This window comes from Mobula birostris, chromosome 5 (genome assembly GCF_030028105.1).
Source record: "Mobula birostris isolate sMobBir1 chromosome 5, sMobBir1.hap1, whole genome shotgun sequence".
Taxonomy (NCBI): Eukaryota; Metazoa; Chordata; class Chondrichthyes; order Myliobatiformes; family Myliobatidae; genus Mobula; species Mobula birostris.
The window spans coordinates 120,922,717-121,900,263 of NC_092374.1; the positions used below are offsets into that span (position 1 = coordinate 120,922,717).

General features: G+C 39.0%; 1 protein-coding gene across 3 annotated transcripts; it reads left to right on the plus strand.

The window, feature by feature from the left end:
• The first annotated feature begins 76,452 nt into the window (after positions 1–76,452).
• Positions 76,453–813,602, plus strand: arhgap15 (Rho GTPase activating protein 15). Of its 3 annotated transcripts, none has more exons than XM_072258610.1 (15): positions 76,453–76,600; positions 141,180–141,413; positions 182,847–183,029; positions 234,120–234,188; positions 235,907–235,968; positions 280,678–280,765; positions 295,511–295,600; positions 471,310–471,405; positions 474,803–474,941; positions 522,440–522,562; positions 574,970–575,068; positions 631,687–631,764; positions 687,211–687,345; positions 765,249–765,354; positions 809,980–813,602. In XM_072258610.1, exons 2-15 carry the CDS (start codon positions 141,399–141,401, stop codon positions 810,152–810,154), a joined length of 1,458 nt encoding a protein of 485 aa, XP_072114711.1. In that variant the 5' UTR covers positions 76,453–76,600; positions 141,180–141,398; the 3' UTR covers positions 810,155–813,602. The 3 variants fall into 3 exon arrangements, with proteins under 3 accessions (XP_072114711.1, XP_072114713.1, XP_072114714.1); XM_072258612.1 differs by having other exon boundaries at positions 76,453–76,584; XM_072258613.1 differs by lacking the exon at positions 765,249–765,354 and having other exon boundaries at positions 809,980–810,069.
• The last annotated feature ends 163,945 nt before the right edge of the window (positions 813,603–977,547 follow it).

Sequence of the window (977,547 nt, forward strand, 5' to 3'; positions counted from 1 at the left end):
TTTTCCTCTGAAATTGCTGAATGTCTTTCCACACCTAATCATCAGAGAGAAAAATAAATAACTTGAGCACTTTATGCCGCACTTGGATTGGCACTGATACATTGGACTTAAACGTTTAAACAATGCTAATTCAATGCATTGTATAGCATTTGGCTTTATTTTAAGAAATGCATAGGTTATCTTATTTTGACCCTTGTCAGCGCTTCCTATAAGTAGCATTAGAAGATAAGCATGGACATGATTTTGACTTGTGTGAGATCTGCGGGGTCGACCACAGAGGTTACATCCTAGCTGTCTAGATAAGCAAGCTTGGGAGAGAAAGCTGTTGCCCATGAAGCAAGCTCTCCCTTTCTATGCATCCGATGAATCCAAATGAATGGCAGAGACTGATACAGCAGTGTTGCAGGAATTACCAGTCAGCATTGAGCTTAACGTAGGATTTCCTTTGGGACTCTAGCTCCAGACTGTTCCCACAGGGTTTACTCCCAAAGCTTTCCCCATGAGTGGGTATAGCTATAAGGCAGATGAGGTTTGAGATCAGAGTTTTCCTTCTCCTGGATGAGCTGTCAATCATGCCTGATAAGCCCTATCTGCCTGAAGCAACAGGTTTTAAGGTGCCTATAGCCCAATTTTGACTCTTCTCCTGTGAGTAGAAATAGTTCTACTAGGCTTAGTAGCTAAGTCATATGTGAAGGCCAGAAATGGATTTGGTTGTCAGTGGCTATTTGAGACACGAGCCATTGGGAGAATTTAATAGGTAGCGGGAGCTTATCCCCTCTACCAACCCCTTGGGTATGACAACTTTTAAGAAACACATGAGTTTGACTATCATAAGAAAACAGAAAATGTAGTAAATACACAGCAAGTCAGGCAACTTTTGTGGGGTGAGAAACAGAAAAAACATTTCAGGTCAAAGAGCCTTAAGCGGACTTGGCCTTTCATCTATCGATTCAACTCTGTCGTGGGTTCATTGATTTTAATTCTGTTTTCCTCCAATTGTCTTTTTCTTTATCTGATGCATATCTCCCCATCATTTACACAATCTAATCTGCAATAGAAATCTGACTGTGTCCATTCCTGTCTTTATTTTAGTTGCTGTTTCAAATCAATGTTTTATTTCTACTTTTCTTTTTATTGTTACCCTGTCTATGCCTCTACTCTAATTTCATGCATCCTTTCATACCTCCCCTCACTGACACCCAATCCAAATAGCCATATACCAATTCTTCAGCAAGCTTTGAGCTTCCCACTTCACTATTTTACCAGGTTTGATACACTCTAAGATGAGCTTAGACTTTCTTTTTGTGCTTCTCTGGAGCAACTTCAATTGTCCCTTTCATTGGCTATCTATCTCAGCTCTCCCATTGGAAATTAAATTTGTCAAACTCTTTCTTGGCCCAGTAACCATTTCCAGCAGGGACTCTGCCCACTCTTCACAGCTCAGTCAAGTGTATCCATTTATCTGTAAATGAGTGCAGAAGACAACAAACTGTGCAACTACAAAAAGAGGAAATAATAATATAAATTTAAAAAATAAGCATCGAGAATATGAGATGAAAAGTCCTTAAAAGTGAGTCCATTGGCTGTGGGAACATTTCAATGATGGGGCAAGTGAAGTTGAGTGAAGTTATCCCCCTTGTTCAAGAGCCTGATGGTTGAGGGGTAGCAACCCTTCCTAGTCCTGGTGGTACGAATCCAAAGGCTCTTGCATCCTCTTCCTGATGGGAGCAGTGAGAAGAAGACGTGTCCTAAGTGGTGGGGGTCCCTGATGATGGATGGCGCTTTCTTGTGACAGTGCTTCACCATAGATGTGCTTCAATGTTTTCGAGGGCTTTACCTGGGATGGAGTGGGCCGTATCCACTACCTCTTGTGAAACTTACTGTTTGGCGTTTCTATACCAGTTTATGATATGTGACATTTGCATTAACACCATAAACTTGGCAGAAACTTGGTTAAAAACTGATGCTACCTTCCGTTTACAGGGATTTCCAGGCTAATGGCCTGAGTTGCGTTTGCCTTTCCCTTGAAAGTCAGATCTTTCTCTTCTTGATCCAATTCTTACCAAACTGCTGTTCACATTCTTAAACCTTTCTTAGCCTCGATGTTAGTTGACAAGGCAAGTGTACTAAATACCTTCCTCACCACCCTATCTGTCTATGTTACCATAGCTAATGGTTTCATAGATTACTATTACCTGTCTAGAATCTTCAGTAGAATCAGAATCAGAATCAGGTTTATCATCACTGGCGTATGTCATGAACTTTGTTGTTGTTGTGGCATCAGTACAAAGCAGTAAAAAAACAATTACTATAGTTGCAATAAAAAATAAGTAATGTAAAATACAGCAAAGTGATGATGTAGTGTTCAATGCTGGTTCATGGACCATTGAGAAATCTGATGGCAGAAGGAAAGCATGTGTTCCTAAAATGTTGAGTGTGCATCTTTCGATTCTGGATATTGGAGCCTCCATCCCTGCAGTGCTGCAACCAGTTAGGATACTCTCTATGATATATCCATAGACATTTGTTAGTCTTTAGTGGCTTTCCAAATCTCTTCAAACTCCTATGGCGGTAGACTGCCTTCTTCATGATTGCATCAATGTGGTGGGCCAGGGATAGATCCTCTGTGTTGTTGGTACCAAAGAACTTGAAGCTACTGACCCTTTCTATTGCTGGCAACTCAGTGATGAACGGTGTATGTTCTCCTGACTTCCCTTTCCTGACATCAATTCCCTAGTTTTATTGATGTTGAATGCAAGGTTGTGACACCAATCAACCAAACTGGACTCTGATAGGCTTCATCATCTGACACCTATCAGAGCTCAGTTTGCCTTATTTGAGATTGAGAATTGTTGTTTGGGTGTTAATTTATGTTAATTTAAGTTTATGTCAGCTTCTCAGAATCAGAATAAGAATAAGATTTATTAATGTTGACATATGATATTTGTTGTTTTGCAGCAGCAGGAGGGATAGGGGCTGTTTGTAAAACATTGAGTATGTGCCTTCGTGCTCCTGTATGTCTTCTCTGATGGTACTAGCGAGAAGAGAGCATGTGCTGGATGGTGGATGTCCTTAATGACGGACATCGCCTTTTTTGAAGCATCGCATTTTGAAGATGTCCCCATCAGTAGGGAAACTAGTGCTCATGATGAAGCTGGCTGAGTTTAAAACCCTCTGTAGCCTTTTTTGATTCTGTGCAGTGGCCCTTCCATACCAGATGGTGATAGAATGCTCTCCATGGTACACCCGTAGAAATTTGGTGGAGTAATTAGTGACATACAAAATCTCCTCAAGCTCCTAATGAAACTCCTTCCTGAAATCCACAATCAATTTCTTTCTTCTGCTAAGGTTGCCACTCAATTAGCTGATCCAGAACGTAGAACACAGAGCAGTACAGCACAGGGAAAACCCCTTTCGCCAACAATGTTATAGTGAACGAATAAATTAATAATCAAATGGCCAAGGAAACTGATTTCTTCTGCCTGCACCATGTCCATATCCTTCTATTTCCCTCACATTCATGTACCTATCGAAACTTGTCTTAAAAAGCCCCAATGTATCTGCCTCTACCACCACACTAGGTCGGGCATTCCAAGCACCCACCACTCTCTACGTAAAAACTTGCCCCTCACGTCTCCTTTGACCTTACCCCTGTCACCTTAAATGCACCGCCTCTGGTATTAGACATTTCAACCCTGGGAAAAAGATGTTGTCTGTCTACTTTACCTATGCCTCTCTATCTATTTATCTCACTCCTGTACATCACCTCATCACCATCTGAGATTCTGCCGACAATTGTTGGGTCATCAGGGAATTTATAGATGGCATTTGCACTGTACCTAGTCACACAGATGTGGGTGTAGAAAGCAGAGCAGTGGGAGAAGCATACATCCTTGAGATATGCAGGTGTTGATTGTCAGTGAGGAGGAAATGTTATTTCTGATCCATACTGATTGTAGTCTTCCAATGAGGAAGTCAAAGATTTAGTTGCAGAGGGAGGTACAGGGGCCCATGTTTTGAATCTTATTAATTAGTACTGAGGGAATGATGGTGCTGAACACAGAGCTGTAATCTATAAACAACAGCTTGACCGGTAATTACAGTTGTGCAGGCAGTCCAAGGCCGAGTGGCGAGCCTAGGAGTTTGCATCCAGTGTAGGCTTATGTTAGTCCTCATCTGGTAATGCACTGTGCTACTGCTGCAAAAAGATTATTCATTTTCATCACATTTATACTTGTGTATGTGTGCCTATGACAACAAGAAAATTTGAATTTAAACTTAAACTATAGGGCACAATTTGTACTTTCTCAAGTGCAGGTCCTTCCAAGGTTGCAAATGGTCAAATTACACTGGACAACTATTTTTTTTTCCAAACATGTTGCTTCCTCAGAAGGTTTTTGTGATTATGATAGACCACTTGAAGCTGACCACAAATATAATTTTAGACTCCTTGTGTCACGTAGGAGTTTGGAGAAACAATAAATTAACTTTTATTGACTATGATGTGTTTAATTGCATAAAGAGGCTGATACTTTGCAATAGTTCAACGAAGCTAAAAATGTTTTGTTGATGATTTTCATTTGTACTCAGTGTCTGAGGCTTCTCGCTTAAGTGCCCAACAATAATCAGCCAGCATTGGTGGATTTCAGTTGCCCTGATTACTGTTTCTCCATGACTTCAATGCCCTGGTGAAACCTTTCACTATGCTTGTCACTGACAGTGCCAAGATATGCAGAGAAGTCTAAGTGGGAATGCAGAAAATGAATCGTTAGTGATATGTTGCACTTGATGGTTTTGTATGTTTGAAGAATGTTGTCAACCAGCTACATGTAGTTTGGAGCTCTGTAATTGCCAAGAAAATTCTGAACAACATCCTTGAATACCTTCCATGTGATTTTCTCCAATCCCACTAGAAGTTCTTTGAGTTGTCTGTGATTGCTGATCTGTCTGATTTAAGGACCAACAAAAATGCTACCCTGAATCTTGGCATCAGTAATTCTGACATGAATTATGAATTGAAATAAAAAATGTAGGCAATTTTTTTAAAAATGGTGCATGATAGGGAAATGTTAATAGTGATTGTCATTATCAGCAGCCCAAAATCCATAATTTACACCCAAAAGTATTCAAGAAACAAAATGTTTGTTGTATAATGTTATGTACAACTGATACACATGATCAAGCATTTGGGAGATGAATGGGATAAGCTACTGTTGGGCTGCAGGCACCTTCTTCTGTCTGGGAACAACTGTATTTCCAACTTGTAAACTATCTAGTTTATGAACAGTCTGCAGGAACAGAACCCTGTCGTAACCTGGGGTGTGGGGGAGAGAGGAACAGAGTACATAATAGTTTCTGTATATCATTCATTTTTCTGCTGCATGTAAACAATTTTGTTGGTTTTCCAAAGAGTAAATTTTTAAATGCTTATTTCACGGTCATTTCATTCAATTTCAAAAAAGAACTAGAAGGTGAAATGTAGTTAGGATGTTAATGAGATAATGTTGTTTTAATTTGCCTGTGGATGGTTAAGTGATAAGAAATTAGTTAATATGACTTGGCAAATGCATAACACCTGACATTAATTATGTTGAAAAGATTGATTACTTCAGTGTTGTGAATACAGGAGATAAAATGTACATATAAGTAGTCTGTGAAGCAATAGGACTGTATGGAGGGTTGCGAGTAGACTGGAAAATGGCGGAGAGAGAGAACATCAAGGAAAGAGCAAAGCTGTTGAAGGAAGATTTTGGCGAGAGTGGAAGTGAACTAGAGGTGGAGGTCTGCAGGAAAGAGGAACGGAATAGAAAGAGGAAGAAAAGAAAGCAGAGGTACGGGATATCAAACTCTGAGGAGTCAGCGGATGATCAAAACAGGACAACAAAACAATGGAAAGAAGATAAGATTAAAGCAATTATAAAACTAAGTGAAGACGGGGCGTCTTTTGGTGATTGGAACCCGATTCATTTGATGAAGGTGCTCAACAAAATTATAGGCAAGATTAAAAGAGCAAAAATTTTACAAAATGGATCGCTATTAGTGATTTGTTGGGATAGTGCTCAGCAAGGCAAAGTGCTAAGATTAAGTAAAATAGACGGCAAAGAAGTACAATGCTCAATACCCAACAATAGAAAGTGGACTAGAGGAGTTATTTCAGGGATACCAACAAAAGTTACTGTGGATGAGATTAAACAGAACATAAAAGGAGCAAAAATTATTGAGGCCAAACGTTTGAAAGTTACAAGAAACAGGAAAAAATGTGATAGTTTATCGGTAATGATTAACTTTGATGAAGAGAGATTACCGACTAACGCCTGCATAGGGTATATGTGTTATGTGGTTAGAATATATATACCACTGCCTTAAAGATGCTATAAATGTCAGAAATTCGGGCACATTGCGGCGGTCTGCAGAGGAAAATAAAGATGTAGGAGATGCACTGGAGAACATGAATATGGGAAATGTGAAGCAGGAGCTAGGCTGAAATGCCGCAATTATGGCGAGGAACACAGCGCAGCTTACCCAGGGTGCATTTATAGTAAAAAGGCGGCTGAGATACAATATGTAAAAGAACTCAAGGAATCAGTTATGCAGAGGCAGTGAAAGAATTTGCTGAAAAAAGGCTGTCAAGCAAACAAATACAGGGACTAATAAACTGGTGAATTGTGAGGGCTGTAATATGAAAGATAAGGATACACTATTAATCAGTAAAAAGGATTTTGTACTTTTTATGGTGGATGCAATTAATTGTTCAGCGCAAATAAGCAAAAGAACTGAAAAAATTAAAATTATGGTCAAGTCTGCAGAAAAGTATCTTGGTATTAAAGGGATTAGGGGAAGAAGTCAAAGAAATGCTGAATGGAGGATCCACCAGTTCACACAGGGGAGATGGAATCTTAATGGCAGTATATTTATTGCAAATGGTCAAGAATTTAAGAAATATGTTTCAGAACTTAAGGAAAATCTTCAGATTTTATGGTTGAAGCCCAGGGAAAATGTACAGAACTCCAACAACAAATAGAAGTACCCGACAAGAACAACTGTGAGTTGGAAAGAGATTGGAAAATGGAGGAAATTATCACAAGGATACAAAAGGAAAAGAAATTTGTTGCAAAGAGAATTATCTACATTCAGATTATAAAATGAAAACCTGGAAGCAAATGAAGAAGAACTCTAAGGTCTCAGTAAACAACTGCAGGCTACGATCCAAGAAAAAGAAAACCTGAAAAGCAGATAGACTTGGAAAAACAGCAATTTTAAAAATATAGCGTGCGATAATTACTATTATTTAACGACGATTTTAGTCTTACAAGTGATGCAGATGAAATCAACGTAATTGAGGTAATGCAACTACATGAAAATGTGACAAAATTAGGGAAGAATAGCAGTTTGCGGCATTATCTAATGAGCGCATTAAGCATTCACGAGGAATTGCAACTACAGAGTGATGATAATAGAGAACTGCAGGCTGTACGACATATTTGGTTGGAACACTACAAGTCTAGCAGGTGGTGGTAATTCACTGAAAAACTGGTTGCCAACTGACATAAAACAAAGAAGAAGAAGAAGAACTGTATGGAGAAGTATTCATGGAAAATGTTTAAAATAATTCAGAGGGAAGAAAGCTGTGAATGCTAAACATTTAGAAGGGTTTTGTGGTGAAGTTTATAGGTATTGATTAAATTTGATGGACAAAAGTAGCTGGTTAGGGTTAATTTAGGTTATATGAGTTGTATGGTTTGAGTCTAAGTTCCACCTCCTCTGAGAAGTTTTCAATGGTAGAGGTTTGGTAGTGTAGCAATGACATATAAGGATAAAATGTGGTGTAGTTGATCAGTGGAGAACATGATTATGGCAACTATGGAGAAGGTGTTAGGCTAAATTGTTACAATGGTCGAGGAGTTTAGGAGGGTTAATGGTGCCTTACAGCAACTGCTTTGCTTGCATCTTTGGAAACAGCTCTATTTTCATCTTTAATATCTCTATTTTTCCCTTCCAGGGTTCTTTTAAAGACCCTGACCTGGAGTTACACACAGACTATGATTCTTTGCAGGAATGGGACCAGTTCTCAGGGTTTCATAACTGGTCGTTGTTCAGCACACTAAGGGCTCGAACTAACAGCTCCGCATGCCTTTGGAGGACTGAGTTTTCATGGCTCTGGAGATGCGGGGGGCGGGGGGGGGCGGTTATCAGAAGTCAGTGTCCAAGCAGAAGATTGGTGCGTCGTGGGAGATTGAAGATCTAAGGCTGTGTGCCCAGAGACTCGAGAGCTTTGAGTACAGAGCTTGGAAAAAACGATTCAGCGGACTTTTAACATCATAAACCAGTGAGTTGTTTGTTATGTCTACCCTCTCACTATGAAACAGACACACATCTTTCTCCCTTATTAGGAAAGGAGAGACAGCCTGTGGTATGTCAAAAACTGGGTGAACAATGTAGTCTTTGGACTACTGCAAGTCTGTGTCTTTGCTGTTGCCTTGCTCGTGCTTGAGTGATTGGTAGTGGGTGCCGATGCTTTTTTGTTGCTGGTGGGGGTAGGGGGAATTGTTGCTTGCTGCCGCTTATGCGTGGGAGGGAAGGGAGCTGAGGGGGACTTCGGGGTTCTAACACTTAAACGTCATTCATTCCTTGGGGCACTCCTCTGTTTTCATGGATGGTTGTGAAGAAAAAGCATTTCAGGATGTATATTGTATACAGTACATTTCTCTGACATTAAATGTACCTTTGAAACCCTTGAGAACATAGTTTAAAGACAGTGTGTAAAGTGTATGATTGTATAACAAAGGATTCTCTTTGCTGATAAACTTTGTCACTTTCATGGCAGGTGTAGTAAATTGTACAGCACAAACTAAATTAGGACAGAAAAAAAATAAAATTATAAGTTGCGGAGAAACATCTAGAGATAAAAGACAATTCCAGAAGTTTTTAATGATGCTTTAAATGGAGGAGTAGATAATATTCAGACTTCAAAGAAGAGTTGTTATCTGTTTTTCTAATCTTACAGTGGAATGTTAGAAGCCTGTTAGCTAATGGTCAAGAATTTAAGAAGTCATTGAAAAGGTACCAAATTATCTTGGTTCTCTATATACATAGAGCACCTGGTTGAAATCTTGTTTAATTTTTAAGATACAAATTTATGTTCTCATAAGACACGAATGGAAAATAGATAATGGAGGAGGCAAACAACAGGAATTCTGCAGATGCTGGAAATTCAAGCAACACACAGACGAAGGGTCTCGGCCTGAAATGTCGACTGTACCTTTTCCTAGAGATGCTGCCTGGCCTGCTGCATTCACCAGCAACTTTGATGTGTGTTGCTTTAATGGAGGAGGTGCAGCTACCTTTGACAAAAATGGGATAGCACATAAAAGCTTTGGAGATTGGGTTGTTTGAGTCAATTGTGGTTGAAATTTGGGGTTGGAATAGTACAGTACAGGTAATAAATTTTTATAATGTTTGTGAAAGATTAACATCTGATATACCAGAAAGTGTGGGTGGAAATGGGAAAAATAAGGTCATATGCTGAGGGGATTTTAATGCTCATAGAACTATGTGGGGCTGTAGTGACACGAATGTGAACGGGATAGTGGCGTAACACTTTCTGGAAGAAAAGTGTTTGGGTTGCTTGAATGATGGTAGAAGTGAAAGGATAAATCTACTTAACAACACTTTTTCTGTTCTAGACCTTAACGCTGGTATCTGAGGATATAGCAATTGTGCGTAACTGGTACAACATTAGGGAATGATCATTTTCCTATTGTCTGTGCAATGGGAATAGATGTGTATCAGAGGACAGGTTCTCGTATCCTCGAAAATTAGGATATATTTGACAGTTCATGTGAAAGTAAATTTCCTGATTGGTTGGTTTTGGAGTACATCGAGTTGAGTAGTAATACCTTGTGCTCTGTACTCAACTCAATAGCTGACGAATCAATTCCCAGATCATTGGGAGATAATAAAAGGAAAACTGTTCCCTGATGGATGGATGAGTGAAAAGGGAGCAGAATAAAACTTTTATGAAAGTTTGGCTGTGTTACTCCTATTCATCTTTCATACAATATAAAAGAGCTCAAGCTATAGTAAAAAAAAAGTGGTGAGAAGGGCAAAATAAAGGTGTTGGAGAATGTATTGTGATAGCATTGGGAAATAGATCCAGGTGGGGGAAGTTTAGGGTATGATATAGAAAATGGTGGGGTGGTGGATTGTAGGTGAGAAAATATGATGCATGACTGTTTTTATATGGTGGGGAGAAGGTTGCAGTTACTGACTCTGAAAAAGCAGAATTATTATTAAAAAACATATGTCAGTGTATAGAGACCAATTTAAATAAAGAAGAGAGGTCTTACAGGAAATCAATTTTGGCAAGCAATTCGTAGATTGCTAAAGGGGGGATGAATGAATTTTCCAGTTCCGAGAGGGAACTTCCGGGTCAACAAGGGAATGGCGGCGTAAGGAAAAGGTCTCTCGACAAAAAAGAAGGTAAACTGCCCCAAAATCGAATTTAGACAAATACTTAATATTGCATAACTATATTAATAAAAGGGGCAAGGATGATGTCTAAGAACAAGATTAAAAATTCCACTCCAAAGGCTGATAAGCATAAAGAGACGCAGCAAGGCGACGGGCCTAGCTCCCCCACGGCAAGCCAGGACGGAGGTAATGAGGGGGAATCGGTGACTCTGTCTTTGATTCTCGGAGAGATTCGCGAGTTCCGACAAGATAACAGCAAACAGCTGGAAGGTATTAAAGGAGAAATAGTAAAAACTAACTCGCGGATAGATGAAGCCGAAGCGAGGATTGTTGGAATTGAAGAGAAGCTACAAAACGCCGAGGAAGTGATAGCAGAAATGCTGAAGCTGCAAGACCAACTCCAGTGGAAACTAATAGATAAGAAGGCCGCTCGAGAAGGGAAAATGTGAGGATCTACGGAGTTCCCGAAGGAACCGAAGGTAAACCCGGATTGATGATTACCTTCATAGAGAAGCTGCTTAGAGAGAACCTTGATATACCGGCCGCAAAAGACCTACGGATAGAAAGAGCTCACCGCGCATTGGTACCACAGCCTCCAACAGGCGCCCAGCCCAGATCGATTCTGGTCAGACTTCTCAGTTACAGAACGAAGGAAGAGGTGCTTAAACGGGCATGGCAAAAGAAAGGTTTCATGTGGAACAACTGCAAAATCAGTTTAGACCACGACTACGCACCGGGGATTCTTGCCAGACGGAAGGAATATACGGAAACACGGAGAGTCCTGAAGGAAAACAACATCAGATTCCAGACCCTGTATCCAGCTCGGCTGAGAGTCTTTTACGACGAAGGGACAAAAACTTACGCTACGGTGGAAGAGGCAACGTCGGACCTGGCGGACCGGGGAACACCTATTAAAGTTATCACCCAACCGGAGTCGCTACTGGAGAGGATTCGGCAGAAGTCGTGACAGTTAGTGGGGCGAGGACGCTCCACATGAACCAAAGTGTCAAACTACAAGGAAAAGCTGCAAATATTCAGACGCGAATGTACAGAGAATACAGTTTAATTAAGAGAAATGACTGAAAAGAGTAAATCGGACCTAAAGGTAAAATGAAAACTGGTAACTGAAAATAAACTAGGCGGAATAACTTGAATGATAGCAATTTGGTCGAGACATAAATAGGAGAAAATTCTCTATGATTATTCAAACTGCTGAGGGCCCTGTAACAAAGGGTGAAGATAGAGGTTATCCCTCTGAACTGAGGCGGGTCGGTGCTCAGGCCTCACTGTGGGAAGTTGGGAAAAATTTTCAAATGTTACACGTTCAAAAATGTCTAGGGTGTGGTTATATGTCTTGGTTTACTGTTGAGAAGGGATTGCTTACTGTTTGGTTAGAAAAGGAGAGTGTTTTTTTTTCTACTAGAGAAAAATGCAAACTGAATTGGTAAAAATAATTTCCTATAATGTTAATGGGGTTTTGAATCCAATTAAAAGAAATAAGATTATGTCTAAATTGAAAAAAGAGAGGGCACAAATAGCTTTCCTCCAGAAAACACATATGAGCCAATCTGAACATGGAAAATTAAAAAGAATAGGCTTTAAGCATGTATTTTATTCATCATATAACTTGAGTCACTAAAGAGGGGTAGCTACTTTAATATCAAGTACTCTTAATTATGAACATATTTCAGAGACTAAAGACAAAGAAGGAAGGTTTGTAAAAATCACAGGAAGAACAGAAGGTACAGAAATAACATTGCTGAATGTTTATGCTCCTCCAGGTTGTGAATGGTCATTTTATAGTCACATTTTTGACCTAATGGTCAGTTCTCAAGGGGTAGTAATTTGTGAAGGGGATTTTAATATTAGATTAAATCCTGTATTAGATTCTTCAAGAATAGTTACTCAGAATAAACCTCTGACTCGGAAAATGAATTCATTGATGAAGGAGTTGGGAATTATAGATGTCTGGAGGGAATTACACCTTACTAGTAAAGATTATACACATTACTCTTTCCCTCATTCAGCCTATTCAAGGATAGACTATTTCTTTATCTTTAATACAGATAGATTCAGGATAAAAAACTGTAATATTGCAACAATTGATCTGTTGGATCATAGCCCAGTCTCTATGTCTCTAATCCTGGAAAGGAAAATGAGGAAAACACTATGGAGGCTAAACTCACATATACTCAATAACCCGAAAGTAATGGAGAGATTAAGGGGAGAAATCAAAGAATATCTACACCTTAATGACACGGGAGAAACATCACCAGTGATCTTATGGGATACATTGAAAGCTGTACTGAGAGGGAAAATTATTTCCATTACCACTCACATGAAAAAATCAATGCACAAAAATTAGCAGACCTTCAAGGAAAATTAAAACAACTTCAAGTTGTAGATAGCAACAAAAGTAATTCAAATCGAAAACAGGAAATTGGGAAATTGCAAAGTGAAATTGAAAATATTTATACGTTGGAAACTCAAAGAAATTTTCTTTACCTGAGACAAAAGAATTATGAAGTAGGAGGTAAATCAGCTAGATTATTAGCATATAAATTACGAAAACAACAAGCAGACAATACAATTCATAAAATAAAGAATCCAAAGACAAAGCTTGTGGAGAGTGCAATAGGGAAAATTCAAGAGAGTTTTGAAACATATTATCAAGTGCTGTACTCCCAACCCCGGGCCCCCAATGAGCCCTATATAGACAGTGTATTGAATTTTTTAGATCTACCTAAACTTACAGATTTACAAAATGAAAGTTTATTAGAACCAGTAACTGTCAAAGAACTGAACGTGGCCATCTCTAGGTTAAAGGCTGGAAAGTCCCCGGGTTCTGATGGGTTTACCTCAGAGTGGTACAAGTCCCTGAAGACACAGTTAGCCCCATTACTACTTAACACCTTTAATTGGATCTTGCAGAGAGGAGAAACTCCACCTTCCTGGAGAGAAGCGATTATTTCAGTTGTTCCTAAAGAGGGTAAAGATAAACTAGAATGTGGCAATTATCGGCCAATTAGTGTTCTTAATTTAGATTACAACTATTTACATCTATATTAGCGCACAGATTGGAAAAGCTTTTACCTGGCCTAATCCACTTAGACCAGACTGGATTTATTCAACAAAGACAAACACAGGACAACATAAGGAGAACTCTGCACATATTAGAACAGGTTAATAAGAACAAGACAGAGACAATGGTAGTAGGATTGGACGCTGAGAAAGCTTTTGATTCGGTTAGTTGGGCATTCCTATATAGAGTGTTAGGAAGATTTGGCTTTCAAGAAAAGTTTATTAAAGTAATTCAGACTCTATATGACAGCCCTACAGCCTGAATTAAGATAAATGGCGACCTCTCTGACTCCTTCATCTTAGAGAGAGGCACTAGACAGGGATGCCCAATTTCTCCTCTCCTTTTTGCGCTATATATTGAACCGCTTGCCCAACTAATAAGACAGAGCGAAATCGTAAAAGGTATCAAGGTGGCAGGAATTGAACAGAAAGTGGCGTTATTCGCAGATGATGTTTTGGTCTATCTGAGTGAACCAGAAAAATCATTTATAGCATTGTTTACACTGTTGGATGACTTTGGGAAAATATCAGGTTATGAAATAAATGTAAAGAAAACGCAGGTTGTGTCCCTAAATTATACGCCATCCAAAAAATTGCAGGATACATACGATCTTAAGTGGGAAGCTAAATCATTAAAATATTTACGAATAACCCTGCCGAAGGATCTTTCAACACTGTCACAGGTAAATTATGGACCATTAATCTCAGAGATAAAAGCAGATATGCATAGATGGAATCTTATCCCCTTTTTAAGTTTAAATTCAAGGATAAATACTATAAAAATGAATATTCTTCCTCGGTTATTGTATCTTTTCCGTACTTTACCGGTGGAGGTGGATGATAATCAATTCAGGGAATGGGACAAGTGGATTTCCCGCTTCATTTGGCAAGGAAAGAAACCTAGAATTCGATATAACACCTTACAGTTAGGGAAGGAAGGAGGAGGTATGGTTCTTCCTTGCCTGAGAAATTATTTTTATGCCTCACAGATAACCCCTCTGTTATATTGGTGTAATAGGGAATATAAGGCTAGATGGAAGGAAATAGAATTTGGATTAGTTGACAGTTTTCCTCTACAGGCCTCAGTAGCTGACAAAGGATTGATGGCCCAGTTGGAAAAATTTAAAAACAGTTGGATAAATCTTACATTAAAAGTATGGCAGAAGGTGGTTAATTCATGTGGAATTAATAACATGTTAAAACTCTTTAGATGGTGTACATATGATACCGAATTCCTTCCCAACAGAGGAGATAAAAGATTTGAGTTATGGATAAAGAAAGGTCTTACAACCTACCTCTCATTTATAGATAAAAGAGTATTACAAAGTTTCCAAGTCCTGCAGGACAAACATGGCCTAGAACATAATGTCTTTTTTAGGTACCTTCAAGTACGAAACTATGTTAACCAGAGTTGTAGATATACAGACCTATCAACAGTAGAATTAGAATTTTTCAAGGTTCTGAATTCGGCTTGCAGTTCAATACCTAGTAAATCAGTTTCTCGAGTATATAATGCACTCTCCCATGCTAAAAATGTAAATACACTGTATATTAAAGAGAAGTGGGAGAAAGAAGCGGGGTTGGTACTTTCAGAGGAGGCTTGGGGGAAAATCTGCAGCTTTCAATGGTCCTCGACTAATTCTTTCACTTGGAGAGAACATTGTTGGAAAAACATTATAAGATACTTCAAGACCCCATATCAGGAAAAATATAAAGATACAAACGTGACGTGTTGGAGAAGGTGCGGCTCAAAGGAGGCAAATCATTTTCATATTTTCTGGGATTGCCCTAAATTAAGTCTATATTGGGAAGGTATTCATAGAACATTAGTTAAGGTACTTAGGGCCCAGATACCTCTGAACTTTGAGACGCTCTATTTGGGGCATGTATTGTTTCTTGAACAGAAGGAAGATATAAAGTTGCTGCAGGCCATCTTAGCGGCAAGTAAGAAATCAATCACTAGAAAGTGGCTAACTCCAATACCACCTACATTAGAAGATTGGCACGAAATTATCTTGGAAATATTTAAAATGGAAAAATTGACTTATTCCCTGAGAATTCAAAAAGAAAAATTTTATCAAATCTGGAATAAATGGATTGAATATATAACCCCAATGCGAGCAGACTTTAGATGACTCTCCTAATGATTTATACTGCTCTTCTCATCAACACAGTAATATTGCTAACGTAAGCACCCCTAGTCTAAATGTCTTTTTTTTTTTTGTTTTCTTTTGGAAAATAGAGAATTAACACAAGTAAAGGGAAAGATTTGGGAAAGGGATAAAAAATGGAAAAATTAAGTAAATAAGTACATAGGGATTGGATAATTATGTCTGCGGGCAGGAGCAAGCATGAACAAATTAGGATATAAACACCTACAGTGGTTGTTACATAGGCTTATATACAACATTTTGGACCAGTGGAAATGGTCCAGAAGAGTTATATGGAAACTATTATTACCATTTTTCTTAACAACTAATACCATTACTTAGCCTAATAGATTAGAATTACCACAGTACTTAATTATCTATTTAAGTGTCTAATTTCCTTTTATATCATCTCAATGTGTACTTAAGAATGTATAAATAATTATAGTTTTATACATATAAAAAATGGAAAAGGTTATATGTGTGAAAAAGTACATGATATTTGTGAATTCCTTATCCAAATAAAAATAAAATTTTAAAAAAAAGAATTTTCCAGTTCCTGCTTGGATGTTGAATTTCCATTGCTTGAATTTAAAAGGGCTATTATTGGTGCTGATCCCATATTATTACAAATATGGGAAAGATAATTTGTCTGAATATGTCTACATGATTATAAGATTGGAAACTTGTGTCACTGTTATAGGACTGGAAGCATGTTGTTTTTGAAATTCTTTAATACAGTATGGATTACAGGGTGACTTCCTGCTTTCTGTAAATTATACTTTATACTTTATTGTTGCCAAACAATTGATACTAGAATGTACAATCATGACAGCGATATTTGATTCTGTGCTTCCTGCTCCCTGGATTACAAATCAATAGTAAATATTAAAAATTTAAATTATAAATCATAAATAGAAAATAGAAAATGGAAAGTAAGGTAGTGCAAAAAAACCGAGATGCAGGTCCAGATATTTGGAGGGTACGGCCCAGATCCGGTTCAGGATCCATTCAGCAGTCTTATCACAGTTGGAAAGAAGCTGTTCCCAAATCTGTCCATACGAGTCTTCAAGCTCCTGAACCTTCTCCCGGAGGGAAGAGGGACGAAAAGTGTGTTGGCTGGGTGGGTTATGTACTTGATTATCCTGGCAGCACTGCTCTGACAACGTGCGGTGTAAAGTGAGTCCAAGGACGGAAGATTGGCTTGTGTGATGTGCTGCGCTGTGTTCACGATTTTCTGCAGCTTCTTCCGGTCTTGGACAGGATAACTTCCATACCAGATTGTGATGCACCCTAGAAGAATGCATTCTACAAAGCATCTATAAAAATTAGTGAGGGTTTTAGGGGACAGGCCAAATTTCTTTAGTTTTCTCAGGAAGTAAAGGCACTGGTGGGCCTTCTTGGCATTGAACTCTGCTTGGTTGGACCAAGTCAGGTCATTTGTGATATTGACCCCGAGGAACTTAAAGCTTTTGATCTGTTCCACTTGCGCATCACCGATGTAAATAGGGTTGTGCTGTCTGCTACTCCTTCTGATGTAAACAACCAATTCCTTCGCCTTGCTAACGTTGAGGGATAGGTTATTGTCTTCACACCATGCCACCAGGTTCTTAATTTCCTCTCTGTACTAAAACTCATCATTACCCAAGATACAGCCTACAATTGTTGTGTCATCAGCAAACTTATATATTGAGTTTGATGGAAACTTGGCTGCACAATCATGGGTGTACAGTGAGTACAGCAGGGGGCTGAGTACACAGCCTTGTGGGGCACCGGTGCTCAGAGCAATTGTAGAGGAGAGCTTGTCCCCTATTTTTACAGCCTGGGTCCTGTCTGTGAGGAAGTTGAAGATCCAGCTGCAGATCTGAATGCTAAGGCCCAGGTTCCAGAGCTTAGGAATCAGTTTATTTGGAATGATGGTATTAAAGGCAGAGCTGTAGTAAATGAAAAGGAGCCTTACGTATGCGTCTTTATTCTCCAGATTGTTTATTAGCAGTTGTTATCCCTATATTGAAACCTGGTGAGCATTAATCAGATCATTTCAGTTATAGGTCTATTTCACTAACTTCACATGTGTATAAGATAATGGAATGAATGGTCACAGTAAGGCTTTCTTATTTTGTAGAAAGTAGTTGAAAACTAGCTGTATATCAATCTGGATTTTGTAAAGGGTGAATGACCATGGACTTGGTGTTCAGTTTGGAATCTGATATTCGTAAGTTTTAAATTAGTAAAAGATCTGTGGTAGTAGTTTTTTGATATAGAGAAAGCTTGTGATGTGTAATGGACACAAGGATGCTGCTTAAATGGAAAAGATCAGAATAAGTCATAGAATGTTCAATTGGATTCAGGATTTTTTTTGTGATAGGAGGTGCAAGTTAGGGTGCAAACAAAATTCTGTATGGAGTACAAGATAGAGGACAGAACTCCACTGGGGGATGTGTGTAGCCCACTCCTTTTTAATATTATGATAAATGATTTTTTTTCAGTGTTAGCACAGACATTTCCAAATTGTTATGCTGATGATGGTGTAGTATAGAAGAGAGGCAGCAATATAAATTATATACTGCAGTTAGAAAAATACTGTATAATGAAGTAGAGGAATGGGGATGTGGGTGTGGATTTAAATTCTGTTACAGAGACTGAAGTTATTTGTTCTTCTAAACGGATATTCCACCTACAATTGATCTCAGGTTGCATGGTAAATCACTTAAACAAGAGTCAGTAGCAAAGTTTCTAGGTATGTGGATGAACACAAGTCTAGCATGGTAGGTGCATGTGAATAAAACTCTACAGAAGTGTAAAATGCCCTTAATTGTGCTTAGCTTTGTGTGATTAGGTGGTCACTTAAATGTATATTGCTTTAATCAGATATGTTTTTAATAATGGATTTGTTGCTTATGGGTCAGACTCACCAGCAGAATTAATGTCCCTAAATAAAATTCAAGCTCAAGCTCAAACTCAAACATTAAAATTGTGTTGTGGTGCCAGTAAATCACTCCCAATTTCAGCATTACTAGAAGAACTGGGTTAATGTAAAGTCAGACATAAAGTTAGTCATCCGATATTGGTGCTGAGATGCATCCTAGGATGTGCTGGAACACCTGATCAGGATGTAACTTGGGGTCATCAGGGGTTTCAGGTCTTTCAACTTCAGACATCTTTGCCTAGCAAACCAGCCAAGGTTGATCAAGGACTGGCTTGTGTCCCAGCAGCACTGGTCCACAGGTTCAGGGGTTAATACAAGAGGATATGATGTTGGCCATCCAATATTGTCAACATTAATAGAGTGCTGGGAGTATTGTATTCATACGGTCTTCAGTTTTGGTTGGACGGGAAATAAATGGGTTGTTCAATGTGGACTATAGTCCCAGTGTACCCCTTTCTGTCACTCCTCCATGGTTTTTCTATTTGTTTGTGATTGATTTTGGCTTTCAGGAAAAAGATCAAGATGAGGGGTGATTGTTTATCATCAGTAGCACGGGAAGTTCAGCAATATACATAAGGTAGATATTATAGGTTCTTGCTTATCTACACAGATGGTTTGAAACATTCAGAACAGGTAATTCAGATGTTTTTGTTTGTTCCTATATGACTATTAGGAAAACGTTACCAGACAAAGTATCAGTATTCATGTCTGAGATGGTTGCTATCATTTTAGCCTTGGACTGAGTTGAAGTAAGTTTTCATTATGTACTTCTGTGCTGTGATTCGTTCTTGGTCTTGACATTTTTTTTTAAAGCAAAGTACTTCAAATTGTAGGCCAGACATTCTTCTTGAGATTGGACAATATCTGTTGAGGCAGCAGGGTCGAGGCCTCTGTATCAATTTCCTATGGGTTCCTACCCATATTGAGGTTGAAGCAAACAAGCTGGCAGACATTCTTGTAAGCAATTACTTAAAAATAAAGGATATAGATGTAGTGGTGCCTTAGCATAAGGGGGAGATGAAAACCATTGTTATGAAGTCTGTTCAATCACCCTGGCAACAAAGTTAGGATAAGGAAAAAAGGATGACATTTATATAAATTTCTGGGGATGGTGGGAACTCAGCTACAAGATGGATATAAAAGAAGAGAATTTGTACTTCCATATTTACATACTGGGTTGAATAACTCCTTGAACAGACTTAATATGCATGATATGGGCATCTGTAGGGAGTGCACTTGTCAAGAAATGGTGCAACATGTATTGTTTAAATGAAGTTCCTATGAGGTGCAAAGGAAACATCTTATTGTTAAATTGAGATCTTTGGGACAGACACAGTTTTACATAGAACGTTTGTTAGGATAACACTGTATTGTAATGTTTATCAGTGTGCATTTGACTTTCTGAAAAGCATTAGAGTTTTTGATATTATTTGTTTTTTGTGGGGAGGGAATTTGGAGGGTATACTTCCTATCTCATTACTCCACATTCCTATTCAGTAGGTGGTGGTAATGCACCTCATGTTGATATGCAACCACCATTAAACTTTACAGGAGGAAGAAATCTGGGTGCTAGTGTAGGAAAAGGTTTTAACAAAACTGTCGGCCTAATCTGGGGAAAAAAAACAAATCAAGTAAGTCAAACATTGCAATATTTAGGAAATTGTTTTTAAGATAATTAAACTACCTTTTGTTCACTTCTGCTGGATTGACTTGCAGTGTTGATAAGGTTGAAGGGAAGAAAGCTTGTGCATTATGTGTGGGTCTAAGAATCTTGAGATGTAATGAGAACAACAATTAAATTGAAGAGCCTATGACTGGCTGATGAGAATGCTTCCTCTTTAAGCATGACAAGGCAGCTAATATACATATTGCAACAGTTCCTGCACTATTTATGTGATAGCAGAGGAGGCGGTCCTTAGGCTCATGATGTCTGTGTCAAGCATATCAAACTGAGCTATATCTCTTTTGCCTACACATGACCCATAATCCCTCCACTCTTTTTATATTTAGACACCTTGCTGCCTCTTAAACGTCAAAACATAAATCTAATTCAAATGAAGACGCAGGAGTCCAAAATGCAGGTCTAACTTCAAGTTTACTTTAAGTGAGGCACGCACACAGCACATGGTAGTGTGATGTATGCAATTAATATATATTTTTACATATAACCTGTAATTATTTAAATGAACAAGTATCTCAATCAAGATGCATATAATCCTATAAAAAGTATTCACCCCCCCCGAAGCTCTTGTGTTTTATTGTTTTACAGCATTGAATTATAGTGGATTTAATTTGTTTTTTTGACAGAGTCTTTTCCTGTTGATCAGTGTCAAAGTGGAAACATATCACCACAAAGTGACCTAAATTAGTTGGAAGTATAAAACACAAAATAATTAATTGCATAAGTATTCATCCCTTTAATATGACACACCAAATCATCACTGGTGCAGCCAATGGTTTTAGTAGTCACATAATTAGTTAAATGGAGATCTGTTTTTGGAGATCTGTGTGCAGTCAAGGTATTTTGACAGTAGTTTAAAAATACACCTGTATCTGTAAAGTCCAACTGCTAGTGAGTCAGGTTCCTGACAAAAACTGCAACATGAAGACAAAAGAACACTTCAAGCAACTCCGTGAAAAGGTCATCGAAAAGCACAAGTCAGGAGATGGATACAAAAAAAAATTATAGGTTACTGAGTATCCCTTGGAGTACAGTTAAGTCAATCATCAAGAAATGGAAAGAATATGGCACAGCTGTAAATCTGCCCAGAGCAGACTGTCCTCAAAAACTGAGTAACTGTGCAAGAAGGGGACAAGTGAGGGTGGCCATCAAGACACCTATGACAACTCTGGAGGAGTTACAAGCTTCAGTGGCTGATATGGGAGAGACTGTGTATACAACAACTATTGCCCAGGTGCATCACCAGTCGCAGCTTTATGGGAGAGTGCCAAAGAGAAAGTGACTGTTGCGGGGGGGGGGGGGCGGGGGGAGAGAAAAACTCATAAGTTCTTGACTGGAGTTTGCCAGAAGGCATGTGGGAGACTCTGAAGTCAGCAGGAAGAAGGTTCTATGGTCTGATGAAGCCAAAATAGAGCTTTTTGTCCATCTGACTAAACACTTTGTTTGACGTAAGCCGAACACCACACATCAAAAACACACCATCTCTACCGTGAAGCATGGTGGTGGTTGCGTTCTGTTGTGGGAATGCCTCACTGCAGCAGGCCCTGGAAAGTCCCGCTCCTGAAAGACAGCATTATTGAGCTGGAGTTGATGAACTAAGCATCATCCAGGAGGCAGAGCAATTAATAGATAAGACTTTTAAGCAGGTGGTTACACTCGGAGTGCAGAATTCATGCAGTAGATGGGTGAACACCCAGAGAGGTAAAGGGAGAAATAAGTCGGTGCAGGGTCCCCCTGTGGTCATGCCCTCAGCTACAGGTATACAATCTTTGGATGCTGATGAGAGGGTTGACCTAGGCAACAGCAGCAGACCAATAGCATGGTGGTTGGCTCTGAGCCTTAGAAGGTTAGGGTGAAGTCAGGCGGAGCAATTGTCATAGGGCCCTTGATAATTAGGCAGACAGATAGCTGTGGCAGCAAAAGAGGCATCAGGATAATGTGTTGCCTCATGGGTGCTCGGGTCCACAATGTCTCTGAGCAGTTGCAGAATATTCTTGAAGGGGAGGTTGAGCATCCAGAGGTCGTGGTACATATTGGTACCAATGACATAGGCAGGAGAGGGGTAGAGGTCCTGCGCAGTAAGTTTAGGGAATTGGGAAGGAGGCTGAAGAGCAGGACCCCCAGGGTGGTAGTCTCCAGATTACTCCCGGTGCCACGAGCTGGGGAAGGTCAGAACAGGAAGATGGTGTGTGGACAAATGAGTGGCTGAGGAGTTGGTGCAAGGGCAGGGTTTCAAGTTCTTGGATCATTGGAACCTTTTCTGGGGAAGGGGTGACCTATGCAAGTGGGACAGGTTAAACCTGAACTGCAGGGCAACAAATATCCTGGGCGGGTGGTTAACTAATGCTATTGGCGAGGGTTTAAACTAAATTTGTGGGGGGCATGTGGCCAAGTGGTTAAGGCGTTTGTCTAGTGATCTGACGGTCGCTAGTTCGAGCCTCAGCTGTGGCAGTGTGCTTGTGTCCCTGAGCAAGGCACTTAATCACAGATTGCTCTAGTGTCTGTGCGAGGAGTGGCACCCCACACAGACTTCCAATCCTTGTAAGGCATGAAAATGCCTGACGCAGGCCTCTCATGGTCTGAGTCTATGTTCCTTCCCCCCTCCCCTCCCTCCTCCCTGTGGGGCGGGGGTTGTGTGAATTGAAGTGAAGCGGCAGTGAATGGGGCAGTTGGCGCACAAGTAGAGACAGCCTGCAGGGAGTTTATGAGGAAGGGTAGGCAGACGATGGAGCAAAGACGCATTCAGCCAGATGGTTTGAGATGTGTCTATTTTAATGCAAGAGTATCATAAACAAGGCGGATGAACTTGGAGGATGGATCAATATGGAGAACTATGACATTGCAGCCACTACAAAGATTTGGATGTATCGGGGGCAGGTATGGCTGTGGAACATGCCACTCTTTAGATGTTTTTTAAAAAAAGGACAAGGAGGAAGGCAAAAGAAGTAGGGGTACGACATTGCGATTCAGGGATAGTATCACAGCTGCAGAAAAGGAGGAAGTCATGGAGGGATTGACTACTAAATCAGTGTGGGTAGAAGTCAAAAACAGGATGGGTGCGATAAGTCTATAGACTCTTCCCCCCCTCCACCCCCCATAGTAACAGAGACATGAGCAGATAGGGAGACAGATTCTGGAACAGTACAATAATAATAATAGGGTTGCTGTGATGGCTGATTTTTACCTCTCCTAATATTGACTGGCATCTCCTCAGAGCAGGAGGTTTGAATGGGGTGAAGTTTGTAGGGCGTGTTCACAGAAGTTTGCTGAAGCAATAGATGGATAAACCAACTAGAGGCGAAGCTGTACTTAATCTGGTATTGGGAAATGAACCACGTCAGGTCTCTCTGTGGGAGAGCATTTTTAGAGGTAGAGATCACAACTTTATCCCCTTTATCATAGCACTGGAGAGGAATAGAAGCAGACGATTTAATTGAGGTAGTGGGAAATATGATGCTATTGGGCAGAAATTAGGAGCATAAATTGGGAGCAGACATTCTCAAGGAAATGCAAGGCAGAAACGTGGCGAACGTTCAGGGATTCGATTGTGCGGACAGCTGGAGGCTTTTTCCCAGGGCTGAAAAGGCTAACATGAAGTGACGTATTTTTAAGGTGCTTGGAAGTAGGTATGGGGGGGATGTCAGAGAAGTTTTTCGCACAGAGGTTGGTGGGTGCATGGAATGCACTGCCAGCAATGGTGGCAGAGGCAGATACAGTAGGGTCTTTCAAGACTCTCTTAGATGAGTACACGGAGCTTAAGAAAATAGAGGTCGGTGCAGTAAGGAAATTCTACACAGTTTCTGGAGCAGATTACGTGGTTGGCACAACGTGGGCCAAAGTTCCGATAATGTGCTGTTGATTTCTATGTTCTATGTATACAGGAATGGCTTAAAAACAACAAATTTAATGTCCTGGTGTGTCTAAGTTAGAGTCCAGACCTCAGTCCAGTTGGGAATTTAGATTACAAAGACACGTGGTCCTCTTTTATTGTCATTTAGTAATGCATGCATTAAGAAATGGTACGATATTTCCTCTGGTGTGATATCACAAAACACAGGACAGACCAAGACTGAAAAAACTAACAAAGCCACATAGTTATAACATATAGTTACAATAGTGCAACAATACCATAACTTGATGAAGAAGTCCATGAGCACAGTAAAAATTTCAAAGTCTCTCAAACGTCCCACGTCTCACGCAGACGGGGGAAGGAAGAAAAACTCTCCCTGCCATGCCCGACCACAGTCCAACTCTGAGTCATCCAAAAACTTCGAGCCTCCGATCAGCTCTTCGACACCGAGTACTGAGCACCATCTCTGTCCGAATGATTCGACCTCCATCTCGGTCGCCAACAGCAGGTAAAGCCGGGGATTTTGAGGCCTTCCCTCCGGAAGATTCCCGACCGTGCAGTAACAACAGCAGCGAACTGGCGTTTCAGAAATTTCTCCAGATGTTCCTCTGTGTTTTCTCGTCTGTCTCCATCAATCAGAATTGTCCACGGCCCCTATTTAACGGATACGGTATCATTTTTCACCGGAGGGCTGCGCACGGGCGGCGCGCTGCTCTCTCTCCTCCCACAATTTATGGCTGGACTTGAAAAGGGCTGTCCACTCACAACCCCATGCAATCAGACAGAGCTTGAGCTGTTTTGTAAAGGACAATGGAGAAAAATTGCAGTGCCCAGATCTGCAAAACTGATAGACCTATCCACACAGACTCAAGGCTGTAATTACTACCAAAGGTGCATCTACTAGATTCTGATTTGACGGTGGTGAATATGTGTGCAATCAATTATTTTGTGTTTTATATTTTCAATTAATTTAGATTTCTTTGTAGAGATCTATTTTCACTTGGACACACTGTTGATCAGAGTCAAAAAAGTCAAAATAAATCCTCTGATTTAATGTTGTAATACAATAAAACATGAAAACATACAAGAGGGTTTTATTGAAATACTAACTACACAACACTGCATCTGCTTTTGTCACTCTCCTTTGCAGCTGTTCCAGGGGCCTGCTTTCCTGCTGTTTTTTTTTAAACATGTTCTGTATATCTCCTTTACACTCAAATTGTATATCCTCTATAACATGATATTTTTACCCTGTGGGGTGGGATGGAACGTCTGTTTATAACATCTCTGCCTCTGACTTTCATAAACCTGTCCGGTTAAAGGATTGCTTCAGGTGTAAATATGGAACAAAGGGCCCGGATAAAGGGTAGGACATTTGGGGTCGCGGTGCAGAGAAATCTCTTCACTTGATGAACCTGTGGAATTCTCTGCCACAGAGGCCAAGTCACTAAGTACTGACTGGACAAGGAGGCATTAGAATAAAGGTTCAATTATGTTACCACGTAATTAGCAGAGTGTTCCTGTGCTACCGGCTGGTCTAGTCCTGTTTTTAATGTTCCTCACCACTGCAGTCTCCATTTCTTCCAGCAGGATTTCCACCTGTGGCACACTTTAATGAATTGTTAAATGCTGGTGAAAGCACTGATTTTAGTTGTAACATACTGTTTGATGTTGGTGAAATGATCAGCCTGAAGGAATATTTGAATCTGTTATGTCATGTCTCTTTGACAGCAGATTGCTCTTTTCCTTTTAATCTCAGGTGGATTTGGGTAAAAAGAAGCGATGAACAAGTGCATGGAGCTCTTATTTTGACAAAGATGTTAACTACTGTCAGAATTGCAGATTTCTGTTCCAGTTGTTTCAAAAAGGCAGCAACAGTTGTCACGTAATTAATAAAATTATTTGGCATGGTATTAATGCTGGGAAAATGTCATTCATACAGTGATCACCCTCTCATCCTTCCCTCCTTTAGAGATGCCTCTTTGGAAATCCACATGACTCGTCTATCTGCCATGCCTAATTTCAGTGATGAATTTTGTTTACTACTCCTGCGTGACTTGTCATGTTGAAACAGCAGTATAAACAGAAAATAGGGGTGTAGAAGGGAGCTGAAATATAAGGTTTCCTGACAAATGTAGACTGTTGTTATACATCAGCATACAAGGTAGGATCCCACCAGTTGAGATGTTAGGGTCTGAATACAAGACACATAATATAACACATCATGATTTAGCAAAACCTACTATCAAAATCAGGTATAGTACCACCAGCATATGTCGTGAAATGTGTTAACTTTAAGGCAGCAGTACAATGAAATACATGATAAATATGAGGATAAAACTGATTTACAGTAGTTTATGTTAAATACTTAAGTTAAATAAGCAGTGCAAAAAAAATTTTAAAAAAGGTACTGAAGTAATGTTCAAAGGTTCAAGTCCATTTGGGAATTGGATGGCAGAAAGGAAGAAGCTGTTCTGAATTGCTGAGTATATTCATTCAGCCTTCTGTACCTCCTTTCCTGTGGTAACAATGAGCAGAGGGCATGTGCTAGGTAGTGAGAGTCCTTAATGATGGACGCTGACTTCCTAAGGCACTGCTCCTTGAAGATATCTCAGATGTTATGGAGGCTAGTACCTATGATGGAGCTGACCAATTTAACAAGTTTTTGTAACTTACTTTGATCTTCTCCATGAAGAATATAATGCATGAGGGGGAAATGAATCCATGAAGAAAAGGTCTTATTGACAATCTTGATGCAGTGGTGTATAATAACTTCTGGTGTAATCTGTTCAGATCTGATTTTTTTTTCTGTAGCATATAAAATGTGGGCTTCTGATGATACTAGACTGCAGGAAGTCTTGTTCATACTGTGGTTTAAAATTTAGATTTGTGTTGCAAACAAATGTCTAACTCTGTAATAACATCTGTTGTGAAACAGGGGTGCCAGATTCGTCTGTATAAGATTAAAGTATGACGGGGTGGCTCCTAATCATTTGTACTACATGGTCTCATGCAGCGCCTCCAACTTTGTGGGGGGGCGGGGGTGACCTGCTAGATGTTGGACTATTCCAATCTGCCAGTCATGGTGTTGAAGGAATAAAACGAACTGCATTTAGCCAATGTCTATCTGCTGAAATTGTTCATCTTTTTGCTGTTCTAATAATGTACAATATCTGAAATCCACAAGATAGTATCTGTTAGTACTAATTGGTATAGTTTTACTGTCTTTGGAAATGCTAATAGTCAAATAATAGAGGTGAAACATGTGAATAAATCCAGAGCCACTTGATAAATGTGCATTGGTATACTGCATTATGACTCACAAGCCCTAATCTGCATCAACACACACAAAATGCTGGAGGAGCTCAGCAGGTCAGGCAGCATCTACGGAAATTAATAAACAGTTGCTGTTTCACACAGAGCCCCTTCTTTAGGACCGGACTAAATGATGTCTGTTTTTATTTACTTCAGTGCATATGTATAGAAACGCAATCGTTACAAAATTAGTACTTAAGTTAAGCAGACCTACAAAAGGGTAACTTCTGGTATGTTTCAATCTTTGGAAAGTGGTAAGTTGTCGATCCATTTCTTTTTATCGAAGGTAAATAAGCTTTATTTTATATATAAGCCAGCAATGTTGTGCCTAAGGGGTTCAAAATGGAAGCTATACTATCATCAAGAATGAGCAGAGTGGACAGAAGCTATGGAAATACTAGAAAATGAGAACAACTAGAATTTGAGCAGTAGAGTTTAGCGTATCTCCCGGAAGTATTCATGCAGGATTGTATCAGAATTGAACAGATGAGTTAAAGTGACTACAACATTAACACCAGTAACCAATACATTCAGCATTGGTTGAAGCTGCCACCTTGCTAACTTTGCCAATTAGCAGACAACTGTGTCCTTTTAATATGACCATTTTTATTTGAATTTCCTTTGAAGTGCAGATCGGTAAGCTTTAATGAAATTACCAAATACAATCCTGGAGTAAAGATGTTACAAAGCATAACAGATAACGAAATACAATCACAAATGGAGTTGAATTCCCACTGCTGTCTATGAGGAGTTCGATCATTCTCCCTGTGACTGTGTGGGATTCCTCCAGCTTCTCTAGTGTTTGTCCACATACCAAAAACGCGTGGTTAGGGTTAGTGAGTTCTGAGCATACTATATTGTCACCAGAAGCTAGGTGACACTTGCAGACTCCCAATGTAACATCGCTTGTTTGATTTGACACAAACTATACACTTTAATGGTTACAATGTGCATGTAACAACTAAAGCTAATTTTTCTAAAAAAAACTTTTAAACAATAATATGCAAAAGTCTTAGACACATACATATAGCATTGGTTCCTAAGACTTTTTCCTCAGTACGGCAGTAATGTTGTGTTACACTGTACTGTTGCTGCTGCTTAAAAAAAACACAAATTTTGTGTCATATGTAGTGAAATGGGTTTCTATTGTGGACTGAGAGTGGAAAGGGTGCAGGAAGAGGGCAATCATGGTTGGGGAAAAAGGAAGGGAGATGGAAGCGCCAGAGAGAGATTCTGTAATAATCACTAAATTAATTGTTTGGAATCACATTGCTTTTTGTCTCAAAGCTGGGTGTGTCTACACCCATACCACCTTCTGACCCAGTACTGTTCTGCTCATGTGGCACTCCAGTCTCATCCCGATATCCTTTACACCCACCAGATTTACAAACTCACTCTTGTCTCCATAGAAACATAGAAACATAGAAAATAAGTGCAGGAGTAGGTCATTTGGCTCTTCGAGCCTGCACCGCCATTCAGTACAATCATGGCTGATCATCCAACTCAGAACCCTGTACCTGCCTTCTTTCCGTACCCCCGGATCCCTTTAGCCACAAGGGTCATATCTAACTCCCTCTTAAATATAGCCAATGAACTGGCCTCAACTGTTTCCTGTGGCAGAGAATTCCACAGATTCACCACTCTCTGTGTGAAGAAGTTTTTCCTCATCTCGGTCCTAAAAGGCTTCCCCTTAATCCTCAAACTATGACCCCTCATTCTGGACTTCCCCAACATCGGGAACAATCTTCCTGCATCTAGCCTGTCCAATCCATTTAGGATTTTATATATTTCAATAAGATCCCCCCTCAATCTTCTAAATTCCAACGAGTATAAGCCTAGTTGATGCAGTCTTTCATCATATGAAAGTCCTGCCATCCCAGGAATCAATCTGGTGAACCTTCTTTGTACTCCCTCTATGGCAAGGATGTCTTTCTTCAGATTAGGGGACCAAAACTGCACACAATACTCCAGGTGTGGTCTCACCAAGGCCTTGTACAACTGCAGTAGTACCTCCCTGCTCCTGTACTCGAATCCTCTCGCTATGAATGCCAGCATACCATTCGCCTTTTTCACCGCCTGCTGTACCTGCATGCCCACTTTCAATGACTGGTGTATAATGACACCCAGGTCTCATTGCACCTCCCCTTTTCCTAATCGGCCACCATTCAGATAATAATCTGTTTTCCTGTTTTTGCCAACAAAGTGGATAACTTCACATTTATCCACATTAAACTGCATCTGCCATGAATTTGCCCACTCACCTAACCTATCCAAGTCACCCTGCATCCTCTTAGCATCCTCCTCACAGCTAACACTGCCGCCCAGCTTCGTGTCATCCGCAAACTTGGAGATGCTGCATTTAATTCCCTCATCCAAGTCATTAATATATTTTGTAAACAACTGGGGTCCCAGCACTGAGCCTTGCGGTACCCCACTAGTCACTGCCTGCCATTCTGAAAAGGTCCCGTTTATTCTCACTCTTTGCTTCCTGTCTGCCAACCAATTCTCTATCCACATCAATACCTTACCCCCAGTACCATGTGCTTTAAGTTTGCACACTAATCTCCTGTGTGGGACCTTGTCGAAAGCCTTTTGAAAATCTAAATATACCACATCCACTGGTTCTCCCCTATCCACTCTACTAGTTACATCCTCAAAAAATTCTATGAGATTCGTCAGACATGATTTTCCTTTCACAAATCCATACTGACTTTGTCCGATGATTTCACCGCTTTCCAAATGTGCTGTTATCACATCTTTGATAACTGACTCTAGCATTTTCCCCACCACCGACGTCAGGCTAACCGGTCTATAATTCCCCGGTTTCTCTCTCCCTCCTTTTTTAAAAAGTGGGGTTACATTAGCCACCCTCCAATCCTCAGGAACTAGTCCAGAATCTAAAGAGTTTTGAAAAATTATCACTAATGCATCCACTATTTCTTGGGCTACTTCCTTAAGCACTCTGGGATGCAGACCATATGCCCCTGGGGATTTATCTGCCTTTAATCCCTTCAATTTACCTAACACCACTTCCCTACTAACATGTATTTCCCTCAGTTCCTCCATCTCACTGGACCCTCTGTCCCCTACTATTTCCTGAAGATTATTTATGTCCTCCTTAGTGAAGACAGAACCAAAGTAGTTATTCAATTGGTCTGCCATGTCCTTGTTCTCCATAATCAATTCATCTGTTTCTGTCTGTAGGGGACCTACATTTGTCCTAACCAATCTTTTTCTTTTCACATATCTATAAAAGCTTTTACAGTCAGTTTTTATGTTCCCTGCCAGTTTTCTCTCATAATCTTTTTCCCCTTCCTAATTAAGCCCTTTGTCCTCCTCCGCTGGACTCTGACTTTCTCCCAGTCCTCAGGTGAGCCACTTTCTCTGGCTAATTTGTATGCTTCTTCTTTGGAATTCCACGTTGACGAATACAGTACTGTGCAAAAGTCTTAGGCCTCTAGCTCTAAATACAGTGCCTATGAAAAGTATTCACTCCCTTCTTGGAAGTTTTCATGTTTTATTGTTTTACAACATTGAATCACAATACATTTAATTTGGCTTTTTTGACACTGATCAACAGTAAAAGATTTGTGTCAAAGTGAACACAAGTACTCTTTTTTTAAAACAAAGTAACTTAAATTAATTATAAATAAAAGAGACAAACTAATTGATTGCTTAAGTATTCCCCCCTACTTTAAGTTGGTATATATTGGGTGTTCCTTTGGCAGCAATTAGAGCCTTGAGTCTGTGTGGATAGGCCTCAATCAGCTTTGCACATCTGAACACTGTCATTTTTCCACTCTGCTTTACAAAACTGCTCAAACTGTCAGATTGCATGGGGATCGTGAGTAGACAGCCTTTTCAAGTCCAACCACAAATTCTCAATTGGACTGAGGTCTGGACTCGACTTGGCCACTTTAGAACATTAACTGTGTTGTTTTTAAGCCATTCCTATGTGGCTTTGGCTTTATGCTCAGGATCATTGTCTTGATGAAAAACAAATCTTCTCCCAAGCCGAAGTTCTCTTGCCGACTGCATTAGGTTTTCCTCCAGGATTTCCCTGTATTTTGCTGCATTTATTTTACCGTCTATTTTCACAAGCGCTCCAGAGTTTGCAGTAGTGAAGCATCCCCACAGCATAATGCAGCCATCACCATGCTTCACGGTAGGAATGGTGTGTTTTTGATGATGAGTGGTGTTTGGCTTACGCCAAACGTAGCATTTCGTCAGATGGCCAAAAAGCTCATTTGTGGTTTCATCAGAACATAAAACCTTTTTCCAGCTGACTTCAGAGTTTCCTACTTGTCCTCTGGTGAACCCTAGCTGAGATTTCATGTCAGTTTGTTTCAACAGTGGCTTTTTCTTTGCCGCTCTCCTATAAAGCTGCCACTGGTGAAGCACCCAGGCAACAGTTGTTGTAGGTGCAGTCTCTCCCATCTCAGCCACTGAAACTTGTAGCTCCTCTAGATTTGTCATGGGGCTCTTGGTCCCTCAGTGGCCTTCCTCACTAGTCTCCTTCTTGCATGGTCACTTTTTTTTTTTTTTTTTTTTTTTTTTTTTTTGAGGACAGCCTGCTCTAAGCAGACTCACAGTTGTGATATAACCTTTCCATTTCTTGATGGTTGACTTAGCTGTAATCCAAGGGATATTCAGTGACTTGGAAATTTTATTGTTTCCATCTCCTGAACTGTGTTTTTCAATAACCTTTTTGTGGAGTTGCTTGGAGTATTCTTTTGTCTTCATGATGTAGTTTTTGCTAGGATATTGATTCTCCAGCAGTTGGACCTTTCAGATACAGGTGTATTTTTACTACAATCAATTGAAACACCTTGACTGCACACAGTTCTCTAAAACAGCTCTCAATTAAGTAATTATATGACTTCTAAAGCCCACTGGCTGCAGCAGTGATAATTTGGTGTGTCATATTAAAGCAGGTGAATACTTATGCAATCAATTATTTTGTGTTTTGTATTTGTAATTAATTTAGATCACTTTGCAGTGATCTGTTTTCACTTTGACAGAAAAGACTCTTTTGCAGCTGATCAGTGTCAGGAAAGCCAAATTAAAGCCACTGATTCAATGTTGTAAAACAATAAAACATGAAAACTTCTGGGGAGGGGTGGGAAGGTCAACACTATATGTACCTAAAACTTTTGTACAACACTACATATCCTATTGGATGAAATCCAAGAACAAATACTAATAACTTTAAAGTTATGTAAACTGGTTATCTTGTACAAAATGAATGGATACAGCTGTGCTGAATTCCACACTGTTTCTTTAAAGAGGCAATGATTACCTTTTCTTAGCTTGAGTAGAATCTCATGCTGAAGGCTATGCATGATGGAGAAAAAAATCTTTTTTTTTATCATCGGGGAGCAGCACGTCACTTGCACCTTCACACATGCACTCTTCCTGCAAGTTTTAAGCTCATCAACTACGTTGTCCCTCTCTTCTCATGACTACAATCCCAAATCTATTATTGACGGTGCTTTGTCCTTAATTGCTTGGAACACTAGATTGTTTCATTACACTTGGATGTAATTATTCCAAGTGAACATTTCTTCAAAGACCCATCAATAGGTCACAGTACACTTCACCTAGGGAGAATCAATTTCAAATGTCCAGGAGCATTAATTACTTCAATTACAGTAATTATCCTTCAACCACCAGGCTCTTGAACCAGGGTGGATATATTTTTTAAAATTTATTTATTGAGATACTGTGCAGAATAGGCTCTTTTGAGTCAAGCCACTTTGCAATCCTCCAATTTAATCCTAGCTTAATCAAGGGACAATTTACAACGAGCAATTTGCCTACCAACCAGTATGTTTTTGGACTGTTGGAGGAAAGCAGAGCATCTGAAGGAAAAACCCAACAATTCACAGGGAGAACATACAAACTCCTTACAGGCAGCAGCTGGAAAGGAACCCTGGTTGCTTGTCTCTACATTGACAAGTACAGTACTGTGCAAAAGTATTAGGCTCCCTAGCCTTATATATGTACTTGTATGGATTTTTGCACAGTACTTCAATTGCATACTGGCATTACTAAAGATCCCACATCTATCATGCAGGAGGGAAATAAAAGTTATCTGTATTTCTGAGTCAATCCTACACATAATGCAGGTGTGGGAATAAATGTCACCCAATAACTCCAAATGAACAACAGATGTTGAATATCAATTTTGTCATGACAACTGTGCATGAATAAACAGCATTTTAATAAATTCCAAGTTTATAGGAGTAACATTTTTTTCCTAATGAATCAATAATTTTGGAATTAAAAACAAATGTCATCCCTATAATTAGTTTCCCTTAGCACCTCAGCTGAATTGTCAATCGTCCTTATAATTAAAGGTGAGAAGCTCAGTGCAATTTTATCTCCAAGTGTTTGGTAGACCATGCGGCTGTCCTGGGAACCTATCTCAGTCTGGGGTGGGGGGGTGTCATTTTTTCTCCAATTCAAGCCACATAAGTTCATTTTTCCAGGCCCTTTGCCAATCCTAACGACACTTATAGCTCATCCACACGTGCCAGATGAAGCTGTACAAGCCTGCCTTAATATTTAGCACAGTTTTATTATTTCTTTGCAGGACATAAACCTTGACAATGAAAGCTTGAATAACCAAACCCATTTCACGTTGAAGGTGATAATAGCCATCTATTCAGCCTGCTGATGGTACTCTCACAGTGACTTCAGGGATTGAAATCCAACAATGAATAGTGATATTTTTGACTTGAATGTCATGTCATTTGGAAGGAAACTAACAAGGAGTGTAAGACTTTCTGTTTTGACAATCATTTGGACCATGAATAAATGTGGTGAGTACTTGTAAGTGTTGCACATTGACACAAAAATATGTATTACCAGTGAGCTGTGCATGAGCAGGAGATAGTTAATTTGTGGTTTTCATGTCACTTTCAAGAGTTGTACATGAGTAGACTTCTGTAGTAGCCCTTAGTGCTGTGTTTTATTGGTTTGTGTGCCGTTTCCAGAAATTATCCTGGATGGTTCAGATTTTAGTCCTAAAAGAACTCTGGCACTGGGGCAAAACATTTCCCTTGCCATACTCGGCAGTTCCCTGCAGTTTTTGTGGAAAAATACAAAAGTGAGATATGATTGACCTCTCTTGTAACTGTTTTGTAGTCTCTTGGATATGCCTAAGTGTTTCAGGGTGACTGTCTTTCACTGCCTCAAACCCATAGGAATCTGAAAACTGGTGGTCAGGTGGGAATCAACGTTTTCAGTTCCTTTTCCAGATACTTCTGTTACTTTGAGCAGCCTAGAGCTTAAGATTGCCATTTGGAATTTGATAAGATCTTTCTACTTTAGAGGAATTTTGAGGATGCCCCTGAAAGACTTGTTCACTGCGATTGGTAACCTTTTGCAATGGTGAAATTTCAAGTAGAGAAGCTTCAAAACATTACAGTATTTCAAAGGAAGGCACAAAGTCTGAAATGTGGGTCCAACTTCATGTTTACTTTTTGCTAGGTGTGCAGATATCACTTGGTAGTGTGACATATGTAATTCACATATTTATGTATCTAACCTGTAATTATTTAAACAAACAAGAAAAATTAATCAAACTATATGTGTATATGATTACTCAAATATTACTTAAATATTAAACACAACATTCCTCTCTGCTTCTGTATAAACTCCAACTCAACAGAGAATGTGTATCCACCATATGTGCAGTATACAACTGTTATGCACAGACATCCAGAGCAAACCAAATTTTAAATTGTCCCATTCCAGTCTAAAGATTTAATAAATATGGAGGATTTCTTACTCTTGTGGGACAACATTATTCCTGACAATAGAGGTCACTTCTCAGATGAGATGTGTGGCTGTGAAATAATCTCATGATTTGAGCCCCCCTCTATGATGATTGTAGGAGTTGACTCTGAAACTTCTGGAAGTGGTTCTGACAGCTCTGGACATCTTGCTTCTTCCTTTGGGTCATTTCCATCTACTTTTACAATTACCTTTTGTCATACAATAGTCTTAATGTACACAGGGTAGATTCTGGTTCTCACTATTCACAAAAGCCAAATGCCTGTAACTTTCTTGGAGTTCTTTGAACTCCCTTACAGCTTAAGATCAAGCCACTTTTTCACAAGTATCTGCCAGTTTAACACATCAGAAGCTTTCTCAGATATGATGCCAAAAAAAAAATTGTTGTAGTCGGACCACTGCTTTCCTCACTTTCATGATTCCTTTAAACAGCATGGTCCTCCCTTGGTCTAATATAATTTCCAAACAGGTTTTTATTAATTTGCCTTTCACTTCTGGTGTAAGGCATATTGCTTGTCTATTATTAGTTTTCATATGGTGAATCAGTCCCGTGCCACTGTAATCATTATCAGATTTTTCATCAACAGCATGCAGAAATGAGTTCTCTATTTGAAACTACAATTTGAATGTTTATATTTTTCTCTTCCCATTTACTTTTGTCTGACTGACATACTCTTTACATGTGTCCTACTTTATTGCATTTTCTGCAAGTTTCAGCTTTAAATCCACATGGGTCTGGTGTTTGTGATCCCTTGCCACAATGATAACACAGTTTGTTCAGCCAGGCTGCTTTCTGTTTAGACATTGCAGCTTTGATCATGATCACTTTCATTCCTGACTGCAACTCAATTGCATTGATGTCTGCTGTTTCTATTGACGCAGCAATTTCAACTGTTTTTTAAAATGTAAGTTTTGCTTCAGTTAGGAGTCTTTTTTGAATGCTTTCTTATAAGATTCCACAAACTAAACAATGTGTCAGTGCACTGTTAGGCCCATTACTGAGCTGATAATGCTCAGACAAACTCTTCAATTCATCCCATGAGCTGAAATAGACTCCCCTTCTTTTTGATTCCACTTATGAAACCTAAAGCATTCTGCAATCAACGATGGCTTTGGTTTGAAATGTTCCTGCATTACTTTGCAGTCAAACCCCAAAGCAATCTGTATGACTTTAAAGAAAATGCACTCAACAAAATTGATTTTTATTTCTCATTGGCTATTTAACTTGCTGCAAAATAGTGAGAGAGTGAGAGAGAGAGAGAGAGAGAGAGAGAGAGAGAGAGAGAGAGAGACAATATTTCTGACGTAGCCAGTCATTTCTGCTCTTTTTTTGTAATGATAATTATGACCCGGTACTCATTATTTATGAACCTGTGAATTCATCAGTTTTTCAACTTTAAAAAAAAAACTCAGTTGTTTCTTCCCTTCTGAGGAACAGGTGCTGCACTATATTTTCTTTAACCTGACCATTCCTCACTGAGCATCTTTTTTTAGTCCAAATGTCTCACTGCACTTCACAGGTCACCAGCTGCCTTGGGTTTATTTTAAAAATATGACTATATGATATATATGTACAGTATCTGAAATACATCTTATGGAAATGTTTGTTTGATGATGAACTTCAATAAAAAAATTACAAAAAATACCTGTTGCTAATGTGATGTTTTGTAACTTCAAAACATTAAACTCATTCAAAGGAAGACAAAGGAGCCAAAAATGTTGGGTCTAACTTCATGTTTACTGAAGCAAGGGATGCATATATCTCATAGTAGCATGATAATGTATGCAGTACATGTATTTATAAATATAGCCTGTAATTATTTAAACAAATAAGAATGCTTAATCAAACATATATATAATATATATACACACACATACATACACACAAGATTACTCAAATATTAAATTATTAAATACACAATGGAGACCATACAATATAGAAGCAGAGTTAGGCCATTCAGCCCATCGAGTCTGATCCTCCATTCTATCATGTCTGAATTATTACCCTTCTCTATCCCATTCTTCTGTCTTCTTCCCATTACCTTTGATGCCCTTACTAATCAAAAACCTATCAACCATTGCTTTAAATGTACCCAGTATCCTAGACCCCACAGCTGTCTGTGGCAATGAATTCTACAGATTTACCACCTTCTGGCTAAATAAACTCCTCCTCAGCTCTGTTCTAATTGGACATCCTTTTCTCATGAGGAAGTGCCCCCTGGTCCTAGATTCCCCAGCTCTATGAAACATCCTCTCACTCTATGTAAGTTTTTCAGGCTTTAATAGGTTTCAATGAGATCCCTACCTCAGTCTTCTAAACCCAAACAAGTGCAAGCCAAGAGTCATCAAGTGCTCATTATTTGTTCACCCTTTCATTCCCAGAATAATTTTCAAGTGCCTGTTTCTTTTTTTTGGAGTATGGACGAAAGAGCTGGTGGATTGAGGGCCAATTATGTGGATATCACAAGAGTTTCCTGATTCTACATCCATTTACCATTTAACTGCTTTGTCAATGGCCCTCCTTCCATCACACAGGCAGAACAGAAAATCAGAATTGAAAATGGTGGGTTTGCAACTCCTCAGAAAATGAAGCAAACTTGGTCAGTGTGCCGGGATACCTCACCTGTATTTTAGACTGCTTCCTTTCCAAGTGAGCCATGAGGGAATTGAACACTACAGAGTCAGTGATATCTCCCTTTGACAGAGGGACAGTAATGGAAGAACCTGAAGCTGCTTGTGCTTGGGATGTTGGACTCCTCCAATTACAACCACTTTCTTCATGACTAGTTTCCTCACTCCAGTGTGCAAGTCATCTTGCCTTCCTAAGTACATGGATTAGTTAACTCTCCAGGTTATTTTTGATGTGTGATTTTGAATATCAAGTTGGTAGACAAAATATTTCTAATTGAATAAAATGAAAAATAGCCATTTCTTGAGTAAGCTATACTTTGATTTTCCCCCCCACCAAAATTCAATTGGGTCAGGTTGTTAATGTCAACTTGCTGTAAGAAATGTAATTTTGCCACTAATTTAGCTAAATAAAATGTTGGATAAATAGTAAATGTATTGGATAATTTCATTATGCAGATTCTACTGAATTTCTTGAGTGTTAATGAAATGTCCATGCAGTCAGACTTGGATTGTTCTGTTATTTTGAACTGCTGGAAAAAATGATTTACTTTACAATGTGAATATTAGCACTACATTTTGTTTTTTAAAACAGCTTTTATAATGCCTTCAAAATAAACAGATTTAAAACCATCTGAGCAATTGTACAGGCACCAAACCAGATTTTGAAGTAAAAAGGAAAAATATTGAAAGCATTATGTCCGGACAACTGTCAAGAGAGAGGAAAACATTTCAGTTTTCAGACTTTTCATCAGAATTTGCTTTAGGACAAGAAGAAATTTAATTATTTTGCCAGATAAGTGAATGCAGTAATCCCCACAGGCATTCCATACAACAAATGGTGTTTGAAACATTTCTGTTATTCACATTTGATCTTTTAAATTTGTTTAATGTCATATTTTGTATTCAGAGGGAACTTCTGGAAATGATGAATGATGTTTCTGCCAACCATTAGAAATGTTTGTACCGACTGTCACAAAGGGCACAAATGATTAACCAAGGGCATGTTGGAGCTTATGCCTTGCACCAGTGGGCTGCAAGGAACTGTCAAGTGTCACTGTCTTTCCTGAGTGGTAATGCAAGTGCTTGAAAGATTTTAAGAACTCAACCCTTGCTGTAGAAGAGAATGACAACTGAATGAAGTTATTCAGAGCCAAGCGCTTCACCTTGACAAAAGAATTGCTCTTGTTCATGAAGGATCCAGTCACTTCTCTAACACACTTCAAGGACCACCTGCCAGATGCAGGGGATTATTCAGCAGTTACCATGTGGTGATGTGGTGGAAAGCAGCGGTATAGCTATACACTTGTTACAAATTGATTGAATGTACGGACTTATCTGTCTTTTATAACAATGACATCAGATCATGATATGCAAACACAACTTCCCATCACTGAAATGCTAACTTTTGTAAGGGATTGTGGAAGTAATCAATGAATGTGTGTCAGGTTTATCCTGCTCTTAATTCAACGATAGTGCTTCATTAAAAATTGACTGGCTGCAGCGTAATAGCTGCAGGCTTCATCTCCCCTCCCTCCCAATAGGAGTACTGTGCCCTCTTCCCCTTTATTAAGTTATCTATTTCGGCTCAGCTTATCATCTGAGTACGATCAGAAATATTCTGTTGACAATGTGATTAATGGAAAGTTCCTTAGTGAAAGATGGATTGATTATGGTTTGCTTATCACAATGCTACCATGGATGCAGTAGAATACCATCTGGTCCTTAAAGATTCTAACTAGTTAAGTTCTGATTGGGAATTCAGCCTGCTCTTTAATGGGTACCTATTGGAGATCATGGGGCTGATGTGGGCTTTGTATGGAAATGCTAAACTACTTTTCATCAGATTTATCTTTAAAAGTCAATAATGCATGCGTGTTGAAAAATTGAAGCAGGAACTTGGCTGAAAGTTAGCTCAATTAAACCCTACAGTGAACAGTGACCATCCAGTAGTTGAAAGCATAACATGAAGAAAATTTGTGGAAAATGATAATGCTTGATTTGTAATGGTTATTGAAATGTCATCCAAGAAGGCAACTAAAGTTGTACAATCAGATTAAATATGATGCAGTTTTGATAGTTGATTGCAGAAATGTGTATGGTTGAAAGGGCAGTGTGTTTGAACCAGGCAGTGGAAGAGCAAGTGTTTGTAAATCCTCAAAGTTTAACTTCCTGTTTCAGTACTTAATGTCAACCTCTGTTATTTCCTTTATTATTCTATTTCATGATAACTTTATCTATTTAAAGTATTTTGGACAGAAGATTGATTTTAGGTAGTAATATTAAACAATCAGTAAAAGAAAAATGAAGTCATTTTAATTTAAAATTTTGCTTTTAAATAACGATGTGAAGCATTAATATTATAGCTTCAATTTAGATAGTTTAATAATGTGCTTAATGCCAGAAATATTAAAAGACTGCGAGAATTCATGGCTTGAGCAGAAGGGTAAGCTCTTCTACAATTTCGTCCTCAATCCTGTCACATCCATTATAGGGTTGGAGCTTCTGTATCATGCTGCTTAAAGCCCGTCCGGGGGGCAGTGGCTTGATGAACATAAAATATAGCTCTAAAATAGATGCCATGGCATCTGTCATGCACCTGGTCCTGACGCACCTAGAATATAAAGGCACTTATGTCAGAATGCTGTTTCTGGATCTCAGTTTGCATTCAGCACTGTTGTTCCTTGGTGAACAAACTCCTACTCCTCAGTCTAAGTACAGCACACCGCAACTGGGTGTTGGACTCCCAAACTGACAGATCTCAGATAGTCAGGCTGCACAACTGCTTCTCTCTTCCTGTCATCCTCAACATGGGTGCCCCCCTCCCCCGCACCCGGGGTTGTGTGCTGAGCCCATTGCTGTACACTCTACTCAGAAATGACTGAATGACTAAACAGTCGAGTAATCACAAAGTCAAGTTTGCTGAAGACACGACAATGGTGGATTCATCACCAACAGTGTAACAATGTTAAGACAGCTGCTGAGAGGAGGTGGAAGTGCTTGAGGCCTGGTACCAGGCAAATAACCATTTTCTCAATGTCGACTAGACTAAAGAGAAGGTTATCGACTTTAGGAGAACTTGCACTACTCACAACCTTCTTTAAACAGGTGCCACAGCAGTAGAAAGTGAAAGCAGTTTCACGTTCCTGAGAGTATATCTCCCGTACAACCTTTCATAGCCCAAGAACAGATTCTACACAATCAGGAAAGCTCACCAATGCCTCTACTTTCTGAGAAGTCTGAAGAGAAATGGACAATAAACGTCTATGCATACTCATGTTCTTCTACAAATGCACAGTAGGGAGCATCACTGCATGGTACAAAAACTGTACTGCAGTGGACGGGAAGGCTCTACAACAGGTAGTCAAGAATGTGCAATGCATCCTCAGCACCAGCCTACCTGCCACCGAGGACATCGTGAAGCATCTCACCCACCCTGCTCATGGACTGTTCCTCCCATTTGTATCAGGGAGGCGGCTATGTGGCATCCACTAGACTCAAAAAGAGTTGCTTTCCCAAGCAATAAAGCTGGTTAACACCTCTACCCACAAACCCACCCCTCCACAATCATCCACCATCACTACTTTACATTATGGACATATGATCAATCTATGTATATAAGCTATCTTATGCATTTAGACCATAAGACCATAAGACAAAGGAGCAGAAGTCGGCCATTCGGCCCATCGAGTCTGCTCCGTCATTTTATCATGAGCTGATCCATTTTCCCATTTAGTCCACCTCCCCCGCCTTCTCACCATAACCTTTGATGCCCTGGCTACTCAGATACCTATCAATTTCTGCCTTAAATACACCCAATGACTTGGCCTCCACTGCCGCCCATAGCAACAAATTCCATGGATTCACCACCCTCTGACTAAAAAAATTTCTTCGCATTTCTGTTCTGAAAGGGCGCCCTACTATCATTAAGTCATGCCCTCGTACTAGACTCCCCCATCATGGGAAACAACCTTGCCATATCCACTCTGTCCATGCCTTTCAACATTCGAAATGTTTCTATGAGGTCGCTCCTCATTCTTCTAAACTCCAAGGAATAAAGTCCAAGAGCAGACAAACGTTCCTCATATGTTAACTCTCTCATTCCCGGAATCATTCTAGTGAATCTTCTCTGTACCCTCTCCAACGTCAGCACATCCTTTCTTAAATAAGGAGACCAAAACTGCCCACAATACTCCAAGTGAGGTCTCACCAGTGCCTTATAGATCCTCAACATCACATCCCTGCTCCTATACTCTGTTCCTCTAGAAATGAATGCCAACATTGCATTCGCCTTCTTCACCACTGACTCAACCTGAAGGTTAACCTTAAGGGAATCCTGTACGAGGACTCCCAATTCCCAATGCATCTCAGAACTTTGAATTCTTTCCCCATTTAAATAATAGTCTGCCCATTTATTTCTTCTGCCAAAGTGCATAATCGTACACTTTCCAACATTGTACTTCATTTGTCACTTCTTTGCCCATTCTTTCAATCTATCCAAGTCTCTCTGCAGACTCTCCGTTTCCTCAGCATTACCGGCCCCTCCACCTAGCTTCGTATCGTCAGCAAACTTAGCCACAAAGCCATCTATTCCATAATCCAAATCGTTGATGTACAATGTAAAAAGAAGCGGCCCCAACACGGACCCCTGTTGAAAACCACTGGTAACCGGCAGCCAACCAGAATAGGATCCCTTTATTCCCACTCTCTGTTTCCTACCAATCAGCCAATGCTCTATCCACGTATGTAACTTCCCCGTAATTCCATGGGTTCTTGTCTTGTTAAGTAGCCTCATGTGTGGCACCTTGCCAAAGGCCTTCTGAAAATCCAAATATACAACATCCACTGCATCTCACTTGTCTAGCCTACTTGTAATTTCCCCAGAAAATTGTAGTAGGTTTGTCAGGCAGGATTTTCTTTTAAGGAATCCATGCTGAGTTCTGCCTATCTTGTCATATGCCTCCAGGTACTCTGTAACCTCATCCTTGACAATCGACTCCAACAGCTTCCCAACCACTGATGTCAAGCTAACAGGTCTTTAATTTCCTTTTTGCTTCCTTGCCCCCTTCTTAAATAGCGGAGTGACATTTGTAATCTTCCAGTCCTCAGCAACCATGCCAGAATCTATCGACTTTTGAAATATCATTGCTAATGCCTCCACAATCTGCACAGCCACTTCCTTCAGAACACGAGGGTGCATTCCATCTGGTCCGGGAGATTTATCTAAATTTAGACTATTCAGCTTCCTGAGTACTTTCTCTGTCGTAATTATGACCACGCACACTTTTCTTCCCTGCCACCCTTGAGTGTCCAGTATACTGCTGATGTCTTCCTCAGTGAAGACTGATGCAAAATACTCGTTCAGTTCCTCCACCATCTCCTTATCTCCCATTACAACATCTCCAGCATCATTTTCTATCGGTCCTATATCTACTCTCACCTGTCTTTTACTCTTCATATACTTGAAAAAGCTTTTAGTATCCTCTTTGATATTATTTGCTAGCTTCCTTTCATAGTTAATCTTTTCCCTCTTAATGACCTTCTTAGTTTCCTTTTGTAAGCTTATTTATATTTATTGTATCTTTTATATTGTATTCTTTATTGTATTGTGTTTCTTTTTGTGCTGCATTGGATTTGGAGTAACAATTATTTTCTTTTCCTTTACACTTGTGTACTGGAAATGACATTAAATAATATGGAATCTTGAATCATACAAGAACAGGCCCTTTGGCATACAATGCCTATACTGAACACAATGCCAAATTAAACAATTATTTCTGCCTTTATATGATCAATATCCAAAGTTTTTACATATTCATGTCTCTCTAACAGTTTCTTAAATGCCAGTAACATATCTGTTTCTATCACTACCATGGCAGACTGTCATGAGCACTACCATTTTGTTTAGTTTATGAAAAGAATTTACCTTGCACATGTCCTTTTTAAAATTTCCCCCTCTCCTTAACTGCATGCCCTCTGGTACCTGATATTTCTACTATTGGTAAAAGATAATGGCTGTCTACTCTTTCCTGGCTTTTCAACATTTTATAGATTTCTATCAGGCCCTCGTTCAGCTTCCAACACTCCAGAAGAGGATTTTTACATTTGTTCAAACTCTCCTTTTTAACTATACCTTCTAATCCAGGCAGCGTCCTGATAAATCTCTTTTCTACTATTTCCAAAGCCTGCACATCCTTTCTGCAATGAGACAACCAGAACTGCACACAATATTCCAGATGCCGCCTACAATCTTCAACCTGAAAAATTAATTTGTCTCCCTTTACATAAAAGCTGCCTGACCTGAGATTTTCCAGCACTTGTTCCCTACTTTACCTACCCACTTTCTCTTAGGGAATACAAGTAAATCATAAAATAACACACAATTGATTTTGAATCACTTCAAGAAGAGATCAAAGATGTTCATTGGCCTGAAGTTCATTTTCCAATAATATAGCATTGTAATTATAAGGACTGAGCTATAAATAGTTTGGTGTTTTCTTCTGCTGCTGTGCTGTTGTGTGCAATGTAAGAATGAGTAATCCTTGCATCTCCTAGTAGAAATTTATAATTCAATGAAATGACAAAAATCAGATATTTAAGTTTCTCTTTCTTTGTCCAAATAGGCTAATTTTCCTTTTTGTCTTCTATGAAGATTATTTTTTTTAAATGCTGGTTAGTTAAGCAACAAATGAGTGAAATTATCAAACTTAGAGGCAACATTCCTTACAACAGGCTTCAAAGATGTGATGTTTACCTTGTACTTCAGTCCTGAATTTGGTATGCCCACACTTCAGTGCTACTGCTGGAAAAACCTGTAAACATAAACACTTCATTAAACCTAGCTTAAATCATTAGGTGTACATGAGGCAAGAGGAAAGGGAGATCTTCCCTTTGTTAGCAGATTCTTAATGCTGACCTGTAAATTGAGTATTGTGGTCTTCGTGATCTGAGAAGCTGAAATAGTGCACCTCAGTTTCAGAACTGATAAATATATATGTGTAGATTATTTTACTATGAGGAATATGCTCATACTGAGATTTTAAATTAATTTAAAAATGCCGAAACCATTTAAAATTTGATTTTTCTCCTACTGATTTTGAATGAGGGTTCCTCAACTTGAAGCCTCCCAAAAGAAGTGGATATGGCCCAGTCCATCATGGGTAAAGTCCTCTTCACCATTTAGCACACCTATCCGGAGCGCTGTTGCAGGAAAGCAGCATTCGTTATCGAGGACGCCCACTAACGAGGCTCATTGCTGTCATCAGGAAGAAGGTACAGGAGCTTCAGAACCCACATCGCCATGTTCAGGAACAGTTAATATCCTTCAACCATCAGGCTCTTGAACCAGTGGGGATAACTTCACCCGCTCCATCACTAACTTCTCCCACGACTCATGGGCTCACTTTCAAGGACTGTCCATCCCATCTTCTCAATATTTATTGCTTATTTATTTATTACTTATTAAATTTTTTCTCAGCTGAAGCACTGGTAAAACCTAAGCTGTAGGCATAGCTAAGCATGCTTATTTGCCAATTGCTAGCTACTTTCTTACTATTCTAGTGGTGTTTAGTATTGTGGCTTTCTGAAGATTTACATAGATATTGCTGTGTAGCCTTAATTGTTTAATGCTATTGTGTTGTGCCTTTGGGATGACATCAGTTGTAGATGTTATTATCAGGACAATGTATAGAAATATAGAAACATAGAAAACCTACAGCACAATACAAGCCCTTTGGCCCAAAATGCTGTGCCAAACATGTACTTACTTTAGAAATTACCTAGGATTACCCATAGCCCTCTATTTTTCTAGGCTCCATATACCTATCCAGGAGTCTCTTAAAAGGCCCTATTGCATCCACCTCCACCACTGTCACTGGCAGTGCATTCCATGCACGCACCACTCTCTGCATAAAAAAAATGTACCCCTGACATTCCCTCTGTACCTACGTCCAAGCACCTTAAAACTGTGACCTCTCATTTTAGTCATTTCAGCCCTGGGAAAAAAGCCTCTGACTATACAAATGATCAATGCCTCTCATCATCTTATACACCTCTATCAGGTTACCTCTCATACTCCATTGTCCCAAAGAGAAAAGGCTAAGTTCACTCAACCCATTCCCGTAAGGTATGCTCCCCAATCCAGACAACATCCTTGTAAATTTCCTCTGCACCTTTTTGATAGTTTCCACATCCTTCCTGTAGTGAGGTGATCAGAACTGAGCACAATACTCCAAGTGGGGTCAGACCAGGGTTCTATACAACAGTAACATTACCTCCTGGCTCTTGAACTCAATCCCATGGCTGATGAAGGCCAATGGACCGTATGCCTTCTTAAGCACAGAGTCAACCTGCACAGCAGCTTTGAGTGTCCTATGGATACAGACCCCAAAATCCCTGTGATCCTCCTCACTGCCAAGAGACTTACCATTAATGCTATATTCTGTCATCTTATTTGACCTACCAAAATGAACCACCTCACACTTCTCTGGATTGAACTCCATCTGCCACTTCTCAGCCCCGTTTTGTATTCTATCAATATCCTGCTGTAACCTCTGACAGCCCTCCACACTATCCACAACACCCCCAACGTTTGTGTCATCAGCAAATTTTGTAGCCCATCCATCCACTTCCTCATCCAGGTCATTTATAAAAATCACGAAGAGTAAGGGTCCCAGAACAGATCCCTGAGGCATACCACTGGTCACCAACCTTTATGCAGAATATCACCCCTGTACAACCTCTCTTTGCCTTCTGTGGGCAAGCCAGTTCTGGATCCACAATACAAGGTCCCCTTGGATCCCATGCCTCCTTACTTTCTCACTAAGCCTTGCATGGGGTACCTTATCAAATGCCTTGCTGAAATCCATATACATTACACCTACGATCTACCTTCATCAAAGTGTTTAGCCACATCCACAAAAATTTCAATCAGGCTCATAAGGCACAACCTGCCTTTGACAAAGCTATGCTGACTACACCTAATCATATTATGCCTCTCCAAATATTCATAAATCCTGCCTCTCAGGATCTTCTCCATCAACTGAAGTAAGAGTCACTGGTCTATAATTTCCTGGGCTATCTCTACTCCCTTTCTTGAATAAGGGAACAACATCTGCAACACTCCAATCCTCTGGAACATCTCCCATCCCCATTGATGATGCAAAGATCATTGCCAGAGGCTCAGCAATTTCCTCCCTCACCTCCCACAGTAGCCTGGAGTATATCTAGTCTGATCCCAGTGGCTTATTCAACTTGATGCTTTCCAAAAGCTCCAGCACATCCTCTTTCTTAATGTCTATATGCTCAAGCTTTTCAGTCCACAGAAGTCATCCCTACAATCACCAAGTTCCTTTTCCGTAGCGAATACTGAAGCAAACTATTGTTTAAGTACCTCCACTATCTGCTCCGGTTCCATATACACTTTTCCACTGTCACACTTGATTGGTCCTATTCTCTCATGTCTTATCCTCTTTTGCTCTTCACATACTTGTAGAATGCCTTAGGGTTTTCATAAAACCTGCTCGCCAAGGCCTTCTCATGGCCCCTTCTGGCTCTCCTAATTTCATTCTTAAGCTCCTTCCTGCTAGCCTTATAATTTACGTATACTTTGCTTATGTTCTAAAGTCTTTCAATTTCCTCTTTTAATTCATCATACTTCTGGTATTTTTCACTTGTTAATTTCTGTAATGAATGTTTGGAATAGCTGTAGCTACTAAATAAGTTGTTCCTGTTTATTTATCCTGTATTATTATATTGGGACAGTATGGATTGTCCTAACTAAATAACTGTTCATCCATAATATAATATGTGGTATTCTGACTTGAAAACTGGACCAGATTGTGTTAAACTGTTACAGGATCTTGTAATGTGTTGGATTGTTTCTGTTTTTTCTCAGAATTTTCTATGTTTATCATTTTGAATTTGTTGGTCTTTTATTAGGTATTTTTGCCGCAAGGAACTTCTCTGTTTCTGGGAAAAGATCTCCAACGATGCTTCCTTGTTCACATCTGGTCTGCTCAGATCATGGGGATCTTGAAGGGTCATGCTCTTCCATTGGTTAACTTTTTGTTCTACACTGATAATTTCTTCATTTTTCTGGGTTGTGCTGTCTAAGTCTAGTGGTGTATGCTTCTTATCGGAATTGCATATGCTTGCATGGAGTGCTGATTCCTGTTTTCGTTAATGAAAGTATGTCCTTGGAAGTTTTATCTGACTGTTGTGTAGATTTTAATGTCTGTTATTCCTCTTCCCCCTTCTGTTCTAGGTAGCGTTAATTTAAGCGCATTCGAATGTACATAATATTTTTTTAAAATTAGTTCAGTTCTTAGTTTTCTTGGTAAATTTTCGAGATCAGTTTTGGCCCAAGATATTATGCCAAAAGAATATGTTAATATAGGTACTGTACTACTGAACTCTGCTTGGTAGACTTTCATAAGCCTTGAAGTAAGTTCTGTCAAAAGTTTTCCTTTATCACGCTATGATCTATTTTCTTTCCTTGTTGATATCCCAGATACTTATACATTTGATATTCATCCATCAGTTGTGTTGTATCCTGCTGCTCTGTTTTGTTATCCATTAGCTCTATTGTACCTTCCTTCACGTTTGATGTTCTACATTTATCAGGTCCAAAGTTCATGTTTATATCTTTTGAAAATAGTCTTACGATTTGAATTAATTGTTTTAGATTTACTGATGAAGAAGCAGCATATAATTTATTATTATATTTCCTATTGTGTTTGTAGTTTGTTGTCTTTTGCATATTGATAGTTTGTCCGTCCTTAAGGGTATGGTATTTCAATGATTCTATTCTGTTTCCTGCATTTACTGTAAATGGCTGTGTGAAAATGAATCTTACAGTTGTATGTGGTGAAATATGTATTTTGATAATTAATTTACTTTGAACTCTGACCATTATTCTCATTCTACGGATGCTGTCTGATTTGACTGGCTGTTTCCAGCTGTTTTGTTTTAATTCCAAGTTCCCAGCAGTGGTACATTTTTTTCATTGGTAGTGTTTTACTTTGCGCAATTTAAATTTTGCCACTTTTTCAAACAAGCTAAACTAGGAAATCTGTTCTACGCGATTTATCTCTTCAAGCCTGTCTCATAAAATGAATTGGTTTACAGAGCCATCTACTGGATACTTTGAGGACAGGCTCATGAAGATCTGGGATTTAATCAAGACTGGCAACAGGGACAAAATACTGGAGGGACTCAGCAAGTCAGGCAACATCTATGGAGGGAAATAACAGTTGACACTTTCGGCCAAGACATTTCATCAGGACTCTCCTAAAAATGTTATTTCTTTATTGCCCTCCATGGATGCTGCCTGACCTGTTCAGTTCCTTCAGCATTTTGTGCTTCTCATGATTTCCAGCACCTGCTGAATCTTGTTTGGATGAAGATGGCTAACCACCCTGCATTAACAAAGTTTTTTTGATCTTATTTGAAGGGAAAAAGCTATCAATAATTTGGATATTGGTAGTTTGCTACAATTATATTTTTATTATTCACTGCCAGGTACTTTTAAATTATTCTTTACATTATAAATTTCAGAGGATAGAAAGCATGCCAATTTATGTATTTTTTAATGATCAGTCACATACAATTCTACAAAATTTCTGCAAGCCAGTTATTGTCACTGATGCCGCTAATGGCACTATTCAAACACTTTCATCTTTCTTGATCAAAGTCATTTCCTGCTGGTAGAAATGGAAAATTGTCAAATTATTGGCTACATTTGATGCCTTTGAGGACAAATATTACTCACAAAACAGCTTTCTGAACTTGGCAGCCCTGCTGTGCACAATTGTTCAATGTTTGTTTGATTTCTTTTCACCACAGGATTCATGCCTGATAGAAAATTTTGACTACCTTTCAGAAATATTGCGAATTTACAATAGAGTTCACCTGGGTTTTTGTTAGCACTGTGAATGGGATTCCTGGGCATAGCAGTGGGTAGGTGTAGATGAAGCATTGTGAAGAGTCTGTCAACTGTTAGATCCAAACTCGGGGAACTGGTGAGAGATATTTGATGTCAAATTAACAGTAATACCTTGATGATCAGGTAGCCTGTGAGCTCTGAAGTTAGCACTGAGCTGTGGTATCTGTTGAGATTATGTCTTCATTGTATTTCAGTCATTTTTTTTTAAACTCATGCGGATGGTTTTGGAGTCAGAGGTGGGAGTTAGAGGTCAGGGTAGGGTTTAGGGACAGTGATATGGATGAGTTAGAGGTCAGGTTAGAGCTAATCCTCTTCTCTGTTACACATTCAAAGGACAGTGACATAGACATGGAACAAAGGACATCCATAGTCAGATGTCTGGGGTATATACCATTATCCATACTGATATTTCACTTTGAATGAATTAAATTTATTTCAGTCAATACAAACATAACAAAAAGCATCACTTTCCATGTGATTTCACAGGACAAAATTACAACAAAAAACATAGATATTCTTTAAAACAGACTGAAAGGGTGTAGACTGAAGATACAGCTTATTATGCCTACTCCTCTTACTTGTACAACAACATATTTGGCGTCAATCATCACATCAAATCAAAAAAATTTCATGATCTTTTAACACAAAATCCAGTTCCAAGTATCATTTATTGACATTACTCCCATTAATTTTAAATCATGTATTTTATATTTGTTCATTAAATTATTTTAAAATATTTTTTTAAACTTGTTAAGTGTGGTGCATTGTGCTAACCCTTTTGTTGTGCTAACCCTCGAAGCATATGCGTCCTTTTGATGGAATTAGATATATTTGGATTATGATGGAAGATAGAAAAGTGCTGTAGAAACTGCATTATCTACATTCAAGTATCTAGACCAACACCTCAATCACCAGGGCAAAGAAGGCTACCGGGAAATTGCAAGTAAATGAGATTAATATACCGTAGATAGGGACTTGTTGCTATTGTTTATGACTGAGAAAAGACAATCCATTTGTCCAATACCAAATAATACCATTTTCTTTTTTATTAAGTGCAATTGTGAACAATAGCCAGATCAGAAATGCTGATGAAGTCAACTAGTTCCCAAAGGGAACTCTGATAGGCTAATCAGATGGTTCACTGCTGCTCGGTGATAACAGGCACAAGGGTCGCTAGCCCCTGTACCCCAGAAACACACCTGAACAGTGCGGCGGAGGTATGTGCTATGCATGACCTGATCTGAAAGCATCATGTTGACTCGTAACAGATTGTGTTCACGATGGAATAGCTTGGTCGAGGATGGGGTGATCAGCACAGGTGGACAAATTATACCTCCACTACCCCGGAACTACCATGAAGGAACTAAAACATGAAAAACTGTATTTGTAAAATCAAAAACCAGTGTTGTACGATTCCAAAACATTTTAAACACGCTTCAATGAAATCATCCCTGCTTGATTCATGTTTACTTCCACTTTCTTCTGACAGAGTTCCTGTAGAGAAAATAATCTGGCAAGTCTTTGCACCATAAAGTGAAGCAGATTCTTTAAGTAAGACCAGGTCTCAATTTTTCTGCATCCAAGTGCTTTCTGTTGCTATTCTCTTCAATTTGCCAGAAAATCAATGCTTGTTTTTGGTTGTGTTGTTACCCACGTTCAGCAAGTAAAACTTGTCTTTTTTAAACATGTACTGAAAATGGAGTAGTGGATCTATTCATTCTGGCTGCTGAACTGTGCCTGCAGCTATCGAATTAAGGTTATGGCTGAGAGAAGACCCTCCATTTGTCCAATGCCGAGAATATACCATGAAGGAACTAAAAAATAAAAAACTATTTATAAAATCAAAACCCAGTTTTGGTGGTCACCATGGTAACATAGTGGTTAGTGTGATGCTATTGCAACTAGGAGCACTCCGGAGTTCAGTGTTCAAATCTGGTGCTGTTCTGGAAGTAATCTCCATTTATCCTCCCTGTGAAATATGTGGCTTTTCTCCATGTCCTCCAGTTTCTTCCCACCATCCAAAAACATACCAGCTGGGTTAATTAATCATTGTAAATTGTCCCATCATTAGGTTTGGGTTAATCGGGCTTGTCGGGTGGTCTAGCTCAAAGGGGCAGAAGGGCCTACTCCACACTGTTTTGCTAAATAAAATTAACTAAGTTTTAAACTTGGAAATTGATGTCAGGAAATATCAATGGCAAACAGAATTGCTTAATTTATTCAAAGCTTAAGATATTGGTTTGATAAAATTGTTCTGAAAGTGGCCAATTTATTAGGTACACCTGTACACCTGCTAATTAATGTAAACATACAGTCAATCATATGGAAACAACTCAATGCATAAAAACATGTAGACATTGTCAAGACATACAGTTGTTGTTCAGACCTAACATCAGAATAGGGAAGAAACAACTTTGACTGTGGAATGGTTGTTGGTGCCATACGGGGTGGCTTGGGTACCTCAGAAACTATTGATCTCCGGGAATTTTCATGCACAACAGTCTCTAGAATTTAGAGAACAGTACAAAAAAAAAAATCCAATGAGTAGCAGTTCTACGGGTAAAAATGCCTTGTTAATGAGAGAGGTTAGAGGAGATTCGCCAAACTGGTCCAAGGTGACAGTGACTCAAATAACTACATGTCACAACAATAGTGTACAGAAGAACATCTCTGAACACACAATACAATGAACTTTGAGGTGGATTGGACTACAGCAATAGAAGATCATGATCATATGCTTAGTGATACAAGAAGTACCTAATAAAGTGACCCCTGAGTGTATGTTTACGTGAACACCAATTCCACATGAACATAGAGGCTGCAGAGTTTCAGAATCTGTCTATCCATGTTCGCTCTGACAATTTAAATCAGAAAGCCAACATATTGAGATCAAATGCTGTTCAGAAACCCACCTGAGAATAGAATTGTTTTGTTCATTGCATTCAGTGATGCTCCTGTGACCAGCTCAAGAGAAGATAATTAAACAAAAATAATCAAGTTTGTTCCACATTATTTTAAAGACTGATTTCCTGTACTTATTTTATATATTTTTTTTTTTTTTTTAAATAAATGTTCCGCTTCTATTGGAAGAAGTTGCTGAATGTTCTGCTTTTGATCCTTTAAGGTTTTCTGAATATGACTTTGCTCTCCACTGGTTGATGTAGGACTTTTGATAAATATTCTTCCAGTAAAGATTATCCATATTTATTATTGGTCAAGCCATTCATTGTTAAACCATCACTAACATTCAATTACAAATTGCAATAAAAAATTATTAAAGTATTGTGAGTTTGATTATTTTCCTTTAATCAGCAACTAATGACATGTTAGTCCATAAATATATTGTGTTTTAAGTGAATTATCAGTCCTGTTCCACAAGTAGCCAAATTACAGTCAGCCCCTTGACACTGCCTAGCAGAAAGAAAACCATTAATACAGGACCCCATCCATCATTTTAATTATTAGCTTTCTACACCACCGCTGCAGTTTGTACCATCTTGCAGGTGCAGTGTAGGAAAGTTTCTTTGAAAATGCCTTTCAAACCTAGGATCAATCACTTGTAGAGTATCAAGATATCAACTTCCACAGAAGTTACCTGCTGCTCTAATCTGGTTACGTTTTGCTTTTAATGTCAAAGTGGGACATAGCACAAAAAAGTCCTTTGGTACACTGAGTCTATGCTGACCACCATTTCTACTTGACGGGGTGAACACAGGCAACAACTGAACCAGGGTGCGGAGGGACGGCAGACTCTGTCACAGTGAGCGCTGGCAACAACTGAACCCAGGTGCAGGCTCCCATGTAGAGTCAGAAACACAAAGTCAAATATATGAATACCAACAGAGCAACCGAGTGACACTGGCAGACAATTCAATCTCACCATAAGAACTCTACAAACAGCGCTAACAGGATAATTATGGAAATAATTATGGAAAGTGGAAAACATGGAACATAGAATATAGAACAGTACAGCACAGTACAGGCCCTTCGACCCACAATGTTGTGCCTACCCTTAAACCCTGCCTCCCATATAGCCCCCCACCTTAAATTCCTCCTGTCTAGTAGTCTTTTAAATTTCATTAGTGTATCTGCCTCCACCAGTGACTCAGGCAGTGCATTCCATACACTAACCAGTCTCTGAGTGAAAAACGTTCCTCTAATATTCCCCTTGAACTTCCCACCCCTTACCTTAAAGCCATGTCCTCTTGTATTAAGCAGTGTTGCCTTGGGGAAGAGGTGCTGCCTATCCACTCTATTTATAGACCCTGCCAGTCACATTTAAATTGACAAGATTAAGTATAAAGCACAAGGTCTTAACAACTCTTGTTAAGACAGCAATTAGTAAGTACAGGTGATCGAGAAACCTGCACGCCAGAGAGGCTCCAGGTCTCATAACACTACTAAATCTACATTATTAATCCATTTTGTTGTTCTTCATGCTTCAGCACTTCACACTGCGCCCCCCCCCCCCCCCAAATTCTACCACTTGCCTACACACTAAGGGAAATTTAGTGCTCAATTAACTTCCCAACATACACATCAGAGGGAACCCACATGGGAGGATGTGTAATCTTCGTGCGGGCAGCATTGACGGTCAGAATGGAACCCAAGTCTTTAGAAATGCAAGGTAGCAGATTGACTAACTGTCCTCTTCCTTCATTGATCCTGCAGCAATTCCTGGATAGAAATAGTGTACAAGAGTCTAGCCACAATTTCTAGCAGTTCACAAATAGCTTTGCACAAAGGTTATAAGATTTCCACCTGTACCCGCTACTTATTTCCAAGGATAAACACAAATTCTAACCTTTGGCGTTGCCTACATGCAGATTATCTCCAGGATCCTGTACATTTACAATAGCAGTTAAACTCTCAAAGGTATTAAGCTACTATGCAAATGTAACTTGTTTGCTTTTCATTATTGTGGCAATGTTCCAAACCACTAAGTTTTACTAAGAGCACCAACACTTGTGGTAACCTACTCTTTTAAGAATATTCTCTAAGGCCAAATTGTTCTATATAATTTGTCATTAATTAAGTTTTAAGTAAAAAGTATGCCTTGCCACTTTATTAGTGCCCATACATTAATGGGAGGAATCTCCAGAGAGCAGTTAAAGATAGATAAATAGTTCATTAGAATTTTCCAGTGATATTATACCGCCTTGCATTTGCAAGTAGAGGAATGTGTGGCCCATCATCAACTAATATTCACTATGTCCTTAGCAATATAATGTAATTACAGAAAAAACTTGCAACACTCACCTTTTCCTTGCCACACTTGCTGATTTTTCTAGTGGATCTTTTTGACAGATTAGAATAGGATTTTTCAACCTTGCACAGCAAAAGGAGAAAATTGGCTGGAATTATTCCTTAATTAATGTATTTAAGGCTCTTATTTCTCTCTCTCAGCAACATCACTAATACAGAGTCATGTTCTTATTTTGTCATTTCTGTTTGTTCCGTAGAAAATTCCTTCTGGCAGATCTGCTTCCATGTCTAATTAATGCAAAAACAAAGCCTTTCTCATTTATACTAAGTACTTCATAGTACACACATCTGACAGCAGGAAATATTTTCCTGAGCTGAGCATCAGAAATTCTACAGTACTTCAAAGATAAATAATTGAGTGCAATACAATGTGTTAATATAATGCTCATCCATCAGACTCAGGAACCAAAGGGAATAACTTCACTTGCCCCAACACTGAAATGTTCTCACAACCTATGAATGCACTATCAAGGACTCTTCATTTCATGTTCTTGATAATTATTGCTTATTTATTTAATATTCTTTCTTTCTTTTTGTATTTATACAGTTTGTTGTGTTTTGCACACTGGTTGAATGCCAAAATTGGTGTGGTCTTTCACTGAATCTATTACAGTTATTATTCTATTATGGATTTATTAAGTACATCTACAAGTAAATGAATCTCAAGGTTATAAATAGTGACATATACTGTATATACTTCGATAATAAATTTACTTTGAACTTTAATATGAACAACTTCAACTCGGCATGTCACTCAAATTATTCAGTCTCAGTTCTTAATTTCATTGGCTCAAACTCCTTAAGTGAAATCCTATATGTTGTTTCCTGTTTCCAAGGAGCATATCACGATAGTACTGTCTATCCAGTTAGAATGGTGATTTAGCAGATTGATTTAGTTTGGGTGAAATCATACAAATATCTATAAACATCTTCGTCTAAATCTAACAACACTCTGTTTTAGCATATTTTTTGCCAAAGTAGCAATAACATACTATTTTTTCGCCAGCGTTGTCACTTAGAATATTTTCTGAAATGTGATGTGACATTTCTAGGCTGGCTTTTAGGCATAATGATAAGCATTTGGTTCAATATATTCAACTGTCGAAACTTCTGCTATGATCCTGGGTAAGAGGTCTTCAGTGTTGATGCCGAGCCCATCACAGGCAAAGCCCTTTTCACTACTGAATATACTGTACTTACATGAAACACTACCACAAGAAAGGAGCATCCATCATTAAAGACACTCAAAATCCCGGCCTGCCCTCTACCAGTTACTACCATTGAGCAGGAGGTGCAGGTGCTTTATGTTCCACATCAACAGGTTCAGGAATAGTTATTAACCTACAACAGTCCCCTAAACCATGATGGATAACTTTATTCATCACTACTGTACTCTGAACTGATTCTATGTCCTGTAACCTCATTTTCAAGAAGTCTCAACAACTTATCCTTGCTATTTTTTATTTCCACTGTTTTTTTTCCTTTTTCTCAACAGGTTGTTTGACAGTCTTTGGCTGTTTATGCATAGTTTTTTTAAATATAAATTATATTGTATATTTTGTGTAAATGCCTGCAAGAAAATGAATCTCAAGGCAGTACATAGAAACTTATATGTACTTTGATAATAAATTTATTTTGAACTTTGAACATGGTTAAAGAGATAAGATCCAGGATGCATCTAATTATAAATAATATTCTCTTCACTCTTTAGTAAAACAAATTAAATCACTTGCCATTAAACATTCTGTGAAGTTTTCCTTCACTGGAGTGTTTAAAAGTTCAAATCAATATCACTGTGAATGCATTCATAGCCCTGTCATACCAATTGTACATCAATTTTTTTTCTTTTTGTTTTCAGGGAACAATTCCAGCAGAGAGAATGCTATCATAAGGCAGGAGGTAGAGAGCCACAGCAGGAGGCCACAATCCATATTGCTGAAGCTGAAGGAATGAATTCCACTCATCAAAATCTTGCTCCACAGCCTTGTACCTTTCCGCACTTCAAATACACCCAACAATTTAAATAGGATGAGGATATCCATCTATGCCACTCCTTCAATCAATTGGTTCCAGATTCCGATCTCTATCTATCTCAATGAATCATTTTCTGCCTGATTTCCCACTAATTTATTCTTCTTACCCATTAATTTTTTCGTATTTATTTGTAAATTCACTGGTGCGCTGAGCCCAGGACAGGTCCTTTGAAATGATAACATGTGAAGTTGCTGACCCTCTCTGCCTCTGATCCCTTGATGAGAATTTGCACATGAATCCCTGATTTCCCCCTCCTGTAGTCAATAATTAGTTCCTTGGCCTTGCTGACATTGAGTGAGAGGTTGTTGTAGTGTTGTAGAGATTTTTTTTCTCCCTCCTATATGCTGATTTGTCACCACATTTAATTTGGCCAACAACAGTGGTGTCATAGCAAACTTAAATATGGCATTTGATCTGTTGTAAGTATAAAGTGAGTACAGCAGGGGACTAAGCAGAGAGCTTTGTAGTGCGCCTGTGCTGATTGAGATTGTGGTGGAGATTTTTGCCGATCTGAACTGATTGGGTTCTGTAAGTAAGGAAATCGAGGATCCAATGGCACAGAAGCTACCGAGGTAATCATGAAGCACCCAGTTATATTAATCCTTTTGTATTCAATTTGCATTCTCATCAAACACGCTTAAATACTATCATTCACTTACACAGGAGAGGCATTTTTTTTAGTGTCCATATACCTAACATCCAGCATGTTTTGGATATAGGAAAGAACAGGAGCCCCTCGGAGAAATCATATGTGGGCGCCAGTGATGACGCTGTTACAGCTTGGGCAGTCAGATTTCAGAGTTCAATCCCAGTGTCCTCTGTAAGGAGTTTGTACTCCTCCCTGTAGAATGCACGGGTTCCAACAGTTGCTCTGGTTTCCTCCCACAGTCCAAAGACGTACTGGTTAGTAGGTTAACTGGTCGTTGTAAGCTGTCCTGTCGTTATACCAGGGTTAAATTGGGGTTTGCAGGTGGCACGGCTCGAAGGGCTGGAGGGGCCTATTCCGCGCTGGAGCAGCACGTAAACACTTGAGATCAAAGTTGAATCCAAGTTACTGAAGCTGTGTAGCCGCAAATTTAGCATTATGTTTTCCTGAGCACTTTGCTCATCTATAACTCTCTATCAAAGGAAAAGGGGCTTCATTTTTATCTTGCTTTGCCTTCTCATATTTTTTTTACATACATTAATTATATCTCCTCCTGGTGTGATTTTTTTTTAAAGAAAATAACTCACTTTGTCCTGTGAATAAAATTCTCCCATCCTGCCATCATCCTAAATCATGCCTCTACGCTCACTGGCATATTATTACGTGCTAGTGATATAATGATCTGAACTGCACATCGTAATCCTGCTGCAGCCTAAGCAGTGTTAGGTAAAGTAGCATAAGCTGCCTTTTGCTAGAACTGTATCTAACACTGCTAGGCCTACAGCAGAGTTTCCATGTCATCTGTGTTTTGTCTAACAGGGAAATATATAATTTAAGTCTTTACCTATCCTATTCTATCCTTTTCACAAATCAGTGGACCTGTACTGGAAGTTTCTTGCTCTTCTTCTCAGTGAGTAGAGAAAACCATTGTTTTTGTTTCTGCAGGTGCCTTCACTCCCTCACTATCAATTACATGACAGGCCTCCAGATTGAATTCCATTTACTTTTTTTATGAATCTCATGCACTTTGATTAGTTTGAGTCCAAATTCAGGAGTTGCTTGATCTGTAGCAGTGCAAATGATTAGAAATTTGGTTTCAAGGGAAATCAGCTTTGAATTGTTTCACCAATACTGAGTTACAGTCTAAAATAATTATGAGATTAGAGTAAGAAAATACTGACTTCTTTTTCATCTGAATCCAGGGCCTACACTAGTAATCAAATTTGACTAAAAGAACCTTTTCAACAGAGGTCTAAGAATTATCTGAACAGCCCTAGAGACATCTGTTTCCTTAATGAAAAGAGCAATGAGAAGTAAGCATGTTCTCGGTCCTTAATGACAGATGTTGACTTTTTGAGGGATCTCCCTCTGAAGGTTTCCTCGATGCTGGGGAGGCTAGTGCCCACGATAGAACTGGCTGAGTTGGCTACCTCCTGCAGCTTTTTCCAATCCTGTGCAGTGGCCCCTCCATACCGGATGGTAATGCAGCCAGTTAGAGTGCTCTCCACTCTGCATGTGTGGAAATCTGCGAGGGTCATTGATGACATACCAAGTCTCCTCAACTTCCTAATAAAATACAGCTGCTGCTGTGTCTTCTTCGTAATTACATCAATACACTGGGTCCAGGATAGACCTTCAAAGATGTTTACACCCAGGAACTGAAACCACTTACACTTTCCACTGCTGACCCCTCAATGAAGACTGGTGTGTGTTTCCTTTCTGAAGTACACGATCAATTCCTTAGTCTTACTGACATGTGCAAGGTTGTAGTTGCAACACCACTCAACCACCTGATTTATCTCACTTCTGTATATCTTCTTGTCATCATCTGAAATTCTGCCAACAATTGTTGAGTCATTAGCAGATCTATAGATTGTGTTCGAGCTGTGTCGAGACACACAGTCATTGGTGTAGAGAGAGTAGAGCAGTGGGGTAAATAAGCATCCTTGAGGTGTTTGTTACCAGCAAGGTGGAGATGTTACTTCCGGTCCACACTCACTGTGGTCTCCCAACAAGGATTTAGTTGCAGAAGGAGATACAGAGGCCCAGGTTTAGGAGCTTGTTGATTAGTACTGAGACCATGATGGTGGTTGAATGCTGAACTGTAATCAATAAGCAGCTATTGCTGTTGACATAGGTATTGCTATTGTCTAGCTGATCCAATGGCCAAGTGGAGAGCCAGTGAGATTTCATCTGCTGTAAACCTGTTGTGGTCATAGGCAAATTGCAGCAAGTCCAGGCCCTTGCTTAAGCAGGATTTGTATCTAGTCATGACCAAACTCTCAATACACTTCATCACAGTAGATGTCTGTGCAAGTGGGTGGTAGTTGTTAAGGCAGCTTACCCTGCTTTTTTGGGGCATTAGTATGATTGTCTCCTTTTTGAAGCAAGTGGGAACCTCTGAATGCAGCAGTGAGAGATTGAAGATGCCTTTGAATGCTCCCATCGGTTGTTTGGCACAGGTTTTCAAAGTCCTACCAGGGCCTGACATCTTGCAGGTTTCAACTTCTCGAAAGATGTTCTGAAATCATCCTCTGAGACAGTAATCACAGGGTCACCAGATGCTGCAGGGATTTGCATAGATGTAGTTATACTCTCCTTTTCAAAGGGTGCATACTTGAACATAATACATAGAACAGAACAGTGGAGCACAGTACAGGCCCTTCAGCTCATGATTCTGTGCCACCCTTTTAACCAGGCTCAAGATCAATCTAACCTGAACCTTTCACATCATCCTCCATTTTTCTTTCATCCATGTGGCTATCCAAAAGTCTCATAAACATCCATAATATATATTCCTTTACCCCCAACTTCAACAGTGCATTCTATGCACTTAACACCAATGTTCTCTCTAAGGTGTGTACATGAGTGTGCGCACATATGTTTTGCTACTAGTGCACAAAGGAATTTCAATCGTGCCTAAAAGGTTTCATCCTCTACCTCTTTGGCATGTGAGGTGTATTTCACGATCGTACACAATCATGTTTCCTTTTCCAGTTTCTGATGCAGACGGTGTTGACAACTTGGAGTTTGCGATGATTTGTCTGTAGATTTTAGAACTGGCTTATTTATACTGTTTTTAAAGGTAATAACGTGAAAGATGGGGGGGTTATGAAGATGGTTGCTGCTTTCTTGTGGCAACCCTCCTTGTAGATGATGCATGCCAGCAGTAATTTTAAAGTAAAATTTCAAGGTTATCATTAAAGTGCCAAAATAAATTACCTCCATCCTATAGGCAGGAAACCTATGTGGCCTTATGTGACTTGGAACCCGTAGTCATAATGCTGCTTTCCTTTGTTCAAGTATATATTAGAGTGGTCCCACTATGGCTCAGCAGACTTGCAAGAACATGCTTGGGCAGGCACAGGTGGAGCTACTAAGTAAGCTAGTAGTAAGTTTTTTTTTTCTCTCTGTTAGCACATAGCTTGTGCAATGAGAATGGGTCCAGATTTGGTCTGTTCGTGAGAAGTCGGAGCCTTGGGGGACCTCCAGTCTCCTTGATAATTTCTTCTGCCTGAAGTGAACTGAGCTGCAGCTCATTAGAGACCATATTAAGGAACTGGAGTTGCAGCTCAATTCCTTCGGCTCGTGTGGAAGAACGGAGAGCTGATACATAGGAGCAGGGATGTAGTTACAACTAAGTTGCAGGAGGCAGGTCCTTAGGTGGCTGTCAGGAGAGGGAAAGGGAATAGGGAGCCAGTGCAGAGTACCCCTGTGGCTGTTTCCCTCAATAATAAGTATACTGCTTTGGATACTGTTGGGAGGATGATCCACAAGGGAGAAGCCACAGTGAGCAGGTCTCTGGCACTGAGTCTGGCTCTGTGGCTCAGAAGGGAAGGGGGGAAGAGGACTGGAGTCGTGTTAGGGGATTCTTTAGTGAACAAAGCAAACAAGGTATTCCGTAGACATGATAAAGATATTTGGATGATATTTTGCCTCCCAGGTGGCAGGATGATGGAGGTCTCAGATCAGGTCCACAGCATTCTAAAGGGGGGAGGAGTAAACAGCCAGAAGTTAGGGTAAGTATTAGTATCAACAGCACAGGTAGGAAATGGGGGGAGGTCCTAAAGAGGAAATAGAGGGAGTTAGCTAGAAAGCTGGCAAACAGGACCTGCAGGGTAGTAATTTCTGGATCGCCGTCTGTGCCATGTGCCAGTGAGGATAAGGATAGGATGATTTGACAGATGCATGCATTGCTGAGGAACTGGTGAAGACAGCAGGGTTTCAGATTTCTGGATCACCAGGATCTCTTCTGGGGAAGTTATGATCTGGCCTATACTGAAAGGACGGGATACGCCTGAACCCGAGGGCGTCCAATATCCTTGTGGTAGGTTTGATAGAGCTGTTGGGGAGGGTTTAAATGAATTTGGCAGGGGGATGGAAGCCAGAATGATAGGGCTGAGGATGGGGCAGTTGGTATACAAGGAGCTGCAGCATGTAGCGAGACTGTGAGAAAAGAAGCATGGATGATCGGGAAACATTGAAATCACAGGGATGAGTTGAAGTGGAACGCTAGGGGCAAAATCAAAAGCATGATGAATACAGGACTGAAGGAGTTATATTTGAATGCATGCAGCATGCAGAATGTAGCACCCTGGTAAAGGTTTCACTACTAACGTTGTCGGGTAGTTCATGTAATGATCTTTCTGTAGAAGCTTGTTTGGGTTATTGTTAGAGGTAACGGAGCTGAGGAACGTGAGCCACCCAATCCGGGGAGAAGGCTGGGTGAGCGTTTTTTTTTTGTGCCTGACACCAGTGTGAGCCAAGGTCTTTGTTCGGTGGAAGGTGAAGAGAGAAGATGCAGGAGAGAGTCGGTCATAGGATTCGATCTGGTGGGGACCGTGATTCGATGGAGCAAGGTATGGGAGTCTACTGAGGATCAGTCAGTATGACTTCTGGAAGAATTGAACTCCAACCTGTGCATATTTGACTGTTTAATTATATTGGTCCCTTTTTGTTTTCTTCTTTCTTTTCTTTACTAACCATTTTAAGTTAATATTCATAAATATATTTCCTTTAATTATATCAACACACACAAAAAATGCTGGTGAACGCAGCAGGCCAGGCAGCATCCATAGGAAGAGGTACAGTTATATGCAGTGTGTGGTCTGTTATTTCCAGGCAATGAGTTGTAACAGGGCAGCAAATCACAGAGCTTTCACACAAACTGGGGCTTGGGTGGGAGAGACATCCCAATCTCATGGATTTGACAGGACCAGATTGTGTGTTCCCTAGATGTACACAGACCATGAAACAGTGGGTCTTTCGGCTCCAATTTGGGAGACTGCCAGCAAGAGCCAATGAGCCATTTACTGGGATACCCAAGCAGAAGTTGGAGGGGTGTTCAAGAATAAGGTAGCATAATTAGAAATTAGCAGGTACAGTATTGTGGGCATCACAGCTTGTGGCTAAAAGGAGATCATAGCTGGGAGCTTAGCACCCAAGGACACACATTGTATCAAAGGGACAGGCAGGCATGCAGAGGGGGTGGTGTGGTTCTGTTGGTAAATAATGAAATCAAATCCTTAGAAAGAAGTGATATAGGATCAGAAGATGTAGAATCCTTGAGGGTAATATTAAGAAACTGCAAGGGTAAGAATATCCTGCTGGGAGTTGTATACAGGCCTCCAAATAATAGCCAAGATATGGGATACAAATTACAATGGGAGAAAGAAAAGGCATGTAAAAAGGACAATGTTACAATAGTCATGGGGTATTTTAATATGCAGGTAGATTGGGAAAATCAGGTTGGTGCAGAATCCCAAGAAAGGGAATTTGTAGAATGCATACAAAAAGGCTTTTTAGGGCAGCTTCTGGTTGAGCAATTCTGGATTGATTGTTGTGTAATGAGGCAAATTTGATTTGAGAGCTTAAGATAAAGGAAGACTTAGGAAGCAGTGATCATATTGTGATAAAAAAATCACCCTTCAGTTAGAGAGGGAGGATATAAAATCAGATGTATCAGTATTACAGTGGACTAAGAAATTACAGAGGCACGAGAGAGGAGCTGGCCAAAGTTGATTGGAAGGGGACACTAGCAGGGATAAGGGCAGAACAGCAATGGTTGCAGTTTCTGGGGACAATTCGGGAGGCACAGAATAGACACATACCAAAATTGAAGAACTATTCTCAAGAAAGGATGAGGCAACAGCTGATGACAAGGGAAGTCAAAGACAGCATAAAAGCAAAGGAAAGAGCATTCCACTCAGCAACAATTAGTGGGAAGTTAGGGGATTAAGAAGCTCTTAAAAATCAACAGAAGGCAACTAAAAAGCCATAAGGAGAGAAAAGATGAAATATGAAGTGAAGCTAGCAAATAATATAAAAGATGGTATCAAAAGACATTTCAAATATATAGAGAGTAAAAGAAATGTGAGAACGGATATTGAACCACTGGAAAATGAGGCTGGGGAGGTAGCAACGGGAGACAAGAAAAGGGTGGAGGAACTTATTAAAATATGTTGTGTAAGTTTTTACTATGGAGACACTAGCAGTATGCCAGAAATTTGAGAGTATTGGGGGCAGAAGTGAGTTTTGTTGCAATTACTAAGGAGAAAGTGCTTGGGAAGATGATAGGTCTGAAGTTAGATACATCACCTGGAGTAGATGGACTACACCCCAGGGTTCCAAAAGAGCGAGCTGTAGATATTGTAGAGGCTTTAGTAGTGATATTTCAGGGATCACTCAATTCTGAAATGCTTCCAAAAGACTGGAAAATTGCAAATGGCATTCCATGCTTTAAGAAGGGAGTGAGGCAGAAGAAAGGAAATTTTGGGCTTGTTAGCCTAGCCTTGGTGGCTGGGAAGATTTTGGAGTCCATTATTAAGGATGAAATCTTTAGGTACTTGGAGATCCATGATAAAATAGGCCAGAGTCAGCATGGTCTCCTTATGGGGAAATTTTGCCTGACAAGTCTGTTGGAATTCTTTGAGGAAATAACAGGCAAGATAGACAAAGGAGGGTCGGTGGATGTTGTTTATTTGGATTTCAGAGGGCCTTTTACAAGATACCACACTTGAAGCTGCTTAACAAGTTAAGAACCCATAATATTACAGAAAAAATACTAGCATGGAAAGATGATTGGCCAACTGGCAAGAGACAAAGAGTGGGAATGGGGGGGCCTTATCTGCTTTGCTGCCAGTGATTACTGGTGTTCTGCAGGGATCAGTGTCCATGATCCTCTCATATCCCCTTTGCCAATCACCTGTCCAACTCTTAGCTCCATCCCTCCCCCTCCTGTCTTCTCCTATCATTTTGGATCTCCCCCCCCCCACTTTCAAATCTCTTACTAACTCTTCCTTCAGTTAGTCCTGACGAAGGGTCTCGGCCTGAAACGGCGACTGAAACTTTTCCAATAGGCGCTGCCTGGCCTGCTGCGTTTACCAGCAACTTTGATGTGTGTTGCTTAGATGATGAAATTGATGGCTTTGTGGTCAAGTTTGTCAATGATACAAAGATATGTGGAGGAGTAAGTAGTGTTGAGGGAGCAGGAAGTCTGCATAAGGACTTGGACAGATTGGGATAAATGGCAATTAAGTGGCAGATGGAATATAGTGTAGGGAATTGTATGATCATGCACTTCGGTAGAAAGAGTAAAGGCATAGACTATTTTCTAAACGGAGAAGATTCAAAAATCAGAGGTACATAGGGACTTGGGAGTCTTTGTGCAGGATTTCCTAAAGCTTAACTTGTAGGTTTAGTCTGTGATACAGAATTCAAATACAGTGTTAACATACATCTCAATAGGACTAGAACATATGAGCAAGAATGTAAAGCCGAGGCTTTATAAGACATTGGTCAGACCACACTTAGAGTAATGTGAGAAGTTTTGGTCTCTTATCTAAGAAAAGATGCGCTGGCATTGGTGAGGGTCCAGAGAAAGTTCACGAGAATGATGCTGGAAATGAAAGGCTTAATGTATGAGGATTGTTTGATAGTTCTGGTCCTGTACTCACAGGAGTTTAGATGTAGAGGGGGGAAACTCAATGAAACCTATCAAATATTAAAATGTCTGGATAGATTGGATGGAGGGAAAATATTTCATACTGCGGATGAGTCTAGGACCAGAAGGCACAACTTCAAGATAGAGGGCTGTCTATTCAGAACAGTGCTGAGGAGGATGTTTTTCAGCTAGAGGGCAATGACTCTATGAAATTCATTGCCATAGCTATGGAGGCCCTGCCACTGAGTACTTTTAAAGCAAAGTTTGACAGATGACATCAATGGTTATGCTGAGAAGGTAGGAAAATGGGGTTGAGAGGGATAATAAATCAACCATGATGGAATGGCACAGCTGTCTCAATAGGCCAAATGGCTTAATTCTGCTCATATGTCTTGTGGTCTTATAATAGTACATGGAAAGTAAATGTTCTTAAAAAGAAGTGGACTGACACCAGACTGAAATGCAATTGATAAAGGTTCCTGTTCCCTCCCACCAAACTGCCAGCCAGCTGCCACTTCACCCGTGTTCAGATTCACAACCCACGCCAATGAAAGTGAAAATCATAGTTCAAATTTCGGTAATTAGGGCAGAAGTAAAAACAAAATTTTCAGGACTGGTAAAGGATCTTACCCCAAAATGTTGACTGTTTATTCCCTCCATAGATGCTGCCTAACTTGCTGAGTTCCTCCAGCATTCTGTGTATCTTGTTCAAGACTTCCAGCATCTGCAGAATGTCTTATGTATAATACATTGGTGTAGCCATCTGTACTCCCAGCCAGTGATATCCTGCCCTTGTACTTACCAGCTAACAAGACTGTCTTTGAGAATGAATGTGCAGGCACAGAGGCAGCAGTTGACAGAGATGGCAGTGCCAAAGATGTTATTTAACAGACTTTAGCTTTTGCTTGCCCTGAACTGTAGGACCTCCATGAAGAACTGCACATGTTGACAGAAATGAAGTTGTCTGAGCAAGATGTTTGTCTCATTAATTTTATGAAGGTGATAGAGAACCCAAGAGAAAAACACATTGTGGTCTAACAATACCAATGGCTGGTATTGAAAAGAACTCAGCTTTCAAGTGGTCAGAGGCCCTTAACCAGACTCTTAGATGTAAGATTGTGCACAGCAGTGGCACCATCTTATCTATGCTTGTTTTTTCCCTGTATACGATTAACCATACATTAGCAATGGATTCACAAGAAGGGAGGACGTACATTTTGCTTAAATTATTGACTTGTGCAGGAGGATTGTTGCAAGCCCTGAGTAGTGTATAAAAGGAAGTGAATGGTAATTAGTCATTTCTTGTAGACTTTTTTGGTAAGGCATCATTAATTCATTTCATTTCCTAAAATAAGTTGCAGTTTGCACCACTCATGTTTCTTAGTTGCGTGTGTTTCTTTTTTCTTCTGTGTTCTTTAAGTTTAAATGCTGTTAAACTTTAATTTGTTTGTCCTACTGAAGAATTGTGAACTTACCTTTCCTCTCTGCAGAAGCAGATGAACCTCTGCATTGTCCCAGCACTCCTTGATTTTTCCTCCTTCTAATCATAGTATGTTCTCCCAGTGACCTATTAAAACTTGAGTGCTTGTAACTCCAGTCTCTTAAAGGGACTTCAACCTAAAACCCTTTCTTTTGTTATCTAATTGATTTTATTAAACAACAATCACAAGGCAGTGCATTTTATTATTTCCATGAGTTGTCTTCTTTTGCACATTGTTCATTTGTCAATCTTTTCTATTTCTAGTTTTTCATAAATTCTTTTGTATTTCATTACTTTCCTGTAAATGTCTGCAAGAAAACAAATCGCAAGGTGACATATTCATACATTGATACTAAATTTACTTTGAACTTTGTATTATAATACAATGCTATCAATTGCATTTACAATAGAGATGACCAAATGAAGACACAGCTGAAAAAGAACAAACTGACTATTTTTTTGGACTTGTTATCAAACGTAGCTGCCAGTGTTGCAAGCACCTTTCACAATGTTGATTACTGAAAACTATGTAAATCATGGAGTATTTTAAGCTCAGTAAAAATGGAATATAATTCTTGTAGGATTGCCTAATATAATGCCTTTCTGATAAAAATGAAAACAAAATCCTGATGACTTTTAAATGTGTAAGTTATTAAAGTGGAAAAAGAATGCAGCATGTCCAATTTCCCCTTAATAATGTGATGACTGACCACCTGTGGTGGGAGGAAAAAATTGAGATTCAAAAGCCATGAATGACATCCTTGAAATAAAATATATGCAAATGAATAATGCTTCTTATTTAAAGTGAATATTATTATTCAAAATTTTACCTGAGGTGTTACTTAAGGCAGATGTTGGGTCAACCTTTCAGAGAAATCATTATTAATCATATTCATGTTCATGTCTATTCTTGTACTCACACTGAACTAATCTCAAAGTACTGAATTGGGAGATTTTCTATTCAATCTTAGAATTCTTGTAAGGATTCCTGGTAGTAGATATGAAAAGAGAAAACGCTTGAGATACTTAGCAGGTCAGGTGGCATCTGGAGTAACAAACATAAAGTTTTATGTTGGTAACCTTGAGGGCAGTTGTTACTAAATGCTGGAAAAGAAAGTAATTGTTGGCCAGTGTAGTAAGCTTTTTGGCATTACTTAACAGGTTGTGCAGAAGCAAACTTGATTGTATCAGTTATCACAATACAATCACATTATAGGAAAAAATTATAAAAGTCTTGCAACAATATTTTCCTGCCGACACATTGGCAGAATTTGTCTTTCACTGACCTCATAAGAAGCCAAAAAAAATCTATTGTCTTTACTTTTGTAGCTCTGGTCGTATGGCCTGCATTTACAGAACAATAGATCAAATTGGATTATCTTTTTTTAAGAGGCTAGCATCTCATAAAAGATAACCTTGGATCTGGTATCCAATCAAAAGTTCTACTATAGAATGCATATCATGTGCGGATCTAAAATTAACTCTCAATGAAAGTTACCAGTTTAGGCTGACTCCTATGAAAAATTAGGCAAGGACAAGTGGCAACTCTTTTCATATTTTGCTGTTTGACCTGACTTTGTCAATAACTTACAGAAAACAGCATAATTCTCAGTAATTTAATTAGTTTAGCACAACAGTGTGGGGCTTTTACTATGCTATACTGTTCTGTTAATTGGATAAAATTACCAATCAGTAATATTACTATATATTGTATTCAAAGAATCCATCAACAACTCGCAATAAAAAAGCCAAGTAAGCCATTGCAAATATTGTTGGAAAATCCATTGTATTTTAATCTTGCTTCCTTTCTTAATCTGAGGATTTAAGAAAATAAGACTGTAATAAAATGTAGAAGAAAAAAGTTTAACCATGATTTTTCTGAATTTAGAATCTTTGAAATTACAGTGTAGAAAAATCCCACTTAATCCATCAGACCTGTTCCAACGCTTTATTTCAGTCTGAACCACCTAGCTTAATGTATGATTGCATGTTGTGAAAAGGTTTTCTCTCTTAGATGTTGTCATTAAAATCCCTATTTTGGAATCTCATAATCTTGTCTGGTTCATATTTTGCCAGTAAAGTCTGACCCAATTATACATACTAACTGTAGAGATAGATGTCAAAATTTCAGTTTGTCATGATGCTCAATGGGCAGTTGTGTATTGGCTACCCTTTGTGGTCCCTTTCTTGCTATTTCATCAATAGAATTTTGAGTTTTAGGAAGGGTTACAAAGGATAGCAGATATTGTTGCACATGTTAGTTATACCAAACAGAGATGATTTCTATTCCTTGTTTGACTATCTGCCACATAAATAAAATATATTAATGATATATTGATGACTTACACCGACCCCACATCCTCATGGATTCATAGAAGTGATGGCTCTGCATATTTTTGGAAAATGGAATGGGAATTTTCTTCCATTTCAGTTTCCCATAAAAAAAAGTGATTGTAACTAGTGACTTCATTTAGAATAGGTAAATAACTTTATTGTATTTACTTTAAAATTGGACAAATAGTTCAATAACTTTGATAAAATCAAACAATTGTAAAAGTTGAAAATCTGAAGGATAAACTTATTAGGGACTCAGTTCAGAGTAGTGGTAAATGAAGCACTGATGAAGCCTGATGTTTGTAGGGTCATAACTGTTCCTGAACCTGTTGGTGTTGGATCTAAGGCTCCTGTACCTGCCTGACAGAACTAACTAGAAGATGGTTAGTGTCTTTGATGATGGAAGCTGCTTTCTTGTGGCTGCAATCCATGCAAATATTTTCAATTGTGATGAGGGCTTTGACAATGATGTACTGAGCTTCATCTACTGTTTTCTGTCACCTTTTCTGTTCCAGGACATTGGTATTTCCATACCAGGATGTGATGCAACCAGTAAAGGATCCTCTCCACTGTGCATCTATAGAGGTTTGTCAAAGCTTTTGCTGACATGCTGAATCTCCCACAAACTTTTAAGAAAGTAGAGGTGCTGTTGGGCAATCTTTGTGATGACACTTACATGCTCACTTACATGAGGACAGATCCTCTGATATGTTTACATCAAGGATTTTAAAGCTACTGGCTCTTTCTTCCTCTGTTCCCGTAATGAGGACTGGCTCATGAACCACCAGCTTCTGCCTCCTGTAGTTAATAATCAGCTCTTTGAGTTTTATTGACGTTGAGTGAGAGGTTGTTGTGGTACCACTCAACCAGATTTCAATCTCCCTCATATATTTTGATTGCTTACTACCTTTGATTCAGCCAAGAACAGTGGTGTCTTCAGGAAACTTAAATACAACAATGGAGCTGTATTTAGACATACAATCATAAGTATGAAGTGAGTATAGCAGGGGACTAATGACACAGCCCTGTAGTGCATCTGTGCTGATGGTGATTGGGAGGAGATGTTGTTGCCAATCCATAATGACTGGTGTGTGCCAGTGAGGAAACCAAAGATCCAGTAGCACAGGGACATATTGAACTCTGCGTCTAGAAGCATAGTGATGAGTTTTTGGAGGGACAAAAGTTTTGAGTGCTGAACTATAATCAATGAAGATCATCTTGAGGAGTAATATCTTCATTGTCCAGGAATTCCAGAGCTGATTGAAGAGCCAGTGAAATGGATTCTGCTGTTGGCCTGTTTGACAGTAAGCCAACGAAAGCAAACCCAAGTGGCTCCTCAGACAGGTGGTGATATGCTTCATGATGAACCCTTCAAAACACTTAATCACATTCAATGTAAGTACTCTGGATGACATTCACTGAGGCAAGTTGCCACCCTCTTTTTGGGCTCCAGTATGATTGGACATAGAACATAGATCAGCATGGTACAACACTGTAAACAGGCTGTTCGGCCCACAATGTTGTATTGAACCAATTAAATTAGTAATCAAATAGTTAACTATCCTAATCTCTTCTGCCTATACAATGTCCATTCCTTCCATTTTCCTCATATTCGTGTGCCTAACTAAACTTCTCTTAAAAGACCAAAGAGCTGATTGTGGACTTCAGGAAGGGTGAGATGAGGGAACACAAACCAATCCTCATAAAGGGATCAGAGGTGGAAAGAGTGAGCAATATGGTCCCAACATATCAATGCAGTTATAAAGGCAAGACAGTGGTTATATTTCATTGGGAGTTTGAGGAGATTTAGTTTGTCACCTAAAACACTCGAAAACATCTACAGATATACATAGAAACATACATAGAAAATAGGTGCAGGAGTAGGCCATTCGGCCCTTCGAGCCTGCACCGCCATTTATTATGATCATGGTTGATCATCCAACTCAGAACCCCGCCCCAGCCTTCCCTCCATACCCCCTGACCCACATAGCCACAAGGGCCATATCTAACTCCCTCTTAAATATAGCCAATGAACTGGCCTCAACTGTTTCCTGTGGCAGAGAATTCCACAGATTCACCACTCTCTGTGTGAAGAAGTTTTTCCTCATCTCGGTCCTAAAAGGCTTCCCCTCTATCCTCAAACTGTGACCCCTCGTTCTGGACTTCCCCAACATCGGGAACAATCTTCCTGCATCTAGCCTGTCCAATCCCTTTAGGATCTTATACGTTTCAATCAGATCCCCCCTCAATCTTCTAAATTCCAACGAGTACAAGCCCAGTTCATCCAGTCTTTCTTCATATGAAAGTCCTGCCATCCCAGGAATCAATCTGGTGAACCTTCTTTGTACTCCCTCTATGGCAAGGATGTCTTTCCTCAGATTAGGGGACCAAAACTGCACACAATACTCCAGGTGTGGTCTCACCAAGGCCTTGTACAACTGCAGTAGTACCTCCCTGCTCCTGTACTCAAATCCTCTCGCTATAAATGCCAGCATGCCATTCGCCTTTTTCACCGCCTGCTGTACCTGCATGCCCACTTTCAATGACTGGTGTATAATGACACCCAGGTCTCGTTGCACCTCCCCTTTTCCTAATCGGCCACCATTCAGATAATAATCTGTTTTCCTATTTTTGCCACCAAAGTGGATAACTTCACATTTATCCACATTAAATTGCATCTGCCATGAATTTGCCCACTCAACCAACCTATCCAAGTCACCCTGCATCCTCCTCACAGCTAACACTGCCACCCAGCTTCGTGTCATCCGCAAACTTGGAGATGCTGCATTTAATTCCCTCATCCAAGTCATTAATATATATTGTAAACAACTGAGGTCCCAGCACTGAGCCTTGCGGTACCCCACTAGTCACCGCCTGCCATTCTGAAAAGGTCCCGTTTATTCCCACTCTTTGCTTCCTGTCTGCTAACCAACTCTCCACCCACACCAATACCTTACCCGCAATACCGTGTGCTTTAAGTTTGCACACTAATCTCCTGTGTGGGACCTTGTCAAAAGCCTTCTGAAAATCCAAATATACCACGTCCACTGGTTCTCCACTATCCACTCTACTAGTTATATCCTCAAAAAATTCTATGAGATTCGTCAGACATGATTTTCCTTTCACAAATCCATGCTGACTTTGTCCAATCATTTCACCGCTTTCCAAATGTGCTGCTATCACATCCTTGATAACTGACTCCAGCAGTTTCCCCACCACCGACATTAGGCTAACCGGTCTATAATTCCCCGGTTTCTCTCTCCCTCCTTTTTTAAAAAGTGGAGTTACATTAACCACCCTCCAATCCTCAGGAACTAGTCCAGAATCTAACGAGTTTTGAAAAATTATCACTAATGCATCCACTATTTCTTGGGCTACTTCCTTAAGCACCCTGGGATGCAGACCATCTGGCCCTGGGGATTTATCTGCCTTCAATCCCTTCAATTTACCTAACACCACTTCCCTACTAACATGTATTTTGCTCAGTTCCTCCATCTCACTGGTCCCCTACTATTTCTGGAAGATTATTTATGTCCTCCTTAGTGAAGACAGAACCAAAGTAATTATTCAATTGGTCTGCCATGTCCTTGCTCCCCATAATCAATTCACCTGTTTCTGTCTGCAGGGGACCTACATTTGTCTTTACCAGTCTTTTCCTTTTCACATATCTATAAAAGCTTTTACAGTCCGTTTTTATGTTTCCTGCCAGTTTTCTCTCATAATCTTTTTTCCCCTTCCTAATTAAGCCCTTTGTCCTCCTCTGCTGAACTCTGAATTTCTCCCAGCCCTCAGGTGATCCACTTTCTCTGGCTAATTTGTATGCTTCTTCTTTGGAATTGATACTATCCCCAATTTCTCTTGTCAGCCACAGGTGCACTACCTTCCTTGATTTATTCTTTTGCCAAACTGGGATGAACAATTGTTGTAGTTCATCCATGCAACCTTTAAATGCTTGCCATTGCATATCCACCGTCAATCCTTTAAGTGTCATTTGCCAGTCTATCTTAGCTAATTCACGTCTCATACCTTCAAAGTTACCCCTCTTTAAGTTCAGAACCTTTGTTTCTGAATTAACTATGTCACTCTCCATCTTAATGAAGAATTCCACCATATTATGGTCACTCTTACCCAAGGGGCCTCTCACGACAAGATCGCTAATTAACCCTTCCTCATTGCTCAAAACCCAGTCCAGAATAGCTTGCTCCCTAGTTGGTTCCTCAACATGTTGGTTCAAAAAACCATCCCGCATACATTCCAAGAAATCCTCTTCCTCAGCACCTTTACCAATTTGGTTCACCCAATCTACATGTAGATTGAAGTCACCCATTATAACTGCTGTTCCTTTATTGCACACATTTCTAATTTCCTGTTTAATACCATCTCCGACCTCACTACTACTGTTAGGTGGCCTGTACACAACTCCCACCAGCGTCTTCTGCCCCTTAGTGTTACGCAGCTCTACCCATATCGATTCCACATCTTCCCGGCTTATGTCCTTCCTTTCTATTGCGTTAATCTCTTCTTTAACCAACAACACCACCCCACCTCCCCTTCCTTCATGTCTATCCCTCCTGAATATTGAATATCCCTGAACGTTGAGCTCCCATCCCTGGTCACCCTGGAGCCATGTCTCTGTGATCCCAACTATATCATAATCATTAATAACAATCTGCACTTTCAATTCATACCATGGAGAGCATTCAGAGAGTCTGCATCACTGTCATGTATATGTCATGTATATGGGGGGAGGGGGATACTGCAAGAACCATAAGAAGCTACAGAATGTTGTAAATTTAGTCAGCTCCATCTTAGGTACTAGCTCTGTAGTATCCAAGATATCTTCAAGGAGCAGTGCCTCAGAAAGGCAGTGTCCGTTGTTCAGGACCCCCATCACTCAGGACATGCCCATTCTTCATTTTTACCATCAGGAAGGAGGTACAGAAACCTGGAAGCGCACACACAGCAATTCAGAAATAGCTTCTTCCCCTCTGCCATCTGATTCCTAAATGGACATTGAACCCATGAATATTACATCATTTTTTTTTGTTTTTATGTTATTTCTGTTTTTGCACTATTTTAGGGGTGTATGGGGTGTCAGGGAGGGATAGCACCTCTGGTGGGGGAACATGTCACGTCCTTTTCAGGGCGGTTAGTCCACCTTTGGTCCCCACCTGGCACTCAGCTCTCACCTGTGGCTCCCCGTAGCTGTTTGCATGCGACAGCGGCCACACCCCGGGCAACGGCTTCAACAAGCCGGTTAAACCAGGCGAGGGTAGCCAATGGGTCTCAAACCCTCGGTGAGATAGGGAGTTGTCTATCCCAGCATGTGAAGACAGACTCTGGCAGATTGAGTGAACGAGACCAATGGAATGTCCAACGGTCAAGAAGGCGGTCTCTGCAAGTGTCGTGGAACATGTAGAGCAGGACAAGACACAGAAGGCGTTCTGGTCATCCACTGTGCCTGGTCCCATCTCCAGCCGTCTTGACTCTGACTTGCCACTGGATCCAGATGGGAATTTGGAAGAGAGAGTGAGGCTGACGCTGCGCAACTCTCTCTCACTTAAATCCAAATCACGCTCTAGTCTCATCAATGTCGACAATGGACAAACACAACACTATTTTTAATTTAACTATTTAAGATGCATACTTATACTTACTGTAATTTATTTATTTATTTATTACTTTATACTATCATGTAGGGTGCTGTACTTCTGCCGCTAAATTAACAAATATCACGACATATGCCGATGATATTAAACCTGATTCTGATTGACACTTGCTTGAAACAGGTGGGTATCTCAGAATGTCAGAACAAGAGGTTGAAGATGTCCAGCTAGTTGATGAGCACAGGTCAACGGCACTCGCCAGGTACACCACCTTGGCCAGATGCTTTCTGTAGATTCACCCTCCTGTAGGATGCTCTCACATCAGCCCCAGAGACTGAGATGGGGGAGAGGGTCAATGGGGGCTGCGGAGGTTTGTGAAGGTGCCTCCATGTTCTGTTGCTCAAAGCACTGAACTCAAAAGGGAATAAAATCTTGTTGACATTTATGTTGTTTGGTTTTGCTTTGCAAGAGGTGATGCCATTAACTATTGTGTTGCCATGTTAATCTCATGTGTTTGTATTTATGTGCACATTTATCCACTTGATTTTATTTTTTCTTTTTGAAAAACTTTCAACTACATATGAATTTTGCTCATATAATTTCTCTTTTTCTCCTTGGTTATTGCTGCACGCTTTGGATGCTTTCTGACTTTGTGCCAAATTATTCGAATGCTAACGGATCTGTATGGGTATAGTATGACTCATTGCCACGTGGTAATTTAACTCCTCTGAAAGGTTCTGTTGAATATTTGAATATTTTTCAAATCCATTATATTTTTGTATGCTTGTAAAGAAACTGCTCTATCTATTTATAAGCTTTATAAAATATAATTATTGATAATATTTTAGATTAAGCCATATCATTTGCTGTAACCTGTAACTGCCATAGAAAATAACATTAGTATTGATGCAAATTACGAGAGATTGCATTATTAAAATGAAAGAGTTTACTTAGTGAGTTGGACCTTACAACTTTCTGCAAACCATTTTCATCAGCTGTTGCTAAATATGACTAAAAAAAAGGAGAAGTTGCCACAGGTGCCCTTCGTTAAAGAGTAAAAATGCACACTAGGGTTTAAACCCTTAACTAATATACACCCGTGATACAGGAAACCTTTATAGTCATATCCTCAAAAATGGTGTATGCTTTTAAATCCCTAAATACCAAGTTACATTTCGAAAAATGGATAGCACAGGCTTTAACAGTCTAAGCAGACGTTTATTCAACTTGGATAGAAAAATTAGCTGAACCAACAGGATGTGGTTTAACTTTGCAGGCTGTATATAAAGTGTATAGCTGTCATCCTCAACGTAAAGCAACCAAGATTAGCTGCATAGATGTTGCAGTCAAGCATGTGACCATTGGCGGGTTCCTTCATTTGCTGAAGTGGCCTACAAAACTGTTGCTGCTTAATGGCAAATTGAATAGAAAGGCAAGTTGAACTTCGGGTAAGAACACACTAGTATAATTTAACTCTGACCAGATTTGTGTTAATTTATTTAATTTTACTGGTGACTAAATAGGCTGGCTCTGACAATCTTGCTTAATGTTAAGTATATCTTTTCTGGTCTGGTTAAGTTTCATGAATGTTACTTGGTAATTTGGGTAAAGAACAGGCACTCGTGCTTTGGAAAAGGTTTCCATTAGTGAACTTGAAAAATTGTGATTGTGAGAAAGGTGTTAAAAGCATATCAATTGTTTAAAGTTTTAGAATGAATGTTTAATGATTCTTTTCACATGTAATTTTCTGTCTGAGGTTTTACTTCAAGGAAGTGATCATTTGGGAGTGAAGCGCATGTGAAGTAAAGATTTAGCAGAATTTCTTTTGAATTTAAATAGAATGTTCATTTCCAGGGTTTGAATGTGAAATACAATAGAATTAAGTACTTTTAATTTTTATGCTTTAAATTACTAAAAGCTTTTAAGCTGCTCATTTGGAGAACAGTTGTTGAGGCACTTGAACTACACCATTGCAACGTGTTGAACTGTAGCCTATATTCAACTTTACTCCACACTAGCTAAATCTTCCACCTGACCATGATGCATCACCTTCCTCACCCACTATATTGCTTTTATGTCCTAGCTGCAAACCAATGATGAGGAAAGACCCTAAAAACACCCATTTTAGACAATGTAAATTTAATTGTGTAATCTTGAACAAGTTCCCTCTTCTGTCTGTTTCATTCAAAATGAAACATTTTATCTTTTCCTTTCCTGTTTGCAGTATGCAATAAACTTTTTAGAATTGGTTTATAAAAGAAACAAGTATCTATAAATTATGTAACACACATAAAAGTTGCTGGTGAACGCAGCAGGCCAGGCAGCATCTCTAGGAAGAGGTACAGTCGACGTTTCGGGCCCAACTTTCAAATCTCTTACTGTCTCTTCTTTCAGTTAGTCCTGACGAAGGGTCTCGGCCCGAAACGTCGACTGTACCTCTTCCTAGAGATGCTGCTTGGCCTGCTGCGTTCACCAGCAACTTTTATGTGTGTTGCTTGAAATTCCAGCATCTGCAGATTTCCTCGTGTTTGTGTCTATAAATTATGTGTATATTTTATGTCTGCAAAACTGTACATGCTTTATACAAGTTATTAAGATACTATCATTTTCAACATTAAATCATTTGTTGTGGAAATTAATTGAACACAATCTGACTTCAATAATTTTTTAAGTTCATGGAAATTATTTTCAGAATACTGATTATACTGTTAAGTCTGGACTTAATAGGTCAATTGACATATTCGTAAATGTTGAGAGCAGGAAAGCAATGTTACTTACAATACAATGTTTTATGCCTCCATATATCTCTTAAGATATTGGGAAACAGAATGAGAATATGCAACAAAGACTGTGAAATTTCCTCCACCACTCAGTAAGCTCATACCTGATCATCAAGTTTAACATCTTTCTGCCCGACTTCATATCTGAATCAGAATCAGATTTATTTTCACTGATATATGTCATGAAATGTGTTGTTTGTGGCACAATGCAGTACAATGCATAAATACATAGTGTAAAAAGAGAACAAAGATAGTGGGGTAGTATTCATGGTTTCATTGCCTTGGGTGATGGGGTGTTAGTGATGGATGTTGCTTTTTGAAGATCTCCTCGATGGTGGGGAGGCTAGTGCCCATGATGGAGCTTGCTCAGTTTGCAGCTTCCTGCAGCTTTTTCCAATCCTGTGCAGTGGCCCCTCCACACCAGACAGTGATGCACCCAGCTAGAATGCCCTCCATGAAGCATATGTAGAAATTTGCTCGGGTCTTTGGTGACATACCAAATCTCCTCATGCTCCAAATGAGATATAGCTGCTGCTGTGCCTTCTTTGTAATTGCAGCAGTATGTTGGGCCAGGATAGATATCCCTCAAAATCAGCCTCAGTCTTCTGAGTGACTGTGTATCCATAGTGTTCTGGAGTAGAAATGTACAAAGATTAACAAGTGGCTTTGTTCAATAATTAGATTTTTTATTCTTAATGATATTTCATCTGGAGACTTAGACCAGTTGCTCTAAATTCTCAATTTAGAAAATCAGCGCTTAACACCCTCCTCATCAACTCATCACAGAATCTTGTGTGCTTCAATAAGATCACCTCTCATTTTTATTTTAAATCTGGAGAATATACGCATCCTATTCAGCCTTTCATTACAGCAAGTGTTCACTTCTATCAGGAATCAATATAAAGGGTACTGTAGATCACTAGGGTGTGAATATAATTCCTGGGCTGTGGAGATCAACACTTCCCACAGCAATCTTTCATTTTATTTCCACAGCAAAGTCTTGCACATTTGTAGCAATGTTTGCATCCTATTGTTCTTCAATTATATTTATTTATTGAGATACAGCACGAAGTAGGCCCTTCTGGCCCTTCGAGCCACACTGCCCAACAATCCCTTGATTGTCCCTAGCCTAATCAAGGGACAATTTACAATGATCAATTAACTTACCAATTAGTACGTCTTTGGACTGTGGGAGGAATCAGAGCATCTGGAAGAAACCCATGTGGTTACAGATAGAATGTAAAAACTCCGTACAGACAGTGGCAACACATAGGTGTTCATTTTGATTTCAGTGTGCAAGAACATTTTGATTCTTCTGTGCCAACATAATCAGCTTCTTAACAATTAAGAAATATTCTGCTTTTCCATTCTCAGAGGAAAAGTGAATAATCTCAGTTTTCCCCACATTATTACATGAGTTGGTGGATTTTACCCAGTCACTTTACCAATGTACATTAATTTGTCTTCATTCATCCACTTGCCTTTGTGTTATTAGCAAATGTGGAAACATCGCATTCATATTTTCATCGAAGAAATTTATTTAAATTGCAATTGAATCTGATTGAACACTGATCCTTTTGTACTCATGAGTAACACCCTGGCAGTCCACAAATTGCCTGTTCATGTCGATGTTTCATTTTCTGTTTTCTCAATCAATTTTCAATCCATGTGTTACCCTAACCGCACGAGTCCTTAAGTTCTTCAGCAATCACTACAAATACTTTTAAATATTTACAAATACTTCATCAAATGACACCATTTCAATGCCTCATTATTATGTATCCTCTAAGTTCTTAATAAAAGTGTGTAGTTTCTTATTGACCTTGCAATATTAATTTTACTGAAACACAAAAGGTCTGGACTATGCACACTGTGGAGAGCAGTTCCTTGAGGATCTTTTGTCCATGTCCTCTCAGGTGTCAGCAGGTCCATGGCTTGAGCGTCTCCACATTGAAATCAAGGATGTCAGCTGTCAGAGAGCCTGAACTCCAATTCTGTCATTAGTTTTGCCGGTGAACCCTACCATGCCGAGTTGAGAACTGAGTATCCAACCCCCTCAGGTTTATAGAGTGACAGAGTCATACAACGAGGAAACAGGCTGTTCAGATCATCTGGTCCGTACCAACCACAGCATCCTCCCTGCTAAACACAACAGTCCATGTTTGGCCCATAAGCCTCTAATCCCTTCCTCTTCATGTACCTAGTAAAATACCACTAAGTGCTGCAAATCACTCACCTCAATCAATTCATCTGATGTACATTCCAGGTACTCACTGCCCTCTGGTCTGATTCAAAACTCTTCCCTCTTATCTTCTATCTCTGCTTTCTAGATCTGAACTCCCAAACCTGGAGAAAGGAACAGGACTCTCCACCTTATCCTTAACCCTCATGATTTTATGAACTCTGAGGTCACCCCTCTGAATAAAGATCCAGCATGGCCAACATCTCCTATTAGATCAGGCCTCCAAGTCCAGACAGCATCCTCTTAAATTACTTGTATGCCATCTCCAAAGCAGCATACACAAAATGCTGGAAGAACACAGTTAGTCAGGCAGCATATATAGGAATTAATAAACAGTTGATGTTTCGGGCCAAGTCCCTTCTTCAGGACTGGAAAGGAAGGAGGAAAACACAAGATTAAAAAGGTGGGAGGGGAGGAGAAAGAGGATACTTAGCTGGAAGGTGATACATGAAGCCAAGTGGGTAGTAAGGATAAAGGGCTGGAGAGGAAGGAATCTGTTAGGAGAGGAGAGTGGGCCATAAGAGAAAGGGAAGTGGGGGGGATCCAAGTGGAGGTGCTAAGCAGATGAGAAGAGGAAAGAGGCTCGAAACAGGTAAATGAGAAGAGGGGAGGAGGAGTGAATTATTTTCTAGAAGGAGAAATTGATATTCATAACATCAGGTTGGAGACTACCCAGATGGAATGTAAGGCATTTCTCTTCCACCCTGAGGCTAGCCTCATTTTGGCACAAGAAGAGGCCATGGACTGACATTATGGAATGGGAATGGGAATGGGAATTAAAATGTTTGGCCAATGGGAATTTGGCAGATGGAGTGAAGCTGTTACCCAAATTACAATGTATCTCACAAATGTAGAGGAGGCTGCATCAGGAGCACCAAACACAATAGACGACCCCAGCAGATCTGCAGGTGAAGTGTTGCCTCACCTGGAAGGACTGCTTGGCGCCCTGAATGGAGGTGAGAGAGGAGATGAATAGTACTTTGGCTACTTGCAGGGAGAAGTGCTGGAAGGGAGGTTAGTGGGGAGGGACATATGGACAAGGGAATCATGGAGGGAGCGATCCCTGCAGAGTGTGGAGGGGAGAGGGAAAGATATGTTTGATGGTAGGATCCTATCAGAGATGACAGAAGTTGCAGAAAAGGATGTGTTGAATGTGGAGGCTCCTGAGGTGGTAGGTAAGGACAAGAAGAACACTATCAGACTTAAGGTGGTGGGAAGATGGAGTGAGCATGGATGTTCAGGAAATGGAGGAGTGCAGGAGAGGGCAACATCTGTGAGGGAGGGAAGGATACCCCATACTTTACAGAAAGAGGAGCTCCTTGATATCCTGGAAAGAAAAGCTGCATCCTAGGAACAGATATGTCCAACATGAAGGAACTGAGAAAAGGGAATGACACAAGAGACGCCGTGGACTGACAAGTTGGAGTGTGAACACCTTGTATTCCGTTTGGGTACTCTCTAACCTGACGGCACAAATATCAATTTCTCCTTCCGCTAAAAAAAAAAAAATTCTCTCCCCTCCCCTCTTCTTCTATTCCCCACCCTGGCCTCTTAATTCTTCTCACTTGCCTATCATGTACACCTGGATCCCTTTCTCCTATGGTCCACTCTCCTCTCCTATCAGATTCTTTCCTGTCCTGCCCTCTATATTTCCTACCCACCTGGCTTCACCTATCACCTTACAGCAAACCTCCTTCTCCTCTCCCCAACTTCTTATTCCCCCTTCCTTTCCAATCCTGAAGAAGGGTCTCGGCCTGAAACATTGACCGTTTATTCATTTGCATAGATGCTGCCTGACCTGCTGAGTTACTCCTGCATTTCTTTTGTGTTTTGCTTTGGATTCCCACTGTTTGCAGACTTTCTCATGTTTATGATTTGCTGGACCACCTCCAGCTTGGTAATGGTAGGGAAAGATATGATCTATAGAAAACGAATGTGTTACATATGACCCCTATTGTCCGTGCAGGCAGGTTTTGCTAGTGATGTTGTGGAGGTATTAAACTAGGTTGGCAAGGAGATAGGAAAAACAGTGCTAGGTCAAATAATGGGACTGTTGGTGTGAAGGTAGATGCAATGTGCACTGCAACCAATTTGATGGGTTGATATGTGAAAAGTATAAAAGAATAAAAGTAATGAACTTAGAGCAAGAATTGCTGGATTGAATTATGACACTGAGGCCATTGCAGAGTCTTGGCTATACCAGTGGAGGGTTGGCTGCTTGATCTTCTGGGATTTAGATGTTTCAAAAGGAATAGGGAAAAAGGTAGAAAAGAGAGGAGAGGAGAAGCATTACTAATCAAGGATAGTATCATAGTTGGAGAAAGGGAGGCCAACGTGGATGGATTGTGTACTGTGTCAGTGTGGGTGAAATTCAGAAACAGCAAGAGAGTAAACACTATATTGCAGGTATCCTATATGCAGCCAAATTGCAACTGAGGAACAGATCATGAGGCAGATTATGGAAAGGTACAAAATAACAGGGTTGTTGTCATGGGTGACTTCAACCTCACTAATATTGATTGGCATCTCCTTAGTACAAAATATTTAGATGGGGCAGAACTTGTTAGGTATGTCCATGAAAGATTCCTGACACAATATATGGACAGGCTGACTAAAAAACAGGCCATACTGGATCTACTACTAGGCAATAAACTTGATCAGGTGCCAGAACTTTCTGTGGGCAAGCATTTCAAAAATAGTGACCACAACTCCTTGACCTTTAGCATGGCCAAGGTTAGGAGCAGACAAGTTATTTATTAGGGGAAGGACAAATAACAATTCTATTCGGCAGGTACTTTAGAGCATAAATTGGGAAGATATGTCCTCAAGAAAATGAACAGCAGAAATATGAAGGATGGCTAAGAACAACGTTCATGGGTTGTGGATAGCTTTATCTCATTGAGACAGGAAAAGGATAGGTGAAGGGACCATGGTTGGCAAGAGTATGGACTATTAGTCAAGAAGTAGAAGGAAGCATACTTGCAGTTTAGGAAGTAAAAATCAGATATGGCTCTTGAGAATTCTAAGGTAACTAGTGAGGAGCATAAGAAGGGACTTGATAGAGGTAGAAGGGGACATGAGAAGGTCTTGGTGCGTAGGATTAAGGAAATCCCCAGTGTGTTCTACATCTACATGAAGAACATGAGGATGACTAGAGTGAGGTTAGGACCCCTCAGGGATGAAGGGGATAATATGTGCCTGGTCATGGAGGAGTAGGTGAGGTCTTTAATGAATACATGGCTTCAGTATTCACCAGGGAGAAGAACTTTGACAAGAGAGGTTCAGCATCAAATAGGAGTTGTACCAATGGATGGGAGGATGGCAGATGTTGTTCTATTGCTCAAGAAAGGTAAAAGGGATAATCCTAGAAATTATAGACAGGTGAGTATTGCATCAGTGGTACGCAAACGATTGGAGAATATTCATAGGATCAGATGTTACGAGCATTTGGAGAAGCATATTCTTAATAAGGATAATCAGCATGCCTTGTGAGGGGCAGGCAATGCCTTGAGGAGGTGACAAAACAAACTGATGAAGTTAGAGCAGTGGATGTGGTGTATATGGACTTTAATAAGGCATTTGACAAGTTTCCCAATAGGAGGCTCATCCAAAGAGTCATAAGGCATGGAATCTATGGAAACTTGATTGTATGGATTCTCAGTTTGCTTCAGAAGGCAGTGAATGGTGGTAGATGGAGCATTTACTTCCTTGAGGTTGGTGTCAAGTGCAAGATCTGTTTTAAGACTCCTACTCGATAATTTTTGCAAATGATTTGGATGAGAAAATGGAAGGATGAGTTAGTAAATTTGTAGGTGTGTACAGATTTACCAGGATGCTGACTGGATAGGAGAACATGTCTTATGAGGAAAGGTTGAGTGAGCGTGGGCTTTTCTCTTTGAAGTAAAGGAGGATAATTTGATAGGTGTGTGAAAGATTGTGAAAATAGAAAGAGTAGACAGCCAGTACCTTTTTCCCAGGACAGCAATGGCCAATATCAGAAGATATGCATTAAGTTTAGGGGACATATCAGTGACACTGTAGGTCTTATTACGCTGAGTTGTGCATGCCTGGAATGCACGGCCAGGGCTGTTGGTAGAGACTGATAAAATAAGGGCATATAAAGAACTCTTGGACAGGAAAGTACTGCAGATATAAGAAAAATGGGGGTTTAGAGGATCTATAGGAGGGGAGGGATCGATTGTGGAGCTGCTTTTCATTAGTTGGCAGAACATCATGTGCTGAAGGGCCTGTCTGTGTTGTAGTTTTCTATGCTGTATATTTTTTCTTCAACAGGGTGACCAATCTAGACGCAATACTTCAAGTGTGGTCTCTCCGAAGACTTTTATAATTGCAAGATTATGTCCTTACTCCTAAAATCGATGGTCTAACTATTGATAGCCGACATGCTAAAGACCATCTTCGCTACTATGTATAACTGTGTCTATCTGGTGCCTGCTTTCATCAAACTGTGCATTTGTACTTCCATGTCTCTCTGTTCTGCAACACTTGTCAATGCCTTGCAATTCACTGTATAGGTCCTACCCTGGTTTTAATGTCCAAAGTGCATTACCTCATATTTACCTAAGTTGGAAGCCTGCTTCACTACCAGGAAGACCCTCTCATTTAATTTAGCATTATCAGAAAATTGAAGAATCATTGTTGGGACCTCTGATACTGATTCTGTATGTAAATGATTTGGATATGAATGAAGATGCAACAATCAATGAATCCTCAATAGTGATAAGCCTCCAGTCAGGGAATCGACCTTTAACCATCACTCTCTGTTTCCAAGCATTGTGTTATGTGGGACCTTGTTAAAGGGCTTACTGAAGTCTATATAGACAGTATCTCTGCCCTACCTCTATCCATCCACTTAGTTATCTCTTCAAAAGCCATGGCTGATGTACGTAGCTTGACCCCATTAATTAGAATGGGATTACTGACCTTAAATGCTTTCATGTATTTCAAATTATTTAGAAACATAGAAAACCTACAGCACAATACAGGCTCTTCAGCCCACAAAGTTGTGCCAAACATGTCCCTACCTTAGAAATTACTAGGCTTACCCATAGCCCTCTATTTTTCTAAGCTCCATGTATCTATGCAAAAGTCCCTTAAAATACCCTATCGTATTTGCCTCCACCACCGTTGCCGGCAGCCCATTCCACACACCGCTCTTTGAGTAAAAAACATACCTACCCCTGATATCTCCTCTGCACCTACTCCCCAGCACCTTAAACCTGTTTCCTATTGTGGCAACCATTTCAGCATTGGGAAAAAGCCTCTGTCTATTACATGATCAATGCTTCTCATCATCTTATACACCTCTGTCAGGTCACCTCTCATCCTCCATCGCTCCAAGGAGAAAAGGTCGAGTTCACTCAACCTATTTTCAGAAGGCATGCTCCCCAATCCAGGCAACATCCTTGTACATCTCCTCTGCACCCTTTCTATGGCATCCACATCTTTCCTGTAGTGAGGCAACCAGAACTGAGCACAGTACTCCAAACGGGGTCTGACCAGGGTCCAATATAGCTGCAATATTACCTCTTGGCTCCTAAATTCAATTCCAGGATTAATGAAGGCCAATACACTGTATGCCTTCTTAACCACAGAGTCAACCTGCACAGCTGCTTTGAGTGTCCTATGGGCTCAGATCCCAAGGTCCCTCTGATCCTTCACACTGCCAAGAGTCTTACCATTAATACTATATTCTGCCATCATACTTGACTTACCAAAATGAACCACTTCACATTTATTTGGATTGAACTCCATCTGCCAGTTCTCAGCCCAGTTTTGCATCCTATCAATGTCCGGCTGCAAACTCTGACAGCCCTCCACACTATCCCCAACACCCCTAACCTTTGTGTCATCAGCAAACTTACTAACCCATCCCTCTACTTCCTCATCCAGATCATTTATAAAAATCACGAAGAGAAGTGGTCCCAGAACAGATCCCTGAGGCACTCCACTGGTCACTAACATTGGTGTGTGGGTCCTGAGACTCCTGTATCTCCTTCCTGATGGCACAGCAAGAGGAGAATATGGTCTGGGTGGTGAGGGGTTTGATAATGGATGCTGCTTTCCTGTGGCAGCGCTCAATATAGATGTGCACAATGGTGGGGAGGGATTTATCCATGATGGACTCGGCCGTATGCACTACATTTTGGAGACGTTTCCAGTTAGGCCTGTTTCATTATTTTAAAAGTGCTCTCAGATCCAGGCCTGAGAATTGCAACCTGTTGTTCATGCAGAAGAGCTCCTGAGTTCAGAGAATCAGCTTGGCTGGGTCTCTAGCCAGTGGAAAGTAGTTTCTTACTATGAGTAGAAAGTTCAGGGAGTGTGGTGAATCCAGTTCCATATGGACCCGCAATTATGAAACTCCTTTGCATTGTATAATTCTGTTTTTTTCTTGCTTGTTCATTCTTTTCGTTTTTTTCTTGCAGTAAGGGTGGTGGTGGCAGCAAGTTCAGCATTTATTGCCCTTTGCTAATTGCCTTATAAGCGTCGTGGTTAGCTGCCACCTTGGACTGATACATTCTACCCTGTGAAAGTACTCCACAATGTTGGTGAGCAGGCAAGTGCAGGATTTAAACTCAGGAACAATGAAGAAGTTTTTTTTTAAATTTGAAATATTGTAAAACTTGGATGAGAAGCTGACTGTTCAAAAGTTCAAAGCAAATTTATTATCAAAGTACATATACGTCACTATGTACATCCCTGAGATTCATTTTGTTGCAGGCATTCACAGTAAATACAAGAAACAAAATAATAATAATAATAATCAATAAATATGCAAAGAATCAAGAACACGAGATGAAAAGTTCTTGAAAATGAATCCAAAGTCTGTGGGAGAAGTTCAGTCATGGGGTGTGTGAAGTTGAGTGAAGTTATCCCCTCTGATTCAAGACACTGTTGGCTGAGTGGTAATAACTGTTCCTGAGCCTGGTGGTGTGAGTCCTGAGGCTCCTGTATCTCCTTCCTGATGGCACAGCAAGGGGAGAATATGGCCTGGGTGGTGAGGGGTTTGATAATGGATGCTACTTTCCTGTGGCAGCACTCAACATAGATGTGCGCAATGGTGGGGACAGATTTATCCATGATGGACTCGGCCGTATGCATTGCTTTTTGGAGATTTTTCCATTCAACATGTTGGTGTTTCTATACCAGGCTGTGATGCAACCAGTCACTGCGCATCTATCGAAGTTTGTCAAAGTTTCAGATGACATGCTGAATCTTTACAAATTTCTAATACATTAGAGGGGCTCCTACACTTTATTTGTAATGGTGCTTGTGTGGTGGGCCCAGGACAGCCCCTCTGAAATGACAGCATCTAGGAATTTAAAGTTATTGATCCTCGCCAGCTCTGATCCCCCGATGTGGACTGGCTCATGGACCTCCAGTTTCCTCCTCTTGTAGGTATAATCAACTCCTTGGTCTTGCTGGCATTGAGTGAAAGATTGTTATTGTGGCACCACTAAGCCAGATTTTCAATCTCTGTCCTATATGCTGATTCATCACCACCTTTGATTCATCCAGCGACAAAGATGTTGTCAGCAAATTTAAATACAGCACTGAAGCTGTGCTTAGCCTCACAGTCATAAGTATAAAACAAGTAGAACAGGGGACTAAGCACACAGCCTTGTGGTGCACCTGTTGCCTCCATCTTATTGCATGCCAGCATGGACAGCTTCATTCGATGAAAAACTGAAAAAACAAAGTAAGTTGTGTAATCAGCTGGAGACCTTGACCGACTGGATTGATTTAATATTTCAAAAGAAGGTAACAATATGTATTAATGCAGGCAGTGTCTCAGCCCGAAACGTCAACTGTGCTTCTTACTTTGGATGTTGTCTGGCCTGCTGCGTTCCACCAGCACTTTGTGTGTGTTGCTCAAATTTCAAGCATCTGCAGATTTCTTTGTGTTTGCAGTGTCATTAATGTAGCCTTCATGGACTTCAAAAAGATTAAAGCCCTTGGGATCCAAGTAAGCTAAAACAGATCCAAAACTAGCATTTTCATGGAAGGCAGAGAGTGATTATGGAGAGTAGTTTTTTTTTGTTTGGAAACTTATGAAACAGGGAACACTGTTGAGACCTTTAAAAGTTCAAAGCTCAAAGTAATTTTTTTATCAGAGTACATATATGTCACCACATATAACCCTGAGATTAATTTTCCTGTGGGCATATTCACCAAGTCTATAGCATAGTAGCTACAACAGGATCAATGAAAGATCAACCCAAGTGCAGAGGACAACAAATGGTGCAAATGCAAATATAAATAAATAGTAATAAATAACACAAACATGGCACAAAAGATAAAGAGTTGTTAAAGTGAGATCATTGGTCGAGGGAACTTCTCAATAGATGGGCAAGTGAGTGTAGTTTTCACCTTTTGTTAAAGAGCCTGATATTTGTTAAATACATTAATGATTTAGATATGAATGTAAGAGGTATATTTTAAAAAACACTCAAACAAAAAATTGCTGATGTTTTCACAGCTTACAGGATGATATTGATTAGTTGGTAAAATTGTCAAATCAATGGCAGAAGAAATTAATCTTGCTAAGTGTGAGGTTGTGCAATTTGTGAGGACTAAGAATAAGAGATATTATAGTAGAGAGTATTGAGGAAAGGTGGGGTTTGGTGTACAGATCCCTTCATAAGCAAAGGCATACTATATAAGAAGATCTTGGGTTTAGAGTAACATTATAAGATATTGGTTAAGTGATAGCTGGGGTATTGTGTGCAGTTCTTTTGCCACAATATAGGAAGGATGTGTTTGCAATGGAGATGGTGCAGAGTAGATTTATCAGGATATTAAGCAATACACAACTTGCTGGAGAAATTCAGCAGACTGAGTTGTATTTCTTTAGAGGAGCAAGAAAGGGATTGTCATGTTTCATTTAAAAGGCTGCATTTGAATCAGTTGCTTGTCAAGTTGATTTTGTCTAGTAGAATGTTTGTTGCTGCAGATGGGGAGGTGTTGTGGGTAGGGGAACCTAACTGAGGTACTTAGAATTATGGGGGATATAGATGAGGTAAAGATTGAGAGACTTGTCTTCTTAGCAAAGTTTCTTTCATAGTACCTAACATAGCCTTTTGTGAATATTCACAATTAAAGATTATGATCCTAATTTTCATTTAGTTAATTCTGCAGATTGATATGGTTGCAACTTCAACATTATGATGAAGAACACGTGCTATTCTATCTGCAATAGTCATTAACACAGTCAATCTCAGTTTACTCAGGTCAAGTTCTGAGTATTTTGGGATAAACTGTGAAACAAAAATATATTAAATCCTGAGTTATTCATTATAATGAACTAGACTGTGTGTGATAATAAGCAAAACAAAATAATTAAAACAAATAGAAATTGTGGTTCATGCTGCTGGTTTGTCCAGATTGCCACAAGATACTTTCTCACTGGTAGCTCAGTGTCATCATGGAGAAATAGTCTGAAAACAGGCCCACGTGGAGCCTACCAAATCCATGCTGTCATTAGGACCATCGATTTTTATAATAGTCCTACTCTAACTTGTTTCATTCTCCCAATTTTCCTTTCAACTGTCCTCCAGAATCTATAACTCATCTACACAATGTGGGTAATTTACAGTTGTCAATCAAACTATGTATTTGATGAGGTAGGAAATCAGACCACCTGGAGAAAATTCACATTGTCACAGAGAGAATGTTAACATAAACACAAACACCACTGAAGTTCAGGATTAAACGAGGATCTACTTGCAAGGCCCACTGTAGCAGCCTTAACATTGTAGATGAAGGTTTATCAGTCAAAAAAATTATTCAGCAAGCTGTAGTACTAAAGCAAGTAAGCAATGATACTTGTTGAAGGTGAATGGGCTTGAATGTTTAAGTGAAACATAACAGCATTTCTGTGATCACAGCTTTGAAAACATCACCTATCCAAAAATGTTTAGAAAAGGGAGATTAAATAATCATTTTAATGTTCAGAGGAAAAGGATCTTAGATAAGCTTTATGGTAAGCACACCAATATAGAAGATATTTTCCCAGAGTTTTATAAGTTGGCTGAGCATTGTTGGAGGATGTTGTAACCATGGTCATAGTTTGCCAGTTGTACTCAATGACTCCGACCAAGACACTACTGCAGATGTGGAAATGGATGATTTGATCATTCAGATAAGTCCATCAACTTTTGTCAAAGAGGGGATGAACATTTTCTTTATGTTCATCAATGGACTTTGAAGATGATCTGAAGTCAGTCATGCGGTACTTGTATAACAGCAGTATGTGCGATTGAAGATTTGACATGTAATGCTGACAGAATAAATGTTTGACAATGTCTGAGAGCTTTGTGTGATGCCGTGCCATCAAATATTTATTCACACTCTCATATTTTGATTCCAATTGACAGCAAGGTGATCTGTACGTGACTATGCTTTGAGTAAGCAAGTATTTCATGGTTGTACTAGCTTCACAATGACGAACTCAATTGAATATTGTTAAATCCATGCTCAACTGCTGGATTAATTGCAAAAGAGTTGTGAGCAGCCACCAAGCTGTTGCAAAAGGAGTTGATGTTTGAGGAAGAGAAAACCAATTTCATCTGAGATTTAGTCACCAGGCTGGTGAACAGATGCAAGAGGTAACAATGATAATTCAGTGAAATTTCTAATCTAAAGTGATACTTAGTTTAAATTTGAAGCCATGTTAGAAATGTGCAGATGGAACAAATGACTTCAATTTGTAGACACTGAAATAAAGTATGATTATTTTGATATTGGTACAGAGTCACTCCTAATCCTAAACTACAACATAGTCACATTGTGGTTATGCAGTGCAAGTGATCAGAAGCTAATATTATTATGTGTATATTTGTCATGAGTTCCTAGATGTTAGAAAAAAACTCATATTCAAAGCTCCCTTATTTCCTGTTTTAGGAATTAAATTCATTGCTGCTGTGTAAAGACCCACATTAGGGCATATTACATTACCATTTCTAAATAACGGATCTGGCTTTATCTTGACTGATGATGAGTAATGCCCAAGATTCCCTATTTAACTTCCTTTATTTTCTCTATCTTATATGGTTATAATGCATCGTTCTTTTCCTAAAATCTCAAATTCAAGTTGTTCACATTAACTTTTATTACTATCTTCCTTATTATCTACTTACAGAATTTCAAATAATATGTTACTAAATGTCTTGCTAGAAGGGTCTCTTTTTTGTATTTGCAATGTTTTAGTTACTTGTATTTCTGAACCCTCTCTGTCCTCATCATGGTGCCTTTAGTGGTGGCTGTTGATAAGTAAAGATAGCTTTCAAGATTATACTTTGATCAGTACAGAGTCATGAGATTTTCCTGCCTGGACGCCTGGCAATTGTCTTTAGAAGATTGCAAAACAAGTTTGGGAAGTTTCATGGAATACTGTAGTAGTCATGCTGTTTCCTTCCTCATTGACCAGGGTACTCCAAGAACATAGACATTGTTGTGATGTCTATCCTCCAGTGGAATATGTCACTATTCATGAATTTCACTTCAAATTATCAGCTATTGCCTATAATATTTTGCTAGTTTGCCGTGCAAGTAAGTGATACATTCTGTGGTGTATAAAAACAGTTGTTGGCTCTCACTAGTAATCTACAACAATTGGATTAGTTGGAGATTAATTGATAATTTAATTTTTATTTACAGAGTAAATACTTTTTCTGCAAAGTCTCTGTCGAGCATGATGCCAAGTTAAACAAATCCTTTCTGGCTTCACATGATTCATATCCCTCTTTTCCCCACATATTCATGTGCCAATTTAAATGCCTCATGAATACCACCATTGTACTTGCTTCCACTACCACCCATGGCAGTGTGTTCCAGACAGCCACCGTGTCTGTGTAAATAAACAAAAATAAAATAGTTTGCCCAGCACATTCCCTTTTAAACTTCTCCCACTTACCTTGAAACTGTGCCTTCTAGTATACAACATTTTAAACAAGGACAATACTTCTAACTTCTCATCATTGGCTGGCTGGTGGCGCAATGGCATCAGTGCTGGACTCCGGAGCAAAGGCTCCCAAGTTTGAATCCAAGTCAGCCACCTCCCGATCACGCTATCCATCTGTGCTGGGTTGACCGTCGAGCTAGCCACTCGGCCTCGTTAAAAAAAAAAGGGTCAAGTCAGGAATGTTCACATCGTGACCCGGTCAATCCGAAAGGAGACCAATCCTGACACCATGCATCAGACAAGAATGGCTGACTGTCTGGTGCAACACGTAAAAAAAAATTGTTTTGTAAACTTTGATCAGATCTCTCCTCGGCCTCCAATACTCCAATTCATATTTATCTAAATTTTTCTTATAATGGGTTCCCTCTTATCCAGGCAGCATTCGCATAAGCCTCTGCTGAACCTTCTCCAAAGCCTTCATATCCTCCTGTCATGGGGACTCAAGAATTGCACACAATATTCCAAGTGCAGTCTAACGATCAATTTAAACAGCAGCATCTTATACTCTATGTCGCTAGGAAAAGGCATGCTTGCCATCTTTATCTACTTGGACCCCAAGATCCCTCTTTGTATATAAATGCTGTAAACAACAATCCTTATAACTAATTACTACAATATAAAAGCAAGGATGTAATGCTGAGGCTTTATCAGGCACTGTTGAGGCCTCACTTGAGTATTGTGAGCAGTTTTGTGCCCCTTATTTAAGAAAGGATGTGCTGACAATGGAGTGAGTTCAGAGGAGTTTCATGAGAATCATTCTGGGAATGAAAGGCTCATTGTGTGAAGAGCGATTGATGGCTCTGGTCCCTCTCTCGTTGGAATTTACAGTAGAAGAGTGTCGGGAGATCTCATTGAAACCTTTACAAATGATGAAAGGCTTAGATAGAGTGAATGTTTTCTATGGTGGGAAGTCTAGGACCAGAGGGCACAGCCTCTGAATACCGGGACAGCCATTTAGAATGGAGATGAGGAAGAACATCTTTAGCAATGAATCTGTGGAATTCATTGCCACAGGTAGCTGTGGAGGCCAAGTCATTGAGTGTAGTTAAGGAGAAGATGGATAGGTTCTTGATTAGTCAGGTTGTTGAAGATTACGGGGAGAAGCCAGGTGAATGGGGCTGAAAGGGAAGTGGATGAGCCATAATGACATGGCAGAGCAGACTTGAGGGGCCAAATTGCCTAATTCTGCTCCTGTGTCTTATGGTCTTATACTGCCACTAACTATATACTTTCCCCTTCTATTTGACACCCAAAATTGAACACCTCAGACATGCTCAGATAAAACTCCATCTCCCATTTTTCTGCTCATAACTCTGTTTCACTATATACTGCTGTATTTTTTTTTGCTGTTTTTACTTACATTATTCAGAATTTCCTTTGAAAGAAATTACAGTTGCTGGAAGAAAATGAAAATTCTTTAATCAATAAGCTAGAGCAATATTGAAGCAAACTGTTTTGTTGTTAATTTCTGTAGCATTATTGCAGTTAACAAATGTCTATACTTTTAACAAATTAAAACTATTCTGTCTGGATATTTTTTCCTTACTTTTATTGAAAGATGTTTAACATTCTTGCTGGCATCTGAAACACCAACTATACTCTTTTCCATAGATGTTGCCTGGCCTGCTGAGTTCCGCCAACATTTTGTGTGTGTTGCACAGGAACAGCCACTTCAGTCCTTCTTTTCTGAACTATTTTAACTGCTTACCACCATTCACCTGCCCAGAGTCATAGTCCTCTACACCCCTCTAAACCACTACCATCTATTCACCCTCATGTTCCTCTGAGTGAAGAAATTTCCTCTCATGTTCCCCTTAAACTTTTTACCCTTAACCCATGACCTCTAGGTGCAGTCCTACCCAACCTCAATGGAAAAAGTTTGCTTGCATTTACCCTATCTATGCCCCTCATAACTTTGTATACCACTATCAAATCTCCTCTCAACTTTCTATGTTCCAAAAAATAAAGCCCTGATCTATTCAATCTTTCCATATGACTCAGGTCTTCCAGACCTGGCAATATCTTTGTAAATTTTCTCTATACTCACTCAATCTTAATTACGTCTTTCCTGTAGGTAGGTGACCAAAACTGCACACAATACTCCAAATTAGGCCAAGGTGGATATTGGAGGGATTTAAAAATATATTTGGTGGTAGGGTCCTGTTGAAGATGGTAGAAACTGCAAGGAGTGGTGTGTTCAATGAGGAGGCTCATGGGGTGGTAGACAGTGCAAAGGGAACTCTATCCCTGTTATGGTGGTGGGAAGATAGGGTGAACACAGATGTCTGGGAAATAGAGCAGATGTGGGTGGGGGCAGCATCATTGGGGGACAAAGGGAAACACATTCAGTGAAGAGGAGGAGATCTCTGATATCCTGGAAAAGAAAGTATCATCTCAGAAAAGATGCAACGGAGGCAAAGGAACTGAGCAAAGGGAATAGCATTTTTTCAGGAGACAGGTGGGAAGAGGTATAGTCAAGATAGACATAGGAATTGGTGGGTTTATAAAACATGTCAGTCAACACTTTGTCTCCAGAGATGGAAACAGAGAGATCAAGAAAGGGGAGAGAACTGTCAGAAATGGATTCCAAGTGAATTTAAGTGAATTTAAATTGGGGGTAAAGTTAATGAAGTTGATGAGCTCAGAATAGGTGCATGAAGCAGCAACAATGCAGTCTCCAATGTAGTGCAGAAAGAGTCGCAGAGCATTCCCAGGGAAAGCTTTGAAAATAGACTGTTCTATGTAACCAGCAAAAAGACAGGCATAGTTGGGGCCACGGCTACACATTAAGCTTGGAGAAAGTGGGAGGAGGCAAAAGAGAAACTGTTTATTGTGAGGATCAGTCCCATCAGATAGAGGAGGGTGGTGGTGGAGGGGAACTGTTGGGGTCGGTTGTCAAGAAAGAAGTGGAGAAGTTTAAGGCCTTTTTGATGGGTGATGGAAGTATATAGGGACTGGATGTCCATAGTGAAAATGAGGTGATGAGTACCAGGGAATTGATAGTCATTGAGAAATCAAGAGAATGTGAAGTGTCATGGATATAGGTGTGAAGGGACTGAACTGAGGTGGATAAAATGGAGTCAAGGTATGTGGACTTAAGTTCAGTAGGGCAGGAGCTGGCAGAAACAATGGACCGGACCCATAGGTTTGTGGATCTTGGGTAGGAGGTAAAAATAAGTGGTGCGGAGTATGGGAACTGAGGAAGGTAGCTGTTGAACTGAGATCTCCAGAGTTGATGAGGTTGGTGATGGTGTCAGAGACAATTCCCTGATGGCCTTGAGTGGGGTCCTTTTCAAGGAGTTGCCACTTGGCCTCAGCAAGGCAAAGGTCAGTCCGCCACACTACAACAGCACCCCTTTTGGTTTTGATGCTGAGATTGGAGTTGGGCTTACATAACAACACTTTAAAAGGAAAAATAGAATGGAATATCAAAAATCTTAAATCTTTATCACAGGAAAATGATGTAGAGTTCTAGGCATCTGCAGCTTTCAAAAAATATCAATGCCTTGAGAAATGTTCAAAGGTGATTTTCAAATGTTATTCTGAGAGTTAAGGGAAGTTGGGATTAGCTTGTATATAACAGACACATTAAGTGAAGGTTTTAGATCTTTGAAAATGTTAAGAATTGGGCAGAGTGTAAAACCATTTCCATCAGGAAAGTCATCAGCTCATAGATAAAAATGTACAGAATCAGAATCAGGTTTATTATCATTGACATATGTTGTGAAATTTGTGAAATCACTACTATATAAGACATAAAAAATTACTATGGGTTGTAGAATAAATAAATGGGATGTTGACAAAGGGATATGACAAACTGGCCTTCAGTCAGGGTATTGCATATAGGAGTCAGTTAGATAAGATGTTTGTGAAGGTACACATGGAGTATATTGTACACAATTTTGATCACTCTATAACAAAAATATTAGAAAGAGTGCAGAAAAGATTTACTGGGATGTTGCCTAGACTTGGGGGTGTTGGTTACAAGTGGAGGTTGAGTAATCTAGGAGTTTATTGCCTGAAAGAATAGATTTGAGTGGTGGGTGCTTGTATAGGTATGTATAAGATTGTGAGGAGCTTTGTCAAGGTGGTAGTGCGTCATATTCTCATGGAAGGATTGATAAAAACAAGAGGAAATAGATTTACGATCAGATGTGAAAGATATAAAAGAGGCCTCAGGGCAGCTTCTTCACATTAAAGGGTGGAGCATATTAAGCATGAGGTGTCAGGTATAATGGTTTAGGCATGCACATTAGCAACATTTAAAAGACATTTTGATAAGTACTTGAGTAGGAGGAATTTAGAGATCTTTGAGCCAAACGCGGGCAGATGGGACTAGCTTGCTGTGCAACTCAGTCAGCATGGTTGAGTTAGGCTGAAAACCATGTCTCCATGCTGAATTAATCTGTAGTCCAATGATTTTCAAAGCTGAATTTTGAGAATGGTTTTGACTCCCAGATTTAATAAAACTGCATATTTGTAACTCTGTACAAGTCCATAGGCTTGCTAATGTGTATGTAACAATCCAGATGCATCAGCCATGAAATAAATGTAAGAGGTTTTTGACAACACTTTAAGTTAACATCCCCATGCTTAATTGCTTTTCAAATAGACTTTGGATTTACTAGTATTGTAGAAACTCTGTCAGTAATCACCAATTTAAACCTGATGGATCCTACATTAAATCTAAACAACGGGTTCAGAAATAGGTTAATCAATGCCAACTGCCTCCAGGATACCTCATCAAGGAATGAATAGGAATATTGAAAGTTATTCATGTTTTTCTTATAACATTGAAGGCCAATTGGTCCATTGAACTATGCTGTCTGTCAGAGTATTCACATCAGTCTCATTCCCCTAATTTTCTAGTATTCAATTTTCTCTCAAGCACAGAATGTTGGAAGAACTCAACAAATCAGGCAGCATCTCTGGAGGGGAATAAACAAACATAGTCAATTACTTTACTGATCAGCACATCTTTAGGTTGTGGGAGAAATATCAATGAACTCAAAAGGTTGTGGATGAAAAATGCAAGGTGATATAAGTAAGAACATCGTTTTTTATGTGCCAAGTGGTAATGACTTGGAACATGCTGCCTGTGAGAATAATGCAAGGGGAACTATTCATTAAATTCAAAAAGAAATTGGAGAGTCGCATAAGGAAATAAATGGATGGCTTTAGAGAGACAAGGGAGGGAGCGCGGAAGGATAGACTGACAAGATAGACTTATTTCTGTGTCACAATGACACAATGATTTGAGGTCTTGGCATTCACCAGGTAATGTAGTCAAATTGGACAAATTTTGGAGGTATAATTCAATAAGCTAGCTTGACTATTCACTGAGACTTACTATCATCAACATTATGTGCCAGCTCGTATGACGTGGGTGATCATGGTCTTTGATCATGATTGTTCTTGGTAAATTTTTTGACTGAAGTGGTTTGCCATTACCTTCTTCTGGACAGTATCTTTACAAGATGGGTGACCCCAGCTATTATCAATACTCTTCAGAGATTGTCTGCCTGGTGTCAGTGGTCACATAACTATGACTTGTGACATTCATCTGCTGCTCATACGACCATCCACCTCCTGTTCACAAGGTTTCATATGACTCTGATTGGGGGCGGGGTTAAGCAGGTGCTACACCTTGCCCAAGGGTGACCTGCAGGCTATCAGAAGGAGAGCCTTACACCTCCTTTAGTAGAGACGTATCTTCACCCACCACCAAGATTACCTATACGGTATTTCTAAGCAATTATGTTAAAATTTATGCAGTCTTTGAAAATAAAGCAATATTCTTTTAACAAATTCTTTAGACTATTTTTAAGTAACTGATTAAATTTGATCCTAACTTCTGCTCTAAAAAATGAATTGTAATGGAAACATAATTGATGCAGCCTGATTTAGATAAATATCTTCTGTTGGTTGCACATAGTCAAAAGTATTACTTTAATATTGACATCCAGAACCTCTGCATATTTTGTTTGCAAAATGGAATCGAATAAATTGTAATTGAAGTATTTGGAGATTTTATTTCAAAATAATGAACAAAGAAGTAAAATGTAACATTTGCATGCAGGCACAGCTTTTTCGATGTGAGACTGCATTTTATTCCAACCAGAATATTTTTAAGCCTGAATAATTTTGACAATACATCCATAAAGACCTCTGTTCTCATGTTTTTTTATATTTGTCAACAGCAATTTCCGAGATATATGAATATAAAAGAAATGAGTCCAGAGCAAAAATGATGTTTTCATCTATTCACATCCTTGCAGATGTGTCTTTGAAATTTGTATTCTATTGATCTTTGAATTCTATTAAAATAGAGCACTTTTATCTTGCTGAATTTAACTACGGCCCAATGCAGTCTTAAATAACCTTATAAATTGAATTTTCAATGGAAACATCTGACACCTAAAAATAAAACATATATAAGTTATGTGAGCCTTTTGTTCAAGCAGGAAGAGCAATGAATGAACAAGGCTGCAGTGTATAGTGAGGGATTCTGCATTGTGTGCTTAAGAAAGTCTTACATTTCTCCCAATGTGGTTACAGGCCATTTGACCCATTAAGTCAATACTAGTTCTTTCAGTTCCATAAAGTACTGCCACTTTTTTCTGATTTTAGTTCACTTGCCCAATCAATACCATGATCAACATGAACTTGGGATATAGGAGGAAACCAGAGCATGGAGGGAGGCTCAGATGGTCACAAAGTGAATAACTAGTCTTCAGCTATTAAACAACTTAACCTAGATTGCTGGAGTTGTGAGGGAACAGCGCAACAAAAGAACCAACAAAGGTTTTAGCTGTTTTTTTTTTACTTTTCCCAGACAAAGAAAGCATGCCATATATATGAATTGCAAGCCATGTTCAATTGAGTGAGGTGCAGATACAATATAAAGTAACAGCATCATAGGCTCTGAGAATAAGTTTTGCATAAATTATACCCGAGAGAGATGAGAAAAAGACTGTACAGAACCAGTGATTACTGCAGAAAAATAGTAGGCCAGAGTGTTCCTTTGCAGAGGTAGAATTAAAGTTGTACAAGAAGCTGATGGTTCAGGAAAGTAGCTGTTCCTGAATCTTGTAGTGTGGGACTTCAGGCTTCTGTTCTTCTTGCTCAATAGTAGCGTTAAGAAGAGGATATAATCCATTTAATGCGGTTGTTTGATGATAGATATTGCCTTTTTGAGGGATTAAAATCACTCACTCATGCCATTCCAACTGTAAAGCAAATTTATTGTCATTGGCACAAGTATAGTGAGGTACAGTGACAATGGAAAGCTTGCTTGTAGCGGCATCACATGCACATTGTTTGACATCAACAAACAGAATACGAGTTCCACACTGCCCTTGTGCCCACGGCTTTGTCTCCTGGGTGATAGGACAATGATACCTAATGTAAACAATTACAAGTTCACTATTTTAAAGGTGGGTCTCATCACAGCTGCAAGAATTATATTGCAAAACTGGAAAAAAAAACAGATGTCCCACTGTGAAGGAATGGACTGAGGAAAGAATTAAGATTTCATCATATGAACACATGTTGGGAAGAATTAACAGTGAGGGAAAAGTGCAAGAAGTGTGGAATCAATTTTGGTTGTATGTTAATTTAAACTTAAATTAGAACTTTCTAAGTTTTATTTGTTTTCCTGTCATGGGATGGCTGTTTAAATATGCTGTACTCTATCTACTCCATGACATGCTGTGCTGCTTTGTAAAATAAGAATAAATAATAATAGAAATTTGAATTACAAGAAAAAGCAAACAGAATATAACAAAGACAGGTGATGTTGTGGATAACATAAACGAGTGGCAACAAATACAGCAGTATATAGATCATTTGAAGTTTCGGACGGAGAAAGGACAGATAGAGTTTCACCCGGCCAAATGTGAAATGTTGCACTTTCTAAATGTAGAGACAGTACGCAGTTCAGGGCAAGTATCCAAGTTCCTTGTGTAATGATATTGGGTTTGCTGACCACAAAGTTCTAAATGCAAATGAAGACTTTAATTCCTATCTGATATAAATAGCCATGAGAGCTCTCACTAAAGGGAGATTATACTGTAATTACTCAACCTTAAAGGACTAGTTCTCTTCCTTTTTTATTCTCTACAGTGAATTTAACTGTCAATACCCATTCTCCGAGCAGTGGGTCTTCTCTTCCTATAAGCTAAAAAGATGCAGATGAGCAAATCGTCCATCACAGAAATCGAAGCCAAAGGAATGGATTCTAGTGTCCCCATCTTTCTGTCATTCTTCTTGATGTTCTTTAACCCATTCCTAAAAAGCTTGAACTGCTCCCTAAGTGTAAATGTTTTTTCTGCCACTTGGGTGACTTCATACGTATATGATATTTTCCCAGGTACCCCTTTTACACAAACCGTCTTAAGGTTTCTTGGAGACAGAGTTCCCAGTTATCCACAACTAATGCTGTGAAGTTGGCTGCATGAGTGCACAGTCCTTCCAACTTTTAACACATCAGCGGTTTGATACACTAAGTGATATTATCCATCTGGTCTGCAAGCTTCCTTGAACTAAGCATTGTCATATAGAAATAGAGTATTAAAACACTACAGCACAGAAACAGGCCCTTCAGCCTATCTAGTCTGTGCCCAACTGTTAATCTGCTTAGTGCCATGCATCTGCACCCAGACGATCACCCTCCGCATTTCTCAGCCATGTATCTATCTACATTTCTCTTAAATGTTGAAATTGAACCAGTATCACCACTTTTGTTGGCAACTTGTTCAACACCCTCACAACTCTATGAATGAAGAAGTTCCCCTTCATGTTCTGCTTAAACATTTCATCTTTCTTCCTTAATACATGACCCCTAGTTCTAGCTTCACCCAATCTCTGGGGAAAAGCTGTTTGCATTTAACCATCTATACCCCTCATGATTTCGTATAACTCTCATCAAATTCACCCTCTTTCTTCTATAACTCTTGGGAATGAAGTCTTAGCCTATTCAAACTTTCCCTACAACTCAGGTCCTGAAACCCTGACAACAGCCTTATCAATTTTCTCTGCACTGTTTCAGTCTTATTGGCATCTTTACTGTAGATAGTTGACAAGAACTGTAAAGAATACTCCAAGTAAGGCCTTAACAACGTCTTATACAACTTGAACTTAACATCCCAATTCCTGTACTCAATACATTGATTTATGAAGGCCATTGTGCCAAAAGCTTACCTTACGGTTCTTTCTACCTGTGACAATACTTTCACGGAATTATGGATTTGTGTTCCCAGATCCCTCTGTTCTACCACACCCCTTAGTACCCTACCACTCACCATGTAAGTCCTACTCCGGTTTGTCCTCCCAAATTGCAACATCTCATGCTTGTCTGCATTAAATTCCACCTGCCATTTCTCAGCCCATTTTTCCAGCTGATCCAGATCCCACTTACCATGACCTGCTAAGCACAAAGCCATGTTAACTATCTCTAATCAGTCCTTTTCTGCCTAAATCCTTACAGTATATATCTAGTGCCCTAGAATCCCTCCCAATACCTTATCCACTGTTGATGTCAGGCTCACTGGCCTATAATTTCCTGGCTTTTTCTTATAGCTTTTCCTAAACAATGGAACGGTTATTGCCTGTTGAAACAAGCCACTGGGGGAGGGGGGAGGGGTAGGGGAGGAGGTAGGGGGAGGGGAGGGGGAGAGGAGGGGGTAAGGGGAGAGGAGGGGGTAAGGGGAGAGGAGGGGGAGCAACCTTAAAATGAAACTGAACAAAAATATCTTCATTGTCCATGGTATATGAATTTAATTTAGTAGGATTTATTTTGAATAGCACCAACACATAATACTGCTTGTGAAACCTGTAATACTTTTAAATCCTTTGAAGAGATGGACATTCAGAGAAATTTGAGAGCCAGTATAATTGAAGTAAGAAAGACATAACATTGATTAAAATGTGTAAAATCTCATGTGTAGAATGGATCTCAGGGTAGTATATACCTACATTGATATAAAAAAAATTGACATTAAATTTTGAACTTCAAGATTACTAACCGTTTCAGTTTCACTTTTCAGATTATTGAAAAACTCCTAGTGTAACTGACAGTATAGAGGGAATCTTTATATTGCAAGAAGGTTGGATAGATTGGTCAGATTTACAGAAAAACAGCAAGTGGAATTTAGTCCAGAGTACTGAGATAGGCTTTTGAAGAGGAACAATAAAGCAAGGCAAAGTACAATAAATGGGAAAGTTTGGAGGAAGAAAAGCAAAATGTTTATGTCTAAAGATACTTAAAGGTAGCAGGATGGGTCAATAAGATAGTTAAATGTCATCCTGGTCCTTTTGTTTATTTGCTGAGCGTAGATTGTGAGAAGAGAGAAGTCATGCTGGAACTGCATACACAATTTCAGTACTGTACACAGTTCATGTCACCATATTTCAAAAAAGGTATAATTGCACTGGAGGGGCTGCAGAGAATATTTACGAGATTGTTGCTAGGATTGGAATGTTATAGCTGTGAGAATAGATTGGATGGTCTGGGGTTGATTTTTTTGGAATAAAGGAAGCTGACGGAAAACTTAATTGAGATGCATAAAATTATGAAAAGCCAAAACAAAAATAAATAATATCCCTTAAAAGATAGGTAGAATTGAATTAATTGGATTAGAGAGGAGATAATTATTTTTATTCTCAGGGGGACAGCTGGATTTTGGAACATACTAACTAAACTCGCATCATATTTAAAGAAAGTTCGGATGTGCCTTTGTTGAACTTTGTACTAGGAGGTGGAATTAGAGTCAGTAATTCTTATTTTGACCACACAAAAATTTTGGACCATGTGGTCCCTTTCTGTATCATACACTTCAATGATGATTTTTTTCAATTCCTTGCCTGAACACCATTGCTCTGTAAAGAACCATTGGACACAATTAATAAGAATCGGTATTTTATGTGAGGCCAGTCATGAAACTACTAAGCAAGATAAGATCCCATGATATTACAGGAAAGATAGAAACATGGGCAGAAAATTAGCTGACTGGCAGAAGGGAAACTGTGGAAATAAAGAAGGGCTCTTCTAGTTGGCTGTTGGTGATAAGTGGTGCACTGCAAGGGTCAGTATTGGGTCCACTATTTTTCACATTATATAGTAATGATCTAGATGCAAACATATGTGGACGGCCAGGTAGCATTGAGGAAGTAGTGTGTCTGCAGAAGGACTTAAACAGACAAGAAGAATGAGCAAAGACATGGTAGGTGGATTATCATGTAGGAAAATACAAGATGAGTAGCAGAAATAAAGGTGAATTTTTTTTACTAAACTGAGTGAATTCTGAAATTGGAAGTGCAAAGGATCTTGGGAGTCCTCATACAGGATTACCTAAAGGTTAACTTACTGATTGAGTGAGGAGGCCAAATGCAGTTTTTGCATTGATTTTGGGAGGTTAAAGTTAAAGTTAAAATCTGTCCCGAGCCTTGTGGCCCATCAGGCCAGTGCTTATGCCAGTTTCTGTGATGTGAAGCGACTGACAGTACGAAACTCCCCACTGGATAGGACGGCAGTCTTTCTCAAGGTTAACCCCCAGCATTTTGCCAGTACCCATTTTCAGCTGGGTGGACTGGAGCAGTGTACGTCAAAGACACAACACCCTGCCTTGGCCAAGACTCAAACCCATGACCTTCAGATCGTGAGCCCAACACCCTAACCACTTGGCCACGTGCCACTATAATATAAAAGCAAGGATATAATGCTGTGCCTTTATAAGGCATTGGTCAGACCACACTTGGAGTACTGCGAACAGTTTTGATCCCTATATCCAATAAAGAATATGTTAGCATTCGAGAGGGTCCAGAGTGGGTTCACAAGAATGATCCCAGGAATGACAAGGTTAACATATGAAGAGCGTTTGATGACTCTGGGTCTGTACTCACTGGAGTTTAGAAGAATGGGGGTGAGAGTCTCACTGAGACCTGGAGAGAATGTTTCCAATAGTGCGAGAGTCCAGGACCAGAGAGCACATCCTTAGAATAGAAAGATAACCTTATAGAGTAGGGATAAGGAGGAATTTCTTTAGTCAGAGAGTGGTGAAGCTGTGGAATTCCTTGCAGAGATGGCTGTGGATACTTAGAGTGGAGATTGATGTCTTCTTGATTAGTAAGCATATCAAAGGTTATGGGGAGAAGCCAGAAGAATGGGGTTAAGCAGGAAACAAAATCGGATGGTGGAGCTGATTCAATGGGCCGAATGACCTAATTTCTGCTCTTATTGTCTTATGTTCTTATGGATTAGCGCTGACTCATGGAAAGATCTGACATGGACAAGGGAATTGCAAAATTAAAATCTAAACAGCACAAGGTTTGAAGTGAATCATCAGTAACAGTAGAAAAACTGGATGTGAAACTGGGAGCTGACGTAAATTGTAAATAGCTTGATGGGACCCTGTAAACTTGCAAGTTGTTGATACGATAATTCTCTGTTTGAGATTTTTTAAATTTATATATTAATATGCCTTAAACCATTTTATGCATAGTCTGGTGATTGTTTTTGAACTTAATTATTAAAATTTTCAAAATAATGTTGTGTAGCAAAAACATATTAATAACTGAGTTCATTAAAAAGATGAGGAAACTATTGACACAGCAATCAACACCATGATATATGCCTGATAAACTGTAACTTGACTTGAAGTCAATGACATCCATAGTATCTCTGCATATGACAATAATAATCTATATATATATATAGGGCTCTTTATTCCTCTTTATTCCATAGATGCTGCCTGACCTGCTGAGTTCCTCCTGCGTTTTGTATGCATTACTCTAGATCTGTATGGATTCACTAAAAGCCTAGTACCTATATATCAAAAAAAATAGCAGATGCGAATGCGTCCCATAAGATATCCAATGGTTGACCATGGTCTTGCTGGGATTCTTGAGCATATGCTAATGATTTGACACTCAGATCTCATGCTAATTCAGTGTTGGTACAGGATCAAATCCTATCCTACCAGCTTATGTAAATAGGGGATCTACATGATCATAATGTAAATTGGGGATCTATGTGATCATTATGTAAATAGGGGATCTACGTGGTACAGAGGAGATGTCGGGCGTAAGCTTTTTATGCAGAGTGGTGATGCATGGAATAGGCTGCCAGCGATGGTAGTGGAGGCGTATACAATAGGATCTTTTAAGGAAGTCTTGGATAGGTACATGGAGCTTAGAAAAATAGAGGGCTATGGCTAACCCTAGGTAATTTCTAAAGTAAGTACATGTTCAGCACAGCATTGTTTTCTATATTTGTATTAATGAAATGATTTTTCTCTAAATTTGCACCTTTAATGAATATCAGAAACAGTTAAGAATTAATAGCTTGAGTAGATTTCTGCCCTCAACTTTGCATTCTATTGAGATCTTTTAGGGCTGTTTGCTGGGCAAGGCTTTTGCATTACACCCTTCAAGATTAATGCTAAAAACCTGCAGTCAGTGTCCAAGATCCAGATATTCAGTGAAATTCCCCCTAATAAGTACAGACCTGGGGCAAATGCAAGTAACATTTGTTTGCCCAGTTGCAGAAGCCAATGGAGGAGAGTCTTTATAAAGTTGGTTGTCCAGTTGTTATTTGGCAGGTAGAAAAGGGAAGAAGGCTGTAGGGGAGTAGCCATTTTGGAGTGGCCATTTTTGGGAACAGTTGTGTCTGAGTGTAAGTGCTGAAGCCTTGGTTCAGAAGATTTTGGTGAGAGAAGGTTGAGCAGAGATTCAGGTGAGGTTTTCCTTAGAATTAGAAGGTGGGATGGGGAGATGCACTTTTAATCAGGGCCAATATCACATCTGCCTTCGGAAAGAACAAAATTGAAGATCAGGGTGGAGTATGCTAATATACTCAGGCATTTCAAGATAAAAAAGGAGGTAGCATTGGGTCTCTGAAGGAACATTAAAGTAGATAACTATTTAGGGCCTGTAGGGATATATCTCAGGTTATTGAGAGAGACAAGAAATGAGATTACTGGGGCTTTGACCAACACCTTTATATTTTATTTAGCTACAGTTGAGGTCCCAAAGGACTGGTGAGTAGCTAATATATTTCCATTAATCAAGAAGGAAATTAGGGATAATACTGGAAACTATAGATTGGTAGGTCTCATGCCAGTGGTAGGGGAGGATTACTGGGGAGGATTAATTAGAGATATGATTTATGATCATTTGGAAAACCATGGCCTAATTAGTGACAAACTGCTTTGTGCAGGGCAGGTTGCGTCTTATAACTTTAGTGAGTTTTTCACGGAGGTGGTGAAGGCAACTAATGAAGGTAGAGCTGTGGATGTTGTCTATAAGGCACTTGACAAGATCTCTTATGGGAGGCTCATCCAGAAGATTAGGATGAATGGAATCATGGTATTTTGTCCTCTCGGATTCAGAACAGCCTTGCCTATAGAAGACAGAGGAGAATGGTCGATAGGACTTAATCCGACAAGAGATCTGTGATTGGTGTTACTTCACAGGGATTTATATGGGGACCTCTGCTGTTTGTAATATATATGTGTGTGTGTGTGTGTGTGTGTGTGTGTGTGAGTGAGATCTGGATGAAAACATAGATGAGTGGAATATTAAGTTTGCAGATGATATGAAGTTTGACGGCGTTATAGATAGCATGGATGATTGGCCGGAATGTATATCACTTACAGATATGGGTGGAAAAAATGTCACAGAGTTTAAACCAGCTAGCTAAATGTGGGAGAGCAAATGTAAAGAAACAGCCCCTTATTAATAGCAAGGCCCTTAAAAGTGTTGATGTGCAGAGAGATCTGGGTATCTAAGTTCATAGTTCCCTGAAAGTGGCTACATAGATTGATAGGGTGGTATAGATGAAATATGGCATGCTTGGCTTTATTAGTTGATCTGAATTCAAGAGTCAGGAAGTTATGTGGCAGCTTTATAAAACTCTGGTTAGGCCACATCAGAAGTATTGCATGCAGCATGCAGTTTTGCTTGCCACGTTATAGGAAGGATGTGCAGGCTTTGGAGTAGGTGCAGAGGATGATCAGGATGCTCGCTGGATTAAAGGGCAAAAGATTAAATGAGAGTTTAGACCAGGGATTCCCTAACTGGGGTCCATGGACCCCTACGGCATAAAACGTTTGGGAACCCCTGGTTTAGACAATTGTCCCGTTTTCTCTGGAGCAGTGGACGTGGAGGGGAGACCTTATAAAGACATAGATAGAGTAGGCATCCAGCTTCTTTATTGCTCGATTGAAATGCTTAATACCAGACAGTATGCATTTAATGTGAGAGGGAGTAACTTCAAAGGGGATATGCACAGCATAATTTTTACTCAGAGTTCTAGATGCCTGAAAGTCTATGCCAAGTATTAGAGGCAAATACGATAGGTGTGAAAGAGGTTCTTGGACAGGCACCTGAAAGTGTAGGAAATGGAAGGATAGCAACATTGTGTTGGCAGAAGAGATTAGTTTTGTTGGATATTTGATTACTAATTGAATTTATTTAGCACAACATCATGAGCTGAAGAGCCTGATCCTGTGCTGTACTGTTCTCTGTTCTATGTTCTAGTGATGTGAGGTGTTGAAAATTGTTCTGGGAAGATTTCTCCCATTGCAACTGCAGGTGGAATTTTATATGTCATGCCAAAAGCTGTCATTCTAATAATACTGTTGGCTGATTGTGCATTTTAAACATATGGTCTTTCAAATAGTCAGTAAAGAAATTCTGACCTTGGTCTGGTTAAATTAGCTTACTGTCATTTTTGTCATTTTAGAATACTTTATCCTAATATCTTTGGGGTTATTATATCTGTTCCATTTGCTGCCTTATAAATATCACTTTGACTATCATTTACCTTAGCCACAACCTACATAGCATGGTCCTGCCAAACAGTTTGGCTTGTTTCATGATGTAAGGGCTCATATTTTCCAAAGATATTATACTATCCCACTGGGACTTCAGTTTTGATCTCTAAAACTGTACAATACAGCAAAGGCAATATTATATATCACACTATTTTCCCTTAACTTTTTTTTTGTTTTCTGTTAATATGTAGGTAAACAAAAACATTTACAAAGTATTTGTCATTGTTTCACTCCTATTATAATTGATCGCATTTATGATATTGGGCATTTCGATAGCTGTTACTGTGATGACAAATAATTGTGATAGTAACCTGGTAGCAGTGGAGCATGTTTACTTGAAAGACATACTGTGGTTGGAATGAAATAATAGATTAACCTTGATAAAACTAATGGTCATATTTGCAACAATACATACTTAACAGCAAACGTAAATGTGTAAGAATACTAAACAGAAGAGATTCTAAAGAAGCTATAAATCCAGAGTAACATACACAAAATGCTGGAGGAACTCAGCAGCATCTATGGAGTGGAATGAGCTGTCGATATTTCATGCTTAGAACCTTCAACAGGACTGAAAAGGAAGGGGGAAGATACCGAATAAGAAGGTGGTGGCAGGGAAGGAGGGCAAGCTAGAAGGTGATAGGTGAGGGAAAAGGGATAAAGTAAGAAGCTGGGAAGTGATAGGTGGGAAAGGCAAAGGGTTAGGAAGAAATAATCTGATAGAAGGGGAGAGTGGACCCTGTGAGAAAGGAAAAGGACAGGGAACACTGGAAATTCTGCTGATGCTGGAAATCCAGAATAACACATAGAATGATGGACAAACTCAGCAGGTCAAGGCAGCATCTATGGAGAGGAAGAAAGAGTTAACGATTTGGACTGATGAAGGGTCTCAGTTGGAAATGCTGACTCTTCATTCCTCTTCATAGATACTGCCTGACCTGCTGAATTCCTCCAGCATTTTGTGTTTGTTGGAATGTTCAAAGCATTAAATGCCATAGATTGGTGCTATGAGTTACTACAAATGTAGTGGAATCTTGTACTTTCTGCATCCTGGTCAACGATTTCTGCTTTCAATGTAATTGGCAATATTAATGAAAACTGAGTTCAGGAAATGAAAATGTAATTAAAAAACTGCTGATTTTGGAAATTTGAAATAAAAACAAACAATAAATTATAGACACATGTAACAGATCAGTCAGAATCTGTGGAAAGAAGATCAGTTAATATTTAGGGGTCTAGGACTTTCACCAGAACTAGGACAGAAAGAAAATAAATACGTTTTCAGTGGCAGAGAATGTGGGGGAGGGGTGGATGGAACAAAGAGAATATCTCTGATAGGGTGAAACCAAATAACAATATGGCACATAAGGGGCTGTTAATATCAGATTTGCTTTCTTTCTCTGTGTTATGTATTGCTGCTGGTAAGATTGCAGAACATGACCAGTAGGCTGAACAAAAAAAAGAAAGATAGAGCCAATATGTTGACAGGAAGAAAGGGCTGTTCTGACACAGACAGGAAACAAGAGTGAATTACCTAAAGTGGATAAGTTGAATGTTGAGTCCTGAAGGCTGCAGCTTGCCCAATCAGAACATTAGGTTTTTTCTCCTCAATCTTTTATGAGCCTTGTAGTAAAGGCACAGGAAGCCACAGACAAAGAGGTCACATTGGATGCTGCATAATGAATTAAAGTAGCTGGCAAAGCAAATTCAGAATCCCCCTGCAGACTAGGCACTGTTATTCTGCAGTATGATCAATCCATGTTGGGTTTCCCAAATGCAGAAAAGGCCACATTGTGAACAGTAAATGGAGTAGATTAAAGATGAGTACAGTAACAGAGTTCAGAATACAGCTTAATTTATTTGTAAATCTCTAAATAACAAGCAAAAATGTCAAGAAGCGGTACAAGTAGATAGCTGCTTAAGAAAACTATGTTTGATATATAAAAGAGCAGCTGGTGGAATTCAATGGGTTGAGTTACATTCACAGAAAGAAAGGTTCTGGAAGAAGATGGCACCAGCGAACAACACGGCCGTGGGCGACATCCCCTAGAAGAGTCATGAACCTACTTCTTTCACTTCCTTCCCATCTTCATTTTCTTTCAAATGTCATTCTGCTACAGTTGGAAACAGTGATCTACATTTTGATGGGTTGCTTTCTGGTCAATTCAGCGATCTAGTACTTTGCTGTCTCCAGAGAGGTTCCTTGATGTTTTGAGCAAAGCGTATGGTCTTGAGGCCAAGAAGTCTGGAGACAGGGAGCATGCCCATGATCGATTCCATTTCTTGCCGATCCTGCCAATTAAAGCATCGGGGGAGATTAAAATCATCAAGGCGTAGCGGAGGCGAGTGAGTGTTCAGCACTACCCATAAGCCTCCCGTTCTCTGCTCCCGGAGAAAGGTGTCTGCGTGTGATGGTCTCTCTCTCCCTACTGCTCGCTTCTCCCAGAGGAAGGTGTCTGCGTGTGATGGTCTCTCTCTCCCTCTCACTCGATGCTGCTGGAGGACTGTGCAGGAGTCCTGGGTCTTGGGCAAGGCTTAATAACGTGGTTTGTGGATTGGACTCTGTGGTACATGTTATGACCTGTTTCTGGTTTCTGGTCACCCCCTTTTTTGTTGCTGTTTTAGGTGATTTTGATTGGGTAACCTGCAGATAATGAACGACACAACACTAAGTTGCACTGAACTGAATATGCCTGGACTCTTTCAATTTTGTGTTTAATATTCTGTAATTTTTGCTAATTCTTTTTTCTATTTTTTGCCATTTGCACAATTTATTTTCCATTTGCGCATTGGAGGGTGGGTTTGATGTTTTTCTTCTAACAGGTTCCGGGATTTTCTTTGTTTCATGGCTGTCAGTGGAAAGATGAATCTCAGGGTCGTTTACTGCATACATACTTTGAAAACAAATGTACTTTGAATTTTTGAATGTTTTGGTTAATGATCTTGTATCAGGACTAAGAATAAAGAGGAAAGATTGCCAGTGTAATCTGGATACGGGGCAAGGCTGAGAGAAGAGAGTGTAGTTGATAGATTGAAGATAGAGCCATGATGGAGATGGGTGAAATTGGGAATCCAGGTATGTAATAGGTGGACGTAGACAAGGGGTTAAAGGCAATGGATCCAGGTAGAGAGAAAGGAGATGAAGGTGGGGGCAGATACTAGGGAGTGCTCCAGATTTAATTTTCATTCCAGATTCCAACCTCTGCAGCATACAATATAAATTTATATCCCTCAGTAATACAGATGAAAGTGGGTTTATTGCATTCTACAACTAATAATAACCATTTTAAAAGAAAGAGTAGTGTGGTGCTCAGTCTGACTCCTTTGAATTTATGCTTGAAGCTGGTTTTTACACAATGGTTCTAGGCTAGTGAAAACGCACAGCAAAACTTAATTTGGATGAACTCAAAATGTACTGTAAACTCCACAATCTTCAAGGGCACATTATAAGACAAAACCCAACACTGTGTATTAAGGTAGGTAGCCAAAAGCTGAAATGGAGACCTCATGGATCTATGTTTAATTTAGTGCCATGATAGGGAAGTTGGCGTTAAAGTCAGCTGGATAAATCGTATAACCTTTCTGGAACTCACACGCTTTCATTCCTTTATAATATGAGAAACAAAAATAGGAGGTATTTTCTCAAGGGAAGGTACATGCCTTCCAAACGGTATATTCTATAGCTAACTTCCCCATCAGTAACCTGAGATCCAACAATACCAGAGTCCTGTTTGATTCTTGGTTTAAATCACATGATTCAGATTTTGTGCAACTAATGAAGAGCTACAGAGAAGGTCACCAGAGAAAGTGAAAACATGAAAATTATCTGATGTTTGAGTACTTGCTCAGGATTCTGATTGCATATGAAGAAATAACTGATTACTCAATGAGACAGTTGAAGATGCTTTTAATTATTTTATGTGAAGTTTTCACCTTATGATATAATGGCATATTGATGTATAAATACTTTACATATTAAAACGGAACTGACACATTAACATGCAAAGCAGAAATATTTTTAATAGTGACTTGATTTTGCAGTATTACAATTAATTCTATTTTCAACTGGAAAATGTCAATATGAGAAACCGCGGACATCTTTAATTAGGACTCCTGCGAGAGATACTATATGGCCTTACAGTTGAAAATAGCAGGAAACCAAACTCTTGTGTACCCACTGATATCTTCCAATCATTTCTCAGAAATAAGTTCTGTTTCATTTGTTTCACGAAATGAAATCATTTCTCTATTCTAGTACCTTGGGGTATAACCTTGGACTTTTGTTTCTCCATTTCTTTGCTGCCAAATTTATGTGGAGAAATTGAGCTCTGTGTATATATAAATATATTGAATGCCAGGTTCTAGTTGTGCACATAGACTTACAAAGAGAAGTTCAATGGAAGCTATCTTGGAATAGTATCTTTAAAATCCTTAAAGATCTATGTTAGTGTGTAGAACTGTTGGGTAGTGCTTTTAGTAGCTCACAAAACAGATGTAACACAAACACTGCTTCTTTTTAATGCCATGCCCCACCCTGTTGTGTTTACTTAACATCCCACCATCATATACCAGGGTTGATTGATAAGTTCGTGGCCTAAGGTAGAAGGAGTCAATTTTAGAAAACCCAGCACATTTATTTTTCCTGCATTTACATACTTATTCCAGCAGTCATGCAGCATACGGATCCCTTCTTTATAGAAGTCAGCGTCTTGGACCTCCAGAAGTGGACAACTACAGGGGCGATTGATAGGTTTGTGGCCTATGGTCGAAGAAGATGAGTTATTAACTTCAAACTTTCTGCATAATCAGTCAAAGAGTTGAACTACACGTGCATGCAACGAGAGCTGTATAACTCATATCCTTCTACCTTAGGCCACAAACTTTTCAATCATCCCTGCTGTGGACCACTTCTACAAAGAAGGGATCCGTATGCTCCACGACCGCTGGACTAAGTGTGTACATGTAGGAGGGGACTATGTTGAAAAATAAATAAATGTGCTAGGTTTTCTAAAATTGACTCCTTCTACCTTAGGCCACAAACTTATCAATCACCCCTTGTTTCATTTGCAGTGGCATGAAGAACTCAGGCATCCTTCCAGTCACTAAAAGGATTAAAACTTGCTTACATTTCAGTTGCTGCTTCATTTCTTCTGAAAGCTTGTGTAGCTGTACAATATTTTGAAGTTTTTCTGCAGCTGTGAGTTTCCAATAACCCACATCTTCATTGAGAACCAGTGGTTGAGAAGACTGAATCTCACTGAAAAATAACTATGACTGAAGTGTGTTAATGTACATCTTAAATCAGAATGGGGTTTTAACTACAGTTGTCAAGGTGATTTTAGTTCCAAGTATCTGGCTTCTTTGAGGCTGCATATATCGTCACCAGAGAAGGCAAAGAGGTCATAAATGTTTGCAAGATTTCCAGGCTTCCTCCTGGTGTAGGACGCATTCTGCAATAAACTATGCCAGCTGTATTTGTATCACCGCAGTATATCAGAGTTTGCCTGCTGTGTGACAAGAATATGAAGCATCTTAATCAAAATCTCCAAAGCAACAATCCTGAAATAAGTGTTAAATTTGTTGTATTATGTTGATCATTATCCAGCCTGATCATTTTAAGGGTTCTGACTATGTTACCACTAGTCATAAAAAAAACAAAGACAAAAAAACAAAGAAGAAGAGGATGAGAAAATATTCTCTGCTTCTTTCTACCCTTGTTCTTCGTGACTTCCAGCTCTTAAAATATGGCAGCATGGATATACATTCCAATGAGCTTCCTGCAATTTCAATCCACAATGCACCTCTCAGTTACCAGGTAAAAACTACCTTCAAGCATCGATAGTCATTGGCAACATTGGATTTTTGTTGATGCATGCTTGCAGCCAGACTATTGTTGGTAGTGATGGTTGAATTCTTGAAGAGGGGTATTCAGCATAAATTCACAATGAGGCCCCACAATGGAAATTCTGTTTAAGTCTTACTCGCCAAAATCCTGTGACAATATGAAGATTTACCCAGCGATTTCACTTAAAATCTTATTTCCAAATTATAAGAAAATTGATTTATATTTTATCACCAATCCAACGTACTCCTCTTGCAAATAACTGCAAGGATTATTTCTGAATAATAATCAGTCAATTGAGAAAATTTGTAAGATTATAATCTAAAGAACAGGAAGCTGAAGACTAAAACAGAGTCAAATTCAGAATCAAGTTTATTGTCACTGACATAAATCATAAAATTTATGCAGCATTAGAGGGCAAACATAACAAATTACAGTGGATTCTGGTTAATTGGGCCATCGGTTAATTGGGGCAGCCACTTATTTGGGACAATCTTAAAGAACAAAAACTGATTGAGAGAATAACCAGGATTCCCTTTCGATTACTTTGGTCATGGTACCATTCAATTGTGTAAGGCACTGTTGCTGACCTGTTTCTAACTGGTATCAGCTGTGTGCACTTGTGTAGCTGTTAAACATTACACCGTGCTTAGAGCAAGCAGTTTTTAAACAGTGTCGGTTGTGTGTGCTTGCATTCAAAAAGCAGCAATTTTGATACTGATAGTTGGTGATAAGTAAGCAGTAGGACAATTCAGAAGAGTTTTGTTCCCTGCAGTTTCAAGCATTCAGGCTTGGAGATGCTAGAAACGGCAAGAGTGAAAATGAAACTATTTCAGAACTTTAACTAGTTAGGTACTACAAAGAATTTGAAGGTTTTAACAATCATCTAGAATGTTGCAATGAAAATGAAGATTTGGAGGATGCAATCATTAATAGTATTGTATGATTCCTTCCTCACCGTTTCTACCCAGCTGACTTCACCAATCATCTTCTAGCTATCCTCCTTCCTCTCTCCGCAAGTTTTTATTCTGGCATCTTTCCCTTTCCTTTCTAGACTGAAGAAGGGCTTCATCCTAAAATGTCAACTGTTTATTAATTTCCATAGATGCTGACTGACCTGCTGAGTTCCTCCAGCATTTTGTGTGCGTTGCATTGTACGGAGGCAGGCCGTTACCTATACTAGGTGTCTGCAATGATTTTGTTCATTTATAGTCAATCCAAAGAACCTGGCAGTGTACACTGAATGAATTATTAAGAACTAGTACAGAGTTTTATCGTATTGAAAGTATTCTACTTTGTTCCTTATTTCACTTAAATACACAATTTATTATTCAATTAAATTGAAGCTTGCCTTTTTTTATACTCCTAACTATTTCTATGAAACATCAAGCTAATTAGGGCAGCCTCTATATGGGCCAAAATGTACTGGTCCCAACGTTTTGCAATTCACTGTAATCAACTCTACTCAGTCACAATAAATAAATAAATAAATAAGCAAACACACAAACAAACGAATAAAGAAATAAATAGTGTGAAAGAGCTTTAGTGAGGTTGTGTTCATGAGTTCGTCAACTGTTCAGAACTCTGATGGCAGAGAGGAAGAAGCTGTTCATCTTCAGGCTCCTTTGTATCCCTCGGTAATGAGATGAGGGCATGTCCCAGATAGCGAGCGTCCTTAATGACAGATACCACCTTCTTAAGCCCCATGATGAAGCTGGCTGAGCCTACAACCCTCAGAAGCCTCTTACTATTCTGGGCACTGACGCTTCTATAGCAAATGGTGATGCACCCAACCTGAATACTCTGCATAGTACATCTGATTCATTCAGATTAATTTCAGATTCATATTCATTTAGATTCATTTATTCAGTCATCACATGTACATCAAGACATGCAGTAAAAGGCACCATTTCTGTAAATATCTAATACAACCTAAGGATGCAGCCCACAAGTGACACCACATGTTCCACACCCAACACAGCACGCTCATAATATTCATGTGAACAACAACAACAACAAGAACATAGCAATAGGAGCAAAACAAAACAGCAACAGCAAAACAAGCCCCTTTCCCCTCTGCCACCCACTAGCTCACAGATCCGGATAGGCCTCCTCTGGAAACCTCGGCCCTGGACTCTCAGACTGAGGTGCGGATTGGGTGCGGATTCACAGTCACAGACTTGTGGACATTGAACCTCCGATTTCCAGGAATGTCAATCCAGAGCTCCGACCATTGGGCCTTGACTTCAAAACTCATGGACTCTGATCTTTGGGCTTTGTATTGACCCCAGAACCCATGGCTTTTTTGAACTCTGGGCATCAAACACCAGATCTGCATGGGCCTCTGATGTGTGGGTTGGATAATGTGGGGAGGTCAGATTGACTTGGACATACTTGGATATCACCAGGTATCATGTCTCTGACTTACGGATATACTGGCACCAGGGGTTTGATCATCGGCCTTGTCTCCCAGACTTGCCGGCTTCAATCTTCAACCAACAGTCTTTGACTTTCGGTATTGACCCTAGGACTCCCCAATCACGAGACTTTGAATTCCAGACCTCAAACGCCAGACTCACATGAACCTCTGGCCCAGGGGGTCGCTGCCCTATGGATGTCACCAGCCTTCAATGGCTCCTGTCTGCTTGGCCTTCCAATCCTAGGACTCATCCACAGGGCCCACCAACCATGCGGATCGATGATCTTCATCCTCAGCGCCTGCATATCTGACATCTGTCCATGGGGGTCATTAGCCTTCTGTCATGGAGTTTTCTGACTTGGACCATGCCCTACCCTGCCCCTGAATCTTCTTTTACTGCCCCTGACTTATAGTCTGTCCTCATCTTTGTCCCTTAACTCGAACCTGACACCCAACTCCCTGTGCTACCCCCAAAACTATCTCTGCAAACTTAAAAAAAAAGTCTGAGCTACTATCATTAAGACATCGCAGCTCAGCATCATCCTGAGCAGAACAGTAGAACATTGCTAGAGTCTTTGGTGCCAGAACAAATCTCCTAAATTTCTAATGAAGTATAGAAACTGGAATGCCTTCATCAATATAGTTGCCCAGGATAGATTCTCTGTGATGTTGACGCCCAGGCATTTGAAACTGCATATTGAGCAATGCCTGAAACAAGTTGAAGGGGAAAATCTGCAGTTCTTTATTACCTTTTTAATATACAGTGCTGTGCAGAAGTCTTAAGCAAACTAGCTATATATATGTGTCTCAGACTTTTGCACTGTACTGTAACCATGATCAAAAATAACTTAGGCATACTCAGCAGATGGTATAGAAACATAGAAACATAGAAAATAGGTGCAGGAGTAGGTCATTTGGCCCTTTGAGCCTGCAACGCCATTCAGTACGATCATGGCTGATCATCCAACTCAGAACCCAGTACCTGCCTTCTCTCCATACCCTCTAATCCCTATAGCCACAAGGGCCATACCTAACTCCCTCTTAAATATAGCCAGTGAACTGGCCTCAACTGTTTCCTGAGTCAGAGAATTCCACAGATTCACCACTCTCTGTATGAAGAAGTTTTTCCTCATCTCGGTCCTAAAAGGCTTCCCCTTTATCCTCAAACTGTAACCCCTCATTCTGGACTTCCCCAACATTGGGAACAATCTAGCCTGTCCAATCCCTTCAGAATTTTATACGTTTCAATCAGATCCCCCCTCAATCTTCTAAATTCCAGACAGTATAAGCCTAGTTGATCCAGTCTTTCACCATATGAAAGTCCTGCCGTTGGTGAAAGCAGGAATTATTGAAATGGGCAAATTTGTTGCTTCTGAGTTTCACTTGGGCCAACCAAAAAAAAGTTAGTTTCAAGCAGGGTGTCCACTGTGTGAGTGACCGTATTATGACCGTAGTGGACAGGGTTAGAATGGGGAACTGAACTTTTGATTCAAGAGGCTTCAATGCAAAGAGACAGAGGCTAAGGTAAGTTTCTGGTAACTTTCTTTTTCTTCCTTCAGTATTGCAAATTAGAGGAGTGAGAATGGAAACTAGGGCAGTGGCAGGCTCCTTTTGCAAAATGTGGGAAGTCAAGGTGACCTCCAGTGCCTCCTTGATGACTACACTTGCAAAAAGTGCTTCTCGCACATGGTGTTGGGCAACTGGAGCTGGAGCAGAATGACTAATGGATCTTTCAGGAAAATAAACACTGTAGAATGAATATTCATATTGTACTAGGCAAATTGTATAAGGGGAAACTTCTTCACTCACAGTGTCATGAGAGTCTAGAATGAGCTGCTGTATGAAATGAAACAAGCTTAATTTCAATACTTAAGCAAAGTTTGGATAGGTGCATGGATGGTAGAGATACGAAGGTCCTGGTGCAGCTCAACAGGAGTAGGCAGTTTAAGTGGTTTCAGTATGGACTAGATGGGCTGAAGGGTCTGTTTCTGTGCTGTACTTTTCAATGACTCCATGACTCTAAGCCATGGGAGCTGGTGTGAACTTGTCCTTTCATAACATTGCTGAGCAAAGGAGAACATGACTGGAGAGGTCACAATGTGAATAAATGTCCTGAAACAGGATCACAATCTATACAGGGAATTCTGCACACAACAGTGTTCTTGTTGATTCATTCATTAATTACCTATTTTGTCACAGTAATATATAGGGAAAGTAGGAATAATCCTAATGCATTGTAAAATCCTAATTAACTGAGGCTCCTTTGGTGAAGCAAACTTGCTCTGCCATAGTAACAGAACACAGAAATTCTTATAAATGTTAACAGTTCTGTTTGGAACATATGGTGCATTTAAATGGGGGTGAGCAAACAAGGCTAATTTGTAGTTCTCTATCGTTCAGGCTTAAATTGATTTAATTGGCGTTTGTGCCAAGCCGTGGCCACAGTCATCCAGAGAGCATACTGCCATGTCTCTTCAATTTTCAAAGGCAATGTTTTTGGTGAATTCCTTACCAACAACATCCTAGTAATCACCATTAACATGGAAACTAATCTGACCTGCCATTACAACTGTAGTACCAAGGCAGTATATCAGGGCTCACTTCAAGAGTCTTCATTTCCTTTCTACCATGTATAAGTCCAACAAATATTAAGGTCAACACCATCTTATCTTAAAAGGTTACTTCTGTGACACACCAATATGAAACCTTCACTTCCTCCCCTGGCACTTCATTGCTAAAATTGCATCACCTATAAAATGCACAACAGCTTACAAAAGCTTCTAAGCCAATAAACTATACTGCAGAGTCGACTGGTGTTTTAGCACAGATTCCCCTCTAAGTTATTCAGTAGCATGGTTTGAAATCATATTCTTATCTCTTCATAATTTTGGGCCACAATTCTGGAACCTTTCACTTAATGGCACAATGGGATCACCATCACCCACAGCAATGTTTAAGCATTTGACTCACCATCACCTCATGATTGGCAATAAGTGATGGAAATAGTAGCTCATCTCAAGAATGAATGGAAAATGTCTGCACTTTTTATAACTTGTCAAGATTCTACGTCACCTAGCCTTAACTGATTTCTTATTTACTTCCTCCTTTCTTTGATTTTGATATTATTCCTATCCTTTTTTTAATGAATAACTGAAATATTAACTATTCCTTTCACTACTCAGATATCGATTATTTTTCGCATTTTTAATTTAATTTATACATTTTTTTGCAAATGAAATGTCTGAGCTACAGTACTGTGCAAAAGTCTTAGGCACACATGTATAGCTAGGGTGCCGAAGACTTTTGCATAGTCTGTCTGTCTAGGTACCACATCCGATGCGGACTTTGGTGACCATGGTTTTCCATATAGATCTATCCTTCGTTTTTTGGATGACTTCCATTTCCTCGATGTGTAGCCACCTGGCTATGCTTTTGATGTACATAAGCTGAGGTCTTCCTCTAGGTTTGCTCCCCTCAATTTTTCCAGAGAGTATGAGTTTTTCTAGTTCATCTTTCCGGACGATGTGTCCTAGGAATCTGAGTTGTCTTTCTCTTATTGTTGGTATGAGTGATCGAACTGCTTGGGCTCTTCTGAGAACTTCTCCATTTGATATGTGTGTGGTCCATGATACTTTTAACATTCTCCTGTAGAACCATAACTCAGCTGCTTCTAGTGTCTTTTCCACTGCTGGAGAAATGGTCCAGCTTTCACTTCTGTAAGTCAGGATAGAATAAATGTAGCACTGCAGTATTCTGTTTTTAGTGTACGTGCTCATCTTCCTGTCTGTTAATATGGTCTTCGTTTTTTGCATAGTACTGTAGTAATTTTATGTATTTCATTGTATTGCTGCTGTGGCAAAAATACAAATTTAATGGCATATCTGAGTGATGATAAACCCGATTCTGATGTGGGTCTTTACTGTGGACTGAGAAGGGAAGGGGGCAGGGAGAGGGTAACGATGGTTTGGAAAAGGGAAGGAGCAGGAAGCACCAGAGAGACATTCTGTAATGATCAATAAACAATTGTTGGAATCAAATGGCCTTGCCTTGTGTCTCAGTCCTGTGTGCACCACCCATCCCCCACCCCTGACACTCCTTCTCTGCAACCTGTCCCACACCCCTCCTGAGGTACTCCACCCTCGCCCTTCCCACCGTTTTTTGCTCCTGCCAGATTTACAAATTCACTCTCCACTCCACGTTGACAAGTACAGTACTGTGCAAACATCTTAGGCACATTTGCCCAAGACTTTTGCACAATACCATATGGATTTCTTTGTAGATGAACTCCTCTCAAGCTCTGCATGAGGCACTCATTCAATTTAACTGCTAATTTTATGGCAAGGATCTCTGGACCCATGGAGCATAGGTACTCACTTTCTTATTTGATTTACTTAGCAAACTCAAAATTACCTGCTGTATGAGTCTTCAATCCTGTTAACCCAGATAAATTCTAGAAACTGAAGTGAAATTGACTTATTTCAACTTTTATTAAGAGAAAATGCATATAATTTACACTCGGTAATAGGTTTTATCTATTGTTTTTTGTTTCTTCTTTGCAATGAAAAAATGGTGAAATCTTGTTTAGTTTTAGATCTGCTGCTCTTAGCCACCCTCTACCTAGCTACTAGTTCTTTTCATTCAATGCCTCTCTACTCTTGTGCCTATCTAAGTTTTTTAATAATCCCTAATCTATCTGCCTCTTCCACCACCCTTTTTTAAGTGCTCTTTAAAAAAAATAACATCCTACCAACTCATGGTGATCCTTGATGCAAGGCCACTCAAAGCAGAGGGGTATTTGGGAAGGCAGTGATCGTCTGGAGTTTCTACAACAGACACACATTGGCCTTTTGCACATTGATTGTTTGTCCATCTTTGTTGTGTGCAGTTTTTCATTGATTCTGTTGTATTTCTTTGTATTTACTGTGAATTCCTGAAACGAATTTCAGGATAGTACAGTAAGGTGATATACTTAGTATGTAACTTGATAATAAATTTATGTTGAACCTTAGACTTTTTTGAACACATTGAGGCCATGCACAGAGCACAAGGTGCAAGGACCCCACTACAACCCAAGCTATCCACACATTTGCTTTTACAGGCACTATCTCCTTTACCTGTGACTATTACTGAACACTTGCAATATCTGAAAACTAGTCTCAGTAATGATAACAACCTATCTAGGTCAGTAATATTCTTCATGAAAGGAAATCTGCTGTCACTGGGATTCCAGACCAATTATGTAGATTACTTTTAATTGGAGCCTCAGTCCACGGGAAATAAGAGATGGACAATATATGGACAGTTTTCTGATGACCTTGCCATAGTTGGATGCATCAGCAAGGGAGATGAGGTTGAGTACAGGGCTACGGTAGGAAACTTTGTCACATGGTGTGAGCAGAATTATCTGCAGCTTAATGTGAAAAAGACTAAGGAGCTGATGGTAGACCTGAGGAGAGCTAAGGTACCGGTGACCCCTGTTTCCATCCAGGGGCTCAGTGTGGACATGGTGGAGGATTACAAATACCTGGGGATACAAATTGATAATTATCTGGACTGGTCTAAGAACACTGAGGCTGTCTACAAGAAGGGTCAGAGCCGTCTCTATTTCCTGAGGAGACTGAGGTCCTTTAACATCTGCCAGACGATGCACAGGATGTTCTACGAGTCCGTGGTGGCCAGTGCTATTATGTTTGCTGTTGTGTGCTGGGGCAGCAGGCTGAGGGTAGCAGACACCAACAGAATCAACAAACTCATTCATAAGGCCAGTGATGTTGTGGGGATGGAACCGGACTCTCTGACGGTGGTGTCTGAAAAGAGGATGCTGTCTAAGTTGCATGCCATCTTGGACAATGTCTCCCATCCACTACATAATGTACCGGGTGGGCACAGGAGTACATTCAGCCAGAGACTCATTCCTCTGAGATGCAACACAGAGCGTCATAGGAAGTCATTCCTGCCTGTGGCCATCAAACTTTACAACTCCTCTCTTGGAGGGTCAGACACCCTGAGCCAATAAACTGGTCCTGGACTTATTTCATAATTTACTGGCATAATTTACATATTACTATTTAACTATTTATTACTATTTTCTATTACTATTTATTATTTCCATGACTATTACTATTTACTATTTACTAACAGTAGTATTACTATTACTATTTCTATTACTATTTATTATTTATGGTGCAATTGTAACGAAAACCATTTTCCCCCGGGATCAATAAAGTATGACTATGACTATGACTATGACTACATATGTGATCTCACTAGGGTTCATCCACTACCTCTTAACCCAAAGAAATGCAGTGGAGGCAAGTAATCCTTAACTCCATGTGACTCTCTAAGAAGATATGGTAGTAGAGACACAAATGTCCTCTACTTCCAAAATTTGGTTCCTCTGAAGCAATTTTCAGAATTTTATAAGTGGAGTGTTACTGATTGAGCATGAGTCTTTGTTCAGAACAATTTGTTTCAGGATTTTTTTGTTTCCTTACCATACAGAGCACCACTGTCTTCTTCTTTATTAAATCTTTATTGTTTGCAAATTGGAAACAAAGAGCTCTGTCACACATCACACACAGTTTACAACTGAACAAAATAGCTACATTACAAGATTTCTCACATTTTTTATTACAACTGAAACACCTGAATGTTATGATCAGAGACAATCAGGAACAAATGAAATGTGTTCTACCATGAGGATAATGCAACCATAAAAGTGCTCATGTATAAAAAATGTGTTATTAAGGCAATATATAAATTATTTGGTAAATTATGTTTATCTTTCAACTTTAAAATGTTTCTGAAGATAATGGCAATTGGATAAATCTTGCCTCAATATAACTAATGGTTTAGTTCTTAAAAAGGTGAGGTTTTTAAAAGGAGACATACAAGACTGCAAATGCAGGAATTTGGAGCAAAAAAGACTCTAGATTTTAAATACCATGATATCATGTTAGGACAAAAAGAATAAACAAAATGTGGATCAACATCATAAGGCCAGAATTGAATGTCTATGTTCCTGTATATCAGCCACCAATATGAATGGGAAGACCAATAATTCCAACAAATATTGGGAGCTTCAGGGCTGGAGAGGTGGGTTTCGCATTTATCTTGCCCCTTAGGTATCTTCGTCAAAACAAAGATGCATGGCTGATAAAATAACGAGATGAATGATTTTTTTCCAAATCAGGAATCCAGATATGAAGCTGTATATAAATATATCCTTGCATTTATACAGTACCTTTCACAGCTGCTGAATGTTCAAAAAATGTTTTCTGATGACTGGCACATTTTTGACATATTGTCATTGAAACGTAATAGGTTGACGATATATTCTTAAAACAGTTGTTAAAGCTACAAAGCTGCTTAATGTGGGAATCTATTTCTTCTGTAATTCAGGAAATAATATTTAAGATAACAAAGTCTCCTCCTGTCCGTAAGAAAAGAAGCCACAGGAAACTGTCAGTTCACCTACTGGCACACCCACCACTTAATCTGTTTTCTGACTTTCATCAACTTCTGTTCTCAGAGTACTGTGCAAAAGTCTTAGGGGCCCTAGCTATATACGTATGTGCCTAAGACTTTTGCACAATACTGTATAATGATTCAATGGAACAATTTTATGCTTTGGTAGAAAGTTGGAAGGATCAACTGGTGTCCATTTTTTGGAGCTACAAAGAGATGCTTGTTTTGTTTAAATGGCGAGATTTACTAGCACTTATTCCTCCATTTAGCTGTCCAAGATATATATTCAGCTAGTTAGCATGCACATTTGGAATAAGAGGTGACATGGTTAGCCTTCTACTTATAGACCATAACCCAATAAACCATATTGGGATAATCATTAGGGATTCTGCCTGATTCAGTAGAAAGCCACTGCTTCACAACTATTGACACCAGTGTTCTTTAGGTGCAATAAACCAGTTACTCAAAACCAGCCCTGCCACATCTGCAACAGGACACAGAGACTCATACAGAGTCATCCTAGGAGGCTTTGCATTTCGTAACCAGAATCAGAGGCACAATCCTGAATCTGCTAGTTGACAAGTAAATATAAAGCTATTCAAAATTTATGAGGAGATGCTAGAAGGATTAGTTTTGCAAGGATGAGCCACTTGAGTTAGTGGGGATCTTTTGACACTTGGGTGACAGCACTGAAAAAAATACTATAACATTAAAAAAAGTCTGAGCATAGTTGAGAAGCTTCCACAAATAACAAATGACAAATAGTCAATTATCTTCCTTTTTGAGGGAATTATCTTCTAGTTAGATGGTTTCCATGAAATCAACAAGTCTCACTTCTAATCCAGTGTTGTGGCATCTGAGATGACTAAGGAAGCCAATGTGGAAGACACAGACTCTTCCACAGTTGGAGCAGGAGATACCTGATAGGGCAGGAAGTAGGATTGATTATGAGGTGAGGTATTCTTTTTGCCATTAGGCAGGTCCTTTGCATCATCCTGGCATATTGCCTTAAGGTTTAGAGTACCAATTTCAAACACTTTTTCTCCACTTTGAATGGAAGGAAATGGTTCATTGCCACATGCACCAAGATACAATTCAATTACATCATTGAGGTAGAACAAGATAAAAGAGAAATTTAGGTGTCAATGGAGATGTCCCATTTTTGCAAATTAGTTTATATCTTTGAATCCTTTACACTATCTACCTTGTGTTATCTTCCTGTGATGTAACTTCCTGTGTCTGCTTTGACAATCTGGCATTGGGCATGTATACCATATGTATCACAGGACCCTAAGACCATAACACCAAAAGATATACCTGTAGGAACAGAACTGGGCCTTTTGGCCTATCAAGTCTGCTCTGTTATTTCATCATATGGTGCAGTCTTTCATTGATTCTATTGTGTTTCGAATATTTGCTGTGATTACCCATAGGAAAGTGAATCTCACTGTTGTTTATGGTGACATATATGTACTTTGAAAATAAATTTACATTGAACTTTGAATGTTGGACTTTGAAAAATGGCACAGGATGATCTATAATGATTGAGAAATGACGTAAGACAATTATGATGTAGGAACCGACTTAGGCTACTTGGCCTATTGAGTCTGCTCCCCTATTTCATCATGGCTACTCCATTTTCCCTCTCAGCTCCAATCTACCACTTTCTTCCCATATCCCTTCATGCTTTGACTTATCGTGAGTCTATCAACCTCTCCCTTAAATATACCCAATTACTTGGTCCCTCCTGCTGCCTGTGGAAACGAATTCCACAGATTCACCACACTCTGGCAAAAGAAATTCCTCCTCAACTTCATTCTAAGAGGACACCCCTCTATTCTGAGACTGGTTTTCTGGTCTTAGACTCTCCCACCATAGAAAACATTCTCTCCACATCCATTCTATCAAGGCCTTTCAACATTTGATAGGCTTCAATTAGTTCACCACTCATTTTTCTGAACTCCAGTGAGTACAGGCCCAGAGCCATCAAATGCAGTTCATATGACAAGCCTTTCATGAACAATTTTTGTGAAAATCCTTTGAACCCTCCCCAATGTCAACTGACAGTGACTAAATCTTCTCTGTATTGTTGGCCAGAGAGACCTGTTTCACTTCTTCCTCCGGTGAATTTGAAAGATTCTGTTGAGATAGTGTTGGTGGTATTTTTCTACTTTCTAGTTATTCAGGTCTCAGAAGCATGTAAGAGAGCATGACTGTCTGGAAGACAATGGATGTGTGCTAGTCTGAGCTCTTTTTCAGTCAACTAAAAGTTGTGTCAACTTTTAGTTGATTGAAAAAGAGCGCTGAATGCAATGGTAATGAAGGCAATGGTAAGTTTTGTCATCTATGTCTGCTTTCATGGGGAGATGGCTCATGAAAGATGGGAAGTCTTCTATATTTTCCAATGTCTCTCTGCAAACATTTATTTTCTGAGAGCATTGTGGTGTAACAGAGTTGGAGACCTTAGGTTCACCAATGCGCATGCACAACCCGCTCCTGTGTGTTATAGTGAACTATTTGGCAACATCTTAGAGCTTGCATCTGAGTATGCACAGACACAAGCATCATCTGCATACTGCAGCTCTGAAACCAGGGTTTAGGTTTACTGAGGGAAGCATATAATTAAGGTGACATATACCTCTCATCTATTTTTATAAAGACACCAGGATACATTCTCAGTGTCTCATCAGAACAACATTACCTTTGACTGGAACAGTTCTTCCAAAGTGCACGTGGCTGTTTTGGTTACCTGCTTAATTCAGCAGTGTGCCTTCAATCCAAAATAGTTTCTGATCATGACAAGAATGACCAAAATAAATTAAGGTCAAATGAAAGATAGAGATTAAAATGAGATTTTAGTCTTCAGAGGACCATAATACAGCAAAAACATTCTACCCTTTTAACATTAAATTTATGACAACCATGCTTAAGATTGTGGATGAGAAGAAAATAGTTTAAGTAAAGATGGTATGAAAATGCTTTCAAATCAATGTGCATGTGACAGAGTTTATTTTGTAAGATTGGTATTCATTGAGGCAAGTCAGTTCAAGAAAAGTTGGACTTCTTATCATGATTGTTAGTTTATTTTGAATTGCTTATTACAATGAAAACCTGTGATAGAGAGAAAACAATTCTTAATACCAATAGATTCATGACTAGTGCCTTGAATTATAAAATATACTCTTGAAACACCTGTCTATAAATTGAGAGTTTAATCTTATTGAGGGATTACATCTAGCTGTATAACAGCAATACAGAATGTTACTCCTGCATCACCATGGGAGCCCTACTCATATGGGCTGGTAAATTACCTGCCTCATACTAATTTGTATATGACTAGATTGCATATTGAATGCTCCCCCCAATATGATAAAATAGATTCTTGATCTCACTATCGACCTCATTATGGCCTTGCACTTTACTGTCTACCTCCACTGCACTTTTTCCGTAACCGTAGCACTTTATTCTGCATTGTGTCATTAATTTACCTTCTATGACTGCAATGCACTATTGTAATGAATTGATCTGTATGGATGGCATGCAAAACAAGTTCAGTGCACCTCAGTTCATGTAGTAGTAATAAACCAACTTACCAATTTATCAGATTTGCAAATGCAAAATCTTTCCAGGCTGTCAATGGTTGATAAAAGAACATTGGCAGTAACAACTTTAGATCAAAAGGGAGATCTACATTGTAGCATCTGTGTGGGTGTCTTAGATTCTGCAAAGTTTACAGATATGACAAAATAGCTCCTTGGCAGTTTTCTAAACATCATTGGTGGCATTTCAAGATCTTTGTGTCTTTATGCCCACACTCATAAATCGGACAAACTCCATCCACCTTCAGCTTGTTGTTCTGTCCTTAACTACAATACATGTTTCTGCTTATTTGTGGTGTACACTTCCCACAACAGAGAACTTTCCAACATTATCATTCCCACTTGAGATTCAGGTTCCTTGAATGTTGCATACTAAAATCAGAAAAACCGACAAGAGCTTGCTTTCTGTTTTCTGTAGCATTTAATTATACACAAGGATTTAGAAAGGATAACAGAATGGTTTCAGGATAGACAGAATAGAGAGTTGCTTACATATTGTGTAATGATGTATAAGCAAACACAGATTCTCTCCATTCTCTATTTTTTCTCCATTCTGAATGCATACTAAGCAGGCCCAATAGAATCAAGCTCACCCTTACGGGCTACTTAGAAGAGAGTCCAAACAGTGATCTCTTTATCACTAGGTTTCTTCTGTTTCAAACCTTTCTCTCACCTCTTCTTTCTCTGCAGACTTCTTCTAGTTGCAGTACTTTGTGAGAGTCATTTATCAATACTCTGGATCAATCTCAACTCACCCCTTTTGGGCTATTGAAAGTTTAAACCAGTAACCCCACTCACTGGTGTCTTTCATTGATCAAAACCACCTTGACTCTGAGCATGTGTCTCTCTATGTGTGTCTGTGACAGGATCATCTAACCTTGCTTATTCAAAATAAGCCGCGAGGAACCAGAAACATTCATTGTCCATCAGACAACTCCACCTCTCTCACCATAGTAACCAAGCAATTTTGTAGTCAGTAGAAATCCAACAGTGTCCAAAAGTCAGTCTCATTCTCTCGGCATTTTAAAGTGACAGTCCACAGAAAAAAATAAACCCTAGGGGTATATAACACTATAAATTACAATAAGAAATGCATATAGAATAAATAGTGCATAAAGAATGCAAAAAATAGTGAGGTAGTGTTAAGACCATAAAATCATAAGATAAAGGAACAGAATTAGGCCATTTGGCCCATCAAGTTTGCTCCACCATTTCATCATGGTAGATCCAATTTTCCTCTCAGCTCAAATCTCCTGCCTTGCCCCTATATCCCTTGATGTTCAGACCAATCAAGACTCTACCAACCTCTGCCTAAATATGTATAAAGACTTGGCCTCCACACCTACCAGTGGCAATACGTTTCATAGATTCATCACTCTTTGGCTAAAGAAATTCCTGCTCATCTCCATCCTAAAAGGATGCTCCAGTATTCTGAGGCTGTGTCTCCTGGTCATAGACTCTCCCACCATAGAAAACATCTTCTTGACATTTACTATATCAAGGTGTTTTACCATTCTGAAGGGTCTTGGTCCAAAACATTGACTGTACCCTTTGCACAGTTTTTTGTATTTTCTCTCCGCTTAGAAAATAGTCATACTTTTCATTTCTTCCTCCAAAGTGCATGACTATACACTTCCCGACACTATATTCCACATGCCATTTCTTTGCCCATTCTCCTAATCTGTCTAAGTCCTTCTGTAGCCTCTCTACTTCCGCAAAACTACCTGCTCCACCACCTATCTTCATATCACATGAAAACTTTGCAATAAAGCTATCAATTCCATCGTCCAAATCATTAACGTATAATGTAAGAAGAATTGGTCTCAACACAGACCCCTGTGGAACACCACTAGTCACCAGCAACCAACCAGAAAAGGCTCCTTTTATTCCCACTCTTTGACTACTGCCAGTCAGCCACTGTGTTATCTATGATAGAATCTTCCCTGTAATACCACGGGCTCATAAGCACCCTCATGTGTGGCATTTTGTCAAAGGCCTTCTGAAAATCCAAATACGTAACATCAAAAGATTCTCCTTTGTTCATCCTGCTTGTTATTTCATCAAAGAATTCCAACAGATTTGTCAGGCAACATTTTGATTAACCATGCTGATTATGGCCTATTTTATCATTAGCTTTCAAGTACCCTGAAAGCTAATCTTTGATAATTGACTCCAACATCTTCCCAACCAGACTAACTGGCCTATAATTTCCTTCCTTCTGTCTCTCTACCTTAAAGTTCAAATTTCAAAGTAAATTTGTTATCGAAGTACATGTGTATTATCATATACACTATAACCATGAGATTAATTTTCTTATGGTCATATTCAATAAATTGATAAAATAATAGCCATAACAGAGTCAATGGAAGACTACCCAACTCTGGTGTTCAACCTGAGTGCAGAAGAAAATAAACTTCAAATACAAAAAAAAGAGAAATAATAATAATAATAATAATAATAATAAATAAATATTAATGATAAATAAGCAATAAATATTGAGAACATGAGGTGAGGAGTCCTTGGAAGTGAGTCCATTGGTTGTAGAAACATTTCAATAATGGGGCAAGTGAAGTTGAGTGAAGTATCCTCTTTTGGTTTAAGGGGTAGCAATTGTTTCTGAACCTGGTGGTGTGAATCATGAGACTCTTGTAACTTCTTCCAGGTGGCAGTAGTGAGAAGAGAGCATGGTGGGAATCCCTGATGATGAATGCTGCTTTCCTGTGACAGCGTTTTATGTAGATGTTCTCAATGGTTGGGAGGGCCCCACCCATGATGTATTGGGCCACACCCACCACCCCTTGTAGGATCTCCAGTCAAGGACACTGGTGACTCCACACCAGGCTGTGATACAGCCAGTCAACACATTCTCCATCACACTTCCACAGAAGCTTGTCTACATTTTAGATGTCACGCCAAATCTCCAAAAACTCCTAATCAGGTAGTACTGCCATACTGTCTTTGTAACTGCATCCATCTGCTGTGCCCAGGACGATGCTCCAAAATAATATCAATAAGGAATTTAAAGTCGCTGACCCTCTCCATCTCCAATCCTCCGATGAGGACTGGCTCATGGATCTCTGCTTTCCTTCCCATGACGTCAATAATCAGCTCCCTGGTCTTTCCCACACTAAGTTGGAGGTTGTTATGGCACCACTCATCCAAATCTTCAATCTGTAACCCCTCCCCCATACACTGATTCCTCACTACTCCCAGTTCAGCCCACGACCGTGGCAAGTTTATGCACTGTTGAGGAATCTGATGGAGGAGGAGAAGAAGCTGTTTCTTCGTTGTTGAGTGTGTGTGTTTAGGGTCCTGTGATTCCTCCATGATGGTAGTAATGTAAAGAGGGCACATGCTGAGTGGTGGTGGTCCTTAATGATAGACACTGCATGTCTGAGGTGTTGTCTTTTGAAGATGTCTTTAATGGTGGGGAGGCTAGTGCCCATGATGGAGCTGGCTGATTTCACAACCCTCTGCAGCTTTTTTCCCAGACTTGTGCACTGGTCCCTCTATAGTAAACGGTGATGCACCTGGTTAGAATGCTCTCCATAGTACATCTGTAGAAATTTGCTGGAGTCTTTGCTGACATTTCAAACCTCATCAAACGCCTTATGAAATATATCCATTGGAATGCTTTCTTCATAATTGCATCAATACACTGGGCCCAGGATAGATCTTCAGGGATGCTGACTCAAGGAACTTGAAGCTACTCACTCTTTCCATTGCTGGCCCCTCAATGAGGGCTGGTGACTTCCCTTGACTGTCCCTTCTTGAAGTTCACAATGAATTCCTTGGTTTTACTGATGTTGAGTGCAAGGTTGTTGTTGCAACTCAACTAAGCCAGCTGATCCATCTCACTCCTGGATGCCTTCTCGTCACCATCTGGGATTTTGCCAACTGTGTCACTGGCAAATTTATAGATGGTTTTTGTGCTGTGCCTAGCTACACAGTCATAGAGCACAGAAGTAGGTTTTTTGACCGATCATGCCAATGACCATAAATGAACCACCTCTCCATACTAACAGAAGAGATTCTGCAGATGCTGGAAATCCAGAGTAACACATACAAAATGCTGAAGGAACTCAGCATGTCCGGCAGCTTCCAGGGAAGTGAATAAACAGTGGACATTTAGAGACAAGACCCTTCTTCAGGACTGGAAAAGGAGGGGGAAGATGCCAGAATAAAAAGCTGGGGAGAGGGGAAGAAGGACTAGATAGAAGGTGATGGGTGAAGTCAGGTGGGTGGGAAAGGTAAAGAGCTTCAGAATAAGGAATTTGATAAGACAGAAGAATTGACCATGGGAGAAAGGGCCAAAGGAGGGACACCAGAGGGAATTATTAGCCAAGTAAGAAGAAGAGCTTAAGAGGCCGGAATCCCATTTACCAGCGGTCAGTCAATAGCTGTCTCTGTCTTGGCAATTCAAAAGTTCCTCCATATGTTTAAATATCATGACAGTATTCACCACCTATTCAGGAGCATCATACTGATTATCATTGGAAAATTGATTCAGATATCATACCTACTAATCACCATCAAATTGTTATAGTGCGATATGTGTAAAATGTAACTGGATTTACTGATAGAGATTCTGTGCATTGCCCAAATTACCTCCCTTTAATACTTTGGCCCAGGATTTGCAGGCAGTGTAGCAACACACTTCACAGCTTCATGCCATTTCTAATCTAATATTGTTGCATTGCGCGAATGCTTTAGTTTATTTCAAGATGTGGTTAAAAAATGTCACACAGAGCTGATGCTTTGAGGTATGCTAATAACGTATTGTGGTTGGTAATCAAACCTAACAATAATGCGAAAATCATTGCAAAAGGAACTTCTCCAACACTTCTTCTTTGTTAAAATAGCTTCATGGACATTACAATGTAACACAAGAGAACTTTGAGCTTCAGTCCCTGGGGCTGGAGATTCATCCTTTGTCACTTGTACTGCTGTCCATTACATTCCTCCAATAAATTCCATTTCAATGTTCAATATTCATCCGCAGAAGAACTGCTTGCTCATTATAAGGACCATTGAAAATTAATTCTGATTGTCAGTCTTTGCATTTTATATTTATATGTATACAGATGGTAAAAATTCCCCATTCAGTATTTGCCAGTTGTTTCATTTATTATGCTGTTCAACTGTAGATAAATAAATATCATTTACTTCAGTCTGTAAATGCTGTGTAATATCTACCAGTTCAAAAAGTCTTCTGGTAACACTGAATGAGACTATGATCAATTCAATAAATGAAAGATTATATAGAAACTAAAATAGTTGAGAGGTTACAGCTATTTGTCCATTTTGGTAGAGAATAAAGAGCAATTGCACTTGAACAATGGCACTCCTCTGAGACTTGATGTTGTTAAGAAAGGAAGGGATGAGAAGGGAAATTTGGAAAAGTGTATAAAAAGGAAAAGAGTGAAATAGTTCTATTTTGTAGTCAATCTATTTCATCTCACATGAAGATAATTTATCTTTCTGTTGCATTTTGTCAGTTGTGTCCTAATGATCTTACCTTTAGTTATTTGTTGTAAACTTAGTTCAAAGTTCAAAGTAAATTTATTATCAAAGTACTGTGATGAGAATACACATAGATAAGATGTTAGCTGTCCTGTGTGATCAGCAGTTGGTCTGCCAACTGTCTTCAAGAGAGAGATAAGGAACACAATGAAACAGCATTTGGAGATGTGTAATGAAGGGACAGGAGAGAGAGAGCTGTCTGGAGCGGCTCCCCCTTTGAACCCTGAACTGTTTGAAGTGATGGACAGGCGATACCCCAGCAGGGGGATAAAAAGGGACCAGTTCGCTAAGGCACACACACACACGACACCCGAGGTAACGAGACCCTGGAAGCGGTGCGCCTCTCACGAGTCGGTGGGAAGTACCGGACAACGCACAGGGTGGAAAGGTACGATCAGCGGGAACCCGGTGTGTGTCCGCCCTTGCTTGGGTGCCAGGTTCACTGCAGAGGATCGACCACATCTGGAGGAGGGGTCACAGTCGGTGACCTCAGGTGACATCACCAAGGACCTGCCCAAAAGCTGTTTGTGAGCAATATCGCCGGTCTGTGAGTGGAAGCCGTGTCTGAATGATCAGTCGTTCCCGTTCTCTCTCTCTCTCTCTCTCTCCCCCCACGTTGTCCATCGCCATGGAAACGATTACTACGAACTGAACTAAATTGGACTGAACTTTTGTGTCACTTTGAAATTTGGTCATTTACCCCTAGACAACGATAGAGCTTGATTGATGCTGTTATCTTAATTCTGTGCACATGTGTGTTTATCATTGCTGAACTGTTGCATTTATTATCCTTTCGATTACTGTGTTGCTTGTTTCTTTAATAAAACTTTCTTAGTTCTAGTAATCCAGACTCCAACTGAGTGATCCATTTCTGCTGGTTTGGCAACTCAGTTAAGGGGTATGTAACATAAGTGGGGGCTCGTCCGGGATTTTGAACGCTAAATTTGGGACGGAGTAAATTGGTTGGGTTAAAATTCCCGAAAGAAAGAAAAGACAAACAGCAGAAATGGAGGCTGAGGAATTTATAAAAGCGCTGACCTTGGAGGCACTGGAGGATGCCAGGAAATCGGAATTGGTAGCTGTGGCCAAACAGTTGAATCTTGCTAAGGTGAAGTCGACAATGAGGAGAGAGGAGATACACAGAGCTATCGTAGAGCACTATGTATCTAAGGGTGTGTTTCCCCAAGGCGAGCTGGGGGTGGTGTCTATTGAAAAACCTGCTGGAGACGCGGTACAGGTACAGCTTGAAAAACTGAGACTCGAGCACGAGTTCCGGGTACGGCAATTAGACCACGAAGAGAGACAGATGGAGAGAGAGGAGAAAGAGAGGGACAGACAGTTGGAGAGAGAGGAGAAACAGAGGGAAAGGGAATTTGAATTGGAGAAGTTAAGGTTAAGGGCAGAGCAGGGGCTCGTGCCGAACCAAGGTGGAGGGTTCCGGGTGACCCAGGAGGTTAGGCTGGTTCCCCCATTTGACGATACCGACGTGGATCGGTACTTTCTCCACTTCGAAAAAGTGGCTATAAGTCAGGAATGGCCGAGGGATAAGTGGGCTGTGTTACATCAGAGTGTACTGAAAGGGAAAGCCCAAGAAGCTTACTCCGCTTTGTCCGTTGAAGACGCCCAGAGGTATGAGGTGGTAAAAGAGGCCGTCCTCAGGATTTATGAGTTGGTCCCGGAGGCATACCGGCAGAGGTTCCGGAATGCGAGGAAGCAGTGGGACCGCACGTATTTGGAGTTTGCCCGTGAGATGCAGACATATTGTGAGCATTGGTGTGCCTCGAAGGGGGTAGAGGGGGATTATGACAGACTACTACAGCTGATCCTGATTGAGCAGTTTAAAGGTTGTGTCCCTGAGGGTATGAGACCCTACCTCGATGAGAAAGAGGCAGCCACGTTAGCCGCAACTGCTAAGTTAGCGGATGAGTATGCGTTGACGCATAAAATGAAGTTTGCCCCGAGTAAAGGCTACCAAAAGGGTCGTCAGGACGGCGGGGAGAGTCCGCCAGAAAAGTCAGTAAGTAAGCCGGCGGCTAGTGAAAAGGATAAGGTAGACTGGGAGCAGTCTGGTAGGAAGTCTCCTGGGATCGTCTGTTATAATTGCGGGAAAGTCGGACACTTTGCGTCCAGGTGCTTTGCCCCAAAGAAGGAGACGGGAAAAGGAAAAACAACGATTTTGAATGGCTGTATCGAGCTGTTAAGCGAACCGCTAGGGAAGGGCAGGTCTGAAAAAGTTCAGGAAGGGCGCGAAAGGTTTATCTCGGCCAGATTGGTGTCAGTGAAGGAGGGGTTAAAACCAGTTCCAGTGCGGATCTGGAGAGACACGGGAGCGTGTCAGTCACTAATACTGAAGAGTGTATTAGAGTTTAGCTCAGAGACCCCGACTGGGGAGGTAGAGGTCAAAGGTGTTGGGGAAGGGACAGAGTCAGTCCCTTTGCACCAGATACACTTACAAAGCAACCTGGTCTCTGGACTAGTCACGATCGGGGTGAGGTCCAAATTACCGATGAAAGGCGTGGAAGTCTTGCTCGGTAATGACATCGCCGGGGGAATCGTGTTCCCAGTCGTGAGATTGACAGGTCAGCCTGCCAGCAGTGAGGCCCCGCCCATGGACTCACAGGTTCATCATGGGGCTGCGGTGGTAAATTTAGCTGAGACATTTCTGCCAACCTTGTACGAGAAGAGGGTAGAAAATGGAAAGAAAGAGTGTAGTGAGACAAGAGGCAGTGAGGGAGCTGGGACAGACGTAGCAGTAGCCAGGAAAGAATTTGTGCCGACGCAGGAGCGAGACGAGGGGCTGATGGTTTTGGCGGAGACAGCTCTCTCTGACACAGCTTTAACAAGGGAACTAGTAGGCTATTGTGCGGAGGAGGAAGTGCTAAGGAAGAAAGGGAGACCAAGTACCATGCCCGCCGATGAGGAGTGGGGGGTGGTGCAAAAGAGTTATGGGGATGAGGTTTTTAACATGGCCCACGAGGTACACCCTGGTGGACATTTTGCGGTGCTGGAGGAAACAGTTGGTTGAATCATGAAAGAGGTTTACCGGCTGCCCAGGGGGAAGGATGTTATTGATCATGACCGACGCGAACTGAGACAGTCACATGCTTTTGATATGCTAACAAACCTAGTCGGTGTTAGCGTGGAAATCAATGAAGCTAGGGGCCCCCTGATAAGAGGAAAAAAACATTTTGAAAAGATTAGTATGGGATCGATCAGATGGGAGAAGGCTATTGTTTTGGCCAGGTCTACTGATAAGGTCTCTCCCTTAATCCCCGAACAAAGCGAATCTTTAGCAGAAGTAATTAAACGACTCGCACCCGTGTGCTTGATTGTCCCGAGGCGATGCAAAGAACTGGGACGTTGGGCGATGTCTGTCACAATAGGGCAGCCTAGCAAACAACATCTATATATAATGAGTAATTCAGTGACTAAAGGGCTGATGAACACAGAGGTGTGTATTGGCAATTTAATACGGCTGTCTGAAGCCAGCTTGATAGTGAACCTTGAAAAAAATGAATTCGGCCACACGAGGGTCACTTACCTGGGAATTGTGGTGACACAGGGGCAGCTGGCAGCGATGCAAGCTACAGTGCAGGCTATCGCTGACCTCCCAACCCCGACAGACAAGAGGGCCCTCAGAAGGCTCTTGGAGATGGTGGGGTACTGTAGGAAGTTTTGCAATAACTCTGCGGTCTCTACCCCTCCCCCCTCCTACTAAGCCCTTGCGAGAGAAAACTAAGTCGGAATGGGACGACCCTTGTTGTTGTGGTCCGGGACAAAACCAAATGAGAGGTTACATTGATCGAAATTCATCAGTATTTTTGGCCACTATGAAGTTTGCTGAGTTGGAGCCTGGTCTAAGGGATTACTAATAACACATGTAAAATGCGATGACTGTCTGTCAAAGGTGTTGACAACTTCAAACTCGCTGTGTTAGCCAAATAGCTGATAAAGATGTATATTTGTGCGTGTATCAAATAATGTATTCATGTTTGTAATTTTTACCTCCCGGTAAAAATCCTTAAAGGGGGGAAATGTGATGAGAATACACATAGATAAGATGTTAGCTGTCCTGTGTGATCAGCAGTTGGTCTGCCACCTGTCTTCAAGAGAGAGATAAGGAACACAATGAAACAGCATCTGGAGATGTGTAATGAAGGGACGGGAGAGAGAGAGCTGTCTGGGGCGGCTCCCCCTTTGAACCCTGAACTGTTTGAAGTGATGGACAGGCGATACCCCAGCAGGGGGATAAAAAGGGACCGGTTTGCTAAGGCACACACACACACATGACACCCGAGGTAACGAGACCCTGGAAGCGGTGCGCCTCTCACGAGTCGGTGGGAAGTACCGGACAACGCACAGGGTGGAAAGGTACGATCAGCGGGAACCCGGTGTGTGTCTGCCCTTGCTTGGGTGCCAGGTTCACTGCAGAGGATCGACCGCATCTGGAGGAGGGGTCACAGTCGGTGACCTCAGGTGACATCACCAAGGACCTGCCCGAAAGCTGTTTGTGAGCAATATCGCCGGTCTGTGAGTGGAAGCCGTGTCTGAATGATCAGTCGTTCCCGTTCTCTCTCTCTCTCTCTCTCTCCCCCCACGTTGTCCATCGCCACGGCAACGATTACTGCGAACTGAACTAAATTGGACTGAACTTTTGTGTCACTTTGAAATTTGGTCATTTACCCCTAGACAACGATAGAGCTTGATTGATGCTGTTATCTTAATTCTGTGCACATGTGTGTTTATCATTGCTGAACTGTTGCATTTATTATCCTTTCGATTACTGTGTTGCTTGTTTCTTTAATAAAACTTTCTTAGTTCTAGTAATCCAGACTCCAACTGAGTGATCCATTTCTGCTGGCTTGGCAACCCAGTTACGGGGTACGTAACAGTACATACATGTCACCATTTACAACACTAAGATTCATTTTCTGGTGGGAATTCTCAGTAAATCCAAGAACCATAATAGAATCAGTGAAATACTGCACCCATCTGGGCAGACAAAAAGAAAAAAAAACATTGCAAAATGCAATAAACTGGGCAGATACAAAAGAAAACAAGCAAACAAACAAACAAACAAACAAATAAATAAATAAGCAATAAATATCGAGGTTATGAGATGGTGAGTCGATAGAAAGTGAGCCCATAGATTGTGGCAACACACAAAATGCTGGAAATTGTGAGAAGAGTTCAGTGGTGGGGCAAGTGGTCATCTGGGAGTGAAGCCTTGTTGTCACCTATGTCACTTGGTTTCACTTTGGATGAGGTAATAGCATTCAAACCCTGCCACAGCTGTTGAGTGAAGTTATCCCCTCTGGTTCAGGAGCCTGATGATTGAGGGTAATAACTCTTCCTGAACCTGGTGGTGTAGGTTCAGAGACTCCTGCACCTTCTATCTGATCAGTGAGACCAGAGGAAGATCTAGATGTGGGAGTCCCTGATGATGGATGCTGCTTTCTTACGACAGTGTTCTGTGTAGATGTGTTCTGCGCCCATGATGACCTACTCCAGAGATATGTGGACAAACCCAGACTTATTCACAGGGGTAATACTGGAAAAAATGTTACAATATTCCAGGGGTGAGATAACAGAGATTGTCCTCACTCAATTGTGGCATTAAGTTGTCCAGTCACGGCTGAGCTCAATGGAATCAAGGGGATAACATTTCAATGACTTCGATACCCATTCTCATACCTATACAAAGGAAGGAGACTGTGATTCTTGGTGGTTAGTTATGCCATTTCCGGTACTGCAGAAGTTGCACAGAGCCATGTCCTGCATCCCACTGTCCTCATTTGTTTTTATTCTTTCAACCGCAAGGTCAGAAGTGGGGATGTTTGCTGATGTTTCCACATCCTGCTGTAAATGAAACAGCCCACGCAGGAAGACCCAGACAACATCGAGGCATGAGGCTGTTATGTGGCTAGAAGCATCTGTGGAACAACAATGCAGTGGACAACATCAACAAGAGAAAATCTGAACATGTGCTTTTGAAATTCAGTGGCATTACCATCACTCAGATCTTTGTCATTAACATCCTAGAAAAGGATTGAATTTCTTTGTATTTCACTCTTCACTTGCTTCCTTTGCAGAGTCAGAATGGCGGAAACTTTGGAATTTCTCAGTGCCTTTCTTTTGTTTCTTTTTTATTTCTTTCATTTTGTTTGTTCAGTTTTTCTTTGTGCATATTTCTCAAAGCTTCTTCAATGTCACGAAGGTGCCTCCATGTTTGGTGGTGAAAGCAAGCATAGAAGGCATTGAGGTCATCTGGGAGTGAAGCCTTATTGTCATCTATGTCACTTGGTTTCGCTTTGGATGAGGTAATAGCATTCAAACCCTGCCACAGGATGTCGAACATCCTTCTGTGATTCAAGTTTGGCCTGGAATTGCCACTTCATACATGAGATGACTTTCCAGTGATTGTAACTGGGCATCCTGTATTTTAATCACAAACAAGAGAAAATCTGCAGATGCTGGAAATCCAAGCAACACACACAAATGCTGGAGTCCTGCTGAAGGATCTCAGCCTGAAACGTCGACAGTACTCTTTTCCATAGGTGCTGCCTGGCCTGCTGAGACCTCCCTCCCCAGCTTTTGTGTGTGCATCTTGTAATTTACTTGGTCACCAGACCTGAATGCCGCTGATCTGGCCCTCAGCAAATTGCAGGTCTAATTATTCATCCAGGACTTCCGGTTGGGGAAGACTCGGAATGATTTGTTGGGACACACTCATTTATATCTGTTTTTATTAGCTTAGATGCTAAGATAGAGTCCTTGATCATGGCCCAGCCCACCAACTCTAAGCAATCCTGTAGGCATTCCTCTGCCTCCTGTGAGCATCTCTTTATATCAGTAACTTTACTCTTTAGCCTCTGCCTATATGCAGATAGGAGGAAGTCAGACAAGTGGTCTGGTTTCCCACAATGTGGTCTAGGTGTGGAACTGCAGTTATTCATAATTGTAGTATAGCATCGGTGAAGTGTGTGTTGGGACCCCTGGAGCTGCAGGTGATCTGATGATGATATTTGGGCAAAAAATTCTTCAAACAAACCTGATTAAAGTCCCTGACAATTATTTGAAAAGTATTGGGGTTGGTAGGCTGTTTCTTGTTTGTGGATGGCAACACTCAGTATCTCGAGTCCCTGCTTCACATCGATCTTTGACAGAATTAGGTTTACTTAACCATGATTCATTTTGCATGATCTTGCTCGGTTTTCAAAAATTCCACCAATTTCTTTTTTTTTAATTACTGAACTTTTCCAGGATTCAGCACTTCTCTCACTAAACTACATGTACAATTTCCCACTACATTTTACATTTACTAGAGAGATATCTGTTAATCTTTATTATTGATACTGCTTGTAGTATGTAGTTGTATTTAACAGTTTTTGCCTCCATGTTTTGGTTGAGTCAATTACTGCCACTGACACAGTCATTTTTTATTCCTTCTTAGTTGTAGATTTTTTTTTAAAAACAGATTTCTGTTAGACTTCCCTTTTTATATAAAGAGAAAATAAACTTCCTTTAAGGAAGTTTATTTATTTTCTTCTAACTTGCAAAGTGCACGTGACTGCAAATACAGTCCTAGCAGAGGTCAACTACAAGGTCATCTGCCAAAGATCAAAACAATGACAGAAGATAAGATCCAAAAATCACCATAACCCTTGACCAAACGTATACTTCAGTTATGCATACTACAACATGCTTTATGTACATTCACTAGATAGATAGCAACGGTTCAAGAAAATTCTTAAAACAACCTTCTTAAGTGGAGTTAATAATGTGCTACAGGTGCTTCCCTTATGATGGATGACCACATCCTAAAAAAGTAAATAAAACAAAAATTGGATTTGTTGCCTTTAAGATGAAACATAAATTGCTAGTCCATTCACATAGATATAAAGTCACTGAAAATGTTAATTTACAGGCTATCTTCACTAAAACTGATGATATCATTATATTGTTATGCTGGCTGAGGAAGTGTGCTAGTTCAATTTACAACTGCATTTCCTATATTAAAAAAAACCTTCAAATGTCTTTCTTTAGCTCCATTTTTTGGGGGACAAGACATCACTATCATATGATGTTACAGCATATGTGGAAATCATTAGCAGTTTTATTGTATGCTCTGGAATAAATCAATAAAAGATAGCAGCATATTAAGGGAAGATGTGAGCAATAATCTCTATAGTCAATTCATATATAACCACATTAATTAAGTATATGGTCTGGTCGGTAATTTGCACTGATTTTTTTTCACTAAATGTAAATTTCTAAGTCCAAGAGTGTACTGGATTGGTCAAGGCAACTGAATGGATTATCATCTGTTTTATTTATAGATCTGGTCATCTGAAATCCACTGTAAGACCAAAAGATCAATTTTATTTCTCAGTGAGGAAACAAAGTAAGTGAGACTGGAGCCTCCAAATCCAAACAACCCTCCCATAGAGCTTTTGGGGTCTTGGGAAGTTCACTTGGATGAAAGCACAGATCGGAAATACTACTTTAACACAAACACAAAAGAGAAGACTTGGAAACCACCTAGGCTCTTTCTGGGAATGCAGAACATGAAGGTAAATGGATATGTTTTCAAATAAAATGGTTTTTTTTATATCACTTTCATATGGCATTAGAGGAAATTACTTAGCTTGTTCAAAGTTCAAATTAATGTTATTACCAAAGTACATATATGACATCATATACTACCCTGAGGTTCATTTTCTTGTGGGCATTCAAAGTTAATACAAAGAAATGCAATAGAATATAGGATAAAGTGCACACAAACAAAGATGGACAAACAGCAAATGCGCAAAAGACAACAAATTGTAACAATACAAAAAATAATTATAATAAATAAGTGAGGAAATAAATAAATAATTATTGGGAACATGAGTCCTTGAACGTGAGTTCATCAGTTCAGTGTTGAGATGAGTGAAGTTATGCACTCGGGTTCAGAAGCCTGATGGTTGAGGGGTAAAGAACCTGATAGTGTGGGACCTTAGGCTCATATACCTCCTTCCTGATGGCAGCTGCAAAGAGATAGTATGGTCTGGAGCCATATACATTGGTTTTCAGAGATATCCCATCATATTCATCTCCTGTGAGATGTAGTTTGTAATACTTTGCACATTAAAGTTAGAGTTTCTGGAGTGTGGGGCAATTATACAAAATTAATACTTCCAATTAGGCATATGAAAAATTAATGACATCTAAGATATTTCACAATTTGAAAGCAAATAATTGATTTTTACCATGTTGAGTTTTAATTAAGTCCTCACCAATATCTGTAAAGTTATAATAATCGACCATCTTGCGTCCTAGTTGAGCTTCATATTTTTTGGGTTTCTCAGTCAAACCATTTCCTTGTAATAATTACATATAACATTTTATAGGGTATTAGCACAATAATAAAATGTAATTTTAATTTTTCTACCTAATCTATATTGTTTTATGTTTCCTTCACCATTTCTGTTATTTTTATATATGGGTGATTGCCTGATTTATCCATATAATAGTAATATATCTTGTTATTCTGAATGGCAAGATTTGGCATGTGTTGAAGAGTTTTGTTGTGGAGCATTAACTTACCACTCTATTTATTATTTATATGCAAGATGATATTGAAGAACCCACAGATGACACTATGATAGAGATATTTAAGTAAAACAGCTGAGAGTACAAAATTGCATTGCCATAAAGTTAGATTGAGTGAGTGGACTGAAAGCTTGTAAATGGAGTTATCACTGGAAAGTGTAAGGTCATCTACTTCGAATCCAAAAGAGATAAATCAGAATTTCGACCAGTAAAGAGGTTTAAATCCACACATATTAATCATTAAAAGCCAACAGGCAAAAATAAAAAAAAAACAATTAAAAAGGTTAATGGAATATTGGCCATTATTTCAAAGGGCACAAAATCGGGAACATGACTGCATAGTGATTATACTGTTGTACTATTAATCCAGACAGCAAGATTACTGATCTGATGATTGGATTTAAAATTCCACCACCATAGCAGAAGAAGCTGAATTTAAATAAACCTGGTATGGTTTAATAGTTACATTAATGAAGACTTTAATTCTACAGCATTGTCATGAAATACTCATCTGGTTAATTGATATTCTTTAGGGAAACAAATTTGGCATCTTTACCCACTTGGCTGAAATATAACATATCACAGTGTTTGACCCTGAATAGTTACCTTTAACACAAGGGCTGAGTTAATCAGGTCAAAACACCTGCGCAAGGTCATTAAATGTTAATGTTGTCAATAATGCTACATTCCATGAATAAATATGACAAAATACACTCAGAGACCATTTATTAGATACATCTGAACACCTACTCGTTAATACACATATCAAATCACCCAATCATGAGCTAGCAACTCAATGCAAGAAAAGAATGTGGAGGTAGTCAAGAGGTTCATTTGTTGTTCAGACATAACATCAAAATGGAAAAGGAATATGACCTAAGTGACTTTGACCATGTTGGCACCAGATGGGGTGATTTGAGTATCTCAGAAACTGCTGATCTCCTGGATTTTCAATCACAGCAGTCCCTAGAATTTACAGAGAATGATGTAAAAAAAAAACAGAAAACATCTAGCAAGCAGCAGTTCTGTGGGTGAAAATGCCTTGTTGATGAGAAAGGTCAGTGGAGAATGGTCAGACTGGTTCAAGCTGAGAAGGAGGTATCAGTAACTCAAATAACAACACATTACAACAGCGTTGTGCAGAAGCACATCACTGAGTGCACAACATATTGAACCTTGAAATGGATGGGCAACAGATGAGGAAGACCATAAGTATATATTCAGTGGCCACTTTGTTAGGTATCTCCTGTATACCTTTCTTCAGCATACACCTCTCTCCTGAATACCACAATAAAACCTGCCTCTATAGCTACTTTCAGAATTCAGACATGTGTTAGTATCCAGAATCAAAATGGGATTTATTATCACTGATATATCTAGTGAAATTTGTTGTTTTGTGACAGCATTACAGTGCAAGACATGAAAATTATTGTAAGGTACAAATAAATAAACAGTTCAAAAGAGAAATATTGTGGTCATGTTCATGATTTCATGGACCATTTAAAATCAGACACTGGAAGAGAAGAAGATGTTGTAAAACGTTGAATGTGGTTCTTTGGACTCCTCCATCTTCTCTCTGAAGGAATTGATCCAAAGAGTCCCAGGTGGTAAGGGTTTTTAATGATGGATGCTGCTTTCTTGAAGCAGTGCCTTTTGAAGATAACCTCAGTGGTGGGAAAACACGTGCCCATGATGGAGTTGGCTGAGTCTGCAGCCTCTTACAATCATACATATAGGAGCCTCCACTCCAGGTAGTGATGCAACCAGACAGAATAATCTCCAGCATACATTTGTAAACATTTGCTGGAAATTTTGGTGATATACCAAATCTTCTCAAGCTCTAAAGGAAATGTAACTCTTGGCAAGCCTTGTTCATGATTGCATCAATATGCAAGGCCCACGATGGATATTGACGTGCTCTACAGATAAAATGTTTCCTAACATCACTACTAATTCTCTTCCTCTTCTGATCTTTAATCCTTGACTCCTTCCCTGATAGGAACAGTGTCACAGTGTAGTCACTTTGTCCACACCACTCATTATTTCCATAAGACCATAAGATATAGGACCAGAATTAAGCCATTCAGTCCTTTGAGTCTGTGCCATTCGATCAAGGCTGATTTATTGTTCACTTTGATCCAATAAAGCCATTGTCAACAGCAGCAGTTCAATTTCGTTACAATCTATTGAAAACATAGAGAAGCGATTGATCGTTTGCTCATTAAGTTACCTTTCCAAGTCAGTGCAATAAGACCATAAGACCATAGGACATAAGAACAGAATTAGTCTATTCTGTCCGTCAAGTCTGCTCCGCCATTCTATCATGGCTGATTTATTATCTCTCTTAACCCATTCTCCTGCTTTCTTCCCATAACCTTTGACAACCTTACTAATCAAGAACCTATCAACCTCTGCTCGAAATATACTCAATAACTTCACCTCCACAGTCATCTGTGGCAACAAATTCCACAGATTTACCACACCCTGGCTAAAGAAGTTCTGAGTCAGTTGCACTTTTCCTCAATCCCAGTCACGCACTGTTGAACTTGAATACCACCCCACCCCCCCACCCCCGGTCACCGGTCTGCAAGAATATTGTCAATATTAAACCGGATGGTGGTGCGAAAAAGGTTGGGAACCCCTGTTCTAAAGGGACAACCTTCTATTCTGAAACCATACTCTTTGATCTTAGACTGCCCCATTATAGGAAATTCCACTGCAAGTCTACTATTCCACTATGCCTACACCTTTCAATATCCAGATACTTCCATCAGATATCTCCTCAGCTTTCTCTGAAGGAAGCAATCCTAGCCTCTCTCGTCTGCCCTTGATCTAAGGTTCTATTGATAAACCGATAGTTGTGCTGGTTTTAATTATCAACTTCTCAGTCAGTCTTCTCTTTCAATGACTTGTGCACCTATACCATTAATTTCCTTTGCTCTTACACCCTTTTTACAAATAGTATCTTTTATTCTTTGTTGCCTCTCCTCATTCTTCTATCCAAATGCATCAGCTTACATTTCCCTTGATACTTTTTTTCTACTGGTCAGTTTTTATTCTATTTCAGTCCATCATTAATCTATTCACAATGCATAATATTGCCAAGTTTTGTACCATTTGCAAATTTAGAACTCTAGCTTTCATGCAACTCTTAGTCATCATTACAGAAGAAGCATTGTCGTCATGGGTGATTTCAACATTCCCAATATTGATCGAAGGTGGTGGGGAGGAGATACGTCTCTACCAAAGGATGTGTAAGGCACTCCTTCCCTCTGCTAGCCTGCAGGAGACCCTTGGGCAAGGTGTAGCACCTGCTTAACTCCCTGATCAGGGTTGTGTGAAGCCGTGGGAGTGGGTGATTGATGATTGTACGAATAGTTGCTGCATATCACCAAGTCCCGGTTGTGCGACTGCTGACAGCAGTCAGACAATCTCTGAAGAGTATTGAGAATGGTTGGGGTCACCCATATTGTGAAAACACACTGGCCAGTGGAAGGCATGGCAAACTACTCCTGCAGAAAAATTTTTCCAAGAACAATCAACGTAATGGAAATGCCATGATTGCCTACATCATATGACAAGGCACATAATGAATGAACATATGAATATTGATTGGCATCTCCTTAGTACAAAAGTTTTAAATGGAGCAGAACTTGTTAGGTGTGTCCAGGAAGGATTCTTGACACAATATATAAATAGACAGACCTACTTGTCGAGAGGCCATACTGGATCTAGTACTAGGCGATGAACTTGGTCAGTTGACAGATCGCTCAGTGGGTGAGCAGCTTAGCGACAGAGACCACAACTTCCTGAGCTTTACCATTGCCTTAGATTGGGGATAAGAGCAGATGGTATACAGAAGTATTTAATTGGGTCAGGGTAAATTATGATGCTATTAGGCAGGGTATAGATGTACTCAGTCAAATGTAGACAGAAATATGGATGTTGTTTAGGAAGCACTGACATAGGTTTGTGCATAGGTATGTCACATTATGGGAGTGAGAAGATGAAAGAACCATGGCTGACAAGAGAAGTAGAACATCAGGTCCGGGGAAAGAAGGAAGCATACTTAAGATTTAGGAAGCAAGGATTAGACATGGCACTGGAGAGTTACTAGCTAGCCAGGAATGATGGATGTTCGGACAGTTAGAAGGGGATATGAAAATGCATTGTTGAGTGTGATTAAGGAAAACTCCAAGAAGTTCGACACATATGTGAAGAACAGTAGGATGACTAGAGTGCGGGTAGGACTAATCAGGGACAGAAGAGGAAGCATGTGCCTAGAGTCAGAAGATGTAGGGGAGGTTCTTTATGAATACCTTGCTTCATTATTCACTTTGAAGAATGTAAGGACAGTGTAGAACAGGCTACTATGCTGGAACATGTTGACGTTAAGAAAGCGGATGTGCTGGAACTTTTGAAAAACATTAGGAGGGATAAGTTCTGGGATCTTACAGGATATATCCCAGGTCAGAATGGGAATTGAAGGAAGAGGTGGCTGCATCTTTGGTGATAATCTATGCATCCTAACTGGCCAGAGGAGTAGTACCAGAACATTGAAGGATGGCAAATATTGTATACTTATTTAAGAAAAATAGGGTTAATCTTAGAAATTATAGACCAGTGAGTGATGTGTCAGTGGTGGCAAACTGATGGACAGTACTCTTAGGGACTGGATTTATGAGCTTATGGAAAATGTAGTCTGATATTGGGATCATCAATATGACTATGTGAGGGGCAGGTTGGCCTCTCAAGACAGATTGAATTCTTTGAGGATGTGACCCAACAGATTGAATGAAGGTACAGAAGTGGAAGTGGTGTATATGGATTGAAGTAAAGTGTTTGTCAAGGTAAGCTTATCCAGAAAGTCAGGAAGCATGGGATTCAGGGGAACTTGGCTGTGTGGATTCAGAATTGGCTTGCCCACAGAGAGCGTAGGACAGTGGTAGATGGAACATGTTCTACTTGGAGGTTGGTGACCAGCGGTATTCTGCAGGGATCGGTTCTGGGATCCCTACTCTTTGTGATTTTAATAGCTAATTTAGATGAGGGAGGGTGGTTTGGTAAGTTTGCAGATAACATGAAGGTTGGTGGTGCTGTAGATAGTGCAGAAGGTTGTCATAGTTTACAATGAGACATTGATAGGATGCAGAACCGGGCTAAGTATTGTCAAATGGAGCTCCATCCACCACCATCCCCTATCACTTCCCTCAACCACTACCCCCCTCCTAAACGCATGCATACACCTCACTTCTATATCTGCTGCAATGTTCCATTCTGCCTTTAGTTGGGATATCACATAAATTAGCATTTGCTTTTGAACAAAATCTTTTCTTCAGATGGCTTGAAAATTAGAAAGAAATGTTAACTTATGTCACAGTATTGAAGCAAGAATCCACGATGATAATGTTGCAATCAGCTTGAGAGAGATCTGGGACACAATCATGTTGGTATCCAGTGGCTGAAGGGGATTTACCTATTACTGCAAATTGATCAGTAGTCCCAAGGGATAAACCAAATTGGAAAACAGACATATTTTCAAGTAGTTCTACTTGGCAGTCCATACAGGAGGTCAGGTTTTGAAAAAAATATATTGTATAACACATTCCATTGTTACAATTTGATATGGAATTTCTTGATGACTTTTTAGAATTTCAATTATAACTCTACAGACAATTCTTATTAAATCCTCATCTGCTAGAATATGACTTGAAGCTTACAAGTTTATTTTCATCAATAAAGTCTGTTCCAATGATAGTAATAACATTGATTTTTTTTTCACAGACCACATAAGCAATTTGTGGTGACTCTGCTGTTTTCTTTTGTGTTTACAACAAGAAAATTGAAAAATAGCTTGAATCTCCTTCAGAGAATCTATACCAGTTGATGCCATAAGGGATATAGTCTGCTGTAATGTCTAAAAGGATCTAAAAAATATTCATAGGGGACCTCTAACTCCTTTGGACTTTTAACATTCTTAGCATTAAATGACTTGAGAATAAATCATTAAATGATATGAAGCCAATGAATATGAGGTACAAGTAATATTTGCTTAAGAACAAGACTTTTGATATGATGATGGGAGTTATTGGCTTCATCCTAGTTCAAATTAATTTACACTTCTGCTAAAATTGTACTTCAACATATATAAGGATCCATTTGCTAATATCACAGCATATAATAACACATAATACTTTATTTAATGAAATTTCTGGTTGATTGAAACAATTTATGAAAAATAAAATAAGCCATTATGCATTTCAACTCTGCACCCTTATTCAATAAAATTAAGAATGATTTTCTACATCATCTCCTGCTTCCTATAATCAGCCTATATCTCTCTATTATCTTTGTATCCAAAGTGCTATGCAATTTTGGCTTTGTTTGTCTACCCTCTTGCTGTGGAAAGGATGACACCTCTCTCTCCCTTGTTAGTGAGAGAGAGAGAGAGAGAGAGAGAGAGAGAGAGACCGTGGCATGTTGAATTGTTGGGTGTACAATCGTTTTATTACACTGCAGATCATGGTCTCTCTGTGAGGACTTTGCAATTCCTGGCTTGCTGGGCAGTGGGCACTGATGCTTTATTCTGGAACAAGTGGAAGGACAGGGGTGAGAGGGAGGGTTGATGCTTTGTTGATGCATGCATGTGGAAGGAGGAAAGGGGGCTTTAGGGTTCTAATATTTTTCTGTCATTCACTGTTCGGGTTTTTTTCATCCTGTTTCATGGCATCTGTGAAGAGTAAGAATCTCAGGTTGTATACTGTATACATTCTCTGATATTAAATGGAACCATGGAACCATATTCATGATGCTTGGGGTAAGTTGTAAAGTTTAGAACCTAGTTTATTGAATATCACCTCAATTCAGTCATTACTGAATTGCTCAGTTCCAGAGTTCCAAATCATTAGCAATCTCCTCTTTGTAACAACCTATCAGAGTACTTAAGAACTGTATATTTATTGACAAAATTATAGTACCTCCTATTGCTCTAATTAACAGTGAATATGGTCTATATTTACTCAATCTCTTCCCTAAATATCATTCTAGTAGACTCTACTCCCACTAACTCAAACATTTACTTCCTTAAGAAAAGAAACTAAAAGTTATACTGGAGACACAAGTGACCGCAGATTCTGGAATCTGGCACCTCAAGCAAGCTGTGTTGAAAGGAATTGTCAATTCTTTGGAACAAACCTTGCATGTCCCAATATTGACAATCCCTTTCCTCCCACAGATGTCACTCAATCCACTGAGTTCTTTCAGCAGATAGGTTTTTGAAGGAAAATTATACAAATGGTACTTTGTATTTCAAATATGGCATTTCAAACTAAGCCTCAAACATTTACAGCAGTACATCTTTACTCAAGTACCATAACCCCATCCCAATAAAGGCTAAAATGTAAACCCAAGAGAATTTGTAGATGCTGGATGTCTGGAGCAGCACACAAAATACTGGAGGAACTCAGCAGGTCAGGTATGATCTATGGAAGGGAATAAACAGTCTATTTTTTTTTGCACTGAGACCCTTCATTAGGACTGGAAAGGAAGGGGGTAAAATCAAGAATAAGTTGGTTGGAGGAGAAGAAGGAGAATAAGACATCAGGTGAAGGGAAAGGTGGGTGGCTGGGGGACAGGTTGATGGGGTGAGAGAAGTTGATTGAAGTTATCCCCTCTGGTTCAAGAGCTTGATGGTTGAGGGGTAATAACTGTTCCTGAATCTGGCAGTGTGTGTCCTAGGACTCCTGTACCCTCTTCCCTAATGGCATTAGCGAGAACAGAGTATGTCCAATATGGTGCTTTTGATGTATGCTGTTTTCCTGCCACAACGGTCTGTGTAGATGTACTCAGAGGGGGGAGAGTTTTACCGTGATGGACTGGACCATACCCACTACTTTTTGTAAGATCTTTCCGTTCAAGGAAATTGGTATTTCCATACCAGGCTGTGCTGCAGCCAGTCAATATACTCTCCATCACACATCTATAGACGTACGTCAAAGTTTAAAATTACATGCCGGATCTTTGCAAACTTCTGAGAAAGTAGAGGCGCTGTTGTAGTTTCCTCATAATGGCACTGACTGTGTATGCTGGACCCAGAACAGATCAGCTGAAATGATAACACAGAGGAATTTAAAGTTGCTAGCCCTCTCCTCTGAGGAGGACTGGTTCAAGGACCTCCAGGTTCCCCTCTTCATGTCAACAATTATCTCCTTGGCCTTGCTTGCATTGAGAAAGAGGTTGTTGTTGTGGCATCACTCAGCAAAATTTATGATCTCTCTCCTATATGCTGCTTCATCACCTCCTTTGATTCACCCAGTGATAGTGGTGGTGTCAGCAAATATAAATATGGCATTGGAGCTGTACTTAGCCTCACAATCATAAGTGTAAAGCAAGTAGAGCAGGGGGCTAGACACACAGCCTTATGGTGCATCTGTCCTACTAGAGATTGTGGAGGAGATGTTGTCACCAATTCGAGCTTACTGTGGTCTGTAAATGAGGATGTAGTTGCGCAGGAGGCATTAAGGTCCTGGTCTTGAGCTCATTGATTAGCTTCGAGGAGATGATAGTATTGAATGTTGAGTTCTAGTCAATGAAGGACATCCTGATGTATGGATCTTCACTGTCCAGCTGTTCCAGGATAGAGTGAAGATTCAAGGAAATGGCATCTGCTGTTGACCTGTTGTGATGGGAGGCAAACTGGAGCAGATCCAAATCACTTCTCAGGCAGGAGTTGATATGTATCATCACCAGCCTCTCAAAGCACTTCATCACAGTGGATATAAGTGGTACTGGATAGAGGCATGTAACCACATTCTTCTTACTTGAAGCCTACCTGAATCAGGCGACTACCTCAGACTGCCGAAGCAAGAGGTTAAAGATACTGGTGAACACTTCAGCCATTTAAACAGCACAATAATGCAGATGCAATAAATCTAAAATTAAAAGAAAGTGCTAGAAACATGCAGAAGGCCAGACAGTACTTGTGGAAGTTGAAACATTCCTGTTTTCATTCTAGCTGAAAAAACTTGTTTAACCACACTTCCTACTGCTATAAGTTTTAAGTCAGAAGTAGTAATTAATTTTTAGGGTTCATAACTGTTTTCTGTTAGAGTTATTCATGAGCAGGGTACACTCGATCTATGTGTTAATAAGAAAAGCAGAAGGAATGGTTTCTGAGTAATAACATCTTACATCAGTGCAAATATTAGCTTAGATGAGCTTCAAATACATTTCATAATTGAGCTGTACTGTATTTTTACAACTATAGTTAAATGTTGATAACTTGATTAAAATGTTCAATTTATATTGCATCTCTGATAGTTTTCCACAGCTAGTCAAGTACTTTTCCATTGAATTTGCTTCACTGCCAGAAGTGGAAGCTTTCAGAAGAAACATTAAACCAAGGGTCTGGACTTTCTGTCAGATGCATTATTTCAAAGCAATTAGGGAAATATTCCTGCTTTGCTGGCAAATAATTAGTCCATCAACCAGCAATCTATACAGTGCCTTGAAAAAATATTGGGCTCCCAATCCTTTGTTCACATAAATGAATACTACAACCAATGATCTTGATTCACTTAACTGAGAATTTATTATGTGTGAATTACATACTTGTTTTCTTCACAGTAGAAGCCAAAAAACAGTGAAAACTGTAAAGTATGAAAACCTAAATATTCAAAACCTGATATGTTAGCAGTTCAAAAGTACTCATTCCCCTTTGTTCAGTACTTAGTTGAACTACCTCTCACAGCGACTACTGCCAGTAGTCTTTTTGAATAAGTGTCTATTAGCTTTGCACATCGTGGTGGAGCAAGATTTGCCCATTATTCCTTGCAAAATTGCTCAAACTGTGCCAGGTTAGTTGGGGAGCAGCAGTGAACAGCTACAGTATCTTGAGGTCTTGCCAGAGATGGTTAATCGGTTAAGGTCAGCACTGACTGGGCCACTCAGTGATATCACTTTTCTTCATTTGAAGCCACTCCATGGTTGCTCTGGCAGTGTGCTTTGGGTCACTGTCCTGCTGAAAAAAATGAATTTCCTCCCCAGTTTAAGCTTTCTGGCAGAGGCTATTGGGTTTTTATCCAGAATCTCTTTGTATTTAGCAACATTCGTCTTCCCATCAATCTGACCTGATTTCCAGTCTCTGCCACAGAAAAGCATCCCCATAGCATGTTTCTCTCTCCACCACTCTTTACAGTAACAATGCTGCTATCTGGTTCATGTTAGAATTAGATTTATGCTACACTTACTGCTAAAAAACAAATCATACCCTTTCCCATAAACACTTTACAACGCATCACTTAAAAGATACTGTAAAGATGTAGAAGAAGGTCTTGTGGTTGGATGAGACTAAAGTGAAGCAATACTAAGCTTTTAAAATTTGTTCTCAATCATTGTAAAATCTATCTAAAATTGTGTAAATGGAAACAATCATGTTTAACTTTGATTGCCTATAATAAGATACGTTGTTTTTTTTTATTTAGCATACAGTTTAACTTCTGAATTAAATCGATGAAGTTAGATTTACCATAGTAAAGACAATTTTACAAGTGTAGATCATCCAGTGCAGCTTTACCAATTTTAAGATAGTTCTAAAATGCTTTCCCAAGATGCATTTGTGCAAAACCTTGAAGTGATTACTGAGGGAATTAATCGTAAAAGATAAGGTCTATTGATGCATAACTTTTCAAAGTTCGAAATAAATTTATTACCAAAGTACATAGATGTCACCATACACAATGCTGAGATTCATTTTCTTGCAGGCATACTTAATATATCCAACAACTATATTAGAGTCAATGAAAGACAGCACCCAATAGGGCACACAATCAGAGTGCAAAAGACAACAGAAAAAAGATATAATGCTAATGCTAATAATAATAATAAACAAGCCATTTACTGGAAGCCACCATATGATTTCCAGTAAATCCTCTCAGACAGGCCTACCTGTGTAACCACAGCCTTGTACAAAATTTAAGTCAGCCATCGTGTTAACATATTCAACCATTTTGTAGCGAGGGAAATTACTAATTCTGCATTAGTGATTTGAACATGAGATGAAGAGTCCTTGAAAATGGGTCCATAAGTTGTTGGAAGAATTCAGTTATGGGGTACATGAAGTTGAGTGAAGTTATTCTCTCTGGTTCAAGAGCATGATGGTTGAAGGGTAATAACTGTTCCTGAACCTCATGATGTGAGTCCTGAGGGTATTGTGCCTTCTTCATGATGGCAGTAGCAAGAAGACAGCATGAGCTGGGTGGTGGAAGTCCCTTATGATGGATGCTGCTTTCCTGTAATTTTGTGTAGATGCGCTCAGTGGTGGAGGGGGCTTTACTCATGATCCACTAAGCCATATCCATGAATTTTTGTAGGATTTTCCATGCAAGGGCATTGATGTTTCCATACCAGGCTGTTATGAAACCAGAGAATATACTCTTCACAATTCATCTATCAAAGTTTGTCAAAGTTTTAAATATCATGCCAAATCTTTGCAAACTTCTAAGCAAGTAGAAACACTGCTATGCATTCTTCATAATGGCACTTACGTTCTGGGTCCAGGACACTTCCTCTGGAATAATAATAGAAACACAGAAACATAGAAAACCTACAGCTCCATACAGGCCCTTCAGCCCACAAAGTTGTGCCGAACATGTCTTTACCTTCAAAATTACCTAGGGTTACCCATAGCCCTCTATTTTTCTGAGCTTCATGTACCTGTCCAGATCGTCTCTTAAAAGACCCTATCATAACCGCCTCCACCACCATCACCGGCAGCTCATTCCATGCTCTCACCACTCTCTGCATAAAAAACTTACCCCTGACATCTCCTCTGTACCTACTTCCAAGCACTTTAAAACTGTGCCCTCTTGTGTTAGCCATTTCAGCCCTGGGAAAAAATGCCTCTGACTATCCACATGATCAATGCCTCTCATCATTTTGTACACCTCTATCAGGTCACCTCTCATCCTCTGTCGCTCCAACGAGAAAAAGCCGAGTTCACACAACCTGTGGCATGCTCCCCAAATCAGGCAACATCCTTGTAAATCTCCTCTGCACCCTTTCTATGGTTTCCACACCCTTCCTGTAGTGAGGCAACCAGAACTGAGCACAGTACTCCAAGTGGGGTCTGACCAGGGTCCTATATAGCTGCAACATTAACTCTCAGCTCTTAAACTGAATCCTACACTTGATGAAGGCCAATGCACCATATGCCTTCTTAACTACGGAGTCAACCTGTGCAGCAGCTTTGAGTGTCCTATGAACTCGGACCCCAAGATCCCTCTGATCCTCCATATTGCCAAGAGTCTTACCATTAATACTATATTCTGCCATCGTCTTTGACCTACCAAAATGAACCACCTCACACTTATCTGGGTTGAACTCCATCTGCCACTTCTCAGCCCAGTTTTGCATCCTCTCAATGTCCTGCTGTAACCTCTGACAGTCCTCCACACTATCCACAATAATACTGAGGAATTTAAAATTGCTGACCCGCTCTATCCTTGATCCCAATGAGATCTGGCTCTGGACCTCTAGTTTCTTCCTCCTGAAGTAAATAATCAGCTGCATGGTCCTGCTAACATTCAGTAACAGGTTTTTGTTATGACACCATTCAGTCAGATTTTCAATCTCCCTCCGATATGCTGATTCATCACCAGCATTGATTTGGCCAATGACTGTTATATCATCTGCAAACATATATGGCATTGAAGCTGTGCTTAGCCATGCAGCCATAAATGTAAAGCAAGTACAGCAGGAAGCTAAGCATACAGCCTTGTGGTGCACCTGCACTGATGGAGATCATGTGGGAGATGTTGTTTCCAACCCAAACTGGGTTGAGGAAATTGAGGATCCAATTGCACAAGGAGGTATTGAGGTTTTGAAACTTATTGCAACACACATCAAAGTTGCTGGTGAACGCAGCAGGCCAGGCAGCATCTCTAGGAAGAGGTACAGTCGACATTTCAGGCCAAGACCCTCCATCAGGACCCGCCCGAAGTGTCAACTGTACCTCTTCCTAGAGATGCTGCCTGGCCTGCTGCGTTCAGCAGCAACTTTGGTGTGTGTTGCTTGAATTTCCAGCATCTGCAGAATTCCTCGTGTTTGCGTTTGAAACTTACTGATTCATTTTGAGGGGATGACAGTATTAAATTCCAAGCTGTGGTCATTAAAAAGATATGTTAATCTTTGCTGTCCAGATGTTTCAGGGTTAAGTGAAGAGCCAATGAAATGACATCTTTGTTGATCTGTTGTGCAGGCAGGCAAATTAGAGCTGATCCAATTTATTTCTCAGACAGGAGTTGATATGTTTCATCACCAACCTCTCAAAACTTTTCATCACAGTGGATGTAAGTGCTACACTGGACTATTGTCAGTGTGGCAGATTAACACATTCTTCTTAGGCACCAGTATAATAGAAACCTGCTTGAAGCAGGTGTGTACCTCAGGCTGCCAAAGTGAGTGGTTAAAGATCTCAGTGAACACTCCTGCCATTTGATCAGCACAGGTCTTTAGTACTCTGCCAGGTACCCTATCTGGGCATTTTGCTTTCCATGGGATCACTCTGCTGAAGGATGCTGTCATGTTGGTTTCAGAGACTGAAATCACAGAATCATCGAGGACTGTGGGAGATCACGATAGATTGCATGATGAATTTGATAGCATCCAATGTATGTTTCAAGCCAGGATTCATCTGAAGCAAAATGTTCTGCTTAGCCCTTTAATGTATCAGCAATACACTACAGCACAATGGAATTGGGATACTGCAATGCCTTAGAAGTAATTATTACATTGTAAGTTGGAAGGTGTTTAGCCCTAAATTTGAAGAATGCAGGATGCTGCTTGGATTATAATGTGTTGGCTTTAAGGAGAGGTTGAATAAAGTTAGATATTTTTTTCAGGAACTTCAGAGACTGAGGGGTGAACTGCTGGAAGCTATAACAGGCATAGATAGACTAGATAGTCAGAGTCCATTTTCAGGAATGGAAATGTCTAATACTAGAGGGCATGACTTTAAAGTAAGAATGGAAAACTTTAAAAGGGATGTGGAAGGCAAGGTTTTTACACAGTGGTATGTGCCATGGGAAATGATAGAAGGAATATGATAATATAATGTTTATAAGGAGCTTAAACAGATATATGTACAGGCAGGGAATAAAAGGATATGATCTTATACAGTGGGTAGTTATATTAGCACCATGATCTATGCACCCAGCAGGATGAATATGAATATAGTGAGCTGAAACCTTTGTTCATGTACTGCACTCTTCTATGTTCAAAGTGCAGGGTTAAGACCTCTATATGGGTTGCTGAATCATAAGACAATATGGAAGTAGACAAAGGAACAAGAAGCTGCATTCTGAGAGTCAAAACTATTGTTGCTGAATTCACAGTTTTTTGTTCATTCTGATCCAATAAAGCTGATGTCAACAGCATCAGCTTAATTTTGTTACAACCTATGAAGAATGTAACAAAACAATTGATTGGTTGCTCATTAGGGTACCTTTCCAAGTCGGTGCAATGAGACGATAATGACAGGAACAAAATTAGGCCATTCAGCCCATTGAGTCTGCTCTGCCATTCCATCATGATTTATTACCCATCTCAACCCAATTGTCCTGCCCGTTCCCTATAACCTTTAACACCCTTGTTAATCAAGGAAATATCAACCTTTGTTTTAAATATACCCAATGACTGGACCTCAATGACCATCTGTTGCAAAGAATTTCACAGATTCTCCTCATCATCTCTGTTCTAAAGGGACACTCTTCTATATTGAGGCTGTTCCCTCTGGACCTAGACTCCCCCACTCTCTGAAATATCCTCTCCATAACCATTCTATTTTGGTCTATCAATATTCAATAGATTAAAATCAGATCCCCCCTCATTCTTATAAATTCCAGTGAGTATAAGCCCAGAGCCATCAAACGTTGCTCATATGTTAACTCTTTCATTCCATATTGACTTCGCCCTGTTTTATCATTTGCCGCCAAGTATACCAAAACCTCATCTGTAATAATGGATTCCAACATCTTACCAACCACTAAACTCAAGTAACTGGACTATAATTTTCTTTCTTCTGCCTCGCTCCCTTCTTAAAGAATGGAATGTCATTTGCAATTTTCCAAATTGAAGACTGATGCCAAATACTTACAGAGTTTGTCTGCCATTTCTTTGACCCCATTGCTACCTCAACAGCATAATTTTCCAGGTCTAATATCTTCTCTCAACTTTCTTTTACTCACTATATATTACTCTATATAAAAGACTATTTGTATCCTCTTTTATATTATTGGCTAGCTTACCTTCATATTTAAGTTTTCCTCTTCTATTTGTCTCATTATTGTTTTTTTGGTTCCTTTTGTTGGTTTTGAAAAGCTTCCCACTAAATGTTGCTGTTTTATATGCCTTCTCTTTTGCTTTTATGCCGTCTTTAACTTCCCTTGTTAGCCACAGTTGCCTCATCCTCCCTTTAGAATACTTCTTTTTCTTTGGAATGTGCCTTCCAAATTGCTCCCAGATACTCCAGCCGTTGCTGTTCTGCAACCTTTCCTGCTTGTGTCCCTTTCCAAACAACTTTGGCCAGCTCCTTTCTGATGCCTCTGTAATTCCACTTTAATGCTGACATATCTGATTTTAGCTTCTCCACCTCAGACTGCAGGGTAAGTTCTATCATGTTATGATCACTATCTCCTTAGGGTTCTTTTACCCTAAGTTCCCTAATCAAAGTAGCTCATCATGCAACACCCAATTCAGCATTGCCTTTTTCCTAGTGGGTTCAATCACAAGCTATCTCATAGGCATTCTACAAATTCCTTACATTGGACTGGAGTACAGTCCTAATTTTCCCAATCTTCCTGCATAATGACTATCATAATATTGCCCATTTTACATGTCTTTTCTAGCTCCCCTTGCGACTTGTAGCCCACACACTGGCTACTGCACAGCGGCTTGTATATAGCACCCTTCACAGTTTTTTTACCTTTGTAGTTTTGTAACTCTAAGCACAAGTACTCTACAACCAAATGAAGAAAGTTTAGCTATTGTCTCTGTAGTTCCACTTACAATTTTGGTGATCATGAAGCGCTAACATCTGTGAGTATCTTTGGTGAACTCAATGGATATCTCCGACAACCTCAGCCAAGATGCAGCAATGGATAATAATGGTTCCTGCTGAGAACTACATCCAGAAGTCCAATATTGGACAAAATTCAATTTTTAGTACCTCCAAATGAGATAGCAATACAATGTGAAGTGGTGTCCTTGCTGAATACATGGAGAATAGGAAGTTACAGCCCAGCAGGTTGTTCCCATGAAAAGATGTAATTACATGTGGATGAATGCATTTTGCAGGAATTAGAGGCAGAACATGAAGACGTCATCATTAGAAGATTTTGGGTTCATACAGCACGGAATCAGGCCAGCTGACACAACTCATCCATATTGACTAAGATGCCTGTCTACACTGAAACTCATTCTATATTTGGTCTCTACCCCTATATTCTTTTCACATCTCTCATCTGTCCAAATGCCTTTTAAATGCTGTAATTGTATCTACCGCTACCAGCTCCTCTGATATTTTGTTCCATAATGCCACAATCTTCTTTGTACAAAAAGAACTTGCCCCTCAGATTTCCTTTAAATATTTCTCTTTTTCTCCCTTTTAGACACCCTACCTGAGAAAGTGACACTCTCCATAGCCTTCATAATTTTCAACCTCTTCTTCTCCATTCAGATTGAATCCTTAAACTAAAGTCCATTCGAGACAAAAATTCATAATTTTCTTTTACACTTCTTCTTTTACAACCACATCCTTCCCATGGTATGGGTGACTCAGAAAATATGCCAAAAGTGCGCTAGCAAATGACTTTTACAGCTGTATTATGATGTCCCGACACTAACTCTCAAATACTCCGTTCTATGATGCAAGAAAGTTAAATAACATCTTTGCTTCCTTATTAACCTGATTCACCATTTTCAGGAAGCTGTGACTTTGCACTCCAAGGTCCCTCTGTACAGCAGCACTTCTGAAAACCCTGTCGTTTACTCTGTATGTCTTGCCAGTATTAGATGACCCACAGAGCATTAATTCATACTTCATTGGATGAAATTCCAACCGTCACTGTTCCACTCAGTTTTATAATCTTATTGTCGAAATGTTGCTTCATATTTTCTTTTGACTGTTAAATACATTTATCCAAAGTATGGAATAGGAGGGTGGGGAAGGGAGATATCGGTGTTATAGCAGTAGAATGCTACTCAAGCTCGGTACCTTTTTTTTGCATTGACGCTGAATATGCTATTATATTCAGCCTACAGAGGAGAGGCTGACACCCAGACACAGTGGTGCCAAGATAACAACCAAAAAACAAAAGAGCTGATTGTGGTTTACAGGAGGCTTGGAGACAGATTCACCCTGATCAACATCAATGGGTCTTCAGTTGAGAGGGTGAGTAGTTTCAAGTTCCCTGGTAATCACATCACTGAAAATCTCACCTGAACTGACTGCCAAAAAAAGCACAACAGCATCTCTTACACCTCAAGCAACTGAAGAAGTTTGGCATGAGCCCCAAAATCCTCAAGACCTTCTACAGAGGCACCATTGAGAGCATCCTGACTGCCTGTATCACCACCTGGTACAGGAATTGCACCAACCTTGATCGCTGGGCACTGCAGAGAGTGGTAATGACAGCCCAGCACATCTGTGGGCGTGAACTATCCTCCACTGAAGACATTTACAGCAGCAAGTGGAGAAAGAAGGCCTGGTAGATCATTGGGGACACCAGTTTCCCCAACTATAATCTACTTCAGCTTTGTTCCATCTGGCAAACGGTACTGCATCATTATAGCCAGGACCAGCAGGCTATGGGACAACTTCTTTCTACAAGCCATTAGACTTATAAATTAACAAGTCTGTACATTGCGAAGGAATATAACTCAAAGATTTTTACTCCCTCATGTTATGGGATGGATGTACGATTTAAATAAATTCATTCAAATTTGAAATGGTACTCTGTTCAGAAATAATAAAAGGAAGTTTGCTCACAAGTGAGAGATTTCTTACATTTTGGATCTCCTCAGGATGAATCAGAAATTTGTGGTCTTTTAATACATGTCTGGATCAATTAAAAGATGCTGTTATTTCATAAGAACTCTGAACAGCGTGGAACTGCTAAATGTCAACATTGACAAAGCCTGCAAAACCCACCTTGAATCTGTTTTATTCTTCAAACTCTATTGAGAGTTGGCCCTCTGTACAAAATTGTTCCTCCTAACGCTACACAAGTTAATTATAAATAATAAAATAAACATTAATTTTCCATTATCACTTGCCTGTGGATACACTTCCTTCCATTGCTTAAGGAACACTCTGTGGATTGGCAAGTAAACCATGTCTTGGATTAGCAAGGTTATCTCAGAGTAGAGGAATAAATTAAAAACAATCATTGCTTCCTTTCTTCTTTTGTATTTTTTGTCTGTTTGCTCAGTTGGACTCTGTTAGCATTAGACAGAAAATCTGTTATCACAAATCGCAGATGCTGAGACCAGACAATATAGCTGATACCAAAATTTCCTGCATTTTAAAGTTTTCTTGAACAAATGCTGAATATGGCATTCCTGCAACCACCCACAATAGTCATCCATTTACAATGATCATCATCATCATCATCAGGTGCCGTGCCCAGTTTGAGCTTTGACTGCCATGGCCCACACACTCCTGTTTCGGGTCAAGTGGATCAATTCATTGGTATTTATTTCCAGTTCACTGGCTGCCGTCTCCATCAGCATTTGTCTTTGCCTTCCTCTTGCTTTCTTCCCTTCAATCTTTCCCATAATTACCATGCATTCTAACTCCTCTTTCCTAATCACATGTCCAATGAAGTTACGTTGCCTTTTCATGATCTCCTACGTTATTTCTCTTTTTGTGTTTGCTCTGTGCATGACATCCTCGTTAGATATTCATTTCGTCCATGACATTCTTTGCATCCTCCTCAAAAACCACATCACTGCTGCTTCAGTTCATTTCCTCATGTTACTAGATATTGTCCAACATTCTGAGCCATATAACATAACTGGATAAACGTAACATTTCAGTACTCTGAGGCGAGTTATCATGCCTAGTTTAGTGTTGGTCAGTATACTCTTCATTCAATGATCACATCCTCAAAAATATGCAATATCCCCTGATTAATTACCTTAAGTATCAGCACACCAAGTGAAAAATGCATCTAAAATAATTGAAATGCATTTTTGTTAGCAAAGCTCAGTGAACAGAAAGAAGGTTGAATTATAGAACAGGTTGGAGATCAGTAACTTAATCTACATGTTTCTCTATAGCTCGAATGAATGAATCTAAATTAACTTCAGTTACACTGCTGTGGATGTTAGCAATGAGAGTAAGTCATACAGTTTCTTAAAGTTCAAAGTTCAAAGATTAAATTTGTTATCAAAGTATACATATGTTACCATATAAAACCCTGAGATTCATTTTCTTGCAGTTATGCTGAATAAATCCACAGAATGATAACCACAACGGAATCAATGAAAGAACTCCCCACTTGGGTGTTCAAACAGAGTGCAGAAGACAACAAACTGTGCCAATACAAAAAGAAGAAGTAATAATAATAAATAAGCAATAAATATCAAAGTTCAAAGTAAATTATATTATTAAAATACATATCTGTCACCATATACAACACTGAAATTCATTTTCTTGTGGGCATACTCAATAAATCTATAGAATAATAACCATAACAGAATCAATGAAACACCACACTAACTTCGATGTTCAACCAATGTGCAAAAGACAACAAACTGTACAAATACAAAAATAAGCAAACAAACAAACAAACAAATAAATAAATAAATAGGCACATAATAAATAACAAGAACATGAGATGACGATTCCTTGAAAATGAGTCCATAGGTTGTGGGAACATTTCAATGATGGGGCAACTGAAGTTGAGTAAAGGCCCTTTGGTTCAAGAGCCTGATGGTTGAGGAAGTAGTAACTGTTCCTGAATCTGGTTGTGTGATTCCTGAGGCTCCTGTCCTTTCTTCCTCATGGCAGCAGCAAGAAGAGAGCATGTCCTTGGTGGTCGGGTCACTGATGATGGATACTGCTTTCCTGCATCAGTATTTCATGTAGATTGTGATCAGTGATGGGGATGGCTTTACCTGTGATGGACTGGGCTGTATCCAGAACATTTTGTAAGAATTTCATTCAAGGGCTTTGGTGTTTCCACACCAGGCTGTAATGTTCCCAGTCAATTTGCTCTCCACTACACATCCATAGAAGTTTATCAAAGTTCTAGATGTCATGGTGGATCTTTGCAAACTCCTAAAGAAGTAGAAGCACTGCCATTTTTTCATCGTAAAGTATACACTGCACTTGGAATCACGGGAGAGAGAAGGAGAGCCATTTCTACCACAACAGATGCAGCAGAGAAAGCGTCAAGATGGCTCTGGATAAAGAGAGCAGATCCGTGTGTTGCTGCTGGGGCACAGGCTGGGGTCTGATCAACTCCAGTCGGGTCGCCTGGGCGAGGGTGTATGATGCTGAAAGACCCGAAACACCTGACCACCCCAGATAACGTCACTGATGATGTGCCCTAGCTTAGCATCATGCAAATGTTTCTGTAAGGATAATCCAGTATCTGCTACCCACCTGGGAAGAGGAAACCAGATCATCAAGCCTCTTGCTCAGTATGAAAACCTTCCCAAACTTGCACTTCAATTTATTGGTGGCTATCTTATATTGATGGTCTTTCATTCAAGTCTTTTCCCCAAGGGACACAATTCCGTGCCTCCACAAGTAATACCAGTATCCTTTTTAATATTTTTATAATCTTCAGCATGCTTGATGTAGTATTTAAAACATCCTTGACTTTCACTTTTCTTATGAATATTGCCACCGGCAGACGATGGCTTTCTCCATCAATAATCAATCATCTGTTTTTTCTTGTCATGTCAATTCAGCATCTGTTAGTTTTCATCTGGGAACAAGTCTTACAATTTCCCTACCATATCTACTTGCAATTATTTACAGGCTCCTATGGGCTACTGATGAACCATTTACTTCTATATTTAAAAAAAACCTGTTTTAAAGAAAGTACTGCAGTAAAACAAAACTGATGAGAAAAACTTCTGAGGTCACGTCAAGAAAGTGTTTTATTTTCTAGTTCACTGCTCCCTCTGCTGTTTATTGAGAGTTAAGTCTTCAGTTTGCAGTTGTTGTCATACACAGCCACCTCCTGGAAATGGTTGGTACAGCAAATAAATAAAATGGTATCAAGGTTGATTCTTAGGAGTAAAAGCATCCCAATTGCTAAGAAAATTAGAAGAAAATCTTAATGGAGATTTAAAAGATGAATAAAGTAATTGACTCAGTTTTCTAGTGTTCAAGATAGGCATTAGGCCCCTTGCACATGTTAAAATTGGATCTAACATCCATTTAAGGCCTCTTTGAAATGAATATTCTGATGAAGTTGAACACCACTTCAGCTGAGAACAAAAGGTATTTTATTTATAAAGTGTTTTTATTCCAAATCTTACGATGCAAAAACACAGATCCTCTGCTTCTACAGTCAATATGACTTCCTTGATATTTAACTATAGTTTAATTGCTTCACCATCATATTCAATAAGACAACAAGGCCATAGGACATAGGAGCAGAATTAAGCCACTTGGCCCATTGAGTCTGCTCTGCCATTCCATCATCCCTCTCAACCCCATTCTCCCCGTAACCTTTGACGGACTTACTAATCAAGAATCTATCAACCCCTGTACAAAAAAAGTAATGGTTATGGCCCAATCACAAACAAGAGAAAATCTGTAGATGCTGGAAATCCAAACAACACACACAAAGTGCTGGAGGAACTCAGCAGGCTGGCAGCATCTATGGAAAAGAGTAAAAGTTGACATTTTGGGCCAAGACCCTTCATCAGGACAGCCCAGTCCATCATGGGGAAAACCCTCTCCACATCTACATGAAGCATTGTTGCAGGAAAGCAGCATCCATCATCAAGGACCCCCACCACCCTGGCCATGCTTTTCCCTCTCTGCTTCCATCAGGAAGAAGGGACAGAAGATTCAGGGCTTAGATCACCAGGTTCAGGAATAGTTAGTATCCCTCAGCCTTCAGTATCTTGAACGAGAGGGGATAACTTTATTCAACTTCACCTGTCCATCACTGAACTATTCTCATAACCTGTGGACTCACTTTCAAGGTCTCGTCATCTCATGTTCTCAATATTTATTGCCTATTTATTATTATTATTATTACTTCTTTCTTTTTTATTTGTAGTTTGTTGTCTTTTGCACATTTGTTGAACACCCCAAATTGGTATGGTCTTTCACTGATTATATTATGGATTTATTATGCCCACAAGAAATTGAATCTCAGGGTTGTATATGGAGACACATATGTACTTATGTATTTTGTTAATAAATTTTACTTTTGACATTCTTTATGAACTTTTCGTAATATACCCAATTTCATTGGCTTCCACAGCACCCTATGACATAGAACATAGAACACAGAACATAGAAATCTATAGCACATTACAGGCCCTTCAGCCCACAATGTTGTGCCGACCATGTAACCTACTCTAGAAACTGCCTAGAATTTCCCTACTGCATAGCCCTCTATCTTTCTAAGCTCCATGTACCTATCTAAGAGTTTATTAAAATACCCTATTGTAGCCACCTCCACATCATTGCTGGCAGTGCATTCAAAGCACACACCACCCTCTGTGTGAAAAACTTACCTCTGACATCCCGCTTGTACCCACTTTCAAGCACCTTAAAACTATGCCTCCTCAGATTAGCCACTTTGGCCCTGGGAAAAAGTCTTTGGCTATCCACATGATCAATGCCTCTCATCATCTTATGCACCTCTTTCAAATTACCTCTCTTCCTCCATTGCTCCAAGGAGAAAAGGCCAAGTTCACCCAACCTATTCTCATAAGGCACACTTTCCAATCCAAGAAACATCCTTGTAAATCTCCTCTGCACTCTCTCTATAGTACCCATATCCTTCCTGTAATGAGGTGACTAGAACTGCACACTGTACTTCAAGTGGGGGTCTAACTAAGGTCCTATACAGCAGTAACATTACCTCATTGCTCTTGAACTCAATCCCATCGATGATGAAGGCCAACACACCATACACCTTTGTAACAACTCTGTCAACTTATGTAGCAGCTTTGAGCGTCCTAAGGACATGGACCCAAAGATCTCTCTGATCCTCCACACTGCCAACAGTCTTAACATTAATGTTATATTCTGTCTCCAAGTTTGACCTATCAAAATGAACTGTATCATACTTATTTGGTTTGAACTCCATCTGCCTCTTCTCAGTCTAGTTCTGCATCCTATCGATGTCCTGCTGTAAGCTCTGACACCCCTCCAGACTATCCACAACACCACCAACCTTTGTGTCATCAGCAAACTTACTAACCCACCCTTCTGCTTCTTCATCTAGGTCATTTTAAAAAAAAATCAGAGAAGAGCAATGGATAGCAAAGATTTTTCACCCTCTGGCTAAAAAAAATTTCTCCTCATCTTTGTTGTAAAGGAATGTCCCTCTATTCTGAAGCTGTGCCTCTGGTCCTCGACTCCCCCACTATAAGAAATGTCCTCTCCATATCACTCAATCTAGGCCTTTCAATATTCAATAGGTTTCGCTGAGATGCCCCCTCAATTCTCCCTGCAAAAGCACAAACAGCCTCACGATGCCCTCATATAATAATTTTATCCAGGCACTGATTTTGGTAAAAATATATTTGCATAGCACACTTTTTATTATTTTCAGGATGCATCATGTTATTTCATATGAATGGAATACTTCTAAAGTATCAATGATTTTAAAAAAATACTGCATTTGCTGGAAATCTGAGACAGCAACAGAAAGGTCATGCAGCATTGGTAGAAAGAGGACTGTAATTAAATTTTCAGGTTAAAGACCCCTCAAATGAAATGGAAAGACGTGGTTGCGCTGGTGAGAGAGCAGAGGAGATTCAATGGGATTAGAGGTCTTTAGTTATGGCAAGTTTAGATAGGTGGGATTTGTTTCACTAGCAAATGAGTCTAGGCTTGACCTGATAGAGGTATATAAGATTATATGAGGAATTGATAAGGTAGATTGTCAGAATCTTTTCCCCATGTGAAGGGCATTGAAAACAAGGGGAAGAAAATGCCATTTCAGTGTGGACAGAGGGTCAAAACGAAGAGAAAAAGTTTCGGTTATGGATTTATCCGGTCTAGTGTGGATGTAGCCTAAGCTGCAGAGAGGTTCAGGATCTGAGAATTGAGGTCGGAGTATAGGAAATGCCCAGCACTTTTCTTCTTCGTTATAACGTAAACCTATGACAGACAAGTTGTATGTAGCCAAGTCCCACAGTGAACAACGTGATAATGACTTGATAACCCCGTTTTGTGTTGTACATTGAGGAATCACTCTACAAACCAGGATTGTTTACATTCACCAGAGAAAGCAGGTGAAGTTTAAGTTTTAATATACCACAAAAAAAAGATAGTACATCTGACCAAGTAGCACTCTCCTAGTGCTGCATTGAGTGTCACCACTCAAACACATATCCAAGGCATAATGTTATGGTGTAAAAACTAACAAACTCAGTGGTTTGAGCAGCATCTATGGAGGCAATGAGATGGTTGATGTTCGGGGTGTCACTTGTGCATCCATAAATATTGTTGGGTTGTAAGCTGCCTTTTGAGAGCATCTGGCATTTCCATGGCATCATTTTACCAAAGAGAGGGTATGTTTCATACTCAACTGTTCCTCACAAAATTGAGCATGAAAATCAATGGTTCCCTTGGAAACACGTTATCTGATTCAATTTTAGTGTTCATTTCTTAACTGAGATCAGAAAGCCCTAGTTAAAAAAAAGGCAGGAGTTTGTCTGATTATACAGAAGTACAAAGTTCAAAGTACCTTTATTATCAAAGTGTGTAGGCAGTATACAACCCTGAGATTCGAATTCCTGCAGGCAGCCTCAAAACAAAGAAACACCATGGAACGTATTCAAGGGAAAACATCAAACTGTCGATGCACACCAAAAAGGAACAAGTTGCACAAATGGAAAAAAACAAATGAATAACACACAGAATATTCAACACCAAACTGCAGAGTCCTTGCAACAATCCAGGATTAATGAACCTGATAGAAGAAATAAAGGAAATCTAAGATCAAGTGACATCTTTCGTAAACCAAGTTGTCCCAAACACTTGAACAGCTCATGATATCTTTCTGAAGCAACACTATGGTAAGGGAATGTAGACAGAGTCATGGTTCAGGAATGTTGGCAGTTTTGAAATCAAGGTCTTTTATGTTAAGGATGAAGTTTGATCTCTCAGTTTTCCTCGTCGTGTTGATTGTGCTGTGATACAGGCATGCTGGGTCCAGGATAGAACTTACAAACTAGGACAAAATTTTTGTGATTGGTAATTATTTTTCCACCAGACATTTTTCAGTACAGAGAATGTTTATTAAATTCTTCATTCAAAGAAACTCAACTTTTTTTGTTGCAGGGTTTTTGGAGCAGGCTTGTGTATAAAGATTTTTGTGAAATCCATTAAAAAAAAGCTTTCCTGTTTGGATCTGAGGCCAGCCCAAGTATTCAATGAATACGTGAAATGGAGTATCAGTCCATCACAGCAAGTCACAATCTACCTTTCACAACTCAGCAGCACCAGGTTATAGAGAACTACACTAATATTGACTTCCTAAGAGCATTGGTGGTTTAGCATTTAATTTGACATAATATAAACACTGACCCATGTTAAGGATTGTCCAGTTAAAGCAGCATTAGCTGAACAATGAATCCATGAAGAGTTTCTCAGAGACTTATCAAGTCATGGTGTTAAAAAGCTTCCCACCTCTCTAAATTCTCTAAATTCCCACCAATTTTTGCTTTACTATATTGCTTCTCATTTGATTTTATGTTGACTTTGACTTCCCTTTTCTGCCACAGTTGCATCATCCTACCTTAAGAATACTTGCTCTTTGGGATGTACCTATCCTATGCTTTCCAAATTGCTCCAAAAACTCCAAACATTGCTGCTCTGTCATCAACCCTACAAGTGCCCCCTTCCAATTAATTTTGGCCAGCTCCGCTCTCATCTTCTTCTTAAGCCCATCTCCCCTACTGGAGGCCACCAAACAGCAGCATGCCAGAGTCTTCTGACCTGAGCCAGTCATTCAAGTTGTCATCAGGTGTAGTCCATCTTCTTGAACTTTTCATCTGCCAGGAATGAGGTCTTCTGAACTTCTGTTAGCATTTCTTTGGCTCTGGGTTTTTATGTGTGGAGTTGCTAGCCCCATGCCGAACTCTCCTCCTTTCACAGCCAGGCTTGGGCCCATCCACGATGGAGTTCGATTTCCCTGCCTCCACTGTAATACTGAAACATTTCACTTTAGCTTCTCCCTCTCAAATTGCAGGGTGTATTCTATCAAATTATAATCACTGCCTCCTAAGGGCTCCTTTATGTTAAGCTTCCTAATCAAGTCCGAATCATTGCACAACACCCAGTCCAGCATAGCTGATCCCCTAGTGGGCTCAACCACAAACTGCTCTAAAAAGCCACTTGTCGGCATTCTACAAATTCTCTCTCGGGATCCAAAATCAGCACCAATGTGAGTTTTCCAATATATTTGAACATTGAAATCCCACTTGACTTTCATAACATTGCTCCTTGACATGCATTTTCTATCTCCCATTGCAATTTTTAGCCCACATCCTGGCTGTGGTTGAGAGGCTTGTATATAACTCCCATCAGGGTCTTTTTACCATTTGCCATTGCACTTCCTTAACTCTACCCATAACGATTCTACATCTTCCAATCCTAAATCACCTCTTTCTAAAGCTTTGATTTCACTATGCCACCCCCTCTGCCTATCTGCCTGTCCTTTTGATACAATGTGCATTCTCAGATGTTAAGCTCCCAACTATAATCTTACTTCAGCTAGGACCTAGTGATACCCATGTCATACCTGTCAATCTCCAACTATGCTACAAGTTCTTCTACCTTATTCCATCTACTGTGTGCATTCAAATATAACACATTCTGTCCTGTATTCATCACCCTTTTCAATTTTGACCCCATGTCACTCTGCAACTCCACCTATCGACTGCAATTTTGGCTTATTATTTGCCTGACTTTCCTGGCAATCCCACTACACACTGTCTCTGCTTATATTTGCAGTTGGTCTTTTCATATTCTCTCTTTACCACATCTTTATATTTTTTACTTTCCCTTTGAACTTTCTGTAATCAATCTTCCTCTCATTTGTTTCACCAACCTACATTCATTGCATGCACTTTTTGTTCCTTCTGTATTCCACTCCCTATCTTATTGGGAACTCTTGCTTCAATTTTTATATCCTTTCTGAACATTGAATACTACTGAAACATTAAATGGTCATGGTTTCTTCCACATTAAAGACTTATTATTCACCACTATTTTTTTATTGTCAGACTTTGATTCCACACAACTTGGAAATACCTTTTCTTATTTTAATGAAATTAGTCCTTCTCCTGTGACTTTTGCTTGAAACTAAGTTGTCTTAATGACATTTCAGAGACACCAGACAGTCTTTGTCCTTTTGCTATTGCTTTTCTAGCCTGTGTTTGGGTGGCTGAAATTTCTTAGCCTTAACTTAGAGACTTTTGTAAACTGTTGTATGGCTATTGAAATTTTCCTGCATGTTTCCTCCTCCATGACTGTCCCAAAGGTTAGTAGTCTATAGAATATTCAGAAACATAATTGCTTACCTAATGTTTCTTAATATTAAAGAGGTAAATGTTGTTCTTTGTCAATTTAGTACAATCTTTCTCCCCTGTATCACGATGTTTTCCTACATTAATTTGCCAATCTTTCTTCTTTTTTCCTTTCTGTTTCTTTCCTCAATATCTTTTATCGATGATTATTTAGGACTGAATCCCATCTTTTCTTTATAGCAAGGTATCAGTTATTCCCAAAACATTGTAATCCCATTTGATTACTTATGTCTATAGCTCATTAACGTTATTCTATACCTGTCCCATGTTTATGTGCATGTAATTGTAAACTTAATCTTCAACTTCGTTCATTCATTATGTGCTGTGTTGTATGATGTAAGCAATTTTGATTTTACCATGACCATTATTGTTCTTGGCAAATTTTTCTACAGAAGTGGTTTGCCATTGTCTTCTTCTAGGCAGTGTCTTTACAAGATGGGTGACCCCAGCCATTATTAATAGTCTTCAGAAATTGTCTGCCTGCTGTCAATGGTTGCATAACCAGGGTGTGCGATATGAACCAGCTGTACACGTGACCATCCATCATCTGCTCCCATGGCTTCATATGACCCTGATCAGGGGTGGGGTGCGCTAAGTAGGTACTATACCTTCCCCAAGGGTGACCTGCAGGCTAGCAAGGGGAAGGAGTACCTTACATCTCCTTTGGTAAGATGTATCTCCACCCTGCGTCTTATCTCTGTCCAACCAAAAAGTTTCTTGTTTGTAGATTTGGCGTCAGCTATATTTCCCGATGCTTTTATCTTCTTCATTACTAACTTCCTCTGCCCATGGCTCTGCTAAATTGTTTTGAACACCCTCCAGGGTACAGCAAGTATTCTTACAATGACCTTGGTCATAGCTCTGTTGAAGTTCTAGCTCTCTAACTATTACATTTTCCACTTCCCTCAGCAACTCTCCCAGTGTCACGAGATATTGAAGCCCTGCCCCTTACACCAATTCTTTAGCTATACAGTTACTATTCTCCTGTGCTTGTGGCACAGGGAATACTTCCAAATTTCCTGCATCTTCTCAGACACAGTGCTAATCACAACATCAGACAATATACATTCTGGAGCCACAGAGCCACAGAAACACCTGACATTTAAACATCTCTTTTAACTATTGTTCTCCTGATCTTTCACTTCTCTTGCTGTACAGTTGGTCTACTTATGATGCAATGGTCTTAGCTCCAACTACAAACCCTGTACAAATCTGTGTCAGTACTGAACGCTGAGTACCGATTAGAGAGTCAGAACCCTTCTAAATGACCTGCCAGCTTCTTTTGGTTATCTCTCTACATGCACCCTTCCATATTGTGAGATGAACATGCTACACCTGAAATAGTCTCAAATGGAATGTAAGCTGTTGCATAGGCTTTACGATTTACAACAGGAGGTCTTTCAGTTGATCCCATTATCAGTATCTGTGGTCGTCAAGGATTCAGTGTTCCCAAATGGCTCAGATATGCAATGCATGGATCTGATGTACATCTCTTTTCTGGAATGTGAGGTCCCAACCACAGGTCCATGAGCCAGCCCTCATCAAGGGATCAGAGGTGGAGAGAGTTGGTAAATTTAAATTCCTCAGAGTTATCATTTCAAGGAATCTGTCTTAGGCCCAGCATGTATGTGCCATTACAGAGAAAGTACAGAAGGACCTCTACTTTCTTACAGGATTGCAAAGTTTTGACATGTTATTTAAAACTTTGACAGACTTCCATAGAGAGTGTACAGACTGGTTGCATCATGGCCTGGTTTCAAAACACTAATGGTCTTGAATGGAAAAGTCTATAAACTAGTGGAGACAGCTCAATCCATCGTCAGTAAAGCCCCCCCTCCCACATCTACATGGAGTGCTGTTCCAGGAAAGCAGCATCCATCATCAAGACCCCCACCATCCAGGCCATGTTCCCTTCTCACTGTTGCCATCAGGAAGAAGATACAGGAGCTTCAGGACCCACACCACCAGATTTATGAATAGTTGTTACACCTCAACTATCAAGTTCTTGAACTGGAGGTGATAACTTCACTCAACTTCACTCGCCCCAACTCCGAACTACTCCCACAACCTATGGACTCACCTCAAGGACTTTTCATCTCATGTTCTGAATATATATTGTTTATTTAATTACTTATAATGATTTTGTTTTTTTTTCCTTTTTGTATTTGCACAACTTGTTGTCTTCTGCACATTGATTGTCTGTCCTGTTCTATGTGATATTTCATTGATTCTAGAATCAAGATTCAAAGTACATTTATTATCAAAGTATGTATGCAGTACACAACCCTGAGATTCATCTTCCCACAGACAGCCGTGAAACAAAGAAACACCATGGAACCCAATCAAAGGAATGTATCAACCCCCCCATCCCCCATGTGCAAAGGACAAATCATGCAAACGGCACCAAAGAATGAGCATAGAACACAAAACATCAAACTACACGGCATTGAAACAGTCCAAGAACATTCAGTTCAGCTCAGTTCAATTCAATCCAGCAGTACATCGCTCCCTAACTGCAGGCCACAGCGATAGCACACCCCAGTCAAAACTGCACAAAATAGTAACAAAAATGAGCACTCAGAAACCATGTTGATTAAACCTTACCCAAGACTCAAGGCTCAGGCACCATTCCCCGGCAGCATTGAGCGAGAGGGCAAGAGAGGAACCAGTCACTCAGGCACCTTTCTCCGGCAGCAGCGAGCAAGAGCAAGGGAGAGAGACTGGTCACACACAGGCAGACGGTGCTGAAAGCACGCTCACCTTCCTCAACACTTTAATAGGCAGGATCTGCAAGAAATGGAGTCAATCATGGGCTTGTTCTTCTGTCTCCAGGCTTCCTGCCCTCAAGGCCGCACACTTTGCTCAAAACCCCATAGAACTCCCTTGAAGACAGCAAAGTGCCAGATAGCTCAATTGGCCCGAAAGCACACCAGGAAAGTGTAGATCACAGTCTCCAACAGTAGCCGAATCACAAGAAAATTAATCTCAAGCTTCTTTAGAGTCATGGAGCTATAGAGCATGAAACCAAGCACTTTGGCCAAACTCATCCCTGCCAACTAAGTTGCCAAACTGAGATAATCCCATTTGCCTGTATTTGGCCCATATCCCTCTAACTCCTGAGTGACACAAAATATAGCAGATGATGGAATCTGGAAGAGTACACAAAATGTCGGAGGAGTTCAACAGGTCAGGCAGCACTTATGAAGTGTCAATGGTTCAGGTTGAAACCAAATGAAGAGTCATGACTGGAAATGATGGCTCACTATTTCCCTCCATATACACAGTCCAATTTGTTGAGTTCCTTCAGTATTTTGTGTGTTGCTCCCTCTAAACCATGGGTTCCTAACCTTTGTTATGCCATGGACCCCTATCAATAACCAAGGGGTCCATGGACACCCAAGTCGTGAAACCATGCTTTAGACCTTTTCCACCAATATAACTGTCCAAGTGCATTTGAAATGTCATGCATGTAAACATCATGTCATAATTATACCATTATGCCATGGTTTAATCTATCATCAGATGTCAGTGGAGCTATGCATAACTCCAATATTTTGGCTTGTAATTTGACGTTTCAATGCAACATTGAGAGATTTCAAGAGAGAGACAAAAGACTAGATTGCTTTTTATGGTTTTGATAATCCCAACAGTACAAATCATTCAATCGGAGTGTGGAAGAATGAAATTCAAGGCACATCTTATACTTTGAACAGTACAAAAATATCCACAGATTAACTTTGCTATAAATTGTTTTATATGTACATACATGTTGCATGCATTCAGGGGTCAAAGGGTCATGAGTATGATACATGATGCATTATGCGTAGAAGTGCTAAGCATCATGCTCAGCATGATGAGCGGAGGTGATTAATTAATGGTGATATTTATTAGAATTCTAATCTTTCATGTTAAATTTTACGTATTTATTCCATTCACTTTTGAGGAAAATGTTTTGCTTGATGTGTTCCCAAATATTTTCAGCAAAAATGCACACATTCCTCCCATCTACTGAAAAATAGTCACCTAAGGACATCTACACAGAATTAGCTTATGTTTATCTCTTGTTGTGCAGAAACAGAACTGGCTGAATGATTGCAGGGGTCAGATTTGATGCTAGCGGACCAGTAAAATGCAGATATACTTTGCAGTTTTGTTAGTCATTAATCCAGCCGCTAGCAAAATGTTTTGATTGAGCATTCTGGGTCTTACGGTACAAAAGTCTTTATTGTCATCCAGGTTGTCGGTCTTTAATTCTGATTAGTTTTATTGGTGGAAAAATAAACTTTATTGTGACAGTTGCAGCCTGTAGCAAAATATCATGCTTCTGAAAATTATTAAATTTGAGTCCTGTCACAATGCATAGGTATTTGTGATTGTTATTGGTACAAAGGTTCAACTTTTGACCTATGACATAAACTAAAATATGCAGCCAGTGCATTGAAATGTATTTATCTTCTCTTTCATTCCTGAACAATGTCTGTGTACTATAAATTATATTCTTCCACCATAATCATGCTGACACATTGCATTAATCTATGGTCTTTACTAAACTAGTTGTGCTAGCTTAGTCACTACCTTACTGAAAAGAGCAGCCTGAAAGTTTGGAAATGCACCTCTGTCATGTTCTGCTGAATTCCAGAATAACTAATCATTCAGCTCATTTCTTGCATTTTAAATGTCGCAATGGGTTTACACTGCTGCGGATTGTGTTGCAGCAAGATCACAAAGCTTGTCAACATGGTTTTCAATTTTATGTGAAAGGCCATAAGGCACAAGGCCATTTGGCCCGTTAAGCCTTCTCTGATACTATGAAAAGATAATATTTTGTGATGCAATAAGTCCTGCTAATACATATTTTACTGTTGATGTGCTTTGAGCTATTATGTTTCCCATTGAAACACAATTTTATATAGCACTTATGCATCCTTGCAATTTATACTTACAATGCACTTAAAATAGTTCATGCTTTACACAAAATGTGATGTATCTTAGATCTAAGGTTGTTCAGATGTAACCCTGCCAAGCAGCTTGCAATAGAGATACAGCCAAAGTTTAAGGTACTGCCTTCTGAAATTCATAATTATGGTGAATAATTTCTGAAAGTAAACATATAGCTAGAAGGTATTTGAAGACTCCTGTTTTTCGCAATTAGGAGGTGGTGTAGTGTCCATAATGGAATTTTGCTTTCTCTCTATCAAAGTCGGAATAGAATTTATTATCACAGTACAATATGTACTGTAAATGTTATCATATACAATCTTGAGTTTATTTTCTTGCAGACATTTACAGAAAAATGAAGAATACAATTGGATTTATGAAAAGCTATGCATAAGTAAATACTGACAACCAATGTGCAAGAGAAGACAAATTGTACAAATAGAAAAATATTGAGAACATGAGTTGTAGAGTTCTTAAGAATGAATCTGTAGGTTGTAGAATGAGCTCAGAGTTGTGCTGAGTGAAGTTACCTGCTTCTGTAGGCTGAAGGTTTTGGGTAATACATGTTCCTGAACCTGGTATTGCAGGACCTAAGTGTCCCATACCTCCTGTCCAAATGCAGTAGCAGGAATGGAAGATGGCCTGGATAATGGGGGTCTTTGGTGATGGATGCTGCTTTCTTGTGGCAGCATTCCTTATAAACGTGTTCAATGGTGGGGAGGACTTTTCCTGTGACACACTGAGCTGTATGCACTTCTTTTTGCTTTTGGGCTTTGGTCTTTCCCTACCAGGAAATGATACAGCCAGTTAAGGTACTCTCCACTGTACATTTATAGAAGCTTGTCAAAGTTTTTGGTGACACACTGAATCTATGCAAATTTTAACAAAAGCGAAGGCACAGTTGTGCTTTCTTCATAATGGCACTTATGTGCTGGTGCCAGGTCAGAGCTTCTGATATAATAAAACTAAAGAATTTAAAACTACCGACCCACTCCACCTCCGACTTCCTGATGAGAACCGGCTCATGGACCTTTGGCTTCTTTTTCCTGTAGTCAATGATCAAGTCTTCGGTTTTATTGATGTTGAGTAAAAAAAGATTCATTTTCTTGTGGGCATACTCAATAGATCCATAATAGAATATCGGTACCAACGACATAGGTAGGAAAAGGGAGGAGGTCCTGAAAACAGACTGCAGGGAGATAGGAAGGAAGCTGAGAAGCAGGACCTCAAAGGTAGTAATCTTGGGATTACTGGCTATGCCACACGATAGTGAGTATAGGAATAGAGTGAAGTGGAAGATAAATACGTGGCTGAGGGATTGGAGCAAGGGGCAGGGATAAGATTTCTGGATCATTGGGACCTCTCTTGGGGCAAGCGTGACCTGTACAAACGGATGGGTTGCACTTCAATCCGAGGAGGACCAATATCCTGGCAGGGAGGTTTGTTAAATCTGTTAGGGAGAGTTTAAACTAGAATTGATGGGGGTTGGGAACTGAACTGAAGAGATGGAGGAAGGATTGGTTGACTCACAAATCGAGAAAGCTTGTAGGCAGTGTGAGGGGAAGTATAGGCAGGTGATAGCGAAGGGATGTGCTCAGACTGATGGTTTGAGATGTGTCTATTTTAATGCAAGGAGTATCATGAACAAAGTGGATTAACTTACAGCATGGATCAGTACTTGGAGCTATGATGTGGCCCTTCCAGGACTTGGATGGGTCAAGGGCAGGAATGGTTACTTAGAGTGCCAGGCTTTAGAAGTTTCAGAAAGAACAGGGAGGGAGGCAAAAGAGTTGGGGGTGTGACACTGTTGATCAGAGATAGTGTCACGGCTGCAGAAAAGGAGGAAGTCATGGAGGGATTGTCTACTGAGTCTCTGTGGGTGGAAGTTAGAAACAGGAAGGGGTCAATAACTGTAATAGTTTTTTTTATAGGCCACCCAATAGAAACAGGGACATCAAGGAGCAGATAGGGAGACAGATTCTGGAATGATGCAATAATAACAGTATTGTCGTGATGGAAGATTTTAATTTCCCCAATATTGATTGGCATCTCCTTAGAGCAAGGGGTTTAGATGGAGTGGAGTCTGTTAAGTGTGTTCAGGAAGGTTTCCTGACACAATATGTAGATAAGCCTACAAGAGGAGAGGCTGTACTTGATCTGGTATTGGGAAATGAACCTGGTCTGGTGTCAGAGCATTTCGGAGATAGTGATCACAATTCTATTTCCCTTACCATAGCATTGGAGAGGGATAGGAACAGACAAGTTAGGAAAGAGTTTAATTGGATTAAGGGGAAATATGAAGCTATCAGGCAGGAACTTGGAAGCATAAACTGGGAACAGATGTTCTCAGGAAAAAGTATGGCAAAAATGTGGCAAATGATCAGGGAATATTTGAGTGGCATTCTGCATAGATACATTCCAATGAGACAGGGAAAGGATGACAGGGTACAGGAAGCATGGCATACAAAGGCTGTTTAAAATCTAGTCAAGAAGAAAAGAAAAGCTTATGAAAGGTTCAAAAAACTAAGTAATGATAGAAAAGTAGAAAATTATAAGGCTAGCAGGAAGCAGTTTAAGAATTAAATTTGGAGAGCCGGAAGGGAACATGAGAAGGCCTTGGTGAGCAGGATTAAGGAAAACCCCAATGCATTCTACAAGTATGTGAAGAGCAAGAGGATAAAATGTGAAAGAATAGGACCAATCAAATATGACAGTGGAAAAGTGTGTATGGAACCAGAGGAGGAGCAAAGATATTTAATGTATACTTTGCTTCACTATTCACTATGGAAAAGGACCTTGGCAATTGTATGGATAACTTACAATGGACTGAAAAGCTTGAGCATATAGACATTAAGAAAGAGGATGTGCTGGAACTTTTGGAAAGCATCAAGTTGGATAAGTCACTGCAACCGGATGAGATATACCCAGGCTACTGCGGGAGGCAAGCGAGGAGATTGCTGAGCCTCTGGCAATAATCTTCGCATCATCAGCGGGGACGGGAGAGGTCCCAGAGGATTGGAGAGTTGCAGATGTTGTTCCCTTATTCAGGAAAGGGAGTAGAGATATCCCAGGAAATTATAGACCAGTAAGTCTTACCTCAGTTGATGGAGAAGGTCCTGAGAGGCAGCACTTATGAACATTTGGAAAGGCATAATATGATTAGGAATAGTCAGCATGGCTTTGTCAAGGGCAGGTCATGCCTTATGAGCATGATTGAATTTTTTGATGATGTGACTAAACACATTGATGAAGGTAGAGCAGTAGATGTAGTGTATATGGATTTCAGCAAGGCATTTGACAAGGTACTCCATGCGAGGCTTATTGAGAAAGTAAGGAGGCATGGGATCCAAGAGGACCTTCCTTTGTGGATCCAGAACTGGCTTGCCCACAGAAGGCAAAGAGTGGTTGTAGATGGGTCATACCCTGCATGGAGGTTGGTGACCAGTGGTGTGCCTCAGGGATCTGTTCTGGGACCCCTTCTCTTCATGATTTTTATTAATGACCTGGATGAGAAAGTGGAGAGATTGGTTAGTAAATTTGTTGATGACACAAAGGTTGGGGTGTTATGGATAGTGTGGAGGGCTGTCAGAGGTTACAGCAGGACATCGATAGGATACAAAACTGGGCTGAGAAGTGGCAGATGGTGTTCAACCCAGATAAGTGGGAGGTGGTTCATTTTGGTAAGTTAAATATGATGGCAGAATATAGTATGAATGGTAAGACACTTGGCAGTGTGGAAGATCAGAAGGATCTTGGGGTCTGAGTCCATAGGACACTTAAAGCTGCTGCACAGCTTGACTGTATGGTTAGGAAGGCATGCAGCGCATTGGACTTCACCAACCATGGGATTGAGTTCAAGAGCCGAGAGGTAATGTTACAGCTGTTTTGGACCCTGGTCAGACCCCACTTGGAGGACTGTGCTCAGTTCTGGTCACCTCACTACAGGAAGGACGTGGAAGCCATAGAAAGGGTGCAGAGGAGATTTACAAGGATGTTGCCTGGATTAGGGAGCATGCCTTATGAGAATAGGTTGAGTGAACTCGGCCTTTTCTCCTTGGAATGACAAGTATGAAAGGTGACCTGATAGAGGTGTATAAGATGATGGGAGGCATTGATCATGTGGATAGTCAGAGGCCTTTTACCAGAGATGAAATAGCTAACACAAGAGGGCACAGTTTTAAGGTGCTTGGAAGTAGGTACAGAGGAGATGTCAGGGGTAAGTTTTTTATGCAGAGAGTGGTAAGTGCATGGAATGGGCTACTGGCGACGGTGGTGGAGGCAGATACAATAGGGTCGTTTAAGAGACTCCTGGATAGGTACATGGAGCTTCGAAAAATGGAGGGCTATGGGTAACCCTAAGTAATTTCTAAATTAAGTACATGTTCGGCACAGCATTGGGGGCTGAAGGGCTTGTATTGTGCTGTAGGTTTTCTATGTTTCTATGTTTCTAGAATGGTAGCTGTGGCCATAGTAGAATCAATGAAAGACCACGCCAACTTGGGCATTCAACCAGTGTGCAAAAGACAACAAACTGCAAATACAATAAAGAAAGAAAGAAATGACATGGACATATTTTGCAGGTGGGCATGTTGGAGAGGAACCAAGTTGCTTCTCAGACAGGAATTGATATGTTTCATCACCATCCTCTCAAAACACTTCATCGTAGTGGATGTACGTGCTTCTGGATAATAGTCATTGAGAGAGGTTACCACGTTCTTCTTAGGCACTGGTATAATTGAAGTGAAGCAGGCACGTACCTTGGGCTGCCAATGCCAGAGGTTAAAGACATCGGTGAACACACCAGCCCGTTGCTCCCCACTAGATCTTGAGTAGTACCCCATCTGGGCCGGTTGCTTTCCATGGTTCACCCTCCTCTAGAATGCTCTCTCATCGTCCTCAGTGAGTGAAATCATGGGTTCATTGGGGGGGGGGGAGCTGTGGGAATTTATGAAGGTTCCTCCATATTTTGATGGTCAATGTGAGTATAGATGGAAGCGAAGCCCTGTTGTCACCCATGCCGCTAGATTTCACAAAAAGCTTGGCTACATGAAGCAGAGTAATGTTACATAACAGAGCTGTGAAACACTGTTTTCAAAACAGCACTAACACAGTTTTTAACTTTTTGTAAGACTTTGAAGCATCATCAAGGAGATTTCTCACTCCGGTTTAAAACTGGAAACTCACACATTTGAAGGTCCCTGCCCTCTAGTGGGAAGTCTATCAATTTGTTAAATATTTGTTGAATTGTTCTTAAATAAAAACAATTTTTCACCATCCTAGTCTTTCAACCCTACTTCAGTAAATAATTGCTTAACTTTAAAGTTCCATTGCCTGACTTCCGACTTCTTTAACAAAAAATTGAAATGCGTGATTCATGGTGTGTTAAACTCAGCAGGATTCATTCTAAAATTAATTTAGTTTAGGGTTATTAAAATTATCAGAGAAAATAATAAACAAATAGAAATTTGAACTCAATGTCTAGGCCTCCAGCAACACCCAATCGGATTAGTTAATTAATTATAAGACACAAACTCAGAGTCAATTCATACTGGATAACACAATTATATAGGCTGTACATTCAAGTTCTTAATTGAATTCCTGATTTTCATGCAGAATTAGTATGACAGCGCTCATGGGGTTAATGCACACACATATGTTACACATTGTTTTCTTGTGAATATGTGGCTTTACTTAATGGCTGATGCAAATTCCTGACTAAGTGAAGCTATTTGTTACCATATGATAGGATCTAAAAGCAATTACCTGTTTTAAAATCCAACAATTAACTTCTGAAAATTCCCAGGAGTTACCCAAATACCTAATGATCAATGACGTATTTTATAACGCTGCCACCATAATGCAGGGTTATGCAGCAGTCAATTTGACCATTGCAAGGCCCCACAAAATATAATGAGATAAATGATCAAATTATCTGTTGCAATGGCGAAGCAGAAATAATTATTAATCTATATACTTGGAGAGTTACAATACAATTCCTTGAATGGCTTGAAGAGATTTTATTTACAGTTTCAGAGAGAGCAAATGGGTGCCCAGTTTAGCAACCCACCCATAAGATGGCATATCTGACAGCACCAATTTACTTTGAACTGTACTTCAAACTTCAGTTTCATCCTGGATTAAGTGGTCAATTTCTGGTTTAGCGTATTGGATTTTAACTGGCCCCAACTCAGGTGATAAACACGCTCTAGATCAACTAAGCTTGCATCATCCACATACGTCACAGCTTTACAACTGTGCCTCCTTTTCTATTTAATTTTTAACACCAGGTCCTGTATTAGCTGCTAGAAAACTGTTATATTTTAGACTCCAAGAGTGATGTACTGAAGATGCAGGAGAAATCTGCATAGTATAACCTGTTTACATATTATAAGCATTACATCTGACTCGTATGTTGGGATGGAGATACATCGCTACCAAACAAGGTGCTCCTTCCCTTTGCTAGCCTGCAGATCATGCAACGTGACACATAATAAATGAATGAACTGAGTTCATCCTTGAGGTTGTCACAACCGGGGTGATGGGTGGGGAGTAGTGGGGATAAACTCCAACTACCTACTAAGTGCTCTCAATGACGTGCATCTCAAATAGCCTCCGACAATCAAGTCCAGCTCTTGGCATTCACGTGTGGCTTAGTTGCAAAGTCTAGCAGAACTGTTTCTACTGACAGGGAAGGGGAAAAGGTGGGTTATAGGTGTCTTAAAACAGGTAGCTTCGGGCAGATGGGGCTTATTCAGCCATGGTTGGTATCTCATCTTGGAGAAGGAAAGCTCCACTCTCAAACGTCAGCTGCCCTGTGCTATATGCACTCATGAGGGAGTCTTCAGGAGTAAAGCCCAAGGAAAAGTGCAGAGCTGGAGTCCCTAAGGCCATCTTACATTGAGTTCAACGCTGACTGGCAACTCCTGCAATGCCACTGGAGCCAAATCGTATCGATCGCTGCCATACCTTTGGATTCATCAGCTGCATGGAGAGGAGGAGCCCACTGCTCTCGATATCAAGGGACATATCTCCATCCTGCTATCTAACTGAGTGTTAAAATGTATAGGGATGGTGTGGCGTGTGTGATTGTGCTCAGTTTCTCAACTTTTAAATTAGTAAGAGCAAATGAAACTCACATAAAAGCTAGCATTATGTACTGCTTCCTGCTGAATCACTTGTATTCACTGTACTTAGCTTAATAGTTGAAGCAATAGAAACAGGAGAATCGGCCTCATCATCCTTCGGAATCATTCAACAATAAAGTAGATGTTGAATCGTTAGGTTTACTTAAACCTTATTTTGATTATAAGGTAACCTAGGGCTATGTAGATCAGGCAGGAGAATAAAACTGAAACCCCTTTAAATAATCTTCACTGAATCGTGGATTCAACTTAGAGTTATGTAAACTACTTTTGTTCCTTTTTTCATGTTCTTACATTCTTATTTTTATTTAACTTAAAATACGATACAAAATTATAAAAATATCAATGTATCACTTTTCAACTAATTACATTTTGATGTTTGATATATTTTTGAAATTATTACCTGCAGTAAATAGGAGTATCATGCACAAGTTAACATCCGAAGTCTTGATTTATTGGATATACAATGATCTATGTTTACAGTTGATTAAATGCAACCTTTAATAATGAGTTCCTTGCTTTTTTTTCCCACAGGATGGATCCACAGCTCAGTCGAAAACAAGTATCCAGACAACAGGCACCTCTGAACAGCTTCCCTCAACCCATTTCAGCCCTAGTGCTGTTCAGCGGAGGGTGAAGAGTGGAGCTGCTAACTGTGACCGCCTGAGCCAAACAAAGTCCATGGTTCTGACCGACTCCAACCCAATTAAGTTACCGGTGAGTAGATAGTGCCATATTTCATTGAGCTGTGAAAGCACATGGGAACAATTTTTTTGAAATTTCCTTTCAATATTTGCTTTGTTAGAGTGCATGTTAAGGAGTTTTAATTACATTCAAACAAATAGCAATCATAAATTTAAATGAAAGCAACACACGCAAGTTCTGTAACTGTATGTTGGCAGAGAGTTAAAAGCATCATAGTAGATCATGAAAAATATTTTCTTATCGATTCGGAATTTGTTATACTAAAGAATCATTAAAGGAAATCTGTTCTGTGGATAGGAGAAACGTCTTCTCATATTATACAGCCAGTCACCCTTAAGTTCAATGTGACAGTTCTGGGACAATAACTGTAATGTTACCTGGCAAACTTGAGTATCTGTAAATTTAAACCATAAGAGTATTGCATTAATTTGATTTGCAAATTCTTACTGAATACTGGTAATTATCTGATGATCACTTTCTTTTAAAGTAAGTAAATCACTTTTGCAATAAAAATTGTTTGGAAAATGCCTGACAGATACGTGATGGAATGTGATGTGATGTTAGTTATGTATTGATCATTTTTTCCCAATGTAAAAACCCCTCAGGGTTAAATCTAGCTGCTATCAATGTTTTTGATTGCATTACATTGACCAGGGACTAATGTTCTCAATTGCTTTCTGCACTTTATGCTCATGTGCCAACATTCAGATCCAGTAATAGTTGACATGCAGCTTTAAAAATGGTGAAAATGCTTATCAATCTGAATACAAAATTGTCATGAACATCGGATTTCCAAATCTTAAATGGAGATATTCCCAATATTTAATGACATAAATAGTAGGCACTAATGGCAACAATGGAATTTATAATTTCAGAAGAAGTAAAGATGAAACCACTTGACTTGAAAATAAAACAAAATTGGTTCACAAGTACCCTTTAGGAAAGGAAATTTTCCATTTTCACCTATTCTGGTCCACTTGTGGCCATTAATTATCTTCTCAGTTCTGGAGCAATTAGGGACAAACAATAAATGCCAGCATTCCCATTGACACCCATAAATATTCATACGTGAGCAAGTAAATACTAACAGGACATGATATCCAGTGGTTTGAGCATAAATTTAGAACTCAAACGTTACCATGGCAAATGGACATTTTAAATTGTAAATCTGGTAAGGAAATGCATTTGTGATTATGAAACTATTGGATTGTTAAATAAGCTCCATCTACTTTATTAAATTGTCTTCATCACAGAATCTTGTCTGATTCAAAGTCAGCTGAAGTGGCCTGGCATTGGTAGCATAGCAGTAAGCATGACGGTATTAAAATCTCTGTGATCTGGGTTCAATTCCACTGAGTCTGCAAAAAATTTACATATTTTCCCTGCGTTTGTGTGAATTTCCTCCTGCTGTTCATTCAAAGATGTACGGATTGATAGGGTAATTGGTCACATGGGTCCCATTGGGCGGTGTGAGCTTGTTGGGCTGTACCCCTAAATAAAAATAAAATAACGTATTTTGTTTCAGTCATGATTAGAAAATTATTTAATTGGTTATTGTTGTCACATGTACTGAATTGAAGTGAAAAACTTGTCTTGAATACCGTACATGAAGATCAATTCATTACAACAGTGCATTAAGGTACCACAAGATAAAACAATAACAGAGTGCTGAATAAAGTGGTAGAGACGCAGAAAAGTGGAGTGGAGGTAAAAATAGTGCAAGGTTATAGGAAGGTAGATTGTGAGGTCAAATGTTCAGCATATTGTACTAGGAAACCATTAAATGATCTTATAAAAGCTGTTCTTGAGCCTGGTGATGCATGCTTTCAGGCTTTTGTTTCTTTTTTCTGATGGGAGGGGAGAAGAGAGAATGGGTGGGGTCTCTGATTATGCTTGATGCTTTACTGAGACAGCGAGAAGCATCCATTGAGGGAGACTGGTCTCCGTGATGTGCTAAGATGTGTCCACAACCCGCAGTTCCTTGCAATCATGGCCAAAACACTTGATGCATCCAGGTAGGATGCTGTCTATGGTGCATTGATTCAAATGAGACAGGCTTGAATGAGGCATACCAAATTTATTGAGCCTCCTCAGGAAGTGAAGGCATAAATGTTGAACAATGTATGTATACATAAGGCTGAATCAACACAAAAAAGGGTGCTGGAGGAATTCAGCAGGTCAGTCAGTATCCGTGGAGGGAAATAGACAGTTGATATTTTGGCCTCAGTCCCACTCAGAAACAGAATCAGAATCCGGTTTATTATCACAGCCATGTGTCGTGAAATTTATTAACTTAGCAGCATCAGTTAAATGCAATAGATAATATAGGAAAAAAATAAATAAACAGATAAATAATAAAATAAAAAATAAATAAATAAATAAATAAATTTTAGTATACTGTAGTCGCGCTGATACGCATTGCGTGAAAGCAACACACTGAGTCGAGCAGAGTCTGGTTGAACTGTTTACTGTTTTAAATCCACGCCCGCTTAAGTGCCCGTTCCCAGCATCCCCTGCTCTTTGCAGGGTGGAAGTGACACCGGCTTCCGGGCCGAGGTCTGTCCCACACTCAGAGCTCTCTCGGTTGCCGCTGGCTGTGGACTCGCCCGTGACTGCTGGAGCCGGTTCGCTTGCCGCATGGGCGAGCCGCCACAATATTTATATTGAGTAGATTTATATATAGACATCCATTAGTCTCGTGGCCATGGATTTGCACCTTGGGAGGTTTCCAGGGCACAGGCCTGGGCAAGGTTGTATGGAAGACCGGCAGTTGCCCATGCTGCAAGTCTCCCCTCTCCACGCCACCGACGTTGTCCAAGGGAAGGGCATTAAGACCCATACAGCTTGGCACCAGTGTCGTCGCAGAGCAATATGTGGTTAAGTGCCTTGCTCAAGGACACATCACGCCGTCTCGGCCAAGGCTCGATCTGGTGACCTTCAGATCACTAGACGAACGCCTTAACCACTTGGCCATGCGTCAACATTGAATAGATTAAAAATCATGCAACAACCAGAAATAATATATATTAAAAAAGTGAGGTAGTGTTCAAGGGATCAATGTCCATTTAGGAATCGGATGTCAGAGGGGAAGAAGCTGTTCCTGAATTGCTGAGTGTGTGCCTTCAGGCTTTTCTCACTGATGGTAACAGTGAGAAAGGGGCATGCCCTGGGTGCTGGAGGTCCTTAATAATGGACGCTCAACTGAAAAAGTAAACTATTTCTATCCATCATTGCTGCCTGACATGCTGAGCTCTTCTAGCACCTCTTTTGTATTGCTCCAGATTCTGGCACCTTCCTTTCTTAGAGTCAGATGATGTGGCATGGGGTTTGTGGGGATGTCAGAACTCACTCACTGCAAAAGCCTGCGTTCCTAAGCAACAAAACCCATCCCCAGAATCTACATCATTGACATCTGACTCAAAATGGGCAGCTCAATGGGAATTTCAGATCTTCTCAGCCAGCTCATCAATACCTCACCTCAACACTTCTCATTCAGCAGTGGTGGTGGTGTGGGCTGGTCGGCAAAGGGAAGTCAGCCTGTAGCAGTAAAAAAGGATGGAGACACGATGAGACCCTCTATTGGCCTGGGTCGACTGCAGAAGTTGCGTCCTAGCTGTTGTCAATATGCAAGCCAGTGCAATAGGACATGGAGAGCAAGATGTTGTCCATGTAACAAGCATCCCTTCTCCACATTCAAAGGAACAGCAGAGAGCAATCCAGAGGTGTCACAGGAGTTGCCGGTTAATATTTAACTCAATGTAGGACTGCCTTAGAGATTCCAGCTCCAGGTTTTTCGTTGGGGCTTACTCTGAAGCCTTCCTCATGAGTGGGTAGAGTCACAAGACAGCATGCCAAGCACAGATGATGAGCCCCATCTGCTAAAAATGACTGGTTTTAAGGTACCAGTAACCCACTTATGCTCTTTCTTCTTTCAGTAGAAATGGTTCCACCAACCTTAGTAACTGAGTCACATGTGAAGGCCAGGAGTTGGATTCGGTTGTCAGAGACTATTTGATATGTATGACAATGAAAGCATTTAATAGGTAGTGGGAGCTTATCCCTATCTCCAACACACCCCCAACCTCACTATAACACTTTAAGAAACTAACAAACGATGAAGAATCACACAAAGTTGTGTTTTGTTCTTTCAAAAATCCTTGAATAACTGCCCCTAGTTTTTTAAATAATATTCATCCTATTTCTGTTTCCATTTATGAAAATTAATAACACCACTTGGAGCATGTCATTAAAAGTTGGGAAACATAATCTGGTTCAGTACATTCATTTAAACAGACTAAGTTACAAAAATTATTAATGTTAAACATTGTAGATAAATATTGTTTCTTCCAATATGGATTTGCTTAAGTTGTTGGTATAGTGCAATTGTTAGCATCATATCAGAGGTCTTACACCAATCGATAAGCAAGAACATGTGCAGATGAATAGATCAGAAAACTTGAAACATACTGTAGTACCTGGACAAACAAAAAAAAACATTTTATTGTAGCATGCAGAAAGCACTGGAGGAACTCAGCAGATCAGGCAGCATCAATGGAGGGAGTTGCATAGAGGAGGTTTTGGGTAACGGATTTATCATCTCTGGATTAATCCCAAGGAATATAAAATCAGGTTTAAGCCTTTCACTTTGCTCAACTTTTCAGTTAAACTTCAGTTTAAACCCAATAACCAATCTATGATATATCTTATATAATTAATAGCAGCTGTACCCAAGATACATGGATCTCTAATTAGTCAACAAAACTGGTCAATTGGCAGAACACTCAGAATAATAAGTCTACAAGACCATTTTGAATTAAATTGCAAAATAATGAAACTTTTAATCTCTAATCATATCCAAAAATTGAACTTCACCTCAATTTTAGAAGTAACGGTCTCAATGCAAAGACAACTTTCAGAAATTTACTGGAGTCTGCAAAATCAGTATATGCATTTCATAATAAATCACCTTGAAAACTCGAATTCAAAAAGAGTGTGACCACAAATACGATAAAAGCTTGTCATGCAAGGGGCTTTGGTTCAAGGAGTACTTAACCATCCTCTACTGAGTGATCATTAATGCCATTATATAATGTTTATACCATTTATTGGACAGTACCCCAATAAAAGTTGATCACCTCTTTTGTAATTGATGATTGTAATTAACCTAACAATAATAATTTCATCAGTTACAGGCAACCCTAATCCTGGCAACTATTGAAAACTTCAAAATGTAGAGATAAATAATCTTAAACAAGTTGATATAACAGAGTAGAAAAAAACAGAAATACATTAAAGGCGATTCTTCTTAATCTACTAGGCAAATGAACAAGTGGCTGTGAGTTAAGAGGAAAAGTACTGCTCACCACAGCGCATGGAAGACCAAGTTGATATTAGTATCAGTGGCTCAGTTACATCCAGCTGGTCGATTACTTGCTTGAGACCCACATGTAACCTACAGATTATGATACAAAAAAGGCTATTCAGTCCATTGGGTCAATGCCAGCTCCCAGCAAAGCAACCTTATAAATCTCATTCCTCCTTTCATTATTTTCCGTGTAGTCCTACAATCTATTCTCTCTCACTTACCAATCAGATTTTAAAAATCTTTTGTCATGTAAACATACAAAAAAAAAGTCAGTTAACCTGGTAGCATAGCGGTTAGTGTAGCACTCTACAGCATGTCAGCTGTAAGATTGGAGCTCATTTCCTGTTGCAGTCTGTAAGGAGTGTATGCATTCTCTCTGTGACTTTGTGGGTTTCCATCCGCATTCTAAAGACGTACATTAGTTGTGGGTATGCTGTGTGGCGCCAGAAGTATGGTGACATGTGCAGGTTACCCCCAACAGATCCCGGATGCAAGTAATGCATTTCACTGTATGCATTGATGTACTAGTGACAAATAAAGCTAATCTTTAAATCTTTAATCTTACCAACATGTCTTTGTGATGAAGGAGGAAATCAAATTAATGGTGGAATTTCTCACAATCACAGGGAAAACAGACAAACACTGTACCTACAGTACATGAGGTCAGATTCGATAGAACAATGAAACAGTGGCAAACTGGACTGGTTTATTAGAATAGGTATTCTGGTATACTTGACTGGTAAACTGCAATCAAGCTAAAGTAATATAAACAGCATTGGTTTTCAACAGCATAAGAAACTTGTACATATGTAATTGTATTATTCTTACTCATAATTAAGGGATGGTAGATTATATATTTAATGAGATAGAAAGATAAGTAAATAGAGAGAGAGAGACAGAAGAAGATAATATTCAGAGAGGTTTTAAAACTGAAGAAGTACTCAAAGCGGAGATCGAAGGAACGGAGATAAATGAAAGGACCATACAAGATCATTGCTGATGTAATACAGGCAAGAGTTGATATCAAGCCTGTGGTTTCCTTTGGTGTCTGAAACCACATACTACACCACACTGCCCTCATCATTAAAAGCTAAAAATGAAACATAACAAAATGAAGATCTCTTCCGATATCTGAGGGCAAATGTCAAATACATAATTGACCATAGACTACAATGTGCTAGTAAAACTTTTGGTAGATTGAGGAAAAGAGTATCTATGGATTAAGACTTCAGACCTAGGACTTGTTGCAAATTCCATGGGCTAGTGAGACCAGTCATGCCTGTCCTCCTTTATGTTTTTAACATCAGGGCAATTGGAAACAGGCATTCTAAGACACTGTAAGGTAAGAACCAGTCTGGTAATCAAATGTCTACAAAATGCTACAAAATTCACTGGAAGGTAATCTGAGAAGGCATAATTTTGAGACGATTGGAGGAAGAATCTGTAGCTCTCATTTTGGCCTCAACTGCCATCACAGATCTCACAAGAACATTGAGGAAATAATTCATTTCAAAATCAGAATCAGGTTTATTATCGTTGATATATGTTATGAAATCTGTTGTGAAGCAGTACAGTGTGAGACAAAAATTTACTATAAGTTACAAAAATAAATTGTACAAAAGACAAATAACGAGGTAATATTCACTGGTTCATAGGCCATTCAGAAATCTGATGGCAGAGGGGAAAAGGCTGTTCCTAAAACTTTGAATGTGGGTCTTTGGGCTCCTGTACCTCCTCCTCAATGATAGTAACATGACGCAGGTATGTCTTGGATGGTGATGGTCATTAATGATGAAAGCCATCCTCTTGGGCACTGCTTCGTGAAGGTGTCCTCGATGACTTGGAGGGCTGCGATGGAACTGACTAGATCTACAGCTCCTACAGCCTCTTATAATCCTATGCATTGGAGGCTCCATACCAGGCTGGAGATCATTCCGACATGTGGCATCACCATCTGATATTCCAAGAGACTATCTAAGAAGAATATAAGAATATAAGGGAGAAGAAGTGTTGAAGAGTTTTACTTTTCAATAAAGGCTTGATTTAGTGGAGCTCAAAGGCTAGTGGACTTCAAGTGTTTCCATCGATTGAAGTGCATCCTGAACTGTTCCAGATTCCTCACCCCCCAATATTCCTTGTCCCCTCTAGCTCTTAAGCATTATTTACCTGTTCCATGAATATATTTAATTGTTTTTCTTCACAAGCTTCCAGTGACTAAATGTTTCTGGGAAAGATATTTTTCCTACCTGAATTCTTACTCCTTAATCAAAGTTTACTCATTCAAGCCCTAGTCTTGAATTCACCTGTTTTTTTTTAATTGAATGATATTTGGTATTCATTATCAATGGCAATAATGAGATATGCATGAATATTTAAGATATAACTTTTATCTCTTGGATTCTAATCTGTTAAAAAGTTAGATATTTTTGGAAAGTGAATGTTTATGTCTTGCTGAGGCCACAAAGTAATTTAGTGACACTATTAGTTAAAAGCGTTGTTTTTGCTGAACAACACATTGTACACAGGCATAAATCTAACCACCCCATACAAATTTAGATAAAAAGAGGAACATTTTAGCCATGGAGCACAACATCTTTAGTTGAGAAGCATCATTAATTAGGTAGCTTTTAGCATATTGAGTACCAGTGGGGGTTTGGATTATCTCATAGATGGGAAGAAGTGCGGCATCCTGTGTCCTGGCTTCTAATCCACATTCTATTGATGTTTGAATTGTTAGAAAAACTGTTTACTATAGGAGAATCATGTAAGCTTGATTCCTTAGTAAACAATCACCACTCAGTATCAATCACAAAGAAGAATTAATAACTGAGTGGAGATTGTCTCTTGCTTATGTTCAAGGGTTTCCTTCCGTGACATTTACATTTTATTTTCTGAATGATTTGGTTACTTGAGCACCTTCAACCACCTATGCTTCATCGTTTCTCTGTAGTTCAGTTTTTGTAGATATTGTTGCTGCCCCATTCTCAATTCTCCAGGCAGTGTTTCTGAAATTGAACTAATGCAGTAATAGAACACAAGCAAAACATTTCTGAAACATAGAAACTTAACCTTCAGGCTCATACGTGAAACTGAGCTTCAGAAAACCTTGCGTGCGAGCAGTTGAGAACAATAATAAGCTAAGTGTAAGATATGAAAATCAGAAATCTCTTAACTGGAAATTGTAACTCATATCTACTCCAAAGACTTGGCTGAAGTCTTAAAAGATATACTACAACTGGAACAGATCTGAAACTGAGAATTATTTCTGTTGGCAAGCAATGATTTGAGTGTGTATTTTCTAAGACTTTTAAGGAAGTTGATGCAGTATAAAATATGCCATAAAATAGTTCTTGTTTTAGATAAAATAATATTAAATAACATCTGGACTGAAAAAAATAAGTTCCTTTACACTATTATTTATTAAGTAGTTCTCAGATTTCAAATTCCTGTTCAAAGAGTGGTGGATACAGTTCACACTATAGTCACAGCCCATTATGGATTATTGGAACAGCAAAGCTTTCATATTAACAAGCTGATTTCATGTGGAAAGGTCCATTGCACTACATTATGGCTAGTTGTAAGGATTATGGGATTAGATATTTTGTGAAGCAACAGATTTGAGGAAGGTGATATTTATGATCTAATTCTGACGTTAAATGTGATGGGCTTGCCACATCTGACTCAGTCAATCCATAGTGTTGCTTCCAGCAACAGATTTATTTCTTCTAATCTGATGCACAATAACTCAGGCGCTAAAAGATAAGTTGCAGTCATTTTTCAGTGTCTGGTTGAATTAAAAGCAGTGTCAGTATTTAAAACAACAGTTGGAAAAGCAATTCTTCATTTTAGAAACTATTTCTACCTTCACAATCTGAAAGTACTTCAAGTATAAGCAACTGAAACCCACACAAATCACATAATTAGAATTTTACTGACCAGTTCTCATGAAAAAATGCTGCTTATGTCATGAACACAAAATTGTATAGCATAAAATGCTTGTCAAATGAAATGCACCGTTGTATGAAATCCACGCCTCTGGTTATATGCATGTTATCAACATAAGGTATGCTCCATCATTATAAAAACCTTGAAAGATTGGTCTGTTCTCTTTAAATCAATACAGGTTATGAAAAGATACATTAGGAATATTTCAAATTCTGTTTGGGGTGCAAAAGTGAATCAAAGATGTTAATTCTAATGTTTGAAGAATTTAGGACACATATCTAGAAATATAAGAAAATGTAAAGTTTATAACGGAAGATAATAACAACTTACTAATATAGTGTTGGAAAGTGGAAATCACTTCCAGGTTTATGTACAGGACTGTACAAAAGTCTTATGCATATATAGGGTGCCTAAGACTTTTGCACAGAACTGCATTTGTCAATGTGGGGTGGAGAACAAATTTGTAAACTTGGAGAGAGCAAAAGATGTTGGGAATAGCGACGGTGGAGCACCGCATGCAGGGTGTGGGACAGATGGCAGAGAGGGAGTGCCAGGGGTGGGTTCCTCCGGAATTTTGTATATGTTCCGCTGGATTTCCAACATCTACAGAGTCACTTGTGTTTCTGATCTGGTTTTCAAAGAAGCCTTTTGGAAGTAATACAAAAACTTGAAACTTGCTATTGAAATCTGAATGGAATCTAAATGACTAAAACAAATCAAATTACTGAATGGCAATCAAGCTGTTCGCCAGGCAGGGCCTCACCTTCTGCATAGGATGCATATGTTAAAATGGACTACAGTAAAGGAGCAATCAGGCACCAGCAGGTAGTATACTTTAAGCCCTGGCATGCATAAGCGCAAAAGGAGGTAACTGTAAATTAGTACTCATTATCAACTGTCACTAGTTTCAGAGAATAAGAGTTTGGTAGATATCCAATTGTTATGCCTTTCAACAGAATGACAATTGTTTGCAATTCGTAGCCTACACCATTCTGTAGTTCAAACCACACAAAAAGGAAGTTTTGATTTCAGCTGAACACTCCTAAATTCATAAAGTCTTTGAAGCACACAGTATAGAAACTTGCCATTCATCCCAGTCTATCAAGTACCAGATGTCATCATAACCTTTGTTCAAACATCGAAGATCTGAATTCTAAGGTGAAATACATTGAGGCATCAATGAGGTCTAGTAAAATTAAAACCAATAAACATCAAACAGAAAAAAAAGGCTTGAAGTTATACCTCATGCAAGCGCAGATGATTGTCGTTGCTGGTGGTCAGACAATAAAACCAACCTTAAGAACTCAGAGGAGGAGTTTCAGATCTAGCCATCCTAAGTACTTCATCTATACCTTCCTGATTATTCTGATTTCCTCAGCAAATGAAGCAGCCTATGCAAAGGAGAAGAAGAAGTCTAACCACCTATTCTCACTGTTCAAAGGCACTAGTGTCAATGCTGATGTTACAAAAAATACCTGTAGGTGGAGGAGCATGTTGTGGTGTGAATATTATAAATCTGAAACAGAATATAGATAGACTGAGTAAATGGATGGAAACCTGGCAAATGGTGTCAGAGGCTACAGTCAGTTCATACAGGAGTGTGTGCGGTCATGTATTTTGGTAAGTAGAAACAAGAAGCAGATTTTTATCAAAATGGGAAAAGTCTGCAGATGAGTGAAGTTCAGAGGGCTTTAGGACATAGAACATAGAACATATAGCACAGCACAGGCACTTCAGCCCACAATATTGTGTCAAACTTTTAACCTATTCTAAGATTAATCTAACCCCCCCCTTCCCTCATTGCCCTCATTTTTTCCTTTCATCTATATGCCTATCTAAGATTCTCTTAAACATTCCTAATGTATCTGCCTCTATCTACTCTCAGATCAATCTAACCCTCACCTTCCCTGTAGCCCTCAAATTTTCTTTCATCTATCTCTTAAATGCCCCTAATATAGCTGCCACTACCATCACCTTTCGCAGTGTGTTCCACGCCACTGTTGCTCTCTGTCTAAAAAGAAAGTACCTTTGACATTTACCATGTACTTTTCTCCAAACACCTTAAAATTATCCCCTCACAAAAGTTATACCCACTCATGAATCACACTAAGTTGGCAGGCACACCCAACAAGTAGTTAAAAATGGCATGATGAACTTTATTGCCAAGAGTTGGAGTTTAAGTATACAAAAATTTTGCTCTAGGTGTCATCATCATCATTATCGTTATGTGCCTTGTCATATAACTATAATTGTTCAAATTTTTCTACAGAGGTGGTTTGCCATTGCCTTCTTCTAAGCAGTGTCTTACAGGTGTATAGAGTATTAATGAGGTCACACTTGGACTACTGTGCACAGTTTTGGTCCCCTTACCTATAAAAAGGATGCAGTAGCATTGATGACAGTCCAGAGGACTAAAGCCCTGGGATGAGAAGGTTGTCTTATCAAGGGAGGCTGGTAAGGGTCTCTATTCCTCAGCATTTAGAAGAACCAGGTGGTGAACTAATTAAAGTGCATATGAATTACTGTACATAATAGACAACTGCGCATTTAAAGGAGTGAGATTAGAATAGGTCAAGGAGTGTGGAAGGGCAGGCAGTTGATGTCCCATTTGCAGATGGAAAGTCAAATGTCAAGAGAGGGTAAAAGGCCAGAACAGAATGTCCAAAGGGAAGAGAAGTGTTGGACCCGTGAGAAGGGATCATTGTTTGGCATACTAGCATTTCCTATCACGATTACAGATTTTGTTTACCCATAGAGTATATATTTTCAACTGCTTATAAAACTAAGGAAAATACATATGATCCTTTGTATAGTGCAGAAACATCATTCTTGCATACTGTAATTGAATTTAAGACTAACTTAATTTTGTCACTTAACGAAGTACAACAGCCAAAATATAATATTATAAGTAAAAACAATGCTATTCCTCATCTGAAATACAGACATAGAAAGGTTTTCAGTGGATTTTTAGTTCCTTTGCTGAATTTGACCTTGAGTATCAATAAGTGAAAGGCAAAACCACGCATCTTCCTACAGCAATTTATATCAGTTGTCATATTAGAGCACACTGATTTCTCACAGAGTCATGTCTCTTTGTAACTTTTAATTGGGAATAGAGTATGATAAAATTTTTACTTTGTTTTCTAATGATGTTTTTATGCCTTTATGGAACGCATATGGCAAAAGGTATTAGACTGTAGATGGTTTTGACAAGCATGAAAGCTGCACAGCATGTGCCTGCAAATGGAATTATGTGCAAAAAATTTCTAGTGATCCATCTCTCGCCAGATTATCCACCTCAATACCCTAAAGAACTCAGCTACCAATTAACACTTACTTTATTACATGTTGGGATATACTTAATAACTTTCATATGTTTATGCACTATTACCTTGAGTGATGGCTTTTATACAATTAGACATAATTGGGATATCAATATGCAACAGCTAAATATATTAACCCTCTTAAAACTAATGAGCATTTCTGCATCCAGCTGCTAAATATGACAAGGTAAGCATCTTTCATTTTTGACAGGATATCATTCATCAAACCATTTTTTCTGTTTGCCGGTGCATCATTTTTATGACAATTGTATTTTTATTTGAAATTCCATTAAACACTCATACTACAGATTAATGTGAATTCATAGACATCTGATCAGAATTGCAAAAATTTTAGAATCTGTGTTCCCTTTACTTAGTTATAGTGTTCCACTTACATTGTAATTCTGATAAAGATTTTGTATTGTAGTTGTGATCACTCCAAACCAAAGTCTTATTAAAAACATGTTATCTATTCTTCATCACGTAATGTATTGAAGGGACATATATCTTGTCTCAACAAGAAATAGAGAAAGAAAACATTTGGAATAGGCTGAGATTTCTCTGCAAAATTGAAAATGCTGCACAAGATGCTGAAAACCTCTTTGGAGTAAATCAAGAATGTCTCATTGTGAACACAGATATATGTCAGTGAGAGAAAAAAAATTGCTTTTTTTTTACTTAGGTATAATGCCAACTGTAATCATTCCACAATGATTAATTGAGTTCTTAAACACAATCAAAATTAACAAAACAAAATCACAGATTGCAAATGTATTACATATCTTGAAGATACAGCAATAAAAAGCAATTAAAGTTGAAAGTTAATAGCTTAGATTTTCCTGGGGATTTGAACCATTGCAACAGCTAAAGAATCTTTGAGTAATGCAAACAGGAAACTGTAGAGCACTTGATTAATACTTTTGATCCATTTATTCCATATTTCTTTCTCACCCTACATAACTAACAATTAGAAAGTAATTATCATAGCTCTGCCTGTAATTCAAGCCAATGGTGAATGGAACTTTTGTGTACTTAAGCCAGTTGTTTTGCTGTTGTTGTCTGGCAGCAATATTATTAACTCTAAGTGCATTTTCTGGTTCTAGTCAAACATTATGCTAATATGTTGATTGAAATTTGTTGAAAGGCAAGTTCCAAGCAGTTGCACTGTCATGCCAAGAAAACTCATGTTTATGTTTAACTTTTAAAGAAGCTGAGGCTCTTGGGATCCATTGGAAGGTGGCAAATTGAACTCAGAAATGGCTTGGTGACAGCAAGGAAATGTAATAGCTGATGGGTATAATTGTGACTGGATGATTCTTATCAGTGTAGTTCCACAGGACTCAGTATTTAGTCTAATCACAAGCAAGAGAAAATCTGCAAATGCTGGAAATCCAAGCAACACACACAAAATTCTGGAAGAACTCAGCAGGCCAGGCAGCATCTATGGAGAAGAGTTTCTCCAGCATCTTGTGTGTATTGCTCAGAATTTAGTCATAGGGCACTATGGCACAGAACTAGGCGCTTTGGTGCACCTAATCTGTGCCGAACTGTTACTGAGCATAGTCTTATTGAACCATATCGAAACCATAGCCCTCCATACCCCTTCCAGCCAAATTCTCTTAAACTTTGAAATCAAGCCCCATCCACCACTTCCTCTGGCAGCTCGTTTCACCACCTCCTTGAGTGAAAAAGTTAAACTTTTCACCTTTCACCCTTAATCTATGATCTCTAGTTCTATCTTCACCCAATTTCAGTGGGAAAAAAGCTTGCTTGCGTTAATATATCTCTACCCCTTGTAATTTTATATATCTCTATCGAATCTCCCCTCATTCTCCTACACTCCTAAGGGCCTGATATTTAAGTTTACAGATGATATGAGAAATGACTGTGTGGCTGATGTTGATGAGGAAAGTTTTAGACCACAGGAGGATTTGGATGATCCAGCAAGTTGATCTTGAACATGACAAATGGAACTAAATCCAGAAATGTGTGAGGTAATGTGTTTTATACTTAGTAAGAGATATAGCAAGATGAGGGAACCTACAATCAATGAGACAACATTGAGTGGTGTGGAGCAACTCAAAGACCTTGGGTATACATTAATTTCTTAAAGGTGACAGAACAGCTTAATATGATGGTTAGAAAAACATACAAAATGATTTATTTATTAGTTGAGGTACAGAAGACAAGATAGTGTCCACAAAAATCCATTGCAACAGCACAGAGTTTACTAGCCTGAATACCATGCAGATATTTTGTCATCATATTATAGAAAATGTGTGTTTGTATGGGAGAAGATAGAGGGTAAAAATTAAGAAAATGTAGCAGGATTAGAAAATTGTAGCAATGAATGATTTGATAAGCGCAAAAGGGATGAAACACAGTGTATCAGATTAAGAAGTCCATGGGCGATGTGACTGCAACAGTTCTATTTGTCTCAACATAAAGGCCAATAGCCATGTTGCTATCATTCTGTTATTCCCTCAGGTTAAATAACAATGTAAGAGAAATTCAAACCCATTTGAATCTCTTGTCAATTATGTTACTTCTTCAACATGTTATTGCTGTCTCTGAGGGAATTCAGTATGGTAGGGAACGGGGTTGAGAACAGAACGCACATAATGGCGGACAGTGAGCCAATGATCAGGTCCAATTCTCAACCAACTCGCCAATTAAAGCATCAAGCAAGATTGAAATCAATGAGGATGAGAGTAGAAGATGAGCAGGTGTTCAGCACTGTCTGAATCTTTGTCTGCCTGTATTTGACTGGTCTCCCTTTCCCTCTCACTCCTGCTGCCAGAGCAAGATGCAGGAGACTTGGGTCTTGGGCAAGATTTGATCAGTACAGTTTATGGAATGAGCTCTATTTTAGAGCACTGCAGTTCATGTTATATGTGTTTCAAGTTTCTGTCTACTCCTTCTTTATTGCTATTTTGCACAATTCTGATCAGGATGGTCTAGCTCTGTGGCCTGCAGTCAACGTACAACACAGTGCTAAATTGAACTGAACTGAACTGAGCGAAACATTTCTAGACTGTTTCAAGGACTCTGCAGTTTGATATTTAATATTCTGTGTGTTAGTCACTTGTTTTTGTTGTCATTTGCATGATTTGTTCTTTTTTTTTGCACATTGGGTGTTGATATTTTCTTTTAACAGTTTCCATGATGTTTCTTTGTTTCGTGGCTGTCTGCAGGAAGACGAATTTCAGGGTTGTATACTGCATACGTATTTTGATACTAAATGTACTTTGAATCTTTTGAATCTTTGAATGTTACTCCCTCATCTGTCAATAGTTCCAGAGGATACTAACTTATTAATAAAGAAGACATTATCTTGAACATCCCTATTAACATCCCTTAACCTTCTTTGCCCTCAGGAAGGCATTCCAAGCTTTTCTCATCTATCTCAGAATCAGGTTTATTATCACCGGCTTAAGTCATGAAATTTTGTGGCAGCAGCACAATAAAAATCAAAAGAATTCCACAGGATTACAAGGTTAATGTTCAGACACCATTCGAAAATCTGTTGGTGGAGGGGATGAAGTTGTTTCTAAAATGTTGAGTGTGGGTCTTCAGGCTCCTGTAGCTCCTCGCTGATGGTAGTAATGAGAAGGAGGCAAGCCCCGCATGGTGAAGGTCTTTATTGATGAATCTGCCTTCTTGAGGTGTCGCCTCTTGAATGTATCCTTGATGGTGTGGAAATTTGTGACAGTGATGTTGCTGGCTGAGAAGACGACCCTCTGCAGCTTCTTAGGATTCTGCAGATTGGAGCTTCCATTCCAGGTGGTCCTGCAGCCTGTCAGAATGTTCTCCAGCTTACTTCTGTAGAAATTTGCTGGTCTTTGGTGACATACCATATCTCTTCAAATTACTAATGAAGTAGAGCCACTAGCATGCCTTCTTCATAACTGCATCAATATGTTGGGCACAGGATACTGTAGATCCTCTGAGATGTTGATGCCCATGAACTTGAATCTACTTTGCTGAACCTCAATAAGTACTCGTGTATGTTCTCATGACTTCCCCTTCCGGAAATCCATAATCTATTCCAAGGCCTTGCTGGTATTTCAGATGAGAGGGTTGTTGCTACACCACTCAACCAGCTGATCCACCTCACTCCTGTACACCTCATTATCGCAATCTGAGATTCCGCCAGCAGCAGTGTGATATTCTGCCAGTTATAAATGGTGCTTGAGCTGTGTTTCATCACATGGTCTAGAGAAGAGAGAGACAGTCAGTGGGCTAAGCACACATCTTTAAGGAAGACCCATGTTGATTGTCAGCGAGGAAGAAATACTTTATGATCTGCACTGACCATGGTCTTCTGATAAGGAAGATGAGGATCCAGTTGCAGATGGAGGTACAGAGGCCCAGGATTTGAAGTTTGTTGATTAGTACTAAGAGGATGATGGTGTTGAAGCTGAAGTAATCAATAAACAGACTGACATACTGCATACTTAGCTCTTGCTTAGGTGCTCCAACCCTCTTAGTTCTAGTATAATTCCGGCAGATCTCCACCACTCTCTTGATATCCTCTGGAAAAAATCTTATTCTAACTGAGACCTAAGTGGTGATTTACTCTGGCTTCAAATGATATTTTGTTTTGCATTACTTTAATAGGTAAAGCTGACTATTCTCTGTGTTTCTTTTTGAAAGAAATCTTGTCCTCCCAGTTTAAGATTCTTAACTTACGTGGAGCTCCACAATTCTCTGCTTCAGAACCTTAGTTTGAAATAAACCAATCTTGATGATTTTCATCTTCTCTCATTCTTCCTCTCAAAATAGATTACTTCACACTTCCCTGCATTGAACTTAATCTGCCATGTGCCTGTTCATTTCACCTGTCTAGCCCAACTGAAATGTAATATCCAACTCGCTTCACTTACTGCATTTCCTGATATCATAACTTCAGAAAATTTTGAAATTATGATTCCTGTATCCAACGTTATATTGTTAATGTCTAATCAAAAATAATCCCAGTCCCAGTACAAAACTTTGAGTCACAAATAGGTAGTCTCCTCCAGTGGTTAAACACTGTTATTCTCTGCTTTTTGCAATTGTGCAGCAAGAATTAATTATTCATATTAAAAATGTTTTTGTCTTTTTAATAACTTTTTTCAGCTGTTTTGACAGATATGCACATATGACCACTCTAAATACATCAAAGACAAAATTTTTCTGTGGTAGATAAAAATCAGAAGGAACCCAAAAGAAATCTGAAGCAAAAAAAACCCCTGACAATTCTGGATAAACCTAGCAGGCCAGGCAGCATCTGTAGAAGATGCACATTGCAGTCCAACCCATAGTCCACATTTCTTTCCTGTTTTTTTTTTAGTAACCAGACTGCGCTTTTTGTGCCCTGTGGGACAGATAGAGCTGGAAGCCTGACTGCCATGCTGTGAAGCAATGTGGTCGGTGGTCTGTGACTAACATCTGTCTGGACTGCACAGGCAAGCACCACCCAGTCTGCACCCAGCTACCAGCGATGACAGTGAGAAGCACGATCATGCATGATGAGAGAGAAAATAGGCCAAAGATGTGATGCAGAGGACACTGGTCTTCCTCATAACAAATCTACAGGGAAAGTATTCACTGGAGCTAGGGGAATTGCGTGGAGACCCACTGACTGTGAGGAGAATTTGGTCAGCATAGATATGTGGGTCTGTGCCTAATCTCTGGGTTACTAGAGAAGTGAAAGGAAATTGTGGTTAAGATGTGGGAGCTGGTGATAGTGTGTCATTGTAACAGGTAGTATTTTAATGTTATTGCTGATTAAAATACATTAATACAGACTTCCTTTTTTGTGGCAAGATAAGCAATTATATGCTATGAAGTTTGAATTTTACACATAGATCCTGCCATTAATGGCTTTCTGTCTCTCTACTTTCTGCTAGAGCACAGCAGAGAGTAGAACAAAGGATCAGTAAAGATAGGCCCATGCTCCACTGCCTTAGTTAAAATACGCAAAGCAAAGCATTTGCTGTTTCTGGGAGGTAAGCTTTTGCTACTGCAAATAATAATGAGAATTTCCTGGAATATCCTCACCTTCACAATCAATGACAAAAACAATGACCTTGAACTGTCAAATATTACAGCTCCTGTTAATTTATATTTTTGAGTCAACATAATGATAATTTTATTATATTTGAAGGTCTATTAATGGGGCATTTTATACAGATATGAAGTGGTTTGATCTAAAAGCAATGATATCCTATGACTTTGTGAAACAGAGCTTGGATCAGAATCATCCCAATGTCAGTTCAAATTTTGAAGTAGAGTTTCTGTTATGGAGATATTGCACTGAGAATTGCATTGGTTAGAATACAATTTGGTTTTTTTTGTTTTTTGATATAGATTTAATTTTCATTGGGTCTGGAAGTAGTCAATTTTTGAATGTGAATGTAAGAAATCCCATCTTGATAAATCCTTTTTCCCATTGTCTTGTTTGGGTATTTTAATACAAAGACATTCAGCATAGATTTGAGCCAATTGATTTAACCATACTAGCCTTGTGTATGTATTCTATTAGACTAACACTTGTACCCCATCAGCTTCAGTCGTTAGCTACAGATTTGAAATAATCGTTCGTTATTTATTCGCTCAAAATAATAGTACTATTGTAATTTGGAGAACTATAAAACAAAGAAACTTAGAAAACCTACAGCACAATACAGGCCTTTTGGCCCACAAAGTTGTGCCGAACAAGTCCCTACCTTAGAAATTACTAGGCTTACCTATAGCCCTCTATTTTACTAAGGTCTATGTACCTATCTAAATGTCTCTTAAAAGACCCCATCGTATCTGCCTCCACCACCGTTGCCAGCAGCCAACAGAAGCTACTGCATTATTTTTGCAGACAATATCTTGACAAAGGTGTGGTTGAAACTGGCTTTTATGGCAGGAATATTTTATTTTGGTAGATTTTCATGATTATTTGATTGTTTTCATCTCTTTACTTTTAAAGAATATAGAAAAACAACGTTTGTTCCAGCAGTTTATGTTGACTACGTAACCTGAATTTTCATCCAGCTTTTATCAAGAACATTTTAACTCAAGCTTATACAGCATTATATTCAATTTGTCACATCAATTTTCCATTCACTCAGCATGTCTGTCTCTTACAGTCTGCACTATATGGTCATGGATGTGGACACAGGCAAGGGGCACAACAATTGAAAGTTGTTTGTGATAAATCTATTGGTTTTAAATGTAGACAGGAATGAATGTCTTGTTATTTGAAAAATGCTTGTGAAAAAGCTGCTGATTTAAAAAAAAACTATTGTAACAATTTTATTCAACTCCCAGGAGAGGTGATGATCTGCCCGGTCAGGTTTGCCTGCAGCTTTTCTTTACTGGAAACCTGACAATGCATTGTGGTAAAATAGTTGTCTGCTACATAAATGTCACTGCATTATTCTTCAACAGGCTAAGATCTGGCAGATAGCTTCCTAGCCTTTGTCTCTAAAATGAATTTCATAATGAGGGTTTTGAAGAAGCTTAGAGGGACATTCTGCAAAGATAGGGTACTTGCCAGTCTCCTGTGGTATAGGAAATGTATTTAATGAGTAAACTAGCTATATAACCATTGCTTGTGGTTATGACAGTCAGGAGCATAAATAGAGGCCAGCATGTGTTCTATCAGTACCATGTCCCCACCTTTTTAAAGGTCCAATGTCATCAGGACTTCTGTTAAGGAGGAGACAAGACTTCTCATTATGAGGAATGCAGTCACATCTTGGATACCAGTGAAGTGCAAATCCCCTTAGAACATTTCAAAAGTATTGGAGATGATGATTTTGAATACTGCATTTGTCAGACAGAAGCTTGCATCTGCTGTTTACATTGAAGGAATTGAGACTCATGGTTTTGCATGTCTACAGAAATGTCCTTGTTTATTTATGTCAAAGAGTGTTACCTTTCCAATTAGGACACATGGAAATAACACTTTTTGAAATATTTCTTTTCCTCTGAAATTATATAGGGCTTTGATTTGGTACATATATTAAGCTTCAGGGCAGTCTAAAAGCTCAGGCCACTGTAAGTAGTGAGAAGTACTTTTCATTCCCCATTTCACTGCATTTGTAATCTTGTGGTATTTCAATTGGAAGCTGCTGTGCAGAGACCAGATGACACTCATTTAAGAGGAGAAAACAAAAGTGGAATCAGAAGTAACAATGGCTTGGAGTTATAATTCAGTGGGTTCAAGTACCAATTTACTAAATTGTACAGGTAGTTTAAACTGATAGGGCAACCAGTATCAGAGGATTACTGTATATGTCGAAACCTTTTGTACAGTACTGTAGATTTAATAAAGTAACTCCATAGATTAGAAAGAATTGAAGGTCTCTGATTCAAGTGAAAATAGAACAAATCCAGTGCTATTTTAATTTAGGATGCTGTTTGGAAAAAGTCCTCGAGAGTCTTAAGGACATAAAACAGAGGAACAGAAATAGGCCATATGGCCCAGTGAGCCTGCTCCACCATTAAATAAGATAATTAATTGTATAGGTGTCGTTTTGTTATACATACACACACACACACACACACACACACACATAAAAATACAATGTTTGGTTCTGGGGCCTCCTTGTAGCAGTCAACTCTGGACTGCAGGAAGTGTTTCTGACAGCTCTGGACATCTTTATTCTCTAACAAATGATTCTGCTCTCCTCAGCTGATCAATGTGTCATCTCCAGATAACATCAGACGCAATCTCCACTGTGTCAGAGAGTGGTCCAGTTCTATTCTTAATCTTTTCATGTTCGCAATTCTGATCACCTCGGTGGTCCCGCGCCAGGAGTGAAACATTGGACCTCCTCATTTAAGGAGCCCTCATTTTGTATCAGCTGTTTGTCTTACATACTTCTTTTGAGATTGGGTTTGTAGAGATCAAAGCGTGAGAGCAAGGGAGAACCGAGGATGAGCATAGGTGTTGAGTTGTTGGTTGTGGAATGTGCTGCATTGCGATACGCAAGGAGGAATTTGCTGAGAATCTCATTCAGTGTCAGTGTAGTGTGTTATGCTTGCAATGCTTTCTTTAGACTGTGGGCAAACCTTTCCACCAAGACATTTGTAGCTGATTGGTACAATGCAAATGTAATGTTCATTTTCATTCTATTCATTTTCTAAACTCTTCCGCAACAAACTATGTTCCATATTTTCTGGAACACCAGTCCTTGAGAATAGATGTCTCAACATATCAGCAGCATGCATGGCTGTAGTGGAGGCTATTGAGAATACTGCTGGCTTCTTTATTGCTGTATCCGCTACCATGAAATGTATGCCCATGAGTGGTCTGGCAAAAACCACATGAATCCTCTGCCAGGCCATTCCCAGATATGGAGAGGCACTGTTCTTGGCATCCTCTGGATCTGTTGGCATACCAAAAAGCGCATGGCAAGCTGCTTGTTCTGATAATCTATCCCAGGCCAGCAGATAAAGCTTTGAGCCAGTACCTTCATTTTGACCAGGTAGCTCCTCCAACACTTTAGTCCTCAGCTTGGATGGTACAACAACTCTCAAATTCACGTAAGGCAACCATCTTCAAGGGAAAGTTCATCCTGGCTCTGGTAAAAATGGGAGAACTGGAAATTCTGCTGCAAATGCCAACCGTATCAGGTTGCCACAGGTACCTAAGACAGTGTGTGTTCTTTTCTGGTTTCTCTTTGGATCACTTCTGCCATAATGGTGAGACTTTTATTTTGCATTAGAGAGAATATGTCAAGACAAGTGTCCACTTTTGTAAAGTTTTCCGATATTTCCCTGTCCAAGAGTGAACTGGACATCCATCAGCATTTCCATGATTAGACGTCCTCTTGAATTTTATCTTGTAATTATGTCCTCCAAGAAACAGAGGCCATCTCTGCATTCATGGTGCTGCTGTTTGTGGTACACACTTCTATGGATTGAAAATAGAGGCCAGTAAATGATGATCAGTAATGAGCTCTCTCCCATACAAGGACTGGGAAACATTTAATATTCCAAACCAGACTCAAGGTCTCTCTGACAATCTGTGTATATTTTTTCTTTGTACCGGTAAAGGAACATGATGCAAAGACTATGGGGCATTCGTATCCATCGCTCATAACATGTGACATGACTGCAACTGTACCATAAGGCGAGATATCAGAGGCAAAGTCTACTGGACAATGTGGATCGTAATATGTTAGTAAGGGTCTGTCTTTTGGAAAGCCATCTCACTCTGCTTTGACCATTGCCATTTCTTCCCAATCTCTAGTAATGAGTTCAAGGTGTGGAACACAGAAGCCAGGCTTACCAGGAACATTTTATAGTAATTGACAGGTCATAAAAGGGACCACAATTGTCATATGTCCTTTGGCCTTGGGGCATCCACTTCTGCTTGAATTTTGTCAGCAAACTTGTGTATTCCTACTGTGTCAATGGTGTGATTACAGTAGGTGATGTTTGGTTTAAAGAATTCAAACTTGTTGCATTCTGCTCCCAGCCCATAATCTTCTGATGTTTTTAACACTGCCTTGATATTTTAGAGATGTTCCTTATCATCTTCATTGGTAGCAATGATGTCATCCATGTAACACTGAGTGCCTGGCAGCCTTACAGCACCTGGTCCATAGCTTTCTGCCAGAGTGCAGGAGCAGATACATTGCCAAGAATAAGCCTATTATAGTGATAAAATCTTTGTGAGAGTTTATCATGAGAAAAACTTAAGGACTTTCCATCTATACGTAGGACTCAGCTAAGTCAACTTTGCTGAAGTATTTCCCTCCAGGAAGGTTTGCAAAGATATCCTCTATCCTGGGCAGAGAGTGTTGATCTAATTTCAGTATGAGGTTGATGGTGATCTTAAAATCACCATAGATCCTGACAGACCCATTCTTCTTGGCTACTGGGACCACTTACGTCCCTCATGGGCTCCACTTAAACTTCGAAAGAATTCCTTCAGTCTCCATGCAATCTACCTTACTGGCTACTTCATCACACTATAAGGAACCAATGAACTTTGTAACACTTGAGTGTGGCATTTTAAATAAACATTATTTTACCCTTGATATGTTTGAGTTTTCCAATCGATTCTTGAACATTGCTGAGGCATCAGCCAGTACCTTCCTTTTCGTATTACTTTTCACATTACATTTCAAGTAACTTCTTATAATACTTTTCATACAAGAAATCATAAGGAAAAATAACTTTAGTTAAGGGGGGGTATGGGTGTCGAAAAAGCAGAAGCAAGAGCAAAAGAGTAGCAAGGTTTAGAAATGGAGTTCCAGGGTTTGAAATTGTTTTTTATTGAGATACAGCACGGGATAGATCCTTCCAGCTCTTCGAGTCATGTCACCTAGCAATCCCATGATTTAATCCTAATTACAGGACAATTTACAATGAGCAATTAACCAATCAGCCAGTATTCTATTGGACTGTGGGAGCAAACCGGAGCACCTGGAGGAAACCCACACAGTCATGGGGAGTACGTACAAACTCCTTACAACCAGCGGGAGGAATTGAACACTGGTCACCTGTGTTGTAAAGCATTGTGCTGAGTACTTCACTACCACACCGCCCTATTTCGGGAGGTCAAGCCCTGAACACATTTGGCAGAGGGACAAAAATCAGGGATACACATAAAACAGAATTGGAAGAGAACAGAGATATCTGTTTCATGAATGGAACCAGCAAAAGAAACAGTGAAGTAGCAAAGTCATATAGAATATATCAGTAATTTTGTTGATCTCTCTTGAAAATATTGATTTAAAAAGACTTACATAGACCCTTTCCAGCATTCTCCTGTGTGTTTGCAGACCTGGTGAGTTCTTCACTAAACATTGTTGCAAGGTGTGGGCACATGAAACCATTCTTATAGCAGTACAGTCTTAAATCATCAATGATTATTAACAGCCATCATTGCACAACACACAAATGTTATAGTGGGATTTGAAAATAAGGATGAAACTATTAAAATTATGGTCTGCAACACTGGAAACCAAATTGGTTGTGGAACAGATGAGTGTATGAAAAAACTCCTCAGGAAGTTATAATATAAGCCTAAATTTTTTTGAATTGCTGCGCAGATCCTATATAATGTTCACTAGCTGTCAATATAAAACCTTCATTTTGAAGATTTGAGAATGAATGTTGTTTGTACATTTCCTTAAACTGATGTTGCAAATGAATATGCTGGTATTATCACTGAAGTACCATGAAATTACCTCCCTGATAACTGTTTATGTTGAAATTGTTCTCTGGTGTCATCCAAGACAAAAGAACAAAAATCTTGAAATATGTAGCTCCCAGCTATCAACCTTGTGTTATGTTATGAGAGGTGCATGTTCTGAGAACTTGTCTTTCCCCAATTATTGTGCCTACATTTATTCACGTCTATACCTTTTTGGTAATGTGTTGCTGGCTATAAATAAAAACAGAACAAATATCTTGGATTCAAAATATTTTCACACACTTCATTCTTAACTATCCAGAAGCTGAAATACTTTTGAACCACTGTCCTTGCAAGCTATATGTCCAGCAAAACATGGGAGTCAGATTGTTTGTTGGATAATTGAGGAGCACCGTCTTCCAACTCACTGTTTTTGTCAGCAATATCGTCATTGTAACAAATTTCAGACCGTTTTTCTCCCAAGTCTGTTTGTATTTACATGCTTGTGGATCATCTGTAAAATGGCCTGACAGATATCCATCTTCATTAGCAGTGGGTGAACAGGGGGTCACCAGGGTACAAAAACTAACAGGGAAATAATGACTGAAAAGAAATATTCAAATAATTTGAATTCGGACTCTGATTGTAAAATTACATGTACTGTTAAATTGAACAAGTTACCCACCTCTCTCGCCAGAGGTAGGAAATAAGTTTTCTAATATACCTTTGTAAAGATACAGTTGGAAATATGACCTGCATTTTGTCTTCTGTCTGCACAAAGTAACTGTACAATGATCATAAGTGATACTGGCTTCCCATGTACAATCCGGATACCTGAGCGTGGCTTGACAGGATCTTCATCAATGCATTTTACAGACACTGCCAGAGTGTAAGATCTTTCACTCATGTAGAAAATTAAAATATCTTAAGTAGTGGATACGTGGTTGAGTATCAATGACTTAACCAGACATAAACCATCACCGATATCAAGTCATGAAAGCCAAAGGTGATCTGTAAGATTCAAAATGTAATGACTTTATTTTTCAGCGGACCTATAAACCCCACAGCTATGTTTATGTTTAATCATATCTGGAAGTTGAGATATTTTCTTGCGTTGATAAATAACTTAATGGAATACCACAGCTGCTTTCATTATGTGGTATAGTGATCTCTGGGTTAATTAAGTCACACACCTACGGGATCCCACACTCCATCATTGTGCAATGTGTTGCCCCAGTAAAAGGCAAACCCTAATGAAAGTTACAACGGTATTCAAAATCCTTGTAATCCATAGGTGGACTCCAAACATATTGTCTGAATTAGAATACTGAGGCAAAAACACCTCAAGCATTTCACGTTCTGCTGGGATTTTGTATTACAATGTTAACGATATAGAAAATGTAAACAGGTTAATTAGTAATATAGTAATAGTTAGTTTCTAATAACCAAAGAACCTGCATATTTACCCTCAGATAGTTTATGACAAACATATCCTTAGCATTTAATTGACATTTGAAATATTGTCAGGACTTAAAGATTGCTCAGTTTCAGGGTAACAAAGACCTGAAGAAAGTTAAAAAAACAATTTCTTCTCATGCAGCAGGTTACTGTCTTTAGAATTCTATCATTGAAAAGATGGAAGAAGAAGATTTAATAGTTAATTTAAGAAAACGAACAGATGCTCAGAAATTTCAACAGAATGGAGATCTGTTTGGTTGCTCAGTGTTTGTGTGTGTGTGTGTGTGTGTGTGTGTGTGTGTGTGTGTGTGTGCGTGCGCACGTGTTGCGTATGTGTGTAAGTTTTAAATGTGATTCCATTTAAATGGGTAAATGTTAGTCATTCAATTCAAATCCTGGAACATGTGTGATCCTTATCGGTGAATCATGGAATTCTGTTTCCATTTTATGTTATTATATGTGAATTAATTTTGGAACAGAATTTTGGACACAGAAGCGTAGAGTCATGCAGCATGGAAACAGACCCTTTGTGCCATCATTTGCATGCCCCCCATTGACCCTAATCCCATTTTTTTTTAAATTCTTCCCACATTCCTGTCAACTCATCCTGGATTCTACCACTCCTTCAAACACTGGGATAATTTCCCATCTCCAATTCACCTACTGTACCTACCTCCACATCTTTTGGAATGTGGGAGGAGTCCCACACAGGGAGAACATGCAAAATTGACACAGATTGTATCGGAGTTGAGGTTAACACTTGGCCTGCCGGAATCGTGAGCAGCAGTCCTACCAGCCGCACCATTACGCCGATTCCAAGAAACTTCTGAAGGACCACTGACATTGAAATAGTGCCTTGATCCATAAACTGACCATAAGACCAAAAGACATAGGAGAAGAATTGAGCCGTTCACCCCATCAAGTCTGCTCTGCCATTTATTAACCCTCTCAACCCCCTTTTCCCTTTAACCTTTGATGCACTGACTAATCAAGAACCTATTAACCTCTGTTTAAATATCCCCAAAGTCTTGGCCTCCACAGCCATCTGTAGCAATGAATTCTACAGACTCACTATGCACTGGCTAAAGAAATTCCTTCGCATCTCTGTTCTGAATGGGCATCCCTGTATTCCAAGGATTCCCAATCTTTTTTATGCCACGAACAAAGCCATCAATCCCTTGACCCCTGGTTAGGAACCCCTGCTCTATTCGGAGGCTGTGCCATCTGGTCTAGTCTCCCCCACTATAGAAAACATCCTCTCCATATCCACTCTCTCTAGGATTTTCAATATTCGATAGATTTCAATGAGATCACCCCTCATTCTTCTAAACTCCTATGTGTACAGGCTCAGGGCCATCAAACACTCTTCATTATGTATAATGAAAATACTGAAGCAAAGTTTCAGAGATACCAATTATTAAAATTAGGTCATTTATGCTTGGTATCAGAATACAAATTTTGAAAATCAAACACCCCCCCCTTCCCCCAACTAAGATGCTTTGAGAGATTTTGGACACTGGAACAAAATAATAGGTTGTCATTTTTCTTCTCCTCTTTCCATTCTCTAGACAGGTATGGAACCTCTCGACAGAATAGAGAGGAGGGTAGGAAAATATATGAATTTGAAAATGGCAGATAAATTGGAAGGAACAATGATGTTATTGCATCTCATTGATTATATCATAATATGCCATAAAGTTTTCAAATGAGACCATGGATATATTACTCCTAGAAATGACACTATTACTAGTGCTCTTCACAAATCCAGGAATAAAAAGAATCTTTGGATATTTTCAGAACAATACTAATGCTATTGGAAAGTAATTACAATGTGCTCATTTATTAGAGATAAGGTATATGTGAAATCAAAACTAACTTTTACTTACTTACTTACCACTCATTAACCCACTGGCATTTAGGGCAACCCTGAAGGTCCTCCAACCCCCATCTCTGTCTGTATAGAGGGATTTGCCAATACTGTTTCTATAACAATTTTTTTTTTTGACCAGTCAGGGTTGTTAGCCTTGAGCTGAACCCTTGCACCTGGAGGATCGGTTGACACTCTTAGCCTAGTCTCTACCCTTTGACCTGTTTGGCATTGGTGAAGCTGACAAGAGTTCCAAAGCACAAGGCCCTGACTCCAGCAAACATAGTCCTCTGGGTCATTGAGGCACGCAAGCCTCCCAACCCTACGATAAGATTGTGGTCCACTTGGAGGTAATCTAACTTTTACTCATCTACTTATCTCTGAGATAGTGACTGCAACTTGTAATTGAAAGGTGAGTGTGCCTTCATCTTCATGTTCAATTCTAAGTTGCCCTTAAGTTGGATTAGACTCCCGGAAACACTATTCATTGGTTACGTGCCGTGTCGTATGATGTGGGCGATCATGATCTTTCCATGACCATGATTATTCTTAGCAAATTTTTCTACAGAACTGTTTTGCCATTTCCTTCTTCTGGACAGTGTCTTTACAGGACAGGTGACCCCTGCCATTATCAATACTCTTCAGACATTGTCTACCTGGTGTCAGTGGTTACATAACCTGGACTTCTGAAGTGCACCAGCTGCTCATATGACCACCCACCTCCTGCTCCTATGGCTTCATGTGACCTTGATCAAGGTGCTACACCTTGCCCAAGGGTGACCTGCAGGCTAGTGAGGGAATGAGTGCCTTGCAACTCCTTTGTTAGAGACATATTTACACCCATTTAGATTAATCAAACATCTGAAAATTGCATGTGTTGACTTTTGTCTGGTTGTTAGATAGAAAGAGAGGTTATGTGCAGAATGTGCAGGTTCAATTGGCCATTTTTATTCTTGCTGGAACATAGGAGGCTAGCGGCAAATGTACACAATTTTAGATTATGAAGAAAATAGATAGGATAGATAGAGATATTATCCTAGGATAATGGCATCAAACTAGAAGGCATAGCTTTAGTTTTTCACTGAGAGACAGTGGTTATCTGGAATGGGGTGCCAGAGGAGATGGCCGAGGCGGATATAGTTATAATGTACAGAAGGCATTTGGGCAGATACTTGGATAGGAAAGAAGCAGTGAGATACTGAAGCAATGTGGACAAATAAAATTAACATAGATATGTATCACGCTCAGTATAGGTGAACCAAAGGACCAATTTCTGTAGTGTACAAGACTATGACAAGGTAAGGAATATATACTGATACCCACTCCTTTCACTTACCCCTACAAGCATGACAGGTGCTACACCTGCCTCTACACTGGTGAGAGCCAGCACAGATTGGGGACCACTTTGTCGAGCACCTTCTCTCTGTCTGCTGCAAAAGATAGAATCTCCTGGTGGTTATTCATTTTAATTCAACATACTATTCTCATCTGACTGATAACGTCTTTCCATGGCCTCCTATACAGACATAATGAAGCTAAATTCAAATTGAGGGTATAACATAGAAACACAGAAACATAGAAAACCAACAGCACAATACAGGCCCTTCAGCCCATAATGCTGTGCCAAGCATGTACTTACTTTAGAAACTACCTAGGGTTACTCATAGCCCTCTATTTTTCTAAGCTCCACATACCTATCCAGGAGTCTCTTAGAAGACCATATCTATCCACCTCCATCACCGTTGCCGGCAGCCAATTCCATGCACTCATTACTCTGCGTAAAAAACTTTCCTCTGCCACTCCAAGAAAAAAAGGCTGAGTTCACTTAACCTATTCTCATAAGGCATGCCCCACAATCCAGGCAACATCTCGTGAATCTCTGCACCCTATCTATAGTTTCCTCATCCTTCCTGCAGTGATGTGACCAAAACTGAGCGCAGTACTCCTAGTGGGTCTGACCAGGGTCCTATATAGCTGCAACATTACCTCTCGACTCTTGACCTCAATCCCACTGTTGATGAAGGCCAATGCACTGTACGCCTTCTTAACCAGACAGACAACCTGCACAGCAGCTTTGTGTGTCCTATGGACTCGGACCCCAAGATCCCTCTGATCCTCCACACTGCCAAGAGTCTTACCATTAATACTATATTCTGCCATCATATTTGACCAACCAAAATGAACCACCTCACACTTACCTAGGTTGAACTCCATCTGCCTTTCTCAGCCCAGTTTTGCATCCTATCAATGTCCCACTGTAACCTCTGACAGCCCTCCACACTATCCACAACACCCCCAACCGTTGTGTCATCAGCAAACTTACTAACCCATCCCTCCACTTCCTCATCCATGTCATTAATAAAAATCACGAAGAGTAAGGGTCCCAGAACAGATCCCTGAGGCACACCAATTGTCACTGACCATGCAGAATATGACCCGTCTACAACCACTCTTTGCCTTCTGGATCCACAAAGGAAGGACCCTTGGATCCTATGCCTCTTTACTTTCTCAATAAACTTGGCATAGGGTACTTTATCAAATGCCTTGCTGAAATCCATATACACTACATCTACTGCTGTACCTTCATCAATGTGTTTAGTCACATCCTCAAAAAATTCAATCAGGCCCGTAAGGCACGGCCTGCCTTTGACAAAGCCATGCTGACTATCCATAATCATATTATGTCTCTCCAAATATTCATAAATCCTGCCTCTCAGGATCTTTTCCATCAACTTACCAACCACTGAAGTAAGACTCACTGTTCTATAATTTCCTGGGCTATCTCTACTCCCTTCCTTGAATAAGGGAGCAACAATTGCAAACTTCCAATCCTCCAGAACCTCTCCCGTCTCCATTGCTGATGCAAAGATCATTGTCAGAGGCTCAGCAATCTCCTCCCTTGTCTCCCACAGTAGCCCGGGATACACCTCATCTGGTCGTGGAGTCTTATCCAACTTGATGTTTTCCAAAAGCTCCAGCACATCCTCTTTCTTAATATCTATATGCTCAAGCTTTTCAATCTGCTGGAAGTCACCCCTACAATCACCATTTTCTGTGGTGAATACAGAAGAAAAGTATTCATTAAGTATCCTCTGCTATCTCCTCCGGTTCCATACACACTTTTCCACTGTCACACTTGATTGGTCCTATTCTTTTACGTCTTATCCTCTTACTCTTCACATACTTGTAGAATGCCTTGGGGTTTTCCTTACTCCTGCTCGCCTTGGCCTTCTCATGGCCCCTTCTGGCTCTCCGAATTTCATTCTTAAGCTCCTTCCTGCTAGCCTTATAATTTTCTAGTTCTCTATCATTACCTAATTTTTTGATCTTTTCTCAAGCTTTTCTTTTCTTCTTGACTAGATTTTCAACAGCCTTTGTACACCAGGGTTCCTGTACCCTACCATCCGTTCCCTGTCTCATTGGAATGTACCTATGCAGAACGTCACGCAAATATCCCCTGAACATTTACCACATTTCTGCGAAACATTTTCCTGAGCACATCTGTTCCCAATTTATGCTTCCAAGTTCCTGCCTGATAGCTTCATATTTCCCCTTACTCCATTTAAATGCTTCCTTAACTTGTCTGTTCCTATCCCTCTCCAATGCTACGGTAAAGGAGATAGAGTTGTGATCACCATCTCCAAAGTGCTCTCCCACTGAGAGATCTGACACCTGACCAGGTTTATTTCCCAATACCAGATCAAGTACACCCTCTCCTCGTGTAGGCTATCTACATATTGTGTCAAGAAACCTTCCTGAACACACCTAACAAATTCCACCCCATCTAAACCCCTCACTCTAGGGAGATGCCAATCAATATTGGGGAAATTAAAATCTTCCACCACGACAACCCTGTTATTTTTACACCTTTCCAGAATCTGTCTCCCTGTCCGTTCCTCGATGTCCGTTACTATTGGGTGGTCTATAAAAAATACCCCAGCAGAGTTATTGACCCCTTCCTGTTCCTAATTTCCACCCAAAGAGACTCAGTAGAGAATCCCTCCTTTTCCTCCTTCTCTGCAGCCGTGACACTATCTCTGATCAGCAGTGCCATGCCCCCACCTCTTTTGCCTCCCTCCCTGTCCTTACTGAAACATGTAAAGCCTGGCACTCTAAGTAACCATTCCCACCCCTGAGCTATCCAAGTCTCTGTACTGGCCACAACATCATAGCTCCAAGTACTGATCTACACTCTAAGCTTATCTGCTTTGTTCATGATGCTTCTTGCATTAAAATAGATACATCTCAAGCCATCGGTCTGAGGATACACCTTCTCTATCATCTGTCTATCCTCCCTCTTGCACTGTCTCCAAGCTTTCTCTATTTGTGAGCCAACATCCCCTTCCTCCTTGACTTCAGTTTGGTTCCCGCACCTCATAACCTCCAACCTGATGGCATAAACATCGATATCTCCAACTTCTTGCAATTTCACCCCTCCCTTTCTCTCTTTTTCTATTCTCTATTCTAGGTACCCTCGCACCCCTTCTCTTCACTTCACCTCTCCATCACCTCACTCTGGTGCCTCTCCTCCTTCCCTTTATTCCACAGTGCATTGTGCTCTCCTATTAGATTCCTTCCCTTTTAGCCCTTTACCTCTTCCACCTATCCCTTCCCTGCTTCTTACTTCACAACACCCTCCCCCCACCCACCCAACTTCCCCCTCACCTGGTCTTACCTATCACCTGCGATCTTGTACTCTTCCTGTTCTCCACCTATTTATTCTAGATTCTGCCCCTTTCTTCTCCAGTCCTGATGAAGTGTCTGGGCCCATAGTATCACCTGTTCTTTCATTCCCCTCCATAGGATCGTTCTGGGACCCCTACTCTTTGTGATTTTTATAAATGACCTGGATGAGGAAGTGGGGGGTTGAGTTAGTAAGTCTGCTGATGACACAAAGGTTGAGGGTGCTGTAGGTAGTGTGGAGGGCTGTCAGAGGTTACAACGGGACATTGATAGGATGCAGAACTGGGCTGAGAAGTGGCAGATAGACTTCAACCCAGATATGTGTGAGGTGGTTCATTTTGGTAGGTCACGTATGATGGCAGAATATAGCATTAATGGTAAGACTCTTGGCAGTGTGGAGAATCAGAGGGACCTTGGGGTCTGAGTCCATAGGAAACTCAAAACTTCTACGCAGGTTGACTCTGTGGTTAAGAAGGCATGAGGTGCATTGGCCTTCATCAATCATAGGATGGAGTTTAGGAGCCGAGAGGTAATGTTGCAGCTATATAGGACCCTGTCAGACCCCACTTGGAGTACAGTGCTCAATTCTAGTCACCTCACTCTAGGAAGGACTTGGAAACCATAGAAAGGGTGCAGAGGAGATTTACAAGGATGTTGCCTGGATTGGGGAGCATGCGTTATGTGAATAGGTTGAGTGAACTCGGTCTTTTCTCCTTGAAGCGACGGAGGATGAGCAGTGACCTGATAGAGTTGTACAAGATAATGAGAGGCATTGATCATGTGGATAGTCAGAGGTTTTTCCCCAGGGCTGAAATGGCTAGCACGAAAGGGCATAGTTTTAAGGTACTTGGAAGTGGGTACAGAGGAGATGTCAGGGGTAAGTTTTTTACACAGAGTGGTGAGTGCACGGAGTGGACTGTCGGCGGTGGTGGTGGAGGTGGAAATGATAGGGTCTTTTAAGAGACTCCTGGATGGCTACATGGAGCTTAAAAAAATGGAGGGCTATGGGTAAAGCCTAGGTAGTTCTAAGGTTGAGACATGTTTGGCACAGCTTTGTGGGCTGAAGGGCCTGTATTGTGCTGTAGGTTTTCTATGTTTCTAGATGCTGCCTGACTTGCTAAGTTTCCCCAGCATGTTGTGTGCGTTGCAAAGGAATATATGACTTTTCCTCAGCAACATTCAGTAGGTCAGGCAGCATTTATGGAAAAAAGAAGTGAATGCTTTTAGGACAAAATGCTTCTTCAGGACCCCTCTCAGCCTGAAACATCAACTGTTTATTCTTTACCATGGATGCTGTCTGACCTGCTGTGTTCCTCTAGCACTTTGTGTGTGTTGCTTTGGATGTCCAGCATCTGCAGATTTCCTCATGTTTATGTATGACTTTTCCTCCCTTTACTGACTATATTCAATTTACGTAGCAGAAAACAAGAAGTGGAAAGATTCAAACAGTGGACTGATTTGAATGTGTGATCTCGTAAATGGAAGAATTTGATTCACTTTATTCATCATTATGTGACCAAATTGTTCACTCCAAAGAATTACTAGAATTTTTTACCGTCTCCTTAATAGGATTGCTGAACCATTGATAAATCATCTGAAACCACAAATACAGTGGAAAATGGCATGTTCAACAAATTTCATTTGAAGGGAAGCAGGATCCTTTTTTGGATTTCTGATTGAAATTTAACCAGCATGGGCTGTGATCCTATTTCTGACAAAGTCAGGAGCTTCAGTTTTTTTTCAGATTCTCCAGCACTAGATCCCAGTGTTCCTCTTAAATGGCATTGAGTCAGTGCAGATTGATAATATTTGGCACCTCACAGGGAGATAATTGCTTACATTCTAGTCAGCAATTTCTTTTACTTGCAAGTAGTAATGTTTCCTAAATAAACTGCCAAAGAATTCTGTCAAACTTCATTTGAGAATCAATAGGGGAGAAGCATTGATCATCAGCCATCGTTTTTCAGTTGAAGAAGAGATTAACGCAGGATTGTCAGACTATGAATTGTTCAATCTGGTTCTCTGTTCACTGTTTCAAATGATATGTGTGACCTTGTTAGCATCTGGACTTATTTACATATTTAAAACCCCTTCAGAGCCTACCAGTGATGAATTATTGACAACAAATGAAATGTTTTGATAGTTAACGACACAAAGCATGCTTAATGTTTTATGTGTTGCTTCCTAGCTAATTATGTAGATGACACATTTGTCAGACCAAGACTGCCATTATAAAACTGTTTCCAGAGGGTGGAAAAGTAGGTTATTCGTGGAGTAATTAACTAGAATGCTCAATGACCTGTGAGAGCTTAGAATGTCTGCCAATTCATGCATTGTTTTGCCACAGAAGCAGAGGATTAATTAAATCCTGAATCATTCTGTTTCACTCAAGTGTTGTTTGTTAATAAATAGAGATAACATTGCTAATCTGGTATTTGATATCTGGGACATGACAGCAGCATGGAGTGAGTTCTGATTATCTCAAAGAACTTGTCAACTGGGATTGATTTCCACTTTCTCACTTTATGTAACAGTTCATATAATGTAGCTGACCCTAGCTAGCATTACCTTGTCATTTTACTTCATGGATTGGGAATGATGAGCTGAAAATAACTGGGTTCTGACCTTGAACCTGCCAGGGAAGTGAGGAAGTGCCACTGATCTGTGTTTTATGCAGTAAAACCCCTACATGTCACCATTACAGAAAGAAATTGTCATTGCAGTAATAAACCCTTGTCATTACACTTTTATTTAAGTCTTTTGTGTATACGTGTGGTAGAAATGACCATTCTAAATGTAACTAAACTGTCACAAAGTGACACTGCATTAGTTCTTAAAATAGCTATCTTATTTCTTTATGATTTATTGCAAAGTAAATTAAAGAACTTATACCGATATCTAATCACCTGGCAAGGGCAGAAAGCAAAATTTACGCCGCTTTAAATCTGAGGTGCTGAGGACACGAGTACATGCAATGTTTCTGAAAGGTCAATTCTTTCTGCATTGGGAAAATATGAGGAATATTGTTAAATGGTATTATTCAATTACCTTTTTACTGACAGATAATTAGAGGGGATTAGTTTTGTTGGCCATTTGATTACTAATATAATTGATTCAGCAAAATATCCCGTGCTGCACCGTTCAATGTTCTATGACACCCTTTTGGGTGACATTTTGGTCTCAAAGATGGATGTTGTCATATATATATGTATAAAAGGCATGCAATTAAAACAATGTGGAGGTGAAGGAGTAGCACTGGCAGGAGTTGTATCTGACTCAGGGGTTCTCAGCTGCAAGGATAAGCTAAATAGCACAATGTTCATATTTTTATTTTAAGAATCTTGCCTTTCCATGATCATGTTACTGATTATTGTTCTTCTTTTGTTTAAAGTCCTGCACAAACCACCTACAAATTATTCTGAATATATTTTGATCTTTTGATTTTCTTTACTGGTGATCATTCAGAAATGGATTTTAGTCCAACTGCAGTAGTTTGGCAATTACCGGAGTCTTGAAATGTGGAAAAAACAAAAAAAAATACACTTTAACCTGCCAGCTTTTCATTATCAAATATGGGTCACTTGACTTTGACAAGAAACAGTCTGCATTTGACAACTCTCTTAGGGTGATTAATTTTGCATCACAAATTGCTCAGTTCAGTTGTACCTGAGTTCAGATTCATTACTTACCCCACTGTTTTAAATATTAAAAACCTTGCTTATCTAAAAGAATGCAAGCTTGGGGTGGGGGGGGGAAAGAAAAGGTAATTTTATTTCTAATTGTGACCATAGGTTGTCCTATCACACTTAAAAATGAAATAAATTGCTGCACACTTATTAATGTTGAACAGGCAAATATAGTAGCTAATATGACATGAATATGGCAAGGTTCTGCATGCATTAAATGGTATCATTGAAGGAAGAGAATAGAAATAATACTCCTAGCACAACAAGCAATGAATTCAAAGGACTCCACAGAAAAAACCAAGCAGGAGAGTGTAATTATTTGAAATACTCTTCCATTAATGGCTGTTGATCACAAACGATTTGTTACTTTTAAGACCAAGATAATTTTTTTTTAATAAAAGTTATCAGCAGATATTCAACAAGAAACAGATAGATAGTTACATCACAGATCAGTCATGATCTTGTAGAATGCCAGTAGAAGCTTGAGGAGCTAAAAACCTTTATCCTGCTCTTGTGTTCCAATCTAAGTCTCTGCTGATTTACTAACCCCCTTTAAGGAGATATTGGTGCATCACAGATTTATCAACATAAGTATATTCTGGAGCTGCCTAAACACTGATCAAGAGCAAATGATTGCTGAAACACATTTGATTCCCTAGACTTACAAAGATCCACCTCTGCAAATTGTACTTATCTCCAGAAATGTTCTTTTGGTTAAAATGGTGAAAAAATATATCCATTTTTTTTGTAAAAAGGCATTAATAATAGCATGCCTATGCAGGAAATTAAATGTAAATGACCAGTATTGATTTAGATATATTTCATCTGCTGTTGGAAACACATTGCAAACTGTAAATTTATGATCAAACGTGTGTTCTCCGGCAACTGAGATGGTAAGGTCAGGAGATCTTGATCTCTGGAAACATGTTCTAGGATGCCAGCCATACCAGAGCCTTGTGAACCATCACCAATTCCAACTACTACTGGACTGAATTAGACCTCAGTCCAGACCAGGGATTCCCAACGCTTTTTTTATGCCATGGAGCAATATCATTAAGCAGGGTCTGTGGACCCCAGGTTGGGTATCCTTGGTCTAGAGTATGCTGAATATGGGCATATATTGTTAAAACTGACTTCAAATATCACACCCTTTGATTGTAATCAGCATGGCATTGTGCTTGGGGTAGTATCACCAGAAACATCTCTTGGAGACCAATAAACTCTGGTCAAGGACAAGCAGCAGGAAAAGAAGACAGAGAGATAAACCGAGAGAGCTCTGAAGAAAAGTTAGGATAGATTGTTGCTCTTTTCCCTTCTGAGTGACATAATCTAAAAATATACTTCTTTGAAGTGTAATTTTGGAATGTAAATTATTTTCAGTTTTCAAATATCACAAATGATGGATGTAAAATCTAACAAAAGGAGAAGAGAACATGAAAATAAAATTAAAGGAAATGAGAAAGTGAGAAGTGTAAAAAAATGCTTTAAAAGTCATTGAAAATTTCAATTTTAAAAATGAGAAAAATATGTGAAGCGGTTGAATAGGAGGTAAAAATTTCAAGCAGAGAAGTGAGACAGCTACTCATGGTGAGAAATCGGTTTGAAAATGAGAAAGATGTCGAGAACTAATCCAAGGGATTATGAGAGTTTCCAGTCAAGATCAGAAGAAAACATTTGGAGATAAATGCCATTTCAAGACCTGATGAGGAGCTAGATTTCAAGCTTATTTTAATGGTACTTGGTGCTAATAAGGATATCAAGTGCAGGTGCACTCCTGTAACAGAGAGTTGTCATCAATAGCATCATTTTGTAACATCTGCCCTTTTGCTTGAATTTGTGGCTTTCCATTGGAATGCAATTTCTATACCGTCTAATGCCTTTCTAAGGTTGGTCACTACATAAGTACTGCTTTCTAGGTTGGTTTCTACCCATCTATGAATTCAGATATTTCCTGCTGAGTTCTATGAAAGATCTTCTAGGCTATGGATGGAAATAAACCCTTTAAGCTGCTGAGAGTTCAAAACAGTAGCTTAAAGGGGTTACTTAAAGCCATAGCCTAGAACCTCCTTCACAGAACTCTGGAAATAACATGGCATTGTATTGTCAAAAAGAGGATCATTTGCCGTCATTGAAATGTGGTGCTTAAATTTCTATTACGTAATGAAACAGTTTTGAAAATTGCTGTGGACTGAATCAAGCTGCTCAAAAGTAGATGGCTCAGTGGTGTACCTGACCTCCCATGCTGATGCACGGTTCACTAGCGCTCGCTTTCTGCTATTCAAATCATTGTGTGCTTTGGCAAAATGGGCACTGATAAGCAATCATCACAATCAATCTGCTTCTTCAAAAGAAGAAACAGCAGAAATAGGAAATATAGTGAACTGATGTTCTGCATAGAATGAAGAACTGTACAGCACAAGAACTGGCCCTTCATGTTGTACTAAATTAACTAAAGTCTAAAGCCATTTGTTCGTCATAAATATGCCACAACAATCATACATTGAGAGATCAGAAATGAAACAGCATATGTTTTAATTAATGCTTAAACACCTATAGCAAGGGTTCCCCTTGCTTAATGGCATTGGCCTATGACATAAAAAAGGTTGGGATCCCCTGACGCATAGGACTATAAATTAAGATTACCTATATAGGTAAAAGTAGAAATATTTGTTTAAACCCAAAAAGAATTTGAAACCTTTCCTGATGAGAGAAATAAGTCAGAAAATTTGTTAAGCATTATTGATGACATGGATGATGATAAAAACAACAAAGAATAACATTTTCACTGTTTTTAACAGCAAGTTATATTTTAAATGTTAAATTCATGTCAATTCAACTGACTTCTGTTGATTGCAGTATAAAGAGTCCACAAACTGTATAACAGCAGAATGACAATCAGTAACAGCAGCTTTGTAAATTGCAAATTAAGCTATGCATTCACAGGAGTCCCAAAGATGCTGTCAATTTCACAGAGTAATGACAGTGAATGCCAATAGATTTGCCATCAGCGCCACTGCAAAATCTAGGTCAGTAAATGTTTGCAATTTTACAGCGTGGAATTTCAGAGGCAGACTCTGACTTAGGAATTATGTAAAGAGCTATATCTCACATCCAGATTTATATGTTTTAATTGGAAGTGTCCAGCCACAGTTGTTCTGGGATTGTAAAAGTGGTTTCACATTGTGGTAGAGCATTAGATGAAGGGAATGAAGGCACAAGTTGAATTCAAATGAAGCCCAATCTAAAATTAACTTAAATTTCTTGACAGAGGGAACAGCAGCATGTGAAAATGATGAGGGACAACCTCAGAACTGGATAAAATAATTTGGGAAAATAAAACTTCTCCAAAGCCAAGAATCTGATACACATGCAAACCGATATGAGTTAATAAAAGGACAAATATATAGCATATTAGTAATATACATCAAAGCACAGTGGATAAGATACTTTATAGTTCTCGCGCAAATTACGTAGGGAATATAGTATTTAGTCAGTGAAGAGGCACTTCAGCAAAAAAAGGGCTTAGTATCTATAAAATTTAAACTGACACTTTTGGAATTCCCTGAAGGAGCAGCTGCCAGAAACTGCACTATTTCTTTTGGAAGCTGTCTTGCTGAAGATACAGAAGAATAATAAGGATATGACAACACTTGGGGGAGAAACCTATGTCACATAACAAACCATAGCTGAAGTATTATGGTTGAATAATATTCAGAAAATTAGGTTATTGGGGAAAGGTTTTTGTTAAGTGAAGAAATTTACAGAAAATAGTTTTGCCTAGAAATTGGCTAGTGTGGTTTTATTTTTAAGTTAAAGTCAGTTGTTTTATCAATTATTTCAAAGTGAAATTGCAGCAATTGAGAAATTAGGGCATCAAGTTCCTTGTTGATAGGTCAGTATCAGATACATACACAATATGTACCCCTCCCAAAATAAATTGGAATGTGGTGCACTTTTGTTTTACTCATTATTCAAAGAGACATCAAGACATCAGGGAAAGCATCAAGAGACCTCAAAAGGTAGCTTCAGATATGATGTAGACGGCTTAACCACTTTGCAAGGTCTACAGAATGTTCTCAGAATGTTCATTGCAGTTTCTCTTGTGCCCAATTTAATCTCTCAATTGATGCAATTTTCATGGTGGTGAATTGTTAGAGATGGCTTAGGGAAGGACAAGGTGAACAGTTCTAGAAAGAAATAAACATTGTTTATGAAGGCACTATGCATATATAGTTTTTAGGGACACCAGTCTGGACCTCTTTGATGAACATCTTTTTGCAGACTCGTCCTTTCTGTGCCTGCAGTGACCGACAGTTGTGACATTCTCTCGCACTTTGCAAAGGTCAATCTGGCAACGTGGGTTATTCCAGGCTTGTTATAGCATAAGAGAATGCATGACTACAGGCCATCTAGGCTCTGTATTCATGAAAAACAACTTTATTTACTTCAGCCTCAAAGGGAACAAGGTGGCGCACAGCTACTGAGAACTGGCCAGCACTGCTGGTTTCACCAAGTAGCAGACAGGCATTGATTACATTCAATGAAAGGCATCCCTCAGAGAATCCAGATCTGCATATGCAGGACCATTAGCATTGTCAATGACCCCGCCTATCTGTCCAACAATCTCTTTGACCCCTCTACCTGCCATATATGTATAATGTGTATATTTGTGGTAATATTACTTTACGTGTTATATGTACTGTGTTGTGCATCTTGGTCTGGTGGAATGTTGTCCCATTTGCCAGTATACATGTGTATTGTTGAATAACAATAAACTAAACTTCAACTTGATTAATAGAGAGATTTTTTATTTCCCAAATGACGAGTTACCATGGCTCATGAGGAAAAAAATGTACAATGGTCAAGGCTATGCTTCCTAGCCAATTCCATAACTCCTTTAAACCTAGGTCCTGATATTCTCTGAAATCTTTTCCTCAGCACGCTGATGAGATATCGATTTTGTGAATTAAAGGTTATGCGATACTTCTTTGATCCTTTTCTGTAATCCAAGCACTCTAATTGCATATCACTGCAGTGACAGTATCACAAATGTAAGAATGGAACAATGATCCTGCAAATAAGATACTGCTATCTTCGTTAATCTAGGTGTATGTTTAGTACAGACTTAACATGAAATGAGGGTGTCATTTCAGTCTGCAGCATGCTGCTTAACATAGCCATCAGGAGAAAACAGGAGAGAGGAGCTGGGGCAAGGAAATACACAGGACAATGACAAGGCTCCAAAGGGGATGCTTCTGCTGAATGTCAGGTGCTTCCATTTCCAAATGAACAGAGGAGGCGGAAAAGAGTAGACAAGCAATGACAGATTCCTTGGTGGAGAGACTATTTTCATGAATTCCTTGGGTCTTCTCTTCACAAGCTGTTTGTTGCCCCCTCCAAAATACATCAGCAAGAAGCTTTCCTTTCTCTTTGAGTCCCAATAAGTATCATTAAAACCCATGAAAGGTTCTCCCTGATGTTTTACTTCAGACTACTGCACAGAACCAATATTAGGACAGTCTAGAGGACTAACTGTGATGCATGTTTGCCTGAGAAACTATATAGGGAAGAACATACCTGGCCTTGGGAGGGTGTACGGTGTTGTGACTGTGAATGAAGTCACTGGAGAGACACAGAAGCTGGTGTTATACAAGTCTTTACTCAGCACAACAAGCAGGCACCATACTGGAGAGACTTGTGGTGGAGGCTCACAAACATAAAGGTATATCATATTTTTATGTCCTTACGATCAAAGGTAACAGTAGCTGATTCAATACAATTTGAATTGTTACAATGACATATTTACTTCAATACTTTGGGTTGACAAATGGTTCCTTTGAGGTACGCACTGGAGGCACATTGTAAATGATAAAACATCCCTGAAGGTTCAAACCCCTTTTGGGAGAAACTAATTAACACAAATATTTTAAAACTTTTTGATGACAGAGAGCCAGGCACCCAAAACTAATGTTCCCTGCATATACAAATATCATAAAAAAACACAAAAACTACTGCTTTCTCTGGCAGACAGAGCATCAGGTTGGAGGCTACCCAGACGGAATATAAGGTGTTGTTCCTCCAAGCTAAGTGTGGCTTCATCTTTACAGTAGAGGAGGCAGTGGATAGATATATCTGAATAGGAATGGGACGTGGAATTAAAATGTGTGGCCACTGGGAGATCCTGCTTTCTCTGGCAGACAGAGCGTAGGTTTTCAGCGAAACGATCTCCTAGTCTGCATCGGGTCTCGCCAATATATAGAAGGCCACATCGGGAGCACCGGACGCAGTTTATCACCCAGCCGACTCACAGTTGAAGTGTCGCCTCACCTGGAAGGACTGTCTGGGGCCCTGAATGTTGGTAAGGGAGGAAGTGTAAGGGCATGTGTAGCACTTGATCCGCTTACAAAGATAAGTGCCAGGAGGGAGATCGGTGGGGAGGGATGAGGGGTACGAATGGACAAGGGATTCACGTAGGGAGCGATCATCATTGGCATATGTCATGATACAGGTTTCCCCCGCCATCTGAAGGTAGAGCATTCCTATGAAACGGTCCGTAAGCCGGAATGTCGTAAAGCAAAGAAGCGATTACCATTTATTTATATGGGAAAAATTTGTGAGCATTCGCAGGCCCAAAAATAACCTACCAAATCATGCCAAATAACATATAAAACCTAAAATAATATTAACATGTAGTAAAAGCAGGAATGATACGATAAATACACAGCCTGTATAAATTAGAAATACTTCTCTACAACGATTGCCTGCACTGTTCTCCGTAGCGAAAATCTCACACAGGTGCTCTCGGCAAAAACACAGCTCAACAACTCTCCAGTAACATTTAAGCTATGAAGCTGCCAGATCATACCAAATAACACATAGAACTACACAGCATATATAAAGTAGAAATAATGTATGTACAGTGTACCATCACTTACCAGAATTGGAACAGCGCCAAGCACACTGATGGTGGTGTGTCAGGCTGAGTTGTTGGAGGTTGGGGTGATGCAGTGGCCCCCCACCCTCCAGGAAGCGAACCGATACCGATCCTCGAAGAATGCAGGGGTATAGCGGTAGCCGGGACGCATCCAGCACATTTTTAAGAAAAAAGCCGAAATAAACAAGTTAATTAATCAGGTGCTGCCCGGCTCGTAAATATTGGCCCAGATCAGAGACGACGCAATCAGCAATCGCCTCTGATCTGGGCCGACATTTATGTGCCGGGCAGTACCTAATTAATTAGCTTGTTTATTTCGGCTTTTTTCTTAAAGGTGCGCTGGGTGCATCCCGGCTACTGCTGCATTCTCCGCGAATTGATATCTGTCCGCAGCCGGGAGGTTGGGACCACTGGGGTGGTGGGACACTGAGGTGTCATCTCATCGTCGATCAAGGCAGGCAGGTCATCTTCTCCTATGTCTGCCTGCCTCAATGTCAAAGGTCGAGTTTCGTCGTCTGCTGTGGCTGATGTGGAAGGCTTGAAAAACAACAGTATGCTTGACTACCAGCCTCGCGCACTTTTCTATCATACAGTTCTTTGTAAACCATCTTGCAAATATGCCCTAAACCGACGTACCCTTTCAAAATTAAAGTCATACTTTATCATTGCAGTGAAAATCTCACGCAGTTGCTTCACATTCAGTTCCTGGACAACTTCACTTTCAGTCCGTTCGCTCCTGCATTCGTTTTTGATTGTTATCCTTTCCTCTTCCAATTGCATCAGCTCTTCACCTGTCAGTTCTTGGTCATGGGATGCCAAAACCTCTTCAACATCATCTTCGTCAACTTCCACAAGCCAAACTCACTTTGTCCTTACTTCGTTTAGCACGATCGAAATGCTTAATTATGTCTAACTTTATGCTAAGTGCAACACCCTTACGAGCTCTTTTAGGCTTTTCCAATACCTTAGAATTCACCTTGCTAACAGCTGCTCACAGGCACGTATTTAAGCAATGCCAGTGAGAATGCTGTTCCAAATCTGGGGGAGAGTGACTGCTCAGGGTGTGTGCTGCCTTTTATCACGTGCTGTTTTTTTTCGCGCGCTGCTTTTTTGTAACAGTGAAAATACCTTCTGTTCGTGAAAACAGGTTACTAATGTAGGTCTTTCATAACAGTGAGGTTTCGTAAAGCGAATGTTCGAAAAGCAGGGGACACCTGGTATTTATTAACTTAGTGGCAGCAGTATAATGCAATACGTGATAAATATAGAAAAAAGAATTACAGTAAGTATTTGTAGATTAAAGAGTTATATTAGAAATAGCAGTGCAAAAAAAAAACAGAAATAATTAAAAAAGGTGAGGTAGTATTCATGGGTTCAATGTCCATTTAGAAATCTGATGGCAGAGGGGAAGAAGCTGTTCTGGAATCACTGAGTGTGTGCCTTCACTCTTCTGTACATCCTTCCTGATAGTAACAATGAGATGAGGGCATGACCTGGGTGATGGGGATCCTTAATAATAGACACCACCTTTTTGAGGCACTCCTCCCTAAAAATGCCTTGGATAATATGGAGGCTAGTACCTATGATGGAGCTGACTAATTTTACAATTTTCTGTAGCTGCTTTCTATCCTGTGGATTAGACTTCCACCGTCCCCCCACCCCCTGCACATACCAGATGGTGATGCAGCCTGTCAGAATGCTCTCCACGGTACATCTGTAGAAGTTTTCAAGTGCTTTAGGTGACAAACTAAATCTCCTCAAATTTCTCATAAAATATAACAGCTTTCTTGCCTTCTTTATAGCTGCATTGATATGTTAGGACCAGGTAAGATCCTCAGATTTATTGATGCCCAGGAACTTGAAATAGCTTAACCTCTCCACTTCTGATTGACGTGAATCTTAACTTGGTACAGAAACCATTTTATTTTCACTCACAGCCATTTCAGGCATCTCTAAGCCTGAACTCTTGAAACCCTGGTGAGCAAAACAGTTCTGAATTTTCATACTGCTTATTTCTCACCAACTATCAGTGAGAAAAATCATTGCTTTTTGAACACAAATATGTGCTACTGATACTATTTTAAAACTGATCACGCTAAGCACAGTATAGCGTCTAATGGCCATGCAAGTTCGCACAACTGATGCCAGTTAGAATTTGTTCAGCAACAGTATCCTGCCCCAGTTAAATGGCATTGTGTCCCAAATAAATAAAGGGAATCCTGACTATTCTCTCTGTTTATTTATTCTTTAAAAGTCCCATATACAGTAAATGGCTGCCCCAAGAAGCCGATGGCCCAATTAACCAGAATCCACTGTATTTTTGGACAGCTCTCAGCATTACCTGATTATCATCAACTGAAGTACTGCAAAAAATCTTAAAATATATGATTTACGACATATACCCTTTCATATTTACACTTGAGCATGTGTAATCTCTTACACAAGATCAGAATCCTCCAGCCCAAATTGGCACGATGCACATCCATTGATTTCACCCCTCTGGGACTTAATCACATTGTACACAGATGCATAGGAACCTCTGATCTAATTAATTCATCATTAAGTATCTGATGCTAATATATTCAACACTCAATGTAAGGAGCACTCAGATCTTTTCCTTAAACCATTGCTATGATTACTCAAATTCATGTTAAATAAATTAAATTCATTCAGCCTGTTATGACTGTGAACAAGCTCACCACAGAGACACTGATACAGAAGTCTTTATTCTTCAAAATGAGCAGCAGGCATCATATTCAAGACATTCTTGGATGAAGAGCCTGCTTAACCCACTATTACATGCTATTTTTATGTGCTAAAGATCAAAGGTAACAGGATCATAATACTATAGTTACAATGTATCTACAATGCTGCCTTTGAATTATAGTCGGCCCACGGATACCAAAAAATGCGGATGCTCAACTCCCTTATTTAACCTGTCTCAGTGCCAGTGGACTTTAGGACCCAGGGCAGCATAAGACCCACCGCCCACAGTGTTTCTGTTCCGTTGACTTATAATACCTAATACAATGTAACTTCTATGTAAATAGTTGTTATACTGTATTGTTTAGGGAATAATGACAAGAAAAAAAAGTCTGGCATGTTCAGTACAGACGCAACCATCGTAGATCCTCTGGGAACACTAATGCCGCCTTGGCATCAGCCGATCCCGATTCTCCCATGATCTTTGAGTTCTTGAGGTTGTAGTGCTTTACATAGCCAGCCAGCCATCCTAACTAGCACTTCCACGAATTTCAGCTTCTTTCTGCTTTATTGTACGGATGCTCGATTTGTTCTGACCGACCTTACGGCCCACTTTGGAACGCTACATGCCACTTTTCAAAAGATCTACTCCTAGCCTTTGAGGAAGTGCCTTGACCACGTAATTGCTTTTTAGGAGCCATTTTTTTCACAGAAACAAAGTAGCGAATGAACAAGATGTGAGACAAACAATGCTCGAACTACGAGTGCTGGAGAGAGAACTTCAGGGTTTTCCCGAGTCGCAGTTGGTTGAATTTGTGCATGCGGAACTCGTGGATAAGGAGGGCAGACTGTACATATAATTTTCAAACACCATCTTCACATTCACACTCCAGGCAACCAAAATGAATGTTAATTCCCGCTACCTCTGGGCCACATTCATGCATATGCAGGCATCTGAGGTTAAATGGTGTGTTTCTTTGTTTACAAAATATAGCTCCTGGAAGTCCATTGTTCAGAGCTGCATTTTAAATTCAATTTACAATCCACATTCAGGTCTGCAGACTGACTGCTGTTGAAATTAGTATTTGCTATATACCATAACTCCAGAATATGCGCTCAACAGCCCACAGCATATAAAATATATGAAATTACAAATTCACAGTTTTTCCACATGCTGTAGTTACTTGAAAATGTTACCAATTTAAAATTGTATAATTCCATATTCTTAAAATCACATTGGCAAGTGTAATATTTATAACACATCCCAAGTTACTCTTGAGAAAATCATGGTGATCCATCTTGTTAAACTGCTGCAATCCTGTAACTGAGCCGCCCTTATATTGCTGTTGGGGAAGCAGTTCTTTTATTTGGGTCTGTGACAATGAAGAAACAGTCTTACTGAGTTTAACATCAGGAGAATGTATGACATAGGCTACGTCCACACTAGACCGGATAACTTTGAAAATGCCGGTTTCACGTTAAAAACGATAGGCGTCCACATCAAGCATTTTTGAAAATACCTCCGTCCACATTAAAACGGGTATTTGGGCGAATCTCCTCCTACTGGGCATGCGCAGGACACGCCTACAGAAAACAAACGACATGTTTGGTGTCGAATCTTGCTGTGAAAGTGCACATTTGTGCATTTACAGACCAGAAAAACTTAAAACGAAATTGCCAAACAATGGACAGCTTTTGGCTATCGTGCAGGAGGACTTAAAACTAAAAAAACACAAATACTGGAGCATATGGAAGCAACCAACAGGGAGTTCATGGACAGTATGACACGGCTGACGACAAACATTGAAAAACTGATTAACTCTGTTGCATTAATAAAGCATCTTGTTAAATGTATAAAACATGTCTGCATCAGTGTTATCTTGTATTTCCATACAATGTTACATTAGGCTGTTACACATCTATTGTCAGAGAAGTACTTGCATAAATAGGTAAGCCACCTTCATGCAAGCAAGGACAGAAAACAGGGCAAAGTGAATATACTTACTTATTCAGTAAGTTATGGGTCAAAGTATTTGGTGAGTACATTTCTAACTCTTCTGGCTTCAGTCTCTTTGCCGTCTGTTCTGAAATTGTTAGGTTGTGTGGGGGGTTGCATTCAAGAAAGCAATGAAATACCACGCTGCCACCACCATCTGTTCTGGCACATCATGACGGCGTTTTTAGAAATCTCTGGTTACCCTGTCCACACTACTCTGCCCAATCGGCGTTTTCAAATTTACACACTCTGGAGGGTGTTGTAGAAAAGCTCAGTTTTCGAGGGAGGAAAACGTCGTTTCAGTGTGGACAGAGGGTCAAAACGAAGAAAAAAAGCTTTGGTTACGGATTTATCTGGTCTAGTGTGGATGTAGCCTTAGAGGAGTGCCAACTTCTTTGATTACTTCTTTAATTACTTTTAATTACTGCAGTTGTACAAGGCCTTGGTGAGACCACACCTGGAGTATTGTGTGCAGTTTTGGTCCCCTAATCTGAGGAAAGACATCCTTGCCATAGAGGGAGTACAAAGAAGGTTCACCAGATTGATTCCTGGGATGGCAGGACTTTCATATGAAGAAAGACTGGATGAACTGGGCTTGTACTCGTTGGAATTTAGAAGATTGAGGGGGGATCTGATTGAAACGTATAAGATCCTAAAGGGATTGGACAGGCTAGATGCAGGAAGATTGTTCCCAATGTTGGGGAAGTCCAGAACGAGGGGTCACAGTTTGAGAATAGAGGGGAAGCCTTTTAGGACCGAGATAAGGAAAAACTTCTTCACACAGAGAGTGGTGAATCTGTGGAATTCTCTGCCACAGGAAGCAGTTGAGGCCAGTTCATTGGCTATATTTAAGAGGGAGTTAGATATGGCCCTTGTGGCTACGGGGATCAGGGGGTATGGGGAAGGCTGGGGCGGAGTTCTGAGTTGGATGATCAACCATGATCATAATAAATGGCGGTGCAGGCTCAAAGGGCCGAGTAGCCTACTCCTGCACCTATTTTCTATGTTTCTATGTAACAGGTGGTAGCAGTTTTATCTTTTGTCCTTTGAGATGGTGAAGGTCAGTGGTTGTGAAATGCTCTTGAAGAATCTTTCAAGTGTTACCATAGTCCATATTGCACAGTACTGAACCGAGCTATTAAGCGAATAAGTCTATTTCCACTCCTTTACATGGGTAATTCATGGCAGAGTATGCACTTAGACTCGTGCAAAAGAAAGATAAAGGTAACACATTTTGCTTAAAGAAAAAATGAATATTGCTCGGTTTACTCCAAGCATACGTTTCTTGTTCAAATACTGGCATATAGTCCTGGTGTATGACTGTAATCAAGTATTTAATTGTAGCTTGCTGTTACTGCTTGACCACATGGAACATGGCAATAAAATAAAATTTTATTTCAAGTCACCAAAATGGCAAAAAATATTTTATGTAGAATCTAATTGAGTTTTGAGTCCACAAATCTTTGTTATGAGATTATACATTTGTACTTTCTTCTATAACTCATTCATAAAATTAACAGGAACACATATGTCATTCCTCTGCCTGTAAATTCTGCAAGTTTTGTTACTAGTTGTTAATGTTTTCCTTTCATTTATTAACTCTTGAACATTATTATACCAATGTATTTCCAGCTTTTTTTATGTTCAATGGGAATTCCACTTCTATACCTGAAACGCATAATCCACATATTTGCATTAGGATTTGAATGTATGTTCTAATTATTTAACACAGGACAATGAATTGAATATAATTTTAGAAACAGAGTACATACACATTACAGGATAAAATGTTTATAAAACATAGCATGGTACAGCACAGGAACAGATTCCACTGCCCAACATGTCTACATCAACAATAATGCCAATCTAATTAATGCCATCTGCCTGCACATGGTACACAATAGTCTATTCTTCATCTAAAGTGTCTGCCTAATTACTCCTTAGATATTGCTTCATGGCTGCATCCACCACCTCCTCTGGCAGCATGTTATAGGCACCAAGTGCTCTCTGTGCAAAGAGAAAGCTTCCTTGCAAAACTTTTTACCTTTCTCATTATGCCCTGAAGTATTTGATATTTCCCTACCAGGGGTGGGGGGGGGGGGAGGTGTAAACTATCAAGCCTATCTACTTAGTTCATAATTTTATACACTTCTATCAGGTTCTCCCTCAGCCTCCAATCACCCAGAAAAAAAAACAATCCATGTTTATCCAAATTCTCCTTATCGACAATGCTCTCTGATCCAGGAAACATTCTGGCTAACCTCTTTTAAAATGGAAATGTCTCCCATTTATGTGGTTATTGGGTCAGAATGAATATGCCGCATCCGTCACCAGCTTTAGCAAGAGCTCATGGACCTAGGTACTATTACCATCTGAAACATGCCCTCTTCTCATTACCACCATCAGGGAGCAGATACAGGAGTCAGAAGACCAACAGTCAATTTAGAGCAACATCTTCCCATCCACCATCAGATTTCTGAATGATCCATGAATTCTATCTTACTGTTTATATTATGTATTTTGTAATTTATAGTAATTTTATGCTTTTGCGCTGTAACGCTGCTGTAAAACAACAAGCAACAAATTTAATTTCATAAAAGAAAATCAAATTAAACCTGATTCTGATTCTGAAAATAATGTGGTAGTTTTCTTTGCATAGCTCAAAGGATTCTCTTGAACCACACTCATAAATTTGTGCATCTATCACCACTGACTTATTTACGTTATTTAAATTTGATATTGTTTCAAGTTATGACAGAAATATTATGCAACCTATTTTAGTATCCACTGAGCTCTAAATCAGGGATTCCCAACCTGCTTAATGGTATTGGTCCATGGTATAAAAAAGGTTAGGAACTCCTTCTCTAAATAAATTTTGTTTGGTCTTCTTTAAACTTAATTACTTTTGTTGTAAAGTTAAGGAATTGAGAAATAAATATTGGCAATAATATCCCTAAAAAAGTACATTGAAGCCTTATATTAATGCAATTTTTTTTTGGTTTTGCCTTGTAGATATCTCGCCACAGGCGAAATCATTCACAGCACAACCTTTCAGACATTACTGGAATGGTGGATCAGTCTGTAAGTGTTCTGTATAGGAAAAGTTACCTTATATGTCTTCTAACTGACTGTATTTCCTTCCACATATGGGCAAACAAGAGGCTGGTACTCATTAAAGAAATGAATTGAAGGACTGTAACTTGTGTTGGCATGTGTAAGTGCATTTTTCTGGAGAGAGATATATTTCTCATGTCTGGAAGTAAGTAGAGTATAATACACACTAATCATGCTGTCAACATTGTTCAAGAATCAGTTTCTTCTAGTTGGAACTTGGTCATGAAAAGCTGCTGACCTCAATAAACCACCAGCACATTGCAAGTGACAAGGCTTCTTGTCAATTTGATTACTATGGGAAATGGTCTTTCAAAGTTAAATGTAATCATGCTCTCCAGGGGTTGCTTTTTAACTGGTTGATCCCATAAAAGATACAGACAGTGACACAACGTTGACTTTGTGGAGATGATTAACTTTAAGAAACAAGTACAGAAGCTTACCCGAGGTGACCAGATTGGAGTCTCTCCTTCATATCCCCAATTAAAGACTTTCTGATGCCTCAACACACACTGCTGCCCTCTAAATGACACTTCCTATCCTGTCTTCAAATGATTGCCTCATTGTTTTCATTTGCTTGAATATTCCGTTCCAGTTAAAAAAGGCAGCAATCAACATCAGCATGCCAAAACTAATCAACTACAGCATGCTACTGTTATGTTTAGCATACCTGTGGGTACAGCTGCTTTCAGGGTACCTCAGTTCTATCTTATTTCTCCCTGAAGTGATTCACATAATTGAAAGCAGATACATTGCCAATGAATCGCTTACTGTGCGTAAGATTCAAGATTGTTTAATGTCATTTCTAGTACACAAGTGTTAGGAGAACAAACTAATTGTTACTCCAGATCTGATACAGCACAAGAAAAAACTCAAAGATAGGGAATGCAATAATAATAAAAAAAAACATAAATCTAAGCATGTAAGGTAGCTCATATGTATGGATTGATTGTATGTCTATGAGTGATGCTAGGCTGTACATAAAGTGATTCGTGGGAAATAATTAAGTAGTGGTGGAGTTTGAGGGTGGAGGTGTTGATCAGTCTTACTGCTTGGGGAAAATAACTGTTTTTGAGACTGGTGGTCCTGGTGTGGATGCTGTATAGCCTTCTCCCCGATGAGAGTGGGACAAACAGTCCATGAGCAGAGTGGGTGGGATTCTTCATGATGTTACTGGCCCTTTTCTGTCACCTTTCTGTATATACAGCATGTTCCTGACAGCAACTCGGTTGATGCCAGCGATGCATTGGGCAGTTTGGACTACCCATTGTAGAGCCTTCCTGTCCCTTCTTTATTGTTAGAAAGAATTAGATAAGAGGATTACTTATGCCTCCCAAGAACATGGGTGGGTCTTGGCTTAATGTCTCAACTGTGAGATGACAATGGTAATAGCACGGATTACCTTCAGTACATTGATAGATCATGTGTTTTATAATTTTTTTTTAATCATATAATGATTGTCATTATTGGAACCAGTTCACAGCCATATTCATTATCTTCAATGGTTAGGAAAGAAATTTTGTTCGCTGCATTAAATGTAGAAATGTATAGAAATCATTACACCTTGCCAAGTCAATGGCCTTGTATATGTAAAAGCAACTTTTATACCTCTTGTACAATAAAGTTAATTTATTTTTATGTGACCCTTTTTAATCTACATGTATCTTTGTTAATTTCATTGTTTACAGTCACTGAAGAAAAATGGCTATTTGAACAAAGCAAAGATCACAGAGGGAGGCAAGAAACTAAGGTATGTTTGCACAGCATTTGGTCTTTGCCCTAACTGGAGACATTTTTGGAATCCATTATTGAATAAGTTGTAGAGGACACTGGGTAGAAATAGTGGACTCATGAGAGCAAAATTACTGTCAGCAAATCACTGGAGTTCTTTGAAATTGCAAGTAGAGTGGATAAGGATAAACCCATTAGTGAAGTAGTTGGGCTTTCAGTTGTTCTTTGATGAAATGTCATATGAGATTGTTCAACAAAATTAGAGTGCATGGTGTTAGTGGTAATATATTAGCATAGGATAAGGATTGCTCAGTGGCCAGGAAACAGAGAATAGAAATTAACAAGACATTTTCAAGTTGGGATATTACAAGATTTGGTGCTGAGGCCCCAGCTGAGCATAATGTTTATAAATGATTGCATGAGGGATCCAGTGTAATATATCCAACTTTCTTGATGATAAGGGGTGACGGTGTAGATTGTGATGAAGATGGAGAAAATGATGCAGACAGTTTAAGCAAATAAGCAAGGATATGGCAAATGGAATGCAATGTGCAGTCAGGCACTTTAGTAGAAAAACAGAAATACCATGTAAGTGGTAGGAGTTGAGATTTGTTAGTGTTTAGACAGAGAACTAGGTGTTCTTGTATTAAATAAATCACTGAAAGTTAAGATGCAAGAGGAGCATGCTAGGAAGGAGACACATTTCTGAAGATGCTGAAATCTGGAGCCACAATCTGCTTGAGGCACTCAATGTCTTGAGTGGCATCTGTAGAGGAGAAAGGGATTATCACTCTTTTTGGATTGAAACCCTGCATCAGGACTAGTTAGAAAAACTCTCATTATAAGCAGATTTGCATGAAAGAGAGTGATGCCTTGTTCCAATTATACAAGGCTAGGTGAAACAGCTCCCATAACTTTGGAGACATAGGGGAAATGTAGTAAAGGTTCACCACATGAATTCATGTCATAACTGGTTTATCCTGTGTGAGGGGTTTGAGCAGAATGGTCCTCATTTTAATTTAGAGGAATATGAATCCATCTCATTGAAAATTACAATAATCATCACTGGGCTTGAGAGGGTGGATACAGGGATGGTGTTTCCCCACTTGTGATGGTTAGTTCAAAAGATCTATAGTTTCTAAATAAATAGCTGGCCATTTTGTGAGAGATGAACAGAAATTTCATCTGAAGTATTCATTTGTATTAAACATTTGGAATTTTGCACCTGAGAGGGCGTAGAGGCTCAGAATGAGAATCACAATCAAGTCTAATATAAGACCATAAGACAAAGGAGCAGAAGTAGGCCATTCGGCCCATTGAGTCTGCTCCACCATTTTATCATGAGCTGATCCATTTTCTCCTATTTAGTCCCACTCCCCTGCCTTCTCACCATAACCTTTGATGCCCTGGCTACTCAGATACCTATCAATCTCTGCCTTAAATACACCCAATGACTTGGCCTCCACTGCTGCCCGAGGCAACAAATTCCATAGATTCACCACCCTCTGACTAAAAAAATTTCTTTGCATTTCTGTTCTGAAAGGGCGCCCTTCAATCCTTAAGTCATGCCCTCTCGTACTAGACTCCCCCATCATGGGAAACAACTTTGCCACATCCACTCTGTCCATGCCTTTTAACATTCGAAATGTTTCTATGAGGTCTCCCCTCATCCTTCTAAACTCCAAGGAATACAGTCCAAGAGCGTACAAACATTCCTCATATGTTAACCCTCTCATTCCCGGAATCATTCTAGTGAATCTTCTCTGTACCCTCTCCGACGTCAGCACATCCTTTCTTAAATAAGGAGACCAAAACTGCCCACAGCACTCCAAGTGAGGTCTCACCAGTGCCTTATAGAGCCTTAACATCACATCCCTGCTCCTATACTCTATTCCTCTAGAAATGAATGCCAACATTGCATTCGCCTTCTTCACTACTGACTCAACCTGGAGGTTAACTTTAAGGGTATCCTGTACGAGGACTCCCCAATATCATCAGCATGTCATGAAATTTATTGTTTTGCTGCAGCAGTATTTTGCAATACGTAATTATAAAAATACTATAACTTACAAAAAGTATATATAAAATATAAATTAAATAAGCAGTGCCAAAAGAGAGAAAATTACTGAGGAACTGCTCATGGGTTCATTGTCCATTCAGAAATCTGACAGTGGAGGGGAAGAAGCTGTTCCTGAAACACTGAGTGTGTGTCTTCAGACTCCTTCACCCCTTATTTGATGGTAGTAATGAGAAGAGGGTGTGTCCTGGGTGATGGTGGTCCTCAATGATGGATGCTGACCTTTTGAGGCATTGCGTTTTGAATGTGTCCTGGATACTGGGGAGACTACTGCCCATGATGGAGCTGGCAGAGTTAACAGCTTTCTGTAGCTTTTTCCAATGCTGTGCAGTGGCCCCTCCATGTCAGACAGTGATGCAACTAGTTAGAATGCTTACCACAGTACATCTGTAGAAATCTGTGAGTGTCTTTGGTGATATAACATACCAATTCTCTTCAAATTCATAATAAAATGTCGCTATTGTTGAGCCTTCTGTAATTGCATCAATATGTTGGCCCTAGGATAGATCTTCAGAGAGGTTAATATGCAAGAACTTAAAACTGTTCACCCCTTCCACTTCTGACTCTCAAAGAGGACTGGGGTGTGTTCCCTTAATTTACCCTTCCTGAAATCCATAATTAATTCCTTGGTCTTACTGACAATGAGTGCAAGGTTGCTGCTGAAACACCATTCAACCACCTGATCTATCTCACTCTTGTAAGCCTCCTCCTCACTATCTGAAAAGCTGCCAACAATAGTTGAGTTGTTGGCAAATTTATAGATATATGTTTATAGAAATCTATAAATACTGATTTGTTGAGTTAATTCAAGACAGAAGTCAATTGACTTTTAAATGTTGTGAGAATCCATGAAGATGAATTGTTTGCAGAAAAGTGGCAGTAGTAGGTTAGCACTGATCCTGTTGAAGAACAAATCAGTTACAAACGGTCAAACAATCACACTTCTGCTTCTAGTTCTTATAGTCTTGCTTTGCATCGACAGACATCTAGACTAGTTTGGTTCTACTTTGGCCAAACTGTATCGGTCTTTGCTACTCCTTTGGGTTCATCAGATGCATGGAGAGTGGGAGCTTGCTACATGGGCAACAGATTGCTCTCCATATTGTACTGCCCTGGCTTTGTATATCGAGACAGTTAGGATGCAATATCCATGGTCAACACTGAACAACACAGTGTGCAGTTTGTTCTTGGATCTTACAGAGACAATTTTGAGTGGAATAATAATGAGTTTATTGGTAAATTTCTATACATCTCATCATGAAGCAACTTTAGTGTTAGAAGTGGATTGTTTTGTTCTATGCTACGGGCTCAAAATGCACACAATGAGAGCTGATTTTGAATATTGCCATGCACCCATAAGGACATCTAAACCATGTAATGCGTGTTATTGAATTGAGTCATTCTTCAGTCAAATTAGCCTAAAACAGACAACAGATTTGAGTGGTCTAAAATATGTTTTAGAATCCCTCCATGTTTATCAGGTCCACCCGAAGGAACACGTTTGTTTTAGCATGTTGTGAATTAAGGAGTAGTAACAATTCCTCACAGGGTGCTTGTCTTCATACACAATTATTCCAACAGCTATTTCCAGCAAGTTTCATTTTAGTTATATTAACAGAAGAATGCAACCTCCTACAGCTATAGACACTGGAGGTACAGTTTTGGTATAGCCTCAAGCTTCCTGAAAAAAGATCACAGTTTCACCATTCTCTGAAAAGCTCTGAAACTTTCTCTGAATGTTACACCAAGATGCAGGCTGCACTTTTCCTTATGACAAGAAAAGGATGTGCATACTGTACCAAGATTAACACAAAATCTAAAAGCATTAAAAATCAAATTTATATTGCAATGAGTATGAAACCTCACTGATGTGAGATTACCTGCAGGAAGAAATTTCACATCACTTGGCTAATGTACAATCAGGAGACAGGCTGTGATAGGGAGAGTTAATTGACCTAATAGGCTTATGCTATATCCTGCTTTAATATTTGAGGTATATTGACAGGCTGTGACAGTGGAATTTAATTGACCTAATAAGCTTACACAATATCCTTCTTTAATAATCGAGATATACATATATATTCTGCAAAGTAGTAAGACTGAAACTTAGAAGGATAAAGAGCATGAACATCTCTAATGAATTCCTGAAGGATATTGTCCTGCCCCAATCGATATATGGTGCAGGTTAATGTGTGAATAATATGTAATCCGGTATATACACTGTCTCACTAATTTTTCAGGTTCTGATGTCTCTAAAAATATTGTGAAATAACTGAGTGGAAGCTAAAAATTAGATCTCAAAATGGCAAGCGTTGTCATACTTTAATGAAGCTAATTCCACTTCTTTCAGTCTAGGTATTATTAAAATGCCTGTTCTAATTCTTGGCCAATTTCTTTGGTATGAGTAGAGCATGTGTGTAAATTGGGCTGGAATACTTGCTGCTGGGCTGTAAAACATTTCAGACAAGTAATTTTAAAATATGACATATTAGATTTTATTACTGAATATTTTGATATCCTCCTTGCTAACAATTATTTCACAATTGATGACTCTTAGCTAAACCTATATTTGCATGAACCGGTCCATTGCTTTCCTAAGCTATTGGCCTAACTGCAATTAAATATACAGGAGATTCTACAGATGCCAGAAATCCAGAGAAACACACATAAAATGTTGGAGGAAATCAGCAGGTCAAGCAGAATCTAATGTCAGGAATTAGCCGTCAGTGTTCCGGGCTGAAACCCTTCCTCAGGATTGGAAAGGAAGAGGGAAGAAGACAGAATAAGAAGGTGGGTTGAGGGGAAGGAGTACAAGCTGGCAGGTGACAGGTGAAGCCAGGTGAGAGGGAAGGTAGTTGGGTGGGGGGGGGGGGGAATGAAGTGAGAAGCAGGGAGATGATAGGTAACAAAGGTGAAGAGGTAAAGAAGAAAGAATCTGATAGGAGAGGAGAGTGGACCGTGGGAGAAGGGGACGGTGTTGGGGCACCAGAGGGCGGTAATTCACAAACGAGGAGAAGGGAAAGGGTTAGAGAGAGTTAGAATAGGGAATGGATCAAAAGAGAAAAGGGAGGAGGAAAGAAATTACCAGTAGGTAGAGAAGTTGGGCTCGTACCATCAGGTTAGAGGCTATTCAGATAGAATATAAGATATTGCTCCTCCAACCTGAGAGTGGCCTCATTGTGGCAGTAGAGGAAACGATGGCCAATATGTTGGAATGAAAATGTGGAGTGGAATTTGTCATGGTGTGCGCTGACAATATCAGACCCAAGTGCAGAAGAAATGCAGACTGTGATGTAGAGATGGCAACAAGAGTTTATTCATAATAATTCCAGAAGAGCATAGGTGGCTTGGCTGAGTGACACCGCGAGAAGTAACATTCTCAAAAACAGAAACCTGTGATTAGTGCCAATCAGGCATCCAGTTAAATTATACAAGTAAAATAGAATCCCTGAGCCTATCAAAATAAACTTATCAAGCTTGAACAGGAGGCATCAGGAAACCCCATTATAAAGAGTGAATCGCTCGAAAAAGCACAAGGAACTCGAAACAATTGATGACTTCTATTAAACAATAATAAACAAATTCAAAATGCACTACTAATCTCAGAGCCCAATAGTCTCCAGTGCCCCACACAAGCCTGAAGAATTCAATACATAAATGGAATGACTGGCCACTCTAAAACCCTGCCAGTTGCAGATGGAAAGACAAAATAATCACCCAATTGACATCGGGTCGTACCGATATAGAGGAGGCCCCTCCAGAAGCACTGGATACAGTAAGTGACCCTGACAGACATGCAAGTGAAGGGTTGCCTCACCTGGAGAGACTGCTCATGGCCCTGACTGGTGGTGAGGGAAGAGGAGAATGGGCAGGTGTAGCACTTGTACCACTTGCAGGTGTCATGAGGGAGATCAGTTCCTGCTGTTCAAAATGTTGCCTTAAATTCTTTTCATTGGCATCATTTTCAATAAATATTGTGCTTACCAGTACTGTCAGAATAGCTGCTATGGAGTTTCATTCAGAGGTCTTATTCTATGCTGCCTATTTTTTTCAGATAATCTGTCCAAGAACACTGATATCAATTAAAAGAAAACTTAGTGAATTAGTCCATCACTCAAGTGTCTGTTCTGCATTGTCAAAGAGCTAAAAATGTAATATTACAAACTTCTTTCATCTAATTTCCTCAGTCCTTACACACATTTAATAAAATGCTATCTCTGAGCTGACATAAACAATTAACTTTTTTCCATTTATGAAAGCTATATTCATTAATCAGAGGCTTCGTCTTTAAAGCAAGATGTTTGAAATGAGTAAAAATGACACTGAGACATTAAGACCAGTTTAATTTGTAACACAGAGATGAGCCTAATTTGAGAAAAACATTCAAGAATATTGCAAATGGGTCTAGATTCTTTGTCTTCTTTGTAAGACAATAGGGCAAATCCAGATAATGAATTAATTTCAGAGGGAATGGAAATGGAAATATTTGTCATTGAGTTCTGAATGGTGATTCAATCCTCCTTATCTCCTTTAAGAATTCAGAGTTACAGTACTCCAGCAGGGGATGCATTCAAGTTGCCAAATGCAATTGGCAAAAGATCACTAAAAAATTGAGCAAAGCTACAGGTAGTTCATGCAAAATGGGAGTGACCTGTTATGCAAAACAAGTCCTGTAATTCGAAGAATTCAGGTCAACTGAAAGGCAGCCAAGATTAAATCCTGGATGGATACCAGAGAGGAAAGTAATTTCTATTTTTAGGTGACAATTTTGACATATGAAATGATTATGGACTCCCTATACATTGAGAATAATTATATCAAAATGATACAGTATATTCTATAAAATTACACTTTCCTATTTCCGCCATTTATTCCAGCACCTGTCTGTACTTGGGACGTTGCTGGGTTGGATGGGGTAAGGTGAATATTTTCTTTGGAAGAATATAATACTAAACCATTTTTACCCTGAAATTTGTCAATCAATCCCTTCTACCCTTTCCACAACAAGTTCTAGTCAAAAGCCTCTTTATATGAACTTCTGCCATGAGATTCCCACAAGAACCTTGGATGGTGTCAGAGAGAATTTATTCATCAGCATTTAATCTGAAAGATCAGTGGCAACAAACTGAATTATTATCGTTAAAAGAAAGTAATTGAGAGAAATGAAAAATGAAATGTAGGACAAGAATCAGGCGATAGAATCTAACGAAATTGGGACTAACAAAGTAGCTTTTTCCAGGGAGTCAGATGGGCTGAATATGTTTTGTCTGTCCTGGAGAAATCTAATCAGTTCTATGATTGTAACAATTGAGAAATTGACTAATAATCTATGGGATATTTTGCCTGTAAAAATAAGTGCATTTGCTTACATCCATAATAATAAACTAAACATGCTGTGAATACTTAGTAGGTCAGGCAGTATCTGAGAAGAGAAATAGAGTTAATATTTCTGGTCAATGACATTCAAGCAGAACTGTCTTTGATGAAAGATCATCAGCTTTAACATTAAACTCTTTATCTCTTTCTACAGATGCTACCTGACCTGTGAAGTAAATACAACATGCTCTTGATTTATTTCAGATGCTTAGCATTTGTTTTTATTTTTTTCCTTTTGCAATTATTGTTTTAGCTCAGCTATGGGTACACCTCTAGTAAATCGTGGTCATCAAAGTGCAGTAGGGAACAGTTGAAGTTGCTCAGCATTGCCATAACCAATTACGTAATTCACACCATTGACCCATCATTCCATGAGGCATCCTATGTTTAAGTTAACCGAATTATTTAAAGGATCTGTGGAATACATCAGGAAAGGAAAACTATTAAATGCTGTCTACATGATTTTTTGAGAAGTTACAGTGTTTCAAAGGATGCTGCTAATGATACAATCAAAAATCAAGGTGAGTGGTCTTGATATTCCTCTGGGTAGAAATCTGCCAGGTTCAGTTGCTCAGACTTCATGGAATAGATCTGATTTTTATTCATTTAAAATAAATGGAAGTAAAATTGCACAGCTCAGAGAAAGGAAGAGTAATTCACTCTTATAGATTATAACCGATGAATGTGAGAATGTACCCTGCTGTTCTTAAGAAAATGTTACCGCCTTATGGTGAACATTTATTGGAGTGGAGTTGGACAGTTTTTTTTTCAATCGCTAGTATGGATCTAATGGATGCTGCGGAAGTATTTTATAGATGTCTCTTCTTCTACACTGTGTACATGTGATTTTGGTTGGCGGAGTGGAGATGTGTCTCCATCAAAGGAGGTGTAAGGAGCTCCTTCACTCCGCTAGCCTGCAGGCCACCCTTAGGCAAGGTGTAACACTCGCCTAGCCCCCTCCACCTCAATCAGGGTCATGTGAAGCTATGGGAGCAGGAGGTGGATGGTCATATAAACAGCTGGTACACATCGCAAGTTCTGGTTATGCGATCACTGATGCCAGGCAGACGATCTCTGAAGAGTATTGATAATGGCTGGGGTGACCCGTCTGGTAAAGACACTGCCTAAAAGAAGGTAATGGCAAACCACTTCTGTAGGAAAATTTGCCAAGAACTATCATGCTTACTGACCACGATGGCCATGTCATACGGCACAGCACATAATCATGATGATGATATGTGATCTGGGAAAATCCAAAAGGGGAAAGATATTGAAATGCACTGTTCTTTCTTTGGGGAGCAACACAACTTCTGAGTAAGAACATTGAAGATGCTAGTGTATTAGGATTTAGTATAGAGGACGCAGACGGAAGGCAGTCTGGAGGAATTTAGTCAGGAGGAAAAGAACAGTGAGTGGAAGTCAACACTATGTTGAGAGTGTATAATATCTTGCTGGACAAAAAAATAAAGTCAAACTGTTGGAGGGGCCTGATGAAGACTCTTGTCCTGAAATGCCAAACATCCATTTTGCCTTCACAGATGCTGCCTGATAAGCTATGTTTCTCCAGCAGTTTGTTTCTGCTCCCGATAACAGCCAATGGTGTCTCTATGATATTCCTCTATTATGCCATTGGCAAAGATCTGATGTTGGATGCAAAGCATATAAATAAAGGGAAGATGTCAATGCAGAGTGTTTCCTTTACAGAATTTGTTATGTTTAGAATATTGGATACAAGACCAAGGGAGTCATTTTGGATTTGGACAAATCATTAGTCAGATCACAGAGAAAGCCTTGTTTGCAGTTCTCAGCAAACAGATGTAGGAAAGTTTAAACTGTACTTCAGAGCATCAGCAGAGAATGACTGCAGAAACAAAGGCTAAAATATCAGTCAATAGCTGCTAAAGAGAACAGCTGAGTAATGCTTCAGGTGTAGTTATTTACTTAAAATTTTCAAATATACTATCTGTTTGCTTTTGTATCTTAAATAAAAGTACTGGCAGAGATCAACTTTACTTTCACATTAAACTATTACACTACATGGATGGGAGGAGTATGGTGGCTATTGCGTTGGCACGTGGCCAAATGGTTAAGGCGTCAGTCTAGTGATCTGAAGGTCACTAGTTCAAGCCTCAGCTGAGGCAGCGTGTTGTGCCCTTGAGCAAGGCACTTAATCACACATTGCTGTGCGACGACACCGGTGCCAAGCTGTATCGACCCTAGTGCCCTTCCCTTGGACAACATCAGTGGCGTGGAGAGGGGAGACTTGCAGCATGGGCATCTGCCGGAATTCCATACAACCTTGCCCAGGCCTGCGCCCTGGAAACCTGCCAAGGCGCAAATCTGTGGGCTCACGAGACTAACAGATGCCCATCTATCTCTATCTATTACACTATTATATTTGCATTGAACTCGCATTAATAGTTTATTCTTTGAGTCCAGTATCTATTCATTGTTGAACAGGAGGTGAGAAAGAGGCACTGAGAACTGCAATTGAATGTCACATGAGTTAAGGGTGAAAGGTGAAATATTTAAAGGAAACTTGAAGGGGAACTTCTTCACTCAGAGGATGGTAAAGGTCTTCTTTCTCTTCTAGCATAAGTGACGGATATGGGTTCAATTTCATACTTCTAAGAGAAGTTGGATAGGCACATGGATGGGAGGAGTATGGTGGGCTATAGTTCAGGTGCAGGTCGATGGGAGTAGACAGAATAATAATTCAGCATGGATTAGGTGAGCCAAAGGATCTGTTTCTGTGCTGGAGTACTCCAAAACACTCTCTCTGTATATATATATTTATGCAGTTTGGAAAATTTCAAAAATCCAGATTACGTTGAGGAGGGTTTAAAGGAGGTTCTCAAAGGAGGAAAATTATTCTGGGTTTGAAAGGTTTATCATATGAGGTATATTTGATCACTCCTGGAGCTCAGAAGAATGAGGGGGTCGGGGGATCTCAGTGAAACCTGCCGAATATTGAAAGGCCTCGATAGAGTGGATGTGGAGAGGATGATTCCTGTAGTGGGGGAGTCTAAAACCAAAGGCAGCCTCAGAATAGCAGGGATGTCCTTCAACAGAGATGAGAAGGAATTTCTTTAGCCAGACAGTGGTGAATCTGTGGAATTCATTGCCACAGGCAGCTGTGGAGGCTGAGTTATTGGGTATATTTAAGGGAGAGGTTGATAGTTTCTTGATTACTCAGGGCATGAAGGGATACATGGAAAAGGCAGGAGAATGGGGCTGAGAGGAAATGGATTAGCCCTGATGAAACAGCAGAGCAGATTTGATGGGACAAATGGCCTAGTTCTGCTCCTATGTCTCATGGTCTTAATCTCTTCTTCATGGTCTCCAAAGCCTTCTCACCTTTTCTAAAGCAAGGCATACAGAACTGGTGATAAATATGTCATCTGTGATTGAAAAGGCATCGTGCCTTCCTTGTTGTTGCAAATGCGCCTCGATTTATAATGTCCAGGATGCACACATGAAGTAGCAGGAAAGGGATTGCACATAAATGATCACTTTGAAACTGAACGATCCTGATTACACCTTCCAGTTTTCGGCAGATATATTGCACACTTGCACTGTTCACAATTATTCATCCAGAGCTTATTTCCTCTACTTTGATCATAAGTCAGCATATTTTATTTCTCCTTTATTCTGCAACAGAACATTTTTTTGATCATAGTGCAACCTTCAAACACATCAGTGAACATCATTAGCAGTAGTTATTTATGTCTAACATACAATACTTCTCAACCACCATTGATAGATTCTTCCGCTAAGAAACAGCTAAAACAGCAAAATATTGCATTTTGATTTTTTTTTTATATCTGAGTGAGCTTGATATTTTCATTAAAAGCATCTCTCAGAAATTTGATTACCTTGGCCCTGTAGTAGTGATTGTAGAAATATGTTTCCTGAAATGAAACAGGGTTGATTTCTAGGTCACTTAACATCACCGTGGAAATTTGACCCAATATTCCCAGTGTGAATTATGCTCATATGACAGATGTGAGTTAAAACCATAAGACCATAAAACATAGGATCAAATTTAGGACATTTGGCCCTTTGAGTTTGCTCCACAATTCTATCATGGCTGATTCATTATTCCTCTCATCCCCATTCTCCTGTCTTCTGCCCATAACTTTTGACACCCTGACTAATCAAGAACCTATCAACCTCCGCTTTAAATATATCAATGACTTGGCCTCCACAGTCACATGTGGCAATGAATTCCTCTGATTCGCCTGAAGGAAAATCTTCCTCATCTCTGCTCTAAATGGACATCCCTCTAGACAGAATCAACCACTATAGGAAACACCTACCCTACATCCACTCTATCCAGACCTTTCAATATCTTTCAATGAGACCCTGCCCCCCTCATTCTTTAAACCGCAGTGAGTACAAGCCCAGAGCCATCAAATGCTCCTCATACAATAACCCTTTCATTGTTGAACCTCCTCTGGACCCTCTCCAATGGTAGTACCCATCTTTTAAGATAAAGGGTCCAAAATTGCTCACAATACTCCAAGAATGGTCTGAATAATGCCTAATAAAGCTTCAGAGTTACAGGTTTATTCTTATATTCTAATCCTGCCAAAATGAATGCTAACATTGCATTTGCCTTCCTTACCACTGAATTCCACATCAAATAGTCATCCACTGGGATCATTCACTGCAATGCTCCTTTTGGATAATTGCATGGGAAAATAGATTAAATTGCTCTGGATTGTATTAACTCCTGCCTCTGGAATATAGTCTGAAATTCCAGAGCGCACTCCCGGAATACAGCAAAACTCTGATTATCTCCTTTCAGATTGATTAGAAATCCTGAGAGTTTATCTGTTTTCCAAATTCCCTTTAACCTCTCTGGATTCCATTTTCCCACAGTCCTTTTTTGCGTACCTGAGTCCATTGTATATGCTCTTAAATACCCAGCAAGTCAAGTCAAGTCAAGTCAAATCAAGTCAAGTCAAGTCACTTTTTATTGTCATTTCGACCATAACTGCTGGTACGGTACACAGTAAAAACAAGACAATGTTTTTCAGGACCATGGTGCTACATGAGCAATACAGAAACTACATTGAACTATGTAAACCAACACAAAAGAACACTAGATTACAGACCTACCCAGGACTGCATACAGTGCACAAAACAGTGCAGGCATTACAATAAATAATAAACAAGACAATAGGCACAGTAGAGGGCAGTAAGTTGGTGTCAGTCCAGGCTCTGGGTATTGAGGAGTCTGATGGCTTGGGGGAAGAAACTGTTACATAGTCTGGTCATGAAAGCCTGAATGCTTCGGTGCCTTTTGCCATTTGGCAGGAGGGAGAAGAGTTTGTGTGAGGGCTGCGTGGGGTCCTTCATTATGCTGTTTGCTTTACGGATGCAGTGTGTGGTGTAAGTGTCTGTAATGGCGAGAAGAGAGACCCTGATGATCTTCTCAGCAAGTCATTTGTTTCTGAGATCCCTTTAAATTGACTGGGCTGCCCTTTCCTGGACTCCCTTTAAATGCACAAGGTACTTACGTTTCCTTGAAGTTGATTGGGCCCTATTTTCTGCACTCCATTTAAACTCACTGAAACTGCACTTCCCACCTACTCAACCCCCTTCAAACTGTCTGTAATATGCTTCCCAAGATCCCTTCAAATTTACCCGATTATTTTAGAAATTTATTGTGATACAGTGTTTCAGCTGAAAAATGACTTGGAAATGCATTGACTCTTAAGGCTGATTTATACTTCTGCGTCAACTCGACACTGTAAGTACGGTGTTGCCGCGAACCCTACGCGGATGCCTATGCCGTAGCCTGACGCGCACCTCTCCCAAAATGTAACTACGTGTTGTGGCAACACAGACCGAACAACTGTGATTGGTCCGCTTGGTAGCATCGCATTTCCTCCTACGCTGCATTAGCTTTCCATTGGCCGACTGAAGGGAAGGGAAGGAAATCTGGCTGCAATGCTTTCCATAAAGCTTTACAGACCTCCGAAATTATGGAGGACACATTTCGCTTTTAAGAAAAAAGATGCTCACTTTAAACTGGTTTACCCTGAGAAAGATTACAATGACCACGATGCCCTGGGCGGGCGGGTGTGTGCGCATGCACAACGTGCCCGAATTGCAGAGCGACGCAGACACACCAACGCACAAGTGTAAATGTTCACAACGCTCGTAGGCCACCTGCGTAAGTTACGGCGTCCAGTTGACGCACAAGTATAAATCAGCATTTAGAAGTTACAAACATCAATGCTCTTGAATGGTAAAGCCTACAAAAAGTAGTGAATGTGGCCCAGTCTCAGGCAAACCAACACCACAAATGAGCACATCTACACGGATCACTGTCTCAGGGAAGTAGCATCCACTACTGCCATCAGGAAGAAGCTATAGGAGCCTCAGGATTCATACCACCAGGTTCAGGAACAGTTATTACCCCTCAATCATCAAGTTCTTCAACCAAAGGTGATAACTTCTCTGCTCCATCGTTGAATTGTTCCCACAACCTGTGGACTCACTTTCAAGAATTGTTCATCTCATGTTCCCAATATTTATTGCTTACTTATTTCTCTACTTATCTCTTTATCTATCTACCTATTTATTTATTTATTACTTATTTATTTGTATTTGCACAGTTTGTCTTCTTTTACAAATTGCTCGTTTGTCAGTATTTGCTCGTTTATAGTTTTTCATTGATTCTATTTTAAGTCTTTAATCTACTGAATCTCTGAATCTCAGAAAATGAATATCTGGGTAGTGTATGGTGACATAAGTGTACTTTGATAATAAATATACTTTAAACTTTAAACTTTGGGACATGCAGCCTTCACTCTTCACCGAGTACAGGAGCTGGGAAGCTGCGTTGCAATTATATAAGGCATAGCTGAGGCCACATTCAAAAGGTGGGTGGTGGTGGAGCATCCGCGAGATAAACTACTACACAGGTGAAATTGGAATGAGGAGAAATTTATTTCAGAAAAGGTAGTGAAAACCTAGACAATGATGGATGTTCCTTAAGGTTGTTATAGCCGAGGGTAATAGTGATGATAAGCTCCCACCATCTATTAAATGCTCCAACTGACATGTGTCTCAAATATCTCTAACAACCAAGTCCTGCTCCTGGCCTTTACACCTGGCTTAGCTGCTAAGCCTGGCAGAACTGTTTCTTCTGACAGGAAAAAGGGCAAAGGTGGTTTATAGGCACTTTAAAACCAGTCGCTTTATGCAGATGAAGCTCATCACCTGTGGTTGGGGACTTATCCTTGTAAGCGGAACAAGTGCCCACCTGCCCCAATACCTCCTCCGTCACGACCTTCCAGGTTGGAGTCATCAAATGTATCAGGTGCTCCAGGTGTGGCCTCCTGTATATTGGTGAAAACCAAATATAGATTAGGAGACCGCTTCATCGAGCACCTTCACTTTGTCTGCCACAAAAAGCGAGCTTTCTTGGTGGTCACCCATTTCAATTCTACTCCCCACTGCCATTCTGACTTGTCAGTCCATGTCCTCCTCTACTGCCACAAAGAGGCCAGACTCAGGTTGGAGGAGCAACACCTTATATTCCACCTGGGTAGCCTCCAACCTGTTGGCATGAACATTGATTTCACGATCTTTAATTAATTGTCCCCTCCCCCACCCCCTCCTTCACTATTTCCCATTCTTGTCTCCCTCTCATACCTTCTCTTCTTGCTTACCCATCACCTCCTTCTGGTGCTCCTCCCCTTTCCCCTTCTTGCATGGTCTTCTGTCCTTTCCAATCAGATTCCCTTTTCTCCAGCTCTTTATCTCTTCCACCAATCAACCTCCCAGCTCTTCACCTGCTCCCTTTCTCCTGGTTTCGCCTCTCACCTGCCACCTTGTACTTCTTCCTCCTCTCCTCCCACCCTCTTATTCCAACTCTTCCCACTTCCCTTACACTCCTGATGAAGGGTCCCAGCCCAAAACATTGACTGTTCATTCCCATACATAGATGCTACCTAACATGCAGAGCTCCTCTATCACATTGTGTGTATTGCTCTAGATTTCTGCATCTGCGGTACCTCTTGTGTCTATGAGCTATCTTACTCCTGTGTGGCTCTTCGTCACCATTTGAAATTCTGCCAACAAAAGTTGTGATGTTGGCAAATTTATAGAAGGTGTTTGAGTTGTTCTTAGCCACACAGACATGGGTGTAGGGAGAGCAGAGCAGTAGGCTAAGCACGCATCCTTGCGGTGTGCCAGTGTTGATTGTCATTGAGGAGGAGATGTTATTTCTGATCTGTGATCTCCCAGTGAGAACGTCAAGGATCCAGTTGCAGACGGAGATACAGATGCTCAGGTTTTGGAGCTTGTTGATTAGAACTGAGGGGATGATTGTGTTGAATGCTGAGCTATAGTCAACAAACAGTGAACTGACATAGGTATGACTAATGTCCAGGTGATCCAATGCTGACTGGAGAGACAGTGAGGTTGCCTCTGCTGTAGACCTATAGTGACAATAGACAAATTGCAGCAGGTCCAATTCCTTGCTTAGGCAGGAGTTGATTCCAGTAATGACCAACCTCTCAAAACACTTCATCACAGTAGATGTGAGTGCCGCTGAGCGATAGTCGTTGAGGCAGTTCACCTTATCCTTCTTGGGCACTAGTATGTTTGTTGCCTTTTTGAAGCAGATGGGAACCCTTGACTGCAGTAGTGAGAGATTGAAGATGTCCTTAACAATCCCACCAGTTGGTAGGCACAGGTTTTCAGAGGTCTACCAGGTATAACATCAGGGCCTGTTGCCTTGTGAGTGCTGAAGTAATGGCCTGCAAACCCTGCCAAAGGCTGATGAGCATCCAATTACACCTATAACTTCAATTAGAATTGCTTTTTTTCACCCTTAAAATAGCCTTCTGTAGATCATACCTGGACGTCTTGTATAGTTCTGAATCATCAGTCTTGAATGCCACATATCTAGCCCTGAGCAGACTACGAATCTTCTGGTTCGGGTATGATACCAAGATTATTATACTGGTATCAACTAATATTGCAGAGTTTATGTCAGTAATCAAGCAGTCTTCTTGAGCATTCAAATACATTTATAGGACTATATAGCCCATTCCTGTATAATGATTTTTTTTTTCTTAAATTAAATTCAAGGTTTTCCCCATTGTTTCTAAATCTTTACAGTCCTCTGAACTATTATAAAATATTTTGATTCATATCACTCAAAGCCATCCAAGTAAACATAGTTGTAATAAAATTTGTCAGCACCAGCAGCAGAAAGTGAGCTGAAAAGTTTGTTAAATGGAAAACAACATCAGGAATGAATTCAAAAAAAGCAGGTGATTCTGTGGGAATCCCTGGAGCTGGAGAATTACTCCTCAATAAATCTCAATTATTATCAGAGTTTATTTTCATAATCGTTGGTACTGGTAATTTTATGTTTATTCTCTGAAAACAATTGCAGGGAAAACAATTTGGTCATTAAAAATGCTTCAAGGCCAATTCTTCCTCATTTCTTTAACAGATTGAATAACTGAGACTTACTCACCATGGAACATAAATGTTCTGTAATAGACTCCAGTCTAAGTTATGTTTCTGGTGATGATAATTGCGAATTGAACAACATAATGTCCTTAGGTGGTTTACAATAGCAAATTGAAGCAACTATTACTAGGAAGCAAGGGGCAGGCACATTAAGCAAATTGCATCCATAAGATTTTTACTTTCTTTGTTTTGATCAAATCTGTACATTGCAATGAATTGCTTTTAATGTATAAAATATTTTTCAGTTAGCATTAATTTCTATAAAATTACCTATTGCACACATGAAAGTAGATTAGGTTCTGACCCCTGTTTCATGCAGGATTCAAATTTATTCGTGACATGTTGCAAATCTACATGTTATTATTTTATCAATGTCCCATGTGAATAGAGAATAATTTGTTCCTTATGCAATGTATAAAGGTTTTATGATCACAAATGATTGCTTGGGGTGAACCAAATTGGAAGCACTGATTTCACATCTGACGGGAATTAGAGCCATAATATAGCAAATTGGATTTGGTAACTTATCTGTAAGTGTATGGGGTTGAACTCCAATTACTTTACCTATTTAACTATGTTGATATATGTTATAACAAGTTCCAAAGAAAAATATCCAACAACATTTTATTCTGATGGTCATGAACTATCAAATTAGAAATTTGCTAGATGAAGTGAGTTTTGATCTTCAATGATGTGACAATTTTGCAGATAAATGTATAATTTTCTGCAACATTTTGTTGGCTTTTTGGATGCATTATTTTCTGCAACATTGTGTTGGCTCTGTGGACGATCATGTGCCATTTCTGCAATATTGCCTTCTACAGCATTAAGCATTGTCTGGGGAAAGTATAGGAATGGGAAAATAGGTGATAGGAACAAAAATGTTGAGATCAAAGAGAACTGTGGGTGGTTGCATTATTAAAGATTTGAATTATGGAATGATGTTTCACAGAAGGAAGTTATTAGACCCACTTTGCTGACGCCAGCACTTCGATAGAGCTCTCTAATTAGCCTCAACCCTCCATTTTTTTCCTATAGCTCTGTAATCATACTTCTCCTTCAGGTATTATCCAAACCTCTTTTGAAATTTTCTATTGAATTTGTGTCCACTACCCTTGCAGGTAATGAATTCCAAATCACTAAAAGCTGTAGGGAAAAAAAACTACCTTCACTTTGCTCTAGTTCTTTTGCCAAACATTTTCAATCCATTTCAATTGAGCCACAATTCTAATAAAACACTTAGAATATAAATACCTTGATTAAGTCCTGTCTTTACTTCACCCACTTGAACTAAAGAATGGCCTCAGCTTCTCCATTTTCTCTTTGTAATAAACCAGAGTACTAGTCTGGTAAATCCCTTCTGCATACTCCCTAGATAGCTTTTCATAAATAGAATGGCCACATTTGATCAAATTAGTCCACTAGAAGCTCTGGGCTAGAACACGATGAACTGCCTATATGGAGTGAACACATTTCCATTAGTGGGAGAGTCTAGAATTTGACGCTACAGCCTCAAAGTAAAGAGACATCCCTTTAGAACTAAGATGAGGTATTTGAGAGGTTTAGGATGGTGGGGGTGAGATGGTGTTAAGGGTTATGGGGATAAGCTGTTACGTACCCCGTAACTGGGTTGCCAAACCAGCAGAAATGGATCACTCAGTTGGAGTCTGGATTACTAGAACTAAGAAAGTTTTATTAAAGAAACAAGCAACACAGTACTCTAATCAAAAGGATAATGAATGCAACAGTTCAGCAATGATAAACATACATGTACACAGAATTAAGATAACAGGATCAATCAAGCTCTATCGTTGTCTAGGGGTAAATGACCAGTTTCAAAGTGACGCAAAGTTCAGTTCAATTTAGTTCAGTTCAGTTCGCAGTAATCACTGCCGTGGGAGATGGACAGTGTGGGGAGAAGGAGAGAGAGAGCAACCAGGTTCCCGCCGATCGTGCCTTTCCACCCTGTGCGTCTATGGCTTGTCCCGCGACCAGCCATCCAAAACTTCCCACCGACTTGTGAGAGATGCACCGCTTCCAGGGTCTCGTTACCTCGGGGTGTCGTGTGTCTTGCCTTAGCAAACCTGTCCCTTTTTATCCCCCTGCTGGGGTATCACCTGTCCATCACTTCAAACAGTTCAGGGTTCAAAGGGGGAGCCGATCTTGACAGCTCTCCTTCAGTTAATCTCTCCCGTCCCTTCATTAACATCTCCAAACGCTGCTCCATTGTTTTCCTTATCTCTCTTTCTCCTGAAGACAGGTGGCAGACCAACTGCTGATCCCATTGGTGCCAGCCCAGGCCAGCTAACATCTTAATTTATGTGTATTCTCGTCACAAAGCCAAGAGAATAGGGCTGAGAAAAGAAAATAAACAACTATGATTGAATGGTGAAGCAGGCTTAATGGGCTGAATGGCCTAATTTGCTCCTTTATCTTATAACCTATCAGCCTCCACCTTAGTATACCCAGGGACTTGGTATCTACAGCCCTCTGTGGAAATGAATTCCAAACGTTCATCACCTTCTAGCTGGAGAAATTCCTCTTCATCTCAGTTGTAGAGGGACAGCCCTTTGTACTGCGGCTGCAGTTGCAATTCCAGACACTTCTACTAATGAAATGAGTCCACTCCATAAGGAAACCTTCCAATATTCAGTAGGTTCCGTTGAGTTGCCCCCCTAGGCCTGAGTCGATGTAGTAGTTTGTTGAGTTACCTCCCCCCGTTCTTCAGTAGGGTTTCAAGGTTTCACCTAATATTCTGGCTTTTTACTTTGTTGGTTTTTGTAAATTAAGTCTGGAATTCAAAACACTTCTTTAATTAGCTATCTTACTTTGTCAACCGAGATCTCTATATTACTTCACCACTAAAGTTATACTGTTTAGTTCATATTGCTGTTTGTATTATTCCTACCACAATACACCACTTCATAGGGCTTTCCATTAATATTTGCCACGTGGCCAATGAGATTAACCTGCATAAGAGGGTTACAATCCTAACTATACAATGACTCTGCGAAGCCAAGAATACATAGTATAATGTTCTTTATCACATTCTCAACATTCAAGTGTGATATCATAGTGAAGGGGCAACAGAAACCTTGCACCCAACGTCGATAGGATGACAGAATTGATTGTGTACTTCAGGAAGGGGAAATTGAGGGAACACGCGCTAGTCCTCATCAAGGGGTTCACAGTGGAAGAGGTGAGCAGTTTCAAGTTCTCAGGTGTCAACATCTTCGAAGATGTCTCATTGACCCAACACATTGATGCAATTACGAAGAAGGCTATATTTCATTCGGAGTCTGAGGAGATATGGCATGTCACCAAAGTCCCTTGCAAATTTCTACAGAAGTATTGTGGAGAATATGCTAATTGGTTTCATCACCATCTGGTATGGAGGGGCCACTGTACAGGATTGGGAAAAGCTGCAGAGGATTGCAAACTCATCCAGCTCCATCACGGGCACTTGCCTGCCCAGTATCAAGAACATCACTAAAGGCGTTGCTTCAAATAAGCAGCATCCATCATTAAGAACCCCATTACCCAGGACATGCTCTTGTCTTAGGAGCCTGAAGACACACACTCAACACTTTAGGAACAGCTTCTTCCCCTCCACCATCAGATTTCTGAATGGACAATAAGCAAATCCATGAACACAGTCTCGTTTATTTGTTCTCTTTTTGCACTAGTTATCTAATTTGAATTTTTAAATATATGGTATTTTTGCTATTGTAATTTATTGTATTTTCTAATGTATTTCAGTGTTCTATTGATGCAAAACAACATATTTCACACCACAATTCATAATAAACCTAATTTTGATTCTGATTCTGAAGTAGATAAATATGAAACCATTTTTAACAATATATTTATTTATCTTAAAAAACTATTTTCTGGTATGTCTAAAGCTACAGATTGAATGCTACTCTATGTACCATAATAACAGTCTTTAAAGCTTTCATCAATCCAATCCTTAGGTAAAGATTTTAGTCGGGCTTCATGAATCTTGCTTTTAATTCAGCATTGCAAATTCAGTGAATCTTACTGCAGTGCAAACTTGTTTATCCTGTCGATGCTCACAGCAAATTTTAATTATATTTAAATGAACAAGTAGGACAGTTCAAAACCACTGACACTGCATGAATGAGAATTTTGATCTTACCTCTGTAGTAGATTGGACTACTGAGTACCAGGTATTTTCTGAGCCTTCTGAAAACCCGGAATGTTTCACTTTACAGCTGATCATTGCTTGATTCATGTCTGCATTAATGCAGAATTCCAGTGATATACATTTCTGTTATGGGATTATCAAAGATGTAAGATAATATTTGTTCTTTATTGTTTTGCTCCTTGTCGATTAGAGCCAAACACAAATAACATGATGACTGAACATGATGTCCTCTGATATAGTTCAGACTAAAAGCTGGAAAACAGCAAAACAGGTTAGCCAATGATGGAGGGAGGAACATTTAATATTTTAATATATTATTGAGTATCAGACTAGTTTGAGGCATTGGTCACCATTATATTGGTATTCCTATAAATGTATGGATGTTATAGAGAAGAAATCAAGATTCTTGTTTCAAAAGCACATATGTTCTGTTCCCTTTATCTAACCAGAATAGAGAGTCCAGGGAAAGGTTCAGGATCGTGAAAGATCATCTGATTATCCAGGCAGGAAACAATGTTCTAGAGGCTGAATTTCTAAAGTTCTTCCTGACAACTTGTATTAAAACTTGCAAAGAGCCAACAAATTGCAGAAGAAACAAATTGTCTCTTATGTCAGCTTCTCCTGATCTTTTTTTAGCTCTTCCACTGAAATAACAAAATAAAGCAGGGAAAATCCCTGAGAAATTTACCTCGCACAGAACCTGCTCTGATAATCTGTGTGTCAAAAATTTACTGATCTTAGCCCTACCAATGCTTCTTAACAGAGTATACACAGCAAGTTTGACCAGAAAGTTTCAATGATTCAAAACACTTGATATTTTTGGTTCTGTGTACTATTTTACCAGGCACAAAGACCCCTGTTTTAAAAATCTGTTCTGGCCGCTTCCGTTCTACTCTATCAATATATTACAGTATCTTGCGTTTCAAAGCAACACAATAAAATGCTTGAGGAACTCAGCGGTCAGGTAGCATCAATGGAAAAGAATAAGCAGTCGACATTTTGGGCCAAGACTCTTCTTCAGATCTCACTTCATCATACATTTCAATTAAGTCAAAGTTTAAAATAAATTTATTATCAAAGTACATATATGGCACCATGTATAGCTCTGTGATTTATTTTCTTGTGGGCATACTCAATAAATCCAAGAACTATAATAGAACCAATAAAAGAAGCACCCGACAGGATGGACAATGTGCAAAAGACAACAAACTGTTCGAATGCAAAAGAGAAACAAAAAATAGGCAATAAATATAGAGGACATGAGATGAAGAATCCTTGAGAGTAAGTCCATAGGTTGTAGGAACAGTTCAGTGTTGGGACAAGTAAAGCTGAGTGAAGTTATCCCCTTTGATTGAAGAGCTTTATGGCTGAAGGGTAATAACTGCTCTTGAACTTGGTAGTGTGAGCCCTGAGGCTCCTGTACATTCTTCCTGATGGCAGCAGCAAGAAGCGAACATGTCCTGGGTGGGGGAGGAGGACCCTGATAATGGACGCTGCTTTCCTGCAAGGGCACTCCATGTGGATGTGCTCAATGGTAGGGAGGGCTTCACTAAGCCGTATCTCTACTTTTTGTAGGATCTTCCATTCAAGGATATTGGTGTTACCAGGTTGTGATGCGATCAGTCAATATACCCTCCACCACACACCTATAGAAGTTTGTCAAATCTTCGTAAACTTCTCAGGAAGTAGAGGCACTGTCGTGCTTTCTTTGTAATTGCACTTTAGTGCTGGGTGCAGGACAGATCCTCTGAAATAATAACATCAAGTAATTTAAAGTGGATTTGGCCCAGTACATCACAACTAAAACCCTCTCAACCATTGAGAACATCTACATGAAGCACTGGCGTAAACTGGCAACATCCATCATCAGGGATCTCCACCACCCACGTCATGCTCTCTTCTGGCTGCTGCCTTCAAGTAGAAGATACGAGAGCCTCAGGACTAGTACCACCAAGTTAAAGAACAATTAATACCCCTCAACCATCAGACTCTTGAACAAAAGGGTATAACTTCACTCAACTTCGCTAGCCCACCATTGGAATGTTCCCAGTGGATTCACTTTCTAGGACTCTTCATCCCATGGTCTCGTTATTTATTTTTATCTGCATTTGCAAAGTTTGTTTTCTTGTGCAATTTGGTTGAACACCCTAGCTGTGTGGTTTTTCATTAATCCTATTATAGTTACGTTTCTATAGCTTTGTTAAGTATGTCCACAAGAAAATGAATCTCAGGATTGTATATGATGACATATATGTACTTGGATAATAAAATTTACTTTGAACTTTAAATTTTGATCCTGTGTCTTCCAAGTTTCTCCTCCCAACTCCAGTCATTGCTGTACTGCCATCATCCCTGCTAATGTTCCCTTCCATTCAAATTTGGTGAGCTCCTCTCTCATGTTTCTAAAATTCCCTTTACTCCACTGTAATAGTGACACATTTGCCTTTACCTTCTCCCTCTCAAATTGCAGGGTGAAGAGTACCATAGTAGGATCTTGCTTCTAAGAGTTCCTTTACTTTAAGTTCCCTAATCAAATCCAATTCATTACACAACACCCGATTCAGAATAGACTCATGGCCTCAACCTTTCTACAAATTCTCTCTCTTGGGATCCAAAATCAGCACCAACTTGACTCTCCCAACCTACCTGTACGTTGAAATCCCCCATGACTATCTTAACATTGCCCTTATGACATTTTCTATCTCCCATTGTATTTTGTAACCCATATCCTGGTTACCGTTTGTAGGCCTATACGTAATTCCCTTCAGGGTCTTTTAACCCTTGCAGCTTTTTAACTCTACCCACAAGGGTTCTATATCTTCCTATCCTATGTCAGCTCCTTCTAAGGATTTGATTTCATTTTTTTTTACAAAAAGAGCCACCACACCCCCTCTGTCAATCATGTCTTTCCTTTCAATACAATGTGTACCCTCGTATGTTAGTCTTCCAGCTATGATTTTCTTTCAGCCATGTCTCAGTGATGCCGACAACACCATACCTTCCAATCTCTAACTGTGTTACAAGATTATCTACTTTATTCCTTATACTGAGTGCATTCAAAATCAATACATTTAGTCCTGTATTCATCACCCTTTTTGATTTTGTCCACATGTTGTACTGTAACACTCTCACTGATATCAATCGTGCCCTGTCATCTGCCTGTCCTTCCTGAAAGTCTCACTGCACACGGTATCCTTAGCCTTATCCCTCTGGTTCCCATCCCCCTACTAAATCAGTTTACACCCTCATCGGCAGCTCTAGCAAACCTGCCCACAATCATATTGGTCAGGTTCAGGTGTAACCCATCCCTTTTGTACAAGTCATACTTTCCCCAGAAGAGGTCCAAATGATCCAAAAAACTGTAGCCTTGCCAGTTCATCAGCCATGCATTCATCTGCCAATTCATCCCATTCTCACCCACACTAGCATATGGCACGGGGATTAGTAGAGATTACTACCCTGGAAGTCCTGTTTTTCAGCTTTCTCCCTAACTCCCTCAGTTCTCTCTTCAGGACCTCTTCCCTTTTCCTATACAGCTATGTCATTTGTGCCAATATGTACCAAGACTTCCTGCTGCTCAGCCTCCCACCTTATAATACCAAAGACCCTATCTGAAATGTTCCTGACCCTGGCATCTGAGAGGCAACATACCATCCAGGTAACTCTTTCACAACTACAGAATCTCATGTCTGTTTTTCTAACTATGGAATCCCCTTTCATACAGCAGTCCTCTTCTTCCCCCCTTTCCTTCTGAGCCACAGAGTCAGACTGATGCAGCCTAACAGGAACTTTATCAAGCTTCAACAAAACTTCCAGATCTTTGAACTCACCTCCTTGTCTAATAAAGGCAAACATACTATATTCCTTATTTATCAGTGTTTCTACCTTGCATACGCCCCTTCAGGGAGATATGGGCAATACCTGAAGATAGTCATCTACACTATCTCCAACACCACCTCTCTTCATACCATCTGCAGACTTACTAACCCACCCACACACAATTCTTCAGGATCTGAGCAAGTCAAGCAGTATCCATAGACGACAGAAACAGTTGATATTTTGGGCTGGGACCCTTCATCAGGACTGGAAAGAAAGAGGCCAGAAGCCAGATCAAAGGATGGAGTGTGGGAAGCAGAAGTGAACAGGTAATAATAGAGTCAAGATACTAATAAGTGAGTAATAAATGAAAGGAAAAGTAGGTTAGTAGGGCTCCGTTACCACCTCCACATGTTCTCCATTACTTTAACAACTTTCAGTTCATTGACTGCCTTACTTATACGATGTCTGTGTACATTTCCATCCTTCTTCAGGAAGGCCTTAGGCTTATTGTATTAGGCTCAACAAACCCTAACAGTTCCCCTCCACTGCCACCATCTCTGTCTGGCAGGACTGGTACTCATCCTCAACAACTTCTCTTTCAACTCATCCCACTTCATCCAAACCAAAGGTGTATCCGTGGGCATTTGCATGAGCCCCAGCTCTGTCTGCCTTTTTCTCCATTAGATTGATGACTGCATTGGTTTTGTTTCCTGCGCCCATGCCGGGCTTATCAACTTTGCCTCCAACTTCCACCCTGCCCTTAAGATCCACTAGGTCCATCTCCGACAACTTGCTCCTCTTTCCTGATTTTTCCATCTCTATCTCAGGAGACAGATTATTCACCAACTTTTTATACAAACTCACTGACTCTCACAGTTACCTTGTCACCTATGAGAATTCTCTTCCATTTCCTCAGTTTTTCTGCCTCCACCACATCTCTTCTCAGAATGAGGCCTTCCTTTGCAGGACATTCCAAATTTTTCCTTCCATGACTATCAATGCTGGCCTCACCTGCATCTCCTCAATTTCCTGCATATCTGTCCCCAACCCATTAACCCGCCCCCAACGTTATGGCACAACAAGGTACCCCATGACCAGGCACATCTTTCTCTTCCCCCTTCCACTTTCTGCAGGGGTAGCTCTCACTTGTCCACTCTCCCCCTCCCCACTGATCTCCTTCCTGGCACTTACCCCTGCAACCATGCTAAGTGCTACACCTGCCCCTACACCTCCTCCTTAACCATTAACCAACTTAAATATCCTTCCAGGTGAGGTGGTGCTTCATCTGCAAATATATTGGGGCCATCTATTGTATCTGGTGCTCCCACTTTGGTATCCTCTACATCAGTGACAGCTGACACAAATCTTCTGCTTACGCACATAGACTTTATATGCAGTTTTACAGTATCATAAGATATAGGAGCAGAGTTAAGCAATTTGGCTCATCAGGTCTGCTCTGTCATTTCATTATAGCTGATCCATTTCCCTTTCGGCCCCATTCTCCTGCCTTCTCCCTATAGACTTTCATGCCCTGATTAATCAAGAACTGATCAACCTCCACCTTAAATATACCTGATGACTTGGCCTCCATAGCTGCCTGTGGCAACAACTTCCACAGATTCACCACTCTTTGGCTAAAGAAATTCCTCCTCATCTTTGTTCTATATGGATGTCCCTTTGCTCTGTTTGCCACAACAGTCAGGATCTCCGGGTAGTCACACATTTCGATCCAACTCCCCATTCTTGCACTGCACTGACATGTCCGTCCGGGACCTCCTCCACTGCCACAAATAAGCAAGGTGCAGGTCGGAGAAACAACAGCTCATGTTCCATTTTGGTAGTCTCCAACCTGAACCTTGATTTCTCTGACTTCGGAGAACTTCTCCCCTTTGTTTTCCCTTACTGATGAAGGTAGAGCTGTGGATGTTGCCTACATAGATTTTGTAAGCACCCCATCCCCCCCCCCCCAACCCATTCCCTTTCCTCCTCCACCAGATGTAATCATCTATGGACTTTGTTACGTTTACCAAGTGATCCATTCTACATCTCATTAGTCAATCTGAATGAGAAGACAGAATTTCTGAAATTAAATACTTTTCATCATATTTTTAAGGGATCATCGTTTTCAGATCCACAGAAGGAGCATATCAACTTGCATAAAATTTAATTTTCTAAATAAATACACTGTCTGTTTTTGGATATTGCTTACGGTGAAGCACTGAACTATGGATGCTATCCAGGCATCAATACAACAGTCTGAAGCCTGACAAACTCCGGTACTAAAATCACAGAGGCAGTAAAAGTTAAGGCCAAGTGAAAGCAACCATGTCTGGTGTTACTTTGGGGAAATCAGTAAAGCAATCATGCTCTTGCCAGTTCCTCAGTAGCATAAATTAGAAAAATACTGTGCCCAATTTTGGAGCAATCTCACATAAAACTTTAAGAACTATTGGCAAAATCATTTACTACCTAAATCAGGCAAAGATATTGCTGCATATATTAAGCAGGTATACTGCTGTATGTTACATTCGAATCTAGAGTCAGTGTATGATCGGCATTGAAAAACCAATATCTGTTTCCAGATTTGTGAAGTATTTGCCTCGTTACAAAGCCACGTGAGATTGACATCATTTGAGCTTTGACCATCAGTGGATGATTAAGTCATGCTCACCTGACTGACAACATCTGGCTTCCTATTATTCAGTTGCAAAATAATTGGCTGTGAGCTGATTATCCTTCCAGGGTCTTTGAAGTGTCCTAATTTCAACTGCTGAACAGAGATTCATAAGTTGATCACATTTCAAGTTTATTGTCTTCCATACATCAATATCAAAATGGTTAAGGACTGTGCAAATTCTATCTAATCTAGCTTATTTGAGTTATTATTAATATCAGATCGAGTTCTCATCGGGTTTATAGAGTGTCAGCAATAAGTATAAAAAAATTGCACTTTAGACTCATTTAATGTACAGAACATATTTTCATATGAGAACCTTTTAGCTTAAGGCCAGAGGTGATGGAGATTTGAAAGGCATCTCAACACAGCCTTGATTAAATCTGTAGGAACAGAAAGTTAATAAATAAGAGATAAATATGAAGAGGAAGGGTATTTCGATGCAGCTCCACAGATTTTCTCTGTGTCAGCTTGTTTGCCATTCATTATAAACTTCCCTCTCATTCTTCAGGATCCGCTTGCTTCATTGACCTGAGCCTCCATTTCACCCTTTTTCTCCTGAGGAACCTTGGTTTCTTCGATGAACAGCAAAGTAATTTTTAAAAAAATGTTTTTAAGTCTACAACACTAACTCACTGATCCAAAATGAATTCAGTTCAAAGGAATAAAACTCCACACTCTTAAAGTCATATTATCATGATCAGAGGTTGATTAGCATTAAGTATCACATCATGTAACCAGATATTCATCTAAACCTGAATACATCAATTCTTAACATTTCAGAAATGACTTAAGGAAAACCTACAGGTAGGTTCTAAATTTTACATTCTAAACTTTGATGCCAATGACAAATCCAGACTGGGGATATCACTGATCGCAAATTCTGCATGTAACTGGTTGTGTAAAATTCAGATTGAGTAAAATAATATTGCTCAATCTGAATCTGATTTAGCATCCATTTAAAAAGTTCAAAGTTCAAAGTAAATTTATTATTTAAGTACATATATGTCACTAAATACCCTGAAATTTGTTTTCTTGTGGGCACACTCAGTAAATCCAAGAACCTTAATAGAATCAACGAAAGACTTCACCCAACAGGGTGGACAAACAAACCATGTAAATACAAAAGAGAAAAATAACAATGATAATAGTAATAATTTTTATTATTATTGTTATTCCTTGTTCTAATGCGGGACCAGGTGGTTAACCGATGGATGAATGTGAAACATATAAGTATCTGGGATATCAACAAAGAAAGAAAATAGATCATAGTGAGATAAAGGAAGAACTTTTGACAGAATTTACTTCAAGGATTAAGAAAACTGCAAACAGAGGTCTAACAGCAAAAATATAACAAAGGCAATAAACACTTTCGCTATACCCATATTAACATATTCTTTTGGCATTATTTCTTGACCTGAAACAGATCCAGAAAATTTACAAAGAAAAATAAGAACTGAAATGACAAATTTCAGGAAAGATTAAGTCTCCCAGCCTCCCGGAAGTCCAGATCTGCGCCAGGTGCGCCGAGATGCAGTTCCTAAGGGACCGCTTTAGGGAACTGGAGCTGCAGCTTGATGACCTTCGTCTGGTCAGGGACAGTGAGGAGTTGATAGAGAGGTAGTCACACAGGCAGGTAGTCACACCGGGGCCACGGGAGGCAGACAAGTGGGTCATGGTTAGGAGGGGGAAGAGGAAGTGTCAGGTACTAGAGAGCACCCCAGTGGCTGTGCCCCTTGACAATAAGTACTCCTGTTTCAGTACTGTTGGGGGGGGGGGGGGACAGCTTACCTGGGGGAAGCAACAGTGGCCGTGCCTCCGGAACAGAGTCCGGCCCTGTAGCTCAGAAGGGTAGGGAAAGGAAGAGGAGGGCAGTAGTAATAGGGGACTCGATAGTTAAGAGGTCAGATAGGCGATTCTGTGGATGCAGTCAGGAGACCCAGATGGTAGTTTGCCTCCCTGGTGCCAGGGTGCGGGATGTTTCTGATCGCGTCCAAGATATCCTGAAGTGGGAGGGTGAGGAGCCAGAGGTCGTGGTACATATAGGTAAAAATGACATAGGTAGGAAAAGGGAAGAGGTCCTGAAAGGAGAATATAGGGAGTTAGGAAGGGAGTTGAGGACCGCAAAGGTAGTAATCTCGGGATTACTGCCTGTGCCACGCGACAGTGAGAGTAGGAATGCAATGAGGTGGAGGATAAATGTGTGACTGAGGGATTGGATCATTGGGACCTCTTTTGGTGCAGGTGTGACCTGTATAAAAAGGACGAGTTACACTTGAATCCTAGGGGGACCAATATCCTGGCAGGGAGATTTGCAAAGGTTACTGAGGTGACTTTAAATTAGAATGGTTTTGGGGGGGGGTGGTGGGAATCAAATTGAAGAGACTAGGAGAGAGGAGGTTTGTTCACAAATAGAGAAAGCTAGTAGACAGTGCGTGAGGGAGGATAGGCAGGGGACAGAGATCAGAAGGACTCAGACCGAAGATATAGGGGTGAAGGAAGAAAAATATAACAAAGTTGTTTGCTCCATTAAGGATAAACAAGAGTAAGAGGTGAAGAGTTTCTTAAATGCATATATTTTAATGATAGGAGCATGGATTGATACCTGGAAATATGATGTTGTAGCTATTAGTGAAACATGGTTGCAGGAGTGGTGTGATTGGCAACTAAATATTCCTGGATTTCGTTGCTTCAGATGTGATAGAATCGGAGGGGAAAGAGGGGGAGGTGTTGCATTGCTTGTCAGAGAATATATAGCAGCAGTGCTCTGGCAGGATAGATTAGTAGACTCATCTAAGGAGGCTGTTTGGGTGGAATTAAGGAATGGGAAAGGTATAGTGACACTTACAGGAGTGTATTAATGGGGAGCGAGACTTGGAGGAGCAAATTTGTAAGGAGATAGCAGGTATTTGTAGTAAGCACAAGGTTGTGTTTGTGGGAGATTTTAATTTTCCACACATTGACTGGGAAGCCCATTCTGTCAAAGAGCTAGATGGTTTGCAGTTTGTAAAATGTGTGCAAGATAGTTTTTTGCAGCAATACATAAAGGTACCAACTAGAGAAAAGACAGTGTTGGATCTCCTGTTAGGGAATGAGATAGGGCAGTTGACGGAGATATGTGTTGAGGAGCACTTTGGGTCCAGTGATCACAATGCCATTAGTTTCAATATAATTATGGAGAAGGATAGGACTGGAGCCAGGGTTGAGATTTTTGATTGGAGAAAGGCCAACCTTGAGAAGAAGCAAAAGGATTTAGAAGGAGTGGATTGGGACAATTTATTTTATGGGAAGGATGTCATAGAGAAATGGAGGTCATTTAAAGGTGAAATTTTGAGGGTACAGTATCTTTATGTTCCTGTTAGGTTGAAAGGAAAGGTTAAAAGTTTGAGAGAGCCATGGTTTTCAAGGGATATTGGAAACTTGGTTCAGAAAAAGAGAGGGATCTACAATAAATATAGGCAGCTTGGAGTAAATGAGGTGCTCGAGGAATATAAAGAATGTAAAAAGAATCTTAAGAAAGAAATTAGAAAAGCTAAAAAAAGATATGAGGCTGCTTTGGCAAGTAAGGTGAAAATAAATCCAAGGGGTTTCTACAGTTATATTAATAGCAAAAGGATAGTGAGGGATAAAATTGGTCCCTTAGAGAATCAGAGTGGACGGCTATGTGTGGAGCCAAAAGATATGGGGGAGATTTTGAACAATTTCTTTACTTTGGTATTCACTGAGGAAAAGGACATTGAATTCTGTAAGGTAAAGGAAACAAGAAGGGTAGTTATGGAAAGTATGATGATTAAAGAAGAGGAAGTACTGGTGATTTTAAGGAATACAAAAGTGGATAAGTCTCCGGGTCCTGACAGGATATTTAGGACTTTGAGGGAAATTAGTGTAGAAATAACAGGGGCTCTGACAGAAATATTTCAAATGTCATTAGAAACGGGGATGGTGCTGGAAGATTGGTGTATTGCTCATGTTGTTCCACTGTTTAAAAAGGGTTCTAAGAGTAAACCTAGCAATTATCAGCCTGCGAGTTTGACGTCAGTGGTGGGTAAATTGATGGAAGGTATTCTTAGAAATGGTATATATAATTATCTGAATAGACAGGGTCTGATTAGGAACAGTCAACATGGATTTATGTGTGGAAGGTCACGTTTGACGAAACTGATTGAATTTTTTGTTGAGGCTACTAGGAAAGTTGACGAGGGTAAAGCAGTGGATGTTTTCTATATGGACTTCAGTAAGGCCTCTGACAAGGTTCCACACCGAAGGTTAGTTAGGAAGGTTCAATTGTTAGGCATTAATATCGAAGTAGTAAAATGGATTCAGCAGTGGCTAGGTGGGAGACGCCAGAGAGTAGTGGTGGATAACTGTGTGTCAGATTGGAGGACAGTGTCTAGTGGTGTGCCTCAGAGATCTGTACTGGGTCCAATGTTGTTTGTAATATATATTAATGATCTGGATGATGGGGTTGTAAATTGGATTAGTAAGTATGCAGATGATACTAAGATAGGTGGAGTTGTGGATAATGAAGTAGGTTTTCAAAGCTTGCAGAGAGATTTAGACCACTTAGAAGAGTGGGCTGAAAGATGGCAAATGGAGCTTAATGCTGATAAATGTGAGGTGCTACATTTTGGTAGGACAAATCAAAATAGGACATACATAGTGAATGATAGGGCATTGAAGAATGCTGTTGAACAGAGGGATCTAGGAATAATGGTGCATTGTTCCCTGAAGGTGGAATCTCATGTGGATAGGGTGGTGAAGAAAGCTTTTGGTATGCTGGCCTTTATAAATCAGAGCATTGAGTATAGGAGTTGGGATGTAATGTTGAAATTGTATAAGGCATTGGTAAGGCCAAATTTGGAGTATTGTGTACAGTTCTGGTCACCAAATTATAGGAAAGATGTCAATAAAATTGAGAGGGTACAGAGGAGATTTACTAAAATGTTGCCTGGGTTTCATCTTCTAAGTTACAGAGAAAGGTTGAACAAGTTAGGATTTTATTCTTTGGACCATAGAAGGTTGAGGGGGGACTTGATAGAGGTACTTAAAATTATGAGGGGGATAGATAGAATTGACGTGGATAGGCTTTTTCCATTGATAGTGGGGGAGATTCAAATGAAGGACATGAGTTGAGAGTTAAAGGGCAAAAGTTTAGGTGTAACATGAGGGGGAACTTCTTTACTCAGAGAGTGGTAGCTGTGTGGAGCGAGCTTCCAGCAGAAGTGGTTGAGACAGGTTCGATGTTGTCATTTAAAGTTAAATTGGATAGATATATGGACAGGAAAGGAATGGAGGGTTATGGGCTGAGTGCAGGTCAGTGGGACTAGGTGAGAGTAAGAGTTCGGCATGGACTAGAAGGGCTGAGTTGCCCTGTTTCTGTGCTGTAATTGTTATATGGTTATATGGTTACATTCGCAGGCACTTAAATTAAAACTAACTTGGACAGAAGAGGAAAGAGGAATAACAGGCATTAAAAATCTACACAACAGTCAGAAAAAACTTCTAAGGATATATTTTCATTAATGAAAACAGGCTTCAGTACTCCACGCAAGCATATGCAATTCTGATAAGGTGTGCACACCACTAAACTTAAATGAGAGTACAATACAGAAAAATGAAGGAATTATTACTACAGAAGGACAAGTTAACCAGTGGAAGAACATATCCCCCCATGATCTTAGTAGACTAGATGTCGACTAGGAAACGTTGAACACCTGGCTCAGAGTTGGAGACCTCTTTTCAGAAACGTAAGGGTTTCTTGTGGCAATACAGGGCCAGATGGTTAACACAAGAATGATCAAAAATACATAATAAAAGACCAGCAAATTCAAGATGATAAATGCAGAAAATGTTGAGAAAAACCAACACATTTAACACATTACAGGATCCTGTAGTACTTTAACTGAATCTGATTACTTACACAGACACAATTAAGTGTCATTCAGCAAAATCTTGCTTTAAAATAAAACTCATAAAACAAATCATGTCTACCATTAATACAAGTCTGATCCCATTTTAGAGTCAGAATACCACAAGTTATATTATGACCAATAAGTTATTACTGATAAGACAACCCATAAAACTATCCAGATATAATAATACAGGATAAACAAGCAGGAACAACTTACTTAATAGATATCGCCACTCCTAACACACATAACTTTAAGAAATCAATAAGTGAAAAACACCAGAAGTCTTCTGAATTAAAAGAGGAAACTGAAAGACTTTAGAACATGAACAGGGTATACATTGTCCCAATAGTAATATCTACAACTGGTGCCATCCCAAAGGCACTACACAATAGGATTAAACAATTAGGGTTACACAGTAATATTTTTGTAAATCTTCAGAAAGCAACAATGCTAAACACCACTAGTCACTGAAAGTTCCTAGGGATTGGGAAATGAGCATGCTTGACTATGCCCATACCTCAGATTTTACCAGCTTGAGCTGAGAAAAGAATAATATCAATAATAACAATAAGCAAGAAATATTGAGAAGATGAGATGAAGATTCCTTGAAAATGAGTTGATAGGTTGTTGGAATAGGTCATTATTCCCACTGTTTAATCATTGCTGTATTATTTAATCATTTTTTAATTTTTTATTTTCTGCTTACTTTCTGTGTGTGTGTGTGTGTGTGTGTGTGTTTATATGTAAGGAAGTGAATATAACTTTTTTTATGGGCTTGTAAAGTAAATCCTACGGAAGTAAATTACCTTGAAAGCAGACTGTAACATTTGTAAACATTGTCTCAGAACTGCTTTTAAATGTTCCATTCTGTTCCAATGAATATTGATTCTACTCATGTGATGTTCAACTCATTGAGATTTGCATACAAATCCAATAGCTGTTTTTTAGTTAATTCACAAACCAGCAGGTGCAACATGCTTATTCTGGCTCTCAGTTTAATTCACAATTTGCCACATACTTTAACATATTCTCTTTTCGAACTTTAGAACTGTGAATCTTATTGTTTTTTTTCCCTTCCTTTCTCAGGATAAAATACTTCAGAAAATGTTCACCATCTTTTAACCATTGCTGTTTGACATACCTCACCTAGTCTCCTGTTTAGACAACAGTGATGAATTCTTGACCTTTGCATTGCTCTAAGATTTCAAAGTACAAATGTTTATGGGTTTTGGATTCTTTCTGTAGCATAGCATAAGATATTTCTCGCATGATAATATCATCGATGCTTTTAATATTAGTCAGAAACTTGGAATCACAATGTGCAATTTAGCTGTGTCTGTGAGTGTATGTATGCTATGCATAAAAATAAACATCATTGATTTTTAACTTAGCATTCCTGGATTTGTTTAAACAAAAGGTGTGTGCCACCATAGCGCAAAGGTTAGAATGACACTGGTACAACTCTGGGAATTCTGGAGTTTGGAGTTCAGTTCCAGCCTTGAATATTGCTGAGTTTCAATTACCAAACCATTGTATTTGTCACCTAAACTTCAGCCTTTACTGATTTATCAGCTGTAAGGAGTTTGTACGTTCTCTCTGTGATTGTGTGGGTTTCCTCCAGGTGCTCTGGTTTCCTCCCTCTGTCCAAAGACAGTTATTAGGTTAATGTTGTCATTGTAAATTGTTCTGTGATTAGGCCAGCATTTAAATAAGTGGGTTGCTGGGTGGTGTGGCTTGTTGGGCCAAAATAACCTGTTCCATGCTGTATATCTAAATAAATGAATAATTAGATCTAAAGCTTTCTTGTAAATTGAAAGCTTGTAACTTCTGTTGACTTTGGGGTTCTCATGTTTAACTGTCATTCATTCTTTGGGGCACTTCTCTGTTTTCGTGGATGTTTTGCGAAGAAAAAGCATTTCAGGATGTATATTGTATGGATTTCTCTGACATTAAATTGAACCTTTGGGCCTTTAAACCTTTGATACTTATTAATTGACTGAGAATAACCAAGTCGATGAAGTCAGACAGTACCTTTAATATTGTATTGCTCTAGCATTTGTAGAAATATGAAGTCCAGGACAAGTTGGACATATACACTCAAAAAGGCTGGGATCAAATTAAGACAAAGGTGTGTGAGTCATTACTTAATGTCGAGAATGGTTGAACCTACTTCCAGGCAATATTTTCATGGTACATCAAATGACAATTATTGGCCAGTGTTGCAGTTTGAAGTAAATGTTGGCACTTTATACACTGTTGAACTTTTATGATACCTTGTGAATACATTCTGCGAATGAAATTAGTTTTATAATATGGTTATTGACTTATTTTGGTGATCAAACAATACTTCATGAAAATGTTGATAAAATGTACAAAATATATTTCAGAACAGAATATCTTGTTTTATAATAAATAATATTCCACAATGTTTATAAGTTTCAAGGTATAATTATAAAACTTTTAATAGCCATTGCATTTTAAACAACTTAATGAATTTATAGGATTTAATTAATGTCATGACGGGAGCTGGAACTAAGCCTTCATAATTTGGAAAAGCTATGTTTAGTGGTTACATTTTAAATCTAACTAAAAATTCTTATCCTAAAAAGGATATTAGCATTAAGCACCACACATCAAACTTACTGGTGAACACAGCAGGCCAAGCAGCATCTCTAGGAAGAGGTACAGTCGACGTTTTGGGCCGAGACCCTTCGTCAAGACTAACTGAAAGAAGAGCTATTAAGAGATTTGAAAGTGGTGGGGGGGAGATCCAAAATGATAGGAGAAGACAGGAGGGGGAGGGATGGAGCCAAGAGCTGGACAGTTGATTGGTAAAAGAGAGATGAGAGGATCATGGGACAGGAGGCCCAGGGAGATAGAAAAGGGGGAGGGGGGGAAACCCAGAGGATGGGCAAGGGGTATAGTGAGAGGAACAGAGGGAGAAAAAGGAGAGAGAGAAAAAGAAGGTGTGTATATAAATAAATAATGGATGGATTAGCATTAAGCAATTTATTTTAAGTTATAAACTTATTAACCAGGAACAAAATAGAAAATAATTGCATTTTAATGCAAATGTATAACTTAACAAAAAAAAATCATTTCCAGTCTAGAATATTGCTGAGTTTCAAATTACCAAACCATTGTATTTGTCACGTAAACTTCAGCCTTTACTGATTTATCAGCTATTATCTGCACTTTAAATGGCTATTGATACAGACAATTTCTGTCAAGACCTTCACTAACTGAATGGATCTGAAATAGTTTTTTTTCTGATAAAAAAGAACAGGTTGGCTGTCTTCTATCTCCTGCTATCCAGCTTTAGTTTCAGTGATTATTACTTTGTTCTAGCTGCTTAAGAACGGATTATTCTGTTAGCAGAAGCAGCTAGGGAGAGCAAGAGAAAAACATAATTGAGTCACACTTGCTTACATCATAGGGAGGGAACTTTGCTTTATTTTTGATTCTAATTAGTCCTGTTCATAAATCCTTGTTGTACAGAAGAAAGTTTGGGAAGTTCGGAGGAGTTTACAGTCTGAGTTTCCTAATTATAACAAAGTCATTAAAGAAGAATAAAACTAACATTTGTTATTTTGATTTCACGAGTTGATGATTTTGCTACCATCTGGTGGACACTCAAAGAAATGCCTCACAGAAAAAAATGCTTCTTCCACCACCCAGAGGTATAGTTAACTAAACAGTTCACTTTGTCATTCAAGTCCCTTATGTACAGTAAATAATAGGCCTTGAGATTAATATAATTAATATACACTTAAATTTGCATCAAAGTTTTGTAGATTCAAACATTTAGAGATTAATATAAACTTAGAAAGATTAAAAAGTAGTCAGTATCATATTTTCTTTTCACCAGAGGATTTAGGAAACAGTACAGTATTCTAGAATGCACTGAGTAAAGACTTGACTTTCCACAAGCTGAGAAGTGATAGCTAGGCTGTTGTAGTGGCACAGCTGGTATAGCAGCTGCCTTACAGTTCCACTGATTCTAACCTTTACTGCTTATGTGGAGTTTGCAAATGCACCCTATTCAGTGTAATTTTCTTCCAGAATCCCTGGTTTCTTTCCATATCCTGAAACATCAGGATGAGATTTATTATCTCTGACATATGATGTGAAAATAGTTGTTTTGTAGTAGCTGTACCACGTCAAGATATAACAATCTACAAATAACATAAAATAAGTAAATAGTGCAAAAAATTGAATAATTAGGTGGCGTTCACAGGTTCACGCATCATTAAGGTATCTAATGGGAAAAGGAAAGAAGCTATTCTTGAATCTTTGAGTAATGGTCTTCAAACTCCTGTACCTCCTAAATAATGGTAGTAACAAAAACAGGGTGTGTCCCATTTGATGAGGATCCTTAATGAGTGATGCCATCTTTTTGAGGCACCACTTCTTGAAGCTGTCTGCAATGGTGGGGAGGGTTATTTCCGCGATGGAACTGGCTGAGTCTGTAGCCTTCTGTGGCTTCTTACAGTCCTGTGCATTTTGTTGGTCTCCATCACATGTTCTCCACCATGCAGCTGTAGAAATTTCTAAGATTCTTTGGTGACATACCAAATCTCCTCCAAGTTCTAATGAAGTAGAACTGTAGGCATGACTTTTTCCATGCTTGCCACTATAAATTGCTCCTAGTGTTTAGAATCAGAGGCAGATCTGATTGGAATACCATGAGGATAAACTGGTGTTAGTGTTGGAGAAAGGGGGTTTAGTTTGTTAAAGTCAGTGTTGATAATGGACTGTATGTATCATAATTCTATGAAGATTTAAAATGAGGTGATTTTGAAAATTGGATATTTGACTAATTTTCAGATTAGATTTATTTGTGTAAGCAGAGAAACAGACCTTTCATCCCACCATATTTCTGCCAATTTTTTTACCCATCTACACTAATACCCTTTGTCCACATTAAGATCATTTCCATCTTTAACCTACTTCTACCATGGGAAAAAAGAGATTTTGACCATCTATCCTAAGAGTGGGTGGCGGGGTAGAGGTACGTTTTTATCCAAGTCAGTGTAAGGCACTGCTTCCCTCTGCTAGCCTGCAGGTCACCCTTGGACAAGGTGTAGCTTAGCCCCCCCCAATCACGGTCACCTGAAACCAAGGGAGTAGGTGGTGGATGGTCATATGAGCAGCTGGAGCATATCATAAGTCCTGGTTATGTGACCACTGATGCCAGGCAGACAATCACTGGAGAGTATTGATAATGGCTGGAGTCACCAGTTCTGTAAAGGCATTGCCCAGAAGAAGGCGATGACAAACCACTTCTGTAGAAAAAAATTGCCAATAACAGACAGGGTCATAGATAGAGAAAAGGATAAGAATAGCAGATGGAAAGACAGATGGAAGACCATGATTACCCATGTCATATGACATGGCACATAATGATGATGATGATCATGATCCTAAGAGTGTCTCTCATAATCTTTTATACACTTTCGGCTATCCCAGCATGCGAAGACAGACTCCGGCGGATTGAGCGGACAAGACCAATGGAAGGTCCAACGGTCAAGAAGGCGGTCTCTGCAAGTGTCGTGGAACGTGTAGAGCACAACAAGACACAGAAGACGTCCTGGTCATCCACTACACCTAGTCCCATCTCCAGCCGTCTCGACTCTTGTCTTGCCACTGGAACCAGATGGGAATTTGGAAGAGAGAGTGAGGCAGATGCTGCGCAACTCTCCCTCACTTAAATCCAAATCACGCGCTAGTCTCAACACCATCAATTGGTGTCAAGGTCTTCATCGACAACGATGGACAAACACGAACGAACATGTTCTGCACAACTTTGTGGGCCGAAGGGCCTGTATTGTGGTGTAGGTGTTCTATGTTTCTATCTATCAGATCAGCCTCCTTTGTTCCAAAAATATAAGCCCAGCCCATCCAAACTCTTTCTATTAGTAAAATCCTCCAATCAAAACAACATCCTTTGCATTCTCTCCAATGCAATCAATATCCTCAGTGTAGTGTAGTAACCAGAAATGCACATAACAGTCCCAGGGTGGCCTAACCTATCACTGATAAAATCCCAGCTTTGATATTCTACGCACCAACCCATGAAAGGTAGAAGTTTTAAAGGAGAGTTGTAACCTTGGTCTCATTTATTGATCATAGCACCAACATTCACAACCACGTGGTTGATATATATCACAAAAAGCAAAATGTGATACAGGTTCACATTTCTTTATCTGAAATTCTGAAATCCAAAAAGCTCCGAAAACCAAAGATTTTTTCGTCAACAGCTGACGTCACTCAGATGTGACGTGGCAGCACTAATAGAGGCCGCCAGACATCAGTTGTGGCTCAGCGCTTATACTGGTTACACGTGCATTTGCTGTTCGCTGATATTTTGTGTCCACTGTTGACTTTATGTTTAATTTCACTGTGAAAATGTCAAAAAGAGCTGCAGATACCCCTATGGGTAACAATGAGAAAAAGAGAAGGAAGTATCTATCATTATCAATAAAGCAGAAAGTGGAGTTATTGCAGAAGCATGATCGTGGTTGTCTGTGTGGTGTCTTACTGAAGAAAATAGTGTCGGAACTACCACTGTATATGATTTAAATAAACAGAAAGACAAGTTACTGAAGTTTTACAGTGACAGTGACAGTGATGTTCTGTATTTATTCCAATAAGTCATTTACCATATGTTTGATTCGGTTCATTTGAAGATGTATATTTTTATGTTTTATTGAATGTTTTTGTTGGAAATAATTTTTTTTCTTGTCATTATTCCCTAAACGATACAATATAACAACTATTTACATAGCATTTACATTGTATTATGTATTATAAGTAATCTAGAGATGATTTAAATTATACAGGAGGATGTATGTAGGTTTGGTGCGCTGCTGGGTCCTAAAGTCCACTACACTGAGCCAGGTTAAACAAGGGACTTGAGCATACGAGCTTTTTGGTATCGGGGGTGGGGGGGTCTGAAATCTGAAAAATTCTGGATTCCGAAATGCAACAGGTCCCAAGGATTTCGGATAAGGGATTGCGGATCTGTAGTATGAATCCCACAATCCAGAAACTTCCTATCAGGAAATCAGCCTTCCACACTACCCTCTGCCTCCTTTCACCAAGCCAGTTTTGAATCATAATCATAATCGATGGGAAACAATTTCCTTCCACGCCCACCTTCCAAAGACATACGGGTGAGCATGCCAAACTGGCTCTGGAAGCATGGCAACACTTTCAGGCTGCCCCCAGCATATCCTCAAACTGTGTTGGTTGCTGATACAATCAACACATTTCATGGCATGTTTCAATGTTTCAATGCGCATATGACAAATAAAGCTAAACTTTATTGGCAGAATATAGTATTAATGGTAAGACTCTTGGCAGTGTAGAGGATCAGAGGGATCATAGGGTCTGAGTCCATAGGACACTCAAAGCTGCTGCACAGGTTGACTGTATGGTTAAGAAGGTGCTTTGGCCTTCATCAATCGTGGGATTGAGTTTAAGAGCCGAGAGGTAATGTTGCAGCTATATAGGACCCTGGTCAGACCCCACTTGGAGTACTGTGCTCAGTTCTGGTCGCCTCACTACAAGAAGGATGTGGAAACAATAGAAAGGATGCAGAGGAGATTTACAAGGATGTTGCCTGGATTGGGGAGCATGCCTTATGAGAATAGGTTGAGTGAACTTGGCCCTTTCTCCTTGGAGTGACGGAGGATGAGAGGTGACTTGATAGAGGTGTACAAGATAATGACTGGCATTGATCGTGTGGATAGTCAGGGGCTTTTCCCCAAGGCTGAAATGGTTAGCATGAGAGGGCATAGTTTTAAGGTGTTTAGAGGTAGGTAAAGAGGAGATGTCAGTGGTAAGATTTTACTAACGTTGATTGAGGTATTTAAAGCTGGTCCACTTTTATGGTCCACCTTTATCAAAGCCAGGCAGAGCAAAACAACATAAAGGACTCTCTGTCAACGTTAAAATGGTGAATGAGATTCTAAGTATGATTATTGATAGAAGAATCATAGAGCACATAAACCAGGAGCTCCCAACCTCTTTTACGCCATGGACCTATACCTAAAGCAAGAGGACTATGGACACCAGATTGGAAACCCCGATATAAACAGCCCCTTAAGCCCACTCTGTTCATGGCAACCCTGGTATACAAATTCCATTTATCAGTGAACTTCTATGCCTTGGCAATTCAAGTGCTTGGTAGATAATTCATAAATGTTGTGACATATTAAAAGATGTATCGCAAGTATGTGCTTTAATTTAATTTATATTGCTTTGTTATTTACTTAGGAGATAATAAATAATAATTATTTAAATTAGTCATAATATTTTCAATTCATGACTGTCCTCTTTTAATAAATAATACTTTAATACTTTTTGTAGTTTTATCTTGTCAGAGGGGGAACAATATCCTTTTCGCAATTTAGTTATATGTCATGGATCTGTTTTGCAAAGTCTAGCTATTTTTTTTACAAGCTTGAGCTGAAGAATGCACTCAGTTCTGGCAAGCTCTGTATTTCTTTTAGCAATGAAATCCCATCAAGTCTAGCTGTTGTTCCTATCCACACTTTGTGGTGCATTGGTTGGCAACCTTGCGGTTTCTTTAGCATTTGTCTGTACTTTTACGAGGACAAGCTGCGAGCTTGATGCTTAACCCAGCACGGATAGAAAGTGTGCTGGGAATCAGCCAGATTTGAACCCGGGACTATTCACCTCGAAGTCTGGGGCAGTTACCACTACACCACTGGCCGATCAAGCCTAGTACATATGTTCATATGACTTCATAAGACAGTATCAGAATTACTCTGTAATTGCACTAGTTTACAATTTCATATGAAATAAAATGATTTTAAAAAGCAACAAATATAGAAATTTTGTGGAATATGTTTCTTTATATTTGGCTCAGTTAGGAGATGTACAAAACAGTTTACAATTGAGCAATGCCATCATGGGAGATTGCCTGCTTTATCCTCTGTCTGTGTCGAGTTGTTTCAATTCAGTCTGAAATACTGAGAGTCTCCATGTCCCTGGGCAATGGATGACAAGTGCTCTAACTCGATCATAATCAAGCAAGGGCTGCTAGACTGTCCTCATGTACAAACATAAGTCGTTGACAGGATCAGCTTGCCTGAGATGCCAGCATCATCAAACAGCCTGCCAGAACTCATTGTCTAAAGTTTGTCATGAGAAATGACAACCTGGCAGAAGTAACGGACAGTAAGCAATACTCATGGACTCATAACCCCAGCTTAACTCAACACTCAAGAGTGGAAAGATGAAAATAATTTGAAATTAATTGCAGCATCTTAAAGTAAAGTTTGGATAGGTACATTGATGGTAGAGGTATGGAGGTTCGTGGTCCTGGAGCAGATCGTCAGGAGTAAACCGTTTAAATAGTTTGGCATGGATAAGAAGGCCCGAAAGGCCTGTTTATGTGCTGTACTTTTCTATAATTCTATGACCCTAAAGTATTGAACTAACACTAACAGCTCCTTTGACATTGGCAAGCACAATGAGATCAGATGAGTTATATCTTGACAAATGATAAAATGATAAAACAAAATAATGGAGCACTTCTGTTTTGATAGTGGCATAACTTTAAAACAAATAATCTATGGAAAATTGTTATGGAACATGTTGTAGAACATGGCCCTTCAGCCTATCATGTTGTGCTATCCTTTTAATCTACTCCAAGATCAATCTTATCAATCTCTCTCACATAGCCCTCCACTTCTCTTTCATTGATGTGCCTATCTAAGAGTGTCTTAAATGTTCCTAACGTATCTGCCTCTACAAACATCTCTGCCAGTGCATTCCAGGCACTTACCATTCTCTGTCTAAAAATGCTACCTCTGACATCCCCCTACAGTTTCCTCCAATCACCTTGTATTTGCCATTGCCACCCGGGTATTAAGGTTTATAAACTTACACCACTGAAGCACATCCAGGAAATCAGGAGGGGATGATGATCGACGTGAGAATGAGATGAATGCTCATGCTTCATGTTAATTGTGAATACCTGCTAATCTCTAACTTGAAAGCAATCTTTAAATTTCGATACAGCATCAAATGGGATAACTTCACTCAACTTTATTTGCCTCATCATTGAAATGTTCCCATAACCAATGGATTCACTTTCAAGGACTCTTTATCTCATGTTCTTGACATTTATTGCTTAATTATTTATATTATTATTTCTTCCCTTTGCATCTGCACAGTTTGTTGTCTTCTACACTCTGATCACAAGATCACAAGACAAAGGAGCAGAAGTAGGCCATTCGGCCCATCGAGTCTGCTCCGCAGCTCCCCCATGAGCTAAACTATCACCCACCTAGTTCCAATTTCCAGCTTTTCCCCCATATCCCTTGATACCCTGACTAATTAGATACCTGTCAATCTCCTCCTTAAACACCCTCAATGATCGGGCCTCCACAGCTGTATGTGGCAACGAATTCCACAAATCCACGACCCTCTGGCTAAAAAAATTTCTCCTAATCTCTGTTTTAACTGGGTACCCTCTAATTCTAAGACTATGGCCTCTTGTCCTGGACTCACCCACCAAGGGAAACAACCTTTCCACATATATTCTGTCCAACCCTTTCAACATTAAATCGAATAATCTAGTTGAGCGGTCTTTCGTTAATTCTGTTACAGTTAGTATTCTAAAGATTTGTTGAGTATTCCCACAAGAAAATGAATCTCATGACATATATGTACTTTGATAATAAAATTTACTTTGCACTTTGAACTTTGAAATTACCTGAGAAATAAAATTCCTGCACTCTGACTAGTATTTTGGGTGTGGTAGAAGTTAAACAAAATAATAGATTGCTTTAGTTCTGAATATGGCAGTATTACAGTGCTGTGTAAAAGTTTAAGGCACATATAAACAGCTATAGTTCCTAAGACTTTTGCACTGTATTATAAATTGGTTAAAACAAGTATGTGATTGGAAAACGGAAATATGAGTACTTAGCTTTGTATTAGCTCAGTAGTATTAAATGTTATTTGGACTGGAAAGATATAATTTACAGTACTATGCAAAAGTCTTGGACACCTTAGCTACTGTATAGATATGTGCCTAAGACATTTGCACAGTACTCTACATGATTAACAATTAACAGATTCATAAGACGTTAATAGTTATGACTGGTCAATACTACTGAGATATTTGATCTGATTGTATCAATGTCTTATTTCTTTTACAGGAAAAACTGGACCAGTTCTTGGGTTTGCCTTGAGGGAGACAAAATTGAATTCTACAAAGATAGCAAACAACAAATTTTAGCCAATTCGGTAAGCAGTTCTAAAGATATGCATTCTGACATCTTGTTAAAGTGAGACCTACACTCATCGTTCAGGCCTTGATCTGCAGCTAAGTGCCTTGCGTTGCCTGCTAGTCATTTTGTAGGTGGGACACAAGCAACCATGTGCTGAATAAAGCCAAGCCTTGAGGAAGACACAGGACCACTGATATTCTTTTCTATGCAGTAGGCATTAATAACTAACTGTGACAGACATGAGTGGTAAACAAGATATCAAGGAATTGAAGAGTGTGGCAGAAGTTGTTGCCTTGTAGCGGAAAGATGCTTCAGGAAAAGACAGGCGCACACCTCCATGCGGGAATGAGGCCAGGGCTCAGATAGTGACACAGTTTGGGCAGAGAAAGATGCTTTTGACAATCACCCACTACTTATTTCTCTCAGGGATGAGAGGATCCTGCCAGACCTTATTGAAATGATGTGCGGCTGGGAAGGTGCACTCTGTGCAGGAGTCAAAACGTATAAATGCTTTTGATGCTGCAATTGACTAAAATCTATTACTCTGATGGTCATATAAGCATTTTGGCAGCTTGTAGCGTGCGGCTCTCATATTAGTTCTGACAAAGTGGCCAAGATATCTATCATCAAAACTGAAATGCTAGACTCTACAGGAAATGAACATTGTGCAACTTAGTCTTGCAAATGGCCCTAATAGCTGAAAACTACTTACTTTCCAACTGTTTTGGCAAATGTGAGAAGCATGTCTAAAGTTATAAGTATGGAGCATTTTATTAGAACTTAGTAATTTCAAATTAACCTGCAAACACAGGAAAATATTTTAATTTACATTTCTTTATATGATACTCAGAACATAATTTTGAACAAAATAAAGCATGGTCAAGAAAATTCCACACTTGTGCAAAGATTTGGCTCCTTTATACATGAGAAGAATGTAGTTAGCACATCTTGTAGATGTGTGAATGATTGGCATCAGTTAATTCTTTAATATTTTGGCATTATTTGTTAGGAAGAAATCTGTAGAACAAATACTGTAATTAAATTCTTCAGCAACATCATGTAAAGGATTCTGCTCAATATTCAATCTAAAATCTAGATGTAAATTGCATTTGAAGTTATATTGTTCTTCTGAGGTGAAGTTATTGTTCAAGTTTGTGTGCAAACTCCTTCAGACAGTAGAATAAAGAACTGTAGAGCACAGGATCATAAAGTCTCTACTCTGCATGTTACCCAGTTAAACTAATTTCTCCTGCCTGCACATGATATATATCCCTGCATTTTGTGCATATCCATATGCCTATCTAAAAGCCTTTAAATGCCGTCACAGATATGTCTCTACCACTACTCAGTATTATTCTACCATCTACTATGGTCTCTGAAAAAGAAATTCTGCACAAATCTCCTTTAAACCTTCCCACCTCACTATAAATTGATCCCCTAAAGTATTTGACATTTCTACTCTGGGAAAATGATTCTGACTCTCTACACTATCTATGCCTCCCATGATTTTATAAACTTATATCAGGTGTCTCCTCAGCTTTGGACACTCCAGAGATAGATCATAATCTTTAATTCAGGCTGCATCCTGGTAAACCTCTTCTGACCCTCTCCAAAGAGTTCACATCCTTTCTAATATGGGACAAACAGAACTGTAAACAATTCTCCAAGTGAGGACTAACCAAAGTTTTATAAAGCTGCTGCATGAGTACCTGATCCTTATGCTCAACGCCCCAACCAATGAATACAGACTTGTTATATATCTTTTTTTTAACCACATTTTCTACTTTTATTGCCATTTTCAGGGAGCAGTGGGCTTAGATGGCAAGATCCCACTAGATATAATGCTGTTAAGTGTCCTGCCATTAACTATATACTTTCTTCTTACATTGGACATCACAAAGTGCAGCACCTCATACTTCACTGAAATAAACATCATCTTTCATTTGTACACCCATATCTCTAACTGATCTATATCCTGCTTTATTCTTTGACAACCTTCTTCACTGCGTGCAATGCCAGCAAATTTGTGTCATCTGCAAACTTGCTAACCCACTGATCTACATTTGCATCTAAATTATTTATAAATACAGTGGATTCCAGTTAATTGGGATCAATCAGGACAGGTACTTTTGGCCCAACTAAGTGCCTGCCCTAATTAGCCGAAACTTCATGGAAATAGTTAAAAAGGTATAAAAGGTAAACTACCATTTGACTGAATAACAAATCATGTATTCTAATGAAATACAGAACAAATTAAACACTACCAATACCACTATAGAACTAAAGGCTATGTATTAGTTCCTAATAGTTTTTGTTGGAGGAATTCATCCAGTGTACACTGCAGTGTTCTTTTGATTGACTGTAAATTAACCTAAACAGTGCAGATAATGCACTACCCTCAACAATGCTTTTGATGATTGCATCGTACAAATCTAAATTTTCTTTGTAACATTCAAGATGATTACTGATATCTTCAAATTCTTCATTGGTCCTAACTTGCTGAAGTAGTGAAATAATTTCATTTTTATTCCCAGCCATTTCTGGCATTTCCAAGCCTGAAATTTTGAAACTGCAGTGAGCAAAGCGGTTCTGAATTATCTTACTACTTATTTATTGCCAACTATCGGTGACAAAAATCATTGTTTTTGAACACGAACACACACAACCGATGCTACTTAAACACTGTTTCCTCTAAGCACAGTGTAGTGACTAATAGCCACACAAGGGTGATACAGTGGCGTAGCGTTAACACAACTCTTTACAGTATAGGTAACCGGGGCTCAATTCCCACCACTGCCAGTATGGAGTTTGTATGTACTCCCTGTGACCGTGAGAGTTTGCTGCAGATGCTCCAATTTCCTCCAACAGTCCAAAGATGTACTAGTTGGTAGGTTAATTGATCATTGAATCTTGTCAATGACCAGGCTAAGATTGAGTTGGGAGATTGCTGAGCAGTGCAGCTCAAAGGGCCAGAAGGGCCTATTCTGTGCTGTATTTCAATACATTTTAAAAACGTGTATGTGACTGATGCTAATTAGAAACTGTTCAGCAACAGCCTCCTGTTCCAATTAATCAGCATAGTGTTCCAAATAAATGAAGAGAATCCTGGCTATTTTCTTGATTAGTTTTTGTTCTTTAAGAGTTGTTCCAAATAACTGATTGCCCAATTAACCAAAATCTACTGTATTACAAACAGGATATGTTAAACACTGATCCCTGTGCAACACTTCTAAGTAGAATTCTACTATTTTGCTATTACCCTCTGTCGTCAATGGGCATGGAACTTCTGAATCTAAACACTAAGTCATAACGGATAGGGGTAGAGCTATGGGTGCTGTGCACATGGACATAACTAAGGCATTTGACAAGGTCCCTCATGCATCTTAATTGTTTGGATCAGTCTAGCATGAGGGACCTTGCTAAAGGCCTAACTAAACATCCACTGCCCTACCCTCATCAATTACCTTTGACTGGCAACTTTTCAAAATAAACTCAATCAAGTCACAGCCTTGTTCTACTCAGTTTCATAGGACAACCATGTCACCCTAGAAGTGAATCCACTGCCTCAAAAGCATATCCTTCCTGAAATTAGAAAGCATTAAAACTGTTCCTAGTGCTGTGTATATTGTCTGATCAAAGCCCAGAATGAATTTAGGAAGAGCGCTTGTGTTTGTACTCAAGTTTTCTTACAATAAAGACAATATTCCTTTCTTAATCACTTTCTGTATCTGCAATCTAATTTATTTTTGTGATTCCACATAGGATGAATCACTTTGAACTGCAGAATTAAATAGCAAATTGGTAAATTAGTTTATTATTGTGAAAGTACTGTAGAGATACAGTGAAAAACTTATTCTGCATACTGTACATATAGATCAGTTCATTAAAACAGAGCATAGAGGCAGTACATTATAAAACAATAACAGAGTGCATAATAATGTGCTACAGTTACAAAGAAAGTGCAGTTCAGGTAGACAATATTGTGGAAGACCATAACAAGGTAAATTGTAAGATTGAGAGTCCATTTTATCATGCTAGGTGCTTTCATTTCTTCAAAACAATACAAAATTTTACTCTTTTTATCAAAGTGAACTAGATTTGCCCACATTATGCTCCATTTGTAGGGAGGGTGGTGTTCCAATAGAGGTGTGTAAAATCATGGCAGCATAGATAGGGTCAATGTGAAAAAGTCTTTTTTCCCTGGCTGGAGGGGACCTAGGTTTAAGATGAAAAGGGAAACTTTTTCACCCAGAGAGTGGTCTGTACATGGAATGAGTTGCCAAGGCAAGTGGTTGATGCTCGTACAATAACAACATTTAAAAGCTACTTGGGTAAGTATCTGAATAAGAAAGCTTTAAAGGCTCATAAGACCATAAAATATAGGAGTAAAACTAGGCTACTTGGCTCATTGAGTCTGCTCTGCCATTTCATCATGGCTGATCCATTTTCCCTCTCAGCCTCAATCTCCTGCCTTCTCCCTGTATCCTTTCATGCCCTTACTAATCAAGAATCTATCAACCTCTGCCAAACGCAGACAAATGGGGCTAGTTTAGGTTGGTCAGCTCGGATCAGTTGGGCTGAAGTGCCCCTTTCTATGCTGTATGGCTCTGTGATTCTGTGAGAGAGAATATACTGTATATATGGGCATGGCTGCCACTGGTGATGAGATCAAAATCAGGGATGCTGATGTTTTCAATGTCAGTTAGTCAGACTATAACTGGAAAATGGTAGAAATCTCAAAGGTCTTGTACTGGGCAGCATTACAAAGATAAGGAGGAACAAAGCCATTCATGTTTGGCTTATCAAGGAGCCAATCTTCTCAGCGCTAGTTTGACAAGGGGACTGGAGTGTATTTTTATTCCAGCATGGACCACGATGCTTTAGGTGACTGTATATGGTAAACTGAGAGAAATTGATTACCAATCACTTGGAGTAATGATGCATGATCTAAAAAAAAAGTTGGGATTGCAACAGTAGGTGGACTGTGCTGCTACTCTATATGGATGTTTCAATTGAACAGTAACATATTAGAATAATTGAAAGAAATTTACCCCTCTCTTCTCTTTCACTCAAGGCATGAGGCCACACTTATGGACAGGCTAACTCTCCACCCCCATCCCCACTGTCTTTTACAGCAGTATTTGAATACTCAAATTTGGTTCTACAAATTTGGTCTTATGTTTCCTTTTTTTTCAGCTAATTAACTGGTTTCAGATGAGATGTGTTGATTTCAGCAGAGACACGGGCCATTTTACTAATTGTTCATTTTAAAAGATAATTAGTGAAAAATGGCTAAGTCCAATAGAAATTTAACAGATCTAAATGATGGACAGAAATGTTTTCTTCCAAGTTTTTTTCTGCATTGGTTTTGCAACTTTTTAAATAAACTCTATGTACTTTGAAAGACTATTCCCTTTCTTAAGTGTTGGGGAAATTCTCAAGAAAGCAGATTCTCAGTCTCTCCTGCCAGTAACTCCTTCACAACTGGAGCAGGAAAAAACAAACCCACTGTTTAGTCATGTGAAGATACGTTAACTAAAGGTTATGTGTCCCCATTGCAAATGGGTCATTAGACTGAAACCTTATACAACCCTACATGGTTATGTGGGTATAGTAACCCACTGAGCATCATATTTGCCTGAGTTTGGCAAAGACCTTGAAGTGGGTTGCATTTCTAACCAAACAAGGACTTGTATTCAATGAATGTAGAAAATAACATGCCTCCATTATTGACTGGCGGAATGTCTAAATGTATTGTCATAAATGAGCTGCCCATTTTTTCTTCACTGAGCGATGTAGCATGGGACAATGATCATGAGCATTCTCTTTTATAATCCCTAGACAAATATGATCATGATTCAGCCCATTTATAAAATTGAACAAATAACTTCCAGGCTTCCCAATAGAGATGGAAAATGTATTGTTAAATGCCTGAACTCAACTCTTTTGCTGTGAATTAGAGTTTAGAGTTGCGTAACTTATCAATTTATTTTTCAAGTAGATTACAAAACTGATGTGTTCCAGTTGTGTAAATAACAAAACTGAGAATTACAAAGTGAAAAAGATTCACTCTATTCATGGCGAAAGAGTGAAAATGGTTCTGATCTCAATCTCACATCTTCTCAGAGGTGCTGTACAATCAAAGCAATTGGACTGATCAGATTTTATAGCTTATGGGGTGGAAAGGCTGGCAGATTTGGTTATTAAGCAGTCACAAACTTAAGACATTGAGATTATGAAGCAAATGCTTCTAATGCTGTGTTGCCATCATGCGTCAGGTCAAATGCTTCTCCCTAACACAAGAAAATCCACATAAAACGAAACAAAAAGTGTGTCGTATTTTGAAAAAGTTAACATTTTGTCAGGGTCAACAAAAAGTCATCATCGCTAAAACGTTGTCAAAAACAGATGATGTGAATTAAAACTAACTGCAATAGTGGATCAGAACTCTGATGTAGAGCATTATTTCTAGTTAGTAATGTCAGAATACAGATCAGATTATGAATTCAAATGAAATTTACCTTACACTGAGTATAATTTTACTAATCAGTCCAAGTTTCAGTGACAGCAAAGAGATAGCTATAACAGAGACATATAAACAAATTAGACAGTAAACCTTAATTTATGTGATAAGTGGAATTTACTCAATCACTTAAGCTGTTCTAGTGTTTACTAAAACACAGTTAAAAGAGGCTGAGTACTGCATTTAATGGATCTAAACCCATTACAGATGCTTTGGTTTACATACATTGAGGGAGTTCTAGTCAAATACCACAAGCCATAAAACATAGACTGATAAACAAATTTAACCAATCAGTAAATTAGCAAATCTGTGGACAGAATATGCAATATCTGGCTGGTAATTATCTAAAACTTGTTTATAACTAAGAGATTGAGTAATTACAACCCATTATATTTACATAGCTTTTTAAAACCTGCCTTAAGAACACAAGCACGATTATAATGATCATCCATTGTCATTTACTGCAAACCACTTCATTCATTTTCTGGATATGCTGGATATTCTTTTTACTAACTATATGGTGTTTTACTTGTTGAAGTGTTATTTTAGAATTCTCATCTTTGTTTCATGTTTCTGTTATTTAACCTAGAATACAGACAAACAATATCTTATAAGATTTGTGTATTTTCTGCTGCAGGTTTGCATTTGACATCTACGATAGGGAGAATATTTTGCATAGAGCAACTATTCACAATATGTGATTACTGTCATTGAGATCAATGGATTAAAAATGAAACAGGATCTGATAAGAACTCAGATCCATCTAGGAAAAATGGTGCATCGTGCAGTGAAGAAATATGCAAAGAAATCCCAAAGTTATTATCATTTTAATCGAGGTAAAGGCTGCAAATTTCCCTATGCAGCTGCATGGAATTTTAATATTGGACACTATGGCTGTAGGCTTGATAACAAGGTGCAGTGTTGGGTTGGAACCATAGTCAATGGCAAAGGAAAATAATGGAGAAGAGCAGGATTGCAAAAACCTCAAATTGATATCATCTCATCCCATCTTTATCTAACTTTTGTGGTCCAAAGCTACTTTCTTTTAAATTCATTCTATCGCTAGCACTCATCCCAAGGTCTAGGCTCTTACCTAAGCACTAATTCAAAACATAAGTGTACTCCAGTACTTTGCTTCTAGACATTCAGTTGCTGGTGAATGGATGATAATACGATTTTAGAAGCTATTCATTTATTTCTTTGAGGTTACAGAAACTGTTGATGTATTTACATCAGAAAATCTTCCATAAAGCTTATCTGAAATGCTGAATCAACACCCTCTATTCAACTTATTTTATTTTATTTAGTGAGTGCTACAGAGCTGAATAGGTTCTTTCGGCCCGTTGAGCTGCACCACCCAGCAACCGTGGACAGCCCTGATTAAATCCTAACCCAATCACAGGGTAATTTACAATGACCAATTACACTACCCACAGTCTTCGGACTGTAATCAAAACCAAAAGACCTGGAAAATACCCACATATTCCACAATGAAGACGTACAGAGACTCCTTACAAAGAACGCCAGGATTGAACTCGTAACTCTGTTGCCTCAAGCTGTAATAACATTGTGCTAACTGCTTCACTACTGCGGCACCTACTTCACTACTGCAGAGGCACAAGAGAATATGAATTTACAGAATATAACACACACACACAAAATCCTGCAGGAACCTTCAGATCTGCTGGGGTCAATTATTGTGTCCAGTGCTCCCGATGGCGAGACCCACTGTAAATTAGCATCCACTTTGGGGCCCTTAATTGGGGCACCTATGCTCCATACGTCTAAAGTGGCACTTCCCGATGGCCAAAACATTTTAATTCCAGTTCCATTTCCTGTTCCGACATGTTGGTCCATGGCCTATTTTGTGCCAACATGAGTTCACCCTCAGGGTGGAAGAGCAACATTTTATATGCTGTCTGAGTAGCCTCCAAGCTGATGGCATGAATATTGATTTTTTCTTCTGGTAAAAAAAATTCCACCCCCTACCCTCTTCTTTTATTCCCCACTCTAGTCTCTTACCTTTTCTCACCAACCTATCATATTCCCCTGGGTTCGCTCCTCTTCCGCTTCCCCTTATGGTCCACTCTCCTCTTCTATCAGATTCCTTGTTCTCCAGCCCTTTATCTTTCCAATCCACCTGGCTTCACCTATCACCTTCTAGCTGTCCTCCTTCCCCTCCTCCCACCTTTTTATTCTGGTATCTTCCCCCTTTCCGTCCAGTCCTGAAGGAGGGTCGCAGCCCAAAACGCTGACAGCTTATTCATTTCCATAGATGCTGCCTGACCTGCTGAGTTCCTCCAGCATTTTGTGTGTGTCGTTTAGGAGCTCAACAGGTTGGGCAACATCAATGGAGTGGATTAAACGCTCAATGCCTTGGGCTAAGGCCCTTCATTTATTCCCCTCTATTGATGCTGCATGACCTGCTGAATACCCTCAGCATTCCGTGTGTGTTAAAATGGGAGCAACTTATGAGATTGTTTAAGAACTTTACAATGACGGCAGAATTAATTATTAATCTGGTGAAATTCTCCATCACCCTTTAATTCTAATTCTTGTACAGTAAGAATGAAACCAATACCGATGAGAAATGACATGTATGAGGAATGATATTTATGTTAAAAAACTTTCACAACTGTTTTTCAAAGAGCTTTATAGGCAATGGTGTTCTTAAGACTTAAAATGAATTTCTTACTGTAGCTTTGGAACCATAACAAAGAGCTTGTGTTTAGCAAACTCAAAAAATGCAATTCAATAATGACCAGTTAAACTGATTTTGCTTGTGAAGCTCAGGTGCTCCTCAAGTTACAAACACTCAACATACAGACATCCCATGCATATAGTCGAGCATCTGGGATACAGGTGGTATGGGCAGAAGCAGATTTGCGAGCTTCGGTGGGGCTGCAAGCATCTTCTGCCTTCTCTCCCTGACCTTTGAGCCACATCAGCCACGGGCTGGTTCAAGCTGAGCAGAGCTGAGAGTGCGGAACAGACTTGCTCAGTGACCGACGTTAGAAGCTGCTGGCATCCTGCTCTTCCTGTGCCAGCTTCCTCTACTCTCTCAGCTACTTCTGTTCATTCTGAATGCAGAACCAGTTTGTGTTACAAACAGCTGCCAGGAATGAAACCCTGTCATAAAGCTGGGGACCTTGATTCTCTGACTGAAGACCTGTGACTAGTGAGGTGGCTCGGGGGTCACTGATGGGACCTCTGTAATTCAGAGATATAGAATATTACAGCATTACAATATTATAGAACATAGAATATTATACTACAGTAATGATGTTGTGCTGACCTTTTAACCTACTGTAAAATCAATCTAAGCTTTCCCTTCCCCCATAGCCCTCCATTTCTTAATCATCCATGTGCCTATCTAAGAGTCTCATAATTAGGCCGATAAATAGTGTATAGATATGAATATTAATATCATGATTAGCAAGTTTGCTGACAATACTAAATTAGGGAGACCAGTTGATTGTGAAGCAGGTTACCATGAAGTGCAAAGACCCTATACATATGACAGAGCAGTTCAGGAGTGGGCAAGGGAATAGCAAATAGATTTCAATTTTGATAAGTGTGACACAATGTGTTCTGGGTATTCAAACAAGGGTTGGACCTATGCATTGAGTGGCAGGGCACTAATAAGTGTTGTGTAATAGAGGGATCAGAGAGCATTAGTGCACAGTTTGCTGAAAGCAGTCCCTCATGTAGTCAGGGTAGTGAAGAAAGCATTTAGCATGTGGGCGTTCTTCAGTCAGGGAATCAAGTTTAAGGGTAGGAGCATTTTGTTGAAGTTATATAACTCATTGGTAGGATGCACTTGGAGCAGTGTGCACAGTTTCTGTCTTCCTGTTATAGGAAAGTCATTGTCAACCTGGAGAGGGTGCAGAAACAATTTACAATGATGCTGCCTGTACCAAAGAGCCTGAGTGATAGTGGGGGGGGGGGGAGTTGGCCATGTTGAATCATTGTTTCCCAAAGCACAAAAGAATGAGGGGTGACCTCATGGAATTTGATGAGGTCTCGAGGGGTATGGATGAAGTGGATGATCATATTCTTTCCCCCAGGTTTGGGGAGTCCAATACTAAAGAGTACAGATACAAGCTAAGAAGGGAGAGATTTAAGAGACCTGAGAGGTAATTTCTTTACATGGGAGCTAGCGAGTACTTGGAGTGAAATGTCTGATGGAGTTGTGAGGTAGGTGCAATCATAACATTTAAGGGGCATTCAGATAGGAAAATGAAGGGGTAGGGCTTGGAGGGGTTCTGGGCCAAACGTTGGAAGTGGGTCTATCAAGGACGATGCTAACGTAGAGGCATGGCTTAGCAGAGCTGAAGACAGGGTTTATATGTTGCATTACTCTATCAGTCCCTGTATTTCTTCAGTAATATTTATTTAGTAATGAAATGAGTCTCAATATTGTATCGGTTTTACATGGTTCAAGGAGTATGCAGTGAGTGTATGGTGTGAGACAGAGGGAATGGGCTTAAATAATAAAATAATGTAAGCTTTCAATATCTGATATAATTCTTCAAACATTTTTTAAATAAATATGATTGACAGATAAGTTGGATTATAGCCCTGTATTGGATTTCCTTCAACACATTTGGTTATTCTTGCAATGTCCAAGGAGCATACATTAGAAGCTGGTATTTTCAAAACCTTTTGCATAACTGTCATGAAGATTGAAGGAAATTATGTATAGGGATATCATTTCTATTTCTACCTGGGAGTAGTTTAATTTAAAGAGAACATTTGTTTTAAATTGTGTTCCCAGTGATCATGACATAACCATGAAGTGACACCAAAATCTTGTTTCCATTTGTTTTAGCTAAGACTGTGTTCGCAGTGCAAGCCTTTATTACCCAGCGGGATTATTTGCTATATGATGTCTTTTGATATAACTCTATCAGTCATTTTCCTATTAAACAGATAGGAAATATGGTAACTATTGCAGTAACCAGTGCAAACACCAATTTTCTATTTTCTTCCAGTGACTTGCACTCATTATTATCAATTTCAAAGGGACAAGCTATTGACTGGACTTAGCCATTGTTACACCTCACAACCTTCAGCGCTGAATATGACATTCATAAAAATAAGGAAAGGATTTCTTTAATACACTGCCTTTTACAACCTCGTGATCCATTAGAATTTAATCCCCATTCTGTCCATATTGTCTGTTGGTCCATAATAAATAAGAGCAGAAAATGCTGGGAATTTGCAGATCAGCTATTCATAGCATCATGGAGCACAGAGGCAGACCCTTCAACCCATCTAGTCCATGCTGAACGATTATTCTTCCTAATCCCATCAGGCCGCACCAGGACCATAGCCCTCCATAGTCATCCGTGCCATGTACTTATCCAAACTTCTCTTAAATGTTGAATCAATCCTGCATCCATCGCTTCTACTGACAGCTCATTGCACGCTGTCACCATCCTCTGGGTGAAGAAGTTCTTCCTTATGCTTCCCTTAAGCATTTCACCTTTCGCTTTTAACCCATGAACGCTAGTTCTGCACTCACTTAATCTCAGTGGAAAAAGACTGCTTGTATTTACCCTACTTATATCCCTCATAATTCTGTATACCTCTATCGAATCTCCTCTCATTCTGCTATGTTCCAGGGAGTAAAGGGCTAACCTTTCAACCTTTCCTTGCAGGTCAGGTCATCAAGTCCTTGCAATACCCTTGTAAATTTTCTCTGTATTGTTTGTGAAGAATTGTGGTGAACCAACAATTAGGTTGATGAACTTTCTTCAGATGGTTCAGTATCTTTGTGACAGCTTGTGGTCCTGTTTTGTCCATGTATGCTTCCTCAATGCTATCATTTCAAAAAATTATCTGGTAAAGATCAATTTCACAATTTATATTCATTTTTGATGGCTCCGGGACTGTACTTACTGAAATTCAGAAGAATGAGGGATGATCTCATTGAAGCCTACCAAATGTTGAAAGACCTCAACAAGGTGAATATGGAGAGGATGTTTCCTATGATGGGGGATCCTGAGACCAAAGGACACAGTCTCAGAATAGAGGGGCATCCATTTAGAATGGAAATATAGAGAAATTTATTTAGCCAGAGAGTGGAGAATCTGTATTTTTTTTTGCCACAGGCAGCTGTGGAGACCAGGTCTTTGGGTATATTTAAGGCAGAGATTGATATATTCTTGATTAGTCAGGGCATGAAGGGATACGGGGAGAAGACAGGAGATTGGGTATGAGAGGGAAACAGATCAGCCATGATGAAATGGTGGAGCAGACTCGATGGGCCAAATGGCCTAATTCTCCTCCTAGCTCTTATGTCTTATATCATATGTAATCCATCTTAATGTATTCTACCAAAAGGAACTTACTTCTGCAACAAGACTTGAGTTAGATTGTGCAGGGTTGCAGGTGTAATGCAAACAACTAGGACTGAATTGAATCGGAAGATTGCCAATTGAAGAAAGATGAAATTTAATGATCTCTGTTTCTGAATGACTTGTATGTATGATAGAAGACAGACGATGGTGCTAGAGGACTTAAAACACATGACACTAAATAAAAGGCACTTCATCAGAGTGCTCATATGGTGCACATCCAGGCTGTGGTAAATGATAATTGTGCCATGCTCCCCATGTTCAGTGTGAGATTTTTTGGAACTCCAGAGTCCACTATCCACAGAAATTGGTTGGGGAGTTAGCACAGGATGCATTTGGCAGAGACCTCAGGCACCATGGCTGGCTGCCACCAGTCTGTTTTTGGGCAACAAACAAAGAAAATAAATGTATAAAGAAAGCCCTTTAATTATAAAGTGGCTTCATATTATTTTAACTCTTTAAGTATCATTTCAACACTGAGAAGGTAATAACAAAAGTATCTTAGTAATACACACAATAATTTTGTGCCGATTTTCTAAGTACTTTGAAAAAGTTATTGAAAATGTATGGGCAAGCTGGAAAAGCTGATCTACAGCATTGTTGCTAAGCATCTAACTGAAGTACTGGTTCAGTAACAACCCCTTTGAATAACATCAAGTCTGAGACTTTTGGAGGGTATATTTGGTGTAGCAACCACTTTCCTCCCTTTATTCTAGACTTCTGCTATCCTTAGACAATGAGTCAGTTCTGACCTCAAACTGTGAATCACATTAGTAATAGCAACACACATAAAAGTTGCTGGTGAACGCAGCAGGCCAGGCAGCATCTCTAGGAAGAGGTGCAGTCGACATTTCAGGCCGAGACCCTTCGTCAGGACTAACTCCTGTTGTTCACATTAGTAATACTGTCTTTTCTGGTTCCTTATTCCTCCACAACACACCTCTTTACACGTCCATATACATAAAACTACCAGGTAGACTCTTGTCTCATGTCCGGACCATGGCTTATGATATTGAGTATATGTTGCTGACTGATTGTCTGATTTGGTATCTTCCAGATTCACATGCTTTGTGTGCAGTACAGTGCATTAAGGTTTTCTGAAGCATCACATTGGCTTCTTACAATGCCTTGTTTAATCTCACAACCCATCCGAGACATTAAATTGAAAACAGTACATGGTATCTGAATGATAACATTTTAAACAAAATTCCCTTTCTCTCTCAGCAGTCAGGCACGATCAATTGGTGCATACTTGTTAGTAGTGACAGACTAATCGGGCACCAAGCTACCTGCTAACTAGTCACACTAACTGGCTAGTCATACATCGCCAAAACTAACTAGTCACTCTTGGGGAGGTTGCAAAGAAGAATTTTAGAGAATGTGAAGCAACTGAGAAAAGCAGTAGAGGGTGCTCTTTCTTATTCTGAGTTGAGAAGCAACAGGGGAAAAGCTCAGGATGCTAGACCGTGGAACTACCTGCTGCAACTGCCTTTAAAGTATTTGATAATAAGTAATATATTCAAATCCTCGGCAATGACATCTTTAATCTTGAAGTGCTCACCAGAATAAGATTAAAGGAACACTTTTATATATAAAAGAGATGCATAAATAATTTTGCTAACAATAACTTTGTTTTATTTAAAGAATTATTCTTGTGTTAAGGCAGATAAAAGAAATACCACTACTTAGAATTCCAATTCTTGATGTTGGATATCCTGGAGTGTTCAATTAAATACTGAACTTCAATTTCTATTTAACTTGTCAAAACAATTCTTTATCCCTTTTAAATAATCCTCCCATTTTTAATATGTGTCCTCACAAGAATACTGAGATTCAGAGTTGACATCTATTTCTTCACTTCCACTCCTCTGTACAGAAGATGGGCTGTAAGCCAGAAAATGTGGACCTGTGTGGTGCTCAGATTGAATGGGCAAAAGACAAATCCAGCAGAAAGAATGTGCTTCAGGTAAGGCAGTTCTTTTTGAGCTTAATTAACTTTGTGATCACTTCTACCTCTTAATCACTGTGTATGAAAGCTGTTGGGTACTGTGGCTTTAGTGAAGCTCTATCATTTTCTATTTTTGACAATAAAGAGTGTAAGGAAAGATATAAAACTCACTGATGGGGTTGTAAACATATCCATATATAGAGAATCTGGTGTACAATATGTGTAATAATTCCCTAACAAAAATCATGACATAGAAACCCTTTCTAGCAATAATGTCATTTCATACATTGCAGCATCTATGAGTTATATTGGATAAGGACAATGAAGAGCCAATGTTAATTCACTCTTCATTGGAAACAAGTTGCCAATGTATACTGACCATTCAACTCTTTTTGACATTTGCTTTTAAACAGCACTTTCAGCTTTTATTAATGCTTTATCTTGGTCAGGCTGATGGCTTGAGAATAAGTTGCACTGAGGTTTTTTTAATGGGTATAAGCACCCCATCCACATGCCCCCATAATAATTTAACAGCCTACTGCTCTGAATGTGTGACAAGATGAGGTTACTTAATTAAAATTGTAAGTGCTCAAGTTATTTTATTGTGGCCAAGGAAAGCTGAAGTAGTTTAATGTCCCAAAGAAATAACATGGATTGCCGTTTGGATGTCTACTTTCCAATCTATTCTCAACATTCTTGTTTGAAACTTGGTGACAGATCTACTTTTCTGCTGGTTGGTTTGGCCTTCAGATCAGCCTGATGTTGGATTGGACCAGAACCAGTAAGCAACGTTGGTATGCTAGTCTAGGGTTTGTACAGTAACATATTAGAAGCATGTTAACAAGCACCCCCCCCCCACCCCCAATAAAGGACAAGATATTGGACAATCCACATATCAACTACAAGATTGTTAAGATCACACTCCATGACTCTTTTAGTTTTTTTAATTTTATCATTCCTATCAATGTATAAGAAGCTATTGATTAATCATTGAACTGTTTGATTTCATACAATATTCTTGACAAGATAAAAAAACTGTGAAGTAAGAAAATCATTAATTGTGTAAATGGAATTGGATTGAAACTGTTTTGAGTGATATTGGTAACTTGCTCTCTAATGTCTCACTTCTCATCTGCAGAGAATAAACATCAAAGGTTTCCAATGTGAAATCCCCATTAAGATATGCAGACAATGGGTACACACTAACACTCCTGTTATTTCCACAGATGTGGATTGGGCAATGGTTTAAAATATTTGAGAAATGTGTCTATATTAGCACATGCATCTCCATATAAAGACAACAAGCTGTGCAGTTCAACGACAAGCCATCCGCATCCTCCATTGTGTTGCATTTAATTCAAAGTCTAGCTTTTTCAGTTGTCACCATCTTCCATCCAGATACATATTATGTTTTGAATGGGCAAATGAGTTAAGTTGTTTTTTGTTCATTTTTTCCCAATAAACTTCCAAGCTATCTATTCACTATATAATCCAGAAATCCAGAGAGATCTATGGAGTTGAATGCAAAGCAGTTTTTCCTTCTCGATTCAATGTCAATCACAATTACATGCAGCACATTTATAAAACCAATCTGTACTTCATTTTGTAGATATATACATTTTATCAGTGACCTCAAGTCTAAAAAAATTAATAAAACTACTTTATTAGAATGTTCTACGAGATTCTAGTCCAAGTGTTAACAAATGCACTGTTTATTTTCACTACTGCCTGTGGCTAAATACACACATTTCCAAGATTACAGCCAATGATTATCTAACAAGATTGACTGCGAGCTGTTTAGTTTACATTGAAGCAGGTTGAATCAACTTTGCTAAAGACAGACTTTATTTACACCCTTCAAATAACATTGGTTTATGGCTAACTGCATGCTTAAAATGTTTTCAGTATAAAATGGCAGCTCAGTGCTTGTTATTTGGTTTGAAACTTGAGGCGATGAGGATTGAGAAGGATTACTCTATAAGCCCAAATAATCCAAAGTGTCATCAGCATAACAGTTTATGTAATGACTAAATTAAAGCATATTAAAGGTGGACAATAATGTCAATCAACAGAGGGAGGTTAAGTGCTTCAGGAAATGTGCCATGGGCTGACTTCAATTCTCATGCATCATTCTGTCTGTATATATGTGCATCTTGCTATAGGTCTTTGTACATCACTGAACACTCTGAATTTCCTGTATCTTTATATATTTTAGCCAGAGTCATGGCTAGTAATCAGGCCTGATTTTAAATTTAAAACTGCGCCACATTTCCTTAATTGCAATGCATTTATTTTATTTCCCATTACAAGCTGATGCAGCACATCTTGGTTGTGCTGCTGGCTACAATGACAAAAAAAATAATGGTTATGAAAGCCTATTACTTACAAAATGTTTCAAATGATGTTGTTGGGCTAGACTGCACTTTAAAATCAAGTGCTATTTTGCTGAAGGACGTCAATTTTCTTAATTCCATCAGTGGGCAATTGCAACTGTTTCAGAGTGAAAAGAGCTGGGCTATAGATTTACATTTCAGTACCTAGCAGTATTATAGAATGGAGGAAAATAATTTAATTTTAATGTCATTGGCATATTCTTCCAAGTGAGTTTTTGAACACATTATTATCTTACTGTTCAGGGGGCATATATTCTATTCTGAAAATATGTTTACACAAGTATAAAATTCGCTCTGCAACGTGCAACTTGCTTTGCATTGATAATATTGATAGATAATTCAAGATGAGTTTAGCTTCAACTCATTTTAAGCTGATTATTCTATTTTTAATTAGTAAAATCCCTAACTGTCTCTTTGGACAAGCCCATATGCTCCTTCCATGGGGAAGCTCTGGGTATGGATCATAATCTTCTCTGTGCTTTCTCACAGCTAAACCTGCTTGGTTTGACAGAACTCATGCTTGATGCAAGACAATGTAGACAAAACTGTCCTTTTATGTTTCTGAAGTGAGGCCATCAATCTTGGATCACATTTTATTTTGGACCTGATTGATTATGTCCAAGCTGGCAGCATATCAGTATCTTGTATCAGTTAAGTTTGCACTTAAGATAAAGATACAGAATTGACAGAGGGCTTCGTGGAAGTAGCTTGCACATTTAGCCTTGAAAACAAATAGTGCAATTTTAGCACTGTAACATATTCAGTTTCATGGCATCAGAAAACATCTTGGATTGGTATGCACTTCTTTAAATATTTGTGCTAAAGGTTAAGCTTTTGGCTTTTTCAGCAAGCCAATTGCATTAATCACTTAAACTTGGGAAGACTGGTAATTAAAACCTTTTCTCAAGTTCCTCATCCTTCATATTGTACAAATGTTGTTTTCTAACAACACTATTGTTAGCACAAAACTATCTATACTTTGTGCCAGTAGAGAAAGGAAATACTTGATCACCATCTCTCTTGGTAATGTGCTTGAAGTTGTTTTTACTGGTAGAAACAGCAGAGTGTAGTCCAGAAGTCTCTGCCCTAATATAATCTTTTATATTGTCAGTGTCTATTTCAGCGAAGTAGAGTTTAAATATTTCAAGGATTCAAAGATTCAAAGTACATACATTATTAAACTATACAACCATGAAACAAAAAAAAACATAGAACCCATACAAAAAATAAACATCAACAGCCCTCCCCCACTTTGTGCAAACAAATACAGATCATGCAAACGGCTTTAAAAAAGGAAAGAAACACGGAATACGAAAGACAAATCAAAAGAGTACAGGCACAGTCAGTTCAGCTCAGTGTTCCTTAACTGTAGGCTGCCCTGATTCAAAATTACTCAAAATAGCAACAAAAAAATGTATAAAATTATCCTCATGAGAGCTAATAAATGTTGATCAATTCGTAAGTAGAATAATAACATTTAACAGTTCTCAACACAGTTGTCCATGGTCGTTTATTTGTTTTAATGTTGAATAGTCTTCATAGAATAAGACTGTAAAACTACAATTCTTGCACTACATGTTTACAGAAATGTCCTTTCAAGAACTAAGCTGGTACCTCAGATGATAATTTTTAGATAGCGTCTGAATTTACCAGCGTGATGTGACATTTTATTGTTCCAGAAAGATCAATTAGAAATGCTAAGTAGTTTATTTTAGTGTAATTTCAGAAATCTCATTAAGTCTCAACGTGAAAAGTGGTTTAATCCAAGATTAAACATGAACAACAATAAATAAATTGTGTTCTACTTATCATTCTGTATTATTACAGAAGCATTGCAACAGCTATAAGTGGAATTTAAACAAAGGTTATTTGCAGGACTACAATGAAATAGATAAGATTTTTTTTTGGAAGGATTGTCATAACTCTCAACAATCAAAGTGAATTGATGGCAACTAAAATTTGCAATTATACCTCGCTTGATTCACAGACATAACCTGATGCACATAAATAAGCAGGAATCTCATTTCCTCCTTCCATTGTAACCTTTTTAGGAATATTCTTTGTAAGGTTGTCACTGCAAGTGAAGGAGATGCCAGGGAAAATAAATATATTCTTCAAATGATTTTATTGAAAATTTCAAGATAGGTAATTGGAAATGAAGGTTTTTAAAAGGACTTTTACCCAATATGGTGTTTTCAGGGACTCATCATCTCATGAATTGAAACACATAGAATTTGCAGCAGAGAACCATGTCCTATAACCCAGAAAATTAGTGCACCATACAGAAATTCTTTTCATCATCATCATTATTATGTGCTGTGTCTTATGACGTGGGTGATCATGATCTTGACCACAAATATTCATGGCAAATTATTCCAAAAGTAGCTTGCCTTTGTCTTCTTCTGGGCAGTGTCTTTACAAAATGTGTGACCCCAGCCATGAACAATATTCTTCAATGTTTGTCAGCCTGGCCTCAGTGGTCGCATAACCAGAGCTTGTGATATGTACCAGCTGTCCATATGACCATCCACCACCGACTCCCATGGCTCAAGATGACTCTGCTCAGGGGTCTAAACAGGTGCTGCACCTTGCCCAAGAGTGACAAGCAGGCTAGTGGAGGGAAGGAGCAATTTACACCACAATTGGTAGAGCTATATCTCCACCCCGCCACCCGAGAAGTTATTTTATCTAACCTTATAATGTATATGTTCTTTGGAGCTTTGCGCATTGGGAAGATAAGGAACAAGTACAGCTCCAAACCTGCTGAAATTTCCTCATTAAGCCTCTTTTAACCTTACAAGCAGCAACACAAATGATTTTTCCAGTGATGGATTTTAAGAAATTCAGAGCAATTCCATGCTAATTAGAAAAAATTCTCTAGTTCTTGGAATGGACTGAAAAAAATTTTACAACAAGAATATTGCTTGTCAAGAGGATTAAAAGATCTGATGGGAATTCTCGTCAAAGTAAAGAAATGTTCAAAGTCTCTTAAAAAACTGATTAAATATATTCAATGTGTTAAAACATTAAATACAATACTGCTTAATTAACATTGTACCATAAAATATTATTCAAAAATGTAATTATACATTTAAAAGAGGACTTGATCTATAAGGGTACAGTATATGTTTATTCTGAAGTATTGTCAATGTTATCCGAAGCTTATGTGTTTTCTATAAGTTTTTAATTTATTGCACGATGTTTGTGCTCCAAAATGATTGTTATGGTAAAAGTGTTAGGGTGCAAAATTGGAATTTAAAGACTCATTTGATTGGACTCTTCAGTGAAGTGTGATTGCAATACAATGTCTAATGCTCATGTAAATATTCATGATCTGAATCATGGATGCCATCATATTGGTAATATATCTGAAGCATGGTCTAATAAAACAATAGCGAGGATACCCTAAAGTTGCTCAACACATAATGTTGATGTGATCCCAGGAAACTAATTATGAACAGGGGCATATATTGGATAGGATCATCAAGGAGCCACCCTATGCAGTATCCTTCAGCATCTTGAGGATACACATTCACATGTGAATGTTTGGCATATCTCTCCAAAAGCAATCATATTTGCCTTTTCTTTTCACATCCTTGAAGACTGGATTCAAAATATAGCTACAGAAATCAAGGTGACTCTGCAAATTCATTCAGCTCTCCTCAGTATTACCACCCCAGTGCAGAATTATAGACTGCCTTGAAGAAAGTGGAAGCAGGTTAAATGTTGTAGTTGACGGATTCTGTCACCAACTTTTCAAGATCTATATCCTGTGATTTAGCCTTCAAAGATCTAGGGAGAGTGGGTGAAGAGTAGGTTTAAAGCCACTAGAATTTTCCTCTTCCTGTGAACCTTTAGCAGTGGATAAGGTTGTTGGTTTTCCAACTAGTTCCACAGTCAAGCAAGCTTTGAAACAATCTCTGGTGACCTTTGTTTATAGTAGCAAAATTTCAGGTAATTTTATGTGACCAACAGATTTCTGAACAAGTAATGAGACGAAACTTGGAAATTGGAAGCATACAGCAATAGTATGAAAGAGGGAGGTGTTTTGTTGCAACAAAATTAAGTAATTAAACTACTCTAGATTTTAAGTATAAGATGCTATTACAGAGTAGTATTCTTCTTTTATAACCTATACTTTGAGTAAATTCAATTAAATTGGTATTGGTGATATGAGAATGCAGTAATGTGTTTGAATGAAGGAAACACTAGGGTCACGATTGTTCATTAAGATATCACTTATGAAACCTCAGCATAGGGATAGCATGATGATACATGAGTATACAAAACACTTAAAACTTTAATGTGCACAGAATGGATGATTATTGCAGTAAGCAAGAAATCAATCACAGAGGCAACACAGTTGTGATTGTTTCCGGTCATTCATCCCATACCCGGAAATGTGATAACAGCTCTGTAGGGAAGTGTCCGGGATGCGTCCACTTCATCTTTCCATCTAACAATTGGAAGAGGTGATGCCCTTGAAGGAACAAATGTGCAACTCCAATTTTTGAGATTAAACAGTCATGCAATAAGACCTGCACAACTTTGAAGTATAGATGGATAAATCACAGTAACAATCATGAGACACTCGGACGAGGAAGTAGTCGTCTTAATCAAGAGTGATGTAATCACAGTCCTTGCTTTGGGAGCCTGGAGTTGGAAGCATGAATGGTATGCCTACCCAAGAAAACTGATTAAGTGGTAAATAAGGTCTCATATTTGGGAATGTTGCTATCGCCATACTTTTCCTTCCAATGGATTTGTAGTGACAACAATGATGGTATTCCTCCAAAGCCTTGACATATGTTCTATAGCAGGATTTCTGAACCTTTTTTATACCAATGAGCCTAACTATTAGCTGAGAGGCCCAAGGACCCCGGGTTGGGAACCCTGTTCTATAGGTAGTCCAAGTCTCAGAGTGCACAGTAAGGTGGCAGGGGCCATAAGTTTTGTGCAAATGTAATTTCTTAGCTTCCATGTACTCTTCTCCTCAGAGCAACTTCTCTCAACAATTCAGCATGCACGTAGACAAACTAATGAAAATATCTTTCTGGCATCATGCATCATATTTTGTTATTACTTCTACCTCTCATGTGCAGTTATTTGATGAATATTTAAAAATTGTTAAAGAATGGAGAAGGAAACTCTACCAAAATGATCATTTCTGTACAATTTTTCAAATATTATTTTCTCTCTTATTTTTCATCTCCCTTCTTTTTCCAACAGCAGATGTTAGGCAGAGTAAGTTTCTCAGAGGAAATTTTACCAAAAGAATCTGTAGTAGTTGATGAAGGGTTGGGAACAAAGAATACTCCTGTCGGGTGATAGATAATGTAAACGCTGCAAACTCACCCATCAATACTTTTCAAACCCACATCTACAAAAAGAAGCTAAAACATACTTTGCCTTGGCAAACACAGCCTCCTATTTCCAAAGGAGGCTGGTATAACAGATTGGATGGCACAAATCAGATATATGAATGCTTCATCAACTGTAATACTAGATGTCTTTTTCAAAAGCACGTCAGCATGTTATGTTTTCAGTATTACACCATGAAAAGACATATGGCATGTTGTTCATTGGGCAGCTTAACCTGCTTAGTCATATTCTGAAGTTCAAAACTATACAGATAGTAAAATTATATTTGTCAGAGAGTAGTTTTTGAAGGATTATTGTCACAAATAGCCTTTGATCGTAATAGAAGTAGATGTAAAGTTTCCAGTTTCAAAACAGCGCAGGGCTGGCATAGTTCAAAACCTGCTTGTATTTCCTTCAATATTTGATGTAATCAGGATGATGCTTGTATGGTGTATGTAGTGAATACTGCCACCTTCCTCCGTTCAACATCCTGCATCATCACCTTCACTTGAGTTGCCTTGAGTGTTGAGCTGAACCATCACTTGCCTGTACATCTATGTTTGCAGATTTATTTTTCTCTCTGTCACTTTTTAGCTTCTTCTGTCATCCCCTTCAGCCTTGGCAAATTTTACCAATGGATTATGTGTTTCCAAGACTAATTAAAAAAAAACATTCTGCTGCTTTTTAATTGTTTGCATCTCTTCCAATCTCATTTGCATGAAATTTTTCCTTCAAATACTGTTCATGTTCACATCTACACTACAAACAAGGTAGAGTTATTATTCTCATGAGTGGACCAAGATCATTGTATATAACCACATGTTGAGGATCACATTGATTCGATGAAATACTACAATGTTTACAGCACAAATGAAAGACATTCAGCCCATGTCATATAAAGACTAAATTACCAAGACCCTCATTAATCTCCCTCTTCATCCATAAATCGAATACCCCATAGATTCCAGTTATCTGCTGAAAGGCTTCGGCCTGAAACGTCGACTGTACTCTTTCTCATAGATGCTGCCTGTCCTGCCGAGTCCCTCCAGCATTTTGTGTGTGTTGCTTGGATTTCCAGAAACACACACGCACACACACTGCAGATTTTCTCTTGTTTCCAGTTCTCATGCCCAAGGTCTTTTAACTATGATGGGTAATGTTCCCTCTAATATTCCCTCTGTGAGGGAATATTAGATGTTCTCAATGTTCTCAATGTTCCCTCTGTGAGGACCAAACACTGCTGTGAGCAGGAAATTTTTACACGACCTGAAAACTGTGCACAACAAAGGCTATGCGCGCGGGAGCAGTTCAGGTACTGAGGAGGGGTTGTGCATCCGTGCAGCTTAGAGGGAACAGTAATGAGAATCCAAGTGTCATAACATCATACAGCATGAAAACGGACACTTTATCTGGTCATGGCAAATAAGTTTCCCATTTACTTGGAATATCACTCTAAACCTTTCCCATCCATGTACATGTCTGTATGCCTGCATCTTCCTCTGAAAGACCATTCCATATACTGACCCCTCTCTAGGTAAACTGCTGCCTTTTAGTTTCCTTGTAAATCTCTCCCCTCTCATCTTAAACCTATGTCATCTAGTTCTTGATTCTCTAAACAACGGAACATACTGTACATGTTCACCCTATCTATACCCTTCATAATTTTATACATCTCTTTCACATTACCCCTTAGTCTCCGAAGCTTCAGTAATAAAAACATGTCCTAACTTGGTCAACCTCTGTTTATACTCAGTCCCAGCAATGTCTTCATATTGTATTTCCTCTTCACTCTTTCCAGTTTAATGGCATCCTTCTGTAAGGGAACGACTAAAATAGAACACAATATTCTAAATACGGCCTCACCAGTGTCTTGTACAACCACAATATAATGATGACCTTTATACTGGTGAAGGCTAGTGTGCCAGAAGTCTTCTTCATCACCCTGCCTAGCTGAGCCTGAGATCAAGAAGCTGAGGCTGGTTCCTTTCTTGTCTTTACCTTTCTTCAAAGCAGTGAGCTAAGTTTGTGCTATCATCTCCCTTTATTTTGCTACCAGGTACACTTTCAATACTGTGTTTTAAATGACACCATTTGCAGTTTTGCATACATTTTCATTATTTACATTGAGCTCATTTCAATATTATAATACATTTCAGTAAGATTTTCAACAGAACTATTTTGTGGTCATCTTACTAAAAAGACCATACAAATCCGCAACTAATTCTTACTTTGATATTGAATCATTCTGAGTTTTAATTTACATAAATCATATTGAAACCACTGTTTCCTGTTGTTCTTCTTTCTTAATCTTTCTTGATGTCATGAAGTGTCAAATGGAATTCCCGCCATAGATTTCTGAGCTAGCAGTATTAAGCTACTGTACCATACAACCAAATAATAAATTCATTTTGAATTGCATAAAATAAGAAAAGGTGTTTAATCTTAACACTCCATATTTATATGAGTACTTGCTTCACCTAAAAATGGAACAAAACTTTCCAAGATGACATATTTTCTTTTAACTTCAGTACTGATTTTTGAGAAAAGTGTTCACATGCAGTTGTGTGAAAACTAGCATTGTCTCTTAAGCATCAGATGAAAGAAATGAAGGAAGAAATGATTAATTTGCTAACACATCTAAACATTGTCAAGGATATGTTCCAAAATATTGCACTGCTGCAACTTAACCCACCACCTTTCATCTCTGACAGTTTGATAAGAGATAAAAATAATCATCATTATGTGCCGTAGGCAATCATGGTCCCGTGATCACAATAGTCCTTGGCAATTCTTTTTGCAGATGTAGTTTGCCAATGCTTTCTTCTAAGCAGTGTCTTTAGAAGACAGGTGACTCCAGCCATTATCAATACTCTTCAGAGATTGTCTGCCTGGGGTCAGAGGTCACATACCCAGGACATGTGATATGCAACAGCTGCTCATACCACCACCAAGCACTTACTCCTATGACTGAGCAGGTGCTACACCTTGCCCAAGGGTGACCTGCAGACTAGTGGAGGGAAGGAGCAAAATATGCCTTCTTTGATAGAGAGGTATCTCCACCCCACCACCCATAAAAATAATGAAGAAAAAAAAATACTGATGTGATGCTGAAAATATAAAGTATATCAGAAAATGTAGGAAATACTCAGCTGGGCAGACTTCTGTTGTAAGAAACAGAAAGCTAATGTTTCTTATCAACAAATTTCCTTCAGAAATCAAAAAAAAAGACAAATTTGTCCTCAGTCCCATGTGCTAAATATAGAGTGGAGTAGCACTGAAACATATGTCTTAATCTTTCACTCCATTCAAGTCAATGAAAGCAATTATCGATGCAGAAATTCAACATGTTGAGTGCACGCTTGAGCACACATATGGCCAAACTTCTAGCCCAATATCTATTTTCCTTAAATGTGAAACTATGAAAGATGGACAATTACACGTCACCACGATAGTAATAATTACAAGTGTCCACAGGTAGGTAGAATGTTGCTACAATCCAAACTTTTGCCTTTTTATTTCTGCATGATCTATAATACTTTATGATTATTTATTATTCCAATTAATACCTAATGCCCCGCACATCGCTTGTCAGCTCAGTTATCACTCTGCATCCGAACCAAGTAAATGTGGTGGGCAGGGTCCACGGATGGACAACTAATTCCAGATTTTGCTTCAGCCACTCTGACACTGGACTGTAGCCAACACGGTTTGTTGCTTTGTCATTTAATTTATTTGAATACTTTGGCTCACTCATGTAAGTGCACCTAAAAAGGGTGCACAGTGGAATGCATTATAGTTGTGTGTCAATGACTGTTATTGAGAGGTTATTGCCTTTCCCTGCTATTGCTCTATAGGTTTAAGACCTTAAGTATGACAAAATAGCTGCTTTTCATTTCCTTAATTAAAAATATCAACCACTAATTTGTCCCAAGGATAGTTTCAATGGTCTGAGTTGCTGCCAACCGTGGACATATTCAAGCATGTTCTGTAGCCGGTGAAAGAGTGATAGACTCATTGGCATCAGAGGCCTGTGCTGCAGTTCTGCAGTGTGCAGACGAACATAGCAGACTAATGATTTGGATGTGAGGAATTAGAATTGCGGTGCTTATTCGGTAAGCCAGGATTCTGGGGAGTTATTAGGGGCTTTATTTCATGAGTCATGAACTCGATAGAAAGAGATCATACTGAGGATAGGAGACCATGATCATGTAAATGTTGATGACTGGTGAATTTGGAAGTCTCCATATAAGAGCATAGGATTGCAAGTTTGGAGCATGAGCCTGGGCCTTCAGAAAGGGTTGAGATTGGGGGAGAGACGATTGTTGGTCTTGTGCCAGAGGTCACAAAAAGAGAGCTGAAGAACTTAACCAATGAAATTTCATGCTGGCACTGTCTTTGGAAGATCAGATTTCCCCAAGAGTGCAACATTATGATCATTCCCAAGACAAAATGACCAAGCTCTCTAGCAAAGGAGATATGGACAGAAAATGATGTTATCTCATTTGCCCAAAGCACTCAGAATGGTGACTCGGACAGATGTCCGGTATAATTTTCTGAGTGATAGGAAGTGAGCTAGAAACAGACATTTTCACAATTAACTCCAGAAAAGAAAATCAATTTCAATCCCAAAATGCTAAAAGAAAGCAGTATTATGTTATCAAAGTTCCAAGTAATTATGTTGCTTAAGAATCAGAGAAGTGTTGTCAAGTCAGGTTTCAAAGATGACCTTGTACAATGAATTCCTTGAAGTCCAAGGTACAGCATTCAAAGCTTCTGATTGTAGTGATCAATGTATAACTGCTTGATTCACCACAGAGCCACTACATAGTTCTGTATTTTCTTGAACAGTTTAACATTAATTTTACAAAATCTGGTAAGCTGTAGACTGTAAAACTGCTTCAGTGTTCAAATGACAATTAAATACTACTTGAGCCGCACTTTTCATATATTTGATTTATCATTATGCTCAGTTTGCATTATACTGCTTTACAGGCTCTCAAGTATTTATAATCTGTATGTAATCAACCAGAGTGTTATGCAAGTGTGTATTTATATAAATTGGACACTTCAAGGATAATATTTTGTGATGCAGAGTTTCAACTTGAAACATCGGCAGTTCCTTTCCTCCCACAGGCACTACTTGACCCATTAAATTTCTCCAGATTGTTGCTTCCAGAATCCAATATCTGCATTCTCCTATGTTTTAGAATCATAAAGTCCTACTGCACAGAAACAGGGTCACCAGCACATTTAGTCCATTTCAAACTGTTATTCTGCCTATTCTAGTCGACCTGCATTCGGACCATAGCTCTCCATACCCCTCTCGTACATCTTGATAATATTTCCATCTTCATCCACTGATTGGGTACCTGATATTTTGGTTCACTCACCTAGTTTAGAAACTGTCTAAAGTTCATGAAGTTTTGGAAAAGCTTTTCTTTACTTTCAAGTTAGAAATTTAGCTCATCATGAAATTCAGACCCTAAGCTGGTAGATGAAGGTTCCAAAAAGAGACATCCCTAATTCTTGCTTTACACTTGGAGAAAAAAAATGACAATCTGTAGCCAGATCTAACCACCCCAAAAACATCAAATGTAATGAAATTTAACTAGTTTTCCATGTATAAATTCAGCATAGTATTATATGAAACTGATGAATAATTATCACTTCCTTCCTTACACTTTCTGTGAAATTACATTGAGAGTTTCTGGAAAATGATACTGCTATTTCTGTACATGACTTTCCTATTCATATTTGATGTGAAAAGAAAATGAGCATCATAAAGTGAATGATCATTGTGAACACATTTGGTTTAGGATAGGATTTTCTGTCTAATTTCAATTTCATACCTTTACAAATGGTTATAATTGTCAAGTTAGCCATCTCCAAAAATAAGAAATGACTGAAACAAACTTTTAAATCACAAGGTACTTTCTTTGGTATTGTCCTAGTTTATATTTGCATTTCACTTTCATTCTTAGACCATAATCAAAAGTGACATGAATGAAAGATTCTCTAAGAAAATCTGTAAAATACAGAACTTATTTCATGATTAGTCATGATAGGGAGGAAATGAATAGGTTTCCAGATCTTCTTTTATTATTGTTCCACATTTCTTCCACAAAATTTCTATTTTTACAGCTGTCTTCATCTACTGTTGAATACTCAATTCTGAATGATCTCAATGGTTCTCCACGTGGCCTTGGATCACCTGGACAATGCAAATACCTATATTATGATGCTGTTTATTGACTATAGCTCAACATTTAACACAATCATTCCAATAGTCCTGATCAAAAAGCTACAGATCTGAGGCCTGTGTACCTCCCTCCGCAATGGGATCCTCGACTTCCTAACCAGAAGACCACAATCGGTGCAGATTAGAAATAACACCTCCACTTCGCTGACAGTCAACTCTAGCGCACCACAGGGATGTGTGCTTAGCCCACTGCTCTACTCTCTCCACACCCATGACTGTGTGGCTAGGCACAGCTCAAATGCCACCTATAAATTTGCTGATGATACAACCATTGTTGGCAGAATTTCAGATGGTGATGAAAGGGTATACAGGAGCAAAATAAACCAGTTAGTTGAGTAGTGTAGCAGCAACAAACTGCACTCAGCATTCGTAAGACCAAAGAGCTAATTGTGGACTTCAGGAAGGGTAAGATGAGGGAGTGATCCTCAAACCAATCCTCATAGAGAGATCAGCAGTAGAGGGAGTGAGCAATTTCAGGTTCCTGGGTATCTCTGAGGACCTAACCTGGATGCAACATATTGATGTAGCTGAAAAGAAGGTAAGACAGCAGTTGTATTTCATCAGGAGTTTGAGGAGATTTGCTTTGTCAACTAAAACACTTGAAAACTTCTACAAATGTACCATGGGGAACATTCAGACTGGCTGCATCACAGCTGATATGGTGGGTAGGGGTGGGGGGGGCGGGTGGAGGAAAGCTACTGCCAAGATCAAAGTGAGTTGCAGAAACTTGTAAAGTTAGTCAGTTCCATCATGGACATCTTCCAGTCATCTTCAAGGAACGGTGCCTTAGGAAGGCGGTATCCATCATGAAGGAGCCCCACCACCCAGGACATGGCCTCTTCTCATTGTTGGGAAGGAGATACAGGAGCCTAAAGACACACAATCAGTGACTTAGGAACTGCTTCTTCCTCTCTACTATCCTATTTCTGAATGGATATCAAACCCACGAACACTACCTCACTACTTTTATTTCTTTAAAAAAAATCAGCCAGCATATGTGGAAGTTCAGTATATGCAAGATAAACAAAATTTTAAAAAAATATACATACAAAATGCTGGAGGAACTCCGCAGGCCAAGCAGCATTTAGAAAAAGAAACCTGTCCTGCCGAACAGTTTCGGCCTGAAATGTCAACTGTACTCTTTTTCAAGATGCTGCCTGGTCTGCTGCGTTCCTCCAGCATTTTGTGTGTATATTTTCTTTAATTGTGCAAATCCTGCATACACTGAATTTCCACATATGCTGGCTGATTTTTTTAAAGCCTGTGTTAATATTTTTAGTTCTTTAAGCAATTGAAGAACTATAATATATTGAGAAAGAAATTTTTCTGTCACAGTCTGTGCTGACAAACAACTGAACTGAGGTTCGGAGGAATGACAGACTCCCAAGTAGATACAGAAACAAGAGTTTATTCACAGGAATTCCAACAGAACACTGATGGCTTTGCTGAGTGACACCATTAGATTAAACATTCTTGAAACACAAGGACCCCGTGATCAGCGCTAGTCGGAAGTCCACTTTAAGTAATCACAGTATGCAGAGAACCTGCGCCAGTCAAGATAAACTTGACAAGATTAAGCAGAAAAAAAACACGGGCTGAACAATTCTTAATAGGACAGCAGTTAACAGATACAGGTGCACAGGTTTGTAGGTCTCATGACAATTTCACGCCAATGGTCATTCATCAGAAATGGAAGCTACCATCCAGTTTTGGGGAAAATCTGCAATATTTTGCTTTTGTTGATTTTCAAAGCAAGCGTATTTGTGAGATTTGTTCTTTACTAGAATACTTCCTAAGTGGCTAACAAATATAATAATCCCTTATTGTTAATAAAACATGCCAGAAAAATTTAATAGGTCCTTCATGATTTTTATTTTAAACAGTAAATTTTATTTTCTATAAAAGCAAGGGAGAAATAAAAGAAGGGTGAAAAGATTGATTATTTTACATCATTGGAAAGTTGCAAATTCATTTTTATTTTAAAAATAGAATTAATAATTCTTGCACATATCATAGGTTCAAATTTGCTGGAAACTGGTAACAGTTCCTGCCGGAATTACTCCATTATAATTGCCTGGACATTTTGGACTCCTGCACTGACGTGCAATATGTGACATGTTGGCTAAGCTCAGCAGCATGTCTCTTTAATTTTATTTATTTATTTCAGAATGTAACTATTGCCAGCAAATTCTGAAGAAGAATTTTTTTATTATTCAGCTTTAATTATCCTCGAGGAGTTTGTGGTGAGCCTCTGCAGTTCTGGTGAACATAACCCTCCAGAGGTATTCTGTTGACTGGATATAGACCTTGTGAGGATGAAAGAACAACAAAACATTTCCCAAGGCAAATCATTTCCAAATGTCTTCTGCCCATGTCCTCCTTGGTAGTAGAGATTGCTGATTTGGTGGCTGTCAACAGAACAGCTAGAATGAGTAACTGCATTGCACCAGCAATGGGGAGAATGAACGTTTTTGGCGGTGGATGCTGTTGAGATTCCTGCGTGAAAATGGAGCTACATTCCTCTAAACTCGAAGGAAGCTTGGATAACCCTATTTGAGTTTACTTTCCAATGCTGATGAAAAGCTATGAATCCCTTCACTCTTCTCTTATTGCTTGCCTGCTTTTTCAAATATAGAATTTACTGTTTAAAGGCACTCTTTAAAGTCAAAGAAACAATTGGCAAGTGGGAGGTATTTAAGAAGTGTCATATCAAGAGTTCAGGAGCAGCATGATCCTGCTAGGGTGAAGCAAGCAGAGGTTAATGGTTGAAATTCAGTTCTGCTGGTAGCCTGTCTTGTGAAACAGAGAGATCTGGGAGTGCATTGTTCACTGAAAGTAGCCACAGAAGTATCAGTGTGGTGAAGAAGGCACTCAGCATGCTGAACTTCGTCAACCCCAGGTATTAATGTTGGGATCTATGTTATCCGTGATTTATGTAACTTAGTTGGAGCGCACATGGCATGAAAAGTCAGTTTGCTTATCATACTAAATTAGGAGGTTTTGTTGATTGTGAAAGAGATTACAATTTTTTTTAAAATCTTGGTCAGTTATGTAGTTGGGCTGAGGAATGACAAACGCATTTCAACTTAGATGAGTGTGAGTTGATGCATTTTTGGACAGTCAAACCCAAATAGGAATAATGCAGTTAAAAGCAGAGCACTGACAAGCAGCCACACCTGTATACAGGATAGCAAAGAAGGTAATTAGCATGTTGACCTTCCTTAGTTAGAGCATTGAGTTTAGAAGTAGGGATATTATATTGAAGTTATATAAATCTTTGTGAGGAGGCACTTGGAATATTATGTACAGCTTTTGTCACCTTGTTATAGAAAAGGCATTGCCAACGTGGAGATGTCACAGATGAGATTTACAAGGATGCTAGCTAGACTAGAGGGTCTGCGTTACAGGCAGGGATTGGTCACACTGCATTTCTATTCCCTAGAGGACAGAAGAATGAGCACTGACCTCAAAGAAGTTTATAAAATCTAGAGGGGAATTGGTCATGACGATGATTATATTCTTTTCCCCAAGATTAAGGAGTTCAAAACCAGACGGCAAGGTACAAGGTAAGAGGGGAGACATTTAAATAGAGATCTGAGAAATAATTTCTTTCTAGAGGCAGTGAGTCCCTGGAATGAGCTGCTGGAAGAATTTGTTAAGGCAGGTATAACTGCAATATTTAAGAGGCATGACATGGAGGGGAGGGTTCTGGAGGTTCATGGGCCAAAGTGGGCTGATCAAGGAATATGCTGTTGTCAACCATGGACTATTTGGGTCACAGTACCGTTTCCATGTTGTGCTATTCTATGACTCTTGTCATCCTCTTGACTTGTGCCTTGCAGATAGTTGAATGGTATGAGGTGTCAGGATGTCAAGCAAAGAGTTTATCGTCATATGCACAAGGGGAAGAAAAAACCTATTTGCAGCAGCATTAGAGATACAAGATTCACAAGAAAAACATAAATTATACAACAAATACACAAGAAAGAACATGATTAGAACAGAACAAGGTCCATTGTAGCGCAAGAAGGGCAGAGGGGTCATGATGTTGCTTAGCGGAGGTGGTGATAAAGGCTGTTCGGGTTGGTTCAAGAACCGAATGTTAGAAATGAAGTAGTTGTTCTTGAACCTGGTGGTGTGAAACTTCATGCCCCTGCACCTCCTGCCTGATGGTAGCTGTGAGAAGATGGCATGACCCAGATGATGGGGATCTTTGATGACTGCTATTGTCTTCTTGATGCAATTCCTGATATACATTCAGTAGTGGGGAGGGATGTGGCAGTTATGCATTTGGCTGTGTCCACTCCTCTCCACAACTCCTTTGGAGTCACTCACCATGCAATATTCTGCCTTGATTTGTGAGAATCCCTGATCAATGACTACTCAAACTACTCAGGAATATTTAGGATGGCATTGAAAATTCTAGGCCATGAGCCAAGTACAATCAACTCAATCTGTGTCAGAGTTTCTGATATCCCACATTGGCTTTATTAACAATCTCTAATATGGTGGATGAATAACTTGTTGAGATGCCATAATTCCAAAACAATAAGGCAAGCTAGAGGGAGAAAATAAAAGAAGTAAAAAATTTAAAGGACTTGCTGAAACTCAAAAGTACATTAATTGTAGAAAAACTAAACCCAAAGAGACTGATGGGAATACCCAATAGATCAGGCAATACTTGTGGAGAAAGAAAATTAAGTTACATTTACCAGAGCTTATGTAAGGACTGTTCAATTCTGACTCAATCAGAAAAAGCTGTCTATCTGAAAATAATTTAACATATAGCTTTGGAACCTCTAGGTAGCAATTACAGCCAGAAAAGAGAGCTGATCATTTGCTTTTTCTCTGCATTTCTGGACGACGTATCCTGGAAATATGTTGAGGTAAAATATTATTACTACTGATTCACAGAGCTCAGAACAATAAACATCTTGATAAGAGATAATTGTATTGAGTTTTCAGTTCTTTTACTGATGCATATGGAGATTTAACTCCTTATTACACATAAAATAATACTGCTTATTCAATTAATTTCATTTCAAATTATGTCCGATACTTTCAGAAAAATTTATTCTCTGGTTTTATTCAGGTGTAGTAGATTTCAATTGACAATTTAATTGGTATAACCTCTGCCAAGGAATATAAACATAAGTGCACTGTGGCCATAGTTTCTGTAGGTTTCATTTTTTCCAACTGAAGAAACGTAACATGAGAAAATCATGCTTACTGTTCTGGGAAACAGAAAGGAATAGAGGGAGTGATTTTTTTTTCTGCTCTTGATGCTGAGATACATCCTAGAATGTGCTGGGACACATCATCAGTGATGTAAGCTGAGCTCATTGGGTGGTATGGATCTTCCAACTTCAGCCAATCTTGCCCAAGTGACCAGCAAGGGTTAATCAGGCCCTGGCTTGCGATCCAGCCGCATTGCTCCACAGATCACATCTCTCGATCCATTGCCATCTGGATGCTCACTCAGCAGCGGCGGACTCAATGGTTCTTTTTTTTTTTGCAGCCCCTGAAATGCCAAGGGGGGAGTAGCTTTGCAAAGCAAGCAACCAGCAAAACCTCTACACTCCACCTGTATAGGCTCACATTGTGCCCTCCACCCTTGGTTCTGGCAGTGCTCTACCAGTTCCTGGTATTTGCCTTTCTTACACTCATAAACACACATAAACAGAGTCTGGAGAATCTTAACAGGTTATAAAGTCAGGAATTATGAAGTATGGGGGTAGTATAGTTTGTGGGTGGTGGGATTGCTGTTGAAATAAAGCAATAGTGTTATTCATTACTTTCCTGCCTGATCAGGATGATTTTAATTCACAGGATGTAAAGTTAACTTTTCCAAAGCTTGCAAGTTTCTGATGTTTGTGAATTAGGTTTTACTTGCAACTCTATGTCCTGAGGGTCATTACTGCTACAGATTAATCTTTGCTTTAAATTTAGCTTTATTTGTCATGTGAACATAAAGTGAAATCAATTATTTGCATCAAAACAAACCAGTGAGGATTGTGAGGGGGCAGCTCACAAGTATCACCATGCTTCTGGCGTCAACATAATGTTCTCTCCACTCACTAACTCCATCTATATGTCTTTGGAATGTGGGAGGAAACTGGAGTAACTTTATTTGTTAAATGAACTTACCACCACCCTAATAGATCCAGTTTGGCTGTTCTAAACTCAGATCCAGATTTGAAATTTATAAGTACAAGTACTCTCAGAAAACAATTTGAAATAGAAAGGCAGTCTGCACTTTTTGAGAATCGAATTTGCTGCCATCTAGTGTTTGAATGCATTTTTTTTGTTTGGCTGGCTAGATACCAAACTTGGATTTCTGAATTAAATTCAAATTTCTTGAAACAGTAAAAAAAAATGCACATTTGGATTTAACATTTTGCTTGTAAATGGAATTAATGAGAAAAAGAAACAGTATAAAAAGCGCCAACGCAAAGCCAGAATGAAATGTGGATCTATTCAAGGCCCCTTTTCGTTCTTGCAAAGTGTTGAATCATATAATCATGCAGCACAAAAGAATGCCATTCATGTCTGAGCCAGTTCTCTAAATATGATCTCCAATTAGCCTCACTTCCCAAAGCCATGATTTTTTTTCTTTTTTTTCAATAATATATCCAATTTCTAACAAAATTATGGCATCTGCTTCCACCACCCTTTCAGATAGCGCATTCCAGTTTATAACAATTGCTATATTTAAAAATAACTTTTCATCTCCCCTCTGGTTATTTTGGCAATTATCAGAAATACAGATTCTCTTGTCCCTAGTCTAATGCCAGTAAAAACAGTAAATCCTTATCTACTCTATCATAACTCTCTATATCTTCATTAGACTTTTTTGGCCACATCCTTTTCTCCTCAGACATTAAAGAACATCCTTTAATCACTATTGTGGGTTTACATTTACAAGCAAGTGCATGCACCAAACAGATTAAACAAGCTAACATTTGGCCATACAGTAAACGTTATCTTGACCCTCTCAACTGTTTCCATACAAACGTGAGACAAAGAAATTTGAAGTGGATTCAGATAGTTTCTGGTTAGTTTCCCACTACAAATCTATTCTTTTTTATAACTATATTAGTCTCAGCCAAATTCCCTGTCCAGAATTTCTAGAAATTCCTCAGGGAATGCATGGAAGAGTGTAAAGTAAGTAAATGTTGGGATGCTATTGGCCAGTCACAAATATTTAAGTAAGGAAGACTATATCCGTGCTATTTATAAATTTGACTGGGAGGTTGTGAAAATTACAAGGTCTACAGGTACTTAGTGATGAAATTGATTACTTGAATTTGGGCTTTTAATAGAGAAAATTATTGCATTTGCATTCTCAGTCAATGTATGCCTTACTTCAAGGACTGAGCATAACTTAGTTGGATTTTATGTAGCACACAAGGCTTTAAATATCTGGAAATACTTCTATTATGTGTGCAATATTCCCTTCCCTCTCCTCTATCCTAACTATTTTCCAGGGTCTGCAAACTGAATGCTCTATATTGCATCGTGTTCCATTTGAAATGCAGACAGTAGACCACAGATTAGCTTTTCGATTAATTAGAGTTGAGGGGAGAGCTGGACTAACTCATGCTCCTGACTGGTAAACAGTAATCCTCAACAGCATCTACAGTGGCTACAATTACACATTAATTGGACAGATATTCCTTCTCCATTTTCTAGTGCCATGCAAAGCTTGAGAAATGGCCCAAACTAGTAGATTGCTTGGCCTTTTTCATGAAACCAAGTTTCAGCAAATACAGTCAATCTATGTCCTATCTGCTTAGTGTCCAGGAAAACATTGTCTCTTAAACAACTATGGAGCAGTTGATGTGCAGAATTCATTTGTACAGTCTACAGTAACTCTACAGGAATTCTGCAATGACTGATTGCAACATGTTAGCATGTCACTTATACTAAAAGTCCATTAACTATCAGAAGGAGCTCATGTGTCACTTTCATCTGTTCCTGCCTAAAGCTATAAATATTTCCTGTATCTCCACTTCTTAAAGAGAATATAAATAGTTGGCAGTTTTGGAAATACCTTCGATATTTCTTTGTTAACTATTAAAGATCAGAAATGCTTGGAATATACTGTAGCTTAATCAAAAGCCACGGTAGCATAGCAGTTGATGCTGTAGGTCTAGAATACAAGAGCATGGATGTGATGCTGAGGTTTTATAAGGCACTGGGTAAGGCCTCGCCTTGAGTATTGAGAATTGTTTTGGGCCCCTCATCTTAGAAAAGATATGCTGACATTGGAGAGGGTCCAGAGGAGGTTCACAAAGATGATTCCGGGAATGAAAGGGTTATCATATGAGGAACGTTTGATTGCTCTGGGTCTGTACTTGCTGGAATTCAGAAGGATGAGAGGGAATCTCATTGAAACTACTCAAATGTTGAAAAGCCTAGACAGAGTAGATGTGGAAAGGAGTTTCCCATGGTAGGAGAGTCTAGGACAAGAGGGCACAGCCTCAGGATAGAGCGGCGCCCTTTCAAAACAGAGATGCGGAGAAATTTCTTTAGCCAAAGGATGATGAATTTGTGGAATTTGTTGCCAAATGCAGCTGTGGAGGCCAGGTCATTGGGTGTATTTAAGGGAGAGATTGATAGGTTCTCCATTGGACATGGCATCAAAGGCTACAAGGAGAAGGCCAGGAGCTGGAGTTGAGGAGGTGATAGAAAGAAGGATCAGCCATGATTGAATGGTGGAGCAGACTCAATGGGCCAGATGGCCTAATTCTGCTCCTATGTCTTATGGTCTATTACAGCTTGGCCATTGGAGTTCAGAGTTCAATTCTGCCATCCTCTGGAAGAAAGTTTGTACATTCTTCCCTCTGCATGCTCTGGTTTCCTTTCACAGTCCAAAGAGGTACAGGTTAGTAGGTTGATTATTCTTTGTAAATGGTCCTGTGATTAGGCTAGGGGTAAATGGGTGGGTGATGGACAGTGAGGCTCATTGGGCAGAAAGGGCCTGTTCTGGACTGTATCTCTAAATAAATGAGATGTTTTTAGCCTACTTGCTTGAAATGGAACTTCAATGTAAGTAGATCTGAAATACCAACTAATATTTCTATTCATGAAAAATGTTAGGCCTGTAGATTTACAAAGTTTGTGCTATAACATGATCTATGCCATTTAAGGGACTCTTTTAGAAGTGAATGGCTAATGTAACAGCAATATGGTCAGAGGTATTTTATACCCCAGTGGTAGGATTCAAAAGAGTAATAAAAGCTGAATAATTGACTTTAATTGAGACGTCACCAATCCTGGATATCTAATAAGAAACAGAGGCTATCTGAAATTTAATGGAATTATTAAGTATACCAGACATGACTCCTACCCAGATCCAGCATCAGTAATAACAAGGCAGTGAGCAAACGCAACAGGAAGCATACATGAAAATTATGAAGTTTCCAGGTGTGTGTGCCAGTGTGCTGGAGTTCACTATGGCTAGAAGGTTCACCAACTCTTAGCTGGGCCATAATTACTGTCACATTAATGACGATTGATTGGCACAGACTGCCAGTCTGAGGTTTAAAAATCTGCATTAACCCTAATAATAATAACGTAGGTCGCATCCGGAATTTTTCCGGGTAGTGGACAACTTCCGCCCACGCCATTCTGACATAGTTGGAATTCGCATACGAGGCAAGTTACAGCAGTGGTTTGCCATTGCCTTCTGCAGGGTGAGTTTTTTTTTCAAAGGGATCACCAGCTCTTAACCCCCGCACGGATGGAAAGCGTACCAGGGGAAGCGGGCTGGGTTTGAACTTCGGAACCTCCACCCCGCAATCCAGCACTGATGCCACTACGCCACCAACTAGCATTAACCCTATGATGGGATAAACAGGAAGATTGAATGAGGTTCACTCTTCCTTATGATATAGGTGGGACCTAAACCATAATCAATGAAAAAATATACCTGGTTGAATTTTGATCAGTGTTGATTTAGCATATCACAGCTGTGTTAGCAGTTAATATGTCACAGTGATGAACATGGCGATCTATTGAGAACTTGATATAACTTCATCCAATGTTCTTGTATCTTAAGAAAACCCTTACATTCCAATGTTTGGATCTCATGCAAGAATGAGATTAATTATTCAGATGACACTACCATCAATTATTATTCATAGACTTTAAGCATTAACCCCTTGTGGAGCTAAAGTAAATCCAAGCCAAGGGATGAAGAAGAGATAGGGTGTTTGGAACGTGCTTGATGAAATCTCTTGAAAATATGAACTTGCCATAACTGATGAGAATGAGAAGCAGAATTGCTGCAGTATAGCATTGTGCTGACTGTCTTTGCAAACAGCAAATGGTACGTTAACACACTGGTATGGCTCTTAATAAAACGTTGCTTTTCTGTTAAGGCAGTCTGTTGTAACGTTGCCAAGTATTCACTTCTCTGATTCATGTAGCAGAAATGTAATAAGTGGAATGTCATTTTTTTTCTCTGCATTCTTACACAAATTATAAGGGACAGCAGTCTTTAGGAAGAGCTCCTATGGAACGTTCCTTGTTGTTTAAAAATAGATGGTAATGTGTCAAGAGAATCACTAATATGCAATTCCTGGATAGGAAACTATTAACAGTGGAAATCTAGGAAAATGTAAGATTCACATAAGGATGTGAAGGATAGCAAAAAGCCAAGAGTCATGACCCAGATTGTGCACGCAAATTTTCTGCTCTTGAATGGGTGAAAGGTGACTTTCTCATGCATTGTGAAAATGGTACATGGTTCACTTATGGAAACTAGCCACATATTTTGGGCTGTACACAAACATTTAACTGAAAGTGTATCCAGAAACTGAGGCTCACTATGATTTCTTTCTGCTTTTTTTCCTTCTTGCCAATTATTGTTTTCATTTCTTCTTCTTGGAAACACACTGATTCTTTCCTGGAGTACTGTTCTACAAGCACTAATTGCTTCCCAATATTTTGCCAAAGCGGTTACTAGTTTGAGTGTGATCAACTTATTCAACCAGAATAGTGTCCCAATGGTGCTCAGTCTAGTTTTTGGGATATTATTATTTAAACACTCCCTATAAATGACACTATTCATGCGAACAATTGCAACAACAATTGCTGAATGGGATTCAGATTCAGATTCAGAGTAGATCCAAAATTGATATGAAATTGTGGTGGAACTGGTTTATTATTCTCAAATGTATTGAGATACAGTGAAAAGCTTTTGTCTTTGAACCACACATTGGACCATGCCATACATTGATGTAGTAGAAAGTGAAAACAGAACTATATTCTCATAATGACAGAGGAAATGCAGACAGGTAAACATAGTTATTTCAACCAAGCTCAAACATAACCTAATATATCATGCCCACTTTAATTTCACCCTGTACATTACTTACTTAAGCAAAAGAAACTGCAAACTCATGCCCATCTTGTCAAAAAGGCAATAGATGAAACAAAGACATCAAATTGCCCTCATCATCATCATTATGTGCTGTTTCATATGACATAGGCGATTATGGTCCCATGACCGTGATTGTCTTTGCCAAACTTTTCTTCAGAATTGGTTTCTTCTGAACAGTGTCTTCATTACACAGGTGATCCCAGCAACTATCAATACTCTTCAGAGATAGTCTACCTGGCATTAATGTTGGCATAACCAGGGCTTGTGATATGCACCAGCTGCTCATTTGACCATCCACCATCAGCTGCCATGACTTCATGTGCCCCTGATCGGAGGGGCTAAGCAGATGCTACACCTTGCTCAAGTGTGACCTGCAGACTAGTGGAGAGAAGGAGTGACGTACACTTCTTTTCGTAGTGAGGTATCTCCACCCTGCCATCCATAAACTACCCAAGGTCAATATTAAATTAAGAGGATGTTTCAGGCAGGAAGATATCCTTATATAACAAAATAAATATGATTTCTGTCATGTCATCTGGTTTCACTCTTGGTGTGTTTTCTGTAGGATCATCTGAGATCCTGGAAGAGAATACAGTTAATCAATGCCCCTTCAATATAATGTACATGATGGGGATTCTAAGAGATTTAAATGGATTGAAGTGGTGAATGATAACCAAACAAGATTTATTACACTGTTGCTGCAATTAAAAGAGAATGAATAATCACAATTCTTTTTTCTCAAAAAGATAAAGACCATAAGACCATAAGACCATAAGACAAAGGAGCAGAAGTAGGCCATTCAGCCCATCGAGTCTGCTCCGCCATTTTATCATGAGCTGATCCATTTTATCCTATATAGTCTCACTGCCCCGCCTTCTCACCATAACCTTTGATGCCCTGGCTACTCAGATACCTATCAATCTCTGCCTTAAAGACACCCAATGACTTGGCCTCCACTGCTGCCCGTGGCAACAACTTCCATAGATTCACCACCCTCTGACTAAAAAAATTTTTTCACATTTCTGTTCTGAAAGGGCGCCCTTCAATCCTGAAGTCATGCCCTCTCGTACTAGACTCCCCCATCATGGGAAACAACTTTGCCACATCCACTCTGTCCATGCCTTTTAACATTCGAAATATTTCTATGGGGTTTGCCCTCATTCTTCTAAACTCCAAGGAATACAGTCCAAGAGCGGACAAACGTTCCTCATATGTTAATCCTCTCATTCCCAGAATCATTCTAGTGAACCTTCTCTGTACCCTCTCCAACGTCAGCACATCCTTTCTTAAATAAGGAGACCAAAACTGCCCACAGTACTCCAAGTGAGGTCTCACCAGCGCCTTATAGAGCCTCAACATCACATCCCTGCTCCTATACTCTATTCCTCTAGAAATGAATGCCAACATTGCATTCGCCTTCTTCACTCAATTTGTTGACTCAACCTGGAGGTTAACTTTAAGGGAATCCTGTACGAGGACTCCCAAGTCCCGTTGCATCTCAGAACTTTGAATTCTTTCCCCATTTAAATAATAGTCTGCCCGTTTATTTTTTCTGCCAAAGTGCATAACCATACACTTTCCAACATTGTACTTCATTTGCCACTTCTCTGCCCATTCTTCCAATCTATCCAAGTCTCTCTGCAGACTCTCCACTTCCTCAGCACTACCGGCCCCTCCACCTATCTTCGTATCGTCAGCAAACTTAGCCACAAAGCCCTCTATTCCATAATCCAAATCGTTGATGTACAATGTAAAAAGAAGCGGCCCCCAACACTGATCCCTGTGGAACACCACTGGTAACCCGCAGCCAACCAGAATAGGATCCCTTTATTCCCACTCTCTGTTTCCTACCAATCAGCCAATGGTCTATCCACGTATGTAACTTTCCTGTAATTCCATGGGCTCTTATCTTGTTAAGCAGCCTCATGTGTGGCACCTTGTCAAAGGCCTTCTGAAAATCCAAATATACAACATCCACTGCATCTCCCTTGTCTAGCCTACTGGTAATTTCCTCAAAAAATTGTAATAGGTTTGTCAGGCAGGATTTTCCTTTAAGGAATCCATGCTGAGTTCTGCCTATCTTGTCATATGCCTCCAGGTACTCTGTAACCTCATCCTTGACAATCGACTCCAACAACTTCCCAACCACCGACGTCAAGCTAACAGGTCTATAATTTCCTTTATGCTTCCTTGCCCCCTTCTTAAATAGCGGAGTGACATTTGCAATCTTCCAGTCCTCCGGAAGCATGCCAGAATCTATCGACTTTTGAAAGATCATCGCTAATGCCTCCGCAATCTCCACAGCTACTTCCTCCAGAACACGAGGGTGCATTCCATCTGGTCCAGGAGATTTATCGACCTTTAGCCTATTCAGCTTCCTGAGTACTTTCTCTGTCGTAATTGTGACTGCGCACACTTCTCTTCCCTGCCACCCTTGAGTGTCCAGTATCCTGCTGTCTTCCTCAGTGAAGACTGATGCAAAATACTTGTTCAGTTCCTCCGCCATCTCCTCATCTCCCATTACAATTTCTCCAGTATCATTTTCTATTGGTCCTATATCTACTCTCACCTGTCTTTTACTCTTTATATACTTGAAAAAGCTTTTAGTATCCTCTTCGATATTATTTGCTAGTTTCCTTTCATAGTTAATCTTTTCTCTCTTAATGACCTTCTTGGTTTCCTTTTGTAAGGTTTTAAAGACTTCCCAATCCTCTGTCTTCCCACTAATTTTTACTTCCTTGTATGCCCTCTCCTTAGCTTTAACTTTGGCTTTGACTTCTCTTGTCAACCACAGTTGCATCCTTTTTCCACTCGAAAATTTCTTCTTTTTTGGAATATACCTGTCTTGCACATTCCTCATTTCTCACATAAACTCCAGCCACTGCTGCTCTGCCGTCTTTCCCGCCAGTGTCTCTTTCCAGTCAACTTTGGCCAGTTCCTCTCTCATGCCACTGTAGTTTCCTTTACTCCACTGAAACACCGACACATCAGATTCCGGCTTCTCTTTTTCTAATTTCACAGTGAACTCAATCATGTTATGATCACTGTCTCCTAAGAGTTCCTTCACCTCAATCTCTCCAATCACCTCCGGTTCATTACACAATACCCAATCCAGTACAGCCGATCCCCTAGTGGGCTCAACAACAAGCTGTTCTAAAAAGCCATCTCGCAGACATTCTACAAATTCCCTCTCTTGAGATCCAGTGCCGACCTGATTTTTCCAATCTACTCGCATGTTAAAATCCCCCACAATTATCATAACACTGCCCTTCTGACAAGCCTTTTCTAATTCCTGTTGTAATTTGTAGTCCACATCCCTGCAGCTGTTTGGAGGCCTATAAATAACTGCCATCAGGGTCCTTTTACCCCTGCTATTCCTTAGCTCAACCCATAAAGATTCTGCACCTTCCGATCCTATATCACCTCTTTCTAATGATTTAATATCATTTCTTACCAATAAAGCCACGCCTCCCCCTCTGCCTACCTTCCTATCCTTCCGATACACCATGTATCCTTGGACGTTCAGCTCCCAGAGACATGCATCCTTTAGCCAGGTCTCTGTGATGGCCACAATATCATACCTGCCAATCTGTAGCTGTACAACAAGATCATCCACCTTATTTCTTATGCTGCATGCATTTAAGTACAACACCTTAAGACCAGTATTTGATACTTTTTGCTTTGATTTCACTGCAACTTTATTGCACTGCAACTCATCCCTATGGCTACACATTTGCCCCATCACCTGCCTGTCTTACCTGACATCTTTACTGCTCACTATCTTAGATTTATTTCTGTTTTCCCCTTCTTCCGCTCTATCATTCCGGTTCCCATACCCCTGCCAAATTAGTTTAAACCCTCCCTAACAGCTCTATTAAACTTTCCCGCCAGGATATTGGTCCCCTTCGGGTTCAGGTGTAACCTGTCCTTTTTGAACAGGTCATACTTCCCCCAGAAGAGATCCCAATTATCCAAGAATCTGAAGCCCTGCCCCCTACACCAGTCTCTCAGCCACGCATTCATCTGCCTGATCCGACTACTCTTGCCCTCGCTAGCACGTGGCACAGGTAGCAATCCCGAGATTACTACCCTGGAGGTCCTGCTTCTCAGCTTCCTTCCTAACTCCTGGAAATCTCTCTTCAGGATCTCCTCCTTTGACCTATCTATGTCCTATCTATAAAGCTAAGAGATTACCTGATAGAGGCCTTTAAGGCAATAAAAAATGATCTATTAAAGGAGGCCAATTACAGTTGTTGTATATACAACTGAGTTTAGGACAGGAGCTCCTAACCCGGGATCCACAGACACCTCAGTTAGTGGTAGGGTCCATGGCATAAAAAAAGGTCAGGAAACCCTGGTTCTGGAGGATAAGAAATGATAAGATGAACAGTACAGGAGATACGTTGAGATATACGAGAATTAATAAGGGATTCACAGGATAGATTTTAAGGTCCTTGTTTCTTGGACTGTAAGGTGTAAAACACTACTCAAATTTGCAGTTGCTTTTGCTTAAATAAATAATGTACGAGGTGAATGATAAAGTGGGCATGATATATTAGGTTAGGTTTGGAGTATATTCAAGACTGATATTGATGGCTGTTTGAACACTGAACACATTAAGCAACATAGGCAGAAAAGTGAACATTACATAAAGAACCAGCAAAACTTTCAGACCCGGTTAGGTGAGGTGGCAGCAGCTCTTCTTTTAATGTTTTGATGTTTTCACTTAAATGATGGATCAGAATAGGGTCCACATAAGTCAGGTAGACTCTAATGAATCCAACAGAGAATTCAAAAAGCCTTTTGAAACATGAAATTTACAGTCTCGGACAATAGTTGAACAGGTGAACCATTGAGGAGAAGATTAGATAAGTGCATAAGAGGAAATAAGTATCGAAATAGTTTGATGAAAATGAATGAGAGAAAGCACATGTAGGAAAACAAGTATCAGAATAGAACTGTTAATTTGAATGGCCTGTTTCTCTTCCATAAATACCATCAAGTTTTATGTAAAGCAAAGAAATGGAATCTTCCCCTCAACACTGAAAGCTCCAATCCATTGAACTCGGTTATGATGGAGAGACAAAATCTAAAAACTGAAAAGCATCTTCCACTTAACCAGAGCAAAATGCCAGCAGTATCAAAATGGGAACATGAAAAGTTATTATGGAGACTGTGTGAAAAGCATCAAACGCCTATGTACTGCTGAGCTGTTAGTTGCTGCATTCTTCAAACCAAAAAATATCATAGCTCACAGCTTTGATCGCTCAGCCAAGTTGTAGGAGGGAGTTCGGACAGAAAGGGTCAACTGTTGCACATTCTTGTGTGTATGCCTGTTGTTTAATCTGGCACAAGATGGAAAATGAGAGGATATTTTTCAGTTTAAATGATAGGAAATAAAGTTCAAGGAAACTGGAGGTGTAAGCAGACCCATAGTTAACCTTTTTCCAAAAAAATTGGACAGAAAATAATGAGAGCTTGCTTCATCATGGATTTTTCATGGAAATGAAATCCTGGCGACAGCATTTTAGAGTTGGGAAAGCTGAATTGTTAAAAAAAACATTTTATTGCTCTGATTTATGTGGTAACTGTGGGAAGACTTCCATAGAAAAATATTTGTTGAAGTACCTAATTATAGAGATCTTTAGGTCAATCATGAAATTTCTGTCCAGAATAAAAATGTAAATGGAAATCTTCATTCTGTATGCACTGCTCTGAAATCTCTTAGAATCACTTTTTTCCTTCATTGTTGTACAATGTTGATATGTGAAACAGTGAAAACATACTCATGGAGGAACTTAACAAGTTAGCTAAGCAGCTGTAGAGGTAGAAGAATAAACAATATTTCAAATAAAGATCCTGCATCTTGACTACTTGCAATTTATCTTTTGCTTCACATCACTGCAACTGTAGATCCTTCTGTTTGGTTATATGAAGGAGTGAAGATCATGCAGTTTTATTGAATCTGCTCTCCAGTTAATTACATTTATCAAAAACTATAGAACCTTTGCATAATACAACTTAAAGGGAGAGAATTGGCCAACATTAGCACCATATAATTAATGATTTTAATTATTTACTCTGTAGCCCCTTACTTTCGGTCCATCATAAATTTATACAATTGACTGAAATACTTTGACTGAATTTCCTTCCACCTTATTTGAAGTAGTTTATCGCAGATTACAATCCCATATAAAGGAAAAAGAGTCCTTATATTGTTCTTGTATCATTTGATTATTTATTTTTCTGCTTCTGGTTTCTGAGATTAATTTAAAGGTAAAGAGTAACAAAACACTGAATGTTGATCAGTGGGAGCAACAAACTAATATATATAATATTATTACTTCTTGTAAATCAACTTTGAATAATCACTTTCTGACTTTATTTTCATTATGTCCCATTTGCTAATACTTTTGGAAAACACTTTCCATGAACTTCATTAGTTCATGGACTGAATATGTCCACTGTAAAACACACACAAATATATTTTATCGTATATTCTGCAATGGATATAATGTATAATATAATATATATAATGCAATGGATAGAAACAGCATCCATGGTGCAATTGATGTTCAGATTCCCATTATTTTTTAATTTCTATAAAATCTATATATATGCAGAATTAACATGTATTCTTTCAGTTTATTCTGTAACCTGTACATTCCACCACCAAGCACATCTTTCCCTCCCCTCCACTTTCTGTCTTCCACAGGGATCACTCCCTATGCAAACACCTTGTCCATTCGTCCCTCCCCACTGATCTCCCTCCTGGCACTTATCCTTGCAAATAGAACAAGTGCCACACCTGCGCCTACACCTCCTCCCTCTCTATCATTCAAGGCCTTAAACAGTCCTTCCAGGTGAGGTGACACTTCACCTGTGAGCTTGTTGTGGTCATATACTGCACCCTAGGCTCCCTATGTGGCCTCCTCTCCTTTATATCAGTGAGACCCGACATAGATTGGGAGATGGCTTCGCCGAGCACCTACACTCTGTCCATCAGAACAAGCAGGATCTCCTAGTGGCCACCCATTTTAATTTCACTTCCCATTCCCATTCCGATATGTCTATCCATGGCGTCCTCCATTGTCACGCTGAGGACACACTTAGGTTGGAGGAACAACACCTTATATTCAGTCTGGGAAGCCTCCAACCTAATGGCATAAACATGGTCTTCTCGAAATTCAGGTAATGCCCCCCTCCTCCCCTTTCCTTCACCATTTCCCATTCCTTTCTTCCTCACTCACTTTATCTCCTCGCCTACCCATCACCTCCTTCTGGTGCTCCTCTCACCTTTTCTTTCACCAATTTACTTCCCAGCTCTTCACTTCATCTCCCACTCCTTAGATTTCACCTATCACCTCGTGTTTCTCTCTCGTCTCCCCCCCACCTTTTAAATCTACTTCTCAGCTTTTTGTCTCTAGACCTGCTGAAGGGTTTTGGCCTGAAACATCGACAGTACTATTTTCCTAGATGGTGCCTGGCCTGCTGAGCTCCTCTAGCATTTTGTGTGTGTTGCTCGGACTTCCAGCATATGCAGATTTTCTTTTGTTTGTGATTCTGAAATAACGAACAGTTCTGTAGATACACTGTAGCTCAAGATCCAACTGAAAGCTTTTGACTGAAGACCCAGTTACTCATTGCACACAGGGTGTTCTTCAACTCCATTAACAGAATGCACAAATGCAATACTCAGTGCCCAATCCCACTCAAAACCAAAAGTTCACATGATGTTGTCAAAAGTTTATCTGAACAGCAATCAATGTTGATTGGATACTACACTTCAAAGACTTGTTTAAATACATCTCTTATGCTTAAACATAGCTTACATTGCACACTTACAAAGAATTTATTTCCTATTTGGCAATGTTAAACACAATATATAGTTAACTAGGGAAGCACTCTGCTTCTGAAAAACATTCAGTGTATGAACTTGTGCTGCAGAATATAACATGCTACAGTTATAGCTACAAAGCACAGTTAATGTCATTACTGCTGATGGATTTCCAACCAGTAAGATGTTTATATCTGATCTAGCATAAGTGTATGGGGTTTCTTTTTTTTATGTCACTGCGTAGTCTAATTAAAATGTTATGTTATAATTGAAAGGGCTTCTTTGTTATGTTAACTGTTGAGAAAGTCCTCCCGCTAGCAGTTTGTTTGAATCATGTTACTGATAAGAAGATGTTATGAATCAATTGGGATAGTTGTTATGTTTTTGGTGTGTCTGTAAGATATTGTATGCGTAGGGTTTTGGGGAGAAGGCGGGAGAGAGAGACAGAGGATGGACCAGGTGCTGTGAGTCCGCTAACAGGGTCGGACCCCGAGTGGGGTGTTCGGCAAGGAGAGGAGACGGAGACAGACTCGTGTGGAGCGTCTGGTCGACCACCATTGTTGGTCCCAGGCGGCTGGTCGAGGTGGTCCGAGGGGTCGCAGGGTGAAGAAGAAGGGTCCTGAGCTCCAACTGTTTGTGCACGAAGAGATTGAACTTTGATAAGTGTGGCGCCTTTTATTTTCCTTTTATATTTTATTCTCTATTAATTATATAGTTCCAGTAGTATCTATAAACTGTAAATCATTTAATATTATCTGGTGTATTGTCTGTTATTTGGGCGGGGTGGGCTACTTCGCACAGCATCCACACAAACTGATTACCCAGTTTGGCAGGGCCAAGGGCTGTTTCCCTATACGACAATGAGCCGAGCGACCCTGGGGTTGGCCGGGGGGGCTACACAAGCATTGAAGGACCTGTGATCTCCATGAGCAAGTAAAGCAATCTTGAGGCTCTTCAACCAATAAGATTGGAAAATCCTCACAGCGACAGAGAATAATGTAGGACATGGAAAAGTAGATGGTTGTGGAAAGTGCATGCTGAAAAAATAATGATAAGAAAAAAAAATTAAGCTTGATTAGGAATTTGATCATAGGAACAGGGTGAAAAATGATTTAAAAATATTAAAATATTTATAAAATCTCCAATAGTACTTAACTTCTGACAGAAGTAAAACTACATTTTTGTGATTAAAGTCAATGTTCATCAGTATTTATCAGTCATGTTCAAAATTCATTAATTCTTGATGACACCATCTCTAATTTTTTTTTTGTGTCTCTGGTGAGTTACTAATGGGCTTGGGGCCTAAATTCACAGCAGTAAAGTCATTTCATTGGTGAATCTATTGACAAATATACTTACAGAATATCAGTGCACCCCTGACAGCAATAGATTGCCTCACAAAGCAACACCACAAGATATTGTCTACTTTTATTTTGTTTTGATGATAAAAAGCTTTATCCAAAATCTGGACCTAATATGTGCCACAATATTTCAATAAAATAGTTACTTGTTATACTTAGTAGACCTCCCTGCACCTTATTTGTCGCACTGGGCAGCGACCCTGTCGGTTCTTTAGTGTTTGTCTGTTTTACGAGGTTGAGTTGCTTGCTCGACACTCAACCCTGCACAGATGGAAAATGAAGAGCCAGCTGGATTCGAAAACAGGAGCTCTTGTTCCCAAGTCTGAGTGTGAATACTACTACACCACTGACACAGACTATACTTAGTAAATTGCTCTGAAAGTACAGTACTGTGTAAAATTCTTAGGCACCCTATCTACATATATATGAGCCTAACACTTTTGCACAGTACTGTATTTGTTAACATGGAGCGGAGAGTGAGTTTTTAAATCTGGCAGGAGCAAAGCATGTTGGGAAAGGGGAGGGTGGAGCGCCGTGGGAGGGGTGTAGGACAGGTGGCAGAGAAGAAGTGCCGGGCGGTGTAGCGACATGGACACAGACAGACCCAGCCCTGAGACCCCAGGCAAGGTCATTTGATTTCAAACAATTGGTTTATTGATCATTACAGAATGTCTGTCTGGTGCTTCCCACTCCCTCCCCTCTCCTTTCCCCTTTTCCCAACCATAATTCCCCTCTCCTCGTCCACTTTCCAACCTCAGTCAACAATAGAGACCCATTTCAGAATCAGGTTTATTATCACTCACATATGTCAAGAAATTTGAATTTTTTTTTGCTGTAGCGTACAGTGCAATAAAATTTCTAGCTTATATATGTGCCTAAGACATTTGCACAGTACTGTAGATGGTAAGTGAATGAGTTTACAGTATTTCAGAAACAAGTTATTTCAATTTGACTCATAGCAGATTAATTGAAATTAGTTTGTATCTGAGGTCTGCCTTTCCTTCCACCACTGAATTAGTAAAGTTATCTCCAACTCACACGTTTATCACCATTAGAAGGGCAAGAGCTACTTTTGCACGAAAAGTCCACTGCACGCTATTTAGTTTCGTGTTTGCAAATTATTCCAAAAATGCTGTACTTGCTAGTATTTTATTATTGATTTGAGCACTCTAGATAAGTTTTTTTTGTCTGTACACTGTAACACGTGCCAAGAAACACAAGCCCCCTATGTATAATGCTTCAGTGACTCCAACAAGTAGACTTTGTTCAATCACATTGATTTTTGAAACGCAACGCTGAAGCTGTTAGAAATATTGTATCTGTGGTGGCTTCAGTGCAGCTCAGCAAAAAAAACCAATGGGACTGGTCAGCAGTTATCAGTAATAACCATATAATTCAACCTTTCTGCACAGCCGCGTAACTGATACCTTTAGGTATAGTTAAACTGATTAATTAGACTTTTTTTTTTAAATATTGCATTATTTTTCCAAACCGAACACCAAAATATATGTAACAATGTTTTAATGGTGATTTTTAAGGAACGAACTATATTATTATTATTTTATTAGAGATACTTGCTGTTGAATTTTAATCCTTTCAGTTCACGTAAAAAGGAGGTGCACTTACAGCTTTGCAAAGTTTGAAAGACAGCTACTGTTCTGAGAGTTCTGAACAGGCAGCATAGATTACAGAGGTCATTTCTGAGGAGAGGTTAGTTGACACCACTGAGAATATATGTGTATATAACAGGCACGTATAAGAAGGAGAGCAAAAGTAAGAATTCAACACAACCTTTCCCAGGAAAAATATATATAAATGTGCACATGCCCAGATCTATCTTGCTGTCAGGCACTAAACATCTTGAATTTAATATGCATTTGCTGGTTGTAAAACTTATTAAGTTTCATCCAATTTTGTCAAATTTAGTCAAGTCAAAGTAAGTTTATTATCGAAGTATGTATATGACACCATATACTACACTGAGATTCTATCTCTTGAAGGCATTTACAAGGAAATAACGACATATAGAAGAATTTGTGAGAAACTAAAATTGAGCTTTGTACTTGCTTCCACAACTGTTATACCTGTATAATGTCTGCAGTAATACGTGGGTGATGGTGGCATGACGCAGCACACGCGGCCATTCCGGATGATATCGATATGTGTAACTAGGGGTGCCATGCACAATCCGAATTTGATGGAGACAGCCGTGAGAAGCGCAGAGGAACATCTGAAGTAACTTCTGAAGTGCCTGCTTCGCTGCCGTTGTTACTGTGCGATCGAGAATCTCCGGAGACGAAGGCCCCAAATCCTTGGCCTTGCATATCGCCTGTTGCCGGGGCCGGGGTCGAAGCACTCGGCAGAGATGGTGCTCGGTGCTCTGTGTTGGGAGGTAGTCGAAGGCTGGGAGTTTTTCAGACGGACTCAGAGTCGGACTGTGCTCGGATGCTTCCAGGATGCTGCACCGGCAAGTTGGCGGAGCTGAAAGTTTACCATCTGCGCGAGATGTTGAGACTTTTGAGAAACTTTGAGACTTTTACTGTGCCATGTTCTTATCAAATTACAGTATTGCTTTGCACTGTTGTAAGTATATACTTATGTGGTTTTTGATAGTTTTTAAGTCGGTTTATCATGTGTTTTCGTGATATCATTCTGGAAAAACATTTTATCATTTCTTAATGCATGCATTACTAAATGACAATAAAAGGGGACTGCGTATCCTCATAATCATAATCATACTATTGTATTCCACATTGTTGCAAAGACTTTCAAGATCCTTGAAACTCAGTCCACAATTTAAGTAGAAATAAAGAGCTAGTATCAGACCCAAAAGAATCAAAGGTGAACTTTCAAGAAATGTGTCCAATTTCTCAACACTTTGAGGATTTGATTAAATAGTAAGAATATACTGATGAGTGCGATATCTAGACTGAAAATCCATATTCACTGAAATAAATGGGTTTCTTGTTAGCCACAGTCGCAGCTTCATTAACTTAAATCCACGGTGTTACAACAGAATTATGGGTCCAAAACACTGGAAGAACTCAGCAAGTCACTCAGCATCTGTGGAGGCAAAACAGTCAATTGATATTTAGGTTGAGACTCCGCATCACAATTGAGTGGAAAGATTGACAGACTGTATGCTTTGCAAATGTTCTTGCAGCCTATCAACAGTTCATCATCACTTCCTCAAGAGCAATTAGAGATGGACAATTAAGTCTATGAACCCCATATCCCTTGATTGAATAAAAACATGTCTAGTTCAGAAGATCATTCTAATGTTGCAGTGAACAACTAATCATGAAGTGTGGTAGAGATCAGCAACAGAAGCCTGGAGTTATACTGAGGCAATAAAGCTGGAAGTGACTATGATTCTAACCTCCTTAGGTAAATCAATCAAGGTTTACATTTAAGGTTATATTCCAGATTATAAGGGATCTCATATCTCAGTAAAGGCAATGGATACATTGGTTAGAATATTTAAATAGTATTGTTGAGGGGACACAGGGCTAATGAAATTGAATTGTTGTGTGAGTAGATTAGAAATATTTCTTTCAGTCTTGTAAATCTCCAGAAAGCTGAGCTTTACATGTTTCATTACTGTTTACTTCTTTTGAAGAACTTTATAGTGAAGAAAGAAGAGCTAGCGAAAGATCAAAAATGCATGTGAAAAATGTTTTCTTTATTTTCCTGAGAAGTACGAGGGAATTTAGAAATATGACTAAAATTGTTCTGCCCTTGGTTTCTTGATTTTTCAATAGCACGTTTATTTTTGGGATCTGTCAGTGAATTTTTTTCACAAGTTACTAAATGGCACTGACACTCACGCTAGCTGTAGTAATTATATCTAATTTAAAGGAAAAACAATTGATAATAAGTGTTTCAAATTTAACCCTATGCCGTTTTTAACCCCATGTCAGGCAACTTATCTCCTATCCTGTTTGCCCATTCACTCTGGGCCACGTGCAATGCCTGGTCTTGAACCTCAGATTCTGGCCCTATCCAAACAATATGCTTAGTTTTCCTCAGGCCTCAGAGCACTTGCTCCACATTTACATGCAGTCTAAGTGCCATTAAACTTTTCTCTCCCATTCTATTCCTTCAGCCTTGGCATTTCGTTGTCAATCTGCACATGATGTATGTTAACCTGCACCTTGTCTCTGGCATCGCTTTTATCGATTCTTCATCATGAATAGTTTTATTCTTTATTATTGATAGCTGGTTTTATTCAAAGTGACTTTTTATTTCCCAGCTTAATCTTTTGAAGTGAAATTTTAGTTCATATTGAAGGCGAAAGACAATGGAAATTGGAAGATTGTAGGATTATGGGGGCAGGGGTCTAATCACTTGATTTATATTTCCTACCATAGTCATGCAAGCGTAATGTAGTGACTACTTTCAAGGTTTTAAGGGCATCTACAATATTCACAGTGGATAGTAATGTTAAGAGGTCACAATGTTTTCCTGGGATTAGTCTCTTCCTCTCAGAGATTACTTCTTTCAATTGAATGTTTAACATTTTGCTTTTAAAACGGCAACTTTGCTATCTTACTTTAGATCATTGAGCCCGTTCTTGAATCGAAACTTCAGCTCGCAACTTATGTGGTGGATCAAGTGGCAGATTACGTGTAGATATGGGCTGTGGAAAACATGTGCCATGATGTATATGTTCCAAACTTTTTGACCTCTTAGAAGTACAGGAAATCAACTCATTCCTTCAACTTAATAGGAATCCTTAAGATATTCTGTATGAAGTCATTGACATCCAACTTTATTCTACCAATCAAGTCCCTTCTCTTTCTTTTTCTCTTCCTACATGAGATCCAGAAATTGGATCAAGGATCAGAAACTCTCTCAGGGACGATTTTCCACCCCCTGTACGAGTCCTGCTGTGTTGAACTTCCAGGAATTTCCTTTTCCAGATACAGAGGCCTGGATCTGTTGAATACACCATGATTTAGATTCTGAGGAATGCCACTAATTTCCTACCCTTATAACACCAGATGCACAGAATTTTTAAACTGTTTATAGCAATATAAACAATTGAGAAATATTTTAAATAAATATATAAATATGGAAAATATGTTTAACTAGAAGCACCATAATTACTAAAAATTTAAAAAAAACATGTTAAGTAAAATAATCAACAGATCCTACATTTTTCCATAGGGTTGGTAACCTTCTCAAACGGGTGAAGTTGTTTTTTGTAAACTGGCCTTGCCGGTATAAAGCTGAGGGGCCAGATGTGAAGTGCACATGATGACCTCATCATGTCAGAGATGATTTGAGCAGCAATGCAGTGGGTCGGATGTGCTGAAATCTGTCTTCCAGTTTGTCATCATCTTCTACATTTCTAAAGCACAGATGCCCAAAATGAGCTGATCTCTGAAAGCCTGACTGACAGTGGATTCTCATATAACTATTACCTTGGAGTCAGCTCTGTGTGCGTATACTGTAGCTGACTTTACATTTTTTTCTCAGACAGTTCTGATTTGTGTTTTTTTTCTTGCATTTATAGTATTTTTACGTTTGTTCAACAAAAGTGAACTTGTTACAAAGTTATCAAGTGACACAATATATAAAAAGGCTCTTTAACCCGCTGAGTTATTGTGGGACATTAACACTATCCCTGCATCAATCCCATTTTTGTTCTCCGCACTATTTTATCAACTCTCTCCAGATTCTACCATTCGACTACACATTAGGGACAAGTTACAAAGGCCAATTAGCCTACCAGCCTGCACATTTTTGGAATGTGGGGAAAAATACAAAGTATCCTATGGAAAGCCAGTGGGGTCACGGGGAGAATATGTAAACCTTAGTTTCATATGGCATCAAGATTAAACTTGTGTCTCTGACACCCTGAAGCACCAGCTCAGTTCGCTCTCTGCCCCAGTGTGCTGCCCTATCAAAAGCATTTACATATACTTTTAAAATAATGGACTGCTAAACTGAATGGGAAAGTGTTAAAAAGACAGATTATTAACAGGAAAATCAGCAATGACCTCGTAACTCCAAGAAAAAAAGGATGCTGTCGTATTAACACAATTTTTCCATGCTTCATACAATATATTATAAATACTATTCATGAACTCTTTGGCAATGGACCAGGATTATAATTCTCATCATTTGTAAATATGACTTGACTAGTTTAGTATGTAATACTAGAGCTGTCAAAAGGGAGTACAGCTTTAAGCACTTGAGTTCTTTGAGGTGAATATCTTAAAAAAAAATCTGTGGGAACAATCAATGCAAAGATCTGGTCAACAAAAGTTAAAGCCAGCTGCACAAATATAGCCTTTCCCAGAGAGAGAAAAAAAGTGATAAGGAAGTCAGGAATTAGTCTATGAATGTAATGGCATTTTCTTGTCACTTCCTGTGGCTTTTCCTCTCCTATTTCACTGGTGGCATGAATGTGGTAGTTACTGAGTGTATGAGAAACTTAGATGTGGCTTGAACTGCAGACCACAGCCTCCTCATGGACATTATGAATCATTCTTGAGTCAGGTGGGTAGCTCAGTACAAGTACTTAACACTTGGAATCAAAACATGAAATCTAAAGCATCCTGTATCTATTAGTTTTAAGTAATATGTAGTTATTAAATTGCTTTAGGTATTCAGGAAAACTATTAAAATTATTAGAAATATCCTCAAACTGGTTATTGCATTAGTGTGATACATCATTTGGTGTGTTCAGAAATGGTAAATTGAAATTAGGATAAAAAATGGACATGGTGCAGAATATTAAGTATCCTGATATTACTTTTAAAAATAAATCTTATTCTAATTCTTAAGTTTTAAAATGGTAATTATTTTAGATCAGGAATCTGCATTTCCCTGCTTAGCCAACCCCATGTGCACCATTTACCTATCTGACCGTAAGTGGTATTAGCATGTGGATCCAATTAGTAGAATCTCAGGGGCTTTTGCGGTGAAAGTTTTAACGAATGTGAACAAACAAAAGCGATATTCTACCTAGCCCCACTGAAGCTTGTTAAAAAAGTATCAAAGGCTCATTTTTAAAAAAGAAAGTGCAGCCTTTTTTCACAATTTGTTTGGAGAATATAGCTCCTGGGTTTTAGCTGTAAGAACCATATTAATCCATGCACAACGTGAAAGATATCCAGATCCTGAAGGCGCAGACCATAAGTATTATTACTGGATTACACAGACCTTAACAATAAAGCAAGACATAATATACGTACAAATATCTGACAATATCAGTCGAGATTCTTATCTTTTTTTATATATAACAAAATTAGTACAGTGATGATATTGTGTTTGCTGACCATCAAGTTCTAACCTCTAACAAAGACCTTAAACCTTATCCAATATAGATAGCCATGAGTATCCTCACTAAAGGGAGGTTATACTGTAACTATCCGATCTACAAAGACTAGTTCACTTCCCTGTTTAATCTCCATGGTGAGATTAGCTGCCAATACCCATTATTTGAGTGTTGAGCCCCCCCACCCCCACCGACGAGAAGACGAGAAGATACTTCCAACTAACGAAGTAGTTTAAGCACAGTTTATTTATTTTCAATGATACACATTAAAATTCAAACAACATTTTTATACATATTTAAAACTCACAGAGGATTTCTATCATACAAAAGACTTCCTAATTACAAACTATTTCTAAAAAGACAGATACAATTCCTGTAAGCTAAAAATAGATCATCCATGAGCCACAGACGAATCAGTTGTCCATTGCAGGAATCAAAGGCAGAAGAATGGATTCTAATTCACACCATGTTTCTTTCATGCTTGTTGATTATCCTGGACCATTCCGATTAAACTTGAACTGCATTCTTGATTAATACTATTTTTCTTTGCCACTTGGGTGACTTCACACATGCAATGCTCTTTCAGATACCTTTTCACACAAATGGCCCAAAAGCTCCTGGAGACAGAAATCCCAAGATCCCACAATTAATACAGTGAGGCTGACTCTTTGAGTACACAAACGTTCCAACTTATTAATAGATCAGCTATTGACAGGCTAAATGATAATATCAATCTGGTCTGCAAGCTTCCTTGAACTAAACAACTTAGCCAGATTTGTCTGTTTTGACACAAGGCAAATTAAATAAGCCTTTGTTTTATACTGCTCCTCTTCAGCAATTAGACCAAGTTCTGTGAGCCAACAAGTTTGTGGCTCTGAGGACAAAATGCAGTTGGCAAAGCACTGTTTTTAACATCAAGCTTCTCGTTGCTTGCCACTTACATTAAGAACTGAAGACTGGCTCCCATTTACGACAAGCTGCTGAACAAAGAATATTGGTTGGAAGTTTAGTGTATGCAAAAGTAATGCTTTGAGCTTTACTTGTGTCTGCTTCTATGTTTAGAAGGCTGAACTTGGCAAAAACAAGCTCCCCTGGCTAGGGCAGTGAATATCTATCACAGTCCAAACATGTTTGAATAATCGGAAGATTGTCTGAACCTTTAGGTTTGGAGTTCCATCATTCGTGTTATATGAAGTCTTACATTTAGCAAAGAGCTGCTATTTAAGTTCAGATACCTGCCATATTCAAGGGAGACTGAGGCACCTATTTCCATGACTATTTCAGAAAAATAGTAGTGCAAAATTCATCTCTCTCTCTCTCTCTCTCTCTCTCTCTCTCTTTACAGGGAACTTCTTGCTACTTATCTGAGCTCTATCCTACAGAGAATTAAGGGAATGAGCCTGCATTGTATCATTACATAACATTGTATCTCTTGGCAGCAACTTTCTTTAATGCCTAGTCATCTGTGAATAAAACAACAGCAGCATTTTACTTACACAGCACTTTCAACACAGTTAAATATCCCCAGGTCACTTCACAGGAGTATTATTAAATAAAAATAGATTTTGAGTAAGATAAGGCTAAATAAGATAACCAAAATCTTTGTCAGAAGTAGATTTTGAGAAAAATCTAAAATACGAAAGACAAGGAAGTTTAGGAAGGGAATTCCAGAACTTAAGACTGCGGCTACTGAAGGCATACCAGTCATAGTAATTTATACCAATTGGGAAACTATTCAATTTCAAATTAATTGGGGACATATAAATGCTGCACCACTTAAGTCCTTACAAAATGTTCACATAAAACCAAGATTTATTGGAGGAAATTTCAAGAATTAAAAATCATTTGAGTATTAAATTAGATTGCAATATCTTCATATTTATCTCTCAGCTTATAAAAACAATCTGAGGAAGGTATTTCTATGGAGCACAAACTGATTCTTGATAATGTAATAATGATTCATAAGAATCACCATTGGTCAAGTCAGATAAATATGGAAGGACAGTTGTCAGCTTGTTCTGCAGTAGGTCACAAGTGAATCACAACAAGGGATAGACTTGCTACCTCATTCTCACCAATGTACAGTACATACTCCTTGAAAAATCCAATCCTTTCACTGAGTACACAATTCTTCATCAAAGAAAAAAATTCAGAATTGAACTAACAGTCCAAACAGGACATTCATGAAGCATCATAAGCAGCAATAGAATTTTATCCCATCACTTGGAGTATTGTGAGCAGTTTTGGGCCCTTTATCTAACAAACAAAGTGCGGGCATTGGATGGAGTTTAAAGGAAGTTTACAAAAATGATTCCAGGATTGGAAGGCTTATCGCATGAAGCGTGTTTGATGGATCTGAGCCTATACTCACTAGAATTCAGAAATTCAGAAGAATGAGAGGGAATTGAATGATGAAAACCTCTGTAGAGTGGATGTGAAGAAGATATTTTCTGTGGTGGGGGAGTCCAAGACCAGAGGGTACAGCGTCAGAATAGGGGGGTGTCCATTTATAACAGAGATGAAGAGGAATTTTTTTAGCCAGAGTGGTGGATCCATGGAATTTGTTGCCACAGTTGGCTGTGGAGGCCAAATTATTGGGTATATTTAAGGCAGAGGTTCTTGATTAGTTAGGGTACGAACAGGTATAGGGAGAGGGCAGGAGATTGGGACTGAGAGGGAAACGGATCAGCCATGAAGAAATAGTGGAGCAGACTTGAGGGGCAAATGGTCTAGTTCTGCTCTTATATCTTATGGTCTTAAGAGACAAGTCAGGATTAAGATGAAATGCTCTGGATTTGCTTAGATAAGTGCAGACTCCATACTGCTCAAGAACCTAGACATTTGGCCTAGGACAAAGTAAGCTGTTTGATTGATATTACATACACAAATCATCACCCCCTTTCTCCATGACTTCAGAGTGTGCCACCAACAAAATACACTGTATTAACTCCTGAAGATTACTTTGTCAGCACCAATCAAACACAAGTCATCAGAGGCAAGAAAGACAAAGGAAAAAATGCACGGGATGACCTTCATCTATAGATATCCTCCAAAATAATACCCTGTCATGACCTTTCTTTGTCACTAGGTGCAAAGTTTGTCTCCTGGCTTAGAGCCACTGTATTGCAAAGTTTGTCGTGTTTAGCCAAGCAAACTAGAGCCAAGAGTGGGCCTTAAAATCAGCTATTCAATTAGAATATAGGCAATTCTATAATTTTTTGCAAATCCCTCTGGCCCCATCCTTTAATTTCATCAATGCCTAGAGACCAACTGATCTCAACAAATTATGTAATGTTTGATTACCCTCAGCAACCATGCAAGCATGGTTTTTTAGGATTATGAATTTCAAAGCATCTATATAATACTGTCTCTCTTCACTTATTTCTCAAATAGTTGACTTCATTTTGAGACTATGCATCTTTGTGCTGGACTTTTCAGCTTGACAAATTATTTTGGCTGCTTCAAACAGTTTATTGAATTAAAATGACAAGGGTCTTCAGTTTAACCCTTGTGTCTGATTATATTTGCATAATCACTGTGCAAATAAGGAGAAAGATTAGTTCATAGGACTAATGAGTACCTAATGTAAAGACTGGTTTACCACTTGGTTTATTAGTGAATCCCTGCCATAACTAGTCACAATCCATTTGATCCTGGAAGCAAGGGGGGCAAGTTCAAAACTGGAAAGGTGCTGAACAGTGGAAAGTAATAATGATTTTTTTAAATTGCTTGCAAGTTCTGAGTGATGTCTTTTTTGGGTTTGTGTGTGAGTCAAAATAGATTAATACTTAATGTCAATAATCAGATCCAAAACACGATGCTGCAAAAAGTAGGTTAGAAGTACAGTAGGCCTAATCTTTTGTGGATTTCTCTGGTGAATGGGGAGATTCTGCCCAGAAGCATGGCCTTACATGATATTATGCTATTATCACATGGACAAGGCAGGAATGGTCTGCCATGACATGACTGAAAATTTCTAATAATCACCTCAGCCTTGTTCCCAAGCTCTGCCAACAGTCAAAATTATTAAAGGTTCTGAATACGTGTTATTTATATGCCATGTAAATAAACATTTAAGAACATAAATACAACTTTAAGTATTTCAGGAAAAGTTAATTACCATGCATTTTTATTTACCCCACACAGTCATTGTTCCCATTTCAAATAAATTATCTCACTGCATCACTGTGTCGATTCCTCAAGACAGTTCAAAGTTCAAAGTAAATACTATTATCAAAGTATATATATGTTACCCCATACGTCCCTAAGATTCCTTTTCCTGTGGGAATACTCAGTGAATCTATAGATTAGTAACTAAAACAGGATCAATGAAAGATCAACCAGAGTACAAAAAACTGCACAAATGCAAATATAAATAAATAGCAATAAATAATGAGAACATTGTGATAATGAGATAAGGAGTCCTTAAAGTGCTATCATTGGTTGTGATGGGATGAGTGAGAGTAGTTATCCCTTTTATTCAAGAGCCTGACTTATTTATTTAATTTTCTCTATATTATCATGTATTGCATTGTTCTGTTGCCACTAAGTTAACAAATTTCATGACATATGCCAGTGATTTGATGATTCTGATGGTTGAGGGGTAGTAAATGCTCCTGAAGCTGGTGGTGCAAGTCCTGAGGCTCTGGCATCTTCTACCAGATGGCAGCAGCGAGAAGAGAGCATGACCTGGAGGGTAGGGATCTCTGAGCATTTCATGTAGATATGCTCAAAGATTGAGAGGACTACACCCACAGTGATTTCGGCCGAATCCATTACCTTTTCTAGGGTTTGTAGTGATGGGAAAAAAACAGCAGCAAGTATATGCTCCTCTGCTGAACTTGAAATCACAGGCAAAGATCAGCCAGCAAGTTTGAGACTTCCTTGTCTGAAATATCGTGATACATTCAGGAAGAACTGTTAATATTTCCTAACGAATTCTAGCCTAGTGTGCTGTCTGAGATCTTAAGGCTTGAGCTCGTTTGAAGGTGAGTCCATGGAAGTGTTCTCCTTCCATAAATTCCCACTGTTATGCTGATAATTATGAGCAGATATTCATTTGACAATGAAAGCAATTCAGATATATTAATGGTTTTCAGGAAACTCGTAATGGATTGACCATAGACAGTGTCCTGGGATGGAAAATATGCAAATAATAGGGAAAGGAACAACTCAGAAGATACCCTGAAAAAAAGGTCTAAGTAATTGTTATTGGGTTAATAAAGACACTATTGGGAATATTTTACAGTACTTCTTCATCTTTTATAGGTCCAAGTTTGAGAACATATGAAGCATTCTGTCTATTTTAACTATTTATGATGCCAATTCCTCTTCCACTCATATCCCTTGAATTACAGCACTCTTAATCCTTTCTATCAGTATCATTGCACAATTTGATTTGTTCCATAACAGCTTAGTATCCAGTCAGCATCTAAACATCCCTTTGGTTTTCTCAAAATTATACAAAATATTTTTTTAACTTGTCACAGATGACAGGGGTGCCCAATGATCACTCACCTTCCACACTGATGGAGATACAATTTAAAAAAAAAAGTATGCTCAGGCTCCAGAGACTTTGAATGAGAAGTGAACGCATGCCTTTGCTGTATTTGCAAAAGAGCATTTTTATCAGTTTTCATGTGACAGCAGAGTTCAATAGAAAATAGTCAGAGCATGCAAAAACAGAATGGTAGTAAGTTAGGCTTGCATGACATGATGGATCTCAGCTATGACAAACAGAATTGGAAGAGCTTCCCTTGGGCCTAGCTGCTAGCTATATATTGTGAGCATCTTGATTTCTTACTGTGCAAGAGTGCTTTTTAGTTTCAGTGCAGTACATTTCAGAATTATTTTTGGAATTTTACAAGCCAAAAGCCATGTTGCTTGTAAGTAAAAGATAGAAAACCTTTAGGAGTTATACATATCAAAAGATGTTTTATATTCCCACATGCATTGTTCCAGGTTAACTCAGTCCATATCATCAATTCTGCTTGTTAGCTGTATAAAAATCTACTCCAATGATATGTTTGGGTTCATTGAACTTATTTACTGTGTGTGCCTGCACGTTTGTTTGGGAATGGGGTTATCTCAAATCTACTTCTACGAAAATAAATTTCTGTCAAGTAGGCAACATCAATGGGACTGTGACAATTCACTCCACAGTTGTCAGTTCTAAGCCAATAACACTGCTTTAGTCATCTGTATTCCTTATTGTGACATACCTCTTGACATTGTCTGTCCAGTGATCCCCGTTCCTCCACGGTTTCTCATTCTATGTTTGTCTCCATGTAGAACAGGGAAAGGCATCTTTCTGTTGCCTCTCTTAAAACATGTCCAAACAATTGGCATCATCATTTCTTTTAAATCTTCAATACAGATGCTGTTTCATGCCTTTGTTGATACTGTGTGTGCATCTGGACTGCTTTCAATTTTGCTTTTCCACTAACTAACCTTCATTGTTAGCACATTTTGCATTCATTTTTTTCACTTTCCAATATTAAGATTTTGTTTATATTTCCATAAAATGTTATACTAAAATATCTTTAATTTTCTGAAAAACAAAAGGAAGTTTAGTCCTTCTGATAATAGCTTCGTCACACCTCCCAGTATCTGATTCACTAGAACATACAATTTATCAGCCTGTTGAACTAAAATCTACTGCATAGAGGTTTCTACCACATGATGCAGTGTCTGCTTCTTTCTGATAATCTCTATTTTAACTTTTCTCATTTATCTTATTGGTTAATCAACAAATCCCTTTCCAATATTAGAATGAAAACACCATCAGCAAATTCTTTGCCATATAATGAAATTCTTCCAATAATATTGTATGTTACTGTTTCCTGTACCTAATGAACTTAATCTGTTGACTACGTATTAATAGGCCACAAATCTGACTACAAGAATAATAAACTTTACTCAGAGCTGAGTCTAGAGAGAAAATGCTGTTTTACCTGAGCTGACTAACACCAGATATCTAACCGCTCAGCTTTCTGCTATCCGTGGCTGCAAGTCTGTTAATGTGGATATCTTTTGCCAAACTGAATAGAATACAATGAATATAAATAGCTTTAAAATAATTAGTATTAGTGATTTTGTTAACATGTAACAGATAAACCTTTCAGCTGGCATCATCAAGTCTTCTGAGATTCTGTTTCTCCTGGTCTCTATCACAGACCTTCACTTTCTTCCTTTGATTCTTACTCTCTTTATTTCTAGTGCAGGGGATCCCTTGCTTAATGGTATTGGACAATGGCACAGAAAAGGTTGGGAATCCCATTCTAGTAGCTTCTAGCTCACATGTAAAGTTGACTTGAGACATTACCTATGGTTTTCATTCTCAATTATCAAGGGTTAGGTAGCTGCAACATTTTCTATTTTATTTCAGATCTTCACCATCTGCAAAAGTGCAATTTGGCATTTGTATATGATGAATGTGGACTTAATGTGCTTTGAGGGTAATTGGCAATTTCTTGTAAATTGCCCTTATTTAGGGCTGAGCATCAGTTAAATATCTTAATTCTTTCATGTGGAGTTGAATGGATAAACATATAGGCTGGATACTCATTTGCTTCATGAACCTCTTACTATGATATGAACTTAGAACGTAGGACAGTACAGCACAGTACGGGTCTAATGATCAACCTGAGCCCTCTGTCCAAAGGGCTGGAATAACTTACAGTTGTTTATTAATACAAACTATACATTTCCTTGTATGTTTTGATGTATACATAATAAAATAAACTTGAAACGAGCCTTGAATCACTTAACACATTATTTACATTTGAGGTACAGGTTCTGAGAACTTGCGGTACAGGTTCTAGTCCCTTCTGACCTTAAGATGGATATTTGCATACCATAGGAGATCTCCAGATATGTATTCTAGAAAAGAGTTGACATGCCAATAGAGCAAGAGGAGAACAGATGCATATTTGTGCATCTTAAATCTGAACAGACATCATGGGCTAACTGGCATCCTTTTAGCAAATTACCAAAGTATATATCTTTCAGCTATGGTTTTATCAGAAGCAGAATGAGAATCATCTGTTGCAAGAGACTTTGCTTTCATAATTAGTTTAGCAGCATGAATTTCATTATTATAATCCAACAAGAGAAATATACCTCAATTTAGCTGATAATTTGTGGAAGTAAGAATATTTCCAGGAAGATTGTCCATCTTGCTTCATGTGTAAAAGTGTGCATTATAGAAACTGAAATGATTTGTGCATCCACAAACACTAGAAAATCTGCAGATGCTTCCCCCTCTCACCTTCTCTGCTTACCTTCCCATCACCTCCTTCTGGTGCTCTTCCCCCTTCTGTGATCTTTTGTCCTCTCCTATTAGATTTCCCCCTTCTGTAGCCTTTATCTCTTCCACCAATCAACTTCCCAGCTCTTTACTCTCCTTCGCCCTCTCCCGGTTTCACCTAGCACCTGTCACATTGTACTTCTTCCTCCCTTCGCCCCACCTTCTTATTCTGAAGTCTTCCTTATTCCTTTCCAGACCCAATGGAGGGTCTCAGCCTGAAACATCAACTGTATACTCTTTTCCATAGATGCTACCTGGCCTGCTGAGATTCTTCAGCATTTTGTGTGTGTTGATTTGTGCATCTATCTTTTCTTCACTTCCTCCATTATACTGAAAACAGGGAGAATTATTATTGGCCATCTTTGGCTTGATGCCTAAACTGTGGGCCTATTTATGATATGATGACATCAACAACATATTGCAGCTGTATTTGGGGACTGCTATTAGGACAATCATGTCTTAGCAGATGGCATTACAGCCTAAAACATGAAAGTAACAGAGACCAGGTGTCAAGGTCCTTTTTTATTCATTGTGGAAATCTTATGTCCATCCGATATCATATTTGATGTTTCTCAGTCAAAGGTGTTGTCTTGCATTAAGTGTGTTTTTTGATAATATTCCTAGGGTTCATGTCGAATATTTTAAATTGTATTAAAGCTAGTTGTGCAACCATAATTAATCCATACTGTGTTTCACATCTGCATGCTACTCTGAAATCAAATCAAAGTTTGTTTTTTTATTCATAGATAAAATGTGGGCATCTCTGATGAGGTCTCCACATATTGCCAATCCTGGCCTGCTCAGGGAATATGTTAGTGAGCAGCTTTCTTGGATTCCTGTAGTCTATGTGGTTTATACAATTGTTTTGCAGGCTGCTTCAGATCTAAGTCTTGGAGACATTCAAGGAATTTTAATATATTTCAAATTCAACATGATGTACAAGACGGAGGGCATATTACAGATAGTGGTGCTCCCAACTTCCTATTATTTAGCACATCTTCTAATAATTGGTGGTTTGTGAGATCCTATTGAAAAGTCTTAGTGAAGTGCTGGAATGGACACAACATCTACGGAATTGGAGGAAGTAAACAGTTAATACAATAGTTTGGATACTAGTCTAGTCACACATAAAACTTCCATTCCCTTCTATTACGTACATTTTTGGTTAATGTCATAATGAGCTTTATCATCATCCATTATCAGATAATGGTCTCCGCTACACAATTACAGATTAATTTATTATGTATTGCCTGGGCAGATTCTTTGCCATAAAATATGGTGCAAATATTTCTTTCTTACTCTATTGAAAATTAGACGCACGATAGTGGATAAGAAACAAAAACGACTAAAAATAAATGAGTTTCTTTAAAGTTATGAATTCACTGTGGAAATTACTACAATTTTTGTTATGTAATCCAGTCCTAACTATTGAGATATTCATGCAAATGACATCACTCTATCATAGTAATTGCAAAGGACAGGGTATGTGTCCTCACTTATCTTGACATTCAAGTACAGAAGAGATTAAGCTCTCTCTGTTTACACAATTGGTCTGGCCAAGATCACATTCAGATCAGGTCAGGATGATTTAAGCTGTTGTGATTTCCCAAGGGTTTGTACAGAGGGCATCCCACAGTCAAGTTCACAGAGGGAGTGGTGTTTAATTAAGTGCTCTACATGTGCACACAATGACATTTCTCTAAGTTAAGAGGAAGATGATTTGAAACTCTGATAACAGCCTGGAGGCACACTGGTAGTAAGATGCAGGTGTGTTCTCTTAGACTGAAGTATTTTTACAGAAGGCTTTTATGAAAGAATAGAGGCTTCAAACTGAGACAAATATAAATATACTACCAGTGGAACAAATGGATACAGTTTCATTTCCTTTTACTTAAAGCCATTATTTACTTTAATAATGGATTTCAAAGAAGGTTGTATTCAGTATTGAGAACTTACAGTAAGGATTTTCTCTGTGATTTAGATGTAGAAAATGGTTATCTTGCAAGAGGATTTGGAGATTTACAGAGTTGGCTGTGTTTATCTGTACATTTTTTAAAAGTTACTTAGTTTTGTCCAGAGCTGTATCTATTAAGGCTTTGTATAAATGCATACCTTCTCTCTTCGTCAGAAAACCCAATTCCCCTCCAAGCTGTGGCAGAAAATATATATTCTTAACACACTGTAAATCAAGAATACCTAATTAATCTTTGGTATCAGGTATCCTTTCTTCAGTAAGTGAAGTGCTTATTGAAAATAAGACAAATCAAATATTGCAGAGCACATTGTATCTTCTTCAGCATCCTTTTATTCACCTTCATCCTTGTTTTGGAGTCATTGAGTTATGCAGCAGTACAACGGTCCAATTTGTCCAGTTTGTCCTGAGCCAAGATTGCTAGTAAAACAAGATTATTTGTTTCAAATAGTCTTGGCCTGAAACATTAACTGTGTATTCTTTTCCATAGAAGCTGCCTGACCTTCTGAGTTCCTCCAGCAATTTATGTGTGCTGTTTTGGATTTCCAGCATCTGCAGATTTTTTCATGTTTTTGCTTCGTTTTCTGTTTGTTGAATTTGCAATATCTATTGAAACATTCTTTTTCCGTTAAATGAATAATACCATATTTCTGAGATCTGAGGAAATCTTATTTCATCAGACTGCACAGCATGTAATCTGAATTCTAGAAGAGCAGTCACTGGAGGTTTCCAACCAACTTCAAGGAATTAATGTCCTGCAGACTGTTACAAGGCATCCCTTTTTCTTTATGAGCTAGATTTTGAAGTGTTAGATGTTGAGAAAGAATTATCTGATCAACTGATGGAGTGAAATGCAGGAATAAAAATTCATTTGTGTAACATACCATTTCTGTGTGCTCTGCAAAATAAATTAGCAGCTTATATACTTAATGGCCACTTTATTAGGTACAGGAGTGAAACCTTGTGTGGTCTTCTGCTGCTATATCTCATCCACTTCAAAGTTCAACATGTTGTGCATTCAGAGATGCTCTTTTGCACACCACTATTGTAATGTGTGGTTATTTGAGTTACTGTCATCTCCCTGTCAGCTTCCTGTGAACTCTCTCATTAACAAGGTGTTTTCACCGACAGAACTGTTGCTCATCGGATTTTTTTTGTTTGCTTTTTTCACCATTCTCTCCAAACTGCTATGTGCAAAAATTCCCAGGAGATTCACAGTTTCTAAGATAGTCAAATCACTCTGTTTGGCACCAACGATCATTCCATGGTCAAAGTCACAATGTCATTGGTGCATAATATTGTGCCAAACTAATTAAACTCAGATTTCCCTCCATTAGACAGGGCTGACCATGGATGTTGTATCCTGGCTGTCTATGCAAGCCAGCACACAAGCCAGGGCAGTACACTATGGAGAGCAAACTGTTGCCCATGTAGCGGGCACCCCTTCTCCATGCAACTGATGTAGCCAAAGGTTGATTGTTCTTGTTCTTGACCAGAGGAGGCTGTGTAAAATAGAAATTAACAATAGGGTGAGGAGTGTCTTGACAGAAGTAAGGCTTACCTTAGTCTTACCTGCACTGCATTGTAAATGCTGTAAACCACTTTATATAATGTTACTTATATTGTAAATTCATGCTGGTTGGTACTTACGTATTTAAACACATTTTATTCCATTTACATACTTTAACCTCAAACTTTATTTATTATGTAATTCTTTAATCTTTATAATTGTTGAATGATTTTTTTTTTTGCATATTGCCCCTTTGACCAGCACACCACTGTAAGTTCCTAATACATGGAAATGTATATTGCAAATAAAGTTGATCCTTGATCCCTTATTTACTGACATAAAGAAATCTGCTCAGAATCATTTGATAGATTAGAGTCTGATATTTACACTGTTCATGTTTCAGCAGATATAAAATATACAGGACACAAAAACAACATAGCATAGTTTAGACCACTCAGCCCATCTTTTTAACCTATTCTAAGATCAATCTAATCCTTCCCTTCTGCATAACCCTCCATTTTACCATCATCCATGTGTCCATCAAGAGTTTCTTAATTGCCCCTAACGTATCTGCCTCCCCCATCACCTTTGACAGGGTGTTCCACGCACCCATCACTCTCTGTGTAAAGATCTTAACTCTGACATTTGGTTTGGAAAATTCCAAAACAATTTCTGTATTGGCATTTGCAAGTTGAAATTAAATGAAAACCATGGGTAAACAAATTTGCATGGTTAATTTTTTGTACAAAGTGCTTCTTTATAGAAATTAAAATAGCAAATATTGACTTTGAGTATAAATTAATACTGAAATAAAGGAGTTGTAATCAACCAGGTGCAAATATTCACAACTTGGCTTTTGTTAAGAAAATGTTAGTTATAGTCATTTAGCTGTGGGAACACAACTGGTGGAGGTGATCTCTCAGCATCATTGAGTTGATATGGCACATAAATTCTAATCTCTTATGATTCATACTAAACTCCAAATAATTCAGAAATGGAGAAATGCAACTGGCCAAAGGATGTCACTTCACATTCCTTACAGTATTGTGGCAGATCTGTTGTTTTTGTAGCTTTGGAAACCCTAAAGTAATGTCAGAGGGACAGTAACATACTAAAGCCTCGGGAAACAGATCCCTCTGTTGTTTGAATGAGACATTTGTATTCGCAGTAAACAAGTTAAATAGAATTTCAAAAATATCAGAACCATTAAGTGCTGCTATTTTGTCAGTCATCTTACAGCAGTTGCCATAATGCATAATATACAGACCAAATCAACACACTAAGTGCCTCATTCGTACACTAGGCACATGGGATGAAGAGCTGTTTGTGGGGATACCTTGATCAAATTTCATTTATAGCAGCTGGTCTTGAGGCCAGGAGACATTTTTCATAACCACCTGTTTTCCTCTATTGTTCCCCTTGGCAAGCTGGTCAAGCCTGCACATGTGAGGCATTTATGTAGGGGTGCTACATGTTGTTGACAAGGCTGTCCTTGTCTGAATATTTTAATATTTGTTCAAGTGATTCAACAGGAGACCCCGAGAGAATTGGGCACGGCAGCTGCTTTTCTTCGAGCTCTGGATGTGACTGAATGGATGCTCTGTCCATGCTGATCATTGTAAGCTTTACACTGCTCTTGGTCTGAAGAGGGGGTGGGCAGGGGTGGTGTAGTACAGAGTTAATCTTCCTTCTTGTAGGCAGCTGCAGTTGTTACAGAAATGTTTAGAAAGGGCAGAGCCACGACTGACAGTTTCAGCTGTGTCAGTACCTTGCTCTCACTTTTTCTTTCCCACTCAGCTGTGGAAAACAAAGTTTCATATTTTTAATTCGGAGTCTGAATGTTCATCATTCAACAAGAGCATGATAGGTTGCCATAGCTTCTTGTACTTGTTGACATAGATAATGCCATCTGCGGAAGAAGGTAACGCTGAAAGGACAATGCAGCTCCTGCGTTCTTTGGCAAATGAAGATCCCATTAATCAGTAAAACAAGAGGTTAACAGAGTTAAATGGCTGAGAAAGGAGCTCAATTGCAGCATGTTAGGGTTAAGCAAGACTTACTTTTGCAGTTGTATTGCTCGAACAGCACCTGTTCACACTTCCAGCCACCTGCTTGGATTAACATTCCATTACTAGAATAGCTAATTATGACATGGGAAATTCAGTTTCAAAAAAAATTCTTGTGGGAAGGCGATTTTTTTTTCAAATTAGGAGACTTTGTATATCTCATTGGAATGAAACTTTAATTCTAATCTATATCTTGCACGCAATTGGATATTTCATGATAATTGTTTATTTAACAAACAATAAATTTTAGTTTAGGCTGTGAAACATAAAAAGAGAAACCTGTTAGTGACACATACATACAGTATTATACATAGTTTATTTTCTGATTAACAAACCTGCACAATTTTGTTCCATTTGAATCACTGTTTATGACTAAAGTTCTTTGAATTCCTTGCTAAGAAGGCCAAGTTGCATTAAAGTTTGTGTCATCAATATCATTATAAATGGTCTAGATCCTACAAGGCAAATGACATTGTCAGTGAAATGGTTGAAAACTTAAACACAGTGCAAGATAGGGCATTTTTGAAGGTTTTTTTTTGCCATGAATCTACAAGTTAAGGGTAAAACAACTACAAAAATTCTCTAATACTTGTCCCAATTTTGAATAGTGGCATAACAATGATACAGAAGCATAGCATTCAATGAACTACTAACCACAATTAAAACAAGAAGCATTGCCATAAACCAATATAAAGCATTACTTGGTTCAACAAAGAAGTTAATTAAACATAGTTAAGCTTTATTTTTCACTGACGCTGTCTTTCCCAGTTAAATATTAATTAACTGTTCATGTTATGGACTACTCAACATGCTGACGGAGAATTTGAACTCACCTTTTCTTGTAAAACATAAAACATTTAAAACAATAGTAATATGGTGATCATGAATTTAGCAAAATTGAGAATGTATTATTTAAACAAAAGAAATTAATATTTTTATTAGTAATGAATTTCAATATGAGTTTTGAGAAGAAAAGTAAAAAGTTCATGTATTAATTGGATTTCTAAAGGTTCTCTAATGAAATCTGCTGTTGTAGGTAAGGCTAGTATTAAATAGCCATTTGTAATATCCGTTATGAAGGTGATGCTGAGCCAACTCCTTAAATCACTACAGTCCTTAGAGTAAAGGTGTTCATACAGAGCTATTATGGTAAAGGATCAAAGGAAAGTCTTCTATGATGGTGAAAAAACAAGATGAAATAGGATATGACCACAGAGAGTGGAGAAGGACTGTTCAGGATAGTATGGTGAATCTTGAGGCCAGGCATTCCGGAAGCACATGGAGGTCCCATGTATGTGGATCAAGGAGCATACCACTTTACAAGACATCCACTTACTCACTCCAGCCAGCACATGCTGCCCCATGTCATTAACCATGTCAGAATTCACAAAATTACAGTGAAAGTAAAGCATCTTCTATCCTGAGTGATTGCTGAAGGAGAAGAGAACATACAGTACTGTGCAAAATATAGCACATATTAATAGCTAGGGTGCCTAAGAGTTTTACACAGTACTGTATTTGTCAACGTGGAGTGTAGAGCGAGTTTGTACTTCCGGCGGGATCAAAGAATGTTAGGCATGGCAAGGGCGCAATGCCACCCAAGGGGTGTGGGATGCTAGGGGCGGAGTGTGGCATGGGTACAGATGCAGTCAGACCCGAGATATCCGGCAAGATCATTTGATTCCAAACAATTTGTTTATTGATTATTACAGAAACTTTCTGTGGTGCTTCCCACTTCCTCCCCTCTCCCTGCCCCTTCCCACTGTCAGTCCACAATAGAGACCCTTCGCAGAATCAGGTTTATCATCACTCCCATATATCATGTATTTTTTTTGTGGTAGCCATACAGTGCAATGTGTTGAATTACTTTAGTGGATTTTCACAGTGGTAGATGTCACTCAGAAAGGCTGCATTGGCTGAATGATGCCGTGGTGCTTGGATGTCATTAGAGCTGAATGCAAGACTATTTTATCACATTCTTGAAGTGCTCAAGGGGTAGAGGGAAGTGTTTGCAACACACACAAAATGCTGGAGAAACTCAGCAGGCCAGGCAGCAACTATGGGAAAGAGTATAGTTGCCTTTGAAGCCCGAGACCCTTCAGTAGGACTGGAGATAAAAATATATACCTGGCCTGCTGAGTTCCTCCCACATTTTGTGTGTATTGCTTGGATTTCCAGCACCTGCAGATTTTCCCTTGTTTGTGAGAGCGAAGTGTTTGTTGAGTTCAGGGGTAAAATGTTTGTAGCCTCTTCCCTGGTCTTGTAGCCACTTTATTTACGTGGTTGGTTAAACTGGTGAAATACACGGAAGAAAAATGCTATTATAGTGCAGACATTATGAATTGGTTACCATCCACACACAGCTTTAAGACAAGCTCTTGTTTTATTTATTTATTATTTCTTGAGAGACAGCATTCAAAAGTTTTGAAGCTTTGCTGAACCTATTGACCTGATGAGTCCAAATTCTGGCCATCCTATCATCAGAAGAATATACGGAGATTGCAGCAAATATAGAAGATTGCAGATGATAGAGAAGATTTGCAGGAAAGGAATATGATATAGTTCTGATCAAAGGAGAAGATCTGATTAGAGAGAAAGAGCTTTCTATTCCTGGACTAGACAAAACTGATGGTGTAGTGGTATCTGATGCCAGAGGATCCTCGACAGCAAGGAAAATCACCAGGAAGCCTGGATGCTCAAAGGAAGTGAGGCAGCTTCCAGAAGAAATTAAAACAGATTTTGGTAGGGACGAGTGGAGGGGAGGTTGGGGGGAGGAATGCTGGCATTGGGAAAGAAGAATGCTCATAGTTCAAGGATCACCCATTTGGACTTGAGCTCTCATGCTATAAAGGACATTTTCATAAGGGATTATAAATATTGGGATTTTTATCATCAAAAGAATATAGATGTTTATTTATAAATTATATTCAAGTTTGTGATTGATTGATGTTTGGATTAAGAGGATCAATAGATATGGAGTCCAGTGGAAGAATGGATTTGCTACACAGGATCAGTCTTGATGGTTTTAATGGGCGAGCAGGCTTGGGAAACATGACCTGCTCTCTTTTCTACTCATTTTCTTCAAGAGACAAAAAATGTGATAATCTCATCCTTCTCACATGTTATGATCTAGTCAGAATACTTTCAAGAGCTCAGTTGAGTGTTTTCAGGATAAAGTATAATAATATAAAAATATAAACTAGAGAAGCAGTTCTGCACCTCTGCAACATCCCTCAAAGAATGAAACCTACAAAAATATCTTGGTCTTCACCTTATTGGATTGACCAAGAAGTTACAGCTCAAGGTTTATTACAAGAAATTATTAGGGCTTGGCAGACAGCAGTGGGACACTAAAATGCTGTGCCATAGTTCAGTTAGTATATTTTTTGGTAGAATGCATTATAAATAAATATTACATCATCATCAACATTTTGTGTCATGTCGTATGATGTGGGCAATCATGATCTCATAACCATAATTGCCCTTGGCAAAATTGTCGATAGGAATGCTTTAACATTGCCTTCTTCCAGGCAGTCTTTACAAGATGGGTGACCACAGCCATTATCAGTACTCTTCAGAGACTGTCTGCCTGGCATCAGTGGTCGCATAACCAGGACTTGTCATGTGCACCAGCTGCACATACGAACATCCATCACCTGCCCCCATGACTTCACGTGACATCGATTGGTGGGGTGCTAAGCAGGCTAGTGGAGGGAAGAAGCACCTTACAGTTCCTTTGGCTGAGATGTACTTTATCTCCAGCCCGACACCCAGACTCACTTAATAGTTAAAACATGACTAAGTTATTTAGTTGATAAAAAGGCAGTAGATATATAACACTGTTTCAATGTATAAAACAAAAATGAGGCAAGTTATTATAATTATCATCTCTGAAGGAAGTATAGATCTCAGTCAAGTAGTCATATTGTATTTTATGTACTGTTTCAACATCATTAGTGAAGGAAGACCAGTACTAAATAGTTTTCCTGTAGCATCTCTCAGTGAATTGACAACTTGATTATTGTTCTTTATGGTAAGAATGATCCTTCATATGAGTCGGAATTTCAAAAAAGAAACTTGATTTTTTTTACTAGTTTAGAAGAATTGTAATGATAATAGCTTGTCATTTTAAGTGAACTTGTTGAGCAAAATTGAAATGCCACACAGCCTCCCTTGGATCTAGTCCTAATGCCATGATTACTCACAGTGAAGCAACTAATTTCAGAGTGATCAAAAGGATAAAACTGGAGATTGCAAATGTTCTCACTTCTTATGTTTATTCCTTTGCAATACTTAAAATTCATCCAAATTTTATTGTGTTTGTGATGCAGTACTACATGTACACCAATGAAGTGGATCATACGATGTACTCCATTTCATATTCTATTGTTCACTTGAAACGTGGATCATCCAATTGTTATCTAGTATTACAGCGGGCACTGCTTTCGGAAGAAGGGCCCTGTTCTCGAGTGATCGAGTGATCTCTCTCTCTCTCTCTCTCTCTCGGAGAGCTTGGAGAAGCAATACGGAAGATTGTAATATTGGAACAGCAAGCTGCTAGTCTCCCACGCTTGTTGTTGTTGCAGGAGCAATCGCTATCTCCCTCGCTAGTGAGTATCCAAAGCAATATATTTCTTATTGAGGAGTACATCCATAGTGGTACTCTGTACTGTCTGCCTATTCCCTTTTTATCTCCTGAAAATCACAAAGTTACCTGCCTCCTGCAACTTTGGTGTGACTGCCCCCTTGTAACTCTTATCTATCATCTCCTCATTCTCCTAAATGAGGCACAGGTAATCCAGCTTCAGCTCCAGTTCCCCGACACAGTTTATAATGCAGTAAAGCCAGAACCCAAGATTTTCCTTCCTCTGTTTAAGCCTGGATCCCATATCTACTTGCCTCCTGTATCCACAACTGTATTATTGACGTACAAGCCCGATGAATCAAATGTTCCTGCCTCACATATATCCCACAATTCTATGTAGCAGAGGTCTTTATAGTATAGCTCAATAGTTTCTTGATTAGTAATGCTGTCAAAAATGGAGTGAATAGGCAGGAGAATGGGGCTAAGAGGAATAATAAATCAACTATGATGGAATGTCAGACTAGACCAGATGGGCCAAATGGCCTAATTCTGCATCTTTGTCTTATGATTTCTATGGTTTATCTTCACTTATGATCCAGTGAAAGAGAGAGAAAGAAACAAAGGTGGAAAAATATAAAATACTAACTTAAAACAAAATGTTGTAGAGCAGCATTTTTTTCTGTTCTATTGTTGCTGAGTTATGATCCAGACTTAATACTTTTTGTTGACACATCTGAAATAATTTCACCAAAATGCTTTGGTACCGTTAAATGTTCCTTCAAGGTCTGTGAGATCGCCTTGCTATCGTCAATACTCACAATCAGAACCTGGCAATACTGACTGCAGCTGCATATAAAATATTCGTAAAATAAGCAGGGTGCAGCAGAAAGGAAAAAATCTCTTTTAACGTACATCAGAAATGCAACAAATAAAACTCATTTGAAATTAATCATCACTTATCTTTGAGCTTGTCAGTTTAAGATTAACCAGCCAATGATCTTTATGCATCAACTTGATTTACAGGCACAACATAAGCAAGTAAGTTCTGAATAATGCAATTTAAATAGCTTTTAAAAGGAATAAAAACATAAGGAAGTATCATGACAAAATCATTGCTCTAATATGTTAGTGTTTCATCATTTACTCACATATATTGATATATAGATTTCATATATGGCTGCTAAGGTGATGCTCCACTTTCCATTTACATGTAACAGATTTGAAGTTCAGTTGCTATTTTGAAGTTGTATTATGAATTTTAAATGCTAAAATACTTTCACTATTATAAAATGTAGCTTAAAACAGTGTTTTTTTTTTATCCTCTCCATGCCTTGTGGCGCATTAGGTGGCAACTTTTCTGTTTCCTTAGCATCTGTCTGTTTTTTTATGAGGCTGAGTTGCTAGCTCGATGCTCGACCCAGCACGGATGGAAAGCATGCAAGGAGCCGAATGGATTTGAACCTGGGACCATTCACTTCAAAATCCACTGCAGGTGCCACAACACCTCCAGCTGGCCATTAAAACAATAGGAAAGCAGAATAAAGCAACTGAGACAAGGACAAAAAAGAATCAGAATTATTCATGCAACATTTACAATGAATTGGAATAGAGGAGTTTATAAAGGAGACTACTGGTAACCTAGTCAGGTCATTAAAAACACCAGGAAATGGAACATAGGTTCAACTATTAGCAGCAGCACCCAACAGTACTAATTGAAAAAGTGTAGGTGAAGTCAAAGTGTCAAGTGCAGAAGAGAAACTCTGGGAGCGAGGAAATGGAATGGGATAACCAAAAGTCATTTGTATTTTTATCTATAACTTCCCACTTGATTTTAATTGAAGCTATCAGTAAACAAGTAGATACAAAAGACTAGAGATGGCAGTAAAGGATATGTGTCAACCTTGTATAATGACAGAGATTGACATCAGCAAGTCTATTCTGAAATCCCTACCTCTTGAGGAATTGAGCTGCTTTGACTCGCTGTGACTCATTAACATTTGAGCTGTATTGCAAGCTGAGATTTAAAAAAAAGCTCAGTATTCATTTAGGAGGAAAGAGAATTTAAATGTTCATTTCAATAAATTTTAAGCTGCTGAGTATTTCTTGCATTGCCTATGTTTCTCACCAAGTGTCTTGAATTACGTAAGCTGCGCTCACATTAGTTCCAACCTCTTGAAATATATAACAAATGATCTGCTGGAAGAATTCAGATTATTGAGCCCTATCAGAATTGCATAAGTTTTAATAAGTTCCTCTCTCATTCTGACCAATAGAGTCCTAGTTAATCCAATTTCTTCACATACACCAGTCCCTCTATCTCAGGGGTCAGAATAGTGAAGCTTTGATCCAGTCCCATGTGACAATTATATATTTTATATACTTTCTTATGTAAGATGACAAAACCTGCACACAATATCCAGATATGGTTTCCCCAAGGTCCTGAATATATGTCCTTGCTTCAATACCTTTCACTATGAAGACCAAAATACCATTCACACTCTTTAACTGCTTGCTGGCACCTAAATATTTACTTTCATGAAATGCATTCAAGAAAACCCAGATATCATTTCTAATTTTGCCTTTTTGTTTTTCCAGCCTGAATGGGGAGCTTCATAGCAATGTTCAACTGAAGGCAAAAAGAAAAAAGAGAACTCAAGGGAATCTAGTATAACTTTGCCTTCTCTTTTCTTCTCTGACACATTCTTAAATTGCATGTTTTTAAGCAAGCTGTCATAATATCTCAAAGTGAAATCAAATATAATTCCCTTGAAGAGTGTTGATATGATTTACCATGTTACAAGCACAAAGTAACTCCAAATTCCTATTTCACCTGTGAGAAAACAAAAATGTGAAAAAAAGAAACATTGAATAGAATAATCTATTAAATCAGATTCCTGGACTAATATTTCCAAAGTACTTTTGAGCATTTAAATCTGGATATGTTGTTCTTTAATTTTTTTACATCTACATTTTCACTTTTTATTAACAAAATGCATAATCATAAAACAAATAGAAAAGTTACACTAAGATAAGGGATTGCTTAGTTATTTACTATTATTATTAATTCTTTCTTTTTGTATTTACACATTTTGTTGTCTTTTGCCCATTGGCTAAATGCTCAGTTGGTGTGGTCTTTCTGGTTATTATTCAATATGAATTTTTTGAGTATGCTGCAAGAAAATGGATATCAAAGCTGTATAGGTACTTAGATAATAAATTGACTATGAACTTTGAACTTTGAAAGGTATAAATGTCACTGAGAACAATGATGAAAAGTCAAAGTGACTTTTGAATTTGAACTTATTTCCTGATTTGATGGTGAATACCAGACCGTATCATAGCAATTGAACTGAATGTTTGGATGACGATTTAAGTGCCAGGCCAGATTGAAAAGGTCAGGATGTAGGGTCCCAGGTGAGAGACGGCCGGTTCAGCTCACTGCTCCTCTTTGCACTGAATGAAGGGCCTGTGGGTAGACCCTTTTTGTGGACTTCAATTCAGAACACTATTTGCCTACGCTTATTGTTAAATATGATTTGCTTTTTTTATTCCCTGCACATTGGGCGTTTGACAACCTTTTTTCAATGGGTTCTTTGTGTTTCTTTGTTTTGTGGCTGCCTGTTATGAGATGTATCTCAAGATTGCATAATGGATACTTACTTTGATAATGAATATACTCTAAACTTTGAATACTCTTATGTCATTTATGAGCAGCTATCTTCGAACAGTTGTGTCAATGGACGGTAGTATGCAGCTTTCCATCATGAAATAAAAACAGGGTTGAACCACAAGAGGAAGAATTGAGGAAATAGAGCTCCTATACTCTTTTTGTTTGGGGAAAGAAAACATACTAGTGCTAACCATGTCACAAGTAGGGCGCAGAACTGCCGGTATAACTGCAGGGCTTGTGGTTCAATAATTTATCAGAGTTTGTGTATCGCCTGCTGTTAGCAAAAATCAGTGTGGTGCTTTGAACAAACTGCTGCTACATTATAGCATTAGGCACGTTTATAAGAACAAGATTCTGGAAATATAGATACAAAAAAACAAGAAGATGGATATGTTAGAGCAGTAAACACAGCCTGAGGCTGTAAAGTAATGAGCATTTTTCCACAGAGAATTTTGACCTGTTATTTGAACGAAAGAAGGCAGATGAAAAGAGAAATTACTGAATCTAAAGCCTGCGCAAGAAAACACAATTCAACTTTAATAAATGTTTCTTGCGTTAATAATTTACTATTAGTGTAATGCTTCTGAAAAACGGAACAGAAAACATGTTATCCAATATCTTTTGATACTCGGCTTAACTATTCATTTGATTCTTGTTCTCTGGAATTAAGTTAAAATTATTTCTTTACTTTTGCCATGATTGTGTAAATTTATATTAAAGAAAAACAAGTTATTATGATCAGTCATAGTTGGACTGGATGCCTTTGATCACTTCACCATTATTTTTTGTACAATATCCTCGTTATTGATTAACTATTTTCATCCTTAGACTGTTTAACTGCTTTAATTTGTTTTCATTATTTTTTCTTCCAAATTTTGAAATTAGTTGCAGCTTTTATACAGTGAAAGATAAATTTAAAAAATGCTCAGCTCTACAACTTTTCTTCTAACTTTCTTCAGAATTTAAAAATACCTTTTGACTTCAAAGTTTCGTTCTTACTGCACAGTATTGTAAAGGATAGATTAAGTAGTGACTGAGAAACAGAAATAAAACCTTTTATGCTTAATCTTCTCATCAATTTAGTTTGATAGAATTCTCACTATTAATGGTTATAGCATCAGTAGTATCTATGTTGAGATTTTAGGATCAGCAAGCAAACGTTGGATGAAGAATTATTCTGTGCAATACGTACAACTATTGCAAATATATGTCAGTTTTCTATTTTAAAAACACGGAGTATAAACATAAATTTTCTCTATTGTTAAATGTCAACTGAATATTCTGTTGCCAATCAGATTGGGGTTGATTTGGCTTCAAGTTGTACTAGGGAAGTTAGCAGAGGGTCAAGAGTTGCCTTATTCTGTAGATCAGAGAAAAAATAGCTCATAGGTAGAAGCTAGAGGACTGAATTACCACAAAATGGGGTGAATAATACTTCTCGTTTAGCTGAAGATATCCTTATAACTCAAATGGCTGATGTGGTTGGAAATATAAAACATGAGGATAGTTACTGGTGCTCTGTGCTTGCAGCCTTGTAAGTTCTGTTTGTTAAAGTGCACTGGCAATCAACAACACAAAATGCTGGAGGAATGCAGGCAGCCAGGCAGCACCTTTGGAAAAGAGTAAATAGTCAACATTTGGGCCAAGACCCTTCATCAGCCATAGATGCTGCCTAGCCTGCTGAGTTCCTCCAGCATCTTGTGTGTGTTGCTTGGATTTCCAGCATCTGCAGATTTACTGATGTCCATGGCAGTTAATATTGTTTGTGGGCTTGAGTAATTGAGAAAGAGAGTATGAGGAAAATAGAAGTGACATTCAAAAAAGACTGCAGATTTTGGAAATCTAAGACTGAAATGGAAAATGATGGAATTACTTATCGTTTTAGGCTGCATCTGTGGGTAGAAAAAGTAATATGGTTTCAGGTTGAAGACTCCGTCAGAACGTCATGACCCTGTCAGAGCTCTAGTTCTGATGAAGGGTCTTTGACACGAAACGTTAACTCTTTTCTTTCTACAGGTGCAACCTAACCTGATGGGTATTTCCAGTGTTTACTGTTTTTTTATATAAGTAGAAAGGGCACTTGCATTTTTGGCTGTTTGTTTGAAGACTTTTAAACACAATTATTTTTAATATGATAATAGAGCTAATAACTTGAGGCTCATTTTCACTGTTTAAACACAGGACGTGGTAACATTGCAATGATTAATATATAATCCCTTCCCAATTACCTAATGAGATACTCTAATAGTTTTGCAACTCTGGGGTATGAATATATTCGAAAGCCAAATGTATTTCATCTCATTACCAATCGATATAAATGTAAGCTAGCTATTACTCTGCCCTTTGTTTTCTTTGACAAAGACCACTGGACCAAGTGCAGCAAGTGCTGCGGGACATAGCCATAATCACCACACACCGAAAACTACGCGATCAGTTTTCATATTCACTGATGATGCAATTGCTTTCATTTCCCAGGCGATAATCTTAGTGAAATTTCATATTTATATCCTTATCTGCACTTGCAGTTGTTGATAATTGGAAAAAATACATTCAAATATTGGATGCAAAATTCCATAATGGACAGAACATTTGCATCGTCTCAATGCAATAGTACCAGAATCTTTACATCATGGGACCATAAACCATAGGAACAGAATTAGTCCATTTGACCCATTCAGTCTGCATCAAAATTCAATGAAGGCTGATTTATTTTCCCTCTCAATCCGATTTTCCTGCCTTCTCCTTGTAACCTTTGACATCCTGACTAACTAAGAACCTACACTTTAAATATACCAATGATTTAGTCTCCACAGTCATCTGTGACAATGAATTCCACAGAATTCCTCCTTTTTTTCTGTTCTGAAGGGACATTGTTCTATTTTGTGGTTATTACCGCTGGTCCTATATAGACTATTGGGAACATCCTCAAAACAACCTCTAAACATCCACTTCATCTAGGGCTGTCAATATTTGATAGGCTTCCATGAGATCCTTCCACATTTTTCTGAAACGTTTCTGGGCCCTCTCCAATGCTAGCACATCTTTTCATAGATATGTTGTCCAAAACTGCTCACAGTACTCCAAATATTTTTCAGCCAATGCCTTATAATGCCTCAAAATTACATCCTTGCTTTTAAATCGAAATGAATGCTGATATTGCATTTGCTCAAATTAATTCTTTAGCCATCAAAAATCACTTAGCCTTTCAGTAATTAACAATTTTTTTTGACCGGTTTATTTATATGTTAATTCTCAGTCCTGACGTCATCAATAAACGTGTTTGTCAATCATTTCATAAGAATAACTTCTGAAATATTTAGTCACAAAAGCAGTTTAAGCTACTATAAGCATGAAGTTAAATACTAAAACAGAAACTGCTAGGAATACTCAGTTCATTTTTTTCCTTTTTCATGATGCTGCCAGATCCATTTTTATCCCAGATTTTCAGTACCTGCAGTTTTTTTTTACTTTTAATTAAGTGAAATTTCATTTATGAAACCTAGAATTTCTATATATTCATTCTTTTATATATTTCATCCAAGGAGAAAGAGACTAATGTAATTAAACTGGCAGAAAGAAAGTAAAAGGAAGCAGATAGATTCAGAATCAGGTTTAATATCACTGACATAAGTCATGAACGTTGATGCTGGTGCAAATACTAAATATTACTATGAGATCCATTTTATTCTTGTAGGCATAGTCAGCAAATCTATAAAATAGTAACTATAACAGGATCAATGAAAGATCAATCAGAGTATAGAAGACAACTGTGCAAATACAAATATAAATAAATAGAAATAAATAATGAGAACATGACATAACTGGATAAAGAGTATTTAAAGTGAAATCATTGGTTGTAGGAACATTTCAATGATGGGGCAAGTGAGTGTACTTATTGCTTGCTATTCAAAAGCTTGATAGTTATGAGGTAATAGCCGTTCTTGAAGCTGGTGGTGTGTCCTGAGGCTGTTGTACCTTCGGCCTGACGACAGCAACGAGAGAGAGCATGACCTGGGTGGTGGGGTCTCTGCTTTCCTATGACAGTGTTTCATGTTAAGCAATAAATGAAAAAATTAGCTTTGTGCTACTTAATGTACTTAATCATTAGAGTGTCTTGTGTTTTCAGGTATTTGACAATTTCTCACAAACTCTTTATATGCTCTTTTAACAGACCAGGTAAAACCAGGTTACCAGATTCTGTTAAATATTGAGTTAAGTGTTCGAACTATTTGATTGTAATAATATAGTAAGCAACATGGCCTAATTTCTCTTGATTATTACAATGAGTTAGATTTTTATAGTGCACACCTGTAGCCCTGGTGTTATTATTATCAAAGTGAGGCACTTCAAAACACAATATAATGTCATTAAAATAGGCTAGAAAGTCACATCCAGAATTTATTTTACCTGAAAACACATGCCAACACATCACAGCAAATTCCTAATACATGTAAATGTACAAACGTATATGGCAAATAATGTTGATCCTTGATCTTTGAAATCTGTTTATATCTGTGCTGCCCCACTGAATTCCATGAAGCATCCTTCAGTGTAGACCAATAAGGCTGCAAAAACTTTGAGGAGGAATGGCCCGTGATTCAAATTGTCAACCAGTTTCTCTTTCCATAGTTACTACTTGACTGGTCATGTTCTTCCAACTTTGCTGTCTATGTTTCAGATTCAAGCATGTTTTTCAAGTTTCCGAACATTTAGGTTGAAGCAAAAAATCATGGATAGTGATTTTTATTGTGCACTTTACATAAAAATGTAGTTGAAATTTGCTAAAAAAAAGTAACGCAATAACACAGTGGAAACCAATGATCTTAACATTATAAATTTAAGGATTAAATTTAGTAGATGAAAGATTGATATCTCTGTTTCTTTTGTCAGTTATCTTAACCTCTAAATTCTTAGCAGCCTCTATTTGCCTTCCAGTTCCAGGTCTTATCTTTTCTTCTTCTTTGATTGATTCCATACCAGCAATGTGTAGGTGGTTTCAGCTGCTGCATTCAGTGTTTACACAGTATTATTTGAATCCCATTTGCTGTTATTTACCAGTTTAGCCTCCATTTCTCATCTTCCTTCAGCACTTGACACATGAAGTAAAATGGGCTATTTATCAGTCCATCATAATTTTATCATTATTTTATACGTACCTCAATAGCACTTGTAGCACAGATGCAAGCAAAAAAAAAAAGCCTCTCTCCTTGTCATGAATCACACAAAACAATATTTAGGATTTAACTCAACATGCACAGATTAAGTGTGTTGTGTTTCTGCTGTTGGTATCTATAACACAAAATAACCCAATGCTTTTGGTATTGTTTCTGATTCCCCAGTCAGAGTTCACATCCTAACCCCATTCCAAAAAAGGAGATTTTGGAATAATGAATGTCATTATAAATCTTTTTAAATTTATTAGGACATATTGGTATTATTAGTGAGGTTAGAAATTAATCCCTAACTTCCCTTGAGAATGTGATGGTAAATTACCTTGAACTTCCACAGTCCTTAAGGTGAAAGCACTATCTCAATGCTGTCAGGTAAGGAGTTACATCATCATGAACCAGTAACAAAAATAGAGTCATCAAATATTCCCCGGTTCAAGTAGTCAAGAAGCAGTTGGAGATCAGAATCAGAATTGAACCAATTGTATTATTACTGTCCTAGGGGTCCTGCTGAAGGGTCAGACAAAAACATCGACTGTACTCTTTTCTATAGATGCTGCCTGGCCTGCTGAGTTCCTCCAGTATTTTGCGTGTGTTTATTATCACTGATGTGTGTTGTGATTTTGTTTTTGTTCTGAGGCAGTAGTATAGTGCAATGCACAAAAAAAAAATGACCATAGATTACAATAAGAAACCTGATGATGCAAAGTGCTTTTTCTTTCTTTGTCTTTCTGGATAGTAAGAGGTTGAGTTTGTGAGGTGACAGAAACAGAGCTGAGTAACTCCAGTGGACCTTGGAGACGACACACATTCCATTCACAGTGCGGTGCTCACCAGGCCGGTGGCTTTGTCCAGGATTTTATTGATGCTGTGTACTCTTGAGCAGAGGTTCCCGACCTGGGATCCGCAGGTTCCTGACCTGGGATCCGCAGGTTCCTCAATTAATGGCAGTGCTCCATGGCATTAAAAAGGTTGGGAACCCCTGCTCTTGAATATTGTTAATGATCATGACATTCAGCCGAATGAAGAGCATCGAATCACGTTCCAATCCAGAGCATTGAGATGATGAAGAAGCTTTGGGTATATAAAAGATAGAACGTAGAACAGTATAGCAGAGGAATAGGCCATTCAGCCATGATGCTAATTTAAATTAATCCCATCTGTCGGCATTTTCCCAGTCCATTCCGTGCCTATTCTTGTTCTTTTCTAAATGCCTTTTGGAACCTACTCCTGGCATTACATTCCAGGTAACTATCACTCCCTGTTTAAAAAGAAACTAGTGCCCTAAACCTCTTTTAAACTTTCCTCCTCTCACCTTAAGGCTAGGCTCCCTCATATTTGATATCTCCGCCATGAGGTAAAGACTCTAACCTTCTTACCAGACTAATGAATGCAAATGTCCTGTATGTCGTCACTACCACTCAGTCTACTTGTGTTGCTACTTTCAGGAAGCTATGGACTTGTATCCCACTATCCCTCTGCACCTCAATGCTTTTAAAGATCCTGCCCTTTACTATATACTTGAAACTGAGACTTGACCCACCTACTGTAGCCACGGTCTAGTAGCCATGGAGTTCATTGACATTAATGGACTTAACAACTGCAACATTAAGCAATCTTAAATATTTCAGTAGTTTTATCGCTAGATTCTGTTTCCTTACATATTTGGCTAATTTTGATAGTCCAATCATTTTAACAGAGCCCAGCGACTTTATTTATTTTGAAATATTGTCCAGGAAATTCCTCAGATTGCAGTAATTTGTGAGCATTGCTTAGCCAGATTAGCAGAACAGACTCAATGGGGCAATTGGCCTAACTCTGAGCCTACTGTATGTTTTATCAATGCTTTTTTGGGGAGAAACATTTATCTCTGCATGTGGCGAAGTTAGTACTGGGAAAGCATCAGCAGGTTAGAGGATCCACATCCATTCGGTTGTCAGGCTAATTCTCCAAAATGAATATCAGGACTCTTCTCTTCTCTTCTCATTAATAATAAACAACTGGATGCAAACTGGAGAATATGTGACCGGGTTGTTTATAGTATAACCAGAATGGTGAATCATTTTTAATATTTTCTGTCTTTTGTGATTCAGATTTCCAGTACCTGCAGCATTTTGTGGATTATTTAAAGAAATGTTGTGTGTAAAGCAAAAGCCAAGCTACAGTATTCTTTCTGTAAGCATTATAAAACTTTGAATGAATATATCAATATTTACTTGGTACTAAATTTTTACTGATCCTTACCATAAGACCATAAGATAGATGAGCAGAAGTAGGCCATTCGGCCCATCGAGTCTGCTCCACCATTCAATCAGGGGCTGATCCAATTCTTCCAGTCATCCCCACTTACCTGCCGTCTCCGCACATCCTTTGATGCCCTGGCTAATCAAGAATCTGTCTATCTCTGCCTTAAATACACCCAATGACTCGGCCTCCACAGCCACTCGTGGCAACAAATTCCACAGATTTAGCACTCTCTGACTGAAGTAATTTCTCCGCATCTTTGTTCTAAATGGACGTCCTTCAATCCTGAAGTCGTGCCCTCTTGACCTAGATTCCTCTACCATAGGAAATAACTTTGCCATATCTAATCTGTTCAGGCCTTTTAACATTCAGAATGCTTCTATGAGATCCCTCCTCATTCTCCTGAACTTCAGGGAATACAGCCCAAGAGCTGCCAGACCTTCCTCAGACAGTAACCCCTTTCATTCCTGGAATCATTCTCATGAATGATTACATAGGAGCTAGATTAAAATCACAAGGGAAAAATAAAAAAAAATCCAGTGAAGTGTGACATTCTAGGCAATGTGTCAGATTTTAAGTTTGAAATTAACTTTGAACATGATCTATTCCTTTATTTGCTCTGAGGTTCAAGGACTTCAATGATCATGAAACAAGATAATAAACAGAAAGTTTGTGATCCCTGCTTTAACAAGTATCTGTAATATTTTAAATGGTCAAAGCATATTAAGCATAAGGAAATTTCTCAGCTGATACTTGCACATAATTTCTCAAAGCTAGTTCAGTGTATTTCCCAAATGGTGAAAAGACAGGAAATAAAAAGGAAGACAGGTTTATGCATTTATGTACAAAAATTACGAAAAGCTTTGCTGAGCAGGAACGAAAGTAAAATAAGTGCTAATAGAACAAGGAAGCTAGATTGCAATGGGTGGGAAATGGTGGAAATAGTGTATCAGACCACACCTGAAGTGCCAAGTAGGGCAAATCAGTCCCCAATCAAGAAGTAACTTAGATTAACTGGAATAGTAGGAAACACAAAAGTTTATTTATGAGGACAGGGGATGTGCTCTAAGCTTTTATTTTCCACAAAATAATTGATGAATGCTATTAATTAATTAATTAATGATGATGAATACTATTGAATGTATTCTGTAAATCTATGTGTACTACATCCCCAGTTCCCCTTTATTCACAGCACAAGTTTCTTCAAGCAAATATTCTGAGCAATTAGGAAGACAAACAGTAGGCTGCATGATAATAACAGGAGCTCTTACAATGCCTTTATAGATAATTCACAGAAGTCTGATATGCAGGTGCCACGTGTAATTGGGAACGTGAACAGAATATTATTATTAATTGCAAAATAAGTTAAGTATCTAAGTAGGAATGTCAGACTTCACTTATAAAGGACATTGATGAGATTATGCACATTATTGCTCTCCTTAAGAAAGGATATTAATGACCTGGAAGTGGTTCAGGGTAAATTTACTAGATTGATCAGAATCAGATTTATTATCACCGACGTATGTCATGAAGTTTGTTGTCTTTGCATTAGCAGTACAATGCAATACATAATAATAGAGAAAAAAGCTGAATTACAGTAGGTGTATATATATTATATGTATCATTAAATTAAATAAGTATCACCAAAAAACGAGTGAGGTAGCAATCATGGGTTCAATGTCCATTCAAAAATCGGAAGGCATAGGCGAGGGCTCTGTTCCTAAACTGCTGAGTGTGTGCTCTCAGGCTCCTGTACAGGTTTCCCCCGCCATCCGAAGGTAGAGTGTTCCTATCAAATGGTTCGTAAGCCGGAATGTCGTAAAGTGAAGAAACAATTACTATTTATTTATATGGGAAAACTTTGTGAGTGTTCACAGACCCAAAAATAACCTACCAAATCATGCCAAATAACACATAAAACCTAAAATAACAGTAACATATAATAAAAGCAGGAATGATATGATAAAGACACAGCCTATATAAAGTAGAAATACTTTTCCACAATCATTGCCTGCACTGTTGTCCATAACGAAAATCTCACGCAAGCGCCGTCGGCAAAAACATGGCGCAAGCACTCTCGGCAGAAAATCTCACGCAAGCGCTGTTGGCAAAAATACTCTCTCCAGTGACCTTTAAGCTATGAAGCTGCCAAATCGTACCAAATAACACATAAAAATACACAGCCCATATAAAGTAGAAATAATGTATTTAAAAACGCAAACAGGAGGAATTCTGCAGATGCTGGAAATTCAAGCTACACACATCAAAGTTGCTAGTGAACGCAGCAGGCCAGGCAGCATCTCTAGGAAGAGGTACAGTCGACGTTTCAGGCCGAGACCCTTCGTCAGGACTAACTGAAGGAAGAGCTAGTAAGAGATTTGAAAGTGGGAGGGGGAGGGCGAGGGGGAGATCCAAAATGATAGGAAAAGACAGGAGGGGGAGGGATGCCTTTTTCTCACTCTGTCCCTCTGACTATACCCCTTGCCCATCCTCTGAGTTTTTCCCCCCCTCCTCCTTTTCCTTCTCCCTAGGCCTCCTGTCCCATGATCCTCTCATATCCCTTTTGCCAATCAACTGTCCAGCTCTTGGCTCCATCTCTCCCCCTCCTGTCTTCTCCTATCATTTTGGATCTCCCTCTTCCCCTCCCACTTTCAAATCTCTTACTAGCTCTTCCTTCAGTTAGTCCTGACGAGGGGTCTCGGCCTGAAACTTCGACTGTACCTCTTCCTAGAGATGCTGCCTGGCCTGCTGCGTTCACCAGCAACTTTGATGTGTATAGCTAGAAATATTGTATGTACAGTGTAGTATCACTTACTGGAATCGGGAAGGCAGCTTGCCGAGCACACTGATGATGGTGTGTTAGACTGAGTCGTTGGAGTTTGGGTGGTGCAGTGGCCCCCACCCTCCGGGCAGCGACCCGATACCGACCTGCGAAGCATGCAGGGGTCCAGCAGTAACCGGGAGGCACACAGCACATCTTTAACATAAAAGCCGAAAAAAACATGCTAATTAATTAGGTGCCACCCGACACGTAAATGTCGGCCCAGATCAGAGACGATGCAATCGGCAATTGCTTCTGATCTGGGCCGACAATTACGTGCCGGGCGGAACCTAATTAACTAGCATGTTTATTTCGGCTTTTTTCTTAAAGATGTGCCGTGTGCCTCCCGGCTACCGCTGCATTCTCCGCGAATCGGTATCTGTCTGTGGCCTGGTGGTTGGGGTGGTGGGACACTGGGGTGTCATTTCATCATTGTTTGTTTCCATTAGAGCAGGCGGCTCATCTTCTCCTACGACTGCCCGCCTCGATGTCAAAGGTCGAGGTTCGTCGTCTGCTGTAGCTGATGTGGAAGACTTGCTTGACTGCTGAGCCTCGTGCATTTTTCTATCATATAGTTCCTTGTAAGCACTCAAACCATCCTGTAAATATCCCCAAAACCTAAGTACCCTTTCAAAATTAAAGTTGTATTTTATCATTGCAGTGAAAATCTCACGCATTTGCTTCACGTTCAGTTCGCTACTGCATTCAGTTTCAATTGTTATCCTTTCCTCTTCCAATTGCATCAGCTCTTCATCTATCAGATCTTGGTCATGGGATGCCAAAACCTCTTCAACATCATCTTCGTCCGCTTCCAAAAGCCAAACTCACGTTGTCCTTACTTCGTTCACCACGATTAAAACGCTTAATTATGTCTAGTTTTACACTAAGTGTAACACCCTTACGAGCTCTTTCAGGCTTTTCCGATACCTAGAACTCATCTTGCTAATGGCTGCTCACAGGCACGTGTTTAAGCAATGTCGGCTAGAATGCCGTTCCGAATCCGGGGGAGAGTGGCTGCGCGGGGCACGCTTTGATTTTTATCGCGAACTGATTTTTTCGCGCGCTGATTTTTTTATCACGCACTAATTTTTTTCGTAACAGTGAAAACACCTTCCATTAGCGAAAACAGGGAACTAATGTAGGTCTTTTGTAATAGTGAGGTTTCCTAAAGCGAACGTTCGAAAAGTGGGGGACACCTGTACTTCTTTCTTCATGTTGAGCAATGCAAACAGGGCATGTCATGTTGATTTCTGGAATTATTGGTTGTGTTATGAAAAAAAGTTATTTGGTCTAGGCTGGTATCTTCTGCAGTTGTGATGACCAAAATACACAGTGCGTGGTCCTGAGGGGTTTTGGAGAACCTAGAACTAACTTAAAACAATATGAGGTAAATCTTTTTTCTCTCTCTCTCAGAAATTGTTGAGTCTTTGAAATTCCTTCCTCGACAACTGTTTTCCTGTACTTAAGGCAGAGGTAGAACAATTCTTGACTAACTAAGTGATGTAAGATTCTTACTGATAGATAGAAATATTGAGTTGAAACTTGAATCAGATCAGCCACAATAATATTAAACTGTGGAGCATGCTTAAGGGTCAAGTTGCCTACTTCTTTTCTTAATTCACATGTATGTTTGTATGTGCTTGCACTTTAAATGTTGATGATTCATTTTTAAGGACACACAGGCCAATTGGAGCATTAAAATTCTTCACCATTTTCTTTTAATTCTCCAACACATTGTCTGCATTGTGTTTCATCTTCTATGGCCTTGCCCACTCAGTTAGCCTATCCATTTTCCCTTGCCTCTTCTCTGACTCCTCCTCACAACCCAATTTTCCATCCAACTCTGTATCTGGGATATATCACACATGGACCCCTCACCTAGATCATTGATATATATTGTGAACATCTGCGGTCTTGGCACTGACTCCTTCAGCACCTCACCAATTACTGTTAGAAGAAAAAAATCTGTACAACTAGAGAATGCTGACAACACTCAGCAAATTGGGTGCCACTGAAGGGGGAGAGAAAACTTAAACTCAGCAATGCAATTTGATGATCTTTCAATAGTTGGATTTAAGATTCTAAAGCATTGCCATCAGCAACTTTCTGACTGTACCTTCATCATTATTTTACTTACCTTTGAGTTAATCTCTTCTATTCATGTATTTAAGCAAGTTCAAGTGCTATCATCGCTGGTTGGATTCTTTAATATTTCAGCGCACATTAACTATCAACTATCTATATCCTAATTTATTGAGGTACAATACCTTGCTGGTCACCTTTGACATATCAAATAAAAGTTAAGATATAGCTCGATTAAATAAGTAAAACGGGAATTTCATTTTTACACCTTTGTGAGAAGCAAGGTGGGTTTAATATTTGGGAATAGATATATGATCTACTGCTGAAATAATTGTGAATATATAAATTGGTTGTTTTACAAATGAGCACAGATTTCTTTCACCATGTTTTTAATTAAACCATTTTGAAAATGAATCTTAGGGTTATATATGGTGACATATCTGTACTTTGATAATAAATTGACTTTGAACTCTGAATTCCAGTGGAGCTTATGTCTTTAATGGGACATGATTATTTCACTCCGGCTTTGGCTGATTTGTTGAAATACACAATATTTATTTCCTTTTATTTATGAATTCAAGAAAATATTATTTTCTTTTAGCTTCTGCCAATTAGAAGTAGAAGTTTTAATGATTATTTTACTACTATTTTCAAATGTAATAATAATTATTATGTGGTTATCTATTGCAGAATATGATTTTAAAGGTACTTATTCGGGTAAGGAAGGGTTAATTGATGAACAATCTGATTACATGCTATGATAAACTGAGCTTCAGTTTCTGTCTTTTGAGCTCCTCTTAACAATCCAATGTCAAAAAAATCACAAAGCAACACTTAAGAGTATTACTTTGTTGAGTAATTTCTTAATAGTCTGAAAAATACCTACAGCTGGATTCACACATGTTCTTTTAATATTCAGACAGTAAATACGCAGCCTTTGCATAATGTATAGAATCAGACTTTGCTTAACTACTGAAATTACAGGTGATATACAGATTTAAATCATAGGGCTGGCTTGTAGAAGAAAATTGTTCTAATGATGGGTCTGAGATCTAGATGCAGCTTTCTGTGTGATGAGTAGTTAAGGCATCGGAAGGCAGCTGCACCTGCCTCTGTGCAGCTACACAGCACTTAATGATATCTGATGATATCATTAGGCAAAGTGTTCATAAACAGATGTTGAGATGGTGCTTAAATGCTGTCAGCTGAGCTGATGTCTGCCTGAAACAGTATTATTTATATAGTACATTTACGTTTGTTATGTTAATAACCCTGCTATTAGCTGTTGTGATGTTGTGGTAGGAATATAAATGCAGTCAATGGGAACAGGAACATCTTTATTCCTGTTCGTGAAGTTTACTATGCCATTAGGAGACAAATTAACAACTAACTAATTAGAATAAGGCTTTAAATGATGTCAGGATTTGAAGTTAACTTTTGGGAATATTAGCAGTTTGCTATTTTCTTAGAAAATCACCAACAGTTCAAATTGTGAAAACACAAACATCGATTAATGTTTTCAATCCTATAATTTTTACATGAATCTCTCCAGTTACTGTTCCTTATCATCAACTTTTTATGGCATGATTTTTAAATTATTTAATGCTTATTGGAATCTAATTTGAAATAGATCATAACCTTGCTTTGCACATCAGTCCCATACCTTTCTTCTCCCTACAAGCGCCCTTACATAACTCCACTTGTTTACTGCAATTTATTTATATACAAAATGAATCAATAACTTCAATTACATTTGCAAACCACAAACAATGGTCCCCACTCAAGAGGACAGTTTAATGGTGAAACAATATACTCCCATTAGAGATTCTTGATTATTATTACAGAGTATCACTGTCACTTGGGTTGAATAAGGTCAGATTCAGAAGCCAGTTTATTACTGCCATCTTATATGCTGTGAAATATCTTCCTTTGCAAAGACATAAAAATCACTATAAACGATAAAAGAAAAGTGTAAAAAACAGGAATAGTAAGATGGTGTTCATGCACTGTTAAGAAATCCTTTCCTAAATTGACCCTGCTGATGAAGGGTCTCAATCGGAAACATCGACTCTTTATTTTCTCCATAGATCCAGGGTTCCCAGCCTTTTTTCTGCCTTGGACCAATACTATTCAGCAAGGGGCCCAAGGGGTCCAGTTGGGAACCCCTGCCCCTGCCTGACCTTCTGAGTTCCTCCAATATTGTGTGTGTTACTTTGGATTTCCACCACTTGCAGAAACTCTTGTGTTTGAGTATCTAAGTTGTTGAATATGGGTTCTTCAGGCATCTCTACTTCGTCTTCAATAGTAATAATGAAAATAGAGCATGTCCAGGATGGAGACATTCCTTGATAATGGATGCCACCTTTCTTCACTTCTTGAAAATATCCTCAATGTCCTTGATGGTGAGGTGTGTTGTGCTGATGATGGAGTTAGCTGAGTCTACAGACCCCTGCAGCCTCTTGTAATCTGTGCTTATTTCATCCCTCTGGTATCATTGCTATTCTCCGTTTTCTGTCATAACCCCTCACAAAATAATCTTCTTCAAGGTCAACCTAAGCTCCATAATTATTTGTGGCCAAATTAAAGATCTAATTGTACTTTAGTTTTATTTATATCAGATATGTTTGAATTTGTTTTCTTTCCAGATGGTTAAGTGGCATCTTGCACAGCATTCATTAAATACAGCTAAAACTCCATCAGAAGTGTTAGAGGTTGGCAAATATGAATGTTCTGATCTTCTGTTCATCTACAGTATTGCATTGTAATTGATAGAGAACTGGATGTTTCCTATTTACACTGCTGTGGAATACAACTATGCTGTATCAGCACTAGCTTAATGCACCACTGGTCTCATTCCACTGGTTTCAGTGCCAACAGCAAACTGATAGGTCTCGATAAATCTGGCAAACACAAACCTCAACTAAATCAGTAAAATGTCAATCCAAGGATAATAAGTAAATTTGTGGTTTGCTTACAGAATTCCTTTCATCGGGGTTTGAAAAATAGCAATCTACTCCATGTACTGTACTTACTGTTCTAGATACCAACCTGATCATTTTTGAATTAAAATCAGCTTTTCATTTGTCGGTCTTTTGGCTCATGATGTTTCGTTAATCCCTAAAATCCTGCCGCATTTGTTCTGTACCCTACAAAATTCTTACTTTCCTAAGTTATTGTGCGTTACATATGTAGTATGTGTACTACTGTGCTTTACACCCTGGTCCGGAGAAATGTTGTCTCGTTTGATGGTACACATATATATAGACAAATGACAATGCACTTGACTTGACTCATGATCAGTCTAAACCTTCCTCCTACACAATACACCTCCCATTTTTCTTAGATCCATGTACCTATCTAAGAGCCTCTTAAACATCCCTATTGTATCAGCATCTACCACCACTCCGGGCAGTGCGTTTCAGCCATCCACCACTCGCTGTCTGCAATACCTACCTCTAATATCTCCCCTAAACTTCCTCCACTCACCTTAAATGGATGTTCTCTGGTATTGGTCACCACTAACCTGGTAAAAGGCTCTACTCTGTCTATGCCTCTCATAATCTTATGCACTTCCATCAAATCACCACTTACTCGCTGTCACTCCAAAGAGAAAAACTCTCAGTTGCTCAAACTTCCATCACAAGACATCATCCAGGTAAACCTCCTCTGCACGCTCTCTAAACCTTCCACATCCTCCCTACAGTGAGGTGATCTGACTGTTATGTTAATAGCCCGTATTATAAATTTTCCAAAACTAAATGGTACAATCTTGTGTAATTGAGTGGAATATGAGGATGATAGAAAGTGATTAACAATGGATTACTTTAAATGGATACTAGATGATCACTGCAGAACTCGATGGGCTGAAGAGCCTGTTTTCAATCTGCACTGTTCTATAGTTTATAAAGTACAAAATAACCATATGAAATTAATGTAGGTTTGAATTATACAGCATTTTTTATAAAATAAAGAAAATATCAAGATTCATTGCATGTATAAATATTTATTTGAAGAAATTCATGTAGATATAAAATTGGATTATTTAGGCTTAGTATTTTAAGAGCTCATTTGTACATCAAACAACAAACAGTAACAATAATGGCAACTGCAAGAATAGCTGGTGGGGAGCAGAAGTTCTAACCGGAATTCTGATTTCTGGAGGTATTGCTGAAGAAGTGTGAAAAGCAGCAGTCCCTATGCAGGAGTAAGGGATCACTGCAGTTTCTAGGTGCACCGATTTTGCCACACTTGTGCCTAGCCCAAAGATTGCTGTCAGTTCCATGTAAAATGACAATGATTGTGGGGTTTCTGCTGCAAAATGCAGGCCTTTGTTAAAAATAAAGCATACTCTATCACTAACTGCATCACAATCTGAAAGGTTTATACCCACCTGCTTAAGATTCTGCAAATTGTGAATGCAAGAATGACTTTAAACTAATTCAGAAACGTTTACCTGTTTCTGAGCATACAGTTGTTTGATATCCTAATTAACTTGGAGCGGAATTAAATGCTTGTCAGTGTCTTTTCAGGGAAGTCAGAGTCTATGTGAATAAAGCATAATTAAACATGCCAGAGGACAACTTTGATTTTGGCAATAAAATTTGCAGCAGGTCCTGTATGAAACAATCTTCAGCAAGAAAGTCTCAAGCAAGGCAATTAATATAATGCTGAGTTGTTAAGATTGGAGGTGGGATTTCAGTATGATGCAAAGTTGTCAAAAATTGTCATTTTCAATTAATGTTCAATGATTATATCCTTGGAGAACCATATACTGTAAATGAAGGTTACATTATGTCAGCTTTTTAAAGATTGTTGTAAGAGCTAAAATGTCACTCTGATTTCCTCACATTCCCAGTAGAACTTAAGGAGAATATATCAATTATCAATACATCCCACTTTTTATTAGCTGACCTTTCAACCATTGCTTGTTTTAATTAACAAATATATCTCCCTCTTCCACTTATAAAAATCCCTGGCTACTTCAGGTCCATATCACTTAGCTGCTGAGAATTTAAAATAACTTTTAAGGAATTGCAATATTCTGCTTATATAACATTGTAACCTGCCAAAGCTAATAAGCTCATTTATGTCTTCATGAGCCTATTACATTTGATGATTTTGTTTCCTCAAATCATTAATTAATCGCTTCCAAAACAAAATGATACCTCTGAGAAAATTTTATCTGAAGTGTGGTCATTTTATTTATCCATGGAGATTGCATGTTTTACCCTCCAACAACACACAAACTGGGATGGAGAGAGTCAAATTTGAATACGAATGTCCGTATCCTGCAAGTGTTCTATGGCTGTATGTTCTGCAGGTAGCTGGTAATCAGAGCACAGAGCACATCTTTCATCTTCTGTGAACCTTCGTGTTCCTAACAATAGGCTGGTAAACAACTTACATATTACAGATTTCTATCTTCTAAGCATTTTAGTTCAATCCTGCAGTGGCCATTTTTCCATTGTTCAGAGCAGTTTAGTTAAACTGAACTGAGATTGATACTGAAAATAAGACATGTATTCATGAGTTAGACAATAAATTTCCATAGATGATGAGAATTCCACTGTCTCAAACAACTCTGTCATTTAGCCTTTTGTCCCATGTTAATTACTTCAGCTTGTAACAGTGACAACATCATAAGTTTGATAAATTTGCCCGAACTGCACTTAAACCATGGCTATTAAAAGAAGAACAAGGGCGTTATGAGACATATAAGGGAAACAGTGAAAGAGCATTAAAAGGTTGATAGATGAAATACATAGTAACTGAAATTCAAAACCGAAAAATTTAGAGAAGAGTATTTTATCTTTTTAATAAAATGATGATACCTTTCCAATTAGAAGGCATTAGACTATATCTTGTATAATATATTAATATATTATCGAAAGTGAATGGTATAGTTAATCACAGTTGCACCCAGAATGACTTAGTTTCTGTGCTCTGAATGTTAATTCTGCAAAACATTAATTTCAAAGATTTTGCAGCAGTGAAATTGTAATTAAATATTAATGTCACATGTTATTGCAGTAGCACATTTATGAGAGCTTGCCATACTTGCTCTCAGCTAATCTGTTTTCTTATTTGTGAGTGCACTATAAATCCAGATACCCTCGGTTCTGTAATATACTCCTTTCACAATGCTCAATACCCACTTTCTGTCTCACTCTGGTTATTTCTCTTGGTATGACTGTCATTGTCACCCAATTAAAGGATATAGAGATGAAATGACGAGGGAGAAAATGAGTCTGAGCATTCAACAATGGACGTAGTTAGACACAAAGAACTATTGCTGGGCCCTGCTTTTGTCTGCCAAATGGCAATGGTTGGGATTGTGAATCAACAGAATTGACAAATTGTTTAGTTAGGTTGTATGGGAAGACAAGGATGGGGACCACTATTTCCATGAGGTTTATTGTATCGTATTTTGTCAAGAAAGATATTTGTTTAATTTCTCTGCCACATATTTACACCTCAGCATAATTTCTCCTGTCGTAGTCAATATGGGGCAGATCTTAACTTTGGTTGATCTTTTCTTTTTTCCTTGTCTGCAGGAGCCTTTATAAGCTTCTTAATCTTTCTCCCAAGATCACTCATTTGTTCTGTTCTCCTGTTCTTTATCAATGAGTTGGTCTTGTTTTGCTAAATTCTGAGATTTTTCCCAATCCCCAGATTTTCTTTGTTTTTTAGGCAAATTATAAGCTATTTCTCTTAAACTAATATTATCTTTAGTTCTCTTGATAACTACAGATGGAACATTTTCCTGCTTTGTTTCTCAGATGATCTGTAAGCTCTATGTTAATTCTTTAAACTTTAGCCATATGTACATTTCTTTTAAGGTTGTATCCCAATCTACAACAGCCAAGTAATGACTCATGGCTTCATTGATTGCTTTATTTGGATTTAAACCATCATTACGTTGTCAACTTTCAATTTTATATGAAGTTTCATTCTGTTTTGATTGATGTTCCCTAAAAGCCCGTAATTATTAGATCATCAATCCTTTCTCATTATACAACTCTAGATCTAACATAGTCTGCTTTCTCATTGGTTCCACAACTTATAAACTTAAAAAATAATTTAATACACACAAAAAACTGGTTCTCCAAATGTTTGCTGCTAATTACCATATTATTTGCACAAATTCAGTAAGAAATAGTAAAAAAAATGTAAATGTGTGTTTGCATGAATGAGCAACAGATTTCAAATGCAAGTTTCTTTTTAATTAAAGCAGAGCTAGCTTTACCATTTAATTTGTGGTGATTTTGAGCTAATCTTGAGCATTTCCATTGAATCAGTCTTGTGAGCAATTTTATGGAGTCTATAATCAGGGAAGAAATAGCTGGTCATTTAGACAAGCTTAACGTTGTCAAACCAACTTAATGCAGCTTTATGAAAATTAAATCATGTTTGACAAATTTGCTGGAGTTCTACAAGGATGTAACAGGCATGGTTAATAGAGGGGAACTTGTAGATGTCATATATTTGGATTTGCTAGATACATTGATAATGTGCCACATAAAATATGGGCACCACGCTAGTGTCATGACGCTATGACAGTTTGGGAGCTACGGAGTTCATAGTTCATTTCCGGTATCATCTGTAAGGAGTCTGTATGTCCTCCCCATGGGATGTGTGGGCTTTCTTCAGGTGCTCCAGTTTTCCACCACATTCAAAAGACATACCGGTTAGTAGGTTAATTAGCTATTGTAAATTCTCCTGTGATTAGGCTACAGTTAAGGCCATAAGACCATAAGTCTATAAGACATAGAAACAATTAGGCCATTTGGCCCATCGAGTCTGTTCCGCCATTCAGTCATGGCAGATCCAAGTTGAGGGTTGCTGGGTAGCTTAACTTGAAAGGCTAGAAGGACATATTCTGTGCTAGATCTCAATAAATTAATTAGTTTAAAAAAGGCTGCTGCATGAGATAAGAAATTATGGTATCAGGAGAAGTGTCTCAGCATAGATTGAAGATTATTGCATAGAAAAATTGAGCGGATGAACTGGTCTTCTTCGGGCTACTGGAGTTTGCCAATGATCAGTGCCTGTCATTCAATTATTTACAATCTTAGAAACATAGAAAACCTGCAGCACAATACAGGCCCTTCGACCCACAAGTCATTGATTAATGATTTGATTAACGAGTCATTTTCAAGACATTAATGAGTCTTGATTAATAACTTGAAAGAGGGGGCAGAATGTAAGGTATCCAAACTTGTCGATGATACAAAAATAGGTGGGAAGACATGTTGCAAAGAGAATAGTGGACTCTGCAGTGGGATATACAGCATGTAGGTTAAGTAAGAGAGCATAAGCTTGGCAAATACGGTTTAATATGGGTATGCGTGTGGTCATGAAAGGACAAATTTAAAGGTGGATTATTGTCTAAATGGAGAAAGATTGCAGATGAACCAAGTGCAAAGAGATCCAAGTGTTCTTGTGCATAAAATACAAATAATTAGTGGACAGCTTCAGAAGGTGTTTTGTTGAGCAAATGGCCTTTATTGCAATAAGGATGGAATTAAGGAATAGTGAAGTTTACAGTTACACGAGGTACAGGTGAAGCAACACCTGGTTTACTCTGCACTATATTTTTCCCTTAAGAAGGGATATACCAGCATGGAAGGTGATCCTAATCAGATTTATTAAACAAATTCTTGAGATGAGAGGATTGTCTATCACAAGTGGCTAAAGAAATTAGATCAATTTACCTCGGAAAGTTGAAGAATGAAGGGTGATGAGGAAGATATTGAGATTTTAAAGTAAATTAAATGAGAAGGCATAGCTCCAAGATTAGGGCATAGTCTTTTAAAACTGAAGTACATGAGAATTTCTTATTGCAAGGGGTATTAAATCTCAGGAATTCTTTATCCTGGAGGGGTATAGATACTAGATCATTAGGAATATTTAATGAAGAAGTGTATAATTTTTTTGGAAGATCAAGAAGCTCCTGACATAATGGACGTGAGGCCTGCGACAGATCAGCCATGAACATATTGAATTATGGGATAGGTCTGAGTGGCCAACTCCCAACTTTTTTTAAATTATGTTCTTCTGTAGTTTCAATGAATGACAAAAATTAAGTGCACATTGGACTAGCAAAAATTCTGTGTTATTCTTGGCCCATGAAACTAAAGTAAAATAGCTTGGTCTGAAAAGGTTAAACATGATGTTAATAACTGCATATAAATGCTAAGAAGAAGCTTAATGAAAACCGTTTTGAAGCTATGAAGAAATCATTGTTTAGTTAATGGGATGGTCCATGTTTCTGCTATCATGCTAACTTTATGTTTTTATAGGCAGCCTTTTTGGAATGCAAATTGTTATTCCATTTTGTGGTAGGAGAATTTGGTTTAAAATAAACTAATATTGTTTTATACAATTATGCATGTGGCATATAAAAATTTTAAATTAGAACTTGTGGCATTCATGTAATTGTCTGCGTCTATTCATTGCAAACACAGCCAGTAGAACCTATAATAGATAATAAACAGAAAAGCATGCCCAGAGGATTCAGCTTAAAGACTTAACTTTTTTTAATCACTCATATTTAAAAAAAAATCTTTCCCTGCATCTGTTTCAATTGGATTTCAAACAGCGAACAGATGTGGCTCTTCTGTCTTGTACAGAATAAGATACCAGCAAGACACAAACCAATCCTCTTAGGAACAAGAAAAAAAATCAATCATTAATACTAGTTATAAATGAAAATTGCTATTATAAGGATTTTATCTTTTTCCTGTTGCTATTTGATATAGAAAGTTAGTCTTGGAGATTTGTTGTTTTCTATTATTTGTTGTTAACCCTGATTTTTCAAATGGATGCTTCCTTCAAAGAGTAAACCATTGGATATGAATCAGAATTAATTGATAGAGCCAAAATTATTGCCTTTGGGACAACTGAAATTTTGACTACAGATTACAGAGTTCAAAATCCAAAGTGTAGGGGCATCTTCCTCATCCAAAGGCTGGTGAGTGTTGTGACTGAGCAAAATCACCTGAGAGGCACTAAAGCTGGTGATAAAGAAATATTTATTCATCACAACAAGCAAGCATCATTCTGGAGACACTCTTAGTAGAGGCTCACAAACCCAAAAGTACATCACATTTTATGCCCTTCAGATCTAAGGTAACAGTAAGTGATTCAGTACGATTTCAACAATTACAATGGCACCATTTGCTTCAATATCTTGGATTGACAATTCTCCCTTTGAATTACATATCCACAGTGGGAGACACCTCTGAATTTTCAAATACATTTGCTAATTGCAAGCTCTGATTACTTTTGCAAGCTTCCCTGAATGTATTTACAATGGTGTAAATTACTTAATTTTAACCAACAGAGCCATCCCACCCTCTTAGCCTACCTGCCCGTCTGTTCGATACGATGTGTATCCTTGGATGTTAATCTCCCAAGTGTGATCTTCTTTCAGCCATGACTCAGTGATGCCCATAATGTCATATCTGCCAACCTCTAACTACTCTACAAGATCATGTACCTTATTCTGTATACTGCATGCGTTGAAGTATAACACCGTCAGTCTTGTATTCATCACCCTTTTTGTTGTGTATTTAATATTTCAATAATATTTGAGTAATCTTATATAGTTGATTATGCATTCTTGTTTATTTAAGTAATTCATTATGGGTTATATGGAGAAATATGTGAATTGTATACATCATCACACTACCACGTGAGATGTGTATGCCTCATAAATTACTCAGTACTTCTAACGTGGCCTCACTAATGACTTACACAATTGCAATATAATTTCTTAGCTCCCATATTCATTACCCAGACCGATAAAGGCTAACAGGCTAAATGCCTTTTTCACCAACCTGTATACCTGTGATGATGCCTACAATCAAATCTGTATTTGTACTCTTATGTCCTTCTGTTCCATTACACTCCCTAGCTCCATACCATTCATAATATAAGTAATATGATTGTTTGACATACCAAAAATTCATTACCTCCCACTTAACTGTTTTGAAATCCATTTGCTACTCCTTGCCTCACTTCCTCATCTTCCTGTAATCTATGATAAATATTTTCACTATCAACAACACCACTTAATTTGTGTCATTCACAAAATTACAGATTAAGTCTTGTGCATTGACATCCAAATTAGTTGTGTAAGTAATGAGTAGCAAGGATTCCAGTGGCATAGCAATAATCACCTGCTCCATTGAAGTCATTTGACTTAAAGAAATGTTTTTCAGGGACACAACCCTCTCTTTAATTGAGAAATGGCATACAAATGTACAAGATTTTATTTTTCTACAACTTTGATACTTTCTTCAATGACCAATGATATCGTGGTGGTCTTGCGTGGAAGTGTCTTACGCAGGGAAGTCAACAATGTCAAAGTTATGCATTGTCCGTTTATTGTGTAGCTGTTTTGTATAGATGGTATAAGGTACATTGATGATTCCAATGTCACTATTGTATGGCTTTGATTTGTCTTTTCCTGATGGTCCCGAAAGCTCATTTACTGTTATTCCAGCTTGAGCAAAAATGCTCAAAAATAGTGATCTAGTGAGTGTGATTTATTAAACCATTCACAGTATTCTTCGCCTGTGAAATTGAGATGAAATATTCAGGATATATACATACAAAAAATTCCAAACAAAAGAACAACACCAACAGTACCAGTTGCCCAGTGGTCTGATGGAATTTTAGAACCCCCTAACATGCAGTGTCAGTGATAGATCTGAATACTCGGGTGCAGTTGAGGGCATTTTTCCAAGTATCTTAGTGTCGTGAGATATGCACCTGAGTTTTCTGGCAGCCTGATGCAGTAGCAGTTGGTAGTGAAAAAAAAATGATATCATGGGACTTGGAAAGAGCAATAATTATTTGTATTTGCCACCCCCCTCCCTCCCCTATTACATCCCCACTGCTGTCCTACTGTCAATATGGCATGATCTGGGCTGCACACTTCACAGCTGCTGTCAATGGCACACTATGTTTTTGCAAGATGTCTCTGTGAGATGGGGTTCGCCAGGCAAATATTCCTTCTCTGCAAACTGCCTCATCTTGTGGCTGAGCAGAGTATTCGTAGAAATTGCACAATGATGGTAGACATTGGAACGCAGGATGGAATTTGAACACAGGACGGAAATTGTGCTATACCCACAAGCAAAGCAGGTGCTAAACAGCATGGTTTAGAATTAAATAACTTGTGTAATCAAGAGAGAATATACATTGATAGCAAAACTGTACCTCCTCTTCAATTCTTGATAAACAGTAATATCAATATTGACTTGAATTGCATTTTTAATGTGGAAACATGTCACAAAGTACTGCACAGATGTAATATTAGCAAAACAAAGATTAATTTCCACAGTCATCTACAGTACTGTGTAATATATATGTCTTAGACACACATATATATAGCTTCAGACTTTTGCACAGCTCTGTAGTAACTCTATGTATTTCACTGTACTGTTGTCACAGAAAAAAAAGCAAATTTCATGACATAAGTGAGAGATGATAAACCTGATTTTGAGATGGATCTCTATTGTGGATTGGGAGTGGGAAGGGGGCAGGGAGAGGGGAATCATGATTAGCAAAAGCAGAAGAGGGAAGCCCCAGACAGACTTTCAGACATCAATAAACCTGTTGTTTGGAATCAAATGACTTTGCCTGATGTCTCAGGGTCGGGTGTGTCTGCACCCACACCACCCGAACCCCTGGCACTCCTCTCCTACCACCTGTCCCACGCCATTCCCATAGCACTGTACCCTCATTTTACTAACATCCTTTGCTCCCAAAAGATTGATAGTCTCGCTTTCTGCTCCATGTTGACAAGTGCAGAACTGTGCAAAAGTCTTAGGCACCCAATATATATATACACCTAAGGCTTTTTGCACAGTATTGTATAATAATACTTAATCTAACAAGGAAGTATAACATTACAAAGTTTGTACTTCATTCTGTAGCTACTGGTGCTAACTAAATAATCTTTGATTAGGTATATTTTCTTGTTTATGTCGTAATATAATACTCGGTATTCAACATTCAGATAAAAATCAATTATTAGTTCTGTGGATTGATAAAATCACTGGGCCCAATTTGCAAGGTTTGGCGGAACTCATAAAGAACTCATTACATTTGTGAATGATAACGTTGTGTATCTGCACACTCTCAAGATTACGTGCTCTAAGGGAAAGTATGCACGACCGGTCACCTTAGATCAATGTTTTTCATCCCTTTATTTACTATTTTGTAATACTATCTTGTTTTTCCTTTCCCTTTATCACTAATTTATTGGCTAAAATGAATGACACAGAACTCTGCAGGCAACTGCAGACTATATTGCAAAGAATGTGGTGTGGAATAAGTGAAAAGTAAGACTATATTCTAATCTTGGCATCTTCCAACATTGCTATTGCTATTTTAATTGCTCTTTATTCAAGTTTCTAAGTTTCTAAGGAGCAGATTGCTGGTCCGTGTCCTCCTTTGGCAAATAGTCTCACTTCTGTGTAGTACCATGAATGAGGGTGGCACTGTGGATGTTGGTGTATACGCATGAAAAGTCAAAGCAAAATTCCGACTTTCCTCTTAGGTGGATGTAAAGAATGAACAATGGGTTTTATTCTTTAGTCTGCCCATATATAACCAGTCCCATGATCTTTGTGACCATTGTTGTTGCTTGAATGAAGTCACCAGAGAAAAGTCCTGGTAGCTATAAAGCAGCCTTTTTATTTGACAAAACAAGAAACAGCAGGCATCATACTGAGATGCTTTCCCAACATTTTATGTGCTAAACATCAAAGAACAATTCCATATTTACAATGCATCTAAGTGGTTTCTTTGAAACTATACCCAAACTTCACACCTAAATGAATTTTAATCAGCATTGACTGGTCTGTGGATAAAGACTTTTAGGAACCTGTTGTTCAGAGTTGCATTTAAAATTAATCTACAATCTATATTCAGATTTGAACATTGGTGACTGAAGTTATTTGTTATATATACTAAACCCAAAAATCACTCTAACAACTATTAGCATGTACAAGTTAGATACAATATACTTACAATAAAATGGTGACTTGATTGTAAAGCATTGTGGGATTTTATGACGTCTGAGAATATTGTATAAATGCAAAAGTTCCTTCATTCTTGCATACTATGCAATTTCATTTTTTTAAAATCCCAGTTTAAGAATTAATTTGTTACTGACACCTATGGCATATTTAATTCAAGATCTCATTTTTCCATCATGTGCATAGCATATTTAACTTAGGTTGTGAACAATAATTGTGTTGTTTTCTGGTCATAATCCCTTTTAGGATTGTGTCTGTTCTCTAGGCTGCAACAATATGAGGCGGTGGCAATCTGTGAAGAACTCTTGTATAAACTCCTTTCAGTTTGTTGGAACTCCTTGCATCTAAAATGCATCAGTCTGAACAATCTTTAGTAGACCATGTTGGAGATAACATTCTCGCTAAATACACAAAGTACAATGTCCATTAGCATGAAAACAAAAGGTTTGTATAATCCACTAGCTTGTTATCCCTCATATTTTGATTTACATTTTTCAATAACCTTCAAATTAGATTCTTTGTAATCATATACAAGTGAGGTGTAATATTCAATCTCTTTTGAAAATCTCACCCTTGTTTTTGAATCTCTCAATAATCTCACCACTCCTTCTCCATTTCTTCATTTTTTCACCAGGTGTATAATCCTCCTAAAGTATTTTTTGTTTTGATAGCCTGTTGTCCCTCGTATGTTTTTCAATAATCTTCAAATTAGCGTTCTTTGTAAGTGTGACATTCAATTCCTTTTAAAAAGCTCACCCTTGTTTTTGAATCTCAAAATAATCTTACTCCTCTCTCCCTCCCTCTCCCTTTCTGCAATCTTCACCAGGCGTGTAGCCCTCCTAAGATTTAATGTTTGTTCCAATCATGCTCTGTGACCATGCCCAGATTTGATCACACCACAAATAATATGTGTGCCTTCAGCTGCCAAAACTCGGGAATTCACTCTCCAAGCTATGCTAATCTGTTACGTCTTCTTTAAGGCAGTCTTCAATAATAACAAAATTGAAGCTTTTGGTTATCTGTCCTAATATTTACCTTTTGTGGTTTTACCTCATTGTGTTTGGTAACAGTCCTACAGAACACCTTAGAACATGCTGTTGCTTAAATGGAATCTACCGTTATTGATTTTTTTCATTATATTGTATGTTTAAAAAGGTATTAATTGCACTTAAAAGAAATACAAAATCAATAGAGGTACCTTATTAATACAGAGTTGGATACCTACCTACTTTTAAGGTTGTATTGGGAAATTAATTTAATTCAAACATTAATTTCTGTGAATCCTGACCCTTTTGAGCTATTGCCATTCTGCTCATTTGTCATTCCAGTTCAGGCCTTATAGACAGGCAGCATGACTCATGCAGAGCAAGTCATTAGGCAACAAGACATCATCTTATTTGAAAACAGGGATGCATTCTGGTGTCTCTAAAAGCCTGTAATTATTGTCATTAGTAGAGATAGCATTGCCTTACAAGGTAATTTAATAACCTTTATATTGCACCTGGGAAATCCTTCTCCAGAGAACCAAGGTGCCTTGGTTCTATGCATCCATCAAGACCTGACCTTTAATGGCTTCTGAGAGAGCAGTTGGCTTGGAGGAGTGTGCTGGAGAGCATTGGTAATGTTGATTCTTTGTTAATTGATACTTTGTGCAGTGATGCATTGCAGAACGGGAATACTGAGGGATGGCAGAGCAAACCTGAAATGTTTTCTATACCCAGGGGGTGAAATTTTATGATTTGCAGTCAGAAACTACATTTGCAACATTGCTGGAATCTGATGATTTGTTTCAGTTTGAATTTCTTTTGCAGGCAATTATTGCAATTATTTTATTTAGGCAAAAGGAATTTATGAAATGATAATACTAAGTTTTATCAATAATCCATTATTTGTTGATGAATAATTCAAAGGGTTATTTTAGGGAATAAAAGTAAACCTGAATTTTTAAAGATTTTCTTCACTGTGCAACTGATTAAATAAAATTACATTTTAAATCGTGAAGTAAATTTAGGAAAATGCTCAAAATACTGCGATATTTTGAGTTTATGTTTGAAGTAGGAGAAATAACTGTAGTTAAATGTTTTCAAATTTTATTTAAAGGGCCATTAATGTAATTATTAAAGAGTGTAGGAAATCCAAAAGCCAAAATATGAGGCAAGGTATAGGAAATCTGGATTGGTTTATGACTGGATTGCTAAAGTACTCTAATATGACCGACTAATGTATTGTGCATAAATACAAAGCTAGGTGAGCCATTATAAATGAGATTAAGTTAATACTTAAAATTTGCTAAATTAAGTTAGTGCTTAAAAGTTACTAAATTAATAAATACAGCTAGAAAACAGCTTCAAGTCCACACTTTCTGTTGTGTTGTGATGGATATTCTCTTCCTGGGCGGTCAGCAAACCTAATACCATCATAGTGTGTACTCAGCTGTGCATTGTTCCAGAAATCAGTGGGTACGTAAACTAGAAAATAAACATTGGTGAGTGTAATGGAAAAATCCTTTTCAGACTGCCCTTTTATTAGTGAATTAAATTATATCAACCGGACGATGAAAGTCTTTTTGGATTGATTAGGAGCTTCTCACTGAGTAATTCAAGAAATATGTGATGTCCAACCACGAGTACAATTTTATTTTCAAGTGTAACATGACATTTACTATCACCCTGAAAAATACACCCTCTTTTTGTATTAATAGCCTACAGAAATACTTACCAGGTAGTGCTTGTGTGATACAGCTATATTGTACAAACCAAATGAGAAAAAAAAAAGATACTTCATTAACATTTTTCAAGCAATTTCTGAGTTCACTAAGATGTCTTTCAAATTAACAGATGTTTCAAGAAAGTCAAGAGGAAACTTTTAATTAAAGATAAAATTAAGATTAACACACTGTTCAGTCCATGAGAGAACACCATGAGAGCACAATTTTTATCATTGATTCACTTTGCTTTTAACCCCGAAATAACTTTGTAGCTCTTGCTGTAAAGTTAAAATTTGATTTTTTTTTGTGTGGTCCTTATGCATTGCAACCACATTACAATTTTACTTAAGTTTGTATATGGCAGTAAATAATAGATCAATATTCATGTCATTAACATGGCAACATGTGGATAGAAATCCATACTTCCTTGTAGTCAGAACAGTAGGACTTCAACTCCCTCGAATTAGAAGAGAAGATCAGACAAGGACTTAGTTGTTTATTGTAAAAAGGGGCAAGAACTTGAACTTAGCATTAATGCCCCCTCCCTTCCATCAAAGTTAAAAACCCATACAAGCATTTGCCATTGAGGATTCAAGGTTATTTAATGTCATTTCCTCTAAAAAATTGTAAAGAACAAAATAATTGTTTCTCCAGATCCAATGCAGCACAAGAAACACAAAAGACAAATAACAAAATAATAATAAATAAAACACAATGTCTATAAATATATATAAGATAGCTTATATACATGGATTGATCTTATGTCCATAAAGTGATGCTAGGCTGCACATAAGATGACTGACTGGAAATAATAAGTAGTGGAGGAGATAGAGGGTGGAAGTGGCAATAAGCCTTACTGCTTGGAGAAAGTAACTGCTTTTGAGTCTGATGATCCTGCCGTGAATGTTACATAACCTCCTACTTAATGGGAGTGGGACTAACAGTACATGAGCAGAATGGGTGGAATCTTTTGTGATGTTACTGCCCCTTTTCTGGCACCTTTCTATATATATGTCCTTGATGGCGACTACACTAGTGCCAGTGATACGTTGGGCAGTTTTGACTACCTACTACAGAGCCTTCTTGTATACCACAATGCAGTTTCTGTATCAAGTTGTGATGGAGGTTGTCAGGATGCATTCTACTGCACCTCTTTGAGAATGACATGAGTATAGATGTGCAAAATCCTGTTTTCTTCGGCCACCTCAGAAAGCAGAGGCATTGATCTTTCTTGACTGTGCAGGATGTGTTCTGGGACCATGGGAGGTTGAGTACGATGCGTACTCCCAGGCTGTGCTGCTGGTGCTAAGTGGGGTGTGATTAGTGTGAGATGTCTGCATTCATGTTCTGCCTTTTTAGATTTAGAGGTAGTTTAATAGTACCTGACAACAAAGTTGTCTTCAAGATTAAGCAGAAAGGATGGAAGAGGGCCTGCATATCTATCAGTTCCCAAAGACTGAACAGAGGTAAAATAGGCATACAGGCTAGGAGCAGCATAAATAAATCTACGGATTTATGGAGACTCAAGTTTCTTTTGTTTCTATAAATCTGATATGCTTCTGAGTTAGGAAGCTAGAGTTAATTTTAACCATTTAGGCTCAAGAAATATAGTAATATCTGAATTTTTGTGACAAAATAGAGCTATATTTTTAAAAGAACTTTAGAATCAAAATCAGGTTTAATATCAGCGGCATACTATATGTTGAGAAATTTGTTGTTTTGTGGCAGTAGTACATTGTAGTACATCGTAATAAAAACTATAAATCACAATTAAAATTATACATGAAGGTTAAATAAGTGGTGAAAAAAGAGAGAGGAAAGACAAAAAAAATTACTGAGGAAGTGTTCATGGGTTTATTATTCATTCAGATATCTGATGGCGGTGGGGAAGATTTTCCTGAAACATTTGGTGTGTGGCTGGCTTCAGGCTCTTGCACCTCCTACTTGATGGTAGAAATGAGAAGAGGGTGTGTCCTGGGTGATGGGGGTCCTTAATGATGGATGCTGCCTTTTTGAGGCATCACCTTTTGCAGGTGTCCTTGATGCTGGGGAGGACAGAGCCCATAATTGAGCTGGCTGAGATTACAACCTTCTGAAGCTTTTTCCAGTCCTGTGCAGTGGGCCCACCATACCAGATGATGATGCAACCAGCTAGAAAACTGTCCATCTGTAAAAATTAGTGAGTGTCTTTGGTGACCTATCAATTCGCTTCAAACTTCTAATGAAAAATAGCCACCGCTATGCCTGCTGTGTCAATAGACCAATATTATGCAAATTTATCATTGGAAATAAGCAATTTTCATTCATTTTGCTGCCATTTTAGATTTACAGTTAGATTAAAAGTACTTGATAACAAAGTTGCCTTGGGTTATCAAGGCTCTTATATTTGTAAGTTTAGGCTATTCTTTTCCATAGATAATGTTCTATGTATCTCTACCAAAAGTGCTCCTTGGTGAAAAAGTACTATCAGAACACCTTGAGAGTTCCAAGTTATTAAGTACTAGCATGAAACAGAATGTTAATCATATCTCAGTTTAATATTACATCTGAAAAATAGCACTTCTGACACTGAGGCATATTCTTAATGTCGTACGTCAGTCTCTGCCTAGGTGATTTGTTGAAATCATTGCATGGGACTTGAACACAAAACTCTCCAACTCAAGGGCACTGAGCAACCAGTATTCGTGGTGGATGAATATCCACCACAATATTGCATTGGATTCTGGAATCATACACTTGTTCACCCAATATTATCTTTATTGTCATTAGATTATTTAAATGATTATTAATTATTGGCTATTTATTCTGTCAGGGCTCCAGAACATCAAATGATTTCCACTTATTGCATGCTTGATAATAAACATTATTCAACATCCAATTCATTGAATATGATACCTTGTTTCAGGTTAATACTTCAGGTTACCTCCTGTACCTAATAAAGTGGCTACTGAGTGTGCATTTGTGGTCTTCTGTTACTGTAGCCCATCCACATCAAGAATGGGGAATTCAGCAGGCCAGGCAGCATCTATGGAAAAAAGTACAGTCAACATTTCAGGCTGACGCTCCCTGGCCGGCTGAGTTTCTCAGCATTTTGAGTGGGTTGCTATGCTTTGGGCTAAAACCCTTTTTTAGTTCTCTGAAGACCATGCAGTTTTTGGTCACCATACTCAAGGAGGGATATACCTAAATTGGAGGCAGTACTGAAAATGCTCTCTAGTTTGGTTCCTGAGATGAAGATGTTAGGGTGTATTCTGGAGTTATGTGAATATAGCAGATATAAATTCCAGCAACAACCGGTCTTTAGTTCTTATGGTAAATTGCATTCAGTAAATTGAAGTTGAAAACACAGGCTGGCCCACGCACTAAGAGATACGTTTTGCAAAATGATGACTGTGAGATATTTGCATATGCATTAGCCAAATATTAAAAGAATGAGATGGTGTTAATTGGCCCGCATCAACGCAGACAACTAGGGGCTTAAGTAATTTGCACCATTGTAAAAAAGTTTAAGGAAGCTTGCAGACCAAACCAATACTATCACTTCAATTAGTTTGTTCCAGCAAAGATAGCTGAACATTCAGATGTATCTCCCACTACAGGTATGCATTTCAAATGAAGCATTATCAACCAGAAGTATTAAAAGTATTGAAGTAAGCAATGTCATTGCAGCTATTGAAACTTTATTGAATTACCTACTGCTACCATGGTTTTTAAGGGTATGAAAATGTGATGTACTTTTGAGTTTGTGAAACTCTACTGAGAGGATCATCTCCAAAAGAATCCCTGCTTGTTGTGATGAATGAAGATTTCTAAATCACCAGTTTCAGTGTCCCTCTGGTGACTTTCAAGCACAGTCAGAACAAGGGATTTACTTTATGAGAAAGCTTGATCTGATTGGGTCTATGCACTTTAGAGTAGAGAGGATGAGATGTGATCTTATTGAATCCTGTAAGATTCTGAGAGGATGTTTCTCCTAGTGGAAACATCTAGAGAAAGGTGATATCGTTTTCATATAAAGAAGCTCATCCAGTTAGATGGAGGTGAGCAGTAGTTCTCTTTGAGGATCTGAAAATTTGTAACTCGCTACCCTGGAGATCAGAAGACTGATCAGCATTTAAATTAGAAGGATGACAAGGAGATTGGGAAAGAGTGAAAAGTGGAGTTGAGACCAAGTCTGGATCAACCATAATCTTAATAAAAGGCAACCCAGGCTCAGGGGACACCAATTGACCTATTCCTGCTCCAGTTCATAATGCAGGAAATATGACAGTGGTAAAATGAGAGGGTACCTGAAAAGGTACAGAGATAAGCTTTCAGGAGAGCTCTGTGGAGACGAGAAGTACTCCATGATTGATTTTAGAAAATGATTTTTTTTTGGGGATCATAACCTCAAAATGAATTTGTTATCCATACATCCGCATTCAGTCATTATACCAGAATTACAGAAGCATAGCACAGAAATTGGTCTTTTGACCGGCCTCATTCACATTGACTGTTTTCCCTCATTACGCCCATATTTATCAGTCCCTTTACTATTCCAAATTGGGTAGTGAAGTAGTGAGGTATCTCTACCAAAGGAGGTGTAAGGCACTCTTTCCCTCCACTAGTCTACAGATCATTCTTGTGCAAGGTGTAACCCTCCCCCACCCACCCACCCCAGACCAGGGTCACGTGAAGCCATGGGAGCAGGTGGTGGACAGCCATATGAGCAGCTGGTGCATATCACCAGTCCTGGTTATGTGACCACTGATGCCAGGCAGACAATCTCTGAACAGTATTGATAATGGCTGGGTCACCTGTCTTGTAAAGACACTGCCCAGAAGAAGACAATGCCAAACCACTTCTATAAAAAAAAGAAATTGCCAAAAGCAATCATGATTGCTGGCATCTTATGATACGACACAAGATGATGACTACTCCAGATACTTGTTAAACATTGTAATTGCATCACCATCTCCTTTGGCAGCTCATTCCAGATATTCTCCACTCTCTTTGAGACAAGTGTACTACTCAGATTACATTTAAATTTCTCCCATCACTGTAAATTCATATTTTCCAGTTCTGCACTCCCCTGCACTGAAATAAAGGTTCTGTCTATGCTATCCATGTCCCTCCTGCCGTTAGTGAGAAACAATTCTATTGTTCTCACCAAAGCCAAATGCTTTATAATAAAATTCAAAAATATTGATATAAGAAGGTTTTGTACCTTTACTTATTTTGCATGTTATCGATGCAACAGCAGCATGTAGTACAATATGTTCTGTTTAGGTAAGTATTGTAAACCAGTTCTGATGTTTTAGATCTCACTCTGACCTTAAAGTAGAATCCTCTCTGAAATTATTGCGAAATATTATACTCCTGGGTTTTAAGTCCTAAAGTCAACATAAGTCTGTTTATAGAACAGAAATATGGTTATGTAGTAATTTATGCTACCAAATGTGAAGATTTGCTCTCTCCTTTCTAGACAAGATACTTGGCCTCAGTTGTATTCATTTGCTGTTCCTGTTGTACTTATTGCTCTGGGTGCAGCCCATGGGTACGTTTTGTATGCTTTTCAAATTTGCTGTAATGAAATATATTAATAATATTTGAAATGAAATGAATCCTCAGTGCTTTACCTGTAAGGAATAGAATTACCATCTTTTTTCCCATCCTAACCCAATGTTGTGACAGACCGTGGCAATTTGATTCCTTCGGTGAAGGGATTCCCATAATAAGGTTGGGATCATTGAGCCTATAAGAACAGGAACAACATTATTATCTGGTTCTTTAATGGCAATAAAACCAGTATTAGGGAAAGATGTCAAGTAAGATAGAGTCTAATGGATGAAAATTGATCCTTGGTCACTTGTGCTGAATTAACAAAATAGTGACGACTGTGCAATGTGTTTCATTTCTGAAGTTTGTTGCTTTGTGGGGCCACTAGAGTACAATGTCAGGGGTGGATACAATGCATTACTAGATTGTAAAGTTAACATCTAGCTCAGTAAAAATTTGGTCTGTAATTGTTTGATTTTGGAACTGCAGATATACTTATCCATTTCAGACTTTAGAAATGGAGATGATAATCCACAGCAATTCGATTGGGCTTCTGCCATAAACCTGGCAGGAAATCATGAAAAAAAAACACCCAGGGAAATAGTGGAACTTGCATTTTCTGTCATTGTCCAAAAGATTTTATTGGTGACCCATTGGATATATGGATGAGTTAAAAGAACTGGGGTAAATTTTACTCCCCACAATATTTATGATGGAATTGTTGTGCAATTGTAACAAGGGGAGGCCTCCAAACTACTAATATAAATGAAATATTATACTATACAACAAACATATTCTGCTGCTAAGGTGAAGCTGTGACCCTTGAAAATCTCTGAGGAACTCAGAGCTTAATTACTATCCGATAACCAAGAGGAGGCAGACATTCTGACTGTGGAATTTTCTGTTTGTAGAATGTCTCTCTGTACATTCTAAACGACTGGCTCCCCTCCCCTCCCCCCCAAGTGTGGCATTGACATGTGATATTTTTAAAAAATTGTTGTAGGTAATATTTAACGGATACGTTTTTTTTCATTTAAATAATATGAATGGATAGTTAAGTAAACACTTTTAGTGTAGTGCTTCTTTAATTAAGATTTTATCACTTTGTCAGACTGATCACAAATGACATTGTAACTGAAATAAAGCACTCTGTGGACACCTGTGTGCAAAAGAAGAGGTGTATCAGTGTCTCATAATCTACTGCTGTCAGCACTATGAACAGCTGTTGCTGGTGAAATTCTGGGTCTTAAAGTGTGAGATGATTTCCAAAGTTCTGTAGTAAGTAAAAGAGGTCACATGCAAATGATGACTGCTAATTAAGAATGACAATTTTCACAAAATATGTTTAAATATCTGATTGTATGTTGAGCCGTTAATGATAAATTAAATTAGGACGTAAGTCACACAAAAGGCAGATAATGTACCCACAGTTACATGAGAACGAGCATGCGTCACAGATGCACCATACAATTTGTAGATTTGCAAATTATGAAGCTTTTCTTGGTGATAAGCAATGAGTGCTTGTTCACTGGAAGCAACGTTTGAGAAATCCACATCACTAGAATCCGTGGGAGAAGGGACTAGAGTTTGTTAAACTTAAGAGTGGCAGAATGGACTGAATTAACTGTATATTTTTATTTCTTGTGATATTTTCTGAGCTCCTGAACCTGCACCTGTGTACATTTATAATTACAGTGGTTACCCAACCACAAGTGCAAATCAAAAAGCAACACACAAAGGAGCTGGGTGAAGCAACATATGTTAACTCCTTTTAAGAGGGAAGTCCACATCTCTTTTGCAATGTTTGAAGAAGTTCAGGATTTATTTTCTTATTTTGTGGCCTATTTTAATGCCTCTAACAAAACTATCACAACAAGCAGGATGTCAAGCTAGTCATGAGACCTTGTTGTCCACAGAATAACTTCACTTCCCACTTAATAGCTGAAGTAGATGCTAATCCATCACAGGCACAGTTTCCCCACCATCGAGGACATGTTCAAAAGGCAGTCTCAACAAGGCACCAGCCATCATCGAGGATGCTCACTACCCAGGACCTGCCATCTTCTCATTATCACCATCAGGGAGGAGGCACTGGATCCTGCAGACTACACTCAAAGTTTTAAGAACAGCTTCTTGCCCTCCACAATCAAATTTCTGAATGGTCCATGAAACCATGAACACTACCTCACGACTTTGCTCTTTTTCACTACTTCTTTATGTTTTTATATATTGCTTACAGATTTTTGCATATTGCATTATATTGATGTTGCAAAACAACAAATTTCATGATATATGGCAGGTGATAATAAACCTGATTCTGATTCAGTATTTATTCTAGATGTCTAAAAGTACTTAACACCAAAAGGATTATATTTGAAGTGAGCAATTCTTGTTTTGTAAGCAACCATGATGGGGAATTTGTCTATATCATGGTTTCACAAACTATTTCTCAATTACTCACAACAGGCTGACACATTGGTAATTCCCTGTTTTCTCTTAAGCAGTATCTTCAAGAGTAGGATCACATTTGCTGTCAAACAGTCTGTGGGAACTATCACAAAATCTAAAGAGAAAAAAAAGGTACTGCAATGGCAATGTTTAGTATGTTTCAGATTTTGAAAACATAATGCATCCTTTTCTATATTTGAATGAACTTTTGCTTTAAAATAACAACTTCAAGCATTTTTAGGACACAAAACAAGCTGTGCACAGTGCATTGTCAACATTAATTTGAAACTCTCAAACTTGTTGTTGGGTTTTCTCAGTTTTAAGAAGTCAGGCAGCATCTATGAAGAAAAATATACAGTCAAGTTTCAGGCCAAATCATAAACTGTTTTCAACCACATATTCCCCATTCATATTTTATATCCTCCCACCAACTTAACAGGGTACTGTTCCCCTAGTCTTTACATATAGCCCCCCATGAACCATTGTATGCAGCACATCATTCTCCATAATTTCTGCCATCTCCAATATGATCCTACCACTAAGTGCATCTTTCCCTTCTCCGCCCTCTTTCTACAGGGATCGCTCTCTTGTCCCCATTCATCCCACCCCAGCAATCTCCCTTCTGGCACTTATCCCTGCAAGTGTGATAAGTGCTACACCTGCCCCTACACCTCTTTCCTCATCGCCATTCAGAACCCCAAGCAGTTCTTCCAGGTGAGGCAACACTCTACCTGCGAGTCTTTTGGGTAATCTATTGCATCCAGTGCTCTTGGTATGGCCTCCTGTACATCAGTGAGATTCAACACAGATTGGGGAACTACTTCGTTAAGCACCTTCGTCCTGTCTCAATAGCTTCCAACCTGATGGCATGAACACCAACTTATCTAACTTTGTGTAGTTTCTCCACCCCCCGCTCCATTTTTTCTTCAATCTCTAATCTTGTTATCCTCTAACCCCTTCTCTCCTTCTCCCCTGTCCATTTCCTCCTTCTAGTTTCTCTCTTTCTTCCCTTTCTTCCATGGTCCATTGTCCTTTCCTATCAGATTCCTTCTTCTTCAGCCCATTACCTCTTCCACTTATCACCTCTCTGTTTCTTATATCATTCCCACTCACCCTTACCTAGCCTAACTTGTCACCTGCCAGTTTATACTAATTCCTATCCCCCAGTTTATTAGTCTGGCTTCTGCCCCCTTCCTTTCCAGTCTTGATGAAGAGTCTCAGCCTGAAACATTCAGTGTCTATTGCTCTCCATAGTTGCTGCCTGAACTGCTGAGTTTCTCCAAAATTTTGTGTGTGTTACTAAATCCTAGCATGCAATTTTCATGGTTGGGAGCTGGTTGGTAAGGTGACAATTGACTGGCCTTTCATGCAGGCTTGTTATTTGATCTCCCTTGGTGACAAAAAAAGGGAAACACCAAATAAATCTCAGTGAGAAGATCCCCCTCATTTCTAACATCAATGAAACCACAATTACACTTATCAGTTCACAGAAGCCTTGATCCTAAGGGAGGCCTACCAGCATTTTGGAAGGAAGGATTTTGATCATAAATAAGTTCCTGCATGAGGTGGGGAATCATATACTTTTCGCTTCTTTCAGTGTGATCTATATTATGTTTTATTGTGAGTAGATTACAAATTTGTACATCATTACCTGTTGGTCCATTTTATGGTTAAATAATTAATTGACATGTAAAACAGAAAATGAAAGAGATGTTGGACTGAAATACTCCTGGAATTGCTCATGCAGTCTCCTAATGGATAAGATTTCCGTCAGAAATAGGGCTTTTAAATGGCTGAACAGGTGAAGTTAGCTTCCTATATGCAGTTTTATGGAAAAACATTGGCAAGGAGCCCTGAAGTCAAGGTATGGATGCTAATCTGTGTTACTGAGACAAAGTTGAACTTCAAAATAATGGAGCCCAAGTTTAACCACTGCTTCAGAAATGTGAAGGTAATTTTAGATTGATTTTTTTTTTCTTTACAAGCATGATTTGTTTGTTTCCTTCATATAAATTCATTGCTCCAGCACTATTTTATTTTGTAGAACAGTTACATCATCACAAATTGTATAGAAACAAAAGTTGCAGGTTGTGAAACTATGTTTTCATTCCTAATATCAACCTCAGATCTCTTATTATTAATCTTAAAAAGACATCAGCATCGGAAATAATTGTCTAATTTTACTGGAAACCCACAGTAGCAAACAAATAATTCATAAAATCAAGTACTATATGCTTGGTTCTCTCTTCATAGCACAATCAGAAACGGATTTTTAAAGAAGGTAATTACTAATTTAATACAAATAGGAAATAGAAGAAATTTCCAATTATTTATTTGAGTTTTCAATAACGCACACTGTGCAACGATTAACTGTGAGGTGTAAAGTTATGAGCAAATCAAGAAGTTGATTAACTGCTGTGATTCTGCCCCCTCGGATCTAAGAATGAATAAGCCATAACAAACAACTAGCCATAAAACAGGGAATTTTATGGAAAGACTGTATTAGTCATGAATATAGCAGGTGCTCAGAGCTTATTTTATTTATTGTATGTGCATAACTCAGAAAAACACAAATATATTATTCTCTCGTTATAGTGCTTTGTGATGTACTGCGGTCTCCAACCTCTGATATAACTTGCATTGTTTATGACTTGTCCACAATAAACACCCACATAAAACTTCACAGACTAAGGCATTTCACTCATTACTGCATCCTGTTTGCTTTGCATTTTAGATTGTATCAATCGAATTATATTTTTTCCCTGCCAAAGGTTTATATTTTATGTTTTGTTGACAAATTAGTGGGATATTCTAGTGGGTTAGAAAACTCCTTGAAACTGGATAGTCCAGTTGACTTGCAATAATCTATATTTCACCTCTGGAACTCTGAATATGCACTGGCCCCCTAGCACAGAATATTATCAACACTCACAACACGCTGGAGGAACTCAGCAGGTCGGGCAACATCCATGGATTCCAGCGTGTTGTGAGTGTTGCTTTGACCCCAGTATCTGCAAAGTATTTTGTGTTTACAGAATATTATCAAGTTTCTCAGTGAATTACAATCTTGCCATATTTAAGAAAAGGTTTACACACTGATGAAGCTTGGAGAAAACAAAATGATAGCAGAGTATTTCAGAGAAACTGTGGCTTTGGAAACTGAGATAGCACTGAAAAGAAGAATTATATAGGGCACATAATTTCAAGATGATCATTTGAAATCCCACAGACTGTTCATTACCTTTTATTTTTCCTTCATATTTTCCTTAATTATATCATCGTACATCTTTTCTGATCCTCTTTCTCCATTTCCCACATCCTCACTGATTGAGGAGATCATCATTATCATGCTCAATATTAATCTTCTGGAATATGTTTTATTAGATGTTCATTGATTTTTGTGTTGTGTGTGAGTTATATGTACTGTGTTGGAAACCTTGGTCTGGAGAAACATTGTTTCATTTGGCGGTATACATCTACACGGTTGAAGGGCAGTAAATATGAACTTGATCAATTGATCATTTTTGTTCACCTACCTGCAATTACTGTTCCAAATAATAGCCAGGATCCATTTCCCTTTTCACCCTGTTTTTGTTTTCTTAGCTGGAAGAGTTAACTAGTTACATGTTACAGGAATGAGACTTGCAGAAAACCTAAGTGATAGACATACCGTTGTTAGAGATGAGTTATGATTGATGTTGATAATGGTATCATGAATTTAGTAGTGTTCAGAGTAGTAGTGCATTCAATCAGGCAACGCTTTTGAAGATGAATTATTTTATCTTGCCACGTTGAAGATCATTGAATTTATTGTACCAAGCAACCCTGTTTTGAGAGCATTGGTACTGACAGTGATACCAGTAGCTTTATTTTCCCACGACCTTGTGACTGTATGGTTGAAAACTTCCCGACTTCACTGTGAATTCATCACCACTCTCCTCCTTTCTATTTTCTCTGCCAAGCTATCCTGTGCTTGTTCTCATTCTCTCTCTCATATTCTGCTGTCCTTCATTGTTCCTTCCAGGAGGCTATTTTCCTGCTACCAGCCTTTGATCTTGTCACAATATGCCTCCTGTTTATAAGGTTAGCTTTGACTTGTGATTACCATTCTCAATTTTGGTACCGGCTGATGCACACAGTCCATAAAGAACATGGTTTTCATTAGCAGGATAGTAGCACAAAGTTAACGTGCTGCTTGCATTGCAATGCCTGGGTTAGTCACTTATTGAGGTCTTGTGCCCATTTTAGGGGGCTATTCATTTTAATAATATAAATCTTTTTTCTCTGTAACCCAATGCATTCTGAACTACAGAGATTTAACACTTGTGCATTTTATAGATAGAAAAAAAAAGGATACTCAGTAAATTACAAGGTAATAATCCGATCAAAAGCTTTAGATTGCATTATAAATCACTCCAAGGTATCCTTCTTTAATAATATATAAAGTATACTGTTGATTTTATGTCACCATTATTACCTTGTAATTCACTTAGCAATATATAATATTTGGAATTTTATTTTACTTTATTCCTTGTCCCTCCTACCCCAAAGGCAATAATTCATAACTGATATACCAGAAGCTCTTCAACACTTAAAGCAGCAGCCTTTATCCATAAGGGTTGAATAACCCAGACCAACATACAGTATGTTATACATATTGTGAAAGGATAGAACAGGTCAGGAAACATAATCACTGAGGTTGCTCCAATGCACATCTCTGTAGTTAGAGTGTTTGGCAAACAGTCATAAGGCTTTTTATGCATTTAATTTCTTCAAAATGATTTTTAATATAAATACCAGTTTCATATTTCCCAGTCTGCAATTATAGAGAAATAAATAAGAAAATGGAACCATATGATCACAGAAGAATTAAGGTGCGTTACATTTTAAAAACAGTCCAGGATGATGTAATGGAATTATTTTTTGGCAACTTACAGTGGGAGTACTCAATTAATTTTACCTGCTATTGACTAAGGGGTAGAATGGTGCACTGGTGGAGTTACTGGACCAGCAGCTGGAGATCTAGACTTTGCCCCAGAGATATGTATTCAATTCTCACTTGATAGCTGGAGAATTTAAAACCAAGTAATCAAGTACATCTGGAACTTCAAATATAGTTTTGGTAACTGTAACCATGGAACTAACAGGCTGTCATTAAAAACCCACCTGATTCACAAAATCTTCTAATGAAATGTAATAACCTATCCTTATTCAGTCAGGACTTCTGTGCCCCAAACTCACCAAAGTTTTCAACTCTTAACTTCGTCCTCAATACAGAGGCAATGAGGAATGGATGATGCAACACACACACAAAAAATGCTGGAGAAATTCAGCAGGCCAGGCAGACTGAATCCGGTTGAAGGGTGTCAGCCCGAAACAGCGGCTGTACTCTTTTCCATAGATGCTGCCTGGCCTGCTGAGTTCTCCAGCATTTTCTGTATGTTTCTTGCATTTCCAGCATCTGCAGATTTTCTCTTGTCTGTGATAGGAATGGACGATATATGCTGGAACTGCCAGAGACATCCATACCCTATCCATGAACAAATACATACAAACTTATTGTAAGGTTTGGAGGCTTGTGTGCCTCAATGGCTCAAACAGCTATGTTAGCTGGAGACAGGGCTTTGTGCTTTGACTCGGTAGGGTCACTCTTGCCAAACAGTTCTAAAGGTAGAGGTCAGGCTAAGAGTGGTCCGCTGGTCCTCTAGGTACGGGTTTAGGCTCAGGGCTAGCTACTCCATCTTGTCATAAAAAAAACCTGCTATGGAAACAACAATGAAGAGTCCTTCTATATCTGTGTGTGACAATATGGACAGACTGTGATGGACGACCTTCAATCCTGCCCTAAGCACCAGGGCAGTAAGTAAGTACGTAAGGAAAGGTTTGGTCCTTATTCTAGATTTAATCTAACTTAAGGGTCTGGAAGAATTACATATGAGTAGGAAATATCTTACTGGCACTCACTGAAATGATAAGGTTACCTTTTCTTTCCCTTTGACTATGTTGCCAGAGCTCAAGTTATAAATCTCTGTTATGAGTTTAACTCTTTCACACAATTTTGAATTTTTACCAATGTTTCCATAGAAACATTTGTGGACATATTGTTAATAATTTCACTGAAGTCACCAAGGATCTATTTGCCTGATACATACATTTAATCATTTTGCATTTGAATAAGGAATATCTACTCTAAAATGAATTTTATAAAACCTTACTTTAAAATTATGAAGATTGTAGCATTTAGTGCATTATCATCTGTTGTTATCCACACCAAAAAAGTGACAGAACAGCCTGTCAGGTGACGTGAATTGAGCAGAACAGAACGTGCATGTTTGGAAGAGTACGTATTTATAAAAAGCCAGTCTCCACAAAAGCGCTTTGTACACTTTTCTTTCTCAAACTTTTATTTCATTCATTTTGATGTAATCAACTGTGAATTGTTTCACAGTGAACCACATACTTACGATGAGGTCGGAATATTTTATTTATTTTTCTGAGTCAAAGATGAAAGAGGTGATGAGAGATGCTGCCAGCAATCAAACTGGTGCAAAAACCGTAGAAACTCCACCATATGAAAATGTTAAAAAATAATCAGAGGAAATGTGTGAAAATAAAGTGCTTTGGTTTTGAATGATTCGAGTTTTCCATTCAGGTTGTATGACATCATCTGAACTCTACTTAGACTGTAACCTTGAAATCCTTCCTACATCTCAATTCCTCTCTGTTTATTTAAACTGGCTAAAATGCAGTTCCAAACAGGAAAGCACAACAGTAACATGACATTCGGAGATTTTTTTTAGTGCAATCTGTTTTCCATATTTAGTTATTACTTTTAATCTCTCGCCCTGATTTCTTCCAAACAGCACTTAAATTCTGTGTCGGCATTAAATGGTAACACATTCTCCTGCACTCAGTCCTATCCGAAAACAGATTACAGAAATGAGGTTATGAATAATTGATATATGGGAAGATGATCTTATGCAAACCACTATTGCACTTTAATCAGGAGTATTATATTTTGTATTTTGTCAGTGGATCATTGTTCCTCCACACAGATCTACAAGAACATTGACGGAGTGTTATTTGCAATTTTCTGCCTGAGCCAGGTTGGAAAGGGTTCGAGGGAGAATGGCGCCCTGGTCCTTGCTGCAGGCTATGCAGGTTGGCCCAGGCTCTGCTGGGGAGCAGATGGTGAGCCAAAGCTTGTAGTCACACTTACCTTATTCACTAAATCCTAAATCCCTCAGTGGCTGCTCAGCCAACACAATCTTTGTGGGGGGAAAACACACACGCACACACAAAAAGAGGCCACAATCTGGGCTTTTATGTTATCGCCAGCATGTAGAGAGCATTTGGAAGGTGCAAATGTGAAAGAAAGTTATCGGCTGAGGTGGAAAATTTTATGAACTTGCTTCTCAGAGAATAAAATGTTTATGTATTTTAAAACCTCAGAGCAATGTGTGATCCTTATGGCAGTGTTAAAAAGCATTGCGTTGATGCCCTAAAGCACACCTCTTGGTTCCTATAAAAATTTGAATATAAATTGATGCAGCGTAATTAGTGGCAGCAGCCGTACCTGGTGGTGCTTTACAGCTTGACAGTACCAGATTTATCCCAGGAGACAAAGCCTGAAGAATATGTCACTGTCATACGTTTTTCTCAGCCAACTTTGTGAGAGAGAACGAACGTGCAGTAATTATTAGAAATTAGTAAGGTTTATATCAGTCACAATTTTGCTTTAAAGTATTAATAAGCTGTGAAATATACTTGTCAGACATCATTCCATTTGTATCTTTGACACTTTCAATAAATGGTATCTCCAAATTGTGGAATGTGTATTTCTGCTCCTATGTCTTATGGTCTTAATGTATTAGACACATCATCATAAGAGAATCACAATGTTTTGTTTTTATGCATTGGTTCAAATGTTCCTACTTCACACAGTTTATTGAGCAATACAGCCATTACTGTTAAAGGGGTTCTCTTTGATTTCTTCCCAGGAAACAAAAAATAATAGTTATTAACCAAGTAAATTTTTCTGCCAAATTCCCTGCATCAGACATTAGTTGATAAAGAAGTTTCTTGTTAATATTTTAAGTAGCAGAATGACTTCACTGGTATTCTCTTGAGAATTAATTCTTAGTGAAAGGACATGTTCATGTACTCTAACTTTTTTATTCACAGATCCTGTGTTTCTAAATAAATATTGCATTTAATTATTTTCAAAACTGGGAAAATCTAAATAACAACTGTAGTTTAGGTTCAGAGATGTATCTATGTCTGACAATCTAGATATGACATTGATTGCTAATCTGCAATTTGGAGATGTACCACGGGCAATGTCAAAACTATATTAAAGTAGATGAATCATATCCAAATTCACTGTTCTGTTCTGAGAAATAGTTTTGTGACCACAGCCTGGTATGGAGGCACAGATGCCCTTGAATGAAAAGTCCTACAAAAAATAGTGGATAAGGCCCAGTCTAGCATAGGTAAAGCCCTCCCCATCACTGAGCACATCTATACAGAGCATTTTCACAGGAAAGCAGCATCCATCATCAGGGATCCCCACCACCCATGACTTGCTGTCTTCTTTCTGCTACCATCAGGAAGGAGGTACATGAGCTTTAGAACTCACACCACCAGCTTCATGAACAATTAATATCCCTCAACCTTCAGGCTCTTGAACCAAAGGGGATAACTTCACTCAATTTCACTCGCTCCATCACTGAACTGTTCCCACAACTTATGGACTCATTTTCAGGGACTCTTCATCTCATGATCTTGATATCTATTGCTTATTTATTTATGTATTTATTTATTTTTGTACTTGCACAGTTTGTTGTCTTTTGCACACTGGTTGAATGCCAAAATTGGTGTGTCTTTCATTGATTCTATCACTGTTATCTTTCTATGATCGATTTATTGAGTATGCCCATAAGAAAATGAATCTCAGGCTTGTATATGGTGATATATATGTATTTTGATAATACATTTACCTTGAAGTATCAGAGTGGATAATGCTATAAATAGCTTTACAGTAAGAAATTTTCCCTGACTTGCTTATGGTGGAACTTGAATATCCTTGTTTCAGACCGTTCGGCAATTTCTGCACTTCCCTCTTTTCCACATACCAGTCTGCTTTAATACAGCATTGTCTAGACCTGACTTAACACCCTTGTTTCCCCCCAAGTATACCTTGACCGCGCTGACCACCTTCTGCACCCTTGACATTTCAATAACGTATAAGTGATGAACTGACTTCCTTTCTTCATAACTGAGTTAACTGCCGTTATTAACTGCTTTCTTTCCCCAGGTTTTGAACTCCCAAATATGTGCTGCCATCACCCCATCTGCCCTGAGAATTATCTCATCAAACTCCCATTCTTTTCAAGTTCTTCAACATACAGTCACCTACAATCTATGTCCAACTTAGCTAGAACATGAACAAAACCTTTCAGTTTGATTCTGCCACAGAAATAAAAAAAAGTGTCATATTTTAAAAACCATTTGAACTACTGAATTTTGAAGAAAAACATTCTTGCAATGTGAGAAACACAACAGTCATTTTGTGCTTAATGCATGCTCATAAACAACAAGCAATAATGAACAAACTGTTTGCTTTAAACATTGAAGAATAAATAATGACATGGTCACTTTCTCCAAGGCTTTGCCAATCAATAATTGATCATGAAATCCCAGGCAAAGTAATGGGCACCCATCTGTCCGCCTTAACATTCTTACCCTCCATGATGAGAATACCATGTCTAAAGTACGTATCATCTACAAAATGCAGTGCAATAACCATCCAGGTCTACTCCAATAACACCACCCAAACCTCTAACCCCTTAGAAGGCAAGTGCATGAGTCACATGAATCAAGTTTCTTTTAGGTATTGCGTGTTATCCTGAGATAGAAATATTGCCACTCTTTTGTTATCACTAAATCAAAGACCTTGAACTTCCTGAATAAGCAGTACTTTAGGGATCACAGTAAATCCTGGCTTTAGGAGATATATCCTATAACTGAATACATGTGAGTGACATGCTACCCACTGCTTACTTTTCAGAGAGTCTCTGACAGAGAAAAAATAACTTCTCTTATCTCCTGTCCTTTTATTTTTCAACGACTATTTTACAATTGCATCTGAATCAAAATGTCTGGACCCTCTAAACATGCTTATGTAACATTTTAATGTAGTACCTTTCAAAGAAAGAAAGTCGCTGTTTGAATAAGATTTCTCCTTTTGAAATTCATTCTGACTCTTGTTTATATTTTGCTATATCATTTGTAATAAGTTCACTTTGTATCTGGCCTGGTTTGATGCCACTTTAAAGGCCAATTAGGAATATTAAACATCGATGGGTCTTTTGATAGAACACAGCTTCTTGATCAATGACTTTGAATCATTGTTTCTGAGTTATTCATAATATAAATAAATATTGTATATCTTTCCTCAGCATTAATAGCAATAAATACTGTACCTTTAAAGTATGTTTCTTGAGAAGAAGTACAGCTTCACATCTTAGATTTCTTTTGTTAGATTGCTCAAGCAAGAATTTGCACATTTTCTGGTGCTGTCTCAAGTTACTAGATTCTCTAAGTACAATAGAATATTTGGTGATATAGTACATTTAAACAAGCCAATAGCTTCATCAAACCCTATTGTAATGGTTCAGTTAACATTTACATTTTTTTAAATGTAAAAAAATATCAATTTATGAAAAATCATGAACATCTGCACAAGCGATAGTTGATATAAGGCTGACAAGGATTAAAAGTGGATTGCAGGTGATTCACTAATCATTCTATTTATATCAGACAGAACAAAATTCCTTAAGTAAAAATCATCTTTCAAGAATATATTCTGCTTAAGAGAAAAAAAACACAGCAGGAGCTAAATTTGAGCTGAAAGCATTGGGTTAGCAAGGAAAAGTCAATCGACTCCTGATTGCTATCTACTAATATCCTACTTAACATTACATGTGTTTTTTGTGTAGGCATTAGGCACGAAGCGGATTATACTTATTCAAATATTACAGAAGAGATTATACTTTGAAAATAAAAAAAAAATCTTGTCCTTTCCCAGCATATATGATGAATAAACTTTTCTCAAGCTTCCAGCTGGGTACAGGTATTGATTTTAACCATTTTGATGACACACTCCGCCATCTTCATCAAGGATGATGCCTAGACATCTCTAGTCTGATGGTATTTATACCCCCGTCATCTGTCCCTCCTGATTGGTTAGTCCTCATCCAATCAGGTTTCTACTGTCCCACCTTGTTTACAATCAAATTCCAGTTCTTACTTAGAGCGAGACCTTCATCTTTGTGTAAAAAAAATTACCCTAGTTTTGTGCTTCCTTCATCAGCCAGTCCCAAAAGCCACTAGTGTGGCACAGTAGTTCTGTGCCATCGAAGTCAATCCTATGGCCATTGCGAATATAGTGTTCTGCTACCACCTATTTCTGTGGGTAACCCAAACGGATACAGCTCCTGTGCTCCTTGACGTGGATTTCCACTGTGCACCCCATCTGGCTGATATATGTTTGTAAACAAGGTGAGAAAGCAGAAATCTGATTGAATGAGATCTAACCAATAAGGAGGGGTGGATGATGGAGATATCTATACCAGCAGATTAGACATGCCTAGGCAAAATCCCTGATGAAAGTGGCAGAGTTTATCATTGAAATATTGGTTAAAATTGATATCTGTACCCAGTTGGAAGCCTAAGAAGGGTTTATAATTCAAAAGTACTTCAATAGCTGCAAAGTCACAGCCTGAGAAAGCAGAGGTAGCAAATAAATAAATAAAGGAGATTTGAATTTTCTTCCTTCGCAATTTAGCTGGCTAAGGCAGTATATCATTTATTCCTTTTGGCCAATTTTTTTTTAAGTTTGGCTCTAAGGAGATATAATCTGTGGTATTCTGCATTGAAGGTTGTACTCTGCTTTTTTTTTGAATTTAATAGATGCAATCCTAAAGATGGAGTGTAAGGTGCAGTCATTCTTTCAAAAGCACAGTTCAGTCCTTCAACCTGAATTTTGTTGTCTGTCATGCCCCAGTTTTCAGGAGTAGTACAGCATCTGTTGATTGAAGGCCCAATAAGAGAAAGCACATGAAGTCAGGTAAGCATGTGGCAGAAATCATGTTTATGCAGAATTCTATGGTTATTAAACAGGGAGGTTTTTTTAATGTGAAAAAAATCAACTTATTAAAGAGTTATTGTAAAAGGATACCAGCCATCTTTTCATCACAATCCAATCACTTTGCAGTATGTCTGGCTCCAAAGTGTGGCTTTAGACCTTGAAATTGGGTCAATACTGAGCTGGAAGCAGGTTCTCTGATCCTAGGAGAGGAGATGATGGTGAGCCAGGTACAAGATTTGCCAAGGAGCTTTTGAAGGGGAGAGGTTGTTGGCTGTGCGATTTTGGTTGTAATTTGGGGGAACTACCGGACAGCAACCTCAAGCTGCTGAATCCTTCTGAAAAGGGAATATTGAGAGAAGGAAATGCACCATTCTAGGTTGTAGTGCTTGTCGACTGTGTCAGGTAAAATAATCTTGGGCTTTGGTAGTTGCAGAACAACACAATCCATCATTTCTGATTAACATTGCTAATTGATATTTAATGAACACATTTGAAATGGTTAGTGAGTTAAGAAAGTGATAGACTTTGTGACTAGATGTCAGGTTTTGAGTTGCTTTGGTTCCCTGATCCAGAGAATTGATAGCAAAGTGTATCTGTGCCTTCTGCAGATTTATGCAGTGCAATGCTAATCTGTCCTATTTATTTATTGAGATACAGCATGGAATAGATCCTTCCAGCCCTTCAAGACACACCGCCCAGCAATCCCCCCAATTTAGTCTTAGCCTAATCACAGGACAATTTACAATGACCAATTAACCTACCAACCAGTACGTCTTTGGACTGTGGGAGGAAACCAGAGCACCTAGAGAAAACCTAAGTGGTCATAGGGAGGACGTACAAACTCCTATGGACAACAGTAGGAATTGAACTGGATCACTAGACTTTAATGCCGTGCTAACTACTACATGGCTGTGCTGTCTCATAATGAAAGAGTAGCTATAAAAAGAGACCATTAATCTTTTTCTTCACAATCCAATCATTTTGCAATATTCCCAAATGAACTTGAAAGCCATCTACCTTTGCATTAGAATTTTTGAATGCATGTGATTTCATCTGAGGTTTCATCATACTACCCTGGATTGGTCATGTGTCGCGCGCACGCGCGCGTTATTAACACAACAGCACAGTTCACCGTCTACTTCATTGAACATGTGATAAATAACTCTGAATCTGAACATAGTTGGATTGGAAACACATTTCAACCTCACTGTGAAATGTTTAAATATTAATGGAAGTTTAGGATAGTAGTGAATATTGGTAGCTCGGGTTGAGGTGTTTGATGTTGTGGTGTTCGCCGAGCTTGGCAATTACCTTGCAGACGTTTCATCAGCAGTCGAGGTGACATCCTCAGTGCGCAGACCTCAGTAATTAACGAAAGGAATTGTGCTTTGCATTCTTCACTGAAGAATGGACTTGATTTGGACACCTTTCTTTCTGAAGCTATAATGGTAGTGGGACACTAACCTTGCATATGTTATTTATCATTTTTTCCACGGTAGTTCCCTTATGGGAGTGGGTGATTGCCGAGGAAATGTTGTTTGTTTTGATGAAAACTTGTATAGGATCCATAAAATAATAAATGTTCTGGTGGTTGGGAGAAGTGAGAATTTGAAAATCAGTATAATTACAGACGCTGAGACAAGCTCAGGTTTCAGGTAATGAAAATACGATTACATTCCTGCAGAGACATAAAATGTAGTGTTCATGTTGTTTAGAAAATTGAAAATAAAGTAATTATATTTTTCTTCTGACACTAGCTTACATTTTTAAGAAGGAAATAAACCAGCCAAATGATCATCAATGTAGAAAATAGTGTTTTGATTTGAAATGATTAAATAAGCAGCAGTCTCACAAAAGAAAGATAAATATAAAAATCTCTGCCTGTAGACAAAGCAGATGTTTAAAGTGATAGATGTGTTATTAAGTAAAGCAGTTTACATAAAAAGGAACATACCCTTTAATTCCTTAAGTATTTGAATAATCTATGCCCAAACCATCAAACTGATCAACACCTCTACCCATTAACTCATCCCACCACACTCCACACCACCACAACTTTATTATTTCCTGCCAGAGTCACCTTATGAACAGACACTCCTGTGTCTACTGTGGTTTCATTTCATGTTCATACTATCAGTCTATGTATATAAGCTAATCTTATTTCTATTTATTTTATTTTTTATCTTGTTCTTTATGCTTATTGTATTTGTGCTGCATCTGATCACGAATAACAATCATCTTGCTCTCCTTTGCACTTGTGTACTGAGGGATGACAATAAACAATCTTAAATCCTGAATGCTCATGAGTGCTCACGGGTGGACCAAGGATGTTGCAGTGACTCACATCTCCTTGGATGCAAAAGATAAACTGATCCTGATCTCAAATGGTCAAAGGTGTGAACGTATCCAGTTGTACTTTTCAATGGCATTACAACAAACACAGAGCCTGGTTCATTAATAATGTCTGTCTGTGAATGAGACGCAGAAGCTGCCAACACTTTTGGAATCACAACCCAGCAAAAGGCTTCATTAAATCAAAATGGATTATCTTGATTGCCAGTTAAGTATGTAAATTAAGTTTTCATGCATTCAAGCATGTAGATATATTAAGGATCAAAGAGTTCGTATGCACTCATATTAGTTACTGAAATAAAGAAGGGTATGATCTGACAAAATGTTCACATATTTCAGTTGTGTTATCAATACTCAAGATGTTTCCCTCTATCATTTCAGTGGTCTTTACAGGTTCACTGCAGTACCCATACTTGCAAAATCATACTGAACCTCCAGTTTAGAGTGATAAAGAAAATCCATGTTCAACGTGCACAGATTTTGAGCTGTTCACAATGCAGAATACACGACTGAACCAAGCATGCATATATTGTTGCATAAATGTTACCTCTACAATTTCCCAATCTTTAACAAAGATAAAGAGAGTGGAAAAACTATTAAAGGGAGAATGGGTTCAGAGAGGAGTTAAATACTCAATTAGTGATATTTAGTTTGTAAATATAAAACTGAGCAAAGCATTCTGCAGACCATGTTAAGTGATGTCTGAATTAGCACTCATTTTATCTATAATCAAGAAGATGAGCCCATGTGGTCTTGTGGCTAAGGCTGATATCTGGCACCCTCCAGAATGCAGAATTCAAGGGAATGTGATCTCAGATCTGTTCATGGTCAGAGAGGATTAATATCAACATCGTACGATTCTGCAGAGTCATGAATTAATGGGGTGAAAGCAGCCATGGCACAATAGCAATGACTTGGATACTAGCTTAGAATGATACAGAAAATCTATATGAAAATATCTGCAGATATTGTACCATTGGTAGAAGAAAGCTGTTGCAGGCAGCAACACAGTGGTCATAGTTGCATTGGGTCTGAGTTTAATTCCAAATCTAATTCCAATCCGAAGACTTAAAGGCAAATGTCTGGGCTACTTCTCCAATATATCTGCTACTAAGGGAGTCAAGTACTATTATAGGTTCAGTCATTTGGATTAGAAACTAAGCTGATGTTCTGTGAGCTCTCTTTGATGGATATAAAGGATAGAAGAGTCTCCTTTCGACAAGATAGTTTACAAAAATTTAATCATGCTGGCTTTTGTGAAGGCAAGCACACAGATCTTTAATACAATGCCCCCAATGTAGTTGCACCCTCCAATAGCCTTGCAGTTCACTTAGCTTATTTCAAATGCTTATTAGGAGAGGCTAAACTCTGTTTATGACATTTTCTCAAATGATACAAACATCAGTCTTCACTGAGCAGTCAACAATGAGAAGGGTGAACAGCTTCATGTTCCTGTGCATTAACAACTCAGAGGATCTATGCTGGGTCCAACATATCAATACAGTCATGAGGGAGGCATACCTGCAGGTCTATTTCATTAGAAATATGAAGAGACTTTGCCTGTCACCAAGGACTCTAGCAACTTTCTGCAGATGCACCGTGGAGAGCATTTAGACTGCTTACAATGCCACCTGGAATGGGGACTCCAAGGCACAAGATCCTGCAGGGGATTGTAAAACTCAGCCAGCTCCATCACAGAAATAACCTTCAAAACCACTGAGGACTTCTTCAAGAAGGCAGCATCCATCACTGAAGACCCTCACCAAAAGGGACATGCCCTCATCTTATTATGACCATTGATATAGGAGTCTGAAGACCCACACTCAATGTTTTAGGAACAAATTTTGTCATCAAATTTCTAAACAGTCTGTCAGCCCATAAAATCTACCTTACTATTCATATTTTACACTACTTAGATATATTAGTAACTGATAGTAAATTTATGCCCTGCACTGTACTGCTTTCACAAAACAAATTTCATGATACACGACAGTAACCATAAATTTGCTTCTGATTCTGACCATTAATATTTACATTAAATTTAATGGCTTAGAAGCTCTTCCATACTGGAAAGTGCCTACTCAAATGATTCTGAGTAAGATATCTATCCATGCTTAGATCATGGCCACCAAAATCAATTTTCTTTCTAACTTGATGTCCGATGCTTATTTCAAGGAAATTCATGCAAGGGCTGCAATGTCATGTCCTAGTCAAATTCATAAAGTGCTGGTTCTCATTCTGGTAGTGAAGCCTGTTGGAAGATATTGGGTGAGTGTGTGAAGGGAGCCTTTTTTAAAAAAAAATTCTGATGTATAAAAATGGCTTTTGAGGGATAGTCACACTAATGCCATGTCCTAGATATATTTGCAGCCATCTATATTTTTACCGATCACATAGTTTTTATTAAAGATGTTTATGGGGGGAGCACAAAAGAAGTTTTAGTTCAGTTTTGTTTTAATATCAAATGAGCAAAGATTCAGTGAAAAGTTCGTCTTCCATGCACTTCATATCGATCAAATCATTGTGCCAAAGGACTGGAAAATTGCAAATATCACTTCATTCTTTAAAAAAGGAGGAAAGCTGCAGAAGGGAAATTATAGACTAATTAGCCTGACCTCAGTGGTTGGGAAGATTTTGGAGTAAATTGTTCAGAATGAGGTTATGGAGTACCTAGTGACACAGGGCAAGATTGGACAAAGTCAGCATGGTTTCCTTGTGGGAAAATCTTGCTTGATGAATGTGTTGGAATTCTTTGAGGAGATTACAAGTAGGATAGATAAAGGAGATGTAGTGGATGTTGTATATTTGGACTGTCAGAAGCCTTTGACAAGGTGCCACTCATGAGGCTGCTTACCAAGTTAAGAGCCCATGGTATTACAGGAAAGTTACTGCATACTTAGAGCTTTGGCTTATTGATAGGAGGCAGTTAGTGGGAAAAAAAAAAGGATCCTTTCCTGGTTGGCTGCCAGTGACTAGTGGTTTTCTGCAGGGGTCGGTGTTAGCACCGTTTCTTTTTATGCAGCATATCAATGACTTAGGTGATGGGATAGATGGCTTTGTTGCCAAGTTTGCTGACAATAGGAAGATTGATGGAGGGGCAGGTAGTGTTGAGGAAACAGGTAGGCTGCAGAAAGACTTAGACAGTTTAGGAGAATGGGCAAGAAAGTGGAAAATTAAATACAATGTTGGAAAATGCATGGTCATGCACTTTGGTGCAGGCTATTTTCTAAATGGGGAGAAAATCCAAAAATCTGAAATTGCAAAGAAATTTTGAAGTCTTTGTGCAGAACATCCTGAAGGTTAACTTTCGGATTGAGTCAGTGGTGAGGAAGGCAAATGCAATGTTAGCATTCATTTCAAGTGGTCTAGAATACAAGAGCAGCAATGTGATGCTGAGGGTTTATAAGCCACTGGTAAGGCCTCACCTTGAGTATTGTGAGCAGTTTTGAGTTCCTCATCTAAGAAAAGATATGCTGGAATTAGAGAGGGTCCAGTGGAGGTTCACAACTATGATTACAGGAATGACAGGGTTATCATACAAGGAATGTTTGATGTCTCTGGGTCTGTACTCATTGTAATTTAAAGGGCGAAGGGGATCTCACTGAAACCCTTTGATTGTTGAAAGGCCTAGAGGGAGTAGATGTGGAAAGGATGGTTCCCATGGTGGGGGAGTACAGGACAAAAGGGCACAGCTGCAGGATAGAGGGGTGTCCATTTAAAACAGAAATATAGAGAAATTTCTTTAGCCAGAGGGTGGTGAATTTGTGGAATTTGTTACTACGGGCAGCCGTGGAGGCCGGGTTGTATTTAAGCAGAGATTGGTAAGCTCTTGATTGAATATGGCATCATTTGGGGAGAAGGCCAGGTAGTAGGGCTGAGGAGGGGACAAAAGGATCAGCCGTGACAGAATGGTGGAGCAGGCTCGATGGGCCAAATGGCCTAATTCTGCTCCTATGTCTTATGATCTTATTACACAGTGCATTGAACTTGAATAAGGTAAAACAATAACAATGCAGAATAAAGTTTAAAAGCTACTGAAAAAGTGCAGTACAGGTAAATGATAAAGTCAAGATCGTAACTAGGTAGATTTTGAGGTCAAGTGCCCATCTAATTGTACAAGAGGTCTGCTGAGGAGTCTGATAACAGTGGGATAGAAGCTGTCCTTGAGCCTAGTGGTATTTGTTTTCAGACTTTTGTGTTATCTGCCAGATGGGAGAAGGGTGAAGAAAGAAGTGGGTGGGGTATGTATTAATGCTGGGTGCTTTACCGAGGCAGCAAGAACTATAGACAAGGTCCATGGAGGGCAGGCTGCATCACACCACTTCCTCACTCATCAAGAAGGCACAGTAAAGTCTACACTTTTTGAGGAGATTGAGATGTGCAAGGCTCCCTGCCCCATTCTAACAACTTTCAACAGGAGCCCCATTAAGAGTGTCCTGTTCTGGCTGGATCATTGTGTAGTACAGAAGCTGCAAGGCTTCAGACTGCCAGACACTATAGTGGATAATTAAAGCTGCTGAGAGGATGATCGGGGTCTTCCTCCATCTATTTCTGACATTTACCAGGAGCGTTGCAGACAAAGACCCCAAGGAATTGTTGAGCATTCCAACCACCCATTCCACACTCTCTTTGACCCACTATTGTCAGGAAGGAAGTACAGGAGCATCAGGACTAGGACTGCCAGACTGGGTAACAGCTTCTTCCCTCAGGCTGTGAGACTAATGAATACCCTGCCACCACCAAGTTCTCACCACTAGGACAATAAGCTATTTACTTGTGCTGTACACTACATACATCATCAAATAACATTTTATTAACTTATATATTTATGGTAATATTTTGATTTATCTGCTGTGTGCGATACAAGTTGTGGACCCAGGTTAAATCGTCTTTTATGTGTACACCAATGAATTTTGTACTCTTCACTCTCTCCATGGCAGACCCATAGATGTGCAGTGGAGAGTGGTTGACTTGGACCTTCCTGAAGTCCACAATCATCTCTTTTGTTTTGTCCATGTTGAGACTCAGGGAGCTGCTCTCGCACCATTGGACCTCTTCTCTGTATGCCGACTCATCATTGTTGCAGATGAGGCGGCCCACTGTAGTATCATCAGTGAACTCGACGATGCAGCTCAAGCTGAATCTGGCAGTGTTGTTGTGAGCCTGTGGTGTGAACAGCAGTGGGTGGAGCACACAGCTCTTGGGGACATCAACACTCAGCCTGATGGAGCTTGAGATATTTCCGCCAACTCAGACTGACTGGGATCTTTCCACCAAGAAGTCCAAGACCCAGTTACAGATAGGGGTGTTGAGTCTCAGCGAGAACAGTCTACCCACCAGCCTTAGAGGGATGATCATGTGAAATGCTGAACTGAATGTGAGGAAAATGGAAGGATATGGACATTGTGTAGGTAGAACAAATTAGTTTAGTTAGCTAGTTGATTACTGGTTTCATTGGCTGGGCACAACATCTTGGGGGAAGGGCCTGTTCTTGTGTGGTATTGTTCTACTCCCTATACTAACAGTGTATTGCGTGTTGATTCACATGATGTCTAAATATAAAATATGTGAAGACATGGAAAGAAATTACCATACTATACTGAGTGGATAAGAAGTGCAATTGTTTCTAATGATTAATTTTCAGCTTCTTAACTATAAAGTTTTAAACATAATGAGAGAATTTCTTGCTGAGTTTCCAGTCCTTGTCTGTATTATCCAACAATAATCTGATTTATTTTAAATTGTTTCTGGAGACTGATATTGAGATGTGATTTTTAAGAAAATACTTTCAAGCAATGAAATGCTGGACACAATTGCTTAAAAAATGAAGGTTTCTAATATCAACAGGGTACTTTATACATTTCATGTTAATATAGGTTCAGATCACCTGCAGGAGCATTAACGTCTGAAGGACAGAAATGCACATTCTTTTTTAAAAAGCAAAGGCATATTTTTCCTGACAATGAAGATGCATGCCTGGTTGCTACCTCAGATTAATGTGAGAGCCCTAGTGATTCCTTTTAGACTTTATTTTATGAAATAATACCTGTCAGCTGCTGTTTGATCCCAGAAAAGGGGGCAGGTTTTCCAGGTCATTCTGCCATCTGTCAGATAAAGCTCATCTGTCCTTCTATATTACCACCTGATCCGCACTAACAGGCCTCAGAGGGAGGCCTGTTTTATAGGCCTTTTGGGAGTCCCTAGAAGAGCCTGTGCTAGGACATCACCTGTGATTCTGAGATTTAATTATCACTGAGTAGATGAAGATGTCCGACACAGCCTGGAAAATGCTTTTACCCTACGCTTTGACATAATTTTCTAACCTGCTCACTGAACAGCTAATGGGGGGGGCGGGTAGAAACCGGACATAAATGCATGGTAGAAAAAGGTGCAGATTTGTTTTTCCCATCAAAGCTGCTTACACTCAAAGTATCATTAATCAAAACAAAAATATAGTTGCTAATCGCCAGTCTGAGGAAAGGATTTAGGCAAAGAACAGCAGATTTCCTTGTTGATTACAGTCTGAAAACCAGTTCTCCAGCTGAATCAGGATAGTTAACCTTTCTCAAATCTGTTAAATGTATGTAAACCTAACCGACATGATTATTCAATGATTAGGTGAGCTGATTTAGTCAATGCTTCGTTTATAATCTTTGGCCCACCTGTAAGCCATTGAAAAGCAGCATCTGTTGTACAGATAAACACTTAGCCATTATTTTTACCGAACAAAGCAAAGTTCCACTTAGTCTGCATCAGATGTATTACAAATCCTTAAAATGATAACATCATTGCCTGGTAGCCATATTAACAATTTATGGCCATTACATTGTGTGGCATTTGAAAAGGGGCCAAAATAGGACAGTGCAAAGTACAAAATGTTATTATTTGTCCATTAACTGATTATTAGTTGCAATTCACTGATCACAAAGCATGTAATTGTTGTACACATAATAAAATGTGCAATCGAGTTGGCAATGAGGACGTTTTCCTTGTAACTTTATGATGTTAGGTGAAATGAGTTTACTCATTGTTATTCTTTCACAGCTGTGGAACTACAAAACAGAGTTCAGAGTCAGAATTAGAATCAGGTTTAATATCACCAGCATATGTTGTGAAATTTGTTGTTATGCAGCAGCAGGACAATGCAATACATAATAATAGAGAAAAGAAACTGAATGACAATGAGTGCGTGTGTATATATAGCTCAATTAAATAAGTAATGCAAAAAAAGAATTAAGAAGGAGTGAGTTGGTGTTCAATTCCATTCAGAAATCTGATTGCAGAGGGGAAGAAGCTGTTCCTGAATCATTGAGTGTGTGCCTTCAGACTTCTGTACCTCATTCCGGATTGTAGCAATGAGAAAAGGGCATGTCCTGTGTGAGGGGGGGTCCTTAATGATGGATGCTGTCTTTCTGAGGCATCGCCATTCAGCTACAAGTCTCCTCAAAATCTGACTCTGCGAATTCTCTCAAGACTGACTCCAAATGAATCTTTGACCAATAGTATAACCTGTGAGTTCATGCTTGCTTCTTTTGGAGTTGAGTGACCTAACAGATATGTCAAGAATTCACTGTCAACAAGCCACTATGGGAACCTGGTGGTATGGCTAACAAGAATTGTGCACGTCACTGACACCATATCAGAAATGAAGGAAACTGAAATTAATCCTGTTCAAACAGTGAGAGTGCACAAACCCTTTAATAAGATTTAGAAAAATTGTCACAGTAATTCCAGTTTGCATACAGTGATATTCTACGTAGTGCAGTAGAAATAGTTTTAAACAGATCTCCCTACAGACTTCACCCATAACTTTAAAATGAATAAATATACTGTAAAGTGGATGAAGACTAAATGTACTCAGACACAGTAATTGTATCTGCAGGTCTGCAAAGTATCTACTGTATTGTGTTGCATAGTTATGGTGTTCAGGGGCTAAAGAGAAGCATAGAGAGTCTCAGCTCTGTTGATTTAGTACCACAGGTGCAGAGAAGCCAAGCATAACAATCTGGTTTTAAAAGTTAGAACATTGTTGGTTCACTTGCCAAAGTCAGACCACTACATACAGAGAGAATTTTGTTCTCAGGAAGAAAAGAGTTACTTACCGTTCAGCCTTTCAACTGAACATAATTGGCACTTATCTCTTTAGAATGAGAAAGATTATATACCTCATGTGCTTGATAACACTGGGATATGAAGCACTTTCCTTGTAACTCTTTCTGAGACTTGTCAAAAGTCTGTGTCAGATTGTGGACTACATAGATTGTCATAAATCACAACTGGCACATATGCAAATATACTCAGGCAGTACTCACAGGTGAAAAAAAGCTCAGCTGAACACTGTTCTGATCTAACATTTAATTTATTCTACAGCTGTTTCTATTTAAAGGAGCATTGCTTTTCTAAAGAAGTGCTAAGAAGCTCCTTTCCTCTTGTTGAGGAGGGAGAAGAGCATCATGTGTTACTTTACTCTCCAGATGTTACAAGCAATCAACAAAATAATGAATCTCAGTGGGATTTAGTCCAATTTTTTTTCACAAATAAATAAGCTTTCTTTTTTTTCCCAAAAATGGGAATTTAAAAAAGAAAGCATGGGTAAGATGAGCTCATGGGATTTGTTTTCTCAGTATTAACACTCATTGTCACTCAAGTATAAAATACTTAATTGTGGCGATTCCTTCAATTGTAAGACATCCTGCTAAAGTTTATGTAAGCCACCACTGTGGATAGGGAGATGTTGTTTTGAAATATAAAGTGACGCAAGCATTTTCATATGGCAGGAAAACAGCAGAAGGAGTTAATTGAGCTGGAGAGGGTGAAATTATTTGTTGAACATAGTATTCCTTTAAAGATCATTCTGAAATGAGTGATCTGCTTTTAGTACTATTTCTAAGATTCCAACAGCTATTTCCCATCAGAAAATCCCTTTCCTGATTCTCTGTAATCCTCCAGAATTGATTTTTGGAATGTTGGCAGAACATAAGAACCTATTAAAAATCCAAACTTTAAAAATATTATGACATGCAAGTTCAAATACATTACACAGTTTGACAATATCAATTTGTGACAACATTCAGTGCCCCTATTATTGTCAAACTGTGGAAAATTACAAAATGATACCCTGTAGTGTACTGTTTCAAATGGTTCATGACCGGAGTATGGGATATACAGATTAAGTGAAGCCAAATCAGGATCAAGACCATCCTCCAATACTTTAATACCTAGAGTGATCGAGTCATAAAACATAAATGCAGGCCTTTCTGTGCTGACCATCAAGCACCCTCAAGCACTAATCCCTTTTATTCTCCCCAAATTCCCATCAAATCCCCATTTCTGAACACATTAAGGGCAAATCACAATGGCTAATTAACTTACCAATCATTAGTGTACAAGAACTTGGAATTCTGGGAGAAGATATACATGGTCATGGAGAGAATATGTTGACTCTTTAAAAAAAATTAATGGTAATATTTTCCTCCAAAGGATCTACAACCTAAAACATTGATTTTTGTTTCTCTTCTCTCATGGTTCTGTTTCCATGGCTTTCTTTGTTTCATGGCTGTCTGGAAAAGGCAAATCTCAGAGTTTTATACCACATACACAATTTGATAATAAATATACCTTGAACATCCTAACCTGCTGAACATTTTCCACTGTTATATTTATTTATTCCACACATTTTAGTACAGTTAAGTACAATGGTTACTATGTAAATGATGGAACAAAGAACCTGTTTTTGTGCTGTGTGACTCAGACGACATCCAAGGTCAGGATTGAAACAGGTCCCCATGGTTTTGAAGTGACAAATCTTTCAGCTGCACCACTCTAACAACTCTAGATTCTTCAGACCTAGTTGTAAGTAGCTACAATCTTTTCATGTGGAAGGTTATCAAAACCAAAAGGACATAGGTTTAAAACCATAAGACATTGGAACAGAATTAGGCCATTTGGCCCATCAACACCTCTCTACCATTACATGGCTAGTTTACTATCCCTCTCAACTGTATTCTCCTGCATTCTGTTCATAGCCGTAAGACATACAAACAGAATTAGGCTATTCAGCCTATTCAGTCTGTTCCACCATTTCAGGTTTAAGGTGAGAGGAAGCAGTTTTACAAGGGATCTGAGAGAGATGTAGGAATATTTGGAATGTGCTGCCAGAGGACGTCGTAAAATCAATATAATTCCTACCTTCAGAAGGCCTTTAGACAGACTCTTGATCAGACAAGTCCTAGAAGGGTACAATTCTGCTGTAGGCAAATGGGAATAGTGTAGAAAGGGATGAAGGACAGCATGGATGTGCTTCTGTGCTTTACAGTTCTATGACTCTGTGACGAATTAATTTACACCTTATTTAACAAATGATCATGTCTATAATTTTTTTCCAGCCTTGTTAAATCCATATGACACAGTTTTTAAAAATTATGCATGAATTGGGATGAGATCCCACTATCAGGGAAGAATGGAGTGGTTTATTGTCCTTGTCAATAACCTTCCCTTTAACAATGCTACATGAAAAAAGTTAATCAAGAATCCATCTCATTGTTGTTTGGGAGGTGTTACTGATATACGTATATGGCTGGTGTGATTACCATAAAACAAAGCACTCAATTCCTTGTTACACCGAGATGCTGTAGGAATCCATGTATATAATTATTACTATCTGTTAAATTCTTCATCTAAATTTTGTTCATTTGGATTGTTTTTCATAGGAGATAAGTAAAGTTTTTGTTTCATATGTTGTGAGCTTTACAGTTGGATGAACTTGACAACTTGAGAAATATTCCAAAGGCATTCAATAGATCTTTTGCTGAAACATGTCACATCTATGTATTTTACTCCATGTGCTATTTACATTCACATCAGCATTTATCTGGGCTGCCATGACTCAGGTTTCTGAAATTTGAGTTTAATAGATCTATAGATTTCTCAAATTATCCCAAAATTAATTTTTATATTAATCAGACATTTTTATTTCTGTGTACTTGTGATGGTATGCTGCAATATTAAATATATTCTAAGGTTTAAGATTTTTACATAACTCAAGAATTGGCCTAACTGTTTGAGGAATCTCATTTCCAGAATTCGCTGTATTAGGTAGTTTTAAAGTAAAGATTTCTCAATAACATGTATATATCTGAATTAACCTTGCACTGAACTCTCATTTATATAGATCTGTATCCTTGTCAGTAAAATTGTCAAAAAGTAGATTAGTAAATTCCTTCAGCTATCAATACACATGTTTTACCGGTCTGTTATCCCAAATGATGATTAAAGAGTATCAAAGATGAGTTCACTCTTTTAATGATATGGCAGTCATTACTGTTCCACATAATTTGTGCTTCAACTCCATTTCATTTGACAATTGTTTTATCCATAGGCAGAATGAAAACAATCTGGGCAGTGCAACACTCAATATCTTTACAAGCTGTGAAAAAGCTGTAGTTACAAAGTTTCTGCAATCTTTCAATCCATGGCATCAGCATCATTATTCATGTTGCACACCACAAGGCGAATAGTGTAGTTCAGGAGATTTTTAAACAGGAATGAGTGTTGCTTTCCTAGATATTAACTATTAATATGTCATACCCAAACAAGCATGTATATCCTGATAAATTATTATATTTTAATAGAATGTAAATATTATAAGAAAATGAAATTATGGCATAAGTAGGTTATAAATGATTTATTGATATTATCGGCGGTAACTAGGGTGCTTACAAACTGTTATTTAAATATTACATTTGCGAATATAAGAAGGAGCCAAGATACAAATAAGTGGACACCTTTGAACATATTGTGTTCAAAGTAATTATCAAAGTACATATATGTATATCACTATGACCCTATGTCTCCATATACAGCCCTGAGATTATGTTTCTTGAGGGCAATCACAGTAAATACAAGAAACAGGATGGGCAAACAACCAACGAGCAAAAGACAACAATGTGTACAAATACAAAAAGAAAAAATAATAAATATTGAGAACCTGAGATGAAGAGTCCTTGAAAGTGATTCCATTGATTGTGAAAACAGTTCAGTGATGGGCAGTGAAAAATTGAATGTTAGGTTTGCATCTCCATCTTCTAAGCAGTAAACTAAATATTTAAAGATTCCAGGGATAGCTCACACATCCTTTTGACTTGCTTTTCATGAACTAGTAATCTCACAATCTTCATATCTGATCAGCAATTGGTCCATCAGTACATTGGTACCAATTTTTATAATAAAGTTGGGGTGCAGTGGGGAGGTACTAACTAGTACCCAAAATGCAAAAGTCTGGTCACGCATCATTCACCTCTTTGGTCACACAGTCCCTGTTCAAGATTGGTCAAATCAAGAAGCTGGCCAGCTCCTGTACAGGAAAGCTAACAGGTGTGCCGGAGCAAGATGATCAGTTAGTGAGCACTAGCAGAAGCACAAAGTCTATCAGTGAGGAGGGATAGAGAAATATATGCATGGTAATGAAGATGAGAAGATGATAGAGGTTTAGATGACTGTGATCGGAATTGTGGAAAAAGATTCACTTGTGGCGACACTTGCTGAAAATCCTGAGCAACACACGTCATGATGAAGAATTTCAGGCAGTAATGTCACCTGTTCATTTCCATCCTTAGATAGTGTCTGACCTACTGAGTTTTTGTGTGATTCACTTGTAAATTTGGAGAAACTTCTCCCAGTGCATGGGCCTTTCTCTAAAAGAGGTGTTCCCAACCTTTTATATGGACCAATGCCATTAAGCATACAGTCCATTAACCCCTCCCCACCCCACCCCATTGGGAACACCTGCTCTAAAATATACCTGCCTAATCGATTCCTTACTTCCAGCCTTGATTATCTGGTTGAGAAACCAAACCTGAAACTATGAAAATTGGTGCCAAAATATTAGTATAGGAGTCTGACTTAAATTGAATTATCACAGACATTTGGTAGAGTGGGTTGCTCAGTCCTCACAAACACTTCACAGATAAACCAGGAACTTAGGGAAGTGAACAACAGGAATTCTGCAGATGCTGGAAATTCAAGCAACACACATCAAAGTTGCTAGTGAACGCAGCAGGCCAGGCAGCATCTGTAGGAGGAGGTGCAGTCGACGTTTCAGGCCGAGACCCTTCGTCAGGACTAACTGAAGGAAGAGTGAGTAAGGGATTTGAAAGTTAGAGGGGGAGGGGGAGATCCAAAATGATAGGAGAAGACAGAAGGGGGAGGGATAGAGCCAAGAGCTGGGCAGGTGATAGGCAAAAGGGGATACGAGAGGATCATGGGACAGGAGGTCCGGGAAGAAAGACAAGGGAGGGGGGGGACCCAGAGGATGGGCAAGAGGTATATTCAGAGGGACAGAGGGAGAAAAAGGAGAGTGAGAGAAAGAATGAGTGCATAAAAATAAGTAACAGATGGGGTACAAGGGGCAGGTGGGGCCTTAGCGAAGTTAGAGAAGTCGATGTTCATGCCATCAGGTTGGAGGCTACCCAGACGGAATATAAGGTGTTGTTCCTCCAACCTGAGTGTGGCTTCATCTTTACAGTAGAGGAGGCCGTGGATAGACATGTCAGAATGGGAATGGGATGTGGAATTAAAATGTGTGGCCACTGGGAGATCCTGCTTTCTCTGGCAGACAGAGCGTAGATGTTCAGCAAAGCGGTCTCCCAGTCTGCGTCGGGTCTCGCCAATATATAAAAGGCCAAATCGGGAGCACCGGATGCAGTATATCACCCCAGTCGACTCACAGGTGAAGTGTTGCCTCACCTGGAAGGACTGTTTGGGGCCCTGAATGGTGGTAAGTGAGGAAGTGTAAGGGCATGTGTAGCACTTGTTCTGCTTACATGGATAAGTGCCAGGAGGGAGATCAGTGGGGAGGGGTGGGAGGGATGAATGGACAAGGGAGTTGCGTAGGGAGCGACCCCTGCGGAATGCAGAGAGAAGGGGGGAGGGAAAGATGTGCTTAGTGGTGGGATCCCGTTGGAGGTGGCGGATGTTACGGAGAATAATATGTTGGACCCGGAGGCTGGTGGGGTGGTAGGTGAGGACCAGGAGAACCCTATTCCTAGTGGGGTGGCGGGAGGATGGAGTGAGAGCAGATGTACATGAAATGGGGGAGATGTGTTTAAGAGCAGAGTTGATAGCGGAGGAAGGGAAGCCCCTTTCTTTAAAAAAGAAAGACATCTCCCTCGTCCTAGAATGAAAAGCCTCATCCTGAGAGCAGATGCGATAGTGGAGGAAAAAAAAAAGGCCCCCACCGTTTTATTTTCACCATGGATGTCCAGTCCTTATATACTTCCATCCCCCATCAGGAAGGTCTCAAAGCTCTATGCTTCTTTTTGGAATCCAGACCTAATCAGTTCCCCTCTACCATCACTCTGCTCCATCTAGCGGAATTAGTCCTTACTCTTAGTAATTTCTCCTTTGGCTCCTCCCACTTCCTCCAATCTAAAGGTGTAGCTATGGGCACCCGTATGGGTCCTAGCTATGCCTGCCTTTTTGTTGGGTTTGTGGAACAATCTATGTTCCGTGCCTATTCTGGTATCTGTCCCCCACTTTTCCTTCGCTACATCTACGACTGCATTGGCGCTGCTTCCTGCACGCAAGCAGAACTCGTTGACTTTATTAACTTTGCCTCCAACTTTCACCCTGCCCTCAAGTTTACCTGGTCCATTTCCGACACCTCCCTCCCCTTTCTAGATCTTTCTGTCTCTGTCTCTGGAGACAGCTTATCCACTGATGTCTACTATAAGCCTACTGACTCTCACAGCTATCTGGACTATTCCTCTTCTCACCCTGTCTCTTGCAAAAACGCCATCCCCTTCTCGCAATTCCTCCATCTCCGCCGTATCTGCTCTCAGGATGAGGCTTTTCATTCTAGGATGAGGGAGATGTCTTCCTTTTTTAAAGAAAGGGGCTTCCCTTCCTCCACTATCAACTCTGCTCTTAAACACATCTCCCCCATTTCACGTACATCTGCTCTCACTCCATCCTCCCGCCACCCCACTAGGAATAGGGTTCCCCTGGTCCTCACCTACCACCCCACTAGCCTCCAGGTCCAACATATTATTCTCCGTAACTTCCGCCACCTCCAACGGGATCCCACCACTAAGCACATCTTTCCATTCCCCCCCCCCCTCTGCATTCCGCAGGGATCGCTCCCTACGCAACTCCCTTGTCCATTCGTCCCTCCCATCCTTCCCCACTGATCTCCCTCCTGGCACTTATCCGTGTAAGCGGAACAAGTGCTACACATGCCCTTATACTTCCTCCCTTACCACCATTCAGGGCCACAAACAGTCCTTCCAGGTGAGGCAACACTTCACCTGTGAGTCGACTGGGGTGATATATTGCGTCCGGTGCTCCCGATGTGGCCTTTTATATATTGGCGAGACCCGACGCAGACTGGGAGACCACTTTGCTGAACATCTACACTCTGTCCGCCAGAGAAAGCAGGATCTCCCAGTGGCCACACATTTTAATTCCACATCCCATTCCCATTCTGACATGTCTATCCACGACCTCCTCTACTGTAAAGATGAAGCCACACTCAGGTTGGAGGAACAACACCTTCTATTCTGTCTGGGTAGCCTCCAACCTGATGGCATGAACATCGACTTCTCTATCTTCCGCTAAGGCCCCACCTCCCCCTCGTACCCCATCTGTTACTTATTTTTATGCACACATTCTTTCTCTCACTCTCCTTTTTCTCCCTCTGTCCCTCTGAATATACCTCTTGCCCATCCTCTGGGTCCCCCCCCTCCCTTGTCTTTCTTCCCGGACCTCCTGTCCCATGATCCTCTCGTATCCCCTTTTGCCTATCACCTGTCCAGCTCTTGGCTCTATCCCTCCCCCTCCTGTCTTCTCCTATCATTTTGGATCTCCCCCTCCCCCTCCAACTTCCAAATCCCTTACTCACTCTTCCTTCAGTTACTCCTGACGAAGGGTCTCGGCCTGAAACGTTGACTGCACCTCTTCCTACAGATGCTGCCTGGCCTGCTGCGTTCACCAGCAACTTTGATGTGTGTAACTTAGGGAAGTGTATGACCATGCACTTTAGTAGAATGAATAAAGGTATAGACTATTTTCTAAATGGGAAGCAAATTTGGAAATCAGAGGTGCAACATAACTTGGAGGTCCTAATGCAGGATTCCCTAAAGGATAACTTGCAGGTTGAGTCAGTGGTGAAGAAGCCAAATGCAATGCTAGCATTTATTTTGAGAGGACTAGAATATTAATGCAATGCTTTATAAGACATTGGTCAGACCACATTTGGAGTATTGTGAGTAGTTTTGCGCCTCATTTCTGAGAAAGGACATGCTAGCATTGGTGAGGGTCCAGAGGAGGCATATGAGAATGATGCCACGAATGAAAAGGTTAACTTCTGAGAAGCACTTGATGGATCTAGTACTGTCGTCGCTGGAGTTTAGAAGCATGAGAGGTGATCTAATTGAAACCTACTGACTATTGAAAGCTGTAGGCAGAGTGAACATGCAGAGGATATTTCCAGTTGCAGGAGAATCTAGGACAAGAGAGCACCGTCTCAGAACATAAGGGCATCATTTTAAAACAGAATGGTGAAGAATTTCTTCAGCCAGAGGATGGTGATTCTGTGGAATTTATTGACACAGGTGAATGTGGAGATCATTGCGTATATTGACAATGAAGGTATATTTAATAGGTTCTTGATGGGTAAAGGCTTCAAAGTTTAAGGGAAGAAAGAAGGAGAATAGATGTGAGAGGGAAAATAAATCATCCCTGATCGAATGGCAGAGCAGACTCAATGGAATGAATGGCCTAAATCTGCTCCAGTCTTTAAATGGATATTAAGTAATAGTTAGTTGTGATTGAGCTATCCAGTTGATCCTATCTGGACTACTTTGGGTACAGGGAGGGAGCTTGCTTAATTATTCCTCTTCACATGACAGATTATGTGAAAAGAAAAAAGCAGTGTCACGAAAGGGCAAATAGACCAAGAAAACTTAATGTTTCTGAGAAATTGTGGAAATGTGATTTCAGGAAATTGCATCCAGATAGAATATATGACCTCTGGAAGCTTGAGAAAATATTTTTCAACTGTGAATATGATAACAAATAGAAAATTTTATACACATGTAAACAGATTTGGTGAGTCAGAAGCTTTCATCCTTCTGTCTTGATCTTATATGTTAGCACATTTATATACTTTGATGCCAATTTTTAATCTTTAGGAACTCACACTTTTTAGCTGATAGTTTCATTTTTCTGAAATTAGTCTTGAATTGCTTTTGATGATATTTGTGGAAGCATTAACCTATTTAATTTGGATGTGAATTAACATTTCTTTCAGAACTAAAGAGGAAGCATGCATAATCATATCATAAGTTGCTCTGACACCTTTCCCTCTTTACCATCTTTAGTACAATGGAAAATAAAGTGTCTTTTTTGGAATTATAAGACTGTTTTTCAATGAAAAGCTACTACTTTGAAAAACTGACATTAAGAAAAATAGATGCCAGTTAGGAGAGTGAACAATTAATTGATTATGAATTAGGTGCTTGGAAGTAGGTACAGAGGAGATGTCAGGGGTAAATTTTTTTACGCCAGAGAGTGGTGAGTGCATGGAATGGGCTGTCGGCGACAGTGGTGGAGGCGGATATGATAGGGTCTTTAAGAGACTCTTGGATAGGTACATGGAGCTTAGAAAAATAGAGGGTGATGGGTAACTCCAGGTAATTTCTAAAGTAAGTCCATGTTGGGCACAGCATTGTGGGCTGAAAGGCCTGTATTGTGCTGTAGGTTTTCTATGTTTCTAAGAAAATTTTAAAGAAGAAAAAGAGGGAGAAAAAGGGCAAGAAGTTTAGAGAAGGATTTCAAAAGCTTAGACACTGACCACCATCTGGGAGGCTGGAAAGTTGGCAGAAGATGGGATTTGTGATTCAGGGTAACGCATCGGAAGGTAGATTTAACAGTCTATAGAACACTGGAAAAGTGTGCAAATGTGATGGTGTTGGGTTGCTGATCGCGAGTTCTAAACTCAAACAAAGACATTAAGCCCTATCAGATGTAAGTACTCTCACTAATAGGAGGTTATACTGTAACTGCCTAATCTCAAAGTCTACTTCCCTGTTTATTCTCCACAGAAAGTCTGGCTGCCAATACCCACTACTGAAGTGGTGGGCCCCCTCTACCTACCAAGGATGAGACACTTCCAGCTAACAAAGTAACTTAAAGCACAGTTCATTTATTTACAGCGATAAACATTTAAATCTACACAAAACTCTTAAACACATTTAAAACTCACAAATGATTTCCACCTTAAGCATTTTCCAATTACAAATCATTTCTAAAACACAACCCATTTCCAAAGCACGAGGCATTTCTCAAACATAAAGGATTAAGGATTTCCAAAGCACAGGTACAATTCCTATAAACTAAAAGGCATACTAAAGACGCAGACAAAAACATTGTCTGTCACAGAAAATGAAACTGGAGGTATGGATTCTAGTTCTTGTTGTTCCTTACTCCATTCCTAATAAGCCTGAACTGCTCTCTATATTTATTCCCCTCTTCTCCCACTTGAGTGACTTCAAATGTGTGACATTTCCTCAGATATCCTTTTAATATAAGCAGTCTAAAAGTATTTTTGTAGACAAAGATCTTAGCTAGCTACCTTGAATGCTGTAAAGCTAACTCTAAGCACATCAGTTATTGCTATGTTAAATGACAATATCCATCTGGTTCTGCATGCTACCTTGAGCTAAGCAACTTAAGAGTCAGCTTGTTAGTTTGAAACAACTCAAATTAAACAACCCATTGTCTTATACTTTTCTCTCAAGCAATAATAAAGCAGTCATGGTGACTATAAACAGTGCATCTTCAAAATATAGAACCTATTTGCAAAGTTGCTCCATAAAGAGTGTTTTTTTAACTTCAGGCTGGTTTCCGTTTACATTTTAAGAACTTCTATTTGCGACCAGAAGTTAAACAAAGCAATACAGTTGTAAGTTTACTTACAATTATTTGCGACCTTTCAAATGAGAGCTGCTATTTAAAGAACAGGCTTAACAAACCTAAGGCGGAAGTGAATATGTATCACACAGTGATATGAAGAAGTCAAACCTTGAAGGAGTTTGAATGTGATAATGAGAATGTTAAATTTGTGGTACCTGCAGAAGAAATCTAATGTAGGTTGATGGGTGAAGAATGACAAGTGAGAGTGAATTGTTGTGGATTGTGAATTGCATATTCATTATTTTGTTTCTTGAAAGAGTGATACTGCCAAGACAAACATTGTGGCTTGAGCTGAAACAGAGAATTGCTGAAAGTTTCAAGAGAAAATAAACCAAAGGGCAAGGAGGGGCAATATTACAGAGGTGGATAAAGCTAACTTGAATGGTATTATGAATGTTGTGTCAAATGGTCAATTGGAGATCATAGAATGCCAGAGCTGCAAAAAAGAAAAATCTGATTCAGCTTAAGTTTCAGGTTCCCTTTAAAGCTTTTTGAAGCTGATCCTCTAAGGACTGCTGGAGGGATTGTGGAATCATAGAAAATTGATCACTCAGAAGGCAGGCATACGAACTGTGGGATTGCTACTAGTGGTATTTCTATTATTACTGATATGGCACCTGCTTTGGTCAGAAATACAAATATGATAAGTATAGCCCTCCAATATGAACCTATTTGCCAAAATCTATAAGCAATTTAAATAAATCAATTACTATGATAATCTGAAATTTAACCGTTTGCAGTCTTAAGAACTTATTCAGAACTCAAACTTGTATTAACTTGCCTTAGTGCACACTTAAATTAGGATTTACTGAATTTTAATGAATTAAAATAAAACATTATTTTCTTTATAAATTGACACGTTGGCTAGCCTCTTTCTTTTCTTAACATTTTGGAAGCTAAGCAAGGAAACTTGTCACTCTTGTTATTGGGCATGAAAACCAGTACCCCCTGCTGTCGTTAATGAACTTTGGATGGTGGTACACGTTGAAGGATTATCCTTCCAAAACTAATCTAGAAAACATGGCAAAACTAACCGCTCAATCTATGAACCCAGAGCTATGTGATAGGCCTAAAAATATTCACCAATAAAAATTGACATTTTCTCTTGGGTATGAGGATCATATACAAGCTACCTACCTATCTAGGGACTGAAAATAATAATACTAGATAAAGAACCTGTAAATGTGTCTGAAATTAGTACTTAACTCAGAAGTTGCAGGTCTGATTTAAATAAAAGTAACCAGTTTAAATATGAGTAGAAGTTATGACCAAAAGGAGCTAACATAGGACCCACGGAGGAAATTTTGAGTCCCCTGTAATCTGAGGAATTTACTTCATTGCATAATCTCAAGTCAAGTCGTGTATTGTCATTTAACTATACATATGAATACCACTAAATAAAACACATGCAGACATATAACACACAATAATTTATGAAAGTAAGAATAAAATCTACAAATAAATTATGCATAAATCATCAAAGTAAAATGCATAAATTAACTATTGTAGGCCACAGAACAAATCAGCCAATGACACTTCGAATGTGATGTAGCAGGGAATTCAGAAGCCTAATGGCCTGACGGAAAAAGCTGTTATCCATCCTGGTTATTCTGTCTCTCTGCATCAGGAAGTCAAAGAGGCTTTCTGTCTGATGGTAAAAAGTCATAGAGGATGCTGGATAGATGGGTGGGATCCTTGATAAAACTTGGGGCCCTGCGTATCTGAACTTCTGATAAATGTCCCCGATGGATGTTAGAGAGGCGCCTATGATCCTCTCAGCCGTTGTCGGAACTTCCAGGCTGATGCTCAGCTGCTCCCATACCAGATGTAACTTGTCAGGACGCTCTCAATGGTGATCCTGTAAAGCCTCACCACCCTTACTGCTGGTTAGAAGATATAACTTCAAAATTTTTACTTCAGTTAATTGTCCCCACGGAGCTCTTAACTTTCAAGGTGTGGCTCAGTTTTATGCAGATGTCACTTCCTGAGAAATCAGGAGAAGCCTTTCTGGAACCTCAGTTTAATGATCCATTAAGTCCGTGATCCATTACCTTCTGCAATTTGAACAGTGCACACCATTTGTTTTTGTGTTTTAGTTGAAGTTTATGTGAATTGAAATGTAAAAATAAATTGCAGCAGATGAGGTTGGTTACAGCCTTATGAACAGGGTGCATTTCATTTCATTTTTTATATAACCTTAATGTTAATCAGGTTTCTAAGTACACTACCTGAATGTAGTGATTAACCATAACAATTATTTTTCCAATAATTAGCGATGTGTTTTTGGTGCCACTTTTAGGCTTAACTTAAACTATTGTAGATTAACTTCTCCCCTACAACAAGCTTAGATCTCTTGACTCATTGCTTTCATGATAGGATATCCTTTATCTGTTTTATAAGCGGTTCTAATATGTGAACCTTTAACCCTGTGAGCCTCAGTATTCTATTCTACAGTAATGGAGTATTTAAGATGCAGATTTCCTCATTTGTAATTCAGTGTTTGTTTTGCTTCTGTAAACCATATGATGTGCTTTGTTTCTGATGTTGCACCAGATTTTAGAAGTTTAATCACTGGTGTATCATTCTGCCCTCAATGTGCTACTGCCTATTTAATGCTTTTACTTGTTTTCTGTTAAGTTTCAAGAAGTAATGCAGATGTTGTAACTGCGGAAGCAATTACCAAAGTTTATCTCCGGACTGACTCTGAGAGAAACAGGAAAGAGCTCAATCTTGGGTGGCATGTAGCTCAAAGAGCAGAGGATCACAACCTGAGGCCTACAGGGGAAATAGTGGGAGGAAGGACCTCATACAATACCGTCATTAAACTTGTAGGCTAATGAGTGGCAATACTGATACCATTCTAACACTACCCTTAAGCAAGAGTTATCTGAATTTCCTCTTGTGTATGAAGACCAACACTCTGTTAGCTTCAACACACACAAAATGCTGGAAGAACTCAGCAGGTCAGGCAGAATCAATGGAATTGAATAAACAGTCAATGTTTCAGGCCAAGACTCTTCTTCAGAACATTCCAGAGACAGATTTGCCCCTCTGTCATCAACCATTCAGCCTGTGAAAACTATTTCCTTTTGATTTTGTCTTTTGCATTATTTATCAGAGTAACTTAGAGTAATTTTTATGTCAGAATCAGATTTAGAATCAGAATCAGTATAACCACTGACAAATATCATGACATTTCTTGTTCTGTGGCAGCAGTACATCGCAACACTTAAAAAATATGATAATTTACAATAAGAAATATATAGAAATAAATAAATAGTGGAAAAAGAGAACATAACAGTGAGGTAGGTTTCGTGGGTTCATGGACCATTCAGAAATCTGATGGCGGAAGGGAAGAAGCTCTTCCTAAAATGTTGAGTGTGTATTTTTGTGCTCCTGTACCTCCTCCCTCTTGGCGGTATGAGAAGAAGACAGATTCTGGATGATCAGGGTCCTCAATGATGCACGCTGCCTTCTTGAGGCAGCACCTTTTGGAGATGTCCTCAATGGTGGGGACATTTATGTCCATTATAGAGCTGACTTACTCTACAGCCCTGTGCAGCTTTTATCGATCGTGTGCTTGGGAACGTCCATACCAGACAGTAAGGCAACCAATCACAATGCCTTCCACAGTACATCTGTACAAATTTGCAAAGAGTCTTTGAAAACATACCAAATCTCCTCAAACTCCTAAAGAAATATAGTCACTGGCATGCCTTCTTCATGATTCCATCAATATATTGGGTCCAGGAATTTGAAGCTCCTCACTTTCCACTTGCTGATCCCTCAGTGAAGACTGGTGTGTATTCTCCCAATTTCCCCTTCCTGAATTCCACAATTAATTCCTTGACCTTACTGTTGCTGAGTGAATGGTTGTTGCGACACCACTCAGCCAGCCAATCTACTGTATATCACTCCTGTCTTGCACAGTATTATTGCTACAAAACAACAAATTTCGGTGATAATGAGCTCTGGTATTAGACAATGCTTTGGGTGTGTGTTGGATCTGTGTCTGGACTGGGAGCTGGAGCGGGAGCTGCTCAATAGGAGAGCTACAGTGATATTGTACAGGACTTTCCTTCTCACGCTGAGTCAAGTTAATAGCCCATGACAGCTGTTGGAGAGATAGTTTACATCTGGAGCCTTTATTATCCTAATCAGAGATATTTAACTTTCCTGACTTGTCTCCTAACATGTCAACGATCACTTTCAAATATTTGTTTACGTAATAAGGTATTCGTTATCAGACTTGTCATAAATTACTTCAAGCTCGACTAACTTATAGATTGTAACTTTTGCATTTGCCTCAGAGAAATCACTGTGTTACTGTAGACAAGTATACTGTATAGCTACTGGAAACTAAATGTAATCTATTTTTTTTTTTGGTGCTTTAAAGCATAGTTGCATTTAGTTTTCCAAATCAGATTCCTTGCAAATAAGAATCATAATACTGGTCATGTGGATATTTTAAATAGGGATAATTAATATCAAGATACAAGCCCTGAGCCAATATGGTTTAATTCCTGATCAGATCCATCTCAATTGACACAGCTCTCAACTCTGCTTCCCAGCAATCAGCAAAGTGCATTGGCTCTTAAAAGGAGACTTCCCATAACAACCTGACACCAGCAACACATGCTAGAGTTGTCATAAAGGCTAAGGGGCTGAAAGAGGAGGGAATCCCCATATTCTCTCACTGAGACATGTTAATCCTTCTTGATGAGATACCTGCTAGGAGAGACATCTTGGGCACTAGGGTCTAATAGGTCGATCAGGGCTACCATAAGAAGGGGTTGGCAAAAGGTAGCTAAAGTTGTTTCCCTCAGGAATGATAGTTCATGCACAAAGCAAAAAAATGTGAGGAGCTATTTCATGTCCTGACAAGACAAATCATATTGATATAAACATCACTGTTTCTACCTGAGGGTGACTGAAGTTTTCTTATTTATTCATTGTTTGACGTTGTGATTGTTACTGGCTAGGCTGATGTTTATTGTCCGTCCCTAACTGCCACATTCAAATACCATTTACAAGTTTGCTGACTGTTGTGGGCTGTATCAAAGGGGCCGATGAATCAGCATACAGGAGGAGATTGAAAAGTTGACTGAGTGATGTAATAACACCAACCTCCCACTCAATGTCAACAAGACCAATGAACTGATGTAGACTTCAGGAGAAAGAAACCAGAGGTCTATGAGCCAGTAATCCATTGGAGGATCAGAGGTGGAGAGGGTCAGTAACTTTAAATTCCTGGGTGTCACTATCTCAGAGGATCTGTCCTGGACCCATCATATAAATATAATTACAAAAGAAGCACAACAGTGCCTCTACTTCCTCAAGAGTCTACGGATGTTTAGGATGTTACTGAAAACCTTGACAAACTTCAATAGATGTGTGGTGGAATGTATGTTCATTGACTGCATTATGGCCTGGTATGAGAATACCAATGCTTTGAGTAGAAAATCTTACAAAAGGACGTGGGTTTGGCTCAGTACATCACAAGTAAAACCCTCCCAACCATTGAGCACATCTAAGTGAAACGTTGCCATAGAAAGGCAGCATCAATCACCAAAATCCTCACCACCCAGACCATGCTCTTATCTCACACTTGCTCATCAGGACTTGCACTTCCAGGTTCAAGAACAATTACTGCCCCTCAAACATCAAGCCCTTGAACAAAAAGGGGATAGCTATACTCATTTAAGGACTCTGTCATATTGTTATTTCATGTTCATTATTTATATCTGCATTTGCTTAGTTTGCTTACGGTTAACAGATCCTGATGTTTACTGTTGCTTTTCTATAGATTTGCTAAGTTTGGCCCCCATAAAAAGGATCTCAAGGTTGTATGTGGTGACATGCATGCACTCTGACAATAAATTTTACTTTGAACCTTGAACCTTGCTCTTGAGAAGCTGGTGGTGACATTTTATTTTACTTAATACAGCAATATAGCTTGCAGTAGGCCCTTCCAGCCCTTCAAGCCGAGCCATCCAGCAATCACACAATCACGGTTAACTCTAACCTAATCTCAGAACAATTTACAATGACCTATTAACCTCTTTGGTATGACTTTGGACGGTGGGAAGAAACCAGACCACAGAGGGAAAATCCACCCATTCCATGGGGAGAACATACAGAGACTCCTTATAGAACAGCACTGGAATTGAACTCCAAGCTCTGAAATGCTCCTAGCTATAATAGTGCCACACTAACCGCTAGGCCACCATGGCATCCATAATCTATTCAGGAAATTCCTCCCATAATCTACAACAATCTACTTTGCAAAGGAGTGAAGTGCTTTCCTGTTAATGAAAAGTCTGAATAGTTAATGGGACTTTTTGGAAAAGTGATTCAGAGTCAGTTTGATTACCACTGTCTTACATATATCACAGAATCCATGCCAAACTATTAATCTGCCTTGTTCCATCGACCTGCACCCAGAACATAGCCCATCATACCCTTTCCATCCATGTACCTATCCAAACTTCTCTTAAATGTTGAAATCAAATACCCATTCACCCCTTCTACTTACAGCTCATTCCACACTCTCACCTTCCTCTGAGTGAAAGCATTCCCCCTCATGCCTCCCTGAAATTTTTCACCTTTCCCCCTTAACCCATGACCTCAGTGGAAAATGCCTGCTTGCGTTTACCTTGCCTATACCCCTCATAATTCTGTATACCTCCCCTCATTCCTCTACACTCTCGAGAATAAAGCCTAACCTATTCAACCTTTCTCTATGATTCAGGTCCTCAAATCCAGGCAATGTCATTGCAAATTTTCTCTGCACTCTTCCGGTCTTTTTGACATCTTTCCTATAAGTAGATGACCAAACCTGCACACAGTACTCCAAGTTAGGCCTCACCTGCGTTTTACACAGCTTCAGTATAACATCCCAACTTCTGCACTTAATATTTTGATTTATGAAGACCAGTGTGTCAAAAGCTTTTTTTTTATGGCCCTACTGTATCTATCTGGGATGCTTCTTTCAGAGAATTATGGACTTGCATTCCTGGATTCCTCTGCTCCACCACTCACCGTGTAAAACCTACACTGGTTGGTCCTTCCAAAGTGCAACACCTCACACTTGTCTGCATTAATTTCTGTCTGCCATTCTTCAGCCCGTTTTCGCAGCTAGTCCACATGCGCTGCAAGCTTTGATAGTCTTCCTCGCAGTCCACTACACCCAGAATCTTGATGTCACCCGCAAAGTTGCTGATTCTGTTTATACAGGTGACAACGACACTGGATCCATGCAGCACACCACTAGTCACAAGCCTTCAGTCAGAGAGACAACCATCTACCACCACTTTTTGGCTTCTTCCAAAAAGGCAATGCCTAATCCAATTTATACCTCATTTTGAATGCCAAGTGACTGAATATTCTTGACCAACCTCCCATGCGAGACCTTGCCAAAGGCCTTGTTAGCATTCATGTAGATAACATCCAATGCATTGCCTTCATCATCTTTCTTGGTAACCTCCTCATAAAATACTGCAACCACATAAAGCCATGTTGACTATCCCTAATCAGTCCCTGTCTATCCCAGTACCCTGACCCCTTAGAATACCTTCTAATAACTTACCAACGACAGATGTCAGATCGCCAGCATAAAATTTCCTGGCTTATTCTCAGAGACTTTCTTAAATGGCGGAATAGCATTAGCTATCCTCCAATCCTTCAGCTCATCATTTATGGCTAAGGATGTTTTACATGTCTTTGCTCGAGCCCTTGCAACTTCTACTGTTTTACAACAGCAGTTCAGTACAAAGACATAAAATTGCTATAAATTACAAAATAAATAAATAGTGCAAAAGAAAGGAATAATGCAGTAGTGTTCATGGGTGCAAGAACCATTTGGAAATCGTATGGTGATGGGGAAGGAGCAGTTTCTGATTAGTTAGTTGTAGTCAAAGATGCCTATGCCTGAAGCAACAACAATGCTGGCAGATGCCAGTTCTTGAGGTGCCATCCATCCTTCACTGAAACTAGATTTGATGAGAGTATCTGTTTGTGAATACTGTGCTTCGTTTTCCCATCTGATACAGCGGGAGTGGCACATTGAGGCAAGGTAAAGCTCTATTGCAGCTGTTCTGAAAGATCATGATGCCAAGAAGTTGAAAGTCCATGTTCAAAGTAAATTTATTATTCCTATATATATATCCTACCATATACTACTCTGAGATTTGTTTTCTTGTGGGCATGCAAAGAAACAAATGAAAAACTGCACACAACAAAGGCGAACAAACAACTAACGTGCAGAAGACAACAAATTGTGCAAATACAAAAAAAGAAAAAATAATAGGAACAAAATAAATATTAAATATTGAGAAGGTGAGTTGTAGGATCCTTGAATATGAGTCAGTGTTGGAATGATTTTGACTTCAATGGGAAGAGGTGTCCAGGTAAGAGAGCATGGTCAAAGGTCTTCTAGCAGGACGTCACATATTTCTGTGATAACAGCCTGGAAACATGACTCTGGTGATCCATTACTCATGTGAGAAGCCTTGCAGGAATGCAAGGAAGAACTTCTAGTCCTGTAGACACCTTATCACTGGCCACATACACATCTCATTCTCTAGACACGTAACCTCAATCTGCTACCCAGGCTCTAGAAAAAAACAATGTGGACTTTTTTTTAATATGAATAGTATTGAACTTATTTGGAAGCTACCTGGTCAGGTCTCCCAATGTCATTAGTGCCCCTTTAACTGGCAAGTGAAGCTACAGATGAATGCGATGTGTTCTTTGTTCTACTGAGACTGTTCAATTACAGTGCAGTTTGGAGGATTGAGCTCCAATTTACATCAGTATAGGTGGAGATGATTATTAATATCATCACTTGGCTGGGCTTGATGCCAGGTATAGATGAGGGTTGCTCATCTGAATCAGGCTCAGATATTTTGTGAAATGTCTGCTGGTGCAATCTACTCTGGGCAATATCAGATTTTGTGGGGCTATCACTGAAAAAGGAGACGGCACGTCATTCAGTTGAGTGGAACATTTCAGGAAAAACGTTCATTTAGATATTCACTGTTATTCACCATAAATTTGCTTTCCTATTTAAAGAGAGAGATACAAGTAAATTTGGGGCTCCTCTGAATTAATAAACAAACATCCTATAACAATCCCTACACTGACTACTTTCTGAAGAAAATGGGCTATATGTCTATTTTTTCTTCAGCACATTACTATTGAGGTAAAAAAAAAGGTTCTCATATCCAAGTAATTGGACCAACCACAAATATTATACAAATAGATAGAGGGAAATAAAATCTGTTGTCATTGCCTGGAATGAAAGGTAATTTATTCTGTATACTTTGGATATTAGGTGATGAACTCACTGCTTGGTCATGTGCAAATCTAAGTACTTGACTCCCTACACTTGCTTTGTTTGAATGTGGTTCTTCATCTGATGGCTATAAGATAGCACTATTCTTCATAATGAAACAATGGCTATGCTAAAGGGGCAGATGAATGAAGAATAAACTACACAGCTGAAATAATTTTGTCTTAAAATGCTTTGAAATGTTTCGTGTTGTGCTATCGAATTCATTTGCAAGGCCGTTTTGCAGTATTTTGAAAAGGAAATGATGGTACAAACCCAAAATTTGCTTTGTGGAAGAGTAACATCTTGCTGCAGTGCAAATATTCCCTCACAGCCAACAAGGTAGCTCAGCAACAGTTTTGGACTGAGTGCTTCTGGCCGCTCCAGGAACTGAGTCTGTCCAAACTTTCCTGTACTGTAACCAATCTCCTAAATATAGCAGCTAATCTGCACTTCTAGGTGTTGTGTTCTGTAACAAATAGTGCATAGAATGGAATGTAAGTATGAGTGTTATGTAGTTGGAGAACATTCAAGTAAATTGGATGTGTTGGAAAATAATGTCTAGCCAGAGAATATCAAAAAATATTGTCGGCATGAAATTGAAAAATTTCTCCTTATTTATCAGCACAATGGATGTGACCTGGTTATTATACTGAACAGTCAATAGATTGGTGCAGGGCACGCATAGTGACATTCTCAGGTATGTCACTGTACATACTACAGCTACCCAGGACTGAAGAAGGGTCTCGGCCCCAAAGTTGACAGTTTGTTCATTTCCATTGATGCAACCTGATCTGTGGAGTTCCTCCAGCATTATGTGTATGTTGCTCTGGATTTCAAACATCTAAAGATTTTCTTGTGTTTATATATAGCGACTGCTGCTTTAGGCTCAATGCTACTGTTAATGTCCTTTCTACGTAATCAACAATAATGTTGTACAAAAATGCTGGGAATAGGTTGACAGATTTGAGGGTTGTTTGCTGTCTTCAAGTTTTTACACAAGTAAATTACAAACAAACATGCAGCCATTTACCAAACCAAAAAAAGCTATATTTGTGTAAATTCTTTTGCAATGCATTAAGAAAGGGACATGAGCATAGGACTTTGGGAGCAGGACAAGATGGGAGAAAAAGATGGTAGCAAAGATAAGATTTTGCTGAAGAATTTCTACCTGGAAAGTGAGAGATATCAGCACATCAGAAATTTATCACCTGCTCCAGTCATAAATGCCAAACTAAAAGGAACGAACCGTATTGGCAGTGGCTATCATGGTGACTATGGTAACTAATCTGTATGTGGCTTCTTCCAAGCTGAAGCTGGAACATTTGCAACAACTAACAACTTGTTATCTTTGTTACATAAGTGGTGCTCTCCTTCAGAGAACTGGCTACATTTCATTCGTTCTTCCAAACAAAAAGCAGACAAAGAAAGCATATGTGTTTTCTAGGCTTTGACGTTTCCCATAGTCAAAGGCTCACAAGTGCTGCACGTTCAAAGTGCATTTATTTTCAAAGTATGTATGCAGTATACAACCCTGAGATTAGTTTTCCCATAGAAAGCCATGGAACAAAGAAAACCATGGAACCTGTTCAAAGGAAAACATCAAACCCCCAACTTGCAAAGAACAAAATCACGCAAACAGCACAAAAGATGAGAGTAAAACACAGAATATTAAATCATATGTTATTGAAACAGTCCAGGAATACTCAGATCAATCTAGTACTGTGCCATTCATCAACTTCAGGCCTTGGAGCCAGTCTGCCTCAATCAAAATTGCACAAAATAGCAATAAAAGGGGAGCAACCAGAAAGCAGAATCACATCACAACGTGAGCTAGAGTCCAATCCATAACCCACATCGATTAAGCCTTGCCCAGGACCCAAGATTCCAGCAGCATCGAGCAAGAGTGAGAGAGAGAGAGAGAGAGAGACTGGTCACACTCGGGCTCCTTCCTGTGTCCTGCCCTTTGCTGAATCAGAAAAAGCTTCCACCCTTTCACCCGTTAGCTCTTCTGTGACCATAGGCAGCTGATCAAGCAGGTCACTCTTCAGCAATGATTTTAGTAAATAGTCAGTTCTACCAGTTGTACTCAAGCGGAAAAGGAGCAACCTAAGGAGTGGCTATTGACTGATAGTGTCTAGCCAGAAGTTATGTGTCTATTGCCTACGTATTAATAGCAAAATACAATAAAACCCATTTTTACCCATCATGGGCAAAGCCCTCCCACCATTGAGCACATCTACATGAAAAGCTGTTGCAGGAAAGCAACATCCATCATCAGGGACCCCCACCTCTCAGGACATGTCCTCATCTTGCTGCTGCCATCAGGAAGGAAGTACAGGAGCCTCAGGACTCACACCACCAGGTTCAGGAACAGTTATTTTCCTCAATCATCAGGATCTTGACCAAAGAGGATAACTTCATTCAACTTCACTTGCCCCATCATTGAAATGTTCCCCCAACCTATGGACTCACTTTCAAGGATTCTTTATCTCAAGTTCTCAATGTTATTTATTTATTTATTTGTTTGTTTGTTTATTTATTATTATTATGTCTTTCTCTTTTTTGGCGTGTGCCTGCGTACATGTGAGTTTGTGCATGTGCATCTGCATGTGCGTATGCGTGTCCGTGTGTGCATCCGTGCGTGCATCCATGATTATATCTTTTTCATGGTTTTTACAAGGCGTGGAGCGAGAGAGAGACTGTGCGACGTGACACTCCTCACACAGACATTTTTGCAGTATTTTCCGTTTATTTTACGAGGTCGATTTGCGTTCTCGACACTCAACCCGGCATGGATTGAAAGCGTACCCGGGAGCAGACCCGACAAGTTTCGAACCCGGGAACCTCAGCTCTCGGGTCCAGCACCGATGTCGTTGCACCACCAGCCGGCCCTATTTCTTTCTTTTGTATTTGCATAGTTGCATTGTGCCTTTTACACACCGGTTGGACGTCCAAGTTGGTGTGATCATTTATTGATTCTGTTAAGATTATTATCCTAGTGTTGAGTATGCATGCAAGAAAATAAATCTCAGGGTTGTATATAGTGCTATATATGTACTTAGAAAATAATACTACTCTGGAATTTCTCTTACCTCACTCCCTAGAAGGGTCTTTGCATTGAGATGTTAGTGTTGTGTCTCTTTCCACAAAAACTGTCTCACCTGCAGTTTGCTTCCAGTATTCTTCATTTCCTTTTTCTAACAGTTTCCTTGCTTTACAATGAAATACGTTGATTTTCATCTGGACACAAGCTGGGCTCTGATCAGCCCCGGCTGGGTCACCTGGAGGAGGTTGTATGATGTTGAAAGACCTGAAACACCCGATGATTCCAGGAACATCACTGAAGATGTGTCCAGAAGCATCAATAGATGTATGTACACAGCTTGCTTTACAACGAAATACGTTAATTTTCGTACTGTGATGACTAAAACATAGCTGACCCACTCTGGATAGTTTCAGCCACGTTTGCACAGATGATGGACTGCTGTACAGTCTGAGCATGAATGAGCTGGTCGACTGTGAGACAATACTATGAACACTGGCAGAATGATAAAGGTATTAAGATGGTAGTGGATCACAGTTTGCGTATCAAATCACTGGTATTCCACTGGACTAAAGGCACAGCAGGTTTGTAATCTGTGGAAGCACAGATTGCTGTAATGCCATGAGGATCGGTACATTCTTTTGGTCAAGTTATATTGGTAATAGTGCAAACTTACAAGGGTTATAGACACATTCATGATTTGTTCAGCTCCCAATGTTCTGGAGAGTCTCAGTAACAGGTAGTTGAATGTAAGCCAGTTTCATCTCCGTTGTGGAGATTTGTTCATGTAAGTGTACCTGTTCACCAGTGATTATCTGCAGTTTCATACAGCTGGACAACATCTCCTGGAAAAGTAAGGAATTTTACCTGTCATGTAATACGCTTGATTGATGTGGCATTTATTGTTCAATAGTTGGCTCTATATATATATTGTGAGAGATAAGATCAGTAAGAAAGTATGTCTCAGAGCATATGAATTTTAACTGTGTGCAATGGATGTAATGAATTGAGTAGGAAACAGAACCATGGGGTGTATTTGATAAAGAAAGCCATTCATAGGTGTGTACAGTGATCGTGACCTTGAATCTGTCACTTTTGGACTCCTGTAGAGCAGCGCTCAAGTCCTTTAGCCAAAACCTTAGCTTTGAAAACATATTTCAAGCCCTTCTATTTCTTTGTGGCCACAGACATCTATCCTTCTTCTCCCCTTTACCTTAATCAGCACTAAAACATCTGACATCCATCCGTCTATTAGTCTCTGCAGTTCTGCATGCCAGTTCTTTCTGTGGAATGTTTGTTACTTTTCTGTAGTGTTAGCTATTCACAAGGCGCATACCCTACCGGAGCCTGCGGCCAATAATCAATGCCGTTAGTGTTGGATGAATGCTAAAATATTTCTAATGAGGAAACTACACAAAATTAACATAAAAACTTTATCCCACTGAATGGAATGGGTGAACTGAATACTTCAATCCTTAGCTCATTTTTGACATCTGTTAAATCTTGCCCCTCAATCTTGAAACTCTGTTCTAATCAATAGTATCGTTTAACTCGTGTTTTGATTTTTAAGGAATATATGTCAGATGTCATAGTGCATTCAATACAAATAAGTCAAAAGTGTACATATTTGAAGGACATAGTAAAAGAGAAGAAACTGTTTTTTGGTCTCTGAGTGACCCAAAGCATACCAAATTGCATTTGTACTACTATTTTTTTTTAACTACCCATTATGCCGTTGGCATTTAAGGCAGCAATGAGGGTCCTCCATCCCTGGCAGTGTTCAGGACTTTCTTCATCATGTCAGTAGCTTCCTCTCGGTTTTCACTACTATTAGTCATACAAGTCCCAGGTGAAGACTGAGGAATACTGTCACACTAAGATGTCAAAGGGTTTGTCATTGCTGTTTCTGTAACAATTTTGTTTTACCAGTCTGGGTTATTAGCCCTGAGCTGAACCCCCAAAGCAGGAGGACCAATGAACCACTCTCAGTCTGGCCTCTACCTTTTGACCTATCTGTATGGATGACCCTACCAAAAGCCAAACAAGAAAGCCCAGACTCCAGCCAACATACCTTTCCAGGTCATTGAGGCACACAAGCCTCCAAACCACGACTACTAACCATCTCAAAACTCAGAATGATTTAAATTTTGGGTGCTAATGGGCGTTTTTAATAGTTTTATTTTAAGAAGTAGAATAATGCACCTGTTTTCTCACAATTTTGAAAACTCCACTCCCTATGAATCAGCAAATTTACTACGAGCAATGCCACAAGAGTTCTGATAGCTAATTATTCTATGTGTCTCAATTTGCATTAATAATATCCACCTACATATCTCCTGGCTATTATTTCTATATAATGAAGACATATACTTTTGACCACTTTCTGTGCAGCACATCATCAGAAGAAAGATTGCTTTACCTAGGAATATGATATGAAGATAAATTGCCTGAGGAAATGTTGCACTGCAAATTACAAGGATTTTCCATGTATGGTTTAAATTACACCGCATTGTAGTTTGTGTGATTCACAATAATATTGTTAATCTCGGCTAATAAAAACAAGATTGTTTGAAATGGATAGTTTCTTTAGCAAAATGCAAACCAGCTTTTCGCACCATAGCAGAGGAAGGATTTGTATGCTTGTATATTTTGAAGATGATTTAGAAAGCTAATATACACATTAAATAAAGGTACACCACTAACAAAATAAATTGCTTGTAATAAATTTTTTAATTATTATTTTAGGCTAAACTAATCAGAGTATCATTGTCAGTAAACTTTTAAAGTTTATTCATTCACTAAAATAATGTACTTCAAATTTAAACATTTTGTGTTAGACTTTTGCTTATTGAATACAGGTCTGCCTTGAATACTCTAATTCCAAACAAACTCCTCTCCAAATTCCTAAACCGGCCTTTGCAACTGGACCCTTGACTTCCTGATCAACAAACCACAGTCAGTGAGGATATGTAGCGACACCTCTGCCATGATTATCCCCAAGACTAGCACTCCTGAAAGCTATGTTCTCAGCCACCTATTCAACTCTCTATATAGTCATGAGATGCGAGATCAGGTTCTGTTTCGACTTCATCAATGAGTTTGCAGATGGAACCCACTATAGTGACTGTATCTCAAACAATGATGAGTTGGAGCATATAGGAAGGAGATTGAGAGCAAAGTTACATGTTGCCATGACAACAACCTTTCCCTCCATGTCAGCAAACGTGCTGGTCTTGTCTTCAGGAAGGGGAATGCTGCCCATGCTTTTGCTTACAATAACAGTGCTGAGGTCGAGAGGGTTGCGAGTTTCCAATTGCTTGGATTGATCATCACCAACAGCCTGTCCTGGTCCAACAACATAGGTTCTACGGCCAAGAAAGCGCACCAGTTCCTCTAATTTTTCAGCAGGCTTAGTTTGAAGCAACACATACAAAATGCTGGAGAAACTCAGCAGGTCAGGTAGCATTTATGGAAATGAATAGATCGTCAATGCCTCAGGCTGAGATCTTACAGACTGAGAAGGAAAAGGGGAAGGGGAAAGAGGCTAGCTGGAAAGTGATAGGTGAAGGCAGGTGGGTGAGAAAGGTCGAGGTCTGGAGAAGAAGGAATCTGATAGGAGAATGGACCATAAGTGAAATGGATGGATGAGGGGACCCAGGGAGAAGTAATAGGCAGGTGAGAAGGTCAGAATGGGGAAAAGGAAGGGGGGGGGGTTTGTTTACCAGAAAGATAAACGATATTCATGCCATTAGGTTGGAGGGTGTCCAGACAGAATAAAAGTTATTGCTTCTCCACCCTGAAGTTTGACCCTCACCATAGAAAACACCCTATATAGATGTATTACAACTTATATGTCAACTGCTCTACCAATGACCAGGAGAAACCATAGAGAGTTGTGGACACAGCTCAACACATCACAGAAACTAATCTCCCTTCAGTTGTCAACATATCTCGCTCTCAGGCCCCGATCAAATGTTATTAACTTATTTTTGATCACATATTCTTTTAACTCAGTTCAGTCAATTTAAATCAAAAGGCTGAAAATTATTTGACCAGTAAAGCAATTAATTTATCATACAAACAACTGGCATGACTTTAAGTTGTATTCTAGAATAGATGGTAATAATACCAAACCATCTTCAAATCCCTTCTCAAACACACTGATAACTACATCTATATAAATGAGATTCAATTGGATTACAGAGCAAACAGAAATCTATTTACATAAGTATGTACAGTAGATATATAGAGGTTGCAAATAATATTTTGTAAAATTGTATTTAAAAATAGATGTTTCATATTTATTTAGATGTGGGTAGTCAAACATGCAGAATTGTTTGAATAATTCAATCAATATATCAGAGGTACTTAAATAGCTATAAGTATGCAAGTATGTTTGTTAAATGTGAAGCACTTTTAAGTGTAAATTTATTTTTCTACTGATAGTGAAGTAAACAACAACAACACAGCCACTGGAACTCCTAAATCATTTACGTTGCTTTGTAATGAAAACGTTTGTGTTCCTTAAAAGCTCATTGATTCTTTAAATGAAATTGATAGTCTTGCTCACTTAAAAATTTTCAGCAAAATATGTATAAAAATTAATTTCCATAAATTATAATTTTGAATATATGCATCCATAGTGAATTAGATGATTGTGATGTGATTAGACTTTGGTGGACAATGGTGTATTAATATTGAATGGGAGGGTTCAGAAAAGTATTTTGCAGTGAAATTTTTAGAGATAATTAAAGAAAATTATCTTTTGTTTGGGAAAACCCCATCGTAAGTTAAATAAACATAACATCCAAGTGTAAGTTTTTTTTTATTTGTTGTTTTGATTTCAGCTACAGCTTCAGTATATGTTTTTAAATCATTTCATCACTTAAAATGAAAGTTTTGCCCCCGAAGCAATTTTTCTCTGAAAGTTTTTGAGACATAATGTGAAGCTCTGCAGGGAGCTCGACTGCAGTTCTGAATCAAAGCAGTGAATGCCAAGTAGGTTGGGAGATTACAAAAACAAATTTTTACTCCACTTGTTCTGAATACAAGCATGTGGTATAAAAAGCAGAACAACCTTCTGGCACAGTCTTCTGTTTCTCAGGCTGGCATCACTCAGGTTGGCAAGCAAAATTCTCCTGAGAGGATTCAAATGTGACTGACAAAGCCCTCAGTATGACAGGTGTCGAAAAATTGAAAACACAGATAAGGTCCTGAACCATTTCCCCACTTTCATTCTTAGTGCTAAGCTGTCACCTGACACTGGAGGACTACAGGTGCTGGCCATATAGTGTTACAGGTAAGTATATGGATAATTTGGCTGATTGATCTGGGAGCACCAGCTGTCTCTACATGTTTTGGTTGGAGAATGTTTTTCAAATGCATAGCAAAAATGCTCACCGTACCGTATGTAATGGCCTTTCCCATCAATGATCTTTTGCTCCTTCTCTTCACCTTGCATAATAGACACACTTTATTTTCCAAATATATTACTTTATTTTTATAACTACTGGGGCTGTTACTAGTTCTGGCAAATCTTACATTACTTATTTGCAATTGTTAAATAGCATAGTTTCTTCATTTTAAAGGAGCGCCAACTTCTCATATCGTGTGGAAAACACAAAAGGTAAAGACATATATGTATTTCATTGATTTACATTACCACATCATTTCCCTGAAAATTTACCCTAACAAAAAAGATTCACTGTTGGTCTTCCTTACTCGAAAACACAGTTATCTTTAACTGTTAAAAGTGCAAATTTCCTTTTTTACACTGACCTAAATCCATCCATCAGAATATAATTGGCACCAGTTTTTCTTTACAGACTTTCTGGTGTATTCTTATGGACATATTCTCTGAAATAGGGAAGTTAGACCATGTTGAAGTATTTCTTGCATACTTCTTCCCTGAGTGGGTAGCATTAGCTCGTCTCTACAGCTGACAAAATAGCCCAAAGAATGAAAGACCTTTTATGGAACAGTTCCGATCTAATTATAATCTTTATATGCATTATTAGTCTACTTGCACATTACGAATAAATATTTTCTTAATTTCTTTGATGCATGCCAGTCATCTTTGCAAATAAATAGCAAACCAAAATGCATCCAGGTGATGATGATGATAGACTTTAATGATGCTATTTCATGCTTATTTGTATGTCATTCCATGCCAGCATGTTTCCACAAGGTTGAAAACGAATGCTAACAAGTCCAAGACACAAAGGATTTCAAAAGATATCAAAGGTTGGATGAAAAAAATGAAGATTTAAAGCAACACACACTAAATGCTAAAAGAACTCAGCAGGTCAGGCAACATCTATGGAAATGAATAAGCAATCAACATTTTGGGCTGAGATTCTTCTTCAGGACTGGAAAAGAAGGAGCAAGATGCCAGAGTAAAAAGATGGGGAAGGAGAAGAAGGATAGCGAGAAGTTGAGAGTTAAAGACAAGTGGGTGGGAAAGGTAAAGGGCTGGAAAAGAAAAAATCTGATAGGAAAGGACAGTAGACCATAGGAGAAAGGGAAGGAGGAGGGATGTCAGGGGATGGTAATAGGTAGATGAGAAGAACTAAGAGGCCAAAGTCAAAAATAGAAGAAGAAACAAGGGAAGGGAAAAAAAAATTACTGGAATAAGTAATCAATATTCATGACATCAGGTTGGAGGCTACTCAGAAAGAATATAAGGTATCGCTCCTCCACCCTGAGGGTAGCTCATCATGGTACAGGAGGAGGCCATGAACCAACATATCAGAATAGGAATGGGTATCGCAATTAAAATGTTGAGACATTGCGAAGTTCCACTTTTGGTGGATGGAATGGAGGAGCTCAATGGAGAAGATTTAAACCAGGTTAAACTGAAAATAGGAGATGCCTTACTGAAATATGGAAATTGTAGGAGGCATGAAAAACAGCAAGGAGAAGAGGGGACAAAATAGTTTTGATGGACAGTGTTATGGAAAATCCAAGAGCAAGGGCAAGAGGAGGTCCCATTGATTGTTCAACGTATTAATCAGTTCAAGGAGCCAGAGAATGTCGTGATGTCTTAAGTGTGTACGTATTTCCCATCTATATTCACTAGTTAACAGGTAGATGGAAAATACATGAAAAAAGTGGCAGTTTAATTCAAGAAAAATTGACAGTGAAAAGCCAGTTGTATTAAATGTTGTGGTAGGATTAAATGTGGATAACTCCCCAGGGTCTAATAAATGATATCCTTAACTACTTTGAGAGGCTTGAGGTGAGATTGCTAGAGCTCCAACTAAAGAAGAGCTACCTGGTGAAGCAAAGTCAGAAATGTAGTATCATTATTCAAGAAGGCAGTAGAAATAGCGTAGTTAATTATAGGTTGATCAGTTGATATCAATTGTTAAGAGATTACTAGAAAGGTTTTGAGGGACATGACTAATCTGCACTTGGAAAGAATAGTTGGTGTGACGTTATTTTGAACAGATAGATTCTTGAGTATGGAGTTGGGACATTACACTGCAGCTGTACAAAACAGTAGTCAGGGAGTACTTTGTACAGTTCTGGTTGCCATAGTGCAGGAAGGATGTGGTAACATTAGAAGGATTGCAGAAGAGATTCAGCAGGGTGTTGACTGCGATGGAGGGCTTGACTTATGACTGAATAAACTGATTTATTCTCGCTGGAATGTAAGGGTCTCAGATGAGGCCTCATAAGAGAATTATAAAATCCTGATGAGCATTGATAGCATAGATAGTCAGAGACTTTTTCCAAAGATGTTTGGGGAGGGGGTGTCTAGAACTAGAGAGAGCAGGTTGACAAACATCTATAGATGTGTAGTGGAGAGCATACTGAGTGTTGCACCTCAGCCTGGTATGGAAACACCAATACCCTTGAATGAAAAATCCTTCAAAAAATAACGGATACAACCCAGTCCATCGTGGGTAAAACCTTCCCCACCATTAAGCACATCTACACCGAATGCTGTCGCAAGAAAGCAGCACCCATCATTAGGGAGCTCCCTCCACCACCCAGGCCATGCTGTTTTCTCACTACTGCCAGTAGAAAGAAGGTACAGGAGTGTCATGAATCACATTACCAGGTTATTACCTCTCAACTATCAGACTTTTGAACCAGAGGGGTAACTTCATTCAACTTCACTTGCCCCATCACTGAATTGTTCCCACAACCTATGGACTCACGTTTAAGGACTCTTCATATCATGCTCTCAATTATTTATTTATTTATTTATCCACCCTTTTGTATTTACACACTTTGTTGTCTTTTGTACATTGGTTGGTTGTCTACCCTGTTGGGTGTGGTCTTTCATTGATTCTGTCATGGATTTACTGCATATGCCCACAAGAAACAAATCTCAAGGTTGTATATGATAACATATATGTACTTTGTTAATAATTTTACTTTGAACTTTGAAATGAGAGGGGAAGAAATTAAAAGGGATTTGAGGTGCAAGCACGGTAACATATTGGTTAGCACACTGCATAACTGCACCAGCGATCACCAGTAGAGTTCATTTCTCACCGCTGTCTATAAGGAGTTTGTATGTTCTCCCCGTGACTGCATGTGTTTCCTCGGAGTGCTCTGGTTTCTTCCCACATTCCAAAGACGTGTGTGTTAGTAAGGGTTAGTTAGTTGTTGGTAATCTATGTCAGCACTAAAAACATGATAACACTTGATGGCTGCTCCCAGCGTACGGACTGCGTTGTTTGTTGATGCAAGCAATACATTTCAGTGGATGTTTTGATGTACATATGACAGATAAAGCTAAGAAAAAAAAATTTCACACAGTAGGTAGTGGCTATCTAGAACAACCTGCCAGAGCAGGTAGTAGAAGCAGAAACAAGTATGGCGTTTGAAATGCATTTGGGCAGGTACTTGGATAGGAAAGGAACTGAGGAATATGGGAAAAACATGACAAAATGGAATTAGTGGAGGTAAACCTCACTGTTTCTAGAGATAGATTGAACCAAAATTCCACAACTCTAGGACTCTGTGCTTTGAAGAATTATTTTTTTACTCAGGGAGAGGATGAAATCTGGAAAGCACTGCCTGAGTGGGCGGAGGAAGCAAGTTAGCATACAAGTTTTCAGCTCTCAGCTTGAAATGTCTTTGAAAAATGAGGTTATTGTACATAGCTAATCATTGCTGATATGGAGAGAGCAAAAGAGCTGGTTCCATTTTTAAAAAAATTGTCCGTCACCCACACTAGGCTGCCAACAGTGGCTCACTGGAGTCCTTCGTCCTGGGCCAGTCTCTCAAGCTAGTCCCAGGTGTGGCCCATCATATATCCTCAAGCAAAGATCCTTCCTCTCCCAGGGAATAAGATCTTCGGAGCTTCTTTTGGTGTTTCTGTAGCTCTGCGTTTTCTATGGGATGGGATTGCTTGCTCCATGCCCAACCCTCCTCCTTTTACCACCAGGCATAGGACATTCATGGTGGCATTAGCTGTTTCTATGCTGTGTGAATTTATCTGTGAAATAACTGGGCAGTTTTGAGTTTTGATTCACCACCGTGATATAGAAATGTTTCCGTGCAAAGCTCAGTTGCCTTTCTCTTTGTTTGAAAACTAGTCATTTGCATCTTTCATTTTGGATGATCTTTCTTGATATAACTTCAAACCACCATATGTACAGTACAGTGTAGTTTAAAATGCAGCAGTCAATCTATTGATTGAACACATTGGATTTTTAAAATCTTTTCAGATCTTTTAACTTTACATAGATATTTCAAACAGGGAATTTTGAAGCCAATAATTCACTGGCAATCCAGCATGCAATACCAATGAAACCAATATTTAAATCTATTGCAGGAGCTATAATGCTGAGAAATTGTCTTACTTTCTGATGTGATTAATAGAAAAGGAGCAAAACATATCAATAAATGGACAGGAAAGACCTATTTATTTGTAGAGCAGTGGTTCCCAATCTGGGGTCCATGGACCCCTTGGCTAATGGTAAGGCTCCATGACATAAAAAAGGTCGGGAACAGCTGTTGCAGAGGGTTCATGGATTGGAAGTAATGGAGCCCTGAACCAGCACGGTTAACTTCACTCACCTCAACACTGAACTGCCTCTACAATCTATAGATTAACTTTCAAGAACTCTACAAATCATGTTCACAATATTGTGTATTTACTTTTATTATTATTTGCATGAATTGTCTTCCTTTGCAGTCTTTCTTTGTCAATATTCTTTCGTAAATTCTTCTGAATTTATTTATTTTCCTGTAAATGCCAACAACAAAATGAATCTCAAGATAGGTTATGGTGACATACACATACATTGATAATAAATTTACTTTGACTTTGACTTGAAGGTGAAGGAGACTTCACATAAAACCTTCCTACCTGATGAGTATTTGGAGTCTGGAGCCCACTGACTGAAAGCAATAGATACAGAGAACTTTCATTGCATCTAAAAAGTATTCAGGGGATCATCTGAATATCTGTGATCTGCAGGGCTATGGATCAGGTGCTGGAAGGTAGAACTAACTTTCAGGCTTCTTTTTGACCTTTTCAGACATGAAGGGCAAAATGGTGTCATTCTACCTTTTGTGTTTACTGTGTCTCTAAAACAGCCACTTCATAAATAAGTATGCAGATGTTATAATGCCTTTACATAGCTCATGTGGAGTTTGTTCTGAATACTCTGTTAATTGATTTTCTGAGAAGCAGAGTTTTCATAAGCCGGTAAAAAATGGATGAGATAAAGGACTTGTATGTATCTTAAATGTCTGTCTTTTGTGATGAATGAAACTTTCCACCACTGTTAAATAAATCAAACTTTAAGAACTACAGTTACCACGATTCCATGCATGAAGCTGCAGGCAGATGTCAATCTTCAGAAAAGAGTTACAAGAAATGCACACAGTATACACATTGTGGCCTAATGTGTTATACAGTTGGACTGTTGTCTCCCTGCTCTATATTTACCCTGACTATTGAAGGCAAGAGTCCTGTATGCCTACTTGGCTATCTTATCTCCCAGTGCTTCAATCATTGATGTTTATGCTACCTGGTATGCTTTCATGACTTTTATATTTAAGTACCATTTACTGACACATGCAGTGTAATGTCCCTGTATCAGAAAAAACATGAAATTCCATTATATTTGTTCACACCATTTTAGTAGTTATCTTCCTCTGCTCCTTTTTATGTACAGAGACAATAGCTTTCTGCAGAAATAACTTTACGCACTTCATATTAAGACTTGAATTTGTGTATTATCTTGCATTCTGAACTCCATGCTGTATGAATACATTCATCAATGATTGAAAGAAATATTAATGATAGATTATAACTTGTAATTTATTAATAAGTCAATAAAATTCAGGATAGAAGTGTTATCCTGTGTCCAACACCTAATGGAGACCATCTACTTTTATATTAAGGAAAATATTAAAATTTTCATTGAATCATGTGCAAATTGTTTCTTGACAATCTGCACCCCATGGTTATTTCTCAGCAGACAGAAATTCTTATGAACCTAGTCTTATCCATACTGAAGTAGTATCTATACTAGGCTCCAGAGTAAAGGTGGTAAAGTAATACCTATCGTGGGCTTCTTAATTACTTCCTACTTACTCTTCCTCTCAATAAAACCAATTTGATACTCTTCCTAATATTCTTTTCCCATTTTTCATATAAAAGAGAGTAAAGCAGTAGGACATAAAACAATAGAGCACAGTACCGGGCTTTCGGCTATAATATTGCTCTAACCCTTTAATCCACTCCAATATCACACTAAGCCTTCCCTCCTACATTTTACTTTCTTCCATGTGCCTATCTAAGTTTCTAAAATGTCCCTAATGTATCTGCTTCTACCTCTATCCTGGCAGCATGTTCCATGCACCCACAACACTCTGTGTAAACTATTTATCTCTGACATTTCTTCCCCCCCCCATACATTCTTCCAATTACCTTAAAATCATGCCCCCTCATATTATGCACCCATGTCAGTTCTACTTCCCATTCCCATTCTGCAATAAGGCCACACTCAGACTGGAGGAGACACACCTTACATTCTGGGTAGCCTCCAACCTGATGGAATGAACATTGATTTCTTGAACTTTGGTAATTCCCCCCCCCCCCCACTTCACCAATTCCATTCCTGTTCCCCTCTCCCACCTTATCTCCTGACCTGTTCATCACCTCCTTCCGGTGCTCCTCCCCCTTCCCTTTCTTCCATGGTCTTCTACCCTCTCCTATCAGATTTCCACCTTCTCCAGCCCTTTGTCTCTTTCACCTATCAGCTTCCCAGCTCCTTACTTCACCCCTTACCCTCTCCTGGTTTCACCTGTCACCTACCACCTTGTACTTCTTCCTTCCTTCTAACCAACTTCTTGCTCTAACTTCTCACTTTTTTTTTTCTGTCCTAATGAAGAGACTTGGCCCAAAATGTCAACTGTTTACTCTTTTCCATAGATGCTGATTGGCCTGCTGAGTTCCTCCAGCATTTTGTGTGTGTTGCCTGGATTTCCTGCATCTGTAGACTTTCTCATTCCCATCATATTAGCCCTGGGGGAGAAAAGCCTCTATTGAAATGTGAAGTTTTATTTTTCTTTTAGCTTCTTGTGTAACTTATTAAGCAGCTCCATAGCCTGCAGATAAGTTTTAGTACAGCATCATCTTCCTGCTCAAAAGAAGTTCTCTAAGTTTTGAGGAGCTTGTTGTGTGTAAAAAGAAATATCTGGTTCTGTTATCATCAAGGAATATACAATGTAACTTTCCCCATGTTTGAATAATGTGCCATGATAGTCAACACTTGCACAGCTAAACTTTCTAACAAAGCACCAACCAAGCCCAATATCATAAACACAATAAATAACAATAACTCATTTCAAATCTACAATATAATCCAACATTTCTTGGAGGTTCTCAATTCCGCTGAGCTTCAAATGTCAATAACTTGCCCCATGTCCTAGAAGGAAAATAACAAGGTGAAACAGAATGTCAGATTGCAGGTCTAATCCCATGCCTCTCAATAATTTTTCAGACCCAGATGTGCCCCAAAATGAAGCACCTTAAGATATGTCTGCCATTTGCCACTGAATTTCTCTTTGTACTTTTTTGAGAGTAACTTTCAAAATGTCTGACTATTCATTGTATAATGAATATCAAAATGAAACATTATACATCAAAGGAAACAAAAGAAAATTTACCATTATTGAATTGTCAGTCCAATTGTAATATTTCATAACAACACACACGAAAAGTGCTGGTGGAACGCAGCAGGCCAGGCAACATCTATAGGAAGAGGTACAGTCACTGTTTCGGGTCCCGGCCGGAAACATCGACTGTGCCTCTTCCTGTAGATGCTGCCTGGCCTGCTGCATTCCACCAGCATATTTTGTGTGTGTTGGTTGAATTTCCAGCATCTGCAGAATTCCTTGTGTCTGCGTAATATTTCATAAAACAGTTTTAAAAGTCTGAAGATTAAATGATTATTTATGATTATGCAATGATTAAGAATCCAGAAAACCTCTTATCTATGAATTTGATATGTACAACCAGCACCTAAGGGGTTATATGCCCCGTAAACACATACTATTGCAATGAATCAGAAGCTGTAACTCATCCAACATGCAACAGCTGGGGACAGACCTGCTCATGTAGAATCTAAAACTATGGCCAAAATCTGGCTTTTTTAACAGGGCTGCTGAGCTTTCATTGCTTGCAGTTTTAGCACACTGGATGATGTCATTAGCTCTTGTTTGTTCCAGTGTTACTAATCCCATGAGAACAAGTTTATTTTTTTCTTAGTCTGAGCTCATGTACATTTGTGTGACTTTAGCATGTCAGTTGCACGGCAACTAGCTTCTGTCCTGAGTATTGCAACTCCTTATTACGTTCTCTATTTTTAAAATAATTAAGAATAAATCTTCCTTTCAGTATGTCCTTGCACTTACTGCCCATTACTCCGCTGGCATTTAGGACAACAATGAAGGCCCTCCATCTCAGGCAGTGTTCAGTAGCTTCCTTTCAGTCTTCACTACTGTCATGCAAGTCCCAGGTGGAGTCTCGGGAATAGTCTTACACTGAGATGCAGAAGGATTCTTCATTGCAGTTTCCCTAACAATTTTGTTTTACCAGTCAGGGTTGTTGGCCCTGAGCTGAACCCCGGAACCTGGAAGACCGGTGGAACCCTCTGAGCCTGGCCTCTACCCTTTGACTTGTTTAGCATGGGTGACCCTACCAAGAGCCAAAGCATAAAGCCCTGACTCCAGCCAACATAGCTCTCCAGGACATTGGGGCAGGCTAGCTTCCAAACCACAACAAGGTCGTGGTCCTCTTGGAGGAGTATGTCCTTGTAGACATTGAAAATTATAAACGATCAGCATTAACCTTCCTTTTTACTGTCTGTATGCCATTGTTTAAAGAGTCAGTGATCCCACTGCAATTGGTTTGGACAAGTTACTGAGATTGACAGGGTGAAGGGGTTGAAGTACTATGTGCAATTAAAGTTAAAACTGCTTGATAGTTCAGTTATTTCATGGTATCGAAGGGCATTAACTCCTCTGAGTCACATCCCTCCTCCTAATAATATTATCTGCATTCATGTTAAGAAAAGAATATATAAATAGATTTTAACCTTGATTCACTTAGAGCATGATGGCTATGTTACTTGGTAAAAATCTTTCTTTACTAATATTATTTTTCAAAAGCTGAGTCACTGATATAAATTAAGGTTGTGTTTAACATCTTGCTTTTCTTTTACTCACTTATGTTCATTTTCCCAGTTCTTTCCTTGCAATTGTCTATAGGGAACTGGCTAGTAAGAATTACTGAAACTCTCAACAGTACAAGGGAGTTATATGTCAGACACAATTGAACTGACACAATCCCTGAAGTGCCCTCTGTTAATAATTACATTTCTTCTCAAGTTAATGCAGCCCTTTCTGCAGTCAGGCAGGTGTGAGTCAGTAGAAACAGAACATAACTCCCTTACTTTGCCCGAACAGCCATGATAATCCTAGGATGAGGAGGAGATTTTAGGCTTACTTCAATGTTTTCTATGATCCCATCATCAAGAAGTCTTCAAACTAGAACTGAAAAATAACTGATTAAAGTCAGCTCACACTAGACGTCACTCAGCATATGCATTTCTATCATGTCAACCAATATCATTGTTGTGTTATTTGTTTCTAAATGTAGTAGATCTGAAACATGGATTTGATAATGTCAAATGCTGAAGATTTAAGCAAAAAAAATCTCCTATTACAAATTTTAGTATTTGTTAAAAGCCGAAAAGAAAATCTGTGTTATTTTCCAGAAAGCAAATGTGTAATTCTATCTATTCACTATGACACTATGATGAGTTACTTACTAAGGAGCAATGTTGAAACGGTTCATTTAAATTTTGTGAATGAGAGGAATTTGTCTCAAAGATCCCGCCACTGCCTGTAAGGAGTTTGCACGTTTTCCTTGTGAGTGTGTGGGAATCGTCTGGGTGCTCCAGTTTCCTCCTGCAGTCCAAAGGTGTATCAGTTGGTCGGTTAATTAGTCATTATAACTTGTCTCGTGATTAGGCTGGGGTTAAATCGGGCGTTGCTGGGTGGCATTGCTCGAAGGACCAGAAGGGCCTATTCCATGCTATATCTCAATAAAATAAATGAAAGGACATAGTAATCAATTCACAGAGTGCAATAGCACAAAAAATACTTTGTATCTTTTATAAAACATATTAAATAAATCACAGCTGCCTACACTAAACCAAGCAAGGTGTGGCTCAGAAGCATCAGAAATTGAACTTAGAGCCAAAAGCTAGGCATGTAAGTCTCAGGAATAAATGATGACAAATTATCCTATTTCAGTTAGACAGGAGTCTCTGTTTCTGAGGAAGAGGAGAGTGACACAAGTTGGTATTGCATGGCCCTCTCTTCTGAATCATTTTTCCTGCTTGCAGTGCAGAATATCTGATCAATCTCTCAGATTATGTTAGCCTTAAAACCTGCTGCAGTAAATTAAACACACAATTTAGAACGCCAGTTCTATGCAGTACTAAGAGAATACTGGGCTGTGAGTAATATTGATTTAGAATAGGACATCAGACTTAGGCTTTCTTATTCCTTGCACTGGACGAGGCAGATTTTGGTTAATAAGACTTGAGTTCTCCCTGTTTCCTTGCCATTATTTCTCTTTCAACCAGAGCTACCAGAATAAGTTACCTGGTCACTAATCTCGATGCTTCTGAAGTATTCAAACTGGCTGTGGTGGTTCAAGAGGACTTAACTAGCAAAAAAATTATGCTGTAACTGCAGAGGCTGCAATGTAGGCCACAAGGTATTTAAAATTTGAATGTAGCAATATTTTAAACCTCAATGTCAGTCAGGATACGTTAAATTGTTCGGGTATCCAATGATAAAGCATTTTTCCTTTGCTTGTGAATAGTAGAAATTCAGAAATCATCTGTACTGTAATGGATAGAGCCATTTAAACAATGACAAAACCTTTGGTAGTGACCCCACCCAGTAAAGACTCTGTTCAGCCCCAGTGGGATATTAGGTAATTTGGAAGATTCTTATTTGACTACAAATTACGTTCACACCAGGATTTTTGCTTGCTAACTTGTCTTTACAGATCTGACAAATTATTTTGATGTGTTGTAAATGGCAGTATTTTGGTACATATGTTCAGCACATTTAAAATAGTGGTCGAGAGCAGCAGAGTATGAGCTAGCAATTTTGGCATATAAGTGAATGTAGTTGCTCAAGCTAAGGACTCTTTATGTCCCGAATGCTTCAACAAATTATTGCCATGGAGATAACCCAGTTAAATTGGAATAGCACTGTACATTTTATCTGTGGTGACCATGATGTCAATTTGAAGTGTTCATTTGCCTACCTGTGGTCTACATTCTTCCATTTGCTGCTTATTTCAGTGTCTGTTTAAATACCTCTTAAAAAATTGCTGTAGTATCAGCTTCTACTACCTCTCCTGGCAAGGCTTTCCAGGCACCTGCTACTCATTGTGGGGAGAAAAACTTGCTTCACAAAGCTCCCTGAAGTTTACCTGGCGAGAGAAAACAAAGCTGGTTTCCCTACACTTCCTGATAACTTCCAGGAAATATTCTGGGAAACCTCATCTGCACCCTCGCCAAAGCCCCACACTCTTCCTGTAATGCAGCAACCAGAACTGCACACAAGGCACCTCATGTGGCCTAATGAAGTATTGCACAGTTGCAATATGACTTCCAAACTTTTATACTCAGCACCCAAAATGATGAAGGCAAGTATGCCAGACTTCACCCAATTGATCAGAGTAAAACAAAGAAAATATAATTAACGAAGACATGAGTGCTTATTCATAGAGTCTTAAAGGCGTAGAACACTACAGCACAGAAAAAGGCCATTCAGCCCATTGAGTTTGTGCTGAACTATTAATCTGCTTGGTCTAATCAACTTGCACCTGACCCATAGCCCTCCACATCCCTGTCATGCATGTACCTACTAAAATTTCTCTTAAATATTAAAATCGACTCCGCACCCACTACTTCTGCTGGCAGCTGATTCCATACTCTCGACAACCTCTAAGTGAAGAAGTTCCCCCTCATGCTCCCTGTAAACAGTTCACCTTTCACCCTTAACCCATGACCTCTAGTTCTAGTCTCATCCTTCCCCAGTGGATAAAGCCTGCTTGCATTTAACCCCAACTATACCGCTTCTAATTTTGTACACCTACCGTATATCAAATCTTCCCTCATTCTCCTACAATCTAGGGTAAAAAGTCCTAACCTTTCCTTATAACTCAGGTTTCCCAGTCCTGGCAACACCTCTGCATTCTTTCAATTCTATTGACACCCTTCCTGTAAGTAGGTGATCAAAACTGCACAATACTCCAAATTGAGGCTTACAAACGCCTTACATAACTTCAACATAACATCCTGTACTCATAAATTTGATTTGGAAAGCCAATGTGCCAAAAGCTTTGTTTATGACCCTATCTACCTGTGATGCCACCTTCAATGGATTATGGTTCTATACAACCAGATCTCTCTGTTGTCCTGTACTCCCCCGTTTCCCTCCTACTCGCCATGTAAATTCTACCCTGCCTTGTAAAATGCAACACCTCACATTTGTCTGCATTATGTTTCATCTGCCATTTTTCAGACCAATTTTCCAGCTGGTCTAGATTCTGCTGCAAGCTTTGACAGCCTTCCTCGCTATCCACTGCCCTCCCCCCAATACTAAATGAAACAAAGTCAATGTGAGTGCTTTAAATTATAAATATAACAATCAGTGGTCCAATCTTATCGTGGTGATTATTCTTCCCATCAACATGGCTGCAGCACAGAAAGCAGTTCTCTTTCTTTGCCACTTCATTGCACATTAATAAAATTGACGCTCAGACCTGCTGAACAAGGAGAGTAAAGATGAGTAGTGCAAAGTCATGAATTTTTTGATAAATGGAACCCATTCATATTTACTCTCATCTTCAGTGACAAATCCTAGAAGATTATTCTACAAGAGGTCAGTACATAAAACATGCTGAAGCAAACCTGTGAGTCTGTTCCAGTGTGGATTTGTCACAAACTGATGCTTCTATTGTACAATGAAGTATCTTGTGTATGCATGAAAATGTCTGCTATGTTCCATATGGTATGGGGGAAGATTGCCATGCTTAATTCTGAAATAGACATAACAAAAGGCTAGAAGTGAATGGTATCAAAATATTTTGATGTTTATTTGCTGAAAAAACAAAACATTTTATAAACATTAATATACTAAAATTACTTATAAACAGCAACAAAAACACAAAAAATGCTAGACATTATCTAATAGGTTTATAATGTAAAACTATATTAAACTTTAAGCTATGTAAATCCTTTGTGACACTAGAGTGGAAACAGTCCATTAAATTTTGTGCTCTGGACTTTGAAAAGTTTTAGAAAATGCACTATACTGCCTCGTCAACATGATCCAAACCTTAGAGTTAAATTATGATCCAAAATTGCCTAAATTATATGTATGTTCCTTTGAGTTGGGTGATGGGGTGGAGATCCAGCATGGGTGGAAGCCATGGGAGCAGGAGGTGGATGGTCATATAAGCAGCTGATGCAGATCACAAGTTCTGGTTATGCAACCACTGACGCCAGGTAGACAACCTCTGAAGAGTATTGATAATGGCTGGGGTCACCCGTCTTGTAAAGGCACTGTCCAGAAGAAGGCAATGGCAAACCACCTCTGTAGAAAAGTTTGCCAAGAAGAATCATAGTCAAAGACCAATCATAGTCAAAGACCACGATTGCCTATGTCATACAACATGGCACATAACGAATGAACAATTCCTTCGAGTGGTTAGGATTGAGAAGTGATGGCATGAGGGTTTAACAACAAGCAATAGTGTTGCATGTAGCCCAACTAAATATTCTGAGACTATCTCAAAAAATCTCCAACTAGTTTCCCCCCACCCCATGCAAAATTTTGACATTTAGGAATTGGTGAGCATACCTCAATGTTAATGTATGAGAGTGAGAGCCTCTGTTGATCAGAGTTGACCGTGGATATTGCATCCTAGCTATCTAGATACACAAGCCTTGGCCGTACAATATGGAGAGCAAGCTGTTGCCCACAACGCAAGCTCCCTCCCTCCATGCAACTGATGAACCCAAAGGAACCACAGAGGCCGATACAATTTGGTACCAGCAGCATTGCAGGAATTACCATTTAGCATTGACCTCAATGTAGGACTGCCTTAGGGACTCCAGTTCCAGATTTTCTCCTTGGCATTTACACCTGAAGCCTTCCCCATGAGTAGGTATAGCTGCAAGGCAACGGATGTTTGAGATTATTCTTCTCCTAGATGAGCTGTCAACCATGGCTGACGAGCCCCATCTACCCAAAAATGAAGCATAATTTCCTTTCTTAGAACATGAAGTGAATGCATAGGCATAACTTTGTTCTTTCATCTGAAATACACTTCAAAAAAGTATTTTGAGAATTATGGTTGCAAGGCATCAAAGCTTTTGAGCAGCCTTTTTGGGAAATTATTTTCATTTTAGTAACAATTTATCGCAGTTGCTTTAGTTAGGTGCATTAAATCTGCAAAGGTTCCTTCTATGAAAAAATATTTTCCTGGGTTTAACAGTAGTTTGGAAATAATATATCTCTCCTTCTTTCCATATCACACTGCCTGTTTGTTTTATTTATGATGACCATTGCTTCAGGAAATATAAGGTACTTGATAAAGTACTGGTGAGTGCCATTTCGATAAATTTGAGTATTGCTTGCGGTTTCAGTAAAAGTGCAACTGGCTTAAAGCTTTAGAAGGGTGATCTCTTTCACTTCTGCTGTTGGAAGAGTTTTGTTTCTTTTGCAAAAGATCAACATCACATTTGTTTTAATTTGCAACTACTATCATACTGTAAAAAAGTTAATAACATGTAAGTTTGCCTTCTAAATATTTAAATTTCCCAGGTTTGTCATTGAGCTTCCACTGTCAATCCAAGGTTCCCAAATAAATGCAGAAATCACACTGCAAAATATCCTCAATGGCTTCTGCTTCAGACAATGTGCTATGTGTGGTGTGGCACTTCTGTCCAATGTTTTCACATCAGTTTTAAATAAGAAAAGTAATTTAAGGGAATGTAATTTATGCAGAGGGTTTCTTGCATGTATAATATAGATTGGTTCTTAAACAGTTAACAATTGAAGAACTAGTTCATGCTGTATTCACATGTTTGCCTGATTGAGGATTATTTTGAGATGCTTTCAGATGGTTAGCGGACATTCGAGGCTTTTCTGTTAGTGGACAAACTGCTGTAGGGTTGCACAGATCATTTCTCAACCTTATAGACACAAGGGACTATGAACGTGCATTACGTGCATTTTATTGTTCTCCACAACTGTTCACTCATTGTTAAGGTAATAGATCACATTCGATATTATGTTAGAAATTATACATTGGATACATCGATTAAAGAATATCAATATTATATAAAATTAAAATGAACATATATTGAATGGATACCCACTAAGCTTGTCCTGGTGAACATTTTTAAGTGACTGTAATGAGATTAAAAAGCTTCCAGATTTGCTTTCTGTTGGGGGACACGCACTGGTCTTCATCACACTTCCAAAATGAATAAACGCTATAACTGCAGCCATTTCTGCTTTCATGAATTAACAGTGATAATTGAAGCCCATAAACATTTCAGAGCCAAAAAACGGTTCTGATTTTGTTTTGGTTTTTATTGCTTATTAAACCTACTACCCGTTGCTTAGGTGCAGCTTACGAACCAAGTCTTTAAACACAATCTGTGACTCATATTCAATTGTGAGATTGTCTTAAACTGCCGTACTTTAAACTGCTCTGCAAACATCACATAGTTATAAGACCAGGAAGACATTTTTTTTGCCATTTTTGGAGACTCGTCTATGTACAATGTGGACACAAAATTACTCCACTTTGGTGGTATTTGAAAAGTGAATGACCCAACCCTAAGCAGCTAAATAGTATTTGTGTTCCATATGCCATATAGTTACTAAATGAGTATGATAATCACAAACATGTCACAGATTGAGCTTGAGTGAGCCAAGAAGCTGAGTGACATGGCAATAATGAATGATAGCACCAGATTCAGTGTCAATCTTCACAATCTGTGCAGCATTATAGTTTACAAGGGAAATATACAGAGGCATATCTCCAGCACTTATTTTTACATTTTGGCTGAAAATGCTGTGTTTCCTTTTAATTATTATGCTTGCCTGCACTTTTTTGACTAGTGGGTATATCTTGCAGCAATATGTTCCTTCTCAGATCTTGTCAGCTCTGAGTTTTTGCACCAGTTTTGCACCTCATTCAACTTGCTTGGGCATTATTGATGAAATCAAAGAGCAGCTAATATTGTTGGTTTAACAGGAGCACCATGAGATACCAATTTTATTTCAAAATCATATTGCTTTTACTCTAAGTATTTGTATCATTTTACATTATATTTTAGTCAGTTTGTAAAGTGACACAATTTACATTGCTCTGCATAACAACCTCATACAGCATTCATCACTTGCAGATGCACCATTTCATTGTCTGCTGAGAAGTATTTGAAATAGAAATTGGACCATTGTTGCATGTACTAAGTGTAGTGTGTGATAATGTTTAAATGTTGAAATCTGCATCTGTAATTTAGAACCCAGATTCCAGAAACTGCATTCAATTTGCATATGTTATTGTACTGCATGTTTGGTGCATACAGCAAAGGACACGTTAAGAAAAGAGGAAACAGGATCAGGATTAGGTGATCTGGCTCCTTGGTGCTCTTCAGATATTCACTAACATCATAACTGATTTGCACTGGATTTAGTCTTGGCTTCCCCTCCTCTTTCTCTATTGCTCATCTGATTTCTGGAAATCCCAACTCAACAGCATCACATGCCTTCTCCAGAACAGCTAACCACTACCTTGATGAGGATGTTATCCATATCTCTGGCCTTCCCTGTCGTCCAGAAGAATATATCCAATGACATGACTTCCACCACTCTCAGAGGTAGAGAACTCCAAATACAGTGGATTCCAGTTAATTGGACCATCCGTTAATTTGAGCTGCCACTGACTTGAGACAACAAAATGCCAATCAAGAAAATTGCCGGGATTCCCTTTGTTTATTTGGGACACAACGATGCTCAATTATGGCAGGAGACTGTTGCCGAACAGATACTGTTTAGCGTCAGTCGCACGCACTTGTGTGGCCATTAGACACTACACCATGCTTAGAGTTTAGTTTTTAAATAGCATCATTTGCGTGTGCTTGTGTTCAAAATGCAGTGATTATTTTTGTCACTGATTGTTGGCGTGAAGTACAGTAAGACAATTCAGAAATGTTTTGCTCAACGCAGTTTCAAGCATTCAGGCTTAGCCAGATGCCATAAATGGCTGGGAGTGAAAATGAAATGATTTCACACCCTCAATAAAAAAATTCGAAGGTATCATTGTATGAAGGCAGTCCATTCTCTGCACTGACTTTGTTACTTGCGTACACTGGATGAATTTCTCCGTCGATAACTATTAAGAACTAATACACAGTTTATAGTGCTGTAGTACTATGGATAGTGTTCTAATTTGTTCTGTATTTCATTGAAATACATAATTTGATACTTGGTTTGTTTTTTTATGCCTTCTTAACTACTTTCATGAAACTTTAGCTAATTGGCGCAGCTGTTTAATTAGGCCAAAATGTACTAGTCCAGATGTGTCCCAATTAGCAGGTATCTACTAGATTTATGACTCATTGCAAGAAGAAATTCTTCCCAATATTAATGCCTTCACTTCTAGATACCCCCATAATAGGAAGCATCCTCTCAAGATTGATCTTGTTAAGCATCTCAGAAACTTGTATTTTATTAAAATCACAATACATTCATCTGACATCTAACAGGTACAGGGCCAGCATGATTAAGCCTTGCCCTGAAAACAACCCTGTATCCTGTGAATCATCATAGTGAAACTTATCGGAATGGTCTCCAATGCAAATGGGTCTTACCTTAACAAAGTACGTCAAAGACGTTCACAGTGCTTGGGGTGCAATCTCATCAACACCTAATGTAACTAAATCAAGGTCTTTTTTTTACACTCTTTGCAATAAAGGTAAACATTATATTAGCTTACCTAATTAGTTGCTATGCTTAAATGGCAACCTTCTATAGTCTATGTGGTGGCACGCTTCAGCACTTTTGTAGATCAGTATTTTATATTCTGTCGGCATTAAAATTATTTTTGTTTAATTCTTCATACCAATGTAAATCTGGGAGGCAAGGTGGAGATATGTCTCTATCAATGGAGGTGTAAGGCACTCCTGCAGATCACCCTTGGGCAAGGCGTAACATCTGCTTAGCCACCCCCCCCCCCACCCACCCGCACCAATCAGGATCACATGAAGCCATGGGAGCAGGTGGTGGATGGTTGTACGAGCAACTGGTGCATATCACAAGTCCTGGTTATATGACCACTGACACCAGGCAGATAATCTTTAAAGAATGTTGATAATGGCTGGGTTCACCTGTCTTTTAAAGACTCTGCCCAGAAGAAGACAATGAAAAACCACTTCTGCAGAAAAATTTGCCATGAGCAATCATGGTCATGGAAAGATATTGATCACCCACGGCATACAATATGGCACTTAACTAACGAACAAACTAATGTAGATAATTTCCCCACATTATATACCATCTGCCAAATTTCTGCCCATGCAGTTAGCCCTTATATATACCTTTTGGATGCTCCTTGCATCTTCGTCACAACTGCCTTCCATCAATCTTTGTACCATCAACAAATCTGATGGACTTCAAACTTTAACTTCCATTTGGATCCACCGCCAGTAGTATTGTATAGATTTTCACTAAATAGTCAAACAGAAGAGAACCAGCTCCTTCCTAACTTAAATAGTGATGCTTTCAATAAATAAATATAGTTGATCTCTAGAAAATCATTTAGGTAATGGTTCTTGGTCAGCAATATTTTGTCACAATATTGTATATAAAAATAATAACATTTTATGAAAACAGAGCAGAAGCTATTACGTTTTATGAAGATGTGAATTAGCTCAGTTTTGTGTAGGTACTTTATTTATTTTATTTAATGATACAGCACAGACCAGGCTCCTCTGGACACAAGCCACAAGTCACGCCACCCCAGCAACCCCTGACAAGCCCAATTAACCCTAGCCTAATCACAGGATAATTTACAATGACCAGTAGGTCTTTGGACTGTAGGAGGAAACCAGAGCTGGTACATATCAACATATCAACTCTGATACAGTTAGTACTGTGAAACAAAATTCTTCAAGTTGTCACAAATACAGTATACTATTGATAATTAGAGCAAAGTATCAAAGTAACTTGACTTTAGAATACATATCAATAAAATAAAGTAAACAACAGGAATTCTGCAGATGCTGGAAATTCAAGCAACACACATAAAAGTTGCTGGTTAACGCAGCAGGCCAGGCAGCATCTCTAGGAAGAGGTGCAGTCGACGTTTCAGGCCCAGACCTGACGAAGGGTCTCGGCCTGAAACATCGACTGCACCTCTTCCTAGAGGTGCCGCCTGGCCTGCTGCGTTAACCAGCAACTTTTATGTGTGTTGTTTAATAAAATAAAGTGCTCAGTAAAATGTTGGGTTGTTGGTTTCTTTTCTCTCATGCTTCAACTTCCTCTAGAGGGCGTTTTTCACCAATTTCAACCATTATGTTTGACATTTAAAATAAATTGACCAGATGGATATGTGATCCCTTCCTTAATCATGCAAATAGCCGCCTTCCAGATAAATAAGAACTGATAATAATTGGTTTTCACTGGGTTTATGGGTAGATATATTGAGTGCTCTTGGCTGCATTAGAACACTCAGGTGGGATAGAGAAGGAGAAGATAAACAACACAATGCTCAAATTGGATTAACAATTTGGTGCTTTATCAGGAGATCTCAATATTCTCAAAATTGTTCTTCAAAATAACTCATCTGTTCTGATCTTTTTACAATAGTTTCTCTTTATAGGATGGATTGAAACTCTTAAGTGAGCTTTGAAATTCACTTGCATTCAAAGCTCACTTGAGAGTTCCATCATTATCTGAGAACCTACAGAGATAAGGTTTCATTACATAATAATAACATACAGCATTATTTGTAATATAAGCCTTCTTAGATTTATATTTTTATGGTGGTATTCCCAAAGTAATATCTTCTCTCAGCCATATTTGGAGATGATAAAGTTAATGAATTCCTCTGAGCCCATCATTGTCAAAAACCATTGCACGTTATGTTTAGAGTATATGTCCAGTTATTATATTTACAACATGTATAGCAGTTGTCCCAATAGTAACCATTTTTCACTGAATTAATGATTAAATCTCAATTAGACTTTTCCCTCTTTAACAACACTGAAAGGAAAACCAAGGAAATTTGAATTGCTCTGCTTCCTTGCTACCAATTCCATTCACCACTCTGATTATGTTTTATGACTATCTTTAATACTCTTGAATTTGTTATTTTGTCCTAAACATCTGAATGCAAAAGCATTTCACCACTACAGTTTTAAAAACATCCTAGTTCTTGTACTAGAGGCAGAACTAAAGACAACTATTCCCATCTCAGTTCTTTGGGAGTTGAAACCTTAATGCATGCTGTTGTGAAGTTCCCTCCTTGCCATGTCAGTGTTCCCCACCTTCCTGTCTTTCAACTTCTATTGACTTCTACTGCTCACTGATCTACAGTGCCTGTCTTGCATTTTGTGTTTTTTTTTGTTTCGTTTCTGGGATGTGAGCAACAATAGCACTTGTCCATGTGAAGGCTGCCTTGAAATACCACTGTTGTCCTGGGGAAGTTATGCAATACTGTTGGTTTGGGATTTCCAGGATTTAGACCCAGCGAAAAAGAAGAAATTATGATATCGTTGCAAGACAGGCTGATGAGTGGCATAGAAAGAAACCTGCAGAACAGGGGTTCCCGACCTGGGCCTTACAGACCCCTTGGTCAAGGGTAAGGTTCCTTGACATAAAAAAGGTTGGCAATCCCTGCTGTAGTAGGTGGTGCTTTGATATATATTTTAATGTTCAGAACAGCAGGATGAAATATTTCCAAAGTCCAGAAACATCATTCTTACTTCACCCCCATTGCTTTATTGCTCATCTATGCCTATGCTTTATCTAATTTGTCAAAGTAGGAGCAAACAACCACTTAGATAATGTTAGACTTTGCAATTGAATCCTGAATCCTTGGAGCAGATTATTTCTTCATAATAATATAAAACACTATGGTTGAAATAATATTCAGAGAGATAAGAAAACCTACATTAAATGAAGATCTTGGTACAAAATTGCAGAAACAAAGACGGGAAAATTATCTAGGTACATTGTACTGATTTCTGGGATAAACATCTTGTCTTCCAAGGAAATTGTGGATTGATTGGACCATTGTTCTTTGAGATTTAAAATAAGAGATTGATCTTATCGAAATATGTAAGATTCTGAAGGGTTGTGGTTGGCTCGATGCTAAGAAGATCTTTTCCTGCAGGGAGGTCTAAAATTAAAAGGCTTTTTATTTTATTGAACACAGAACAGTGCAGCAGAGGAATAGGTATTTCTGCCCAGAAAGTCTATACTGAAACTAATGCCAATTTAAACTATTTCCATCTGCCTGCACAAGGTCTATGTCCTTCCACTTTTGGAATAAAGTTCTTCCATGAGATGCTGAATCAGAATCAGGTTTATTATCACCATCTTAAGTGATGTGAAATTTGCAATGGTACAATGCAGAGATCTAAAAGTTATTATATATTATGAAAGAAATGAATAGTGTGAAAAAAGAGTAATGGGGTAGACTTCTTGGACCATTCAGAAATCTGATGGTGGAGGGGAGGAGGTTGTTCCTAAATCTTTGGGCTCCTTTACCTCCACCCTAATGGTAATTAACAAGAAGAGGACATGTTCTGGATCGTGAAGGTCATGCCACCTTCTGGAAGTAACACCTCTTGACAATGTTCTGGATGGTGAGAAGGGTTGTTCCTATGATGGACATGGCTGAGTCTTCAATCCAGTGCAGCCACATGTGATTCTGTGCATTCGAGACTCAATACCAGGCTGTAATACAACCTGTCAGTATGCTCTCCACCTTATATCTATAGAAATTTGCAAGAGTCCTTGGAGACTTATCATGTCTCTTGAAACTCCCAATAAAGTAAAGCTGCAGCTAAGCTCTCTTCATAAGAATGAAGAACATAAGAAATTGGAGCAGGGGTAGGCCAGAGCAGTTTGAGGAAACACATGACGTACTTTTGCTCTTCTTTCTTATGTAAGTAAGTAAGGAAATAATAGGGAAGTTGAAAAAATATTCCCAAGATGCAGATTACCTGGTAAGAATAGATGGACAATTACCACACTTGGGGACAGGAAGTTCTGGCCTTGAGAGGTGACCTAAATCAATGTACAGTAACCAGAAAAAGGCAGTTACACCGAAGTGGTGAATGTTCGTAAAGAGCCATAATATTTTTGTAAGGTCAAAAGGAATAGCTAGCAGACAGTACCTGAAAATTGCATTGAGTGGGTTTTGAGAGTTCAAGAATTTGCTGAAATCTCCTTTACGTCTGTTCTCTTAAACCATGCATCACTATCTGTACCTGTTTCTTGTGATATCCCCAGAATATTCAGTAAGCACTTAAAGAGCTACACTAGATTTTCACCATCTTGCACTAATATTTCTATTGTATGCCCTCTGTAGTTCTTATGAAAGATACTTCAGGGAATTCTATTTCCATAATATGGATTTAATTTTTCATAGATGAATTGTAATTAACCTGGCTGTTCTTCAAATATTCTGGTTTACAACATGTGTTTAATTGGTAAACAACTCTTTCTTTGTTTAACAAAACAAGCAGAAAATGATAGAAGTATATATCAGGTCAATCTCCATTCACGTGTGATAAGAATGAGGTAATATTTCAGGTGGAAACATTTAATCAGAGTTCATTTATTTCAAAGTTCTTTTTCCTTGTGTCTTAATTCATTTTCAATGCTTTTCTTTAAAGCCGGAACAGAGGTTTGCGACATCTGGTTTATTGAAGTACTCCCTTTAGTTTTAGACAGATGTGTTTGCAATAAATATGGCAGAGTGGACTGGAAGACAAATTTCAACTGTTCACCTACTATTGTATTGTTTGACCATCAGGAGAAAGGGAACGAAAGCTAACAGCTTCCTCGGTCAACTTCAGTTTCTTAACTATATTGCTGCCGAATAATGCTGACTTGAGGATATAATGAGCTAAGTGTTGACAGTTTAGAGAGCTATGTGTTTCCTATACTATTTATAAAATTGAACTTAATCACACTTTGTCTTTTTTTTCTTGACACAGCTAACAACAATCTCAGGGAATGAATTTCTCCTCCATTCTGATGATGACAGTATACATGACTGGTACCAGGCCATCAGATATGCAATTAATAAACTGGTACGTAGAATACTTCTAACTATATTAAAATAACTTGTCCTGGAAGAAACTAAAAGGGCTTTGTATATTTGTCCAATCTGTCCTAGAAGTTGCACAATAAACATTTTATGATTCTTTGCCAAAAAATACTTTCCCATATATTTTCTGTACTTTTCAAGCTCTCATCAGCCCTTTTGGACTTTTGTTTCTTTTGCTTATAGCTCCCTGTGGCATTATTAATCCCTCTTTGCATATTTTCTATCAAATGTTTTGGCATGGTGTTTTTAAATTTAAAACAGACCTGAAATGACTCACACAGGACACAATGTGCATTTATAAAAGGCTGAGATAAGTTTACTAACATGTAGCTCATGACTTTATATGCACATTGTTTTTTTTCTCTAATATCATCCCAATAGTCTGAATCAAATTCATTCATATCAAAATATCCAGAAATGATTTTTCTGTTTAACATATACTGTACATTCATCTTGATCCTTAACTGTGCACCACCTGATTTTAAATTTGTATATTAATCTTGTGTGAATTTTAAACAGTGGTATTAAATTACCCTTGTCCTATGCATAAGCACTTTTATTATAAGGAGCTCTATGATAAGTCCAATGAAATCATGCTCAAAATTAATATTCCATCGACTCAATTTTATGCATTTGGCTTGTTCTCTTCCAATGCACATTTGGTCAACAGAATTTAAGAAAGTCTCCTTTCAAAGTTTCAAGCTGGAATGAAAGCGCAGCTTACATTATAAAACATATTTTAACATGGAATGCCCCAAAGGATGTTACAGCTTTAATGTATTTTTGCAGTTGTGATATTGTTGCATTGTATGGCAATCAAGTTGCACATAGCAAAAAATATGCAAATGTGTCAGGAAAATCTATATAACAAGGTTGATTGATGAAAAATATTGGCCAAACCATTGGTGATGACTTGCTGAACTCTGATTCAAATTCTCTCTTTCTTTTTCCATCGGGCAGAAGATACAAAAGCTTGAAAGCACATAACACCAGACTCAAGAACAGTTTCTATCCTGCAATTATAAGACTCTTAAATAGTTCCTTAGTGCAATAAATTAGACTCTTCACCTTGCAGTCTATCTCATTATGACTTTGCACCCTATCGTTTACCTGTGCTGCACACTTTTTAAGTAGCAGTTTCACTTTATTCTATAATGTTATTGTCTTACCTTGCTCTACCTCAATGCATTTGTAATGATCTAATCTGTATAAACAGTATGCAAGACAAGCTTTTTGCTGTATTTCAGTACATGTGACAATACTAAGCTAATCCCATTTCTGTGGACAACTTAATTAACCAGCTGAGAGGACAAGAGATGATTTTGGTTTGGTGACAAATTTGAATGAGAGCACCCACAAAGTGTTCCATTTCCTGAGTGGCCCATAATGCTGTAACCCTAAAATTGTTCTTGAGTTTCTGACATGAGCCCATGACCCTTTGACTTCAAAGTACAGGGCTATCACTAAGACTTATCAGTCTATAAAGCTCTCTGAAGTATTGTGTTATTGATGTGTAATAATCTCTCCATGATAGTCAACTGGTTTCCCATATAACCATATAACAATTACAGCACAGAAACAGGCCATCTCGGCCCTTCTAGTCTGTGCCAAACTCTTACCCTATCCTAGTCCCACCAACCTGCACTCAGCTCATAACCTTCCATTTCTTTCCTGTCCATATATCTATCCAATTTAACTTTAAGTGACAACATAGAACCTGCCTCAACCACTTCTGCTGGAGGCTCATTCCACACAGCTACAACTCTCTGAGTAAAGAAGTTCCCCCGCATGTTACCCCTAAACTTTTGTCCTCTAACTCTCAACCCATGCCCTCTTGTTTGAATCTTCCCCACTCTCAATGGAAAAAGTCTAACCACGTCAACTCTATCAATCCCCCTCATAATTTTAAACACCTCTATCAAGTCCCCCTGCAACCTTCTATGCTCCAAAGAATAAAGACCTAAGTTGTTCAACCTTTCTCTGTAACTTAGGAGATGAAACCCAGGCAACATTTTAGTAAACCTCCTCTGTACTCTCTCAATTTTATTTACATCTTTCCTATAATTTGGTGACCAGAACTGGACACAATACTCCAGATTTGGCCTTACCAATGCCTTATACAAATTCAACATTACATCCCAACTCCTATACTCAATGCTCTGTTTAATAAAGGCCAGAAAACCAAAAGCTTTCTTCACCACCCTATCCACATGAGATTCCATCTTCAGGGAACTATGCACCATTATTCCTAGATCCCTCTTTTCTACAGCATTCTTTAATGCCCTACCATTTACCATGTATGTCCTATTTTTATCAGTTCTACCAAAATGTAGCACCTCACATTTTTCTGCATTAAACCCCATCAGCCATCTTTCAGCCCACTCTTCTAAATCTTAATATTTTATTATATTATATCTTAATATCCTAATATCTTAATAATGTTTTATTTTTGAAGTAGTTTCTCAAGATGTGGGCCGAGAAAGAATTCTGGTGACATCATTTCTCACATTTGTTGAAGGATTGGTCTTTGTTCAAAGTTCAAAGTTTTTTTTTATCAAACTAGGTGTGTGTTACCATATACCACCTTGAGATTCATTTTCTTGCAGGCATTCACAGTAGGACAAAGAACTACAATAGGATCAAAGAAAATCTGCACACAAAGATTGACCAACAACTAATGTGCAAAAAAAGACAAAATGTGCAATTAAAAGAAATAAATAAGTAAATAAATAAAATTGAGAATATGTGTTGTAGAGTCTATGAAAGTGAGTCCATTGTTTGTGAGATCAGTTCAGAGTTGATGTGAGTGAAGTAAATTATACAGAACGATGCTATGAAACTACTGGCAAAGCTCGATACCGCCCATAGCTTAGTGGACTTGTTTATTAAGTAATCATTTGAAATATATGTACATCAGGGTAACCTTGATCACTGTACTAATGCTTTGCAGTTTACAAGGTGGTCCACCCACTTAAATTCTGGAAAGTGTTTTCCTTCTCTCCTCTTTTCCATACATCACACACCATCCATCATTCAAGAGATTTGGAGATCCACTCGTATTGATCTGCCAACTAGTTGGTAAATGCAAGACATATCTGGTTAAAGTTGGATGCAGGTTTTCGCTCTCTATCTCTGGAGGCATCACTTTGCTTGGCAAGCTCAGCTGTGATTTGCCACATTAAGGGAACTGCTTCATGTGAAATCAGAGGCATCAACCCTGAATCATTCCACATTTTAAGGATCATATTTGCTTGTTTTTTACTGGCTTGATTTAAGATTGGCTATTGATGCGTGCAAAATGCTCATTTTTGTTCCATTTGTGGTAAAGAGATTTATATCTAAATACTTTCTATTTCTAACATCCATTTGTGACATTTCAGTCAAAGAAGGGCATCTCAACAACAGCACATGGTATCTGGAAAAGTTCAAGCAGTGAAGAACTGAACAGGTGTGGGGGAGAGAGCAACAGCAAGACTAATGTGAAAGAAACTAAATCAGAGTGCAGAAAATCATCATTAAGTAAGTAAAATAATTCCTCCATCTCTTAACTTCTCTTTAAAGTACCAGACAAATTCATATTCTGCAAATTTGACCGCTTAGGAAATGTTCACAAATTCATACCATGATGTGTTGGAAATATTCAGTAGGTCATGCCATTTGGAAATGAAATGGAAGTGGGGGGGGAAGAGCGAGAAAGAGAGAATATTATTATCTACTGATGACATTTCAAAAAAATCTGGTGCCTGATGAAAAGTCATAAATCTAAAATGTTTCTCTTTATCTCTGTCTTTCTCTCTCTATGCCTCTGCCTTGGTCTTTGTCTCTCTGTGTCTCTGTCTCTGTCTGTCTGTCTGTTTCTTTCTCTCTCTCTCTCTCTTTTTCTTTCTCTCTCTTTCTGGATCTCTCACTCACTCTCCCTGTCTGTCTCTCTTTGTGCCTCTCTCTCTTCTATGAAGCAACCTTAAACTGTAGGTTAAAGCAAAATTGAGAGGAAAGTGCTGACTTCTCCTGAATTACACATGGCAACAGTAGTTCCTTTCTGCCTTTAGGGATGGGCAATGGAAAACTAAAGCTGAAATGATCAAAGGAAGTGGACTAATCATCTGAAAAATATGCCTTGCTTGGCAATAGAGTTTTCTCCCTCCGTTATGCTCTGCCATATAGCATATAAACACTAAATGATTGCATACTAGTGCAAGTTGAAAGTATTTCTAATCTCCCATAATGTCTATTGGGACTATGGGTAGGCAAATAAACAGTTCTTAACCATCATTTGTCATTCTCATTCAGTTTACAGACATCTTCAGCCGAGGTCAAGGCTTGCTGCTATTGCTTAGCATTTGTATGAATCCAGATCACAAGAGATACAAAATGTTGGCTAGGTGTAAATGTTACAAATAAACAATTTGATTTGATCATGAATCTAATTACCTAAATCGTAATACATAAACTGTGTAGTAGTCTCTTATCAGAACAACAGGTGAGTGAGCTTTAGATGTGATCTATGAACTGAGTTTAAAGAACATTGGTAGAAAGATCATATTTGTTTCAACAACCTAATCTGTGAACATTGCCTGGTCGTGCAATGCTTGGTCTAATGCCTGAATAAGTAAAGGGTGCTGAGGCTTTGGAAAGGATGCAGAAGAGGTTTACCAGGATGCTGCCTGCTTTAGAGGACATGTGAGCTCATCAGAAGAAGATGGACAAACTTGGACTGTTTTCTATGGAGCAGCGGAGGCTGAGGGAAGACTGGATAACGATCTGTAAGATTATGAGTCATAGATAGGCAGGGACTATCTTTTTCCCAGGGTAGCAATGTCTAATACCAGAGATAATGCATTGAAGGTGAGAAGGGGTTAGGTTCAAAGGGGACGTGAGGGGTGGGTTTTTCACTCAGAAAGTCGTGGATGCCTGGAATGTGCTGCCTGGTATGGTGGTAGAGGCAAATACATCAGAGGCTTTTAAGAGATGTTTAGGTAGGTACAGGAATAAGAGGAAAATGGAGAGGTATGGACATGTTGTAGGTAGGAGGGATTAGTTTTGGGTATTTTTTGATTTACTTTTTGCTGGTCTAGCACAAAATTGTGGGCTGAATGGCCTGCTCCTGTGCTGTGCATTTTTATGTTCTATGCTCTATGTAATATGTAAGTAATGGTGATTTCTCTGGCCTTGTCATAAATTACCTTAAATAACAATTCTAACCCAAATGAAAATGAGGACAAAGTAAGAGGCTATCCCTCATTATGGAGAGAGTAATTATGTCTATCAAGTAGATTTTGGCTCTCTACATTTTTAGAATGAACTTACTCCAAGTTATTTCACTTTTTAAGAGCTACAGCCAAATATATTTCATCACTTCTTGCTTTTAGGTATATGTGCCATGATGAAAGACTATTATTGATAGAAATTTGGATGAACCTTTCCTTCATATGTGGTTTCTAATTATTTAAAGTAACATAGGTAATATGCATTGCGAATTCCATACAAAAAATAAACTAGCAACCCCCCACATCCTGAATTAATTATTGTTTGTTCTTTGTTACATCACAGCTGTCTTCGGCTGAAAGCTAATTAACATAATCTGTGATGATGGATTAACTTTTAGCCTTTTCACTCCTTTGTAATTTTATTGGTATATATTGTCCAATTTTTATTTCCTTGTAATGATGTGTAAATTATTTCAGAATGAAGTTCCAGTCATTGTATTAGAATCATTAGCCACTCCATGTGGCATAATTCTATTATCCTTCACTTTTCTGGTGGTCAGACAATCCCAATTTCTGAATAAACGCTTTTCATGGAACAACAATGGATATATTTCTGTGATTGACTGAGCTTTGATATAACTTGTGCCATAGGATTGCAAATTGTGAGCTTGATAGACTACCTCTGCAGTGGGCAATGTCAAATGACTCTTTTAGATAGAATATAGCAGTGGGCACGACTCTGTTCAATGCAGTCTCGGCTTTGTTGTATTTTAAAATCTGATCTTGGAGAGTTACTTACCTTTTGCTGCCACTTTCATGTGTCTACATTTTTAATCAAATGTTGACATTTTCAGATTCTTTGAAAAATACTGTGACATAAGGTTGCTCACATGAGGGATGGCAAATATGCCAATGTTTAAAACACAGCTATAGTGTTGCCAAAGTATAGTGAAGAATGTACTGTTGACACTGATAAAATAGTGTCCCTTTTACCATACTTAGAAAGACACTGTCATCATGAAAACTTAACCAAACTTTTCCTACACTGAATTACATGGAAGTAAATTTATAGAAAATGGTGAATTGAAAGGATCATTGTCCAACCATAGTATTTCATAATAGCTCAAAATGTTTTGTTGGCAGATATAAATACTAATTTTCTCTAATTTTTAATGGGGAATATCCTAGTGCATAAATATATCAGAGTAGTTAATCATAGACATGAAGATTCTGCAGTTGCTGGAAATCCAGAGCAACACACACAAACTGCTGGAGGAACTCAGCAGGTCAGGCAGTATCCATGGAAGTGAATAAGCAGTTGACATTTCAGGCCGAGATCCTTCTTCAGGATTGAGAAGGAAGGGGGAAGATTTCAGAACAAAATGGTGGGGGGAGAGGAAGCAGGTTAGCTGGATTCGTGATGGGTGAAGCCAAGTGGGTGGGAAAGGTCAAAGATTGTAGAAAAAGGAATCTGATAGGAGAGGAGAGTGCACCATAGGAGAAAGGGAAGGAGGACGGAACCAAGGGGAAAGTAATAGGCAGAAATTTGTTTAAATGCAGGAGAAATTCATATTCATGCATTCCGGTTGGAGTAGGTCTTTTAAATGGGGCTTTTGGGAAATGTATACCACTAGTAAGGCTGATACTGTTGACTGTTTTTAACTACCCCTGAGAAGGCGGTAGTATTCTTCAATCACAGTAGTCCGTCTGGTGAAGGAAAAAAAGTTCTGCTGGGTAAAAGTCCTCGTGTATCAAATCAGTTGCAGCTAAGGGTGGAGAAATAGCAAGTTTGTGTTTAACCTGGCCAAATGTGAAGTGTTACACTTTGAGAGATCAAATATTAAGAGACAGAACACTCTTAATGACAAGACCTTTACAGCGTTGATGTGCAGAGGCATCTTGGGGTCCAAGTCCATTGCTCTCTGATAGTGGCTACGCAGGTTTATAGGATGGTAATGAAGGCACATAGCATAACTCACTATTTTTTGCACATCTTTTGCACTACTTATTTAACTTTATTTAAATAAATACTTAAACTTAAACTAGTACATTTAGCTCAATTAAGTGGCTGTCCCATTTAGTGGAAGTTTCATGGAAATTGTTAAAAGGGATCGAAAAGACAAACTACCATTTAACTGAGCAACAACTTACATATTAAATGAAATACAGAACAAATTAGAAAACTACTAATACCCCTAATACTAAGTTATAGAACAGTTTTATACAGTTCTACAAAACTATGTATTAGTTCGTAATAGTTATCAATAGAGGAATTCATCTGCTGCGTTCTGTTAATTGATGATAAATAAACAAAATCAATTCAGGCACTTAGTGAATTACCTTTATACAATGCTTTTGACAATGGCATCCTCCAAATCTTTACTTTCATTGCAACATTCAAGATGATTGTCGATACCTTCATAATTCATAACTTGTTGAAGTAATTAACTTGTTTCATTTTTACTCCTGGCTATTTCCTGCATCTCCCAGCCTGAATGCTTGAAACCACAGTAACCAAAATAGTTCTGAATTGTCTTAATGCTTATTTTTTTCCAACTATCAGTGACAAAGATCATTGATTTTTGAACACAACACACGCAACTATTTAAATACCGTCTGCTCTGAGCTTGGTTCAGTGTCTAATGGCCATGCAAGTGCACATGACTTATGTAGTTAGAACCTGTTCAGCAGCAGTCCCCTGTCTCAATTAGTGCACCAAATAAACAAAGGGAACCCAGGCTATATTCTTGATTTAGTTTATGTTCCAAATAAATGGCTGAACGGATTAAATGATGGCCCAATTAACTGGAATTCACTGCATATAAAAGTCTTGGGCACATATATGTATAGCTAGGGTGCCTAAGACTTTAGCACAGTATTATAGTAATTTTATGTATTACACTGTACTGCTGCTAGAAAAACAACTAATTTCATGACATGTGTGAGTGATGATAACCCTGATTCTGATATGTGTCTCTATTGTGGATTGAGAGTGGGAAGGGGGCAGGGATAAGAGAATCATAGTTGGGAAAAGGGGAAGGGGGGGGAGTGGGAAGCACCAGAGAGACATTCTGTAATGGTCAATAAACCAATTGTTTGGAATCAAGTGACCTTGCCTGGTGTCTCAGGGCTGGGTGTGTCTACACCAACACCACTCTTTCTCTGCCACCTGTCTCACATCCCTCCTGTGGTGCTCCACCCTCGCCATTGCCAATATCCTTTGCTCCCAACAGATATACAAACTTGCTCTCACTCCATGTTGATACATACAGCGCTGTTCTTAGTACAATACAGTCTTAGACACCCTAGCAATTTATATACACATTGAATCTTTAGCACTAAACCTTCCTCTTATGACAAAAGTGTTAAGATTTTCTAATTTATATGGTTGTAGTGATAACATCTTGGGGCAGTGACCCCTCAGTAGTTAATTCACTGTAATCCTTCATATCTAGCAGAAATGAAGGATTACATAACTTCCTAAAGATTATGTGAGATTTTAAGTCCGTTATTAGGTTTAATGTTTACTGTTGTATTGAGCTTTTTTTTTCCATTTGTGAGTTTTTTATCTCAGTTGAAGCCATGTTCCAAATTCAGTGAAACCACTGGAGGTGAAATGAAATTTTAAGTGGTCTTAAGGCTTACAGACTGACAGTACAATGGCATCACTGACAGGGCTCCTCACATTGTGGACGGTGCTTATAGGGTTGGGAGTTATCTGGGTGGGATTTGTGGCCCAGGTTACAAGCCCCACTGTAATACAGAAGATCCTGTGATTGGCAGAATCTCAATGAACCAAATTGTTCCCCATCTGTGCTCAGACTAAATCAGGCAATAAAAAATGTTGAGGCTTTTCCAGTTACTCCTTCCTGATCTCTGACCACTTAATGAAAATGTTGCCATCCTCAATATGTATGCTATGATCCAGGTACATTTTGAAAAGTAAATGAAGCTAAGTGTTTTTTATGAACCCAGCTTCTTCCTTGCTATCAAAGGGCACAATGTTTTTTAAACTGCTATGTCATGAAGCTTAACAAGTATCTTGTCTGTCCATTCTCAGCAGCAATCGTGCTATAAACCATTAGCTTTATCCAGAGAAACCCCAGTTCACAATCAAGTGCCATTCGCTAATGAGAATCAAATTTGGGTGGAATGCCACATCAGGGATACTAATTCAAAATATCTTGCACACAGTCATGTCTGAACCAGCTCCAAATGAGAACATTTTGATGCTCGTGACAGCAAGACACTTTTATCCACCAGTTGTGCATTACACAGTATTGACAGGATTATGTGCACCACTACCATTCCCCAATGTAATAACATAAGGGAACTGTATCCACTGGTGGTTTTACGGTATTAACGGGACCTGCACCCAGTGTTATAAATTAAAGACCTAGATCCAGTATTTGTGTACTGATAGAACCATGCAGTCCATTACTATCCCTTAGCATTATAAAATAGGAGTCCTCTATCTGCAGTCGCGTACCCACATAATTGGCTTGTGTCCAACAGTATTGCATCCTTGAGTCTAAAACTGTATATGAACCTAGATCTACACTCAGTATTCAGAAGATTCAACAGATCTTGATATGATCACTGCATCTCTGCTGCCAGACCCAGAATGGCCTTAATCCCACGCCCAGGCTAGAGAACATCTGAGGCAAATTTGGATGGGTTTTGTTCTCAGGCTAAGCCTCAGATGACTAGGTGAAAAGTTGAGTTCTCCCTCCTGTATTCAGCTGCAGTCTCTACAGTGCTCCTATGGAGCCACCAGCGTTTCTAGCCCTGGAATTAAAGTCACCCAACTAGAAATTCACCAGCTAGTTTTGCCCTTTTCCCTGATTGGCAAGGTCATCCAAATAGGAGCTTTGTGGGCCTTTATGTTAATCCTGACTCTCAGTAGAAATTACAAGCCAAAAATGTTAGATAATGGGACCAAGTTTTTGTTCACCAGTTTGGACTATGGTATGAACCTAGAATGGGAGAACACTCAATGCTCAGAAAACATAATTTAGAATGTAAATAATTAAAGAGGAAAAAAGAAAGCAGGTTGAAATTGGAGTAAGTGTACTCTTCAAACAACAATCTTTATAAACAGGCTGGACTTGGAGGTCAATAATTCTAAAAAAAATGTACAAAAAGCAAATGCAATGGTCTGGTGTGGTGATGACACCAGCTGTATGCCTAGTAACAGATTTCAAGCATGGCTGTGTAGAAGTTCTAAAATTATTTCCTCAAGGTGACCTTGAAAATATTTCAAAATAATCAAAAGTTGTGACTTACAGTTGCTCTCTATGTCCGATTGAAATGCACCTCAATTTAAAGGCAGGTAAAAACATTGAGATTAGTGCACGAAAAAGGTATATAGTTCTGGTACAGAGTTTAGATCAGAAGTTTGTATGCTACAATTTTGATGTATTGGAACTTCGCCATATAAGGCAAAGAAAAAGAAATAATGAAGCTTTCAAGTGAGTCCCCTCATGGTTATATCAGGATGGAGCATTTGGTTCAATAACTCTAACTTTAGACACTCATAAAAGAAAGAAAAACCTGTAATTGTCAGCCACATAGTTAATCCTTAGCCTTGTGTCACTTTTCTATACATGGAATTTAAAAGACTTCCTCTGATACACAGGGCATCAGCCTTTACAGACAGGTAGGTTATTTGGTAAATGCTGCTGAATGCAGTTTGTGGTACTGATGTTTGCTTTGAGAAAGGTTCCATCAAAGAAATCCTTTTGCAGCTCAAATCAGAAGTACTCCCTGCGGTGCTCTGTACTGTTCCTGCCCTCTTTGTTGTTGCTTTTTTTCTCCCGTCAGCTTATATTGAAACCTGGCATTTGAAATCAGACTGATATTTGATGATTAATCCTCTTTTCATCATGCTGAGAAAGCCATGTTTAAATGCTGGAATAATTTGCACATCATTTAATGAATGTTTGCTTTGAAACACTTACCTTGGTCTTTTTTATTCTTTCTTCTTTTCCCCTGTAGATTTGTATTGTTGGTTTTTATTACGCCGAAAACAAATCAGCAAACACTGCTGTTGTCTAAGGATCATAAAAATTGTTCAAAGAATGTCTATGCAGAAATGTCCATTAGTTTGATTTAACAATCAACTTTCCTTTAAGAAAAAAAACCTTCAGATAAACCTGACACTTTTGTCTAACTTATGTAAAGTTCTCAAAAAATGCAGATGCCAGAAATCTGAAATAAAGACATAATTCAGGAAATACTTAACAATAGACTGAAACAGAATGAATATTTCAGGTCAATATACTTTCATTAGAATTAGGAAACTTAGAAATTATCTAATAGTAATAATCCAGAAAAGAGCATAAAAGATAAAAACTTAGAAATTAAGCTTTTGAACTTTTCTTGATTTTGATGAAGAAAAGATGACTTCAAGTACGAACTGTTTTTCTCTTCACAGATGCTAGCTGAGTTTTTGAGTGTTTCCAGCATTTTCTACTTCATGTTTTGTAAATTTATGACTTTGGTCTTTGATTTTTCTGTCGCTGGTAGTAAAAGCTACGTTTCAGAAGCATTATTTAAATTTGTCGAAGTTTTACTCACAATTACTAAACGATTTTGTAGCAGTTGACCATCCTATATCAAGTAGGAACATTTTCGACTGTTAAACTGTGAGGAAATTGACCATGTATTGGCTTAGGGAGTGAGATTTTACAATAGCTTTTCATTGGTGCAAAGACCCTAGTGTATTATAGAAGTATCCCCATGTAGCTGTTGCTATAGAGGAAGCATATTCTCATAATAATTCCAATTAAGCATGCTCAGTGGACTAGTGAGAGAGGCCCATTGAGGATAACTGAATGATTGAAGGATGAGACAAAGGCTTTTCAATCGTTTTGACTATCTTCAATTCAGCAAGAGCATTTTCTTGCAAGTTTTCCTATTCACTCAAACTTCAAATATTATATTTTTCAGTATTTTGTTTGATCCTGTTTACCAAGCACAAAGCTCCTTAAACCATAGATTAATACCTTTTATTTTCTAAATCACTGACTCTGACATGGGATCTCGAATAGTTGGAGAGCACCATATTAGTAAATCCTGTACTATGCCAGGGAGATTGTTTGCACAAAAGATTTGAAAGATGAAAAGCATTATTCTCCTAAAAAAAAATCACCCTGGTGTCAAAGTCTCTTGATGTTTTTTTTAACAAACTTCAGTATGAGAATAGCTCTTGAATATCTAATTATAAGGTTTTTTAAAGACGAGTGAAACTTTACACATGCATTTAATGCATTTACGCACTGAAATGCACCATATTTATAATTGAAATATTCAGTGTCATTATTTAGTACAGAGCAATAATGCTATAAATACTTTATTCACAGTAAAATTGTGTTAGATATAGAACATTGAATGTGGAATAGTTCAGCACTAGAACAGGCTCTTTGGCCCACTATGTCTGCGCCAGCCAAGATGCCAGTTTAAATGAATCTCATCTGTCTGCACATGATATATTCTCTCTATTCCCCGTCTGTCCCTGTACCTGTCTAAGTGTCTCTTAAATGCTATTATTGAATCTGTTCCACCACCTCTTCAGCAGGCGCATAACTAGTCCCCAGTTAATGTACAAGATGATATTCCTTTTACTCAGAGCAGGTGTTCTCAGCCTGGGGTCCATGGACTCCTTGGTTAATTGTAGAGGTCCACAGCCTAAAAAAGTTTGGGAGCCCCTGATTTAGAGCATTCTGTGTTCTAAGTAGGTATATTAATATTTCATCTGAACATTTCATTGCTTTTCTAGCAGTTGATACGATGTCAATTCTGGCCCCTGTCTGTAAGCAGTTTGTACATCCACCCTGTGACTGTGTGGGTGTGCTCTGGGTGCTCTGGTTTCCTCCCATATTCCAAAGGCATACGGGTTAATATGTTAATTGGTCACATGGGTGTAATTGGGTGGCACAAACTCATTGGGTCAGAAGGGCCTGTTAAAAATAAAAATAAAGTTCAACATTCTGTCAACAGACAACACCTTAGCCTTATGATGTTGGACAAAAATTCTCTTCAATCGCTCTTTCAAAGTTTGTAAAGTTGGTAAGTCAGTGACTTCACTGGTTGAACCCTAATTAAGATAGCATGTGCATGCAAAGAGAGTGGACATCTAGAAGGATTAAAAACAGAATGTTTCAAAGTACCAGTGCTCTCTCTAGAAACGAACGATCACCCATACCCGAGAAGGAACTAGAAGCCACCAGTTCACTCTGCCTAAAGAATCATCTGTGATACAAAGCAGCAGAATTGACCTTGTTTACTGATACTTGATTGAATGCCACTCAAGCAGGAAAGGTAGAAGTGTGCTGTAGCAAGCAAGATTTTGTTTTTGACTTTATTTTGTGTAAGGGAGGGTTCTCAACTGGGCCCCCATGGACCCCTTGGTTAATGGTAAACCTCTATGTCATAAAATGTTTGGGAACTCTATTTTAGAGCTTCAGTGTAATCCAAAACACAATTGTCAAATGTCAGGGTCACATTGTTATCAACAAAATTATTTTATTTTAGCGATGAAGCTAGTAGAGTAAGCCCTTCTAATCCTTCAAGCCACGTTGCCCCGGCAACTCCCCGACAAACCCAATTAATCCTAACCTAATAATGGACCATTTCACAATGATTAATTAACCTACCCAATGCATCTTTGAACTGTGGGAGGAAAGTGGAACTCCAAGGAAAAGCCAGACTATCCACGGAGAGGACTTACATGGACTCCTTATAGAACATTGGCAAAATTAAACTCCGGTCTCCAGAAACAGTGTCGTGCTAGCCATTACACTACATGTGGCGTCCAGTGTAGGACTGTAGGATATTATAGATTGTTCCTATTTATTTATCGTAGAGACCACAACATTTTAAATAAATATCCAAATGAAATTTATAATAATGACATATTGTTTTAATTTTTTCATTCACCTTTCTAATTAATTTTCATTAATATATCATTTGTTATAGAATTACAGGCCAGAAATTTCAGATATTCCAGGGGGTTAACAGGATACATCAATCACTATCTTAATGATACATCAGTAAGGTTAAAATAACAAAGAGGCAACAGATAAAGGTTATTATTTCAGAATAGATACATAACAGCAGTTATCATCATTATGGGATATGTGGTCTGACATGAGCATCATGGTCTATGACCATGATTGTTCTTGGCAATCCTACAGAAATGGTTAGCAATTGCCTTCTTTTCGGCAGTGTCTTTACAAGATGGGTGACCACAGCTATTATCAATACTCTTCAAATATTGTTCCTGGTGTCAGTGGTCGCTTAACCAGGATTTGTGATATGCACTAGCTACTCATACTATCATTCGCTATCGCTCCCATGGCTTCACATGACCCTGATTGGGGGTGGGGGTTGCTAAGCAGGTACTACACCTTGCCCAAGCATGACCTGAAGGCTAGAGGAAGGAAGGAGAACCTTACACATCCTTTGGCAGAGGATTGTCTCCAATCTGCCACCCAATAACAACAGTAAAATTAAATAAAATCAGAAACAGAATCAGTATTAGGGCAAAAAATTACTGAGGTAGTGTTCATGGGTTCAATGACCATTCAAAAATCTGGTTGCAGAGGGGAAGAAGCTTGTGGTTCCTCCTCCTTGATGGTAGCAATGAGAAGAGGGCATGTCCTGGGCCACCTTTCTGAGTGCTAAATAAATGTTCATCAAACAATTAAATTTCTTATACATATTATCATAGTCTAAAACAAGGCTTTCCAACTTGGGGTTGACAGACCCTTTCCTTAATGACATTAAAAAAAAGGTTGGGAACCCCTGGTCTAAAGTCCAGCCATAAAGAAACCTTGGTTAATTTGTAATTTTATGGGAGAACACAATGTAAACCTAAAAGCACAATTAAAATTAAAACACTTTGAAAGCTGAAATATCTTAAAATGAAGAAAATAATTCAGATATACTACACTACTGGTTCACCATTCACCCTGTTGTGACAAACCTATGTAGAGGATTGTGCTGCAACTCAATAATCCTAAAGATAAAATTAAATTAATAATTTTTCAAAAGCATAATCACTTTCATTACCAGATATTATCTAACCACTTACTTCTTCAATTTATGAACACTATCTTACTTCATTATCTTCCCAGGTATTCATTTGCATATTTTAACAACTTTCAATGTACAACAATTTGGTCTGTACCATATATTCATCCTATTGATCCTAAATCAGTCATTTCATATCATTTGAAAGTAAAATATAATATGTTCATACTTCTGCACTTAAAACATTCAGAATTTGTTTTTAAAAATGCAAGCACTAGGAAAGCTGCAGATGCTGGAAATTCAAGCAACACACACAAAATGCTGGTAGAACGCAGCAGGTCAGGCAGCATCATCGACTGTACCTCTTCCTATAGATGCTGCCTGGTCTGCTGCGTTCCACCAGCATTTTGTGTGAGTTGCCAGAATTTGTTTTTCTTTTTTTTTGATGCATTCTAACTGGCTGCATCAGCATCTGGTATGGGAGTGGGAGCTATTGTGCAGGATTAAAGTAACCTGCAGAGAGTTGTAAGCTTAGTCAGCTCTGTCTTGGGCACTAGCCTCCATGGTATCCACGACACCTTCAAGGAGTGGTGCCTCAAAAAAGCGGCATCCTTCATTAAGGACCCTCATCACCCAGGTCATGCCTTGTTCTCTTTGCTACCATCAGAGAGGAGGTGCAGAAGCCTGAAGGCACACTCTCCGTGATTCAGGAACAGCTTCTTCCCCTCTGCCATCGGATTTTGGAATGGTCATTGAACCCATGAACACTACCTCAATACTTCTTTATTTCTATTTTTGCACATATGTATGAATACCTACTGTAATTCACAGCTTTTTTTCTCTATTATTGTGTATTGCATTGTACTGCTGCCACAAAGTCAACAAATTTCACAACAGATGATATTAAATCTGATTCAGATTCTGATTCTGATTGTGATGTGGATACCAACAGCAAGGCAAGCATTTATAGTAGATGGTGATGACTTGCCTCCTGGAGCACTGAAGTTCTTGTACTGAAAGTCTTCCTACCTTATTGGATGACCTTCCTACCTTATTGTATTCCTACCTTTTTGTGAGTCTGTTGGGGTCAACACTTCACTTGTGAGTCTGTTGGGGTCATCTATTGCATCCGGTGCTCCCGGTGCAGCCTCCTCTATATTGGTGAGACCTGACGCAGATTGGGGGGGCCTCTTTCTCGAGCACCTCCGCTCTGTCCGCCACAACAGACAGGATCTCCCGGTAGCCACCCACTTCAACTCTGCTTCACATTCCCATTCGGATATGTCCATACATGGCCTCCTCTACCGCCATGATGAGACTAAACTCAGTTTGGAGGAGCAACACCTCGTGTACCGTCTAGCTAGTCTCCAGCCCCTTGGTACGAACATTGAATTCTCCAACTTACGGTAATTCCCTCCCCCTCCCTTCCCCTATCCCAGTTTCACTCTGCCCTCTCCCCCAGCTGCCTATCACCTCCCCCATGGTTCCACTTCCTTCTACTACCCATTGTGTTTTCCCCTATTCCTTCTTCACCTTTCCTGCCTATCCCCTCTCTGCTTCCCCTCCCCCACCCCTTTATCTTTCCCCTTACTGGTTTTTCACCTGGCACCTACCAGCCTTTTCCTTCCCACCCTCCCCCCCCACCTTCTTTATAGGGCCTCATCCCCTTCCCTTTTCAGTCCTGACAAAGGGTTTCGGCCCGAAATGCTGACTGATCGTTTCCGCGGATGCCGCCCGACCTGCTGAGTTCCTCCAGCGTGTTGTGAGTGTTCCTACATTATTGCTGGCTTAGGACACTCGTGATTGTTGTCCTCAAAAGAGCTATACATTTCCAAGTCTGGATAATGCCTAAGGAAGTAGGACTTGCAGATGTTGGGTTCACCATGGGCCTTTGGCCCTTGGACTTCTCAGTGGTTGATCGCAGGTCAGAAAAGTCTGACAAATTACTGGAATGCATCTCATAGCTAATTCTTTGTTAGACAAAGTCAATACAAGATGCCTTAATGAAAATTTACAAGGCACTGCACTATTTGAGAAAGTGCTGGACTTTGCCTTTTAGTTTGGACAATATATCATTCGGTAAACACAATTGTGAAAGGCATTTGTGAGAACTTGCTATGCTGAAATTGGCCACAGCATTTGCTTATCAAGCAACAATGAAAAGTCTTCAAACTAAGTCATTAGCTATTCAGTGCCCTGACTGTCCTGAGGGACAGGGAATGAAGGCTAAGCATCAAAAGCATATTAGAGCCAGACACATGCTTTCAATTTTCCTACTCATCTTCCTCATCTGTGAAAAAGTCTGCAATTTCACCTCATAGCCCACAAAATTGTGGAAGCAGGGGGAATGCGTAAAAACGAGGAAGGAGTCGACTAGTTAAGTCAATGTAGTGGCTAATAGATTTTGCATCAGAATTTTCTAAGAATGGCTGTGAGAAAGTTCAAGATGCAAATGTAGAGTAAATATGGAATTATTAAACTTTTTGGGTACACTGTGTTGGAATTTGGCCTACTCCACTCCAATGGTTCTCTCCATGAAATACAAAACTACTGTATAACAATAGCTTGCACTAATTCTTTAACACAAGTGTGCAATCTGTTAAAAACTTTCCCTAGATCAGATGTAGTTCAGGAAGAGAAAGTCCATTTGGTTCTCTGGAGTAGGTTGTTAAGGTTCCTTCCAAACACTCGGGGGCAGGACAGGTTCTGGTCAACTTGTGGGTGCATTATGTTTTGCCAACCATCACACAGGGTTTATCTGGACATGTAGCTTAGGGATGACTTCAGGAGCCTTGGCTATGTTAGTAGTTCTGCAAAAAGTAAAACCATACTAATCACATTGATGACTCATGAACATTGTATGTCTGGTGAGTAGACTATGCTTTACTTTTTAAGTAAATTTGATTTGATATGTTGTTGTCTTTTCGAACATCAACCTTTGAGTAGATGAAGTCTCACTAATAAAACCGGGATGCCTGTAAAATAGTGACCTGTCAAGTAAGCATTTTGTCAGTAGATTAAAAAAATGTGTGACTAAACATTGTTGATTGACTATTATTGGGCTATTTATTATTTGTGCTTTAATTGAGTCAGAAAATATTAAATAAGACCATAAAATATAGGAGCAGAATAAGGCCATTTCAGCTAATTTGGGAATAAAGCCTGCTCCACCATTACTAATCAAGAGCACCCCCCCCCACCCCACCTCCCCTTATTCTTCCAAACTCCAGCAAGTACAGGTCCCAGAGCCATTAAATGCTCATCATATGTTATGCTGTTCATTTCTGGGATCATCCTCGTGAACCTCCTCTGGACCCTCTCTAATGCCAGCACGTCCTTTTTTAGATAAGCAGCCCAAAGAAAAATCTACATTGTTGCTGCAAAGTATTCTGTGCCAATGGAACAATGATCCTTCACCATTTCTATGCTCCTGTTACAGTATAATTGTCAGGTATTATCTAAATGGCCTGTTTGAAATTGAGTCATTTCTCCAGATTCCCAATATGTGTTTATTAATTTCTAAAGAATATTATCTGGCACTCACAAGGCAACAGCTCTATTAAAAACCATGTTTCCTACTGAAAGAAAACCTATATATCTGCAGCCATAGTGTTTTTACCATGCAGAGTTCAGAGTATGGTTCAAGCTCTTTAAAATTCGAAACCACTCTAGCATTTCAGCGCAGAACATCACAATTCTCTTAATTGCCCTTCCCCTTCTGCTGACTCCAATGGCACTAGTCAAGGGGCAAAAGATATGCAGAATGATCAGGAGCCATTTCATTTGCTGCATGTGATGCCTTGGGATATTTCAGGCAGATATGAAATAAAATGAAATCAACACTTAATTTTTAGTTTTTGCTTCACAGATGATTAAATCTGAACTTGTTTTGAACCTTAAAACTTCAAAAAACTTGTACCATTTATAACAAAGATCATTAACCATGCATGCTTTCTTGCGTGCAAGAACAATGCTAGATTTTCACACAAACTTCTGCAGTTTCAATAAGTCCAGATTCTGATGATTTATCTGGCACCACTCACAATGTAGTAATTCCCAAGTAGAAAGGAAACAAAATCTGATATTTCTATAGCAGCCCTCAAAAAACATTAAATTGGTTTAATTTGGATCTGAGTTTCTGCCAGTCTTCAAGGTTATTATATGTATTAAATCTTGAACCATTCATGGATGTTAAGGATAGATCAGCTTCATGATTCACACTCTGTTTTCTCTCTCTCTTTCTCACTCTCTCTATCTATCTATCCATATATATATATATAATGTGTGTGTGTGTTGGAGGGGAGAGCGAGAGAGAGAGAGAGTAAAAGCTCATTTCAGTTAAGCCTAATGGATACCAGTGTCTGCTGTTGAGGGAGAAGGATCTTTGGTTTTATTGGTATCAGAATTAACGTTCAAAGTTCAAAGTACAATTTGTTATCAGGGTACATACATGTCACCATATACAACCTCAAGATTATGTTTCTGTGGGAAACTCACCAATCTATAGAACAGTAACTGTAAAGAGGATCAATGGACAGCAAACTGTGAAAATGCAGATATATATAAACAGCAATGAATAATGAGCATGAAATAACAAAATAAAAGATGGTTGTGGGGTATTAACTATCCTTAGTAGTGTGAGTCCTGAGGCATTAGTACCTTCTACCGGATGGCAGCAATTAGAAAAGTGCATGGCCTGGGTGTGGGGATCCTTGATGATAGATGCTGCTTTTCTACCGCAATTATCATGTAGATGTGTTCAATGGTTGGGAGGGCTTTACCCATGATGTACTGGGCCAAATCCACTACCGTCTGAAGGATTTTCTGTTCAAAGACATTGCTGTTCCTATACGAGGCTGTAATGCAACCAGTCAGGACAGTTTCCACCACACATCTATAGAAGTTTGCGTTCTTTAGACACTGGGCAAACCTTTCCAGCAAGCCATTTGTAGCTTGGCTGTACAGCACAGATGTATTTTGTCTTATTCCATTCATTTTCAGGAACTACTGAAACTATTCTGCAACAAACTATGGTCTGTTGTCACTGATGATGTGTTCTGGAACACCAGTCCTTGACAAGAGGGCGTCAGTGTGTGAAGTGTGTGAGGCTGTAGTGGAAGCTACTGGAAACACTTCTGGCCAGTTTGTAGTTGTATCCATGACAACCAAAAAATTGTGCCCATGAATAGTCGAGCAAAATGGATATGAATCCTCTGCCAGGGAAATGCAGGCCATTCCCAGCTTGAATTAGTTACCTTCTTGAATTCAATTTTGTAATTGTGACCTCCAAAAAAACAGAGCCCACCTCTGCATTCATGCTGTTGCTGTTAGTGAAACATGCTTCTGAGGATTGAAAATGGACACTAGTTATTGATTATCACTAATGAGGGTAATGAAGGTAAACTCTCTCCCATGGAGATTCTGGTTGAAATAATTTACACCCCAAGCCAGACTCAAGGCCTCTCTATCAAGCTGTGCCTAATTTATCTCTGCAGGTATGAGCAAAAGTGATGCAAAGGCTATGGGGCATTGACTTCCATCATTCATAACATGTGACATGATTGCACCTACACCATAAAGCAAGATGTCACAGGAAATTTCACTGGATGATGTAGATCATAATGTGTCAGTAAGTGTCTGACATCATCATTTCTTTTGTCTTTTGGAATGCCATCTCACATTGATTTGTCCATTGCTGTTTCTTCCTGATCTGAAGTAATGAGTTCAAGGGATGGCGCACAGTAGCCAGGTTTGGCAGGAACTTGTAGTAGTTAACAAATCCTAAAAAGGACCACAACTGTGACACACCCTTTGGCCTTGGGGCATCATTGACTGCTTGAATTTTCTCGGCACGTGTGTAACCCTAGTATGACCACAATAAGTGATGCTTGGTTTAAAGAATTCACACTTGTATCATGCTGTTCCTTGTTTTCCTCACCAGTTATAACAATGTCATCTGGGTAGCCTTGAGGTAACTGGTCTATTGCTACTCCAAAAATAAGCCTATGATAGCAATAAAGCCCTTTGTGAGTGTTAATAGTGAGTAAAACTTTGGGAATTTTCTATCTCCATCTGTAAGTAGGCCTCAGCTGAGGCCACTTTGCTGAAGAGTTTCCCTCCAGAAGGTTTGTAACAATATCCTCTATCCTGGACAGAATGTATTGAATCATTTTCAGCACTGGGTTGATGGTGACCTTAAAATCAGCACAGATACTGACAGACATATCTTTATTGGCTGCCGGGGTCACTAGTATTGCCAATGGGCTCTACACAGCCTTGGAAAGAATTCCTTCAGCCTCCGTACAATCTAGCTCACTGACTACTTTATCGGGGATGCCATAAAGAACCAGATGGTTTTTGTAAATCTTGGGTGTGGCATTTTCATTTAACACTATTTTATCCTTGATGTGTTTGAGTTTTCCAGTGCCATTCTTGAACACTGCTGAATGCTATCTTTTCTTCAATATGGGTTTGTAGTTGGATATCTTCAGGCTTCATTTCAGTATCTTAAGCCGCTCAAATTCATTTTGTGGAGTGACTGAAACAGCCAAGCCAGTGTCAAATTTCTTTTTTAATTAGTTTGTTCTTTACTTCTGCTATAAACCATATTGCTTGCCAATTGTTAGTTTTCACAAAGTAAATCTCAAGGCTACACAGTCCAGTGTCACTCATCATTATGATATTTTTAATCAACATGATGCAGATTAGTGCTCTTTTTGAAACTGCAACCTGACTTTTTATCTTCTTATCTTCCCTGTGCAGTGCATTTATTTTTGTCTGCTCGGCTTATCACTGTGTCCTAATTTTGTTGTATTTTCTGCGTTTCATCTTTAGTACTGCATTGGCCTGGTGTATGTGAACCCCTGCCACAACAGTAACACAATTTGTTTGGCCAGGCAGGTTTCTGTTTAGATATTGCAATTTTGTTCACGTTCACTTTCATTCGTGACTGCAACTCAATTGTATCTCTGTCTGATGTTTCCATTGATACAGCAATTTCAACTGCTCCTTAATTGTAAGTTGTATTTCAGATAGGAGCCATTTATGAATGCTTTCTTCTAAAATTCCACAAATTGAGCCATCTCTCAGTGTATCATTAAGCCTATCACTGAACTGACAATACTCACATAATTTCTTCAGTTAGCCCTGTAAGCTGAAATGGACTCCTCTCCCTCTTAATTACACTTATGAAACCTAAGGTGTTCTGTAGTCAGCAATGGTTTTGTTTCAAAATCTTCCCGCATTGCATTCACAATATCAACAAACCTTATTTTGACTGGTTTGTTTGGAGAGGTTAAACTTCTAAGCAAACTGTATGCTTTTCCACCTATTGCACTCAGCAACACTGGCACTGGTTTTTCTTTGGCTATTTTATTTGCTTCAAAATACTGTCAATTCATTCAGTTTACATCATCCAGTTATCTATTGTGCGACTGCAAGCATCTATCTTTCTGATGCAGCCAGCCATTTCTGTTAGGTTTTAAAATGTATTATCATTATCAACCAATACTCATTGTTTATGAACCCATAGCCATACATGTTGCTTATTACTTTCATTCGTTTTCTGTCTTTCTTCTTAATTCAAATGCCTCTGTCCCTTTCCCAAAGAAGAACATGCTGCACTTCAACGAGTAGGTAGCCAGCTTGGGTTTGTTTTAAAACTTCCTCGATACCAATGTTATGTTTTGTAATTCCAGAAACTAATCAAAAGAAAAGCACAGGAGTGAGGATATTTGCCTACATAGTTTCTCCTTCCCTTTTTCAGTGAGGTACTCCCATATAGCTTGGTGGCGTAATGCTGTATGCCATTCACATACTTCTTACATATAACCCATAATGACTTATGTAAATAAACAAAAAATGCTTAATCAAACAATATATTTATTATATTAGATTAGATTAGATTATGAAGACACACAGTCCTCTTTTATTGTCATTTAGTAATGCATGCATTAAGAAATGATACAATATTTCCTCTGGCGTGATATCACAAAACACAGGACAGACCAAGACTGAAAAAACCACATAATTATAACATATAGTTACAACAGTGCAACAATACCATAACTTGATGAAGAAGTCCATGAGCACAGTAAAAGTTCAAAGTCTCTCAAATGTCCCACATCTCACGCAGACGGGAGAAAGAAGAACTCTCCCTGCCATGCCAGCCATAGTCTGACTATATTATTCAAATTATTACTGAAATATTAAATACACTACATTTTAAGTAATGCGCTTGCAGTTGTCAAGGCTGAACATCAGTCTATGGAAGGTAATAGCATACCTTTTTGCCATCTTTAACAAATAGTGGTTGTTGAAAATATTCTGTCAAGAACTTTTCATGGCTTCTTAATAGTACATCTTTCTCTTTAAAAAAAAGTTAGTATTGTGTTGAAGAAATTGTGCTGCTGCAGTGCTGTTTGTTGTGTGGAGCTGTGGCCTTGGAGCCCATCAGGAATCTATTATAACCTAATAAAAAGCATGCTTGGCTCATAATTTACTTCTTTAAGTCACTGAACTTATTTCTTCAGGTCACTGAAATTATTATTGATTTTAATCAGCACTGCAGTGGCAGCCAAAGTAATATACAGAAGTTTTGCTGTGATGAATGTAATACCTTTTATTCAGCTATTAGATGACAGATTTTTCCTTTCTCCTCAACCTTTTGTTTGAAAGGTGAGGAATAGAATGTTAATGATGAGCCCCATGTGAAACAAAATTTGTGAATGGAAAACAAAATGAAACCTACCACATTCACTACATTGAAACTTTTGAAGTAATTGTATGACTTTTTTGTGTCTTAGCATGTTTTCTTGCCCAGGTAAAATATGCTCTCCTCTCTATTGTACACCATTATCATCATCGTTATGGTCCGCGTCATATTGCTTGTGTGATCATGGTCTTTGACCATGATTGTTCTTGGTAATTTTTTCTACAGAAGTGGTTTGCTATTTGCCTCCTTCTGGCCAGTGTCTTTACAAGATGGGTGTTCCCAGCCATTTTCAATACACTTCGGAGATTGTCTGCCTGGCATTAGTAGTCACATAGCCAGGACTTGTGATATGTACCAACTGCTCATATGACCTGTTCCCATGGTTTTAAGTGACCCTGATCGGGTGGAGTGGTCTAAGCAGGTGCTATATCTTGCCCAAGGGTGACCTGCAGGCTAGTTGAGGGAAGAAATGCTTTATACCTCCTTTAGTAGAAAAGTATCTCCACCTCGCCATGCAAATTTATTCCAGATTTTATTATAATATTATAATTTGATGTCTACTATTATTTGTAAGAAAAACAAACAAACTGACCTTTAGAGGAAAATCTGATCATCATTAAAGCCTCTCTGGGGTGAGACAAGCACTTTGGGTGTATAATATAGCTTAACAGTGGTATTTCTTAATTTTTTGTTACATTAGGCCTCATGTAGGAAAGTTGTACTCCTGCCCATGCAAGCAAGGTGACTATGGCATAGAGAAGATGTGCACAAGAAAGAGATATCGAAGCTTATCTTTTAAAATAAATAAGGCACAAAGCATGGCTGGAGAGCAAGATAGGCTAAGGTGTAGAAGCAAAAGCAGTAGAATTATATGGAGATAAACAAAATTATATATTGATAGTTAATTGTTCCTGGGAATCAATATGGCACTATTAACAAAATATTGGTGAAACAAAAGACTGCAAATACTGGAATCTAAAACTACAAATAATCTGCTGGAGCAACTCAACAGGTCAAACAGTGTCTGCATGAGCAAAGGAATAATAGACAATAGATAATAGGAGCAGGAGTAGGCCATTCGGACCTTCGAGCCAGCACCACCATTCACTATGATCATGGCTGATCATCCACACTCAGTGTTCAGTTCCTGCCTTATCTCCTTAACCTTTGATTCCACTATCTTTAAGAGCTCTATCCATCTCTTTCTTGAAAGCATCCAGAGACTTGGCCTCCACAGCCTTCTGGGGCAGAGAATTCCACATATCCACCACTCTCTGGGTGAGAAAGTTTTTCCTCAACTCCATTCTAAATGGCCTACCCCTTATTCTTAAACTGTGGCCTCTGGTTCTAGACTCACCCATCAGCAGAAACATGCTTCCTGCCTCCAGTGTGTCCAATCCCTTAATAATCTTATATGTTTCAATCAGATCCCCTCTCATCCTTCTAAATTCCAGTGTATACAAGCCCAGTCGCTCCAATCTTTCAACATACGACAGTCCCGCCATCCCGGGAATTAACCTTGTGAACCTACACTGTGCTCCCTCAATAGCAAGAATGTCCTTCCTCAAATTTGGAGACCAAAACTGCGCACAGTACTGCAGGTGTGGTCTCACCAGGGACTACATGTTTCAGTGAAAGCTCTACACCGGGACCAAGAGTAGAGAGGGAAGGTGTGCCAGCATAAAGAATAGAAAGGAAGTGGTAAGAAAGGAGTCAGAGTTGATTGGTGGACTAAGGGGGCATGAAAGGTGATGAGCAGGTTGCACCAGCAGGGGCAGGGGATGGGGTTGGTGGTATTGTGAGACATTTGGCAGGTGGGTCAGCGGAGGAGGCAGATGAGAGAGAAGAGTGAGGGGACGCAGATGGAGTGAGGTGTGTGAAGATTGGAGACAGCTGCTTGGAAGGTAATCAGCAAAAACACAAAGGACCAGCATTGCTGGAATCTGATATTCAACTTTCCCCTCATAGTTTGCATTATCAGCTCATTCACTTGCCCCCTTCTGCTCAATGTACTGGCCATCTCCCCTCTTGACATTAAGTCCTAATGCAAGGTTCCACCACTGCTGCTCAACCCACTGAAATATTCCAGCAGATTGTTTGCTATTAAGAAATTATTGGCTTACAATGATAAGGCTGTGGTTTTGACAAGAGGAAAATAAATCAATATATAAAAATAGGGAACAATTGGAAGTCAGACCTTACATTATCGAAAAACACAGCAGATGCTAGACATTGGAAATAAATACAGAAAATGTCAGAAATATTAGTGAATAAGACAACATACTGTATGGAGAAGTTTAAATCTGCTTCTCCCCCCACAGACCCTAGATGTCATGCTGCGTATTCAGAGGTAATATAAAATTCAGGCCCTATATAGTATTTCTTGCTTAATTACTGCAAGACAGATAAAATTAATGTTATTTTATTAAAACTCTGATAGTTATATTGTTCAGAGTAGGTGTGCACATTTTAGAAGGGAGTAGATTGAGTCACCTCCCTTTGGTAAAATGCCAAAAAGGTGCAAAATTCTAAAGCCACAAGAAGCTGGGGGGGGGCAGTGATCTTAAAACTGGCAGACCAGATTTCTGGCTTAAGTCTGATTGAGAAAGAGGAAGGATATGGTAACATAGTGGTTAAGTTACTGGGCTTGTGTCCAGAGGTCTGAACTTTTGATCTAGAATTCCTTCTGGAGAATTTAAATCAAATAATTGAATTAGCCTGGAATACAAAGCTGGTATGGTGATTGTGAAACTTCCAGATTATCATAAAAAAAACATCTGGTTCACTAGTATTATTAGCGAAGGAAATGTGTCATCTTTACCCTATCTGGTCTACATGTGACTCTAGATTCAGCAACTACCACTAAGAGAATTGTCTTAATTGGCATCAGGGTCAGTCAACAGGCTAGTCCCGTCTAGCAGCAGTAGCAAAAGAATGGGAAATTGCGAGCCTTGACAACCCAACATCCTGATGTTAAGCAAGATCTGGTCCAATATTTCCACCAACCTAGACTTACTGTGAATCCTGACATCAAGATATCCAAAATAACACCATGTTCTAAAGAAAATCTTTCAAATAGATCCCACTCACTCTTGCAGGAGTTTCTAACCTGTAGTCTGTGGACCCCTTGATGATAGTACTGGTCCTTGACATAAGAAAGGTTGGAAACCCCTGCTTACTGCTTTGTAGTGCATAGGTTGAACAGTCTTCCAATTATTCACCAAGAAATTCTGTTTTTACAAGTTTTACCATCCACATCACTGGGATACAGCTAAAGTAACATATTGCAATACTTACAAACAAGAGAAAATCAGCAGATGCTGGAGATTCAAGCATCACACAAAAAAAATGTTGGAGGAAATCAGCAGGCCAGGCATCATCTATGGAAAAGAGTAAATAGTTGATGTTTTAGGCCAAGACCCTTCATCAGGGTCTCGGCCGGAAACGATGACTGTTTACTCTTTTCCATAGATGCTGCCTGGCCTGTTGAGTTCCTTGAGCATTTTATGTGTGTTGCTAGTATAATACTTACATAAATAATGATTCCCTGCTTTCATTGATTAAGCACTCTGTGTGCATTCAGAAATAGTTCAGCCTGAGAACCCATCATTACACAAAATAGTAACTATGTTGATTGACTTAAAAATCATGTGTATACGGTGTAATCAAACTTATTTGTCACCTAGAAGGACTCTCACCTTGCTGTATCCATATTATGACATAAGGAAATGATTATGAGTTAGTTTACTTGAATATGAGTTAGATCAAGATTATGCCGTATAAATTCTTCCCTATATTAATAAAAATACCTACTACAAAATATTTGTAATTCTGAATTTGCTGCCATTTAAGAGGCAAGATGTTGACTTCTTCAGTAAAGATCAATTAAATAAAAGTCTATTAGCTTGCTGTGAAGTCCTATCCTCTCAGATGCATTCTATCTGTGCTTTTCACTTTGTGAGTAACTAGTGCCAGCATGTCCAGTTGTCTCCTTTTTTCCTCCACCAATATTTGGCCAGTGACTTATAGAAAGATTATAGGATTGTAATCAGGAATTGTAGCCTTTGCTTGTTTTTGATTTAAATCCCCTCCCAAACATTTTAGTTCCCTGCTGTGCTTCCTGAGATCAGAAAACTAACCAGAGGCTGCAGTTGATATGAAGATGTCCTGCTTTCTAAGTGGATGAGCTCACTGCATTATTCATTCTGTGAGCATTTTTCATATTAAATCTAATCTGTAAGGCATAAAACCATAAACTATAAGAACAGAATTAGGCCATTTAGCCCATTGAGTTGCTCCACCATTTCATTACGGCTGATCTATTTTCTCCCTCAACCCCAGTTTTTGCCTTCTGCCCATATCCCTTCATGCCCTGACCAATCAAAAATCTATCAAAATCTGCTTTAAATATACCCAATGCCTTGGCCTCCAGATTCACCATACTCTGGCTAAGACGACTTAAAAGCCAACATGAAGAAATGTAACATCGACATCAACAATTGGGAAACCAATGCCAAGGACAGGAAACTCTGGAAAGCCATCATCCGAGAAGGAATAGCAACTTTTGAAGCCAACAGATGTGCAGAATTAGAAGAAAAGAGAAGAAAATGGAAGGAGAGGCAGCAGCAACCAAAGCCTGATCTGCCATCTGGAACTACCTGTCCTGAATGTGGAAGAACTTTCAAAGACAAGCTTGGACTCATAAGCCACTTGAAAGCCCATAAGTAGATCAACAGAATGAAGACCATCATCCTCGACCTCGAGGGATAGCCACGACGATGACGACTCTGGCTAAAGAAATTCCTCCTTGCCTCTGTTCTAAAAGGATGCCCTTCTATTCTGAGGCTGTGCCCTCTGGTCTTAGACTCCCCCACCATGGGAAACATCTTCCATCAAGGCCTAGCAACATTCAACAGGTTTTAATGAGGTCAACCCCCCCATTCTTCTGAATTCCAAAGAGCAGAGGCCCAGAGCCATCAAACGCTCCTCATATGACAAGCCTTTCAATAACGGAATTATTGTTGTGAGCCTCCTTTGAATCCTCTCGAATATCAGCCCATCCTATTAAACAATAGAAATTCTTAATGTTTCAAAATTTTAGAAAAGACATCAATGAAAATGTTGCATAGAATGGTAATAATTTAAACATTAGACTCATAAGCACTGATATTATTATCCCTGGTCTTTGATTAAATTATGATGGTTGAAGCTAAATAACTAAAGTATGGCTAGAATTATAACTTTTATATTCTTCCTAAGGGAGCTCTGCTTGCCTATTAAGCTATATATGAATAATATTCAGTTAAAACTGAATAAGTCATTATTTCATAAAGAAAATCAGTAAAGAATAAGTTCTTATTTCTGAAATGCATCCCTTGCCTGGTTAATGGGTGAAAATGGGTCATTTTACTTTCCCCAACTCTCTATCTGGCATTAATAATATGAACTTTTGTCCCAACATTGTAAACATGAAATCAAGTGCAAGCACAGATCATTTCCATCAAGAGCAGAGTACAGCATCAAGGGTTCTTGTCCAGTGCAATGTCTTCCTTGGGGCAAACTGCATCACATGTTTGCATGAGCAACTGGATGTGCTTCAACAACTACAATGCAAGGCTTAATCCAGGAGACAAAATTGAACCAGTTGAAAGGTTGAGAATGAGAATCACAAATTTTCAGAAGATTCTAAAAATTAAATATATAACACATTTTCAAAAAATTTAAAATAAGTATCTTTCACATTTAAAATGACCCTCCTTCCCCCCCAAAAAAATAAAGAACTATAGAGATCATCCAATCAAAGTAAAGAAGTCTCTCAATGTCCTTACAGAAAATTCTGGAGGAGCTCTGAGGGAGAGGCAGCATCTATGGAAAGCAAAAAACATTTGACGTTTTAGGCTGATACACTTCTTCAAGGCTGGAAAGGAAAGGAGAAGACGACAGAATAAAAAGATGGGCGAAGAGGAAGGAAGACTAGCTAGAAGGTGATCGGTGAAGCCAGATGAGTGGGAAAGATAAAGGGATGGAGGGGAAGGAATCTGATGCAATAGACGACCCCAGCAGATTCACAGGTGAAGTGTTGCCTCACCTGGAAAGGCCGTTTGGGACACGGATTAGAGGTGAGGGTGGAAGTGAATGGGCAAGTATAGCACTTTGGCTGATAGCAGGGATAAGGTGAGGCTAGGGCTCCAAACAATCCTTCCAGGTGAGGCAACACTTCACCTGTGATTCTGCTGGGGTCATCTGTTGTGTCCAGTACATGAGCAGAAAGAAGATCACAATGATTGTTTCTCCAGTTCTATTGCAACTTAAAAAAAACATGTTAATCATAAAGAAAACAATAAGAACAATAAATATAAATACAAAAGAAATCCTGTAAAACACAATGTACATTTTACTCTTCAACGCATAGATTGATTGTGTGTATAAATGATGTGTATGTGGGGGGGTATAGGGTGGGTTAATAAGTGGAGGTGTTGATCAGTATGAGAGCTTAGGGGAAGTAACTAGTGGTTCTGGTGTGCATGCTTGGTAGCCACTTTCCTGATGGGAGTGGGAGAAACAGTCCATGAGCAGGTTGAGTGAGGTCCTTCATGATATTGTTTTTTTCTGGCTGGCTATGGTTCCTATTCCTGGTCATTACCCAATGATTCTCCAGATGGTAAAATATCAGGGGCAACTGTGAAGTAGTCCTGATCAAATTGTTTAATTATATTATTAGGTAAACTAAATTAAAGAATATTACAGCGCCTGATCAATTCACCAACTTAAGACATAAAAAAGGCTGTATAAACTGAATCAGGTTAAAAAATGTTTGAAAATGAAAGTAATTAATTTGTTTCCTCACACAATATGTGAGATCAAAAATGTGTCAAATAGATGTTATCTTTCTCTATAACTAGAATTCTCCAGTATTTTCTTGTGCTTTGATGTGGTCTCTGACATGTTTATTATGAAAGGATAAAACTCATCATTCAGTACATTGCTTGTCAAAACTGTGAGTCAGAAGGCTGACATTCTCATACAGCAGTTCCCAGCAATGTCCTTAGTGAGAGTCAGTGAGTGAGGAGGTTTCCTCCTTCCTTCAGTGGTGTTCTATCGGTGCTCTGTATCAGGGTGGGAAATCTCATTGTGGAATCCCCACGCCCCACACCTACAGATTACTAGTGAATGAAAACCTCAATTTGTATATTTTGTAGAAGAGTTCACTTTGATATTACCTTGGGTGTTGGCTTCCCCTGGAACTTTCCAAGTTGCAAGCAACCACCTGGAAATTCATGCTGTTAAGTTTAATTCTGGTATAAACTTCAAAGTTCAAAGAAAATTTATTATCAAAGTACAAATATATATGTCACCACGTGCAACCCACAGATTCGTTTTCTTGCAGGCACATTCAGTAAATTCAGTAAATCTGAGAAACATGATAGAATCAGTGAAAGACCACACCCAACAGTGTGGACAAACAACCAATGTGCAAAAAAGCCAACAAATGCAAAAGGAAAAAAAAGAGAAATGATAATAATAAATAATAAGCAATAAATACTGATATCATGAGACTAAGAGCCCATAGGTTTTGGGAACAGTTCAGTGATGGAGCACGTGAAGTTGAATGAAGTTACCCCCACTGGTTCACGAGCCTGATGGCTGAGCAGTAATAACTGTTCATGATGGTGGTGAACATCAGTGAGAATGGTGCATTGCCTAGATGGTGGGGATCCTTGATAATGGATGCTGCTTTCCTCTGACAGTGCTTCGTGTAGATGAGCTGAAATAGTGGGGAGGGCTTTACTCACAATAGACTGGACTGTATGCACTATTCTTTGTAGCATTTTCCATTCAAGGGGCATTGGTGTTTCCATACCAGGCCATGATGCAATCAGTCAATGTACTCTCCACCACACATCCATAGAGGTTCGTCAATGTTTTAGATGTCATGCTGAACCATCGCAAACTTCTGAGGAAGCAAAGGTGCTGCTCTGCTATCATCATAATCACACTGGGCCCAGGACAGATCCTCTGAAATTGTAGCACCATGTAATTAAGTTGATGACCCTCTCCACATCTGATCCCACAATAAGGACTGGGTCATGGACCTCTGGTTTTCTCCTCCTGATGTCAATATTCAGCTCCTTGGGCTTGCTGACATTGAGTGAGAGGTTATAGTTGTGGCACCAGTCTGCCAGATTTTCAGTCTCCATCCCATATGCTGATTTATCACCACCTTTGATACAGCCAACATCAGTGAGGTCGTCAGCAAACTTAAACATGGCATTGGAGCTGTGCTTGGCCTCACAGTCATAAGTAGAAAGCAAGTAAAGCAGGGAGCCAAGCACCCAGTCTTGTGGTGCATCTGTACTAATGAAAATTGTGGAGAAGATGTTGCTGTCAATCCAAACTGACTAGTGTCTGCAAGCGAGGAAATCAAGGATCCAATTGCACAAGGAGATATCAAGGTCAAGGTCTTGAAGTTTATTGATTAGTTTTGAGGAGATGATGGTATTGAATGACAAGCTGTAGCCAATAAAGCGCATTCTGATGTATGCATATTTGCTATCCAGATGTTCCAGGGTTGAGAGAGAGAAGAGCCAATGAAATGGCAACTAATTGGACCTGTTGTGCTGGTAGGCAAATTGGAGTGAATCCAAGTCACTTCTCAGACAGGACTTGATATGTTTCATCACTAACCTCTCAAAGCACTTCTTCACAATGGATGTAAGTGCTTCTGGATGGTAGTCATTGAGGCAGGTTACTACATTCTTCTCAGGTACCAGTTTAATTGAAGCCTGCTTAAAGCTGGTGGGTACCTCATATCGCCGAAAGGTTAAAAATATTGGTGAATACTTCAGCCAGTTGATCAGCACAGGTCTTTAGTACTTGGCCAGGTACCCCATCTGAGCTGGATCGTTTCCGTAGGTTTACTCTCCTGAAGGATGCTCTCATGTTGGCCTCCGAGACTGAAATAATAGAGTCATCAGGAGTTATGGAAATTTGTGATGGTTCCTCCTTGTTTTGATGGTCAAAACAAACATAGAAGGTATTGAGCGCATCTGGGAGTGAAGCCTGTTTGTAACATATGTCACTTGGTTTTACTTTATAAGAGGTAATTGCATTGAAGACCTGCCACAGCTGTCAAGCAGGGTTCAGTGATTCTAATTCCATCCAGAATTGCCACTTTGCACATGAGATGAACTTGTCTCAGAATCTGTAACACTCGACTTTTGGAAGTAAAGCACTTGCATTTAGAATATAATTTTCACATTATTAACCAGATACAATCAAATGCATCTGAGGAAATAAGGTACTTTAGATGTGCAATTATAATTTTGTAACTCTTTGCAAAAAAATTGGCAGTGACTTGCAAGCAACAAACCATATAAATGGGTGGGAGGGCAAGGGGGGAAAGTAATGCAGAATTAAAAAATAGCAAACGCTGGAAATATGAGGAAGTCAGCAGTATTTGTGCAGATAGAAACCAAGTTAACAGTTTAAGTTGATGACCTTTGAGAAATTCATTGACCAGGAATATTCCTTCCATATCTTTGCTCCACCTGTTGTTTTTTGATCTGATCATATTCCCGTTATTGTATAAATTTATTTCTTATCCATACTCCCCTTTTTAACCCTACTAGATTCTGAATTTAGTTGTCTAGGTTCTGAAATTTCAACTCCAATTCCAAGAAAACCTGGGATGCTCTTTGCTCTATTTGTGTTAACACTGAATTACTTAATCTTTTCGAATCCCTTGTTTCCCAGGACACTAGTACTTGCACTCAGCTTGGTTTTTCTCCTTTCACACTTTTCTTTGAATCCTTCATGTCATTCCATTTTCCTTATCTTTGCCTGCTGCTCTATTTATCATATTTGCCTCTTGCCAATTTTCCTGCCCCAGATTTTGCAAACTCCAATATGACTAGTTTCCATCCACTCAGCTAAACCCAGTAATCATTCTTCTTTAGAGATTGTGTGAGTGTGTGATTGGGTATGTGAGCATGCTCACAAATTTGATGGCCTTTACTGCATTGGAAGCTGCTTCCACTTGGAACTAAGGTTAGAATTTAAGGATTGATCTGGCATCACTGTGAAACATTGGCTAGCATCTTCCCCAACATTGTGTTGGGTTTTGGCTGTTTCACCATTTGTTGTGACATCTGGATGCTACTGAACAGAATAAATTGCAAAGATGACATTATTACCAAGATGTATTTCAATCATGTTTCTTTTAGCACCACTTCCTACCATAGATATCAACTTATTACATTCCGAAAATAAAATTAACTATGAAAAAAAATCACACTAAGTTCATACCCTTTTAAAATTCAAATGTAGGCCTATACCAATTCAGACATTCTCATATTTGTCACTTTGAATTGCCCGATGCCAAAATTCACTAGACAGAGCAAACAACTGTAGCCTTTAGGGAGACTCACCATATTTGATACAAAAGATGTTGGCAAGCCCAGTTTTTCAAGAACTAATGCTTGTTTATGAGATCTATATTTGCTTATGCATTTCACAAATTAATCAGTGTTTCAGCCAAGTTTTTAAAAATTTTTCTTGAGATACAGAGCAGTATAGGCCGTTCAAACCACACGGCCCAGCAATCCTCCATTTTAATCCAATTTACAATAACTAATTAACTCACCAACCGGTACATCATTATACTGTGGGAGGAAACCAGAGCAAGAGGAGGAAACCTATGTGGTCACGGGGAGAACGTACAAACTCCTTACAGGCAGCGGCGGGAATTGAATTTGGGTCACCTGTGCTGTGCAGCGTTGTGCTACCAACACGCTACCATTCCATCCCTCTTTGAAGAAAATTAATTCGATATATTTGAATATTTACAAAGAACCTGGTTAAGATATGTTTTTATTCTGAAGCTAAACAGCTGAGCAGTCCAGCATGATTGTGGGAACTAAATGGATGTGGCTGCTTTGCACATTCCAAGAACAAGAATGAGAAGTATTCCTACCGCAATAATAAGAATTTTGGCACTAATAACTAAGTGAAACATTTAGTCTCTGTACCCATGAGCAATATTTACTGATTTGTGATAATTGAGAAGGCTACAATGATACTTTTCTATCTAATTAACTTTATAAGATTGTTGAGGCAGTTGAGTACTTCATTCTGAGTCAAGAATTCAGTCGCTCAGGACCTAAAGGGATTTAATCTGAGACTCGATTTCCCCATTTTGCTTCCTTACAGTATACTTTATTGTACTGTGTGGAAATTTATGACCTCTGAATCTCTACCATTGACTGTTGCACATGTTGTTAAGATACAAAAAGGTAGTTTACCACCACACCATCACCACCTCAAAAAGGTTTTGGTAGTAAACACCGTCTTTGCCCTTGTCTAAGATGAAAGTTAGTCATAGTTGATCTATAATTCCTATAAACTACCCAAGGAGCTAACAAAGTGTCAAAATTATTGACACAAGAAAATACATAGGATATCTTTGAGGCTAGTACTAGGAGCACAGGGAATTAAACTGCAAGTTTGTGGACAACATACAATGATTATTGTAACTAGCATGGTGACGACTTGCTTTAGGTTTAAGACAAATATTTAAATCCATTCTATTTATCGTCATGTTTGAGAAAATTTGACTTCTGATTTGTTCCATATTTGTTGCTGAATACATTTTATTAGGATTATGATTTTAGCATTCACAGTAATGTTTGAATAAGATTAAATTAAGAAATGTATTTTCATGCACTTTATACCATTCTGTATATAAAATACGATAAAACAACCACATGGCCTGATCTAATTACTTGTAAATGAGATGTTGTCTTCCAAGAAGTGAAAAGCCCCTTGGGTACAGATTAAAAAAAAATTTATAATCATACTTTTTCCTTTTTAGGCTATTGATCTCAGTGGACATGCACGGCACAAAGTTACAGCAACTTTGTAGTTTATAAGTTTATTCTTTTTGCCTCAGATATTTAGAATATCATAAAGTATTCTTTTTTCTTGTCAATTCCCTTCTTACTATTCTGGAAAGCAATGCGTTACTGGAATAAAACAGCAGGTGGATTTCACCTTCTGGTGTGTCATGATGAATCTATTAAGCCTAAGTAAACTGTTTGAATTATTTAAAAGTTCACAGTTCAAAGTACATTTATTACCAAAATATATATGCAATATACAACCCTGAAATTTGTCCTCTCTACCAACAGTCACAAAACAAAGAAGAACCAACAGAACCAACACATTCAAAGAAAGACATGATCAAACATTAGACCTTCTCCCCCCACCGTCCCACCTCCACACTCAAGAACAATTGTGCAAACAGCAACAAAAAAAAGCCAATCAAGAACACAGAATATAAAACACAAAGGCATATTGTTTTTTTTTAATCTGTCCTTGTTCAAAATCTACAATTACTTGTTCAAGACTGCAAGCCTGACTTTTTGTTTCTCAACTCCAACTTCTAAGGCCAATCCATCAAATCCTTCACCAGCTCTGTTGAAGTCAGTTAAGTTAGCCCAGATGGAAAAGAACCCAGGGTTCCAAAGTAGAAATGGCTCAGCAATTCATGGTATAGGTTTGCTGAGCCAACAAGGATATAGGCTGTGTCTATGGTAATAAATATAAATATAAAACAGATTATTCACAATGCTTAAAGCTCTCCAGGATGTAACTGCAACCTTAGTCAATATGTGTATGCAAAAAATAAATGACATTTTGATAAATTATTTTTCTTTTTCTGTTTTGGAAACATGATTGTAAATGCAAATATACAACAATATTGTTGCATGTATATGTCCATTAAACTGTTTTGATCACATTGTGAAAGTTACTGATATTAAAATTAGGCACAAGGTACTTCTGAAAGACTAGGGACAAAAGTTACTGTAATTCGCAATTGTTGGGTAACCAGATTGAAAAATCTGCAGAACACTCATAAAAATAATCCATATTAAAATAATTATGAATATTATTATGGGAGAAGATTGCCAAAATGTTATTTTCTATTTGCATACTTAGTGTTGCTTTTAATCAAACTGAGAAAGATAATGATTTGAAATTATTACCTGCATGTACTGATATAATAATAGAATAAATCTCTAACACTACAGTCCAAATTGTTCTTTAACTTTTAGTGTAGATGCCCTGACTTTAATAACTTTTAATCTACTATTTCCCAGACGATATAAGGACATTGTCTCCATAAGCTGTGAAGGCTAAGAGGTGTTTAGAGGGATGTGGACCAAATGGGATTAGTTTGGTTAGCATAGACATGTGGGCCAAGGAGCCCTTTTTATGCTGTGTTAATCGATGACACTATGACTAAGCTTCCCTCAATACTTCACTAGACAAGAATTACATTGGTTAACCAGTTATAGTTTTTTATCTCTTGAGTATAAGTATGTCATTCCACATATTTCTCATCGAGCTCAATTTCAACATTTAAGAAAGAGTTTGGATAGGTACAGGGATAGTATAAGTATGGAGGGCTATGGTCCTGGTGCAAGTTGATTGGAGTAGGCAGTTTAAGTAGTTCGGCACAAACTAGATGGGCTGAAGTGCCTGTTTCTGCGCTATACTTTTCTATGACTCTGTGAACTTCTCTGATGGACTTCCATGTTCTGTATGCCATCATCTTTTTTTTAACGCAGCTAAGATTGATTTAACATATTCTGAATAAGGTTCTTCATAGAACAAAGCTGAGGTAGATATTCAATTTATTTCTCATTTGCAAATTCTCACCAGGTGGAAAATGTATAGTTAAAATAGAATACCATTATTGCACACTTAATATTATTCTCTGTGGACTTCAATATAAAATGCCATCAAAGCTGGATGTAAAAAGAGGGTTGCACTCAACATTATTAATGGCACTTATATGTTGGTCCCAGGACAGGTCCTCTGATATGAAAATCACTATCGTCTTTATGTGCCGAATCAAAGGTGACATATAGACAGGAGATTGAAAATCTGGTTGAGTGGTGCAACAACTTCTCTCTCAACATCAGCAAAACCCAAGAGCAATCATTGTATGACATGGGCAATCAATGCCTTCCTCACTCTATCCATGAATCAGGTTTAATATCACTGGCATATGTCGTGAAAATTGTTGTTATGCAGTAGCAGTACATTGCAATACAAAAAAAATATTATGAGCAGGGGAGACCATGCGGTGCACCTGTGCACCTGTGCTGATGGTGGTTGTGGAGGAGATGCTGTTGCTGGGGTCAGGAAATCAAGGGGGCATTGAGGCCTAGGTCTTCTTTCTTAGATGATTAGATGGTTCGAGTAGAAGGTGAAAATGTAAACAGAAATAAGTACTAAGTATTCATTGAAAAGAAATTTTTTTTTAAAAATCTGCAGATATTAGAAACTGGAAATATAAATAGAAAGCTTAAAATATTCTACTAATTAGGCAGCATCTGTGATGGAGAAACAAATTGAACAGTTCAGGTCACTGAGTGTGTTCCGAGTGATTTGAATTTTGTTCTGCTGAAAGGTTATTGACTTGAAATATAAATTTATTTTTCTCTCTGCTGATGCTGCCTGCACTGCTGAATAATTGCAGCATACTCTGTATTTGTTTTAAACTCTTAGTCTCCATGGCCAACATAATCAAGTTAATTGTGACACTATTAAATAATTGAAAAAATATGATATATGGTAAATGTTGCAATTTTAGCTACACATCTAAGTGTTGTGATTTTGGGTACATGGATGGTAGGGGTAGGGAGAGTAATGATCCCAGTGCAGGTCAATGGGAGTAGTCAATTTAAATGGTTAAGCATGAACTAACTGGGCCAAAGGTTCTCTTTCTGTGCTGTATCTGGGCTCAGTTTCAGCCAATGTTTTCAGTCTTCCATCATGCCTGAGATTTCGACTTGTTATAAAGAATGAGCTCTGAAGAGAGTCAGATATTAAAGGATATCCTGTTGTTCAGTGACATTTGCATATAATCAGGGATTAGTCGAGACAGATTACGCAAATAAACAGAGATAATGTTGCTTGTCACTTTGATTAATCTCCTTTCAGTCCAGCATACAGAAAGGTAGTATGTGGCATTTGATTGTTAATTTTAAATGCTCATCTGAAAAGTTAGCAAATACAGATGTTCTAATCAAAAGCCATGTAACCCGTCAGTACAATGTACAAAATGTAAAGTTCATTTTTCTCCAGCCTCTCAAATTTAAAGAAAATAGAATGAATAGGCAGTGATGGACTTCTTTCCATTAATTGTATGTGAACACATTGACTAAATTGGGTCATGAACCACAGGTTTAACCACCCTATTTGTGTCAGCAATCTGTTTACCCCATAGGTTTCCATAGGATTTCTTTTGTGAGAATCTGAACTCAACTGAGATACTCGTTAAGACATACTTCGACAAAAATTAGACTTCAAGTAGATTGTTCATAGACAATTTTCTTACTTGTAAAAACAAAGCGTACATATTTGAGAAATTTAATCACATCACTCATATTTTTAAGAGTTAATCGATTGAGTTCTAACGCAAGATTGAAATGCAAACAAGTACTTTTTGTACTAATGTCGCATAACACAACTATTGTTTGGCAGTATTTGAATGCTGAACGTGCCTATATATGGAACATAGAAAGAATGTAACAATGACACCAGTCCATTGCTGCTTAAATGCAGACCAGATCAGGCACAGGAAATCAGGATTTAATGGTGTGACTGTGCTCTTTATTCTTGCTATTTAAAGGGATCGTTGATATCTGCAGATTTAGTGCAGGAGGTCATTTGAAATGGAACATGGTAATTCCACAATTAATTCCAATTATAGGTTACTGACCACTAAGCTCAATCCTGCTCATTTTAGCTACTTCCATTATGGTCATGCTGAGCTGCCTTTGCAATTATTGGGCAGTGGGGGAGGGGGAGGATGGCATTGGAGGGAAGTGGTAGGTATTTTAAGGATGACCTGCCAGAGGAACTTGATGGTGGGGGTGGGGAGGACAGAAGAGCTTGGGTTGGAGTTTATCTCACAAGAGTCTTCTGGGAACCACAATGTCTAAGGAAATAGCATCCTGAGGTGAGGGTCTGCCAGTGCAGTAATAAAAGATATGTCACCTTCCACAGACATACACAGTTATGAATTGTTCTATCTGTAAATGTTAAGGTTACTCTGAACTAAATAGGCACTGGGCCATTCGAGATGCATTGGATGATATACTGTAGATGAAATAATATCACAGCTTGCAGCACACCATTATCAAATTCTATAGTTAGCTATAAAAGTTTAAGCCATCTAACCTATCCTTGAACTAATTAAGGCACAGTAGGTCCAATCAGGATTTGCTACCAGTGTTCAGTCTAATGCACTTTTACAAGAGGGAGGAAACAACGTATATTGCAATCTCTATGTATGAGATGTATCCATCGATAATGTGCCTATCTGTATGTGTTTGTAGTTTTTTGCACTGATGCTGAACACTTGTGTGCTCATTAGATTTTCTGCAGCTCTGAAATTACTGCTCACATGTTTCTCCCTGGATGTGCTCTTAGAAGCATGCAGAGTCACTTCTGTAGCAGAACCTGCCTGAATTGCCAACTGCCTCCATCATGATTTTCAAGTCAGTGTTGGTGAAGTGGGATGCATGCTCCCAAATCTTCACTGTCATTGTTGCTGTCTATATTTGTCAGGATGCACAATGACTTCCAGCTGTTGTTGGGTTTAATAAACTACCTCCACTTCCAGAAATGATGATCCTAAGCAGAGCTGGACAGTCTTAATCGGAGCTTGCTGCTCCTGAAAACACTCAAGCTCACTGCATGTCACACAAATGAAAATTATGCACTCACAGCACCAGAGCAAATCTTCTGCAGCCCCTCAAGTAGCACCAGTTTGGAATATGCTTTTTATGTGATTACTTACTGCCCATTACGCAGCTGGTGTGTAGAGCAGCAATGAGGATCCTCCATCTCTGAAGGTATTCGAGGCATTTATCTGATTATTTGACTTTAATTATTTTATTTAAAATAAAACTTTGTCTTGTAATTCATCAGGATGTCACTACCTTTAAATGAGTGTTAAATGATAAAAAAGCAAGTTTATGCTCCCCATGATTCCATAGAAAACTCAGCATAGTGCCAACTAGATTATTTTCTTTGTCATAATTGTTATCATCAGTGAAAACCTCTTGGAAGCTGTTCAGGCTGGCATCTGGCAGAGATAGTCACTCGTACATGGAGAACTTATTTTATTGTTGGGTATACAAAGTGACGTCAACCTCAAACATCGCCACACTCAGTTAGTACAATGAGTTTGCTATGTCAAGTCAATGACATTGTACTTCAGAAAACTGCAGGCATTTTGTTTCAGTTCAGATTAATAGATTTTGTCATATTCATGAAAACCAGCAATCAATACCACTTTACTCTAACATCTATTTTCAATAGACCTTGTACTCATTACTAGGAATACTTAATATACTGTATTGTTCCACAAAATCGTCTTTGTTGGTCATAATACGTTGGAAGTGATTACTTAAGAAATCATTGTGCAAATGACAAATGATAAATCTTTGTTCCTTTAGCAAATGATATGTTGCATTATAAAGATGCAAGAGACTGCAGATGCAGGAATCTGGAGAAAATAAAAAACAAACTGCTGGAGAAACCCTGATGTTCTGGTAACATCTGTGGATGAAGAGGGATAGTCAACGTTTTGGGATGAGACCCTGCATGATGAGGCCGCTTTGCATACCCAGAAAAAAAAATTGTTCTCTGGGTAGAATGAATTCCTCCAGCAGTTTATTTCTTGCATTATGTTTGTTTATCTTCCACTTTTGCCACAGCCACATGATATTTGCATTATGTGCATTGTGTGTTGATTATAACACATCTATTAAAATTATTTGCTATTGCCTGAAACTCTATTTGTTTCTTCACCCAAAGCTAGACAGCATAAAATTCCATAAATATACGTAAGACTGGAACATTAATATTACTTTTTATTCTGAAACAAATACTGCACATCAATGTTTAAATATCCAATTGTATAGATCAACCCACAGTGGCACAGTGGCGTAGTGGATAGCACAACACTTTACAGTACCGACAATTGGGTTCAATTCCCGTGTTTCTATGTTTTCCCTCTGACCATATAGGTTTCTTCCAGGTGCTCTTTTTTCCTCCTACAGTCCAAAGATGTACCAGTTGATTGGTAAGTGGTCATTGTGAATTGTCCTGTGATCGGGCTAGGTTTAAACTGGGGGTTACTGGATGCACAGCTGGAAGGGCTGGTAGGGATAATTCTGCACTGTATCTCCATAAATAAAATAAATACTTCTTAATTGATATGACAGTAGAAGTAAAGGACTGTTTTGTCAAGAAATGGAAGATCCAGGCTAAAGAAATTCGGTCTTCATCTGTAGTTTTGTCTGAGAAATCATATTTTTTTATGTACACTAAGCATATAATGTAACGTTCTTGACAAAGGAAGAAAAATTAGGAAACTGGGGTATAATAACTAGCCACTCTTCTCTTGTACATTTAACATGTGTTTGTTCACATCTGGTACGGATAAAGCGGCAGGTAATTATCTTCCTTCAAGACTAGTGCCAAAATATAATCTGACTGCATAATATGCATCTTAAATACACGTGGAAAAGACTTGCATTTATATATTGCCTGTCATACTCACAGAATATCCAAAACTTTTCATAAACAATGAAGTACTTCATCAGTGAAGTCACTGTTTTAAGTTGAGGAAGCACAGCAGCAAATTTACCTCAGGTCTCCCATGCAATAATGAGATAAATAAGCATATAATCTGTTTTCGTGATGTTGCTTAAGGGGTAAAGCATTGGCCTGTAGACCAGAGGAACTCCTCTGCTTTCCTTCAACTGGGACCAACAGATCTTTTATATTTTTCACAGCTCCAACAACACAATACAGCCAGAGTATTGTTTTCAAGTAACAGCTAAATTATCAGCCAATTTCACAGCAGTAAGTGAGACTTGATCCCATGACTCAAATAAAAATCCCAACTCTGAGCAGTTAATGCACAAGAAAGGTTCTTAGTATTTGCATGATGTAGAACTAGCAATTTAGGTTGCAAATTGAAGTGCAATGTCACTCCAATATATGGCATCACATCCATAATAAGAGGAAGTGAAGTATAATAATTCACTATTCAATTTGAGTAACTGTTGATCAGCTTTATTCTTGTAATGGGCAGATTGGAAGAGAAAACCCAGCAACAATTATCTCAAGCATGTGTCAGGTGGCAATTTATCTATGTTGGCATAGTGAGAAAATATATCCATAATTTTTAAAAATATTATTTATTGATTGAAATACAATGTGGAATAGGCCCTTCTGGCTCTTCAAGCCACACTGCCCAAACAACCCATCGATTTAGCTCTAGACTAATCATAGGCCAGTTTACAGTGACCAATTAACCTAATCTGTGTGGCGCATGGCCAAGTGGTTAGGGCGTTACGCTCACGATTTGAAGATTGTGAGTTTGAGTCTCAGCCAAGGCAATGTGTTGTGTCTTTGATCAAGGCACTTAAACACACACTGCTCCAGTCCACCCAGGTGAAAATGGGTACCAGCAAAATGCTGGGGGGGTAACCTCGTGATAGACTGGTGTCCTATCCGGGGGGGGGGGGGGGGGCTGGGGGAGTCTCATACTCTCAGTCACTTCTCGCTACAGAAACCGTCATAAGCACCGGCCTGATGGGCCACAAGGCTCGGGGCAGACCTTAACTTTAAAATTAACCTACTAACAGGTACATCTTTGGATTGTGGGACAGAAAATGGAGCACTTGGAGAGAACCCACGCAGTCATGGAGAGAACATACAAAGTTCTTACAGGCAGCATCGGGAATTTAAATCCGGACTCTTGTACTGTAAAGCATTGTGCTAAGCACCACGCTACTGTGCCTTACAAAGTTCTACTAATTTATGAATAATACATTGAGTTATTGAACATGATAAAAACTTTCTGAAGTACTTATGAAACTTATTGTAACTGCTGTGGGTGTATGCCACAGGTGCATCTTTTGCAGCTCCCTTGTTAATGCCAATATTTGGATTTATAATTTGCCACATTCTGTACACTTAAAAGGACAATGGTGCTTGGAAATATTCCAATAATCACTTCATAACATACACATAAGTAGAAAGGCTCCGGTTATGCTGGCAGCAGCTGTGTTATTTGGCCGTGGCTACCTTTCATTTCATTTTACACTGTTTATTATAGCTGAATAATAAGATCAGCATTTCTACCATTGATTTTTGAAACATCCTGTCCTCATTCCATATACAACCCCAAAAACAGGAGAAAAATCAGACATAAATAATTCCAGGATTTGCATCCAGTGGTTACAAAATATTTGAGATATGTGGCCAAATCTCCCTTCTCCATTACAACATCACATCTTAAAAATAGTTGCCATAATGGTACTGTCATCTCCCAAGAAAAGTTGAGTATACTAAAGAAAAGTTGAAATGACCTGAATCAGATCATGTAGATTATTGCAGTTTGTGCCATATCACCGTAGCTCAAGGGCTCCCAGCTCAGATAATGGGAGGGATCCATTGCATAAAAAAGGTTGGGCACTCGTGCTGCAGATGAAAAAAGCAAAATGTAGATTAGGGAAGGAAATCAGAAGAAGGCATTACATAACATTATTTTAGTAAATTGTACATCAGGTACTTTAGACCAGCGGTCCCCAATCACTGGGCCGCAGAGCATTTGCTACCGGGCCGCAGGGAAACTTTATGATTTAGCGATATGAGTCAGCTGCACCTTTCCTCATTCCCTGTCACGCCCACTGTTGAGTTTGAACGCACACGAGGTCATTACCCGCGTGACATCCATGTCAGCGCGGGATGGAGATCAACTCCTCGAGTTTGCAAATGATGGCGGGCTGAAAAGTATGTCTGACATAACATATCTGACGGCATTCTGGATCAAAGTCAAGGCTAAATATCCTGAGATAGCCACGAAAGAACTGAAAACGTTGCTTCCATTTCCAACATATCTCTGCAATGAATGTGACGAAAACTAAATAGACTGGACATAAAGAACCCCCTTCGAGTATCGCTGTCTCCCATCACCCCTCGATAGGACCGTCTTGTTGCAGGAAAGCAAGCCCAGGGCTCCCACTGATTCAGCGATACTGGTGTGTTGCAATGATTTTATATGTTCGTACGGGGAAAATATGTGCTGTGTGTTTAATATCCAAACGTTACTTAAAATGTTATGATGCTATTGACTGATAAGTGACTCATATAACCATATAACAATTACAGCACGGAAATAGGCGATCTCGGCCCTTCTAATCCATGCCAAAAGCTACTCTCACCTAGTCCCACCGACCTGCACTCAGCCCATACCCCTCCATTCCTTTCCTGTCCATATACCTATCCAATTTTTCTTTAAATAATATCAAACCTCCCTCTACCACTTCTACTGGAAGTTCTTTCAACACTTACTTCAAGCTCCCCGTCCTCCCCTGATGATTGACTTATCACTATATTCATGCGAGGAAAATATGCGCTGTGTGTTTAATATTAAATTCGTTAGATAAACCCTTTTAGAAGCGAAATTGAGTGTATTAGCCCCTTATTACCAATATTCCGGTCGTGATGAACACCCCCACCCCACCCCTCCCCACCCCGAACAGAATCACCAAAAACGCTTTGCCGAGAATAATATCGGTAGGTACACACATGCGCACTGGTGCCCGCGCAAGGCTTCATGGTCATTGTAGTCTTGCTTGACTGCTACACTTGTCCGTTGGCAACCCTACCCTCCCCCGGGTCGGTCGGTCCACAAGAATATTGTCAATATTAAACCGGTCCGCAGCGCAAAAAAGGTTGGAGACCGCTGCTTTAGACGACTTTCATATTTATGACATGCTACCATACATTTTTAAAGTACTTTACCTATAATCACATTCTCCATGACCAGCTTGTGATTATCATTTTTCCTTTGAGGAAAAAACAATCAACCGATACAATTTGGGACAGACTCATCCATTTCAGGCTGGAACAATTGTGGAGCATTTTGATAATTCTACAAATTTGTGTACAGTTCACAATGTATTCATCAAAGTTTTTAGAAGAAATGTTTATCTGAAAGATTTGTCATCATAGATCTAAATGTGCTTGTTAAAAGAAGAATGTAAAAAGACCGATGATGCTGGAAATACTCAACAGATCTGGTGTATCAGTGAAGAATGAAATAGAGCTTATATTGGACTTAATAATAATTCCAGGGCCTGTACTCACTGAAATTCAGAAGAATGAGGGGGGATCTCATTTAAACCTATCTAACGTTGGAAGGCCTCAGTGGATGTGCAAAGGATGTTTCCTATGGTGGGAGGGGGAGGGAATCTAGGACCAGATGTCACAGTCCTAGAATAGAGGTGCATCCTTTGAGAACTGAGATGAGGAGAGATTTCTTTAGCCAGAGAGTGGTGAATCTGTGGAATCTGTTGCTATAGGCAGCTGAAAAGTCCAAGTCATTGGGTATATTTAAGGCAGAAGTTGATAGATTTTTGATAGTCAGGGCATGACGTATACAGGGAGAAGGCAGAAGATTCAGGCTAAGAGGGAAATGGCCTAATTCTGCTCCGATATCTTAGGGTTTTAATCATTAGAAGAACATTCCATCATTGTAACCATAAAGAATTAATTAAATACTTGAAAAAGAAAAGTGAAATTGAATATATTCAGGGAAAGGATCAGAGAATGAGCTTAATTTGATTATTCTGACAAAAAGCTGGCACAAGCAAGGAGGCTGAATGGTCTTACCACATTATAAAGCTCAACACAATTGTATGCATAATTTCACCACTTAGCATACAATAGTCAATCTATAATTTTAAAAATCTAATTTCAAAAATATGCCTTTTCTTAAAAGAATACTATGCAAAATATACTGTTATTTTGTCATTAACTACAGTAAAACGTAGACATTTATATAAGCAGGTTACAAAGTTTAAAGTTCAAAATGCATTTATTATCAAAGTATGTATACATTATACAACCTTGAGATTTGTCTTCTAACAGGCGGCCATGAAACAAAGAAACACAAAAGATCCCATAAAAAGGACAGTCGTGTACTCAGTGTGCAGAGAGAAAACAGAAAATCATGCAAACAATGAACACAAGCATATAATGTTCTGAACTGAAGTCCACAAAGAGTTTATTCATGGTCACTTACCACAGCACAGAGCTGAGAATGTCATGGAGAATATCAAGCTGAACTGTCTGGACCCCCACCTTGGGCCCCAACATCCTAGCCTTCTCAATCTGGCCTGGTACCTAAACTGATGTCCACACATTGGGTTCAATCACTTTCGGTACGCTCTGGGACCTGAACCATTACTTTAGGTTCCTTAATTAAAATCAGCAACCTTAAAGCATGCAGTCATTATTGTTCTCTCCTGCTATTTGCCTCCAATTTAGACTTGCAAAATTCACAAATGGTGGTAAACTCTCCCAACATTTTGAGTCCAAGTCAAATAATGAAATGATGTACTTAATGTCATTCTGAATGTATCAATGGACCTAATGACAGCAGCATTTGAATGGTAGCAATAAACATCAAATATTAAAGCTCCTTTCTTGGATGGTTATGGGTTAAACCTGAACTAACCAGACATAATTCGATTTAAGCAACACACACAAAATGCTGGAGGAACTCAGCAGGCCAGTCAGCATCTATAGAAAAGAAAATCTGCAGACTTTCTCATCATAAATTGATTTAAGTTAAATTGTAGATGACTTGAATAATGAAATAGGAATTAAATTTCAACATTGGTCAATTAAATAGGATTAAGTTGAAAGACACAGCAAGCAATATAGGTTGCAGCGGGAAGTCTAATGAGGGTTTGAAAACTAAACATAGGAAACAGTGCAAGATTTAATAAAATAATAAGTGATCTACACTGTATTCAAGAAAAGCAAACTAGGGCATATTCAAAACAATGAAAGATCTAGAATTTTGAAATCCAGGAGGAATGTTGCACAGAGCATCTGAAACCGTATGGAAATGCACTAAAGCAATTCAACTTATTGATGCTGGCTTTTATCTCAAGGAAGCTGAAGAACACGAGAACCAAGCTACTTCCACATTGACTCTTCTGAGGCAATCCTCATGGATAGAGGCTGACTCCCTCACAGTCCAGATTCACAAGTTTTCAGATGGCTGATGAGGTCAATGCAGGAGCCACAGACCCCTGTTCATCAGCAGTCTCGCTACTTGGAAAACCCCAAGGTTCAGCATCCGCCTCACCGATTCCAGAGCTCTACTTAACATAACGGAGCTGCCATGGTCATACTCCCTTTAATTAAACAGCACCATGCTACCCATGTTACCTTCCATTCAACGGTCCTGATCTGTTTAAACTTACTGGACCCATTCCCTTGAAATTTATTGATTTCTGTACCTCATGATCTTTTGAAACAAAATGGGTTGACTGGAAAATTTATGATTCTATTTAGTAATACCTTTTTTGAAATATATTAAAAGTTCGTCAGTATATTAACATCCTATAATCCAGAAACTCTGCTTCTCTGACTCCGCCAAAGCTGTGAGTGTGCCGGAGGAAATGAACTTTATTCTAGTTATGTAGAGCTTTAGCTCAGACCCAGCTGGTATATTTTTTTTTACTCTACGTTCTGAGTATCATATTCCAGGAAAACTGTTTTGGGATTCAAAATATAGTGGGGCAAATGCAGAAAGATAAATTATAAGCACACATATAATGAACTTTGCTTGCATTTACCTGAGTAAAGCTGCTTGAAATGTAACCGAACTGCAATGATTTGAGGTGATAAAGAAAAAAAAAACATTTTGAAGGAGAATTCAAAGCAAGCAGTATAATTTCAATATCTAACCAAATTACCACGGAATTGAATCTGATAATGTTTCTTCATTCAAACAACATTGATGGTCAGCAACTCTGCCCTTCATATTCTGTGGATGTTGGTTTAAAACAGATAATTTTATTTTTGGGAAGGCAGAATATCCGCTAATACAAGTAAAGACAGGTAAATAGGTTGAGATACAGATTAGCCAATTATGAAGTTTCAAACTGAAATGTCTATCTTTCCTCAGATGCTGCCTTACCTTCTGATTTGTTCCAGAATCATCTATTTCATATCAGTCTAACAGTAATTTTTTGGGTAGCAGGGTGGAGAAATGTCTCTACCAGAGGAGGTGTAAGGTGCTTTTTCCCTCTGCTAGACTGCAGGTCACCCTTGGGGAAGGTGTAGCACCTGCTTAAACCCCCATCAGGGTCACATGAAGCCATGGGAGTAAATGGAGGATGGTCGAATGAGCAGCTGGTGCATATCTCATGTGATAATTATGCGACCTCTGACACCAGGCAGACAATCTCTAAAGAGTATTGATAATGGCTGTGGGTCACCCATCAAGACGATGATTGCCTATTTCATATGACATGGCACAAAATGAATGAATGAATGGCCAGCAATTGCAGTTTTCTAGACTTCCATAATCTATACATGTGAATAGATGTAAGGGGGTGAATAGGATATACTGCTCCCCTGTATCTAGCATCGAGCTGTATTGAACAATCGTAATGCCACACCAGTGGTAGATAGAGTAGAGAATATCTATGATTTAAAACATTTATGGTTCTATGAGCACATTTAAGACTGAAAAATGTGGCAAATACTAAACTAAACTTGGCTTCTCTTTCTGAGCTCCTTAAAGCTGTTAGGTTACAGGTGTGCTTCCTGTTTCAATAACATTCCGCTCTTCTCATTTGGCTGGGGCCAACTTGCTATTTATTATAAGTTTTATCTCAGCTTTCAAGTTATCAAGATACCGCATTCTGCATACCTCACTGGAATTTTTCCATCTGATATTTTTAAGAAGAATCTAAGGCATTAATTATAGTTAATGCAGGCCAAGAAAAATAGGATACCATCTGTTTTTAATTTTTTCAACTTGAAGGTGTATTGTATATTATTAATATATGAGCACTTAGCACATTCAGTTGAAACTTCTTTGTGCTTTGCTAGTGAAGATAAGCAATCCACTTTCGTGAATGGCTGATTAACACTTAGTTTCGAGCTGCGTATTTTTCCAACTAATTACAATTTAAAATCAGGCTCTGAATGGTCTCTACTAGACACTTCAATTTCTATTTCCCTTCAGGGATGTTGCCTGACCTCTGCTCTGTGTGTTGATCTTTACAAAGGATTGTTATACCCTGGGAATTATTGATGATAAAACGAATCATTGTGGAAAACTAAAGGATGAATCAGAATCGGAATCAAGTTTAGTATCACTGACATACAATATGTCATGAAATTCATTGTTCTGCAGCAGCAGTACATTGCAATAATAAAAAAATCTATAAATTACAAGTATATATGCAAAAAGAAAACTAAACTAAATAAGAAGTGCAAAAAGAGAGGGGAAAATGCTGAGGTAGTGTTCAAAGGTTCATTGGCCATTCAGAAATCTGATGACGGAGAGGAAGAAGCTGTTCCTGAAACACTGAATGTGTGACTTCAGGCTCCTATATCTCCTTGTTGATGGTAGCAATGAGAAGAGGGGATAACATAAGATCGTAGGGGTTTGCTTTGATTTTTCAACTAACACCATCTTGCTAATTGTCCAAAACATTTCGGAATGTAGACAGGGAGTACAGATAAGGTTTTTTTTTTAATTCCTGATTGCTGGAGAGAATGTATGTCTACATTGCAGTAACCTTGGTCAGAACACTCTAATGGTGCCCAGTGTCCCAACACCAGGTAATGCTTTACGTGTGATCTTTGAGATCTGGTGGTGAGAGCCTTGCAAGGATTCAAACTTTCAGAAGTGGAAAGAAGGTAAATGGAGAGCATCATGAAAATAAACCCTTCTAGTTTCTGCTGTCAATATGATTTTTTTTTCTTTAACAGAGGATGATCTTTGGAAATGAGAATTATTTTACATTGCATGCCAGAACCACTCAATATTCTTAAATACTTACTTTCCTTTTCAAAGTAATAGCACATAAAAGCTATCTCTACAAGGAATTGCTTCAGTTAAGTGACAACCATTTTATTCTTTCATCCCTTAGTACTACGACTGAACCACAGCCCATCTGACACCTCTGAGAAGAAGAGAGTTAAGAGCAGACTAAAAAAATTTATATCAAGGCGACCTTCGTTGAAAACTTTACAAGAGAAAGGTTTGATTAAAGGTAATGTGTTTGATTCCTCAGTGAAATCCCCCTCACTAAAGTACTCTGATGTATCATGGCCTCTGATAGAACATGAATTGTTTATTTATCAGGGGTGCTTCACTAATGGGTAAGGCAGAGACTTCTGAAGTAAAAACAGGCAAACTTTTATGACATTTGTCTCACAGAAGCAATGAACTTGCTTTTGTGTTGCTGCTGCAGTTTCTGATTGTGGCTGTATGTCACTACCACTAAAGGAAGAGAAGGAGACTAACTTAATGCAATATCCAGACACTGCTGCATTGATTTTATTCCTTTGAAGACTTCGTGTCTGTCATGACTATTGCACCACACAACATTGTTGGAGGATGATTGTAACTGAGTGCCACAGCGCATTGTCTCTTTATCCTTTCCACTTTGGGACCTGAAATGAAATTATGTTGATGAGAATCTCTTATCCATACGAATCAATTCATTTGTTTAAGAAGCCAAAATATAAATTGTCTCATAATTTGATATTATTTGTCACCAGAATGTGTCAGCGTCAGAAATCAGAATTAGGCTTAATATCACTGCCATATGTTGTGAAATTTGTTGACTTTGCAGCAGTACAATGTAATACATAATAGTGAAAAATCTGTGAATTACAGTAAGTATATATATATATATATAAAATAGTTAAATTAAGTAAGTAGTACAAAAATAGAAATAAAAAGAGTAGTGAGGTAGTGTTCATGAGTTCAATATCCATTCAGAAATAGATAACAGAGGGGAAGAAGCTGTTCCTGAATTGTTGAGTGCATCCATTCACACTTCTGTACCTCCTTCCTGATGGTAAAAATTAGAATGAGGCATAATTGGGTGACCTGAGTGAATGAGGCTTGCCTAAATCTGAGGGTAAACCTTTCTGCATTGCACATTACAGACCATGCTGAGCTTTCAGAAATATACATGAGATTGATTTAAATCTACTAGTGTAGTGGTTTTTCATACGCAGAGTTAAATGGTAAAATGAGACCCTTGCAATTTCTTTGGAGCTGCATGCAAGATCACCTATACTGCATAGTTGCCCTGTTGATCTTTGGAATCATTGTTTAAAAGAACCCTTTGCATGGCGACCACTTTACATGAGCAGGAATGACTGTTTAACAGCTTTGAAGAATATCACTGTAGAATGGGGAGAGAGCAGGAGGTCCACAGGGAGTAACATCACTGTACTTTCCATTGTGTGCAGACACCACCAGTAATTATTGTCCCAACCAACTTCCTGCCACAAATGACATCAAGCCTCTTTGATGATCAAGGAACTCGAGATTGAAGAAAGCGACTTAGCACAGATGTTGTGATGTGAAGGGAGTATCACTGATTTGTTACCACAATGGTGACCAGTAGAAAAAGGCTGATAGTATTCCTGGGGCAATGATTGTCATAGCACAGATCTTTAAAATGACACTTCATCTCCAGGGCAATTCACTCCTGTTTTTTTCTCTCTCCTTAAGAGTACAAAAGAACAAAGGCCGTAGGTTCTCCCCAATAGCTCCAATTTCTGCTGGCAATGGAGTGCAATCGATGACACCAATAGTTGAGCATCTAATGCTATAAAAATATCAGCTCTGCAAAGGTGATTCAGTTTCCCAAGAGATTCAATTTCACCTTAGATTGCTTCTGTGATCTATCCCAAATAAAACTACTTTTAAGCACAATTTGTGCAACAAATAAGTATTCAGTTTCTAAGGTTGGATGTTTAAACTGGTAATTGAGTTGCCAATTGAGCAATTTTTTTTTTGTTCTGAGTAATCAAACATCTCAAACTGTTAAAGTAAGGCAAGTGAAATATTTTTCTGTCACAGTCCTGACATATCCTATAAACAATAGCGGCTTAGGGAGATTGGACGCAAAGCACTTGTTGGAAAGTAGCTGAAATCTAACCGTCTCAAGTGAGATTTATCGGCAGTAGCAGTCCCCAGAATTTTAAATTAAGTAATATGTAGTCATTGAATTGAAATTAAAAATAATCAAACCGTGGGAAGTATTACTGCATTGGGATGATATTTTCTGCGTTTTCATTAGTTTTGTGTTGCACATTTAAGAACTTATCTCTGTCTCTATTTTTGACATTGTTGGATCTCTGTGATTCCAAGATTTCAGTTCATTTTAAAGTACAAAATACAAATACTAAGCAAACTAAATAAAGAGCTGAGAAATACTGCAAAGAAGTATAAGACAAAGGAATAAAGAATAGCCAAGATGGTGCCTCTGAAAAATCTATCACTTTTATAATCAGATAAGGAAAATTCCTCAGATAGGAATGAAATAGTTTAAAGGGTACATAATTAAAACAACTACATAATGCGGGTTACGTGCTAATACTTATCCAAAGAAAGATGAGAAAAGAGGTAAACCATTAGTTTAGCAGCTATACCACTTCCTGCCAGTGAGCGTGAATAATACACAAGTTCGTTAAAAAGTGCAAATCCTATAAAAGGTATTATTCTTAAAAAGAACAGTGGTTTCTAACAACATAGTGTGCTTTAATTTTGCTAAAAAATATATATTACAGACATCCATATAAAAACAAATGAAATGCATTGCAGTGTCTTCCTTAACTTATTTTCAGATCACAGGTAGGTCGCAATTTAACCTCCAGAGGCATAGTTATAATGACCTCTCCTTTCCAAATTCCCATACAGATCAACCAGTTGTGTTACCTACTTTAAAATATTGAAAGATAGGAAATATATGCAACAACATTACTAAAAGGACCCAAACTTTCTGTTCTTTTAAAGATGTGACACCCAAAGCACCACCTTAAGTGTTCCCTCTTTTGATGTTATAATGTACAACATACATATCAGTAAAAATAATTAATATTTTAGATATACACTATAAGACTTCTAACTCTGCAGGTTCCATCAGACGTTTCATTGTTTTAAAGCTTTACCAAGTTTTAATTATCAATTTACCTAAATTGTTCTTAACCTGACTGAAGGATTACCATTACCATAACAAGACAAATCTCATTCCTAATGCTTTATTACTTTTTTTGTGAACTGAAAATAAGAAGTGTATTGAGATATCAGAGAATTATGGAGACCTGTGATGCTTTATAATCAAAAGTTTGGTGGTAATTTTTTTGAGTTTTAGAACTACATTTGTAGTGTGACTCGACCTTTGTATTTATTCTTGGAGGGTTATCAATTATTATGTTTTATAACTTCAAAACATTAAACTAATTCAAAGGAACACAAGCGAGTCTGGGAATGCAGGTGTAACTTCGAGGTGCACACCTATCACATGATAGCTGATGACTTATGCAATTCACATATTTTTATACATAATTCATAATGAAACATTTAAACAATAAGACAAACAAGTATGCTTAATCAAACAATATATACACACACACACACGTAACATTATATATTTTCCAATATCATTGTTGAATCTGGAAATAATATTGTGCAGAAAGTTCTTCAGCAATCAAGCATGAGGCACAAACCTTGTGGTTACATCAATTTTCTTAGATGTTTATAATAAAAATAACAGTGAAACAGAGCAGCAAGTAACCAATTCTAACTGCAGCCACTGTGAAAGTGAGAACAAAGAACTGAACAAAGTACCTTGCCTTGTGCTCAAGGTTTATACTGAAAACCTGCTTAAACTAAATAGATAGGGGAAACATTTTCAATAAGGACTGCCATTGGGACAACAAAGGAAGTCTGTGATTCATCTACACAGCAAAGACACAGGATTACAGATAGAGGAACAGCACTAAGTACAGAACTAGCTATACTACAAATGACAGAATATCCGCTGAACATTTGCAAACAAATAGAAGATTATGCAAACATACAAGCAAGTATAAAGAACGATAAGCTACAGGAAAAATGAAAAATTCTACCCTAATCCACCACCAGACATCCTTTGGAGGTGGATGTCTTGTGACTGAAACTAAGTCACATGAGAAATTGGAGAGTTGGTGGATATGAAACTATTTATTCATCAGGACACAGAAGTTCTCTTGGAGACACTCTTGGTAGAGTCCAAAGTACATCGCATTCTTATATCTTTACAATCATAGATAACAGTAGGTGATTCAATAGTTACAACGACATTGATTCGAAGAAGGAGTCTGAGAGTCTGAGTGGGAGTGCCGAGAAAGACATTTTTGAAATTTTCGTTATTTTTTTTTCTCCAAAGGCGTTCTGAGAGGCGGGACTGCGCAGGCGTGTGACGTCGGGCAGTGCAGCGCGGCAGATTTAAAAGGGCAGACATCCTGCTTCGGGTTTGATTCAAAGAAGGAGTCTGAGAGTCTGAGTGGGAGTACCGAGAAAGACATTTTTGAAATTTTCGTTATTTTTTTTTCTCCAACGGCGTTCTGAGAGGCGGGACTGCGCAGGCGTGTGACGTCGGGCTGTGCAGCGCGGCAGATTTAAAAGGAACAGAGCCTCATAGAGTGGGCAGCGTAGTTTGCGGGCTGCGGAGTGAGCCGGGAGCAGAATGAAGACTTAAGGGCTTCGGCTCAACGGGCTTAGGCGGAAACAGGCGAGGCGAGGGAGGTTTGGCATTCATTTTCTGTTGTTATTTGAAGAGAGGGGCAGTATGAGTGTGAGGGCAGTTTGCTGTTCTCGGTGTCGGATGTGGGAGGCCCTGGAGTTTACAAGCCTCCCGGACGTCTACATCTGCGCCAAGTGCATCGAGATGCAGCTCCTAAGGGACCGCATTACGGAACTGGAGCTGCAGCTCGATGACCTTCGTCTGGTCAGGGAGAGTGAGGAGGTGATAGAGAGGAGTTGCAGGCAGGTGGTCACGCCGGGGCCACGGGAGGCAGACAAATGGGTCACGGTTAGGAGGGGGAAGGGGAAAGGTCAGGTAATAGGGAGTAACCTGGTGGCTGTGCCCCTTAACAACAGGTACTCCTGTTTGAGTACTGTTGGGGGGGACAGCTTACCCGGGAGAAGCGACAGTGGCCGTGCCTCCGGCACAGAGTCCAGCCCTGTAGCTCAGAAGGGTGGGGCAAGGAAGAGGAGGGCAGTTGTGATTGGGGACTCGATAGTAAGGGGGTCAGATAGGCGATTCTGTGGACGCAGTCCAGAGACTCGGATGGTAGTTTGCCTCCCTGGTGCCAGGGTCCGGGATATTTCTGATCATGTCCAAGATATCCTGAAGTGGGAGGGTGAGGAGCCAGAGGTCGTGGTACATATAGGTACCAATGACATAGGTAGGAAAGGGGATGAGGTCCTGAAAGGAGAATATAGGGAGCTAGGAAGGGAGTTGAGAAAAAGGACCGCAAAGGTAGTAATCTCGGGATTACTGCCTGTGCCACGCGACAGTGAGAGTAGGAATGCGATGAATGCGAGGATAAATGCGTGGCTGAGGGATTGGAGCAGGGGGCAGGGATTCAAGTTTTTGGATCATTGGGACCTCTTTTGGCACAGGCGTGACCTGTACAAAAAGGACGGGTTGCACTTGAATCCTAGGGGGACCAATATCCTGGCAGGGAGATTAGCGGGGGCTACTGAGGTGACTTTAAACTAGAATGGTTGGGGGGTGGGAATCAAATTAAAGAGGCTAGGCGTGAGGAGGTTAGTTCACTACAGGGGGATGGGAACCAGTGCAGAGAGGCAGAGGGGTGTAAAGTGAGGGTAGAAACAAAAAGTACTATGGAGAAAAGTAAAAGTGGCAGGCCGACAAATCCAGGGCAAGCATTAAAAAGGGCCACTTTTCAGCATAATTGTATAAGGGCTAAGAGAGTTGTAAAAGAGCGCCTGAAGGCTTTGTGTGTCAATGCAAGGAGCATTCGTAATAAGGTGGATGAATTGAAAGTGCAGATTGTTATTAATGATTATGATATAGTTGGGATCACAGAGACATGGCTCCAGGGTGACCAGGGATGGGAGCTCAACGTTCAGGGATATTCAATATTCAGGAGGGATAGACATGAAGGAAGGGGAGGTGGGGTGGCGTTGCTGGTTAAAGAAGAGATTAACGCAATAGAAAGGAAGGACATAAGCCGGGAAGATGTGGAATCGATATGGGTAGAGCTGCGTAACACTAAGGGGCAGAAGACGCTGGTGGGAGTTGTGTACAGGCCACCTAACAGTAGTAGTGAGGTCGGAGATGGTATTAAACAGGAAATTAGAAATGTGTGCAATAAAGGAACAGCAGTTATAATGGGTGACTTCAATCTACATGTAGATTGGGTGAACCAAATTGGTAAAGGTGCTGAGGAAGAGGATTTCTTGGAATGTATGCGGGATGGTTTTTTGAACCAACATGTCGAGGAACCAACTAGAGAGCAGGCTATTCTGGACTGGGTTTTGAGCAATGAGGAAGGGTTAATTAGCAATCTTGTCGTGAGAGGCCCCTTGGGTAAGAGTGACCATAATATGGTGAAATTCTTCATTAAGATGGAGAGTGACATAGTTAATTCAGAAACAAAGGTTCTGAACTTAAAGAGGGGTAACTTTGAAGGTATGAGACGTGAATTAGCTAAGATAGACTGGCAAATGACACTTAAAGGATTGACGGTGGATATGCAATGGCAAGCATTTAAAGGTTGCATGGATGAACTGCAACAAATGTTCATCCCAGTTTGGCAAAAGAATAAATCAAGGAAGGTAGTTCACCCGTGGCTGACAAGAGAAATTAGGGATAGTATCAATTCCAAAGAAGAAACATACAAATTAGCCAGAGAAAGTGGCTCACCTGAGGACTGGGAGAAATTCAGAGTTCAGCAGAGGAGGACAAAGGGCTTAATTAGGAAGAGGAAAAAAAATTATGAGAGAAAACTGGCAGGCAACATAAAAACGGACTGTAAAAGTTTTATAGATATGTAAAAAGCAAAAGACTGGTAAAGACAAATGTAGGTCCCCTGCAGACAGAAGCAGGTGAATTGATTATAGGGAGCAAGGACATTGCAGACCAATTGAATAATTACTTTGGTTCTGTCTTCACTAAGGAGGATATAAATAATCTTCCAGAAATAGTAGGGGACAGAGGGTCCAGTGAGATGGAGGAACTGAGCGAAATACATGTTAGTAGGGAAGTGGTGTTAGGTAAATTGAAGGGATTGAAGGCAGATAAATCCCCAGGGCCGGATGGTCTGCATCCCAGGGTGCTTAAGGAAGTAGCCCAAGAAATAGTGGATGCATTAGTGATAATTTTTCAAAACTCGTTAGATTCTGGACTAGTTTCTGAGGATTGGAGGGTGGCTAATGTAACTCCACTTTTTAAAAAAGGAGGGAGAGAGAAACCGGGGAATTATAGACCGGTTAGCCTAACGTCGGTGGTGGGGAAACTGCTGGAGTCAGTTATCAAGGATGTGATAACAGCACATTTGGAAAGCGGTGAAATGATCGGACAAAGTCAGCATGGATTTGTGAAAGGAAGATCATGTCTGACGAATCTCACAGAATTTTTTGAGGATGTAACTAGTAGAGTGGATAGGGGAGAACCAGTGGATGTGGTATATTTGGATTTTCAGAAGGCTTTTGACAAGGTCCCACACAGGAGATTAGTGTGCAAACTTAAAGCACACGGTATTGGGGGTAAGGTATTGGTGTGGGTGGAGAGTTGGTTAGCAGACAGGAAGCAAAGAGTGGGAATAAACGGGACCTTTTCAGAATGGCAGGCGGTGACTAGTGGGGTACCGCAAGGCTCAGTGCTGGGACCCCAGTTGTTTACAATATATATTAATGACTTGGATGAGGGAATTAAATGCAGCATCTCCAAGTTTGCGGATGACATGAAGCTGGGTGGCAGTGTTAGCTGTGAGGAGGATGCTAAGAGGATGCAGGGTGACTTGGATAGGTTGGGTGAGTGGGCAAATTCATGGCAGATGCAATTTAATGTGGATAAATGTGAAGTTATCCACTTTGGTGGCAAAAATAGGAAAACAGATTATTATCTGAATGGTGGCCGATTAGGGAAAGGGGAGGTGCAACGAGACTTGGGTGTCATTATACACCAGTCATTGAAAGTGGGCATGCAGGTACAGCAGGCGGTGAAAAAGGCGAATGGTATGCTGGCATTTATAGCGAGAGGATTTGAGTACAGGAGCAGGGAGGTACTACTGCAGTTGTACAAGGCCTTGGTGAGACCACACCTGGAGTATTCTGTGCAGTTTTGGTCCCCTAATCTGAGGAAAGACATCCTTGCCATAGAGGGAGTACAGAGAAGGTTCACCAGATTGATTCCTGGGATGGCAGGACTTTCATATGAAGAAAGACTGGATGAACTGGGCTTGTACTCGTTGGAATTTAGAAGATTGAGGGGGGATCTGATTGAAACGTATAAGATCCTAAAGGGATTGGACAGGCTAGATGCAGGAAGATTGTTCCCAATGTTGGGGAAGTTCAGAACGAGGGGTCACAGTTTGAGGATAGAAGGGAAGCCTTTTAGGACCGAGATTAGGAAAAACTTCTTCACATAGAGAGTGGTGAATCTGTGGAATTCTCTGCCACAGGAAACAGTTGAGGCCAGTTCATTGGCTATATTTAAGAGGGAGTTAGATATGGCCCTTGTGGCTACGGGGGTCAGGGGGTATGGAGGGAAGGCTGGGGCGGTGTTCTGAGTTGGATGATCAGCCATGATCATAATAAATGGCGGTGCAGGCTCGAAGGGCCGAATGGCCTACTCCTACACCTATTTTCTATGTTTCAATATTTTGGGTTGTCAATGCTTCCTTCAAATTGCATATCTACAGTGGGAGACACTACTCAATATTCAAATACCATGGTTAGGATAAACTACTTGAATTTACTCAAATCCTGGATTGATACAGGCCAATTAACACAACCCCATTGTCTTAATGTTTGGTGCATATGCAAACAATTCATGATCACCATTTTGCAAACCATATCTCTTAGTCTGTGCTACACAGTCAGTATTGTTTATTTGTAAAGGCATGCTCTTAACTTCAAGTTACTGCTTGCAGTTTATAATAAGAACTGAACAATGTTTTTGCTTGAATTAATATCTGCTACATTCACATAACTCCAGAATAATCCCTAACAACTGAACCAGGTGGTATCCTCTACTCTAGTATGCAATCAATGGGAGATTATGCAATTCATTCTTTGGCTGAGAATATTCTGGACCAAACATTAAAAATAATTTTCTGGTACAGCCAATTTCTTCCCTCCATGATGATTTATAAGACAGTAGGTGATTTTTCCCCTTGGCCTTTCATATTAGTTATGGCAACTTTTCCATAGAGATTTAATAATGACAGGATTTGTGTTTTGTTTTGCAGCTGAAACAAAAATGAAACACTAAAATTCATAGAATTGACTAGAATTCATAGCTGGAAATAGAACAGCTTTATTTGTATTTAGAGTACAGTATTGCCAGAATTTGCAAAGTGAAAGTAAGTAACTCTCTATAAAAGACTGAACAAAACAAGGAAGTCCAAAGTTAGCCATACAGAAAGTATGATTGTGAGGATATCGATGTAATAAACTGCAATGAAGTCATTTAATATTGAAAGAGAGTTCAGATGATAATTATATTAATGTCATTTAATACAGATATAAAGAACAAAATTTGTGTAAATTAGATAAACACAACAGGACGAGGAATAAAAACAGACCAAATAAGGAGAGGGAACAGCTTGAAAAGGGGGTGCAGTGAAATGTTAAGGTGACAGAAAAAACAAACCAAGAGAAGAGAGGCTGAAGAGATATGGTCCAAAGTTACTGAAATCAGAATTCAGACCAGTCATATCCTGAAATAAACACCAGCTGTGTTCCTGCAATGATTTATTAGTTAATATCATATCATTTCCATGCAGTTTGTCAAAGCACAGCACATTAAAGTATATTCAGACCACGTTAAGTAAATTGAGACACACTAAAGGATAAAATGTGACTCAATGTTTGACAATCAACATAGGTGAGGATATTTTAGTTTTATTTCCCAAATAGCTTCAAAATTACTTTTTGTTCAATGACATACCTGACACTTTGAGGTCAATTTTATGAATTCAAAATCAACTGCCTCAATCATCTCTTCAATCTGACACTAATATAAAAGCAGAACTGACAGTAAATAGGTTAGCCAATAAAATATCCTAAGCTTCTGAATCTGAAATAATCCGAATACTTTATTGCAGAAATACAAGTAAACTCAATATGCCTTTATTTTTATAAATTTAAATATAAGCCTTTATAGATCCACCAGTGTGAGAACTCCATCTTGAGAAATCTGGTTATAAATACCATTACAGTAAAAGCAATCTGTTGCCAATCTGGCCTGCAGTAGCATGTGAATGATGTCAGGTGACATTTATGTACAGCTATTAGTGACAGGTCAGATAGCATCTCTGCATGGTAAGATATATTAGCGTAAAATCCGAGATGATTTAGTTTAGTTTGTCCATGGTTTTGTATTAAAGCTATAGCCATATCAATCATCTCATCCTCCCCTAATGAATAACAGCTACAAAATAAACTGCTGCAGGATTATTTCCCTTAAAATGCCTGTTGGTTTTCCATACTCAAATATTGACTAACTGCCTGTGCTTGATGTATGATTTACTGGGCTGATGCAGCCTACTGTTAGTTCTGAAGTATGAATTTTACTTTTTTAGCCAATTCAGAATAACTGCACATTTCATGATATATTACAATTGACTGCTTAAATGGACTCAGTGTGGGAGTTTCATTGGGCTTAAATTGATAACAGCTGGGCAGACAAACAGATTAAGCCTGCACAAACTGAGTGTAAAAAAAAACTACCGCCTTTGGAAACATTACACTGTACTCCAGTAAAATAAGGAAATACTTAATAAAGCTGAAATTGAGTGTTATTTATTTATCAGGAGCACTAATTGATTATAAAGGTTATGAAATACTAATGTTATGTGTGACCATGTTGAATGAATTATTTTGTGACTGCGATTATCACCTTCAGGTCGAGATACTATCAGGTTCTATGCTTTCACCATTCTGCAACTTCTCCTTTTCCATCAAATGCTTCCTTATACTTCTGCGCATTATTGAAAGAAACAGGATTATTCTATACAATTCTTTCACAGCAAGGATACGTTTCTGCTAACATATTCTCTTTTCTGTACACCTTCTGCTTTACAATCAAGATTTATCAAGTTGCTTTCATAATCATATTTGTGGAAGACATGGATTTATTCAATTTACGTGTTAAAAAAAAATGAGGAGCCTGCCTGGTGTATCCTGACACTGCAAGACCAGGAGCATCAGGAACTATTCTGTGATTGAATGAACAATAAAAAAACAAGTTTTCTTTTTTGCCTTTTTTAACTTTAATGTAGTCGACTACAATGGACTACCATTTCTCGATTAAAAAGCATATGTCGAGTTCTCTTAATTTTCAACTGATCTATCTGTTTTGATCAGAACAAATAAAATATATATTAGTTTCTAATATATAATCTCAGTACCCGACTGTGCAGTTACCCAAGTGAAGGATTACAGTTCAAATTTTGCATTTGTGCACATTATGAGATCACTGACAAATTTATGGAAGGTCTGTAATTCACCTTTTGCAGAGCAGATTTTGAAAGAGAAGCCATCAGCTAACAATATACTTAAACGAAGAGCAATCCTACTAAAACTTTAAAATCTTTAATCTTCATCTTGAGCTTTATAGCCTAAATTACATTGCTACACTCTCATAAAATGAACTGGACTACTAATTGATATAATAAGTTAAAAAATAATGTGAGGGGCCTGGCTGAGATTCAGCTTCTGATATCATTGATCTAATAGCCTGTTGCCATTGAGAGAGCAACTTAAAGTGAAACTGTGCTCTGCCAATTCCACAATCCCTCGGTCAGAAGGAATACATACCACTGCCATGTAGTTTGTAAAGGAAAATGTGTTCATTTTCAAACATCTAATTGAAACTTACTGAATGTTGAAAAGCCTCGATAGAGTGGATGTGTTGAGGATGTTTCCTGTGCTGGGAGAGTCTAAGTCTCAAAATAGAGGGGTGTCCTTTTAGAAAAGAGATGAGGAGAAATTTCTTTAGACAGAGAGTGGTGAACTTGTGGAATTCGTTGGCACAGGTGGTTGTGGAGGTCAAGTCTTTAGGTATAGTATATTTAAGGCAGGGGTTGATGGATATGAAGAGAAGACAGGAGACTGGGCTGAGAGGGAAAATGGATCAGCCATGGTGAAATGTTGATGGGCCAATTGGCCTTAATCTTCTCCCATATCTTATGGAGATATGATCTTATCCCATAGCCTTCAATCTTCCTCAATTGATCACTTGTCCATTACAGAAAACATTACCTTTTTAGTTTTACATTTGCGGTCATGACTCAATAACGAATAGCATCCACAGCAATGAGTCAAAGGTCCTATATTCAAGTTCAATAATGGAGCCTTGGACGTAGAGTGCAAACTACAGTTCTGTATTGAGGAAGTGTAGGTGAATGTGAATGAGATCTCAAACTATCTTATCAACTGCTACAACGTTGCCATTGAGAAAGAACAAGGGAGGGTTGCTCTTTGTCAAGGCCAGTATTTTTTCCCAGTCAACATTATTAAAATGTATCCAAGTAGAAATACATCTTTCCTTCGTCACAGTTCATTAGTGAAACAGTAAGATTTGCACAATGTAATTTGTTTCCACCTTTCTAACTTGGATTCAAATTGGAGAGGTAGACCATAATATGACATTTACTGCTAGTCATCTATGTTCTCCCTCTCAAGTCATTTACAGCTGAGATATGTAGAAATTTCTTGCAGACAGTTATGAATCTCTGGTATTCTCTATGGTAGAGAGTAGAAGAGATGCGATCATCAGAAGTTTTTGAGGTAGATAGATTTTTGAAAGATTAAGGTTTGGAGCCTCTAAAGCTTTACAGGGAAGAAAATGAAGACTGGGATAAGCCTATTTCTACTCCCACTTTTTTGTCCTCTTATGCAGTTTATTTCTCCAGCTTATCTGAAGATAAAATTTTAACACAAATTCCTTTCTCAAAAGTGAAATTTTTATTTTTATTTTTATTTTTTTAGTGATACGGCATGGGTAACATACCCATCCAGCCCAACAAGCCCACGTCACCCTATGACTCCCATGTGACCAATTAACCTACTAAATCATATGTCTTTAGAACGAGGGAGGAAATCCCAACACATGAAGGAAACCCTCGTGGCCATGCGGAGAGCCATACAAACTCCTTACAAACAGTGGCGGAATTAAACCTGGATCGTTGGTGCTGTAATAGCATTATGTGTTTCCCCAAATTTTATTTTCTCTAGATCTGTCCCATAGAGGGCCAATTTGTTGGGATTTAGTTAAGATGGGAGTCACTTGTATCAGTGGTTCCTTGGCAGTAGCATAGATGCACAACAATGAAAGTGCCAAAAGGTAATTTCTGAAGCTTGCATCAGAGTTCTTAGATCAGTAATAAAGGAAACTTGTCAATCCATTTTCAGTTTAACAGCAGCCAGCAGAGGCAAATTGGATGAATCAATTAAGAAGCTTTTTGCCAGTCATGACATTTTAGGTCCCTGTAGATTTTATTTTACAAGCAGAAATCTTTGGTGGATGCAACCTCCATTAATTTTTTGTATTGTATTGAGGTAACCCCCAGGATACAGTTTCTATTTCAATTAACTTTTAAGGATAAGACAAGGCTTCAAAACTTTTAACATCATATTTGGAGGTTTATGTTGGAATTCTTTCATGTCATTCTTTGACCAATGACCCCACTAATCATTAGAGGTACTGAGGTTTCCTTCTGATACCTGTGCATACAAATGAATAAACTTTATTTGGCACTTTGTACTTCCATGTTTGTATTAGCACTTATTTCATCAAAATTGGTGGACATTGTTGCCTTAAGATTCAGCCCCGTCAAAAACACTAAACATAGGAAACAAATACTCATTGCATTCTGCCTGCAAAATTTAATTTCATTGCTTCAATCAAACAAAATTTCAGAAAAGAAGTAAAAGACCCAGCCTCCATATGGTTAACTGTATCTACCAGACATTAAAAATCAAATTAACTACTTTAGATATTCAAAGAAAAATGTAGTTAATTGAAACAGGAAAAGATAGGTAAAATCAAAATAATTATCTTTCTGTGGACTTTCATAACTATTTCTAGAGTCATCTTTACATTTCATAGCATTGTGATCCTCACAGCAAGTCCACATTCGCTTTCGTGGTCTTGCTCATTTTATCCAGAAGATACATTTTTTGGTGACTGCCTGCCTTTCAGAGATATGCGGTATTAGAGCAATCATTTCAGTATATCTCATTGTGTCACAGAGGGGATATAGCATGGGCCATCAAGCATTTATATTTTCATGCTAATCCTAACTAAATTCATTTTATTCTCTACATCAACCATCACAGATTACAGTGGCCAGTCTTTTTCCCTATCCAGAAGCTTTTGGGAGGCCCATAAGATTGTAAGGCATTGGAGAACAATTAGGCTATTTAGCCCATTGATCTGCTCCACCATTCAATCATGGCTGATTTATTATCTCTCTTAACCCCATTCTCCAACCTTCTCCCTATAGCCTTCGACACCCTTCCTAATCAAGAACTCACGAACCTCTGCTTTAAATATACTCAATGACTTGGCCTTCACAGCTGTCTGAGGCAATGAAACTGGAAAGAAATCTAGTTTTCTCTGACAGTTTCATGGACTTTACTATAATTTTTATTTACGAAATCATTCTCTTGGAAATGACAGAAAATTAAATATACGGCTACAGAAGCAGACTTGGCTCACTCATTAAATTGCTTAAGATAGTTAGCATAGTTGATTGAGAAAAGATAGTGGAGAAAATGATAAGGCTGTTCCCATTGGCTTACATCGTAGTTTCCTCACACTGATACATTTTCCTGCATTTGTCATCCACCTGGTTGAAAGAAGTGAGGAAATATACTTTTTTGAAGATGGATTGGACAGAGCATGAAGAGCAAATCGAAATGCAAAGAGTGTATTTCCACTGAATTGGCATCAAACTTTGGATTCAAAGTTATAACTTGCATACTATTTGACTTAGTGATAACATGTGTGAATTGTGAATCTATACAAGATCTGAATTAGAAAAAATAAGCAATATTTACATCACAACAAGAATGTATACATTACTCGTGCATATGTTACTTTGAACTTGTATTCCATTCACAAATAATTTTTTGCATATTTCTCCTTAATAATAGTTTTCCTTTAGCATGGGTTCCCAACCTTTTTAGAGTCATGGACCAGTACCATTAAGCAAGGGGTCCATGGATCCCATGCTGGCAAACCCCTGCTCTATAGATTAGATGCTTTACTATATTTTCTATCCAAACAAAACAAATAAAAAAGAACTTCTTTTTAATCTTTTTATAACTAATTTTTCCTTTTTAATCTTTTAAACTACAGATATCATCCAGAACATAATCACATTTTATATATATATATATAAATTTTGCTTCCAACCAAAAACTTAATTTAGATTTTAGGATAGGGATGTTCTCGGTAGGTGCCAGCATTGGAGCTAAAATACAATAATTTATAGCCATAATACTTGGACTTTAAATTTCAAACCTAAATAATTAGAAAGACAGAGAGAAGAAAATCAATTACTGATTCATTCTGGTCAATTTCAAAGAACATCTTTCTGTTTGTGGTTACAGGATAAGTTTCCCATTAAGGACCATTTTAAGCCATCATCAATAAAATTTGCTAAATATTCACATTTTATCATTTTACATTATCTGTTGTGTGCAATAAATGAATTTCATAGTCACATCACTCATTGATTATCAATTAATTATTTGACAATTGTGGAAAGGCCCCGGTCTAATCGGAATTCATACAGTGATCCCAGAACCTTGCGTTGCCACTGTTCTATCAGTAATTTATTGTGGGCATGAACGTTAGGCATAGGTGACTTCCGTAAATGCAGCATATATCATGTAATGGAACTCCAGAGCCAATACAGGGAATGTTTATGCTATTATTCTGCTCTTGTAAAACATTAAACAGCATTCATTAAAAATGAACTTGTGCAGGGGTTCTTGAGAGAAATCCTCAGCAATACTTTGACATACTTGAGTTGGAGTCCAGGAAAATACTTAAATAATCATGCATAACTGAATGCATCAGATAATGGCGCTTTATTGCAGAAACTACAGGCCATTTAAAAAAAAATCATGAGCCAAAGTATTCCCATGTACAAGTATATTTATTGTACAAATAGAATATCATATATGTGATGGCTTAAGGGAAGTTTTGCGATCAGTTTTTAACCCATACAAAATACTTACTTCATGCTTCATGGATTATCAAGTAGCTTAATTTCAAAGTTTCAAAGTACATTTATTATCAAAGTATGTATAAATTATACAACTTTGAGATTTGATTGCTTACAGGCAGCCACAATGTAAGAAGCCTGAAAGAATCAAATTTTAAAAATAAATAAATAAACAGACAGACAAATACATGAATAGAATGAAGACCAACACTCGATGTGCAGGGAAAGGGAATAAAAAAAGCACAAATCATGTTCCGAAACAAAATGATTCTTTAGTTCTGAACCCCTGAGCAGCCCGGAGTAAACCCAAAACCTCAGTATCAACCATCATATTAGTGGGCACGGAGCAGAACAGCCAGGCGCAGTCTTCATAGCATCAGTGCCAGGGAGAGAAGAGTGAACAATGTGGGAGAGAGAGCGAAATCGGCTCTTGCCTCCAATCCCAACATCCTGCTTTTCCAGTATATCTGGCATTTAAATTGTCCAAACAGTGTATCGTACCTCGCACTAGTTGGGGTATACCTTACACAAACGTGCATTGTAATTTGCATGCTTCTTAAATTAATGGCTGTAGGAAATTCTGAAGCTGGATTTTAAATCATACAGAAAGCTAAAGATTAAGTTAGTGCCTGTCTTGATTGTGCTCAGCGGGCACATTGCATGAGTTATTGGCTCAATGGAACAGTAAATGGAAAGAAATGTTTTGTCTCTGAAGAGAGAAATAAAATGATCTGGATGATTTTTTTTATCTTATACATGCTCTCTGGCAGTCAATCATGAAGCTATAATGGCCAACGCCTGAAATCATCTCAACAGAAGGAAACCTAACTTTGTAAGCAAGGATGCAGATCATAACCATAGGTTATCATAAGCAAGGGTGCAGATTCAATCACAATTAAGTAGTAAGAGAATAGTATAACACGCTAACCTGTCATGCATTCTCCCCCTGTCAGAAGGCTTCATAAAATTGCCATTATTTTATAAATGTGCATCAGATACTGAAGTAATTTTTCCTGTATATGTTTTTAAGTGATGACCAAGATGGTGTCTGAAATGGAAATGTTTGCTTCCCTCATGTCCTGCACAAGATCCCACCTTTGTAATGAATTGAATCCAGACCTGGAAATGGCTGTCTGGAGGCTTGTTAAACAGCTGATTTGTACTTGAAGGTGTCTGCCAGTTTGGTGGATAGTACTTTAACTGAAATGTTCTGCTAACAGCTGTGGTCTGAATATAAGTAAATATAAACAAAATGTTGGTGCATTTTCAAAACTTTAAGAAATAATTGCTATGTAATAACCACTTTAGGTGGAGCTCTGAGGGCAGGTGTCAAAACACACCTGGGGAAATTCAGAAAGGTTAATATTTAACATGGAAGAATTCCATTTGACTGATCAACTCTAGCAGCTCATGTAGCAACCCCATTAATAATGTTCCCTCCAATTATTCCTGCTAAACTATTTTCTTTCATGTGTCTATGGACTCACTCAGCCGCACTTGGGGTAACTTACATTAATCAGCTATCCTACCAACCAGTTTACTTAAATATCATCACAAGTCAGTGTAAAGAAATGCTACTCAACTATGATAAGGAGGCTGCATAGTCAGTGCATCTTTCTAACAGCCCCCTTGAGCTAGGTGAGGATTTGGAAGAAGTCATCAGGTTTGGCAGAGTAGCAATAGAGAGAAGACAGGAGGGAAAAGTGGCATCGTTCGCTGCTGTGAAAAGACGAACTCATCCACCAGATTCCCAGTGTTGATTCTGAGAGCATGTGCACCCTTTTGATACTCAAGTTATTCATGCCAGCCAGCATGTTCCTTAGTGGTGGGCCAAACATTTTAATTCCGATTCCCATTCCCATTCTGACGTGTCGATCCATGGCCTCCTCTTGTGCCAAGATGAGGGCACCCTCAGAGTGCAGGAGCAACATCTCATATTCCTTCTGGGTAGCCTCCAAACTGATGGCATGAATATCGATTTCTCCTTCCAGTAAACAAATTCCTTCCCTCCCTTCTATTTCCCATTCTGACCTTTTACCTCTTCTCACTTGCCTGTTAGCCTGGATCCCTTTCTCCTTTCCTTTCTCCTGTGTTCCATTCTTCTCTCCTATCAGATTCCTTCTTCTCCAGCCCTTGACCTTTCCCACTCAACCGGCTTCAACTGTCACCTTCCACTAGCCGCCTTCCCCTCCCCCCACCTTTTTATTCTTGGTGTCTTTCCCCTTCTATTTCAGTCCTGAAGAAGGGTTTTGGCTCAAAATGTTGACTCTTAATTTTATTTCATTTCACTTCATTTCTACGGATGTTGCCTCACCTGCTGAGTTCCTCCCAGATTTTGCATGTGTTGCTCTAAATTTCCAACATCTGCAGACTTTCTTGTCTCTATGATTGATGCTCCATAGTGTCTCTGATTCCCTCAGATATTCCTGCTGGAAAAAAAGTGTGTATTGGAATTGGTTTATTATTGTCACATGTACCGAGATACAGTGAAGAGCCTTTGTTTATGTGCAATCAACACTCAAAATGTTAACCTGTAAGTATTTCCATTTAAAACTTTGAAGTAATTTTACATTGTACTTTTGAATGGTTATGAACAAAACTGTATGCTGAATTTGGATTTCCAAATGGAAGTAGTTTAGTACCTTTTTTTAGACCTTTTCAGACAAAATAAGCCCCACTTTGTTGCATTCAGGTTAAGCCATTGAAAGAAATGTCATGGTACAATTGCCTTCGATGTCTTATAACTCACAGTATTAACGCTTGTCTTCAAATGAATCTAAATTATTTTAAGCATCCTTTAGTTAACTGTAATTACTTCTGTAACTGAGAATTAAATACAGAAATGATGGGTTGGGAGACAAAACTATAACTTCTGCACAGGCCTGTTATCAATTAAAACCAGTTAGTAGACAATTAACAATTATATCATTACCTTTTTCTAACAGAAAGCTTGGCTGTTTTGGCATCCTTTCTTGTTCCTTTTTGTCACTTTCTTAGTTAAGTGATTTAACAAGGTTATAGCATTTATGTTGAAAAATGTCAGCTGTTCTTATAACATAAATTGGAAAAGCGTTGCATCAGCAGTAAAATGGCATGATCATGCAGGTTTTTTAAGAGTCCGAGCTGGTCCATAATATAGGCTTCATGATTAATATACCATAAAAATATTAAACAGCTGTGGTTGTTTAAATGATTCATCAGCATAGCGCTACCCTCAAACTTTTCAATCAAGTTTCTTCTGCTTTTGGAGCTTTTACATTGGGTTTTTAAATAGAATATAATGTTTTAATGGATATTAAATTGATCATAGCTATAGCTGAATATCATTATTATATTAATAATTGATTCTTAATTGTGATTGGCTGAAAGACCACGAACCATTTGACATTTTTTTTTGTAGAATGGTACTTAGTCATACTTTAAATTGAGGTAAATTCACTGTTGCAAATAATTAAAGATGGTGGTAACCATGGTAATTTAGCATTGCATTACAGTTCTGGGAGATTCTAAGTTACACTCGACTTACTGATATTACACTGAGTGATAAGGAAAAATGGTTTGCTGGTGTTGATCACCTTGTCTTGTTAGAGATTCAATGACTTTGTACCATCTTAAAGATAAACCAGAAGCAAGATTTACAACTTGGTATTAACATCTGAGCAATAGCTGATTCCACTGAGCAATAGTGGAAATTCAGCATCAGTTTTGTAAATTAAAATCTTAAATGCTGTAAATACTCAGCAGATTAGACAGCAATAGAAATTCGAGGAATCAAATTTGTATTTTGGATTGATGAGCTTTCATCAGAACAAGGAAAAATAAAGACAAAATAAGTCTTAAATTCCCAGGAAAGAGGAGTGGGTTTGGAGAACTAAGGGGAAGAGATTGAAGGTGAGGAGAGAATGACACAGGATGGTAGTGCTGGCTGAAAGAGAGGGATGAGGTTTAGTGAATACCAAAAGATATGAATGGGGGAATATAGAGAGGGAATATAGTTAGAGGGGAAAAAAGTCTGAAATAATCAGAGGCAGAAAGAGAACAGACTTGAATTCTGAAAGTGTGATGCCCATGACTGAAGTGGTGAATGTTGCAGCCAGGAGACTGTGCTGTACTTTCAGAAGTTGCTGAGTTTTAAGTTTAAGTTGAGCTTCACTGAAGCAGTATAGGAGACCGAAGGCAGGGGGATCAAAGGCAGTGAATGGAGATTTGAAATAACAGGCAGCTGCAAATTCAGTGTCACACCTGCGTATGGAAAGGAAGTTTTCTATAGAACAGCCATTCAATTCTCACTTGGTTTTCCCGATGTAGTGGGGGCAACATTGTGAGCTCTGAGATATTAGAGTGAGTGACTGATCCAACTGGAAAGTGCTTCTGGGCCATCAGACAAAATGCTAGAATAACTCAGTGGTGCAGGCAGCATCTATGGAAGGCAATGAACAGGAAATGTTTTGGGTCAAGAGCATTCATCAGTAATATTTCTGGGTCCCTTGATGATGGAAAGGAGGAGGTAAAAGATCAGGTGCTAGCCTTCATACAATTCCATGTGAGTGGGATTGGATATATTTATATAACCAAACTCAGAGCCAAACTTCAGGAAATAAAACCTGTACACAATTTAACTTCAAACTATGCTATTATTCTATGGATAACAATTATTCTGAATCCATTCAAAGTTCAAAGTAAATCATATAGAACCCTGATTTTAATTTTTTGTGGACATCTCTATAAATCCATAATAGAATAATAACCATAATAGAATCAATGAAAGACTGCACCAGCTCGAGCATTCAACAGGTGTGCAAAGGAGAACACACTGTGCAAATATAAAAATAAAGAAATAATATTAATAAATACATAAACAATAAATATCAAGAACTGTCCCTTTCAAATTACGTAGGGGAAGCTAATAAATGAATATTCTGTCTACTGGCACATTGCGAAAGGTGTTTCGTGCCACTTAATGCACAGTGCAGGACAGGTCTATTTTATCACTTATCCTTCTGGTTAGTTGTATATTCATGGAGTCGTCCTTCAACACTGTAACAAAGGGTCCATATCTTGGGTATTTGGCTTTTGGTATAAGCACCAGCATTGAATAGTCAAAGGCGTTCTGCAAGTTAGGATGTGGTACCATAGTAAATATGTATTTCTGTAAATTTATCCAACTATATTCAAAGTGTTAAAGTTAAGTAGGTGATTATAGCAATTAAAGCTGTAGCTAAATGTTTATTGCTATGTTTGTGTTGAAGGAGTATTAAACATTGTGTCAGGAGGGTCAGATACTCTGGCATTCTCCTGGACTCACTCTAAGGACTCGCTTCCCAGCTTCCCTGTGACTCAGTTTCAGTTGGTCACCACACACACTTAAACTCTCTTTTAAATTAGGCTTTCGTCAGAGGAATGTGACAGTGCTACTTTTGCATTGTCAAGGGTTACTGAAATATCTTGCTTCAGCAGGATCCAGAACATCAACTGTCAGGCTCTTGAACCAAAGGGGATAACTTCGCTCGACTTTACTTGCTCCATCATTGAAATATTCCCACAACCTGTGGACTCACTTTCAAGGACTCTTCATCTCATGTTCTCGATATTTATTGGTCATTTATTAGTTCCTATTATTTTTTTTCTTTTTGTATTCACACAGTTTGTTGCCTATTTCACTCTGGTTGAATGTTCAAGTCGATGTGTTCTTTCACTGATTCTATTATAGTTATTATTCTACCATTCTTCTCAGAGTTGTATATGGTGACATACTGTATATGTACTTTGATAATACATTTACTTCTGAACTTTTGAACTTTTTGAACATCAAATTACTTTAGGAAAGGAAGGGAAACGATTTGAATTAGCCCACTCAACAGGAGATACAGTAGGGGAGAAGACACAAGAGGAAAGATGTCCTTTTATAAACACTATATGAAGTCACAAGAGATTGCAGGTTCTAGAACCCAGAGCAACACACAAAATGCTCGAAGAACTCAGCAGGACAATGCAGTACCTACTGTATCTCGACCCAAATCATTGACTAACCTTTTCCCTGCAAAGATGCTGCCTGACCTGCTGAGCTCTTCCAGCTTGATTGATCAAGATCATATGTGGGGGATCATTGATCTATTTTCCTGTATCCATAGAAACGAAATGATATGCTTTATCCACAAGAAGCTTCTAAGCCAAAGTTGGAGTAGGTTCTCTCATGGACTTCCATTGATATATCTTCCTCTATATTAAAAGAGTTCCATATATTTTTTATTATTCTCTAATCATGATCCTTCCCATCAAGCGGTACAAGCAGGTTTTTAATAGTGCTGGCCACTTATGATTTTTAATTGTAAAACACAACTAAAGTCCCCTGCAGTGTTTTATATGACAAAATATAACATGGATTCAATTCAATGTCAAGATATAAATCATAAATCATGAAAGCACCTTTTTAATCCTTAACAGCATCAAAACCATTAAAACAACTTTGATCTGTTTACATTACAAACTGTTTTCATAATCACTTTGTTCTATATGGCACATTGAAACTAATGAAGGTTTCAGAGGGTGGCAAGGCTCAGGTTTTGACTAATGGTTGAATCATAATTTTTTTTACATTTTTGCTTATTTTACATACTTTTAGAACCATTATAAATACAAGTATATTATTCTTTTGATACTGTTGATCTAGTTATTTATTACTTCATTCCCTTGATTGCTTTATTGAATGAGGAAGGCAGCATCCATCATTAAGGACCCCCATCACCCAGGACAAGCCCTCTTCTCATTGTTACAATCAAGATGGAGGTACAGAAGCCCGAAGGCACACACTCATCAGTTCAGGAACACTTTCTTCCCCTCTGTCATCTGATTTCTGAATGGACATTGAATCCATGAACGCTGCCTCTCTTTTTCGATGTTATCATGTATTGCATTTTGTAATACTGTCGCAAAGTTAACAAATTTCACGATATATGCCAGTAATATTAAACCTGATTCTGCTTCTAATCTAACGCATGGATTATGAATACTGAGCTTAAAGTTCAGTTAAAGCCTGATCAAGTTATTATTCAGATACTTCACCAACCTTTGTTCAGTTGGCCCCCTAGAAAACTTTAACACTAAGATCTACTGAAAATCAATGTATCCAATGCAATATGTGGTATGAGGAACCATCATCATCCAAAGAAAAGATTTAAAACATTTTTTTCACAAACTCCTCCCAACCTGATAGGATTGGGTTAAGTATATTGCCATTCTCTATGCTATTTGGATTTGACATGGGAAGTATGCCTTCAATTAAAAATGATTTAGTAATGTCAATAATAATGCATAATCAAACACCTAAAATCACCAAGTCAATTCATTACATAACACTGACAGCATTGGAAATAAACAGTGGCACATAAAGACAGGGTAAACAATAGTTTCTACATTGATGCAACATGGCATTAGTTTTGCATCAGTGCACAATGTGCATTATTACAGTGATCTGAATTTTGGCAAGCAAGAGGCAGCTTCATAAATGCTCAAGAAAGGTCTTGCATTGATAGAGTGCATTTCATGCCCTTAGGGTACCTTAGCATCCTTCACAGCCAAAGCATAGTCACACTTGTTTTTTCTAGACAAATGGTGCAGGCATCTCCAAGATACCAGAAACAGTGTATAAAACAAGTGGCAGTCCATATCTTTTGTTGGAGATATGAATTTGGACATCTGAAAAACAATCAACTCACTTTTTGATTAATCCTATGGGGAGATGAAACTAATGGGCATATGCATATTGGTTTAATTTATTTACTTTGTACAGTATGTATCCAGAACCATGCAATAGCTTTTATGATGACTAAGTGTAATAAACAGAGCCTACTATTGCACATAATTAGTGAATGCTGACCCTTGATGCAGATCATGTCCTCTCCCCGATGCTATTGTCTTGAAGATTGAAGCAGCATTGCTTTCCTGCAAAGAAGCCTCAAACAATCTGTGAAAAGTTAGAGTGCCCTATTGATGATATGGCACGTTGAATCAGGGATTCAAGCTCTACTGTCTGTAACTAATTTGTGGTTGATTCCAGTTAGCAGTCTTCCTGTCACAGGATCTTTTATGTTATTTCATGGTGTGGATGTCATAACCATAAAGATTATGCAAAATGTGCAGATGTGGCTGAAATGTCCGTTGAACAAAGAAAAACAGGTTGATTAACTACCATTATAAATGGGAATCCAACAGATAGGCATATAAATAGTAAAGGGTAAGTAAATGTAGGAATGGAACATATAAAGGATAAAAATGGGAACTGGTGCATTTATGCTAAGGACACGGTTACAGTAGCAAAGGGGAACATTTTCTCTTCATCAAGAAAGAGGATACTTCTGAAGGAAAAGATACTTGAGACCCTAGATTTTCTAAAAATAAAATTGCAAAGCAGAGATATTAAAAAATCTGGCTGAACTTAAAGTAGATAGGTCACCAGGAACAGATGGAATGCATCCTAAGATTTCAAGGGTATTATAGGAAGAAACAGGTGGGCAATGATTAGGATCTTCCGGAGCCATTTGGATGTAGGGGTGATGTCCTATAAAGAAAAGATTGGAGACTTCAGGCCAATCAAATTTATCTTGGTACTGGTTCTTTAACAATTTTTTTTTCCTCAAGGGTAGAGTTAATAGATACTTGGAAGAAAACTAATTAAGAAAAGTCAGCGCAGACAAGTATTTGAATTTGAATTGACTTTATTTCTTACTTCCTTTGCATACATGAGGAGTAAGAATCTTTATGTTATGTCTCCATCTAAATGTGCAATATGCAGTCATAGTAATTTATAATAAATAGAACAGTCAATGTAATACTCAATAGAGTACACTCAAATCAGCGTGAGTTCATCAGTCTGATGGCCTCGTGGAAGAAGCTGTCCCGGAGCCTGCTGCTCCTGGCTTTTGTGCTGCAGTACCGCTTCCCAGATGGTAGCAGCTGGAATAGATTGTGGTTAGGGTGACTTGGGTCCCCATTGATCCCACACCTGTTCTTGTAAATGTCAAACTGAGGTTGCAATAAGTTCTGAAGATCCATTGGGAAAGTATGCTCCAGACTTAGGAGACTTGTGCGCACTCTTAGCTAAGTACCTCTTAGTTGAATATTTAGTTCTGTAGTTTTTGTAACTTGGGAGAACTTAGATGTTTGGTTGAATCTTTTACTGTGTGTAAATAAATAATTAATGTGTAATCAGTGCCTTCTTTCTCACTCACCAAACCTGCGATCTTGCTTTCTCATAACAGTTTTGGTGAAAGGTTGGATTCCTTGACCTTGGATTCAATCTGTTCTAACAGTTATATATTAGGAGTACTGGGACAATATATAAATACATATATATGTCCAAGTTATCCCAAAATGTAGCAAAATGAACTACAGTTGCACAAATTAAAATAACTTTGCATAAAATACAATCCTTGAATGAATATATTTGAAAACTAAACATCTTTCCTTGGGGCTCAGCAATTAAGTTCAGAATAGTTCCTTTCTGTTTGTAAAGGGGTTAATTATAAAAGAAATCACTTACATTTATGCCTTTGGCTCAGTTTCCATATTTTCTTTTTTGATGATAGTTAATGTATTCTGTCACTAACCATGAAATATAAAGTTAAGAATTGAAATTCTATCAAATTTTTGAGGTTGGAGTCACAATTAAAGTTAACTGTCCATAGACATGTTCAAATATTAAACTATTTTCATCGAAGTTACTTAAAACATTTATATTCTTTTCTTCCCCCAAGAGATACCACATTATAATTTACTAAAATTGTTTCACAATTGACTGTGTTAAATATCTACTTTAGTTATTATTTGGGAAAAAAGAACTTAATGTTGAGATAAGTGTTTAGCATATTTTTGTTAAAGGAAAATTTCTTGAGTTTAGTTAACATCTGTGTTACCAATTCAGCAGTAATAATTATCTTTCATAATTGGCTGGAAAATGTTCATACTTATCAAATGTGATTTCAATGGGCTGCCTTACATTTGTGTGTTTCAATGACCTTGACCATCGTGTAACTCTCCTCAAGGGGATCTTCCCAGATGAAAATACCTCAGAAATGCAGTGGGTGCTCCAAGCCATAATTATTCATATAAAATGTGCAGTTCTGTGGCACAGATATTCAAGGCAGAATGAATAGAACCGGAAATCACTCTGAATTTACATCGTGAATTTAAAGTAAATAACAATTTGGAAGCACATCAAAGATATAATGACAGAAATGGATCGTGCAACACTCAAAGTCACATTAATTTAGATGCAATTCCAATTGCAAAAAAAAAACCTTAACAGAAATGTGCTTGTTTTTGAGACTGTGAGCATCTTGGCTACAGTTGAAAAGAAGTCATAATCAAATGAATGTAAAAAAAATAACTTGGTATTGATGAACACAAAAAGGACTCTCTAATAAATGGAATGAGTTTGATCATTTGTGGCAGGACTGTTTGATGCTGGTGAGAATGGATACTAATAAGGTTGTGAACAGGGCATCCTACATTTGGAGCCAATAAAGGCTTGCCTGTCTGGGGTTTGGAAATAACTAGCATTTATTCAGTGCCTTTCTTCAGCTTCAATATATCCCAAAGTGACATAGAACAAATTAAAGTTATAGATAACCACATGGCCCTTCAAAAAAGCAAAAGGAACCTATGCTATGTGATTGTTGATGGTTTAAAAAAGAAGATAAACTACCTGAAGAAGTTTAAACTGTTTGAAGCGTTGGTCCAGTTGTAAAGTTGTGTAGTTAAGCAACAGTGGTAAAAGAGATGGATACACAATAAAAATTCACACTTAGCAATCAGAACCAGAAACAGGTTTAGTATCACTGGCATATGTTGTGAAATTTGTTGTTTTACAGCAGCAGTACATTGCAATACATAATAATAAAAAACTATAAATTACAATAAGAAATATATATTAAAATTTAAATAAGCAGTGCAAAAATAGAGATTCTTTTTAAAAAAGTAGTGAGGTAGTGTTCATGGGTTAATGTCCATTCAGAAATTTGATGGCAGAGGGGAAGAGGCCGTTCCTGAAATACTGAGTATGTGTGTTCTGGCTCCCATATCTCCTCCTTGATGGTAACAATGAGAAGTAGGTATGTTCTGGGTGATGAGGGCCCTTAATGACGGATGCCACCTTTTGGAGGCATCGCTTTTTGATACTGGAGAAGCTACTGCCCATGATGGAGCTGGCAGAGTTTACAACTTCCTGCAGCTTTTTCCAACCCTTTACAGTGGTCCCTCCACACCAGAGAGTGATGCAACAAGTTCGAACGCTCTCCACAGTACATCTGTAGAAATTTGTAAGAGTCTTTGTTGAAATACCGAGTCTCCTCAAACTCCTAATGAAATTTACTTGCTGTTGCGCTTTCATTGTAATTACATCAATATGTTGGGCACAGAATAGATTTTCAGAGATGTCAACACCTAGGAAGTTGAAACCACTCCCCCTTTCCCCTGCTGATACCTTGATGCGGACAGGTGTGTGTTCCCTTGACTTCCCCTTTCTAAAGTTCACAGTCAGCTCCTTGGTCTTACTGATGTTGAGTCCAAGGTTGTTGTTGCAACACTACAGCTGATCCATCTCACCGCAACACATACAAAGTGCTGGAGGAATTCAACAGGCCTGGCAACATCAATGGAAAAGAGTACACAGTTGACATTATGGGGCCGAGACCCTTCATCAAGACTGGAAAGGAAGAAGAGAAGTCAGAACAAGAAGGTGGGAGGAGGGGAGGAAGAAGTACAGGGTAGTAGGTGATAGGGGAAACTGGGAGACAGGGAATGGTTGGAGGGGTTGAAACCTCTTTTCCATTGATGCTGTCAGGCCTGCTGAGTTCCTTCGCTGCTTTGGATTTCCAGATTTTCTTGTTTTCGTGATCTATCTCACTCTTGTACGCCTTCTCACCACCACCTGAAATTCTGCAAACAATAGTTGTATCATCAGTAAATTTACAGATGGCATTTGAGCTGTGCCTAGCCTCCCAGTCATAAGTGCAGTGAGAGCAATACAGTGAGCTAAGCCCGCATCCTTGAGTTACACCAATACTGATTGTCAGAGAGGAGGAGATGTTATTTCTGATCCGCTCAGTCTGTGATTTTCCAATGAGGAAGTCAAGAATTCAGTTGCAGAAGGGGTTCCGAGGCCCAGGTTTTTGAGTTTGCTGATTAGGACTGAGGGAATGATGGTGTTGAATGCTTCCTTTAAATGTCTTCATCCAAGTGTCATCCCTTTTTCAACTGGAAAGTTGGTTTGCTGTTGACTTGTAAGCCACAATATTGATTGAAGCTCATCAGTTAATCAGTGTGATTAAGAGTTGCAGCAGAGAGGCAATAGAGCAAACTAGTGTAGAACTCATGACCCTATGTGTGATCGCTGTTTCAGTTACCATTGTACCGGTGACTTCAATGCATAGAGTAACATGTAGTTAAAGAGCTGAGTGAGCCAGAAGCTTGGCATTAATTCACTCAGCCACTTGAAAGTGGCACTTATTCTGTACGTGACCAAAGAGGACATGATAACAGTAGTGTTGTAAATTTAGTAACAGGGTATGTGCTGATCAACTATGCTGTATAATGACTTATGTATCAATACATCATTTTTCTCCATCGTCAGCCTCAGGTTCCATATCCATATAATTCTCTGCGGATCAAGTGTGTCTTGAACAGTTTTACATATGATTGTGAAATCAGATAGATATTTCATAACAACAAACATTTAGAAGCAAGTCTAACTTGCCAAATATCAAGTCATATCTGATATGCCCAGTTTTAATATCTTGATTATCACAGTAACTCGACTCTTTTGATGCTGACGCTATTCACTACCATAAATAACTGAAATAGACCCACCAGTCAATCACATCCCAATTAACAGCAATAGCCAATCCATAAAGATACAACAACCCTTGCATAAATTTTACATGAGTATTCTATTTGGTTTTCTGTCAGATTAAAATTCACGTTAAAATTACCTGGAGTCATTGACAGTTTCGTCAACAGACTCAAAACTGATGTTTACTTGATTCACCATCCTAGATGTAAACATCAAAGCACTTCATACTAACTAGCCAGTCTAAATTTTTTTGCAGCACAGTTAATTCTCCTGCAATAGCTTGTTTCATAGGTGGTTCAATAACACTAGATTGCCTTTGACATAAACATTTGGAAACTAGGGCAATGGCAGATTTAACTCGCTATTTGTGTTGCATCAAATAACCTCAGCTGGTGATTGGAAGGAGTGAAGTTGACGTACAAAACTCAGTCTCTCCTTGTTTGAGCAAAGAACCTTCACTGACATTTAACACTGCTGATTAACATGAACAATATCTCCTTGAAGAGTTTGTGGAACTGCTGCCTGAAGATAAGGTTGGAAGGTTAGATAAGGTTGGTGATGCCTCCCATTCATAGTTCTTGAAGAATACTTACATTGGTGAGATCTTAGGATGTGGAATATCATCTTGCAAATCTCCTTTCAAGTGGAAAGAAACTGAAACAAATAGATAGGGTAAAATGTCTTCTAAGTGCTTCTGGGCCATCACTAACAAAATATTGTTCTAATAATAAAAGTTATTGCTCCCTGCATACAAGTGAGAAGAATGAATGACAGATTTATCAAAATGAAAACAAATCACATATTGGAAATTAAAAAATGAATTTAAAAAATTAAAGTTTCAACAGCCTTTTTATAATACGGCAACCAGAACCATAGCAATTATCCAGATGAAACCTAACTGGAGTTTTATAAACCTGCAACATAACTCCTGCCTTTTGTACTCAGTGTCTCAACTATTAAATGAAAGCATGCCATATGTTTTCTCAACCACCCTGTTAACCTGTGTAGCCACGTTTTAGGGAGCTATGAACTTGGACCCTAAGATCCTTCTGCCCATCAACTGTTAGGAGTCTTGCCCTCACCATCCAAGATTCTCTTACCTTGCCGTCCTTGTCCTTCCTTCTGACTGGAACATATCTGTCCTGCACTCTGTGCAGTTGGTCTTTAAACAGCTTCTGCAGGTGGGACGTGGACTTGCCCAAAAACAGTTGTTCCCAATGATCTCTCCCTAGTTCCAGTCTAATGCTCTCGTAATTTTTCCTCCTCCAATTTAATACTCTCCCACAAGTTCCATACTTATCATCTGTAGCTATCTTAAAATTTAGGGAGTTGTGGTCACTTTTTCCTAACTGCTCACCTACTGAAATTTCAGTTACCTGGTCAGGCTTGTTACCCAGCACCAGATCCAGCACATCCCCTCCACTGGTTACACTGTCTATATATTGATCTAAGAAACATGTGGTGGATGCAAAGGGGAAGAAACTGAATAATGTTAAAAAGAATAGAACCATGTATGAAGAAATGAGTTATTTGGGACAGGAACAGGCTGAAATGATGGATCCACTAGGAGTGTATGCTGTAGATCATAAGGCATTGATTCAAAGATCCTATTGTTTGATGCTTTGTAAGAAAGATCATCAGGTGAAATTAGGAAGGTTTTGTTCAAGAACATAATGCTGCTGTTTCTGTGGTGAGATCACTGTCCAGAGAGGGGTATGAGGAGGCAGCAAAGACCTAGTATTTGGACTCAGCAAGAATATTATGCCGATGTTTCTGTGGTGAGATCACTATCGAGAGAGGGGTATGAAGAGGCAGCAAAGACCTGGTATTTGAACTCAGCAAGGTAGAGCCAGTTCACTGAATAACTGCACCACCTTTGTCAACAGGTTGATAGTAATTTGGGATAGTGAGCAGAATGGAGTCAGTCAGCATTGAGTATCTAGAGTGGGAAAAATTGCAAGGTCGAATATTTCATAGTCAATTTGCAGCAAAAGAATACCTGAACGAGGCAAGAGATTAGAGAGAGAATATAGTCAAGTAAAGAAGACAAGTAAGACAAACAAAAAACTCAGCTTCACGAGGACAGGGAATTTGGCATGATGTAGATCATAAAGCTAATTGAAAGAAAAACACTGAGCGGGAATAACATATCCTCAGTTCATTTTACTTTTGTGAGACATGCATTTATGATGTGGTAGCATGATGACGTACAAGATTCACATTCTTTTTCATAACTATAATGCATTATGTGAACAGCAATGAATGCTGAATCAAACAACATATTTACAACATCAATCAAATATTACTGAAATATTAAATACACAACAAGGAGGATGAAACAAAAGCCTCAGATGAGCATTGATTGTTGAGGACTAGAGAGGGAAAAGGCCAAAGATATCATGAAAATGGGTAAAATTGGGAGAAGAAATGCAGGTTGAAGGAAAGTGAAACTGAATTCAAGGTTTCACGTTTGTAGTCCTTGATATCAGGTGTAGAAAGCGATGAAGATGAATCAAGGTAACTTTGAGAAAGAATGCATTGGCTATCAGAGGGAGATGTGAGGACCGAACATCTGGAGTTCAACATGCAACAAGCTCAACGATTCCAAAATCCCTCAATACCTGGAAGCAATATTTCATCACTTGGAAAAAGTTGGAGCTGCAGACATTTCCTAAGGAAAGAATATGGCTGTGGGCCCACAATTATTTGTGCATTCTTTACAAGAAAGAAAGTGGAAGTCAATGAAGGTGAACAAGGTAAAACAAACAAAACGAATTTTATTGGAGAAAAACAGCCGAGTATTCCTGGAAGAGAAGTGGCACTGAATTCAACAGTAATCCGAAAGATGATGGAAATCTAAAATAAGAACAGAAAATATTGGAAATATTCAGCAGGTTAAGTAGTAAATGTAACACTTAAAGTCTGCTTTCTCCCTTTCTATTGATTTGCCTAAAATACCCTGCTTGGTCTATATTAGAGAAAGTGAATGATTGTAGAATCATTCCAAACCAGGTCTATTACAAGCAGCAAAGATAAATTGTTTATCTCAAGATAGCCACTGTGTGCATTTGTGGTGTTGGAGTTTCAGAAAACTGCTCCACAGAACAAAGAAAAACATTTATTATTTTATCTAATTTGATATTGTCCTGTTGGCTACAGACAATATCAACAATTGTTTATGTACATTACGTGCCTCCCCAACCAGGTGACGAATCAAGTATAAGAGGATGGTTTAATCATCTTATGGATAAGCAATAGACAGCTATGCATCATCCATGATATTTACCAGACACCCTATTCACTATCTCTGAGCCAGAGCCCTGGTTTTCAGTGACCTTGTGTACCCTGCTTGAACTGTCTCAGTACTGATAAGCAGAGGCCCAATGAGTCAGGTCTGTCTTATGAGACCACAGGAATGGAATGTATTCATAGCCCATAATACTTCATCTATTCTCAATCTTGCAATGTCATATGTTACTGTTCTCCATTTTTAAACTATCTGCTTGTGCATTTCTTCATTTCTGATTTGCAATATTGTCTTCTCTCTAACCTCATCTAAGAGTCTGTCAAACTAGATGTTAGTTATGATTTGGGAAATCTGTACCACTTTGAACAGATACCATGAGCCAATACTATTTCAGTGCTACTTGGATGACACTTCAATCATAATATCAAATAATTATCAAAAAGCCCAACACCACAGGGTTGGAAATGTGTACCCATGAATAAGAATGTCTGGAAGTTTAGAAAGTTAGGAAGTATAGTGGCAATGAGGGTAAAGTTTTTAATAAAAATATTTACTGTGCTTCCACTATGCAAGACAAAACACAATGATTGAAATCGTCTAAATACTTATTAAAATAACAATAAGGTGCATTTCCAGAAGCAGGTGAAAATAATGCATTCAAGTCTTTTCCCAAGTGCCTTTATTTCCCAGTGTGATAGCTAATTAAGACAATTGTTCAATGAGTTAGCTTGGCTCAGTTGGTATCATTTTTCTCTTTTAGGCAGAAGTTTGTGTATCCAATCATCTCTACCACTTAAGCACATGAATCTAGCCTGTCGGCTCGGTTTTGTTAACTGAATCTCTGTTGCATTGTTGCTACTGCAGTCTTCTGGGTATAATATTCAGAGTGAAGCCTTAACTTTCCATTGAAGAGGTTGTAAATATCTCATGAAACTAATTGAAGAACCAAGAGTTCTTCCTAAATTTTAAATTACATATATCCCTTAACACCAGCAAATTGGTATTGGTTTACTATAGTCACATGTACCAAGATACAGGTAAAAGGATAGATTAGATTCACCTTTATTGTCATTGTGCCGAGTACAGATACAAAGCCAATAAAATGCATTTAGCATCTGACCAGAAATGCAAAGGCTAGTGTTATTTACAAAATAGCTATAAATTAAAAATAGAGCACACAAATATAGAAGTACTGAGACAGTACAATACGGATGCAATACTGCTTAGTGCTGTGATGAGAGGTTCAGCAATGTCACAGCCTCAGGGAAGAAGCTCTTCCTCTGCCTGCTGGTGCGGGAGCGGAGGCTTCTGTAGCGCCTACCGGATGGGAGAAGAGTATAAAGTCCATGGTTAGGGTGAGATGCATCCCTGATAATGCTCTTCGCCCTGCCCAGGCAGCGTTTATGGTAGATGTTCTCAATGGTGGGCAATTGGGTGCCGATAATCCGCTGGGCAGTTTTCACCTCACACTGGAGAAAAAGCTCTTAAGCCAGAGAGCATAACTTCACTCACCCCAACATTGAACTGATTCGACAAATTATGGATTAATTTTCAAGGACTCTATAATTCATGTTCTCAATATTATTTATTACATATTTATTTATGTATTTGTGTATCTGCACAACTTATATTTTTTTAATATATTGGTTGTTTGTTCATATTTGTTTTTCATTCCCTGCTTTTAATATGATGGCCCTCTTGTAAATTGCGGGCTAAGGTTTTGATCTGCAATCCTTAATTTTGAACCTCATTCCCAAACTTGGTGTTGCAGTATTGGTGTAGATGGGTTGGGAATGAAGAGATGTGGGAGAGCCCCTTGGGCTGGATACTGCTGATACCAGCCCATACTTTGTGTATGTTGTATAAGGAGGAAGACTTATTCCCTCTCAATCATCAGGCTCTTGAACCAGAGGGGATAACTTTACTCAACTTCACTAGCCCCATCGCTGAACTGCTCCCACAACCTGTGGACTCACTTTCAAAGACTCTCCCACTCATTTTCTTGATATTTATTCTTATTTATTCATTATTTTTATTTTGTGATTTTGTATTCTTAATTTGTATTCACATTTTGTTATCTTTTGCACATTGGTTGTTTGTCCGTTCTGTTGGGTGCAGTTTTTCATTGATTCTATGGTATTTCTTTGTATTTACTGTGAATGCTCACAAGAAAATGAGTCTCAGGGTAGTATATTCTGAGAAATATGTACTTTGATAATAAATTAATAAATGTACTTTGAACTTTTGCCTTGCATACTGTTGATACAGATCAAAACATTACACAGTACATTGAGCTAGAATAAGGAAACACAATAAAAATACAGAATCAACTATAAACACTACTGAAAAGGTGCAGTGCAGATAAACAATAAAATGCAAGATCATAACAAGGTAAATTGTGAAGACAACTTATCATATAAGAGGCCCATCCAAGAATCTGATAACAGTGGGATAGAAGAAGGCCTTGAACCTGGTGGTATGTGCTTTCACCTTTTGTACCTTCTGCCCAATGGCTGCTTTGCTGAGGCATAGAGGAAAGGCAAGTTATCATGGCGTGCTGAGCTGTTTTCACAACTCTCTGTAGTTTCTTGCAGCCGTGTGTAGAGTAGTTGCCATACAAAGCCATTATGCATCCAAACAGAATGCTCTCTTTGTTACACACATCAAAGTTGCTGGTGAACGCAGCAGGCCAGGCAGCATCTCTAAGAACAGGTACAGTCGATGTTTCGGGCCGAGACCCTTCGTCAGGACTAACTGAAAGAAGAGCTAGTAAGAGATTTGAAAGTGGGAGGGGGAGGGGGAGATAGAGATCCAAAATGCTAGGAGAAGACAGGAGGGGGAGGGATGGAGCCAAGAGCTGGACAGTTCATTGGCAAAAGGGATATGAAAGGAGGCTGTGGATAGACATATCAGAGTGGGAATGGGACGTGGAATTAAAATGTGCGACCACTGGGAGATCCAGCTTACTCTGGTGGACAGAGCGTAGGTGTTCAGCGAAACGATCTCTCAGTCTGCGTCGGGTCTCGCCAATATATAGAAGGCCACATCAGGAGCACCGGACGCAGTATATCACCCCAGCTGACTCACAGGTGAAGTGTCGCCTCACCTGGAAGGACTGTCTGGGGCCCTGAATGGTGGTAAGGGAGGAAGTGTAAGGGCATGTGTAGCACTTGTTCCGCTTACAAGGATAAGTGCCAGGAGGGAGATCGGTGGGGAGGCATGGGGGGGGGACGAATGGACAAGTGAGTCGCGTAGGGAGCGATCCCTGCGGAAACAGAAGGGGGGGAGGGAATTCCCATTCTGATATGTCTATCCACGGCCTCTTCTACTGTAAAGATGAAGCCACACTCAGGTTGAAGGAACAACACTTTATGTTCCATCTGGGTAGCCTCCAACCTGATGGCATGAACATTGACTTCTCAAACTTCTGCTAATGCCCCTCGTACCCCATCCGTTATTTATTTATACACACACATTCTGTTTCTCTCTCTCCTTTTTCTCCCTCTGTCCCTCTCACTATACCCCTTGCCCATCCTCTGGGTTTTCCCCCCCTCCCCCTTTTCTTTCTCCCTAGGCCACCTGTCCCATGATCCTCTCATATCCCCTCTGCCAATCACCTGTCCAGCTCTTGGCTCCATCCCTTCCTCTCCTGTCTTCTCCTATCATTTTGGATCTCCCCCTCCCCCTCCCACTTTCAAATCTCTTACCAGCTCTTCCTTCAGTTAGTCCTGACGAAGGGTCTCGGCCCAAAACGTCGACTGTACCTCTTCCTAGAGATGCTGCCTGGCCTGCTGTGTTCACCAGCAACTTTGATGTGTGTTGCTTGAATTTCCAGCTTCTGCAGATTTCCTCATGTTTGCTCTCTATGTTGATTATATAAAAAAACTGTTGAGGGTCAATGGGGATTTGCCAGACTTCTTCAGCCACCTGAGGAAGTAGAGGTTCTGCTGAGCTTGCTCGGCAGTAACATCAACATGGTTGGACTAGGACAGTTTATTAACAAAGTTCACAGCTGGGAACTTTAAGTTCCCAAACCAGTTAACCTGTATTTGATTTCGTTTGAAATTTAAGGTTCGTCAAAGTTTTTTGTTGAAATATCCATTGCTTCTGAACTTCTTGAACTATCAACTTCCATTTCAAATATTCCCAGTGAATTGGCCTCTACTGTTGTCTGTGGCAATGAATGCTACAGATTCACTACCCTCTGTCTGAAGTAATTCTTCCTCATCACTTTCCTGAAAGGACTTTCTAGTATTCGGAGGCTGTGCCCTTTTGTTTTAGACTCCCGACTATAGGAAACATGCTTTCCACATCTATGCTATCTAGGCCATTCAATATTCATTAGTTTTCAATGAGATCCCTCCTCGTTCTTCTAAACTCCAGCGAGTACAGGTCCAGAGCATTCAAATACTCCTCATACATTAACCCTTTCATTCCTGGGATCATTCTTGTGAACCTCTTCTGGACCCTCTCCAATGCTAGCAATATCCTTTCTTAGGTAAGGGACCTAAAACCGCTCATAATACTCCAAGTGCTGTCAGACCAATATCTCATAAAGCTTCAGCATTACATGTTTGTTTTTGTATTCTAGTGTTCTCAAAATGAATGCTAGTATTGCATTTGCCTTCTTGACCATTGACTCAACCTGCAAGTTAACCTTTAGGGAATCCTGTATGACTCCCAATTCCATTTGCAGCTCCAATTTGTGAAATTATTTATTTATTTATGTTATTTTATTGATAATAGGCCCAGCAACCCCCAAATTAACTCTAAACTAATCACAAGACAATTTACAATGACCACTTAACCCACTAATGGTTACGTCTTTGGATTGTGGGAGGAAACTGGAGCACCCAGAGAATGCCACGCATTCCACAGGCGGATGTGTAGACCCCTTGGGGTTTTCCTTAATCCTGTCCGCCATGGCCTTCTCATGGCCCCTTCTGGCTTTCCTAATTTCATTCCTAAACTCCTTCCTGTTAGCCTGACAATCTTCTAGATTCGTATCATTACCTAGTTTTTTATACCTTTCGTAAGCTCTTCTTTTCTTCTTGCCTAGATTTACAACCGCCTTTGTGTACCACGGATCCTGTACTCTACCATCCTTTCCATGTCTCATTGGAACATACCTACTCAGAACCCCACGCAAATATCCCCTGAACATTTGCCACATTTCTTCGGTACATTTCCCTGAGAACATCTGTTTCCAATTTATGTTGCCTGACTGTTAGTTTGTGTTTTGCATCTTGGCCCCAGAGGAATGCTGTTTCATTTGTCCGTATTGCTGTGCATGGTTGAATAACAATTAAACGAACTTGAACTTGGTACTATCTAATAATAAAATGAACCATATCCTCACATGTAATTTTCCAGTATTTCATAATATAGTTAAGACTTAACGGTAAGAAACTAATGGGTAATCATATAGTTCAGCTAAAACTTATGGGGCAGCGTGGTAGTATAGCAGTTAGCACAATGCTTTAGAGCACCAACGGCTCGGGTTTAGTTTTGCCACAGCCTGTAACAAGTTTGTACAATCTCCCCATGAATGCATGGATTTCCTCCAGTTTACTTCCACAGTCCACTAAGATGTACTGGTTAGTAAGTTAATAGAGCATTGTAAATTGTCCCGTGATTAGGCTAGGATTAAATTGGGGGATTGCTGGGCAGCACAGCTCGGAGGGCTGGAAGAGTCAGTTCCATGCAGTATCTCAAAATTTAAATAAATAAATAAATAAATAAATAATGAAGAATCTATTTTTCCTGGATTGCAGTAAAGAACAAAAAATAATTTTGCTCATAATGGTATGAAAATCAAATGTGTGGGATTGCTTAAATGCACACAAATTCAGAAAATTTGCCAAAGAATAAATTAATACTATTGATTTTTTTAAAAAAATGATATGGCATTTTATTTAAACCAATGCAGATGAAAGCTATTGTAAACATATTGTTCAAATGGAAAGTCAAAGGACATTAGAACTGAATTGACATATCAATTTCAAAGACTTTTCCTCTCACTTTCAGATCATTAAAGCAGTAGATGAAATGTGGAGCAATGATTAATTTTAGCTAATCAAGGTCATTTTAAGGTATCAGCTTCACATCCTGCCAAAATAACCATGGCTTGCTAAAAACGTATCATGACCATTACAGTATGCTATACCATTATCACATTTATTATTGCTCAATTAGATTGGTCCTTAAAATTCCATAAAAGGTAGAACTTCCTCACTTAACATATTTATTATGATCCTGATTCACATTCAACAGAGCATCGTGTTCATCTCCCACTCATTCTAATCCTGATTCATCTCAAATACTGCTTAATGGAGGTTCTCGTTAATTTTGTTCATAGAATATGAAATTTTCATTAAAACAGAATGTTCTGAGCATCAGTAACCAAATATTATATTATGTCTTAATGTAGTTTCTAATGTTCTGTGGGTACAAAGTAAATGCAGTGAATGGGAAAGAAACTGCCTTGACATTGGGATTGATAGTACCAAGATTATTGCTGACAAAATCATTTCTTCTGTTAAAGGTACATTACTTGGCATTAGTGAAACTAATTGTGGTAGTGACACTGTTGTGAAGTAGTTTTATTCAATACTTCAAAAGCAGGAACTATTAGTTATGGTTCATGATGCTTGAAATGGTGGCTATCTGACCACATGAGTGAATCAGTCTGTTGGGCTGGCTGACACCTCATACAACAAGATGGAGTGTCATAACTTGGCAAATCATTCTGCAGTGCTATTATTAGTTTAGGAGCTCAAGAATTTTGAAATCGCATCCAAAATAAATGGAAGGATAGCTCCAATCAGTACGTGAAAATAAGCGGCAACTTAGTGTCTGAATCATCTCTTCACATTCAATAAAGAGTGAATAATGTTCACTTTTTATACCGAGATTTCATATATGGTCCTGAGATCTGTAAACAACTTTACCTGAGAAGCTATTTCAGCTCAGGGCATTCTGGAGTTCAGAGTTCAATTCCAGCGCCATTTGTATGTCCTCCCCAAAGAGCACGTGCATTTCCCCTGGGTGCTCTGGCTTCTTCCCACGGTCTTAAGATGTACCAGGTAGGTTAATTGGTCATTGTAAATTGTCCTGTCATTAAGTTACGGTTAATCGGGGTTGTCAGGGGTTTTTGGGGTGGTGCAGCTCGAAGGGCCTGAAGGGCCAATTATGCAGAGTACCCTAAATAAATAAATAAGGAGAATTAAATTGGGTGAAATTCTACCTTTGAAAATTTTGTTACAAAGCTGTATCTGAAATTTGGCAAATCCGTAAATTAAATGGGAACATTAACAAGGTATGCGCAAGACTTTAAACCGCAACTTTAATTCAATACTGTTTAACGTTTAACCTTAATGAACTCATGGAGATCTCTGCAGCTGGACAGTCAGAAGGACAACTAATTTGTTCCTACTCCCATAGAAAGCCAAATGTGAGAGGAGCTTGCTTGTAGCAAAGAAGTAACTGTCAGTGTAGATGAATAGAAGGCATGTATTTTTTCAGGAGCACAGAGGGCAGAGTTGTTCCAGTTTATTTTTAAAGGATAAATGTCTTCCTGCTTTGGAAGTGTAAATATTCTCCTGTGGTAACTTGTCTTATTTAAACTTTAATTATTATCTAATCAAGATAAAATACTGTTAAATGTGTTTCATCGGCAGTAATATAACAATGTGGAAAAAACAATCACTCTTACCTTTATAACCTTTAAAAGAGCATTTCTTCTTTGGACACAGCCTAGCAGGGTGTACGTTTGTTTTATTAACACCTTTGTTTAACACTAACATGGTACCTTGCATTAGTACAAAAACAAATTAAAACAGATCTTCAGAATTATGTGCAGGATGATGAGTTGGTCATACTTCCTGCACTAATTCATCTGTAATACAATTGTCCAAAGGAGGGAGCCAAATCATTCAATTCAAATATAAACATTTATTTATTTAAATATGTGTTTTATGGACAAATGATTCATTTTGAATTTAGCAGTCACTTAAATTCGTAAGATCCTGTTTGTAATTTTGAAATCTCCACCAGGCCATCCTTTGTAAATCAAGGAACCTGACAGAGAAAATATCAAGGAACTTGTTTATCATAAATGGAGCATCATGTTTTGTTATTTTCTACTCTATTCCTGTAGTGCATATCAAGTTCAAGTTTAATTGTCATTCAACCATATACAAGAAAACAGCCAAATGGAACAGCGTGCCTCTGGGGCCAAGGTGCAAAACTCAGTACAACAGTCACACATAGCTCATATATACATGTTGTTATGATAGCAGAACACATACAGTTAGAAAAAAATAATATAAAAATAATAATAATACAGCCCAAGTCCCTGAGTGCGTGGCCTGGTGATTGATAGTACATGGGTGTTGTCCCTCAGCCATGTTTCTGCAACAGTTCCTGATCCTGTGCAAGTACAGCCACAGACTAGCACAATTCAGCTTTTCAGGAAGGAACACTGGAGCATAGCACCAACAAGAGGGGACACCCACCAAACCACTACAGAATCCAATGGCACACAGCGAGCTCTGGCATCTCTTTTGCCAGCGACCCTGAGGCAGACGGGCCTTGTCAGTACAGCAAGTGAGTCGATGCAGCTGCCCCACCATCAGTCCCTCCAATGAACCAGTGAGTTGGACTCGCAATATTCTGCTTTACCAATGTCCAATGGGGTCTTGTGATCACAAGGAAAACGTCCAAGCCAGTCATTTCACCATATGTTTGACCGCACACTATCTTCATGCCCTCTTCTTCCCTAGATGGACGAAGCAAGCTGCATACCGGGTGCACAGCAAATCCAGCTCCACCACTATCCAACAGCTCGCTGGTGGGGTAGCACTGCCATACCTGATGTTCTTAATACCCCAGCAGTGTCTTGTGAAACATAAAAAAAGAACATAAAGGTTGAACAATTGCAGCTTTGGTTGGCCTCTGACAGGCCACAGCATCTGACTGTGCTGTCATCATACCAGCCATGAAGAAAAATTGCTTTAAGACTTTGTCACCCTTTTAAAGATTGTGACTCTCTGGGTTTGCATGTTTCAAAGACTGTCTGTTCAGAGTCCTTGAGTAAATACTGTGCAATTTAAGATTCACATGTATCAGTCCTTACCTCTTGCCATAACAGCTAAAACTCAAAATATGACCCAAAATCTGGCTGCCATTTTCTAATTTCAAAGATAAGCAAAGTCTTGTTAAGTCATGAACCAGATTAGCAGCTGACAGTAGAAAACCAGAAACTGCCATTTTTTCCAGGTGTACAGTTTATTTGTGTATCAAGTGGAATCATTCTTCAGATCAATAGGAGTTAGAAGTCCTCTTCACAACTAATTTAAGTTGCAAGAGTCAAAACAAAATCTGGAGTAAAATTGGACTCAACTTGGTGTGCACCTTAGGCACTTGTCTGCAACAGAGAATGCACATTGTAGTTCTGGCTATTGGGTCTGCTTTCTATTTTGTGCCGTGTTTAGGAAATAGTCTATGCCTTTACTCCTTCTACCAAAATACATAGCCTTACACTTCCTGACACTATATTCCATCAAAATTCCAGGTGCAAAAATAACAGAGTTGTTATCATGGGTGACTAACTTCTCTAACTTCTGGCACCTGATTAGTTCCAAGGGTTTAGGTGGGGCAGAGTTTGTTAAGTGTGTCCAGGATGGATTCCTGTCACAGTATGTGGACAGGCCGACTAGGGGGAATGCCATACTAGATCTAGTACTAGGTAATGAACCGGGTCAGGTCACAGACCTCTCAGTGAGTGAGCATCTGGGGGACAGTGACCACCGCTCCCTGGCCTTTAGCATTACCATGGAAAAGGATAGAATCAGAGAAGACAGGAAAATTTTTAATTGGGGAAGGGCAAATTATGAGGCTATAAGGCTAGAACTTGCGGATGTGAATTGGGATGATGTTTTTGCAAGGAAATGTACTATGGACATATGGTCAATGTTTAGAGATCTCTTGCAGGATGTTAGGGATAAATTTGTCCCGGTGAGGAAGATAAAGAATGGTAGGGTGAAGGAACCATGGGTGACAAGTGAGGTGGAAAATCGAGTCAGGTAGAAGAAGGCAGCATACATGAGGTTTAGGAAGCAAGGATCAGATGGGTCTATTGAGGAATATAGGTAAGCAAGAAAGGAGCTTAGGAAGGGGCTGAGAAGAGCAAGAAGGGGGCATGAGAAGGTCTTGGTGAGTAGGGTAAAGGAAACCCCAAGGCATTCTTCAATTATGTGAAGAAAAAAAGGATGACAGGAGTGAAGGTAGGACCGATTAGAGATAAAGGTGGGAAGATGTGCCTGGAGGCTGTGGAAGTGAGCGAGGTCCTCAATGAATACTTCTCTTCTGTATTCACCAATGAGAGGGAACTTGATGATGATGAGGACAATATGAGTGAGGTTGATTTTCTGGACCATGTTGATATTAAGGGAGAGGAGATGTTAGAGTTGTTAAAATACATTAGGACGGATAAGTCCCCGGGGCCTGACGGAATATTCCCCAGGCTGCTCAACAAGGCAAGGGAAGAGATTGCAGAGCCTCTGGCTAGGATCTTCATGTCCTCGTTGTCGACGGGAATGGTACCAGAGGACTGGAGGGAGGTGAATGTTGTCTCCTTGTTCAAAAAATTCATAGGGATAGTCCGGGTAATTATAGACCAGTGAGCCTTACGTCTGTGGTGGGAAAGCTGTTGGAAAAGATTCTTAGAGACAGGATCTCTGGGCATTTAGAGAATCATAGTCTGATCAGAGATAGTCAGCATGGCTTTGTGAAGGGCAGATCGTATCTAATAAGCCTGATAGAGTTCTTTGAGGAGGTGACCGGGCATTTAGATGAGGGTAGTGCAGTGGATGTGATCTATATGGATTTTAGTAAGGCATTGACAAGGTTTCACATGGTAGGCTTATTCAGAAAGTCAGAAGGCATGGGATCCAGGGAAGTTTGGCCAGGTGGATTCAGAATTGGCTTGCCTGCAGAAGGCAGAGGGTCATGGTGGAGGGAGTACATTCAGATTGGAGTCCCACAAGAATCTGTTCTGGAACCTCTACTTCTCATGATTTTTATTAACGACCTGGATATGGGGGTAGAAGGGTGGGTTGGCAAGTTTGCAGACGACACAAAGGTTGGTGGTGTTTTAGATAGTGTAGAGGATTGTCAGATATTGCAGAGAGACATTGAGAGGATGCAGAAGTGGGCTGAGAAGTGGCAGATGGAGTCCAACCCGGAGAACTGTGAGGTGGTACACTTTGGAAGGACAAACTCCAAGGCAGAGTACAAAGTAAATGGCAGGATACTTGGTAGTGTGGAGGAGCAGAGGGATCTGGGGGTACATGTCCACAGATCCCTGAAAGTTCCCTCATAGGTGGAAAGGGTAGTTAAGAAAGCTTCTGGGGTGTTAGCTTTCATAAGTCGAGGGATAGAGTTTAAGAGTCGCGATGTAGTGATGCAGCTCTATAAAACTCTGGTTAGGCCACACTTGGAGTATTGTGTCCTGTTCTGGTCGCCTCACTATAGGAAGGATGTGGAAGCATTGGAAAGGGTACAGAGGAGATTTACCAGGATGCTGCCTGGTTTAGAGAGTATGCATTATGATCAGAGATTAAGGGAGCTAGGGCTTTACTCTTTGGAGAGAAGGAGGATGAGAGGAGACATGATAGAGGTGTGCAAGATAATAAGAGGAATAGATAGAGTGGATAGCCAGCGTCTCTTCCCCAGGGCACCACTGCTCAATACAAGAGGACATGGCTTTAAGGTAAGGGGTGGGAAGTTCAAGGGGGATATTAGAGGAAGGTTTTTTACTCAGGGAGTGGTTGGTGCGTGGAATGCACTGCCTGAGTCAGTCGTGGAGGCAGATACACTAGTGAAGTCTAAGACACTACTAGACAGGTATATGGAGGAATTTAAGGTGGGGGCTTACATTGGAGGCAGGGTTTGAGGGTTGGCACAATATTGTGGGCCAAAGGGCCTGTACTGTGCTGTACTATTCTATGTTCTATGTTCTATCTGTCACATTTTTGCCCATTTTCCTTATCTGTCTTACTGCAGACTCACTGATTCCTCAACACTGCCACCTCTCCTCCGCCTATCCTCATATTGTCTGCAAACTTGGTCAGAAAGTCATCAATTCTATCATCCTAATCATGACATATAACATGAAAAAAAGCTGTTCAAACACCGACTCCTGCAGAATACCGCTAGTCATTGACAGCCAACTAGAAAAGGCCCCCTTTTTTCCCATTCTTTACCTCCCGTCAGTCAGCCAGTCTTCTATCCATGTGAGATTTCCTTTAATACTATGGGTCCTTATCTACTTTAGTAGCCTCATGTGCAGCACATTGTCAAAGGCCTTCTGAAAATTCAAGTAAGTAACATCCACTGACTGTCTATCAAGGAATTCTGATTCTGCCTACTTTATCTTGTGCTTCCAAGTACCTTGAAATCTCTTCATTAATATTGGAGTCCAATATCTTCCTAACCACTAGAGTCAGGCTAACTGGCTTTTAACTTCCTGGCTTTTCCCTCCTTGAAGAGAAGACTGACATTTGCAATTTTCCTGTCCTCTGGAACCATTCCAGAATCTGTTGATTCTTAAAAGATCACTACCAATGCTTCCACAATCTCTTTAGCTACTTCTTGCAGAACCATGGGGTGTTGTCCATCTTGTCCAGGTGACTTATCACCCTTCAGACCTTTCAGCTTCCCAAGCCGCTTATCCTTAGTAATAGCAACGGCACTCACTCTACCCCCTGACTCTCTTGAATTTCTCGTATTCTGCTGGTGTCTTCCACAGTGAAGACTGACACAAAATACTCAGTAAGTTTGTCTCACATTTCCTTGTCCCTTCATTACTACCTCTCTGAAGTCATTTTCCAGTAGTCCTATATCCAGTCTCACTTCTCTTTTACTCTTTATATTATTGAAAACATTTTTGGTATCCTCTTTGATATTATTGGCTAGCTTACCTTTGTATTTCATCTTTTATCTTCTTATGGCTTTTTTTTAGTTCCCTTCTGTTGGTTTTCAAAAGCTTCCATATCACCTAGTTTCTCACTAAGTTTTGCTATATTTTATGCCCACTCTTTTGCTTTTATGCTCTTTTTGACTTCCCTTCTCAGCCACAGTTACCTCATCCTGCCTTTAGAATACTTCCTTTCCTTTGGGATATATCTATGCAGCACTTTCCAAATTGCTCCCACAACTGCAGCCATTTCTGTTCTGCGCTCATCCCTCCCAGTATTCTCTTCTAATCAACTTTGACCAGGGCTCCTTTCATGCCTCCGTAGTTCCCTTTACTCCACTGTAATACTGATACATCTGAGTATAGCTTTTCCTTCTCAAACTGCAGGGTGAATTCTATTATATTATGATCACTACCTCCTAAGGGTTCCTTTAGCTTAAACCCCTTAATCAAATCTGGTTAATTACACAACACCTAATCCAGAATTGCCTTTTTCCTAGTGATCACAACCAAACGTTGCTCTTAAAACCCATCTCATAAGCATTCTACATTTTTTTCTCTTGAGATCCAGCACCAACCTCATGTTTCCCAACTACCTGCATATTGGAATCCCCTATGACTATTGTAAAATTCTTCTTTTTACATACCTTTTCTATCTCCCATTGCAATTTATACCCCACATCTTGGCTACTATTCAGAGTCCTGTATATAACCACCATTAGGGTATTTTATTATTCTTGCAGTTTCTTAACTCTACCCACAACAATTCTGCATTATACGATCATGGTTCCCCAAAAGTGGTGTCAATACTTTTTAATACATGGAACAGTACAGCAAAAGCCTACAATATTGTGCCAAATTAATTAAACACCTAACTAAAGTAATGCTTTCTGCCTGGCCCTTTATTAAATGCATAATCATGTGACTATCTGAGAGCTTCTTAAGCAGCTCTATCATATTTACCTTCACCACTACCCCTAGCTGTGCATTTCAGGTACCCACCGTATTCTGCATTAAATAAACTTGCCCAGCATGTCACCCTCTCATCTTAAATGCATGCCCCCTAGTTTAAATATTTCAACCCTGAGGACAAGATACTCATAGTCTACTCTATCTATGCCTCTCATAATTTCGTGACGTTCTATCAGATCTCCTCTCAGCCTCTTCTGTACTTGAGAGAAGAATCCAAGTTTGCCCTACCTCTTCTTTTAGCACATGACCTCTAATACATCCCATTGAATCTCTTCCTGCACACTCTCCAAAGCCTCTACATTCTTCCAAAAAGGAGGCCACAGGGTTTGAATGTGACATTCCTAATGTGACCTTGCCCTAATCAGAGTTTTATAAATTTACAACATATCTTCTGACTCTAAAACTTTGTACCTCAATTAAAAAACACATGCATGTCATGTGTCTTCTTTATAACTCTAGCAACTTCTGCAGCCTCTTTCAGGGAGCTATCCTCTTGGAACCCAGGACCCCTCTCCTCATCTGCACAGTTAAGAATCTTGCTATTGTCCACTTACAGTTGATCTCCACAAATGCAGATCAAACTCCATCTACCATTTCTCCACCTCAATGTGCAGCTGATGTACAGTATATATATCCCACTACCTTCTTCGCCAATCCTCTACTCTCTACTCCAGCCACAAGCACCACCAATCTGTCACCATGAGTTGTTCATGCTTGTTGCACCTTTGGAGTTTTCAATTCCTCCCTGTGGTCACATGGGCTTCCTCTGGGTACTTTTGTTTCCCATCACATCTGAAAGATATACAGGTCGGTAGATTAACTATCCCTAGTGTGTGTCTGAGAGACAGAATCTGGGGGGAATAAAAACTGATTAATGTAGAATTAGTATAAATGGATGTTTGAGGAACAGTGCAGATTCAGTGGGCCAATATTTCTGTTTCCACATTGTACTTATTTCTCAATGAATCTCTGAAACTGCTTTATTCAATACTCTTGGGCAGTAAGCAATGTGCCCAGGGAAAGTATGATGCAATAATTTAATATATTTAGAAAAACACTGAGACAATTCGGTTGGAAGTTGTTCACGTAGCATTGATATGTTCCGCCATCTCTTTTTTCAGACTTGGGTATTTACCAGTAGGATAGTTATTAAATACTGGTTAATTTTTAGTGGTAACCGTTACACAGCTTCCATGTGCTCCAAAAAATATGGTCTTCATATTGTATAATAATGACCATTTAATCCAAGTATTTTACGTTCCTCAGAAGTTGAAATACTTAACTCCGTAAGTTTTTATTTCTTCCCCAACTTTTGAATTAGTGTAATTAATATAATGTATATTAAATACAGAAGGACTAGAAGAATTGGCACTAAAACTGATGTCTTGAATCAAATACTTCAAAACAAATTAAAAGACAAATTTCAGTCCAGCATTATCTCTAGGCAAATACACATTCTCAATAGAATTTAATAACTGACTATTTTCATTTTAAGTAATAGTATGTTTCTCAGCCTATATTCCATTGAAGAATTGTATTTGAAAGAGCAGGATAGATATTTTTGGAGTGTTTTCTGTAATACTTTTGTGAATCATAACTTAAAGAATTATTCCTGATCAATGCCTCTTCAAATCACCCCTCAACATTCTTTAGTCGAAGAAGAATTACCTTAGATTCTCTAGTCTTTGGTAGTTAGACTTCCATCCCAACACCAGTGAAATGGATTCTGTGTTGGCAGAAGTAGGTTAAATGTTTTCTAGTGAAGGTCTCATTACTGTAATTCTCTGGAGCATCACTTCCACAATCTGTACTCTAGAATTAATAGCCTAACTTTCCACTAAAAGCTGTAGTTCCTTTGTGCCCAGAGGAAGAGCAGAGGCGTCTCTCGATTTTCTAGAATAAAACCCTCAGAATTTGGCAATGCTACTCTAGTACTGGTTTATTCAGCCCATTCATTCAATGGAAGAATTAATTATGGAAAGAATAACTATTTAAATCTATTTAATCATTTGCAATCGCACTCCAGGATTGCTAAGCACACTCACTTTGGTTTCTAAATGGCTGAGGTGAGAATTTTTTGATGACAGCTCTGACACTCAGTAAGCCTGGGGTGCGTTGGTTCTTACTGGACGTCACCAAACAGATTCTAGGGGCAAAGCTGCACCCACTCCAGCTAAAAATGGGTTCAAGAGAAGGTGATCAGAGAGCTCTCATGGCTCATTGATCAGAGAAGGATCTGAGACAATGAAATGGAGATCAATTAGAATTCGCTCCATCATAGAAAAGTAACTGAGCTACATATGTCTACTCATATCAAGGGGAAACTATATGAACATTTGATCAGTGTTTATTTTAATTATGATCTGTTAGAAGACCCTGTGTATATATTGATTTTAAATGTAATAAAGTATGCAAGAGTCTAAATCAAATTTTAAACAATTACTCTATGGAGCAAACATTGCTGTCTAATTCTATTTCTAACCCACTTTTATCCAATTATTCTTTAATTTACACAACACTAGGGTTTTATGTTACATGAGTTTATGCTTTCTTGGGTCATATTTGGGTATTGTTACTAATGCACTCCCTGTGGCTTTGAATGACTCATTCTAATCCCGTTGAAATACAGTATATTCAGATGTTTCCGAAGAGAATGGTAATTGGTAATGCATGAGTATGGAAGGAGCTGGGTGGCAGGATTTGCAAAGAGAGTGATAGGATTAAGGAATGAGCTACTAGAGGAGGTGGAAAAGGCAGGCGTAATTATGTTTAAAAGAAATATTTGGACAGATACATGAATAGGAAAGGTTTAGAGGATTGTGGGCCAAACTCAGACAATGGGATTAGTTTAGATCAACGTCTTGGTCAGCAGGGATTGTTTCTGTGTTCAATGATTCCATGAGTGGGCCATAATTTGCTACCAGAGTAATGGTAATGTAAAAATAGTGTACTGTGATTTTGTCTCAATTGATGCAGCACCTTTGGGTGCAGTGTTAAACTTTAAAATCCTATTCTGATACACCCCAGCATAAATTTAATTGCAATGACTTCTCAGCATAGTGTCAGTTGCATTGTTAAAACACGAAAGTTGGAAGCCTATATTTGAGTGATAAACATGAAGTACACTCACCCACAAAAAGTGGAGTATTCTCCTTTCAAGTATATATGATAAAAAAAATTAATTGCTGTCAAAATGTTTCTGATGCTTAAAGATAACTATTAAAAGTATCAAACCTCAATCCTTAAGGTACTTACTGCAGATGAAATTTAAATCTAACCCCAAACTGTAAATTTAATTTGTCTTTATTTTTCCTTTGTCTATAATCTTGTCATATTCCTGCATGATTCTGATTTCTGTGAATGTACTTAATTTGGCATTAGATTCACTAGTTTTGCAGTTCGTTTTTAATCATTATACTGCCACAATTTATCGGTGTGATTGATTATGGAGATATTTTACTTTATTCGATTAATTTACAGATAGAGCACGGGTCCTTCAGGCCCTTTGAGACATGTCGCCCCAGCAACTCCTAATAAACCTAACAGAATCATGGGACAATTTACAATGACCAGCTTACCTACCCGGTACAGCTTTGGACTGTGGGAGGAAACTGCAGCACCCGGAGGAAACCCACACATTGCACAGGAAGGACATAGAAAGACTCCTTAGACTCCTTACACCTTAGACTCCTTACAGAAAGGCACCGGAATTGATCTCCAAACTCCAGAATGCCCCGAACTGTAATAGTGTTGTGCTAATTGCTACGCTATTATGGTGCCATATAAATGTAGATATATATAGCTATTAATTTGACCAATTAGAATGAGAACAATGAGTATTGTACTTAGTGCCCTGCCTCTACATAGCACATGAGGTTCAAATGGTCATATGCTTATTAGCTTTACATGGTTATCATATTGCAAGATGGTAATTGATGAGCTGCATCATTATGGGGTGGCCTGGTAAGATCAGGTTCCTGTTTTATGAGTTATTACCGGGATGGCTACAGGAAGAGAGGCACCGATTGGGATTTCGGCATCAGTCTGTGCAGGAATTAAATTTGGATCTGAGGAGATCTGTGAGGATGAGTGTCATTGTGATAAGAGTTCATGGAGTGCATAACTGGTGAAGAATTTCACCCAGCATTTGTAAAACATTGTGCGGCACAATAACGTTTAAAGCCCAGGTTCTTGCATCATCTGTTTCAGTTCTGAAATACTTTGTTTGTTGTATTGCTATCACTTCACAATTAACAACAGTCATTTCCATTTACATTGCACAAAAACGTAATCCAAGACTGGAGCGTCAACAGCAGCAAGATATTGAGGCTAAACCTTAGAAGGAGATGTTGGGATTGATGACCAAACCTGATCAAAAAGAGATTTTAAGGAGGGTCCTGAATGTCTCTCACAGAGAGAATGTCTGGTAGAACAGCAATCAGAACATCTGACTTTGCTAGCTGAAGACTCGGAAGTCGAGGTGGAACAATTACATGTGCAGGAGTCCAGTTATAGGATAGTTCTTACAGAATCAGGTTTAAATATTGCTGGCATACATCATGAAATTTATCAAATTGGTTATATTTTTGGAGGAGATATATACAGGTACAGGTGTGACGATGGAATGAGTTGCGAATTATAATAAAAATTATCACATTAAGGACTTGTTTAAACAGAAGACAGCCATTCAACAATCACAGGGGAAATAGCAAGTTGAATTTGGTTTAAATAAGGATGTGGGGAGCAGAATTCTGAGTGATCTTAGATTTGGAAAGAGTAGAAGATGACATTTAAAGGGTGATGCTCTAAATATCTTTCGCAGAAAATGATCTATTCATGATTTTGGTGCTGGCAAGTAGTACCATATATTGCTGGAAAGAGAAACAAAGTTAACATTTCGGGTGCTAGCTCTAACCTGAAACATTAGCCCTGGTTCTATTTCTGCACATATTCCCTGACCTACTAAGTGTTGCCAACGCTTTCCCTTTCTCTTGCAGATTTCTAGCATGTGAGTTTGTTTTGTTTTCCTCAACAATGTGCTTAGTTTCACAACAGTATTAATAGAAGTTATTCTTTGGTAAAGAACTAGCTTCTTTGTTTATTTAATCATTTCTATGTCACCTATTATGAATTCAGCCCAGGTTTTAAAATTAATTTTCTCAGCTTTTACTTCTCCATGCACGAGGAACCTCAAACTGTCACAAGGTTGTCCAATTTGTGTTTTGTTTAGAGTAATTAGCTATTCTATTGTTCCATAGCAATTCTGTTATTCTGTGATACCTTACAGAGTCATAGAAAAGTACAGCACAGAAACAGGCCCTTCAGCTTACTTAATCCATGCCAAATGATTTAAACTGCCTACACCACTGACCTGCATTGTGACCATAGCACTCCATACCCCTACTATCTATGTACCTATCCAAACTTCCCTTAAACATCGAAATTTAACTAGCAACGCCACTTCTGCTGGCAGCTCATTCCACACTCTCACGACCCTTTGTGTGAAGAAGCTTCCCCTCATGTTCCCCTTGAACTTTTCACCTTTCACCCTTAACCCAATGCCTCTGGTTGTAGTCCCATCCAACCTCAGCGGAAAAGGCCTGCTTGCAGTTACCCTATCTATATTCCTATCATAATCATAGCTGATGTGATAAGAATTATTGTTTTATGCTTTAATAGAATAGAGTTCAAATTTACTTCATGTTAAATAAACAGCACTTACATAAGCATTTTGAAATATCACAAACTTGAATCATTATTTTTCAATGCAAACGTTCAATTTACTGAAATGCCCACATATTTGAAAGAGATTTTATAAGTGTGTAGGCAGTAAGATATGATAGAAACAGAAACCAATTAAAAGTGACTTTAACCAATTTGGAAATAATAGTTTTATCAAATCACCTGCTATTTAGTTACATTGCTCAGTACTCCAACAATAATTACAATGCAGATTAAAGTATTTATTAGTATCTATTCAGTTGGTGATGACATTGCTGCTGATTCAGAGTGACAATTGAAAATGCCAGAGAAATTGGATAACTTAGCAACAGAATCAGAAAAAAAAAGATCCAACATCATTAAAACTATTGTCCTTTGATTGATTCAAGTTGTGTGTTTGTATTTTATAACAGATCGTGTATTTGGCTGCCACCTTGCTGTCCTCTGCAAGCGTGAGGGAACTACTGTTCCAAAATTTGTGAAACATTGCATCGAGACTGTGGAAAAAAGAGGTAGGCTTCTGTTTATCATTGCTTGTTTGCAACTTTCAATAGAATTGCTTACTAATGACACTATCAAATTTCCTGACTGTGTGAGGTTATCCTGAGGTAACTTGTGATATTATGGGAAGATTTATTCTACTCTTCTTTGCACTGTACTCAATAGTCACTTAAAGTATTTTCCCTGCACCAGGATTCAGGACATTTGCCAAAGTGAAGGAAAGGGAGCTAGCAATGATATGATGACAGTTTATATGAAGTATAAACATTTGTCCACAATAGACAATGAGCAGGCACTATTAAAATGTTAGACAAGCACTTTAGCTCACTAATCCCACAGGGCTGCTGGATGATTTGGAGGGTGGGTGATATTTTTTCTGGCACTACTCATTAGCTCATCTGCCTGTGAACTCTAACTTGTCAATAACAATAACTTTAATATCTTTCATTAAGTTTTAACTAAGCTCTGTTAATAAGTTGCCTTTGGTTCAATCTGGCAACTGTACTTCATCACAATCACTTTATGTCAGCAAAGAACACCGTGAATACAATTGCTTGGAGGAACTACTTAGAGCTAATTCTGAGTCTGTTCATGCAGCAGAAACAAAATGTTACTTACCCAGCACATGCATAGCAACTATCCAAGGTGAATCAGAGATTCGTATTAGGTGATATGCACTGCAAAGCCTGGATATTAAAGATTTATTCTTGTATGCAATTAAAATAAAATAGTTATAAAGTGTTATAGCTAGCATCAGACGTAATAATTTTTTGTGTATCACCGTTCAGTGAAATCTGTGTTCAGTACTTGTAACGTGCTGGTGCACATTGGCACCGTTTGTATTATCGACACTGATTATAATGTACAACAGTCTGCAGGTCGTGCATGAGATACTACTTGCGTATGGTGTTGTGGGGAAACCTTACTTGGAAGTCTAAGGGAGTATTAGATGATTCCCTTACTAATTATTTACTGGGGACAAAAAAGATAAAGGTCAGAAATTCCTTCAGGCCCATTTTTCATCTTAAATTAGCCAGAATATACAGAACCTTAAATAAATCTGTTTCAGCTGTGGACAACCCCAGGACCAATCTCAGCTTTATAAAACTGTCTATGATTAACTTTGGAAGTGGTTTCAGAATTTTTTCAACATTCTTTACTCCCAGAAGACTATGGGTGCTTAGCTGTTGAATATAGTGAAACTAGAGCTTGATCTGGACACCAGTGGACTGCCATAAGATATTGTGATTAGCTAGGAATAAAACTGCAGAATCAACCATAACATTGAATGATTGAGTAAGCCAGAAGAGTTGAGTAGACTATCCTTGTCTCAACTTCCTGTGTTTTTAATGCTCTTAGCTATTAGTGGACACCAGTCTTATAACTTCTTCGTATTCACAACAATGTCAGTATCTGCAACAAGACTGTCACACTGGTGATAGAGTTCCGGTCAAAACTTACTCTTCTCTAATTTATGTCATTTGGCAATATTTGTAAATGAGTAAAAAATAAAATTTATGGACAATATAATTTGGTTTCTCAATATCAACTTGGCTGATATGCTAATACTCCTCACTTCAGTCTGTGAGTCAAAAACACAGGGATTAATTAGAAATCTTCAAAATTTGACAACAGTGCAGGTGGGGAAATAGTTAAGCCCTCCAATGAAAAGGAATAAAGTTGCTTTTAAATAGCAGAATTGCTTGCTGAAGGGATCACCAAAGGTAAATATTCATTTCACCAGGAGTCTGACTTATCTTGAAAATTCTGGTAACACCAAGTATATTGGCACTAATTAAAATTGGGCAATCATGTCCCTTTGTCAATGGTGATATCCTTCAAATGAGATATGCATCCAGGACCATAAGGATGAAAGAGATCCCTTGGCATTGATTAATCAAAACAAGCGAGTTCTCCTAATATCCAATATTCCTGTCCAAAAGCAGATTAACTTGTCACTCATTTCATTTGATGTTGTAAGTACCTTACTGGTGCATTTACCTTCATAACAAGAGCAACTACACTTCAATAATAATACCTTGACTGTGAAGCTCTTTAATACTGTCTTGAGAATCTGAAGGCTAATCATTTCATAGATTATTTCCTTTTGATACTGGGGAAGCTGTGAAATGTACAAGCCTTCTATTTCATTATACACACAGAATTGCAGATGATGCGATTCCAGGTGGATGTTTAGCTCGACTACAGTTTTCAGCTTCAGAAATAAACTTGTCATTAGCAAATACAACAGCTCGCAATTGGTATATTATCTTGACATAGACAGCTTTCCACATCATTTTACAGTGGGGAGAAGGTCAGAAAAAAATGGACTGAAAAAACTACCCCTCAACCGATGAGAAGAGGCTACAACAGCAATCGAGACAGATTTTGAAAATAAAGGTTGTCAATTTAGGAAGGAATTTCAAAGGGTTGAGTTAAGGCAGCTAACGGTCTAAAACAATTTGACATGAATGTTCCCAGCTCCTTTCCCTCAGCAGAATAAAGATAGAGTTCCTGGTCCTTGCCTTCACTCGAGCAGTCCCTGCATTCAGCAGATCATTCTCTGCCCTTCATATATTTCTGCTATTTCCACCACTAGGCATACCTTCTCCTCTCTCCCCCTTTCAGCATTTTACAGGAACTGTTCCCTCTGGGCCTCCCCGGTCTGCCTTTCCATCTACACCAACCACCACCCCCATCCCCCTTCTCACGTCGCTTCTCATTTAAACCACAAACTTTGCGGTATTTGTTCTTTTACTTTCATCCCACTGTCCAGGGAGCCAAAAAGTCTATCAGGTGAATCTGTGGTCATTTGCCCTTCTTCTAATCTTGTATCCTGCATGTGGTGTTCACAATGTGCTCTGCTGTACGATGGAAGAAACCAATTGCACATTGGGTAATGTTTTGCAGATCATTTGTATCCATTCTGCAGGAGTGACCCAAGGCTTCCTGTTGTCTGTCACATTAATTCTCCACCCTACTCTCACTCTGATCAGACAGTCTCTGGCCTTCTGTTACAGTTCATGCATAATGTGCTTTGTCATATAACGTAGGCAATAATGACCATGATTGTACTCAGCAAATTTTTCCACTGAAATGGTTTGCCATTGCCTTCTTCTGGGCAGTGTCTTCACAAGACAGGTGACCCCTGTCTTTATTGATACCCTTCAGAGATTGTTTGTGTGGTGTCAGTGGTCACATAACCAGGACTTGTGATATGCACCTGTTGCTCATACGAACATCTACCACTTGCTCCCATGGTTTCATGTGGTCCGGATTCAGGGGCGGAGGGGAGGTTCATGGGGGAGGCTAAGCAGGTGCTACACCTTTCCCAGTGGTGATCAGCATGCTAATAGAGGGAAGCAGTACCTTACATCTCCTTTCATGGAGACATATCTCCACCCCACTACTCTGCTACTATATGTACAATGAAACCCAAGGCATGCTTGAGGAACAGCACATGATCTTCCCTCTGGTCACTTGGCAGCTTTCTGAACTGAATTGTGATTTCTGCTGCTTTCAATAACTTGATTTATACCTGCATCAGTTGTCTGTCTGCAATAATAATTTTGCTTGTTTATTTTCCCCTTTTTTTCCCTCGAGGAGTGGAAGATCAGTTGGTAATATCTTCTTGCCTGGCATTTTGCACCTTATTCTTAATTTTGTCAATCTGACTCTATAACTGTTCTAATGTATTTATTACTCAGATCACCTTGTTTACAAAGTATCTCCATGGTCACCCCAGTTTTATCCAGTCCCACTGCCCCACTCTCCCTGCAGTTAATAAGCTCCTCTTGTCTCCTTCCTGTTCTGAAACATTAGCTCTGTTACTTTTCCCACAGGTGTGACCTGACCTGCTGGTATTTCCAGAATTTTCGATTTCTAATATAGCCACTCAGTAAACCTTCCACTAGAGTCTTTGAATTTAAACTTTCATGCTCTTCTGAGTCCTTACCAACTATTGTCAGCAATGCCATTTGCTACATCGGATTCTTTGTGATACAGGGAGAACATTCTCCACAGTAAGGAGTGGAAATATCTTTCCTATCTGAAATGCTCAATCATACATACAGCCTTTTCACAATTGTCATATTCTGGAACTATCTCTTTCTGGGTTTTCAAAAACTCAGTGGGGAACTTATCAAAACACTTTTGGGTCAGAATTCAAAGGGCTAATCTCTGTATGGGTTTATAAACGCTTCATTTTCAGTTCCTTGCACTGGCTTCATGGAATTATAATGAGAACGTCATGGGGACTGGTATTCCCACCATATTTGGATAAACATGAACATGAATCACAAGTTATGAATGCAATTTTTTGGTCTTTTTGAAGAAAATATAGGCATTCTTTATCGTCATTCTGGTGACTGAAAGCTGCTTTTGCAGATCTGGAATGTAGAGACAGTTCGTTTTTAACTTTGATGCTTCAACAGGAACATTTTTTATTACATTTTTTTCTGCAAATTGAAATTGACCCAGTAAACATTGTCATTTTGATGAGAAAATGCTTTGAAAATTGAGGCAAATGTTTACTTTCTTATACCGATACACAAATGTTGCTTTGGAAGGCATTTATTAAGGTGCAGAATTCATCAGGTTGGACTAAATTAACGAAGAAAGCTAAAACAGCCCCACAATTTTAAGAATGTATTTGGAGTTGGCATTCATAAAAGAAAGCTTTTCTTCAGCTAGTGCATTCTCATGGAGAATAGTAAAATGTAAGGCAATACACATTTACTGCACTTGGTATCCATTCTGGCAAGTTTTAAAATGAAGAATAGTCATCATGAATTTTTTTATTTATTTATGTCAAATTGTACTGGCTTGTTTTTCTTTTACTGTCCAATGTAAATATTAGTTTCCTTGAAAGGATGCAATATTTTGCATTTTTCTTACACTGATAGAGTTAAATGGCTGAACATTTTTGGTGTACTTTTTCAGTGCTTTTCTCCGCCAACTGTATCAACTCGCTGAGCAAGTAGAGGGGGGAGGTATCTCATTTTGATTTCACTGTAAGTCACCAAATGAGGTGAGAGTTACAACGATGCAAGGAATCTGTCATAATGAGTCACAGAAAAGCAGAAGTTTTCAAAGTGTAGCAGTATTTTCAGGCATAGACCAAAAACACAACAAATTCAAAAATTTCATAGAGAATGCTTCAGTTAAAATTTGTTTTCAAGTCTTGAATTTTGCTTTGGAGCTTGGATGCTCTGAACGTGGATATTCACAATACCTGATTATTTTTTATTTGAGATACAGTGCAGAGTAGACCCTTCTGTCCCTTCAAGCGATGCCACCCAGAAAACCCCGATTTGATCCTAACCTAATCAAGGGACAATTTACAATGACCAATTAACCTACCAACGTCTTTGGACTGTGGGAGGAAACCCACATGGTCACGGGGAGAATGTACAAACTCCTTACCGGCTGTGGTGTGAATAGAACCCTGGTTGCTGGTACTGTAAAGCGTTGTACAAACCACTATGCAACCGTGCCGCCTACAATTTGTTATTGGAGTAAATCCATCGTGGAACGTCCCTTCAGTGTCCACTTCCAATCCTGACAGTGTCACAAATACCTCCTGTCTATGCCAAGATAAGTGGATATTAAGCAAGAAACTTGGCTTTGACTTAACTTCGAAACACAAAAAAAAGCCTTAATTTAAATCAGTTTGTGTTTAGATTTCCTACAATAGAGTTCCATTGAAAATATATGTCGCATATGGTCCAAATGAATTACATTCTGTAACATTTTCTGTTATCTACTGAACATGTATATAATTTGTCCTGACTCAGTTTCATTATGCTATGACCAATGAAAATGTAAAATTAGAGCATAACCACAAGAGATTCTGCAAATGCTGGAAATCCAGAACAACACAAACAAGATGCTGGGGGAACACAGCGGATCTGGCAGCATCTATGAAAAGAACAAACAGTTGATGTTTTGGGCCAAGACCCTTGTTCAGAACTGAGAAGGAAATTAGAGCATACCGTACCTATGAAAATTCTTTAATATATATGGTATTTTGGAGATCAGGTATTAATTATATTGATTGTTGAGGTTAAACTGAGGGTTCATTCAGAGCTGATATCCTAGGATGGAAATCTAAAGTTGAGGGCCCTAATATCTCAAAGCTTTGCAAACTATGGCGCAGCAAGTAAGGGGAAAATGCATGAGAACAAAACTGGAGAAAGGCAAGATTCCTCCAGGGGGTGAGGGGGAAAAAAGATTTTAGGGATATGGAATGGTAAGGCCATGAAGAGATTAGAAAAGAAAGATGTGAAATTTTAAACTGAGGTATTGAATGACAATCTTAATTGTCACTCCTTTAAGATTGGGGCAGGCACAGTAGTGTACCAGTTAGCATAACACTATTATAGTGCCTGAAACCCTGGCTTAATTCCACTGTTGTCCTTAACCTGTGACCACTTGGGTGTACAGGTTAGTAGGCCAGTTGGTCACATGGGTGTAAATGAGTAGCGTGGACTCATTGAGCGAAAAGGGCTGTAATCAGGTTGTATCTCTGAATGAACATAGAGCACAGAAGGAACAGGCCCTTCAGATGAATGGCTAACTAATCTAATCCCTTATGCCTACAAAATGTCCAGATCCCTCCATTTTCCTCACATTCACATGCCAATCTAAATGTATCTAAAAAGTCCTTAATGATCAGCATTCAGAACCACCCTAGGCAGAGCATTCCAGGCACCCACCACTCTCTCTGTAAAAAAAAATTGCCTTAAAATTTTCCTTTAAAATTACCTCCTCGCACTTTAAATAAATTCCCACTGGCACTAGACATTTCAAACCTGGGAAAATGATACTGTCTGTCTATTTATGCCTCTCATACTCTTTAATTGAAATCCCTTCAGCTTCTGCCACTCCAGAGAAAGCAACCCAAGTTTGTCCAGCCTCTAGTTATAATGCAACACACACCCTCTAAACCACGCAACATCCAGGGAAACCTCCTCTACGCACTCTCCAGAGCCTCGACATCCTTCCTGTAAAGGGGGTGACCAGAACTGTATGCAATATGTTATGCTGTAGCCTAACTAGAGTTTTATAAAGCTGCAACATAACTTCCTGACATTTTAACTCAATGCTTTAACTAATAAAGTCAGGCAAGCCGCCTTAACCATCCTATCAACCTATGTAGCCATTTTCAGGAAACTGTGAACTTGCCTGCCAAGATCCCTCTGCTCCTCAAAGCTTTTAAGGGTCTCTTCCTTAACAGTACACTGTCTCTTTACATTTGACCTGCCAAGGTGCAACACTTCGCATTTCACCAAGTTAAATTCCATCTGCTATTTCTCTCCCCATATCTGCAACTGGTCTATGTCTTGCTGTATTCTTTGTCAGTCACCTATGCTATGCAGAACACCATAAATCTTCATATCATTTGCATACTTACTGACACATCCATCTACGTTTTCATCCTGGTCATTTATATACACGTCACAAACAGCAGATGTCCAGCACAGATCCCTGCAGAGCACCGCTAATCACTGGACCTCTAGCTAGAATAAGTCCCTTCAAACACCAACCTCTGACTTCTATGGGCAATCGAGTTATGAATCCAAACAGCCAACTTACCATGGATACCATGCACCTTAATCTTCTGGATGAGCCTCCCATGTGGGACCTTGTCAAATGCCCACTTAAATCCATGTATGCAACATTCCCACATCTAACTTCATCAATCATTCTCATCACTTTGTCAAAAAAACTCAATCAAGTTAGTAAGACAAGACTTGCTCCACACAAAGCCATGCTGGCTCTCTCTGATTAACCTATAGTTTCCCCAAAGCTCATAATTTGTATCCCAAAGAATTCTGTCCAGTAACTTCCCTACCACTGACATCAGTGATTGCTTTCACAGAATATGTCAGCATTTATTTTATTTCCTTGTAATTTAGTAAAGACTCTCTTCACTGTTTTTTTGTAAATTCTGTTTTTTATAATGACATGGTTATCTGTATGACAGGTTTAATCTCCAGTGGTATGCAACACCTGGAACGAGTGAACAGAGATACTAGTTGTAATGTTAATATTCATCAGATCAACTTTTTATTGATCATCTGAACAAATTAAAATTCATGTTTATATTACTTATTTCTTACATGAGTTAAAAGTTCAGACAAAACAATGATGGTATAGATGAGGATTAGTTAGTTAGTAACTGCCCATTATGCATTATGGTGTTTAGGGTGCGAATGAAAGTCCTCCATCTCTGTCTGTCCTTAACCATGCACCGTTGCATGCAGATATGCAATACTAGGAGTCTTCATTGCTGTTTCCATAGCAATCCTGTTTTGACCAGGCAGGGTTATTAGCCCTGAGATGAACCCTCGAACCTGGAGGACAAGTGGACCACTCTTAATATGGCCTCAACTCTTTGAACTGTTTAGCATGGGTGACCCTACCAAGAGCCAAAGCATAAAGCCCTGACTCCAGTCAACATAACTCTCCAGGGCATTAAAGGAAGCAAGTCTCCAAATCCCATGATAAGGTTGTCATCCTGTTGGAGGTAGTTCAGGAGTTCCCAACCTTTTTTATACCTGGTCCCCTACCCTTAACCAAAGGGACTGAGGACCTCAGGTTGGGAACCCTTGGGATAGATGCTAAATCATTTAGTCCATTAATGTTGTTATAAATGATTCCAAACTTTCTGCAACTGATATGAAGAGCAGATCATCCCAGATTAGAAGGGTAGGGAACTGAAGAGGAAGACAGCATTAATAGTTAGAGGAACAGACAGGTGATGTGTGTATGGATGTGATAAAGAAACCCGGATGGTAGTTTGCCGCCCAGGTTCCAGGGCCCACAATGTTTCTGAACATGCCCACAATATCCTGAAAAGGGAGGGTGAGCAGCCAAAAGTCGTGGTACATATTGGTACCGATGACATAAGTAGAAAAAGAGAGGGAGTCCTTAAAACAAAATACAGGGAGTTAAGGAGGAAGCTGAGAAGCAGGACCTCAAGGGTAGTATTCTCAGGATTACAGCCTGTGCCGCACGCCAGTGAGGATAGGAATAGAATGAAGTGGCAGATAAATGTGTGGCTGAAGAATTGGAGCAGGGGGCAGGGATTCAGATTTCTGGATTATTGGGACTTCTTCTGGGGCAGGTGTGACCTGTACAAAAGAGACACGTTGCACTTGGATCCTAGGGGCCCCAATATTATTGTGGGCAGGTTTACTAGAGCTATTGGGAGTGATTTAAACTAATATGGCAAGTTGATGGGAACAAGTTTGATACAGCTGAGGATGAGCCAGCAGGTTTACAAGTAGATGATGGGTGTAACATGAATGTAAGGAAGGACAAGCCAATGATTGGGTACAAATGCAAACAGAGCCAAATCTTAAATTGTACCACAGAGGCAAAATTCAAAAGGGTGAAGGATGCAGGACTGAAGGTGCTGTATTTAAATACGCATCGCATTTGGAATAAGGTGAACAAACTCATGGCGCAATTAGAGATTGGTTGGTATGATATTGTGGGCATCACTGAGTTGTGGCTGAAAGAAGGCCATAGTTGGGAGATTAATATCAAAGGATATACTTTGTAGGAAAGGACAGGCAGGAAGGCATAAGGAGTGGTGTGGCTTTGTTGGTAAGAGATAGAATTAAACCATTAGGTGACGGAGGGTCAGAGAATATTGAATATTGGTGGGTGGAGTTAAGAAACTGCAAGGGTAAAAAAAACATTATTGGAATCATATATAGGCCTCCAAAAAGCAGCCAAGATAAGGGGTTAAGATTGCAAAGTGAGCTGGAAAATGCTATAATAAGGGTAATGTCACAATTTTAATAGGGGACTTCAATATGCAAGGGTACTGGGAAAATTGAGTTGATGTCGATTGCAAGACAGCAAATTTGTTGAATGCCTACTAGATGGCTTTTTAGAGTAGCTTGTGCTTGAGCATATGCAAGGAAATCTCAGATTGGGTGTTGTGTAATAGCACAGATCTTATTAGAGAGCTTAACATAAAGGAACCCTTAGGAGACAATGATCATAACATGATTGAATTCATCCTGCAATTTTAGAGGGAGAAGCATAAGTCACATGTATCAGTATTGCAATGGAATAAAGGGAATTACAGAGGCATGAGAGAGGAGCTTGCCCAGGTGGATTGGAGGAGGATACTGGCAGGGATGATAGCAGAGCAGGGGTGGCTGAAGTTTATGGGAATAGTTCACAAGGCACAGGGTAGATATGTTCTACAGAAGAAGAAGTTCTCAAATGACAGGGGTAGGCAACCGTGGCTGACAAGGAAAGTTAAGGACTGCGTAAAAGCCAAAGAACGGGCATATAAGGTAGAGAAAGTGAGTGGAAAGTTAGATGATTGGGATGCTTTTAAAATCCAACAAAAGGCAACTAAAGAAGCTATAAGAGTGGAAAAGAAGAAAGCCAATAATATGTAGCAGAATACTAGAAGTTTTTTCAGTTATGTAAAGAGTAACAGAGAGGTGAGAATTGATATTAGACCACTGGAAAATGATGGTGGTGAGGTAGTTATAAGGGACAAATGAATTTAATGTTTGCATCAGTCTTCACTGTGGAAGACACTAGCAGTGTGTCAGTGGTCCGTGAGTACCAGGGAGCAGGAGTGAATATCATTGCTATTTCAAAGGAAAAAGTGCTTGGCAAGCCCAGAGGTCTTAAGGTGGATAGTTCACCTGGACCAGTTGGACTACATCCTAGAGTCCTGAGAGAGGTTGCTGAAGAGATAACAGATGCATTGGTCATGATCTTTCAAGAGTCACTTGATTCTGGCATGGTCCTGGAGGACTAGAAGATTGCAAATATCACTCCAGAAGAGAGGAATGCAAAAGAAAGGAAATTATAGGCCAGTTAGCCTAACCTCAGTGGCTGAGAGTGTGTTGAGATCTATTATTAAGCATGAGGTTTCAGGGTACTTGGAGACTAGTGATAAAATAAGTCAGAGTCAGCATGGTTTCTGGAATGGAAAATCTTGCCTGACAGATCTGTTAGAATTCTTCGAAGAAGTAACAAGCAGGGTGGACACAGGAGAGGCAGTGGATGTTACTTACTTGGATTTTCAGAAAGCATTTGATAAGGTGCCACACAAAAGGCTGCTTAACAAGATAACATCCTACGGTGTTACAGGAAAGGTACTGGCATGGATAGAGGAATGGCTGACAAGCAGGAGGCGGCAAGTAGGAATAAAGGGGGCCTTTTCTGTTTGGGCTGTCAGTAACCAGTGATGTTCCTCAGGGGTCAGTAGTAGGACTGCTACTTCCCACATTGTTTGTCAATGATTTAGATAATGGAATTAATGGCTTTGTGGAAAGTTTGCAGATGATATGAAGATAGGTGGAGGGATAGGTAGTGCTGAGGAAGCAATGCAATTGCAGCAGCACTTAGATAAATTGGAAGAATAGGCAAAAAAGTGACAGATGGAATATAGTGTTGGGAAATGTCTGATAATGCATTTTGGTAAAAAGAACAATAGTGCAGACTATCAGCTAAATGGGGAGAAAATGCAAACATCAGAGGTGCAGAAGGACTTAGGAGTCCTCATGCAAGACTTCCAGAAGGTTAATTTACAGGTCGAGTCTGTGGTAAAGAAGGCAAATGCAGCGTAGGCACTTACTTCAAGGGGAATAGAATACAAAAGCAAGGAGATAATACTGGTGTATGGGGTTGAGTGGGATCCCGGATCAGCCATGATGGAATGGCAGAGCAGACTCGACAGTTGAAATGGCCTAATTCTGCTCCTATGCCTTTTGGTCTATACTTGTTTAAAGACAAAATAATCTGCAGATGCTGGGGTCAAAGCAACACTCACAACACGCTGGAGGAACTCGGCAGGTCGGGCAGCATCCGTGGAAACGATGAGTTGACGTTTCGGGTCGGAACATTGACGAAGGGTTCCAACCTGAAATATCGACTCATCGTTTCCACGGAAGCTGCCCGACCTGCTGAGTTCCTCCAGCGTGTTGTGAGACTTGTTTAAAGAACTCTCTAATGTTGTACTAAGGAGGTTGGTGAACTGGAAATCTCTGCAAATCTCTGGTAGGAAAATCTTTATCCTATATACCTCCCATAATACTCCTTATCAACAAAATCAATTTGGTGTCATACTTTGTCTTGTTAATACAGTGCATTCTTACTTTTTTCATAATGGAGGAGATGGGTGGTTTGGACACTTCCCATGAAAATGGCAAACAAAAGAACATTAATGGAAAGAGAAATGGGAGAAGGGGTGGGAATCTTGTACCACACTTTCGTCACCATTAGTTAAAATATTTGTTAGGTTACAGCTGGATTACTGCATGCAGTTTTAGTCACTGCACATTAGGAATGATCTGATTATACTGGAGAGGGTCTAGAGGAGATCCACCAGAATGTTAAGCAACAAACAATCTGCTGGAAGAACTCAGAGGGTTAACCAGCAGCTGTGGGAGGAAATGAATTGTTGATTTTTCAGATTGAAACTTTGTGTGAAGATTGGTCCAACCTCCAATAGTGCTACAGGTAATGTGTTCCAGTCATATATAATTAAACCTTATTTTAGATGTTGTCATTAGTAGACCATAAGAACATAAGCACGGAAGTAGAATTAGACCATTCAGCACCTAATCGCTCACCTGCTCCATTGTTCATCATGGCCAACTTATTACCCCCATCAACCCCATTCTCCTACCTTCTCCCCATTAATACCCTTAAAAATTCAGAACCTGTCAACCTCCACTTTAAATATACCTAATGATTTGGTCTCCTCAGCTATCTTTGGCAATAAATTCCATGGATTCACCATCCTCTGGCCAAAGAAGTTCCTCCTCACCTCTCTTCTGAAGGGACATCCTTGTATTCTGAGGCCTCTAGTCCAAGACTCCCCCACCCCATAGCGAACTTCCTCTCCATGCCCACTCTATCCAGCCTTTCAATATTCAACATGTTTTATTGAGATCCTCCTCCATTCTTCTAAACTCCAGCAAGTACAGGCCAGATATATTATACGCCCCTATACATCAACTCTGCCATTTTCTGTACTACTCTTGTGAACCTCCTTTGGACCCTTTCCAATACCAGCACATCCTTTCCTAAAACTATTCACAATACTCCAAGTATGGTATGACCAATGCCTTATAAAGTCTCAACATTACAATCTAGTTTTTTTATATATATTCTAATCCTCTGAAATGAAGCTAAAATTGCATTCATTGCTGTAAACACTGATGTTCGAAGTCCTCATACCCTTAATCTATATTGCCAGCACTACCTAATACTGTTCATTCTCTAGGATTCTCCTACTGTGATTTGAAATCCCAGAATATATCCCACATGCATAATATCATTTTAACCCCTGTTCTACCCACTGAAAACAAATATTAAATCTGCCCTATTTACACCATCTAAAAGTGGTACTGTCCATAGATGTCATGACAATTCTGCTAGAGCTCAAGCACATGCTTCTTTCACTAATCTCAGGGACAGTCCCAAAAATGGTTAGTCAGGTTCCTAGTAAGACCACTCGACATAACACCCACATCCTTACTAATATTTTTAATTATTCTGAATAGGCATCATGAGAGATGTCTTTGCACACATAATACTTGAAGAAAGAAATGAAATGATCTGGCTGGCATTGTGGTTGTAACCATTTTAGGTAATCCACCAGTAAGATGAAAACCCAGCTTTTAACGCTGCTCTGATTAATGTTTAACTAATATGTTGCCTATATTTGTCACTGATCAAATGCTAGTGTCATGTAAAATATCTATTGATGAGTATACAGGATAAAAGGAAATGCAAAGTAGATTAAGGTGTCACGGAGTATTGCAGTTTAGAAACTGTTCTGTCAGTCCAAAGTGTCTGATTTGGTTATCAAGTACCTTTCTAAGATAAGTTCTTTTTCTGGTATTCTTCTCATATCTTTTCACATACTGACATTTCAAACACTTGTCTGCATACTTAAGGTGGTGAAGCTACCTAAAACATTTCTTAGGCAGTGTGGCCCTGATTTCCAGCACCCTCTGAATGAAAATAATCTAACTCACTATACTTCTCTAAATCACAACTTCTACCTTAAACCAATGTCTTTTGCTAACTGCACATACAAAATAGAACATTACGACACAGTAATAATGTTGGGCTGAATTTTTAACCTGCTCTAAGTTCAATCTAACTCTTCCCTCTCACACAGAGCTCCGATTTCTGTCATTTATGTGCCTAACTATGAGTCTCTTAAAGGTACCTAATGTATCTGCCTCTACCACCACCCCCGGCAGTACGCTTCATGTACCTACCACTCTATGCATAACAAATATTTCTGACATAACTCAATACTTTCTACCATTCATCAAAGTTATTTCCCCTCATATTAGCTATTTCCACCTTGGAAAAATGTCTCCGGCTGTCTACTCAGTGAGGGGAAAAGTTTATCACTGTCTGCCCAATTTATACACCTTATAATTTTCTACACCTCATTCAAACTATCCTCTGTATTTTCTTCTCCAAGGAAAACACACCCAGCATGTCCATTGCTGTAATGTTTTATCAACATGCAATAGAAATTTGCGCACAGGAACTTGTCCTGCAATTTGATAGGGTGGGTAAGAAGTTATATGGTGTATTAGCCTTCATCGATCTGGGGAATTAGTTCAAGAGCAACAAGGTAATGTTGCAATTCTATAAAACTCAAGTTTGACCACTCTTGGAGTATTGTGTTCAATTCTGGTCCCTTCATTATAGAAAGGATGTAAAGGCTTTAGAGAGGGTACAGGAGAGATTTACTAGGATTCTACCGAGATTAGAGAACATGTCTTATTAGGATATGTTGAGCAAGCTGGGACTTTTCTTATGAAGCAAAGGAGAATGAGAGGCGACTTGATAAAGGTGTATAAGATGCTAAGAGGCATTGATAGAGTGGACTGCCAGCACTTTCTTTGCCAGGTCGGAAATGACTAATACAAGTAAGCGTAATTTAAGGTGAATTGATGGAAGTATAATAAAGGAGTCAGAGGTAGTTATTTTACACGGAAAGTGGGAGGTGCATGGAACTCTCTGCCAGGAGCAACAGTAGAGGCAGATACATCAGGGACATTTGAGAGACTGTTAGTTAGACACATGGATGATAGAAAAATGGAGCGATATGTGGGAGAGGAGGGTTAGAATGACCTTAGAGTAGTTAAAAGTCAGCACAAGATCATGGGTCATACATTCTAAACTTTCTATGGTCTCACAATAATCTCTTCAACCGTTAAGAAGGGGGGGGAGTGGAAGATGTGGAATCTCATTGAAGATGGCAAAAAGTGTGAAATATAATCTGTAGAATGTAAAGGCTGGCTGAGTGGGAGGTAAGGGGTAGGGGAGGTGTATTTTTGCTCTAGCTATGAAGAGAGGGATGCATGCAAACATAGAACAGTACTGCACAAGAACACACCCTTCAGTCCATAATGTTGTGCCAAACTAATTAAGTTAATATTCAAATGCTCAACTAAACTAATCCCTTCTGCTTACAAATTATTCCTATCGTTCCATTTCCTGCACCTTCATGTGTCTATCTAAGAGCCTCCTGAGTGTCCCTGTCATATTTGTCTCCACCACCAAGGCAGTGCATTCCAAACACGTGCAACTTCTGTATAAAGTACATGTTCCATACATCTCCATTGAATTTACCCTCTCTCACCTTAGATGCATGCCCTCTGGTATTAGACATATCAACTTTGGCTAAAAGATTCTGGCTGGCTCCTCTATCTATATTGCTCATAAACTTACAAATCTCTGTCTGATCTCCTCTCAGCCTCTTCTTACAGCAAATACCCTCTCATCCAGGCAGCATCCTGGTAAATCTCTTTTGCGCCTTCTCCAAAGCCTTCATATCCTTCCTATAATGGGGTAACCAGAACTGAATGCAGAATGCATTTGGCCGCATCCTGGATATTGCATTCTGGAAGTGAGGGAAATAGCTAAGATGCTTTAAAGGGATCTGCCAACTCTGATTAAGATATATTCTGGAGGTACTGTGTGGAAAGCCTTACTGTCAGTGATAGATGGAACTAGGAGAATTAAATGGAGTTTTTACTAGAAGCAGAGTGGGAGGAGTCAAATTAGCTCTGGGAGTCTGTGGGTTTGTAATGGTTGTTGATTGCCAAGCTGTCTCCTGAAGCGAAGAAAGGGAACTTTCGGAGATGGATCATGTGCAAGTATTCTCTTAGGCAGTCCTATGACTATAGTGCTTGACAAGGTAGGTGCAGAGACATTGATTTTTTCCTCAGCGGGGGTGTTTAGAACCATCAAACAATATTTCATAATATGACGTTCAGCCATTCAGGACTGAGATGAAAAGATATTTCTTCAACCAGAGTCTTTAACATTCCTTACTTAAGAGAGCCATGGAGAAAGCAATAGATTTAGTATCACGAAATATGGGGAAGGCAGTGGAATTTGGCACAGAGCTAAAATATCTTACTGAATTACTGGCAGGTACAAGAGACCAAATGGTCCTCTTCTGCTTCTATTTCTTATGTTCACATACTGTCTTCTCAAAACTTCCAGGTAGGTTCGAAAGGAAAATTCATTCTATTCAAATACGGGATTGTTCAAAGCAAATTTTTATTTATTTTAAATGGCTGATTCTTCTTCATTTTAAACTCAAGAAACAATTCCCTATTCTAATCTTTATTCAGTAAGTTCCTCTGGAAATGCGTGCAAATGTGTCATTTTTGGCTGACTGAGTTCACTCTTAATACAAGTGTTGAATTAGCTTGCATATTAAGGCTGGTACTTGACGAGTAGTTATTGGCAAGATTTTTCTCAAGTTGGAGTCCATACCTACAGAAGAGCTTTGATGGAGTGGTGGTGGGGGAGGGTGGAGAGGGCTGAAGCTCTTTTATTAATATAATGGTAATATTACCATTACCAATCTACATGGAATGTACATTAGTTCATAATTTGCCAGGATGTTCTATATCTAATTTTAATTAACTGTACATTAATAAATAAAACTACATATTCACAAAAAATTAATGGTATAAGTTAGCTTAGTTTGCCACTTGAAAATGAATGTTATATATAAGTAGAAACAATTAATGGTAATTGCACACTTTAGCACAGATCGCTGGCTCAGCTACATTCTAAATGGTCAATAGCACTCATTTCTACCTCAATTTGCTTTTATTCCAGTAAGTGTACAAATGTTTCAGATTAATTATTGTTAAATAATAAATGCAATAAATTGCACACTAATTGAATTGCATGACTTCATTGGCCACTGTTTGTATTTCATTTGCTTTACATGTAGAATAGAGGAAGGAAAAATAGTTTGTCTTATATCATCTGATTCAGCCTGACCCCTAAAATGTAAAAAAAACAGTATGTGCTATAAGCCTACAGTGTAATCAGCAGCACTTGAAACAAAGAAAATATAATGTTTTGAATGTAGAGCCTTCATATAGAGAAAAGTGAAAATAATAATACTGGGCTTAAGAAATAATAGTATTAAATGTAACAAATAGAAGTGCAAGTGGACCCTTGTGCCAAGCCTACTATTCAATAAGATCAATGTTAATCTTGTGCCTCAAGTCCACTTTCCAATCTGATCTTCATTTCCTCACATTTCCATTTTGCCCAAAAATCTATCAGTCTCAGCCTTGAAATACTTCCATAATTGAGCATTCATGAACCTTATGAGGTAGATTTAAAGGTTTTCTGAGTATATAGTAAGTTTCACCATATCTTGGCTCCAAATGACTGGAGCCTTACCCCTAGTTGTAGCTCTAGCCTGAGGAAAAAGACAAGTAGCATTTTACCCAACAGTATTTCCTGAACTTTTGCAATGAGGAGATTCCCAAGGTCTAGACACATCAATAATAAATATAATTAAGCATTTTACTCATATGGCAGTTTAAATGGTTTTGGCATGAACTAGATGGGCTAAAGGGTCTGTTTCTGTGCTGTACTTCTCTTTGTATATAATTGTTGTAAAAGATTGGTGCATGCCAAAGAACAGATTATAGAATTACCTAATTATTCATTGTGGAAGGAAAGGCTTAATGGCTAGTTATGAACTTTTGTGATACAACAAACATGTAGCCAAATTGCACCACAGCAAACTCTAACAAAAGTGATGTGGTAAAACACAAAGTCTATTTTAACAAATTTGAAGTTGTGATAAAAATAATGGCCAGCACATCAATGTCACTCTTCTGGAATGTCTACCATCTGAGAAAGCCACCTGAATGTTAGCCCCCTGCCTCATTACTATAAAGGAATAGCAGCTTACATTTCTGTCCTTAAGTCTCTGAAGTGGACTTGACAGCATAACTTCCTCAACCAAAGATGGGAGCACTATCCACTGAGCCAGATTCGAATATAAACGTATATATCAATTAATCGAAACACCATTATATTTCAGAAACAAAATTGTTCTTTGTTCCATTTCTTTGATTTACTTCTGCTAAAATCCAGTAAAGTGGGATTGTCTTTGCCATTGTTGCAGCCTCCTTACATCTGAAGCACTCTATCTCATTTGAGAGAAATAACAATGTAGCAAGACTGGAGCTGGATATCCCCGAATTGTATTCAAATGGTAACACATAAAATTGTAAAATTATGAATTCAGCATCCAATTTGGAGCAATCCAATTACCTGTAAGTGGTGGTGAAGAAATAACATTGGACAAGAAAGGTTTTGCTTCCTGAATAGCTTTGGGTGTATCTTATGGATTTTGTGTTGCTGGTCATGAAAATCGCCATAAAATTTCCCTATCACACACCAATATTTTGAAATCACCTGTATTTGTTATTTTAATTCAAATCAGTTAAAATGATGCCCACAATGTAAACATTTGATTCTCCCTCAAGGCACAATTTTCACTTAAGCCAATTCAGAGCTCATGTAAACGTTGCAATCTAACAGCACCACAGCAGCGTAGTGGCTAGTGCAACACTGCTACAGCTTAGGGTGTTGTGGAGTGCAGAGTTCAATTTTGGCACCTTTCTGTAAGTAGTCTCTGTATATCCTCCCTGTGAAAGATGTGGGTTTTCTCCAGGTCCTTTGTTTTCCTCCCACATTCCAAATGCATAACGGATCAGTTAATTGATCGTTGTAAATTGTCTTGTAATTAGGTTAGAGTTAATTGGGTAAGTCAGGAGTTGCTGGGATGGTGTGACTCAAAGGGCTGGAAGAGCCTACTCAGCACCGTATTGCTAATTAAAATAAATAAACCAATACATATTTCATGTAACAACTGATTTGTTACCTTCAAGTAATGAGATATTTCATATAGCTTTATAGAGTGAGTACTAAAGAAAAGTATCATGCTGAAGGTTTATAAAATGAAACAGCACTTTATGATGTAATATGCTTATTACTGGAAAATGTCTCGTTTTGGGCTGTTCAGTCTCAGCATTTGAAACTTCCCTTTCGAAGGTTGCAATTTCCATACTGCTTCCAACAAAGAATGAAATTAATCAAAGAAGCTACCTTTCCTATAACCTTCCAAAGCTAGTTGTTTCTAATGCCTATTCCCTGTGATAAACCTAATCTAATTGAAATTGGTTAAAACTCGTCAAAACCTACGGAGCAGAAAAAAAGCCAGAACTCTTAAACATTGAGTGGAACTGAGTAAATAGTGAAAATAAAATAATGTAAATATCACCACTGCAAACTATTTAACATGGTTAAGTACCCTATGGTATCTGAAATGGGGCTGGAAATGTTTTCGGTTTCAGATTTTTTGGGGATTTTGGAGTATATAATACGATAGCTTGGGATCACCATCATTTCCAAATCTGAATTTATGTGCTACCGGTAAACAGCCTTTATCTCACACTTGTCTATCACACATCTGTATTTAACATTAAAAATTATTACACACCATTAATATAATGAATGTGTGCAGGGCAACAAAAGCAGCAGAGTAGCATCATGAGAATACCCAAATGAGTTGTTGAACAACAAACAACAGCAGGCTTTCAATTTCCACCTATGACGCCGAGTTTACACTGTATTTGTATTTTACTTTTTTTAGGTCTTATGTAAGGTATAAACGCAATCAGCATTGTAGACTTGCTGCGATGTTAGATTTTCACTAGCGACGATCTTCACAAACTCATCAATGAATTTCTCTGTTGTTTCATGATCAGCAGAAGCTTTATCTTTAAAATTTTTTTTAAATGTAATGCCATGCATTTTCTTAAATTTCTGCAACCAGCATGCTGAATATTCCCAATTACCTTCAGTTTTCAGTTTGTCATGATAGATTTTTGCTTGTTTCATGATCAGCATACCATTAAGCGGCATATGCTCATTCTGACGCTGATGAATCCACTCTTTCAATTTACAATTGAGATCTTCATTTTTTTTTGCTTTATGTGGTGTTTTTCTATTTTTCATTGACTTCTGTTCATTACATATTTATGGTCACTTCTCAGAACAGTCTGTGATGTGCTGAGACTTACGCATCACCTGGGAACTTTCCCAGTGCTTCGTGGAATTTTCCATTTGTGACATCATGCAGAGTTCAAAGAGATTTCAGATATTGGAATTTCAGATAAGGGGTACTCAGCCTGTATAAGAAACTATCAAAAAGACTAAAACATCAAGTATGGCAACATACCATGCTTTAATATGACTTCTGTACTCTAATGGCTTTAAATATGTTTGAATTTTAACCTAAATTGTAACTTTATAACATGAACTCCTCCTGAGCTCTGCCTTGGAACACAACTCACTCAATGTTCACTTGGAGGACTTTGTTTCCATCAGTATAGGCAATCATCCCATCTGCTTTAAAATTAATCACACATACAGATCTCTAACTGTAGATGATTTTGAATATAACTCTTCCTGACGACAACTCGAAAGAGTTTGTTCCCACATGTATATGGGTTCAGTCCAGCTGCAACTTTCTTGCAAGTTGCTGAAGTTAGTTCGAAACCATCCTTATTTTATGATACAAAAATCACATATTGCAGTTTGAGTATTCTAACCCCATTTTGATCGTATCAATTTTATTATAACCTTGCCTATTTCTTACATTTCTTGAAATGGTTGTTTCCCATTCCTATGTCAAGAGGAACAGTTATCCCTTTAATATATTTTGTATTTTCAAGTCGAGGTGTTTTGAATTGGAACATTCTGGGTTTACCTTATTTTAAAATGATGATGAATAGGTTTCACGCCAGCAATAGTTTGAACATCGACATATCCATGGGCTTTGGAAAGAATCCCGAATTGGTGGAACCAAGCTCATAGATTCTCTATGGATTTGCAAGACTTGTGAAGAGCTAGATCACAGGGAATCAGAGGAAGAAGCAGTCAGTTCATTTCTTCCAGCTTACAGCCTGATTTGAAAGTTCATTTGAAAACCCCTTGTTGAAAGCTTGGAGATGAAACTTGCAACAGAGGGCAAGCTTGAAATAAATGTGTTTTTACTGCAGTTACGTGTATTCTTTGTACTTCATTCATGCTGTATGTAAGGGCAGCAGGTTTGCAGGTCAGAAAGTAACTTCTCCCCTGTTACTTTTATTAGATTTTAAGCCATGTCAGAAGAAAGCCTTAGTGAGCAACTAAATAGCTTTAAATGTTAACTGTGAGAGATTAGATTGGAGAGAGTAGTTGCTTTGATAGGATGTATATAGTACTTAGAAGTTAAAAGAAATAAGCAGACAATACATGTTGAGCAGCCAAGCTGGTGCAGTCTTTAATTGATTCTATTATGGTTATTATTCTATTACAGATTTATTGAGAATGCCAGCAAGAAAACGAATCTTGGGATTATATATAATGACATATATATACTTTGATAATATATATACTTTCATTTTTGTCTATTTTGAGGTTATAGGAATCTTCATCTCACTGAGACGTTGAACTAAACATGAATACAAATTGGCACACTGCTGCATTTATCATGATTCAACTATAGTTATGATATGCCTTTAAAAACTATCAAATGAGTCACATTTCTGTATCTTTATTCAGGTCATGCACAGACTCTAAGAATTGAACATCGTAAGATATAAAACTGATCAGCATGTCCATGGTTTCCTTACTGTCCAAAATCACTATCGGCTTCTCCCTTAAATACATTCAATGTGTCAACACCTAAAGCCTTTGAAGATAGGAAGTTCCTTCTAATAGGAAGCTACAGCACTCTCTCCAAAAAAGTTGGTCTCAAATTGTCCAGAATGGCCAATGCCTTAACCTGAGACAGGATAGCATAGACAATTGAATTGCAATTCTGCTTTGAGTAGAACTTAACACAAGGGAGATGCATTCGTGAATAGTGAGTTCTGCCTTTTTCTACCAGGTTGGCAATTGCAGCCAGTATCCGATTCACTAACACGTTGTCACTGACCAACTTCAGTTCATATATTTCACTCTGCTCTATTCAATGAGTTTAATATTGACAGTCAGTTGAAAAAATAGGAAAAATACAGAAAGACACAAATGCTTGTGCATCAGTGTTTAAAGTAATGGCTTACTATCTCTATCATAGATTTACAATGAAAATTCCATTATCATTGTTCATTTGTACAGTTCCTATTTTTAAACTGAAAGTTGACAATGCTAATGAAATTACATCAACTGGCTTTATAGGCAACTACATTCTTCTTCCAGAGTGGGTTAGCAAATATAACTGCAGTGACAATTTGCACATCAGCAAACAATTTCTTATGTTTGAAAAGAATCATAGAACATTATATTGAATTGTATATGTTTTGCTAGTCATTTTAGGTGTCTTTTTAGGAGCATTTATGCCTTGACGGTAAGGTTATGCAGAAGAGTTCACATTTGAGATTGATGCCAGCAAGCCTCATCAGGGTTCAGAACCACCAATCTTTAATTTATCCCTTGGCAGGAAACACCATTGTGTTAAATGTTATTCTGTCATAGACAAGTATTATCTCCCAGCTCCATTTGCCCAGCAGCTGTTGTGCTTTTGCTGTCTTTGTTTGACAGTATCCAGTGGTACTTTTAAATGTGTGTTTAAAGAAATGGGGAGGTTATTGGCTTTAAATATGTTGGCTGTACGTGTGATCAGTATTTTCCCAGGCTTTTTCAGAGAGTTTGCCAGGCAAAGATCTGACCTTTGTAACAAACACTTTTCATCATATAACTTTCACTTTGATTCTTCTCCCACTGATTCATGTTCCAAACAGTTAAGGAACCACTAAGATGATTATTAATTATACCATTGGGTCCTGACTTCTTTTCCTGTGGCTTTGGAAATGTTTATTTGTTATAACAATTACATATTTTGTCACTGATGATTTGAGTTTCACAATTGCCTATTATCCAGATGATTACAATTATTGTCCTCTGTTCCATTTTGTACATTTTTTTTTGTTTTAGTATTGAACAAACAGAGTTAGAATACTGGCAAAAGTAAACCATATTTTGCATATAGTGCACATTCCCTCGGACAAATTGGCGGACTTGAAACTGTTTGATTCATTTCAAACTGGAATAGATTAAAGGGTAGTTGATGCCCCAGAGCTCAATGTACATTTACATACATGATGTAATTTCCATCTTTGGCACACAATTTACAATATGCATCTCTCTAGATCAGTGACCTGCACATCATGCTGCCAATCAGCTGAACACAGTCAAGCTGTCCATGGAGTACTCTTAAATGTTTCTCCATGTACAAGTACAAGTTGTTGTTATCTAAAATGTAATTTATAGCAGCCGCTCTGCATTTCACATTGCACAATTTCCTGTCCATTAACCTGTTTTTTTCCAAAAACTACTGACATTTTTTCTCAGATCATTTATTTTCTATTTTTGATGATAAATTGCTACATGTAGTGTATAAAGAAAGTACTGTAGCACGTACATTACTTGTGGATTTATCAAGTCAAGTCAAGTTTATTGTAGATTTAACTAGGTACATCGATACCATTAAATGAGACATTTCTGTGGACCAAGGCATAAAGCACAACTTGGTGGCATCCGTTAATCTCGCGAGACCATGGATCTGCGCCTGGAAAGTCTTGCTTCAGACTGTGTTAGAGCAGCGTCTATTGTGGCTGTAGAGGCCCACACAGGAGTGACAGTCTTGGCTGCAGCGACTGCACTTGAAGGCGCTGTCCTCCAGTGTTGTCTTGGTGCTGTTTTTTCGACGAGTGTGCTTTTCTTCAGCAGCAAGCCTCAACTTCTTTTCTCCTCTTTTTAGACCTCTGCGTAGTTCCAGCCTCCAGCAAGAGCAATGGCTTGCAATGTCCTCCCACCTCTCAGTGTTCATGTTCAGTGACTTCATGTCTCTCTTGCAGACATCTTTGAAACAAAGATGGGGCTGCCTTTGTGCTCTCTTGCCAGAGGCCAATTCCCCATACAGCAGAACTTTCGGGATTCTCCCGTCTGACATGTGGTGTATGTGGCCCAGCCAGTGGAGACGGCGTTGTTGAAGCAGGGTGAAGAGGCTGGGCATCTGGGCGTGGGCCAAGATCTCATTGTTGGTGACTCAGTCAATCCACTTAATGTCCAGGATGCGTCCCAAGCTGCGAAGGTGGGAAGTGTTGAGACACCGCTCTTGTCTGGAGTAGAGGCTCCAGGTCTCGCTGCCGTAAAGCAGTGTGCTGAGGACGCAGGCCCTGTAGACTGCAACCTTGGTGTGCATCGTCAGCTTTCTGTTCTCCCAGACTCTCTTTGTCAGCCTGGCGAATGTTGAGGCTGCTCGTCTGATCTGTCTGTTGATCTCGGGGTCTAAGGAGAGTCTGTCTGTGATGGTGGAGCCAAGGTGTGTAAACTCGTGAACTACCTCCAGCTCGTAGTTGTTGATGGTAATGGCAGGGGGGTGCACAACGCCTTGGCCTTCTTCAGGCTGATGGTCAAGCTGAAGTCCTGGCTGGCTCTTGAGAAGCTGTCCATGAGGTGTTGCAGTTGCTCTTCAGAGTGTGTTGCCAGTGCCGCGTCGTCTGCAAACAACATGACGAGTACTTCACGAACCTTGGTTTTCGCCCTCAGCCAGGACAGACTGAACAGCCTCCCGTCCGATCTGGTGTGGAGGTAGACACCAACCATGCAAAGCACAATAGTACACATAAAACACCCACATAACACACAATAACTTAAGAAAGTGAGAATTAAACCTACAAATAAATTACGCATAGATAAACAAAGTAAAGTGCATAAATTAAATATTGTATGATACAGAAAAAATTAATCATTGGCACTTTGGATGTGATGTGGCAGGAAGTTCAGAAGCCTAATAGCCTAAGGAAAAATCTGTTTCCCATCCTGACCATTCTTGTCTTAATTCATTGGAGTGTCCTGCTTGACAGTAGAATGGCATAGAGGATGCTGCATGGATGGGTGGGATCCTTGATAATACTAAGGGCCCTACATGTGCAGCACTCCTGATAAATATTCCCAGTGAGTGGTAGGGAGACCCTTATGATCCTCTCGGCTGTTCTCACAATCTTTCGTTGGCCTTCCAGTTTGATACTCTGCTGAATGTATGATATTATATCATACACTCTCCACTACATATATATTTGATTTATAAAATTAATTATTTGTGGATCCACCAAAAAATTTCAGATTGCTTTCAGACTTTATCTTCTTTTGGCAAATCATTGTTTTAAATCTCAATTTTAATTCAGTGGGAAAAGCTAGTAAACCACAATAACCTCAACAGTGTAAGGGCAAGGCAATTGAACTCCAAGGTCTCATCTGCATACTTCCAGTCAGTTAGTCAGGAAAAATAATACGATATGGCAAGTGGCCAAAGGGCATGAGCAACAGTTCATGCAATGGAAGGTCCCAGAGATGACCAAAGTAATAAGTCTTGGTCTATTGATGGGAATGAGGATGAGAGAAGTGGAGGATTCAGAAGAGACTAAGGGAATGGAACAGCAGAGAGAGAAAGTCAGAACTTCCTAGAATGGCATTGACTTGTTTGGGTATCTTCTAGCCCCAGGTCTTTATCCTGTTAATCTTATCCAATAGCTAAATAGCTGAACCAATCATAAGCTCATTCTGCACATTCATGAACAGTTCTCCTGTGTTACCATCAAGCAATTTTCCCATGTGTTCAGAAATAGAAAAGTTGCAGATGCTAGGAATCTGAAACAAAAACAAGTGCAAAGTACTGGAACACAAACACGAGGAAATCTGTAGATGCTAGAATTTCAAGCAACACACATAAAAGTTGCTGGTGAACGCAGCAGGTCAGGCAGCATCTCTAGGAAGAGGTACACCTTATATTCCGTCTGGGTAGCCTCCAACCTGATGGCATGAACATTGACTTCTCAAACTTCCGCTAATGCCCCACCTCGCCCTCGTACCCCATCTGTTATTTATTTATATACACACATTCTTTTTCTCTCTCTCCTTTTTCTCCCTCTGTCCCTCTCACTATACCCCTTGCCCATCCTCTGGGCTTTTTCTCCCCCCTCCCCCTTTCTTTCTCCCTAGGCCTCCCGTCCCATGATCCTCTCATATCCCTTTTGCCAATCAACTGTCCAGCTCTTAGCTCCATCCCTCCCCCTCCTGTCTTCTCCTATCATTTTGGATCTCCCCCTCCCCCTCCCACTTTCAAAACTCTTACTAGCTCCTCTTTCAGTTAGCCCTGACAAAGGGTCTCAGCCCGAACCATCGACTGTGCTTCTTTCTAGAGATGCTGCCTGGTGTGTTGCGTTCACCAGCAATTTTTATGTGTGTTGCAAAATACTGGAAACATTTTGCAGGTTGAGTAGCATCTGTGGAAGGAGAAATGGTTAATATTTCAGGCGCAGGACCTGATTAAATAAAGGTACTGCAGGATGGGTAGAAATGTTTGTGGTATAATACCCAAGTGATTTTAACTGCTCATTCAAGCTTCACTCATATTCCATTCACTATTGTTCAAAGTTCAAAGTAAATTTTATTTTTAAAGTACATATATGTCACCACGTACAACACTGGGATTCATTTTCTTGTGGACATATTCAATAAATCTTTAGAATAATAACCATAATAGAATCAATGAAACACTGGCCTTTATGGGACCACTTTGCTTTTTTACTGATATAGCTGAATGATTGCCAATTGGCATGTACAAAAGTAGGAATTTTTGGCAGAGATTTAATGACAAGAGTATTAAACGTATTTTAAACAACTCCAAGATAGGCCATTACACCAAGGCCACAATGGCAAGAACTTCTACTGTACATTCTTATCAAGCACCTTTCCAGCCAGTTTGACAAAAGAGATTTCAATCAATCTTGTTAACCTGAAATATGAACAGTTGCTGTTAATAAACTTGCAGCTTGTTTGCTAACCAGCAAAACCAATATAAAACGCATTGAATTATTGTACCGCATTGAAGTCGGAAGACACATTTGTTTGAAGGAATTAATGCATGCATATGGCTCCTTTATGATCAAACAATGTGATTGTAAAACACAAAAGTTTCTCTGTTGAGTATGGCTAAAATTTCCTTTGAATAATGGCAGTTATTTTTATTTTATTTTAATATTGAGATTCCTCACAGAGTAGGACCTTCAAGGGATGTCACCCAGAGATCCCATAATTTAATGCTAGGCTAATCACGGGGCAATTAACAATGATCAATTAACCTACCAACTGGTATGTCTTTGGACTGTGGGAGGAAACCAGAGCACCAGGAGGAACCCCAAGCAGCCATGGGGAGAAAATACAAACTGGTGACAGGCAGCGGCAGGAATTGAACCTGAATCACCTGTACTGTAAAGCATTATGCTAATCACTATACTATTGTGTCACCCCAGTGTATGATAGATTATGGTCTGATTTAAAATGTTACCCAAGCCTTACCGTATCTGTGTAATCAAATTATCAAACTATCCCATAGAATTACAGGAGGTTATTGAAAACATTGGGGAAAATAATTACAATAACCCAACATCATCTTTGTAGATACTTTTTAATAGAATAAACAGAAAATGAATACTTTAGTTTCAACTTCAACTCTTAAAGAGTTAGAATTGGGCAGCAAACTGCTGATTGAAACATTTTGTTCAATGTGTGTATGTTGGGCTTTTATATTATTAAGCAATCTTTCTTTGTAGATACATCCACAATCCATCTTAACGCTAGATGTGGTTCCCTATAATAACTTCTATTAATAAAGAAAACTTTAACAGTAAAATATCCCAAGATGTTTCATAGGATCACTATCAAACAAACTACACAGTTCTAAGCTCAGAGTGGTTTATTTCTCATCTTTACCCTTGCTTTCAAATTTCTCTTTAGACCTGACATATTGGGACAGGTGACCAAAACCTGAATCACTACGAAAACAAAGTAAAGCAAACCGACAACTCAATTCCGGTTTTCCAAGCTCCACTCTTTTTGATCACACAACTGGAATAAATATTCTTGCAATAAAATTGTTAAATTTGGATTGTTTTTGGCAGTGGAATACTCACTGTGGTAACTGGAAGCAGAACTACAAATGCAAAAAATAGATTTTGACTCATGGTGCACAGATGACAGGAAGTGCCATCATGTGGGAAAACTTCCTTCATTGCTGAACAGAATTGTTATTTTTTCACAGGAAATCTATCTCTTGTGATTTCAAAAACATTTGTAAGTGTGTCACTAAAAGGCTTGCTCTCCCTGTCCTGTGTGACTTAGCAATAATCCAGCGATAGGTGGGAAAGATTTAAGTATGACCATTTAATGGAAAGCTTGAGTTCAACATGTGAAGTCTTGCCAAGAAATTACAGCCCAGATTTAAGAGGATTGGACATAATTTCACAATTATTTCCCACATTCCATCATGTAAGTCTGTTTCTTTTCTTGAAATCATGATGAAAGCATGATAAAATGGTGAATGTATCACATAGATAAGATGTGAATTATGTATTTTGAACATTGGTGCTAAAATGATCTCCCATTAAATATTTATTCTTGATGTAAGATTAAACCATTCTTTTTAGAATTGCAAAGCAAAATGCACTAAAACCAGCAATCATTTCACAAAATGGTATCTGTCGATGTGTGAATTATCCCAGAATAATATCGATGAACAGCTGCAATTGTTCATTCCCAGTTATTTGGACTTCTGTTACAACGAGCAGCTGTAAGGCCACAGGAATGATTTTTTTTTGTCATTTCTATAAACAGTCTCTCTAACCTGTAACAGTACAGCCTTTAAAAGCACAATCTAATAGTGAGAAAACTGCTTTTTTCTTTAATCAACTGACTGTATTTTCATGAATCTACTACATAATTAGTGTACATATGAGCTGTTGCTCGTATATACACTAATCCACACTTATCTTGATTATAACCTCCACCATGAACTTTCAGAATGAATCTAGCTCTGATGAAGATCAGTGAAGACTTTACCATTACGACAACACAGGACCGTCCCACCATAAAACGAGCTGAAATTCTTTGAAGGCTGAATCAGCAACAAAAAGCTTTATTATTTGTGAACATCTGCCATTCACAAGTAGTCAAAAACTTTTATATATTGAAAATATTATTAATATTTTTAAATAGGGGTTTTTGAAACACGTTAAATCAAATACGGCATATATATTAACTCAATTATTGAAAGAAAGAAAGAAAGATTAGTTTCATTTGTCACGTGTACATTGAAACATCAAAGCACAGCGTGAAATGCATCATTTGAGCAAGAATATGCTGGGTGCAGTCCACAAACATCGTCATGCTTCTGGCACTACCTTAGCATGCTCACTACTTACTAACCCTAATTTGTACAACTTTGGAATGTGGGAGGACACTGGAGCACCCAGAGGAAACTCACATGGTGATGGGGGAAAAGTACAAACTCCTTACAGACAGCAGTGGGAATTGTACCCTGATCTTACCACTGGCACAGTAAAGCGCTGCACTGCTGTGCTGATCTTTGTAAAAATGTACAGTACTGCGCGCAAGTCTTAGGGACATATACGTATATAGCTGGGGCCCCTAAGGCTTTTGCACAGTACTGAAAGCTGTTTCTTATATTATTTCCTGCACGGATTTATTTTATTTTGATTTGAAGCACACTGTGGAAAGACATTCATCTCCATCCTCTCTATTTGCCCTTGAAACACCAACATCTGTGAGTCTTAAGTTTTTATTAATATTGGTAAACATTTAGTAGATATAGAATGGTGCAAAAGTCTTGGGCACCCTGGCTACATATATGTGCCTAAGACTTTTGCACAGTGCTGTAAATTACCTGCAATGTCTCTATCTCACTGTCATTTATCCCCACTGAAAACAGTGGAATTGCTGAAACTGAGCTGGGTCCAAATTAAAAACAGAAAGTGCTGTAAACCTTCAGCTGGTCAGGCCACATCAATGGGAAGAGAAACAGAGTCAATGATTCACTTTTGAGATCTTTTGTTAGGACTGGGCCTAACCTGAATTATTTAGCAGTTAAATTTCCCTCTAACACACCATTATGTGATTCCATGAGTTAGCAAAACAGTGGCAAAATTTATTAGAGATATCAATGAGAGTGGATAGAGAGGAACAAGTAGTTGAAATACACTTAGCTTTTCAAAAGGTGTGAACAGCAAAATCCCATGAAAATGTTATCTTGCAAAATAACAGCTCATTGCATTGGAGGCGAAGATGCAGGTCAAAGATTGCCTACTTCGCAGTAGGTAAGGAAGATAGGATCATTTTTTAAATTGCGACTTGTAACTAGTCCAGCAGCTTGTCAACTTTGTCCCTCCCCAATATTCTTCCTCCCGGCACTTATCCCTGTAAGTGGTCACCTGCAAGTACACCTCCTCCCTCATCTCCATTCAGGACCCCAAACAGTCTTTTCAGGAGAGGCAACACTTCACCCATGAGTCTGCTGGGGTTGTCTATTGTGTCCAGTACTCCCAATGTGGCGTCCTCTGCATTGGTGAGAACCGTCATAAATTGGGGGAATGCCTCGTAGCGCATCTTCTCTCCATCTGCCAAAAGCAGAACTTTCCGATGGCCAAACACCTTAATTCGATTCTGATTCACATTCCCATTCTGACATGTCGGTCCATGGCCTCCTTGTGCCATGATGAGACTATCATCAGTGTAAAGGAGCAACACCTTATATTCCATCTAGGTAGCCTCCTTCCTGATGGGGTGAATATTGATTCCTCCTTCTGATATATAAAAAAAATCCCTCCTCTCCCCCTTCTTCTTTTCCCTAATCTGGCCTCTTACATCTTCTCACCTGACTATCACCTCCCTCTGGGTCCCCTGTTTCTTGTTCTGTGATCCATTCTCCTCTCCTATCAGATTCCTTCCTCCCTATCCCTATCCCTTTACCTTTCCCACCTACCTGGCTTCACTTATTACCTGTACCTCCTTCCCCTCCCCTGCCCTCCTTTTTATTCTGTCGTCTTCCCCCTTCCTTTCCTGTCCTGATAAAGGGTCGTAGCCCAAAACATTGAGTGTTTGTTAATTTTCAGAGAAGCTGCCTGACCTGCTGAGTTCCTCCAGCATTGTGTGTTGCTTTGGATTTCCAGCATCTGCAGAATACCTCATGTTTATAACTTGTGACTCGTGGAGTGTCAAGTATCAGTGCTGTGGCCATATATTGGAGGCAGAAAGTGAATGTCTTCTAACTATGTTAATGGATGCCACAAAAGTAGAGGGGAGGGTGAATTGTGAGTAGGATCCAAAGAGTGTACAGAGAGAACTAGTTATTAAGTGAGTGGGCATAAGTTTAGAAATATAAAATGGGAAAGTGTATAAAGTGGTAACCAAGTATTCTGTTTGGAATGAAGAGTGATAAAACAGATTGTTATTTAAATGGAGTAAAATTGCAGAAATAAGCAGCACAAGGGGAGTTAGGGGACCTCGAACTGCAAAAATCCAGCGCATGTTCAACAGGTGATCAAGAAAGTTAATAGAACGTTGACTTATATAACAAAGGAATTGGTGTACAAAAGCAAAGAAATCTTACACTGCACGCAGAACACGCTTACTTCAGGGAGATATACGGAGGGAATTCAGAGCAGCTTCTCAAGGATGATCCTGCATATGGAGGGATTGTCTCATTGAAAGTTTCAAGTTTGAATATAAGGTGATTTTCTTGGAGCATATACAATTCCAAAAGGGTTCGACAGAGTAAATGATAGAAGGATGTTTCCTTTGTTGTAGAAACTAGAACAAGAGGACACTATCAGAATTAAGTGATCACCTATTTACGATTGAGATGTGAAGACCATAAAACCATAAGACAAAGGAGCAGAAGTCAGCCATTCGGCCCATCGAGTCTGCTCCGCCATTTTATCATGAGCTGATCCATTCTCTCATTTAGTCCTACTCCCCCGCCTTCTCACCATAACCTTTGATGCCCTGGCTACTCAGATACCTATCAATCTCTGCCTTAAATATACCCAATGACTTGGCCTCCACTGCCGCCCATGGCAACAAATTCCATAGATTCACCACCCTCTGGCTAAAAGGATTTCTTCACTTAAAGGGTCTGGATTTGAAATTCCTCTCACCAGAAAGTGGTAGGAGATGCAGCTGAGACAGATAGATTTTATAGGTAGGGAATCAAGAAATTTGAAACAGTTGAGCAAAATTTGGAATATTGTGTACAGTTCTGGTCATCACACCATAGGAAGAATATAATTAAACTAGACATGGTGAAGAAAATATGAATGGTGATATAGGGAGCAATTGGATTGGCCAGATATGTTTTCCCTGGAGTGAAGGAGACTACAAGATGATAAGATCAAGAGGCAGAGATAGGACAGGTAGCCAGGATCTCTATCCTGTGCTTGGTGTACCGAAAACTTGGTGGGCATAGGTATAAGATGAAGGGAAGGAGGCTTAAAGGGGATTTGACAATTCTTTCACACAAAACAAACTTAATAGCTGTATTAAGCTGCCAGAAGAGGTGAAGGAAGCAGGGATAGCAACAACATTTAAGAGGACAGATATTTCAATTTTGTATATATATATAGGGTGCCTAAGGTTTTTGCAATGTGGAGTTGAGAGCAAATCTGTAAATCTGGTGGGAGCAAAGAATGTTGGGAATGTTGAGGGTGAAGCACTGCAGTGGCGGTGTGGGACAGGTGGCAGAGAAGAAGTGCCAGGGACGGGGTGTGGCACAGGAGCAAACACAAGCAATTGTGAGACACCAGACAACATCATTTGATTCCAAACAATTCATTTATTTATCATTTTACAATGGCTTTCTGGTGCTTCCCACTCCCTCCCCTCTCCCTTCCCTGTTTCCCAACCATGATTCTCCTGCCCAGCCCCCTTTCTATTTTCAGTCCACAAAAGAGATTCATATCAGATTCAAGTTTATCATTACTCTATTATGTTATGAAATTTGTCCTTTTCTGTGGCAGTGGTGCAGTGCAATACATAAAATCATTACAGTACTCTGCAAAAGTCTTGGGCACCCTCGCTCTATTATGTGTGTGTGTGTGTGTTTGTGTGTGTGTGTGTGTGTGCCTAAGACTTCCACAAAACTGTAGATGCAGTGAGCCTTAAGACTTGTTTCTATGTTTTATAACTTTATGATTCTAAGATAACTTGATGGATCTGTAATAAAGGAGTCATGCCTTCAGCATTTGAATTTGGAGTTCCTTTGCTCAAGTTTGAGCACTGTAAGAAAACCATGCGCGGAACATCACTGAATCTCTGGCACAACTGTGAGTCAGGTCTTTGCTGATTGCATGGTATTTTAAACTAGCCCTAAATCAGGAGTTCATAACCTGAGGTGCATAGACCCCTTAGTTTATTGTAGGGGTCCATGGCATAGAAAAGGTTGGGAACCCTTGACCTAAACCGTCCATGTTGCAACCTGTCACTGGTAGTAAGGACTGCAAAAATTCTTCTGTATGTGTAAGTGTTAAACCTATTTTTATTAAATCATTTTGTCTCCTTTTTTCAAAGTGAATTAACACAGTATCAATTCCTTTCAAATTGCTTGTACACCTACTGAATAGCCACCATGGCAGAGAAGATTCTTTACCACTTGAAGTTCTTCAATTTTAGGTTCAGATATCTGATACAAATGAATGGTTGGAGTGTGTGTGTGTGTGCTGCTGAGAATTGTCTAATGTTCTAAAATTTAGATCATTAAGTACGTAAGTCATTAAAGGTTGTCTTCCTGCCCAAAAACCTATCGTTTCGGTACAGATTTCAACAGTTTTATGCACTCCAGTTGATGTTAAGCACAGTCATACATTAAATCACTTTTGAAGTTTTTACTTTGAGGACAGAAAAGTCAGTTGTCCCCTCAATGCAGATTTTTTGTGCATAATAACTCAACATTTGTGTGATGAAACTGCAAGAATATTACAGTGAATATATTCATGCAATATCCCAATGATATTAATACTCATTAATGTAGTGATTGACAATACCCATTTGTAAAGTAAATGTAAATAACTCTATTAAAGTAACAATTAAGCTCCATACCACCATTGTCCACACTTGTATTTCAATATTGGTAAGCAACAAGAAGTTGTGAGTCCTGATGTTTTTCACAAGCTGAATTCAGAGGCAGAATACATGGGAGGAAACAAACTAATCTGGAACTGCGATAAAAGTTAATGAGGCATTCCGAAGTTATTGTGTGTAGACAGAGAAAGACTAATAGATATGATCTTCTAATTTGAAACAGCCAGCTGTATCTCGAATCAAAACTTTTATCTGGGCACTTATAGTTGATAGGTGTGGCAAATGGATTAGTGTACAAGGGTTTAACCAGCCATTTCTAACACCAAAGTTTTTTGACTCTATGATATATTGTTAGTTACATGTGTCTTTATAAGCTTTGTCCATTGCAAGCAAACTCGTGCATACACCCTGTTGATTTGATTCATGATGTACATATAACCTGTTCAATTATTCTAGTCAGTTTAATTATGATAATTTTTACAGAAGCTCTCATGTTTAGTGTGAATATTTCAAAAGCCGAAGAGGAAATACAAACTTATGTAAGAAACAGAAGCACGAGTAGGCCAAATGGCTACCTGCACCTGCTCTGCCATTCATATGAGATCATAGCTCATATTTTATCCAGGCAATACTTCCCTCTAATAACCCAATATATTTTGTTTCCAAAATATCCAAAAATCCATTGATTCATTAACTATTAATCCATAATCATTGATTCAGATTCCATGGCCCACCGGGGTAAAGGATTTTAAGGATATACTATCCTCTGGATGAAAAAAAATTCTCATCATAATCCTGAATAGTTGATGAGTAATTCCGAGGCTGTGATCTATGGATCTAGTAACCCCAGCCTTGGCTGTTAATCTCTGTTCCCTTGAACACTCCTCTAGTCCAGGAATCAATCTAATGAGTTTACCTGGAAAATGAAAAATAGGTTTAAAAATATTGAAGAGCATGTAGGAGCAGAAAGATGGTGTTGAAAAGCGACACTTCTTCAAAGTTAGTCCATTAATGACTTGTTTCAAACTATGACAATAACCATGATTTCAAAACCAAGCAAAGGGTAGTGGAATAAGCCCCAACTACCTATTAAATGTTACCAATGGCACGCATCTCAAATAGCCTCTGAAAATCAAGTCCAGCTCCTAGCCTTGATGTGTGGCTTAGTTTCTAAGCTTGGTGGAACTGTTTCAACTGACAGGACAAGAGGCAAAAGCACCTTAAAAGGTTACTGGCGCCTTAAAACCAGTCACTTTGGGCAGATGGGCTCATCAACCATGATTCGCAGTTGATCTAGGAGAAGGAAACTCTGATCTCAAACCTCCCACTCATGCTAAAGGCTTCAGGAGTAAATCCCAAGGATGAATCCAGAGCTGGAGTCCTTAAGCCAGTCCTATGTTAAGTTCAACGTTGACCTACAACTCCTGTGATGCCACTGGTTCCAAACTCTATCAGTCAATGCTGTTCCTTTGGATTTATCAGCTGTGTGAAGAGGGTGAAGAGGGCAACAACTTGCTCTTCATATTGTACTGCCCTGGCTTGCATACAGGCTTGTGTATTGACAGGTCATAGATAGATAGGATGCAACATCCATGGTTGACCTCAACCAATGGATGCCTCACAGGGCATGTTGAGTCTCCAAAACATTAATAGAAACAAATGTATAGAGAATTTAACTAGATTGTCAGTTCAATTAATTTAGTGAATTAGGATTTGATTTGCAGAGGTTTAGAAGGCTACATGAGTGTGCTGGAGATTCGGAAGAATTAAGTAAGCAAATTATTTTAATTTAAATTATTAATAATGAATTTCATTATTACAGTATTTATGTAATTTCATTGCCATCTTATCCTATTTTTTCTTCATCCAGTGTAAACCTCTTTTTGCTATAATGAATATTCACACACAACATACAATAAATATGATTCTTATACAGCAACATGACAGCAAGTACCTTGCTGGTGATGCATTCCTGCTATGGAATGATGGGAGTGTGATTAGAACATACAGGAACAAATGAAGTTGAAGTTCAGGTTTGTTGTCATTGCAACCATGCACATGTATAGAGCCAAACGAAACAATGTTCCTCCAGACCAAGGTGCACAACAAAGTACATATAACTCACACACGACACATAAAGTAATAGTCCCACAAATAAATTAACAAATAATAAAGTACATTTATGATACAAGTTAAGAAGTAAACAACATTACCCTACTAACGTTTTATAAGTGTTGAGACCTGGGTGCTAACAGAAAGTTCTGTAGTCTCATGGCCAGAGGAATGAAGTTGTCTCTCGTCCAAACAGTCCTCGTCTTAATGCTATGGTATCTCCTTCCTAATAGTAGGAGGGGTCATAGGGATTGTTGGACAGATGGGAGGGATCATTAACAATGCCAAGGGCCCTGCTTATGCAGTACTCCAGATAAATATTTTGTTTGGGTGGAAAAGAGACCCTGATGATCCTCTCAGCAGTTCTTTGACATTGTTTCTATCCACTTTCTTTCCATATCTGAGGAAGGGTTTTAGCCCAAGATGTTGACTGTTTATTTCCTTTCATTAATACTACCTGTCTTGCTGAGTTCCTCCTGCATTTTGTATGTGCTGCTGAAGATTTTCAGCCAATGCAGAACCTCTTGTGTCAATGACATAGCTATAGTCTGGTGCAGATCATGATCTTCTCACGTCCCCTTCAGTATAATAGTTTCTCCTAACTTAAAGTGAGTGCTTTTCCCTGTTAATTATTGCAACTAGCAGCTTTGGAAGCAAAGAATGCAACAATTTGATTTGGATGTAGACCAAGTAACTTGCTCAGATAAACATTTTTGTTGGTTCCCATGAACCGACAATGCTTCTATGTTCCTTAATTTACTGGATATTATGAAATATTTACCTATTTTTGATCTAAAAAACACAGATTCCTTAATGTAGTAATGACAAATGAAATCGGAGTTCAATGTGTGAAAGTGTTCGACAATTTTTGGTGTGCAGAAGTTTGAAACTAATAATTGGGCAACAATTCAGAACTGTGTATAATTTAACTGCTTGTTATGCATTATAACCATACATTTAGATTAATATTATATTAGAATAATGAGTCTGTTTACTTCTAAATGTAACATTTATAATGCTCTTACTCAGTGTATCAATAAAAATATTAGGATTTTTAATGGATAGTTATTCACATTGGCACATTGAACAGTAATAGTCCTTAAGACTCTGAGCCTTTTAGAGAGGGAATTCTGCCATCATTTCCTGGGATTTTGCCATCTCAAAAGGAAGCCAATAAAATAGATGCACTGTGATTATCAAGTACAGTCATTCAACAGATTGAAGGTACTTTACAACCACTGTGCATGTTCCAGATCTCAATAAAGAAAGAAACCTAATTATGAGACAAGAAGATAGCAACTTGTAAATCAGTCAATGTTGAAATATGATGTAAAGATGGGTAGAACTCAAAAGGTAACAGTACATCAAGGCAAGGTGAAATACCAAGCAATTATCCAACATCCTAAGCAAGATGTAGTTCCTCAAACAGCACATATCAATGTTTCTCCCTGGGGGAATAACAGAAGGATAAGCATGTTGTGGTACAGGAATGGAAGGAAACCATTGAATCCCAATCTGCTTATTTTCCACTTTCCAAACAAGTGTGTGTTAATTACTTGCATCAGCTTCAACAGTACCAAGAAACTAATTTAATAATATCATAAACAAATCTAGTAATGACCAGCACTGTCTACATCATCAAGATCAGAAGTAAATCGGTTTTGGTTTCTATCAGGTTAACTTGTCACAGTGTGCGCTGACAAATGTCTGAATTGAGGTGCGGAGGAACAGCAGACTCCATGTAGAGATGGAAACAAGAGTTTATTCATCGGAATTCCAACAGAACATCCGTGGCACAACCGAGTGACTCTGCGAGACAGATCATTCCCAAAACAAGAGACTCTGTGATTAGTGCTAATTGAACATCCACTTAAATAATACAAGTAACACAGAATCCCGGTGCCTACTAAAATAAACATAACAAGCTTAAACAGAAGGCACCATGAGACCACACTAAAAAGATCAAGCTGCTCGAGAAATGCACAAGGAACCCTAAACGATTAACGACTGTCGCTAAACAGCGATAAACCAGTTCAGGTGCTCTAAAAACCTCCGGCACCTTTCACAAGCCCAAAGAACTCATTATATAGTTGTTAAACACAAGAACATCTGTTGATGCTTCAAATCCAAAGCAACACACACAAAATGCTGGAGGAACTCAGCAGGTCAGGCAACATCTAAGGAAATGAATTAACTGTTGACGTTTCAGCCCAAGACCCTTCAGGACTGAAAAGAAAGGGTTAAGGCTCCAGAATACAAAAGTGGGAAGGGGGAAGAAGGTCAGCTAGAAGATGATAGGGAAGTCAGGTGGGAGGGAAAGGTAAAGGGCTGGAGAAGAACGGATCTGATAGGAGAGGAGAGTAAACCATAGGAGAAAGGGAAGGAGGAGGGGCACCAGAGAGAAGTGATGAGCAGGTGAGAAGAGGTATAAGGCCAGAGTGGGGAATAAAGTAAGAGCTGGCAGCTCTTGTTGCCTTGTCCACAAGTGTTAATGAGTTCTGTGCAATGTATTTAGAAGAGGTGATGATCCTGGTTCAATGGTTGGAAATAAAAGATGAGGGATGGAAATTTGAGGCCTGTAGCAGATTTGAGTGTGTGAGTGTATTTAGGTCTGTACACATTTTTAATTAATTTTCAAAACAATATAATTTTGCTGTTGGAACAGTCAACATATATAGCCCCGCATGCACATTTTATTCAACAGCTAGTAGAGACCTTCTCTAAGTAAGGATGGATTTCAATCATCTAAAAGGGAGATGAGACTTCTGAGAGCAGGCATTTTCCAAGATTGTGCATATTGCTGCTCAGAGGAAGGAGAGCAAAGTGGTGCAGTCATTGTCCCACTGATGCAGCAACCAGGGTTCAATCCTGACTTCTGGTTCTGCATGCGTGGACTCTATGTCTTCTTACTGCGACCACAGAAGTTCCTCCAGATGCTAGAGTTTCCCACCACATCCCAAAAATGTACAGTTTGATAGATTAATTGTCCAGTGTAAATTGCCTCTAATTTCAGGGCAGGTCATAGAATCTAAGCCAAAGTGCGGGAAAAAAAACAGTATATACAGTACTGATCAAAAGTCTTAGGCATCCTAGATCTTTTATATGGTTTCAGATGATATGGCCTCCATAGAGTCCTGATCGCAACATCATCGAGGCTGTCAGAGATTACCTGGAGAGACAGAAACAAACGAGACAGCCAAAGTTTGCTGCAGAACTATGGCAACTTCTCCAAGATGCTTGGAACGAACTTCCAGCCAATTTTCCTATAAAACTATGTGACAGTGTACCTAAGAGAATTTACATATCTCTAAAGGCAAAGAGTGGTCACACCAAATATTAATTAAATTCAGTTTTTTCCTGTTTACTGTTCTTTACAGTAATTTTTTTTGATATTTAAAAACATTTTATTTCATTATTTTGAAAGCATATTCACTTTACAGATATTTGTACATGAATTAAGACTTTTGCACTGTAATGTAGTTAGATGTAGGATATATTGGTACTTGATGGCCAGCACGAAAGTGGACGGAAGTACCTGATTCCATGCAGTATGACTCAATGACAGAATTCGGTCCTTACCTCCTTACTGAGGATTGCAGCTGATGAACAACCCAGAGAGAACTGTTGGAAAGACAGCCCATTGAAATATTCAGGCAGTATGGAATTGGCTTCCTTCCACTCAATGAGAAAAGAATTATTGAATATCATAATGCACATGTTTATTTTTAAAAGGAGTCAAACTTAACTGCTCACTGATTTGATAGGAACAATAGTGACCATAATCATCATCATCACCACAATGTGCCATGTCGTATGATGTGGGCGATCATGGTCCCATGGCCATGATTATTCTTGGCAAATTTTTCTACAGCAGTGGTTCGCCATTGCCTTCTTATGGACAGTGTCTTTACAAGATGTGTGACCCCAGCCAGCCATTATCAATACTCTTCAGAGATTGTCTGCCTGGCGTCAGTGGTCGCATAACCAGTACTTGTAATATGCACCAGCTGCTCATACAAGCATCCACAATCTGCCCCCATGGTTTCACATGACCCTGTTCGGGGAGCTAGGCAGGTGCTACACCTTGTCCAAGGATGATCTGCAGGCTAGCAGAAGGAAGGAATGCCTTATATTTCCTTTGGTAGAGGCATATCTCTAACTTGCCACACAAGTGATGATAATATAACTTGGTAAAAAGACTAGACATATAAAAAAGCATAAGCTTGAACTAATGATGGAAAATAGAGAATTAGTGACTAAAATGGTTAATCGTTGGAGTTAAAGAAAAAAAAATTAATTCTCTTCATAACAAAATAAACCTGTTGCTTTCTTTTCCCTTCAGTTCTACTAACTTTATCAAAGGAAAAACAAGTATCATTCTTAATGACTCTTCTAGAGTTTTCTCAAGTAGATTGCTTGTCTGTTGAATTATGACATATCCTACAGGCTTCATTCTTGACAATATCACATACAACAAGACAAACTAAAGATTTTTAATAAAATATCCCAAAAGAGCAAAATAGAATTGACCATTATTTTCATTAGATTTCCATCACATGCTAATATCAGATTGATCATATTTACATCAACCATTTTAATCAAAAATGGCTTTACTGAACACATTATATAAGGTTCATTTATTTATAATCAATATATTCAACTCTGAAATTATTCTTCTCTGGGTAGCTGTGATACCAAGAAAGAAAAGATAGGCAACACAATCATCAACCCCCAAATGACAACTTCAATGTAATAAAAACGACGTTTTAATGTACTAAAACTTTTCTTCTGGAATTCTTAAAACATTGTTTGTTAATTCAAGGAAAACTTCAAAACTATCCTGGGGACTAGTATCAATCTTGCTTTTTCCTTCCTCGTGATATAAGACTGCTAGTTTTGGTAAACATCTTGACTTTCAAATAAGGGAAAAAGTCCGGACAATGTTTTCCCCATCATCAATGGCCTGGGTGAATGAGCAACAGAAATCTCAAACTATAGGAGGGTACAGGTTTTTTTTCCCTTTTACCATTCTGGTATCGCTGACTAAAAAGAATGCTTATGTGTAACATCGTTTAAGGGCCACAAGGGGAATTAAAATTTAAATGATTAGAGTGATTGATTGCATTACCAAAAGTGCCCGTTGCAAAAGCTGGACTCTTTACTTCAATCGATCGCCGGTCCTGTTAAGTTGTGACAAGCAACACAGTGGAATGCTTCCATCCCACATTACGCTTTGTCTCAGTTACTGGCTCGAGTCAGGGTGCACTCATTAACTACAAATCCCAGTTGGAAATAAATCTCTCCCCAACAGGCCTTTCTCAGACTTGCTCGTCTTCTTTGTAAAATGACTGGGTTAAAAGACATATCAAACCTAATTTTGCCACAGTCACTAAGGAACACTCAATTGATCAATACATGTCTCTTCAAATACCAAAAACAAGCTTGCATCTTGATAGTGGACACAAACTAAACAAAGGATTATAACAAAATGATCCTTTAAATCATATGCAATTTGAATTCAGAATTGTGTATCTGGTCCATATAGGTTCAGGATAGAGCTTAAATAATTGTCAGGAGTACACTGTAAATTCCTTCTGTCATTTGATATCTGTAACCAATTAAAAGAAATATATATGACTATGGACATTTGCAAATTTTTGAGGAAAACTGACATAATTATCTTAGAATGAACAATTAAAATATAATGTGTTTTATTTTTGATTTTCAGATAGGTTGAACAATAGTGCAGTGGTTTGCACAATGCTTTACAGTACAGGACACCCAGGTTCAACTCCCATTGTTGCTGCCTGTAAGGAGTTTGTACATTTGCCCTATGACCCCTGGGTGCTCAGGTTTCCTCCCATAATCCAAAGACGTACCGGTTGATAGGTTAATTGGCCATTGTAAATTGTCCCGTGACTAGGCTAGGATTAAATTGATGACTGCTGGGCGATGCGGCTCAAAGGGCTGGAAGGGCCTATTCCATGCTGTATCTCAATAAAATAAAGTAAAGAAGTTGCTCAGTACTTTACCATTAAAGTGAACGAGGTTTGAAAATAATTTACCAAGCATGAACATGAAATTGAGAATTAATCTTCCCTGGTCACATTTCAGCTTTAAGCTATGCATTATATCTGGCTACTTGTGTTAAGAATTTTAAACCATTCATAGCATATTTTAATAGATTATAATTATTATTTCTATACTGTGTTTGAGGGAATACATCATCTGAATGAACCAAGATGAAGTGTAGTTAAAATAATAGGTGAGAAGTAAGATAGTCAGGGAAAAAGTGGGTCTCCATAAGGAAAAAAAAGAGTCATCTAGAATGAAGTCAAATGATGTAAGCAAGGCCCTAAATTAACATTTCTCATTTGGATTCATAAAGGAGAAGGATGTGAAACATAATTAGTTCCGGGCGAGGTAGGTAGAAAAGCAGGAAGTAGACAATATTAAGAAGGAGGAGGAGATAAGATATGCATATGAATTGATAAATCCGCACAACCAGATGAGATCTATCCCAGGTTGTTATGGAAGGCAAGGAAAGATGTTATGGAAGCTTTGGGAATGATGGAAAATGTTACATCTTCTTTAGATACAAATCAGTGCCAGAAAACTGGAGGATTGCTTATGGTGTTGCTTCATTTAAGAAGAATAGCAAGGATAAGCCAGGTAACTACAGGCTGGTGAGCCTTGAGTCAGCTGTTGGGATATTTAATGAAAAAAAAATTCTTCAGGGCATTTGAAAGTGCAAGGTTTATCAGGAATTATCAAAAATCCTGCCTCACTTTGAGTTTTTTTTTGAGGTGACTGATGAAGACATGGCAATAGGCATTGTCTATGAGGATCTTAGAACATACTCCATGGTAAGCTGGTCTAGAAGGTTAAGGCACATGGTGACTGATGAAGACATGGCAATAGGCATTGTCTATGAGGATCTTAGAACATGCTCCATGGTAAGCTGGTCTAGAAGGTTAAGGCAAGCTGGCTGACTGGATCCAAAATCGGCTCGATGATAGGAGGCAGAGGGGAGTGGTGGTAGGTTATCTGCTAACTGGAAGTCTTTGACCAGTGGTGTACCATTGGGATTGGCGCTGTGATCCTTGTTGTTTGTGATACATATGGACAAGAATATTGGAGCATGATCAGTAGGTCTGCAGATGACCTGAAATTTGGTGGTTTTGCGGATAGTGAGGAAGGTTATATAAGGCTACAGCAGGATCAAAGTCAGAGGAAAAGTTTTGTGGATCATTGACAGATAAAACTTAATGCCAAGCAATGGGAGATAATGCATTTTGAGAAGATAAATAGGGATTTGGTATATACAATAAATGGTAAATTATTATGGAAAGTTGATCTGCGGAGGAACCTTGGGGTTCATTTCCATACTTCTCTGACAGCAGCGCCATAGGTAAGGTAGAAGAGGCAAATGGCATGCTTGTTTTCATAGATCTGGGCATAGAATATAAATGTTGGATGTTAGTGGCAACTTTACACAACACTGGTTAGCTATACTTAGAGTCACACCATAGGAAGGATGGAGTTGCACAGGACAGAGTATAGAGCAGATTCACCAAGATATTGGTTAGGCGGAGACAGTGGATAGCTGGGTTTGTTTTCCCTGGAGCAAAAGTTGCTGAGGGGATTTGAGGGGAAGGTTTTTTACACAAAGAGTGGTTCATTTATGGAACTCACTTCCAAAGGAGATGGCGAAGTTCAGTACAGCTGCTATGCATCTGGGCCATTCAGATCATCTCTTGAATTGGGAAGACATTTATGCAGACAAATTAGATTAGTGTAGATGAGCAAAAAGGTGAACATGGATGTGAGGGAGTGGTGGACAGAAGACCTTTAGTAAAGCTGATCAATGTGGCTATTTACTCATAGGATAATGTTTTGAACGCAAATTAATTCTCTGTCTTAAAATGGTGGATAATTAAGTTGGAAATGTTAACAATTATTTCACATATTATTAACAAGGTCACTGCCCATGACTTTACAAACCAGTTCATCAAATCTGAGAAAGTAACTTTTCAAAAGCATTTCTTCAATGTTTTAGACACTATGTTAAAGTCTGTCACGAGTCTTGTGGCCCGTCAGGCCGGTGCTTATGCCAGTTCCCTTTTAGACACTGTAGATGGATTTAAATGAGACTGGTTGGTATGAAAGATAAGATCGTCAAACTGAATGAGAAAATCTCTGTCATATAAATCCACTGGAAAAAGACACAGATAGCATATTTTAAATTCTACAATTGAAATGTAGTTTTGGTAGTCATCTAAAATAAACAATTGTGCATAGATTCCTTCAGGCACATAGCCTGGTCTTCATTTGTACAGAAGTTAAGAGAGAAGTTTATCAGGCCCCTTGCATTACACAGTGTACCTAGGGAGTTAATTTCCTGCATCATCACTACAGGCTTTTAAAATACAACTTCCAAACATTAAAACCATTTGAAGTATATATTCAATTTTGAATATCATCTTATTCCTCGAGGTGACATGGAATGTTATTGTTATCTGACTTTAGACACTGAAACTGTGAGATTAATTTGGCATGAATTTAAGTTTCCTGTTAAATCCCCACCATCGGCCTGATTATGCAGAATAAGTCCTCTTCTTGGATCCACCTTTCATGGCCTTTTCTTTATGTTCACCTTTTCCTCACATATACCTTTTTTGACCCAAAATGTGAACTAGCTTGTCTCTCCACAGATGCCACTTGACTGGCTAAGTTCTTCCAGCATTTCTGCTTTTGTTTGAGAATGAAGTAAGTTGGTAAGATGCAGTCAGTTCACAGGTGGGGAGAATAACATTTCCTCCAGTGTCAATAATACAAAATAATTGGACATTGAATTCAGGAAGGAGGGAGGCATTTACACGCTCCTGTCTACATCAACCGTATCAAGGTTCTGAGGGTTGAGAGCTTCAAGTACCATGGCCAAGGAAGCTCATCAATGCCTCTACTTCCTCAGGAAGATAAAGTAATTTGGCTATTCCCTATTGACCCTCACCAATTTTTATCCATGCTCCAATGAAAGCATCCTGTCTGGATTGATAATGGCTGTACTGCCTATGACTGCAAGAAACTGCACAGAGTTGTGGCCATAGGTCAGTACGACACAGAAACTAGCCTCCCCTCCATGAACTCCGTCTGTCCTTCTCGCTGCCTTAGTGAAGCAGCCAGCATAATCAATAACCCTACACACCCGGACATTCTCTCTTCTCCCCTCTTCCATCAGGCTGAAGAGTCCTGAAGAAGGCTCTCAGCCTGAAACGTCAACTGCTTATTAATTTTCATAGGTGCTGCCTGACCTTCTGAGATCCTCCAGCACCTTCTGTATGGGTTACAGAAGATACAAAAGCTTGAAAGCACATACCAGCAGGCTCCAGGACAGCTCATAAACCATTGTTAAGCCTATTAAATAGCTCCCTAGTTCAATAAAGTAACTCCTGACCTCACAATCTACCTTCATTATTTACAACCTACCTCATTATGGTTTTGCTCTTGGTATTTACCTGCACTGCACTTTATTCTGCATTATTACTATATTGCCTTGTTTTACCTGAATGCACTGGGTAATAATCTGATCTGTGTGAACAAAAGATCACTGTATCTCTGTACATGTGATAATAATAAATCAATTCTAATTCCACAATGATGAGCAAGTTAGATAGCATTTCCATCACTAAGACCACAAACTCAGCACTTAATACAATTATCAATATGAGAGCTAGAACCATTTTGTTTCTGTGCTTATGATGCAGTGACATTCTATCCCACTATAGAAAGGAAGATTGCTGTCCTAAATGTGAAACAGCATTGATTCGCTTGCTGGTTCTTAATAATACAAGCTGTTTCCTATCAGTGTAACATGGAAAATGTATTAATTTTAAAATAGCTGATCTAATATGGACATGGTGATAAATGTTTCTCTTCCTTTTAATAAACACAGCCGATAATCAAATGGGTCCATGCTACATTCAGTAATTATAAATGGGAGTGGAGAAAAGACATACCTCACAACTTTCTGTGAGAGCCATGAGGCTCAATATACTGGAAATCTGATGTATGAACCAGTCTAATTCTACCAATAAGGAATTAAACAAATTATCTGGCTTTATCTTCAAACTATTAGCTGCAATCTTAAATTCACTCCCTGTTTGCAGAGACACAATTTCTTCTTCACTTCTACTGATTCTATTGCTTTCCTGCCTTGAGTAATTTGCTCTCACAGCTACAGTGCTGTGACCAAGTCAAAGCTTCTTAGAAAGTATTGAACTACATGAAAAATTAAGGTCTGTAGCTTCTAAACCATGCTCTGTATATATGCCAGAAAACACAACTGCACTTTCCACACTATTAGAGTACCTAATAAAAATGCAAACTCACGACTTAATAATTTTTAGTTGCCCCCTTTTTAGGGAGAATATTATTACATTGAAAACATATTCAACATCTATCCATAATTTTCATAGAGGCTGTACTGTTTTGTTAGGGATTTATATAAATGGAAGGAATCTAAATTAGCAGACTGGTAGTCCATATAAAAATCGGAGAGGCTAAAAATAGTGCTTAGTAAAGCAAAAATCTTTTCTTTAAAGAAAATTGTGTACAAACAAATCATGAGAAGAGCTGCATCAGGAAAGGGCTGATCATTGGTTAACTTGAAATATAGTTGAAGAACAGCGTTTTGTTAGTAGAAAGTGAAGATCACCAGCAGGCTTGCTGGCCACTGTCTGATGGGCAACTGAAAGTCAATCTTGGCAAGCAATTAAAGTTCCCCGACTTCATCGCATCATCATCCCTGAGACCGGACATAGTCTGTCTGTCGAAAACCTCAAAGCAGGTGATCATGGTAGAACTGACAGTTCCTTAGGAAGACTGGATTGGGGAGGCATTTGAACATAAGAAATCCAATCTACATGAAACTACGATCTATATGATCACATCTACATGAAACCCTGTCATAGGAAAGCAGCATCCATCATCAGAGATCCCCACCACACAAGTCATGGTCTCTTCTCGCTGCTGCCATTAGGTAGAAAGTACAAAAGCTTCAAGACCTGCACCACCAGGTTCAAGAACAGATGCTATCCCTCAACAATCAGGTTCTTGAATAAAAGGTGATAATTATACTCACTTTCCCCATTATTGAAATATTCCTTCAACCATTGATCTCAGTTTAATGACTCTATAATCTCGTTATCTGATGTTCTCATTATTTTTGCTATTCACTTACTTGTATTTGCACAGTTTGTTGTCTTCTGCACTCTGGTTGATCGTTCATTAATCCTGATTTAGTATTATTCTAAAGATTTGCTGAGTATACCCACAAGAAAATTAATCTCAGAGTTGTATATAGTGACATACATGAACTTTGAAAATAAATTTACTGGGAACTTTGAAATATCAGGAGCTGGTAGAGCAGTGCCAGAGACAGGGGTGGTGGGCATGGTGTGAGCCTATAGAGGTGGGTGGGGTAGAGGTTTTACTGGATGCTCGCTGTGCAGAACCTGCTCTCTCCTTGGCATTATAGGGGTTGCAAAGAAAAGAGCTATCAGAATTATCAGAGAGGCTGCTGAGCAAGCCTCCAGATGGCTATGGATTAAACAGTATGACCCATGGACTAATGCTGCTGGGACACAAGCCAGGGCCTGATCAACCCTGGCAGGGTCACCTGGGCTGAAAGACCCAAAACTCCCGATGACCCCAGGATGATGTGTCCTAATGCAACTAGGATGCTTCTGAGCATCAGTAGCATGTATTAATACATGTAAAAGTATTTCATGATCAGTATTAAGACTTAATATGGAAATCTCAGCTTTACAAGCAGACACCACCCCACTCCAGAAAGCTGTTGAAGCTGAGATAATGGAAAATTTCTGCTTGTTGAGTTATCCTAGTTGAAAACCTAACTATGTTTTTATCAATAAGATATTAAGGGATACAGAACTATGCCAAGGTAAAGATAAGTAAAATTCTAAGTCATTGATGGATATTTCAAAGGGATAGAATGGTCTGCCCCTTTTCCTACGATATCATGTACAGTGCCCACCAAGTACTGGCTTCTCATCTTTTTTTTTTCTTCTGTCCTGATAAAGGGTCTTGGCCTGAAACATAGAGTAGACTCTTTTCCATAGATGCTGCCTGGCCTGCTAAATTCCTTCAGCATGTGTGTTGCTTGGACTTCCAGCAGCCATGAATGTTCTCTTATTTGTGATCTGAACTGTCAGGATACTATCACTACACTAGAGATACTATACAAATGGATGATGTTATCATCGGCTCCATAAGCAAAAAGATCTCACTATTCTATCATGTAGCAATTCATACATTCAACAATGTCCTTGTTTTAGCCTGATCCAGGAGATTAAGTATTCTACAGTTACTAGGCAGATTGAATTCAAAATTGGCTGGGCCATTTGAAGACAGAGGGTATCTGAGAGGTGTGTGAAGGCTGTGTTATTCAGATTCGCTGTGGCTTACTGGTGTTCCACAGAGATCAATTCTGGGGCCTCTGTTGTTTGTGATACATATAAATGATTAAGATGGAAATGTAGGTGAGTAGATTAGTAAATTGGGAGGTGACACAAACATTGATGTGGTTATGGACTGCAAGGAAGGTTGACAAAGGACTTACCAGGATATTGCTGAGTTGAAAATATAGGCAAAGAACTTGCAGATACAGTTTAATCCAAACAAATGCAAGGTGTTGAACTTTGGTAGGTCAAATGCAAGAGGAAAGTATACAGTCAATTGCAGGATGTTCAGAAGCATGGATGTACAGAATGATCTTGAAGTACAAGACCGTAGTTCTCTGAAACTGGAAACACAGATAGATAGGTTGGTATCGTGGTGTATAGCATGCTTATGTTCATTGGCTGATGTGCTGTACAGTATATTAAAGTTGGGATGTTATGGTGCAGTTGGATAAAACTTTGGTTAGGCCACATTTGAAATACTGTCTACAGTTCTGTCACCACATTATAGGAAAGATGTGGTTTTTGGAGAAGGTGTCAAAGAGGTTCATCAGGATGTTGACTGGATTATAGAATTTTAACTATAAGAAGATGTGGTACAAACTCAGATTACTTTTGCCTGGAACATTGGAAACTGAGGGTCAACTTGATGGAAAAATATTAACTTATGAGAGTTGTAGATAGGACAGATAGTGTCTTTTAACCAGGACAGAAATGACGAATACTAGAGGGCATAGATTTAAGGCTTAAACCTATTAAAGCTTAAAGGAGATTTTTGAAGTAAGTTTTTTTCATTTTACATGAAGAGTGGTATGTGCCTGAAGGCACATAAACAATTGGGGAATAGAAGGATATAGACCATGTGTAAGCAGTATTGTATCATGGTAAATTTCAATCCCTGGGTTCTTTTAGGAATTCAAGAATGAGCAAGAAACTTTGATTCATTGATTCTTCGCTACCGTGTATTTTAAACAAAGATACAGACACTATGCAGATGAGAGATGAGAAATTAAAGATTCAAGAGACCCAATTAAAAGATAGCGCATTTGAAAAATCTATCACCTTTCTACTTAAGATAACAGAAATTCTTCAGATAAGAAAATCCAATCAACAGTTACACAATTATAACACGTGGGTTATGAACTAATACTGAGCCAATGAAAAAATGGAAAGGTATGAAGTAAGTATTTTATTTTACATGGAGAGTGGTAGGTGCCTGGAGGGACATAAACAGACAAGGCATAGAAGTATATAGGTCATGTGTAAGCAGATGTACAGTACAAATTGGTGTCTTGGCCAGCACAGGACAGACCTCATGGGCTAAAGAATTTGGTCTTGTACTGTACTGTTCTATGCTGCATGTTCTATATTAGATTATGAGGACACTCAGTCCTTGTTTATTGTCATTTAGAAATGCATGCATTAAAAAATGATACAATGTTCCTCCAGTATGATATCACAGAAACACAAGAAAGACCAAGACTAAAACTGACAAAAAACACATAATTATAACATATAGCTACAACAGTGCAAAGCAATACTGTAATTTGTAAGAGCAGACCATGGGCACGGTTAAAAAAAAGTCTCGAAGTCCCGATAGCCCCAACATCTCACGCAGATGGTAGAAGGGAGGAACTCTCCTGCCATGAGCTTCCAGCGCCGCAAATTTGCCGATGCAACATCCTGGAAGCACCCGACCGCAGTCTGACTCTGAGTCCGTCCGATAACTTTGAGCCTCTGAGACTGAGCACCGAGCACCATCTCTGCCTAGCGCTTTGACCCTGCCCCCGCCGCCGAGCAACAAGCAAAGCTGAGGATTCGGGGCCTTCGCCTCTGGAGATTTCAGATCACACAGTAGCAGCGGCAGAAAAATAGGAATTTTGGAATTTTCACCAGATATTCCTCCGTGCTGTCATGTCTGCCTCCATCAAATCAGAATTGTGCACGGTATCCTATTTGACAGGTAACAGATACCATCATCGGAGAGGCTGCGCACACGGCGTCGCGCTGCCAACTTCTCCTCCTCCTCCTTTCTATGTGTGTGTGCGCTGCACAATAGAACAATATTGAAAACATATTCTTTACTTACTTTCAGTATGGTTTTCCAACTCAACACAACTCCAGATGCTTGAAGCAATTAATTTATGTAGAACTAATGCAGAAGCATCTAAAGTTATGTACTGCATGTTTAACATGTCCTTCCAAGCAGCAAGGAATTTCCAAGCCATGAAATGTATGGATGGTAGACATATTGAGTAGAACAAAGGATTTCTAAAAAAACTTTATTTTTTTAAAAAAAAGTTTATGTTAATTATGGTCATTCTAAGCTTGTAAAGTATTTCCAGGCATGACTTCATTTCAGTAAGATCATTGTATCCACTGTTTTATCGTGATTCTTTTGATCCTCCCAAACTAAGTGACATGCAAGATTGAATACACTGTTAGCAATAAACATAACTAATCCAGTATTAGCAGAATGGAGACAGGATATGGTAGCCCAGTGATGATTTTTCCCACCTATTTTCCCTCCCTGTTCGGAGAGACATCTGATCAACTCCTTCTCCAGTAGTAGCGCAATTAAGACTGTGTACAGAGTTCAAGTTGTATACTGACACTAATAGACTACAGTCCAAGACTTCAGGTGGCTATTAATCTGCATCCATCAAACTACAATCTAGTTGTTGCTTATGACATTTCGGAAGCACATTTGTCTTTGTTTCAGTAAACAAACTGTATTTACAGTAATGACAGGAAATCAACATTTTCACTTCAAAAATTCACAGCATATGCTGTCCACAACTTCCCGATTTAAGCACTGATATCAAAAATTTATGTCACTTAAGATCTTCATTTAAGTCACTAATCAACACAGACCTACATTCTAAAGTCAAGGTGTTAAATAATTTATGTTTTCCTGAGTAATTATAGTTCAAAAGATTATGTACATCAGTGAAATAAATATATTAAGAAAATGACCTGTGAACTCAAAGTCACAGCATGTTGAGAAATGGGAAACAGCGCAGCAAAAATCAAATCAAAGTACAAGAAAAGGTACCTATTTCGTAGAATAAAATCTGATAGTTATTTCTACTCTTTTGGTTAATATTTATTATGTTGTACCTTTGATCTTCTTTCAACTGATTAATTATTTCGGTGTCTTCCTGCTTTCAAAGTAGGTGATAAAAAGTACTTGAAATCAGAAGTGTTTGATTCTTGCATCTAGTACAGATGCTTGTAAATGTGTTTTCAGTTTTAATGCTGACAGGTACCAGGACTCTTCCCTCAATGCATTGCCCTGCATTCTGGTGCATTTGTTTTTTTTTCCCTTCACTCTGCACATTGGGTGTTGGTCTTCTTTTCAAATTGGGTTCTCACAGGTTTCTTGTTTTGTGGCTGCCTGTTGAGCAGAAGAATATCAAGGTTGTATAATTTATACATACTTTGAACTTTGACTTTGCACAGTAGACGTCTTTCGAATACATTCTCTGCTCTTGGATTCGAGATATGAAATCATAGTCAGCTACGACATCCTGTGCTCAACACCTAAGTCTATATCATTAAGTTTATTAGTCAAGTAAGCTCTTTGTCATCGTAGTTATTCTTCTACTTCTCAACAAAATCATGTGCAAAAAAGGGACCATTTAGACCTGAGTAAAATTTTTAAAAAATAACAATTCATGGTTAAAACAACCATTTTCAATTTGCTCCTTCAGTGTGCAAAATAATGGGTCTGATATTTTATTAGATAACTCATCAGATGAAGCCAATACAAATTAATTTCATTGGTACGCTGTCAATGAAAAACATACAAACATATACTTTAGGATAACATTCAAGTTTTCCTGATTTACTTCAACTGATTCCACATTATCCCCAAAATGGTTATAATGCATCCAATGATTAGAGATCTGTAGCAAAGTGATGACCATGGGAACTTCAAGTTTCTATTTCACTGTTTAGTCACTAAAATACTCAAATAGGTATTAATAGTTTTAGACCAATGGACTGCTTTAACTATAGAAGATGGTATGTAACTAAAATCCTTGAACAGGGAACAGAATCAGAATTAGAATCAGGTTTAATGTCATGAAATTTGTTGTTATGTGGCAGCAGTACATTGCAATACATTATAATAAAAACTGAATTACAGTAAGAAGTATATGTATAAAAAAGTTAAATTAAATAAATAGAGCAAAGGCATAGTGAGGTAGTGTTCAAGGGTATCAGCAATTTTAGACAAATGGACTGCTTTGGACATAGAAGATGGAGTAACTAAGTACATTAAAATTTTTATGGGCAGGAACATTCCAGATCTCCAAACTGGGACATTGTGATTTCAGCTGTATTATTGGAGATGGAGGTCAACCATGGACAGGACAATTTTGTTAAGGAGAGGAAAGCACTACACATCATTCGCAAGATTTTTCAGTGCAGGAAAGGCAAAAGTCTGAGAAAGGTTGACTATATTCCATTTCCAGATCAGCAAAATAATTCAGAGCACTTCCAAATGGCAGGCTTTCTGCTTTTCATTAAAAAAAAATGTTTTGCTAAGAATTTGGGAAAATCAGATTGCCACATGTTTGGATTCTAAATGTTCTCAGCTATGAACATCCAGGCACCTCGTGTGATTATATAATTTCGACGTCTGTGGAGACCTGGAGAAGAGAGATGAAAAACTGTAGAACAGTTAAAATTGGGACAAGTAATTTTCTCACAAGATTAATCTCTAACAAATAATGTTGTTCAAAATTAATACGGATACTGAGTAAGCCCCAGAACTGAACATAAAATTCTGCAGGTACCCAAAGTCACTGCAGAGGAAATGATTCAAACATGTGATAGTATGCCACGAGTTGTATGTTGCTAGTGCCAGTTATTGCCACTGGTGCTTAGGACAGCAATGAAGGTCCTCTATCTTTGGTGGTGTTCAAGGCTTCCTTCGTCATTTCAGTAACTCATTTTTTACCACTGTCAGTCATGCAAGCTCTGGGTGGAGAGCCAGGAATACCATCACACTCAGAAGTAGAGGAGTTCTTCATTGCTGTTTCTGTAATTGTTTTGTTTTACCAGTCAGGGTTGTTAGCCCTGAGCTGAACCCCTAAACTTGGGAAGGGTGGACCACTCTCAGTCTGGCCTCTACCCTTTGACCTTTTTGGCATGGGTCAAAGCAGAAAGCCACCAAGAGTCAAAGCAGAAAGCCCTGACTTCAGTCAACATAGCTCTCTGGGTCATTCCAAAACCTACAGCAAGGTTGAGGTCCTCTTGGAGGACGAGTTATATTTGTTTCTGATGTACTTTATTAATTGCCAGAAGAGATGGTACAAAGTTTGGCTTCCATGTGTTAGGGTTGCCTAACTCCTCAATAAATTCAAATTACTTTGATAGGAAATTTTGGACAATGCTTGGAACATGTGCCACACATCACTTGGGTCCTGAAAGTTCTATTTCTGAAAAATTAGAAACTAACCTGAGGTTCTGCTGCACTTCGGTTAATGGCAGAGGCCCAGGGCATGAAAATGTTGGAAACCCCTGAACTAGATACCTTGCATTGAAAGTATTTGTGCAATGAACTTAATAATCTGTCATAAGTGTTAACTGAAGCATATAGCCAAGTCAATGAATTGTCCCTGTTTTAATATTTCCCAAACATTAGAATTAGGCCCTGGATAACATTTATATAAAATCTATTTTTACATAAAAATTATTTTTTGAACTTATTTAACAAAATTACAGTGATCTAGAGCTGGGCTCCCCAACCTTTTTAGCACCGTAGACTGGTTTAATATTGACAATATTCTTGCGGACCGGCCGATAGGGGAGGGGTGTTAGTCACAGTGGGTGTGACAGGGAATGAGGAAAGGTGCAGCTGACTCATATCGTTTCATATCGCCAAATCACATTGTTTCCTCGTGGTCCGGTAGCACATGCTTTGCGGCCCGGTACAGGTCCACGGCCTGGTGGTTGGGGACCGCTGATCTAGAGTACTCAGAAGTCTGAAAACTGTTAAAAAAAAAAATAACTTATGTGTCTTAGGGATTTTATTTATTTCGTGTAACCTGCATACCAACAACATAAATAAAGGCATCCGTTAGTCTTGCAAGACCATGAATCTGCACCTGGAAAGTCTTCACTCTCCAAGGTGCGGGCCTGAGCAAGGTTGTATGGAAGACCGGCAGCTGCCCATGCTGCAAGTCTCCCCTCTCCACAACACCGATGTTGTCCAAGGGAAGGGCAAGGGCCGATACAACTTGGCACCAGTGTTGTCGCACAACAATGTGTGGTTAAGTGCCTTGCTCAAGGACACAACACGCTGACTCGGCTGGGGCTCGAACTCAGGACCTTCAGGTCGCTAGTCGAATGTCTTAACCACTTGGCCATGTGCCCACACCAACAACAATATGCATTGAAATAGTAAAATTATTTCTAATATGAAATTAATCAGCTAGCGGAGCAATTCTTTCAAAATTCGAGGTTGTTTAAGGTCTTTTTCTGTACACAAATGTAAGGGAAACAAAATAATTGTTACTCTGGATGCAATTAAGCACAAAAACACCACAAAAGATAAAGAATAATACAATATTCATAAAAAGCACAGAATAAATATAAATACATAAGACAGCTTATATACTTAGATTGATTATATATTCATAAAGTGATGCTAGGCTATATATATGACAGGAAATTTTAAAATGGTGATGGAGTTAGTGGGTGCAGGTGTTGATCAGCCTTACTGCTTGGGGAAAGTAAGTATTTCAGAGTCTGGTGGTCCTGGTATGGAAATGACCTCCTCCCTGATGGGAGTGGAACAAATGGTCCATAAGCAGGGTGGGTGGTATACTTCATGATGAGACTGGCCCTTTTCTGGATATACTATATGTCCTTGATGGTGCATAACTGGTGCCAGTGATGTGTTGGGCATTTTTGACTACCTGTTGTCAAGACCTTCTGTCCAGTCCAGTGCAGTTTCCATACCAAATACTGATGCATCTTGATAGCACGCTCTGTACTGTGCATCTACAGAGTGACCTGAGTATGGAAATGGAATTGTTTTTCTTAAGTTCATCCTCAAGATTATCACGTTAATCACACTTAATTATCCCTGTAGTACATTAAACTTTACTTCTGAACTCATTCCATTGCAGTCAGTGGAATACATTTTGGAAGTAAAGTATTAGGCAATGACACTGGTGTATAGATTGTGTAGCTCTGCCAATCAGCAATAATATGATATGCTCCCTTTCCACCACCACTGTGGATGTTCAAATACAGTAATGTAGCAATAGGTCAAACAGATAATTCCGTACCTACCGTCTTGGAGTAACCAGGGATGGACAAACATAGTCATTCCTGTAATGTGGCAGGAATAATCAAAAGAAAAAAATCCCTGTAAATCGTAGTTTGTATTTTAAAATGTGTGGCTTCAAATAAAAATTGAGTTTGTGGTTATGCTACTTAATAATAGATTTGTTCCTTCTAACACTAAAGACCTTGGTCAGGTAAAATTAACAGTGTGAGACTGTTGCTGTAAACAGACTATGAGATATGCATTTCCAGATGACCAAACTGTTAGAGATGTATATGCAGTGTCAGTCAGCAAGTTTGGGCAGACATAATTGCTATAATAAGGCCACAAGTTCAAGGAGCATGGAGGAAAAATATTGTAGAATTTTAATTTAATCACATATTAATGTTCCTTTTGTCAGGATTGGATGCAGATGGCATTTACAGAGTGAGCGGCAATCTGGCTACGATACAGAAATTACGATTTGTCGTGGACCGTGGTGAGTGGTGACTAATACATATGTGCAACTTTATTCTCATCAACCTGTGTAAATGGAAATGCAACGACTTTTGTCTTTGACTTTTCTCTAGCTCCAGAGAATGTGTTGAATTTAATCATAATAAATGGTTTGGAAATTGTTTCAAACTTCAGAATGATCTTTTATTATTGTCTGCGAATATAAGATTCACTATAACATTGAGGCAAAGTGTTATGTGCAAATTGAATCTTCATAGCATTGGCTGTCCATTTCTTAATGTAGATTCCTAGCAATTATCATGTAGATTGTGTGAACCAAGTGTTCTTCACAATATTGGGTGTTTGTTTTTCAAAATTTTTACTTGTTAACGTTCAAAATGTCACACATATGCACCTATTTGACACTTTAAGAATTGTTAAAGCTAGTCGCTTGGGTCCCATTGAAATATCCAGATCTCATTCAGCAGAATATTCTGAAGTGAAGTGTATTCAACACTAAATAGAATAATTCTGTTTGATTTTGCTGCTTGATTTGCATGGATCTATGTATGTTTAGGAGCCTTGATTTGTGCTGTGTGGATTTGTCATTTTGCTTTGTCCATAATTATGCCTTGTGCAAGGCATTTGACACAGTTAATACAGATAAACCACTTAACATGAATGAGGATAGGTTGAGGAAGCTAGGCCTTTTCCCTTTGAAACAGTGGAAGATGATAAGTAACTTGATGGAGGTGTATAAGATGATAAGAGACATAGAAACAGATAGGGTGAACTGCCAGTACCTTTTAGGAGGGTGGTAATGGCTAATACAAGAGGGCATACTTTTAAGATGATTAGAAGGTTGTATAGGGGAATTATCAGAGGCGTGTCTTTACACAGAGAGTAATAAATGCATGGAATGCACTGCCAGGGATGGTACTAGAGGCAGATATGTTAAGGAAATTGAAGTGATTTCTAGATAGACCATAAGAAATATCAGCAGAATTAAGCCATTCAGCCCATCAAGACTGCTTCACCATTCCATCATGTTGGAGTTATTATCCCACTAAACCCCATTCTCTTGCCTTTTCCCCATAACCTAATCAAGACTCTGCCAACCTCAGGGACATGGCTTAATGTCTATGACAATAAATTCCACGTATTCACTACTCTGTGGCGAAAGAAATTCCTCCTCGTTTCTGTTCTAAATGGACATCCATCTATTCGGAGGCTGTGCCCTCTGGTCCTGGACTCAACTATTATAACAAATATCCTCTTGACATCCACTATATCCAGACCTCTCAATATTCAATGGGTTTCATTAGGAACCCCATCATACTTCTAAACTCCAGCAAGTACAGGCCCAGAGCAATCATGCACTCCTCATATGTTAACCTATTTATTCCTGGAATGATCCTCGTGCTGCTCTTCTGGAATCTCTCCAATGCCAGCATATCTTTTCTTAGTTAAGGGGACCAAAACTATTCATAATACTCTGTGTTGTCAGACCAATATCTTATAAAGCCTCAGCATTACATCCTTGCTGTTATATTGAAGTTCTCTTGAAGTGATTACTAACATTGCATTTGCTTTCCTTGCCACAGACTCAAGCTGTAAATTAACCTTGATGAAATCATGCACCAAGGCTTCCTAGTCCCTTTGCATTTCCGATTTTGAATTTTCTCTCTATTTAGAAAATAGTCTATATCTTTATACCTTCTACCAAAGTGCATGATCATACACTTCCCTACACTGAATTCCATCTGCCATTTATTTGTCCATTCTTCCAATCTGTCAAAGTCCATCTGCAGACTCCTTGCTTCCTCAACACTACTTGCCCCTCCACATATCTTCGTATCATCCACAAAACTGTCTACAAAGCCATCAATTTCCTTGCCCGAATCATTGACATGTAATGTGAAAAGAAGCAGTCCCAAAAACCGACCCCTGTGAAACATTTCTAGTCACCAGAAGCCAACCAGAATAGTCCACCTTTATTCCCTCTCTTTGTCTTTTGCCAGTCAGCCAATCTCCTATCCATGTTGGTATCTTTCCTGTAATGTCATGGGTCTTGTCTTGTTAAACAGACACCTTGCCAACGTCCTTTGAAAATCCAAGTACACAACATCTACTGACTCCTCTTTTCCTATCTTACATGTTACTTCCTCAAAGGATTCCAACAAATTTATCAGGCAAGATTTCCCCTTAAGGAAACCATGCTGACTTTGGCCTATTTTATAATGTGCCTCCAAGTACCCTGAAACCTCATCCTTAATAATGGACTCCAACACCTTCCCAACCAGTAACGTCAAGGTATCTGGCCTATAATTTCCTTTCTTCTGCTTCCCTCCCTTCTTCAACAGTGGAGTTATATTTGCAATTTTTCAGTCCTCCAAAACCATTCCAGAATCTAGTGATTCTTAAAAGATCATTACTAATGCCTCAGCTACGTGTTTCAGAATATTGGGCTGCAGTCTATCTGATCCAGGTGATTTATTTACCTTCAGATCTTTCATCTTCCAGAGTACCTTCTCCTTTGTAATAGCAACAACTCACTTCTGACCTTGACAATCTCGAACATATGGTATACTGTTGGTGTCTTCCATAGGGAAGACTGATGCAAAATACTTATTAAGTTCCTCCACCATTGGTTTGACACTCATCATCTCCTCTCCAGCATTATTTTCTAGCAGTCCGATATTTACTCTCGCCTCTCTTTTACTCTTCATATATTTGAAAAACCTTTTGGTATCCTTTAATAAATTGTTGACTAGCTGCTCTTCATATTTCATCTTTTCTCTGGTTATGGTTTTTTTAATTGCTTTCTGTTGGTTTTTGAAAGCTTCCCAATTCTCTACATTCACACCAATATTTGTTATATTGTATGCCCTCTCCTTTGCTTTTATGCTGTCTTTAACTTCCCAAGTCAGCCACAGTTGCCTCATCTTCCCTTTAGAATACTTCTTCTTTGGGATGTATCTATCCTGTGCCATCCGAACTATACCCCGAAACTCAGGCCATTGTTGTTCTCCTGTCATCCCTACTACAGTCCCTTTCCAATAGGCACATGGATGAAAGAAAAATGGAAGGCTATGTAGGTGAGAAGGGGTAGATTAACCTTGGAGTAGATTAAAAGATCAGCAGAACTTCACGGACTGATGCGCCTGTACCACTCTAGGTTCTATGGTCTATGAAATAGCCTACTCATCCAATCAGGAAAGAAGCACCCATCTGCCATATTCTTTTCCTCACTCCTACTTATTTTTAAACAAATGTAATTCAGTTTGTATGTCCTCAGTTGAATCAATTGTTTCTACTCATCTCTGCATCCATTTGGTTAACAAAGTTAAAATTCATACTTTTCCATGATAGTGAAATCACAAAATAGAACAATCTAAAAAGAGGACTTTCATCCCATCATGTCAATGTAGTTTTTTTCTGGAATAATGATCTAACTGTTTCCACTATCGTGTACTTTCCTTTTGACCTGCAAACACTTCACTTTCACTTATTTTCAAATTTCATTTTGAGAGTTAGTATGAAATCTGCTTCCACTATCCTTCAATGGAAAGTAACAGAGTATAATTCATTGCATACACATAGCCTTCTTGCATCATCTGCATTATTGTTGTCAGAGTAGGAACTGTGAGAAAGTTGACTTAAATACCAGTATTTTTTCATTACAGTCAATGAGAGTACTGCCACTCAGGTGCAGTTTGTTTCTTGGGGAACCAGCTAAAACAAAGCAATTTGCAGTATATCCTTAGACATCCAGCATCCTGAGGAATGATTGTGGGCGGGTACATGGGGGAGGGAGAGATCGTGTCAGTTGTATGACTATGCCATCTGCATGAGATATGCTTAAATTAACTATGGTACATCGCACACTAGTTTTCTAAACATGAACTTTTAAATAAATTGCTGATCTAACAGGACATTTCCTCACCCGAATATAGAAAAATGTTTTAAACTACAATTCTAGCTTTAAAAGCCAAACTGCATTAATGTAAATGACATGTTTCGTTTATTTACATTGATACATAAAGGCAACTTGGTTGTAGACTGATCAGCAGCAACGTTTTCTTTGAAGATTTTGCTGCCTATCAGTCTATAACCACATTGCCTTTATGCAGAAATGAAAATAAACTAAAAATAATATTTCACACATTTTTTGTAAAAAATGAAATTGTTCAACATTCTTAGAAATATATTGCTCATTACATAAGGAGTCCAGATGCATAAATATTGGATAAATGAAATTTCCTGTGATTATGTATTGGAGGCTCCAGTATAATACTGGTCAAGTAAAACGGCATTAACAGAGCATATGGTGTTCTCTTTTGTACTAGTTAATAATTGAACTTTTTGTCTATTATGTTTTGTAACTTCAAAACATTAAACTAATTCAAAAGAAGACACAGGAGTCTGAAATGTGGGTCTACCTTCATGTTTACTTTGAGTGAGGCACGCAAATATCAGGTGGTAGCGTGGTGATGTATGTAATTCACATATTTATATATATCACCTGTAATTATTTATTTAAATGCACAAGAATGTTTAATCAAACTATATATATATAATACACAATATTAATAATATTAATACATAATATTAAATACACAACAGAGCTTACTTTCCAATGGATAAATACTTAACCTAAGTGTGGGGTGTGGGTTGTGTTACTTGACCCATCACTCACAGCAATATTCTGCGTACAGTTACAACACAGGCTATTCCTTTCTTCGTGCTGTCTTTCCTGAATTCCCCATGGTGGTCCAACTTCTAGCTCCACTACATTACTTGTCCAAAAATGCCTCTGCTTGGCTCATTGGTTATTAGTCTGTCTCCTCCTCCTTGAAATGTTGTAGGTTGATTTTCTATAAACTGCAACTCATGCTCTGAATGTGACTCCCCCACACTCTTCCTATAAGGCGGCAGGAATACTTCTTTCAATCATAATGTATAGAAGGGCATTTGCTCCATCAAGTTTGGAGTGGCATTTTTTCAAAAACAATCCAAATAATCCCATGTCTTCCCCCTTCATGAACTATTAAATCTTTCAAATCACATCTCCTTCAAACCATAAACAGTGTAACTGCAAATGTTAAAAAGTCCTCTTATCTTGCATCTTATTCTATGACCAATTATCTTAAACATGTTCTCCTTTAGTTACCAAACAGTCTTGCCATTGGATGCAGTTTACCTTCTGTGTTCATCAAAGTCTCTAATCATAAAAACTCTCTTTTTTAATATAATTTTTATTAAATTTTCAAAAAGAATACATGAAAAGATAAAATCTACCCCCCCTCCCCTTAACCCTCCCCCCCCCATATATAGTCCTACCTAAAAAGAAAGAAAGAGAAAAAAAAGAAAAGAACCGCCTGGTTATTGGAAGGTTTCCACATGCTCCATGGGATTCAAAATAAATTTGGTATAATTATTCGTTACTTTCCCCAAGTAACCAAAATCTTTATCGGAGCACTTAAATATGCCATCCTATCTTTTGTAAATAAGGGCGCCAAATATTCAAAAATGTTACATATTTATCTCTTAAATTATAAGTAATTTTTTCAAGTGGAATAGAACTAGCCATTTCATTATTCCAACAATCCATACCTAAATATGAATCAGATTTCCAAGTAACTGCTATAGTCTTCTTAGCTACTGCCAATGCAATTTTTATAAATTCTTTCTGATATTTATTCAATTTAAGTTTCGGTTTTATCCCTTCAATATCACCTAATAGAAATAATACAGGGTTATGTGGAAGTTGAATTCCAGTAATTTGTTCCAATAAGACTCTTAAATTTATCCAAAAGGGTTGAATTTTAAAACAAGACCAAGTAGAATGTAAAAAAGTACCAATTTCTTGATTACACCGAAAACATTTATCAGATAGATTTGAATTTAATCTATTTATTTTTTGTGGTGTAATATATAATTGGTGTAAAAAATTATATTGTACTAATCTAAGTCGAACATTTATTGTATTTGTCATACTGTCAAGACAAAGTCTTGACCAATTTGTTTCATCAATATTAATATTCAGATCTGTTTCCCATTTTTGCTTTGACTTATGGATTCCTTGTTTAACTGTCTGTTCTTGAATCAAATTATACATACAAGAAATAAATTTTTTAATTTTCCCTTTTTGAATTAAAATTTCAATTTCATTAGGCTTTGGCAAAAACATTGTTTGACCCAGCTTACCTATTAAGTAAGCCCTTAATTGAAAGTAACAAAAGAAAGTATTATTAGATATTTTATATTTATCCTTTAATTGTTCAAATGACTCAATATACCTCGCTCAAAACAGTCTCCTATAAATTTAATCCCTTTTTGGTACCAATTATATAAAAGTTGATTATCCATTGTAAAAGGAATAAGTCTGTTTTGGAACAAAGGTCTCCTTGCTAATAGAGATTTCTGTGTTTCCTTATCAACATTTATCTTATTCCATAGATCAATCAAATGTGTTAATATAGGAGATTCTTTCTTTTCCCGTATCCATTTAGATTCCCATTTATATATAAAATCTTCAGGTTTATTTTCTCCTATCTTGTCTAGTTCTATTTTAATCCATGCTGGTTTTTGATCATCGAAAAAGGATGCAATAAATCTAAGTTGATTTGCTTTATAGTAGTTTTTAAAGTTTGGAAGTTGTAATCCTCCTAACCCAAATTTACATGTCAGTTTTTCCAATGATATTCTTGACACTTTACCTTTCCAAAGAAATTTTCTCACACATTTATTTATAAAAACTCTCTTAAATCTCCTTAAAACCTCTGTAGTCTGATAATCAACATCTCTAGTTTGTCCATGTAAATGAAGTCCTTCAACTCCAGTGTTTTCATTTGGTGTAAGCATTGTAAGAATGGAAATTAACTGATAAATAAATCAATATACCACTCTCATTACCATGACACTGTACAAGAGCTGATGCTGTACAGGATATTCCCAGTCAAAAAAAGATGATTCATGTTAAACTTATTGAGAATATCCCCAGAATTATCTTGATTTGAACTCAAGGAACAAGCTAGAAAATAAAAAGAAACATATGAATTCACAGTTGCTGAAAGAGCTCCTTTATTATCTTAAGAAGTTGCTATAGAGATTTCTGTGTTTTTTTTTATCTACCCGGCCTACCCAGGTGGTTTCTTGCCTAACGGAGCTGAACCCAGTTGCTTAGTGGACATGGAACAGATCTGATGAATCAGCTGGTCTTTTCTTGGACTTCTAAAAATATTTTAATCATAATTACTTACATGCAAATACCCTTACTATTGCATGGTATGAATTGAAAAATAAATACTTCACAGAGTACTAACAATATTTTGCTTCCAAAAATTTTAGAGAAATGTAAAAACATTTATACTAATGCATGGATATTCAAACATGGAGGCTTATAGTTCAGAATTAGAATCAGGTTTAATATCACCAGCATATGTTGTAAAATTTGTTGACTTTGCAGCAGCAGTATAATGCAATACATAGTAATGAGAAAAAATGTGAATTACAGTAATTATGCATATATGTTAAATAGTTAAATTAAATAAGTAGTGTAAAAATAGAAATACAGAAGTAATGAGGTAGCGTTCATGCATTCAATGACCATTCAGAAATTGGATGACAGACAGGAAGAAACTGTTCCTGAATCACTGAATGTGTGCTTAATATTGAGTTTTACTCAAGATTAATTGTTGGATTTTTAAACTGAGATCCTTTCCAATATTTTGTAGGGCATTCATTCATGGGGTACAAGTGGAATGTCCATTTTGTTGCAGCATTCCTTTCTTGCCATTCACAGACCATTCTTCATTTTTCATTGTTGATCGCTCTCTTCCAGCTGATACTGAACATTGCATTCACATTGTGTGCTTCAAAAGCATCTAGCCTTTGCTCTGGGTTTTCATTAAAGGCCCAAATTTCCCACTGTGTGAAATTGTATTATATGGGCCTTTAATTCAAACTAAATTTGAATAGGCTACAGTGAAAGAAGTTATATTGATCAAGGGCCTTTCACATCATCAGGATGTCTCACTCCATTGCCAAATAATTACTTTTGAAGTGTATGCATGTTGATCTGCAGGAAAATGCATCAAACAGTTTGTGTGCAGCAAAGTTCAACAAACAGCAAGTCATATAAATGACTAGTTAATATATTAGTTAAGGGATTAATATTATCAAGACTGAAAAATCATTTGTGTCAATGATCCCAGTTTAATGTCTCTGTATAGAGATAGCACTGTCTTGGAACTGAATGAAATATAAAAATGAATTATGTGATTAAATGTTGGAATTAAGATTACATTCACAGCTCTCGTTCTCAATGTGTAAACTGATGAGTACACTCACTGGCTACTTTATTGGGTATACTCATCAACCAGCTCATTAATGCAAATATTTAATCAGCCAATTATGTGGCCCCAACTCAATGCATAAAAGCATGCAGACATGGTCAAGAGGTTCGAAAGTTGCTCAGACCAAACATCAGAATGGGGAAGAAATCTGATCTACGTGACTTTGACCATAAAGTGATTATTGGTGCCAGACAAGGTTGTTTGAATATCTCAGAAACTGCTGATCTCCTATGAATTTCGTGAACAGCAATCTCCAGAGCTTACGGAGAATGGTCCAGAAAACAAAAAAAAAATTCAGTCAGCAGCAGTTGTGTGTGTGAAAATGCCTTGTTAATGACGGAGGTCAGAGGAGAATGGCCAGACTGGTTCAAGCTGACAGTATATCAAATAACCGCACATTAGAACAATGTGTGTAGGAGACCATCTGAGCACACAACACATCAAACCTTGAAGTGAATGTGCTACAGCAGCAAAAGACCACAACCATACACCGCCGAAGGGTCTCGGTCCGAAATGTCAACTGTAACTTTTTTCATCAATGCTGCCTGGCCTGCTGAATTCCTCCAGCATTTTGTGTGTGCAATATATACTCAGAAGCCACTTGACTAGGTACAGGAGCTACCCAATGAAGTAGCCACTAATGTAAGTAAGATCACAACAATAGCTGAGAAAAGTGGCATTGAATTATCAGGTTACGCTCACTTACATTTCCGTGTTCTCTCCCAACCCTCTTCCCATTCTGGTTCTTGCCAAATTGATGTAAGTGCTATGACAAATACAGAATGAATTAGACAGAAAGTAACACGCACAAAATGCTGGAAGAACTCAGTAGGTCAGGCAGCATCTATGTAATGAATAAGTACAAAAGGAGGCCATAGATTGACACATCAAAATGGGAATGGAAATTGGAATTTTTTTTAAAATCAAAAATTAGATAGAAGCACATGAGTGAATGACAAGGGGCATTCCATTTTCAGAGAAGTAAATCTCAAATGATATGGGTGTAGGGATCAGCAGAAGCTTTCAGTTCAAGTCTTCATTTCCTTCTGTTTCCTGCATTAAATATGCACTCTGGTTTGTTGCAATGTTAAGAAAATGTAATGACTGGTAGATACAACTCAAAATAGATACCGCCTACCTGTAATGATGTCTGAAATGGAGCCAGAAAAGAGCAAGATTGAGAATCCATGACCTTCCTCATCTCATTATACACTAAAGCACATGCTCTTCAATGACTAATTTTTGTTTACTACTGTTCTGCATTTGCCAGATATCCTGTTCCTTTCCCAAGTCAGTTCCAGAGACCTTCAGAAGCAGTTATCTTTCTAAAAGGGATCGTGTGTTTCCTTTCTGACAGACCCATGTTAAAAGCCTGGATGGCTGTGAGAATGTTGCACCTTTCAAATTATGTTTATACATAGCTTGGCAAGACAGTTTCCAGACCACACTACAAATCCCATTGTTTGCTAAACTAATCAGTAGGTAATATTTCATCGGCAAAGGAAATGGTCTTAAACTGTCTTTATGTGCGACTGGTTCCAACCAGACTATCTAATTAACTTATGACAGACAAGCCAATTCTTAAAATATATATACTAGAACCATTATGTACTTTTAAAGTGTTTACTTTGAATGCTAATATATTTCCTGATGTGTAGCGTGGTGCATCAATTAGTTCGTCATCTGTTTCCACAGTCCCAAGTACAGAAACACTTCGTGCGTGGAACAGAGGAATTCAACTACCTGATAATTGCAGTTTTCAAGAGTATGACACAGAAAAAAACTATTTATGCAGGCTTACTGGGAATTGGACAGCTGGGCAACAAAAAGAAAGGTGTTATTATTAAGTTTAATTTATATACTTTTCTCTCTTGCACTAATATCTTAATGACTGCCTGAACTGCGCAGCACCATTCTCTGGAATAACTTTATTCAGTGGAAATCAACTGAATGGTGAAGACAATGCCACAGCACATATGATCGAATGCATATGATACTGAGTCTACATCCACACTAAACCAGATAAATCTGTAACTGAAGCTTTTTCTCTTCGTCTTGACCCTCCGTCCACACTGAAACAGCGTTTTCCTCCCCCGAAAACAGAGATTTCCTAAAACGCCCTCCAGAGTGTGTAAATTTGAGAACGCCGATTGTGCAGAGTAGTGTGGACGGGGTAAACAGATATTTTTTAAAACGCTGTGACTAGTGGTGTGCCACAGGGATCAGTGCTGGGTCCATTGTTATTTGTCATCTATATCAATGATCTGGATGATAATGTGGTAAATTGGATCTGCAAATTTGCTGATGATATAAAGATTGGAGGTGTAGTAGACAGCGAGGAAGGTTTTCAGAGCCTGCAGAGGGACTTGGACCAGCTGGAAAAATGGGCTGAAAAATGGCAGATGGAGTTTAATGCAGACAAGTGTGAGATATTGCACATTGGAAGGACAAACCAAGGTACAACATACAGGGTTAATGATAAGGCACTGAGGAGTGCAGTGGAACAGAGGGATCTGGGAATACAGATACAAAATTCCCTAAAAGTGGCGTCACAGGTAGATAGGGTCGTAAAGAGAGCTTTTGGTACATTGGCCTTTATTAATCAAAGTATTGAGTATAAGAGCTGGAATGTTATGATGAGGTTGTATAAGGCATTGGTGAGGCCGAATCTGGAGTATTGTGTTCAGTTTTGGTCACCAAGTTACAGGAAGGATATAAATAAGGTTGAAAGAGTGCAGAGAAGGTTTACAGGGTTGTTGCCGGGACTTGAGAAACTCAGTTACAGAGAAAGGTTGAATAGGTTAGGACTTTATTCCCTGGAGCGTAGAAGAATGAGGGGAGAATTGATAGAGGTATATAAAATTATGATGGGTATAGATAGAGTGAATGCAAGCAGGCTTTTTCCACTGAGGCAAGGGGAGGAAAAAACCAGAGGACATGGGTTAAGGGTGAGGGGGGAAAAGTTTAAAGGGAACATTAGTGGGGGCTTCTTCACACAGAGAGTGGTGGGAGTATGGAATGAGCTGCCAGACGAGGTGGTAAATGCGGGTTCTTTTTAACATTTAAAAATAAATTGGACAGATACATGGATGGGAGGTGTATGGAGGGATATGGTCCGTGTGCAGGTCAGTGGGACTAGGCAGAAAATGGTTTGGCACAGCCAAGAAGGGCCAAAAGGCCTGTTTCTGTGCTGTAGTTTCTGTGGTTCTATGGTTCTGTCATGACGTGCCGGAACAGATGGCAGCAGCGCGGCACTTCATTGTTTTCTTGAACACAACCCCCCCCACACAACCTAACAATTTCAGAACAGACGGCAACGAGACTGAAGCCAGAAGAGTTAGAAATGTTCTCACCAAATACTTTGACCCATAGCTTACTGAATAAATAAATATACACACTTTGCCCTGTTTTCTGTCCTTGCTTGTATGAAGGTGGTTTACCTATCTATGCAAGTACTTCTCTGACAATAGACGTGTAACAACCTAATGTAACATTGCATGGAAATATAAGATAACACTGATGCAGACATGTTTTATACATTTAACAAGGTGCTTTATTTGTCATGGTCCCTTCTGGCAATCTCCCACCTTACTATTTACCTCAGGAATTGGGCTTCAATCCCCTCATTTAAATTCCAATCATTCCCAGGTTCCACTAACTGCACACACCTGCTTTCCATCAGAAAATGCAGGATAAAGACCCTGTGATCACAACAAGGAGCTGCCAGTTTGTTGGTTGACTCTAGTGTAAGTAATCTTGTTTCATGCTTCTTAGAGCTGTTAGTTCTAAGTCTCGCATCACTCCTGGATTCTCTCCAAACCCAAGATCTTCGGGTAAAGACTCTCCTGGAAACTGATTCCATGCTCGCTAGGGTGATAATGCCTCCCGACTCTGCCCCCGTGCCCTTGTTCTGCACTTGGGTTCGTCCACTGCCACGCTCATGTAAAATTATTTATGTATTGCTTGTGAAAACCATGAATAGATGCAATTGTCACTTTTGCCCAGTAACTCGTTTTATTGCATATGTTAAATACAGCAAAATAATACACAAAGACATGGCAAAAGTAAAGGCAAACAAATGAGGTAGCAGCAAATTTCACTTTTGTCCAGTAGCAAGCCTTATTGCATTTAGTTGTAGCTGTTGTCCCTTTCATCGGTGAAGAGACAATGGCTGTAGGAAATGTTTCTGGACAAACGTGCACCAAGTCTTTCATTTGGCAATTTCCTTTAAATTTTTTCTAGTCTAACTGGACAAATGCACTGTTTCCTCTTCGCTTGTTTTCTGTGTGTCCTGCGCATGCCCAGTAGGAGGAGATTTGCCCAAATATCTGTTCAAATGTGGACGGAGGTATTTTGAAAACGCCTGGTGTGGATGCCTATCGTTTTTACACGAAACTGGCATTTTCAAAATTATCTGGTCTAGTGTGGACATAGCCTGAGAAAGCATTTTACTGTGGTGGGTAGGGCAGGGCTGGGGCTTCAGGGCTTTGATGTTCCATTATTCATTCTATGGAGCCTCTTGCTGTCTGTGAAGAGTACAAATTTTCTCTTTTATACTGTATACATTCTCTGATATAAAATGAACTGAATGAAATGAAAAACATCTGTGAGTTTAATGGAATAACTGAAGCTTCAGTATAAATGAAAATCGCTATTAGAAGGTAGAATTAAACTGGCACATAACTTCTAAATATAATGATAAGATTATAGCCTTTAGATTATATCCCAGAATCTTTGTTTAAGAATCTTACTATTTAATCTATTTGTAGTGTTTTGTATAAAGTGCAGGGTTAGTGATTTTGTATGCTGCTGGCTAAATCTGCAATTTGTGGCATCAAAATTTCAAGAGGCTCAGATATCAATTTGAATTTCTCTATTCTAAGGTGCAAAATTTTTATTTGCCCCTCATAAGGCAAATAAATTCCTGAGCTGGAGACGAGGGCTAAACATTCTCAAAGCTAAGGATTTTCTGCCCGAGCCTCAAAAAACAGTTATCAAAGAATTTACCAAATTATTTTGGGTCAACTGTTGATTATTTCTTGATAATCTTGGAGTGATTTTGCTGCAGTCAAGACCTCTTTGGTAAGGACTTATCCCACATTCTTGTCAACGCTCAGTGCAGCAGCTGCTGTTAGCAATAAAACATGATGAAAACAAAATTAAATCATTTCTCAGAAACCTGAAATGATTATCCTCTTGGATTCCAGGCATAAAGGCAGATACTTATTCATAATCTATCATCACAAATAAACCTACATGGTGTTGAAAAATTGGGTCTAAACATACCATGTATCTTACATCTTTATACATCTGTAGACCTTATTTTTTAATATTAATGTAGCTTAGTGGCATTGCTCTACCATCATAAATTTGTAGATTTCAGCCCGATATTAATGTCTGAGCTCAAAATCTAGCAAAAACTGGAGTTCAAAACCAAAGCGATGTTTGTTTTTGAGATATTAGGATATCAGGATATAATTTTAAATTATAGTTCTATCTACATGGTCAGATGGAGATGTGAAGGTCCACTTATCAAATAATGTGGAGTGCTTTTGTGTTCTGACAAATAAATGGAATTATGTTAGAACCCAAATTCCAAAGCTCCACAAGTTCTACATTCTGAATGGTGAGCAAAGCACCATGTGGCAATGGACATATTATGGAATTACATGCAGAAATTTCATACTTAGATGCTATTTCCAAAAGAATTATGCTGGTAATTCTTATACAATGCCTTTTAGCAATAGTATCAAAGAATGAATTATAATTGCTGATTCTGTGGAAATGAATCTGGAACAGCAGTTAACAAAAGGTATTGCTACTGTAACATCACTGCAATAGGTGATTCAGAATATGTCACAAAAAATAGTATGAGAAAAAAAATTCTGCCTTCTAATCAGTCGATGATAGAGAACTAAACTTACCAGGAAGATAAAAATATCAGCGGTGATGAACTAGAAATTGAAATGACTAATGTGTTAACATTTTTTAAAAATGGTGAAAATGATGATAACTAATTGTAGAATAAGTAGGTAGATGTTTAGAATAATCAAGTTAATGTTACACAGTGACAAATTAACTCAAAAATGAAAGTGTCAAGATAACTACAGTAACTAATTTCTAATCACACTAAATTAATCTAGAGTAATAATTCTGAACTAAAAACATTTATAGTCAAAATTTGTTATCTTTAATTAGAGATTTCCTTTTTTATACTTGCAAAGTTTTCAGTGAAAATCAGAATTAATTTATAACATCATTATTAAATACATATATTTTGATAAATAAGTAGAGCAAATAAACATCAGTTTCTAAATAACAGGAATTCTGCAGATGCTGGAAATTCAAGCAACACACATCAAAGTTGCTGGTGAACGCAGCAGGCCAGGCAGCATCTCTAGGAAGACGCACAGTCGACGTTTCAGGCCGAGACCTTTTCCTAGAGATGCTGCCTGGCCTGCTGCGTTCACCAGCAACTTTGAGGTGGTGCTTCAGTTTCTAAATAAATTGATTATCAATACAGTGAAAGTGAATGATGAGCATTTAGTTTAATTCCGAAGATTGTTCTTCTGAAACTTAAGTGGTATATTGTAATGAAATGTAGCAACCATGGATTAATATATATGGATAATAGCTGCAAACAGAGAACCCTGAAGTATGTGCCTGTGACTCCAATAAATCATTGAATGACCTAAACACGGATCCTATTGCACCACAAAACCAGATTCAAAATCTTTTGGAGATCTAATAGACAAAGATTTGGTTGCAAAACGCAGGAGGAATTCAGCAGGTTAGGCAGCATCTATGGAGAACAGTAAACAGTCGATTACTTGGGTTGAGACTCTTGGTAGACCATAAACAAAGTGGAAGACAAAGAAAAAAATGTACTGCCATTCTCTGTCCTGAAACAGGCAAGGTTAGATTACACAATAAGAAATGGACAAGTCTTTGACAACACTTATAGCATGTCACCAAGTGGAGGTGGCATATATGTTTTGACAAATAAAATGCTATTTTCAATGTGGATATAAAAGTTAACTTTCTAAAAATGCTCTGCATTTACTCCACACTTAGATCAACCTGTTTTAGAAACTATTAGGATGTTCCTACTGAAATTAAATTTCAAGATTGTAAACAAATAAATACAGTGGAACAACGAGATGCCAAAATGAAGATGTTGCAAATGAGTCTATCAAATCTCATCTCATTTATTGTGAAAATGGTAGATTAATTAAGTAGGAGCCAATTGCATTGTTACAAAACGTTAATTACACAATGTTTAATTATTCATTTAAATAACGATTTAAAGTTGATTAAATAATTTACTGAATAAAATGCTTCAACTCAATTAATTGTTTTTTTTGGGGGGGAGTAACAGAAAGTCAACAAGTCTCTTAAGCATTATTACAACCCATGTGGTGTGTTTAACAGGGATTTAATTACACTGATAAGTGAATACACATGCAAAAGTATTGTTAAATTAACTGATAACGACACCATCGTTCAAACTAAAGACTGTAGTAGGCTAAAATTCATTTCTTTCATTTTCCTTTTGTGGAATATTTTACACATATAATAATGCAAAGAAGTGAGAAGTAATGAATTAATTAAATAATAATGAATGAGATAATTTATAGATTCCAGTATGTTCAATTGTTCAGCTAAAATTCCAAATATTAGCATTAATTTAAGCTAATTGTTGTGATAAGATGACACCTACTCATAATTATTCAGAACGTTCTAATATACCCACAAGAAATGTTAATTCCCAAATACTCCCTCAAAGTAGGAATACAATAGAAATTAACGATGATAAAAAGAATTTACAGTTAGCAAAATGTTATCCAGATATTCTGACTAATATAACATTCAGTATATTGCCCACCATTTCATAAAAGCTTAATGACCTCAGAATGCCAATAGTCTAAAAAGAATAGTTAGGTGGGATAGGGCTTTGGTGGCTGTTAAAGGCTGGGAGTAGCAATGGTAGTTATTGTGTATTTAATAATTAAGTTATCTTATAAATATGTTGTTTGATTAATTATTCTTGTTCGTTTAAATAATTCATTATTGATTATATGTATAAATGTGAAAAAATTGTATACATCATCACACTATCACGTGATGTGTGTTACGCCTCGCTTAAAGTAAACTCAAAGTTACATCCACATTTCGGACGCCCATATCTTCATTTGAATTAGTTTGTTTTGAGATTACTAAAAGTAACCTGCTTGTTTATTAAGCAGGTCATATCCATTCTTGGAAAGTTCTCCATTCAGAGTAGGGAAATGAATTCATGGCTCCTAGAAGGATTAGAGGTGGATATGAGTGGAAGTTGGAGGTGTAACCAGGAACTAGGAAGTGTGACCATAAATTGATTCCATGTGAGATTGTTCATGGTTAAATAAACATGTAGAGTGAATTACTTTGCATGGCATTTTTCTGTGTAACAGTTGTACAAAATAGCTGTTTTAGGAGTGTTGACAAATTGAGGCTCCCGAAACAATTACCATGCATCATACAAAATTATGTCACAGAAGCATGCTGATCACATTATCAGTCTGTGGGAAAAATCAGCTCAAAAATACTCACCTAACATTCCTTACTTTGCAGTTTTTAACATAATCAAAAGCATTGTTGCCATTAACTTGTCACTTGTCAATTCATATTGAATCCTTACTGCAGAACCAGTGTTAAGTAATCCAATACCTAAACTAGTGTCTTTTCCTTAATGCATGGGTTCCCAGACTGGGGTCCACAGACTTCTTACTTAATGGTATTGGTTCATAGCATAAAAAGGAGGTTGGGAACCCCTGTCTTCTGACTGTAGACTTCAGAAAGGGTAAGATGAGGGAACATACACCAGTCCTCAGGGAGGAATCAGAAGTGGAAAGAGTGAGCAATTTCAAATTTCTGAGTGTCAATATCTCTGAAGATCTATCCTGGGCCCAACATATTGATGCAGCTACAAAGAAACCATGACAGTAGCTATACTTCATTAGGAGTTCGAGGAGATTTGGTACGTCACCAAAGACACTCGCAAATTTCTACAGATGTACCATGGAGAGCATTCTAACTGGCTGCATCACCACCTGTTATGAGGGGGCTACTGTACAAGATCAAAATAAGCTGCAGAGAGTCCATCATGGGCACTAGCCTCCCCAGCATTCAGGACATCTTCAAGGAGTGATGCCTTAAAAAGGCAGTATCCATCATTATGGAACCCCATCACTCAGGTCATGCCTTGTTCTCATTGCTACCATCAGGGAGGAGCCTGAAGGCACATACTCAACAATTCAGGAACAGCTTCTTCCCCGCTGTCATCTGATTTCTGAATGGACATTGAACACATGAGCTACTTTTTTATTTCTATTTTGCCCTACTTATTTAATTCAGCTTTTTTATATATATATACTGTAATTCAGTTTTTTCTCTATTATTATGTATTGCATGTATGGGGTGTCAGAGAGGGGTAGCACCTCTGGTGGGGGAACATGTCACGTCCTTTTCAAGGTGGTTAGTCCACCTTTGGTCCCCACCTGGCACTCAGCTCTCACCTGTGGCTCCCCGTAGCTGTTTGCATGTGGCAGCGGCCACACCCCGGGCAACGGCTTCGACAAGCTGACTAAACCAGGTGAGGGTAGCCAATGGGTCTCAAACCCTCGGTGAGATAGGGAGTTGTCTATCCCAGCAAGTGAAGACAGTCTCTGGTGGATTGAGCGGACGAGACCAGTGGAAGGTCCAGCAGTCAAGAAGGCAGTCTCTGCAAGCGTCATGGAACGTATAGAGCAGGACAAGACAGAGAAGACATCCTGGTCATCCACTGCGCCTATTCCCATCTCCAGCCGTCTCGACTCTGTCTTGCCACTGGATCCAGATGGGAATTGGGAAGAGAGAGTGAGGCTGACGCTGCGCAGCCCTCCCTCACTTAAATCCAAATCACGCACTAGTCTCAACACCATCATAATGGTGTTGAAGTCCTCATTGATGTCAACGATGGATGAACACACATGTATTGCATTGTACTGCTGCCACAAAGACAACAAATCTCACGACATATGCCAGAGATATTAAACTTGATTTAGATTCTGATTCTTAGTCGATAGTTTCTTAATTTATGTGTATCTGTTAACATTTCACAAAAAGAATTGTTGTAATATTCCATTATTCTTTGTTATATTATTAATCTTATCTGTATGATTTTTTGAGCATTGTTTGAATTTGTGTGGCAATTGTTTCAGCAACAATTCTGCTCATACTGATAGTTGGTCAAAAACTTTACAATATCCACAGTCATTACTTGTTTTAGAATATGTAACATTATTCAGTAACTGAATTTTATTTGGCAGTCTGTTGTACATATACTGTCACTTCAGTTCCAAATGAATCATATTTTTAAGACCAATTGGTAAAACCAATTGACTTAAATTCACATGGTTGCACACTACTGAACATTGTTACACTGACATAGCCTGTAAGTTTATCTTCCTGCCCAAACTGGAATTAAACAATGTGTTGCAAGTGTTTTTCATGGCTGTATTTACATAATCATTTACCCCAACACTGGGGATTTGCATAATTTGTCTACTCTTTCAAACTCCTGAATATAAAGCAGGGCAAACAGCCAGGGTGATTAAAAGGATTCCAACAAATATTTAGGTGGTCACAATAAAAAGAATGATCAGTGCAGGTGATGGAAAAACTCTAGAAAATGCCAGGTTTTTTTTGCCCAACAGTCATTAGATCGACCCCTGCCAATAAAAAGTCTAGAATTCATGAATATGACAAATATGTTTTACTTAGAAACCTAAAACAATTAAAGGAGAGGATGAGCAGGCATTGTTCTTTGAAGAAGGAGTTTGAGGAATGAACCAATGATTGAATTATGAAGAGAATTGGTACTGTAGGTGTAAATATAGTATTTCCATTTGTGAGAGGAAAACAACCAAGCACATCAACATAAAGGTAATAACCAGGAAATTAGATACTGAGTTCAGAAAAAACTTAGTGTGACAGGAAACACATACAAAATACTGGAGGAACTCAGCATGCCAGGCAGCATCTATAGAAGGGTCTTAGCCCGAAAGGTCAACTGTACTTTTTTCCATAGTTGCTGGCCTGCTGAGTTCCTCCAGCATTTTGTGTGTGTGCTTGGATTTCCAGCATCTGCAGATTTTCTCTTGTTTGTGTGACAAGAAAGTAGGTATTTGCAACTACAAGTAGTGACTGTATATATTTTTTCAAGTGCAGATTGGATTTAAAGTAAGAGTGTAGGAAAGGGTTATGGTAACACAGGCAGACTGTAAGTCAAATTCATTGGTTTATTGGCGAAACTGGCGGTGTGGGAACGGTATGATCTCAGTTGTTACGTGAACTAAGCCCTCACGCTGTGGTGTCACCTGTTACACCCACTTGGGGAGGAGGTGCTGTGGGAGAGAAAAGAAGAGTGGCAGGTGTTCTGGAATCCATGCTGGGCTGGGGGCTGGCTCCTGCAGGCCCATTCTCCCATAGGTTCTGCTCTCTAACATTTGATCCCAGGAAGACAAACTGGGTCTGGTTTACCTTCATCCATGGCTGACTGCTGAGTTAGATGAGGAAATGCTACGTGCTCGTTCTTGCAGAAATGTGATTTCAGGACAACACCCCATACACCATCAATCTTCAGGGATGCCAATCAGGGACCTGTGCTAATTTTATTTTCTGATGGTACAGTATGTGATATCACAACTATATGTTCTGTATGCTGTGTGTGACTCTATCCACCTTGCTTGCACCTTGGACCCAGAAGAACATTCTTTCATATACATGTGTATGGTTGAATGAAACTTGAAATTGATGTGGGAAGACAGGCATAAGCTTATATTTTCATGCTGCATTCTCTAAGTAACTTTATATCATTTAATGTGTGTACAGATCAGTGTAACTCTCATGTCAGTGTATTGACTCTATTTAAATGTTCTCAAAATGCCCCATGTTAAGTTTCCTCAGGCATTTTATGATCTATGACAGGTGTTCCCAGTCTTTTTTTTATGCCATGCGCCCCTAGGATTAATCGAGAGGTCTATGGACTTCAGGTTGGGAACCCCTGCTCTATGACCTCTGTACCTGTTACACAGGATTACTATAGAAATAGGCCATTCACTTGAAGTAGTTCCTATTCCATTTCAATCTCTTCCAAGTCCACCCAGGTGCTCACTATTCCCTCTTCTATCTCATAAGATTCCCCAGCCTCCCTTTAAAGAAACTGTGCTATTTGTTTCAATTGCTCCCTGTGGTAACCAGTCACACTATCCTTTGAGTTCTTTATCATTCCTTACTAGACTTCTTTTTCATTGCCTTGCTTACAGTAGATAACTTCCATTTATACATGTGTCTCTACATCCTTCTTAAGTTACGTCAACCACAACTGTTTCAATATGGTCCATCAAGAAACATTTTTTTCATTTTATTCCCTGTATAACAGGGGTTCCCAGCCTGGGGATCCATGGACCCCTTAACTAATGGTAGGGGCCCACAGCATAAAAAAGGTTGTCAACCCTTGCTCTGGAAGTAAATTCTAGTATTTAAACTAACCTCCCTTAGTTCAACTTATAAAATAAGTCTTCATTCAATACAATCATGTTCTTCCCCATCCGCCACCACCAGGATATTACACATTCATCATGAAATAGTGATAAAGTGCTCGTATTGCATTACAGTGAAGAACATTTATTGCTAAAACAGACACATAGAGAAGGTACAGTATGTTCTGGTTAAGATATAAGTTGTGCTTTCTCATCTGCAGGATCTCTTTGAGAAGATCAAAATCTTTTATGAAGTACTGATTGTGTTATATGTACTGGGAGCCAACCACTTGGTAGAGGAGAATGCTGGTCTTTTGATTCTTTCTTGATTCCCACTCAACAGAAAAGTGTGATGTTTTCGATCGTTCTCTCTGAGATCTGGCACAATGTAACACAATTTTCTGTGGCTTTTTGTTCCTTCAAATGAATTTGGAATTCAGCAATCAGCAGGATAAGAGATCAGAATAAGTTATTCTTCATGAAAGTAAACCACTTCAAAAAAAAATCTAATTCTTAGATGGTTGCATTTTGCTTTATGGAAAGTTTCACTTTGACAAAGTTCAGCTTGCTAGGGGATCAGAATGAAAGCTATTTATTTATGTCCATTACTTCAGCACAATTAAAAATGTCAGCTACCATGGAGGGATATTATTTTAGACTTCAATGAAATTACAATGTGTTTGTGCCAACTACGCAAGTCATTAATTTGAAAGAAGTTACCATGTTCCCTACTGTGTGTAAATATAAGCATGGAAAGATAAGGTATTGGTACTATCTAGAATTTGGGGTGAAACCTGAATTCTGTCATGCTTCTCCTTTTTGCTCGATTGAGCATGAAGAATCACTAAGAATTTCAAAGTCAAGGTTGAAGTCAAAGTAAATTTATTGTAAAATTTAAACATTTATTACGTATATGTCTCTATATATTGCCCAAAGATTAATATCCTGGCAGGAATTCACAGAAAAAAAGGAAATGCAATAGAATTTATGAAGAACAATACATAAACAAACAGCAACAAACAATCAATGTGAATAAGAGGACAAATTGTGCAAATTAAAAAAAAAATATATATATATATAGAACTTGAGCTGAAGAGTCCTTAACAATAGATCTATAGGCTGCGGAATCAGTTCAGAGTTGAGCTGAGTAAAGTAATTCACATTGGTTCAGGAGCCTGATGCTTGTAGGTTCATAACTGTTACTGAATCTGCTGGTGTGGGACCTAACGCTCCTATACTCCCACCAGAAAGTAGTAGCAGCAACTGACCAAGGCCTGGATGGTTGTGGTCTTTGATGATGGATGGATACTTCTTTCTTGTGGCAGTGCTCCTTGTAAATGTGTTCAATGGTGCAGAGGGCTCTGTCTGTGATGGACTGGCCTGTATCCACCACTTTTCATTCCCAGGCATTAATGTAATGCAACCATTCAGAATATTCCTCACTGTATATCTATAGGAGCCTGTCAGAGTTTTAGATGATATGCCAAATCTGCGCAAACTTCCAAAAAAAAGTTGAGGTGCTATTGTACCTTTTTTGTGATGTAAATTCCCTGGCCTTATCATATCAGATGATCTGTCCCCGAACAGATCGTCTGATATGATAAGGCCAGGGAATTTAAAGTTACTGACCTTCTTCTCCTCCAATCCTCTAATGAGATCTAGCTCATGGACCTCTGGCTTCTTCCTCCCATAGTCAATAATCAGTTCTTTGTCTTTCCTGACATTGACTGAGAGGTTGTTGTGGCACCACTCAACCAGATGTTCAATCTCCCTCCTATACGCCAGTTCATCACCATCTTTGATTCAACCATCTTTGATTCAGCTACCTTTGAGTCCCACATTATTCTTCTATTTTATTTTAAGACAAGACTAGTAATAAGTAAAACACATAGATCTCAACCTATGTCAAGCATGCAATTTAAATACCATAAGGGCTCAGAAATTCTGTTCAAGCAACAATAAATTTATGGAAGTTTGGTTACTATTTGGAGGAAGGGAGCCAAAAAAACTTTCAAGGTATATCTGAAGAGTAGGCAAGGCACTCTGTGATCCACACTGTCAAGGTAGATCCCACTCTTGAACCTTAAAGCTTTGACAGAGTAGATTTTCCATTTGTACCATCACTTACGTGGGCTTTGTACCTGTCATTTCGATAATTACACAAAGAGTTTCTTACAGTTGTACCTTTGCACCTTTTAGATTATTTGAATTGAAAATTTATTGATATAGTGAGATACTGACATATTCTGGTCTTATTATCAGTGGTGCAGATTTCCTGCCTCACTTCGGCACAGACCGGAGTACACTCGGCCATTAGGAGCCCAGCTCCCAGCTCACAAGGGAGGCTTAGATTGACAGCATCCAGTAGTGGGTGTCTCTCGGAATAAATGCTTTTGGACAGCTTTGACAACCACTAGCACCTCACCTGCAGACTCACTCCCTGTCAAATTGACCATTGCTAATGCATATTTGTAACTGTCTTTGATAGATCATAGAACATAGGACGATCCAGTACTGGATACTATTGTGCCAATCCTGATGCCAGTTTATACTAAATACCCTCTTTCTGTATAAATACAAGCGATTCTGCAGATGCCGGAAATCCAGATTAACACAAACAAAATATCGAAAGTAGTCTGCAGGTCAGGCAGCATTTCTGGAAAGGAATTAAGTGTTGATGTTTCGGGCCATCAGGATGAAAGGTCTCGGCCAGAAACATCAACTCTTTATTCCTTTCCATAGATGTTGCATGATCAGCTGTATTCCACCTGCTTTTTGTATGTGTTACCCACTTTCTGTGTATTATCCATATCCATCCAGGCCTCTCATATTCATGTGTCTCTGACTTTGCCTCTTAAATTCCATCAAACCTCTACTACAACTGCTGGTAACTTCTTCTGGGCAGCTGCCATTCCAAGTATATAAAAAAACTTTCCTGTCACATCACCTTTAAACTTTCTCTCTCTAACCTTAAAAAGCATGTCCTCTGGTATTTAAAACTGCAAACACGAGGAATTTTGCAGATGCTGGAAATTCAAGTAACACACATCAAAGTTGCTGGTGAACGCAGCAGGTATGAACATAGAATTCTCCAACTCTGGTAATTCCCTCCCCCTCCCTTCCCCTATCCCTATGTCACTCTGACCCCTCTCCCAGCTGCCTATCACTTCCCTCTTGGTTCCGCCTCCTCTACTACCCATTGTGTTTTCCCCTATTCCTTCTTCACCTTTCCTGCCTATCACCTCCCTGCTTCCCCTCCCCCACCCCTTTATCTTTCCACTTACTGGTTTTTCACCTGGCACCTACCAGCCTTCTCCTTCCCACCCTCCCCCCACCTTCTTTATAGGGCCTCTGCCCCTTCCCTCTTCAGTCCTGACAAAGGGTTCCAGCCCGAAACGTTGACTGTACTTCTTCCTAGAGATGCTGCCTGGCCTGCTGCGTTCACCAACAACTTTGATGTGTATTCCTCTGGTATTTGAGATTTCTGTCCTGAGGAAAAGATTCTAACTGTCTACCCTATATACTACATCTCCCAAAATGTTCTTGTAACTAATCACAAGAAATATACCTTGCTACCCGTGAAGACTTCAACTTCTCTCCTAAAATCCATTTAAATTCCTGTAGTTTACTTTTTTTTGAATTATTATCAACGTATTTTGCCACAGTTTTTAGCTTGCAATTATCTGTGAAACTTGACACTATATTTCTGGCTTCGATCTTGCTAGACTCTATCAGTTTTGTTCCCACTTTTATTGTCTGTTACCATTTTAAACAAGTTGTTTTGATAACTTGTAAAATGCAAATCAAAATGTACTTGCTTAATAATGTCCTGAATTATTTTGTCAGAAACCTCGTGCATTCTGTGAATTTGGGCAGCCTTATGATGTTTCCTGTCCCTAATATCAAAAACTGCATAAGCGAATGCAACTCTTTTCCAGTCATTACCTTCTAGACTTACAGACCCAATATTTTCTGAATTATATTTATGTATATATCTCCATCCTCAGTTCTTTATTCCATTGTTTATATTTTGGTGCTACTCCTAATATGAATGGCTTGTATAATTCTTGCTTTTTTCTGCAATTCCCAGTTTTGTTCAGCATCTTCCTGTCAGGAGCTGGAGACCTGTTCAGTTTTGCTCCTGTTGTAAATGTGGTTCTGTCACTAATTGTCATGAGGAAATTACAGTCATCATTGGAAATCTTCATAAATGGTTCATATTATAATTTCTCTCACTTTCTGAACTGTTCCAAATCTAAATGTTAGGCTGGACATTCTGAAGATTGAATCTAATGTTGCTTTTCAGATTAAATCAAATATGTGGCTCACCTGCAAAGCATTTGGGCTTGTGTCATTGGAATCCACAGAGCATTTTATACAATTTCCCACATGAAGAGTGCCAGATGGAGGTGAAAAGACATGAAAGAAACCCTTTCATTTGGTTACTGTTTCATTAACTTCCCAGATTTTTCAGTCAGCAATTTTAGCAATCTGCTTATAATTGCAGATAAAAATATGAATCATCTCAGTTTCTGTTAAAATTCTTCTGAAATGTCACTGTGCCATTGATATCATCTCTTGTCAAAATCAACAATTGTTCATTGACTGTAAAATTACCTTGACCAGTTCGAAGGAAAAGATCAGCAGATACGTGGAAATAACAGCAAATGCAGGAAGCACTGTAGGAGCACTTACAGCAGCCATAATGTCGTGACTCAAGAAGGTAGTTCACCGCCAAATTCTCAAGTGCAATTAGGAATGTGCTGTTTCAGTCCACATACTGCAAATTATTATTTTTTAAAGCCATGTTATGGATGGATCATACTGGAACTACTCAGCAGGTCAGGCAGCGTATATGGACTTCTATTATTTTCCATAGATGCTACTTGACCTGCTGTGTTCCTCCAGCATCTTGTGTGTGTTGCTCTGGATTTCCAGCTTCTGTAGACTCTCTAGTGTTAATGTTTTGGGTCAAAGGCATTTCATCAAGAGAATTATCAGATTTTCTTTTCACAGACACTGCCTGAGCTGTTGCATGTTTCCCATGTTTTCTGAGCATGTTTTTGATTTCCATACACAGTTAAGATATGTTTTAATCAGTTAAAAGAATGAAAGAACTTCATCATGTATGTGTCTAATAGATATATGACAATTAATGCATGATTAATTGGCTGGTAGAGTGGAGATACATCTCTACCAAAGGAGGTGTAAGGTGCTCCTTCCCTCTGTTAGCCTGCAGGTCACCGTTGAGCACGGTGTAGCATCTACTTAACCTCCCAGTCAGGGTCACATGAATTATGGGAGCAGGTGGTGGATGGTCGTATGAGCAGCTGGTGCATGTCACAAGTCCTGGTTATGTGACCACTGACGCCAGGCAGACAATCTCTGAAGAGTATTGATAATGGCTGGGGTCATCCGTCTTGTAAAGGCACTGCCCAGAAGAAGGCAATAGCAAACCACTTTAGTAGAAAAATTTGCCAAGAACAATCATGGTCATGACACCACGATCGCCTATATCATACGACATGGCACATAATGATGATGAATGTACAGAGCTGGTTTAGATACTATGAAATATTTGCAATGACCATGATAGTGTAACTCTCCCAGAAAACGTGTCAGGATGCAATTTGAGTGAAGGGGTCTGAGTGAAGGTTAATCAGCTAACTGGTGAGATGATATTTATATACTGATCTGTAAATTATGTTTGTTAGTTTGATTAGTATAATAATAAAGTAGCAGATGACTCTAAATTCACATTCATAATTTGCACCAATGAATGGAAATTGCTAAATCGACCAACCAAAGATTTGAAATAATTTTACTCAAAACATTACATGAAAGGTGAAGAGGGACCGACGTGTTATTTGAAGAGTTTACAACCAGTTATAGTTTTTGCAATAATATTTGCACATAAACATATTGTGTGAAATTCCTCTACCCATTATTTTAATGAATCTATTCACCTGATAATGGGTTTGCATCTTAATTGAAATAGCGTTTAAGGTGCTTTAATTAATGTTTTCATTTTTTAATGCTTTAGTGATTTAAATTTAATTACATGTTCTTTTAAATGTCACTGCCTATTGGAGTATCATAAATAACTTAAGATCCTGTAGGCAACACCTGAGGCCAGCTCACCTCTTGCAGCCTGCTCCATTTCGTGAGGCACCTCTTGGGGACCTTTGGCATCATGCATCTGGAGAAGGTAAATCCGGACAGCAAACTTCATAGGCAATGAGTCCTAGCAGTGGGTTGGCCCAGCACAATCCAGCCCCATGTCCTCCATCTGCTGTCAAAACTGCTGTAATTTTCAAACTGCATTATTAACTTATTTAGTCTAACATAACAGCAATTCCTTTTTACAACCTGATTTTTTTCAGTGTAATAATTAATGTGCGATAAGTCCACAAGACAGACTAATAGGTTACAAGAGTACAAATTCTATATTACCTCCAAAGTTTTTGCAAGATTTTGCTTTGACAAGTAGCAGTGTCAAGTGCATCTTCACACTGTACAGAGAAAAGAATCGAGTTGACAGTTTGATTCCAGAGGACGTAAAAGCTAAATTTGGCTAATACACGATGAGTGGTATATTGGCAATCAGAAATTTATTATTTTTCCTCGTAACTTGACAAGAGAGAAGATCTCCAGTAACGTATGCAGAGTAGCTATACCACTATTCTCACTACAGTTACATATGACAGCATAACTCAAGACTGCCAGCTGCACATCATGCTCAGCAGTTGTCTGAGATCAGATATAATATAACTGCCACACTTGATGCTTTGCCATTATAAAGCAAGAATATATGTGTCTTGGAGCTAGACATTACTAGGTATCAAAAAATAAAAGCTGACGTATCAGGGCATTTGTCTTTATAGGTTCATGTGCTTTAATGTGAAGTATGCTTTTAAAATGTGTACTCAGTTAATTTCATTAGCATGATCCCGAAAGTATTCATCAAGAAAGGTCAAGGAAGTTGTAATTTGTGAATTGTTACAAATTCAATTTTCTCTTGGAATGCAATATTTCAGACAAAAGTTTTAAAGATCAATATTCAATAAAAATGAAATCACTTTTAAAAAAAAAATAACCTCAGTTCTATAAAATATCCAAGAATGGCCACAAACCATTCTGGTGACCTCAGACTGATCCCTGCCCACACTTTGTGATTACAATGCCCACTTTCCCACGTTTAGGTAGGCTGCACAAACATCATACTATGATGCAAACCTAAATGGTCTCAAAGCCTAGCCTCTGTAAGTTACACGTCACCACACAGAATGAGTAGATCTTATGCTCTGAAATCTAAGACCCTTCTGTTGTATATTTAATATTTCAGCAACATTTGCGTAATATTGTAAATCTTTTGTAAGATTAAGCATTCTTTCCGTGAGCTAGATCACTTGGAGGCTGAAGGAATTCTTTCTAAGGTTGAGTGGAGCTCGTGGGCAATGCTAGTGCTCCCAGTAGCCAAGAAGAGTGGATCTGTCAGGATCTGTGGTGATTTTAAGGTCACCATCAAACTAGTACTGAAAGTAGATCAATACCTTCTGCCCAAGAGAGAGGATATCTTCGCAAAGTGTTCCGGAGAAAAACAAAGTGGACTTAGCTGAGGCCTACCTGCAGATATTGATGGAAGAAGTGCAGTGTTAAATGAAAATTCCACACCTAAGTTTTGCAAAGCCCGTTCTGTTCCTTATCCTATTCTCGTCACCTCTATTATGTTTTCTAACTCCAAAACCTAAAACTAATTGCAAGCAAAAGATGTGCGCCCAGAGGAACATATCTTAGCTTTGTTTTTACTTTAGCAAGACGCATGTATATGAAACGGCTGCGGGATGATGTATGTCAGTCACGTATTTTGTACATATAACCACAATGAATTATTTAAGCAAACAAAGAATGCTTAGTCAAACAGTATATTTACAACATTGCTCAAATATTACTGAAATATTAAATACACAACTCCTTCCCACAGACAATTTTGATGGTCTGTACTCTAAATCCATTCCACTGTTCACAAATCTCCCTTATTTTGAGAAGTATTTAAAACAGTCGAGAAAGAGTTCAAAAGCTCAAATAATTGAATTTTTTTTTAAATTCATTGAACATACCACTTGAAAAGCCAAATTAACCATTATAAAATAGTTTAAATTGTCAATTCATTATGTATTGTGTCATGTGACATGGGCTATTATGATCTTTCCATGACCATGATTGTTCTTGGCAAATTGTTCTACAGAAGTGGTTTGCCATTGCCTTCTTCTGGGCAGTGCCTTTACAAAACAGATGATCCCAGCCATTATCAATACACATCAGTGATTGTCTGCCTGCATCAGTGGTCACATAACCAGGCTTGTGATATGCACCAGCTGCTCATAAGACCATCCACCACCCGCTCTCGTGGCTTCACCTGGCCCTAATCAGGGGTTAAGCAGGTGCTACATCTTGCCCATGGGTGACCTACAGACTAGTGGAGGGAAGGAGTACCTTATACCTCCTTTGATAGAGATGTACCTCCATCCCGCCATTCAAGATAAAGTTTAATAAAACAAGCTAATAACCTTCACTTAACTTTTTGGATGTGTGGCGCGTGGCCAAGTGGTTAAGGGGTTGGACTAGCGATCTGATAGTCGTGGGTCTGAGCCTTGGCCAGGGCAGCATGTGTGTCCTTGAGCAAGGCACTTAACCACACAATGCTCCAGTCCACCCAGCTGAGAACGCATACTGGCAAATACTGGCAAAAATGCTGGAGGTTAACCTTACGATAGACTGGGGTCCTATCTGCGGGGGGGGGGGGAGGGTGGTCTTGTACTCTCAGTCGCATCACGCCATGGAAACCGGCATAAGCACCGGCCTGATGGGCCACAAGGCTTGTTAAGACTTTAATCTTTAACTTTTTGGATGAAGATCAGTGGTCTTTACAAATGAAAAGGGCCAAAATAAATGGCTGACATGGAACTGAGAACCCATAGGATTTCTCAGGTCAGGTTACTTTGGAGTACTGCCAGACATGATAGAGATCCCAGGGACAGAGTAAAAGCTAAGACACGTGCACATGACACCTCCAATGCTTTCCATATTTCAGTACTGCAATGCATAGGGGTTGAAACACGGTATAAGTTGAAGCGCACTGGAGTCGTCCAGATCTCCTCTAGAAACTTACAGCTTACTCTTATATGCAACCTGACTCTTTATTGTTGTTACTTTAACACTCATTGACACCCCAGGCAAATGAGAATAGAGTAGCTATTTATAAAGGTAACTAAATATGTCAAAAGGATGCTAATTTAAAATGTACAATACTGTAGAAAAAATTAAGCTGCTTCTACCAAACTGTCACTGTAAAAATGACATTTATTAACATATAAATATTATTGTTTTCTGTAATATTGTTATCAGTAAAACTGAATTCATATGTTAACTGTCAGTGTAGGTCTTTTGTGCAAGATATAGTATTTCTGCTGTAGAACTAATTCCCATTTTTACTATAAGGCACAGCTGCAATTTAGTCCATCACTTTGCCATTTGTTTATTCTTCCTGGTCCCAGTGGAAGTTTTAATAGTTTTTCAGTTACTCTTACGGAAAAAAAAAGCTGTGACAACTGATGGACACTATTTGTTTCTGAAAGAAAGGTGCCAAGGCAGAGGGTAGGAAGAGAGTGTTGCAAGCACCGTTCTGGGTATTGAACCCTCTGCAAAGGCCATCTCCTTCATTTGTTATCAGGTGAATGTGTTTGTTAGACTCCATGTCAGTTTAGCATTCAAGTTAAGCATCGTTCCCCCCACCACAGTCTGGGATCCTATCTTTATCATAATTCAGTAGAATAGGCTGCTGCAAATAAGCAACACACCATAATTAGCAATTGGCAGCCTGCACTGTAAATCTGTGTGAGTGCAGAACGATTTGCTTACATTGTTGCTTTGTTGACAAATGACGCTGTACATGTTAATGTTCTTGAAATGTCCCCATTGCACCTGATGTGACAATAAATGTCAGCCAGCTGTATGAATTATGGAAATAAGATTTTTGTTTATGAATGTATCTGGAAAATTTATTTTAATGCACGTCTGCTGATGGATTTAATGCTTGAAGCTGAATTGAAAGGATTTGTAGGCTTTTTTTTGCAGTTAGAAATATGTAATAAAACTTCTTTGACTTTATTTTAAAAAAAGATTTCTTTGAATAATTTCAGTACTCCAGCAGACTTGGTTTTCTCTTTTATTCTGGAGATCTCTGGAATGGATTTCCTGTCAATTAATATTGACAGTGACCTGTTCCAGATCACAGCAAGGGCGAGTCTTACTGCCTGGTGCCGCTGCACCTTCAGACACTGTGGGTGGCACCTTTACATTTGGATTACTAAGGCCTCTTTTATAGTCTGTGGACTTGAGTCTCATTCACTGCCTAATGATACTCAATATGGTTTCAGAGAAAAGAAATATAGATTGTAATGTAATTTAGTTAATGCAAAAAATTCTAAAACTACCAAATTTCATACATAGGTATAATAATCCATTTGTTATGAGGCCCAGTATTTCATGAGAACCAATCTTAATTCCTGTTAATTATAGGTATCCCATTCTTTTTTCATGCTTTACACAGTGGAGCATCTAAACCAGTGTATTTGTTTTCTTTGTAGGCTATGAGTTTCATTGGTAAGCTTAACATCTGTTGACCATCTCTAATTTCACTTAGTAAGGCCTTTTTGAACAATCATTACCTCTGGAATGAAGATGTCTTTAGTGTCCAAGAACACTCCTTACCCAAGAGTAAGGAGTTCCTGGATTTCAGTCAAATGGTGAAGAAGAGACAGTAATAACGGAAGGGAGACACAAACAACCGCAGATACTGTTATCTAGAGCGACAAACAATCTACTGAATGAATCAGAATCAAGTTTAATATGCTGGCATATATCATGAAATTTGTTGTTTTGCGGCAGCAGTATAATGCAATACCTAAAAAAAAATCTCCAGTATTACAATAAAAAATATATATATTAAAAAATAAATTAAGAAACAGTGAAAAAAGAGTGCAAAAGGTTGTTTTATTCTCTATTCAGAAACCCAATGGCAGAGGGAAATTCAGTGCTTTGAGCAGCACCTGTGAGGGGAAGGGAATTGCAGCTGTTCTGGATCAAATCCTTGGTTCAGGACACTGAAGGAAGTGAACTGGATATGTTGGTTTTCCCCTGTACTGATATTACCGTCCTTTTTTAGCGAGGGGGTCAGTGACTGGGGAAGTCTCAGCAAAGAAACTTAAGTGAGTTGCCATGGTGCAATTTATAAATGATACAGGCTGGATTCACGATGAGGTGATAGTGCAGAAGCAAGTATTTAAAGAGGTGGAAGTTCCAATCAAATGAGCCTCTTTGTCCTGGATGGAAATATGCTCCGTATGTTTTGTTGGACTTGTTCTCGAACAGGCAATTGGCAGTTACTTCTTCGTACTCCCAATTTGTAGGCGGTGGAAAACCTTTTGTTGCTGAGTCACCTATCAAAGAATATCCATTCTCTGTCCTCTTGTTACAGCCATGATATTTATGAGTCAGTTGTGACTCCTAAGACTTTGAAGATGCTGGATTTGATCCTGGAAATGTTGAATGTCTTGTTTTTTCCCTTTTAGAAATGTTGCCTGACTGGATTATTACATGGTTCTTGTTGGTGTCTCAGACAAGAGGTGAACAATAGTGATGCATATTGAAATATGTTACAGTCTTTATGAACTGCTTGGGAAGCACTAACAACAAAGATCAATTACTGATGTCATTTACAGTATGGTAATGACTTATTGACTTCAATGAGCAAGCTCTGACAGGTTTGGTAATAGCATGCATTGAATAAACTAATGTTTTACTTTGAAAACAGCTGTGATAAGGAAAACTTTCTATACTAAAGGCATCTCTTTTGCAGTACATATACATCTGATAATGTATAGAGAGACATTTGCATCCTTGTAGGCGGGGAAACCTGCTCTAGTCTACATTAGAGAATCAGCAGGTGGAGGGAGTGTTAGCAGCTTTACTTTATCTTTACTTACATAGGAGTTTAAGGAGGTTGGCTTGACATCAAATACTGTAACAATCTTTGAGCTGTTCTTTCCAAAGTATCCTGACTGGTTGCTTCATGGTCTGGTTCACCAATTCAACATACAGGGATGTAAGAAGTTGCGGAGAGTAACAATGAACTCGGCTCAATGTGTCATGGTCCATCCCTACCCACTATCAGTTGTATCTACAGGAGGTTCTGCCACATCCATCATTAAAGATGCCTCTCACTCAGTCCCTGCCATCTTCACATAGTTACCATCAAGCAGAAGGTAGAGAAGACTGGAATTCCACACCATCTGATTTGAGAACAGCTGCTTCCTTTCAACTACCAAGTCCTTGAAGCAGCCAGAACAACCCTAATCGCTACAGTTTAGTAACACCATGACCATTTTGATCACTTCTCACTAAAAATAGACTTTGTTTTTTGTGCTCCTTCTCATAAAATTTGTGTAAAAGTTACATTCATTTTATGTTTAAATTGTGGATGGTGCTTATCTGATACAATCTTTCTGTGATGCTGCTGCAAGCAAGTTTTTCTTTGGACCTGTGTATGCACTCACTGACCATTTTATTAGCTTTAGGAGTGGTACTTGGTGTTCCCTTCTGCCTCTGCAACCCATCCATTTCAAGTTTCGACATATTGTGCATTTAGGGGTGTTCTTCTGCAGAGCACTGTTGTAGCATGTGGTTATTTGAGTTACTCTCGTCTTCCTGTCAGCTTGAACCAGTTTGGTGATTCTCCTCTGACCTCTCTCATTAACAAGTCATTGGGAGAGGTTGGCTAGTCTGGGTTTTTATTCCTCGTAGGAGATTGGGGGCAAACTTATAGAGATGTTTAAAATGATGAGAGGCATGGGTAAGGTGGGCAATAGCAATCTTTTGTGCAGGGTAGGGGAATCCATAATGAGGAAGCATAGGTTTTGGGTGAGAGGAGAAAGATTAAACAGTGAGCTGAGAGGCAATTTTATTTTCATGCAGAGAGTGGTGTGTATATGCAAAGAGAAGTGGCTGAGGCAGGTACAACAGTATCATTTAAGAATAAATTGGATGGGTACATGGACAACCAGGGCTTAGAGGGAAATGGATCGAATGCAGGAAATTGAGATTAGTTGGGTGGGACCTTGGTCGGCATTGACTCATTGGATCAAGCAGCTGTATGCATGTGGCATTGCTCAATAATCCTAATCAATAACCTCATTGCTAATAAGGTTCCTTTGAGTAAAACTTGAGGTTCAGACTAATCATGCTGTGAAATAGAGTCACACTGCAGGATGTCATTTCATAAAGCTTACTTGTGATATCACAAACAGTGAGACTCCAAATCCAAATGCATTCCAATGTTACTATCAACCCTTTTTCAGGTTCTGGAAATCGCTAGAACTTCTATAGAGAGCAATTGAACATCTATGCATTTATTTACTAAGATTCAGCGTGGAATTGGCCTTTCTGGCCAACAATCCCCCGATTTAATCCTAGCCTAATTATATGACAATATACAGTGACAAATTCACCTACAAACTAGTATGTCTTTGGACTGTGGGAGGAAACTGGAGCACCAGGAGAAAACCTAGGCAGACACAGGGAGACCTTACAAACTCCTTACAGACAGCAATGGGAATTGAACACGGTTTGCCTGTACTGTAAAGCATTGTGTTAACCACTATGTTACCATGCTGCTCCTAATGCTACCATGCTCCCAAACATTTCAGCTTTTATGTAATAGTTCAAAGAAGGACAATGGGTATTTATACATTGCTACAACTTGCAAATATTACTTACCATTAAAACTATAACATTTCTTACTCAGGAGACCTTTATGCGCTATCTTGTTGAGAAAAAGAAATTCCATTACAATATTAATAAAGGAGACATTAACCCAGTGGCAACTGAGGCATAGTAATTTTACTTAACATTGTAAAACCTGAACCACAAAGGCTCATGAGTTCGAATGAAACTTTTCATTACACACATTTTCCCTGCTCTCTTTGTTCACTTATACATTTCCATTCAGTGGAATTCAATTCATCATTGTTGACTTATTTTGTTTCTTCTCATCGAGGGTGACTCCCCTTTGTGTGGAGAAATTAATAATCACAGACAAACAATGACAGTTTTGAAAAACAAAACAATGTATCAGAGAAAATGACCAAAAAGCACATATGAAGTGGGGGCTTCCCCTTTAAATGACTGCATCAAATCCAAACCAGTTATTCATCATCTGAAAGCTATTTTTTGGATTTGTGAAAGTAATGTATTAGTTTTTGGATGGACCGGGACTGCAGGATAGGACCTGGGACAATACACATAAGACAGACAATACTTTAGTAAATGTAAATCCTGAAATAAATGCTTATATTTCAAATCAATCTCTATATGTGGCAGTCCTTTATTAGACTGGTAAATGAAAAACAATTGGTGCACATTTACAGTGATGTGCCAAAAGGTACACCCATCAGATAATCAGAGCTACCTCTACTTGACACCATAATTAGCTTCAGTAATCTTTCTGTGTACCTTTATTTCTATCTCTGTCACAATTGTTTGCTTTCTGAGCAATATTGTTCACCGACTGCCATTCTGTACATGCCTGTATCTATTAAGAAACTGTATTGAAATAGTTCAAACTAATTGCTGTACATTTGGAGGTTTAACCAGTCTGCTGTGAATGGAAATGAAGAAGGGAAAGATTTGTCCTTTTTCCCAAAGGCATAAACTTTTGGCAAAGTTACTGTATGTTTATAACAAAGTAGAACACTTAAAAGTAACACTGTACTGTGCAAAAGTCTTAAGCACATTTATATAGCTAGGGTGCCCAAGACGTTTGCACAGTACTGTAACTAATTTTATGTAATGCACTGTACTGCTACCACAAAAAACTAATTTCATGACATATGTGAGTGATGATAAACCTGATTCTGATATGGGTCTCTTTTGTGGACTGAGAGTGGGAAGGGGACAGAGAAAGGGGGATCATGGTTGGGAAAAGGGGAAGGGAGATGGGAGGGAGTGGGAAGCACCAGAGGGACATTCTTAGTGATCAATAAACCAATTGTTTGGAATCAAATGACTTTGCCTCAAGGCTAGGTATCTGCACCCACACCACACCCCTGCCCTTGGTACTCCTTCTCTGCCACCTGTCCCACACACTTCCCGCGGCACTCTGCCCTCACCATTCCCAACATTCTTTGACCCCACCAGATTTACAAACTTTCCTTCCGCTCCACATTGGCAAATAAAGTACTGTGCAAATGTCTATGTGTCAAAGAGTTTTGGATAGTACTGTGTTCGTGGTTTTCCAGAAATTGTAACCGGGATAAATCTTCTCTTAAAATTTGGGAAGTTTTTATTTTGTTTCAGTATCTCATGAGTCTGATCAGCATTTAGGCAGTTTACTGCACAATGCCACTGAACTCTTAAGAGAAAGGAATCAAGTTGTGAAATATTGGGATATTTTATGGGTTTACAAAGTTTCTTTGAACAACAAGGTTGAACATAAAACTTTCAATAGGAAAACAAATGCATGTCACATTAGTCTATTGTACTGCATTTAAACACATATTCTGCAACAGCAGAATGATGTAGACTACAATAATTTACAATTGTTTAAAAATTTATGTACAATCTTCTATAAAGTGTTACATATTTTCAAATTCTTTCAGATCATCGTTATCTTGGAAACCTGAGGTAGATATGCTAATTATTTGTAACAGGTTTCAAAATTATTATCTTAATTATTCCATACCACATCCCTTCTTTAAGCATAGTCTTTAAAACTGAATTGAAGGATCACTGTTCAGTTGTTTAGTTGATTACACTTGGAGAAACAGAGTAGGCTTTCAAAAAAGGGTCATTGCACATATGCTCATAGTCTGCTTTGGGGTTTGAACAAGAAATTTTTTATAATATCAGAAATATATCACCAAAGAGATACTGAACATTACTGCTATATAATGTCACTGACAGAAAGTGTTAGTGAGAATGCTATGTACTATCAGATAGGAAAGAAATTAGTAGTCAATGGAACAGCCCACTTGTTACATGCAAACTATATTTATTTGCAGGATCTCCCCCAGAGAATGAACAGTTTGATTTCCTCCTACTGGTTCAAAGCAAACTCGAAAATTTAGAGGAGCTGGGACCATTCATCTTTAGTATGACAGAAGCTTTTGGTTTAAGTGTTTCTCTGAGCATTTACATGATCAAATGCATACAGAGAGTAAATGCATTACAGGCAAGCCTTACTCATTCCACCTAGTGTTAACTGACTAACATTATTTCACAGTTAAGTAAAACCTCATCTTAACATCTGCACCTTATTTTGAAACTCTCTCCAGATACTTGCACCTCCCTCACTATGCAGTTGCTTGCAAATATCTGAGATGTTCATGCTCTTCCGGCTCTGAGATCTTGAACATCCTCCATTATTTTCATAATTGCCCCAATTTGAAATGAAGGAGAAGATACGTAGCTCGGGATGGCTGCTTATTTGAGGTTTGTTTGCCAGGCCTGGAGGTTAGGTCACAAACGTTTCATCACCAGTTGAGGTGACACCACCAGTGTGAATTTGAGTGCTGTTTCTGCCAAGTGTCCACTTTTATATTGGACCAACTCAATGTTCTGATTAGTTGGCTGTCGCACTGGCCTCTAGTGTCTAATAGGTCCCGGCCAACCGGATATCTAAGTAATCTCCACTGGCTTGGTATTGCTCCAGCACTGGTGCTCAAATCTTCCATTTCCAAAGCCCTAAGAAATGGAATTCCTTTCCTAGACTTATGTTTCACTAACTCTCTTTCCTCACGTACAATCCTCATTAAAATCTTTGATCAAATTATTGGTCATCTCCTTAGATGTCACCCTGCTGCATAGTGTTAGCGCACTTGTTAACACACCTCTGAAGGTTCTCAAAATGCTTTACTACATTGCAGGTGCCATATAAATAAAGTTATTATGGTCATTGTCCTCAATAGTGTATCTCCTGAAATAAGGTCTGAATTTTACAGGCTATCTCGCAGCACCTGTTAGCATGCAGGGACTGAAAAACCCTCAAGATGGCCTCCAATGACTGGTAGCATATAGCAAATGTTCTATTTATTTTTAGTTTAAAAGTAAAGAAACATTGTCCATCAAATTGATTCAGGGGCAGCTCACTCTGAAAGCATTGTTGCACCATGAAAAAATTTTGTTTACTTTCAGAATAGGTAATTATTTAACCTAACATCTGAAAATGTTTATCTGTCCTCCATGAACATTTCTGGAGATCAAATCAGTGAAATGTAGGGCTTCATGAACTCAGCTTAGTATTTGATAAGCACTATTATTATTGAAGAACTGAATTGTATTATATCCCATTATTTTACCAAAAAGAAATTAATTTCATCCTCAATATCTCAAGAGGTCATACCACAGGATTATGCTTGACTTACCATTGACATGTTTTCCTAGGACATAGTTTAAGTACATCTCCAACCCTTCAATTCTACTTTATGTCCTCTGAGAAGACCCTAAGACATAGGAGTGGAATTAGGCCATTTGGCCCATCAAGTCTACTCCATCATTCCACCATGGCTGATTTATTATTCCTCTGAACCCTATTCTCCTGCCTTCTCACCATAACCTCTGATGACCTTACTAATCAAGAACCTATCAAAATCCATTTTAAGTACACCCAATGAATCCATTGCCATCTGTGGCAATGAACTCCACAGATATACCACCCTCTGGCTATAGAAATTCCTCATCATCATTGTTCTAAGGGGGGGGGGCACCTTTATATTCTGAGAAACTCATATAAAATGCTAAAGGAGTTCAGCAGGTCAGGCAGCATATATCATATATAGAAAGGAATAAAGTCAATGACTTGGGCTGAGACCCACCAGAAAGGTTGATTCCTTATTCCATTCCATAACATAACTGCTGCCTGACCTCCAGAGTTCCTTCAGCATTTTCTATGTGTTACTCTGGCTTTCCAGTATCTGCGGAAACTCTGGTGTTTATGATTCCCTTCTATTCTGATGCTGTGCCCTCTGGTGCTAGATTCCTCTGCTGCAGGAATAATGACTGCTTTTGGTTTTGGTAACAACACATGCTACAGTGAAATGAGAATGTTGAATTTTCACATACACTGTTCATATTTGATATTAAGGTTGGCAGATGTAGCATCTGGGGGGAGGGGGGTGTTTAAACTGCAGAAAATACTCCAAGTGCTCTAAGCTGAGCTGTTAACGTCCTGTTATACACAGGATCCTAGTTTTTGCCGACCATCTCTAAACATGATTTTTATTTAAAATGTAAAGCTATGAGTAATCTTACCTTGTATTCTTTCTCAACACAGAGAATTTCTTTCTCAGTTGTTTCAGTACATTTCAAGGACTGATACTATTGGATAGGCTCTTATCATGGCCCTGTTTTTCTTGTTCTAGCAGAGAATTCCCATCTGCCTCATAAATTAGAGGTTTCTCTGCCCAATCATTTTCTATAGGACAACCCAGATCTCCTTGTCAAAGTGTATAGAGGAGTTTGAGAAGATTCATTTGAACCAGTCAGACAGAATACTCAGCAGAAGTTATAAATAGCGGCACTCTATGTTGAAGGTCCTATTGGAACTTGAAATAAAAAAAAGACGGTCCTAACCATATCTCCAAGATCCCGGAAACAGCTGTGAATCTTCTTACATACAGACTTTTGTAATAGTAAAAATGTTTCAAGAATTGACTGTTTATTAAGTGTGTTTAATGACTTTTATACAAGACAAGTTATTGCCCTTTATAATAGGCCAAGGCTCAAAAAGCAGTTGAGCATATGGTAAATTCAGTGAACGAGCACTGATCATGGGTGACCCCATCATTTTAATTCAACTTCCGAATAGGTGTGATTGATCCAATTCAGTTTGTGAAATTCATCCAAAATTTGATGGCTTCATACACATCTGAGCGATGAGTATGTGTTGGCTGCTGAGATGCTCCTCCACACTAAAAGCACTAAAAAAAGGGAAGTTTTTCCTTTAACTTTCATGGCTCTATTGAGCTGCTGCTGCTTCACTTTCAGATCCTCTGTTGCTTTATTCATTTCCAATGAGATAAGAATTGTCTGCCAGCCAGTCATAAGCAAGTCACAAAAAAAATGTTCCAAAGGGTCATGTGCACCAGCATTTCCTGACAGCCTTTATCTCTGTAGGCAGACACTAAAACAAGAGCATTACTGTCCATGGCCAGCATAGGGAGTCTCCTCGGGCAATGCCAAAAAATGCTTTTCTTATTATAGTCCTAACTCGTTGCGCATCAGTAAATATATTCTGTTGAACACAGGCAACACTTTGTTACAGCACAAGTGACCGGCAGTGAAATAACCTGCTCTGATGCAGCTGCGTACCACCTGTAGGGAAAGTCAAATTAGGGAGATGTCCTGCTGCTCTGGCACTAATGCTTTTTTGTATTGTGATTTGACTTTTCTTCCTTCCCTCTTTGTATCTTTGTTGGCTGCAGGGGAGTTTGAGGGTGTACTGCTTGGCCTTTTTTATTTTATGTATAAGAAAGGAGAAAGAATGCTCAGGTTGAAAGACATTAAAACCAACCCCCACCCATCCATCTTTGAAACTAAATATGCTAAAGGAGTCAGTGGGGAACGAGTAGCCTTTTTTTTTATCCCGGAGTTATGTTATTTTAAGATCAACAGAAATGCTCTTGCACAACCTAGCTTGTCATCAATTATATATGACAGTGCTCAAAAATAAAGGGTTAAATGTAATTTCAATAAATTCAAATTCCATTAATTTTAGCAAACGTAAAGAAGCTTTTTCATTCATATATAGAATATGGGTGTCACAAGCAAGGTCACCATTTACTGCCTGTCTCCAATTTCCCTTGAGAAGGAGGTGGCGAGCTGCACGCCTGATTAGCTGCTTTCCCGGTGACGATACTGGTACTGTCCCATTGGATAAAGGGAACCAGAAACTTAAATCAACAGCAATGAGGGGACCATGATATAGTTCTCAGTCACATGGAGAGTGACCTAAAAGGGAGCCTGCAGGTGACAGTTCTTCCCTGTACTTGCTGTCTTTGTTCTTGATCGTCGGGGGCATGGATTTGGAAGTTTTATGGAGCATTGTTAGTTCACTTGGAGGTACAGAAAGCACACAGGAAGGCAAACAATATCTGAAAAGCAAAGAACTGCCATAATATGAAATCTAAAATTAAAACAGAAAGAGCCGGACATAGCCACCAGGTCAAGCACAGGGTGTGTGAATCAAGACACAATTATTGTTTCAGGTGAATGAACCTGTGGCTGTATATCCTCAGAATGTTGTTTGTTATATAAGGCCAATAGTCCGTTGGACTTTATTGCAAGATTGAGGTTTAGAATGCAAAAGTAAGGAAGCAAAGTTGCAAAGGTGCAGAAATCTGGTGATGTCAATCTAAAGTTTTTGCACTGCAGCCTTGGTCTCCATGACCAGGGAAGGATAACTTGCAGCAATGCATATAGAGTCATGAGATTGATTCCTGAAATGAGATGGTTCTCCGATAGTTAGTAAAGCTGACCTACATTCTCAAAGAAGTTAGAATATGATTTCATTAATAAAGAATTGAAATGAATGCAAAGAAGCTGATTCTTCATCCAGCAGAGCTTAAAACTGAGGGACATAATACTGTGATGGACAACTTGAAATGAGAAAATGGGGAAGAGTTGTCAATGATATTCACCAGGGAGAAGGACATGAAGGTTAAGAAGTTAAGGGAGGGGTATGCTGATAAGCAGAAGCGTGTATGTACCAGGAATGAGTAAGTCCAAGATAATGTGGAACACAGTAGTGTGGATAAACCCCATGGGTTTATAGTCTCTGTCTCAAGATGATAAGAGAAGCAAAGGAAGCGATTGATGTGACTCTGGTGGAAGTTTCATCTTCATTAGCCACAGGTCAGGTACAAGAAAGACTAGATAATAGCTAATGGTGCCCTTTTGTTCAAGAAGTGCAGCGAAGATAAGCCTGGAAATTACAGGCTGGTAACCCTTACGTTAGTGTTGGAAAAATTGTTGGAGAAAATTCTAGGCATTTGGTATGCTTGCCTTCATAGTGGGTGACAGGATTTCTGATTAATTGGAAAGGCAAAGACTGATTAAAAGGAGTCAGCATGGAGATCATGTCTCTCAAAAAGAGGCACGAGGGATCGGAGTCATGTTGGCAAATTCAATCTATACAATCTCATCTTTTAACTACAGCCAACATCCTATTGAATCTCTCTGTTGCTATGACATCCTTCCAATGAATGTGCTTATCTGAAATGGACAAATGGAATCCCCATTTATCTTTGTTGATTATACTATATATAAATGACTTGGATGAGAAATGTAGGTGACATGATTAGTAAGTCTACATTCAACACAAAATTTGGTGGAGTTATAAAGGGCAAAGAAAAGTTTTGTAAGGACGCTGTAGGAAATAAGCTGAAAGTTATGTTAAGTAGTGGCAGATGGAATTCAGTCTTCTAATCATTTGGAAAATCAAATTCCAGAGGCCTTGTGTTCCAAGGCCTAAGCTCCCTGCAAGTGGTGACACAAGTGGATTGCGCAATGCAAAAGCATTAGGGAGTCTTGCCTTTATAGGCTGAGTCACTGAGTTTAAGAATTAGAACATCATATTGATATATAGCACATTGATTAGATCATACCTAGAGTACTATATCCATTTCGTTGGAAGGATGTCATGGCAACAGAGAGGTTCAATAGGATGTTGTCAGGAATGGTGGGCTGCAGTTATAAACTGAGATTGTACAGGTTGAATTTATATTTACTGAACTGTAGGAGGCCGAGGGGTGACTATATAAAGGTTTATAACATTAAGAGGAGCATAGATAGGAAAGGTAATCAGAATATTTTCCCCAGGGTGGGGGAGTCTGGAATTTGAAACCACGTAGTTAAGTTGAGGAGACAGGAATTTAAAAGAGATTGGAGAAATAAACTCTTTGCACAGGGGTTGTTGAACATCTAAAACATGCTGCTAGTGGAAGTGGCAGAGGCAACTACCAACTAAAATGTTTAAAAGGCATTTGGACAAGTACTTGGACAGGAAAGGCTTCGAGGGACATGGACCTAATCTAGGTAAATGAAGTTAGGGGTAAATAGACACTGTGGTCTGCATGGAAGCAGTGGTCTAAAACGGACCATTTCTCTGCTGTACAATTTTAGGATTCTCTGACTCGTTACTCAGAGGTTTGAAAAGCTTTCAACTTCTCTATCAGTCCTTAGGTGCATTACCTTTCCATGATGTATTAATAATGTGTGATTGGAATAAAAGGTCAATCTAATTAACTAGCTCTATGTAGACTGACTTTGCCATCACTGAGAACACATTTTGTCACCTACATAATATTGCTGAATTCCACCTCTACTGAAGCATGATTATATAAGGATGGAGATAAGGAGAAACTATTTTTCTGAAAGCGTAAGTGAATCTGTGGAACTGTCTGTCTGGAGAAGCAGTAAAGGCTGCCTCATTAAATATATTTAACACACAGTTAGATTTTTGCTTAGCAAGTGAATAGAGGATCATGGGGAAAAGTCAGGTAGATGGAGCTGAGTTCATGGCAGGTCAGCCATGATCTTATTGAAAGTGAAACAGGCTCGAAGGGCCAGATTGTCTACTCCTGCTCCTATCTCTTATATTATAGCGGTTACCCCAAACATTACAGTGATACCCACTCACCTCTTCACTTTCTAAACATGAACACTTTCAAAATATGTGGCATATGGCCTAACATACAGCCCATCCTAACTAACCACCCATCATCTCTCTGCCTACTGACATAGACCAATACGGTACTGATACAGGTCCTTTGGCCAAACTGTCCATGCTGCCCATGGAGATTGCTCACCTAGTTCCAATTTCCTGCATTTGGACCATATTCTTCAAAGACCTGCCCCTGCAGGTACCCATCCAAGTGCTTCTTAAATAATAACATTGTACTGACCTCAACCACTTCCTCTGGCAGCCCATTCTACATACTTACCACCTTCTGTGTGAAAATGTTGCCCCTCCATTCCCTTTCAAATCTTTTCCCTCTCACTCTAAACCCTAGTTTTGGACTATCCTACCCTGGGGAAGCTGCTATCTACCTTATCTGTGCCTCTTCTAATTTTAAACATTTCCATAAGGGTACCCCTCATTCTCATCTTCCGACATCCAAAGAATAAAAACCTAGCCTGGCTAAACTACTCCCTGTAACTCAACACCTCTAGTCCTGACAACACCCTTGTAATATTTTTTTTCTGCATTCTTTCCATTTTAACCACTCAACATGACTGGTTTCATAATCCTACGCATCTAAAATTCTCAACTTTGTTTCAAAACCCTCCATATTCTTTAATCTTATCTTTTATCTGCATTGTCTCCATCACTATGTCTCTCCAGGATATCTGTATTTCTCCAGTTCTGTGGTCCAGAACATCTCCGAATTTAATTGCCCACTGTTAGATAACATATCTTCAATTACCAAATTCCTCCAAAAATAACTTTCTTAAATCTCTTTGCATTTTTGCCCTTCTTTTTTCCTTTTTACATATTCCTTTGAAAACTTTGACTATACTTTTATGAACATTAATCCTAATATCATGCTCTATCCTTTGTCATTGTTTGGTTTGTTTAGTAATTGACATTTGAAGTTCTTCACCAATTTGGTATGTTCTATGTACTATATAAATGGAAGTTGTTGATGCTGTTAAATGTATCCCCCATTATTCCTTCTGAATTATTAAGCTCAATTCACCAGCCAAAAGCAGACAGATGGTGTGGCATACATGCCAGTTAACATCTCAATAAATGCAGGAAATGTGTGGCCGGTATAAATATTTTTGCGCCCTCCGTTCAATCAATAAGTTGCATTCTACTGAACTGGTGACAAAAATCAGTATTACAGTAGTAATTCTATGTAGTAAAATATTAATTTTTATTTGTCAGATTTTATTTTTCATTGTCACAATCATGCAATCCTCAGCTCCAGGTTAATCCCTGAACCATGTCCTGGTCCCTCAAAGCATAACATATCCCTTCAATCCCCTGCATTTTTAAAATGCCCATTTAATGAAATTTTGCCAAGTTGCTGATTAACGTTGTGCAGAAACAACAGGACAATTTAAATATTCGCTTGCATATAATATTCCAAGACCTGAATTCAGGCTATGTTACATCAATACACGAGTGTTTAAGTTATTAAGCATAATTTATTTTCCCTTCATTTTAAACAATGGAGTAAAGAATAATTTAAATAATATCTTCTTTTAAATAAATCGTAAATGAATGTGACTGGTGCGTTAGGCACTCTCAGATCTTAATGTTGCACAACATAATTTCAGAACCCATGTTTCAGCTCAGTGTAAGTTCACTTTAGTTTCATTTGATTGATTGACAACAGCTGTTTTTGAACAGTTAGGTTATTAATTTGATTAAAAAATGCAATATAAAGTTTTCCCATTAATTGCCTTAGTCCTGCCTTTGGATAAAAGCAGACTAACAGTGTTATTTCTTGACAAAACGGTTGCGAGTTTATCAGGACCAACAGTACTGTAGCCATGAAATTGATCAAGCATTTATGCTTGACTTCTAAAGGGTTGAAGAGATATTAATAACTAGATTATATGGCATTTTGTGTAAATTTAAGATGACATAAAATGGTAGTCTCATTTTAACACACTATATTCCATTTTTCACTCTTGCTTTCATGTATGGGTTCAGAAATGTTTAATCATATGTTGTCATGCTGTACCCAGTGGTAAATATACCCCAATTCTATTTTAACAGTACAATTCACATATCAGTTTTATTTTGAAGGTACTGCGGTCATGTCTGCTTTTGCAAAGCACTAAAAATCTGTTTTTTTTTGCTTTAAGCCATTCCTTTAATTTAATGTCAAAGTTGCCCCTGAAGAAAAATTACCTTTAAACAGTCACTTGTAAGCTCGGCAATACTTTTTTTTGAGAGAACTTTTCCCCCCATTTATTCCAGACAAATTATCTGATTTAGTTTCTCTGTTGCCTTGAGGTTACCATATGAATAAGTGGTGCCCTTGTTGACAGTTCGAGCACTGGAAAGTTGCAACAAACAAGATAACAGGCCAACATAAATCATGATTAAGGAACACAAAAACCTGCTTTCAGTCAAGCAGTAATTCATTTACAACCAGAATGGATATGACTTATCCACTCATTTTATGAGCTGAGGAATGCAATGGTCTTGTGATTCTCTAGGTTATGGCAGCTGACATCACCAAATTTATACGCACTAGAATTCTGACACTGGGGCACCTTTTTTTTTGTGGTTCATTCCTAATAGAGGATGAATTGTATTCCTTGCCTTGTACTGTTAAAGAATACCTTTTTCTTCCGAGCAGCTGCTTTATGAAGTGGAGAAAATGCCACTTTAACTAATGATGAATGATGCTTGACCTCAGACCTGTGGCGCTGAATTTCATGCAATGCTAAATTGACATGAAAGACCCAAGTCGTGCTATTTCCATTATGCATGCAGCAAAATAGATTCTTGTTTTGCTATCCGATAGTGCTAAAGTCTGTTCATTTCATTTACTGCTTGAGTTAATGCACTGGAAAGCTGTGATACAGTAGGTTGTGAGCAAGATTTCTACTTAACCATTGAATGATATCCACACTTCTTTTCCAGTGGTGATCGGAATAGTACCATCTCCCTTTTAAAAAACCTGTTGGTGCAGGAGCATTCTGAATTGGGCAATTTGCCCTACGCTTGACATCTTTTTTGTTGATCATGAAAAATGATGAATTACACAAAGCAGCAGTAACTCGAGGTGCCAGCATTATTGTAATCTGTATTCAAATAGTCAGGATTATAATCACTTACTAATTGATTTGCTGGTTCTCTCTTATATTGAATAGAATGATTATTTTATCTTTTGATTAGTGTGTATTTTCTGTTGTCAGTGGTGTAATGGCAAAAAAATATTGAAAGGGCTATGAAAGGGAGCTAAGACCTCTATATTTTCCACAGGCCTGCAAAAAACAAGTACTTCTTATTTTCCAAAAATCAGAACTTTAGTATTTAGAAGTCAATTTAAGGCATTGTTCAAGCCTCCAGAGAATATAATTGCTATTGTGAAACAAAAATATGTTTGACATTATTTACTATTAAATTATGAACTTAAAATCTTGGACACTGACAGAAAAGGGCAAAGTTGAGTCTGTTCTAAGGTTCTGCACATTTAATCTGGTCTTGTGTTTCACACACATCTTCAAAATCATTTGAAGAATCTGTGCATGAATATTTTTATGACACACAATAATCCCTGTTCCAAAATCAGTATTCATTTTGATACACGGCAAGTGTACTATGAGTCTAACCTTAAATGAACCTGTAGCAAACCTCCTTATTTTTGAAGACTGAAATTAAAAGGTTGTTCTAGTTTGCAAATGCCAGGAGATGTATCCAATAAGTTTCCTTGCACATTTGTACAATAATCAGTGTAAATCAATTGCACTTGAAAAAAAAACCATGATGTGAGATTTTAGTCCCATTTTGGGAAATTCATGTGGTCATCTAAAGTTAGGAGAGTGGAAATTTGTCCATCATGGTCTGCATTTTTGCTACTGCACACCTGTTTCACTCCAACAGTTAATCTCAAAATCTGCAGAGAGAAACCATAGAAAATATTTGGGAGTGCAATTAATTGGATAGTTCTATTAAAATATGATATAATTTCAATCCTCTGTGTGTCCTTCGTCAAGACCCTGACCTTATCCCTGTAAACCTCATAAAGAATTAAATATTTGGCTATTCTAGTCTTAATCATGAAATAATTATTCACTAAAATGACTTCAGTCCCCACATACTATGCTACTGAACAGTTGTTGCAGATTAAGGATATTGACCAGATGGCCAATGTTTATGCAGAGGAAGTTAATGTTTTTATTTGAAAGGCACCTACAAAATACTTTACCTGTCCAGTGACTGTGATCAATGGTTGAAGCAACTTTAAATATGAATCCTCATGTTTGGTGCAGAATTTGGAAGGCTAAGAAGATCATGAAGAAAATATGTAGTGAGGGCAAATTTTATCCTCAAAAGAATTACCAAAAAAAAACTATAAGATCATTAATTGAAAATTCTGCTAACAGTGTTAGAGGCATCATAACTTAATTTTAATATGGCAGATGATAAACCTAACTTTAATTTAAAAGCATTGTCAAAGGTTTTCCCGAACAAGTTTATTATAGAAAAATCAAGCCTCTGTTAAACTTGTGGCACCTTCCATTTGCAGGGGGCTAACTATAAAATTTGATAAATGATCTGCCTAAAGGTCAAGCAAACTTGAGATAATTTGAAGCAGAACACAAGGAACAATGAGAGGAACAACCTCAGTAGACCATTTATCCATGCGAAGCTCTATACTTTAGGGACTTATTCTTTTAGTTGTAATGTGGTGTTTGATAACTGAATTTACATGAGGAATCACAGACCGTATGTATTATTGTCAAGGCTTAACTTTTCAAATGATATTCTCATTGAGAGCAATTGTTTTGGGAGCTATATGTGTGTAATTAATTGGACTGCAGACAACCCAATGTTTGGTGGAAGTCATGTCTGACTTTTTGTGCCACTGACCCCAAAAAAAAAGATATCAGGATATATTCACCCGACAAAAATCTGTGTCACCTGAGGCACACTGCATGGTTGAATGAGTCCACTTAAATCCCTGGCGCCTGTCTAAAAAAGAACCAGACATAAAACAGAATAATTTTACAGTAGCTTCTGCTTGGAGAGGGAAGGCAAAATTTCTAACAGTCCTTAACGCAAGGTCTCATTGAGCTTCCGACAGACATCTGGCACTGTGCTTATTGAACCTTCACTTCCTAGTCACTGCAGTGGGCATATGGTCCTGGAGAGCTTTCTTGCTATGGATGCTCCACACTATCAAAGTAGGAAACAATTAACATACAATATGCTTTTTTTTAAAAGCTCCTTTTAGGAAATGCTAATCAAATCTTCACAAATAATAACTTAAAGTCTTTATGGTGTTGTTTATTGTGTAGCTAAGATACTTCTACATTTTAGAAGTGATATTATTTATTCACACAAATTTGCTAATTGGCACATCAATCCTCTGAAGACACAGATGTCTAAAAATTCATCTTTGCTCTGAAGCATTAAACCCACTTTATGGTTGCACTAGAGTGCTGTAATATAAAATCAATCAGAACTCAGTGGAATAGACTTCGGAGGTGGTGTGAATGTACAACTTCAAATCCAAGGTGAATTTCTCTGAAATGTTGTTGTATTTTCTGCAGTAACAGTCATTCTTGTCCGCATGTAAACAAAATATTACAAAGCAAGTTGTCCAGACACAAAATATTTTAGTCATTAAGGAGATATTATCCTTTCTCAAGGGATCCAGGTAAAAGATTAGGGCCCAGAAGATGCTTCAAGCACATTTTTGGACATTAAAGCAATGGTAAAGGGCTGAGGGAGTCCTCCCAAAGGTTCAGAGGATGACGTAAAGACTTAAGAACAATCAAATATACAGAAAGCATTGTTTTAATGCACGGGGACCAGGGAAACCCTAAAGGGTTACAACGAAACTCTTCTAGTAGAAGGTTATAAACCTCTGAACGCATGTATTGTCAGGAAATTTCAATGTATGTGAACACTCATGCCCGTGTCCTCTCTGCCAGCTACTGTGGCCTGAGGAAAGGTAGACAAAGACTCCTGGAGTATGTAGTCTAGGTGCCTTCCCAAATCTACCAGTCAACAACAAAGACCGAAATGTGGAAAAGTCTAACAATGGAAACCTTAAGTATGGAAGTTAAAAGTGACCATAACCTTGACTTCTATATTCAAGGGAAACTTGTGTGGTAAAATCTGAGGTCAAAGCAGGCCACACAACTCAGTGACTACAGAAAGTGCAGTTTAAGTTGCTACTCCTTCAGCAAGCACAGCTTCAGGGAAAGCAAATTTGCTGAACACCTGATAGTGCTTATTCACTCAAGGAACAGTCAATTTTCATGTCAGTAAGGTTGAAAATCTCATTGCTAATGCATTTTGCATGTTGCTCAATTGTTGATGTCATTTGGGAAAGATTTACGATGGGAAAAAATGTGCAAGGCAGAACAAAAATCTGCCCAAAATTGAAGAACACATTTCCCTAAAATTGCTCTGCTCAGAATCAGGTTTAATATCATTGGTATATGACGTGAAATTTGTTACTCAGGGATAAACCAGTTTTTAGTTCCATGCCTTTTGTTTAAGGGGTTGTGTGAACACATTTCTAACCTTCCTTTTATTTGATGTCAAACACCTACTTTAAAATGAAATCACAGGTGTTAACATGTAACAACAGCAGGAAGGGTTTCAGAGAGTTGTTAGGAATGGCCTTCATACCTATATTTCTATTAGTGTGCATGTTTAGGATTACCATTTGCATTGACAAGATTATTACTGGGTGGAATGTGAAAACAATTAAGCATTTCCGATAGCTATCTTTTCACTGGCATTAGTCTTAAAATAAATTTGCAAAGCATTACTATACAGAGACACTAAAAGTTGTGGGAAAGAAAATGCAGAATGACATGAATAAGTATTTACTATATCAAGATCACAAAGCTTGTAAAATGATCATAATATAAATGAATCGCATTCAAGGCTTTTTTTTAAAAACAGCAATAAGTAGCAAATGTATTACACTGTGATGTTATAGAAAGACAGCAAGTAATTTGGAAAAAAAAGACAGTATAGTGAGTGAATGGGTAATGGGGCTAAGGGGGTAAGATTTGATTTGGCCAAAAAGAAAATGAAACAGTTAGTATCAAAAGAGACATGTAGGGGGTGTGACACCATGGTGAGAATAAACAGCTCAAAATAGTTGACAGACTTCAACAAACTGAAAACCTCTGTTCTTTAAAGTGACTGTATGCCACATTAGGCCTTAGGCTCTTGATGTCATTGTTTAGCATTGACTGTTCTGAACAGACCCACTAGGCTGTAGTCAATTGAAATTAAAACCATGTAATGTAATAAAGGGATACTCCTGAAGTGTTTTCAATCAAACAGATGGGGATCTGGATCAGGACAGCGTGTGAATGGCTTAGTTCAATGATTAAAAGCTAAATTTAAACAAGGATGTATTCAAATGGAGCAGTTTTCCAACTTGGTGCTTTGTAAAATCTCAATATTACAAACAAAATACCACTGCATGGGATAATTTTTCAAAGGAATAAAACCTACAATATTTGTTATTTTTTTACAGTATGACAAAGAACTTCTTTTTTAAAATCAGCCCATTTGGAGAGTGAAAATTGCACAACTAGTTTAGAATCTACACATCAAACACTTACATTTATATAATGATTCAAAACTGATGTATACAGTATTCAGAGATTATAAACAAGGAAGTTATCAAACCTTATAAATTTATTCAAAATATTTGAGGCCTTAGAAAATATTATCAAATGCATATCATTGCTATGTTAATGCTCTTATCAGAGAAAAGTAATGTTTTTGCATGTTTTACAGAGGAGGTAGAAAAGATACATTTTTTATACACTTCGTAAACTTAAGCACATTCAACTTTATTTAATTTACATAACATTCCATTTTCCCAAATAGTAATCTTTGATCAATTTATTAACCCCCAAAAGAATAAATGCATACACAAATTCATGATATTTTATTATATGTGAAAGCTATGAAGTTTGTATTTCATTAGTTTTACTATAATTCCATGTGTCTTCATGCACTTCTGCAGCTACACCCAAAAAGTTATCATCAGAAATTTCAATTAGCTCTACTGGTTTACTGGTCAATTCATATTCAAAATCCTGATTTTCTCAAAGGTCTGACTAGATCTCAAATTTGCCACACCTAATGGAAAGGTTCACTTTACCACTCTGATTGCTGTGCTCTAACAATATCTTTGGAGCTGGGGTTCCCAGCCTGGGGTCCATGAACCACTTGCTAAATGGTATTGGTTCCATGGCATAAAATTTTGGGAACCACTGTTCTATAGTAATTATTTAAACAGAGCAAATAGGGACATTCTGCAAGGTGGCCACTGGATAAAGCCTAGAACAGCTGAACTTTCAGGAATATGAATTTCCCTGAGGTCATCAAAGTAATCTGGAGTTAACAGCAATTAAGGAGAAAAAGTGTAAGTTAAGGAAGAAGGATGTAACAGATGCGGTCACAAAGACTGCAAATGTATACAAGGCCTATGAATCACATTGAAAGTGTTACTGGAAATGAGTTTTCTTTCAAAATAATAAAAAACACAGAAATTGGGAAATAATGGATAATCAGAAATAATGTCTGCAGGAGGCATGAAAAAAAGTACAATGAGAAAAATTGACAAAGTAAAAATCATTGTCAATTTCTTAGCCAATTTATGTTTTGTTTCATTGTTCATGTATCTTTTTAAGAGTCTTAGTTATACTTTAAATGAAGCAATAACATTACGAAACATAATGGAGAAGTGACTGACAGAAATAAGTGATCAATATTATTGTCAAGCTTTGATATTAGTGACTTTACAATATGAAAACTCTCCAGATCTTGGGGAGCTTAGATGTAATCAAAGGTATGCTGAACTGCAGAGGATTATTGACTTACCATATTTTAGATTTACTGTATCCTCCAAAATATAGCCATACAGACAATATTACATCTGAGGATTGGTGGCGTGGTTAGCTGCATCCATTTAGGCAGAAACAATATTGCATGACAATAGCTTCTGCACTGTGCTTTAAACCAGAATGTTAACATGGGAGATGCAGTTAAATACTAGTTAGTAGTTACTGTACATAATCATCATAATGAGCTACTGTAAACTTATGTGGCATTGAATAAAACTGATAATGCAATCACCAGTGAGCAACTGACTCCTAGTTTAACCGTAGAACATCTTGAACTGACTGAACTCAATTGAATTCAGTATAAACAAGAAAGAGAACATATGACAAAAGCACAGCACTGCAGGTGTTGGACATCTAAAACATAACAGAAATTGTTGGAAATGTTCATCAGGTCAAGCATCACTTGCGAAGAGAGAAGCAGCATGAATGAGTCTGACATTTTTTCAGAATGAAGAAAGAGAAGTGATAAAAACAAGCTTTAAACTGTAGAGGAAGCAACACGCACAACACGCTTGGGGAACTCAAGAGTTCCTCCAGCATGTTGTGTGTGTAGCTGTAGAGAAAGGATGGGAGAAGGAGGAGAACAAAGAGTTGTAGTCCAGGCCAAAGTCAATGTTTGGGAAAGGTATCAGGGGAAGAAGATGAACAAGATCTTCAATTATCAGAAGGAAAAAAAGTACTGATTGTTGGAAATTTAAAACTGAAAGACTAAGATTAATCGCTGATTACCTGAAATTGTTCAATTAGTGTGAGGAAAATAAGGTGCGTTTTCTCCAGCTTCATTTGACATATCAGAGGTCAGAGTGTGGAAGAGATCAGAGTGAGGGTCAGATCGGTCATTAAGGTACAGGGACAGGTTCCCTCTGAATGGATCTCAAAAGCAATTATTATTTGGTTTCCCTGATGTAGAGGAGACAACACTAAGAACAGTGAATGCAGTTTACTACATTGGAAGGGTATAAGTAAATTACTGCTTCAAATGAGTAGACCTTGGACCATATGAAGGAAGCAGTTATTTGAGCAGCTACGGTAATTGTAAAAATCTTTCCTACAGAACTCCAACTTCTATGCATTGTTTGGACTGACGGATTGGGGATCAGAGATGAGCATAGTTTGATTGAGAGGGATTTTACTTTTATTTGAAAGGAAGTCATTGCGATCAGGGCTTTAGACCAGCATCAATATCCGAATTGTAAGATTGAAGCAGATCGAAGTTTGCAGTTCAAACATGTGGAAAAGGCAGTCAGATGTATATCTGGTACCTGACCAAAGATTGAGATAGTCAATAGGAAGTAGGAAGAGTGCAGGGAGGATGGCACTCACACAGCAGGTATGCTGATCTGATGATATGTTGGTTTGACTTCCTTGTCTAACCAGCACCCATCCTTTGACACTCTCAGCAGCATGTAGTCCATTCCCCTGCAATGCACAGTGAAATATGTCATTCTGCACACCCCAATAGAGAAGTCCTGTGACTATCATAAAGTTGAATCACTCAAGGAAATGCCCCTTCGAATTTTCCAAGTGACTCAAAACAATCTACAAATAGTCATTTTTATGTTTCACTCCGAAAAAAAAAGAATCAATTGTCAGTTGTAAACCATGGGAAAGAAATTGCAAAATGCCATTGAATTTCTGGGCACTTACACTTTAAAACTATTAGTTACTATTCAAAAGACATCTTCCACAGTTTCTTTAATGGGATATGTAGCTGTTGTGATGGTCTAGATAATGAAAGTCCCTGTCAATGCGTAGCATCTGATACAGTTTTACACTGATGTAATTTCACACTAATGCAATTATGAGGTTGTACTTTAAGTCCGATCAGCTACAAATTTCTTTAAAACAGCTGGGTATAAGCACATTTGTTTTTAGTAGAAATAAAAGCCCATATTTATTGATTTATTTATTTGTTTATTGGAATACAGTGTGGTATAGGCCCTTCCGGCCCTTCGAGTCACATCGCCCAGCAACCCCTGATTTAATCCTCGCCTAATTACAGGAAAGTTTCCAATGATCAAATAACTTAACAATCGGTACGTCTTTTGACTGTGCGAGGAAGCCAGAGCACCCGGAGGAAACCTACGCAGTCACGGGAGAACATGCAGACATCTTACAGGCAGCGACAAGGCACAGATAGATCTGTGAAAAAGATGGTGCTCGGAATAATTCTTTCAGCTGTGCTTTATATTAATTCTTATCCTCTTGTTACTTGTGTATTGCTATAACATTTCATACTTGTTCTATTTTTGTAAGTTCAAAGCACAGAAGCAATATATCCTTCTGGAAAGGGAACCCCTTTTCCTTCTGTACATTCCTAACTAGCACTAGATTCAAGCAAAGAAAGGGAGTTATCTTTAATTCCCTTGTACATGGTAGGGTTGACACATGTAAAGTAATAGCTCATTTTCAATTGCCATGTTTAGCATATGTCTCATGTTGGCTCTGTAAGGCCTGCAGGCCGGTCCCATGAGTTCAGCTCAGCCAGCAGTTGCTGCCACTACGCAGCCCCTCTTAGCCTCGAATGCTAATAGCTTTGAATCATGTTCAGAAGTGGTGTTAATTTATCAGCAAAAGCATTATGGGTATAAGTGTACCTGACATCTTGAGTCATGAGTGTCAGTCTTTATGTCCGTTTATTTGTGTGTGTATGTGTGCGCGTGTGTGTGTGTGAACGAGAGTGCACACTACATTCCTGCAGATGGTATTGTACTGAATATGTTCTTCTGTGGAAAATTGCACAGCTCTAAACCTCTAGGTGCAGGAGGCTGTTAACGGTTGCTGATGATAGTAGGCAAACATTAACATAATAATTAGTGTCTTGTAATTGTTTCATTAAAACCAGTTGTTCCATTTCTCTTCATGTTTTCCCAGAAGAGAAGCTGAATTTGGATGACAGCCAGTGGGAGGACATCCACGTCGTCACCGGAGCACTAAAGATGTTTTTCAGAGAGCTGCCTGAGCCACTTTTTCCATTCGGCTTTTTTGATCAATTTGTAGACGCCATAAGTAAGTGCAATACAATATTAATTTAACCCTCAAAGCACTAAAGGAGTAATTTGCTGTTCTGCACGCCACCACTTAACAGGATGAGGTTAATTTTTTTTAAATTTGCTGACAGAATGGCATCCATAAATCTGTGCCTTAAATGTTGTGTTTATTCAGTTCCAGTTTCTTAATATTCATGACAGCAATTTATTTTGTTGGTACACCGTTGCAATTAATGTAATGATATTACACTGAAAATTGCAAACGTAAAATTTGAGCCAATGTATCTGACTGCTTTTCATGACGTCAATAAGATGATTTCTTCCAGAAGTTTCAGAGTAATAGTTTAGATATTGCATTTCCCGAGCTTCATTTTTCAGTTACACGGTGAGATTATCACACTTAAATGGTCTCACTGATTCAAATCAAGAGTAGGTTTAGTAATTATTGTTTTGTTTACTGAAATTGTTTTTCCTCAGTTCTTTGAAAGAAATGACTGAATGAATGGTTAGGGAAGAGGTAGAACATACTAATGCAACAAAGTTAGAATGTTAAAATTCTTAGAACTTAGAGTGACTTATTCTGAGTCCATCATGTTCTCCAAAATGTAAGCACGAAACAGCACAAGTTTACCCATAACTTTCAATTTGTAAGACAAAACTAGATTGCAATTTTGGGACACAGTAAAATGCCAAATGATTTAGAGGGCAGACCTCACTGTTCTGACTCCCATGCTATGTGTTGTTCTTCCCACAGCCATACTTGTCTTGCTGTGATGCACAGGAAGTACTCTGACAGTCAGACACAGTCTGAACTCCAACAACAAGGGCGTAACAGGCCTTTGCAATGGCAGCAAGGAAACCCTGTGCTCCAGTGCTCCTGAAAGCTTTAACTGCCCAGTTTTGCTGGGCACCAAACTGATGATATTTTCACATACAAAAACTTAGTCATAATGAGAAATGATTTTATTTCTCTTAAAATAAGGTCACTTAAAGACCATGGGTGAGAATGGCAGGGTAAGTGCTGAGATTTTTCCACCAGTAGGAGAGTCTCAAATGATGGGACATGGTTATAAAATAAGGACATAGACATTTTACCTGCCATGCATCGGAATTTCTTCTTGCAAGTTTGGTGAATCTTTGGGATATTCTGCCACAGAGCATTGTAAAGGCTACAACACATGACATATTTTTTGAAAGACTGGTGTGTAGAAGGCTGTAGAAAAGCAGATTATTATTTAAATGGTGAAAGATTGCAGCATGCTGTTGTGCAGAGGGACTTGGGAGTGTTTGTGCATGAATCACAAAAAAGTTGGCTTGCAGGTACAACAGGTTATTAAGACGGCAAACGGAATGTTGGCCTTCGTTGCTAGAGGGATTGAATTCAAGAGCAGGGAGGTCATGCTGCAACTATACAGGGCACTGGTGAGGCCACACCTGGAGTACTGTGTGCAAATCTGGTCTCCATACTTGAGGAAGGATATACTGGCCTTGGAGGCAGTGCAGAGGAGGTTCACCAGGTTGATTCCAGAGATGAAGGGGTTAACCTATGAGGAGATATTGAGTCTCTGGAATTCAGAAGAATGAGAGGGGATCTTACAGAAACATACAAGAAAAGGATAAATAAGATAGAAGGAGGAAAGTTGTTTCTATTGGTAGGTGAGACTTGAACTAGGGGACATTGCCTCAAGATTCAGGGGAGAAGATTTAGGACGGAGATGAGGAGAAACTGTTTTTCCCAGAGAGTGATGAATCTGTGGAATTCTCTGCCCAGGGAAGCAGTTGAGGCTTCTTCACTAAATATATTTAAGATACAGTTAGATAGATTTTTACATAGTAGGGGAATTAAGGGTTATGGGGAAAAGACAGGTAGATGGAGCTGAGTTTACGGACAGATCAGCCATGATCTTATTGAATGGTGGGGCAGGCTTGATGGGTCGGATGGCCTACCCCTGCTCCTATTTCTTATGTCTGGCACTAGCACAAGAGGAGCTGATGCATGAGACAGATCAGCCATGATCATACTGAATGGTGGGGGGAAGCAGCCTATTCCTGCTTCCATCATTGTACTTCTCACTAAAACTTGCTGTAACATGAACAAAATCACCAGAGAGTCACTGAGGCTAGTAGATGTAGAAGTGTTTTATTCAACAAAAATGAGCAGCAGGCATCATATTGAAACACTCTTGGAGGAAGAGACTTTGCAATCGAATATTACATGATATTTTTATATGCCAAAGAGCAAAGGAAAAAGCAGGACACTTCTATAGTTACAATGTATCTATAATGCTTCCTTTCAATTACGTGTAAATTCCACACACCTCCTTCTTCGCGCCACACTCCAGACACCCAAAATCAATGTTAATCAGCATTGTGTAGTTTGCAGTCAACGTAGTCCACAACTCAAGGGAAACTATTGTTCAGGATTGCATTTTAAATTATATTCATGTCTGAAGATTGGTTGCTGGTGAAGTTAACATATGTTTTATTCTAGAATACACGCTAACAAAACTTGAACAAAGGATTTAAAAATATGTGTATATAATTAGTCAACAATGAAAATACAGAAAATAAATTAAAGTGGTGACATTTTTTTAAAAGGAATGAACTTGCTTTCTTCACTGTCTTCAAATCCACAGCCCCAATCCCCCTTAACATTGACCCTAGCAGCGTATTGAAGGCGATGTTGGGAAGGGTTAGAGTTTATTCCTTGATAAAATGTTATTCATTGATATTCTTAGAGTTAGTCTCCTTCCATAGAGGTCTAAAGGGTGAATGAATAGGTGTATAATATTATGAGGGTCGAAGAAACGGGGAATGCAAGCAGTCTTTTCCCCAGCATTGGGGAGTAGCTTTAAGGTGAGAAGGGAAAGATTCAGCTGGACCCTGAGAGAGAACTTTTACATGAAGAGTGGTACATTTATGGAATAAACTGCCAGAAGAAGTGGTTGAGGCAGGTATAATAACAACATTTAAAAGTTTTTTAACAGATACATGATAGGAAACATTTTGATGGATATGATTCAAATTCGGACAAACAGGACTGGCTTAAATGGTCTTCTTGGTTTGCATCGTGCATTTGGCGAAGACCTGTTTCTGTTTGATTCCCTGACTCTGTGACTATATTTAGCATTGTTCCCCTTATCTAAGGAAGGATGTTAATGTGCTCAAAGTAGTTAATTGAAGATTTGCTGGATTAATAGTTGGAAGAGATGGGTTGTCTTATAAAGAAATGTTAGACAAGCTAGACTCCTATTTGCTGGCATTCAGAAGAATGAGAAACATTTTGACTGAAACATATGAGATACCAAGGGAAAGAGTGAAGCGGAGAAGACATTTCCTTGAAGAAGAATCTAGAAATAAGCAATCACTTCTTAAAAATAATGGATGATCCATTTGCAAAAGAGATGAGGCATTTTTTTTCTTTAAAAGATCAAGAGACTTTGAAACTGTGAACATTTTTTCAATGGAGATAGATGAAAAGGATGTAAGTGCAACATTACTGTGGTTGGATGGAAATGCACAGTTGAAGTTATGATTAGATCAGCCCTGATTCTATTAAATGGCTGAGAAAGTCTGAGGGGCCAAATGGTCAATACCTTTTCCTAATTCACTGTTTGAATGCTGCAGCACTAAACTGTTTGTACAAGAAAACACTTTCCTTTGTGTGTCCTATGCAGAGCACACAAGGAAATCAAATAAGTCTGAGCCTAGATAAGTGTTGGACAGAATGGCAAAAGGTGGCAAAGGAGATCATTGCTTTAGGCTAATTAATGAATAGAGCAAGTGAGGCAAAAGTCAACCCATTGGGATTGGTGTGAGATAGAATTGTTCAGTAACGGATGGTGGTTTGGAGTTTGAACATTAGTTGAGATTGGAAATTATTTGGAAGACGTGAAGCTCAGGTGGTTGATGGCTGGGTTGAGTTGTTCTCTGATCTTGGCAATTTACTTGCAAATGTTTCATCACGTGAGGAGATATCGTGAGTGTGCTGTTGATTGTGGTGTGTCCTCCAAATGCTTGTCGTTATATACTTTTTAGTCAGCTGATTTGACGTCATTTCCAAACTCATTTGTAATGTGGGGAGGACATCTCGTTGCTGATTGGTTGTGTGGTGAACTTCGTGCAGTGTGGTCTGGAATTTTGCCCACATCAGCTCATAAATAAGATCGCAATCTATGTATTTGTTTACAAAAGTGTCTGCGGAAAACCATGCTTCTAGGAATTCTTTTGTATGCCGTGTGTTCACTTGTGCCATGACTTCACTGATGCCCAGTCAAGTTTGTGCCCCTCTCGATCTTCATGGGTGGAGACAAGGGAGAGTTGGTAAGCCACGTTACAGCAGTTGATGTTTATGGATCCTTGTGGATAGTTTTCTCTGCTAAAGGAACTTCATACGAAGACGCCTACAAGGTTGTTAATGCACCAACCAAGAAGCAACCAAATGGGTTGTCCTTCCATACATTTTAAGTATCTCTGAAATGATAGCTTGACTGCTCCAAGAATGTAGAATTACAGTTGCACATATGCCAATGTTGAAGAGAGTATATTGCAGACTAAAAGACTGGACCAAGCTATTGGACAAGACCAATGTGGTCTACAAAATCCAATGTGGGAACTGCAGCAAATATTACATCGACCAAAGTGGCAGAAAAATATCCATGAACTTATGAACTGAGCCTTAAATAATCTGCATTAAGTCTGAATCATAAATATCTTCATTCACTTATTATAGACCTTCCCAATAATCCCTCTTCCAAGTTATTTCCTCATACCTCTGAAAACTTTTCCTTTCATGCTTACTTAAATTAGTAACCTTTTTGAAGATGACTAACGAAACTGCTTTCACGATCTTCAACAGATCATCACATATCATTGCCCAAAACATAATTGTGTCATCTCGCTACTGTTTTTTCTCTCTCTGATAACGTTGACTCAATATTTCCACCCCCATAAGCCAGTGCACTTTATTCTACTGCACTTCACATAACTTTGAATGATTCTTTTACAACTTCTCATAGTCTTTTTTTCAGCTTTTGGTCCTTCACAAACATACATTTCATTGTGCTTACTATTATTACTTTGATATATTTCCTCCAAACTTTCTTAACTAATCTTTGATAACCTTTTAGGAACCCAGAACTAAAAACAAAGCTTCTAGTAGCATCTATTATATTCTTAATAATTATGTACAGTATCTTCCAATTACTGTTTGATTTGTTCTATATGCTACAAGTAACACAATTCAACGAGTGAACAAACAAGAATGCTTCCTAAGTGCAAAGTTTAAACTGTATTACGCAGTGAAATAAAGATAGAATTAAGGACTGAACTCATCAATCAATATATATCAAGCAACACATACAAAATGCTGGAGGAACTCCACAGGCCAGGCAGCATCTATGGAAAAGTGTACAGCTGGGCCAAGATCCTTCATCAGGACTGAAGAGAAAAAGATGAGAAGTCAGAGTTAAAATGTGGGGGAGGGGAGAGAGAAGCTCAAGGTAATAGGTGAAACTGGGGGGGAGGGGTGAAGCTACAAGTTGATTGGTGAAAGTGATATGGGACTGGAGAAGGAGGAATCTGATAGGAGAGGACAGAAGGCCATGGAAGAAAGAAAAGGGGATGGAGTACCAGAGGGAGGTGATGGACAGGTACAGAGATAAAGTGAGAGAGGTAAAAGGGAATGGGGAATGGTGAAGGGGGGTCATTACGGGGAGTTTATATCTAGCTAATGACTGCTGGTAAAGTATCCTGGTCATTTCCAATTTATTCATGAAGATGATTTAATCTTAACCCTGTGAGTGAATGGGGTAGGTTAATGTTCTCACCAGCTCGGATATAAATCTTTTGTCTTACTGGAGCTTTGTGCCTAGATTTTCTCAGTCATTCTTCTGGTTAATGGTTTCCCATTTCTCAAGATGGACAATTTCAGTGATAGATCAGCCAATGCCTCAGTTGTACCTCTGCTTTGCATTTCTACCAACCCTCCCAGGGCAAACTCTCAACATTGGAACCCAGCCTTGAAACTATCTGAATTTCACAGTAGTCTTGAGCAGATTTTACAGAAATTATTGACATTATGGTGGTAAATTTAAAGTTATTTTCATGCAGGATGAATCAAATTCTTTTGGTATCTGATTTGGTAGATGAACATTTTGGAGTAATTTTTAGTGTATGAGAATATATAACCATTGTCTAATCATTTACTAAATGTGAAGGAGATGTATTCTGGGGTCTTCTCCCTTTTTCAGTTACTCATTCTTGCTCTCATTCACCTACATACCTATACTATACTTTGGGTTCATATTCTCGTCCCAATGAATGAACACCTGGATATTTTGCTCTGGTCTTTTTATGGTTGGACATACACTTTAAAGTACTGTAGGTGAACTGCTGATTAGCGAGAAGGCACAGTAGATAAGCCACGGTTTCCTTCATCTTCTTCAGAATTCTCTCAGAACTGCATGAGTTGCTTGCACTTGTCTGTTTCAGTACTCTGGTATCTGGCATATGCGTGACATGACTTGCCCAACATTGCTGACTGAGTGTAACCAGGGCCTCAATTGATCTAATACAGTAATCAAAGTTCTTTATTAATAGCAGCATCAACTTTCATGAAAGATGCATGTAAAATTATGGAAATAACTGGATGATTCTGTTCCACTTCAACACATCAATTAGATGAAAAGTTGAAAACACACTGATGTGTACTGCACTCAAACAAAAAATGAGAATTACTTTGAATTATTTTGACACCGCTTTTCCCTAGATTTTCTTTTTCTTTCATGAAAAAATAGTACTGTTGATTGTCCTATTTTAAATCTCTCTGATTTGGAATGGGAAACACAACATGATTGTCAACACACATGAAATGCTGAAGGAACTCAGCAGATCAGGCTGCATCTGTGGAAAGGAATAACTAGTCAATGTTTCGGGCCAGGACCTACTTTATCAGAAGTTTGCATAGATTTGGCATGTCAACGAAAACTCTGACAAACATCTACAGATGCATAATGGAAAGTATACTGACTGGTTGCATCAAAGCCTGATATGGAAATATCAGTGCCCTTGAAAGGAAGACAGCTACAAAATGTAGTGGATACAATGCAGTCCATCATGGGTAAATCTCTCTCCACCATCCAGCACATTTATAATGAGCCCTGTTGCAGGGAATCAGCATTCATCATCAGGGATCCCCACCATCCAGGCCATGCTTTCTTCTCACTTCTGCCATCAGAAAGAAGGAGCAGGAGCCTCAGGTCCCACACTTCCAGGATCAGGAGCAGTTACTACCCCTCAACCATCAGACTCTTGAACAAGAGGGAACAACTTCATTCACCCTAACACTGAACTGATTCCTAAACCTATGGACTCACTTTTAAGAACTCTACGAATTGTGTTAATGATATGTATTGCTTTTTTTTTGTATTTCCAGAGTTTGTTGGCTTTTGTACATTGGTTGTTTGTCCATCTTGTTATGTGTGGCTTTTTATTGATTCTATTGTGTTTCTTTCTATTTACTGTGAATGCCCACAAGAAAATGAATCTCAGGGTAGTATATGGTGACATATATGTACTTTGATAATAAATTTACATTGAACATTGAACTTTAAAATATGCTTCAGCCACAGCAATCTGCATTCAGTTTCCTTAAAGCATTTGAAATGAAAATTTAGTCATTAAATTGGCAATTGCAGTGATAATTACAAACTTGTAAGCACTTTTTTTGTTCTTATACTTCAGGAGAAATAACAACTATTAAAATATAAGCAGGGGAAAAGGTACTCATCAATACAACTAGAATAGTCAATGGTCAGGGGAACACAAATAAAATTACTGAAATATTATCAAAAATAAATCGATGTCTGAAACAATATCTGATCCAATTGGAAAACTTACCCAGTCTTCTATAGTTTTCAAAATAATTATCTTCTGTGGTATGTTTCATGATTTTACCACCAAAAAAAATCTCCTCCTGCATTTTTAATAGCAGCCAACAGCAAAATGAGTACTTAAAATATGCCAGTAATGAAAGGCCAGAAATATAGTGGGGGGGGGGGGGGGGGACTGCTGTTCCAGCTATTAGTTTAAATTGATAAATTGCTGCATCTACATTATTTCTTGTAAAAGCAATCATAATTTGTGAAGTTAACATATCCAGATAGTCTTGGTGTGGCACTTAAGCGTAGCGGTTAGCACAGGGCTTTACAGTACAGCTGAGCCCAGCTTAACTTCTGCCGCTGCCTGAAAGGAGCTTTTACAGTCTCCCCCTGACTGTGTGGCTTTCCTCTATGTACTCCAGTTTCATCCCACAGTCCAAAGACATACCGGTTGGTAGGTTAATTTGTCATTGTAAATTGTCCCATGATTAGGCTCAGATGAAATCAGGGAATTGCAGGGAGGTGTGGCTTGAAGGGCCTGTTCCACACTGTATCTCAATAAGCAAATAAATAAACTTATGTTTTCAGTTCATATCTGTTGTCATACTGCTGGAATCATTTTGTCATATATCCAATATATAAGTAAATGCTGGACACAAAATTTGTCATGTATGACATTTCAATGTCATTTTTAGTTTCTATTCCATCTTGGTATTTATGGTTGATTTTGGATATATGAGAATTAAATTCTTTTTTTCCTAAAATTCAGTCCTGAAGAAGGGTCCCAGCCCAAAACTTTGACTGTTTATTCATTTCCATAGACGCTGCCTGGCTTGCTGAGTTCCTCCAGCATTTTGTGTGTGTTGCTTTGGATTTCCAATGTCTGCAGACTTCCTTGTGTTTATAGATTCTGATATGTCTTCAAACATTCTGCTTTTCATGTTTTAACCAAATGTAAAAGTTCAGTATTATCCTATTGGACCTGAATTAGGTCTAAATCTTTCCAAACTAGGAATTTGTTATTTACCTAGGCTATATCCAGCTGCTGCTAGACAGTTTTGCTTGCTTTCAGTTACCTGTTTCCACTCCTGGTTTACCAAATACCTTCACCCGAGATAGAATGGCCAATAGCTCCATAATTAATCTTTGATAATGTTACTCAGTAATCCACATATTTGACACCAATCTGGTGAATAGATTGTAGATCAGGTGCTCAGAACATTGCAACTGCAATTCAAAGAATTGGTGCCACAGGCTTATAATTGATTAACCAATTGTTTGGGAAATATTTCTATTGTTCGATAATTTTGTGAGCATTATCCACAATATGAACAATTTTGTCAGTGTGTACCCATAAATTAGTATTTATTACTAATAATATGCAGGAAGTATTCCCTGAATTGTACTTCATTTTAATTCCTACAAGACAAGTCTTTAATTTTAGTGCTTCATAGTCACTTTTCCTTTTGGTTTTAAGTGGTTCAATAAAGAATCATTTTTCTGTGAAAGATAGTGATCACAGACTTGCATCTTTAATGAATACAAAATAATGTCTTTCAACGAAGTTGTAAAGTAGCTCACCTTCATAGAGTAATGTAGCACTGTCTGATTTCATTGAAAATAAAAAGTGTTACTATAAGGATCATATATAGATAAGATGGAAATGTAAGGTTATTAATACAAATACAAGAAAACATTCCTTCATTATGGTTTACAAAATAATTCATACATAATTTATCTTTCTTCTTAATTAAAAGAAAACACAGCTTTTAGAAGACTGCAACATTAGATAGAAACTTATTTGTCTAAGTTACATATTTAACAGGAGTTAAATGTGCAACATTTATTCAAGATTCCCTGGGTTAAATTTGAGGCATTTCAGCAACTGTTCAAGACAGTGATGCAAAGCTTATATCTCACAGGTACATTGTTTTTTAAATGTTATCTATAGATGTGTATTGCTTGTATATTTCATATGAAAAATAGCATTGATAAATAACTGGTGAAGTTTTAAATTAATATATAGATTGCAGTATTCACCGTGCATAAATTCGTCAAAGGCAGAAGAGTTGAAGGCTTAATTTCCCTTTTGCTTTAATACACAACATGTTGGGTTGTCTTGTGTCATATAGCAGGCTTCTTTATGTGATTACAAGTTGTCAGCTAATTTAAAGTATATAAGCTGGAAACACTATTAAAATGGTGCACAGTGGAGCTTTACACAAATGTGTTAAACAATGTACTGGACAAAATTAAACCGTTTAGACTATGATGCTCATACAGGCTTTGAAGGGATTAAATGGTTAAATGGCTGTTGCAGAATATATATATATATATATATATATATATATATAGTTACAGTCTAAAGAATCTAATTAATGGGAGTAACTTTAAGGAGATGTTTTATTGACTTGCTTTCTTTAATTAAGGAGATGTATTTCAATCCAGGTGAAAATTATCTTTTGAATTCAGTTTATGAATGTATCACAGTTTGTGGATACGACATTTTAATTGGTTTTTGTTGTACAGTTGCTTAACAAATATTAACTGTGCATTTTAATAATTGCTTATATCTTCTAATAATTTGTAGTGAATGAATCTCTTCTGTTATGTAGCATTTCCTTAGAACAGGTATGAAGTGTAGTTGGTAACTTGCATAGATTATGCCTCTTGGATATATACTTTGCTGACGGAATGTCCAATGAAAGAATCAAACCATTTGTTTATTCACGGTAATGTTAACTCCTTTAAGACAAAAATAATTATTTTTATACAATAAAAATACATTTGGAACCATGCAAAAAGCTAGACCAACAGATTCATTTTATAATTGTTGCTGTTCCTCTTGTGATTGAGAAAAAGTCCATTAGGAATGTTAGCTGATCAATTTAAATCATATTTATGCAGCTTCAGTCCCTAAACATAGCTCTGTCATTGTATTGTAGAGAAACAGTACATTTATAGTCTTCAATGAAGGGTAATTCTGTTCATTCTTTGATGGCAGAGCTGAATTCTTTAAGGCATGAATATATCAAAAGCAATACCTTAAGCAGAATCTGTCCCATCACATTGATTTTTTTCCCCATTCTCCAGATGTTTAATGCTGATTTGGCATTACCAAACTAGCAGTATTTTATGTTGACGACTCCCATTCCTGAAAGACTGCATTTCGATTGCCAAAATTCATTTTATTTACAGTCACTGATCACTGTCAGCAAAACATATTTTGTCATTTATCCCATGGTTGGAATGAAACCGCAATTTTTCTGAGGGAAGAACTCTGTCTTTGACCAATGTCCTAGTCCACCAAATTATCTAGCCGTCAACAAGCTGCCATTATTTTGTTTATAGGCTGGGTCCTCAGGTGGATTTAGAGAACTCCTCCATGTCTTTCCAAGCTGTTATTCTGGAAGAGAATCAAGGCAGCTGTGTTTACTGCCTGAAACTTGGCATAAATTTACAAAAAAAACTAGAATTGATATCATTCGGTATCACTGAGAGATCTCAAACCACCTGCCTATGTGACAAATTCACCCTATTGTGAGCTCGTTGTTAATGACATCATGCAATAAAGTCAACAATTCATGTTGATGAATTGAGGTTTTATGAGCTTTGCTAAAAGATATACCCATAAAGGAAATATCATACTGTAATGCTTTCATCAATGAAACAGTTTTTCCAGAAATTAGAATATGTGAATTCTGACCTGCAAACCTGGAACTGCATCTTATGAAACATAAGCCTAATTTCTATTAACCCTTACCTAGTGAAACCAAGAAAGAATAACATAACATGTTCTTGGATAAATGGGGATGGAAACAGACCAATAAAATTCATAACGCGTCTGGTCCCATCCATTTATTATTATTCCTGCTGATCAGGTCTGAATATCTCTAAGCAAAGAGGAAGAACAATTGTTTTCTTTACTCTTCTATTTTGTGTTGTTAAAGGTACTGAACTGGCCGTTACAAAGTCAAAGATTGCCTAGATATTGCAAAGATAAAGCTGGGATAATCGTATTTCAGTCTTTTTTTCAGATTGATCTGTCCCATCACATTGATTTAATTCTATCTTAAAGATTCTGAAGTATAGATTCATATTATTCAAACATATTAGATGCTGCTATATTTTTAAACCTGTGTATGATGGAAACTATTACGGTATTATTATATCATGGCATCGTTAGCCATATTCAAGCTTAACAACTATTTTTTTTGTCCACAGTGTTTATTTCTGCTGTCAGTGATATGCAATCACCTTCTTTTTGCATTCTCCAACTGCATTAAGGTGCATTCATACAACATGTTAATGTAGAAGAATGCGCCATACACATCATATTTGCATAAGAAAGAAAAACAAATATTGAACCAGATAGAAAGGGCCCGGGCCCAAGTCCAAGAGTGAGGAATGACCCAAGTTTTGGCCGATTTAGTGCCTGGCCAGGTTGAAACGGTTAGGGTTTTGGGGCTAGATTCAAGGGACAGGCTGGTGCTCAGCTCACTGTTTCATAAGGTTTACTTGTCTCTGTGATGATCTGTGGCTGTGGCCTGCATCTAACAGGCTCCCGGATCAGCTGCAGTGATGACTGGCTTTGAGGCTGCAGACTCACTTTTCTGACTTTCAGTTCCGAATGTTATGTGCTTCATTTTATTGCACTATTTGTTTTTGTTTCTCCATGTTGGGTGTTTGATGGTCTTCATTTTTTTAATAGGTTTTTAATGGGCTTCTTTATTTTGTGGCCGCCCATAAGGAGATGAATCTCAAGCTTGTATATAGAATACATACTGTGATAATAAATGTACTTTGAACATATAAAATGTGGCCAAACACCAAGTCAAAGGGAAGCTTTTAAGGATGATTTCTGAGAAGCAATTCGCCCTCTTCACATGGTGGTTGGTCTAGCAATGATGGAGAGAGCAATAATTTTTCAAAAGACAGTGGGTGCAAGACAACCTGCAAATGATGCAGTGTTTTAACTCGAACATCGACTATCCCTTTGCCTCCTCAGATGCTGCTTGACCAGCTAAGCAGTCCAGCAGTTTCTTTATTGCTTCTAATAAAAGGAGTATTTGAAGGAAAAAAACAGAGAAAATTAAAGTAAAATCTGGTTATAAATTATAAAGGATTGGGCAAGAGCCACACAGTCTCAGTTAAGAGACAGCTATGTTAAAGACAATTAACAACAGTCATTTTTGAATTAGTCTGGAAAGGGTTGTAATGAAAGGAGATTGACGTACTGTCGTTTTACCCTTGATCAATGGTAGGAGTCTATGGCATGAAAAAGGTTGGAAACTTCTGTTCCTAGACATTGAGACTTAGGAAGCTGAGAACACTGTGCTCTGTCAGAATGAAAGAAGGATATTTGAACTATTGTATTTGAAAAGTTTACAGATTTAGTTGAACTCGTGGACAAACTTAAACACATAAGCAAAAGTGAAAGCTGAAGGAAGAAAGAAAATGAAGTCAAAGTAGGTCGGGAAGCATTGGGATGACATATGAGCAGTCTTGGTACAGTGTAGGATCATAGAAAAACACAGTAGAGAAATGGGCTAATAGTGAGTGGTTAGTGAGATAGCCGCCTAGAAGCTGGGAGTCCATGGTTGGAGGGTAACCTCCAATCTGTCAGCTGAACATTGATTTCTCTATCTTCCAGTATTTTCTACCCCTTTCCCTCTCTTTTTTTCATTCTGCATTCTTCTTCCCCTCCTACCCCTTCTTTTCACCTCACTTGACTAACATCTCCTTCTGGTGCCCTTCATCCTTCCCTTTCTTCCATGACCACTCTGCTCACTTAACAGATTCCTTCTTCTTCAGGCCCCTATCTTTTCCACCTATCACCTTCCAGCTTTGCACATCATCCCCCATCCCCCAACCAGCCACCATTCTCCTCTCCTGGCCTCACCTATCATCTGATAGCTTGTACTTCTTCTCCTCCCCCTACCTTCTTATTCTGGCCTCTTCCCCCTCCTTTCCAGTCTTGTTGAAGTGCTTCAGCCTGAAACGTCGACTGTTTACTCCTCTCCATAGATACAGCCTGAAATGTTCAGCTGCTGCAGCATTTTGTGTGTTACTCTAGTTTTCCAGCATCTACAAGATCTCTTATGTTTAGGGATGACAAGATGTGGAAGGAGTGATAAAGATACTAACATTATCAAGAGTTTGTTCAATCTGAAAAGCTTTGTAGACTAATACTTAAAGTTCTATTAAGAATATTCTTAGTATGTGATAAACATTTATATTGATTGAATATATTCTGTCTTCTCTGAATTTGATTACAATCTAACACCTCCAGTGGAAATCTGAGACCAGTAATCTACTTCAGTAAAGTAAGTATATAGTTTATGGAGGTGAAGAGAATGCCATAAGCAATTTGTTGTGCTTTAATTCGGCACTGTGTTTTACATTTTCAGAAAAATTAAGTTAATTTGAGCAGTAGTATATTGTAAATCTATTTTAATGCTTAAAAGTAGAACATGTTACATTGTAACATGAAATGTAAAAGATTACAAATAAATTAATGTGTTAACAGTAGGGGGAGCCAGAAAGTGTTCATGTTTTAGCAAACAAAAATGCATTGAGTACAGGTGTTATGCTGCAGCTGTGCAAAATATTATTTGGGCCCACTTGGAGTATTGTACACAGTTCTGATCACCATATGTAAAAGAGGATGTGGTAACATTGGAAAGAGTGCAGAGGAGATTCTAATTTCTGCAAAACTGCATTTATAAGGATAGATTGGCTAGACCGGTTCAAATGGTTCAATTTAATAACAGAGAATGTATACAGTATGCAACCTGAAATTCTTACTCTTCACAGACATCCATGAAACAGGAAACACCATTGGAATATTGGAGACTGAGGGGTAACCTCACCGGCATTTATAACATTGTGAGGGACATAGGTGGTAGAGTGATTGAGTTTAAAATTAAAGGACATGGGTTTAAGCTGAGAAGGAGAAAGATTATGGGGCAGGATTTTCACACAACAGTTGATGGAATGAGCTGCTGGTGAGGTGATCAAGGCAGATTCAGCAGCTGGGTTTAAAAGACATTTGGGTAGGTACTTGGATAGAAATGAAATAGAGGGTTAGGGGCTGAATATTGGTGAATGGCACTACAGCTGCACAGATAAGTTAACCAAAAGAACCCATACTGAACTTGTGAGAACAGTAAATAAAAATTGATTTACTTTTCCCAGACTTGAGAAATTGACTGTTTATTCCCCTCTCTAATCTCTCTAATTTGCTGAGATCCTCCAGCATTTTGTGCGTTTTGCTCTGGATTTCCAGCACTGGCAGAGATTCTTGTGTTTATAGTTCTCCCAGTGTTTAGTTACTGGGGAGACCAGGTGTTAGACAGGCGTTGGGTGTGTAGAAATGCTGTAAAATAAATAGATGCTGTCATTGCAAATGTATGGCTCAAGGAGAAATATTTGAGGTGAGTATGCAGAACGTAGATGGAAGGGGAGGTGAGTTTGCAAAATGGACAAAAGGAAGATTTGTTGGTGAACAATGAAAAGAAAGGGAAAGTAACTGAACTGAAAAGAAAGTAACTGAATAGGATGAATTCATGATTCCCTTGTGCTCACAGTTAGAAATAAGTACAAGCTTTAAGAAGGCTCTTTTTTGTAGGCTTTTGAGGGTTATCACATTTTACAGAATAAACCTTCCGTAGCAGATAGTTTTAGAACAGAGGAGGAAAACTTGGAAATGTGTTATCTGCCCTGATTCTTAGAGAGCTCAGATGAAGGGCATGCCAGGTAAAATGGCAGGGATGGGAAAGAAGGAAGGCTTCTCTCAGCATCTGGGAATCAAAAGTGGGAATGGTTAAAAAAATATTTTAAGGAGAACTACTGTTTTTGGCCTTTTGGGGCAGCACTGTAGTGTAGCAGATAGTATATTGCTATTACAGCACCAGCAACTGGGGTTCATTTCCCACCACTGTCTGAAAGGAGTTTGTACGATCTTCCCATGACCACGTGGGTTTCCTCCACATGTTCCAGTTTCCTCCCATGTTCCAAAGACGTACAAGTTGGTAGGTTAACTGTTCATATGGATGTAACTGGAAAGTGCATGCTCATTGGGCCAGAGGGGCCTTTTACTGTGCTGTATATCTGAAAACAAATAAATAAAATTAACGTAATAAAGATTAGTGGAGTCAGTAAGAATTCTGGACAGAAGCTGAAAGTGAGGTAAGGGGGAAACCAGAAAATTGTTAGACACTGTTTTGAGTGTGTAAGGCCACAGAAGTGGAAAAAAAAATTGAAAAGGAAAGAGATGCTATGCTCAAGAGGTTAATCATGAGTATGGTAGGGGTTCATTTGGTGGAGAGAGGGGGTTCTGTAAACTAGGAGAACATTAAATTCAGAGAAGAAAGGGAAGGTGGAAACCACTAAAGTTATTCAGTGCTAATACGTTTTCCTTTTACAATGCAAAACAGCAGAAGTGCCTTTATGATGCGATAATTCACTTCTTGGTTATATTCATCATAATCGTCAACATTATGTTGCATGTCTTATGACATGGGCAATCATGGTCTGATGACCATGATTGTTCTTGGCAAATTTTTCTACAGAAGTGGTTTGCCATTGCCGCCTTCTGGGCAGTGTGGTTACAAGACAGGTGACCCCCAGCCATTATCAATACTCTTCGGAGACTGTCTGCCTGGCATCAGTGGTTGCATGCACCATTCTCCACCTGCTCCCATGGTATTACATCACCCTGATCAGTGGGGGGGGGGGGGGGGTGAGGCAAAGCAGATGCTACACATTGACCAAGAGTGACCTGCAGGAAGGAATACCTTACACATCCCACAGCCCAAATAATATTATATTAGGCATAGTAGTGACTTACACAAATAATTTCACAGGGATGGATAAACCTTCTTGAAATATAAAAAAAAATGCATTTGTATTTCATACAACAGACTTACTGAAAAACTGCAATCTCGCTCCTGTATTTTCCAGTAGCTCTTGCACAAGTACATTTAGGCTGTTCTTGCTCCCACAAGAAGCATCTATTGGGATTTAATTGTAAATAATTGTTGTGAAATTGTAACATAGAAAGAAAAATCCGGGACATTAAAATATAAAAAATGCAATGCCAGGAGCTCAATAGACCTAGCTTTTCATGAGGGAGTATTTTTTTTTTATTCTGCATCTTTCCCTTTGTATTATTTTGTGGAAATGTTAACACATTATCTATCCCTTAGGAATATAATTAAAATTGAATACAGCCATTCCGTGACCTATGGCACGAAGCTATTGAATAGGTTTCAATAGGTACACTTAATGTCAGAGAAATGTATGCAATGTGCATCCTGGAATTCTTTTCCTTCACCAACATCCATGAAAACAGCGGAGTGTCCCAAAGAATGAATGACAGTTAAAATGTCAGAACCTCAAAGCCACCCCCAGCTCCCCCTCCCATGCACAAGCAGCAGTGAGGCAACTATCCCCCCACCAACCCTCACCAGCAAAAAAAATCAGCACCCTCTATCGAGCACTCAAGCATGTAGCAAAGCATCAATAAAGACACAGACTTGTAGTACCCCAAAGACTACTCGTTCACCCAGTAATTCAACATACCACAGGCTCTCTCTCTCTCTCCCTAATAATGGAAAAGATGTTTCCCCTTTTCACAGCGAGAGGGGAGACATAACAAACAACTTGCTGATTTACAATATTAAAAGTTTGTTGCATCGTTCTTTTCAAGCTCTGCGCCCGGAGAGTCAGAACCGAAAAGGCGCAGTGCTCTGGGCACACAGCCCCCGGCAGCTAACCCGCTGCTCCTGATGGTGCGTGTTCTCCCTCGATGTTCCAATCAGGGACACTGGCCCAGAATCAGCATGTCTCCAGAGCTACAAAAAATCCCAAACCCTGAAGGCGCCCTTGGCTTCCAGGCCGCGTCCTTGGGATATTGATAAGCGGCTGGTCGCAAGGCCCTGAGAGCAGGTCCCATTCCCGCAAAGAATCGAAGTCAGAGTGTAACTCCAGGTCAGGGTCTTCAAAAGAACCTTGAAAAAGAATAAAAGAGGTATCAAAGAGAGAAATAGAGCTGTTTCTAAAGATGCAAGCTCTGATAAAGTTTGTTATTACACATATATTGTTCGCCTGTAATAATCTGTTCCCATATAATCCGTATCTTCAGCCTATATTTGCTTTAAAATGGTCACAAGTGCATACCTATCTCGGTGGTTCCCAATCCTTTTTTGTGCCATGAACCCATACCAATAAGCAAGGGGTCACTGGGCCCCAAGTTGGGAAACCCTGATCTATTTACACAGTAATAATATCCATTTTATTTTCTGTAATTATGCTTTATATTTAATAATAGCAAAGACCATGTACAGTAAAATACATCAACACGAGGAAATCTGCAGATGCTGGAAAGTCAAGCAACCCTTTGTGACAAAGGGTCTCGTCCCGAAACATCGACTGTACCTCTTCCTATAGATGCTGCCTGGCCTGCTGCGTTCACCAGCATTTTTTATGTGTGTTAAAGTAAAGTACATTCTTTATACAATATGTAAGTCAGAAAGTAGAGAACAGTTAATCAGAAGTCTTCTGTAGGACTGGCTCTTCAAACGCTAGCAATATGCAACACAGAATCGAGATAAGGATTATGAAGAAACAAATTTTAAAACATCAAACATTTAATCCTTGGAGTACTTAGTTATTCCATTCTGTCACATGATCCATGAAGGGCCATGTTATGTTTTGTAACTTCACAAATTAATCGAAAGTAAAACACTGGAGCCCAGGAGAATGAGTATGCTTCATTTTTACTTTAGTGAGGCATGCCCTGATGATATGGTAGCATCATGGCGTATGCCATTAACGTACTTTTATATACAGCTTCTACTGAATTATGTAAGCAACAAATGCTTACTCAAATATTAAATACACAGCACACCTCCCTGCTTAGCTATAAACTCTAACTCAATACAGAATGCATCTCAACTCAAATATTTGACATATTGCTCTCTAGTCATCTATATACAGTATACACAACAGAACTTATATTAAACCCTTTACTTTTGAAATATTTTGACCACTATAACTGGAAATACATTCATTTTAAAGTATTCCTACGTTGTCAGTGACAGTGATCTCTTAAGTATAGGTCCAGTAGTTTGTACTTAATCTAAGTTTTCCTTCTACTTACTGAAATCGCTTGACAATGTATTGTATTGGCTCATAAATCAAAGCGTCTTACTTGGAGTAATGATGAGGTAGTCTATAGATAATAAAATAATAGCAATTTTTCACATATGTTAATAAAAAATCCACATTCATAATTCAACTTTTATACATATTATGTGATATTGACAAGTACATTAAAATTGTCTTTTTATGCTCCAGAATAAACATGTGCAGTAATGAGGTCTAATTTGGACTTGCAAAGGCTTGACTAAGATTGAAAACACAGAAATTGTATTGATATGGCAAAATTCCAAGTGCTAACAATTATAGTGATTCTTAGAATTGAATTATATTTTGCAATTAAGGACCAGTTCCATTATAAAGATTAGCTTTATTTGTCACATGTACATTGAAATATAAAAACATACAGTGAAATCATCATTTGTGTCAATGGCAAACACACTCCAAATTAAAGGAACATGTAAATATTGGTCAGCATGTTATTGTGTGAGGAAAAACTGGATATCATTGATCATTGATTATTGTTTTGTGGACCTGTTGTCTGTGTTTTGTTAGGTACTACAGACTCTAAATGTCGTAAAGAATTAGTGTATGAGACTGCATATTGAATATGACTTTATTCCTTGGAATGTAGAAGATTTAGGGGAGATTTGATAGAGGTATACAAAATTATGAGTATAGAATGTGTTTTTTTCCACTGAGGTTGTGTGGGATTACAACTAGAGGTCATGAGTTAAGAGTAAAAGGTGAAAAGTTTCAAGGGAATATGAGGAGAAATTTATTCACTTAGAGGGTCGTGAGAGTGTGGAATGAGCTGCCAGTGCAAATGGTGCATGCAAGCTCGATATCAACACTTATGAGGAGTTTGGATAGGTACATGGATAGTAGCGGTATGGAGGGCTATAGTCTGGGCGCAGGTCAATGGAATGAGACAGCATATATACAAATCTTTGGCACAGCCTTGATGGGCAGAATGACTGGTTTCTGTGCTATATTTTTCTATGACTCTATGAATCCATATTGATGTATGAAATAGTTCCACATACAGCTTGCCAATTAATCCTACATTAATTTCATAACAAGGAATTGAGTATCTATAAACAATATTACAGATAATAATTAATATTACCCAAAATTGTTACTTTGGTACTAATTTTCAAAAGAAAATTAATGATCCAAAATTATTTAAAGTAGGTGAAAATGCTATTTCTAAACAGGAATACGGTAATGTGAATAGAGAGTGATTTTTAACAATGTATCCATAATTTATTACAATTTTTCTTTCATGTTCATCTTAGTTTGCATAAAACTAATGAGTGAATAAATGTTATTCATCTTTAAAACATGGAATGAGCAGCATGAAAATTCAAACTAAGTCTCATCTTAACAAGATTGACTTCAAATTTTAAGTGTAAAGATCATGAAGCATTTTAATTGAAGGCAGAGTTGTGGATTTGGTATACTGGCTAGGTGTCATTCTCAGAAAAAAAAATACCTTGAGAAAGCAAGGGTGTGGAATATAAAAAAGTTAATTTAAAAATGAGCAAAATATCGTTACATTTTCTTGGAGGCACATTGTTTGTGTTCCTAGCTTTTAATCATTATTGTAAAATATCAGAAACAAAATTGTGGATAATATGATAGTATTATGAACATGAGAATAATTGTCCTTGGGACATGATCAAAAACTAGCAATTAATGTTTTGTCAACATTTTTGACCCAAATATTTGATTATGATGTAATATAGTGACTAGTATATGTTCTGTGCCTTTAATACAATAAGCAGTTATGCAGAATTTATGTACAAATTCAAGTGCAGCTGTCCTTATTCTAGATTTGTATCATATTCTCTTAAACAGGAATTCATATCTTTAGTGAATTGTTAAATGTGGCAATGATGTAGAACATGATGTCAAATCTAAAAAAAATAAACATGTTAGGGAAAAATGAAAAGCCTCAGAGTATCACAGAATTGTCCAGCGTTACCAATTTTTTTTTAACTGATTTATAAACACTGATGTCGTCAAGTAACAAAAGGTTGAAAGGTTATAAATCAGTTTAGAGTGGTGACCTTTGTTGCTCATGTCTCTGACCCTACTGATATGTCAACCATGGCAACCTAAAACAGATTTTGATAGAGTCAGTCACATACTTCATTTAAATTGCAGTTTAAAAGCACTTAGATTGGTCTTATTTGCATTCGGCAAATGTGAATGTGATGAGCACCATCATAAAATATATGTGTTATAGCATATCTGATTTTGCAAGCAAATAGCTCTTAAATGTGATGAACTAAAAGAATTTTAACAGAAAATCTATTGAGTTAAATATAAATAATCAAAAGTTGTATTAACAAACCTACTTTTGAAAACATGCTAGGGAAACAACAGAGATACACTACTTAAATATGTAATTAACAAATTTATTATAATTTTTGTGCTTCTTGCATATTCAGCTTTCTGGCAGATGAACATTAATTCACAATAGCAGAATGAAGCTAATTTCAACACTTTGGAGAAATGAATGCCTTTTTGTGTAGCACGTTACACTTATCTACATGCCACATTATTGTAATAAGTACATTCAAGAATAATTTCTTTTCAAATATTTTTACAAATCTCTTCCTCATTTGCATGCAACTAAGTTGTCAGCTTAAATCTTTGAAATGCAAAATTTATCTCATTTCTATATTTCATCAAGGGCTCTTTTATGTTTAATAAATTACAACAGATCCACAAAGACTTTTTTTCTCAACTAAAAGCAAAAGGATATGGCTAAAATCTTAATCAGAATCTGCAAGGTTATTTACAATAAAAGGAGAAAATGCCAGATTTCTTCAGTAAATCAAGCAGCATCCATGGAGAGAGAAAGAGTGAACATTTAAGGTCAATGATCTTCCATGCGATCTAGGAAATGAAAACAATTGAACTCCTTAAAATACAGAAAATGGGCAGGGGTCAGGGTGGTTAGCAAAGATTAAAGAGAATTGTGTTTAGGGGAGATCAAGCAAGACTGAACGACATAATATGACAATAGACATGAGACAGAATGTTAAAGGCTTGACAGGTGCTGTTGATCAGCCTGGAGAAGATGCCTATAGAAAGAGGTTTAAAGAAATAGAGAATAAAGGTTTAAAAAAGAAGGGTTATGTCATGGTCCCAACAGAACAGCGGCAGGCATCCGAGTTTCACAGTTCCAATTCCTTGGATTATGGTGAGCTGCCACTGTCTGTTTAAGACTCAGACTGCCAATCACTGCCTGCCACATTCCTTCATGGAGAGTCTATACTTAAAGGTCTCGTGCTGAGCACTCAGTGCTCAATCATAGGAGTTCCATTTCTAGTACTACTCTTTGTGTCATAATGTTTATTTTGAGTCTGAGTTAATTCTAGACCTTACTCTGCACTTGGGTTCACCACTATCCATAGTTCTCTCATTTCAGGCTAGCCCTGCGATATTAAAAAAGATAAACCTGTTGCTAGAAATCCATACAAAATGCTTGAAATGCTCAGCATGCCAGACACCATCTATAGAGAAAAAAAATGTAATTTAACATTACAAGTTATTGGCTTTCATGCCAGTATGAAAAGCAATCATACAGAACAATTAGTGCTCTCACAAACTTGATAAGTTGGTTGTCAGAAATTGTCGAATTCAGTCGAGTCCTTTGAGCGTTTACGTGATTGGTCGGATGATGAGATGCAATGCTATTTTTTGAGCTTAAATGTCATTCCATCAGAATTGAATGGAGCATTGAGACAGTGCACAAATGAAGCTAAGTGGACTGGATGGAGGTATTTCCTCTAATCGTCGCCCAATCTGAATTTGAGTTTCTGAAATATAGAACAGACAATATTGTTGCCACAAAAAACGTAGTAGATCAAACTTGGAAAAGTGCAGAAAAAGTCATGGAATATTTGGATAGAGCTTATGGGCCACTGGATAGAGTAAGGTAAAAAGGTAAATGGACAGATATTGCATCACATTGCGTAGAAAGGCACTGTGAGAAGGGGAGAGGTTCCTGATTATAGTGGAATAGGAAGTTGAGGGAAGCACCGCAGGAATATTCCCTTAAAAATGCCAGATGGGAGGGAGAGGAGGGAAAGGTGTGTTTGGTAGTGGTATCATGTTGAAAATAGTGGAAGTTACAAATTTGACCCTTTGATTGTGGAAGCTGTTAGAATGGAATGTAAGGACAAGGGAAACACTACCATGTTCTGGGGGCAGGAAACAGCATAAGAACAAAAGAGTGGGAGAGGGAGAAGCCACAAAATATGCATACAATACTGTGCAATAGTTTTAGGCATATATATGAGCAGACACACCCAGCCCTGAGACACCAAGCAAAGTCATTTGATTCCAAACAATTGGTTTATTAATCATTACAGAATGTCTCTCTGGTGCTTCCCACTCCTCCCCTCTCCCTTTCCCTATTCCCAACCAAGATTTCCCTCCCTTTGGCCCCTTCCCACTCTCAGTCTACAATAGAGACCCATATCAGAATCAAGTTTATCATTAATTACATATGCCATGAAATTTGCTTTGTATTTGTGGCAGCAGTACAGTGCAATACATAAAATTACTACAGTACTGTGAAAAGTCTTAGGCATACTACCTATGTATTTGTGCCTAAGACATTTGCACAGTACTGTAGCTGAGAGAGAATGCTATGAATTTCAGGAAAAGGAGTCATCTTTAGTGCAACAGTATGAAAGACATAGCCACTCTTCAAGATACAGTGGAAGCTGGTAGAATGGAATGGAGTCCTTACAGGAAGCAAATTAGAAATAGCCAGGAAAACTGTTAAAGTTTTGTAATGCATTTTGAGTTCTAACATACCATTTGAGAAGGAAATAGAGGTGGAGAAGTCAAGAAAAAGAAAAGGAAATTTAGTGAAGGACCATCCAAAAGTGTGGGGAGGGTGTAAAACAGCAATAAAGTTGATGAAACATTTGAAGTTGGTTCAAAAGTAGGAAGCAGGAGAAATAAAGTTGTAAATGAGGCAAGTGAGGATTTTTCATTGGATAGAAACAAAGAATGTTCCACAGGTCCAACAGAAAGACCAGCATACTGTAGTGTGGACCATTTTGGATGCCCGTGGCTCTGGGTGTCTGATTTGGATGAAATGGATGAGGTTGAGGGAAAAGTTGCACAATTTCAATTTATTTGCATTTTGCTGCTGTCTGTTTTAAACTTTGAGTCAGATGATCCTAATGGAGATATTTTAGTTTCCAACTGCCTGAAAGAAAAATAATCATTTTATTGTATAGTGTTGAACAAGTCTCATTGTCATTCCTTTTTTATAATTCTAATAAATTGATTTATTGTTTATTGTAAATGAAATGCCACAATAGATGTAAAGTTGGTAGGTTTTCAACTTATGCAAAACTTAGGTTCCATGATTAATGGAGCTGATAGAGTAGAGAGTGGAGGTGAAATGAAATTTTATTCATGATAATCAAGAAAATATTTCTGTATGAACAAAGCACTTCTCCTTAGAATAGCGAGAAGTATTGGATATAAACAAGGTTGTTCAGACCATGAAAAAAACAATTGTCTTGTAATGAATGCTGGTAATGGATATTGGCATTCAGGATATCCTCTAAATGGCTTGAGATCAAATTTCTTTTAGGGCTCCAATAAGACTTGTAGTTAATGAACTTGGTTACTTGTCTTGTTAACCCGTTTATTTACTAGACAGATAATAATGAAAACATTTTTAAAAGGACTCTTCTAATTAATATTTTCACTGAAAGGATTTATTATTAGGAAATGTTGAATTATTTTAGAAGTTAACTAAAAATAGCTGTAGTAAATAGTGTGTGCCCACAGCATTTATTTTCAAATCAGAATAATGGAAAGAATTTGAATCAGCCTGGATTGACAATTCTTGTTTTCCTGATACAATATTGACGATGCTTATTCTTGTATTGAGCTTAACTGTTCGTGCAATGGGTGAGAGGTGTAGGGTGTGTGAGGTAAAAGAAAATAAATCATTGCAGCCGCAGAAACAGTAATCCTTGTTGAGCATTTTTAACTGATTGATATAAATAACATCTTTCCAGCCATCTGTCCAAAGAGAGACCTTTCCAGGCAGTGTTAAGCTGCAACAGCAGAATAATTAATGAATGGTGTCCTTTGTGCTAGTAATAAAGACAAGACAAATTATGTTATAATCTAATGCTGGTCATTTTTCAAAGCCAAATAAAATGTCAAATAAAAGTTCGGAGTTGTGTCTCTGCTTAATACACTCCTCTCTACTAGGCTTTATTTTTAAACTATGCCAGTAATTTTTGCTTGAGTCTAATTGTTCATAAAATGGCTGGCACTAAGTTTGTAAGAAAAAAAATATAATTACCAAGGATAGTACTTTGATGTTTGTGTATATTAAATCATCCGCAGCATGCAGTCTGTAGTCAGTGCACTGTATTCTGCATAGTGCTGAGGGACTGATGTTGGCATACTGAAGGGAGATGTCATCCAGTCCTAGAGCATGTTCAGCAAGTCCCAGTGCACACACAAGTTTATGATGGCAGACCATGGCTGTGTGCCTGGAGAGCATACTAACCTCTTGGGTAGATGGGTAGGGTTACTTTATGTCACTTTGAGCTGGAATGAGCCATGTGTTGAAAAATAGGTTGAAATTGCTGTTTGAACCAAACTCAGTCAGCTTTATTATTCGATCTACTTTAAAGCTGTACCATATTACAGAGAAACATGTTTATAGCTCACATTTGAAACTCCAGCCCTGCCAAAATGTCATTTTAAAGATCCTGTAGCAATAGCTTTTGGTGATGTCATTACTGATGGTTGATGCCACCCTGTCAATTCGGATTTGTCCAATTCTGAAGGGTGAAGTTGTTTAACTGGTTTATTAGCATTGAGTGTAGAATCACAACTGAACATTTTCTGCTTTTCCAACAAATTCTAGTAATTAGATTGAGAAAATACTGCTAACTAGCCAGCAAAAGTTTTACAGTTGGCACCATTTACCTGTCCTAACTCCAATCCTTGAATTTTAATGAATTGAGATCATTTCAGATATTAAAACAACTGCTTTTTTAAAAAAAAATTAAACAACCAGAGAGCAAAAAAAATCCCTTTGCAGACTTAATTTTTTTTTCTTGTAAGGATTTTTCCATTATATGGGCTTTGTGAATGGTTGCCACTGTTTTTTTATGGACCAAGTGGCCTCAGTAGAGAAACAGGATCTTTGGCCATTGTTGTGTATGTGGCCCGTTGACACAACTATGTTATTAATAACAACACTGGATACGGGAACTAAGTTTGCATGGTTCTTTTCTGGTAGAATCAGAACTTGACACACATGTACAGAATCAATACGCGCCTAATAGCGCATGCTCAATATGTGCCTAATAGCACATTCAACAACGTGTTACTAAAACATAAAGTAGTCCCTTATTATACTGTAGGCTAGACAGTACACTCCTCCCCTTTTATTTTAATAATGTGTCAGCTGTTTTTTTTAACTGGGGCACTATGTTAAACAAATATGTTTACCCTTATACAAATGCCTACCATTTGTTTACTTAGTAACTTAATAATATTCAGATTATAACAAAGTAACGTAATAATACCAAGTTATAACAAGCCTTTTTTTTACTTTTCGTCTAAGACCCATTTATAACTCAGGTCTCTGGGGAGTCTTCTCTGCCCCTCCGAGTAATGTCTGTCAATAAACTTGTTTGCTTTAATACAGATTTCCATATAAAAGTCATGAAAAGTTGACCTTTGAGCATAGGGAGTTAAGAAGATGAGCGCCTCCAACTTGCTAAGAGTTCTAGGCGGCAGATCGCCTCCGTATAATGAAGACTCCTCTCCTCTGTGCAGTCCTAGATATATACACATTTTTGTGCTATCACTTGTCTTCCTTACCCATATCTCATTTGTTCCAACTGAGCTAATTACACAGCCAATCTTCGTATTCTCCTTGGATTCTAAATAGATAGCCTGACCTTTATGATAGCATCCCTTATCATAATATAACTTTCCATCTTCTATTCCTGGTTCAAACCTTTGTGCTGGTGATTCAGCAGGAATGCTGGGAAGATGCTCAGGAGAAGACGAAGATGCTGGTCTTTTCGGAGATTTAAGCTTATTGAGAATTCACAGAACTTCCATTATCTGTTCATCTGTTAACAAGTAATTTGACTGCAGAGGTGCAGGTTTTTATCTTTTGTCTGTAATTGGAACAGGGTCATTAGGTCTCCTCCTTAGTGTCCTCGTCATTATTGCCTTTATCTCCATAGAATCTCCTGTGAGTTCCATTGTTAGCCTCTCATTCTCAATCATCTTTTCCTTTTCTTCTAACTCAATCTTTTTATCTTCAAATTCCTTCACTGCTACTTTCTTCTCTTTAATATAATTCCTTTCCACTTGTTCTGTCTCCAGTTGCAGAAAAAGCTCTGCATTTTGTATTCATTCCTTGTATTGTTGATCTAGTTTCTTCATCCTTTTCTGATATTCCTGCCAAGTGCCTTCCTGTAACTGTTGTAGCTGTCTTTTGAGAGGTGTCAATTTCTCCTGGTACATCTGCTCTTTTACTTCCAGGTAGTCTTCATCATCTTGCTTATTGGCAATATCTGTCTCCCTTGCATCCACTGTATCTTCATCCAAGTCATGGACGTGGATATTGCGTTCATCCTCATCGTCAATGTTGTCCAGCTCCTCCTCGTCATTGTAATAGTCGACAATGGGTGAGAGGAGAGCTGCGGACATCTTCCCCGCCAAGCTGCCTTCCTTTGTTGACGCACCTAGTGCCTCGATGGTGTGCCAGTCCAACTGGATTTTCCTGAGCCATTCACGTCCCAGCAATGGTGGTCCTCCATTTTTCACTACATAGAGGTTCAGCTGCTGTGTTTTGTCTCTGTAGGTCACTGTCACTTTCATTTTACCTTTGAGATGCACTTTCTGTCCCGTGGAAATCTTTAGCAGTAGTTTAGTTTGTTTCAGAGGTATGTGAGAAAACAGTCATTTGTAGTCGTGTACAGAGATCACTGTTAAAGCTGAGCCTGTGTCTAACTCCATTTTCAGTCTCACGCCTTCCACTTGTGGCGTGATCCTTATTACTCTTCGATCATCTGTCTCTTTCATGCTGTGAAGTTGCAGACAAGACAATTCACTTTCATCTGAGTCATTTTCATCAGAACTGCTTTCTTCTATTTTGTGTACCTTGTTGTGTTTTCCTTTCTAGGGTTTCTTGTTTCTCTGTATTTTGTCCTTTTTCTGCTGCTTACAAGCTTTGCATACTCTGCCAGTGTGACCCTGTGTGCCACAGTTTCTGCATTCTTTGTCTTTAAACTAACAGTCATCAGGGTTATGTGACATGTCCCCACAACAGTAACATTTCTTTCCTTAATTTCTGTTCAGTGACATTTTATTCGTAACATTTTCCAGAGATTTTTGTTGTATCTCTGAAGCACCCCGTGCTGCTGTTTCCATTGATATTGCAATGTTCAGCACCTTCTATAATGTCAGGTCTTTTTCACCCAAGAGCTTCTTCTGTGTGGTTTCACAGTACATGCCACACACTAACCTGTCCCGCAATGTGTCCAAAAGACCAGCTCCAAATTGACAATGTTCTGATAATTTGCGCAATTCAGCACAATATTCAGAAATGCTTTCATTTTTGCTCTGATTCCGTTTGTGATGTTTAAATCTTTCTGTAATGACCAGCGGTTTGGGGTTTAAATGCTGTTGGAGAGTGTCTACTATTTGCTTGAACATTTTGTCAGCTGGCTTTTCAGGGGTTAACAAGCTCCGTAGCAGCCTGTATTTGCTCCCTAAATACTGAGTAAGACGCTGGCTTTCCTTTCATCATTAATACCATTAGCCTCACAATATAACTCCACTCTCTCAATGTAAATTGCCAATCTTCAATGCCACTATCAAATGCTGTAATGGTTTCAATCATCGTCATCTTTGTTTTGTTAATTAAGCCCCGTTTTCCCCTTATTTTCCTTTTTGACTCACGTGTCCTGTTTGCTCGCGCCATGAGCACACTCCGTCTAGGTGTGTGTGTGTCGTTCCTTTTTATCTCCCTTTGGGGGCAGGCAGACCCTCAGCCCCTGGGGATCAGTGCTGGCTGTGGTCTTGCCTGGACGTGCTGCGGCTGCGACTGTGTCACTTGGTCTCCCAGCATTCCCAACGCCAGCTGTGCTCCCGCTTCCTTTTGGACTCGCGGCCTCACTCTGCCTCCTTCTCCCGCTCCTTGGCTCATTCCTCGCACTCTTCCTCCACGTGTCATTATCAACTAAAACACAGTGTTCCGATACGATGTCGGTTCAATAACCTTGTTGCCAATTTGTTGTGTATGTAGCCTGTTTACACAGCTGTATTATTAATAACAACACTGGAGATGGGAACTAAGTTTCCATGGTTCTTTTTTGGTAGAGTCCGAACTCGACACACACGTACAGAAACAATACGCGCCTAATAGCGCATGCTCAATATGCGCCTAATAGCGCATTCATCAACATGTTACTAAAACATAAAGTAGTCCCTTATTATACTATAGGCTATATGGTACAGCCATGTTGCTGAAAACTGACAAAGGTGCCCACCTGGGCTAGTCCCATTTCCCTGCATTTGTCCCATCTTCATCTAAACATTTCCTATCCATGTACTGTTTAAATGTATTTTAAGAGTTGTTATTGTACTTGCCTCTACCACTTCTTCTGGCTGCTCTTTTCATGTACCCACCACACTCTCTGTGAAAAGGCAGCCATCAAGCCCCCATTAAATCTTTACCGTCTCACAAACCCTATGCCTTCTAGTTTTATACTCCTCTACCCTAGGAAAATGACAGTGAATATTCACCTTATATATGCCCCTCATGATTTTACATACCTCTTAGGGTCACCCCTCAGCCATCCCTGCCCCAGGATAAAAAGCTCCAAGTTATTAGATTATGAGGACATGCAGTCCTCTTTTATTGTCATTTAGTAGTGCATGCATTAAGAAATGATACAATATTCCTCCGGTGTGATATCACAGAAACACAGGACAGACCAAGACTGAAAAACTGACAAAAACCACATAATTATAACATATAGTTACAACAGTGCAAGCAATACCATAACTTGATGAAGAACAGGCCACGGGCACGGTAAAAAAAGTTCAAAGTCTCTCGAAAGTCCCACATCTCACACAGATGGGAGAAGGAAGAAAACTCTCCCTGCCATGCCCGACCACAGTCCAACTCTGAGTCATCCGAAAACTTCGAGCCACCGACCAGCCCTCCGACACCAAGCTCCAAGCACCATCTCTGCCGAGTGCTTCAACCCCAGCCCCGGCCGCCAGCAGCAGGCAAAGCTGAGGATTTGGGGCCTTCCCTCCAAAGATTCTCGATCGCAGAGTAGCAGCGGCAGCGAACCGGGCATTTCAGAAGTTTCTCCAGATGTTCCTCCGTGCTTCTCACAACTGTCTCCATCAAATCAGAATTCTACACGGTACCCTATTTAACAAATACGATATCATTTCATCGGAGACGCTGAGTGCACTGTGTCGCGCCACCATCTTCTCCTCCCATCTAGACTCTCGTTATAACCTAGGCTCTCCTGTCCTAGTAACATCTTTCTGAATCCTTTATGAACTTTTTCCTGCTTAATAACATCCTTCCTGCAGCTAAGAGACCAGCACTTGTGCTTAATACCATAACTAATGAAGACAAGTGAGCAAACAGCTCCTTCATTACTCTACCTGTGTTACCACCTTCAGGGATCTATGTACTTGTATCCTAAGGTCTTTCTGTTCTATAACACTTGCCAGGGCCCTGTCATTCAGTGTGCAAATTTGCCCCTGTTTTAACAAACCAAAATGCAAAGCGGTCCCATTGGTTTGAGTTAAGTTCCATCCGCCATTCCTTGGTTGACTTCCCCTGTTAATTTAAATCCTTTTCTGGTCTTAGATAACTGACATCACTGCCACTATACCAGCAATATTGGTGTCATCGTGAAGTTACTAACCACAACCACTATGTTCTCAACCAAATTGTTAATTGTAGGTGATGAGCTACAGTGGACCCATCACCAATCACCTCTTCGGGTCAGTGCTAAATACTGAAAACCAAGCACTCCAATCTGAAAAATAATCTCTGCCACTGCCATCTGACTTCCATCAAGTCAACTTAGTTTAGTGCCTGCTTGTTTCATGTGGAAACCACCAAGTTTTCCTCATGATTTTTTTGACTAACCAATAATGAAGTAGTTAATAAGCCCAATGAAGTGAACAATAATGTCATTGTTTAACTTAATAACAGAAAAAGAATCTACTATGGCAACATTTTTTACAAGTCCAGAAAGCCAGCATGTTATCTGGCAGACCAAGAGTAGACCTTTAGCTCTGGTTACAGAAGTATAAAATATAACTCTCAGAATTCAAATCTGCAAATAAAAAGTCAAGTATTAAGCTTTTTTAGAACACAATGTGTCTGAATACCCCACAATTTGATATTGCAGATTTATTTAGTGTAGCTAATCTTTTTAAAATTGCTACATCAACATTCCAAAGACCATCATGTGGAAAATAAATCATGGAAGAGGGATGAAGGAATATGTATGTGTCTGTTCCTCCCTGTGCCCTGTGCCCTGTGCCAGTTTGGTGCATCAGGCAGCAACCTTGTTGTTTCTTTTGTCTTTTTTCTGTTTTACTAGGACAAGTTGCTAGCTCAATACTCAACCCAGCATGACTAGAATTCATGCAAGGGGCCGGATAGTTTCGAACCCAGCACCTCTTGCTCCAAGTTCTAGTGCGGATGCCACTACACCACTGGCACAGACTAAAAACATGTCTACCTTTACACTTTTTCTAGCTGACTTCCTCCATTCATTGTAATTATTTCATAAGATAATTTTACATAAATAAGGCAAAAATATTTTTTTCTTTTCTCGTGGCTTTAAAGGTACAATAATCTTAAGGATTCTTTGGGATTTCTAAATTAAACCAAAATCATATACTGTATTCTGCAGGGCAAGTGACTTATCTTCACATAATGCTTACCATTAAGCATGCTGAATCTTAAGTATTATAAACCAGCATAAGGTGGGGCATGAGCATCATACATTGAACTATGACAGTCTCTTTGATGATGCCATGTTTAGCCATGAAATTTCAAAAACTGGGGGACTGCTGGGTGGCATGACTTGAAGCACCAGAAGTGCCTATTCTGCATGTGCCTCAATCAATCAATCATAAATAAAGAAAAAAAGAAAGAAAGGGGAAAAAATGAAAGAATTCCAAGGAAAGGTAATGTAGCAAATGACAAACCAATTAATCAGAAGTAAACTCTGCTTCTTGAGTTACTGTATACCAGTAATTTATCAAACCACTGCAAGATAACTTCTGTCTGCGCCAGTTGTGTACAAAATAAGTATTAATTAATTAGAATGCGTGTTACATTAACAATATCAGCTATTGTTTGAGAAGATCATGATTACATTTTGTTAGTTAAGCTGGCCTGTAGTAGAAAGCTGCAGGTTTTGACATGAAATTTCTCTTGCAAAGACCATAACAGAAGTGCTTAATGGGAGGTGTTGCCAGTGCAGTAGCTCTTAATGCCCATGTGGGATTGAGCCAGTAGGCATAACAGCTGCACCCTAATCTAGCAGCAGGCAACGTCGAGCCCGGCTGTCACTGCTGGAGGAAATAGGGGACTAAAGTTGGTAGGTGTATAAACATCCTTTGAAGTTTCATGTTATTCCAGGTTTTCAGTGTTTTACATCATTTTCTGAAGGTTCCGTTTAATAGTAAATGCTTGCCATATCAACATACATTTTTATGAACTGCATCCCTGATTTGCACATTCTGCCAGCAAGCTGAACAAATTCATTGACAAACTGAACAGCTGCCATCATCAGCTGTTATTATTCGACATTAAGCTGCCTTTTTTTTGCTATTTTTGTCAATTTTAATTGTATTTTGTTTGAGGTGTTGCTTGAATGACACTGTATTTGGAGAATTTGTTTAACTATTAAGAATTGTTAACATTTTACAAGATGTAAATTCCAAGATTTACAAAAGCAAGAATGTAATTAGGTGCATGCATTCCATCCTATGATATGATCATCCACGAATCATTTTACCTTTCTTCCATTTAACGTCAAATTCATCTTCTCTGCTCCCTGTTGAATCAAAGATCCATTCATTTTCTCAGAGGGGTTCTAGAGTTTCTATTCACAGTCTTTGTTTAAGAACATAGAATGTGGGAAATAGAAGCAAAGCCAAAGGGTCTCTGCCAACCTTTCCTGCCATTCAATACAATGCTAAAGATGCAATCCAGTTTTGTTAACCATTCATTGAATGTCTAAGTTTCCTTAATATTGCTGTTTGAATATGATCAATAACTGAACATTCAGCATTGAACTCTCTCTCCCAAGTTTTTGTGTGTCTGTGCCCAACTACATATCAACTAAATAAAAGCACGCATGTGGGAGATGGCTTTAACTGGTGTATTCACATTGCAATGAGAGAGAGAGAGAGAGAGAGAGAGAGAACAAGAACAGTGCACATGCGTAGACAACAGATCAATACATAGTGCTAAGGGGAGGATCATTTCTCTAAAAGAGGTAGATCCATACAGTACACTTCCCCTTTAGATTAATGCAACATACGTTTGTAAAATTGGTATATGTACAAAATGTTCATAAGCCTATATTCCAAATGAGCATGCTTTCACAATAACAGTCCATAACTAACTTCACAGTTTTAAAGGTTCAGTCTTTTGGGTGGCGCTCTGTTTCTTTCAGGATAGTACCTCTGGACCTGTGGAGTAGCATCAGGTTTAGCAGGTGTCTTGTCAATAATAGCATTCTCATTGCACTTCTGGACCTGTGCAATGGCATCAGTTTTGGAGGATCTCTTGTCTAAGACAACGTTCTCAGTTTCCCGTGTCACGTTGCTGTCAGTGACATTATCATCACTGTGGGGTAAGTCTGGTGACTGTAATGTTTCTGTCTTGTTGAATGCAATCAACTCAGGTGTATTCTTCAGTTGAGCATCCAGTATCTGGTCTACATGATGTCTCTATGTCTGATCTCCAACATCCACTGTGTACATCAGCAGTCCAGTTCTTGTAGCTATCCTACCAGATGTCCACTTGTCTTCTCGGTAATCACACGCTAGGACTGCCTGTCCAATCTCAAAGCTCCTTGCTGCTTCACTTGGCAACAGGCTGAACTGTTTATTCTGTACTTCCGTCCAGAGGTCTGGTTTCAGGAGGTCTATGTGAGATCTCATATTTCTGCTCATGAACAACATTGCCGGTGTTTGATACTGTATGTTGCATGAACGGAGTTCCAATACACGACAAGGAAGTTGCTCACCTTGTACTGTAGAGAAATGCCCTCCTTGTCCACCACTTTAATGGACATCTTGAAGGTTTGGATAAACCTTTCAGCTAACATGTTCATTGCCGGGTGGTGAGGAGCTGACTTGAAATGTCTGATGCCATTTTCCTTCATGAACAGTCAGTATTCTTCTGACATGTGTTGTGGCCAGTTGTCACTTACAATTTGTTCTGGTAAGCTGTTTTTGGTGAAGATAGTCCTCAGAGTGGAGACAGTCTTTGCTGAGGTGGTTGACTTCATTGATATAACCTTCGGCCACCTCATATGAACGCCCACAGCAATCAGAATCACTGAGTCCATGAGTGGCCCAGCAAAGTCAATATCTGCTCTTTGCCATGGTGATGATGGCCACAAGTAACAGTGCCTGTGGGGGTACATTTTGAACTTTTGGCATCCGAACAGCTTTTGGTCTAGTCTTCAATCTCTCTATCTATTCCCGGTCACCACACATAACTCTGGTGAGACTCTTCATCTTGACTGTACCCAGGTGTCCTTCATGCAGATTTTCTAACACTCTGGTGCTCAGTTTAGAGGGAAACACAACACAGGATCCACACATTAGCGTCCTTTGACGTACCAACAGTTGGTCTCATCTTGCTGAGAACACTGGAGACATTGGGTTACCATGATCCTTGCATGGTGATTTCATTGATTTTTGACAATGTTGGGTCATTCCTTGTTTCCCTTTGTATTTCAGAATTGCGTACTGGCAACAGGTCTACCAAAGCAGTGTGGAACACTTATGCTGGGTCACAGTATGAAGTCTGTTCTTCTTCAATTGCCAATAGTAGATGTGACAAGCCATTGGTGTCGCTGTGTTGTTTGGTACCCTTGAGCTCTATGCCGTAAGAGTGGGCTCCTAGGAATAGTGCCTAATGTTGTAACCAGATAGCAGTCATCACTGGAATTCCCTTCCTGGGATTGAAAATGGACACAAGGGGCTGGTGATCGGTCACTAGCGTAAACACTTGTCCATAGAAGTAGTGGTGGAACTTCTTTATTTCCCATACTAGACTAAGGGCTTCTCGGTCAATCTGTGCGTAGTTGTGTTCTGCGCTCGTCAGTGATCTTGAAGCAATCCCAATCCGGCGTTCAGATCCACCTTTAATAGTGTGTAACAAAATGGCTCCAATGCCATGTGAGGATACATCGTACACCAGTCTAATTAGCAGGGATGGATCATAATGGTGGAGCAGTTCATTGGTTGATATTAGTCTCTTTGTTTCCTCAAATGCTTTTTCACATCTTTCTGACCATTCACACTTTGCTCCTGTCTGTAACAGTGCATTCAGTGGGTGCAGCACTGTAGCAACTCTTAGGAGAAACCAGTGGTAGTAACAAGGCCCAAGTATGACCTGAGTTATGACGCATTTTCCGGTTTAGGTGCAGGAGCACTGCTTCAGTCGTCTCTTGTGATTTATGTAAGCCATGCTTGTCAGTAGCATATTCACAATATGAGACTTCATTCTTGAAGAACTCATAATTCTTTCTCTGCACATAGACCATGCTCACTTAGCCTGGTAAGCATTTTGCCAAGGTTCTGGAGGTGCTCTTTGTCATTTTTGCCAATCAGGATGATGTCAACAGGTAGTATTGTGTTCCTGGGACCTTGAGATACCTTGGAGCACTTGGTCCATCACCCATTGCCAAATTGTTGGAGCTGATGCAATGTCAAAGACGAGGCAATTGTACTGGAACAATCCCATGTGAGTGTTAATTGTGAGGAAATCCCTGCTTGACTCCTCAGTCACGTTTTGCAGATAGACTTGTGACAAGTCAATCTTTAAAAGCCTCTCCCTGCCTGCCAAAGGTGCAAGGGTATCTTCTATTTGCAGTAGGGGATACTGCACAGTACACAGCACCAGGTTGATGCTCACCTTGAAATCCCTACAAATGTGAACAGATCTGGCATTCCCTTTCTTGATCACGGGGACAATGGGCATGGCCCAATTGCTGCACTCCATCTAGGAGAGAATTCTAGATACCTCCAAGCTCTGAAGGTCAGCATCCACTTTAGGACGTTCTGCATAAGGCACTGGATGCGTTTTATGCAATCTTGGTATTTCTGCTTCATCCAGTTCAAATCTGACCTTCATACCTCTGAGTTTACTAATACCTTCTCAAACACCTTCTCATTACATTAAGCAGCTTTGCCTGCCTGTGGTTAGTGCTACCATTGGGGTGGCTATTGCCTGTCGATGTCACACTGAGAGCTTTGATTGAATGCGGTCTGTTGTAGTCAGCCTCTGGAATGAAAGACAAAACTGACCTTAGTTCTGTGATCCAGACAATTTTGTGATCTTCTTCAGTTATACTATGCAGTTCTGGGCATGACAGTTCACTTTTGGCAGACTCTATGTTGTCTGATTCTTTTTTACATTCAGTAACTTTATGCATTTGCTTAGTTTTGTGCTTGAGACTTTTCACTCGGTTGTGCATTTTGTCTGCCTTGCACATTCTCTCTATATGACCTTGTCTGTGATATTTTCTGCACACTTTTTCTTTTAAGGAACAGTCATTTGTACCATGGGAGAATTTGTCACATTGATAACATCTTTGGCTTTTTGCATCATTCAGGGACATTTTGCGCATTTCACATTCTAACCTTTTCTGTAGTTCGGTACATCCTTTGCTGCAGGCTCCAATGGTATTGCAATAGTCAATGCCCATTCTAAGGTTAGGTCTCTTTCAGATAATAGCCTCCTCTAAGTGTTTTGACTATGCACGCCACATACCAAGCCTGTCCTGTAATGCATCAGAAAGTCCATCTCTAATGTTATAGTACTGGGAAAGTTTGTGCATTCTGCAATGTATCCAGAAATATGTTCATCTTTTGTCTGGTTCCTTTTGTAAAATATAAATCTCTCAGCTGTTTCCAGCAGTTTAGGGCTCAACTGATTTTATAAAATTGTAACAATTTCATCAAATGTCTTGATTTCTGGCTTTTCAATTGTTACTAAGTTGCATAAGAGACTGTACAGTATGGGTCCATTTAAGCTAAGAAGTGTAGGGGCTTTCTTTTGTTCCTCCATATTGCTTGCATTACAATACAGTTCAACCCTCTCAATATAGGATTCCCAGCCTTCATTAGTGCTATCAAATTTGTCAGCTTTCCCAAATGAAGCCATCACCATGTTACTTTCACTTTAAATTCTGCACGTCTTTCACTGTTGCTCACGCATTCCTTTGTTAGTGTCCATGATGGCTTTCTCATGCAGTTTAACTTGCTGTTTTGTCCCATAATGGTTGGTGCAGTTTGTGATGTTTTCTGTCATTCACATTTGTACTCATTGCCTATTTGTTGTGTCTGTGCGCAACTAAATGTCTATTAAATAAAAACATGCACGCTGGAGATTGCTTTAACTAGGTATTCATATTGCAATGAGAGAGAATAAAGCTCATGCATAGACAACAGATCAGTACATAGTGCTAAGGGGAGGATCATTGCTCTAAAAGAAATAGATTCATACATTACAGCTTTCTTGGTAGAACAATCAGCACAGGTGGTTGAAATATGAAAAGAGAGAATAATGAAAAGTTTGCAAATTATCTGTGAGCGGAACAGAAGAAAAGAAAATACTGCATTTATGCAGTGATGCTTCGGATACTGGGGTATCAAACAAAGCCTTCTAGCCAATGAAGTAGTTTTCATATTGTATAAAATTGAATTAATGAGCAGAACCTGTTAGAGATCAAAGTCTTGCTTAATATTCAGAAGACTGTCCAATCATTTAAGTAAATTAGCACCATGTCTATATATGTTGGTGTGCTCCTTCAGTAAATTTTGGCAGGCACCTATTTGAAATTTGCAAACATGTCTAAATGTTGATCAGAACAGTTCAAACTGATCAGCTATCATTTCGGCAGTGGTACATTCCACCTCAGGTCAATGTCAAACAGGCTCTAGATAAACTGAGCAATGTAATCAAAAGTCATGAAACAGCAGTCCCAATGCCTTCCACATGATTTTGGGGTATTTTAACCAGGTGAGCTTGAAAAAGTCTCTAAATAATTATTACCAATGAATCACTTGTGGTAACAGAGGAGCCAAAACACTGGACTACTGTTACACCAATGTCAAGAGTGTTTATCATGATATTCTATGCCCACACTTTGGAAAGTCTGATCACCTGGCTGTACTTATACTCCCTGAATGTAGGCAGAGACTGAAGACTGCATTACCAGTAGTGAGAACCAAGTAGATATTGGCAAGGGAAGCACAGGAGCACTTACAGGACTACTTTGAATCAGTTGTCTGGACTGTATTCAGGGACTCATCAAGCCTGGATGAGTATGCTGCAGTTGTGACTGACTTCATTAAAACCTGGATGATTGTATGCTTATGAAAACTTACTGCACGTTCCCAAACCAAAAGCCATGAATTAACAAAGAGGTTCATCATCTGCTGAGAGCTAGTTCCGCGGCAGTTAAGTCTTACGACCAAGATCTTTTCAAGGAAACCATGTATAGCTTGCGTGGGATTATTTCAAGACCTGAAAAACAATTTTGAGTGAGGTTGGGGGCAACATCAGGTGAACATCAACTCTGGTCATTACTTTCTACAAAGCGAAACCCAACATCATGAATGGCAGTGATGCTTTACTGCCAGACGAGCTCAAGACCTTTTATGCTCGCTTTGAAATGGAGAATAAAACTCCAGCTGTGATGATTCCTACAGCACTTGGTGACCCTGTGAGCTCTGTCTCGGAGGCCAATGTCGATCTTTCTCACCGGAAGGCGAGACATTGCTAGGTGGTAGACCCCGATGGAGTACCTGGTAAGGCTCTGAAAACTTGTGACAACCAATTGGCAGGGGTATTCAAAGACATTTTCAATCTTTCATTACTATGGTTGTAAGTTCCCACCTGCTTCAAAAGGACAATAATTATACCTGTGCCCAAGCAGAGCAGTGTGAGCTGCCTTAACGACTATTGTCCAGTAACACTCACATCTACAGTGATGAAGTGCTTTGAGAGATTGCTCATGGCTAGAATCAGCTCCTGCCTCAGCAAGGATCTAGACACACTGCATTTTGCATCTTGCCCCAATAGATCTATGCAGACATGATCTCACTGGCTCTTCACGTGGCCTTGGATCTCCTAGACAATGCAAATACCTATGTTAGGGTGCTGTTTATGACTATAGCTCAGCTTTTACAAACCATCATTCCTATATTCCTGATAGAAAGGCTACAGAACCTGGGCCTCTGTACTTCCCTCTGCAACTGGATCCTCAACTTCCTGACTAAAAGACCATAACCTGTGCAGATTAGTAGTAACATCTCAACCTCACGATCAACACTGATACATCTCAGGGATGTGTGCTTTGCCCACTGCTCTACTCTGACTATACCTATGACTGTGTGGCTACGCATAGCTCACATGCCATCTCTAGATCTGCTGAGAATCTCAGATGGAGATAAAGGGGGCATACAGTAGCGAGATATACAGATAGTTGAGTGGTGTTGCAGAAACATCCTTGCACAGGACGTCAGTAAGACCAAAGAGTTGGTTGTGGACTTCAGAAAGAGTAAGATCAGGGAACACAAACGAATCCTCTTAGAGGGATCAGAAGTGGAGAGAGTGAGCAGTTCCAGGTTCCTGGGTGTCAAGATCTCTGAGGATCTAAACTGGTCCCAACATATTTGTGCAGCTATACAGAAAGCAGGACAGTAACTATATTTCATTAGGAGATGGAGGAGATTTGGTTTGTCACCTAGAATATTCGAAACCTACCATGGAGAGCATTCTGACTGGCTGCATCACTGTCTGGTATGGGTGGGGGTGGCGACTACTGCACACGATCAAAGTCAGCTGCAGAGTGTTGTAAAATTAGTCAGCTGCATCTTGGGTACTCAAGACATCTTCAAGGAACGGTGCCTCAGAAAGGCAACGTCTCTCATCAAGAACCTCCACCAGCCAGGGCATGCCCTCTTCTCATTGTTACCATCATGAAAGAGGTACAGAAGCCTGAAGGCACGCACTGAGTGATTCAGAAACAGCTTCTTCCCCTCTGCCTTCTGACTTCTAAATGGACGTTGAACCTATGAACGCTACCTCACCAATTTTTAAAATATCTGTTTTTGCATTACTTATTTTAATTTAACTATCTAATATTCTATCATTTCTTAATGCATGCATTACTAAATGACAATAAACGAGGACTGCGTGTCCTCATAATCTAATCTAATAACATACATGCACTTACAATAATTCATTTTTTCTATATTTATCATGTAGTGCATTGTTCTGCTGCTATAAAGTTAACAAATTTCACATTTGTTAGTGATAAATGTGATTTGATTTTGATACTATTCTGAATTAGCAATCATGTTAAGCCCAACTATTTGCTCACAAGAAAATAATGAACAAAGCATTTTCTGAAGTAACAACTGAGTCTCAAAGTCACAATCTGAATGTTTTGCAAACACATTTACATTTTGTATTCAAGTGTCTAATATGCACTGATATAAAATATCAGGAACATTGAACTTATCCTTTCCTCGGTTAATGTTTCTGCTATAAATGTGGATTTTTTTTTGTTATGTTTTAGTCGATAGCTAAATACCTCCTAATGTCTAGCTACCTGGACAATGAGATGTAATTTGATTTTACCTATATGTTCAGTGTCATCGCCTTTCTTTTCTTATCCCCATTTAAGCAGTACTCTGGTTGGTAAGCTTCCTTTGAACAGATCTCTGTTCTCTGGCTTCAAATCTACTTCTCACTTTAAATCGATATTCTAGAACATATATCTAGGGGTACTAGTTCTCATTTAATAAAGGTGTTGAAGCAGATTAATTCAATACTTCAGTCTTGGTTTGTTAAGGCAAGTAACATTAGACAGTAACTGACCAACCAAAGAGTTTTCACTTGTTAACTTCAGTATTACTTTGTTGTTATTCCTTTCCATGCCTTGTGGTGCATCGGGTGGCAATCTTGCCATTTCTTTAGCATTTTTGTCTGTTTTTTATGAGGCCGAATTGCTAGCTCAATGCTCAACCCAGCACAAATGGAAAGTGTGCAAATAACCAGCTGGATTCTTCCCGGGACCACCCACCTTGAAGGCTGGGGCTGATGCCACTGCACCACTGGTCAGCTAAGTTATTACATTGAAGTAACTTTTCTTTTGCTAAGCAAGAAGTAATTAAAATCAAAGGAAAATAACTTTGATTGTAATTTATGTAGAAAAAGAGAAATCTCCTAAAATATACAGTACTGTGCCAAGGTCTTAGGCACCCCAGATTTTTCAGATGATATGGCCTCCAGAAAGACCTAATCTCAACATCATCTAGGTTGACACATAAAAGTTGCTGGTGAACGCAGCAGGCCAGGCAGCATCTCTAGTCCTGACGAAGGGTCGCGGCCTGAAACGTCGACTGCACCTCTTCCTAGAGATGCTGCCTGGCCTGCTGCGTTCACCAGCAACTTTTATGTGTCTTGCTTGAATTTCCAGCATCTGCAGATTTCCTGTTGTTATCATCTAGGTTGTCTGGGATTACCTGGAGAGGCAGAAATAAGTGAGACAGCCAGAATAACTGTTGCAAGTTCTCCAAGATGCTTGGAGCAACCTACCAGCCGATTTTCTTATAAACTGCATGACTGTGTGCCTAAGATAATTGATGCAGTTTTAAAAGCAAAGGGTGGTCACACCAAGTACTGATTTGATTTTTTTTTAACTATTTACAGCTCTTCGTAGTACGTTTTCTGAGATTTAGAAACTGTTCATTTCATTATCTTTTAAAGCATCTTCGCTTTACAATTTTTTTTTACATGTGCCAAAGACTTTTGCAGAGCACTGTACATGTTGCATCTCTCATGTCCTTTTTCAGTCCACTTAAAGGTCAGCCCCTTCTCATAGGCAAATGGAAAGGTCAGTTACCCTGAAAATTAATTTGGTTATTGCCCAACTAAATGAAGTTTTTTATCCACCTGAGGCAAATCTAATGGTCCCTTTGGAGATGTTCAGTTCCTTGGTACCATTTTCATCTTTATACAAGAGAGAAGAATTGAACATATACAATACTTTCTTTATTTCTGTTTGTGCATGATCATGTGAAGACTGCCTAGGTCATAAGCTGACGGAAAAAATCTTCCAACAACGCTGCATTAGTAAGTACCTCCGATGCTAACATGCAGCTAAGTGGAGTAATATAGATCTAACTTGAATCAAACCCCTTTACACTTTTATAATTTTGTAATCTAATTTCAGCCACTAGGAGCCAAAACACAATGGACTGAATCAGGGGTTCCCAACCTGGGGTCCATGACGTGAAAAAGGTGGGGAACCCCTGGACTAGATGAATGAAAAGTAAAAATAAAAGTGCAGTCACTGGAAGTTTGAAATAAAAACAAAAACTCAGCAGGTTAGGCAGCATCAATGTAGAGAGCAGTAAATTAAATATTATGCGTTGATAACCTTTAATCAAACTCAGGTCGAGGGGTAGAGTGCCAGGCTAAGAGTGGTCCACTGGACCTCCAGGTTCAAGGGTTCAGTTAAGGGCTGACAACCCTGACTGGTAAAACAGAATTGTTATGGAACAACAATGAAGAATCCTTCTACATCTGTGTGCAACGGTATTCCTGAGTCTTCACCCAGGACTTGCATGACTGACAGTAAACCAAGCGGAAGCTACTAACACGATGAAGGAAGCTGTGAATGGAGGACCTTCATTGTTGCCCTAAATGCCAGCAGCATAACGGGCAAAAGAAGAAGAAAAATTATGAGGAAGACTGAATATAATAAAGGGATACAGATATATATGTGATGAGTACAGACCACTGGGTTGATTCAAGCCAAGGTTCAAAAAAAAAACTGACAAACTTCAACTCCAACATCATTGAACTACTTCCTTTACCAGAAAACCAATAACATTCCTCCTAAAGTTAGGTTGCATTGTGCAATTCATTCAACATTTATTTTATACTATTTTGTAGCTTGTTTGATAGAACTTGATTTCAGAGTACCACCACATTCCCAGTTGTTCTCGTTGTTCAATGTTCAAAGTTCAAAGTACATTTATTATCAAAATGTGTGTATTTTATATGATCTTGAGATTCATCTCATTACAGGAGGCACAAAACAAAGAAACCCAATAGAACCCATTTTTTAAAAAGTCCGTCAAGCATCCAATGAGCAGAGAAAATAATAACAAGTTGTGCAAACAGGAAAAGTAAGCAAATGCATTCAGAACTGAAGTCCACAAAAGTGAGTCCACAGACACGAAGCCAGACATCACTGCAGCTGATTCAACAGCCCATTAGCTGCAGACCGCAGCCTCAGTTCAACGCAGAGATGACAGATAAATACCATGGAGCAGTGAGCTAAGCTCACTCTCTGAGACTAAAAGTCACTGAAACACCATGATTGAAATGGCTGACTGTAATGTTAGTGCAAATCACTTTTCATGCTAACTTGTTTATTTTCAATGGGATCACCTCGCCCTTAGAAAGGCAGGCAAGAAAGTCAAATGTGAGTTCAGTGTTCATTTGCAAATAGTGAAAGCAATCACTTGTGGACAATATACATGTGTGAATGGTGATTTCATGAAAAAGAGTGACTGAACATGTGCAAATATGATTATGTGGAGTTTCATTAAATTGATAAGGGAACTCTTAAAAACAGAGTATATACAAGATTGCTTCAAAATAAGTTAACTGAAACAAAGAGAAAAGCAATGTACTCATATTTTACACAAAATTAGGTCAGTTTATCCATCTATGCAATGCTACCTATGGGTTTATGTTTAGGTCTGGAGGCAGCTATTTTGTGTGTTAAAAAATGTGATGGAAATTTGCATTAGTCCTTTCATTCTGTACTCTCATGTGGCTCAAAAATTAGGCAATTTATTTTTAATAATTTTCCTTTACCTCCAAAAATGTGTGCTGGAGGCCAGATGAAATAAAGAAAACAAAAGGTTCCAAACATAATTGGTTAGGGAACAAACCTTAGAAAAGGGAGGAAGTATGAACAGAGTGAAATAATAATCCAAGAATTACAGAGCTGCAATTGTGTCAAATGGAGAGGTAACAATGTACATTTATTGAAATCATAAGTTCCTTTTGACCAAAGATATCAAACTGATTAAAATCCAGAAATGCAGCAAAGTATACGATTTCAGAAAATATGTGAAGCATTTCAGCTATTATTTCAAATCCAATGGGCTATTATTGGATTGCTTATTTACTTATCGGATAAGGTTTAATATTACAATAAGGAATTACCCCTAGCTGCTGAGCAGTTTATTACAACATTGTCTATATTCCACGGTAAACTCAGTGGCCACTTTATTAGGTATCTCTTGTGCCCAATAAAGAGGCCACTGAGTATATGCTGTGCAGGCTGAGAATTAATTTTCCACAAAGAGATTGCCATTTCCCTGGATCTGCTAGCAATTAAGAGCCAGGCCACTGCAGCACTGATGCAATCTTTTTGGTGTGGCTAACAGGACAATGACTGGAACTTGTGTCTGTAAAAACGGAAACCTTGACAATATTTGTCATTGTGAACAAGGGACCTTGATGTTTGTGAGGACAGTGTAAAACAGGCAGATATGCAAGAACATGTCGACGTTAAGAAAGATGTGCTGAGGCTTTAGAGAAGAGGTCAGGATAGATAAGTTCTCAAAGCCCAGTAGGATATATCCCAGGTTACTACAGAAAGCCCTTAGCAATGATTTTTATGTCCTCACTAGCCATAGGAGTAGCACCAGTTAATTGGAGGGTGACAAATGTTATTCCTTTGTTCAAGAAAGGGATTAGGGATAAACTTAGGAATTATAGACCAGTGAGACTTACCGTACATCAGTGGTAGGCAAATTATTGGATAGGATTCTTAGAGTCAAGATGTACAAGTATTTAGAGAAGAATAGTCAGAATGGCTTTATGAGGGGCCGGTCATGTCTCATGAGCCTGAATTAATTCATTGAGGATGTGACAGAGCACATTGATGAAAATAGTGCGGTGGATGTGGTGTATAAGGATTTTACTAAGGTATTTGATAAGTTTCGCTTTGGTTGGCTAATTCAGAAAGTCAGGAGCCATAGGATCCAAGGAAACTTGGCTATGTGGATTCGGAATAGACTTGCCCACATTAGGTAGAGAGAGGTTCTAGATGGACTGCATTCTACTTGGACGTAGGTGATCAGTGGTGTTCTGCAGGACTCTGCCGTTTGTGACTTTTATAAATGACTTGGATGAAGAAGTGGAAGGGTGGGTTAGTAAGTTTGCAGATGACATGGAGGTTGGCGGAGCAAAGGAGGCTGAGAGTTGACTTGATAGAGGCATATGAGATGATAAGGGGCAGAGATTGAATGTGTAGCCAGAGACATTTTCCCAGGTAGGATATTGGGCATAATGTTTAGATGATTGGAGGAAAGTCCAACAGCAATGTCAGAGGTAAATGGTTTACACAGAGAGTGCTGGGCGTACGGAACGTCCTGCTGGGCTGGTGATACAAGTAGATACATTCGGGAAATTGAAGAAACTCTTAGGCTGGCACATGGATAGTAAAAAATGGAGGGATATTTAGGAGGGAAAGGATAGATTGATCTTGCAGTAAGTTAAAATGTTGGCACATCATTACGGGCTGAAGGATCTGTATTGTGCTGTAATGTTCCATTATTATTCAATGTATTTGAGATCAATATCTGGTATCTTCACAGGTAAAGTAGCAAATACAGTAGTAGTTGTCCATGATACTTTATTCTTTTGTTGGAGTCTTCCTTGAGGCAATTGACACAAAATTAGTCATTTGACTGTTTGCACATTATTCTCCTTGCAAGCAATATTGATAGCACTGAGCCTTACTGGACAGGGTGTGTGACTGGTTTTTAATCATATGCTGAGATATGAACACTGCAGAATAATCTTCCCAGCTCTCAACAGCTTACTCCTCTATCAAATTTGATATGCTGTCATAACAAAATTTTAAAATTCTATTGCTTAGAAATTCATCTTCAATGTGTTTGTGTTTACCTTGCTATAGATCAGGTGTTTTTTTATGCCATGGACCCCTACCATTAACCAAGCAATCCATGGAACACAGGTTGGGAGCACCTGCTATAAGAATTATATTGAATTGTTCTGCATTTTCTCTTAACTTTGTTTCATGGAAGCCAATGAATTTGAATTTTAGAGGACAGTGCACCACATTATCACTATAAATAGTTCATTCACTACTTCTAACCAAGCATGGTTTTCCAGATAATATTTTCTAAAATAATAGAAATTGTATTTTACAGATTATGATATATATTTCAGTAATAAATAATACACTTCAACTTTAAAGAACTCTGGTTAGGCCCCATCTGGAGTACTGCATACAGTTCTGGTCACCCCTCTATAGGATGGATGTTGAGGCTTTGGAGCGGGTGCAGAAGAGGTTTACTGGAATGCAGTCCTGCCCAAGGGTTTCAGTCTGAAACTTCGACTGTACTTTTTTCCATGGTTGCTGCCTGGCCCACTGAGTTCCTCCAGCATTTTGTGTGTGTTGCTGGAACGCTGCCTAGTTTAGAGTGCATGTGCTATTTTGAGAGGCTGGACAGAGATGAGTTGTTTTCTTTGGAGCGTCAGCAGCTGAGGGGAGATCTGATAGAGGCTTATAAGATTATGAGATGCCTAGACAGAGTAGACAGGGAGTATCTTTACACGGGGTAGAAATTTCTAATACCAGAGGGCATGCATTGAAGCTGAGAGGGGGTAGATTCAAAGGGGATGTAAGGGAGAGGTTTTTTACTCAGAGAGTGGTGGATGTCTGGAATGCACTTCCTGGTATGCTGATAGAGGCAAATACACTAAAGGCTTTTAAGAAACATGTAGATAGGCACTTGAATGTGAGGAAAATGGAGAGATATGGACATTGTGTGGCTGGGAGGGATTAGTTTTTGGGGTATTTTGATCTGCATTTTAGCTGGTTCAGTACAACATTATGAGACAAAGGGCCTGTTCCTGTGCTGTACTGTTCTATGTTGATCTCATGTGTGATCCATTCTTACTTCAGTTACTCAAATGTGTTTAAAATGAGTGTTTTTTCACGTCCTAGTCTCTTGTCTGTATGAATTTCTAAACCAAAACAGCTGCTTGGCCAAATTTGATGAAAGCAAACTTCTCTGTCCAAGGACATCAGATGATGTTATACCTGAAAAGTGGGGATCCACCTTCTGGAATTTCTTTAGCACTTTGTAGTAAGCTTTTTCCAAAGTCAATGGCATATACTGACACATTGTTGCTGACCAGAAAATCTGGGCATTATTAACTGCAATTAAATATCTTAAACACACGAAACTGAGCCAATACTGTAAATCCAAAGCATTACACACAAAATGCAAGAGGAACTCAGCAGGTCAGGCAGAATCCATGGAAATGATTAAACAGTTGACATCTCAGGCCGAGACTAGTTCGTTTCTGTAGATGCTGCCTAACCTGCTGAGTTCCTCTGGCATTTTGTGTGTGTTAATCATCCTAATTCCTTTAAGTCAGGCAGTAGGAAATTTTCTGTCATTTTGTCACAGAGTTTGGTTATTTTAACAGTTAGTTCACTAAACTGTTTGACTTGGCAGTGGAGGATCGCTGCTTTAGTCATTATGACGATGGGGATTTGTCAGTAAATTCTGAAAAATAGCCAATGATGTATTTACCGACCACTATTGATATTGTATTCATAATATTTGTCTGCATTCAGATTTCTAGTTTAACTTCTGCACCAGTCATTTCAAAAGTGCATAGTCAGAGGCTGTCATGTTTGCTGAATCCTTTGCTGTAGCATTGGATGTACTGTCTGCTTTCTCATATAAACTTGTTCCAGTTTCGATTGGAAATTTGTACTGGCACAAAAGTTATTCTTCAATAACTTCAGAAATCTTAATTAATTTTGCTGAATTTCAGCAATGCTCTAGTAATAGATTGCTCAGAATATGAGACCATTTTCTTTTTTTCATTAACTAAAACTTGTCAGATGATAAAAACAAATCAAAATGGAGTGCTGTTTCAAATCATCTGGAACTTGTCAAACCTCACAGAAATGTAATGGCTGTTACAATCATTAGAAACAAAGGCAGGAAGGGAGTGAATTGAATGAGTGGAGCTCATAATGAGTGGAATGGAGTTCTGTGTGACACAACATCACACTTCCATTAAGTGCCTCAGGTGAATGCCTAGGTGTCATAGAATGCTTGTAATGAAAATCAGAGATCAGAATTAGGAAATAAAAAAATGCCTTTTGAGAATCAGCAAAGTTTGAACAGAGTTGTTCCTGCCCAGAACACCACATGCTTGTTTCATAAAATCTAAAAAAAATCTGGCACTCTCACAGGCATCTGCCACTCGATCTAATGCCAGTCTATAGTATACTTAGAAACATCTGCTTCCCTGCACAAAAAGGACAGAGTGCGCTTGACAGGTCTGTGTTAGCAAGGCGTGCTGTGCCAGATATTTTTATATGAAAAATTCTAATGCTTCCCGTCAAACCATTAGCAAAGATACAATCAGCACAAACCCATTAAAGCATCAGTATCCACCTGTGATAAAGAAAGCCATTTGTTTTCTTAAGACTCACTTAATGTCCATTTAACTTAATTTGTCAGGAAATGTGGAACAATTTTCTTTCAGCCTGCAATTTGGTAACATTTTTCAAGTCAGAGGGACACAAGAATCTGAAGTCAAAGTGTTTGAAAATCAGGGCTGTGCAAGGGCTGTGTGGGATTGTTGACATCTGCTGAGGTGGGAGAGATCAGTAAGCAGGAAATGGGGTGTCACTCTGAGTGGTAGTTTGCCATTATCTTGGCATTCTAATGAAGTGTCTGCAGCACAGAGCCTCTGGATGGCATCTTAACGCACGGATAAGCAAAAGCACTTCTCCCCCTTGTCACTGTCATCCATCTGCATGCACCCCTACTGCAGCCAATGGGATGGAACCGTGCTACAACATTCAGTAAGCCATTTAGACTTTATGCATCACATGATTGGTCACACCAAATATGAAAAAAATTGTACTTTATCGGTCATTCTGTTGTAACACTGGCACCTAGAGTTTGATATGCTGATGTTGGCCTCTGCTAATGATTCTGAATAAATTCTGTATTAAATCACTGACAGAGAGCTTTAGTAACTGCTGGCAAAAACACAAATTGACGACTGTAATTTTACAAAACATGACAACTGTCTCATTTCTAGGCAGAGCATTAAATATTTCAATTAATAATGCACAATACAAATACCTCAGTATTCGGTTTGAATAATTTAATATTCAAATTATTTTCTGCTACCATTTTTTTCTATTGTTGTGGCACGTCAAAGTAAATAAAAATGATTAGCTAGATGGCGCAGTTGACTAAGACCTGGTTTCGAATCCAGCCGGGGTGTGTAAAAAGAAGGTGGTTGTATCCTCCAGAAGGTAAAAGAGTTTTGCTACAAAGCAGCCAAAATGGATTCAGCATTAGGTTCAAGTTAATTTGGGACTGTTGGACTCTGTGCAAACAAATATTATCTTCATAACATAGAAGTCAGTAACTCCTGACGTAAGGGGTAGATGCCATTACATTTGAAGTTCACAACAGCATGCGTCCAGATGGTTATGCATGGCAACAAAATGATCCCTACCAGTACCCAGCAGTTACATGCATCGGAGTTTATGTCTTCAAATGTATCCAAAGAGTAACTTCATCATCTGCAATCCTGACTGGAACTTTGTGGCAGGAGTTAAAATCTACCACGCGTGAAGATTCAGATCTCGGTGTATGTTGTGACTACACACCTGAAGTACTGTGAAGTCCACAATGCCTTAGTGTGCTGTTAGAGTCTGAGCAGTAGGGTAAGGCTAACTAAGGGCCCTGAAATGTCTTGAAACAAACTCAGTGCAGATTCGATTTATCCACTGGAATTGAGTCCATTTTGTTCCAGTCTATTTTCAAGTGCATCTTGTGAGGATTGCAAGTGCTTTTCTATTGACTGTATTACTGCAGTCAAAGGCTTTTTGAAATGTTGTTCCAATGGGCCTCAGAGAGTCCAAATGCAGCACAAGAACCATCTTTAGAAGCAATTTGATCGCATTTCAATTTTCCACACAATGGCAAGAGGAAATCTTAAGCAGGTTCCTCAGTCTGTCAGAGGATAAAGACTGGCCAGCACTCTACCTTTGTGGCTTCTCTCACTCCTGTATTTGGCATTCACTCCTGTGTGTAGAGGAAAAAAAAGACTGATAATTCTTGGCTAAATGGTCTTCAGGGACAACATCAGAACTAAGCTGCTTCATAGATGTAATGTGCTCTCAGGAGGAATCATATTTCAAGGTATAAGAAAACAGTTCAAGGATCTGTGCTTTCAAGTAAAAGACACTTTGATAATGTTAAATAGGTTTGCAGTACAATTTTTCTTAATATGAAATAGGAAAGCAAAGATCTTTTTAAGTCTTTAAATCTTTAATGCTTGGCACATTACATTGACATAAGATCTTTATGGAATGTATGGTGGTTGTCTATCATGTCTGACAATGACAGGAAACCTGTGCAGGAGAGTTTTTAAAGTAGAAAAGCTGTCACATTGGAGTAGTTCCACTCTCTTAACCTCAGAAGTCCAAGTCCAGTGGTATGAACAAGCATCACCATCTGGGGTCTTCCTTGGTTGCAGTGGATGACCATGACATCTTCTCCATGGAGCATTGCAAGAGTGTCTTCCAGCTGTTGGATCTCACTGTAGATCTCATCCGCCCATCCACTGACTTCTCATGCTGGGACAGGCATGTCCCTAACTCATCCGGGTATAAGGCTGCCATCTACCCTCACCTGGTTTAACCAGCCTGTTGAAGCGGTGTACTGGGGCGTGGCCACTGTCACATGCAAACAGCTACTTGGAGCCACAGTTGAGAGCTGGTGGGGACCAAGGGTAAGTGAGCTGCCCTGGAATGGACACGACAAGTACCATTACCAGAGGTGCTACCCCTCCCTGGATACCCTATCCACCCCTGTAGAATGTATGGTCTTTACTTATTTGGTGTGATAATTGACAACAATCATATACTATAACAATACTCCTAGATTTAGCTTGATTTTCTACTTCAAGCTAAATGAGTTGTTTTACAGCCTGAGAGAACTGAGGTAAATAGGAAAGAAGGAAACAACTGGCTGGCATCATATTGAGAGAGCCTGTTTGAGCCATCAAAATGTTGTGAAGGACAGTTGTTTTTTGGTGGACACTAGATCATGGTTTCTTTGGGGGCTTTGCTATTGCTTGCATGGTGGGTGGTGAGGGAGTCAGTGCTTTATCTGGAGCAAATAGGGTCGATGCTTTTACTGCTGCTTGTGCATGGGAGGGGGAGGGGGGACTTTGGGATCCTAACATTTTTGTCATTCATTCTTTGTTTTTCTGTTTTGTGCATGTCTGCAAAGAGTAAGAATTTCAGGTTGTACACCATATACATTCTCTGATATTATGACCATAACACTATAAGATATAGGAGCGGAATTAGGCCATTTGGCCCATCAAGTCTATTCCATCATTTCATCATGGCTAACCCAATTTTCCTCTCAGCCCCAATCTCCTGCCTTCTCCCTGTATCCCTTCATGTCCTGACTAATCAAGAATATATCAACTTCTGCCTTAAATATACATCAAAACTTGGCCTTCACAACTGCTTGTGGCAAAGAATTCCACAGATTCACCATTTGCTGGCTAAAGAAATTCTTTCTCACCTCCATTCTAAAAGGACGTTCCTCTATTCTATATTAAATTAAACTATTAAACCACCGAAGGTGGACTTCCTTTTTAATGTCAATCATAACAACCATCTGAATACAACTGCACGAATTCCTCAGGGCAATTTCCTGCAACTAACAATCTTCATCAATGAACTTCCCTCTAACTAAAGTTCCAAAGTGAAATTATAAGCTGACAATTGCAGTCCATGCCCAAATGTAGAAAGACTTAGACAATAAGCAAGTATTGACAGATAATTGGCAAGTAGCATTCAAGATGTACAAGCACTAGGCTAAAAGCATCTCCGTAAAGAAAGAGTCAACTACTATATCTTGATATCAAGCTGTACTACTATCCCCAAACAGTAGAGCATCCATATCCCAAGGGCCACTGTTGATCAGAAACATGACTGAAACAGCTACACAAGTCAGAAATTAGGTTGCCTGATTCAGAGTATTCATTTTCTGACACCTGAAGGTCCTTCCACTCATTTATAAAATACATGTTAGAATTATAAGGGAATACACTCCCAGTGCAAGGATAATTGTAACTACCGCAGCATTTAAGAAGCTCGAGACAATCTTGGGCAAAACTGTACACTTGAGTCATATCCAGTCCATTAGCAACTTACTCAACTATTGCGGTTGATTCAAACCTCTGAATCTCCATATCCAGCAGGGCTGTCAGAACACAGAGACTGCAAAAATTCAAGAAGATGACTCAGTGGCATCTTTTCATGGCAACTTAGAATGGATATGAAAGGTTACACTTTCCAGTGTTGTTCACATGTCATGAGTTTATAAGAAAAGTATGTCCTAAATATCTTGGAGCCAGAGCATCAGGAGTGGGAAGAAATATTCCATCCTATACCACACTTTGTCTAAAAATATCCAAACATTTCTTAAAAGCATGCAGCCCGAAGATTCGTCCCCAACATTTTTTTTTTGGCATTGGAATGGTGTTCACAGTTTCCCTAATGCTATTTGAAAAAGCCTTTAAAAATGACAGAATTGTTAATTCCAATTCCAAATCAGGGCTGGCAGACTCCCATGTGTAATGACACTCCACTTAAAGAAAACAAAAGTGGGCTTTAGGGACTGAGTTTTCAGCATTATTCTATGTTTCCAACAGCTATGAATGCAAGTAGCTCTTAAAGTATCACACTATGGTTCCACTACTTGGAAGAACAGTTTGTGTATTAGGGTAATGAGAGGAAGAATTCTGAGTTCACCTAGAAGACAAAGGAACCTGCACAAAGTTCAACAAATCATGCAGACAGAGGCACCCTCTATGTGCAAAGGACATTCATAATAGGAAGTTGTCTGATAGGTGGCAAAAAGAGTTCCTCATGAGTGCCTGCAATTTTGGGAGCCTTGCATCCAAAAAGCCCCTTCCTGATATGAGCATTCAAGTCATCTTCATTAAACATGGAGAGCTTCGCATATTGCTGGTGAAGTTATTCTTCAAGTCTGCCATACAGTAGTATCATGAGCAGGATACATCAGCAGAGCCAGAGTATCTTGAGGCAAGGTTTCTGACTATGAAGTTAACACTGATTTTCGTCTGGCAGCAATGCACGCCCTTGTAATTGTTTGCTTCTTCAGGTTTTCTCTGATCTCTCCAAACTTCTAGCACAAGCTCGGATGAATCTATAGGCTCCCATCTGTAAAGTGGCCCATCAATATAGAACTACATAGAACATTATAGCACAGTACGGACCCCTCAGGCCTTGAGGTTTTGCTGACATTTTAACCTATTCAAGATCAATCTAACTCTTACTTCCCAATAGCCCACCAGTTTCCTGTCATCCATCTAAGAGTTTCTTAAATGCCCCAAACATATCTGCCTCCTCCACCACCACACCCTGACGGGGTGTTCTACGCACCCACCACTCTCTGTGTAAAGAATTTACCTCTGACATTCCTCCTATACTTTCCTCCAATCACCCTCAAAGTTATGCCCCCTTCTGTGAACTTCTTCATGAACTCCTTACTGCTCACATGACAAATTGTACTAATAACATTACAGTTTTGCATTCTCTTTTCACACAGCTATAACATCAAAGCCTCTTTAGTTATTTGTGGTACCCACATTATTAGGTTAACTATTTTCAAAGAATAGTTTATCTGTCATGAGAATGAATCATATTTTACGCATTTGTTCTCATCAGATTGAAACTGAAAGCCATCACATCGAACATAGTTCCAGTTAAGAACATATCACTGATTTATTTATCTCGTAAATGAGTACAGTATTGTGCAAAGGTCTTAGGCATGCTAGATTTTTGATCTGCTTTCAGATGTTATGGCCTCTACAAAGTCCTGATCTCAAAATCATTCAGGCTGCCTGGGATTAGCTGGAGGGACAAGCAACTGAGATAGCCAAAGTCTGCCAAAGAACTGTGGCATATTCTTGAAGATGCTTGGAACAACCTACCAGCCGATTTTCTTTAAGAACTGCACAACAGTATACCTAAGAGAATTGATGCAGATTTAAAAGCAAAGGGTGGTCAGACCAAATATTGATCTGATTTAGTTTTTTTTAACTGTTTACTACTCTTTATGGTAATTTTATTGTAATTTACAAACTTTTAAATTCATTATTTTTGAAAGCGTCTTCACTTTACAGAATTTTTTTTTACATGTGCCTAAGACTTTTGCACAGCACTGTATGATGAACAGTTAACTAATTATGCTGGCTTGAAAGTGTTTTGTTTTCACTTAATTGTGTGAATAAGAATCTCGTTGATTCTAAGTAGTGGCAAATAAAGCAAAACAGACCAGCAGTCTTCAGTCTCTAGTCATGTTATGAGTCATAAAAAGTTGAATGACGGGATTATAACAAGCTCCACATTTTGTAAGGACTATGCTCTTCAGGTGAACATTTTCATGCTTTGTATCTTCAAACTTGGACTATCTATTAGACAGATAAATAAAATATTCCATTTATGCAGGATTCAGACTCCCTGGTAAAATATACATTCAAAATACTGGAAGTGTGTTCCTTTTCAGTCACATTCTCCTTCCCCATTACTGCCTCATATTTCAACACTTTGATAATTCTTTCTTACAGTGATATTTGTCTTTTATAAGTTTTAGAAGAAGCCTCATACTGTTCTTCATCTTGTATCAACTATATGTAACTCCTTAATTATAATTTTGCCCCAATATTAATGACTGCATGGAAGCACTTCACTTGTAAATTTCAGAGCTGCTACTTTATGTCTCATAAATTTAAGTTCTGGGTGGCGGGATGGAGATATGTTTCCAGTAAAGGAGGTGTAAGGTGCTCCTCTCTGTTAGCCTGCAAGTCACTTTTGGGGAAGGTGTAACACCTGCTTAGCCTCACCCCTGATCAGGGTTACATTAGACTCCTGAACCAGTGTGGATAACTTCAGTCACCCCTGATTCTACAACCTATGGACACACTTTCAAGGTCCCTACAACTCATGTTCTCAATTTATTTTTATTTATTTATTTATTTATTTATTCATCTGTTTGTTTGTTTGTTTATTTATTATTGTCTTTGCACAGTTTGTCTTCTTTTGCACATTGGTTGTCTGACCATCTTTGTGCATAGTTTTTCATGTATTCTATTTTGTTTCTTTATATGTTATGTGAAATGCCTGCAAGAAAATGAATCTCAGGGTAGTACAGCAAATTCCAGTTAATTGGGCAATCGGTTAAACAGGGCAACCATTTTTTTGGGACAACTCTTAAAGAACAAAAAACTAAGAAACAAAAACAATAACTGGGATTCCCTTTGTTTAGTTGGGACACTACACCACTTAGTTGGGACAGGAGACTGTTGGAAAACAATTTCTAACTAGGGTCAGCCGTATGCACTTATATGACCGTTAGACACTACACTGTGCTTAGAGTGAACAGTTTTTAAATAGCGACAGTTGCATGTGTTTCTGTTCAAAAAGCAGAGATTTTTATTACTGATAGTAGGTGAGAAATAGGCAGTAAGACATTTCTGAACTATTTTGCTCACTGCAGTTTCAAGCATTGAGGCTTGGAGATGCTAAGAGTAGCTGGGAGTGAAAATAAAATGATTACACTACTTCAACAAGGATTTGAAGATGTCAACAATCATCTTGGATGTTACAATGAAAGTGAAGATTTGGAGGATGCAATTGTTGAAAGTTTTTTTCTGAAGGCAGTCCATTATCTGAACTCAGTGTCTGGGCTGATTTTGTTCATTTGCATTCAATCAAAAGAACATGGCAGTGTACACTTGTTGAATTCCTCCATCAATAACTACTAGGAACTACAGCTTTATTGTACTTAGTAGTAGTAATAGTGTTCTAATTTATTATGTATTTTATTTGAATACATATTTTGATACTCAGTTAAATGGTAGTTTGTCCTTTTTATACCATTTTAACTACTTCCTTTTTAACTATTTGGCTAATTAGGGCAGCTATTTATCTGGACCAGTATGTATTGGTCCCAATATGTTGCAGTTTACTGGAAACCATGGTAAATGGTGACATACTGTATAATAAATTTACTTTGAACTTTGATATTCTGTTTTCATTAAGAAGCCTTATCATTCAGATAGAGTCTTCCTTTCAAGACTGTTAAGAACTTACAACATATAATTTACAATTTACAACATATAATGGCCAGATTAACCCTTCTTAGTGTCAAACGCTTAGGAACTAACGATATGTCATTATTCTTGAGTGGAATAAGCTTTGCGTAGTGGCTGTTCAACTTGAATCAGAGGGTTTAGTTTCAATCCTTTTGAGGCCATGGAATGAAAATGAACTGCAACATCTGAAAATTTTATTGGCATTCAGTAGGATATTTCCGACTGTTGGGAGATCACTGACTATTCATTTCAAGCAAAAACCAACTTCTCCGTACCTCCATTCCCACTTCTACCCCCCATGTCTATTTAGTAATTCCACCAGAAGCTGTTAACTATCAATCACTTAACAAAGGTATTTATTACATGGCTTAGAATATGATTAGCTTAAAATAGTAAATATGGAAAACAAAACTGACTAACTCAAGCCAATTGTCACAGAACGAAAAATAGGTGATTCTCAATTGCGTCTCTTACTTGAACTGAATATGCTTGGGGTCTTTTGACGCCTTTGTGATTTGGCGTTTTGTATTCTGTGTTAGTTGCTCTTTTGTTTCCATTTGCATGATCTGTTCCTTTTTTTGTGCATTGCTGGGATGATGCTTTTCTTTGAATGGGTTCCACGGTTTTCGTTGTTTCGTGGCTATCTGTGGGAAGACAAATCTCAGGGTTGTATACTGGAAACATATTTTGATAATAAATGTTCTTTGGATCCTATGAATTCTAGCTGGAGTAAATGAATATGTTTCCAAAGGACCAGGGCAATCTGAGTTTCAACTAGATTAAACCAAATCATAAAGACAGAATCTTAATAGCATTTTCGAAGGTTCACTGTTTAGTACTTTTATTCTGGAATTTGAATGTAGAAATCATACAGAGAATCATTTATTACAAATAGAAAAATAGCTTAGCAACGGTGGTGATCAGTGATGGAGACAAGCTTATTACTGCTTCAAGTTGTTCATAGTCGACATTTGGAATTGAAAGTGGATCTAAGGAAATGCCATGAAATGCAGATGATACTGTAAATCACACTGTATAAATTGCAGACGTACTTTTAAATATGTCACTTAAATTTAAGAGGTTATTTTCTAATGCTGGATGTCTTATATAAATCTCTCTTCAATTATATACATTGGACAATTTATTAGGTACATCTGTACACCTGCTCATTAATGCAGATATATAATCAGCTAATCATGTGGCAGTAACTCATTGCACAAAGGCATGCACGCAAACATGATCAAGAGGATCAGTTGTTGATCAGACTAGATCAGATCAAAATGGGGAAGAAATGTATAAGTGACTTTGACCGTGAATGATTGTTGAAACCAGACAGGATGGTTTGACTATCTCAGAAACTGCATGCACAACAGTCTGGAGTTTTTAAAGAATGGTGTGAAAAACAAAAACTTCAGTGAGTGTCAGTTCGGTAGGCAAAAATGCCTGTGAGAGAGGTCAGAGGGGAATGGTTCAAGTTGACAGGAAGGCAACAGTAACGCAAATAATCATGTATTACAATAGTGGTGTGCAGAATAGTAGAAGAGAATCTCTGAATACACAACACATTGAACCTTGAAGAAGATGGGCTGCAGCAGCAGAAAATGATGAACATACACTCTGTGTCCACTTTATTATATACAGGAGGTACTTAATGAGGTGGCCACTGAGTATTTGTACATACACACATATATGAACATGTAATCGAAGGGTAGTCTTCTGAAAAATAATTGTTTCTTGTTTACCTTGATATATGCTATCTAACATTTATCATTGCACCATATAAACATGGATATTTTATTCAGATATAAAGTCATCAGGAAGAGGAATGAAATACAAACAACACTTACATGACAGAAAATGGGTGAAATTCAGGAGAGCTAATGTGAGATTGACCATTCAGCTTGAACTCGGTACTGTTTCCATGAATCAGGCATTGTTGGAACAGGTAACTGAGTTAAAATTAAGGCAGCTTCCTGTGAAATAATCTTTAGCAGGACGTGCACCTGAAATGTGCAAATAAGCCAAGTCTTCCGAGGCCATTGTCATTTTGATTTTGAATACTGTGCACAGAGCACACTTAACTACGAGATTGTGATCTTCCACTGCTAGATTCTCAGAAATAGAAACTCTGCTAATATTGAAAGCTCTCATAATGCACAAGGGAAAATTCAATTAAACAGAGCATTTATCACAAATTCTATATGTATGTCACCTATCTGAATTGCTATCTCAGTTTCTCCCTTCATTGATGCTGCCTGAACTGTTAAGTGTTTTCTGTTTTTACTTCAGATTTTCAGCATATGCATTTTTTTCTGCCTTTCTGTAACAGATATGACTTTCATACTGCTCATTTTACACAAATATTAAAGAATATCTATTCCTTTAAGTCTTGTACCTTTATTCCTATACCTTGACCTCTGGCCTTCCAATATAATGTCTCGTGCATTAAGCACTTTACTAGAGTACTAACACATAAAATTTGACATCAAGTTATATAGAGGTCATAAGTATTTAAAGAACACTTGTATTTGCATCGGACCTTCCATGATTTCAGGTTGTCCCCAAATGGTTTACACTCGCTGAAATACTTCTCAAGTGTCGGCTTTCTTATAAGCAAAAACTTGGTCACAGTGATTTTTAAGGAGGCTTTTTAGTGAAACTTCCTCAAAGAAAAAAGAGCAGAGGGGATTAGGAGGAAATTCGAAATGTCTGTCTCAGCAAGCAAAAGTCTGTCTGCCAGTTGGGAAATAAGTAAATTCAAGGGGGCATAAGGCCAGAATTAAAGGAGTGCAAATGTATAACTGAAGGAGTTTATATTGGTAAGAAAGAAAGCACTGTTCAGAAACCTAAAGATAAAATTTAAAGCCAAAGAATAGCTAAACAGTGAACTCATATATGTCAAAGGATCCAGGGTGATGGATCAGCTGGACTTGGGCTGTAGTTACCAGAGCTCAGCTTTACTAGTGGTAGTAGCTGGGAGATGGCCAAGTAAATATTGGATTGTCAAAACAAGAGTTAAAATGGTTGCAGCAACTGGTGGTCAGAAACAGGGAGATAAATTGTTGGTTAAGAATCTGAAAAATCAACAAAAAAAGATAATCAGGGAGTTTTCCTGGTATGCTAGCCAACATTATCCATGAATTACTACAAACAAGAAAAGTGTATTAACTGGTAATTTATTCCTCTGTGGTTTATGATGCTGTCTGCCAATGCAGCAACAAGCCTTCAAGAAATAATTCATTGTGTGAGAATTACTTTGTGGGGTTTCACTATGAATGTGCACTTCCTAAACATGTCCTCTCTGACAACACACATCAAAGTTGCTGGTGAATGCAGCAGGCCAGGCAGCATCTCTAGGAAGAGGCACAATCGATGTTTCAGGCCGAGACCCTTCGTCAAGACTAACTGAAGGAAGAGTTAGTAAGAGATTTAGTAATCTAGAGATGCTGCCTGGCCTGCTGCGTTCACCAGCAACTTTGATGTGTGCTGCTTGAATTTCCAGCATCTGCAGAATTCCTGTTGTTTATGTCCTCTCTGATTTGCTTGCATGCTTAATTCTCTGCCAATATCCCTGAATCTTTCTGTTAGTATTTGATTCTTCCTCTGCATTATGTCCACGTACATGTCCAATGTGTGTTTTTATTGCATGCTTAATCGCGTACTTGAGACATCAAGATGCTAATACATAGTTTACTGTTTCCTAATAAATCCCAATATACAACTATTTCCACTTCTAACAGGCAATGATGCCATGTACTGACTATGGTTAGACTCAACAGTTCATGGAAAGAGTAAAACAATTGGGAAATAATTAAGTTGAATAGGTCACTGAGAGGGCAGATTTATAACTTCAAATAAATTTGATTTAAACCTATGAAGAATCACAGAAGAATCTAGCAAGAAAAGGGTGGCTCAGTTATACAACAGTAATGCTAAAGGTGTGGGTTCAATCCTGCTTTCAGGTGCTGTTGGTTTAGAGCTTGTATGTTTCCCAGACAGGATTTCTGTCAGCTGCTTCAATTTCTTACAGAAATTACTGGATGGGTATGCGAGCAGAAATAAGTTGTAGGGCTACAGGAAAAGAAGAAGAGGGGTAATGCAGTTGATAGGATTGCTTGACTGGAGCTGGCAGTGGATTTGATGAGCTGATAGTCTTCCTTCTGTGTCATAAGTAAGCAAGTTTACCTCTTGCCCTGTTCAGTATCCATTTAAAGCAGCTTTATTTTCTATTTCAAATGCAGAAAAAATTATATGCTCTCTTCTTGCTCCTGCCAACAAGAAAACATAGAAAACATAGAAAACAGAAAATAGGTGCAGGAGTAGGCCATTCAGCCCTTCGAGCCTGTACTGCCATTTATTATGATCATGGCTGATCATCCAACTCAGAACCCTGCACCAGCTTTCCCTCCATACCCTCTGATCCCCCTAGCCACAAGGGCCATATCTAACTCCCTCTTAAATATAGCCAATGAACTGGCCTCAACTGTTTCCTGTGGCAGAGAATTCCACAGATTCACCACTCTCTGTGTGAAGAGTTTTTCCTAATTTCAGTCCTAAAAGACTTCGCCTTTATCCTCAAACCGTGACCCCTCGTTCTGGACTTCCCCAACATTGGGAACAATCTTCCTGCATCTAGCCTGTCCAATCCATTTAGGATTTTATACGTTTCAATCAGATCCCCCCTCAATCTTCTAAATTCCAACGAGTACAAGCCTAGTTCATCCAGTCTTTCTTCATATGAAAGTCCTGCCATCCCAGGAATCAATCTGGTGAACCTTCTTTGTACTCCCTCTATGGCAAGGATGTCTTTCCTCAGATTAGGGGACCAAAACTGCACACAATACCCCAGGTGTGGTCTCACCAAGGCCTTGTACAACTGCTGTAGTACCTCCCTGCTCCTGTACTCGAATCCTCTCGCTATAAATGTCAGCATACCATTCGCCTTTTTCACCGCCTGCTGTACCTGCATGCCCACTTTCAATGACTGGTGTATAATGACACCCAGGTCTCGTTGCACCTCCCCTTTTCCTAATCGGCCACCATTCAGATAATAATATGTTTTCCTTTTTTTGCCACCAAAGTGGATAACTTCACATTTATCCACATTAAATTGCATCTGCCATGAATTTACCCACTCACCCAACCTATCCAAGTCACCCTGCATCCTCTTAGCATCCTCCTCACAGCTAACACTGCCACCCAGCTTCGTGTCATCCGCAAACTTGGAGATGCTGCATTTATTTCCCTCATCCAAGTCATTAATATATATTGTAAACAACTGAGGTCCCAGCACTGAGCCTTGTGGTACCCCACTAGTCACTGCCTGCCATTCTGAAAAGGTCCCGTTTATTCCCACTCTTTGCTTCCTGTCTGCCAACCAATTCTCTATCCACATCAATACCTTACCCCCAATACTGTGTGCTTTAAGTTTGCACACTAATCTCCTGTGTGGGACCTTATCAAAAGCCTTTTGAAAATCCAAATATACCACATCCACTGGTTCTCCCCTATCCACTCTACTAGTTACATCCTCAAAAAATTCTATGAGATTCGTCAGACAAGATTTTCCTTTCACAAATCCATGCTGACTTTGTCCGATGATTTCACCACTTTCCAAATGTGCTGTTATCACATCTTTGATAACTGACTCCAGCAGTTTCCCCACCACTGATGTTAGGCTAACCGGTCTATAATTCCCCGGTTTCTCTCTCCCTCCTGTTTTAAAAAGTGGGGTTACATTAGCCACCCTCCAATTCTCAGGAACTAGTCCAGAATCTAAAGTGTTTTGAAAAATTATCACTAATGCATCCACTATTTCTTGGGCTACTTCCTTAAGCACTCTGGGATGCAGACCATCTGGCCCTGGGGATTTATCTGCCTTTAATCCCTTCAATTTACCTAACACCACTTCCCTACTAACATGTATTTCACTCAGTTCCTCCATCTCACTGGACCCTCTGTCCCCTACTATTTCTGGAAGATTATTTATGTCCTCCTTAGTGAAGTAATTATTCAATTGGTCTGCCATGTCCTTGCTCCCCGTAATCAATTCACCTGTTTCTGTCTGTAGGGGACCTACATTTGTCTTTACCAGTCTTTTCCTTTTTACATATCTATAAAAGCTTTTACGGTCAGTTTTTATGTTCCCTGCCAGTTTTCTCTCATAATCTTTTTTCCCCTTCCTAATTAAGCCCTTTGTCCTCCTCTGCTGAACTCTGAATTTCTCCCAGTCCTCAGGTGAGCCACTTTTTCTGGCTAATTTGTATGCTTCTTCTTTGGAATTGATACTATCCCTAATTTCTCTTGTCAGCCACGGGTGCACTACCTTCCTTGATTTATTCTTTTGCCAAACTGGGATGAACAATTGTTGTAGTTCAATCATGCAACCTTTAAATGCTTGCCATTGCATATCCACCGTCAATCCTTTAAGTGTCATTTGCCAGTCTATCTTAGCTAATTCATGTCTCATACCTTCAAAGTTACCCCTCTTTAAGTTCAGAACCTTTGTTTCTGAATTAACTATGTCACTCTCCATCTTAATGAAGAATTCCACCATATTATGGTCACTCTTACCCAAGGGGCCTCTCACGACAAGATTGCTAATTAACCCTTCCTCATTGCTCAAAACCCAGTCTAGAATAGCCTGCTCTCTAGTTGGTTCCTCGACATGTTGGTTCAAAAAACCATCCCGCATACATTCCAAGAAATCCTCTTCCTCAGCACCTTTAACAATTTGGTTCACCCAATCTACATGTAGATTGAAGTCACCCATTATAACTGCTGTTCCTTTATTGCACACATTTCTAATTTCCTGTTTAATACCATCCCCGACCTCACTACTCCTGTTAGGTGGCCTGTACACAACTCCCACCAGCGTTTTCTGCCCCTTAGTGTTATGCAGCTCTACCCATATCGATTCCACATCTTCCCGGCTTATGTCCTTCCTTTCTATTGCGTTAATCTCCTCTTTAACCAGCAACGCCACTCCACCTACTTTTCTTTCATGTCTATCCCTCCTGAATATTGAATATCCCTGAACGTTGAGCTCCCATCCTTGGTCACCCTGGAGCCATGTCTCTGTGATCCCAACTATATCATAATCATTAATAACAATCTGCACTTTCAATTCATCCACCTTGTTACGAATGCTCCTTGCATTGACACACAAAGCCTTCAGGCGCTCTTTTACAACTCTCTTAGCCCTTATACAATTATGCTGAAAAGTGGCCCTTTTTGATGCTTGCCTCAGGACTCACACCACCAAGTTCAGGAACAGTTACTACCCCTCAACCATCAGGCTCTTGAACCAAGGGGGACAACTTCACACAACTTCATTTGCCCCATCACAGAGATGTTCCCACAACCAATGGCCTCATTTTCAAGGACTCTTCATCTCATGTGCTCTAAAATGTATTGCTTATTTATTTATTATTATTGCTTCTTTTTTATTTTGCACAGTTTGTTGTCTTCTGGTTGAATTCCCTAGTTAGGAGGACTTTCACTGATTCTGTTACGGTTAGTATTTTATAGATTTATTGAGTATGCCCTCAAGCAAATGCCTCTCAGAGTTGCATATGGTGACATATACATACTTTGATAATAAAATATACTATGAACTTTGAACAACAAGGGCCAAATTACATGTTCTTGGCCCATTCACACTCACGGAATACTTGCAGTCACATTTACCTTTTGCACCCATGTGCCTCCCATTGGCCTTCCTGCCGCTGCTATTTTGCGACGTGTAGCAGCCATATTTATTTACTATTATTACTTTTCATATTTTCACAGTTGTCTTATTTTACACATTGATTGCTTGTCTGTCTTCATGCGTAATGTTTCATCGATTCTATTATATTTCTTTGCTCTACTATGAACACGCGCAAGAAAATGAATCTCAAGGTAGTATTTGATAATAAATTTACTTTGAACTTTGTTGAAGATATAGACAGGCATTTCAACCCTGGGAAATACATACTAATACCAGACAGCATGCATTTAAGTTGAGAGGGATGAATTTCAAAGGAGATGCAAGTTTTTTTTTACACGGAGTGTGGGAGCTGCCTGGAATGCACTGCCTATGGTGATGGTGGAGGCAGATATTTTAGGGACTTTTAAAAGATGTCTAGATAGTCACATGAATGTGAGGAAAATGAAAGGATATGGACGTTCTTTAGGCAAAAGAGATTAGCTTAGTTGGCCATTTGATTACTAATTTAATTGGTTTGGCTCAAAATTGTGGGCCAAAGGGTCTGTTCTGTGCTGCCCTGTTCCATATTCTATGTTCTTTAAACTTTACTCAAGGACCATTCCAATAGAAGACCAGTTCCACTGTTTCTAAAGAGCAGTAGAAAATAGTTTAAAAACTCGAACTTGCAAATAATACACTTTGAATTTATAGAACTATTTAAAACCAACATTAATTAAAATCAATTAGAAACTAATCACTTACTTCCTTTTCCCACTTCAATGATTTGAATGGCAGATTTTATGGCCTTGAGGCCAGGTTCATGAATGATGGAGGGACAGGTAGTGTTGAGGAAGCAGGAGAGCTTAGACAGACTGGGAGAATGGGCAAAGTATGGCAGCTGGAATGTAGTGTATGACCATACACTTTGGTAGAAGGAATAAAGGCGTAGATAAATTCTAAATGGGAAGAAAATTCAAAAATCAGGGGTGCAAAGGGGCTTGGGAGTCCTCATGCAGGATTCCCTGAATGTTAACTTACGGGTTGAGTCAGTGGTAAGGAAGTCAAATGCAAGGTTAGCATTCATTTCAAGAGGACTACAATATAAAAGCGAGGAAGCAACTTGGAGGCTTTATAAGGTATTGCTCAGACCACAGATGGAGTATTGTAAGCAGTTTTGGGCCCCATTATCTAAAAAATGGTGTGCTGGCACTGGAGAGGTTCCAGAAGAGAGTCATGATAATGATTTGGGGAATGAAAGGGTTAACATATGAGAAGCATTTGAAATCTTTGGGCCTGTACTCACTGGAATTTAAATGAATGATAGGGATGGAGAATCTCATTGAAAACCTATGAAATATTGAAAGGTCAAGATAGAATGCCTGTGGAGATGATGTTTCCTATAGTGTGTGAGTCTAGGATCGGATGGTACAGCATCAGAATAGAGAGATGTCAATTTAGAACGCAGATAAGGAGGAATTTCTTTAGTAAAGGCATCATAGGAGAATGCAGAATAGGAGAAGGGAGGAGGCAGGAGAATGGAATTCAGAGGGATAATAAATCAGCCGTGATGGAATAGAGGTCATACTTAATGGGCCAAATGGCCTAATTCTGCTCCTATGTCTTACGGTCTTTAGTTTAAGTCATTAGCCCCATTCAATAAGTGATGTAAAACTGAGGATATGGATATAAAGTGTATCTAGACCCTCAGCTCAGGACATTTTTGGAGGACACTCAGATTCAATAGTGATTTGGAGGGAAGACCTCCAGCACATTCTGTGTTGACACATGCTTGGTAAGTAAGTAACAATGCACTCTAACCCATTGTAACCATATGCAAATATACTCTCTGCTCTACAAATTTATGCATATCAGGAAGATACTACATGCAGTTCCTGGTTTTGATTACATTAATTATCTCAGCCAGGATGACGTTAATGGTTATTGTGATATAACAGACTGCAGAACTGAACCTACTCAAGTATCCTGAATGGAAATGCAGAGAACGCAGGGGTTGCTGAGACCTCGAGTTTATGTGGCCGTTGTGACTAATGGATACAGATGAAAAAATCAGAAAGAGTCACAACCAAACATCAAAGCAATATTCCACAGAAGCAGTTGTGATGCTCGGGGACAAAAAGAAAATGAGATGTCATTAGAGAAGGAAAACACAGGTGCCTAGAAAATAGAGTTCATTATCTTTAAGTTGAGCTAGATAAGAACCATCACCAATCGATGGCCTGCAAAAGAAAAATTGGAGAAACATCTAGTGAAAAAAATATATTTATGCATCTTTCACTCTGAATCTTATGGTAAAATTTAATCTGCAGGATTCTTGATGGTAACTGTGCACAGAGATTAAAGCTAATGTGGCATTCCATGAAATGTGCTGGTGCTTGAGAGCACTCACCTGGAAGGGTGGCCAGAAGGCTGATGAAAAATGGTGGTGTGGGGTTGGAGGTGCCACGTGTGCTGATGTGGCAATCCACACACCTGCCATGAAGTGCAATCTGGTCACAACATCTTGCACTGAGATGTATCGTATAAAGATGATGCAATCATTATCAGTGATAGTCGTGAAGAAAGATAAAGATTAGACAGACGAGGAGCACAGAAAAATGAGTATGTCAGGGACAGTAGGCAGTAGGCAGTATGTTCACTGGGCTTGCAGTGGAATTTAATCCTCCTGGTAGAGAAAGATACAAGTTGTTGGAGACACCATTTTGACAATCAATTTCTATCACTAAGTGCAGTAATAGTAACTACATACTTGGTGACATCTCCAGAGGAGCTTCTGACCCTGAGTAAATATCTAATGCACTAAGGTGAATTCTGTCTAGAAGTGCCTGGGCCAATTTCCTCTCAGTCAATAATTGGCTTGGAAATGATGGCTAGCACAATCAAACGTGAACAAAATGGCTTTTATGTGTAAATTGCACATAAAGGCTATGTGCAAAGGCGTCCAATTTCTTAGCAGAAACAACAAAATAGATTCTGCATAGATTTTCTATCAGAATGATCTCTGAGGATTCATTAGCTCAGCGCCATCAACGATTGTTTTAGTTACTATGGTAAGCCAAAAATCCAGAGCTGACTGCACTTGACTTTACATTGTCTGGAGTAATGCCTCTCAAATACTAATTCACAATTACAAGCACATGAACATCCCATTCATCCCATGAACAATGGCAACCATTTGAGTCATTTAACCTGCAGTCTGCAATAACAGGTCTCAGAGCTATAATTAACCAGAACATTATGTAACTGAAATAATTATTCAAAAAAAAGCGTAATTGTTGTTAATTACCCTCACAAACATGTACAATTTGGCATGCTCAGTGTACTAAGGCATTGACCTTGACTCAGTGGTAGCACACTTACCTCTGAGTCAAGAGGCCAGGGGTGCAAGTCCCACCCCAGGTACTTAAACATATCAGCCAGTCTGATAGATCAGTGGACTTCTAAGGAAATATTGCAAGATCTCTTACTTCAGATAGGGGTGTTAAACCAACTTCTTAGCTTTGCGCACAGGCAAAACAGAAAATGCTGGAAATTGTCAACTTGTGAGGGAGCAGCAAAAGAAGGAGGAACAGCATAAAGAATTAAGGCTATTGACCTTTCACCGGAACTGTGATAGGATGAAAAGTAGGACAAATTAAAGGGTGAGATGCAAAGTATTTTTTAGAAACCCAAAGATGATAAAAATGTGAAATGATTATCTAAAGTTATGGAAAGTTGGAGGACTTTGGAGATCCAATGGTATTACTGTAGGACAGCATAACGTTTCTCCAATTGCTCTCCAAATCTTCCCCTAAAGAAAGATGTCATGATCTCTATCACCTCGATGTGTGTAGGACCTTACTTTATGTAAGAGGGCTTCTGTGTTTCCTTTAGTATAAAAATGTGAAGCTGTGACAGTATCTCAAAATATCTTAATGACCTAAGGCATTATGGTATATTCAGGGGATTTTGAAGGAAGCCAAAGAAATACAAGTTCTTTCATAGAGATAAAGCATCGTAATGCAAAATTTACAAATTTCTACAGATGTACCTTGGAGAGCATTCAAACTGGGTACATCACTGACTGATATGGGGGATGTGTATACTGCACAAGATGAAACAAAGCTGCAAACTTAGCTCCATCATGGGCAGAAGACTTCGTAGTATCCAGGACTTCTTCAAAGAGTGATCAAAAAGGCATCATCCATCATTGAGGACCCCCATCACCCAGGTCATGTATGGATCTCATTGCTACCATCAGGAAGGAGGTACAGAAGCCTGAAGGCACACACTCAACAATTTAGGAACAGCTTCTTCCCCTCAGCCATTCGATTTCTGAATGGACATTGAACCATGAAAACTAATGCACTACTTTTTTATTTCTATGTTTGCACTACTACTATTATAATGTATGGCACTTTATTGCTGCCTCAAAGACAACAAATTTCACCACATATGACAGGGATATTAAACCTGATTCTGATTCTGACTTTGATTCTTCCAAGCAAATTTACAGTAGCATTAGGATATTCGATGTTTAACATCTCAGTGATTGAATTCCACTCAACTACTTAAGTTCTGCCTTATCTATGAAGATGGATAATGCCCATTAGCTTTGACAGTATCACTCCACTCTGAGAGGCCCACACGCTAGCATAGTGGTTAGCACAATCGCTTTACAGTGTCAGTGATCACTGATCGGCATTCAATTCCTCGAATTGAAAGTGGCTACACAGGTCGATAGGGTGGTTAAGAAGACTTATGGAATGCTTGCTTTTATTAGTCGAAGCATTGAGTTCAAAAGTCAAGAGATTACATTACAACATTATCAAACTCTGGGTGGGTCACGTCTGGAGTATTGCATACAGTTTCGGGAGCCCCATTATAGAAACGATGTTGAGGGTTTGGAGAGGGTGCAGATGAGGTTGATAAGGATTCTGCCTGGTTTAGAAGGCATGTGCTGTCCCAACAGGCTGGACGAACGTGGGTTGTTTTTTCTGGAATGGTGGGAGCTAAGGGGAAATCTGATAGTGGTGTAACCCTCTTACCAAGCTCATGTGAAAACTTGGGTCTATAGCTAACTTGGCTAATAGCCACAGGACTCAGTGGTGAGAAGGCCACATTTATAAACAATATCTGTCTAGGGTCAGTATGGTTTGGGGTTAAGCCGAACAGGAAAGTTGGGATGTTCCAATTAATGGAACCTCAATTTAAGCGAATGCTGTGTAAATACTCAGACTCTGTGTAAATACCTTACTCTGACTTCTCATCTTTTTCCTCCAGTTGCGATGAAGGGTCTCAACCTGAAATATCGACTGTTTACTCTTTTTCATAGATGCTGCCTGGCCTGCTGAGTCTCTCCAGCATTTTGTGTGTGTTACTTGGATTTGGAGCATCTGCAGATTTTCTTTTGTCTGGGTAAATACTGCCCATACATGATTATTCATCAGCAAGAAATAACAGATCGTACACTGCATAAAATTACAAAGAAAGTATATTTGCCAGTTTCAGCTTTATCAAACAGTTAATAGGAAAAAGAAAAGAAGAAAAAAGGACCCATTACAGTTAAACCAGCCCATAACCGTTGGAGCTCATACTGGAGTATTTGGAAGTGAAAACACCTGCTACATTTTCAAACTTCCCTTGTAGACCATCTTGAGCAAACTGGCTCTATCTGTCTCTTTCTCTCTCACTCTCTCACAGGAGTATCGCCCTTCCTCCTTGGAGTCATTCATCTGCACAAAGTACTTCTCGCGAAGCAGACTCTCCCTCCAACGGCATTCCGTAGCATCTTATAGGTCATAGACATAGTCATACTTTATTGATCCCGGGGGAAATTGGTTTTCGTTACAGTTCCACCATAAATAATTAAATAGTAATAAAACAACAAATACTTAAATAGTAATATGTAAATTTGTCAGGAAATAAGTCCAGGACCAGCCTATTGGCTCAGGGTGTCTGACCCTCCAAGGGAGGAGTTGTAAAGTTTGATGGCCACAGGCAGGAATGACTTCCTATGACGCTCTGTGTTGCATCTCGGTGGAATGAGTCTCTGGCTGAATGTACTCCTGTGCCCAACCAGTACATTATGTAGTGGATGGGAGACATTGTCCAAGATGGCATGCAATTTGGACAGCATTCTCTTTTCAGACACCACCATAAGAGAGTCCAGTTCCATCCCCACAACATCACTGGCCTTACGAATGAGTTTGTTGATGCTGTTGGTGTCTGCTACCCTCAGCCTGCTGCCCCAGCACACAACAGCAAACATGATGGCACTGGCCACCACAGACTCATAGAACGTCCTCAGCATTGTCCGGCAGATATTAAAGGACCTCAGTCTCCTCAGGAAATAGAGATGGCTCTGACCCTTCTTGTAGACAGCCTCAGTGTTCTTTGACCAGTCCAGTTTATTGTCAATTTGTATCCCCAGGTATTTGTAATCCTCCACCATGTCCATACTGACCCCCTGGATGGAAACAGGCATCACCGGTACCTTAGCTCCCCTCAGATCTGCCACCAACTCCTTAGTCTTTTTCACATTAAGCTACAGATAATTCTGCTCACACCATGTGACAAAGTTTCCTACCGTAGCCCTGTACTCAGCCTCATCTCCCTTGCTGATGCATCCAACTATGGCAGAGTCATCAGAAAACTTCTGAAGATGACAAGACTCTGTGCAGTAGTTGAAGTCCTAGGTGTAAATGGTGAAGAGAAAGGGAGACAAGACAGTCCCCTGTGGAGCCCCAGTGCTGCTGATCATTCTGTCAGACACACAGTGTTGCAAGCACACGTTGCAAATCTGCCAGTCAGGTAATCAAGAATCCATGACACCAGGAAAGCATCCACCTGCATCTTCCTTTGTGTCCCATTCCACAGCTCCCGCCAAAAGACCCCAAACCAGACTACTGTCTGTCACAAAACTCCCTCTGCCCCACTCTCTCTAGAACTTTCTCCTGATCCCACCTTCCGAATTGGCTGACATAACATTCCTAAGTTGAACAACATGACTTCTTATCTCTAGCCGAAACCAAAACATTCTACCAGTAGGACATACTACTTTTGCAGAAAGCTGCTAAAATGAAATACCTGAATACCTGCAGCATATCAGCAGAAATCGTAAGCAGGGTTTTACAGAGGTCTATAAGATTATGAGAGGCATAGATAGAGTAGACAGCGAGTATCTTTTTCCCAGGGTTGAAATATCTAATACCGGAGGGCATGCATTGAAGGTGAAAAGGGGTAGGTTCAAAGGGGAGGTGAGGGGCACGTTTTTTACTCAGGAGTGGTGGATGACTAGCAATGTCCCCTCTAAGGTGGGCGCATGCACACATCTTTTGCTACAAGCACACAAAGGAATTTAAACTGCGCACAAAAGGTTGTCACCCCCTACCTCAATGGCATGTTAAGTATATCTCACGATCATCCACAATCACATTTCCTTTCTCAGTTTCTGATGCGGATGTGTTGCCAACGTGGAGTTTGCGATGATTAGACTGCAGATTTTAGAATTGGCTCAGTTATACTGTTTTTATTGAAGAAATTATTCAGTGCAGACATGTGGTTATCACTGGGCAAAAATATTGTACAGAGCAAGATTTATGCACACACTGGTTATTACAAATTAGAGGGAACGTTGATGCCTGGAATGTGCTGCCTGGTATGGTGGTAGAGACAAATACATTAAAGGATTTTAAGAGACATTTAGATAGGCACGAATGTGGGGAAGATGGACGGATACGGACATTGTGTAGGTAGGAGGGATTAGTTTTGTTTTTTTTTACTTGTTAGCTGGTTTGCCACAATATTGTGGATTGAATGGCCTGTACCTGTGCTGAACTGTACTATGTGTCAATGTTTCTAATTCCTGCCAATGTCTGTAAGGAGTTTGTATGTTTTCCCTGTGACTGTGTGGGTTTCAAAGTGTAAAGTAAATGTATTATTAAAGTACATATATATGTCATGATATATTGTTCTGAGATACTTTTTCTTTTGGGCATACACAGTAAGAAACAAAAAAAAACAAGCAAAATAATAATAATAAATAAATATGCAATAAATATCAAGAACATGAGATGAAGAGTCCTTGAAACTGTGTTCATAGATTGTGGGAACAATTCAGTATCAAGTTAAGTGAATTTGAGAGACGTTATCCCGTTCAGTTCAGCAGTCTGATAGTTGAGGAGTAATAACTATTCCTGACCCTGGTGGTGTGAATCCTGAGGCTCCTATAACTTCTTCCTGATGATAGCAGAGAGCAGAGATCCTGGCCAGGATGGCTCAGGTCCTTGATGATGAATGCTGCTTTCCTGGGACAGCATTCCATGCAGATGTGCTCAATAGTAGAAAAGGCCTTATCTCTGATGGACTAGGTTGGATCTATTAACTTTTGCAGGTTTTTTCCACTCAAGGGCATTGATATTTTATACCAGGCTGTGATGCAACCGGCCAATTTACTCTCCACCACGCATCTATAGAAGTTTGCCGAAGTTTTATATGTCATGATGAATCTTCACAAACTCCTAAGAAATTAGAGGTACTGCCATGTTTTCTTTGCAATAGCACATATGCATCCTCCGGGTGCCCTGATTTCCTCCCATATTCTAAAGACACAGTCAGTGTTAGTAAGTGGTATGCATGCTATGTAGGCACCGGAGGTCTAGCAACACTTGCAGGCTGCCCCCAGAACAATCCTCGCTGATTTGATTAGAAGCCAAATGACACTTTTCACTGTATGTTTCGATATTTTGATGTACATGGGACAAATAAGGTGAATCTCTCCTGAAAGATTTTAAACCACTATTGAACTTTGAAAGTTACAATTAATCTCCTATGCTGTTGCTCATCCTAAGTCAAGGGATATACAATTTTAATGGAAGTGCAGCACTCAACGTGTAATACACAATATGCTATTCTAACATAAAGTTGGGGTGATACATAAGCAGGATTATCATTTTTCTTTACCCCTCCTCAGTCCACCAATCACCTTCTAGCCACTACCCTTCCATTTCCTCCCTTATTTACGATCTCTACCTTCTCTCACCACTTTTTGTCATGCTGTAGGGTTTTAGCCTGAAACACAGACAATTCCTTGACGCCCTTAGATGCAGCTTGACCTGCTGAGTTCCTTCTTCAGATACTTTTGTTACAACCTTCATCCTTTGTACCAGGGGTTCTTACTTAATCTTTTTAATGCAATGGGCCCCTTTGCAGTCATGTGAAGCCTATGGACCCCTTCTCAGAACAATCTATTTAAATATATAAAATAAAATACTTAAGATTACAATAGAAACCAATTACATTGAAATACAGTTATCAAAATGTTAAAGAAAACAGATTTGTGATATAGTAATATAAGCGGTTATATTCATAATCGAAGGAAATGCTAAATTTTAGTTAGAAGTTAGTGAAAATAAAGATGTAAACTTTGTTCCATCCAAATTCATGGACCCCCAAGGGGTCCATGGAACTCAGGTTAAGAACCCCAGCTTTATACTGCTGGGTTTAACTTGTGTGCCATTTAACTGCCTCAGCTAAGCCATGCTGAGTAGAATAATTCAGATTACTGACTCTAGGGCCTCTCACAGGTTGCGTAAGGAACATCATATCACAGGAAATTAAATGGACGTTCCTCTGTGTCTTGTTGTAGATTTCCTTGAGGGTATTGGCATGGGATTAAGCCACAAGCTCATCATCTCGAATGTAACAATGTTGGCAAAGGAGTTGATGAAAGGAGCTTAGAATGCATAGGAAAATGGGATGATATTTATTTAAAAGTGCAGCCAATTTTTTTTTTAATGTCTAACCACAAGTTACCATTTGACCTGAGTATTTCAGTAAAATATCAGATCATCACATTTATTTGTGTAGCAGCTTTTGTGTGCTTAGGTTGACATGAAATACAAACTCACCGGCCTGCAGATAAAGAAAGTTGCGTACACTTAAAATCCAAGAAATTAAAGTAGGATGTCGTTTTTTTTCATTTGTTACTGACTTCAAAAAAGCCAGAAAAAAAAGGATAACATGATTGAAGGAAAGGATGTAGATTTAAATTGTGAAAGCTTCCTTCTTCTCTTTCTGAATAGGAAGTCCTAAAAGTTCTCCCCCTTTAGCACAAACACTTCATTATATTCAGCGGTGAGCTGCTGAGGTAACATCTTTAAAAATAATGGTCTATTTACCATTAGCTGAAGTAGTTGAAAGTTTTCCAGGAATCATTGAAATGGTGTCAGAAAAACCAGTCTCAGCAGGTTTGTGTGAAAGAACAAAATGTTGTGACTGGGTGATTTATAACAAACAAAGGTATCTAGAAAGCACAATTTTCTACCTAGCTGCAAACTATAATTCATACTGATCTCCTATCAAGATAAAGTACCTTTTCTCTGAATGACCTATGTGGTTAAATGCTTTTGATAAATGTCAGCACATAACAGGTAACTGCATTACAAGCAGCCAGAATAAACTGGATTTACTAGAAGATAAATTGCAAATTGTTCTTATCTCCCCACTTCCCTCCATCCCCACCTATGTTTAAACTCTATGACCTTCATGTCAATATTTACTATTGACTTCAGGTAGTGCCACGTTAATATCAGTCGCTATGATTTACAATGAGATAAAGGATTTCAGCTGCACACAAGCAAAACTATATTTGAGACATTTTTTCAAGTGGTTGGAAAATATTTACTCTTTAGCACAGTAGTTCCCAACCTGGGGTCCACAAACTCCTGGGTTAATGGTAGGGGACCGTGGTATTCTAAAGGTTGGGATCCCCTGCTTTAGCAAGAAAACTTACAAGTCAATTTGCAACTTACAAGAAAACAAGCCAATCCTGTTACACTATACCAATTAAACCTTCACAACAGGAAAGGGCCAAAGGTAAAATTAAATGTGTGCGCTTGAAGTTGGGAATATCCACATCATTTCATTTGCCTTTCCAATCTAACTTCCTCAGGAAAACCTAGAAACAAGCTGTTGCAGCAGGTTTCAGAATAGAACAGGGATTGTACCTACTTTTGAGGAGGCGAAGGTAATTGTTTACCTCCTATTCCTAAACAGACAGTGATGGTAACTTCAAACAGTTACTGGTAAAATATGTCAAGTGACTTACTTCATTTACAAAGAAGAGTAATGGATGACAATTACTTCTTCTGAACAGAAATTGAAAAAGAGGAATGAAACTGAGAAGTGTAAAAGGCATCACACATAAAAGTTGCTGGTGAACGCAGCAGGCCAAGCAGTATCTATAGGAAGAGGTACAGTCGACGTACCTCTTCCTATAGATGCTGCCTGGCCTGCTACATTCACCAGCAACTTTTCTGTGTGTTGCTTGAAATTCCAGCATCTGCAGACTTCCTCTTGTTTGCGTATAAAAGGCATCATGGCCAGTAGAAGAAATTGTACATTGTCTGAAATCTACATTAAAATTAAATATATGTATATACATCTGTTGTCAGATCTGATGAAGGGTCTTGGTCCAAAACCTCAACTGTTTATTCCTCTCCAAAGATAGATCCATAACACATAAGAGCAAAATGAGGCCATTCAGCCCATCATATTTACTCCACCATTCCATTATGACTGATTTATTATCCCTCTCAACTCCATTTTCCTGCCTTCTTCCCCATTGTCTGACCTGCTGATTTCCTCCAGCATTGTATATGTGTGTGTTACCCTGGATTTCCAGAATCTGTAGAATCTCTTGCGTTTATTGCACACAACCCAATCCTAATAAATCTTTGCTTAAGATGTGCTGAAAGATTTCACAGATGAAACAATGGTTGGAATGACTTTTTTTTCCCCAAGGTCAAAGTGTTTAAGAGTGACATTAGGGTTGTTGACCATGAGCCCTGCTGGAAACAAACCATTTTGTGGAGAAAGGAGTTAGATGCAGACAAGGGTTCAACATATACCTAAATGGTAGTGCATTAAGCACTGCTGATGAACAATGACCCTGAAGTTATGTTCATACTTTCCTGAAAGTGTCAGCATAATTAGACAGGGTGAGGAAGAGGGCATTATTGCCATGCTTGCCTTTATATGTTTAGGCATGAAATAGAAAAATAGGAATGTTATATTGCAACTTTACAAAACTTAATTTGGCTCACACAGGTTGTTATGTGCAGTTCTGGTTGTCACACTATAGAAAGGATGCAATTATGTTGGAGAGGGTATTGAGGAGAGTCACTGGATGTTGCCCTAGTTTGGAGGGCTGAAGTTATGGGAAGAGTTTATATAACCTGAACAACACGCACAAAATCTGGGAGAGTTTTGGTGAAAGTTCTTAGCCCGAAACATTGACTCTTTACTCTTTTCCAAGAATGCTGCCTGACCTGCTAACTTCCTCCAGTATTTTGTGTGTGTTGCTTTGGATTTCCAGCATCTGCAGATTTTTTTTGTGTGTTTGTTAGATAGCCTGAGTTTGCTTTTCCTGGAGTGAAAAAGGCTGAGGGATAACCAGTTGAGACAGTGCATATCAAGTCATAAGAGGAATTGGGAGAGTAGATAATCAGAATCTTTTTTCCCCCCATGGCACAGATATCAAAAACAAGAGGACATAGATTTAATGTGACAGGATGGTCTTTTAAAGAAATTTGAGTGTAAAGTTTTATTTTACGCAAAGTAGTTGATGTTTTGGAATCTGCTGCCAAAGGAAGAGGTAGTGTCAGATGTAATCACAAACTTTCAGAGATATTTAGACAGGCACTTAAAGAAATAAGACAAGGAATGAAATGGACCTAGTGTGGATCAATGGGACTGTACAAATGGTCATAAAGGCCAGCATGGATGTGATAGCCCACAGGCCTGTTTTAATGCTATACAACTTTATAACTTACCAATGACTATGTGTAAAATAAGCATAAGTCTTGCAAGTCTTCACCAAAGAAAAATGTGCTATGATGTTCTTGCAGCTCAATAATGGCAAAATTATTCCAAGAAATTCCAGGCCTATCAGATAAAGTTAAAGCATGCACATCTAATTCTATTTTACTTCCAGCATGAAATAAACAATTTAACCACTTTAAATTAGCAAAACCTGCTGCTGATATGCTAGGCCTATAGGTGTATAATACTACTATTGAGAATCATTTCAATCATATAACTTTTTAAGATTCTGAACAATGAACAACAGGTTAACGTCTTATTATATCTTGTATCTGATAAAATCAATTAAAATGAGTTATCGCTGCTGACCAAAAGCACCAAACCTCTACATTTCAGATTCTTCTTTTATGTCTTTGTATTACAATAGACTTACTGTTTTGATTTAAAGATTCAGAAACAGAGCTGTGGAAAACTCAGATTGCAATCTGGGTCATGCCTGCCTTCCATCACTGTCATGAATCTCTTGTATTAAGTGAACAATGGTTTAGTTAAAGGAGTAAAAATGCATTCAGCTTCTCTCTTATTGTAGTTTCTTTACTCAGCTGTCACTGCCGCATATGTATCAGAATGCAATAAATGTGTCACAAGGAACCAGCTGAGGAAAGATAATAGTATTAATCTATAGCACCCTAACGGTAGTCATTTTCATCCAACAGAAAATCAGGATTACAACCAACGTGTTCAGTGTGTTGCAAGACTGGTGAAGAAACTTCCTAAACCGAACCATGATACCTTGAGAGTTCTCGTTACACATTTACAAAAGTAAGCCTTAAAATACATTTCTTTATTTATTATTTATTGTAACATATAGGATTACTTCAATAGTACTAATTCCCTTTACAAGAAGTAAAAAAGTCGAGTCTTTTCTGGTTCTTAAAACTACAGGAGGTAGGTTTCATCTGATCATTAATGCTTTTGTTACTAAAGTTTAGTTATAAGTTAAATTCATCTTTTCAAATACATTGAAGGAAGATTAAACGTAGAAAGTATTCCTGCCAGTCCTGATGAAGGATCTCAGTACTTTGTTTCTTTCCATAGATGCTGCCTGGCCAGCAGAGTTCCTCCAGCATTTTGTGTGTTAATTCCTGTCGAATTATTATGCTTTTCTTAGAGGGTTTCTATACTCTAGTCTAGGGGTTTCCAAACATGGGGAACAGTTTTGCTTAATGGTATTGGACCATTGGATAAAAAAGGTTGGGAACTACTGCTCTGGTCCCTGAAAACCAATGCGGATACCAGTTTCCAAAAAAACAATCAGAAAGCATATTTTTACGATGCCCTTCAAGAAGAAAATAATTCTCATTTAGGTGTGCCTTTCATAGTCAAAGCATAATCAATTAAAAACCTGCTCTAATGAAGATGCCAAAACCAAAATATGTACAGCAAAATTGCAGAAAAAATCACAAAGGTAAATAATTTGATTATATTGCTGATACAAAATGTAACTACAATAATCCAGCATCTGATTGTTAGGGAATCCTGATAATATAACATCTGGCCCACTCGTTAATCCAGAATGTGAGCCAGAGGTCCAAATGCAAGCAGAGCGTATGGGCAGGACCAGAGGTAGGGAGTATCGCTATGGCCATGGCAGTCATCTGGACAGCGGGCTAGGGTACGAAGGAAGTTAGGGCTGGGATCTCAGACACCAGGGGTCAGAAATGGTGTGTGGGTTTGCATCTGGAGTTGAGGTTCGGAATACTTGTTTGCACTGCTATTGTAAACAAAAGTAAAATCAAATTATAAGCATGAGTGCTTCGCAGATGCTGAAAATCCAGAGCAACACATACAAAATGCTGGCAGAACTCAACAGGTCAGGCAGCATGTGTGGAAATAAAGGAACAGACAACGTTTCAGGCCGAGATCCTTCTTCAGAACTTCACACTAAAATAAAAGTGTGTGTGAGTATTAATGGGAGTAGCATCTAATATTAAAGAAGATCTACAAGTCCACTGCTATCAAAGTCCCAAGGATACTGGTTTATTGAATTTTTACTGAATTGGTTAAAGGGTTAGAGTTCAGGAGAATTTCCTTGCTCTTTTTTTTGCATTATAACTCAAGAAATGATGAAATAGACAGGATCTACACCTAGAGCAGGGGTTCCCAACCTTTTTGATGTCACGGAGTCTTGCCATTAACCAAGGAGTCCGTGGACCTCAGGTTGGGAACCCCTGATCTAGAGCCTTATTCATGGAGTCTTACAGCATAGAGCACTAAAGCATAGAAACAGGCTCTTTGGACCATCAAGTCCATACTGACCGAGATTTATGCCTACTCCCATCTACCTTTGCCTTCCATGCCCATCTTATCCATATAGCTATCCAAACTTCTCCTAAATTTTACAATTGAGCCAGCATCTACCACTCCCACTAGCAGCTTGTTTCACATTCACAAAAAAAATTACTTTTCTCAAATCCTCCACTAAGAAGAATACAAAGTTGTTAACATTTGCAGGCTTCTACAAGATTCTTATTGTTAATTTTCATTCTTTACTAAAAGCAATAATTTGCTACAGTTATTAACTTGGAATATAGATCTCTATCTTCAGATTGGGAGATTGACATTGACCCTCCCATATTCAGCTAATAATCCTGCTGCGAAGATCTGGATTCAGCTGTGCAGCTTAAAGTTTTTCATTCAACATATGGCGTTCACCGGTGGAACATTTCACACAAAAAAGGAATGCTTTATTACATTAACATCTATGACATACATTCCAAATGCAGTAACTAAAATGGATCCTGTTAACATCGGCAGTTTTAGAGTTTTTTCTCAGAGTAAGCATCTAGTTTCAGTTGCATAATTTCTTTCCAAGGACTTTGCTACTTTAATCAGAAATGATAAAGCAAAAATGATTCTCAATAATCAAAAAGCAATAATAAATATGTATAATAGACTGAGCCTGAGACTGTGGGCCTACTCTGGCTACTCCTGGCTTCATGGCTGCAGGTTCCACATCATTTTGCACTGCTGAGTGATGAACCAAGGCTATGGCTATGGGCCTGCTTTGGGCTTCATGTCTATGGATTCACTTTTGCTCTGAATGATGTTTACTTTTTTTGTTGCTTACATGATTATTTTTTTCTCTCTCTCTGCATCTTGGGGGTTTGTTGGATTTTTTTCCACTGGGTTTCTTGCTTTGCGGCTGCCTGTAAGGAGGTGAACCTCAAGGTTGTATAATGTATACATACTTTGATAATAAATATACTTTGAATTTTGATACAGTCAAAAGAAATCACTTTGAATTAATACTACTTAAACATAATTTGTAGACTGAGCAGACATAGGACATTTCTTCTCATCTGTGCTCACTGCTAACTTGATTGTTATTTGATTATTTGGCTGTTAATGGGGTCAAATTAGTCCCAAAGGCTTGGATCTACACCTTCAATGAATCCCCAAAAATGTGCGCGGAACTATCACCTTTCTCATGTTGTGGAGGTTTAAAGAGAGTTGGTGGTTTCATTGGTGATTTTGGGAATTCTAATATCTGACTGGAGTTACAGTCAAATATCATAACAAATGAACGTGCAAAGCCAGATATAAACAGCAGGCAAAAAAAAACAAAGATGAGCAATCCAAACCAGAAACAGCTGGCAGCTGAATTGTAGCCAAAACTGTTGGAAACCACTAGGGCTCTTTTGAGATGGTGGCATATCAGATAAGGCTCTATTGTGCACTGTTGAGACACGGACCAGATAAGTGCAGGTTCAATGAGGCAGTGGGATTAAGTGTTCTGAGGGTGAAGTATGGAACCAGCAGATAATGAAAAATGTTTATGAATATAAAGTAAGAATTGAGGTCATATAACTCAATAATGACCTTTGTTCTGACATGCTGTACATTCATTCAGCTTGTATCATTTGCTAACTGAGATCCAGAGAAGAGAAAATATAAATGACATAAAGGCCGAAGTGGGAAAGACAAGTGAGATGAAATCTCTATCAAATGTTTTTAATAATGGTGTCAGATATGAACACAGTCTTGAATTACCTTTACTATCAAGAGAAATGAATCTCATGGATAAGTAGGTACCTGAATGTGTAAACAGAAATACATAATAGTGCATTGGTAGTGGTATTGGATATAAAGGCATAATTTTAATTTATCCTGCCAATTCACTATTGTATGATTTACACTATAGAACAAAGGATGAATTGTCCCAAAGGGAGTTAAGACCAACAGCAGCACTCGGGCAAAAAAGTATTAGATATCAAGGAGGATCATCATACTCCTGCAGTTGTAGAAATGATTCAGACCTCATTTTGAATGAGTGGTGTTAGTCTTATTTTAATTGGAATTTTTGTCTCTCAATGTATGACAAAAGCAAACATTAAACACTACTTGCTCTCCATTTATGACAAGAAACAAACATGATTCAATTATTCAGCAGATCAGGCAGCAGCTTCTATTCATCAATCATCAGCTTTAAACTAATGTGCTGCCTTTTCCAACCTGATGCCACCAGGATCTACACAGATTTGGCTATTCAGAACTGTGCTGCCAGCTGCTACTATGGACTTCATGGGAAGCACAGGGTAGCATTTATTTTCAATGGCTTCCCATCTCTTGACCAATGTTATCAAACAGCACTTACTCTCAATAACCTACTCACCAATGCCCAGTTCAGCTGTCACTGGGGCTTCATAGCTCCAGTTATTGGTCTAAACTTATACCCAAGTTTTGGAGGTGTGGTGAGAGTGACATTGATTATAATGTGCCCTTAAGGCACTCAGGCCAATGGACATCATAGGAAACACGATGGTTGGAATCATTCCTCACACAAAGAAAAATGGCTTTGACTGCCAGATGCCAATCATTCCAGCACCAGCACATCACTGCAAGAGCCTCTCAAGGCACTGTGTTAAGCATAATCATCTCCAGTTGCTTCATCACTTAACTTCCTTTCATCACACCAGAATTAAGGATATTGACTGATGGGTGCACATTGCCCATTTCTATTCCCAATTTTTAAATAAACAAACCAGACTTTACCTGCATTTAACAAGTCTGAAACAATATTTACTTATGCGATGAGAAGTCGCAAGTAACATGGCTCCAGAAAAGTACCATCTCCAACAAAAGAGATGATAAACCCTAACATTTAATAGCATTATCATCATAAAGCCTGCACAATCAATATCCTGCGATCATTACTGACCAGAAACTCATCTGGACAAGCCACATAAAATGCAGAAATAGGTCAGAGGCTGGGAATCCATTGGTGAATGATTCACTTCCTGACATTCCAAGACATAAGTCATGAGCGTGATTGATTTCTCCACTTGCTTGGATGAATGCAATGAATGCAACTACAATAAGAAGCCCATTTGACTGGCAACCCCATCAACACACACACACACACACACACACACACACACACACCCATATTGCTGGATGTACTCAAACGGGTCAGGCAGCATCTATCAAAATGTTTCGGATGAGACCCTTTATCGGGACTGGAAACGTAAGGGAAAAATGCCAGGATAAGAAGTTTGGAGGCGGGGAAGGGAAAGACTACAAGCTAGAAGGTAATACTGTAGATGAAACCAGGTGTGTGAGGGAGGGGTTGAAGCAAGAAGCTCGGAGATGATAGGTGGAAGAGACTGCTGAGTTCCTCCGGCATTTTGTGTGTGTTGCTCTGGATCTCCAGCATCTGCAGAATCTCTTGTGTTTATGATGCCAACCCCCATCAGTCACTCAAGATACAGTACTCATTCCTTCCACCATAGTGGATACCAGCCATAAAATATACTACAGTTACTTTCCTAGAGCATTCCAACAGTGATTCCCAAACCCACAATCACTACCATCAGAAATGGCAAAAGTTACACCACCTCCTGTAGTTTGCTGTCTGAGCTGCACCTTATTATAGCTGGAAAAGGTATAATTGGTCCTTTATCAACACTGCATTTAAAACAAGGATACCAAAATCAACAGCTATGTGGAAATACCTTCACAAGAATGATGGCGATAGTTTAAGAATATCACTACCGTTCAAAGGGATTGGTGTTTCCATTCCAGGCCATGATGCAACCAGTCAATATCCTCTGCACCACACATCTATAGGAGTTTGTCAAAGTTTTAGATCTCATGCCGTATCTTTGGAAACTTTTAAGGAAGTAGAGGCCATACTGTGCTTTCTATGTAATTACACTTATGTGCTGAGCTCAGTACAGATCCTCTGAAATGATAGCACCGAGGAATTTAAACTTGCTGACCCTCCTCACCCCGATCTCCTAATGAGTACGAGCTCATGGACCTCCAGTTTCCTCCTCAGCTCCTTGGATCTTGCTGACAGGTGAGAGGTTGGTGTTGTGGAACCACTCTGCCAGATATAGGAGGGAACCAGTCTCCCTCCTATATGCTGATTTGTCTCCACCTTTGATTTGTCCAATGACAGTGGTGTCGTCAGCAAACTTAAGTATGGCATTGGATATGTGCATAGCCTCACAGTATAAAGCAAGTAGAGCAGGGGGCTAAGCACACAGCCTTGTGGTGCACCTGTGCTGATGGAGACTGTGGAGAAGATGCTGTTACCAATCTGAACTGACTGGGGTCTGCAAGTAAGGAAATAAAGGATCCAATTGTATAAGGAGGTATTGAGTCCAAGGTCATGAAACTTATTGATTAGCTTTGATAGTATTGAATGCCTAGCTGCGGCCAATAAAGAGCATCCTGATGGATGCATCTCTGCTGTCTAGATGCTCCAAGGTTGAGTAAAGAGCCAATGAAATGATATCTGCTGTGGACCTGTTGTGTCCATTGGCAAATTAAAGTGAATCCATGTTGCTACTCAGGCAGGAGTTGATATGTTTCATCACCAACCTCTCAGAGTACTTCATACAATGGATCTAAGTGCTACGAGTTGATAACCATTGTGGCAGATTGCCACGTTCTTCTTAGGCACCAGTATAACTGAAACCTGTTTGAAGCAGGAAGGCACTTCAGACAGCTAAAGTAAAAGATATCGGTGAACATTCCAGCCAGTTGTTCAGCACAGATCTTTAATACTCACCCAGGTACTCACCCATCCATCTGAACTGGATGCTTTCCTGTGTTCACCCTCCTGAAGTATATTCTCAAGCTGGCCTCAGAGACAGGATCTTCAGAGTTTGTGAAGTTCCCTCCATGTTTTAACCATATAACAATTACAGCACGGAAACAGGCCACCTCAGCCCTTCTAGTCCGTGCTGAGCTCATACTCTCATCTAGTCCCACTGACTTCGATGGTCAAAGCAAGCATGGAAGACATTAAGCTCATCTAGAAGTGAAGACCTGTTGATATCTATGTGGCTTAGTTTCACTTCGTAAGAGTTATCTGTATTCAAGCCCTTCTACAGCTGTCAAGCATCCTTCAGTGATTCAGGTTTAGTTCAGGTTTACAACTTCACCCATGAGATCGCTTTCCAGGGACCATACCTGGACCCCTTGTATCTTATTTGGTCGCGAGACCTGAATGCCTCTGATCTGGCCTCAGCAGTTTATAGAACTCATGGTTCATCTAGTACTTCTGGTTGAGTTAGACTCTCACCTATGATTGTTTTTATAAAGTCCATGACAGCTGTGGTTTATTCATCCAGATCCTCAGATGTCATTGAACAAATCCCATAGCTGCTCCTCTGCCTGCGAAGACCACCACTTTGTTGTTCTTATCTCTAGAGCCTTGCTCTTTAGTTTCTGCCTCTATGCAGGTAGGAGGAGGACAACCAAGTTATCAGATTTCCCAAAATGCAGCCTAGGCATGGAATGATAAGCATTCCTTATTGTAGTCTAGCGGTGGTCAAGTGTTTTGGATCTCCTGGTCCTGCAAGTTATATGCCGATGATAATTGGGCAGTAATTTCTTCAAAAAAGTGGCTGTTAGAAGAACGATAAGTGAAACTCTATTTTATTTAAATTATTGTGTCTTTATTTGTGTAAAACACTCATTCAACAGCAATGGCAGCGTTAATAGCGAGTCCAATGGTGAAGCTAAACCTGTTGTAAATGGCTGGCAAAGATAAATCCTACGCTACTGTGTGAAACTAAATTGTTGGGAGCTAGGCTTCCAGCAGAAGAATGCATCCAGGACTTTATTGGAAGAAGCAGAGTGGAACGGGGTGAAGTAGCCAATTATTTCAGAGCAATGGAAGTTCTCCTCCACTATTTCTATGGAGATTCTGGTTGATGTTTTAAATAGTTGCAAAATTTGCCAATAATACTTCATATACCTAGGATCCTCAGTACTAGGTCTGTACGTGTGATAGAAATTACCTTTATAACCTGGATTCAATGTAACAACAGCTTCTGTCACTGGTGACACTGCATAGCAAGCATGTAAAGGGAATTTCCATTATAAACTTGAATACAGGCATTTAGAAACATAGAAACACAGAAAATAGGTGCAGGAGTAGGCCATTCAGCCCTTCGAGCCTGCACCGCCATTCAGTATGATCATGGCTGATCATCCAACTCAGAACCCTGTACCAGCCTTCCCTCCATACCCCCTGATCCCTTTAGCCATAAGGGCCATATCTAACTCCCTCTTAAGTATAGCCACTGAACTGGCCTCAACTGTTTCCTGTGGCAGAGAATTCCACAGATTCACCACTCTCTGTGTGAAGAAGTTTTTCCTAATCTCGGTCCTAAATGGCTTCCCCTTTATCCTCAGACTGTGACCCCTCGTTCTGGACTTCCCCAACATCGGGAACAATCTTCCTGCATCTAGCCTGTCCAATTCCTTTAGGATTTTATACGTTTCAATAAGATCCCCCCTCAATCTTCTAAATTCCAATGAGGATAAGCCTAGTCGATCCAGTCTTTCCTCATATGAAAGTCCTGCCATCCCAGGAATCAATCTGGTGAACCTTCTTTGTACTCCCCCTATGGCAAGAATGTCTTTCCTCAGATTACGGGACCAAAACTGCACACAATACTCCAGGTGTGGTCTCACCAAGGCCTCGTACAACTGCAGTAGTACCTCCCTGCTCCTGTACTCGAATCCTCTTGCTATGAATGCCCGCATACCATTCACCTTTTTCACTGTCTGCTGTACCTGCATGCCCAATTTCAATGACTGGTGTATAATGACACCCAGGTCTCGTTGCACCTCCCCTTTTCCTAATCGGCCACCATTCAGATAATAATCTGTTTTCCGGTTTTTGCCACCAAAGTGGATAACCTCACATTTATCCACATTAAATTGCATCTGCCATGAATTTGCCCACTCACCTAACCTATCCAAGTCATGCATCCTCTTAGCATCCTCCTCACAGCTAACACTGCCACCCAGCTTCGTGTCATCCGCAAACTTGGAGATGCTGCATTTAATTCCCTAATCTAAGTCTTGTAATGGAAAAGGCTATGTCATGACTGTACGCAAATTGCATTCTTCAAATGCTACTTTCCCACCTTCCCTTGATGTGGATAAGTAGTCAAATCAAAATAAAGCCATGAACTAAAGTGGGTTTAGAGGGAGGATGGGAATAGAAAGACCAAATTTGGAGATCCAAGTCAATTCTAAAATTAGATTTATTACATTCTTAGTATTATTTTTATAGATTTATATTGTATTGAAAATTTGTAAATATTCATGATTACAATCACATTATGATTGTAATTTTAAGTATCATTTCCATTTTAAGTATAAATAAGTTAATACGGGATAAGTTGCTGACAGTTTTTTGTTTATCATAGATCATCTCATATAAAAGGTCGGTAAATGAAAATCAATTTAACTTGATTAGCATAAACTGAACTCGAATCTCTTAGTCAAATGGAGCAATTTTTCAAATTGAAATGAAAGGTTTATTTTTACACTTTTAACAAAAAGAAAATTATATTGAGCAGTACTGCTTTTGAAATTGTTTCAACTACTCTGGAAAATATAAAACAAATTAAAATTAACTGCATGTGAAAGTATAGGCCATTGCTTAAAAGATGTATAAGCACTGAAACACTGCCTATGCATTTAATTGTATTTCCTGACAATCTTGGAAAGCCATCAAGCTGATTTTATCGTGCAGTTTACCTAGCAATATCTGGACTTTTATAATTTCCTTCTCAGATAAAGCAGTTTGACATTATTGTCCAACCCATAATGTAGGTGGGGAGAGTACAGGTTAAAAGACCTTGAAGGCTGAATTCATTTAAACAACATTTTAACTATTTCATCACCCATTTCTTTTAATAGTCCTTTACCACATGGGGAAAAAATGTCAGAGATATGCAAGGTTATTATTGAGATATCAGCTAGGTGAAGATTTAGATCTATCTACTATGCAAAACAACCAAAAAGACAACTCAGCTTTTACCTTTCCTGTCCATTTTTTTTTTACATTACCATAATTGCCACTCATTATTTTATCATGTAGCTGGTGTACAATTGCTCAATTTTTTTGTAGAATTACTCAGACCCCCTTTCATGTGTCATGAATTAACTGCGTTACCATTGTGTGCCTGAAGCAAGGGAGCTGAGGATTGATTCATTTCCTCAGTAAAATACTGGTTGAGGGAGTGGGGGGGGGGGTGGTTCATGAGAATGAGGGAAGAGAATATGTTAAAAGGAGATTGAGAAGTGGGAGCAATAATTATAACTTTAAGTTGAGTGTCAGGAAAAGATTTTAAAATATGTTTCCTGAATTTTCAAATCTGGTGGGTTTTGCTAAACACATTACGTTGTTGCATTGCATAAACATGTTTCAAAAGTATTCCACATTTTTACTTCTACCGATCAGGGATACATTCCTTTATTTTCAAGTTGATGATTGCAGGTGCTTACACCCACCTTCACTCCTCTCCTCAGCAATTACAGACTTTATAAATGGGTCCTCAAAAAAGGGATTCAGATTTAAGAATGAATTTTATTGTCGGTGGTAAGGGGCCAAGTTGCTGAATTTGAAGAAAGCTCCTCACAATAATGAGCTTGTCAGTTTCAGCACATGAACTTCCTCTTTCTCCACATTAGTTGCTGACAGGCATCAGTTCAAAAGGAACTTTGGTATCCAATAAACAACAGGAATTCTGCAGATGCTGGAAATTCAAGCAACACACATCAAAGTTGCTGGTGAACGCAGCAGGCCAGGCAGCATCTGTAGGAAGAGGTGCAGTCGACGTTTCAGGCCGAGACCCTTCGTCAGGACTAACTGAAGGAAGAGTGAGTAAGGGGTTTGAAAGTTGGAGGGGGAGGGGGAGATCCAAAATGATAGGAGAAGACAGGAGGGGGAGGGATAGAGCCAAGAGCTGGACAGGTGATAGGCAAAAGGGGATACGAGAGGATCATGGGACAGGAGGTCTGGGAAGAAAGACAAGGGGGGGGACCCAGAGGATGGGCAAGAGGTATTTTTCTCCCTCTGTCCCTCTGAATATACCTCTTGCCCATCCTCTGGGTCCCCCCCCTTGTCTTTCTTCCCAGACCTCCTGTCCCATGATCCTCTCGTATCCCCTTTTGCCTATCACCTGTCCAGCTCTTGGCTCTATCCCTCCCCCTCCTGTCTTCTCCTATCATTTTGGATCTCCCCCTCCCCCTCCAACTTTCAAACCCCTTACTCACTCTTCCTTCAGTTAGTCCTGACGAAGGGTCTCGGCCTGAAACGTCGACTGCACCTCTTCCTACAGATGCTGCCTGGCCTGCTGCGTTCACCAGCAACTTTGATGTGTGTTGTTTGGTATCCAGTAGCCGTGATGTCATCAATGTGGCTAAGCACCCAATGCAATCAAATGTTTCTAATAGATCATCAACCAGGAAGGAAAAATATATACTTTTATTCAACTTTTAAACTTTCCATAGCAGATGGTGAAATATTATAATATATTTTAAAAGTAAATAATATTGTCAAATCCATTACATGTTGATATATACCCAGGAAAATTACTGTGCCGATGTATAAAATTAGATACTTAGTGACAGTTTGTTGCTGATCTGTAATTATGGCTTAGTATAATTCTAAGAATTCACATACACCATGCAGCAATCCATAAAATTTTCAAGGATTTTACAGTGAAAAAGGATAGTGGGGCTCTGAAGTTTTAATCAGCTCATTGACACAGGGAGAAGATGCTGAAAATCAATACACACTGCAGAGGAACAGCAACTTCTAGAGTTTCATGTTTAAATCCACACTTTTTGTACTGCAAGAGTTAGTGCTGGTTTTTCTAATGTATATGATAGTAAATACTGACAACATCACAGCAATTACAATCAGGAAACCTAGGCCATTCAAGCTGCCTTATAGCTAAACCACTTGAAAGCAAAAACTTCACACCATAAAGCTAGCAGCAAGTGAAACTTCTGTTAACATTGAGCAGAGATTGTTGAACTGAAATTTTTAGTGTTTATTTTATCTCCAAAACAGGTACAGCGCATATAATTAAACCCGAAAATATAATTTAACCTGAAATTGAGGGACAGACATTTTGATGAAAACCTCTTTGGTGTGATAAAAGAAGGGAAGACACTCAACATTCCTTGACTATTAAGAGTATCCATTTCAAAATACCCGGCCTTTTTTTTTAAGGAAGCTCTTTGCAGCCAGAGGTATAGAGATCCCTTCCTTACTCCACAAAATTGTGACTGCTAGACCCTGTCCATTATGCAGCATAACCCACTTATTGGAACTTACTAGGGAGCCTTATTCACTGACCTAGAATTGGTCTTTCTGCTGACAAATGACCTGTGAAAGCACAGCATTGGTTTATCCTAATGAAACTGATTTCCTTCCATCTTCAAGTGTCATAGAACACAGAACAGTACAGCTCAGGATCAGGCCTTTCGGCCCAGTGTTGTGCTGGTTTAAAACTTAGTGATACAGTGTAGAGTAGGCCTTTTTGGCTCTTAGAGCAATGCTGCCCCAGCAACCCTGACAACCCCGATTTAACTATCACCTAATCACCGGACAATTTACTAAGACCAATTAACCTCCCACTATGTGGGAGGAAGTTAGAGCACTTGCGGAAAACCCATGCATCCTAAAGAGAGGATGTACAGTCTCCTTACAGAGGACACCAGGATTGAATTTCAAACCCCAATGCCCAAAGCTGTAATAGTGTCACACCAATCACTGTGCTATCGTGGCACACACAAAAAATAAAGCTAATGTTGCTGAGTTGTTAATACCTTATACCTGCACACGGTCGCTATCCCTCCATTCGCTGCATGTTGATGTGACCTCTTAAGTAGCTCAATGACACCTTCTGCCACTGCCACCCCTGGCAGTGTATTCCAGGGACCCACCACTCGGTGTAAAAAAATACTTGCCCACACACATCACCTTTGAACTTAACCCCTTTCACCTCTGATAATAGACATTTCAGCCCTGGGATAAAGATACGGGCTAATTAGTCTATCTGTGCCTCCCATCATTTCATAAACTCCAGTCAGGTCTTCCCTTAGCATCCCCTCAGTGCCCTGGTTTGGATTCAAGTTGAATACCCAGAGCTTCCCAATCATTGATACCAGTAGCCAACATGCTTAGATTAATTGTCTTATGTCACGTACAAACCAATGGTTTACTTTGATTTATGTCCTATAATTACCCATGTTGAATCACCACTGGGTATCCTCCACTTTGTTTCAGATGAAGAGCTGGTGGATAACTGAGTAGCCAAATTGTTGGCTCCCAGGAATGCAAAGAATATTCACCACCTCCATTAAAGCCAAAAAGTTGTGTGTCTGCGTATTCAATTGTTCTTAGTGTGGAATCATTACTTTTTCAGACTGTGTCATCTACCACTTTCTTTAAGTTATGTGATGAGAAATTTACTAACACAGACTCCAATTCTATTACAAGCCTTCATTGGTGGATATGAATATCGCTGATTGTCTGATTGGCTGTGGAGCATTCCACAATGAGGGAGCGTCTCTCCTTCATTCCCTTTGTCAATTGAACTGAAGTTGGCCTGGACAATCTCAAAACTTGATTTCCAATAGTTCCATTGCAGCAAAGAATTTTGAGCTGAGAAAACTACCGAAATTATGAGGGGACATTATTCCTCATCCTCACTGTTATTACTAACCTTTCTTTACGCCCCAATCACAAGAATTTGGGAGGAACAAAACTAAAGTTTAAATACCGACAAGTTATTTTGCTGGGCCAATATACTGTGCATGTAGTAAATAGCATTGCACTGGCAAAAGTGAAATTCTGTTATGGTCATGGCAGACAACCTGGCAATCATGGCAGGATTCATAGAAAATCAGTTGATGAACATAAAGTAGTGCAACCATTTTAAGTTCCAATGTCATATTAGATAGGCTTTTCATTTATAATTTGATTATTTGACCTGATAAGTCATGGGAAGCTTAAAGAGTGAGTTATGTTTACTTGATAAGAAATTGATTACAGAATGAAAGGGTATTGGAATGAACCCAAAAGTGACTCAGAATAAGTAAACATAAAACGCAATGGCGTCAGTGAAATAGCATACACGTTAAATTCTTCACTAACCAGAAAATAGTATGAGAAACACGCTCTTGAGCAGCGGAGCAGCTAATAATCTTCGTTGACCTACTTTATCCACCACCTTTATCCAGAAAGTTCAACTGATCATCTCAGGTCTAACGGTTTCACATCACCTTTAAGTTACAAATAGACTATGTGAGACAACATTGTATTTATAACAACTCTCCAATTTCATAAGCTCAGATGCATATCTGCCCCAAATGTTTCTGGGATACTATTTTTTGGGAGCGCTCCAGTAATGTGGGTGCCACACCCATACCTACTGATGTGGTTCAACTTTATCCCAGAAAAGCATGGAATTAAGCAACACTGGATTGTGTACATGGATACTTTTGATCTACGTAAATTGCATTCCACTCCCAAATTAAAAGCATCTGCATAAATGGGAAATGCTTGCTTCCTATGTCTGGTGGTAATAGAACCAACTCTTACAAGTGCATGTTCATGTGAAAAGAAAGACCATGTTGAGAAAAAACTCCAGGGACATACCTTTTACAGTTAGAAAAGTTTTAATATAATTCATACACATCTTTTAATTGTTTTAATGTTCTTTATGAAGAATTGCTTTGAATCTGCTGTAATATTCTCAAGGAACAATATCAGCACTAAGATTAATGAAGAATCTTGTTACTGTAGTATAATCAAAGCCATTTGAGAGATTGCACAATTAAATGTGATGCAATTCTTTTTCAACATAGATACATATGACAGTGCCAGTTTATTTAATGTGATGTGGGAAATGAGAAAATGTAGTTGAACAGTCTTTGAATATGTCTGATTAATTGGTTTGAGGCAGAAGGTAACTTCTGCAAGCTTTTCTACACTCTGTACTGTGTAGAGTTTGTAAAAGTGCCTATTTTCAGTGGACATTAAAATAACAGCAAATACATGCTTACCAATTTGCATTGTCCATTGTTTGGTGTTCATAGTGTTCAGAGATCAGGAGATGCTGGAGGCAGTGAAGAGGGTGAGAGAGATCCTCTGTGGAAAAAAATCCTGTGTCAAAGTGATCTTAAATATACCTACTGACCTTCAACATAGATGCTGTACTTATGACCCTAATGAGATATGCCTAAGGGTAAAAAAGCATTGGTAACCAACTGCTATATCCTGTTGTATTATGGTTCAAATTAGATAATAATTAATTACCTGCAGAATCTTCAATGCTGCGGTTAACATGTTGGATTGTTTCCCATTTCTGTTGGCTTCCACACCACCTCAGTGCCATTGCTTGGGTAATTATTTTTACATTATTAGCCCCTCTAATACTTAATATCTATTTTGAATCACATTATACCTTCCATGTTTGTCTTTGTTAACAATTGTCAATCTTGATTAATGAACCTTCATTAATAAACATCCTGCTTTCTGGTTTCTACCTACAATTGCTGCTGATGCATGGAATCAATTAGTCTGTACAATGTGGTTTATTCTACTAAGATCTTGGGAGCAGGTCAAAGTTCATTGATGCTAATTGTAACAGTTGTGTTTTCATACAAGTAATAGTGCTTCACCTTTGGTGGATTTGAACAAAACATGCACCTTACTATTAAAATGATTGAAAGTAAGCCATCTGACTATTCAAACTAGTTTCAGTTATGTAAATCAGTCAGAACTCTTCCAGAACACGAAATCTTTGAGAAGAAATCAAGTTTAAACTTTTTTTGTGGATGTAATTCAATATGAAAGAGAAAAAAGTAAATTTCATTGCATCCTTCACAACTTCAGGATATTCCAAAGTACTTTGCTGCCAATATTTGAAGAGCAATGTATTTTGCAACCTAGGAAAGAACAGCTGCCAACTTTGTGCAGAACAGTACCTCACAAATAACAATAAAATAAATGACCCTTTTAATCTGTTTACTTTTGTCACATCAGTTGAGACACAAATACCAGCCCTAACTATCTTCTTACTCTGGTTTGAATGGTAGCATGGGATCTTTTACATCCAACTGAGAGAAGTTAGACAGTGTCTTGATTTTAAAATGCATCAGAAAGATGGTGCAGCACTTCCTCATTAACTCCACTAAACTGTCAGCCAGCATTACATGCTCAGTTCTCTGGAGTAGAGGTTTAAAACACAACCTCATGACTCAGAGGCAAAACTGCTACCATTGAGCCAAAGCTGACAGCTTGTTAGATTGCTTTCTAGTTGAATTTAATTGCACTCTCTGAAGGAAAGACTTGCAACACTTCCACAATGCTTTTGTGTTCAGAATCATAGTAATTATCAAAATGTTAAGTATTGTCAGTTTTATCTGCTCCGCTCTGCTCAGCTACATGACCTGTAACAGTATCTGTCAATAATGGGCGTAACTTTATGACTACAGGCCACCAGTGAGGAACTTGGCCCACCAGCAGTGCAAATTAAAAATCTGAATGACTTTCCAACCATTGGATGGAAAATGGTGGTCTGTGAATTACTCAGTTTCTGATTTGTGCTGCCAGCAGGTGAGGGTGTGTGTCAGCAGCATGTACTTGTAAATCTACCCCTGATGTATAATTAAGAACTGCTGAAAATAAATGAAGCTGCAATACAGCCCATTAATGCCTCCTTTCTTGGCACCTAATGAAGAATGACATTGGCAGTTCATTGGACCACACAAGATACTCCAGATAATGCCAGCTACCAGGCTGCACAAATTCATCATCATCTCATTCTTTTTTTAATTCATTGCCCTGTATATAATATTCCAATTTCCAATTAGTTTTTACATGGCATTTTTTCACTGACAATTATCTTTTTAAAGATTTGTACATTTCACCCCAGATTTTTTCAAGTATAAAATCTCCATCAAGAAATGAGAGCCATTGTTAACAAAGTTAATTGGGCAGTTTTAATGTTGAAGTCCCTGTACATCAGTTGTTATTTCATCATCAATATACTTAGCTTTTGTGCAGAATTCAAATGGAACTATTATTGCCACTTGCAAATCAGATCCAAATAATATACTTGTGCAAAACAATAGTCACAGCCTACAAGAGAGAGTGTACATCTTCGATATTTATTGCTTATCAACTACAGCTAGAAACTCAATCGAATCAATCACATATCAAGGCTACTATAGCAGTGCAGATGCTGTATATAGCGATGCCTAGTTAAGACATGAAAAACCCTCCCATTATCAACCAGACATTCAATCTGAATCATGATGAATGGAATAGTCATTACGATGATTTTTCATGCAAGGTAACTCAAGTTGTTCATCATTCCATGGACAAAGTATTGAGTACCATCCATGAATGTTAACATCTAGTCATTCCAACATTAGTGTACCATGGTTGTAAGACAAGGAAAGAGATATTGTGTATATCCCAATGTATGCACTCCCAATTTGGCCTCAAAGTTACTTGCAATTCTGACTTGGAGAGGTGCTGTCGGTCCTTCAGAAATGCATGGTCAAAACCCAAATCTCCTGCACAAAACAGAGATCCTTTGGTAATAAAATCTGACAAGGAAGGGGCACAATCATTCATCCCAGGATAATGAAAATAAATGAGCTAGCACTGAAGATTTGCTTGTACAATGTCCTTGGAGCCACACCTCAGGTTAATCTCTACCTATTACAACTTAGATGTCATATTCATATGAGTCCAACATAGACTACATCTAGGTTAAAAATTCAATTGGATAGACAGACTTGATGTTATGTCACTCAACAGCAGAAATCTCAGAAGGTAGGCCAATTTATCTTTGTGAAGTAATAAGAGGAAAAAGTAATTCTCTTTTTTTTGTTACATTTCAGAAGTATAGACAGAAAATCTGACTAACCTTAATCACAGAATAGGTCAGAACCAAAGGGCTAGGTAAAAAATGTAAAATAATATGACATAGTTTATTATTTTTCTTACTCATGTGTTGAAGTTAAATGAAGGGGTTCTTGATTATAATTTTCCTTCCATAAAATCAAGAGCTATTATTAAAATAAACTTGGTTAGCAACATTTATCTGGCCTTGACTCTCTCAGGTTTTCAATCTAGTAACTTGGCTAGGTGTGCTGAATGCCATATGTGACACCCAGATCATCTAAGTTAAACCACAAGGGGGTAGTCTTGCTATGCCCTCGGGTCATGTGCTTGTCCAAATAGACCATGGATCATACGATATACTCCTTAATGCATCATACTATGTGGTCAGATCTTCCCAAATGCAAAAAAATATTGAAAATAAATGCAAAATTTCATATCAACTAAAATCACAATGTGTTTGTAATTTTTAATCCTAAACAACAAAATGATAGTTCTCTACCAAATAATAACTCATAAACCATTTTGCAACCTGATTGCAGAGGCAAAGAATACATTAGCTTTGATCTTCCACAACTTCCAAAATTCTAGAATTCCTTCCTTGATTTGGTAGGCATCTAATAAAATAAATGTTCAGTAGACTAAAGAGAGATAAATGCAAATTATTATGGTCTCAGTATAATATCAGTGAAGAAAAAAAAACATCTTATCATTAGTTAGTGTACAAAATTATAACATGATTATGAAGAGGTGTCAATGTTTAATAAAAAGGAAATAATATCTCATAGGTTTTTGAAGTATTCTTGGTGGCGAAACTGGCAGGGTGGATAAAGGGGAGCTAGTGGATGTGGTATATGTGGATTTTCAGAAAGTAATTGATAAAATATTACATGATAGATTTGATAGATTCTTACGCAAAACTGGGCTCACAGAATTATTGATAATAGTAATATGGATTGTTATGTCTCCCGCTCGCTGTGAAAATGGGGGACATCTCCCTCTCCCTTGCCAGGGAGAGAGAGAAGCTATGGTTTGTCAAATGTCAGATGAAATGCGAAGGCTTTGGGGTAACTTTGGTCTGTGTCTTTGCTATTGCTTAGCAGAAGCTTGGGCTCGGTGATGGTTCCGATGTGCTTTATTTTTGCTGGTGGGGTGGGGGGTGAGGGATCGTTGCGTGCTGCCGCTTATGAGCAGGTGGGGGGTACTGGCGGGTGGACTTTGGGGTTCTCACGTTTAACTGTTGTTCATTTTTGGGGATGTATTTCAGGATGTATATTGTATACATTTCTCTGATATTAAATTCAACCTTTGAACCTTTGGATTATTAATGTACTGCTGGACTGAAAATTAGAGGTGGTGTGTTATTGTGAAGATGGTAGACATACACAGATGTAAGTATTGGAGCTTTCACCAGAAAATTGCAATCAATATTAATGCCTTGGAAGGGAACTGATCATGATATATTTGCCAATAGTTCATTGCTGGGAGGAATGGCAGAAAGAGTAAGCATTGAGGAAGATCTTGGGAAGCTGCAAAACAATTCAGGCTGACGATGTATATCAGCTGGCAGGTGCCTGGTGGCATATGATGTGGACAATATGAAATTATCCACTTCTGTTGGAAGACTAGAAATGCAAAATATTTTAAGATGTTTTAAAGTCATTTCCTGTACACAAGTGTAAGGAGAATTAAGTAATTGTTACTCCAGGTCCAATGCAGCACAAAAGATAAAGACCACAATAATAATAACAGTAAAACACACAAGAAAAGCAGTGAGTCAGAGAAACATTGAGCTTAGAAAAATCAAACATTATACTCCAATCACTGAAATCTTTTGAGAAGATACAGCAAGCAATTAGAAAGTGAAGTGATAAATTAGGTTTAATTAGAATAGGGTTCAGTGTAAATGTAAAGTAATACTTAATGCATTATCTTCGTTAGCCAATAAATCTCAATGTAGAGGGCTAAGTTAGATCCACACGTCATCTATGGACATATAATCACAATGCAGCTGCTAATTGAGTCTTGTGCAGAATTTACAGCTGGTCCACATCAAGAGTTCAAGTGAATGGCGCAAATGCGATTACACTACTTTTCCTACAGGGTAAAAATGTATACTGCAAAATAATCTGTGCAAGAATCAAAATGATTCAGATCAGACTCATCAAAACAGTCTGATTCAACTAACCACTGGGTTGCCACCCCCATGTTTAATATAGCACATACAGCAAACTCTAATGTTAGAGCTTGTGACACAACTTCTGCTTTTGGTGGCAAGGTACTCAGTAAGCAACAAAAATATTCAGTGAAAGAATGAAGCTAATGGACAGCTGTCCCCAGGTGTTTTAAACATCAATGTGGAACCATCCAGTATGTAGAACATCAAGTGGGAGGGGGGGAATTTTTTCACCACTGAACCATATGGCTCAAATGAAATCATGTAAACCATTAACCCAGCCAAAGTGAGCTTTGACCATCAGATTTATCATTTGGATAGATCAACCATATATGCTTATACAATGATATTGGAGCCTAGAAAAATGCACTCAAAATTTCTTCCTACACTTCAGAAGATCATCATCATAATTATTTGGACTTCTATGAACTGAATAAATTGGATGCATTATTCCACACCACTTGGTGATTGGATGATGAAACAATTATGATGTTTGGATATATTAGATACATAAACCACACAGACAACTGCAGAACTTTTATGCTTTAACCACATATGGTATAGACTATAATTAAGATAACACATTCATTGATGTAGTAGAAGTAGTGAGATTAGTAACTCAATCAAGAACCATTTTGAGAATCTGAGGATGGGCATTACTTATTGCACATTAGGCAAACAAGGCTCCTACTCCCCATTTTAACTGCGTTTTACAGGAACACTGTTGAGACTGGCCTGACAAGTTGCTTCTCTATCTAGTATAGGAGCTGTTGAGCATCAGACCTGTAGTTCCTACAAAGGACTGTGAGAACAGCTTAGAGGATCGTAGGGGTCACCCTACCATCCATTGAGGACATTTATCCAAAGTGCTGCATACGCAGGGCCCTTAGTATTATTAAGGATCCCACCCATTCGTCCAGCAGCCTCTTTGACTTTCTACCATTAAGCAGGAGACTACGATGCATAAAAACAAGAATGGTCAAGATGAGAAACAGTTTCTTCCTCCAGGCCATTAGGCTTCTGAACTCCCGGCTGCATTGTATTGAAAGTAATATTAATGCACTTTAGTTTGTTATTTATGTGTGATTCATCAGTACATTTTATCCTTCCCTTCATAAGTTATCGTGTGTTATGTGTGTTGTGTGCTTTACACCCTGGTTCGAAGAAACATCTCATTTCTATATACATTATATACATGTATGTAGTAAAATGGCAATAAACTTCATTCAACTTGACTTGACATTCCTAATTGCCTTTGAGTAGGTGATAGTGATCCTCTTTATTGAAGTACTGCAATATTTTTGGTGAATATTGTGTGTAAAAGATAGGTGTATAATTTTCCATTTCTCTTGATGGGAATTGTCACTTTTTCGCTCATTTGTAGGAAAAGTGTGGCTTGCCACTTCGCAACCCATGGTGTATACAAGCTATATGTCATTTACTGAGGGATATAGGTAGTTACATTTTATAAGGAACTACAAATGGAATTGTACATTGCACAATCATCACTGTATATCCCCATGTTTGATATCATGTTGGGAGGAAATTGATGTATGAAGTAGCTGAATATCATTGTACCCTGGATGATTTACCTCCAACAATCACAAGCAACTTCCTTAGTGTGAGGTATGATTGCAGCCATTGGAATTTTTCCGCATTGCTTGACATCATTTTTACCAGGGCTTGTTGATCCCACACTTAGTAAAATCCTCTTCTGATGACAAGGACGTGTTTTCCAAATCTCAACTCTGGAACTCAGCTCTTTGGTCAAGGCTGTGATAAGGTCTGTAGTCAGGTGTTCCTGGTGAAATCCAAACAGGATATTGCTGAGCAGGTCAAAAAGCAAACATCTGCAGCAACTGACACCTATCTGGTAATACTGAGACAAGCACTGGCAAATCAAAAGGAATGGAACTGATTTCAACTTCGCCAGAATGAGCACTCACATCCATGATTTGGTCAACCTCATATAGCCACAGTACTGCTGAGTATTATTTACAGTGTATGAAGAAACGTTTAATTTTCCATTTCTATACCTCTGTTCTTTCCAGATACTGTGATCAAAAAAGCTCACTGTGAAAATACACTGACTTCTAGCTGTTGGCAGCAGTAAGTAGGTATAATAGGCTAGTGTGATTATTCACTTTACACGGGGTGCATTTCTGAATAAAGGAAGATAGTTAAAATCTACATCACCCAAGCTTGTTTTTTGCTTAATAAAATGATTTTGATCTATTTCCTTTGAGTCTTCCCTGACCTTTTAAGTTGCGTATTTCTAAGTTTATATGGTTGATTATTAGGTGTTAATTCCTAGTATGCTCCTACAAGTTTGGTTCCTGAGTATGAGTTAGAATGATCTCTGTGAAATAATGGGCTGGACTCTAAATCTGATCAATTTTGGCTGATGTAGCAAAAGCATTGCTGACTGAACATAAAGAACAAGTGTGCGTAGATGTAGCACAGGAGAACAACAAAGGCTTTGTCCTTGAACTTGGTCCACTGGGTGTGATGTCATGTGTACCATTTATAAAGACGGGAGTGGAGCTTGGCACATGTCTGCTTCTTAATACTCCACCAGCATCACGACTGTAATCCAAATGTTAGGGAAACCGTATTTCTAGAATAAAATGATTCTAACAAAGGATCACAAACATAATCACATCACAGGCAATTTCGGGTTTAAATAACTCAAGTTGGTCATTTAGTCAACACGCGAAAATTACCGGTTAGTTCATGTGATTCCTATTGAATGTTCTTGACAACATTTAACCATCAGCTTTTTGAAGCATTATCTGGAAGGAAAGATAAATCAAGAATGTGGCTTATGAGTTCGAAAGCTGCCACAGGGAACAAATCAGCACCATTTACTGAGCTCAGGTGAGATATTTTTACATTTGGGTAAACTCAATAGAGCTGAAAATAAATTCATTTAACGGGCAGGAAGTGGTGGAGGGGAGAAAATGCTTGATATTATGCCTTGGAGTTAATATTTCATTGAGGGATGGGGAGAGGCTGTGTACTGATCTAAAAAGCTCCTGCAACAAATAGGACAGCCTATGGGTTTTGCAAAGTGAGGTTCGCAGATGGGAAAGAGTTCAGTCATGAAGTCTAACTGCACAAAAACAGCTCCTTTTGCCAACTATGTCTATGGAAAGCATGAAGAACCCAACTATACAATTCCCATTTAGAGTACTCAGTCTGTACCTTTCTACGCCTTGCTGATCTAAGCTGAGGTCCCAAGCTTAACATCATAGAATAAGATTTGTGCATATTTTTGGTTCCTCCATCCTCCTCTTGCAGGTCTACCTCGTCTAACTTGTTCACTATTACTAATCTGCTCAGTAGACTCTCAGAATGTTCTCAGAATCCAGATTAGGGATCCAGTCAGGACAAATTACATGAATTGCAGCTCTGATTCCAAAGATCACCCCTGCTTGTGAGTGCGGAAGCTGATGCAGAATGATATGAAAATGCAAAAAGTTTTATCTCATGCTCAGCAAGGCAAAAGTTTTAATCATGTCCTTAAGCATGGAATTACAACTTAATGTTGGAACAAGTATGATTTTTTGTATATTACTAGATTAGACTCCATTCTCAAATCCTTTGTTCAAACCTATTCTGCACATAATTCTGTGACTGTGGTATAGATCTCAACAAAAATTGATTCATACAGTGTGACCATACTAAGGTCAGCATCCTCAAATAGATTCTTATCTGAAGCTGCGAATGATTTAATATTACAGTTATTGTGCCATCATCCATTTATACTTTAATGATGCACATCCAGGAACAATTAATGGCAAATTTCCTAGGCCAGATCGGTAATCCCAGCCATGATATTTATTCAACATATTAGTGAAGTTTGCATCTTTCAGTGTAACATAATAGAGTTTTCACACTAGATTCAATCACTGACTCTGACGTACAGTAGTTTCTTTTAAGTGTTTTCACTCAATTTTCCTACCAAAACCTTTTAAATATTGCCAGTGAAAATCTTCTATGAATCATCAAATTCTAAACTGTTTGGAAACAATTGCATTAAAATTATTGCTTAGTTCACTTAATACTGATAACTTAGAAAAGTATGAATAAAACATCTAAGAGAAATACAGAATCTCTTGGTCAGTCTACCAATTGTGAACAAACTGATACTTAAAAAAATCAAGATGAATTTGAAAACCAGTATTTAAATACTTGCTTGTTATAAAGGTCAACTACAAATATATTAATATAAAGATCATAACTTCAACACACATATTAAAATGCTTCTAAAACACTGCAATTGGTGAATTAGCACCTGGAAAAGAAAAAAAACATATCAGAGATTCTTCAAGGGGTTAGAAAATGGAAATGTCGGAAACATGATTAATTCATTATAGGGGTGTGACGGTTTTTTTGGACGAGGCCATCTTGTGCAATGTGTTTCTAATCAAAGCAAAGTTTGTGGAAACTCAACATGCTGTATATGTAATTTTGTGCTTGAAATTCTGCAGTCTTTTAAACCATTTTGGATAATTTCATGCAAGCTACACTAACAGCAGTGTGATCTAGCATGCACTCCAAGCACACTGCTATACTCAGGATGTACCCATTAATTACCAAGGACATAATGGTGTCTTTAACATGGCTCTGTTCACTCTCATGTTTCTATACTACTCCCACCTATAATCTGTTCTGAAACCAGTAGTATTCTAATAGGAATAGAATAACCACTTTGATGTCCCTAGGGTTTCCAGGAATGATTACAAGGTATTACAAAGGGAACATCTGGCAGTTCTTCATCTACCAGATCTCTGTGGAATTAATCCTATGCTTGCACTTCTGGGTAGAAAACTAATTAGATTAAGAACTCCCACCTGGAAAAATGATGCTTCACTTAACCTTTCAGGGGCCTTTGCTGATTGTTTTGGCAACATTTTTTTTTCATACTTCAGTTCCAATCGTGCCACCAAAGGATTTCCCAGTGGAAATTCTCCAGATGGATATTTTAGAAGGAAGATGACAAATGGGAGTATGTCTGATTGCGTCAGAGGTCTTCAGTACCTGTTCATTGGTATCCCAATTCCCTTCAGCCACCAACAGAGAGCAACATATCTTGTTTTGGCAGAGAACCAGTGCATGCAGAGACTTCAATTTCTAACGGAGTCTGTGATGCCAGATTCAATGGCACAAAAATGCCACGTGAAGGTGTGACTGGCTAACACCACTGACAGTATAGTCACTGGAAGCTTCCCAGTCACAGTATGTCAAACTTTAACTGATATCACAAGCATAATGTTGTGCCAGGGCACTCCACAGGCAGTTTAAACTGATGGGCCAGGTGCACAGAATGCAATGACTTGCAGACACTGGCACTCCCACCTGGCAAAAACCGTGGGATATTGTCATTACAGGTTCTGGGTCAGCAGTCGGCCAGATACACAGCTGTGCTGTTTTTTCCATGGATATCAGCAGGTACCAAGCTTGCTAGATTAAAAAAAAGTAGTTAACAGTTCCTCAGGAATACTAAATGAAATTGTCAACCATTTTGTAAAGTCATGGTAGAACGATGAATGATCAAATAAAAAAATTGAAGAGGTGGAAAGCACAGCAAGATAAACAAAAGGGGAGATGAACTCAGCAGCAAAAAAATGAAAAAGGATACAGAAATAACAGCTCCATTGCATTTTGAAGGTGCTCACGCTTTTGGATAAGCAAAGCCAAGCACAGAAGCAAAAGCACAAAATGAAGGGGAATTGACAGGAAAAGTTCTTAAAAGATCACATGGCTGAGATTTTCTGACTTTGAAATTGTCAGCATGCAGTTTTCTAATATACACGAGCAGAAAATCATGTGCTGATACATATAGGGGTTGTAGTTAATAGACATTGACCCCAAATGTTATTTATGAACGTGCCTAAAATAAAGCACAGATGAGACACATGTACCAAGTTCTATTGTTTGTTCATTTCTGGCCTAAATCCATGACTGTAAATTTTGCTGTAGTTAAGTAGCATATGCAATATTGTGCTGTACAAATCTTCGCTTGATCTTAGTAAAGAACAGTAGAATATCAGAGGACTATTACTTAATAACTTATAATTTATTGTCATTGAAAAATTAGTAGAAAATGAGAAAACAATCAATTATTTATAAGTCAATTCCATCAAACAGAATTTGTGCAACTTCTGACATGGTGAATGAAAGTGAAGGGTGAAAAAATTGCATAATTAAGAAATATGAGACATCCACCTATTCATAACAAAAGTTCAATTTATCTGCAAATTAATGATGATTTTAGTCAAATAATTGTGTATTCTTCCTTGATTGACTATTTACACTATGCTGCGGTTCAGAGAGAATGAATAAAGAATCAATCTAAATTTATATCGCACCTTTGATGAACAGATCAGGCCGAGGAGAAAATTAATTGACAAGTCTTGATCTTCAGACACTTTTTCCCTTCAATTGACAAAGGCTGTGCTGGTGCTGAATGCGAAAGTCACACTTCAGGTCCATGCAACACACACAAAATGCTGGTGGAACGCAGCAGGCCAGGCAGCATCTATAGGAAGAAGTAAAGTCGACGTTTCGGGTCGAGACCCTTTGTCAGGACTCAACCCGAAACATCGACTGTATTTCTTCCTATAGATGCTGCCTGGCCTGCTGCATTCCACCAGCATTTTGTACTGCAGATTTTCTCGTGTTTGCGTTTTTAACTTCAGGTCCATGCTGGTTTATTCAACAGCAATGTTCCTTGCCTCTCCTATATGGTACTGAAACCTGATTTACCTATCATAGATGCCTCAAAGCATTGTAGTGTTACCACTGACATTAATTCAATAGTTCAATTGTTCCACTTAATATCAGAGAATGTATACAATATACAACCTGAAATTCTGTTCTTCACAGACGTCCACAAAAACAGAAGGGTACCCCAAAGAAAGAGTGACAGTAAAAATGTTAGCACCCCAAAGCCTCCCACTCCCCCCTCCCACATGGTAACAGCAGAAAATCATCCACCCCCACCCTCCCCAACTTAGTTCAGCAAAAAGCATTACCACCCTCCACCCACCAAGCAAGCAATAGCAACACCCTCAAGAAGGACCATGATCTGCAGTGCAATAAAATCTAATCATTCACCCAACAATTCAACATACCATGGGCTCTCTCTCCCCCTAATAAAGGGGAACGAGACAAAAAAGAACTTGATGATTTACAATGTTCAAGTATGCCACATCACTTATTTAATTCTAGAAAATGTTTCAAATTCACTGGTAAGATAACTGAACCATCCACAATGTCCTCTCTTGTGCCAACATCCTCAGCATTGAAATAATTGCAACACACAAACCAATCACAACCATCAGTAAGCTCATCTCAAGACCAAAATTCCACAACCCACATGGGGAGAACAAACGCAATATACCAACTCCATGTGGAGACTGTCCCAAATACTATGTAGGACAGGCAGGGAGAAAACTGTCCACACGAACGCTCAAAAGCACAGAAGAAACAAATCATCATTGATTTCAATGGTCTGACTATAACAGAAACTCGGCATTTCTAGGTCATGTCCAATTTCCTGCTTCTATCAGCCTTCTCCCAATCATTTTATTCCATCCAGGTTCAGAGGAAATTAGGAACTATTAATTTTATTCTATCTGAATCTATAAAGTATAATTACTCATTTAAAATATAATTTTATAAACAGGAATCAAAACTACGAGCATTCCTTTGCTTGTTTTTTGATAACTACTATGTTTTGTTTATTTATATTCCAACACAATAATTATAAGCTTTAACATGAGATTAAATAGAATTACTGTCAAAGATGATACAATTTATTTTACTTAAACAAATATTATAATTTTGTGAGGATTATATTGAACAACCTGATCTTTCTTTCAGATCTAAGGTTAATTGAATCTTTGATTTGAGTTTAACCCTATACATAGACATCAAGGCACACACTCTAAAATGTAAAATGCAAACAGAAATTTGAATAACATACAAAGAAGAAAAAGGCTTGTACAAAAATAGCAGAGTGGAGCCAAGATGGATTTGTTATATATAATTGTGGAATAACAACAAATTTTGAAAAACCTTGGAAGTAATTCTCAGCTATTAAATACCATCAAGTATCTGACAGACTCTTAGATCTCATGATGCAACAATGGTTAATAATACTTCAAACTATTCCTACAAATAAAGAATTTAAAAATTTGTACTATAATTATGTCTTTACCCATTGAGGCTTTTCTTCAGTAAATTATAATTGCCTCAATTTTTCTCAGGACCTTTATCAGAGATTTTGCTGACTGAGAAGTAGACATCTTAGCACTTACAGTTGTGGTTCCTTAGACATTTAAAAAATTGCAAATATGTTCCTTGTGCTATATCTGCCTTGTGCTGTGTATGTATGTTAGTACTGTGTTTTACATTTTCACCCTGGAGTAACGCTGTTTTGTTTGGCTGCATTCACGGTATTCATGTATGGTTGAACCGTGCTCAAACCATGTCATCAAGTTTGCAGATGACACAGCAGTGGCTGGCCTTATCAAGAAAGATGACGAGACAGAGTATAGGGAGGAGGTGCAGCCGCTAGTGGATTGATGTGAGAAGTATAATCTAAGACTGAACTTGAAGAAGACAAAGGAAATCACTGTGGACTTCAGGAAAGTGCAAACAAACCTCTGCAAATACATGGCTCCTCCGTAGAGAGTTAAGTGCACCATGTTCCTGGGAGTTCACCTCATGGATGACCTCACTTGGTCCCTTAATATCACCTCCCTGAACAAGAAGGCACAACAGTGCCTCCACTTCCTAAGAAGACTGAGACAAGCAAGGCTCCCACCCCTCCATCTTACCTCCTCCCTGATGGTAACAATGAGAAGAGGCAATGTCCCAGGGTGAACTTGAACTTGAAATTACCATTGTGAATGTTTCTTGATTGGCAGATTCCTATTGTTCTCAAAGAAAATTCCCACAAAGTATAAATTTCAAAATCGCCCAATCTCTCATTTGTTAATAGCAGGATATAGCAATCAAATATCAATCATTTAACTCATTATTCAGTAAGATGGGGAAGGTAGCTTTGAGTCTAAAATCCTAGCGTGTGTTGCACTGTTACTGCTCTCCTCCATTCAGAAAAAGTATAAAAAGGAATGAGTACCTGGTGTCCTGCTACACTGTTATTTTGGGAAGTTGATCCCTGTTGGTTAATGAGGGGATGGTTGGCAATCATTAACTAACAGCACAAAGCTCTTAAGATCAACTTCAGTTTGCCAGGAAATGCTTAAGCCTAAGTAGGAATGTGGTCACAACAAGAATCAATGACTGGAATGGCTAAGACCAATAAGCTGGCAAATGCTTTATGATAACCCTGAGTAAACATACAAATAAAATCTTACTGGAATTTAGTACAAATCATTATTAACTGGGCCAAGAATGGAAATACCATATGTGCATCATTTTATTAAAGTCATAATACATATCACCATCCTATAGCTGACATATTGATTTCCATGTGCTGCAGGAGATTTGCATTAACTGGAACTACTTTGCCAAGATACAGTTACATAACTAAAGTAATTAACTTGACTAAGCCTTGAGTCCTTTTGGTGCCCATCTGATCTTTGTGTCACAGACAATATCATATACAAGATGTTGGCAAGACAACTGCCAGAGTACTCTGTGCAATATCAGTCTCATTGTTTAAGGAAGGGTTTAACTGTTTTGGACAGAGATTAGAGAAGATTTACTAGATTTACTAGAAAACCTTCAGTGATTTTAAATCACTGATTGAAAAACTGGGTGTTTGGTAAATTATAAGCATTAATAGTGGATTAAAAACGCTGTTAAGAAGTTTCTGAAGCAATCAACGTGTGGTAAATGAACATACATAGAAGAGGTCACTTGAGGTTTTAAAGATCTATTTTTAGTCACGCGTTTCTTTCTCATTATAGATAATTTCTAGAAAGTACTATTTTAAGGAGTAGCAAAAATAAAGGGCTTTAAGAGCGCGCATTGAATACAACAGATGTTGGTAAAACAGTTAAATCTAGTATATATGGGACACTTGCCTGATAAACATGGACACAAATATTAAAACGGGTGGTTGACCTTTGGATCAAGAACTGTGTAGGAATGATGTCAAAACCTTGGAGAGGATATTTCAAGCAACAATATCAGAAATGAAAGATAGAAATTATGATGGCTGATATCCTGTGGCTTTTGTTAAAAATGTAATTTTCTAACAATGTCTTCATCAGAGGTGCAACCCCTCCCTGGACACCCCGTTAGCCATGTGCCTAATAAAGTGGCCACTGAGTATATGTTTGTGGTCTTCTGCTACTGTAGCCCATCCACCTCAAGGTTCAACATGGTGTGAGTTTAGAGATGCTCTTCTGCACACCACTGGTGTAACACGTGGTTATTTGAATTACTATTGCCTTTCTGTCAGCTTGAACCAATCTAGCTATTCTCCTCTGACCTCTCTCATTAACAAGGCATTTTTGTCCACAGAACTGTCACTCTCTGGATTTTTTTAAGCACCATTCTCTGTAAACTCTGGAGACCGTTGTACATAAAAATTCCAGAAAATCCACAGATTCTGAGATACTCAAATCATCCCATCTGGCACCAATAATCATTCCGCAGTCAAAGTTACTTAGATCACATTCCTTCCCGATTCTGATGTTTGATCTAAACAACAACTGAAACTCTTGATCGTGTCTGCATGTTTTTATGCACTGAATTGCTGCCTCATAATTGACTGATTAGACATTTGCATTAACAAGCAAGTGTTACAGGTGTATCTAATAAAGTTGCCATTGAATGTATTTGTAATTTTATATAGAATTATGATGTTATGCTTTAGACATTGGTGAGACAACAGCTTGAATATGGTGTGCATTACCAGTCCTATTATTTAAGGAAGGCTTTCACAGTTTTGGAAGTAGACTAGAGAAGGTTTGTTAGATTTAATGACAGACACCTTGAATCAGCAGGTTATCTTGTGAGGAAATGTTGAGCAGTTTAGGCTGGTGTCCACTCAGGGTTAGAAGAATGAGTGACAACATGATGGAATTATGTAAGTCCTGGCAGGGGTAGGTTTGCCACTTTTTGGGAAAATCTGCAAGTAGATGGTCATTGTTTAAAAAATAAGGAAGACAGAGATGATGAAAAGGACTTTTTTTCTGTCTTAGAAGGGACTGAGTCCCTAGCTGTCTTATCCTCAAAGGGTGGCAAAAGCAGTCTTTACATCCCTTTAAAGCAAGGAGAGATATATTCCGACGAATATATCCTGACGAATATGTCCTAACGAAGGGTCTCGGCCTGAAACGTCGACTGCACCTCTTCCTACAGATGCTGCCTGGCCTGCTGCGTTCACCAGCAACTTTGATGTGTGTTGCTTGAATTTCCAGCATCTGCAGAATTCCTGTTGTTTGAGAGATATATTCTAAGTAAGCAATAGTGTGAAAGGTTACCGGGCATGAGTGAGAATGATAGAGCAAGCTCAAGGCCTACTCATTCATATTTTCAGACATAAATAGTTCCATGTTATTAGGAAAATGAGAACAGAGAAGCCCGATGCCATCATGATGGCAACTGAGGATGTAGATTCACATCACACTATTTCAATCATCTATCCCTTGTGCCTTGGATAATATTTATCTCTCAGTCAATGTCCTGAAGCAAAATTTACATGGTTATTATCATTTTGTTCTTTACGGGCTCCATCTGCTTGTAAAATGGCTTTTGCATTTCCTATAATACAATGTAGACTAAACTTCCAAAGCATTTTGCTGCCAGTGAAGTACATCTGGGCATTCTAAAGGTATGTGAGCAGCTTTATAGATGCAATCATGTCTGTTAGGAACTTGAGCACATAATCTTCTGTTTGAACTGGAGTGTGCCTTGCTAGGAAGTTGGTATCAGCTGAATGAAATATTGAACCATTGCTGACATGTTCACAACATAGAAGGAATCCTTTCATCCCATCAGTTCATGCCAGCTCCTAGCAATCTTATGTCCTTTTCTCCCTAGGCTGACAGCTTACGGTTTCTCACATGTCCATCAACTCTCCTTTGGTTCTGCTGCGGTTTACCTAATCTCGAAATAATTCAGCGTGATCCTCTTGGACAATTAAATGAACCCTTGACCTTACAATCTTCTTCAGCATGTCCTTGGACCTCATTGTCTGCAAGCACTGCACTTCCTCTGGAACCATAACAGTATATTCTGCATTCTGTCTATTTTTTTCCTTGTACAACCTCAGTGTATGAAATGACAGGTATGTATGGCATCTAAATCAAAACTTTTCACTGTACCTCAGCACATGTGACAATAATAAACCAATCACCAGTGAACAATTCACCTCATTTCTTATCTTTGAGAAAGAAAAGATTTTTTTGGCATTCATTGGGGAAGTTCTTGTATGTTTTCAAAGTCCTAATCAATGAACTTCTCCTGACCAATATCACCAAAAGCAGATTACCTGGATATTAAATCCTATCTGTGCGTAAAGTACATCTACAGTACTGTGCAACAGTCTTAGACACGTAAAAAAAATTATGTAAAGCAAAGATGCTTTCAAAAATAATAAAAGGAAAAGTGTCTAAGTATTAAAATTATACTAAAAAGAGCAGTAAATGCTAAAAATCTAAATCAAATCAATATTTGGTGTGACCTTCCTTTGCTTTAAAACTGCATCAATTCTCTTAAGAACACTGTCATGCAGTTTTACAAGAAAATCAGCTGGTCGGTCATTCCAAACATCTTGGAGAACTTGCCTCAGTTCTTCTGAAGACTTTGGCTACCTCACTTTCTTCTGTCTCTCCAGATAATCCCAGACAGCCTCGATGATGTTGAGATCAGGGCTCTGTGGAGGGCAAAGCATCTGAAACCATATAAAAGAACCTAGGTTGCCTAAGACTTTTGCTCAGTACAGTATGTAACTGTCTTTTACATTAAAAATAAATTGTTGGCTATAAAATTCTAAAGGATATCTTTAGGACGAAATAATGCACTGCATAAATGCAGACAGATTTCATTCCCAATATTTCCTCTGACTGAGGTTCTTTTACCCAAGAACCATTATATAAGTATATGTTCTTGTTGATGTCTGAATTTTTGCAAAATTTAATTGCAAGACATTTGCAGCAGATTAGAAGGTACGCTGATGTGCATAACACAGTGTTCAAACAGAATTTGCAGTTGTGGGATTTTGTGGCAGATTGCTGCTTCTCAGCAGGAAACCAGCCTAGTCTAACCTGTAGATTAATAAATGCAAAATACCCATCTCACCAAATAATAATTTGCATCTAAAAGCAGCAGCCTTTAATCTAGTTGCAAGGTTTTTATTTACTAAAAAAGAAGTGACCACATAACTTATGTATGTAATAGCTTCTCTAAAATTGCAACATTCTTTCAGCTGGCCTTTGGAAAATATTACAAATAAGAAGGAGCCATGCTTGTATGTTCCAGCATCTTTAGCCTAGGATTATAGATTGTCTCTCTAATAATCTTAAATTGATGGATCACTGCTCTTTCCAGTTGTGCTTGACAAGGAATAGCTTTGGCATTTCCTTTCCCCTTCTTTTATGTTATTAAATTTATATTACTTTTCTGTCCGTTGCCAAAAGACTAATGGGTGTACAAAGCCTTCCTCTGTAAAGATGAATTCTTGCTTAGTGCTATTAAGCCATAATTTTTAAGAAGCAGCATCCTGTTTGTGTTTAATTTGGCATGTACTTTTTTTTGGGATTCATATACAGTTCATTACTGAACACCCCACATATTTTATCTTTGACAAATTATTTTGTTTCTGCTTTGTATATCTATCTCATTCCAATGTTACAGGCATGCCAGTAATGTAATCCAATTGATCTGTGCAAGTTTTATTTTAGTTACATTTTTTACTTAAATGCATACTGAAGCACCAGTAAGTTTATTTCCCATTTATCTGCTTTAACTCTAAAGGTCTGCTAGTTATTAAAACATGCTGCTTAATATTTATCAAATATCCAATTGGATTCCATTTCTCTGTAGGATGCCAAACAATACATTACTACACCCTTCAAGGATACTGCAGTTGTACTAAATGGTGAAGCCAAATTGTTAACATCGCCTCACCATTGTCACAATTTCCTCTTTTTACGGTATCAGTCACATGTGTTGAAGACTGCAAATACTTAAACCAGGAGTACCATGATATGTGCAATTAGAAGAATTTTTTTTAGGAAACCTGGAGATACCCTGCCCAAAAACATTATGGAAGAACTTTCCTCACAAGGACTGCAACATTTCAAGAACACACACAAAATGCTGGAGGAACTCAACAGGTCAGGCAGCATCAATGAAATAGAGTAAAACCAGTTGATGTTTTGGGCCAAGACACTTCTTCAAACTGAAGGGGAAGGGGGAAGATGTCTGAATAAAAAGGTGGGGGCGGGGAGGGGAAAGAGGCTAGCTGGAAGGTGGATAGGTGAAGCCAGGTGGGTGGGAAAGGTCAAGGGCTGGAGAAGAAAGAATCTGATAGGAGAGGAGAGTGGACCATAGGAGAAAGGAGAAGGAGAAGGAGGAGGGGACCCAGGGAGAAGTAATAGGCACGTGAGAAGAAGTGGAAGATCAGATCGGGGAACAGAGGAATGGGGTGGGGGGGTAGATTTGTTCACTAGAAAGAGAAATCAATATTCATGCCATCACATTGGAGTATACCCAGACAGAATATAAGGTGTTGCTCCTTCACCATGATGATAGCCTCATCTAGGAACAATTGGAGGCCATGGATCAACATGTCAGAACAGGAATGGGAATCATTTCAAGAAGGTAGCTTACCACCACCTACTTATTGTCATTTAGGGATGGGCATTCAAAGTCAACTTTGACTTTGCTGTCCACACCACTGCAAACAAATTACAGTAAGTGTAGTAATGGACAATGCTATCTTAGTTGGTGAACAAAAGCAAAGATATTGCAGCAAACAGTTTCTGGTTAAGCAAAGTTAGAAAGTGGAGTCTGTACAAAAGTAGTGGGAGAAGGAGAAGCTGCAATAACTCCTCCCTCTATTAATGTAGGGTCCTTTATTTTAAAAAAACATGCAAATGGAGAATGGTTATACTGAGTGCAAAACTTGGTCGCTTACACAAGGGTATCCACCCAGCTTGAGTGAGAGAGGAATGCCTGAAGATCTCCATGAGGCTAGCTAAGTGTAGAGTCATTGAGTGGTACAGCACAGGTACAGGCCCTTCAGCACAATGAGTCCACACTGACAATGACGCCCACTCAGCTGGCCCAAATTTCCTGCATTTGGTCATATCCAAATATACCTGGACTCTTTCGATATTGTGTTTTATATTCTGTGTTTTTCACTTGTTTTTTTGTTGCCATTTGCATGATTTGTTTTATTTTGCGCCGGGTTGGGGGGGGGGGGTAATATTTTTCTTTGAACAGGTTCCATGGTTTTCTTTATTTCCTACCTGTCTGTAGGGAGACAAATCTAAGGGTTGCATACTCCATACATACTTTGATGATAAATCTTTGAACCTCTCCAGTCCCTGACCCTTCATGTAAATGATATAGTTGTACCTTGCTCAAACACTTCCTCTGCTGGCGCTTTCCACATTCCGACTACCGTCTGTGTGAACAAGTTGATTCTCAGGTCCATTTTAAACATCTGTCCTCTCACCCTGCACATTTGATCCCAAGTTTTGGACTCCCCTAAGCTGGAGAAAAATTTTTGAGGCATCACCTTTCGAAGGTATGCTGGATGCTAGGGTTCATGAAGGAACTGGCTGAGGTTACAACTTTCTGCAGCTTTTTCCAGTCCTGAGCAATGGCCCCTCCATACTAGACAGTGACGCAATCTGTTAGAATGCTCTCCAGGGTACATCTGTAAAAAGTTGCAAGAGTTTTTAGTGACATATTAACTCTCCTCAGACTCCTAATGAAGTAAAGCCACCGTCGTGCTTTCTTTGTAATTGCATCAATATGTTTGGCCCAGGATAGATCCTCAGAGACCTTAACACCCAGGAATTTGAAACTGCTCACCCTTTCCATTTCTGATCCCTCGATGCCGACTGGTGGGGGCTCCTCCAAGTTATCCTTACAGAAGTCCACAATCAGTTCCTTGGTCTTACTGATGTTGAGTTTGAGGTTGTTGCTGCAACACCACTCTATCTTGCCTCATCACCATCTGAAATTCTGCCAACAATAGTTGTGTTGTCGGCAAATTTATAGATGGTGTTTGAGATGCACCCAGCCACACACTCATGGGTGTAAAAGGACTATAGCAGTGGGCTAAGAACGCATTCTTGAGGTGAGCTAGAGTTGATTGTCAGCGAAGAGGAGATGTTATTTCTAATCTGTCTAGACTGTGGTCTCCCAGAGAGGAAGTCAAGGATCCAGTTTCAGAGGGAGATACAGAGGCTACAGGGATTTGCATAGATATAGTTGTATTCTTGCTTTTAAAGTGTGCATAAAAGGCATTGAGCTTATCTAGGAGTGGAGCATCACAGCCATTTTTGATGTTAGATTTTGCTTTGTAGGAGGTACTATCCTGTAAAACTGTTAGAGCCAACGTATGTCCAATTCCATCTCTAACCTCAATCTGAATTGTTTCTTTACCCTTAACATAGCCATCTGTAGGTTGTATTTGGACTTCCTGTCTATTTCTGGATCACTGCTCTTCAATACCACAGATCTAGCCCTCAGCAGAATATCGATGTCTTGGTTCATTTATGGCTTTTGGTTTAGGTATGTCTGGTATTTTCCTGAAGACACACACTCATCCACACAGGTTTTGATGAAGTTAGTGACAACTGTGATGTATTCATTCAGACTCAAAGATGAATCACTGAATACTGTCCAGTCCACTAACTCAAAGCAATCCTGTAAGTGCTCCTCTGCCTCCCTTGACCATACCTTCTTGGTCCTCACCACTGGTACTGCAGTCTTTTGTTTCTGCCTGCATGCTGGGATAGCAGAGATAGTTGCTATCAATGGAATTTTTTGTATAGTTGAAATAAAAATGGAAGGAAAAATCCACATTTGACAAAAGACAATCTGGTTTTCCTCATTTAATAGAACAGTGAGCAATCATATAGAATAATTACAATGACCATAGTAAAGACAGTTACTAACTAAGCCATATAAACCAAATAGTTTGCTACCTGATTATTACAGAGTAATGAGATCTCAGCCACTGAACAAACATATACACATATGTACAAGAATCTGGCAATGAAAATTTGCTCATTAATGCTGACCCAGTTACTGATGCTCACAACATGATCAAGCTCTATTTTACATATTTCTTTCCCAACCTGACTTCAAATACCTAGAAAGTTCTTCTCATTGAAATGCATTCTGCCATGCAAGATGAAAGTAGGCTTCCTTCGATACAATTGGAATGAGTGATGCTTGCTTTATTGTTTGCACAATTTGTTTTTTTCTTTCTCTCTGCACTTAGGGTGTTTGGCAGTCTTCTTTTGCTTTTAATAGGTTCTATTGGGGATTTTTGTTTTATGACTTCCTGTAAGGAGATGAATCTCAAGGTCGTATAAAGTATATATACATTGACAATAAATGTACTTTGAACTTTGAGTAAGATAAAATCACCCTTTCCCTCTTTACACCACACATGTAACACATTTTTCTATTTCATTCAGATATTATTTATAGAGCTCAATTATATTATTTCCTTATTAACGTCATTTTTAGGGTTTCCTTTTTTTATAGTATTCCTGTTAAAAAGAATCAATAACAATCATCTGGCTAGCTAGGTGGAAATGTCCATCCCCATAGCATCTAACATTCTCCTTCCTCTTCATCATCATTTTTCACATAGACAACACTACAAATAGAAATATAATGCTGGATTACGGAGGAGCAACCCAATAGATATAATGCATTGATAAAATACATTAATAGGTTTGTGGGTTGGATTCTAAATCATATTATGATGAGTTTCTAGTTTTCTGGTCACCCTTTTTTTTTGTTGCTATTTTGGGCAATCTTGAATCAGCGTGGCCAGCAGATAATGAACACTGAGCTGAACTGACATGTACCTTTTGCTTTTATGTTTTAAATTCTGTGTTTCTCGCTTGTGCTTTTTTGTTGCCATTTCCGTGCTTTTTTTTGTGTATGGTGGGGGTAGGGCTGTTTGATGTTTCCTTTGAATGGGCTTCATGGTTTTCTTTGTTTCGTGGCTGTCTGTGGGGAAGACGAATCTCAGCGTTGTATACTGCATACATATTTTGATAATAAATGTACTTTGAATCCTTTGAATCAAAACTTCACCTTGATTCTGTTCCTTCCTGAAGACAAACTGACAAGCAGCAGTATAAAGTTCGATGAAAAGACCAAGTACCCTTTAGTCAAGAATAGCAAAGAACAAGATCTACAACATAGGAAATGCATGTATGTCAAAATAAAAGCAACAATGGTGCAATCAATAGACTTTCCCCTCAATGAGTATAACCATTAACTGCTGTAATCAGTAAACCCATGTACCTAAGGCTGATCATAATTGGAAACAACATTTGCTCAATGTAGCCACTAGGGCAAAAGTGTTCAGCATGTAGGTAGCACATTTATCTTACCTACTTCCTGCCCATTATGCTGTTGGCATTTAGGGTAGTGATGAAGGTCCTCCATCTCTGGTAGTGTTCACGGCTTCCATCATCGTGTTAGTAGCTACCTCATGGTGTTCACTACAGTCAGTCACGCAAGTCCTAGGTAAAGACTCGGGAATACAATCACACTTAGATATAAAAGGATTCTTCATTGTTCTTTCCATAACAATTTTGTTTTACCAGTCAGAGTTGTTAACCCTGAGCGGAATCTCCGAACCTAGAGGTTCATTGGACCACTCTTAGTCTGGTTTCTACCCTTTGACCTGTTTTGGCCCTAACAAGAGCCTAAGCATAAAGCCCTGACTGAGTCATAGCTGTCTAGGTCACTGAGGCATGCAAGCCTTCAAACCACGACAAGGTTGTGGTCCTCTTGGAGGGTAGTATATTTAATACGTTCAATTCCAGTTCTCCATTTCCATCATTGAAGCAACTTCTAAACCAAAGCTGAGGTTTTTCATCCTCTGTGTTTGATTCAAGTTTTGTTTTATTGTTTTCAGAGTCCTGAAGTCTTGTTTTGATTATCATTTGCCAATAAATGCCACATGGAACATTCTGTGCAGCTTACAACAGCTTGTTATTCTATTCTTTAAAAAGCACATCTGGTCCACTTCAGTCTTGTTTATAACTTGAAATAGCTAATGTGTTTTCTTTATTAATATTTTGTTTTCTTATTATAAATGTTTATTCCAATGTCTTCAATTAATGCATAATCATAGGGATTCTTTTTGAAAAAAGAATAAGCCGTAGCCGATGTTTTATTTAACCTGACCCATTTCTTTCCATTTCATTGGATTTTCCTTCAACTAAGAAGGTGAGAATGGTCATGGCAGAAAGTGAACCAATGACCGTTACCGGAACCCTAGCGTGAAAGCTTCCAACAATTCAAGCAGGACATGAAAAACAGAGTCTGACAATGTCCGTATTTGACAACAAGCTGTGATCACTCAAGTAGACTGCATTGCTAATTTGACCCACTTGAATAGTACTTATAATGCACAAATCTATCTCAGAAGATCAAACTGTGATCATTTTGCAGTACTGTATATACTCACAGTGTCTTTATATCAGATAGCCGGTGTCAATGAATTCCAGCCTCTGGTACCAGTTATATTCCAGGAAATTTGTCCCTGATCACTGATGCTAAATGTGCTAGCTGGAAGTGACTGCATATTGTGCACCACCTTCAAAAGTCAGGACTGTGGATAGCAAACAAGACTCAGGCATGAAAAGGCATTGTGTTCATTAAAATGCAAGAGGATTGAAAAACTGAGGTGCTATTTTTTGGATTTAACACCCATATTTAACATTAATACATAGCATCAATTAAAAGTCACTGCCCAGCAATATGCAACTAAGTGTGGAAGAGCACTAATAATAGGAAACTGGAATTATTTTTGGCCACTGTGGTGTTTTAAGTGATACCTGAGGTGTATGCATGTGTCCAGTCTTACTGAAAGATGTTAACACATGGCCGTAAATGTCTATGAGGTTCTAATATCTGTCATCAGGATTATATAACTAAGCAAAGATTCAGGAGGAGGAAAATTATGATCAAAGTATCACCATATATAACCCTGAGATTCACTTTCTTGTGGGCATAATCAATAAATCTATAATAGAATAATAACCATAATACAATCAAGGAAATCTGCACCAACTTGGTTGTTTAACCAGTATGCAAAAGACAACAAAATGTGCAAATACAAAAACAAAGAAATAATAATATTAATAAGTAAATAAGCAATAAATACCGAGAACGAGACCTCAAAAGTGAGTCCATAGTTTGTGGGAACATTTCAATGATGGAACAGGTAAAGTTGAGTAACGTTTAGTTCAGAGCCTGATAGCTGAGGGCTGAGAACTGTTCCTGAACCTTGTGTTGTGGGTCCTGAGGCTCCTGCACCTTATTCTTGATGACAGCACCAAGAAAAGAGCATGTCCTCGGCGGTGGGGGTCACTGATGATGGATACTGCTTTCCTGTGACTCATGGGAGGGCTTTACCTGTGATGGTCTGGGCTGTATTCACTACTTATTGTAAGATTTTCCATTCAAAGGCATTGCTGTTTCCATGCCAGGTTGTAATACAGCCAGTCAATATACTCTCCACTACACATCTATAGAAGTTTTTCAAAATTTTAGATGTTATGCTGAAACTTCGCAATTACTGCACTGAGTTAATGCAGAATGTATGCAATGGGGGAGGCTCGGTGAGTTTTGTGTATTTTGACCATTTTCAGGGGCTTTCTAACATAGTCTACATGTGTTTAAATGTAGAATTTACACTAATCATCCTTGAGGCCTCTTTCAGAGAGGCTGCCAATTTAGTGCCAATTAGCACTGAAATATAGGCAGCTTTGTGCCATGGACTGAAACCCACCAGGAACCAACCTGAGATTGTTCGCTCATTAATTAACATGACTTTAACTGTCTTTGGTACCCAAGAGCATTTTTACACATATAGCCAAGTCAGGTGTAAGGACATCCAACTTTACGAACAACATTTTTCTTATACTACAGACTCAGCCTTGTAATGCACGCAGTAATTTAAATAAAGGAGTGTCTAGCCAGTTTTTGTGATCTTGCGTTTGCTCAGACTGGTTCATACAATGCCAGATGGGGCCACATCTGAAAGTTCCAAGTATCAGTACCCATCAGGAGGCATTCACTTAGCAATGAACATTTCCCTCGTGCTGTAATTAATGGGCTTACTTAATATGCATAATAAGGACTAATAACCTCAGCCTGTTTGATGTGCATAAATGCAGACTTTCTCAGAGAAGCTGTTTTCCTTTATTTTCTCTTTCCTGTCCCACAGTTCCAGCCTAACATGGAGATGTTTCTGTCACATTCTCAAAAAGGCTCACCTTACCACCCTTCTAAGAATTTGATAAAGATCCTCCAATTCAGGAGGTTAAATTGCAGTCAGTAAGAGCAAGAATGCTACTGTTAGATTCTTTGACTAAAATTAACTTAAGATGAATGTCTCTGATTTGCTTGACAGCTTGTCAACACTATGAACAGAGCGTAGTGCGTGATACAGCAACTTGCTTTTTACGGAATAATTTGAATACTGTTAAAAGTGCAATGGTGCCTATAGATAGCGTCATCAGAAAAAGCACTAGACCACATGTGATATGTGGAAAATATCCTCTTGACGTATGTATTTTTTGTGTTATTCATTTTTTAGAAAATGCAGAAATATTCAATCCAGTAAATACAATGCCAAACTAAGCACAAATAGTCAATAAAATGGTTTCTATTTCACAGCAGCATGTTGCAGGAAAAAAACCTGCAAAGTACTCCTAACTGAAGTGTTAAGTCTCCTTTAATATTGCTTTAGTTTGCTGCAGGAAGAAGGCAATTTTCTTAAGCTGAATTTTATTTTAAGAGAATTTGCGCCATTATTGGTAGTTACCACCAGATGTGCATTTATAAATTCTGAGTTATTGTAATGATTGTTAGAGGCATGCAGTACTTTATGACACTTAAAAATGGCAACTTGGCTCAAGTGGGAGCACTGTCACCTCAGGGTCAAAAACTTGTTGGTCTAAACCTACCATTTTTTCTAATACATAATGCCGTCTGCTATTCCCAATGCAGCACTTTGAGAAACTTGCAACATTAGAGGTAATATTACAGATTAATCATTTCATTGTCCACCAGTTAAAATCTCATATTTGAAAAGAATGAAGCTCTCTTAGTGCTCTGGTCAACAGTTGCCTCCCAATCACCCATAATGATGTTCATAATCTTAGTTTCCATATCCAGCACTAGTTAATGTATTAAGCAATGTATTAAAAACAGCAATTGCACTTTTACAAGGTACTTAACTTTATGTGATTTTTTCCCACATACATATTAATTAGAGTTGAGAACTGATTTAAAAAATGTATAGGTCTAAACTTGGTTAGATATTCCACAAATGAAACAAAAAAATTATCATTCTTCATACTCACTAAGATTTGGTATATTTAATATAAATGTCGCGGTTGGTATGACACTTTTAACAGCTGCAGGCACCAGAGCTCCGAGCTTAATTCCTGCACCATCTGTTTGTATGTTCTCCCTGTGACCATGTAGTTTTCCTCCAGGTGCTCCAGTTTCCTCCCAGAATCCAAAAACAAACCACTTAGTAGGTTAATTAGTCATTGTAAACCGTCCTGTGATTAAGCTCATGTTAAATAGGTGGGTTGCTGGGCAGCACGGCCCATTCAGTGCTGTATTTCTAAATAAATAAATAAAATAACTGAAATACATACTATGCTTCATACAGACATGTCTAAAGCATATTGGGATGCCAAAACTATTCCCTTTTCAGGGTCACTTAAGCACATGGGTTGGGCTTTTACTTAGGACTGCAGCATTGGAAACATAACAAAATAGTGATGCTGAAGGCTGATATGTGGAGTCATGCACAGCAATTAAGTTGGTCTAGTATCAGAAAAAAAGGTTAATATCAATAATGGTTAAATAAAAGTATCTGATTTACTAACGTTCTTGAAGGAAGGAATTCCGCTGTCATTACCTGATCTAAGTTTGGATTGGTGTATATGTATCTCCAGCCCACTGATGTAATGCCTTTTGAATGAACTAAGCAAACCCTACTAGGTGGCAGGGTAGAGATACATCTCTACCAAAGGAGACGTAAGATGCTCCTTCCCCTCCACTAGCCTGCAGGTAACCCTTGGGTAAGGTGTAGCACCTGCTTAGCCCTCCCTCCCCAACCTCCTGATTAGGGAGCAGGAGGTAGATGGTCCTATGAGCAGCAGGTGCATATCACAAGTCCTGGTTATGCAACTGCAGACGCCAGACAGACAGTCTCTAAAGAGTATTGATAATGGCAAGGGTCCTCTGTCTGGTAAAGACGCTGCCCAGAAGGCAATGGAAACCACTTCTGTAGAAAGATTTGCCAAGAACAGTCAAGGTCATAGACCATGATCACCTACATCATATGACACAGCACATGATATTGATGAGGCAAACCCTTCAGTTCAGAAAACAAGTGGGGATGAAGTCCCTACATTTGCATTAAGTGAACTAATAAATTATAAAAGTACATTGAATTGTCAACTGACTGAAAAAGACTGTGTGGTCCAATAGTAGCTTCAGATAGAGCAATCTCAGCAGTCCTATACCCTGCTCTTTCCTTCTTTTATTTTCTGTTGAAGACCGACAGCCACCACCTCATATATCAAGGTGTAGTTAGGGTTCCAAAAATATGTTTGCTTCTGTATGTGAAAGGGAAATGTTGTTAACAACTGCTATTTGATCAGCAACAGGAGACCCCTTTAAAAAAGCACAGAGATATCCAAGAGCCTTCGAGTAGACGGCTTGTCATATTCAGGACTGCAGTTAAAATTTTTTTACATCCTCTTTAGTTTCTAGGAAGATATAGTTGCTTGGGATGGGTAAGAGAATTTAAAATGAGTGGAAAAACATCAGCTGATGTCCTAGTATAATAGCCCAAGATTTCCATCTGTTTTGATGTAGTATTCTATACAGAGAATGCAAGGTGCATTCTGGTCTATTAATCTTTCATGAGTTAAGCTTTTATCTGGAGAATAGCACAATAACCTCAACAAATTAGGGTAAAGTCAGTTAATTTTCTTCCCACTCTGCGATTTGGATGTAAATTCTGATAAAAATGTATTTAAACAAAAATTACGAAAATGTATTTCATAGACGTTTATTGCCTCGGGGCTTTCAAAACATGTTACAAGCCAATGTCATTTTTTATAAGTTCACTTGCGCTACAAGAAAAAAATCATCAAAATCTCTTTTCTGAGGTAGCTATACATTTGAAGATGATTCTTGGAAATCTGAAGAGCCTCAACTGAGTTTCTGAAAGTCATTTAAATGCTGATCATAATTTGGCTTTAGTGAGAATAATTTTACAAGAAATCAAAGATGACTATTTATGTTGTAATTTGTACTGTTTGCCTATAATTTGTACTTACCATGCAACATCACCTTATCTCAGATTTGGGATGCATCAGCAAGAAAGGAAGTATAAACTGTTATTCTGTTCTATACACTAAATGTGTAATGAAGTTGAACCCCTTCTGATATGTGTTTTCTTTTCACTGTTATGTTGGAGGTTTAGTGTTGACCACAAAGGACAAATTTCAAACCTTAAATACCTACATACGCATTTAAACTGAGATGAGGAAGGATAGTGTTGGCCAAGGCTCAAGAATGCTTTTGAGATGGTCCAGTGAAGAATACAAGGGGATATGTTCTGTTTGTAATCACTTTGTTCTTGATCAACATGCTAGCACTAGTTTCTGAATTATATTTCACCTTTATGAGCCCATCTTCAAATAATTGGAGGAATACAGAACATGGTCTCAAACAGGTTATTGATTTATTCGTTTAATTTCTTTTTTTTCTTTTCTAATTCCAGGATAATAGCAAAGGCACTGGTGAATTTGATGTCATCGCAGAGTTTAGGCATTGTATTTGGACCAACTCTCATGTGGCCTGAAAGGGAAACTGCAAATATGGCAGTGAACATGATGTACCAGAATCAGATTATTGATCTGATACTTTCCGAACACGCTGAAATCTTCAAACCCTAGGAGATGTGAGCACAACTTGCCTTCAGTGGTTAATATTATTCTCAGAAGACCTGACGTTTAGTTAAGTTGTGATTCTGCTGCTTGCACAAGGTCATCACCATTGTCCTTGCTTTTTTTGTTCTTTATCCCCTCACCATTTCATTTACTAGAATCCATATAGACAAAGTTTGCCTGGTACTGGTCTATTATTATTCTTTGTTTATAAATCACTGATTGACAGGCTCAGTTTTAAACTTTTAAGTACAATCTACTTGGACAAAAGAGCCACCACTCTGAAATATTAAATATTCTGCTAATATTGATCAAACAGATTGCAGTCAGACTCAGAGCTGCACAATTATTTGTACAAACAATGATTAAAGACAAAACAAATCAAATACTTTGAATTACTGATCTCTAGTAAATCAAAAGGCATGTTTTTAAAGGAATGGTCTGGAGAATATCTCAGATCACTTAGAACATTTCAGAAGAGAAGTTAAGGAGCATCTCTTCATATACATAGTGTAAAAGACTATCCCATAGATGGATAGCTCAGGCTTAACTAGGCACGATGCAGTATATTGTACCTTGTGGGGAATATAATAGCATATGGATTTCAGGATCGGTTTTTTTTAAATCACTGACATGTCATGAAATTTATTATTTTGTGGCAGAAGTAAAATACATGAAAATGACCACAAATTGCAATTTGAATATTACAAAAAACAGATAAATGTTGCAAAAAGAGAGCAAGATGTTGAGGTAACATTTTTGGGTTCATGGACCATTCAAAAATCTGTTTGCAGAGGGCAAGAAGCTCTTCTAAAATGCAGAGTTTGTGTCTTCAGACTGCTATACCTCCTCCTGGATAGTAGCAATAAGAAGAGGGGATGTCCTGATGATTATTCCTTCATGATAGATGCCACCTTATGAGGCATCGACTTTTGACAATGTCCTTGATGGTGGGGAAGCTAGTGCCCATGATGGAATTATGGTGGAAGTTTACAACACTCTGGAGCTTTTTCCTGATCTTATGCATTGGCGCCTCCATACCAGATGTCGATACAACCAGTCAAAATGTTTTTTTTATGGTATAGCTGTAGAAATTTGCTGGAATCTTAGTACACTGTGGTATGGATCAGTTATGACTGAATGATGGAATGGACATAAGAAGTTGTAAGACCCTCTCCTGTTCCTTGATCCTCCTCCTCCCATGATCAACAGGTCCCAGCATCAGTGTTTGATTTTTCTCTACATTCATCTATCCAGTGCCCTATCCATGCTTCTCAGGTATTGGGATCTAATTTTTTACTTCTGGTTTTCTGCCAGTCTGAATAGCACAGCAAACAATGACAATATCATCATACACATTTCATCAGGTAATCTTTTCATAAAAATATGGCTCATGGCTCATTATGAAAGTTTTTCACCCTTTTGATGCATTTGGTTGGTGTTGGCTAAATTGGTATTTATTGGCAAAATTAAATTTACTTGAACTGTGTGGCATCTTCAGTCATACTTTCTGGATGTATACTGATATTCTTTTTGTCTTGATGTGATTTTGTTGCCTAATATACGCCACAAGATTGAAAATTCACAGCAAAAGGTGAAGAATTAGCATGAAGTATTAGAGAGTGGCTGGCACTGATGATCAAAGTCACCTAGTGTTGATCTTGTAATAATTTTCTAATAACCCTATTTACTTGCACATGAAATATCCATTTAAAAAAACACACTCAAAAATACAATTTCAAGTTTGATTATTGGTTCATTCCATAACTTACTGGTAGATAGCTTCATTGCTCAGAGAGTAAGACTATCTGACAAACAGAAAAGCTATTACACATTAGATTTAAGATTGGGTTTCTCTACGTGCTATTTTACTTTTCAAATTTGCCAGGTTTTCTTTCCATTTCCTCTGACTGTCACATCAGCCATTAGGAGGTTTGTCTCCTGCCAGATAGTTTGTTTTATGTCAGACAAAATCCTGGCATTTTTTTCCCCTCGCTGAGGTGAGAAGCTTCTACCCACCTAGCAATTTGGCTTTGAACTGATAACACTGATCACACATAGTTGGTGGACTCAAAGGTGTGAGCCAGATAGATCTGAAACACACCCTATGCTAATGTTCTCATCAAAAACCACTTCGAGTAGGGTGTGAACTGAGCACTGTCTTAACATCCAGTTCTCATGCATGAATCACTTCCAACTGATTATTGATTGAGTCAACAAAAAACTCAATGAGCTTTGCACAACAGTTTAAAGGGCACTGCTGGCAGAAATTTATAGCCAGCAAGACCAGATTTCTCTTCAGTTTATAACAGAAAAATGCAACTCATTGAAGCAGCAGTAAACAGGTTTGATCTCCAAAGGTTCAATATAGAGAGATGATGAATGTAGAGTATGGTGCTTTCCTACAAAAAATAGAAAAATTAAAACCAACATTAACTATTGACTTCTGTTTGAGTCCTCAAGCCTTTGACACACTAAGTGGCAGCTGAGAAATTACCTCAATGTACAATCCCCAAATGCCTGCTCCCTCACTTATTAAGAGAGTATATTGAGTCTAGGTTAGTACTGCAAGCAAGAATAATAATTTTTGTGTTTTACTTTGTATTTATAAAAATCGAACATACGAAAGATATTATGAAAGAGTAGGGCTACCTCTCAAAATGCATGTCAAGATATCAACAAAATCTGGGAAGTTATTGCAATATCAACACTGAGCACGTTTAATGATCACAGACTTCAATCTTTCTAAATTAGACCGATTTTTGAAGTCGGCCCAGGAACATGAGCTTGAAATCATCAAATGTGCTTGACAGTACTTGCAAATATTCACCAAGGGGCACAGAGGGAAAACAGTATTATTTACATTGTGCAGTTACTGCCTTTACGTTTGGAGAGAAAGAAAGGAAATTGAAGAGAAAATAATGTTCTGCAACTATGTAACGCATTGATTCTTAACAAGTTAAATGTACAGATAAACTATTTTCACCTGGTTGTTTGTGTCAAGATGTGAATACTGTGAAGACAGAGTTTAAAGAGAGTCCAGGTCTGTTTCTAATTTGCTCTTTAGCATTGAATGCATGGACAAACTGACTGGAGAAAACATTTGTTTTCTGATTATTGTACAATTCAAAGGGGAAGTTTATGCTAGATTCTAAATTTAATGTGTATTACTATATTGTGCATATTGAAGTCCACTCTTATTTGAATTTCAACATTCAATGGGAACAAAATATATGCTCTTGAGTGACCAAAATATACAAAATGATCTTGGACTTTTTGCAACAGTCTTAAATAAAATTTAATTGTTTTCCAAAAGTCTGCTAACTTTCCTATGAAAATTTTGTTTTCTTTAAATTGTACAGCAACTTAATTGGTTTTTCTGTGCGAATTTTTGCCATTTTTTCCAGCATGTTAACTGTGTTGAAATTAAAAATAAAGTCAAAACTGCTTAAGCTACCTGCACAACACATTTGCAAATCTGATTTATTTCGTGCTTTTTTTCTTTTAAAGGGGAGGGTATTTCATTCACAACTCTTTTTGCTTTAGACTTACATTATATTTATAGTCCAGGTTAAATGAATGGGCATTCAATTCTTCAGTTTTTGCAGATCTAACGCACATATGAAATGCAAAATGAAAGGACAAAAATATTAGCCTCTGCATCCAACACATCATTCTCTGAGCCTCCACATCTAACGCATCATTCTCCTAGTCCCTGCATCACTCTCCACAACTCCCGCCATCTTCAACGGGATCCCACCACCAAACACATCTTTACCTCCTGGCCTCTCTCTGCATTGTATGTTCCCTCCATGATTCGCTTATCCAGCCGTCCCTCCCCACTAATCTCCCTGCTGACATATGTCATGCAAGCGACTGAAGGGCTATACCTGCCCATTCACCTCCTCCCTTACTTCCATGCAGGCCCACAAACAGTCCTTCCAGGTGAAGCAACACTCCATCTGTGAATCTGTTGGGATTATCTATTGCGTTAGGTGGTCCCAATTCCACCTCCTCTACTTTGCTGAGACCCGCCATAAATTGGGTTGTCAAGCACCTCCACACCATAGGCCAAGTATGGAAATTTCTGGTGGCCAACCATTTTAATTCCTATCCCCATTCCCATTCCAACATGTCAGTTCATGGCCTCCTCTTTCGCCACGATAAGTGGAAGAGTGGAAGAGCAACATCTTATATTCTGTTTGGGTAGCCTCCAACTTGATGACATGAAAATCGATTTCTACTTCTGTTAATAATGTTTCTCTCCCTCTTTTTCTATTCCACACTCTTGCCTCTTAACTCTTGGTCTCATCCGCCTATCACCTCTCCCAAGTGTCTCTCCTTTTCTCTTTCTCCCAGGGTCCACTCTCCTGTCAGATTTCTTCTTCTCCAGCCCTTTACCTTTCCCACCCACCTGGCTTCACTTAAGATCCTTCTGGTTAGGTCTCTTTCTATTCCCCTCACCTTGGTCTGAAACGTCAACTATATATCCATTTCCATAGATGCTGCCTGACCTACTGAGTTCTTCTAACATTTGGTATGTGTTGCTCTGGATTGTTAGCATCTACTGAATCTTTTGAGTTAAAAAATATTCTAGTTTGCTTTCTACTATCCCTTAACTTCAAATTACACCAAGTCAACAAAGTTCTTGACTAAATCATAGCAACTAATCTATATCAACCAGTACAGCCCCAAATATGGCCATGGGTGAATCATAGATCCAATGTTAGCTTTTCTTTCCACAGCTTTTTACATCAACTACATTATTCATTTGTTATGTTCTGTGTCATATGATGTGGGGGATCATGGTCTTTCCATGACCATGATTGTTCTTGGCAAATTTCTCTGCAGAAGTGGTTTGCCATTGCCTTCTTCTGGGCAGTGGCTTTACAAGATGAGTGATCCCAGCCATTATCAATACTCTTCAGAGACGGTGTGCTTGGCGCCAATAGTCGCATAACCAGGATTTGTGATATGCACTATACAACCGCCCACTTCCTGCCCCCATGACTTCACGTGACCCTGATCTGGGGAAGGCTAAGCAGGTGCTACACCTTGCCCAAGGGTGACCTGTATGCTAGTGGAGGGAAGGAGAACCTTACACCTCCTTTGGTAGATATGTACCTCTACCCTGCTGCCAAATCAACCACATGGCTTTGTTAAATTGTCATATCCCATTTCCAAAATGTTACCATCTTAAAAAATAGTTCTCATTTGAATTTAAATGTTATTGGTTCTTCTATTGTCTTAGCAAAAGACTATTGCAGAGTTTGATATCTTTTTCTGCAGTTGAGTTTTGAAGTTACTCCATAATTCCATTATTCCAAACAAGGTAAAGTAACTCATTATGGTGTCTGGTTCAAGAAACAGATATTGCTAAACTTCTCTTTAGCTTTCGTTCACTGACAAATAAAGAAAATGAGCATAAACCAAATTTTCATTCCCTTCTCTTGGAAAACATTAAGCTTGCATGTGATAATCTCTAATAAGAAGCAGAGGATGGTGGAAAAACATAGATTTAAGGTAAGATACATGCAGCTTGAAGGACAAAGATAATGGATAATAACATTATAAGATTATGGACAAAGGATAATAACATTGGGTTAAACTAACAGAAAAAATATGTTGATTTGTAGTCAGACATATTGGTATATTTGTTGTTCATAATTCCACCTTTAGTACACAACTTTGCATTGAACAACCATCTATTTAACTAGTTCAAGAAGTGATGAGAAAATAGATATAAATCATTTGCTCTGCTATAAGCAACACACATAAAAATTGCTGGTGAATGCAGCAGGCCAGACAGCATCTGTAGGAAGAGGTACAGTCGACGTTTCGGGCCGAGACCCTTCGTCAGGACTAACTGAAAGAAGAGATAGTAAGAGATTTGAAAGTGGGAGGGGAAGGGGGAGATCCGAAATGATAGGAGAAGACAGAAGAGGGAGGGATGGAGCTAAGAGCTAGAAAGTTGATTGGCAAGCGGGATATGAGAGTATCATGGGATGGGAGGCCTAGGGAGAAAGAAAGGGGGATGGGGGAAGCCCAGAAGATGGGCAAGGAGTATAGTGAGAGGGACAGAGGGAGAAAAAGGAGAGAGAAAAAAAAATATATATAATAATAATAAATAAATAATGGACGGGGTACAAAGGGGAGGTGGGGCATTAACGGAAGTTAGAGAAGTCAATGTTCATGCCATCAGGTTGGGGGCTACCCAGACGGAATATAAGGTGTTGTTCCTCCAACCTGAGTGTGGTTTCATCTTTACAGTAGAGGTCTCCATGGATAGACATATCAGAATGGGAATGGGACGTGGAATTGAAATCTGTGGCCTTCTATATATTGGCGAGACCTGACGCAGGCTGGGAGACCGTTTCGCTGGACACCTACGCTCTGTCCACCAGAGAAAGCAGGATCTCCCAGTGGAGAAACAACACCTTATATTCCGGCAGTAGCCTCCAACCTGATGCATGAACATTGTAACAATACTAGGGATGCGGGGAGAGAGGGGTGGAGGGGATGGTGATGAAGGTTGGGGGTTCGCTGGGTTAAACAGTCAAATGTAATTGGCAACTGGTTGTATTGAATGTAATTTGTTGGTGTTGCAATAAATAATTAATAATTTTAAAAAACATTGTAACAATACTCAGTGACATCACTGAATTGGTATCTCAATGCAGTTGAAGACTGGGGAATCTTTGAAGATTTGCAGCATCTATGAAGTATAAATCAGAGCAATATCTATTTAATAGTGTGAAGCTGGATAAGAAGTTAGTAAAGGCAGCAACACAAGCTCAAAGTTCAGATTGCATGACAAAGAACTAGATCTTATTTTTGCAGTACACCATATCGTCTTACTCGTCTTGTAATCCCCACCTCAATCTGTTGCTCTATACTTACTTTGCTCAGATATCTATTTCAGCTTGGATACTGAAGATCTCTCACTCAAAATCTAAGCTACAGCACCTGACGATGACAAGGCGGCACATCAGTTCTGATGCTTTAGAGCTTTGCAATCTCAATAGGTACAAACTAATCTCCTTCTTCACATGAACTGAAACCTCATAAATTAATAACTTCTAAACAGAGGTCTTTCCAATTTTGCATATTTTCAAAAGCCTTCGGTTGAATCATGTGAGCATATAGGGAGAATCTGTGATTTGTTTTATGAGCAGTACATAGGAAAATTAAGGATACTTTAATGTAGACATTCCTAAAGGGCCTAATTAGTGGAAAGAACATATTGTTAGTTTAATGCAATTAAAACAGGCATTGCTGAACATGATTTAAGATTCACAGTGATATGATAAACCTTATTAACATGACACCCTTTAGTTTGATTTGATCCTTTTAACCAGTCTACCGTGTAAAAGGTACAGAATATTATTTTATACAATTTGAATCTGAATTTAACCCTCATTAGCCCAGGCAATTTAAAAGCATGCTTAAAGACATTTCTGTGATAGATTTATCTGACCAAAACTAAATAAACTGCAGTGAAAATCTGACGCGGGGTTGCAGAACCTTTTTTGCAGAATGGTGCTGGGTTTGCATGTGCAGTTACTTCCAAGACTGCTATACAGAAAAGCAGAATGCTCCCTTTTCCTTGTCTTATTTGCAATCAAAATGTTTATTCTTAAAGGAGCATTATTCCAAGGCTATGTTATTGATTTCAACAAATAAAATGACGCAGCTCTGTCATGGTCACAATCGAGCATTTAGACAGCTAACTGCAGAAGAGGTTCAAAATATGGAAATGTATTTTTTTAAATGGAACACAACATCAAACAATACAAAGACATCGCAACAATAGCAAACTCTTTGACTGTGTTAATATTTGTGCATTGCCCAGTAACAGTTCACTCCTAAAAGAATAGGGAAAGTGCAATCTACAATCTACAATCTCCCCATAACCTTTGACACACTTACTAATCAAGAACTAATCAACTAAAAGAATAGGGAAAGTGCAATCTACAATCTACAATCTCCCCATAACCTTTGACACACTTACTAATCAACCTCTACTTTAAATATACCCAATCACTTGGCCTCCAAAGCCACCTGTGGCAATGAATTCCACAGATTCACCACCCTCTGGCCAAAGAAATTTCTCCTCACCTCTGTTCTTAAGGGACGTCTGTGTATTCTGAAGTTGTGCCTTTGGTCTTAGTTTCACCCACTATAGGAAACATCCTGTCCATATCAACTCCGTCTAGGCCTATTCAGTAGGTTTCAATAAGAGCCCCCCTCATTCTTTGAAACTCCAGCGAGTACAGGCCCAGCACTATCAAACACTACTCATATGTTAACCCATTCATCCAGAATCATTGACATTGGGTGAAGTTTCATAAATCAGATCTTTTCCAGAATTGTATGTTTCAAGAAATTCAAAAAAATATCTTACAACTCAATCCCAATGTTGGCACCTCAATGACCCTAATTTTAACGATTAACAAAACAGAACTTGGCACCTTAGAATATGAAACTGCCAATAAAATCGAAGAAATCCTTTGATCAGGGATAAATATGATATGCTGTATTGTTCTTTTTTTGTATTTTCATTCCATTTCACCCCTTCACTAGTTTCTTCCGGCCATATTCTTAAGTCCTTATGTTAGTGTAGATTGTTAGCATGTTCTCAGCCCACTTTATGGCACTAGAGTGCTTGCTGAAACTTTATGCAAACTCTGAATTTCTGTAGTGATATGAAAGTGCATCACAGCCTGGAATGGATACACCAATGCCAAAAGCCAACAAAAAGTAGTGGATACGGTCCAGTCCATCGTGGATAAAGCCATCCCAGCATTGACCACATCCACAAGCAGCGCTGTTGCAGGAAAGCAGCTTTAATCAAGGACGCATACTATCCAGGCCATACTCTCTTCTCACTGCTGCTATCAGGAAGAAGGTAGAGGAGCCTCAGGATTACCACCACCAGGTACAGGAACAGTTATTACCCCTAAGCCATTAGGCTCTTGAAACAGAGGGGATAACTTATGTTCACTTTCAAGAACCCTTCATCTCATGGTCTCAATATTTATTGCTATTTTTTATAATTATTTTGTTTCCTCTTTCTTTATGCATTTACACAGTTTGTTGGGGTTTTTTTTGCACATTGGTTGTCCGTCTTCTTAGGTGTGGTCTTTCATTGGTTCTATTGCATTTCTTATATTTGCCATGAATGCTTGCAAGAAAAGAACCTCAGGTTGTATATGGTAATATATATGCACTTCGATAATAAATTTACTTTGAACTTTGAAATTAGTAGTTACTGGAAGATAAACCAGAAAAACCTTAGTTACTCATCAAACCATTGCCACACCTTACATCACATAAAATAGCTCTTTTGAAATGAAGGAAGTCACAGGTGCACAGCAATTTCCTCTTTACCCTGTGGAGGAAAACTACTATACTCTGCATTAGTTCAATGTAACTTCTGATTTTATCGGCAAAATGAGAACACAATATTATATAAAATGAACAGTTGGTGGTGTGATTGCCACTCACAGCAACAGCATCACCCAGCTCTCGTGCCATAAAGGAATTACACAAACTGTCTATTCTGTTTCCATTGACCTAGACATATTTAATTCCAACAGTTAAGGAGATCTTGGGGTCATTACTAGAAGCTATGTAGTCAAGTTGGCCATCGTCTGGTCCTAAATATTAAAGACCATTCCATTGGAGCTATAAACAGTCAGCTGGAGGAACTCAGCAAGTCAAGCAGCATTCATGGGGGGAGAGGAACTGTCAACGTTTCAATTCAGAGCCCTGCGTGAGTTCCTAAGCAGAATGTTTGTTACATGTGATTCCAGCATCTGCTGCCGTTCTATAGAACCTTATTTATTTTTATTTAGAGATACAGCGTGGAACAGGCCCTTCAAGCTGCGCTGCCCAGCAACCCACCGATTGAACTTGAGCCTAGTCACAGGACAATTTACAATGAGCAATTAAGCCACTATCGGTATGTCTTTGACTGTGGGAGGAAACCGGGGCACCTGGAAGGAACCCATTCACACAGGAAGATGGTACAAGCTTCCTTACAGGGGACTCCGGAATTGAACTCTGAACTCCTATGCCCGGAGCTGACATAGCATCGCGTGAACTGCTATGCTATCATGGCACCCTAATTATTGTCTTATATAAGACCATAACATATAGGAGCAGAAATAGGCTATTTGGCCCATCAATTCGGTTCCTCCATTTCATCATGGCGGATTCATTTTCCCTCTCAGCCCCGATCTCCTGTCTTCTCCCTGTATCTCTTCATGCCCTAACCAATCAAGCATCTGTCAACCGCTGCCTTAAATATCATAAATGACTTGGCCTTCACTGCCACCCTTGGCAACAAGTTCCACAGATTCACCACTCTCCGGCTAATGAAATTCCTTCTTATCTCCATTCAAAATGGACGTCCTTCTATTCTGAGCCTGTGTCCTCTGGTCTTAGACTCCCCACCATAGGAAACATTCTCTCCACATCTACTCTGTCGAAGCCTTTAAATTTGCAATAGGTTTCAATGAGTTCCCCCCTCATTCTTCTTAATTCCAGTGAGTCCAGGCCCAGAGATATCAAACACCCCTCACATGACAAGCCTTTCAATCCTGGAATCATTTTTGTGAACCTCCTTTGAACCCTCTCCAACGTCAGCACATCCATTGACGACAGATCTCTGGAATTCCCTACCACAGTTTGTCCTGTGGAGGCTAGATCATCAGAGGTATTTATAGAGGAAGGAAATATGTTTTTGAAAGACAAGGGAATAGACATGTGAGAAACTGGAGGAGCAGAGGCGATGAGCAGAGCAGCAGATCAGGCAGTATTTTACTGAGTGCTGGGAGATGCTTGGTGGGTGGGGGTGTTGTTGATAGCTTACTCTATATATGGACTTTATGATAAACTTTAGTATTGCCGGTAGAAGTTGTAATGAAAATTTAGTATTTGCTACCCTGATTAATAGTGTGCTGTCCTGACTTTAAAGATCTTACTTAAACAGGGGAATATTCTGCCTGCAGATCTCCAGTATAATTTGTTTTAAAATTACACCATTCATTCTGGAGAAAGTTTGAAAGGTCTCTGGCAAAGACAAGCATCAAAGTGTTGCTAATTTTTTTCATTATAACTTACAAATCATTCTTTTTCAAAATTTACTGTATTTCCATTCTTTCCATCTAATTAATGATCTTATCTCTGAATCAGCCAAAGAGTGCTGCTTGGTTGATTGCGAATTTTTGAAACCAATCTGAAATTAACAAAAATTCCTTGGAAGGTAAATTATGTTCAAAATGAAAGGCCTTCCTCAGAGTGTAAATTATCTGTTTATTCTGGAACCCCTTAATCTACAGAATTGTTCATTTATCATCCAGAAAATTCATAAAAGGAAACATTTCCATTTGGCCAACCTCCCCCCTCGCGTCCATTTGTTTTAATACCACAAATTATACTTGCCAATACATGAATCAAGAACTCTAGCAGTGGAAAAATGGCCTGAACAGAGCAACATTGAGGAATTCTTTGCAAATAAGACAATAAATAAAACAAGTACTACCTTTGGAACTTTTAGTCTACAAAAGGTTTGAGTATTTGAGATATAATGGAAGTTGCTAATAAAAATGTCAAGGTATTGGAGCAGTATTGATCTGCATAATTCTGTACAGGCAAAATGTGCACCTATAGCAGTTTAGGTAATAATGTTCCGGAGTTTGGGGAAGATTTAAAATTACCATGATACTTCACTTCAGATAAAACAGAAGGCAATCCATGATTAAATCAAAACGTTTCTCGATATTACTAATTCAGCATTAGCATGTTTGAAATGTGTTTGCAATTTATTTCCATTTCTAACTCTTTCCAATGTTACTGTGCAGAAACAACACAAGGTGAAAATATGCTGATGCAAGGAAATGATGCAAAAGAAATATCTTTTTTTGAAGTGTTCTAATCTAAAATCTGAAACCTAGAAACAGTTGATAACGATACATGTAATCAGCAGGCAACACACTAATGCATGCATTCCATTTGCCACCTAGAATTTTAGAGGATTCAGATTAAACAAAATATTTCAAACCTATGGTAAAGTATCTATCAAAGGAATATTATTTGAATGAGTTAATAATTTTTCTGCTGGTATCACTACTATGGTATGTTTGTGTCTAGGGCAGGGGTTCCCAACCTTTTTTTTATATATGACATGGACTCCTACATTGACTGAGGGATCCATGGACCCCTGGTTGGGAACCTTCTGGTCTGGGGGGAATTACAAGGCATTCTTATGAAGAAGCCAACAATACATTCAACTTGCTATGGGATAAATCTAAACAAAAATACGAATACTGAGCATACAATTCAAAGTGAAATGGTTTAGAACCAAACGTTTTTAGAATGATATTTTCAATATACCACATCAACTTGAAATGATGACGATTTAAAATGAATTCAGCCAGGAAATGTTTAAAACAAATTCCGTCAGGAATTTCGGTCAAGGTCACATTGAAAACCAGAAAAATAAAAGGTGGAAAGGGGATTGAGGGAGATAAATAACATCAAAACAAGTAAAAAAGATATGAAATAGGACCGGACTAAGAGATAGCACCACAAAAGGTCAAAGTCAGATTTACAGTGTATGTATGTGAAGACAAGAAGCACACTGAAAAGATTTGTGAGCTACAGACACTATGAACTATGTGTGATTGCAATGGCATGGCAGTAACAAAAAACAACATATAAAAAAGCAGTAAAGTGTTCCTATTGTTCTAGGATTCAAATTATCTAGCTGGAGATGAAGAATGTCCAGGAATGATCAAGAACAGAATCTATCCACAGAGAGAAAGAATAATAAGAGTATGATAACACATTAAGAACTATGTTATAGGCTGGCAATAATAGGAAATGGTTTCTTAAGGTTGTCATAGCCGAGGGAGGTAGTGGGAATGAGCTAGTAAATGCTCCCAATCGTATGTGTCTCACATAGACTCTGACAATCAAGTCCAGCTCCTGGCCTTCACATGTGGCTTAGCTATTAAGCCCAACAATATTATTTCTACTGACAGGAGAAAACACAATGATAGATTACTGGGACCTTAACACCAGTATCTTCAGGCAGATGGGACTCATCAGATGCGGTTGGCAGCTCATCTAGGAGAAAGAAAACTCCTATCTCAAACCTCCTCTGCCTTACGGCTATACTCACTATGGGGAAGGCTTTGGGAGTAAACCCCGAGGAAAATTACTCAGCTGGAGTCTCTAAGGCACTCCTACGTTGAGTTCAATGCCGACTTGCAGCTTGTGCGACGTTGTTCATGCCAAACTGTATCGATCTCTGCCATTCCTTTTGAATTCACGAGCTGCATGGCGAGGCGAAGACTGCTGCATGGGCAACAGCTTGTTCTCCATATCATACTGCTCTACGTCACATATCATGTACACATCTAGGATGCAATATCCATGTTCGACCCTGACCAACTGATGGCCTCACAGGAATAGGAGATAAAGTGAAGGACAAACTTGCAGAAAAATTATAAAGAAATGCTGAAGGCCTGAAGCAGTATTAGTGAGGATTCATTTGGTACCCATCTGAGATAATCACATCCTCCATAACTTGGTCCATTGTGCTTAAGCATTTCAAATACTCCTCGAGAAGCTACTTGAAGCCATCAGTGTCCCTGCTTCTGCCATTATTGGAGAAAGGTCATTGTGGGTTGGATGAGAACAGATCTGATACAGTTTGTGGAAGAAAATTAAATTTTGAAAATTAAATTAAAGCTTGACTAGCTAAGTATTTGGGTCTTGAGAGTGACAGAATAAGACACGGACTCTGTCTAGTTTGTGCTAACAAACAATAGATTTTGCCAATAATAAGGCATTGCTGACCTTTGTCCAAGAAACAAAGTGACTTACAAAGTGTCTGCCTCATGCCAATAACGAGGTGTTGCTAACCTTTGTCCAAGTCTGTCGGGCTAATAGGGGAACTGAATGTGGACATGCAGTTCTAATTTTGCGTACCACGCGGAAACTTTTGTAGACTGGCTGATACCTAACAAGTGCTTCTTGAAATGGCTGACCAAGTATGCCTAGCTGTTGGCTATTGCCCAAAATTTACTGTATAATTTTAAAATGTAACCTGACATTGGCAGAGCCTTGAAATGGCTCTCGATGATCACATATTAAAGGGTTAACCGTATACCGAGGTCTGTGTTTTTATTTCTGTTTGATAATGGAATCATGTCTCTTGCAATAATATGGTAAAATGGGGTAAATTTTTGACACAGGTGAATTGGACGCAGCCAGGGAAAATGGTAAGTGAGTAATTGAAGCTTTTAAGGTGGAAGTGTTTCTGTCATAGCCTAGGTTAGGGGTTTCCAGCCTGGTTTCTACAGACCCTTTGCTTAATGTTATTGGTCCATGGCATAAAAAAAGTTTGGGAACCCCTAGCCTAGGTACATTCCCTTAAGGAGAAGGGGAGAAAATTTAAAGCTCCATGCATGACCAATAAGATGGAGGACAAAATACTTAAAAAAAAAACGTACAACATAAATATCAAGATGACTACTGAAATTAGAGGGGTTGTTAAAAAATAAATGAGAGTAAAAAAGTATGAGAAAACACTGATATAAAAGGGAATTTGAAGATAAAATCTACAGGCACATGAGCTGGAAAAGCAAGGGGCTGATCAGATGCCAAAAATTGAATCTACTCAGGAGATAAAAGATTTAGCCAGGGTCTTTCATAACACTGGTCTTTACAAAGGAAGAAGCTGCTGAAACCTCACCAAAAAAAAAGCTATTGAGATTCTGGATATGATTAAAAATTGATAAAAAGGAGGAATTTCCCTGGATCCCATGTCACTTGAGCTTCTGAAAGAGCCTACCATGGAGAACTTTTTCAACTTTGCACCACACTTAATATGCATAAGTTACCGAGTCCAGAAGGGGCATGTACTGGGTTGCAATGGGAAGTAAAGTAAAAAAAATGCTGGGTGCCTCAGTCATGATCTTCCAAAACTCAATGGATTCAGGTACAATGATCAAGATCTGGAGATTTTTTTAATGTTGCATCATTGGTTACAGAGAAAAAGGTATAATGGTTAATTTAGTAACTACAGAGCAGTCAGCTTCACAGGTAAAGAAAGTTACAGAACAAATATCATGAACAGAACCAGCAACCAATCTGAACTGGAATTGGTTTATTATTGTCATATTCACCAAGATGCAGTGAAAAACTTGTCTTGCAAACTATTCACGCAGATTAAATCATACACCTAGAGGCAGAGTATATTGATTAACTGGCTGCATCACAGCCTGGTAGGGAAATACCAATGCCCTTGAATGGAAAATCCAACAAACAATAGTGGATTCAGCCCAGTCCATCACAGGTAAAGCCCTTCTACATGAAACACTGTCATTGCAAAGCAACAGCCATCATCTGGGATCCCCATCACCCATGAATGCTCTTTTCTTGCTGCTGCCATCGGGGAGAAGGTACAGAGCCTCAGGACTTGCACCACCAGGTTCAGGAACAGTTACTACCCCTCCACCATCAGGCTCTTGAACAAAAGGGGATAGCTTCACTCAACTTCACTCGCCCCATCATTGAAACCAATGGACTCACTTTCAAAAAATCTTTGTCTTATTTTCTCGATATTTATTGCTATTGTTGATTTGTTTATTATTATTATTTATTTATTTTTGTATTTGCACGCTTTGTTGTCTTTTGCACACTGGTTGAATAGCGAAGTTGGCGTGGTTTCATTGACTGTTATGATTATTATTCTATAGATTTATTGAGTATGGCCTCAAGTAAATGAATCTCAGTGTTGTATATGGTGACATATATATACTTTGAACTTTGAAAAACAGCATGATTTTTTGAAAGGCAAGTCATACCTAACTAACTTGATGTAGGCTTTTATTTAAAATAACAGATAAGGGAAATGTTAAAATATTTTCAATAAGACAGTTATTGAGGGGTTACATACTGTATAAGTTTATTCCTTCATTCTTGTAAATAAAACCAGCTCTAGCAAAACAAGTGGAGATATATCTAAATGACAGGATATAGTGAGTTGTAGCAAAAGGTTTGGAATGGAAAGGTATACAGTGCGGTTCCCCAGGGCCCATTGCTGGGACAACTCAAAGTACATGTTAATGACTTCAGCTTGGATGTAGAGGGCACCATTTCCAAATGACACAATACTTGGAAGCTTGCTGAACTATGAAGAGAATAGCAAAGGACCACAAGGAGATAATAGAAATGTTATTGGCATGAATAGACAATGAAATTTAATGGTCAGAACTATAAAGTGTTACATTCTGGTAGTAGGAATATGGAGAGAGAAGATCAATTGGAGGACACAATTCTAAAAGAGATACAAAAGAGGTGATTGAAGGTACCAGGTCAGATTAAGGTGGTAGTGAAACACACTGTTTCGGACTTTCTAACTAAAAGCACAGCATTCATGAGGAAAGAAATCTTTGGCATTTATAAGACACTGATTGACCACAACTTAGCAATTCTGTGTGCCAAATTTTGGAAAACATGGGTCCAGAGAGATCTTCCAACTCATTCTAATGATGAAGAACTTCAGCTATGCAGATAGACTGAAGCAGCTGAAATTAATATCATTGTTTATGAGAGTGTCTGATTAGGGTATTTCGAATCATAAAGGGTATGTACCAAATATATGGAAGGAAACTTTTCCTATTGGTGAAGGAGTCAAGACATTGGGGAGATTGTATGAAAATTATTGGCAAAATAAGTGACAGGAGAAAACATTCCTTTTTACGCTATATGTGGCTAGAATTTAAAATGCATAGGAAATAGAGTCAAATTTAGTGTTCAAGAGGGAACTGAGTATGTATAAAGGGTAGTTAAGTCAATTAAGTGGCAATTGATGCCCAGATCCCAAATATAAAGTCGTGAGTTGGAGCCATACAACATGGAGATAGGTCCCTTGGACCGACCTCTCCATGCCAATCAACTTGCCCACCAGTACTGGTCTCATTTGTCTGCATTTGACCCATATCCTCTAAGCATTTTCTACCCACATACCTGCACAAATGTCCAAAGGTTCAAAGGTTCATTTAATATCAGAGAATTGACAAGTATACAACCAGAAACTTGTACTCTTCACAGACATCCATGAGAAAAGAACCCCCTAGAATGAATGTTCGCAGTCCCAGAGACCTCCCTTTGCACAAGCAGCAGCAAATATATCAACCACCCCTCCGCCTCCATTCAGGCCAACAGAGGCACTGACCCCACCCCCTGCCAGCATCCCCACCATGGAAGCAACAGCAGAAGCCCCCAGAGGAGACCTTGATCCAGAATCCATCAAAACAATAGTCTGTAAACCAGCACTTCAGTATCTCAAACAGGCACTCTCTCTCCATCAAGAGAGAGAGAGATCACCCCTGCAAAAACAGGAGCAGAGGCCTGCAATTTGCTGTTCCGATGTTACAATCTTCTGCGTTGCTTCTTCAAGACCCCCCCCCACCCCCACCCCCACCCCCACCCCCACCCCCACCCCCACCCTGTCTTGAAGACCGACAGGCTGTTGCTCTCCATCAAAGAGAGAGAGGGATTGCTCTCTCTCTTATTTATTAAAATGTCTTTTAAACATTGTAATTATACCCATCTCTATCGCTTCCTCTGGCAGTTTGTATGAAAAGGTTGCCTCTAAGATCCTTGTTAAATCTTTTTCCTCTCACCTCAAACTTGAGGCACTCTAGTTTTAGACTCCTATACCCTGGAAAAAAAGTCTGTGACCATGCACATTATCTATGCCACTCATGATTTTATGTACCTCTATAAGGTCACCCCCTGGCGGATTTAGAGATTCTTTGTTTTGAATCGAAATTACCAACTGCATTATAATTTGTTAATCTGTTGCTTTGAATTCATTGCACTGTTTTACCTTAATTTTTTTAAGTTACCAGCTTTGCATTGAATAATTGCCAACAAAAATCGTGGGTCCTTAAAATATATCAAAACCTTCACACTATCAATAAAGTGGCAGGAAGGAGTAAGTAATTAGTGAGTTCAAGGAGGTTACCACAGAAATGGGAACTACAATAACAGAGTTTTTTTTTTATGTAAGCATTTCACAAGACTAATCTATGAATGCCCAGACTATACTTTAATTGACTGTGACCCAACCAAAGATATTAAGAAATAGGCAGCTGTAAAATTAAAGCTGTCAGAAGTTCAAAAAAACATCTAGTGATCTTGACAGAGCAACAAAGACCACACATTATTATTGTTGAAATTGCAAATGTGCTGGATAACTGTATTTTGGAAAATGACTTTGACTATCCATTCTTTACCTCATGATCAGAATTGCAATCAACACAAAATGACAGCAAGCTTTGTGTATGATATCAATTTTATGAACCACTATGAATATTAGTACAATTTAAATGTTGTGGGTTGATATTTCAGCCAAAATGTTCAAGACAACTGCCGTACAATATATAACAAACTACTTCAATATGTCAAGCTCTTAGATTCAACACAGAAACTTCATAGGTTCGAAAGAATTGAAGGTCACTGATTCAAATGTAAATAGAACAATTCAATTGCTATCCTTAATTAAGGTGGTGCTCGGAAAAAGGCCTAGGAAAACATAAAGACATAGGACACAGGAACAGGAGAAGGCCATGTGGCCCATCGAGCCTGCTCTTCCTTTAAATAAGATCATGATCTGATCTTCTGGGATCAGATCCACCTATCTGTCTTTTCCCCATAACCTTTAATTCCCCAGCTATGCAAAAAATCTATTTCACTGTGTCTTAGTTATATTTAATGAGGCAACCCCTATTGCTTCCCTGGACAGAGAATTCCACAGATTCCCTAATCTCTAAGAAAAGCAATTGCTTGTCATCTCCATCCTAAATCTAATCCACTGAATTTTGAAGCTAGATAACCTAGTTCTGGTCTCACTTATCAGTGGAAACAACCTTGCTGCCTCTATCGTATCTATCCCTTTCATAATTTTATATGTTTCTCTAAGATTTCTGCTCATTCTTCCGAATTCCAGCGAGTATGGTCCCAGGTGACTTAATCTCTCCTCATTATCTACCCGACCCCATCCCCATCTTCAGAATCAACCTGGTGAACCTCCTCTGCATTGCCTTCAGAGCCATTACGTCTTTACTCAAAGAGACAAGGAGACCAGAACTGCATGCAGTAACCCACATGTAGCCTTACCAGTATTCTGTACGGTTGCAGCATAACCTCCCTGATTTTAAATTCATCCACTCCAGCAATGAAGGCCAACATTCCATTTGCCTTCTTGATGTTTATGGCTAGTAAATATAATATAATTTCAGAGACATTTATTGGAATCTCATAAAACGTACTGCGTAAGAAGTTCTGTTTCGGAGCTGGACACCGTCAGTACAGGATGTTTGCCCTACAATGAGCCAACAGTTTGATTTGACTTGAACTCCACATTTCAGCACCTGCAGTTTCTTGTGCCGCCATTCACACAGTATGTTCAAGAATTAACACTTAAGGTTAGTTCCAAAAATGTTAAGGTTTTACATTGCAAGTAGAAATATCATTGTAAAGAACGTAGAAGAATCAGAATCGGGCATATGTTATGAAATTTGTTGCTGCGTGACAGCAGTACATTGCAATACATAATAATAAAAACTGTGAATTACAGTATGTGTGTGTGTGTATATATATTTTGTTAAATTAAAGAAGTAGTGCACAAAAGTAGTGAGGTAGTGTTCATGGTTTCAATGTCCATTCAGAAATCTAATGGCAGAGGGGAAGAAGCTGTTCCTGCATTGTTAAGTGTGTTCCTTCAGGCTCCTGTACCTGCTCCCTGATGGTAGTGATAAAAAGAGGGCATGCACTGGGTGATGGGGGTCCTTAATGATGGTTGCCATTCTGCATTCAGGGAGCAATTCTGCAATCTGGCAATTCCAATGAATACCAACGTTTAAGGGTACCATATGTCAGAGAAATGGGACTCAGTAAATATGACTTTCAAATCAATTGACTAAAATCTGCCAGAACACATTTTCTGCAACTGCTATTCCTCAAAGGGAAAATCTGAATTATATGATAATCTCCTTTGTTCTCACAATAGTTTGTGGTTTTAATAAGGATGTACGAATATTGGAAAAAAATAATTTCCAAGAGCACACTAGGCAGCATCAGAACTCTAATAAACTCTCTCAATATGTTAGTGATGCATTGCATCATTGCCAAGGCAAACTGATAGGAATTGTGATCACTCTTTAAAGTGGGAAATAGAGGAATGGTACATCTATATGTCAGGCTGGAAAGAAATGACATGATGATTATTTTCATATTTCTCGACCAAGGTAGGAATGATGATGAGACATAGTAGTGGAGATCTTACACCACGTGACATTAAAACAAATTGGTAGATAGATGCAATAACCAAAATTTATTGTGTGCCACATTAAGGTAGTGGGGTGGAGATACATCTCTACCAAAGGAGGCGTAAGTTGCACCTTCCTTCCGCTAGCCTGTAGGCCACCTTTGGGTATGGTGTAGTACCTGCTTTGCCCCCTGATCACGGTCATGTGAATCCATGGGAGCAGGTGGTGGATGGTCATATGAGCAGCTGGTGCACATCTCAAGTCCTGGTTATGTGACCACTGATGTCAGGCAGACAATCTCTGAAGTGTATTGATAATGGCCGGGGGGGGGGGGGGTGTCACCCAACTTGTAAAAGACAGTGTCCAGAAGAAGGCAATGGTAAACCACTTCTGTAGAAAAAACATTGCCAGAAACAAACATGGACAAACAACACAGCACAAAGCAAACAAATGGTGGCGTAGCAGTCAGCACAACACTATTACAGCTCATGGTTTTCAGAGTTCAATTCTGTAACTGTCTGTAAGTAGTCTCTGTACATCCTCCCTGTGGAATGTGTGGGTTTTCCTCAGATGCTTCAGTTTCCTCCCACAGTCTAAAGATGTACCAGGTAGGTTAATTAGTCATTATAAGTTGTTCTGTGATTAGGTGAGGGTTAATCGGAGTTGTTGGGGCTTGCTGAAGCAGCGTGGCTCGAAAGAGCCAGAGGATCCAACTCTGCTCTGTATCGCTAAATAGATAATAAATAAATACAATTTATGCAGAGCACTTTATTGATAATTTTCCATGGTCAGCTCATTAGGACCGCAGTTGCAGACTTGGATGTATACAGAGACCACACAGGTGGTAGGAGTGGAAAAGTGTTTATGTAGAGGATTTAATGGGAACATTAAATGAGAAAGGTTCCTGTGTGCCAAAGTGAAGTTGGATTGCTTCTTTCTGCAGCCATGCAAATACTAGCAGAATCATACGTATCTTATCCTGTCTTATCTACTCATTAGTTTTATTTTCCTTGCTCCAAATCTAGTGCCAATGATGGTCCTGGAACAATTAGCTACAAAGCTCATGAGAACCCGAAGTACCATCATGAAAGTGAAAACTAAGCAATGTAGTTGAGAAATTTACTACACTTACTTGAAAGTGTAGCACCCTTTAAAGAAGAAAACAGAAAGCTGGAACAAGTGTCATACTGACGTTGTACAGCTATGTCGACAATACAGTTCCTTTTGATATTAAAAGAAATTATAGTTCTGCTGCATGAAGTACACTACACTCCACAGACACTTCATTACATACAGGAGGTGCCTAATAAAATAGCCACTGAATGTATTTCTGTATGTTTGTGGTGCTCTGCTGCTGTAGCCCAAAGATGAGAAAATCTGCAGATGCTGGAAATGCAAGCAACACAGACAAAATTCTGGAGGAAATCAACAGGCCAGGCAGCATCTATGGAAAAGAGTCGATGAAGGGTCTCAGCCCAAAATATCAACTGTACTCTTTTCCATAGATGCTGCCTGGCTTGCTGAGTTCCTCCAGCATTTTGTGTGAGTTGCTACTGTAGCCCCCCCCCCCACCTCAAGGTTTGACATGTTTTGTATTCAATAATGCTCTTCTGCACATTACTGTTGTAAAGTGTGGTTATTTGAGGTACTGTCACCTTCCTGTCAACTTGAACCAGTCTAACCATTCTCCTCTGACCCCTCTCATTAACAAAGCACATTTGTCCACTGAACTGCCACTCAGTGGGTGTTTCTTTTAAATCACACAATTCTCTATAAACTCTTGAGCAGTGACACAGACTCCTTGCTCAATGGTATTGGTCCGTGGCATAAAAAGGTTTGGGAATCCCCGCCGTAGAGACTGTTGTGCGTGAAAATCACAGGAGACCAACAGTTTCTGAGATAGTCAAACCACCCCATCTGGCACCAACAATGATTCCAGTCATTTAAATCACCTTTCATCCCCATTCTGATGTTTGCTCTGAACAACAACTGAACCGCTTTGATCATGCCTGCATGTTTTTATGCATTGAGTTGCTGCCACATGATTGGCTGATTAGATATTTGTATTAACAGGCATATATGTGCACCTATTAAAGTGGCCACAGAGTGTATATGACTTTATTCTTTTAAAGTCAAAAGCACAAAAGCAAATTAAGGGCATACAAAAGGTCAGTTTAACTTCCAGAGTTGGTAATAAATAAGCTCTAGAGAAATAGATGTCTGTTGTAATACAAGTCCATGCATGTTATATAATATAGCGACTTTGACAATTAGCATTAACCAATGATTGTTTCCCAATCAATATTAAAGTTATTTAAGGTATTCAGAGGACAGTTTCTGCTTACACACGATTGAAACAGGCCAGGAGTGTATAATCAGAAACTTACTTAGTTTCACAAATTAATTTAACTTAATGGCCAAAAATAAATAAATCACAGGCTATAGTGCATAATTACTTGTCTGTGTGGAAATGTAAATACTTGCTCATAAGCTTTGAACTTATCAACAAGGTTAGTTAAAATTATACTAATTTCACTAAACAATACTTAAAATTGCTGGAGGTTTCACTCCATATGAGTACTCCAGAAACAATAGTCCAGCTGGATACGCCATATATATTGATGGTAGAAAATATTTTTGGGAGGAAAAAAACTTGAAATAAATGTTGGACACAGCACAAACAGTGACGAATATAAAGCTCCAGCCAACAAATTATTTCTGGCCATAAATAGATACTCATTAAGTAGCTCATAACTGATAATTAATTAATTTAATAAAACTTCAAAGTGAAAATTTTCCACTTACTTAATAAATGACGCTAATTGTTTTCAGGAGATGATCTGGAGCACTTGGTGACCCCAGTGCTGACTATCAGCTGCAACTTGTGGGAATCCAGGAGCTGTATGAGCCTGAAAGCAGAAAACAGATTGACCATTATTCAACTGAAAATTCTTATAATTAATCACCACTGCAAACTAATTGTATTAAATCTGATAATTACAGCCTTTTTCCATGTTTCTATTTCTCTTTATCATGAGGGAAATAATTTAGGGGGAAAAAAGCACTTAGCGCCAGAAACTAGAAACTACCGGAATGTTTCTTTAGAATGAGAGTTCTGGAGGTGCTTCTGTCCAAACCAGCAAACATATTACACTTGGATCCACAATGAAATCAAAGCAGTACCAGCTGTGCACAGGAGGTACAAGGTTTCAGCTGAGCTTAGTAGTAGCATTTGTGTCTCAAAGGCAACGTGCTTCAAGGCACAAGCATCATAAGACAAAGAAGGAGGAGTAGGTTATTTGCCCCTCATTCAATACAATTACGGTTGCTCATTTATCTTAGTGCCTGCATTAATCCATTAACCATCAATTCCATTAATATCTTAAAATCAGATAAAGATCTCCATATTGAATATACTCAGGCAAATGAGCATCTAAATCCCTCTTGGGTAGGGGATACTAAAAATTCTTCAAATCACATGAAATAATTTCTCCTTACCTCAGTACTGAATAGCAGACCCTTACTTGGAGATCAATCTCTGATTCCATGCACCCAACCCCCCCCCCCAGCCAAGGGAAACAACATCTTTGCATCCATCCTTTCAAGCCCCATAGGGCAGCAGATTCTCATAACTGTAAATCAGTTACTTTACAGCTTCAGCAGTTTGACTGGATCATGTCTTCTAATGCCTACTGTGTGCAGTTTATTGCTCCATACATTTGCCTCTGAGGATCTCTGATCCTTCCACATCCCATAAACATGGGGAGAGTAGAAAAGGATTAATCTAAATAGATGTTTGATGTCAATATAACTCAAATGGGCCAAAAGGCATCTCGTCCATCAATTCTGCTTCACCATTTCATCATGGCTGATCCATTTCCCTCTCAGCCTCAATCTCCTGCTTTCTCCCTGTATCCTTCATGCCCAGATTGAGCAAGAATCTTTAAACCTCTGGCTTAAATATATCCAGTGACTTGGCTTCCACAGCTGCCTGTGGCAACGCATTCCATGGATTCACCACTCTCTGGCTAAAGAAATTCCTTCTCATCTCAGTTCTAAATGGGCGCCGCTCTATACTGAAGCTGCGTCTTCTGGTCTTAGACTTGTCGACCATAGGAAACAACCTCTCCACATCCACTCTATAGAGGCCTTTCAGCATTCGATAGGTATCAATGAGATCCACCCTCATTCTTCTGAATCCTAGTGATTACAGGCCTAGAGTAATCAAACACTCCTCGTATCATAAGCCTTTCAATCCCGGAATCATTTTCATGAATCTTCATTGAACCCTCTCCAATATCAACAGATCCTTTATTAGATAAAGGGCCCAAAACTGCTCTCAATACTCACTCTCATTCTTTTGACACAAGATGCTAAAGGCCTTTGGGTGGCAAGGTGCTGATACTTCTCTACGAAAGGCACCCCTTCTCTCCTCTAGCCTGCAGGTCACCCTTGGGCAAGGTGGAGACCTACTTAGTCACCCGATCAGCATCACGTGAAGCCATGGTGCAGCTGATGGATGGTCATATGAGCAGCTGGTTCATATCACAAGTCTTGACAATACATTCACTGACGCCAGGCAATCTCTAAAGAGTATTGATAATGGCTGGGGCCATCCATCTTGTAAAGTCTCTGCCCAGAGGAAGGCAATGGGAAAGCATTTCAGTAGAAAAATTTGCCAAGAACAATGATGGTCATGGAAAGACAAATCCCCCAACCAAGAATCAGTCAGGTGAACTTTTGTGCACTGCCTCTGTTGCAACTCATATGAAAAACTCTATATGTCCTTTTCAAAGAAAAATCAGGTCTATATTCCATAGTTGAAATGCAGTCTCATCAAGGCTTTATATAATTGCAATAAAACCTTCTTGTACTCTAATACTCTTGCAATAAAGGTAGTTACATCACTCAGTTTCCTAATTACTTGATGGACCCTCAACTTAATTTTCAATGAAGGGCATCCTGACACCTTTCCATCTCTCACCATTTAGAAAATAGTTCATCTTTCTATTTTTTTCTATCAAAGGGGATAGCTCACATCTTTTCCACTTTACATTCCACCTTCATGCTATTCCCTTTCCACTTACGTTGTTTTCATCTCCCAGAAACCTTTCAATGTCATCATCACAACACACACTTCCCCACTGCTTTATACTTCCAGCAAATTTGGATGTACTACAAATTTAAAACTAAAAACAACACTGAAAATCCAAATGACACACACACAGCTTTTACTGGAAAGGCTCATTAGGTGAAGCTGCAACTGTAGAAGAGGGAAAACATGTTACCATTTTGGTCTGAACACCATTTATCAGTTCAAATGATCTTCAGCTTGAAATATTAACTCTAGTTTTCTGTTACTGATGGATATTGTCAACTATTCTGCATCGGGTAATAAATTGCTGGGACCCTGCATTGATCGCTGAGGATCTCTGCTAATCACTTGCTCCCAACCGAAAATATAATCCATTTATTCGGAGTCAGAACCAAGTTTAATATCACCAACGTATGTCATGAACCTTGTTGCCTTTGTGGCAGCAGCACGATGTAATATATAATTAATAGAAAAAAACAAATTACGGTAAGTATATATATGAAATCGCTAAATTTAATTAGAGAAATATAAAAGTAGTGTGGTAGTGTCTATGGGTTCATGTCCATTCAGAAATCGGATGGCAGTGGGGAAGAATCTGTTCCTGAATCATTGAATGTGTGCCTTCGGGCTTCTGTACCTCCTTCCTGATGGTAGCAATGAGAACAAGGCTTGACCTGGGTGATGGGGGTCAATAATATGGACGCCGCTAATCTGAGGCATTGCTTCTTGAAGATGTACTGGAGACTGCGAAGGCTAGTACCCATGATGGAGATGACTAATTTTCGAACTCGCTGCAGCTTATTTCAATCCTATGTAGTAGCCTCACTGCACCCCCCTCCCCCATACCAGACGGCGATGCAGCCAGTTAGAATTCTCTCCATGGTAAATCTGTAGATGCACCTCTCCTTTATTTATTTTATCCTTCATCCCTTCCTTTTATTTGTTACCTAATTCTCAGTACACATGAGTGTGCTATCCCTCACTTTAGGTGTCTACCATAATCTTTTATAACACACACAGAATGCTGCTGGAACTCAGCAGGTCAGGCAGCATTTATGGAAATGAGCACAGTCGATGTTTCCAGCCGAGACTTCTTCAGGACTGAGAAGGGCAGGGGAAACACCAGAAGAGGAGAATGGATCATAGGGAAAAAGGCAGGAAGGGGGGACCCGGGGGAAGAGATAGGCAGGTGAAAAGAGGTAAAAGTTCGGAATGGGGAGCAGAGGAAGAAGGGGAGCATAAATTTTTACTGGAAGTGAGAAATCAACATTCATTCCCTCAGGTCAGAGGCTATAAAGACAAGAATATAAGGTGTCTGTTCTTTACCCTGAGGGTGGCCTCATCTTGACATAATCATTTGTCTTCTTTGTCTCATCAAAGAATCCTCAAAGCCCAACTACATACACCAACTTTTTCCCATTCACGTGTTCTGCTACTTAAAACCTTAAGAATAACTAACAGATTTGTCACTCCTTGTTTCCATTCAATACATTCATTTTAACTCCATCAACTATTACTGCTCTGTTATCACTTCCTAAATAATAGCTTCTAGCTTTTCCCTACACGAAACGTCTGCAGAAGATCAAAACTGATGACCCATTCAAAGGTGGCACTGATACATGGTTAGCTCTTATCTTAAATGTGATATTAAACCAAGGCTCTAATAGCCTCCCAGGTGTATGTAAAAGATCACAGCTGGTTATTTTGAATGGAAGTAAGAATGAACTGACATTACAAAAATGAGTATTTTAATTGACACTGAGTGTTAACATGGATTTGTGCAGACAGGACCATGAAAAACACAAGATACAGACTTCTAGGTGAGCCGAAAGTCATAGAAGATAGGAGGCCAGCAGCCATTACTGGCATAATCATTCCAAGATGGGTAAAGGCATCAGTAGCAAATGGCCTATTAGGCAACTGAACAGGCAATTTTATGCAGGGTGTTACAATCTCAGTTTAGTTCACAAAGAATAATTAGACCATAAACATTGGATTTGACTGATAGTATTTCGAGGGTGAAGTGGGGTTGGTAGTGAGCTCATCACCCCCAAAAAAGGCTCTTAGAAGTTAATTAATATCACATTTTGGAATCCTTTGCTATTTTAGTGAGGGAAATAAAGGACACTTACAGCAAGTACAAAGGTAATTCAATCTTTTCAATATTTTAAGATTGGAAACTGTGCCTCATCCAAAATTCAGGGTCAGAAGTGAAAAGACAATGAAAAGTACAGATGCCATCTACATACTCTCAGATTTTGTATCCAAGGATAAGTATTTGAAATAAAGTTGAGGGAGCCAAAAGTAGAACAGTGGGAGTCATCTGTGTGGTTGTTTCATGAAAATCTGGTAGAAATGCTCTGGATACAATTGGAAGGATATGAACAGAGTTATTTAAAGCCAGCTCAATTAACTTAACAGAAGATTTAAAAAAATTAGAAAACACCTGCAGATGCTGAAAATCTGTATGAAATATAAAATACTGGAAAAACTCAGCAGCTCTTTGGCCTGAGACATTAATTTTGTTTTCTTTCCACAGGTGCTGCATGACCTGTTAAGTTCGGTTGGCAAGATCAAAGACTGAAGAGGGAATAATGAGTAGGCATGTTTGACCAAAGTTATTGTCACATATGCTATTCACATATGATATAACAATTGATTCAAGAATTCAAACATTTGGAGCAAATTTGAATTTCTTACTTTAATTGTTTTAATTCACACAGTTTTTCTGCCAAACTTGCATTTGGATCCACACCAAAGGCTCTTGCAAATCTCTACAGATGTAATTGGAGAGCCTTCTGACTGGTTACATCACAGCCTGGTATGGAGACTTCAGTGCACAGGATTACAATAGGTTGCACAGGGCTATAGGCTCAGCTAGCTCCATCACAAGCATATCCCTCCTCACTATCAAGGCCATCTTCAAGAGCTGGTGACTAAAGAAGGTGAAATCTTGGAAGGTGATTTCTTGGAATGTATGCGGGATGGTTTTTAGAACCAACATGTCGAGGAACCAACTAGAGAGCAGACTATTCTGGACTGGGTTTTGAGCAATGAGGAAGGGTTAATTAGCAATCTTGTCATAAGAGGCCCCTTGGGTAAGAGTGACCATAATATGGTGGAATTCTTCATTAAGATGGAGAGTGACATAGTTAATTCAGAAACAAAGGTTCTGAACTTAAAGAGGGGTAACTTTGAAGGTATGAGACGTGAATTAGCTAAGATAGACTGGCAAATGACACTTAAAGGATTGACGGTGGATATGCAATGGCAAGCATTTAAAGGTTGCATGGATGAACTACAACAATTGTTCATCCCAGTTTGGCAAAAGAATAAATCAAGGAAGGTAGTGCACCCGTGGCTGACAAGAGAAATTAGGGATAGTATCAATTCCAAAGAAGAAGCATACAAATTAGCCAGAGAAAGTGGCTCACCTGAGGACTGGGAGAAATTCAGAGTTCAGCAGAGGAGGACAAAGGGCTTAATTAGGAAGGGGAAAAAAGATTATGAGAGAAAATTGGCAGGGAACATAAAAACGGACTGTAAAAGTTTTATAGATATGTAAAAAGGAAAAGACTGGTAAAGACAAATGTAGGTCCCCTGCAGACAGAAACAGGTGAAATGATTATGGGGAGCAAGGACATGGCAGACCAATTGAATAATTACTTTGGTTCTGTCTTCACTAAGGAGGACATAAATAATCTTCCAGAAATAGTAGGGGACAGAGGGTCCAGTGAGATGGAGGAACTGAGCGAAATACATGTTAGTAGGGAAGTGGTGTTAGGTAAATTGAAGGGATTGAAGGCAGATAAATCCCCAGGGCCAGATGGTCTGCATCCTAGAGTGCTTAAGGAAGTAGCCCAAGAAATAGTGGATGCATTAGTGATAATTTTTCAAAACTCGTTAGATTCTGGACTAGTTCCTGAGGATTGGAGGGTGGCTAATGTAACTCCACTTTTTAAAAAAGGAGGGAGCGGAAAACCGGGGAATTATAGACTAGTTAGCCTAACGTCGGTGGTGGGGAAACTGCTGGAGTCAGTTATCAAGGATGTGATAACAGCACATTTGGAAAGCGGTGAAATCATCGGACAAAGTGAGCATGGATTTGTGAAAGGAAAATCATGTCTGACGAATCTCATAGAATTTTTTGAGGATGTAACTAGTAGAGTGGATAGGGGAGAACCAGTGGATGTGGTATATTTGGATTTTCAAAAGGCTTTTGACAAGGTCCCACACAGGAGATTAGTGTGCAAACTTAAAGCACACGGTATTGGGGGTAAGGTATTGGTGTGGGTGGAGAATTGGTTAGCAGACAGGAAGTAAAGAGTGGGAATAAACGGGACCTTTTCAGAATGGCAGGCGGTGACTAGTGGGGTACCGCAAGGCTCAGTGCTGGGACCCCAGTTGTTTACAATATATATTAATGACTTGGATGAGGGAAGTAAATGCAGCATCTCCAAGTTTGCAGATGACACGAAGCTGGGTGGCAGTGTTAGCTGTGAGGAGGATGCTAAGAGGCTGCAGGGTGACTTGGATAGGTTGGGTGAGTGGGCAAATTCATGGCAGATGCAATTCAATGTGGATAAATGTGAAGTTATCCACTTTGGTGGCAAAAATAGGAAAACAGATTATTATCTGAATGGTGGCCGATTAGGAAAAGGGGAGGTGCAACGAGACCTGGGTGTCATTATACACCAGTCATTGAAAGTGGGCATGCAGGTACAGCAGGCGGTGAAAAAGGCGAATGGTATGCTGGCATTTATAGCGAGAGGATTCGAGTACAGGAGCAGGGAGGTACTACTGCAGTTGTACAAGGCCTTGGTGAGACCACACCTGGAGTTTTGTGTGCAGTTTTGGTCCCCTAATCTGAGGAAAGACATCCTTGCCATAGAGGGAGTACAAAGAAGGTTCACCAGATTGATTCCTGGGATGGCAGGACTTTCATATGAAGAAAGACTGGATGAACTGGGCTTGTACTCGTTGGAATTTAGAAGATTGAGGGGGGATCTGATTGAAACGTATAAGATCCTAAAGGGATTGGACAGGCTAGATGCAGGAAGATTGTTCCCGATGTTGGGGAAGTCCAGAACGAGGGGCCACAGTTTGAGGATAGAGGGGAAGCCTTTTAGGACCGAGATTAGGAAAAACTTCTTCACACAGAGAGTGGTGAATCTGTGGAATTCTCTGCCACAGGAAACAGTTGAGGCCAGTTCATTGGCTATATTTAAGAGGGAGTTAGATATGGCCCTTGTGGCTAAAGGGATCAGGGGGTATGGAGGGAAGGCTGGGGCAGTGTTCTGAGTTGGATGATCAGCCATGATCATAATAAATGGCGGTGCAGGCTCAAAGGGCCGAATGGCCTACTCCTGCACCTATTTTCTATGTTTCTATGTTTCTATAAATCCAACACTAAGGTTTCTCACCATCTGGGGCATGCCTGCTTCTTGTTACTACCATCAGGGAGGAGGTACAGGAACCTGAAGACCTACACTCAATGATTCAGCTTCTTTCCCTCTACCTTCAGATTTCTGAATGTTCATGAACAGCACCTCATCAGACCCTGATGAAGGGTCTAGACCTGCAATGCTGACTGTTAATTCATTTCTACATATGTTGTTGACCTGCTGAGTTATTCCAGTATTTTGTGTGTGTTGCACTTAGACAGCGCTAAGCAGTATTGCACCCATATTGTACTGTCTCAGTACTTTTATATTTGTGTGCTGTAGCACATACTTTTTATTTGCATTTCTGGTTAGATGCTAACTGCATTTCATTGGCTTTGTATCTGTACTCTGCACAATGACAATAAAGTTGAATCTAATCTAATTTCCAGCATCTGCAGAATCTCTTGTATCCTCATTTTTTCCTTTTTTAACACCATTTATTTTTGCAATTCATGGTAACTTTGTATCTTTACTCTGTACTGCTGCTGCAAAATAACAAATTTCACATCATATAAGACAGAGATTTGGTGTTTTTACCTTCATCGTTTTTCAAATTATAATTTCAATACCATTAAAATTCATATCCCATCAATCAATTAAAAATACAGTACCTATAAAAAGTATTCATCCCTCTTGCAGATTTTCATGTTTTATTGTTTTACAACATTGAATCACAGCAGATTTAATTTGGCTTTTTTGACACTGATCAACAGAGAAAGAATCCTTCATGTCAAAGTAAAACCAGATCTCTACAAAGTGATCTAAATTAATTGCAAATATAAACCACAAAATAATTGATTGCTTAAGTATTCACCCCCTTCAAGTCAGTATTTAGTAAATGCTTCTTTGCCAACAATTACAGCCTTGAGTCTGTGTGAATAGGACTTTATCAGCTTTGCACATCTGGACACTGCAGTTTTCCCCCATTCTTCTTTACAAATCTGCTCAAGCTCTGTCAGATTACACAGGGATCATGAGTGAAAAACCTTTTTCAAGTCCTGCCACAAATTCTCAATTGGATTGAGTTCTGGACTCTGACTTGGCCACTCCAGAACATTAACATTGTTGTTTTTAAGCCATTCCTGTGTAACTTAGGCTTTATGCTTGGGATCATTGTCTCGCTGGAAAAAAATCTTCTCCCAAGTCACAGTTCCCTTGCAGACTGTATCAGGTTTTCCTCCAGGATTTCCCTCCAGAATTTCCCTGTATTTTGCTGCATTCATTTTACCCTCTACCTTCACAAGCCTTCCAGGGTCTGCTGTAGAGAAGCATCCCCATCATGCTTCACAGTAGGGATGGTGTGTTTTTCATGATGTGCATAGTGTTTAATCTGATGGCCAGAAAACTCAATTTTGGTTTCACCAGTCCATAGAACCTTCTCCCAGCTAACTTCAGAGTCTCCCACATGCCTTCCAGCAAACTCTAGCCAAGATTTTATGTGACATTTTTTCAATAGTTGCTTTCTCTTTGCCACTCTCACATTAAGTTGCGACTGGTGAAGCACGCACCCGGGCAACAGTTGTTGTATGTGCAGTCTCTCCCATCTCAGCCACTGAAGCTTTTAAGTCCTCTAGAGCTGTCATAGGTCTCTTGGTGGCCTCCCTCCCTAGTCCCCTTCTTGCATAGTCACTCAGTTTTTGAGGACAACCTGCTCTAGGCAGATTTATAGCTGTGCTATATTCTTTCCATTTCTTGATGATTGACTTAACGGTACTCCATGGGATAGTCAGAGACTTGGAAATGTTCTCGTTCCCGTCTCCTGACTTGTGCTTTTCACTAACCTTTTCGTGGAGTTGCTTGGGGTGTTCTTTTGTCTTCGTGGTGCAAGTTTTCCAGGATATAGACTCCCCTGCAGTTGGATCTTCCAGATACAAGTGTATTTTTACTACAATCAATTGAAACAACTTGACTGCACAAAGGTCTCCAAAAACAGATCTCCATTTGACTAATTATGTGACTTCTAAGACCAATTGGCTGCTCCAGTGATGATTTGGTGTGTCATATTAAAGGGGGGGGGGGGGTAAATACTTATGCAATCAATTATTTTGTTTTTTAAATTAATTAAGATCACTTTGTAGAAATCTGTTTTCACTTTGACACAAAAGAGTCTTTTCCCATTGATCAATGTCAAAAAAGCCAAATTAAGTCCACTGTGATTCAATGTTGTAAAATAACAAAACATGAAAACTTCCTTGGGGGGGGGTGAATACTTTTTATAGGCACTGTAAATTAAGTTTTGTTTGGTTTCTGTACTTAAATGCATTGCTTTATAAGTTTTTATGCTCATGTCTGAGATACCCACTTTCAGGGCTGAAGCATTAAAGTCTCTCCAGCTCTTCCTCATATTTCACATGTCTGTCACCAGGGATTAACCTTGTAACTTTGGTCTACAGTGAATATCTTCTTTGTTTGTAGATTCTAGTTTATCCTCTATTCTACTGCCTTACCAAATCTGAGAACATATGATCAATGTCCATTGTGTTTCTTTGCCTAAACTTTCGATATGAATTAGAAATAAGACAGATAATGCTATGACCAAAAACCGTAAGATATGGGAGCAGAATTAAGCCATTGAGTCTGCTCCGCCATTTCTACATGGCTGATCCATTTTCGCTCTCAGTCCCAATCTCCTGCCTTCACCCGGTATCCCTTCATGCCTTGAATAATGAAGAATCTATCAATCTCTGCCTTAAGTATGCCCAATAACTTGGCCTCCACAGCCGCCTGTGGCAATGAATTCCATCTCAGCATTAAAAAATATCTATTACTTGTCTATTCCTCAGTCGATTATTTCATCCAACACAGGTCTTGACCCAATTTGAAACTTCAGCTTAATTAGTATCTTTTTGTAAGGCTGCAGGAGCACCACAGTTAATTTGAACTGTTGTATTAAAAACAATTTAATCTTAGGATAGGATCCAAATCTTGAAGTCTAGATTTAGCCATTTAGTGCTTAGAAATTAAAAGACAATAATTAACTAGATGAGATGTTATCTATAGTAGTGGCTCTTTCAAACAAAAAGACAAAAGGAAGTTAATAAAGAGTGAAGATAATTTGGATAATTTGGTCAATTGGATCTACCTGCTACAGAGATAGAGTACATTTACAATCCTGGTTGTAATGACAACTGGTCTTTCAAAAGCCATGAAAGCTTTTGATAAGAATCTTGAGAAGCATCACTGGTCAATGTCAGCATTGCACAGAGGATGGATGGAAAATTGGCAATGTATTTTACACCACAATCAATTTTATTAACAGAAAATCAGCTGCTCGGTCTAACAGGCTGCCAATTGTAATTAGTCCATTTTTGTGCAAGTGACATTGACCAATTTCAACCGGTAACTTTTACTTTGCAGTGATTCAATTGAAATTGACAACCTGTTCTATAATATTACATAGATCCAATTTGCTGCCCAGTTTATTAATCTTTCAAAAAAACACAGTAGCAAAAATATTGAGACTTTATTTTGGCAAACATGGCTTAATAATACACAATCATCTAATTCAGCTTTGGAGTTGCTTCTCAGTCCACACAAATCCTAATGTAACCCTGTGTCTTACAAAATGATACATCACTGAACTGGACTCACTTTCAAGGACTCTTCATCACATGTTCTCAATATTTATTGATTATTTATTTATTACTGTTATTTTTTTCTCTTTCATTTTGTCTTTGCAGTTTGGTGATGCTTTTTTGCACATTGGTTGTGGTCTGTAATATTGGGAGTGGTCTTTCATTGATTCTAGTGTGTTTCTTGTATTGACTATAATTGTCTGCAAGAAGATGAATCTCGGGGTTGTATATGGTGACATATATATACTTTGATAATAAATTTACTTTGAACTTTTAAATTCGAACTTGTTTTGGAACCAAAGCATGCACCTGGGAATAGTCAAGATATTTTGGATTGCAGTATATAGTTGAGATAATCTTCAGCATATGCTCGAAAGAACAAAGACTTTTTATAAAGAACAATAATTATACTTAAAGTTTCATTAACACATTGTGATTACTGGAAGTATTTCAGGGGTTATGTTATTAACATATTGATTTAGAATGGATTAAAAGGACAAAGTACATAAAGTTATATCAAAATGTCTGAGTTTTGATTTCTTTGTATACCAACAATAATAGGGATTGACTACCACAGCACTAATTTGGAACACTCCATTAATGTGCCACGTTCAAAAATAGCTTAAATGTGCTTTATCGAGCTTCCGATGTTTAGTAATACCAATTGGAAACTTTGGCATTTAAACAAAGACTGATGAATAGAATTAGCATTTCAGCAAGCTCTCAGAATTGACCAATTTGCTCCCATTAGAGCCTAACAGTTTGAAGAATTTTGCCTAAAAGAAAGAAAAATAAATAAGATAAAATCAGAGGAAATCAGGGTTAACAATACCACAGAATTCCCCTGATTTAGTGTTCCATGCAAATTTCTATTGGCATTTTCTTCTGGCAGTAGACTGTTTGATAGTGTGTATATTTGAATGAGGTCCTAATGAGGTGTTAACGTTGCTCATGTAACTTCTTAATGCTCTTTCCAGATATCGGTGTTTTACAAATTTGTTCATATAAAATAATTATACAGAGTTATAAGTATAAATTCTTTTAAAGAGGTCTTATCTTATTGGAAGTGTTGCCTGGTCTTATTGTCTTTTTGATACATGATGCCATTGGCAGAGGTAATAGGAGGGTTATGTTGCCGCACTGAGCACAGAACAGTATAGCACAGTACAGCCTCTTCGTCCCATGATGTTGTGCCAAACTCCTGTCCTTTGTTAAGATCAACCTAACCCATCCCTTGCATATAGTCCTCCATTTTCTTTCATCCATATGTCTCTCTAAGAGTCCCCTAAATGCCCCACTATATCTGCCTCAACCATCACCCCTAGCAGTGCTTTCAAACCCACTACTCTTGTGTAAAAAAAAACCTACTCCTCGCCCATAATCACCTTGAAATTATGTCCCCTCTTATTAGTCATTTCTGCCCTGGATCAAGTTTCTGGCTGTCCACCATATTTATGCCTCTTATCATCTCATACAGCTCTTTCAAGTCACATACTCCTTTGTTCCAAAGAGTAAAGCCCTAGCTCACTCAACTTATCCAATAAAACATGGTCTCTCATCCAGGCAGCAGCCTGGTAAATCTCCTCTGCAGACTTTCTAAAGCTTCCATATCCTTTTTATAATGAGCAGACAAAAAATGACCATAATATTCTAAATGTGGTCTAAGCAGAGTTTTATAGAGCTGCAACATTACCCCACAGCTCTTGAACTCAATCATTTGACTGAAGAAGCCCAATGCATTGAGAAATAGCCATTGCGTTCCTGTGTCCATTCCCCTGGTTCTGATCTTTTCTCCCCAAAGCTGCACCAACCCCGATGGACCTCCTCCAAATGTCCTTTCCACTGATTCTGCCATTTGCCCCAATAACAACTCTCCCAGAATTGTCACTTCTGCAGGTGTCTCCTTTTTTGGAAATGCCTCTTCCCCATGTATCTGATCAGAGTACCGGCTCTCCCCTCGCTGGTGTACGTTCCCCTGATCACACCCCTTCACCCGTTCCCTAATGCTCCTTATACAGTATACTGTCATAGAACAGAGAAACAGGCAATCATTTTACAGTGAAAGTGATCGGGTTCAATTCCTGCCGCTGGCTGTAAGGAGTATGTACATTCTCCCCATGACCATGTGGGCTTCTTCCGGGTGTTCCAGTTTCCTCCTGCATTCCAAAGATATATGGTTTGGGTTAGTGAGCTGTGGGTATACTATGATGACAGCAGAAGCGTGTTGACATTTGTGGGATAGCCCCAGCATGATCTTCATTGATTGCTTTGACTCATGCAACGCATTTCACTGTACATTTCAATGTACATATGAGAAATAAAGCTGATCTTCTATATTTTAAAATTTATCTTATCTTTGGCCTTTGCCAACCATCAAGTACTGTGATGTCTTCCTTTTTTAAAGAAAGGGGCTTCCCTTCCTCCACTATCAACTCTGCTCTTAAACGCATCTCCCCCATTTCACGTACATCTGCTCTCACTCCATCCTCCCGCCACCCCACTAGGAATAGGGTTCCCCTGGTCCTCACCTACCACCCCACTAGCCTCCGGGTCCAACATATTATTCTCCGTAACTTCCGCCACCTCCAACAGGATCCCACCACTAATCACATCTTTTCCCCCATCCCTCCCCACTGATCTCCCTCCTGGCACTTATCCGTGTAAGTGGAACAAGTGCTACACATGCCCTTACACTTCCTCCCTTACCACCATTCAAGGCCGCAAACAGTCCTTCCAGGTGAGGCAACACTTCACCTGTGAGTCAGCTGGGGTGATATACTGCGTCCGGTGCTCCTGATGTGGCCTTTTATGTATTGGCGAGACCCAACGCAGACTGGGAGACCGCTTTGCTGAACATCTACGCTCTGTCCGCCAGAGAGAGCAGGATCTCCCAGTGGCCACACATTTTAATTCCACATCCCATTTCCATTCTGACATGTCTATCCACGGCCTCCTCTACTGTAAAGATGAAGCCACACTCAGGTTGGAGGAACAACACCTTATATTCCGTCTGGGTAGCCTCCAACCTGATGGCATGAACATCGACTTCTCTAACTTCCACTAATGCCCCACCTCCCCCTCGTACCCCATCTGTTACTTATTTTTATACACACATTCTTTCTCTCACTCTCCTTTTTCTCCCTCTGTCCCTCTGAATATACCCCTTGCCCATCCTCTGGGTCCCCCCTCCCTTGTCTTTCTTCCTGGACCTCCTGTCCCATGATCCTCTTGTATCCCTTTTGCTTATCACCTGCCCAGCTCTTGGCTCCATCCCTCCCCCTCCTGTCTTCTCCTATCATTTTGGATCTCCCCCTCCCCCTCCAACTTTCAAATCCCTTACTCACTCTTCCTTCAGTTAGTCCTGACGAAGAGTCTCAGCCTGAAACGTCGACTGCACCTCTTCCTAGAGATGCTGCCTGGCCTGCTGCGCTCACCAGCAACTTTTATGTGTGTTGCTTGAATTTCCAGCATCTGCAGAATTCCTGTTGTTTGTTGTCCGCCACCTTCTCACCTCTTCTGACAGAACACAACAAATTTCAACATCCCCACCCCACCCCTAGGTGAAAACATAATCTTCTTCGGATCATCTTTTAAAACTATTTTTCCAGACCTTAAGCCTATGCCTTTTGGTCTTAGGTGCCTCGGCCAAGATTTTTTTAAAATATCTATCGTATCTATTGAGCGGAGATATGTCTCTACCAAAGGAGGTGTAAGGTACTTCTTCCCTCCATTAGCCTGAAAGTCACCCTTGGACAAGGTGTAGCACCTGCTTAGCGCCCCCCCCCCCCAACCTGATCAGGGTCATGTGAAGCCATGGGGGTAGGTGGTAGATGGTTGTATGAGCAGTTGGTGTATATTACAAGTCCTGGTTTGTGACCACTGACACCAGGTAACTCTGCAGGGTATTGATAATGGCTGGGGTTGCCACTGCCCAGAAGAAGGCAATAGCAAACTACTTCTTTAGAAAAATTTCCAAAAATAATCATGTTCATAGACCAAGATTGCCTGTGTCATATGACACAGCACATAATGATGATGATGACGACCTTGTCTATGCCACTCATAAACCTTTTTCAGTGACTGACTATTTTCCTGCTGCTGCCTTTTTTGAGAATATTACTTCTCCTGAGACTGCCCCTACCGAATACCCATCCTCTCAAGACTGACCAAAGCAAACCAGCAATACTACAATGATAAGCATACAAGATTTATTTTTAGATCATCTATTCTGAATAGTCAGCTAAGGAACAGGCTACGGTGATTAGACATTGAGCAATTAGTCATAGTCATAGCCGTAGTCATACTTTATTGATCCCGGGGGAAATTGGTTTTTGTTACAGTTGCACCATAAATAATTAAATAGTAATAAAACCATAAATAATTAAATAGTAATATGTAAATTATGCCAGGAAATAAGTCTAGGACCAGCCTATTGGCTCAGGGTGTCTGACCCTCCAAGGGAGGAGTTGTAAAGTTTGATGGCTACAGGCAGAAATGACTTCCTATGATGTTCTGTGCTGCATCTTGGTGGAATGAGTCTCTGGCTGAATGTACTCCTGTGCCCAACCAGTACATTATGTAGTGGATGGGAGACATTGTCCAAGATGGCATGCAACTTGGACAGCATCCTCTTTTCAGACACCACCGTCAGAGAGTCCAGTTCCATCCCCACAACATCACTGGAATTACAAATGAGTTTATTGATTCTGTTGGTGTATGCTACCCTCAGCCTGCTGCCCCAGCACACAACAGCAAACGTGATAGCACTGGCCACCACAGACTCGTAGAACATCGTCAGCATCGTCCAGCAGATGTTAAAGGACCTCAGTCTCCTCAGGAAATAGAGACGCCTCTGACCCTTCTTGTAGACAGCCTCAGTGTTCTTTGACCAGTCCAGTTTATTGTCAATTCGTATCCCCAGGTATTTGTAATCCTCCACCATGTCCACACTGACCCCCTGGATGGAAACAGGGGTGACCGGTACCTTAGCTCAGGTCTACCACCAGCTCCTTAGTCTTTTTCACATTAAGCTGCAGATAATTCTACTCACACCATGTGATAAAGTTTCCTACCGTAGCCCTGTACTCAGCCTCATCTCCCCTGCTGATGCATCCAACTATGGCAGAGTCATCCGAAAACTTCTGAAGATGGCAAGACTCTGTACAGTAGTTGAAGTTCGAGGTGTAAATGGTGAAGAGAAAGGGAGACAAGACAGTCCCCTGTGGAGCCCCAGTGCTGCTGATCATTCTGTCGGACACACAGTGTTGCAAGCACACATACTGTGGTCTGCCAGTCAGATAATCAAGAATCCATGACACCAGGAAAGCATCCACCTGCATCGCTGTCAGCTTCTCCCCCAGCAGAGCAGGGCGGATGGTGTTGAACGCACTGGAGAAGTCAAAAAACATGACCCTCACAGTGCTCGCTGGCTTGTCCAGGTGGGCGTAGACATGGTATTATGGTATTATTCTTTGTAAAGGTGGGAAATAAAGTAATTTGAACTGACACTAGTCTGAATGGAACTGATGAAGGTAGGAGTGAGTGGGATGTGACAGATTAGGGAGAATCATTTAGAACAAGGGTTCACAACCAGTGGTCCATAGATCCTTTGCTGAACAATATTGGTTCATGGTATAAAAAAATGGTTGGGAACCCCTGATTTAAAGGCATACAGGAGATGGGGAAACATCATCATTTAAGAAAGGTGCTATCAGCAGTAGTCTGGTCTCTAGCATTGGCTCTGAGACTCAGCAGAGAAAGGTGAGTCTAAGATAGTGATAGAAGACTCAATAGTGAAGCGGGAGGGCGGGGGGGGGGGTAGGCAGGCAGACAGATGAGACACCTGGATGGTGTGTTGCCTCCCGGGTGCCAAGGTCAAGGATGTCTCTAAATGACTGCAGAAAATCTGTGAGGGAGAGGGCAAACAGCCAGAGGTCAGTGTACATTTCGTTACATATTTGAAATTCGAGAAGGAGAAACTAAATTCCAATGTGTCGATATTTCAGTGGAATAAAGGAAATTACAATGGCATGAGAGGGGAACTGGCCAAGGCTGACTTGAAAGGGACACTAGCAGGAAGGACAGCAGAGCAGCAATGGCTGGAGTTTCTGTGAAAGTGAGGGAAGTGCAAGACAGATATATTCCAAATAAGAAGAAATCTTAGAATGGAAGAAGGACACTACTATGGCTGACAGGTGAAATCAGAGCGAAAGTAAAAGCAAAAGAGAGGGCATACAAGGAAGCCAAAGCTAATGGGAAGATGGAGGATTGAGAAGCTTTTGAAAACTTGCAGAAGGAAACTAAGAAGGAAGGAAAAGATGAATTATGAAAGGAAGCTCGCGACTAATATCAAAGAAGATACTAAAAGCTATTTTTAAGTATATAAGGGGTAAAAGAGAGTTGAGGGTAGATATAGGACCGAAAGAAAATGATGCTGGAGATATTGTAACAAGAAACTCAGAGATGGCAGAGGAACTGAATGCGTATTTTGCATCATTCTTCACAGTGGAAGATACCTGCAGTATACTGGACATTCAAGAGTTTCAGGGAAGTTAAAATTATGACTGAGATGGTGCTCAGGAAGCTTAGTGGTCTGAGGGTTGATAAATCTCCTGGACCTGATGGAATGCACCCTTGGGTTCTGAAGGAAGTAGCTGGAAAGATTGCGGAGGCATTAGCAATGATCTTTCAAGAATCGATAGATTCTGGCATTGTACCGGATGACTGGAAAATTGCAAATGTTACTCCGCTATTTAAGAAGGGTGGGAGGCAGCAGAAAGGAAAATATAGAACTGTTAGCCGGAAATCAGTGGTTGGGAAGTTGTTGGAGTCGATTGTTAGGGATGAGATTACGGAGTACCTGGATGCATATGACAAGATAGGCCAAAACTAGCATGGTTTCCTGAAAGGAAAATACTGCCTGACGAACCTATTGCAATTTTTTGAGGAAATTACAAGCAGGGTAGACAAAGAAATGCAGTAGATGTGGTGTACTTGGACTTTCAGAAGGCCTTTGACAAGGTGACGCATGTGAGGCTGCTTAGCAAGTTAAGAGCCCATGGAATTACAGGGGAGTTACTAGCATGGGTGGAGCATTGGCTGATCGGCCAAAACAGAGATTGGGAATAAAGGGATCTTATTCTGGCTGGCTGCTGGTTACCAGTAGTGTTCCGTAGGGGTCGGTGTTGGGACCGTTGCTTTTTATGATGTATGTCAATGATTTGAACTATGGGATTAATGGATCTGTGACTAAATTTGCCAATGTTACAAAGATAGATGGAGGAGCAGATAGTGTTGAGGAAACAGAGAGCCTACAGAGAGACTTAGATAGTTTAGGGGAATGGGCAAAGAAGTGGCAAATGAAATACAATGTTGGAAAGTATATGGTCATGCACTTTGGTGGAAGAAATAAACAGGCAGACTATTATTTAGATGGGGAGAGAATTCAAAATGCAGAGATGCAAAGGGACTTGAGAGTCCTTGTGCAGGATAGTCTAAAGGTTAACCTCCACGTTGAGCTGGTGGTGAAGAAGGTGAATGAAATGTTGGCATTCATTTCTAGAGATATAGCATTTAAGGGCAGGGATGTGATTTGAGGCTCTATAAGGCACTCATGAGACCACACGGAGTATTGTGTACAGTTTTGAGCTCCTCATTTTAGAAAGGATATACTGACATTGGAAAGGGTTCAGAGAAGATTCACAAGAATGGTTCCACGAATGAAAGGGTTACTGTATGAGGAACATCTGGCAGTTCTTGGGCTGTACTTCTTGAAGTTTAGGAGAATGAGGGGGGAATCTCATAGAAACATTTCAAATGCCTGAACAGATTAAATATGGCAAAGTTATTTCCCATGGTAGGGGAGTCTAGGACAAGAGGGCACGACTTCAGGATTGGAGGACGTCTATTTAGAACTGAGATGGAGAGAAATTACTTCAGTCAGAGGGTGGTAAATCTGTGGAATTTGTTGCCACAAGCGGCTGTGGAGGCCAAGTCATTGTGTGAACTTAAGGCAGAGATAGGAAGGTTTTTGATTAGGCAGCGCATCAAAGGGTATGGGGAGAAGGCAGGGGATGACTGGAAGAATTGGATCATCCCATGATAGAATGTGGAGCAGACTCGATGGGCTGAATGGCCTATTTCTGCCATACCATATGGTCTTATATGACATGCATAGAATGAGGGATGAGGCCCTGCATTATGAATATAGAGAGCTAAATAATGAAGTTATGGCCTCAAAGGTAGTGACCTCTAAATTATTTCTAGTGCCACATGTTGTTGAGGTCAATTAATTTGTGGCTGAGGATGTGGTATAGGGGCAGGGATTCAGATTCTTGGACCACTGGGATCTGTTCTGTGGTGGAGATAACCTGTACAAGAGGGACAGTTTGCACTTAAACCAGAGAAGGACTAATGTCCTTGCAGGGAGATTTGCCAGTGTTACACAGAAAGGTTTTAACAAGATTGATGGGGGGGTTGGAACTCTGAGGGGGGCAATCAATGGGATAAAGCAGCAGCCAATGAGACCAAGCCAAGTAATCAGAGTAGCCAGGGAGACAATAACGGCAAGGAAAGTAATAATCAATTAAACTGCATTTGTTTCAATGCTCAAAGCTTAGTTGATAAGGCAAACAAATTCAGAATGTGGATTGGCTCTGAGGACTGGGATGTTGGAGATGTACAGTAAATAGAAATATGGCTGAGAGAAGTGCAGGACTGGTAGCTCAATATCTAATGATACAGATGCTACAGGCATGCAGAGGTACACATATGTGACAAAGGCATACTGGCTTTTTAATAAGGGAGGACAGAATAACATTACTCAGAGATGACCTCATTGAGGGAACCATCTAGTGAACACATATGGGTTCCTGTCTGAAACGCCGACTGTGCTGGAGTTCCTCCAGCTTTTTATGTGTGTAACCCATATGGGTCAAACTTAGAAACAAGAAGGGTCACTCTAGTGGGGCTGTGTTACATACCCCACCAGTCAGCAGAAACTTGAGGAGGAGGAGTGTAGAGAAATTTCTCATAGTGTTATAGCAAAATACAGACCCTTCAGCCCAACCAGTCTGTGACAAACATGATGACCATCCTGTTCAATCCAATTTTGTGTATTTGGTCCATGCACCTCTAAGACCTGCCTTTCCATGTATCTATCCAAATACTTCTAAAATAATACTATCATACAAAGAAGGTTCACCAGATTGATTCCTGGGATGGCAGGACTTTCATATGAAGAAAGACTGGATGAACTGGGCTTGTACTCGTTGGAATTTAGAAGATTGAGGGGGGATCTGATTGAAACATATAAGATCCTAAAGGGATTGGACAGGCTAGATGCAGGAAGATTGTTCCCGATGTTGGGGAAGTCCAGAACGAGGGGCCACAGTTTGAGGATAGAGGGGAAGCCTTTTAGGACCGAGATTAGGAAAAACTTCTTCACACAGAGAGTGGTGAATCTGTGGAATTCTCTGCCACAGGAAACAGTTGAGGCCAGTTCATTGGCTATATTTAAGAGGGAGTTAGATATGGCCCTTGTGGCTACGGGGGTCAGGGGGTATGGAGGGAAGGCTGGGGCGGGGTTCTGAGTTGGATGATCAGCCATGATCATAATAAATGGCGGTGCAGGCTCGGAGGGCCGAATAGCCTACTCCTGCACCTATTTTCTATGTTTCTATGTTTCTATACCTGCCTCAAATACTTCTTCTGGCAGCTCATTCCATATACACAGCACCCCTCTGCATGAAAGATTTGCCTCTCAAGTCCTTTTGAACTCTTTCCCCTCTCAACCTAAACCAATAGTCCTGGTTCTGGACTCCCCTGCCCAGGGGAAACTACTGTCACCAACCATCTTATCAATGCTTCTTCCAATTTTAAGCATTTCTGTAAGGTCTTCTCCAGAGTAGGGGAGTGCATACTAGGGGGTATAGATTTAGGTGAGCAGGAAGATTTCTACTGAGACCTGAGAGATAATTCTCTTCCCCACGCAGAGTGAAGTGAGTATGTAGAATGAGTTGCCAGAAGCAGAAGTAGAGGTAAGTGAAAGATTGTCATTTAATTAGCATTTGGATAGATACATGAAGGGGCAGGGCTTAGAACAGAGGTTCTCAACCCAGGATCCACGGACTCCTCAGTTAATGGTAGGCATAAAAAGATTGGGACCCCTGCTTTAAAGGAACACTCATCATTCAGATACAAGAAGATGAAGGATTTTCTTTCTGAGATTATTCATCTTGCAGAATGCAACCAGATACTTATTAAAATCCTCCATAATAATGGAAGGCTGAATTAGATGGAATTTTTCATGATGTATATTGTACACTGCTTCACCATAAACCTGAGGTGGATGATCATACCTCAGTATATCAGATGAGGCTTTTAAGCTTTAGTGTCTATGGTCTCTGTAAAGTAATGGTTATAATGACTTGTTGGCATCTTCCTGCTCCACACTCAGATGCAGTAATCCAAACAGCTGACAACTATCAGAGGATAGAACAACTCCATCTTGATTCTGAATAGTATCTTGATATGTAAATACTTTATTGTTTTTGTGGCTGTTCATGTACAATACTAATCTTTCACAATTTTTATTCAGATCCCATTTTCAGGATTCCAGAAATAGTACTTAAAATGACAGCACAAGTATTTCCACAAACAACTACTTTAGACATAATTAAAGGTATTCATTACACTCCATTCTTGGTCATAATAAGCTATTTGTGGACAATTTGAAAACAGGTGACTATTCCACTGCAATTAAGAGAGGGAATGAGTCTTTGGAATGAAACCACAAAGATGAGACAATAGAAATTCCTGATTCAAAATAACTCTATCCTCATAGGAGCACACAAGTTTAGAAGCTAACCATTTCAATCATACTCAAACCAGTTATTACCATGGGAACTGTTGTTGGCGATATGCTATCATATATCTGTAAGATTTTCTTACGGAGGCTAAACAACCTAAAAGAGTAAGCAGGGCATTGGCAAGAGATTTGAAATTTACAACCGATGCATTGACATTAATTGACTTCACCTATGTTTACAAACTACCACATGGGGCCCAAGAGGCACCGTTGCCTTAAAAAGACTAGGTAGATTAACATTTAAACTACAAAACTATACTCCAAACTCTGGACTAATTAATGCAACAGATTAAAAGTAAAAGTAATGTTGTGGATAGAATGTTTTGCAAAATGGTTGTGATGGGAGTTATAAAATAAACCAATTTCAAACAGTGAAGCAAAACATCTCCCATCGTCACTAAGGAACTTAAATGAAATAAAAATCTGGAATTAAAGCTGGTCTCATTCTCAGTCATCAAAAAACATCTGGATTGTCATTAAATCTCACTGGGTTCACTAATATCCTTCAAGGAAGGTATTTGCTGCCCTTACATAATCTTTCTCAATGTGTTTGACTTTTAGCTGCCTCTCAGTTGAAGGCGATTAAGGAAGGAAGCAAATACTGTCATTGGCAACAATGTCTCCTAATATAAGGATTAATAAATAAAAATACATTTTAAAACTCAAAAAAATGTTGATTATAGCATATAAGAATCATTTACCATATTTAATTTTCAAGTAAATTCCCAGGGCTGCCACTTAGCTGGGTCTAGATGACCCAGGTGTGTTGAAATGAGCGAATGAAGTGAACCCAAGTGCAGGACACAGGCACGGAGATTGAGTTAGGATGCTTACGCGGACATGAACGTTGAATAGAAAACAGGAGGGATCTTGACACGGAGCCTTGACACAGAGAGACGGAGTTTCATAGGTAAATCTTGAATCTGGAGCAAAACTTCGAACACACGGACACATGGTCGGGAAACGTTAATTACCACACAGGCAAAACAAACGATCTGGTGAGTAGTGGTTGTAACGCCGGGGTTCTTATGCTGCAGGTCTTGATGGAAACCAGGTGTGCCGTCATCGAAGAGAATTAGAAGCAACTGGGAGATTAACGGTTGGAACCATGGCACAATCAAAGTAAATTAGGAGAAAGATAGGGAATTAATGATTGGGACCGTAACAATACACCCCCCCCCGGCCCAAACGGGAGTCCCCAGGTGAACCACCAGGCTGGTCCAACAAAGGGTTGACAGGTTTTAACTGGGAGATGTGGAACGTAGGATGAATGTGCATGGATCCGGGCAGTTTGGGTCTGACCACCGAGGGGTTGATGACACTCTCAATCTCGAATGGTCCCAGGTCACGAGGGGCGAGTTTCTTGGGTTCACTCTTGAGGAGGATGTCTCCTGACGAGAACCAAACCTTCTGCCCAGGCCGATAATTTGGTGCAGGAATTCGATGGTGATCGGCAATCCTCCGGTTGCGGTCGGCTGTGCATCTTTCCAGATCTTGCAGCACCGGCGGAGATAGGCCTGGACTGAAGGCACAGCAATGTCATCTTCATGGGCAGGAAACAGGGGGGGTCTGGTAACCGAGGGAGCATTCGAAGGGAGACATTCCAGTGGCGATGCTGACTAGAGAGTTGTGGGTGTACTCTAACCAAGCCAGATGGGTGCTCCAAGATGATGGGTTGTTGGCGGTTATGCAGCGCAATGCTGCTTCCAAATCCTGGTTTGCTTGTTCTGTTTGACCATTAGTCTGCGGATGGAAGCTGGAAGGCAGGCTTACTGAGGATCCAAGGGCTTGACAAAAGGATCTCTAGAGTTGAGAGTTGAATTGGGGGCCCCAGTCAGAAATAATGTCAGAGGGAATTCCATGAAGATGGAAGACATGATGAACAAGGAGGTCAGCTGTTTCACAGGCTGTAGGGAGTTTGGGAAGGGCTACGAAGTGCACAGCTTTGGAGAAGCGGTCTACCATGGAGAGTACGGCAGTGTTCCCATGTGAAGGGGGTAGACCAGTAACGAAGTCCAACGCAATATGAGACCAAGGGCGGCTAAGGACAGGTAGGGGATGAAGCAACCCAGCAGGTGGTCGGTGGGAGGCTTTTCCGCGGGCGCAAACAGAACAGGCAGAGACGAAGGAATGGGTGTCAGCGTCCATGGAGGGCCACCAGAAATGTCTCTTCAGAAGGGACAGAGTTCGATCAATTCCAGGATGACAGGCAAAATGAGAAATGTTCCCCCACTGGAGATCCTGAGACCGAATCGAGTCAGGCACGAACAGACAATCGGGGGGTCCATTGCCTGGGTCAGGTTGAGTCTGTTGGGCCTCTTTGACTACGGATTCGATCTCCCAGGTGAGGACAGCCACTACACAGGATGGAGGAAGGATGGTCTCAGGGTTGGGAAGGCCCTCCTCAGAGACGTATTGATGGGAAAGAGCATTGGACTTCCCATTCTTGGACCCAGACGATAGGTGAGTGTGTATCTGAAATGGCCAAAAAATAATGCCCAATGGGCTTGGCGGGAATTCAGGTGTGTGGCGGATTGGATGTATGCGAGATTCTTGTGATCAGTCCAGACCATGAGTGGATGTTCCACTCCCTCCAGCCAGTGCCTCCACTCCTCCAAAGTGAGTTTGACAGCCAGTAACTCTTGGTTCCCTACGTCGTAGTTCCATTCAGTGGAAAGAAGGCGCAGGGATGGAGTTTTTGGTCTGGGCTGGAACGTTGGGAGAGCACCACACCCACCCCAGAGTCAGAGGCGTCGACTTCCACAATGAATTGGAGAGATGGATCTGGTTGGACCAGGATAGGAGCAGAGGTAAAACACCTTTTCAGCTCTGAGAAAGCTGAGTCCACTTCGGGTGTCCAGTGAAAAGGAGTCGTAGGAGAGGTAATTCGAGTAAGGGGCCACCCAGCTGTAACCCCTGATGAAGCAACAATAAAAGTTTGCAAACCCCAGAAATCGCTGGAGTTGCCTGCGTGTTGTGGGTTTTGACTACTCCTAGGAGAGGAGAAGATGGCAGCGAGACACAGCGCGCAGCGGCCACTCCGGTGATGAATATCTGTTATCTGTCAAGTAGGGTGCCATGCACAATCCTGATTTGATGGAGGCAAACGTGAGAAGCATGGAGGAACATCTGGTGAAACTTCTGAAATGCTTGTTTCGCCGCCGCTGCTACTGTGTGATCCAGAATCTCCGGAGGGGAAGGCCCCGAGTCCTCGGCTTTGCTGTTGCTCGACGGCCGGGACAGGGTCGAAGCACTTGGCAGAGATGGTGCTCGGTGCTCGGTATCGGTGGCTTAAAGTTTTCGGACGGACTCAGAGTCGGCTGTGGTCGGGTGTTTCTGGGGCTGCATCGGCAAGTTTGTGGCGCTGGAGGTTCATGGCAGGGAGGGTTTCTCCCTTCTACCATCTGCATGAGTTGATGGGGCTATCGGGACTTGAGACTTTTTTTACCGTGCCCAAGGTCTGCTCTTTATCAAATTACGGTATTGTTGTAACTATATGTTATAATTATGTGGTTTTTGTCAGTTTTAGTCTGGGTCTGTCTTGTGTTTCTGTGATATCATACTGGAGGAATATTGTATCATTTCTTAATGCATGCATTTCTAAATGACAATAAATGAGGACTGAGTGTCCTCATAATCTAATCTAATCTAATCTAATCTAATCTAATCTAATCTAATCCAAATTCGTGAGCCAGGAGCCCAAATTTGGGCCATTGGTACCATCTGGGGGGAATAATTCTTATAGTGATTTTTGGTAAGGTATACACCCCTAGTGCTAGAAAATATGTGATAGCATTGCAGCGGTGGTAGCTTTCTGTGATCCCATGGTGCTTTGCCTATGATAAGATGAATTATACCAGGTACCTGTCCCCTTACTCTGCTCAGATGATGAACCTCCCAGAGAAGGATCCTTCTGTGTATGAGGCCTTCAAGACAGGCCAATTCTCAGTGCAGCTTTCAAGTAACAACCCCTTTGGGCAGATCCCTGTGGACCAGGCTATTGAAGCCACAGTGAACAAAGACACACAGACTCCTGGAGGCACATCACAGTTCAGCCTGAATGCTGGAGCTATCAAGCGTTACTACATAACAGCTGAGCACCGCAGTGCATTCCTGGGACAGTTAAAGGAGATGGTGCAAGGCAACAAATCAGAGCTTTGTCATGCGGAGCTACAGCGTTCAAGAATCTAGAAAGATGAGGGAGCAGTTTCAGCAGTGGTTAGCCTCATACATGAATGGGTCAACCCATTTGCAGAGAAACAGGACCTCATTAGCATCTCTACGGCACAGGCAGCCCCAAGGACATTGCTTCCGACCTGATGAAGGCATATGAGATTGGTGAGCACCGCTATGCAACCTTCAAGGATGAGAGACTAGAGGAAGACCCACTAGCAAAGAAATTCCATGACCCAATGAAAACCAACAAGCTGAAAACATTCATTGATATGTGTAAGAGGAGCTAAGTGAAATCAGATGGGAGGGTGATCATCTTGAAAGCAGACAGGTCTTTGTTTGGACGCAACATAATGATGGCACAAGGGCGCAGTCTACGTATGGAGGATATCCTTTCTCATCCTCTTGGACCATTGCCATGGGCCCTGTCCACACCAGAAGGATCACTGAGAAAGACAAATAAAGCTACTTTAGGCTCAACCTTGCGGAAAAATGTAGCAGTAGAAAAGCAACTCCCAGGAAACTCTGCTACAGTGGTTAATGGAATGAACTTAGTCCAAAGAGTGAAAGGTGATCAAGTTACTTTCAGAGATGTTGCCACAACCATTCTGGGTATGGCTCTGAGGGAAGGCAGTCAGAGTAACAGAATAGATGTTGTGTTCGATACATACAATGAGAACTCTATCAAGAATAGTGAAAGATCTCGACGGGTGAAGAGACTGGTCATGAGTTGGAAGGTATCATAGGCACACAGGTGGTGAGGCAGTGAAGGAGCTTCCTGACCAAAGTCAGTAACAAAAATAGTCTCATTAGCTTCATAATCCATGGATGGAGGAAAGCGGAGTACAGAGCAAAGCTACAGGATAAGATTCTGTATGCAACTGTGAATGACAAATGTTACAGAATCACATCTCAAGAAAGTGAGGAGTGTCAGCTCTTCAGTGTCAACAAGAAGAAGCAGATGTTCGCCTACTTCTCCATGCTGCCCATGCCACAAGAGAGGGATACCAATCTGTAGTGATCTGCTCAGAAGACACAGATGTCTTTATCATGTCTTTAGCATTTTGTAATAGGATTGAAGCCCCATTGTTCCAGAAGTGTGGCACTAGAACCCGTACAAGGCTTATAGACATCAAAAACGTTGCTGCCACTGTTGGCATAGAAATCTGTAGGACTCTCATCAGGTTGCACGCCTATACAGGATGTGAAACTGTAAGCGCTTTTGCAGGCAAAGGGAAGACAAGTGCCCTAAAACTTCTCACCAGCAACAGGGAAGCTCAGGACACATTCTTAGAGTTGGGTCAGGAATGGGACCTCTCCCCAGAACTGATGGACAAACTGGAGGCATTTACATGTCTCCTGTATGCCCCAAAAGCATCAACCACCAAGAGCAATGAGCTCAGGTATCACCTTTTCTGTGCCAAAAAAGGTGAAACCGAAAGTCATCAACTCCCACCATGCAAGAACTGCTTAACAAAACATGCACAGCGAGCCAGCTACCAGGCTGGTATATGGAGAAGATGTCTGGAGAAGGACCCACAAGTGCCAAGCACTGTTGGCAGAGGATGGAAGATGGAGAGAGAAGAGGAAGCAGAACAGTTGGTGGTGCACTGGATGGAAGGCCAGCCAGCACCCGATGCCGTCCTGGATCTACTGGTCTGTAACTGTCCAAAAAAATGTTCACTCCCAAGATGTATGTGTGTTGCAAATGACTGCAGGTGTACTGACATGTGTAGACTGGCAGACTATGAGAACCAGACATCCACCTCACAGAGTGTGAAAAGTTCAGATGAAGATGTGGAAGACGTGGAAGATGTGAAAGACTTGAAAAATTATTATGATTATTAATAGGTTATGAAAGTATGGAAAACAAAGCATGGCAAGCAGTCTTTGATTAAATATATTTATTTTACAACCAAATGGGGCCTAGATTATGGCCGTGTGGAGCCCCACATTTGAATTATCATACTGTAATTCTATATGCTATGACAAAAGCTTAAGATTGTTTTGATTTGATACAACAATATGGAAAATATCAGGACATTGATAAAACTCCAGAAATCTCTCCAAATGAGGTTTTTATTTACCTGGGGTGGGGTGGTAACATTTTCTGCAGTACTGATGTTAATGTGGAATATATACAAAAAGTGATTACTTATTTGAATTCCTGAATAAATTCTCCACAAATCCATGTGATCATATTTGTCCTAGGGTATTTATTGACTTTTCGGAAATAAACAACAGACAAATATTTTTCTAAAAATGAAATGATTCACTCTACTGAAATTGGGCACTGTACTGCGAGTTCCACCAATGACATAGTTTTTAATGTAGAATTTTATAACAACATTTGATGAAAAGTGCTGGAACTCAGGTATCATTGTGACAAATTTCAATGCTGAGGGCTCACTGATGACAAAATACTACTAGGTTGAATATATATGTTGTACTTTATATTGGTAACTTTTCAGAAATGCTTATTTTAGGGTAGTTTTGTAAAATGCATGATAGCACACAGAAAGCTACCACTGGTGCAATGCTATCACATATTTTCTAACTCTAGAGATGTATACCTTGTCAAACATCACTATGAGCATTATTCCCCTCAGATGGTACCAACTAACCCTACTGGCTCACGGACTATCGGCCACCGCCCAGATCTCTTCAGGATCCGCCCTCACTTGCCCACTCTCGATGATGTACCCTAAGAAACTGACAGAAGGGACATGAAAGTCGCACTTCTCAACCTTCGTAAATAGTTTGTTTTCCCAAAGCCTCTGCTGAACCTGATGGACATGGTAGATGTGTTCCTGAAGACTGCGGGAGAAGATTAAGATGTCGTCCAAATAAACAAAAATGAAACTGTTAACAAAGTCCCTAAGGATATCATTTATCAGGGCTTGGAAGACATCGGAGGCATTGGTGAGACTGAATGGCATGACCAAGTATTCGAAGTGACCAAGAGGGGTGCTAAAAGGTGTTTTCTACTCATCTTTCTCCCTTATCCTGACCAGGTGGTAGACACTTCGTAGATCCAACTTAGAGAAGATGATGGCTCCATGAAGGGGCTCGAAAGCAGAGTCGATAAGGGGCAGTGGATACTTATTCTTTATGGTTATGCTACTCAGGTCCCAGTAGTCAATGCAGGAGTGCAGTGAGCTGTCTTTCTTCCCCACAAAGGGTCAGATAATGCCCGCCGCGAGACAGTCATTTAGGTAAGCCTCCATTGCATCCCTTTCTGGCCGGGACAGGTCGTACAGACAACTGGTGGGTAGAGGGGCTCTGGGGAGAAGGTCAATTGTACAATCGTAAGGGCAATATGCAGGCAGAGAAAGGGCCTGTTGCTTGCTAAACACTTCTTCCAGATCGTGATACTCTACTGAAACCTTGGATAAGTCAGGGGTTTCAGCGGCAGAGGAGATCACAGTGACTTTCACAGGGGAAAGGGCCGATTGTAGACAACTGGAGTGACAGAACGGACTCCAGCTGATTATCTTCCTGGTGGACCAGTCAATGTGGGGATTATGGTAGCTTAACCAGGGGTACTCAAGAACTATAGGAGCTTGAGGAGAAGAAATTAGGTTAAATCGAACCTGCTCCCAATGGTTCCCAGAGAGAATAAGAGTCAGGGGTGGTGTGCAGTGAGTGACTCGGGCCAGAAGTCTACCGTCCAGTGCCCGGGCTTCCAGAGGGGTACTCAATGGCTCTCGAGGAATTCCAGCCCGGGAAGCTATGTTTTCATCCAGAAGGTTTCCCTGAGCGCCGGAGTCCACCAGAGTTGATAGAGGCAGGGACTGTTGCTTGTAACATAAAGTAGCTTGGATCTGCATCCGGGTTCAGGGGACAGAAGGGAATGTTGTCTGGCTCACCAGGGTCCCCATTTCTAATGGTGAGCCTTCCCTTTTGGCCAAAGGGAACAGGTAGCACGGAAGTGGCTGGACTGGCCACAATAGAGACACTCCCTCACTCTTAATCTCCGGAGTCGCTCTGTGGGAGAAAGGCGATTCCGTCCCAGCTGCATGGGTTCCTCTCCCGGGATGGTGGAAACGGCTGAGCTGGGAGTTGTTCTAGGAGCAGGAGGAGAAGAGAAGTTTGTGCTGGTGGGAGACGATAATGAGTGACGTGGAGTGGCCGAAGTTGGCGGTCATTAGACAATAGACAATAGGTGCAGGAGTAGGCTATTCAGCCCTTTGAGCCAGCACCGCCATTCACTGTGATCATGGCTGATCATCCACAATCAGTATCCAGTTCCTGCCTTATCCCCATAACCTTTGATTCTGTTATCTTTAAGAGCTCTATCCATCTCTTTCTTGAAAGCATCCAGAGACTTGGCCTCCACTGCCTTCTGGGACAGAGCATCCCATATATCCACCACTCTCTGGATGAAAAAGTTTTTCCTCAACTCCGTTCTAAATGGCCTTAAACGGTCGACCATTTCTCTCCCTATGGCGTTCTCAAAGACGACTGTCCAACCTGGTGGCTAGGGAGATCAAGGAATCCAGGCTGTCGGTGTCATCTCTTGGACCATCTTGTCTTTCACCATGTCACTGAGACCATTCCAAAGTACTCCTTGGAGTGCCTCATTGCTCCACCCCAAGTCAGCCGCTAACATCCAGAACTCCACAGAATTGTTGGCAAAACTGAGTGAGCCCTGACGAAGAGTGAGTAGACGCTTAGTGGTGTCTTTACCATGGATGGGATGGTCAAAGATCTTTCTCATTTCTGTGATAAAGGTGGGGAAAGAAGAGTAGATATCCGGTTGATTATCCCAGACAGCTGTAGTCCACGCTAAGGCACTTCCCTGCAACAACCCCATGATATAAGCCACTTCCACTTGTCTGTGGGGTACGTGGATGACTGCTGTTTGAACATCAAGAAGCATTGCAGAAGGAAGGCCCAGCACTTCCCCAAATCCCCAGCGTAGTGTTCTGGTTCAGGTACGTGCGGCTCTCTGGGCGGGGGTGTTGCTGACACGTACAGTGTTAGTCCCAGGAGTGGATGGGGTAAAATGAGTGGCTACACGGTCCACCTAGTCACTGATCTTCGTTATGTTAGCAGACAGGGAACGAAGATTCTCCATGACATCCCGGAGAAGTTGATCGTGCAGACCCAGTAGGGAGCTCTGGCTGATGAGGGCTTGTTGCAGGGTATTCATGTCGGCTGGGTCCATTGTGGCCAGATCGTTCTGTTGCAATGAGCAAATGAAGCGAACCCAAGTGCAGGACACAGGCACAGAGATTGAGTTAAGATGCTTACGCGGACGTGACTGTTGAACATCAAACAGGAGGGATCTTGACACGGAGCCTTGACACAGAGAGATGGAGTTTCATAGGTAAATCTTGAAACTGGAGCAAAACTTAGAACATACAGTTCTAAGCGGCCAGGAAACATTATTTACCACACAGGCAAAACCAACAATCTGGCGACTAGTGGTTGTAACGCCGGGGCTCTTATGCTGCAGGTCTTGATGGAAACCAGGTGTGCCGACATCAAAGAGAATTAGAAGCAACTGGGAAATTAATGGTCGGAAGCGTGGCACAATCAAAGGAAATTAGGAGAAAGATAGGGAATTAACGATCGGGACCATGACAAGGTGAATTTCCAAACTCAGAGTTCAAAGTAAGATTATTATCAAAGTACCTATACTGCCATTTTCTTGCAGGTATTTACAGTAAAAAAATGCATAGAATTTTCCAAAAAAACTATACGTAAACAAAGACTGACAAACAACCGATGTACAATATAAGAAAAACTGCAAATAAAAAAATACTGAAAATGAGTTGTAAAGGGTCCTTGAGAGTGAGTCTGTATGTCGTAGAACTTGTTTCGAGTAGTGGTGAATGAAATTAGTGCTGGTTCAGATTTCTGGTGTTTGTAATAACCATTCCTGAATCTGGTGATGTGGGAACTAAGGCTCTTCTAACTTCTGCCCAATGGTAGTAGCAAGAAGATAGCAAAACCTGGATGGTTGGGGTTTTTTCATGATGGATGCTCCTTTCTAGTGGGAGTGCTCTCATAGATGTGCTCAGTGGAGGGCAGGGCTTTGCCTGTGATGGTCTAAGCCATTTACACCACATAATGTAGTTTCCTCCATTCCTGGGCATTGACATTTCCCTACTAGTCTATGATATAACCAAATAACATGTAAAAAATGCAGCAGATCAGGCAGCCTCTATGGAATTAACTAAACAGTTGACATTCAGGGCCAAAACCCTTCTACCCTTCTTCAGGAATGAAATTGAAGGGGGAAGATGCTAGAATAAAAAAGATGGGGAGGGGGTTTGTTGAGAGAAGGAGGAGGAGGCTAGCTAGAAAGTGATAGATGCAGTCAAGTGGTTATCACCCACTTACAACTAGTTAGGACACTCTCCACTCTGCTCATTAATAGAAGTTTCTCAAAGTTTTTGGTGACATGCTAAATCTACGCAAACTTGGTCTCGCCACGATAAATGGTCTTGCCCCAAAATGATTGTTTATATCCCTCCATAGATGCTGCCTGACTTGCAGAGTTTCTCCAACATTTTGTGTGTATGTGTTGCTCAAGATTTCCATAATCTTTGTGTTCAGGATTAGCTATAGTTCTGTTTAAGAGTGGGCAGGCTTGCACGGCTGAATGGCCTGTCCATGAACATACCTTGTTATTTGTCTTCTGTACTATTTAATTATTTCTGTAAATATCGTACTTTTTCTGTCTTGTACTATATTGTGGCCACATGACAACAAATTTTATGACATATGCCAGTGGTAATGCATGTGATTGTAATTCTGCCCCTTTTCTTACTTTCTGTATTTCTACTCAGATAGGATAATGAACTTGCACCAGGATCTAAATAACATACTGTTCCAGGAAATGAGAAGTAACCATGTCCACTAAAATGATCATGTTAAATTAGTGTGCAACCAGGGTGATAATAGATGTTACTAACTCACCCCAGAAAATTTAAATAGCATCCATTTAGCCAGCTCCCTTACAATCAATGCCCTGTTAGTTGTTTAATTGGACCCATGTTCTTGTTAAATTGGACCAATCATATCAACAGAAAGAAGATAATGGAATCCTCACCTCTCAGAGTGCCCAACCATAATAAAGAAGTTGACACTATCCAGGATGCAGCCATTTGCTTCATCTGTCTCTCTTACTAGAATCAATTTCCACACTCTCTGCCTCTTGACGGTGTTTGATCGCTTTATTAGTCCAAATTGGCCATTGTGCATATGTTTACAACTTTAAAATGGAAAGTACCATATCACCTCAACTGTAACTTATTTTGTGAAATATAATTTCTTTGAATAAACCCAAAATATTCACTACAACAGAGGTAGAAACAATTTCAAAGAGGTCATTTATCTACTTCACCAAAGATACTTTGCAGATGTATTTCATATTGATTTTTCCCATGTTCTATGTAACCTAGAGATGGCCATTTGACCTACTGAGTCTATGCCAATCCTATTCCCCCAGTTATTTCCCTCTAATTATTCTCTCATACCTGTTCGTTTTACACTTCCTTAATTCTTCCAACAGCTACATGCACTTAAAATAATTTATCGAAACCTAACAACTATTTGGCTCCGAAGTAGGTTCTGTTAATTGATTTGGCCTATTGGAGGGGTTCCCAACCCTTTTTAAGCCATTGACCCCTATCATTAACTAAGTGGTCAGTGGATCCCAGGTTGGAACCCATGCTTTGGTGTGTCTCTTTTAATATTTACTCTTAAGTCACCAGTTAGATTCTTCTATTGCTATTATCAGACTTAAGTGGTTATTTGCATCAAAGATAATAATACAGTCAGTGTTCCTAGTACCAATAAAATAAATGTCTTCATTTGTCTGATTTTCTTCCATCAGTATTGGGAAGAAAATTTGATGCACTACAATCAAAATTATTCCCACAGACTTTGTTCTTCATGTAACTATAAGCAGATATTATATGTATCTATGTAGTGGAATATATGTTGTTTTTTATTGTTCATCTCCATTGAGTAGGAGTCACACTGCTTTTGGGGGATTGACTTGTTTTACTGCCTTGGTCTTTAGAAGTGCAACTGTATTTTCTTTGAGCTCTCTCTAAGAGCTGTCTTTGCAGACACGTGCTTGAAGTAAACACACTTCCTGTGCCATCATTCAAATCATCATAAATGATTCCTTTTCTCAATATTATATTCCGGTTTCTACCTGTAACCCTGTGTGATTTTTTATGCGTGGGTACCTGCAATTTCTTGAAAACACTCATTGACTTAGCCTGCATTGTATTCTGAGTTTGAGAACTTCACAGGTTCACCCTTACCTCAGTCCTGAATGCCTTATTCTGCATTCTTGTACTTGGTAATGTCACACTACTAACTTTTACGCACTTACTTAATTAAACTTTAATTCTAAGGTTATTTCAAAATGGCTGGATGGTGGGTTAGAACTATGTCTCCACCAAAGAAGGTGTAAAGCACTCCTTCCCTCTGCTGGCGTGCCGTTCACCCTTGGGCAAGGTGTGGCACCTGCCTAGTCACCAGTCAGGGTCACGTGAAGCCATGGGAGCAGGTGGTGGATGGTAGTATGAGTATTTGGTGCATATCACAAGTCCTGGTTATGCGACCACTGACGTCAGGCAGATAATCTCTGAAGAGGATTGATAATGGCTGGAGTCACCCATCTTGTAAAGACACTGCACAGCAGGAGGCAATGGCAAACCACTTCTGTAGAAAAATTTGCCAAGAACAATCATGGTCATGGAAAGACCATAATCACCCATGTCAAACAACATGGCACATAATGATGATGAAGATTTTAAAATGGAATTACAATGTTCATTTAAAGCACAAAGGATAGACCAAGAGTAAACCAACAGAATAATTAAGGTAAACAAATGTGTAACTTGAAACAGCGTAGAATGTAGATGAAAATGGGTATTTTTGTGCAAGATCATCAGGAAGTTGTTTTTAACATATGTTTATATCTGGTGCCAGTTTTAAGTGGTTTGAATTGGAATTCCAAACTTGCAAGCTGCAATTGAGAAAGATAATTGAACGTAATTTATGTATACTTATGGTAACTTTAAATTGTTACCATGGAAGCATCCTCTGTACACATTATATAGAAAGCGTTTCAATGATTCTTTGTCCATTAAACTGGCGTTGATTTTTTTTTAACCCCTTCTGATACCTATATTTTTAAATGCCATTCAACCAAAAACATTCATACATTTTAACAATGCATATTTGAAATCAATGCCATTTATATAATTTTGTAACATTAATACTTTGTATTCACATGTTATATTTGCCTTGAAATGTTCATTCTATCAAAATTTACACTATGTCGCTATCTAGCTAAGACTTTGAAAGAATGGAAAATAAATCAGTAGACAGCTCATCCTAAAATGACGTGTTTTTGATCATCTGACTGAAAGACTTTCAAAACCAAATGTATATTCAATTCTTTGTGTCCTTGACTTGAAACCAAGAACATATTTTTAAAAATGTGAGCAGATCTGAGGCTTTGGACTTCTTCCTGGGAATGAATCCATTTAAAAAGCATAACCAGCATCACAGTTACATATGCAGTGTTTTGGAGAAATGATCTAATCTCAATGATTCAGCACGTTCAGAGTTTATGATTTTAAAATCAGTAATCACACAGAGCAGATGAACAATAATATCGTGAGAGTGAACCTGGAATTGAATGCCACTCCTAATGTAACTAATGAACTTCTGTCTTCTTTGCGTTCAAATACTGAATATAATGGTTATACCCTTATTATCATCCTTTCAACTTAAAACAAATTGAAGAAATTTTAACCTTATTTGCAAATATACTTGGATACAGAAAGCAATGGGATAGGAAAAGCTAGAATCATGCGTCACTCAATCTACATTTATATTGTGCGTGTTGACTGGAATTTTGTAGTCAGAGCTGAGCTGACTATGGGTTTAATTGACCTTCGTGCTTCTTGGATGATGCTGAGATACCATAAGACCATAAAACATAGGAGCAGAATTAGACCATCTGACCCATCGAGACTGCTCCGCCATTCAATCAGGGCTGATCTTTTTTTTTTCTCTACTCCTCAAACCCAGTTCCCAGCCTTCTCCTCGTAATAGAAACATAGAAACATAGAAAATAGGTGCAGGAGTAGGCCATTCGGCCCTTCGAGCCTGCACCGCCATTTATTATGATCATGGCTGATCATCCAACTCAGAACCCCGCCCCAGCCTTCCCTCCATACCCCCTGATCCCCGTAGCCACAAGGGCTATATCTAACTCCCTCTTAAATATAGCCAATGAACTGGCCTCAACTGTTTCCTGTGGCAGAGAATTCCACAGATTCACCACTCTCTGTGTGAAGAAGTTTTTCCTAATCTCGGTCCTAAAAGGCTTCCCCTCTATCCTCAAACTGTGACCCCTCGTTCTGGACTTCCCCAACATCGGGAACAATCTTCCTGCATCTAGCCTGTCCAATCCCTTTAGGATCTTATACGTTTCAATCAGATGCCCCCTCAATCTTCTAAATTCCAACGAGTACAAGCCCAGTTCATCCAGTCTTTCTTCATATGAAAGTCCTGCCATCCCAGGAATCAATCTGGTGAACCTTCTTTGTACTCCCTCTATGGCAAGGATGTCTTTCCTCAGATTAGGGGACCAAAACTGCACACAATACTCCAGGTGTGGTCTCACCAAGGCCTTGTACAACTGCAGTAGTACCTCCCTGCTCCTGTACTCGAATCCTCTCGCTATAAATGCCAGCATACCATTCGCCTTTTTCACCGCCTGCCGTACCTGCATGCCCACTTTCAATGACTGGTGTATAATGACACCCAGGTCTCGTTGCACCTCCCCTTTTCCTAATCGGCCACCATTCAGATAATAATCTGTTTTCCTATTTTTGCCACCAAAGTGGATAACTTCACATTTATCCACATTAAATTGCATCTGCCATGAATTTGCCCACTCACCCAACCTATCCAAGTCACCCAGCATCCTCTTAGCATCCTCCTCACAGCTAACACTGCCACCCAGCTTCGTGTCATCTGCAAACTTGGAGATGCTGCATTTAATTCCCTCATCCAAGTCATTAATATATATTGTAAACAACTGGGGTCCCAGCACTGAGCCTTGCGGTACCCCACTAGTCACCGCCTGCCATTCTGAAAAGGTCCCATTTATTCCCACTCTTTGCTTCCTGTCTGCTAACCAATTCTCCACCCACACCAATACCTTACCTCCAATACCATGTGCTTTAAGTTTGCACACTAATCTCCTGTGTGGGACCTTATCAAAAGCCTTCTGAAAATCCAAATATACCACATCCACTGGTTCTCCCCTATCCACTCTACTAGTTACATCCTCAAAAAATTCTATGAGATTCGTCAGACATGATTTTCCTTTCACAAATCCATGCTGACTTTGTCCGATGATTTCACTGCTTTCCAAATGTGTTGTTATCACATCCTTGATAACTGACTCCAGCAGTTTCCCCACCACCGACGTTAGGCTAACCGGTCTATAATTCCCCGGTTTCTCTCTCCCTCCTTTTTTAAAAAGTGGAGTTACATTAGCCACCCTCCAATTCTCAGGAACTAGTCCAGAATCTAACGAGTTTTGAAAAATTATCACTAATGCATCCACTATTTCTTGGGCTACTTCCTTAAGCACCCTGGGATGCAGACCATCTGGCCCTGGGGACTTATCTGCCTTCAATCCTTTCAATTTACCTAACACCACTTCCCTACTAACATGTATTTCGCTCAGTTCCTCCATCTCACTGGACCCTCTGTCCCCTACTATTTCTGGAAGATTATTTATGTCCTCCTTAGTGAAGACAGAACCAAAGTAATTATTCAATTGGTCTGCCATGTCCTTGCTCCCCATAATCAATTCACCTGTTTCTGTCTGCAGGGGACCTACATTTGTCTTTACCAGTCTTTTCCTTTTTACATATCTATAAAAGCTTTTACAGTCCGTTTTTATGTTGCCTGCCAGTTTTCTCTCATAATCTTTTTTCCCCTTCCTAATTAAGCCCTTTGTCCTCCTCTGCTGAAATCTGAATTTCTCCCAGTCCTCAGGTGAGCCACTTTCTCTGACTAATTTGTATGCTTCTTCTTTGGAATTGATACTGTCCCTAATTTCTCTTGTCAGCCACGGCTGCACTACCTTCCTTGATTTATTCTTTTGCCAAACTGGGATGAACAATTGTTGTAGTTCATCCATGCAACCTTTAAATGCTTGCCATTGCATATCCACCGTCAATCCTTTAAGTGTCATTTGCCAGTCTATCTTAGCTAATTCACGTCTCATACCTTCAAAGTTACCCCTCTTTAAGTTCAGAACCTTTGTTTCTGAATTAACTATGTCACTCTCCATCTTAATGAAGAATTCCACCATATTATGGTCACTCTTACCCAAGGGGCCTCTCACGACAAGATTGCTAATTAACCCTTCCTCATTGCTCAAAACCCAGTCCAGAATAGCCTGCTCTCTAGTTGGTTCCTCGACATGTTGGTTCAAAAAACCATCCCGCATACATTCCAAGAAATCCTCTTCCTCAGCACCTTTACCAATTTGGTTCACCCAATCTACATGTAGATTGAAGTCACCCATTATAACTGCTGTTCCTTTATTACACACATTTCTAATTTCCTGTTTAATACCATCTCCGACCTCACTACTACTGTTAGGTGGCCTGTACACAACTCCCACCAGCGTCTTCTGCCCCTTAGTGTTACGCAGCTCTACCCATATCGATTCCACATCTTCCCGGCTTATGTCCTTCCTTTCTATTGCGTTAATCTCTTCTTTAACCAGCAACGCCACCCCACCTCCCCTTCCTTCATGTCTATCCCTCCTGAATATTGAATATCCCTGAATGTTGAGCTCCCATCCCTGGTCACCCTGGAGCCATGTCTCTGTGATCCCAACTATATCATAATCATTAATAACAATCTGCACTTTCAATTCATCCACCTTATTACGAATGCTTCTTGCATTGACACACAAAGCCTTCAGGCGCTCTTTTACAACTCTCTTAGCCCTTATACAATTATGCTGAAAAGTGGCCCTTTTTAATGCTTGCCCTGGATTTGTCGGCCTGCCACTTTTACTTTTCTCCATAGTACTTTCTGTTTCTACCCTCACTTTACACCCCTCTGTCTCTCTGCACTGGTTCCCATCCCCCTGTAGTGAACTAACCTCCTCACGCCTAGCCTCTTTAATTTGATTCCCACCCCCCAACCATTCTAGTTTAAAGTCACCTCAAATTAATCTAGAAGATACATTCTCGGATGCACTGGAACTCACCATCCGATGAAATCCTCATGGTGCAAGGTCTTCTCCTTGTAAATCTCATCATGTGTGGTTGATGAAGAGGGCAGGGTGGAGGACAAACTCTGCTCATAAAACTGCAGGAATTTTTTAAATAGCTAGTTAAAACATTAGCCCTGACTTAGCCATATGTCAAAAGGTTTGAAAGTTTATAAATATATTTAACATTCAGGAAAAAAAGAACAATGAAGTAATTCAAGTCATTTTTTATTAAAGACAGCAACATAAAACACTAATACTTGAAAACATACAAATCAGCTCAAACAAAATTATCTAAATATACTTATGCTTATGCTTATCTAACAACTTGCAATTATGCATCTCCAATTAACTCAAAGGAGAATATTTTATTCCAGGTCAATCCTAAATCAGAAATCCAAGTCCATTCCTCAACATATTTTCCAGCCAATGAGTCTGAATTGCAAACTGACTCCAAGTACTAGACATGAATGGCTTATATCAAGAATGGATAACAATAAGGACACAAATTTTCATTTATTTTTGTGGTCGATTATGCTGCTTCTTATGGCCTCAACATAAATAGGAAGTAATTTAGATTTAATAGGCAGATCCTGTCAGATGTCAAATCAGTTGGGACAAACAATTTGCACTTTACACTGAAATTCACTGAAGACATGTTCAGGCAATCAAAAAAAAAACTGTTTAAAATACCATAGGCTCAAAATTGTAAAGTTAATTTTAAAATCGTCCACACCAGTTCTGCCAACAACACATGATTGATGACAAGTAAAGATTTACATACTTGAGCCTTTTATTCTCAAGCTGCCCCATTGTAGGTATCATGGAGGAAACGGGTTGAGCCATGGACTGAGTCTGTGGGAGGTGAGAGATCATGGTAAAGAATGAGTAGATTGGATGGTCACCAATCATTTGGTTCTAACTACAGAAATTCAAGAGAATAGTTAATGGATATGGAAGAAAATTAAAGAGTAGAAGATCAGAGCAGAAATTCAGTTGGGATCAGTGCAGAGTTTGATAAGGGAAGTCATTAAGAGGTACTATAAAGGATACAGCTATGAATACTTTAATAAGCTTTACCATTGAGGAAAACTAATTCTAATTTATAGCCTTGTTTGAATAAGTTATAAGACTGTTGTTTCCATAGAGAAACTCAGGTATTTAACAAATCATTGAAATCTGAACCTCTGTCAGCTTACAGGTTTTCCATTTGCTAAAATGGCCAGGGACATATACATACAGTATTACTACCAGGGAAAGACAAACAACCCCACTCTGTTGATGATACATACACTTGCCCTACCACAAATACATTGCAACCTCTTCATTATATCTGTTTTTAATTAGTGGGGGGGGGGGGCATTCACTCTGAATGCCTGTAAAAAAAAACAAGTTATTTCTGGAATTTATGACAATATGGAGGAAGTTATTTATGTACTTTTTTAGTGAAGAAAAAGTGGTCCTCATCAGATAAGGAGGTGAAAAGTACAAACATTGGTAGAAAGGTCCAACAACTATTCTGACTCACGCTTCTGATACTGCACATTCACCTTCCTTTCCGAGAACAAACTTCTCAAAATTTCCGCCAAAGTTAAAAAAAATTCAAAATGAATTTATTATCAAAGTACATATATGTTACCATATACAACCCTGAGATTCATCTTCTTGCATGCATTTACAGTTAATACAAGCCCAGCATAATCAATGAAAGGCCACATCCAACAGGACAGACAAACAACCAGTGTGCAAAAGGCAACCAACTGTGCAAATATAAAAAGAAAAAAAAATAACAGCAATAATTATTGCTATTGTATGTGGCTAAGCACAGTACCAATTACATATTCAAGTTTGCAGATGACGCTACTGTTGTGGACCAAATCAAAGCTGGTGATGAATCAGCCTACAGGAGGCAGACTGGACATTTGGCTGAGTGGTGACATAACAACAACCTCTCACTCAATGTCAGCAAGACCAAGGAACTGATTGTGGACTTCAAGAGAGGGAAGCCAGAGGTCCATGAGCCAGTCCTTATTGGAGGATTAGAGGGAGAGAGGGTTAGAAGGTACAAGAACCTCAGGGCTCGCACCACTAGGTTCAAGAACTGTTATAGTTACTATTCTATAGATTTGCTGAGTATGCCTGCAGGAAAATCAATTTCAGAGTTGTATATGGTGACGTATACATACTTTGATAATAAATTTACTTCAAACTTTGAATTTCTTAATAAATAAATTAGTAATAAATATCAAGAACATTGACTAAGTCCATCAGTTGTGGGAGCAGTTCAGTGATTGGGCAAGTGAGGTTGAGTGAAATTATCCCCAGAGCCTCATGACTGAGGCTCATGAACCTATTGGTGTATGTCCTGAGGGTCCTGTACATTCCTCCTAATGGCAGCAGTGAGAAGAGAGCGTGGCCTGGCTGATGGCGGTCCTTGACGATGGATGCTGCTTTTCTATGACAGTGTTCCATTTAGGTGAACTCAGTGATGAGGATAGCTTTACCCGTGATGGACTAGGTTGCATCCATTACTTTTTGAGCATTGGTGTTACTATGCCACCAGTCTATCAGACAGCTGTAGAAGTTTGTCAAGGTTTTAGAAGTCATGCCAAGTCTTTGCAAACTTCTAAGGAAGTAGAACTTACTGCTGTGCTTTCTTCATAATGGCATTTAAGTGACAGATCCAGGACAGATCCTCTGAAATGATAACACCAAGGAATTTAAAGCAGCTGACCCTCTGTAGCAGAAGATTGCATGGATGTATAAGAATCATGCTGGATATGATGGTTACAGTCATTTTAGCGTGATAACCAAGTCAAAGCTATCTTCTTCATAATATTTTATCAATAATTCTGATATTTATACATTAGAGTGCTTTCACACAGTAATATAATTGAGTCCTTTAGGTATCATTATAGCTGAACATTGTAGTAATGGACTATTTCTTTGCTATCAGATATTAGTTTTAATTTTATGTGGCAATGTTATACCATTTTAGAACTGTTTGTGTGCTGACAGCAACTACCAGTGCCAATGGCAACTGTCAGTGTACTCCATGTCATAGATGCATGAAGGCACTCACACAACAGGGACTGACAACTGTGATATTATTACTTCAAGTTGATTTAGAAATAATCCAAAATTAATTAATAGAAAAGGCAATGTTCAAAAAATATTCAGTAAAAAAGCTATAGGTAAGCAAGAAAAAGGCAAAAGAAGCAATGACAGACATGAGGTGCTTAAACAAGTTCTATACATCACTCAACATCTGAACCTATCCCTGTTTCTCATTGGTATCCATATCTTGTTATTCCTTCTCACCCTATTTTCTTCTGGGAGGGGAAGACATTTTGATCAGTTTATGAGCAGGTTTGGACTGATAAAATTTCAAAAATTAAAAATATATCAAGCCATCCTCTTAAAAGTAAATAATTGGGAAAAAATGTCCTCACTACAGCTCAAAACATTGCTAATGTAATCAATGATGATATTAGTGTCATTGGCGCTCAAAAATTATTGATCAGCTGGTTCACTCTCATGTTGTTATTGGTGACTAATAACATTTTTGCTTCCTTCATAATTTTAATAACGCCAGTGGGTAAAGGAAAAGGGACACATAATAATGCAATTACACAAGCTAAATCATCGAAGCAGTGGGCAGTTAAGACTGATGCAAGTACGGAGCAGATCTGATTCTGCGCAGAGCACAGCCTTTGGAAACAGCAGTGATCATGCAGGGGATGAAAAGACTGATTTTATAGGAATTAGCATGATAAGCGAGAACACAAAATCAATCCCCATCCTTGTGAGGATGGCTCCGATCGCTTTGAACTGTCAAAAAATGGCAGAATCAAATATAAAGTGCTCGAGGTTACAGGAGTGATTTGTTCAAGAAGAGATCGCTTGAGCAATTGACACAGCTCTTGAGACAATAATTGGGTTATCAAAGAGAAAACAGTTCAAGTACCACAGGGGTGAAGGCTTATTTGCATTACATTTTCATACAGTCAGACACACCTCCATTTTTAAGCATAAAATATACAGTATATTATAGAAGATCTTAGTGTGCCCACAAAATTACATCATTATCAGATAAAGCTTTGCAAATGATAATTCCACAGTTTAGTAATAGCAGCAATAAGACTGAAAGATTCAAAGCCGACTTTAATTGCTTGTAGTGGACAAACAAAGGGGTCATAGACTTTACTTGCTCTGTTTTACATAATGGGCAACTCAGCTCAGGATTGCCATGCAAAGATTAGCACTAGAGAAAAAATGTTCCCATGATGATATAATCTTCCCTCTCATCAACAATAAGATTGTTAACAATGAGTATCACGGAAGAGCAGTTCAAATTATATTAAAGGATTGGAATACCTATAAAATACCAATGTAATGTGAAACCATAATATTGAAATGCCTCTACAAAACTTTGACAAAATATTATTTTTCCTTTTATAAAACAGTATCCGTACATTTAGAATAGAGTAAGTCACTGAACATCCATGGAAAATTAAATTGGTCCAACTCAAATTCTGAACACTATTATTATTTGACTGTATAGGAACAAGTGCTTCTCCATTCCATATGTCACACTGTGTCAGCTGTACGTATTTGTGTCAAGTTATTTTGTGTGCCTGAGGAGAACTCTGTCTGTGTTAGAAGATTACAATCAAGCTGTAAAACGCTTCACCAGTTTTATAGGCTTTTAACCAAGATCATGCAGCTGAAGAAATGTTTAAGTGTTGGTGCCTTTTGACATATGTTCTTACCTGAATTTGGAGGTTGATGCACATGGGCGATCTTTCAAGACTAGTTTTCAAAGGAACACAGCATCTTGAGAAGGAATTTAAGTTTAAGGCTCGATGAAGTTATCAAAAAGCAACACTTATTTATTACAAGATTCCACTAAATCATTCTTTCAAATCAGAAAGCAAAATGATTGTCTGTCACTGAAGGGGCATATGAGCATTACTTCCAGAGGGAGTGGCATGGTTAGCACAACGCTTTACAATACAGGCAAACCAGGTTCATCTCCTGCCGCTGCCCTTAAGGAGCTTGTACATTCTCCCTTCTTCCCATGACCGTGTGGGTTTCCTCTGGGTGCTCTGGTTTCCTCCCATAGTCCAAAGACATACTGGTTGGTAGGTTAATTGGCCATTGTAAATTGTCCTGTGATTAGGCTAGGATTAAATCGATGGATTGCAGGGAGGCGTGGCTCAAAATGTTGGAAGGGCCTACTTCACACTGCATTTCAATAAAAATCTCTGTGATGCTAACAATTCACTGAAAGTGATTAATTTGCAAGTCACTGTTCATGTACAGTCAAGCAGTTCCCTAATCCTTAATCCCAGCAAACTTCAAGCCATGCATTAGCACCAGAGACCCTGTCCCAGGTGTTGATCACATGAAGCTCACAGTAAAGGTTTCAGCACAAAGAAGTGCTAACAATGGACGGATTAAAGGTTATATATACATACTCTGAATGTCATCTTCAAAATAAATTACTATCAGAAAAGGCTAATGAACAATGTTTTCTGATAGAAGCTGTAGGGTCACTGAGTAATTGGGGGAGTAGGCCAAATCTAACCAAACACATGCATGAACAAAATAAATATTACAACATTATTTCAGATTGCTGAATATGCACTTTTTAGATTATTAATTCTGGTAATGTCAGTCTGTGAAGAAATAATACAGATTAACTCCAACAGTACCCAACAACACTAAACATATTTATAGAATTTACAATTGTGCAAGAAGCTCGATAGTTGTCACCCTGCTGCACATCATGTTAACTTATACAAACAAACAATGCAGTCCTTGATCGATTTTACACATGCCCTGGGAAGTGCTGGTTGGTTTGTACAAAAAGCCAGCACTATTTAAGTATTACAAAGCATCAATCTTAGCAGCACTTCCATCTCTAATTTTGAACATCATTAGTTCAAGTTATCCTTCAGATGTCTGTAATATAAAATGATATTTCGACAGAGTACTGAGGGAATGCTGGAAATTCTGACTGTTGAATGAGATATAATACTATCTTCCCTCTGGTCTTTGAGGTCAACACAGTCCCAAGTCTCAATTCAGAAAATACTACAATTTTTTTTAGGAAGTGCTTATCCCTCAACTAAAATCATTAAACAGATTGATAATTTGGAGTATGCTGAAAACTTGCTGTACATGAAGGTTGCCTTGTTCTCCTGCAATACTTCACGGGTTATTCGGGGCATTGGAGGTTGAGAAAATAGCTGCGACTTGTAAATTATTTAATAACAAGTAACATTGGTCATTGGCAGATTTATAAAGTCAATGATTACTAACTTGCAGCTGACTATATGTTAAGGTGTATGTGTGTGTTCTACTTTAAAAGACTTTTTTTGCTCTGAACTTCTGTCTGGGTGTATCTATCATTCTGTTCTTTCTGGTCTTCCTTGGCATTTGTGTTCTGGCTTATGACAGGACTCATTAGCCTGTGATCACATATTCCCTATGCCACACAGGCAATCATTTCAATGCATGAGTGGAAGAGAAGAGGATTAAAGTGCGGCTCTCGATAAACCCCTCATGGCATGCTGACCTTCTTCAATCAGGGCATTCAATATAGAAGTCAGGATGTTATGCTGCATTTGTACAAGACATGAGATGAGGCCACATTTGGGATATTGTGCTCAGTTTTGGTCGCCCTGCGCAGAAAAGAAGCTATCAGTCTAGAACGAGGGCAGAAGAGATTTATGAGAATGTTGCCAGGACTTGGGGGGACTGAGTTATGAAGAGAGGTTGGGCTGTCTAGCACTTTTTTCACTAGAGCATAGGAGACTGAGGGGTGATTTTCTAGAAGTGTATAAAATTAAGAGGGGCGTAGTTCGGGTCCAGTTGGGAAATCAAGAACTAGAGGACATAGGCTTAAGGTAAGAGGAGACAGACTTACTTGGAACCTGAGGAACGACTTTTTCATCCAGATGATGGTCAGAATATGGAATGAACTTCCAGAGGAAACGGTTGAGGCAGATACAATAACAACATTTAAAAGATATTTAGACTGGTACATGGACAGGAAACATTTAAAGGTATATGGCCGAAACTCAGGAAAATGGTACTAGCTCAGATGACTATTTTGGTTGGCATGGACCAGTTGGGCCTAACAGTCCATTTTCATGAAATTATTGCTATTTTCTGTCAATCTAAATGCATGTACAAGTAATCCCATTTGGGAAATCATCTGGGGTTTTCAACTGAAGAGGATAAACCAAAGAAGAGGGCTCGGAGGTGGCGGCAACAGAAGAAGAGCTTGGGGTCGCGCAGGTGCGGAACTCACTGAGGTGCGGGCAAACGATGACAACAGTAAGGCACTTGCTGAGGACAAAACGTTCCATCTCAGAGACAGGAAGGTCAGAGGGAATGGTGAAGACACTGCAAGGATTAGAGCTGGGATCAGAGGGAAGAAAAGAGTTGGTGGAGCCAGAGGAGAGGGGAGAGCTGGGGTGTTCAGGGAAGTTGGACAGGGTGGAAGATGGAGGTACCGATGACTCAAGTGGTGACAGTAGGGCCTGAGAGACCTGGGTTTGAGAAAAGTTGTGAGGGTCGGGGAGAATTTGCACGTAAAGGAAGCCCAGGTTCCTGGTGCAGCCAACAGTTCGTTTCCTTTTCCTTACATGCTTGGAAAAAATAATAAGCTGATTGCAATGCTTGAAATGGATGTCCATGTCCTGTATTATGCATGGCTGCTCTGTCACTAGACTTGGAGACACAAGAGACTGCAGATATTACACTCTGAAGCAACAAGAACACTGATGAGGAACCTAATGGGTCGAGCTGTATCCATGGGAGGAAAGAAATTGTCAACACTGGAAACATTGCATCAAGACTGAAAATAAAGAGGTAAAATCATCTCTGTCATTTACCTGCCACTGTCTCCCAGCTTAACCTCTGCCTACTTGGCACAACCTTGTCCATCAACGTACACCTATTCTCAGTCAACCAATCCTAATTGCCTTCTGTTTCAACATTCCCCTTTGCTCTTTATAATAGCCGCCTCACCACTAAGCTCACAGTCCTGATGCATGGTTTCAACCTGAAATGTTGAAAATTCCTTTCCTCCCAAAGATGCTGCTCAACACACTGAGTTACTCTAGCAGATTGTTTGCTGCTGTCATTAGACTTCCTTGCTTATGTCAATGCTATGCAGCCGCAAATGCCCCAGAGCATAAACATTGAAGGAACATGTAAACGTCATTTGTAGCTAAAGACAGATGATGTGCTGGGGATCAGTTGATGCTACAGTAATAAATGTATTTCAGCAACGCCTACCTCTTCACTGAAGAATGTCAGAGAAAGAGATCTCCATAATGCATGGGCTCTTCGCCCAGTATTTCCTGTCATGAATTGTAACGTCCTTTTTTCCTTCTGTTGTTCTTCCTCCTCATCATCTTCTAATCCATGAATCAGATTATCCTAAACTGACTTTTCATAGATAATGCAGAACAAAGCTAGGACTGAAGGTTCGAGAATTCATTTATCCACTAATTTACAAAAGCAGCCCCAATGGTCAGATATTGTGGATAACTCAAGACAATTTGCACACAGATGGGAGAATTTGTGTGTTTGTGGGGGGTGAGGGGGTGGTGTTGGTGGAGTTGTTCGGAATGCAGCGAGGATAAAATGGGATAAGTATAAATGAATGGTAGGCTAGAACTTGATGGGTTACAGGGCCGTTTGTATACTTTATGACTCATTGATTCTCTAAGAAACAACTTAATGAAAGCCACACCTCAGCAGAAGAGAGCCAAGCTCCAATTTCTATTCTGGAAATTTTATAGCACATAGACAGCCTAATTATTGACAGTTGCCATTAAAAGTTACGCAGAGACAAAAAATTCATTCCTTCCATTCTTTGAGAAAAAAAAGCACTCTAGTCATGTATTTTATATTCTTTCACAAGTTCTATTAGGTGCTGGCCATTCCCAATTACCTCTGGAGCTGAACCATTGGCTATGATTTCTTAGAGTGACCTTTAAATATCAACCACACTACATAATTGAGTTTGTGCCTTTGAGAATGTATTAATCTTAAAGCTGAGGGCTAGATCTGCGGCATTCAAGAATGGCAATCTAGAACACTACAATATCCTTGTGGTCAGGTTTACTAGAGCTGCTCAGGAAGGTTTAAACTAATTTGGCAAGAGGATGGGGTCTGGAGTGATAGGGCTAAGGACGGGGCTTTTGGTGTACAAGTTGATACAGTGTGTATGCAATGAGACTGTGAGGAAGGACAGGCAATTGAAAGGGCAAAGTTGCAGTCAGAATATGAGGTGAAGTGTAACATAGAGGCAAAATCATATAGGGTAGCGAAAACAGGGCTAAAGATGTTATATCTGAATGCACGCAGTATACAGATTAAGTTAGATTATCTTGTGCAGTTAGGGATCATGGTATGACACTGTGAGTCCAACATTGTGGGCCTCACTGAGTCAGGGCTAAAAAAAGATCATAGTTGGAAGCTTAACATCCAAGGATATACTGTATATTGTATCAAAAGGACAAACAGGTAGGTGGAGAGATGGGTTGGCTCTGTTGGTAAAAAATGAAATCAAATCCTTAGAAAGAGATTACATAGGTTTGGAAGATGTAGAGCTATTGTAGTTGAGTTAAGAAACTGCAAGAGTAAAAAGGCCCTGATGAGAGTTATATACAGGTCACAGGCCAGGATGTGGGATATAAATTACAATGGGAAATAGAAATGGCATGAAATAAGGGCAATGTTATGATAGTCATGGGGGATTTCAATATCAAAGTAGATTGGGAAAATCAGGTTGACGCTGGATCCCAACAGAGGGAATTTGTAGAATACGTACAAGATGGCTTTTTAGAGCAGCTTGTGATTGAGCCCGCTAGGCAAAGGCAATCCTGGATTGGGTGTTGTGTAATGAACCAGATTTGATTCAGATGCTTAAGATAATGGAACCCTGAGGAGGCAGTAATCATTATACAGTATGTTAGAATTCATGTTACAGTTTGAGAGGGAGAAGCTAAAGTCAGATGTAATGGTATTGCAGTGGAGTGAAGGGAATTACAGAGAGATGAGAGGGGAGGTGGCTAATGTTGATTGGAATGGGATTCTAGCAGGGATGATGGCAGAATAGCAATGGCTGGAGTTTCTGAGGGCAGTTCGGAACACACAGGACAGATACATCCCAAAGGTGAGGAAGTATTCTAAAGGAAAGATAAGGCAATTGTAGCTGACAAAGGAAGTCTAACACAGCATAAAAGAAAAAGAGAGGGCATATAATATAGCAAACATTAGTGGGAAGTAGAGGATTGGGAAGCTTTGAAAAACTAACTGTAAAAAGCAATTAGGAGAGAAGAGATGTATTTTTAGCCAATAATATAAAAGAGAACATCAAAAGTTTCTTCAGATATATAAAGGGTAAAGGAAGCAAGAATGCATAGGGTTAGGGAGCAGAATTGAATGTAGTTACAATTATTAAGGAGAAGGTGCATGAGAAGCTGAAAGGTCTGAAGGTAGATAAATTACCTGGACCAGAGGATGTACACCCCAAGGTTCTGTAAGAGATAGCTGAAGAGATTGTGAAGGCATTAGTAATGATCCTTCAAGAATCTATAGTTTCTGGAATGGTTCCGAAGGACAGTAAAATTGCATATGTCACTCCACAATTTAAGAAGAGAGGGAAGTAGAGAAAGGAAATTACACACCAGTTAGCCTGACTTCAGTGGTTGGAAAGATGTTGGAGTCCATTATTAAGCATGAAGTGTCAGGGTACTTAGAAGCACATGATAAAATACAGCAAAGCCAGCATGGTTTCCTGAAAGGAAAATCCTGCCTGACAAACCTACTGCAATTCTTTGAGGAAATTATAAGCAGGGTAGACAAAGGAGATACAGTAGACTTGGTGTACCTGGATTTTCAAAAGGCCTTTGACAAGGTGCCACACATGAGGCTGCTTAGCAAGATAAGAGCCCATGGAATTACAGGGAAGTTACTAGCATGGGTGGAGCATTGGCTGATCAGCAGAAAACAGAGTGTGGGAATAAAGGGATCCTATTCTGGCTGGCAGCTGGTTACCAGTGGAGTTCCACAGTTGGTGTGACCGCTGCTTTTTATGATGTATGTCAATGATTTGGACTATGGTATTAATGGATTTGTGGCTACATTGCTGATAATGAAAAGATAGGTGGAGGAGCGGGTAGTATTGAGGAAACAGAGAGCCTATAGAGAGATTTCGAAAGCTTAAGTGAATGAGCAAAGAAGTGGCAAATGAAATACAATGTTGGAAAGTGTATGGTCAAGCAACACACATCAAAGTTGCTGGTGAATGCAGCAGGCCAGGCAGCATCTGTAGGAAGAGGTGCAGTCGACGTTTCAGGCCAAGACCCTTCGTCAGGACTAACTGAAGGAAGAGTGAGTAAGGGATTTGAAAGTAGGAGGGCGAGGGGGAGATCCAAAATGATAGGAGAAGACAGAAGGGGGAGGGATAGAGCCAGGAGCTGGACAGGTGATAGGCAAAAGGGGATACGAGAGGATAATGGGACAGGAGGTCCGGGAAGAAAGACAAGCGGGGGGGGGGGGGGACCCAGAGGATGGGCAAGAGTTATATTCAGAGGGACAGAGGGAGAAAAAGGAGAGTGAGAGGAAGAATGTGTGCATAAAAATAAGTAACAGATGGGGTATGAGGGGGAGGTGGGGCATTAGCGGAAGTTAGAGAAGTCGATGTTCATGCCATCAGGTTGGAGGCTACCCAGACGGAAAAAAGGTGTTGTTCCTCCAACCTGAGTGTGGCTTCATCTTTACAGTAGAGGAGGCTGTGGATAGACATGTCAGAATGGGAATGGGAATTTAATTCTGGTTGGCTGCCAGAGATTAATGATGTTCTGCAGGGATCAGTTTTTGGAAACGATTGTTTTCACATTATATGTCAATGATTTTGATGATGAAATTGATGGCTTTGTGGCCAAGTTTGTGGACGACAAGAAGATATGTAGAGGGGCAGTAAGTGTTGAGGAAGCAGGGTCTGCAGAAGGACTTAGGTTGGGAGAATGGGCAAGGTGGAAGATGGAATATAATATTGGAAAGTGTATCGTCATGCACTTCGGAAGGAGGAAAAATGGCATAGAATATTTTCTAAACAGGGAGAAAATTCAAAAATTTGATGTGCAAAGGGACTTGGGAGTCCTTGTGGAGGATTCCCTGAAGGTTAATTTGCAAGTTGCGCCAGTGGTGAGGAAGGGAAATGCAAAGTTAGCCCTCATTTCAAGAGGACTAAAACGTAACAACAAGGATTTTATGCTGTGGATTTATAAGGCATTGGTCAGACTGCACGAAGAACTGTGAGTTTGGCCCCCTTATCTAAGAAGGGATGTGCTGACATTGGAGAGAGTCCAAAGGTGTTTCATGAGAATTATTCCAGGAATGAAATGGTTCATTTCTCAGAAGAGCTTGATGGCTTTGGGTCTGCACTTTCTCAATTTTAGAAGAATGTTTGGAAGGATATAATTGAAACCTATCAAATATTGAAAGGAATAGATACAGTGGATATAGAAAGAACGTCTCCTTTCCTGGTTGATTGGTGAACCAGAGGGCACAGCCTCAGAATAGAGGGACATGTATTTAGAACAGAGATGGTGAGGAATTTCTTTAGCAAGAGGGTCGTGAATCTGTGAAATTCATTGCCATGGATGGCTCTGGAAGCCAAGTCATTGAGTATACTTAAAGCAGAGATTGAGAGGTTCTTGATTAGTCATGGTTATGGGGAGAAGGCAAAAGGATGGAGTTGCGAGGAATAATAAATCAGCCATGATGGAATGCCAGAACAATAGGCTGAAAGGTCTAATTCTGCTCCTATGTCTTATGGTCTTATATACGTCCAGGTATAACCCTTGGCGGGTTATCATGAGAGCCAAAAGGCAATTCCTTGTGAAGGCAAAGACACAATCGAATGCACGACAGCTATCGCAGGATTTTCATGGCATTACTTCCTATAAAACAAAATCTAACTGCATAAATAGCAGTGATGCTTCACTCCCTGATGAACTCAAAGCCCTTTACGTATGCTGAGAATGGGAGAATAAAACTACACCTGTGTTGAATAATTGGTTGGAGTATGCAAGGACATCTTAACTGTTGCACTCAGAAGTTCCCAACTACTTCAAAAGGACACTGATCATACCTGTGCATTCGAAGTGCTGGGCGAGCTACCTCGATGACTATCACCTAGTAGCACTGACCTCTGCTATGATGTAGTGCTTTTAGAGAATGGCTATGGTTAGAGTTAACTCCTGCCAGAGTAAGGACCTGGATCCACTACAATTTGGCTACTGCCACAACTGGTGTACAGAAAATGCAAACTTACTGCCTCTTCACTTGGCTTCAGCCAACAGCAATAAATAGATCAGTATGCTGTTTATTGCTTCCACCTCGGCATTCAACACTAACATCTCCTCAGTATGAATCAAACATCCTCAAAACCTGGACCTTTGCACTTTTCTCTGTAACTGGATCCTTGACTTCTTCATTGGGAATCCACAGTCAGTGCAGATCAGTAATAATATCACCTCCTCACTGACAATAAACACAGATGCACCTCAAGTATACGTACGTGCTTAGCCTGCTGCTCTACTCTCTCTACAGTCATGACCGTGTGGTAAGGCACAGCTCTAATGCCACTATAAATTGATACCAATGTTGTTGGCAGAACCTCAGATGTCTCACTCAATGTCAGCAAGACCAAGGATCTGATTATTGATTTCAGAAGGAGGAACTTGGAGGTTCATGGGCCAGTCCTCATTGGAGGTCAGACATGGAGAGGGTCAGAAACTTTAAATTCCTTGGTGTTATCATTTCAGATGATCTGTCCTGGGTCCAGCACTTAAGTGCCTTTATGAAGAAAGCACAGCAGTGGTTCTTCTTCCTTAGAAGCTTATGAAGATTCATCATGACATCGAAAACTTTAACATACTTCTCTAGATGAGTGGTGGAGAGTAAATTGGCTGGTTGCATTACAGCCTAGTATGGAAGCATTAATGCACTTGATGAGAAAATCCTGCACAAAGTAATGGACGCAGATCAGCCATCACAGGTAAAGCCCTCCTCACTATCGAGCACATCTACATGGAGCAGCATCCGAGGAAAGCAGCATCCATTATCAAGGACCGCCCCCCCCCCGCCCCCATCATCCAGGTCATGCTCTCCTTCTCACTGCTGCCATCAGGAAGAAGATACAGGAGCCTGAGGATCCAAATCACCAGGTTCAGAAACAGTTATACTCCTCAACCATCAGGCTCTTGAACTAGAGAAGATAACTTCACTTACCCCACCACTGAACATTTCCCACAATCTAGGGACTCACTTTCAAGGATTCTTCATCTTCTGTTCTCAGTGTTTATTGCTTATTTATTTGTTGTTATATAATTTTTATTTGCTCAGTTTGTTGTCTTTTGCTCATTGGTTGTTTGTCCATTCTGTTTGGTACGGTCTTCCAATGACTTTATTATGTTTTTTGGATTTATTCTGTACGCCCACTAGAAAACAAATCTCAGGATTGTATGTGGTGACATGTATGTAATTTGAACTTTGAAGTGGCATACAGCAGTGAGATAAATCACGAGCTGAATGTTGATGCAACAACAATCTTGCATTGAATGTCAGCAGAACCATGGAATTGATTATGAATTTCAGGAAAGGGAAGTCAGGAGAGCACACACCAGTCCTCAGCGAGGGATCAGTGGTGGAATGAGTAAACTGCTTCAAGTTTCAGGTGTCCATATTTCAGAGAGTCTCTCCCGGTTCCAATACAGGCAGAACACATCCCACCAATGAGGACATTTCCCAAAAGTGGTGTCTCAAGAAAGTAGCATCCATCATTAAGAGCTCTTAACATCCAGGATCTGCCCTCTTCTCATTAAGGGAGGAAGGACAAGAGGATGTAGACCCACATTTGACATTTGAAGAACCGTTTCTTCCCCTCTGCCATAAGATTTCCAATAAACACTAATTCACTATCCCTTTATAGTGCTATTTATTTGTTTGTAACTTATATAACTTTTATGTCTTGCAGTATATTGCTGCTGCAAAACAACACATTTCAGAACATATGTCAGGGATAATAAATCTGATTCTGATTCTGACATTGATGGACCTAAAACCATATACATGCCAGCTCATGCAAGAGTAGCAGAGATTTCCCTATCAGCGGATTTTTGAACAATCCAGTAGATTCATATTTGCTGTAACCAAATAAACATTTATTCCAGGTTTACCTAATAATTGGAATTAAAACTTCATGAAACTGGTGGGATTTGAACCGTTTCCATCTCAGCCTTTTCACTCTAACCTAATGGTTTAAATGTTCAATGGGTCAAATGGTTCTATTTAATATCAGAGATTGTATATAGTATACAACCTGAAATTCTTACACTTCGCAGACATCCACAAATCAGAAGAGAACCTCAAAAGGATGAATGATTAAAAAGTGTTAGAACACAAAGCCCTTTATCCTCCCTCTGCCACACAAGCAGGAGCAAAGTATCAACCTCCACCCCTTCCCGACAACCATTTCAGCAGAAATGTCGACGCCCAATCACCTCCCCCCCCATCAAGCAGCAGGAAAGCCCCCTGATCTACAGTCAACAAAAACTATTGTTTAGCCAACATTTTAATCTAACACAGGTTCTCCGTCTTACTAACAAGGGCCAGAGAGATGTCACCCATTTTATTTCGCAGTGAAAGAGGAGACCAACAAACAGTCGTTGTTGTAGTATTACCACGTTATGGTGTTTCGTGGGCCTCGGCGTATTAGCGGGGGACCAATTGATTCGAACAGAGAGAGAGAGCTTCGCACACTTCGAGGAGAAGAATTTTAAGAAGGAGCATTTTGCGTGGCTCAACACATTGGCAGCGGACCAATCACTTCGCAGAGAAAGCATGTTTCACACAGGTCGGGGAGAAAAGTTTAAAAAAGGAGAGTTTCACGGGGATCGGCACATTAGCGATGGACCGATCGAATTGAAGAGAGAGAGAGCTTCGCACACGTTGGGGAGAAGAGTTTAAAAAAGGAGCGTTTCACGGGGACCGATCAATTTATGATTCATTAGCGGGAGTAAATCAAAGTAAAGCAGGGTCAAAGCAGAGCAGCCATTGTGTGAGGGGATCAGTTTAAGAGTGGGAACTTGAGGCTTTGGCGAGGAGGCACAGGTAAGTAGCAAACAAGGCTTTTGTATTGGTTAAATTAAAAAAAATCACTAAATTACAGGTAACTAAATATAGGGATGATGCAGGATCGGGTGATGTGCTGTAGCTGCATGATGTTTACTATACACCATCAGAATTGATCATCCCTATCACCATCAGAGTCTCTCAAAAGTAGAGGTGGAGGAGTGTGCCTCATGATCAACTCTTCTTGGTGCACAAATACATCAGTGCTGTCCCAATTCTGCTCACCAGACCTGGAATATCTAGCAGTAAAATGCCGTCCTTGTTACCTACCACGGGAGTTCTCTGGGGTCAGTTTACATTCCACCTCTGGCCAACGTCAAGCAGGCTTTAGAAGATCTGAGCAATGGGATCAACATGCACGAAACAGCACATCCTAACACCTTCACCATTGTTTTGGGAGATTTTAACCAGGCCAAAAAAATCACTAAACAACTACCATAAACAAATCACTTGCAATACCAGAGGAAACAACACACTGGACCATTGTTACACCACCATCAAGAATGCTGCCATGCTATTCCACGCCCTCACTTCGGGAAGTCTGATCACCTGGCTGTACTTCTACTCCCTGAGTACAGGCAGAGACTGAAGACTGCAACATCAGCAGTGAGGACCAAGAAGGTATGGACAAGGGAAGCACAGGAGTACCTACAGGACTGCTTTGAATCGATGGACTGGACTGTATTCAGGGATTCATCTTCATAGCTGGATGAATATGCTGAAGTTGTTACCAACTTCATTAAATCCTGTGTGGATGAGTATGTGCCCACAAAGACTTGCTGTACATTCCCAATCCAAAAGCTGTGGATGAACCAGGAGGTATGTCGTCTGCTGAAGGCTAGATCTGTGGCATTCAAGTCTGGTGACCCAGGCATGTACCAGAAAACCAGGTATGATTTGCAGAGGGCTATTTCAAGGGCGAAGAGACAATTTTGAATGAGGTTGGAGGCAACAGCAGATGCACAGCAACTCTGGCAGGGTCTGCAAGACATTACTTCCTACAAAGTGAACCCCAATAGCATGAATGGCAGCGATGCTTCACTACCAGATGAACTCAATGCTTTGCATGCTTTGAAAGGGAGAACACAACTACAGCTGTGAAGATCCCTGCTGCACCTGATGACTCTGTGATCTCCGTCTCAGAGGCCGATGTTAGGCTGTCTTTATAGAGAGTGAACCCTCGCAAGGTGGAAGTTCCCGATCGAGTACCTGGTAAGGCTCTGAAAACCTGTGCAAACCAACTAGCATGAGTATGCAAGGACATTTTCAACCTCTCACTGCTATGGGCAGAAGTTCCCACTTGCTTCAAAAAGGCAACAATTATACCCGTGCCTAAGAAGGATAATGTGGACTGCCTCAATGACTATCGCCCAGTAACACTCACATCGGCAGTGATGAAATGCTTTGAGAGGTTGGTCATGACTAGACTGAACTCCTGTCTCAGCAAGGACCTGGACTCATTGCAATTTGCCTATCACCACAATAGGTCAACAGCAGACGCAATCTCCGTGGCTCTCCACACAGCTTTAGGCCACCTGGACAACACAAACACCTACGTCCGGATGCTGTTCATTGACTATAGCTCAGCATTTAATAATATCATTCCCACAATCCTGATTGAGAAGTTACAGAGCTTGGGCCTCTGTACCTCCCTCTGCAATTGGATCCTCGACTTCCTAATTGGAAGACCACAATCTGTGTGGATTGGTGATAACATCTCCTCCCCGCTGATGATCAACACTGGCGCACCTCAGGGGTGTGTGCTTAGCCCACTGCTCTACTCTCTATATACACATGACTGTGTGGCTAGGCATAGCTCAAGTACCATCTATAAACTTGCTGAAGATATAACCATTGTTGGTAGAATCTCAGGTGGCGACCAAAGGGCGTACATGAGTGAAATATGCCAACTAGTGGAGTGGTGCCGCAGCAACAACCTGGCACTCAATGTCACTAAGACGAAAGAGCTGATTGTGAACTTCAGGAAGAGTAAGACAAACGAACACATACCAATCCTCATAGAGGGATCAGAAGTGGAGAGAGTGAGCAGCTTCAAGTTCCTGGGTGTCAAGATCTCTAATGATCTAACCTGGTCCCAACATATCGATGTAGTTATGAAGAAGGCAAGACAGCGGCTATACTTTATTAGGAGTTTGAAGAGATTTGGCATGTCAACAAATACATTCAAAAAATTCTATAGTTGTACCGTGGAGAGCATTCTGACAGGCTGCTTCACTGTCTGGTATGGAGGGGCTACTGCACAGGACCAAAAGAAGCCGCAGAAGGTTGTAAATCTAGTCAGCTCCATCTTGGGTACTAGCCTACAAAGTACCCAGGACATCTTTAGGGAGTGGTGAATCAGAAAGGCAGCATCCATTATTAAGGACCTCCAGCAGCCAGGACATGCCCTTTTCTCACTGTTACCATCAGGTAGGAGGTACAGAAGCCTGAAGACACACACTTAGCAATTCAGGAACAGCTTCTTCCCCTCTGCCATCCGATTCCTAAATGGACATTGAATCTTTGGACACTACCTCACTCTTCTTTAAATATACAGTATTTCTGTTTTTGCTTTTTTAAAAAAAAACTATTCAATATACATAATTGATTTACTTGTTTATTATTTTTTTCTCTCTGCTAGATTATGTATTGCATTGAACTGCTGCTGCTAAGTTAACAAATCTCATGGCAGGTGATAATAAACCTGATTCTGACTCTGATTTGCAGTGGGAAGGGAAAGATCCAGTTGTCATGGTCCATGTGAGTACCAACAACATAGGTAGAACAAGGGAGGAGGTTCTGCTGATTGAAATTTGAGCAGCTAGGGACTAAGTTGAAAAGCGGAACCAAAAAGGCAGTAATCTCTGGATTACTACCTGAGCCACATGCAAATTGGCATAGGGCCAAGAAGGTTAGATAGTTAAATGCATGGCTCAAGGATTGGTGTGGGAGAAGTGGGTTTGAATTAATGGGAAATTGGCACCAGTATTGCAGAAGAAGGGAGCTGTTCCAATGGGATGGACTCCACCTGAACTGTGATGTGACCTGGATCCTAGCAAATCACTTAACTAGGGCTGTGGATAGGGATTTAAACTAAACAGTAGGGGGGTGGGTTCAACAGTTTGGAGAAGTATGGATAAAGAAAAAAAGGAAATGTGTGGATAAGGTTAAAGAAAAAACAGAAGGTAAAAAAGAGAAAAGTAAGAGTGGAGGGAAGAAAAGTCATGTTCATATGAGTAAATGATTACAAGATTTTAAAAGCACAATGAGTGTAAGGGCACTTTATTTGAATGCCCACAGTATTTGAAACAAGATCAGTGAACTTGTGGCTCAAATCAGTACAAAGAGATTTGATTTGGTGGCCATTACAGGGACGTGGTTGCAGGGTAGAGAGGATTGGAAATTAAATCTCCAAGGATATCAGGTATCATGGAAGGATAGGCATGAAGGTAAGGGAGGTGGGGTAGCGCTCTTAATTAAGTATGAGATTAGGGCAAAAGTGCGAGACAATATCAGATCTAAGGAGCAAAATAGTGAATCCATCTCGGTAGAGACTAGGAAGAGTAAAGGGGAAAAAATCACTGGTGTGAGTTACACACATCAAAGTTACTGGTGAATGCAGCAGGCCAGGCAGCATCTCTAGGAAGAGGTACAGTCGACGTTTCAGGCCGAGACCCTTCGTCAGGACTGACGAAGGGTCTCGGCCTGGAACGTCGACTGTACCTCTTTCTAGAGATGCTGCCTGGCCTGCTGCGTTCACCAGCAACTTTGATGTGTGTTGCTTGAATTTCCAGCATCTGCAGAATTCCTCATGACTGGTGAGAGTTGTCTATTGGCCACCAAATAATAACACAGTGGCACAGGCAATAAACAAAGAAATATCTGAGGTGTGTAAGAATGGAACAGCAGTTATCATGGGGGACTTTAATTTGCAGATAGATTGGATGAATCAAGTTGGTCGAGGCAGTCTTGAGGAGGACTTCATAGAATGCATCCATGATGGCTTTCTTGAACAGCATGTTACCTGCTGACTGCTCCTGTGGCTCCTCCCACAGATCCCTGAATAAAGGTGATTGTGTCACTGCTCCTCCCTCAGTCCAGGACAGATACACAGCATGGACGTTGGTCCATTTACTGTTAATAAAAGCCTTTCAGTATTTACTGTACTTCCAGTCTTTTGGAGTAATTGATAGTGCATCAGAGACATATAAAATTAGTGATTTCATAGTTTAGGATCCTCTTGGAGAGGGTATCACAGTATGATTGAATTTCTCATACAAATGTAGGGTGCAGTAGTTCAATCTAAAACCAGTGTATTATGCCTAAACTGTGGAATGAGAGAGGATTTGGCTAGTGTAGACTGGAAACATAGGCTATATAGAGGGACAGTTGAGGAACAGTGGAAGACTTTCAAAGAGATCTTTCACAGTGCTCAACAAAAGAATATTCCAGTTAAAAGCAAAGACAGTAAGGGTGGGGAGAGCCAGCCTTGGATAACTAAGAAAATCAAAGAAGGCATCAAATTAAAAGCTTGTGCATACAACGTTGCCAAGATTAGTGGGAAACTGGAAGACTGGGAAAACTTTAAAAAGTAACAAAGTACCACTAAGCAAGCAATAAAGAAGGGAAGCTAGATTATGCAAATAAACTAGCACAAAATATAAAAAAGGATAGTATTTTTTTAATAATTATATAAAGCAGAAAAGAGTGGCTAAAGTGAACAAATGTCCCTTGGAGGATGAGAAGGTGGGATTGATATTGGGTAATGAGGAAATGGCAGAGGCTTTGAATGACTATTTTGTGTTGATCTTCACAGTGGAGGACACATCTAATATGCCAAAGGGAGATGTTATGTATGTAATTGGAGGTGAGGACCTTGATACAATAGCTATTACAAAGGATGTGGGCCTGAAGATAGATAGGTCCCCTGGTCCTGATGGAATGCATCCCAGGGTACTGAAAGAAATGGCAGAAGTTATAGTAGAGGCCTTGGTGATGATTTGCCAAAATTCTCTGGACCCTGGGCTGGTCCCAGCAGATTGGAAGACAGTGAATGTCACGCCACTATTCAGAAAAGGATGCAGGCCAAAGGCAGGTAACTATAGGCCAGTTAATTTAACATCTGTATTTGGGAAAATACTTGAAGATATCATTAAAGAAGGAATAGCGAGGCATTGAAAGAAATGGATCCATCAGGCAGACGCAGCATGGATTCAGCAAAGGCAGGTCCTGAGTGACAAACTTACTGGAATTTTTTGAAGATATAACGAGCACAGTGGATAGAGGGGAACAAATGGGCATCATTTACTTGGATTTCCAGAAGGCATTCAATCAGGTGCCACATAAAAGACTGATCCATAAGATAAGGTTGCATAGAGTTGGGGGTGATAAGGTAAACTAATAGAAAGCAGAGAGTTGGGATACACGATGTACTGCAGGGGTTGGTGCTGGGCCCACAACTGTTCATGATGTACATTAACAATCTGGAAGAGAGGAGTGAGTGTAGTATATTGAAATTTGCTGATGATACTAAATTGAGTGGAAAAGCAAATTGTGCAGAAGATACAGAAAGTCTGCAGAGAGATATAGATAGGTTAAGTGAGTCGGCAAGGGTTTGCCAAATGGAGTACAATGTTGGTAAATGCAAGGTCATCCACTTTGGAAGGAAAAGTGAAAGAGCAGATTAGTATTTAAATGGTAAAAAAAATTGCATCGTGCTGCTGGGCAGTGGGACCTGGGAGTGCTTGTGCATGAATCACAAGAGGTTGGTTTGCAGGTACAGAAGGCTATTAAGAAGGCAAATGGAATGTTGGCCTTCATTGCTAGAGGAATTGAACTTCATAGCAGGGAGGCCATGCTGCAACTGTGCAGGGTACTGGTGAGGCCACACCTGGAGTACGGCGTGCAGTAGTGATCTCCTTACTTGAAGAAGGATATACTAGCTTTGGAGGCGGTTTATCAGACTGATTCCAGAGATGAGGGGGTTAGACAATGAGGAGAGATTGAGTCACCTGGGACTGTACTCACTGGAATTCAGAAGAATGAGAGGAGATCTTCTAGAAACATATAAAATTATGAAAGGCATAGATAAGATAGTGGCAGGAAAGTTGTTTCCACTGGTAGGTAAGACTAGAACAAGGGGACATAGCCTCATGGTTCGGGGAAGTAGATTTAGAATGGAGATGAGGAGGAACTGCTTTTCCCAGAGAGTGGTGAATCTGTGGAATTCTCTGCCCAATGAAGCAGTGGAGGCTACTTCCGTAAATATACTTAAGACAAGATTGGATAGATTTTTGCATAGTAGGGGAATTAAAGGTTATGGGGAAAAGGCAGGTAGGTGGAAATGAGTCCATGGTCAGATCAGCCATGATCTTATTGAATAATGGAGCAGGTTCAATAGGGCAGATGGCCGACTCCTGCTCCTATTTCTTATGCTCTTATGTTCTTTTGTATTACGTTCTGCCATGTTGCTTTTTATTCCAAGATTCTCCAACTCAAAAATTGGCAGCATCGAGAGACAGAGACAGAGAAAGAGAGAGAGAGAGTGATCACTCAGCTACAGAGCCATCCACCTGCAGTATCACTGAGACAAAATCCTGATGTTTCTTCTCCTGCAATGCCTCAGTCAGTGGCACCGGCCTGCAACTGGTCATCCGTAGGGCCACACACTTTCCTGGAGAAAGTCGGAAAATTCCGGTTGATGAGCTCCAAGAGCAGGAAATCATCCCCTGTGAAAAACCGCAGTTTGAGTGCTGTTACAGATCTCGGACTTTGATAGAACCCCAGCAACCTTGAAAAGAGACATTAAAGAGAGGGTATTAAGCTGTTTCCGTGTAGGAGTTCGAAGAAGTGGACATTTGATGCCATCTTAGCTCTTCCCCAAGCATCCACCATGAAGTTTTGTGATATTTCCAAGGAAATAGAACATGAATGATCACAAATTTTTAAAAAACAGGTGAATGATATTGAATTTTCTCTAACAAGTATTTCCCTCCATGTCATGTCAAGAATAATTGCAGCTCGAAAGCAAAGGATAAAATAAAAGTGCAATAAAATAATAATTTTGTAATTTTTGTGTTTCTCAATGGGTATCTGAATCTACTTTAGTTAGTCAAAATATGCACATCTTTTAATATTTTCAGAAATGAATACTGCAACAGGACCTGGAAATGTCAAATGATGAAAAATTGATTACAGGTTTGACCATGCCCAAGGAGGAAGCAGTCAAGATATTATGCAGATAGAACGATCACCATATACAGAACTTATTATGAAACCAAACTCATTTTACTCTGCTGTGAGTTGCATGTACATACTCTGATTACTCAGAATATATCTAATGAAAGCAAAATAATATCACAGATGGGTTTTGCCAATGAACCCCAAGAATGGATATTGCATATCACACAATTTCAGAAAAAAAGTAAGTTTGATTCTGCGATATTTTTAAACAAGCTTGAGTTCTTTAAGAAACTATCATTCTGAAACTGAGGGCTTTTCCAAAAGTAGCCTGGATATGTAAATATAGCCTTTTAAAAAAATGTGTGCAACTTGTTTATTGCCTTCCATCCATTCTTGCTGAGTGCTTTCTTAATTATGTTCGTTTCACTTTTTCTCCCTCAGACTTTCCACACTGCTTGCCCCCTTTAGCTGGTGAAGGTGTTGGCAGCACTTTGATGCCAATGTCATTTTGTTTGCATTCAATAGGAAATATACTTGCTGCAGGGTACAATGCAGTATGTCGCATTTTACCTCCCCAAGGGAAAGTGTTCTGCCACCACAAGGCTTCCTACCTAGTGACTCAAATGACAACTGACAAAACTCATTCCAACTGTGACTGACGGATTCAATTGTCAGGCAGCCTGGGGATGAGAACCCAGGTTCAGAAATTGTCTCACAAAACAGAGTGACTTAACCATTATGATACCAGCCTGGTAAACAGGCCACCTTATTTGGTGGTTTTCACATCAATTTGGTTAAAAAATGATTTCAATGGATCAATAAAACTTCTGACAAATGCCTTTGACTTAGAAGGGGATATCCATCAAAATATGATGCACAATATGTGGGTGTGTGAGGATCCTTGCTTCCATTTTGGATTCTCCTTTTAGCCTGCAGTGTCCTATACTGCCCTCATACTATTATCTGCTGAATCCCCAATAACTGATTTTTATCCTCCTCCATTCTCTCATCCACAAATTACTCGTTGGTGACATCATCTAAAAATAGTTCAGATTCTACAACTACTCTAATAGCAATAATCAACCTGAAGTTACAAGGACAGCAATTAAGCTTGTTTGAAGTAACCTCTGCCCAATCACTTTCAGTATGTATCAAGGGTCCCAAGAACCACTGCTATACTATAACAAGGCATGATTACCATTTCATGGCCAGACCACATTTCGGGAATCTGATCACTCTGCTGTCCTCCTAACCTTCATACAGGCAGAGGCTAAAGGGCAAGGCTCAAGAGATAAGGACAATAAGGAGGGGTTGCGGGAAGTAGAGGAGAGGCTATGGGATTGGTTCTAATTGGTAGACTGGGTCACGTTCAAAGTCTAATAAGAGGATCTGAGTGAATACACCATGGTTGTCACAAACTTTCTAAAAAGAGTCATAGATTAGTGTATCCCCACAAAATCATTCAGAGTATTCTTCAGCCAGAAGCTGAAGATGAACCATGATATCACAATCACCGAGGGCCAGATCAATGGCATGCAGGTCGTGTGACCAAGATACAAGAGGTCCAGGCATGATCTCCAGAAAACCATCTGATGGCGAAGTGCCAATTCTGAATTATACTTGAATCACTGAATGATGCTTGATAGCTGTGGGAGGGCTTGAATGCTATTACCTCTTACAAAGTGAAACCAAGAAACATATGTGACAACAAGGCTCAACACCTTCTAAGCTCACTTTGATTGTCAAAACATGGGGGAAACTTGGCAAAATCCCACAGCACCAAAGACCCTGGTGTTTTGAGTCTTTGAGCTGAAGTGAGAGCATCCTTCAGGAGGGTGAACCTACAGAAATCATCTGGCCCAGATGGAGTACCTGGCCAAGTACAAACATACAAAAGATACAAAAGACTTGTGCTGATCAATTAGTTGAAGTGTTTGATTATCTTTAACTCCTCACCTCAATCGTTTGAGGTACCCACCTGCTTCAAGTAGGCTTCAATTACACTGGTACCAAAGAGGAACATGGTAACCTGTATCAATACATATCATCCAGTAGCACTTACATCCACTGTGATGAAAAAGTGCTTTGAGGTTAAACATATCAATGCCTGCCTGATGAGTGACCTGGAAGCAACTCGGATCCTGATCCAATTTTGCCTAGAGGCACAATAGATCCACGGCAGATGTCATTTCATTAGCTCTTCTCTGAACCATAAGACATCTGGACAGCAAAGGTGCAAACAAAGATATTATATATCAACTACAACTCAGCATTAAATACCATCATCCTCTAAAAGCTAATCAATAAGCTTCAAGACTTTGTCCTTGATGCACCCTTGTGCAATTAGATCCTTGATTTCCTCACTTGCAAACCCAAATCAGTTTGGATTGGCAACATCTCCTCCACAATCTCCATTAACACAGGTGTAGTACAAGGCTGTGTGCTTAGCCCACTGCTCTACTCACTTTCTACTTATGACAACGAGGCTAAGCACAGCTCCAATGCCTTATTTAAGTTTGTTGAAGACACCACTGTCATTGGTCGAATCAAAGGTGGTGACTAATCATCAAAAAGGAGGAAGATTGAAAATCTGGCTGAGTGGTGCTACAACTACAGCTTCTTGCTCAATGTCAGCAAGACCAAGTAGATAATTATTCACTTCAGGGAGAGGAAACTGGAGGTCCATATCGGGGGACGGGGGGTGGAATCAGAGGTGGGGACGGTCAGCAGCTTTAAATTCCTCTGTATTATCATTTCGGAGGATCTGTCCAGGGCCCAATATGAAAATGCAATTACAAAAAAAGCACGGCAGCACCTCTACATCCTTAGAAGTTTGTGAAGAATCAGCATGACATCTAAAACATTGACAAACTTCTATAGATGTGTGGTGCAGAGTGCATTGACTGATTGCATCACGGCCTGTTATGGAAACACCAATGCACTTGAATGGAAAAGCTTACAAAAAGTAATGAATACAGCCCAGTCTACCATGGGTAAACCCCTCCACACCATTGAACACATCTACATGGAGCACTGTCGCAGGAAAGCAGCATCCATCATCAAGGACTTCCACCACCCAGGTCATGTTCTCTTCTCACTGCTGCCATCAGGAAGAAGGTACAGGAGCCTCAGGACCCATGCCACCAGATTCAGGAACAATTAATACTCCTCAACTATCAGGCTCTTGAACCAGTGGGGATAACTTTACCCAATTTCACTCACTCTATCACCGAACTGTTCCTACAATCTATGGATTCACTTTCCAGGTCTTTTCCTCTAATGTTTTGATATTTATTACTTATTTATTTATTATTATTATTTCTTTTTTTCATTTGTATTTGCATAGTTTCTTTGTCTTTTGCACATTTGTTGTTTGTCTGTCCTGTTCGATGTGGACCTTCATTGTGTTTCTTGAATTTACTGAGTATGCCCACAAGAAAACAAAACTCATGGCGGTACATGGTGAGATAGATTTACTTTGATAATAAACTTACTTTGAACTTGGAAAACAAACAGCTCTGTCTGTAGAACGCAGCCTGTTTCCCCACAGCAAGGAGCTGGCTGCTCAAGAAATACATTGTAGGACAATGGAGTTATGTTAATTAGACCTGCTTCAAACTGGACAACATTGGCAAAATTAAAACACGAGGAAATCTGCAGATGCTGGAACTTCAAGCAACACACACACAAAAATGCTGGTGAATGCAGCAGGCCAGGCAGCATCTATAGGAAGAGGTACAGTCAACATTTCGGGCCGAGACCCTTCGTCCTGACGTCGACTGTACCTCTTCCAATAGATGCTGCCTGGACTGCTGTGTTCACCAGCATTTTTTGTGTTTGTTACTGGGAAAATTAGTTTGCAAGGAAGCTTGCAGACCAGACTGAAACAAACACTTAGCACATCAAATAGCTGATCACCAAGTAGTTGGAAGATTTGTGCATTCAGAGAATCAGCCCTCACAGCTTTAGTTTTGGCTGTCTGAGATCTCTGTCCCCAGAAGCTTTTAGACCATCAATGTGAATTTCCCAGCCCAGGGTTCTGAACAAATATCACGTTTCTGTGAAGTCACCAAGTAGCAAAAATAATATGAATGTAAGAGAGCAGTCAGGCTTATTAGGAATGGTCATGAAATGACAAGAATGACAGAAAGACAGGGTGATTAGAACCATTCCTCTGCCTACGATTTTCATAGGACCATAAAATAGAGGAGCAGACTTAGGCCCTTTGGTCTATCGATTCTGCTCCACCATTTTATCATGGCTGATCCAATTTTCCTCTCAGCCCCAATCTCTTGCCTTCTCCCTGTATCCCGTCATGCCCTGACCAGTCAAGAAGGACCAAGAATCTAAAGACTTGGCCATTCTATTCTGAGGCCATGTCTTCTGGTCCTAGACTCTCCCACCATAGGAAATATCTTCTCTACATCTACTCTATCAAGGCCTTTCACCATTCGATAGATTTCAGTGAGGTCACCCCTCAGTATTCTGAATTCTAGTGAATACAGTTCCAGAGCCATCAAATGCTCTTCATATGACAAGCCATTCAATCCTTTTAATATTAGATATTGCTTTTATATTCTAGTCTTCTTGAAATCAATGCTAACATTGGATTTGCCTTCCTCATCACAGACTCAACCTGTAAATTAACCTTTAGGGAATCCTGCACAGGGACTCTGAAGTCCCTTTGGACCTCAGTTTTTTTTTGTATTTTCTCTCCTGTTAGAAAATAGTCAACCTATCTCTTCTACCAAACTGCAATACCATACACTTTCTGACACTGTATTCTATCTGCCATATCTTTGCCTATTCTCCTAATCTGTTTGTTCTTCTGTAGCTCTCTACTTCCTTCAATCTACCTGCTCCTCCAACTATCTTCATATCATCTGCAAACTTTGCAACAGAACCATCAATTCCATCATCCAAATCATTTACACATTAACGTAAAAAGAATTGGAACACAGACCCCTGTGGAACACCACTAGTCACTGGCAGCCAGTCAGAAAAGGCTCCCTTTCTTCCTACTCATCGTCTCCTGTCAATCAGCCACTGCTTTAACCATGCTAGAATCCTTCCTGTAATACCACGGACTCGTCGCTTGTTAAGCAGCTTCATGTGTGGCACCTTGTCAAAGGCCTTCTGAAAATTCAAGTACGCAACATCAACCGATTCTCCTTTGTCTATCCTACTTGTTACTTCTTCAAAACATTCCAACACATTTGTCAGGCAAGATTTTCTCTTGAGGAACCCATGCTGACTTTGGCCTATTTTATCATGTGTCTCCAAACACCCTGAGACCTCATCCTTAATAATTGACTCCAACATCTTCCCAACCACTGCGGTCAGACTAACTGACCTATAGTTTCCTTTCTTCCTCCTCTCTCCCTTCTTGAAGAGAGAAATGACATTTGCAATTTTACAGTCTTCCAAGAACCATTCCATAATCTAGTGATTTTTGAAAAATCATTACTAATGCCTCTATAACCTCTTCAGCCATTTCTTTCAGAACTCTGGGGTGTACACCTTCTGGTCCAAGAGACTTATCTACCTTCAGATCTTTCAGATTCCCAAGAACCTTCTCTCTACTTATGGAAACTTTACACACTTCATTCCCACACGGGAACTTCCACCACACAGCTAGTGTCTTCCACAGTGAAGACTGATGCAAAATATTTATTCAGTTCATCTGCTATTTTGTTCTCCCCCATTACTACCTCTCCAGCATTGTTTTCCAACTGTCCAACAACCATTCTCACCTCTCTTTTACACTTTATGTATCTGAAGAAGTCCTGTGACTTGTTTGTTTGCAGCTCATTTTTAGCTTATCAGAATTATACCTGTGTTTTGGAAATTCTTTTTGTGTTTTAGAAGTCATTTGTAATTTGGAAACCTTTTATAAGATAGAAATCCTCTGTAAGCTTTAAATGTAGTTTAAGAATTTTATCTAAATATCGCTAAAAATAAATGAGCTGTGTTTAAAATACTTGGTTAGATGGAAGTATCTCCTCCTTGGCAGGGAGGGGCACCCACCACTTAAGTACATGGAGGATAAACAGGTAAATGTTAACAGGTAAACAGGTAACTGTTGAAAGGTAGGTGGGCATAGTATTTCTCCCTTTACTGAGGGTACTCATAGCTTTTTACATCGGATAGGGTTTGAGATCTTCACTTTGAGTTCAGAACTTCGCGGACAGCAAACGCAATACCATCACATGACAATATATGCCATTTTGATCTGTCTTTTCTGTTCTTGAATCACCTGTTCTATTTTTGGTCATTGCCTGAAGATGAGAATTTGTAAGTCTGTGCTATTCAATTGAAAGTGAGCTTCTCACCCTGTGTCCACTTGTTTATCAGGCCGTCAATTTTCCACCTCTGTAACATCAACAGTAACATGGAAACCTTACCAAACTCAAATATGAATGTGCAGTTAGTGTCAAAACGTTCTTGGCCATAATCTAACTCATTGTCCCATTGATTCATCACCTCTATGCTTTTTGAGTAATATTAGCGTTTAAGGTTCAACATAAATTTATTATCAATGTACGCATATGTTATAATATACAAACCTGACATTCATTTTCTTGCAGGCATATTCAATAAATCCATAATAGAATAGTAGCCATAATAGAATCAATGATTACCATCAAATTCAGCAATTTCTCATTATTTCCCATTCTTTTCTGACTACTTCTCCATTTCTAATTTTAATTTCCTCAATATTCAACACAGCGTTGCTCACCTGGCTGTTGTTTCTGGAATTCCCTCCTATTGCATTTGTTCTCCATCCTCTCTAGCTATTTATATTTTTCCACAATGTCCAAGACTCTTATTGCCTGCCTCCAATACAGCATTTATATATTTTTTGTCAAATTAAATGTTATACAATTTCTCTGAAATGCTTTGAGATGGCTTATCATATATTTTTTTAAAAAAATTAAATAAATACATATCATCCAATGGGCTTCACCAATCACTTTCCAACTAGCCTCTTTCCACACCCTCCCCCAACCTTTTTATTCAGGCATCTTCCCCCTTCCTTTTCTGTCCTGATGAAGGGGCTTGGCCTGAAATGTTGATTGTTTATTCATTTCCATAGATGTAGCATGACCTGCTGAGTTCCTCCAGCATTTTGTGGGTATTGCTTTGGATTTCCAACATCTGCAGACTTCCCCGTGTTGGAGATGTCACTGCTGCTGTGATAATTTTGTCTCTCATTGGAAGGAATATTCTTCAAGCCATTTATTACATGACTTTTTCTTAAAACAGCACCTTCATTTTGTATTTACTTTGCACTATGAAACCTCATCACACCTCACAGAGAGTCCTCATCGAACTCATCCTTTAAACAAACAATAGATGGAACTATTAAAGATGTAAGGAAAAAATCCTAATCTATGCAGCTACTTAATTTCTTAGATGGTAGTTTTGTGAGCCAAATGCTACAAATAAATTCTAAATTAGTGTTCTAAATTGAGACCTTTGAAAACCAAAATGGATTCCCTTTAAGAGTACATATTTTATTAACTCTCAAAAACCCTTTCACTTGTTTGAATAACATTCTGCCAAAGCTTATTGCCTTAGTTCTATAGTGGCACACAAAATCCTTCAATTTACATTCATACATTTTTCTCAACCATTGGAATCACTGACTTCTGACCCACAGAGACCCCATAACTGCCAGGCTCATTCCCTGAGCTACTCCAAACTACACTATGGAAATTAAGAGCAAGCAAATGAAAAATAAATTCACACAAAATGTGCTGATTTTGTATTGATTGCACACTTTAATGATGTGGAGACTGGCTGGATTCCAATCTAATTATAAGTGCTGCCTCTCATCAAAGAAGTCAGGGCATTCATGATACCTGTTCTGTATTTATTTTGATTTCCACGGCAACACCTATGATAGAATGCCCATTGAAAGTTAAAGGCCAATGATAATTGAAATGTCATAAGCAAAGTCAGAAGTCCAGTTCTATGCAGGATGCTTAAATTGACCTTGACCTTTGGACTTGAAAGGCATTTTAACTTCCTGACAAAGTGTTGTAAACAGTTATACATTAAAACAATCCTATTAACCAAATGTATTTGGTAGTGAACAGCTTCCTTGCCTAGAGTCACAAATAACACTTCTGTGTTTCATTAGGAAAATGATACTTTAATCTATAAACTGACTAATCACATGATATAAAATGGCATTCTTGCAGATTTAGGCGGCCAGTGTTTTCAGGGCTTTACATAGCTCAGCAAGGCAACATAATTTTAATGTTTATAGATTCGCGTTTTGAAGTCTTTGATATTCCAAAGAAAATGAAAGTTTTGTCACTTTCCACTGCAGAATGCTTTCTGTAATATTCATAGTCACAGAAAGTGAAAAAAATAATTCCCTTTCTCTGAGGTAGACAATATAAACATCATATTGGTGGACCCCACAGTCACTAAGTCAATTGATATGGGAGAAAGCTGCAACGTGACATTTTTGCTTGTGGTACACTTTGCATTCGTGGTGACATAAAGAACCTTTGGACCGTTTACACAAATTATTTATTTTAATCTGATTCATACTATTCGAAAATGTTCAAACATGATTGTGCTGCTCTTCAAATTATTTTTAAACTTTTCTTTTGGAATTTAGTATTAAAAGGGTTCTTTGGTTAATGAGCTGCTGTTTTCTCCTGCAGGCAAAGAATGTCTGAAGAAGGTCACAAGTTTTACCATGTAATCACTGAGCCAGAAGAAAATAAGTGAAGGGCTGCTATATGTAAAATTTTTAACTTCATTGTCTCCAGCATCCAGCTGCATTATTTTTTTAGATCTTCTTATAAGTGGCAAAGGCATTTTGAATGGGGATAGACTCACTTTTCCTAACCTGTTATTTAACTTCAACAGAATGATTTGAGAAAAGAAATTGGAATTCTGGTCTACTATTTGAATGTACGCAAAGCTAATTAAAGCCTGATTTCTTGATTTTAAGCCAAACAGTAACTATTTATGGATTCATTACACATATTACCTAAGGTGTAAATGAAGCCATGTTTCTGCACATTGTTGTCAATATTAAAGATTTTAATTTAGAGCTCAACATTCATATTTCAACTGAAAACAGGAGAATACCTGTTTTTTTCATAATTAACGCCTCCCTAATGAAATTACATGGCTTTAAAATGTGTGATTTCTGAGAATGAGATTTCATTAGTGATTTGTTAATTATGGAGAAAAAACAGCTTTCTCCCATTTAATGTTAAAATAAAGAATTACAGCCCCGAAGGAGTAATTTGGTATTTTGCACTGTAATCAACAAGAAGACCATATCTGAACCAATGTAGAAATTGTATACCTGCAAGCAGAGACATCATTAAATTCAACAATTAAATTACTCGGTTAGCTAAAACTATATTCAGCTTCTTGTGAATATTTGACTCCAGCAAAAGTTGTCCCACTTCATTCTATACTGAAAAAGGATGATTAAAGAAAAACATTTATTTAATTCAGTAACATAAATGGGGAAGATGACAATTATTAAGGCATATTTTACTAAATTCAGAGTTTGTTATTAAACTATGGGATTGATGAATTTACTTGGATAACTCAGGTAGTCACATCAAACGTGGAAACACTAATGCAACCCATCTTTGAATGGTAGTGATTTGGGCTACTTAAGAGTGCCACACACAGGCGCTCTCAAGAATTATTTCTGGGATCAAGGTGTCTGATGTTATAAGAAGAGATTGATTTCATAGGAATGAAATTCAGATGTCCAGCATGCTGATATGACAATATGTTGTTGTTTGGCATAAATGACCAAAGATGTGTTTCCACACAAATTACTTAAAACAGCTGTGGGCATATCATTTGCTACTATTTGAATGCAAGGATCAATTTGCTTATATTTACTTAAGTAAAGCAATCTTAGCATATGTTTTTTTGCACAATATTGATCAAACTTACAAACAATACGCTTGAAATTCTCAAGTCTGGTTTCACTTTGGATCAAAGAGAAGAAACAGAAAGCAAATTGCTCAATCAAGATTTAAAGAATTTTATACATAATTACAAAAAGTTAAGCACAAAATCAAATTATCACTAAAATCCAAAGATACAAGAAAGATTGGGAGTGTGCTAGAATGGTGAAATGGCCAATGAGTCATTCAATGTCAACCATGACAGTTTTTGGAGCTTAAGATCTCTTGAAACATGACTCATACTCTACATGAGCCATCATTACAGCACCAGTTTTCAATTAACATGATTTACAATTTTATAACCGGCATTTTTTTATGAAGTGAGGCCCTCCGTTGGTTATATAACTAATTATAAAACCAATTAAAAAGGACCTTATGTTCTCTTTGTCTGACATATGCCTGTCTCCTGAAAAATGGTATGATATGATCTAAAATTGTGGGAATGGTAACATTTCTTTTACAGCTGTTTTCTGTAAGTAAATAGCAATCGAGGGGCTTTTTTTTTGGCATAGTTGCCAGCTCTGTACAGAGATGACAAGAAACATTTTTGTGGTTAGACATTTCAGTTACCAGTAAAGGAGAAGCACCATGGAAGGATCCTTCACTTTGTGACCCTCAGCATGTTAGCAAAGAGCAACTTTCTTAGCAAAGATTAACATATTCGGCAGTTCAATTTATGATTAACCATGCAGTAACCGTATGATACAGAAGAGTCATGTGCCTAAGAATTTTGAGACATTTTTGAAATCAACAAACATAAGTTTAAAATATCACATCAAGGTGGAGTTGAGAGGATGTTAAATAAATTGAACAAGTAGTATCAAAATCACATTGTCAAATCTTATGAATGAGATACCACGGGAAGTTAAATTAGATAATAATCATATATTTTCTATCTATTTCCAAAGTAGAAGCTACACTGAATAAGTAAAAAATGGTCTAATGTGAATGGAAAAGATAAATAAAAAATAAAAGTAAAGATAAAGTACAAGAATGGGGTTAAAAGTCAAGAAATAACTGAAACAGATATTAGAGCAGATATGTACAGAGATTACAGAAGGTGTGGAGGAAAAAACAAGTTTGTTGTGGGTGATTTCAACTTCCATCAATATAAACCTCCTTAGTGCAAAAGAATCAGACAAAGAAAAATTTGTTAGGTGGATCAAAGATGATTTCTTAAATCAGTACGTAGATAGTGCAACTAGAAGAAGGGATATGTAGGACCTGTACGGGAAAAAAGCCTGGCCAGGTGACTGATCTTTCAGAGGGAGAACAGTTGGGAACAATGATTACGACTCCTTGACTCTTAAGATAGCTATGAATAAAGAACCAGAGGGACAGTATTGATTTGGGGCAGGGCAAACTATGAGACAATTAGGCAGGAAACAGAGAGCTTCAAATTCCAGGAGTTAATATCACCAACAGCATAATCCAGTCCAACCACATTTACACCATCTTCAAGAAAGTGCACCAGTGCCTCTACTTCTTCAAAAAGCTCAAGAAAATTAGCATGCTCCCATTGACCTTACACAGAGGCTAACAGGTTAATAGGGTGGTAAAGAAAGCACACGGCACATGTGCCTTGATTAATCGGGGAACTAAATTCAAGAACTGGGAAGTTAGGCTATATCTGGAGTATTGCATTTAATTCTGGTCGTCCCATGTTATGAAGGATATTGAGATTTATGAAAGGGTGTGGAAGAGATTTACCAAGATGTTGTCTGGATTAAAAGGCATGCGCCACAAAGTGAGGCTTGACAATCTTGGGTAGTATTCTCTGGAGCAGCATAGCCCAAGGGTAGATTTGACAGAGATTATGAGAGGCATAGATCAAGTAGACAGCCAGTACCTTTCACCCAGAATTGAAATGTCTAACACTTGAGGAAACACATTTAAGATGAGATGAGATAAGTTCAAAGTAAACATGCAGGACAAGTTTTTTTTCCAAGCACAGAGTGGTGGGTGCCTGGAATGCTTGCTTGACGCAACTATGATAGAGACATTCAAGGGGCTATTAGATAGGCTAATGAATGTGCGCGAAATTGAAGGATATGAGTATTGTGTCGGAAGAGGGATTAGAGGAGATATGAATTTGTTTGCTTAATTAATACATACAGCACAAATTTGTGGGGCAAAAGGGCCTGTTACCGCGCTGTGCTGTTCTATGTTGAAATGTCACTCCACTTTTTAAGAAGAGAGAGAAGGGGAAGAAAGGAAATTATAGGCCAATTAGCCTGACTTCAGTGGTTGGGATGATGTTGGAGCCGATAAATAAGGATGAAGCTTTGGGGTACCTGGGGGCACATGATAAAGTAGGCCAAAGTCAGGGTCAGCATGGTTTTCTGAAGGAGAAATTGTGCCTGACAAACCTGTTGGAGTTCCTTGAGGAACTAACAGGCAGGATAGACAAAGGACAGTCAGTGGATGTTGCTTATTTGGATTTTCAGAAGGCCCTTGACAAGGTGCTGCACCTGAGGTGACTTAACAAGCGAACAGCTCATGGTATTACAGGAAAGATGCCGGCATAGATAAAAGATTAGCTGACTGGTAGGAGGTAAATAGTGGGAATAAAGGACGCTTTTCTGGATGGCTGCCATTGATTAGCGGTGTGCTGCAGGGGTCAGTATTGGGATCAGTTCTTTTCATGTCTGCAACAGGGAGGATTTCCTGGTGGCCAGCCATTTTAAATTCACTCCCCATTCTCATTCTGTCATGCCTGTCTATGACTTCATCTATTGCCATGATGAGGCCACTCTCAGCTGGAAGGAGCTACACCTCATATTCTGTGTGGTTAGCCTCCAACCTGACGCCATGAACTTCGATTTCTCCAACTTCCGGTAATTTCTCCCCTCCCCTTTCTCTCCTTTTCCATTCCCCATTTTGACTCCCCTCTAACCCCTTCTCTTCTCCTCTCTGGTGACCCTTCACCTTCCCTTTCTTCCAAAGTCCACTCTCGTCTCCTATAAGATTCCTTTTTCTTCAGCTCTTTACCTTTTCTACCTATCACCTCCCAGTTTCTCACTTCTCCCTCCCTCCCCCATCCATTTACCTTCACCCTTACTTGGCTTCACTTATATCCTTCCAGCTTGTACTCTTTCCCCTCCCCCACCTCCTTATCCTAGCTTCTTCCCCCTTCCTTTCCAGTCCTGATGAAGGGTCTCGGCCCAAAATGTCGACTGTTTACTCTTTTCCCTCGATGCTGCCTGGCCTGCTGAATTCCTCCAGCATCTTTTGTATGATGGAATGGTGGAGCAGACTGAATGGGCCGAATGGCCTAATTCTGTTCCTATGCCTTAAGGTCTTATGCTCTATTTTTATGGGTGCACAAGTTTTTATGGTTGCATCATGGTTTGGCTTGGCAGCTACTCCGCCTGAGACTGTAAGAAACTGCATTGTGCATCATGGACTGCACTTGATCTCACAATCTACCTCATCATGGCCTTTCACCTTATTGTCTTCCTGCACTACAGTTTCACTGTAACTATCACTATATTCTGCATGCATTTATTGTTTATCTTTGTATTATCAGAAGAAGATGGCACTAGTGAACAATTAGACCTAGAGCAACATCCTCCAGGCAGTTCATGAAACTATTTTTTTCCTAGTTCTTTTATGTCTTTTTTTTTCCTTTCAAATGTGGTTCTGCTACTGTTGGAGACTGTGGTCTACATTTTAGTGGTGTGTTTTCGGGCCGAGTGAATGACCTGGCGCTTTGCTGTCTCCTGGGTGTTCTGTAAAGTTTCCAGCCTCGAGGCCAGGAATCGTAGAGGTAGGATGCGAGCCCACGATCGACTCCATTTCTCGTTAATCTTGCTGACTGAAGCAGCAAGGAAGATGGAAGTCATCGAGGTGAGTGCAGAAGAAGAGCGGGTGTTCAGTGCCATCTTGCTCACTGCTGCCAGAGGGAGGTGTCTGCATGTGGTGGTGGTCTCTCTCTCTTTCTCTCTCTCTCCCCCCCCCTCCATTTCACTCACTGCTTCTGAAGGAAAGTCTCTGCAGCCAAATGATCTCTCTCTCTCTCTCCCTTGATGCTGTTGGAGGATGGTGCAAAGTTCTAGGTCTTGGGCAAGGTTTAATTGACGCAGCTTGTAGATTGGACTCTGGAGTTCACATTATGTTGTTTTTCTGATTTCTGGTTGCTCCTTTTTTTCTTACTCTTTTAGGTAATTTAGAATCAGGGCAGCCTGCAGCTAATGAACACTGAGCTGAAATGATTATGCCTGGACTCTTTCTATTGTGTATTTTATATTCTGTGTTCTTGGTCTTTTTTTTGCCGCTGTTTACACAATTATTTTTTTTGCAGGAGGAGGTGTTTGATGTTTTTCTTTGAATGGGCTCCATGGTTTTCTTTGTTTCATGGCTGTCTGTGGGGAAGACAAATCTCAACGTGGTATACAGCATATATAATTTGATCATAAATATACTTTGAATGTTTGAATATACTGATGTGATGAAATGATCAGTATGAATGGCAAAACCAAGTTTTTCTGCTATACCCTGTTGACAATAATAAACCAACTTACCAATTTAAATGGGAAGTCTACATCTGACATGTGGACCACATGCAATGAATATGGAACAAGGATATTCTAGTAAGAAGGAAGGACAAAGTTGGAAAAGCAAGGGAACCATGGATTAAGAGATCTGGTGGATTTAATGTGGAAGCAAAAGGAAGTATATGTAAGGTTTAGGAAACTAAAAATCAAAGAGAACCCCTGAGGATTTTAAAAAAAAGCTAAACAAGATCGCATAAAAGGAATTAGGGGAGCCAGAAGAGGAGAGGAAAGAACTCTTGCAAGTAGGATTAAAGTGAATCCCAAAGTACTCTACACATACATCAAGAGCAAAAGGGTAACTAGGGACAGGGTAGGGCCAGTCAAGGATAAAGGAGCAAACATGTCCTTGGAGGCAAAGGAGAGAGTGCAGAAGAGGAGTACCAATATAGTATGGGTTAGAGGGAATATGCTACAAGGAGAGGATGGACAAACTTGGGTTGTTTTCTCTGGAGCCACAAAGGGTGAAAAGGAATCTGATAGAATTTGATAAGATTATAGATAGAGTAGACAGTTCTATTTCTTTCCCACGTCCTTTATAATCCTCATAGGTCCTATCTGATGTCAGTTTTCTACAGCTTACATACACCTCCCTTTTCCTTTGAGTCGATTTACAAACTCTCTCAACATTCAAGGTTCCCAAACCTTACCATATGTGTCTTTCATTCCCACAGCAGTATGTGTGTCCTTAATTTTGACCAGTTGGTCTTTAAACAACTCCACAAATCAGATGTGGACTTCCCCAAAAATAGCCATTCTTTAACTCTCCAAGCCCTTGATTTTGTGCCTATTGTTTAAACCTACTCCAAGCTCAAGCTATCCCGTCTCCCACATAGCCCTCCATTTTTCTTTCATCTATGTGTCTATCTCAGAGTCTGTTAAGTGTCCCTAATGCATCTACATCCACCACCACTCCCAACAGTGCATTCATTGCAATTACCATCCTCGATGCAAAAACCTTCCATTGACAACCCCCCTACATTTTCCTGCAATTACTTTAATAGTACGTCCTCTCACATTAACCATTTGTGCCTTGGAAAAGGGATCTGTCCGTCCATTCTGTCTGTGCCTCTGAGCATCTTATAGACAACTCTTTGATGCCACATAGTTTCTCTCCCCCAAAAGTTTTGAATGCAAACTACTGCATATCAAATTATGAATATCAAGATGAATAAATTCCTCAATTTTATTTAATTTAATTCAATTATTTTTGCTACCAATTTTTCTACTGAAACCCTCAATAGTATCCTTTTATCATATTCCCTCAAGAAATATCTTTAGGATAGTGGCTAAGGAGTTGGTGCAGGAGGGAGGGCTTCATGTTTTTGGACAACTGGGCCTTGTTCCAGGGAAGGTGGGACCTGTTCCGATGGGACGGGTTGCACCTGAACTGGAGGGGGACTAACATCCTTGCGGGAAGGTTTGCTCGTGCTGCTCCAGGGGGGTTAAACTAGATTTGCAGGGGGAGAGGAACCAGAGTGTTAGAGCAGATAATGAGGTGGAGGAGGATAAAGGTCATGCGAGAACTGCAAGCATAGTGCATAGAGTAAAGCCAGATCTAACGTATAAAGAGGCTTTGAGGAAAGAGAAGCAGAATAAAGGGTGTAAAGGTAGTAAGGCAGAAGGGCTAAAGTGTGTGTACTTCAATGCAAGAAGCATCAGGAACAAAAGTGATGAACTGAGAGCTTGGATACATACATGGAATTATGATGTAGTGGCCATTACAGAGACTTGCCTGGCACCAGGACAGGAATGGATTCTCAATATTCCTGGATTTCAGTGCTTTAAAAGGGATGGGGGGTGGGGAGGGGAGGAGGGGTGGCATTACTGGTCAGGGATACTATTACAGCTACAGAAAGGGTGGGTAACGTAGCAGGATCCTCTTTTGAGTCAGTATGGGTGGAAGTCAGGAACAGGAAGGGAGCAGTTACGCTATTGGGAGTATTCTATAGGCCCCCTGGTAGCAGCAGATACCGAGGAGCAGATTGGGAGGCTGATTTTGGAAAGGTGCAAAAATAACAGGGTTGTCATCTTGGGTGACTTTAACTTCCCTAATATTCATTGGCACCTGATTAGTTCCAATGGTTTAGACAGGGCAGAGTGTGTTATGTGTGTCCAGGACGGATTCTTGTCACAGTATGTTGACAGGCCGACTAGGGAGAATGACATACTAGATCTAGTATTAGGCAACGAACTGGGTCAGGTCACAGATCTCTCAGTGGATGAGCATCTGGGGAACAGTAACCACTGCTCCCTGGCCTTTAGCATTGTCATGGAAAAGGATAGAATCAGAGAGGGCAGGAAAATATTTACTTGGGGAAGAGCAAATTATGAGGCTATAAGGCTAAAACTTGCGGGTGTGAATTGGGATGTTTTTGCAGGGAAATGTACTATGGACATATGGTCAATGTTTAGGGATCTTTTGCAGGATGTTAGGGATAAATTTGTCCTGGTGAGGAAGATAAAGAATGGTTGGGTGAAGGAACCATGGGTGACAAGTAAGGTGCAAAATCTAGTCAGGTGGAAGAAGGCAGCATACATGAGGTTTAGGAAGCAAGGATCAGATGGATCTATTGAGGAACATAGGGTAGCAAGAAAGAAGCTTAAGAAGGGGCTGAAAGCAAGAAGGGGGCATGAGAAGGCCTTGGCGAGTAGGGTAAAGGAAAACCCCAAAGCATTCTGCAATTATGTGAAGAACAAGAGGATGACAGGAGTGAAGGTAGGACCGATTAGAGATAAAGGTGGAAAGATGTGCCTGGAGGCTCTGGAAGTGAGCGAGGTCCTCAATGAATACTTCTCTTCGGTATTCACCAATGAGAGGGAACTTGATGATAGTGAGGACAATATGTGAGATGTCCTGGACCATGTTGATATTAAGGGAGAAGAGGTGTTGCAGTTGTTAAAATACATTAGGATGGATAAGTCCCCGGGGCCTAACGGAATATTCCCCAGGCTGCTCCACGAGGTGAGGGAAGAGATTGCTGAGCCTCTGGCTAGGATCCCTATGTCCACATTGTCCACAGGAATTGTACTGGAGGATTGGAGGGAGGCAATTGTTGTCCCCTTGTTCAGAAAAGGTAGTAGGGATATTCTGGGTAATTATAGACCAGTGAGCCTTACATCTGTGCTGGGAAAGCTGTTGGAAAAGATTCTTAGAAATAGGATCTATGGGCATTTAGAGAATCATGGTCTGATCAGGGACAGTCAGCATGGTTTTGTGAAGGGCAGATCATGTCTAACAAGCCTGATAGAGCTCTTTGAGGAGGTGACCAGGCATATAGATGAGGGTAGTACAGTGGATGTGATCTACATGGATTTTAGTAAAGCATTTGACAAGGTTCCACATGGTAGGCTTATTCAGAAAGTCAGAAGGTATGGGATCCAGGGAAGTTTGGTCAGGTGGATTCAGAATTGGTTTGCCTGCAGAAAGCAGAGGGTCATGGTGGAGGCAGTACATTCAGATTGGAGGGTTGTGACTAGTGGTGTCCCACAAGGATTGGTTCTGGGACCTCTACTTTTTGTGATTTTTATTAACGACCTGGATGTGGGGGTAGAAGGGTGGGTTAGCAAGATGCAGACGACACAAAAGGTTGTTGGTGTTGTAGATAGTGTAGAGGATTATCGAAGATTGCAGAGAGACATTGATAGGATGCAGAAGTGGGTTGTGAAGTGGCAGATGGAGTTCAACCCGGAGAAGTGTGAGGTGGTACACTTTGGAAGGACAAACTCCAAGGCAGAGTACAAAGTAAATGGCAGGATACTTGGTAGTGTGGTGGAGCGAAGGGACCTGGGGGTACATGTTCACAGATCCCTGAAAGTTGCCTCACAGGTAGATGGGGTAGTTAAGAAAGCTTATGGGTGTTAGCTTTCATAAGTTGAGGGATAGAGTTTAAGAGTCGCGGGGTAATGATGCAGCTCTATAAAACTCTGGTGAGGCGACACTCAGAGTATTGTGTCCAGTTCTGGTCACCTCACTATAGGAAGGATGTGGAAGCATTGGAAAGGGTACAGAGGAGATTTACCAGGATGCTGCCTGGTTCAGAAAGTATGCATTATGATCAGAGATTAAGTGAGCTAGGGCTTTACTTTTTAGAGAGAAGGAGGATGAGAGGAGACATGATATGAAGTATACAACATATGAAGAGAAATAGATAGAGTGGACAGCCTGCACCTTTTCCCCAGGGCATCACTGCTCAATACAAGAGGACATGGCTTTAAGGTAAGGGTTGAAAGTGCAAAGTGGATATTAGAGGAAGGTTTTTTTACTCAGAGAGTGGTTGGTGCATGGAATGCACTGCCTGAGTCAGTGGTGGAGGCAGATACACTAGTGAAATTTAAGAGATTACTAGACAGGTATATGGAGGAATTTAGGGTGGGGGGGTTTATGGGAGGCAGAGTTTAAGGGTCAGCACAAAATTGTGGGCCAAAAGGCCTATACTGTGCTGGACTGTTCTATTTCTATGTTCTATGTTCTATCGTTAAAAGAGAAGTAGGAACTCAGCTCTGGGGGAGCTCAGTACAGAGCCAGCACTTACAGACAAAATCCTTATGAATGGAAGCATTATATCGGAAATATTCTTTGTTGGCTTTTGTGATTTACATGGAATGACTAGGGTTCCAGTTCAATAAAATATGTATATCGAACAAATGGGCTTTCATGGTTTTATATAATGAGGTTATCATTTAAAGATATGATAAATGAAATTGCAATGAGGAAGCAATCACAACAAACAATATTGATTGGCTTCAACATGAAAAAGAAAATCCCAAAGAGGGGTTGAACAATATGCTTTAATCCTCCTGCAAGCCAGGCTGTTTTGCATTTGCAGTTACTAATTGTAATAGAGCTACAAGAACAGATCAAGACTCACTGGATATTCTTTACTGAAGTATTCTCAAACTATTTTTATTTTCCCAACTCTAAAATGATTTTTCTTTCAGTTAACTTCAGTAGCCATATATTCTTCTTTTTGGAAGGTTGGTTGGGGGGGTTGGGAAGACGAGGAGAAAGCCCACGTTCTTTTGACATCCATCAGGCTCTCTCTCTCTCTCACTTACAAGTGAGAGGCAGTTATTGCTCCTTCCACAGCGACAAGGAGACAACAGTCGCTATTTCAATGTTACAGTCAGTCTGAAGCGTTGCTTTTTATTTCGAGTTCTCCAACTCGAGAATTGGCAACTCGATTACCGAGTGCAGAGCCATCCGACAGCCACTCTCGCTGTCTTCAGTGTTCTGGTTCCTGGTACGCTTCAGTACATGACATGGCACCAGTGTAAGTCACAACGTCACCCAACTTCAGGCTGAACCTGGACATGCCAAAATGCAGCCGATCGGTGAGCTCCAAGAACGGGAACATGCCATTGTGCAGAACTGCAGATTTGAGTGTTGTACATAAAAGACCCTGAGAAGACCTAACCACCCTGAAAAAGGAAAATAGAGACGTTAGAATAAAAAGAATTTAATAGTTTTGCTGATGAATTGGGAGAAGTCGCTCACTGGTGTCATCTTTAGCTCCGCCCTCCTTGCGATTTCAAATTTCTCACACTAAAACTAATTGATGAAGTGTGGTTAATCTGATTATCGATCATTTAATCCTCTAACTTCTTTGCAATTCTGGAGATAGTCACTTTAATCATGCAAATAAAGGGAAAGTTGATATGATGGAAAATTCTGGTACTTGCTTATTGCCCATTATGCCTGCTGGTGTTTAGGGGAGCAATGAAGGTCCTCCATCTCTGTCTGTCTTTGGACAAAACCAATTTTGGTCTCAGTCTTGGTGGTATTCAGGGCTTCCTTCATCGTGTCAGTAGCTTCCTCTCGGTTTTCACTACTGTCAGCCATGTAAGTCACGGAAGGAGACCCTGTTGCACTCAGATTTAGGAGTAGCATTGCTTGTTAGGGAAAATATTACAGCAGTGCTCAGGCAGGACAGATTAGAGGGCTTGTCTATTGAGCCCTTATGGGTGGAGCTGAGAAACAGGAAAGGTATGGCCACATTAGTGGGATTGTATTACAGACCACCCAATAGTCAACGTGAATTGGAAGAGCAAATCTGCAGAGATATAGCAGGCAACTGCAGGAAACATAACGTTGTGGTGGTAGGAGATTTTAATTTTCCATATATTGATTGGGACTCCCACACTGTTAGGGGTCTAGATGGTTTAGAGTTTATAAAATGTGTTCAGGAAAGTTTTCTAAATCAATATATAGAGGGACCAACTAGAGGGGATGCAATATTGGATCTCCTGTTAGGAAACGAGTTAGGACAAGTGACGGAAGTCTGTGTAGGGGAGCACTTTGGTTCCAGTGATCATAAAACCATTAGTTTCAACTTGATCGTGGACAAGGATAGATCTGGTCCTAGGGTTGAGGTTCTGAACTGGAAGAAGGCCAAATTTGAAGAAATGAGAAAGGATCTAAAAAGCATGGATTGGGACAGGTTGTTTTCTGGCAAAGATGTGATCGGTAGGTGGGAAACCTTCAAAGGAGAAATTTTGAGAGTGCAGAGTTTGTATGTTCCTGTCAGAATTAAAGGCAAAGTGAACAGGAATAGGGAACCTTGGTTCTCAAGGGATATTGCAACTCTGATAAAGAAGAAGAGGGAGGTGTATGATATGTATAGGAAACAGGGAGTAAATAAGGTGCTTGAGGAGTATAAGAAGTGCAAGAAAATATTTAAGAAAGAAATCAGGAGGGCTAAAAGAAGACATGAGGTTGCCTTGGCAGTCAAAGTGAAGGATAATCCAAAGAGCTTTGACAGGTATATTAAGAGCAAAAGGATTGTAAGGGATAAAATTGGTCCTTTTGAAGATCAGAGTGGTCGGCTATGTGCGGAACCAAAGGAAATGGGGGAGATCTTAAATAGGTTTTCTGCGTCTGTATTTACTAAGGAAACTGGCATGAAGTCTATGGAATTTAGGGAAACAAGTAGTGAGATCATAGAAACTCTACAGATTGAAAAGGAGGAGGTGCTTGCTGTCTTGAGGAAAATTAAAGTGGATAAATCCCCGGGACCTGACAGGGTGTTCCCTCGGACCTTGAAGGAGACTAGTGTTGAAATTGCAGGGGCCCTGGCAGAAATATTTAAAATGTCGCTGTCTACAGGTGAGGTGCCGGAGGATTGGAGAGTGGCTCATGTTGTTCCGTTGTTTAAAAAAGGATCAAAAAGTAATCTGGGAAATTATAGGCCGGTAAATTTAACGTCGGTAGTAGGTAAGTTATTGGAGGGAGTACTAAGAGACAGAATCTACAAGCATTTGGATAGACAGGGACTTATTAGGGAGAGTCAACATGGCTTTGTGCATGGTGGGTCATGTTTGACCAATCTATTGGAGTTTTTCAAGGAGGTTACCAAGAAAGTGGATGAAGGGAAGGCAGTGGATATTGTCTACATGGACTTCAGTAAGGCCTTTGACAAGGTCCCGCATGGGAGGTTAGTCAGGAAAATTCAGTCGCTAGGTATACATGGAGAGGTAGTAAATTGGATTAGACATTGGCTCAATGCAAGAAGCCAAAGAGTGGTAGTAGAGAATTGCTTCTCCGAGTGGAGGCCTGTGACTAGTGGTGTGCCACAGGGATCAGTGCTGGGTCCATTGTTATTTGTCATCTATATCAATGATCTGGATGATAATGTGGTAAATTGGATCAGCAAATTTGCTGATGATACAAAGATTGGAGGTGTAGTAGACAATGAGGAAGGTTTTCAGAGCCTGCAGAGGGACTTGGACCAGCTGGAAAAATGGGCTGAAAAATAGCAGATGGAGTTTAATACAGACAAGTGTGAGGTATTGCACGTTGGAAGGACAAACCAAGGTAGAACATACAGGGTTAATGGTAAGGTACTGAGGAGTGCAGTGGAACAGAGGGATCTGGGAATACAGATACAAAATTCCCTAAAAGTGGCGTCACAGGTAGATAGGGTCGTAAAGAGAGCTTTTGGTACATTGGCCTTTATTAATCAAAGTATTGAGTATAAGAGCTGGAATGTTATGATGAGGTTGTATAAGGCATTGGTGAGGCCGAATCTGGAGTATTGTGTTCAGTTTTGGTCACCAAATTACTAGGAAGGATATTATTAAGGTTGAAAGAGTGCAGAGAAGGTTTATAAGGATGTTGCCGGGACTTGAGAAACTCAGTTACAGAGAAAGGTTGAATAGGTTAGGACTTTATTCCCTGGAGCGTAGAAGAATGAGGGGAGATTTGATAGAGGTATATAAAATTATGATGGGTATAGATAGAGTGAATGCAAGCAGGCTTTTTCCACTGAGGCAAGGGGAGGAAAAAAAAGAGGACATGGGTTAAGGGTGAGGGGGGAAAAGTTTAAAGGGAACATTAGGGGGGGGCTTCTTCACACAGAGAGTGGTGGGAGTATGGAATGAGCTGCCAGACAAGGTGGTGAATGCGGGTTCTTTTTTAACATTTAAGAATAAATTGTACAGATACATGGATGGGAGGTGTATGGAGGGATATGGTCCGTGTGCAGGTCAGTGGAACTAGGCAGAAAATGGTTCAGCACAGCCAAGAAGGGCCAAAAGGCCTGTTTCTGTGCTGTAGTTTTTCTATGGTTCTATAGTTCTATGATTCTTTATTATTGCTTCCGTTAAAGTTTGGGTTCACCAGTCAGGGTTGTTTGCCCTGAGATGAACCACCAAACAATGAGAACTGGTGGTCCACTCTTAGTCTGGCCTTTACACTTTCACCTGTTTGGCATGGTTAACCCTACCAAGAGCTCAAGCATAAGGCTCTGATTCCAGACAACATGGCTCTCCAGGTCATTGAGGCATGCAAACCTCCAAACCACAACAAGCTTGTGGTCCTCTTGGAGGGGAAAACTCTGGTGAAAGACAAGTAATGGTACTTCATCTAACACTGTAAAATAGCCACCTTATCTTTTAATACCACCCACAATGAATTAGTTCAAGTTCATAGATAATATTTTTATTTTACTCTTGATAATACCAGCCTATTGAAGCCTGATATAGTAAACCACCCATTGCAATATTCCATCACTAGTTAAGCACATTTGATTTAAAGGCAAGATTAAAACAGGGAATTAGAGACTATCAAGAAGATATTTTTCTTTGATTGCCAGGGCTGACCACAGGGAGCAGCCGCCTTCACACATTGGGTTCCTCTGAAGATAACAGATCAGTAAGTACAGTACCGTGCAAAAGTCTTAGACAAATATATAAAAATCTCTGTAAAGCGAAGATGCTTTCAAAAACAATGAAATGAAAAGTTTCTAAACATCAAAAAAATACTATAAAGAGAAGTAAACAGTAAAAAACTAAACCAAATCAATATTTGGTGGGACCACCTTTTGCCTTTAAAACTGCATCAATTCTCTTAGGTACACTTTCATTCAGTTATATAAGAAAATTGCCTGGTAGTTGTTCTTAAGCATCTTTGGAGAAATTGCCACAGTTCTTCTGTAGACTTTGGCTGTCTCACTTGCTTCTGTCTCCCCAGGTAATCCCAAACAGCTTCAATGTTACGATTAGGGCTCTGTGGAGGCCATACCATCTGAAACGATATAAAAATCTAGGGCGCCGAAGACTTTTGCACACGACTGTAGCTGGTAAATATAACTAACATTTCATATTCTGATTTATTAAAGTTATTCACCATAGATAAATTGTTTTCCTGCCTTGTATCTATTTGAATAAAACAACATTAGGCTTTATCTATGATATTACCATGTGATAGGATTGATTAAATTCTACCCTGCCCAATGATTTACTAAGCTATATCCTCGAAAGGGCAATTCTTACTGCTTCTATAGTACCTTCTTCCTTTAAAAACTAGGCTTCCTTTCTTCAACCGTTCTGTGAACAGTGCCAGACTAAAGACAGTTTTATGCTTTGTTTCATTCTGTTTAAGAGCATATTGGAATGTGAACATGCCAACCTCATGACAGATCAAAATGCATTGACTAGAGCCCACCAGTTCCAAAAAATGTCAAAATATTGGGACGCTGAAAAGAGAGGGTGCATTTGCACCGATGTTTCATAACACAGTCTTTTTGTTCATATATTTATTTTGATTTATAATTAACACCACTTCAAAAGGTTCAGTCCCCTGTCTTTTTGATTATATTTTGAGCTTCTCATTGTAATGAATAAATTACAGCACTCGGCACTGAGCGGTTTTGGTATGCTCTTGGATATACTTTGTTCGCAAAACAGTTCTGAATAAAAATAAAGTACTGTTTGGAGTTTTGTTTTATTTTCCAGCATCAAAAAGCAATGCTTAGATTGGAAAATTTGAACCATTGCAGTCATTGCCATTGGATATCCACAATTTAAGTAACAAATTTGTACCAACACACCCAGGATTCCTTCCTAACTAGGGGAAATCACATAGTTTCCCTGGTGGGCAACTTGTCACTTATATAGAGTACAGATAGATGGCTGGCAGTCAGGTCCAAAGCAGTACTTCCTTGCATCACTTAAGATAACATCATAAATTGCAAGAGCAAAACTGCAGCAGTTTTTAGAACATCAGCAGAAACCTAAGATGGAATTACTGCCATAAATGTAACATATTGTGCATTAGATATTTTTAAAATAAAGTTAATTTTATACCCTTGGCAGAAACACTGACTGCAACAGAGGTGGCCTGGTATGTGCAAAGCAATAAAGAATGATAAAGCTGATTGTAATGTAGGCTTCCTGAGATATATAGCATCTTATCTCCGAGCTTCCCAACTGCTGCACCTGCTGGCATGGACTCAGCACTCATTCACTCAGGATCCCGGATTCATTTCAGCATAGTATTCCACTGAGCAATTGAATACACACACACACACACACACACAATACTGTCTTACTCTTCCTACACAATACAACTACCCCAGTGCCACAATAACTATTTCACAGTTCCACTATTTTGCCTTTTTTGTGAAATCAGCAGGCTCCTCTAAAGTTTCCTCCTCCCAAAAATCCCTTGTAAGATATCAAAATGTAGTAGAGAATTACTTTTGATGTGAATTCATGATCTAATCTTGGCAACTGTAGCTGCTCAGAATGGCTGGAAGACCAAGATTTTCCCCGTAGAATGGGAAGCAGGGGATTCGTTGCTACATCTACGACCAGTCTATTGAAGAAGATGGGGGTGAGGGGTCACTCCCTCCAACAAGCAATCAAGTCCTTGTCAAATGCAGCAGAAGAAAGCAGCAATTGGATTTGTATTAAAAGAAAAGACAACAACTGGGGCTGCAAGATAAAGACAGGAGGGTATGGAACTGAGAGGGTGTATCTGGGATGCCAGGTAGCACCGTTGAGCCCTCTGGAGACGTTGTTGGCTTATCAACGAAACATCAAAGAAGAAGGGTGCACACCTGATGACCCCAATGACGTACCTACCCTCCCTCCTTGTCACCACTCCAAACCCACTGCCAATATCAAGAGTGCCGACTCACCATAGGGATTGAAACATCAAGTCCTAGTAGCTCTACTCTACTGTTCATCAAATCAACACCACATTCTAGAAAGAAGCAAGATTATAATGTAGAGCAGCGGTTCACAACCTGGGGTCTGTGGATAGAGGTTCATGTATAAAAATGGTTGGGAACCCTGACGTAGAAGAATCTCCCTATTGTTCCTCAACCATCTCCCCTCAGTGGCCAATGAGAGTTGTCCTGAATCAGAGGGTGTATTCCACCTATCGAAAGATACAAATGGAAGCCTCTGCACTGCCTAACTAGTGACATAGAGAACAACGTTTCACATGGTCCTTCTCAAACTCACCAATGATGACTGTTAGGGCCTATTCAGGAGTTATGATATATAGCAAATACTCATTTTAACAGCTGCCCTGAATGCAGATTGTAGATTGAATTTAAAATAGAGCTCTGAACAACAATATGCCTGGAGCTGGAGACTGATGTTGATTGCAAACCAGGCAATGTTGATTAAGATACATTTTGGGTGTCTGGAGTGTGGGTGCGGAGAAGGAGGCGTTTGAAAACTGTAATTCAAAGGAAGCATTATAGATACATTGCAACTGTAGAATTATCCTGCTGTTACCTTTGATCTTTAGCATATAAAACATCATGTAATATTGGGTCAAGCAAGCTTCTTCTTCCAGGGATGTCTCAATATGGTGCCGGAGGCTTGTTTTTGCCAAATAAAACACTTCTATATCAATTAGCTTCAGTATTTCTTCAAGTGACTTTGTACACACTACAACAATGACAACATCAAGATAATGGGTTATATAGAATCTTTCTCAACTTCAGCTATTGTTAGAAATTCATTATTGTTCTATCAACTTACTATCAAAGTATGTACATTCAACATATACTACCTTGAGATTTATTTTCTTGCAGGTGTTTGCAGGAAAATAAATACAATAGAATTTATGAAAAACTATGACTAACAAAGATTGACAAATAACAAATGTGCAAAGGAAGACAAATCATACAAATAATAAAAAACAAACAAATAATACTGAGATCTTTATGACATACAAGTGTGATTGTAACCTATATGTTTAGCAAGCCTAGATCATTTCACTCATCTACTTCCTAATTTTCTTTCCTGCACTACTGCAACTCACTTTGAAAAAGCCTCCCACAAAGTCTATAAGTTCTGAGGGACATGGATAAGATGGACAATCATAATCTTTTCCTTGGGATTAGGGAGTGTAAATGTAGAGGGTACAAATACAAGAGGGGAGAGATTTAAAACATACCAGGGAAGTAACTATTTCCACACAGAGGGTAGTAATTACCTGGAATAAGCTGCCGTAGGAAGTGGTCAAGGTAGATACATTTACTGTATATAAGAGACATTTGGATGGGTACATGAAGAGAAGTGTTTGAAGGACTGTGGGTTAAACATGCAGAACTGGGACTAGCTTTGCTCAGAATGGATCAGTTGGGCTGATAGGCCTGTTTATATGCTGTAGGATTCTATGACTTCATCACTTCAATGAGAGTACCAAAATTAATCGTTGACTTGCAGTGTCCCATAGATTTTTGCTGTTGTGCACATTCTGAAGTCAAGCCCCTCATCATCACCTCCTTAAATGAGAGGATAATCTTGTGTTAAATATTCTGAAAACAAAAGTAATTTATCAAACTTGTCCCTGCCACCCAAATCTGTCCTTTTCTCAGACATTCAGTATACATGTCAAGGTTGTGCAAGACATTTTTCAAGTCTCAGGAACCATCATTCAGTTAAGACAGGCATCAATGATGAAATATTGTACACAAATGCCTTCAGCACACTGGCACAGCTTTCAGTTGACTGAGTAAAAATGTGTTTGAAGACCAGGATAACAGACTTGCCATGCAACAGCAATTGCTATTACACTAATATTTTGGTTCATGCACAAAATAGTTTATGCACCAAAAATTTGAAGCAGTTGCCTTCATGAAATACTCCAAAACTACTGGCAGAACAAGTGAAGCAATATCAGTCCAGTCCTGATGAAGGATCTCAACCTGAAACATAAGACTGTTTATTCCCATCTATAGATGCTGCCTGATCCGCTGAGCTCCTCCAGCACATTGTGTGCATTGCTCAGTATCATTTTCCAGTTCAACATCTCAGTGTCAGGGCAACATTCACAAAGTGCTGAAAGAATTCAACAGGCCCAGCATCAATGGCAAGGAATAAATAATGATATTTCAGGACTCTGATCATACTCAGCTGGCTCCTGCTGATGAAGCACATCAATTTCTTGCTTGACAACAAACTTCTGATCCAACAGTCTGGCTTTGTGTAAACAAGGGGAGATTTCCAGGAGGGACAGAAAACAGTTTGAGGACGTCCTCATTATCTCCTCATTGATTCATAGGTATTGACCACTCAAAACCGAAAATGACTATTCCAAAAGACATCGAGCACCTTGAATCTCCGTGAGAGTAGTGCATAGACATCAGGTGCAAACAGGAGCATGCTACATTCTAAACAATCCACCCACCTCATGCCCATCAAATACTATATGTACTACCTGCAGGAAAGTCCTTCGATTCTACAGAGATTTCACCAGCCTCAGACTCCAGCAAACTGGATTTGAGGTAATTTATCCTCAACCACATGGGAATGCCAATGTGAAAAGTATTCAATTACATCCATAGAGCTTGAAAAAAAATGTTACTGAATAATCAAGAAATAAAGTAAATGTTATAAGTAGCTGATGTTAAATGGAAGGTAACTGGGTGAATCTCAATATTCCATTCAAGAATTACTTATTGATTGTACATAGAAGCACTAACCATTGTAACTAGTGAAGCGAGCAACTGAAGCTAATTAGATTTGAATCAGGCACTGGCTAACAAGGCTTGTCAAAGAACAAATACTGAGGAAGCCTACAGTTATCCAGGGCAACATAGACAAGAATCACACAGCAGAATTTCTGGGTTCCTAATTCTCATTTAATGCTACAAGTGGCAGATGAAACTCTAGCAAGTCAAAACTGGGCACAGTAACTGCAGCAATAAATTGTTATCCAGGAAGGTGTCATTTGAGCTTAAGTACAGAAATATAGATGAGCCTACCCTTCTGCTCCTCTAATCCTACTAATTGCTTATCAAAGAATGTTTAACTCTGTATTTCTTCTTTTAAATGCTGATCAAACTAATTGTTTAATTAACAAAGAGAGGCTGCAACAGGAAGTTTGTCAAGTGGAAGAAACAATTAAGTGAGTGCAGCAGGTAAATTTAATGGTGCATTGCTCAATTTAAATTTCCAGAAGACTTTATTTAATTGTACATTCAATTTAACTTTCCTTTAACATTAGGGTCTTTTTGCCTTATTGATATTGCCAAAAATTTGACTTTTTCATAATTTAGAGAAATAGTAGCAATTAAATTTTGTCTTTCTTTTCACTTGACTGCAGATCTCATTATAGCCTTAGTTCAAGTGCAGAAGTGAAGGCTATGTTAAGGAGTGAATTGGGAAAAACTGCCTCAATATCAGGCAGGTGTAGACTGAATCCCAATAAAACTGAAGGAAATAGAGATCTAGGAAGAGGTTCTCCAATAATATGAGTCCTCTTTGCACAAACTCATAACTCCGTAATCTTTACAACGGCAAGTGCAAGGAAGTGTTACTAATCTAGATTCCTTTCCAGAATATCTACCATTCTGATTAAAATACATACCTCTTTGCCATAGAGTGAGTATCATTGAATGTCCTCCATAAAAGTTTTATGAGAGTATCTTCACTGGAAGAACTGCAGAACTGTGCCACACTACCAATTTTAACAAAGTGAAGGTCTCACTCTACATAAGAACTGGAATTTAATTGTAAACAAGGTGGGAGAGAAGAAACCTGATTGGTTAGTCCTCATCAAATCAGGAGGGAAAAACTACGGAAGTATGAATACCACCTGACTGGAAATGCCCAGGCACCATCTCTGAAGAAGTTGGCAGAGTTTGTCATCAAAACATCTGTTATAATCCATACCTGTACCCAGATGGAAGCTTGAGAAGAGTTTATTCACCTATGTGACCTCTTTATCTCCCCCCCATCCCCACACACCGAACCCCATCAAATTTCTTCTATCCTGGTGACTGACATACTCTTCACATTTTTTGCCTTGGTCTCTATGGAGCCAGCATTTCTCTATAGTAGCATAGTGGTTAGCTCAGCACTTTACAATATAGGCAACCCTGGTTCAATTCCCGCCGCAGTCTGTAAGGAGTTTGTATGTTCTTCTCATGACTGTGTGGGTTTCCTCCAGGTGCTCCAATTTCCTCCCACAGTCCAAAGTCACACTAGTTTGTCGGCTTATTGGTCATGGTAAATTGCCCTGTGATTAGTCTAGGATTCAATCGGGGGTTGCTGGGCAGCATGAATTGAAGAGTCAGAAGGGCCTATTCCATGCTGCATGTTACTAAATAAATAAATGAACTTTCATCCTCCAACTCAAGTTAGACGACTCAAGCAATAGGTTTCAAAAGGGACATTTAATGTCAGAGAAATGTACACAATATACATCCTGAAATTCTTTTTCTTCGCAAACATCCATGAAAACAGAGGAGTGTCCCAAAGAATGAATGACAGTTAAATGTTAGAACTCCATAGTCCCATCCTAACTTCCCCTCCCACGCACAAGCAGCGGCAAGGTAATGACCACTCTCCCCCACTCCACCACCAGCAAAAAAGCATCAGCACCCTCCACCGAGCACCCAAGCATACAGCAAAGTATCAATAGACACACAGACTTGCAGTACCCCAAAGACCATTCATTCACCCAGCAATTCGGCATACCACAGGCTCCCTCTCTCCTTATTAAGGGAAAAAGAGGTGTCCCTGTTTCACAATGAGAGAGGAGACATAACAAACAACTTACTGGTTTATGGGGTTAAAAGTCTGTTGCGTTGCTTGTTCCGAGCTTGGTGACCAATGAACTCGGGTCTCTGGGTACACAGCTAGCAGCCAGCTCACTGCTTTCGATCTTCCATGTACTCCCAGGACACATCAGGCGGCGGCATTGGCCTCGAATCAGCCCATCTCCAGAGTCACGAAAATCCGGCAACCTGAAGACGTGCTAGTCTCCCAGGCCACGTCCTTGGCGTATCGAAAAGCGACTGGTCGTGAGACTTTGAGAGCAGGTCCCATTTCTGCAAGGAACTGAAGTTAGCGTGTAACTCCAGGTCAGGGTCTTCAAAAGAACCTTGAAAGGAAATAAAAGAGATATCAAGGATAGAAATAGAGCTGTTTCTGAAGATGCAAGCAGAGGAGTCGTCGTTAGGCACTGCCATCCTGAGCTCCATACCCCCAAGAGGCCTTTCCTGCAATTGTAACCTGGGATGAAATACTGTCCACATATAGCACACCCATATCACGACTAATACCCTTTTCCTTCTACTTATGAATTCAGCAGAAAAACTTAAGTGATGAATTATGTTTGGAATTTGTAGAAACTCTTGATATTCACATTATGTTTAAAAGTGGACTTAAATCTGATTTTAATTTAGTTACAATAAGTTAAAAGCATAAATTTATTTCCTAGGAATCTGTTGTCTTTAAGATTACTTTCTAAGTTCTTTATAATTGTCATTTGTTTTATTTCAACTGCTTCAGTTTCCATTCTCTTTACCCACTGGGCCATCCATATTAACCATTGCTGTGAGTCTTTCTGGTTTCTTGCTGTATAGTTCTTATTTTAAAGTATTCCATTTGTAATGCCCTGATTAAGATTTCTACTGCTATGCTGTGAGGTATTTTATTTTAGCAGTTTTTTGTAAAAGCATATCCTACTGGTAGAGGGTTTTGGTTTCGGCTCAAGATAAAGAGCTGCGCTGTTCGACATGGAAAGTTGTATCATCCAATTAGGATGATGGGATGGAGAGAAGAGAGAGCTGGGCAGAGAGAGGTTTCTGAAAGACAGTAGTAGAGATCGGGGTCTTTTGGCGGGAGCAGTGGAAAATAGTGGATCAGGGAAGATGCCGGGAGGATCCTACTCAGAGGAAAGACTTTAATGCAGGGAGTGTTTCACGAGACAAAGGAGTCCCAGATGGGAAGTCCTACCTGTGATTGGTGATGAGAATTCAGTGCTGTGTGTAAAGCAGTACACCCAACCACTCACAGACATGAGCTCCAATGCTTATGTGCATATTTAGACTGGTTTAATTGTACTTGGCCCTTTTGTTTTGCTTTCTTTTCTTTTCCTATTAACTGTTTGATAAGGCTGTAATGTGGTAAATATACTTTTTTTAATAATTTTATGCTGGCAGACAATCTGTCATTTCTGGGCTACAGATAATGGTGCAGTATTTACACAACATTTGATGCAACCCATGTTCCTTAATTGGAACATCCTAACATTCCTGTTTGGTTGAACCCCAAATCATTCTGATCCTAGACGTATATTGTTGTGAAAGGTGGCCTGCTTACCGCTGAGTCCTGTGACTGTTAGCAGAGTTAGTGTACGAGTCCAGGTAAGAGGGTTGCACATTCTTCTGTGCTCCATAGCTTCACAATGAGTGAAAGTGTATTTGCTGCTCATAGTATGCCCAAATATGTGAAGAATATTCCATGCAAGAATTTCATTGACCTTTATGAGCTCCATTCAACAAGAATGCTTTAAAAGTAGAGCTATGATGCCATACGGACTGTTGGATCTCTGTTTAGTTTCTGATCCTCAGGATTCTTCTGGGAGTCAAGAATGATGACCAGTCTTAATTCCAAGATTTCTGTTTATTTTAGAGTACAAGCAAACATGCAAATACTAAGTAAAGAGCTGAGAAACAAAGATATAGGTTGAATGTGAAGACAAAAGACAGAAAAGAAAGCCAAGAAGCCAAGATGCCACCTCTGAAAAATCCATCACTTTTTCAGATAAGGCATTCCTTAGATAGGATAAAATTAGTTAATAGGCTGCATAATGAAAACAATTGCATCATATGAGTAATATGGTAATACCTAGCCAAGGAAAAATGAGAAAAATCATAAACTGTTAGTTTAGCTGTTACGCCAGTGAGTGTGAAAAATACAAGTTGGTTAAAAAGTACAAATTTTACAAAAGGTATTATTTTTAAAAATCCAGTCGTTTCCAACAGGAGATACAAGAGCTTCTGAAGATGCTGGAAATCATGAGCAACGCACACACAAAAAGCTGGAGGAACTCAGCAAATCATGGAGAGAAATGAACAGTAAGCATTTTGGGCCAAGGTTCTTCAACAGGACTGGAAAAAAAAAGGGAAGAAGTCAGAATAAATAAGTAGGGAGGGTGGGATGCATAAGCTGGCAGGTATTAGGTGAGTGTAGGTGAGAAAGGGAAGGTAGGTAGATGGTTGAGGGAGAGAGGATGAAAGCAGATGATGTGAGAAGCTAGGAGGTGAGGCAAAGGGTTGAAGAAGAAGGAGTCTGACTGGAGAGGACAGTAGACCATGGAATAAATAATGGTGGAGAACCAGAGGTGGTGATGGGCAGGAAGTAATATATATAAATAAGGGTAGAGGAAGGGAAAAGAAGGAATGAGGGTAAACAGAGGGAGTGGTTGCAGTAAGTTAGAAAAATCAATGTTGATCCTGTCAGGTTGGAGATTACCAAACCAGGATATGAGATATCACTTATCCAAACTGCATCCAGCCTCATCGTGGCAGTTGAGGAAGCTATGGACAGATACATCATTGTGAGAACAGGAAGTGGAATTGAAATGGGTGGCTACTGGGAGATCCTGGCATATGGGCAGACAGAGCAAAGGTGCTTGACAAAATGCTCCTCTCCATTACCTGCCAGCTCATGCTCCTTCCTGCTACTCTTACCCTTTTATTTGAGCTTCTGCCCTCCTCCTTTCCAGTCCTGATGAAGAGTCTTGTCCTAAAACGTCGACTGTTCATTTCCCTCTATTGATGCTGCCTGATCTGCCAAGTTCCTCCAATTTTTGTGTTCAGTGTTGTTAAGTAATACCATACTGCTCTCAGACAACAGCAAATTTATGAAATATCCTTTTTGGATTGCAAGATCCCTCCAAGAAAGATCATTTGGCTTATTTTAATTTGTTCATCCAACAAAGAAGTCTTCGTCTGGAATAGAGTTACAGTATATCTGATTGGCTCCTATGCTAAATGATTCGAAATTACCAAATCTATTTTTTTTGTGTCTGAAAGTCCATTTTTGACTGAAAATGTCATATTTCACTGGTAAGTTAAATGATGCTCCAGAAGCTCTTTTAGATGCAGTCTAAAGCTCCACAGAGGTATTCAATATTGGGCAGTTCTGAACAATTTGATTTCCCTGTTCACTTTGATTACTGATTGTCTCTTGCATTTTGAAGATTCATGATCCAATCTATAAAGTGAAATGTTTCAGTAGACAATTAGAAATAGAGGTATTGTTCTGAGAAGGGGCAGGTGTACTAAATGAAAAACATAAAAATCATTATAATGCCTTGTGACCTTTCCTTGCACATGTGTAGAAAATTACATTTGCCCCAAAAATTCTGACCTAAATATGACTAAATGATCATTATGTGAATTGCTTAGAGCTGCTTTCTATGGCCTGAAGCTAAGGTAAGAGATCGATTAGTGGATTTTTCCATAGAGAAACATCAATTCTACCAGATGGTCAACATATTGTCCGGAATTGGCACCCTCAGAAAGGCAAAAGACTTTCAATTCAATTTTCTCCGTCTTATTTAAGTGTAAGCATACAATATGACATGTTTGATCAGACAATGAATTACATCACCTTGCACTAGTTAGTCCACATGCTTATTGATCAGAGTCAGAAGAAATTATAGATTATAACCTTATCACAACTTACAAAAAATAGAACAGTTCAAATTTTATTTTATCACTACTGACAGCTTCTGGATGGCTTGGTCCAATTTAAAAAGATGAAAGTGTACATACAGTACTTGAGGTTAAAGGTTTTAATTTACAAAAACAAAATCTAAAAGGGAACATAAAATATTCTGCTGGGTTGTAAAATCTATACTGAAGCAGTAATATGTGTTGTGTGGAGTAATAGTGATAAGCAGGAGCTGGGAAGAGTAGATTGAAAATGGCTGTTATTGGGCAGGTCCACATCTGACATGTGAGAGTCGTTTCAAAGCCAGATGGTCAGAATTTAGAACCAATATTTTCCTCTGAGGAAGGAAATCAAAGATGAAAAGGCTCAGGAGCTTCAGATGTTGAGAGATACTGCAACTTTAGTCAAGAAAAGAAGCATATGTAAAGTTTAGAAAGTTAAAATCAGACAGGGCAGGGAATCAGGGGGGCTAAAAGGAGCCACAAAATATCTTTGGTGAGTAGAATTAAAGAAAATACCAAGGCATTTTATACATATATTAAAAACAAGAAGGCCGCGAGGTATATTGTAGGCCCGCTCAAGGGCAAAGTGGGAAACTTATGCCCAGAGCCAGACGACGTAGCAAGCTACTTTGTATTGGTATTCACCAACAAGATGATAGCAATAACAGGGAAGTGTATGCTGATATTCAGGAAAATGTTGATATCCAGAAGGAGGAAGTGTTGAGTCACATTAAGTAGGGTAGGTCTTTAGGACCTGATGAGACCTGGTCTAGGTTACTGAGCACCTGGAGAGAAGATTACTAGGACCTTTAAAGAGGTCTTAGTATCCTCTGTAATACACATAAAGTCTAAAAAGACTTGAGAATGGTTAATGTTGGCTCCTCTATTTATGAAGAGCAACAGAGACAAACCAAGTAGTTATGGGCCATTGAGCCTTATATCAGTGGTAGGGAAATTATTGAGGAAAATTCTTGGAATAATACATACTCTCATGTAGAAAAGCATAGACTTATTAGGGATGGTCAACATAGTTCGATGCACAGGAGGTCATGTCTCACAAATGATTGAGTTTTTTGAGGCAATGGCAAAGATAATTGATGAGGGTAGGCAAGTGCATGTTGACTACAACTCCCTCATGGTAGACTGACTCAGGCAATTGAGGTACCTGGGATCCATAGAGAATTGGTAGATTGGATTCAAAACTGATTTGGTGATGTAACACAGTGAGCAGGGTTGGAGGGGCATCATTATGACTGAGGAAACACAAGCTTCTGCATATGCTGGAAATCCAGAGTAACACAGACAAAACATTTGAGGAACTCAACAGACTCAAGCAGCATCTATGGAGAGGAATAACCAGTCAACATTGTGGACTGAGACCCTTCATCAAGACTTCTTCATGAGTTCTTCCAGCACTTTCTGTCTGATATTATGACTGGAGTTCTGTGACCAGAGTTGTTCCACAAGGGTCAGTGTTGGAACCTCTGTTTTTTTTGTGATTACAGTGGATCCAGATTAATTGGGCCACTGGTTAATCAGGGCAGACACTTATTTGGGATAACTCTTAAAGAACTGAAATTAATTAAGAAAAGAGCCAGGATTCCCCTTGTTTAGTTGGGAAACTGTCCTGCTTAATTGGGGCAGGAGACTGTTACTGAACAATGTCCAACTAGTGTCAGTCACATGCACTTCTGTGGCTGTTAGACACTACACCATGCTTAGAGCAAAAGTCTTTGAAATAGTGTCAGTTGCATGAGTTTGTTTTCAAAAAGCAGTGATTTTTGTCGCTGATAGTTGGCAAGAAATACGGTAAAGCAGTAGCACAATTCATAACTGTTTTGCTCACTGTGATTTTGTGCTTTTAGGCATGGAGATGACGGAAACTGTCGGGAATGAAAATGAAATGATTTCACTACTTCAACAAGTTAGGAACTACAAAGAATTAGAAGGTATCAACAATCCTTTGAATGCTACAATGAACCTGAGATTTAGAGGAAGCAGTCGTCGAAAGCATTGTATGAAGGCAGTCAATTATCTGCACTAGGTGACTACACTAATTTTGTTAATTTATGGTCAATAAAAAAGAACATGACAACGTACACTGGATGAATTCCTCTGTCAATGACTATTAGGAAATAATACAGTTTTATAGTTTTGTAGTGATATTGGCCATGTTCTAATTTGTTACGTATTTCATTTAATTATGTAAATTGTTACTCATTTTGTCTTTTTTGTGCCTCTTTAACTGGTCCCAATGTGTCCCAATTAACTGGAATCCACGGTATATATAAATGATTTGAATGAAACTTAAGATGGACTGATTAGTAAGTTTGCAGATGACACAAAATTGAAAGAACTGTGGGTCATGGGGAAGGTGGTCATATAGACCAGTTGGAAATGTGGACAGAGAAATGGCAGATGGAGTTTAATTTGGACAACAGTCAGGTGTTGCAGTTGGGCAGGACAAATGCAAGAGGAACATATACAGTAAATGGCAGGACCTATGAGCAATGTTGTACAGAGGATTTTGGAGCACAAGTCCATAGCTCCCTAAAAGTGGCAACTCAAGTAGATAAGTAGGCATGTGACAAATGTGGAATGTAAGAAAAGAGAATGAAAAGCATATCGGGGTAGATTTTCTAATGTAGATCAGTAGTCATACTTTGAGTTATTGCAAGTAATTAATGATATTGATGATGGACTTCAGACAGGGGCTGGCTGTTGATGTTCTCTTGACATTTTTTGTTTAAAATGAACTCTTGAAGAGCAGAAGTCATACTTGATCAGCTTCATTAACTCCTTTGAAGAGTAATAGAGAAACGAGCAGATGAAGTATGTCCAGGTTTCACAAATGTCTTCAATAAGGTGCCACACTAATGACCAGGGGTTCCCAACCTTTTTTATGCCATGGATCAATACCATTAAGCAAGGGGTCCGTGGACTCCAGATAGGTAACCCCTGCATAGACCAATGAAGATTAGAGCAGTTGGAATCAATGGAAAAGTAACAAAGTTGATAATAAGGCACAAAAATGGAGTAGGCTCACCTGCACAGAAATAACTGTTTTAGCAACAGATGGTCAAAAGTTGCCTCCATCATAATTTATATTAAAATTAAGGCACAGCAATCAAAATCACAATTGTTAAATTTGCTGAAAACACTATGGAATATGGGTGAAACAGTGGTCAGGGTTAATTAATGCAGAGAAGGAACATATTGGAAATAAGTTTCAATAAACTTGAGGAATGGAATCAAAATCAGAAAAATACACAGAAGTACATATGACAATTCTTTACTTCACCTCCTCCCCCAAATTTCACCTATCACCTTGTGTTTCTCCCTGCCCTCTCCCCACCTTCTAACTCTGACTCCTCATCTTTTTCTCTTCAGTCCTACTGAAGGGTCTTGGCCTGAAACATCAACTGCACTCTTTTCCATAGATGCTGCCTGGCTGGCCTGCTAAGTTCCTTCAGCATTTTGTGTGTGTTGCTTGGATTTCCAGCATCTGCACATTTTCTCTTCTTTGTAACTTACCTTAGGAAAACCTTCTGTGAGGAATTTCCAGTCTTGATAGTATGAGGGTCATGAATTTGCATTAGGAGTTAACACAACGTGATCTCCCCTTAGACTGAGATGCACCACTGCTGCTTGCTCACAGCAGAAGCCTCCCAAATTTCTCTCAGTACTATTACCCATATGATGTTACAAACTCTCTCAAAAGCATCCAAAGAAACTATAGTTGAGGTAACCATCAGCCCTATCTGAAAAGAAAAAAAACTGTGGGCCAAATAGCCTTGACTTATTTCTCAGTTCCTCTTTTTTCAATAATCTTGTTTAAATTAATATTTTATTTAGGTGCACTTGGTTGGCTCTGATGTTTCTGCTATATCACCAATGGCTCTTTGGGATTTTACTACTGAATATATGATGTTCAGGTATCAAAATATTGTGATAATTGATCACTTCAAATGAATGATAAGGTTAGGGAAATGCTACAGATCAAAATAGGCTTTTTTTTCTAATACAGATCTTCCTGATATAGTCTGCATGTTGTGGGAATGTAATTTAGCATTATTTTGACATAAAGAGCCATGGTGACCTGTGAATAAGAACAGTACATCTTCCATGTTAACCAGCCGCAATAAGCATATCATTGGAATTCTAAGCAATATTCAGAACGAAAGAAAACGAAGCAGCCTTATTGTCTAGATGTTGCAGAATGGTTCATAATTAGAGTCTTCCATTCATTTTTGGGCTTCACTGGAAATTATTCCACAATATTCTTGTAAATTTTGGGATGCCCTCCATATAAAAAAATCACTAGCATTTGCAAAAATACATGTTGATTTATTTACCATGTTAAAAATAATACTGTTAGTTGTTTATTTAATATTTCAGTAATACTTGAGTAATATTGTAAATATATTGTTTAGTAAGCATTCTTTGTTGTATACATGATTCATTACGGTTATATGTATGAAATAAGTGAATGGCATACGTCATTACGACATCAGGTAAAGACGGACTTACTTTTAGCATGTGTCTCACTAAAAGTAAAAACAATGAATGCACATTATCCTAGTTTCCTATATTTTTCTTTCAATAAATTTCTGTAGTTACAATAATCAACAATGGTGATGAGTAACTTTTAAAACAAACTCAAGGTGGCTACCTACCCTTGGATGTGTGGCAAGACATTTGAGTTAAAAAATAAATGCAGCAAGTCTGTTTTTTCTGGAATGGGGTAATGATCGAGTTTAAAAAAAGGCAAGAAAATGGATGAAATTCATAGGTTCACAAACAATGAATACTGAATGATAATAATCCTAATGTTTTAAAAAAACAGCAGAAATGGCGAGCTACATTGGAAAGATAGATGTTTTTGATTGCACAATGGATAACTGCCTGAAGTACAGTATACTGAGCAAATTGAGCAGTATTTTGAAGCAAATGAAATAGCCAATAAGAAACAAGTGCCATTTTTGGCAGAGTTCAATTGGTGGAAGAGCATTCAATTTACTTATAAGTTTGGCTGCTCCAACCAAACCAACTGAAATTAGCTTTGCTGCCATCAAGAAAGTAGTGTAGGAGTATTTAGAACCAAAACATTGTTGATTGCAGAACGGTTTAGGTTTCACTAAGCAGAATCAAAAGGAAGGGGAGTCAATTTCAGCATGTGTTGCTGAATTGAAGAGATTGTCTGAGCATTGCCAGTCCAGTTAGAGGCTTAATGATGCACTAAGAGATCATTTAGTTTGTGGAATCTTACAAGAAAGCATTCAAAAAAGGCTCCTAACTGAAGCACAACTCACATTTAAGAGCAATTGAAATCAGTGTATCAATGGAGGCAGCAGATGGAGATGCAATTAGGTTGTAGTCAGGAATGAAAGTGAGCATTAACAAAATTGCAGTGTCTAAACATAAACTGGCCTGGCTGAACAAATTGTGTTACCATTGTGGCAGGGGCTCACATGTACCAGACCAATGCATGTTTAAGGACAAAACTTGCAAAAAACACAATAATGTCAGACAGACAAATATAAATGGACTGCACAGGGAAGAGAAAAAGATTAAAAGTCAAGTTGCAGTTTCAAATGGAGTATTGATCTACATGCTGGATGAAAAATCAGATAATGATGAGAGTGACACAGGACTAGGTAGCCTTGGGATTTACATGTGAAAACTAATGAGACAAGTAATATGGCTTACACCAGAATTGAATGTCAAATTAATTTAAATGGAATTGGACACTGGCTCAGTTGTTTCATTCATTCCACAGATTGAGTTTGAACAGCATTTCAAAGATACTGAACTGAAGCCTGCAGTTATCCAACTAAGAACTTATACTGGAGAAAAGATAACTCCTGTGGAATGACATTTGTAACAGTGAAGAACAACCACCAACAAGCCACATTGAGTTTGTATGTGGTAAAAAGAGGAGGGCCAGCATTGTGGAGGCATGATTAGCTAAGGCAACTACAATTTGATTGGGGATGCATCCACTATTTGCATGCCACAGCCCCTGCAATAGAGTCAACTGAAAGCGAATTAAGGAAGGCACTAGATGATGGCACAGCAGTGTTCAAGGATGACTTTGGAGAACTCAAATATGTTAAGGTAAAATGGTGTTAATTGATAATGCCACACCCAAATTTTACAAACCCTATCTGGTTCCTTGTACCATCTTTGATGAAGAAGCCAATGAGATAGATCACATGGAGGCTGAAGGAATTCTTTCAAGGTTGCGTGGAGGCCATGGACAGTGCCAGTTGTCCCAGTAACCAAGAAGAATGGGTTTATAAGGATCTGTGGTGATTTTAAGGTCACTATCAACCCAGTACTGAAAGTAGATCAGGATAGAGGAAGTTCAAACAGCAGTGGATGCCCCAAGGCCAAAGGACATGTTAGAGTTGCAATCCTTTATAGTATTTGTCAATTACTATAACAGGCTCCTGCCAAACCTGGCTACTGAGCTTCACCCCTTGAGTTCATTACTATGGATTGGGAAGGAATGGCAAAGGACAAAGCAGTGTGAGTTGGCTTTCCAAAAGATAAAGGAAATGGTGACATTAGACACTGTATTTACACATTAAAATCAACATCATCCAGTGAAGCTTTCCTGTGATGCCTTGCCTTATGGCAGTGGTCCCCAACCTCCGGGCTGCGGACCAATACCAGGCCGCGAAGAATGCAGCGGTGCAGCGGTAGCCGGAATGCACCCAGCACATCTTTAAGAAAAAAGCTGAAATAAACAAGCTAATTAATTAGCTACCGCCCAGCGTGTAATTAATTAGCTTGTTTATTTCGGCATTTTTCTTAAAGATGTGCTGGGTGCATTCCGGCTATTGCTGCACCGCTGCATTCTTCACGGCCCGGTATTGGTCCGCGGCTCGGAGGTTAGGGACCACTGCCTTATGGTATAGGTGCAGTCATGTCACATGCTATGAGTGATAGAAGTGAATGACCCATAGTCTTTGCAACACTTTCCCTTACCACTGCAAAGAAAAATTATGCACAGGTTGACAGAGAGGCCTTGAGTCTGGTATGGGATATAAAACATTTCAAACAGTACTTCTATGGGAAAGAGTTAACACTTATTACTGGTCATTAACCATTGGTGTCCATTTTCAATCCACAGAAGGATGTTCCACTAACATCAGCAGCACAAATGCAGAGATGGGCTCTGTTTCTTGGAGACACAATCGCAAGTTTGAATTCAAGTGGACAACTAATCATAGAAATGTTGAAGGATTGTCCCTTGGAAAGGAAATATCTGAAAATAAACAAAAGAGGACTCTCCCTTTGACATATTCTCCCTAATGCAAATTAAAAGTCTCGCCATTATGGCAGAGATGATCCAGAGGGAAACCAGAAAAGACCCTACGCGGTCTCAGGTCTACATAGTCACCCAAAATAGCAGAGATATTCAGCAGAAATCTGACTTCCCCAATTTTTACCAGCACTGGGATGAACTTACTCTAGAAGGAGGTTGCTTTATGTGGGGATTGAGAGTTGTTGTACCATCCAAGCTGAGAGCTAAAATGTTGGAGGAGCTACATGCCGGTAATTTAGGCATGATCAAAATCAAAGCATTGGCTCGAAGCTTTGTCTGGTGGCCTGGGATAGATCAGCAGATCACGCAGCTTGCCACGCACTGTTCAGGATGCCAACACGTCCAGAATATGCCAAAAGTAGTGCCTCTCAGTCCCTGTGGATTGCCTGCATTGATCTGGGAGAAGAGTTATCTGGATTTTGCCAGACCATTCATTGGTAGTAATGGATGTAGCTACAAAGTGGCCAGAAATCTTCCCAGTAGCCTCCACTACAGCCTCACACACTAGTGATGAGTTGAGATGTCTCTTCTCAGGGACTGGTGTTCCAGAAAATATTCAGTGACAATGCAGTACAGTGTGTTGTAGAACAATTCCAGACATCCCCGAAAATGAATGGAAAAAGACATATTACAACTGCACAGTACCATCCAGCTATGGAAAGTTGGAGATATAATTGCAAGTTTGAATTCAAGAGGACAACAAATTAACTAATGGCTTTGTGAAAAGTTTTATCTAGAATTTAAAGAACATACTATAAACAATTTCAGCAGAACACAATCAGAAGTTCACTAATTTCCTCCTTACCTGTCACAATGCAGCACACTCGACAATGACAACTCACCAGCTATGCTGTTCCTAGGCCGTCACTTGTGCTTACAATTGGATCTGCTCAAACCCATTCTCAGGAGTATGCAGGACAAATGTCTGAGACAAATTGAGGGCTCCTCAAACAAGGAGGTTCAATGTTTCACTCTTGGACAAGTAGCTCTGGTGAGGGACAACAGAGGTGATCAAAAGTTGGTACTTGGAAAGGTTAAGGACAGAACTAAACCACTCTCCTACACGATGGAGATTATATGTGATGTCACTTGGAGACAATACATCAATCAGTTGAGGAGAGCGGAGTCAATTGTTAAAGAAGAAAGGTGTCTTGAGGTGTCAGAACCACTTCCAGCAGTTCCAGAGCTGACTCCAACAACCACCACGGAGGAGGCCTCAAAACCTGAGATTATTTCATAGCCTCAAGTCTCGCCTGCCAAGCAAAGTGAACAACCCACCCTCTCCTCCACCAGGTCGGGAAAGACATTATCCCACAAAAGTAAGAAATCCTCCACAGAAATTAAATATTTAGGTCTGAATGGGACAATTTAAAATCTATAATGCTGTGAATGTCTACATAGTAGTTGTATTATATAGTATACTGTCTATACAGTACATATGCATATAAGTTGAGATGCATTCTATATTGTGTTGGAGTTTATAGCTATGCAGGGAGCAGTGTCATGTATTTAATATTTCTGTATTATTTAAGTAATATTAAAGTACTATTTAAGTAATATTTTTATTAAGCACTCTTTGCTGTTTACATAATTCATTATGAGTTATGTATACAGAGTATGGGAATGACATACGTCACTACGCCACCAGGTCATATGTGCACTCCTCACTAAATGTAAAAATGAAGAGTACACGTTTACCCCAGTCTCACAAGTTTTTCCTTCAATTAATTTCTGGAGTTTCAAAACATAACACTAGTGCAATAGCAAATGGTGTTAAAGTGTTATATCAATGTAGGGATCTTGCCTGATGATCGAGAGACACAAGTCATAATGAGACTTTAAAGTGAGGCATGGCAGACATTAAAGATCTCATGGCAAAATTTCAAAGAAGATTAGGAGAATTATGACAGCTGTCCCAGATGATACTTAACCTTCACTCAGCATTAATAGAACAGATTCTGAGAGTTTACCTTCGGTAACATGCTGCTTTCCCCCGTTTAAAAGTAGCTTATTGGTTGTAAATTGTATACAGATATGTGAAAGATATTATTTAAATATTAAGTCCATGTTTCTTTTGAAGTAAATAGCATTTTTCACATGAAGCAGGAGGCATCGCAACCCCCTAACTGCTCAGCCAGATGCTGATCATCATGGAAGCACAGGTTGAATCATGCCAACTGCTACTGGGAGATGCTAAGTGTGTAAGGTCTCCTAGCAGCAGTTTTAGCAATTGTAAAGTGTTCCACTTTGGGAAGTCAAATGAAAGGAAAAGGTATACAGTTAATGGCAGGGCCCCACAATAGCACTGAAGTATAGAGATATCTTGGGGTCCTGGCCCGAAGTTTATTGAAAGTGGAGACACACTTGGTGAAGAAGATAAAGAAGACATATGGTATGCTTTCTTTCATTAGTAGAGGTGTTAAGCATAAGAGGAAGGAAATCATGCTGTAGCTGTATAAAACATTAGTCAGACCGCAGTTGGAGCATCATGTGCAGCTCTGGTCACACCATTATAGGAAAGATGTGGAGAATGTGGAGAGGGTGCAGAAGAGGTTTACTAAGATACTGCCTGGATTAGAGGGTATAAGCTATAAAGTCATGTAGGACAAAATAGGCTATAGTCTCTAGAGTGTTGGAGGCTAAGGGAAAACAGGAAAGAGTTTTTTTTTAATTATGAAAGGTGAGGGGTGATTGATAAGTTTGTGGCCTAAGGTAGAAGGTCTTAGTCAATTTTAGAAAACCTAGCACATTTATTTTTTGCTACATTTACACACTTAGTCCAGCAGTCGTGAAGCATATGGATCCCTTCTTTGTAGAAGTCCGCATCTTAGACCTCCAGAAGTGGTCCACAGCAGGGGTGATTGATACGTCCGTGGCCTAAGGTAGAAAGAGATGAGGAGAAACTTCAAACTTTCTGCATTTTCACTCAAAGAGTTGAACTGCACGTGCATATAATGACAGTGGTATAACTCATCTCCTTCTACCTTAAGTCACGAACTTATCAATCACCCCTGCTGTGGACCACCTGGAGGTCCAAGATGCTCTCGCTACATGCACGTGCAGTTCAACTCTTTGAGTGATAACGCAGAAAGTTTGAAGTTAATAACTCATCTCATTCTACCTTAGGCCACAAACTTATCAATCACCCCTGGTATAAATAGGGTAGACATTCAAATTCTGTTCCCCAGGTTAGAAATGTCAAATACTAGAGAACACGCTTTTAAGTTTAGGTGCAGAATTTTCAAGGCAACATGAGGGACAAGTTGTATTTTTAATGAAAGAGTGGTAGGTGTCTGAAATGGGTTACCGGGGGAGTATTGGAAGCAGGCATTTTAGTGGATTTTGAGAGGCTTTTAGTGCACATAAATATGAAGGAATGGGATGATAAAGAGGAAGAGGACATGTTGGCATCAAGAGTGGCACAACATTGTGGGCTGAATGCGCTGTCCAGTGTTGTGCTGTTCTATGCTCTACGTAGAGCTTGAGACGGCCACCTGTGGCCTGAAACTCGGCTGCTGCTCCTTCCAGTCATGCCACCATTTTGACCAATGGTGATGACAACATAAAGCAACACGAACAGTGTTCACAAGTACGTGTTGCAATGTCATCGCCTATCGGAAACTTTCAAAAACCATGCTGGTGTTCTCTGTCATTTGTCTGCGAACACATTCTCCATGAGGTGTCCAGGGAGGGGTAGCATCTCCAGTGAAGGGGCTTGTCATGTCCTTTCTGGGGCAGCTCACTCACCCTTTGGTCCCCACAATACACTCAGCTCTCACCTGTGGCTCTAAGTAGCTGTTTGGATGTGACAGCTGCCACCCCGGTACACTGTTTCAACAGGCAGGCTAAACCAGTTGAGGGTAGAGAGCGAGACTCATACCCCGGTGAGATAGAAACGTGTCTGTCCTAGCACATGAAATCAGCTCCGGCGCACTCGGCGTATGAGATCTATGAGAGCAATGGATTTCCACTTTAAAACTCTCCCGCACATGTTTCCTGTCAACATTGGACATGATGGACAACCACCGTATCCTCTCATCAACAGCATTGTTTCCTTTCATTCCTCTCTGGCATCTCTGAATCCTCTGTGCCTTTGTTTCAAAACCATCTGCTGCTTGCCCATTTCAAGCTCTGATAAGGTTTTCCGCCTTTTGGTCCACCTACAATGAAATTCTCATTTGTTGATCTATCCCTTAAATTCCCTGACAGGCACTTTTCTCACCTGTAAACTACAAACATTTGTAAAATCCATCTCACTATTCAACTCCCTATTGCTCTCAGCTTGGCATGCCTTAAAAAAAAAGGGTTTTTTTAAAAAATTAAGTTTTATACTTGCAAACCAACTCAGAGTTATGTCCTGTTTGTAATCAAATCATTTGCAATAACACACAATAAAATATTGTTAAATACCACACCACAATTTGACATTTCCATTAGGGAACATAATAAAATGTTTATAATTTGAGCAGGAAGAATAGATTTTATGGGTGTGCAATCAATGTAGTCTGTCATATTTGACATCTCTACCAGTTTCTGTTTTGTTCTTTTGCAAGCTTGTAGAGTCATGTTGTTTAATTTAAAAAAAATCAATATATTCTTCACCATAATGAAGCTTGTGAAATTTGTCCTCTTGCTTTACTTCAAATAATTTTGAAGAATAATTAAGTAGATAGTGTTGAAAGGTGAAAAGGAATGAAGGTTCAGGAGGCTGACTCGATAGTATTGATGTGCGATGAGAGATTTTGCACCTGATAGCAGCTAAGGAAATGGTAAAGATGCTAAAATTGGCCCAGCAATTTATGCAAAAAGATCATCATTCTCTGACTCCATTGAGTTATTTTCCCCAATGGAACTCTTTCAGGAATTGTATATAAACCTTCCTAATTTGTCATGTATTTGTGCTGAAGTGCTAAGAATAAGGGCTGAAGAAATGGTTACTCCATTTATATTCTGATAAAATTTTTGAGAAAGAAAGCTACTGAAAATGTTTGAAATCTGAATTAGAAACAGAGAAGGTACTGAAAATATTGAGCAATTAAGGCAACATTTGAGTAGAAAAATCATATAACATTGAACAGTCCGGTTGAACAGCAAGGGAACTAATGTGGTGCTGAACTATTAATCTAATACCTAACCAAACAAATTTCCCCCCTCCCTGCGCAATGTCCATATTACTCCACATTCATGAGCTTCTTAAATGTCTCTATTTTTGTCTCCAATATCAGTGCATTCCTGGTACTTACCACTCTGTGCAAAATAAAAATTTTGCCTCACACATTTCCTTTGAACTTACCACTTCTCACCCTCTCAGTACCTTCTATTATTAGTCATTTAAACCCTGGGGGGAAAAAATGCCAGTTGCCTGCTTCATCTAGCCTCTCTCATTATCGTCATCACCATTATGCGCCGTGTCATATGACGTGGGCAATCGTGGTCTTTACTTGAACACGATTGTTCTTACACATTTTTCTAGAGAAGCAGTTTGCCATTGCCTTTTTCTGGGCAGTGTCTTTACAAGATGGGTGATCCCAGCCAATATCGATACTCTTCAGAGATTGTCTGCCTAGTGTCAGTGGTCACATAACCAGGACATAATTGCTCATATGACCTGCATCATGTGACCCTGATTAGGGGGCAAAGCAGGTGCTACACTTTGCCCAAGGGTGACTTGCGTGCTCATGAAGGGAAGGAGTGCCTTACACCTCCTTTGGTAGAGACACATCTCCACCCCACCTCTCATAAACTATCACATACACTATCAGGTCTCCCCTGCGCTTCCACTACTTTAGTGAAAACAATCCAAGATCATCCAGCCTTTCTTTATAGCAAAAACAGCATCCACTCTAGAGATCGCATCCTAGTAAACATCTTCTGCACCTTCTCAAGTCAAGTCAAATCAAGTCACTTCTTATTGTCATTTCAACCATAACTGCTGGTGCAGAACATAGTAAAAATGAGACAGCATTTTCCAGGACCAAAGCCTCCACACCCTTCTTATAATGGGGTGACCAAAATTTAATATAGTACTGCAGAATTGGCCTAACTAGAGGTTTATAATGTTATCACAGAACTTCCCAACTCTTGAATTCAGTGCCTTGACTAATAAAAGTTAACATGCTATACACCTTTTTTCAAAATCTTATCAACCTGCGCAGCCACCTTCAGGGAGCTGTGGACTAGAGAAATTTTAGATCCTTGATGAGAAGGTGCAGCACAGTAGCGTAGTGGTTAACACAGCACTTTACAGTACGTACCAGCGACCTGGGTTCAATTACTGTAGGTGTCTGTAAGGAACATTCTCCCCACAACCATGTGAGTTTTCTCTGGGTATTCCGGCTTCCTCCCACAGTCCAAAGATGTACCATTTGGGAGGTTAATCGGTCACTGCAAATTTTCCCATGTTTAGGCTAGGGTCAAGTCAAGGGTTGCTGGGTGGAGTGATTTGAAGGTCCAGAAAGGCCTTTTCTGCACTGTATCTCAATAAATACAAAATAAAGAATTAGGAAATGTTAGGAAACAGCCACATTTTAAATCACAGAGAAGGGGAGGAGTACAGAGAACAGTGCTAATAAGGAAACAGCTCTGTCAATTCTCATCAACCTGTAATGTTAACTCACTTTTCCTCTCTCTACGTCTGCTGCATAACCAGAAAAGGTCTCCTTCCAGTGACAAGAAAGAAACTACCAAAGAAAGATGAGAGAAAAGAGAAAGATTCTTACTTATTTTTATGACTTCACATTAGACAGTTTATAACAACGTAAGTTAACAGACCATCAGAAAGGAGATTGCTTTGCATAATGCCGAAGAGCCCTATGCAGATGAAGCTCTCCCACTGGACTCCATCTGAATACCTGGCATCTTGTGTGCAGGAGTCTAAGACTTGCTTAATTTCCAACAGCAAAGTCTGGACCCATGGATTCCAGCTGGTTTATCTGCCCCTTTGTCCTAGAGGAACTTTAGACAAAACAGTATAAAGGACAAAATCTAAAAGCTATTCAGGCAGTGAATTCCAGGCAATAGTCAATACTGTGGCTTTGCTAATGTCCATTAACTAATCGAGCTTCATTCTCACAGTTTATGACATTATCTGATGAACCGAATTAGTGCTGTGCAACTTATTGACTACCATCTATTATCTACATGTAGATTATATAGAAGCTTCTAGTTGTAGGACCAGGAGAGGATCCAGGCAAGTTGAAAACGATATCTGCAGCAGGCTGACATAAATTCAGATTGTGAATGTTCTTGTCACTTACAATGAGGAACAAAAGGCTAAATCATGTTCTAGGTTGGTAATGTCGTATCTCACCGCACTTGAAAAGAATCTAGGGAATTCTTTGTGAAATCTACAGGAAATCATTTTCACTGTAGATTATCTTGATTGTTATTTCTGTGCGGTCCACAATATAAATTGAGCACGGAGAAATGTATAGCGTTTTACACAGATTTCTTGAAGAAATAAACTATACCTGCACAAATACCCTCAAGTATTACAGACATTTTAAGTCTACTGTAACAAAATATTCACATTAAAATTCAGCAAATGCTTTAACATAGTTAGATATATGCTCTTATACTGCACAGTTAAAGAAAAACATGATATTCAATAGTCATTCTGCCAAATTGCTGCATATGTGCTCTTTCAATCCTACAAATTTAGTTGATACACAAAAGTTTTTAAATTGTTCACCAGTAAAGAAGTTGCTCTCAGCAGGTCTCTTGATTACTTTTATTATAATCATTCTACTCTTTTAAATAGCAATTCTAAGTGTTAGAATCACTAACAATGTTCTCTTAAATCTGCTTGCAGGTCTGGTGATCTTCCAACCACCTGAAGTGACCAACGTTCCAACTCAACTCCTGTCATCCTCCCTCCCCGTCCCCCCAACGGGAAGAATATACAAAAACTGAAGAACATGTAACACCAGGGTCAAGGACAGCTTCTATTCTGCTTTTATCAAACTCTTTAACAGACTTCTCAAACACTAAAGGTGAACTCTTGATCGTTCAGTCTACCATATTATGGCTCTTGCACTTAATTATCTACCTGCTCAGCTCTTCCTCTGTAACTATAGCACCATTTTCTTCATTCTGTTTTCTTCAGAGTACAAAGTAAAATGAATTAAAAAAGTACATATATGTCATCCTATGATTTGTTTTCTTGTGGGCATACTCAGTAAATCCAAGGAATGTAATAGAATCAATGAAACAACAACAAAATGGACCAATAGCCAATGTGCAAGGGACAGCAGACTGTGCACTTTATTGGCTAGATGGCTGATGTAACTGTTCAGGAACAGCTTAGCTCGAGTTCTTATTAGTTCTGGAGTTGAACCAGACTCAATCACTAACTTGATTTTAAGGCAATGTGCAGATTCAATGGTGAATTTTCAATGTTACGAACATATCTGAACTGCAACTACAATAGTTTGGGCTGTACTGAGATCATGAAAAATGTGATTTAAATGTGATCTTGGATCATGCTTTTGTTCATATATCTGTGTTTTATTGATTTTATTTTGTTTGCTTATTTATTTATTTATTTATACAATGCAGAATTGGCTCTTCCAGCTCTTCAAACTGTACCACTTAGCAACCCCTGACAACCCCCAATTTAATTCTAACTGATCACGGGACAATTTACAACCAGTTGACCTGCTAGCCGGTATGTCTTTGGACTGTGGGAGGAAATCAGAGCACCTGGAGGAAACCCCATGCATTCCACGGGGAGAAGGAGAAACCTCCTTGCAGAGGATGCTGGGATTAAACTCTGAACTCTGGTGCCCTGAGCTGCAACTGTAGCACCCTGTTTTTTGTTTTGTTTTCTGTTAAAGTCTCAACTCTAATAACCAGGTTTGGTTTATTAGAATGCTTTAGGAATTTTTTTTCATGTAATTGATCAGCAAAATGTATTGTTGTGATTTTACTTATGCACTATTCCTCAGGTTTTGTTTTATCAGGTGGTTTCACTGCCTCCTGTTGACTTGGCTCATGAGGAAATAAATAGTAGATCACAGGAAACGAGTATTAACCAAGATCCACCATAGACAAGATGACAAATTAACATACCTTGAAATATAAATAGATCAAAACTACAATACCAGCCATCCATTAGCAGCCCTTCCTGATATTTAGTTTAAATGTAATTATCATTCATCTAATTTGATTTCCTCAGTTATATGTTCCCCTTTATTTCATTTGGACTCATAACCCACACTAACAAGTAAGCCACTGGTTGGATGAAAGTGAGTTCTTTAAAGCTTTATATCTCAACCAATTGGAAGGCAGGAGGCTGTAAAATTAAAACAGTAGTGTTATAAATGCCAATTGTGGTATCTCACCTGCAGCATTCTGAGGGTTAACTGTTGATATGAATAATCAAGCTGATGGCTATAATTAACAAGAACATTCTGTAACTGACAAAGTAACTAACCGGCATTTATGAGAGCAGCTGCTGTTTCCCCCAACTCTTGTAAACAATACCCCATAACACTGTTCATTAAAATATATAAGGTTCTTCACTGTGTGCATTAGTTTATTTTTTAAAATCAACCATTATAGTAACTTCCATATTATTTTTCTAATTGTGTGCCTCCAACATCATATTGTTACCAATATCTTCTCATCTGTGTTCAGAATCCCTTTGGGCTTTGTTTTCTTGAGTTCCTTTTCACTTCTATAACGTACTACCTCCCACAAAAAGCGGCTAGATGCTGATACAAGGCTATACTATTATGACTGCAAGGTGCTCAGCTCTTTCCAGAGAGAAACATATCTGAAAGGATTTTATGTTGACAAGGAATAAATAATAGGCATGATATATAAAAAAAAGTCTTCACAGCTAAAGTTCAAGGTGAGAGGTTTACAACTGCAAATTGCAAAGATCGAGGAGGCTAAATGGAGGATATCAAGAGAATAGAGATTGAATAACCAATCCACAATCATTAAACAGAAGGAACAAAGAATCAAGAATCAGAATTAGGAGAACATGTACAGGGAGTGGGCACTGGAGGAAATCACTAAGGTAGCTTGAGATGTAACAAGAGGAAACTATGATGAAAATGTTAGAAGTTAACTTTTGAGATCCTTGCTTCATCATTATACATTATATGATGTTGGGTCCATTAGAAGCAGAAAAAGATGGATACAGTTATATTCCCCAGCATCATAGTAGGTCATTCTATGCAGTGGGACTATGTCAGTCTCCACTCAGTCCTCTATTAACGCCTCAAGTTTGTTCTGTCTCATGAATGCATCAAGGTTTATTTAAGCACGTAGATACCGTCAGCTTCTGTCACTCTGTGTGCCAGTTACATCCACATTCTCAGTGCTATATGAGTAAGGGAAGTCCACAAATTCTTTCATTTGTCAGGTACATCTCCAGCCTTTTGGCCTAATGGAAGATTTTCCATATCTGTCAAAAAAAAAATCCACATGATATGGCCTTCGAGTCTTCTCTTTTCCAAAGTAAGGAGCCCTGATTCTCCTCAATCTTTTCTTATAAACTTTCACTTCTGCCAAACATGTTGGGTTCTTATTTATCATATTTTATGTATTCATATTGGCAAATTTTTTGGGCCTCCACTCTATTTAGTTACCTTTCAAAGAATAAGTGATCTCCTTGTTTAACTTAATACAATAAACTACCTCACAGTTGGCTTTATTGAATTTCATTTGCTATTTATCTTCCCACTCTGGAAATCTGTTCTTTTTTGTTTGGCCATTGGTAGCATAGCCCTTCTCCAAGTATCATCAACTTATAGTGGTGGACAGGCTTGTAGGTTCCTGAGAACCCAAGAGTGATGCCATCTGGAGTTTAGCCATCTGGCACTTAGCTCCTGGTAGGGTCACCCATGGTAGTAAGGTGAAGGGGGAGGTTCCAGCCAGAGTCTGATCCAGTCAACGGTGGAGCTGTCAGAAGATGATGACACACCACAACGGCCGTGAAGCTAGAGGAAGGCTATGGCAGTGAAAAATCCACAGCCTTCTTGCATTCCATGCCATTAGAACTTGACCTTGATCTGTTGGGGACCTTGTAGTGGTTGCCCATGCATCAGCCTCCCCATGTTAAGCAAAGTCAGCCACAGGCATTCTCTATTAAGGAAATCCACCCTAACATCCCGAACATCAACCCATTAGCTGAACATCATACTCAACTTAAGTATGCTGCTTTAGTATAGTCAAAGTGAAATTCAGCATAGCAATGATAATTGGGAAGATTCTGTCCATAACCATTCAGTCTGAGGTAGAGGGATAAAGATGATTCAGTCACTGTGAATAGCAACAAAGAGTTCAGAGTGAGCCCGTTTGTCAAATCGCGAGGTAAGGTGTAATCCAGTATCCATTTATCATGGTTATGTAAACAGTTTGGGAAGGTCTGCCACTCAAATGTCAGACTCTTCTGCGATCAAGCAACATATTACACCTGCTTTCATCAATGAAGATATTGGGCAGTATCTTCTTTCAATATTGCCAACATTGCACAAACCAGTACCATCATCTCCACAAAGTTTAGTAACCCACAGTTTCTCCTTCCAGCTTGGCCTTATCCCAACATCATATTATCTCACAGGCTCACATTTCATTATCAGAATCAGAATCAGGTTTATTACCACTGACATACAGTATCTCCTGAAATCTATTGTTCTGTGGCAGCACTACAGTGCAATACATAAAATATACTATTAGATGCAATAAGAAATATGAATAAATAGTGGAAATGAGTGCAAAATAGTGAGATAGTGTACTTGGATTCATGGACCATTCAGAAATCTGATGGCAGAGGGGAGAAGATGCTGTCCTAATAATTTGAGTGCTGGTCTTAATGTGGATAAACACTGCCTTTTATATCATCAGTCTCAGACCATAAGGTTCATGGAGAAATCTTTCTTCAGCAAGGGAACTTTGGTGAGTATTTGAACCTGCCAAATGCACAACTTGCTGCATCAAATAGATTCAAATGTATATTACATTTTTAGATGAAGGTGAGAAAAGCAAAGAGTGCACTTCTGACCAGTAACTTTCAACATGACTCAAGTAATGTTTCTCCTTTGCTAAATAGATTATTTGTGTTTTATAACTAATCATTATAAAATATCTGCATTGTTTCTCCCTTGTAATCCATTTATTGCAAGCTACCTCCCGGTGGCCAAACATTTTAATTCCGATTTTGTTTCCCATGTTGACATGTCGGTCCATGGCCTCCTCTACTACCACATTGAGGCCACCCTCAGGGTGGAGAGGCAACACCTTATACTCCATCTAGGTAGCCTCCCTCCAGATGGCGTGAATATCAATTTCTCCTTCCGGTGAAAAAATCCTATTCCCTCCATCTTCCACACACTGGCCTTTTACCTCTTCTTTCTTGACTATCACTTCCCTCTGGGTCCCCTCCTTCATCTCTTTTTCCTACAATCCACTCTCCTCTCCCATCGGATTCCTTTATCTTCAGCCCTTAACCTTTCCCACCCACCTGGCTTCACCTATCACCTTCCAGCTAGCCTCCTCCACCTGCCCCCCACCTTTTTATTCTGGCACCTTCCCCCTTCATTCTCAGTACTGAAGAAGGATCTCAGCCTGAAAAGTCAATTTCTTATTCATTTCCCTAGATGCTGCCTGACCTGCTGAGTTCCTCCAGCATTTTGTGTGTGTCAATGAAACTCAAGCTGATAATGTCTTCTGTGAAACAATTCAAAGAAAGCTGGTATGTGCAACCTTTTAGAAATGCTTTTGTACCAAATAGAACATTGATTACTAGTATTGCAAAATGTAGTACAGTTCACCATGAGGCAGAGTACAGTAGTTGGCAGTGGTGTTGTTTAAATTTATAGTTTTTTCACACTATACAGCTCTTACACAGCACTCTGCATATTAAGTTGCTGATAGCTCTCTGGAACCTATCGCTCTGCACCAGGATCCATGATATCCTCATTGAGAGACCATAGTTGGTGTAGATTGGTAATAACATCTCCTCCTTTTTGACGATTAACACCTCAGGGATGTGTGTTTAGTCCACTGCTCTATTCTCTCTTCACTAATGACTCTATGGCAAGGCTCAACTCAAATGCCATCCCCAAATCAAGAATCAGGATGAACTTTATTCACTATATACATTTACAAGTATAGGAATTTGCTGTGGTGTGTTGGTGTAACATGCAAAAATATCAACAACATTCAACATTTATAAAGAGTAAGATACTTTATAGAAATCTGCTGATGACACCACTGTTGTTGGCAGAATCTCACTTGGTGCCCCGGAAGTATACAGGAGTGAGACAGATTGACTGGTTGAGTGTTGTCATAACGACAACCTTGCACACAATGCTAGCAAGACCAAGGAAATGATTGTGGACTTCAGGAAGGGGAAGTCAGGAAAAAACACACACAGAGAGACACACACACACATATCAAGGGGTCAGAGGTGGAAAGAGTGTTTATCTTCAAGTTCCAGGACAATCCCGTCTCAGAGAATCTACCCTGGGCCTAATACATTGAAGCAATCATGAAGAAGCCATGCCAGTGGCTACACTTAATTAGGAGTTTTATGAGATATACAGAGCTGTACGTTCTGTGCACAACTGGTAGCTTTTTTCCCACTCTTCGGACAGGATATTAGAGTGAAAACAGAAAATTTTGAAAATACTCAACATATCAGGTAGCATTTGCAAAGAGAAAATGTCTCTTTTTAGTTTGATAGATATAGTTTGAGCTGCTGAATATTTTCAGCATTTTCTATCTTCAGAAATGGCATCTGCAGTTTTTGTTTCCTTTCAGATAGTAAAACAAATGCTCATTAGAAGCACCAGTGTTAATCTGAAGAAACAATTCATTCAGTATTTATAGAATCTGCCCTGAAATGAACAGAATTTTTTTTAAAAAGCTTGGTTGATTATGGCCAAATATACGTGGGCTGTCCTGCTTAATTATCAATGAAGAAATTCTCCCAGATGAGCTCAATCGCTTTTATGTTCAGTTAGATGTTGCTAACTCTGAGCCTCTGAGGAAAGCCACCGCTACAACCTGCAACCTGGTCATCTCTGAGACTGAGGTACGCGGATGTCTCCAACGAGTGGACAGTCACAAGGCTGCGGGACCGGACGGCATCCCAGGTTGAGTACTCAGGATGTGCACAGCACAACTGACAGGTGTGTTTACAGACATTTTTAATCTCTCCCTCCCCCAGTGTAGAGTGTCCTCCTGCTTCAAATTATCCACCATTGTCTCTGTACCAAAAAAGACCAAGGTTACATGCTTAAATGACTGGTGTCCTGTCATACTCACCTCAATAATAAGCAAATGGTCAAAGATTACATCTGCAGCTTGCTACCACCCAAACTGGACCCCCCACAATTCACCTAGTGACACAACCGATCGACGGACAATGCAATAACCGTTACTCTTACATATCTGGAGAAGAAGGATGCTTATGTGATAATGCTGTTCTTGGCCTATAGTTCATCATTCAACACCATAGTTCCATCCGGGCTCAAAAAGAAGCTCAGAGACCTCGACCTTAACACTGCCTTGTGCAGCTGGATCCAGGACTTCCTGTCAGATTGCCAGCAGGTTGTAAGAGTGGGGTCCCTCACCTCCACCTTTCTGACTCTCAATACAGGAGCCCCTCAGAGCCATGTACTAAGTCCCCTCCTTTACTCCCTGTATACCCATGACTGCGTCGCTACTCACAGCTCTAATCTGCTAATTACATTTCCTGATGACACCACATTGATTGACCTCATCTCAAACAATAACGAGGTGGCCTACAGTGAAGAAGTCATCTCTTTGACACAGTGGTGTCAAGAAACAACCTCTCCCTCAATGTCACAAAAACAAAGGAACTGGTTGTGGATTACAGGAGGCATGGAGATGGGCTAACCCCTATTGAAATAATAGATCTGGGGTTGAGAAGGTAAACAGCTTTAAGTTCCTCAGAATCCACATCACCGAGGACCTCACATGGTCTGTACACACCAGCTGTGTGGTGAAAAAGGCACAACAGGGCCTCTTTCACCTCAGACAGTTGAGGAAGTTTGGTATGGACCCCCAAATTCTAAAAATTTTCTACAGGGGCACAATTGAGAGCATCCTGACTGGCTGCATCACTGCCTGGTATGGGAACTGTACCTCCCTTAATTGCAGGACCCTGCAGAGAGTAGTGTGAACAGCCCAGTGCATCTGCAGTTGTAAACTTCCCATGATCCAGGACATTTACAAAGGCAGGTGTGTAAAAAGGGCCTAGAGGATCATTGGGGACCCGAGTCACCCCAACCACAATCTATTCCAGCTGCTACTATCCGGAAAATTGTACCACAACATAAAAGCCAGGACCAACAGGCTGTGGGACAGCTCCTTCCACTAGGTGATTAGACTGATTAATTCATGCTGATTTGAGTGTATTCTATGTTACATTGACTATTCTATTTATTATAAATTACTATGATTGCACATTGCACATTTAGACAGAGACATAACGTAAAAAAATTTTTACTCCTCATGTATGTGAAGGATGTAAGAAATAAAGTCAATTCAAGGAAATATTTATCCCATTTTGTCAGGTTCAGCATTACTAGTTGCCTTTGCAATCAAAATTCACATTCCAAATAATGCAGAGTGGAACTTTACTGTTGAACATAAAATAAAAAAAACAGAAAAGACCTAGCAGGTCAGGCAGCACCTGTGAAACAGGAAATAGATTTAATGTTTTGGGTCAAAGACGTTATGCTCAATATCTAGCCAAATGAAATCAAGAGCTGGAAAATGCAACAGAAACCCTTGTTCCATGTTCCAGCTACTGAAATGTCATGTGCATCTTCTCTCATATTAAAAAACAGGTCAATAATCACTCAAATGAGATGAATTAAAACTGAAAATCAATATATGATTTATTTCAAATTATGTTTATTAGAAAGTAAAATACTCTATTGAGAACATCTGAACCTTTTTAATAAAGCCACCTTAAAGGCCAGGAATTTCATGGCAACAAGTTTCTTTACCTTTAATAGATCCTTTATCAGCAACTACCTTAGTGAATTTGGCTGCAAGCTGGTCAACAAGACCATTCGTTGCATGTGGACTTCCAAAATTAATGACATCTATGTGGTAGAGACAGATTAAGTCATATCCACAAAAAATGCTATCACAATTGTAAGATAATAAGATATATATCTGAGTGTCCTTTGATCCCTACTCTTGCAGATCTGTAAATAAGACTAATTTCATTCTTTATGGTCTAGTCTGAACATTTGTCTGCATAAGCTTCTGTGATGTGCCTCAGGACTTCTTTTATTAAAGGTGTTATATCAATGCAAGATGTGAGGCGCTGTTTTTGTTTCAAGCTAATTGGCAAGCAATTTGATACCACCTTCTGTTTGAGTACACACTTGATTATGTTAAATCCCTTTCAGTTGTGACAATTGGTATCCAGAAATTCAACTGAGAACATTAATAACATTTGACATATTGTAAAAGTAAAAACAAGCATGTTCAGAATTAGTTTGCAGGTTCCAATTAACAACTGATTGGTCCCATATTTTTGACAATTATACAGAATAATTACATATTTTTTTATTTTGATCCTCAGAATTTTGCCCTACTTCTCTAAAGTCAGTAAACTTTGGATTTTGCCTGTATCATGAAAGATAAAATTTATGTGGTATAATAGTTCAATAAAACAATGTGTAATAGTGGGTATATGAAATAAAGTGCTCCAGCCTTTGCTCTTTTGACTGTATCATTGAAACCTCACAAGATATTACTATGAAACATACACATCAATAACTGTTAAACACAGTTTATTTCTGCCTTCCAATCAGATGGCAGCAATCCAGTTGGAGAAAAACCAGTTCAATATCAAATTTTGTTTGCTTTCTCTCTAATTTGTATATTATTTCTTGTCGCATTTTAAGGGTGGCGGATTGGAGATACGTCTCTACCAAAGGAGGTGTAGGGCGCTCCTTCCCTCTGTTAGCCTGCAGGTCACCCTTGGGCAAGATGTAGTACCTGCTTAGCCCCCCAGTCAGGGTCATGTGATGCCATGGGAGCAGATAGTTCATATCACAAGTCCTGGTTATGCAACCACTGATGCTAGGCAGACAATTTCTGAAGAGTATTGATAATGGCTAGGGTTTCAACTGTCTTTAAAGACACTGCCAAGAAGAAAGCAATGGCAAACCTCTGTTGCAGAAAAATTTGCCAAGAACCAATCATGGTCGAGACCATGATTGCCCATGTGATACGACATGCCACGTAATGATGATGATGTCCCTTTAAAGTAAGGGTTCCCAAACTTTTTTATGCCATAGATCAATGCCATTAAGCAAGTGGATCCCACATTGGGAAACCCTGATTTAAAGCTGCATTTTACAGATTATTCTGTAGAGACCAATTTTACATCCATCAGAAGTGTATTTAACCCCAAAACAACTTCTTTGCTTTAAAGGAGCAAAATCTCTTAAGGTACTTCAAGGAAGCACAATCAGGTAAACAACCTGAAAATGGATGTCAATAGAAAGACAAGGACAGGCATTGAGAAAGCCTTAACAGAGAAAAGTGGAAAGATTATAAATGAGATCCAGTGCTTAAAACCTAATAAAGCCCAGATGTCTGAAGACATGAACACTTTCACCTGAAGGGTAAAGGAAGTGTGATTGAAATAAGGATACACAGGGGGTCAGAGTTGGAAGAAAGCACACATTCTGAAGGGTTGAAAGCCAAAAAAAAACTATAGAGGCAATTCTATGGGGAGATTTAGATGGGAAATTGAATTTGTTTTTTAAATACATTGTTATAGGTAATGTTGCAAGATTAAGTGTCATTGGGAGCCAGGATATCCATGCCAAAGTTTGGGGAAATATTAAATTTGAATTTTATTTCACTAAAGATGGTTAAATGTGGCCAGAAAACTGAGGGACAGTACACTAAGGAGTTGTATAATGATTTGGAAGGGACAACACTTGAGGAGAGGTAACATTTTCATCATAAGCTTGGTCAAAAGCCAGAAAAAAAAGATGAATGGTTAATAGTTTCATTGGTGATAAAACTAAAGGAATAACAGATGAACCACATGAACACAATGCGCTTGGAAAAGGAATTACAGGAGTTTGTAATGACTAGACTGAGCTTGCAGAGGAACGTTTTGGGGGGATTTTAGTATGATCAGGAAGGAGAAGGAAAACTTGTAAGAGAGGAAGTTGAATTGTTAGCAACACACTCAAAATGCTGGAGGAAATCAACATCTACGGAAATAAATAGAGTCAACGTTTCAGGCTGAGACCCTTCTTCAGGACAAGAAATTATGGTGGAAGATGCCTGAATAAAAAGGTGGGGGGGGAGGAGAAGGTGGACAAGTTTGGTTAGCACAACAATTTACAATACGAGTGACACAGGTTTAATTTCCGCCGTCGTCCAGAAGGAGTTTGTAAATTCTCCCTGTGGGGTTCCTCCAGGTGCTCTAGTATCCTGCCACGGTCCTAAAATGTACCAGTTAGTATGTTAATTGCAGATTGTCCTGTGATTAGACTAGGGTTAAACCCATGGGTTGCTGGGCGGCGCGGCTCGATAGCCAGAAGGGCCTGTTTCACGCTGTATCTCTGTAAAAAGCTACTCCTCCTTCCCTCCCCCCACCTTTTTATTTTGGCATTTCCCCCTTTCCTTGCAGTCCTGATGAAGGGTCTTGACCTGAAACGTCAACTGTTTATTCATTTTCATAGATGCTGCCTGGCCTGCTGAGTTCCTTGAGCATTTTGTGTGTGTTGCTCTGGATATCCAGCATCTGTAGAATCTCTTGCATTAATAGTTGAATTGTTAGTCTTATAATTATTGATGAAGCATCACGAAGTCTTTATTGCAGGGCTCTTCTGTTTGCTATTGAGGTGCAGGTGGAATACTTAGAGAGTTGAGATTATTTTTTGCATAGCTGGGCCATCCTAAAGCAAGGGTTCCCAACCTGGGATCCACAGGCCCTTTGGTATTAGTCCATAGCATAAAAAAGGTTGGGAACCCCTGTCCTAAAGTAAAACAAAGACAATTTTCACAGAAGACAAGAATACCTACTGCACTCAAGCAGACCTTACTAGAATTTCAAGACAACGCTAAGATTCAACACATAAGTTCAATGTGGGCAACAGCTTACTGGCGGTTTTCAAAGCAAGAAATATGACTAAACACTCTAATAATAATACATCTTATGAGGAAGATTGTGATAAACGAACACTGCAAACAATGAAGAGATGACAAAGGCCCGGATCCTAGTATGGGGGATGACCCAGTGCTTAGACAGTTTAAACGCCAGATGGACTGAAAGGCCAGGATGTTGGGACCAGAGGCTAGGGTCAGCACTGGTTCTGATCCACAACGTTTTACTCTACTCTCCTCAGCACTGAGGCTAAGGCTGTGCCATGCTTCAGCTACTCTAGGCTTAGTATCTGCGAGCTTTGTGGCGATTTGCCCCACCGGATGATGAGCTGAGACTAAGGTTATCAGCCTGCTCCAGCTGCTCCACGTTTTAGGTTTGTGGGCTCAATTTCATTCTGAATGCTGATGCTTGCTTTAGTGTTTGCATGATTTGTTTTTTTTTTTCTGTCTCCCTGTGCACAGGGTGTTGGTCTTTTTTTATTGGGTTCTTTCAGGTTTCTTGTTTGTGGCTGTCTGCAAGCAGATGAATCTCAAGTTGGTATAATTTATACATACTTGAGTGTGTTTGTTAAAATTTAAGATTTTAATGCAATAAAAAGTAACAAATCTCTAGGCTAAAAGTCACAAAGTATTTTTTCATCTTCCACTTTATAACATAATTTTCTATAGGAATGCCTTAGAGTAAGAAGATAATAAAGCTTTAATAGCTGCTTCTTGATTGTTCCATGACAATTTCAATCCTGTTTGGCTATGCTAGGGATGAAGAGGATGTGAAACAAATGCTTACGCTCCATAATTCTTTCCAGAACTTCTACTTCCTCCTAACACATCTTGAATGCATGGATCAAAGATGGCTTAAGAAAAATGGATTTCTATTTCCTATTTAAGGAGCACAGGCACCAATATTGGAGAAAGAGGGAGTTTCTCCTCTGTGACAGGTTTCACTTGAATCTACCCAGGTTGTGAACAAAATACTTTAGAGTGTTGGATGGGTGGATTGGTTTTTGTTGCGAAGGAAATCTAAATAGAGATGACAAAGCAATGGTGTAGTGTATAGAAAAAAATAGTGGGGGGAATGAGATTTTATTAGCCAGCTTAGGCTTGATCAAACTTTTTTTCTATCATAGGGGAAAATGTAAACATATAGAAATGCATCTTAGTGTTTGAAAGAGGTGCCTGTGGAGATAGTGAGAGCATTGCTTGCTACCTTACAATATATCATAGATTTGAGAATGGTTCCATGGATTGTAGGTAGAAGATAGTAGACATAACCATACTATTTCAGAAAAAAGTGAAAGAAAAAATAGAGAATTAGAGTTTAGTGAGTCTGACATCAGTAATAGATAAAATGTTGAAGTCTGTTATTGAGGTGAGCATAACAGGACATTTGGAAAATTGTTACAGGATTAACAGAGTCAACAGGAACTTGTGAAAACGAAGTTATGTTTGATATATCCATTAGAGTTTCTTCAGATTGTAACTAGCAGAATAGCTAAGTGTGAGGTGTGAAGCATTTGATGTGGTGGAATTGTACTTTCCGCAGACCTTCAATAATTTCACATTCATCCTTGCCTGTTACTTGAAATCCAATGAGAAAATTAGATAATTCATTCTCTTTGATAGAGAGAAAATAGAGGATGTCCTGGTATATAGAGCAGTTGAAGTAAATGTACTGGTCCAATGAGAAATTAAGGTGACAAAATGGGTATTGGATCCTATTACAAGAGGATTAAGTAAAAGTGTAGCGCAGTCTTGTTCCAATTAGATGAAGCACTGGAGAGTTTGTCTGGAATATTGTGCACAAGCCCAATCTCAGTACCGAAGGGAGAATATTTATGAAATAGCGCACAGCAGATCCCCTTACTATGTGTTGTATGAGGTGATATTAAGAAAAATTGATCTATAAGCACATGTGTTAAGAAGAGTGAGAGATGATCTGATTAAAAAACATAAATTCTTTGGGGGGCTTCACAGGAGAAATGCAGAACTGATGCTTCAAATGGCTGAGGTGTTTCGAACCAGGGACAATGACCCCAATATAAGAGGTCACCCATTTAGTGTCATAGAAAAGTACTGCACAGAAGCAGGGCCTTCTGCCCATCTTGTCTTTGGCAAACCACTTAAACTGCCTGTTCCCATTGGATTAAGATGAGAAGAAATTCCTTCATTCGAATGGGATACCTTGTCACCGAGTATATTCAAGGCAAAGATCAATATGTTTTTTCAAGATACTAAGTGAACTGAGGTTTATAGATTCAGTAAAGGAAAGCAGAATGAGGCAAAACAATCAGCCATAATATTGTGAGTGGTGGTACAGGAACAAGCGGCAGACTGTCTATTATCTATTTGTTTTCATGTTCTTATAAGTGGGGCCATCAAATGATCACTCATTTCTGTTGCAAGTACTTGTATATTTTAAAAAGGATATAGTACAATAGTGGCAAGTAGGAGATACAGTACGTCTCAACTAAAGTAGATGTAAGGCGCTCCTTCCCTCTGCTAGCCTGCAGGGCACTCCTGGGCATGGCGTAGCACCTTCTTAGCCCCCTTAGCAGGGTCACGTAGAGCCATGAGAGAAGGTGGGGGATGGTTGCATGAGCAGCTGCTGCACATCACAAGTCCTGGTTACGTGACTACTGATGTGAGGCAGACAATCTCTGAAGTGTATTGATAATGGCTGTGGTCACACATCTTGTAAAGACACTGCTTAGAAGAAGGAAATGGCAAGCCACTTCTGTAGAAAAAAGTGCCGAGAACCATCATCTAGAAAGACAATGATTACCTACGTCATATGACATGGCACATAATGATGACGAAGATGGTACAAGACTAAAGTACAGATAACCCCCAAATTATTATCTAGTCATGTTCAACTTTCATTAGTTTGGTGTGGCCTAATTCATACCCAAAAGAAATATTAGCAATACTATGCATTGGAACAAAATTAATCTGAAAGGAAACACCATTGAGCCTTGCTAGGGGAGTGTAAAATATCAAGATTAAAATATTCTGAGATCTAACTAATGCATATTAAAGATTATATACTTTAGCTACATCATTCAGTGCTTAGCATTTAGCATATCCCACACATTCCAATCACATCAGGGGCGCACCATGTTTATTCAAAACACTCTTTGTTTCAAAATATCCACATACACATTTTCTTTTTACCTTTACAACAGTTAACTATGGTTCTTTCCCCTATGTAAATAGAGTTGGAATGAAAAAAAGTGCATTTTAGTAGTATGGACAAGGCCAGTTAATCAATTTGATGAACTAATTGATTATAAATAGTAGGTGACAGCTAACAGAGTCAAGTAATTGGGCTTTAGAATGTAAGAATATTATGTGCAAAACATAGCTCTTCCATAACCTCTGAAAAGTTGTATTGATGTAAATTTATTTTTAAATTTGTACCCAAACTCTTAAAGTTAGAAATATGCAAGTGACAAAATAAATTCCAAATAGAGTCAATATAGTGAGCAGTCCTAGGATAAAACATTTAAAAATTCCTCAAAGTTTAGAGTTTGCCTAAAATGTTCACCACCAGGAATTCTAAAGTGCATTATACCTTAATACTTTTGCGGTAAATGCTTTGGAGTTCAAATCTGGTTCAGATAGATATGAATCAGTTTTATCTGTGGACACTTGTTGCAGAAAGCAATTTCAGAATCCATCTGTAACAGAGAAGCTATTTAGATTTGTATATCAAAATGCCTCCCCTGTATTGAAAGCTTGCTTTCAAATCTATTTGACTCTTCAAAGAAAAGCCAACATTAACCCATTGAACCTGATCAGTCATATAGTGCCCTATGGGAATGTGTCTCCTGCACCAGCACAAACTCTTGTATGTTACAATGTTTTGCCACAGCTTTAAAAGGACAGTTTAATTATCAATATTTCCTCAGTCACTATAAAATTTGTTCTACATAAAAACTGTAAGTAGTTTTAATGGAGAAAGTAAAAAGAAAATAATTCAGATGAGATCTTTCATCAACAACCTCTTTTCTCATTTCAACGAAAGTGAAATTCAGAGCAGCAGTTCAGGTTGTGGCCTCTGATTTTGAATTCAAAATGTTTTTATGCAAAATAAGTTATTGACAAAGTTTAACAACATAAATACAGTTCATTTTAACTGTTAGTCTACCAGAATTGTAGACAGCTGGATGGAGTAACAGTGAAACTTGGTATTTCCAAGTGGTTCTGTACAAGACTGTTAAACTGACACAATGAATGTCTGTCATTTAATGATTCTTGTCCACACTCCCTATCCGTGACCACTTCTTTTTACCCTCGCATCTATGCACACACACACATAAAAGAAAGTGAGTCAAGAGCTCTATTCTCATTTGCAGCAACTCAGAGGATTCACCCTGGGAATATCAGGCTATTTTCTATGTTCAACAAGTGATAAAGTAGATATTCAAGGTGAGGAGAAATAATCATATTTCATACACCCGTCCATAATATCCAGAATTTTTAGAGAGGCACCAGAGAAAGCATCCTACATAGATGTATCAGTAATGGCAGCCGCTCCGGCCAAAGCCATAAAAAATGCAGCAAATTGTGGATATCACATCACAAAAACCATCTGTCTCCGCATAGACTCTGCCTACACTTCTTGCCAGAGTAAAACAGCCAATGTAATCAAAGAACACTCCCACTATAGAATCTTTCTCGATTTCCCCCTCCCATCAGGCAGAAGATAGAAAAGCCTGAAAGCACATACCACCAGGCTCAAGGACAGCTTCTATCCCACTGTTATCAGGCATTCAAGTTGGTGCCTTGGATGATAAAGTGGACACTTGTCAATACAATTTACTTCATCATGGCCTTGCACTCTGTTGTCTACCTGCACTGAACTTACTCTGTAAATGAAACACTGTGTTATTGTTTTTCCGTTGTTTTACTTGATGTTCTGATCTGCATGAATGGCATGCAAACATGCACCATGTACCTCAGTACAGAACAGCAATATACCAATTTACCAATATTAAATAGCCTAACTTTCAATTAGGTTGAACCTACCTAAAAATAATTCTAATCAACATTAAAATTACTTTGACTGATACCATTTTGGAATTTGCAAAAATATTTTCCAGTTTTTCGTATTAACCTACATACAATTTGCTTCTCCTGTATTGAAAGTGGTCAGGCCATGGTGAAGAGAAATAAAGGTATGTTATGTAGGACTAGATGTTAATATCCCTTACTTGCACTCCTGAGACCTGCTGCCTAGACTCTGTGGGGTGGTCAAGGGAGTAAGGGAGTGGTGGCACCTACTGGGTTATCAAGTGGTCACCCTCTTTCCTCAGTGTTTCGCTGATGGGTCCACGACACCTCCGGAGGGTTCAGCAGTGAATCCTGGCATCCCGGGCTCACCCCCCCTAGATTCCTTTCACTCACCTGGGGGCCCAGATGGAATCCTTTCTCTTCATCCAGAGCCACTGACTACCCTTTTCAGTAGATCTGGAGAGGTCTTTGACTGTTTGATGGTGTGTCTTCCCTCGCACTCCCAACTCCCGGAGTAGCCTTGATGTTGATGTGGCCACAAGTCCTCTGCAGCCTCCTTCGACGGGTCAGACTCTTGCTTTCCAGCCTCGTTGTTGCGCATCAGCTGCAAGCTCGGCATACCTCAGCTTCTTGCGCTCGTAGGCCTCCAAAGTATAAGAATGATACTGTGCAAAATTCTAAGGCACATATATATATATCTTGGGTGCCTAACAATTTTGCCCAGTACTGTGGTAATTTTAAATATTGCTCAGTACTGCAGCTGTTAAAAAAAAACAAATTTCATGACAGATGTGATAATGATAAACTTGATTCTGATATGGGTCTCTATTGTGGACTGAGAGAGGGAAGGGTGTAGGGAGAGGGGAATCGTGGTTGGGAAAAGGAGAAGGGAGGAAGGAAGGAATGGGAAGTAACACAGAAACACTCTGTAATGATCAATAAACCAATCATTCAGAATCAAATGACCCTGCCTGGTGTTTCAAGGCTGGGTGTGTCTGCATCCGCGCCACCCCCTGCCCCTGGCACTCTTTCTTTGCCACCTGTCCCACCCCCCTCCCACAGCGGTCCACCCTCACCATTCCCAACTTGCTTTGCTCTAGCTAGATTTACAAATGCGCTCTCTGCTCCACGTTGACAAATACAGTATTGTGCAAAAGTCTTAGGAACCCGAGCTATATATGGCCAAGTCCCAGAGTATATTTAAAGTGGAGGTTGGTAGGTTCTTCATAAGTAATGGCATCAGTGGTTGCAGGAAGAGCAAACACAACAGACACAGTGGGCCAAATGTCTTGTGGTCATATATGTGCCTACTCTTTTACAGTACTGTAGATACTTTACCCATGTTGTTAATTGAAAACTGCTAAGTTCCTTTATTTATTATCCAACCATAAACAAACTAAACAAGCCTATTCTTTCTGTTTGCAAGGGTTATCTGCTCCTGGCCGAAGTTGACGTTAACTGAGTAAAAAAGAACTTTTTTCTGCCTGGTTAATTCAATGAGACTCATTGTACCTGCATAGTTTGGTTGGTGGTTATGTTTTACTGTTTTCCTACAGGGATCAGAATATGAGCAGTCTGGCTTGCCCAAAATGAAGGATTGCTGACAGTCTGACAAGGGTTACAGTAGACTGATGATTAAGTTACTGAACCATTAGACCTGGACAGATGGTGCATTCAAATCCCTACATTACAGAGGGAAAATTAAATCCTCTAAATTAAATAATCCACAATATAAAGCTTGTATCATTAATGGGGAGTGGGAAACCACTGGACTGCTGTTAAAATAAAAACAAGATCCACAATGTACATTCATACCTATTCTGATCTACATGTGAACCCAGAGCTACAGCAACGTGGTTGCCCTCTGAAGTGGTCACGTAGATCAAAGACAATTAAAAATGGGTAATAGATGTCAACACTGTGAGCAACAGCCACATCCAGAGAACTAATAAAAATGTACTTTTTAAAATTTATTTACACAATATGGGCATTGTGGACAAGGCCAGCATAAGTTGAATGATTATTCCAGGTAGATGTGATTTCAGAGTTGAGATGAGCGTGATCACATTAAATGGTTGATGAGTCAGATGAGCCAAATAGCCTCCAAATGTGTATGTTCATATGTTAAAGTTACTTATTGAAATCTGGATTTTATTCCCACATTGCTCACAGCATGGAGCTTTTGTCTTAATTTCTGGAAGGTTCAGGACAACTGGTAGGGGTTGAAACTCCAAAGCATGGGAGGATGGGGAAAAGAAAAGAAATGAATTTCAATTGCAAAGTTTACGAAAAAGATCTAAAACACTTTTATTAGGCAAAATAAGATAAATGGCATATCGGAACAATGTTTTACTTTTAACATTGCATTTACTATTCATTTAGCTTAGATGGGCTATTTAGCTTCTAAGGTCCATTCTGCCAGTTATTCAAATCCTGAGTGATCTGTCCTCTAATTCCATGTAACTTTACCACTTCCCACTTGATAACTTTGCCTCTCAAACTCCAACCCGATGTCCCCATCGTGAGAGGTGGAAACGGCTAAGGCTGGCCAACAGGGCTTTGGTCAAACTGTACAGGCCAATCCCTTGTACAGTGGATGCAATGGATTACAGAAGTGTTGATGAACTCCAACCATACCATCGACTTCAGAGAAAACGGAGACGGGGGTCATCTATGGCCTATGCTCTACTTAGGAGCTAAGGGCCCAGGTAAGCAAATAAGTCTTGCTAACTTTGGTTAACATAAATTACTCATGTCCATTGTGGCACAATTCTATATATAAAATAACAGCTGAAGTTTCCGCTTTTTGATCATTTCATCTTTCCATAACACTTTTACAATCTATGTAAATAAATTTGGCATCCTCTTGGGACCTTCACAATTTCTATCTTTTCATCACATACAGCGACAACAACTAGCTTCCACTCCAGTTCTGTGGATTCTGAGATGATGCATAAGGTCAACATCAGACTTACAGACTCTACCACAGTTAGGGTGGGAAGACCCTTCAGGGTTGGTTGGTGGATGATGTGTTCCTACAATCACAAGGGACTTCTGACTTAAAGTTTTCAGATCAATTTCAAGTGTTCCATCTCCACTTTAAGCAATCGTGGATCAAAGATTTCCAGGGGTCAATAGGGATGCTTATTTTATCAGAAGGCATTCAGCATATTCTTGAATCATTTTCTCAGGCTCTTATTTATGACAGAGCTTGTAAGAGAGTGCATGTTCCAGGAGTCTCATGCCAGGCATGGACATAACATGATCTCATATTTGCTTATGTTGAAATCCATTTGTCACAGCATTGGTGGCTGCATAACCATCTGGTATGGGGTGGTGGTGGGGGGGGGAGGGCTACTGCACAGAATCAGAATAAACTGCAGAGAGTTGTAAACTCAGTCAGCTCCATCATGGGCACTAGCCTCCCCAGCATCAGGACATCCTAAAGGAGGGATGCCTCAAAAAGGGGGAATCCATCAATAAGGAGCACCATCACCCAGGTCATGTCTTGTTCTCAATGCCACCACTAGGAAGGAGGAACAGAAGCCTGACGTCACATACTCAATGATTCAGGAACAGTTTCTTTCCCTCTGACATCTGATTTTCTGAATGGACATTGAACTCATGAATATTACCTCACAATTTTTTAATTTCTATTTTTTTGCTCTACTTATTTTATATATGTATGTGTGTGTGTGTGTGTGTGTGTGTCTGTCTGTCTGTCTCTCTCTGTCTCTGTCTCTCTCTCTCTCTATATATATATATATATTTACTGTAGTTCATCATGTTTTTCTATTATTATGGATGGCATTGTACTGATGCCGCAAAGTAACAAATTTCACGACATATGCTGATGATACTAAAACTGATTCTGATTAATATATTTTTGTAACTACATGCTGTGTCTGCACTGTGTACAACATACCAATCACTATCATAAAGTCATATAGCACAGGAACAAGCCATTTGGCCCATCTTGCCCATGCTGAACGAGATGTCAGTCTAAGCTAGTCCCATTTGCCCATGTTTGACCCACACCCTCTCCATCATTGTCTCAGACTTGAACACATGGTTAAATCATCTTATAAGACATTAATAAATAGGGTAAATAGTTAATGGCCCAAAGCAAATGCTTGCTCTAAGGTGGAGATTAGTAGGCTCTTGATTAGTCAGGGCATGGAAGGTTACGGGGAGAAGACAGGAGATTGGGGTTGAGAGGGGAATGGAGCCGCCATGATGGAATGGCAGAATAGACTCGATGGGCTGAATGGCCCGATTCTGCTCCTATGTCTTATGGTTTTATTAGTCATGTATACATAGTGGTGTAGTGGGTTAGTTAGCTGGATGGCGGCCAGAGATATGGACCACTGTTTCAGAAGCAACACTCTGATTCCATCATGGCAGCTAGGAATTTAAATTCTAACAATTAAAAAGATCAGAAATGTAAAAGAAAAAGCTGATCTCAGTAACAAGGACAATTAAACCACTAGATTGTTGTGTTAAAAAAAAACCTTGTTTACTAATATCACTTAAGGAGGATATACAGTTGTTTTTATGTGGTCTGGTCAATATCTAGGTCCAGGCCCACTTGTAACAGTCTCATCAAGTCAGTGGAATTTAGGTGTGGACAATAATTTGCAACATTGTCAGTGCCAACCTGTAAATGAAAGTTCAAAGCTCAAAGTAAATGTTAATATAAAAGTACATATATGTCATCATATACAACCATAAAATTCATTTTCTTGTGGGCATATGCAACAAATCTATCGAATAATATTTATAACAGAATCAGTGAACGACTGCCCAATTAGGGTGTTCAACCAGAGTGCAGGGGACAACAAACTGTGCAAATGCAAAAAGAAGAAATAATAACACATAAATAAATAAGCAATAAATATCCAGGCTGGTGGTGCAGTGACATCAGCGCAGGACTCCAGAACCGATGTTCCTGGGTTCAAATCCAGTCGGGCTGCTCCTGAGTACGCTTTCCATCCATGCCGGGTTGAGTGTTGAGCTCACAACTCAACCTCGTAAAATAAAGAAAAATACTGCAAAATATCTGTGCGAGGAGTGACGCCCCACACAGCCTTCCGATCCACACCTTGTAAGGCATGAAAATGCCCGACGCTGGCCTCTCAGGCCTGAGTCGATGTCACCATCATCATCATCAGATATCCAGAACATGAGGTGAAGAGTCCTTGAAAGTGAATCCATTGGTTGTGAGAACATTTCAATTGAAGCTGAGTGAAGTTATCTCCTTTGGTTCAAGAGCCTGATGGTTGAGGAGTAATAACTGTTCCTGAACCTGGTGGTGTGAGTCCTGAGGCTCCTGTATCTTCTTCCTGATGGCAGCAGCACGAAGAGAGCATAAGCTGTGTGGTGATGGTCCCTGATGATGGATGTTGCTTTCCTGCAACAAGGCTTTGTGTAGACGTGCTCATTAATGGGATGGGCTTACCTGTGATGGACTGGGTGGTACCCATTACCTTTTGTAGGATTTCCAACCAAAAGATGTTTTTTTTGTATGTATAAATCTCGTTCTCAGAATATACTGAGGTTCCCAACTGATTAATCCAGACTTTGTTATGATAACATAAGTCTTAACAAAAGCTAAACAAATTTTCTATGCTTTACATGGTATGATATGCTTTAATTCCATTACAAATTTTCACAGTAGAGCTGAGATTGAAAATACTGAGCATTTTATATTTGGGAGTGTCCTAGAAGAGATTTAAAGGTGTGTTGAGCTTTATTATAAATTTATAAGTGATATAATCTATTTAAGTACATTACATGTTACCCTGCATTTCAAGCGGTTAAAATATTCCTTCATGTAGATGAGGATTTCTACCCGCCCCCCTTCCCACACAAATAATCTTCTTCCTTTAAAATAATGATTGCCAGATTCAGGTACAGTACTAAGAAGGCAGCCAAGTTACTAAATCAATCAACCTTATTACAAGAATTTCGAGAGAACTGGAATTAGTTTTTCTGGTTTTTTCCATATTTCAGAGCAGAACAATTCGTCCATTCCCTGATTTTCATTAAGTCATGCATATAGTCAGCTTACAGAGAGACAAAATACCATGGAATAGTATCAGTTGTGCTTGTCTTTCTGCCTAACTTCAGGGTGACTGATATATTCTGAGGTTTAGTGAGCCTTTAGGAATAACTAGATTCTGATCCTCATGTATACTGGATTATTCAGAAAACCTACAGCTGCAGTTTAATTTTGGAAAAATTCTAGGCTGAGCATTTGAGAAGGAGGGAAAAGGTACTTGAATTGAGTAGGTCTTAAAATCTAGAAAGGGTTACATTTCTCCCCATATCAACCGGCAGTTTTCAGTATCAGTAGCCAAGGCTGTGAATACAGGGTGTAAGGCAAACAGTTGGACAGTGCTTTACAAAGTTGGATTGTAATAATATTCAAATTGAATGAAAACACAAAATGGAAACTAATACTTTTGAAGTGCGATCTCAACAGTAAGTTTTGCATTTAAAGATAGACCACTATCAGTGAAACGAAAGTTAACAAAACCTCTGAGCAATACGTATATTCATTTCATGTTTGGCCAACACGACAGTATAAATCCCTTGTTAATTTATAGTTGAGGGCTGCGCGACTTCAATCTAAGTGGCACTGACTGATCTCCTTCCATCAAATGCTGGGATTACAATATTTCAAGCCTGGTGCCAGTCTAAAGCCATCTGTGCATCAAACTGACTCAGATCAGATTAGACAGGTGTAAACACTGACTAAGTTAAATCCCCTCATTCAGTGTTATCCAAAGGAAATTCATAATATCTTTCTTAATCTGTCACTTGAATGGGTTTTCATGTACAGAAGGCGGTTGTAAAAAAGGTAAAGAGTTTCCTTGTTCAAACGACGTACCATGAACCTGTGCAGAAATGCGCATTGTCTAATTAATCAACTGCCTAAACACTAGTTAGTAATGCCCACTGCATTTGTAATGGTAATCTGTTAAATTGCAACACAGCACTAAAAGCATGATCTACTGCAGGTGTTCCCAGCATTTTTTTATACTGTGGACCCCTACCATTAACTGAGGGGTCCATGAACCCCAGGTTGGGAACTCCTGTTCTGCAGCAACGGCATGTAGAGAATATCCCACTACTGATGGATAACTTTAAAGCTCTGCAATCGTACTTTCCATTTTCTTCAACATTTAAACAAACTTCTAGGCGATGAAGATTCGAGTTATCTCCACACTCAGTGATGGTTGAGTGTAGCATATGAACATCAAGGATAAAGTAGAAGCTACCACTAAACATATCTTTACCTCCCCACCTCTCCACTTTCCACAGAGATCACTCTTTCCATGATTTACTTGTCTATTCGTCCCTCCCCACTAATCTCCCTCCAGACACTTATCCCTGCAAGTAGCCAAAGTGCTACATTTGCCCACGCACCATCTTCCTCACTTCCATTCAGTTCCCCAGAGAATCCTTCCTGGTGAGGCAACACTTCACCTGTGAATCTGCTGGGGCCATCTATTGTGCCCAGTGATCTTGATGCAGCCTCTGCTACATTGCTGACACTTGTCATAAATTGGAGGACTGCTTCGTCGAGCACCTTCGCACCATCCATCACAAGCAGTACCTCCCTTTATTTCTTCTCACTTGCCTATTACTTCCCCCTGGGTCCCTCCTTCTTCCCTTTCTGCTATGGTCCACTCTCATCTCCTATCAGATTCTTTCTTGTCCAGCCCTTGACCTTTCTCACCCACCCAGCTTCACCTATCACCTTCCAGCTATCCTCTCTCCCATCCTCCACCTTTTTATTCTGGCACCTTCCCCCTTTCTTCTCAATCCTGAAGGAAGGTCTTGGATCGAAATGTTGACTGTTTATTCTTTTCCATCGATGCTGTTTGACCTGCTGATTTCCTGCAACAGATTGTGTTTGGTGCTAAGGGAGAAGTGTCTGCAACCATGTTCAAACAGAATGCTAAGTGGGTGATCCAACTCATCTTCTTCTGGAGGCCCGTGCTAGTTTTGACTCCTTGCATATGAAATTAAGAAAGAGTTTAAAGTGCACAGAGCAAAGGGCGTGAGGCCAGACAACGTCCTTGGTGTGCTGTCAAAGAACTGCATATCAGAGCTACCTGCAGCTGAAGCTTAGCAGTTTCAGCACACTTCGTTCAGTTTATTTCATTGAATTGTACCTGACGATGTGGAAATTTGTCCAAATTTGTCCTCTCCACTAAATGTAGAACCAATCCAGTTTAGCTAATTATTGGTATTAGTCTGCATTTACTTATCAGCAAGGTGCTTCAAGAAGTGCTTACACCAATAATTACCTTGTTGCTGTTCACCTTGGATTCTGCCAAGACTTCCTGCTTCCAAACCTTATTAACGATCTCATTCAAACATGGACAAATGAACCAAATCCTTGCTGTGCATCAGGAGGATTGCCTTGAGTGATATTTGACAGATGATGTCATCAATGAGCCAGATAAAACTGGTCAAAGAGAAGGATAAAAGTGGGGAAAAAAATAGAAATAGGAGCAGTAGTGACAATTTGTCTCTTCAAGCCAGATTCAGCAACTAACACAATCATGATAGCTATTCTACCTCATCAAGGAACTGTAGATTCTCCTCCAAGCTAAACACCATCTTTGCCTGCAAATACTGCATGTTGCCAATTCTGGAAGTCTATATCCAGCAGTGCGGGGAGAATCCTGCAGAACAATCGCAGGAGTTCATGGTGCTGTCTCACTGGAATTTTTCAAGGAAAAGTGGGAATGGCCACCAACACACATCTATCCCTCAAATAAAATCTCCAATAATATATTTTCGCCAGATTCAACAAATAAATACAAGCTGGCAAACGTGGTTCAGATGAACACAATTTGAACTAGGTGTGTACATGAATGACCTGCTAAAAGTAGCAAAAGACACAAACCCTGCAGGCCAGGGAGCATCTGTGGAAAAGAGTAAACAGTTGATGTTTTGGGCCAAGTATGAGTCTTGGCCTGAAACGTCGGCTGTCAACTCTTTTCCATAGACGCTGCCCAGCCTTCAGACTTCTTCGTGTGTTTGCCTTGGATTTCCAGCACCTGCAGATATTCTCGTGTTTGTACTAAAAGTGGCAGATTTGTTTATAAAGAACTTCCTTTGAATCTTAAAATTTGCATTCTGAATTCACACGTGAAAATATATTTTGTTTTTCTATAAAATACAACTCTATTACAAGAAACATACATGTGAGAGAATACTCACAAATAATTTCATTTCAAAGAATTGTTATCATTTCCAAACTGCTGCTTCAAGCCCTGGAAAATGACTGTACCCCAGTGGTAGAGAACAAATACAGGTTATTTCCATTTATCAATGACTTTGTGAAATGAATGACAGTTCCTTAGGGATCAGATTCAGGCACCCTAATCTTTTGGAATTTATTAGCCCTATGTGGCGGAGTGTAAGTACACACAGAGTGTAACAAAGAGTAGTTAAAACAGGATTGGCAAGTGTTGCAAGTGATAAAGTTTAACAAATTAAGCCAATGACTTTAAGTTTTAGATTAATACCTAACAAGACGCTCCTGTTTCACAAGTAATGAATATTCCATGAACAGCAAGGGAGTGCTGTCTGCTGTTTGATGTCACTGACATTGAAAATTTAGGAGAACAGAAATTTCATCATTGTTCATTTGTATGCAAATTTGCCTGTTACACAAATTAACCCTTGAACCCCATGTCACTTCTCATCTGGAGGAATTTACTTGCAAGCATCACACAGTGAAGTCTTGTTATGATCGCGGGGTCATCAGGGCTTCCCTGTGCAAAGGAGGGCCAAAGTCACAAAGCCAGGCTTTTGTTTATCCTCGTTATTTGTGGATAAAAGAGTAATTGCAACAGAGGCACGTTGTAAAATGCACATCTGCAATGCTGACTCCTGTGTACCACCGTAATTGGAATGCAAAATGCAACTGTACCTCTTTCAATGGTGTGCTTTGTGCTAATCACTTCCACTAGCTTTAAGGTGAAACATCAGGACAATATACAAATCCTATTACTCTTCTTTTCAACTATGAAGTCTTCAACTCTGAAAGTCTTTGTTATTTATCACCTTAGACAAATGCCACTATCTGCATGAGAAGGCCGGAATAGGCTGATGGAGCTTTTCTAATTGATGTGGATTTAATTATGCTAATTTGGCCAGCTGTAAAGCATTTTTCAGTTTGTTCATAATGTGACCAGCAAATACAGGTGTCCTTTCACTGCAGGCATTTAATATTTAACCTCATCATTTTTACTGGGGACGGGGATTCAATACAAAGGTTAAAATGCACAGTGTTTGGTGTGTGTGTGGGTCTTTATGGTGTGCGTGACCAATAGCAATGAAATTACAGTCAGCCACTTTGTAAGTCCACACAATGACTTTCTAAAACATTCTGAATCCCTTTTTCCTTTTCATTTTTTTTCAGTGACTTACTCAGAATGGAAAACACAACAGTAACCTTAAGGCCTGGAGCAAGTCAATTCAAAAATAGGAGAAAGTAGGACAAAATTAACTCCATCAATATATATACTGTTGACAGTAGAGGGCATTCTGTAGATTCCATTTAACCCACTTTAGAACTTGGAAACAAACAACATTGAAAGTGTAACCTGGTCAGAAACAAAATCTTAAAACTTTTAATAATTGAGGCAGGTTCCAGACTTCTTTAAATGAATCGCGCCAAAAGACCTGATTGTTGAATTCAGGAGGAAGAAACCGGATGCCTATGAGCCAGTCCTCATCGGCAGATCAGAGGTGGGGCGGTGGGGGGGGGGGGTCAGCAAATTTAAATTCCTCTGTTTCAGAAGACCATTCCTGGGTCCAACATGTAAGCCAATACAAAGGAAGCATAGCAGCACCTTGTCTTTCTTAGAAGTTTGAAAAGATTCTGCATGACATCGAAAGCTTTGACAAACTTCTATAGATATGTGGTGGAGAGCATATGGCTGCATAATTGCCTGATATGGAAACATCAATCCACTTAAACAGAAAGTCCTACAAAAAATAGAGGCCAGGCCACCATACAGCACATCTACATGGAGCACTGTCACAGGAAAGTATCAATATCATCAAGGACCCCCACCATCTAGGCATTGCTCTCTTCTTGCTGCTGCCATCAGGAAGAAGATACAAGAGCCTCAGGACCCACACCAGCAGGTTCGGAAACAATTATTACTCCTCAAACACCAGGCTCTTGAACCAGAGAGGCCATCACTGGGACTACGGACTCACTTTCAAGAACTCTTCATCTCATGGTCTCAATATTTATTTATTATTATCATCATCATTATCATTATTACTTCTTTTTGTATTTGCATAGTTTGTTGTTTTTCTTGCACATTGGTTGTTGTCTGTCCTGCTAGGTGTGGTCTTTCGTTGATTCTATTGTGCTTTTTGTATTTACTTTGAATGCCTGCAAGAAAATGAATCTCAGCATTCTATGTCGTGACATATATGTACTTTGTTAATAAAGTTACTTTGAACTTTGAAGATATACATCTCATGAAATTTATATATATATATATATATATAGAGAGAGAGAGAGAGAGAGAACAAGAAAATTATAGGGGTTAAGCATGAAATGTTCACGTTTACTGTAAAGGCATAATTTAAAAACATGGACTTAGAAGTTCATTTCAATATGCTTGTTAAAAGACAATGAAATACAGGTTTCATCTGTGCTTCATTTGGAGAATGGGATTTAAGTGCCAAATGTTATTGTTCACATATTACAGCACAGAAAGTCGTATCTTCTTAGCAAACAACTGAGCCCTAAGATGCACTTTTGAGCCTACCTGATATGACTTTTATGTGTAATTATATGTACTGTACATTCATCAATTTGAGTTACTAATAAGATTTGATCACTCAGCCTCTTGCTCTTGCTTAATGATTCAATAAGGTCTTAGCTGATGTGACTGTAGACTATTTATTCTGTATTCCTGCTTCTCTGGGTATCTTCAATCTCCTTGCTTACTAAGAAGCTTTTTACTTATGACATAATTTTTTTCTAAGTATTTGCTACCACACTCCTCGAGGAAGGGAGTTCCAAATGCTCACAGCCCTCTGAGACCAAGACTTCTTTTCTAAATGGGTGAAACATTTTTAGATAGTGACTTCTAATACCAGATCCACACACAAGAGAAAGCATAAGTATCAGTAAGATAGAAAGATGTATTTAAAATGCACAATAGTTTCTCATCCCTTTGTGTAAGCTTATCGGATGTGCTACTATGTGGAAGTGAATATCTTTATTACCTCAATCAATAGTAACTTTCATGTTTCACATGTTTGAGAGAAAGTGGTTCTTAAGCAGGTTGCTGTTCTGATAAAAGGTCTTGGCCTGATACGTCAGCTGTGTATTCCCCTCCATAGACGCTGCCTGACCTACTGAGTTCCTCCAGCATTTTGTGAGTGTTGCTCTGGATTTCCAGTATCTGCAGAATTTATTGCAGTCCCAATAGATTTTCAATCCATTGTATATTGAAGGAAGATAATTAGAACATTATATAAAAGCAGAAGCAAGCATTAGATTAATTTCTCCTCAAAAGGTTCAAACTTACTTGTAATTATGATGCAATCTTGCACCAACACAACAATTCTACTGCAGTTATCTTACTTTGTAATTACATTATATTGATAAAAATGCTTGTAAAAATAAATTATGAAGAAATTTCCAGGATGTGAAAATGTAACTTTTTTTATAAATTCAAACTTTAATCTAAGCTATTTTTTTGCCCCCATCCATGAAGTGGTTGGCAACTGGGGCAATGTGTGAAATTACTGGATGGACGGCATGATCCCAGATCTCCAAGTGACGAGCTGCAGACTAATGGAAATAACACAACATTCTCCTCTGCTGGGGAGGCAAAGGTTGGTACATTGTTTCAATGTACAGCCTTTTCAAAGAACTCCATTTAAAAAAAAAGGAAATAACAGCAATTATCAGTTGTTGGGGATTGGATGGATGGAGTGATTTTAGGGGCGTATGGTAGTTGTCAATCAGTCAGCCAAAGGACACACAGTACATTCTTGAGATTTATTTATTTAATTGGCATCTATCAGATTTTTCCCTTCCCCAAAATGAATACCCAACATTTTAACTTCCTTTCCTGTGAGTAAATTAATTTTCTTCTTCTATGTCTTGGTGTTCATACTGTAAATAGGAATGGTGACAGAAGATATCATGGACAAAACTGCTTCCAGCTTGATCGCTCTGTATTGTGTTGAATGGATTTGATTCCACCAGTTAAACTGAACACATGAATATAGTTAGATGTAGCCCCTTTTAACTTCTTCAATCAGTTTGTGACCCATTTGGCAATATAATCCAATAAAAATAGGGAAGATGTCTATTTGAAGAATGAATTGTATAAAACACCAGGTACATTTAAGTGCTACGTACAACCATTTTTACCTCACCACAGGAAGAATATATCTTTACAGCAGGTTGGGGAGATGTGTTATAGCTGCAGAATTATAGTTTAGCGGAGAGAAGGACTAGGCTGAGATGCTTTTCTTTGAGACAAAGAAGATTGGTGAAATGTTTAAATGAGATGTATAAAATTATAAGAGGACAAGACAGTGAAAAAAACAGCATCACGTTCCTTCATAAAAAAAGATGATAACAATTTAGATAATTTATGTTAAGGTCGGGTATAGGAAGGTCAAGTTTTTTTTTAACCCATTGGTGGCTGGAGCATACTGCCTGAATGTGTAGTAGATACACAAATTTTCATTACACTTGAAGGACATTAATATACAAGGTTAAAGACAAGAAAATCAAATAGCACCAATATAGGCATTAGAGATCAAAATGCTTTCTTTACATAAATGTCGATGACTGATTAAACAAAATGGTGATATAACTCCATGGCTGAGTAGCCTGTCCTTTCACTATAAATTTCACATTTTATTTAGTTCAGACTTCAAAAGTACTGAAAGAATATTATAAGGCTAGGAACCTTTCATAAAATGGGTCCTAAAGACGGGCCATGGCCAGAAACATTGACTGTTTCTTTTTTCACTTCCACAGATGCTGCCTGACCTGCTGAGTTCCTCCAGCATTTTGTGTGTATTGTTCTGGATTCCTAACATCTGCAAATGGTCTCGTGATTAAAATGGGTTAACTGGGAAACATAACAGCTCAAATCTACTAGCTGTGAGCCATTCTATATCAGCACCTGTTTGCTGCCTTGATTTAATCACATCAACGTCAGCCCCTTGATCCTGTTGTCTGCACTTTTTGAGAAAATTGGATTAGCTGGTAAAATGGTAAAGAAACTATCATAGTTTCATTTTCAAAGTTTACGATCAATGGCTGCCAACTCCAGGCAGAGTCATATATCGAATGTTTTTTTTCTTCTAATTGGTTCTCATTGCTTAGACACAAATACGTGAAGATTTTAAAAGAGTCATTGGAAAGTACAGCCCTGCCACAGGTCCTTTGGCCCATCTAGTCTGTGCCAAACCATTTAAACAAATGAATTTATGTTGACTGACATTTTCTTTTCACTGATTTTATGAAAATAATGAATATTGGAGCAGCAGATAGTCATGGTAATATAGTTCTTTCTTTGATTATCCAATTTTTTTCCATGCTTACACAACTGCAAGTTTAATGTTTGTCCCGTCCTAACTCTTGAGCAAGCCATTGAGATTCCAATGGAAATACACATTTGTACTGCTAGAGTGCGTGGGGCAAGACCTTTTAAAGAAAATGCACTGTTTCCCATCCGTGGATTGTTCACCACAACTCTTGCTCTAGCTGCCTTTATCGCTCATAGGAAAACAATGATCTTCAGCATACTTTTTGGAAATTGGCTACCCATTTGTGTTGTTACTGGCTGACAGAAGGAGTGCTTGCCAAAAAAAAGTGATTGAGTTGTATCAGCTTTTCTTGCTTATTAGGCAGAATTCTTTCCTATCCAAAGACCTCTAGCATCGTATGTGATACAGAGAA

Excerpts from the sequence above, each read along its gene's own strand:
- arhgap15 (XM_072258610.1), top strand. Across the intron at positions 235,969-280,677 it reads GAGGGAGGCAAGAAACTAAG|GAAAAACTGGACCAGTTCTT; the intron begins GTATGTTTGCAC and ends TTTCTTTTACAG. Across the intron at positions 474,942-522,439 it reads GTGCAGAAAATCATCATTAA|TACTACGACTGAACCACAGC; the intron begins GTAAGTAAAATA and ends TTCATCCCTTAG.